This window comes from Sciurus vulgaris (genome assembly GCF_902686455.1).
Source record: "Sciurus vulgaris genome assembly, chromosome: 3".
NCBI classification, from domain to species: Eukaryota; Metazoa; Chordata; class Mammalia; order Rodentia; family Sciuridae; genus Sciurus; species Sciurus vulgaris.
The window spans coordinates 116,485,649-117,639,081 of NC_136463.1; the positions used below are offsets into that span (position 1 = coordinate 116,485,649).

At 35.0% G+C, this 1,153,433-nt stretch overlaps 6 protein-coding genes across 8 annotated transcripts; 1 reads left to right on the forward strand and 5 right to left on the reverse strand.

The window, feature by feature from the left end:
* Positions 1-18,577: 18,577 nt before the first annotated feature.
* DPP4 (dipeptidyl peptidase 4) lies at positions 18,578-75,257 on the reverse strand (the record flags this gene model as incomplete). The annotated part of the gene is made up of 26 exons (XM_079130374.1): positions 18,578-19,718; positions 21,319-21,392; positions 21,656-21,728; positions 31,434-31,498; positions 34,345-34,444; positions 35,030-35,084; positions 37,475-37,669; positions 40,325-40,394; positions 42,643-42,741; positions 42,997-43,044; positions 44,690-44,811; positions 45,179-45,232; positions 46,124-46,191; positions 46,459-46,566; positions 48,682-48,726; positions 50,751-50,886; positions 60,384-60,496; positions 62,072-62,232; positions 65,216-65,336; positions 66,068-66,140; positions 66,259-66,311; positions 70,395-70,475; positions 71,761-71,852; positions 72,265-72,363; positions 73,238-73,319; positions 75,105-75,257. 26 exons carry the CDS (start codon positions 75,255-75,257, stop codon positions 19,617-19,619), a joined length of 2,442 nt encoding a protein of 813 aa, XP_078986500.1. The 3' UTR covers positions 18,578-19,616.
* An 88,495-nt stretch (positions 75,258-163,752) lies between these two features.
* GCG (glucagon) lies at positions 163,753-172,666 on the reverse strand. The gene is made up of 6 exons (XM_079132309.1): positions 172,589-172,666; positions 169,750-169,850; positions 168,086-168,247; positions 166,283-166,420; positions 164,843-164,986; positions 163,753-164,187 (listed from the first exon to the last, which is right to left on the reverse strand). The coding sequence occupies exons 2-6, from the start codon at positions 169,839-169,841 to the stop codon at positions 164,181-164,183; spliced, it is 543 nt and encodes a 180-aa protein (XP_078988435.1). The 5' UTR covers positions 169,842-169,850; positions 172,589-172,666; the 3' UTR covers positions 163,753-164,180.
* A 17,253-nt stretch (positions 172,667-189,919) lies between these two features.
* On the reverse strand, positions 189,920-261,499 carry FAP (fibroblast activation protein alpha). Its single transcript, XM_079132489.1, is given in 28 exon segments — positions 189,920-190,327; positions 191,846-191,919; positions 192,193-192,265; positions 192,765-192,829; positions 193,899-193,998; positions 201,416-201,470; positions 206,511-206,705; positions 207,444-207,513; positions 207,998-208,096; positions 213,251-213,298; positions 217,209-217,333; positions 218,945-218,998; positions 221,014-221,084; positions 221,183-221,287; positions 227,412-227,456; positions 230,801-230,936; positions 233,067-233,170; positions 235,178-235,332; positions 236,212-236,332; positions 237,008-237,080; positions 240,367-240,419; positions 242,090-242,164; positions 243,071-243,165; positions 244,074-244,172; positions 259,565-259,649; positions 259,974-259,989; positions 259,991-260,151; positions 261,375-261,499. Coding segments are annotated over 28 exon segments (2,460 nt in total). The 5' UTR covers positions 261,381-261,499; the 3' UTR covers positions 189,920-190,225.
* A 33,705-nt stretch (positions 261,500-295,204) lies between these two features.
* IFIH1 (interferon induced with helicase C domain 1) lies at positions 295,205-351,826 on the reverse strand. The gene is made up of 17 exons (XM_079131239.1): positions 350,900-351,826; positions 343,763-343,931; positions 335,725-335,871; positions 334,960-335,106; positions 323,483-323,587; positions 317,681-317,901; positions 312,088-312,298; positions 311,008-311,225; positions 309,824-309,940; positions 308,079-308,202; positions 307,288-307,566; positions 306,574-306,833; positions 303,722-303,871; positions 302,307-302,468; positions 299,989-300,179; positions 299,371-299,461; positions 295,205-299,271 (listed from the first exon to the last, which is right to left on the reverse strand). Exons 1-17 carry the CDS (start codon positions 351,350-351,352, stop codon positions 299,092-299,094), a joined length of 3,225 nt encoding a protein of 1,074 aa, XP_078987365.1. The 5' UTR covers positions 351,353-351,826; the 3' UTR covers positions 295,205-299,091.
* Positions 351,827-369,694: 17,868 nt separating this feature from the next.
* On the forward strand, positions 369,695-388,949 carry GCA (grancalcin). Of its 2 annotated transcripts, none has more exons than XM_079132963.1 (8): positions 369,695-369,872; positions 373,662-373,817; positions 380,438-380,507; positions 384,194-384,237; positions 384,524-384,671; positions 387,073-387,186; positions 387,495-387,553; positions 388,207-388,949. In XM_079132963.1, exons 1-8 carry the CDS (start codon positions 369,846-369,848, stop codon positions 388,231-388,233), a joined length of 645 nt encoding a protein of 214 aa, XP_078989089.1. In that variant the 5' UTR covers positions 369,695-369,845; the 3' UTR covers positions 388,234-388,949. The 2 variants fall into 2 exon arrangements, with proteins under 2 accessions (XP_078989089.1, XP_078989088.1); XM_079132962.1 differs by lacking the exon at positions 369,695-369,872 and adding an exon at positions 369,901-370,174.
* Positions 388,950-396,373: 7,424 nt separating this feature from the next.
* Positions 396,374-874,043, reverse strand: KCNH7 (potassium voltage-gated channel subfamily H member 7). Of its 2 annotated transcripts, XM_079131237.1 has the most exons (16): positions 873,738-874,043; positions 871,814-872,044; positions 540,464-540,619; positions 521,961-522,389; positions 517,341-517,361; positions 508,981-509,195; positions 468,484-468,909; positions 458,717-459,116; positions 446,947-447,146; positions 428,646-428,898; positions 425,467-425,672; positions 423,615-423,714; positions 414,405-414,668; positions 409,683-409,851; positions 403,064-403,256; positions 396,374-400,724 (listed from the first exon to the last, which is right to left on the reverse strand). In XM_079131237.1, exons 1-16 carry the CDS (start codon positions 873,811-873,813, stop codon positions 400,458-400,460), a joined length of 3,606 nt encoding a protein of 1,201 aa, XP_078987363.1. In that variant the 5' UTR covers positions 873,814-874,043; the 3' UTR covers positions 396,374-400,457. The 2 variants fall into 2 exon arrangements, with proteins under 2 accessions (XP_078987363.1, XP_078987364.1); XM_079131238.1 differs by lacking the exon at positions 517,341-517,361.
* Between the last annotated feature and the right edge of the window lie 279,390 nt (positions 874,044-1,153,433).

The window sequence follows — 1,153,433 nt, forward strand, 5'->3', positions numbered from 1 at the left end:
TAAACTCTGTGAGGTAGGAGTGATAATTCCCATTATCCAGATGAGGAAACTGAGGGGCAGAGAGGTTAACTGGTCTACTCATGTTCACACTGCTGGAGGAAACAGAAGTTGGGTACAAATCTTTCTAACTCCAAAGTCCACGTCCCTGACCATCATATTCTATTGTCATTTGACATCACGGCCAAAAACTCATTGCCATTCCTAGGTTATTACTGGGTGTAATGAACAACAGCCCTGCAATTCAGGAAGATATTACCTTGGGTTTACTGGTTTGCTCTATGAATTCTCCTACTTGCAATCAATGCCACGTAAATAATATTAAATGGTACCATTGGGGAAGCATCATTAATGCCACAGCAGAGACCACAGAAAACATTTAAGAAAAAGTGAATTCAATAGTTGACCCATTTGAAAACAAATGCATTAAACAAGAGCTGCCAATCTACAGATAACTTTGTGTTTGGATGCAGAGAAAAAATTTAATGATAACATTATTTGAAAATTTAATCAGGATATTTTAGTATGGTAGCCATATGATTATCTTCATTTCCAAAGATACAGTTTAAAATGTTATATATAAAGATCATACATTTGTGAATATATAAAGCTTTCCACCCTTTGGAGAAGGATGAAATACTCTCATTGGAAAGAAGAAATTATAAGCATAACAAAAGCTAATGATGTGTCTAAGAGGAATCCAACTATTCATTCCTTTCTCCACCAAAGCATACTTATGCTTCCATGCATCTAGGAGGATATCTTCTACTGTTTCTCTCCAAGTTTCTGGAGCATTGGTTCTCAAAGTGAGATCTCCAGACCAGCATAATTAATTTTAAGTGGCAACTCATTAGAAATGTAAATTTTCGTGCCCTCTTTACTCTAGATCTACAGAATCAGAATCTCTGAGGGCAGAGTTTAGCAATCTGTATTTTTAAAAGCCCTTCCAGGTGACTCTGATGTGGAGTTTGAGAACTACTGCTCTGAATATATCCCTCATCTCCTCCTAACAGAGCATTCTGGGATGTAATTTCAACTTATAACAACAAAACTGATTACATTACCCACACTTTTGTCCTTGGAAATCTGGATTAATTTTTAAAATCTGTTTGGAAATTAACCATGTTTTACATTGAGTGACATGAAGGAGATTGTTGTTAGCATTTAAATTACTTTGTGTTATGAGATTCTCATAATTACTTATGTTCTTGGTAGCTAAGCTTTATTGAAAGGACTGTGCTAGCATTAATAACGCAAACAAAGTGGAAGGTCTTGAGGTTAATGAAGATAATGAAACATTAATCTGTGTTTCTTCTTTAATGTAAAATGGAGATTCATCAGGTTCACTTTATATACTTTTGCATTGTCTTTCCAGGAGAACAAAGTATGCTAGCTATGGAAGATGAGGGCACAGTACAGCTCCCACTGGAAGGCACTACAGGTAGATATACACATTAAAAACCACATCCATGTCAGTAATAGAATGACTGAGTAGAGTAGATATGTACTCTAAGAATTTCACACCCTGTGGATGCTCATTGAGGGTTAGCTGAAGTTGCATTAGAGGAGAAAAAAAAAAAAAACACAAACCTGAAACTAGAATTTGATTAACCAGGTACTAAGTTCTGCCCATACTGACTGGGTAACTATACCCAAGTAGCATAAAATGATGTGGGGTGGGAACTGTTGATCTGAAATCTTTTTTTCTCATATTTCATGAGGCTTATGAAAGATTCCTTTCATATTCTCAGAGAGTAGCCCCTGAAGACAGGGTAAGATTCACTTCTGGCATAAGTAAGGTAGGTATTCACTAAATTGATCACAGGTCAATATTTTAACTCTGGGAATTGACCCCTTTAAAAAAAGGCACTTCAAAATAAAATAATCTATTTTCTTATATTGAAGGACTCGTCATATTAGTCACTCTAGGAAATGTTTGTGCAAGTCCCACAAATATGTCTACTCTTCTTTACATATAGTAAACCCCCCAATTTTGTAAGTTGTAATGAATGTTTTTGCAAATATTTGGCCTTCGATATTCTCTCTCTCTCTCTCTCTCTCTCTCTCTTTTTTCTCCTTCTCTCTTCCCACCCACCCCTCCCTCTCCTCTTGATATAGTTTAGTTTTCTTGTAAATTCTATTTTAAGTACCATTTAGTACTCAATTTTATGGATTCAATGTTCTTAGGAAAAACAGGGAATAATTTCCCTTTGAGGGAGGAATTTGTCATAGTTTAAAAATGAAATAGGAATTTTTTGGAGCTTCAGGTATACTCTAAAATCATTTTTCCTAAAAAGTTTTAAATACATAGCACTTATGGGTGAAGTAGAAGTATAGAAGAATTTTTTTCTTTCTTTCTTTTTTTTTTCTTTCTTTCTTTCATTTTTCCCTTCTGCAACACTTAAAATCTAAGATCCTCTTGATTTAGTGGAACCTGTATATCCCAAGTATATTCTATGGAAACCTAGTCTCATGTGGTAACACTTCCAGAAGAGCCTTATATTTTAAATAAGTTTGGAAAAACATTCCATATTGCATTCCAGTTTGAAAATTCACAATGTACACCTGCATATGAAATAATCTAATTAGTACTGGATTTTTAAAATGAAACTTAATTTTGTCTAATCTAGCATTTTCTAAACTCTTGCTCATAACCCCTATAATGTAATATCATGTAGAACTTGTGTTTCACATGATGATTCTTTTGAAATTATATGATCTCATGTTTTGAGTTACTAGGAAGCTGTCTTTCCAGGTAGATTAGAGGAATTAAAGAGCACCTTTCCAGAATGGGCAAGGCAGAGACCCCAATATTTTTTCATCTTAAATGTTGAGTTGTTGCCTGCTTGTGAACAACCACTAGTTTGGTACATGTGAGGACAGCTTAGGATTTTTGTAGGGTGTGATTTTTTCACAGCAGTTTATTTTACCTACACAGGGCAAAAAGAGACCTATTTTCCGTTACAGAAACTTTATTTCACTTGGTATATAATTAATTCCTGCTGCCATTTGGTTGTTTCTACCCCTAGGGATATTTTGCAGCATCCTGGATGTAACCTATAATTGGTACTATTTTAAAAATATAATAAAAGCATCAGGTATAGTACAATATCAGGCCCTGATATTGTAGGTTCCCTTAGATATATGGAAAGAGCTCTGTCAAAGACACAGTCTGCCTTCATCTGTTCAAAAAACAATTATCAAGTAACTACCAAATATTTAACTCTATCCAGCTCTTGGGAATAGCATCTAATGAATGATCAAGAATCTTATCCTCATGAAACTTATATTCAAGTAGAGTAGAGATGGAGGACAGAACATAAACAAAGGACAAGTAATATAGAATAGTATGTTCAGATGGTGAAAACTGCAGTAAAAAACAAATTGCAAGTAAAAGGGATGGTCGTGGTATGAGGAGAAGGAAATAGCAATTTTAATTAAAGTGGTTGGCAAGGGCCTGATAAGGTGATGTTGGAACAAAAAGGGGTAAGTGTTGCATGGTGGAATTTGAGGGGCACGAAGGAAGATCTAGGCCAAGGCCCTGAGGCAGCCAGAAACCTATAGTGTTCTAGAATAGTCAGGATGCCATTGTACTGTGGCTGGAGAGGAATGAGCCAGGGGCAAGATGGAGGAGATGAAATAGAGGGTGAGGGGGGCACAAAACATGATGGCCCATTGTGAGGACTTAGGGCTTACTGAGTAAGGAGAAACCACTGCAGGGCCCATGCCTGGAGACTAGGCATCTGCATGGCTGTAAGTGGCAGGCACAGGAGGCCTAAGCAGTGCACGTGTAGAATCTAATCTGCTCTATGAAACTAATCTTTAAAAACTGTATCCCAGTCAGGTTGTGGTGGGGCATTCTATAATCCCAGGGACTCTGGAGGCTGAGGTAAGAAGATCACAAGTTCAGGGCCAGCCTCAGCAATTTAGAGAGAACTTGTCTCAAAATAAAAGAGAAAATAAATAAAAGCGACTGAGGGACTAAGGATATGACTCAGTGCTAGATGGCTCCTGGGTTCAAGTCCCCAGTTCCACCAAATAAAAATAAATAAATAATAATAAAATATTGTAGTCCAGACCTGTATTTTTACAACTAGAATCTTGTCTTTAGATTTAAAAAAATTTTTTTTTAGTAATGGAGAGAGCTTATCCATACTTCTTAAATTTTAATTATAAAAATAATGTAAAATAAACACAATTTGGTACATACATACACAAAAATATTGCTCAGCCTTAAAAGGAAAGAAATTCTGGCATAAGCTACAACATAGCTAACCTTGAGGACATTATATTAAATGAAATAAACACAAGAAGATAAGTACTTGTTTATCCAACTTATATGGGGGCACTTAAAGTAGTCAAAATCATAGAGACAGAAAGTGTAATGGTGGTTGCTAGGGCCTAGGAGAGGAGGAAACGGGGAGTTATTATTTAATGCTCACAGAATTTCAGTGTTATGAGATGGAAAGGGCTCTGGAGATGGATGGGGGCAGTAGTTGTACGTTATGAACGTATCTAATGACATTTAACTGTGCAGTTAAAGATGGTTAACATGGTAAATTTTCTATTACATGTACTTTGCCACAATAAAAATGGAGAAAAACAATTAACATAGACATAAAAGTGTCCTATATTTAATTTCTATCCTTGAATAACCACAGTTACTTATTTAATGTTTATTATCTCATTTTTGGTAAACTCCTAACTAGAGATGATCCATCTGTGATAAATATTTCTGATGAAATGTCAAAGACTGCTTTGTGGAGGACCTTTTGATTACTGCCGATAACTCAAAAGATAAGGAGGTCAAGCTTCCTTCTAAAAGGTTTGAATTTTAAAATAATGAGGTTATACTGTTTCTAATTAATTTTATGAACTCAATCCAGTAGCAAAAGAATGATATTGGTTTCCATCAAATTTAGTTCTAAAATGTTTCAGAAAATTCATTTTGAAAATGGTCAAAATTGTCAGTTTTACAAATGTTATTATGTTTTCTAAGATTTCATTTGAAAATAAAAAGCTCACTCCAAAACTAGCACAGTGGGGGGGAAATGGGAGGTATAAGTGAGTTCTAATGCATGGCATTTTTGGACGTTTATTTTGGCCTACTCTTTTGCTGTATGATTTTATTGTACTTCATCATCACCCACCCAGGACCCCCTTAGATGTGTGCCCACACTTTCCACTCCCTATTTCCTTTTTTAAAAGTACCACATGCAGTGGGGATTTTATGTTCAGTATATTTGTAGTCCCCTATCCCAGGTCCCTGAAAATCTTTACTTACCTCCTTACCCTGAAACTTTTGTCTCTCAAAAGTTCTATCCATGCTTGCTTATTTATATATAAATATGCAAACAACTTCTGTAGTTGTGGCTGGTGATTTTGTGTATGTTGAGGGACAGGTGTGTCCTCAAATATCAAGATTTGTCATGGAATTTTCTATGGAATTTTCCAGAATTTATAAATGAGTTCAAATTATACCATCCAGTGTTCTCAGTTGTAACCTGAAGAAAAAGGAATTCCTGTGCTATGCTAGTATCTCTTCTTATTAGAGAGTGATTGAATTGGGGATGGTGTTATAATTATTAAGTTTCTTATTCTCATAACCTTAAATTAACTTTTTCTACTTAATTTTTATATTACATTTTGTCATAAGCTCCCCTTCCTAATCACTCTAGAAGCTGATTCCCCAAAGGTAAGACTCTCTCCCTTAAACCTACTCCTTGGCTGCATTTCCTTATGTTAAATGGTGTCTTCTGGAAACCTGATCAGCCTATGTCTTCTGTGTGAATTTTGGGGAGGCAAAAGACATTGGAGCATCTTGTGCTCAGATCTAGTATCAGACTGAGTTCTATGTTGCTCCTGTTACTAGTCGGTTCTTTAAGTGGCTCTGAAACTTGAATATTCTGTCCACAACTTATAAAAATGCATCATATATTAATCAACAAATCTCACAGAACTGTATTTAGTACTGACATTGAATTTCTAGATTGGGAAAAAGAAAATTTGTCCTTTTAATTAAGAAATCAATAAATGAAAGCTAGAAGCTTTCATTTATGTTACCATGAGGCATCCCCACCTTCAAACCTTACCTGACTTCATGAGCCATAATTGGAAACATGGACTAGAGAGAGCAAGACTACTTTACACTTAGAGAATGTATCTCTTATTGCTAGTTTTTGTCACCCCAAAATGTCATGCTGCTTCAGTGTCATCTCTAAACCAGACAGAATAAACAGGACAAACAGTGGATGAGAAGAGTCTTCACCCCAGGGGCTGGGTGTCAGTCCTGTCTCTGTTTCTGTCTTCTTCTGTCTCTTTGACTTTAAACTTCTCCAAAACTTACTCCAAAGGAGATTAATATAAATTACTCAATAGACTATCTCTAAGACCTTTGGTTGATATCTTTAAACAGGGCTTTAAAACCACCATGTCTTTATTTGCTTGGGTCAAGCAGCAGCAGTGTTTTGTTCTAAAACATGCTTTATCTTCCTTTCCCCCAAATCTCTGCTGTAGTCTGAGATTAAAAAGATATATATATATTTTAAATATATATATATTTAAAATATGAAATCCAGGCTGGGTGTGGTGGTACATGCCTATAATTCCAGCAGTTTGGGAGGCTGAGACAGGAGAATTGCTGGTTTGAAGTCAGCCTCTGTAACTTAGTGAGACTGTAAGCAACCTAGTGAGACCCTATCTCAGAATAAAAAAATAAAAGGGCTGGGATTAAGTGCCCTTGGGTTCAATCCCTGGTACCAAAAAAAAAAAAAAAAAAAAAAAAAAAAAAAAAAAAAAAAAAAAAGAAATCCAGGTTGACAACAAGCTCAAAGTAAAATGTAACAAAGTAAAATGCCAGCTGTGGGAAATATTTGGCAAGTTTGAAATAATCTTGTAGATTGCTTTTCTCCCTGAATTAAAAAGATTCATAGTCCAATTTGTTTCTCTGTTTTTCTTTGGTTCAAGGGAAAGGTTTTATAACATGATTTTAGGAACTTCTTTAAGTAGTAAAGTCAAGTCATACTTTTCATCAGAAAAAAACTAGTTATTTTTTTTTTAAATGTGTCTTGATTACTTCAGAAGTAGATTAACTCTAGTGAACAGTGTAATGTGCTTTCAATAGGCCCAACTTTAAATAGACCGTCCTTTATACTTTGATAGAACCTCTTATTCTTTATCTTTGAAAATACACTCTCACTGACCTGAGGTTCAAACTATTATGGAAATGAACGTTTACCCAGATTTCTTTACTTTTTCATGTGATAGAATCTATGGCTTTTCTCATGAAAAATATCTCTTTGTTGGTGGTTAACATCTTTCATGTTCTTAACTGTGGGAACTATAACAGAGAGTGGCTTTCAGAAATCCTAAAACCACCAATCCTAATAGCAGCAATACTGGTCTGAAACTACCACTTTCTCTTGGTATCTGTTGAAGGCACTGAAGTATGACAACCAATAGACATCTACTGTTAGAGTATCCATTGGCCAAAAGAAAAAGAGGCCTAAGACATCAAATTACCAGGACCTGTATCTTTCAAGATCTAAATTGACTCCATGCAGTCTTTGATTCATTCCCCTCAGTTATTTTCCTTCGGATCCCTGGCTATACTATGCCTTGAAGAAACCTAGGTACCTTTGGTAGTAGAGTTTAGAATAGCAGTAATTATTTCATTAAGATTTTATTATTTCATTCATTATTGACATTCTCACTTGCCAAACATCTTTTACCTAGTTTGACAAGTGGAATCTAAGAATGAATCACAAATTCTACCTCATCCATAGAATGTCCCTTTTGATCTTGGTTTAATAGTGCCATACATACAAGCTCCTCTGCAGCTTATGGGATGGATTGGTAGAAATAGGTCTCATTAAAGACCACATTGCATCAGTGTAGGTGAGCAACTGCTGTGTTTTATAAAACTGATGCCCATAATCAACTTTTCCTGGGAAGGTAATTGTCAATGCTAGAAAAAGCAGCACTTGATTTTGCCTTGGTAGCAGAGAGGGCTCTGGGACTACCTCTTTTTGCTCCTCCTTCCCCAGCCTGCCTCTACATTCCCCACAGCCTTATTCTACCTGTTTTCTCCTTCTTTGTTCTGATTTCCTAGGCCTAGGCTTTCTCATCAGTGCTTGGTAAATATTGTTCATGATAAAAGTAACAACTTCATAGATTTCTTAGCAGCATGACAGTATTGGGTCACTTTTTGCTCTCTGGAAATACTACTTGCATTTTAAATTTTAACTCCTCAAGTACAAAGATAATCTTATCTATATTATATTCCTATGTCTTTGCAGAATGGCATATAACATACATGCAATATGTTTGTTGCAATAATACAAAATATATATGTAATATGCATTTGTAACAATGAGAGCAGTAAATTGATTGGCATCTAAAAAATGATTTAACGAGGAATCTGGAAGGAGCCATACATTAAGAAGATTCAAACTAAAAATATTTTTTACAGAATTCTTGAGCTGCTTCATAGTTTGCTGAAATCTAATCAGATAGCAAAACCAATAATTTCAATGAGGGAAAAAACAGTCATTTAATCAGTTTGTTTTATAACCAAAAGACCCAATATAACTGAAGCAGACCAGAAGGAAGCTCATCTGTGGATCAAGTTGATAATCTGAGTTTTTTTCTTCACTGCTTGGTGACTAACAGTGCCATTGGGAACTCCTTTAATTATCAAAAGGTCATGGAACGCCTCCTGTGTTCCAAAGTATTATATGCATAGGAATTGTGCAGGGGTAGAAGCCAGTACATCTCTGTCCTTCACAATTTCCTGTTAAATCTTTCAAAAGGTAGAGTCCATTGGAAATGGAAATACCAGTGTCAGTATTCTGGAATTGAGCTACAGGAGAAATTAGAGGCCATCTGGTACAAAACTCCAATTTATAGATGAAGAGACTGAGTTTCAGAGAGATTAAATAACTGTGCCAGGGTCATACAGCTCATTCTTAGCTTCTGGAAACTGAACCCAGATCTTCCAACTCTAAACCCAGGCCTCCCTGCACTGCCCGTTCGACCTGCTTGCATAGCTTTGCTTGACAGAAGAAACTGGGAGCCAGGTAAAGCCCAAGAAAAAGTTAATTTGGAAAGCAGGATAGCAGACACTTGTCATATAAAAGAAACTTAAAGTAGAAGAAAGTGAGTCATACAGATAGAGGAGTTAAAAATACAGAGTTAAGACTCTCAACACATCATGTGCACACTGTCATCTCTTCTCATGGAAAGAGAAAAGAAAAGGGAAAAAAGTTGCTTTGCTCTGACCTGTAAGGAGTATGTGCTGAGAAGTGTGGCAGGCATAAACCCGGGTGCCATAGACACTCGCTCACACCAGCTCTGAGCGCTGGCAGCGTGCCACAGATGGCAGAAGCTCCGGCACTTCTTACCTGATGGTGCCGGGTGGTGGTGACAACTGAGAAGGGCTGTTTCTAGCTTGAATTGGAGGAAAAACAATTTTTAAAACACACTCTTAGAATGTGTCTAAGTTATTGACCACTGAGAAAGCTGCATAGGAAGACCCATAGAAATACAAAGTTTGATTATAACTTGCAGAAGGGTTATAAAACCAAGTGTCCTCCCCTCAACACTTTCATAGATTTATATTAAGGGTTGAAGTTATCAGTAAAATGGTGTGGATTCTTCCAATCCAGGGCTTCAGAGACTGGTTGTAGATTATCCTTAGTGTCATCAGTGGGGAGGGGCACGGAGATGCCCCCCACTCTGAGGCCTTTGCTATATACTGGAAGTACTGGGGTATGAGCATTCCGCCTTCCTGGAAGCATGCACTCTCAGTGTGAGTTTCGTGTATGTGAGCACATTATTGGAATTTTCCATGAACACTTCATTGGAAAAGTAGGAAAAGTGTACAATGGAAAAATATTGGTCAAACAGACCAAAATGATAGAATCACATTACCACCTTGACCATCAGTAAAGTTGATTAGAAGATGAGATTAAACAGAAGCCATTCTGGAATAAGTTCATTCTAGAAGAAGTGAAGTAAAGGATCATTCCTCCAGTGTAAAAGTTGAAGGTTTGTTTGTAAAGATGGCACAAGCAACTGGAGAGCAGAGTGCAAGGTGACTCACTCACAGTCCAGGGAGATAGGTCAGTCTTACCTGACTGAGACCTAGTCCTCACCAAAGATCAAGATCTAGTTCATGCCCAAAGAAGGGGCCATTTGCACAGAGTCCAGAAATATCTCTGGCAGCATCCTGTTTGTGTCATTTACTAGTGTTAGTGCTATCTTTAAATGGGGCATGACTGGCATTTTCAACAATCATCAAGGATTCATTTTCCTAAATGTGGACCATGTTATTAATCTTGCATGCTTTAGAATTCTTTTAAAATGTCTGGTTTTTGTTTTTAATGTCTGTTTTTGAATTTCCCCCTCTCTGCAGTTCTTGGTTTCTATCTCAATGAGTGCAGAGGATTTTAATTATTGCTGTCTATCTATGCTTCGCGGCATGAAAGAGCAATGCATAAGGGCTCTTGTGTTGCTGGGGGCGTTGATGGGTTTTGTGTGTGAAGCAAGTAAATCTCAACATAGTCATGCTAGATTGCAGTAATAAATTTCTCCTTCTTTTCCCCTGTAGCATTGAAAGCCGAAAAGAGAAGAAAGCTGACTCAGGGAAAGGTGTTGACAGGGAGACTTGTCTATGACTTGATCTTCAATTTATTTTTTACATATATGAGAAGAGTGTCACAATTATTAATAAAATCGCTTTGATCATGTATTGTAAATTCTGTTTCTCATCCCCAATCCACCTTCATACTGTAAGTAGTGCAATACTTGTTTCATTTCTGTGTTTAACCTTCTGAACAGTGAGACAAACTTGTGAGCAGATACAATAGCCAATGCAAGAATCCCTGTGTGTTCCTTGCTGTATGTTTGACATTTGTAAACTCTGAATCCTCATTGTCAGCTTTATGAGAGCAATAGCTTTCTTAAAGAGATAAGTCATATTTGCTTAGTTTGTATTTTCCTATTTTAGTAACCTGAAGATGCCTGATAATTTCATTCTGAAGAATTTTGAAAGGTAGTCTTACTTCTTTTTATTTTTATAGATTAGCATTAGTGACTTATTTCAAAAAAGAAAAAAAACGAACTCCAATCAAAAGTTAGTTTGAAAGCATTTTTAATAACAATATTTATGCACTTCCTTGATTTAATGATATATTTAATACTTAAGAATTTATATATAACCAAAACTTAAAGTCATTTGAAAAAAAAATATCTATAACCTGTTCACAGCTTGTTAAAACAATCAGAAACTAATGCAATGAGTCAACTAGTATTTGCTTAAAATTCAAGTTGTGAATACATGATCCAATACTAGGCTTGTATGAAATGCTTTAGAAAAACTTGAAGAGTTTTGTGGGAGTTTCAATTTAAATGTTTATCAGAAATGTGCTGTTAAATTTCTCTCCCTTTGACAACAGATGTTTTCCAAATAAACCTATTAAGTACATACTTGTGGAATAACACAAGATAAATTATTGTACATGAAATTCCACACCTGTACAGTTATTCTGCACCTAATGGTTGTGTACTGCTTAATGTTGGTCCTGAATCATGTTCTTATGGAGACCAACAGGTCTCTGATTGTAATTTTTTTCCTGCAAAGCTCTTTTCCACTTTTTAATTAAATGCATGTTGTGGAAAATCAATCTTCTAAATGAAAATTTCAGATTCTGTTTGACAAGGTTCTGTTGATATTTCAGTCCATATGAAATAATCTACCTTTAATAAGATTATGCAAGAGGAAGGAAAGTTAAGGATTTTGAGCATTACGAAAATGTAATATTTAATTTCATTTTGGATGAATATGAAATTAATAAAAATTAAATTTCATAGTACTCTTGTTTCCTAGATGAGTGACCATCACACTTAAAATATTTCAATATCCAATTTTACAATATTTCAGAGCCCCCTGGCTTTTATATATTATTAATCATGTACTCTGTGTGTAAATGCACATCAAAAGTGGAAAAAAAAATCCTCTTTGTGATTAAGCTAATAAGGGGGAAAAAAAAGCAACAAATCCTCTAATAGAGTCTACATTTTGATATCTTCTGAAAACATTTTCTTCACAGTCCTTGAAGGAGTCATTTTTTAAAATGGAACATGAGTCAAAAAATTATGGGAAGAAGAATTTGCAGTTTATAAAGTTTGTATTTATAAATGCTGAAGAAAAAATACAGAAACTTTCTGTTCCAAATGGGTTGCCTTTTTGTATTTTATAATACTGATATACATTGTAAACATTTCCATTATTTTATGATTTAGTCAGTCAGTCCCAAAAGCAGTCTCCTAGTGTTTTACTATATTACTAACTGGTTAAAAATGATCACAGTGAATTAAAACCTTCATGTGATCACTGATTTGAATCATATTCAATGAAATTCTGTATTTCTGAGTATTTTTATAGTCATTTTGTTCCTGTGTGAATTTTAATGCTATCTGTATGTTAATCCTAATATTTTGAAATCATATAAAACATAAGAAAAATGTAGTGTTATATATTTACTCTTAATTTCAGATTCCTGGTCAGAATTACCGAATATCTTGAATGTAATTTATTGCAAAGTTTAAGTAACGTGTAAATGTGACTAGGATATTGTTTTTCAAAAATGTTATGTGGAAATAAATATTTATCCTAACTAATTTCCTTGCATATTTTAAATTATGATGCAATGTGTTCTGTCTGTGTTTTCTTTCATATTAATCAGTAAATCAATGTAGAACTTTTTTCTTTTCTTTTTCTTTCTTTCATTCTTTCTTTTTTTTTTTTTTTGGTACCAAGGATTGAACCTGGGGGCGCTTAACCACTGAGCTGCATCCCCATCCCTTATTTTATTTCATTTTTTATTTCAAGACAGGGTCACACTAAGTTGCTTAGGGCTTAGCTAAGTTGCTGAGGCTGGCTTTGAACTTGTGATCCTTCTGCTTCACCTGCAGAGGTACTGGAATTACAGGAATGTGCCACCACACATGGTCCAGGTAGAACATTTTATTTGTTTTAATATAATATTTAAATTTAGACATCCCCTAATGTAAGAAACCTTGATGACATAAATATGTCAAGAGTAGTCAAACAATTTGAACAATGAGAACTATTATAAGAATGTATTTTCTCATTTCCTGGAGTACAATGTCTTGGGTACAAATGACATTGCTATCTAGCAAAAGCCTCCAAGATCATTAGCAGAATTTCCCATATTGGAACTCCTTAACTCCTGTTTTGAATACCCATGGGGAAAGAGTTTCCTGAAATTTGTTTCCCTTCAATTTGTTATAAAGGTCAAATAGGACCACTAATCTTTTGTAGCCATCTGGGAGTGTGCTGTGGAGATCACTGCATTCGGAACTCTAACCTGCTAGTATTTCTCTCTTGACTATTGAGTTTACCTTGTAATTGCTGCTGCTAAACAGCATACAGTATTGGGAAGTCTTTCCTAACTGAAGCTGGAATGTCTTTTTGGAATAGTTTAGACCCATAGTCTGAAAAAGACCCTGCCAAGGCATGTTTGGATTTTTCTAGGCTCTTAAAAGTGTGGTTTATTCTGCTTCCTATCTGCACTGACCTACCTCTGTTTCTGTTTAACTTTAGCCTGTTTACTCCTGAGCACTTAACTATTTTATTATCATGTATGATTGCTCTCCAGTTTGTTCAATATGTTTCTCATATATTTATATAGTGTAATGTTTGAGATTACAACCACTTGTAGGATTTATGAAAGTAATTTCAGTAATAAGACAAGTCTCCAAATATCTACTTGGAGGTTAGTTCAAGTCAAAGGACTAGTAATCAAGGATTACTGATCCTACTTTAGAGATCTTATTTAGATGCCCTACACAAAAAGCTGCAGCCAGCTGTCCCTCCAATACAATTCCTTTTTAAAAATTTTTATTTTTTCATCGTTTGTTCTATTTAGTTATACATGACAGCAGAATGCATTGTACACAAATGGAGTACAACTTTTCATTTCTTTGGTTGTGCATGATGTAGCAATACAGTGTCAGTGTATTGAGCACTATCCTTTGTTCTGGAACTTTGAAACGGGACTATGACCTTTGCTTCTGAGGTTTAGGGTTGAGTATGTAGCTATAATAGAACATGATTTTGCACTGTTTTGGTGGTATGATTAAAGTGGTGTGTAACTCAAGGATGGAATTTGAAAGACCAGGGTTTGACTAGTGTTATAGAAGAGCTAGCACATGAATTAGGATGGAAATGGGGAAGGAAGTTTACTTAGGAACTGCAGAGATTCTCAGCCCCATGTCAATATTGAAATAAAAATCAAAGAGTAAAGATAGGTAGCAGTAACTAGATCCTGACATCATTAATGTATAGTGTACTTGGAACCAGGATGGTACAATGTTAGGAAGATAGTGAGACTTGTAAAAAAGGATAAAAACATACATCAGAGACATTTAAATGATGTTAAATTCTATTTTGGGATACTTGAACTTTATCCATTAAGAGCTTTTAGTAATGGAAAGACCTGAGTTTTTGAAAAGGTTAATCTGACAGCACAGTAGAGTACATAGTAGGGAAAGAATGGAATCATTTTCTTAGGGATCCTGCTTCTCAAATGATCAAACAAAACTCTCCGTGAGTAGCCTCTAAATTTCTATTAGTATTGAAACCAAATGGGCTCCTTGGGTTCTTAACAAGTTAGTCCAGACACACTACTTTGTTAGGATATCTTCTATGTAGAGCTTAATTTATACATGGAGATTTTATACATGTATGTACACACACAGATTTGTATTTGAAAAAAAAATGTTTTGAAAAGCATGATATAAAGCACAGGAAGCCTGAGACAATTTAAATAATTCTAAGTGTGATATGAAGTTCACTCAATGGCTGCCTCACCAGAGTCCAGAACCACCTTCCTCTGTCCACCAATCTCATCTATTCTTACTCTGCACTTAGCTTTGTTCTAGGCCTTCTACACTGTTGGTATTTGTGGGGTCATGTGGTTTCTGCTGTGTGACTTATTTCTTCAGTTTGTTTTTAAGCTCCTTGAAGGTAGCAGTGGTGTTTTACCCCTCTATGTTTCTGCTCAGTTTAAAAAAACAAAATGGATTCTTACTGACATGTATCAGAACAAAAGCTTTGCTTATTAAGCAACTTCATGAGTCCAGTGCTCAAGGATATAGAAACCCAAGGCAAAAACCTGTGCAATCCATGAGGTTATCAAGGTGGAAGAAGCAGTAAATAGATGTCACTTAGGAGTAAGAAGAACATGTAAAGAGAGTGCTAGGCATTGCAGATATGTAAATCACAACAAGCACAATTGTTTGAGGTAGGTATGTCAGTGCTGGAGTTGAAAAAGGCTAAGTGTTTATGTTTAAATGTTTCCCGCTAGTCATCAGTGGCACTGATAATCTAACCCTGGTCCATCTGACCTTGGCTGCAGGGTACTTTGCGTCCAGCAGGAGGTGAGATGGGACTCACCTCTTTTATTATCAGGTATTATCAGGTTAAGATGAATAATTTTTCTTTTAAATATGCTACATTTTCTTCACCACCTATTTCTCTGTAGTTATCATTGGTAAGCAAACTTACCCAGTGAAATCCTTTTTTTTCCCCCTCATTAGTCACAAAGGTCATGACTTTGGATAAAAGAGGCTTTAAGAAGTACAGGTGGTCCTCCTAATCCTCAGGTTCCACATCTTGTGGATTCAACCATCTGAAAATGAACACTATTTGTGAAAAAAATTTGTGTCTATGTTCAACAGGCACAGTCGTAGTTTTCTTGTCACTGTTCCATTAAAAATGTAATAACTATTTGCATAACATTTATCCTGTATTAGGTATTATACATATCTAGAGATGATTTAAAGTATATAGGAAAATATGCCTAGGTTCTATGTAAATGCTATGTCATTTTTTATGAGGTATTTTGAATATCCTCTGAGTCTGGAACCAGTATCCATGGGAGAATCTGAAACCAATCCCCTGTGGATACAAAAAGATGACTGTAATGAAGGGTTTGGGTTGTCAAATGATCGCACACCTTACCATACTAATATATACTCTTTCAGTAATTTGAAATACTTGTAGAATAGGCTATGTAGAATAAGAACTTTGATTTTGTTGAAGTTCAAAGCCTTTAAGCACCAGAAAAAGACACCCTTCTCAATAGCAGTAAGAAAGTTATTCCTATTGTTTTTAAGTTCTTGGGATTAAATGTTAATGTTGTACAGAAAGATGATGTGCAGAGAAGATAAATTCCTACTAACACAACATTGATCTTATTAATACCATGCTCTGAGCTTTTCTTATTGGACAGTGAGTGACATTACACTTTATATCCCTTATTTCTTTCTCATTCTCAATCATCTGTATCCCAGAAACATCCTGAATACATACTCCAGGTCACTAAGGATGCACTGAAAAAGATTTTTGGACACTGCTAAAATAAATGTTATAAACACAAAATCCTCTTGTTTTATGGAAAAAGCCATGCTTGTGTTTTGGTATGTTTTTGGTGTAAATTGATTGAATCTTAAATATTGTACAAATCTAGTAGTCTTATAAATCCATATTCTCACGTTGACTTAGAGAAAAAGCAGCAAATGCCAAAGGTGGAACTGATAGCCTGTGAATATGAAAGGAAACAAAACACTCAGAATATCATACAGCCTGATGTGATGATTGATCTTCATGGTGGTGGCTCTGAGTCATCAAGAGTGCGTTGAATTATGTTCTCTGCCTTCTATTTAAGAAAGCATAAAGATATGAAATTATTTTTAGCCAAGTTGCCAATAAAAAATGTTCAAAAATATTTTTAAAGTGATTTTCTAAAAGTTTTGATAGAAACTAAAAACAAGCCTGTATCTACAGATGGGATGTGAACCATTTCTCCCTCCTTTTGGTGCATGCACCCCTGGACTCTGGTGTACTCTCACAGGCTGTTTGTGAAAGGAGTCTTAGTCATTCACCACCATGCAGAGCCTGCAACCGTCAACCGGAGACAAGTCTGCATATCTTTAGTGGTATGACTAGTTCCTGTGTTTCACACTTATCTTCAGGTTAAATGTGTCAAATGTGTCGATTTCCTTATCGTCCTTTTCCAATAGGCAAATTTAAAACTCTTACTAGAGTGTAAAACTTACCCTATGAGGGTCAAATAAAAACTGCTTTGAATTTATTCACGTCATTACCATCCATAGCTCCCTGTGCCTGAAAAATATGTGCTGTGACTTTTTTTCTTAATTAACTCTGGACTCAAGAAAAAAATATTCAACATGCTTAGAAATGAAGAGAACAATAAATTCATATAATTTTGATATTGTACAAATATCACAATATTTGATTTAGATATTAATAACTCATATAATGTATAACTTCAATTAAGATAAGAGGAGAACTTCTATTTAGTTTGCTTTTATGACTTAATGCTGTGCAGGGTGTGAACCTATGTCACTGCTCTTCCTTGGTATAGAATTCTGCAATGATTGCTACTCACGATGATTGAGCTATGTTAAGAAATAGAATAATAACAAGAAACCTGCAGGTTCAAATGTTGGTTTATGGTTCCAAGGGATGAGTGGGATTTAGGAGATAAGGTGAAGCAACTTGAGAGCACACTCTGAAAATATAGTTGAAGGTGGATTTCAAATCCTGTCTATTCATATGCATGACTCACCAATCTCATGTTGAATTGATAGACTTTTTCCATTTTAGGTTTTTATGCTATAGCTCATTCCATGATAACTTTATCTAGCAAATTGATCTAAAGCTGAGTTTAAATTCGTAAAGTGTTTTTTTTTTTTAATGAGGCTGTTTTACAAATAATTGAAGTAGAAAAGAATGTTTTCTCAGTTATATAGACATTGCTAGATCAAATTCAGTATCTTAATTCTACACTTTCATTATAAGAGTTCTATCAACCAAAAAAAATTGATCATATACTTAACTGATAACTTGCCTTTTTTTTCACTTTTATTGGGTTATCAGAACTAGTATGGTCATATTGTTAATATTTGTTTTATAATGGTGAGCCTCATCATAGTTCCATAGAATAAAATTATAAGTTATATATTATATAAATGACCAATATGATCTTAAATTGATTTCTCAAAAGCTACATGTATTGATAACATTTTTTGTTTGTTTGTTTGTTTTGTACCAGGGATTGAAACCAGGAGTGCTTAACTACTAAACCACATCCCCAGTCCTTTTTAATTTTTATTTTGAGACAGAGTCTTGCTGAGTTGCTTAGGGCCTCGCTAGGTTGCTGAGGCTGGCCTTGAACCTGCTATATTCCTACCCATAACCTCCAGAGCTGCTGGGATTACAGGCATGTGACTCCATGCCTGGTGATAACAAATTTTATATGTATTAAATTAAATTATATGTATTAAATTAAAACTATATGAGATGTTTAATTTAACACATTCCTATGTATATAATTTTTTTCAACTCTGAGCTCTCTTTACATTTACAAGATAGTCCAGGATTGTTAACAAAATAAACATGAGCCTTTCTGGACAAATGTGTCCATATGCCAGTGTGATCTAGGTCTGATACCAAACACAACTCATGACCTCTGAAAAATGAAGGTGCATTTATTAAATTACCAGGAGAAATTCCATAGTACATAGAATGGGAATAATAATAACACACAATGTTCTAATTTATTTTCCATTTAAAAAAATGAATCCGAGGAAATTAAAATATTTTTCTCAATTAAAATGCTGAAAGAAATGAAACAAGAAAAATGGATGCAAGGACTCCTTCATGTTAGAATTTGAGATACAAATATTTTCAACTTTTAACAGGGCAAGCTGATGTGTTCACATCTCAGATCCAAGCTGCCTCTCTTCCCTAGGAAACATCAGTCCTTTTTTTTTTTAAAGCACATTTACAATGCTTTCCCATCACCCTTGCTGTGTTTTCCTAGCACCTATAGCCATAACTGGCACCTGGGGGCCTTACATTGCTGGCAGTTTCCCTTGCATTTCTTTGGAGTCTATTCAACTGCTGTGGTTTTACTTAGAAGTCAGTGCTTTGCATATATGATTTCCTGAGACTGTTTGAATAGTCTTTCTCAGAAAACTGTGCCAGTCTGGCTGCGAACAGCTCTTCTCTGAGGGGAGCTGACAGTAGCCTGTGGGGTTGGCGTGCTTGGACCTGGGTTTCGAGCCATGCCCTGCTAGCTCTCTCAATTCCCTCTACTCTTGTTCCTGGACTAGTGACATCATTGCCCACATCTTGTCAGACCTTTAGAGAAAAGAACAAGATTTGGACTAGTCTAGTCTGAAAAAATTAAAATGCTGCCCAGAGGAACTATGTAAAGCTCTCATAAAAATAATTTATATTTGTTGTTTCAGCAGCTGACATGGAAATGATTTTAAGTGATAAATAAAAACCAGACTGCACAATCCAAATTTTGTAAGTTAATAATCTGTCATGAAGACAGAAGTCCCTACTTATGATCATAGGTATGAAATTTGGAAACACAGGTAACCTTAATTTTCTTCATTTTAGTGCATTTTTTAAAGATTATCATCTTAACAGTGCAGTTTTGAGATAATGAGAAAAATATTTTTTTAATAAGCTATAAATGGCATGCTGTTTTGAGGTGCTAAGGTAAAGAGAAGCATTGTTTTATGAAATGGCTCATGTGGGTATATATATGCTGGTGTGCTGTGCTGCTAGCAATTCCATGGTCTTCGTCAGTATACCACTAGAGAGAGGAAGGAAAAGGCGAGAATTAGGAAGTCATCTGTCCTAAAAAAAAAAAAAAAAATCAAATGTGCTCTCAGAGCTTACACGGTAGAAAACAGGGAGTTTTGATGTATGAAATAGTTTATAAACTGAATTATGATCATAAGGACTGTCTAATTTTTCTCCAGAACTTTTACAAGGCATGTTGTTCTGTCCTGCAGAAGTTGCTGATCTTCTTTAATAGGTGCTGAGAAAATCGACTGTGCATTTCGTTTCACTAAATAGTATTTTAAGCAAATGTAAATTCTAATTAAAACATCCAAACCCACTTTCAAATTTGACTCAAAGGACTCTTAGAACCACACCATGCAGGCAGGTTTACTCATTAAGCCCACCTATTTTATGTGTTATCAAGTGTTAGATCTCTCTACACATTATTAAAATAAATGAGATTTTAAAAGGCAATTTTCCTAATATATATTGCTAAAATCTATTTCAATATTACAACTATATGTTTAATAAAAATGAAGTCAAAAGTCAAATGTGTTATTTGCAAACACTTAGATATCACTATGGACTTTAAAAAAAATCTATGTCTAATATTTATGTAGAAAGAGTTTCTGACCTGAGGCAAAAAATTATCAGCTTATAACATCAAATAATTGGGAAGTCATTGCTAGGCAAACATACATTTTGGAGACATAAAAGTTAACTCCCAAAAGCTGCTTTAAGTACCATGAGTTTTGCTTTGAATAGTGGAAAAATAAAGCTCAACCTCCCAGGAGAATTTGCCAGTTTTTCCCACAACTGTCCCATTCCTATACAGTAGGCACCATTTGAACTAAGCACAGAGAAAATCATCTGTATTAGGAAAGCTATCTTTTTTCTCTTTACAATAGATGTCGAAGCTGCATTTTACGTGAATAATTTTGGGAAATTAAATTACTGCATTTTACTCAAATTATTTAGTATAGATATGTATGTATATGTATGTATGTATGTGTGTGTGTATTTATTCTTAATTTGAAAATCTCTAATGTGGAAAATGAATTTAACTAAACACCTAGAAACATCCTCTGTATGGGCAACAACAGCTCTAGCCATTTCTGACTTTGTAAAACAAGCCTCATTGTTTATTGTCTGTGGCTGTTCAACAAAAGATAACATAGCAATCATAAAATCTGAAGCATGCTGATTATTAATATCCTACTGTTGTTACAAAGGCTAGTAATACATACTAGACAGAAATGGATTTTCATATTTGAGCTGAGCTATTATCATGCTGGTTTCACTTTAGAATTACTCTGCCACACATTTACTGAGTAAGTGATTACTTTTGAATCAAAACAGGGAGAGACTGAACAATCACATGAACAGGAGAGCAGTGTTTTGACACTCCCAGGATATGCAATATTATGCTTTGCAACCCCACACTCTCTAATACCATTGAACATCATTCTATGTATGACTCAAGCATATTACTTCTCTGACTTCACATGGGAAAAATAAAAACTCTATTCTGTCCCTGACTCCTGGGAAGTCTTTGGGGAAAAAGCTTCCAAAGAGAAAGCTAGATCCCACCAACCAATTTGCTCCCCTTGTACAAAGTTTTGCTGTACCATTGCCTGGAAATCCACTCCAGCATCCACCAGGGCTTTGGAGATTTGCGCTGACTGCTGAAAGTGAACGTTATCTGCAGGGAGAGAAGGGAAACATCAAGTAGCTAATAGCCCCTCTAGTTTCTGATACCAAAGGGTAGGAAAGGCACAGAAGAAAGGGACTGTTTAAAGTTCTAGGACTCAGCATCCCATTTAGCCCAAGACAAGTGAGTTGTGGAAAGCAACACTGTTTTATTGAAGTAAATGTAACAGTCTTGCCCCTCATGCTTTTGTTTTGTCAGTAGTGAAATTGCAAACCTGTCTGTGATACTAAAAAGTCTAATTAACTGAAACTCACCATCTGCTGTTCCATGAATAAGGAGGTACTCAACTTGTTTAAAATTTTCAGCTCTGCTCATGACTGTTGAATTCTGGAATTGGGAAAAAGAATGTCATTATTCAAAAAAGGATCTGCCATAAACTGATTTTTCACTTCAGTTTACAAAATAAAATGTTTTCAGCTGGGGCCCCCTTTGATACAAAATATAGCAAACCGATATTCAAGCAAATGCTGTCTCCATGCATGGCAGAATGCACAGCATGCCCTGTGCCTGGGAGACAGGACTGGAAAGGGAGATGCTACGTCTTCCCTGCACATGCAGGAAGAGGGCACCTGCCACCCAGGCTGCATGCAAAACCCCTTGAGTCCCAGATCCCAGATTGGCTGTGTCCTATGCATTAGCACAGGGCAAAGCCTCATATTAGCAATGTATGTTCCATGGGCTTCTGCTGTAGTTCAGCCAAAAAGTGTATTACCATGGCAACCATGTGTCACATGGTGCCATACATGCTACATTTCAAAGAGCCTGTACATAGCATTTGCAACTAAACATACTCTGCAATATGTCATGTGAACTTTGGTCCACATTGCTAGGTTCTGAATGAAAAGTAAACATTACCTCTTTGGGAACAGATGTTTAAAACCTAGACAAATGTAACATATGGGAGGGGAAAGGGGTGAAAAAGATCAAGTACGGCCTTGGAAAATCAGTGGGTTGTTGTCTGCTTCATTCTTTATATTGGAGGAAATGCTGCTATTAGTTCAAGTCATTTCTAAGCCAGCTAGGGAAATAGGACAAAAACCTGGAAGATCAGTTTTTTGAAGATGGCTTCGTGACTTGAGTCAGTTAGGGCTTCTAGAACGAGAAGGTTTCGGATGAAAAAGTCTTTGAAAGCAGAGAACCGGCCAACTGATTTTACTCTGGGGCTATTTGCAAAGTTGGATGAAGATTAAAATGCCAGACAGAGGTAGGGAGGGGGTGAGGCAGAGTCCACGTTGGTTGTCCTGTGATGGGACGGCTAAGGGAAGAGAGCAGCAGCACTTTCTATGGGTTTAAAACCAGCCAGCTAGTCTTGCAGCACTTTGGTGATACTTTATGAGAACCAAAGTTTATAATTTTGTAGCTAATACCAGCTTAATATTATTGATTGGAGTCCTGGTGGTCAAGGGAAATGGGATGGGGCTGAAGTCAACAGTGTTTGTATTCTAGTCTCAGCTTCAAATCAAAGAGCAGTGCAACTGCACATTGAACCCTGATTTCTGGAATATCCAAGTAAGAATAACTCCTCTTACTCCCTCATGGAAATAGGAATCAAGAGGCATAGTAGAAGTATTTTTTTAGGTGAATATGCTGATGCCAATGTGAGAATCCTGTGACACAGTGTTTCTAGTAAAAGACATTCTGTCTACAACTTTCAGAGCAGAGTTAACCAAAATGTCTCAAGATCACCCTGTCCTGGTAAGCTCAGAACAAATGCCCTCCCACTTCTGTGCAGGCTAGTCCCCATTTGTCCTGAACATATTCCATTTCTGACCCAAATTGAGAATATATTCACAAACTTTTAAAACCAAACACCTAGAACTCATTCTAAGGTACTCCTTAAATTTACCTTAAGAAACTTTTCATCTGATGAGATGTCCCATATAAATCTGTCCATGTATAAATCCATCCAACAACAACCTATCCATCATTTATTCATTTATCCACCCACTCTTTCATCTAGTCAATTGATATTTACTTGTATTCCACTAAACTATAAAATCTTCAAGAGAAGAAATTTGTTTATATTGCTAATTACTTTATTCTTTGTATCTAACAAGTGCTAAATACTTATCAATTAATTGAAATTAATATGAACTTGTCCACTTTATTTGTCCCTAGTTTTGCAGAGTTAGTGGGAACAGCCAATGTGAGATTTAAATATTCTCATTTTGAAATTTAGTAAGATATGTTTTTGTCCACTTTGAGCCCATACCCCAAGCCATTAGTAATAATAGGTATCATCCATTGAGCATTTACTCTGCCTGTCACAGTCCTAAGCTTTACAAAGGAGTTAAAAAGCACTGTTACATCAAATCCTCACAACACCTGTGTGAAACAGGTTCATATCAACCCCGTTTTATAGGTGGAGACACTGAAATTCAGAAGGTAAGTGATTTGCATCAGGGTACATCTATAGGAAGTATCAGAGCTGGACAAAGTCTGACAGCAAAACCCCCTTTACTTTCTGTGTTACACTTCATCTCTTCTAAAATTCCAAGCTGCTTATGATTTGTCTCCCAGCAAAGGAACAGTGTGAAATAAAATGTTAATTAACTGTCCTGGAACTTGAAGTACATAATAATAGTGGATACCCTGGCTCGTGAAGCATCATGCCTTCTTGCACTGAAATAATTGGAAGAGAGTCTGGTCTACACAGCTGAGATTTGGGAGGCAAATTTTCCGACTATGAAGGTGACATATAGCCCAATGTAGCAAAAAAAAAAAGAGCAATTTTTTGCCCTTCCAGGAGGAAATGGTCAAAATAAGCCTCCCTAAGGTACACTGTTGCACCTTTCAAAGCTGGAAACAGAGGGGCTGAGTCCTGAATCTTAACAGTGAACATTAGTATTTGGAGTTGCTGGACCAGGTGCCCTTTTGGAGGGCTTTGTAGTGATCTTTTCGGTAGTCACACTCTCAGTCCATGCAGACTTCTTCCCACCTTCTTTCTCCCCAAGTTAAATCTAGCTTGTTGCTCACAGAAGATAGTCAACTTCAACACTGTGACATGACCCAGATATACACTGTGTCACCTCACCTCACCTCCAACAGCCTCACGGGCTTGCCTTGCTTGGCAGCATGAACAGCAAAAGCTGCTCCTGCAACCTCCCTGTGCCATGAAACTGAGAAATGTCATTGAAACATAGAGTAATAGTTAGGAGACATATAAATACGCAGGACACTTAGCAAGGAATGTGATAACTACTGGAGTTTGGACCAAAACAGTTTCTGGCTGCCTTTTTTTTTTTTTCTTAAATGGAGTGAATACAGGCTGAAAGAAGACAATTTTTATAAACAAGTAAAACCCTGAGCCTAAGATAAATGTTGTGATGTACACACTGTAGCTGTGATGAACTAGACATGGTGAGAAATGCAACATACTGAGAAAAAGACGAAAACTGTGATAAAAGTGTCATGATGCAAATTGTTTTACATTAACAATATTACACTACAAAGAAAGAAAGACAAATACTTTAATGCAGCAGGAGAAAAATAAAACAAAAGCTTTCCCTGCAACTGCAAGATAAGTGTGCCATTTCAAATGCACATTTCCCCTGCTCACTGGGAGAAGCCTCCAGAGGGACCTTTGAGAGGGAAATAGGCAGCTGGGAGGCACACACCCACTTCAAGGCTTTCAGGCTGCAGAGAATATTTTCTTTCCCCAGAAAAATGCAGCTATGTCACGTTGCCTCTGGAACCACTGATCGATCATTCCCTAATGGACTGTGTGTCCTGGCTTCTCAGTTCAGACTCCACCATCCATCCATTGTATGGCACACTTTAAGTTCTGAAGGTAACACACAAAACCAGCGAAAGAATTGGATGTATTCATTTAAGTATGATTAATGATCATGAAAAATTAATGGTGCTATTTTAACCCACCCAAGTAGGATGATCCCTCTTTGCCTATCCATGGAAACAAAAATAAAAAAGGAAATGGATGACTAAGTTAGAAGCCGAATAGTCTATCACCAGCTACTAAAAAGGAAGCTCAGAGTGATAAATGGGCAAGGATGCAATGGTGGTGCAGTTGGCTTTCTCCTGAGGCTAGAAACTTCCGGAGAGCCCCGCTGCCAGCAACAATCTGGCAAAGAGAAGTGGGAAGGATTGGTCCAGTGGCAGTGCCGATTCCACAGCATCTCTGTGAGGAGCTTTTCCTTCAATCCCCAAGAAGAACCATCTGTAGCTGCTTGTTGGATCATGCTGGTTCCTCAGTTACCTTCCAACAAATAAATCTTTGTATTTTTGAAATAAAAGAAAGAGCTGATGAAAGTAGGGAAGTACTGTGAGAAATAGAAGGTATAACAAGTTTTGAGCTGCTCCTGGTGCCATCTAGAGACTGTGTGGACACTTGGCTTCCCAAGGATAGGAATGGTGGCAGCTGTCACGCTTTGAAAGCTGCTTTGTATCAGGCACCGGTGGCTTGGGTAATCATTTTTAAACTCTGTGAGGTAGGAGTGATAATTCCCATTATCCAGATGAGGAAACTGAGGGGCAGAGAGGTTAACTGGTCTACTCATGTTCACACTGCTGGAGGAAACAGAAGTTGGGTACAAATCTTTCTAACTCCAAAGTCCACGTCCCTGACCATCATATTCTATTGTCATTTGACATCACGGCCAAAAACTCATTGCCATTCCTAGGTTATTACTGGGTGTAATGAACAACAGCCCTGCAATTCAGGAAGATATTACCTTGGGTTTACTGGTTTGCTCTATGAATTCTCCTACTTGCAATCAATGCCACGTAAATAATATTAAATGGTACCATTTGGGGAAGCATCATTAATGCCACAGCAGAGACCACAGAAAACATTTAAGAAAAAGTGAATTCAATCCACCATATCAGATGTTTTACTTGTTTACATCTATCAAACAACTGCACCCATGAGATGCCAAGGAAAGAACTCCCATCAACCCCAGACAGGGGGCTCTACCTCAGGCCTCACAAGCAACACTGGCTTCTTTAAAGATCACACAGCAGTCAACATTTTATCAGCACTCCACAAACAAGTTAAGGTTTGGCTTAAATCTGAAGGTCTCTCTCCCTTTGGCATATTCTGGGATAATAGAACAAATGTCAAATCAGTACAAGATGGCATATTTACAAAATTGCACCCTGTTTTGCATAACCTAACGATGCAGCAGTTCTTAAGGATTGAACATTTCAAATCTGCTAGCAGAAGACTGCCAAATCTATGACTGTTTCATACACTTGCCAAAAGCCTATCAAATTTTGAGCAAAATGCAAAATAAATCTCCTCTACAAGTTAAATCAGTCCCTTCTGTGTGTTCCAGGCTGCCCTCTTCTCTTGGCAACAAGGCTCAGGACTTGGGCCCCGTTTCTCTTGCCCTTGATCTTGTACTTGTCTGTGTACTCACAAACCCCTTCATTCCCTGGTTTTATGTCCTGCCTTACTGGTCACCATTTGGCCTGCTCTTCTCCCAGCCCTTCTGTGCTGTCTTTGGAGCTGCCTCTCAGCTCCCTGGAAAACTACTCTACCTGCTACTCACCTGTTTACTTCCTTGCTTCACCTCTTCTCTCTGCAGAACCTGTTGAGAGCCTCTCTCCACCCTCCTCCATCTTTCTTTACTGGATTCAGGTGGTGTTGTCTCCCTTTTCTTATCCTCTGTACCTATATGTTACTTAACACTTTTGTGCCTTAGTTTCTGTATCAGTAAAATGGAGATAATTAGAATACTTAGAGGATTTGTGGGAGAGTTGAAATCAATTATCCACATAAAGAGCATAGAATAGTGTCTGGCCATAGAAGCACTTAATAAGTGAATTAAAAGAGTACATGAAATGATCAAATGCCCTCTGTTGGAGAGGAGTGAGGTAAGGTGAAACCTGAACTTCTTGTCCACTCCCCTCTCTCTCCGTACATGCTCCTAACATATAGAATTCTATATGGAAATCCTGGGGCTCCACAGTCACAATTTAGAAACCCCTAATGTTTTTCATACACATTGGCTACTTCATCATATTCAAGCTCATGTTTTATTATCTACTTTAATTCTCTACCTCCAAACCTTGGTTTTTCTTTACTTATAAGAAAAATACTGCTGAACCCTAATGGCTAAGTGAAATGAGTGAATGTGTATACCTTTTGCAGGTTTGCTAAAGACTGTGATGACTGGCCATCTAAGAGACCCCTCACCAATGCTAATCAGGAGCTCACTCCTAGAGGTGGCTGCACTTGCTGTTGAGTAATGAGACTTGCTTCCCTAGATAGCTGAATCCTTTGCTCAGTTGTGTCACACTTTCTATCTGTTTTGGACTGAGACTGACTGCACAAACATGTCCACAGAGCTACACTACTCATTAGCTCAGATTTGTCACCCTTCTGCTTTGACTGCTCATTTAGAGTCTCTGGGACCAGCTCCTTGGGGCTTTAGGGAGATGAAGGTCTTCTTTCTTCTTCAGCTCTTTGTACCCTTTAAAAGTGATCCTGCTGAGTCTTATGGAGTCGCTGCTGTGTCACTGCATTGGATCTAAGCCTTAGTTCTGGGGTCCCCTATCTATATTGCAGCCTTGAAAGAATGGGAAAGAGTTCCCCTTGTGGTAGGACACAGCCCCAAGTGAATGCAGAGCAGGTGCAGCGCAGGGCAGCCTCCAGTAGGGTGCCGGCTCACAGCTACCTACAGCCTCCCTGCCTGCTGCATTCAGTTGTAGGAAGGGTTCCTCAGAATTCCTTTTCCTCAACAGTATATGGGACCTTTATTTCACAAGATGTGTTTCTCTCATTGATGTAGGTTTCTCTACATTCTTCCAGACCTAGCTCATTGATGACCTCATCATGAATCTTTTCCTCATTTGAGTTTTATTAAAGACTGCATTCTCCTTCAAAGGCTTTAATTCTGGCTAGTGTATTGATGGTTTTTAGTTCGGAACATGGATAAAGATCAAAGCCTTGCTCATTGTACACTTTGGACATTTCTAATCATCAATATACTGAAGACAGTCACTGCCCCAGACTAAAGGGGACTCCACCTGAAGAAATGCACAGGGTGACAAAAGCTTCTAAGGAATTGTCCTCTTTGTCTTTTCAAGGAGAGAGAGAGAGAGAGAGAGAGAGAGAGAGAGAGAGAGAGAGAGAGAGAGGGAGGGAGGGAGGGAGGGAGAGAAGAGGAGAGAGAGAGGGGGAGAGAGAGAGAGAAAGAGAGAGAAGCAGCGAAAGAAGCAACCTGGGAAAGAAAAGTAAAAGATGGGGTCCAGAGGGGCAGCTGGGGCCTTGGAGGAAAATAGAATCTCTAAATGTATTCTTGCCAGAGACAAAAGCACAGGCTCATTTAAAAAACAAAGGAGGGCAGCTTTATTCTAAAGCCTGCTGTGCACCAAAAATAGGAACTTAGATTCAGTTCCTCCACATTCCGAGGAAGCAACTTACCGTGGTGGAGACAATTCCGCTAATGCATTTGCCTCACTTTCTCCTGCCCACCTTAACTATCACCCTCCCAGATAATTCCTCTGAGTAACACATTGGGAACCTTTAGCTCCCTGGTACTGGCAGTTTTAATGTGTCCATTGCCAGCAATGAATTTCGTGCCAAGAAAACCCGACTCCTGGCGTGGAAGGATTAAACAGTCCTCGAGTGCCATCTGTGCAGTGAAGTGAAAGAGTGACTTTGTGCACCCAGTGTGTGTGTGTTGCCATTGGCAGTAGGAAGTGACTTCTATTTACATGACTACCTCATGCAGTGAACACCTAAGGGGAGAGATGAAAATGGCCACCACCATGGGGGGTAGGTGGGGGAGGAGGGGGGTTGTGTGGGAAAGAGGAGCCTATAGAAAAGACTGGAAAAAGATACAGATTGAAATGGCAGATGAAAACTAAGTACCCAATACAATTATATAGGGAGGATGGTTAAGAGAAAATAAACACTGCAGGCTGATGTTCTCTGAGGAAGGAAGGCAGGTACCACACACATCCTTAGATGTCAGGGTTTGAACTTGACCCTGGGCTTCAGGGTTCGATGTCTCCTTAGAATGTGGTTTTTAAAAACGAACTTTTTGACTTATCAATCTAGAGTCTGGGAGCAAGATCTAGGAAATAACCTCTGATGTTTCAGAAGCTTTTAGTACTTTGGGATAATTGAGAAAGCCTTCTGGCAATCAAACTTAAGTATTCAGGTTGAGGCATTAACAAGAAAATTCAAGCTGTAAAATGAGAGAAGCAATGGGCAGTGAAACCTGTGCCACAATGTTCCCCTTCAAAAAGTTTTTATGGCGAATCAAAAAAAGTTTGAAGCTTTCTACTTTATGCAGGGGAACCCAAAGAATACACTGTTGAGGAAAACCTGGAATAACCTTGCTACAGAGGGGGAGATCCTATACAAAATAAGGATTAAGTCAAGAGAGAATCAAGTGGGGATTAAAAGATAAGCAAGAAAATAACCCAGAGTTCAAAAGCAGATGCTCCTCCAGTGTTTCCTAACAGATGGAGATGGAGGGCGCATGACAGTCCAGGCATAAAGGACAGAGGGTAATGTCACAAAAGGGATGGAGCAGTGAGCCTGCATATAAACTGGGCCACTATAATAGGGTCTGACCACCGGACTGAAGAGTGGGGACTGAACGCAGTTGTGTACACAGGAAAGGGCCACTGATGTGTGGGAAGACAAGCTAAGGGGAAACAAGCTGGATTTCTGTTATAAAGGAGCTAGGTCATGTGACAGCTGCAATGCGGTTATGAAGAAGGGAAAGGATGTGGAGGAGAAAGAGTGGGAAGGATTGACTATCAAGTATCAGATGGGAGCACTGACAGAAATGGGGACAACCTGATTATGTGCCTGCTTTGTAGGGAAAGATGATTCGTGTGCCTCACTTCTATCTTGACAGACAAATACAGATGAAAACACCCATAGGCACTAACACACACACACACACACACACACACACACACACACAGACTTGCTTATTAAGTCGAAAGTAACAGGTAAAGCTAGATCTTCTATACTTTTCTTGTGAAACTAGAGACTTTGACTTAATATTACTGCATTTTGATCAGTTGGTCTCAGAATACATAGTAATAATGATGCCATCTTACAAAAATGGACAAATATTGCTCCAGGCAATGTTTCAACATCTTGAGAGTCATGCATTGAATCATGATGCAATATGAGCAGAAATTATCTTCTCATATTGTTGTCTTTCTTTTTAATTCACTATTTCAGGAAGCCTTTTGAGCATTCTTTGGAGAATGGGAATATTAGAGATAATTTACCTTATCTGTAAGCTTTTTGGTTTTTGTTATTTTTTTGATCAAGGAAAGTAACAAATAGAATCAGGAAAACTTTGGAAGGATCAAAGTGCTGGAAGGATACCTAGTGGTTGGCACTTGTAGTGGCATCGAGGTGGCACTAAAGAGAACACTCTGGCTTTGCTGACCTTGTCTCTACTAGCAATGATAGCCAGTGATTCACTCCCACCAGACCCTATTTCAAGTGCTATGGTTCATCTTCAGGGCAACCTGCCCATGACTCTGCCTTTAAGCAATCAGCCCATTGGATGCTATTCAGTAATTCATGGTCAGGGTTTTCCAGGGTACTGCCCAATTGCATGAACCCCTCACTTGCTTTACTCAAATCTTGCATTAAAAAAAAAGGTGATTATAACTGACTATGAGTAAGAAAATTATAGGTTTGTATATATGTCTTAATTATGATGATACCGTAAGAAATTTTAATATCTAGCTAAAGGTTTAAAGAGTCTTCTGGACTCTAAAGAAATATGTTGAATTTGACATGTTTTCTAAACTGAAATTTTTATAATTAAAGTAATTATCTGGTGTTGCTTTGTATTTCCAAATGAATGCATATTGTGACCTATATAGCATACGATAAAGACTGTAATTATGCAGAATATAGTAGAGGAAGCTAGTGGATTATTTCTAAACCACCTGTGTTATTTCTTTATAACAAGAATTTTGTTGGAAATAAAAAATATATATATTTTTTCCAGAATAGATACACTAAAAAGGTTATTAAACCACTTATAAATAGGTTATAAAATGTGCATAGCTTGTCTTTCTTACCCTGTAATGGTCAAGGTTGTCTTCTGGAGTTGGGAGGCCCATGTAACGTTCTGTGTACACTGAGTCTGTGATGAAAGAAGAAAACAACTTAATTCCTACAATAACAACTTTTCTTCCCATTTCTTGGGTTACTTTATTTTCCTATGTCATAATTCATGTCCTGAGATATATGTGTTTATGTGTGTGTGTGTCTATAGTTACCTTCAGAAGTATCCCCTCCAGATTTGGCTTGTTATGTAGCCAGAGACACTGATTTCCCAGATGGTCCACCCAGACTCAGACCTCTTCAGACTCAGTCCTAACCCACTCACACTTAGCCCTCTCATGGAGGAAGAGGAGAAACAAACTAGATGATCTTTATTTCAATCAATAATTCACAGCAGAAAGGTCAAATATGAAGTATGACCTGCTCAAAAAGTCTCCTTCAATTTTTTGGTCCTGAGACAAATACATGCCTTATTATAATTGATTTCCTTTTGGATAACCCTAACAAGGATCAATTACTAGTTGCTTGCTTAAATCATATTTTATTTTTTTTGACAGGTTGGGATTCACTATAATGAATAGAAAATGTTCAGTTATCAGTCCCATATTGGCTCAGCTGCTCTATCACAATGAAAATTAAACATTTGTTTTTTCTCATTTTGTGGAGAGGTCTCAATTTTTGTATGATAACACTTGAGCATTGTGAAACAGAATACATTAATATCTGTCTGCTGGAATGACATAAGCTCTTTTATCTATAAACATGGTGAAAAACAGGTTTCATAATTGGTTTGGTGATTTTGGATAATTAAACATATTTCCTGCCCAATTAAAAAAATGAAATCATACATTATATGTATTGCCCTAAGATATCAGTGAGAAAATTTTTTGTGGCCAAATTCCAATATGACTTTAGAAATCTAACGTAACTGTTTGGAAAGCTGCCTCTGTAAGTGACCAGATTACAGTAAATAAATATAAGCATGATCTATTGCCATTGTGCTATATAGGTTAATGGCTTGAAGGTCACTGTAACTGCGCAAGTATTTCAATATTGATTCTGTTTATTCTTTAAATGGATACATATCTAAATTCAACATGCTAATCTATTTTGAATGACTGACATTGTTGATTAAAAACTACACTGATAAATATTAGTTTTTTCACATGTATTCTTCTTGCCATTTGTTAAAATAAAACTATTTTGCTAAATGAGTAAAGTGTTTTGTTATTTTGATTAAAATGAATATAGTCTATATGTAATTTTTTGCATTTAGAGGACATTCATGTAAAATTATTATTATTATTATTATTATTATTATTATTATTATTTTTGTTACCTGGGATTGAACCCAGGGGCACTTAACTACTGAGCAACACCCCCAACCCTTTTTTATATTTTATTTAGGGACAGGGTCTTACTGACCCTTGTTTAGTACCTCGCTTTTGCTGAGGCTGGCTTTGAACTCAAGATCCTCCTGCCTCAGCCTCCTGAGAGGCTGGGATTACAGGCATGTGCCAACGCACCCAGCTGTAAAATTATATTTTAAAATCCATTTTAAAATGTAAGATCTTCATAAAATATCTTTTTAAACTCTAATATTTAAATATTAATAATTTAGGCTGCATGTTTGATAGGGGTTTATTGGTCTTTAAGAGCAAAACAGTTTTTCTCCCCAACAGTGGCAGACTTCATTTCTGTTTGTCTTAGAACATAATACCTCTCAATTATTTATGCTAAGCAGGTTTATGTTTGTGGAAAGGTCTAAAATTTTAAAAATAACATTTAAAATTTATATATAATTGCATAATGCAGTTGTTGCAAACTTTTAGAAATATGCCTTGAAACACCATTTACATATTCCTTTTATCCAATCTTTAAATAAGATTGTTCAAATTTTCACAAATATAAAAACTCTGTTGAGTTCCTATATTAGGCTAGTTCATATGCACTTAATGAAATTGTTATCATTAATACATAATAAATTTTAAACTCACAGATTGTTTCTATTATTTTATTGACCACCAGAGGTCTCCAAAAACAAGCCCTCTAACAACAATCTCAAGCAGAAAATATGAAAACAATTCCATTGTGTGCAGATCAAATAGTAACTATGCCCTCCAAGTCTTTTAACAGAAAGATAGCAATGCATTTGGTATATTGGCTTCCATTGATTGAGTGAGGCTTTGAAGAGGGTTTTCCACAGGTCTGGTACTACCATGTATCAGAATGTAAAATAGTTAATGAGCATATTCATTATTAATGATTCTATTTTTACACTACATAAATAACTTGAGACGGGGACAAAGAAATGCAGGAGAATACTACATCTCCCAAACTCTGAGTAAGACCTAGTCTTCCACTACTCATTATTATCTTACAGGTTATGATGCCCTCTAGAACAATATTTTCTCAACGATGAAGATAATCGTCCATAAAATCTTTCTCCTACTGAGATAGGGAGAAAAAAAACCTGGATATTCTTCTGTCCTACTCTTCTCTTTCCATCTAAAGCCCAGATTTTATTTGACTTTTACCCAAAGGAAAAGATATACATACTTTCATTATTCTGCTAATATGGGAAACTCCAAAATAAAATAAGAATAAAGATAAGGAAGTTTTATCTGAGAAATGTAGCAATGAGGCTGTTTTGCAATTTGGAAAACAGAATTTGTGGATAAGAAACTAAATATGTAGATAATACATAATATCACTCAGACTTGCATAAGAGCAGAATAAATGAGATCATTTTATTATAGTTATGCATAAAGAACCTCTAAGATGAATCAGGCTATTATTTGCTGCAGAAACATTGAAACGCAAATTATTTGCTGTAGAAAGTGAAACTCAAAAAGGAATAACTTTGTTACTAAAAATTTAAGGTTAACAATGACTATTTCTTTGTACCTGACAGTAATCACATACCATAGTATTCCCACCGAGACACAGGTGCCACAGCTATTCCACACTTGAACACGCCACTCCCCGATCCCAGGACCATCGAGGTTACGTACCCTCCATATGACTAAAGAATGGAAACAGTTATTTTTATGGAGGTAAAGGAATAAGGACATATGGTAAGCGAGTCGCAGTTTCCACATTTCTCACATCTTTATATACTGTGCCTCTTTAGAGATGGGAAGCATGGTATAGGAGGCTTAAATTGGCCTTAATTGGGCAGTATCTAAAGTCTACACTTTCAGAGCCCTGGTGCCTTTTCTTGGTAAGTGTAAAGGGGAAAGCATGGGACATTTTGCTGATGCTTGTAACTGGGTAGTGCCAATTAAAAAAATTAAATCAATAAAAACAATGCACACAATTGACTTATGAGAAGGCGTCTCCCTTCTTCCCTTTCTCTCTTTCCTCCTCTCTTCTTTTCCTCCTCCCTCTCTCTGTCACTTCTTCCTTTCTCACCTCCCTCCCTCAACACAATAAACAAAGGTGCAAGCCTGGCTCAGGAGAGACTCTAGAGGGTTTCTGTCAGGAGATACAAGACTTGATAGACATGCTTTTCATCTTCAAATATTTGCATACAAAAGACAAATGAACCTGCTCTGGGTTATATCCACTAAGGAATGCGTACCACTTCACCAGTCCAACAGCTACTCACCCAGCCCCAAATTGCAATTCGCTGTCGGTCCACAAATCCCATATTTGAAAATTGTCTAAAACACATGAAAGAAGTCCACACATCAATTTTGCACCATATATATAGAAAACAAAGATAACTGTGCAAATGTGAAACCAGCCATTTGTTATCTCTTTCACTCTATTTGAAACTAAGATGGATCACTGCCAGCAATCAAAACCACCTGAGATAAATGCCTACCATGCTAACTTAAGACCCAGATGAACAAAGCTTGCTTTCATTGGAGTGGAGTCCATAAAAATCGTGTGTGTGTGTGTGTGTGTGTGTGTGTGTGTGTGTGTGTGTGTATATGATTCACAGAAAACAAATCTTGGCAGTTTTTTTCACAGCTTTATATAAAAATTTGCAGCCCAGATGCACTTTTCTTTACATAATTGAATTTAAATTTCTCCAGATGTTTTTCAGTTTGAGAGCGTCTGCCCCTACAATGGGGAAAGACAAGGGCATGAAGAACATCTGGGTATGGCTTAGAAATGTATCTGGGCCCCCACCTGAGAACTTAAACACCATTGTCTAATAACTCCCTTCTTATGCAGGGTGTTGATTAGTTAGCTCAGCACCATTAAAAAGAAAGCAAATTTTCATTGGTGAATTAAGATGCCTTTTTGCCACTAAAATGTGTTCAGCATTGAATCCAAGTAAAGGAATGAAAAATATGTTTTATGCCCCTAGTCTTCAATCTTAGCCTTACATCAAAAGAATATTTTTAAATTAAAAAAATCTAGCAAATGGAACATTAGGAGCTTTTGCCTTGATGTATATGTAACTTTGGAAGTCTTTTTGTTTTCAAATGGTGATACACATCCTAGGCTCTTAGTTATGCAACATTAGGGAACATAAAAATAGTTTTCAATTCATCTTCTGTATGTCAAACTCTCTAAACTTGAAGAACTTAGATATGTAGATGTGTGCACTGAATCATGAGTGTACAGCTTGATAAACATTTATAAGTGAACATATCCTTGAAATCATGACCTGTGAATGGCCACAATCTCCAGATCATCTCCCTCCTCCCAAAGGGACAAAATGAAATGTTTCTCTTTTGTTGGTGAACTTGTACATGGTTTTGGACTTTATATAAATTGGATTAGGCAGGATGTACATTGGGTCTGGCCTCTTTCATTCAACAGTGTATTTGTGAGATTCATTGATGTTACTCTAGTTTTTAATTGCTGAAATAGTGTTCCATTATATGCTGTAACTCATTTTTTCAAACTGGAGTTGCATACTATAGAAACTCGATTCTGTAATTCTGCAATATTACGACTTTTGTAGGTTAGACTTGAGAAGCTGTGGAAATTTCCCTGTCATATAAAAAACCCTTATGGATTGATACAAGTTTTTTTTTTAAATGTCAATGCCTTACTCATGGACAAATTTATTGTATTTTATTTTTTTAATTAATTGAATTGTTTACCATCTTCTTTTCTTTGTCTCTTTTCTTAAAGGCATTTTTCTCTATCCATTTAATCATTCAAGGATCTTTCTGTATTTCCTGATTGGTGATTTCATAACATTATCTCAAATTGCACCAGTTAACAGACTTCCCCAGCTATTCACACAGTTGGTTACGAAACTCAAAGGTTCTATTTCCCATTTACCAGTTGAAATGCAATTGAATAAAAGAGTTGGAATAAAACTGGATTCAAATCTTGATTTGCTTTGACAAATTACCTAATCTAAGAGTGCATTTCTTCAACCTGAAATATGGGGTAAGAACTACTACCTTCTAGGTCAGCTGTACAGCTTCAATCTTAAGACCTATGGGTGAAATCCCTGCCCACATCACTTGCAGATCATGGGGTACTCATCATTCATGGTTAAAAATCTCTCTTAAACTGGATCACATCAATTCATAGCCCCATAAGCAAAAAACACAAGAATGAGATGTGAATAATACTTAAGGAAGCCTTCATAGTTGTGACCCTAATGGGTATGTGCTACACTTATACCAAAACAGAAGAGTCACTGTCATTCAGATTCTGGGAGATACTCCAAGGACTTCATAGTTGTGACCCCCTACAATGTCAAAGCACACTGACTTCCTCTACTTATCCTTGACTATAAGGGATGGGCTTGCTCAGGTACATTTATCCCTCAGTGTGTCCATGTGTTTGATGAATTTCAAATCTCCATTGTTAGAAGGCAGTAGCACATATGCCAGCTCCCTTATTAGTGTCACAAAGAGGTATTTAGGAACTGTTTTTTATTTTTACCTTCATGTAAATCTATAGTGACATACCTCTTTTTTTCCTAAACATATCTTCGCTCAAAACCTACCACCAAGGATGAAAGATTACCAATTCATCCCAGAACATTTTAAATTTTTTACACTTTACAACTTTAAAATATAAATCGAGGAGGAAGAAGTCAGATGTCCTTTGAATTCATTTCCTAGTCACTCACCTGGCTGCTTCAATTTGATCTTCAACTTCAAATGTTCCCAGTCTTCTGTTGATTGCATGCATGATCTTATCTCCTTGGTAACCACTTCCTCTGCCGTCAAAGCTAGCTACTATGATGTTTTCTGTACTGGCAAGGTAAGTGGCCCAGCTGAGTCGGAAGACAGCATCTGCTTTTTGGCTACAGGGGCCTGCATAGCTGTGAAAAGTCCCAAAATCAAATGAAGAGTCCCAAAGTCAAAAGTGCCCAAATCAAATGAAAAGCTTGAATTTGTCTTCCCTGTGGAGAAGATGTGTGTATTCTTTCTCACTGTGAGCCTGAAATCATGCCAGCCACTGGTATATGGTACCTCTAAAACTTGACAATGTGACTAATGCCAGTGTGCTTCCTTCAAAGATGCTGTTAGTTTTATCTTTGAAGATTGTTATCAAACACAGACTTCGGAGGTCAACAGTTTTAAAGTATTACACAATCTTGGAAATCAAAGAAATAATTTATCTAATAGTGGGTGTAGGGAAGTTTTGTTATGAAAACATAATGATGATGACAATAAATGCAGCTTTGAATATATCTTTCCATCTCAGCTTAGAAATACTTGCAGTATTTATTTATTTCCTAGGTTTAGACTTCCCTGGGGACTCTGCACGTCATGTGCTTTACAATTCCCTACATATCCAACAGTGTTGCTCACACCAGGATTTTGCAAATCACTGTGGAATGGACCAAGGTATGCACAAATGCTATTACCTGAAAGTCCAAGAGAAAGAAATACAATCTTGTATTGGAAAATAGGTTATGTTGTTTGGCATTCTTTCTATTAACAAGCTTAACTCCCTCATATTTGCAACCTTCATAGACTATAATCTATCCCATACATAGCTGTGTGGACAGTCTCTACCGAACCCTTTGTTTCTGTTTGTTAATTAAGAGGCAGTCCCTACAGCACATTGTATCTCATTTACAGGTCATCGTTGCATGGTCCTCAGGACTCCTGGACACAGACCTTCAATAGCTATTTCCCCAAACCCCACCAGCCTACCTCTCCTACCCATCTGCTCACTGTTCCCCCCATGGGGACCCATGAGTCCTGATACATGGTTTTGCTAACATTTTCTTCCCTCTTCTTAAGGGTGGCAGTCCAAAGAACTTTAACTTAATATTGTGCTATTTTAATGTTAAACTAAATGTACCATCCTTACTTTAAATAGGAGAAAGTGCTCATCCATTTCTTAGGCAAGTAAACACTTATAATAACAACATATTTAGTTTTCTTGGTACCAGGAATTGAACCCAGGGCCACTTAACCACCAAGCCATATTCCCAGTCCTTTTTTTAAAATTTTTTGTTTTGAAACAGAGTCTCGCCAAGTTGGTTAGGGCCTTGCTATGTTGCTGAGGCTGGCCTTGAACTTGTGATCTTCCTGCTTCAGCCTTCCAAGCTGCTGGGATTACACGCATGCACCCCTATACCCAGCATCATTTTTAGTAACGTGTGAAATGCCTTGATACTGTCAATGATGCTAAATTTGGTAGACTGAATCTGCCTTAATGTTGGGTATATATCAAGTTATCTACCCCCAAGATTAAACCAAATTATTTTTAAAAATTAAAAAAAAAGATCTTAAAAAAGAGAAGGAGGAGAATAGCTGAACAGATACTAGCACTAAATTTACCTTTCTGTTTTTTTCTTAACCTTTCATAATTACTTACAGGGGAGTCAAAGAAGAGAGAAATAGTACTATCATATTCTAAAGGATGCTTTTTCAGAATTGTAAATAGAACCTAATACAAATCAATATCACAAATGAACTTGACTTTATTAAATCAAAGTAAGCTTAAGAAAGTCAAATAGTCTATCAGAAGTTTAAAATACCCGTCTTTCTTTCTTTTCTTTTCTTTTCTTTTTTGCGTGCTTTATGTTTAGCTTTATGCAACTGTGAATCAAGTGGCACAAAGCTATGTCTGATATTAATATCTTTTTTTTTTCTAGTGACAACAGAAATTTTTTCCCTTGAGTTTCATTTTCTCTTCCATTATGATAGGCCAACAGAACTCACTACTTCCATTTGTGGTATGAATAAAATAAGTCACAGAAAGTGCCTGGCTCACAGCAGGCCCCCAGCACATTTGTTTCATTTTGTTTTTAATAAAAAAAAAGAAAATGATGCTATGATGGGAAGAGTGTGTCATTATGGGTAAGACCAGGGCACTTTTAAAATGTGCACCTACCAATTAATGAAAATATTTTATAATACTGCCATGTTCAGAACACTCATATGTGATTTCAGAACTTTCTCTAAGACTTGAAGACTTTAGGATGATAATGAACACTCAGCTACATCACTTCTCCTCTTCACAAAACTAAAAAATAAAAAATAAAAAGGAACAGACAATGCTTGGCAGTGAAATTTCAGGAACTAGAAGAGAAAGTTCAAGTCTTAATGAGTCAAAGGCAACCAAAGGGAGTTGTTTGGATAAGACTGAGGGTAAGGAACTGAGATATCTGTTAATACCATCTCTTGCTTATTAAAATGTACAGAATTTTAATGATGAAAATGGGGACTTGAGATTTCCTGTGGAACTCTCCTGGAATTTGGTGAAGCAAATCATAAGAAAAAAACATATACTATTATTGCAGAAGAGAAGTATCTATCTTGTCTACTAAGAAGACAGGAGAAAACACAGGTTGGGGTTTGTGAATGCAAAATGAAGGAGAAAATAGTAATCAGTGATTTGGGAAGAGAGAAGGGTTCCATTTGGCTCTACTTTTCAGTAATCTGTACTGGGCGAAAAAAAAAAAAAAAAAGAAAGGAAGACAGTTAACACTAATCACTTTCTCCTCTTGAATACTTACACATCTATTAGCAGAGGATATTTCTTGGATTTATCAAAATGTGGAGGCAAGATCATCTGATACCAAAATTCTGAAAAAACCAAAAAGATTAATTAGTAAGATAAGAACAATTATTAGTGCAAGATTTCTTTCCTTATCTCTGTCAGTGATGTCATGTCTAGAGTCTAACGATTTACTAAATTAGAATAGAAAAACAAAAATAAGCTGCTTGGATTCAGCATGTTTTTAAGATATAAAAACAATGTCAGGTTAAAATACTAGTTAATATTAAAACAATAAAGTTGTTTCTAAAGTATCTATCGAATACATCGGTGCCTTGTAACATAAAAGTGCATCTTAGAATTTCTAATGTTTTGTTTTTATGATTCTGTTCTTTGGCATCTGATCTACTTATCTAGTTTGTTTATGGCTTATGTTCTAAGTTTTCCTCCAAAATGTTTTCCTCTTCTTGAATTTCCTTGAAGCTGTTTAGGATTTGTAGTTGGCCCCAACTCTATTTTAAAATTCTGATTTAATAACATTTTTATAATTCCTATTGCCATCCCAGACCGCAGAACTGCGTTCCCATTTTCAGCTCCGTGTTTCACAGAATGCAATCGGGCTTATGTGGAGCAAACTGTTGCGTACATTCTGTATGATCTCCCACGGGTCTGTTTGATTCCCTGTGCTTGATTTAATGTCAGTTTAATAAGATTTGTCCTTAAATAATGAATTGGTTTCCTCTGCGATCAAATTAAAGATGAGTTATGCTAACAAATCTTAATGAATAAGAGTTTTTCCATATTTTAATGATTATTTCTAGCTTTGGTAGATTAAAATTGTGGGCCCAAAAAAAAAAAAAAAAGGAAAAATCCCGATCTCTAGCGCTCTCTCCTACATTTATTTTCCTTTTTGTTTTATTGTTTTGGTTTTGGTTGATTTTATTTTGGTTAAGGGCAAAAGAAAGATTTAGGAGATTAATTCTCAATTCTTATTTTGTTGTTGAATATGTTTGTTTTCTAACTTAATGTTTGTAAGAACAAAATTTTAAGTTTCTATTATAATTTCAATGAAATATCAAACTATTGTCTGCCCTTGATATTTTCAATGGACATGCCGAAGGCACAGTTTGATTGGAGCTCTGTCTGAGTCAGCACTCACTCATTAGAAACTGCTTTGGTTCCACCTTTGTGCAGATGTATCGCCCTTTCTTTGTGTGGGTCGGGGGTTTTTCTAACTTTAAGTTCCCCTTTCCTGCTCTCTTCCCTTGAACTCTCCCTTTAACCCTCCTTTCCCAGTAGAACATCCTCTCCTGTCAGAAAGCTCTAGCCTGCAATCCCTACCAAGTTTTCTTGCTAATCACGTGGCTTACCTGATCCTAAACCCTTCAGGGATCCTACTGTTTACCAACTGGAACAGAATGTCTTATCCAGCACCAGGCTGTCAGTGTTAGCATTGAGAAACTCTAAGTTCTTGACAAACAAGAACACTGGCATCACCTAGGAACTTATTCTAAATGCTGGAATGGGGGCCCACCTGACTTTGGGACCAGAATGTGCCTGTTAACAAGTTCCCAGGGGACTCACAAGTCTATTCAATTTGAGAACCCCTGCCCTAAGATATTCTTCAGAAGTACCCACACTCTCAAGGACACATCCTTCCATTTAAAATGAAAAGAGTTGAATATTTCCTATCATATTCAAAAAATTTATAAAAAGCATCTAAGCTAAATCAATCCAGATGGAGTCTTCCCTATAAGTTGTTAGCCCTTAGTGGAGAAATGAAAACCAATCAACAAACAAGATTTCCTACTGGAAGAAACCTATTGTTCTTAGTGAATGTGACCCATGATTGGATGACCAAGCCCAGTCATATGATAACTAAACTATGAGAGGAAAGGAGGGATGGAAAAATTAAAGACTTCTCTCCTGAGACTGAATTTCAACTCTTTATAGACAGCTCCAATTCAAAACTATAATCATCTCAGATATTTGCCATCTCTTTAGTTTAAAGGGGAAACATATTAGGATATCATTAAGTTAAATGTACAGTTAATAGTTACTAGTAGACTAGAGTAACTAACAGGATGAAACTGAACTAATAGTAGTGCATTTTCTCCAAAACACCTTTCCTCTTGACAAAACATATTTTATATAAAGTGCTACTCTACTTTAAGATGAAAGAATCCAAAAGTAGCAGGTCTTGTGTCAGAACATTTCTTGGAAAAATAATTTCTAAATTAAATTTATATGATATAAAACATATTTTCAGATTATTGTAGTAGTCATATTTTGCTGGTATTTCCATGAAATTATCATTCCAAGAAAAATTTAACTTACTCGTTTTATTCAAAGTAATGAAGTCCAGTTTCTTTGAAGGCATTTGGACATCCTGTAGCATTTTATCCAGAGCTGAATTGTCTTCCAGGACTCTTAGTACTAAGTAAATAAATGAAGTAGCAAAAATTCATGGCAAAGCGAAGAATTTAGATTATGCAATAATGAGCAATGCAATACTCAGCAAACACAAAATGCACGGATTGGACTGTACATATTTGGGGTTATAAACCTTTTGATCAGGTCATTATGAGGGTACTTTAAAGTCAAGGGAAATCAAACAATGCTAAGGACATGTTGGTCCTATTCACATGCACTTTCCTACAAGCAAATGAAGGGTCACATATGAGAAATTACCTTCATTATTTGTGTTTCTATGCAGAGTATAGAGGGGCAGACCAGGGCCTGTTAACACAATCAGGAGAAAATATGTTTTAGATGAGAATAGCATACATAACTTTCCAAAACTATCTTTTATTACCATTTAAATTGATAGAACACATAATAAATATCATAGTGAATAAGAACCTTAATAAATGGTGGTGGTTCTTGCTTAAAATGGGTGCAAGATGTATTACTGTAAGGGCATAAGGCTCAGCAGAATGAGGTGGGAAATGAATCTCTGCCCTGCTGGGCTTGGGTACTTTACCATCTCTATGCCGCATTTCCTCATCAGTGAGCTGAACTGGGGGCTGCCATCTTCCCCACTTTGAATTCGTGATACCTTGCTGACCACAGCAGCACCAGACCCTGCACTCTTTGGGCAGCAGGCTGACTGAGCTCTGGAGCCAGCCACACCTGAAGGAGGGTGGGTCCCTCACCATGCCCACTCCGGAGGAGCCCTGGAGCCAGGAAACACATCTGCAGCGCCTGACTTGGATAAACGATTCCTTTCTGGCATGGAAAAGTGTTTTTTTCACAAGCTCATATCTTCACTATTTATCCCAACTGTGGTAGTTGCAGAGTGGAAGGTAATGTATAGAAAATCTATTTTGTGAGCGAGTTAATTCTGATGCATTTGGATGATAAAATTAATTTTCATATTTGATTGAAAGCACAGTGAAGGCATTATCCAGTCCTGGGTTTGAATACTGACTGATTTGCCCTCCTAAGTCACGTAGACAACATATGTATGCTTTGATTTTCTCACTAAAAAAAAAAAAAAAAAGAATAATATCTACTTTAGAATTTTCTTGAATATTAAACAAGATCATGGATATACAGCTTTTAGCACAGTGCCTAGTATAAAACACTTGCCCAAGAAAGGGGGCAAGAAACAGTCACAGTGAAGAACCACAGAAATAAATAATAAAGAAAATACACTTGGGAGGAAAGATTCAGAAAACTGTTTAGAGTCCTCTTTTTTGCCATCCACAATTCTTTTCAGAATATCCACTTTCCTTCTCTCACTTGAGAAGTAGTCTTTAGAAAGAGGGCTCAGGAGGCAGAGGCCTGTGTGAATCCTCTGCAGCTGCTGTCCAACCTGTATTAGGTGCTGTGTCTCCATTTGTCCAAGTTTCTTCATTTGTAAAAGTAATAATTAATAATAATAATAACAATACCAAGTTTCTTCATTTGTAAAAATAATAATTAATAATAATAATAGCAATAGAAGATTAAAGCTGTGAGCACATCAGGTTAAAGATACTAGTCATGGCTTCTCATTTAAAGGAGTGAGTTCACAAAATAAACATTTGAAAACCCACAATCTGTGTAAAGACATATATACAGAATATATAAGAAGGAAGAAGGAATATATACAAAGGAAGGAAATCTCCAGAGGGCAAGAAAAGGTGGTTTAAACTCACCACTTAAATGTGAAGGGAAATAAAGCAACTGAGGTGTTTTCGACAGCCCTTCAGGTTCAAAAGGAGAGAATTGAGCAAAGAAACGATGATTTGCAAACTGGACACTGGAGAAGGGGCCAGGAGGGTGGTAAAAGGATGCCCAGAGACAGGGATCGCATTAGCTGAGGGAATGGAGGGAGCTTCTCCTGAGGTCAGTGAGTCCCTGCAGCCTCTGCCCTCCCTCTCAGTCAGAGCGAACTTACCGGAACATCTCAGCTGATAATATTTTGCTGTTTTACTAAATGACACAGAATAGTACTGACACCTTTCTGGATTCAGCTCACAACTAAGGCATGTCACTTTTGTGTAGTCATTAAGTTGGATTCTGTAAAACCAACAGTGGAAAGTAAGTGCTCAATGAAAGGACCAATGAAAGGAAGAGACTGAATAAGGCTACACTCTAGTTTCAGAGTCATCAGAATGCCAAAGTCATTCTCAGATTTCTTTTTTTAACATGAAATAAGCACATGAGTAATAATAATCTCGAATCTCCCTTTGTTTGGAAATGTCACAAAACAGATAATAAGGTCATTCTCTGTAGTGACACGCGGGTTGATTTATGAAAGAATAACAGTACTTGACAGAAATTCTAATTTCATATTAGGATAAGACAAAAATTTTTTAAAAAGAGTCCAGAAATTGTTAATAGGCAAATAAAAAGATTGAAGTTCACAACTTGACAGAGCCCTTACTTATAAAGATTTCTTCCTCCTGGCATTCCATTATATTCATTACTAATGTAGTATCTGGAAGAAAACAAATGAAACACACATTAATTCTGCTTTGTGAAGATGTCAGAGGTGCTCCCTGAGGTCAAGCGGCAGGCCCGCTCACAAGCCACCATCACGTCCCTGCCCCTCACCTGGAAGCCTTCCTCACAGGACATCTTTTTATTAACAGAGTGAAATAGATTAACCCTGGGATTTCTTCTTTAAGTAAAATGACAAATGAAGGATCAAAAGAAGGTTTTTTTTGGTAGGAAAAAATATGACTGGACAAGCAGCCTGAAATGGAAACCCGTTTTCAATCCTGTTTTCCACATTTTCTGTTTTATACCATAAACTTCTAGATGACAGGAGCCCCATCTTCCGGAGAGTGACAGAGCCACTTCTGGAAAGGGTCTTTAGAAACTACTTCAGGCAGTGGCAAAATTCCTTTGTGGATGAGACCAAGAAAGAACCACGCAAGTGCCTAAGGTTCTAATGGAAAATAGCGTTCCCCTTACTACCAGCTCACAGTGCAGTGGACAGCTTCAGCAAAGTTCCCCAATAACCAAAGAGAAAGGCCGAGGTATGGGCAGATAAAACAGCCTTTCCAAGTCTTCCAAACATTCAGTGCCAGCCAAATGCTCACAGAACGCGGGGTGCTAGCGTTCAGGGGCGATCCAGCAAGAGGCTGCAGCTCTTGAGATGTAAAGCAGGTAAGAGCAAGAGGTAGAGCTGCTTGGTGGCATGGCATCAAATCTGCTGCGCATATGTGAAAATCATTAAGGCTTCCGTATGTTAAAAAGAGAAAAGTATTGAACACATTCCAGATAGACGACTCTGTATTTGTCAGAGATTTTTCCCTACTTCTGTGCAAAGACGGCTAGATTATGATGAATGGATTTATACCCTGTCGATTATTAGAATACTTACAGATAATCGCTGGTAAGAGCTTCTATCCCAATGACTTCCCAGGCTCCTTTTGTAATAAATGTGCAGTTCTGATGGGGTTTTTAAATAAGAGATTTATTAGACTCTCTCTCTCTAATCACAGGTAAGTAGAGGATTAAATCACTTATGTCAGGAATTAAAATAAGAATGAGATTGCTTGTTGGGTGTCCATATCCCATTCCACCTTACTCCAGACACCAAAGAATTTAAATTAGACTATTTGTATACATTAACTGACTTTATCAAATGATTTCTCCTTCAATTTAGTTTCAAAAAAAAGGAGGTCAACCTGAAATAAATTACATAGGAATACTCACTTTCTTATCTATTTGGAAATGGCAAATGTGTCTGTAACCCTCTTCATTGCTGATGATCTTGTAGAAGCTATTGCCATCAGAGGTAAAATGAGGTTCTGCAGGTCTAAACTAGAAAATAATTGAGAGCAATTAAACATTAAAGCACCAATCTCATCTCAGTACCAACTTTAATTTAACAAAGTCCTCCCTTAAACCTATGCTCAAAATCCCATGCTTCATTTATGATCCAAATGCCGCTAGAAGGACTCAAAAAGAAAATCCTCTTTTCATAAAATTTGGATGAAAAGACCAAACACCTAAGTAATTTTTTGTTAGAAGTAAATGAGAGAATGCATATAAAAACATTTGCACAGAACACTCAATAAATAGAAATAGCTTCTATTATTTTAGGGCATCCTCTCTGTGGAAGACAGTGACTCCTGACGACCAGTGTGTTCCCAACATCCACCTTTGTTCAAAATGTAAATTTCCTTAGTGTCACAAAGGTGCTTTCCTAAAACTGACATATTATTCTTTGCCTGCTTCAGGTTGGAGGTGGTTTGTAGTCTGGGGGAGTTTTTTGTTCCTGTTTTTACACATATTTCTTTTTGAAATTCAGGCTTAACCATTTCCAGACTAGATACCCTAAAGAATGCCTGTTGTATACTTCATATGGAAGCATTCATATAGTTCTTTTTATTATAAGCCATTTCCTTTTGTGAGAGATGATCAACAATTTACCCAAAAAAGGTTGTAAAGAAATATAGAATAAAATTTTCATTTTTTTTTTTTTTTTTTACTGTTCAAGTAAAGATGATAGTGTTCAGAATATAATGTAGACTATGTAGAAGAGCGTCTTTCCAAGCCCGAAAGGAGTACGTAGCTTTACGATTTCTATTTCCTAGCTACATTTGAGAGCAGGTAGGAGATGGTCTTTTAAAATTGTTGGTTCACTTCGCCCTCGATGTTTCCTCTCTCATCAGCTCCCATTTTGGGAAGGAAGAAACACGCTTCCCTCTTCTATTTAGTGATTCAAAGTGAATTCATTTATGGAGCAAGCTGAGGCGTGCAATACACTTGGTGTTCTCATTACAGAGCTCTGAAACACATTCCCCTCTCTAGACCTGTGTTCACAGCCTTATCTTTTTAATACATTTCCCTGTTTCCCCTGGATGGAGTTGTGCCTAGTAGGAATGTGTGAAAAGTGGCATCTGTCTGGTTAAATACAGAGAGGAAAAAACATATTTTTTTCAAAGAGTCGTGAGGAAGTGTAGCATGTCTCTTGCCATGGAGGAAACCACTTTTCATGTTGGCAAACGTCTCCCCTCTGCCCAATCAATGCCTGAAGAAAAAGGACATGTGAATGCTTCAGAGCTCTAAGCCCCCTGAAGGGGTCGTCTTCCTGAACTGGGGCCATCTTCCTGGACTGGGACTTCTCCTCTAGGACCCAAGAGTTGTGAAATCTTTACATTTTTCTGTTGCTTTGTTCCCCTCTCGAAGGAGGATTTATAGAAGTGGTCATAAAAATTAGATGTAGTCTAATTTTTTTCAGTCTTCATCTTCCTTGTAGGATGTCATGATGGCTGGAGCTCCTTCATATATGTACTCCATTCCACGGTGTAGAGCAATGTGGTTGGTAATTCCGAGCAATGTGCATATAATGCAGCAGGATTGGGAAGCACGAGAAGTCTTCGAGGGTCACCATGCTTTCCTGGATAAAGCTCTGCATCTGGGCGCCTAATAAAGTGTGAACTCACATGAGCACAATTTCTTCCAAAGAGGTGCGTAGCGGGCGTTGTGCGGTTGGTGCTGAGTTTCTGCTAGTTGTAGTCACATCTCCTTAGGCATCTGTCCAAGCTGGGATGGAAACTGTGTTTTCTGCCTTTAAAGCACATAACTTCAAATATGAGGTCAACAAGCACATTCGGCATCTCGGCTGCCTTTCAGCAATGGTTGCTTTTTAACTGACTGGGAGCTACATTTTGCCTAGAGTATGTGTTTTGTTTTGCCTGTTCTGCTCTGGATTTTTCACTTGTCCCCTTACTTTTTCCAACTCAATATGCTTTATATCCTTCATAAAAAGATATCTCTATAGGGAGCATCTCCAATATTTTATGAAATAGGTCAACTGACATCTCTATTAATGGCAAATAACATAGATCCCTAATATACAATGCCTACCCATTAAATAGCTCTGAGTAGTTGGCCCTTAGCACATAAAATCCTGTAACTCATAGCACTTACTCTTCCAACCCAGCCTGTAGAACTTGTTTCTGTGTGTTGCCGTGCCTAGGAAGGGAAAAATATAAGGACAGTGTTTCAAAGAGGAGTCAGATGATGTAATCTATTCTTTAGCCATAATATGTGGTAATATAAACAAAATTACACTTAATGAAATAATTAAAAACTACGTCCATTCACACATTTTCATTTATGTTGATATTTTTCTTGTAATTACATTAGATCATTTACCTTCTTGCCTAGAGCTCTGTCCTAGCTCTATCCCATACACTACTGTCCCACTGATGTTTTAAATTGAACATGTACAGAACTGAAGATAATTCCCTTCTCTTTCCTCCATCTCCACCAGCCTGTTCCTGCTCCTCCATTCTTCTCCTATTCACCCATGCCAGAGATCTGGGAGTCCTTCTAGATTTCTACACTTCTCACAGTCAACTTCCTCAGCCCTTTCTTTGACTTCTCTGTCCTTCTTCACCATTACTGCCTTTGTTCAAGTCCTTGGCAGGTTTTGCTTGGTCCACTGACACGATCTTATGGACATTGCTTATCTTTTCTCCTTCTGGTCTACTATCCACCCTGCTCAGCCCCCAGCTGACCTCACTTGACAACAGATATTCCGTTGTCTTCATGATATATTACCTTAAACCAGTCCCTATTTCTTACCAGTTAAGTCCAGACTCAGAATGGTACCTGAGCCTGAGCATGTATCTCTAGCCTCAGCTTCCACCCCTGTTCCTCTTCCCCTGCCCCTGGTCACAGTACCAGTCCCTGTAGGCCCCAAATTATTCGCACCGGATACCTTTGCACAGCCCTCTATGTAGTTGGGCCTTTTGCCCTTATCTACTCAAATATGGCATCTTATCCCAGACTCCTCTATGTTTCTCCTACATTACCTCCTTGTCCCACCCTACCTGCCCCCAGTAGAGTGATGTATCTACTGGGGGCAGGTGAGACATACCTTGATTAGACACTTTTATGGCACAATACTCTTAACATTACAGTTATCTAATCAGCAGGAAGCAAAGAGCTTGGATTTTTGCTGTTTGAGTTTCAGCTGTGTCCTGTGACCTGAGCAAATTCCTTAAACTCCCTGAGCCTCAGTCTCCACAGTGCCTGGCATGACATAAGTGCTCAATAAATGGTATACCTTATGATTTATTTTTGTAATGGAATTCCCTACCAGAACAGAAACATTTTGGGGACAAGAATGCTGCCTCAATCATTTTTTTTAAAATATGCATGGCTTAGCACAGAATTTGGAACATTATAGGCACTCAATGTTTCTTGCATAAATAGATGAATAAAGTGAGTCAAGACATGGGGTGCACAAGTTCTCTGAGGTGAGAATATTCCTGTGCCCAGTCAATAGGGGAGCAGGAAGGGAAGGTGCATAGGCATAGGGCCCATGACCAGAAAAGGAGGCTTGCAGAGTCCTGTTATATGCCAGCAAACCTTGTCCAGGTTCTACCCCTCCTGAGGCTGCTGGCTCCAAAGGGGCTTTGTGATCCCCGAGCATGGCTGGACTTCATGCTCTCCTGCTCATGGTCTCCTAGCTGGAACTTCCCTTTCAACCCAGCACTTCAAGGTCAGATCAACCCTAAGTCTGCCTCAGTGTTGCCATCCTGTCAGGCTGGTAGTTATTTATTTAAGTTCCAAAGCTGTTTCCTGCTTACAGTAACAGATTTGCCACCTCAATATTTTTTTTTCATGCCTATCTAGCCGGTCATTCCCAAGCCCCTCTATTTCTCTGTTCAAAAGCACTTTGTTGCGATTGCAGTCCCTAGTCCTCTTTGCAGGTTTGAATACTGACATCGGATTTTACCTTCTGCTTTCTAGTCACCTCCCTTCCCCTTCCCAAGTGACCGTGACTAAACAATGTGGTTAGAGAGGGAAGGTGAAATAGAAGCCCTACTGAATATCAGGTGATCCAGTCATCAAGCTGACCCACTGCCTCAAGGCTGAACACAGAGTCAGAGAGAACAGAAACTTAAACTTCATTTCCTGATTCCCATTCTTCACTCGAGTTCAGGGTCTCCACTGATCACAAGCAGAGCAGACTGATCAAATCTTACCAATAAGCAATTCCATCCAAGGTTGGACTTATCATAGTCACAAATATCCATGACAGAATAGTTCTGAATCCTCCTGAGCCACTGAAGGGAAATTCTTTCTTGTGTAGCCCATGTGACATCACATAAGTAGTGATCCCTGGAAGGAAGGAAGTGGGGGCGGGGGTGGGGGAACGGTGAGAAACATACGCACAGAATGAATTTACTCCAGACCTTGACACAAACAAACATCTTAGTAAAAATAAACCAGTCCTAATGGGAATTAGAACTTTTAATGGGTAAGAATACCATTTAATACCATCATGTTTTACCTTTCCTTAAGCTTGAAGTGCAATTTAATTTTGAATGGAAATTAAAATATGTCCCAAAAGAAAAGTGGTAGCGACATCCCACAGGGGCTTAACGAACTCGGCTAGAACCATATGCTCAGGATTAACTGAGTCTTAAACTTAGCCCTTGTGGTACCAGGGAGTTAACGGTCAGGTCTCCCATCCCTTTTCTGTGGTCTTGAGGGAACAATACAGTGAGGTCAGGAACACTGGCTGAGATGTGAGTGTTTTCTGGTAATTTGACGTGCATCTCCTGAAAATTCTACCCATCAGTGTGTAAGCACAGCTGACCCTTTTCTCAACTTCATTTCCATTTTCAAATGGGGGGGAAAAATGACTCATACCTCCATGAACTTTTTCTTTTTTTTTGTAGTTTGATATATTTTATTTTGTTAAAATGAAGAATAGTTTTCATCAGAAGTCACCACAAATAATATAAAAAGAAATTTCATATACTGCAAAATGATATATATGGTAGATATTACAGGAAAAGAATGCATTGAACCCCCGAAAACCAAAGAGTATGAATGTTCTTCTGTAAATTGCATGCGTGTGTATGAGACCTTTTTCTTAGTTTGTTGGTTACTCTTTGGTTTTCGGGGGTCCATGAACTTTGAAAATCTAAAAATTATATTTAAAAAACCCAAAAAATGAAACAAAACAAAACAAAAAAACCTTTCCTCACAAGTCAAAACGTGAACCCTGTGAAGAAATTAAGGAGCTCTGCAGTATTTCAACTTAAATTTATATAAATGGAGATAGCGCTAGCAGTGCATCCTCCCTAACACATACCTTTAAACATTTTTGGAACCCCCTTCTGATTTGTAGTGAAATGCATGGAATTCATAATTTATGCTGCTGCTAGACTCCCTAACATTATGTACTCTAGAGAGTTTCTTTAATTTTCCGTTTTTGCCCCTCGCCCAGTGTGATTTTGGATGACTATTCACAAATCACTCCTCTCCAGTGTCTGGTCCACTCCAAACTTTCTAAAATGCTCCCCTTGCTCTGCCTCCCAGTGGTGCCTGTCCCCTCCTCTGGATACCTTGCTCTCCAAACAGAGAGAATGTGGAATGTGGAATGTGGCCCTCAAGGCAAAAAAAAATCCTCTCCTGACTTGTGTCCTAAATAGCTCCGTCCTTCCTAGGAGCTCACAGAGCTGATGGGTTCCTGTCTCCAAGCCCTTCACAGACACTGAAGCATACAACAAATACTGAGCACTGGGGGCACTCAGGATAAACATTAGGCCCCTCCTCGCTTCACTGTTTCCCCTTTCACTGGTGACACTGCGCCTCCATCCTCTGGGGCTGCAGGTTGCAGGTACTGAAAAAACCAAAGGCCTTCACTCAGCAGAGTGCCCGTTCCATGCAGAGCAACTCCTTTCTGTCTGAAGCCTCTTCTTGCTCCCTAAGGGCCTATACAGCCTCCTTTTTCTTTACATTTGTCTGAAATGACTTGCCACGCCCGATCTCTTCAGTTCTTAGCTTAAGTATCCCTGGTCAACAATATTTTCTTGGAAATCCCTGCTGCCACACCACTGTTATCAGCCTCATGGTGCTTATCACAAATTGGCAGGCTGTAGTGCCCAGGAGTGCCTCGTTGCATGCCTGGGAGTGAGGGCGTCTCATCTGATCTGACTCGTCTGTGTTCACAACATAGAGGAGTCAAAGAGAAGATGGGAAGGCAAATAAATCTTATCCTTGAGAAGAGAATGGAAAAATGAAAAAAAAAAAAAAAAAAAAAAGAGAGAGAGAAAAAAATGAAGCTTTTGAAATTAACTTTCTAGACCAGAGGTCAGAAAATTAAAGCTGAGAGTCAAAGAGTAAATATTTTAATAGTTGTGGCCCATGTCAGGTCCACTCAACTCTGCCTTTGTAGTACAGAAGCCCAGACAATACTTAAACAAATGAGACTATGTTCCAGTAAAAAAAAATGAAATGTAACTGTTCTATAATTTTCACATCACGAGATGGATTTTTACTTTGATTTTTCTTCCTAACCATTAAAAAACATAAAAACATTTTAACTTGTGGATGACACAAAAGTGAGCGGCAGGTGGGATTTGGCCTGTGGACCCTGGTGAGCTATACCCAGTTCTATGTAGTTGTTCTTGTTTTTTGAGGTTGGAAACCCTTTCATACAATCATTAAAATTATGTACCTCTCACTATGGAGAAAAAAAGCCTTTCTATCTCCATGTAAAAAATTCTGGAGGGTTTCATGGGCATAGATTAGGAAACTGAGATCCAGACACACTTTCCTCTTTTCGAAGGGTTCTGGTAAAAGAAAAGGAAGGCAAGGGGGCAAGGGAACCCTTTTCCATGGTCAGTGAGGCCATGGTCGCTGGTACTAAGTGTCTTTATCTACTGAAAGCCATAAATTATGACTCGGTTCAGAAATAAGCACCATAAAACAACTTTTCCCCATTTGAAAATACTGAGTAATGGAATTTAGGAAGTCAGCCAGGAAACTCACGTGCATCAACCGTTTTCCCTGCCCATTTCTAGATAAAGGTTAATGACCCTGGATCCTCTACTACCTTTGTCACTCTCCACGACCCACACTGTACTCTGCACCCTGTGATTGCTCAGCAAAGGCAGTTCACCAGTGGAACAAACAGTCATTTTTAACTTATAAACATGCTTCTCTTTAGTTGTAGCCCTGAGCCAAGATCATGCCAGGCTGAGATATCAGGGTCATGAAAAAGATATAAACCAATGGCTCAACTGAACTTTTTACTGAAAGGTTTAAGTCCCCACCTCAAACCAGAAACATTCAACAAGCAGAAATATCAACTATGCTTTGCAAGCAACATGCTGGTTTTATTCTGCAAAGAGTAAGAGGCAAATATTGAGTATATTTTCTCTCTGTAGTGGTTGGGGGAGGGCGGGGGAGGGGCAGCACCTGCAACCAGGCTTTCCTGTGAGCCTGGACTATTTACCCAAGTTAGACACAGTGATTCCACAGCTCTTCTCACTTTTGGAGCTGGATCAGTCTAAGGGGAATATGGCTGATAAATACTAAAGCAATAGAGTAATTTCTGGACATAACAATAAGAGCTTACACCCACATGCTATCGACTCTGTGCCAGGAAACGTTCAAAGGGCTTGATAAAAACCCATGACCACGTGTGAGGTAGGTATCCTTGTAGTTCTTGTTTTGCAAATGAGGAAACAGAAGTGCAGAGAGGTTAAGTTACTTGCCCAAGTTCACCCAAATGGAAGGTGTTAGAGCCAGTTTTCAAATCAAGTGGCTGGCTTCAGTTTTCCTGTTCATGCTGACTCCCACTGCAGAAGCTCTACCTGTTGCTTGGGGAAACTACCAGTTAACCTCACCTAGCTGCTTCATTTCAGCATAAAATTCCTCACACAATGAAATTTATTTAATTTTTCCTAGAGAGTTGGGCATAGACTAAATTTTATAAAGCAAGTCATATTTGTATTCACTGAGAGAGACTTGATTTTGAACATCACACTACAGGAACACTCCTTGTAGAGTGACTGTCCTAGCACAATGCCTGGCAAAGTGTTGGCATTTAATAAAGCCTTTTGGGTGATTTCATGCCCCTAATTTGTGTAAATGTTTCTTTTAGGAAACATGAAGGCTACTTAAAATAAGGAATGCGTTACTAACTGGAAAGAATATTGGAGGGAAAATTGCTACTAAGAGCAACTGTAAATCGTGGAGTGATTAATTCAGTGAGTCACCAGAGGAAGCAGGCGTACTGCCAGTGCTGGCCTCGGGCTCCATGCCACCCTCTGCTCTGATAAGGATGCCAACCCTCTTGGGTCTGCTGACAAATCACTGAGAAGAGGAATGGGTGGGGCGATTTGGAGCCGATCTTAGGGATGCAGCCTTGGTAACACACAAGCCCTCATTTGCCTCCTTTCTTGCAGGTGTTCCTAGTTTTACAGGGAAAATCAGTCCAGCTTACTTATTCCTCATGTGACAATCTCAGGATCTGATGACCCTGCTTTATAGGCCAAAGGTCATCCACTGTTCAGAGGCAAGAGAGCAAGTCTTTATCTACTATATCTCCTAGGCTCAGAGAGAACAGGGGTGGGGTATGTCATCATCTGGGTTAGGTGGGCCTCCAAAGCCATTTAACAGACGTTGGGTGGGGTTGCCTCAGTAGAATACACCCTCCTCAAGTCACAGAATTTGCAGATGTTTGGGAGGAGGTACAAAAGAGGGATTACTAGGCAAGGTCATTTTGAAGGCTGTCTTCCGAGCTGACTATTAGAATTTCTATTCTCTATAAACAAAGTCACCAGGAAAACCTACCTTATCCACCCATTCATGCATTCATCCATCCATCCATCCACCCATCAAATAATTGTTCTGTACATATGGAATGGGCACTAGCTTTGTCCCAAGTACCCTGCTAGGCACTGGAAATCCTACTGTAAAATTGGTTCCTACCCCATTACACTTGACTTAATTCAGTTGGCAATGTAAGTACTGCTCTAAATAAAATAGAATTCTGTTTTTGTTTTTCCTATAGTTTTTTATTTGTTCTAATTAGTTAGGCATGACAGTGAATGCATTTTGATGCATTGTACGCAAATGGAGCACAACTTCTCCTTCCTCTGCCTGAACATGGTACAGTCACACCTGTAGTGTAATCATGCATGTATATAAGGTAATAATGACTGTCTAATTCCACCATTCTTTCCATCCCCCCCTTCCCTCCCTTCCCTTCACTCCCCTCTGAGAAAAATTGGAAGCACTCCCTCTAAAATCTGGAACAAGACAAGGATGCCCCCTTTCAACACTTCTATTCAACATCGTCCTTGAAACTCTAGACAGAGCAATTAGACAGAAGAAATTAAAGAGATACTAATAGGAAAAGAACTCAAACAATCACTATTTGCTGATGACATGAGTCTATATTTAGAAGATCCAAAAAATTTCACCAGAAGACTTCTAGAACTAATAAATGAATTCAGCAAAGTAGCAGGATATAAAATCAACACCATAAATCAAAAGCATTCCTATACAACAGTAATTAATCTACTGAAAGAAAAATTAGGGAAACTGTCCTATTCATAATAGCCTCAAAAAATAAAGTACTTGGGAATCAATCTAACAAAAGAGGTGAAAGACCTCTACAATGAAAACTACAGAACACTAAAGAAAGAAATTAAAGAAGATCTTAGAAGATAGAAAGATCTCCCATGCTCCTGGATAGGCAGAATTAATATTGTCAAAATGGCCATACTGCCCAAAGCATTAAACTGATTTAAAGCAATTCATATTAAAATGCCAATGGCATTATTCATAGAAATAGAAAAAGCAAACATGAAATTCATTTAGAAAACTAAGAGAACCAGAATAGCCAAAGCAATCCTTAGCAAGAAAAGTGAAGCAAGAGGTATCACAGTACCAAACCTTAAACTATATTATCATAGAATAAAAAGTAGGCCCAAATCTTCACTATGTTGGCTTGGGAACTGACTTCCTTAACAAGACTCCTAAAGTTCATGAAATAAACTCAAGAACAATAAATGGGATGGATTCAAACTAAAAAGTTTCTTCTTAGCAAAAGAAACAACCAATAACATGAAGAAAGAGTCTACAGAATAGGAGAAAATCTTTGCCACATCACCTCAGGTAGAGCACAAATCTCCAGAATATATAAAGAACTCAAAAAAGTTAACACCAAAAAAATAAATATATGGGCTAGGGAACCGAACAGACACTTCATGGAAGAAGAAATACAACTGATCAACAAACATATGAAAAAATGTTCAACATCTCTAGCAATTAGAGAAATGCAAGTCAAAACTATTCTAAGATTTCATCTCACTCCAATTAGAATGGCAATTATCAAGAATACAAGCAACAATAAGTGTTGGTGAGGATGTGGGGAAAAAGGTACACTCATACATTGCTGGTGGGACTGCAAATTGGTGCAACCAGTATGGAAAGAAGCACGGAGATTCCTCAGAAAACTTGGAATGGAACCACCATTTGACCCAGTTATCCCACTCCTTAGTTTATACTTAAAGGACTTAAAATCAGCATAGTACAGTGAAACAGCCACATCAATGTTTATAGCAGCTCAATTCACAATAGCTAACTGTGGAACCAACCTAGATGCCCTTCAGCAGATGAATGGATAAAGAAAATGTGGTACATATACACAATAGAATATTACTCAGCTTTATGGAGGAATGAAATTATGGCATTGACTGGTAAGTGGGTAGAACTGGGGGCTATGATGCTAAATAAAATAAGCCAAACCCAAAAAACCAAAAGCTGAATGTTTTCTTTGATAAGCAGATGCTGATTCATAATGGAGGATGGAGGTGGGGAAGAATGAACATAGGAGTTTCGTACTATTTCATCATATGCTTTTTTCTCTTAAATATTTTGAGTTCTAAAAACTCCCAATACAAGTAGTCCTTGCACATTAGCAACTTAACTAATCTAATCAACCTTAGTACTAAACCAATGAGGGTAGCAAGGAAGCTTGCCAGTGTTCTTGGAAGAGTGACCTGATGCCCTTCTCACTTGCTATCGGAGAAGTAATGCTTCCACCCATTTCTACCCACTTCTGCTAGTTTCTAACAAAACTACAAACCAGCCTCATTCTCCCACAGGAGTTCACTTGTTGGAAGCTCTTTTGACAAAGAGACATGGACAAGAAACTGAAGAACAAGGATAGAGGAAGGTAGGAAGATGCTGGTCATAATAAGGCCACCCATTCCTGGAACTAGTGAATCACAGGTAGCACAGCTGAGAGTGCCAGGCAGTTCACTAGGTGGCATAACCTGCATGGATTCATGGATTCCCTGGATCCTGCTGGATCTTTCTCTGCATGAGGCCAGAAAGCAGTGCCTACTAGAACATTTTCCCCAGAGAGGTCCTAGAGCCTAGTTTTTAAAAAGCTGCAAGCTCACCAGTGTTAATAGATACCAGAGCTATATTTTAAATTCCCTATACAACACTTTCCTGTAGCATTTGACAAAGCAATTTTTTTTTGGTAAGATACAGTGCACATAAAACATTGATGGTGAATGAAACAGCCCCATCATGAGTCTAGCGTAAAGAACTACAAAGCAGAAAGAAAGATTAATTCACTGAGGGCAATAAATAAGTTCTTAAGTTTCCTGAGCTCAGCACTTCACAACTGTGCATTGGAAAGTGATTTGTAAGTGGGATCAATTTTGTCTCTTCATCTGTGAAATGGCTATAAAATGACAATGTACGGTGTTCAAGGGCAGAACATGGAGCTCAGTCCAGCTTACAAGTGCTCAACATATTCTAACTCCACTATTTAGCTATTTTATCCTGGGAAAGCACAGACCTATGTCTTATTCCCATTTCCCACAAAAATTTGCTGTGAGATTTGAACAAATGACTTTGCCTGTCTGAGCCTCAGCTTTCTCACAGTGGACTGATTGTATTCTAGGTCTCCTCCAGATTCACCTACTTCATCTCTTGGGACTCTGAGAAGAGGGAGGGGGCAAGGTTAGCCTCACAAAGCACCAGTGGCAATTGTCCATTTGGTTTTTGCACATTTCTGCATATATCTTACTGGAGCAAAGTTTTCTGAGTCCTTAAATAAGAGTTTACGAACTACCGATGATATATACACCGCCTTCTGTGGCTCATTCTCTTTGCAAGCAGACTTTGGTTGTAAATCAAGAAGTTATACCATGCATTGCTGGGCTTTTCCAAGATTCCTACGGGCTATTAGTTCCACTCTGGTGCCCTTCCTCTTCTCTGTGCCCTGCTCCATCTGTGTATTCTTCAGGACGTTTTCCTTGAAATCTGGGGTCATGGAAAACCGTTCTCCCTTCCTCAAAATGCCACCAGTCTGTGTTTATGTCACTTCAATCTTGCAGAAATTTATCTGAATGTTTTACATCATGTCCCCAATTATAAGAGCTAGCAGGATACAGACTTTTACAGCACATGCTTGGGAGTGTATAGCAGGACACAGACTTTTACAGCACATGCTTAGTCTTCAACCAATGTTGAAGAGGTCCCTGGATGGGACCAGTAGATTTTAGAACTGTTGAGTAAAATTTTACACCTTTGAACAAAGTCATGGGAAAAAATGTGTTTAATTTACTGACAATTAAGTCCCCTCTTGAATAAAGAAGTGTATGCAGATATTTCTAACCAGGCTAAAGACCACTAATGAGAGTGCAGAACAATAACATGTCTGACAGTTAATGCAACCCCAGAGAAATCACGGGCTTCCCTATTGCTCCGCTAACACCTTCAGGAATCTGAGGGCGCCATCTGTATTCATTGAGGGGTGTATGTAATATCTCTTTCTTTTCAGTCAGAAAGGCAGGTTTGAATGCACACTGCTACTTGGCCATTTTTCTTAACCTCTGGGCTTCACTTTCTTATTTGGAAAATAGGCATGCAATAATAATAATTGAAAGGAGAGAGTTACTTTAAAGTGTAAAAAAGTATACACGTGATAAAGTCCTATGTCTGGCACATAGTAAATATTCAATATATCCTAGTTCATATTTAAAAACAATAACAAAACCAACATACATAATGGAAGTGGAAATGAAAAAGAACTACTTGATAGACACAAATTTCACCCAGCATTGTTTCTTTACAGGAAAACAAATGTCTCTGCAGATGCTTAATGGCAGTATTCCAAAGCTGCAGGGCGACTGAAGCAATGATATCTTGGGGCACATGAGGGTCATGGGGTTCTTAAATTGAATCCAGTTTCTCTGAACCGCTCCAGGTCTTGCCTTGGCCTATGAGTTCTGAGCAGTCCTTATCTCCTATCACGCTGCTCACTAAGGGGGCTCCAGTCACTCTGGCTTCCCTGCAGGTCCTCTGAGGCCCCATCATGTTCCTCTTGCAGGGCCTTTGTGCTTCTTCCTCTGTCCAACCCTGCATACCCAGGTGTCCATGTGAACTGATCCCTCCCTTTCTTCAATCACTTCTCACTGCTCACCTTATCAGAGGGGTCTTCCCAAACCTCCCCTCACCAACCACATTGCCTTTGCCATGCCTTGGTTTTCCTCAAAATATTGATCACCATCTGGCATTTTATTGCTATTTGCCTCTTCTAATTTGAGTGTGGGCTGCAGGATACCCATTACTCCTATTGCCCTGTTCACTGTGCATGTCTACCACTAGAACTGGGCCTAGCCTGAAGGCATGAAGTAGGGCTTCAACAGAGTCCTGAATGAAAGAGTGAATGAGTGCCAGTCTGCTGACACACAGCGATGCTGCAACTAATTCTGCCATTCATTTTTGAAATGTTCTCCAAGGAAATGTGGAACTGCCCATAGCCCAAGCATGGAGGGAAAGAGCCTTACCCTGTTGACACAGAAGCAGGAGCAGTGATTTGCATAGAAGTTGCATTGGTGGTTGAGTTGAGAGAGTTTATATTTACAACAAAGAACTTTACAGTTGGATTCACGGCTCCTGCCTGGGAATAAAACAATCACAGAATTGGTATATATACATGTGCATGTGTGGTGCGCACACACACACACACACACACACACACACACACATGCACACACACACATACACACACACACACACACACAGTCATTACATAACTTAAAACTGCACAAAAATGTCAGGGCTTTATGGCCATAAAACTATAACAAAGGACACTTAAAGAAATTTAATATTAATAAAACAAACATAAGGGAAAGTTGGGAGATAGAATGTTTTCATGTTTAGGCAGAATCATATTACACACTTGTATGTATATATATGTAAAACCTGAAGGTTCAAAACACTGCCATTTAAATAATGAACATTTATATATTCATCATTTATGTACTTCATGCAAGCAAGAATAGATCTCTTAAAATCAATTCAATCATTTGCAAATATACTCTGACTCCCTAGGACAAAATGTCTTTGGTGGTCACCATGAAAGCACCTTACGTTCTGCCAGAGACACAGTCCATCCAGTAAAATCAGTACCTGAGCCAATGATGCTAATTAGGCAGCCATCATTTCACTTCACATTCAGGTTCACCATGCTAGAGCGTTGTAGTCAATATTATGACAGAAGCTTAGAAATTCTTTTTAAGTATACACATATACACATAGATCTTCTATTGACAGATTAGTTAGAAATAATATGATTTTTTAGTGAGAGCATTTTATGGTGGGTTTTTTTTTTTTTTTTTTTTTTTTTTTTTGCCAGTTTTGCTCATCAAAAAATAACATTGCACTGAAAACACATCTCCATATTTAGTCTCGGATCTTTTTTCCTCTTAACTTCCTCTCCCTTCCTAAAATGGCAGCTTCTCATAAAGCAAATTAAGTGAGTTGGTAAAAATAAAAATCTCTTTTTCCAAATTGCTTGCTGAAAAATCACTGTATTAGATTTTCTTGTAGATGACACTGTGACCATTATTATGATGATACTAATGAAGAATCCCTGGCTTCCTTCTAGCCACCCCCCTCTCTGGTTTGTACTGTTTAACCAAGCTCTCAATTTTAATAAACACGCATCCTGGATGGAGAACAGTCTTGAAAACCAAGATGTGACACTATTATTAAAAATGTAGGATGTGAAAAACTTACATTAGTGCCAAATCTATAATAGAATCACTAAAACTAGTCATGTACTGTAGCCCGTTAATTAGTAATACAATCTGATATATAACCAAGCTTTTCAACTTCATCTCGGGCACATTCCAACTTCTACAAATGAGATGAGCTTCTGATTCAATTACAGCCTCTCTTTTCCTTCATTCAAACATTTTCATCCCCCTACCTCTCTCAAAAGCATTTTCACCATCTTTTTCTGCTTGTCATTTCTCAAAGTTTTTGGAGAAATTACAAAACCTTAAATCACACTCTTTCCTGGGATAATAAAAATACTTTAAAATTGCCAGATGCTGTTGACTACAGCAAGAGTAATCACAGCAAGCTGTTGAAGAGAGACTGACAATATTTTCATTAGCAGGAAAGGATTAAATGCAACCATTCTCTTCCCATCAAATCACAGAACCACTGAACGAACAGGAGCACAGACCTTTGGATATGGAATCTGCACAGTCTTCGGGTACTGCAACGACTCATCAAAGTAGAAGGAGTATTTAATAAGTGGGACTTCTGTGTCGTTAAATTGGGCATATGCTAAAAAAGTACTGTTTGGAGACCACCACAGAGCGGAGTAGGAACTGAAGATTTCCTCTGAAAAAAGACATAAATTGTTCTGTTACAAGAAGTAGCTGATAAATTGGCTTTGGCATTCAAAATATTGTTCTCATTAGCTTTAGTAATTACAGTAGAGTTCAACTAATGAACCACTTTGCTTTTGCTGGGCTTCCAAAATCAGAGTAATACAAATGAATGAAAATAAAATCTTTGAGGATATATCTGGATTGTAAAAATAAGTAACCCATTGGACCATTTTAGAATATTTTAGCATGCAATATTTAATATAAGCTCTACATTTTTTCTTTATCTTGTAATCCTCTAAATTTATGCCTCAAAACATACTAAAAGTAAATTTCACACAGGAGGCTGATTTTCCTTTCTAATTTTCAAACAGTCAACATGCCAGCATACTCTCCCCAACTGGGCTGAGTTTGTACTGAGCCCGCAGGGTACTGGTGGGTGGTGTGTAGCTCCAGGCTATCAAACCAATATGGTGCCCAGAGCTTACTACTCTTGGCACAAACAAGGTGTGGGAAGGATGGATTTAGAATGGCAAGAGCTCGATGAGACCCCTACTGAGAAGCATCTCCTTTGCTCATCTTAGAAACTGAAGACTCCCTTGGTTTCACACCTTCCTTTGGTATACATGCTGGTGGGTGAGGGAAAAAGGTCATAAGGGAAGAAAATGAAAGAAAGATCTTGCTTTGCAGTACATTGTTGGGTTTGTTCTTAGTATCTGACAGAGGCAGCTCCTCCCTGTAGGTATTATGAGGTTGACTCATGGGCCATTCACTCTCTGGCTTTTAAAAATGTCTAACCCTCTTTCACCAACTGGAAATGGAGGGTTCAGGCAACTGAGTGGAGACTCCTACTTAATTCATGAGTCTTATGTGATGATATGAATATAGACATAAGAGCAAAAGCATAGAAACTAGAATGTATGATTAGGAAATTATGTATCCCAATCACCTGTCTGATGACTATGGCAAGACATCTTTACAAGTTGCTTAAAAATGCATTTTCAATAATAACAATAGCAGCTGTAGCAGTATAAGTTGAACAATAAAGTGTAACAATTATCATGATGATCTGCTGAAATTTGGTGACTGTTATCTATATGTGAGGCATTGGTAACAATTTGGCACTAATTATGCCAGTTAATACAAAAACCCACTGTACAGATGAACACAATGAGGTAGGCTAACTGAGAGTAGGAAAATTGCTTAGGGTCACAAAGCTAATAATTAGTAGCATTAAGAACTAACCAATGTAAGATCTGAGACAAGCTGTGTTTCTCCTTTCTGCCTTCATTTCAGTATTTCTAGTAATAAAACCTACTGTTTGGTAAGGCAGCCTATTCCCTCTCTAACTGCTTCATATCTATGTCATTGAGTTACATTCCTGAAATCATTTATAATTTATAACACACATCTAACTTGTTCTTCACAGAGATTCCCTAGGAGAGTCTATTCATAGTCTATTAAACAAAGAGGAAAACTGAGGCTTCAAGAAATTCAGTAAATTTGCCTAAGACAAGAACTAGAATCCAGGTCTTATGACGAGTCCAAGGTTTCTGCTAAGAACTTCTTCATGTACTGGATTGACATCTCATTTCTCATCTTTTACCTACTGATTCTAGTCTACAATACAACTTCAAATGCATAAAATAAGTACGATTAGTGCAAGGTTTTAGTTTGTAAAATTACTTTTTAATACAGGTACAGATGATGTTTCAACTAGTATTTATTTGGAAGGCAGAATATATTTTTCCACATTGATTTTCCATACTGATAAGGTAATAAGTTACCTCTGTAGACTGAAGAGCCATTTTTAGAAAAAGGCCCACATTGGAGCTGTGATTTTTTTTTATATGTAATGACTCAGTTATAAATACATAAAATTACCTACCTTAGAAAGAATGTTACATATTAGCTATATTAGCTGTGTTCTTAAAGAATCCAGCTTTTCCTGAGGGAGAGCCACAGCTTGGGAAAGAGGCTTTGCCCACTCAATGTTGATAAGCCCTGAGTATCATCTATGTCATGGTATATAACTATTTAAGAACATCTAATAGCTAATATTAGTAAATTTCATTAAAAGTTTTATTCAAACACTTCCTTTGGGCAATGGAAATTTATCTCTCTGTCAATAGTATTTGTGGTTGTTCTTATAATGTCATCCTTTAATCAAACTTAACTTGGACAGGGTAAGCATCAAAATTAAATCGTGAACTCAAACTATATTTTTAGCCATGAAGAGAATAAATAATAGGATGAAATAAGGATGAGTCTTCCTAATAAGTATGAGGCAACCTCGTGAACAGTTTGGAATGGTCTCAAAATGCCTTTCATCTTGGCAATGGTAGATCTGGAAATGTTTTTCTAATATTTTCTAAGTTTCTCAAATGCTTTCCTAATAGTTTCTAAAACTCTCTTTCCTAAAAACACAATGTTGCTTTTAACATTTAAAAATTTTATTCTTTCACTCATTTTTTCCTAAGCCTTTCTAATTACTTTTTTCTTCTTTAAAATTGAAAAATCACACTTTGTCCAAGTTCAAATGAACACAGACTCTCTATAAAACAGGCTCTTTCTTCCCTGCTTCTTGCCAACCTCCAGACAATATTTTAGCATCTTTTTAAATGTTATGGGGGTATTACTTTTCTTTAGAAACTTCTGGGTTAGGTTGGTCTCAGTAGAGAAACATTTGATATTAATCTGGAGCTTTTGTGTCCCATTAAAGCCAGAAAAGTTACCTACACAGAAAGGCTCTTTGTCGCAGTTAACCAAAGACAAGCAGAGCATTGTGTGACCATTGGGACAGGGCAGTCCTGGTTACTGTGAAGACATTGTTGGTCCATGAGCTACCTGGTGTTGTGAGTTCTAAATTGGATTAGTGACATTTTAAAAAATGCAGTTGATTTTGAATCTCATCAAATATTCTCACTTTAAAAGAAATGTTTAAGTATTTTTAAAAGCTTCTACATTTTCTGATTTGAGAGAGCTTTAGTCCCTACCTTCATAAACCCAGTCAGTTATTCCATTATATATTATGTCTTCTTTTCCAGTCCATGTGATCCTTTGACTTGGTAAATTTGGTTCAATTTTAACGTAAATATCACTGTTCCAAACGTATGCCTGAAAAATGGAAAAATGTATTGGCTATCAATAATATCATGCTATATTTTATCCTGGAATCTTAAAAACACTGATCTGTGAAAGTCTAATGATACCATCATTAGAGTCAATTTGAGCAACAAGAGTCATTTACTCCCTCCTTCCCATACTTAAATGACTACAATCTCCCAATAACACTAAACACATTCTTAATGTATTAAAAATGAGAAGTTTACAACTACTGTGATTTGGATGCTTAAGTATATGCAGAAAACTAGCAGACTGGACCTCTTTTACAGGATGATATGAGCTTGTGGGTTTCTCTCTTGGGTGGGAGCTGAGGGAGTGCAGCTGCATGCTTGGAGAGGGATTTCATCTGCATTATTTAAATTCCTTTGGAATTCTGACACTCTCCTAGCACCGTAGAATATGGAGATATCTACAGTAACCCAGAAGCTCACCAAACTAGCAGAATGCAGGTGTGACTCAATATCTAAGTAAAACAGACAATTAGAACTTCAGTTTAAAGAGCATTTTCCCAGTAAATAAACAATTCTCTAATAGAAGTTTGGAAACTTTCAGGAATTGTATTTATTATGTCAGATTAATAAAATACTGTCTTGGGTAATTACACTATATTTTATAGTGAATTATTGGCTTCCTAAAGTGTCTGCCTTATATCAGGGTTAGTAACTTCTACATATGAAATGTTGGAGTTGATATTTTCCTGATGACAGGAAAGATTCACTAACCAATTTATGACCTTCCTGTGACCATGTAATATACTGTGTATTGTTTGGAATTCTCTCTTCTGTAATCAGCTGCCTGGAAAAAAAGATAAAAGGAAACATTGCCAAAAGGATAACTCACAGTGGGATTTCCTTTTTGAAAAACAAAGTACACTAAAAAAGTCTCATAGATTTTATGGGGAAATTTCACTGACCTTTTACTTAAGTCATAAATGTCATATGAAGCTGTGTAGGAATGCCTCCATTGCTAGAAAGAAAACAAACATTTCAGGCTTGTGTGATTCTTAGTAGTTTGGTCACTTACCACGAGAGCTTAAGAGGACAGGTACAATAAGATGTGATTGTATAACCCTCAAATTTCATTTTATATTATAATTCTCTATTTAGATTCCTAGAATTTTAGAATTTTAAAGTATACTGTAGCCATCTGTTACAAACTTCTCTGAACTTCACCTATAACTTTTCTCTGGCATCATCTCCTCCAAGAAGCCTTCCCAGCAACCCAGTGAGCCAAAGGGTCAAAGTGATAAAAAGAAATGAGCTATCAATTGTTGCACAACACTACCCCTAGCATTTGGCATAGCATATAAGGTGCCTATCTAGGAAAATGTAAATTGTCACTTTTCACCCATCACACTTGCAAAATATTTAAAAGACATGATTCTCTTGGTGAAAACATGGAAAAAAATGTTTACTTTTGTACATTGATGGTAAAAATGCCAAGTGCTAAAGATTTTTTGAAACCTACTTGGTAATATGTATTAAAATTAAATACATATATCATCAATTTTTAAACAACCATCTCCAGAGACTGAAAATGAAAATCAAACTAAACCTAAAGTAGCTAGAAGAAAAGAAATAAATTTAAGAGCAATGACCAGATAGAGAACCCATAATAAAGTCAAAAATTGATTCTATAAGACTAGTAAAATTGTTAACACCATGAAAGTGAGAAGGAAAGAAAATACAACTGTCCAATATCAGAAACAAAAAATGGGACATCACAAAAGATTCTACAGGCATCAAAAGATTACGAGAGTATTATGAACATTTTTGCCAATAAATTATAAAAAGCACAAAAAACAAAAAGTTCCTTCAAAAAAAAACCTTAATAATAGTGAGAAAAAAGTATGAAATCTTACATTTTATGAACAAATTTAATTCATAAATAAAAGCTTTAACATAAAACACTAAGTCCAAATAACTATCAGTGAACTCCCTGTTATTTATCCAAATGAATGAAAATGTTTGCCCATACAAAAACCCTTCACACAAATGTTTACAGCAGGTTTATTCGAAATTGACAAATCTTCGAACCAAGAAAGCCTTCAACAATAGGTGAAAGGATAAACAGACTGTAGTAAACTCATACAATGGGATACTATGATAGAAAGAAACAAGCTATCAAGTCACAAAAAAAGACTGGGAGAATCTTAAATGTATATTGCTGCATGAAATGGCCAATACAAAAGATTATACACTGTATTAACCATATGACTTTCTGGAAAAGACCAAAGGACGAAACCAGTTAAAAAAAAAAAAAAAAAAAAAACCAGCGGTTGCTTGGGATAAAGGGGATAAAGAGGGACATACAGGTTGAAGACAGGGGACTTTCTGGCACAGTGAAACTGCTCTTTATGATACTACAGTGGTGGATCACATTATACATTTTCCCAAATCCACAGACTATACCCTAACGTAAACTATTCACTTGAGTTAATAATAATGTATTGATATTGACTGTTCAGGTGTTAAGTAATGTACCCCAAGTAATGAAGATGTCAATTGTAGGGAAAAACTGGGGAAGAAGGGATGAGGAACATCTAGGAATTTTCTGCTTAATTTCAGGAAACCTAAAGCTGCTCTAAAAATATAAAGCCTATTAATTTCTTTAGAAAATAAATTAGAGCTATGACTTGGAAGGAATTTCACATGGTAGCATTAAGAAATGAAACTTAAAGAAAAATATGAAAATAGAATTCCATTTTTATAAATTAAGCAATAACTAAAAAGAATCCCCATATACTTTCTCAGAGTTATATAAACAAGGAAAAATATATAAAATATGATGACACATACACTAACTCTGGGGAGCCAAACAAAAAAGGGGGAAATGACTGAGACATATGAGGATAAAGAGTCTGTATATGATGACATCTTTGCATTCATAAAAATTACAATCTTTACTTGTATAATAAACAATAAATATATTTTAAAAGAAATTCCTTGTCCAATATGTTTGTATCCCCGACCATATTCTTAATATGAAAATTGGGTCTTATTCATCTTTACTTACCTTGAGTCTAGTGTAAGTTATGTAGCGGGTACAAAAGAAATAAATGAAATTACAATAAAGTTCAAACTGTATCACTGAGGATGAGATAGATGAAATGAGCAGCTGAAGGACACCCAGCTACATGATAGCAGAGCTGAGACACAAGATAAGGGCTCCAAACCATAACTACTAATCATTTCTCCTCCTTTTATGTTCTCAAGTCAACGAGTATTTATCAAATTGCCACTTCCCGTAGGTCACACAGTTTTTTTCCCTGAATCCTGGCTTATTCTGACACACCCCATACTTGTTTCTGGGCAACCTTGAGCATAATACTTGCTAAAGCCAAAAGATGTGGTATCTGCTAGAAATATTAAGAGCTGAGTTTGTTTTGGAATGACAAAACCATCATGGGTATAAAAGGGTATGAAAGGAAACCCAAAATGTTTAGTATGTTTACTTCTTTTCTTAAACAAACTCATCAGTCTATTTAGCCTGTGAAGACAGAAAGCTATCATCTACCAGTCATTTCTCTCCTTGAGTAGCTCCTAGTTCAATGGGGGGCCGTATAGGCAAGTAAACTATAACCACTGGATCACAGTGTGATGTGCCAAGAGGTATAATGAAGTTGAGTGAGGAGAAGCAGGAATCATAAATCAGGCCTCAACAGGGGAGAGAGGCTTATAAAGGGAAGGGAGGAAGGAAATGGGCAGTACTGGGGATAAAAATGGAGAAAACTATGGTATGTACATCTATGAATATGTCAAACGAAACCCCCACTATTATGTATAACTATAATGCACTAAATTTGTATGTTATTTTTAATACAGACAACTGTTATTCAGTGGTTCTCAATTCTGGCTGCCCATTAGAATAATGTATAACATTAAATAAAATTTTGATGCCAGATTTACCCTAGAGACTGCAATTTATTGACCTTGGTATTGAAACTGGACTATGAGAATTTTTAAAAAGTTCTTCAAGTAAATTTATCTTATGGGTAGCAATAAGAAGCACTGAATCACACAAATGAATCTATTAATTGAAAATAGAAATGTTTTAGGATTCTGATTTGCTTACAGTTGATGGGTTTAGCAGAATATAATCAGAGAGTCTTCATATCCAGGAAACAGAGCTCAGCACTGTGGAAGCAGGGTAAATATTATGATTGAGAGTCTCCATCCTGAGATGGTAAATGGAGTATTGGATGCTTTGCTTGGCCTGAGTACAGCAGTGTTGGTGTGTGAGATAAGGCCATTTGATATTATTTATCCCAGAGAGAAAAAGTCAAGGATAGGAATTCCCAGCTTTGTATTTCATTTTCAATACAGAGTATCTCTACAGGTTTTCAATCTTTCCTACTTGTCTTCAAAATTCCTCTCTTCGACAACTGTTGTCAACTCCATGAGTAACCAAAAAGCTGCAAAGTTACAATTGATTTTTTTTATGCTAAACATAAAGAGGATGTATGATCAAGTACTGGCTTTTCCTGAGCGTCTGAGAATTCCACATTGCGTCGGTGACTAGAGGAGGCTCAGTGCTCTTGGTGACAAAGCAGAGGCTCTCTTTCTTAGAATGGTTGTGTATGGAGGGATATGAAGGTTGGGAGGAGGTCTGGGGCATCTTAGGGTCTCTTCTGGAGGATGGGTGGTTTAACTTTTCCAAGCAAATATTTACTGAAGGTCTTACTACATGTAAAGCTAAGACGAAGGATGTAAGGAGTCAAAGCACCTGATGTACAAGTCAGACATGTACACTTACCTTAAAATTATACAATAAATGCCTTTTACAATTTTATTAACTTATGTTATTGGTTCTATAATACAATACTAATTACACTTCTTAGTATTTGAAAGCACTAAAAATAAATTTCCTTTGAAACATTAGTTGGACTTGTCTTTTATGAGAACAATTTTTTGATGTTGAACTAATGAGTTTTTAGTGACTATTATATTACTTAGGTGTCCATCTTAAAATGCTGCATACACTTGAAATTAGTTACAAAATAACATATTCATACATTTCTTTAAATGTCACAGAAAGCATTTCTTTTACCTTCACATAGTTGTATTCTAAGAGAATGAACAGCCCATCAGGAGATACTGAATAATCACTAATGGAATGTGGAAAGTCTTCCTGTCAATCAAGTAGAAGAAAGAAAAGTTGGACAACGTAACTGCCATCATTGAGCACTTACCACATAGAGGGCACTGTTCTAGACATATGGTTTGTGGCTTGGGAGCATCCAGGAGAGATGGCACTGTAACCCACACAGATGACCATGACATGAGGTGATCAGTGTTAGAAAGCTGGGGGTGGGGGTGACGGTGGACAAGGATTAATTCTAACCAATGAAGGATGGCTGTGAGGGTGGGGATTAGGAGCAGAGAGAGAAATTCCTCCACAGGAAGGGCAGCATGAGCAAAAATCAAGGTGTGGGAAAGATCACACAGGTTTGGGGGATATTTAAGGGTTATGGGTGACCCGAATATAGTATGGATACGTAAACACAGTGTAAGGGCATCAAACTAGGAAGAGCTGGACTGAAATATAAGACATGGAACTATGACCTGCTTTTGTGTTTGAAAGTGATAGCATCTTATCTATTTTTTTTTTTTTTTTTTTTTAACAAAGATAATCATGACCCAGTGTCTGTCACTTAGATGTGCAGGGGGTTGTGTCAGGCTAGATTTGGGCAGTGCTAAGTGATCTGGTCTCCAGAATAGATATGCACAAGTCAGAGCAATCACTACCACAAGATTAATTGAGGGTTTGAATTAAGACTATCAAGTGGAAACAGAAATCTGTGAACTACTTGACAGGGAATTGATAGGGTTTGTTGAGTAGCTAATTATAGGGCATGACAGGAGAGTCAGAGAGGAATGTGATGTTTCTAGTTTAAGTGACTGGGAGGAGAATTAAGACAGGGAACTTGGCAAGAGAAATAAGATGCTTTCAGCTTGCTCAGACAGTGAAGGGGAGATAACTAGTTAAGACTGGGATGCTGAATTTAAAAGATCTGCAGGTCATCCACAGGCAGGAGTTGGCAGGTTATCAGAAATTGAAGTTTGGATCCTGGGAAGAGGTCAGTGTCAAAAGCTAGAAAGGAGAGCACAGGATCTGTGGAAGTGCATGGAATTCACCAAAGACAGATACAATGAGGAAAGAGGTCAGCAAGTGAAGACAGAGCTGAAAGGAGCACTTACATGTAAAAATATGAGCAGAGAAGGAATCATCAAAGTAGACTAAAAAGTAGTGAAGGCAGGGAGCATTTGAAGGAGAGAAAGATCCACTGTATTATATGCTGCAGAGAATACAAGGCAATGAGAAAGGAGAGTATTCATGGAAAAGAAGATAGAATTCATGAAAAAAAAAAATCCCTAGAATTTCATGCATGATTTAATTAGGTGGTGAAACATACAAATGTACTGTTCTCCAAGAAAGTGGAGTTGTTTCCATTTTCAGCATTGAATAGCAAGATATTATTTTCGTGTTTGTAGAGATATTCATGATCTAAAGAGAGAAAAGAGTCACATTAGTATTTCAAGTTGCCATTAAACATTTGCATCAGCTAAAAATTATGCAATAAATTTTAAGATTTCAGTTTACACAAGTACTAAATAAACATTTCTAGATTGGAAAAACATGAAAGGTGAATACTACACTAGTACTTGTTCGATCTTCCATCATAAGTGTCAAGTTTCAATTTGCATTTAACTTTTTATACTCCGTGTTAAGGAAATTCTTTGGTTTCTCTCTGTGTTCTTGCCCTTTGCACCCTAAGTAGAAGGAAAAAAAAAAACTCTCCAGGGAGTTTTTAAAAGCAAGGATTATATCTTTTCAGTGCCATAAAAGCACCCCACAACTCAAGCTAACCAGGATGGACATAAGCAAAAAAGTGCACCACCGTGAAATAAATTCTTACCTGAAAACCACCGCAAGGAGTAGACCTTCACTCGGAAAGTGTTTTTCAAGTAATCAGTTAGTGAGTAAGTTCTGCGACTATCAGCTGCAGCATCATTGGCTGGTTGAAGAAAAAACAAGTCAAATATTCAATACTATAGAATAATCTAAGTTTTGGCTAAAATAAAAAAATGAATCTCTGTAATATGAGAGGAGGAGATATGGTTCCTTCTCTATAAGCACTTAGCACTGCCCAAATCTAGCCTGACACAACCCCCTGCACATCTAAGCACCTGCTCACCAGTAAAGATACACTCGAAAAATGCAAGGCACATTTTGAAATATTTCATACTGGATGAATGTTATCAAAATGTGTTTAGCGACGCATGCCTGTAATTCCAGAGACTTGGTTGGTTGAGGCAGGAAGATTCTAAATTGGAGGCCAGTCCCAGCAATTTAGCAAGACCCTTTCTCAAAATAAAAAATAAAAAGGGCTGGGGATATAGCTCAATGGTAGAGTATCCCTAGGTTCAATCCCCAGTATGGCCAAAAACATTTTTTTAAACTATAAAGCATAATTATGTGTTCACTGTACTGTACTGGTGAGCTTCAACGTGAACATCTAGATCAGCAATGGACAATAGAAATAAAATGTGAGTCACACTTGAAAAATATTTAAGGTAAAATTAATTACAATAGCATATTTTACTTAGGTTAACATATTGAAAATATTATTTCAACATGTAATTAATATTAAATGTTATTAATGAGTTCTTTCACGGTCTTTTTTCATATCCACTCTTTCAAATCTGAGTTTTTGCTCACAGCATGTTTCAATTTGACTAGGTGCATTTCAAGTTCAATACCTGCATATGGACATGTGACTAATAACTACTCTAGTGGACGGCACAGACACATCACACTCTGCTGAGTCCCTGAGGTCCATTTCCAAGCCCTCTTGCCCCTCAGAGACCTTTAAGACATTCTCATCACACCCTTCAGGGATCTTTGTTTCTCACACGGCTTTTCCTTGAACTTGGTGGAATCTGTGTGGTTCTGTGTTCTGCTACTAGGGACCTAAATTCAAAATCTGAAACATTTTTGATATCTCCTTCTCTTTTCCTATCACTTCCATCTCATTGAACCTGCAGATGCTTTCTGAGAAATCTCTTTCCAGTCATCCCTACCATCAGGTTCATTCAACCCAATCCATTTTCTGCACTATCATTGGAGAGATTTTTCTAATATCACTTTCACCCTGATGAAAGCCTTCCATATTTCTCCATTGCCTATAGGAAGACAGAAATGCCTTAGCCTGGCATTGGCAGCCTCCCAGTCCAACATGACTCTCTCTCTCTGCAGGTTCAGGTCTACTTCCTGCAGAAACTCTCAACCTGTCACATGATTTGCCCACTGAACCCAGGAGACCCTCTTCCACTTTCTCACCTCTACTTTTTGTCCCAAGTCAGTCTTCTGGGTTGAATTCCACTGCTTTCTTCCCTCTGACTCCTATCTCTTTCATGAAGATTTCATTTCTGCTTCTTCTGACTTTTTCTCCCAGACTCTTTTGGCTCTTGTCATTTCATGACTTATGTTGACAACCATTTTCCATTCCTGCTTGAGTATTCTATTCAGCTAGGCTACATATTCTTTAAGACAGGGTCTTTTTTAAAAATATTTTTTTGCATCACTTCTCAACACCTAGCACAGTTTGATGCCATAGTGTGCAAGTACACACAAAGGTTTTAGTTGATTAACATGGGATTTTATCGTACAATCATAATTGAAACAATGTGATTTTTCTGCAATCCCAGAGGCTGTCCACTGCTCACAGAGAGTTCAATGTCTTTTCCCAAATGCTTGACTTTTGCCACATATAGCAAACATTCACTCACACAATCAGCCCCATCATAGCACTCCGATATCTCCTCCAGCAGCACCTTCTCTTGTTAATTTTTCACAACTTATGGGAAGGTAATTCTCTAACAGGAAATGTTCTTTCAAAAGGTAGTCTTGAGATTTTATTCCGGTAGACCTTATCTGGTAATAGTTTTGTATCTGCCTATAAAACCTTCCATTTTGATAGATAACTCTGCTACATTTCACTTTACAACATCATTGATTTTGTTTAAACCTAGTTTGTTAAATACATTATGGAAGTTTGAAAGCTAGTAAGATATGCATGCTAGTTAGTAGAAATATAGAAAGTGCATGAAATCAGCACTTGGGCTTGTCAACCTTCAAACAAGAAATAAAGTCTTATGCTACAGAAAATATTTGAAACTCACACGGGGATAGTAACTACAAATCTGAATTTGTTCACTGATGCCCTTAACTGTATGTACCCAGCTCTTTTTTCATACATCCAATAGTTATAAAACAAACACTATCTGGTAACTATTATTGAAAAATACCCTGCTATCAAGACCCATTAGTCTAAAGCAGACAAAAAACACATCCCAAATTAGTATAAATAGAGGTATAGATGGTCATAGACATTCACAAAAAAAAAGTTCTACTTTCGTGTGTTGATATGGATATCTACCTGAACATAAAGAAAAGAGAACAGTGTTTATGTATACTCACATACATATATAAATACTTAACAAAACAGTCCTGTCGACATAGAACAACCATCACTGCTTCTTGACTTTGTAAGAAGGGAATGAACTGAACACCTATAATAGATCACACACGTACTATCTCATTTGAGTACTACCTGCTGTAATTATACTCATCCGTGGTTTTTGAGGGCAACACCCTTACATCTGGAAAAAACTGAGGCAAAAATTCCTGTGACATCTCCCAGTGTCCAGAGGGCTGCTCTTTCCATTCACAAAGCCTTCCTCACTGAGTACTTACCTCTCCTGCACTCCTATGACTTCCCTGGATTTGTTCTTTCACCAGCCCATGGCTTTTGTACACCATCATCTCTACCACAGTTGGCTCCTTTCTGTTCACGATGGTCTCTGTGCATCCATCTGCTGATGTCCCAGCTATGAAGGTTGATGGCATACTCTCGCTAAGGCCAGGGTATCCTGTGAGGCCCACCCCTACTTTGGCTTGAGTCAAGTTCATTCAACTGCCTTACAATAACCCTGCAACCTGGTTTCTCTGTATTAGCTACCTAGTCCCAGAGCAGCATGGCTAAATTGGAGCAAGTAGAACAACAAATGTTCCCTGTTTTTTGCCTTGCCATTTGATAAGCAGGGCACATTGGAAGACAGTTTGGAAACATCTAGATAAGCGAGTTCTGTGAGATGTGAGTGCCAAGTCCAGGTTTTGACCTTTAGCAAGTTCATAGTTTGCTGCCAAGTTACAACCTATTCTGTCAAACTCTTATAGGACATGCTCATGTTTCTTCTTCCTCGTCTACTTGTTCACTGACAGGGCACTGCTGCAGCAACAGATGAAGGTCTTTGGCTGCTTGTGTGGTTTTCCTGGTGCGACCTGGGACATGTCGTTCATGTGACTATCGGTTCAAAGCACTGTGCTAGCCAAGTAAAGCAGTTAATCATATGTTACCCATCATCTCATGCAAAAAATCTTAGATTCAAATCTTCTTTAATTAAAAATTAAAAGAAAAAGGTTATGTTTTATTTATTTGGATAGAGCAACTCTTAGGTTGAACCACAGGGAAAGAACATTTTTATCAGACTTAAAAGGTAACTAACATCATTTAAAGTGGTTAACCTAATAAGAAATTCTCATCAAATGGTGGTATCTTAATAATCCTTGCTTTAGGATCAAAATTACTTCTGAATAAAAGTTCCAGAACAATAAAGTCCAAATAAGAAAATAATGTAGTTTCATGTTTGGACAAAATATTTACTGAATAACTACAGCATATTTTGAATACTCGTATGCCCATTCATAATAAACTATTTTTTTCTTTTTTTATTTATCTTTTAATTTTTTACAGACTGCGTTTTGATTCATTGTACACAAATAGGGTACATCATTTCGTTTATATGGTTGTACATGATGTCGATTCATATCATTTGTGTAATCATACATGTACATAGAGTAATGATGTCTGTCTCATTCCACCATTTTTTATACCCCCCTCATTTCCTTCTACATAGTCTAAAGTTCCCCTATTCTTCTCTCCCTCCCAACCCTCCCACCCTCATTATTAAGAAACTATTTTTAATCTGTCTTAAACTCTGACTTATAATATTTATACTTATAAAATTTTTGGTATAAAATGGCTAATAAAATACTTTTAACAGGAAATATGCTCTTTACAGCTCACACAAGCATAAAGTTGTTCAAAAAAACAGACAAAGGAGGTATCTGGTTATGGAGCTCCTGTGCTCCATATGGTAATCAGTTAACATTTCATATTGATGCTTGTATCTATAATGGATACAAACAAATAACATGGGTGTCACTTCAGAATTTGTGCTATCACAACAGCTTTGACATGGGGACAGAGGCAGAAAAATCCATATAGTAAAAGAAATTGATCAGAAGGATTCTCAGATCCTGTGACCGGATTACCAAGCAACATGTACAAACTACCACTCATCTCCAATGACTCAAAAACTAGAAGGGATTGAGTAGCTGGTGGCTTTGAAATCAGAGAATTCTGGTTCACTTGCCTTAGGGCCTTAGAAAAAATTACTAAAACTTTGCTATAGTTTCAGTGATGATATCTCCTTCAAAATTCATGTTGAAACTTAATCCCCATCATAGTAGTTTAAGAGGTACAAACTTTTGTGGAAATAGTTGAATCCTGAAGGCACTGTCCTCATGAATGAGTTTGTGCTTTTAAAAAGGGTTGGGAAAACTAGCTTAGGTCTTTTTGCCCTTGTACCTTCTACCATGTGAGGAAGCAGCTACAGGGAGATGCCATCAATGGAGTAGGATATTACCAAGTAGGGAACCTGACTTCTCAGACTTCCAAGACTCCAGAACTGTAAGAAATAAATTTCTATTCTTTATAAACTTTCCAGTTTTAGGTATTCTGTTATAGCAGTACAGAAGGACTAAGACAGAAATTGGTACCACAGAAGTGAAGTGCTGCTATAAACACATACCTGATAATGCGGAATGAATTTGGGAACCGGGTAATGAGTAAAGGCTAGGTAATTTTGAATTGCATGCTAGAAAAAGCCTGTATTACTAAGAATGGAGCATTTAGGGAGATTCTGGTGAGGGCTCAAAAGAAGAGGGAAACTGTAGAGATAGCTTCAGTCTTCTTAGAAGTTATTATAAGTGGTCATGATAAAAATGGTGGTAGAAACATGCAGAGTAAAGGTTACTCTGATGAAGGTTTAGGCAGAAAAGATTTTTTTGGACACTGGAGGAAAGGCACCCTGCATATGGTGGTGAAGAAATTGGATGTATTGTGTCTGTGCTCTAGGGCTTTGTAGAAAGTAGAATTTAAGAGCTATGAACTATAATATTTGGTTGAAGAACTCTCTAAGCAAATTGTTAAGCGTAATCCATGGTTTCTTCTAACTGCCTAGAGTAAAATATGAGATGAGAGAAATGACTTACAGACATATTTCATAATCAAAAGGGAAATAAACATTAAGTATTTGGGAAAGTGTCAGTTTGGCTAGGAAAAAAGGCATCTTTGGAAGAATACCAAGGGTGTGGCCAAGCAATTATTTGATAAGGAGGGTAGTATGTACAGAAGGAAGACAGATGCTATTTGTATTGGTCTGTTTTGTGCTGCTATAATAGAATACCACAGACTGGATAATTTGTAAGCAACAGAAGTTTATTTGACTCATGGTTCTGGAAGCTGGAAGTACAAGACCAAGAGGACACTTCTCAGAAGGGCCTTCTTGTTGGGTTATCACATGACAGAGGCATCACATATCAAGAAAGTACACAGTAGAGAAAAAGAGAAGTCACACTCAATTTTATATCAAATCAAATCCTTAAATAAAACATTAATCTTTTCATGAGGGTGGAGTGTTCAACACTGAACAACTTCCCTTAATCCCATCTCTGACACGCCTGCATTGAGATTAAATTTCCAATTCATAAACTCTGGGGGCAGATTCAAACCATAGCATTATTCAATAAGACAATGAAGAATGAACATGAATGCATTTTGAAGATTATTGGTTCTGCCCCTCTCATTACTGACCCAGAGCTCTGGGGGAACAGAACTATATTGAAAGAGGGGTCTTGGGTGACCATGGTACCTCAGTATTCACTGTCCTGCACTGCCTCAAGTTCCCTGTATTGTGATGCTTTGCTCCTCAGTTGCCCTATTTGTGACTTGAACAGACCTAATAATTGCTCAGATGACCACTCTAGAAGGTACAAGCCAGAAACTTTGGTGGCACATAGTACCACCTCAGCAGGCATAGGGTGACTGACCTAGAGTGCATGGCCACTTCCACTTGGATTCCAAAGCATGCCTCACAGAGCCTCGGGGCCCATGCAGAGAACTATCATAGGGGTGAGACCACTACAAAAAGCCCCCACTTGGGCAGTGCTTACTGGAGCTATTGGGATACACCTGCCCAAGTGACTCCAAAACTGTAGATCCACAAATGTACAATGTCAGCCTGGAAGACCACAGGCATAAGACTTCAACCCATGAGAGTTGCAATATGAGCTATGCTTATTAGGAAAGTCATAGGGGTGGGGTTCTTTGAAGCCTTGGGGACCCATGCCCTGCCCCAGTGTGTCTGAAAAGTGGAATATGGAGTCAATGATTATTCTCAAAACTTCAGATTTAATGTTGCCTGTTCTGTTGAGTATTGCACTTACCTGGGACCTGTTATTTCTTTCTTCTTGTCCTACTTGCCTATTTCCCCCTTTTGAAATGGAAATGTTTATCTTACTTCTGTCCCACCATTGTGTTATAGAAGCAGATAACATGCTTGATTTCACAGGTTTGCAGTTGGAGAAAAATTTGCCTCAGGATGAGTCTTTTCTTGATGTCTCAAGAATGTGATTCAGATGAAACTCTGGACTTCAGGCTTTTGAATGAACATGATTCAGATGAAACTCTGGACTTTAGGCTTTTGAGTAAACATTAGAATGAGTTAAGATTTTGCTAACCATCGAGGTGCAATGAATCTTTCATGCACATCAGAGCATGTATGTGGGGACAAGTGGTGGAATGCTATGGTTTGAATGTCCTTCAAAATTCATGTTGACACTTGATCCCTGTTTTAGTATAAGAGGTAGGGACAGGGCTCTGGCAGTTACTAAGTCTTGAGGATGCTGCCCTCATGGGTGGATTGGTGTTTCATAAAAGGTCTAGAGGGAACTAGTTTCGCTCCTTCTGCCTTTTGGTTCTTCTGCCATGTGAGGTCACAGCATGAAGGTCCTCTCCAGACACTGAATGCTGGCACCTTGATCTTGAACTTCTCAACCTCCACAGTTGTAAGAAAATTAACTTCTGGAGTTCATTAATTCCCCAAATTAACTTCTGGGAGTTCATCGATTCCCAGTATTTTGTTGTACCAGCACAAATGGACTAGGATGAACATTTAAAGTCTCAAATTTTTAATTTATAAAATAACAGCAGTATTAAGTTCATAGGGATTTGTAATGATTAAATGAAATAATAAATGTAATAAGCTTAATTCAGGACTTAGAATTTAGGAAGCCCTACAGATATGCTACAGTATATATTATTGCTCTGTTCTAAGATGAATTAAAAAAGAGTCTCTTCCCCAGAGCACCTAGCAGTGATACAAAGATCAAGAATTTCACTGCAATAAAATAATAGCTAATTAAGTTTCACTATGTTCATAATTGCAAACATTCCTAATAAGGCAGTAGGAGGCCATTACATTGAGAAAACATCTAGGACAAGTGCAATCTAATGATTTTCTAGGTGTTAATGAACATCACTTCTCTCTGACAGGCCTAACACCATCCATAGCATCCATAGTATAAGGCAGTAGTTTACAGAATGAGGGGAAACACTCACCTAATGGAATTAGAGATTTTGTGAAGAATGATGTTCCTCTGATTATTAAATATAAAGGACATTAGAAAAATATCACAATCAGTAGATCTACCTTCTTGACAAAAGAAACATTCATCAAGTGACATCTGACAAATGTGTTTCCATTTAGCTAGAGTGTGTAAATATGGGAACTTGTACCATAAACATCTACTTGAGGACCAGAGTGTTAGGTGACCAGACTTTTATTGGGAATGTGAACATTGTCTTTTCAAATATCTATCTGAATGACCAACCAAATTGGTACAACTTGCGTTTTCCAGAGAAGTAACAGTTTGGAAAAAAGCAAACAACTTGATGGGGTAGTCAGGCACCGCTCTAGCCTCACATCTTCTCCTACTGGCTTATCATTCCATTTAGCTGCACTGATCTTCCAGCTCTTCTTCTGACACAGCAGGCCCACTCCTGCCTGAGGAAGTTTGCATTTACTATACCCTCTGCCCGGGATATTCTTGCCCAAACAAACGCCCAAGTCTCGCTCTGTTACCTTCTCTAGATCTTATTTAACTTATGCCTTCCTTCTGTGGGTTAGTACACAGCTCCCTCTCCCAGGGCATGCTCTACTGCCCCTTTCAATTTTATATTTTTCCTTAGCAGTGATACCATATAGCATATATTTTACTTATTCTCTTGTTTACTGTCTGCCTCCCTTGATTGCAGATAAGTTCCATGAAGGCACTGATTTGTTGTTCATTTTATTTACTATAATATAGGACAGTGCCTGGCACATGGCAGATGATCAATAAATAGTTGTTGAATGAAAGGATAAATACCAGGACAATACAAAAACAAGAACCAATAGCTCCAAGCACCAACATGTGAACTCCAAGTGGTTTTGGTTTTGGAGAACAGCAGGCCTGGCCAGATGGCTCTAGATAGATTGGGGATGGGAGCTCCGGTATGCCTCTGCCTTCCATCAGGATCCATTCTCTTTTCTAAGCCTGTGCCAGTCGTTTATGCGCTGTTTTTCAGTTCTTAATATGCCCTTTTCTGCCCAATAATGCTGAAAAGGAGATTTAGTTATATTTCCAAGATCCTGAGTCCACTGGATTCTTGTTAGGTTTTGTTGACAGGGAAAAATAGAAAAAGATCAGGCACCAGTAGGAGTGGAAAAAGAACTCCCTTTTTCTTGCTGATCCTGCCAGCATGTGACCAGAAGTAGCCCCTGGCCAGCCTCTAGCTTCTTCTGTCTTTTGTAATATTCATTTAACCTGCTTCAGCTTGCCTGTCAAAGGAACCAGAAGCAATTGGTTTCACTATACACCTGAGTGTTTTGAGTCTAGATGATTTGTGTTCCTCTTCTTTCTCTTTGTTCCCAAGCCCTCAACATAGCTCCTTCCTCCAATCACTGTCTCTGGATGACCTCGGAATTACTGTTTGGCTTGTTTATCTGTGCAACCAATTTTTATATTAAATACTTTTGCTTAAATATCTAATGTGACTTCTATATTTGTCATGGTACCCTAAATGATATTAGAACTTACATACCTTGCCTATAAATAATAAGGTCTCTATCAATTGTATGAATATAACATCTGGACCAACTGGAATACAAAGATAAATTTAAAAACAGTTTCTTCCTCAAAGCACATAGCAGTGATGCAAAGACCAAGAATTTCACTTTAATAAAATAATAGCCAATTAAGTTTCACTGTGTTCATAATTGCAAACATTCCTAGTAGGGCAGTAGAAGGCCTTTACATTGAGAAAACATCTAGGACAGATGCACTTTTTTTTTTAAATAGCTAGATGACAAATGTTTTGGCTTTGTGGGCTATGTGGTCTCTGGTCTCCGATGTAGCTTCTCAAGTCTGCCCTTGTAGCAAGAAAGCCATCACAGTCAACCATAAGTAAGTGAGTGGGGTAAAAACTTTACTTATAAAAACTTTACTTATACAGCTATAAAACTTAGCTGTATTTTGATGACCCATCTGGGCACCCCTCAAAAAAAAAAAAGTATTCTTAAGATTGGTTTTAAAAGAGATGTTGAAATTGAAATTCAGATGGCCTTGAAACAATATCAACATACAGAGCAGAAAAGTGAAAATTGGCAGTGTATTCATGTCTCAATATGCCGGTTGAGATGAAGCTACCTATACCACTGGTGAAAAATGTTGAGCCCAGTTGACTGCTGTCAAAGCGGCGAGGAGGCTCCATGCACACAGGAAGTGGGCCCTGAAGCAAGATTGCTTCATTCCTTTATGAAATAATTTTTTTTTTTTTTTTTTCTGATTATAGTCACTCTCCCTACCCTTGACAGGAGTCTTCTGGAAATAAAGCAGGACATAAGGACAATAAAGGCTCACACTAATTCTTAGGATATTTATGTCCCACTAAGGTACTGGCAGTGGGCCAGCATGATCCAAAATGATGAGAAACAGTTGAAAGGTAGAAACTTGAAGTGTACGATACGTGACCCACAGACCTGAGAAACATGCAACTATTTTGGCACAGGGTTGGTTTCTCATGACAAATACTTAAAAATAGGTGTAGAGACATGAATGCAAGGTGTTACAGTAAGTTAGGAATGATCTGTTGGTGTTCAAAAGAAAATCAATGAGAGAACATCAGTGTTTAGGGAAGCAGGAAGCTCTAATGCTAAATCATTGAAGAACTCTCCAGAAATATTTATAAGTATAATTTAAAAGATTATTCTTTGTGACAAATGTTTGCCATCCAGGATACAAGGAAAAACAATCACTGCAAATAAAAATTTCCACAGAAATTAGCCCATTTCTTGTATTTGCCAGGCAGGCAAGCCTTTTGGGAATGTGGGGTCAATGTTATTACAGTATCTGACTCTAGGACTGTTAAGGAGCAAAAAACGTTGAACATACGTAAAGAATAATATTTATGCATTCTTATAGAGTGTGCTGGGCAGTCCTAGGCATTGTACACTTTTCTTAATTCATTTATTATTCTTATTCTCATCACATTTTACAGATGAGACTGAGGCACAGACCAGCACAGTCATAGTCTCATGATTTGTGCACCAAACTACATTTGAATCAGGTGGTATGACTCCAAAGCCAGTGTTTACAACCTGCTAAACCTTTCTAAATACCCAGGGAGTGACTGTTAATGCTATGCCAGAAGTTTTTTGGTGAATTGGTGATGAATTAGGCTTTCTGCAAGTGTGAATTCAACATTTGCCACTAATTTAAATAGGTAGTCTGTTGGAACTTTATTTGTTCTAGGACTCTGAAGTCAAAAGGGTGTCAGTTCTCTTAAAAATTCACTCTGGAGTGCATTATGGATGGCACCCCTATGGCTCTAGGAAGAAATCTGTATCATTCTCATTCTCTTTTCCAGGATAGATCTAACCACTTTCATCATCTTTTCCCTACACTCACTAAAACATAGTCAGGTAAACCCTAATACAGATCTCTTTTTCCTTCCTTTTTTTAATCCCCTACTCCCTGGACTCTAAATATGATGCAGTGCTGAATTGCAGGCCATGTTGTATACATTTTTAAAAGATGATGATGTGTATTCAACACAAAGAGTCAATAATTGCTCTTACAGCAAAAGCCACCCAGGGCTCAATCTTCTATGATGTTCATTGTTTCCATGGTGCCTGTCCTTCCTGTTTAACCCTTTGTTTAGGACTCCAGGGAGGGGCTGACTTCCTCCTGATAGTCCCTCTGTAGACTGTGCCTTAGATCCTTAGGAGCTGATTTCTGTGGGAATTCATTTTCATTTTATCTTTTCCTTTTCCAGAGTCTTCAGTCTTTTCACTGCTGACTTTTGCCCTGTCCCAAGCACACAGAGGGTGTGTCTATCTTAAAGAAACAGTTTCCTGACCTTGGGGCCTTCCTTAGCTACTCCTTATCTCTTATTATGCTATTGACAACTATTCAAATAAGCAATCTATATGTGTGGTCTTCATTTCCTCACCACCCCTTTGCATGTCTCTTGATCTATCCCTTTTTACTTAGTTCATACTTATTTCCTTATTTGTCCTCATATTTTTATTTTTTATTTTTTGTGATATTTGGTGCTATACCAGGGTCATGAGATGCATCCACAGCCCTTTTTTTACTTTTTTATTTTGAGACGAGGTCTCACTGAGACACCAAGGCTGGCCTTGAATTGTTCAATCCTTCTGTCTCAGCCTCCTAGTAGCTGGGATTACAGGTATGTGCCACAACACCCAGTGATGCTTATTTTCTATGTCAGATATTTGGCCAAATGATCAAGCAATTTATATCATTATTTAAACACTTAATCTTAAATTGTTTCTTAATCAGACTACATATAAATAAAGAGGACGAATATGTCATAGCTTTGTCAAACAGCAGCTAGGACTATACTCTGCAAGTAGTATGTATGCATGATCTAGCACTGCATAATTTCACCTTGTATTTATAAACATAAGCATTTTAATCAAATTGCTGCAATGTTAAAAAAAATTTATACCATGAAACTAGTGACTGAAAAAGATATATTGATTCAAAGCATAAATATTGCCCTCTATGGGCTGGGCACAGTTAAAAATTTTAAATGTATTACTTGTGAATAGACAAAATGTGCAAATAACTTAAAAGAAAGCACCCATTTGTCGAACTTCATATACAAGCATTAAACTTGGCAGTTTGGCGCCCAAAAGGGACATGTTTTGTCCTTTAGATTTTTAAAAAATTTATTTTGGTAGTAAGAATATTAAAATAAAACACGAATGGTATGAATCTACATCGTGCACAGCCATAGAAACAAAATAATGTACCCTATTTGTGTACAATGAATCAAAATGCAGTCCGTAAAACTTAAAATAAATAAATAGAAAAACAAAAACAAAAAATATTTTTCTTGCATGAACTATACTATATTAATTTCTTTAATTCACCAAATATTTATTCCACTGAACACAGTCAGTGTTCTAGCCAATAGAGTTCCAAAGCTTACATGCAAATAGGGGAGACACATGAACAAATAAATCAGTAGTGGCACGTGAGCCAGGAGTGTAAGTGTTATGAAGGTAATAAAATGGGGTAGAGGAGAGTCAGTTTGGGGATACTGCTATTTTCAACGAGATGGTTGTAAAGGCTCCATGGATACGGTAGCACCTGAGCCAAGACCTGAAGGAGAGGAAGTAAGCAAGGCGGAGTCCCAAGGAAGAGCATCTCTGTAGAAAGATCAGCAGGTACAAAATCTCTGAGGGGAGCTATTACAAAGGGGGACAGTAGAAAAGGAGCTCAGACAAGTGGTAGTCTCCAACTTCATGGCCTACCATTATGGGGACTCTGGTTTTCACTCAGAGAGATGGAAAGCCACTGAATGGTTCTCAGCTAAAAAAGACCTATGTTTAAATATAATTACTGTATTCATTTTCTATTGCTATATAACAAATCATCATAAACTTAGTGGCTTAATATAGCACCTAATATAATTGCTCAGATTTCTGTAGGTCAAAAGTCTAGCTCAGCATGACTAGATTTTCTCCTCAGGGAATATCAAAGTTTTGTGGCTAAAACCAAGGTTTTGGCTAAAACTGAGTTCTCATCTGAAGGTTCTGGGGAAAAGTCTGCTTCCAAGTTAAAGTTGTTAGCAGAATTCAGCACTTTGAAGTTGTTATTCTGAAGATTCCATTCACTCATTGACTATGAGCTAGGGCTTCTCTCACCTCCTAGAGACTTGCCCACATTCCTTGCCACATGGCCCCCTCCATCTTCCATGTCAACAACAGCATGTTGAATCCTTCCCACACCTGAGATCTCTGACTGCCTGTTCTGTAACCAGCTATACACTCTGTTTTTAGTGGGCTTATATGATTCAGTTAGGACCAAGCAGATAATCTTCTTTTTAAAGTTGACTGCACATCATAACAAAATGAACCACAAGAATAAAATCCTTCAAATTTGCAATCTCAGAGATTAGTATATATGAGTGGAGTGAAGGAAATCTTAAAGGCCATCTTAGAATTCTGCTTACCACAATCACCTTGTCTGTCATGTTGAAGGAATTAAGAAAATAAACAGAGAATTGTTTGCACTAATTCAAGTGAAAGGTGAGGGTTTCAGGGACCAGGGTGGTAGCAGTAGAGGTGGTGAGGTAGGGTCAATCGCTGAAAGAATGTAAATATAGAGCAGATAGGATTGCTGACAATTGGAAGTTACCTGTGAATGAAAGAGAAGAATCAAAGAAAATCGCATGAGTATGGGCCTCAGTGATAGCAAAAGTAAAATATGTTCAGGCAAGATGTACTAATGGCTGGGGGTGACTTTGATGGAGGAAGAGAAGTTTTGAGAGCTGTCCTTTGAGATATCAATTTCATATACAAATGGAGAAGTCAAGTAGGTAATTGTATATATAAGCATCTAGAGTTTAGGAAAGAGGTTGATCTGAAGATAAAATTTGAGAGTTGTCAGATTATAGATGGTATTTTAGGCCATGGGAGTGGATGAGATCATCTAGTACAAAGAGAAATGGAGCCTTAGGATGGATCCGTGGAGTATTCCAATGACAGAAGTCAGAAACATGAGGAAGGAGCTCCTTAAAAAATGGTGGGGGAGGGAGCACACAGTGAGGTAGAAGGAAAATTAAGACATGGTGGTGACCTAGGTGGAGGTGAAGAAGGATAACCACCTGATGGGCAGGCAAGACACAGCGTGAGAACTAAGCTCTGGATTTGGCAACACAGAGAAAAGTAGGGTCCCTGAGAGGAACAGAACAGTTTTAATGGAGCGGTGGGAATAATCCTTATTCCACTGGGTTTATGGGAGACAAAGGAGAGAGTGCAGACAGTGATGACGAAAACTGAGAAGTTTTGCAGTTAAGAAAAAAAGGGAGTGACAGGGTAATTGAAATGAAAGGTGGAGAGAAATGTTTTCCTTCTATTTTAAAGGATGTGAGAGATTATAGCATGCTTATGATCCAAAAGAGATGGGCAAAAGGTAATAGAGAACTGTCTCAGGGTAACCAAATGCAGATGGAATACAGCACACAAATGGAGACTGGCCTTAGATGAGCACTGGATAGTTCATTCATTGTCCTGGGTGGGGGAAGATACACATGAGTGCATAGATGAGTTGGTAAAAACTGAAGAAACTCTCTTTAAATGGTTTCAGTTTTCTTATTAAAACAGGAAGCGAGGTTCTCATCTAAGAATGAGCATGCAGAAGGGGTTTTGGAAGTTTGAAGAAAGGGAATATGTGGAATCATCCACCAGAAGAGTGGCCAAGTGAGCAGTGGGTGGATTGCCAGGCAGAACCAAGGGATCACCTGATGTCAGGTTTTAGATTTTCCTTTCAGTACAGTCAAACCACTTTTATTTAGATGAAATCAGTACCATGAAGATTAATTTTTCCCCTGAAAATTTGTCAACAATAACTTGAGTCATCAATTAGATTTCATTAGTATTATAAAATTAAAGTGTATCTTCTAGATAACTTAAGTTATTTTGTTTTTGTTTTCTTATTTTATTTTTCTGACCATTAATTATTTCAAGTCCACTTTCTCAGGTTAACTTTTACAGATCTAATTTTTATCATCTTTTAAAAAACATTTTTCCGTTTTATGGTGTCTGTTTCTGCCATTTTCCCCATTATGAACTGAATAAAATACTGTAGTAACATGTATTTTAATAAGAAAACTGGCAGTAATTCCCCTCATATGTTTCTGACTGCCTCAATTGTCTTAGATTTGCATCTTAAATGTTATAAATTCAATTCTTTCCTACTCTTGATCACTTTGAATGGTAAGAGAAAGCAAATACTGGAATCAAAATGCTCTTGAAATAAAATTAAGACACATATCTTTGCAATAAACCCAGGGAGAAAAGAGCAAAGATAGGAAGAGGAGACTTAAAGCAACTGAGTCTTTGGAGATCAGAGCTACTTTGATGCCTGTCCATTTGCTAGAAAATAAAATCTTTCTAATTTAATAAAAAAAAAGAGCAACAGCCAAGATACGTGATATGTCTACACAGACCACCCCTTTTCTGTCTTTCAAAAGTCTTAATTCCCCTTCCATGGGCTAAGGAAGTTCCTCTTCAAAACCCAAAAAGTGAGTCTTGATTAATCCTGTCCAATCATTATGACAAATTCCTTTTGCTGGTGATTAATCTAGAAATAGACAGTGAACACAAGTCCAGTCAATAAAGCAGACCTGAAGGAAAGTCTGCATTAGATCAGGGGACATTTAGAAATGGTCTCCCCACTCCAATAGGACAGACCATGAATGAAGAATAGCAACCTCTTCCTCCCTGTGAAAGAGCTATGTGAACAAGTGATGTGCTGAGTTACAGCAGCCATGCCTGTCCATGAGAGCGAACAAGTCAGTCGTCTGAGGATGGCAGAGCTGGGAGACCCCTAGGGTCCTTGAGGAAGGTGTTGGATCACTGCATTAACACACTCAAGAACTACCTTACTTTCCGTTTCTAAAATACTAATAATAACAATAATAAACTCTGTAACTAAACACTTTCTGGTTCAGTATTCTATTACTTGCATCCAAAAACATCCTAGCTGACAAAATCCTTATACAGAATCAGGGACTGTAAATTGCTGAGAACTGAACATGTAGGTGAACTGTGTGCCTGGGCATCAGTGTGGCAGCCAGAGGATTGGAAGGATGATGTTCAGACCCACTAATTATTAACCCTCTATGCTTGGTTGGTTTCCATATAGACCTTTCCAGACAGAGGTTATCATTTACTTGTGAGTACTTCCATAGCACTTGATTGTAGTTAATGTTTCCTCTAATACAGTAAATTATTTGAGAACAAGGCCATAACTATCACCTTTATATCTGCAGGGACAAAGTGGGTAGCATATAGAAAAAGCTCAATACATACTTGCTGAATTGGAGAATTACCTTCTGTTGACAAATCTGTGCCAGGGAATGTGCTAGAGAAAGCCCCCTGAGCCTGGTCTTGGAAAGGGGCAGTCTTATCTGGCAAGGAAGAGAGGTAGGTCAGAGGAACCTCTGCAGATTAGTTCTTGTGGGAAGCATAGCCATGAAAGCTAGAGAAATCCTCCACTTTGGATAGGTAGCCAGCTATTCAAGGACTCTTCCTTCTCTCCTCTCCTTCCCTCATACTTCATATTCCTGTACATTCTCTTACCTGCAAAATATATCTCATAAAAAATAGATTTCCATTTCCAATATGACTACCTTTGTTCAAGTTGCCATCATCTCTTACTTGGACAAACCTTGCCTCCAAACATTATCCATACAGAAGTCAAAGACCTATTTTTGATACATTAATAAGATCATGCCACACTCAGGCTTAAATTTGGTGGCTCAAATTTCTTCTCAAGTCCTTTAGTTCTTTCAATCCCCCTTTATTTTTGACATGGCACTTACTATCACCCAAAATTGTTTCTGCCTTTGCCTATAATCCGACCGCCCCATGGACTGTGAAGACCCACTGGGGCAGGTTTTTACCTGAACCACTGAGGCTCCTCACCTGCAGCAACACTTGACGTGAAATAAGTGTTCAAAAAATGTTGTTGAATTGACAAATATTGTCTTTGGCCACTATAAGGCCTTAGCTCTGAAGAGGTTTTAAATTTCATGCTGAAAAGTTTTCCTGCATGGAATAAAAGAATAAAGGAATATAAAAGAAAAGTAAGAATCACCAATGAAACTCATGGTTCTGAGCTTAAGTAAAGCAAGTCTCTGCCACAGAGATAGGATTAGGGTTATAAGATTAACCTGGTTTAGTTTTAACCAGGTTTAACCTGGTTTAGATTAACCTGATTTAGACTCACCTTTAAGTTAGAGAAGAGATGGATGATAGTTCCTACTTGAAACTCTGCCCCTCCTCTTTTTTCCTCAAACATCCTGAACCACCGTAGCTCACAGAATAACTGGAACAAAATCCCTCCTGGTTTAGGCTCTGCCTTAAATTACTTCTTCTTGGGCCTTAGATGCTGAAACAAGTGGCCTAAGCTCATGGCTCTATTTGTTTGCCCAGCAAACCAAACAACAAAAGACTGTGTACCTTAATGTGTATAGTTAAAGAAAACAAATGGTCTATATTTAAGTTTCAAAAAACTTCCTATGAATGTGTACTTTTGAAGCACACTATAAAACTGAAAATACAACACTTGGGAAACAATAAAACAGCTAGCTCAGAAGTTCTAACTTTGTGGTTTCAGGTTATTTTCAAACTGAGAGACACACCTCCTTTTGGAGGTCTTAATGGAGCTGTGAAAGCCAACGATAAAAACATTTGCAAGATAATCATTTGCAACAATGAAAGATCAGCATCCAACCATGAAACAATGATTAAACATTAACTCCAGAAGAATTACAATCAAAGCATTTCTTCATATCAGTTATTTATGAGGACTAGCAGGTTAGGTAAGGACAGAAGTCAGATATGGATTACCAAAATCCAGTATTTACTTGTAAACTCCTAAACTTTCTATGCCTGAGTTTTCTCAAGTATAAAAAGTAAAGATAATAATACAAGTCACATGTCAGAAAATCTTGAAGATGTCAATAATTTTCTAAAGTCATATGACCTACCCAAACTGAATCAGGAGGACATACACAATTTAAACAGATCAGTTTCAGGTAATGAAATGGAAGGTGCTATCAAAAGCCTACCAATCAAGAAAAGTCCAGGACCAAATGGATTCTCAGCCAAGTTCTAGAAGACCTTCAAAGAAGAATTAACAATACTCCTCAAATTATACATGAAAGAGAAGAGGAGGGAACCCTTACAAACTCATTTTATGAGGCTAATATCACCTTGATACCAAAACCAGACAAAGGTACATCAAGGATAAAAAACATCAGACCAATATCCCTGATGAACATAGATGCAAAAATTTGCAATAAAATTCTGGCAAATCACATAAAAAAATATTAAAAAGATAGTGCACCGTGATCAAGTGGGGTTCATCCCAGGGAAGCAAGGTTGGTTCAATGTGTGGAACTCAATAAACGTAATTCATCACATCACTAGACTTAAGGACAAGAATCATAAGATCATCTCAATAGATGCAGAAAAAGCATTTGAAAAACAAACAAACAAACAAACAAAAAAAAAACAGTACACCATGTTCAAGACACTAGAAAAACTAGGAATAGTAGGAAGATACCTTAACATTGTAAAAGCTATATATGCTAAGCCAAGACCAACATCATTCTAAATGGAGAAATAGTGTAGGCATTCCTCATAAAAACTTGAACAAGTAAAGGATGCCCACTTCCACCACTTCTGTTCAACATCATCCTTGAAACTCTAGACAGAGCAATTTGACAGAGGAAAGAAATTAAAGGGATATGAATAGGAAAAACAAAAGAACTCAAACTGTCACTATTTGTTGATGACATGATTCTATATTTAGAAGATCCAAAAAGTTCCACCAGAAAACTTCTAGAACTAATAAATGAATTCAGCAAAGTAGCAGGATATAAAATCAACACCTATAAATCAAATGCATTCCTATACATCAGTAATTAATCTACTGAAAGAAAAATTAGGGAAACTATCCTATTCATAATAACTTCAAAAAATAAAGTACTTGGGAATCAATCTAACAAAAGAGGTGAAAGACCTCTACAATGAAAACTACAGAACACTAAAGAAAGAAATTAAAGAAGATCTTAGAAGATAGAAAGATCTCCCATGCTCCTGGATAGGCAGAATTAATATTGTCAAAATGGCCATACTGCCCAAAGCATTAAACTGATTTAAAGCAATTCGTATTAAAATGCCAATGACATTCTTCATAAAAATAGAAAAGGCAAACATGAAATTCATTTGGAAAAATAAGAGACCCAGAATAGCCAAAGCAATCCTTAGCAAGAAAAGTGAAGCAGGAGTCATCGCAGTACCAGACCTTAAACTATATTATCATAGAATAAAAAGTAGGCCCAAATCTTCACTATGTTGGCTTGGGAACTGACTTCCTTAACAAGACTTCTAAAGTTCATGAAGGAAAATCAAGAACAATAAATGGGATGGATTCAAACTAAAAAGCTTCTTCTTAGCAAAAGAAACAATCAATAAAACAAAGAGCCTGCAGAATGGGAGAAAATCTTTGCCACATGCACCTCAGATACAGGATCAATCTCCAGGATACATAAAGAACTCCAAAACTTTAAAACAAACAAACAAAAAAATCCCAATCAATAAATGGGCTAGGCAATTGAACAGACACTTCACAGAAGAAAAAACACAATCAATCAACAAATATATGGAAAAATGTTCAACATCTCTAGCAATTACAGAAATGCAAATCAAAACTATTCTAAGATTTCATCTCACTCGAATTAGAATGGCTATTATCAAAAATACAAGCAACAATAAGTGTTCATGAGGATGTGGGGAAAAAAGTTACACTCATACATTGCTGGTGGGACTGCAAATTGGAGCAACCATTCTGGAAAGCAGTGTGGAGATTCCTCAGAAAACTTGGAATGGAACCACCATTTGACCCAGCTGTTCCACTCCTCATTTTATACACAAAGAACTTAAAATCAGCATACTACAGACACAGCCACATCAGTATTTATAGCAGCTCAATTCACAATAGATAAAATATGGAACCAAACTAGACACCCTTCAGTAGATAAATGATAAAGAAAACATGGTACATATACGCAATGGAATATTAGCCTTAAGGAGGAATGAAATTATGGCATTGATGGGTAAATGGATAGAACTGGAGGCTATGATGCAAATGAAATAAGCCAAACCCAAAAAACCAAAGTCCTGATTTTTTTGTGATATGCCGATAGTAATTCACAATAAGTCAGGGTTGTGGGTAGGGAAGAATAGCAGTACTTTGTATCAAGCAGACCGGAGTGAAGGGAGGGGAGGGGAGGAAGAATAGTAGAATGAATTGGTTATTATTAGCCTATGTGTATACATGACTATATGACTGGTGTGATTCTATACCATGTACAACCAGAAGAATGAGAAGTTATACTCCATTTACGTGTGATGTGTCAAAATGCATTCTATTGCCGGGCGTGGTGGCACAGATCTATAACCCCAGCAGTTGGGGAGGCTGAGAAGGGAGGATCATGAGTTCAAAGCCAGCCTCAGCTAAGGCAAGGCACTAAACAACTCAGTGAGAAACTGTCTCTAAATAAAATACAAAATAGGGCTGGGGATGTGTCTCAGTGGTTGAGTGCCTCTGTGTTCAATCCCTGGTACCCCATAAAAATGCAAAAGTATTCTACTGTCATGTACAACTAATTAGAACAAATTTTAAAAATTTAAAAAATAATACCTGTTTAAGAAATGTATGTTCTAGGAATATCAAATGAAAATAATTTGCATCAGAAACAAGTATAATTTAATGCAATCAAGCAAACATGGATACTACTTAATAAGATTATTGAAAGTATGGAATGTTGAGTTGGCAGTATAGATAAAGGGTTAGAATGTGTGCTTAGTATGCGTGAGGCTCTAGGTTCAATTGCTAGCACCACTAAAATATAAATTAATAATAAATAATAAGAAAAGAAAAAGCATGTAATGTCATTCCTGGACTGAAAATTATTGCCTGTATACAGCTTTGTGTAGTAACAGAAGCATCAGTCCTAGACTGTTCTCCTCAAAACACTTGGAGTTTAGGGATTAGCAGTCAGGAAATTATCATACACCTGTAAATGAGAAGTTGTAACAGTTATACTAATATGACCAAGATGATTTTATATTTGATCACGAGCTAACAAAATGATACGGAGTTCATTAGTATCAAGTATCAGCTCTAAAGTCAGATTGTCCAAGTGTGAATCCTAACTCTGTGGAACATTGAGCAAGTTCCTTAACTGCTTTAACAGCTATCCTCCAAAATGGCTCAAGGGTATCCAACTCCTGGCATTGACACCTTGTGTAGTACCCCTGGTGTTGATGCAGAGTTGGTCCATGTGATCAATACTATACAGCAGAAGTGATTCTACAGGTCCCATTTCTGAGACTGTGTCATGAAAGGTACTGGGGCCTCCTGCTTCATTCCTCTCTTGGCTCCTTCATTCCAAGGGAAGGAAGCTGCCTTTTTATCTGAGGCCTTTGTGGTGGGAACCGAGATCTCTAGCTATGTATTCTGTGAGTGAGCTTGGACAGCATCCTCCAGCTCCAGCTGTGCTTTCAGTTAACAGGAGGCTCAGCTGGATGGCAACCTCAGGAGTGGACACCAAGCTAAGCCCCTCCCAAATTCCTGAGCCACACAAAACATGAAATAACATTGTTTTAAGCTTTGGAGTAATTCATCATGCAGTGATTGATAACTAAGCATCCTCTCAAAGTTTCTACAAATCTTCTGTACGAATGGAGATGATAATAGCACCTCTCTCCAAGAGTTATTTTAAGAATTAAAAGGGGAATATATTGAAGGTCCTCAGCCAATTGATACCTGGCACACAGTAAATACCTGCTGAATACTATCATGTCCTCACATGCCTTCCCCTCCACCAGAAAGCTGCTCCTACAGGTTATTTATAGACACCTTCGGGGCGGGGGTGTGGGGGGGCTCAGTACTTTCCTAAGTCATAAAAGTAGAAGGACACTGAGCCAACTCTAGGAAGTCCCTTTATGCTCTTTCTCTGACCATTAACTAGGCAAACAATCTTCCCTTTCTGTCTCTCCAATCCCTTTTGAGAAGACAGGCAAAGATTTCTAAGACACAGAAAGTTAAGGCGCATGCTATGGCCAGGGAACCAAAAGCCAAAATTGTTGGCCTGAAAAAGACAAACCACTGTCTGCAGGAACACTTACAAAAGTTGACAATAGTTAACTGAGCTCCCTGGAATCAACTAGAGCTTTCACAGAGCATGCTGTTCAGAACTGTCCTCTGACATGTACAAAGCTTTCATTCAGACTTATTTCTGTGCTTTTCAACTGGGAATCGATCCTGGACTTTCTCAGGCAAACTTCATAGATGTTATCTTTTCACTCTCTGATTATTCCTGTCTCCTCACATTTGGGTTTTCTTTTATTACTGGTGGGTGGGTTAGCAGGCAGATTTCCTATGAACTGAAAGAAGGTATTGAGGAAATTTACTGCTAAAGCAGAGAAAAGAACAAAAGAAGAGCAGAGATACTTCAACTCCATAACACAACTCAATAATAAAACTATCTGACAACCAAGTATTTCAAATCTCAGCATGTAAAGCCAAAAGGGAAGTAAAGGAATCACAAATACTGAGTGAGAAGGATTTTGTCCCTAGGCTATTAGGAATTCTGTAATTCCACACAATTGTTTTTGCATGTTTTATTGCTAATTCTCAGGGATGCTGAAAGTTTAAATGTGCAATCTCCTTCTATAATGGGATAAGTAAAAATTTTAAAACAAAATTATGATTATGTAAATATATACATATATGTGTGTATATACACACACATATATATACATATATATAATATATGTGTATATATATATATATATATACACATATTAGTTCTGCTTGGAGAAATGAAAGAAGTTTTTATTCTAACCTCTAACCTTAAGAAGTTCTTATTCTAAAGAAAAAAAAAAATACCAATACTATTATGCCTCTTTTCAATTGCTTTCCACACTTCCCTCCTGTTCCGGTGTGTCTAGTTCTGCTAAAGTCAGTATTTCCTATGGAAACACTTGACCTTTTCTTAAATTAACCTCTCAGAGGAAGAGCTTGTGTTTTCACCTTTCTTCCACCTTCCTTTTAGACATTTAGTTCTTTGTTTTCACATAATCTAGGTCTTTGTTTTTTGTTTTTCTATTAAATATCCCTCTCCATCTTTCTTTCCCTATTCCTTATATTCCCCTTCTTCCTTTTATAGATCCCAATTCCCTTCCTTTCCTCCTTCCCTGTTCTTGACTGATGTTAAACTTGGATAGATAATATGAGAGGCATCTCTTGCAGGGTGGCTCTGGATTCTGTGTAAGAATTCCTTATTATGGCACTTCCCAGGAAAGGTATTGCTGATTAAGTGAAAATGCTACACTCCTGAGTATTCATCTCTGTCCCTTGTGATAAGGCAGGAGTTGAAACAAATGACTTCCATTTTTTATCTAAACATATATATATATATATATATATGAAAATTAAGAAACACAAAAAAGAGAAATTGTAAATTTAAAGAAGCCACTATGAAACCACATCTCCTCCCTAAGAGACGTCCTTATCCACTCTCCCCCTTACCTTCTTATCTTTAATCAGTTACTGAAGTCTAGTCGTTCACATTTCTGAGGAGCTATATAGATTCAGAACTGTAATCTACACCATCAATTTCCCTTGCCTTTCCTTCTAGTCTTGCTCCATTTGAATCCACTTTCCAAATGTCATGCCCCACAATCCAGGCATGCTCAAAATTCTCCAGCAGTTCTGTTTCATCTACAGGTGATCCAACTCCTTCTCTTGCTGCCCACCCTCCTCTTTGGCCCTGGATCCTTTTAGAATCCAAGAATAGAGGATATGATCTTTTGTCTCTGTGTTGTCACACAGTCGTTTTCTAACTATTCAAGTTTCTCCACAAAAGAAACCTCTTGTGAGAAATCTTCCCTGACTTTCCTAGGAGCTATTCTAATCCCCAGGGCAGTTTAATCAAGCATCTCTAATTCGAATCCCAAGAGAGTAGTTAGGTGGAGACATGAGTCTCTCAAGAAGTCCTTTTCAAGAGAACATCCTTGAAATTCTGTTTGGAGGAGAGACTAGGGCAAGACAGCTCCTCCCCAGTCTGCATACCCTACTGGATGAAAGAAAATCTTTGTAGTTAACTTGAAGAAGCCCATGATGCATGATGCAGGGCCCTCTGCAATTTCACTGCCCATCTCAAGTGGCTTATCAAAATACAACATTCCCTCTAACTTCACTTAAGGGAAGTTCTAATATTTCAGTTTTATCCATTCTCCCAGTGATGCTGTAATGCCTCCGCAATGTTTTGGAGACCAAACACACAAACACACATAACAAATAATTTGTATATTTCTAGTAGTCTACAAATTATTTGAGGCCAGGGACCTTTATATTTATAAAATGTGATTGTTTTATTTGTAGCAGTTAACACAATGTCTAGAACATAATTTAAGTCTTATAAATATTGATATGAGTGGCATCCTTTTCCTAAAAGGATTTGCATGAGTTGTTTAAATATACAAAAGTGTCATTTAATGAAAATAATTACAACTTAAAAGAATAACAGAAATAATCAAGCTTTAGTAGACTAAAGTCTGTCATTCTATAGTCTAAAATAATCACAGGCTGTCATTAGCAATAGGTTGACTTATTGTTATTTAATTTCTGGCACTTCGCTTCAATTGCAAGGCAAGCATATTTTTCGTAGTTACACAAAGTAATTCTAAATTGTTACCTTGAAATCTGGATGGAGACCCCTTGAGTATGCAAGCACTGGCTGTATGTTTCCTGGTGACTCAACCACCAGAAAGAACCTTCAGTTGACTGATTAATTTAGTAAGTATATAATAATAAAATGAAAGTAAGTGTTTAAAAGAAAAGAGTCAGAGGAAACCCAAGCTATTTATTGTTACCTGATTGTATCCAAGAGTGTGTATTTCATTGTTTGAATGTTTTATATTAAAATCTAGAGCTAAACTGGAACACTCAGGCAAGTTAAAAGGACAAGCAGTGACTTATAAATGAAATAGTACACTAAAACATCACTGATTTTGGATTCCCCTGAATATCGTCATGCACACCAGCTTTATAATTTAGCTTTGCAATATTCCTAAATTGGTGAAATAGTTACTTCATTACATTTGGATTCTCGAATTGATGAATTTTCATCATGCCTAAAGGAAAAAAATAAAAAAAACCAACAACAAAAACTGGGTTCCCTGTGCATTGTCTTTGGCTTCATTTAAAAATTATCTTCTCCCTTTAAGACTTTCTAATTGCTGCATTTGGGATCTTACACTACTTTCTTGTCTTAGAAGATCACAATCATCAACTTTTTGGAAAAGTAAATTTAAAGATTTTAAAAACTTAATAAAAAGAAATCCTGACTTTCTCCTAATTTCAGGAAGTATGTATTTGTTAAACCTAACAAAACGTGGCAGCTGCAAGGTTCACAGCCTAAACTCTGGAGACCCCTTGAAAGCACTTGCTAGACTAGAGGTAGCTACAACCCCGGAAGCCTTGTTAGCGACACCCTGGCACACTATCTGAGCCCCCCGGGAAACCTGATCCAGGTCTCCAACTGTCTTTTCTTTTTCAAATGTTTCAAACTTACTGCCTTTGTTCAGTAGAACCACGGGCACGGTGATGATGGTGACAAGCGCAGTTACACCCAGCAGTCCCAGGAGAACCTTCCACGGTGTCTGCAAGTTGGTCAGATCAAGTCCAATTAGAGAGAGGCGTTTGGACCCTGACTGGGAAGGAGGGTTCGGGCCTGAACCGCCCCAGAGGCAGAGGGGTTTACAGGTGGGTGAGTTAGAAGAGGGAGATAGTGGGCTGGAAGGGTTTGGAGTTCAGTTAGGAGGGCGCCCTTAAATGTTTGGCTTCTGAGCTAGTGTGGGTTCCTCTTCCCTGCTGGTCTGAAGCCAAGTGAAGGTTCGAGCGTGCATTTTTGGGGTGCCTCTCCGGGATTTCCAGGGCTGGGTACCTGGCTCCTAGCAAAACCCAGTTCTGAGAACAATGCGAGAGCTAAGGGACCTTCCTTCACCTGTTAGAGTGGCCCCGGGGTTTCTGCCAATTGGTTGTCCCAGGTCCTCTTCGGCGAACTTTTTGTCAGTTTGGGGAGAGTCTGGCTAACCCGCACCTACGACTCGACCCTGGGGCTGAGGAAGTGCGAGACGCGCTAATCACTCACCTTCATTGTCCGGGTCTGCTCGGAACTGAGCTTTCGGAGCAGGAGCGCAGGCAGAAGTCACCGCGAGCCGCTCAGACCCACGTCCTGCTCCCCTGCTCTGGGCCGCGAACTCACCCGCGCTCGCCAAGTTTTGGCCCCGAGTTAAACATTAGTGAGCCTCCAGCCGGCTCAGTGTGAAGGCGCGGCGGGCAAGCTGCGGGGCGGGCAGCGCCGGAGAAGGCGCCCGGGCACGGGGCATTGCCATCCCAGTCGGGGGCGCCCGCGAGGCGCCTCCAAGGCGGTGCCGGGCCCTAGGCAGCAGCCGCGGTGCGCCCGGAGCCAACGGAGGAGTAGTGAGGGCGAGCACTGGGGGCGAGGTGAGCACTGGGGGCGAGGTGAGCGGACGCGCCGCCGCCTGGGGACGCAAGACTGGCGACGTGGGGCTCCGCGGAACACGGGGGAACATGGTGAACATTGAAAGGAACATTGGCGTTCAGTTCCTGCGGACCCGCCTGGACAGGCAAGGGAACTGGGGACTTGAGAGGACATGGGGCTTGGCAAACTCTCACAGCTCATTCCTGGTAGCTGAAAGGAAAACCCAGGTTTCCGTCTTTTGCCAGCTAAAGGGGCGCTGGAGCGGGAAAGAGTGGTGTCCAATGCTATCTGGAAGGTAAAGAGAGGGAGAAGGTAACTGTTCACTTTTGAATAGCAGTAGAGACTGCCTATCTGTATTTACCCTCCTCAGGAAATCTCCTTTTGTCTTGCAGTTTACCTTCTTATCAAGATGACAAAAATAATGCTACCACTTATGTGCAACTTACTTTCCCCAAGCACTATGCTGAGCATTTACCAAGCATTTCACAGGCGAGGAAATCTATGCACAGAGAGACTAAATAATTTGATCAAGTCATTCAGCTAGGAAAATATGGAACCTGAATTAAGAGTTCATGTTCCTAACCATGACTCCATATGACCTGTCATCATTAAGTCTTATAAAGAGGTTTTGGAACAGAGAAAAGTCCCCTGTGGTTTCTTCCTCCCCTGATTCCACCTTGTGCCTGGAAGGTTTTTTGTTCATTCATTCATACATCTATTTATTCTCACATTCTCCCATTTATTCCACTTGTCCACAAATATTGCAGTGGTCACAACCACGACAAAATCTCTTCTAGGTACTGGAGATAAAGTGAACAAGTCAGGTAATATCAGTGCTCTAAATTTTCTCAGTGTAAAATACACAAGTTCTGCCTTTTGGATTTTTCTATGTTCTCTTTCTCTGATGAGGGTAAGAACTCCTTTCCCCTCTAAGACCTCTCCTGCTTGTTCACTGCAGAAAAGTAAAGTCTGTCTGTCAGTAGTTGGAAGTAAAAGACTCAAAGTACAAAGTCCTATGAGTCATGAACACATGTTTATGAAGAAGTTCAAGATTCCGTTCCTTTTTTCCAATCCAGACTTTGCATCTGAACTCAGGCATTTACCCCCCCCCCTTGCCTATAGACTGATTAAGATTCATAAATATACTCACTCCCAACTCCAAAGGCTCAAACTGAACTCTATCTTCTTCATCAGTCTCATTCCACCCTCCTTTGATAATTTCTGTCTTCATTAAAAGCATCCCCATTCAGTATTCACAAAACCTAAACAGTTCAATTGTCTTAGTTTTTCTTCAGTCTCTTGCTATATTCACTTGCTTTGCCACTACTATAGTTAAAATATGGCTCCCCAAATTCTGCTGTTGGAAACTTAATCTCCAGTGCCACCATGTTGAGAGGTGGGAGCTGATAAAAAATGAATAGGCAGAGTCCTCATGAATTAATGTCATTATTGTGGGAGTGGGTTGGTTATCAGGAGAGTGGTCTTGTAATAAAAGTCAGTTTGGCCCCCTCTTGCTTATTTGCTCCCTTGCTCTCCCACCTCCACCGTGGGATGCCACAACTTAGTCACATGCAGTCCTCTGACCTTGGACTTCTCAGTCTCCAGAATTATATGAAATCACTTTATAAATCACACAGTCTGTGCTATGCTGTTTTAGCCACCCAAAATGGATTAAGATAGCAACAAGTTCCTTTTGTTTCACGACAAATAGCTCTCAAATCCTTTCCTGCCTTTCTTTTCCAGTCGCTGAGGAAGATGCCTCAAGAGAGTTACTGGAGGTTTTGAGCTGTAGCTATGAAGAGAAGCCATCCAAAAAGGATGACAGGGAGCAGTGCCATGCTGAGGGCTCATTGCTGTCCTTTGCTCTCAGCAGTTTAGGCCCTCAGCAGTGGTGGAAGCCACGTAAGCCTTGCTGATGGAAGTCTAATTGTTGAGTCTGTGCTTAATCTCCATGCTGCACCATAATACTGAACATTTAGCAAGCCTTGGGCAGCTGGCAGAAGGTCGATTGATACTCCGTTCTCTGGGGACATTCCATAGGACACAAATATCTTCACCCTTTATGCCCATTCAAGAGATTTTCACATGCCTCCCTTTTTCATGTCTCCAATCTCTCAATGTTGTTTATCCTAAGTCCTTAAGGAACCAGCTGGCCAACACATTAGCCACTACTTATGAGTCAGTGTAGATATTATATCACGCCATCTCTTTTTCCATGCAAAACAAAAGCAGATTTTTGTCCATTTGTAAGGTTTCCTTTCCACTGGACTTCAGGGCATCCCTGAGAGTGGCTTTGGTGTGGGAGTCATCCACTAATGACTCATGCCAAATTTCTTTGCAAAGGCTGATTCTTCTCCCTTCACTGTTGCCTGTTATGAGGAACAGTCCAAGAGGCTAAAGGTGTGTGTCAATGGAGAGACATTGACACAGTAAGAGAAGGCACTATGGAGTCTCTGTGCCTGTGATTTCTCATGCTCCGTGGACCTAGTGGTGGACTTATCTCTCACCAGGTATCCTTTTCACTGAAAAATTTAATTTTCCTGAATATGTCCAACTTTATTATCTGATGGGTTAAGTTCTGTTCGTTGCAGGTAGCTAGACTGTGTAGTTACTTGGTGTTGATGTTATGTGTTTCTCCCCACCCCCAAAGATATATTGGACCCTTAACTCCTAGGATTTCAGAATGCAATCTTATTTGGAGATGGGCTCTTTACAGAGGTAATCACGTTAAAATGAATTCATTAGCATCCATGTGACTGGTATTTTTACAAAAAGGGAACCCAGGCACGTAAAGAGGTACCCATAGAAGGAATATGATGTTAAACAATCACAAGGAAATAATGGCCATCTACAGGTCAAAGATAAAGTCTTGCAACAGATCTTTCTGTTACAGCTCTCAGGAAGATTGATTGTTTTGTCACTATGTGATGCCCTCCCCCGTGTTATGATGCAGCAAGAGGACCCTACCAGATGTGACCCCTTTGGTCTTGGACTTTGCAGCCTTTAGAACTATAAGCCAAATGAATCCTATTGTTTATAATTTGCCAAGTCTGTGGGGTTTTTTTTTGTTTTTTTTTTTTTTTTTTGTATAGCAGCAGAAGATAGACTGAGACAGATGCCATGAATTCCTCTTATGAAAACTTTAGAGCTCTTGAGTACTTAAATCAAGCCATAATTTAAAAGATTGCCCATCTACTTTGTTCTTAAGTACTTCATGGCTGTGGTTTGAATATCCTTCAAAGGTCCATCTGTGAAAGGCCTGTTGTCTCTTGTGGTGCTATCAGGAAGTGGTGCATCCTTAAGGAGGTGGAGTCTTGTGGCAGCTTCCTATTGATGAGGTGAGCAGTTTTGCTCTGCCATGTGCTTCCTGCCATGATGTACTGCATTGTTAAAGGCCCAAAACAACAGGGCCAATTGATCATGGACCAAAACCTCCAAAACTACAAACCCAAATAAACCTTATCTTTAGATAAATTGATTATCTTAGGTATTTTGTTATAGCAATGAAATGCTAACTAACACATTCATGATAAATTAACCATTATCGTTATAGGTCAAACACTCAAATTACCACATTGCCCCTTGCAACTCTTTATGAGAACCTCGCTATTGGAGTTGGGATTATCTAGAATGAGCCATGGCCCTGGAGGGATGCAGCCAGTGCCAGATTGCTGCACAACAAAGCAGACAAAAGCAGAAGAAATAACTACTGCAGTCTCTTCATCTTCTTTTCTTTCATTATAGTGCTTGTAACTCTCATTGGCTGAGCCCAACTAAGGACAGAGAGCAAAGGAGCCTGGATGATAAAGAATGCTCTGCAGATTTGCCTCCTAAGGTCATTGTATAAAAAGCAAAGGGTGCAGAATGGATGGGGGCCCACATGGAAAATAGCCAACTCCATTACAGTACTTAATTGCCAAGCTGTTACCTTATGGAGATTAGAAATGTTCCATTTATCCCTTCCTTATTCTGCCATTTTCTCTCTCTCCAGTACCTAATAAACTGTCAGGAACATGTTAGTAGTCAGTAACTGTCATTGAATAAATGAAAAATAAAATGATAGATGAAGAAAATCTACCATCAAGCCCTTCCCTGTGTTCTTGGAGGTTAGAATTGAATGCCTGGAAGAAATAGAACTTTACATGTGAAGAAAAGGGAAGGGTCATGACAGTAGCTGGGGAGGGTCATTGGGGAGGGGGAGGAACAGCTTCTAACCCTCACCCTCAGCTCTGCAGGATAAGTAAAAGCAGTACCAAGATACTTAAGTGTGTGTGTGTGTGTGTGTGTGTGTGTGTGTGTATGTATGTGTGTGTTTCCATACAAGACATCTGCTCTCCTCTTAAGTAACTTGACTCCTCCTGTGTGGGAAAGATTTTTAATACCCTACAACCAGAGTCTGTCTCTTTTGGACTTCAGATTGAAACTCATCTATTTCAGGTCACCTTCAACATTGACTCCACCTGTTTCTGTCCAATTCTCTCCTTTATTTACCAGCCACAAGCACAGTCTTGCTTGTGCTCCAGGTTGAACCTATTTATAACAAAACTCATTTCTACCAAGAGATATTAGATAATAGACAATAGCTACCTTAGATAATTCTATGAATTTTACTAGATGAAAGGAAGTTTTAGACTCTAGGAATAACATACACACAAAGACTTGAGTAAGAAAGGTAGAGAATCTTTAGGGAATATCTGTTAGACTAGTTTTTCTGGGATTTGGGGACTCTTGAGGAAATTGGAAAATGAAAGGTCCTGCACATTTTCTTCAAATTTAACTTCAGTAATGAGGATGTAGCAGAGAGCCATTGAAAATTTTGCCTAGAAAAGAAATTCAACTTTTGATTTGAAGTTTTGGTGTAAGAATCAGAAAACAGTGTCTGCCAGATAGATGAAAAAGGGAAGGACTAGAGATAGCGTCAATAAACACTGGATTTTGCAAAATTAATTGGGCAAGTGCCCATCTTGGTGCAACTTGTAAAATAATTTGTTATGTTTATTTATACTTATAAACATATAGCTCTCTAAACACTATTTCCCAGCTATGGTCATGATGTTTTCCTTGCCCAACCATCAGTAACACTACATTAGGGTTCTCTTTACACACAGTGCTCAATACAAGTATTTTCCTACCTGCTAAAACAGACACCAGTCAAGGGATGAGGAGACCTTTGAGCTCTTCTTTTGATGATATCCTTTGGATAATCTGTGGGGTTATCTTCAATCTGAAAATTTGTTCATATTATCCCCTGACTTATGAAATAAATACATGACTTTTTGAAAAGATGAATAAACTCCTTAGAGCTGATTCTCACACAGTGACTGTGGCTTTGGTGACATCTTCTCCTTAGTATTTTCCACACTGTAAACACATGGTAGATGTGATTCCTGTGGACATTTATGAGACAGGGATTGGATTAGGAACACAGTGGCAGAGCTGGACTGTGGCTGCTGTAATTTAGGGTAGTGAGGACCAGTTGAAAAGCTGGAGGCAGGGTCCAAACTAAGCCAAAAAGAGACCTCTAATTTGCCAAGTGAGGGACCAATAGTATTCTCCTTTGAGTGACGAATCACATAGTGAGAAAATCATATGTGAAAGGCCCTCTCCTCATTTTATCGGATGCTGTTTTATGAATAATGGTAATCGATAACAAAGTTCATGACTATTATTGGACTAGCGTGAAAAATAAGTCTGTCACCTCTTTCTTTTTTTTTTAAATTGTGGTAAAATACATATGACCGAAAACTTACCTTCTTACCATTTTTAAATCTACAGTTATTTATTTTTTAAGCTGGAATAATCCAAAGTTTACAATGTAAATTTAGTGAAATAAATTTACTTCAAATTTAAATTTAAATTATTCTTTTATTCTTTAAATTATTAATTCTTTAATTCTTTAAATTATTCTTTTAGGACTCTCCTTTTTCTTTTCAAGATGGCAGAGCTGGACTGGACTACCACCTCACATAATTTTTGAACTTGTGTCTGATTTCTGCTGCTTAAGTTCTCTTCGTAAAAGAGATATAGGAAGGAAAATCACAACTACATGGGAAACTGGATCTTTTCAGCAAAGCCACATGGCAGCCTTTGCCATGGTGTATGCAGATGCTTTTCTTCTGGTGCTATTCCTCATGCTTTGGGAGGAAAAATGAAAATAGCCAAGTTCTTTGAAACAGAAACCAAACCCCTGAGGAGGATGTTTGAAAAATCAGAAACTACAGACAAATGCAATTGAAGAGGAAAGGTCAGATGTTGTTTGACTCCTTGGCTGAAGAACCTTGTTTTAGGTGGTAGTATTTACATAGGTAGTACAGTCTTTTACTCAATTTTTCTTTATTCCCTACTTCCCATTGCTTCAAGTCTTTTTTTAGATATGTTTTCCTTAACTACTTGTCACAAAATTTTAACACTACAAATATATTGTATTTGTTTATGTACTGTATGTAATAAATACACACATGCATACATATATATTTACATACACACATATATGTATAAATTCTTTCTATGTATCAAGATTATATGTAATATATTCTTGCCCTCAAGAATCAATTTTTATTTCCTTGGAGACTGTGTTGCTCTAATGAGAGTGTAGGCTCTACAAATACACACAATTCCAACATGAACTTGCAAATTACTCCAGATTGATCAGCAGAATATCATTGCACATTTTAGAGGGATGGTTCCAGCATATGATAGAAATACTGAATTCAGTTTGGAGGAGCTAGTCTCCGAAAACTTAATACTGAGAGAATCAAATATGTCATTAGACAATTACCAGACTGTATCTGATAACTGAACCTTGATCCAAAAATTCTAGCAATCTGATGTCCAGAAAGGTCAGGAATTAGTCAATGACTGCCCACATCCCTACTTTTTTATAACTTAATTTAATTTATTTATTTTTATGTTGTGCTGAGGATCAAATCCAGTGGCTCACACATGCTAGGCAAGCACTCTTCCACTGAGTTACAACTCCAGACTCCCTTATTATTTTTTTACCCTTGCTTCCAAATCAGGACCACCCAGAAAAGCTTTATAAGCTTCTCACACCAATCTTGTAAGATGCTCTGCTTCTTTTGAGCCTACCTCCTGTTTCCCCAGGTCTGCAGGTTCCAATTAGAGCAAACCTGAAGCTTTTCTCTTTTTCTCTCTAAAGCTTGCCTACTCCCCTGCCTGCCTTTGAGTGCCAAATGCCACGTGATGGTGGCTAAATCCTTTGCTATAGTAAACTGTAAAACTAAGGTTTGTTTGCTTTCATTTGGGTGATAATCATTTTTTTCACAGTGAATAAATGGATACAGCACTGAAGAAATACACATCTTGAGACAACTTTGATAATAATTATGTCATTTCCCCCACTCCATTGTTTTAGCAGCAAGCATGGCTCATTCATAGGTCTCTGTTTTCTTCAAACACCCCCAAAACTGTATTTTTTATCTTGTCTTTTATCAGCCACACAATCTTAATAATTCTGATGATTTGTCTCCATTATTTGATTATAGTAGTCATGATATGCAAAAGCAATGCAGGCCATTGCTGAAAGACTTTGGTAGTCTTTCAAAAGAAGTCTTACATAAAAAGACCTTATTACTGAATTTGTTAAATGCTTACCTGTTAACTTTACTTCAGTGGGGCCCAGAAAAACCATTCATGCTCAGATGGCTACTTTTTGAAGATTTCATTAAAAGTGTTTGTCTCTATTTATATTAAAGACTTTGTCACATAAACCAGAATTTTAGCATTAATATGTTGGCAGACAAACTCAAAATGACCTCAGAAGAAACTGAAGGATGACTTACATTTATTGAAAAGCTACTGTGTAGTGTACTGGATGTACTGGATGAACAGGTCATACATATCACCAGGATCATAGTTTACAAACTCGTTTACAGTTGCTAATCCATCCAAGATTTGTTAGCAAAACCCAAGATCAAATATCAGAGATAATGAGCCTTTATTGTCCTCCCTAAAAACATCTATTTTGGGAAAAACTGAGGAAGGAGATTAGAATTCCAGGTAGCCACAGTAATCCACTGGTGTACAGGTCTGATGTTTACAGTGTAGTTTTCCTCCTGGTTCCTAATGAGTTTCAGGTCTTCTTACCTCTTTAACAATGTCTCCTCTATGCCAGTCCTATTCTATATATTTCCTTCAAACCAGTTCTCTCAGGCAAAGATCCAACCTCTTCCTCTCTTTATCTACTATCAAACTCCATTTACCTGGATTTAAACAAACTTGAGGGGAGGTTGTAGGATTGATGTATGTATTTTATCAGGACTTTTGAGGCTAAGAGGTCCTTCCTGATTTTTAAAAGTTGTGCCAAATATGCCCTGCACATAGTTCCGGCTCAGCCCTGAACATAGTTTATTGGAATGATCGGTGGACTTCCTGTCTTTCTTATCTTGCTTTGAGTGTGGCAGCCATGCTTTATTAATGTTTGTATTTTTAAAAACTATACCAGTGGAGGGCTGGAGTAAACCCAGTCAAAGCAGGCAACACAGAGACAACTCTTCTTCCAATAACTCACCATACCACCTGGAAGGCAGTAGGGAGAAAAGAGTGAAAACTTTATAGTCAGACAAGTCTGGCTCTGCCATCCAGTTATTAGATGCCCTTGGCTCATTTTTATACAACCTGCTTCACAGAGTCGTGGATATTTAATAATATGATAGAATTGAGTCATCTCAGCTACTCCCAAGACTTCAAATGAATTTATATACTGATGACTTCTCCATGTATCTCTCCAGTTGGGATCTCTCTTCTAGAATCTCAGTCTCCTGGAAGTTCCCACTTGTGACTCAGAGGCTTATCAGTTTAGCTGGAGTAAGATAATTATTGCCAACACTAATTCCCCCACTCATGAAATTTGATCCTTTTCTATAATGCCTCCCCTTAGTGAAAAGAACCACCTGTGACATTGCCCACCTCTGACACTCAGCAGTCCTCCTTTACAGCAGTCACGCCTTATTCCACACATTGACTTCTTTAATATGTCCTCTGTCCACATCCCTCCATGCTTGTCTTCTACCTTTGCTCAGACCTCCCTCTCTTGCAGAATAGGTCACTACCCAACCTCTTCTGCCTAGTATCACCTTGCCATTGCACTTCAGGACAGCCTCTTCTTTCCAGCTTAAAACTAGTGGTTTCCCCTTCTGCAGGTTAAGGTCCCCATCCCTTGGTCTGGTCTTTCTACCCTCCATCTCACAGCTTCTGTCCAGGCTCTCAGCACCTACACTAAGCTATTTGCATTTCTAAGAATTGAAATGCAATCTCTTCCCTGCTTCGGAATCTTCAAACACAGCATTTCCCCTGCTAAGAATTCTCTCCCCTTTGTTTTCCATTGGGCTAGGTCTTAGTTGATAGTCAGGACACTGGTTCCATGTTCTCTGAGAAACCTTGTGCACTCCGGTTCTAATCAGGTACTTTGACTCTGTGTTCTCCAAAAGCCTTGCTTCTCACTTTATTTTAATAAAGCATTCATCATCCTGTAATGTAATTTTGTAATAAAATAATACCCAAGATCAGTGGACACAATATTATGTACTAAAGAATTTATTTATGTAAGATCTATCAAAACGTATGAATGCATTCTACTGTCATGTACAACTAATTAGAACAAATTTAATAAATTAGAGTCCTCCAAGTCCTTTATTTGTATGTCATTTAATCCTTATAACAACTCTATGCAGTAGGTACCATTATCACCTCTATTTTGCAGATGAGGAAACTGAGGCACAGAGAGGTAAACATTCTCTCAGTATTACACAGTTAGCAACTGAACTCTGGAGGTTAACTCTAGAGCCCATATAATTAATTGTTATATATTTCATACCTAATAATCTGCAAGATTTTGTCTGTGCTGCTAACTGATGTGCTTCCAGGGCCTGGAATAATGCCTGGTGTATCAGAGCTGCTTATTAAATGTTTACAGGTTCACCAAAGGGATATAAGCTGACTATTTGTGTCTCTTCTTCCTGAAAGGAAGAAACTAGATTCTATTCCTGAAACTAGGTTCTTCCCAGGAGATAGCTTAGTACCTGGCACATAATAAAATTGTTAAGACCATCTCTCTACCTAGGTTCATTGCAACTCATGAGATCGATGAGTTCTCAAATTCCATTTTGCTTTTGTGCTCTCATGAGACCTAGAGTTCACCTTGCCATGTCATATACATTTTGCTGCATGTCAGTTTTCAGTGAGTAGAAAAAAAAATCTGGTCAGCTGCTGCTTGACAGCTGGAAAAACAGAGCTGCTCTGGAGCCAAACAATTTGTGCCTCAGAAAAATAGGGAGGAGACCTCTTGCCTCCTGCAGATGTGTGGGTGGAGGGCTGAATCATCAAGTTCTTTGAATTCCTTGGAAAAAGATAACTTAAAGGAATATTACACAACATGGAGAAATAGGAGAGTGAGCAGAGACACAAAAAGTGACTAACGTGTTGAAAATATGACCCAGAGGCTAAAAATAATTACAGTGGATTTTGGAGAGGAAAAGACTGGATCAACATTCCAGTGTCCTGAAAGGCTGTACATGAATGGGCTTCCATTTGAAGGATGATGGACAAATGTTCATTGGCCCGACAGAGGAGAGGAAGGCCCTTTGAGTTCTAGATGCCTTTGAGGAGCTGAGACAGGGAATGTGGACAACTTTTCTAGGACAAAACAGCTTGTTCAGCAAAACATTATAAAAGAATTGTCAGTTCCATGTGATCCAGGCAGAAGGGATGGGGAGCACACAAGTAATGATGGCATTTCCTGGGTGGTAGGTGCATGGTGATTTTTTCTTTTCTAAGTGAACACTTAAAATTCTCAGGTGATATTAAAATGTATGTTATAAACTTTCCTATGAAGTTTGAAAACTTTAGGTGATAGTACATATTTCAGACTTTTAAGGTCATGAAAACAAATAAACAAAGGAGCATTTCCTATGTTCTAATATCTGGTTTATCTGGTCACTAACATTTGAGACACACATTGGTGTAGTAGATAGAACACAGGCTTGAGGTCCCTGTTGCTCCATGACCTTAGAAGTTTGTTTATTCAGGCTGTGCATCTTTTTTGGGAAAGACTTTTGCAAGCAGTGTTGTAAAAACTGAAAAGTCATAAAATATCTAAAACATTCACTTCTGGGCACATGGTAGGCTCAATGAATAGAAATGAGTCGCCATTTGTATAATTTTTCATTTGCATTATTTTTTAAAAATTTCTAAGGTGTTGCCCTACCATAAAAAGATTAAGAAAGACCCTAAGATCAGAAGAGTTTTGATTAGAATAAAGAAACTGAATTGGTTTCCCAGATGGACTCACTCGTTGCAAGGGGATTCTGAGAAATGTGTATTCAACAGTGTTCCACAGCTGGTGATGAGGTTATTGGGAAGGAAGGTACTACATAAGTGTATTGTAATAATGAATGATCCTAGGGAGGAGGGGAATTGTGTAAGGTGTGTTCTCTAATTTTTCATGCATGTTCATCTTTTCTGCCCAGAAAGAGTATACTTCCTTGATGGGCAAGGCCCTTCTCTTCTAATCTGTTTTTATAACTTTCTTTTTCTTCCTCTGGGTTTTCAAGAGGAATGCACATATGGATAGAAGAAAACTAGAAATTCTAACTACTTGTATTGCTAAATAGGTGTAGAGTTTTATATAAATATAATTCATAAGCGGCATAAATGGTAAGAGTTCAGACTGATGATTTTGTGGAACACTTGGTGTGCTAGCTAAAGTGCAAAACATGGCAAACTTCAGCCTCTTGGAGACCTCTACTCTCAGCTGGTTCTCATCTTAGAAGCTCACAATGCAAAGTGCCTGCACTTCTACTGGAGAGGTCCTTCTGGCCCCTCCTGCTTCGGAAGAAGAGCCTCCAAGGTGTTCTCGCTGCTTTTCAGGAAAGTGATTCTTGGGTTAGTCTGTAGATCTTCCTGATTTCCGTAAAGATTCTGTGCTTTCCCCTACTCTTCTAATAAATGTATTGCTGGAGAATAATTTGCAATAGTCTTCTTCCTACTATTTTGAGAGGCAGTGATTAGTAAATAGGTCATTTATATTTAACTACTGGCCTTTGAAATTTCAGTTTCAAATAAACCTTATTTGAAAATGTATACAAACTTTCAAATAGTTTGTTTATTCAAACAAACTTTGAAGTTTATCCAAACGGATATACAATTTTTACTGTAAAACAAACCAGTCATTGTTATTTTAGTGAAAATCATAAAACTTAACTCAAATATATACAAAATGATATTTCTGGCCCTCTCATCTATCCAGCCATCCCTGTGTGAAGTTAGTTCTTATGGATCGGTGAATGATTTTCAATAAATGTTTAAAGAACAAGGATATTCTTTGCTTTAGGCACTGAACTTAATGATTGAGGATCATTGCTGATCTCTTCTGATAAAGGGAAGAAAACATGCATGAAAAGATTATAGTCAAATCATAGGACATTGCTGGTCCTTCATCACTTTTGACCTACAAAAATGAAAATTCAATACAGTACAACTAATATGACTAGGGTTTAGTCATAAAATAACACAATCTATATTATGTCAAATATAAACTTGACATTGCAGTAGTGACATAACACAGTTAAGAATATTTTCAAAAATTATTTTAATACAGCTGTAAATGCTATGATAGACCAGTGAGGGATAAAAGAAGATATGGTTATATTATTTTATACTCAGTTGTTAAATGTAAGCCTTATAATTATAAAAATATATTAGTTTGCCATAAAGCCTGAAGCCACTGACATTTTATGAAACAACTCTTTATTGTGTTCTTTGAGTCTGAGGTGAGTTCCATTGAGGGGGTTTAGGAAATCTTCCTTTATCTCACTGAAGACTATTTCTCTTGGTCTGTTTGGGCTGATGTAATGAAGTTTCAGGCACTGGGTGGCTTATAAACCACAAATTAATTTTTCTAAGATCTCGAGGTTGGAAGTCCAAAATAAGGGTGCCAGTATAACATGCACTAGGAACAGTACTCTTCAGGGTTGTGACTGCTGGTTTATCACTGTACCCTCACATGGCAGAGAGGGAAGGAGTTAGCTCTCTCACCCTTCATAGAGGGTACTAGTCTCATTCAGGAGGGCTCCAATTACATCATGACCCAATTACCTCTCAATGGTCCCATCTCTAAATACCAGCATATTGGAATGAAAGTTTTGATGTATAAATTTGGGGAGAGGCATAAACATCTAGTTCACTTCAATATTTTAACAAGAAATTCTTTGAATTTTGAAACTACCCTATCCATGAATAGAGAGAGCTATCACATAGAATTAATAAAATGTGATTGATAATAATTTTAATTAATCGTGACAATGAGAATTCTAAACATATATGAATTATTTGGGGAGGCTTGAAAAAGTTATGGATAATTCCCCAAAGGTATCACCCCTGCCTTTGGTCCCAAATTCAATAATAATTCACAATTCTGAATTATCCTAAAGAGCTAATATTCTCCTTCAGCTTGTGTGCGTCTAACAGACAGATTTAATAAAGGAATTAATTAGAATCTGATGGCATGGTACAGCATAAACCTGAGGAAAGCCTAAAAGGCTCATTAATCACACAATAAATCTCATTTTGTGGAAAGCAAAAACAACAAACACCCTTCTCCCCTGCAACAAAATCACAGAAGGACTGCATCTGGAACAGAGAGAAAAGAATGGCTTCTTTCCTATTAGTGCCAGGATATCTGATCAGGGCTCCCAACCCCTTCAAAGGTAAACTGCTTACAATACTTTGTCACTTTATTACTAGGTAATTCCCCTCTGGATGTTGCCATTTTTCTTTTATCAGGGAAAGAGTTATACCTCCAAACTCAAGAGAAGTCTTCGTTTTCTTCAGGATGGAGTGATCACGTGGTATGATTTCCCCATGGAGTTCCATGGTGGGATTTGACCTGCATTGATTGAATGCTTTTCTCTTGGAATATCTTCCTGGCAGCCTATACTGTGCTCTTGTTCCTTCAGACCAGTCCCAGAGTTGGCCTTCTCACTTCCCAGTCCCTAGTGCTACTTAGGATTGCAGGCTACAGCTGAGCCCTTGACTTCAGGCTCCATGCCCAAATCACCCCTTAACCCTCCATCAATTCTCAATACTCTGCTCTAAGAAAAAGTCTTCAAATGCAAGTGTGATCCTATCATATCTAACTCCTTCATTGTGTTGGTATGTAAATTTCTGTGCAGCATTACCTCCACAGCCCCACTATCTTCTTAATACCACCCTGTCCTTCATTCTCAGCCTTTGCTCATTCAGGACCCTCTTCCAGGAACCTCTGCCCAGAGTACCCACAATTTCCAGCACTTGGATAATCCTGCTCATTTGTAAAGCCCTTGCTTATATGCAGCTTCCTCCAAGCTGCCTTCTCAGATTCCCCAAATCTGGGTTTCTCAAGTACCTTCACCCTTCTCTCCCAGCAGCCCTGAAACACTATATTCTCATTGTTTTTTGTTGTTGTTGTTGTTGTTGTTTGCTTTTCTGCAAACTTCTGTAGTTTTCGAGCACCTGGAGGTTAAGGACCCTTGTCTTGTTCACTATTATATTCCCAGAACCCAGCACACTGCCTGCCTGACTCAGAGTATAGACTCTAAATATACGGAATAATGTTTTGGGCAGACCTTTCATCTTCAAAGAACTTATGGTCTGCTTGACTTTCTGTACATTAGAAGACTATGTGGAATAATAAAACAACACACTTTTTATTATTATTATTATTTTATTTAGCTTTTAATTCTTTACAGACTGCATTTTGATTCATTGTACACAAACATCATTTCATTTCTATGGTTGTACACAATATAGATTCATACCATTCGTGTAATCATACATGTACATAGGGTAATAATGTCTGTCTCATTCCACCATTTTTCATATTAGATCTGCATTAATATCCAAGTGTTACAATTTACCAGTCTTGTCCACATAATTTATTTAGCTTTCCTGAGTCTTATCATATGGATCAGTATGGGGAAAAATATATCTACCTTTGGTATTCTTCTAGGTATTTAAATGAGCACCATTAGATATATACTGTATCACTCAAGATGTTAACTTTCTTCCTCCCCAACACTCAGCTTTGCTTCCACTCCATACAAGTCTCTGCTCACCTCATCAGTAAACTTGAGATTCTTCTCCCTTGCCTGTGTGACATAGGCTTATACGATTTAAAGAAAATCCTATTGAAAAGGGTAATACAATTTTTGCTTATTAAAAACATTTAAATTAAAATAATGTGTATTTATATATTAAGTATATAAATCTCTATATAAATTTATACTATATATTCTACATAATATATACATCTAGTATAAATGTTTAAAGCATATGCATAAAATATTTTGTCCTACTCTATGGAATAAATAAACTTCAAATTAGATTTCATAATGTAGCTCAGTGATACACTACTTGTGTAACATACACAGGGCTCTGGGTTTGGTCCCCAGCACCACGAAAAAAAGAAAAGAAAGAAAGAAAATAAATAAATAAATTAGATTTCCATGAGCAGAGTTTCAATTTATGGTATGGAGTTCAAATTTTGACCTGTTATGAAATTCATAGCACATTATTTTAAGTATTAATTATTAGTATTTAAACCAAATCTTTAAAAAATGAACATTTCTAATGGAAATGAAAACTTATTAGAGTCGTATTTTTTAACTTTCTGACATACATTCTAGATTAAACTTTTCCGTAAATAATAATAGTAACTCATTCATTTTGCTTCACCACTTAATGAGTTGAGATATGCAGAAAAGATCTCAGAGCTCATTCAATGCTATTATTTTTTTGAGTGAAATCTTATACCCTAAAGGAGGACACCACAGAGAGTTCTGATATGGTCTTATTTCCCAAAAATGTACAACACAAAGGCTAGTTTTTATGTTTTCAATTTCCGGCTGAATTGTGGCTAATCATGGCCAAGTGTTTTGATGCTGTTGGTTTTGCTCTTAGATGAAACTGGATCCTGACAAGAAAGTTCAAGAATTATTGTCAGCTTTGCTGCATAACTTAGAAGCATCTCCAAAGGCATATGTACTATTGCCCTGGCAGACATATATACACGAGCACAGTGTAACACCTCCATCCTCCATGCTTGGCAAGTTAATGTGGATGTTCATTTTTATAGCCGCTAACTTATTAGCTGTGGATTACGTTGTCACTTTGTGTGTTACATTTCCAAGCATAAGAAGTGTGAGTGAGTTCTAAGACATGTGAAATGAAGGATCAGCTCGAAAAAGCTGGTCTTGAAGGCATCAGAGAGTAGGGATAAAGACTTCATCATGCAGCTCATAGAGTCTGCCAATTCCTTGATTGACAGCTCTCTGTATGGCAAGTCTTGAGGGATTGGGTATTTAAATCTTAATTACAAAAAAGTGCTACAGAATACTAAAAATCATTCACAGAAACTGGAAGGCTTATAATGTAGCATTCCTCTATTAATCTCTTATACAGGATAAAAATGATTGACAAGATCCATATAAATTGTGTAAAGGAATTTTGAAAATTAGTACAAAACTGAAGAGAAAACTTTAAACCATTTGCTATAAATGTATCCTATTTTGTAAATTGAAAAGCCCCCAAAATAAGACTAAAGCAAACTTGTTACAAGATGTAATCTTAAATAGCCTCAATAAATAAGATCTCATTGACATGACTTAAACAAACAAAAATATGATAGAAATAGCAGCTTTTCTTAGAAAAATACAATCACAAGGTATTGGAGAATGAAATTGATGAATTTGTGCTATGTACATATATGACTGTGTTAAAATGAAACCCACTAGGCTGTATTATTAATATAAACCAATTAAATGATTGGATTTCCAAATATAGAAATGAAACAACTGAAGAGAAATTTTTCAAATAAAAATCAAGGAACATTAATGAATATCATTTATGTTCTTTGTATATCCATATCATTGCCTTATTAATTTATTGATTCAGTAGACATTAATATTTGTTTGAACACTTTGCTGACTGGAGAGAATGTGGAGCTAATGATCACAGGGTCAGAAATATTCCAGGGAAAAACACTCATGAAAACTGATCCTGGCAACAGAATGTCAATGAAGTATGAATTGAAGTCTGTTGTCTTCTGTTCTTTCATACCCCTGTGTCCACTCTCCATCCTTCTCAACTTTGTTCTTTTCCCTGAGAGGACTAATTTATATGGACTGGATCAATGAGTTCCTGTATTAGACAGGGTGCTTCCAAGAAACAGAGCAGATAGTAGCTACCTGACTATCTACCTATGTTTATATGTAGATATCATTACTGCATAAATTAGAAGTCTGGGTATTTGTACAACTATAAACATATAGAAGTCTATTATGAATAATTGGCTCACACATTTACAGAGGCTGAGAGGTCACAAGATCTGCTGTCTGCACCCCGGAGACCCAAGAAAGCCATGGTATAGTTCTAGTCCAAACCTAAATGTCTAGAGCCAGTGGGGAGCCAGTGGTGTAAGTCCCAGTCCAAGTCCTGAAGGCCTAAAAACCAGGAGTCCTAATATCTAAGAACAGGAGAAAGATGGGTTTTGCAGTTTGAGCAGAGAGCAAGTTCTCCCTTCCTCTACTTTCTTGCTGTCTTTGGGCTCTCAACAGACTCTTCGATGCCCATTTGTATTGGCAAGGATGACCTTTGTTATTTGTTTATTGATTCAAATACTATTCTCTTCCAGAAACACTCTCACAGACACACTCAGAAATAATGTTTTACCAGCTATGCAGGTATACCTTAGTCTTGTCGAGCTGACACAAAATTAAACATCACAGTTCCTTTCTTTGACTTCTGGTTGTGTTCAGCCTAGGGGGACCCTCCCAGAAGATCAGAGGAAGAGAGAAGTGGGAGGTAGGGTGCTGAGTGCCCCAGCTCTGACCACAACCTATATAGTTTACCAAAAGTCTTAGATCCTTTCCAGTAAGGTCTTGAAGTTAGCAAGTTGGATGTCTGATCTGTTTCCTGAAAGATATGTTATGGGACCACAGAATCCTATTGTGATTCCAGAAAGATATCACAGAGAAAGTAGCCCTGGAGCATGGTCCTTCTAGAGGAGTAGGAATTCCTGAGGGTTCGTGGAAGCAGCTCAGGGAGGCTTAGTACAGAACATAGAATAAATGGGTGAAAGGGAGAAAAAAAAGATGACTTATGGGGTGTATTATGAAGAACCTTGTATTTCCAGTAGTTGTATTTGAATTTAATTCAAAGAATATATACAATAGGGTGTTTTTTTTTAAGGTTCATAAGCTGAGGGTAGCTGAGAACAGTTTTAAAAAGCATTTTCTCAAATATGACTATTAAGTACACCTTTCACTGAAATATTTTTGTGGATATTCTCAGCATTGATTTGAATTATTGTTATTATAATATGTATATGGTATTTATCAGTTTTAAGACCTTTTGCTTATAAGTTTTGTATAACTAAGGAACCAAAATTAATTTTCATAATCAATATAAACAAAACCATTTCAACCCTAAAACTCAGGTTATCATTAATATAATGCAATGATGATGTTTTGTTGAAATTTTGGAAAAATTAATAAGTTCCTTATTCATAAAGTAGTTCAACATGCCATAATACCTGTGTTTTACAATGATTCACTTTTTCCACTTCTTTTTGCTGCTCTAATTGTTGGGTATCTTTCATCTTACAAATGCTTTGATGTCATTTGTCCTTCATTTAATATACCGTTTCCTTCAAAAGTTATCTCATTTTGTTATGTTTATGGATTCTGAGTCAGGAATTCACACTGAGCACAGTGGGAGTGCCTTATCTTTTCTCCATGATACCTTGGGCTCTGCTGAAAAGACTGATGCTACTGATGCTGACTGTTCGTGGGAACTGCAGCTGGGGCTGTCAACAGTGCTTCTGTGTATGCTTTTGCGTATAATCCCTAGCACGGGATTCTCAGGGTAGTCAGATTCTTGCACAGAAGCTTACATGGTATCTTGTAGCTTCCAAATTTCCTGGTTTGCAAAGTAGAATTAGCCTCACGTCCACATTTTTCAATCTAGATTCAGAAATCATGTGATGTCACTTCTGCTAGATTCTAATGGTTGAAATTAGGCCAAAGTGAACTCAGATTTAGGGCAAGAGAGCACAGAGCTTACCTCTTGATTTCTTGATGGAAAGAGCATCGGAGAACTTTCAGCCACTTTAAAAGCTCCTGTGAAAATTAGGCCTGCGCGCGTGCGCGCACACGCACGCGCGCGCGCACACACACGATTTGGGGATCCAGAATATACTTATTGACAGAAAAATAACTGGCATTGTCTTTTTAGGCTCTAAAATTAAAAATTGAGGCCCCCAAACTGAGGACAACTGTGGTAGTAAATATCTCCTATTTTAGCAGACTCACTGTTAAGACATTTCAGTGTACCATTTAGGTCTTCAGTGGCTAAATGACTTTGCTTTCCGCTTTCCACATAAGACAGAGACCCATGAGCTCCCCATGGAGAAGCATATAGCACTTGCTTCTCTGCCAACCACATTGCATGCTCAGCATGAAAGAGGTGGCACTTTGCCATCTGGACATCTATATTTCTACTTTACCAGTCTGTTACAGACCACCCATCCTGACAAAGAGCCAATAATGAACACCACTTTTAGATTACTACAAATCCTCTCAGGCCACCTTTTCAGTCACTGTTATGGTGACAAAATCCTCACAGATTTACCAGCCTCCCAGGCGCAACCTGACAGCACCATGGCTTGAGACTCTCTAGTGTGCCTCTTGCTTCCTGCCTCAAGTGTTCTCAGGTGCCATGGCTTTGAGTTTCTGTGAAGATCAGCTGAACATGTTCAATATGCTCAACCTGGATGTGTGGGCAAATGAACACCCATGGAGTTATCTTTGCCAAGGTGGTGGGAACAATGAATAAATGCTTGCTCTTCTCATCACCTGGCACCTTTCTGAGATGCATTTCCAAAAAGTCTCCAGAAGGTTCTGTGGAAGTGAATAGCAGTTGCTCAGAATGATAGTCAATTTGTAAATACATACTCTTATTGGCTCCTCCCACAATTTCTTTTTTCTTCCTTCTCTCAGGTCCTAAGTTCTGAACCCTGGACTCACTTTTCAAATAAGCTACATGCACATGAGCCTTTATCTCAGGCTCAGCTATAGGAAGGATAGACCATGGTAGGGTTTATAGAACTGCTGGATGAATTTATATTGCAGGTGCCAAAGAAGTATTGTCCACTCAAGGCCAACAGTGAAGGGAAAGTAGGGTGCTGTCAGAGAAGCAAGAATAGGGTTCCTGAACTAAAGGCCCCAACTTCTTCACCTATATTGGGTATCTCTCTATTTCTGGCTGAGGTGCTGTCCAGTGGCATATAATGTAGACAAGGTGACTGTTATATAAGACATAAAGGTGCTTGTAAGCTGAAAGTTCAATATCATTTAGTGAGGGAGCTACTGTCCAAATGGACCATAATGATTTTTACTTCCTCAGAGACGTGCTTTACATTGTCCTCTGACAATTGAAGCAGGGCTCACTATGTAACAGTGGATACTGCAGAAACATTAAAGTGTTGTATTCCAGATTAGATCATGAAAGGCATTATAGATCACTTGCTATGAAGAAACCAGCTGTCTTGCCAGGAGGATATTCAAGGAGCCCTGTGTAGACATCCATGTGGCAAGAAACTGAGTGTCCCTGCCAGAACCCAGCACCACCTTGCTACTGTATTGTTTCCTATCACTGTTACAACAAATGACTGCAACTTTGTGACTTACAACAATACGAATGTATTTTCTTACCATTATTAAGATCAAAAGTCCAAAATCATTCTCATTAGGCTAGTCAAGGTGTCCATAGGGTAATACCTTCTAGAAGCTCTGTTTCCTTGCGTTTTTCAGCTTCTTGAGGCCATCTGCATTCTCTGGCTCATGATCCCTTCCTTATATTGCTTCATTCTCTGCCTTCACATCTTCTACTCATCCCAATCATCTTGCTTCCTTTTTATATAAAATCTTATACTGATAATATATGGTTAATACAAGCCTGAGGAGAATCTCTCATCTCAAGATCCTAATCTTGATACTAATCACATCCCTCAAAGTAAGATTACCTTTTGCCAGGTAAGACAATTTGTTAATACACTTGAGGGGCTAGGACATTGACATTTTGGGGGGCAATTATGCAGACTAGTACACCAACTATGTGAATGAACCACCCTGAAAGCAGTCCCTCCCTCTTCCATAGAACCTTAAGTTTTGTTGTCAAATTCCAAGAGTATGAAGAGATAGTCATTTTTAAAAATCTTATTCTATGGGGCTGGAGTTGTGGCTCAGAGGCACATGAATAACATCTAAATAAAACTTTTAAAAAATTGGAATCAGGCATTACTAATTCATGAGATTAGGGGACCCAAAGCTAGAAATGCCAAGCTAAGTCATTCCTAAATAATAGACACACAGAAACTATGAGAGACAATTTTTATTTTTATTCTAAGTCATGAGTTTTGAGATAATTTGTTACCCACCAATCAATAATAGAAAAATTTACTTATATCTAAAAATCCATTTATATTTTAATACAAAATCTTAATATTAGATTCACTAAAGCCTTTAGATTCTTTATTTGTAACTTCAATTGTTGGAAATATTTGACTAATAGTAAGTAAATAATTTAAAATTTATATCTACTTAAGAGAATGAAGTTTTGTTGTCAAACTCCAACAGTATGAAGAGATAGTCATTTAAAAATCTTATTCTCTGGGACTGGAGTTGTGACTCAGTGGTAGAGTGCTTGCCTGGCATGTGTGAGGCCTTGGGTTTGATACTCAGCACCACATATAAATAAATAAAATTAAACAAAAGAACCATTGACAACTAAAATAATATGTTAAACAAATCTTTATTCTAGCCTAAAAGTGACAGTGAGGGCTAGTGAATATGAGTTATTTTTTTCTGAGTATTGAAAATATCTTAAAATTAGATTGTGGTTATGTTTGCACAACTTTGTGATTATATTTAAAACATTGAATTGTACAACTTATTTGGGTAAATAGTATGGGTGTATGAATAACATCTCAATAAAACTTATAAAAAATCTGAATCAGGCATTACTAATTCATGAGGTTAAAAGGCAAGATACTGACTTGCATGTGGAGGAGGATTGAGACCAAGAGGAAGCAGAAGGTGGGCTCTAATGATAGCTTTTGACTTGGCTGTTGGCAACATGGATGCATTCATACTATGAAAATTTACTAGGTATTTATGATATGTGTGCTTTTCTGAAAATATATTATACTTTAATGAATTTTATTTTTTACAAAGCACATGAGAAGGAAAAATAGTATTATACAAACTAGATTTTTAGTGAAGTGAATAAAAGCACATAATTGTCATGCTGTAGCAAGCAATGAAAGGTATACATAGAGGTGAGAATTGTGACAGGGTCAATGACATTCAGTGACTTTTAATGACTTTTACATAGCATGTGGTTTACTTACCAGTCCCAGAGCATACCCTATTCTTTCATAATAAACTAATTTTTAAAACATACTACTTAAGCAGCATTTATAAAAATACAGAACTATAAGAGTTATTATTGAAAAAGTTATTGGTTAAAAATGATATAGAGTCACTTTATTTTAAAAATCTTATGTAAAAATTGTGTTCAAGGAAGCAAGTTCAAGGTTCTCACTTAAAAATTTCTGAAAATTTTATGGAAATTCAAGATTTAGTATTACTTCTCATGCATTATATTATATTTCTTATCAAAATACAATGGCAAAATATATATAAAATGTAGTACATTTTGTACAAACCCCCAACTCCCAAAATTCTTCAATGTTGTGCTTCAAACTAGTATTATTATTATTATTATTATTTTGGTATTAAGGATTGAACTCAGGGGCACTCAACCACTAGGCCATATCCCCAGCCCTATTTTTGTATTTTATTTAGATACAGGATCTCACTGAGTTGTTTAACACCTCACCGATGCTCAGGCTGGTTTTGAATCATGATCCTCCTGCCTCCGTCTCCCCAGCTGCTGGGATTACAGATGTGTGCCACCAAACCCAGCTGGGACTAATATTATTTTTATGAGTTTATCTAGCACTGAAATATCTCTAAGACCATCATTCTCAAAATATGAATATCAAGAACCATGTAGGAGTTCTTGAAGCTAAGCTATGAAGCTAATAGGTTAGCTTACTACAGTCATAAATGCTGGCAGAAGATGAGATTCCTGAACCAGAAACAAACAGCAATCTATTATTCCCAACTATAGCAGTAGCCAGAATATCATTGGTTTTGCCCTAAGTTTACCAAATATCAGTTCCCATATGGCAACATAAATAATATCAAGGGACATCTGCATGTACCATGTGTATTTTGTAGGCTCTCTTCATATTCTTGATTGTTTCCTTTGCTGTGAAGAAGCTTTTTTAGTTTGATACCATCCAATTTATTGATTCTTGATTTTACTTCTTGTGCTTTAGGAGTCTTGTTGAGGAATTTGGTTCCTAAGCTGACATGATGGAGATTTGGGCCTACTTTTTCTTCTAATAAGTACAGAGTCTCTGGTCTAAGGTCTAGGTCCTTGAACCACTTTGAGTTGAGTTTTGTGCAGGGTGAGAGATAGGGGTTTAATTTCACTTTAATACATATGGATTTCCAGTTTTCCCAGAACCATTTGTTGAAGAGGCTATTTTTTCTCCAATGTATGTTTATGGAGTCAAAAAGATAAATCTTGATCAAAGGGAGTTGGTGCCTATGCTTGCAAGGCAAGCAGAAACTTGAGAGAATCATGGGAAATTATCTCTCAACAGTTGATAGAGAATTCTAAAGTAATGTAAGAACTTCACATGGGAGCTTTATGAGGCCAAAACTTTACAGCTATGCCAAGACATTATTTGCTGCTTTGAGTGTTACTTTCTCATGAATGTCAGGGGAGATTTCTAGAGGCTGCATGAAACATGATGATGTCATTACTATGATTTCTAACAGAACATTTGCTTTTGTGTTTAAAACATTTCTTTTTAATATCTAATATAGTAAATTTAAATAAATGTGACACGAATAAACAAAAATTCTTTGGGGTCCTAAATATCTTTTAAGAGGACCAAAGAGTCCTCAGTTCAAAAAATATTTAAAAACTGATGCCCCAGGACAATCATCAGGGAGACAAGATCTTGGGAGGGATGTCTGCATGAGATGTGAGTCATTTTTCCCTCAAAGTTTGAAGGGGTCTTCAAGAGAATTGCTTCCAGAGGTCAAGGGTGTGCTAAAGAGAAGAAAATAAGATGAATATTTCTTCTTTAGTTCTCAGGTGGTTCATTACTAAAGGGTTAATACCTTAATTTGAGCAGAAAGAGCAAAGATTTAGATAATATGAGGTAGAGTGAAGGGGTAGTAGTACTGTTGTTGGAACTCGCACTTTTGGTGAGGTGTATGTATGATTTTCCTTTGGTCACTTGAAAATTTTGTACATTAGTCAGAATTCATCCATCTTGTTAGTACCACACCCCAAGGACTGGCCTCTGGATGAAGAGAAGATGAAAACTGCAGACATTTTAGTAAATTCAGTATATATGCTGCAATAATATATCTTCCCACTTGGGAGAAGAGATGAAAATACTAGCAAAAGTTTAACAATTAGCAATATAAGAGAAAAAGAAGACAGGAGTTGCAAATTTTGTGACAATTTTTATAGGGTAAATTCTGTGTCCATGACTGATTTCAAGATACCAAGGATTAAAAACTAGCTCATTAAATTTCTGAAATTTTAACTATTGACTGAACCATTTCTATGAACCTCTCTCGTATACAACTGGATGAAGGCACTGGAATAAGCTGAGCTGGATCAGATATCTTATTTCCAGATGCAAGTGGGGAGTGGGCCCTCCCATAAGAAGACACTGGGCCCCAAAAGAGCTAGGATCTGAATTCCTACCACCTTGAGTGAGTGGATAAATAATCGGTGTAACCAAGCAAACCATAACAATACCCATTCAGTAGGACTCTCTCATTCCTTCCTATAATCCCTATTTCTCCATCCACCCTACTCGCTGGAAAGGTGGGGACACTGAAAGGACCATACCTCTTCTGCCCTACAGGATTCAGTTCACAGATCAAGCAGCATAAACTGTGGACAAGAGAGGGGACTCTATGAGAATGAAGTTTTAACTATATAAAAATGGACTGGACTGGAAGTGGCCTGAAAATAACTAAAAAGGGAAGGTTAATCCTAAGACAACTGAATATAGCAATTAGAGAAAGGAAAAAAAAAAAAATACCGTTTCAGGCTTAAACTCCTGTTTGATAAATCAATTATATTTATGTCTGTCATTGAAATAAATATCAAACTAAAATTCTCTTAGATAACTCAGAAAAAGATGTTCTATGAATAGAGTGAGGTGAGTTAGGAAACTATAAAATGTTCAGAATTCAAAGTTAAAGATTTGATCTAAAGAAACAATAATAGATGAGAACCTGGAATGGGAATTGGAGCTAGATCCAAGAGGTATGTCCAAAGACAAAGTTACCTGATTTCATTCTGTATGAAGGGCAAGGAAAACAAGATATTAAGTTTGGTTCCTGTTTTTTGACTTGAAAGGCTTAATAAAGTTACATAGTTAGGGAACTAGCAGTTTTTTAAAAAATTTGGAAGATAAAATGTACATGTATGTTGAAGTTGGAAAAGTACTATCTGAAAAATAAACTAAGATAAAGCTGGTGAATATGTCACATAGTGCTAAAATTAATTCAGCTTAATGCTAATAATACTGTTTTAGAGCTTTATACAAATGGTATCAATTCTGTTTAATCTTTTGGAACTTAATTATTTCACTGTATTTCTAAGATTTATCTGGGTTCAGCTGTGTATAGTTGTAGTTCATTGATTTCCACTGATGGGTGTTCCATTGGGTGAATATGTTACAATTCATGTAACCATTCTTCTGTTAATAGGTATTTGTGTTGCCTTCAGTATTATGTTATAATTATGTGCATCATGATGAAAGTTCTCCTGATGCACATTTCAGGGATACTATGAGAAAGAGGAAATAATATTTAAGATGTTTTGATTCTCAAGTTGGTGGGGGATTTCATAAATGTTTATTTTGCTAGTATGCTTTATAATTAGCATATACATTTTGTGTATTCGTTAGTATATATTAAATATTACATTTTTTAATGATAATAAAATAGTGCTAAGGGGAAAATAAATGGAAAGAGAGAATGGGGAATACCAGCTTAGGAAGAGATGAAATATTATTTTAAGTGGGGTGATCAGAGAAGGCCCAGTGAGAAAGCTGTGTTTGGGCAAGACATGAAGGAAGTGAAGAAGGGTCAGGTGGAGATCTGAGTGTTGAAATATAGATATCACATCAAAAAGAAGACATTTTAATGCCTAGTAACAGCAATCTGCAGGGGGTGAGAGGGGAACAATATTTAATTCTAACAGCCAGGCCATCCTCTCCCCTGAGCATCTCTGCTGGCTGTCCAGACAGAAGGGCTGTAGCCACCATGGGGAACAGCCACTTAAAGCTTTCTTCACCAAAATAAAAACGATCCCCTTTTCTTGTAGCTTTTGGGAAACCCACGCACTTGTACACATACATGCATGTGCACATAGATGCTCAGGACGAGAACGGAAGCTAGAAACATAGAAATGGATGCCTTTATAAGACACATTTAATTTATTCCAAAGAGAGTATAATAGCCCTGATCCTATCACTACTGTGAGACAGGACAAACCTGTTTGGAAAACTGCAGCCAAAAGTTCCCTGTATCTTTGGGTAATCCTCTGTTCTGCTTTCTACTCCTCGGCTTCCCTTAGGCGTGGCTTTCTCCAGAGGTAAGGCTGAGGCAAAGACGGAAATTGTAGATCCACTGCTGAGCTGAAAAGGTGCTTCATGAGTTTACAAGTATCTTCTAAAATAGCCTGCCTTCTCCCCCATCTCCTCACATTGCCTGTCGGAGGTAAAGAAATATTTTTTGGTCTGTTTACTCTTAAATATTTGATTATAAACCTTATGGAAAATATGATTTTAATAAGCTTTAAATAGAGTTTCTGAAACAATAATTGTGTCAATAAAAGAACAAAGCGTAAGTAGTTGTCTTAAAAAAAAAAAAAACCAGCTGAAATTGACAACTTTTTTTCCTTTGTAGATGATGAAAACTTCCTATTAGCCTCTCCATAGCAACTACAATGCTTCTATTGGTAAGAAGATATGGGGAAACTCAAATATTTAAAGTCATCATGAGTAGCCAATACACTTGGTGGTGGAAAGATAATTTGGGCAGGAAAGCATCCAGGGTGACAAATATAGTCAATGGTTGTGCAAATGAAATGTACACTGTGCTTTCTGAGGCCAAAGTCACCTGGGAGAGGATGGTCAGTGGGATTCCTGAATCCCCCAAGCCCTTGCAGCCCAGCTTCCAAGTGGTCCTTCCCTTAAAGTGGTATCAGCAGTTTCAGGGTTACTCAGCAATCATGGCAGCCACTGTTGATGCTCTGGTACTATTCTGGCACAGATCTTGACTTTCTTTGTGATGCCTAAAATTCTGGTCTCACCTTGAGAAGGTAGGTGTTAATGTCTAGACTTTAATTCAACTGGGATTTGAGTAGTTTACTCTGTGAGGCTAGCCTTATGCCTTCTGTGTTAGAACTACAACAATATACCTAATTACAACCCCACAGCTCCCTTACAAAGTTGGGGATGTTGATCAGGAAAGCTCTTCTAAACTTCTGGAGCATCTGTGGAGTCAGATGCTGGGGTTTGGTGGTAGGGAAAGTGAGATTCCATTGGTGGGCAGGGTAGTCTTTATACAGCTAAAGCTGGCAGCACACTGGACCTCCAGAGGTCCTGGCCCTAGACATGAATGGGTTATGTGCCATTACAGCTAGAATGGCCTGACAACAGGCTCTCTGGAAAAACATGTGCCCATGCTGATCTGGGATGATAGGTTGCTAGGCCCAAGTAGACTGAAGAAGTTCCCATCATTGAGAAGGAGACTGGCTTAGAGGTAGACAGGCACCTGCCAGTGCGGCAGCACTTGGAGTCCTGCTGGTATACCAGGGCGGTCAACAAATGCTTCACTGAAAGGGTGAACTTCTAACCCCATGCTTTCTGTTCCATTGCTTTGTGCATCACTGACCTTAGTCTAAATTATATGACAGGAATAAATGTCCCTGAAATAAATGAGAGTTATTTCTTGGTCAGATTACAAGTCTATTGTAATCCATTGTGATTATGGCTCAACTCTACATATTTTATCAATGACTCAGCTTCTACCTGGAGAATGCAGGCTTCATGGCAGAGGAGAAGAAGGTAGAACTACTCCTAAAGCTTATATTTGAAATTGGCGTTTACCTTCTGGGATTTGTTTAAAAGACAATCTGAAGTCATGCATTCAAATGTCATATACACGTGAAAGCTAAAAGAAGGAAAAGACTCCTCAGGATTACTCTCTCTCTTACTTAATATTATTCCCCAAAGCTGTGCAAGTTTTCCCTCTTTAATTCTTTATTCAATATAGGAAATAATTTAAGGGGAAAAAAGCATTTCCAGTAAAGCTATTTGCACATGTAAAAAGACATCCTGTCAAAATTGAAAAAAATGCCTTGTTTAACTGCCAGAAAAAGTTGTGTGATATACCAAAAGTTTTTAATGTATGGGTTTTCCACTGCTTTCTGCCCCTGTTTCCTTCCTGTGAAAGAGAGGTTTGGCCATGGTAACTTGATTTCTTCCCCCGTTGCCTTCTAAACAGGCCCCATCCTGGCCAGCCAGTCATGGGAAGCATGTGATGTAGGATTTGGAAACCGGAGTACAAGCAACTGGAGCCTAAGGGTCGGGCAGCAAGGAGAGGGTGACAAGAAGCCTGTCACTGGGGAGTGGAGATGTTTTCTCTTGCAAAGGAAAGAAAATCCCCTTGAAGCACTGTTCCTGGAGCAGGGAGTTTTTCTAGGGGGTTTTAGAAAAGGAGGATTTAATAATAAAGAATGTAAGGGATTTGGCTTGGAATCAGGTTTAACTATGTTCAACTTCAAACTACGTAAGAACCTCCAAATGCTTGTAACTGATGTAAGAGAAGATTGCTTCTGGATCACATTAGAGTCCAGACATAGACAGTTCATCATTGTTAAGGAAGCACCATGATGGACAAGGATTTTGGACCCTTGTCTCTTCTTATTCCAACACTGTCAGTATACTCACTCATGGTCTAAAACAGGTGTTTCAGCTCTAGCTAAATCATCTATGTTATTTCTTCATGAAACAGGAAGGTACCAAGAAGGCACACTGACTCCCTTTAGGACATTTGCCAGGTGTTGCTCTAATATTACCACTAAACTCATTGCCTGGAATTTATACACATGGCCACACCTAGGAAATGTTTTCTTTTATTCCACCCACGTGTCTAGCCAAATCAGAGTTTCTACTTCTGAGGGAGAAGGGAGAATGGATATTGAGTGAATGGCTAATAGATATTCCTAAAAAGGCAATAAATTTCAAAATGATGCTGTGAATTACACTTTTACACTTGAACACTGAGAAATAAAGTGAATAGTCTGAGTTAAAATCTTGATTTCTGTACTGTATGTCACTGTCTATAACAGGTTTTAGGATAAACCAGATGAGCAATGACTCAGTGTTCATCTAACTGGTACAGTGGTCACTAAACTCTTATTTCTGGCTACCACCCATGAGATCCTCCTACAGAAATACCTTTCTAGTCCCATCTATATAACCATTGTGAGTGTTGAAAGAATATTCTCCCCAATATTGTTCCTTGATTTCTTGTTCTTATATGTTGTGGGGATAGGTATATTTAATTGTATTTATTATCTCACCTTCTTTTACTTATATACATCTTTTTGGAAAACTTGGGACAACTTCTCCTGGAAGTAGGTCAAATAGCACCATGTAAGTATCAATGCCAGAAGCATTTCTATTTTAAGAACATCATAGTTTCAGGGCAATTCCCAGGGACCTTGGGTTCTTTCTGTCTCAAGGTATGGTTTCTGCCCATAGGAGAATTTAGGAAATACCCTGTTCCCTTTCTCCTCTTTTACAAGATTGTCAGTGTTTGAGGTTCTGTGAACCTTACTTCTAGCCACTGTGAAGCCTTCATTTTCATTTCAACCAAGTATTCTATTAGGATTCCAAGCTTATTTGTTTCTTTTTGTGGTAGTCTTAGAAAGCTTAGGTTCCAGAAATAAATGTAAAAGTTAACTCTTCACATTCCTTTCCTCTTAGAATGTTTGTTATATCTGTTAGTTATCTGCTTTATTACATATGTAATTTTTTGTACCAGAGATTGAACACAGGGGCACTTAACCACTGAGCTATATCCTCAGCCCTTTTTTCTACTTTATTTAGAGACAGGGTCTACCTGAGTTGCTTACGGCCTAGCTAAATTGCTGAAGCTGGCTTTGAACTCACGATCCTCCTGCCTCAGCCTCCCAAGCTGTTGGGATTATAGGTGTATGCCACTACGCCTGGTTATATTATAATTTTTGTTATAGAAACAATACATGTGCATTGTAGGAAATTTGAAAAAGCACAAAAAAAGAGAAAAAAAAAGTCATCCATATCCCAAACATCTTAACCATGATCATGGAATTCTTCTCTGATCTTATTTCTACAAATTTGTGTGTGTGTGTGTGTATGCGTGTGTGTGTGTGTGTGTGTATGTATGTGTGTGTATCTGTGTGTGTGTATATGCATGCATATTGTAAGTAAAATTGGGAATATATATATATAAAGTCAAGTGCTTTCCACTTGACTTTAGCGCTTTCTCTTCTCAAAGATTCTTTGGAATCATAGTTTTAAATGCATAGTATTTAGTTGTATACTCCATTAAAAATCCTGTACTTTTCAATTACCACATTGTAACTCAAATAAAACTCTTTCCTTTATAAATTAAAAAAAAATCCTGTTCAATAGTGATTTCAGTTGTTTTCCTGCTGTTCAGTATTTACAGGTGAAATCACTTTGACAACCACATGGCAAAGCCAAACTAGTCATCAGGATTATAACTGTTAGTCCAGTGTTTACTTAACCTCTTAAAGGTTTCTGGCTAGTCTCTAAAGATGACCCCCAACAAACTACTTTATCTTGCTTTTGTGGCCTTGGGTCATTCTTTCTTTACAATAAATCTGGACTTGTCCTAAGTAGCTGGTAGAATTCAGTAGAAGTGAGGTTGCTCTACGTCTGGAACTAGGTCATAAGAAACCTTGCAGCTTTTGCCGTGGTCTTTTGTGCTCTGCAGGAATTTAGAAGACATCTGACTACCTGGAGTTTCCTGGGTGTGAGAAGCCCAAGTTAGTTATGTCCACAAAGTACAAAGGGTGGGGGGGATAGAGAGAGAGAGAGAGAGAGAGAGAGAGAGAGAGAGAGAGAGAGAGAGAGAGAGAGAGAGAGAGAGAGAGAAGAAGGAGGAGGAGGAGGAGGAGGAGGAGGAGGAGGAGGAGGAGAAGGAGGAGGAGGAGGAGAAGGAGGAGGAGGAGGAGGAGGAGGAGGAGGAGGAGGAGGAGGAGGAGGAGGAGGAGGAGGAGGAGGAGGAGGAGGAGGAGGAGGAGGAGGAGGAGGAGGAGGAGGAGGAGGAGGAGGAGGAGGAGGAGGAGGAGGAGGAGGAGGAGGAGGAGAAGGAGGAGGAGGAGGAGGAGGAGGAGGAGGAGGAGGAGAAGGAGAAGGAGAAGGAGTGTTGACTGATTTTTTTCTGGGCTACTCCTAACCATTCTAGATATAAGCAAGCAATCCAACTCAGACATCCAGATCAGTCAAGCTTTTCTATGACCATGTGACAGCAGGGCTGCCAATTATTTAATCGTAATTACATGAATCACCCCAAGTAAGAACTGATCTGCTGAACCCAGTTAAACTGCTGAATTCTTAGGAATCATAGCAAACTAGTGTTAAAGAAATAAGTTTTGGAGTGGTTTTTGTTTCAACAATAGGTAAGCAAAACACTGTCATTCACCCCTGTATCCTTAGTACCTAGAATGAGCCTGACATACTTGGTGTATTGGAGATGTTTGGAAAACACTTGTTAAATGAGTACATGCACTCACAAGATTATCTGCATACATGCAATTATGAAATTGTGTACAATTATGAAATTTTCTTATAATTAAAATGCTAAGAAAATGAATCACTTATTACTAGTTTTTTGGAGTCTCACTGGACTGAATAAGTGAGGGTTGAGTTGGTATTGCAAAACAGTGGGGCAAAAATACTATAAATGGCTGAAAAATTTGATATTTTCAATATGATTTGTTATTTGAATTGTGAAACTGGTACTTTTAATAAATGTAATTGAGAGAGAGTGAGAGAGAGAGAGAGAGAGAGAGAAAGAGAGAGAAAGATTTTCCCAGTTGCAAACTGTGAAAATAGTGTTGTGATTTTGTTCCTGTTTCCACCACAGTACCAGGAGGACTGGTGAGGTGTGACAACAGATGTGTCAAGGGTCAGTGCCCTTATGGCAGTTGATGAGGTGGGTAAGTTGAGTATGGGAAAAGTATGTTTTTATGTGGTTTGGGGGACTCAAAGTAAGATGAAAAGAACAAGAATCTTTCCAAACATTCTTTGCCTAAGCTTATTCTTTACCCTTGTGTGGAAAAAAGGTGGGTTTTAAGAAAAGTGCCAAGAAAATAAAGGTGGAGAAGTGTAGATGAAGGAAGCAAAGGAATGGGCCACTCTTTGGCAGTTTATATTTTTTCCAAGGGAAAAACATTGCAGCCATCACAAGAAAGCACTGTTTCTCTGTTTTTCCTTCTTTGGCTCTCCTTCCCTCCCTCTGATTCTCTCTGCAACCAAAAGTGAAGTGTGACAGAAAGAGAAAAAGATTGTCAACTTCCTGTGAGCTGCAGCAGAGTATTGGGACTTTGACTGTGGCAAAGCAGTCCTTTCTGTGTCCTGAGCCAGGTGCATTGAGTTTCAGAGTTTCAGGCATGGACATCAGGGTTTTGGTGCTTGAGAAACAGAGTCTGGTGCTCTGCCAAGTAGCCAACAAGTAACGTGGGGAGACCAGGGTGAGGCAAAGGCTCAACTAATATTTGTCATTTCTGTGTGCAGATTCCTTGTTGTAGAAGCCTCAGTATAACCACAGAGAAGCTGCATAATGTCCAAGGAGACCACCGGCACATATGAAATATCTAAGTAAGGAGCATTCTATGATATTTAATATCAAAGTCCATTCAGGTGTTGGAGAAGACCTAGAGAAGGGTCCATCATATTGGAGAGGGCACCCTCCCACTCGAAACATGTGCTGTTTTGCTCCAAACATTTAAAAACGTGGTAAGCATAAACAGCCCCAGAACTCCCATAAAGTATTCCCATGACCACAGTTTTATCCTGAGGGAAAATTTGGGGGTACAAATTAAAAGCACCAATTTGAGACTTCTATAAAAACAACATGAAACACACTAAAAAAGGTGGATCTGGGTAGGTTGCTGCCACATTTCTAATTCACAAAGGAACGCACTTCTCTCAAGGTCGCTATCCAGGCAGGGCTGCTTGCTGTGCACCATGGGAGATACCTGGGGAGGCTCTTTCTTGATTTACACTTAAAAAAAAATAACCTAATTCTGATTTCAGCTTTCAACATTTCTCTTCTCGGATTATCTACTTTAAATAGACAACCCTCTGGCACTCTTCTCTGTTCTTCCAAACACTGTGGCTTTCCACAGTGTATGCTACTTGGTCTCACCCTGGAGCAGAGATGAGATTTTGCCTTGTACAACTTCAAAAAGTCCTTTGATAAGTTCATTTTGATTTCTTACTTAAACATGGAACAATTCAGGTTATTATCACTTCTGGTTTGTTTTTTAAATGAATTCTTTTTTTAAAAAAAATTGCACTCACTATATCCATCCAAAGAATGTTCAATTTCTCCTAAAACAACTAAGAAAAGCCATCCAAGGTATTCACCACAGCAAGAGTGAGATTTGTGGTGTGATGCAATGTATTTCCTCTGCTCCACAGTCTTGTCATTGAATCCTACAGGCAGATTATTCAGTGATCAGCCCGCCTGTGAGGTCTCATAGAATTCATGAGCCAAATGATGACAGGCACTTCTGAATGGTCAAACTCCACAGGCTCATTGGAAACAGTGGACCAAATTAAATGATTGGCAGTGAATGAAGTATAAGGTCAAACCACAGAGCAACTACTGCAATCTGGGATACTGTTATCACAGAATATTTATTGTTCTTAAGATACATACTAGATTCCTTTGAGAGTAGTTTATGAAATGCTGATTTAGACACAATGGATTAAAACAATTTCATCAGGGAATCTCTAGTTTAAGGATTCAGCTGAGGATCAGCTGCACCAGGAAGCCTTGTCAATTCCATAGCAGTTTATCTCTATTCTATCATTCATTCTGTAACACCATGTTTGAGTTACCTGGCTCAGCTGTCCATTAGACTGCTTTCCTTGAATATATTTTTCACAAGTTTGGCTTTGAAGAGTTCAAGAATGAATGGATGCGCGAATGCTGTGTTGTATTTGATGTTAGTAGAACATTGGACGCAGGGTGGCTATATAACTCCAGGACTTCTCCTGAGTAATAACAATGGTGTTGCCCATCTGCAAGGTTGTTGAGGAGGAAAAAAAAGATAAGCTATATTATTTTATTTAACAAATGTATAACTGAGTGGCTACTTGGAGATAAGTACTGTGAAAAATGTTCCAAAGTGTTTTAAAAATGTTTCCAATTATTTCATAACAGAATTTGGTTGACTAATAGCTCTTGTACACTACTGGGCAGAGCAGTTTCTGTTGTTTTTCTAACATCCTGATTTTGAATTTTCCAGATAAGAATTCATATTTCCTCATAACACACTGCTATTCCTACTTTGGAGTACTATAACAATATGAGTGATCCCTTAGGAAACCTGAATTATATTTTGATGAAATTTCTTTATGATCATGTTTGGCTTAATGTGGACATGGTTCAGGAAAAATAAAACAGAAAAAAGCTTTGCAGCTTTGTTTTTTTAATAATTCAATATAATTCCTTGGTAATCAAGGTGGCTTTATTTTTAAATTTTTCATTATGCTTGGTGTATTTCATATAATCAGAGTTTGGTTTGGGTACAGAAAACAAATTTCATAGAAGTCTGAATTTCAGTTTGTTTGGCAACTAGCTACCAAAGAGAAATGTAAGAGATATTTTTAAGATTTGAGAATATTTAGGTTTTTAAAAAGTATGTGTTATGTAAGTTAATGTTTCCATGGCTCTGAAATGGCCCAGGCACTAATATATGTCTAAAAGGAAAAGTCAGGGAAAATGGCAGCTTCACTTAGGAGTAGCTGAATTTGGGAACTAACAAGAGCTGAGCAGATAATTCAGCAAGTTGCTGCATGGAATAAGTTCACTATGGTAAGAACATCATTTAGTTTAAGAACATTCCTACATTTTTCAAAATAACTCATAACATCATTTTGTATAATGGATGAGTTTCTTTCAGTGGTCATGGTTTCATAATTTGTAAAACCTAAAAAAATGCCTAACCTTCTAGTTAGAGTTTTTATTTTTATACTTCTTTTCTAGAGTGCTATGGCATATTAAATTGCTTTGGGTTGAGTGTTTTAAATTCCAAAAGACACGACTCCCAAAGACACTGGAATAAGAAAGTAGAAGGGACAGAGTCATGGTCTTCCAATAGCTATTTAAGTTAAAGGGACTGTATGTGATCACAGATTGGATTGTGGTTCTTAATAATGAAAAGGTTGGGTTTCAAAACCTTGAGGTTTGAGACTCTGATTCTCATATTCATAGAAACCCTAATATAGATGAGGCATAAGCTCTGCATCTACTCCATCTGGCCAATTTAATGGGTGTGTATGCAGAAAGAATAACTCCAAATGTAAAACTGGGGACTCATTTCAGTGGTGCTGTACCTAAAAGGTTACCTATGGAATCAGGGCTCGGTTGTCTCAATGGTCCTCATGTCCTACAGCTCAAGCACTGTAAGGAAAGCTAAAGAGCCTTTTATGGAGGACTCTGGTGGTTCCAGGCTGTGTCCAAGGAAGAGGCTGCTTTAGACAGTAGAGGGTGCAGAGGCAGAGACTTGGGTTTTGTTTTTAATGTGCTATTGTCCAGAGACTTGGAACTTTCCAGCAACACTGGTGGACAGATGATTCCATAGCAAAGAAAGGGCAGGTTTTACTGGGCAGTGAATCTAAGTCGTGTCTAAAAATGTGTCATTCAAGATACTTTGGCTGTGTAAGCCCCAATATGGCACCAAGGAACCCTTCATTATGTTCACAGATTCTTTGGATAAAGCTCGGGGGGGGCAGTTTGTTTCTGTGAGGTTTGGAACCACATCCAGAAGACTCAGAATCTGGGGCTCCTGTCATTATCTGAGTGCTTGTTCACTCAGAGGCCTGCTGGTTGTTGTTAGCTGTTGGCTCAGGGTATTTCTAGGGCTTCTGACGTGGACTGAATGTTCATGCCCCCGCACTGAAACTGAATTCCCAACATGATGACATTTGGAGGTGTCCTTTTGGAAGAAAATTAGGTCATAACGGTAGAACACTCTTGACTAGAATTTGTGCCCTTACAAGAAACAGTCAAAGAGCTAGCTCACCCTCATTCTGTAAGAACATAACAAGATAATCTCCTGTAAAACAGGAACAGGGTGCTCAGTAGAACCTGACCCTCTTGGGCTTTGAAACTCCAGAAATAAATGTTTATTGTTTGAGCCACCCATTTTATGATATTTTGCTACAGCAGCACAAGCTAAGATAGTTATCACTGAAATAGCTGCACATGGCTAGGGTGATCTGTGGACTCACTTGATACATCATAAGGTTTTAGCAAACTTGACAATGTTTATTTGGCCAGGGCTTCCCTCAACATGAAGGCTAGTTTTCAAGGGTGAGTAGAGCTGGCTTCATGAATTTGTGACCTATGCAGGTATGGAGGTCCTGGGCTTGGCACTGGTTTGGATGTCTTAATTTTGAAAAAGGGGCTGCTCTTTTCTCATTTTGTATTAGGTCCTACAAGTGTGTGTGTGTGTGTGTGTGTGTGTGTGTGTGTGTTTCTGTGTGAGAGAGAGAGAGAGACCAACCAGAAGTGATATTGCTCCCTCTTGGCTTTTAAAACCTCATCTATGAAGAAAAGAGAGTATTACTTCTACTACATTGCACTTTGTAAGAAGTGAATAGCTGAGGTGTTCCATATTCAAAGGGAAGAGAATAGATTTTACTGCTTGATGGAAGGATGTCAAGGTTCTGGGAGAGTATGTGGGAACATAAATATTGCTATGGCCATTTTTGGAAAATACAATCTGCCACACATGCTCTGCATATATTTCTGCAGGTGCCACCTACTGGGTTAGTTTTTATTTTGTTTCTTGTGTAATAGAGTGTTAAAATTAAAGTTAGAGACTGAGACACCAAGATAGAATTGATGTGATATTCCATAGCCAGATCGCAGTATGCAGAATTTTCTTTCCATGACTCAAATCACCTCAACCAATTTCAGAATGGGAAGGAGTAATGTACAGGAGAACTTTGAAATGATTTACTTGGAAATAACTGTTGCTCCATTCTAGTTTATCCCAGGTTTAATAAGAGTACACTTCCATGGATCCTGAAACATGGTGAAGTTAGGTTGGGGTTCTCAGATGACTAGAGCCCTATTTATACTGTAAGAAGTTGAAGATAATGATAACAGGGTGAAGTACTATCCTTATTTTTAAATTTTAACTTATTAAAATTTATTATTATTTTAATTAACTTTTATTTCAAAATTATTAGTTCTTTTAATGGTGATTTGATTTAAAAGTCTCTATTTTCATACAGTATATAACAGACCAGGCAAGGTAGGTGACTTCATGGTAAGAGTAATTTATGGGCTCCCCAGATATATCATGAGGGGTTCGTAGACTTGACCACATGCATGAGGGATATACAGCTTCTCATAAATCCCGAACTGAATGTCCCTCAAATCCCCTTGGCCATTGCTGATTCTTCTCAGAGGCTATGGGAGGGAGACCATTCTAAAGGGCCCAGGGCAATCCTGAGTCTCCCCAGGAAAGAGGCAGTGAGGAAGGACAGGGAGTTGCTTATCCTGTGCTTATGGATCACATACTTGAACACATTAAATACTGACTCCAGGTAGGATGGAGACCACACATCTCCAGAATTCAAAGAACAAAGGAACATTTTCTGTGGGCAAGAGGTGTATGGCACTTGGGTGAGTGAGTCAGTGTGAGTACAACATGAGTTTGTCCAACAGGACCATAGAAGGATGAAGGACCAGAAATCAAAGTTGGAGTTGATACAAGATAATTATGGGCTGTAGAAGGATTCACAGGTATGATGACCAGCCATTCTGGTTTGCCCAGAATGTGGGAATTTTAGTGCTAAAATGGGAATACTTCTGGATAAACTGGGATGGTCAGTTCTCTACCTTGATACAATAGGATGCATCTTTCCACGACTTCAGGATTGCAGAGATCCTTCAGTAAACCTATGAAACTGCCAATGAAGGACAGATTTTGTAAATACTGGCCAAGCTCAGAAAGCTCAAAGCCAGTACAAGAAGGACATTTTCTAGCCCCTTGCTATGTCTCTCTTCAAGTTCTGGCTGCAACCCAGAAACTGACTAGCAAACTGTGAGGAACACATCAGGAGGGGAAAGCAAAAATGGAGAAATATGGAATAAGTTGTCCACAGTAAAGCAAAGCAAACAAGAAGGCAGGGCAAGACTTAGTGCTGAATCAGTTCCAGCATCTGATTAGGTAAGGAATTCCAGCTACTGAATTTATTTGTTACTAAAGGGACTGTAGGATTGTCCTGTCCTTACATAGTCATCTGAACAAGTCTACAAAAGTCCTGAGATACTTACTCATGAAAGCTCTTCCAGGGTCAAGGGAATGTTAACTATACTGAACACATGTGAAAGGGGGTGGGCCACAAAAATAGGGTACTCTGATTTCATCGTGGGTCATGCTTGTTCAATATACTTACTATGCTTGAAATTTCAAGCACCCTGCTCCAAGAAGAAGTCACAAATGGCATACCAAAGAAATAACTTTGTTGATTCTTTTGCTCTACTTTTAAAGGGCTGTGTGTTTTCTGTGAACTATTTAAAATACTTCAGATGATCAAAATAAGTGTAGGAAAGTATTCCACCCTTTCCATCCCTCACTCAGTTTCCAATGACCATCCCATTAGTTGAATATTTGCCTCTTCCCTAGGATGGAGGCCAAAAGACTCCAGGAGGTAAATGTCAGAGCTTCTACAGGGAAGCTGGTTTCATTTATGCTGAGATGATTTTCAGAAATTACTCAGCTTCATCCACTTCCATGGGGTCTCGTCAGCCATATGAAGCAAACCGCTCTCTCCACCTGAACTCAGCTTAGCTCATCTGCTTCTACTTAATCTCTGGCTCTTGGGAAGTGCCTCTTCCACTGTCACTGGCTTATCGGTATTGCTGCTTATTCCTACCCAGCCCTACACCCAATCAGACCTGGCATCCAGTCTCGAGATCTAATGATTCCTTGGTCTTTCTGGACCAAACCACTTGATGCTTCTGATTCCATTGCCTGGGATTTTTGTATTAGTGTCTTGATCAATGCTGCCTAGGCACTGCTTCTTGGTTTTCTTGGATCTAGGTTCTAGTCTCAACTCTGAAAGAACTTCCTTTGTAATTTTAGATAATTGTATTAATCTCTATGAGCCTCAGTTTCTTCATCCATGCAATTGTGACAAAAAGTAACTATGTTTTCCAGGGCTATTGTAAATAAATAAATTAATAGATGTGGAAAGCACCTTACAAAAGTTAGGTAGTAAATACATGTGTGGTATTACCATTAGTACAATCTGGATAACAAGCCAAAGTTGGGATTCCCAATCACATTACTTTGACCTTTACTCTTACCTATTATTACTGCATCCCTTGACCTCTGATCCCTGATCTTCAGGACATGACATGTTAAATGCTAATATCTGTCGGTCCACTCGTACTATCTTCTAGGGATATTTTCTCACATGCAAATGTCAGTTATGTTTTTGATCCCAAGTAAGCCACCTGAATCTCCTCTGACTACTTTTCTCCCTGATATGACTTTCAAATGACTACAGAGATCTATAAAATTCCAGTTCAACCAACATTCTTCTTTCTTCTTTCAGAGCTACCACACAGAAGAAAACCAGGATAACGGAGTTTCTGGAAGCCAGGGGAAGGATATTTTGAAGAGAGAGAGAACAACTCATCAAACGCTGCCAATGTCTACAGGAAGATGAGGCCTGAGAATTGACCAATGAATTTAGTTAGTATCATGGAGTTACTGGTGAACATGGAAAGAGAAAATATGGGGGATAAAATAAAAACAAAAGTGTGATTAGAGTGGGTTAAGTAGAGGGCAAGAAGAGCTAAATTAGAGACAGTCAGTTGGTCAAGTATAGCTAGTTCTATCAAGGAGTTTTTTTGTTTTGTTTTGTTATTTTTTCTTAAAGGGAAAGAAAAGAATGTGCAATAGCTGAAGAATAGCAAGAAGAAAGTGTTTTATTTTAAATTAGAGAATAGAGAAGTAGAGAAATAAAGTGATGAAACAGTAGAGAAGGAGAACTTCTGGAGCAATGACTTGAGCAGGTCAGAGCAGATGGGCAGTTGCATGTTGCAGGGGTTGACCTTTAGAAACATGGATGGCTCCACTAGGGTTCATGAAGCGAGTGAAGCATGCATGCACACATGCAGGTGGGTGGACGGATGTGGAGGCATCTTCTGGTTGAATTAGTTTTCTTATTTATCCAGGAGGCAAAGTCATCAGCTGAGAGTGGGGCATTGGGATTTGAGGACAGAGAAGGTAAAAAGAGTCGCATGGGGGAGTAGAACTATAAATGATTTAGGGAAATGCAATATAATCACTGGACATGTTCAATGCCCTCGTCTTGTTCATGGCCAGACATCTACATTAATATAAATAATTGGTGAGATATGGTCATCCTTGTGAGTATAGGCACAGAATAGGCAGAATACTGATTTATTTCTCCTTGAGAAAGGGTCTCACTATATTGCCCAGGATAGTCTCAGAAGAATGTTGAACTTAGCCAACATTGGGCTTTATCCAATAGAATTTAATGAAACAATAACCAAAGAAGTTGGAGGCAAATTTAAGCTGGATACTGTGGGAAGTGAGGAAAGTTGCAGGAAAAACTAGGGAAACCTTGCAGGATTAATAGATTGAGGATTTTTTTTTTTTTTTTTTTTTTTTTGTGGGGAAGAGTGACTGTTGGAATTGGGGTATGGGAAGTGATTTGGTGAAAAAAAAAAAAAAAATAGTGGTTATTGGCCAGGGAAGTAAATTTCTGTTTAAATAAGTTAAAATTGAGATTATGCCAGGCTTATAGGTATGGTGAAAATCCAAGAGAATATTCAAATACATGACGGAGCAAAGTGAAGGGGAGGATAAGGTAATTGGAAGAAGCCCCTCTTCCTGAGGCTTGAGAAAACAGACACTGGAAAGCATCAGCTCTGGAGATCTTGAACTCACCAAGAAGTAGGAGAGAAATATTAGATTTAGAAAGTGTACATCTCAAGCTGATTTTCTTCAAAGATAAAAAAGAGTAACCAAGTAGTGCTGGTAGCAGTGGTGAGCTACAGATGACCTCAACAAGCCTTGTTAACTGTGAATGACAAAATGATCTAGCTTCATATATTCTCCAGTTGTTCCATGTTGGCAAGTGGGCAATGAGGGTCCATGATGTTTATGCTAGTACTCTTATGCTCTTCGTTATGTTTCAGTTTTAGTTCAACACATTAGAAAAGAGAGAAAGGAAGAACCAAGGGCAATGGTAATACATTTAATCCAGTGAAGCAATGAACCTTAAAGTGCGGTCTGAGAACACCTAAGGTTCTCCCAAGATCTTATTTCTGGTTGTAACTATTTTCACAATAATACTAAGGTTTCATTTGCAATTTTTGCTTTTTTTTAATCATGCAAGCATACAGTGAAGTTTTCCAGAAGCTATCTAACATACAATAACACAAAGATTGAGTAAAGAAGTTGACGGGTAATTCAATTTTTGAGTCAGAAATAGAGATCTCAAAAATTGTAAACTATGCCACTTGTCTTTATATATATATTTTTCCTGTTTTGGAAAAAGATGGTCTTTTTCATAAAAATTATTATTTATGCTTTTAGTGGGACTATTCTTTTAACTTAAATTAATTATTTAGAAATTTGTTTTAACTTTAAATATGTTAAATATTAATAGATATAACCCACATAAACAAAATATGTTTGGGAATGTGGCAGTTTTTAAGAGGGTCAAGGGATCCTGATGACAGAATCTCTAAGGACGTATGAATTTTGTCTCTTTCTGGAAGGTTACGATTATTTCAAGGGAAAAGGTGACAGGTTGGACGTGGAGAAAGAATGTCCTATGTGAGCACATCTGATAACTGTGATGCAGCAGAAGTCATATCACCAAGGACCAATACCAGAGAATGTGTGTAGAAAAACTCTCAGAGATAGTTCATCTTCGAGCTTGGCAAGATTTCCTTACTTTGAATACCACTTAGAGTATTTATTTAATGAATAATTATTCTGAAAATATTGATCAATGACTTACTCTGTATAAGAAAATGGCATATCTTTTACAATCTTTATGAAGACAAATTATTTGAAAGATTGAGAAGTTTGTTTTTCTTCTCTGTGGAAAAACTAAACATATCACTATAGAAAATGTGGAGTCTGAAATGTATAAAGAAAATAGGAACAGTTAAAACTGTACCTCCAAAAGAAAATGTTAGCATATTTCTTTCTATTTTTTAAAGAAAACTGTTGTCTTGTATAATTTTATATCAACTCTCCTTAACCTTTTATTATGAGTATTTTCTCATTTGATACTCATTGTAAATCATTGTATTTAGTAGAGTATTTCTTTTGAATTATGTAAATATACTTAAACAATCTACTATAGATATAAAGAGACTCCATTTTCCTCTTACACAGAACGTTTGAATATGCCCCTCCCCTTTGGCAATTGTTCCACTCCATGAACATGCATGTGTGCTCACATACATCATAAACTCTGAATATTTACATCACTGAACATTTTAGAAATATTTGTTTTATTGAAAGAAATAAATATTACAAAGATGTAGCTTCCTCCAAAACTAATTTATACATTTATTATTATTATTGCTGTTGTCAAGTTATTGACAATTTAAATAAGAGGGCCAGTGTGTGTTTTTCTTTCTTTCTTTCTAAACAAGAAAGACTTGCATTTTATTTGAACAGATTAATTGGACAAGAAAGATTTTGAAAATGAAGAGATAATAGGGGAAGAATAGTGGTAACTCTGAGTATTAAAATGTATTGTAAAGGAAGAAAAACTAAAACAGCATGGTTTTATAATAAAGATCAACATATAAAAGAATAAAATTCCCTGGAAATAAAATCTAGCATAAATTAAAATTCAGTAAATGATGAAAAGGAGTATCAAAAGTAAGAAATGATGATAATAGATATTTAATAAATGGTGCAAAAATACCATGGTTTCTTTGAAAAACCATAAACAAAACCAAAAACACAAATCTCATTTCTAAAAAGCTAGTTTAGCTAGATAAAATTAGAAGAAAAGCTATGGTGCCATCTAGTGGATAAACAGATAACTGCATGATACTGCTCAACCTAGAATATACTGGCAGAAATTAAAATCCCCTGAAGACTTGAGGAAGGTAAATTATTCATTAATAAAAAGGTCTATACCTCGTATCCCAGCACTAATTTAAGGAAAAATTTAACACCGATAAGATGATTTTCCCTTTTCACAGAACATTATATGTGGTAGCTTATACAGTGATCCAAAGTTAACGTACGAGAGATTCAGTTCCAGACATTCACATAAACAAGCATGCCAACCTGTCATACTTTTTTTAGTAACACAATGAAACAAAAGAACCATTTGAATAAGAGCGTGCTGATTGAAAATTCATATATGAGCGCAGAACCTGCCAGCAGTTATAGTTTTGAATAAAGAACACAATTGGAGAAACCTGTTCTCTGGATTGTGGAGCCTGATGGAGGTGCAGAACTTGTCCTGGGCTTGTGGCTGGCAAAGCTGTGCAGTGCTTGGTCTCAGTGGAGACCCTCCTCAGTGACCCGGGTACAAACTGCACACACCCAGCCATCCCCATGCTGGTTCCCTGCCTACTGCCTCCCCATCGAGCAAACCTAGGTTGCTGCAAGGATACACAGACTAAACTGCAAGACAGTCCTTCCATGTTTGGGAGGGAGACCCCTTCTCCATCCAGGTGGCTGCAGGAGCAGCTTTTCTGCTGCAGTGCACCTCTGCTCCCTGGCTGTAGCTCCTTGGTCCAGAGACAAGCACTCAAACCAAAGCTGTGCCTACTAGTCCCCTTCATTGGAATTTTGAATTTTAGAACAAGAGAATCGGGCCAGTCTAACTCTAGGTGGTCAAGACGGAAAGCTTGAAATTCAAGAATTTTGTGTTCCCATGAATATAAACTGGAAAAACAGAAAGGGAGGGATGAAGTGCAAAGGAGCAGCAATAGGAGATGGATGAAGGAGGACCTTGCTGCTGCTCTCCCAGGCCGGTTGCTTCACTCAGCTTGGGTGTTCAGTTGCTACTTGGATTTCCATTACCCTTCCTTTCACTGAAGCATATGGAAATGTTTCTCTTTTGAGTTCAAAAGAGTCCTAATAAACCATTTGAAAAGGAAAACCTTATCTATTTTGTTCAACGGCTGATTATTACTTTCATATCTAGTCCGAAAGCTTTAGCATAGTTTATGAGGATTCTCATGACCTCATAAGCTCCCTTCCTGGCTCTCCTTTGCTGGCTCTTTTCTCCCATCGGCCTTGTATCCTCCCTTTCCACTCTCCATGCTCCAGTTATATCCAATGACTGCACTTCCCCTGCCCTGGCATTCTAGCCTTTGGGCCAGGTTCTTCCCTCTCTGTGAAATACTTTTCCACCTTTCACTTCCCCCAGAAGTTCCTTCTCAGGATCCTTCAGATCTCAGCTTGGGCATCAGTTCTTGCAGAAAAATTGACTTGAGTCCAACGAAACAGAGTCGGTGGCTCGTCCTGTATTATCCTATAGCACTGTGTGCTTAATGCCATTACGACTTTTACCACTGCATCAAAATGGCTTGTCCATTTGGAAGCGACTCTAAGCTCCGTGAGGGAAGGACAGTACTTGCCTCACAGTTGCATTCCCCAGTGCTTTGTACTGAATCTGGAATACAGTCAGCATTCAAATATCCGTTGGATGAACTAATGAACATATACAGAGAGCTGCATCTGTTATCTAAGTGAGAAGCACGAAGGCACAGTGAGCTGTAAATCTTTTCACAGTAAGTGTCCAATCAGCCTCATTTCTGCTTAGACTAGGGTTTGTAAATCTCTGATAACATTTTTGAGAGCTGCTATCTCAGGTTTCAAAACCAGATAAATACTTTCAATGCATGCAACTTTCATCTTACGCTACGTCAAAGCTAAATGCACATAAATCAAAATAAGGATTACCTATATTTTCTGCATGTGGGTGGTCCAGACACCCACGAGGAGATAAATAAATGTTTGAGGTGGGTCCTTCAATGATTTTTACAATGGATGCCAATTTGGCAAGCTTGACTGGGCCCTACCAGTGTGAGGAACCATGATTTTGGTATGATGTTGGGGAATTTGTGGCTTCCATCTGCTGGTTATCTCACAAAATGTAGAGCTGAGAAAAATCACATACTGATTAAATCATAGAATCCCACACTTGGAAGGGACTTCATGAGATGATCGGGCCCGCCTCCTGAAGGTCAATGCATAAATCATCTTGTGCAGATGGCTGTTTATACTATTTTTAAAGCTCTTTAAGGATGGAGATTACACAGCTTCCCTTGGTAGTCTGATCTTCATGGTCAAGAACTTCCTTTTTTAAAAGCCCAGCTTCTCACTGCAGTTTGGCTCATTTCCTCTTTTTTTTAGCTCTCTGTGAACATGGAGAGTACATGATCAACCTTCCCTGCTAATTATCTCTGGCCCACACCTCCCGCCCTTGCAACTAATTATTAAGATTGATGCTATTTCCCCCCTCCTAAGTGACACAGTTGTAATTCCTTTATTTTTCAGACTTATTTTCCCCCTCTATTATTTTCGTAATTTAAATATTTTCTCCACAGAATCCACCCCATACTTTATAAAGCTGGTAATAGCATTTCTGCTCAAAGTCCTGTAAATAAACAGCAAAAATTGGTTCTTATTCCAATATCATGCTTGCAGTTTAAATCACGGCCTTTCCTTTTTGTTTCTTATGTAGATTATATTGTATGATAGATCTCAAGCTATTCGCTGTCAAACTTCTACTTTCTCTGTGTGTTCTGTCTGTGTAATCTGTCTTGGGTGGGCTGGATTGTGGTCCTCCCAAACAAGTCCATGTCCTGATCTCCAGAACTGTGAATGGGTTTCCTTGCCTGCCAAAGGGACTGTGAAGTTGTGATCAAGGATCTTGAGGTGGGAAGATATTCCTGGATTATCCAGGTGGGCTCAATGTAAACACAAATGTTTTTATAAAATGGAAATGGGAGGTTCTGGGGTCAGAAAGAAAAGATGGGACCGGAGACTGCAGTGACAGGCTTTGAGGATGGTTGATGGGGCCACAGGCCAGATAATGTAGCCTTTAGAACCTGGAGAAGGTGTGGACTTGGATTCTCCTTCGCAACTTCCATAAAGAGCACAGCCCTGCCAGCACCTTGATTTTGGGTTCACAAAAACCCAATTTGGACTTCTGACTTGCAGAACTATAGGGTAATAAATTTGTATTGTTTGTGGTAATTTATGTAGCAACAGTAAAAAAAAAAAATGGACACCATTTATTAATGAGAGTAACTGTGCTCATCTTGAATGTATTGGTTTTATGTAACAGGTTATTTCTTGGATTTATAAAGGTTTCGTAGCAGTATGTTCCTATCATCCAAAGCCTCAGCAAAACTGCAATTGAAGCATAACTTCTTGTTAGTCATTTTAAAATAATTTATGTCATGAGGATTTCATTTATCCGAAGGGTTCTCTAGGCCAGGTATTGTACTCTAAGCTTGGACTGTGCTGTCTCACTACTGGGTAGAACAAACTAGAAGCAGGGATTATTATGCCACTTTCCTGAGGCATAGTGGAGCGGAAGGACACAGTTAGTTACCGGCAGAGCTGACCCTGAAGTCCCTGTTTGCCTGGTTTTCAAGTTCATCTCCATCTTGCCACTTTGACCTGCCATGGTACCGTACCCAATTGGTACCATGCTGGATCAGAGAAGCTGAAGTGTCATACATTTTTTTAAGGATGATGTGTTACTATAAATGTAAGTTTCTTGGAAAAATAAAAAGACTGGTTTCCTAGAAATACTGTGTATTTGTTCCAGATGTCAGAGGAACATGCTTTCAAACAGCAAGAACAAAATTATAATTGTTAACAAAGTGAGAGGGATCACTCAAAAAACATTGTGGGAGAGTAGGGGGAGGCAAAAGCTCTCTCTGTCTAGGTATTAAACTGTACCTTCCCTGGGGGAAATCATGTCTAAAGAATAAAACTCCTAAATGAGTGTTCAGCATAGTGTAATTTAAACTCTTATTCTGCCCCACAAAAGTCTCTGACATTGTATTGTTTTTAAAGTAGAATTTTGTCACCCACATAATTTGACATATGTGGCCAGGAGGGAAGCTATTTGATTATTATTTCTGTGCTTCTCTTCCCTTTCTTGGTGCTCTCTAGAGGAAGAGAGAGTACAATTTTATTTTTAATGTTCACTTTTACCAATTAATTTTCCATGTGGTCTGCCAAGACTGAGAGAACACACAAATGTGTTCTCTTTATCTCCTCTTAAATCAACCAACGAATATTCAGTTAACTAACAACTGCCCCCTTGGTTCTGTTCATCAGTTTCTCCCTACCCCTTACTTTGATCTGAGCAAATCATAAGTTTTCTCATCTTCTGTGCACCCCTGTGCTAGTCCAGTGTCGTGACCTAGCTCTCTGCCCCACACCACTGCCCTGCGTCCTTCTTATGTGTAAAGCTCACTGTTACCCTCACTCTCCTTGCTCCTGGCTACACTGTGAAGGACCACAGCGGTCTTCTTGTTTTATGTACCCTCACATTCTTTATTTTATTTTTAATTGTTCTACTTAGTTATAAATGACAGCAGAATGCATTTTGATTCATTGTACACAAATGGGGTACAAGTTTTCATTTTTCGGCTGAGCATGATGTAGAGTCACACCATTCATGTAATCATACATGTACATAAGGTAATGATGTCTGTCTCATTCCACCATCTTTCCTTCCCCCTCCCCCTCATTTCCCTCCACAAATCTAACTTTTCACCATTCTTCCCTTAATGCCCCCTCCTGCCCCTGTTACGTATCAGCATTCACTTATCAGAGAAAATATTCAGCCTTTGGTTTTTGGGATTAGCTTATATCACTTAGCATGATATTCTCCAACTCCATCTATTTGCCTGCAAATGCCATAATTTTATTCTTTTTTATGGCTGAGTAATACTCTATTGTGTGTGTGTGTGTGTGTGTGTGTGTGTGTGTGTGTGTGTATATATATATATATATATACACACTACGATTTTTTTATCCATTCATCAATTGAAGGACATCTAGGTGGTTCCACAATCTAGTTTTTGTGAATTGAGCTGCTGTGAACATTGATGTGGCTGCATCACCACAGTATGCTGATTTTAAGTCCTTTGGGTATAAACTGAGAAGTGGAATAGCTGGGTCAAATAGTAGTTCCATTCCAAGTTTTCTAAGGAATCTCCATACTGCTTTCCAGAGTGGCTGCACCAATTTGCAATTCCACCAGCAATGTGTGAGTGTGCCTTTTCCCCCACATTCATGCCAACACCTATTGTTGATAATAGCCATTCTAACTGGAGTGAGATAAAATTTCAGGGTACTTTTGCTTTGCATTTCTACACCCTCACATTCTTTTCTCTTCTTCATACACTAAAATTCTATCTGTTCCACCATTCTTTCATAAGACAACAAAACTCATAAAAAATCTTCAAGTGGGATGGAGTGGTATTAGTTGCCAAGTAGATAAGTTTATTTTTTTTATATGTCCCAAACTAAACTTACTGTTTTCCTTCCAGCCTCTAAACACTGCTCCTTATTTGGTATGTATTCTTCAGTACATGACACCATTTAGGCACAGAACCAGGAATCTAAGATGTAGCCACTATATTCCCTTCTCGTAGCCATACATCTTTTTAACGTTTTGCCTGCCTCTTCTTTTCTGATTGTTATTGGTTTTTTAATTCGAGTTTTCATCTTTTTACAAATAAATTATTGGACTACTCCCCGAGCTGCTATTTTCTTCCATCTTTAAAGTTGTTTTATGAAATTAACAGTTCCTTCCAGGCAAAAGAAGAAGGGAGAGGTGGGTGCAGAGGCACCTGCCTCCAATCCCAGCAGCTTGGGGACTGATATAGGAAGGCTGCAGGCTCGAGATTAGTCTCTGCAATTTAGTGAGACCCTCAGGAATTGAGTGAGATTCTGTCTCAAAGAAAAAAAAAAAAAAAAAAAGAAGAAGTAAAGAAGAAAGGAGAAGGAAATTTCTAGGTGAAGGACATGTAGATATTTGTGCCCAAAGCAAAAGATGTCTAGGGAATTAAATTGAAAAGATGGTAAGAGGTCAAAATGAGATTGAAGATGTGAGCTAAAATGCAAGGCTCACAGTAGCCGCTCTAAAGTATATGTCGACTTGTGTGCTGCTAAACACTCCCACCTCCAGTTATTACAGACTAATTAAACAGAATTATATAGAATACAGTCTGTGTAGGCATATATTATGCCAGTAAAGTGTTCATGCTGATGACAGGAACTGAGCTGTTTTGAGTGTCACTGGAATCATAAGTGCAGCAACAAATCAGAGATGATTATTGTTGTCATTGTTCTGCCCTTCACGAGTATTTTATTACTGTCTTGGAACTTGGTAGCCTTTGCTTCTCTTTGCTCCCTCTCTATTTCTTTGGTAATTTATTATGATACACTCACGATGTGGATATCATTACATTCCCATTAGTTGCTCTGTTTTCAAACAAAACCCAACTTCAATACTGTTAGATTTTCATCTTTTGACCAATATCTTGCTATGAATGATATCATTGTTAAAATCTGCATTTGTCTGATTGCCAGTAACATAAAAATTGATGTTCAGTTTTATTTTTCTATGAATTCTTTTGACTTTCTTTGGCAACTCTGTATTAGATTTCTGTCCTTTTGCTATTGATGTGTAGTTTTATACATTCTGTATCTCAGTGTGAATATAAAAACCTGAAATTTATTAAACCAAGGAAATTGAAGATTAACATTCCTGATACATCAGCAACTTCCTGGCTGATATATACTCTACAGAAACTCCTGAATGTGTAACATTTTGTTGCTTGTATTTTCACTGTTTATAATGGCAGAGAAATTGAGAATAAATTGATTTATTTCCACAATGCAATAATATATATGACTGGAAAGGATGTATTTATGAATCATAAATAAGATTTGAAGATTAAAGATGGAGGGAAGTATTAAAATACTAAAGATTTCAAAAGTGTGGATAAAATAAGATACTGGGGTCTAGGTATAGCTCGGTGGTAGAGCACTTTCCTAGACCTTGGGCTTGATTTCAGAAACATAAAATATAAAAATTAATTAAAATAGTATACTATTCATGTGAAATCTTAAAAGACAAAAAATATTGTGTTGTGCACTTTTATTTTACACATATGTAACCTTAAAACTAATGGTTCATGGGAACCATCAATACTACTTTGGGGATAGTTTTAATTCCTGAGAAGGAATGAGAAAGTAGAGATGGAGATTGAATATAAATTGTCTTTGCTGAAAGTCTTAACACTTTGTTTGCTATTTTACATTAAAAATTCAGAGAAAATAGAACAAAACATATCTTCGCATTAGGTAATAATTTGTGTTATTTTGTATTTGATCTTATTGACATTTTATTATTGCTTTAAAAATGAAAACAATTTTTCATCATAAATTACATTTAAACTTACTTTGACTAAACATTAAATGTGATCTAAATTACAAAAACGGTTCACATATCAACCCAAATTTGAAGATACTCTTCATTGAATTCATCATTTTGAACTACCAGATAATGGGTTTCTCTGATTTTGAAAGCAACAAAACTTACAGGTTAAGTGAGAAGAAGAAGGAGAAGAAGAAGCAGAAGCAGAAGGACAAGAAGAAGAAAAGATGATAGAGGCATAATTAAACGAACACCCATCTATGGTCCACCAACCTTAAAATGTAAAGTTATAAATACCGTCATTATCAAAGTGCTGTCCTCAGTCTCCTTCCTTCTCCTCCTGACTTCTAACCAGAGATAAACTGCTATTCTGAAATTTGTGTTTTTCTATTCTCATAAACTTTTACTTTTAATGCCTAAACTGTAAAGACTCTCACTTACCTAATGTGGCATCTCAACTACTCTACCCACTGCTGAAGACAGAGACTCATGAGTCATCCCAGATCCATCACTGTCTCTCATCCTGTTGTGCTCTGCTATGGGCTCCTACAGAGGGGAAAGGCAACTGTACACCTCTCTTCCCAAACCCATGTTCAGTTTGAGACCTGCCATGGCAGGAGCAGTTACATTATGAAAACAGACATTCTACAAATCAGGGGTCTTCCCCTGCCTGCCAGGGGACAGGCTATTAAACATCTTCTGGCACACCGAAGCTCATCTCTCACTGCCAGTTAATTGCATTAGTTCTCCCTCCAGACTGTGTTTCAGATCTCCAATTCATTTCTACATTAGCCAAATCACTTTCATCTTTTTCCTTTTTTATTATGGAAATTTGCAAACAAACAAAAGTAGAGAGAATAGTATGATAAACTCATATACACTCATTACCCAAACCAACTTCAATAAGTATTAATGTTCTGCCAACTTTGTCTTATCTACTCTGCCTCCGTGTTTGTTTTGGAGGGGAGTGATTGGAGTAATTGACGACAAACCCAAATAATTTCTTTTTTAAAATTCTTTTTTGAAATACGTTTTTAATTTGTGGATGGACCTTTATTTTATTTATTTATATGTGGTGCTGAGAATTGAACCCAGTGCCTCACACATGCTAGGTGAGTGCACTAGCACTGAGCTACAACCCCATGCCCCCTTATTGTTTCTTATTTCCCAATGTACATTTCTCGCCATGTCTCCACATATAAATATATACATATTTATACCTATATCAGGCCATTTTTACACCCTAAAGAATTAGCAATTATTCTTTAGTATCATTGAGCATCCAAATTATTTTCAAATGTCTCCAATTTTATCAAAATGTGTTTTAAAGTTTGAAACAGGTTCCAAATAAGGTTCTCAATTCCTTTGATTGATATGTCTTTATAGTGTCTCTTATTCTATAACAGATCTGTTCCTTTTTTGCTTAAACAATTGTCTGATAGGGAAACTACTTGTAGAATATTGCACATTTTGCATTTGGTTCCCAGCTCCCCACATTCATTATTAGCTCATATTTAGTTTGAGAGGTTTCATGGATTCAGATTCAATTTTTTAGGAAGAACTAGTTCTGGGTGGTACATTCCATCACAGAATATCATGATTAGTAGGTTTCCATGTTGCCAGTCTGACCCATGCCTTACATAGTTCCTTATCCATTTTTCACCTAATGATTCCAGAAACTTTTAATCATAACTGTCTAGATCTATTATTTTATTAGAGATTGCAAAATTGTAATTTTCCAAATTCTATAATTTTATTTTTATTATTTAGTTGAAATTCTATCAAAAAATCTTTCTCCTATCTACTATTTACTCTGAATAACAATTGGTACAAAAAAAGTTAAAAGGTGCCTGCTTCTTTCCCCATATCTGTCATTTTTTAATGAGTTGATATTTTAGCAATTACAAGTGGTAAAGAGTATTTGAGGATTTTTTTATATAGTAAAAAACTTGAATCAAGAAAAAAGTTGAAAGAATAGTTATATGACCACTCATGCTATTAGGTCTAGGTACATCAATTGGTAGCATTATCCTATTTGTACCTGTCCCCCATCATCTTGTTTCCCCTCACCACAAAATGTTCCTAACTAACCTTGTCCTTTATGTAACTGAGGGATTACATTGAGCATTTTTCCAAAGAATTCCTGACTTTTTAGTACGACATTGTATCTCAAACCAAGGTATTGTGTGTGTGCGCGCGTGTGTGCGTGCGTGCGGGCACGCGTGCACATGTGCGTGTGTGACCATACTGTGATTTGAACTTGCAATGTCCCCCAAAGGCTCATGTGTTGGAGGCTTTGTCCCTAGCTGGTGGGGATTTTGGGAGGTAGTGGAAATTTTAGGAAATAGAGTCTATTTGAAGGAAGTAGATCAACTGGGGAAGTGTCCTTGTAGGGATACCTTATCCCTAGGCTTTGCCTCTCTGTTTTGTCTGACATGAAGTGAGCAGTTTTGCTCCACCACATGTTCCCTGCCTCACCACAAACCCATGGCAACGGAGTCAAGTGACTCCAAAACCATGAACCAAAATAAATCTTTATTTATTTTTTTTGGTGGGGGCAGTTCTGGGAATTGAACTCAGGGGCACTTGACCACTGAACCACATTCCCAGACCTATTTTGTATTTTATTTAGAGACAGGGTCTCACTGAGTTGCTTAGCATCTCACTTTTTCTGAGGTTGGTTTTGATCCTCCTGCCTCAGCCTCCCCAACCACTAGAATTACAGGCACGTGCCACCTCACGCCCAGGAAATCTTTATTTCTTAAAGTCGATATTCTCAGTATTGTGTCACAGTGATGGAAAGATGACTAATACAATATATTAAGTTTATAAATATACATATAATTATCTAAGATCATACCATAGCTACAATTCATACTAATATCTACAATTTAAATCTGTGCAGTATTCCCTCGTCTTTCCTATTCCATATTTGTTTCTACCTTCTTGCACAGTGAGATCCCTGGTTCCTAACAAACTCAGTATGATTTATTCCTTTGTTCTCTTCCTCAACACACATAAAGGAATTTCAGAATTGCCATGTCAATAATGCTTCTAAAGTTTTGTAAGTTCTTTATAAATTTTGGAGATAAGTGCTCTATCTGAAGTGCAGGTGGAAAAGATTTTATCCCACTCTGTAGGCTCTCTCTTCACATTCCTGATTGTATTCTTTGCTAAGAAAAAGCTTTTTAGTTTGAGTCCATCCCATTTATTGATTTTGGCTTTGATTTCTTGCACTTTGGGAGTCTTATTGGGGAAGTCTGATGCTAAGCCAACATGATGAAGATTCGGGCCTACTGTGTCTTCTATTAGGTGCAGGGTCTCTAGTCTAATTCCTATATCTTTGATCCATTTTGAGTTGAGTTTTGTGCAGACTGAGAGGTAGAGGTTTAATTTCATTTTACTGCATATGAATTTCCAATTTTGCCAGCATCATTTGTTGAACAGGCTATCTTTTCTCCATTCTCCATTGTATGTTTTTGGCTCCTTTGTCTAGTATGAGGTGACTGTATTGATGCAGCCACTCTGGAAAGCAGTATGGAGAATCCTAAGAAAACTTTTGACCAAGTTAACCCACTCCTCAGTTTATACCCAAAGGACCTAAAATCAGCAAACTACAATAACTCAGCCACATCAATGTTTATAGCAGCTCAGTTCACAGTTGATAGATTGTGGAACCAACCTAGATGCCCTTCATCAGATGAATGGATAAAGAAACTCTGGTATATACACAGTGGAATACTATTCAGCCATAAAGAAGAATAAAATTATGGCATTTGCAAATAAATGGATGGAATTGGAGAATATCATGCTAAGAGAAATAAGCCAAGCCCAAAAAACCAAAGGTCGAATGTTTTCCCTGATAAGTGGAGGATGATATATAATGGGGGTGAAGGTGGGGAATAAGAGCATAATGGGGGAACTTTAGATATGTAGAAAAAAATGAGGGGGGGTATGAAAAATAGTGGAATGAGACAGACATCATTGCCCTATGTACATGTATGATTACACAAATGGTATGAATCCACATCGTGCACAACCATAGAAACAAAATTATGCACCCCATTTGTGTACAATGAATCAAAATGCAGTCTGTAAAAAATTAAAAGCTAAATAAAAAAATTAATGCTACTAAAAGCAATTGTAACTGTATGAACTGATACTCATTTTGCTTTTGTAATGGTTACATAGTTCTTTATTTTAGTAGATGTATTTTGATTCATTCAACCAGTATTCTATGGAAGGGTATTTAGGATGTTTCTGATTTTTCACAATGGATGATCAATATCCACAAAGAATAACCTTGTACATATGTAGATTTTAATTTCTGAATGTGTATCTTTAGGGTGAATTTCTAGAACTGGGGTTGTTTAGTAGTTTTGGTAAATACTGTTACATTCCCCTTCATAAGAATATAGTAGCATTTTGCACATTCATCTGCCATGTTTGAAAAGCTCTGAAGACTCATATTCTTGTCAACAAAAGGTATTTTTAAGCTCTTAAATTAGAAATGACATCCCACTGAAGTTATATTTCATTTTACTCAAATGTTTTGCATTTTTAAATGCATTTAAGGCATTGTTTATATACAGTGAAATGCACAGATCTTAGGTGTCCATTTAGATGATGTTAGATAAACGTATGCAGCACACCCTAATGAAGAAAAAGAACATTTCCACCATGTAAGGATGCTCTCTTGTTCCTATTTCTATTCAAATTCTACACCTCCCTCCCCCAGATGCAACCACTAAGCTATTCTACAGCCATTGCTTAGTTTGTACTATTCTTAAACTTTATATAAATAGAATCATGTAGTAAGTTCTATTTTGTGTCTGGCTTCTTTCCTGAAACATGTTATTTGTGGGATTTATCCATGTTGTTTCATTATTGTATTGCTGGGTAATATGCCACTCTGTGAATATAAGTTATGGTCTGGATATGAGGTGCCCCACAGAAGCGCATGTGTGAAACAATGCAAGAACATTCAGAGGTGAAATGACTATATTATGAGAGTTGTAATCTAGTTAATGGATTAATCCACTGATAAGGATTAACTGAATGGTAACTTTAGGTAGGTAGGTTAGGTAGGGTGTGGCTGGAGTAGGTTGGTCACTGGGTTGAGCCTGGGGGTGTTATATTTTGTCCCTGGTGAGCACATCCCTCACTTATGCTCGCCACCCTCCTCTCTTTTATTGTTGCCATGCCCTGAGCTGCCTTCTTTCTCCACACTCTTCCACCATGATGTTCTGCCTCACCTTGGACCCAGAGTTTTGGAGTCAGCCTTCTATTGACTGAGACCTCTCTGAGACCTCTGAAACTGTGAACCAAACTTCCTCCTCTCATTTTTCGCATCAAGTCCTTCAGTCACAGTGATGAAAAAACTGACTTTAAAAACATATAAACATTTCTATCCATTCTATTGCTAATGGACTTTATGTATGTACAAAATAGAAATACATATTTCTATTGTTTTTCAAATTTGGGGGGACTTTTATGAAAACAACTAAAAACATCCTTGCTCAAATCATTTAATGACCATGTAGTCTCCATTTTGTCCATTTAACTTGACTCATTCAACCCATGTCCTGTGGATGGTGAGCCCTTCCTTGAGAATCTATCACATATCTGTTTATATATTTCTATTTTACACATCCATAAATGCATATACATATATACATTTAATTTTGTAAGAAATTGCCAAATGATTTTCCTAAGTGATTGTCCCATTTTCTGCAACCACCAAGAGTATGTGAGACTTCCAATTGGTCATGATTTTGTCACCATTGAGTCTACTACCTTTTGCGTATTTGATATACACATATAATGCATCAATTCCAATTTACTGATTTTTAAGTGAGGAATAGGTATTGATTTTTTTTATCAAAGACCTATACATTGTATGGAATTCATTAAAGTTATTTCTTGAGATTTCTTAATGTAGTATATTACATTAGTAGATTTCTTAATATGGAACATACTTGACATTTGAAATAAATTGCATTTGGTCATAGTGTGTTATTAATGGTTTGAATGTGTTGTTGAATTCTACTTTCCATTTTTTTTAGAACATTAAAATTACTACTCATTGGTGAAATTAGTTTATATAACTTTATTTTTAATTTTCTTCCATCTCTATCAAGTTAGCTGTTGATGTTATGCTCACTTTATTAGGACACAGTATTTAGGATATTCTTTTATTTTTCCCCTTCGCCTCTGGATCAATTCACATAGCTTTATAATTATTCACTCTTTAAAAGTGTGATAGACATTCTTTCTGAAAACATCTGAACTTGGTGCCTTTTCAGGGGATAATCCTTGATACTTCCATTTGTTCTATGGAAACAGGTTTATGTAAATTTAAAAAATCTTTTGGTGCCAATTTTTTAAAAATACATATTCTTAAAATGTTATTAATCTCTTCTAGATTTTTAAATATGTTTGCTTTAGTTTCCTTTCTCAGTGTTGTTTCCCAACTCTTTTTATTTTACAGATTGTTTCTTCTTACTTAGGTGAGCTAGTAATTTTGTTGTCTCTTTATAAATTCATATGTTTAATTTATTAGTCCTGTTGGTTTTTGTTTTGTTTTCTAGTTTCATTCTGTTTTTACCTTCATTACTTCCTTCTGAAAGCTATAAAAAAATCATAAATGGGTTTTGAATTCCAACTAGTGTGTAGGCAACATTTATTGAGATAATCCCATGATTTTCTCTTTTAATTTCTGGTAATGTTGTGAATTATATAAAATTGTTTTGCAAATGCTAACCTGCCCCAGAATTGCTAGGATATACCTTGTTTATCTATACTGTAATATTCCTTTTAAAGAGTGCTGTACTTGATTTGGTGGTGTTTTACAAAGGATTTTTCATTTGTAATCACGAGTCAGATTGATCTGTTGTTTTCCTTTCTTGTAAAAACTTTTTCAGATTTTTGTATCAAAGCTATTCTGGTTTTGTAAAATAAACTGGAAAATACTCCTTCTTTTCCAATAGTTTACATAATACGGGTATTATCTGTTTCTTAAATGTTTAGAAAAATTCACCTGTGAAGCCACCTGGGCCTGAAGATGTGTTTTAGAAAGGTTTTTAAAATAGCAAACAGTTTCCATAATAGACAGGATTATTGATTTTTTTCTACTTTTGAGTGTTTATTTAAGTAGCATTTTTGAGGAATTTGTCTATTTAATCTAATTGTTCAAACTTTAAGGTATATAATTTTATGTAGACTCTGCCTTTTTTTTGTTGTTGTTGTTGTAAGGTGTTGGGGCTCAAACCCAGGACTTTGTGCTGGCTAGACAAATGCTCTACCACTTAAGAAACATACCACCCCAATACAGTATATTCTTATAATCCTTTTATTTCATTAAGAACTTTAGAAATGTCTGCTTTCATTACAGAGTTCTGGTAATTTGTTCTCTTTCTCTCTTGTCTAGTCTTGCTAGGGATTTATTAATTTTATTAATGTAGTCAAAGAACCAACTTTCAGCATTATTGATTTTAACTATCAATTTTTCCCTTTCATTATTTTCTCCTAGTTTTATTTCCTTTCTTTCTCTTTTACCATCTTTTGAGGTAAAAGCTCAACCACTGATTTTCCAACTTTATTCTTTTCTAACATTACATTTAAAGTTATGCTTTCCCCATGAACACTGCCTTAGTTACATCTAAAATTTGTGTTTATTGTGTCTTAATTATCATAGAGTTCAAAAGGGAATTTTACTAGTTGGGTGCATGGGCTCTGCATAGGTTTACCTATAATTCCAGGCAGAGTCTACATAAAATTATATACCTTGAAGTTTGAACAATTAGATTAAATAGATAAATTCCTCAAAAATGATACTTAAGTAAACACTCAAAAATAGAAAAAAAATTAATAATCATGTCTATTATGGAAATTGTTATTTTAAAAATCTTTCCTTTTTACTCTGGAAGCTGAGGTGGGAGGATTGTAAATTTGAGAACAGCCTGGGCAACATAGAAAGATCCTTTCTCAAAAAAAAAAAAATTGTGTGTGTGTGTGTGAATATGTATGTGTGTACACACAGACATAGACATGTATTTTAAACATTCTCTGTGACTTCTTTTTTGACTCATGGGCTATTGAGAAGTGATTGCCTACTCCCAAGAGTTTTGAAGGTTAACATATCTTTTGACACTGATTCCTAGCCTAATTCTATGGTCAGAGAACATGCTCTAAATCCAATCGCTGAGATCTGTGGTAGTTTTTCAATCAGGCGTAGAGTCAACCTTGGTTAATATTTTATTTACAGTTTGGAAAGCATCTCGATTCTGTTTTATTTGGTACAATGTTTATACCTTGTATTTGTTTTGGTGATTGTATTTGTTAGATTTTGCTGATTATTCTGTCTGCTCTGTCAGTCTGTTGAACACATTATCTCCACTCATCACAGATTTGTTAGCTTGTTTTAATTCTGATGTTCTAAACCTCATCTACTTTTGGAGCTATGATATTTTCTGGATAGGGACTTAGAATTATTACATATTTCTAGTGGATTGGTTCTTTTATAATTTTAAAATGCCCCTTTATATCTCTAGCTTCTTTAACTTCTACTTCCTTATATATCCACCCAAGAGTTTGGATGTATGTTTGTGTGTTAGGTACTTTTGTACTCTAATTTAACTTCTTAGGTCTTTATATGTAAAATATGTCTCTTGCAATAGTAGGTTGAATTTTTTTACTCGGTTGGATGTCATCAGTCTTCAGTTTGAATGTTTAGTTCATTTAAAAAACCATAACATTGAGGATAATATCTTAAATATTACTCAGTCTCTATTTTGCAGAGTGTTGCAGAAAGAATTAAAAAAAAAAAAAATACCTGCTAAGAATTATACAGACAAAGGGTTATGGGAAAAGCAGGTTTCCAAAGGTGATAAGACTGGCTTGTTTCACAAGGAAATTGATAAACAAAACTACTTAAGGCAAAGGTATTTTGTTTGACAAAAATGATAACATAGGCTTGTAGGAATTTAAATCTGTATTCCCCTCAGGAGTAATTCCCTAATTCAGGTTTATGGTGACTGCACAGAATATAACTACCACAAGTAACAATAATTGACAGTGTTTTTGTTTCTTTTAATTTCTTGTGTTTTTTAAAGCCTATTGATTTTGTATATCTATTTTATATCCTTCTGATATAATAAATCATCTTATTGTTTGTACTACTTTTTCTTTTTTGGATATACAAACATATCCTTAAATAAGTATAGTTTTACTATGTTTTTTCTGATTTTGTACTTTCTTTTGTTTATTTCCTAATGTCTCTAAAACAATGTTAAATAGAATAGTGAAGTTTCTTTTTTTTTTTGTTTCTGGCTCTGTTGGGGAATTCTCCCAATATTTTCCACTAAATAAACAGGAAACTTTTAATCCAAAGCATACATTTTATCATACTAAAAAATCAACTGTCAATTACTATTTCTTTGTGGATGAGAATGTAACGTTGTCTAGTGGCTTTGAGTATCTATGGACAAGATATTGTGGTTTTTCTCATGGTTGCTAATATGATCAATTATATTAAAGGATTTTCTATTATCAAACCATTTTGTATTCATAATGTAATTCTTCTTGGTCATCTTACATTATTTTTAATGTGTAATCGGATTCTCTTCTTAATATTTTAAGACATTTGCATCTATTTTCATAGCAGTCATCTGTATAATTTGGCACAATTTATTTTATGCTTTGGTATTCATGCTATATTTATTCAGTTTTGAAAAAGAATTTATAAGTTTTTATTTTTTCAGCATTCTGAATGAGCTTTAATATAATTGAATTATCTGACATTTTAAGGTTATGTAGAAAATTACTGTGAAGTCATTTTGTTCAGGGATTTCTTTGTAGAAGATTGTTTAAAACTATTTTTTTTAGCAAAAAGTTATCTTTTCAAAATGTTTATCTATACTAGGTGCAACTTTGGCAAACTATTTCCTATGAAGTTTTCATTTAACTTTTTATATGGATTAGCATGAAGTTATTCAAATTAATCTCATATCTTAAAAATTTTCTTTACTTTGATAATTTATTTTGTTTGTCAGTTTTTGTTTTGATATTTGTACCTTTCCCTCTTTCAAAAAGATTTTCAGTCATTTGTCTATTTTTCTGAATTTCCTCATCAAAGGACCAGCAATTTTCTTTAATCATGAAATCCATATATTTGTTTTCCATCTCATTTTTCTTTATTAATTCACTCATATTACCATTTACTTATGTTTACTTATATACTTTATCTAGTTTTTTGAATTTCCATTTAATCTTAATTTTTTTCTTAAATATTTCATAGTAAGAATTTTCTTTCAATTCTGCTTTAGCAATGCCATTTAGATTCAGATAAGCGATAGTTTCTTTGTTGCTGTTTTCTGTATACTCTGGAAATTTTGTATTGTAATTCTTCTTTGATCAAAGTTGTGTAATATCATGAATCTTAATGTCCAGGTGAAAATATGAATTCTAAATCATGATTTTCATATTGAATCTTTCTTTATGCTTCACAACCTCACAATGTGACTGACTTTTAATGTGTATTTCATGTTTCTTGGAGAACATGCATCTCCTTTCATCAAAAATTTTCATTTTGGGGAGGAGGAGCAGGTACTGGGGATTGAACCCAGGGGCATTGGACCACTGAGCCACATCCCCAGCCCTATTTGGTATTTTACTTAGAAACAGGGTCTCACTGAGTTGTTTAGTACCTCACTTTTGCTGAGGCTGACTTTGAACTCATGATTCTCCTGCCTTAATCTCCTGAGTCACTGGGATTATAGGCGTATGCCATCTTGCCTGACATCCTTTCATTAAAATTGATAATTAAATTTAGATATATAAAATTCACCTTATTTATCATGTTATTTAGATCTTCTGTATCCTAAATTTTGCTTCTCTGTCTCCATCTTGGACTAAGAGAGGAGTGTTGAGATTAATATTAGCCCATCTCTATTTCTCCCTGAATCTTATGTAGTTTCTGCTTTATAAAAATGGTTGATATGCAATTCAATTCAGATATTAATAGCAGTTATACACCTTCATTATGAATCATAATATTTAGCATTTTAAAGTGTCCTCTCTTTCTTTCTTAATTTTTTCTTAAATTCTATCTTTACAGATACCAAGAGTTTAATCTCTGCTTTCTTTGATACTTACAATTGCCTGGTTCCTTTTTGCTTTTATTTTTAATACTTTCATTTTAATCTTCCTTTATCTTTTGTTTTAGTTGTGCCTTTTGCATACAGCATGCATCTGAATTTTGCATTGTTATTCTGGTAATCTTCATCTTTTAATAAGTGGTTAAAATTCATTTATACTAATTGATATGACTTCTGTTAGCATCAATTTTGTAATATTTCATATAAGTATGAATATTAACATAGTGTTTTCTATTAACAAAACACAATATGCTCATTCCACCTGGCTCCTTTACTTTTTTATCTTTATTATTTGATCTTAGTTCTGTAGTTGAAGATATAAGATATTTGTGTCAGTCTTATGCTGAATATTCTCCATTTTTTTTTGTTGTTGTTGTTGGATGTTTTACCCTTATTACTGTATTCAGAGGGAGTCTAGGGTTTGTAAAGCAGTTTGAACTTAAATAATGCCAAATAGCTCCATACTACAAAGGTAATGTAAAAGGTGTCTTGGGTGTCTCTGTTCTGACTGTGGTAATACATTTGCTTTTTGATCTTAATAGCCCACATAATATTCACTTTCCTTTCTCCTTATAGTAGAGTCTTGGTTTTGTGAGAGATGCAATATATTCCACTAAAAGACAACATTCCTCAGCCTATCTTCTTGTCAGAGTGCCTCATGGGTTATATCTCTGGCCAAAGGGAAAGACACTGGAATGAATTTGTCATAACTTTCCTATATGTATACATTAATGAAGTACAGTCAATCTCACCATCAAGTACATCCAATAGAACATGATATACTCCATGCTTTTGTTATTATGTCAAATGAAATCTAATATCATGTATAAAGTAAAAAGAACCAATAAAAAAAAGACATAATTCAAAAATCTGTTGGGATTTCTGGGAATGTTTTGGTTTCTTAAAATCGGTACATTCCTTTTTTGGTTGTCAGTTCTTTTCTATTCTCTTTTTCCTTGTCCTTTATTTTATCTTTCCATTTCTACTCATTCTTATGACTTTTCTTCTTCATATTCCCTAGGAAGTAGACAGAAGCTGGAAGAAGGGGCAGTGATCTTGAGGTAGCCATGGGAGAAAAGCCATTTGTTAATGATGGCAGACCAGAAATAAAAAGATCATGAGCTATTCCTGACATGTCTGCCTTTGGATTTCTTGTCTCTGGATTTGATCTTACCACTTGAATTCTTTAACAATCAGCATAGCCATTGTCTATTTAAAAATAATATTACTTTGTATAGTCTGTGAGTTTCCCCCTTTGAAATACTTTGGAGTAAGATATGGTTTTGGTCTGGAAAGACTGACAGACATAATTTTGACTCAACTGTGCCTTTTGTCTCAAGCAGTTTCATGACAAACATTTTAGGACTTTAGCATCCTGTATTACTGAACTCTGTAAAGCAAATGCAGGGTTGTAAATAAAGATGTCTGTAAGATATGATGGTGCTTAGATGGTTTTAATTTTGCTTTTTCACATGAGAAACTTAGACTCAAAGAAAAACTGTGCAGTATCTTTCAGCTAGCACTATACTTAGATAATTCTAGTCTTAAATTTTCCACTCAACTCAGGAAGGTTCATCATTATGTAAATGAGAGAAAAATCAATATTAAAATATTACCTTAAGTTTACCACTGCTAATCAAAATACATAAATAAATTTACTAACTTTGAAATCTTATTGGTGGGTGATTTTATGGGAGTGCTATTGAGATGGAAAAAGAGAGGTGGCAATGCTGTATACAGCAGAGAAAAATCATGGGCATGTCAGTCAGCATCAGGTTGGCCCAAGGTATTGGCCCTTGAAGAACAGAGAAACCAGGGATAGGGAATTTTGGACAAACTCAAATGTCTACTGGTGCTAGGGAGATGAGGTTTATCAAGTGGTCCAGGGTAAGTGACTAGATGTGCACATTGATCTAGGAAGGGTGTGTGTTGGTATATGCATATGTATGTATTTGGGCCACTGTAGTGAGCAGGAGAGGTTGAATCTTTAAGAAAGTGTCAACTATTACATAGCACTAGGAGGAATTTGTCTTTAGAGTCTAATACTGCCTGCTGACCTGCTCTCTCAAAATAAACCAGAAATGAGTATTTATACATAAAAAGTGCTGGTTTGGGCTGGGGATATAGCTTAGTTAGTAGAGTGTTTGCCTCCCAAGCACAAGGTCCTGGGTTCAATCCTCTCAAAACATGGAGTCATATTTTTGCATTATTTTTGAATTTTAGGCTACCCGTTTAGAAAGAAACAGTGTTGGAAGTGGGCAGATAGAGAAAAATAGACAATGGTAAAGAAGCTTGAAATTTTTATTTGTATCTATGTTTGATACATTAAAAGCTGAGCATTTTTATGATGAAGGCTTCAAGAAGGAAGTTCTCTTTTCAGTTTCATCACTGTGGCCAGATTGTCTCTTCTCTTATTATTATAAGGCAGATATGTTGTGATTACAATAATTTACATTTACAAATTATATCATAGAAAAATAATTGCATTGCTAAATGTAAATGGGTTGGGGTTCTTCATTCAAAACAAGATGAAAATAAAAGAATCTAATACTTTTATATTTTAAAACTGATAATTTAGCAATATTCTGACAATAGTTTATTCCATTTACAATTTTTTGGCTACACAATGCTGAAAGAAAATTCACTTATTGGCATGCAAAGCAATATGGCTTCAGAATACGTCTCTTAAATTTACAGAACTTAAAATTTCAAATATCCCAAGTGGCTGGCAAGTGATGGTGTGAAGATGGTCTTGAATAATGACATAGTTATTTCCTACAGATAAAAAATAAAAACAATGATTTAGCATATTATCATAATCAGAAGATACATCTAACTTATAAAGAAAACATTTTAATGATTTTTGATAAAAGTTGTTTATTGAGCCCTTTATCTGCAAATTCCCCAGTCTTTTGAATACTTAACATATTTTCTTTTAAAGATGATTTATCTAAAACCTGCCTATCATAAAATATAACAATTTATGAATAATTATAGAAATAATCAAAATCCATCAATAGCTGGTGATTATTTGCATTTAATGGTTACTACTATGCTTATTAAATTAAGCAAATAACACCATATATACTGACATTTTACCTTTGTGCTAAAATTTCAGCATATGTGACAATTTCAACATATAGCAATATTACATTAATATGTGAGTAACTACACGTCTACGTGTTTCATTCATATCTGTGCTTCTAACTCTCATAGGCAATAAGTATTTTTGGAATAAATAAGTTAATGAATAAAAAAATGATAAAAAACAAATACAATGATGTTCTCCTAAATGACTTAAAAATACACAATTGTATTATATAACAGAAGAGTCAAACTCTCCTTCACACAGGGATCAACTTGGAGCAGTAAGACCATCACTGTTAATGAAAGGTTTCATGCTTCTCAGAATTAGCTAAAGAGCAGTCACCTGTCAGTGATTTTGGTCTGAATCAGCCAGTTGATGAAGTCCCTGGTGGCAAGGTTATCAAGAATTGTGTTCATCTCATCTGAAAAAGAGCCATCGGCATGTCTGCGGCGAAGTTCTTCAACGATTGTTACTTCTTCTGGGAAACTAAGAAAACAAGGCTTAAAGTTAGCGTTTGGTTTGATATTTTAAATAAATGCGTATGGATCACCCACCACCGGCAACATGTGCAAGGGTTAAGAATATAGTTCAGAAATCTATGTGCAGAGGGCCTGCCGTAAAACCCCTCATGAGACCCTGCCTGGTGACTGCAGGGGAAGGTGGGAGGTTGCAGAGTGGGGATCTGAAATCAAGCTGTATAATTTTAAGCCCTTTTAAAATTTCCAGGTTGTTTTAAAGATTTAGCAACACAGAGTTATTGTTGAGACTGTTCATTTGTCTGTGATTCAACAAAATATTTCACATTTTATAAAAGCAATGATTGTCAAGATAGTTTTGCAAAAGGCAGTATTAAGAGTTCAACTTTTTCTCTTTTTCTTATTTGTCATAGCAGACTTTCAGATCCCTTAAAATACTATTAAATATACTCAAGTATAAACAACTATTTTACCATTGGTTTTGTAAGTTTAGTTGTTAATGTTTTAAAAATCAGCCACAAAATAGTTCCTTTTCATCTCAAGATCTAAGTTTCAGTTAGTACATTTTAAATCCAATTTTAAAATCAGCTTCAAACATAAAGTTCATGTCTCTTATATTTCAAATGCTAATAAAAATGGTCACAAAAGGGCTCAGGGGTCCTCTTTGTGGTAAGAGCCAAGCAAGTAACTAGAGATCTCAGTCTCATTTTCAACTTTGATTTAGTGAGTATCGGATATGACAGTCCTATAAAATACTGAGTATGTGGTTAAATATATGGATGTTTTTTCATATCTGTACCTTGAGTGTCATTTCACTAACATTTTATATTTGGTTGTTTTTAGTTTTCATCACACATTAATCCAAATATCTGCTCATACATGCGTATATGTTGGTCACATATGTAACTATTTTGTCAAGCTTTAAATATTAAGTTTTATTCAGATAATGAAATATTTAAGTTTTTAGTACTATGTGTTCCTTTTCCTTATCTCCAGCTTTCCTGAGACAACCCTCATTTAAATTTGTTATCCCAGTATAGTTTTCAAAAGCATATTATTTACTCTCAAACATGTCTTCACCTGGAAAGTCAATACCTAATTACACACAATAAAAATGCAGAATAAAAATGTAACCTGTTGTACTCATTTTTCATGTTTGTTGCAAAATTTTATCAATAGAGGTTATTTTCTGAGTTGGTTTGACTATACTAATTGCTTCTGTAATCCAGATCCATATATAGATAACTATACTATTAAATTTTCTGCATCAAGGAAAAAATTGTTAGATAAGAATGTACAGACTTACTCTCGCCTTTCTCGGCCTTTCACCAGCCAAGCAATGAATTCCTTGGCAGCTTGACCTTCCAAATAAGAACTTACATCACTGGTAAAGGTTCCTTCAGCATGTCTCTCAAATTCATCGTGACGTTTGGCAATGTTATTCCTGAAAGAAATGCGACTTAAGTTGAAGCTTTGTCTCTTCGGCAATATGGTTCTCACCTATAAGCAGTGGCAACCTCAGGTTTCAGGATCTGATGTATAAGGGGCTTAGTGAGTTTGGGACATGTAGGTGGTTGGGTTTCATTTTGAAGCTATATTCATGACCTGGATTGAAGACTGGTGGGAGAGTGCCAATGACTTATGAAAGGACCAAAGCATGACCTCCCTTCCCAGCATACCTGTTCTCACCTCCCCTGCTCACTTGTGCCATTGGTTATGAAAGAAGCTACATTACTTTCTACTTTATTCTCAATAGATGTAAGCTACTGTGCTTTGCTACTCACCAGCAAGGTAGGTATTGGTTATTAGTAATGTATAGGGTCATCGTTAGTTAATTGATTCAAAGAACAGCAGAGGACCATCTCCAAATGTCATCAAAAGAATCACGCAATATGGATTTAAAAAAATGTGTGATCTGCTAGGAGGAAAACAAGGAAGATAATCCCATATCAGGCACAAGTTTGTACAGAGTACTCTGTAGAGGAGGCATCTGCCGTTCTTGGTCTGTCCAGCATGCATTTTGTCTCCGGAAGGTTTCATCTTAAACATATAGCAAACACCGGAGAGTGAGGATTGTTATGTTTTAATTTACCAAGTTGTGGCATTCCCATACAGAAAAAGAGGACAGTGCTTTTCATTTTCATAAATCTGTGATTTCTCAGATTTCCTGGTAACCCTACATGTGGTCCTCAACAGAGATGTCTTCCAGTGACTCCTCTGACCATGACGGCCATCTTTCCTGCCATTGGACCCTCTTATTTAAGGTTAACTTTAGTTGACAATGCTATGTCTCCTATTCCCCTACTTGCTTGTTGCTCCCTCTTCTGCTCTTTCTCCCTTCTCTTTCCATCCAGACAAATCTATGTCCTTTTCCTGATTCTTAGATTCCTTCAGCTACTTTGTATGCATAACTCCCTTCCCCTTTTGGGCCATCCTCCAAAGAAATTGTGAAATTCTACCATCTCTGTGAAACCCATGTGGATAATTTTCTCCAGTAGCCTAGGAGCAGCAAAACCCCAACACTCGTCAAAGAAAATCCAACATTAAAATGTATGCCTTACGATAGGTTTGTGTTCTTATTTGCCGCCTTCTCTTTTTATGCTGTGCAGCTAGCTAGGCTGTAATTTTAAATGCATATCTTGGATTTTATTTTACAAGAAAAGGAATGCATCTGTTTCCATTTCTTACCACGATTAACTTGGCGAGGGGATCATTTTAATGTGATCACAGTCATGGGTTTGAACCCCACAAGGGAGTATGGAATGTGCTCTCTCTTTTAGTCAGAAATTAAATTCCTAACCTTGCAGGTCCACAGAAATCCATGTTCAATTTTAAGGAAAAGTGAATGAGAGTAAATATCACTAAGACCACAGTTGGGAAAATAAAGTCTATGTCCCACTGGAGTGTGGGTAAGGCATTTGGAGGCATGTCAAGGGAGACACTCAGAGACCTAAAACAAAGGACTGTCTCCCTGACCTTGAAAATTATCAAAGTTGTAAGAGCTTCTATGCATTACTAGAACAACATGATGACTTTAAAATGCTGGGGAAAATTTTGGACACATTTCATACATTTGTGTACAAGTTTTGGACCAGATTTAGACTCTGACCTGTTCCTCTTGGTATTCATCAGCCACTGCACAAAGTCCTGGGCACGCCTGGAGTCCAGGTACTTGCTGTAGTCACTGGTGAATGTGCCCTGTGAGTGGCGCTTGTCTTCAATCATCTGGTCGGGATCATTCAGCGGGTCTGTCTGCGAAGTTGGGAAGAATCTATGAAGAACAGAGATAGATGCATCACAGGACTGCAAGAGTAGGTTTATTTGAGAAGCACAGGAGTAAGTAATATAGCTTTTTCAATAGGTATTTTAAGTGAGACCTTTGCTTCTCATGGGAATCTCATAGTACAGTTGAATAACTCTTATTCTGAATTCTAGTAACAGGTTTCTTGACTGACTCCATTAATTTTCTGAAATAGGATCAGATAAATCCTCTTTCAGCTAATGATTCTACTCATGATAATGCTAATAATGAAAGGAAAGAACAGTGACTTGAATATTTTAAAGGCGTAAAGAATCACAAATTATTTGTTTTGGTTAACACATTTATGTTCCCAAGTTTGTTTTGAATATATTAATATAAAAATATAGGTCAACTACCTATGTATATGATAGCTAATGGTGGAAGAAAGAATATTAAAGATTCAAAGACAGGCATGAAACAAGATCACTTGCTAATTTGAAATTATACAGTGAATAATTCTTATGCCAGTAATCAACAGTTGGTTGGCATGGTAAATTTATGTGGAATAGAATACTATTTTTACCTGTCAAATTAGCAAAGATTAAATATTGGGGAGGATAAGATATTTTTATATTGCTAATGGCAATGTAGATGTACATGGCTTTCCTGGAGGGCAAGTCAGTAAGATGCTATTGAAGGCTTAAACTCATTAAAACCTTTGAACATAATAGTTCTACTACTACAAATATACCCTCAGAAAATAATAAGAAATGCAGGGATAAGTGTATATTCAAAATGCATATGCAATGTATGTATATGCAATACTCTTCATGAAAAATTTGAATATCTCTTAAGTGTCCAGTAGAAAAGAAATATATAAATAAATGTTGCAAATGTATTGGGTGAAATAGTATGCAACTATTAAATATCACACATTTAATAGATATTTTAATGATAGGAAAAATCCAACAACACAATGTTAAATGAAAAAGCATTCTACAAAACTACATAAGCAGAGAGATATTTAAATACAATATACATAGAACCAAAAGCAATATACCACTTTTTTTCTATTTTGAATAGTTTTCTTTGGATAGTGGAATTTTGAGCACTTAAGATTTTTTGCATAGTTTTCAAATTTTCCATCATGAACATGTATGATTTTTACAATTAGAAAAGAACAATGTTATTTTTAAAAAAGGAGTGAAAAGAGAAAAGAGTTAGTGAGAATAATTAAAATAATCTGTGCAGTGTATGAGTAATGAATGAATAGATCATGTCGGATCATCTGAAGAATTCAAAGAGCTATGCTTTCCTATGAAGATGTTTTTCCACGTCCCCCACCCCTTTGATTGTGAAACAACACATATTCTGATCTACACTCCAGAAAAGACTGTCTTTATCACCACCAAACTGTAAGCTTTTTGAATTGTATTTGCTGCATATTCCTGAGGTCCCATTCACCTGTCCTGTTCTCACAGACTTTCTTCTAACCACAGTACTATGTTACTCAAAGTGTAAAGATTTAATACCTGGTTTTCTCCTCTGTGTCTTGAAGGGAACGTTGCCAGCTTCCTTGCACCAGCATTATAAACAATCCAGCCACAAAGTAAATGTTCTTCATTTTTGCTGCCTGTCAGGACACAGCAGGGAGTAGGGAAGGAAAGGGTGGGGGCAGGCAACCATATACAAACATGTCAGGCCAAGTGAGTTAGATTTTTGACTCACTAACTACTATAAGAAGAGAAAAAAAACTAATCTGATCAATTTTATTATGATTATAATTCCAACTTAATTCCAAATAGCTTAAAAATTTCCCCAGATTTTTGGAGGTAAAAATGAATATTAAAAAATGTGTTCCACTATTTAGCTTTTTCATTAATGTAGGACACTTCTGTTAATGATTAGAAGGCTCATTTCCAGACTTGGAATAAAAGATGTCCACAGTAAACATTTAAAATTCCCACTGTAGATGATATGCCACATATGGTTAGCCTGAATGGCACCTTATCCATAATGCCACCCCCTTCACTATCAGTCTGGCTTTCAATTAATAGTCCTTCACTTCCAAGCATTTACATTATACTGCATTTCAACCATCTTAAAGCAGCCTCAGGCTACAACTTGGCATACCAGCTGTCGGTTCAGATGTATTATTCATTTATATTTTAAATAGTGTAACTTGGTCTAGACTTTGTAATTATAAAGCGGCCAACAGATTTGAGGTATTTTAGGGTGCTTTGACCTGTTCTAAATTAAAGGGAAAAAATCATTTTAAAGACAAGCAATTTGCAACAAGAACTAATGCTTCTGGCAACTTGAACAATCACAACTAAGAAACTAAGAAATTAGTATCATAAAGGAAATTAATGCTTGCTTCTGAAGTCTCCGAAGTCCCCAGGTTGTTTCATAATTGGATTCAGTCCAGGACATGACTTTTCCTGTTAGTGACACCTTAGCCTTGGTTGTAGAATACACCTGATTTCTTATCCTAATATCACAAGCAAATGCCCTGTGATCCTTATACCACAAGCCATAGGATGCTGAGGATGTGGTGATACAGAGTGGATGGGGACAGGGACCAACAGAATGCCCCTATGAAGCAACTGCCTCTACTTTCTGAATGGAAACCTCAAGTCCACTATTTTTCATGAACTTCTCCCTCTCTGCTTCTTTCAAACTTAACCATTTTTTTTTTTTTGAGAAATGGGGATTTCAATCCAAGCTTCATTATGTTTATCCATAAATAAATTGAATGAGTATTTTTAGCAAATGACATTTGGTTTGGAATAAGGATTTTACAAATATTATCATTTTAAACTATCAATCTTTTCTTTAACATTCTTGCCATATTTACTATCTATATCTGGCACTAAAACACAGAGACTGTGTAATACCTGCAGTAGTGACTTTACTCTCTGAAATATTTAGTATAGATTAAGCAGCCAAGTAGACAAAGCAACATAATGGGAATTATATATTCACCCTCCTTATTCATTAGCATTAAATAACTAATTTGGCATTTTGCCATACTTCAGTTTAACCAGTTGGCAAACCTCAGAAACCTTGCCATTTATTTAAGTAGTGTTGACTATAACTCTCAATTATAATATCTTTCAGGAATATTTAAAACTTAAAGTTTTACCTTTTTTTAAAAAAGGATTATACTTCTATTGGAAAGTTTCTTGTAAAAGACTAAAACCTGTCAACTTAGTTCTAAGTAAATTATTTCTACCCAAAATCCCTACAGATTTTACAATGTCTCCTGTTACTTTAGATTGGAGCAAATTTAGAGCCAATGTGGGAGAAGATGGAACAAGAAACAACCAGAAAGGAGTGAGTATTCAAATTCCTATAATGCAATCAAATGAGTTCTACTGATAGAACGGCCTTTTAAAATTTCATTTATTCATTTTAGAAGGTTCACAGAATTGTGAAAAAATATGTATTTTCCTACATATACTGGTGTTGTAGGCCACATAAATACTTTTTAAACTGGTTGGTTTATAACAGGACCCCAGTATGTATTGAAAAACACATCACTTAATCATTTATGTCCTTGAGGATTTTTGTAAATTTATTTTCTGTCTTTAGGAATCTAAATAGGTACTTTAGAACATTTGATTTTTTTCTAGAACATTTGATTTTTTTTTAAAGAGATGTTCTAAAATTCCATTCAGAGTGTAGCTACTTGAGCATTTATTATTACTCTTGGTCCTCAATACCTACTGCATAATTATTAATTTATGGTTTTAATCATATCCATCCAAATAAATCCCCAATAATAAATGATACTTGTTCTCTCCACCAAGTATGCTATGTCTTATTTACAAAGAACTGAGTTCATAGACTTGGATTTTTTTGACAGACATAAAAAATTCAAATATTTGAAAGATGATACTGAAATCTGCTCTGGAAAACCAGAGATTTTAATTGATAAGGAACAATTACTATTATAGCCTCTGTAATGGACACATTTCTGAGTTTAAAAGCACCTTCTATTCACATATCTATCAACTATAATGAAAAGTATTCATTTTCTAGAATATTTCTACTTATTTGAACATGCAGTTCTTAAAACAGTTAAGACTTGTAACAAGCGCATCCATCCAGGTCTTTCTTTTTCTTTCTTTCTTTTTTCCTATCCTTGCATAGGATAATTTCTCGGAATCACTGCGGCTTCATTGTGTTAAAGTAGGTACAAATATATTTGATATTAGATTTTATCTCAATTCTTCCCTGTGTATTATTGGTAATCAAGTAAAAGATAGAAGAATAACACTGTAACTCACAACATTTTGCTCTCTTAAATATACTTAAACTCTCCCAAAACAGGTTTAGAATTTTATAATCATCCAATGTTAGTCTTACCTTCTGATGGTGTAGTGTGGGGCAGAGCAGGTGGAGAGAGAGAGAGCCCTCTTTGGAACTTTGGATGTGCTCTGTGCCCTGAGCTCTGCTCTTCAGCATCCAAGTGCTCTGCTTTTATATACTCTCCAGCTGTTTAGTCTCACAGATATTACGCTGACAATATAAATTTCTCATCTGTAAATAATGAGATTTCGTTACAAATGATTTCCCTCTCCCACTCATTTTGCTCATCTGCATCCTATTGGGACCTCAGAGAGACCCGGAAACTTTTCATTTACTCTTGTGCCTTGTTGTTGTTGTTGTTGTTGTTATTGTTGGAAATGGAAAGGGCAGTTTTAAAAATTTGTTTTTTCTTGGGCAAGCGTGAAAAACACTTAAGATCTCTAGAGTGAATTTTTCTGTTGAGGAACATGGCCTCACTGGAGGGTCTTACAAGTCCTTCATTTTGCTCCTTAGCCATGATGAATTTACTGAATCGTCAATTATTCATTCATCTATCCAAATAATGCATAATTCACTCAAGACATTTCCACTGTATGAAATTAATCTGTTACTTTTGTGGGGAATTTTAAAGAATGGCATTCACAACATAATGTGTCTTGTTTAATTAAACTGGGTTCAGACAGAGAGGATAAAGAAATATAAGGACCAAATATCAAATATAGGTGATGTTACTTAGATAGGATCTAGTATTTCTCTTTCTTTTGACTGAATATTTAAGACCTAACTTTACTGATAGAATGGTGGAGCACTAAGTTACAAAAGAATGAGATGTAAGAAAAACTGTTGAAGTGAGATGCTTATTGTCATATTTCCAAACTTTCATGATTTGCCATATAGGCCCATAATGATGTAGAGAATGTCCTGGATATGATTCTGGTCATGACAGAGAAAGGAAAAATGCAGAATAATGTGGAAAACACAAGAATCCCTGTCAGCATGCTTTTACTCCTGTTGCTGCCAATAAGCTGTGTGACCTTGGTTGAGTCATATATTCTCTTAGTGCTTCAACTACTGATTGTAAAATGAGAAGTGTGGTTAAAATAAAAAATAAAAAACTGATATTCCATATGACAAATTCATTGCAGCATTTCTTAACTAGATTCCACTATTCTAATACAACCAAAAGTATGATATGACAATGACTTATATGAGAGTCAATCATTGAGGTCACTATACATTCCAAATGAGCTTTTCAAATTGTGTCTTAGACCAACTGCTCTATGTAGAGCTACATGAAGACAATATATAAAAGCATCATGTCAAATTGGGAGATCTCACTGAGGGGCTTTTGGCTAATTAGTGATGGTATGAAGTGTTACTATTCAAAGACTGGTCTGAGGATCAGTATCACTTGGGAACTTGCTGCAAATGCAGAATTTCATGCTCTAGTCCAGAATTATTGAATTGGAATCTAAAGTTTAAGGAGACACCCAGGAAATTCATATGCATATTAAAGTTTAAGAAGTACAGCTATATAAAATATCCACCTCACTTTCTTCACCTGCTTGCTATTGCTATGGGTGTCTTGATCTGAGGACTTCTTGGCACTACCAGCAGAGGGGGTGAAAGAGCAGGGAAAGGTGTCAAGCCTTAGGTCCCTCTGGAGTAACATGAATGGCTTGAAAGTATGGATTGGATTACTAAGTGATTAAATTGTCCTCTCTCTGACTACAATCTTTATGAGCACAATAGCAGTATTTTTATGAAATGTTTTGACATATTCATCTCATTTTTTCTTGGTGTTCTTTTGAGATTTATTTATTTACTCTCTCTCCCTCCCTTTCTCCCTCAGTCTCCCCTTTTTCAGACCCTACCTGTCTATGGAGCAGCCCTCACTGGGGAGCTTGGCAGCTGGTGTACATAAAGCCCCGTAACACAGCATCAGCATCTAAGTAAATACCTTCTCCTATTATTTCACTACCAGTAGAAAACAATGCTTGCTTTCTACTACTTTGAAAGTAATTTTGACAAGGTCTTTCAGAAATCTTCCTCTAACTTCACCCCCCAGTCCAATAACACTGATTCTTGGGTCCCAACACCAGGAAGTTAAGCATTATGAGAATGCAGAAGCACTAAGAACCCCACCAAAAAGTGCATTGCTCTTCTTAGGAGAAACAAATCTGCTTCTTAATGGCACCTTATTGTTGAAAATAAAGACAAACATCAAGTGTAATTGGATGTGCAGATCTTCCATGACTGTCTTAATGCCAGTCTCTACTTGGCCTTCAATGCCCATTGTTGCAGTTATTCGGTTATTTAGATGAGAGATAGGGTAATTGGCAGTCCTGTATTTTTACTACTAATGTTACAAAGTTTGTTGGAAGCAGAGAGCTCTGGGTGGTGTTGTCTAAAGTTCTTGCATCACGCAGCATGGGAGTACCCATGATGTTTACATCAATGTTAAGATAAAATAAGGTACTGTTCAAAAATTTCTGTACTCTTTATGATGCTTAGTACCAAGGACCTCCTTGGTTTCAAACCCACACAGTTGTACAGGGCCCCATGCTTAGAGGATTGGTGTTTGCCTTAATACTGTTCTTACCATCTTAAATTCTTAATAATTTTTAAACAAAGCTCCACATTTTTATGTTGTACCTGGTACCACAAATTATGGAGCTGGTTCTGCATAGGACCTCACCTCACCAAACCTTAGTTTTCTATAGTCATTAAGGATACTGAGAAAGAAATGTTTGAGAATGGCAAGATCCACACTCAAGTGCACTCTGGTGGCAAATCTATGGGCAAGGAGGGCTCACATGTATTGTTGGTGAGAGTACAAAGCATTATAAGTTCTTTGGAAGGCAATTTAGTAATGCTTAGAAGAATTAAAAATACCTCACTCTGGGCCCAGTAAGGCTAAGGCACTATTTATGTAATGATATAGGTACAATGATCTTTGTTGCAGTACCGTATATAATAGTAACATGTAGAACTAATCCAAGGGGCCATCTGTTGATTACTGTTTAGAAAAAGAATGGGAAAGCTCTCTAGTTTTCAGTATGGAAAGACTTCAAGATATGTTTTTAGTTGGAAAAAAGAAGGTGCTGGATGGTTGTACAGAGTAGGCTATCTTTTGTGTTAGAAAAGGGAGGAGTCCAAACATATGTTTATTTACTCATAATTACATTAAAAATTGGAAGAATATACAAGAAACTGATGAAAGCACTTAGCTGTAGGATGCACTGAGGGGCAGTAAGTGGACAGGAACAGGGTGCAAATAATACTTGTCAATATACTTCTGAGATGTTGTTGGATATTTTCAATCATTTGATTGAAATACCTGCTCAAAAAAATTGCAGTTTGAAAAGAAGTGACAAAACAACCACTCCGAAAAAAATTAAAGGTTGAATTCTATATCTGAAAGTACAAGTGATCTTTGATGTAGCAATTCCACTTCATTATTTTACCCAAGAGAAATAAATATATATGTGGCCCCCAAACTTGTATAAAATGGTCAAAGAAATTGTATTATGATATTTATTTATTTATTTTTAAACATTTTTTAAGATGTTGATAGACCTTTATTTTATTCATTTATTTATATGTGGTGCTAAGAATCGAACCCTGTGCCTCACACATGCTAGGCAAGAACGCTATCATTGAGCCACAACCCCAGTCCCATTATTACAATATTTAAAAACTGGAAGCAACTGAACTATCCACTAGCAAGAGAAAGAATAAGCAGTGATATGAAATTCATTCCTTGGAACCAGACACAGGCAACAATGTGGATGAATGGCACAGACATCGTGCTGCATGAAAGAATCTATACACATAAGACAACTGCATGCTCTGTACATTCATATGCAGAAGTTCAAGAACAGGCAAAACTGAGGTTCAAAAAAAAAAAAAATCTCAGAGCTCTGGTTGCTTCTTGGAAGAGGATAGGAGAGGATTGCCTGGGAGGGAACTTTCTGGCAAGATGGAAATATTCTATATTGTGATAAGGACATGTACTGCCAGATTTATCCAATTGTCAAAATAGAAAAGCTAAGATTTGTGATTTCAATTTGTGTAAATTTTACCTAAAAGAAAAAAAGGAATAGTTTTAAAGGAGGAATAGGAAGTGTGTTTATAGAAGGAGAGAAAATACTGGCAGTGCAAAATACTGATTGTTGAATTGACTGATGGGTAAACAGGGTTTATTTTGTAATTTATTATGTACGTTTGAAACTTTCTACACTAAAAAATTAAAATAAACTACAACAAAATGATTGTGGGGTTAGACTAGTAGCACCAATTAATCAGTTATCATTTTGCAAGCTAAAGAGTCTGACCTTTCAGTTACTGAGTAGAAGTTAGGCAAAGTCGGTCAAGTTCAGAGACATGTGGTGGCAACAGAACTGGCAGGTAAACTGGAAGCACAACATCGGGGCTAGGTCATAGGGAAGGTGGGAAAGTGACCACCATTCAGAGATAATGAAACCGAGGCTGCAGCTCCCTTCCCAGTATTACTCAGGGTCCCTCTCTGACTACACCTCAGTTCTATATGAGAAAGCCACAGAAGGGATCAAACTTTCCTCAAGAGTCTGCAGTCCAGTTTTTATTCTTGGAGGTAACTGCAATATGCAGTGCTCTTTTTAGGTTAGAACACTCTTCTGTATAACAAGGGTTTTCTGAAAATAGGTGTAAACCTTCAAAAGATTAAAAATAAGGATCATAGAAAAAAATTATATACAGCATTTGAGGGAAATGTTTGCCTCAATTGAGGTTTATTTTAATTTTAGCTTTGAAGATAAGAAGCTCGAGGTTCACTTAATAACATCTTTTGGAAATTCAAAATTGAGTGTATAGAATAAATAATCAGATGCCCTTCACATCTCAGTGATGATTTGATGGACTCAGGTATTCAGGGGCAATAAAGGAAGAACTTCCAGGGGAAGCCAGAGGATGTGAGAAATACCCTTCCGGAGAGATATTTAAGAGTCCGTCCATGACCCATCCATCTGGAATGATTCTAGGAAGCCTGCTGGGGGAGGGGATGTTTGTCAGAGGATCAGTGGACAGTCTTCGTGCCCTAAGGCTCTGAGACCCTGTCGACAGATCGCTTGCGAGTCTGTGCAAGAGATAGTGCAGCATCGTGGCTTTGCATTCGTTGATTTTATCTTTTGCAAGATCTCTGGCATAATGAGATGTTTAAAATTGTTCTAAGTTTCGGTTGTTATTTTTATTCCTAAAGGGAACAAGAAGGAGAAAGAAAACAAAATCACATTTGTACAAAAGAATCTTATGTCATAATTTATAAGCAGAATATATATTTATATGTATAAATACATATATATCATTGAATACATGTGTTATGCTACTATTTTTCGCATATTGTAGCTATAAAAAACAAACCATATGTCATTACATTTATCCAACCTCTTGCTCATCTGGAAAGACTTTTTTCTTCAAGATTCTAAGAGTCTTTAATGTGAACCAATTAAAACATTGCAATTTTCAAAGTCTTGTGTAAAAGGAAGTAACTTCAACCATTAGAAAAATTAAAATTTGAAATCTGGATACAAAAGAATGCAGAAAATGCCAAATGGAGTTATGGACACTTTTTTCTGTTCACTGTGCCTTGGAATCAGACTTGCACCGGCCTGAAACTTGTACAGTGTGGCCAGCTCTTACCTAATCAGATGTATTGCAAGAGATGCCCACTTTTCTGGTGATATTGAAATGATATAACTATAGGAGATAATTCATAAAGTCTTCTAGGATATAAATATTTTGGCAGAGCTTTATTTATTATAACTTATTGTTTGGCCACATTTTTCTTCAAACCTACAGAATATTTTCCTACATTTTCATTTTGAAATAAATTTCCAGAAAAATTTATTTCTATAGTCAGCTAAGTTATTTCTGTGGCCAGAAGTCCTCCACACTGTGTTCTAATACCCACTATTTCTTTTTGAAAAGCAATTCGCTTCTTTGTTGCCATGTTGTCAGAGGACATAAAGACTTACTTTCCATTTCCATTTATATAAAAGTCCTTTGTCTTCATGGATTGCAATGGATTGATTAACAGTAAATCTTTACAAGGCTAAGGATGACAGACAGTCTCCCTTTCTTTCTTCTTCCTCATGTATCTGTTCCACAATTACAGCATCCTCCTTTTCCACAAGCCTGATCATTCAAACTGTAAAAGTCAAGGACTTCCATACCTTTTTTTTTTTTTTTTTGCATCCCTTTCCCCACAACTGCTAGGCATAATGAATTGGGGAAACTACTTAATGAAATGAATATCTTAAAATTTGAATTATTAAACCTCAGTTTTCATCAAATGTTTTTATGAAACTTGTTCTAAATAAATAAATGATTTAGCAAAGTTGACACTGATGCAAAGAATTAAATGAAAATTATAAATTCAGAACTACATTTGGCTAAACACCTTGGTGAAAAGTACAATTGTCACCCATTCCAGCAGTTAGCATACAATACCAACCTGCAGTTTAGATGACATTTTTTCCTTTTCACCTGAATTCATATAGAGAATTGTGGTCCACAGATTATTAAAATAATAATAATTTAAACTGAATTAAAATATTTCTATTTTACAGTCATTTTTTTTTTTTAATTGGGAAGGAGGACCAAGCCTCCTAAGAATAGAAATAACTACCATTTACTTCAAGCAAAATACCCCAAGTCCTCAAAATCTGCTCTGACTGCTGTCTAAAATCCATTCACTGCTGCTAGTTAGCTAAGATGTGGAGACATCTAAATAAAAACAACTGGCAATTAGGGTATTTTTGTAGTTCAGTTTTTTTAGGTGTATGATTCAGTGGTTTTTAGTGTATTCAGAATGTTGTGCAACTATCTAAATCTGGAACCTTTTCATCACCCCAGAAAGAAAGCCCATACTCACTAACAGTCATTCTCCCTTGTCGTCATTATATTTTTAATTTCCTTGAGTAAATACCGAGGGCTGGAGTTGCTAGGTCCCATGATAACTGAGAAATTGCCAACTCCTTTCCAAAGTGACAGTGGAGATTTCACTTGAATTTTGAATAAGTCATTCTTTTTAATAGCTGCAGATTTCACAGAGGACATTAAGAGTATAGGATTGAGAGCCCTGGGGCAGGGCAGGTCATGGCAAGGAGGAGCTGATGCGAAGGCAGAATTGGAGTGATAATGAGGAGTCTGAATGAGGCTGTGTGTCTGAGAAAGTCTTTCTGGAAGACTCTGCTGAGACAATTGAGCAAGAAGCTCAAGACCAGAATGCAGAGGTCAGAGAAGGGAATTTCTGGTATTTGAGAAGTTTAAGCATTGTGAGTGTGTGCAGGGATATAAGGTAGGAATTTGGATTAAGTTAGGAGGTAAATAGGTTGCTCCTCTGCCTTTTATAGAGCTTTGGCAGTGTGAGTAGCAACTGGTTAAAATAAGCATAACTCAAATTTTAGTTTTTTTCTTTAATTGAAAATGAAAATATTCTTATGGGTAATAAGAATAGATCAAAATAGATATTCATGACCTGATAAAAAGCCTAAGTTCCTGGAATATACTGTATCTTTTTTATCAGAAACTCAATTGTACTGATTCTCAAACTGATACAGTAACTATTATGATTAATTATATTGAATTAATTATTGAAAATAAATCTTCTTAAAGAAGGTTTTAAAAAAATATTGAGGTGAAATTCAAGTAACAAATTCTCCCTTTTTAAAGTGAGTGTCTCAGTAGCATTTACTCCATTCACAATGTTGTGCAACCAGCACCTCTGTTAGGTACCAAGACTGAACATGTTACTCCAAAATAAAAGCCCATGACCCCTATGTAGTTTCTCTCTTTTTCCTGTGCCTCATCCTCTGGCAACCACCCATTTGTATTTTTGTCTCTGTTGATTTACCTCTTCTGAACCTTTCACATAAGTGAAATATATAGTAGTCTTTGTATTTTAGCATGAATTAACGATTCATCTACATCATAAGATGTATCAGTACTTCGTTCCTTTCCATAGCCAATTATTCTCCTGTGTACGCACCACAGTTTGTTCGTCCATTCACCTATCCATGGATATTCAGGCTGTTTTACACCCTTTGACTATTGTGAATAATGACACCATGAGCCTAATACGTGGCACCTCACTGTGGTTCTGATTTATATTTCCCTAATGACTGAGAACGTTGAAGATCTTTTCACATGTTTCTTGGATACTTGAATTTCTTCTTTGCAGAAATGTCGATTGAAGAACTTTGCCCATTTTTTAACTGTGTTGTCTTTTTATTGATGAATTTGTCAGAATTCTTTGTATATCCTGGATACTGGACCCCACAAATAATGTTATATATGTAAATATGTGTGAAATGTATGTATAAAACATTTATACAAAATGCCTCATAATGCACATTAAGATCTTTTCCAAAAGTGAATAAACTTATAATGATAAAATGGAACATTTTAATAAATTACGTATCTTAACATTAACAATTTGCAGTCATTGTTTCCATGAAATCATCATTTTGGGGAGAAGTGTGACACAAGGATCATGTGGATATTGGGTTGCTATTTACAAGGTTTATTACAAAATTTAAAACTGATAAAGTCCTACTTTTTGTAAAGAGAAAATGCCATGCAAGACTCTAAATAAATACATCAGAGCAGGTTTCGATGGACATTACTTTTTTACCCAAGATTATATAAACATTATTTTATGGCTACTGCTACTATAGCTTGAAAAAGTAAATAATGAATTTACTCTGGATATATTGAAGGTTCTTTGGCAACCTGGAAGTACAAAAAAGACTTTTTAAAAATACAAACTGGTAGCCACTAACTAAAATGGGAGAGAGATACAAAAGACTTATTTTACATGGAATCTTCTAAATTTTATTTTCTGTCTTTCTAAAAATCTAATCTGGAGGAATAAAACTTAAGGTTTACACATTCATTGTTCTTTTTTTTTCTGGAGCCTCTGCTTTGGCAGTCTGAATGTTGTTGGCATGATACACACGGTGCCAATTTGAGGATGATTCTTGTGCGATATCTTGGAAGATTTTCCCCACCCTGCCCCCATCTGTAGTTCTATGGCCATGGCGTGGGAGTTGGCAGGAGAACAACTGTGGGAAGACATAATGCAGGGGGAACGTTAGAGAGAGATGTGGAAGGAACACTAAGATAGCCCTTGGTGGTGCACACTTGCAATCCCAGGAACTCTGGAGGCTAAAGAAGGAGGGTAGCAAGCTCAAGGCCACCATCAGCAACTTAGCGAGACCCTATCTCAAAAACAAAATAAAGAAATAAAAAAGAAAGAAAGAAAGAAGGAAAAAGCAACACATAAACACTAGTGAGAGAAGGAGAGCTAATGAGAGGATTGGAAAGCTAGCATCACTTTGAGTTTAGTCACGAACTCAGTTTACATATTGAATGACTTGCCTATATATACACACAATGTTGCTGAGGCCAGAAACAAAATGTAGACCCCTGTAGAAGTCACTGAGTTATAGACAGGCACAAATTCATTTTCAAAACCAACCTTTAAATGTTTACTTATCAGTCAGTGAATAGATACTACATTAAATGTACTTAAATTCTAATAATGATTAGTAATAGGGTACTACTACTAGGGTCGTGTTGTTTATTCTCTATTAAATATTTTCTTAATGACAGAAATATGTTACAAAGCTATCTGAAAAGGCATTCCATTTCTTTTTCTAGACTACCTGACAAGAGGCATTGCCAGTGTTACATGGGACTCTGGTGATAGGAGGAGGGTCATGGTCCAGTGGATCTGGACCTATGCGATCTTAGGTAAGGTCCATGACACATACCTCATTTTCCTATTTAGAAATCATATACTTTAACTTCTAATTAATGGAGTTTCAAAAATTAAATAAAATAAATAGAGCACCTACCTAAGAAAAAAAGCAGAAAAACTATTACCCAAGACAGAAATTAATACCTATATGCCAAATCTGTCACACAGATTTTTCTTTACATAAATTAGTTGTCAAGAGTTCAAAATTGGGAGAGGGTTTACATTTTAAAACACACTTCTCAGGGCTCCTGTTGACAAAAATCAGGTCTGGACACAGGAAGCCCACATTTTGGCACTGCAAATCTCAACCACTAGTGGTTTTCCTTTGGGTGCATCCCCCAGCTCCCAGAGTCCTGCCCTTGGTTTACCAGGATCTCCCTCATCCCTTCCTTGGTTGACTTCCTTCATTCTGATTGCCTACCGGGCCTCAGAGTTTGCTTGGAATTGTAAACTTTGCACCTAGGCATCTATTCCTTTCCTCCAATGTAAGATTTTTCAGCAATCAATTTAAATCCTATAAAATGAACTAATCAAAGAAGGTGGTGGGCTCCTTGAGAATGTTTTCATCTGAGCATCACACAAGGCACCGATGCTCACTATTCCTAAGTCAGGAAAAAGACCTCAACCTCAGCGCATCTAGGTTATCTATAACTGCTATCCAATGAAGCATTTCACCCCATCCTGATAAATAGAGCCTCAGAAAAACTCATTAGAGTTCCATATTGAGAGGGAAGTGTAACCACTTTGATTTTAGAAGATACTAAGATCCAAAGGTGAGAGGAGTTAATGAAAATATAATTTTTTCTCTTTTGGTACCAGGGATTAAACCCTGGGATGCTTTACCACTGAGCCACATCCACAGCCCTTTTTTAAATTTTTAATTTTGAAAGAGGGTCTTGCTAAGTTGCTGAGGCTGCCTTTTTTTTTTTATTGTCAACAAATGGGATACATGTTGTTTCTGTTTGAGGCTGCCTTTGAACTTGCGATCTTGCCTCAGCGTCCTGAGTCACCCAGATTACAGGTGTGTGCCACGCACCTGGCTTTGATCTCAGATTTTGAAGACAATTTAGGACTTAGGCATTGTTGTGCACTATTCCCTAATAGGATGCAGAAGATTTCTTAGGGTTTGTAAAGCATGGTTTGAAAGTCACGGATAGAGCCCAGTCCTTGTGAGACACAGAGACAATAGTTGAATCTTAGGAAGAGAAAGAACTAGTCCAAATCACAAGAACTGGGATTCAGTTCTCTTTATTCTGTCTGGACATTTTGCAAGTGCACAAGGCTGCACTCAACCAAATCGTGGGATCCTAAAAGCTCAATGTATTTGTGTTGGATCATCAATTACAAAAGTATGATCTAAAATGCACAACTTTTGGAGGATATATCTTACTGATTTATTTTTTATGACTTTAATTTTATCCTCTGAACTTAGGAGAACTAACCAACCAAACATTCAGGGTTTGAATTTATATGACCTGATCAGTGACAGAATATAAAGCATGGGTATCCTTGTTTCCAAATGTAAAATAAACCATTCACACTCAAAATATGCTCATTCATTAAAATATATTTTTGTTTTAAAATATTATTCATAAAAGGTGAAAGATGTTCATGATCTGAAGAGAAACTAGTTAGCTTTTTTTAAAAATAAAAGATGCTAGATACCCAATTGCAATTTCAGATGTTTATCTGATTTCCTGCAGTCTGAACATTTTGTGCCAAACTTCCTCAGTTTGCAGTGTCCCTTTAGTGATTCATCTAGAGGCAGCGAGTGTCTAAGTTAGGACAATGCAGTAGGATGAGTTTCCATTTCCTAATCCAAATTATTTTTGTTTCAAAGGCCAACCTCTTTTACATCTCTTGACTGATTGATGTTCTCCTTAACCTCATTTTCTTTACTGCTTCTCAGGATTATTTTTTTCTCCCTCTTTCTCTTTGCTTTGAGGGGAACAAAAGCAAGACCTGCTGTATTAAGTTACAGAAAGGGAAAGATGTTTCTAATAGGAGATTGCATATAAGGATCCTAGTTCCATGGAACCTCCTGGCTATAGCATGTGGTGATACATTCAGCAAGTATTTATTGAGCTTCTCTTAACATATTCTTCCTGTCTAGGGCCTAGAAGCAGAGAGGTGAAATGACAGATGAGGTCTCTGCTCATAGGGAGCTAGTGTTCAAACAGGAGAAATAGAGAACAAATGGGTGCAGGCATAAATAAAATTATTTCTAATACTTCTAAGTGCTATCAAGAAAGCAAACTAGACAATGTGGTTGGAAGTTTCTGACTGTTGGAAGTGACATTAAATCCAGGGACCAGGGAAATACCCTCTAAGGCAGTGAAACCTAGATAAGAAAGACATAGTCAAGACAAAAGTTGAGAAAAGATTGTTCCAGGCCCTAAAGCAGAAAGAAGTTTGCCCTCCACAAAACCACAGAGAACAGCAGAGTGACTGGTTTGGTGAACAGTGTAAGAGAACCATGGAGATGGGCCCAAGAGGAAAGCTCTGTGGGTATTATAGGTTGCAAAGAAAGCCGGCACATGTATTGTCTGGGTCTTCCACCTGCATGGTGCGCTGGCAGTTGGTCTCTCCCAATTGTGATTCAATCTCTACTATGAAATATTAGATTTCATAGACAGGTGTTAAGATACCAGGGTAAACTATTTATTCAGGGCACATGAACTTTCTTGGGTACTCACAACTTCAATATTGGTTATTCCTAAAAGACCACTTTGTTTTAGAAATAGAGATATAAGTGCCTGAGGATTCTAACACATTAAATTCACTGATATAAGAAAGAAATTTATTGGCTTCAGATGCACTCTTATTGATTTCTTGAGAATTGGGTTTTTTATTTGAAAATGACAACAACAAAAAAAAACTGGTTCATTTTATGTAACTAACAAACACCTACAAAATTCTTACTATGTCTGATACTGTTAACTCTACAAACAACTATTTTAAATCTCTAATCAACTCCATGAGGTAGAAATTATTATTATTTCTATTTCACTTATAAGGAAAATGAAGCAGAAAAAAATGTATAAAAATTGACCAAAGTTACATGCCTCGTATGTTCCTGACCTGGGATTCAAACCAGGTAGCCTAACACCCATGGCTTGCTCACTGTGGTATGCTGGACAAAAATGGTGATGATCAACATTCTATGCTTAAAATATTAACATATAGGATATCTTTCATTTTATTTGAAAAAAAATGGATACTTCTAATATTGTAAAGCATTGATTTAGTCTTCTGAAGAATATGAGAGAGCAGCATTGTCCTCTGTAGAAACATAAAGTACTTGTATACATCAAAGCACCATCACTTTTATTCATTATTTAAGTTACAAGTTCAGTTTAGAATTTGTGATATAAGCAAATTTTATAACATCAAAAAAGGATATTTCAAGAAAAACTAAATCATATGTGAATGGATAGTAGATTTTTTTAACATGCCAATCATTTTTGTATTCTACTGAATGTTTCAGTAAGACTTGTATTTCAAAAACTTACCTTTTATAGTAGTAAGAAAAATTCCTACCCCCAAAGATGCTACTAAAAATAATTCCTACTAACAAAGATACTTCTACACCTGCAGAAAAATGAACAGTAATTATGAAAGAAGGAAGAGGGATCGTCAAGCCACCATGGCATGACCTTGGCTTTACTGTGCCTCTATCTCAGTCATAGGATATAGATTTCCATAATCCTAAAGCAAAGGGTGGCATGCTATATTAATGAATAATTGGTAAAACATATGCTGTCAAAGCACCTTTTAGAGTCATGAGACATAGTATTGGAATATTAATTAGAAGCCAATAGAATGAAATCAAATTGCTCTAGCTTGCTAACGATATTATCTGTGTCACAAAAAGAGGTTCTTATGATCAGCATGCTAGTAATGTACAGCAATAATCTGAGCAGATGATCATTAGAAGTTTTTGCTAGAAACCAGGTCATTTCATTTATAAAGAGCTTGGTAAGGTGTAGGCACTTATTTCTTTCTGAATTAGAATTCATTCTACTTCGACTTGCCAAGGTACCTGTCCATAATGCCAAGGAAGCGTTTTAGCAATTCTCCTTCAGCAATTCACAGGCTGGGAATGATTTACTGCATTCAGAATTTTTCAATCTGTTTTATTGGATAAACTCAGAATATCTGGTTTATTGAATAAATTCAAAATCTCTGTTAGGTGCTTTCTTTCTTTTTTATAAACAGCGTAATTGAAAGCATTGTTTTGGTAGAATCTTCTCAGAAGACCACATAATCACTATTTAAATTAGCCCTAATTCATTTTACATTTGCTTATTTTACTGTTAACTTTCCCAGAACTATTTTTTTTTTACAATTAGAACATCTGAATTTTAATTACATTACCATCAAGAAGCTCATTAAAGTCACTTAATTGGCAACATTTCCAAAAAAACCTTAGCTGGGTTTAATATATTTTAAAGAGTTACTGTCAAAGTATAATTTCACCATTACAAACAGCTTGGCAACAACATTTGCATAAAGATCTGTCAGTTTCTGAAAAATGCTCAAATGTTGGGAAAATCAGATTCGTTAAGTCGCCTTTACTGAAACAGCCTAGAAATGGAGAAATTGTCACACGTATTCATCCTTGTAACCCCTGATGTTCCCAGAATACTGCCATGCCAGCAGAGGGACTCAAAAATGTTTATTGAAGGCAATAAATAATATACCTTACATGTAGGAATAGATTTTTAAAAATATAAAATCCCAGTAAAAGTTCTCTCATTTGTGTTACATTTAACTAAATACTAATATACTTGATTTTTGTTCTCATTTATAAAATACTAGATGGTCATTTAGAATTTTTAGACCTTATAAATAGCTCTGGGGCCAGCTTTGTGGGACGATAATTTGTGATTACTTTTAGTACTTGTTCTATGGCTTCCTTCTTACATACATTAGAATTTTTTCTCTTCTTTTTTTTTTTTTTCATCCACAGTATCTAAAACAATGACTTACAATTGCATTTGTTGAATGAATGAATGAATGAATGACTGAATGAATGAATGAATGACTGGAAATCCCAAGTTTGTGATAAGTAAAGAATGATTGTACTTTGCAGCAGTTACCAGGTTAAGACACCCCTCTCCAAATACATTTGAAGATTAAAATGTGGCAAAAGGTCATGATTATTATATATTAACTTTTTAAAAGCAGAAAAGGCAAAGTTTTTTGAATCAGCCATTTTAATTTGGTATTTTCTACTTAAATTCTCTCCCCTTTGTACTTTGCATACCTTTTTTTTGGTAGGGGGTTCTGGGGATTGAACTCAGGGGCACTTGATCACTGAGCCACATCCCCAGTCCTATTTTGTATTTTATTTACAAAATAGGGGTCTCACTGAGTTGCTTAGCACCTCACTTTTGCTAAGGCTGGCTTTGAATTCACAATCCTCCTGCCTCAGCCTCTCAAGCTGCTGGGATGACAGGCATGCACCACTGGGCCTGGCTTTGCATATCTTTTCTAAACCCAAAGAAGAATCTAGTAAAGCTGTATAAAATACCTGTTAAAAAATTACCACTCAACTTGCTGCCTTGCTTTTCAAAGTCATGCACAATGTCTGATGCACAGTGAGACTCAATGAATGAAGAAATGAATGAATAGATGCTGAGACTCCTGAGGAAGACCTGGATGATTCTATCCAAGGGACTCAGGGTCCATCAATAGTAGTGTAGGAAACCTGAATTTTCATGAACCTAGAGGTATTCATTCATTCTTGCAACAGTTGGTGAGCTTCTATAATATACTGTGTTCCAAGACAGAGACTATGAAGATTTCTGTACGATAGTGTTGCACAAGAGCACTTTGTGATGATGGACATCTTCTACATCCACACTGTCTACTATGGTAGTCACTAGAGACATATGAATAGTATGACCAAACAGCTGAATTTTAATTGTATCTTCACTTTAGCTGTTTTAAAATTAAAATAGCCACATGTGCTGAGTAGCTACCACAGTAGACAAAACCACATGAATTTCACAGAGTGTGGAAGAATATGGTGTATTTGAGGAAATATTGGTCCCATAGAGGCTGATATTAGAAGAATGTGGAAAATCTGCACGTGGACAGGTTTTCAAAGGCTCAGTGTGACCATGGAAAATCACTGGAGGTTTCTAGGTAGGCAAATGACATGATAGATTTGCCATGGAAGCAAAGGTCTAAGCTGGAGAATTCAACTTTTCAAATTCCACAAACAGAATAGAAATTGATGCAATAAGATTTCTTGTTCTTTATCAGTAAGATGCAATTTGTACCTTGTAGTCTCATAGATTGAGTATTAGGAAATGACTACTGGTTGGTCTCTCTCCACAGGGGGAGAATGTGAATGGTAAGAAAACCTCCAGGACCTCTTTTGGGTTTGTGTCAGAGACTGCTCTGTGGAGAAAGCAAAAGAAGGCAGTACTTTCCTTTGAGCCTCAGGGCATCAGTCACTGCATGGAGGTGGAGAAAAGGGGCTATTGCAGGTCCTGAGTTAGTGAAGGGGGTGTCTGGGCTCCCTGACCACAACAAAGCACCCCTTCCTGCTGTGTGAAGTGGGATTATTTGGTCTAAGTGGGAGGCATGGTTTTAGAAGGTAACTGTGGAAAGAGCATGGAACTGAGAAATACCTGAAAATTCTACAAAAGACTATAGTCTATAATTTCTGGAGCCCCTTCCTGCAGTAATCTTCCATGCCTGATCAGTTCTTCTGGCTACAGAACATGAGAAAAGGCATGAAGGTACTCCACTTGAAACTGGAAAGGAGGAATTAAGTTGGGATGGGGAGAAATAATCCAGGGTGGTTCAGTGCTGAGAGACACCCTGTGAAAAATCTCCTGCACAGTGGCTTGATGGATACTTCCAACATTCATGAAAGAATATCTTCTGGTGACCTGGTGTGGATATTTTTAATTTTGTGGCAATCACAGAAGTGGCAAGCTGCCCATAGTTTCTAATTGATGGTGACAGTTTACTGGCAGAGCATTGTTTTCGGGATTATGGTTATTGCAGCTTCTTTTTCTTTTTAATTTTTCAAAATGAACTTTATAATGTAGAACTAAAACCTCAGAAAAATTTTATAGCTATAAAAATTTCCCCTCTAGCTATTGGTGTCCATTTTATTTATTTGTTTTCTTAGTTTAGTTATGGCCTAGTAATCTGAAGGCACTTACTATTATTAATTTGAAAAAGGGATTTGACATGGGCACATTTCCAAATTTGAAGCATTTCTTAAAAGAAGTCTGAATTCCAAAAGTCTGACTTTATCCTTACCCAATGCTTTTGGCAATGCTAAAGAAATCTGGGAGAAATTTAATAAACATTTCTTGGAGGGAAAGCATAGAATGCAAACATCTCAAACTCGATTCATTGCGTTTCCTGAACTCTGCTTTTGCCTTCTCTGATCTATTTGTTCCAGGATTTGAAGTTCTCATTATAAGAAAACCAAAACTGCTTCTAGATTCTTCTCTTCCATGACAATCATGATATTATTCATGCACTTGCTCTGAACAATATTTCATTCTGTGATAGAACCCAGAACCTGAAAATCAATGAACACAGACAACATGAGATAGCACTTGAACTTCTGGCTTTATTTTTATTTTTTTTTTTCCTCAAATGAACAGGTGAAAAAATACTAGCTGTGTCCAAAAGAAAATGCATAGTTCTCTTTTTTTCTTCTTCCACAGAGTACTAGAAAATGTAAACAATATTAAACTTGAACTTCTGAGTCTTCCTAAATTTTTACTATCCTTTAGACAAACATTCATTTGTTTGTTTACACCAGCATTTTACAACATAAAAGTAAACAGCAAATGGTCTGAGACATCCATATGAAGTTTTTCAGATTGTGATACAGGCTTGTCTCTGTATCAGTTTTAGTCTGATGAAGAAAAACATTGTTTTAGGAAGTGGGTCATATGGGTGTATAAGTGGTTTGTGGACAGGCCAGATATGCCATGGTTCTGGTCAGAGTACCACTGAAACAAAAAAGGAAAGAAACCTGTTTTACTCTTGAGTCACAAAATACATACAGCTTTGACTGTTTTTGTGTCCCACAACCTGCTGTTTTTTCTTTTTAAATATTATTGGGAAATTCTACCCAAGAACACTTGAATGAATAAAAGAGTTTATACATGAACACTTAGAGCAGGAAGATCTACAGAACTTTTATTAGCTTCCCTACTGTTTATACCTTTAAACTGATATTTTGTAGACCTCAGAGACTGAACTTTCACAGTGGCCAGCATTCTGAGGCATCGGGATCAGAAAGCATGGGTTCCAGAGTTGGTGTTTGGGGTCTGGTCTTTGCATCTATGGAACTTGATTTTTTTCATTTGAAAAACAAAGGTATTGGATTTAATTTTCTCTCAGACAGCTTATAGCTCAAAAATCTCATGAGGAACAGACTTCTTATCTGTTACAGAAGATTCACAGTGTAGTGCATCACATATGACCATGAATACCCCTTTAGAGTTAAAAATAGCATTGTAAAACACTGGGTGCAGTGGGGGGGGGCAGTCAGAGGTAATATAACAAAATAATTTTAAACTTTATTGTTGGAGAGATGCCAATAAGATTACTGTTTTCATAGAACAAAAGTGGCAGTGGTTGCAATTTAATGCTATATATTTACTGAGTTGGATTTTCTTTTAGGGAACACAATAAAAAAAATCAGAAAAATGATCAAATTATATCATGTGCACGTATGATTATGGCAAAATGAATCCAACTGTTATGTTTTATAATGCACCAATAAAAAAATCAGAAAAATCCCAACTCACCCTTTATAAATTATTAAAACAAACAAACTTCCAAAAGAAGAAGGAGCTCCCTTCCTGGTTTCTCATTCCACATAAGCAATTGAAGGAGAATTTCTGCTCACTGAAGAGGGAACAATGTGGCTACTAAGGACTGCTTTCTTATCTTGGCTTCTGTCTTATTTTGTCCTCTGTTTCCATTTCCCATTCCTCATGCAAACTGGATTTTACATTTAGCTCATTTATTCATTTGCTCAGTAAAAATCTGAGCTGTGTTGAATGGGGCATGTGCCAGGTGCTGAGCAGACACAGGTGAAAAGATTCTTTAACCCTGAATGGGGACTGCATGACTTCAGGGAGCCTTGGTAGTCCTGATGACATCCAGCAATTGCTCTTTAACTGAATAACCAGAATTTTCTAGTTGCTTTGAGATTCCTAGATTTTCTAGGGACTATGACTACATAGGATTGCAGAACTATATGATGTTTGGGTTAGAATATCATTGGATCTTGTGAACTCCCTTATTTTATTTAACTCAAGTAGGAACTTGAGAGGTAATCTTGCTTGCTTGCTCTTTCAGGGAGTTCATGAAAGATCCACAGTTTATTTGCTAAAGTTTTGCTTACTCTACTCTGCAGTCTCTTTATCAGGTTTTACTTAAAAATTAGATAAATAAGATTCCCTTCTTTTAGCTTGGGGGTCTAAGGCCATGAACATGAGTGAAACAAAATTATGTACCATTGCCTGGAAATCCACTTGTGCATTAACCAGAGCTTTAGCAATCTGTGCTGAGTTTTGAAAGTGCACATTATCTGCAACAAAGAGAGAGAGAGAGAGAGGAGTTAAAGTGCTGCTAAATACCAGAAAGCATAGAGTGACAATGTACTGCCTGGAAATGAACACCAACAATTATCTAGTCATGCATTTGACATTGTCAGCAGTGAGTAATCACACTCAGATATGGAAATGTCCCTGACTCTTAGGTACTGACCCTGAGCATAGGCATAGGAGGATGCTTAATGTTTCTTAAACAAAGTGATGCTGGCTCAGTATTTTTATGTGTAAGAGTCTTGCTTAAACCTCACCATCTGCTGTTCCGTGGATGAGAAGATAGTCTACATTTCTGAAATATTCTGCTCTTGCCATCACAGTTGAATTCTGGAAAAGAGGAAAAATTAACATTTTAGTTGCTGCAAGTTCTAATAGAAAACTAGCTAAATCATTGTGCAATGGACTTAGCACCAATACTGAAATTATGTATTGCTTTGGTTGATAAATATTTAAGAGTCGGAGCAACACATTTTCATCATCATTTGCATTACTTCCATCTGATTCTTAGTTTGAAAAACTGAAAGTTTATGTGTCATATGTTACATATGAGTGAGACCTTAGGCATAAATGATGCCCGCTCAAGCTGTGTAGGGGGTGGGGGTGGGGAAGAGGACTGGGAAAAGGGAGGTTAGGGAAAGGAGAATGGGGAAAGAAAGAATAAAATCCCAAAAGGGGTAAAAATCCTTTTTAGTTTTGCAGTTAACAAAAGATCATCAGTTTTGCTTGGGGACCCAGAATTAAAGCTGTAAAATTTGAATTTCTACTTTAAAATTATTTAGCATGTTTGAAATAAATTAATGGCCTAAATAAATTGGAAAATGCTTACTTTATAGTGTTCAAGATTATCATCCTTTGTTGGGAGACCCATGAATCGTTCTGTGTAGATAGATGCTACAAAAAATATAAGAACATGTTATTTGCATATGATACATGTCATTTCATTAACCAAAAAGAACTCTTCCTTTAATAAGTCCACCTCAACTCTCCCATGAGAAGATCTTGAAATAAATTCTGTGTAAGTTTACATAATGATTGGCCTCAATGAATGTACGTCACCTGTGTAGTTCAACTCAGTAAGGCAACAGAGACTATGTAGGAAGAAATTACAGGAGTGAGAACATCCAACATTTCCTTTCTAGAACGGCTCTTGAGCTTTTCTGCTTTCATCTTTCTAGGGAGACTGTTGAGATGGACATGAAGCTGTTTAATGACCTCATATTTTAAAAGAAATCAGGAAAGCAGCCACTTGAGCACTTGACCAATGTCTTTTCTCATCTGAGATGAAATATGCCCTAAATCCACTCCCTTCCAACATACACACACACACACACACACACACACACACACACACACATTTTTTTTTCCTGGATACTCTCTAAAAATCACAATGATCTCATTTCTGTCCTAATACAGGGAAGAGGATCTGGTGAAAGCCAATTTGTGTACAACTCTTTGAATCTCTTTCAAATAATTACTCTACACTGATGTTAATCACAAAAATAGGCAAATGCAGGAAGGGTTCTTCCCAAACATAGTTTTTAATTTCTGTGATTTCTGGAGTAAAGGAAATGTAGTTGCAAACTGCAACATGGAGGTGAATTGCTTGGTTCCCAGATGGACTTTGTCCAAGATGTGCTTAAAAGTCAGTTATGCTGCAACTGTGTGCTTTCAAAAACAAAAGACAGCTCTGATTTTAAAGATTTGGTTCAGAGGCTCCAAGCTTCTGGGACAAAATAAGATATGTTGGATTTCAGAAGAGCCCTTCCTCACTCTAAAGATTTCTTTGATTGTTGCAGGGTGATTATAATGAATCACATGAACAACCTCATGTATAGATTACATTTTTCCTCGTGATGCTAGGGTGAATTTTACTGCATAATTTATTTTCCTAGCAACCTCAAATATAGAGTAATTATGTGTCAAAAGTTTTCATGGCAATATTTATGAAATGTTTCCATACCATAATATTCCCAGCTGGAGACCGGAGCCACTGCTATTCCACATTTGAAAAGACCAGTTCCAGACGCAAGGGCCAGTGATGAAACATAACCTCCGTAAGACTGTAGAGACATTGTTATGTGTCAGTCCCAGATTTACTTTCAGAATCTCTCTCCTCCATATTTTTAGAGCAATTCTACTCACAATCAGATTTCAAGGGAGCTGGGAGATATGCATAAGACTAAATTAAATGTCTGTCTTGCACCCTCAGCAGCAAGTTCCATCTGTAATTTTACCCCTAATAAATTAGAAATAATTGGTGTGCTAATCAGAATAGACTCTTCTAAAACAGGGTTGGAACAGTTTAAGATATAGACATAATTGCAATCTTTCTGCAAGAAAATTCTCCTTTCATCTTCTATCTTTCTAGCTTGGACCTTGCTAGAACAAAAAGAGGATTCTATATGAAAGGGATGAACAGAAAAGGGGAATTATACCCAAACGTAAATGTAATATACTTTCTATTGTTTGCAGAAGTCAGTGAGGCAGAAATTGTGTGTATGTATCTACTCATTTTCATAACAAAACACTAAAAAGAAGCACAGAAGAACCTTTCAGAGAGCTTAAGACATGGCCAGAATTTGTGTATTATATAGCTACATATTCTGAGGAATTCTGACACAGCAGCACAAAGAAGCAAAAGTCTTTGGTATCTTTAAAACCCTTATATTTCATCCCACAAATTTAATGAAAAAGCAAAGAAATATAAAAAGGAGATATAAAGTAGGGAGAGAGGAGTAGGTTTTTCTGGTCTTTCCTACAGGGATCAATGGGTGATTCAGAAATGGGACCCTGATAACATCATTTCCAAGTCACTTGGAATAACTGAATATTTTCCTAAATATGAAAAATTAAACAAGGCATAACAAGGAGACTTGTATCCTTCTGGAAGGCAATTTGGTCTGTTCGGACATACTTGGATGGAGGTCCTTCTTGGACTAAGCCAGCTTCTGGAATGTGAACCAAAAAAATGTGTGCAGCAGGTTAGGAAGTGCTTCTCTGTTCATCCTCGCCTTGATGCAGGGACATCTGTAGCCATCCTAGGGCAGCAGTGTGACTACCACTATAGTCTTGCCTTGTTTCTAAGACTTTTTTTTAACCACAAATTTGGGAATCACTTCCTTCAGATCATGACAGATTATATCACATTTTACCACAGAAAAGTCAGTCCTTAGAGAGGGAAAACAAGTAAAAAAGAGAGAGATAGATGGAGGGAGAAAGAGAGAGAAGAGAGAGAGTGAGAGAGCTACAGACAGACAGGGGGATGGCAGCAAGTCCTTGTGTGGCAAGGGTCTATTCTGAAGCCATGAAATACAGGGAGTGGGAAAATAAGCTAAATTATCTTGTTGAATTCAACAGTTAAATGAAGATCCTCTAACTAGTTTACAGTTTTATGCCTCCAACTTGAAGGAATTTTATTGAGGGCCGTTGGCTGCAAAACACAGAATAAAAGAGGCGGCTCCAATTATACCATGGCCTCTTTTTATTATACTTGGAGTAGAACTGAACCATGTTTTAATAGGGGAAAATATATTTTAAAAACAGAAGGAACATTTGGGTTTGAAAATCATTGTGCTAAGTGAAAATTCTCTGATTCAAACTTTCACTTATAAAAATAATTTGTTGTGATTAGTAGGTTAGCAAGAACTATTTCTAAAATGAAAGGAGTTTCCTTTCTTTTTAATTTTAAATTCAAATGCGAGCAGGGTAAGGCTAAGACCTTTAGAAAAAAGTATTATTGTTTTATTATGGCTTTATTGGAAAAGAGTGTTTACCAAAAATGAAAATACTAGGTCTTGTCCTGTTTCTCTTCTTCCATGCCCTAGAGCAGGAAACAGCATGAAGTGAGATTTGGCATGGAAAGACTTTGCACATAGTAAAATGGTTCTTGAACATTTCTGTTCAGACTCTTAGGAATTATTTAAATATATCAACTCAGAGATTAGGTGATAGTGCTATATTTAAATATAATTTTCCTGTTTTCAGAATGAATATAAATTTTCTCTAGGAATTTGTAAGAGCAAAAAGCCAGTGTACCTGCAGTACAACAAAAGAAGGCTATACTTTTTAATTTCCCAGGCAGCTTGGAAAAGCTATTCCTATTGTAGAAATGAAGAGGGGGAGAAAAGCCTGCCGTGACTTTTTCTGCTCCCCAGGAGTGGGGCTCCCAGGCAGAGTGGGTGGCTGCCGTAAGAAAAGAACCCACAGAGCAGATTGGCCACGAGAATTCTAGAATTGTGTCCTTTGCACTTAGATGCCTTGCCATTTTGTTTAAATGAAGTATGTCTTTAAAAACATTCTTAGAAGGGCACAGAATTTTAAAAGAGGGCTTGTGGAACACTCTTATCTGAGCTATAATGCACATTGGGACATTTTACCTAAAAGCAATAATAAAAACTAGCTAACATTTGTCTGGCCAAGTTTATTGTAATGGTCTCTGTGGTTCCACAGAATCTGTCGACTTCCCACCCTCCAATACCTCCTCTTTCCCCTTGCTCCCTTGTTCTCTTGATGTTCTTTGACCTCTCTGAGCATGATCTAGCTTCAGAATGGTTGCAGATGCTGTCACCTCTGCCTGCGTGAACTTTCCCCAGAATTCAGCCTGCTTCACTTCCTCACCTCTTCAAATCTTAACTCAAATGTCACCCCAAAAGAGTCTTCTTCAACCATCTAATTAAAACACGCCAACCCTGAACAACCCCCTTTCTTGCTTGTTTTGCATTTCTCCCCCCTGCTTACCATCACTTCACGTTCTTTATTTTATTTACCTTGCTTATTGTCTTTCTCCCCAACTATTCCCAACTCCTTAAGCACAGAGAGTGCTGCCTGTCTTATCAATGAATGTTTCCCCAGCACTGAGGATATGGCCTGACATATAGTAGGAATACAATAAATACTTGTTGAATATGACTTTGCCATTAACTCACATAATTCTCAGAGTGACTTGGTGAGGAAACTGAAACCCAAGACACCTGATTCAGAAACTCAGGCTACTCTCCATCCCTACACCAGGGCAACTTCTTCTGGGAGTGGGAATAATATAGTCTAATACAGTCTCATTAGAAGTGCATTTGTCCTACTTTAACATCGTTGATCACACATAGCAATTCAAATTACTTATAATTAGTCACTGGAAGAGAAAGAACTAAGATTAAATAATGAACTAATGCTTATTCAACACCACCTGGCTAGGTCTATATTAACAAAGCAAAGCCCATAAATGAGACTGTTTTTCTAATAATTTAGACAAAGCCCTCACTGCTCTCCAATTGTTAGAATAATCGATTCATTTATTTAATTGCACATCGGTTTTTAACACTATTGACATTTTTGCTGGATAATTCTTTGTTGCAGGGCTGTGTTGAGCATTGTGGGGTGTTTAACATCATCTCTGGCTTCTATCTTCTCCATGCCAATAGCTGTCCTCCAGTATGACGGCCAAAAATGTTTCCAGACATTGCCAAATGTCCTGAGGGTAAAATCATCCTAGTTAGGAACTACTGTAATAAACAGATACTTCTTGGGCACCATGAATAGATATTTAGTAACCAGCTAAAACCAGGTTACTGAGCTTTGGTTTGTGTGAGGCAGAAAAATGAAAAGGAAAGGTAAGAATGCTTCACACTACAAATATAGTGTTTGTAGTTTTTGAACACCTATAAAAAAATTTGGTTTGATTAGGCATGATGCATCAAGCAGACCACAGAAATGCCTACAAACAGATACCTTCTTCCCTGATACAGAGCTCATTAAAAGCTAAACAACTCCTCTGGTCCTTCTTAATATTGTCCTCTTTCTTACCTATAATATTTTCATTGGTCTCTGCCTGTATAAGAACACTTCAAGCTATGGTCTCTCCTCAACCCCTACTTCAGTGGCTAACTTCAGACCTTTGGTATTTATTCCCTAGTATTCCTGCTCTTCTGGCCCTTTGGTCCGCCCCTCCTCTCTGGCCACTCTCCACTCTGCTGCCAAGATTATCTTTCTAAGACCCCAATACCACTTCATAATAACTTCAACAGTGTTCTCATAATAATGTCCATGGAAAATGTTGTTAACGTATGCTTTGTATGGAGAAGGAATAAAACATTGTGCAATCACATACTTTTGGTAATATAGTGCTAAACAAAATTTAACACTATTATAAATATTTAATGATTTATCAAATTATTAGATCATAGAACCTTTTCTTGTAAATCTCCTGGGACTAGTGGGACCCATTTTGGGAGAACATTGACTTATAGGATTAAATTCTAGTTTAAACAACATCACAGATGCGTGACATGGCCATGCATTATGTTAAGTATTTGATGGAAACCAAAGCCAAAAAAAGACAGTGTATTTACTCGTGAGTCTACATTCTTGTGGGAGAATCCAATAGACAGATGAAGCCTGCCTGATTTCCCATAAGAAAAAGTATTGGAACACAAGGAAAGTCATACCTCAGCTGTATTTTCAGGAACAAGTAGAAGCTTTCCATTTTGGAGTGAGGACGATGTGGGGAATGGAACAAGTGAATTGGAGTGAATGAACATTGCAAGCACAGGGAACTGTACACACAAAATCATGGGAACAAGGAGAATAGAAATAATCTAAGTGACTTAAAGATGTAGGGAAAAAGTGGGTAGAGATAACACTGGAAAAGTAACTTGGAGCCAGATTGCCAAGGGCATCGCATGCAAGGAAATGTATTTGGGCCTTATGAGGAGGGCAACATAAGAATCCTGAAAGTACAAGCAGAAAAGTGAAATGATAAAAATTGTGCTTCAGAATGACAACTTTTTAAACAACATTGAAGTTTGTGGGGCCAAAGCAGGGAAGATGGGTAAAAAGCAAACTGATCAGTTTAAAGAGGTGTTACCCAACTGATGGCCCAGGGACCAAAAGCATCAGCATTCCTGGGTTCTTGTTAGTAAATCAAGCTGGTGAGTCCACCCTAGAATAGTACACCAGAAACTCAAGCAAGGGGCCATGGCCATGGGGGATGGAAAGAACTTACCTAGACGCCTGAAGTTAGAGTTGACAGGAATTTACCAACCAATAGAATGTAGGAGTCAGAGAGAGGAGGTAGGTTGAGAATAAGTCTGAGCTTTATAATGTGGACGAACTAGGTGTGCAGTATGGCCTTCTAATGAAGAAGAAGATTTGTCTTAAAGTAGACGTATTAACTTTAGGTTTGGGGGTAAATAAAACCCTCAGGCCACTTGTGGAGAGATACCCAGTAAGCAATTGAAATAGGGGGTCTCAAAAGAAAAGTAGTTGCTAGTGGCAGGAGGATCTGGCATTCATCATTATTTTTAAATTACAAGAAATGAAGAGTATTTTGGGGGTCAAGTCCAGACCCTGAAACACACTTATATTTTAAAGAATTAAAGGAGTGTAATGATCATAGAGACAGAGACGAATGAAAAGAGAAAGACGTCACAAAGTCTATTCTCCTTTAGGAAGTCTAGAAGATCCTTGTTATCTGGCCACCTTTCTATTGCAGACTCATGTCCCTTACCTCTTCCTTAGGGTTCATTAGACTGAAGTTCATGTATTCCTGACCAACACACACATGCCTTACTCTTTATGTAACTCATGATTTGGGCAATGTGGTCTTTACTCTGCCTGGAATGCCCTGTTACTAAGCCATCTTTGCAGCTCTCAAGTGCTGACTCACTTCTGAATCCTTCCTTAGCTCTCACAGCCCAAAATAACTACTCTTCTTCCTGTTGTTCTTCACAGCAAGTTCATCTCTCTTAACACTTGGAACATAGCTGAGCCACTGCTTTTCCCACAAGAGGGTCCAGGCTATACCCTATCATCCTTTCATCCTTAAAGACCCGAGGACAAGACCAATGTAAATTTATATGAATGAAAAGAATGAATGAGTGCAGTGATCAGAGAGATGGATTAGTATATGTGGACTAGTCTAAAACCTGAATAATAGTATAAAAACAGCATAGTATTAAGGTCTTTCTCTACCGCTTCTGTTCCTTCTGCTGATTTGATATGGACTCAGGTATTGCACCATGGGCTGTCCTCTCTCCTATACTCAATCAGAATTTGCTTCATAATCACTATCATGTTGTAAATAAGGAAGAAAAGGAGTCTAATACCCTATTTCTCTCAGTGGCATTTGCACAGTTAGATGTGATGAGAATTTTTTATTGAAAAATTTTAGGCTGATATGGATGTACTTTTGGGTGATGAGTGGGTTCCTTAAGTCATCCCACATAGATGATTCTCTACCAAACTAATACCGAAGATGTTCTATAAATGAAATATAAAGTTCTACTTTATGGTTATTTCGAAACCTGCAGATAAAGCTAAGCATAAGGCTAAGAGAAATGTTAATGATTATATACAAGCATAAAGCTTGAAGCAAAATTTTCAAGGATTTACTTTAGAAAATTTCATAAAATGAATAGTAGGACAGGTCTTATCTGAAATATTTCACTATAAAAATATTTTATTTATTTCCACCCATTTGAATTCCATTCTGTTATTTAACATTTGATAGTTTTAAGAAGGACCAAATGGTTTGAAATAACAACTTTCTCCAAATTCATAACAGCCCTTCATCTGGTCACTGAGCTGAAAGTTGAGCCGAATCCTACAGATTCCCTTCAATACTGGGTTTCATTCCCTTCATCTCATGCAGGCCTCAGAGAAAACAGCCAAGAAAAACAACCCAAGAACAACCGGCTGCAAATTGACTTGCAAATGTACAAATTCAGACCAAAAAGTGAAGCAGGAAATCTTCTTTGAAGGGTAATTATCATAATTTATAATGGGCAAACCTAAGCTCCTTCCAATATTTCTCTAAACTTTCCAGTGACTTCATTGCCCATGGCCGATATATTTTGCCACTTCCTTTTTTGTGTACTTTCAATATCCACACCAGTCCTCAATTATGAGAAATTATCCCCATGATCAATAGCTAAGAAACCAAATAAAACTTTATTTCAGTTAACACAAATCAGCACTAAGTCTACTGAAGAATTTAAATGTCAAAAATAAATAAATAATTAGAGAGAAAGAAAGACATCTAACATCCTGGATAGGACTGTAGTAGACTAGGTACTAAGTTTATATTATAAAATTCTTATAATTTCAAACTTTAGCTCAGCTTTTCACAAATGTGAAATATAAATAGAAGCATATTTAAATCTAAAATAACGAAGGAAATTAATGTCTGATGAGGATAATGCAGTTCAATAGTGTTATAATTTTAGTACTAAAAATCCAGTAAAAATGTGTCAATTACGTGCTAATTTGCTGTATGAGAATGAATAAAATGATTGAAGAAAAAAAAAGGAACAAACACTTATAACCACCACTTTGAAGCTCAGATTATCCAAACTGACTGTTTCCATTGACAGATTAAATTATGTTGCAACATTAACATTTCATGAAAAACCTTATAAGCGAACACTTTAGAAAATGATGATTGCTGAACTGAATAACAGGCATAAAACATATAAAACAACTCACCCAGCCCCATATGGCTATTCTTTTTTCATCAATGAAACCCATTTCTATGAATTTTCTAAAGTAAAAGAAACAAATTTTTAGAATTTTAAGTGTGTACACATGACATTTACTTCATTACACAAGCATATTTAATCCAAGATTTAATAGAAACGCTACACTTTTCTTTGTTTTAAACACATGCATAATAAGGCTGCATTACAAATAATTAAAATAATATTATCATGTTTTCTGCAAAGGATAGAAGGATCCTCCTAGACTCCATCGAACATTTACTGAGTCATGTTCTCTGTGCTGTTCAGGCCTAGCATCCTAACCATGAGGATGAGGTACTGAGACTCAGAGAGGTCAAGAGACCAGCTCACAATAACACTAAGAAGGGGCAGCCCCACTGCATAGGACCAAATTTCTAAATCCTCAGCTTTTGGAAAGAAGGTTTTGTCCTGTGCTGTTTTACATTTTATTAATGTCTTATCACCTTTTGTGCTTAGTTGTTGGCAATAACTACCATTTCATTTTTTAGCTATGTTGAGAAAATATCCATCCTTCTCCCATTTCATACTTAGATGGCCTCATTTACTAAGGTATGAACAAGTATTCTTTTTAAAAGAGGGAAATTATTCATTTCTGCTCCATCATAGAAGAGCCTCCATTCAAAAACCATTTTTTAAATACAGTTGTTGCTCAGGAACAAGAGGCCATGAGAAAAAGAACCTTTAAAAGTCATGAGACGCCTTCAAAGTCACGTAGAACAAGTATTTTTATGCCATGTCCCTCGATGGCAGGTGTCCTAGAGCAACTGTGACTTATTTGGGGAATGGTTTGATAAAAACTCAAGCAAAGCTCGGGAAACGGAAGGGGTGATAGAAAGGAAGTGGCTGGAGAACTGGAGGAGCCTCTGCAGAAGTCACTGTATGCAACAGTAACGGGTGAGGAGGAAGACCTAACGTGTCACACAGTCCCAGAAAAAATACCATTGTTTTGATCTCTTCAGTTCTCTTAGTGACCTTTCTCATCAGTTCTTTGGAAGCAGAAGACTGAGTGATTTTCATTAGTTGAATATGGAGTTTCTTTAAGGGATTTTACAGCAAACATTTCACTCATTGCATTGATTCATCATGCACGCTTCCGATGCATAGAGGAGTTGGGCAAAATGCCCCGGACAAACATATGGGAAGAGGCCCCGTTAGTCACAGCTTACCCGACCTGATTCTGAAGGACACTGAGGAGTGTTCAGGGAAGAAAGCAGTAGCAAATGAAAAGTTGCTACCTGGGTGGATACTGCTCATGGTAAAGCAGAAATGTGCAGCAAATTGTGGCCCTCAGCCCTGTTCCATAAAACCTCAAAGCCAAATGAAAGGAGAAGAAGGTTCACTCTCCTGATAAAAAATAGTCTTGCTACTAGTGCTTGAAGACAGTTCTGAGCCATAAAATTGGACATGATTTTATGATCTCCCAGAAGCTAGCAATCATATTGCCTTGCATCTGGGGTAAAAAGCAAATAACAGGTGATACAGGGAACAGGAAATTCTTTATAGCTCCCTTCCTAGGTTTATTCCGAAAGGATGACATTTACAGGAAATGATAGTGCAATAGTTAACATGGAATGAAACATTAACACTTAAATGTGGCAGGACTAGGTAAAAGTTAGCTAGATAATCTGAGTACTTTGAGATCAACAAGACCCTATAAAATTCACCCCCAAGCTTCCAGAAGGTTATCAGAAATGCTGATTGATAATGTGGTTAAATCAACACAATGTCAGTAACAAATAGGATGCTTTCCTAATCTTAGAGCCTGAATTGAACTTTGCAATTTTTCCTCTCAATAAAAATGGCTCCAGGCCAAGGACAACTGGAAATCTTAATGATCAATCATTACACTATTTTAGAAATGTTCTTATTGGTACCATATACAAGTATGATAGGATATTTTTTCACATATAATTCCTCACCATTAACTCTTAAATTATATCAAATTAAAAACCATGGGAATGTTTAAAAATTGCCAAATACTCTCCAAATAAGCAGAGTTTGACCCTATAGGAACTAAAAATTTATGGTACTCCTATATGTGCCATTTTCAGAGAAGCTGAAGAAAGCAAGCCCAGTTCCACTTGTATGTGTGACTTCAGAAACATCTCCTCAGACACCCTCCCTTATAGACAGAAGACATGAGGTTGTATGACTTCTACTTTTTCTCTCCTGCTTTGCTCTGTTTAATCTATTTGCTGGACTTGACTAGTATTTACTGGTTGCTTCCAAATATATACAGATTTTCTTTCAATATGTACAAGCTTTAGCCAGATTGTATTTTATAAGAGATTTCAAGGGGAAAAAATTTTATCTTGGGCCTGGGAGGAATTTGAGGGTTACAAAGGAGGGATTATAAGCCCAATTTTTCAGGTCAGGTATTTGGTGTCTAATTTGCAAAACACTTCTTTGGGAGATAAGTGGTTATCATGCCATTATAACTTTATCCTTTTTAGCTTTTGTTTTCTCAAAATATTGGGTTCCCGGGCCTCCTTTTCACTTTTGCATAACAGAGGTTTCAAGAAAGTCCAAGAACAGCCCTGGAGACATATGCCATGAATGGACCAGGCAGCCACCTCCTCTTCACTGGGATGTTTACTGAAATTACATCTAACAGCAATGCTGTCCCCTCAGAGTACAGACAGCTTATTCACCTTTACCAGACTGTAAGTGTATGGAAAGCAGACATTGTAAATTGAAAAATATCAGTGTACTACAATGCATGTATTATATTTGGTATGTTGTTGATGAATAGCTAAACAAATGAGTGAATGTATGCTTGTCCTACTGCAGGAAACTTTCTTCAGATATCATCCTAAAAATGGCTCCGGAAGGTAAAGATAACCATTTACTGCTTTTGGTGCATCTTCAATTTAAATACCAAAGACAAACTAGTGTTACTGAAACAATTGGTAGAAGGTAGAATTTGTGACTTTATGTCCTCTATATTGAATATCAGAAATAACAATCTTTATTAAGGTCCATACATAGGGTCCAGATTTAAAATTTCATTCCATCCAAGAAAGACATTAAGAATTATTTGTTCTTAAGCTTGAATGCTACATTTCTGGTGGTGGTAAATCAATACACAAAAGTATAATATCATTTGTTGTCATTGGTGGATTGTGATGATGATGGTGGTGGTGGTGGTGATTTTTTGACCAATGCCAGAAGAAACCACTTTTTAGCTCCACCAACTTTGGAAAAGATCTAATTAAACTACAAATGAAACATCATTGTCATCTTTGTGTTTTCATGTAGTCCTGGGATTACATGTCCTTAGTGCTTCTTGCATGGCTTAAGTAAAAATAGGTTGACCCAAGGTGACCAAAAATAAACAAATAACAATTTAAAAAAACAAAACAAACAAACAAAAAAAAACCTAAGCAATTTAAGCTACCATGCTGACAATAGCCAATTTTCTTGTTAAGGCATGCCACAGTCCTTATACAAGAAACTGATGTCTTGGGGGGACAAAATTCCTCCAAAGAATTAATAGTGGAAAACACAAACAATATGATCAGTGAGAATGAGAGAGGTTTTCTAGAAGCAAGGGGTTATGATGCCCATGATTTTCATTTATTTAATAACCTATTTATTCATTTGCTTATTTTATTGAAATAGACTTTTTTTTGGGGGGGGCAATACCGGGGATCGAACTCGGGGGCACTCAACCACTGAGCCCATCCCAGCATATTTTGGTATTCTATTTGAGAAAACAGGGTCTCACTGAGTTAGCTTAGTGTCTCACTTTGCTGAGGCTGGGTTTGAACTTATGATCTCCTGCCTCAGCCTCCAAGCAAATGGATTACATGCATGTGCCAACACACCCGGCTCAAATAGACTTTTTAATTGAATATTATGTGTATATAACTGTTCACAGAATGAATAAACATATATAAATATTGTAAGTTATTATAAGCTTTCGTTTTTAAAGTAATTACTTGTGAATCTAAACTCTCCTGCTTTGATTAGAGATTAAAACACAACAGTATTATCTGGGCTTGGATCCTAGCTGTTAAATACAATCTGAGTTGTGTGTGCTACTTTGAAATCAGTAACTATTAATGGCAATAGGTGATAAAAATACACTAATAAAATTTCTAGGTTGCTTTGCTGTGAATCAGTGTTTAACCTTCAACTGTCATGCATGCAAAATCATCTATGGCTGGGAGTACAATTAAAATGTAGCTTTTAGATTTATAAACAACTGTTCTATAACTCACCGACTTACACTCTAATGACAGAAACCCATCAGTTAGAGAAATAACCAGAAGAATCCTGTATAATGTTTCCAAAGAAGCAGCAATTTTGGTGGCAATGTTCTTTTTGTTTCACAAAAATATGATTGAACTGTAAATTGTGGTTGAAAATACACTTGATAATAAGAAACCAGATTATGAATCTGTCTTCCCACTAAATGTTTTATAATATTATTTTTATTATATAAAATGTTTTTCTTAAGTAAAAATAGGCAAAAACTTTTATGCTAGCATAGCTGAACTTGGCGTGTAGTTTAACCACAAATAAATACCCAAACCTAAAAATATGTAGTGCTCATGAAATCTTGAGTTATTTCTAAACTTAAGAGAATTCACAGTGCTTGTGCAAATTCAGATCTTTGGTTTTCTGAAGATTATTGCTAGAGTTACACAAAATTTTCTATGAATTGTGAGCCATAAGTGAAAAGATATTGCAATGACTGACACAATGAAAAAGATGTGTCACTTAGCACTATAAAAAGTTTTTCTATATATTTATTAGATCCCTTCCATGAATAAATTTTTCCTGTATCTGGCAAAATATCTCTTTAAGAGTAATGATAGTTTTAGATCAAGGTAGGAAAATAGACAAACAGAGTTAAGTCCTTAAGAATGAAGGAATGGGACTGAGGATGTGACTCGGTGGCAGAGCACTTAGCTACTATGAATGAGGCCCAGGGTTCATCCCCAGCACTGCAAACAAACAAACAACCATCACCAACACAACAAAAGGATGGAGAAACACAGTAGTGATTAATAATATTTGTTGCATGTTGATGTCATTTTTAATGAAAAGGTGCTCACCTGACAGCTGTAATCTGGTCCTCAACTTCATAAACACCCAGCTTTCGATACACTGCATACAAGAGTTTGTCACCTTGGAAAGCTGTGCCTCGACCATCCACCAAGGCAATGACCATACCTTCCTTACTTGCAAGATAAGATATCCAATTAATAGCAAACACAGACCTCACACTCTGACTGCAGGGACCCCCATACCTAGTGGGAGGGGAAAAAAAGAATCTCAGAATCTTTATAATAATCCATTTCCCATACAGGCCTAGCCTTGCCTCTAGTAATTCCCAGAACAATTATATATTAAAAATTTTAATAACAATGGCATTAGAACTGGCTCAAAATCAAGAGACCAGGCTTTTCCCAGAGGTTTGCTACAAGGAAGTTGTTTTGGGACACAGCCTCTCCTATTCCCCAAAACGGATACATCTAGGGTTGGCATTTCAAGGAATATGTGTGGGTTTTTCGTCATTTCTGCCACCTGCCACTTGCTAAAAGCAGACATAAGATATACTAAAAAAAATGCATGGTGTTTTAAGCAAATTGTGTGTAGGTCAGCACTGATTTTGGGTGTGATTCCACTAAATGTATTCCATTCCTTTATTTCATTTCTAACTCAATTACATAAGATGTTAAGATGATTTACAATATTTTTTTGGCTGCAATTTCTCTATCTCAAAGGTATTCTGACACATTCGGCAATTTGCCATGCAAAGGAAATTCAACACAGAAATCGCAGGCAAGTCCATCTAAAATCTCAAAACTTCCTCAATCTATTTTAAATAACCATATTTTATTTACTCTGATTAGTTGAGGAATATATAAAAACAGCATCAATAGGAACTGTTACCAAGGAGAATGGTTCATTCTATTTCATAAATGTGTATTTCATCCAACATATTTTCAGTAAATAGATTTTACACCAAAGAAAATATTACATACACTTGAATTAGCAAGGGATACTTCTTTGATCTGTCAAATTGAGGAGGAAGAATCATCTTGTACCACAATGCTTTGGAAAAAAAAAAAGGAATACGATCTTTATTCCACAACATTCATGATATCACGTATTTTCTTTAATAACAATATACACCAAAAAAGAAATACATAGCTAGTAAGTTGTTAGGAATTAAGAATATATTTTAAATTGATTTTTGTTACATATATTATATCTAATTTACAAATTAGATATAATTTGACTAGAAAGCTTGAATTACTGTTTGTTCTAGAAGCAGACATTCTAAAATTAAAATTAGATTAGATCTTTTTAAAAAATGTCAGTTGCAAGAGAGCTCTGGAAAAGTATAAGATCAACTGTATTCATAACCACATTAAAAATGTTTAGCAAAACTAAATATCATTGTAATAAGACAGTTTTAAACAAAAGCCTCTAATAGGTCAGAGAGTTTGGACCATAACATTTACCCTAAAAATTTTAAAGCAGGAAAATTATTCAACTTCATATTGATAAGGGAGAAGTTTTTAAAAGATCTTACTAATTTCATTCACTTCAAGCTTCTTCATTTCCTCTTTAGGTAGCTGGATATTTTTCAAAGCATTTTCCAATTCTTTGTTTTCTTCTAAGATTTTAATTTCTTAAAAAATAAAATGTTTGTTTTTCATTAATAATGTTTTCATAAATAATTTCTTTCTTAAAATTCCTTTGTCTTTAATACAGATAAAACCGAAACAGGTTAAGGCTTCCTTAGGAGATTTCATATTGACGAACAGTTTTAAACCAGTCTTCAGAACAGATACAAATTTATGAAGGACATCACATTTCAATCACAGCTTCCTATGCTGATCCTTATGGCATTGTAATTTCTGACATTTTCAGCAATATCACAGAAGCAACAATGTTAATTCAACACATTTTCCCATCTTCAATTATTGCTTTTTTCCACCTTAAAGCCAGGACCTAAGTAGGTGACATTTCTTCCATCATCCATTAAAAAATAAGTAGTAAATACAAAATAAAAATTGTTGAGCCCTCAAATTCAAAAGAATTAACTGGGAAGTTCCAGAATTAAAAATTTTTCAGGAGTGAAGACAAATACTATCTCTGTGATTTTCATATCTATTCTTGACCTTTTCCTACTGCACTTAATCTAAGAAGTTCTCTTTTTTTTGTAACTGAATAACCATGTGTTATTCAATAACCAAATCCTTTCATAATATATGCATATACATATATACATATGTATATATCTGTAAAACAACAACATGTAAATGCACTATGCTCTTTTTGTCTTACATCTTAAAAGATCTGAAAACTGCTGTTTTTTACTTGAGCCCAGTTGTGTTTCACACTTTAAATTTAGCAACTGAATAAATTCATTGATCTCCTGAATATTAGAGATCAATGAGACATGCAAATAGTTTTCCAGAAATGGAGGGCTTTTTTCATCAGGTTTATATTGATATAGGACCGACACCAGCATCTTCTAGATAAAAAGTTTGTCTTTTGCATAATATGTGGAGTTTGAACCTTTGTTTTTCAAAAGAGGGACTAGATTGACTTATGAAATATGGTGATTACTACATAAGCTATCCTGAAGACTTCTTATTCATTTATCATTTTGAAAAAATGTTTCCTGAAAGTAGCGAAGTGGAGACTTGTGACTACAATAAGTTTGCCAAACCACTTCTCTTGTAAGTATCAGTTTTCATATACTCAGGGCATTTTGCTCCAACATGTTATATTTAATCTTAGCACAAGTATGGATGTTTTGGGTAGGATTTGTATAGGATGCATATTAAATTTCACAATAGCTTTGGGTAAGCCATCAGAAAACAGATACTTGTTACACCTTAAAAACTGAAAGCAAAAATAAATAAATGAATGAATAAACAAATTGAGTACACAATTCTGAGTAGAGCCAACTTCACTTTCCTTTTATGGACTCTGTATGTGAATAAAGTGAATTGTACATGGAGAAAGCACACAGAATGTTTGATTATTGATTGCTTGATTGAATGATTTCATTGGTTGCTATTCTTGTTATTTTACCAAGTACTAGAAATAGGAGGTGTTACCAGGTTGGTATCACTTTGACTCCTTCTCCAGTTTGTTTCTATCCATTGAACTGTTCTGATTCATGACAACGAAATGCTAAATTTAACTAAAAAGCTAACCAATGTCTCTACAATCAGAGTTAAATTTTTAGGGATAGTGATTGGGAAATTTTCCCACTTTTTGAAGCACAAATGGAATTTCATAGAGTTATAAGGGGAGTGAAAGGTGATAGCTGGACTTCTCTATCAGGCTTTGAATTGAAAGCCTGTAACCTGCAAGGAGTGGGATAGTACAGATGGCACCCTCTATTTTCCTTCACTTGTCATTGTGTACTCAGTACCCAATGCACTGACATGTATTCATAGAGTGTTTATTTATTTATTATTTAATACCAGGAATTGAACCCAGAGGTGCTTAACTGCTGAGCCACAACTCCAGCCCTTCATTTTTTATTTTGAGATAGAGTCTCCCTAAGTTGCTCATGACATCACTAGGTTGCTGAGGCTGACTTTCATCTTGTGATCCTCCTGTCTCAGCCTTCCAAACTGCTGGGATTATAGGTGTTTACCACCATGCCTGGTTTGTAGAGTCTTTATTATGATGATGAAATTAAGTTTAAGAATGATGGCTTTAATATATGATTTTTGTTAAAATCATATGAAAATGCAATATTGCTCATTAGCTAAATTATGTGAGGAATTTATGGAAAAACTGATAAGTGAGGCCATTCAGTCAGTAGCTTAATTTTAATGAGAACCTGCCTTGCCCAAAGCAACTAAGTTTCAACAGGGCCCTCAATGTCAAATGTCATTTCTTCTAGGTTTCCATAGCATCTGGTTCAAATACTATCTGCTATTTTTTAAATGACCTTCATCTTTGCAAGGAAAATGAAACCACTGCCCTTTCTTCCATAATGCTTACAGATTTCATTCAATTATGCCAGTACTTTCTTCATTCTCTACCATCACAACACAAGAGATTGATCTCTTTACCTGTCTCTGGACTCCATCTCCTCCCAACTTCTTACTGGACTCCCTTCTCTGTTTCTTCAACCTCCTTTTTGTTTCCTAATTTCTTCCATCAGCATTTAATCATACTCAAGTATTTATCATCTTTCAAAAACAAAATTAAAACTCCATCAATCACCACTTCCAGCCATCATCCTACTCTCTTCTCTTCTCAACACAATCAGGTCCACTCCTTCTTTATCTCTTACACAGGCCTACCTCTACTTCCATTTGGCTTCCACCTCCACTGCTGACTGAAACTGCTCTGACCAAAGTAACATCAATCTCCTTGTAGCTAAATCCATTAATTTAGAGTTGGTCAAGCTTCACTTTCTCCAGCATTTGACACAGCAATGCACATCCACCTTCTTGAGCCCCTTTCCTCCCCTGCCTTCTATGACACCATACTCTCAGGATTGTCTCTCACAGCTGTTCCCTTACAGCATCATTTTATTTTTCCATTTCTCACAGGTTGACGTTCTACATAGTTTTATTCTAGATCCACTTTCCACTAACTCCATCCAACCCCCATTTTTACAATTCTGCTGATCTCATCCATTTCCAAAGCTTTTGTAACCAGGTATTCCATAAACTAATGACATCTTGATCATCATCTTCAGTACAAATTAGTGCTCTGACATGCTATGTCACTTTAGGACAGCTCTATTTAAATATCCAGTCAGTATGCTAAACATAATATTCAAAGGAAAATCCATCATCTTCCCAAAGTGAGTCCAAAATTCATTTTCCATAGTGAGTCCTTTTTTTCCAGCGAAAAGCACAAATTTCATTCAACTTGACCAAGCCAACCACTTAAGCAGTATCAATTGCTCTCTCGTATTCATAAGCCTCAAATTAGATATAGCTACCATTAGGAAATATGTTCTATGTCCCCAATCAAAAAAAAAAAAAAAAGTCAGATGAGGTGCTCCGTCTGCATTCATTTTTTTTTTCTGTATTTCCTCTCTTTTAGAATATTATCTTACTTTTCTGTAACTTTCCATTCACATAATTGCATCCCCCACCTCCTTGAGAATACAGACCCTTCTAGCCCAGTATCTATCATTTTAGAGATCTAGTAAACTAGCATAGTGTCGAGCTTAATTTGGTAATGTGCCCAATAAATATTTTTTGAATGAAAATTGCTGGCACCAAATGCAATGAAAGTGGGTAGAATAACTATATATAAATAGAAGATACAGCACTAACTGTAAAACTGTAGCTGGACATTTATGAAAGGTACAGATTCAAAACACAATCCAAGATCTACTAGATTGGAATCTCTGGGGAAGACCTGATAAAGTACATTAATGGTAAACATAGTAGAAGGATTTCAATATAAGGCAAGCTCGCAGAACTGTGATCTAAAAGAATTTGAGTGCTTTATTGTGAATTAGAAAATATAAAAACACAGATGATGTATGTTGAGAGTGACACAAACACTGTACCTACTTGACAAGCATTCAGTGAAGTAATAAAATCTCAAAAGCAGTACACAGTTTAGCATCTGCAACAAATATGACCAGTACACTAGGAAAAAAAAATGCTATGATATAGAAATTCATGCTATGGGAAAAAAATAGCTGAGTTTTATTTTACAGTCAGGATAAATTGGGAATTTTATATCTATGATGTTTTGCATTAAAAGAAAACTTAGGACTTGGAAGTATAGTACTTTAAAATTTCTCTCACTGAAGGTTGAGATGAGCCAAATTATGAATCTATTATTCTTAAAAGCATTTCATTATTAGATGCAAAGTTAAAACACCACAAAATGAAACTAGATTCACAGTAGTTCTGTAATACAATGTGGGTCCTATTTAGAGATCCTGAATGAACTCTGATTTTCCTTATGATTTTATTTTTACCTATACTTAAGCCATTAGTCAAACTAATCTTATAGTAGCATCCTAACTTGTCACCTAACCTGACCAGAGACAACTGTAGGCATGAGTGTTGAAGGAAGTGATATCTGCATGTCCCTCACTGTCCCTGCTCTCCAACAACTCCAACCATATGACGCTGTTTAATAGCAAATCAAAAGATAATGGAAAATCAGCTGGATGAATATCAAAGCAATTAGGCCCTTGGAAACTCTGTTGAGAGCAAAAGCAGTCATCTCTGAGCTGTGAACTATCTTGAACCAATATCACAAATTTAGGGCACAGGAGGGCTGTCTCAATAGCAGTTGAAAATGGAAAGAGCCTCCAAATTTCAGGGCTTTCATATGTGGCAACTAGAGTGATGTAGTTGTTTAAAAAAAAAAAAAGCTAGAATGATAGTCACCCTCTGTTCTGAACTGGAGAAGTTATATCTAGAATTTGTCTCATTTGGGATGTTACAAAACAACAACAAAACCCCCCAAAGCAAAAGCTTCCCCGCAAAACAGGAATTCTTTTTTGGGAAGGAAAGTGTACTGAATATTCTGTTTCTTTCCAATTTGAATCTGTGCTTTTTATAAGGCCAGTTGGGGAAGATAGAATTAATCCCTATGATATAATTTATTTGCATTATGCCAGATTCTTACTGCAAATAGTCATTGAATTCCATGTGATCAGGCTTGAGTCAAATAATATCCTGATCTGTATAATAATAAGTTGTGTGCTAACAGGATTCCATCACAGTTCCTCTTGTCTATGTGAGGCCACTGTCCTGCTCTCTCTAGTGGAGTATCACTGAGAATTCAGGATGCTTTTAGACAAGCCAGCAGCATGCAAGGGAGTTACCTTGATCCGTGTGACCATCATGAAGGGTGGAAATGGGGAGGCCTGGGCCTGTGAGCAAGACAGAAGCAAAAACATGGTTTAGTGTTAAAATCACACTGTGTTTCAACAAGGACTGCTGGCAGTATTTGAGATTAGTTTCAAGCTCAAGTACCTTCTTTAATTCTGTAGTAATTTTTTTCCCAGGGAGAAATAAACATCACATTTGTTACATTTAAACAACACATGAGATCAGAGCCCAAAGAACAAAGATAAGAGAAGCATTACTTGTACAAACATTTTCTACGAGTGATCCTGAATGGTTAAAATCTAATTACACAAAGGGCCTCTGAAGATGCCCTGGCAAATGTCCCTTCTGGGAAGATGTCACACTCTGTTGGGCCTGTTTTAGCTGTGTCTTTATCAGTACTTCATCCGTACCCAGATCATATTTTGAATCTGGCTTTCTGATTCCATGTTCAGTTTATTTTGTTGGATAAATTCAGCATTGTTTTTCTTTATGTAATTACAACATGCAGAAATAAATTGATATAGAATATATTCTTTTACAAATATGTTGTTTCATGTCTCGTTCCCTGGGATACAGAAGGTTTGTAGGTCAGAAGTTCATGGTGGAAAGGGAGGCCTTTAGAGGCACACTTGTGGGGCTAGTGTGGAAGGATGTGGCAGGAAGGGAAGATGGGCTTCAGTACTGTCACACAGATACCCCAGCCTAACTCTGCAGATCTCTGGAACTAACTAGTCAGCAGGTTTGTTCTTTCAGAACAGCAGGGCAGGCTTTTATCTCCTATCATGGATGTAGTGCAGTCATTGCATGTGGTCTGGGACTAGAATAGTCTGTAGAGGGGGACTCAGTTATAAGCCCGTAGCCAAGGGCACCCTCATAAGCTGGAGAAATTTTAGTGAATCAGTTCTTGAGATGGTGGGAGTGGATCTGGCTGGCACACCAACGTCCACTACACATTCCAAAGTAGACTTCAGCTTCTGTGTGCAGAAATTGGCCATTTTAACAAGATCTATAAATAAATACCAATTATCTATCATTCACTTGACTTGTAGAATCAAATAATAGCTGGAATTGCACTCTTAAAGAAAGTCAGTCTTAAAGACTGCTCAGGCAGTCGATGGGTTAAACAGGCAACACATGTGGAGGGTAAGGTAGATGCTCCTGCCACCCCAGGACTTCCTTCTGTGTAGATGGAACAGGATCAGAGAAGTACCCTTGACCCCAAGCAAAGCAGAGGAAGGGTGACTTTCTAGATGAGTTCTGAGAAGACCTGGCTATGAATAGTTTCTTCTGCCTTGCTCCTGGCATCTTTATGTCTTCTGAGAACATGCTTTTGATCTATTCCTCAGAACTGTAGGTGTGATAATGACACATGCTATGGGGTAAACCTATAGATGTTCAATTGTACCCATATCTGTGGGCACAATTGTAATTCTGTGGGGCAATATTAGGAAGCCACACACCTCAGTCACATTTTCCAACTAGCCTTTATAAATAATAAAGTTAACATTTTGATTTCTTGCCTGACACCTTAGTCAAACTTGGGCTGGAGCAAACAGATTTCATTAACTGTCTCAAAAACCAAAGTTCTTGTGTGGAATCTTAGAGTTTTATAGCATGTAATTGCAGAGATTTTCATTTAGGTTAGTTTTTCTTCAAAGATATCAAAAGTGACAAGTATGCTGATGACCTTTTGGGCCAGAATGGAAAGACCTGAGCCAGAAATATAAACTTCTAGACTTTAACCAATCAGCACCCATACTGCAGTTCCAGTAACGAAAACCTTGCATTTCTGTTTTTGTCTAAACTATGAGTCAGACTAATGACTGACTGCTCTTGACACTGTAGCGCGAGGATAAGGTCCTAAAGGCTTGAGTACCTGTTGTCTAGAATTCCTATATCACATCCCTTTTGTTCCATCAGCATCATCAATGTGATTTCACCTGCTTTAATCTTGTCATCTGGGACTTAGCACCCTTTTGGAGAGTTTGAAGTTACATAATGAGGCTTTACTCTTAGTCCTAAAGGGAAAGATTTCAAGGTTTTTCCTATGATGGTGCAGTGACTCATTTTACTGGAGCTTCAAAAACACCAGACGATGTGATGCTTCCCACACAGTATATTTTTTGCTAAATGGGAAATTACCATACTGCCGAGGAAGAGTGAGTGGTGGAAAAGTCAGACGATTCAAGTTCTAGAAAGGACTCTTCCACCAACTTTTGATGAGAGCTTAGTCTTTGATTTCTTATTTCTTTAGTAGGCATTTAGGCTCAAGTAGATATTAGGGAGTCAAAATGATGTAACATGTGGTAGAGTGCTTTCTAAAACATAATTCAATTACAGAGTGCATGTCAATATAAATGCAGGTACATTAATATAGTATCACTGACGCCTTTATCAGCAAATGCATCAGCACAATACAAGTTTCATGGTAGACTTTGCAAAAGACTGCAATGCTATGATACTCCCTAGCACCTATGTTCAGTCTCCAAATACCGAATGGCTAGTATGCATTAGATATTCTTCTTGGCCTTATGTATACAAAGATTAAAAGAAAGCAGCTCCTGCTTTCCAGGAGAGAAAGACAGATAAACAGTTGACTCAGTGTGGTTAGCTCAACGATGCTGTGTGCCTGGCACATAAGCTTTGAATACATGTTACATAAATATAGAGCTTTGGTTGAAAAATGTTTTATAGAACTTGAGAGGGATATTTAATGTATACCTTTGAATGCCATAGCCATAATCAGCACATATGGTCATGAACAACAATCTCTTGACATTTGAAAGATACCACTGACCAAATGCTTTATGACAGTATTATTTAAAACTGACATCTTGTGTCATCTTGAAGGAGGCATTTGGGTTAAAATGCTAATTCATGTCCACATAGTCAAATGAACTGTGGTTCAGGTTCTAGGCCCAGGTGGTTGGATTGAGGGAAGTGGCATGTCAGGTGACCTTCATTCTGGTTCTCTTTTCAGGGGACTCTGCAACTTAGCAGGAATCTTAATCAGAGATTCCATGTGTTCTGCAAGCCATGCTCTCCGATACAGGGAGTTGATACCAGAAATGTGAAGGCAGCACACATTTCGTATGATCTTACACCAAATGCTCTAATCCCCACCCCAAAATTGAGGATTAGCTAAGGGGAGGAGACAGAAATGGGCGAATCAGAGATTTTCAAATCCAGTTTTCCAAAACTCTCTGATGACTACTGAGGTCTCAACAAATTGAACTGATCTATAGTGTTATCTTAGCCTGTTTGACTATTTGTCACATGTTCAAGATAAAACTTGAATAAAACTATTAGAATAGAAACTATTCAAGAAATGAACCCACAACCTGGAAACCAGGAAATGATTATTTTATACTTGACTCAATTACTTAAGATGCCATTCAAAGTTTGAAAGTGTGTACAGAATGACAAAGATTCATTTTCTATCCCCATTGAAACAGAAGTTGGAAGTAAGATCAGCCTCCAAGGAAAGATCTCGGGCCTCTAGGTCATTGTTCTTACTACTGGATGTAGGAGTTTGACGTTTCTCCAGCAAATGAGGCCCAAAGTCCAGCAACCATTTTATCAGAGAGTGTTTCTTTCTATGATCTTGCCCCTGCCATAGTCAGGGGGAGGCTGTGTTTGAATGCAATGTCATAGTGCTGTGGCACATGGTGGTTAAGAGCATGGGATTTAGAAGCAACAGATTCTTGCTTCAGTATGGCTGGTGGTTATCAGCAGTGCACACCTTTGGCAAGTTATTCTGTTTCCTTAAGTATAAAACATCGTTTATAACAGTACCTTCCTACCTTGCTTTCATTGCTTTCCTTAGCATTAGATAAGAGCCTTACATGTAAGGAGTACTCAGTACCTGCAGCTGAGAACAGACCAGATGGTGGTGACAGGGCGAGGACAGTAGAGTGGGGTGGTAGTGCTTGTGGTAGGGCCATCACCTACCATAGCAGACGAGTGCATAGTACTTGGCATACTCGCTGAAACTTGCTGTGTAATATTGGCACCTTTCTTTCCTTAGATGGCAAGTAACACACTTCTTGCTCGGAGGATAGCTTCCAATGCTAATTCTAGAGGGAAATGAAAATAAAACTAAGCTAAAATTTTGAGATTGTATTTATCAAAATGTACTACTCCATGTAAAGTGACTAATTTACATATTGACATCAAACCCACTCTATTTTTCGGTTGCCAATATCATTTAAAGTAAAGGGGAATCACAGTATTTTGATGTAGTTTGATTTTTGATCCACTTGTGCCTGAAGAGGCATAAACTTGAGGGAGAAGCCCTGTGTGCTTTTCCTAAAGTAGGAGAAACGTCTAAGACTTTCCATGGAAGTGAGGTAGTCACTTCCCATAATCACTTTATGGAGGGGTTGGGAATCCATAGCTCTTCATCTGCCCATCTTTTTTTCTACCCCATGGCAAAACATGCAAGGAAAACCTAGCAGTGTCACTAAGAAGGGGGTCCTTGTTCTAATCATAAACCTGGGAAGGGAAAAACGCTAATAAGAAAATTGGAAATAAGCAGCCATGATTCTATGTATCTTTCATTCCTTTCAGCAGAAATTTGGACTTGAAACTCAGACTGAGAATGCTCCCTCCTCATATCCCTAGCTAAGCCAGCCTGCACCTTCCACAGTGGCCCTACACTCACCCCAGCAGAGCCTCTGCGTGTTTCCTGAATGAAGTGATTGATTTTAATAGACAAGACTCCGAGGCCTTTCAGCAAACCCTCAGAATTACAGTCTCACTTGGGAGAAAATAGATGATGTTATGCCAGGGTACAGCCAGGGCCCAACCCCATAGTGGCTGTCAGGGTTACTGTGCCACCTCAGAGTTCCTTCTACTGTCCCCTGACCTTGCCTTGGGCATGGCAGAGAGTAGACAGAGATATGGCTCATTCCAGAGGAGGATGCTCTCCAACAGCTCAGGGAAGAGCAAGATCCAGGAGGGGACAGAAGAATATGACACAGGAAAACTTCTTATTTCTCCTTTATAGTTAGTTTTCATGTTCATGTTTTATTGTGTCATTGGAAATGAAAGGGAGGGAGTTAACAAGGACTCAGAGGTCAGAATGTCCAGGTACAGATTGTGGCTTTAATAACCCCACGAATCTCAGAGTCATGAGGATTAAATAAAATTATAGATACAAATCAGATAAGAAGTGCCTGGCAGATAGTGGACTACTAGAACATGGTAACTATTGTTTCTATTTCTTCATCCAGCAGGAGTGCTGAGAGCACCATTCCAGCCATCAGGACATTAATGCAGGAAGAGAGATGGCTTATGCCAAAGTGAGCCATAATAAAAGAAATCACACCTTATGGAATAAAAACAATACCTGACCCAGAGTAGGACACAATAAATATGTGTTAAATAAATAGATGTCCTTAATTACCTCCAAATGTTGTTCGAAAATATTTATATCCTATAAAATAACAGTAGTTATATGAACATTAGAATTTACTGTTTATCCTTTTGAAAATGAACTTTTGAAATGACTATAAATGTATGTTTTTATTCTGATGTAGTAGAAAACAATGCCCCTAATGTTTATATTATAAATAATTTTTATTTATTAAGTTTCATACTTTAAAAAATATCCTACTTCGGGGATTATGACATTTTTATTCAAATACAAGATATATAAATAAAAGAAATGAATTGGTAGAATTTACCTGTAGATATTTCTTCTTCCAGGGTAACCTTCGAATTCATTGCTAGAGTAAAACCTGAAAAATGGTATTCAGAAATTATTTAGTATATGATGATTAAATGATTATAGTATTGTTACTAATATTAGTAGAGTAAAAAAATACAGCAAGCATTCACTTATAAAGTTATTAATTGACGTTATGTGCACAATCACTGTTATTCTAACAGAATTTGGGTATTTATCCTGACTTCTAAATTATCAGAGAAAGTTAAAATTATGCCGAGAAACGCATTTTGTATTATAGGTATATTATAGCTTTTGATTCATTATGATCTGGTTGAATATAAACTATGATTTTAAATTAATATTATAGCGTTCGCTTGTCCATAACTAATGAAGCCCTGAACTGGTTTTTTGTGTATTATATTATTTAATTTGTCTGTGATTAATGAACAGCAGTTTGAATTTAGTTTATAGTACCATGATAGATCTAAGTTGGCCATGAACCAGGGAAACTCATCCAAATGGGGATACCACACACATTAGCATGTTAAGTTATCCAGAAAGCAAAACACACCCACGAGAGAGCACCCTTACCACTTAAGTATCCGGGGAGTATCATTCTAACCAGTTCTTAATACAGTTCTGAAGTGGGAAATTCACTTAGGGATATAATTTTCATTCCTCTGTAAATTTATCTTAATATCACAGGTAACTGTCTTAACAAATGTATACTGAACTCCTTCTCTGTCAGACATAGTGCTAAGTGTCACACAAAAAGAAGTAAGAGTAGATTTGTCCTCTGAATATACGTTTTATTGCCATCATTCAAGTTCAGAACTCAGCTCAACTTTATGACCATAGCTGTATCATATTTTTTTTTTTCTTTCTGGTACTGGGGAGTGAAACCAGGGATGCTCTATCACTAAGCTGCATCCCCATCCCTTGTTTTTAATTTTTTTTTTTTTTTTTTTTTTTTTTTTTTTTGAGATAGGGTCTCACTAAGTTCCCTGGGCTGGCCTGGAACTTGTGATTTTCCCGCCTCAGCATCAGTATCTGGGATCATAGGCATTTATACATACGTGGGTCTTCTTGTCTTCCATTTTCTCTACCTCCTAAATCTATTATATATGAACTTAATCTCCCATCTGTTTTTATCTTTTCACTCCCTTTACTATAGAGATTTTAATGGCTGCTGGATATAAGGTTCGAACTCCCTTGCCCACAAAAATTCCACATATTAGCAATAGGTTTTTGACAGGTGTTTATCCAGTGAGCTTGGCTAATGATTCTGACCTTTTGCTCCATGAATTTGAGGTAATCACAGGCAGTTTATGAGTACTGGATTTAGACCGCATTAGAAGTGATAGGCAGGAAATGTACATTGGGATTAGAGAAGTTTTATCATAAATGATGATTTCAAAATGGTTTCTTTAGACAGTATTCAGGATGGAGTAAGAAGGAAATAACCAAAAGAAAAACGTTCCCACTGAAGGATAACAACAAAAGCCTTAAATTTAATAGGGTTTAAGTTTTGAATCTTCATCTGTCACTGAGTGGCTTTTGATCAAGTTAATTAAATTTTATGAGTATCAGTTTTCTTATCTGTAAACTTGAGAAAATTATTTCTACTTTATAATATCTGGTACACAGTAATTCCTCAATAATGAATAGATGTTATAGATGGTAATATCAAACTTAGATAACAATGAATCATTACAAAATATTTTCCATATCTATGGGTTACCCCCCCTTGGAATTTTGAAGCTTGCTCATTGCTTCAAGTGCTGAAGAGTAAAATGTGTCTTGAGAATTAGTTGTTGTTTTAAAATTTTTATACTTTTCATTTGATTATCTGTCAAGTATCAGAATAAAAATGACTACTAAAATTCTTTCCCAAAGGAAAGAGTATTGACTAATTATTAAGGAATGTACAATCTTAAATGAAATCAGAGCTGTAGGAACTGAACTACAGAGTAACAGAAATGCTCTTTTAGTTAACTGGAAGAGATGGTGCAGTATCATTTTTACGTCCATCGGTTGGTGCCAATTAAAACCTGAATGGTGCATCGTGCTTCATGCAGTACTTACAGTGAATCCTGTGTTACTCTGAATATATTTATGGCCTCCCACTTGCCACTTGTAATTTGAATAGCATTTTCCTATAAAAAGACAAACATTATGTTGTGTGAATCTGAGCGTTATTTGAGCAACCTCAAGTGAATGATCTTTGAGGAGATAAATCTTGGAAGGAACGTACCACAGAGTCTTTGATATAGTGAATATGTTTGTAGCCATCCTTGTCGCTAAATATTTTGTAGTATGAAATGGCATCATAGCTGAAAACTGGTGTTGAAACAAAGAACTAAAAGAAATTAACAGAGGTTATGTTCAAAAGACAAACTGAACTAAAACCATAGATTTTTTTTTAAAGCAGTGTATGGTCATGTTTGTAGGAATCAGAGTGCCTGACCCACCCCTCAGCCCATCTTCTGTCCCTCACATCTAAAATTTCAGTTTTCCAGATGATAGCTTTTCCAGAAATCCTAATAGGCACTTACGCATGCCAACTATTGCTGGGTGCTACTATATACCTCTGCCTTTACAATGTTTAATTTGATTAAATTTCTATGTTCTGAGATTAACAATCACAAATGAATGCTGATATTTAATCAAACCAAACTTTAAAATGAGATATATGACCAAACTGTGATTCTCATGAAAGCTGACTTGTCTAATGTCAAGCACCTAATGGCAATACTTGAATAGAGCCATTTTAGAGATTAAAATATCATCAAATGCTAGCCACAAATTTTAATGGTAAGGAGAGGAGTGTATACTTGTGAAAAAAATGTTATCCATGATGAGGGAGGTTTACTTCTGGAGCTCAGGAAGCCTGACCTTATTGTCCTAGCTTAATCTTTTCATGGGCACTCTCCTGGGTGCCTGCTGTGAACCACATTATTATGTAAGGAATGCCATACACTCAAATGTGCCTTGGAACAGAACTAGCCACACCACAACATCCTACATGGTACAGAAATCCTGCAAATGTCCTCAGACCAAATTACCACCAATAGTATCATGTTTCTCCCATTAAAAAAAAAAAATGATTTGCTCCCTGCCCCTGTCATTATTTGGTGAAATGACCATAAATTTGTAAAAGAATTACACAAGAAAAGAGTTACTCTTTATGATACAGAGTAGTTATTTTCCTAAATAATTTAAAACCAGATCTCTCTAGTTGATGTTCCTCCATGTGACAGGGGATCACAATATAAGTACTTTTAGTGCTAAGCCAAGCAACAAACAATAATAAAATTTCAAAAACACCAGCATCACTTAGCTACGAAAAAATTTTCCTGCTGAGATCTAGTCTAACATCCATTTTTGAGAAAGAAGAGAGCAAAGTAAGTTAGGCTTCTTTAGTGATAGTCCCATAAGTAATCTGATTTTGATGCCTTTTGATAATATTAATCATTGTTTTTCTTAAAATGATTGTGATCACATGACACTAAAATGCAGCATATTTGATGCTGGAATGAATAGAGTTAGTGTAATAAAATTCTGCTAAAGTTGATTCTTGGGATAAGAGTCTAAGAGGTAATGATAAATGAATGGGTGTATCCTAAGTCCAATTCTGGAGTCCTCAAGAGAGAGGACACAGAAAGACAGAGTTACAGGAAAGGGACCTAAGTGAGAATAGTAGCAGGATTAAAGGGTGCAGTTGGACACCAAGGAATTCCATTGCCAGGAGCCATTAGAAGCTAGAAGAAGCAAGGAAGGATTGATTCTCTCCTGGAGCCATAAAAGGGTGCACAGCCCTGTTAACACCTTGAGTTCAGACTGTAACCCCCAAAAATATGAGAAAAAAATTCTTTTGTTTTAAGCCATGAAGTTTGTGTAATTTATTATGGCAGCCTTAGGAAACTAATATAGTATCCTAAGTCTTATCATACTGGCTACTCAATTAAATTAGGAGGATGCTTTCTCCACACTTTGAGTTGTATGTGATGAACCACAGGCTAACACCAACCAACCAATCACAGGCAGCCAGCTCATCACACAGAACCCAATAGGGGTTTCTCAATTTTGCTCCTATTTCTGCTCACATTCTTGGGTGGAGGTCTCAGAACCTCTTCTGGTCTCAGGGCTGCCTGGTTCATGAATTATTCTTTTCTCAAAGAAACTCCGACAAATTTAATTTGTCTAAATTTTTCTTTTAATAAATCTTGAACAAAATGGGAAATGGAATAATGAGAAACTGCTCTCTCCTCATACAAAGGCATTAGGGTTATTAATAACACCAAGCCTGGTAGGGTTTTGCAATTAAATGAAATCATGAGCCATGAGATCCAGGAAAAGAAAACTGATACACAATTTTGTGTATGGAATTTCATTATTATTGGGGTCATTAACAAAATTGTTTTTTCAGAATGAAGTCTTGTCCCTCAGCCTAAAGATGATATAATTGCTTACCAGTAACCTCTTTATATCTTCTACACTTTTAGTGTGAAAGACAAAAATTGGTTCTACATTGTCTTAGTCACTAACATGAAACCTGAGTCACAAAATATTTTAACCCATTTTATATCACTGTCATAAATGAGGAAGACCTATAAAACTTATAGTACATGATGCATAATATAATTATATATAATTATAATAACAATATAATTATACTATAATAAACATTAATTAATACAATATGTATAACCTATAGATTATTACCCCAACCTATTTTGATGTTTCTGTATCAATTTTGCTGAAATATTGACAGAAGTGAAAAATTGGGACTTAATGGGTTAAGGTAACATAGTAAACAAACAAACAAACAAACAAACAAACAAACAAAACCAATGTTCTCCACACACTTATAGTCAATTAAGGGACTTTGAAAAGGTTTTGTTCTCTATTAAAGCCTAAAACTTTGCTTTTATGGAAAATTTAAAAAAAAATAACAGGGTAAAGTGTTATATTTTAAGATACCAGAATCAGGCAAACAGGAAGAATCTTTCTGTTAAGCAAAGACTGTTATCTTTTCTCTCCTCTGGTTGCACACAGCTGGTTTAGATGATTGGGGTAACTTGGGTGAGGTAAAGAGAGTGTGAAATATTTCCGCTCTCACTGGGCCAGAGTTGGGCCCCTAATGCATTCTGAGTTAAGTGCTCTTTCAGCAAGTCACACCTGGACCTAGATAAGCCACACAGCTGGCTTGTCCGTTTTAACAAGGCCCCTATGCTGGCCTTTTTATTATGCTTAGAATTTATGATGAATTGCTCATCTCAATGTGAAGTGCAAAGCCATTTAAACGTTTTACTTGGAAAGTAAGATTATTTACCACCATGTCATATCTTGTCATAGTGGTTAAATGACATAAGGCTGATGATGCCTGAACTAAGTTCACATTCAGTCTAAAGCACAGGCTTTCCAACACCAAGTAGAAAATTTATTATTTTTAACCAAGAGGTTTTTCCAACAACCTAAAGAAGGTGTAATATGTTCCTTAATTTAATTATTTAAAGATAATTTTATGGTGGCTTTGCAGTTAAGCATTATGCTTCCAGGGCTTGTTCTCCAAATGTAAAGGATAAAATATTAGAAACTTTGGTTAAATTCTCCCTTTTTTGGCCTGTTCTTTACAGGGCAAAAATCAATTTATTTAGAGTGAATTTGTTACTTTTCTCACCAAATACAAAAAAAGTACAGTTATTTACCTTAAGACATGAAATGTGTCAGTGCTAGAAAAAGAAAGTGTTGGGCAAAATTCTTAGGCATTTAGGAAACTCATTTGCTAATTCTGTGCCTGCAACCAATAAGTCAGTTACTTTTAGTAAGTCATTTAATGTCACCTTTTTTTTTTTTTTTTGGTAGTGTTGGGGATTGAACCCAGGGCCGCATGTGTGCTAGGCAAGTGTTCTACTTCTGAGCTGCATCTCTAGCCCTGATCTCTCTTTTCTAATTTATAGATGATCTCCTAAAGTCTTTTCAGTTTGAATCTCTTTGATAAATTCTAAAGGAATCCCTTCTCTAAAAATGTTTTTAAAAGTTACACTAATACAACTAGACTATATACTTTAAAGATCCAACAAATATTATTTGAGCAAGTGCTGGCAATGTAGTTCAGTGGTAAAGCACTTTCCTAGCATAGTGAGGCCCTGGGGTCAATCCCCAGAAACTCCACTCCCTCAAAAAATAAAATAAAATAAAATATTATTTGAACAAATGCGTCAAGTACATATACATTTCTAGATCTTCTCTGGTTAATTTCATTAAGTCACTAGTTTGAGTAGAGATCAAAGGGAGTTATGCAACATATTATGGCTCTTATAAAAGTTGTGGCCTGACTTTCAAAAGCATATCAGAATTTATAAGGCAGATACCTTGAGAGGGTGTGAATTTACTCTTAAAAGCTACCAGTGCAAAGAATTTTCGACAATTCTTCTTCTGGAATTTAGGTTTATTGATTATTCAATAAATTTTAAGAGATTGACACCAATACATAAGAAAATCAAATTGTTCCCAATAGAATTCCAAAACATTAAAATGTCCTGGCACAAAACCACATGTTCCAGGTAAAGAATTCATTTATTTCCTACATTTAGTTTGGCATGATTTCTGATTCAATGAAAGGACCTCTCATTTTCTCTCAAAAGACAACATATATACTCCTCTAGGGGTATATAAAAAATATTCCATAAATTTACAAGGCAATTCCTTCACACACTCATTCATCTAGCTCCTGTTGGAAAATGTAAGGTTGTTGCAGTATGAACTTCAAAAGTTAAGATATAATTGACCTCAAGACTTTTCAAAAGGTGCATTCTAAAATTTTTCAGTGTTTGGGCACTTCAACATTTCAGAATCAATGTCTGCATAATATCTTCGAGAAGGTTGTTTGTATCACTGTTGATCTTTTTGTAATCACATCATTCATATTACTTTATTATAAATCTAATAACATTATCATCCTGAAGAGCACAAGAATATTTTCAAGCACTCTTTTCCTCATTCTTAACTAGAAATCTTTATAATGGGATTGAATTAGTAGTTTGACTTTCCTCATTCCTCACATTTTCAAATGCTGACCTACATATAACCTTTCTGGAAGGTGAGCTTCTGATGATCAAGAAGGTAGACAATTTAGAGAATACTTTTCTTTCACTGATTATTGCTAAATTTTCCTGTAATAACATAGTAGCGTAGCAAAAAGTGAATTCAAATAGAACTTTTTCACCTTTTAAAATTAATACTACCTCAGAGTGTAGCTACATTACTGTATGTTATTAATGAAGTAATAACATACTGGTCCCTAGTTAGTAAATAAAACTGAAGTATCTTTCATTAAAGACCAAGCATAAATATAGTAACCTGTAAGACAAAAATCACTGGCTCCAAAAAAGTGTACAACTAAGGATTTTTAATACCTAAAGATTTTTAAATTTCATTTACCTCTCCAGTCACTTTAAGTTAGAATTTTTTAAAGACATGATCTTAGAATTGACTTCCAAATTCTTAACTGTCTTTATATCATGAGTTAACATATTAAATATGGTCCTAAAAATTTCCTCTTTTACATTATGTGTCCAAATTTCAAAAACTGACTTCCCCAAACTGAGATGCTAGTTGATGTAAATCATGTATGTGTTGAGTGGCACCATTCAAACCACATTCACTTATTCTCCATCCTATTTTGTATTCTTTTTATAGGATATAAAATAAAATTGGTATTTCACTAAAATGTGATTTTTACATTACTAGTCCTCACATATCACCAAAAAACAAAACAAAACAAAACAAAACAAAACAAAAAACCTATCCAAAACTTCTGGATATAAGTAATGACAAATCATAATAAAATATTTCCTATTTGATACCAAGTCATTACCTTAAGTGAATATGCACATATGAAATTCAGTTGTTTATATGAAATTTATTGAGGTAGTTTGTATTCAACTCACGAGGATTCCTAATGTCTTTATTTTTCCTGAATTAAAATGACTTATAAATATTAAGATGATTTTACCCCATCTGACTAAGATTATATTTTCTTTTTCAAACTGATCAAATACTGATGTATTTGTTTAAGAAATACTATTAGTTATAGCCAGGTGTGGTGGTGCATGTCTATAATCCCAGTGACTCAGGAGGCTGAGACAGGAGGATGGCCAGCTGAAGACCAGTCTCAGCAACTTAGCAAGACCCACAGCAACTTAGTGAGACCCAGTTTCAAATTAAAAGTGAAAAAAGCTGGGGATGTAGTTCAGTGGTAAAGTGCCCCTGTGTTAAATCCCCCGTAATCAACAAACAAAGAATATATATATATATAAAATAAAAAATAATAACAATAAATAATAAATAAAATAAAAAACTTCTTTTTCATATTGAAATCAAATAGTGCCAGCTTGGGAACATTGGAAAGAGTCCTTTGATATTTGAGAATCTGTCAAGTGTCACTAAAATATATGGAAAAGATAGCAAAATCATACTCCACCAGCCCATCCAGTTCTGCTTTCTTCTATATGTTCCTGGTTCTGAAAGACAAAAGATCACATCAAACCTGGTATTAGCAGAACATTTTTTTCCTAAATATAATCTGGACATTTGGAACCAGTTAAACTCCTTGGCAGAGAGCTTATGGCTAGTCAACTAACTTCAATATTAAGTTTAACAAGATTCAATTAAAAATCTTACATAACAGTGCTGCTGTACGCACATGGGTAATTTGCCCACTGGATCTAATTTCAGATCTTTATTCTGGTTAAATCTTCTATAAAGTGGTGCCTTAAAATTATCAAACCTTTATGGAGGTCCAGCACAGAGCAAGCACTTGGTTTAGTGTAGGAGAAAAGGAAATTGGAGACCAGATTGGATTAGTTACTCTAAGTAGTTCAATATGACTCAGAAGAAGGTGACTACAAGGAAGAATTAGTTACAAGATGAGGGAGGAGGCATAAGTATCAGCAAGATCTTGAGCAATTTTTATGCCATCCTAAGAAGTTTGAATTTCTCTTGTAAATAAATCCTTTTGAAAGTCTTCAAAACCACCATTTGGAAAATGTAATTTTGAACATGATAAAGAGAATGGGTTAGAAATAGGTAAGATTGAAGGAGGCAGAGGGACCAACTGGTATGCTGTAGTAATGTTTGGGAAAAGAATGATAAAGAACCAAATGAAGGTCTTGGTACTGAGGATGAAGTAGAGAAAATGTAGACACAACTATTTAAAAGTTGCAATCTTTATAAATAAGTCTGGCAAATAGTAACAGAAACCTCTGATGTGGATACAATTACCCAAAGAGAATTGAGATAGAAGCAGCAGGATAATTAGCAGTTATTTCTTCCTTTGGGAGGGCTATAAGTAATTCTATATTTTCCAGTCTCCCTTGCAGTTGGATGTGGTCATGTGATATGTTGTAGCCAATGGTGTGTGAGCAGAAATTAGTAAGGCTACTTCTAGACCTAACCAAAAAAAAAAAAAAAATTACTTATTCATGATCCTTCATTCTTTTCTTAATCCTCTGTCTGGATCTTATGCTCAATTTTAATAACTTTGGATTAGTATTGGAAACCACAAATGAAGCTAGCAGAAATGCCAGTCATCTGGGTTCCTGAATGATTTTATGAGCAGAATACCCCCTCTACCAGTCCTTTCCACATTCCTCTTACCTGAACTCACTATTTGATGGTTACATGAATATGAAATAAACTTCTTTATTAACCTACTGAATTATTGAAGGTGGTTGTTTTGTTACAACAGCCCATCTTGCAAATACATTAAGTTAGAGAATAAGATGTCTAGAGAAGTCAGCAGAGCTAGAAAAGAGAAGAGTAGTTAACAAACTAGGAGAACCATGAGAGGATGTGCTGTCAAAAAAAGGCATGGGAATAATCGATTTTAACAACAGTTGGATTATCTCCTATAGGGAGAGGCCAGTGCCTCAGAGAGGATAAAAGAGTAAGGTTTGAAAAACTAGTGAAAGTTTTTTGATTCTTTGTTTTTAGTCATAAAGATAAACTTGATTTTAATCCCCTTTTGGCAAGAGAATTACACAAATGGTATGAATCTACATCGTGCACAACCATAGAAACGAGATGATGTACTCCATTTGTGTACAATGAATCAAAATGCAGTCTGTAAAAAATAAAAAAAAATATATAGATGTTACTTTCTCAAACCATAAATTTCTTAACACATCTCACAATTATAGCTACAAGTATCTAATGCCAGTTTCTTTCGATTCTTTTGTTTTCTATATGGCTCTGAATATCGATAAATTATTGGATAGATCTTCTAACCTTAAATATTATTGGTTTTCAAACCCCAAACACATGTCAGTCACTGTTTTCAAATCTGAAAAAGGGTTGTATGTATTTATCAGAGTATTCTGAAGTAGTTGTTGTTTAGAAATCCTATGATTATTCAGTTATGGTATTTTCAATGTAATCACATTTTTGGCTAGAATGTTTCTGTTCCAGGGATGATCATACTTCATTGGATGAGCATCTTTGATGTTCTGTCAATTTAGGTTAATGTTATCTCAGATTTTGATAAATTAGAATTTCAGATTCCAAAGCAATTCCAGTTTTTAACTAAAGATATTAATTAGTTAAAATTATCTCTAAATAATAAATCTCACAGCTTTCAAGCTAACAAAATTAAAATGATAGTTCCTAATCACTAGATTTAGTGAGTGTTGAAAATATTTTCAACCAAAGCTGACTATTCAGACCAATGGTTTCCAGTCAACTAGTATAATTCTAGTCAGTTTATTTGCTTGTTATTTATTTATATTTTTGCCTTTGAGAGTGCAATGAAGCCAAATCTTTCTGCTTTGTATTATCAAAATATAAATAAAATAAAAATAAGCTAGCACAGTACATCAAAATCAGCCAAGTCTCTTTCAGACACAGTAGTAATTTAAAAGATATTTTAGCCTGAGTATGTTGACTATTGCGGCCTAATACATTTTCAAATGCAGTCATATGACTTTTTCATTGTAAAACATATTATCCTAATTTCTAGATAGAATTTAATGATTTTTTTATGATTGCTCTGTGCTTTTCTTCTTACTTATAAAGTAGCTTATTCTATATTTGGTTAATGAAAACATTCCTTCATAATTAGAAATCTCATGAAATGAACCCATCAAATTTCCTATTTAAAGAAAGCATTTTGAATTTTATAGTATTTAATAAGAGTACTTAAGATCCAGCATATTTTAAAACTTTTAGATTGGTAATGTAGCTTCTGACTCATTCATGTCAACAGATTATGTTTGGATCTGAGCAATGAAAACAATAAATCTCAGTAATAAACCTGTCTCTAATTTCAAGGTCCTCCCCTTAAGTGTGGAGCACTCCCTTAAGATAGATGGATAATAGGATAATTTGATCTAATATTCATGTCATGTTCTCAGATATCCACCTTTGATTTAAAATGGGGATGTCTGGCTTCTTTTAATATTCATTTCTTTTGGAATTTTACTTTTTAATTTTGACATCGAATAGAATATACCCCAATTGCATTTCTTCTCTCTTTCTCTTATCTAAAACACATCATTTCCCTAGTAGAACCATTATATGTTTTTATCTTCTTTATTTTGCTTTTGTTGACTGTTAGTCTTTAAATTTCAAAAGGATGGATGATCATCCTAATTGAGGACCAAATACCAGATTTTTCCAGGGTCAAATAAATTTTCTCATTTTTTCATTGAGAAAACAAATCCATTTAATAGCAACAATCAACCTGTGAGTACAGAGTACATTTTTGCAAAGTATCTTCAGTTCAGTGCAGAAATTGTCTTTATATATAACATGTTAGCTATGGGTGCTCTCATCCTCAAAAATATGTATCTCTAGCTTTAATATACTTTACCTTTGGACAATCCCATATCTGCCAGTCTTCCCTGAAATCACATATAGACAAGACAGACACATTCTGGACCCTTTTTAGCCATTGCAAACATATTCGTTCATCAGTAACCCATGTCAGCCAACTGAAATAATAATCACTGCAAATAAATCAAAACAGATAAGTCACAATTATAAACACATATCGTATTTAAATAATTTCTTATTTTATGTTTTCTAAAGAATATATTTTATATTTTATTATTATGGAATATTTGTTCAGTAGAAAAAGAAGATAAAACTTTTCTTTCTCTGGAAAGAATTTTAAGTGTATCTGCTGACTTTTAAAAATATCTTTGAGAGTTTATTCATCTAATAAAATTGTTGCACTTGAGTCTTTCCTCCATCCTGGGATAGTCACATCTTAGTTAATAATTTAAGACATATGGCCAAAGCTACTGCTCTGTCTAGAATGGAGGAAAGCACCAAACTTGGTATTTTGTGAAAGGAAACACAACTTTTCACTATCTACTTAGTGTAAAGAAAGCCAAATACAGTGACCAGTTTTGTCTGGAGGTGGGCTTTTTTTTTTTTTTTTTTTTTTTTTTTGGAACCAGAGTATTAGTTGTGATAAGAGGTATTAAAATTTGGGTTAATATAATAACCAGATGTTATACATGAAATAACTAAATTAGTGTGTGGTACATACTAGATGTCAATGAATGGCAGCAAAGATTACTTGACTGTGAAGAAGATTTGTAAATAAGGGAATTTCGATGTAAAGAGAATCAGAGTCAGCACAGTGGTGCATGTCTATATCCCCAGCTACTCAGGAGGCTGAGGCAGAATGATTGCGATTTTGAGGCCAGTCTGGACAATTTTGTGAGATCCTGTCTTAAAATAAAAAATAAAATGGACTGGGGATATAGCTCAGTGGTAGAGTGCCCCTGGATTCAATCCCTGGTACCATAATAAGTTAATAAATAAAATAACAATGAAATGAAATGAACCACAGAATTTTGGAATCTTCCATAGAACTGAAAGGAGTTTGAGGTTCAAATTCTGTCTTTATGTCCTCTTAGTTACATAACTTCAGGTCAATTATTTAACCATTCTGTGTTTTTGTTTCTATATGAAGTGGAAACAATATTATCAAATTTAAATCTGTAAAGATCAGTTAAAATTTGTTAAGGTGCTTGAGGACTATGCCTGCTAAATAATAACTGTTCAAAATAATAATAAGAAATGAGTCATTGCTGTTATATTGTCAATATTTTACAGATGTTCAGACAAGTCTCCTAACTCTTTATATGGTGCTATTTCTACCATTCCATTTCCCACCTAAGGAGAATGACACTTTTTAAAAAAATGAAATATTTAGTCACATTTCCATCAACTAAATTGGGGTGAGGAAGAGCAGATAGTTTGAAAAGTTAAAGTTGTTTTTAGTACCTAAGAGTAAATTCATTTTGTCAAGTCCCAGCAATGGCCTCCAACGTGGTTCCTTTCTAGGCCAGGGATCAATCATTAGGCCCCAGTTGATTCTCCTTCATAAGGCTAGAGAAGCCAAAGCCTGGGTCTTCTAGGCATGGGGAAGTGGTAAGGTGGATGTGGGGACTCTTTCTCTTACCATCTCAACAAAAAAGATCACAGAGGATCAATTGTGGGACTAGGCAGTTGCTGTAGTCAGGCCTAAACAGAGAAGATCTATCTACATGAGGTATCTTGCTGGGGAAGTGAGAATACTTTGCTTTTCCATCTGTCTATAGATAATTTCCAAGTAGATAATTCTAGGATTAGAAAATAGAAAAGAGATTATCTTTCCTAGCCAAAAAAATAAAAAATAAAATAAAATAAATTTTAAAATCCTTAGATTTGGTGAGGGTTGGTCTATCGTTTCTTGTTTGTCATGCACATATGATGCACATAAATCTATAAACCTTCACGTGAGAGAAACTAAACCAGACTTGAAGAAGCCTGAGACTGAGGACATACATGAATTTTACTATCTTCCTTTTGGTCCCAAGCTGACAGCTGTATGTCTGAGGAAAGCTTCATATAGGTTGATCATTGTAGCCACTTTCATAAGTGTAAAAGGGCTACTTTTTAAAAACCAATTTAAGAAACTTATTTATGATTTTTAATTTGGAATATATTTTGTGTGCTGATTTTATTTTTTGAGCTTATAGTTTGCACATTCATAAACTCCCTAGAAAACAACTATAAACCCTGATTAAGAAGTTTCTACATGATGAAATTCAGTTGAAATTCAAGAATCTGAAATTAATCACCTCGAGGCTATCATTGCTGGAACTGGCACTTCCCTGGGACCCACATGCTGAGGGTAAGTGGTGTCGATAATAAATATCCGAACAACAGGATTCTTAGCCCCAGCCTGCCAAGAAAATGGAAATATATAAGTTCATGAAATTCCACTTATCATGAACATTTTAAAGACACTTTAAAATGAATTTAGGAAGGAATTTAGATACATTTTTAAAACCTAATAAAGTTAAGTATTTTATGTTACATTTACTCTGTTTATAGTATGACCAGGAGCTTCATTTCAATTTTATTTTCAGGGCAGTTACAAATGTTGTCAACCAGAGTAAGAGAACACATTTTAAGTGCTTAATGAAAGAGCTTCAATTTATAGTAGAAAATGTTTGGGATACGAAAATTTTCAATCCATATTCCCTTTTCTGATTTTCAAAATAGTTCTTTCATTATAATAGTCATATATCTGTGTGCTAAGGGGAGTAAGAAGATTGGTTTGTTAGGATAGTGAAAAGAAATAAATGAAACATACTTTTTGCTTGTGCCATGTAATTTGGATTAGGACAGTAACCAAATGCTCAGTCTCCTAGCTGCTTGTATTACTACTGTTAGCATCCCAAAAGATTAGGAAAATTCCACTTCCAAATAAAGTGTCCATGGGATTTTACACTTTTCTTGTTTTGTACTTCCTATGTTATGGCATGCCTACAATTTACATGACAGTATAGCTCATGCCTAGACAGTTTCTTAGAATTCCTGTTTTTTTACTGCAAAGGAAGAGACTCTTCCAGTTATAATAAAATGTAAATCCACAAAGTTAGGTACACAGTGTTCCATGACCCAGTGCTGATTACATTCCTCTAGAGAACTGTTTAGTCTTTCCTAGGACCTCCCAGATGTGGCTGGGAGATCCTTGATTCTTCGGGATTTTCCCATCTCACTCTTCAATGCTAGATGTTTCAGCAACTCCAAGCTTCAAAGGAACATGAGAATGTGGGTCCAAAATTCCTACTTAGTATCAGTCACTCCTCAGTTCTGAGTTTCCTGATCTTTTTCACTCCCATAAACTCAAAGACTTAAGTTCTTTTGTGTCTCAGACCCCAAATATTGGATTTCTCACTTCCAAACATTTCCAACTTTCTACGTAGCCCTTGAGGGGTCTCCTATCTAAACACTCATTTCCTATCTACTGATCTCTTAAAATTACTTCTAATATAAACATGATACTATCTGCAATTCTATTTTTCTCTGTTGCATCTTTGTCTTGCTTCTGAGTCCACTTGTGCAGATCCACATCTATCATTTTGCACAAACAGGGACCCACTGGGTCCATCCATGATAGTGTTCTTCCTGGCAAGTAAAAACAATAGGCAGAAGACAAAAGCCCCACATCCTAAAATCATACCCAATTCTTCATGCAAGAGGTGAATTTGTGTTTGATTTCTTTTAGATTTTCCTTTTAAATTGAAATTAGGGTACAATGCCTTTTCACGGTGACTTGGCTATTCTGTTGTATACTCAGGTCCTTTTTCTGTAGTCATGGACCTGAACAGAAGGAATGCACGATAATAACTCTAGAATGTTCGTTATGCAAGAAACTCTGAACTTACCCCAGTTCAGTTCTTTTATTTCCTTGAAGAAGAAACTGAGGTTCACAAAATTTACTTGCCTTCTATGCCCAAAAAACACCATAACCCATGCCTGCTTCTACCTGACAGAAACATCAAATTCCAACATTCGCATTTCCCATTCTAGTTTGCATTTACATGAGAATTCAAGAGGGAAATGCAAAACAGAACTTTACCCTGAATTTGGAACTTGAAATATGAAAAAAAAAAAAAAAAAACATTAAAATTAAGTTAAGCTTGTTTTTCCTCCATGATCTAGACCATATGTTTCTCAAAGATTCTGCAATGGATTTTGCAAAGACTATTTCATCCAGCACAACCAGATGTCCAAAGCAACAGATGTCCACATCAACAATAGAGCATAGCACAATGTTTGCCTTACAATGCACAAGGACAAGAAGCTCTCTGAACATGTTGATCCCACCTCCACTCATGATAATGACTGCTCATTTTGACACCAAAGAAACGAAGGCATCTGCTAAAAGTAGTCAACATACCTTTGGGTATGGAATATTTATTGTTCTAGGATACTGCTCATCGCCATAATAAGAATAGGCAATAACTGGTATATCTGTATCATTAAATTCCGCGTATGCCAAAAATTTTCCATTAGGAGACCACCAGAGAGCATATTTTGTAGCAAGCATTTCCTCTGAAAAATAAGCACTAGTATATTAATTACAATTATATCTTATGAATAAGATCATTGCAATCAGTTCCAAATAGTTATTTATGGACTGAATATGACATATGACATACTTCGTCATATTTATTTTTACAAAAATAAGTAGTATGACTTAAGAGGAACAGTTTAAACTTACATGCCATATTAAATATGAATTAGTCTTGTTAGCAACTGACATTAATGAAAAGCGAAATTTTAAAAATAAATTATAAACATATTAGTAATAATTAATTTTTCCCTTTAGGGCAGCTTTTGGCTTTTATAGTAACCTAAAGTTGCTCAAACAGAGAGATCTGTAATTTTACTAGGAAGGATATGTAGCCATTGAGAGTTGAGTTTTTATCCTGGAATTTTTTAAAAATGGGGTTGATGACATTTTATTTTTTATATAAACATAAATTTGATAAGGCAGGGATTAGATACCATTTAAGTTTCAATTAAGTGCTGATTCTACATCATCTAGAATGGGGACAAAATTCAAGAGAGTATAAAAAGCTAAGAATATTTTCTCACAAAATAACACGAACAGTTATTTAGTTTTGGGGGGAAAAGGCTTTCTTTTTTAAGAAAATGCAAACATGAGGAGATTAACACAGCACTTAAGGATTAAATACTTCTTGGGATATAAATCATTACTACTACTTTGTAATAATGTTCATGAAAATAAATTTTACCGGTCTTTTGATAACAAGATTTTGTTCTATATGCATATCATGTTCATAACTTAATAACAGCTTTCAGAAATGAAACCACTTATCAAAATAAGATGTTTAATCTTGCTGAATGCACAAAATGGCTTTCAATTAAAGCCTAAAACAGCAACAGTAGAAAAAGAATACAGTTTACCTTCATAAACCCAGTCTGGGATTCCATTAAATATTTTATTTTCTCTTCCATTATATGTTATTTGGAAAGGTGGGTCCCCTGGTCTTTGTTTCAAATAGATGTTGTTTTGGTATACATATGCCTGGAAGTGGTGGCAAGTTAGTCAATAGAGAAATTTCCTACCAAGTACAGTAAAGGCTATAGATTTGTTTTAATTATTCACTAATACCTTTATAAAGAGTGGTAATTCAAATACAAAAAAGACTCCCAATAAAAATATTTCAATAGGTTAAAAACCTCAACAATTAACCCACATTAACATTGATTATGGTTTTAAAAATCTACATCAAATAAAGTCTACTATTATACTAGTTTTTTATTACCCAAATAAGTAGTTATGCATATTGACAAGAAGTCAAATAAACTCTGAATATTAATAGCTAGCCAGATCTAATCTTTATTTAGAGTCCTTAAATAAGAGCTTGGACAAAATTTCATGTTGTCTGAAGCTAGTCTGGGAAACTTGTGAAAACCATATTTTTCCTGAGTTTTCTGGCACAACGCATTCTGGCTGAGTATAAGGATAAAGTTTTTGACTGCGATATTTAAAGAAGTCTATCCATGAGCTTGAGATTTTGCGGAATTCTCAGATGGGTTTCAATTTATCCAAACTCTTCCCGTTTTTAACCACTAAAATAGTCATGAATGTATTTTTTTTTTCTTTTTCCGTTTAGGCAGGGAAATTTAACAAAGGCCAAAATCAAATGGCTCCTCTTTTATTTAAATGATTAAACACTTCTATAATTTAAACACTTACTAATTTACTCCCAACAGGCGACCAGCATAAATACTGAATTGGACGAGGAAGCTCATATCCTTTTACAAATTCTCTAGAAAGAAATGAAGAAAAAAATAAAGAAAGAAACACAAGATACTTTGCGGTTCAATGCAAAAACAACAACAAAAACCCCTGTAAAAACAGAAAAATGTAACAAATCATAAAAAGGAAGGACAATTCTAAGAAATGTCTCTGTGACTGGAGAAGTGGGTGCTGGATGCTCCTTCCGCTAGTTACTTATAAGTCACTTAACTTTCCTGAGTCTGTTTTCAGACCTTTATAGTGAGGTAAATGGATGATAGATTTATAGACTGTAGGGATATCCCTAGAAATTATCTGATAGAATCTGTTTGTTTTATAGAAGATAGTTGAGAGGTTTAGAGCAATGATATGACTTTTTAAGATCACATTGCTAGTTTTTGGCAGACCCCAAACTAAACTCAAGTCTTTTAACCCCTGAGACTGTAAAATTTGCACACACCAGATTAAGATGGTGGCTGAAGTGCCTTCCAACTCTGAAATTCTATAATTGTGCTGAAGTTTAATATGTGCTCTTCCACATTCTCATTCACAACCCCCATCTCTGTGAATGCATATGCATTTCAAATTTTTGAAAATAAGATGCCATTTGACAATCTCCCCGGGGATCTGACTTGAAATCAGAAAAGGAAAGGAACATCTGATCTCAAGCTAAACTGAAAAACAGATCTTATACTGGGCAGTATGCCTTAAGCTTGCAAAGTTCTCCACCCATGGAGAATATTCTATTGGCCAAAAATCTCACTTCGATGTTTAGAGTTACTCTGCAAGTACTCAATTGAGTTGCTTGTATTGTGGAACTTTCACAGTTCTTCAGCAAGAATACATTCAGAATTTTATGTTAGAGAGTCATAGGATGCCATGTTTAAGTTAACCTTCTGGAAGATTGTATTAATAGTTTCATCAAGACAGTTTTTGTGGAACAACACAGCAAGACCTACCTCCAAAGTCTAATTTGAGGAGCCTCGAGAAAGACTCCCTGCTCCTTCCTCCATAAATCTCTCTAACCTGGACCTGATAGGCGCCTGATATTTCTTCCTTTCCTATTCTCTGAATTCTTAGACACCTGTGAAGACCTGTAGCACATATTAGCTTTATTTAACTTATTAGTTCATACAGCTTGATACCTAGAAAGCAATGAGGGGATATGGCACGGTTTGATAGGAAAAATCTCTACCTTGGAGAAAGGTAACCATGGGTGCTGCAGTGGGAAACCTGGCCACTAGAGGGCAGGATTTGAGCACCTCACCTCGGGAGGCGTGGAAAAAATTGAAAGAGATTGGAGGATATGATCAGGGAATGACTGAGAGAGGACATTCTCCTGGTTTGCAACTCTGTTTCCAGTCAGTATTCATATTACCTTTGACACTGTAACACTGACTTAGTTTTTGTACCAGGTGGAATTAGTCAATGGGATTACACAGATAGCACCAAGCTGAAAATTTCAGTGAACATTTTTTTCATAAAGAGCAAGTCACCACAGCTGCCATTTTGAGTCACTAATGGTATGAAAGAAGGAGGATGAGGGTACTTTACAAAGGCTTTCATCTCCTAGATATTCCTTATCTAGCTTGAAACTAGAACCATGTTAATTTTCTTTGTGATAGAGAAAGTCTCTGGGGGTCTGAAAGAGGTTTGGAATTAGTGGCATTCAGTCATGTCTTGAATCTTAACTAATTTTTCATCCTTCACTCATCTTATACTGTATTCACCTGATCAGAGAGAAAAAAAGCCTGAAAGTTGTGCAGAAAAGAGAAAACAAACAGTGTTTAATTACATTCACTGCAGACAAGCTAAATATTTAATATTTTTAGATTTTAAAGTTTATACAAGTCATAATTAAAATATTAATACTGTCATTTTTCTTTGGAATCCTTTCAAATGTGGTAAACTTCAACACAGAGAATTCCAAAAATGATTAAAAGAAAAGCACAGGCATGAATAAAGACTTAAGAATTTGTACTGAAAGACTGATTCTCACCTCACAGTTCTAAAGTTTTCTTGAGAGCAAATTTATTGGATCTCTTGTATATGTTTATAATATGATAAGTATTCAGCAAGTATTTCTTGAATGTGGTGATGATGTGGATAAAGAGGAGAGAAAGACTCAGAATCCATTAGGTTTTTGGAGTCTATTTAAGAAGTGGCTCCTATTTCCTAATTGACATTTTAAGAAGATCAGATACTCTTCTGAATATTTAAAAGAAACAGATAGTTATTTTTTTAAATGTGTTCTTGACAGACAAAAGGGGAAACAGACTAGAAGATTTTTTTCAATGCCTCTTCAAGCCATATAATTATTATTACCTTTTATATAACAGCAAAGAGGGTATCACATTAAGATGAGTAACTGAACCAATTCATTGTCCACACCCAGCCAGAGTGATTTTTCTAAAGGCAAATCTGATCATGTCATTTCCCATTTAAAATCCTTCAGTGATTTCCTATTGTCATCAGAAAGAGATCTAAACGCTTTTCAATGGTTTCCTCATTATAATTTGGCCTGTGCCTCTTGGACTCAACTCTCTTTCAACCTTACACAACCCTCCCTGGTAAGCAGGTCCCTCCTCCAATTTCAGCTAAATTGACATACCTTGGGTTTCCTGCAATTCCATGTCCAATCTCCCTTTTGGACCTTTATATCTTCTTTTGCTTGGAATTTTGTCTTTCAGTTCTCACCTACCTATACATTCATTTAATTTTTTCTTTTAAATAATAACTATTTCAAATAGTTAAGACATACATAAAAATAAAGAAAATGATGTGATACATCATTCATCATTATATATTATCTAAGTTTAGGAAAATATTTAATGTTTTAAATATTAATGAACATTTTGTCACTTTTGAAATAATTAGTTTGCCATTTTATAATCATTAATTTTTATATCAATTCATGGAATATGTGTTGGCCACAACAAATGCTGCCTCCTCTCCCTCCCACCTCCCTTCAATGAAATAGCCACTCTCCTGAAAATAGTATCTCATTCCCATGCATGTTTTTGTCCTTTGACTACATATGTTTATTTCCATAAATAGTACATCCATAATTTTCTCTTTGAAAGCAGGAAAACCAAAATTATATTGTGTAAAAAATACAAAATAGTAGTCAAATAAAAAAGGTGAATATCTCATAGAAATATTTCCTTGAAATTTTCAGTTTTTTGGGTTCACATCTATGGTAAAAAAGTAAGACATTGAAGTGAGTAATAATATTATATCATGTCAATTTCAAACTGGAGATGAAATGGAAAATTCTGGATATTAAATGGTGTTAGTAAGTAGTGGCAATGTTTTACCCATTTATAAGGTCGTAGATGTGATATGTTGCTGTGTAAGAGTATCTCCAAAGCTGTCAGAAAGAAGAGAGACAAAGACAGATTACAATTTTTAAAAGGCTCTTGTCAATAACATATAATCACAGAGCATCCCATTCAAAGTTCAGAGTTACAAAAGTACTGTTTGCACAAGGAACTATGAAGGATGTTTTACCTCCAAATCAAGACTTCATTTAAAGTCTTCTTGCAAACTTTGCAAGCTTGTCTAAGTTCCAGAACCAATCTCAGCAGTGATTCAACTTTCATTCCACAAAAAGCATATCTAGATCATTTCTTAATATAAAAAGCTTATCTTCCCTGTAATCCCAGAAGCTTGGGAGGCTGAGGGAGGAGGATCATGAATTCAAAGCCAGCCTCAGCAACTTAGCGAGGCCCTAAGCAACTCAGCTAGACCCTGTCTCTAAATAAAATATAAAAAAGGGCTGGGGATATAGCTCAGTGGTTAAGTACTCCTGGGTTCAATCCCTAGTATAAGGGTTGGGGGGGATTTATCTCTGACACACTTTATCCTATGAAATTTCCCTTCTGGTTTATGTGAATTGAAGCAAAACCACTATGATTTTCATAGCCCATAGGGATTGTCCTGCACCTTGGTAAAAATAATTATACCTTTTGTGGAGAATTTCATTCAAAATATTCTCCTGTTGAAAACTGCTTGACTTTAATTAAGTGCAGTTTTCTACATAATAGAAGTTGAAAAAATAAATGGGAGAGATTTATCTTAAAATTCCTCCTGAACAAAGCTGCTCCTTTTTTAAAGTATGCTTGTGCTGAGGTTAGTGATTGTTGATGATACAAACACTATTTGGATTCTGTTTCTTAAAGAGATTTCAAACTCTTGAAAAGGAGCTCAATTTGGTTGAAGTATGTCTTCCTTTTCTAAAAAAATTTATTTATGCATTATAAAATTTTGAGACAGGGTCTCACTAAATTACTCAAGCTGTCTCAAACTTGCAGTCCTCCCATTTCAGCCTCCCAGGTAGCTAGGATTACAGGGTTGTGCCTCCACACCCAGCTGAAGCATGTCTTTTTGAAGACTTGATGCCTAGGGCCTGGGTCATTGCAAAATGATCAATGATCAAAATGGTTGTCAAAACAAAAGGTTCTTGATGTGAAAGTAACTGTTAGAAATCTAGTCTGATAATAAATTACTTTCACTTTTGTCAGTATATGGAGAAAAAAAATAAAAGGATCACCTTCCACTCTTACTTCATTCAGGAAGGAGAAATTAAGTAATAGTTAATCATTTAAAACAGATTTAAACCCTGACCTAGTACTGAATATATATTAGAGTGTTTGAGCACATCACCGAAATCTACAACTTGATTTTTCCATTTTCAATTATAATAAATTGTCATGAGGTTTAACTATATGAGAATTAACTAATGGTTTATGATATAAAACAGCTTTAGAAATACAAGATAAATTTACCCTTTCTGATGGATATCAGTGCTCCCAAATGAAGTGTTTTTCTCTAGAGGAAAGTGGCTTGCACTACATAATGATAACCCAACCAGAAGGCCCAATTCTAAATTATTTGCCTGTTTTAGTCATTCTTTGAAAGACTTATTTACTTCTTGAATACTTGCGATGAAGACAGGTTCTTGTTTTCTTTCACTTTTATAAACTAACAGTAGATTAACAGGGGATATAATCAGATACATCCAAATTAAAGAGTTGATACCTTTGAGTAATCACTTTCTAGATATGCAAATTGCCGATCAGGTGATAAGCCATAATTTGAAGCATTCACACTTTTCTGAAATTATGAAGAGGTGATTAGCATACAGAAAAAAAATAACAGTCATATAAGTTAATAGTTCTAAAAGAATATCATATCACTAATACACTCCTACATCTATATACTTCAGATGAAACTAAAAAATGTTTATGTGGTATCTAGTGTATGCAAAGAAATTCACTATACTATACATCTTGGAGGATGCAAGAAATAAGATAGAATTTGCGACTTCCAAAGCATATAATGTTAGACCTGTGAATGAGTAACACTACGAATTAGAAAGTTCTATAAAAGAGATTCAATATAGCATTAGAACTGCTATAAAGAAGTGATTGAATCCAGATGAGTCATTGGTTACAGAGATGAGTTTCATCTGAACTTGGTTTGAAAAGATTAGCTTGAAGTGTAGAGGAAGTAGAGGGTTGAAACCCAGGAATAAAGAACAGCATATATGCATAGATCATGGCTACCATGTATTGAGCACTAAATCTGTAGAAGGCACTATCCTAAGCACTTCCAAATGTTATTTCATTTCATTTTTATATTAACCCAAAGAAGTATGATTAGTCCCACTTTATAGAGGCATAGTTAAATTGGTGCAGTATAGAATGTTATCCAAGATTCTGTAACTGGTGAATGATAGAACCTGTATTGGAACCTCAACCTGCCTGACTGTAAGGAATGAATTCCCAACTCTTAACTTCCGCCATACTACTTCCACAGAGGAGGGCAGATACTAGGTGATTGAGAAGAAAGTAGGACAGTAGTCCAGTGTTTCTAGAGAAGAGAACTGGATGTACAAGCAGGATTGAAGCTGGGAAGGCAGGTTGAATCCAGATCAGATGCTAAGAATTTGAACTTGCTCCTTGGTCCTTGAAGAGCTAGCAAACGTTTCTGAGGAGGGAGATGATGTTGCATACATACCAGGGTGCTGTTACTCAAAATGGTATATGATTCTCCTGTTTCAATATTGTAAAAGATGATATTATTGTCTGTAGATCGATGAAGATATTCTTGCCCTTTAAATAAGAAATGATATTTTAACAGGAAATACATTTATAACCAAAGAATCCTCTCTTATTTCACACACTTGCTTTGCTTTTCCTCTTTGACCAGTATATACTGCTTTGTCAGATTAAAAATAATGGGTTGTTAATGGAAGAAAGGAAAGGATGCTTTTTCCTACTTCACATAAATATGCTATACTTGCCAACAGCAGCCCTATTTGAACTGATACAGGATGCTTAGGAATAAAAGTTTGTTTTATCTAAGTTGCAAAGAGGATAGACTAGTTTAAAATGGTAAATTTCTTTCACAATAATACAAATAAATTATATTTGGTTTTTGTCTGATTTAATTTAAAACCTACTTCATATGAATTTTATTTCATAAAAAGAAAAATGAAAATATTCAGTTTTATTTAGTGGAGCTTTATATGTAAAACTATAACACTATAAGCTATTTAGTTCATCTCAACATTTATTTGAGTAGACTCATTTGATAACCTTATTTGAAGAACTATATGTAAATAACAATTTTATAACCCTTAAAGGACTTGCTGTTGGAATGGGATTTTTGTGTCTTTCAGAATATCTAGATTAATGACGGAATCTCTTGGAGTAAAAGTCTTATGACCTCTCCAGAATAGATTCTTTTCTCCCATGCTCAAAAGATATACCACATGCTAAAATTATTTCAACAATGCATTCTCAGCTTTCACTTTTCTGTTAAAACTCTTAATGGCCTCATTACTTTAGGACAAACCTAGTTGTAATGGTCTTATCAAAAGTGTCTAAGTGGCTACTTGAGTTTTCGAAATAATTTTTTTGTGTGTATTTCTATTGATGTTCTACATATTCACTGTTACTAAAAACAAAACAAAATACGTTTAAGACACTTCCAAAAGATAGAGATATAATTCACTGACCTGAAATCCAGTTTGGAAAATATGTTTTATAAGAAAATGTTCCATTTAAAATATCCTTCAGTGTGAGGGCTCTCTTTGTGCTTCCTTCAGGGTCATGGACTTCGTGGGGAAAAAGAAACACACTATTACTAAAGGCAAAATTAATAAGGAAATTCTAAAGTCTGGCCTTCATCTGTTCTTTCCCAATATAATGATATGATCTACTATTTGCTAAGTGCTGCTCAGCTCCTTTTTTTTTTGTACTGGGGATTGAACTCATGGGCACTCGACCACAGAGCAACATAACATACCCAGCCCCATTTTGTATTTTATTTACAGACAGGGTCTCATTGAGTTGGTTAGCACCTTGCTTTTGATGAGGCTGGCTTTGAATTCATGATCCTCCTCCCTCAGCCTCCCGAGCCGCTGGGATTACAGGTGTGCACCACCGTGCCTGGCCTTAGCTCCCATCTTAATAATGGTTTTGTAGACTGGGCAACCAAGACATAGAGAGGTAGTTCTGGAAAAGACAGTTGGTGGGAATGTGTTGAGGAGGATGAAGGTTGCAGAGAAGAACCACCCAGAGCATCGGGGACATCACTCTGCAGGCAGGAAGAGCTATTAGAGGTTTCAAGGGAGGAAGATGAGAAGATTTCACAATTTTAAGGCTTGCAGAGCTGAGATTACAGACCAAGTGGTTTTGTCTAAATCCTTGGCCTCTTGAGTGGTTTGCTGTACTTCCTCATACAGTCTAGGCTTGAATTTCTACTGACTTATTAATGATATATTTTAGCATCCCATTTGGTTGAATGAGATCAGCCAGAATCTTTACCTTCAGAAATCTCAAGAAAGGCATTAATGAATGCAGGTAATTTTCCTATTCTGACCAAGTCATTTTTAAAGAGAAATTGGACCAGAAAGGAATTCTTCAAGGGATCTTAGAAACCCTAAGAGTAGAAGTTTTCCACAGAAAAGCTAGCACTTTTGAATCTGGCATTTTCCCAGACATAAGAGCTATACCTTTGTCTTTCTGTGTAAACTCTCCCATAGTTTTCCATGGCTTTTCAAATAAAAACCAAAAAATGATAACCTGAACCCCAGATCCTGGTTGATCAGGGATAACCTACCCTGCTAGACTTTCCTGCCCCTTCTCCTTCCTTTCTAAACTCCACAAATGCTGGGCTTTCTGTTCCTCAAATATTCTCTCTCTGTGGGATTTCTGCACCCATACGCTCTGACTCAAATTTTCATCCAGATTTCAGTGCTCAATTCCAGGTCTTCTTCCTCTGAAAAGCCCTTTTTGAACCTCTGCTTTAGGTCAGGTTCCTTTGTTACCCAATCCCCACAGATTATGCCCCTTTCTTTCAGAACACTTGCCTTGGTTTGTAATTGTGGGTGTATTCCAGTGATTGTTTTACAATGCTTTTCTAATTTCCTCTATATGGTCGCCCTCACAGGCATGTCTTAATTTTCCTCACCAGTACCTCTCCAGTGTTCAACATATACAAGCATTGAATAAATATTTGTCGAATGAATGCGTGCATGAAAAGAAGGATGAAAAGAAGGATGATTGAATGGATGGATGGGTGGGTGGATGAGATATGTGCTCTGTTGCAATCTGTTTAATTTCCTTTGGTCATGCAGTCATCTCAGCTTGCTCACCTATAACTAAGGGATTGGGTTAGAAGATGGCAACACTCCTTTCTAGCTATGCTGCACTAGATTATGAAATACAAAGTTTGACCTGCTCTGTTGACCTTGAAGGTACAAAAATGTAGTGCTGTGTAACCAGAGCAAAACAATAGAATAGGAGATAGTATCTTCTGCTGTTTTAACAGATTCCCACAATGCATGTATGCTTTGCTCCTTTGATTAGGACCCTGGCTTTTCTTTTTTGTTTTCATAATTCACCAAAACTTACTCTAGTGGTTATACTTGCTGTAAGAACGTAAGTCTATGAGCTCCTTTGCAACTAGACACTGAATACTTCATAGCATTGTTATTCTTTTAAATAATCATCTTCCTGCATTCTTTTTGCATTCTATAATTTTGTGTACATTAAACAATCATTTATAATGAAACTTCTGTTTAATGAATGGTGTTATACAGAATTCATACCACCGATCGTGTAATTTCCATTCAGTGACTAAAGGATCATTTACGACAATAGCATTTAATTCAATTTTATTTAGCTCTTCTAAGAGCAAATTGCAATCTGTTTGTAATTCATTCAAGGGAAAATTATAACACTACTTGTAGTGAAAATTGTTTTCCATTTGAGATAAATTTATTTTATGTCACCACAATCCTGAATATTCGGATAGAAAATTGAAAAATGTAGTGAATCTATTAGCTGTGAATTCAAAAATAACTAGATTACTATTTATACAAAAAAATTGTCAATTCAAAAAATGAGTATAGTCTTGGTGATGTCTTATTTTTAAGTTCAGCATAAATAATACTTTGATTATAACTAATGACTAATGACTTATCTCATAGTTTTTCCTGTTTTAAGTATCTGCATACAATCTTCCCTGTTCATAGTTATGCTCAAGATATTCATACCTGCAGTTAATCTTCATTTTTATAGAAGATTAAATTAAATGAGATAGTTCGACCTAAACATTTACTTCTATGCTTAGTAAATGGAAAGCAGTCTGTAAGTATTTCCTTTCAGTGTTGTAGCTCTTCAGTATTTTTCAACTAAATATTTTAGATCAATGTTTCCCAAACAAGTATAACCACTGGAACTTTTTGTTTTATTTTTGTAGTACTAAGGATTTAAATCAGGGCCTGGCATATGCTAGGCAAACACTCAGCTACATTCTGAGTCCTTTTTTATTTTATTTTGAGTCAGGGTCTTGCTCTATTTCCCAGGCTGGACTCAAAGTAGCTATTCTCCTGCCTCAGCATCCTGAATAGCTGGAATTACAGACATCTGCCACCACGCCTGGTTTGTTACTGTTGTTTTTGAATATCTACTAAAACAACTTTTGGGGAATTCAGTTGCAGCTTAGACTATTAACATATATACTCGAGGGATCTTTCATTCTAGTTTAATGAAATTCATGGTTAAATAAATTTCTGTAACAACAAGAGTTTCAAATTATTTCTGAAAACCTACTCATTTCCTTTCTATGTCATTAATAAACATCCTAAGGCTTATCAGATTTCTTAAAAGGATTCCAAAGATTAGGTATTTACATTTTAAGCCTATAATTTAGATTATTCAGGAAGGTTATGCTTGAGAGTATATTTCATATTTCTTCCTAGTTAGTCACTTATTTTTATGGTATATAATAGCTATTAATGCCAACAATCTATACAGAAAACTTAACATATGTCTTATTATGACTCAAAATACCTGTAAAACAATTTTAAATATGTATTAATTGAAATACTTATTGCCATAATGTGAGAAGTTCTGGGTGGTTGTATAGAGCACACACTCAGAGGAGCCAGCTACATTGATATAGGCAAGAGGCTTGTGGCACAGATTGGGGTAGGATGATTATTCTTTCTTTTTGTTTTTTTTTTTTTTTTTTTTTTTTTTGCGGTGGTGGGGATCAAACCCAGGGCCTTGTGCTTGTGAGAGCGAGCACTCTACCAACTGAGCTATCTCCCCAGCCCAGGATGATTATTCTTAATCCATCGTCACCTTTTTAAGCCACTTCACATAGCCAGGACTTAAAAGTGTAATTATGTTGGTGTTAGGCTGGGCACAGATAAATCAATTCCCAGTATAATGGGAGGAATTTAAATTAGGCATTCTTCTCTTCCTGCTGAAAATCGCCCCATGTTCATAAGGCAGTTCAGTAATGTGTCTGCTCCCAGACATTGGGTTAGGTCACATGTTAGTCTGGGAATTCAATCTACAGTTTACTTAGAATTTTTAATCCAAGCTCTAATTCTTTGAAATATAGAAAATAATAAATATAATCATATGTCATTGCACTATCAATTTTATCACAATATTAACCACAAGTAGAAATAAGCTTCAGCAGGGTACCATGAAAATACCAATGGCTTTTCACCATCTCAGTTTTTAATTTATTGAACATATTTTTAACCTCAGAATTTATATAGCAAAAATATTGACAGGACATAGGTCTCTAACTATGAAGGTAGAGCCTTTGTTTAATTTTTCTATTGTATGCTTAGAAGTTAGGCTAGTACTTACATAAAGTAGAAGCATCATAAATATTGGCAGGATAAAAAAATAAGCTAACTTGATGGATATTGTGTTAGTTGGTTTTTGATCATTTTCCCTCTAAGATTTACCTGTCCTTATTTTCTACCCTCTAGTCCGTTTTGTCATTCTCACGTATGTGCTCTACTGGAGATATTTGCATGCCTTTCTATAAATATTTATCCAAACACGATCCTTGGAGTCAGGTGGAATGCATATTTAAAAAATAGATTTCTAGTCCTTGTCTCAAACATACTAAATCAGAATCTCTTGGGGTGGGGGAACTTGTAGTTTTAACTTTTACCAAGCCTCCTAGATGTTTCTTCTGCAAAGGTTCAGAGTTCCAATTACAGGATTTCACTAACTGCACTCTGATCAATGCCTATCAATGGAATTCCTCCCTGACTTAACTCCTGATAGGTGTTTGAAGTTAGTCTGCTAATAGTCCACACTTCATGGAGAACAGATTCCACACAACCAAGTATTGTTAGCTCTCAAGGAATGTGGATGGTCCCTTTTAACATTTATGTTGCTATCCAGTGAGCTTTCTCATAGCCTACAGTGGGCTCTGGAGGTAAATTCCCTTTGTTAACCCTGGAGAAGTGGAGAAAAAGCAAGGGGGCTTATTTCTGTTCAAATAAGATTTAAGTGAGATTATGGGAAAAGCATTGGGGTCATTGCTTTCTAGTGTTATGTGTGTGTGCGTGTGTGTGTGTGTGTGTGTGTGTGTGTGTAAACCAGTATTAATATGGATTGGATATGAAGTGACCCCAAAAGCTCTGGTTAATGAAAGATTATTCAGAGGTAAAATGATTAGATTGTGAGAATTGCAACCTAATTAGTTCATCCTAATTTGAATAGATGGACTGGGTGTTAAGGGTGCAGGCAGGTGGGGGTGTGACTAGAGGAGGTGAGTCACTGGGTTGTCCCCTAGACCCCTAGACCCCTAGACCGGTGCATCTTCCCTGAGTCCCCTTCTCCCTCCCCTGCTTTCTGACCCCACCATGAGCTGATCAGCATTTCTAGGCTAGGGGTCCTTTCCCCATGATGTGCTGCCTCACCTCAGGCCCAGAGCAATGGAGTTGGCTCAATGAATTGACACCTCTGAAACCTTAATCTCCAAATAAACTTTTTCTCCTTTAAGTTGTTCTTGTTAGGTGTTTTGGTCATAGTAACACAAAAGCTGATTAAAACAAGTATAGGAAGTATCTTCAAAGAATGAACACACTAAACAAGTTCCCATTACCTGGGAAATATTTCATTAGTAATCACCAGATGAATAAATGGATTTTCATGTCCCTTTCCAAATAATATTTTGATGTTAAAATATAATCATTTGATTATTTTGGAAGGATAGTTTTGGCATCTATAAACTTTAAACTGTAATAGTTTAAAGAATTAGAAGGGAAATCTGAAAGAATCTCTCTTTTCCATATGTAACTGATACTTACTTGATTAACAATTTCTGACCCGTCTTTAACATGGTTACTCATACACTGCTTAAATACTCTAATTAACCATGCTTTAATTATTTGCATTTTCAACTTATTAAAGCAAAACTGAAAATTATTTCAATTATGTATCCAAGAAATTATAATTTATGAAATGATTCACAAGCAAGGAATGATTCACTATTCTCATAATTCTTTCTTAAAACTTAGTGCTTCTTTATTCAAACTGTTTCTGCTAGTTCTGAAAAATTGGAAGTGTCAGATAGAAATTTTGTAATAGCTCTAATATTTATCAAAAACCAAATGAAAATACAATGCTTTATTAAGTAGGCGTTCAAGTGGCTGGCAGACCTTTTGTTTTTGCTTTCACACTTGATTTGGAATTGATGCTTAGAGGCCACTCCAAGGAAAGTAAGGTATGTCCCAGGAACACCACACCCATCTTCCTGCTGGCTCTGCAGAAGAGGCCTCATCGCCAACAATCACTTTGGGACATATTTTTTTCTGGAGTAATTGCCACAAAGTAAGTATAGAAAAATTAGGGTGAGATATGTACAATTTACAAGATATTATGACAAAATGTGGGCCAAGACTGACAATTTTGAAAAAAAAAAGTGGATCTGAGATAATTTCATGCCAGTGATAAGAAGTATTACAATTTACCAAGTACTTGTCAGTAGCAAGCACTCTACATGCATGGTCCCATTAAATTTGAACAACAACATTCTTAGATACAGATTATTACTAGCACCATTTTACAGATGGGGAAATGTAAAACAGAGAGGTAAACTAATTTGCTTGATATACAGGAAAGCTCTGGTTTAAATCCATCTCCATCTAATTTTAGGGACTGTGCACTTTATCACTGTATTATCATTTAAAGTAAGAACACACATAATAAAATGACAACAACTTATAACAAATACAAAAATAAAGACAAGAACAAAGCAACACATAAATAGGGTAGAGTATGCCTCCAAACCTAGGTTAAGCTCTCAGTTCTGAGAGTGATTTTCCAGGGTTTCTACAAACAATACAGAGCAACAAGTTATTCAAGAGAATTGTCAGACTTTTTAAAAATAGCTCACTTTTATGTTACGCTATTTTGATTAGATTGTTTTTTGCATAATAATTACAACTTTCAATATTCCTGGATATGGTCAACATGAACATGAATGGCAAATGGCATTTTGGTGACTTTGCAAATGAAAGTAAACCTTGTCTAGTTTTCAAGACCCACTCAATCTCCTTTGGGGTCTCATCTCCCTCTAACCTCTACTTTAATTTGTGGTATGGTCTCATTGTTGTTGCTAGAGGCCTAAGGAAGAGCCACCTTCCCTGGTCACTTTATTCTCCTGAAGTTTCTTTTGCATATCTTTGGGTTAATCCATCCCTTACTGTCACTACCACATAAGACCACCCACACCCCACTTCTTCTCTGCATTTGTGTTGCGTATTTGTATATTAAACTTCCACTTTAATATTTTCACTTGCATACATTACAGGTACTTCCAATGCTAAGAAAAAAATTCCTCATTCCTCCAGATTCTGTACACCAATAATGCTACCTACCATGGCTCTTCTGTTCAAATGGAAGAAATTTTTGAGCCTCCTCTTCTCTTACTGCCTTTGTCCAACAGCCAGTCTAGACAATTCTATCTAAATCTCTCCCTGCTGTTTTTCTCCATTTTTACTGGACCTTCAAGGTCAGGCCATGTCACACTTAGGTGAATACCTAATTATTCCCCAGCAATTCATTCCTGGTACTTCACTGTGGCTTTGATTTGTATTTTCCTAATGACTAAAAGTGTTGATCATCATCATGTGTTTATTAGTTATTCGTCTATCTTCTCTGGGGAAATGCATATATTTATCCATTTTTGATTGAGCTTCTTGCCTTTTTATTGTTGAGTTTTTAGAGTTCTTTATATATTCTGGATGCAAGTCCTTTCTTTATCAAATATGTGACTTGCAAATATTTTTTTCTCATTTTGTGGGTAGTCTTTTCACTTTTTTGATGTTGTCCTTGGCAACACAAAAGTGTTAAATTTTGAGGAAGTCAAACTTATGTATTTTGCCTTTTGTTGCTTATGCTTTTGATCATAGTTAAGAAATCATTGACTACTCAAGGACTCGAAGAATAATTCCTAGGTTTTATGAATTTTAAGTATTAGCTCTTGTACTTAGGTTTTGGTCCATTTTGAGTTAATTTTTGTTTATGATGTAAGGAAGGTCCAACATTCTTTCCCACATAGATAATTAGTTGTTCCATATTACTTCTCTTTTATTTAGTTTTATTTTTACAAACTGTAATATGATTCATTGTATACAAATGGGCTACAACTCTTCATTTCTATGGTTGTACACAATGTAGATTCACACCATTCGTGTAATCATACTTGTACATAGTGTAATGACGTTTGTTTCATTTCACTATCTTTCTTTCCTCTGTCCCCACTCCCCTCATGTCCCTCTATACAATCCAAAGTTCCTTCATTCTTCTATTACCGTCCCTCCCCCATTATGTATCATCATCCACTTATCAGAGAAAACATTCGACCTTTGGTTTTGGGGGATTGGCTTATTTCACTTAGCATGATATTCTCCAACTCCATCCATTTACCTGCAAATGCCGTAATTTTATTCTTCTTTATAGCTGAATAATATTCCATTGTGTATATATACCAGAGCCACAGATATTTCTTAAAGATAGTCCTTGTTGAATTGTCATGGCACCTTTATTTAAAAAATCAATCAACCACAAGTATAAGACTTTATTTTGGGACCCTCAACTCGATTCCATTGATCTACATATCTGTCTGTATGCCAATGCCATACATATTGATTATGTGTCTTTTAGTGAGTTTTGAAGTAGGAAGTATGGGTTCTGTTTGTTTTTAAGATTGCTTTAGTGAATTCTGGGACCGTTGCATTTTCTTAAGAATTTGAGGATCAGTTTGACAACATCTACAAAAACTAAAAGGAATTTTATCTACCAATTGCATTAAATTGGTAGATAAATTTATGTAGCATTGCCATTAACTTTAAAAATGTTGTTTTCTGATCCATAATTACAGGTCATCTTTCCATTTACTTAAATATTCTTTTTGTTCATTTCAAAACTTTAGAAGTACACTTGGTTTTTATGTATTGATCTTGTATTCTGCAACTATGCTGAATTTGTTTTTTAGTTCTCATAAGTATGTAGTGTATACTTTAGGATTTTCTATATAAAAAGATTGTGTCATCGCAAATAAAGAATGTTTTGCTCATTTTTTTTTCCAATCCGAATGCCTTGTATTTCTTCTTATTGCCTAATTTATCCTACCGAGGACCTCCAATAAAATGTTGAATACAAGTAGTGAAGAGCAGACTAACTATTCTTCTGATTTTGATCATGGGGATAAGAATTGAAATTTCACCATTAAGTGCAATGTTATCTGTGATATTTTCATAGACACCTTTGACCAGGTTGAGGAAGTTTGCATTGTTTATATTTTGTTGAGTGTTTTTATCATGAAAGCTTACTGGATTTTGATAATTCTTTTTGCTCTATTATAATGATCATGTGGTTCTTATTTTTCTCTTAAGAAAGCTTGTTACATGAATTTTCTAATGTTAAAACCACCTATGTTGCTGGGAGAAACCCCACTTAGTTCTGGTGTGTAATCCTTTTTATATATTGCTGGATTTGGTCTACCATTATTTTTTAGGACTTTTGCATCTATGTTTATTAAAATATATTGTTCTACAGCTTTGTCTTGTTGTGATGTGTTGTCTGGTTTTAGTATTTGGGTAACAACGAACTTAAGGAATGAGCTGCAAATTGCTGTGTTTTGGGGGAGAGTTTATGAAGGATTGGTAATAATTCTTTTTAAAATGTTTGGTAACCACTGAGCCACATCCCCATACCTATTTTTATATTTTATTTAGAGATAGGGTCTCGCTAAGTTGCTAGGGCCTCGCTAAATTGCTGAGACTGGCTTTGAACTTGTCATCCTCCTGCTTCAGTCTCCCAAGCTGCTGGGATTACAGGTATGCACCACTGCATCCAGCAGTTATCTGATGATTTTTTAACATACAGTTATTATAACTTTAAAGTCCTTTAAAGACTCCTTTTTTTTTACATACAGTTATTATAACTATTCCTTTAAAGATTCCTAAATACAGTGATTTTTCTACCAAGTATGAAATTATAATCTGTATAAAAATTTAATTTAGATACTAAACAATATTATTCTTTTTATTATTAATAAAAAGTAAAGTTGATAAATATTATGTTATCCTGTTTTTGCTGCATATCATTTCTTTTCATAATGATATCAGAAATGAAAAATAAGTTATTTGCTCTAAAATAATGGACCATAAATAAAAGGAAACTGGTGTTTGATTAACTGTTATATGAAAAGATCATTTCACTTTGTACCTGGTTAATTAATGATACATTTTAAGGTTCTGTTGAATAGGCTCTGGTTTTTAAAAACATTTAGACATGATTCCACGTTACTGATTTGCTCTTTGAACATGTCTTTCTCAAGGTATACTTATGAGGAGATGTTCCTGTAGAGGTTGTGGCACAACTTGCTTTGGAAATCAGAGACAGGTAAACTTGACAGGAATCATCCAAAGACTTGGAGTTTTTTTTTTTTTTTTTTTTTTTTTTTTTTTTTTTAATTATTACAATTTGGCAAAACTCAAAGAGTGTTTGCCAAGATTCTTCTTCTGTGATTTTAAAATCCAAATGCCAATTAGAGAAATATAATCTGTGAACTTGATTCATTTACACTCAACTCAATAGATCTTTTATATCCATGAACTTTCTGAGCCTTTTCCTCAACCTTGTAGACTCCTCATGTTTCCCCCAAAAGAGCACTGAATAAATAGTTTAAAACTCTTCAGAAGTTTGAGGGAGTCTATTCTACAACTCTCAATGTTAATACTGGGAAACCTCAAACCTTAAAACACATTCACATCTCTTCTGAAGATTATCACATTTCACAATATCTTACTTTACCAAAAGCAATTGTTGAGGTTATAGTAGTAATAATCATAATAATAACAACAACAGTGGCTTTTTGCCTAAAATGTAGTAGGCATTCTAAGTATTGCTTCTTAGGAAATAACAGTCTTCGATCTATCAAAATTACCTATAACTTTAGATATCTTCTGAAATATTTATATAAAGTATTACCTGGCTAACTAATTTTAGATATACAGTGTATACATTGTATATATGTATCTATATGCATGCATAATCATAAATATGTATCTATTAATATATTTATTATTTATAAGATAAATAAACATTTATCTATTTCCCTTGCTATTTTGTTTAAATGATTTTGACTTCACAGCTCCACCAGTCTCCTTTGGTTCCTTGACCTTCTAGGACCTTTGCACCTGTCTTTTCCTCCACCTTGAGGGCTTGTCCCCAGCTTTTTTGCCCTTCCTGTTGCCAATGTCCCAGTTGAAATATTATATCACAGAGGACTTCACTGACCACCCATATTATGGACTGAGTTGTGTTCCCCCAAATTTTACAGGTTGAAACCCTAATCCCAAATATGACTATATTTGAAAATATAAACTTTTAGTTGTTGATTAAAGCTAATGGAGGTCATAAGGATAGGGTTCTAATTCAGTAAGACTGGTGTCTCTATGAGAAGAGGAAGTAACAGCAGGGATGTACATGCAAAGAGAAGCTACCTGCAAGCCAAGGAAGAGACCTTGAAAGAAGCCAAACCCGTGAACACCTGGATCTGGGACTTCCAGTATCCAGAACTCTGAGAAAATCTCTGTTATTTAAGTCACCTAGTTAGTCTCTGGTATTGGTAACCCAAGTAAACAAATGCAAAGTTTGCTACTGGCAATTAGGATGATGCTGTAATAAACACCTACGCATTCAAAAATAAATAAATAAATAAAAGCCCAAATGTAACCTTTTGTGAGAAGCCTCAAGTTAAAAAAAATTGGCAATAAATCTAAATATGTATAAAATACTTCAGGCTATAATAAATAAATAAATAAATGAATAAATAAATAAATAAATAAATAACAGATGACAGTAGAAGCAAAATAATATAAAAGTAGACAAGAGGCCTCCAGGGTGGTCTGAGGCTAGATCAGCAGTGGCTTTTCCTTCACTGAGAACCCCAAGGCACACCCAAGAGGATTTGCAATTTACTCAAACTGCATAGCCCTCCTATCTCTCTCAGCTTTATTTTCCATCCTCCCTTTAACTTTCCTCTTCTTTTCTTCTAAGAGCATCTCATACACAGGAACAGCAATGATATTCACAATTAAAGACTTCTGACTTTCATAATTAAGGGGGACATTTTAAAAACTGAAAGCCACCAAGCACAGTGCCAATGCCCCATCTTGGACTGTGTCTGTGTACATATATTAGGACAGTGAACACGGCACAACTCTACTACCAAGTATCTGCTATATGTTAGAAATTTTAGAAAAAATAGTAGCTAGCATTTCTTGAATGTTTGCTCATCACCATGGGGAGAAATATACACTCAGTATACTCCAGGGAAAGGGTACATAGCTTCTACAATTCCTTTGACAAAATTCAGGAAGTTCAGAAACTAGAAATCACGAAGCAAGGAAGGCTATGTAGAATTTATATGAGAAATTCTGGAGCTTCTATAACTTTCCAATTCTAGTTTCTTTGATTTATTACCTCTGTAAATCTCTAGAATCAAGAAGGTCTTCATGGTTTGTCTTTAGATTCAATAAAAACAAGCAGGGGCCCAGGATGGTGATGCATGCCTATAATCCCAGTGGCTTAGGAGGCTGAGGTAGGAGGAGCACAAGTTCAAAGTCAGCCTCAGCAATTTACTGAGGCCTTAAGCAACTTAGCAAGACCCTGTCTCAAAATAAAAAAAATAAAAAGTGTTGGGGATGTGGCTCAGTGGTTAAGTACCTTTGGGTTCAATCCCTAGTACTGTAAATAATATAAATAAATAAATACATAAATAAATAAATAATAAAGGGGATCTGGGGAGCTTAGTTTTGGTTGCGTTTTCACGATGGAAGAGGGTGCCCAGGAAGAAGAATCTCAAGACAAGGAGTGAATGGAAGTAGAAGAGGAGAATGAGAATCAGTTGAAGTGGTGTACACTAGGGCCAGGGAGAATAATCTGGCACCAAGGGGTAGAAATCCATATGTATTATCCATTTTGACAAACATAGAAATGGAATATTCTAGATCTTTCCATAAAAGGTGCTCTTTAAATGTTTTCATTATGTAAGTGAGCCAAGTGGATCTTTCTTATTTCACTATTTCATATTCCTTTCTGTTCCTGAGATCCTGTGTAATTCTTCCCAAACTCCTTTGATCCTGAGACTGGCTGTCTCTGAACCCTACCCCTATCCCTTCATAGAAAAGCCCCTCTCCTCTCCTTTTTTTTTTTTTTTTTCCCCACTTAGACCTGTGGGGAATGACAGAAATCCTTCTCTGGTAATGATGGTGTTAACCAGGCATCTTTTATCTTTGGGTGCACAGAGTCCTTCTTTACCTTTCAGAGGGAAATTAAGACTGCTGCAATCTGCAGCCCCTGCAACTGCACAATGATGGGCAGGCAATTAGTGGGGTTTCATGCATTAGTATATAAATGGATGAGTGAATGAATGTTCCTTAAGTCTGTCTCCAAGTTTCTCAAGACTGTTCTTACCTTGGCACAGAATTCTGGGCTAAGAATATGAGGGCACCTAAGGCAAATGTGAGGTAATGGATTTCTGATGAAGTGGGAGAAGCAGCCCAAGTAGGTGCTTACTTGGCTTCGAGTTCTATGTTCCTTTCTTTGTCTGCTTCACTTTTCTGCCTTGCCACTTCAAACCCCATTCTCACCAGCCATGGGATAAATGTGAAAGCAAAGACTGGACCTTGAAACCTGGCTGCGGATGCTTGAGGTGTGGGGTATGAGAAGAAAGGAGGAAAGTCAGAAGAGAAACCCATTGAACCTAACGCCAGGGCTGCCTTGACACCAACTCTAGGAAAGCAGGACTTTTATCCCCAACCTGCTCAAGAAAGCAGGGGAATGACTGGTGCCATTTACAAGATATTTATTTGACTTTTTAAGAAGTTCTTCATCAAATTTAAAATACAAGAGATTAATATTATGGACACCCCCCCCCCAAAAAAAAAAAAAAGTTCTGTTTATTCATGATTTTCTATTTCTGAATGAGTACTAAAATTTAATTTGATTTTTTCATCCTATCATGCAATTACTCTGAGAATTTTGAGTGTTGAAAACAGAAAACTATGCTGTGAAAGACATCAGGCCTTTATATTATATATGTTTTTTAACATAAATTTATGTGTATGCTATATAAATCTAAACTTGGAAAGAGGGTATAATTGGGATCATAAGGAATTACATGAACATCTCTTTGTGTATATGCTTATATACTACTGGTAATGTATAAATGTAGTGTATCTCTTATTAGAAAGGTTAATTCAAATTCTGAAGTGAAATCCATCCTTCCCTGTGAACAGGGAGGCATGCACCCAGTAAAATCCACATATTTTTGCTCTTAGAATATCTGTTTTTGAGGGAGCAAAGTGTTCATTTCATGTACTTCAGAATTTCTTTAAAATTGATGAGCTGATTTTTAATGATTTAGTATCAAAGAGTCATTAGGCCTAACCCAACACCTGACAACTGCTGGTAGGAGGTAAATGTGCCCCTAAAACCATGGAAAAGAGAAACCTGTTTAAAAATTTTAACTTGGTAATTTATAAGATATATGGACACACACTGCCTACATCTCAACAGTCTTATGCTAGCAGAAAGCAGGAATATGGACTAAAAATTAAATTGAAGACATAAGAACACGTCTGCATTTTGCTAATCTGCATTCATTTTTCAAATCTGTGAAAATCCCATAAACATTTTGGGGTTTTCTAGTTATTTTCTATGTTTTGTTTTTAAGATCAAGAGAGCGTTACATTCTTTGGCTGAAGGTGCCATCTATCTTCCTTTATGATCAGTTACCTTTTCACCAAAGATATTTCCCACATTGACTGTCATAAATTTTTGATATCTGTTGGTACAAACATTTCCCCTTTCCTAGAATCTAAGACACAAAATCTGTTATTGTTCTATCTTTCTTCACTTTAAGAAGTTCAAGTTTCCATAAATATTTTCATATGAAGAAACTATTCCCTTACTATGACTATGTTATCTGCAGTCATAATTTAAAACTAGCTTCAATTTCAGCCCACAGCATCTCCCAGTTTTCAGCTAAGTGAGATCAATATCAAACTAAATCTTTTTGTAAAAGAAATCAATTTATCACTAATCATAATGCTTGCTTAACTATATTTAAATTTCTAGTTTAATTGTTCATTTCTACTGCACATGGAACAACAATTTCACTTGTTGTATACAGCTATTTCTGAGAGTTCTATTTTCAACTTCTTCCTTTGGAAAGACTATTTAGTTATTTTAAAACTCCATAAATTTTATTTTAACTCTTCTATTCTTACTCATTTTTACTTTCCTTAAGATAAACCTAATAATGAAAAATAATGCTAGTTAAAAATACTATCTCTAAAGGTCTATCAAAACTTGTATTTAAAATATGCATACGTTTTGGGGGGTTGTGGGGGTGATGCAGAATCGTTCTTAGGTTTTTCTATTGCTGAAATAACACTGTAAATCTCTTCCTACCCATGCCTTAAATTCCTCAGTATTTCTGGTTTTGCACAACACATATCTGTGAGCTTATATGCCTTCTTAGAAATAACAGCCTCACTTTGGAAAATAAGCACTTAGGAAATGTTCAACCACTTGTGATCATGCATTAGTGTACTTTCCAAGCTATTCTAGGCAGACTGAGCAAATCAGAGAAATCCCTTACCTCTCAAAGGGCGTAATACAATGCACATCACCAGTAAAGCAAGCACAGCAGAGGTTGCAACTCCAAATACAACTTTTAGCCATGTCTACAAAAAAATAAAGAAAATTAGGCATATTCACAGTTTCTCCTAAACAGAAATGGCAAGATTTTGATTACATGTAAATCCTATTTCTCCTTCCCCATAAAGCTTTTGATTGTCCTCCACTGATCTGGTGATAATTGCTGGAATTCTTCCAGCTCTGCAAGGACAAATGTTTCTATCGTATATTTAGAACATTTTCCCAGTCCTAACCCACTTCAGGAAGTGAATGTTCGTACACAAATCCTCACCTTCTGAACAATAGAAAACTCTGATCACACTCAACCCAGCCAACCTTCTTTAGCAATACCTGAGGGTGCACATACTAACCTTCATTTTTCCAGATGTTTTGAAAGTTAGCTAATTTTGACTGTAGAGCGTGGGTCACTAGATCTGTGAAAACCGTTGAAAAGAAGCAAGTCTGTCTTCCTACTTGGAAGCCGAAGTCAGGACAAGAGTTTTTTCTTTCCACGGACTTTTGAATACTGTGCCAAATTTCAAAAGATTTCTGTAAAATTAGAAACAGATTTTGGGGGCGTTCTTGGCCTTGAAATGAACTACGAGTGGCTCAAGGGAGGTTTTATAGCCTTCTCATCCTTGTAAATTCTACGCCAACATCTGCTTACATTGACATACAGAGGTTTTTTTTTTTTTGTTTGTTTGTTTTACAAGTTCAAGTTTAAGTTTCTTTTTCTTCTAGAAATCACTCATGGATTGCTTTGGTAAGTCACTGGGTTTTATATAAGCTTTTTATTTGTAACTGAAGATGAATTTAAAATAATAAATCTACATAATATAGTCATTATACATATATCTAATTTTTAACAGAGGAAGAACACTGAAGCCACATAAGATATTGTGAGAAGCACACCACATAACTGCACTTTTTTCTCCGCTGAGAGATTATGAGGTACTGCAGACAGAAATGTTTTTCTTTCAGCACAATTTCTTTGTCCATATAGCACCATATGCACTTTCAGTAAATACAGAAGTTTAAAAATTCAACTGTCTAAACCCACGGCTGCTTTACTTTAAAGAAATAAAATGCCATCTGGTGAAATTTAGTATGGGTTAGGTGTGTTTGCACAGGCTAGAAAGATGGAAAGATCAGTAAGAATAATTTACCAGCAGACCTTTGGAAGAATGGAAATGGCTTTGCAAGAGTGGTATTTTTGCTTTCCTCTCAGAATATCTTCTGAGAAAGGAGAACAGTTAGTGATTATAAAAATTTTACAATAAATAAAGAAGCATCTGAGAAGAGTAGTTTTATGTAAAATTTCACTTTGGCTAAGTCCGCATAATTCCAAAGTGATCGGTCAACTTGACAGATCAGTAAAATGACTAAATTAAAACGCCCACACGTACAACAGTTTCTTGGAATGTTCTGATAGGTTCAATGCAATTCACTTGCACAGCTTCTCTGATTCCCCATGAACACAGTTGTTAATCTACTGTGTCCCTAATTTTTCCACTAATGAATTTCCTTTTTGGAAGTTTTAACGTTCTCTACTTGACTAAAACAAATTTCATGGTGACCTTTCATGGATTATTCATGTTACTGAAATCAGTTGTTTGCTTTAGTCAACTGGTCTGGCTGACATGGAACGCTTTCTCCAGCAAAAACCAGAACAGTGGCTTGTGAACTTCTTTTCAGACATTCTCCAGACATCCCTCCCTGAATTCCAGCCTTCTGAAAATTCCGTTGAGGAAAATGAGTCATTAAGCACTTACTGGCATAGGAAAGTATCCACGGCAGCTGCCTGATGAGACCTCTTGTCTGCAGTTGGTGACCCCGACTTTTACAAACTATAATCATTAGGAGTAATGTATAAGCTATGCTTTGTCTTCATGTGATCATTACATACTTGAATCCAAAATAAAAGCTACCAGCCTAGTCCAAGATAAACTGCTCCCATGCGGGTCCTCTCAGATCAACTGCCTTCTCTGGAACATTCACACAGTATGTTCTCAGAAAATCTGTCCCAGCCAGCCAAAGCCCCAAAATCCACAAGTGAGACTTAGAGTGATTTGCAAGACTTCACATTGTGGAGAGAAACTGTCAGCAATAAATGATTAGGTTGTAATTAGAATGCATATTATTAGCTTTAGCAATTAAAAATGCACTGACATGTGACTCATCTAAGCAACTCTTAGGATTCTACAGGTGAGTGTGTGTGTCCAAAAAAGTGTGTGTATCTCATCTAGTAAACTTTAAGAGAAAGTGGTGTCTGTAAGAGAGACACGTTTGAGTTGAAAATGTTGGTTAAGTGGGGACATTTTGAGGCTATTTAATTTTGTTTGTTTTTTTCCTTGGAAATTTGGGTGAGTCAAAGTGTAAATTCTGGAAAATTTTTACTAGTTTGAATTGTTTTAGGAAAATGAAACTGATTATGGAAATAAAGATGTCAAGAACACTTCCATCTGATTTCATGGGTTAGGAATATATGGTTTATAACATATGCCTATTCCTTTGAAATAATAAGGATGTGTTCTAATTTGCATCCAAAGACTTCCATGAAAATTTGGATGTTTTAAAATAGTTTACCATTTTTACTGGTTTCTTCTTTTAGAGTTTAAATGAAAATGCTCTTGCTCAGTTTCTCCCCCAACTAAGGAAACTGACTCCAATTCTCTTTTCCCTCTCTTTCTTTCTCTCTCTCTCTCTCTCTCTCTCTCTCTCTCTCTCTCTCTCTCTCTCTCTCTCTCTCTCTCTCTCTCCCTCTTTTTCCTGGTATCAGGGATTGAACCCAGAGCTACTCAACTACTGGGCCACAAGACCAAACTCTTTTTTTTTTTTAATATTTAGACAGGGTCTCACTGAGTTACTTTAGGACCTCAATAAGTTGCTGAGGCTGGCTTTGAACTTGAGATCCTCCTGCCTCAGCCTCCAGAGCCCCTGGGACTGACTCCTATTCTTATTTTACACTTAATATACATGTTGGGAAAACAAAAGTGAATCAGACATAGTCTGTATCAGTAAGGAACACACATTCTTGTACAAGTATGGCAGTTAATTTTATGTTAATACTCTTTGCTTCTTTTTGTCCTGAGTTTGTGCTTAGTAGAAAGTGCCCTGATTAGTTGGTGATTTCTGCATACACCTGGAAGGAAGGACAGAAAGGACACATAACACATGATTGTAATCCTTAATTCAAGTCACCATTGTCAGGATTGAAATTTTTCTCAGAAAGCAATTCTAGACCTATACAAACGCATAAAAACAAAAGGAATGACAGGGCAAAAATCTGGATAACAGAGACTCTTCAACTAGCTCTTTTCAGAGAGGGACCTCATAAGGCTTATTTTGGAATATAATGGCATTCTGGTAGGCACATTGGATATGTAAGCTAGAAGGTAAATCCTCAGGTTATGAAGTGAGCTTCATAGAACTATTTACTCATAACCACTGTGTATTTGCCATATTCCCAGAAAATGCATTCCATGTATATTCCTAGAGTATAAAGGTAAGACAATGCTGACAGTAGAAATAGGATGTTATTTTTTTCCTTTTGGGGTGGGAAAATAAAGAAAGAAGGATTTACTTGTTTTGTGTTTGTGCATGTGTGTGTGTTTATTACATTTTTATTTTACACACAAACACTCACATACATACTGACACATGGTTTTCGATCATAAATAGAGGCAGACTTTGATTTTCCTCTGAACTTGCTTTGCCTTAACAGCACATCTTGGTGGCCTTTCCACATTGGTATAGTCTTAATGCCACTTAGTATTTTATAACATAGCAGCCTCATGGTTTAATCTCATTTTCATAGACATTTACGCTATTTATAATACTTAGGATTTACTTATTAACCAGAAAATTTGACAAATCTTTTAGGATTCAGTTATAAATAAAGAGTATGAGCCAATTAAAGCTTTCTCTTTAAAGTGAGAAGTTGCTCCTAAAAACTCTCAGAGCTCTTTAAAACTTGCCCATTTGATTCCTCAGGTTTGATAAGCATTTCTTGTTTACTATTATATACAAAGTGCTTTAAAACATTTTTTAATTCAACCCATGACCAACTTATTTTTCTGAATAGGAAAGAGAATCTAGAAAACTTTGTTAACTTGCCCAAGATTCTAAGAGGACATCAAGTTACTATATTATATTGCTTCTTTATGATACTTCCTAAAGTTGATTTTAAAGTAATAGAGTATTCTTTTAATTTAAAATGATATCTCATTGATTTTCTCTTGAAAGATACCTAAGAATGTGATGGTAGAATCATTAGAGCTAATATAAACACAATCCTCACATCCTCAGTGTACATTATTACACACACAGTGTTCAATGATGGTATCCAAAGTTGTTTAGTTGATTAGAACATTGTTAGAACTGGTGTCCAGCTTAACCATTATTTCTACAGTACCTGGGATTAAGGAGTCTTCCTTTAGATTCTTGTTTAAGGAACTCATCAGAATATCTATCATCAAAAAGACTTCTGAGACCCAAGCTAGAAAGTGTCCTGAGATCTTTAAAACTTGTAAAAACAATCACATGGTATAGATGTGGAAGAACTGTCACAACCTAGCATCAATGAGAAATGATCTAGCTTAAATAACTTTTTGAATCTGATCTAATTTCTAAAACTACAATTGTAACATAAGGAAAATATGAAGCAACATGTCTCCCAGTTTGTAATTGGTACCTACTACCTTCATAAATGCAGTAATTATATGTCAGTGGTTCATTATTCTATCATAAATAGAACAAATTCTCTTTGAGGCAAGGAGAGTTAACTATTAAAATTGGATCAGAAAAGAAGCCGAAACAATCCATTTCATTAAGTGCTGAAGAAACAGACTCAAGACAAACCTGGGCTTCCATGTAGTTTAAAAATGCAAACATTACATCTCCTTAGAAATGGTTGATCAACAAGAAGATGGATTAAATAATAAACTAAATATGTAAGTACCTTATATACTTTACTATAACAATGAAATACACTGCTATTTCACTTTTATTTTTGAAGTATCTTACTACTGGTAGCAAATGCTTATTGAACACTTTTATTGAGCCTGATATTTTTCTAAGTACTTCGCATGCACCATTTCATACTCTTATCATTCTCACAGAAAATTTAAGTCACTTTCCCAAAGCCACACAGCTTATGGGTGATAGAGATGGGACATAAACCCAGGTACTATTTATAGCACAATTTGATTGATCCATGTTTAGGGTTCTGACAGGAGAGAATTTATGGATACAGTGATCAGGATGTATAATCTAGGCTAAAACTAGAAGAATATGAAAAAAAAAAAGGAAGGAAGAAATTAGATGAGCTAATAAATTGGATGTATTGATTAATCCAAAACTATGTTTCCTAGTGTAATTGAATAATAGGGTGGGAAGTAAAGGGATTTTTTTTTTTTTAACCAGATGGCAGTAAGTTTCAATTAAGCTTTCTATTCAAGTTGCTGACAAAGCCCAGGTACAGTTTTAGAAATCAGTGACCCAGGTAGAGCAAAGAGGTAAACGTCCCTATAGATGGAGTTGGCAAAGCAGTGAAAGTCTAAGGTACTCATTGGGATACTAATGTGGGAACTTAATTCACTCAAAATTTTGGCATAATTGGGGACAGGCAAGAAATGTTCCAAGTAATATTTGAAATTCTTCATAAAGGAGTCAGAAAGACATCAAGTTCAAGAAGGCAAATTGAGCATATATACACAGATCTCCTTGACTTCTGAAACTCTCTTAAGTGGACCATTAGGGAGGAAAAGGACACAGACAACCAACAACGGACAGAAAGGAAAGGGTATAGTCAGTGGATAAAGCAGAACAGAAACAGCAGCTGCCCCCAACACATGGAGCTGGATAAAGAGGACTAGCAGGACACACATGTGAAATTTTTTACCTCTGTAACAAATTCTGTAGTTGGGCATTTATCTCAGGCAAAAATAGGAGATTTTGTTTTAAGAGATAGCAAGCTGTGACTACAGAACACTGAAGGAGGCAGTGCATCAGGGTTGATCAAGCCTCCAGCTCAATGGCCCCCTCATCTTCAATCCTGACGCTTTCTGTCTCATACCAGGGTTTTCCGTTCCCACCTTATTTTTTAATATCTGCTCCCAAAACAAGAGTTATGAGCAAAAATAATGACTTCTTAAAAGAAGAAGAACTAAAACTAAAACACCGAAGAATTTAAAAAAAATTTAAGATGAATAAATGAAGAAAAATGCAGGGAAAACAAAAAAAAAATGATCATTCTATGAATAGAGGTAAACTTTTTTAAAAACTTGAATTTTTCAAAAACTTGCTGAATCTTATCTGTGAGATTCAGTCAGATATTGCATAATCTAGTCACCAGGCTATGAAAACAGAGCACTAAAAACCAAACAACAAACACCTCGTGATGAATAATTTTATGTTTCAACTCAGCTGAGCTAGGAGATGTCCAGATAGCTGTTAAAACTTTAACAACTGGGAAGGTCTTTCTGGAAGAGAGTAGTATCTAGATCAGCATACTGAAACAAAGATCAGTCCTCAAAAATGTGGTCAGACATGATCTGATCTATTGAGAGTCTGAGTCAAACAAAAAGGCAAAAGAAGGGCAAATGGTCTCTTTCTTCTTGAGCTGGGACATCTATCTTTTGCTCTAGGATTCCAGTTCTTGGACCTCTGAACATTGGGACTTAACACCAGTGCCATTCCCTAGCTTTCAACCTCCATAATGCTTGAGTTCCTTCCTTCCTTCCTTCCTTCCTTCCTTCCTTCCTTCCTTCCTTCCTTCCTTCCTTCCTTCCTTCCTTCCTTCCTTTCCCCTTTTCCCTCCCTCCTTCCCTTCCTTCCTTCCTATCATATGTCTGTCTATGTAATTTATTTGCTCATCTATCCAATATTCTTCCTACTGATTCTGTTACTTCGGAGAAAACTAATTCAGATTTTTTGTTTTTGTTGAATTTTACCCCATCTTAGTTGTTAAAATTCACTTTAGTTTTAAAAATTTCTTCTTTGACATTTTAAATTTTTAATTATTCTCCTTTCAAAAAGTTATTATTCTTGCCTATAAAAATTTGTTACATTGTGTGACTGAAAATAAGATTGCTAAAATTTTTTAAAGTCAATATAGATTCTGCGAAATAAAATTAAGCAAGTCTTTCAGAACAGAAAGACAAAGATGAACAAATTAAAAAATATAAGAAGCATAGAATACAAACTCAGGAAATTTAAGAAATAAAGGTCAAGGAAAGAGAGGGAAAAGTTCATTACAGAATGAGTGCAAGAGAATTTCCTAAAATGGAAGAAGAAAATACATGTTTAGGGTCCACAAAATGCCCAACACAAAATATGAGAAAAGAATCACACTTAGCCACATTCTTGTACAATTCCAGAATAATTATAAAGAGAAAATCCAGAGAGAAGCAAAATTCAGACTGACAACAAACTAGCCATTGCCAATTAGATACTGCAAAATAAGTATTTTCAACATTTTGAAAGAAAATGCTAATCAAATCTACTTAGCCAAGATACTGTCAAATATGAGGACAGAATAAAGGTATTTTCAGATGTGTGATATTTCAAAAAGTGAATTCCCCAATTATTCATTTGTAAGAAGGAACTTAATAATGTATTTCAGCAAAACGAGGAAAAAAAATGCTGGAGTCATCATTCAGAGGAGAGCAAATGAGGAAGCCAGAAGTGAACAACAATGTGAAAGCTCCTTCTGAAGTCAGATCTATCATGTAAGTAATTTTTTTTCTAATTTTGGGTCACATTTTATACCATTTGTAACCAAAACAGTTTCATTGGTCACAATATATTTGGAGGTTCTTGATTTAGTGGAAAAGTAGCATCTTAACATTCTCCGTTGAGCAGCATGAGAATTGGAACCCCAGAAAAAGAAACTACTTAGCTCCCATCAAACTACTTAGCTCAAAAGCAATGCCTGAGTAGCCATAATAAATTAACCTGCCCACTGATTTTAAATTTTTGAAATTCACTGAGGACAAATTACTAGACATTTGTATATTCAGATAAATTAATGATTTTTACAATATTAAAATAAATGTACATCTAGCATAAGTTGGAAAGTGAAAAGGAGTAAGTTAGGCAGAGGACAGGAAAACTCATCTCTGCATCTCTTAATGCAAACAATCAAGAATAAGAAATACGGAATGAATGTAACAAAATCATATTATACACACATAAATGTACCAAAGAGAATTAATTTCACCTTTATGTATATATAGAAAGTAATAAGCAAAAATTAAAAAAAAAAAGAATGAAAGGAAGATCAGTAGAGTAGAGGAAGGAGAAAAATGGGAGGTAGGAAGGGAGGAAGACAGGATAGGGGAATAAAGATGGAAATCAAATTCCTCGTATGTATAATTTTGTCAAAATAAACCCAAACACTATGTATAATTATAATGCTCCAATAAAAAATGACTTTTAAAATATGAGGAAAAAAGAATAGGAATTAAAAATTTAAACATTCCTGTTATCTGAGAATTCCTTTTCTGAACAAAATAGGAATTGGAGGTACATGAGAGAGTCACTACCATGTCATCATCAACAGGTTGCGGGGGCACCTGGCTCTCCTTGCAGTGCTTGACAGAGTTCCACTCAAGGATGATTGCAGAGACTCATCCTAAAAGGATTGTAGCCAGATCTATGCCTCCCTAGCTTGGATGTTATTCTGTGGAGTTTTCCTAGTAATATATTACTCACTTCAGTCTGAGGATCTTGCTAGAAGTGATGGGAATAATTCTATAAATTTCCAGAAAAACATCACGGAGACAAAACACATGTTGAAACCTTGTGATGTTAACCTCACTACAGGGGAATAGTTTTATTATGTTAAAAATCAAACACTGCATTTACACAGCCAGAACCTGTTGGGGCACAGAAATTTATATATAACAATGTTTCCCCAAGTTCTAAACACAAAGCACTTCCCACAGTAGCTACTAGATATGGACTAGCTTATTTTATCTATGGCAAGCCCTGGTACCCCCCTAAAGGCAAGCCCTTAGAGAAGGTAGATATAGATCTCCCCCTGTCTCCTACAGGGTGGTTTAATCCAGATGATGGTTTTGTTTATGTGTGGTGGTAAGGTAAAAGAATAAGGTTTCACAACATTCCTTCCTTCCTACAAAGAATATGTCACCCCTATAATAAACGTTGGTACACAATAATCATTGGGACCACTGACCTCCTGTAGCCTTTAACTCAGCAATTTAGATATTAACCAGAAGGACCTAGTAGAGATGGTCACATGACATTATTTGTCTATCGCTTTACTGCAAAAATAATAAAAATAGTCTTAGGTCATATAGAGTTTAGATATTAAGGAAATAAACATTGCATTAGCTCATTGACATAGTTAGATATTCTTAAAATAATTGTGATTAAGTAAGGATAATCTGTAAGGTTACTGTTTTCTCATAATCTTTCGGTAAAAACTATTTCTGCCTATGCTTTGGAAACTTCTTTGATTTTATTAATCATAAGCCTGTCATCATAGCCTGGAGAAAAATGTATATAAACCCAGCCTTCCCCAGAATAAAGTGGGATTGATTGCACCAGAACTAGAGTCTGTGTCATTCATTATCCATCCATCGTCGACGCTGTCTCCCCACGCCCCGTTTACCAGTGTGGAGCCCATGGACTCCTGCTAGGGCTGGACCCGGGCAACAGGTATTGGGGACACATCGTAGGATGGGAATATTTGCCTTAGCAGAAATAGAAAAGCCATATGATTTTTTAAAGCAATTTCAGAAGTTCAAAAAATAAGTCTACAAGTTCATGTGATGGATATTAGTTCCACTGCTCAGTAGTTTCATACCATAGGTGAAATTTGTGCTTGACTTCTTTTCTAATCCTTTTTTTAGAAGTTTTATTTTTAATTTAATTTTTTTATTATTATTGGAGTTTGATAGTTATTCAGAGTAGTTGGGTTCATCCCGATGAACTCATACATGCATAGAAATCTATTTTAGTAATCTATTTTAGTTCATGACCCTCCTTTTTATCCTCTCGTTTTTTCTTCCTGTACTCTCCTCTCCCATTCTCTTTCCTCTACTCTACTAGACTTCCTTCCATAATTTGAATTTGATTGGTTCTTTATGTTATTTTATCCTTTCCTCCCCCTTTCCTTTATTTTACTCTAACTTTCACATATGAAAAGAAAACATTCAACCCTTAAGTTTCTGAGTTTGGCTAATGTCACTCAGCATGATAGTCTCCGTTTCTGTCTATTTACCAGCAAATGCCATAATTTCATTCTTTTTTATGAATTTAATGCATTCATCTATTGACAAGCATCTGGGTTGATTCCATAATTTAGCAATTTTGAATTGTGTCATAAATATTAATGTGGTTGTACCGTATTGCTGTAGTATGCCAATTTTAGATCTTATGGGAAAATACCAAGGAGTGGGATAACTTGGTCATGTGGTTCCATCCCTAGTTTTCTGAGGAATCGCTATTCTGCTTTCCAGAGTGGTTGTATTAGTCTTCAGTCTCACCAACAATGTACAAGTGTACCTTTTTCCCCACAACCTCACAGCATTTATTGTTCAGCAGCATTTATTGCTCATATTCTTGATAATTGCCATTCTGATTGAAGTGAAATGGAATCTTAGTGTAGTTTTGATTTGCATTTCCCTGATTGCTAGAGATATTGAAATTTTTTTTCATATATTTATTGGTCTTTTATGTACCTTCTTTTGAGACGTTTCTGTTTAGTTCTTTTGCCATTTATTGGATTTTTAAAAAATTATTTGTTCTGGATATTAATCCTGTATTGGAGAAATTGAGTAGTTGGCCAAGATTTTCTGGAACTCTGAAAGTTCTCTCTTCACACTATCATTTCCTTTGATGTGTAGAAGCTTTTTAGTTAAATGGCCTCCCACTTATTGATTTTTAGTTCTATTTCTTGTGCTTTGGGGATCTTGTTAAGAAAGTTGGTGCCAACACCTATGTAATGGAGTGTTGACTCTGTGTTTTTTTCTTGCAGTTGTAAAGTTTCTGGTCTATTTCCTAAGTCTTTGATCCATTTCCATTTGGGTTTTGTGCAGGTGAGAGATAGGGGTCTAATTTCACTTTTTTAAAAACATAGCTATCTAGTTTTTTCAGAACCATTTTTTTAAAGGCTGTATTTTCTCCAAGATATATTTTTGGTTCCTTTGTTAAGTATCAGAAAGCTAAAGGTATGTGGATTTGTCTCTGTCTTCTATTCTGTTCCATTGGTCTTCATGTTGTTTTTGATACCAATACCATTCAGTTTTTTGTACTACAGATCTGTTGTGTACTTTCAGATTAGGGATGGTGATGCCTTCTGTTTTGCTTTTCTTGTTTAGTACTGCTGTGGCTATTCTGGGTTTCTTATTCTTCCAAATAAATTTAAAATTTGGTTTTTTCTAATTCTATGAAGATTGTCATTGGTATTTTGAACAGTATGTTGCTTTTGATATTATGAACATTTTGACTATCCAAGAACATGTGATGTCTTTCCATCTTCTAAGGTCTTCTTCAATTTTTTTCTTCAGTGTTCTGTAATTTTCATTTTAAAGCTCTTTTACCTCTTTGGTTAGATTAATTCCCAAATACTTGATTTTTCTGAGGTTATTTTAAATGGGTTGGTTTTCTTGATTTTCTCATTGATTGAATCATTATTGGAGTGTAGGAAAGCTATCAATTTATGGGTATTGACCATGCATCTTGCTACTTTGCTAAATTCATGCCTTTCCATTATGATTTGATACTTTGATACAAGAATATATATATATATATATATATATATATACTATATATATATATGTATATATATAATTCTATTAAACTTCCTTTGTGGGATTTGGGCTTTGTTTTTATAGTTCCTCTAAAATGTGCAGTTTATCTTTTATTATTCTTTGTAGTGCTGATTTGGTGCTTATGAATTATTTTAGTTTATTCTTATGGAAAGTTTTTATTTCCCCCTCAAATTTGAAATTGCATTTTGCTGGGCATAGTAACCTTGGATGGCAGTTGTTTTCATTTAGGGCTTGTGATATATTATTCTAAGCCCTCCTTGATTTTAGGGTCTGAGCTGAAAAATCAGAAGTGATCCTTAATGGTTTTCCTCTAAATGTTGAGGCTTTTAATAGTCTTTCCTTATTTTCAATGTTAGGCATTTTGATTATAATATATCTTGGCAAGCTTATTTGACTGGGTCTATTTGGAGTCTTATGTAAGCCTCCTGTAGGTGGATTTCTATCTTGTTTCTGATATGGGAGAAATTTTCTGTAACTATCTCATTGAAAATGTTCTTTACTTCTTTAGTTTGTATCTATATGTTCTCTTCTATATCAATGATTCTTAGGTTTGGGCTTTTAAAGTTGTCCCAGAGTTCTTATATATTTTGATCATGATCTATAATTTTTCCCCTTCTTCCTTCTGTGTACTCAAGATCATATAGGCTATCTTCAATGCCTGAAGTATTGTCTTCAAGGACTGAGGTTCTATTCTCTACACAATCGAATCTATTAATGATGCCTTCAAGTGAGTTTTTAATTTGATTGATAATGTCTTCCATTTCTAGGAGTTCTGCTTTATTTCTTTTCACTATTTCTTCTTCTTTATTAAAGAAAATTATCATCTCCTATAATTGGTCTCTTAATTCCCTCCTTAGTTCTTTTAGTTCATTGAACATTTTAATAATCAGTTTTTTAATATACTGGTTTTTTTATCTGGATTTTCATTCACCTCACTATCTGTGGGATTCCTTGTTGGGGGAATTGTAGTTTTTTGGGAAAGATTTCTTTTCCTGCTTCCTCATGTTTTCAGAGTTTGGTCTCGTGCATCAACTGAGGTGGATTCCTCTACCTATTTTTTTGCATGTGTCCTTTTGTGTGTAATTATCTTATTTGTTCTGGGACTTCTCTCTGTTGTTGATGTATGCATAGGTGCTAAGGGGTGGGACCTGAGTTCAGTCTCTTATTCTTCCTTCTTGGGTCCTTTCTGATGGTTTGAAGACTTTTGTCTCCTCATTTCTTTGAGTTGGAATAATGTCAGGGAATGTTTAGTTTAGCAGTAGAGTCTCTAACTTGTGATCTTTAATGTCCCTCAAGATTCCCAGAACTTCAAAGAATGGGGGCAAAATATATAATAGGAACAACTGTTGCAAATAAAAAACAGTGTTAAATACCCATATCCTACTATGACATCTTCAACATTATCTACCATCATTAAAGAGGAATTGTGGATTCAGCAATTGTCAACAATTTGGTAAATAACCATGAACTACCTCTGACTTTAAAGCAAATAGTAGGTGTTAATACATCGTCCACAGCAGTAATGATTTTATTAGTATTGATGGTGGGGAGAGGAGTTACATAAACCAATTCAATCTGAACAGTGGTAAAAATACAGTTAATTAAGGGGAAAGGAAATGTCTGAGGAAGTTAGAAAAGACTTTACAATTTCAGAAAGTAAACAGAAAGAATGCAGAAGAGATGTAACAGGTGACATTTATTAAGATGAAGGGGAAAAAATAGAAGAAGCAAGGTACTGGGAGAGAGGACAATAGAATTTGGCCATTAGCAGAAGAAAGAGAAATAAATGAATAAAAATAATTCAAAATTAAACCAAGGTATACAATCCAATAATCCCAAACCCTCATAGGACAATGCTAGGAAAAATAAATACATTTTAAAAAATGCTAAATGCTAATATGATAGAAAAAGAGACAAATACCTATATGTATATTTGTCCCTGAACCAATCAGCAGAGCCAGAATTCCCATTCTCTCTTTCTCTATCTTTCACACACACACACACACACACACACACACACAGGATGAAAATAATAAATAATTTTAAAAATTTAAAAATCAAAATTAAAAAATCCAATATCTTAGTGAAGACTGAAGAAATCTACACTGAGGTGGTCAAAATTATTGACCAGAATGGGTGGTCATTACCTATGTTCAATAATCTTTCTTTATGATCCTTCATGAGTTACGTACGCAAGGTGTGGGGGACATTAACCCCCTCCAGTTTTTCTGTTGCTCTCTGAGGTACCAGTTGGAGCATCCTAAGATTGAAATTGTTTGATGTAAGACTCAGGTTCCCTTCTCACCAGTCATCAGGTGGCATGAATTAGGACATACTATCAGTTGGCATTTTGTCCATTTGGACCAATGCACTGCACTCCCAGGGAATGAAGCATTTTTTGAAAAAGAGTTCCAGCAGGTTTGCTGAGGTTTAATCAGGTCTCAGGGACTTTATTGGGTGAGGACCTCTTTGGAGAGACTAGACTGACCTGTCCCTGGGACTAGACAGTAGCTGATCTCTTCTGCAGGTTTGATTCTCAAAGCCTCCCAAGAAATCCAACTGTGGGGCAGTGAGGGCTGATCCTCCATTCACTGCTGCCCAGGAGCATAGCCTTCCCAGAGTAAGTCTCTGACTGTATTCACTCCGGCCCTCTCAGACTCCTGGCCCACTTCAGCTAGCCTAGCAAGCTATCTGACACAAAGATGAAACAAGTTAGGCTCCCTTTTTCCCCTTACAACTTGAATCCCCCAGGATACAGTCCACTCCACTCCTCTTTCACATTCAGTTAGGTACAACCTAGGTCCCTCAACATGTGCCTGCTGGGATATTGTGGTTGTGTGTGTGTGTGTGTTTCTAATCTCCTAGGTCCCACAGACACCCTAGTGACAAACTCGTTCCAAAATGGCTTCTGCCTCAGCTTTCAGTGGCCAGTTGAGAGAGTGTGCTTTTTTAAGCACCTGGGTGTGTTTTGAAGCATCAGTGCATAGTGTAGTTTCTAGTTCAGTTAAATGTAGGCAGTGTTTTTTTATCTCAGGTATCTCTGAACCAAAACCCGCCATGGCACAGCTTGAAATATAGCCTCTTCTACTCCCTCTCCCTTTGTCTGTGGTAAATCTGTTCTGGCAGTTGCTGGCAGTGGGCTACACAGTGTTTGACACTTCTTTATTTATTGTGCCCAAATTTCTAAGTCCCTAAACAGCTTTGAGTGTCCAATATTAAATTTTATTGAAATCCCTCTTTCACCCACCTCATTGAGAAGCTGTACACCCACTGCTTTGGTCTCATGCCACAGCACAGCTTGAAATACAGCTTCCTCTACTCCACCATCTTCTGACTCTCCTCTTCTCTCTACTCCTTTTGAAACATTTGCTGCATAGCACAATAGAAAAAAATGAGTAAGGGAAAATTACTGTTTTTTTTTTTTTATTCAGGAAAATCCACACATTCAAACAAATTAAAAATATAAAAATAAAAATGCTAAATATTACAAAATCAAAGAAATTAAAATACAATATCCAAATGGATACTTTTCATTTGTTGCAGAGATTAAACAGATGACACAGCCCTGTGGAGGCAAGGCTACAGGGAAAGTGACACTCTCAAAATCAGCTGGTAGTAGAAGAAAGACTAAGAACAGCCTGGAGCACAATTTCAGAGTAAATATCAAACCATTTAGAATATTTGGTATCACAGTTCTAGGAATGTACTTTAAAGATAAAACTAGATAAGTGTACAAAGATGCAAATACAAGAATACTTGTTGGAACTTGATGTATAATATCCAGAAATGAAAATATTTGAAAGTCCATCTTGGTCAAATTCAAAATATGAATTATGTAACATATGAAAATGAATGATACAGGTCTAAATGTGTTGACATTAAAAAAAATCTAAAACCTATTGCTTAATGTACATGATATCATCCCATTTTGTGGAAAGGTATAAAGAAATGTTTACGTAGGTGTATTTATCATAGAAACTGTGGAAATATGTACCTCAGGGCCAAGGGGGGTTCGGTGTGTACAGATTGCCCCAGAAACAGATAAGAAGAGAAGAGCATTGTCTATAGCATATTTATGAACAACAATAATAAATCCCACTAGTACTGATATTCCTTTTTTATTCCCTTCATGCCAAGAAATTCTAAACAATTTTAGTGATTAAATATCCCTTTCAGATGAAGCAGACCTCTCCATCCCACCATGACTCATCCTTGGTATGTTATTTCATCAGAAGTCAAAAAGTGGTATTCCAGTGAGCTAATTAAATTAGATCAGAGGGCCATTTGATCAAGATATCTATATGAGAACATAGTTCATTGTGGAAGTAAAAAAATATCCCTGTGTGTTTATTATGCAAAGTATATCAGGTCAAGTATGAGACCATCCAATCCTTGCCCCGTTTCACCCTGCACATCTCATTTTTGTCCTCCAATGGTCCACTAGTATAACCAGGGACCCTTTATCCACCAACCTACCAGTCCGTGCCTCAGTCACAACACTTTTGCTTCATGAACTTGCATATTTTTTTCTTAAGCCTTATTCCCATATCAAGTCTGAATTTTAAAAGAATTCCACTAAAATGCCATGATTTAGTCAAAAGTTGTGACTGTCTTGATGGTGATGAATTCAGATATCATGGCTGACCAACAGGAAGATTATGTAACTATTTCTGGAAATAGATTTAAAACAGTAAAGAGACTAGGAAAAGTGGACATGAGACATTTTGTAGCATATCTTATATCACCTCATACAGATTTCTACTCCTGTTAACCTGAGTAAGTCCAGTTCTTTTAGATTTTCAAGAGGAAAGTCTATACAATAATGAGAAAAAAGTCAACTGGCCCTGACCTGAGTTCTATTCAGTCTTGACTTATGTATAAATAACTTTTCTATGTGTCACGTAGAAGACATCAGGAAACAGAGAGAACAATAGGAAAAAAAGTTTATGGATGAGAAAGCAATAAGGACATGATCAAAATGGGCTCAAGTTCTTGCTCATATGTCACCTCCTCCTTCAGACCTAATTACCTATTGAAAGCTGAACCTTCTTACCTACTACTTTTTCTTACTCTTTTTCCGCCACAGAACTTATCACTTTCCAGAATCCTTTAACGTGTGTGTGTGTGTGTGTGTTTTAGTATATATTGAACTCAGGGCCTCTTGCATATTAAGAAAGCATTCTTCCACTGAGATATATCCCCAGCCCCCTATGACATTTCAAAATGTATTAATATTATTTTTTGCTTCTTGCCTCTTTTGTCCTCACAGGACTCCATTAGGTCAAGTATTTTTGTTTCAATCATGCATCCCAAGGGCTTCTGAACAATGCTTGTATGGGTGGCTCTGAGTTTTGGCAAGCCTATGTGGCCATCTGAACCCCTGAGCTATGAGGTGTTGGACTTTTCCTCCAATTGGGACAAACTCTAAAATGTATAAAATAGGTATTCAATAAATATTGATGCATGAATAAATGAAGGAAAGAAGGGAGACTTAGAGGACATGAAGCTCTCCTGCTGCCCTCCAAGGGCCCATGCTGGGCAACACTGAAGGGCAGTACTTCCAGGTGTGGCCAGGAAAGGGTCAAGCTTGGGTTTGTGAAGCAACCAGATATTAACTATTGTTATCTAACAATGGTCATCTAATCCCTGTGCTACTGCATCAGGGTGCTTTTCAAGATGGATTGCAGGGCTTTTATTATAATGTGGAGAATTAGTAATAGGAGACGTCACTGCAGCTATTCAGTTATTTTCCCCTGAGAACTGAGGAAAGATTACCAGCTATTTATGAGAAGTATCTCTTTTATAGATTAGTAAAGTGAGAATTAGTTGAACTCCATGTCTCCTTCATATGACATTTTAATTAGTGAAATTTCAATGAATATATAATCTAATCATTACTGTGTTTCACTGTGATGATTTTTCTAGCAACTCATACTTTTTTAAAAAAATTAGAGTAGTACGAGTATTATAATTAATTATAAGACCAATCATTTGATTAAATTCTAGAGATGGTAGAGGTCTAGAAAAATCTTTGTGGAGTTCTTGTGGCAAAATTGTAGAACTCTTTTTGACAAGTGATTTACCAGGCTCCTGGTGGATGACTTTGGTAAAACTTCAGTTTCTTTAGTGGCAGTGCTCAGCTGAAGTAGACAAGGTGTTTGTATGGGGGCCTCTGAGCTCCTGGTAGCCTATGTGGCCATCTGGACCTGCTGGCTGCTGAGAGATGGGTTATTCTTCCCATTGGCACAAACTCTAATGCAGCAAGTTCTTCCTTTCATACTTCCTTTTCTCCATACTCAAATGGATGGAAGCATCACAGGGGAGGGAGTTGTGAAGGTTGGAGAAAGTAGTCATCAAGATAAAGGAAAAGCAGGAGCTGGTGGACTCTATGGGCCACATAGTTCACTTGGGCATTAATCTGTTATCCTATGAAGTGACTGCCACCAGTTCTGGCAGATTTGTTTGTGTCAGAGAAGCCTGTTTCAAGACAAAGGAGATCTTGATCTCCGACTCCCCTTTCCTAAATGTTTAAAAGGCTGAACCAGGCTACTAGCCTAAGGCCTTTAGAGGCCTAGTAGTGAATGCAGTGCTCTGGGGAGGCAGAGATCCACCAACACTAGCTTGGGAATATAAATATAAAGCCTGGAAAGGTGGAGCTTCCCTGGAGAAGGAAAAAGTGGTGGAAGGCAAAATGACTGCATTGGATGATGCAGACGCTCATGTTAACTGCTAGATACTCTTTCAATTACAGATTTGCTCAGCATCACCACCCATGCAAATAGGCACCAGGGAGCCAAGAAGAGGGGAAAAAAAAGGCAGCATTCTGTTAGCATCAATAAATGCAAGGGCTTCCATACCATGCACTAATTAATATCTTTTTCTGTTTGGGAATAATTTTCTTATATATTAACCCAATGCTGCTGAATCTCAGTTTTGACCATATCCTTTGTTCAGTTGTCACTTTGACCTTTGGGAAAGAGTGTATTAGAAAAGAATGATGATGAAAGTGAATAGAAAAAAAAGAGAGAGTGGGTCAGAGAAAGCTCTGGCCTTCCCTGCATGTGAAGAAGTGTAATTATATGACATAGAAATGAATAAAAACCTACTCCTGCTATTCACTTTTTACCCCAAACATTTCTTATAGTCTTGCTTTGGTAAAAGAGAGAGTACTTTACCTTTCCTCTTAAATGAGGGTCCTTGGAAACAGTTTCTAAGATGGAGAGATGCAGCCGGGTTTGTTTGTTTTGAAGGAGGAAGGCAAGTTTCAGGAGGTAGAGCTTTAAGGAAGTGAGGAGGGCAGGTGGTCAGAAGGAAATGCTGGACTGCAAGATAATCATGAAGAGGTCTCAGCCAACCCTACAAGGACCACGAGGGCAGGGATGTCCTTTCAGAATCACCTCTAATGGAGTGAATGGGGGGTAGACTTGTGTTCTCCACAGGCATTGCTTTAGCTTCAGGCCCTCTCCAAAACAGCATATACTCATAGTGGAAGCGTTCCCCCAAACCTGGGACAGTACCCATGAAGAAGCAGCTGTTAACTGTCAGTAGCCATATTCATAGCCATGGGGCATTGGTACCTTGGTCCTTAAGAGGGAATCTGATGAGAGAGCCTGAGTCTGTTTGTCCTGCTGTAACGAGGTATCTGAGACTGGGTAAACTATGAAGGATAAAACTTTTCTCACAATTATGGTGTAGTCTAAGATCAAGGCACCAGGATTTGGTGAATGGTGAGGACGTTATTTTTGATCTCTCACACGCAGAAGACCAAGAGCAAAAGACAGTGAATTTATTCCCTCAAGTTCTTTTTTAGAGTGCAGAGCTCTCATGACTTAATTGCTTCCTGAAGGCCTTGCCTCTTAATACTATTACATTAGGTCTTAGTTTCCAACATGTGAATTTTGGAACATTCAAACCATGGCAGAACCACAGTGTCATTACACAGTTTCACCAATTATTTTATCAACTATAACAATGTGCACAACCAAAAGGATATGACTTTAAAGAATTAAGGGAACAATAACCCTCAAGAATAAAATTGAAAGTTCATGTTTAAATTGAACTGCACCTATGTCTTTATTAAAAAAAAACAAAATGCCTAGAACTATCATGGTCATTAGCCACATGGATCTATTGAACACTAAAAACCTGGTATGTCCAATTTGAGATGTGTTGTAAATACAAAACACACACTGATTTTTGAAGACCCGGAAAAATTAAAATGTAAAATGTTTTCTTAAGTTTACATTGATAATTTGTCTACATGATAATGTTTTTACTCTAGTAAGTTAAATACACATTGTTAATTTGATTTTACCTATTTATTTTAACTTTTAAAAATAGCTATTAGGAAAGGAAACTATCAGCAATGCGAAGAGAGAGCCTATAGAGTAGGAGAAAATCTTTGCCACTCATACTTCAGATAGAGCACTAATTTTCAGAATATAAAAAGAACTCAAAAAACTCTACACAAAGAATATAAATAACCCAATCAACAAATGGGCTAAGGATATGAACAGACACTTCACAGAAGAAGATCTACAAGTAATCAACAAACATATGAAAAAATGTTCACCATCTTTAGTAATAAGAGAAATGCAAATCAAAACTACACTAAGATTCCATCTCACCCCAATTAGAATGGCGATTATCAAGAATGCAAGCAACAATAGGTGTTGGAGAGGATGTGGGGGAAAAGGTACACTCATACATTGCTGGTGGGGCTGCAAATTAGTGCAGCCACTCTGGAAAGCAGTGTGGAGATTCCTTAGAAAACTTGGAATGGACCTACCATTTGACCCAGTTATCCCACTCCTGGGCCTATACCGAAAGGACTTAAACTCAGTATACTACAGAGATACAGCCACATCAATGTTCATAGCTGCTCAATTCACAATAGCCAGATTGTGAACCAACCTAGATGTCCTTCAATTGATGAATGGATAAAAAAACTGTGAGATATATATATATATATATATATATATATATATATATATATATATAAAATATATACACACACACACACACACACAAACACACAATGGAATATTACTCAGCTATAAAGAATAATAAAATTTTGGCATTTGCTGGCAAAGGGATGAAATTGGAGAATATCATGCTAAGTGAGATAAGCCAATCTCAAAAAACCAAAGGACGAATGATCTCGCTGATAAGTAGATGATGACACATACTGGGGGGGGGGGGCAAGAATGGAGGAAGGAGGGACTGTATAGAGGGAAAAGAGGGGTGGGAGGGGTGGGGGGAAGGAAAAAATAACAGAATGAATCAAACACCATTACCCTATGTAAATGTATGATTACTCAAATGGTATGCTGTTACTCCATGTACAAACAGAAACAACATGTATCCCGTTTGTTTACAATAAAAATAAATTTTTAAAAAAGTGATTCAGAAATGAGTAACATCATAAAAGAGAAATATAATAAAATGTCATATTAATCCACACACAAAGAAAGTAAAACAAAGAACATTGAGGTGGTTTAACAACAGACACACAAAAGGACCAGTCCTTCTTTTGATTCAAGAATACTAAATGACAATGCAGCCAACTCACAACAAGGGAGAGGGGTTAGGGAAGAATAGAAGTACTTTAGATTAGACAAAGGGGAATGAAGGGAAAGGAGGGGGGATGGGAATAGGAAAGACAGTAGAATGAATGGGACATTAATTTCCTGTGTGCATTTATGAATACACAACCAATGTAATTCCACATCATGTACAACCAGAAAGAACTGGAAATTTTACTTCATGTATGTATACTATGAATTCTACTGTCATAGAACAAATGAAAAAAAAAAAAGAAAAAAAAAGAGGTCTTCTTACTGAAATTAGTTCAGAGGTTACAAATCTTATTTTCACACAACAAAGGAAAAATTGTTCACTAAAAGAACTCTCCCAGAGTCACTGTAATGTGTTAAAAGAATACAAAAAAATAAGATGGCTAATGAGGAAAATAAAACTAAGCAGTCATCTTTTCCAACTGAACACCAAATAAAGAGCTTACCTGAAATTCCTGTAAGCTGTAAGCTATTATTCTTTAATATTTCATTTTCTCACAGTTTTAAAGAGGTTGTAATTTTATAAAACTTACATCAGTGTGTAAACATTGCCACAATCTGGTTTTAGAACAATTCCTTTAATCCAAAATTTTCGCTCACATCAGTTAACAATCAATACGTACTCCCTCCCCACCTCCAAGCAAACAATAATCTAATTTCTGGCACTATGGTTTTGCTTTTTCTGGAATTTCTTTTAAATAGAATCACACAGTAGGTGGTCTTTTGTGTCCGACTTCTTTCATTTAGTATTTTTGTTCTTTTGAAGTTTGTACAGGTTGTTGTATACGTCAGTGCTTTGTTCCTTTTTATTACCAGATAATTAAATATCATATATATATTTTAAAAAGAAAAAAAAGCTATTAGGAAATTTTAAATTAGTTATGTGTACACCACTATATAGTTGATCCCTGGTCTAGAAAAATCCTTCTTCCTTCCCACCACATAACTGGGATTGAACTCAGGGCCTCACAAATGGTAGGCAACCATTCTACGCTCCCCACTCTAGAAGAACCTTAAAATTTTATAATGTGTTATCTCAGGACACAGCCTAAGGCAGGTTAGAAAGGGCCACAGAATGAGGAGTGAAGAAATGATCTACATTCTCAGAAACATTTCCTGGCCTTTCTAGAATGGTAACCCCCAAACTCCTCACTTAGCTCTTGAAAGTCTATTAGTCAACTCAGGTTGTCAAAACAAAAATAGTATAGACTGAGCAGCCTAAACAATACAAATTTATTTTCTCCTTATAGTTCTGAAGGTTGGAAGTCCTGGATCAGGGTACCTGCATAGTTGGATTCTGAGAGCAAGGGTTTTTTCCTCAGCTTACAGACAGCCACCTTCCTGCTTCGCCCTGACCTGACAGAGGGCTTGGAGGAGTGATCTGATGTCTCCCCTTACAAGGGCCCCACCCTCAGGACCTCATCTAAACCCAATTACCTCCCTAAGGCTCCATCTCTAATACCATTACAGTGGAATTTAGGACCTCAATAGGGACACAATTCAATCCATAACAGAGACCAAGGTAGCACCTGGATCATACAACTAGTTTGTCTCCATTGTTAGAATGGAAATGAACATAGGAAGTACCCAAGATTCAATGTGTCACTCTTCTAGGGAACCAGAGTCTCTGGGAAGAAAAAGGGTTTGTTTTATTCACAGCAAAAAGAGATTCTGACTCACTTTAAACTTCTTCCTCAGGACAAGAGAATTGTATCCACCATTAGCTCAGGGATGAGTATGGGTAGACTGGCAACAGCTGAGGCCTGTGAGCAAGTCCGTGGGTGCAATGCAGTAATGATTCCATGTACCAGGAATATGATTACACATGGCACTCGATGACGACCAAGCAGAACTATGAGTCATATTTAGGGCAAAAATAAGGTAATGCAAAGAAATTACTTGTATTTGTTTCTGTCACCCACTGTGCTGTACTTTTGTATTTATTTTATATGTTGCCATCAATTTCATGCCAGCCATATTTTCCCCAGCTCGTGATTTTATTTTAACATCATCCAGAACCACTCATTCCTTCCATTTCCACTGCCAATGACCAAGTCCAGATTTTCATTACCTCAGCCAGAATGACTGCATCCAGCTCCTTCCCTAATCTTTTTCTTTCCAATTTTTTTTTTCTCTTCAATATATGATTTAGCCTGTTAACTCCTTGTAGGTCATCTTTTCCAAAACATGTCATTTCCCTGCTCAAGAAACTAGAAGAACAAGAAACATGTCATTTTCTTTTCCTACAACATGTCATTTCCTTGCTCAAGAAACTAGAATGACATCATATTGTCCAGACAGTATGGCAAGCCCAGACACAGTATGGCATTCCATCAAATCCAGACACAGTATGGCATTCCAATAGACGTGTAAAATATGTTAGTCTTTCTTCTTCTGTCTTCCTCATTTAGAACACACTCCCTACCCTTCTCCATCTTTAAATTATTTTAAATAAATATGGATTGAACATCTAATATATAAGATGCTATTTAAATTCCTTATCCATTCTAATTCAGAAGTTTTCTCAAATAATCCAGAGCTTTTCTCAATTAGTCCCTTACTTCTCTGAACTCTACAATTTATATACTATGTTATTGTAGGCTCATCTTTTTTCCTAGTAATTTCATGCCCATAATTATTGAAATCTCAACCAATTTTGTTAATGCCTAAGGTCAGAGATTACATCTTACACCTCAAATCTGAAAAGGAAATTAGTATTTATTGAATATTTCCTCTGTGCCAGTCACAGTAAAATGTGTTCAACATTTGTTATTCAGAATTCTCCGTATCACTTTTCCCGCGTGTGTGTGTGTGCTCTCTCTTCATCATTTCCATATTGCCCTGCCAGACAGCCCTGACTACTAATGCCAAATAAAAACAACTCAAGTAAGCAAGTAGCAGATTTGCTGGTGTTTGGGGACAATACCGGTGGAATTTCCACTAGTCATCTCATCTACTTGGGCTGCAGACTCCTGCCTTGCTTCTGGGATGCCCCCTTTCTTCATCACTATTTTTTCCCCTCCTTTCTAGTTTCTTCAAACAGATCCTCTTTTATGCAAAACAGTTTAGCTTTTTGATTCATCCCTGACAGAGCCATAAGAAGGTCTCATCTTAACAGAAAAATGCACTGGTGGAAGTCTTTCTAAAACAAAGATAGTTCTCTTTCTCTTTAAGAGTTTTTGTGCAAGTCATAGGCATTCTTTTCTTCCTCTGTCATACACACATTGTATCATTTACTCTTCCCAGTAATTATTTCACAGCACCTACCAACATATTTGAGTGTTTACTTTGCACCAGGCTACTGTTCTAAGTGTATTATCCATATTATCTCCTTAAAACTGCCCCACATAAAGGGAGGTATTACTATTCTTTAAATGTTATAGATTACTTGTGAAGATAAGCAAAAGAGAACTAGAATAAGTAAAAGAACAACCTTTTTTTTTTCATTTTTTGTAATGGGGATTGAACCCAGGAGTGCTTAACTACCGAGCCACATACCCCGCCCATATATGTGTGTGTGTGTGTGTGTGTGTGTGTGTATATATATATATATTTTTTTTTTTTTTTAGAGACAGGGTCTGTCTAACTTGCTTAGAGCCTCACTAAGTTGCTGAGGCTAGCTTTGAACTTGTGTTCCTCCTGCCACAACCTCTGGAGATAATGGGATTATAAGTATGCATCACTGTGCCTACTTGATCACTTGATGCCTAGCATCAATTTAAAAGCTTGATTCCATAGCCTAACCTCTTGATATTGCTGTCTTGCTTCACAGAAAATTAAAATGAGAGGTGATGTGACCTACTGTAGTAGCTTATGGTAACTGAAGTGGCTGGGCTCCTTGGCATAGGCCCAGAGCATGATGTTCAGTCCCTGCTTTGGGAAGGCATTGCTCTTGTCTCCTCCATGTCTATGCTCTGCTTCCCTAACAAGTGCTTAAAGTAAGTTAATTACACAATAAATTCACTGAAATGCATAGGAAAGTCACGCCTCTAGAAAACTAATCGTTGAGTCCTCTTTTTCTTCAATTCCCTCATATTCTGTATATCAAGGAATCTCTCACCCACATGCCCCTTTCCAGTGCATTACATTTCTATCTCCCTGATTCACATCAATAGACTTGCCTAGTGTCATCTGACTGTGCTGTCTGTTTCAGTTTCGTCCCTTCCAACCAATTCATGAAAGTCTCTTGCGAGTTAATCAATTCTCGTCAACCTCAAACCCCCAGCGAAAATCTCCAGGGGTTTCTGATTACCCTTAGACCGAAATGCATCTCCAGACAGTGACCAACAGGGCCTGGAATGACCTGGCCTAGGATGGCCGGGCCCAGCCCTCCTTTCCAAACTTACTGCAGGTCATTCTTCCGACTCATCCCTCTTCAACCACATTGGCCTTTTCCCAGTTCCTCGGACTGACCAAATTTTCTCATTTGGGATTCAGCCTATGTTGTTGTTTTTGTCTAGTACAACTCTTCCTTCCACTCTTCATGATGGTTGTATTCTGATTTTCTAGGTCACTGCCTAAAATGCCACCTTCCTTCAGATTCCCTTCTTCATCTTTGACGTCTCTGTCAGATCATGTCTGTTTCTTGTCTCGTGCATAAATGATGAATCCACCCACTGGAGAAGGGATATGTGAAATAGATTAATATTGAAAGGATAAATAGATGAAATGAACAGACATATAAACCAAAAATACATAAAATGACAAGAGAACAACTCTAAGGTTATTTTCTGTTTTCCAGTATGTAAATACATGATGTGTGAGGGAAGCCCAAATAAATAAGGGAAGATTAATGTAGGAGTTAATCAGAACTGTCTTCTTGGAGTAACAAGGCTTGACTAGGAAACTACAAGGATTTGATTGGCAAAACTTGCTTCTGCACTGGGGTAAACTGTAAACTAACTTGATTGGAACAGAGAGGTTATATTAGAGAGCAATAAGAACGATATGGTATCAGTTTATGATGGACACAAGTAGTGACATGTTCATACAGCAATTTTCAATTCATACTAGTGATTGACTTTTAAAGTGTAGTAGAAATTCTCCTTTCTCTAATACTGCTGTCAGTCATTACTCAAAATATTCTCAATGTTTCCTATGAAATGGTCTACACAAAGTATAATATACACTTTCATTCTCAATTCTTTTGGAAATAGTTACTCTTTCAGATGACTGTCATTTTTTAAAACAAGTAAGTCATTTCATATAGCTAAGCCCAGTGGATGAAATGATAATCAACTGTTATTAATATCTAGGATCAAAGTTAGTATCTAACTCTAATCTCTAACGATCAATGTCCACATCTATCTACATATCTATATCTAGCTCTCCATCTATCTGTATCCTATATATCTATCTGTCTATGCATCTCTCTGTCTCTGCACATCTATCTATTAATCATAGCATGCTCTGAGGGTATTACAATTAAAGAGATCTCAAGACCTTTTCAGGAAGTAACAGAATAGCTGGAATTACAATATGGCCTTCCAAGATGGGGGAAAGCAATCTCATTTATAAACATGGGTTCTGGTGATTTCTTTAAAAATATTCTTCCTGTTTTTTATCTTTATTTATTTGTTTTGTTTTCTTAGTTACATTTGTGACTTAGGTCATAAGATTTGAAGTGCTTCTATTATACATAAATAGGAAGATTAAAAAAATAAATCGGCAGATAGATTTTGCAATAGAAAAGTGCCTTGTTTTTAAGAATTGTCAATCTTGGCTAAGTCAGCACTCCCTAAGAGATTTTTGTGCTAACCCAGAATACTATATTGTAATTCTTTATAAAAGAAGAGATCCTTGCTTGCTTTGGGATCCTAAAGGAAACACTAATATATCTTGATACAAAAATAATGAATTCTTAAAATACTAGTTTGTGTACAACACTAAGGATAGTGGCTAACACCTAAAGGACATTCAATGAATGTTGATTCCCTTTCTCTCAGCCATAGTTTGAGAGTTCAGTATCTTATACTTTTATTTTCACTTTATAAATGCTACATGTTTTGAAAAGGTAGTAGCAGTGGCAGTGACAGGCCTATGTATAGAAAGGCAGTAACATTGGGGCTGGGGATATAGTTCAGTTGGTACAGTGCTTGTCTTTTAAGCATAAGGCCCTGGGATCAATCCCCAGCACTGAAGAAAAAAAAAAAAATTAGACGGCAGTAACATGCAAGATAGGATTTTTTGAATTTTGTTATTGGAATTGAAAAACTGTTCAGATCCAGAAAATTAAACTATTCAGTTACAAAATACATTCTGTCCTCCTCTAAATTATTTGGTTAGAGAATCGGTCAGATGTGTTTGAGTCATTTCCTTTGTGAAACCTAGTGCTTACACATAAAAGTAATTGGATATTTGGAAATTACAACTTCTTAGGAACCACTTCCGGTATATCTTTCTTATTATTTTACAGCCTATAATGGGATTAAAGAAATAGACAGTTAGCCAAAAACAAGAAAAAGGAACTCTAAAAGCAATAGAAATCCCAGATATACGAAGCAGCCACTGTGCTTAAAGCTGAGATAGAGTACCCAAGGCCGGGATGCAGACCTTATTGGGGAAGTCATTGTGGGTCACTGAAGAGTGAAGTTGCTGTGGTGCCACTGGAACTTGCTGGAATGTGCCCTCCTGGGCACAAAACTGCCTAAGGAGGTGCCTGGAGAGCTGCTGGCCTCTGAGCACTATTGGCTGCCATGCGCTATAAGATCCTGTGCTAGAGAAAGCCACATGCATTGCAGGAACTGATGCTGGGGGAGCCACTGACCAAGGAAGCACCCAAGAGCCAGGAAGCAAATCCCTTTCATTCTGTATCTGTCCAACATCTGCCACTGGCAAAGCCTACGATCATGCCAGTTGACAAAGCAAAAAATATTTAAAGGACTTGAATGCATTTTCCAAGAGCAGACAAAAAGGTTGAATTTGGAGATAATAGCCAATAAATTGATTACCAATGTTATTTTCTGATATTTTGAGATCCTAAATATAGTAATCTACATATATAATATACTAAGTATAGAAATTTTTAATATATTAAATATAGAATGTTCAAAGAAAGAACCTCCTCACCCAAACCCAACTTCTAGGGTGAAAAAAAAAAATTGTGGTTTAAGGATCCATCAAGCCTGAGATAATGACTAAAGGCCAAGAATCAAACATAGTAAAACCATATTGATTTACTTTATAAAAGAAAGAGTTTGGGAAAAGTGGTCAGGAAAATAAAGAGAAATACAGGAGGATTTTAGAGAGATAATTTTGAGGAGCTTTGAGAAAGAGAAAGAGAGATAGTGAAGTAGTTATGCTAAATTGAATGGTTCCTTGGAAAACACAATTTAAAAAAATTTAAAATATTTGTATAATATGTAATTTCCCTCTGAAGTTTTTTTACATTCCAGAAATAAATGTTTAAGTTTGGTTTTAATTAATTTAGGTGTAGAGTTTCTCTTAAATATAGTCCCATAGTAAGATAGTCCCACATTACTATGTTATATTGACCATAACATTTAAAACTTTTCGAGTATATTAAAAATTACAGACTTTATTCTAATATCCTGCATGTAAATATTTATTTCACCATGGGTTCCACATTTATTATTTCCAATTCAGCTGTACCTAATACTGTATAGCAACCTTTTAGTTCCTGAGTAGCCATTTGGCATTTATGAAAGCAGGTTTAGATATCATTTCTACTGTCTTTATGCATGTCCATCCTAAAATCTGAAGTTCAACTCTGCGTACATAGTCCAGAGCTTGATTCCAGGAGAATAAATACCATCTGTCCTCTACTTTTGTAGCTTTACATTAAGCTGTATCTTTCCTTCCTCTTTATTCCTCTTCTGTTGCAGAAGTGGTAACAGCCACAGCAGCTGCCTTTCTGTCCAACCTTAATCTATTTCTGTTCTCTTCCATGGTTTCATTCTTTACCCTGTCCTCAGGCATCTTGTCAGCAGTTATACTTTCTCCCTTTTGTGTCTTAACTTCCTGACTCATGTATAGGTCTATAAATGGACTTGAAATTCTGGACCCCCTGTCCAAATTCTCTCTGTATCTCCTCTTTTTTACAAGGAAGGACCTTTGAAGATCATCTATGGTATGTCATGTCTTCCTTACCTCCCAATTCTGTTGAAGAATATCTACTAGGTTAGCATCATATAAGTCTCTTTTCCCTAGTCTAATTACATACTTCAACAAGTATAAGCATTCATTTTAAAATGTGCTGAATTTTCTAAAAATGTAAATACAAATAAAATTTATGAATCCAAACTTAAGTAAACTTAAATACTTTAAATAAATTTAAATAAAATTGGATACTAATCATTAAATGTTCTGAACAGAGGTGTACATGGCACCAACAACCTATGGCTCCTTCTCTCTCCCTGGTTCTGAGTATAGTAGGATTATCGAAGCCTTTTTCAATTTGGAGTGTTTTTGAGGCAGTGGCCTTACCTGTGCAAAAGGCAACCTTACTGGGTCTGTTGCTGAGGCCTCTGCCTATGAGCATTTTGGGAACTTAGGGTTATTCTCAGGGCATTTAGTTTTAATGGGATGGTTATGATTAGCACATAGGCACCTCACAAATGTTCTCCCACCTTGAGCTCCATTCAGAGAATCCTGACCTCCTTCATCACTATTACATCAGAAGCTAGTATTCTCTTTCGTTAGTTGATTTCCTTCTTAACTTACAGAACATTTAATCATATTAATGTTAGTTTACTATATAATGACTTAAGTAAAGAAAGTTGTATTATTATTATGATTATTATTAGTGTTATTATCACTGAGAATTGAACTCAGGCCTGTGTTACCACTGAGCAACATTCCCAGTCTGTGCAAATGAACTACTGCTGAGCGTTGCATCCAGCAATTATGCACCAAGACTCTGAGTCTTTAAATTGGTGATTTGTTTACCTAGGAGAGCTGGGGAGCCTGCAAAGCTGCAGACTGCTTTGTTCTTGCACAGCACATCTTTTACAGGGCAGTGTGAGGTTAAATCTTAACTAGGCATAACATATTGAAAACAACTAACTTGTTTGCTAGTACTAAGAAAACATTTTCCCCAGTAACAAAACAGGATATGTTTTCATAAAGTGCCAGGAAGCACACACCTAAACATGTAGCAGGTAGAACAGGTGAGGTCTTATTTTTCTCCTTAACCAGGATCATCACGCCCCACAAGAATTAGCCTAGTTATTAGTGTCCTGTCACAGTCAGCATTCCAGCCTCCTTGTCTTTTATTTAATTTTTTTTTTTTTGAATGAAGAAAACTCTTTATTTTATTTTACTTTTTAATAAGCTTTTCCAAACTGGGTAGTATTTTTTTTTTTTTTAATGTGGCAAATGAAAAGTGAAAAATATATGTATATTGTTGATGATACAACCTGGCTCTTTGCCCTCAATTTCTTTTTTTTAAAATTTATTTATTTTGATTCATTATACACAAATGGGGTACAACAGTTGTTTCTCTGGTTGTACATGAAGTAGAGTCATACAATTTGTGTAATCATACATGTACATAGGGTAATGATGTTTGTCTCATTCTGTTATTTTTCCTTCCTCCCACCCCTTCCCCCCCTCTTTTTCCTCTATACAATCCATCCTTCTTCCATTCTTGCCTCCCTCCCACCCCATGTTATGTAACATCATCTACTTATCAGAGAGATCATTCAGTCTTTGATTTTTGGGGATTGTTTTATCTTACTTAACATGATATTCTCCAACAGAATTCCATTTACCTGCAAATGCCATAATTTTATTATTCTTTATAGCTGAGTAATATTCCATTGTGTATACATACCACAGTTTCTTTATCCATTCATCAATTGAAGGGCATTTAGTCTGGTTCCACAATCTAGCTATTGTGAATTGAGCAGCTATGAACATTGATGTGGCTGCTTCACTGTAGTATGCTGACTTTAAGTCCTTTGGGTATAGGCCAAGGAGTGGAATAACTGGGTCAAATGGTGGTTCCACTCCAAGATTTTTAAGGAATCTCCACACTGCTTTCCAGAGTGACTGCACTAATTTGCAACCCTACCAGCAATGTATGAGTGTACCTTTTTCCCCCCATCCTCTCCAACACCTATTGTTGCTTGTATTCTTGATAATCGCCATTATAATTGGGTGATATGGAATCTTAGGGTAGTTTTGATTTGCATTTCTCTTATTACTAGAGATGTTGAACATTTTTTCATATATCTGTTGATTGCTTGTAAATCTTCTGTGAAGTGTCTGCTCATTTCCTTATCCCATTTGTTGATTGGGTTATTTATATTCTTGGTGTAAAGTTTTTTGAGTTCTTTATAGATTCTGGAGATTAGTACTCTATCTGAAGTATGAGTGGCAAAGATTTTCTTCCACTCTGTAGGCTTTCTCTTCATATTGCTGATAGTTTCCTTTGCTGAGAAAAAGCTTTTTAGTTTGAATCTATCACAATTATTGATTCCTGATTTTATTTCTTGTGCTTTGGGAGTCATATTAAGGAAGTCTGGTCCTAAGTTGACATGATGAAGATTTGGACCTACTTTTTCTTCTATAAGGTTCAGGTTCTCTGGTCTGATTCTGAGGTCCTTGATTCATTTTGAGTAGATATTTGTACAGGCTGAGCGTTTGGAATTTTCTGAGAGATAGGGATTTAATTTCATTTTGCTACATATGGATTTCCAGTTTTCCCAGCACCATTTGTTGAACATTTGTGTTTTCTCCATTGCATGTTTTTGGCATCTTTGTCTAGTATGAGATAATTGTATTTAAGTGGGTTTGTCTCTGTGTCCTCTATTCTGTACCATTGATCTACCTGTCTATTTTAGTGCCCTCTTTCACCACTTACATTCAACATTGTCCTTGAAACTCTAGCCAGAGCAATTACACAGACCAAAGAAATTAAAGGGATATGAATAGGAAAAGAAGAACCCAAAATATCGCTATTTGCCAGTGACATGATTCTATATTTAGAGGAACCAAAAATTCACTAGAAAACTTCTAGAACTCATAAATGAATTCAATAAAGTAGTAGGATATAAAATCAACACTCATAAATCAAATGCATTTCTATTCATAAGTGATGAACCCTCTGAAAGAGAAATTAGGAAAACCAGCCCATTCATAATAGCCTCAAAAAAAAAAATGGGAATCAATCTAACAAAAGAGATGAAAGACCTCTACAATGAAAACTACAGAACACTAAAGAAAGAAATTAAAGAAAACCTTAGAAGATGGAAAGATCGCCCATGTTCTTGGATAGGCAGAATTAATATTGTCAAAATGGCCATACTATCAAAAGTGCTATACAAATTCAGTGCAATCCCAATTAAAATCCCAATGACATACTTTATAGAAACAGAGCAAACAATCATGAAATTCATTTGGAAGAATAAGGAACCCAGAATAGCTAAACCAATCCTTAGCAGGAAGAGTGAAGCAGTGGGTATCACAAAACCAGAACTTCAACTATACTACAGAGCAATAGTAACAAAAGTGGCATGGTATTGGCATCAAAATAGACAGGTAGATCAATGGTAGAAAATAGAGGACACAGAGACAAGCCTCCTTGTCTTTGGCTAACAAACGGGAGCTCCGCGTTTGGAATTTTCAGGATTCACTCTCCTTAACTGCAGGAGTTCGAGCCCCAACACCAGTCCTTTTTATTTTTTGTATTGAGACACTGTCCACTAAGTTGTCTAGGCTGGCCTTGAACTCGAGATCCTCCAGCATCAGCCTCCTGAGTTGCCGGTATTGCAGGCATGCATCACTATGCCTAGCAAGTCTAAAAAATATCCTTTATGTCAATATTATTTTCTTTATACATTGCTGACATTAACAAAATCATCTCTAATTATACTCTTTAAACATAAGAGACTTTATTCTGAATGTAGTCCCAATGACTTGCTTTTCTAAAGCATAATAATATTTTATAATAAATTATCATTTATGGGTTATCACTTGTTCTCTTTTCTTATCTCTACAACATCTATCCTTGATACCTCCAACCACCAAATGGAATAACAAAAATAAATTTGAGAAATCTCCTAGGCATTCTATGATCCAATGTGACCTATTTTCTCCATTAAAAGTAAGTTTCCCAAAACCATGCAGCTTACGGCTCCCCCTCCTCTATTTCTCCTCTTACTGTATTAATCACTGTCTTCAACATGTTAGCCGAGGACTCAATCTATGTGTACAAATTCTGAAAGCCGTATCCCCTATAACTTGCACCTAAAATACTATTCCTTATGTAAAAATTCCTTAAATATATTTATTAAATACATTAAGTGTATTTAAATAAATATTTAAATTAATTATATATTTAATTCCTTAAATACATTTGATAAATGAACAAAGATATAATTGGCAATTATTATATGTTTGTATCTACCTCAGTAAAATTTATTTTTCATTCTTTCTTTTTCATTTTACTGTCTACCTGCCTTCATGTTGGTATCTTTAATATCCTATTGCCTATGTTTTATTTTGCACCTATTTATTCCCTTTCTACCTTTGTTTCCTCTTTTTTCCTCTTCCACATGGGACACACTTTATATAGACTGAAACATTTTAAATGTTTGTTGTAATTATTCAAGTTTTGCATCTTATTATAAAATAAGTGAAAAGAATAAAACACAGAATTAAGCGTTGTTTCCTATAAGATTGTGACTTTTGAAAGAAAAGGTATTTGGTGCAACTAAACACAAAAGATGTTAATGTTTCCCATCCAAAAACTAACCAGTTCTGCTTAGCTTCCAAGATCAGACAAATCAGGCACATTCAGGGTGGTATGGCCATAGACTAAAGAAAATATGGTATATATACACAATGGAATATTACTCAGTCATAAAAAAACAAAATTAAGTATTTGCCAGTAAATGGATGGAACTGGAGAATATCATGTCATGTGAAATAAGTCTATCCCAAAAGAACCAAAGACCAAATGTCTTCTCTGATATGAGGATGCTAACTTCACAATAAGGGGGGGTTGGTGGTTAGGGAAGAATAGAAGTACTTTAGATGAGAAAAAAGGGGAATGAAAGGAAGGGAGGGGGAATGGGAATAAGAAAGATAGTAGAATGAATCAGACATTACTATCCTATGTGCATATGTAATTATACGACCAATGTAATTCTACATCATGTACGACCAGAAGAATGAGAGGTTATACTCCATATATGTATAATACATCAAAAATACATTCTACAATCATGCATAACTAATTAAAACAAATTAAAAAGTCACACAAAAAAGTCAATGTTTCAAGATCCACTTATCAAATAAGACAAATTCTATGAAAATTATTCTAAGTTGTAATTTTGAACTCAACAGGTTATTTAGCATAAATTGTGCACAGTCAAATCATAAAAATACAAATCAGGTTCAAATTCACAGAAAAGGGTAAATTTATTATTAGAAATGTTGCAGTGATATTCATATCAGATGGGCAAATGAGTTCCGAATAACTCTAAATCAATTATTTTGGTCACTTTAGTATTGTACAAATCTGCACAGATTGATGAATTGTGAGAATATTTGCATGACATGTGAAGGGGTTCAAAATGAAAAAAACTAGCCATCCAGAGATCCAGTCATTCTTTGTGTATGCAGTCAGATGCACAAACTCATTAATATAGAGGAGACAGGATTTAAAAGAGACATCTAAAAGTGATCATCTTTGGTTTATTCTTTTTTTCTATAGGTAACTAAATCAATCATTTAAATTTGTCTTCATGAGTATCAAAATATGTCCATTAAAATTAGTATATAAAAAACTAAAATATTTTATAAAATATATTCAACTTAAGTAGTGATCTGAGTGTGTAAAAACTGTATGGTTAAGTATTGCTTCCTATGAACAGTTATCTTACCACAGTCCTATAAGATCTGACCTATTCTTGGATTTTAAAATATTAAATAGGGCTCAGTTATGTCACATTTCATCTTCAAATGAAATGCATATGGAATGAGTAATTTCACAAAGACAGACTTTGTTTTACACTGCAAAAATTTTTCTGAAATTACAAAGAATATCTTCAATGCTTTCCACATATATTTCATATTTTATAACCTAGGCCCTGTGAAAAAGTTTTGGGGTTTAGAAGCAAAAGACAACTATTATTAGTGCCACATAAAAACTACTGTTGACATCTCAGTTTTGTTTTACTCCCTCTCTCTCTTTTATGCAGTTGCTGATTAACTCAGAACAACTGCATTATCATACTTACTTGAAGATGAAGACAGGATCTAATTAAAATGGCATCTATGTAATGGACCTAGTTAAGTCTAATAGACACTTAATATGTTGATGTTTGTATTTATATTGATACATATCTTTCAGTTGTAGCCATAGAAGATCTGGATATTAAATTCAATCCTGAGTTTCACTGAATAGTGTAGTCATAATAATCATATTTTATTACAGCTACTACTAACTGCTTGTTGAGGTGGGGGATTCCAATCTCATCTATGTCCTATTAAAAATTAAACATAAGCCTAAAATTTACTATTATTATTATGTATCCCTTACATCTGTGCTGACTATAGCTGCTGATCCTCTTCTAGCAACACTTGCTACTATATTTCATATATCATTCCTGCTAAGTGCCAACCGTAGGATATGTTCCATGCAATATCCAAAATTTCATGACAGTATCTCAATGTCAGTATTAGTTCCCTTGACCTTAGAGACATTAAATGGCTTGCCCAAGTCACAAAGCTAGTGAAGATCCAAACCCAAGTTTGACTCACTCCAGACTCCACATTCTTATGCATAAAGTCACATATTTAATAAGACTAATTAAAGAGAAATGCACAAACCAAAGAAAACAGAAGTTTGTAGTTGTTTGAAAATAACTTCGTAACTCTTAGAAGGAAACAGAATTCTTGTTTGTCTTTATTACTATGTTTACCAGACTCATACAATTGTTTACCAGATTTTGGATGTGAGTATTTTATTATGTTCGGGGTAAGCACATGATATTTTGCTTCCATGTACTCTCCACTTCATTTCTGAAAGTGTGACTCTGCTTGATTCTGGGAACTGACATCTGGGTTTTGTTTTTGACATCGTAAGGGATATCTGCTGAATATGTGTTAAAGAATACTTTTAATCATGTGCAAAGGCATATTTGAACAAAGATCAGAGTGACCAGAAAAGATTGTAGCAAGAGCATTTGGCAGAAAATATCAATAACAGCCAACAAGCAATTACTTCGAGGGTAGAGAATGCTAATATTTTCTACTACCTATTGCTCTTCTCCAACATCAGTTAAGACTGTTCAGGTCTCTTACATCTTAAAAGCAACGATGACACAGAGAAACTCCAAATTCTTCTGTTTTCATGTTTAACTGAATTTAAACAGTCCCTTAAATGTCTTTCTCCAAAGCAAGGCCCTCTACTGCTGTAGGGACTACTAAATTGCAGAGAAGAAAATATTCACCTCTTTTAAAGTTCTATGTTTTCAACAATGACTTACGACATGTATTAATCATCCCTTTGGAAGCTATTTCTTATTCATGTTCATGTTATCTCAATGTCTTGTATTCAAGACATTTGTACACATTCTAAGTCACTATATTTTATTTCATTTGATCTGAAAGAATCCCAGACTGTTTGGGGTTTATGCTTTACATTTCTTACCCTTAATGTCTTCTGAAGTTCTATTGATTTGAAAATGTTTGTTCTAAAATTTCCAGTCACTTTTGGGTCCTTTGAACCTGCTTTGTGACATATGACTCCAGCCAGTGTACCCATTCTTTGGGATACCTGGAAAATCCTTTAGCAGACATGAGTTACATTCAAGTGTAGAATGTACACAGCAGGTATTGAGTCAATAGCTGATGTTATTACAAGTTATTGGACAAGGTCTCAAAGCAAAAGCAACCAGACAGTAAGAATATGGACTATGATAACAATATAGTTTTAAGGGTGTTTGAATATTGTTTAATCTAACCCTTTGTTTTCAAGGAAAAGCAGCACAGGCTCTGTGAGACAAACTAACTCAAAGTCATTCAATCAAATGGGAACTAAAATTTAGGCGTTCTATCTTCCACACTGATGTCTTCTTGTCATCAGCATATTCTGTAAGTGATACTGAAACAGTGTGAGCATTGAACTGTTCAGTAACAATCAAAATGCCACAATTACAGTTGTTTATAAATGGCATATATGCATCTTAGTTCAAGTTTTTAGGTACTTTCATGTATTGTTTTACACTATTTGAAACATGTATTTTAAACCCTAAAAGTAACACTTTTTATTGAAAAAAGTTATAGAAAATATAGATGGAAAAACCTGATATTTGTTGATGTTTCAAAAACAGTCTACATATGTTACAGTAGTACATTTGGCTTTGTTATGCATTTGGTTTCTTGCATAGTTTATAAAACATCCTAGAAGACAGAAATACTTTACGGGGGGGGGGGGTCAGTTGGAGTTTTACAAAGTGTCTTAAGAAAACCACAATCTTTGTCCTCTTGTATCCCAGAGCTCTGATTGGTTAATATTCATCTTTACTGAGGTCTTATCAAGAAAAGATTCAGATCTTCTATAAAATTGAATTCAACCAATCCACCAAAGCTACAGATGAATTTTCACTCTCTTCAAGGCTGTGCTGCTTCATGGTCACAAGGAGTAACTGTTTTTGTGGCGCAAGCCATCTCTGATACTGGGTAGTATTCAGTTTAAATATTTAGCTGTGGTTTCTGTCTCAATCCTATTGTTCTTTCATGACCAGAAGAGGTTGTGTTTCTAATGGGAGAATGTCCTGTGTGCAGACCACTGGCCTGGTGTTCATCTCCATATGATAGTGCTTTCTCATTCAGAAACACTAAAAGTGTCACTACTTGGGGTGGTTACTCTTCTACCAGGAGCTAGGGAGAGTTAGAGGAAGCCATTTTCTCTTTACTTTTAAGTAACGTCTACCATCTGCTTCCTGCTAAATTCCAGGTGAACTCTGAACAGGAAGTTGAGCTTCTCTCTCCATGGACACAGGTAATCTCATGGGAATTAATAATTAGTTTGAATTTTAACACCACCCTATCATTAGGAAGTTTTCCCACACAGTGTAATGTTCATGGAGGAGGAGAAGGCAAAAGAAGTAAGCCTTAAATGACAAGATGCTAGTTCTTGATAACACTGATTTTTTGGTGATGCTTTATGATTGTCAAAGTGCTTTCCAATCATTAATGGCAGAGACTGGACAAGTGGTGTGAGGGGAAGAATTCTAACTAGGGTCCCCATATTCCCACCCACAGGTGTGATCCCGAATAATCCCCTCACTGTGAGTAGGAGCACGGCCTACATATATGATGGAACAGTTACTCCTGTTGTTATAGTTAAGTTACATCTAAGACGCCACCTTGGCAGACTTGAGAGTTTCTCCTACTGCCCTGAAGAGTGAAAATCAGTACTAAAAAGGGACCTTGAGCAGGTCCCATGGTAAGGGTATTCCTAGGAGGTGAGGGCAAGTCCCAGTGGACATTCAGAAAGAAAACAAAAGACAAAAACCAAAAAAAAAAACCAGGAACCCCAGTGAGACATCTGCAGGAAAACAAATTCTGGCAACTCTGCATGAGCCTAGAAAAATGATTCTTCCCTCAGTGCCTCCAGGTAAGAACACAGACTGGCTGACACCTTGTGAGAACCCAGGCAGAGAACACTCCCCAGACTTCTGACAGACCATGAGCTGCAATATAGGGGTGTTGTTTGAAATCATTAAATTTGTGGTGATTCTTTTGCAGCAATAGAAGACCAATAAAATCAAAAGGAAATTATGTATATTATAAAAATTCCACTGATAAGGAGTCAAGTTCAGAACTCATTTGCCTAATTTTATTCTGAAAATTAGAAACAGAACTAACATCGGTACCTTTGGTTCTCATTTAAGTTGCAATACTGTTCCAGTGGTACTATAATGCTCCATCCTAATGAGTATTAGTGGTAGATTTTCTTTACCCTGTCAACCAATAAGATGGATAATTGCAAGCATAATTTATGGGCTCAATGCTGATGAAAAAATTATGATTTTATTAATTCTCACATCAGACCTTTAGTATAATGAAAACATTAATCAAAATCATATTAAATGTTAAAAATTTGATAATGTTTTAAAAGAATCTACAATCAAATGCTAATCCTCATCACTCAACATACAATATTCTGAGTAGTCAAGATCAGGAAATGTGATAGGTAATTCAACCCACTTTTTGTATTGTTTCTTTAAGGAATTGTTTTTGAAACTCACTACAAAATTCCTTATTTTGAGACAAGGCAGATCTAAGCCTTTGTGAACCATCATTGTTCCCCAGGCCTGGAAAACAAAAGAGAAAAGGGAAGAAAAAATTAAATGTATATTCTTTTTAGATTCCTCTTGGCCAAAGTAAAACTGAGTCCATGGCAATTTACTTACTTGACCACATTTGCAGATGATCTCTCCATTTGTTTGGTAGTCAGCAAACTTCTTTTGCAGTGTTTTGTTTTCTGTCACAACATAGAGTTCCCTAAAATCAAGGAAGAAGAGTCATCACTGGGCATTAGCAAAATACCAACGTGCAGCCCATGGGTCCACACTGAACCCCAGGCTCAGCCAAAAGCCTGCATTATCCCACGCCTCATTCTTTCTCTCCCTCCGGCTTCTCAGGATGATTGTGGCAAATCTGGTTGGTGTCCCCTTTCTACACAAATCTCTCAAGGGTCATGTTTCCTTTTGTGACTTCTTTCAAATCTGTTAGTTTTTTTTGAACTTGACTTTAGTTGTTCAAAAATCTGAGAACAAATACAAATATCTGCAAATTATGTGCCTTGGATCAAAATGGCCATGGAATTTACATTTTTCCTTTCTTGTCCCAGTATAGATTACTTTAAAAATAGACATTTGAAATGGGAATATAATTGGAAGGGAGCAAAACAGGACAATTTCTGAAAAAAAAAAAAAGACCCTATTTTTCACCATTTTAGAAGAATATTTACAATATAATATGTTTTTCCACTAGTAGAGAAACTTAAAACTGGGTCCTCCTGAACTCACTTGAATTCTGGTGTCATATTGACATGATGCATCTTCTCAATTACATAGATATCTTTCCCTGAGCAGGCTAACATATTACAGTTCTTGCAGAGAAAGGTTATTAATGATGGATTGTCCTTGCAATGCTTTGTAATACTTCTCTTGATTTTCATTTTCTTTTCCATTATACTTTGCATCTGCAATTCTGAAATCTGCATAGAGAAAAGAATAGTCAATTTTCCCCATAGTTTTATTGAAATAAGTTTCCTAGAATTCAGAGATCTTAGTTGTAAAAATATACATTAGGCTGTGTTCTACTAAAAAGAAATAATGAGGCAATGATCCCAGAAGAATGTCATCTATCACTCTCTCCTGTAGTCAGCCTAAGTCCAAATAAAATGTAATAATGGAGTAACAGTTATTGGGTTAATGTTAGGGAAAAATTTAAGCTCCTCAACTTGACCCTGATTTTATTTTAAGAAGCTTTCAGTTATGTCAGCTCTTCATATGACAAGAAAAATAGATTTCCTCTCCTACTTTACTAGTGGTTGCCTGAGCACTGTGTTGAGAAGGATTCACAAACCAGAAAAATGGAGACATTCTATTAGTAGCTGTGACTTGGTGTCACACTCCACTTCACTGTAATTACTGCTCTGAGCTCATTCACCTGGAGTAATCTTAGGAAAGCAAGTCTCTTATCCAAAAAAGACTTAGAAAGGCAATCTATTCTGGGATCCCCAAAAAGACCATATCTGCTATGGTTTAAATGTGGCTTATTACCCAAATTTATATCAGTGTTTAATCACCAGTTCTCATGTTAAAGAGTATAAGAAGGTGAAACAGTCTGGCTATAGTGCTTAGAGATGGAACCTTTGGAGAGTGACCAGATTAGTTCATTAAAATAGAGTTCTTATTACTGAGTCCTGGAGGTTTTCATAAGGACAGGGAGAGAGATCACACAGACAAAGAGATACACATGCATTCCTGCCATGATGTGGTCATGCTCACATGACCTCACCAAAGCCTTCAACATGCTCTTTGGACCTTGTACTTCTAGAACCATGAATTTTTTCCTTATAAAGTAGTCTAACTCAGATATTTTGGTATAGTAATGAAAAGCTAACTAACACAAAATTTTATTTTAATGATTGGGAAAACTTGACCCATAAATTCCAGAGACTGTCCTAGAGTTTACCATAAAAACCTTGTCTTGAAACATCAGCTTTTACAAATATCTACTTGATTCTTTCTCTTTGGACATTAGATGTGAAGCAGTAACTTTCTAGTGGTATTATTTTGTGGAAAAAGTTTGACACTCTAAATGTTTGGTGTGCTCTATATCTAAAAAGGTTTTAAAATGTAAGTTTGTATAGAAACCTGGCCAGGAAACCTTGGACTTGGTTATAGTTTTGCACACCAATTTGAAAGCATCCCTTTCCTGAAGCTCTATTTAGGGTACAGCCAATTCCAATGTTAAGAAACTAACATTCACACCCATATGCAAGGGTGTGAATTTTCTTCTAAATGGATTGTTTGCTATTATAGTAGTTACAGTCTTTAATTCAGTAATTTGAAGGATTTCCTGAAATATTGTAAAAATACATTCTTCTTTCACTGTAGTCCTTTACACAATTCACGTAACTGTGTTAGTAAACTGAGATGCAGTTATATGATATATTCAATTTTTTAAATCATTCAGATCTAGTTTCAGGGTCACTCCCTCTAAGAGGCCTTCTTTAAACACCCCATCTAAAGTAGCCATCTAGTAACTTGTTTTATACAATTCTGTTCTAATTCTCTAGTAGTTATCTTTATATGGTGTATATGTTGCTTTTTCACTTGTACGTATGGTTTTTCTTCTCCAAACATCACCAGGGACACACTAGAATATAAGTTTCATTCCACAGGAGTATGATCTGTGTTGTTTGTTACTGTGTTCTCTGCTCCTAGAACATTGCCTGCCTTACAGTGGGCATTTTATAGATATTTCTAGAATTTAAAAATGTGCTTGTATAGACAGATTGGATCAAACCAAAATTACCAGATTTTGTTGAATGAGTGAGTTGCATTAGTTTTTCTATATCAAGGGCAGCCTGAATTTTTCTTATCAAAGTTTGCAGTTGGTTTTATTGGAGTGAACAAAAGCTCCCTGAAAATTTCCTGCCCACCATAGATCTTGATTCTTTATATATAATTCTGGACTAAACACAACTCAGCAAATTGGAACTTGTAATTTAGCACAATTTTTGTCTGGAAAAGTAGCCACAGAGATATCAGTGGTAACCACATGCAGCCATTTTTAAATACAGACCAAATTCAGAGGTGAACAAAAACAATACCTTATGAGCATATGCCTCTGGTTTCATATTTTGAACACACTGTATAGCCTTGTACATCATTTTCTCCCGGAAATCATTAACTATCTCACGTTCAAGAACTCCCGAACTGCTGGGGGCAACCACAATGTAGGTGCTCTCGTCTGCTCTGGCTCTACCACGGGCCTGAGAACATGAAAAAAAGTCAAGCAAATGAAAGGCTATGCCTCACTACAAACTCTACTGGTTTTGGCCTGGAATGCTATTCATTGCTCAGCCCCTTGCCTTCAAATGATCACTCTATTCCTTGTTAAGTTAGTTATTATTCATTCCTTTTAGGTCAGCTCTTCAAAACTTAAAATGTAGGGCAATTCAGAAATTGGTATTCTAGAGCAAAGATGGTGAGGCCCCCCCAGTCGCTTTGAAAGGCCTCTCAGCAAGGCAAGAGGGATGCATGAGAAAGGTCATCTCTGACTTGGCACCAGGACTGGTGAAGCTGCAGATCTGTTCCTGGCATCCTACATTCCATTTTGATACATTTCCCATGGACACATGCTCATTAGAAAGACAAATTTCTCTTATGCCTCTTAATAAAGTGATATTCAGGTACATTTTGAGTAATAGAAATGTAGCCTCGCTCAGGAGCCCATCAACTATAATATAATCCTTAAGGAAAAACAAATACTCTAATAATTCCTAATTAGATGACTGCCTGGTTATCTTAGTCTTCTATGACATGACTTTCATCCAAGGATGTTATTTACAGTATAAATAAAAATCCTTTAGTTCATGTTATGGGAAGCATATTATATCTATTAATGAGCATAACTCCTATACTTGTTTAACAAAAGGTATTCATACCTTATCTAATGTAGGTAGATAAAAGCTAAAGTGAAATTTAAATGGAAACTGGCAAATCTTATTCATTTATTTATTTATTTATTACATTTCTTAATATGACCTTACTAAACAATTTATCATGAAAGATTTCAAACATACAGAAAAGTTGAAAGAACAAGGGAAGAAAATACAGAAACAGCAGGATTCCCTAAGGTTGGGAGAGTTAGTCTGCCAGACACTTGTGGAACAGTGTGGTTCAGATTCCTGGTCCCACTGGGGTCACAGACATCCTAGGGATAGAAGGCCTCTTGACTCTTACACACGGGACCAGTGCCATGGTCCTATAAAGTCTCAGGTTACAGAAATACTGACCTAAGAAGAGTTTTTGATTAAAAATACAATAGGTATCTAGTTGTCAAATGAATTAAACAGCAGCAATATAAATGGCAGTGCTGCTCAGTTCTTTGAGATTGCTCTTTTAGCAGAAAAGGAAATTTATTTTTAAAACTAAAGAAAATTTTTTTTTACTGTTTTACTAAGAGAAAGCAATCAACACAGAAGTAAAAATTAACACATTAGATAAAGGTATCTGAATGTACCTGGACCATGGCTATTTCATTAGTGACAAGGCCATAACGGATAACGATGTTACATTCTTTGATATCCAGACCTTCCTCTGCCACTGTGGTAGCGATAAGCAGATTTATTTTTCCAGTGCGAAATTTACTAATGACTTCTTTTTGTTCATTCTGTGGAAACATTTTAATAAATTAAATTTCATGATGCTAAACACATTAAAATCTTCTAATTAAGAGAAGAAATAATAAATTGCAACTGGTCAGTGTAAATCAAAGGATTAGATCATACACGAATCTGCTGCCATCTGTTTTTGGCATTGAACAAAGACCTGATGGGGAGACAACATTTGATTTCCAATCTGGGATTACCACACAATAACAAAAATATTTCCCTCCTCCAGTCTGGAGGTGGGAAGATCATCATTTATGCCAAGGAAATAAATTGATGGATGATTTGGGGAGGAAGAAAGGAAGAGGCTGTTGGCCGACAAGAGGATATGGCAATGAGAAGCTAAAATGGGCTTTTACTTTCATTACATTCACTTCAGAATGTTTAATATTCAGAAAATTAGATGCAGTGATGCTTTTATAGATTGTGGAGTTTTGAGTCACAGGAAAAAAAAATGCACATTCTATACTGCATTTGGTCACCTTAAGAATCATTCAGGGAAGAAACATACAGAATATTCCTGAAAGGACAAATAAGAAAGTGAAAACAGTGGCTGCGTGGGGGGCTGGATAATAGTCTAAGATGAATTTTAGAGGCAACTTACCATAAGTGCATGTACAGGCATATTGAGAGTTAGGGTAGCCTTATATCTTACTAATTTTAAGCAAGGTCAATATAGGATGTCTTCAATGGGATAACAAAAACGGAAGAATATGTTATTAAAAACAGATTTATAAGTATTTATAAACAAAATGTATCTGGATTTTAAAAGTTAATATTAATATATTAAAATATGCCCTTTGGTCCTTTCATAGGAAGAATAGGTGAGCTTGAACTTAGTCTGATGTAACTGGTGATGTTTTATTTTCATACCTGCCTTGATCAGAGCTCTTGGCCATTTGGTACAGATTCACACTATCTTCTGTTCCTATACATTAAACAAAAGTAAACCTCCCAGACCAACCATGTGCTCTCTGATCCCTTTCATCTTAGGGGCAGTATAGGTTTGGCTGAAGAATTCTCTAGAAAGGCCCCTCTTGTGTCTTTAAGGATTTCTCCCTCATGTTTTCACATCTGCTGATAAAACTAACATGTCCTTGGATTTTAACAGAAGTTGTCTGTGCCTCAATTAAAAGGAATAAATTTAGTAATTAAATTTCAGTTACAATATCAGCTCATTAAATCAAGTAGATGCCATCTCCTCTTCTAAAGTACAAATCCTTTCCAGTTTATCAGGGTGGGAAATGAGGAATGCAGGGAGTGAGGAAGGGGAGAGGGTTCAGATTTTGGCATGTAACCCCCAGATTTGAAGTGGATAAGGAGCAGAAGTAGTTTAAAAAGAGGCTTTTCATTTGTACCCCACCCCTTTTCAAACAGGAGCTGAGGCCACTTATGACAAAAGTCTCAACATTAAACAAATAAGTATATAGAAAATAAAAGATAGGACTCAGAGTGAAAAAGTATAGATGTATCACTTATAAGATAAACATAGAGGCTGTGAGACTGAACTTCTGTTTTGCCTTCCAGTTACCTGGAAGCCAGGGAAAAAAAGTGTTATGGTTTCAATGTGAGTTGTTCCCAAAAAGTTTATGTGTGAGACAATGCAAGAAAGTTTAGAGATGAAATAATTAGGTTATGAAAGCCTTAATACAATCAGTGAATTAGTCCCCTGATAGGGGTTTAACTGGGTGGTAACTAAAGGAAGGTAGGGTGTGGCTGGAGGAGGCGGATTCTTGGAAGTGTGCCTTTGGGGTATATATTTTATCCTTGTTGAGTACGCTCTCTTTCTTTCCCTCTACCACACTCTTCCACCATGATATTCTATCTGACCTTCAGCCCAGAGGAATGGACCTGGCTGTTTATCAACTGAGACCCCTGAAACCATGAGCCCCCAAATAAACTTTTCCTCCTCTAATTGTTCTTGTCAGGTCTTTTCATCACAGCAGAAAAAAAAAAAAAAAAAAAAAAAAAAACACTGATTAAAAAAGAACATTAAGTAAATTGATTCTCATACTATGAAGAAACAAGATTGTTAACCCAAAGAAAACAGTGCTTTATCTGGTTTTAAATTTTAGGGACAACTTAACATAAGTGCATGTACAGAGTATATGGAGAGTTATGGTGGACAATTCCAAGAATTCTTTCTTCTAAACACACACTAAAACAGATTTATTTGCTCCATTGGCCTGAATGATGATGGCCTTAATAGAACTGAAGTATCTTCTTGTCCAGCAAGGGTCAGTATGACTTCAGTCTTCAGAAGAACATTTTATTTTAAAAAGAGATGGTTGTTGTATTCATACTTGAAATAAGTAAGGGTCTTTTTCTCCCCCAAGTTTTGTTTTGTTTTGCTTTGTTTTGTTTTTTACTGTGCACACAATAAGTAGTATAATGAAATGTAAATGAAATAAAACGAAATCCTTGAAAAGAAAACATTTCTCTACACTGTATTTTATCATTATTTTTTGCAAGAGAAACCCAACTTAACGATTCTTCCAAGTATGAGGAAAAAAAGGGACTCTTAAGACAATGCTTAGCTTATCAAATACTAGATTAGACTGCTGTTAAACCCAAACTTGATTCCAAGAAAAAGTGTTTCATTCTGTAAATGTATTTTAGGTGAGAGAGATGATGAAAAGCATTAAAAGCAATTTGAGACTGATAATAATGGCATGAGAAAAGACGTCCAAAAGGGCTTTTGTACCTGTGTCATAGGCTTGAACTCACTGCTATGGCCAGCTCCAATCAGATGGTGGGCTTTCACTCCAACTTCAGCAAATTTTTCATTTTCAGTAATCCACTGTGAAAGGGCATATGCACCCTGTCGTGTTTTTGTAAAAATTATTCCTCGTGCAGATTCCTCGGTCCTGGTATATTGTTCCAATATGGTGTTTCTTAATTTGGTCAGTTTTTCATTTTCATGTTCTGGGTTTTCAGCCAGTTTTTTCAACATTTTTTTGTTTTCTTTAAGAAATAATTATATTTAATTAATGTTAATTAGCTTCATTTAGCCATTCCACAACATATATATAGCAAAACACCAATTTGTACATCATGAATATCTGTTTTAATTAAGAATAAATAAATAAATTTTAAAAACCACAATTACACTAGAGAATTTTATGTCTTGATACATTGAGATGTGATTTATCTTCCACTGATCTTATGCTATATCTAATAATCAGACTGGTCTGATTACTAAATTCATTGCAGTCATTTTGACAGTAAAACTGATGATCAAATGGTTGATTATTGTTACACAAGTAATCCTTAATCTGGTCACATCAGTAGGAGTGGGCCTTCTTCTTTCCAAATGAATTTTTTAAGAGGACCTTTGGGATTGCTTACAAGAAGCACTGGTTCATGATAAAGAGGTAAACTCGTGAGACCACACAAGACATGCTTCTTTGAATCTTACCAAAAAATAAAGTCATGAGAAATTTATCAGTGTCGTTCAGCTTCAAACGTTTCTTTAAGTCACCCTCATCTTCATCACCGTCACAGTCATCGTCATCCACACTTGTGTCACTGTCGTGTTCTAGGACTGCAAGCTTCTTCTCTTTCTCATCATTATAGAAAGTTTCGAGGTGGTTATATGCATCGATCATCCGGATGGTGTCATTAATTTGCAGGGCTTCATTGTACTTTCTCAAATGCTCTGCACACACACGGTCTTTGCGATTTCCTTCTCTAGCAGCTGTGAAAGAATACATTGTGTAAGAGAAATAGCAAGCGAAACCCTATGACTGTGCTGCAGACTTGAATAAATTATGACTCCAAAATCAGCTTCACCTTCCTTTTGAAATGATCAAGGTAAGACTTTAAAGGTATCATGAGCTCTCTAAGGGGGAAGGAAACATTTCCCAACTCCATGATGAGCTGCTTTAAGCTCTGCATCAGCCAGAACGTGTACCTGATCCATGTAGGAATGGCATGAAAAACCCGACAGTGGAGCTCGCCATAGGAGACAGAGCTGTTAGTATTGATCTTCATACTTTAAATACACAATAAATGAAGGAGAAAACTGGATTAATTGGTACCTCTTTCCTCAGATAAGGGATTAGAACATGTTTATGCTTGTCCCATACAGAATACAGAAACCCAATTTGATATTCTATTTGCTTACAGTTTGCTTGTGAATATGTGCTATAATCATCTGAAATCTTGGAGTAAACATGTGATAAACTGTTAGTTCAAAACCCAAATTACCTTTTTTTTCCTGTTGAATGGCCCATTGCTCATAAGGCTGAGTTCCAAAATCTGACATTGGACTCATTTGGCAGTGATTTTGAATGCTTGTCATTATTTTTACAAGTTTCTCTTTAAATGGATCCTAAAAATAAATTATACACTTATTCTTACATATTTATGTTGTTATGAGGTACAGTTATCTTTGTTAAATTTGTTTACATGCTATAATAAATTTGAGAATCTTTGAATGTAACAGGATAATCTCTGATCTCATCTTTGCACATTGCATTCATTTTGTTTTGCTTCTATATTACCTCTAACATCAAGTCACACCCACTCTAACACCATATACCTCTGCTGTAATTTCTAATTTAAAAGTTTTACAGAAGTAAAATTAATGAACATTATAAATCTTAAATATTAAAGGTAACTTTAAAAACATATTGAATTAATGTCACAAGTATTTGGAAAGTCAACAAACTTAAGAAGCATTCTCCTTTGAAGAACTGTTTTCAGTACTGTTTCTACCAAAATAAAAAGTTGAGTTTGAGAAAAGTCAGATATGCAAAAGTTTATGCTATATGAATCCATTGTATAAATTTCAATATCAGTCAAAACTCATCTTTGAGAAGAAATCAGGATGGTGGTTTCCTTGGGGCACTGTGATTGACAGGGTAAAGGAGGGAATTTTGAGACACTGGCCATGTTTTATCTCTTTATTTGAATTTTATTTGCATAATGTGTTCCATTTATGAAAATCCATCAGTTAGTACACTTAGAATTTGTGCTTTTCTGTGCATGTGTTACACTTCAATGAAAAGCGTATTGAAAAGTATATCAAAAAATTAGTAAGCTAAAAAAGAAAAAATTCTCTTCAAAAATATCCTGAGAATTTTTTAATGATTATGAGTAAGAACATGCATATAAAACAAGTAAAACTGAATGAATAACAAGTGAAAGTGAATGAAGTACATTTGAGCTCATACAGCTCAAACAGATAGTACTCTTTCAGAATTGAAAAAAATTATGGAGGCTGATCACTAACATTGGTTTAGTACATACTACATTTCAAGCACAGTATTCTTTACTGCACATGTATTATTCCCTTTAATCCAATATTCTTATGAGGTATATTTTCAATGGGATTAAGTGCACATAGCTAAAATGCAGCATGCTTTTCAATTTTATAATTTGGTCATAATATCTAAATTGGCTCTCCATTCATTTTTATAATCAATAAAAATATTCATTTGAGAAATGCCATTAAAATAAATATCTCACTTCTTTAATATGACAGCATTTTCCTAGAGAAAGTAAATATGCAGATATGCAAATTAGGTAAAATTTCCATTATCATTGCCAACTATAATTGAGAGTAACAAAATGTTTCCATGCAATGTCAGAAAACTAATCCTGGAAGTCACCAAGAAAGTAAAAATCAGGATAAAGTTCACTGTTATATTCCTTTAATTCTGAACACTGCTCCTTAGCCTCATGTCTGTTATTGGTGTCCCTCCAAGGTTCACATGTAGCCAATTACTGAGTTACTTTTCAAATAAACTAGAAAACTAAAAGAAGAATGAAAGAAACACTTAGCATCAGTGCTTTGCTGCCCAATACCAAGTTTTTGAAAGCATAAAACTATAACTTGTCTGCAAAAATTTTTAAATATTATCCAGATGGTCAGTATAAAATAGCCTTTGCCATCTTTCAATTGAGTATGGCTTTGCCAATCAAAGAGATACAAAATGTTAAGGACATACTTCTCTGGTGTCATCTGCAATTACAAACTTCTTACATGGCTCCTTTATTTGGACTTTGAGTTGCTCAAGGTTTTCTTTCACAGTTTTAATGGTAAATGCATCAAGATTGGCACATATCTGGAAAATAGATATTTTAAAATTCAAACAATTACTTTCCCCTTATAATTGATTCAGTATAGTTTTTGTGTAAGGAATATGTAGTATATAATTTCTGGCATAAATATGTAGCATAAAATATCATGTAAGTAGTAAAAATAAGCTTCTAAATCAAATTGGTGAATAATTATTTCAAAAAACATATTTCTTCTCAACCCTTAAATTCCATTCTGCAGCTAGAAAATTGGACATGGAAAGAGTACAGCAATTTACAGAGACTGACAGAGAATGGACATGAGATAATCATATTACACATCATCTTGACAATCATGGAACATATTACCAACCTCTCCACACAATGAAGACAGTGCAAAGCTGGAAGCAGCCTTATCCCTTGTGTCTGGATTAGACTGGAATTAGTTCCTAATCCCTGTGATAAATTTTATCTTGAAGCCAAAAATTGCACCTCGGAATGTTGTCTTCTCTAAAGATTTTTTACTGAATTTAACTGCAAAGGACTTAAAACACAAATGCAATTGCTTTCCTGCCAACATATTTCTTGGGCTACTCTGATTCATTTCACACTTGAGATCTTTAACACTTGACTGGTTTATATGGTATCACCATTCTGGGGCAGCTGACAATTTCATCTTTAATGAAAGATCCTCCTATCTCTATCTCCCATTTGAGTAGTTCAGATTCAAAGAAAGAAACATAACAGAAAAGACACAGGAAGCATGCAGTCTTGCCACTCATTGGGTAAGACATTTTAATGTGTGAAATCTATGAAATGCTCTATGTATATTTCTATATAGAGTAGGTCATTAAGTTGTAGATACTTGAGAAGAAGGCATTCTGTTTGTCTCAATCTCCCATCAATTATATTACTCTTTATAAGTGTTATGCTCTTCTGCATCACAGATCTTTAAGGTTTATCACAGTTTTGTGGATTGTGTACTTACCATAGTTACAGCAAACAGATTTCATTTAACTGATGATCATGGAACTTGAATTCAACCTTACATCAAAAGCCCAAGGAACAGTTATTTGTTTTAGCCTTTCGATTATACATAAAGTTAATGACTTACTTTTAAAATGTGTTCTTCAGCCTTGGCTTGCTTTGTGGCCCCTCCAACACCAGGTGAAGCTGTTAGGCCCAATATCTGAGGCAGAGGAATGGCTGGTTTGTTTTCTTTTTCTAGACGTTTGTTTCTCAACTTCTGTTTCAAATAACGCCTCATGATATTATTATAGACTGCTTCTTTGTTGGTGTGATGACATTCATCAATGATAATGAGGGAAAAGTCTTAGAAGAAAAATCAAATGGTCAATTTTGCAATACCCAGAAGCTAGAAGAAGAGAAGTGCCCTGAAACTAGTGAACTGAGTAACCATGGGGATGTCTTTCTTGGGCAGGGAACTGGCACTGTTCTCTTTCAGATTTTAAGAGAAAGTTTAATCATACACTGCATCTGTGCATACCTAAGTATGGGATACTATTCACCTAGCTATAACTGTTGCCTACTATCCCTGGTTAACAAATGGGTTTCTGAAAGTTCATAGAGCTAAAGTGTTAGGGAATGAAAATCACATTCTGCTTTTTTTCTTCTGTATCTTTTTTTTTTTTTTAAGCTCTCAAGAGTACCCTTTTATTCTTTAATAAATATTTCATTTTCGGTTTGTAAATTTTATCTTTATTACTTCAACTGAAAAAAATGCACTATTTGAAAAGAGATAATTTTGTCTTAACATTGTATTTAATTGTTATAATTATTTTTAGTCTTTCCCTGCTTTTCTCCTACCTTCTCAACCCATCCCAGAATATAGGAAGGATTGTTTGTTCACTCTGCAGAGAAGGCCATGGTTCTAAAGGGATCCTTTAGCAATTAAAAAGATTAAAAAATGTTGTCAGAAGTAAACAGAGAATTCAGTGAATGCTTGATTTAATAATGATATTCTTATGCAGATAAAGTGATCCAGAAAAACTTCTTTTTGTTTGTTTCTCTCAGTAAGTGAAGGGTTTTAGTGAACTCTTAAAACATGAAGGACAATCTAAATGAAGGTTAACTTCTTATCGACATTTTAAAAATCATTTGACTAATACAACCTCTGTTACTATCAGCATTATTACTAATTTTTCTTTTTCTAAAAACAAACACTTCAACCAACCTGACAAATTGACACCAGCATCTTCTCCACTTTCTGAATTTAAGAGGGAGTTTTCAAGAATTTGAGCTGTACTGATAATAACATCATAGGATTTGACAACTTCTGGAAATGATATTTTCAGTTGGGTATCACCACTTAACCCAATAACATGATACCATTTCTTCAAAAACGGTTTGAACTCTTTGAGGAAGAGCTGTTCAGCTAACATTACCTTAAAAAATGAAAAGATAAAAACAAAAAGAGAGAAAACAAAGTCAAAGTAAATGGTATCGATCAAAGGCCTACTATGTGTGAAGCATTCAGAGATGTGTTTACATTATCAGTTAATTAGGCATAACAACCAATCCTTGTATTCGTCTGTCAATGAACATTTACTGCATGCTTGTTAGGTGTAGACATCGTATCTGGCACATAAAGGTGTTTGGGATATGGTTGATGGCTTAGAGCAACTCAGTCTAGCTAAGCACATTTATCAAGACTTAAAAAAATAACCATAATGCAGTGTAATAATTCTCTTGGAGAAGGAAATACAAAATGACAGCAAAGACAAGGAAACAACTAGCTCCTCGAAGGAAGTATTTAGAGGGAATTCAAATCTACTCAGCCATGGGTTAGTAAGGATATCAGTTGAAACTAAGTTTGGATATGGAATATATTTTTAATTTGTACAGCAGAGCCAGGCTGTGCACACTAACTAGAGTATTTTAAATTAAGCATGACAGTTCATAAGATCCTTATAAGTTGTATGTAGAGGTGGTTTATCCTCAATGTTGGTTTGGGAATCAGGCTAAGAGGGACATGTCTGAAGGATTAGAAAAAGCAGGGAACTGAGAGTAAAGATGAAAGACATTGACTGGCAGCATGGGTAGGGAGTGAGGGAATGAACTACTGGCACAGTTTTGGTGACTGAACAAAAAGCAAAGAGCAAATACCCTTGGCAAAAGAAGTGTGAAACTTTTTATCTTGTTCAGCTGATTCTTTGCAAGTTGCAGTGACTGCTGAAGTAGGCTGGATTGACACTGCAATGCTTCCTAGTAATAGTCACTGGGGGAGGGTCCTTTTCTAATAGGATTTATACAATGGAAGCCCAGGGTTACGTAGTATGGCAGATAGTTGCCAGGAAGAGTTTCAAGGGCAAGCCTCAACAAATATGCATTATTTTCCCCATGATATGAGAACCTAATAATGCAAACAGTGGTTACCTTTCCACTAGTTTGCTGAATATCTGTTCTTCTTTTTACTTGAGGTAAGCCCCACTTATGTATTAAATGAGGTCTGGGTGATCTCCCTAATGGAGAATGGCAGAACACAAAAAACACGACTTTGCATTATTAATTATTATTATTTAGTAGAAATGATAGAGGCTTCTAAGAGTAAATGTCTAGGGAGGGGAAAAGGGAAGAGGTAAAATGGATCCATGAATTCCAAGGAAGTAGACTTGAAATCAATAATCAAGGTTGGTGAGTAGAAAACATTACCACAAGGTAGACAGGGTAATGAGAGGAACTGTCATTCAGTGTTGTTTTCAAAATAAGTTCTCTCTGGTTTACCTGCCACAAAATCACTTAAGAGGTTTGAAAAATGCAGAATCTTAAGCCCCATTCAAGAACTGCTGCATCTAGGGACCACCTAAGGGCAGAGCCCTGAATTCTTCACTTTAATGAAGCTCCCATGTGATATTTAAGACTTCAAAATGTGAGTGCCACAGCTCTTCTGTCTCTTCCACAAAACCATCACTGATTCATTTTTCTAAAAGTATTATTTCCACTGTGCAAGACAGGAGGAATAATCAGAGAAGGGAGTCACAAAGATTCTGAAGAAGAGAACAGAAAATTAATGTGGTGGAAAGAGAAAGCATGTGCCAGAAGGAAAACATCCCTGAAAAAGAGTCATTCCAGTGGCTTGATTCGTGTGACCTGGTCAAGGTCGAGTCATCTCAGGTGTCTCCACTTCTCCTTAACAAAATGAGATGACATGGACCTGTCACAGGGTTGTGAAAATTAAATGAATTAGAAGCCGCCATGTTTCCAGTACTCAGAAAACTTCCCTGATACACCACTTTGCCTTTCATTCTAGTGGAAGAGGATGGTGGAAAGAGAACAGTTGACATTAGAGGATAAGGGTTCAGGTTTCTTCCAAGCTGCTTATTGGCTGGATGATCCCTGGAAGGCCAATTAAAGCTGGAACCTCAGTTTTCTGATGGAAAAAAATTGGATAATCATGACTATCTCATAGGGTAGCTGTGCTTAATGAGATAATGTATGAGAGTGCTTTATAAAGTTCATAAAATATTAATTATCATATTATCAACATACATCTCTCATCTCCTTTTTAAACTGTAGATTCTTTGAGAACAGAATCTGCTTTTGATGTGTTTTTAAATACACTCATGCTGAATGGCATAATTAAGAATCTCTGGACCATGGAGTGACATAGCAACTTCTACCCATAAAAGATGAGTTAAAACCTTCTAAGGAAGCAGCATTCTCTTATCTACAAAACAAAAATGTTGTCAGAGGAGATAGCAGGTGTTGGAAGTCCTGATACTCGCTCTGGGTGGCACTGACTTCCTACTGAAGGACACAGAGAAAGCCAGATGCAAGTCTGACATGGCTAATTGGGAGGTGTGTGGTCCTCTTGGAGCCTTTTCCTGAGATGTGACAGAGTGCCTGCCAAGACTAATCAAACCCAACTGCTACCCACTTCTGCTGAATCATATGGGGCTACAGTATAGCATCTGAAGGAACCTGGGATTTATCTCTCATGATGTTGAAACCCTAGAGAGGAAATGGAAAGTCTGGGAGCACAGGTGGTGTTTTCATTTCTCCCTGCATTTGAAGGCTATAACTTTGAAAAGGATAGAGGAAGGGAGATAAAAGTAAATGGTATTAGGAAACATGATTTCTCTTTTCTAGATCAAAGGTTACAATAACTTCCTGTTAGGCTTAAATACAGAATGCAGGTTAAGGACCAGAGATTTCTTGACTCAACCAAAATAATTAATGCTGAAATTACTCTAAAATTTAAAAAAATGGGATAGTAAATTATGCAATTATGACGTAGATGGGAGACTAGTGGAGGGATTTCTAGTATTTCTGGGGAGAAAAACAACAGGGAAGCTCAGGGACTTGAGTTAAGTCCTCAAATGTTCACAAGACAATGCAGTGAATATGAAGAGTGAGAATGAATTAACATTTAAACATGGCTATAAAGGTACACTCATAAAAATCACCTAGATCTGATGAGATGAAAGTTTCCTAACTAGAATCAAGCACCGAGACAAGGAAATCTCATAGAAAGGAAAGTGCATTAGACATGTACAACATCATGAGACCTGAAATTATCAAGCAACATCAGTGATATGAAGAGAGAAGCACAAGTATTTGCATTTAGGTTAAAAATTTAACTGCACAAAAATTAACTCTAGCTTAACAGATTTTCCGAAGAAAAGGAAATGGGTTCTGAGTTCACGGCAAGGTGCAGATGAGTCTGTACATGTCAAAGCAAATCCAGTCACAGGCTGGATGAGTATCATATCACATCTCTCCTGAACTCTGCAATGCTAAGACCATAGCTATAGTATTTTGTCCAGCTCTGAACACTGTGATTTAAGAGGATTCTAGATAAAGTTCTGGAAGAATATGAGAACTAAGAATGATGAAAGGCCTGGAAACCATGTTATACCAACAATTAAAAGAACTGTGAACATTTATCCCAGGGGACAAAAAGAAAAATAACGTAGGGTTCACAGGACTCTTTCATGAAGAACTATTATAAGGTACGAGAATTATGATTTACTCTTCAGAATCAAAGAGAAAAGAACTGCAACCAATGAATTTGGGTTCCAGAGAAGCAAATCTGGACTTTCTAACAGTGTCAGTGTGTCAAAGAATGGCCAGGGCTGTCTTGTAGATGGGAGATCTTGATATCTGAAGTTACTTAGTGGAAACGAGAGAATGACTCCACAAAAGAAGAAAGCTGCCTCTCAAAGGCCCCTTGGAGCTCTCCTGCTCTGTGCCCCTGTGGCCACATAAAGGAAATACAGAACTAAACGAATGAAAAATAGCTCCTAGGTTTTGAGGCTGTATGGTTTAGAGTAAGTGGTATAACTGACAAAGAGACAGATAAATAGGGAAGGAGAGCCCTCTGAGAGGTTAGATGGTAAGGCTGAGTTTTAAAAACAGCAGAATAGCTAAATCATATCTTTTTAAAAAAATCAGTTTAAGTAGCTTTAAATTCTGTTAACTTTGTTCTTTCTCTGGATCTGGTACTTAACCTGTTCTCTGGTCAAAGTGTTTGATTTCATTAGCCACAAAGATTTCAGAACACGGTGATTATTATTTTGTCAATTTTATAGATGAGGCAACTGTTAAAAAAAAGTTGTCTACTAATTTGTCTGAGATGAGATCACACTGCTGGTAGGCAGAAAAAGGATTCAAACTTATTCTAAAAAGCAATACCATTACAAAGGGAATATATTAAAGGCTATGGACAAATAAATTCTAATGTTTCATCATTACCAGCAAATAAATAAATAAGTTCTAATAGTGTAAAAGTGTAAAGGAAGATATAAAAGTGTAAAGGAGTGTTCTTTACACATAGCAGATACATACAAAATGCATTTGGAACAACATGATGGAAATTACTCAAATCATGGCTGCAATCACTCAATCACATTCACTACCTTCTTTAGCACTGAAAAACAAGTTGTAACAAAAAGTTTGGGCATAAAGAAATCTAAAAAATATAGGAAATTTTATAGTCTACTAGTGAATTTTTGTCAAAAAATACATAAGAATGGGAAATAGTCTATTCCTGGTCATAAAGAGCATACTCAATTTTATTCCCCAAAATGGAAAAAATTAATATCCCCAACCCCGCAAATATATAAATTAATAAATTCTCATTTGTTTGAGTAAGGCTTAATCACCTTGATTTTGTTTCACAATGTAGAAAACATATATCTGTTTATTAAGATGACCTTCACATAACCCAATATGAATTATTAAAGGAAAACAGTTACTTATACTTATTGCATTAATATATTATACATACATATATGTAACATGTGTATATATATATTCTTTGCTTATTGTTTACCTGCTTAAGTAGATATACATAAACCAATATTCACTTAATTTCTCTTTATCTTCAAATCACATTATATATATTCTAGATAAAGAGGACATTTCATCATCAACTAAGGGTCAATGCTTAAAGAGACTCTAAAAGACATTATTTGATCCTAGATTCCAGGGATGTGTTGAGGTCATTTATACTCACTTGCAATGGGAAACTAAATCAATATCAGTTGACCCTAAAATGCATCTTATAAATATTATCTTTAAGCCTAAGTTATAGCTATTTGATTTAATGATTTGGTTTTATAGAGAAATCCAATTTTAAGCTTTGTCACTTAGTAGAAAGACATATAAAAACAGAGATTAAAAGTAAAATAAGTGGTTTATTTTGTCTTTACATCCAATTAAACTAATCTGTGTGATACATTGCTAAAAATGTTATTATATAAAGACTTGAGAATAGTAAAATGAAAAATGAACAAATGATGCCATATTACATGTTGTCTGAATACCTTATTGACAAGAACTATAACTTTTCCAGGCTCGGATGCTTGTTTCTTCTTGTCCAAGTGATCTCTGGCAATGTAAACCGCCACTCTGGTTTTCCCACTCCCTGTGGGAAGGCATATGATGATATTCTTCCCTTCCAAGGCTGGTTGGGCAACTTCCATTTGGTAAGGCCTGAGCTGCAGTTCTGGCTCAGGGGATGCTCTTTCTGTGACCTCCTCTTCATCTAAAGAAAGTTGAAAAGAGGAAAAATAAGAGAAGAGGCAATAAAATAACCAATGCTATGAGGCCTGAAATTGAATATAGACCTCTTGTGGCCTTAAACTCCTTCTCTGTATCCAAACCAATCTATTTTCTAGTTTCTGTGCCAATCAATGTCAGGTGTCCACTTAAATTTGCAGAAACCTGGTGCTCTATCATGGAAGTGACCCGAGGAGTTGGGATACAGGAGTGAATTAACAGCATGGGAGCCTGGGAAACTAGTAACATGGGGGAGGGTTTTAAAAGAGTGAGCAAAGCCAAGAACAATTTATAGAAAGGGTCGTGGTGCACAATTGGCAGTTATGGTTGTTCATGCATCAGAATTCCCATTTCTTCATTTAGCCAATATTGTCTTGTTTCTCTGAACTCTTCCACATGCAAAATCAAGAGAAATTGAGAAAGCAGGATTCAATAGTCCCCCTTGTTCTGCAGTTGCCCTTATTTTTTATTACAGAGAATGTATTACAGCTGATACTGCATTCCTTCATTTGTTAAAATTTTTTCTGACATCTAAATAACAAAAAGCATACATATGCAATTGTCCCTTGGTATCTGTGGGGAATTAGTTGCAGGAGCCCTTGCAGATACCAAAATCTGCAGGTGTTCAAGTCCCTTATACAAAATAGCATAGCATTTGCATATCATCAGCATACCTGTATCTTTACTTCAGATCATCTTTACTTATAATACCTAATACAATGAAAACATCATGTCAATAGTTGTTATTTTGTATTATTTAAGAAACAATGACAAGGAAAAATTTGCAAATGTTCAATACAAACAATTATTTTAAAGAGCATTTTTGATCTGCAGTTGGTTGAGTCTGTAACTGTGTAATATGAGGGGCAGGGTGCATATGTTTGTGTATGTGTGAACACGTGTGTGTGTGTGTGTGTGTGTGTGTGTGTGTTTCAAATCCTCTCCCATTTGAGGAAATTAAGTTGTGCAGAAGCAATATATAGGAAATAGGAGAAAACTTCTCCCTTGCTAGCCTTTAATTTGTAGGTTTTTACTGAAAGGTAAAAACTAATTTTGTTAATTTAAATTAAGTTCTGATTAATTTTGCCATTTAGTTTTGAATTGTGATCTTTATTGCATCTTTATTTGTGTATCTCCACACATTCATACTTATCCTGAAACCCAAAGCACAATCTATTACAAATATTTCAAGTTGACATAGAATTTTTTAAATTGAAAATACTGGTAAAGTAAGCGCATTAATTTTAGGAATGTTAGAATGAGATTAATTTTAGGAATGTTAGAATGAGATTATTATAACATACATTGGTCTAGATATATTTTATTTAGAAGTGACCATTTTTATCTATATTAGCCAAAATAAAAGCTTTAAAAATGTACAGTTCACAACATGGAATGCAGTGATATAAATGTTAGACCAATTTAAAAGTTTATCTTATATTTTATATAATCACAAGAAAAAATGAAATGACAGCACTTATCAGTACCTTATCACACATGAAATAGTGTTTTTTTCTCTTATCAATGGTCGCCAATAAAACTAAACTAACATAATCCCATTAACTTTTTAAAACTTGCTGATGTCTCTGTTTCAGCAAGTGGATGATTCTATTTAAGTGGACTTTAACTTGTTGTGATAGTACTAACTGAACAGGTAGGAAATTTCACACCAAATACCACTTAGGAAGAACCATCTATAAACCTGGCAGGAAATGTGCCTTCTGTATGGATGAGTGAAGACAGATGCGAGACATTTAAGCTATCATTGGGTGGTCTGCTGATTCACTTAATATGGTTTTCATGAAAACCTCATACAAGATTATCGCATTTAAAATAGACATTTACACATTTACAAGTTTTCTATCTAAGCTTACTTTGAACTAACAGTATTTATAACTCATTTATGTAAGGTTTAGATTTAAGAAAAATATTACTTCTCTGTGAAGTGGCCTTTGTAACTAATCAAAATCCTGATATTTCACCTCCATTAAGAGGATATATATTATGTGACTTTTAAAACAACCAGATTCTTGTTTTGTTTCGCTTCTTTGTTTGTTTGTTGGTTGGTTGGTTGGTGTTAGGGATTGAAAGTAAGGCCTCATGCATGCTAGGCTAAGTCAGATTATTTGAAGCAGTGTCTAAACCAAGACCCAGGAATTTACTCTTGTTAAATTGCTATTTGTTATATGATATTCATTAAAAGATATTGATAAATTCTTTTCTGCATTTCATTCTACTCATTTTTGCATTGATGTTTTTAAAATAATAAAATGCGGACTTCCTCATTCTAGTTGTATGTATTTTTTAATAATCATTCTTCCCTTTTTTGTTTTTCATACTTACTTCTGTATCCTTGGGTAATAACATACAGCAATTTTATAAATCTCTTTCCCAGGAACTTAACACCCACTCAAATGAGTAAGATATCAACATCACTTATGCATATTAGATATTTACTAAACCAATAGATTTAAGAAGAGTCAGAATGTTCAAAGGACTATCTTGTTCAAAATTTAACTCTAGAAGCAAAGTCACAAAGTTTTTATGCCACTTTACTGGTCATGTACCACTACTTCATTCTGCAATAAATATTTATTGGGTGACTATCATATGCCATGCATACCCTGCCAAAATACAACCATTTCCTGAAGGACTTCAGACAAGAGAACTGTACTGCTACCATTGAAATGGCTAGACAGACAGCTCAGTAACTTTCTATAATTTTGAGTCATGATTAGGAGATCTGATGGACAGCCCAAGTTTACAAGAAAGCACAGAGTAGATATGGAAAAAAAGTACAGAGTTGGATTCAATGTGAAAATAGCATCCAAAGGAAAAGAGCTGGGTGAGTGCTAAATATTCAGCCTGATTTCTTGCCTTATCACATCCTCTGACATAGGGATGGAAGAATTTATCCACATAAGCAATGAAAAAGGGTTTCCTCTTCTCTGTCACCAGAAGGAGAAAACTGGGCTAGTATCAATGAGTCAGAAGCCAATTTCTTTTATGAAAGAAATGTTTGGGTTTTTGTTTGTTTGTTTATTTTTGGCTCTCTCTGAAAAGCATAATTAAAATGCAATAATAAAAAGAGTATTTAAAATATGCACAGGCTTTGAATTATACTGTGCCCTCCCTATAAAACAAATAATGACTGATAAACTTAACATTTTATTATACTGTATAAATGGTCAAAAAAATGAAATTAAATAGGGTTTAAATAATAATATTCTATTGGAACTACACCATGTGGCAAATTTCATTCTCACATTGATTTTGACAGCTGAGTTATTCTTGGAGAGAAAAGGTCTGTCACTGCATGTGTTCGAAATCCACGAAGTATTTCTTTACCTATAGCATGTAACACAGAAAAATACACCATTCCAGTTGGACACATATTAATAGGCATTACCTCAAAATAGTAAGGAAACACTTTCTAAATATCAGATCAGTTTATATTGACAAAAATATTGCCACTTTTTGTGAAACAGTTTATATCTCTGAAAATGGGAAATGGGGAAAAAAACCTTTTATAATATAATTACAATATTTAAACTCTAACAGTTACCAGCAATTTTGCTTTGCTCTGTCATAATACTTCCTCAAAGAACATAATAATTGTGTTGGTTCACACCTGTGATTGTTGTGGTCCATTATACAACCTTTGAGTGAGAATGAAGGACATAGAGAATAAGACCCTTTTTGATGTCAGCCCCATAGGTTGAAATATAATGTCAAGCACTGTAATACTTTCCAGTGACCCAATAAGTGTTTAATGGTTCACCAATTTACTGAAACCTTTTATTGAATTGATTTCTGTTTCAACTATAGCATGCACCAGAAGGTAAGGAATTTCACAATTTTATCATTTCAGAATTTTACTGCCCACTATACAAAGTAATTCTGTTTCTAAACACTGACCCATCTAGAACTTCAAGGGTGTCTCTTAGAAATGTGTTTGTCTTTGAAAATGTATTTGCCTTTGAAAACATATTTGCTTTTCAAAAGTAGGTTGCGTTCGGATTTATCATGTCTTTCATGCCACATTGAAGACTAAAAATCAGCAAATACATTTGCTAACAGCTCTAAATAGGCAAAGTGCCCTGCATACAGAGGCTATGCTTTAAATATTTATTGAAGGAATGAATATTGTTGAAAAACCCTTACTTAGACAAATAAAAATTAGGATGAGGTTCAGAAGCTTAAAACAACCCATTAATGTGTTAAATATTAGCTAGAGTATATTTTGAGTTCTAGTAGCATCAATAGCATGTAATAGAAATTATAATTATTAAATTTACCAATCTTAGGACAAATATTGAAAACAAATAAAATCCATAGAAGTAAGTCCATGACGAGAACTTAATAATACTGATGGAAGTGAATAGAAAATGATTAACCCTTTCAAATTACAATTAAAATTTCAAGTGACATTTGGTAAATTGCTTTCTTCAAACTAAGTCTCAGGAATTCAGGAGTGTGATTGAAAGAAAAGGATATAAAAACAGAAGTGGTGGTACAACTTAGAAAGCTTTTAGGGCATATGACCATGTTTACATAAACTATTTTTCCCTTCCAGGACTATTGTACATCTGTATTTCTATGATTCTGACAATGCAAGATAATCTGAATTACACAATATTTTCTAAGTAGAAACAACCACAAATGAAGGCTAAAATAATTTGCTTCTTAGTTTCCCACATTTCCAGTCACATTGCATAGCATTTTTCCTTTGTAATTCGTTAATTTGAATTATGAATGATTCATATAGACCAATGTAGGAAGGTGTATGATAGACATTTAAAACCCATTACCATGCTTTAAGATATCAATGTTTTAGGTCAGTAATGACTATGGAATATAAATTCAGAGAACAGAAAAAAATAATATGAATCTATCAAACTGACAGGTTAGGAAATTTGGTAAGAGTGAGTTTTGATGAAGGTGTGGGGGATTGGGAACAGGCACTTTCATTTAATGCTGATATGATACAAAACCAAAGGAAAAGCAACTTGGGAACTACCTACCCAAGTTATCATTTAGTGTCCAAAGTATTTCCTAAACTCTACTGCTATTCAAGAGCTATGTGTACAAATTGGAACACTTTTAACTATATTCTTCATTTCTAGTTCTTTGTTTTAAGTGAGGCTATTTGTCATCCAGTTACCTAGAGTCACATTTCTCTTATTGATAGTACCAATGTGTTATTTAAAGTGTATCTTATTAAAAAGTAAATTTTGAAACAAATACCATGCTGCATACAAAATTTAAGTGCAGTCAAATTAATCAAAACAGATCTCATAAATAAAATAGATGACATGATTCCATGAAATTCAGCATGTACCAGACCAAAAAGACACATACTGGATCAAAATGAGTTTGGTTCTGAGACTTTTGTAAGTTGTACTTTTAAAGAAAGCCAGTGGCAAAGTTCCAAAACGACTCACTGGAGAAAAGAATTGCTTTAATTGCATAAGTACATTAGGGAGGGTATGAACAGCCCCCATGCATTCCACTATATGGTGTCTTATTTCACACTTTTTAAGGTTTACACAACAGTTAGGCAGTACCTGAATCACTTCCCATGGTGCCTGAATCACTGCCCATGTTGCTGTTATGTCCAAGGCTTTCATCTAAGCAGCTGACACTTCCTTCTGCCAAACTTGTGTCTGATTCTGCAAAGGAAAACATTTTAAAATATTTTTAAAATATTTCTGAGAATAAACGTATTTTAACTGCACACCTCTACAGCACACAGTACATACAGTTCAATGGAAGTGGGGAAGGCGCACCCAGACAATTATGAATAAAAGGTAAGAGTTTCTGGCAGGCTACATTAGGAAAAATCCACTATGGATGAGCAGCTGCTGAGTAGTGACTCAAATCCATATTACCTACTTAAAGTGCTGTAATTCAACGTGAGAACTCATGCAAATTCTTAAGGGCTTGCGACTTTTGTTATCCCTTTCCGTGTAAATTTTGCCCCCCAAAAACATATCCAAGTTTGATAATAGGTTTCAAACAAAAATATTATATGGAAAACATTGAAACTATATTCATGTAAAATGGCAGAGAACTAATAAAATACATAAAATTAATAAAATGCATGGATCTACTGATCAATTATGAAAATATTTCAATGATAAACGTGGATTTACAATATCATAATTTAAAATCTAAAACAAATTTGTTCAACAAGAATATCACTAAAACCTGGTTTCACAGTGGTACTATGAGCTTATGTGTGGCTAGAAATAAATGTTTTCTTAACTATAATTAAATTAAACCTCCATCAAAGAGTTATGTTTAAACATGAACATCAAGTGCACACCCTCCAGTTAGTTAATCTGATTTTCTGATTTCAGTAATATCAATTCTTTTGAAAACCTTAATTCCCTCAAGGGAAAAATTTCTTCAGTGCAATTCAATTCCCAAAACTTATGCCATCCTCATCCTCAAGGATCAAAATTATTGCCAACCTGGTAAAAATCACTGCAGTGGTTACTAATGTTGACTTTGGAATCAGATGGACTTGCGAAATTTATTATTGATATTGCTCTGATCCTAGGTTTCTCTTATTTAAAATGGGTCCAATACCATTTACCTCACAGGATTTGATAGCCATTAAGTAATATTAGGTACAAGAAGTTTTTGGCATAGTGGCTTAATTGGTGTTAGCTGGTGTTTAGAAAATGAAGAATAAAATCAAGTAGTTGGCCTATTATTGGGCAGACATTCCATTTAATAATGCTCTTACATTTAATAATATTTTATAGTGTTTATACTTCTTAGATAATTATCATCTCATCCTAAAACTCCCTCAATGCACTAGCAAGTTATACTAAGGTAGCTTTTAACTATATAAAACTAGTCTTAAGTATCATATATTTAAAGTTGGAAATAGAAATTGATGATAAACAGACACAGGGTGTTATCAATAAAACTCCAAAAGAAAGTACATTCTTTCTTTTGAAGTAGTTCATTTTTTTCAAGTCAGAAGAGGTGTAACTTCTACACTGCAAACATTACTGTTTTTAGTTGTACAGTTTGATGAATGTGATAAATGTATACAGTTCTGTAACTACTACTGCAATTAAGATATTTCCATAATCAGATTTCCCCCAAGTCTCTTTATAGTCAATGCCCTCCACTGTCTGCTGGTAATCACAGATCTGGTTTCTGTCCCTATGGTCTTGCCCTTTTCAGAATGCCATATCAATGGATTCATGCAACATGTAACCTTTCTGTCTTGCTTCTTTAATTTAGCATAAGATGTGTGAGCTTTGTCTATGTTGTTGTATCTGTAATTTCTTCCTATTTATTTCAAGTTAGTATTCCATTTGGGTGTCTGTTAATGACATCTAAGACATCACCCCTCCAATTTAGTTAATCCTGTTTAACTTGGGAGATGTAATGGAATTTCAGTCAATACTAATCAAATATGTAAGATATCTTTCTTAAAAGTTAAAAGAAAGCTGATAAGAAAGTTGTAGAAAAATTCTCAATGGACATCCATACTGTTTAAGTATATTAGCACAACATAAATATACTAATGTGAAAATACTGTGCTTATCAGTTGTCGTAGATTAGCTCTAAAACTCAGATTTGAGGAATCCCTTATGATCACACGGGAAAACCTGTATATCTCACTGAGAGATTTTAAATATGGCACTTTGCAATTCCCAGAGGTATGTCTTGTTAGAAGCTCAGAGGCGAGTGTGGGATAGAACTGTCAAGTCGAAGAGCGTTTTGGGCAGATGTACTGATGAAAAGAGAATATGATTTGTAAGGGAAAGGCAAGGTGTAAAATAAGATGGGGAAAATGTCATTGCAAGGATAATTCTAGATGTAGAAATATAGGCCAAGATTTTGAGGTAAAAAAACGTAAATTTTGATGTGCTCTACATTTGTTGTTTTAAATGTAGGTAGGATTGAGAACTGAAGAAAATAACAAAATTACTGGAAAATACTAACAAATATAATCTAAATTCTAACATTGTTATCATTAAGTTTTCCACTAAGCTTAACAGAAATGAAAATTATATTTGATCTTCATTTCCTAAGCATTTAGCAGTTAAATCACAATCTTAAGCCTGTCCTTCATATATGTAAAGTCAAGCTTCCTTCTAGCATGCATAAATTTGGGGGGAGCTATTTATGCAGTGTGCACAAACAATTTATAGAGAAAGTGGCTACCTAAACCAAGGTGTTATTAATTAAGTTCATTATCTGGATTATTTTGATCTCACAATCATATTGCAATGTGTCAGGAAGACACTGAGCTCATAGTTTTCACATATGTAAATTATGTCTGAAGTTCTAGGTAGATACTGATTATCAATTTACTTTTATAGGTGAGAAACCAAGACTAAGAGAGGTTAATTTATCAGATCATACAGTTATGGAGAAGAGTCCCCATTTTCTGAGTTCTTCAAGACCAGTGTTCCAGTGACTGATGACTGTGTGGAGCTTTATAAACAAGTAAGCAATCCTAAATCCATAGTGTTAAGAGAAATCAAAGTAGCTTAAAAAAAAATCAATGGACATTTTCATTGTAATGTCGTTTTTCACCAAACTTAAAACAGAGCTTATCTCTTCAAGAAAAAAAATAATAAGTTAGAGGGATGATTATACTTTACTAGCACTTCTAATTCACTGAATTCCCATTAACTTTTCATTTATGCAACCAAACTCATTTTGCACACAAAGGAACACTTCTGTCCTCATTGCACAAATATCAATTGCAACAATTTTGTTAGAGATTATTAAAAATGAAAGAGCTCTATTTCTTTGTCATTTTAAGGATATACAAATCTTCAGCTTCTCCACACAAAAATAATTTAGTTTCCTAGGCAGCAAATTTTTATGCATTTATATATATATATATATATATATATTTTTTTTTTGCTTTCTTAGAAACAGAATTACTAAAGGAAAGAAATTTAATAATAAAAGACAATACATCTCCTTTAAACTTGAAAACATTGTACCCAGGAGTTTTTCTCCTATATTCACTTAAAAATCACTAGTCCTTCTCTCTCTTACACACAAACACACACCACACACACACACACACACACACACACACACACACACACACAGAGATAAAGAAAGTGCTCACAGAAGATTCACCAAAAAAACCAACCTATTGAGTTTATATACCAAAACTTCCTATAACTGAATTATTCAGAATCATCTTGTTTTGTTCTTTGAATATTTCAGAGCATGTCTTCTGGAGTTAGGTGCTAATAAAAGTCATGTGCATATGATTTTAAAGTAGATCTATAAAGTCAAGTCAATCAGAGGAAGGATGTTTCTGTAAAAAGATCATGTGCTTTGGAGTCCAGTGGATTGATCTCCTGATATGAACACAGTCACTGCTAGCAAATGACCTAACCTGTTCTAAGAAATAGTTTTTATTTTTATTTATTGTAAAAATGATTTTGTTCAATCAAGGAAAATAATCACAGAGAGAAATAAAGCTTAAATTCTTGTGAAGTTGCTGCTTAAAGGGGTGTTGAACATTGGAGTTACATTGTGTAATAGGTTTAATTAACTTTTATATAGGTGTTATTTCCTCTAGGGAAAATAGCAAAACTAACTATGAAATAGATTAGAAAATAGTAGTGATTTATATCAAACTCTAGTGGAATGAAAGAAACTTATGTCTGTTTGATTAAGAAATAGGATTTTCTGTAATAATTTTGTAAGTAAAAGAAACAGAAAAGAACAGTTTTGCTTACAATGATAGGAATATCTAAGACCAGTCCATAAGTCATAGAAAACTACTGCCTCATTTTGTAATCCCATCTTGAATATTTTGCTAATATAGCAGGAATATTAAATTGAATCTAAGAAATTTTATATTTAACATACCCCAGACCTTAAATGCTTTAAAATATTTTAAAACCATTTAGAAACCAAAAATATTGAAGTTTAAAAAATTCAAACAAAAAACCTCTCGAAAGCCTTTTCAGATTTATTTTAATGTAAAGTCTGCCCTCTGCTGGAACGTGCTATTATAACAAGTAGTAGACTGACAATACTGTTCTTATTCAAGAGCTAAGGTTCATCAGGCAAAATACAAATTGTTTCTTACTTTTGTTCCTTCCAGGTAATGTTCCTCCTACTTTCAGCCTAGAATCATTGTTTACTCCATACCCTCTCTCTCTCCTTTCTTGTAGAGTCTCTTTCCTGAAAGGTGATTTTGCCTTCCAGAAGGAAACAATGTGAGGGGCAAGGGACCATGTAGATACTGAGGGAGAACAACACCAACTGCTCTCTTCTCCTGAAAATTGGTGCTTACGAGGACTTCGAGTTGTCTCATCTCACTTTTCACAGTAATTGTATGTTAGTCTTGTCCTGACCTCACGGTGCATTTCAGCATCACATCTAGCCATCCTCACCTTCCCTCCAGTTTCAGCATCCTCCCAGCCTGGAGTGTCAGACTGCCCCCAAAGCCGGAAACATGCATCCACATATGGGCACACATGCAGAGATTGCATAGACTTCTTAAATGTGTTTACTTTTCACACTACTAATAATATATATTTCCTTTTTCTTTTGAAATAACTTAATCTTTTTAAGAGGAAATAGATCACTTTTATTTTCAGCTCTATGTATATGTATCTACACACACACACACACACACTCACACACAATTTTGGTCTGTCAGATTTTGCTCTCTGTGCCAGGGAACATGTGTTCCCACAGAATGGAGAGAAGCCACCTCCACCCACCTTGCATATTCTCTCCTGGATCCAAGCTTCTAGGAAATGAGTTCCCCAAAGAGAAAAATCTCTCTTGGAGCCACAGACGCACATGGCTATCCATGGAGCTCCTCGGCTCCTGTTTATAGAATTTATACTGCTGAAATATTTCAACCAGAATTAAATTTGAATTGCATGTAATGATTTTAGCTTAAATACTAACATCTATGCCTGTTAGCCTTTGGACTTGGTCTAATGCAGAAAGATAACTATTAAAATATAAAGTTGTAAGGACAGTCACACCCTCAAGAATGACTCATTCATTCCCTGCCAATCAGTAAAGGAGGCAGAAAGTCCTAAAGTCAGTCATGACTGATAATCTGAGTGACACGGAAGTAAGTCTGGGCCAGAACAAGGTTTAGGGATGGCAAAGTAAAAAAAAAGGAATTGGAAACCTCTTTAACTTTTGGGTGCTTATCCAGAAAGGACACAGGAGGTTAGCAGACCTAAGTAGGTGCCAAAGAAAGAAAAGGAGAGATATTTTGGGTGTCCAGGCAATATTCAACAATTGTTGACTTGCAGAAGAAAAACCCCATAATTTAATAGTGTTTACCAATCTCTACAGTGTGAATATTTCCACCACAGCCAATTTCAGGGTGTCTGTGCCATATCCTGAATAAAGTTGTCACTAAATACCTTCTTCTAATTAAGGACTTTCCTACAGCCATCATCTGAAACCATCCCAAATGCATTGTGCTGGCATTTCATAATTACCCAAACAATGAATCATTAATTTTTAACAGTTTTTTTTTCACCTTAGGAAAAACAATTGTAAAAATTACCCTTACGGAGACCCATTAATTCATTGATCTTAGAGGGCTTATCTCCTGCCACCCTCCTTCACAAACACTTCCCTTTCAGTACACTGTTCTTCAGAACACGTTTTGAGGTTTTTTATACCTGCACTTTTACTCATTGTGTACATGCAACCTGAAATGTGGCCTGACACCTCTATTCACAAATCCAGCACTGGCCCATCAAGGCTCAGATGGAATGTCTCACATTCCTTCTCTGGTAAGCTTTCTTGGATTAGTCTTCCTTCTTTCACGAGTCATCTCAGCTGTCCTCAAGCTTTGATACACACATCTGTGTCTCTTTATGAATTGATTACTCTTTCTCTTTAGGGGTAATGTGACTTGTTTTCTGTTTTGGGTACCAGGGACTGAACTCGGGCACTCGACCACTGAGTCACAATCCCAGCCCTATTTTTATTTTTTTTAGTGACAGGGACTCACTGAGTAGCTTAGCGCCTCGCTTTTGCTAAGACTGACTTTGAACTCTTGATCCTCCTGCCTCAGCCTCCTGAGCCACTGGGATTATAGGTGCGCGCCACCACACCAGGCATGTGACTTGTTTTCCTGAACCAGATTGAACACAAAGGCTCAGGGTTTAGTTCCCTAATATGATTTCACAAAGTCATTTCTTGCTTCCTACTATTCCAGCTCTGTCCTCATTCACATCCCCACATAGAGAAGGCAAGAGCTAATAATCAAATTAAAGTTAAAATGATCACTTTTGGTAAAACTCTATTTAAAATATTTGCAGTCATAAAGGGATGTCACAAAAATAAATCCAATCTGAACCAAGTATATACTGGGGAGGTTTCTTTCTGATAAAATATGTCCTCATCCTTAAGATATGAATGCTAACCTGTTTTAGAGCTATTATGCAATTGTAAGTCATTTAACTGACCCTTGTAGCTCAAGATAGTTTTGAAATAAAATATGAACCTATACAATCTATTAATAAACACCAATACTGGCAGCACTAATCTCTCTCTCTCTCTTTCAGCTCAAAATATTATCTGCATTTGAATTGCCTCACTAGTACTGCTTTCTTAGTAATTAATAATAAGAAAATTTAGCAAGTAAAGGAAAGCTATCTTAATTCGAACCAATCCTGAAACAGTATGGATGATTCTGAGACAATATTATTGTATATGACTATAGCAATTATCTTTTCCACTTAGGTCTCAAATGCTATGATATTTATTTCCAGAGAGACTAAAAAAAAAATCTCTGGATTTCTACAGGTTAGTGTTATAGAATGTTATTCTGGTCCTCAAGTGCAAGGATAAAATTTGTGGCACTTTTACAGAAATTAGTATAGAACAAATCTAAGATTGGACTTAGGTCTATAAAAAGGCAAAACAAAACAACAACAACAACAAAAGTGATTTAACAGATTGGGCCAGGGAGAAGGAGGCTGTTTTATAAAGGTCAATTTTTAAACTCCTCCTACAGAACATGATCTATGCAAAATATATCCACAATATATTCCAAAGCATAATGTCACCGGATAAACCTAAGGAGTTGAACATATGGGGAAATATGAAAAAGAAGGTATTAAAGTCTGAAAACAAGCAGGTTGGTAAGCTCATTAGCTGGGTGGAATTTTAAAATCTTCACGTGAACGAATATATAAATCAAAATATACACATGCAATCCCAGTCATGCGCACTGTGTATTCACACACAGCACACTGCATTACGTTGTAATCTTCCACTTTGGAACAGTGAGATCCCACTCTTTATAAGTGTCAACGCGCCCTCTTCTGGTCAACATGAGGTATTTGTATTTCTTGATTCACAACAGGGAGATCCAACAGAATAATAAAAGAAATTTTCAGGATTTTTCAATTAAATTCAGCATATAACATAAATTTTACTTAATTCTAAATATCCCTTACTTTAATTTTATTTTTATACATCATTAATTTCTAAAATGATATAACAAAAGTGTCCAGCTAAAGTAACTACTTGCTATGACAAAGCAACAATAGCAGTGAATTAAAAAATGGTTATATGACATTTTTGCTGGAAACTATAATAATAAATATAATTGGATTTATATAATCAGTATAATTTAAATGGTTCACATGATTGCTTATTTGCTAAATGGAAATATTTTAATAGAAGAAAAATGTGGTTTTTATGTCTCTCTATTCCCCCCCACCCCAGGAAATTATGGTCTGAAGAGACATCAAAGTTTTAAATAGTTTTGTTATAAAGTGGCTTCAGAAAGCAGAATGATCACTTTCAGCATTAAAATAGTATTGACAGCCTAAGGAATGTTCAAATGTTGTTTAGGAATTATTGAATTAATTTGGAAAAGGGTGATCAAAACTTTTTTGGTGTATTTTAATTACTAACTACCTTTTTAATGGGAAGCAGCTGATTTTCAATAGTGAATGAGGAGGAAGTAGGAAGAAATGCAAGTCCCCAATAATAGAGACAGGATGAAATCTCTCTCCTTAACTATCCCTTGGAGAATTTTGATATATTTCCTTTTAGGTGAAGGTGGTGTGATTTAAATTGGTTTCATAGTAATCCACTGTTACTAATGGTAGTGGTTAGATATGTTAAGAAGTAAAAGGGGCAGAAAACAACATATGAAGAATCTTTGCATTATAGTTAATAAACAACAATATTTGGGTACCCCAAAATTACTATGCACTGAAAAAATGGCATATAAACTAGTTCAGAAATAATAATTAGAAAAGTTTTACTTTAAAATCAGAAATAATTTCTCACTTTTTTTCTGCACATAAAAATATTCATATCTGAAGAATGTATGCAGCTTAAGTAACAAATTTCTTTCAATACTACAGTGGTAACTATTTGAAATATTAAACAATATATTGGAATTCAAAATAAAGATTATACATTATCAACACCAAGAAGATACATACAAAAATTATGCAAATGCATATAAGAAACTATGAAACACTTTCATATTTATTCTGATTGTTAATTCTAAGAATGCCTATGTAAGCAAAATCATTCTATATTAATTTTGTAGCAAAACTTCAAACAAACTCTAATAACTTCTCTGTGATAATAATACTTTACAAGTTATTTATACCAGCAATTCTAAGTTTTTAAGATCAAGAAAATGAACAGATTTTTTGAAAGATCCATACCATGTATCATCAGCAGTGCCTAAAGCAAAGGCCCACAGCCAAGGCACTGCATTTTTGTTGCAGTTATGCTTTGTTACTGCTCTGGCAAGGGACAGAACGGATTGCACTAACCTGCTCACCAATGCACACAGAAGTCTGCACATCATAAGACCCTACAGACATGAAGATTTTTGTGAACTGGACTGAGTCCTCAACTCCTGTCCAGCTTACTGTACTAGTATATGCCCTCAGACTATTAGATATTTTAATATTCTGTATTTTTATTTCATAGGATTTACTGTCATTGTAGCTAAGAGGTGACTACTTTGGCCTGACACCCACCATCGCAGTGGGAAGCTCCATGGGAGCTGAAGCCATTTCTGTTAAATATCTCACTGTCAATACAGTATTGTGCAAGGAGCGTGGCAAAGGAGAGGTGTTTAATTAATATTTCTAAGTAAAAAGTGCAACACAGGTGTAGGAAGGTTAAAGAGAAAGGGAGGGCGAGAAGATCTCAAGAGGAAAAAAATGAAAAAATCCCAAAACCTTTCTAGTCCCTAAAACCATTATTTATGATTCAGATTTTCTCACAAGATACACTTAAAAAATTTTTTTTTAAAAAGGAGGAAGAAGAAGAAGAAAAGGAATTTAAATCGTCTGCTTTTTGTTTTTTTATTTTGTCCCCTTGAAACTCAGACTACATAAAGTGCCAAGTGATAAGATGCACCTGGTAACTTTTTAGAAACTCCTAATTGAGATGCAGGATCTTTTACAAGCCTCAGTTTAGTCTTCCATTCTTTCTAGTGTGGACTTGGAAAGCCATGTAACTCAGAGAGATATCAGGTAGCCTATCAAGAATGTTTATTAAAAAATAAAACTCTACTTTCAGATAGTCAATTTTGGCATTTTAATAGAATCATGATCTCTGAAAGAAAGAAACGGTGATTTAAAAAAATCCTCTGGAATTCAACTTTAAGAGCTTTGCTATATTACACATAAAAACCTTCCTGCTTAAAGTGTGGACCAGGACCAGAAGCAGCAGCATCACCTGAGAGCTTGTGAGAAAGGTGGAATCTCAGGCCCCACTGAGTATTGACTGAATCATATCTGCATTTCAGTAAGACTCTCCTACAGGTGGTTAATTTGATCATTAGAATCTCAGAAGCATTGCATTAAAAAAATACTATAGACAGGCTAAAAAGCAAGTAAGCCACAAAAAAAAACTGCCATCATTTCTGAAAAATATCAATATCCTAAATACTTTAACAGTTCAGATAAATCAGCAAAAATATAAATTTAGAACATAAATATCTTAATAGAAAAATGAATGTGTAATAAACAAAGAAAGAATAAACGTGCAAAAAAGGTTTACATTAGAAATCAGAAAATCAAATAAAAAAATCATATTTAACAGCAACCAAATTGGCAAAGATTAAAAATCATATTACCTACTCCCCTAGAAGGGAATCAGGAAAATATGATACTCTTCTACACTGTGGGAGAACAAGTAAATTGGCATGAGTCACCACAGTGAATTCGACATTAAGTATCAAATGTGTTAAAATTGTAGAAATCATTTGATCCAGAAATTCTAATTATATGTTTTTATAAGTAAACTGTGGCATCAGTAAGAAGGCCACCATGGCATTATTCATGATGGATTAATTTGGAAATAAGATAAATATTTGACCATTGGTTAATTAATTATGCTGCTCCAAATTGTGGGACTATTTTCAATAATTAAAAACCTTGATTTAGAAGAATATCTGATGAACACAGGAGAAATGCTGTTTTACATATACACATCCAGGAATGTAAAAAGACTAGAAGAACACATACCCAAATGTTATGTATAATAACTATCATGTGGGAATATGGGAGACTTCTCTGTGTGTTTCTATGTATTCCAAATTTTCTTCAATGCATCTGTATTATTTTTATGAGTAGAAATAATGTATTTTACAGTGGTGTACTGGAGTCAGTTCATACTAGCTCTATTAGCTCACAAGAGTCAATTGTTAAATTTTCAGGAATTTTGTGAGCCAGTTGCTAAACACAGCCATTACAAAAATAAATTTAAAGATAAATTATGTAAATTTTCAATTAGATAAATTCTAATTAGAGAGGGAATAAATATTTAAAACTCATCATCTCCCAATTGTTTTACCACCTAATTATAATCTATGACCTTAATGCTGCTCAGACCTATCCTATCTGTGCAGTGGGAACACTACCTAATGGTTCTTCATCTTTGTGGAAAAAAGTATTACAGCAAGCCCAAATTTTCCTGTCTTTAATAGGTGATGATGTCATTGGTGCATCAATTAATTTTTCTGGAAGAAATAATTAACGGATATAAATTATCTACATTTCAATACCTGAATACATAAAAGAATCTGCAAAAGATGACTCTGGTGTATTATTCTCAATGTCCTGATCCTCTTTCTCTAGGTTTGGCTGTTCTGTGGCTGAAAGAAGTGACTCATTTACTTCAGGACCATCTTCATGGCATGAATTCCCAATTTCTGTGAATTGAAGCATTAGAATGTCAATGGTAGTGCAGCACAGGTTTTCATTCAGTACATACAATCCATTATTATTTTGAAAAAAACAAAAACAAAAAAATAGGGTGCCAAATAGAGGTTACCTGAATGCCCTTAGATATTTTAGAATTTTGAACTGAATGTAAATTGAATTGCAAAGCAAATTTTATACAGTGTAAATAGCTGTTATTGTTACTTTGAAAATATAATGTTGCCCCCTAAAACAAATTAGGTGAAAACCACTTCTCAACTTTGTGTCCAGAGACCTTATGTTGAAAGTATTTAGAAACCAAGAAACATGGCACATGCTTATGATGCTAGTTATCACATCAGAATGGCTATGGACTTCATATAAAGTAAAATTAGAAGCAAGTATGTTCATATTTACAACATTTTAATACTGTGTTCATTTAAAATATTTTAGGGAAAGAGGAATCATTTTATTTTAATTTCCTGTAGAAATACTTTAATAAAAGTGCTCATAAATTCCAAAGCCCAGAGTTTCCACTCTGTTTAATAGGTCATCAAACATCAGCGCACCAACCGATTTTTCTGAAAGCATTAATTAGTGGATATAAAGTACCTCAATATTTCAAGTACCTGAAACCATAGGAGAATCTGCAAGAGATAACTCTGATGTAATATTCTCCATGTTCTGGCCCTCCTTCTCTAGGTTTGACTGATCAGTGGCTGAAAGAAATGACTCATTTACTTCAGAACCATCTTCATGGGATGAATTCTCAATCTCTGTGAATCAAAGTATTAGAATGTAAATGGTAGTGCAACACAGGTTTTCATACAGTACACATAAGCCACTGCTATTCTGATAAGAACCCAGGGTTCAAAATACACTGAATACCCTTAAATATCTTAAAATTCTGGGCAGAATGTAAATTAAATTGCAATGCAAATTTTTATACACTATAAACAGCTGTTATTTTGAAAATAAAATGTGGGCCCCTAATAGAGATTTACTATGATATACTTTGAATCTTTGACATTTTTAAAGATGTACAGCATGTTTTTATTATAGCATAATATTTTATTCTTAATATGAACATAGTGTGTAGTTTTTTGTAATGACTAAATTTTATCTAAAAAGACAATAAGTGTATGTTAATCACAAAAAGTGAGATTATCTGCTGTCTGACCATGAACTTCGCTGACTCAATGGTTCAAAGTTACATTTAGGACTGAATAGTGAAAATGCAAATTTGGCAGTTTTTCTTTAGCTTGTGCTCTTGCCATTTTGTTCCCTCACTGTATGTTCTGTGCAAGTTGTACATCTGCTTTAATGTCAGACTAAATTCATGTATTCTGAATTCCTGGGGATTTTTTTAATTCAAGGAAGTATTCTGTATTCCTCCTTTCTCTCTCTCTCTCTCTCTCTTTTTTTTTTTTTTTTTTTCATTCCTCTATTCCTGCTTTTCAGCTTTGTTTTATTAAGGGCTTTTATAGAGCAACAAACAAAACAAAACTAAAAAAAAAAAAAAAAAGAAAAAAGAAATTCAATCTGTCCAATGCCATGAGAAAAATTTCTTAAAGTCTGAATACACATTGATCCACCTTGATGTATAAGGGAAGCTGCATCCAACTTTGCAAGGAGATTTTCTTAATGAAAGGGCTGTAATTCTGACAAGCAGCCAACTTGACCATGTTTATATCTAGCTGTTGAGCATGTTTGGGGCTTACAGCTAAAATAGTCAGTTTATTCTGGGCTTACCATATATTAAATAATTGCATATATTAAATAATTTAATCATTGAAATAAGCCTACATTTAAACAATATTACTATCTCCACTTTACAGAGGAGTAAAATGAGGGGCAGAGAAGTAAAGAGTGTGGCTAAAGGTCACATATTCAGGCAAGGAACCAGGAGTCAATAAACATTAAGAATCCGGAGCCTGGGCTCATGCATCAACCTGCTTGGGCTGCTGCAACAACATGCCATAGACGGGCAATTTCATCAACTGAGATTTCATCTCTCAGTTCTGGACTTCAGGCAGAACATGACCATGGTGCCCGCAGGGCTGATGTCTGCTGCAAGTTCTCTTTTTTAGAGTGTACACACACACACACACCTTTTCAGTGTGTCCTCACATGAGAAGAGAGAGAGAGATGCTTCTCTTTTTTCCTCTTCTTAGAAGGCCATAATCACTTCTGACTTGGGCCCCTCCTTTATAACCTCATTTAACCTTAATGGCCTCCTAAATATACCATCTCCAGATACAGTCGTATTAGGGATTAGGAGTCTAACCTATGAATTTGGGGGATTCCTTCCACAGCATTCCCTTGCTCACCACCCCCATTCATATTCTTGTTGCATGGAAAATACATTTATTCCATCTCAAGACCTCTGAATGTGTCAACTCATTCCAGCATCAAATGTACAGTCAAAAGTCCAAATGTTATTATCTACATCAGATTTGGATAAGATGGTGTGATTCATTCAGAGGCAAATTCTCCACCAGCTATGAATCTGTGAAAACAGACAAATTATGGAGTTTCAAAATACAATGGTGGAATGAGTAAAAGATCAACATTCCATTCCAAAAAGGAAGAAACAGAAAAGAAGGAAAAGGTGATTTGAACTAAACAAGTTCAGAAACTAACAAGGCAAATTCCATCAGATCTTAAAGCTCAAGAACTCTCTCTGGTTTGATACACTGCTCTCCTGACCCACTGGGATGGCGGGATAGACTTGCCCCTTTTGTTCTTTCAGATAGCCATGAACTTTCGGGTCTCTGGAGGGTCTTTCCACCACTGAGGCACTTCTCCCAAATCAGAGAGGTAGCATTACCCATTGAAACCAAAGAGGAAAAAGCCTTGATCCCTTGGCATGTGGTGGGAGTGGCAGCCCAATGGTCTATAAATGGCTTTGGGGTCATTCTTTTCTTTCCTTGAAGAATAGCACAGGTTCCTAGCCAAATAAATTAAAGGTTTGATTCTGAAGAATTCAAAAGGTCTAATAGTCTTTCTTTACCCCATCCTGCCTTCTTTCCCATTTATTTCAAACTGACAGTCTCTGTCCTGCTGAAATGACTAAATTCAAGTGTCACATCCACAATCTATTTATTAAGAATTCATTCAGTTGTACCTTCGTGTTCTCTTCACAACATACTTTTACATATTTTTTTGTAAGAGGCTGAGAATTTCCAGATCTTCAGGTTCTGGTCTCTTCTTGATTACTAATTCCTTCTGTTATTAGCAGGAGTCAGAATCAGGTTCATGTTCCACTGGGTGGAAGAACAAATGCCACAAACGTGGCTAAGGTAAGCAAGGGTGCAAGACTTTTATTAAGAAGGAAAGTGAGTAATATTCCATTGTGTATGTGTTTTGTGTGTGTGTGTGTGTGTGTGTACATTTTCTTTATTCATTCATCTGTTAAAGGGCACCTAGGTTGGTTCCAAAGTTTCACTATTTTGAGTTGAGCTGCTATGAACATTGATGTGGCTGCGTCACTGTAGCAAGCTGATTTTAAGTCCTTTGGGTATAAACTGAGGGGTGGGATAGCTGGGTCAAATGGAGGTTCCATTCCAAGTTTTCTGAGGAATCTCCATACTGCTTTCCATAATGGTTGCACCAATTTGCAGTCCCACCAGCAATGAATGAGTGTACCTTTTCCTCCACATCCTCACCATTTGTTGCTTGTATTCTTGATAACTGCCATTCTGATTGAAGTGAGATGAAATCTTAAGAGTAGTTTTGATTTGCATTTCTCTAATTGCTAGAGATGTTGAACATTTTTCATATATTTGTTGACCAATTGTATATCTTCTGTGAAGTGTCTGTTCAGTCCTTAGTTCATTTATTGACTGGGTTATTTGATTTTTTTTGGTGTTAAGTTTTTTGAGTTCTTTATATATCCTGGAGATTAATGCTTTATCTGAGGTGAGTGTGGTAAAATTTTTCTCCCCATCTGTAGGCTCTCTCTTCACATTATTGTTTCTTTTGCCTAGAAGAAGCTTTTTAGTTTGAATCCATCCCATTTACTGATTCTTAATTTTTTTGTGCTTTAGTATGGCATTTGCTGGCAAATAGATGGAGATGGAGAATATCATGCTAAGTGAAATAAGCCAAACCCAGAAAATCAAAGCTGAATATTTTCTCTGATATGCAGATGCTAATTCACAATAAGGGGGTAGGAGAGAATAGGGAAGAATAGAGTTACATTATATTAGGTAGAGGCAAGCAAAGGGAGGTGAAGGGGTAGGGGTAGCAAGGATAGTAGAGTGACACAGACATTATTACCTCATGTACATGTATGACTGCATGACCAATGTGATCCTATAATATGTATGATCAGAAAAATGAGAAATTACACTCCATTTATGTATGAGCTATCCAAATGCATAAATGCATTCTACTGTCAAGTACAACTAATTATAACAAATAAGAAATTTAAAAATTACTAAAAAATAATCATTTTTTTTTTTTTAAAGGAAAGCGAGAGAAAGATTCAGAGCTCCTGGCACAGAATGCCTGGGACGGGCAAGAGTGTCATGGAAGTCTTACAGCGCTCCTCCTTTTAAAGGCATGTAAAGAGAAGATGATAAGATCCTCTTGATCGGTTTTTGATATTTCAATTGTCCTGTAGAAGGCATGGGCCAGATTATAGATTACACAGTCACTTTTGGAAAAATGGAGACATCTGGTCTTTCTGAGACACAGGAACTGTCTTATAACACGTTTGGGACATGTTAAAATGGCTACCCACATGCTTGCCCTCTTGTGGACCTTCTCTGTCCTTTCCCTAACTTTCCACTGTCCATCCTTTGCTATCTCATTTCTTTCAGTTTCTCTTTTTTTCTCATTTTACTACAAGCAGTCAGAAGAAACAGAACCACTCCTTCACCGTCTTGCTTAGAAATCTCATCAGCTAAATATCCAGTTTCATTGCCCATAAGGTCCACCTTCGACAAAATACTGGAGCACTCTTCCAGGTTCTTTGCCATTTTATAACAAAGATCACCTTTCTTCCAGTTTCCAACTTTCCACCTTTCATCATCAGTATCACCCTTATACCTGTATTTCTGGCATTCTCCTCAAAATCCTTCTACTTTCCTTACGTGACCTGGTTCCAGAGCCAATTTCATGTGTTTCTGGTTCAGCAGCATCCAACTTTTTGGTATCCAAATATGTATTAGTTATCTGAGATCACTGGACCAAAATATAGTAGACAGTCGGTTTAGACAACAGGAATTTTCTCACAGTTTTGGAGACTGGAAGTTCAAGATCCAAATGCCAGCAGAGTCAGTGCTGAGAAAGGTTTTCTTTCTTGAGTCACACAGATGGCAGTCTTCTCACTGTGCCATCACATGGTGAAGAGAGAGTGATCTCTTTTCCTCTTCTTCTTCTTATAAGGCCGTAGTCTTATTAGATCAGGGCCTTACCCTTATGACCTCATCTAACCTTAACAATTTCTTATCACCCAATCTCCAGATACACCAGATACAGTTAAATTGAGAGCTATAAGTTTTTGATACAGTTAAATTGAGAGCTATAAGTGAGAGGGTCACAATTCAATTCATAGTAGCTCCTCACCATAAGAAAAATCACAACTAACTTTGATCTGACTATCAAGGCCTGCTAGAAAAATGCTCAGATAGAGTTCAGCAAACAATATTTGAATCCCTGACTCTCCCCATTGGGTGTTTTGAGGCAGTGAGAAGTAAACCCTATTTATTTGGTTGGAATGTGTTGCTCAGAGTGAATCTGAATGCGTGTCGGAGTGGTGGGAGAGGATAAGCCAAGATGGGGGTGTGCATTTTCCATCTAGCCTTTAAAGGAAGCCCATTTCTACTCTGCCACTTTCCTCAGATATAAGGAACATCCATCCTTACCCACTTTGGTTGAAAGGAGGGAAAGCCCTGATTGTGAGAGGATACTGCTATGGGGCCAGGAAGGGAAGAGAGGGAGATGCATAATTGAGCCACTTTTTTTCTTTACACAGGTCTTTCCCACTTATATAGAATGATTGGATAGTCTGGGAGAGTTAGGACAAACTAGTCCCAATGCCATTGTTAAGCAGACTCTCAGAGACCTAATCACGATACAAATTTATGGCATATAATAAGGAAAGTAAAAACGGAGGCATGTGAATACAATGCATATGTAATAAGATGTGCTAGAATACTGGCATTACATGGCATTTCCTAAATATACTCTACTAGATTGCTATTGTTCAAAACATTATAATTTGAAATATTATACTGAACTTCCAACTAGGCACCTGGTAAAGTGGAACTTAAAAATTATCTTGGCAAGAACTGTTGCCAGACGTGCATTTATGTCAGAAAGATCTGGAAGATACTTTAAAGCAGATCTTATAGACCACTTTCTAAAGAGTTACACTACTGAATTCAAACATACAATGGATAGATACCTCTAACAGTGGTAGGGTACAGGAGGGAATTTGAATTCTAAAAAACTTCCCTTTCTAACATCTTTTGATATACTAAGGCCAAATTTTTCTGGGAAACAAAAAAATCTAGACTGTAGCCATTTTCCTTTGAAAGAGAAGTCCTCATGGATGATAATGGTCCCATGAGGTCTTCAGTAGGAACTCATCCGAGAGGAGTGATTTAGAGAGTGTCCTGGGTTTATTCCTGAGGTATGTAAGAGGGAGTTAGCCAATCATTGTATATATCTAGCTTGGACTAGAAGTCCCTTCACTTAGAAAACTGCCTTAGAGTTATATTTGGGAAAAATTCCTGGAAAAGAATACATACCTAGAAAAATGTGATCTTGATATCGTAAGTAAGTGGCATCATTGAGGACACACCAGAGAACCAAAGCAAAATAAAGATGCTTCTTGCTGTGAAGGGCTTTTAATATATAGTTATACTTTGTGGTAAACAGAAATCATGGAACTTGCTTGTGAGTATATAATAGGATTATTTATCTGATTGATCACTCTTGACTAAGTCCCTCAAATTTTTTTAATAACTTCAGAGAAAGGACAATTTCGAAGCCTTTTGAACTTTTACTTTTAAGTTCTCAAACATATGACACCATACTATAATTGTTTTGGGGTGGATAAAAGTGCTCTCACCCTACCATCTTGATTACCGTAACTCCTCATGGTTCATTTAGACATATATTCACTAATGCCATTTCATAATTCTTTAGAGCTTTATAAACACCCCATGGTAAAGAAAATTGATTGTCTATTGCACCATTTTTATTCCATTGTCTGTCTCCCTCTGTCTGTGTGTGTGTGTGTTTGTGTGTGTCTGTCTGTCTGTCTCTCTCCCTCTCTTTACATATACATGGATATTTGTACCGATACACATTCACAGAAGCAACAATAGAACCCCTGGAAATTGTTGGCAAACAGAACATGGGATTAATGTCTTACTTCTGAAAGTTGGATTGACCACTTTTATTTATTTATTTATTTATTTTTGGTAGCAGGGATTGAATTCAGGAATGCTTAACCACTGAGCCACATCCCCAGCACTTTTTATGTTTTATTTTGAGACAGCACCTTGCTAAATTGCATAGAGACTCACCAACTTGCTGCCGAGTTGCTGAGACTGGGTTTGAACTTGTGATTCTCCTGCCTCAGCCTCCCAAGCTGGAATTACAGGTGTGTACCATCGCACCCATCCTTGATTGACCACTTTTAAATCAGTGAAACAAATATTTTTATATAGTTCTGTATTTTAAATTGTTACACAAAAATAGAGCTATTCATAAAATAATATAAAACATAACATGCTGTTTCTTTAATAATTTAGCAATTTTACTCCATAATTCATATTAAACTGTTTTTGTTTTGCATATGTAATTCAGAAAATTGTCTACTCTCCACCTTGTTTCACTAAAAATTATGGTGCGTGGGAAGAAGGACTTTGCATGTCATTTAACCCCATATCCTCAGCATCAGGAACAGCCCACCACTTTTGGCACTCATTACATGTTCACTGAATGACTTGAGTGAGTGAGTGCAGAAAAGAAGTGAAGTCAGCCTGCAATGATTATAATAATGATAATTAATTTGTTAACGATTAACTTTTAATTTGTTTTACAAATTATATTTTTGAAAGCATAGGATATATATTATGGAAACAAAATTAGTTGGCAGTTTTAATTAGATATGAAATAATATATGTAAAAGGCCTACAAATATTGATATTAATTAATTTTTTAAATTCACATTACATGAAGTTGAGATGTGTTGGTGGTAATTACAAGTCCTTCATCAAATGCTCAAAAATAACTTAAAATTTAAAAAAATATTCAGAAGTATATGTAGCAGAGTTTTAATAACCACTAAGATAATTTCTTATGATTTATTTGTGTCTTTTTAATGCTAAAAATACCTTGTTAAAAATTTCAGGTCATTCTCTTGCTTTTAAAATTTTACTCATAGTGGAATGTTGATTGGTCTATGAGTCAATCACCAAAATCCTAGCCCAGCTTGATGAATTCTTTGGGCTCTGATAATTTAATCTTTTCCCAGGCATTAATTTCCTTGTTTGTAAAAGAAATTAAAGCATCTACCAAATCCCTTCCCATTTGAAAATTGTGAGTTTTAAAAATCCTGATATTTGGCAATATGTCTGTAAGTTTCATTAAACTCTCAATCATTGGGCAAAATGTAGAAATCACCCCTAGAAAAATGAGAAATACCTGCACTGCTTTCTGAGCAAGCAACACCAGTTAACTCCTGGGCAAGTCTGTTATTTCCTGTTTCTCGAAGAATGTCCAGAAATGTAGAAAACCAGTTTTCTTTCTGCACAATCCTGTTTAGCAACTCTCTTACACCTGATTCATTTGCATTATTTTCTGCAGCAGTAATCTGTTAAGAGAAAAGTAGAAATAAAGAAGATTCAACATCTCAATACATTTAAACAGGAAATATCCTTTAGGAAAACTGAGCAATTGAGCATAAGTATTTTTTAAAAGTTTATGTTCAGATACTAAGGAAAACAGCAATGCTACATGCAGCAATTTTGGAGTCTATCAGAAGAAAACATCTGAGTCAAGCACCCTTTAAAACATGTAATTTTTAAGCCATTGAGATATTCAAACCTGATGCTTAAAAAGTAAATATTTTATCTCAGTTATGAATAAGGAGCACACAAGAAAGCATCTTTTATCAAGAGCCACATTTCTCTCTTTTTACCAATTTCTTTCTGTATATCCATGGCTTGCTATTTCCTTTCCACATAAGAAATTTGTAAATGGAAAATCAAATATTTCTTATCCAACTCCTCTTTCTTCACTATTACTACTATGTAACTAAGTAATTACTACCACAGATTTACATTTTTGCCTATTTAATATCTGCATTATTTATTATTGCTATAATAAATTTTCCAAAATTTTGGTTTATTTAATTTATGACATTTTCCTATATCTATTCCTTTTGTAAGTATGAAGTAGACTTATTTTAATATCTGTTCATTATAATATTTAGACTTCATTTCCTTTCCCTTTTATATCAATCTAGTAAGTCTTTTGGTAATGTGGATCGTTTGTGTAATCATTATCACTATGCCTCTTCCTAATATAGGTCCTAATAGAGTAACCAACCTTTGGAGAAAAGATCAACACAAACCGTGTTAGACCAGAAAGAAATGAGGCCATCATTAGCTTTCTGTGGCATCAGGCAAGCCATTTCATCTCCCTAAGCCTCCATTCCACGTGTGGAAACTGAGGCCACTGGAATGAAGCTTCAGTATTACTCCATCCTGGTCGCATATAAGAATCACCTGTGGAGACTTGAAAAATATGAATGTTTAGCATCTACCCCAAGGGATTCTGGTTTATTTTGTCTATGTTGGGAACACAGAACATTTTTCAAACATTTTTTTAAGTATCTTATATGATTCTTATCAACATCTTAATTGAGAAATACTGATAGTGACATTCTCAAAGTTCCTTCTCAATATCTGTTAATCTTCTACATTTGTAGTTTGGGTTGTTTAGATTAGTTCTTTCCTACAAAATTTATTTGTTTTCTAGTCATTTAATATATTTCAAGACCATTTCATGTCAAGGATTTGTTAACATTTTTGCAATAATGTCTTCCACAAATTCAGTATTAGCTATTTATTTTGAATGACCTAGAAAAGTCTTTACTTTTATAAACATTTCACTAGCAGACACTATTTAGTATAAAAAATTGTTCTGCATAACCTCTACTCAAACATTATTTTAGTCCTATCAGCTAATAGGTAATTATACTGTTTTAGGGTTTTCATATATTAATCCAGAAACCCAGAAGTAGATATCAACATAAACCTCTTTCACAGATCAGAAGGCCAAGGCACAGAGGTGTTTAGCTACCTCTCCAAGGTCACAAATCTAGTAAATGTCAGAGGTAGAATTTCATCCAGGTAATTGACTTTAGAGGTTAAAACCTGACTTCTTGAGCTATAATCATAACTAAACATTTTCTCCAATTTTATTTTTTGTCAAAAAGTGATTATTTGCACTTAAAAATTAAACTTATGACATTTTAAGTGATTTCAGGCCATTTCTCCCAAGTCATTGTCTAAGCAGTGTCTTGCTCATTTACTACTTTTCTCTAAGTTCATTAATCTCCTAATGAAAATTTTTTTACTTCTCTGATATTTGTAGGGTTTTATTATTGCCTACTAATTGGAGAAGTAATTGCTATTGACACAAATAACACTCGTTTCCACACCTTATTTTAACTCAACCCTTCCTTTTTTTTTTTTTTTTCTAATACTGGGATTGAACATTGAACCCAGGGGTACTTTTATCATTGAGTTACATAGCCAGCCCTTTTTATTTTTAATTTTGAGACAGGATTTTGTGAAATTGCTGAGGCTGACCTTGAATTTACAATCCTCCTGCTTGGCCTCCTGAATATCTGGGATTACAGAAGTGTATCACCATATCTGGTGTCAACCATTTCCATTTTTATTATCCCATTTTTCAGTTTTAAATATACCTGAAAGAAGTAATGAGAAAGTATTCCTCTAAAAATAATTAACGGGCACTGTAATGAATACTTTTATTAAACATCTAAGCATATTCTACTCACTAAATTTTCTTTGACTATCAATCTGATAAGTGAATTTTTACTGTGGAAACACATTTGTCAAATTTTCTTTGCCTTTATTGAACCCAGGCACTTGAGTATTAAGATGCCTTTATTTCCTACATCTATTTGTATTATTTGAATACAGAACTATATATAACATCTGTGTCATTTCAGTAGCCTCATTAAGATTCTGATTTTTATGAAATCATCCGTGTGGGTGCTGGAAAATGCAACAGTTCCCTTTGAAGTAATTTTACACAACACACACACGTTTTTCTTAATCAATCTATTTTCCTATAATATTGTAAAAACTTTAGACCCTAATATATAAACATAATACCAGAAATCCCTTGAAGGGGAATATTTAAACTTAAGATTGATATAGAATGATTCCCTCCCCTACTGCAAGTTTTCTCTATGAATCTGAAAATGTCAAATGCAACACTGTTAACTAATTTATGGAATATAATATATAGGTAAATTTCAATGGAGTTTTACTCAACTGTAAAGAAGAACAAAATTGTCATTTGCAGTAAAATAGATGGAATGGGAAAGCATTGTGTTGAGTGAATAAACCAAACACATCAAGTCAAGGGTCATACATTCTCATATGTGGAAGCTAGAGAGGAAAAAATTTTAAAAAATGAACTCATGGAAACAGAATAAAGGCCAATAGAGAAGAGGAAGGGGATCAGGGGAAGGGAGGATAGGAGGTGAAGGGGATATTGGGGGTGAAATTGATCAAATTATACTATGTGACCATATGAATATGTCACAATGAATCCCATTATAGTGTATCATTGTAGCGCACCAATAAAAAAAAAAAAAAAAAACAAGCAAATAAATATGATAAATTTGTGGGTAAAGCAACTTTTGAAATTTTGTTAGGTTTTTTTTTTTTTTTTGCTCCCCACGGAAAATTAGTGGAGAAACCACAATTGTAAAATTAATATAAAACATTCTTTGTATAAAAATCTCAGATTGCTCTTTTAATAAAATGGTTTGTCTTAATCTAGTAGAGTTAAACTATCAGATAACAGTAAATTAGGAAGCAAAATTAAGTTAAAACACAGAATTTGTTCATGTTGAAACCACATGAGTGCTTAATGTCAATCCAACAGCTAACCTTATTCATATTTCTTTTTTTCTCTTCTCTTACCTAATTTGCTTGACAATACAATGAATAAGAGGAAAACTTACTGAGACACTCACTTCCTATTGGGAGAACAGGCCTCAACTTCTAGCTGGACCAGACTTAGTACCTCTGGTTCTCCCAAATAAATGAAAGGTGTATGAGGTGACCAAGATTACTGGTGTTGAATGCTTTTGAGCAGGATTGACACATGTACCTCTCTTTAGTTGTTCAGATTGACATTAAGAGTCTGTGGAAATGTTCAGATGATTACTTCTGTTACAGAGTTCATAGCTATCTAAATCAACAGGTGTGCCAAGTTGTCATTATGCACCCTAAAAGAAGCCAGGCAGTGCAGGGACACTGCCTTATTGTGAAGGATGGTTCAATTGTAATGATCTGTAAAAGGACTGGTGTTTACTGTTGTGTCTCCAGCATTTAGGATAGTGCCTCCAGTACAGTAGGCATTCTTTAGTGATTGTAGGAAGGATGAACTCTAACATAACACTGCAATGTGAGCTCCAGGGAAGCACAGTGTCTCTGATTTTCTCTTAACCTTTCTCTACCAGCTTGATATCTGGCACAAAAATGCGACTCAAAAAATTCAGTGAATGAATGAATAAATCAGTAAGTTAAATGTTTGTTGGGAACTTTAGGACACAAAATTAAGTCACAGGTCATTTTCAGAATCCCTACTTTAATTGGGGGAGGGGGCTGGCATATGGAGGTAGGAATCCTAAACTAAAATCACAGTCCAAGTAGGTAATGTCTACTGGAACACAAGTAAAGAATAAAAATAAAAGATCAATTTTTGGAAGTCCAGATTACTTAGTTAAGCTAAGCTTAACTTTTGACTTTTTTTTTTTTTTTTAGTGCTGGAGATTAAACCCAGGGCCTTATGCTTGTGAGGTAAACACTACCAACTGAGCTACATCCCCAGCCCTTGACATCTTTTTATAAGCTGTCAAAAATTACATTTGGAAATCTAATGCACATCATCCATTCATTCTCCAATGCCTGACAAGGCAATTTAACACTTCATGTGCTTTCAACTCATTCCAGACAATTTTTTGGAAGTGAATTCAAGCAATCAATCAAGTAATCAGTATTTATTAAGTACCAACCCTATTACCTAGTCTTGGCTAGGTTCTGGGAGCTTAAAAGATGAAAGACATTTTCTCCTTCAAATCAGTTTCATCTAGGGACTTTTAGAAGCAGATCTCTATTTCAACACGAGAGATTTACCTAAATCCCTGAAACTTTAACTTTATAAGGAAATGTACCCAGATAAGTGTTAGTCAATATAATTATATTAAAACAGTAAGTTTTTTTCTAAACACTATTTTTCATTTATGTTGACACACTATGAGAAAATAAATGATTACGATGTTCATTTTCATTGGATAAACTTAGGATTAGAAAACTTAAATAACTTCCCAAAGTTACATATATAGTAAGAAGCAAAGATAGCCCCAAATCCACATCTTCCCATTATAAACCTTCATGACTGTCCCATCAAACTTTCTGCAATTGGATAAACATCATGGGTGACTTCCACATCATTAAATATTCTTCCAAGTGTAATGTTTCCTTCTCATTGTCTGCCATAGCTTAATTTTGGAAATGAAAATGTATACACACTCACACACACACAAGCATGTATATAAAATTTCAAAATTATATATATACATATATATATAATTATTACATTTTCTCACAGAGTCCCTGTTACCCCTTAGCCTCAAATAAATAGTTTTTCATTCTTTCCAGTCTCCTATGAAATGTGAATCTGAAGGAAAGTTCGGGCTGCTTTGGCCTTAACTGCCATCATTACACAAAAGTCCCCTTACTCCCTATCATCTTTGTGTCAAATCCCTTGCAATACTGCTAGCTGCCTCCACGCTTGCCAGAATCAAGAACTTGGATAAAATGTAGCTGGCGGAAATTCAATCCAGGCAAGACAAAAGTGATGCTGATAGGCAGAAGTATTTAGAGTAAATAAGAAAAAGTGCTGTTTCACTGGCAATCGGGACATCATACCCACCAAACACAAACAGCTTTGTGGTGTTACTGGACTCTGTTGCTTCTGGACTTCCTAACAGCTACTGTGGCTGGAAATGCCATCTTCCATCTCCAGCTGGCTTGAAGGCTGCATACTTTCTTCCAAATTAAGATTCTGCCACAGTGATGTACACATTTGTCATATCCAGCTGGACTACTATAATGCGTTCTAGTTGGTGCTCAATACACAAAATGACATAAACGCTACAGACAACAGTGTAAAGTAATTTACTTGTTGGGAAAACTGGCCATCACAATTCCATGCATGTTGAGTCTTTGGATAGGCCCTGTAGCTGTTGAGTCTACAAAGGACCATTAACTTTAATCACTAAGGACCAAATCGTAATATAGACTAAAGCCAACTAATCTGACACCCAGAACATTGTAATCAAGATACAAACAATTAATGAATCAAAAAGAAAAAGAAAAATGTCAAAATCATAACATAGTGTAGACAAAAACCCTAGACTTGTGGTGATTTTTCTCCAGGCCTTTCAAAATAAGACTTTTGACTTACAACCATGAATAAGGCAGCTTCAAGTAGGCCAGCATTTGTATACTTCATAGTATATTTTCATTCAGAGAAAAATAATGAACATTACATTAAGTTTTGTAATGTCACCTGTCAAATCCACCCTATTAAAACGCTGTCTTTGAGAAAATCTGCTATTCCTTTCCCAATACAAAAAACTGCAACTAGCAACATATTTCTCCAATGAACTATCTCCAAATTTTGATTCCAGAGAACATGGAAACTTTGATTAAACAAAGAAAAAAAATTGTGTATGTGTGTGTGTGTGTGTGTTTGTGCACTATATCATTTTCTCATTTGAACCATTAAATGGCATGATGAATAATATGGGGCAGAGATTGGAAAGCTTTTACTCTAAAGGGGCAGATAATAAATATTTTATGCTTTACAGCCCATATGGTCTTTGTCCAACTGTGAAAAGCACTCATAAAAAGTATGTAAACAAATGAGCACAACAGTGTTCCAATAAAACTTTATGAACACAGAAAACAGAAAATTCAAAAATCTAAAGACCATTTTTAGCTTCTGGGCCTGCAAAAATGAGTACGAGACTGGATTTAGCTTCTGGGCTATGGTTTACTGATCTCTGTTCTATGGAACCACATTAAATAAGAAATAAAATTTAGTACCATCAGGACTTGAATTTTAGCTCTGCACTGCTCTTCCTGGGAAAAGTTGAGGAAATTGACCTACCTCAGCTTTTTCTTTCATAAAAAGGAACAAATTCCATTAGGAATTCATGGGTTATTTAAACATGCAATTATTGTAATTGTACATAGTAATTGTTCAGTTAACATTATTTATTAAATAAATTCTTGCCTTAATGTTACCTTAGTTTATTTCAGTGAAAGGATTAGAAAATTAACTCTTTTGTGTTTAAAATTTCAAAAGTATGTTAAATGCCTGCATAGTCCCTTTTTAAAGAAGGAGAAAACTAGATTTGCCCAAAGAAATAAAAAATCTTTTGTAAACCCTACTTTGCAAAAATCTTTCTTAAAGCCCAGCTCCATTTGAAATGACACCTACCCAATTTCTGTCTTCAATTGTCAGCAGTTCCTTCTCCATGCATTTGTCCAAGACATCTCTAACTAGAAGCTTGTCCACCAAAGTGGGCTGAAGGAGGTTCAGCAGTTGAAGACATTCGTCATGAGCCTTCTCGAAAGATGGGGAGGGCAAGTCGGCGAGCTCAGGGTTCACATAACGGGCCGCTAAGGTGTTGCCAGTTTTCTGGAGGGCCACCACAAATTCCCGAGTCCAACCAGGGCCCCAGACCTCCTTCTCCAAGGTGTTCAGAAGCAATTCAACTGCATGCATGTTACCAGAAGTAGCCACGGTCCTGCGAATTTGCTCCTTCACTTCATTAGTCAGAAAGGTCAGGTAGTCCAATACAGGCTCTACCTGGATGTACGTTTTCAGTCGGACCCTGAAGCAAGAGATGAGATAGCGAAAGTTCTTGTCTGCAGAGTACCCATTCGACATCTTTCTTTCTCAGAGAGGAAGAGGATTCTCCCAAGTAGACGGTCTAGGGTTGAGTGTTTGGAAGGAGCAGGGTCTTCAGCGCTGTGCCTAACGACAAGGTTGCCTGCAGGGCCCGGGGCCGGCGCTGGATAGCGCGGTAGCACCTGAGCCTGTGGACAGGTGGGCAGTGTGCGCGGTGACCGGGGCGCGGAAGCGGCAGATTCCACTGACAGGCACGATCGCTTGGGCTCTACCAGGGCCACAGGGTTGTACCCTGCAGCGGGAGCGCTGAGTCCTGCTTTCCGCCAGGCAGCCCTTATAGTTTGCCTGTCTGGTTTCTGTTTCGATTCTCTCCTCAGGACTTTCCAGGGCGGGGAGTGCGTTTCGCGGGAGGGGCCACCCTTGGGTCACTGCGGGTAAGAAGGCTTTGACAAAGGACACCAAGGGAAACAAAAAGGAAAGTGAAATCTCTGGGATCCATTAAGACACCAAAGCTCTGACAACCTGTGTTTTGTCTTCCTGGCTGGGTTCTGCCTCAGCAATTAGACCCTTTGTCAGCTAAAGGGTAGAGGGCAGGAAAGTGTGAGATTTGGGACTTCCCATTCTGAACATGAAGAGAAACTGCCCCAGATCCTGATGTGAGCAGAAAGGAATTACCCTTTGCTAGTGAATGCAGGTAAATCTGGTCCAGCCAGAGGGTGAGGCTGCAAGGAACAGGCAGGGAGATGAAGCTAAGAAAACGTGGTTCCAAAACTGAGGAACCCCAAAACCCCAGGAGAAAGTCACCTTTGCACCCTTCCTAAAATAAACCTGACCTTTAGACTCCCAAGAACTAATTTGTTCCTCCAGGAATTTGGGTGTCAGTATGAAAAAGAAAATAAGTAATAATAAACAGTTATAGCTTTATTTCTTCTGGCTTAGAGTGCTAGTATGTATATAGCCTTCACCAGGACCTGGTGACAGATGCAGAAGTACTTTGACCACTAACTCAGTTTAGGAGGAAGTCAAGACTGAAGTTTTCCTATCTTCCAGCATGTGAGTTTCCCATATTCTTTAATAGACAACTTTCTTTTAATAAAACAAAACAAAACAAAAAACCCCAACAACTTATTTTTGATATAGCTGCCATTCTTTTCTTGGATTCAATACAGCAAGTTTTGGCTGAAGCAACTAGGAACTTAATTAGCAACTAATGTACCAACTTGTAGTAAACATCAACATTTGTCTATGTCATGAGAGAGAGAGAGAGAGAGAGAGGAAAAAAAAGAGACATTCACGCTGAAAAATGGCAGCTTCATTTTGGTACAGAAGCCACAAAAACATAAGTGCTTCAGGTTGTGACTCCCTAGAAGGCATTCTGCAGCCCTGGGTGACTGCTGGTGGTAGCATAGGATTAGAATCTCATGGTTCAGAATTATGTAGTAGATGGAGGGGTCATTTAGAACATCAAAAATATATTTAGGAAAAGTAATGTTAGTAAAGCATATTCAGTGACATGTGGATAGTTCACTGAAGCCTGGTGGTTTTTTGGACCTTGGGAATTGCAGTCTTCAGGCTTATTTACTGGAGGCACACAAAATATACAAATAAGAATTTATAGCATATTGTCTTATTTTATTCTAGAATTATATTACATAACTAAGACTCTCCTCCAAAGAATTATAAGCTCATGGAAGAAGGGACATATTTATAGTGACCAGGAAAATGCTATACAAATAGGAGGTCCTTGATGATTTCTCCCCTAAATTGTAATTTTGAGTTGGCTAACAACTGGCCTATTGGTTAGCACACAAAGTTGTTGAAGTGAATGGAATCGTGGCTCTGTGGGTTCTTTTCTGTTTCTTCATAGGACCCTATTGTTTCTTTATTTTGTTTTGGAAGTTGACTTGTAACTAGTTGGAAGAGAACAAATTCGATGTTTCTACACAAGTTTTCAGCTTATTAATTTTAGTTATTAGGTCTACAAAGATCTCTTTTAGGGCTATTGAAAAATTGTATTTCCCAATCCACCCTGTCCCTGGCCCCCCGCCAGCTACCTGTGGGTTTAATTCAATATCCTGATGCACAAATTGACCAACCAACCAAAAGCCATTCTGTTCCCTGGCACCTATGCTTCTGTCTTTCAGTTCCAAATACTGGAGAAAGAGAAGGGATTGGTTATTTACTATGGGGAAACAGATAATATCATTTTCTTAACCAACCAATTGTTGTCCTGGTGGAAAAAGGGTTAAAAGTAAATGCTTAAGTGTTGTTATTCAAATTGTACCATACATTCACTTTCTTAAAAATATTTACTAACACTTTATGATCGGCTGTGTTCTAAATGCAGTTAATAAAATAAAAAATACAAAATAAAAGAAATAAAAAATAATAAAATTTAAGAGTTCCTACTTCTGTAGGGCCCACATACTAAATGGGAGTGGAAAGACAGATAATTAAAAGCAACCAAAAAATATTCAATGTGGCAGATAAGGACAAATGCTATGAGGACAGTGGTAAGAGCTAGACAAAAATGCACAGGTACAGTTTTGCAGTTTGTTTTTCCATGTGTAGCTCTCCATGCTTACCTGGTCTGTCATTATCAACACCACATGATAACACCAAAAATACTTCATGATCACTCTCAGTTGAGAGTTGTTGAATGAGAATCGAGTGATGAGGACTGAGTGAGATGGAACGCGAAGGGAAACAGAAAGGAACCTCTCTTTCAGGAATCTGCCATAATTTTAATAGGGCTCCTTTTGGAGAAAAAGTTGAAGAAACAAAAACCAAGCCTGTCACTCAAAAACAAAACAATCCTTTTTCTTCATATATAGTTTTACACAGTGATTTAGTTTATTTTCTGCCTTTTCTTTGGGTATTTTACTCTGTTGGGTTTCCTCTAATAACTTTCATTTTCATTCTTTATTTTCTTAGTTTGAATTTCAGTTTCCTTTCTCTTTTGAAATAGGAAAGGCTGCGGATCTATGTCTTTCCCTTTTTTCTAGACCTGCCTGGTCTTTACACCACACACCTCTCCACCCCCAATTTTTTTTTTTTTTCCCAGCCTCCATCAGTTTTAAAAGTCATTCTTTAGAATTTTGTTCTTTAAATGATAGTTCAGGGAGATCATGGATAACAGATTCTCATTACTGTTCAACTTTTCATTTGAGTTTTTTACATGTAAGAAATAGCATCAATCATAGTCGCCATGAGAATATAATGGCCATCTGAAGCAGTAATGTTTTTTCCAAAGAAATTGACAATGAATTTAATTTAATGAGAAAATTCTTATGATAGTCTTTCATTTATTTACAAAATTGCATCAATAGAGTCAACTCTATTCAATTTAAAGTGTTAAATTAAAAGCAACCAAAAAATATCCAATGTGGCATATAAGGACAAATGCTATGAGGACCTAGCAGGATGGAATTTTATCCTAGCAGGATGGAATTGTGGTTAAGCACAGAGACTGAGCCCAGAGTGTTAGGTTCACAGGTTAGCATTATCTAAGTATTATATGATTAGGAGAATCACCTAATATACTTTAGTCGTAAAACAATGATGCCAGTACCATATCATAAAGTTATTCTCCTCTAAGGATGGACTATATAGCATTATCACTAGACCTGAAATGTTATATGCCTAGTAAGTAACTACAGCCCAATATGCTTACAGAAATCACAGGAAAGAGATTTATACCAGTCTTCAAACAATGTACATTCTATAAAGGAAATGATTTAATTTTGTATATAATAAGCAGCCATTTAACTAAGTCTATACTCAGCATCCTTTTTTTTTTTTTTTTTGCAAGAAACTGATAGGCTAATTTAGCATGAATGTTTATTAAATGATGCTCTTATAACTTTATATTTCAAAACATTAGTGGTCCTGTAATAGGGTAAAAAAGAGTTTTATCCAAGTTTACTTGATTTTGATAATCATTTCCTAGTTACTTCTACAACTTCAATTGAAGTTGTAGTTTCCAGTGTTAACATATAAAAGTTGGTTGGTTTTTGTTTTTTTGTTTTGTTTTGTTTTGTTTTTTTACATAACAAAAAGTTTTGACAAACAAATCATATTTCAATGGATGGATAGTTTTCCAAACATCCAGTTGTTAAATGCTGCGGAAGCATTGTTGTCTTTTGAAAACAATTCCTTTCATGTGTTTTTGTTAAAATGGTGCCTTCACCTCAAAGGCATAGATTTTGTTTCTTTTATTTTATTTTAAATGCTCTCTGGGCACAGTGGTGCACAAATGTAATCCCAGTGTCTTGCAAGGCGGAGGCAGGAAGATCACAAGGTTAAATGTAGCAAGACCCTAAGTGACGTAGTGAGACCCTGTCTCAAAATAAAAACTGAAAGGGATGAGAAAGTGGCTCAGTGGTAAAGCACCTGAGTTCAATCCCCAATACCGAATAAATAAGTAAATAAATAAATAAAAATGCTTAAGAGCAACCGCTAGGCAAATGTAATTAGACTGCCATTTTCTTCATCCTGTAATGATCACTGTGGGGTTAGAAGTTCCAACCTGTGTCCATTTTGATTAAGAAGTGGAGGTTTTAATTGCTTCCTGCCCAACTCACTTCCTGCAAGTTGTTAAATATGTTTTACTTCACTCCTGCTCATTTTACAACTGATAGTCTTGAAGTAGGAATAGGAATAGGAGGACTATACAATGAGGTATTGAAATAAAATATTGTGAAACACTGAAACAAATATCTGAACTGCTAAATAACAAAAATTAAACTAAAAAATTTTTAAAATGAAACATTTTAAACTCTAAAATATTGTGTATCATTAATGCACTAGATCATATAAATCACATTCAAAAATTCTTATTTCATTCACCTGATTCCTTACTTTTTAGTTTTGGTTGTATTTTATAATATTATAGTTGTACATGTAAGTGCTTTTTAAATAAATGCATCTACATTCGTAGGAGTCTGTGTTCAAATTTTCATTTTGTTTTTCATTATTGGGGATTGAAACCAGGGCCTTGCACATGCTAGGCATGTGCTCTACTACTGAGCTACTTTCCAGTCCTTTCCATTTTCTATTTTGAGACAGGGTCTTGCTAAGTTGCTCAGGCTGGCCTCAAACTTGCAATGCCCCTATCTCAGTCTCCCTAGTAGCTAAGTTACAGGCATTGTTCCCAGTTCATGTTCAACTATTTTTAATGACAAGGAACAAAACATTCTGATTTTTGAGAGTAAGGCAATGTTACAGGATCTGCACGCATTTTATTGGAATATTAAAATAACATGATGACCCAATGATGCCGTCCAGCGGAGTCAATTTGGCGCGGGGGGGGGGGGGGGGGGGGCAAAAGAGTAGTGAGGCTCTTGAATTCAGAACGGTTTATTGATGAGTCAGGAAACCCGGGAACTGGAATCTCGAACCTGGACTCTCCAACCTCCAACCTGAGGCCTCAAACCTCGAACCCCCCGCACAGGAGGAGAGCCGGCTTATATCCCCTCCAGGAGGTGAAGGATAGGGCTGACACCAATTATGCAAAGATTAGGCGAGGAGCCAGCTGCCCAATCATGGTAAAGGTCAAAAGGAGCAGGCGGGATCAGGAGCACTCGGGAACACCTGTGCACGTGTTGTGTGCGTGGAGGTAATTGGATACAGCCAATGACAAATCACCTAGGTGTGCTTATGCTAATCAACCTCCTCATCTCTGATGTGATCAAAGCAACCTCTGGCTGGCTGGCTGGCTGCCAGGCACCATCCCGGCGCAGTCCCCACGGCATAGACCCCAACAACCCAAAGAATTCTAGAAAATTTGCTTTTCTGTTTCTTTACCTTCCTGAATATACACATTGCCCTTGAAGAGTATCCCCAACAGGAAGCCCCAAACAGCACACTTAATTCCATTTTCGTAGTGGCAAAGTGAGCCAGATGCCATTATAGAAAATTTTTTTCTCAGCCCTATCTTTAGAATAGCCTCACATGGAAAGATGTTTGACCCTTGCATAAAGATCGCTATGATTTGAAACTTTAATGTCAGTTAATTTTCCCTTCAAATCCACTTTTGATCACACTGTCTAGCCTGAGGTGAGAACTAGGGATTAGAGACTCTGCTAGCCTAGGGCCAATGGAGAATATGATGCTCAATGGTGGGAGTTGTGTTCTGTACCATTGTGTCAAGTAGTTCTTTGTGAATACTGAGCTTCTCAGGGGAAATTCTTTTGAGCCTTTGGTCACATTTACCTTGCCTTGTGTTTGTTTAAAGATGTCTTATTTAATATATATTGTTGATTCTTAACAGTGAATTATTCATGACCAACAATGCTATAACTTATGCCTGAACAAAATTCATCTAACATATTTATTTTCTCTGTAAGGTACATGAAATCCTTTCTATGTTTAGGAACATTAGACAGTACTTCAGCACTATTGAAGGGCATCTCAAACAGTCAAACACCAACAAAACACATATATATGCACACGTGTACACACACACACACACACACACAATTACTAAAAGGACACTTGCTGTAGTGTGAGAGCTGAAACAAGAAGGCAGAACATTGCCTTATTTGACCTCAGCTGGAAGCACGTGGGGTGGGTGATTCAATGTTTTATTTTTCTATACATGTTTGCAAATGACTGGAAAAATACCAGAAATATTGATTTGGGGGTTACAAATAAAGTTCAGCAAGTAACTGAATTCACAAATAGGAAATCCATGAGTAATGATTATCAACTGTGCTGTGGTTTGGATGCTTGCATCCTCTCCAGCTTTCAGGTTAATACTGAGTCCCCTGGTGAAACAATGTTTAGAGATAGGCCTTTAGGAGTTGATTAGGCCACAGGGGTTTTGCCTTCATATGTGGGATCTATGCTTTTATAAAAGGGCATGAGAAATCGAGTTCATTCTCTTTTGCCCTTTTAGCCAACATATTAGAACCACCATTCCAGGCACTATCTTGAAAGTAGAAATTGGGGGCCTCACCAAACACAGAAGTTGCCAGCATCTTGATCTGGGACTTTCTGTCCTCCAGAACTATGACGCAGTAGATGTCTGTTCTATATAAATCACCCAGTATGTATTTTGTTCTCATCGGTAACAGACTGAGAGAAACTATGTGTAGGCAAACACATACACACAAACATATACACACTGAGCCTAACCAGGGTTATTTGAAAAACTAGATTGTGTATTGTAAATATATTCCTGAATTATTTATAATTCAGCTTGGCTAAGGCTATGACTTAAATGGCCTTGTATTTTCAGAAATTTATTAAGGAATATGCTGTAGTTTGGAACATTCATCTGCCAAGTCCATTGACCTGGACAATGTCACATTTTTGCTTAGAACACATAAAGCCTATCATATATTATATAAAATATGTAGATTCATGGTAGTAGCACTTTGGACTCTTCAGAGTACAAATTTGTATCTAGCATTTGGAAAAGAATGGAATGCAAAAAAATGGATTGCATATAATTAAACTGAAAAGTCACCTACTGCCTATAAACTGGAGAGAAAGTAGCAAGTACAAGGAATATGATTCAGTTACTTTGGAAGAATGTCTGTTTACCTCATACCTTATTGTTACCTACACCCTTTGTAGTTCTTCGACCTATAGGTTTAGCAAAGAGACAGGGAGAGAAGAAGAAGCAAATCATATAATTCAAAGAGCTGTCTTGTTAGGGTATGTAACTGTAGTTTTTAATACTTTCACTAACCACAAAGAGGATAGTTATTGATGTTATCATGAAATTCAACTTCCATACAAAAATAATGTAGTTATTTTTGTTGCAAGATGAACAGTGTTCAAACTGAGAAGACTCAGTGTGCCTTAATGATACCTTATAGGGTGATGGACAGAAACTCAGCTGGTGAAGCTTTGGGCCATGCCCCCTATTCCAAAGAAAGCAGATCTCTCTCTCTCAGTTTTGAAGTATTTCAGAAATACTCTTATGTATTTTTGAAAAGGTGTTTGAAAATCTCTGTATAGAAAGATCAAAACATGATGTATAAAGAAGTTTTACAAAAATAGAAATATTGTATCAGAGCCTTCTTGGACTACCGCCCCCTGGCCCCCCCACCCCTGTCTCTTTCACACACACACACACACACACACACACACACACACACACACACACACACACGTGAGAAGTAGTCAGATGGGTTCAGGACAAGAAGCTTGCTTTACCCACAGGCTCCAAAACCTGTGTACCATTTTGTGGAGTGAGAGAGAGGGATTTCAATGATATTGCTTTGCTATTGTGGTACATGAGAGAATGGATGGATAATGTTGGTAAATGAGTGAAGTGATGGTATATCTATTTTTGAGGTCACAAATTATGCCATGTTTCACAATGTGAAATTATACTGAATTATAAAAACATTTCCTAATTACTCCTAAAGGAATTAAAATTTTTCTTCTCATCTCCCTAATTAATATGCATGTGATGTGTTTGCTTATGTGGGTATTTGTGTTGAGAGTACAAAAATTTAGCAGCTCTCAGAGCTTGTACAGTTCTTCCTAATCCTTAGAAATTGGTCGAATTTTTAGAACTTCTTCAGCACAGATGATCTCATTTTGCTCATTGTTTTCTCCCTTAAAGGCAGGAAAACCCTCAATGAGGAAGTATTTACACTATGAGAAAGATTTTTCTCTTTAGTGACAAAGTTGTTCGAATTATTTTATTGCTTCAAATGATCTACTTAGTAATACTCTGGGGGCTGGAGGTGTAGCTCAGTGGCAGAGCATGTGCTCAGCACGTGTGAGGCCTTGAGTTCAGTTCCTGGCTCTGAAAAATAAAATCAACCAATAAATCAATAAAAGGTACTTCAAGATGAATGATTTATGGTTTTAATAGAAAGGCAAAAGTAAATAAGGTTGCAGTCACGGACTGTGAGTGATATCTAGTATATGCCTCAGAACTGCTTTAGTTATTTCAAAAAAACTGCTTACATGCTCATAAATGTGATGCATGCTGTTCCTTAAGAATTAAGAGTTATAGTAACATTTTATATTATTAAACACCTAAAATGAACCTTACCAAAAAACAAGACAAAACAAAACAAATAAACCCTGAAACTTGTCTCACAAAAAAAAAAAAAAAAAAAAAAAAAAAGAATTCTGTAGGTTGAACAAATTTCTCTGATGGGGCCAAGAACTACCTATGGTTCATGATATTCACAGAAATCTAAATAACAAGGTGTTTTCTCTGAAGACTTGGTGGACACAAAGCACTCAAAGCCAAATCCTTATTTTGGTTGTACTCAAGCCTTATCAGAAAGGTAGAAAGTGGGATCCCCTTCTGAGACTTTCTTCCTGAGCTTTCTCTGTACAACTACCGGTACATGAAGCTTCCTCTGCTGCCACCTTGTGGAGCTTTATCAAATCTTAACTGCATTAGAAGGGATTAAGCTGACATCAATTAAGCAAAATTATGTACAATTTTTCTATGTACAATTATAGGATTTTTTGGCAGTTAATAGAAAAGTTAAGTAATCTATATTTTTAGTGGCTTCCCACAACTATAATTTAAAGTGTTATTTTTTTATAACATTATCTGTGCTAATACTCTGTCCAGTCTTGGAAAGAAATTCATTTTAAATTAAGCTGCTCAGGGCCCATGGTACTTCTGCTACAGAGCCAGAGGATAAGAGGGGAAGCATCTATATCTAGGGCACAGGGTAACATGCATTGAGACTGTATAGGGCTATGCCCACCTTATACCTCCCTGACCTCCTTATGTGATCCCATGGTGTCGGGGGCTTCCTATAGGTACAGCACTTGATTTACTTGGTTGAAACTTCTTTTGACATATCAGCCATTTCTAGTAAGCTGTAAGCTCCACAATGCCAAAAAACATATCTTCATCCTTTGTGAATCCTCTCATCAGCAGTAGAGCCTAGCACATAGGCAGCACTCAATGAATATTTAATGAATGAGTGAATATCAAATGCCCAACATGTGCTAGGAACAGAAGGAAAATAAAGATCTTTATTTATTCCTTTCCATAATTTTCTACATGTTACAACATTTAATCTCAGATCTGTGATTTTCTGAGTGGGTCTTTCATTTTCTCCTGCTAAGTAGTCATTCTTTTTGGTTTTGGTAAAACTGCTCCTAGCCTTTCTTTGGGGAATCCCTTTTCTATAGAAAAGGAAAATTATAGGACTCTGATCAGATTGATTTAATCTAATCAAAATACCCCACCTTCCAGTTATAGTGATTAAGTACCCCAATTAGAACCAGAGTGATCAAGTGGGAATTCCCTGCATTGTGAAGGTGGGATATTGCTGAATCAAGGGTTGAGAAGAGGGCCTCCCTCCTGTCCTAAGGATGGAGGAAGAGGGACAGAGGGACAGATATGGTCCTAGAGAAACTTGATATACCAGAAGAAGCCTAATCTAAATTAATTGCTCTAATGGGGAAGATTTATTGATCTAATGGGGAATATCTCCATTTGCACAGGAGAATCTGAGATTCAAACTGAGTTGCTTTATACTTGCTAATGTCTCACAGTCAATAAAGTTGGAGTCAGTTTCAATCCATAATATGCTTATTGCACAGTTCCATCAAGAGAATAACTAGAATCAATTAACATATTCTCTTGAAATCAGACTGTGTATGTGAATTAGTGAAATTTGTATTAATGAAGTTTAAAATAATCAGTGTGAGTAAAGAAAATTTGTTTCAACTCTGGCATCGGTACTAATTTTTTATCTGCATCATGTGGTTAAAATCTGATATACAGATTTTAGGCACATGTATTTCCAATAGATATCAGTCTTATTTTCTTCAAAACATTTCTCAACTAATGGACAGATTTATTTAAAATAATGTACAGAGAAATATTTTACATAGGAAATTTAATATAAATTATTATTTTATCTTATTCTTATACCTAATGTTTTCCTCCTACGTTCCAACTGAACCCTTTTTTTGTACCTTCTTTTCATTTAATTATATTTTTGGATATTATTAACTATGATTTTATTAGACAATTTATGGGGAAAATCTTGCATAAAGATTCTGTTGCTAGGTAACACCCTCCCTTCTCCTCCCTTTCTCCTGGGCTGGTTGCCTAGTTCTCTTATAATACGTGGCCTGTAATCCAATGGTAGCTGAATAGGTTTTTTTTTTCTCTCTGTCCTAGACAGCCTAGTTGCTCAGTCATGTGTTTTGATTGAATTGAAAACAGATGCACTATTTAATATAATCATTCTATAAATATTACCTTATGCAATTTATTTGAATCTTTTCTTTCCTTACAGAATAATTACATATGTTGAGACTCTAATTGAAAAGTTGTTAAATTGAAAGGGTAAGTTTCAGAACTTACTTTTTCTTTAATATAGTTGATATTTTTCAATTGCCCTTGAAGATCTGTTCTCCGTCCTTCTCTACGTTGCTCTATGTCCTGAGAGACTGACCTTTATTGACTGCATTGGTGAACTTCCTTTTCCTCTGGTTTCTGATCAGGTTTAGCTGATAGAAGCATTGGTAGGAGATCAAAATCACAAGAAGGGTGAGGTTTTGGAAGTTATTCCTTCAACTTCATATCATCTGGCTCAGCATGCATCTCTCCACTAAAGGTCATATGTCAGGGATGTTCTTCATATAGTGACTTTATCTGGGTTTCTGTATCCTTCTTTTGCACCCTCAGCCTAAGGGTGGTATGGTGCCTCATTGTTGTTTGCAAGAGGATGCTTTATTATCCCTTATTGGTGTCTCTTACCTATGTGGATAACTTTGTGAATAATGACTGTATTACAACCCTTTCATTGGTGCATTTCTAGTGTGCCATCTGCTACTTTTTTGGTGGAAGTGGCAGCAGCTAAACATGATGTTTAAAGACCAGAAAGTAAGACCAGTGTCCAAAGTGAGCTTGGTTGAGTGGATCTCAGGTGATGAATTTACTGGACTTGTTGCACCCACTCTGGGTTCTCCTGGCACCATAACTGATTACAAATCTTCATCTATGTCAGTACACATCATAATTGTGACCTTCAGGGACTTTAAAAGAAAGAGTACCAAGTTTGTTCTTTTTATTTTGATTCTTTTTCTAATTATGGAAAATATTAAGTGTTATATCAGTTAATTCTCAGATTTTAAATAACTTCAAAAGCTCTAAGAATGGGACTTTACTTGTTCACTCATTCATCCATTCAAAACTGCAGAAGCACTGTGGGTCATTATTTTGCTTGAAAAACGTGATGTTTTGTTTGAAAAACATTTTGCAATTGTTTTGGTCTGTGTCCATCCTAATGATGCAACTTATTACTATATTAGTTTCCTCTCAAAATATAATTGATGCTATTTATTTCCCAAGATTGTTGTGAAGATCAAATGTGATAATGTGCAAAACTGTCTGTGAAAGACATCATGTGCTATGTGAATAAACAGATTGTAATTTGGTATTTCTTATTACAAGTCTTATTTGCACAAATAGTTTTAGAAAGTTGGGAGTGTCTTATTTTACACATAAAAAAACACCTGAGGATTAATATGGAAATGTGTTGATCTCAGCTTTCATCCAGTCTAAAATCTACTGAAAAACTGGGCCATTTTTCTTTTTAAATGAAACTATTTTTAATTTTTGTAATAGGAGTTCTCTCTTTAATTCACATTATACTTAAGCAAGTTACTAATAAAAGCAATAAGCACCAACAAAAAGGTATTCAGTTGACATTTAGTTTATATATTTCTAAAGTCAGTTTTGTGAGCTTATTGAACCATATTATGTTTATGTAATCTAAACAATATTCATGAGCATGCAACTGATTTAAATTTTTAAATAAGACAATTTTTCCCATGTTGCCTGAATAACATATTACTTTATCGAGGTTAGTAGCTATAGTGTTTCTGCTCTTATTGGGTATTAGTTGTCGACACATATTGTGATCAAAATTTCTCAAGAAGATTTCATTTAATACAAATTGCTTAATAGGGATCAATAATAAAGTAAGGATAGATATGATCAGGAACCTTTCAAAGAGCTCTGTGGATGCTTTTCATATGTGCACTGTTTATTACATTACTGTAAAGTTTGTGCTTCTGCCAATAGACTAAATTACTAGAAACAAAAATAGAAAATTTGGTTAAGCTTAGCTAAAGAAAGGTCATTTTGTCATTTGATTGGTCAAGGTAATAAATGGTGAAGAGTATTCATTTTTGTCTTATTTGAAAAGTTTATTCTTTTCTCTCTGTCTTTACTGTTGGACAGTAACCTTTAGGTAGTTAATGAAAACTACTGTGGGTTTATACTAAAATGTCATTTTATAAATGAAATAAAATGACTTCATTTTATACTGTCATATTCTTATGCATTATGCAAATAGTACATATATAATCTTCATTATTCCGTGTTAAAACACAATGAATAATTTCTGGAGCAAGTTTGATAATTTTTGCATGTATTTCAATTCAATAAATTCATGTAATACATTTTAGCATGGTACAGATAAATAAATACTAGGGTGGATCCATGGTGGCATCATAACAGAGGACATTATGACAAAGTATCTATTCTTCTTCACCTTTCAGATTTTGTGTGCTGTGGACTGAATTGTATCTCTCCACAAATTCTTTTTTTTTGGTATGGGAGATTGAATCCAGGGGTGCTCAACCACTGAGCCACATCCTCAGCCTTTTTTATATTTTTATTTAGAGACAGGGTCTGGTTAAGTTGCTTAGGTCCTTGCTAAGTTGCCAAGTTTGGCTTTGAACTTTCGATCCTGATCCTCCTGCCTCTGCCTCCTGAGTTGCTGGGATTACAGGCATGAGCCACTGCAACCAGCGCACATATTCTTTTGTTTAAAAACTGACTCCTGATGTGATAGGATTTAGAGATGGGGACCTTAAGAGATTTGGTCTAATGAGGTCATAAGAATGGGGTCCTTTTGATGGAATGAATGCCCTTGTAAGAAGAGAACCAATAGAAATTAATTTGCCTCCTCTCTTTGAATCCTCACTTACCAAGCACAAGGTGATGTTAGAACACAGGAAGAAGGCAGCTATCTGCAACCCAAGAACTGAGTCATTGCCAGGCACTGACCCTGCAAGCACCTTGATCTTAAGCTTCCAGTTTCCAGAACAGTGAGAAATAAATTCCTGTTCTTTTTTTTTTTTTTATACTGTTTTTTTTTTTTAATTGTAAACAAATGGGATACATGTTGTTTCTCTGTTTGTACATGGAGTAAAGGCATACCATTTGTGTAATCATAAATTTACATGGGGTATAAATTCCTGTTCTTTAAGCTACCCAGATTGTGGTATTTTGTTCTGGTCACCTGAACTGACTGAGATACCTTTTGTACACTTTCTCAAGTGCTAAATAGATTCGGGAGCTGCCCACAATTATTTTGCACATGCAATTGACTGTTATCTTCAATCCATTAAGTTATAAAGTTATTTCTATTATTTATTAATTTCATGGGTCACATCAATTAATTAATTAAAAGTAATTAATTTTTAGTGATACCAAAGAAGTATTAATTTCTCAGGCACCCTTCACTTTCACTAGTAGCATTAACAATTAGTCTTCCCTTTAGAGTCATTTTGGAATAAACCTCCCACTCCTTAAAAAGTAGTTAGTTATCATTTCTCTATAGTTTCTATATATGCAGTGGAGAATAACACAAACCATTAAGATGCAGATACTGGGAGGCTGGTAGGCAGCATTGACAGTCAAGCTGTTGACTTCTAGTATCCTCTAAGATCAACACCATACCTGACCTCTTTACCTAATCTCAAATTTAACATGTCTAGTATTAATACTTGGGCCCATACCAAGTAGTGCCATCTACAGGTTTTACCATGTCATTAAAGAGCAAATCTGAAAACACCTGTAAACCCTGCAGTTTTACCTTAAAATAGAACAGTAATCTTACCACTTCTCACCATCTCAACTGCTACACTGATAAATCACCATCAACTCTAGAATATCAACAGATTGCTAAAAGATCTCCTTGTCTCAGTCTATTATCAACATAGCTGAAAGGGTAACCCTTTCCAGATGAAGTCATATCATGTTCCATTTAGGTTCCAACCTTCAGCTCCCTCCCTCATCCAGATCTTGGAGGAAAGTCTTCAAAGTGGTCTATAAGACTCCTATGGTCTGCTCCAATCTCTGCTCTGTAATTGCTCTGACCTATGGTTCCATCTACTCCAGATTCACTGCCCTCCTTACTGTTACTCAAACAGGTTAGGCAGGCATCTGCTTTAGGACCTGAGCTCTAGTGCTGCCTAGAACACTCTTCCAATTCATACCTACATGTCTGACTTACTCATGTCCTTTAAGGTTTTGCTCAAATCTCACCTTTATAATGAGGCTAACCTTCATCACTCTTAAGTACTGCAACCTATTCTGTCTTCTCTCTCTACTTAATTTTGCTTTAGTTTCCATTTTTATATAATAGCCCTTACCATCTTCTCATACACTCTCTCATCTTTGTATTATCTTTACTCACTATTGTCTTTTCTCCTTGCTTGAATGTAAGGTCTTCAAGGGCATGGACATCTGCCACCTCCCATTGCTAGACTTTTGCCCATCTACAATAGCATTACTTTATATGTGTTCAATAAATCATTGTTGAATAAATGAATTCTGCTATGTAAATGAATCTTCTTGGTGACAAAAAGTAAACTCCATTGATGTTGGTTTTTACTAGCTGACAGGTCTTTTTTGTGGTATTTAGTATAAATTGACTTATATGAAAGAGGTAGGCTCTGACTGCAACTAAAGTTTGCTGAGGCGGTAAGATATATACTCTTATTTCTCCTTTCTGTATCCCCACTCTCCGTTAATATAGAAAGAAAAAAATGATGGTGGCAATAGATGGGGAAGAGAACCAGAATTAATTTAGTGTTTATAATGTACTAGTAATTGTGTTAATTGAATATCTAAACTTATGATAAGACCAACACCACCATGATTCAGAAGAAATCCATAAGTGAACATAATCATGTAAGACTTGTGGTCACCAGAAAGCATGTATGCTCCGTAAAAGAAGTGACTAAATTGGTTAAACTTGGTCAGAACAATGCATCTTCCTATTTCTCTAAATATTTTTTTCTACTGTCATTTTCTATTCTTTAAATCTGTTCTTCTTTTCCTGTGTAAATAATAAATAATTTTTATTAAATCTGAAATACTAAAGATGGAGATAGGCAGAGAAGGAGAAATGCACTAAGAGATCATGTTCTGTTGCCAAACTGCATGGGTTCTAATCTCTACTTTTCTACTGCACAACCATAGGCAAATGAAATACAATTTGCTACTGTACTTATTGCATTAACAAAATAAGATTAACAATAGTACATGCCACATAGGGTTGTTTTGAGGAATAGCACCTCACAATAAACAATGCCTACTACATAAAATTCAATCCAGAAACAGCTATTTTATAGGATAATGAAATATTTTCTGAAAGAAAAGTATTTAAAATTTTTGTCTGCATTACATTTTCATAAAATGCTATTGTTCAAACCAAATAAACTGATTCATGTAGACAAGTTATCATTACTTTTATTCTAAAACTCCAGGGTCATCTCATCGAGTTTTTTATTCTTGAAACATAATTTGAAATACTAAGTTTAGGGAGTGAGATCTGCAGAATGTGGTTTTCAACGTTTTCTCTGTATCTATCTTCATGATAGGAACTTTCCTGAGTAGCCCTTTCTCTAAGGAAGAGATACATTGTCAGGATCTATAAAGGATCTAATATTTTACCCAACTTGCAAGCTAATGAAGTTTCAGAGAAGTTGGCAGAAGGCACCAGATGCTTGATTCAGTGATAAAGGACTTTATTACTCAAAGCACCAAAGCAGCTTGAGCAAATTCCCCCAGGCAAAGTGGAGCTGTCAGGAGGATGCTGCGATGCAGTGGGTTTGTCACCAGACTGGAGGAACTGCATACTTAGGAAAGTACTGTCTTCTAAAAGGGCTAATAATAAACCTTTCCAAACTTTGCCCTGGACAAAAACATTATCTTTAAAATTGCACGTGCAGAAATGCAAGAGACTCATGTAAATCTGACACCCACTATGCACAAATGCTCTGCATCAGTATGATTATTTTGATGAAGATGCCTGAACGTTCTGATCCTAGATTTAGACCAACAGAGTAAATATACATAATCATTTCTAAGTACTTGTTTAAATATATGGTTAATTCCGTGTATTTGCTTGGCAACAATTTGTTCTGCTTTCTAATATATTATCACTAGACACCTTAATGAATCATACATTCTTTCCTGTTACCAAGTAGGATTTACCATTCCTCTCTACTTATTTATTTATCCCAGTAATTTCACTTTATTGGTTAAGTATTTCTTATTGTGTCAGAGGAACTGACACTTTCTCAAGAGTAGCCTGTCCATTTGCAATCTTCCTTTCTCTCTGCCTCTTCCTAGTAAAATTGTTTCACAATGTCCAAGATATTCCTCTGTGGCGGAGCTAAACAATAGTTAAGCTTTGCAAGACTGATTTCATGTGCTAATAGTTAACGCTTTTTTTGAATCCTTATATTACAAAATATGTTAGCTCTTCTCTTATTCTTCAGCAGTAACTAGAAATATCATCATCTTGGTTTTGTCTTAAAACTGAATCTATGGCTATTCTGTTCTTTTAAACTCAGAGCTATAAATTTCATTTGCATTGCAGAAAAAAGCAGATTTGTCATTTACTTAATAAATCGAAACTAAAAATTAACTTTTTACCAAGTGATAAAAAACAAGATATTCTCTGGTATATAAAGTTAGGAAGAACATTTGTTTCCCAAAGTTTGAGTCACCGGTAGGGTTGCCAGATAATGTATAAGACACCTGCATTATTGATATATAAGCAGCAAAAAAAAATTAAATATAAATATATATGAGTATAATATTTGGGACATACACTACTTGAAAATCAAATTTAACTAGATATCCTATATTTTTATTTTCTGCATTTGACAATTGTGGCCAGACTCCTAAATTTGGGGTCAAGTAGGGTTTACTACAGAAGTACTCCCTTTGGGGCTTCGACGTTCTGCTGTGACATAAACACTACACAAAAGCAAATATTATTAACTGCATATTTTGAAATTCAAAGATGACTGAAGTCCAAGCTCAAAAGAGTCTGAGTAGATGTACTGACCGGTTTTGGTTTTCTAAGGAGAAAAGAAACTTTAGGAAACGGTGGCCTAGAGAACCTTTCGGGAGAGAGTAGGAAATTATAGAAAATGCTTGTTGGTTAAGAACTTGAGTGAGCCAATAAGAGCTGAACAGGCATGAACTCGGCTCCCAGAGACCTGATAGCCAATCAGAGCCGAGGAGGGTGCGGCTAGACTCCGGGAAGGGGCGGGCTCTCGCCGTACCGGCGCCGAAAGGCAGGATTCGGCCAATCGGAACTAGGCAGGGCGGGGGCTAGACTTCAGGGAGGCGGGCTTGAAGGCGTGAACGCGACCCGTAGGGACTGGGTGGCTTTCAGCCTGAGCTGCACCTGCACCTGCCCTTTTCGCACCAGGGCGAACGCCAACTCAGAAGAGTGACACGTGGGTGACACTCGATCGGCTCTTTATGGCCTACCCGGGATACGGAGGAGGGGTGAGTCCTGGTTACTTCATCACGGCCTCAGTCGGTGCCCGGCGTATGGCCCGGGCGGGCGGTGCCACTGTGCGGTTCCGCCCACTGCCCCTGAGCCCTTCTCTGGTGACTGGTACTAGACAGCCTGGAGCAGAATCGTGGGTGGCGCTGGAAGCGGGGGCTGGGCGGACTAATGTGGAACTGCAGGTGTTCCGGTCCTTGGGGATCCCCAGGGCTCGACCCTCAATGTGACATTGCATGTGAAGTGTGTTTTTGAAACTTCTTTTCCTGGAATGGATGAACAAAAACATCCTTCTCCTTTGGTAATAATCTTTTAGGGTTCTCCCCGCTGCCCCATGCAGTTTTGCTACAGATTCTCTTCCTGAAATTTCTTTCTTACCACTTCTCATTTTTAAATTCCTTACATTCAAATGTACTCCAAATACCCCTATACTTTTTATTATTCCAAGGGCAATCTGTTTTTCTAGACTTTGTTTTTGAAGGTGTGAAGATTACTCTTTCTTATGTTATTGTTTATTCTCCATCGCCTTTGAAAGTCTTAATTGTAGTATCTTGTGACAAGGAATCCAAATCTTCAACCTTTCTATCAGTAATTTTCGGAGTGCCTGGAGCATGCTTTGTGTATACAAAGTGGTAGTGTGGGAAGGTCCACTAGGGTGCAGGCAGAAGGTAACCTGTTTTCCATTTTTATTTGAATTATTTTTTTTCCTAAAAAGGGAAATTGTGTTTTGTTAATTTTAATAGAAGAACTGACATTGGTGTGTGGTAGTGCTTTTGAAAGGAATTAATCCTAATCCCTGAGACTAAGTGGGAATCATTTTTTAAGATAATGGATTTACAGGCCCTCAACTTTGGACACATACTCGTTCCTAAAACTGATTTTTTTGAAAAGGTGCATGAATTCCCTCTGTTATCTTCCAGTTTCCAATGTCTGCCTTCAGTCCTTAAATTTACTAAGGAAGTTTAAATTGCCTAAGGAAAGTAAAATCTCCTTCAAAATTAATCAAAATAGCTTGAAACCATGGGGCATTTGAAATTTCACTACTTTCTACATATTTTAATTAGATTGAAGTTTCTGGTTAGAAACTTTTACTAATGATTTCGTGTATGTGGTAGAGCACATTGAAGATAGTAATAAAATATTCATCGAAAGAATTTGCCACTTCCTTATCCTCATTTTTATCAGAGTGCTTGTATTTAATGGAAGGAAAGTTCTGAACATATTTTAAACATTTAATGCTTTTCTCTACTTAACCAAACACAAGCAACTTTTCACAGCTATTCTCTAACTCCTTATTAGTAGGTCGGACAAAAAAACCCTTTAACCAAAGGAAGCAGTATAGATTAATAAAGTTAATGCTTTTCAGTGGAACTCTTTTAAGATATATTGGATAAAATCTAAGGGTAAAATATGCATTATATCTTTACATGTATATTGATGAGATAGTTAATATTGTTTTATGAAATATATTAAGTATAATCAATCTATACCTTATTAATATTTTTATATATAAAAAATAGAAAATGGTAGCTGTTAGACCTGTTTGTTTTGAAAGTATCCTTTTATCTGACCCAGTAAATGATTCATCTTTTGAAATGCATTTATAATAATTTTTTACTTGTTTAATAATAATTTTTATATCAAAATTGTATTATTTTCATCATACTCATTGTATACTAAAAATTATAATTGAATCTGAAGGATTTTTCTTCACTTCTCATGTTGGTCACAGAAAATAAATTTTTAATTTTTAAATTACAAATATTTTTGAGTTCAAAGAGTAAAAATGAGTTCAGAGAATAAAAAGAAAATGCAAAATTTAGTCAGGCTTGATGGCACATGTCTGTAATCCCAGTGGGCTCTGGAGATTGGGACAGGAGGGTCTGGAATTGAAAGCCAGCCTCAGAAATTTGGTGAGGCCCTAAGCAACTCAGGGAGACCCTATTTCTAAAATAAAATATAGTAAAAGGCCTGGGGCTGGGGCTCAGTGGTTAAGTACTCCTGGGTTCAATCCCTGTTACCAAAAACGAACAAAAAAAACCATGCAAAATTGTATATATTGTAGAAGGAATCATTTCATGATTTTTAAATGAGTGGATGGGAGCAGTTATCTAACCATTATAGCTCATAGATGACAATGGACACATTCCAAAGAGTTATGTGGAATGTTTTATTTTTAAATAAATAACTAACAAATAATTTTTAAAAATTATCATAATATTTTATTTTCTTTTTATAAAATAACTTTTTCTTATTTTTAAATGTCAGTATTTACATGTGACATCGCATTCATAATATGTATAATAGTATAATGTACAATAAAAACTATGTATATGAACATAAAATATGGAAAAAGGTATATGCTTTTTCAAAACATGTTTAGGAATAGTGAAGCAGAACGTTTAAAGAACACTAATGTGTCCAACCACTGAGCCACACCATCCCCCTTATTTTTTTATTTTGAGTCAGGGTCTCACTAAGTTGCAGAGGCTGTATTTGAACTTGCAATTCTCCTTCCTCGGTCTCCCAAGCTGCTGGGATTACAGGCATGTGCCACTATACCCAGCTCAACATATTGTTTTAATGTTGACTATCTTATGTTTTCTACTTCATTGCTTCATATTCTTCATTTTGTCCACTTTTCTTGGATGCATTTCCCCAGACCTTTGCCTTGATGGATCCTATTCAAAATACTTGTAGGTTCCTGCTTAGTATGCCTCTTTTTTTCTCCCTCATACTTGAAATTCTTTTTTCTTTCTGCCTTTGCCATCTCTGTGCATCCTTCAAAGATGCAGGTCTCGAAGATTTTTGTTTAAAATGGGATAACTGCACAACCTTACTACCTCTTCCTCCTCAGGACTCTTAAAAAGTACTGAGCAAAATGCTTTTCTAAGGTATTAAAAGTGTATACCATGTCCCAAAGTGAAAAATAAAGAAGAGAGAAACTGTAGCCATAGCAGGAAATAAATGTGGATAGGATTTATCCACACGTCTCTAAGGATAACTATATTTGAATATGTGGTCTACTTCTTACTAGCGATTTTACCTTTACCAATTCAGGAAATCTTGAAGTTTCAGAACCTCAACTGCAAAAAGGACATATCTCATACTTTCATATCTCATAGAGTTGTGAAAATTTAATAACATAATCAATGGTAAGTACCTAGAGTAGTACTTGGGATATCAAAAGCTTTCAAAAAATATTAACTGCCTAATTTATCATTTCAACAGTATTATTATTTTTTCACACTAGTATTAGAGATGACTGTTATTAGGATTATCACTCTGGATTTTTTTCTTGCCATCTTGATTTTTTGAAAAATAAATCTTTTATGGTGGAGAGGGTAATTGAGCTGTAAGCAGTTTCCCATGATTAGGTCACAGGTTCATTGTATTGACCACATTTTCTTCTAAGTATGTGATGTGTCTTGATGTATAATCCCTAGTTTTACTATAGGTGAAATTTTACATGTTTTACTTGTTATTTATTTCAATGATGATGGTGGTACACTTTAAAAACTTATACCTTATATTCTTTTGTTGAATTAAGTTCTTAGTGCCTAGAATTTTTTTTAACCTTCTTTTAATGCTGGATAACAAATGATAATGAACTGTGTCTTAATGTTAGGTATGCAGCATTTTGTAGCTTAAACTTTTGTGATAATTATGTCTGGAAGCTTTTGGTAACTATATTTTTACTTTTCAGTGGACTTTCAATAAATATTTTCTTTGCAGTCAATTATAATGGATAACTTTTGTATTATTTATCTTCTCTTTTACTCTTTTAGTTTGGAAATTTTAGTGGTCAGATGCCAGGAATGCAGGTGCCAGGAACAGGTCCAAACATGTTTCCTGGTGGTTACTCTGGGTACCCAGCATATTCAGACAATTATTCTTCAGCTGATGATGCCATGTGGTCTTATTTCACTGCTGTTGCTGGACAGGTAAGATGCTAAAATTATTGCACAAATATTAGTTTTAAAAATGATTGGTATTCAAAAGAAATGTCAAGTATTTCACATAGTATATCAGTTTAAATGCATTTGGAACTTAGTTTTAAATTTATCTAGGCTGATTTTGTTCTTGACATTAAAGATGAGGACAGTCACCATTATTTTATTTTTAAAAGTCACTTGAAATGAATGAGTACCTGATATATTATAGTTATTGACTGAAAGAGGAAACATTTTCAAAGTGGAAAAATCTAATTCTTCTCTACATAGTAGAAGATCTTCTGTGGTTTGATGTGGTTTGTCTTCACCAAAACTCATGCTGAAATGTAAATGCTGGTGCAATGGTATTGAGAGGTAGTAGAGCCTTTAAGAGGCCTTTAGGGCATCTTCATCAAAGGATGATGGGCACACTTATCTCTGGTCTTCACACTTTTGCCCTTTCTGCTTTTTTTGCCAACAGCACCCGGCCCTTGCAAAAAAAACAGAGCTCATGCCTATGTCTTCCGAGCTTCTGGAAACATAAGCAAAAATAAACCTCTTTCTTTATAAATTACACAGCCTCAGTTATAGCTGCAGAAAACAGACTAAGACACTTTTCTTGCTGAAATTTTTTGACAAAGGATTCTGTTACTAGTATTTAAGTATATCACCAAAACGTAAGTATTGTAGTACTTAGATGTTTTCTTATTTTGAACTATCTTACTCTTACTTAAATCTTTTTAATAATTCCTTCACTATGTTTGACAATGAGAAGCATTTGAGTGATTGATAATGTAAAGCTAACTACATTTAGCTTGAACATCCTTTTATAGCAAATGAGGATGAATATTGCAAATTTGAGGAAAGGTAAGAGATATTTACAGCAATTAGTATATAATCTAAGTAGCAATATTTTTAACTTTGCTATTCATTCCATTAAAAAAAAGTGTGTGTATGTATGCATGTGTGTGCATATAATTTGAAACCCAAATATGTCAAACAGTGTAATAGGAAATCACCTCAAAATATCATAAATTTATTGAAGTTGTCCACAGAAGTTATATCATTTTTAGTGATTTTTTATTTATATGACTGTGCAGTTTTTCAAAAAGATTATCCATATAATCATGTGAGGACATACTTTTCTATCTTTAACAAAAATATTACAGAAATTATTATCTTAATGGTATATTATGGTATTATCATGTTATTAATCTCTAATAAATTTGAATAAATATTTAAAAGGCAGACTTTATTATGACCAATAGGATCATAATACCTGCCAATTCGGGTACATGAGTTCTGCATGTGAAATATTAGTAACAATAAGTAATTATGTGGTCAGGTAAAGTTTTTTCCTTTATTCCTACTACAACTACTATTTACTATACCACCATTTATTCCTTTTAAAATAATTTTATATTCATTATCTTGTGGAAGTTCAAGTGGAATTAAATGAAGTATGTATCACATCCATTTTTATGAGTTATCAGTTGCATTTTTTCTAAAAGAATTTTTGAGTATTCAAAACAGGAAAGAATACAATTGTGATATATATTTGTATATGTATGTATATTATATAATTGTAATAATTATATATACACACACATATAAATATTTATTTATATTTTTGTATATGTTTTTGCCATAGTTCTTAGCTCATAAGTCCTTCCCTGAGACAGGACATAGGGCATAGAAACTAGGATTTCTCTTCCCCAAGGCAAATCATAGAAATTTTCCCTTTTCTGATGTAGCCGAAATTCTCTGTATTCTCTGACTTACCTTACCTGACAGGAGTTCATAAGACTCTTTTCCAGAGCAGTTCCCTCCTATACCCTGAAGGAAGGAATGCTGCACAGAGGCCAAGCAGAGTAAAAAGACAGGTCTTGTGGGGTTTTCTTACCTAGTCTATTAGCAATCATGCTGATGCCATGAAGTCTGAACCCGAAAAGATGGGGTTCACAGAGCTGCTTGGTAGTTAAGTGTGTGGCAGTTCATGGAAGGTTCTTGTTCATCTCTCCAAGGGATGGAAGCTTCTGGGCTCAGGACCTTTCCAGACCATGCCCTATGCATCTCTTCATCTGGTTGCTGGTTTGAATCCTTCAAAATATATTTTATCACATATGTAAATATAGTGTTTCCCTGAGTTCTGTGAACCAGTCTACCAAATAATCAAACATGAAGAAGGACCTATGGGAACCCCAACTTGTAGGTGGGTAAGTCAGAAGTTCTGGAAGCCTGGAAATAGTGACTGGGTCTAAAGTGGGTACAGTTGGAGACTGAATGCCTGTGGGATCAGGTACTATTTCTAGGTCCATAGTGTAAGAACTGCGTTGAACTAGAGGACACCTACCTGGTATCTGCCTCAGAATTGGTTTCTTTAGTACCATGGGGGGAGAAATCCCCATACATCTGTGTCAGAAGACTTCTGTGTGTTGACTGTAGTGTGAGAGCAGAGAAGAAACAAGACACTTTTTTTTCTTGAGACACAAGAATATTAGAAGATGGCGATTTCTTCCAAGTAATATTTGAATCAAATTTCTAAGTTTTTTAAATTATGTTTGTTTATCTACTTACCTAAGTGATTCTAAAGTTTATTTAGGAGATCATATCACTGAGAATAAATATTAAATCAAAATAAAATATACTGATACTAATGAATCATAAAAAATATAGTCACAGTCATGCCTTGCTTAACTGCTGGGACACATTCTGAATCATTAGACAGTTTCATCTTTGTACAAACATAGAGTGTACTTATAGAAGCATAGGTGGTAAGTCAGTAATTTCATGTGGCCTTTGGATGTAATCAAGACACACAGTAAACATGAGATGTATGAGGCTACTGCCAGGGTAATATGGCATCCTGTTTTACAGAAAACATTTTTTAATATATAAGAAGTACACTCTAAAATAATGATTAAGAAATATAGATAGTAAGTATATAAACCAGTAACATAGTCATTTATTTTCATAATCAAATATTTTGTACCATTCCTAGTTGTATGTGCCATGCTTTTATACAACTGGCTGCACAGCATGTTTGTATATATCATCAGCATCACAGCAAATGTGAATAATGCATTGTGCTCTGACATTATGACATATAAAACAACTCCAGATGTATTAGTCAGCTTTGTGTATTACTGTAATGAAATTCCTGAGGCAGTTAACTTATAAAGAGAATAAAGTTATTTTGGCTCATAGTTCTGGAGGTTCCAGTCTAGAATTGAATGGTCACATTACCATGGGTCCCTGGCCAGGGAAGCACATCTGGTGGTACTGTGTAACAGAACAAACTACTAATATATTGAGTCAGGATGCAGATAGAGGATGACATCAGAGTCCCACAGTCACCATTGAGGGCATATTCTGGGTGACCTGATTTTCTTCTGCTAGGCTCCATTTCCAAAAGATTCTACCACACTAGTGCCAAACCTAGTAGTGCCACACTAGGGGCCAAACCTTTTACACATGGAGACTCACCAAATGATTACATTAGGTGATAGAATTTTTCAACTCTATTATACTCTTTTGGGACTACTAGTGTGTATGTTGTCTTTGTTTAGTGAAACATTGTTATGTGGCAAATGACTGCATAATAGTGATAATATAACTTTAAAAATAAACAGGTAGACTAAAGACATTCCTGAATTCTGTATATGATGAAGGTAGCATTTCATATCAGTAGGGGAAAGAATGGGCTCTTAACTATCCTGAAATAATTGATTAACAGCTTATCTAAAAGTAAATTTAAATCCTTATACAGCAGCCGTCTTGTGACTTTCAGGCAATAAACTTGCAATGCAAAATTTAAGAGGGTTTTAAAAAACAGTAATTACAATAAATCATACTTTAATACATATTTGTAAAAAATCAAAATTAACCAAAAAAAGTTAGTGATGAGCAATGCAGCCAATTCTTTTTCTTGATTTTAAGTAAAGACAGGATCTGATCCTTTGCTTGCATTTGCTCCATATTGGTATTGACTCTACTTGAGTCTGTAAAGCTTCTACAGCCAATACAAGAGTATTTACATTTATAACATTAAAATACAGACGAGTTTACCAATCATTTTTAAGTCTGCTTAGTTTTAGAAGATAAACCCAAGTATCTAGTTGCACGGTGTAACCGGAAGGAAAGGATTTTATATTTCAGTGACTTTACTTATATCTATCATAAAAGTTTCATATGATGAGCTGGATACAACTGCATCTGCCTATAATCTCAGCTATTCAGGAGACCAAAGTGGGAGGATCATTTGAGACCAACCTGGGCAACATGTCAAGACCCTGTCTCAAAAAAAAAAAAAAAAAACAGATAAAATATCAGAGTTCTAACTGGCATTTCTTGAGGCAATTAATGGACGATGTCCTGCATTTTATAGCCTCTGATTTTCAACTTTGGTAAAATAGTAAATTTAGTTTTTCTTAGGAAGAATACACATTTACTTCTGAAGAACAAGACATATAAGTTGACTTTTTCTAGGTTCTATCTATCTAGACAGAGGAGTGTGTGAGGGAAGCTTAGGCCTTTGCAAATAAGGGAGCACGTAGAAATGTGCATGCAAGAGTTTAAAGCTGTTTTATTTTGTGGGAGAAGAAATAGTGAGCTGTTTCCTAGTTTTCATTCAATTCATAAAAATGATACTAAAATAACTTTCATGTTTTTCAACTAAAATTTGCAATAAATTTTGCTTTGTATCTTTTCAAATTTTTCACGTCTGATTTCTCTATTCACTGCAAAGAATCTCCACACCCTTCAGTTCCTTCTTCATTGTCTAAAAGTATAGAATTTAGAGAAATATTTGGTATGGGCTGGTGGACTTCTGTGTAAAATGTTACAGAACAAGCTGGTGGTTGAATAGAAAATATCATCTGACATATAGGATTTATTTCTTTTCTTTTTAATTGGATTGGTGTAAATTTTCAGCACACTCAAATTTTTCTTGAAAGTTTCAAGTTTGTATGGTATGCTCATTCCATGCTTTGCATTCTTTGTGTTTTCTGCATGATACATTGTTTTTTTTTTAATGGAAAAAAAAAAAAAAACTCAGAAGGCTTAGTAACTTCTCATTAATTTAATCCTAAAGTAGAATAGCGTTTTCCCACTTAACAAGAGTTAAGGAAAAAGATAATTTATAATCACATCACTTTCAGTGTGCTAAAAGACATTTTTTTTTTCTTCACATGAATTTTATTTAGTTTTTACTTGTATTTATCAAAAAGAAAGAAAAGTCACTTTCTACCTTTGCCTCTTCTTAAAATTTAGTATGCCATATTGACAGCAGCATGGCATTTGTGTCTGTCATTTCACCGAGGTGGTATTGACAGTGGCAGGTCTCCAAATTAATTAGTAGGGTGTTTTATTGTTCATTTTTGCTCAGAACATATAGTTTTGGAAAGAGGTTTGTAATATAATAGTCATTTGAAGCAGTCACTTCAAGACTTCTAATAGGGAGGTGGATAAATGTTGGTTAAATAAAATGTGCCCCAAAGTTCTTCTAAAGTTCCTATAACTTGAAAATATTTGTAATTTAGCTATAAGTCTAAAGAAATGGGTAATTTTTCTTAAAGTATACTTTTATGGCTATAGAATATAAAATTTAATAAAGATACCCAAACCATGCAGAACCTAGGAAGGAGCAATCAGATACTCTTAGTTGGCAGTACTTTAAGGATGCTCCATTGAGAAGACTCTTTTCAGTATTTTTAAATTTCTGTTAGAACCGTTATTTGGCATTGTATTTAGGGGTTCATGGCCAAAGATCTGGTAGAATGTGAGTATTTAAGTACTTAAAAGTTTTTTTTTTTTTTTTAAGTTTTTGTTTCTTGATTTTTAGGAAGCATGTCTTAAATTTACCTTCTTAATCTTTTCTCATAACTCTTAGTTTGCATGTGTAGCAATGTATGTGATATTTCCAAGTGAATTACTTTACTGTACATTTGTGTGGAAAATAGGATTAGGTATGAAACATAAGTAGAATACTCTGTTTCATTTCTATTGTCATTTCCCATAAATTCAAACAGGAATGTTTGGACACTAATTGGAATAGCAATACAATGTAGGGGACTATAAAATTTTGCTAGAGGTAATTATGAGATGGCAAAAGGATATGTTTCCCTGCCAGTAAGCATTCAACATGAAGTTTTCTTTTAGAAATAGTTCCTTCCCAAAATGAACATGACTGGGAATGTTTTTTGAGAACTTTTTGAAAAAAAATTAGGGATTTTTCTAATTATTTTAAAAAGTGGTTAAATGACTTCCACAGTATATTGTTTAGAACTATGTAGGACAGAGTGAGTGTGCTATTTTTCAGAAGTAGAGAAAATGATTCATTGCATGATGTTCTGTAATACACCTTTGCTGTCAATAATGCTCTTTAGAATTTGCACTGTTCTGAGAAATGGATGTTTCCTGTTTGAGCTGCCATGGTTAATTAACATTTTAATATGTTTTAAAAATTTTTAAAAATTTTAGTTATAGATGGAAACAATACCCTTATTTCATTTATTTATTTTTTTATGTGGTGCTGAGTGTCAAACCCAGTGCCTCACACTGAGCCACAACCACAGCCCTTTAATAGGCTTTTATATAACTACACATTAAATAAGTTTATCATTTTTTAACAGGATGGTGAAGTGGATGCTGAAGAACTTCAGAAATGTTTGACACAGTCTGGAATTAGTGGAACTTATTCTCGTAAGATCTTTTCCCCTCTTTTCTTGAAACTAGAATAAGATCTTCATTTTCTAATTTTCGTGTCCCCATAATTAAAATATATTTAAAATTTTCATAGCAGTTTATACATGCACATGAAGAGTTTGATGGTTCAGCCAAATGGTCCAGTTATGAATATAAACTATTCATTGTACATTCCTTTCTTCTCAACATTAACTACAGATAGAAGAGGCCTCTTTTTAGATGATTCTTCTGGAATTGAGAGGATTAAACTCTCTTTCAACCTTGAAGTGACCCTGTCCCTCCCCTCCATACAGAATACTTCCCATTCTCCCATCACACAATACAGTGGTATGTTAATTTTGGTTAGGTAATCAGTATTTTTTTGGTATGTACATACTGTTCATAACTGTGTCTTTTGAAAATATATGATTACTTTTCCTCTTTATGTAACTTTTTGTTTTTCCTGAAATTAATGAAGTTGGGTATTCTATCTTTCTCATCACCTAGAACTTTCCATTGTGCTCTGTTTTCTATGTGTGACTCTCATACTGGCTTTCTTTCAGCATTATTCTGGAGCTGTCTTTTCCTTCTTGAGTTTGTTGACCCCTTCACTCAATCTCTTGACACATTGCTTTCCACATTAAAAAAACAAAAAAAACTCTAATCTCTTAATTCAATGAAATTTATCTTTAAGTAGCTTCTTAATAAAAGTTCATTGGTGGTAAATTTTGAGGACCATATATATATATATAAATTATTATATATATATATAATAATTTTGAGGACCATTATATATATAAATTATTTCATTCTATCTTCAGAATGGAGTGATTTGAGGTCAGGTACAGAGTCTTAGGTTACAAATCATTTTCATCTTGAATTTTAAAGGCATTCCTTCATTGTTTCCAGCTTCCATCGTTGTTTTATCTTTTCATTTACAGCCCATTTGTGATTTGCTTTTCTTCTCTGGAAGTTTGCAAGCTCTTCTCTTTGTTCCTAGTATTCTGGAATTCCACAGTGATTTGCCTAGTGACATTGTGTGGAAAACTCAGTGCTTGTGCTCAGTCTGGAAACTTATTTACTCTAGTTCTGGGTAACTTTCTTCAACAATGTTTTCTCTATTTTCTCTTTCTGTAATGCAAGTTATTTTAACTAGGTCTTCTACTTTTCTCTTTCTTCTATTCTGTTTGGGAAATGTCCTCAACTTTATTTTCTAAAACATCTATTGAGTCTTTTGTTTTCACTGTCATGTTTTTCTTTTTAATCTCTCAAAGACTATTAATATACTTGATTTTTTCTTCCCTCATTACTGTTACTTCTTACAAGTTGTTTTTATATCCCCAGTTTGTTTGGTTATCTTTCCTGTCTTTTCTCAGGTGCTTGATGATACTTTTGTTGCTCATATTTAGCTAAAATGCTGACCACAAGTCCTGACATCATGGTTAAGTTTGATCATGGACCTCAGTGCATGGTTTCTCATCTGGGCATTTCTGTTGTATAACTTTGAGTGTCGGTATCCTTAGGGATTTCTTTTGTGGGTGGTTATCCAGTTTATCTTCTGACAGCAAGGGAGATGAAGTGGACTCAACAAGTTCCTCAAAACTTTTGTAAATATTCAGTTAATTACCTTATTTTTAGTAAATAACTCATTCGAGCTGTGCCTGATATACTACAGTCTAGAGACTGTAGACTGGAGAATAAAATTCTGCTGGATTTAGAGCAGGAATGAGAACCTTCCAACCAAATGGAAACCAAGAGGGGATTAGGGACTTTAAATGCTCCTTATGTGGACATTCACACAATTCTGTTTGTATCTCCACATTTGCACGCATTTTCAGAAGTACTGCCCATTCAATTTTTGATACTTGGAGTCTTTCCTAAGGTAACTATGTTGCTTCTGAGCTTTTGTTAATTTTGAGTAAACATTACTTAACTCACATCCTTTGACTTTATAACTTACAATGTCTTTTCCTTTTGTTTCCTCTCTCATTCTCTTTTTCTCTACAGGTTTTTATCTTTTAAAATGACTACCCATTCTAGTGGGTTGTGGAGAGAAAGTAAAAACCTGTCAACTTTCTTGAACTAAAATTTTCTCTACCCTTTGTCAAAAATGTGTCATCCTTACATGATTCTATTCTCAGATTGAAGATGTGCTTATTTGTCTGTTTAATTTTTGCCACTTATTATCTGTCATCCATTCAGATTCTCCCACTTTGTGAATATATGCCAAGTTAATCTTAAAGCAAAACAGATATTATTTACTTGGCAAAAAGGTAGAATACTATTCCAGAAATTTCTAATATTAATACCCACTCCCCAGTAGTTTTTAAATGAAGGAACATTGGATACCAGACATGATCATTCTGTTAGCTTTATGAACTTGGGTAGCTATCTTTTTGGGCCTACGTTTCTTCATCTGCAAAACCGAGACTGTTATACATTTAGTATGCTTATGTGAAATCACAAACATTCACTACCTGATTCTTTTTTTTTTTTTTTTTTTTTCCTACAGTGCTGGGAATTGAACCCAGGGCCTCATGCTTGCGAGACAAGCATTCTACTAACTGAGCTATATCCCCAGTCCACTACCTGATTCTTAATGAGTTCTCATTCAGTATTGTCAATTCAAAAATACTATTACCAACAACTCTAACAGTGGCACTTTATTGTTTCATGAAAATCATCTACTTTAACTTGTAGAATGTTTCATAATTTTTCCTTAGTAAGTCTAAAATTTAGCTGGTGTAATTTTCTTTTTAAAACTTGCAATATGTCATCAAGTAGCATAAGATGAAATTGATTAATTTAAAAATCATTTATCCACTCATTCATTCTTCTAGTAAGATTTTTTTTAGGCCTAAGTGAACAGTGGTAATAATTATTCTTCTCAAAATAAATCAGTATAGTGGTTGGATGAAGTTATGATAAGGATTAGAACAATTAAAATTTATCTAGTGGGCTCTTTATAGTAATATAAGTGAAAGTTTTACTATATCTTACAACCCCTGACTTTAAGATAGCTTGTGTTGATTTCTTCTTCCTTTCTTCTCCCCTCCCCCTCGAAGTGGGGAAGGGGGAAAGTGACCAGTCAGAGGCTCATTTTTTTCTTCCTTAGTCTGTTGTAATAAGCCACCAAATGCTTTTCTTCCCTCTATATCATCTCACTTTATAGTCTATGCATTGTAAGCTAGTCTCTAGAATGGAAAATTTAGAATTTCTCTTCTGCTTCTTAAAATTCTTCAGTGACCTTAATTAGTCTTTTGAGTGGCATTGAAGAAGTTATTATCTGGCCCTTGTTTGTCTTTCTGATGTACTTACATGCCACTTATGGGTACTCTTAAATCTTTCACACTTTGTGATCTCTGAATACAGGTCAAACTTCTACTTAAACCCCAGTTAGCATTTGCATTGGAAGACTGAAGCCCTTCCCTTCTCCAGATCCCAGGCAAAACCAAGTACTTTAAACACCTGTGACACCTCTAGCACTGTAATTTTCAGTTATTTCACAATTGCTTATCCCTCATGACATATGATTAGTTTGAAGACATTAAATTTTCTGCTTAAAATTCAATAAAAGTTTGTTAATTATGGTGATTTTGTATTTGGGATAATTTCAAAATATTTTCTTTGGGAAATAAAGGTTGTCATAATTTTACATAGATAAAATTGAGCAGATTCCAGTTAAAATATGGAATGTCTTTCAGCCTTCAGTTTGGAAACCTGCAGAATTATGATTGCCATGTTGGATGTATCCTTGAATGAAAATAGAAAATACTAGAATATAGTTATTGCTTTCTGAATATTAAGCTCGTTTTTAGTTTTAAATGACCACCAATTAGTAAATGAGAGTTTAAAAATATTTTTGAGCTCCTGCTAGCTGTCTAGACATTTCTATTTTTATGCAGAAATCTATTATATGCTGATTTAGGCTACCCTTGTAGATGTGTACTTATTTTTTAGCCAATTATATAAAGTTTGGCTCAGGTGAATTTTTTTCAGGTCCCAAAACTTATTTTCATTAACAAAACTATCAGAGAGATTATACAGGAAAAATGGGATTTAATGAATTCAAGGAGCTTTGGGCAGCTCTTAATGCCTGGAAACAGAACTTCATGACCATGGATCAAGACCGAAGTGGCACAGTGGAGCATCATGAGTTGAGTCAAGCCATTGCTATCATGGGTAAGAATATTAAAGTTTTGTCGATCTACGCAGATCATCTTTGATCATATGAATCAGGTAAATTCTGACAAAAGACCTTAACAAAATTATATTAACTGTGTTTTTTTTTAAAAAGGTGATCTTCCATTCTAATCTAAATTTTTTGGGTGTATTTAAATTTATTCTTTAATGGTAGTACTCACACTTATATTGTATTCTTTGGTTAGTTGGGGAGGATCTCTAATTTGGGAACAAAGTTAATCTTAATCACAAATTTCTGTCTAGTTTTTTAGCACCCAAAACCATGCTTTCTCGCCCTTTTCACTTGGTAATATAGAACACCCAAGGGGTACCATAATACTTCAGTATGGGAAGATGGCATTTTAGAATATTTCAGAAGAATTTAACTTTATTTTAATCACAATTCTAATAAGCTAAAGTTCTTTCTTGGTCTGCTTTCAAAAGGTAAAAATACACAAAGGTGCTTAAGTTGTTTACAGTTAATGCAGTTTTAAGTAACTTTATTTTTCTTACCCTCATACTTTTATTTGTAATTATTTATCATCAAAATGTATGAAAGTTAACTTTTTGAAAATTAAAATCTGAACTCAATGCACATGGACTTGTCTCAAATACAATTTAAAGAACTCAAACCAGTGATATTTTTGTTTTATGTTATAAATAGACATTTTAATTTATTTATTATTGACAGTACTAGCCATATAAAAATCTATAGTTCATTTATAGAGCCTTAATATCTAATGGATTAAACTTGGTCTTTTATGCAGTCAAATTAGAAAATAAATATAATTTTCAGAAGATCCACATGCATTTTCATATAACGATAGTAGTTTGCATGTTTTTCCATTTCTCTCACTTTATAATTTACTTTTTAAAAGTTTCCTATGTTACAAATTATTGCAAATTCAGGTGGAATATTCTCTTCTTACATTTGTTTTTAATTGCTGTTGCCTTTAATACATTGGAATCTTTTCTTCGAATTTACCCATTCACTAACATATAGACAATAACAGCAGGCCAGCCCTGTTCATAGGAAAGTGTGTGCACCTCATTAAATTTGTAGGACCATCCTAGGGGTATAGCAAATATAACACATTAATTAATACTTCTATTTTTTATCTCATTGTTTTAAATTTTTGTTTTTTTGTGTATATTTTAAGAGATAAGTAATAAAACAATAATGTATGTATAGAATTTAAAATTAACACAAAAGATGCTGGAGGTGAAAGATCAGAAACATTTTTTTTTTTTTTTCAAACACTTTACCAACTGAGCTATCTCCCCAGCCCTAATCAGAAACATTTTGATAAGAGTACCCAGTGTCTCCTATTGGAGACAATAGGACTAGAATAAAAAAACCAAAGAAATAATAAAATCTATGTGGGGAAAAAAAACAAAAACAAAATAAAAATTTGGAAGAAAAGAAAGAATACATTTTGGGTGTTTTGGGACTAGGGATCAAACTTGGGCCTTAGGATTTCTAGGCAGGTGCTCTACCACAGAGCTACATCCTCAGCCCTTTTCTCCTTTTGAGTAAACATATTGATCCTTAAGAAGGGAAGATGGGAACAGGAAGACAGTAGACTAAATCAGACATAACTTTCCTATGTTCATATATGAATACATGACTAGTGTAATTCCACATCATGTACAACTACAATAATGGGATCCTAATTAGAATGTTATATTTAATGTATGTATAATATGTCAATACACGCTCTACTGTCATGTATACCTAATAAGAACAAATAAAAAGAGTCAATGGGAAATGTAGAATTTGATTGATAGGAAAGATCACTGAGAGTATTTGCTTTGATATTCTTTTTTTTTTTCTTTCATTACTGAAGATCGAACCAGGCCTGGCATATGTTAAGCAAATTCTTAACCCCTGAGCTACATCTTCAGCCATTTTTTCATTTTTTGTTTTGAGACAGGATCTCTCTAGTTGCCCAGGTTTTAAATTTGTGTTCCTCTTTCCTCAGCCTCCTGAGTAGCTGGGATTACAGGTTTGTGTGGCACTATACCTGGCTTGCTTTGATATTCTCTAGGTACTATAAAATGTTACAGAACTGAAATATTGAAGGGTTAAAACCTAGGGAATATACATAGACATTTTAAACCAAAATATATTTTAAAAACGAAAGGTAATTATTTTTTTTTCCTTAGCTTTTACTTTATTACAAAGTGCGAATAGAATTGTGATGCTTATGTACTCCTTAATAGTATTAATAATGAAGCCTTTTGATTATTTTTAATATTAATGTGCTTTATTTTTAATATTTTTTGTGAAATGACTTTGAAAGGTAATCTACTGTATGACTTCATTAATGAAAAAATAATATTGCTATGTTCTTTTGGTGTTTAGTTTAAGAAGTTATACTTTATTGATCTCTTTTTTTAGGCTATAGGTTGAGTCCTCAAACGTTAACTGCTATTGTTAAACGTTATAGTAAGAATGGCAGAATTTTCTTTGATGATTACGTTGCTTGCTGTGTGAAGCTTCGAGCATTGACAGGTATTGACTTTTTAAAAATTGATTCAATATTATGCTGCTTCCTTATAACATTTACCCCCTTTATATGTCCCTTCCCCTTTATTCATTGTTACATCTAATCAGTTTTAAGTCTTTAAAATTTATTGATATAAATAGTGAAAAATTGTTTTAATTCAGTTATGGCATTTCCTTCCTATCTCAGTTGCCTGGAATATTAAATCACGATTTAAATGAATATGAAATTGTTGAGTCTTTGTACCTGGAGACATTATATATTTGAAATTATAGGTTTTAAATTGTAATATTAAAAGTAATTTCTTTGTGTAAAGATTTCTTTAGGAGAAGAGATCACTTGCAACAAGGGTGTGTGAACTTAATGTATGATGATGTAAGTATCTTGCTTGCCACTTTGTTACTGTTTTCTAAATGTGTTCTTAATTGTCCAAAAAAAGTAAGTGATTTAGGGTGTAAATGCTGGAAGTAATTTATTTTATGTACCATATTATTTTCTATATTTCTGATCTGAATGTAAAGATAACATTCAAAATTGGTACAGATACCAATTTTTCTTCACATTAAACCTAAATGTACTTTAAAATTTCATGACAGGGTTTTGGTCAGTTTATCTTCCAAATAAATGTTAAGGGTTAAAAACTATCATTTTCACAGAGTAGTTTACTTTTGGCAGATCTCACTTTTCAGAGAGATGGGATATTTTAATCTATGACAATTTATAAAGCTCTTCATTCCTCATTTCAAATGTTTGCTGTTAACATGATTCTAGTTTTTCTTTTTTTTTTAATTGAAGCTGTTAGGAAGTGATAGTTCACATGTGCTTTCATGTTTCAGGATTGTGGTTCTGTTTTTGTTATGTTTACTGATGGAAGTCATAAAATCAGCAGTCTCACTAGTACATACTGGCCTGAATTATAAGCCTTAGAAACTCTTAAACATTTCCAGTTATTAAAAAGCTTTTAAGGGATGTAATCAGTTGAAAACCATTTTATTGTTACCATGCGATAATTTTACTTATGTAATTAGTTTTTGCAGGGTACCATGATAATTTGAATGCCTTATATTTGAACCTGAAGAAATACTGTGAATTATTTTACTTGGAAGAAGTGAACTGGACTAACTTAAATTAAAACTTTTGGAGCTTTTTCTGTTCCTACTTGTTTAATCTTTTACTTAACTATGTGTTTTCACTTTAATTCATAGTTCAAAGCAAGAAAAGATAGGCAGGTAGGTAGGTAGATGATATATAGAATTTTTTTCAGAAGTTATCACTTTAGAAAAGTTATCACTTTGCAAATATCTGTACACTGTAGTAGAATACTGACACAGAATTAATTGATGTCAAAACTTCTTAACCTTAAATTTTAACAATGAAAACTAGAGGAATGTACTAAAGAAAAAGATTGTGTAAGAGGCCAAATGACTAAAGCCTAGATAAACTTATTTATACTTATATGAGAGATACAGATTATACTGTTGAATTTTATTTGTAGATATGGGTGTTTTGAGGGTCAGCTAGAAGGGAAAGTCTGGATATTTTGCCATCTCTGTAGTAGGATTTGTTCTTTGATCACGTAATCAAATATAACCTAGGTTTTTGCCTGTGAAGAAGAAAATTGCAGTTACAAAAATTTATCCTAATTTGAATCTATAGTGAAAAAACTATAGGAGGCATTGTTTTTCCTTTTTTAAATTTTTTTGTGGTTTGTATTTTTCTTCAATATATTTTACTGTCTACTGTGAAATAAAAAGTTCTTAAATAAACAGATTTTTCTTCTGCTTTGTATTTCATTAGTGAAAACATAGATAACCTGAAATTTCATTTTTCTCTAAATCTAGGTTTGGGGAGTAATACCTTTTTAACAAATAACCAACTTTTAAATTTGTTGTTAAACCAAGTAGCTGTTATTTAATGCCAACTGTTTATAAAGTTATAAATCAAGTAAGCTATCCCTCTATTTAGATATTACAAAATTATAAGTTTGACTTATTTGACAACATTAGTGAGTAGCTTTGGTATTAGTAAACCAGTAAGTATTTTTGATTCTGTGTAATGTGGGGTATTGCATATGGGAGATACCACAGCAACATTTCAGGGTAGTTTTACTGCAACAATTTGTAAAGCATAGTCACCAGGTCTTAGCATTTAAGATCCCAAGCATAAGCTGTCATTATTAATTTAGTTTCTTTCTTGGCAAACATCCTAAGTCTTTCTTAATGAAGATTTAATAAACCACATGTTTTTCTCACACTTTAACTGAACATCTTCCAGCCTGAAGGTGACTATAAATTGACATAATTTTAGTCTGGCTGGTGATCAAATTAACATACAGTTTTTATAAAGCTCCATATTTTGTGAAGGATGTAAGATGGATGGTAGTCCATCTTGGAAAAGGAACCCTTTTATAAATTAATATAATTTTAAATCATCTTTTACTTTTAAAAATCATAGAAAGGAAGTATAGTTATTTTGACATTGACAGTTTTTTATAATTTACTGTCAAATTCACTTAGTTTATTAAGAATGGGTCAAAATATGTTCTGTATATTTTTGTCTTCTGGCTGTTATTTTCTTTTTCATGGACATATATTTATTAATGTGAGAGGACATTACCTGAGCCATAACAATACAGAATAATAATTAAAAGTGTTGTAGGAAAAAGCAACTAGATAGTGTAATGATTCATATTGAATAATGGTGATGATATGACCCAGGATCTTGGAACCTTAATTTATAGGTGATACATTACCAAGTTTTGCTGTTCCGTGGTCAGTTATGATAATCTTCCTGACTTGGGAACTCACAGTTGAGGTAAAACTTTAAATATGACATACACTATCATTCTTAAAAGTTTCTGCCAAATGACCCTCTGTATTAGAACTCTTCACTTAATTCCCTCATTCCTTTACAAAGATGTTTCTGTGCACTTTGGTTTTGGGAGGTTTGTGAAGTTTCCATGACCAAACATAATTGGAAATTCTCATCTTCCTGAGGAAGTTTAATAACACACATTAGCATATGAAAATGTAAGGTACCTACAATCATGTGAAATTAGACAGAGTTTGACCCAGGTTATTGCAAAATGTTAACCACAGAACCCTTTTTTCTAGTGAAACATGTATTCCACTGTGATTCAGCTTCATTGTCAGGCAATTCTTTTATACTGTAATCAAATGAACAATCCTATAATCACACTTGACAGAGAGAATCTTTTACCAGGATTTTTGTAACAGAAATGCAGTTCACTTTTTTGATGCTTTTAGCATAATTAATGTGAACAGATATCATTTTTGTTTTGCGATGGACCCAATTGCAACATAGTGATAGTTTGTACTGGTTAACTTATACCCCACTTATGATGATGTAAATTACTGAATGATGTACACTCTTAATGTATAAGTACTTTTATTTATACAGTAAACATGTTTCCATGTCATTTTGAGAATTTTTAATAAACATTCAAATAGCTTGCTGTAAAGTTTTGTATCATACAAAATTTATTACATATATAGTATTATGCTTCATTTCAAACAACAGTGCATTAATTCACCTATATCTAAAAGACTGCCAAATGGTTAAATGTCAGGTATTGCACTTCTACCTCGAGTGGCAGTTTACACATTTTAAATTACATCAAGGGGAAGTCAATACTATGGGAATTTTCATTTGGTCCATTTTGATTGTAATTTCAAGGACTGTGCTCATTTAATCTATTTGAAACATGCATCCAGAAAAAAATGTAACAAAAAATGTACTCAAGTTATTTATTTATTTCCAGAAAAGGCATTTACCCTGAAAGAAAGTATTTTATTAAGGTAGTTTAAGCTCTGTGCAATTTAAAATATGACAAAAAATCATTTTGTGATTTTTCTTCAAAATATGCAAATCAAGTTTACTTGTAATCTTATGGCATTACTAAACTGGACAAACAAAATAAAGACTATTTGTCAGAAATGTGCTTTTCTGTGTCCCTTTGTGTCTAATAACCTTATAAATGATATGTTTTATCTCGTTTATGACAGTATTTTTGGGAAATCAAGAGGAATAACTTTATTAAAATCTTGTAAATTAAATCTGTTGAGTAGAATCCAGAACTTCTTTTGTGTTAGCACATAATTTTCCTTAAACTTTAAAATGCAACCAGGGTTGTTTTACTGTTTTGAAATTTGTATTAAAAGATCCCATTTTTATCTTTAATCATTTCATGGTGAATTAAGCATTTTCTAATGAATGCATGATGCTAATGTATTATCTAATAGTATGTCTAAAGTATACACATAATATTAGATGATACGTATAAAATATTTAGAACTTGTAATACAGACAAAATTTTAATTGTACATTTTGTGTGTGCGTGCAGTGCTGGAGATTGAACCCAGGGCCTTGCACGTGCTTGGTAAGTGCTCTACCACTGAGCTTTATCCCAACCCCAAGGTTTTAAATGAATACTGTTCAGATGATTTATGGTCTAGAATAAATTAAACCATCACATATATCCAAATATTAAATTAGAAGTATCCTTTAATCTGGAATACCGAGCCCAAAACTACCTTCCAGGAAAACACTGGGAAACTCAGGGAAAACTGTCAGTTCACTATTTAAATGTTAGAAAAATCTGTGCTTTTGATTGTTTCCTGCCATGTCTTTTTCTACTTGTTTTGAAACACATTTTTCTGGCATATAAAGAAAAGAACTTTATGTATTTAATAACCCTTTTATCAAAGTAGCTTACAATATGCTTTGTGTATTATTTTGTGAGTATTCAAAATTCAGGTTTGCTTTTGTATATGGGAATATATAGTAAGTAAACCTAGGCAGCACTTCTATATCACTATGATGTGCCCTAGTTAGAGAATAAATAGGGTTTTGCCTATGTGCTAGTTATATTTTCAGTTTGCCACTTTTGTAACATGAAGAGATGGTGGCAATTTGGGAAGCTTACAGGGACAAAGAAAAACGGGCCTAGACATCATTAAATAGCTATATTCAGAGACATTTATGCCAGGAATGATTAGTTCCCAATTCTGGTATATTTTGGGGGAATTCCAACTTTTTCCCTTAAGCATAAAAATATAAATATGTGTATATATATATATATAGATAAATAGATACATGCATATAGTCATTTGCATTTTAGTTGATTGTATTAAATTTTATTTTGATGATTACTGAAATTTCAAAGGATAACCTGAATAGTATGAATATTAAAGTTCCAGAAACATTAATTAAAGATCCATATTGTTTTCAATAGGTCATTTAATAATGATCATAAGATTTACTGAACTTTTAAATGCATATTTAATTTTCCCATATTTATCTAAATGCAGGACCCTCAAATTTGTCTTATTTCAAGAGATAATTAATCTCATGGCAAGTTTTAAAATATTTAGCCTTTTAAGACTAAGATTCTCATGTTCTGATCAGCCTCACTTGTTTCTGCTACTTGAGTTGGTTGGTTTTTCATTTATCACATAGGCCAATGTTCTCTTGGTGTTCTCTTGGTGTTTTAAATCTTAAAAATGAAGGATGGGGAATCTAAGCCACTAAACAGACTAAACCGTCCTTAGCTTAGTACATGCCACATTATGACCAAAACATTTCCTTTAAAGGTTTTCTTTCAAGATAATTTCCCCCCTTAAGTAGTAGAGGAGCAACAAGGGGAGGAATTAAGAAAATATGAAGCTTAGACAAAAAAAATAGTATTATCTTGATACTTTCATTCTCATTTAAAAATGCATCAAGCATACACTATAAAAGGTTATTTTACATTAGCTTAAAGCCTGTTTAGTCATCAGAAATTTTAAGTAAACAATATATCTTTTTTCATCAGTGGTCTTGAGGGGTAGTAAGTTAAATGTTTTTATGTTTCTTTAACTTTAGGTTTTATGTTTGGTACCACTCAGTCCAGCTTACTAGTTAGTATCCTAAATGGAGCTCAGTGAAACTCTAGCACTGTTACAATTTTGTGATTTTGTGAAATGCGTCAGCACCACCATGCCTATATCTAGTACTGTATCTTGTGAAATGTTGGAAGTAGTTGGCTTCTCTAATAAAAGTATTCTATCTAGCTAATGAGATTTTCTTTCTTTTTCCCCAAAATAATTTCTTTTACAAATCTTGAATTTTTCATGTATAAATAGATCAGAAATTATATGCTTCATTCTTAAATTATGTATATATACTATATTTTCAATACAACTTGTACACTTCTTTTTAGCTACCAAAAATTTGCAACCATTTGTACATAAAATTTACATTTTTCTTATTTACAGTTATTTGTAGAAGGTTATTGCAAAACTAGTTGTGCAAGTAGATTACACTGTCAATACCACATACCAATCTTTGAAGAAAATATTTGCTAAAAAATAAATATTTCTGCACAGAATATTTCAAAAGCATCATGATTTCATGCTACATTATGTGCATAAAGACTACGAAGTAGTATGTGTTTTGGTAGTTTGTTTCATTTAGTTTAAAGCATTCCAAAGTATTATGTAACCAGATGTGAGTGAGCTTCTTTATATGAGATGACTGACGCACATTCTTTTTTTGAAATACATTATTCTTTAACTTGCAAACATTCTGATATAATACATTTTCTTTTCAAAATCATGAAATGAAAATTTTAGTTAAGAGAGGTAATGTGCCTTTAATTAAAATCAGTAGGTGCCTAGGAGATAACTAGGGGTTCTCCAATATTTTTACTTTATTTACTTTACATTTGGAAGAAGGGTGCCATGTCATTTCAATTCTATTTTAACTATATGGGTATTTGAGGCGACTGTGTGGAGGAGTTAATTATAAGATCACTGATCCTCGAGTTTTACTCCTCAATAAGAATGATGAAAATACCAGGGATTTTCTTATGTACTCAAATACGTAACACATGTAATAATGAAAAATGATACAGTTAAAATGTTCACAGTTGTGATATTTCACAGTTGTGAATTTTAAATCAATATCAAAATACACCAGGTCCATAGAATGTAGGTTAATCATAGGGTGTTTTGAAACCATAGGTGTTCCAAATTAAATCACATCTTTCAAAATATGAATTAATGGAAGTTGTCATGAGTACAATTTTATACATTTATGTATTTTTTGACATTATCTTTTCAGGAATGATCATGTTAATAATTTCACTTCTCAAAATATTTTGTTGAGACCATTTTTGTAATTTTCTATTTAAAAGTTTAATTTTGATCAGTAGAGCAATGTAATCGGTAATTGAGTCTAGTGTTCTGTGCACATGGCATTTCTATAGATGTTTCATTCTTATATTCCTATAATAACTATTTTAAATATCATCTGACTAGTAATCTCACTCAGCCTCCACTTAGTCTATGTAAATAAGCCTTGTGATAATTTCTTTCCATACGCTCAAGTATTAATAATTCATGTTTTCTATAAATTCTTTTTCTGCATTGTACATCAAAACAAAGTGTGTGTACCCCAAGAGAAGTTCATGAATTATTCTAAACTTGGGCGCTCATCAATCACAATACCTAATACTTTATAAAGTAGTTAAAACGTGATCCTTTTAGTTTTTAAAAAGGCTAACATCACTTCATTATAAGTTAAATATAACCACATGTAAGTAGGTTTGAATCAAACACTTGAGAAATGAGGGAGGGAGCTACTGCATACATAGAAAACAACTGAAATGCAAATGTGTGTTGATGAATGTTGGACAAAGGCAATATTTGACATATATAGGGATGCTAAAGCAGAGGAAGATTCCCAAACACTGATATTCTCTTGTTATTAGCAACTAGATCATCTTTGGAGTGTGGGTGAAAGTCACCTTGCAGATTTTTTTTTTTTTTTTTTTTACAGAGTGTTAAGTGTGTTGAGTGTGGGGTTGAGGAACCAGCAAGAGATTAAGTGGTGCTTTTGTACCACTACTGAAAACCTATCTTTGTGATGCACAAGTCACAGGATCGTAGAGTTGTCCTGTACTTTGTGTCTTATATAGCACTTCCATATATAAATCAGAAGATCCTCAACACATACCTTCAAGATGTCAAATGCCACCTCCAATTTTATAGTTTTAGATACTGGGAATAACTGGGAGTTTATCTCAAGAGTAAATGGTGAAGGTAGGATTTCAATTCAGGTTTACTGCATTGGGCCCTTTGTCATGTCTACCGTTCCACATAAGAATTTTGGCAGCCTAAGATATGTATAAGGTATCTGTGCAATGAGGGAGTGGGTCTAGGTGCCTGGAAATAATTGTTACAACTGTAAAATTCTATTTCCGTAAAAATAGAAAGCATTTTTACTTCCAAAATTGCATTCTGTAAATACATGTTCAAATATACATCTGTGAACTATAACACGTCCAAGGATGGACTTCCACAGTGTGCCAGCCTTTATAGAATACATTCTGGTAGTACCGAATTAGACATATCATCTTTACATACTTGGTGTTTAACATTGATTCAGAGTAGATATGTTTTTAACAATGAGATTCATTCTCTCACTATTGTTGTAAATGGTATTACTTTAAAGCTATAAACCTAGTAGTGCAAAATACAACTGAGAGAGATAATAGCTATACTTAGGTTTTTCTGAATCAAAAACTTTAGTCTTGGTAACAGCTATTAGCAATATAACACATTATGCAGTAACTAATTTATGGAAAATTACCTGTTTTTCCTCATTGTTTTCAATGTCATGTTTCTGGGTAAGAAACAAATATTCTAGCACTTTTTGAGCACCTACTATGTGCCAGGCACTTTACTATATTTTATTTCATTTCCTCAAGATCTTGTGAAGCAGGTATCATCATCCCATTTTTTTTTTTTTTTTTTTTTTTTTTTTGCAGATTCAGGAGAAGGATTCAGGGAGGTTATTAATTTGCTCAGAGTCACAGAGCATATTAATAGAATTGTTCCTATTGGGATTCATTTGGTCTGACTGCAGAGCCTATGCTTGTTCTGCATTGACGACCTAATTTTTTTTTTGGTACTGGGTATTCAACACAGTGGTGCTTTACCACTGAGCTATGTCTCCAGTTCTTTTGATTTTTAATTTTGAAACAGGGTTTCTTGAAGTTGCGGAGGCTGGCCTCAAACTTGAAATTCTCATTCATCAGCCTCCTGAGTCACTGGGATTATAGGCAAGAGCCACTCTGCCCATTTAACCTCGGATTTTTAATGAGGATCATGTGGATGAGCCCCACATTTCTCTGATTAGTGGATGGGATGGGGGTCCAAGCATATGCATTTCTAACAAGATCCCAGGGGATGTTAGTACTGCTAGCTTAAGGTCCACACTTTGAGTACCACTGTCCTATGTCATCCTGTCTTCCTAGTGCCTCTTTGAACTCTCATAATAGATGCATTTGTTTTACTCAAAAATGTGACTAGAAACTTAGTAACATTTTAATATTTGATGATTTATAAAAGTTTTGATATTTATGAAATCTGTGTATATCTATATCTGTATCTATATCTATATATTGATCTGGTTTTGGTTTTAATAATGGAGAAGCAATTTAAGGACTCCACTATTTTAAATTATAGTCAGTGTAAAGATCTAATAAAGTTTCTAATAACTGATCAGTCTACTGGATTTCTTTTGTTAACCATGAAAATATTCAGGGGAAGGATAACTGTTATTTATTAATTATTATTTTAGATATGCTGATGGGGAGGTAAGTTTTATCTTTAGCTACTACAGTAGCTAAAGGGATTTAAAATGACATTTGCATAAGAACACTTTTCTCTTAACCCTTTTGGGACCATTGCTAAATATCAACATTCAAAAAGAATTGGTACAATTTTGATACAGCAGTTCTGATTCAACATATTAAACCTGACTCTCAATGACACTGTACCCTTAGTTTACATACCTCTTTGCTAGAAGAGTGGGAAAGTTCAACTCTGGTGAACAACCCATTATAATGGACTCAAACATTACTCTGCCACAACTACCCCCTGTTTTCCCATGTTTTTGAATTAGTGATTATTAAATTAAAAACCCTGTGAAACATTGTTTCAGCATTTTTATCTCTGGTTTTCTCATTAATTAAAGTACAGGGCTCCCCTATGTGACAAAATTTTAAGGCTAAGTTTTAGTTCTCTGTCCAGCAATTAATACCAGCAGGAAAGCATCTAATCCACACGAACTGTAGATTTTAGATGGCATTTTATTTAGGCTAGAGTACCAGGTGGAAAGCAAAATGTATTATGATAGTGCTCTAATTATCTCAAGGGAAAATCGTTCCTAAACTGCTGTTTTGATTGACTGTGCCAATTTGACCTGGCCTTCAGCAGGGTCCCAAGATTATGTCAGACTGATTTTGCTACAGCTGATGGGGAGGGCATTGGTGCTTTTAGGCATCAGATCTATGGCTGGCTTAGGTGTTGAATTTTGTACATTAAGTTAATTGATTTGGGCATCCATAGGTCAGTTTAACCATTGAGTCTTTTGACATTTATGCCCAACTTAACCATGACTTTATATTACTCAGACTTTTCATTTTAAAGCTAACATCCTGTGGGAAAGGACCTTTGTAATCCTGTTCCAACCTCTTAAGACTTCAGATTTTACTATCAAGCAGTTATTTTATGTCAAGGAATTAAAAAAGAAAAAGCGGGTTAGTGTTATGCTAGAATTTAAACGAGCAAGATGCTTGCACACTATTCTCCATCTTCCTATTCCTGCATGCTCAGTTATTATAAAGTACAAATAGAGGCTTTGTGTGGATGACTGAATTTTATGCATGTCATACCAAATGTTGCAGCTGAAGCATTCACTAATCAAACAATCAGATCTCAATTCCTCACCTGCCAAATCCTCTCGCTGTACAAATGAACAATCTCTAGTAAATTCATTCTGAATGTTCCTGGAGCTAAGGCCTATGGTCCTTATGAAATTTGTTGCAGCTGCAAAAGTGTGCCCGAATATGGAAATAAATCCCTAAATAGACCTCAGAATAAAAGTTAGCCATTTATGTGACTCTCCCCTGGTAGGCATCCATTACATGTTTGCTAAATGAGGGATTGAAAGTGGCAGTTAGTCCCAAAGTTTGTTTCTGCATAACATTAAATGGTTTGGGAAGCTAGTTTCAATGAGTATGCTTTTGTTGAATGGACTGGTCTTTTGCCATATGTACTTATCACTTATGACTTTTTTTTAATTAAGCAGAGATAAGAACATGCTAATGCCTATCTATGGATTTCCTTACACAGAGTCTCAATTTATGTGACCATTTGAAAATACACAGGGAGAAATTTAAGGTCACTTAAATCACATTATAAATAATTCGATCATTTTTGGAAATATAAATAAATTGCTTGCATTTGAAACTGACCAATAGATTAGTGTCTAAGGTGAAAACAAATCAATAGATTATATTTTTATCCTGAAGGGATAGAAATTAACCCATTTAAAAATGTGCAGATGTAACATTTCTTTAAATCTTTATGTGACTGCAAAAATTAGTAGTGATAAACTGTCAACAAATTTCAAAAATCTTAGTTCAGAAGGAAAGAATGTAACAGATTATTCCATAATAATTTAAAATTATACTTGAATTAAAAATAAAATTTCTTAACTAGAACTTGACTTTATTATTATTTTCTGTACTCTGATATTATGAGAACTATATGACCCCTCAACCTAACAGTTGAAGCTATTAAAATATATCCTACTGAATATTCCAGTACTCTGGGGTCAACACATACTGAGCCCGATCCACATAGAATAGATTTGTTCTTAATCTTGTATTAGCAAAGTGTTTCAACATCCACACAAAATTTACATTTTACCAGTGATGTGTGTATTTTCTTTCTAGGCATTTGGAATTGGAAGTCTAGAAAACAACATAGACTTTTTGAAAGATAGACCATGCACGTGCAATTGCATGTTCTTTGAAAAAATTCTTATTAGCATTCTTGGAAAAGAAAACTGTGTGGGTCTACCATTTTGATCAAATTTAGGATTGCCCTACAATATGAATTTGGGAAAAAAAACTGTGATCATCAGTTTGTATCAGCCATACTTCAGCAGTTCTTAAAAGAAGATCCTCTCCCCTTAAAAAGAAAAATTCAAGAAACTTATATTTTAGCCTTCAAGAAAATGTGTGAGTGTAAACTATTTCAGATGTTTTGTGAATGCAGTTAGTGACAGAATTTTAAATAGAAAGACCTTTTTATTCTCATTAATGTTGTTCTGTATTCATGTTGAAAGAAATGAAAATACTTCCTTCCAAAATATAAGAGATTGTTGCTGAAGACAACAAAAATGCAGGAGAGTTTTCTGCCTTCTCGATCTGTTTGCCTAAAATCAGGACACAGATTCATAAAAACAAAAGGTCTTTCTATTTTCCTCCCACCTTCCTGCCCAAAGACAGGATGTAAATTCTCCATTACAGCAGATTGCTTATCAACTCAGAGATTGCAGCTCCAGCGAAATCTGGGAGCAGACTTTACTCCTTCCCACGGTTTTCCCGCCTTTGGAAACCTGGGACTTTCTTCTTTGTCCTGTTACTTCTCTAAAATATATTTTCTTCGCTGAAGATCTTATATAAGCTATGTCACTAAGCCACTGCCTTGAGTTACTTCTGAACTGCTCTCAGTAATAAATGTGCTTATGTTTCTTTTGTTAATTTTCTTCCTTTTGTTATAGAGGTATATCCCCACTACAAATTTGTAAGGATTGAGAAAAATTTATATTTTCCGCCCCTCTAATATGGTCTATCTTGTTTTGCTGTCTGAGACTATAATTCTCAAAATTTGCATTTTCTTTTTCAGTAGGGGAAAATGAATGTAAGCAATTATAAACATCTTAATACAGAAGATTATCAATTCTCAAAAGTGACTAAGTTCCCTTTATCCCTCTTGAATATCCATAAGTTGAGGATCATCTGAGTTGCATCCAAGAACAGTTTATCCCTTGGTTTCTTATTTGCTTGGAAGGCATTTTCATAACAAAGTACTGGTTTAGTAAAAGCAATAAATAGGAGTCTCCATGCAAGAGAAACTGGAGTTTCCTAACATGCAGATGATTTTAAAAATAAAAATAAAAAATAAGGTGCCTTGAGATGCTGGCAGTTTTAACAATTGGAACCAAAAGTTCTTAGGTATATTTACATCTTAACTGCTCAATTTTACCTTACTACAAGCTTCAATTTAGGAAAATATACAGTACTTTTGCATATAATGGTACCTTTTGAGCCCCTGAGTCAAGTAGAGAGGATTTAAATACAAAAAGGAAAACAGCCATTAAAAGCACTTACATTGTATGTGGAGTAAATAGTACAAAATGATTATTTTCCTGGAAGACCAGGATCAGAAACATGCCTATGAAGACCCAAGATTCCTACAGTGCTTAAGGAAGAATCTGGCAAAGAAGGATGCCTTATTGGGTGAAGGTAAGTTTTTCTTTGCCGCAGGTGAAGCTCTAGAGAGACATCACTGTCTTGTTTTAAAAGTGAAGTCAAGTTGTCTTCTGAAGCTGTGTTCAGATGCACTCCACTTGAGAGGGATTCTTTGGATTTAAGTTTGGATTTTTCAAGGTCTAGAAATTCAGGACACTGATAGAAAGAAAAGAGAACACATTTTTATAATTCATACCAACAGTCATCTAAAATTACATTTTAAAAATCCAAGTAAGTTCCCCACCCTCACCCTCTGTTAATCTTATCAGTGGTGTTAAATTAACCAGTGTTTCTATCCTAAAATGGTCAAGACATTGGAGGTCCCATGATCAATTTAGATAATCCTAAACAATTCCAAGAACTCTAAGTTTATTCTGGCATCAAAATGATCAGAGTTTTAAAAATACTATCTTGCTTTGAGTTTTCAAAATAAGTTTAACTCAAAATTTAAGACAGAGCTGTGATGGAAATTAGGGTCACTTGGTGATTACATTGGTTGGAGAGGGAAGAAGAGAATAAAAGAAAGGAAGTAAAATCATCACTCCTGTCTGATGATACTATTTGAATCCCCTGAAAACAAAGAAAGAAATAATAGTTTTATATATTTTCAAGCCACTAAAAACTAAAGATGTCTGCTTTCACATTTTAGAAAGATTGCTATTACTTCCCCTCTGGCACATCTGTTATTAATGTGATTTCACTACCTAGAATGTTTTACAGTAACTTCCCAAACATTTAAAAAATGTTTACAAGGTTATTCTATAAATCCTTATTGAAAGCATCATTTTTTGGTATAATTTGGCCATGATGTTTAAGTATTTAAAGCTAATGCCCAAGATGGAATTCCAATGGAGTTAAACTTATGATATTAAAAAATTCAAAAGGTGCAAAGGAAGCAATCAAGAACATGAACAGAGAGCCTACAGAATGGAAGAAAAATCTTTGCCAGATAGAGCATTAATCTCTATGATATACAAAGAAATGAAACAAAACAAAAACAAAAACAAAAAAAAAAAAACACCAAAAAAAAAACCAAATAGCCCAATCAATAAAAGGGCAAAGGAACTGAACAGGCACTTTATAGAAGAGGAAATATGAAATACAAATGGTCAACAAATATATGAAAAATTTTTCAAAATCTTTAGCAATTAGAGAAATTCAAATTAAAATTAGACTGAGATTCCATCTCATTTCAGTTGGAATGCAGTTATCAAGAATACAGTAACAATAAATGTTGGTAAGGATGTGGGGAAAAGGTACACTCATACATTACTGTTGGGACTGCATATTGGTGCAACCACTATGGAAAGCAGCATGGAAATTCCTTAGAAAACTTGGAGTGGCACCACTATTTGATCCAGTTATCTCACTCCTCAGCTTATACCCAAAAGACTTAATCAGCATACTACAGTGATGCAGCCACATAAATGTTTATAGCAGCTCAATTCACAATAGCCAAGTTATGGAACCAACCTAGGTGCCCTTCAACAGATGAATGTTAAAGAAAATGTGGTATATATACACAATGGAGTATTACTCAGCTGTAAAGAAAAATGAAATTATGGCATTTGCTGGTAAATTGATGGAAATGGAGACTATCATGCTGTGTGAAATAAGCCAGTCCCCCCCCCCAAAAAAAAAAAAAAAAAAAACAAAAAACCAATGTTCTCTTTGATATGTGGATGGTAACACACAATAAGGGGATGGAGAGAACAGATGTTCATTGGATTAGTCAAGGGGGAATAAGAGGAAGGGAGAGGGAATGGAAATAGGAAAGACAGTAGAATGAACTGGACATAACTTTCTTATGTTCATATATGAATACATGACGGGTGAAACTCCACATCATGTACAACCACAAGAATGGGATCCTAGTTAAAGTAAGTTATACTCCATGCATATATAATATGTCAAAATACACTGTACTGTCATGCATATCTAAAAAGAATAATAAAAAATTCAAAAGAGTCCCCTTGGAAGGCTTCAGAGACAAGACAAAAGACACTTCATATTCCCCCTTTTGCCAGGCCTATCATACTTGTGAAAAAAATTAGAGAGGGTATAGACTACGATAATTTGAACCTCAGTTTGTAATCTGGTCAACTGCTATTTCATTTCTTCCTGAGATCCATACTCACCCCCATCCTTATCAGTGTAGCAAATAACAAACTTTTTCCTCTAATGCACTTTTTGGATCTAGAGTTATTTCTCAGCTTTCAAATCTCTACGGCATCTAGAGTTACCTAGGTTGATTCTTGAAAAGAGCATTCGGTTTAAAAAATGATAATGTTTAAAATTATTCTTCCATGTCCATTTTCTCTAACTTTAAAGGCACACAATACAGATTATAGAGCCCATTTTCAAAAATCCTAGTTGAGTAGAAAGACTGATGGGGATGGAAATCTATTTTTTGCAGCATTCCAGGTAACTTATTCAAGCGGTCCCTGGAAACACACTTTGAGAAATACTCTTGGTTGAATAGCATCTGCACTTACTTGTGAGGAAGGGCTGAAACTTCGGTCAGTTTTAATGGATGCTATGGGATGGCTGGTTCTCATCAGGCGGAGGATGGGTCTCTGATACTCTGCTCCTGCAGTTACCATACTGTAGGCTGGGGGGACCACAGTAGTTTGTTTCTGCAGCAGCTGTAAGATGGTCTGGATATCAGCAGTCATTTGGGATTCAAGTCTGTAGGACAGACAGAAAAAGGAGAAAGAATTCTAAAACAGTCCAGGACTGCAAGAGCATCTGAATAAACTTCGGCTCTACCAACCAAGAAGACATGGGCTGCTTTAAACAAGAAGAACAGGAGAGGGAGCACAGGGATGCTTTCCTTAGCTGATGCTCATTTTCTGTGTCTCACTAATGATTCCAACAAAGAGCATTACTTTGCTTCTCATTTAAAGCGAATTAATAGAAATACAAATGAAGGGAAAAGACTGTATTTTTACTAATGTTTCTTGATTTCCAAATGTAAAACATGCTGAGAATCTATTTTTAATCAGTAATTGTCTTTGCTTTTATATTTCTTTCATAGTTACAAAAATTTCAGGAATATTTCTTAAGTGTTTCAAATTTATATTATTGTTAATTAATCTTTTCCTTCTTGTATTCATAGCGAGTATTGTATATTATCGATTGTATTCTTTCTTTAATGTTGAATAATGTTAAGTGCTAAATTCCTTTCCCATCTATTGGGAATTGATATTTAAGAAGAGGAAATGTAAAAATTCACTTGCTTCTATGTCCCTCAGGTTTGCACAACAGCCAGTATGGCTATTGTTTTCTAAAAAACTTACAAGTAACTCACTGGCTTCTTAATTTCATTCTAATTTTAAATTAAATTTCAAAGGAAAATAGCAAATACAATTGGTCTGACTCTCCTCTGCTGTGTGTGTTAACACCATTAAAGACAGAGGAAATTTCATGGGCATAAAAGCAGAAAATTTGGACCATATGCCTCTATAGAGAGTTCTTTTAGCTCTTTCACTTATATTCATTGTTTTACCTCTGAATGAAAAAAATGCAAAGAAAAGATCAATCTTTGAACTAAATTTGCCTTATTAAATATATGCTGTATTTGTGGAATAAATTAGCCTGTGATTTGAAAGAAAAGCAAAGAAATGTAGAAAACTTAGGAAAGATCAGTATTTTATTTTTAGTTTTTAATATTAACACTCAAATCTTCCTTCTGAGAATCATAATTACATATTCTTACAGGTTTTCTATAGTTGATAAATACGTCTAGATAGCTCCAGGTCTTCTAAGCCAGCAGCCTTAAACTATACCTGATTATGCCTTGAAAATGCCAATGCCTCACACCAAAAAGGGACACTGAATTGTCCAACCGATTTATCTACTTGTTACCTGCAAGTCTGATTTAATTTTTTATAGTACCCACTAAACAGATCCATTATTTTATTGTTATGAATCAATTTTCCTTTTTATTCTTTGAGGTCCAGTTCAAAGTTGATCTGTATCCCCAAATCTTAACATATTTAACTCATTCAGTTACCTCCCCTATTCTCCGAGCTCATGAAGAAAATTTCACAAAATTCATCATAAGTATTTTTGAGATGAAATAATTCATCTCATTTTAATAACTTTTAATAGTAAGCAGCTTACATGACATTTATTATCATTACCATTATAGCCAACCTAGGTCATTGAATATAAAAGGATTTGGGAGCTGAGATAAAAATTTCAGTGAGATTCAAGACCCAATGGACAAAAATTATGATTTTTTTTTTTATTGTAAACAAATGGGATACATGTTGTTTCTCTGTCTGTTTGTACATGGTGTAGAGGCATTCCATTTGTGTAATCATAAATTGACATAGAGTAATGTTGTTTGATTCATTCTGTTATTTTTTTCCCTTCCCCCACCCCTCCCACCCCTCTTTACCCTCTATACAGTAGTTCCTTCCTCCATACTTGCCCCCCTCCCTAACCCTAACTCTAACCCTAAGATGTTTTTGAATCCTGTAAAAAATTTTAAACAGTAGCAGTCTCTGAGAAACAGGATCTTTTTATCATGCATTTTTATCTATTTGAATCATGTGCCTGAGAGAAAAATCTATCAGAGGTACTGCTTCAGTATCCACAGGCCCAGCAACCTGTGGCCCTAAGTGGGCCTCATGTACACAAGAACAGCACATGCAGTTAAAGTAGTAGCTGCAGGGTGAGATCAGAGACCATTCATATTGAAATAATTTAGTTAAGAGTGTAGACCACTATATCCACCTTGTCCATTCTGGGAATACTTGCTTGGAAAAAATAAGATTATAACTTTACTACTCCAGTAATTTTCTATAAATAAACTCAATGGAGATAGCTGTCTGCTCATCAGGAACAAAACTAAATTGTAGCAAAACTAAATTCATACAAGACTTGCTTCAAGTTTCTCACCACCTGAGCCTGTTACTCCAGATGGAGTATGTCATGTATTTGTCCAATTTCAATCAGTTCCTTACCTTGACAGGCCCAAACTCAAAGTCCTGTAAATATCCTACTTTTTACTGCTGAGCCTTAGTCTTGTGGATGGTCTCCCTTCTGCATTGATTTTGAATACTTAGTTTTATCTTATTAACTGGTTAAATGAAATTTGGAGTAGTTCAACAAAGGGGAGCTGTAGTAAAAACTTTCTTTACTATGCATAGGATTGCATTTTTATGTTTTATGATTAGAGTCTATTGACTTAATTACAGTGGACTCTTACTGAAACCAAATAATGTGCTTTACTCAGGAGGAATTACAGAGAATTAAACAATAATACAGCTTGGTCTTAGTCTTTAAAATAGAAAATGACCTAGTTTTGGAATTTTATTTTTTTATCAGGATAGCTATAAAGTTGTTGAAAATGAATATTTTCATTCACTCATTCAAAGACCAACTATATACCAGGAATGGTAATAGGGAGAAGTTTAGGGGAGAACACGATGGTGAATAAATGTGGAATCTGATCTCAGTGCTGTCAGGAGCTGATCACTTAGGGAGAAAAAAGTGAAGGAAGTGCATGAATAACTAACACTAGATGAAGCAGGTGCTCAATGTCATACTAGAGGCATACAGACAAATTGCTCTGGATGTTCTGCAGTGGAAGGAGTCATTACTCAATTTTTACATTTTCTAATTCTCTTTTCTCAATGTGTCTCCCTAAGCCAGAAACATTGGACATCCCTGGGAGCCTGTTAGAATGTGGTGTCTGCCAATTCTAGACTCATCAATCCACTTAGAAACTTCATTTTAACAAGATCCCCGGGTGATCCCAATGCATATTAAAGTTTGAGAAGTATTGCTGAAGAATGGAGTATTAATAACATCTAATTATGTATATCTCTAGGGTACATATATACATACACACACACACATATACACACATACATATATACATATATGTAAACCTTTTTTTTGGGGGGGTACCCAGAACTAAACTCAGGGCACTCAATCACTGAGCTACATCCCCATCCCTTTTTTGTATTTTATTTAGAGTACAGGGTCTCACTGAGTTGCTTTAGTGCCTCACTTTTGCCAAGGCTGGCTTTGAACTATTGATCCTCCTGCCTCAGTCTCCTGAGCTGCTGGGATTACAGGCATGCATCACCTCGCCTGGCCTATGTAAACCTTTAACTCTACTCTATATATAGCTTGGACATTAAAGAAGAGAAGCGGCAGTAGCAAGAACCATTCAAGATCGACTGTTTATTTTGGTTTTTTATTGCACTGTGAATTGAATATTTTATTTGGAAGAGACAGTGAGAATTTACAGTTTTACATCGGAACAAATGCCAAAGTCAAATAGGGTAGACCCAACTCTAGAACATGTCCCAGGACTATACCTCTGTGAAGCAGAGCCTGAGTTAAATTGCCCTCTTCAAATTTATTTCCCAGATATTTGTCTTACAGAACAAAGTAGAAGAAAGACGTTTTTGGAGATGTGAGTGCAGTAAAAATGTAACTTTTTGAATTTTAAAATAGGCTAAACTTAGGAAATAAAATGCAAAAACAATAGAGATAGAAAAAACAAGAAATAATAATGGTGATGACAATTCAAAATGTTCAGAAAATATACGCACAAATATTAAAAAAAATTTAACTTCTGTTCTGACTGTGGAAAATTCATAGAAACATAATATACTAGATGGGTGTGGTGGTGCACACCTGTAATCCCAGTGACTTGGGAGGATAAGGTAGGAGAGTCACAAGTTTAAGGCCAGTCTCAGCAATTTAGCAAGGCTCTAAGCAACTTAGTGAGAACCTGTCTCAAAATTTGATAAAAGAAAAAGAAAAAAAGCTGGGATGTAGCTCAGTGGTAAAGCATCCCTGGGTTCAATTCCCAGTACATGATAGATAGATAGACAGACATAGATATACATCTTATATATATACTACATATATATTATCATGAGATTATCATATATATATATGCTTGAAGTGATAAACTCATAAAAACTCCTATTATTACTAATGTATTATTACTAATGGCAACAAGGGGTCACTGAAATCTCAATTTTGGTCCTAAAGGAAGGTTCAAGTCCAGAAATATGTGTGAAGTAAGAGAATACACTCAAATGAACACCAGTAATAGAAGTGAAGTTCATTGGTGATCAAATTTTATCTTGCTCCAAGTACATTTCCACAGGGCATAGCAGGTGTAGTCTCTATGCAGTCAGCCCTCTGTATCTTTATGTTCTGCACTGGAGATTCAATTGAGCACGTATTGAACATATTTGAAAAGAAATTGCATTTTTAGTGGGCACAAGAGACTTTTTCCTTGCCATTATTCACTAAACAATATACCATACCAATTATTTACATGGCATTTACTTTTGCTTAGATACTATAAGTCATCTAGAGATGATGTAAAGTATATGAAAGAATGTGTATATATGCAGATACTATGCTATTTTACAAAAGGGACATTTAATATCCAGGGACTTTGGTACCCAGGGGAGGTCCTGGATCAATCCCCTTTGAATACCAAGGGATGACCATGTATTATTTCTGTTCTTACAAAAGCATTATAAGGAGGTGTGAGTAAAAATAGAAAACTGAGAGTAGGAAAGTTTATATAAATACCTTGTCATTCTGTAAGTAGTTTAAAAACCTAGTTAAGACTTTTATTTAGGTTAACTAATTTGTACTGTTATCATTATGCTAAAGAAATCACTGCTGCCCTTGTCAAGTGTCATTCACCCAATCACTTATGTTTCAACTACCACCATGACTATCACCAGCATGGATAGAACACCTAGGAAATATTAATCATAGATAGTAAGTAAACCTGTAGTTTATGTGGTATATGCAAAACTCAGATATGCTAAATATAGATGGGTAAACAAGTACCTTGTTAGACATGGGCAGAATTCACAAGATACATTAAATTCATTAAATTCACACATGAATGCTAGTACCCAGTAAGGTATAGCAAAGATAGAACAGAAATATGATGCACCCAACAAGAGACAGAAAGGAAAAGTTTTTTTCATGTTGCCTCTGGAAAGACAACTGTCCCCCTAACATTTGATCATCCATTAGGAACACCCAGTGTCTCATTCTGGCTCCCCACGTGTTCTACCTACAAAAGGCTAATAAAACACATGACTGTTGTGCAGGCTAACTCAAGAACCACAGCTGTGGTCAGGTGTATCAGGTCTTGTGTTTCTTTTATAGACATGATGCAGGACACTGGCATAAGATACTTTGGTTTTTGTTTCTGGGGAAAGGTCAATTTTGGTCCTTGTACCATGGACAGGGAAAGGTTGATGTATGAACATTGTCTAAACCAGGGTTCAGGTAGTGTGGTTCTTTTACCATATTTGCATTTATTTAAAATAAATCAGTTGCCCCATCTAGTTCTTAAATCCCAGTGATGTAAGCATTTTAACTTAGTCCATGCAGTTTTTGTCTGTGGCTATGGGATACCATACCTTCTGGTATACTTGAAGGTTACTATTGGATCAAGGCAAATTCCCAAATGAAACACAAAGCAGCTACTGAGTCATACTCAATCTTATCTGTTTTCTGATTCTTTTTAACCAATTTCATTTTAAAGACCCAGCCAGACTTGTGTGAAATAGTTACCTCCTGCCTAAAACCAAAATTTATTCTTCATATTAATCAGTTTAGATCAAAGATGAAGGAAATGGAAAGGTTCTGATCTTTAATTTGTGAGATTTTTAATTCATTCACATTTTTTGATAAATTGACTAAGAACTGTATGTTTAATTCACTATTTTGGTATTTTTAAAATACCATAAAGCCTGGCTAAATTACCAGAAACAACTATAAAGCGTAAAAGGAGGATTAAAAGCAGAAAGTCATTAGTTAACAAATTAAATATGAATTATTTTCAAGGAAGTTAGCCAGTGATGGTGATATACTAATTTTAAGATAAAGAAAGGAAAAAAATAGGATATATATTGCTCAAAATATAAAGTCTAAATAAATGCTCCTTGCAACACAAATTAGTAATTCTGTCAATTTCTGGAATTTAAATAAGTATGTATGGAAAATATGGGAATTGCAGTAAGAGGCATTTACTAGGAGCAAAGCTAGACAGACACATCTAATGGCTTGCATCATAATCTCCTTTGGCCCCACACCTGCTGATACCTGTTAAGCTGCTCTTGAAGCAAATCTAATCTTTGTTCCACTTCTCCATAGGTGAGGTCACTTTCAGTTTCAGAGATTCCCCAGGCAGCTCGCTGAAGTGCTGAGGGACTACACTCTTCAGGCTGAGCCCTGGCATTGTCTCTTTCCCAGCTTTGTGTGTCAGTGATATCTGTGGAAGACAGCAAGTTAGACATCGACTTCTTTGGACACTCCTTTGCCTCAGAAACCACATATACCCACAAAACAAGCTGCAAAGGATCTCAGGATATAACCCAGAAGTCGGAGGAGCAAAGGGATTCAGGGACAATAATCAGGGGCCAAGACCAATTGGTGGTGGGGTCCTATTCTTACCCTGCCTGCCTTACCTCCCACATCTGTTTTCATAGCATTAATATCTTATAGCAGGTCAGGAATCTTGGTTATGATTTAGTCTTCTTTCTACTGGTGCTAAAAGAAGTTATGAATGGAACCATAACTGATTAGAGCACAATGGTTTCCTGCTTTTGAATTTGAGAGGAAATAACATGTTTTGTTTAGACTGTTTCTTTTAACATTTAAGATATTTAGGGCTTTTTTTCCTACAGAATAATAAGCATTCTTTATGATCCAGGAGAAAACTGCGAGGGAACTGCTGATCTTCCTGGGTAAATTCTCAGCCAGCCCAATTCAAAGTAGAGCCAAGGAGTCACAAACTATTAAAGGGAGGAAGAGTTTTGAAGTCTTCCAATCATGAGTTACTGCTCCATGTTTCTATGCTTCTTTGCTGCTCCTTCTGCACTATGTTTTAATATCACCACATTGTTCTTCAATGGGTTTTTGTGGCTCTTTTTTATATAGATTTCTATTAGTGTACTTTAAACAGCTTATCTGTTCCAGTCCCCCTTTCCAATCTTTGGGTGTCTGTTATGTGCCAGACACTATGCTAAATGTGGAGAACTTGAAGAGGAAGGAGACAAAGCCCCTAAACTAGAAGAATTCAGTCTTAGCAACTTTGTGGTCATTTTTTTTCATCCAGAGATTTATTTTTTAACATCTTTTAATTTACTCTTTCTCCTAAGAGCTGTATTTTCAATCTATCACTATTTGGGGGAAAAAATTATCCTTCCTGTGTTACTTACATACTTCTAATGATTTTGTTATGCTTCTTACCCTCTATAAAAATTATTAAAGAGTTGAAAAATAAAACCGATGAAAAGAATAAAGCTGGGAGTTTATTTAAGAGATAAAGAAAACATTTTTTTTTTTTTTCCTTTTGGGAGGGATGATGGTAGTGAAGGATTATATCAAGCTGGTATTCCCTTTCACATGGAAATAACTTTGAATTAGAGAAAGTGATTTATGTTTGATAGAAAGACAAGCAAAATCTTGACAAATTCCTATGATAAGACATTGAGAAAATTTATATAGAGTTTTTGAATTTATATTCCTAGTAATTTTTAAAAGTTCAATAGAAAGTAACAATTGGTTAGGATTAGCTTATGATTCTAGAAATAGGGAACAGAGTAAGACTTCCTTTCCCATAGTTTCCCTAAAAGTACAGAGAGCTCAAATGCACCCTTTTTTAAGAAGACAAAAAACACCTTCTATATTTTTGCTTCATGGATTTTCTCTCACTATAAAGATTATCACTGAATACACAGAAATTTTTATAATCAGGTGCCTATAATTTCAGTCTCAGTAGAAGAAGCATATCCAAAGACAACATGAGAAAAATATAAGACAAGGGTTCCTTGCTCTGTGGAAATGAGTAACAAATCTCAGAGAACTTACAAGGAACTCCAGTAAAGCTCCCGATTATGGCTTCCTTACCCTCAAGATTCTGGTGTTTAGCTTTGGTTTTGAGAGTGATAGCTTGTTTTTTCTTTTGATATTTTATCAAACATGACAAAATATAACAACATAGAAAAATGATATTGCTGGAGTTTTAAGTAATTTATCAGCAGACTTTTACTGAGAAGTATGACTTGTTATCACAGAAATGTGAACCAATTTAAAATGCAAAACGATAATATAATAGTAAACCAGGTTTCAACTTTGTGCTAGCAATGCCAAGTAAACATCAGAACACATATAAATGTTTTGGTGCTGCCAACACTTGTCCCTGTCTAGTCCTGATAGCCAGTTCATGTATGAAAATTTCTTTAGAGAAGCCAAGAATTGACAGGATTGAAATTACATGTTGTGCTCATAAGTTTTGTGCCAAAAAAGCATACAGAATTTCTGCATATGCTTAACAGCTCTCTCCTTTTCAAATCATATGTAATAAATTGATTTTTAAATGGCAAGGGTGAATCACATGTAATAAATTATGGAGGATAATATTTTTACTCCAGTGCTCAAGAAAAAAATGATTATCCTAGCAGAAACGAATGAAATGTACACTGTGAGACAGAAGCTTCCTTGATTATAATTTACTCTTTTATTAAAACCTAGAGATATGTGATTAGCTTGTTTTTAACAGGAATATAAAAAATGAGGAGTTCAAAGGTGAAATCCTGGCTAGTGGTCTTAATCAAATGAACATCCTTGTAGACATTTTCTAAATATAGCTTAGAAAGAATCTGTACTTGGTTGCCTTGGAAAATGTTGCTATAGTTGCAAGACACATTTCTCCAAATGGATGAGCAGAAAGTAAACTAACTTTACTCTGGTACACAATTTTCCTAGAGTCAACTTTCGACCTCAATATAAGTAGAATCAGAGTCCACTTAATCTTTTTTTTTTTTTATTTTTCCTTTTTTAGTTTTGCTTTAATGTGCTGTGAATCACTTGTCTGTTGGATTCAATATGACAAATTCCAGGAATACAAGGGAGTGAAATTTCCTATTGATGTTGAAACAAAACTTTGTGAGGATTTAGTAGTTCAAACTGTGGCAGTTATAGCTACATCTTACGTATTATTAAAGTCTTGAACATTAAACAGGATTTCACCTTAAAAGTCATTAGGGAATGAAATTTGCAGTGATCAATTTTAAAATTCTCTATTGGATAGTCCTATTAATTAGTCATGTTAGCAATCACCCTGATTGAAGTTATATGGCATCAATTATGGTTATTTAATTGACAGGCATATGTAGTTCTGCATTTCCAAGCTAATTAGTTATTGCCTGAATAGGTGTTATACTGAACATTTTTTTAAATTAAAAACTTAGAGATGTTAAAATTATTTGTTAGAATATTATTTTTTCTTATTGGACATTTAGAATAGTTAATTAAATATTGGAAGAAGTAGCAAAGAAAAATATAAGATGAAAGGCATTAGAATTCATATCAGGGAGAATCATTATAATATCAAATAAAATCCCCAAAATATATCTTTAATGACTTGTCACTTAGGAGTGTAAACACTAAAGAAGAAACACTAAAGAAGAAAACAACAAAAAAGCACTTTTTTTTCCCCAGAAGGCCCATTTTATGCTGACTTTTAGATATAGTAGAGATTGTTCAGCAAGTTCTTTGGAACTTTTGACTTCCATGATACAACTTGTTTCTATTCTTAGCACTTCCAAGAATCCATTTTCATAAATAACTAAAATAGGACATTTGGTAATCACATCTAATATTCCATTCTTCCACTGTGATAAATGAGGCACTATTTTCATTCACTTCATCAAGAATTTTGATTGTCCAGAGGACATTTGCATATATTCTTAGCTTATTTCCATGTGAGATCCTGGCAAAAACTGATCACATGATATGGAAAGTAACTCTGGAAAAATATAAAGCCTAAACATTCTAGATTTAATAAAACCTTTGTTGTTAGATATAATCCTTTGGTATAATGGTGTGATAATAGGTAATATTTACTTACTTTGTGCTATAATTTTGTTATCCTGCCAGGTCAAAACATCTTATTTTTTCTTCATTTTTGTTATATTTTTTGATGTTTTGTTATGCTTTCTTAGTATGTACATTTTTGTACATCCAGAGACATATTAAATAGATTGAAAGATGGGAAAGTAAAACCTATGAGAAAATACTAAATACGTTGGGGATTTTATTTCAGAGAAAGTCACTTGTACTTTAATTTGGTTAATAATCATAACCAACGAATTGGGTGGATATTATTATTAGTATATTTTAAAAATATAAACTGTGTCAATAAATTTGTCAAATCACATACCCCAAGTCATAAAGGGAGCAAATGACAGATTTGATTTTGGACTTCTGTCTCAAAATAAAAAATAAAATGAACTGGGGACATAGCTCAGTCCCAGTACAAAAAAAGAAAAACAGAGAGTATACTTTATTTCAGGATCGTTCTCTTGTTTTGTCATAATTCACAGTACAATGACATTCTTTTTGGCATGTATTATAGTGTGATTGCATTGACTTTTGAAATTTTAAAACTATAGGTTTGGGAATAAGAAATTGGTACAGAGGATATATATAAAGAACCAACCAGTTAACTTTCTTAAAATAGTCATGGATATTCTCTCCACATAAGAACTTCAATAGGCTTTCCCACAGCTTTCTACCTATAATTATGCCTAGTTGACCACAAATACCTCTCATGCTGACATTCTTTGGAAACAATTGACATTTTTCCAGAATTATGCAAACACCATGTTACAGATGGTCTCAAATCTCAACTCTGTACAGACATTTCATGAGTTGGAAAGATTAGATTAATATGTGTTGGTACAGTTCTTAATTTGTGAAAAATCTCTATTGTCTGTTTAGCACTGAAGAGAGACAACCTGATTCCTGATTCTGGATTACCTTTGCAAGAGTGACTTTTTTTATTGACATGAATTCTTCCTGAGGTGGGCATTGCTTCTTCAAAATGGAGCCCAGCTGCTTTCCCTGTTCTTGGAGTAGAGTCTACGATTCCTGAGAAGAGTGGCTTGTGTTCATCATCAATGGAGGAGATGAAAGATGATGATCTACTTTTTTTCTCTTCAAAGTGTTTCTTGGAACTCTGATAATGCCTTATGGTATCTGCAGAATCTTCAGGATCATTTGTACTGCTTTCTTTGCCAAAATCTACAGAAAAAAGGTATAGTAGATAATAAAATATGAGACACCATGCATGCTACATACACTAACTAGCTACATACAAACTACCCTTTTCCTATTATAAATGTAGTTGCTTGGAGACTTTTTTTTTTTTAAAATAGAGGATATTAGACTGTCCTAATGAGATAAATTATTCATTTCAAACTTAAAAGAAATTTTAGAACAGGAAAGTTAAGGTCTCAGAGCAAACTATAAGATAACTTGCAAACTTACTTATACATGCTCAACTTTCATTTGTATTCTTAGACTTGTGCACTGACTCTTTAGGGAAATGAAAAAGACAAAGAAAAATGTGTCCCAATTCTAAAATATCACTACTATGCAATTTTTATTTGTTTATAACCTCCATATTTTATCATCTATGGCAGTCATTCACACATTGCAAAGGTCAAAATCGGAAGCCTCCTTGTACTAAAAGCTTGCCAGATGAATTTCAACCTTAGTTCAATGCATGTAATGGCCTTAACATTCCAGAAAGCTTGGTCCTGTAGCATAATGCAAACAATATAGCTTAAATATAGTAATTGAGGTAGGTTTTACCTAATTACAATAAAGTTGCTAGTACATATTGACTATTTTATACTGAAATGTCAGGATAATTTCAGCCCTGAAGGTTGTGTTAGAACATATTTCAGCAGAAAAAACCCAGAGACAAACCTCAGAACTTGTTTCTATTAGTGTCCTGCGGAGACAGTATAATTCTCCATCTGGCTCCTGCTAATAACTAACCAACAAAACTCCAAGAGGTCTATCATTTTCTAGAGAAATGGTGAAGACAGTGTCCCCATCTACTCTGTGCCTAAGTGTGCTTACTTTGTTATTTATAGAAGGCCAAATGAATTGATTTAAGGCCACTTCAGAGAAAATTCCAAATGCTTTTTAAAATTCCCATATGGCATAGAAATTAAACAAATGTTTTTTTTTTTTTCATTTTTTAAACCATAACTTAAAATACAAGAAGCCAGAATGCAGCCCAAAGTAAAAATGAATAGAGGTTAAAAATAAGTTGGAAATGAAATTGTTATTAACAAGTTTATGCTCAGTCAATTAAAGTGAAATCTATAAAATACAGATTACTTAATTTATTTTAAGATTTCATGCTTGCTCAGTGATCCCATCATTGCTGAGAAGACCACAGACTTTTCAGTCCCAAACATGGAAGTCATCGATGATTACTTGGCATTACTTATATGTCCCCACTCAACCACTTATCTAATTGGCTCTATACATTCAGATCAGCTATTCTTAGAGACATGTTTCTCCAGTGTCTCTGACACAGCTCTAATTAAAAGTCATTCTTGTTCTCTTCCTCCTTCTTTATCTTAAACTTCTTCTTTCTTCCAAAGCCCTCTGAAAATTTGTTCAACATTCTCCACTTTTTGAACACAGCATTTTTATTTTCTCAAAAAATAGTGGCTACCAATTTCATGTTAGGAGATACAAAAAAAAAAAAAAAACAAGAAAAAGAAAGGAAAAGCTTCATACATCTAAATTATAATCATATCAAGTCAGTAAATTTCAGGAATTTGCTTTCTGAGTAAACCATGTTGTGGTGTTCAAGTCCATGGCTTGAACACCAGTGGGATTTGAACCAGCCTGGATTTTTCATCTTCTTTCCCAGCAGAATTGAATAGAAACTGAATTAACCATTAATTCATATATCTCTTTTGTACTGAATGTATACCACAAATTAATAATCCATTTGTCTCTTTGGCTCAAGAGGCCTTGGGGACTCCATAAAATATCAAATCCTTACACATGTCTTACATACTGTCTTACCTACTATGTGGGTCCCAGTTTTAGTTCATTAGCTTATGCTTGATTTTGGATTTTTAGGGACAAGATTCATTAGTTAACATATATTTTTAGGTTTCATTATAACACAGATTCTAATTCAGGACAAAATGTAGAGAATGAGAAATTACTAATATTTTATTCACTATGGTAGACTGGAGTGGATTATTCCCTATGCATAGGACCCAAATCCTCTAGCACAAATTTCAAGTAAAAGCAGAATCCTAAAACAGAAAGAAAAAGGAGATTTTTAAAAATTTTTCTAGTTTTGTAGAGAGGAAAATCCCCACATTTATTTCTCTGCTTCACAGGCCTATCATGTAGACCACATGAACTGTTGCTTTGATGCAACTCCACTGAAACAACATTTTTCTATTCCATACTAGATAAATTAAGGTTTCATTTTCTGTCATATAAAGTGAAAGTTAAAGTGACAATCTATTTGTGGATTAAAAATGGAAACTGCTTGGGCTTAGGCTGGATGTTGGCAGATGTACTACATGAAATTGGGCAGCTAAAACGCATTATAATTAGCCTCCAGGTACTTCCAGATTTGATGGACTGCTCCATTTCTGCCTTTTTCTACTTAAACTGAATCATTTGATAGACATTAAATAGTATTAGGTACTATTTTTTCTTAATGCTATTCGTGCTCTGTGTAGAAATAGTATTCTGAGGACAGAAATCTGAGGGAGTTTTTACATTTTTCTCTTTTTCAAGAGGTGAAATTGCATAATCACTAGATTCCATCATTTTACAAAGTACGTTTTGGCCTGTTTAAGCATCAAATTTACTTTCTGATTCTGATTACTGAAAACCTTGTTTCTCTTCGTTATTCCTATTGGTTGTCCATATATCTCTTCCCCTTTTTGTGTCAATTCTAAAACATTTGTGATGTGTTTTATGGGGGTCTCTTTAGTTTCAGAATGAATTTAAAATGATAGAATAACAGTGTCCTGATGGAGTGGCTGACCCATCTTAGAAAAGATAATAAAAAATCCTTCCATTTCAAAAACAATCTGGTAATGAACATTGGTGATTGCTTCATGTTTTATGGAGTCTTCCTCTCAGATTAATTACCATTTTTCATTGTCAGACCCAACAGGGGGACATAAACTTTCATCCAACAGAAACATTTTATGTACTTTCTTGGCATTTGAGCTTTATGGTTCCCATTGGTGAAAATTTTGAGATAAACGGAGAAATTTCCAGCCAGTGCCTTATAAGAATTCTCATCAAAAGGTTGGAGGCTGAAATATAAGTCATGTGAGATCAAGTACCTCTACAGAGCAGATATATTGAAAGGGAAACAATCTTATTTTTTCTATAAAAATTCAAGATTTCATGTTCTTAAGAACTAAGAAATGATGCACTTGGGGAGATGTTGGTCAAGAGATGTTGGTACAAAGTTTCAATTAGGATGAATAAGTTCTAGAGATTTATCATGGTGACTACAGTTAATGTATGGCATGTTTGAAAATTGTTGACAGAAGATCATCAATGTTCTAAGCACACAGAAAAGATAAATATGTAAAGCAATATGCATATCAATTATCTTGATTGCAGTAATCATTTTGAAATGTATACAAAAGCCAAAATATCCTATTGTACATCACAAATACCTACATCGTTAATTTTTGTCAACAGTAGCACCACAGAGTTGGAAAAAAGATGCGTGTAGATATGACTAAGATGAATAATACAAAACTAATCCTTATTTGTTATTAAAGATAATTCAGAGACACCAATTATCATTTAGTGTATTTAAATGATTAGTTTAATAAAACTAGAATTAAAACTCCCCTAATCTATATAAGCAAATTAATCAACGTGTACATTTACCCCTTACATCAGTTACTTTCATAGAAGTCATAAAAATGTCTTATTTTGGAGAAAAACTTCCAAATTTACTGGCTTTTGGATGGCAAGATGAAATCACTAAACAAATGATACAAGGAGATGATGCTACTGGTTTTCCTTTGAAATGGGATGCATAGTGAGTTCAAGTCATTTGCATACTGTTTTCTGGAAAACTGCATTTTTCATGAGAAAATGTGAGTTTCTCTTCCTTCCTTAAGATGTGTATCTTCTAAGGTATGTGGAGCCATCCAAGCCCAAGCAAAAGAGGATGGGATCATGATTTCATCTTCATTTCCATCCACTTTGTTGCCATGGGTATGTCTTTAACACTAATTTTTTGTTTGTTTGCTTATTATGTTTTTGCTCTAATTTTTGCCAGTTTTTTTCTTTACAACAAGGCTTACTGTGATAATCTATTGGCAGGAGTGATGGAATCTTCTGAGATCAGGAAACTGTTTTCTAAGGTTTCAAAATTAAGAAAATGAAAAACAAAATCTCAGTTAAAAGGGCAAGCCCAGTATTCGTTTACTTTGCATGCTTATGTTTCTTTTGCTAAGAATACTCATTTTCTTTTTGACTCCATACATTTTTTGACATTTATTTGTGGCTAATTATATGTCTTTTTTTGTGAATTTTAGGCTTTCAGAAAAAGAATGGTGAAAAGATGTAGAGAAGCAATGGTTAGAAGAAGATACTTCAATGGAGGTCTGATGAGAAAGGAAGGTCAAAGCATCTGTGCCTTCTGTCCTGAGATTCCCCCTAGATAATACCTCATGGTGGCCTACATCCTTTAGTTAACAGTGGGCTTTCTCTTTAAAGTCACAACATTGGCAGGGATTATACATTGCGATTTTTCACAATGTTAGGGAGTTTCCAAAAAGTAAAGTCAGTCAGAGTAAAGAGTTCCTTCTGAATTTGATTTTCTTTTCACTACTTGGTACAAAAAATACAAAATTAATTTCTTCAAAATTGTGGAGAAACCTTTAATTTTCCTGCTAAATTGTCTGGAAAATGTAATGAAAACTTTAAAAGTATCCATCTTAATGTGTGTAGATAATACAATTTAGAAGGAATTTCTGTTTGTCTCCTTGTTAACTAATGAAGAATTTTCTCTAGTAAGTAGAGACAAAGTTTTTAAAACTAAAATAGAAACAAAGATAAAAATATAGGCAAACTTAGCATGCAATGGGCACTCAATGACTATTTGCCAAATGAATGGGTGATTGATTGGTTCAGGACTGTTACACTGCTGCCATGACTGGACTATTCTCTGCCAAGTGGCTGTTGGCACCCTAATCAGCCATTAGTAGCTACTTCCATCCTGCATTTTTTCATCCACAGAAAGAATGGAGGGCTACATTCCAAATATTTGGTTGTATAAGCCCTATTATGAATGAATGAATATATAATGATACTTTATACATATAATACATACACAGACATAATCCCTACATAGTTTATAATAAAATATAATAATACATGTCTCCTGTGCCATTATACATGCTATTGTACTAATATTTTCTGTATATCATACACTACATACAACACATAATTAAAAAAATACTCCCTTGACCCATTAGATTATCTTAGCACAACTCTGGAAGATCACTCAAACAAGAGACTATTTTTCAGCATTTACCTCACTTACTTCTACTGTGTCCCTGGTACTGAATAAAGTCACTGAACCCTCATTTTTATTCTTTACTTTCTGTAACAGTAACATTTTACTTCCCCCTCAGAAAGTGCACAACCCTTCCTACAATACACTTAGCCATGCAGGAGAGATCCTGGGTACCTCCCTGCCACAATTTTGAGAATAGAACTAACTTCTTGAGGACTCCTTAAAAATTACAAGGTGTCTTCAAATTTGTACTTAAACTGACAACTCTCTTCTATAGGGAAGTTTATATCTTCAGAAGAAATGTGCACCTCATGCAGACAAACGACCTTCATCACTATCATTCTTATTATTTTTCATCACCTTGCCAGAAAGTACTTCCCATCTCTTCTTTTTAAAGTATACTGTTTTGAATGTGAACTCCTTAGCCACACACGACAGGAAGGGGCTGCAGGTGAGGAATGAAGCCCACAGCTTCCTGTCCTGTTGAATAGGCATCAAGTGAATATAAGACTCTAATTGTATTTGCCTCCACTGCACTTGGTCTTCCTCTGGTTCTGTGGCTTCTGCTGATTGATTTCCCAGTCATCAGTTCTCTCGGAATTTTGCTTTCAATGTTTTGTTTCTTATGAGCAGTAAACAAACACTAAAATAGTGCATTTTATGGGACACTTTTAGTTCAGGAACTCATATGTCATTTAGGATTAGGGAGTCCTCTGAAAGTTCTCCTTTCCTTTTTCTTATAGGTATGTGTTTTTCTCCCAGACACCAATTCTGCATCAAGAAGTGCAGAATAAATGGTCACCTAAAGAGCATTAGACTGGACTGATAGGGACCAAATTGCTTTCAGCAAATTTTACACTTGCCCACAGCACCATGGAATCCTGAGAACTCTGGAATAAGCTCTTAAGCACTGGATAACTGGAATCAATTGTGTTTTCACATTGTCCAATTCATGGTCACTCACAGATACACCAGGAAACTTCAAAAAGCTGCTGGCAGGTAAATCTTTTGCTATCTACACTTTATATAAAATGGATCTCACAGACTAAGCCTGTGATTAAAAGAAAAGTTTTAAAAATCAATAGAAATGTCTGGTTGCATGAACATAATACAAATTGTGACATGCTTTCAGGGCCTTATCAGGAGATAAAAATATTAGATTATTTCGCTTGAGAAATAGGAAATTGAATAAGATTGACAAAAGATTTAATAAATCTTCAACTACATGGGGGACATTATTATATAGACATCATTGTCAAGCTGTTCTTTATTTCCAGTGAGATAAAAATAGGAGATTAAATTCAGGATAAGGGAGTTAGATTAACTCTGTGGAAAAACAGCTTGACAGTAATGGTTCTGATTTTAGAAAAAGTCACCAAGAGAATACAGAAAATCATGGCAGGAAAAACTTATTGCCTATCTATGAATGGTTTATTGTTCTACAATTGGTCAGAGTATTCAACAGTTAGCCCAACTCTTTAAATATTTATGAAGCATTCTTTGCTGAAGTTTGGTAGAGAAAAGAGCTAAATATATCAATAACCACTGAGCAGGGAAGATATTAACAATATCACAAGAGCTAAGCGCCTTGGGAATTCATAAAAGACCTTATACATTTATGGAAATTGAGAAATAGTTCATGACAAATATGTTATTGGAAACTGATCAAGATAAAAAAAATAATTTTGTGGGTGAAAAGTGGTATGGTATGGTTGTGTGAGTGTGCACAAACACACACACACATTTGAGGACAGAGTGGTAAACTCTGCTTAAGGGAATGATATCAGCAAAATCACAGAAACAATTTACATGGATGAGAAAGCAGTTTAATTCACTTGAAAAGTAGACCTGTCCTTTCCCCATGGTAAATGATCGCCTGTGGGGAAAGGACTCAGAGAGTAGAGAAGAGAGTCAAGAAAATAATTTCAATTAAAAAAACAAAAGGGAAAAGAGAATCAAAAGGAAAATGATTCATTCTTTTAACAGTTATTTGTTGAGCAACTGCTATGTTTCACTGAAGCTATGCAGAACCAAACTGTAAACCCCAACTCCATGGGGTTTACAATATGGAGGCAGACAACAGTGATTAAATAATGATGCAAATAAGCCAATTCATACAAGTAAAATAAGGGCTGCAGAGAAGATCAACTGATGGGGAAAGGGGAGTTGCTAATGGGGATAGTTAAGGGATGGCTAGTATATAAGACTAGGGAGGTAGGTAGAGACCAACCTTATTAAGAGTTCAGGGAATGGGAAGTCCTTATGGACACTGAATTTATGTGGGTAACAAAAACATAACAGCATTCATTAAAAAAATTACCAGTGGTCCAGTTTGGAGCATAAATGAAAAGAAGGGTGAGTTGAATGTAGAAAGGAAATTTGGAAAGCTATTTCTGCCTTACAGGGAGCAGATTATGGAATCTTGGTATGGGATAACGATTATGGAGATGGAGAGAAGAAATCTGGAAGGAGACCTTGCTTGAAGACTAAATGGGATTTATTGTTTTAACAGGTTTTAATATGACCTATTGCCAGAGCTGCTACAAAAGTTGAGAGCTTTGCTCCTAGTTATCTGGTTTGTGTGGTTGATTGTCCTGTGGCACCATTTGCAGAGGTGTGCATGTAGAAGAGAAGATATGTATCTAGGAAGTATCCTAGTTGAATTTAGGAAATGCTGAATTTGAGTACCTTTGAGATTTCAAGTGATGGATTAATAGATAATTCGATATAGAAGATTGAAGCTCAGATGATCTGTGATTAAGATGTAAATATGCACATCTCTTGTGTGATGGTCTAATTAAATAATAGGCATAAATGAGATAATCCAGGGAAAGAAAAATGTTATAGAATGAGAAGACAAGAGATATGATGCTTAATAAATTCTAACAACTGATGAACTGCGTTACCAGATAGTGATCCTGAAATTATCTTTAGGGAGTTAGTGAGGGGACAAAGAAAATAGGAAGAATGAAGTGTCACAGATGCCAGGCAAACAATATTTAAAAAAAAAAAAAAAAGAGTGGAATAGTCTCATCGTACCAGATGCTACTATGAGGACAAATAAGGTGAAGACTAGAATGTCTGTGTAGTCAGAAGGGGACAAGCATTGAGGTTTCCTCACGAAAGCTTTCTCTCATCTTCCCAGGAACACTTAAGTATAACCCTATCTGCTTTCCACTAAGGTGCACTTATTCCTGTGACAGGAGTCACTATTTGAGGGTGGGGCCATCTCCCCCCATCCAAGGGAAGATGAGGATTGTTTTGTGTCTACATTCATGTCATATATACTCATGGGGCCAGAGAGGAGATTGAGACATAAGAGTCCTTCCAGAACACTTTTCAGAATTCTAAGGCACAGTTATTCAACTATACTTAAATGACTTCTTCTTTTTAATCAATCCACTCTATGTCTTTATCCATCACGTCCTTGTAGATATCAGACACTTTTGTTAAATGGCATAATTGGGAGCAATCAATAAAAAAATCAGAAACCATATCTTTCGATTTTGAAAAAAGCCAAGTATTTGTCCTCCTAAAGCCTGAGTTACTTTTGAAATCAGACCTATAATGAGCATTTAAGTAAGAAGAGCTAATAACCACATGCTGTAGATTTAAACTTTTGGAACAGAGTAAATTACCTTTCTCTCCTTCACTTTCAAAGGACAATTTCCTCCTTCGAAGTTTACAATTTTCTCCTTCAGAGTCATTCGTGGATTGTGACCGTAGTAAGAGATCAGCCTTTGTTAATGGAACATGAAGATAAATGGAAGGTTACTCGGCTTGAACATGGTACATTGTCAGCGAACTCTTCACTACTTCATATCATCCCATCCACTTTGAGTCTTAATTATCAGATTGCAGGCAAACAAGTTGTCTCAATTATAAAATAGACTGATAGAACAATTCTAGCAGTTTCACCATTTGATGGGGAATCATAGTAGAAGTTATTTATTGGACCTGTTTCGGGACGATGCAGCCTTTTCCTTTATGTGGAATGTGTTTTATGCAATTGGGTAGAGTTAAAATGAAAAAAAAAATTCAAAACTATAGTCTCTATTTCTACCAATAAAAATGTTTAAACTGATTTCAATTAACTATGGTATTTAACTTACATGAATGAACACCAAGTTAAATTTCACAACAATAAATGAGGATAAATGCTTTGAGTCCTTTATTGTATTTGTTCCCAGCTCTTCCTTCCCCCCTGAGTAATTTGGACAATGTCAATCTTATATATAGAAATGGAAGATCCTATTTAACTTATTTGGGTGCTGCCTGAAATTTTATGTAAATAAGAAGCTAAGGCAGATATTTATTGTTTTTCAAGACAAAACCAGAATGAGGTTGGGGACATTTGATTAGGATTTTGATCAAGTACTGAATTAAAATTATTACTGGAAATATGCTCTTAGTAACTTGAACATTTTACCAACTATTTTTTTAATCTTTCAGTGCTTTGAGAAGAAGCAATTATCTGTGCAGATGTATCAGGATTCTGAATGGCACCCTGGTGAACTTAAAAGTTGCTGCTTCTCTTGATGTTTCTCACAGTGCCTGGGGATGACTGTCACTCCAGGGAGAATTAAACCTACTACATTTTACCTAGATATTGACATAAACATCTTTTTCCCACCAGAGAGTATACTAGTTTGCATGTAAATATACCTGCAAGTATTTTCTGGCCAATATTGAGTTTCTCATAAAAAATTATTTAGAATTGGAGTAGGGGTTCAGGATGTAGGGAAGAAGAGGTTGCAGGGGGATGAACCTGGTAATACATTGTGGATTACGATGTACATTCCATATTCACAGACTAGCAGTAAGCTCATAAGAGCTCATAGGACACATTCTCACAGTGGAAGAGAGAGAGGGGCTAAGAGCTACACTCTAGAAATTCATTTTAGGTTAACTACTGTGTAGAGTTATTTAAAATTTTATTTCTATTAGACCATATATTATTCATTCTGAAGCATTAACTTTGATGCTATTGTAAAACCTGATTAATTTATACTTTTGTGATTTGAAAATTCTGTTAAATGTGGACCTAAACTTGCATAAGGCTAATCTTTTCATTATTATTGAGAAGTGGTAAATGATGTGTGGAGTAAATAATAGTTGAAAGAACATTTTATCCTCTGTATAAGACAAACTCTTTTAAAAGATTTTCAATAGTCTGAAACCAGCAATTTCTTAAAAATAATTGGCATAATATAAACTAAGACTATTTTAAGCCAGTATGTTACCTAAGGATTCCTGCAAGGTCAAACTTAATTGATCTGCTTAAAATTATTCAACACATTTGAAAAAAAATTAGGCTGAATGCCTTCCCTACAACTCAGGAATTTCAATATTCTTCTGTTTGCTCTTTCTAAATAAGTAGAATTGATAAAGTTTTGCTGCAATTTTTGCTTAATTTTTTCAGAAGTATTTGTGTTATCCAAGAATAAAATAAATTGTCAGAAATAAAAAAGCGAATAATTAACATAATACCTTTGCACTTTCATGCCTGAGGTTGAACGTCAACTCTAGGTTTGTTAGAAAGTGATCAGAAAACTCAGGATACATGTCCAAAACCTCTAGCAAGTCTTCTCGCTGAATCTTATGCAAGTCACAGTATGTGAGAGCTCTTACATCTGCATTGGACTTGCCAGGTTTGGCATAAAGATGAACCATTTCTCCAAATATATCATTTTTTCCTAAAAAAAATTTTAAAAACAGAACAAAAAGTAGAAAGAAAAAAAGGGCAGAAAATGAGAATTGAACTTATTGTTTTCCTTTTAATAGTAGAATGGAGCCACTGATCTCTGCTGAATCCCTGAGCCAAAGATTTCAAAGCTAAGAGCCCACAGAACAGACACTTGAATAGCAAAGTTAAGGCATCTGGACTGGCTGCCCTATCCATGTTTGTCTAAAGGAATTTCACCTAATGGTCACTGGTCCTGATAGATTCTGTTTCATTTTCTTGTTTTGGTATCTGGAATTTAGCAAGTATATCTTCACTCAGGTGTGCTCAGTGAAGGGTGTTGCCAAATAGAATTTTAAAGGTATTTTCAGGTAGATATTCTCTCATTTTGTCAACCCAGGAATATATGAAAGGCCACAGTGAGTCAGATTCATGTTCTTTCTATATCCAGGTAGTTGCTGGAGGTGGTGTCAACAAAAGCTTATGCTGGAGCTCTTTCGACCCTTCAAGGATTAGGGAGCAATCTGAACATACCTTATTTCCTTTAAGAACTATTTTTGGATTTGTTCTTAATTTGTTCAATTACTTAAAGCATCTAGTTATATTTCCTTAGCATAAATAGGATGCTTTTTGTCATATGGCCTTTGTTCTGAAAGTTTGTCTTTGTTCTTCTGAAAAACTCTGGGCTAATGCAGTGTCTGGCTTCTGATTGTTGAACCCTTCCATTGCCTCTGCCTAGCCACATGCCACCCAATTTTTAAAGTCTTGCTCAGTGATAAGTACATGAATGACAGCAAAAACAACAAATAGTTTTTGAGAATTAAATAGGTGCCAGGTGCTGCATCCAAATGCCTAGATGTACTATTGTGTTTTATTCCCAAAATAACTTCGTGAAGAAATTACTAATTACTATTCAAATTTTATTAATACAGAAAGAGGATTAAAGAGGTAAACTGATTAGCCTAAGGTCACCTTCTTTGTTGGGTGAAGTGGAGGGAAGGAGAGAGTAGATAGGACTAAATCCCAGGCATTCTGACCTCAGAGTCAAAGTCCTTACACCTGATGATCTAATCTTTTACTCCCAGTATTTTTCCTGATGTTGTGCCACATATGTTTCTGAACATCAAGGAATTTATGTGATGTATATATTTAATAAATACTGACAGATCACTTGATTATATATTACGTTTAATATCATTAAGGGTAGCATGAAATAGTACTGCTTTATAGCTATCCTGAAGCTTCTTTTCAGATTTTAGAAAAAATTTCCTGCGTGTATTATTTTAGTTTTTGGTGGCTAACCTCATGTATACCCCACTGTGGCTATCAGTCTTTTACACAATAAAATTCAAATTAGTCAAAAGTGCTGTAATCTTTTTATTTAAATGAGAAGTTAATGGAAGAAGTCAAATAGCATATCCTAGCCATAAGAAAAATTGACATTGGAGTGAAGACTTTAACCATAGCTTAAATAAAATAGTCTCTCAAAAATAAAATGAATAATCATAATTTGTGAGTATTTTAGGTGCTGATTTACATGATGGGGACATAAAAAGGTAATATCTTGAAATTTCTTCATTTTGAGAGCTCAGTATGGATATTATTTTTTTTTTAAAAGCTCTGAACTGAATTAGCATGAGTTTTATATTTCAATTGGTTTGTATGGATGTAAATGAGCAAAGAGTAAGCCATGTTTACAGCTTAGCAGCACTCTGTAATTACCATTTTATAACATAAGAAAGCTTGTCACCTTTACACTGGCTGATTTGAAGATTAGGAACATAGGATGCATGCTCCTTTCCTGGCAACATACTAGGACAAGCTGCCAAGGTCATATCTGGGCAATCCTAACTTCATTGTGTAGCCTTGAAGTGATTTAGAATGTTTTTAGTCTCTGCTTATGAATAGGAAACCAAATTGCATACCTGATAAGTTTGGGGAAAAATATTAAAAATTTGGGAATCATAAAATTATCAAAATATATAGGGAATCACTCGAACATCTTCTTTCATGTATTTAGGTCATCTGCTATGCCATACTCTGGTTCTACACAACAGAAGTGAAACTAGATAACATTTCTGTCCTTTTGAAGCTAACAGTTATATGAGAAAATTAAGAATTGGGTGAAGGGAAATCATTGCATTTCATGCCCATTATTTAAATGGGAATGGGTTTAATCAAGGGGTGAAAATGACCTTTCCACAGACTCTGGGTTAAGTGTTGCCATGGGGAAAGTGAAACTTAAAGCTGAAGGTTAGTTGGTTGGAGAGGTGGAGAACCAACCTGGCTTCTTTCTGTTCCCTAGTCTTTTCTATTGGCATAACATTCTAAAGAAATTCTGCAAGTTCACATGGTCTAAATTTATTTTTAAAGAAGCAAAATTGATTAAGCATGGCCTTTTTTTGCACTCAAACCTTTTTATTACTAATTGTAATCTTGTTTTCTCTGACCCTGAAATTTATGTTCACAGCTTCATACTACCTAGATGAGGCTTTAAGTAATTCCATTTGTAAAAGTACATAGTAAATATGTGAAATTAATCAAAATGTAAACCTGGTTCATGACAAGGCATTGGCACATGCAGACAAGTATGTCTACAACATTATATATATATATATATATATATATATATATATTTTTAAAGATGTCAAAAGATCAAGCATGAAGCCAAGATTGTCTAACGTGAAAAGAAAAATGTTGACTATTTTCATATATTTGGCCTCCAAGATGAGAGTAGATGCCAAGAAGCCAAGAGAATCATGGGAGCATTTACACATTAGAGAAAAAGTGAGATAGTGAAGAAAACATATTTTCTGCAATGGTAATTTGATTTGAATGGAATTTTAAATAAGACTTAAAAATTACTAACCAGAGTTTAAAAGTCCTTATAAAAAAAAGTAGATTGGTCCTTTTAGCTATCATTTTAAAATATGTATTGAAATAGCTAATACCTCAACCTGTCACTGTTCAGGTTTAAAACACTCACCCAGAATAGCTACCACAATGTCATCTTTGAGGATTTCAATGGAGCCTCTGGATAAGAAATACAGTGCAGTGAGGACATCCCCACAGTGAACCAGGGTGTCTCCAGGAGGTGCATGAGTGGTCTTGAACTTCATTGCCAAAGCTCTAAGGCAACCTTTGCTTGCCCCCCGAAAGGCTTTGCAGTTTTGTAGCAAAGTCTGGTTCAGATGTAGACAAATATCAGCTTGTAAGCATTCTGGAAAACCCTTTAGGACCTGAAGAAAAAAAATAAAGAGTTTCATACTACCAGAGCACGAGGTACTTCAACCTGAAATAAAATACATTTCTTGCTCACAGAACTGCAGGTTTAGTCATTGTCATACAGGAGTTCTTACAATGATTCTACCTCGCCTACCTTCAGGAATACTTGGTTTGCTAAACATGTCAGGAATCTTAACTCAAACACTCCTTCTCTGAATTAACTGTAGGCATTCAGACTCAACACAAATGCTGTCTCATTAAAATGTTATGCCTACAACTTTTCACATTGCTTTTTCTCCCTGCATCATGTTATGCAGTATCATACTGTGCACAGATGTAATGCAATGTGACAATTAATAAGACATAACTAATGAAAGGCGATACAACTAGAAAGATAATCAACCTTCTGAAGGAATTTCAAGTCAATTCAGATTGCCATCTCTGGGGTGTATCTGAGTTATAATTAGTAAAAATGTTGATCCTGAAATAGCCATGGTATTTGCAAATGTCATATACCAGGGAGTACTTAGTTTAACAGTATGTGGCTATTTATGTTTCCTATAAACATTATTAATACTAAATATTTTGATAAGCATTGAAAAGAGAGAAAGGAAAGAAGAACAGTAAACATAGTTTAAAAGTGTAGTTCAATTTCCAGAAATGGAAATTGTGCCAGGTTTACAGTGCATACATAAACTTCTAAAGTGCTACTGTTTTGACAACCTATTCAGTGGTTAATTTAAAACTTGTGGAAGAGATTGAACAATAGCTGGTGACAAGTGCTACTCAGTTTGAGCTGAATAAAACTTTATGTTATTTTTATGAAATTCCCAGGATATAACAGGTTGAAGATACTCAACTCCTGCTTTTTTGTGTCTTGCTATTTTGGGAGTTACATGCAGATTTTGATTTTTTTGTTAATGTTTTTCTGCCAGTATAAATAGTATGTGTTGGAATGGAAGGAGGGGGAATTACATAGTGCAATTTATAGTGCAATAATGCAATTTTGGGATTTTTTTTTGTTCAACTTTCGTATGTCATTTATGTAACTAAAAGTAATTATGAATTGTTTATAAGGCAATTCAAATATATTTGGCCAAAAGAGAAACTTGAAATTAAATCATGTTTAAGTGAATTTATAATTATTCATATTTAAATATTTAAAAAGCAATAGAGATCATTCTGATGGACTATGATATTATATGAAAGAATCAATAAGAGGTATAAAGTCCAACAGTCATAATTTTCTGCTCTTGTTTTCTTCATTTTACAGCATCATCTGCAAAAATGGGTAAAGGAGAAGCCATGGAAATGACTTTTGGCTATGAATTTGCCGTAAGTTGACTCTTGTGCAAGTCACTTCACCTGTTTTGAAATTAGCCATAAGTTACCAACAAATAGCATGCCAATTGTCAGATACTGCTCAACCACCTCTACAGCACTCACATTTTCTTCCTGAAGATTCTTCACCTGGCTCAGGTCTGAAAAGAAGGAGACTTCCTCTGGTTCCCAAGGTTCCAGGTCACTCATCTGCCATCTCTCCCCTGACCCGTAACTTTCAGTCTTGCTCTACTTGACTGGATTCTACCCAATTCCTGCTTGGACTGAAGACCTCACCAATGAGACTTGTCTACTCTTGGCCAATTCTGTCTCTAAAGTCGGGGATTTTTGTCTTCACTCTTGGATGGAATTCTATGTCAACTCATCTACTCTCATGGAACCAGTCCTCTAGGTTACTGATCCTTTCTATCATCTAAATTTTTGTGCTGCCAGACTGGATTTGAACCAAGTTTTGACAGTTTTCTGAAGTGTCACTTTAGTTGAGGGTTGTATAAGAGAGATATACTCCAATTAACTGGCCTCTGCCTGTGACTTATATCTCCTTGAAGCAGCACTGTTCACAAATTTTCACAGATAAAGATGAATAGTGTGTTACGCCAAGTAACAAATTAGATATGTCCATCGTTCTCTTATGACCCAGTTGTAATATGGTTCAGAAGGTATTTTATACTTCACATAAATGGGGGAATATGTTGTGACTATAAAACTGGAAAAAGATTACTCAGCATGTAGCTGCTGTTTCTGGTATTTTCCCTGAAGTCACACTGAGTAGAGTAGTCTGGTTAGAGAATTTAAGAGAATTGAATGTGTGTGTGTGTGTGTGTATGGACGTGTATACATATATGTGTAAGCATGCTTTGAGTTGGAAAGCAGAGATGAGATGGAGATGAGGTTTCTCATTTCTTTCAGCATGTTATGTAAGTTATGGAGTCAGAGCTAAAGTCCTAGCTCTGTCACTTACTAGTTGTGTGGTCGGTCGAGTTACTTAACATCTCACAGACTTGTTTTATTTCTCCGTGTGTGTGTGTGTGTGTGTGTGTGTGTGTGTGTGTGTGTGTGTGTGTGTGCGTGCCTGTGTGTGCGTGTCCATGTTTAACTCAGGGGTGCTCTACTTCTGAACTAATCCCTGGCTTTATTTTTATTTATTTTTGAGACAGAATCTTGCTAAGTTTCCCAGACTGCCCTTGAACTTGTGATCCTCCTGTCTCAGTCTCCCGAGTCACTGGGATTACAGGTGTGTGCCACTATCCCCTACTCAGGTGTTTCTTTTGTAAAATTAAATTACCCACATCAACTTCACAGAATTGTGGCCACAATTAAATGTGATAAGGTATGTAAACCATCCCATGCACAGTAGACAGCTAATAAGCAATTTACCTTTGACTTCATTTTTTTTTTTTTTGTCACCCATATTTATTGTTCCTGAAGAACTGGTATTTTGTTCTCTTTTGCTGGAAATTGAGTGACATAAGCTTACTGAGTTTTCTCTTTGGTCTGCCTAGTAGAAAAATTTCCACTTATTTTTGTGTTCTATTGACTCAGCAGAGTTAAAATGCTTTATGTTCCATGTATCATCAATTTAAGAACTCTTTTTCCTTGCATCTCTCTGTGTTCTTGTTTCCTATTTCTGTCTTCTTAAAAGTTCTGGCTTACTTGCATTTTGGTGTGCATAGTGACTGCTTAAATCCTTTTTGAAAGTAGGCAGTTAAGCAAATAAATTTACAAATATGTTCTTAGAATTCCAGTAGTCTTGAAATCACCCACAAAGTGTTAAGGGTATATGGAAAGGTCTGCCTTTGTTATATGTCCTCAGCCCCCAATATTCATTCTATTAGAGGTGACACCCATGGCAAAGGGTTACATAATATTGAGAGTGCCATGGTGCCTTTGTTCCCAGGGGCAAGTTACCAAATCTCGTAGGAGTTTGAATAGATTAGGGAATGCTTGTGTGGTATTGGCCCTACACTAACTTTCTTTATTTTTTTCTTAATTTAGTTACATCAGTCACTCAGAGAAACTCAATAAGAGCTAAGATTCAGATGAACCCTAGTTTCATCTGATGAACCCTAGTTCAAACTAGATGAACCCTAGTTTAAAGACATTTCAACATGGACAACCCAACGATAACAATGAAACAAGATAGCATTCATAAATCAAATAAGACTCATTAAGAAGTCACACAAAATAAAGGGAGAGTAAAATGATTACATAATAAACAGTTATCAAACATTAATTCAAAAGAACTCAATGTCATGTTGAACTTCTCTAAAAGCTATATATGTTGACACACACTTAGTGGCATAAAATTACTACTCACAATTATGTAGTGTACAAATTCAAATTTTATCTATACTGAACAATGAATAAAAAAATTTAGGAATGAATGAATGCTGAAGTTAATATAAGCCTGAAACATCTAACTTGATAAATATACTAATTGAAATGATGCATCTCATTAACTTTTTAATCAGTAAACCCTAAAATATAAGCTTATAAATTTATACTGATAAAATAATTACGCTTCCTATTTTATGTATTGAAGCACTAATGAAAAAGAAGTTTAACCTAGGCATATGACAGATCTAATTAAAAAACCGTGTCTGGTTTTCAGTCAGGGGCATCTGATCGAAGAAATATTCTAATTAGTGAATTTGTTTTCTTTTTTGGACATGTCATTATTATTTCAATTTTCAAGAAGAAAAGAGAGGTATTTATTTCCTTAATCAAATTTTACCTGACTGCTGATACAAAAGGATTTCTAAATAAAGTTAAATATTCATAATATATTGAAAATAAACTGTTATTCTTTCCTCAAATTTTAGACACAAAATTCAACTGTGCTGTGTTTCAGCCTAATTATAAAACACTCCCTTATGGTTGGTACACTTTCTATATTCTTTTTGGAAGAGTGCCAATAGTTGAGTTTTTACCAAAACACTCTCTAGACTTCTTTCATAGTTTTGTATTTGTTTTAAAATAAATCAAAATGTATTCTCTAGTATATACCTTATAGCCTGATAGTATGGAAGGTTGGTTTATGTTGTAATGTTTTTTATTCCTTTCATTTACTGTAGCTGTGAAGGGGAACATTCCCAGAGGCAGGCAGAAGAGAGCACATTTAGAAAGACAGTCAGAGTGTGGCAAATGGTTCCCCTAAATAGCAGATTAATCATATGTACAACTTTGGTGGCTGTGCTAAATGTCATTAGGAAATTTTCTAGGGAAATTCTCTGGGTCATTAAATGTACTTAAATCTTGACAAATTAGGATCAATCAAAACACAAATTAACACTCCCTGTGAAGCACTAAACCTCAAGCATGATTATCAAATAGATTATGCAAGTAATAGATTAAGTCTTAAGTCGCTGCCGTAGAGTACAGCTTTAATATTTTATAGCATTTCCTGATTCTGATAGAATCATCAGTTTCTTCTGATAAATCTTTAGCACTTGTAAGATAAGGGAGCTTACTTTTTGCTGTTTCTAGAAGTTAACAAAAGAATGTCCTAACAGAATGGATTGTGTTATTTCATATTTATTTCTATGGTTAGGCATTAAGAAATAAGAAACACATATTTCATGTGTCCTTGGTGATTTTACATTTATACTACATAACCACTGATTATAATAAGTGGATTCTGTAAGAAGTTTTAACCCTACACATACACATTACCCTGGTTGACACTTAAATTGCTTTGCCATTTACTTTCTTATTTTAGCTTCATGCAGTTCATAAGAATAAGAAATTATTTTATTGGATAAAGCCATTGTGTTTGGCCATATTATTGGGAAAGCAGAGCATTGTGGAATACATGACTATGGTATTATTTATAAGCATTAAGAAAATAAATTTTCAGATGTAAATTATCAACATTTAGCATATAGTTTATATCACTTAGAAAATAAAGCATATGGGCAGAACAAAACTTCATTATACATGAACATGGATAATAAGGCATAAATCCTGAACCAGTTTTGGTATGAAAAGTTTTCTTGTAAAATGTAAAGGAATCCTTTCTATATATTCCCTTCCCTTTTCCACAACCCCAGCTAACAGTGTAACTCTTACATATTTGGTTCTTTTCAGAAGGCAATGTAAACTTTAACCTGACTCAAATTAAGGTAAGGACAAATCATAGTGTGGGCAGTGATGTGTGGGCAGATGTGATTTATCGCTTTTGCACACTTGTCCTAGTTACCCAGGCTCTGAAGTCCTTCTGCTAATTCAGCAAAAGCCAGACTTGAAAAAGGGTGCCTCAGGATTTCCGAAATGAGGTCTCAGGGGAAACCTTGGAAACCATTAGGGTTTCTAGGGTGAACAGGAGGGACCAATATTGGAGGAGCAGTTTCAGGGCCTCTCCTCTTTATCCCTGCTCAATTAACTTAGAGAGTTGGTAGGGGAAGGGATGAACAGAATATAACTACAGTGGTTTCAGGGAGATGTTTGCAAATAGTTCTTCCCAAATGGATAGATTATAGATGACTTGAGCTTACTTACAGAGTAAGAAGGAAAGTGCCGTCTGTCAAGTGATGAAAAGAATGTTTGAAAATATCACCTTTTACTTAAAATAGTATCTCAAATTTGAATGAAATTTTACGGTTCCAGAAGCATTTCTCATGTATCATATTTTAGAATCAATTTTTTTTCTTGGATCATTAACATTGCATGAGGAATGCAGAGTGGCAATCATCCCATTTTTCAAATGTGAAAGCCAAGTCACAGTACCACAATACATTAAGGGATTTTATTTGTGGAAGAACTAAGATTCCAAACTTAGTCCAGAGATTCAACTATTTTGACTTGCCATAGATATTCATCAAATTGGATTTCAAAAATTTCTAACAGTATAGAGAGATGCAAAATGTTTCCTATTCACTTCATTTATTGGTTTTGTACTGTTTGGGGTACTTGATCATCAGAAAATTTAATTCAAGTTGGGTGCAATGGCACACACCTCTAATCCCAGAGACTCCACAGGCTTAGGCAAGAGAATGGCAAGTTCAAGGACAGTCTCAACGACTTAGTGAGGTCCTAAGCAACTTAGAACTTGTGTCAAAATTTAAAATAAAATGTTGAAGGGAGTGGACGCTGGGGATGTAGATCACTGGTAAAGTGCCCTGGGTTCAACCCCTGTGCCAAAACAAAGCAAAAAATGAACAAAAATGGAAGAAAATTTAAGTTTAGACAAAAATAAATGCAATTGTCTTCTATGAAAAGATAGCTATACCTATTATTGTTTAACTTTTCAGAAAATTTTCAAAATAGAAATTTTCTTCCTCCACCTAACAAATTCCCCTCCTATAATTGTATTGCCTATCACGTGGCTCTTTGAATGTTCCAGGTACTGCTGTATGCCTGTCATTTCTGTTTTCACCAATATTGTGATACACCTGTTATGTATGTTTAAGCAGGTATTGAGGCCAGCTGTGCTTGTTGGTGGAATTACATAATTCAGTCATATAATACATAAAACAACAACAGTTTGCATAAAGAAAGGAAATGTATCCCTCCCCAACAATGGGGAGCTGAAATCTTCAGAAATGTTTCATAATGGTGAGTTATTTTTAAGAAATTCAACTAGATATATAAATTAGATGTGTGTTTGAAAAATAGAGACATTGTAGTCCATAAACTCTGATTATAATCCAAAAAAAGAGAAAAAATAAAACAAAAACTGTCCACAGATTCAGAAGTACTTGTAAATTAGGAACCACACTACGGTAACCTTTGGATTAAAGAAAAAACACTTTGGAAAGTAATAAAAGGAGAACATTACATATCAAAGTCTGTGGAGCCACAGAGAAATTTGTATTCATAGGAAAATGCCTACTCTTAATGCTTTCATTATTAGAAGAGCTAGATGTAAACAATGAAAGACCTTGATATAAAAGGTTTTCTAAAATAATAGGATAAATAAATAATAGGATAATCCAAAATATGAAAAGGGAAATTATTGAAGCCAGATGCCAAAAAAGAAAAGAATAGTGGCAAGGATAAATTAATCTAAGGGTTAATTCCCCCCCCCCAAAAAAAAATGAAAAACACAATAAAATATATTCTCTTTCCACAAACTGTTTAAAGAAAGAAGAGAGCACAAAAATATATAAGTTTGGGAGTGAGATAGCAGATGTATGTGCTATAGCAGATGTATGTGCTGAAGCAGAAAGGATTAAATGTCTTATTAGAGAAATCTACATGCAATTCTATAAAAACTTTGAAAGATGAAGTGAAAAGGATGAGTTTTTGACAAAATGGAAATTACCATTATCACCCAAGGAAGAAACAACAATTAACATAGTACAGTAGGAATGGTGACTATAGACCTACTATTAAAATCACCAGAGCCAGATGATTTTACAACCAATTCCTTTTAAACATTTAAAGTCCATATATACCGATTGACCAATATTATCATGAAGTTGATGTAAAATTCTAAGGAATTACAAATCAGTAAAATCATATACATTTTAAAAATCTATGCATAAATAAGACTTATTTCAGGAATACAAGGGTATTTAAAAAATTAGTCCTAATGGTAGAGCCATTTTTATGAAAATTGTTTTGGAGATTCTAGTGAATTAAAAAACTGATAAATATTAGTTATATTTTGTTTTAAATGACAAATTTATTTCCTTTTTCTGGTGAGTAAATCTTCAAGAGAACTCCCCCACAAAGAAAATCAAAGCAAACCAAATAGAACCAAATTAAAGAAAAAAAATCCTGTCAGAAGGATGCAATCTGTTAAGGTGACTGGATAGAAGATGGGTTTGCTTTTTTTAAACTTTATATTACTCATAACTAGGCAAAAGAAGAAATGTGTGGTTATTTTATTTGAGGAACTAAGCTATACAAATTTTAAGGATAATTTTAATAATAAAGGTAAGAATTTCTGGGAAGAAAATGATGAAATTTATGGAAGATGATCTTATTTTTGAGTCATAAACCCCTGATTCTCTCCCTTACTACATATTAGAATAGTCATAAAAAAACAGATTCTTAAAATTTGTTATAAGCAATTCTTATTTAACTGTTGTAGGGTGGGTATGAAGCACTGAGATTTGTTCAAAATATTTCAGATCATTTTAATGTGCAGCTAACATGAGAAATGAACATTGAAATTACAAAATTTATAAAAATAAACAAAGTTTACAGAAAGGAAGGCACTTATGACAGTCTTATAATCCATTCTCTATATTTCCTGAGGAACTCCCTAGAAAGAAAAATGACCAGCTAATGACAATCGGTGACCTGTTCCTGATAAACACACTAAGGCATTTGTTAGTGGGGTAGTTCCTGTCTGAGGGATGTTTTCATTAGAATATATCTGGTCTAAATTTTTTATGCCATACAAATCTTTCATCAACAGATTTGTAGATTTTCTGGAAAATGTCATGTGAGTTATGTGATGTACAGAGTATAAAATGTGTTTAATTACCATAAGTTTCTCTCTGTTAAAGTGTTGTATCATCATATACATCATATACATTATTTATATACAATATATATATGATATAAATACACTTACATCAATTTTAAGACTCTTTAATCTGAGCCAGAATTAATACTAATATGTGAAGAAAGGATCTGTATGTTCATGCCTCATGATTCTTATATTATTAGTAAATCTTATTACTGGTTATGATTTTTGATTCTTTTAAACCATATATAACTGTCTGAACTTTTAGTTCAAAAGTTCAACAAGAAGTATATTGTAATTAAATAAAAATAATCATATATTTTATATGAAAGAATAAAAGTTCTCAAGTAGCCTAGAAAAAGAAAAATAAGATTAATAAATTATCAGATATTGAAACAGTATATAGCCACAAAAGATAAGCCATTACTATTATAATAGGAATGGACAGATTGAACAGACTTGAGAGTCTAGATGTGTTTCTCAATTATATCTGATAATTTAATCTATGACAGTATTTTAATTAAATGGAAAATAGCTTATGTAATAAATTCCGCCAGTGTATTCTATTCATATAAAGAAATCTTTTAAGAAAATATATTTCAAACAGATTATAGAGTTTTCTTTCATCATATGACAAAATTTTAAAGAAAATCTGTGAAACTACTTATGTAAGTAGTAGGACCATTAAAAAATAAGAAAGTATCCCTGATCACTAATAAAATTTGACACATGAAATCATATTTTTAAAAAAATCACACTTTTGTATTCAAAAGATCCATTAAGTAGAATCAACATATTGAAAAGAACAGCTTATAATATATAAGATACAGATAAATCATTAATATATATAATTTACAAATAGTTCTTATAAAAAAGAAAAATATAAACAGAATATATAAAATTGCTGTGAATATGTAACTCAAAATAATTCAAATGACACTATATATTATCTACTATATCTATTACATATTAATATACATATATTATATGTAGTGTCACTTGTGTTTTTTGAAAAGATGCTCAAATTCACTTGTGAGGAAAATGTCAGAGTAACAACAATTTCTCACATATTCCTTAAGCTGGCGAAATTGAAAACAACTTTGGTAAAGGGAAGAGGGGGGATTGCTAACATTGGTAGAAATGTAAATTAGCACACACTATTGTAATATAATCTTACAATAGATATTAAAATTAAAAATACAATCTGTAGCTCAGAATACCGTGTCTGGGAATCTACACATAAAATAAAAGTATTAGTAAGAGCTAGGCCTGGTGGTGAATGCATGTAATTCCAGCTAATCCCAGCTACTTTATAGGCTGATGCAGGAGGATCACAAGTTTGAGGCCAGCTGGGCAATTTATATATGTAAGTATTAGTAAATCTTGTTACTGGTTATGATTTTTGATTCTTTAAAACCATATATAACTGTCTGAACTTTTATCTCAAATATATATATATATATTTATCTTTTAAATATATATTTTATCTCAAATATACATATATATGGATTTATTTATCTTTTAAATATTGCTTAAGAAAGCCCCTTTCATAAAAAAGCACAGATGTTGTGATTTCATTTATGTAAAATGTATATACAGGGGTGTAGGGGTGTGTGTGTGTGTGAGAGAGAGAGAGAGAAAGAGAGAGAGAGAGAGAGAGAGAGAGAGAGAGAGAGAGAGAGAGAGAGAGAGAGAGGTTCACCCTCAGACCATCAGTGAAGATAGTTTTCAAAAATTTTTTATCAGGCTATGATAATTCTTTAAAGTGAGAATATATATATATACATATATATGTATATATATTGAAAGAGAGAGAGATTGATTGATTTGGTGGGAAATGATGGTGGTTACCAAGATATTATGATAGATTTGAGAGTTATCTATGGATAAGTGGAAAGGTATAAGGTAATTTTTAATCACTTTGAAACAAGTTTTTTATACTGTTTGATTATTTACAGTGATTCTATAATTTCAATGTGAATAAACTTTAGGTCTTACAGTTTCCTTTAACTTTTCTTCAATGATTAAAGTAATTTCTTTCTAAGAATTGCTAGTATAAAAGCCATATTCTCACGGGAATCATTCATTACATTTAATAGGACATTAAAAGCATCTATGGGTCCTAATTCTGTGTGCTAAGATAGGTAAGAATGAAAAGAATGGGAATAAAGAAAAGTACTTATTTAAAGTTCCACTTAATGCTGTCCTCATTCTTAAGAATAATGACCTACAAATGACATGTAACAGTTGTGTAGCTGTATTTGCGCCCCTGCTGGTGTGGTGAAATGCATACCTGCTTTTCTTTACTTGATTCTGACCATTATGCATATACCTCCTCTATGCTTTACCCCAAGACTATCCCTATATCTGCTTATTTTATCCAAAGCTAGTCTATATACTTTTGTTTCCTTTTCATTAGTTCTTCTTGTGAAATTCTGTACCCTGTAGCATTATTTTTTTTCTGGTATCTTATATCCCTCCATTCTTCAGATATTTAGTCAAAGGGAACTGTTTCATTTTAAAGCTCTGACATCAGTCCTGGCATTTTCTACTGTGAAATATTTAGAGTATCTCAGAGGCAAAGCAGATAGAGGTAGACTGGTCTAAAAGTCCCTTTGTGAAAGCTAGTACCTCATTTTCCTCATTTCCTGTGATTCACAGTACAGAACTGTATGATGACTAGAGATAACTATTATTCAAATAAAATAATTAAACAGATATGGAGTGAGTCTTGGTTTTATCTTCCCACTATAGTTAGGTATTCCTAAACACAATACTTTTTGGTTCTATGAGGGTAGTAATAGAATATTACCACTAGATTGTAAAATGAATTACAGTGTAAATATAAATTGTTTAGCATAACTCTGAAGGGTTAAAAATATGCCAACAAAGGTGATGGACATTCTTCCTCCAATACGAAGGGTAAATGCAGAATTCAGCTTAGAGTCATCTGGCCTATAGGAGCCAAAATGCCAACTAAGAGAGTTCCATAGATATACGTAGCATGTAAGTTGTAGTATTTACATATTTTCCCGCCCATTCTCATTCATATGACTATGTCTAAACTAAGAGAAGCAATGAAAATGTATCTAAGTTTCTTGAGCTGTTGATACCTTAAGGCTATATGATAATTTAGGTTGGATGAACTACTTTTGATTTTTTTAATCCTTAAAAATATTAAGAAACCTGATGTATTGGGTAAATATTTACATATCTCTTTGTATAAATTCCCAGCCCACTGGGTATGTCTTCCACTGAAGAAAATATTGGGCTTTTATTTTAGGGAAGTTTGTGGGTGACTTGATTTCATTAAGTTTGAGAAATGCTAAATTACTCTAGCATTTAGACTAAAAGACACTGAAAAATCATATTTCCAAAGAATATTTTATACATGAACTTTGAGGATCTTTTTCTAACTTTTATTATTGATTTACTCTGTTGATGAAGGGAACCAGAATTGAGTTTAAACTACTCCCCTGATTCTACCTTTTCAAAGAAAGTGTTTTGAAATAAGTCATCTCCTTTGGCATAAGAAATTGCACTTTGGACTCCTGTTCAAATAGGACTATTATTTTAAGGAGTTTAAAAACAGTCTGAGATATAATATCCACTTTCCTACTATTTTAAGAGTAAGATGGAGAAACTGAAGCCAGAGTGTGCTCACTGCCACAGCAGGTTTTTGCAATGACTGCTTGTCATGTGTCCAATCCCAGGTCATGCTGTCCTTACTTCTGTTGGCTCAGGAGTTGTAAAAGGTCAGACCTCATCACTGAAGAAAGACTTTCTCACTTCGTGTGAACTCTGTATGATGTCACCTGTATGTAAATCCTTTTGGATGATGGTTGGAGACCAGGATGAAGTGATTATTATCTCTTAAAAAATGACTAAGCAAGTATCATTTGTGACCTGAGAACATCAGATGCCTGTCTTTTCTTTAGCTTGATATTGTTTATGTCCAGGAATTCCAGATGGTACTAGTGTTCTCTGTGGGGTTTTCTTTTTGTTTTTAGAAGTTTAAGGTAAGCAGCTTTGGTGTAAAATAGGAAGGGCAGGTGAACATTAGCCTTTCTTAAGAACCTATTGTTTGGGAGCTGGCTACAGTAGGTGATCAAGAATGACACTTTTAGGGATTAGGATGGTACTTAATAATAGGGTGCCTGCTTAGGCCCTGGGTGTTATCTCTAGCACATCAACACCAACCACCTCCCTTTCAAAAACTGTGAAAATAGTGAACACCTTGTCAGTGCTTAATTTTAATACTTATCTAATATCTAAAAAGCCAGGAAGCTCCTGTCAACCAATCAAAATGCAGATAAAAACAGCTTTTCAATTGCATTGTGCAAAAATTTTTAAATTCAACTTGTAAAAGTAAGTAGATGTTTATTTACAGAAAACCAAAAGGTATCATCCATCCTATGAATCATTTTAATTTAAATGCAAGTTTTTGACAATTTTCTATCCTCTTTTGAATATGCAGAGGAAGTCAGACATGAGGGCATTCTTTTAAAATATTTTATTAAAGAACTTTTATACCTTGACCTTATCAGTTTTTTTAATCAACAATATTTATGAACTTCGTATAATAAAGGATATTTAGAATAAGACAAGGAGGATTAAAAACAATATAATATTGAAGGCAAGTCATACTATTTTGTAAATTTCACTTTCATATTGGTGTGGGATTTATTATCACAAGTATATATATATTTTTATCTGAGTTGCTGAATTTAACCTAACTGAAAGAGCCTACCATTACATTTCACTATGGTGTTTTAAAACACTGATCTGAACATGAAGGTCTGGAATAGATAAGGTGTTACTTCAATATGTGTAGAGAATAAGTGTAACAACGTTTCTGAAGCAGTAGAGGTAAATCATGGAAGCAGAAATGAGGTTTGTGTTACTGATGGAGGCAGATAACTAGGAAAGAATTGTGAAAGTGAAGAAAATCAAATGTTCATGATCTTCCTTGGAAATCATGTCACCCCAAGAAATAAGGATTTCTGTTATACAGTATATCATTTATTATTCTCTTTTTCACTTTGATTGGTTCTCTTTGTTGGGTACGTTACAAGTGTATGGAGTGTCACTCAGAATACCACTGTGAGTCTACGTATTTTTAACCTACTAGGATAATTCTTGATTGAAATCTCAAAGAATCCTCCCCTTTCCAGTTCCACTCCTATCCCACACCTCTGTCCTTTCTCAGGCACCAACCTAGTACCTGCTTGACCTAGGAGGCTAGACTGTGTAGTGCAAGAGCTGTCAGGATTTCTCTCCATGCCAATATCTTCACCTTTTCTCCTTTCTTCCCTATTGGTCTTCAGGGAAAATTTTTCTATCCACACACACTGTTGAATAATTTATCCCTTTTCTTAGGCTCTTATTCCATCTCCTTACTATGTCTGTCTCTCAAAATTTCCTCCATCAGTGCCCCATGCTAAAATCAATCAGATATTCTCCCTTCTTCCTAAAAAAAAAAAAAAAAAAAAAAATAGAAATTAAATAAAGGTGCATCTGGATGATCTAATTTTGCTTTGTACTCTTCATACATGCCTTGATGCTTTTGCTCATCTTTACCTGAAATATTCTCCTTGGATCTCTGCCATCACAATTCTGCCACCCACCTAGTCCAGTAATTTTGGAATAATACTCCGTACAGAAGCAGATGTTCCACAAGGGAGACTCAGATGCTCACAGCAGGGAGGGAGGAGATGGGCGGCAGATAGACTAGAATCTCCATCTTCAGGAAGAAAAATTCTCATGATAGCTGTTTTACCCATTTACCATATCTGAGTACTGTGCTTTAAAAATACTTGAAAATAACAAGTTTGATGAAATTACCGAAGAGGTTAAGTGACTTGTCCAAGACTAGTGGCAATTGAGAACTCATATTTGTGTCTTCTGATTCCCTATCTGTGTTTACTTCTATTATCCCTGTTATCCAGGCATTACTTAATGTGGGTTCTGGGCACTGGTTTCAGGTATGGAATAAATTCTCCATTAAATGTTTATAGAGGTTTTTCTTCCATGCCATTATAATATTAAATTATAGAGTGATTTCTTTCTTAAATGGGTCACTTCCTTCCATCCAAAAGGATATATGAACCATCAGGACACTTCTTCATTCAAGCCAGGTTCTTATGTGTACGTGATGCCACTTTATTCGATACTGGTATGGAAGATAATTTTCATTATTTTAGTAGTATTGAAACTAAATGTTGGCAAACCTCAGAGAGTTTCAGACTGGGTCCGAAAGATAGCTTTGACTTATGGAAATTCCTTGAGATGCCATGAGTCCTAACTTGATATAGCATCTCCTCATTCCTAACTAGTCAGTTTTCTACAGGTAAAAAGAAAAGGAGTTTTCAGAATTAACCTGTGTATATCTTTGAGATTATTTTTAGAATCTTATGCCTGAAATCATACTCTAAGGAATCATCATCCTGGCCCTTTTCTGTTTGTACTCAACCATTGGTTTGACTGAGGGAGTAATTGTTTCCAGATTTTTTTTTTAGTTATGGAACATTCTGGCAATTGCTTTCACAAAACATAAAAGATGCAGGAATAAGGAGTACGGCCACGTGTTTTTGAGGTCAATTCTTTCCTTTTCCAGGCAATGAAAATAATTTTAGGTCAATTAATACAGTGTGTTCAGAAACCCTGTACTTTATTGGGCATGATTAACAGTAAAAATGACCTGAAATGTTTCATGAGAAATTATATTTAAGATTATACTTAAATGAAATAACATGGAATGTCAATGCAAAATACAACAATTTGATGTATTTTCATGTATCACAATACATAAATCTAGACTATCTTCAACTGTTATTAAATTATAGCTTAGTTAACAATAAATTGACATGACACAAGAATTTTAACAATATAGTTTTGGGGGTAAAAATGCCCACTTTTTTTTTAACCTCTCATTAGGCTAAGAGTACAGTTGCTTTATTCTAATCAACTTTATTTTGTATTACTTTGCTTAATAAGCAAGCATCTTCCATTTGCTGAGTTTTCAGTTACCTTGAACTTTGATTTTTTACTCACTTTGCAGTCACAAAATGAAAAATGTAGACACTGTGTACAAACGAGAAGTTCGTGCAAAGTCAAGTTCTCAAAACCACATGCAAGACTCAGCGGCACATGGTTTAGAGCCCACATACTCCAGGATCATGTAATACTGGCATGCAGATGAGAGGAAAGAAAAGCACCTACATCATGAAAATAGAGGATGATGAAATAGAATGACATTTTCTTTATGACAATTATCTAATGCAAACCGTATACCCATAACCTTTACCAGAGTGGGAATAGGGGCAGAGAAATCAATCTTTGTGGGGAGTGGGAAACTGTATATAAATATTAGAGGTCAAGTTGTTGTTAAGTTTAAGAATATCTATTCTGAACTTGGCCTCTTCCAGGTTGTCTTCCCCAGTTTCTTGCTTTGTATTTCCTCTGCTACATCATGCAAAAAAGATCAGAACTAACATTGGAAATCATTTAACAAGCTCTAAACCTGACAGATAACAAGGGTGTTCTCCACAATTTACACGAGAATTAAATTGGATATAAATACCTCCTGTTCTTACCGGTGGGTGTTGTGATTCCATGTATTAAGGTGTGAAGCAGACAGGAAAGAGATAAATCTTTCATAAGTACATTGTAAATAGGCAAGTGGTATATAAACCATATTCATAGGTAATAGAGTAAAACAATGAAAGGTAAATAGTTGTCACAAAGTAGATTTCATCACAAAAAAATGGTCATAAAACTAGAGTTTATGAAGAGGGAAGTAAAATAAATAAGTGCTTTACTGATGTTATTTAAATAATCTGGCAGTGTGGAACAATAAAATTGAGTGACACTTATTTTGATTAAAAATTCTTGACACTGCTTCATCAACCCAGCAGTAGAGATTCCCAGATAAGTTTTGAATGCTGATGCTTTTTAAAACAATCATTCTGATGAAAATATATAAACATGAACAATATATAAGTGTTCTTTCTTGCAAGATTGAAGTGCTCCCCTGGGAGAGGAATTTATCAAATGAATTTTTCACAGTGAACTTTGGGATGGTTGGAAATAACTCATGGAATTAAGCTAGAATTTTGTATGAAATGTGCTAACTTGAATACTTCTTCAAATTAAAAGTTTTAAAATGATGTCTTCTTATTTCTCAGTCAAATAAATTTCATGCAGCTATGATAAACTTATTCACAGACTATGAATATGTCTTATAAATTGGGCAATATTTGCAATGTTTCCTTCACCATTATCCCTAATTTTGAAATCTAGTTTTTGGGTTGAATTTTGCTGGTCACACAAAAAATATCAATCTAAATTCTATAGCTTCACTTACAAAAATTTATATTATGAAATTGATGTAATTAAATGTGAGAGATTTTATTTTCTAAAGAATTCTCAGACAGGGTCCTTGTCCAGTGAAGGATTAGCTGGATGGGAAGGTTCCAAATTCTTTTCTATTAGCTCAATAATATGTCATTGACTTTGGATTTGTTGTATAATTATCTGTAAAAATCATCTTCTAAAGCCAAAAAAGCAAGTAAAAATATTTTAGCCTTTTCCATATTAATAAAAGAGCTCTTTAGAATAGGCTAATAAATATTGATTTTTGAGCAGTGATAACAGGAGGTGGGATTGTGATAAGTGATTGTTGATGTCAAATTTACTTAAAATATATGAAGAAGTCCATATTTTCCCCTTGAAAGGAAAGATTCATTAAACCAAGTACATTAAAGGGCACATAGTTAATTGTTTAATAATATAGAAAAATTGTTAAAAGTGGCATGAAATTTCCTATCAGAAAATGCTTATAACATACTTAAGCTCCCTAATCTTTCCTAAAAATTTTCAAAATGTCCTCCTTTTAAAAAAGTTAACCTTGGATTTCTGATTGGGGGCATTGTTACAGTTTACTTGCCAAATCTTAATTTTACATGGGTCCAGCTACTTTTTTGGGTGCTGGCAATTACGCCATACTTTGAAAGCCCAAGTCCCAGCTAAAACTAGACTTTCTCTAACCAGAAGTGGGAACTCTACAACACACAGTTATATCAGTTTGCATCATGTTATAATGCCTTTGCCACACAGTATAACTAGATATAGCACCATGCAATGCCATGAATTGAGAATGAGACACTATCTCCAGGGGAGAAAATAAACATCCGAGAGAAGAAAACAAAAGCAAGGGATTCAAAGCTGGTGAGACTGGCTTTTTCATTTTGGCTATAGCTCTAATGCCTGTAGCACTGCTGTTTTGGGAAACAGAAATACATACCATGTTCATGTCAATGCCATTGGTGTAAGTCCATGCATGCTGGAAATACTCTTCAAGTCGTTGCCTCAGAGGGTTGGGGATTTGGTGAAAACGAATGAACTCTTTTACTCGCAGCATCTGCATGTGGTACCTGGCAGTTCCGGAGTATAGTCTTTGGATAATTGCAGAAACATTCCCAAAAATGCTTGCATACATTAGTGCTGGATTGGATAAAAAACAAAGTTATGGGGGAACACTGCACATGGGTACAGTATATCTTCTCAGGATATCAATCATGTAGATTTTGATTATCTCAGTCCAGTTATGCAAATTTACCATTGGTCCATGTGCAAAAACAAAACAAAACAAAAACAAACAAAAACCAACCAAACAAAAACTAGTAGCACTTGAAATTTTATAATTTTAATGGTAAAAATAGGAAAGATTTTCAATTTCATTATGGATTTTAAATTAAAGCAAAAATTCAAATGTTTTATAATCTGAGCTTGTGACCAGGAGCATTGAATAGAGATGCAATGAGTCTGGAATATATCATTTGATTATTTTTAATAAGGCATGCTATCAATCACCATACATTTTTTTCCTGAAAAAATTCATGGAAAAAACTACCGTTTAGGGATTTTGAAACCACTTTTTTAATTAGATTTAAAAATAGTAATTTTAAAACTGTGACTCATTTCAGCCTTTTAGCCCCAAATCTAACCTTATAGTAGCAGAAGTTTATTATAAATTTTAATTTTATTTTTAAAACTTTAGATTTTCTAAGTGATGACTAAATTATTAAAGAAGACTATAATTTCTTTAGAGTGTTAATTTGTATATGATTTTTAATTTATTCTATTTCACTTTCACAGTTTCTTTGCATAATAATATATCTCTGGCTTAGAAAATACATATAGTTTAATTTTTTAAAGAATTTTATAGTTTAATTTTTTAAGAAAAGAATATAATACATTTTTGTTCTTTCACATATAGGAAGAAAGCGTTATTACATCCCTTGCAATATTTTCAGTACTTAGGTAAAACATCCTCATTAGTACTTCTTGAGCTAAATCTTTATGATTTAAAATGAGGTCTTTGTGTATTTTCTCTTTTCCTTCTTATATTTGTTTTCAGCTTCGCATAGTTCTAAAAAAGAAATACTCTAACTCTAAATCACCTGACATATGAGATATATATATATATATATATATATATATATATATTATATATGTATATATTATATTTGGGCATCTGTCAGGTCCCTAGAGGTGATTGTGTGTGTTGGGCACTGGAACTGCAGTTTACCCAGCAGGTGGGAAAAGCAGCAACAGCAGCTTTATGCTTTCTTGAGCATTTGCTTTTTTCCTCCCTGCTTTGATCTTATCTTTTGCTCCTTCCTTGATCTTATCATGCCTGGTTTTCACCTTCCTTGTTTGTCCTAGAAGCCCAAAGCAAGAGAACGTACCTGGGAAAGAAGAGGAACTCTTTAAAATTTTTATTATTTTTTTATAATTGAAAAAGCTGAAAACTGGGGATATGAGATTTAATATTGTTAATTTGACTAGGCCTCAGGGTGCTCAGATAACCTGGTTAAATATTACTGTGGGTGAGTCTGTGAAGGTGTTTCTGGGTGTGTTTGTTGAAATTAACTCTTGAATCAGTAGAGGAGTAAAGCAGATAAAACTCCCCACTCTGGACGGGCTTCATCTTACCCATCTGAAAAAAACAAAATGATGAAATAAGGGAGAACACATTCTCTGCCTGCATGTCTGCTGGGACATGTTTTCTCTTACTTTGGACTTGGACTCAGACTTAGAATAAAATTATACCATTGGTTCTCCTCTATAACTGCTTATGACAGTTCTTTATAATAATTCTCTGTATCTCTGTTTCTACTTTTTTGTCATGTATGAATCTACTTCTCTGGAAATCCAGACTAATCCAGGAGATCTCGAGCTAAGTTGGCCTGTGCAAGAGACATTAACTCTTTATAAGGTAGATACGCTGTTTAGGGTGTACCTTCCATAGGAAGAAGCAGCAGCCCTCAATTATTTATGATTTGAGTAAATTAATACATTATTACTAAGAGAGATCAGCAATATTTATCACAAACTAATTCCTGTGACTCATATAGGAAGTATATTTTGCCCATCCTAAGCAGAGTGATGGATGTATCTTTATGTGCTGTTATGTTTCCAAAGTACCTATCACATGCTCAGAGATTCTGAAAGCACATAATCAATGATACTTATTTTACCTAAACCACACAATTACATAAAGGGAAAAAGGTCAAGAAATAAATCTTTATTTAGTTTTTAATGAATACTGTGATTTTATTTCCATCTTACCATTGAAATGTTAGTTTATGTAATAAATAGGAACTTCCCACTTACTGTTATGATGAAATATCTGGATTGTAAGTATGTAGTTGAAGACCCTAATGAACGACTGAAATATATCTCTTGGGGAAGTCTACACTGATGATTTTTAAAATTACACAGAAGACTTGTTTTTTATTTTATTGTGTTTTATTTTAGTTATAGGGGAAGCAAGTGGAGCTAAAGAGGGCAAGATAGAGACAACAAAATGATTATATTTTATATTTATATACCTTATTTAGTTGATGTCCATCAACTGGCATAAAACACCAGTTGAAAGCATGCTGGCTATTTTTAGGTGGGCATTTTTCTCTTCAAAACAATATTTTATTTAGCTTTATTTAGTAGAAAGTTCTTGTTTCATCAAAATGGTTTACTTGTTAGTTTATTATAGAAATAAAACAGGTATATCTTAAAAACTTCCTTTAGCACACCATGCCCAAAGGCTGATGTGTTATCCAAGCTAATACATTTCACTGTTTTTTGCATATTAGATGAACTCTGCTGAGAGAACAAATACACTTTGTCTTCCTATGTGTTATATACAATTTTTTTTTTTTTTTTTTTTTTTTTTTTTTTTTTTTTTTTTGGTGGGGGTGAGTACTGGGGATTGAACCCAGGAGTGTTTTACCTCTGAGGTACATCCTTTAATTTAAAGGTCCTTTAATTTTTTTTTTCTTTTTTTAAAATCTTGAGACAGGGTCTTGCTAAGCTGCTACTGATGCTGGACTCAAACTTGTGATTCTCCTGCCTCAGTCTCCAAAGTCAGTGGAATTACAGTCCTGCATCACTGCACCCAGACATATTTTTTAAAATGTACTTAAAACTATAAATTTATTGTTGCATAATTTACATATAACAAGATTCATGCTTTTTAAGTAGTCCAATTAGTTGGGACTAACATGAATAATCCTGTAAACACAATAATTGATATGGCTGTTTCCATCACCACAAAAGTTTTCCTTGTGTACCTCATTTTAGACTTTAGGCAACCACTGGACTCCTTTATGTCAGTATAGATTAGTTTGCAATTTCTTGGTTTTCGTTTAAATTGAAATAAATGTACTTGCTCATTTGAGTCTGACTTACTCAGCATAATGTTGAGAATTGTGTTTATCAGTAATTTGTTTTGGGTTTTGAATTGACAAATTGGTTTTCATCATATGGCGATGCCACAGTTTATATCTTCCATTGATGCAAGTTCACTGCTTCTAGTTTTTGACTATTCTGAATAAAGTTGCCACAAATATTTGTGCATAAGTTGTTGTGTGTGCATATATTTTTATATTCCTTTTTAACACCTAAGAGTGAATTTACTGAATTGTTGGTATGTACAACTTCATAAGAAACTGCCAGATTGTTTCCCAAAGTTGTTCTATTTTTCATTCTCACCAGCATGTATGGCAATGCCAGTTGTTCTACATCCTCTCCAACTTTTGGCATAGCAGTCTTTATTTTTAACCATTACAGAGTGTGTATAACTCACAAGGATTTTAATTTGGCTTTCCCTGCTGCCTGATGACATCTTCACATGTAGTTCATAGCCATTCTTTTGTGAAGTGTCTGTTCAAATATTTTGCTCATTTTTGAACTGAGTTATCTTTTTAGTCTGAATTTGAAAGAACTCTTGATATGTTCTGAATGTCAACCCTTTTTATATTTATATATTCAAAATATTATCTTCCATCCTATCACTTGCTCATTTATGTCCTTAACAATGTCCTTTGAAGAACAGAAGTTAATTTTGAAGGTATCAACTTTATCAATTTTTATTTTATGGTCCAGAATTATCTTTTATTTTGGTTTTAGTAAATTGTATCATTCAAGCATTTGTGCATTTCATCTAACTTTTCAAATTTCTTGTAATAAATCAATTTATAATATTCTTTTATTATCCCTTTTTCTTCCCAGAGTTCAATATTTTTTGTTTGTTTGTTTTCGTCTCTGGTGCTGCAGATTAACCCAGAGCTTCACCCGTGGGAGCCAAGTGCTCTACCATCAAGTTATAACCCCTTGTTCCCAAAGTTCAGTTTCTTACTGAATATATAACAAACAAAGGTTAGTCAAAAAGACCAAAGCTCAGTCATCATGAGACTCCCAAATTCTCTTTCTTCACCTCCACTTTCTTCTCAGCTGGTTTAGCAGTGGTGGAGGGGGTCCAGTTGCTGGAGCAGATCCATCAGCCCCTCCATCGCATAGGAGGTTCCCAGTGCTGACATTGAACCTGGTCTTAGCAAACAAGCAACAAAATCTCCAACGTTTGTTTACACCAACTTCTTTAATGAAGTCATTGATCTTATCCTCTGTGATGGTTGCTTCATTGTCATGCATTTTGAGGGCAGACAGTGTAGACAGAGGCTAGCTTGGAGATCTAGGCTGTGATGCTACTGAATGCGGCGAGGCCACTGCTGGGCATAGTGCTAAAGTGCTGATGAAGTTGAGGCTTACCAATTCTTGCCTTAGCTTTCTTGGAAGGACTCAGTACCTTGGTGGCACCTGCTTCTCTGTAAACTTTATAGTAACATTTTTCTTTCATACAGGATTTTTGTAACTTTCTCTGCCCCTTCTCTTTCTCAATCAGGTTGGAGGTTTATCAATTTTATTGGCCTTTAGAGAGTCAAAATTTATTTCTATTCACTGTCTGTATTGTATGTTTTCCATTTCCTTAATTTCAGCTGTTATCTCCATTATCCTTTCTTTCTAGCTGTGCTATTTAATGTGCTTGTGTTTTTTATTATTATTATTTTATCAGCTTCTTAAGATAGACGCTAGGATCATTTAAAATAGACTCATAAAGCTATACATTTCTCTCCAAACACTGCTTTAGATGATTCCTTCATTTGCATTAAGTAAAAGTATTTTCTGTTTTTCATGTGGTCATTGTTTCTTTGAACCATAAATTATTTGGAAGTGTGTTACCTAATTTTTAAATATTTGGGGACTTTCCAAATATCTACCATTTTTCTCTCCTATTCCTCCTTTTATTGTTACTTATTCTTGGAATTTTTTTTTTTATGATCAGAGAAATACTCTGTAAGATTTTAGTACTTTTAAATATGTTGACTTGTTCATGGCCCAGCATATGATGTCTTGCCTAATTATCCACATACAATGGAAAGGAATGTATATTCTGCTGGTATTCTATAATTGTCACTAAGCAAAGTTAGCTGACAGTAGTGTTTGAGTCTTCTATATTTTATTGACTTTTTTCTATTGTATAAAACATTGAGAGGAATGTTGAAATTTCAGACTGCATTTGTAGATTCTCTTGTGAATTTTGTCTATTTCTCCTTTTAGTTCCATCAGTGTTTTTGCTTCATATAATTTAAAATTCTGTACTTGAATGTACATACATTTGGATTGCTGTGGTTAATACTGCTCTGAATTTTCTCATGATTAGTGTTTGCATGAACAATTTTTTCATGTTTTTCTTCACTTGTGTCTTTATATTTTAGGTGTATGTGTGTTTACATAGCACATGGTTTGGTCTTGATTTTTGAAAGAGTCTCATCATTTCAGTGAGAGTATTTAAATCATTTACGTTTAATGTAATGATTGATATAATTGGCTTAAACCAACCATCTTGCTATTTATTTTACACATGCACCTCTTATTTCTTGCTATGTTTTGGATTTCTTATTTCTTTCTTTGTTTGTTTTGGTTTTGGTTTTCTTCTTCCTTCCTTTCTTTTTTTTTTTTTTTTTTTGGTACTGGATTGAACTCAGGGGCTTGACCACTGAGCCACTTCCCCAGCCTTATTTCATATTTTATTTAGAGACAGGGTCTCAATGAGTTGCTTAGCGCCTTGCTTTTGCTGGGGCTGGCTTTTGAGCTCTCAATCTTCCTGTCTCAGCCTCCTGATCCCGCTGGGGATTTATTAACATTTCATTCTGTCCTCTCTATTGGTCTGCTAGGTATAAGGGTAGTATTTACAATATGTTTTTCATTTATCATATCTGCCTTACACAACATAATACACCTCAAGCATGATGTAGGAATCTTAAAACAATACACTTCCACTTCACCTTCCCATTTTTTGTGCTATTATTGTCATACTTTCTCTTTCTACATATAAAACATATAAATTCATTGATATTAATTTAATGTTAAAGAGTTAATTATTTGAAGAAATTTAAAAATAAGGGAGAATATTTTAAATTTACTCACATATTTACCATTTCCAGTGTCCATTCCTTTGTGTTTGAAAATTTTTTTCCACTATCATTTTCCTTTTGCCTGAAGAACTTCATAAATTCTTATTATCTGCTTATGATAAATTTTGTCACATTTTGTTTCTGAGTCATTTTTGCAGTATAGACAGATTTCTATGTTGATATTTTTAGTTTCAGCAACTGAAAGATTTTATTCCAGTATCTCTAGCTTTCATTGTTTCTAATAATAAATCTCTTAACCTTATGCTTTTTTTTTTCCAGTCCCTTTTAAGATTTTCATTTGTAATGAGTTTCTAGCAATTTGATTATACTTTTTTGTTTTTGGTACTGGGTATTGAATTCAGGGGCACTCTACCACTGAGCTACATCCCCAGTTCTTTTTATATTTTTATTTTGAGACAGGGTCTTCTTCCTACATTGCCAACGCTGGCTTCAAACTTGAGGTCCCCTGCCTCAGCTTCCTGAGTAGCGGAGATTACAGGTACATTACCAAAATGCCAACTCCCAAACTTGGATTAATATGTGTCTTGATATGTTTTATTTACATTTAATCTGTTTAGTGGTGGCGATATAGCACATCACATGCTGGAGGCCCGGGTTCGAATCTTTTTAGGAGTCACTGAACTTCTTGGATCTATAGATTATAGCTATCATAAATACTGGAAAAAATTCAGGCATTATTTTTCTTGTTATATTTCTGCTTGCTTCCCCAGTTTTGGGGATTCCACATACACATTTGTTCAAGTACTTGGTATTCTGTTAGTCTCATCATCTCTGTCAGTTCATGTTTCCTTTCTTTACTTGATTTGCTGCTTGATTATGGGTCACATTTTTCTGTTTCCTACTGCATCTATTATTTTTTAACTATGCTATTATAAAATTAATATTGATCCATGCTGCATTTTTTTATTCTTTAAAATGGTAGACATTGTTATTATTTAAATTTAAATTTATTATAAAATGATTTATAGACACATCGATCTGCCCATTATGTTTTGATATATGTGTACATTACATAATGTATAAATCAGTGCAACTTTACCAGTCTCCTCATTTATCATCTCTTTGTGATGAAAACATTCAAAATCCTTTCTTCTTATCACAATCACTCTCTATAGGGACCCTGTTGTGTAATAGCACACCAAAACTTTTTACCCTTTTCCAAATGTAACTTCACTGCCCTTGATCCATCTCTTTTCATTCCTCCCTACCCCTTTTTCTTCCTCCCTATTCTTGTAAGCACTAATACACTCTCAATTTCTTTGAGGTCAACTTTTTTAGTTTCCACCCATGAAGAAGAACATACAATTTCCATTTTTTTCTCGACTTATTTTACTTAAATATCTTCAGCTCTGTTCATTCCATGTTATTTTAAATGACAGATTTCATTCTCTTTTAAGGTTGAATTGTATTCCACTGGATATTTTGATTATCTATTTATCAGGTGATGTGCATTCAGGTTATTTTCCTTTTCTGAATATTGTGACTAGTACTATAATAGACATGGGGGCTGGATTTCCTTTTGGCAGAAAGATTTTATTTCTTTTGGCTATATCTATCCAGTAGTGGGACCATTTGGTCTATGGCAGGTTTATTTTTAAGATTTTGAGGAACATCATCCTGTTTTTCATAATGACTGTGCTAACTTATATCCTTACCAACAGTGTACAAGTGTTTTCTTTTCTCCACAAATTTGCCAATACTTATCTTTTTGATAATAGTCATTCTTATTGGAATGAGGTAATTTCTCACTGTGGTTTTGATTGGCATTTGCATGATGATTAGTGATGATGAACATTTTCAAATATACCTGTTGGCCATTTGTATGTTTTCTTTTGAAAAATGTCTATTTAGGTCAATAGCTCTTTTTAAGAATGGATTACTTAGTTATTTAATTACTTAGTTATTTAATTACTTAGTTATTTAATTTAATGATTACTTAGTTATTTAATTACTTAGTTATTTAATGGATTACTTAGTTATTTAAGAACCCTCCATCATAGATGTTCACTGGAGGGTTCTCACTCTGCTTGTTTGAATTTCAGTATCTCCCAAACCTGTGTGAACTCCAAAAATTGTTCAGATTGCAGTACTTGTATATTACTTTGCCAGGTCAAGAGGACTTTCATTCCATGTAGTTGTGTCTTAGTATCTATTAGTACTTAGAGGGATTCCCCTGCAGTTTGCTGGAGTTTTACTTTGTCATAGTTGTCTCTCCTTTGTTTTGATTTCTATTTTTCTTTTTGTATTGCACATCATAACATCCTGGCCTTCACAACCTCTGATATTGTTTTCTTAATTCAATGGGGATTTTGTGTCTGCTTTGATTGTTTTTTGCTTTATTGTTCACTGTGGTTAGGAAGGTGTCCATAGGCAGGAAACCAGGGGTAAGATAGGGCCATCTTGGTTCTTTTTCTTCTCTCAGGGATCACATTTCCCTGCTTATTTCCCAATATCTGAAGGCAATTTCCTTATACATTTTGTTTGGGTTTCTGCTTGATATTCTTTTGTTTGTTTATTTGTTTAATAGGGAGTGGTAAGACTACTCCATCAGAGCTGAAAGTAGACATTGCTAGTAACTGTTTTATATAGTCTATGCAATTGAGAAATTCTCCCAAGTTGTTTGCTAAGCTGGTTAGAGATGGAAGACATTTGTTCTTATCTTACTAGTTTATGTGTTTTTCTTTAAATTAAGTATATACCTTGCATTTCTAGAATTTGAATAAAGTATAAAGTTATATTATAAATTAGCATAGATACTAATAAATGAGAATAAATTATATTTACACTTGAATGCTTAATTTCCCTTTGTTTTTCATTTTGAATTATGCATACAGTAAAAGTGAATTTTCTGATCCTTGTTCATGTATTCAAACAGAAGTGATTAGGCAGTAATTAGGTAGCAGCTTTTAAAATACCTTTACAGAATTTGGAATTTTTTGCATTTGGTTAGATGACAATTTTTAATTTTTTTAAGTTTTCTTGAATTATATTGTTGTAATGCACATAGTTGATTACCTTTATTCTACAACTTGTGTTAAAATATCTTTAGTATGAGGATTGAGTTTAAAGAAGCTCAAGGATGATGGGAGTTAAATTTGATAATTGCTATATTTATAAGTAGGATGTATATAACATTTTACATTACATTTTCAGTTGCGTTTTATTTTTAGGTCAAAATTAGGCTTCCTAATGAGTCTGAGAAGTGTGAAGTGTATGCGTGGAGAATGAATTTAGCAAACAGAGAAAACCAAATGGTTTCCTAATCTAGTTCTAGCTGGAAATAGCAGGTACAAATATATCCATATACATCAAATGGCTTAGCAAATTTCTGACATTCTTCTTATTGCTGAGTTGCAAGTCTTAATTTTACTATTATTTATTCCATAATAGGTCATGATAGAGTTCTCTGGGAATATCTGTAAACTTTTTCCTGTGTTACATTAAGTTTTACACAATTCCATTTTGATTAAATTTATAGAAATGAGTCTTTTAGGAAAATAAATGTTATGTGGATTTTGAGTTTATTGTACTGTATTCAATTTAACTAGAGTGTTTTCTCTTAAAAGATAAAATTTATATGTAGGAAAAATAGATTCTTTTTAAGGGATCAGTAGAAATAATCTGATTCTATATTGGTAAAAGCAAGAAAAAGACAGGAAGAAAGGAAGAAAAGTAGAAGGCAGGGAGAGGGAAAGAGAAAGAAAGAAAAAGAAAGTAAGTAAGAAAGCAAACTGCTGATACTTCCTTGATTTAGGAATTAGAGATTAGGTATAGACAAACTGATGAACTGAACTTTCTTTCATTTAAAATAGTTCACATTATAAACATCACCACATATTTCTTAATCCTCACTGTGGTGAGAATCACTAAATGATGAACTGGATGAACTGGTTAAACTTTAATGTTTTGAAAATTCTAAATTTCTAAATACAGATTCTGTTTTCTTAAAAAGAAACAATCAATAACAACCCTTTTTCTTTTCCTTGCTTGTAACTTATGCCACTAAAGTGTAAAACCAATGTAAAGTTTATTCTAGTCATTACAATCATGAAATAGTTTGAATTTGCTTGGAGAGATTCAATCTATCTGGATGAAAGTATAATTTTTTAAGTAGACTCCAATTCCTTCTGGATATAATGTTACTTCTGTGTTTGTAGTCAAGGCTTGAGTTGAATTTGTAGAATATCTTAGATGTTTAAATGTGTTGTCTTCTTATTTGAATGTTATTAAAATGAAAACAACAAATGTACGCATATATATGTGTATATATATATATATGCAAAGTACATTTTCTAAAGAGTAAACAATAAAGTGGGAGAATCTAAGTTTTTAAAATAGGTCTTATTTAAACATATTTCAGTAGTCATTATGTTGATATTTAAAAATTGAACATCAGATCTCTTTTCAACTTTGTATGTATTCTAAATATGACGCTCTTCTTGAAGCTGTAAAAATCAATCATACTTTTGCCAATTAAGTGCTTGCTATCATCAAAGTTATCTTTGGTAGTTCCACAGGATAATTCTTAAAAAATATTAACATTAACCTCACTTCACCTTAACCTAAATTTCTTTTTTTATTCCAAAGAATATATGTAATAAATAATGCTCTTAACAGCAACCCATTACAAGGTAAAGACCAAATACTTAGCTCTTGGAGTAATGTCATAGGAAAATGGAATTTTAGTCAATGTCAAGAGAAAATACAGGTATGTATACACACAACTATATATGTGTTGCATGTGTATGTATATATATATGTTTATTTGCAAAATTAACTTACATTATAATTATAGTGATGATATATAAATACCCACATATATATGACATATATGATTCTATCTATATTTATCTATAATTATATCTGCCTATCCATCTGTCTTTATCAATAATATTAATATAATCTGACCTGAGCTTGAAATAGAAAATATCTATTAGTAATAAATGATACCAGTTTTTTAAATAGCAACAAGAGTGAACTGCAAGTTTCAGTTTCTGAATCCCAAGACCCATGTCACTCCAATTTTATGCCCATGATTTCCTGAGGTCCAGAAAGGCCTTTATGTGTCTTTCACTTCACAGGAAGAATCGGGTTCAATAGAATACAGTACCCATGTATGTAACTCCATTATCTCCACGCTTTTCTATAATTTTTCTTTACTCTCAATATTCTCTAGAGTATCAATTTTGTGGTACTATTTTATCCTAACAGATAGCAAAAGAGAAATCTACTTACAGCCAATCAACATGACACAAATTGAAAAGATTTTCTCCGAATTGGTGTTAGGAGACACATTTCCAAATCCTACACTGGTTAAACTGCTGAAGGTAAAATAAAGTGCTGTGACGTATTTGTCTTTTATGGATGGTCCAGAACTTGAATCACTGTCATTGTAACGTTTCCCAATTTGTTGTCCTAAGGAATCCAACCATCCAATTTTGTCAGTCAGATATGGCCTTTCTACATTCCCAATTGCATACCAAATGCAAGCCAGCCAGTGAGCAATCAGGGCAAATATGCACATTAAGAGCATTAGAACAGCAGCGCCATATTCTGAATATCGATCCAGTTTCCTGGCCACTCTCACAAGACGAAGGAGCCGAGCAGTCTTCAAAAGACCAATTAATGTGGTTGTCTGTAGAAATAAATGTGTACAGTTAGAAACAGTTGGCAAGCAATCCAAAGTGTGTTTATGTGAGGCAGAGTTGTTGGAAACAGGTTAAAACGATATGTTAGCACTGAGAATATCTGTGTGTTTGAATTAAATGTTAAGGTTAGTTCTTTTAAAAAAAATCTGCATTTAAATCTGCATTGGAAAATGTTTTGAATATATGGCACCTTACTTCAGTATCTTGCCATGTAAGACTTGTGGCACAGATAGATAATCTATCTCGTTTTAAACCCTAGGCAAGTGCTTTGTCTATAAGGTGTACTAATTCATTCATTCACCAACGAACATCCCAGTGCTTCTGCCTACCAAAAACACTCACCAGGACTGTAGTGTTGAACAGGAGGAATGCCTGCCTTTCGAACAGAGAAACAGCATCTTCTCTAAAAAAGAAACTAGGTCTTTTTATTAGATAAAGACCTACTTTATTTAATGGGTAGAATAGATATTTAAAAAAAATAATTTCCCAGAGTGAAAAATGCAACGAGGGCATTAAACAGAATACCACGACACAATATATTATGGGGGGGGGGGGTTGGGGGGCATGGGTGTGACTGAGATGACATTAGACAAGAAGACCAAGAAAGGCTGTGCTGAGGGCTGACAGTTGAACTGAGAAAGACCTGAATAACGAGAAGGAGCCAGTCAAGCTCTCTCTTTCTGTTAACTGTTGGAACATTTATTGGGTAATTGCATGCATTAATTACACTCTGCATTTAAATGCATTTTTCTTCCTAAATGTGTTAAATGGATAAATTGTTTCTCAATACGCCAAGGATATTATGATTGTATTTTGCTTTGGAGTATGATATATGTAACTAATTGCATGATTATTACTGACCAGGTATCTAATGATAGGATACTTTTATATAATAACAGGATACTTAACTGGTTGTTTGGACTTGAAATCTGATAAGTACAAATTACAAGTTCATTTCTTATGTTTCTTAAATAATGTCAACTATAAGTACTATATAATTCACAGGGCATATAATTATTCCATAGTTACATGGTATTTACCAATCAATTATTGAGTCATTTTATCTGTTCATTGTTGGTGTTTATTTTACAAAGTAATCCAACTGTGCTAAGAACAGTTATATCTTAATTGAAGAAATAGCACATAAAATAACTATTGCCCCTTATCTATTAATATTGATGGTGAAAAAAGAACACTAAATATCAAGAAGAGACTTTTTATTAAAATGTTATAGTATGTGCTGTAGTTATTTTCCTTGTACCACGGTAGTAACAAGGAAAGAAGGAATCGCTTACATAAATTCTTTTTAAAAAAAATAATATTGGATGGGCTGGGGATATAGCTCACTAGGTAGAATGATTGCCTTGCAAGCATATGGCCCTGAGTTCAATCCCAGCACTGTAAGTAATAATAATAATAATAATAATAATAGTAATAATATTATTGGAAATCTCCAAAAGTCAGAGGAATTTGTGCATTTGAGATAGTGTTACTATAACTAGACCCTGGTCTTTTTTTCAGGTTTGGTTATGTCTTTTCTGTTTCCAGTGCTGTGTTATATTTTTAGAGTGTAATAAAAAATAGTTTTTTTTCTTCTTCACAGATTTAAAAGTACATTCTCTCACAATGATTGATGGAGAGTTTCAAGGTCATTTTAGTTTCTACTACTTGGGCAATATTTTAGTTTAATAGTTTTGTGCTAGGACCTTAGAATGGACAAACTTACAATTCAATTCTGCTTTTGTATCAATATGTCACCTTGAATAAGTTATTCAGTTAGTCCCAAGCTTTAGTTTCTTCATTTGTAAATGAGAATAAAACTGTCTAACAAGAGTTGCAGATAACATCCAATAAATGGTCACTTCACATGTTTCTCTTTAAACGTCACTTACATTTTTGTTTGATGATGTAACAAATGCCCTGGCCTTATTTCTATTTTTATCAACTTCTGCTAACACACTTAGGAATTCATTATTAGTGACAGTTGTATACAGTATTGCTTTTAGACAATGCTTAGGGTTGCAATAATTATATTATTTTTTCTATTTAAATATTTCTTTAAAGATTTAAGGTATCTTGCCCCATATTACAGAATGAAGAGAGTCAACTGCATCCAAATTTAAAAGAGTAGACAAAGGTACTATTAGTCTTCTCTTGATCATTTGGGAACTATTAGTTCCCATTTTTTAGTACAGCAAACTCTCTTTATACTATCTGTAAGTGAAAAGTGGAAACTATGACTCCCTTATAATATTATGTTAATGTCAGAATTGAACTGAAGAAAAATGATTTCAAGTGATGGTTATCCTGCAGCATACCTAATTGTGTGAAATATCCAGATATGATATAGAAGTCTATCTTTCCAGTTTTTAAATTTCTAACAATCTAACAAATGAAACCATCCACAAACCCATTCAAACCCATTTGAAAAGAGAAGCAATAAAGAATTTTCTTAGATGTTATTTATTGAGCTTTTCACTGGTATTAGAAAAATGTTTTTTTGCTAGTTTTTACTCTTGATAGAAACTTTGAAATCATAAAAGCTCAATAAATTATAATGTGTTATTATTTTTAAAAAATACAAACCCATATTGAAATTATAAGATATTAAAGAAAAGGTGATTCATTTTCAAAGCAAGTACTTTGCTAGTAAGGGATACAATGGAACTTTGACACTTCCAGTCCACACCTTACCACTACCAATTCAACCTTAAAACTCATTTAGCATGATTGAATATTTCAAAGTCTTTTTGCCAGAATGTCACAGCAAAGAAAGTTTTCTTTAGACTTTTATTTTTAATGAATTTTGTCAGTACTTTTTAATTTAAAATGACTTTTCTTGCAGAAGTTCAACTTTTCATATTTGATGTTGGTAAATGAATATCATCAAATCTCAAGTTAAAAACATATCCACATCCACAGTTTATTTAAGAGCCCCAGATGCCTTCTTACACTGAGATAGAATTTAGTTTTCTTTAAGTAGTTAACTTTCTTGACTATATATACAATTGTAGTTTTGTAATTAACATTAGACCCTAAATTTGTATTTAAAATATCTGTCATTTTTTTGCTAGATATTGTATAATAAATCAGGGAATATTCTAACTTAATACCAGTGGAATTCTTTTAAGGCCTGAAATTAGGTAATTTCTTATCAGTATTAAACATCTCTTTAGTGAAGCATAAATTTGGTTACAGTTAAATCAGAAAGTCTCACCAATAAGAGAAAATCTTACGTTCAAGAATTTTTAAAAATAATTTTACTTTTTTTGTAAGCATTTGCAAGAATATTACATTTAAAATATTTATCACAAAGACTCTCTAAAACTTTTGCCTATAGGTAAGTGATATGATTATTATTTTATAAGTGAGGAAATACAAGTATGTGTTCTTCGGTTTCATCCACCAGGCTGACAGAATAAATCATAAATGAAACCCTCTGCTTAATTCATCATTCATCATGTTTCTAAGAAAATATTCACATGCAAGCAGGTAACACAAGTAATAAATTTCAAGATTCTACACTCTTTGCTTTAAATTTCATTTCAGCTAATTTTCTCATAGCCTTTTATTTATATACATCATTCAATGAATTATTTGATAAAACTCAGTATTAAAACTAGTTTGTAGTCTTTTGCCATCTTGTCTAATATCATTTCAATATTTTCAACAACACAGTCACTAACACAAAGAGCTATATTTTGAATGTGTATAGGACCTTGGGAATTACCTACTGTGCCATTTCATTATTCATACCAAACCTCACAATTACTTCCAAAAATTATGGATTTTGTGGGGAGTCTTGGGAATTCAACCAGGGGAACCTTACCAGTGAGCTATATCCCCAGTCCTTTTTATTTTTTATTTTGAGACAAAGTCTTTCAGACTGGCCTCCTTCTTGTGATTCTCCTTACTCAGCCTCTGGAGTCCCTTGGTTGGAGGTTTGCATATCACACCCAGCCAAAGCTTGGCTTTTAAAGAAACAACCTCACTGGAAACTTCTTCCTATATTTAGCAATATTTACAACTGAGATACTTGGCTTTGTTTTGTTTGTATAGTTAGCATTCTATTGTGTTTCAATTTGAATATGACTTTCTTTACAGTGACATGGAAAACTGGTCATCAAATGATTCTAAATCATAGAAGGCAAATATTACATCAAATAAATAAGTATGGATGCTATATCTTTCAAATGAGAATTGACTTTTTCCAAAGGAAAACTGTACCTCATGCCATCTCCAGCAATATGTGATCAATCACATTAAAACATGACTAAAATGATCAGCTTAATGCAAAATTATTTATTCAATTGGGGATCCTATATCTCTCACTGGTTGAGCCCCAGAATTTTGGAGATGTGATCAAAGGTCTAAAAACAAGTCAATGGAAATTTCTGTCAAATACAAGTCAAGGACTACCTAAAAAGAGAGAGCACCTTACTTAAATTTCAACATGAATATGTGTCCTATATTAAACATTATAAACTTCCAACAAACTAATGTTATCTATTGTAAAGATCAAGTTCAGAAAGAATAACTGACAAGATGAGCAGGATTTCTATACAGAAATTTTCTTCATATTTATTCCAAAATTCATCTATCAGACTAATGAGTCAAATATATTAATGGGAGTAGAAATTCCTCTTTTCTACTGGGATTTTTCCCTCAAAGGACTTTGTAGATACTCAGTTTGTAAGACTATTTTGGCATTCAAAATTCATGAAAAATAAAAGGAAAGTCTTAAATAAGAGAGGTCAACAAACCAATCCTAATTTTCAGAGAAGGCAGAAGCTATGAAACATGTAACTAAGTATAATTCCCCAGCTTTTGAGTGTTAATGTCTTAGAAACTAAAATCTGCCACAAAAAACTAAACGTGAGAAAATTTGAGACAGTCAATCAAAGTTGACTTTCTGGAGACTGAGGCTATAACAGTATTCCTCTCATCAATGATATTAAGGTAGTTTGCTAAGGGTAATGTGATGTCTGATATTGCAAAACCAGGAAATACAGAATCTTTTCCCTTTCTGAATGGCATTAGCATCAGGACGATATTAGTGACAGAAGCAAGCCCAAATATTGCCAATATTCATTTTCAACATGTTTTTAGTATTATAGAAGATCCTTTAGTTTAGCAAATCTGCATTTGCTTAAACCAAAATATTAAATGGTTATGTTGAAAAATATAAGCAATCATGCTACATCTTCTTTAGTAAAAATGTATATGTCTCATTAAACTTGTAGCATTAGATATGTTTTATAAACAAACGATGTGGATAAAATTCCATTTTTTGCTTTAATGTTGGTGTAAATAAAATTACAGTGTTACAGTAGTCAAACATTTGGTGGAATTGAAAGGAAGACTTTAATGTTTAATAGGCATTGACAAAGTTCCTTTTTTGAAGTTAATCCATGATGTTATGATGCATAGAAGGAAACATTTAGATAATTTAGTTAACATTAAGCAATTAATAAATCATCCCTACTCTTATAATTTCCATTCCTTTATGTATTTTTGCATTTATTTCATAGAAATGTTCACCTCAGAACACAAGATTACTTTATCCTGGACTTTGTTGTTCCATGTATTGCCACTAGATCTTGTCTGTCCAAAGGGCAGAATAATTTATGCCTCCTAAAAAACATGGAAGTTTCACGGTTTTCCTTCAGAACTACCAAATATGAATCTCAGACTTTTAAAAGACCCAAAAAAACCCACACAAAAATTGGTGCCTGGTCCTGGTGTAGAAACACCGATTCAAATCAACCTTTGCCAGGATTATGTCTGATTTTTCATTCAGTGAATCTCATTTCACTACACTCACATGCATTTCTCTGTGCTTGCTCCTGGGGTGCCTGACTTGCCTACAAGTCATCCATCTTTACTTGGATGAGTGATCAGTATCTCAAACTTTAGATGGTCAAAACAGAAATTTGTCATCATCATCATACCTGTGAAACTAGATGTGTAACTATTATATTACATGTGGTTTTATTTAACAATAACCAAAGGGGATATTATAAAATGCTTTTTATTGAAATATATTTTAAGTCTGTTAGAGCTGGGAACCTTAATAGGGCCATGCTTCTAATGGGTTTCCCCTCTGCTAGAATGATCCTTCTACCCTCTTCTACTGAAAAACTCCAATTAATGATCAGGAACTTCCTTCATGTGTGTCCCTTGTAAATGGTGATATTAAAGTATTTATTAGATATTATCCTATCTGCCTACCTTCTGGTGTTCCCTTCTAGACTGCAAGCTTCCTGACAGTGGGGTTCTTGTCTTATTCTCTTCTCCCTTATTGACTGGCACACATAGGTTCTCAGCAAATACTGATGAAATGAGTGATTCTACTTGGGGAGGAGGATGCCATGACCTTTTCTGGAAGTGTAAAAATGGATTAGGCCAACTTTTAGAATATTTATTCAGAATTTTGATAAGTAAAGAAGATAAAAGCAAGTATTTATTTATTTATTTAATAATGGAGATGGTTGCTCTGCATCTTACCAGTTCATTTTGCGATCTACCCTTGAGGGTCTTTGGGACTTTCTGAGGCATTTCAATGATATTTGCAGTTTGAAAGCCAAGAGACTACATGATGTCTCATCAGAGTGACCACTCTAGCTTAATTACTAGGATTTATTATTTTATCATATGTCCAAAATCCCAAAGTTTTTCTTTTTTTTTTTCTATTCTTGTGACAGAACTCCCCAAATGAGTCCATTTGAATTTAAGATCTCTTTTGTTCTGGAAGTAATTATTTTTGGTTGGAAAAAAAGATGGATACTGAATATCAATAATGCACTTATTGTATGATGTACACTTTTGAAAAAAATTCTGAAATATCACCATGAACTGGAAAGTCTGATTATAGCTATACAGCATAGTTTATGTATTAAAGAGGCATCTTCATTGTTACTCCTGCAAAAAGTAAAAAGTAATCCAAATCCATCACTTGTCTTATTTCCCTTTTAAAGCTGAAAGGTATTTTGATGCACCTGGTGTCTGATTCTATGTGTGCCTTCTAGAACCCTTCCATACTTGGTATCTTTTATGTCTGTCTACTTCACCCCATCATATCCTGTGTTCCTGTTCTTTACAACCCAATTACTATACTCGAACCATTTCCTTTTCCTCTCTCATTTCTTCAGAATTCTTTTAAGTTGCAGCTGGTTAATCTAATAACTGTTGGACATTAACACTTTTAAGGTAATAAATACATTAACAGCATTTATTTATTAAAAATTGATTAAATTAAATGTGTTTACATTTATGGGTTAATGTGATTCCACATAAATTTTTAAAGGGAGATTTGCATTAGCCATCAGGGACATTAATCCAAAGAGAGGAAGGGGAAGAGAAGGAACCACTGGCAAAAACTACTATGTACCTTCCCCTGGCCTAGTCTTTTCATATAAAGCCAATTTATTTTTTAAAAAAATCTTAAGAACTCATTTTTAACTATTTTATAGAATTTTAACATAGTCTTAAATGGATTAAGTAACATCAAGTAAGCGGCAAAGAAGAGAATCAAACCCAGAGGCCTGACTCCAAAGCCATGATCTCTCCCATATCATAACACTTCTTAAATAGAGAGAGTAGCAGCTTGAGAACATGGGGGTGCCTACAAAATTCCTTATGAACTGTGGACTGGCCTTAGTCTCTGTGAGGCAAATTTCACCTTTTCTTTGGTGCTTCATGAGAGATGTGATCTGGACTTCCTATTTCCCCAAGACTATTTCATCCTGTAACTGAATGTTAATCAAATAAATATTCTCTTATTTCAGTTATTCAAAGGAATTCCTATCTGAAACAGTGATGTCTGAATTAAAATTTTAATAGAATTTTATTATTTTCAAGTGAAATATTAACTGAAGTTAAACTAGAGTTGAATTCTAGAAACTAGAATTAATGACAATAATAAGCATATCTAAATAGTCACTGATTTAATAATAAATGATTAAATACAATGAGTATATTGCTTCTCATAAGAATTACATTTGCCTATTCATCTATTTATTCAAAATTTTATTTGCTGTTGGTGCATATATTTTAACTTTGGAAAGAATGAAGTTTTAGTCTATTGTTTATTGTTATGAACTATTATGATGTAATTACATGGCTCTCCCATTGTAAGAAACGCAAAGATAATCATGAAATATCCCCCTTCTTCCTTTTCTTTAGTTAAAATTGAAAGGAATATTTATTAAAACTTTTTCTACTTTAGTGGCAGTTACTATATTTTTCTTTTTAGGACTTGACTGATTTGCATGTGCATTTCCTCGTTATAGTCTTAAAAACAATGATTGAAGAAGAGAAGGTAATATTATTCTTCTTTTACTGATGAAGAAAGTCAGGCTTGGGACTTTAAGATTTGTAGAATCCAGCAAGAACGCCTCTTCCACTACACTGCTCCAAAATGACCCACAGTTTAACCAGTATGTTCTATAGGAAGAAAAGTGTTAATTCTAAACCTATTGATTCTCCTTGGCAGAGGAAGATTCTCTTGTCCTGAATCCTTCAAAGGCTACCATATGTAGATTTACTTAAAAAGAAAAAAAAAAAAAAAAAAAAAAAAGAGAAAGAGAGAGATGGTAATGTTTTCTTAGGCAGAAAAGGACACTGAATTTTTAAAAATTCAGCACATTGAGTTTATCTTTTCTTAACCTACTTCCTTAGAACTACTTTCATACCTTCTGTAATTTTTTTCCTATATAGAATCCAGGGACCTTATACACAATAAAAATTAGTGTCCTAATGGAGGGGCCTTTTGGAGAACTTAATTTTTTGGATCAAAAAATCCTTTCAGAATCTGATTATAGATAGAGGTATCCCCAAAATGCATTCAGTATGCATATACATCTCATTTTTTTAAAAATTCCAATTTTTATATTTGGAATATGAGAATTATTTGCCAACATGGATGTTATTTAGGAGAAAGAGTTTTTGCACAAGACATTTCAGAAGATTCCTTCTTCCTCATAATTTGAAGAACCAAACTTCAATAATAAGAAAGAAAGAAATCCTTAATGTTTGACAGTTTTACACCCACAAACTTAATATGTAGAGATTTTACATCCTGGGAATGTGCTATGTGGTATGCACCACTTGTCTCAAAGCTTAATTTATTGGTTAAAGAATGGAGTGTATTTTGCATCTTTTGGCAAAAATAGAAGGAATTTAAATTATTTGCAATGGAAAATTGGTTCCATTTCATTTTATAACATTTCAAAGTGAAAATGAATTTCATCTGTGCAATATAGAAAGTATGTAAAGCAACCATTTTTAAGTGAAAGTAGATTTACTTTTATAACTGCAATCTTTCAGAAAATAAGATTTTTAAGCAGCTCTTACCTCATCAGAACCTGATCCAAAAATCAGCAAGTCAAAAGGAATTGCTGCAACCATGTCAATCAGGAACCAGCCTTTGAAGTAGTGTATTGCTATTTTGGCGGGATCACTTACCACTTCTTCATTCTGATTTACATAAGTAGTTCTGAAGTTTATTAGAATATCTATGATAAACATAATATCCACAATCAAGTCTACTACATTCAGAGGGCTACAAGAATAACCACATTCTCGCCTTTTCTGTTCTTCTCTGTCATTGAGTAGGAAGGCTGCCGAGTACGGAGTGAATATAGCAGTGTATATGACCAACAGCAGAATAAGCCAATCCCAGACTGCTTTGAAAGGGCTGTAATGCAATATTGTAAACTTGTTGATGCGTGGTGTCTGTAGTTTATATTCTGGCAGGACATCTGCTCCCAAAGAAAGGACCTGAATACAGAAAAGAAAACCACACACTACATAAAAATGTCATTATTTAATCTGAAACCTATACAAAATATGAAGGAAATTATATGGCAAGACCTATTACAAAGAATTCATGTATTTTTGAAGTATATATGAAAAAGTAAGTTTGTTTAAATGAATCTATATAAACCATTACTATGTGTTATATTCAGTTCCAGAAAACCTCACTGATATTTTTGGATAAATTCACTGAAAAATAAAAATATTATTCCTGACATACTGAGGAAGCGTTATTGTTTCCTTTGAAACCCAGTACTTCATAGAAATGCAGCTACATGAGTATTGTTAGAAAACCATAAAATCAATTTTGGTAAGTAATAATTCAGTTTTAAATCTAGGAACAGACTGACTATAATGAACATAAGAAATGTACTTGGATCCATGGTCATATATGATTTACCCATACTTCATTTATGTTAAACTTTGATAAATTAACTACAATTTATTCAGATCTTTATTTAGGCAAAAATTTTCCCCCTTGTAATTTGATTTCAGCATGGTCGAGGCAGCACTTGAGATAGATGAAAATAAATACAAAGGAGCCTTTTCCCTAAATGGTGAGAGGGTTTTCTATGTTCTGGGATGAATATAGTTTCTTCCAAACTTTTTCAGGAAATTTAAACAATCATAAAAGGAAAATGCTACTAGTCAGTGTTCAGAATATTGATCTGGAAATGTTGCAAGACTCTTAGCCACCAAGTGATATGTAAGTCTTAAGTTTTATTCAACTTAACAAGGCAGTGGGTAAACCAAACAGTTCCCCTTATAGAGTTTTAGTTTATCTGAGAAAATGAGAGATAAACTTGAGTTGTACCCTTGCTAAATAGACAAATCCATGATTTTGTGATTTTAGACTGAGTTTCAAAAACCAAAGTCAAAACAAAAAGGTTATCAAGCGACATAGTGGCATGCAGAGAGCCTTTCGAAGGGAATTGTGAGTTATAGTTTTATACTCTCAATATCCCACATGTATACAGTGGCTCTGTTTGAAATGCTAAAGTCATCAAGTACATTCTCTTAGATTACATTTATCTAAACTGCTAATGCATCATGGGCTTTGGGTCATGGATCTGAGGTAATCCTCTGTTGGTTAGACAGACAGCATTGTGTGTTTTGGGCAATTCTATCCAAGTTGGTTTTACCTTGACCATAATAAATGAGCTACCGTGGAAAATTTCAATTTTTAATCATTTTCAATGTCATATTTCATACTTTCCCCATCCTATAACAAGTTACCATCCCTATTTACAAAGGACTTGAGATGTTAGTCCCAAATGAGATAAAACACTTAAATATAACATGAGAATTCAGCAAAAATAGGTAAAATTGCCTTTAGATGTCAAGTTTATTTAATAAGTTTTTTTGAAAAAAATGAACAAAATATTTGAACCTGATCATTTAATCAGCCCAGAGTAAATCTGAACCAACCAGTGGAGGAAACAGGAATGTATTTTAAGCTATTATGAGATTACAGGAGCTAATTATTAGCAAAAGAAAAATATGGAAGATAAAATGATTTCTTTACTCATGAAATATTGAAAATCCTCAGAATCTAAGATATATAAATATATAAGTATTCAAGTTTCAGAATTCTAATAGGAAAATGTTTGGACTGTCTGTTATTAAGTGCAGATGAATAGAACTCTAATCCTATTGTGATTAGTTTAGAAAACTGTGGCATGACATTTTGGTCGGGATGAATGGAGCACCTCTTAAGGTGACATTACATCATGTAATGTCCCTTTCTCAATCACCAGGGGTTACTCAGGTTGTCAGACTGTACAAGGTAAAATCCAAAACCTTATTTTGGCTTTCAACGTCATCCAAAAATATGGACCTGTTTTGTCTTTCCAGATTCTCTCCCAGCTGACCTAGTAGCACTGAGTACTCCAGAAAAATAAGGTAGAACTTTTAAGCTGCTTAGATCTCCCCTGCCCCTTTTCCCTTCCCTTCCTTCCCTTCCTTTCCCTTTCTTCCTTGTACTAGGGATTCAACTCAGGTGTGCTCTACCACTGAGCCACATCCCCAGCCCTTTTAAATTTTCAAATTTTTAATTTTGAGACAGGGTCTCACTAATTTGCCCAGACTGACTTTGAAATTGCGATACTCCTGCCTCAGCCCCCTGAGTCACTAATACTGCGGCTTTGTGCAACTAGGACTGTCTTAAACTGCTTAGTTCTTAATAAATCACTATATTTACATTTTCCCCACAAAAAGGTCATACAGTTATCCAAAGAGACTCAAAGAATTCATTTTTTAAAAAAGACAGCTATTTATCTGAGCTTCCTCACTGCTTAAGTGACATGCTTCTGATTTCAACCTCCCACACAATACTTGTTCTGGCAGAAGTATGAATTAGAATGTATGAAGCATCTTAGAAACTTCCCTGCAAGTAAAAACTGACTAGAACTCTTCCTATCCCATCTAGATGGACAATCATTTAATATTTAGATGACCACTGTAATAAGAGCTAAAGACTAAAAATGGGGAAGAAACTGTTACTGACATCATGGAATTTACGTCTTACTGGGAAGAAGACCTGCAGGAAAATGACCCCATAACCAATGGCTACTTTGCTCAGTGTCTGAGGCTGGTGGTGATGCTGATGGGGCATGATCTTCCCAGAAGCCTTTCAGTAAAAGATGGCAGTTGAACTGACACTGGGTAGAAGTTGGAAGTGGACATAGCTGAGAGATGGGGAGGTTGGAAAAGGAAGAACACGCAGGAACAGGGGACAGAATGAATAAGGTTAAAGAAGAATAAAATAATGCATATGTTGAGAAATTATAAACAGTCTTCTATTTAGCTGAAAGATAAAATGTAAGAGGGGAAATAGTTATAGAGGATGGCAGTGGAGAAGGCCAAGGCAAGGCTGCTGAAGGTCCACCTTGACATGATAGAAACTTTAGGTCAGTGTTTTCTGTTTTGTTTTATTTTGTTGGTTCTATGTATTTAACCTAGGGACATGTAACCACTGAGTCACATCCCTAGTTCTTTTTCTATTTTTTATTTGGAGACAGGGTCTTGCTAAGTTGCTTACGTCCTTGCTAAGTTGCAGAGGCTGACTGAAATCATAATCTTCCTGTCTCAGTCTCCCGAGTTGTTGGGATTACAGTATTACCAGGCCTAAGACAATTATTTTTACAGTTGAATAACACACAGAGTTCTTTTAAAGGGAAAAATTTCAGAAACCTAATAGTGATTTATTTTTATTCGTAATGGCAAATATGTTCAAAAATAAAACTAGGTTAAAACTTCATATGTTTATACCTCTCAGTATGACTCTTCTAGATTAGGTTGCATACTCCAAAAATATATCTGAAGTCCTCATACCTGGTACTTGCGAATGTGATTTTATTTGAAAATAGGGTCTTTGCAGGTATAATCAAGTAAAGACCAGGTCTTCGTGGTTTGAGGTGGGCCCAACTCCAATAAAAGAAAGGAGAATCTGGGACAGGGATAAAGACACAAAAGGAGAATCCCACGTGGTAATGCAGCAGATACAGCTGCAAGCCAAAGCATGCAGAGGATTGAGGGTAGCCACCAGAAACGAAGACAGGCAGGAAACAGATTTCCCCTCAGAACTTCCAGAGGGAACTCACCTTACCACTACCTTGATTTTGAATTTCTAAGCCCCAGACTTGTGAAAGAATAAGATTCCATTGTTTTAAGACACCTAGTTTGTGGTATGTTATTACTGCAGCTCTTAATACAAGGGCAACAATGAAAATGAATATCTGATATTTCTTTAGGTCAGAAAGCATTGAACTTTGGGCTATTTTGATTATTAAATGTGAAAAAAATATTTTTGTATTCTAATCACGAAGGCTTTTTGTAAAAGTATATTGTTAAAATAGTGTTACAGATTTCAAAGATTTAATTGCTGTGTCAGGATATCCTAACCTAATCCTTAAGGCAAGTTTCGATTTTCCTAGGCTTTGAAGGCCTATTGAAATAGTATTGCTTGATAACTTTAAGAGGCTTTGTTTATTTAAAGTTAACTTTAGGGCCTTATTCAATTTTATATCAAGTGATTATCTAGTCAAATTATATTTAGAAGTGGGTTTAAAAGATAGTTCATTTGTTATATTCTAACATACCTATTGATATAGAACTATGGCTATGTGGTATATAGAAGGGAGTGTTTTGACAATGAATTGGTAGTAATTGGTATGATACCAGATGTCATGTGCAGGTTCTTTTGACTTCTGCATGCATTATATGATCCATAATCACCAGACTTTTACTAACAAATAACTTAAAAAGCATTTATTTATACTGTGTGCTTTAGCATTTTGAGGTCCCACTGTAAATCCAAATGTAGTCTTGGGCACTGAAGTCAGGCAGATGGCAGTACTGTTACTAGGTGAAAATGTTAATGATTCAGAAAAGTATAGTACTGCTTTACTGTTTCAACAAAATACAGGAGATTTTAACATTGTCAAATAGGACTTGTGGTCCTTTGAGAACATCTCTTTCCATGGTTATCAGTTTGAGAATTGTTAAATATTACTAGGCAAGAAAGAAAGGTGGCTGTGTTTGACTTTAGATAGATGCATCTGCCAAGAAAATGGAGACAAAACCAAAGGTGGTCAGGATCAAAGACAGAGCTCATTTAAGACTTTGGCATTTCAAGAGATATAATAAAACACTATACTAGAGAGCAGGTAGTGGAGATGGATAAAATGGGAAACATTTGAGAAATAAATTCCTCTCAGTATGTAAGGATGAGAAGTAGAGAAACCTTTCTTCCCTATGGTTCTCATAATAACAAGTTGTCTTAGAGTTAACCATGGTAATATAAATCTCTGAAACATTGACTTTGTTTGGAACAAATGAAAGACCACTAGACTGTAAATTTGAAGACCTGACTTTGAACTCCAGACAGTTTTTCTAGTAAATCATTAAACTCTCTCGATCTCAAGTTTTTTTCTTCAGTGTGATGGGGAAGTAATCTCTACCTGTCACCCATCTACAGACTTAGTATATCAAATCACATAATTTCTATAAAATTAGCTAATAAAATGGAAAATGTTTACATGCATGTAAAGTAATTTCATTATTGTTTAGATTTCTGGGGTTACTTCCTTATATTATAATCTAAACAAATCAACTAAAACCAAAATATTTAAAAATCTATTGGAGGAAGTTAAACTTTGGATACTGAAAATACTAAGAATTATTTCAGTTATCTATTCCTTGTAACAAACTGAGCCAAAATTTAATCACTTATATGAATAGTAATGTTATTATTCATGATTTTATGGGTCAGAAATTGAGTTTGTGCTCAGTCTTACAATACTTTTGCTCCACAGGATGTCATCTGGGATTATTCAGTGAAATTCAGCTGATAGCTGAGCTTATGTCGAGAATTCGAGAATGTTTCACTCACATGTCTAAAACCTTGGTAGGGATAATTGGCAGATTGGGTTCATTTAAGATTCAGGGATGATTGGATTCTCTCCACCACTCCTGTGGTTGCTTCAGCAGGATAACAATACATATTATGTGGAGGCTTAAGACTCCCAAAAGAAATAGAAACCCAAGTTCTCTTAAAGTCCAGATCTGAAATTAAATTGCTACAGCATCATTTCTTTCATAGTCTATTGACCAAAGCAGAAGTCAGCCAGCCCAGATTTGCCTACCTCTTCACAAGAAACTGACGAGATTGTGGAGGGGAAAAAATCAATTATAGAGATTTTGAAAACACACTATTGCAGGACTTGACAATTATTGTTTTTAGGTGGAGTGACATTGGAGTTGTATATATTTTTACAAATGGTCCTTACCTTTTAGGAATATGGGGTGAAAATGGTCACTTCATACTCCAGTATTTGTGGATGAAATGTTATAATACTGGAGGTTTTCTTTAATATAGTCTAGGGTGTAGGGAGAGGGGTTCTGATTGTACATAATAACATGGGCTATACGTTGATTTATATTGGAAATGGGTGACTAGAAACTATTTTATATGTTTAAAATGTTTCACAATAAACACTTACAAATGAATCTCTTCCAGAAATGCATAAAATATTTGAGAATGGATTTTCTTTCTTATTTTGTTTGCTTGCTACTTTCTCACTCCCCAACCCCTACCTTTTTTCTTTTTTTCTCCCCTGCACTGGGAATTGCACGCAGGGCTTTGCACATGCTAGGCAAGCATTCTACCGCTGAGCAATCCTCAGCCATTTTTTATTTTTATTTCTTTTGAGATGGAGTCTCCCTTAGTTTCCCAGGCTGGCCTTGAATTTGTGATGCTCCTTTCTAAGTATCTCATTGTACAGGATGGAAATTTTTGGATTAAAAGAACTATTTTTAGAAGTACCCTGGAGCACACTCATATCAGAATTTCATTGGTTCCCTGTTAGGTGTGTCTGTGTCCTTGTTTACACAGAAGAATGCTTACTCATCTCATGTGGATCTCCATTCAGTCACGTGGACTTCACACAACTCAGATTTTGTGGAACCTTGAACAGTTTGCTGCTACATTTTCATGAAATTGGTGGCTGGAACAAGTCATGTTTAAGAAGCTAATTGGATTTGTGTACTGCAGCTGGTTTATTCTCTAAGTATCCTTCGTGGTACTGTCTCAAGTTAGATTAAAATACATACACATTTTAGAGACTCATAATGTTAGGTGTCTTATTGAAAGATTTTTTTAGAGTTTCATATTAAAATTTTTAACTATCATTTGATTTGAATAAGTTTATTTTTGCACTTTTCTCACAAACTACCATTAAATTTAATGTTTACATTGTTTAATGTCATTTTAGTAGAATTTGCATTATATATTTCTTTTAAAATTCATTTCTAGAAACTGATCTCTTGAGGTATGAAAAAGTTTTACTTTTGTTTAAAAATAATATTTCATTAATTAGAGTTTTTTCAGAAAACCATGAATTTAGAATTACAATTTGATTATTTCTGTTTTCCTTTACATTGTCCTAATTGTTGTATTTTTTATTTAAGTGGTCTAAATTCAAATATATTTTTACAATGTAAACATGACTGAAAATTTAAAAAAAACATATTTTAACAAAGGAGTTAAAAGTAATTATGACAGTGTTTAGAAACAACTGTTTTTGGAAATGAAATATTGGGTAGGTAAATATTAATTTTATTAATGTGCATAGAATTGTAAGAGGCCAATGGCTAAATAGGAAAAGCTGCCACTCAGTCGTCTATTACATTTCCTTAAGAGAGCCAACTTCTCCCACTCATTTGAGAAATAACATATTTTAGAAAGATAAAACACGATTAAATGAACTATTATAAGAATGTTCTCTTAGAAGAGAAAGAAAAAAAGGGGAGAAAACTCTCACTGCATGAAAAAAGGGAGATTCCACAATTCCTCAGAAAGACATTTCTATTTTCTTTTTCCTGAAACCACCAATTAAATACAGTTTAATACAGACTAAAATATTTCTTTACCAAATACAGTTTTTCTTCTTGCTAGCACGTTGCTATTTGTTTAACCTCTAACAGTTAAGTGTTACATAAAACCAAAATCTTTACATGAAATAGCACTATTTATTCAATGAAGATCTACTGTGAAAATTTTGTGCGAACACCAGGATTAATAACTACTCTTCTCTTTTGAAAAGTGCAATAGGGAACGATTAAGCCTTCCAAAAGATTATACAGTACTTTTGGCAGCTGTTAAACGCCATGCTGAGGTGTTGGTAGAGACTGTTCATCTGGTATTTATCTTTTATTTGGGACTTGCACTTAACTAATAGGCTAGCTGTATTTTTATCTATTGGAAAGAGTACTCAGTAACAAAATGAATCGGATAGATTATATAGCATTGGAAGCATTTAAACTCCCCTGGCTTTTCAGCACATCATTTAAGGAGTAGAGTCAAACCTGAGTAATTATCATTGAATCAGGCATCAGCACTGATGACTATACAGATATTCAAATTAAAAGGTGGAAAAGAATCACATAATAAATCAAACCTGTCACAAAGGAGATCTTTAAATTAAATAAAATATTAAAATTAGGTAGGAGAATCACTGTAGCAGCATTCTGCATTCAAATAACTTTCTGAGGTTTAGATTAAAATAAGCATTTGGCTATGTGTGTGTGTGCACTGGATTGGTTATGGAATGGTTGTATGATTTTGTAAAACTTAGCATCATATAGAATCAGGTTCAGTTAAACGTTAGGCTTAGCATTTTGTTTTGTATGTGTTTTATATGGCAATAGGAGAAAATATCCATTTCATAAGGTATGTGCGGCTCAGAATTTGAGAGAAATAGGTTAGGTAATATCTTAAACACTTACTGCCTTCATAAATTACTTCACATGTATACATAGGTTCTTCTAGTGATATACATTCTTAATTAACTTCCAAGCAAGCCAATGTCCATCTGGATAGTGCTTCTTGGTTCTGTATCCACAGACCCTGGACCACTCTGCCCTGAGGGACTTGTGGCACAATTCCCAACTGACAGCAGATTCTCTTTGGCCTAAGGTTTGCTTCCGTGGCTTCTCTCTTCTCTTTCCCTACGGTAACTACAATGCACTCTCCTTTCCGTATCTTTTATCTTTCTTTAAAAATTATTGATTTTAGGGGAAAGATGGAGAAAAGGAACACTTTGCACACCAGTTTATCAGTAAGGCTCTTGCAGATGTTTTTCAAAAGTACAGATGTCTGTGGTGAGAGAGGGGAATACAGGTTGGCTAGGACAATTGGAAGTAAAGGCTCTGGTGCCAATAGAAATAGGCATTTGGCAGGCTGCTGGGAGATCTGAGATGGAACTCTGGAGCTGGCTGAGCTGGAGATCCTGCAGAGGCAGTGGCTGAAGTTTTGGAAAATGGAGAGGGAATACACTAGGAAGTAACTGAAATATGGGATAAGGGAAAAAAAAAAGCCTTAGCTAGTATTCACAGGCCAGCACAGTATGTAGTGTATACATAGTGCTATGCATAGTGAGTGCCCCAAATTGGTCCTTACATGGGCATGTTTGTAGCTTAAAGAGGAAGAGCCAAGAGATAGCAAGGCAGGAAAATCACAAAAGGATTAAGCTAGAGACAGCTCCTGTGCACTGAAATTTGTTGTTCTCTTTTCCATGGAATAGAATTGTTGCTAGACTGCATCTGTGTAGTTGAGAATTGCATTTCCTAGACCCATTTGCAACTAGTAAAGCTCCTATGTCTGATGAGCAGCTCTTCTTGGCCAAAGCTTCTAAGAAGCGAGTGTCTTCCCTCATCTCTCTTTTTCCCTTCTAATGTATGAAGTCAGAAGCATCTAAGGCTTCAGGTACTTAACACCTATAGGATGGACCTAAGGTTTGCTAATTTACTTTGCTGAAGGCAGAGTGACCCCCCACCCCCGCAATGGTTTTATCTCATTCCAGTTTTCTGGGTTAATGGATCCTGAGTTGAATTATCTATCTCATTCATTGATGCTGAAACAGAAACACAGGAAGAATATCATGTGATGATGGAAGTGGAGATTGGAGTGTTGTGTCTGCAAGCCAAGAACACCAAAATTTCCAACAATATCAGAAACTGAGAGAAAGATATGGAACCTATTTTCCTTTAGAGTTTTAAGAGAGAGGATCTGGCCCTACTGATACATTGACTTTGGACTTTTACACTCAGAACTGTGAGAGAATAAATATCTATTATTTGATATCACCATGTTTGCGCTAATTGGTTTTGAAGTCCTGGGTAACACAGTACAATTTTTTATTCACTTTACTGATGTGAAACCTGATACTAGCTAACTTAACCAAGGTTGCCTACTCTATAGGATCTTTGCTCTTTTTCAACAGCACACCTGTATTTAACTAATTCTCTGAGATGATAAAGGCTGTGATTTTCTGCTACATGTACTGTTTCCAGAAAAATAAATTATTTGATTTAAAAGGTGTCTGTGAAAATGCTTTTAATAAAGTCTTAATGACCTGTGACAAAATAGTGAGTTAAGACAGTGATATATCTCACATCTTATCAAGAACCCACATACTGCCTGCTTAGATGGATATCTCCATGAAGGTCATATGAAACCCAAAACAGAAATACTAGAGAATCCTAAGAAAACTTGGAATGGATCCACCTTTTGACCCAGTTATCCCATTTCTCGGTTTATACCCAAAGGACCTAAAATCAGCAAACTACAGTAACACAGCGGCATCAATGTTTATAGCAGCTCAGTTCACAATAGCTAGATTGTGGAACCAACCTAGATGCCCTTCAACAGATGAATGGATAAAGAAACTCTGGTATATAAACACAATGGAATACTATTCAGCCATAAAGAAGAATAATATTATGGCATTTGCAAATAAATGGAGGAATTGGAGAATATCATGCTAAGTGAAATAAGCCAAACCCAAAAAACCAAAGGCTGAATGTTTTCCCTGATAAGTGGAGAATAATATATAATGGGAGTGGGGGTGGGGAATGAGAGAAAAATGGGGGAACTTTAGAATATGTAGAAGGAAATGAGAGGGAGGGGCTTATGAAAAATGGTGGAATGAGACAGACATCATTACCCTAGGTACATGTATGATTACACAAATGGTATGAATCTACCTTGTGTACAACCATAGAAACAAAATGATGTACCCCATTTGTGTACGATGAATCAAAATGCAGTCTGTAAAAAATTAAAAGCTAAATAAAAATAATAATAATTAAAAAAGAAATATTAGAGAGCCACGGATGGCTAAGGAAAATAAGGACAACTTAGACTGATTAGAAATTCATAATGTTGTCCAATATTGTTGAATTCATCTGCCTACAAAGCGGGACAGAGCTACCCTCTTACCTAACCAGAACTCTAATCCTAACACTACTTTGTCAGGGAAAATTTTTTGTGTCTATCAAATAAAGTGAGAATAGTGACATCTGCCTCACAGTTAACTGTGAACTAAGGTAACACATCCACAATGTTTCACATACAGTCCTTGTTTATTATAAACACCCAACATGCATTTACTACTATTATAATTTTAGGCATATGAAGCTAGAATGGCTCAAAATTAAATTACACAAAACAATGTAAATTATATTTACTTACTGAACCTCAGTCTCTGATGTCACCATTGGAGCAAATCAGTTATGCAAAGGTAGAGCACAAGACAGATGGCTGTGTCTATTGACTATTGTGTTTGCTAATAAGATAAAAATTTTTGGTTTTCAACATGTCAGTTATCACATATTGGTCCATAGAACATGTGTATAGTGGCTATTTAAGGAACTGAACTTTTCATTATTTAAGTCTTCAAACACATTGAAAGAATCCAGTGATAACAAGTGACAGAGTATGTATTCCTAAAGTGTGTCCCAGAACTGGGGAACATTTTTGTTGGTCTGGTTGGAATACCTATCATAAAGTATGTGATATCTGCTGGGTGGTTTGAGAAAGTACTATGAGCATCTTTGGAAATTGCATAAATTTCTCTTACTTCACTGCAAGTAATGAAATACCATTTCTTCAAAATGAATTTAGTATTATGGAGGCTCTATCAGTTTTAAAGTTTTCCAAAGATACTACAGAAATGATACCTATAGCAAAATAAACCAGTAAAAATAACCTCTAAGGATCTGAAATTCCATCATTTATCTTAAATGACACAGCTTATTTATTCAATTACACTAACTTAGTGTGATTTCACTGTGTTTGGATAATCTACAAGTCAAGGATTAATGTATGTTAGGGAAAGAAATCAGAAACACTATCCACGAGAATTCTAGAATTCTGGGAAAAATAAATGTGTGTATATGTATGTGAGCAAGCACATAATGAGGAGCCATCATTGTCCTCAGATATGTGAATGAACTTCTGTGAACTCTCTGAAATGAGAGAGGAAACAGAGAGGGAAGGAAAGAGAGGGAAGGCAGAAGAGAAGAGGGAGGGAGAGAAAGAGAGGTAAAAGAGGAAGAGTAGGAAATATTTAAAGAGAAGATGAGACATAAATCAATGGGAGTACTAACAGGAAATGTGCTGGAAGTCACAAGGAAGCCAAGGATGGCGTCTTGCCTTAAGCAAGGTTAGAAGACTCCCCATATTGACAGAGATTTTCTAAATATTTACAAGATTGAAGTTCTGCTCTTTTTCAGACCCGGGCTTTGTTTTTTAATAGCTTGGCTCTGTGATGGATATGTTTATTAGCCTGATCTAATAATTCCACAATAGATACATCTATCAAAGCATCACATTGTTCTCCATGAATATATACAATTATTATTTTTCAGTTCAAAATAAATTTAAAAGGAGAGAATAATAACTTTTCCGTCTTGCTAAATCTTTAAATGAAAAATGTCTTCCTATTAGAGACTGAGTAAATTCAATCTATGTAGCCTTAGCAAATGTAACATTAGTATCAAATTCATAGTTGATGTGTCTTACTTATTTGGGCCATGTGTGTGTGGTGTGGTGTGAGTCAATAAAGAGTCTGTACAATCTTGATGTAACTCCAGGAATCTTCTCAAGTCATTATGTTGGTATAGGTTCTTAGAAGTCTGTCATTAACAAGTCTGGACTTGTTCTTTTTAGAGGTCTGACTAGGTTCATTAGGGATCCAGAACAGCAAGAAACAGAAAATGCTAAGGATATCTATGGGCCAGTTCAACAAAACCATACGAAGTAAAAGAACCTTCCACGGAGTCAGGTGTTATCTCATCTACCTCTTTTCTTTCTTTCTTTTTTTCTTCTTCCCTGTTTATCTTCCTCCCTGATTTCTTCTTTTTCTCCTTCCATAAGTAACAGGTTTAACAGAAATCAAACTTTGGCAAGAGGGAATTATGAATTAGGGTACAGAGTTGTTTACTAGATTGTAAGCTGTTTATTTTCTGTACTTCAAACTATATTCATTGCTGCCCACACAATAAGTACTCAGTAACGTTCTCATTGGATGACTAACCTGTGACCCAGGAGATTGAATATATTTAAGGAGGGGAGATTGATTATGTGAGAAACTACTTTCTGTTGTTTTAAATTTGAAAGGTCCTTTGAAAAATGTCTTGCTGAGCCTCAGAAATACTCCCTATATAGTATGGGCAACTTGATTAATAAAATTTTGATTATCTCTTTCATGTTCAAATTATAATAAAAACAAAACAATTTTAATAAAAGGTATGAATACACATTATCCTCAAATACTGAAGAAACCAGCATAAAAAGAGAAAATTTGAAAAATCAAATTAGATTTTAATTAAGATATATTCTTGGATCTTTGAGATAGAAAACAAACCCAGTATTCTACTGAAAGCTATGATGAATCTTGGAATAAATTCTGAGGCTGATTCTATTATAGTCATGAAAGTTACGACTAAAAGTTGGCTAGGCGTATCAATGAGGTAACTTTCTTTCTTTGCTAACCAAATATCAAAGTTTTTTAAATAGTTAATGTATTTCAAAGAAATGCAGAGATATTCTGATGTGGTTCATTGAAGAAAATCACCTTTGATCTTTGAAATACATTGAAACCCATGGGCACATTGATTATCTAAAATAAGTGAAAAGAAATAAATATGGCATTCTTGCTTATTTAGAAGACTTGAGGTACAAGCATAATTTTAAACCACAGATTCATTAACTTCCTATTTTTGTGCATTGCTTCACAGTGATAACTTCCTAGGAGGTAATTTCTCTTGATTCTAAATGGCCCTGAATTCCATTTTGGCTGATATTATACTTTGTGTCTCATGAGGAATGTTTTTAGCTTTGACATTTTGGGGAGAAAAATACTCAGATTTTTTGACTCTTTGCCATGCCTCCTGGGGAGAGGCATGAATCTGATAATACCTAACTGAAACATAAAACATTATGCAAGTGACAAAGAACAAATGGAAATCAAGTCCATTTATACCTCCTGATGGGAAATATTACTTTCTCCATAACCTCAGGCTTAATAAATGTGTAATAAAATGATTATGCTCATGCTTCAATCTCCTTGATTTCTTCATTCTTGTAGCTTTCGCATCTTACTATCATATGAAATATGTCAGTTTTTCTTTGAAATGCAGATAAAAACCACCACACTAAATTTACTGTCAGAGAATAGTAAAAGACATGTATTATTTGAGATTTTTATATCAGATTTTACATGGTAAACAGGAGCAATGTCCTTTCATATACCTCATTTCATAATTAATTCTTAGTAATTCTGCCTTATTGATAAATTTTATTAATCATCTCATTTACAAAATTGTCAATGGACTCCATTTTATATTGGCATTTAAATGGTGGTTTCTGAACTCTTGAATTTCATAGTCAAGTAAAATTATAAAAACAATGGTATATATCATAGGGTTGCCAAGTTTTTTCAATTACAAATGTTTGGAAAAGCAACATTCTTTCTTCATTCAGCTATCTTTCTTCATCATGATGATTTCATAGAAGAATATTACTCATTTTACTGACATGTGTAACTAAAAATAAATAAATAAATAAATAATTATAAAAAATTACAAAAGCCAAACTCAGAATAAGTGTCAAACTTTTAAAAAAGTAAATTGAGATTTATGAGAACCTTATTATCTTATATTGTTACATCTTTCTCATATTGTTGTGGACATCATGGTGTTTCATTGAAAAGCACTGATTTGTGGAAAAGGGTGTGGAAAACTGTGGAGAAAATCATCTCAATTATAAAATAAGCAGGTTGAATAAAATTATCTCAAATTCCCTTCCAGACCTAACATACTCTGAGCTGGCAATTCTTTGGTATTTTTTATACTATGAATGACTTCATTAGTCAATAGTAGTTACTATGTGGATGATATTGAATACAAATTCTGGTGAAGGAATTTCTAATTAAAATAAATTCATTTTACTCAGATTTCCAATTTATAAATTTAATTTCATAAACTATAAACATATATCCCATACACTTCATAGATGGGCAACTGCTGTGGTTGTGCATGGTTTCACAGTGTCAGGCCTCTGAGTAGCAAGATTTCTGCTTAAGTGCATTTTCTGTTTAATTCAACTGTGCTGGAGTGAAAGTTGCCTCAGATCAATCATTTGGTCATAGGGTTATTGTTCTATGCAGGGATAATACGGTGAGTCATGCTGAGTTACAGGGGGTGTTATATTCTTGTTGAGGCAAATGCAGGATTTGACTATAATTAACTATGTACACTGATATTATGCATTTATCAAAAATACACGAAATATAATGTAAATGTACATCCTGTTGTGCAGTCATGCATCCCCTTATCCCATTTTCATCTTTTTCTCAATGCATATATAAGTACCTATGGATCCAAAAGAGTCATCTATTTTCATAAATGATAGACTGGCTGCCATTAATTATTTTTGAAATCCATCATCAATATTTCATTTTATGGCATGTTCCTTTGAACTGAACTCAACCTCAAGATAATCAGAATCTATTCAGTGTTGCATGAAATCAAACTTAACATCTTGTTAGTGTACTTTCTTATTTCTCTTTGTTTAATTGACTGCATCTATTTCCTTGCCCCTCTAAGTTCAGTATTTAGGAATAGTTGATAAGAGTGTTGCAAATAAGTATGCAAATGTAAAGTGTGTGTGTGTGTGCGTGCGCATATCTCACTTTGGATATGATGAATAGAATCTGAAAATAGCAAAAGAGAGAAACTGTGTGTTAAATGTGCTAGCAAATTCTTAGCTGGAGATATTATATTATGAAATAAAACTTTAAAAACACTGAGCCACATTTCTGTGGATGGTTGTATTTGTTGCAGATAAGGAACAATTAGTTCTCCAGTTAAAGTAAGTACTGGCTGCATTCTCTTTGGTGACAGGTTGGTAACTCATTTCATCTAAGGACAGGTAACAGGCTTGAAAATGATTGACACTCAGCTAAAATATCCAAAGTAATCAATTGCCAGTAAATTTTGGAACAATTTAACTCAACACTAACGTTATAAATAAATTGTTCTGGAATGAGGCACGGTGATTCATATATGCTAAATGTCAAATAAATAAGAGGAATAGAGAATGTTGAGGAAGAATCACTTGGAAATGAAGAGATCCATCATTTTAGTCAACCTTCGCCTGTCTGTTCTGAAAGGAGATACGATTACCATAGCCAGCATATCATTTCCAGATAATGCTGATTGACTTCAGGATGGATTTTACTTCTATCTTATGACAGAAGACAGAGGCTCTGTGGAAACCTTTGCTCTGGGAATTCACCAGATATTAAAACCAAAATCATGCAGCCTAAAGTATCCTACCCTGACAGAGCCCTGGAGAGCTGTGTGAATTGCCTGTCTTTAGGGGAAAGTTTAGTTGGCAAGAAGAAGTTATCATGTCACCAAGAAGCTCAAAGGGATTCTTTCACTAAAGATCGTGAAATCAATGTCAGCTGAATTCTAAATATAATTCAACAAGCTTGATCAGTTGGTGAAAGTGTATAGTTACGTGCCAGGGGCTAAAGATCTTTGTCCTTTTGGTCTTCTATAAAAAAATACTATAGACTAGGTAACTAATGTACAAAAGCAGTTTTTTTTCTTCAAGTTCTGGAGTCTGAAAAGTCCACAATCCAGAATTCTGGTTTTCATGGCTTCATTTTGTTTAAGTACTACTTAAGAAGCTTGTGCAAAGGCCAAATTCCTGCCCTTTATCCTGTAGGTCTAGGTGAGGTCAAGGAATACATCCAAATATTAGCAAGCATCTAAAGTGAATCCAATGTAGTCAGTCTCTTGTGGTGTGTATTTGTATGTTGGTATATATGTGAATTTGTGTGTATGCTGGTGGTGTGTGTATTTGAGAGTAGGCAAAGGAAGGAGGCTTGCAGATTGGGTGAAGAGGGCTGTGGGGAGCAGATTCTGTGTGGTTTTAAATAACTGAGAAGTTTGGCTTGTGAAATGATGCAGTTATTACAAATTTATAGACTTCAAATACCCAAACAACAGGAAGTCTGTGAAAGAAATATTGACTTTTATCTAAATTGTGTCTTAAGAACTACAAGTGAGGAGAAGCATGTTCTTTGATCTAAACAACTCTTGTTTGAGCAGCCAGTCTCTTCAAAGCAGTAATTGAAATATTCTTATGGATCCAAGACCAGGGGTTTCCAGTGGACATGTGAAGAAGTAGGATGGAGTCAAGAAGAAGAAGGAAAGAGATTGCATCAGAAATCTCTGAAGTCATTCATTTATTAAATTGTTTAACCCATATTTCAGAACATACCATATTCTAGGGACTGAGTGAGGCTTGGTGGATGCAGAAATGAAAAGACTCATTCTTTCTCTTGAAAAGCATACATTTTAATATGTACCTTAGAGAAATAAGCAGACACTGTTTAAACTAAACAGAGAAATAAATATGCAGAGCAGAGTAGTGAGTACCACAATAGAGCTAGTCAGGGTGTTGAAGGAATGCAGAGGATCACTTTGTCAGGAATGAGAGAGAGAGAAAGTAAAGGTTACCAGGAGGAAATCTTAACTCCCTCTGTTGAGTTTTTAAGGATAAAGGGAAGTTCTTCAGATAAAAGAATAGGGAAACGTTTTTCAGTCAAAGGAAATAGCCTGGTAAAAAGTCAAGTTTTGGTCAGCACCATAGGTTGGCATGGTTTTACAAAATGCTGTGAAATGACTCCAGAAAAAAATGAGAAAGTTAAAATAACAACTTGCTCTTACTGAGGTCTTTCTGTGTAATAGACTCTTTGCCAAAACTAGCCGCAGGACTATCTCATTGAATTCTCACAATAATTCTATAAGGTAGGCATTATTATTGTTTCAGGTTTCAATGAGGAAATTCAAACCCCATTAGTTTAATAAACTTGCCCCTAGACATAAATCTGATAAATGCCTGAGTCAGGATTAGAACTCACATGGCTTCACTTTAGAGCCCATGGCCTTAACGACCATTCAATACTGATCTTATGGGCTAGATATAAAGGGTATCATGTGTCATAAGGAGAGTCCATATTCTCCTGAGGTGAGTTAGTAGTTGTTATATGATATAATCAGATTTATTTTCAGTTTTCAAAGACCATTTTGCTCAGCATTTGTGAGGCCATGGGTTCAATCCCCAATAGTGCAAAAACAAACAAACAAAAAACAAAGTCCTTTTTGTCACACAAAGATAGTTTGATTGAAATAGATCAAAACTAGGGACTTTGAAACTAATTGGAGGGAGGGTTACAATTCTGAGTCTTTGAATTAAGATGGTCCCTCCATGTGGTAGGCAGTCTCCATGATTTCTGGCCTCCAGATGATCATGTCCCCTTGAGTATAGGCTGAAATTACTGACTGACTCCTAGAGGAATATAGCAGAAGTGAAGGGATGTCACTTCCGATGTTAATTAGAAAAAGACTTTGGTTCTGACTTCTGTGCACGCTCATTCTCTGTTGCCCTGATGCTCTGGAGGAAGCCAGTGACTGTGGGGTGAGGGGGACCTCTCTGGAATGATCTCATGATTAAGTTTGGAAGAGGGTCATCTGAGTACAACTAACAGTCTTGAGAGTAGACTTAGAAGCAGATTCTTTCCTCATTCAACCTTGAAATAACTGCAGTCAAGAATGATGGACACTCTCCTGCAGTTTGAGAAAGACACTAAGCCAGAACCACATAGCTAAGTCTCTTTCAAACACCTGACTCATAGAAACTGTGAGATAATGCTTGACATTTCAGACTCTGAGATTTAGGTTGATCTCTTACTCAACAACAGACATCTAATACATCAAGAACTCTCACCATATCATCAAATATGCTACAAGTTGGTGGAAGCACATGGTATATATGCAGCAGTTTAACACTGTTCAATTATGCCATTTGTGTTCTGTTCAGGAGAATTTTACCAGGATGTCATTACTCTCTCTAATCTTCAATAAAGTCCTAATGAATTCAAATTGCCTCATGATGGTAACAAGTTTTCTGTTAACAAGATATATTTTTGTTATTTCTAGAAGATTTTTTGAAGATCTGATAGGAAACTCCATATATTAGGGTTTCCGTACCCAGTCTTTGCCAGATTGTCCTTCATTTTGAGTATAAGGTCAGCTCCTTCCCCCATATATGTGTGTGTGTAAGAAAGAACAACTCTTACAATGTCGTTGTGACCATAACACATACAGTACAGCCAAGAAAGTGACTGTTGAAATCTATACAGCAAATGTTTTTGATAAAGATGAGGTTATTATGCACTTCTATAGCTTGATTTCATGACTATATAGGATATTTATACCCCTTAAATAACTGCCTTTCACTGTGTATTATCCCACAAATAGTAGACAAAGAAAGCAAATTTAAAATGGAGTCCTTGAAGTCCCCCACCCACCCGTGATGTGTGCTTTCTCAGCTTCATGAGTCATGGGCTGTGTGCATACAGTTGGCTCAGATGAGCTGGCACCCTTGAAACTGCAGCAGCTGCACTGAACAATTACCAGTCTCTAACTGAGAAAATTTCCCATGGGGGACAAAGAGCCAGCTGGGCATTGCTGGTGCTTGTCTGGTGGACGTTTGTTAGTTTGTATGAACACTGAAATTCCCAGGGCAGTAATCAATGGGTGAGATAATTTCACCCAGAATACATTAACCTAGAAAACTGCAACTGGAGAAGACCCTTTACTGGGGGCTACTTTGTGCTTTCAAAGAAGCAAATTGGAGAGCCTTGTCCTGAACATTTAGAAGGCAGATGAAGCTTTGTGAAGTCTGGCATCTCATTAAAGGAGCCTAGTGCCCATTAATGAAACTCAATTTATCAGTCCTCAGCTTTTTCAGCATAACTTGTTGAAATAATGTCCTTAAATTTTCTAGTTCAAATTACTCTGGAACTCTACACACAGAGCAAACTTCTAGTATTAATCTTCCAAGACATATTCATTATACCAGAGGCTGTATCAAAATATTAATATTTGCTGGGCATTACTGTCAAATAAGAATACCTCTGAGCACCTTAATACATTCAGTAATTCAGAAAAACTCATTATCTTGAAACTATCATTTACCTTGTTACGAGGACAGATGCTGAAATGAGGTGATTTTATAGCATATTTTATATTTTAATGTGACATATTTAAAATAAAGGTTATGAATCTTAAACTAATATGGGTTTTGTACTTACCAGTTCATTTTAAATTGTTTCCATTTTATAAAGCTCTATATCATTTGCTCTTTATCTTTAATAGTTCTGGTTCATTAACATGCTTTATTAAATACACTTTAAAACATCTTTAAATACAACTAATCTTGAGATAAGTGATGAGGCAGAGGTTAACCCCAGTCCTAAATTTAGTAATTAATAATGCCAGAAAACACCACATGTCATTTCCTAATAAATTAAAAAAATACCTTTCCATAGAATATTTGCAAATTTGAAGATTCAAAAAATAAGATCCTACTGTTATCTCTGGGAGAAACACAGTTTCTCAGATGCAAAAATTGGTGATGTACATGATTAAGTCCCACATTTGCAATACAAGCCTTTATTACAGCAGTAAAAATGTGCATTTTGTAGAAGCAGACCATCGGATGTTTTTATGTTTTAGTTACCTCAGGAGCTAGGAAATAGGACATCTATAGCTTCAACTAGCCACATAAACTCCATCATTCAAGGGCATCTATTAAAACTGATCTTTAAGGGAAAAAATTCCTAACTGAAGTAAGAAGAACAAGAGGGAAAGAGAAACACAAAATATTTTTTCCAGGCAAGAGGTAAAAAATAAAGGCAGTATCTTAAAAGTCCAGGGCCTTATGATCATTCCTGACATTCTGCAGTTTTCTGCCATGCTATCTCTTAGCCTACTGGCATGGGTTCACCTAGCAGGAGACTAGAGCCTGTATACAGGTTTCACAAGTGCTCAGACTTCATCATGCCTTTGGAGAGAAAAGCAGAAGGGAATGAAGAGGCCAACCAAGACCTTGTGGAGCACAGGTCGCTGGGTGGCTCCACCAGCTTCCTTCTTGTTCCTTGGAATCCTCTGTGTCTCTTTCCAATTTTATCACTCCCAACAAGCAATCTCGAGAAAACAATTCAATAGGGTTCTCCCTCCCTGCTGTAGGCTTCACAGACAAATGGAGAAGGAAAGATCTTAGAGGGATTTTTTTCCCCTTATTTATTTATTTTTAAGCAGGCAGGCCCTGTAAAGAACAGGCTGTCATTTGTCTTTGTAGATAGAAGCAAAAATATAAACTCTACAAATTTCATTTTTCTAAGCTCTCTTATTTTCAGTCTCTTTCTCTTACTGGATGAAATACTTCCTGTCCTAAAAGCCAGACATGGGAACTGATTTAGATGTGGGTTGGGTAGAATTCAAAGGTAGAAGTGGTTCTACTGCTCAGATACATGCATACTTATTCTATGTGTCCATCCATTCATCCAAAACTAGGAGGACCTGCAATGTACCAGATACTGGGAAAACCACGACAAACAAAAAAGACATAGTTCTCCTTAAGCATACACAGGAAAGGGGGAAGACAATCAGGACAAAAATAACCACATAAATACAGATTTATGATGTGCAAAATAAAAGATTAAGGAAGGTTGTCTGAGAGTTTAACACTGGGTGAATTTAAATCAGATTGAAGAAGGCATTCTTGGGGGTGTGTTAAGTTAGTCATAGTGGGGACACACTAAACACAGGTCTCATTAGTCAGGGCTTTGTAAAGACCTTTGCACACCTGAAAAAGCTGTCCTGGGGCTTCCAATCAATTCCTTGAACCTGGGAGTCTAGGCCTCTCCCGTAAGCTATGTCTATCTTCCACTGCCAGATTCGAATACTCTTCTCTCTGTTAAAATAATTACACTCTATAAAGTGCTATAGTAGTATAGGTGTTTGGAGATAGAAGTGAGTAAGCAGCTCCCTCTGAAAGCATCTGTGATCTGTTTGAGGTCACAGAACATCACATGTTACCTCAGCGACAAGCACCTTGTTGATTTAATCTCCTTTTTGGTATAAAATATTTTAAGTGTAATGAGAGTGATTTGTAATTAGCACCTTCACTCTGTGACTCTTCTACAGTAATGTTGGAAAGTGTCTTGTTGGTCACTAATCTCCTAGCTTAGGTTCTTCATTTATTTTACTAATTATCTTCTCCATCCCACATCAACTCACTTCTTAGAAAGCAAAAATCCATTTCAAACCAAGTCATCATCTGAATTAAACTCAAAAAAACTGCATTAGTATGAATGAGTGAGGGTTTCAAGGTCATATGACACACTGCAGCTCCCCACCTTCCAGTTCAATATTAAGTCACTGAATCATGATTCATTGGTTTCTGGTGCTAATTTAATTTCAGACCTCCTGCTTGCCTTTGGTGTAAGGTAGGCCCTTGGGTTGTTTAAGCTCTTGGCCTACTTCACAGTTCCTTTTATGCTCTGGAATGTATCACATTTTAGAGAGCAGGTTAAACTCTAGAACAGGTCGTTAATCATTGTGACTCCTGGGACTTTCCTGGTGCTTTTGAGAAGGAGGCAGAATTGATACAAATAAAACATGTGGGGAATTTTACTTTAAAAGCTTCAGATCTGTTCACAGAAATCACAAGGGAGGGGAGAGAGGTAATATACTCTAAATTTAGGTAAGTGGAAATGACTCGATTATTGGAAAATTCTTCTCCTGACTGACAGAATGAAGCCCTTCAATGGGAATGGAGAAAATGAGAATCTGAAAGACTTCTTTTAAATCATATAAAAGTCATTTGATATCTTGAATTTATATTTTATATTTATTGGTAATTTGAATTTGCCTTATCTTTTAAAACACATACTGCAAATTCTTTGTTAGCTATGGGATACTGTCATGCATTGATCAAAGATTTTATTTTATGATGTAGGAATATCAATATTTGAATTTCTGGTGAAATGGAAGGTTTATGAACTTTATATATTGTCATAGGTTCCAAGCAAGCATATTTGTCTATTGATAAGAGCAAATGTTCAGTACCTAAAATATAACTCGAGTCAATCGAAAGAACAACTAGTTTTTTACAATTTAAGCACAAATCAACTAATGATACCTGTTTTGCTCCTTTTTCTATTTCTTATATATTAGAAATGAAATTTATGTGCTTATTCATAAGATAAATAAGAACTTAAGGAATATTCATTTGAAGAAACTCAATAAATTATGCCTCCCAAGAAGCAAGAGAATTAAATGTGGGTATAACACTAAGGTATGTGGGCCCATGCGCACATGTGTGTGATGAGCACATGACTGAAACAGAGAGTAGACAGATGTAAAGAACTGAAGAAAAATAATATTACTACTACCTGGGTATGCCTTTGGAGAGGTCTGGTCAAGAGTCCCAATCAATGCCCTTTGTTTAGTTCACTAATTCCTGACTGGTATTTCCTATTGTGAAAATAAGTACAGCTTGACCCTCAAGATAAAAGGATGAAATTTATTTTAATTTCTATTTCATGACAATGTCATCTTAGATTTTAGAGGAGGGTATCGTAAATATCACCTGATATACTGTGAAAAATGTTTTTGTCAAGGAGATCATAATTTCTCAAGGTTTTAATGAAGTTATTTTAAGATGTTAGAGAGAAAAGAAAATGTCCTGTTAAAGGCAGACATTAAATTAAGCTATAAAAATGGGGTTCAGATTACTTTAAATAGGAATTGCATTTTTTTTTAAAGTAAGGTTTTTTTGAAATACTAGTATTTAAATAGACACCTATGGCATATTCGTTTTTCTTAGTTTTCTTGACCAATTATTACATTATAAACGGTTCAGTGTGCGGTAACACAGGAAGCCCAGCATGCTCACAAATGTATTTTGATTCCAAAGCCATGTTGGTTCTTCAGGAGAAGCCTGAGTTACTGAGCTTCGGAATCCATGTGAAGGTGAAGAAAGGACAATAATCATGGCAGTGGGGTAGGGTATACTGGATAAAGGAGGAGTGGCAGGGATTTTGAGAGCATACAAACAGAACTAGAAGGGCTGCTTCTAAAAATGTCTCCCCTTTCACCTGCCATCTCCTCGCCCTCCTCTCCGATGCTTCCATCATCAATAAGATTCATTTGAGTTAATGAGTTTCTCCTTGAAGATGCAAATATGTTCCAGTGAGAACAAAACTGTTTTTCATGCAGTTTTTTATATGAGATACTTTAATCAAATTAACAGCATTCAGAAAACGTGGATTTTTATTACAGTGGGAGGAACTGGGGGAATTTTAAAAAACTATTTATGATTTTGTATATCACTTTACAACACTGGCATATTTTGCTGGATAGTCCTCCATGATAAGACTGAAACTTTTGGAGAGACAAATGTACCTGAAGAATGTTCCACCTTATACCTCAAATAATTGATAGTGTAAGGGGAGAAGAAAAAGGAGGCAGGAAATGAGAAGTGGGTGCAGAAATGGAAGTCATGTCATGCCGCTCTTCCCACAGTCACCGCTAGGATTTTGCCTCCCCTGCTCACTCAGCTTGAAAATCTCTCTGTCCTTGTCTGTGCCTGCCCTGCACCCTTGCTGCCCGCGATGTCCTCTACCTTCTTGCTTTTCTTCATGGCTCAGTGTAGACATCACTTCCTCCAACTCCTCCAGATTGAGTTCAATGTCCCCTCTCTGCTCACAGTCCATCCCTTCTGTCACAGTATAAGCTTTGTCACAGTTTGATAAATGCTCTGTCTACTCAACTAGATGGCAGGGAATGTCACCACTGTAAACAAAGTTTCTGATGCAGTGTCCTATTTAGACCTGGCACTCCAGAAACATCTGGAGAATAAGCAAATCATTTGCTGTTTTGCCATAAAGCAAGATGTTATAACTACTTCACAATTTGGTAATCTAAGACAAGGAAAGACCAAATGATGCAGCAAAGAGCATTGTCAGTATTACGTGATGGGGACTGGACGTTGAATCTAGCTAATAGTCTGTTACGTTCCACTTGGAAGCTAATTGAACCAGAGTTTCAGCATGGAATAATTCAGTCCAATCTGGGCCTATCTAAGATGCTTTCTCAGAATACTGTCTCCTCCTTACTTAATGCCTCTTACCTCACTGGTATAAAGGAGAGGGCAAAGATGGAGTTTATGAAAAGGGAAGAAGAATGAATTTTCATGTGTCTTAGTTGATGGCCTATAATTTATTATGAACTTAATAAATGTTATGTGAATGGATTCACAAGTTTGTTACTCTCTTTTATCAAAGAAGTAATAACAGAAGCTAGAAACTTCTCTTGTGAATGCCAAGAATATATGATTTTCAATGGGATTTTATTTTGCCTAATTGCCAAATGGTGAGTAAGTCCCGGGGTAGATTTTTTGGGCCACTTTTTAAAAAGATGATATGATCCTATCACTCAAAGTTAAGAAGATGAAAAATCTCAATATACACACACAAATACACATAAATTACCTGTATATGAATCTATCTATCTATCTCCCTTCCCTGTTATTGTCACCATCTAGCCAGGTACCAAGAGACACAAAGCAGCATGCATATACATTTTTTAGTTGTGCAAACATTAGACTAACTGATCTAAAAGTTTAGGAATGGGGGAGTTTGGTACAAGCTGGGAAGTCTGATAAATTTATTTGGAGATGATGTAGATCTCAGAAATGAGAAGGATTTAAAGCAGTATGTTGTAGAATGCTTGCCTACATATTCAAGACTCTGGGTTCAATCTTCAGTATGGTGACAGGGGGAGAGAGGGAGAGAGAGAGAGAGAGAGAGAGATCGAAGTAAAGGACTTGAATTATAGAGATAAGATGGCAATATTCCTAGTCTAGGATTTTCCAGGTCATATTTGTATAGTGACCAGGACAGAAGAAGCTTAAAGAAGGCTGTTGTACCACAGAGATATATGTGCTGCTGAGGAGTGGGAACACAATGACAGGGAAGAGGAAAAGCATGTGTAGCAAAGAACATTTGGGGGTAGTGTTTGTGTGTGTGTTTGTGTGTGTGTGTGTGTGTGTGTGTGTGTGTGTGTGTGTGTTGCAGGGGTGTGTTTGTCCTCCAGGAAGATGAGTTAATTCCAAAGGACACATTAAAGTGAGTTCATGTGGGTAATAATTCGACAAAGGGATGAACTAATTAAAAGAAAAAAGTTTTCTAAGTGTTGGAAATAAGTGTTTCAAAAATGTCAGTACTTTTAAACAGCCACATTAGGTTTACTGGTGAAAACAGACTCAAGGTGTGTAGCAGGTCACTCAGGTTATGCATTAAGCTAAAGCAAGAGGAGAGAATGATATTATTAATGCCTGCTGCTTCCCACATCTACAGAACCTTGGGAAATTGGAAATGTTGCAGAAGTAGGTTTTCCTAACCTTTACAGATTAATCAGCAACCTTTTCCTCTACTGGTTAACTATATAAAGAAGTTTTTTTCCACTACAAATTTTAATCTCTATTTTTGATGTTTTCTGGAACCAAACTGAATGTCAAGTGCCAACTGAATATGATTATATCTCAGCTATTAGCAAGTTAATTTTCACCTGTTGTAAATGAAACTTCCTAGAACTCTCATGGACCAGTAATTATGTCATGGATTATTTATTCTCAAGGGCTGAGGATGGGGAAGGACTCCTATTAATAATGAATTAACATTGCATAAGCTAAGGAAATAAAAGCAGAATTCAGAATAAATAACAAAGTATATTTCTCATCAAGATATTCTCAAATTTCATTCTGGAATTACATTAATTTTCAAATGGCTAATTTAATATTTCACATGGGTGGGAAAAATGAGTATATTAATTTAAATACATAGGACAGGTTTAGACCATTTCAGCATTTTACATTATAACCTTTTCAAGATACTATGGATAAGGGCCCATACTAGTTAAGTCAAGTTTCAGGCTACTCTACCCACCCTGGAGCATGTATTTCTGTATTTTACTGTAGTCTTTTGATTTGGACTTCAATTCCACATAGAATGAAAGTAAGGCTCTAATTGTGGTGTTATCATTCTTAGAAACATTTAGGAATCCTATTTTTCAAAAATAAAAATAAAATCCTAATGAACAGAAGGCCACTTATTTCTTTGTTGCCTTCTTATATTCTTGAATATGTGTCTTCTTTTTGACAATTAATATCAGTTCTACTTTTGATCCTGTAGAAAATTCTAGGTATTATCTTCACAAAAGTGGCATCAGATTCTTTCCTCTGAGAATATTCTCAGAACAAATGAATAATAACTACCTAAATTTTAGGAACTGTGCTAAAACAGTTGTTTGCTTTCCCACAAACTTAGTTTTCAGCCCTGTTCTTAAGGCAGCAAGCAGAATGTTCTCTTCTAAAAAGTACCTGTTTGACTACTTGCTTTTAACCTGTTATGAAAACTCTTTTCTTGCAAGTGACTCTGCTTACAATTCTTGAGTCATTTTTTATATAGTAGAGGATTGGGATCAAAGGGAATGAGGCGTTCCTGGAACTCTGTTATTTTAGATGCAAAGGAGAGGATACAGGAATAAAAATGGCCTTGCTCCTGAATGGGAGTACCAACTGGAATGAGCACTGGACTCAAAGTCCAGAAATTAGGATTTCAGTCTTGGGCATACAGTTAACAGTATGTGTGATTTCGGATATTCATTTAACTCACAAGTCTTTATAAAAATAAGCACTTGATGACCAGAACAGTAAAAATATCAAAATATCTAAACAGTTTTGATAAAGGAAAACACAAAACAAATACCCCAATGAAAACAAATTTACTTAGGGTGCTGAATTTACATAAATCAAGTCCTCCATTCTCTCTCTCTCTCTTTTTCTCTCTAAGAGAAAGCCAATACATAAAGTCGGAATGTCTCTAGGTCTGCTGCATCTGCATATGAAGGTCCCAATTGTCTGTTGTCTTAGGTTTCATCTTCCTTGTTGGCACTTGGTACTAAAAGGAACACAGGTTTTCAATACTCTTTGAAAACCAAGTGCAATGGCATATGCTTGTAAGTCCAGTGAGTCAGGAGGCTGAGGCAGGAGGATTGCAAGTTCGAGGCCAGTCTGTGCAATTCAGCAAGACCCTTTATCAAAATAAAATAATAGAAAGGACTGGGTTGTAGCCCAGGGGTAGGGTACTTTCTTGGCATGTGTGAGGCTCTGGGTTCATTTCCTAGTATTGTCAAAACAAACAAATCAAACCTGTTTGAATTATTGCATTAAATTTTGTTTGATATTTGTTAAAGCAGTTTTCTCCACTGTTACTACAGGAATAACATGTAAAGAAACCAGAGAAACTTTAACTGTCAGGATGAACCCTAATTTATCCATACAATGTGCAGTAATTCTTTTCTTGGCAGTTAGACATACCAGAGAAGATCATTTCATAGAAAGGAAAGAGGGACTAAGGAATCTGTATCTCTTGTTTTTCTTGAACTTAAACAAAAAAAGCTGTGAAGATTCAGAATAGAACAAAGGCACATCACGTGGAAATTTCATCGACTTCCCTTCATACAAGATTTCCCCCTCTGCCTTACTGATTCTAAAACAGAAGTTTGGTATCAAAATGCATATAAATTTGGGAGAATCTGTTAGAAAAATATTCAGAATATTTAAATGGCTCTTCAAAAGTCTATTTATATTCATGCTCTATAACTAAATATGAAATAATGGTAAAAAGTTACTTTTCTCTCCTTAATATTCAGTAGTTTTAGGCTTTAGTTTTTAATCACTTCCAAGTAATACATTGTGTAGAGTGGAAAAAAAAGTAGTACTTGCTTTTTGGAAAATACTTTTTTTTTTCTACTTTTTTGTTGAGTTTTCTCCTGAACTCTCCTACCTGTGTTGTCCTTTTCTAAAATTAAAGAAAGCACAATGTTCGTCAGGAGGTTTTCATGCATACCTATTAAAGAAAACAGGAGGGGAGATAAGTCTTTCTTTATTGGAAATAAAGGGAATTTGAAGGGTCTGATGAAAAAAAGAGAGAGAGAGAGAGAGAGAGAGAGAGAGAGAGAGAGAGAGAGAGAGAGAGAGAGAGAGAGAGAGAGAGAAAGGCAGGGGTGGGGATAGAGAGTGGGATAAAGTGGGCATAAGAGGGTAACACAGTAATAAATTTTGGAAGTAATTCAGATGCCTGAGGTAGGAGAACCTTAAGGGTCTGAAATTACTGTTTTCCAAAACAAGCCTACAAATAATGGATATAGCTCAGGGCATAATTTTGCAAATGGCAGCTGATCACCCAGAAACCTGGTGGTACAGTTGAAATAATGGTGGCCAGTCAAGCATGAAAGAGTGTACAGCATTTCTATTGCATTCTTTCATTTTTTTTTTTTTTTCTTTTGACTCTGTTCATCCAGTGTCACTGGGCTTTAATTCCATGAGCTGAAAATTTAAGACTGTGTTCCTGATAGTGCTGTGGTGATCTGCCAGCTTGACTGACCTTCAAATGTAACAAAGGGAGCAGGCACCAGGAAGAGGCCTAGTGACAGATAGTATATATTTCCATGTGAGAAAAGGACTGGGAGAACAAGAAGTAGGGTTGAAAAGAACCAACAAAGTGCGGAAAATAGCATGATCATGTGACCAGGGTCACACCACACGCCCCTTCACCTCTGCCCTTGCCATTAAAGTGACATCCGTAGTACCAAGAACTTTTCATCATTGGGATGTGTGGGCAGAAAATGTCTCCAGTTTCAACTCTCTTGTGCCTAACATGCAGCAGAAGGTCAACTTTAACTACGGTCCTATCAGAAATGACATTTAGACACTTTCCACTCTTTTCACCATGACCATGCAGCAGACATTTTTCTCTAAGTGATTCTAAAGGAGTAGGCTTTGAAACACAGGTGTACTTGTGAAAGGAATATTTAAGACAGAAGAGAAAACATAGATGGCATTTTCTTCAACTACTCTGAGTTCTCTATTTAGCACATGGTTGGAAAAGAAACCTAAGCAGGTTTCATTAAAACAAGGAGGAAAAATGTACTTCTATTATGCACTGCCCCCCATTCAGATACTAGTACCCCATGCTTGTATCAATCTTCTTCCTTTAAAAAAGAATTAAAATTTCTAATATGGTCATGTGTGAGTTAGACACACAGTTCCCACAATTATCTCTGAAGAAACATTTTGTCTAGGTCATTTTTCTTAAATCATTTCCCATTCTCATCATCAAATTCTTCAGGATATCAATAAATGTTATGCGTAAGCAAATAAATAACAATTAAAATGGATATCGTTATCAAAAATTTTAAAGAAATACTGGATCAAGCAATTTTTTTTTCTAAATTTCCTTAAGTTAGGACTTCTCAGAACATTTCAGGTACTACCCTTCCATGTTAATTTCACACAATTTGCCTAAGAAAACTTTTCTAGGAAAAAATTGCGAGACCATTGTAATGAGGAAGACACTTCAGCTCACTGTAATGTAGGTAAACTTTCTGAAGTGGATGCTGTTTCTTAAAGGGTTTTAGAGTAATTCAGCATGACAGCAACTGAATTCTGGCTTCAGTAGCTGAGCCCTGAAAGTAAAAGTTTCTCCAGTGTGATTACTGAAATAAGCATGAACATGTCTTTTCACTTTTGATAAAAATGTAAGAAAAATACTACAAGTACATGTAACCAACCCAGATAATTCATTAAGAATTTCAGAAAGAGATGCAACTTAAATAATGATTGAAAACACATAAAATCAGCTCTACACTGAATTCTCTTCTCAGTGTTTTCAGCTGTAGAATGAAAGGAAGGATTGGGTTTGTCCAGATTTCCCAAGTTTGTCTGATTTTGATAATGTGTGAGTAGAAGTTGTAAATGGAACAGAAATTGTTATAAATTCAGAATCTTTCCTGGCACGGTGGTGCATGCCTTTAATCCCAGTGGCTTAGGAGACTGAGCAGGAGGATCCAGAGTTCAAACCTAGTCTTAGCAGAAAGTGAGGCACTAAGCAACTGAGGGAGACCCTGTCTCTAAGTAAAATACAAAAAGGGCTGGGTATGTGGCTCAGTGGTTGAGTGCCCCCAACTTCAATCCTTGGTACCCTCCCTACAAAACCTCAGAATCCTCAGGCTTCACTTAAACTTACAGAATTTCTGAGGGTTGAGGGAAAAATAGATAGATAGACAGACAGGGACAGTAACAATAGAGATGGAGATAGATGTTCTGGATGATTCCACTTTTCAGGAAATTTGGCAAAAACCTTGGGGAATATGATATTTAAAAGACTCCTTTGAGTTCTCAAGTATGTGAGGTCTAACTGCTTTTTGGTGAACTTTTAAGAAACAACTGAATTTTAAATGATTTATTATCTAATTTAATAATTTCCAGTATAAATGAGACCATCAAAATATAGAGAAGAAGAGCTAGAGGGGGAAAATACGTGACCCACAAATTTGCCACCAAGATAACCAATGAGAGCTTATTATTTTATTTTATTACTTTGTCTTATTTTACTTTTTCATTTTGGAGTGTTTTCATAATATAGGTCCATGATTGAATTTGCTGACCAACTCAAGGAACAGTCCATAGTTGCTTAACATTAGCAGACCTTGGGTTGCTGGGGCTATGTGAAAATACCAAGTGAGCTCTGGTATTTCTCATATGTGACACAAATCCTTGGCTTGGTTCTTATCCAGTGAAACATGACAAGCTCTCTGCTTCTGCTGGCTGCCATGACATTAGGCAACCCACCTGTAACCAATGTTTATCACACCCCCAGCCCTGGAGGGAAAAGGAGCAAAGGGACCCTATATCTCTGTGTTGCCTTTCTTTGTCCTTGGGTCTGACTTTTATCTCAGGACTCATGCTACCTGGGGTGGTGGTGCTGGGAGAAGAACTGAGCCATCTTGGCAACAGATATCCACATACTTCTGTGCCTTGGTCACCATAGCAACCAGGCTATTGCTATGTACTCCAAGCTAAATTATTTTTACCTGTCTCTTCTGACCACTCGTACTTTTACTTCAAGCATCTATTTTCAACCCAATTTCTTTGGCTGACACATCTGTTTAAAGGAGAATTTACTTTTTTCTTCACTTCATTTAAAAATATATATAGAGCATACAAAACCAAACAGGTGTTTTTTAAAAGCAATTAAACATAAATGTTTTCTCAAAGCTATGGTTTTTTACTCAGTGGTCCCCAGAATTTCATATGAATATATTATTACTGCATCATATAGAATTTGGAAATACATGATTTTGAGCTAATTAAGTATATTTAAGCTGAAGTGCAAATTTATTTTCATTTGCAATATGTATCAGTACATGCATGTAATTATCAATATGCATATAACATTTAGTGAAACAGAATACTTTTTGCTTTGTAAAAAATCCCACACTTCCCTTTTCTAAATAACAAACACCCTTATTTCATTTTCAATATATTTATAGCATATGATACACTTGCAATCGTCAATTGTTACTAAAATGTCCGTAGTTACCTTTTGCCAATTATTGTTTAGATTATAGAATGTATGTATTTGAACAAAAACTCCCCAGAAAACATAATCTAGGTTCTCAAATCTCAAAGCTTTGCATTTAATCAAAGACTCTTGGAGGTAAAGACCTTGATTCATATATTTTTGTATCAACCATAGCACCTAAAGCAAATTCACATTTAGTAATCACTCACACATATTGGATCCCTAATTTTCCAGATGAATATGCTTTATACCTACTTGCAGCATCCAGATATATTGCTTTTCACTTCAATTTGCATGTATAGACAGAGTTTACAGATCAAGTCCAGACTGTGGGAAAAACATTGCATGGGGATTTCTGTTTTTCTGAGCCAAATTTGATGGTATTCTATAGATAGAAGCAAGAGGATGGATGCAAAACAAACGCCATGTAAATTGATACTGTTAAGAAGTACTTTTGTATTCCTCAGTGCATTTCAGATTTAATTTTGAATTTTGTGATCAAAATTTTGTGTTTCTGGCAGTTCAGAATGATCTGTACAGTTCTATTGAGGTTTGTATAAAATTTAAATCAATTCAGATGTGAACTGAAGTTTAGGAAAACATAGTAATTATATTGTAGAAGGATTATAAATGTTGTTTTCTGTAACTTCAAGAGTGAAGAATTGAATTTCTATACAAGTGTTGCAAATTAGACATCTGAATTAACGTGATTTTTAACTCATGGCATTATTATTGAAAAGTATTACTACATATAATCACTTTTAATATGTAGTTGTGTTTGGAAGGCTTTTATAATCTTATCATTAAGAAAGTTCAGGATTAAATTTATCTGAGTTAAGTGCAACTACAGAATGTATTAAGAAATTTTGTATTATTAAGACTAAAAGAATAAATAATTTTAAACATTAGCTAATCAGATGAAATCACTGTTATTTCTCCATTAAACTTTCTGTATTATAAAACAATCTTAATTCCTAGAGAAGTACAAAATAATCAATATTTGTTTTGGATATATTGAATTACATTGAAGAAATTATAAATATATTCGTTATGGGAAAATTTCAAAAGAAAATAAAGAGCCATAATCTTTGAGCTCTTCTTAATGTCAATAACATCAGTGTGATTTTGCTTTTCTGGTAAGTAAGTGCCAACAAACCCCCAACTTCCCCTGTCCTTTCATATTGCATGTACTTGTAACAATGTCACAAGTACATGCAATTGCCATGTTAACTTCTGAGTAGATTTAGGACAGAGAAGCAGAACAGAATCATAAAGAAATTTTGCTTTAGAGTCTAAGAAACTTACTTCCCTAGTCAGGTGACCTTGGTTTGAATGCTACTTCCACAATTTACTATGTGGGACCCAAGTTGCTTCCTCTCTCTGATCTCAATTCTGTGAAATGGGAATAATAATAGTACTGAGTGTCAAGCAGATTAAAGCTGGTAATTCACTAAGCCATTTAGCACAGATCCTAGCACACAGTAAATTCTTGATTAATGTCAGTTACTATTAAATTTGCCGTAATTCTATTTTCATATGTATATACTTATGTGAATTCTAAATATTGGGGATCTATTTTATTTTAAAGTTCTACATAGATTTAATAATCATATGGTCTTTCATACGTTTGGACATTTCTTCCTTGTGACCTAAGTCTTTTTGTGATTATATTTCAAATGAATTTTCTTGAGTACTCTCCTCAAGAGAGTCATAGGAAATTTATACTTATGGACCAATAGTAAATCTCTCTTTTTTTTTTCCCATCTTCTGTTCCCTAGTTTAAAATTTCTTGATTCAACTAGACTTTCTCATGCATTTTATTTTCTGATGGTATCTATGTGACTTTTCATTAAATTCACCAGATATTATTCATAAGTAATACAGACCAACTTGTAGAACTCTTTGATCATAACTTGATCGTTGCAGGGGAATCTGAGCTACCTTTACTTTCATAATATAAAGCTATAGCATTTATTACATTAGCACTTGTAAATGTTATTATATACTGTTATACTGGTTATCCAAGTAATTTAAAATGCCTTGTGTATTAACACTACATTTTATACTTCTGTGTCTCTAGCACCTACCCAGTACATAATGTGCATTCAGTGTGTGTTTGTGTGAATGTGTGTGTGTATGTGTGTGTGTGTGATTGATGCTGTTAGTCCAAATTTTTATCTTCTTCTTTGCAATGAGCCAGTGTTCTTTTTTTTTTTTTTTTCATTCCGTAGAGTTTCCCTTCCCCCACTCCATTTTTCTGGGTTGGTTGTCAGTCAAAGTGCTACATACTTCTTCCACTATCACAAGGCCCAAATTGGTCAGAGTCCTCATTCTCTGGGAATGAAAAGGACACTGGAAGAGAGAGGCCTTTCTCACCAGATCAAGGTGAGTCTGAGAAACTTGCTCCCCTTAGGTGGGGAGTGACATCAGTACAAAAGAAAGCATGGCCAAGAGAGGAAGGAAATGTGCCCAGTTGTAGACAATGAATGCAGCCTGCCCCCAGATTTACCTCTCCACTTCTCAGTTATGTGAATACACTGCCCCTCCTCCTCTCATTTCTACCTGAGGAGATTCAAGTTGGGTTTCTGTTACTTCATTCTTTTAAAGTACTAAATAATAGAGTCTCACAGTCACTGAAAAATAAAGTTTTAGAATCCAGAGAATCATGTTAAATGCTTCCCATATGCATGCATATCCAGGGAGACTGATCTGACACAAAACTTGTCAAAGATCAGCATGAAAACAAAATGGTACATTTCATCCTAAAATTTAGCATAACATTTGGCCTGGAAATAGCCTTAGGAATAATTAAATCTTAGAAAAGTGTCAAAGTTTGGTTTTATTTTATTTAGAATGGGGGAATACAGCCTAGAATTTGATGTCAACTGACAACTACAATTGCCTGGTAAAACACTTTTCCTTTGTTCTCTGCCACTTTCTTCCCATTCATAGTTTTGTCTCCATTGCTCACTGGACAATGGTAGAAATGACCAGCCAAGTGGGGTGTGGTAGCACACACCTGTAATCCCAATGACTCAGGAGGCTGAAGCAGGAGAATCCTAAGTATAAGGCCAGCCTCAGCAACTTAGTAAGGCCCTTAATGATACACTCAGCAACTTGGTGAGACCCCCATCTCAAAATAAAAAATAAAATAAAATAAAAGGACTGGAGATGTGGCTCATTGGTTAAGTGTCCCTGGATTCAATCCCCAGTAACACCCACCCAAAAAAGCCAGCCAATTCCTTGTCTCCTTAAAATGTAGACATCTGCAAATCAACCTATATACACACACCCTCACCTAAGAATATTTTATATTTCCTCCAAATGGGTAGAGAAGGTCAGATGAAGTACAACATAAAAGGATGGTGTATCCCAGAAGTTCAGCCTGTAAGACCAGCCAATGAAAGAGGTCTGTGGACATAAAATAGCAGCAAGAACTGGAACTATACCAAGGGGAATAATTTAGAAGGCAAATTTGCTTTGGAGATTTCTGACTGCAAATTTATTTTTTGTTAACTCTATCCAATACCCTCAATGGTTCATGTTTGAATTTTTTTTTTAAATTCTATTGTGTGTCATGTATTTCGCTAGATACTAGTAATACAAACATCTCATGCCTCATCCTACAAACCCCTGCCTATGTGTGCCCCACTCCAGATTGTTATTCCAACCTTGGAAACCTCAAGTTTTAAAATTCATCCACATGTTAATATTTCTCCATTACTGCCAAGTTTACAAAGTGGGGAAAATTTCCTTTCCTAGCACCCTCTCCCCTCTGCATTTACCTGTAGCGTAATACTTCACACTACATCATAATAGCTATGTAATCTACTTGTCTCCTTCCCTCTCTTCTTTGAGGAACAGAATTGTTTTCTCACTCTGAATTTTCAACACCTAGTATTGTACATATTATTTCTTACGGGCTTATTGAGTGAATAAATTAATGCCTGAATGAATGGCTGAATGAATGAATAACAATGTGTTCCCTGCTATGAAGGAGCTCACTATAACCCACGAGGCAACTAATTGTGTAATTCAGATTCAATGTGTAATAAAGATAAGATCCAAACAGTGAGACAGAACAACATGAGCAGAGGTTAATTATTCTTTTCACTTATGCTTTTTTCTTTTGATGTCTGATCTACTGTTTGTGCACTGAGGAGTGTTTGAACTTCACATTGAATGATCAGGAACAGAAGTTTGATAACTTTTGTAGAAAGTATCACCATACGAATCTATCAAATGAAAAAAATAAATAATATTCTTCATTGACCACAGCAAATACGTTGAGAAATCCTGGCAGAGAATCTCCCTAAGTTTTGTGTATTAACAAAACTTTATTTTTAGTGATAGTGGTTAAGTGATGTTATATGAAGTGAATATGGAAATTTCAAAGAGAGTTACAATTAGGAAATTCCACAAACACCAAAATTCCACAAACACTAACCATAGGGTAGTCTTATTTTCATAGTTAAATGAAATTTCTAGAAGTTATGCTTGCAGGAGGACTTTCTCAATTCTTGATCTTTACCTCATTTACTCTGGCATGTGGAAAATTGAAAGGCTTGTTATTAAGAGCTAAGGGGGCACTAAAAATGATATAGAATGTTCTAACTTTTTTTTTTTCAGTTTCTGATTTCATCTTTATCTTGTCCCTCATCATTTTTGACCAAGACCAGAACCATATAATTATTCAACTTGCCTCCAGAATTTCCTTTCATTAACTGAATTTTCATATTGTAACAAAAAATGATCCTTTATAAAACACAATCCAATTCTAAACTTCCAACACCCTTAAAAAGCCTTTGCCTGCATTGTCCATCTCTAATTTGAGGTACTGGGAGATGAGGAGGGGTGTATTCCAAAACTTGGGGGAATTATGAGCAATTACAGGATGACTATGGAGCTTATCAGTGGGCCTCAGATCCACTCAGTGGTGAGTAGTCGTCTTAGTCTGTTTGGGCTCCTGTAATAAAATCCATCAACAGAGTAGCTAACGAACAACACAAATTTATTGTTCCCAGTTCTGAGGCTGTGGGGTCCAAGATCAAATCACTGGTAGATTTGGCATCTGGTGAAGACTTGCTACGTCGTTCATAGATGACCCTGTTTTGATTGTGCCTTACATGGCAGAAGAACCCCGGCAGTTCTTTTGCAAAGGTACTAATCCTATTCATGAGGCTCCGCCCTCATGACCTAAAGCCTCCCAATGATGCCATCTTAGAACACCATCACACCTGGGATTAGGTTTCATCATAAGAATTTGGGGGAGTGGGACACAATCATTTAGTCTACAGCAAAAGTTTAAACATTTTAAAAATATTTAAACAAATATTGTAATATTATGGAGCTAAATATAAAAGCCACAGGGATTTTAAAGATGAAGCATGATACCCTAAGAGAACATCAAGTTTTTGATGGAGGATGTTGCATTTTTACCAAGGTACTTATGTGAAAAGGCAGTAAAGAATCATGTAGAAGTCAAAGTTCCCATTCTCTTCTCTCACTGGCCCAGGAAGCTACTTGTTCTATGAAGACATGTAGATTTTTGTGTTTATATTACTTTGTTCTTATTATTTTTTCTCCATGGAATCCCTTCCTTTGGTCAATTCCCTCCCTCCCTCCCTCCCTCCCTCCCTCCCTCCCTCCCTCCCTCCCTCCCTCCCTCCCTCCCTTCCTTCCTTCCTTCCTTCCTTCCTTCCTTCCTTCCTTCCTTCCTTCCTTCCTTCCTTCCTTCCTCCTTTCTTCAGCAAATATTTGATGAACTCCACTTGCCAAGTATTCTATGGGGCCCTAAGGATACATGGAATAAGGCAACTCTTCAGAGATGCTGATGGGAATAAGGAGATTCACACAATAATAAATAAAATAGTGGCAGACATTGCTTGTTATGTACTTAGCACCATGATGAAATGTTCCACATATTATTCTACTTAAGTCTCATATCAACACTGAGAAATAAGCTTTGTCAGTCCTCCAAATTGCCTCAGTGTCACACTTGTCCCCATGGTACACCATAAGTGACTGAGCCAGAATTAGAACACATGCCTGTTTGATGCCGATTTATGCTCTTAAACATCACATACTAGCCAGTTTGATAAATAACTCTCTAGATCCAGCATAATTATCTAAGCCTACCTTGTTTTCTTCTCTGAAAATTCTCTCTTAATTAAGACACAGTTACTTCCTCCGGAGCCTGTGGTCCTATATTCTTTATTACCATGCATTTCACTGTGACTGTTTCTATATCTGTTTCCTGTTATACCAGGATGAGAAAATTCATAAACAGGTGCTTCTCTGATCCAAATGAGCATTGCTCTCCTGGCAAAGTGGATCTGCTGGGTGTGGTAAGATGGGCCTGTGGTGGACCAACTCATGAGAGTATTGCTGAGATCACAGTTGGCTGGTGCTTTGTTTGTCATACCAAGAATTCAAATGCATTTTTAAAATTAATTTGCCAACTTTTGAAATGAAAAGTTTATCTTCCTAGATTTCACATCTTCTTTAAAAGGGAAGATTTGGAAATATTCATTGGCCAAATATTGCTGGCTGGCCACAGTGGGTGGAGCTGAGAGGCAGCTCTTCTGCTTCAGAGAGCCCTGCACTCTAGAGTCCTCAGTCTACCTGCTACTACGTATGCTACTGTGCCAACTTTACTCAGGCCACTTGCAGAGTCCTGACCCCAATATTTCCAATCTTTTCTCTGTCTGTTCTGAAGTCTACAAAATAATTTTTAAGAGAAAAACAATCATGAGTAAAATTCAAAGCTATAGAAATGGTATCAATACAATGTGCTCAACAGTAGTCTATTTATTTAAACTATTTTACCTATAAGTTAAACATGCGGATATATACTAGGGATGTTCTCAATGGCACATGTTCTCATCTCGAATAAATATAGATTGCTCACATCTGTTTATAACTGCTTCATAGCCTTTTCATAGGTGTTTCAGCTTACACATAAGGTTAGGTACAAACAGCACTATAACATTTGTTGTGATCACAATAACAGAAACAATTTATTAATTCAAACTCCTCAATGCTTGTGATGTAGATTGGGGTCAAGTTTATGTATGCATTGTGGAAGCCTATACGAGGACTTACTAAACAAATACAATAGGTAACTTGTTTGTATAAAAATTGTTTACTTGACGAATTTTAGAATTGTGAATTCCTAACAATGTAAGTGCATTGTAAGCAAAAGCTTGGTACTACTTAGGTCGGTGTTTTGATATAATAAGTACAAATCATTTGCTTCTGTTCTTTGAAGCAGGACCTCTTCTAGATAGTGCCTTTTACCCTAGTTCAAGTTGCAATATTTATTAGCAAACAGTAAAACATTGTTCCTGTATAAAAGTATTGTTTTACTCCGACTTTTCATCATTTCAGACAGCTATTCCCCCAAGTCAAATGACTTAGATCTGACTGTATCTGGTAGAGTAGATCTAAAAAAGGAGGCCACAGTTAAGAGCGAATCCCAATTAGTCCTCCAAAGCTTCAAGAGACACATCCATTATATTTTTAAAAATGCTTTAATAACATGAGACTTGGCAGCAAGACAATAAATGTCCAAACATGATGAATAGCAGACTAACCACCTCTACAGCACAGAAACAATACCAGTTACTCAGTTCTGCTTGGTCTAGTAATAGATAAAAATCACTGTGTAGAGCTTCATTTATCTGTTACATTAGAGGGTCACCGACATCTCAATACAAATAGGTATAAATAAATGTCTTACCTCTGTTGATAATCACTCAAAAGGAAAAGAATATGCTTTATGGTGCAGAAAATAACCTCAAAAATAGCTGAAATTGATAGTAAAATTGCATCCTACCTGCGTAACTTTCTCTGTCACATTGTGTGTTCGATCTTTAACCTTGGGTGCAATAATAGTTTTATCTGAAGAAGGAGGGGATGTATTCTTTTTTTCAGTTTTGACATCTGAAAAATTCAGAGTGAGCTGTGGAATCTTGTTAATGGTGCTGTATTTGTTGAGGTTTGAATCCGACGTGGATCCCAGGAGGCTTGACTTGATATGATTAAAAGGCCCTAAAAAATTGGAAAGCATTTTTAAAAAAATAATATCAGAAGGTAGAGAAAAAAAAAAGAGATGGTCCTAAATGCCCTGATAATGATCCATGACCAGTGTGACCCTGATTCAATTGTGACTAAGGACAGTCAGTTGATACCTGAGAATAGACCTTAGGGTAACCTTCTGTGCATGTGGCAACATGTGAGTATGGGAGGCAAAGACGGGGTCCTGGGTGTGTACCCAGACAGCAAATAACAGCTCAAGCTGTTAACTGATTCTTTCATTAAGGCTGAAATAAAAGAAAAAACTCTATTCCCTGTTACTAGCCAAATTTTATCTTCAAAGTTTCTAATGAATTTTGTTTTATAGTCTGAAGATTGTTCAAGGATGAACTTGTCTATGGTTAAAATCATGTTGGCCTTGAAATTTATTAATGAGTTGTTTATCCCGCACAAATTTGGGTTACTACATTCTCTCTGTCACTGAGAAGCGACAAGCCAGTTGGATTTTGTACATGCATCTGCTACCTTTTTGAAATGATTCACAGACTCTGTAGAAGAGTTAAACCCAGATGAAGCTGAGAAGGTGTGTGTGTGTGTGTGTGTGTGTGTGAGAGAGAGAGAGAGAGAAAGAGAGAGAGAGAGAGAGAATGAGAATATGTGTATGTGAGCATGTGTACTCTAATGTGTACTCTATTGAAAAACCCCAGGTTTCTGTGTGGGACTATTATATCTTTTCCTTTCTTTTCTTTCCTTTTTTTCTTTCATTCAGACTTAAGACTAAGTGCTTTCTAAGACAAAAAGTAAAGTAACAATAAAAACCAAACAGGAAGAGTGCTCTGGCAACCATAATTTACAATAAAAGTGACAATAGCTAGGTAATAGAATATATGTGGGATGTTAGTTCCTGGTCGCTTCTCATGTTCTTGACAATGTGCCAAGATTCTTGGTTCCCTTGTTGAAGGTGACTAGATTGACCACCCACATCTTTTGAGACGAATCTATTGTCTGTTGCTTCTGGAGAATCAGGAAATGCTCCAAAGAGTTTCCTGGGCAATGGGTATTACTAATACCATTAATTATCTCTTAAAATTTTTATCAGGAAGAATTTTATAAAATCCTTAGCCCGCTAGTGCTTTACAGTATCTTATTGCCTCAGAGAGTGGTTAAAACATAAAAATGTCAAGGATGAATTCCCTAGTGGATGTATTTGGCTTTATGTTTTCATTTCTCCTGTTCAGAATTAATATACACATTTTGAGAATTAAGACATATTTTAAGCACCAATAAAGAAACACTTTAAAATTAGACAAATAGATTTTATATTTTTGATTCCAATAATCAATCAACTCATGTCAAATATAAGGTTAAGGAAAGAATACCCATCAGTACATTCATGTTACTATGGGGAAAAAAAAACAAAAACAAAAACAAAATAAACTACCTTTGTTTATAAAAGTTTATACTTATTTATTGTTATAAAAGTTTGAGGTAAAATTTTTAAAGTTTCCTGTATTTGACAAATATTGTATTTCTTGAGCTGCATCTCTGTTCACTTTCTGTGTCTCCCATGAAAAAATTCAAGTCCATTTAGGTAAAAAATGTCATTGAGCTCTCTGGGCATTTATTGCCTCAATTGTGCTGATTTGTACACAGATACTCTCACTCCTATTTATCACAGAAGGATAGCAATGTATCACAAACTAGCACCAGATTGGTTCAACTTTAGATAGGTCTCTCCAGGGTCTTGTAGAAGCCTCCACCCCACACACTCATATTTTATTGTAATATATTCCAGATAGTGCTTTCCTATTGGGAGAATTTTATGGCTACATTCTAGATACATCTTAACTTTAAAATTTGAAAAATAAACCAGAACTTCACACTTCTTAAACACTGTCTTTTTTCCAATTCTAATGCCATGTTTTCCCTTTTTAAGTAACTTCATTGTGCGCAGGGATACAGACAAGGGACTAGAGATGGTGGTGCTCAGGGATACAGCTGAATTTTATTAAAATCCTTAAATTCATCTTTCAATTTTCTTTCTACCCAGTCTTTATTATGTTGAATATTTGTACCAAATTGTCTTCAGAGCTTTTTTGGGTAAAGCAGAGACCATCTACAATGATAATAAGCAGAAAGACACCATTAGTGTACTTTGATTGTCCCGTGACCACTTCCAATAAACTTCTCTGAACTGATTATACTCCTAACCAAATGGTCTCAACTGTAGCAGTCCTTCACCCAAAGGGGCATCTGTGAGGGCATTTTTGATTCCATAATGATGGAACAATTGGAATATCATAATTTTCTCACCTTGTAAAAATTGCCCCATATGTCCCAAGGGACATTCATGTTGATTAAAATCTGTTTATAATGAACTGACACTCAAATCCATTTCATCAAAACACCACAATGCACTTTTAATTTTAATATTAAAATTTCCAGAGCTACAACTAACAAGAAGAGAAAACATTATACATCATTCTGCTATTAACTTTATTAAAAGTTGTTGGTTATTTTGGAAAGTTATGCTAGTGTTACATTGTGTGTGCCATTTGGGAGACCAATACAAAATTTCTTAGTTCAGGTTACAGTCTGTGTTTAGCTGATATGTAAAAACATGTAAACTAAGAGATTTGAGTCTTCTTTTGTCAGTGTTGGAATCAAATATTACATTTTCCGACAATTATGAAAATCACGCTAAAACAATGAACAAAATTTCTTACAAAAATATTGTGCATTATTACCTCTCTCTATATGTGTGAAACAATGTGTGATGGTTTTGTTCTGCTAAAAAATAAGCACTTATTCACTTGTCCTGGAGTTACCTGTTGGTTTTCAGTTTCATTCTAATAACTCCCTAAAGATCTGACACAACTACTTTATAATGACTGAAAGCTCATGTCTTTTTGCAGTCCATCTTCTGTTTCTCATTATTAATAAAGAATATAATTTGCAAGATTTTTAAAATATGAAGATAAATACATTCCCTAACATCTAGTGGTATTTCTTTATTTGTAAAATTTTTTCATTATTGCATTTTATTGAATACAGAATCATTTTGACATTATGCTTAGAAGTAAGGGCCAGCTCTCTTGTTGAGAATGTCATACTTCATAATTTCTCCCATTTGTCTTGGCATATTTTTATTTTCACTATTACCTACTTATGAAATTTATATGTAAGTCTAACATTATCATTGACTCCATTAACTGCTTTTATTTTGCTATCCACCTATATTCCTGCTCTACCATTTTATCCAGTAATTAAGCAGAATATCTTCTTACATACTTAATGCTATTAAAGGAATTTTAATGTGTATGATTATTGTACTATATGTATTTGAACACTAGCATATTGAAATAAATATAATTTGATTTCAAACTGCCTTCCTCCTATTTCTCCTTTCTATTACAGTTATGGAAACATGTTGATCTTTCAGAAATGGTTAAATCTTCTCTGAATTTCATTTCAAGACAGTAAAATGAGGATAACAAAACATTTGGTGGAATAAGGAGACATCAGTTCTGATACAGTTGAGAAACTCTGATATAAGGTTGTATTCAGAATTTGCAACTCCATAGCAATCACTATTTTAGCTTCTCTTATTCACTGGTTCAAAATGTTCTAAGTGGTTATTCTGTTTTACTTTAAGCTCTTAGAGAGTTAATGTAGATTTTCTTTTAAATTGATAAATGTAAGGAATTCAGCATATACTTAGAATAACATATGCATGCTTCTTAGATAAGGCATTTACAATTTATTTCATCCTATATAACAAAAAATCATTATGTTTCATTCTACTGCTTTTGAATCAGATGCTTAAATGTAGAACTATTTTAGAGTCTGCAGGATGAATAGTATTGGCTTCGATTCTGGTAGAATCCATCTAAATTCCAATGAAAAAACATTTCCAACACTTATGGTAGGAATTAACAATATCTTTATTTCACCAGTCCTACATCTAAGCTGATAGAACAATAGTCCAAAAGGGCATAAGAATCAAGGACTAAAAATCAGAATACAAAGTTTCCTACCTCCTAGGTCTACATTCAGAGAGGCCATGGTTGAGGATTTAAAGGTGAAAAGCAGCCTCACTGAGTGAACAGATGGGATTTGGGATGCTAATGAAAGAAAGGAGAATAGCCTGAAAAACAAAGTCAATGAATTAAAGAAAACAAATGGCCAGAAATAGAGGGGAATCATAGGTTTAATCTAAAGAAATATGAATTCAGAAGTGCACAGGTGGACTTCATGTTCTTCATGGGGCATCTGCAAGATGGATGGCCACAGTTACCTTTTCAGTATATTAGGATAAGATGGAAAATAGGTGACCAAGTAGTGGGTCAAGTTTTAATAAGTTACAAATATGTCTGATTAAATATAAAGTAGAACAGTTTCCAGCAGCAACAAAATACCTACACTCTGAGAGCAATCTAGGGGTTAAATCAACAGCTGAGAAGAATTTTAGATTAAAAATATATCAAGTTTACCTGAGGAAGCTGTTTAAATTTATCATGAGTTATGAAATGCTGAAGGGGAATATATTATTTTTTAGGTAATGCTAGAAATATAGCTAAGAACATGTTTCTATACATATTTTTAGATATAAATTATGTATATTAATGCATACTATAGATAAGGCTATTTTAAAATATTATGTATACATGTATATATATATATATATATATATATATATATATTTAAAACATTGTCATTGAGGGCCAAATAGGAAACCAAAAGGATTAATTTTTTAAAATTTATTTTTTAAAAGCAGTCTTGCTATGTTGCCTAGTCTTACATTCCTGACTAGATGGGACTACAGGTGTTCATCACTATACCCAGTTTAAACTTGTTTTTAAATCAACAAGTCTTTGTACAATATTTCTTAGGACATTGAGTTTATTTGGCTAAAGGTTGATAAAACTCAAACTGGCTGAAGTGCCTCAACATTAAAGAAAGTGCAAACATAGCATTTAGTAATTAAGCTTTATAGAAGAACACTGCTGATAGGCATAAGGCAACACGTTTAAAACTTAGATGAATAAGAAATATTTATTGGATGTTAAAAATTTCTGTTCCACTGCCTGACATAATTCACAAAAGAAAACTGTCATCACCAGTTATCAAATTCTTAGAAGTTCCCAAGATTCTGGGTTATTTGCAAATGTAGCTTCTGAGGAACAAGTTGCATTAGATCAATTTCTTTTCTTTATGAGTCTGATGGGTTTCATGGCTAGAATGGAGGTAAAAGCAGTAACAAATCTTGAGAGTAGTTTTGTTTCTGTCTTGACAGATTCATAGACAAGTTGGAAACTGAAAATACCAATGTTAGAAAAATGCAGGGTTACCTGAGATATAAGGAGGTACAAGAAATGGAGGGACAAAATTTTATCAATGACATTGACTAAGTATGGGTGGAATAAATTTCTTATTGATGATTAGGAAAAAAAGAACTGGTATAGAAACCACTCAGCTTGAGGAGAAATCAGTTTATGAGTGATTAAGTTAAAATTTGGCACCCCTCATATATTAGAGAAATAGTTAAAAATATAATACATGCATTTACATATATGGGTTATGCAATTTATTTGAAGTAGCTTTTCTACTTTGTGATAATGAACTATACTATCTAAAAAGAACTCTGAAGTGTATTTTTAAGAAGTCAGACAGAGTGCTAAGGGAATTTATTAAAGGAAACAGGTCTTAAGGAAGAAGTTTAAATGGAAATTATTTAGTTTTAGAAAAAAAGAGTGAAAACCAATTTTTAATCTTTATAGCGTGGTATTGTGTTGACTAGTAGTAGCTGGGGAGTATCTCTGTTCACTGGAGATAGATTAAGAGAAAAAAAAGTACACTTCAAGGAAGAAGAATTTAGTCTATCTTTTTGTGCAATAGGAGCTAAAGCAGACATCCCAAGAAAGTTAAAGAATGGTTTCCTCTGGAGATAAAGACACCCATACCATTTGTGCAGAGTAATTTATTCATCTAAAGGTAATAAACAAGACAAACTTAAAGATCTTCCAAATGCACTTCTAAATTATTTATTTTATCTTGAAAAGAAATAATCTTTGGTTGAATTAGCTATTAAAATCATTAATCATCATTGTGCATTTTGTACACAAAGCAGCATGGATCTGTGTGTCCTCTTTTTTAATTTTTATTTAAATCTGGCTTAGAAGCAAAGCCAAATTTTTTTTTAAAACGTACTTAGTACATTATCTTATATCTAATTAGTTAGTATATTAATTGTTCTTGAAAATCTTGAAAGGACAGACATACCTAACCTTTATTTAGTAGTTTTCTAAACAAGAGCATGAATAAAACAATAAAAACTTTGGAGTATATATTTACATTTAAACTTTATTAAGCTTTCTTCAACTATGGGGTTTAAATTTATAAATATGAGTTTGTTAAAACTTCCTCCAAAGATTTGGAGATTCTTAATCACAGATTGACTTTGAGGATTCTACTACATATTTTAAATTGTGTAATTGATGTGGCCACCTGAAATTTATGTTTAAAAAAAAGAACATTTTTATTTAGATTATGGTTATTACAAAAGAGAGGAGTGTTTGAGGATAAAGGGTTGATTAAATGAGTAGGGGGTGTAGTCAGAGGTAGACTGCTAACCCAGTATGGCAAGGCCCTACATTCCATCCCCCATGCTGCAAGGAAAAAATAAAAAGTATGGATCAAATGGATTAGTAAATGAAACTATAATAAAATGACTCTAGTTTGACAATTAGGTTAAATATTAGTTTGGAAGGTAAGCTAGCCTAATATTCTATAGTAGGTTCATTTCTTACTGTATTTTTAAATATCAATGGAAAATTATTGTTACTAACTTATTGCTAATCACTAAATATTAAGCCAGTCATACTTCATACAAGCAAGTTGGCAAGAGCAGTCTGTATCCTCTTTCTTGAGGTTACATTCTGAATGATGTCAACCAAAACCACCACCTATAGCTGACACTAATTGGCTTCCTTTTAAAGAAATCACAGTGGACAGTCCAAGGACAGAAGAATCAAGTAAATAAAATCCCATCCCACTATTGGAGTTCACCTGCATAGACGCTTGTTGAAGTACTTATAAAATAATATTTGAAGGTAGGGACAAAGTTTACCATAATTTTCCTTACTTTCAAATCATCCTGATCTACTGACTAGAAAACATCTTTGGTCTATAGTGCTATTAAGTCATAATCATCACCAACTCTGAATTTATTAGCAAAACAATTGAGAAATCAATATGCACAACTGCACAGTGGTCAGAGTATCAGTGACATACAGAAGAAGCCAAAACAGGGAATTCCAGGTTATGACGGTCACTGGTGGAGACGTGTTCATGCAACACACATGCACAAAATGAGTCACTGTCACCATTTGCACACCCACAGCAGCATGCATGGCCTAGGTTAAAAGACTAAGCCAGAAGAGTTTTCAATTTGATGAGAATATTATGATTATCATGTTTTTTTTGATCTTTGTATCTATTGCCATATAGGAGAAAACAGAAGTGAATTTCAAATTTTTAGCCAAATTCAAAATTATCCAGAGTGTTGCCCAATTAGAGATTACTGAATGGTGGCTGTAGGTCATGCTAGTGATTTCAGACTAATATAGTACACAATTAAAATGATTAAAATAGAAAATGATTCTCATGCATGTACAGTATACTACTACAGTAAGCTTAAAACCATACCCCCTGCCATCCAGGAACGTGAAACTAGTTTTAAGGAAACAAAAGAGGAACAAGTGAAGTGATGCTGTCATATAGCGCTTTGTTCATTTTATTTAATCCTGTACTAAATTTTTTTCTCCCTGAAATAGGCTTATGTGCTTCTTTTATACTGGAATATATTTAGCTTGATATTTGTTTATTTCCAAATGATCAAAATATTTATGAAGAGTTCATTGTCAACCTAGGGTTACACTTGTTGCAGAAAAAAAGGCATTCATAATCACTTTGATGACAAAGCTGAGAAAGTAACAATGTCTCCAGCAAATCAAGCCGTGATGTCTCCACCAGGCACCTGGGCTAGCTAAGGGCAGCATGAAGATGTGGCACTGAACAGGGCATACAGCAGGCAAGTTGACATGCCAAATAGAGGGGCGATTTAAGCATCAGATGGTGAGACTCGGGTGCGTACGTTACCTTTGACATTGCGACCATTGTCTGTTTTAAGCATATAAGGACACAAAAAAGAGAGAGATATAAAAAGAAGACTAAAATTATGTTATATACACTGGATAACCTTTGTAAAAATGATCAGAGAAAACAAGAGGTAAGAATTGAAAATGTATCATTAATTGAAATTAACATTGCCTACTATTCAATCATATACCAAAACTCTTTGCCTTAATAGACAGTCTGCTGAAATACATGAAATATTTATCTGAATTTAAATGGATTCCAAGGTATGTATTTTACAATTGTGACAGTTTGGGGAACCACAGCTAACTGAAGTTGTGACAACTTTCAATGTTGTCAAAAGCCAGTTTGGTTTTCTTCCACCAATACTTACAATATATTCAGAGAAAGATCACACAATATTGTGCATATTAATTAATTTTTTCCTATACTAAACCCAGTATGTTGATAAGTAAAAATGTTTCTAAGATAACATAATACATAACTTTTATTTTAATCATAATTATATTAACTCTCTACTCCCCAATGTTCTCCAATGTGTGTTTTGAAAATAGCAAATATATCTAAAAGAGTCATTTTTAGGCAAAATATAATAGAAAAAAATCAGTAAAAGATTTGTCTGGGTAAAGGGAATATGTATGTTTTTTATTTGTATTGTCATAATGCAAGGTAGTATCTAGAATATTCAGAAAATTTGTTTAGGGTGGGCTGTATTAAAATCTTATGACCATTTTCAGATTTACGTTCAAATTTGAAAGTTAAATGCTACATATTCACTGTTTACAAAATATGTATTATGAGCTTTGAAATACTATAGTTTAAAAAAAATGAAGTCCTATCAAACTATTTAATTATATCCAAGAATTGACATCCATACTATCATTGTGCACATTTAAAAAGTTTTCTTTTTTCTCATTTTTTTTTTTTTTTTTTTTTTTGTGGTGGGGTTACTGAGATTGAACTCAAGGATACTTTAAGCTACATCCTCAGACCTTTTAATTTTTTTATTTTAAGACAGGGTCTCGATAAGTTGCTGAGATTGATCTTGAACTTGTGATCCTCCTACCTCAGGCTTCCCAGTTGCTTTGAGTCACTTTGCCTGGCCAACTGTGCACATTTAAAATCTTGAGATATATCATAATTGTGTCAAATCTTACATTTAAAGTAGTTTCAATAGTATGGCATTCTGATTTCTGGAGTAGACATTACTTTTAACAGAGATATACAAATAAAATGTTGCCATTAAGGACAACTCTGTTCCCTCTTTGAGGGAGTCATGAAAAGTGAATAGGGAGATTGGAAGAAATAACTCGATGACAAGAAGTAACTCCATCAGAAGATGGGTAAAAAATAAAAACCAAGACTAAAGTAACAACAGACTTCATGCAATTAAAAATCATGACTATACTCACCACACCTAGAAATTACCATTAGAAATTTCAAATTCCAAGAAAGCAAACAAAATTTAGATTATATTGTTAATGCAGCATTGGCATTCCAAAACAAAGAGATCTCTGGACTGGCACTGAGATCTGTTTGTTATTCTTCCATGGCAATGTAAGTGCAGAAATTAGAATAGTTAGTGTCTTTTCTAGCAGTTCAGCAGACTAATTTCATGTCTGTTCAATCTAATTATAAAACAAGATATATTTTGTATAAGTATTTTTATAATTTTTTCTAGTAGTACTTTTTTATTGAATTTTTAAATGTATTTCTTTGTGATGTATTAGAGAAAAATATTCTGGTCCTTCACCATTGATGTTTGAGAGACTCAGTTTCAAGGCATTTGATAAACAAAAGAATTATGGAAAATATTATACACTAGTATATTTGCAAAGTATTTAAAGTTCTATTAAAATAGCCTATAGGGATGGGATTTTTCTCTGAATGAGAATAACTGACAAGGTCTGGTTCATGTTGGACTTAACTTGCTAACCAGTTTCATGGATTCATAAAACTAAAATCAATTTTAAAGTTTTTCCATCTACCCTTTTCAATGTCTCAGTTTCTAAAATACAAAAAAAAAAAAAAATGATGTAGATTTAGCAACTGTGGTTTCTTCTATGCCCATCAGTGGTTTTGTAGCTAAAATTTCTCTAACGCTGAAGTACAAAGTACCCTCTAAATTTATCGATCTATAGTCACACGTTGACTATAGCATCTGCAAGAAAGTGATACATTTTCTGAAAATAGCCTAGCTTGGGTGGGGGAGGAAAATTGAGAATGATCATAATACCAAGCATCCATTCATAGTACTTGTACCGAGAAAGGCAAAAATATAATATCATCCTTTCCTAAAACTATGCCAGCTACTGTGTACCAAATACAGACCGCATAAAATGGAAACAATAAAATTGGTATGAAATCCCATCTAAGCTACAGAGAACCACTGTCAAAACACAGGTGAAATCTGTAGGATGATTACGTATCAGTTTAATTTTCAAATTTCTTATTTTTTCGAATGCTTCCTCCTATAAGTTGGTTCTTTCCAGAGAATCCCTGGAAGGTCAATCTCTGAAAATGTATGATTGCTAAAGACAGTTAAACTAGCTTGACTAATTAAAAATTTATTGGTAATTTGAATTGTTATATGGAATTTATGATTGTTGTTCAGCCATAAGTTCCTTTGTTCAAGGATAAAATTATAGAGATTTCATTCTGTTAGGAAATATTGAGCTCAACATTACTAGAAGGTGTAGTTCCTTAGATGATTATCCACATTGGGAGCAGTGTTTGATTTTATTTTCCTTTTGACCTTCTTTGTAAAACAGATTAAAAAGAATATACTAATTGCTTTTCTGAAGTATATATTTTTTCAAATCTGTCTTATAGCAAACTGCTATTTCTGTTTCTGAGATATCGATTTATCTCTTTGAATTCTTTCCTGACAACTCATTTTCTTTCAACTCTTCTACCTTTTGTACTTCACTGTGCCCTTTAGATAAAGATCCACCACATGATTCAATCCTAAGACTGGTTTAAATTTAGAGTTTTGGCAAGCAGCTAACTCATTATTTCCTGATGGGTGTGATTTTCAAACATAATTCACCAGCATGGTCCTCTGAATATCAAACAAACAGTTATTGAACACCTGTCATGAGGTAGACAATTGCGTGGCTACTAAGAGTGCAGAGCTAAATACCCCAAGCTCCTACTCCAGGGCAGTTCATAGCAACACAATCCTTTATTTGTGTGTCTAACAATGATGGCAGGTATATAATACATAATGAATACAGAATGTAATAAATATTATAATATATGTAAATATTGCTTTGAACACTCAGCTGTGAAGTCATTGAATGCTTCTGGTTTGCGGAGGGGAAGTGGATGCCTGCTGCTGAGTAGGGCTGTGAGGGGCAAAGTAGGCAAGAGCATTTCAGGCAGAGAAAAGTAATAAGGGAGGAAAATTTGTTATGTGTTTTGGGAACTGGCAAATGATCTTGGTGCCAGCTTAGAATAGAGTAGACAGTAGGTGAGGCCGTCTGCCGGGGCTAAAACTGTGGCTTGAACATTTTGTAAAGTGCCTAGGCACTCCATTCTAAGAAGCCTCTTGATCAGATTTCAGCTTTACTGAGACAACTGGCAAATAGCATGGTGATAAGGGAATGTGAATCAATGAAAATCAGAAAAAGGACATCAGCTTCTCCAGAACAATAGCTGGGAGAGTCATAAAAGTGGGACTGATGCATGCAGGAATCTTAGACTCCTGGGGAGAGTTCAGTAACTCCCTCAGGGAGCAGGAGAGAGGGAGGAAAACACGGCATGGATTTGATTGTGGACTCAGCAGACAGGCAATGCTGGGTTTGAAGCCAGACTCTGACACTAATTCTGTAATCTTGGGCTAGCTCTCTATTTAAGACATCTAAGCCTTGTTTGCTTATCTATACGATAGGGCTTAAAACTATTTCCTAATTTACAGTGTTGTTAGAATTAAGTGAGAATTAATGTGTGCTAGTACTTTTATGGTGTCAGGCATAGAAAACACTCAACTAATGTTATCCATGCTAACCACAACTTGTTTCTGTGGTTGCTTTTCAAGCATCTCTACTTTCACCTGTGGGTGATATAAGACTGAACACAAAAAGCCAGGGAGAAGTTCATCAATTTTGACTGCTTTTCATGTTCTTCGTGAGTAGGTTTTGCCCCCTAATTTTTCTCCTTTCTCCTACTTTCCCCTCATCTCCATCATCACATTTCGTAGTCCTCCCTTTGGAAAGAGTTGGCCAGTAACATGGCCCTGTGAGTGCACAGGACTCTTCCTTCCCAGGGCATGATCCTTTGCTAAAAGTGGCAAAATTAATTATGCTTGAACTGATAGTGTTCATCATCTAAGCATGCTTTATACTAAACATTAATTAATTAATACTCCATGAAGTAGGCAGATAATGGTTATCATACTATTTCAGAAACATTGATAAAGAGCCAGAAGAAACCAAAATATTCACTGGAGTTCAAAAAGGAAGTGGGAAACAACCCTAGACATTAGACCTACATGTTTAATAGCCTTTAATCACATTTCTTCTTCCAAGGCAGAGGTTTAATGTTGAAATTTAAAATAAACACGAAATAACCTTTCACTATTCATTAATATATTTCCATGTTTAAAAAAAAAATCAGACATACCTTCACTGGCATGTCGGTCTCTAAATATGTTCTTGGGGTGGACACTGAATCCTTCTATGTCGTGAACTGAAGATGCCCTCCGTATGCTACAGAGGCTTTCTCTTGATCTGGAGTGGGTCAGTTGGGAACTTGACTGCAGCATGTCAGGGTAGAGTCTGTCCCATTGCCTTTTGGGAGAGGAATGATCAAGAGGTCCAGATATATTCACCAAGGGAGAACATTTGCTGGGCTGTATCAAGGCTTTTGTATCATCTGCTTCAGAGGGACTGCAGCTTTCTTTTGTAGGAGACTTAAAGTGCTTCATGGCTACTGAATCATCACTGTGTTTAGATGAATCAATTACTACCACGTCAGGATCTTCTTGTGGTAAGGATTGCTTTCTGTAAGTGAGAACTCTCAGAGCAGGGAACTTGAACCCAAAAAGTTTCCCTACAAAGGGAGACAAGAAAGAGCATTATTATAAGAAAATGAATATACCTTTAAACAAAAACAAACAGTGTTGACTCATATTTAAACACCATGTAAGAAGAAAGAATTATTAATCAATACTTCATTAGGTCAGCTATAGTTGGAATAAGGGATATTGTTAGAAAACTTCTCTGAAAATGATGAATTATCAAACAGGTCGTAAAGAAAACAGTAAAATGTGTTTATCATGTTTCTGATGATAATATAAACTCCAGTGATATAAAAGCATTATTTAGATGATAGGAGACTTTTTCAGTTGTAATAAATGAAAAACATGTTGTTATGGTTTAGATATAAGGTGTCCCCCAAGGGCTTAAGTGTGAAACAATGCAAGAAGGTTTAGGGTAAAATGAGTGGATTCAGAGCCTTAACCTAGTTAGGAAGTTAATCCCCTGATAAGGATTCGTTGGGTGGTAACTGTAGGCAGTTAGGGTGTGCCTGAAGGAAGTAGTCCCTTGGGCAGGGTGGGGGGTGGAAGGGACTGCCTTTGCTGTCTATATTTTGTCCCTGTTCAGCAGAGCTCTATCTCTGCTTCCTGGTGCCATGCCACCAGATGCTTTCCTCCACCACACACTTCCGCCATGATGTCCTGCCACAACTCAGGACCAGAGAAATGGAGTCAGCCATGTATGGACTGAGACCTCTGAAATCATGATCCCCAAAATAAACTTTTTGCTCCTCTAAAATTGTTCTTGTCAGGTCATTTGCTCATAGCAATGAAAAAGCTTACTAAAACACATGTATTCATTGTACATTCCCAGCTCAGATAGGAAAGGAAAGAGGAGGACATCATATGAGAAGGAACAGGTACGGGGATGAGTACATTGTATGTTTGGGGGTTACTGAATGGGAGATGTAGGGAAGGAAAGACAGGGTGAGGAGTCTATCTGACATGTCTTGAAGGCTTATGTTGAGTAGTATTTTAGGTTGATTTGGGTGGTAAAGGGGGTCATCCATGCTACAGAGTTTCCACATTCCATTTTGAATTCTGGAAAGTCATTTGTTTTCCAAAAGAGATGTACTTAAATAATAAAAATGTTGTTTCTGCTTTTTTTTTTTTTTTTTTTTTTTTTTTTGCTGATAATCCTAAAACTTAAGAGTATGGCATGAAATGTTCAACATATCTAATCTAAGAATGGAATATAGAGAAAAGCAACAAAATATTGACATTAAAGGATGGATCTCGAAAAGATTTAAAAATTAGTTCATAAATATATAACAATAAAGTATTCAACAATGAAATGTTATCTTAATAAAGGCATAATAAAGATTGCAAATTTAAACAAGAGGATATCATTTTTTCCCCAACCTTCAGTTTAGCAGTAAATGAAAAACAAATGAGCATAACATCTAGTGCTGGTGATCATTCTGATTCTTTGCTGGTGGGACTGCAGGTTCCTTCAAACTCTTTGGAGAGTCATCTGACAATATCTATTAAGGTGAAAAAATTTCATCTTTTTCATCTCAACAACTCATATGTAGCATATTACAAAGGCATAAAAACTAGAAACCATCTGAAATCCATTATGAGAATGTGTGAATAAATTGTAGATTTTTTTATGCTTAGGAATCTTGTGATTTTTTAAAAAACATATGTATACACACATTATATATATATACATTATACATATGCACGTATGTGTATATATATATATACACACACACATTTTGATTAAAAAGTTGTTCAAATATAGTGTTAAGTTAAAAAGCAAGTTTTGAACCAGTGTTGTTTATGATATTATTATTAATAAACATAAATACAATAAAAGCCTATAATTGCTCTTATAAGTTGCATGGCAGCAGAGAAAGATGCTGAAGAACACACTCCAAACTTTTTTTGTTGATTAGCTCAGTGGATGAATTTGGAAATAGGTTATAATGTATTGCATTCTTCTTTATATATCTTTACTGTTCATTGTAACAATCAAACATTCTGCTATAAATTACAAAAATACCAAAAAAATAAAACTTCCACCCCTGAAAGAAACAAAAGATAAAAGAAAGCATCCAAACAATAATTTGTAATCCAAATCTTCTCTAAAAATTGTTTGTAAAAAACTAATAATAAATAAAGTTTGTAGTTTTGTCAAGAAAGTATTCTGAGTCTACATCACCCTATGGATTGGTAATTATATATGGCCTTTCCAGTCAGTCAGTTTATATCTTTGGACTATAGTATTTTCCACCTTCACACATTCTAAAAATGTCATGGCACCATTTTTTAATAATTTACTGTGAACTTTTCAGTGCATTGGAGGTAGTTTTAAAACATGGAAAAACACTTAGGAAAACTCATGAAATTTTCTACACTTTGAATAAGTTATTTCAGTGGATGGTCTTACCTACACATGTATTTTCAGTTCTCTTTAATCCAATAACCCACAAATTTGTATCTCTAGGCCAGCCTGAACTATGAGTTCCTGACTTATATATCTAATGCTGTCACTAACATTTCTAATTAGAAGTTATTAAAACATCTCAAAATCTATTTTTTTTTTTTTTTTTTTTTTTTGCGGTGCTGGGGATCGAACCCAGGGCCTCATGCTTGCAAGGCAAGCACTGTACAGACTGAGCTATCTCCCCAGCTCTCAAAATCTTATAACAAATTCTGATCTCATAATCCATCCCTCTAAGCCTAGCCTTTTTTCAGTGAATGGCATTACAATTACAGCTGGATATGGCTGAGACTTGATGGTCATTCTGGAAACTGTTATCTCACATTCCCAAACCTTATTTCCAGTTGTATCAATTCCCTAATTGTGTTCATTGTTCACCTTCTGAATATCTTTTTACTGTTTTCATTTTTCTTACCTCTACGACTCTTCCTTGGATCTAAGCTACTATAATGGTTCACCTGATTTCTTGTCGTAGGGTACTAATCCACTTTGAACATGTTCATATTCACCATTACCATCCATCCCTAAAATAATACTTTATGCCTTTTTAAAACTTCACATCTGACCATGTACACTATTGCCTAATCCTCACTCCCCCCTAACTTCTTGCTTTGGAAATGAAGACAAAATTTCTCCATCCTAAAGCTTTACCTTTCCTCTTTACTGTCTGGAATCCATTCATGAGGACTTTTTGATTCCTCTGGAGGCTTGTGCTTCTATCAGCCTCCAGGTTTCCTTCTGTTTGGGCTTTTGCCCCAGAGTTATTTCCTTAAGGAAGTTTTTCCTTTTTGCTGAACCAGCTTAACACCACTTCATATTTTTCACCATAGATAACAATTACACATTTGCTGATTGTCCAATAAATGGAGTGGAGGCCTCCTCAGGGAAGGGCACTTATCTGTTTTGCTCACCATTGGGTCTAGTTCTGATAGACAATCTGATTATGGTATGATGGATGGATTTCCATAGATGTACTTAACCTAACTGAGAATATGCTCAATTTTGACTACAGAAAACTATAATATTTAGTTTCTCTGGCCCTCCTAATTAAACACTCTTAACCTCCTAGAACTGTATTGACCACATTAACTAAAATGAGTATAACTTCACAGTTTATGGGAAGGGCGAACTCAATGTCATGCCCTAAAGACACCAAAAAACAACTTTTATTGTTAATTTCTCCTTTTTAAAGAGGCTGTTGATTGTTACCATTCTGATTCTAGAATATACATGGAAGTGTCAAGCTCCTCATCATCTAGCAAAGTTTATATAAAGTACATGTTACAGAATATTTTAGAATTTAACAGCCTGATTTGCTATTGCAAACTTTCACTCGTGGTCTAGGAGTTAACAGTTTTTAAAATAATTGAAATAAGATTTATCTTTTTGGTAAAAGACATGACACAATGCAAAGACAAACCCCAAGTACATTCTACATAAGACTATTGACTAATAAAGATGAGAGTAACCAGTCTGTGCAAATAAGATTAAGTATAGTGCACGACAATAATTGTTTTGCAAGCATTCTTACATATTTTTACCAGCAACTTTTATATGATCAGGTAAATTGCCAAGTTAAAAATCAGTGAACTGCATCAAACTCATTTGATTAGTTTTTAATGCACATGAAATTGAGTTATAAAGTAGTTTACAAATCAATTTTGCAAGCTTATTACAATGCATTGAAGGTCAATGCCTAGTTTTATTCATCCTTTATCAGTTACATTACCCTCCTCCTTTAAAAATAGTTCACTGGCTTTCTTAAATTAATGACCACACAAGGCTTTTAGTTTGCTCCTATAGTGTAGGCATATCCAAGGTGGTACAGATGGTCTTTTCTGCATCACTAGGTTAATATGACCATGTTATATTGCATTACAGATTTAGTTGTCTAACAGTAGTTCATCCGGAAAGAATGCACATTGAGAAATTTGTTCAGTGCTAACACTTTTATATTTCAGGCATGAAATATAAAACGTAGATGAGTGTACTACTCTTATGGATCTTAACACTGAAAAAAAATCTGTAACTATTCACATTTTATTGTATTTGCCTTCAAACTTGAATAATTAAAGTAGATACTATTTAGCCTCTCATCTAATAAAATTCTCAGTAAATCTGAAGTTTAAAAAACATAATAAGGTTTTCAGAGACTTACACATTCCCAGAAAGAATAAAAAGTACTGACAAACTACTTTGATGATAAAATTGTTTGACCACACCATTTTTATTAACGAAGGTGTACAGTTGCTAACGTGTAGAATACTAAAAATGATATCTTTCTTGAGGAAGAACAAATATTTCTGTGAAATTTGCCATCTATTTTTAATCATTGAAATTCCTCATGATACAACTGTAAGTTCCCAATTATGTCATTGTTCCAATTTTTCTCATTATTTCTGCAAACTCTTAGAATTTTGCTTATCTAATAATTTTTCTACTAAAATCCAATAAAATATAAATAAAAGCACTTAACTATTGCTTGTTTCTGCTTAGTTGAATTATGGACTGAAAAGTAGAGAGCATCTTAAGTGTAATTAGTCATGTCAAATAGAGAATCACAGGACCAGGAGGGAATGTCCGTGAGTGTGGAGCAAAGTGGACTTGGGAATGCTGTAAAGGCCATAAGCAGAGGTCTTGCCCCTCATGGAGGATTAGTGGTGGTGGGAGAGTATCTAAGATTGAATCCCTGCAAATAGTACAAAAGATGTAACGGAGAGTACTCTCAGGAGATGTATCTATAAGGAAGGCAGGACTGCGAAGCAGAAGTTAAACTGAAGCTTCAGCCAAGCCTCCTGGGAGCTGTGGAGCTGGGAGAGCCCTTTAGAGTTGCTGCTGCTACAGAGATTGTTCTCATGCCTCGCTGCAGCAATAACTTCCCCATGACCTCCACCTACTGCCTTAAGTCTCCTATTATTTCAAGATTCCAATTTGGTCCTACAATCAGTCTGCTAAATGAAGTCAAGGTATCTGGCCTTTGTATCTCTGCATCAGCTAGTCACTGGTGATAACCACCCCATGGTAGAGGTCATAACCCTGGATGAGGTAGTTTCCTGCCTTTGATTACAATTCCCACTCAGGTGCAGAGCTGGGTACAGGACACAGTGCTCTAAGCTGCTAGGCTGTCCCAGTGAAGAGGAAGGGTCTGGACCTTATACCACAGTGTCCAGTACAGAAAAGAAGAGATAACCATCTTCTGGTCTGAAGAAGTCATCATTTGAATTAATTCTAGGGCCAGTTATTATCACACAAATAAAGAAGCATGAAGTAATATTATCACAGTTTTCTAAAGTTAGGATACGAAGATATCTGACACTTGAATTAGAAGCCTTAAAATAAGTGGGAGTATATTATTTTCAGTCAGATAACCCTGGATGTATAAAGAAAAATAATTTTTACCCCAGAGTCAAAGAGAATAAAATATCAAATTTGATGGGAGACACAGGGAAGTTGATTGATGTATCTGCTTTTTCATTTTGGGGAGAAAATTTTTAAAAAGGCACCCTGAAAGGAGATGACTCTTAATGATAAATATTTAAGAGGTATATGATGCCTATGGCTGCTAGAACAATTCAGAACATTTTCAAAGAACATTGTCATTAGTAGCTAAACTGGGAAAAAGTACCACTGAGTGTGAACTCAGTACCAGTCAAGTGACTACCCTCATCAGTGGGTGAGGAACTTGCCAGTGCAGCTGGTGCAGTTTTGGTGCTAGTGATAACAGAAGATCTCCCACTGACAGAGTGAACCTGAGGCTAAACATAAGGTTCCTTAAAGGAGCAGAAGTGATCGGCAATGCCTTGAAAGATTAAGAACCCTGTGAAAGAAACTAAAGAAAAAGCATGTTTTTACCAAATGGCTGTAAGTTTAGGACCAAACTGGAATCTTGAAGTAATGTGAATCCTGAGGCAGAAAGCAGAGGTCTGGGGAAGTCAGTGCTCCCGGGAGGCATGAGAAGAAGCAGTGGAACCGACACCAGTGCACTTCTGCAAAAAGGTCCAAAAATGCTGATGTGGTCTGAGAGTCACTGCTTCCAGAATGGCCAGGAAATCATGAGAGCAAAGAGGCAGAAAATACAGATTGGGATAGGAGAGAAGACAGGACAAGGTGGTGGGCTGCTGTAAGCCACTCAAGGTTAAAATCTTTCTGTGAAGAGAAATGGGAAATTGGAGCAAACACGTTAGTACTATTAGCTTTCTAATTTGTAAAATAATGGCTTAACAAATCTATTCATGATTTACCTACACTGTAATTTAGTTTCTCCCTGATAGATTTCTTCCTTTTCCAAATGTCAAGTTAAAGAGTGCATTCCAATCTGGAAACGGTGATAGTATCGTAACCTAGATGGATCCTGGATGATCATGCTGTCATTACATTGACAAGGACTCTCTTGGTGGAGTGTTCCAAACACACATGAGACAGATAGCAGTTTCCCAAATCCTGTTTGAATAGAAAGTCTCCTGGATTTTGGTGTTGCTAGGTAAAAAAACCTTCTAAATGATACTCGCATGGGGACTCTCCGGCAAGCATATGATAATCTGGGCATTCATTTACATACATTGTTAATGAAGGAATAATGCATAATTTTACTACAATTTTCTTGATCTGGGAAATATGTATTTTGTTCAAATACTAGGTGGAAATATGACATAAAGTAGATTACAACTATGACCAAACTTTTCCCAGATTCTTTTCTCAAGCATGACATGGTTCCTTTTTCTATATCAAATTTAATTTTCAAAATGAGGACACTTCCAAACACATGACAGTAGTAAACATTAGTTACATTGTAAAACCTTTAATTAAATTCATCTGAATAATGGATTGGTTCTATAGTAGTTTGCTGAGTGGGAAACTCTATATTACTAGCGCTCTTCATCTTTGAATTAAAGAATGACTTTCAACTCAAAAGGAGAATAGTAAAAACACTGTGAAACCCTTTTATAAATGAGTTTGAGCTCTATAGAAAATTTCTTTTTTTTGTTAGCTTGGGGTCTGAAAACACATATAAATTTGAGGGAGTAATGCAGCTGTTGAGACAAATGTATATTTTATGTGCTAATTATCCAGAGTGAGAACTAGCATATGAATATGTTTTAGTAGCTTAAATTAGCTAGATAATTGTCTAAATTATCAGCTATATTTTGTGTGTATAAACTTAGCTTCAGTTGATGCTTTTAGAATAATTCAAACTTTTATTTTAGTAAGCAGAAAAGTAGAATTCTCTTTAGAGAGTGTAATTTTAATCTTTTCAAAGATAATGAGATCTCCTGCACAGTACATTAATGAGAGTTAATCAAAAGTTTATTTCTGAAAATTACCGTCAGAATAAGATAGTATAGAAATTTGAGTTTATTTTGTTGTATTTTTATTTTTAGTTTTGCTTAAAATTCATTTTATGGTTTCATCTCAGTATTAATTAACAGATTGTAACTTTCAAATTTTCATAGGTGTCAGAATGACTTGAAATATTTGTTAAAACACAGATTGGTGAATTACTGTGTTTCTGAATCATAATGCTGATGGTCTTATATACTTGAAGAATCACTGAATTGTCAAACTGGCCAACGTTCATTCAATAGGGAAACTAAATCATTCAATGCAAAAATAAAGTATTCATTTATTTATATATTCTACCAATATGTATTGGGTACTTAAACTATTTGCAAAATATAGAAATACTTGAAAGAATATACAATGTCCCTGCTATGAAGTAGAGATGAAACATTCCTGGTACTTTAAATAAGGTTGTTGTGCTCCAGTTTTCCATATCCTCACCTCACTTTCTACTTCTATTCTGTGCTACCTTCATTCACTTATTTTATTGTCTACTTGGTGAACAATGTTACTAATGTGGTAGTGGAGACAAGTGTGCAGTGCTGGGATTTAACACCGGCAGGAAAAGGTCTCAGTGAGGGGAGAATGCTCCACCGGTGAAAAGTCCTCAGGAATAAGTATTCTAGGAGGAATTATCACTATTATACTTTAGCAGAGGAGACACCATGTTATGCAAATAAGATGGCATGAAGTGAATAGTGGTTTCAAGGAAACCGTTGTGAAGTATGGGATATGATGGGAGATGAGACTGAGGAAACATCAGAAGCCATATTGTGGAAGGATTTTTGTATTATGCACACCCAGGACTTTGGAGTTTTATATTTTGGGGCAATGAAGAAACACTGTAAGGGATATACATAATGGAGTATTATGATCGATTTTAAAATTATATGTTATCCTGAAGGAAAGAAGCTGAAAGCAGGAATAAAAATTATGAGACTATTTTATCAGCCCAAATAAGATGGGTTGAAAGTCTGAGCAGGAAATTTACTGTAGGATGAATGGGAGAGATATTTAAGAGGTCCACTTTGACCAACCATTGACTGAGAGTAGAGAGGATTAGAGGGAAGGAGATGCTTAGCATCATGCTCAGATTTCCAGGAAATCTGAGGAAATAAAGGAAATTATAATAATAAAGGAAAGGAGAAGATACAATCTAAATTAACAAAGTTCATTCTAATTAGAGGGCAACATAGCAAGTATACAGAGAGATCAATGATGATGGGCTGATGAATGATGGAAGACTGGGAATGAATGAGCAGGTATGGAAAGTCGAAATGCCAGCAGAAAGAGGCAAGTAACATAAGTGAAGAAGCCAGGTACACACAAAAATAAGGAGAGGTGAGGAATGGTACAAATTGGAAAGCACATGCCACCTGAAGTAGGTGGCCAGTATTCTGTTCTCACTTATTATGAACACGTGGGATGTATAGCTATGCGGGCATGTGTGTATGCCAGATATCCTAATTTTAACGTGCAATATTCCATTTTCCAAAGTGTTGGCAACAAATTCAACTAATTAAAACTTTAAAAAATATGATGTGATATAAACAAAATGTGTCTGTTGAAGAGTAAGCTATTTATTTTCAGCAGAATGAGTATGAGCAACAGAAGAAGGTGCCAGAAGAAAACATTGGCAAGAGAGGGGCCATCAGTGCAGATGTCTTAATGGAATGGAGTCTCATCCATTTCACTAGGAAGTGAGATGCATTGGTTGAGAGTGCGCTGTTCAGGGGATTCTCACCCAGTGCCCTTCCATAGCCCTGCTCTGAGGCATTAGAGGTGAGTTCATCTGTGAGGGAATAAAGGAAGGATTTAGGATCCCAGTCAAGGGAAGTGAAGGTTCATAATACCTGCAAAGGGAAAAGGATGAAGACTCTGAAAAAAACATGTATTTCATGTAAGTTTAGACATGCAGTTTTATCATTTATTTACTTGATAAAATTCATTATCTTCTTGAGAATAAGAAAAATTTAACTAGAAGCTATTGTTCATTAGGAAATGTCTAGATTTTAGTCAGTCTTAATACTTTGTGGATTTTTGATGGTGATGGCAACAATAAGTATACCTAAATTGAAACAAAAAGTATTTTACATTGAAAAAGGGAGTGAAAGTATTATTTTTAAAATCTATTGGGGAATATAAATATTAATGATGTACAGTCTTTAAAAATAAGGTCAAAATGGAATGCATTTATTTTCTGTTAGGAAGTATATTATTAAATCAAGATATTTGTTTAATTTAGTTTCCTCTCAACTCTCTCAATAAAATTTTAGCGAAATACAATATGTGTATATTGAACCAGAGATATACCAGATTTATGGTTTAGAATAGGAGAAATGTGAAATTCAAATACACTTTTCAATAATTTAAAATTATACCTCAAAATATTTTATTTAAAATGGGTAAATCTATTATAAACACAAGAAACAAACATTAATAGTGTAAACATTAATTCATAAATTGGTTCTCTTCTGTATTGTACAAAATTTCATAGCACAGATATTAAAATAGGAACAAAAGAGAACACCTCTTTCCATTGCTATTAACTCCTTTAAAAGTGTCCTCTTATATTTGGTAAGAAAAGTAAAATTTTCTTGTATCATTTCATTGTTTTAGATTGCATAATTTTTATAGAAGCCATTATTGAGAAAAACTGTTCATGTCTTTTATTTGATATTTATATTAATTATTAATTAGCTCAGATGTGCCATATTTTAATTGTTCAGTGTTTATTAATTTGGTGAATATATCAATTAAAAATAACATTTTAATCTGTAGTTGTTTCATTTCAAGGGACATAAGTCATATATTTGGCTGGTCTTATATCTCCCACAGAGAATAAGTTTATGAATAACTCAATTTTCCCAAAGAAAGCTCCTTACTTTTCTTATGTAGGGTTTATGACTCTGAAAGAAGAGATTTAAACTGAGGAATGATCCACCACTTCATTCAACATGAACAAGTCTCTAGTCTCTAGAACTTACTCAGGTCCTTCAATCATAGTCTCTATTAATGCTTTATCTTTTCTATCGTGCATTTAGCACATTTTCTTGTCCTTAATCATCTCATTTTAAGGCTTTATTTTAAAAAAATCTGTACTTCTTATATTTTCACTTCACAGTTTTTTGCCTACCTGTCAGAAGGAGTTAAATTAATGGAAACTCACATCCTCTCAAAACAAACAAACCAACCAGTAACTTTTTCCTTTTCCTATTACTCTAACATAAGTCCTACCACTCTGGAACATGCATGCACATGTGTGCATGTTCTCATGCCTCTCTCTCTCTCTCTCTCTCTCTCTCTCTCTCACACACACACACACACACACACACACACACACACACACACAATTACATGCATTTTATTTACACAAGAAGTTAAACAGTGGTTCAAGGAAAATGCCAGTTTGAAATTTGCTTTGTGTATATCATCATATACTTCTTTGTAAACACACTTCCATTTCTGTTCCATTTCTGATCAGTTCAAGTGGTATGAAAGCTTGCACTGGACTGTAGGTTGAAAGTAATATTATTTTGAAGTTTAAGAAGTGTTTGCAAAAAAAAAGGTGTATTGCAATTTGATCTTCCTTCCTTCCTTTCTTCCTCAATTCCTTCCTACCTATTTCTTTTCTTTCTTCCTCTCTAACAACAATGTTTGAAAGAGTAAAAATCATTATTTTACACTGGTACTAAAATAAAGGTAAGACATAATATCAAATAGTAATCGGATATATCAAAAGTTAACAAGCATTATCTCTACTTTTCTAAACTTTTCTGCTTAATTTAACAATTGATTCTTCAAATACTGACACCAAGTGAAGGGAAATATAGACCACAAAGGGACAAAAGGGTACAGTTAAAACAAATACACTGGTTGTAAACAATTGGGCTTTGAAATACTCTGGAAACAAATTTATCTATATATTCAAACTCTCTCTAGTGTCTACTTGTGTGAGTGATAGCCTAAGTATAGGGAAACTACTTTTGTTCACAAAATGAGGAGCAGAATCTCCACTGGATTTGTCATGACTTGCACATTAAATGCCACTTTAATTGAATATAAATTTTCATAGATTGAGTATTAGCAAATTGATTATCTTCCATTTGGGAAACCAAAGTTTTCAATTTTTTTGTTTGTATTTCAGTTTTAAATGGACACATTGCTTTTTTTAAAAAAAAAAATCCCTTTCTCTGCCTTGATGCAGATGTACCCCTCTCATTTTCACTTCCATCCAATTTGATGGGCCATAAAGAAAAAATCCATCCCGTGGGAAAAATGAAAAATTTGAGGAGCCAATGAAGGAACTAAAATAGGCATCTCTCAAACGCACAATGTTATTGATATTCATTACAGAAATAAAGGCTGACATTAGCTGAAGTTTACTCCCAGGAATCATTCAATAAGGACTGAATATATCAGTGGAAAATAAAACAGAATTGAAACAGTCATCAACTTATAGGAAGAAGACTTTGAAATAAAAATAGTTTTATAGTAGTTCAATTTTGTTTTCAAACATGTCATTTGGGAGACAGATGAATTAGTGATTTTGATAAAAGTTTTCCTCAGGTGTAATATTGTTCAGGCTAAAACATTCGGAATATTGGAATCATATTAATATATTTATCTCAATATTAGTTTTATAGAATAGTGTCTTTCTGTTATTTTGACATAACTAAGGAAGTAATTGATACTATGAAAAAAGTTTTTTTTAGTTTCCTACTTCTGCTTTCACTTTAGGCTTTTGAGACAATGCTTTTTGTATTACATATATTTGCTATTTGAATGTATAAAAAGTATAGAAAATACTTTTCTCAAGTACTAACATTTTGTGATGAACTTCCATCTTTCTATAGACAATGTCACCTCCATTCCAATTTCTTTAGGGATCCTTCTCAAAATCACAGTCATCTAAGGGAGGGGGCAAAAGGTGCCATAAACCTTGCCTACAGAGTAACTAAAGAAAAGTAACTTACTACCTCCAATATACAGACAGACAGGAAAAGAAACACCCAAGACCATGCCGGCAGAATTGGCTAAAAATGCACTCTGCAAAGAAGACTCAAGGAGAATAAAAATGGAAAAAGAGGAGGACATTCCCTTTGAGTGATGAACCCCATATCAAAGAGTTCACGATCAGGAGAAGAGTACCCACAATGAGTAAAAAAGTACTAAGAAGCAGACTGTGACAGGAATGGTCAGAGCACTAGTTACTGGAGAAATAATGAAAGGGGATATAAAAAGTGCACAGCACCCCAGTAACCCAAATCACAGAGGACTGCTAAGCAGTTGGCATCAGACTGCTTGTCAGTAACAGTTAATATACAGAAGGAAGGAATAACCTGTACTAGGCTCACAGGGCAGTCTAGTGTGGACAAGAGGGGCTTTTTCTACCTCTGCTCACTTTCAAACGTCAAGGCTATAGAAAAACCATGTCCAATAGGAAAGAATTTGAAAACATTTTACTGAAGAAATTTTCCTGAAGAGAATAGAAGTTAGGCTTAGTGAATCATTGACAAAAAGACTGGGGTGAGTACTGCAAACATTTCAGTAGATATATGAGATCAAAACAAAATTAAGAAGTATATACACGTCATATATTTGAAAAGCTAGAAATACCACATCAAACAATATGGGAGTAGAATTTAAAAATACAAAATAAGCTAAATGAGTGCCTTGTCAGTAAATAGTTGGGAGTTATGAGGAACAATTTAGTTAACAAACAGAAAGACAGAAGACTAAGGATATGTAGGAGCACTAAGAAATATAATGATATTGACTAAAATTGCATTGTGTCAAAGGGAGTATAGGATTTATAAGCTAATTTTATTATTTCTCGAAGTAGAGAATCAAAATATAAAAAAAGTTGTCTGATAAAAAAGGGGGAAAATATTAGTTATTATGTAAAATTTCCTTAGAACTGATATGTAAATTTCACAAACTGCTTAATTCCAAATAAATGACATTATATATTTTTCTTATAGAGATAGCCACTAGAATACAATGCAAATGTTACAACAACAAAAGAAAAGCAAAAATTGAATAAAACAACAGCAACAAAGTGAAAAGTGAAAGAAAACATAACATAATGAAATATTTTGAGTATATTTAACATGAGATATGTTAGTACTAAGAAGCCGGGTGCAGTGGTACATTTCTGTAGTCCTAGATACTGGAGAGACTTGAGCCCAGGTGTTGGAGGCCTGCCTGGGTCATATAGTAATACCTGGTCTTCAAAAACAAAAACAAAATTGAAAAACTGAAATATATTAGTACTGGGAAAAAAATAATTTTTCGATAAAAGTAAATACCTACTACAGTTACTATCAATTAAAGATAAGTAGCATTATAAATAACAAAGAAAAACCTAACTTTCCATTACATAAAAAGGACAAAATTAAAACAAAGACTGAAAAGTACTTTTTAAAATATAACAACAAAAAAAGATACAAGTGTCATATTTAAGATGCCAAAAAGAAGGAAAATTATGAAACTTACAAGATAGCTTTTATTGGGAAAGCTCAACTTATAGTAATAATATAAAATTATTTATATGAATTATCTGGGCAATGTGAACATTAATGAAATAAGTAGCGGTAGTACTATTAATAAAAAGTATGGGAGATAGAAATATTTTAAAAATAGAAGAATATAATGCACTTATTAAAGTCCAAGGGATATCTGGAAGACAGAATATAAGTAAGAGGAAGAAAACAGCATCATGACAAGGTGGAGCTTTAAAAAGAAGATAACAACTCTTGTACTTGGATATTCTCTAATAGCACACTCTTTTCATGTCACATTCACATTCATGAAAACTGATAAAATAATGAACCACAAAGCAAGTATTATAAAATTACAAAAGGAGAAATAATGTGCTCAACATTTTGTGACTCTAAGAAAGTAAAACCATGAGTTATTAACAAAAATAATGCTTTGTAAAAATAACTTTTCTACTGGAAAATTAAAAACTACCCACAGAAAAGGACTCTGGAAGTATAAACTAAGAAAACAAAGGTTCCATATATTCTAGAAAAAATACTGAAAATATTACGTATCTGTATTGATAAGATATAGCTTATATGTACTTAAAGAAAAATACTCCACCGTTAAATCATATTTAAGAAATTGATTTATGAAGATAAAATAAATAGGAAAGATGCAGTAAAATAAGCTGATAAAACCTGAATTAATAACAATAAAAGCAAAATTTTGTGAGCTTAAAGACTACAATATTAAAAAATTAATAAAAATTTAGTTCTTTGGAAATAAAGCCACTCATTATTAAAAATATAAATGGAGAAAATAAAACCAAAAGACTGAGAAATTTAAAGAAGGAAATAACTGTGGAACAGAGGAAAGTTTGAAAATATAAGACTGTTTTGCAAAAGTCTATTAAAACATATTTTACAAATCAACATTAAAAACATAATTCCAGGGAAATGAAATTTGGCAAAACCGACCCTCATTAAAATTGATAATTTGATTAGATCAATCTCTAGAAAGAAGAAGAAATTTGTCAAAGAGTTACTCTACAAATAAATACCAGGTCTAGATGAATTCATAGGGGAACCACACCTAACTTTTAAAGTCTGGATTATCTCCTGTTTAAATGATTCCACAGCAAAGAAATAGAGAAACTCCAATTTTTTTAATGAATTATGACATTGATACAATTATCTGAGAAATTACATATTACATGCAAAAATTACAGTCCAATTTCCTAAAAAAAATTGATATAGAATCCTAAGTTAATATTAGATAAGAGAATATTGCATATTACAAAATGAATTAGATCATGTCCAAATGTGGTTTCTTTCAGAGATGCAAGAATGGTTCCATGTTAGTAGCTTCACTTATAAAATACCATAGAAATAAGGAAAGAATGGTGCACTGATTACCAGAGACACTGAAAAGCATCTGTACAAATTTGAACATCATTCTTAATAAATGAAAATCAGTGGAAACTGTTTTAAAATTACAAAGTACATGCAACTCAACTGACATACCATCATTTGAGTGATTGGGAAACAAAAGGCATGGTAATGTTCACATTTATTTCTTTTAATGATATATTGGAAGTGATAGCACATTTAGATAAGAAAAAAACTATTAGATGTACAAGAATTAGAAAGAAAAAAAAACACTCTGTTTCATGTAATATATTTTAAAAACTTATTAGAGTCAATGTATATGCAACTACAAACTAAAACAATTGGCTAAGATAGTAGGATACAAATTTAACAAGTTGAAAAAAATCAGCATTTTTTCATCCATTCATGTGTCGAAAGGCATCTCGGTTGGTTCCATAATTTAGTTGCTGTGAATTGACTGCTATAAACATTGATGTGACTGCATCCCTGTGGTATATATATATGTATATATATATTACATATATGGAATATATATATATATGATGGAATATATATATATATGAGATGGAATATTTACTCAACCTTAAAGAAGAATGAAATTATGGCATTTGCTGTAAGTGGATGGAGCTGGAGAATATCGTGCTAAGCAAAATAAGCCATTCCCCCAAAACTGAAAGCCAAATGTTTTCTCTGATATGCGCATGCTAATTCATAACGGGGGGGGGGGGGGGGCGGGCAGTAGGGAAGAATAGAGTCACTTTAGATTAGGTAGAGGGGATTGAAGGGAGGGGAGGGTACATGGGGATAGGAAGGATAGTAGAATGAATCAGACATTATTACCTGTGCACATATATTACTATATGACCGGTGGGATTCGACATCATATACCACCAGAAGAATGAGAAATTATACTCCATTATATTTGATGTATCAAAGTGTGTTCTACTGTCATGTATAACTAATTAAAAACATTAAAAAATTTTTAAAAAGCAACTTTCATATATACAAAAAATTATCATAAGATATCATGAAAGAGAAGATCCCATTTATTATAGCAAAACAGGCACCAACAACAAAAATTTAAAGGCCAAGAAGCAGAGTAACCAAATGAGAAAAAATTTTAAATACTTCTGAAAGACACAAAACTCAGACTTAAAAAGTAAGAATATATTTTATATTATTAGAATGAATGACTCAACATTATAATGACAAATTCTCAAGTTAATTAATAAAGTCAAGGTGAATCAAACATAAATACCAAATGAATTTTGTTCTGAATCTAGAAAAGTTGTTTTTAAAGTTCATATGGAAAATTAATTTAAAAAAACCCCAAGCCCCTAAAAGTTAATGTCAATAAGCATGCTATATATCAAACAGTAATTGTATATGTAAAGCAGTGTGATTGTGAAGATAAATAACTATTGGAACAGAAAACAAGTCCAGGGATAGGCCTAAACACATAAAGAAGTACACAATAAAAGTGACATCTTAAATTACTGGTGGAAAAAAACCTCTTTTAAATAAATGATATTAGAACAACTGAGAATTACTGATAAAAAGAAAAATATATACCTGGTACTATATACCAAAGAAAACTCAAAATGTATTGGACATTCTAAAATATGAAATTATAAAAGTTCCAGTCTTAAAAAGTGAATGTATTTATTACCTTGGAGTGGTGAAGAGTTTTTTTTTTAATTATGAATCAAGAATTCCAAAGCAACAAAGGACAAGGTGGGTAAGTAGCTGCATCAACGCACTCCCACCCACCCAATTCTGTTGTTCAACAAACATGCAAATTAAAACCCAAATTATTTACTGGGAAAACAAAAGAAAATGCCTAAAGTACTTAAATATATGACCCTTATCCATAATAAGAGAAATATAAACTGCAGCTAATGGAGGTCCTTCTCACCTATAATGACTAAAAAAAATCAGTAAGACTGATTCTACTGTCAGAATTCTGGGGAATAGGACTGATGTAATGCTGGTGGTATGCAAAATGGTTCAAACCATATGGAGAGGAATTTGGGAGTATGTCCAAAGATTACATAGCATTGACCCTTTGATTCAGGAATTACAACTTGGAAGATTGTGAAGGTACTTTTGTATTTAAGAATATATATATTTATATATATAAAGACTACAATATTAAAAAATTAATAAATATATATATGAACAACTAATATATATAATAATATGCACAATACAGTGGAAGATTGGCTAAATATATTACTATATATCCAAGTCAAATCACTTCTAAAGCAGCTGAAAAATTTCCTAAGGCACCAAAGGGTAACAACAAGTTTGACTTTCTTAAATAGTTCTATATTACTTCAAAAGTAAATGTATTTTGAGAACTGAATAAAAATGAAGAATATGTCCAAATTACTACAAGAACATCAAGAGCTTTATGCCTTTTACTTACGGTTTACAGTTTTGACTGGTAATATAGGGTTTACCCTCTCTGGGGAGGCAGCGTTTTCCTCATCTGTCACATATTCAAAATTAATGATGAACATCATAGCCACGCCCTCTTGGTTTTTCACTGGAATTACGTGAGTGTTACAAATGAAAGTGGACCCTAAGGAGATGAAAAATAATTGTTAGAAAAATAACTTTTAGATTAAATGCCTTCATTTTACACTATTGGTAATATTAAATTTGAGATACAATCCTGCAGAACTTTCTATCTTAAATGACCACTGAAATTAAATAAAAATAATTTAATTTTCACTTCATATTTTATTGTGTACATATTTACTTTATGTATGTAGAAATATACATAGTTTACAGGTTAGTTTTGTTACCTCACTTTGAAAAAACAGAATGTAAATCTCATTAGCTTTCACACCATCACTGTAATAAGTAAACATAGGGAAAAAAAGATGTATTATTTAATTTTCTAGAAAAAAGTTCTTAATCTTTCCTTATATGTTTGCTTTGAATCTGAACTTATATAAAGTATGAATATATAAACAGTGAAGAAAATTCATTTTGTAAAATCTTGATTTTAACACTAAACAAATTGTGTCTTTTTTCCTTTAATTTCTTGTACATAAATTAGTAAATTATAGATTTTGACTCATATATGTTCCAATAATTATGTAAAATTTACAGTGCCCAAATTATTACGCTTTTATTTTTTTTAGGGGGGGTGGTACTAGGGATTGAACTCAGAAGCATTTGACCACTGAACCACATCCCCAGCCCTATTTTGCATTTTATTTAAGAGACAGCACTCTCACTGAGTTGCTTAGAGCCTTGCTTTTGCTGAGGCTGGCTTTGAACTTGTGGTCCTTCTGCTTCACCCTCCTGAGCCACTGGATTACGGGCATGCACCACCATGCCCAGCCATTTATTTGTTTTTTAGTAATAGAAAATAAGAACAAATTTCAGTTTATATTATTGATTTGATCCCTATTACTATGAAATATCATCACTGATCCTCCAACAGATTTATAGAATACAGGTGAGTAACTGACTTTTTAAAAATGATCCAACTTCTGACTGACTCCTTGGATTTGACTTCTAGTATTCTCTCAAAGCAGTTTACTCACATGCTTACTTTTGTAATATTTTCTTAAGTCATGTGATGGATATGTCAAGGTAGAAATTGGTTTGGGTTCAAAAATATGTTTAAATGAAAAATCTTCAGGAGGGGTTATTGATCTCTCAGAAAATAGTATTTTGACTGCTGTCTCTTTTTTTATAGCTTAGCTGAGATCTTCATGAATCTTGAGGAGAGTGATATTTCAACATAGAGGCAAAAATAGGCTGAGAGCCAGGCTGATCTGGCATTGACCTTCAGAGGCAATTGGGAGAAAGTGCCCAGGACACCTGAAGGCTGAGGAGTACTGGTGGGCAACAGAAAGATACAGGGGGAGCCCCAACATCTGCAAGGACCAGTGGGTGCTAGTAATCCAAATGATGCCCTACATATCAAAACATGTACGAGATAAGTCTTTCCTTTCTTCTGACCCCTGCGTCATGGCTCCTCCTGCTTCCTGAGCTAAGATCAAAGGCTCTTTCTGATACTACTGTAGAGTGAGGACATCACAAGGCATGGTTTTGAGCGTGGGAGATTTAATTATTATTTGTGAAACTATTTCAATGGGCAAATGTATTTTAATTTTGAAATTATTTATGAATACATTTTTAGAACACAGACACTTTATAACTTAGAAATGTTTATGTGTTAGTTATAATTTAGACTTACATATATGGCTAGTCTCCCATATTTGAAATGGAGAAGACCTTATTTATAACAGATTTCATACATTTTATATAAAGGTGGCCCTTGTTTTACAAGTGTTGGAAAATATGCTTTAAGAATGACAGGCAGCACCTTCCATCTTCAGCTGTATCTTCAATTCATTTAATAAAATGGTTAGCTAGAGCACTTGTCATAGTTTCCATGGTAACAAACAGGCCGACTTTAGTAAACAGAAAATAAGCAATTTAAGACTGTTCCATTAGAACTAAATATAGAAGTGCTTCAGGCCAGGCATCACAATACACGTTGGTTAAACAGGGAGTCTGAAGAGATGTGAGAAATAGCCATTATGTACTTTCCTAATGAACCAAAATACATATTGATTTTACTACTTAAAATAACATATCCTAGATCATTTAGAATATCATTGTGAATTCACAGATTTGTTACTTAACAGTTTCAAATCTTTCAATATTTGGAGTACACTGCTAATTGCAAAAGAAAATATAGAATACAGATTTCTGAGGAATCAATAAGTAAAGGATTAGAGGATGGAAAGCTAATAGGTCTTCCATAGAATAATCTTGTTTTGCAGGATAAAAGGGAAATCATATTTTCAACACAAATGCTTTCAAATTTACTGTCTAGTATTGAAAATCATAAAATTATATTGCTTCAGCAAAACAGTTCAGCTGTATGCATTGGCACTATAGCATACTGAATAAGTGTAATTATTCTGGGATTTGCTGTCTACTATCCTGGTTTCCGACATGTTTCTATTAAACAATGTATCTCTTTTGCAGTTAACCGGAGAGTCACATTTACATGCTATTCACTTTTGGTTTTGAAATTTAATATCTCAATCCATCTAGTGTAGCCTGTTGGAAAGAAGACAATGAATGGAGATACATAGGACTTTGGAGAGGAGGAGAATTGAATACATTTTACAGAGCAAAATTAGTTTAGCTTTACTATTTCCACAACCTCACAGTCAAGATAACTACTCTTTTAAAAGTGACATTTCCCTAAGAAGTCATCACTCATACTCCTAAATATTTCTCCTGGGTGAAATATCGGGGACAAAAGAAATGGAAACATGATCCAGCAAGCACCAATCTATCAATGAAAAAAAAAAAAAAGTAGAAATACTCAATAATGTTTAAACCAGGGAACTGAACATAGAAAAAAAGTTCAGAGCTTGTTAAAATTCATCTTGTATCCAAATGAAATTAATAGTGTTTACTAAGAAGCAGCATATTCATACCACCAAAAGCAGTATACAGATTCAGTACAATCCTCATCAAAATACAAATGACATTCTTCACAGAGTTAGAAAAAACAATTCTTAAATTCATTTGAAAGAATAAGAAACTCAGAATAGACAAAGCAATACTAAGCAAGAAAAGCAAAGCAGGAGGGGCATCACAATACCTGTTCTAAAATTATACTGCAGAGTTGTAGTAACAAAAATAGCATGGTATTGGCACCAAAATAGGTGTGAAGACCAATGAAACAGAATAGAAGACACAGAGAGAAGTCCACATCTCTACAATCATCTAATATTTGACAAAGGTGCCAAAAATATATTTTAGAAAAAAGACAACCTTTTAAACAACTGGTGCTGCAAAACCTGGGTAACTATATGGAGACAAATGAAACTAGATCCCTATCTCTCTCCTTGCCCAAAACTTAAGTTGAAATGGAGCAAAGACTTAGGAATTAGACCAGAGACTTTACAACTGCTGGAAGAAAACATAGGGTCAGCACTCCATCACTTTGATGTTGGCACCAACTTCTTTAACAAGTACAAGAAATAAAACTGAGAATCAGTAAGTGGTATGCCATCAAATGGAAAAGATTCTGCACAGCAAATGAAATGATTAAGAACATGAAGAGAGAATCTGCAGAATGGGAGAAAATCTTGATCAGTTACTCCTCAGAATAAAGGATTAATATTCAGAATATGCAAAGAACTCAAAAAGTTAACATCCCCCCAAAGAATTCAATAATAAATGGCCAAAAGAACTAAAAAGAAACTTCACAAAAGAAGAAACACAAATGGCCAATAAACACATGAAAAAAATGTTCAACATCTTCTCTAACAGAGAAATGCAAATCAAAACTACACTAAGGTTTCATCTCACTCTACATCAGAAATGGCAATGTTCAAGAATACAAACAACTGTTCTTTTTCAGAATTGGTTTCCTTGTTCTAGTTCCTTGGACTTTCCAAATACATTTTAGAATCAGTTTGTCAAAATCTATAAAAAGTCTTGCTTGAATTTTTATTTGAATTACATTGAATCTGCAGATCAAATCATAAAGAATTGACATCTAACATCAAAGTTACATTTTCCAATTCATAAATATGGATGAATCTTTCCATTTATTTAAACTTTAATTTTTCTGTCAGTGTTTTGTAGCTTTCATTAAATAGATACTGCATTTTTTTTTTTTAAAGAATACAAACAAAAATAAAGGCTGACAAGGTTGTGGGGGGAAAAGGTACACTTGCACATTGTTGGTGGGGCTGCAGACTAGTACAACCACTCTGGAAAGAATAGAGATTCATCAAAAAACTATGTGACCCAGCTATCCCACTCCTTTGTATTTTCCCCCAAAGAAAATCGGCATATTACAGCAATACAGTCACATCAATGTTTATCATAGCACAATTCACAATCAACCTGGATTTCTGTCAATAGATGAATGGATTTCTTAATTTGTGGTAACATATACAATGGAGTTCTACTCAACTATAAAAAAGAATGAAATTATTGCATTTGCTGGTAAATGGATGGAACTGGAAAATATCATGTGCAGTGAAATTAGCCAAACTCAGAAACTCAAAGGTCCAATGTTTTCTCCCATGTGGGTAAGCTAGAGTAAAGTAAAAAAAGGAAGAGGGAAGAATAGGATAACATAAAGAACCAATAAAATATAAATTAATAGACAAGTGAAAGGAAGTCTAGTAGAGTAGAGGAAGGAAATGGGAAAGGGGAGGAAGTATGGGAGGGAAAGGGGACATTATGAACTAAAATCAATTTCCACGAATGTATGAGTTTGTCAGGATGAACTCAACATCTGTGTATAACTATAGGATTCTAACGTAAGAAAGAAGCATACTTATAAGAACATTATCCATTATTTGTAAAGGTGTACATGCAATTATACTATACTAGTATTAGACAGACACGGGTTCATTTCCACATTTTTTTGTCCAGAGTAAAAACAAAGTGGGAAAGGCTATTTATGGGGAACAGTGCTCATTTTAATAAAAATTTCTTAATTTTGAAAATTTTAAATATTGCCCTGGAGCCAGCCAACTGAGGGTAATCTGAATAAATTATGAAAACTATCTCTTTATTAATAAAACAGCATTTAAAAATATACGTAGCTGCATTTTAAAATAAAATTTAGCATTTGCTCTCTTATATCTTCCTTTGCTTCATGAATCATTTTACTTATGTATAATCTGAAGTTCTTTTCTGATATTCTTCTACCATACTGTCACTGGATTCTATTTGTGTACGATGAATCAAAATGTTTCTGTAAAAATAAAAAATATTTTAATTAAAAAAAAAGTTTGGACTTCTTTCAAGCTGCTTTGAAGGTATTTTATTCTATTGTCTATGGTATGCTTTTACAAGGCATTCTGTGCTCAGCCAGAGAAGCCAGCATAACTGGAATCACATTGGGTTTTGGGGTCCAGTTGGGTAGGGAGAGAGTGTAAGTCAGTCAAAGGGAAATCAGAGAGACACAGCATGCAGGTAAAGGTATGGATGTGGAACTTTTCTCTCAAAAGACACGCACTGGAGAGTTTTATTCAAATGTTGGCATCATTTGATTTAAAACTACTACTCATGTTTGTGCAAAGAAGAGCTTATAGGGGAGGCCAGGCTAGAAACAAGAAAGGCACTTAGAAAAAGAATGCAATAGGGTTGGTCAGCAGTCTAGTGGTTTGAACTGGGGTGATGTGGCTGCCAGTGATGTGGAGGGGTCTGGTGAGAGGCATTGAAGGTAGCACTGATAGATTGAATGGGATGTGACAGGTTGGAAGGGATCATAGTGGTGTTTGAAGAACTAGAAAAAATGGAGATATCATGTTTTTAAACCTGGAAGAGTGTGGCAGTAGGTAGATTTGGAGATTGTGTATATCCATAGGTTTCGAGTGTGTTAACTTTGAGCTTGCTTATTAGATATCTGAATGGAGATGTCGAGAAGACAGAATATAGAAGACCACAGTTCAGTTCAGAGCAGTGCAGTTCAGTTTGGTTCAGTTTGGGGTTTATTCTAAGCCAGGGATGTGAATTTGGTAGTTGTTGGGAAATAGATTAGATTTAAAGGCTGCATAAGTTTGCTTAGGGAATAAGTATAGATAGAGAAGTTTGTGACCTGACCCCAGAGGTACTGCAGAAGCAAAGGGGAGACAAAGAAGAACCTAAAAGACTGTGGAGGAGCTGACAGTGAGGAGAGAAAAATCAAGACTGGTGTACCAGGGGCTAAGATAAAGAAGTATTTTAAAAGGATTATGATAAACTGAATAAATCTTATAGATAGGCATCGTGAGAACTAAGAAAATATCATGGATTCCCAGGTAACATCCTCAAGATATATTTTGGCAGAAGAGTAGCTATGAAACTGCTTGGAATGCATTCAAGAATGAATGAAAATACAGGACACAGACATAGCTATAGAAAATTCTTTTGAAGTGTTTAAATAGATGAACTCAAACATGGAATGGTAGCTGAAAAAAGATGCCAAAGTTATGAGATCTTGTTTTTTTTTTTGTAAGTTAGAGATTTTGCAGCATATTTATAGACATACATAAAATATATTTATTCCAAATTTTGTTTGCATAAATTCTCAGTATTAGTAAGGCTTAAGAAAAGTCTAATTCCAATCATGACATAGTAGTCTTATTTTTGCTACCTTTAGAAAAATGAACCTCATGTTTATGTCAACTGATTTTCCATAATATCTGTATGTAGCCTATTGCTTAAGGGCACAAGCTCTCCATCACTCTTCCTAAATCTGAGTCCTGGCTCCATTCTTCACTTCTGAGTAAAACTCCAGCTGTTTACTAAATGTCAAAGCCTCTCAGTTTACTCATCTGTACACTGGGGATAATCCCTATTTATAGAATTTTTCTGGGATCAAATGAGTTAATATTGTGTAGTACAGTATTAGGAGATTCGTTTTTTCACTGATATGCTATTACAATAGATTTTAGGGAACAAAAGTGAGAATAACCTTCTTTCACCACACACATGCAGATTTATGAATGAAATCTACTGAAACTTTACATCAGGGATATGAAACAGCCTGGCAGTGGAATGGAGACTGCTTGAGGGGAGTGAGGAAGAGAGTTCTTCAGAAAGGACCAGCAACTGCTGTTTTCCTCACTTCAGTAGCTTCCACCTTCCGAGGACAGACCTAATGGAGGAACTGTTAAAGGCCTACCCAAGACCTGCAAAATGTGCTCCCTGCAGGTGGGACACTGAGCACAGATATTTACAAGATACTGTGAATGAACACCTGGTATTTTGTGGGCAAGGTACCTCAACCCTGAAGATGTAGAGAGTGGAGAAATGCAGGGACATTGTGATTAGCTTAAGACCATGCCAGAGTCATGCTCTGCATGACCCATGCATCAGACCCCAAGAGCCATCATGGGATCAAAGGCCAAGAGACTCCAGAGTAAGATTCAGTTGGCAAAACACCTGATGACAAGGGCAAAAGAAAGGAATTGGAAAGGAATCATGGAGAGAAGGGATAGCATGGGGAATAAGGAACCTGAAAGGAAGAAGGGTCCCAGTAGGGCACTTGAAGTATATCCAAGAGCCTAGGAGAGACAACATCAGCTCTGGCCATCTGCTAGACCTCAGAGAGGGCCCACAGGCTGGCCAGGCTCCATAACCACTCTTCCCTCTCACTTTTTATTTGCAGGGCAGCAATTAGCAACCAGCTCATGGAGAGTTGGGGAAGGGTAGACAGTTGAGGCTCACTGCCCACTGTGGTCTGACCTGAAGCAGGTTGGAAGTTGTACCTTTATTACTGAGGCTGTTTTTATAACAGAAAGTGATCAGAAATATTTATTACCTGACAGTGATTCAACAAAAGAAAAGTCTTCCAAATCATCCTCTAAACACAATAGTCAATTACCCGCAGTGAGCAAAGTTCATGGAATGGTGAAGAAATAAAGTAGACTGCATTTTGATCACAGTGGAAGCTTCACACTGTTCAGCAGAACTCATACCTGGGTAAGGCTTTTAGAAAAGTATTTGGCATGGAGTGAAACTTGATGATGTGAGCTATTAATTTTTGCCTATTGTTGAAGGGTCTCCAGAGGGCAAGGTAACTCTCAATGCTCTGTGTGTAGTTTCCTCCAACCCTTTACCATTCTTAAAACCACAGAGCACAAGAGCATGCTGTTTAGTTATCTTTTGGGGCACCAAGTAGAGATTATTCCCTTCTGAGCTGATCAGTTTAGTGAATGCTTGGCAGATTTTATTCCTTTCTTTCTAGTAGACTGGAAGGCCCTTTGAAGATTAAAAATATCATTAGAGACCTGCCCTAGAAAAAAAAAAAAAATCACACCGGCAACCTCAGAATACAAAGGCCTCATCCAAGAGGCAACAATGCTTATCTTGAATAGAAAGGACTGTTAGAAAAGCAAAGGGACTATTTCACTTCCTAGAAGGAGAAAGTTACCCAGCCATGAATGACTTATGATGAAGCCAGCCAGGGGCACAGGTGAGAAACAAGCAAAATCTGCACTTGTCATTTATGTATCTGGTATTTATTTTTATTTATTTATCTCAGCATCTCTTTAGTCTTCTACTGCTCCCTCCAGGCCTCCAAGGTGAAATATTATAGACTGTCTTATCTAAAAGTAGGACCATGGAAAATATGTATTTCATACAAAAGGGGAGCAGTGATAAATGAGACAACCTAATGTAGAACTCTAATGCAGCTTCCACGAGAAGAACTATTTTGGTTATGTAGCTAAGGCCTTCCAGACCTCCCTCAAATCAAACCTTAAAAATAAAATTCCTAATATCAATGTTGCCATTGAGCAAGCTGAAACACTGGAAGAACAGGAGAGGGCATGGTGAAGTCCAGGAACAGAACTGGAAGAAATATCTGACTGGAGAATTTACTTGACATCACTTACCATCTCTCTATATATTTTTTGGCAGTTCTTTTCATACTTCTTATAAAGGAAGCAGACTAAGAAGATACTTCTCTCTCTTTTATAATCCACTTCAAGAATTCATCACGATATTTTTCAAGTATTAGAGCAATGAAAGTATTCCACTTTACAGTATATTCATAACTAGCCCATAAATTCTGCAAAGACAACATACCATCAATCTATGCAAATAGCCTTCAGCACATAAGGGGAGCTCAATAAATATTTGCCTAGCTAAAACCTCCCTCTAATTTTCCCTGACAGAGAGATGGTTCATAGAAAGAGGTTCATAGGTGGTATTTCACTCAGATATGTGTTGCTGTGACCAAGAGACCTGACAAGAACAATGTATGGAAGAAAACATTTATTTTGGCTCATATTTTCAGAGATTCAGTTGTCCATGTTTGGCTCACTTCATAGCTACAGGCCAGAGGTGATAGACCATCATGGTGGAAGGGCATGGTGGAAGAAAGCAGAAGGGGGCCTGGTAACCAGGAAGCAGAGAGAGCTCAGGTCACCAAGGACAAAATATGAACCCCAAAGTCATGCTCCCAGTGACCTACTTTCTCCAACCACATGTTAGTTTCCACCCAGTTAATCCATATCAGTGGTTTAATTCACTGATTATGTTATAGCTCTCATAGTCTAATCATTTTGCTTCTGAAAATTCTTGCATTGTCTCACACATGAGCTTTTGGGAGATACCTCATATCTTAACTATAACCCAAGGGAACCTTCGACCTGACCAGAACAGTGTATGTGACTATGATGGTTAATAGCCTGTAGTATACGAAAAGTTGAACTTCAAAGTTAAAGAGAAACCTGGAGTCTAAACATGACAACTCTTCTGTGTTTTGACTTCTTTCTCTGTGCATTCAGGACAATTGCATCTCTCTTTAAAGTGTTGAACAATAAGTGAGAGGTTGCCTTCTGAGTGCAGTATGTAGCTCAAAGTGTATCTGCAATACAAGAAAGGCCATGAGGATGGAATGTTGTAATAGAATGTCTGGAGGTATAGAAATGAGGATGCCCCATAGAGTGATTGCGATGAGAGTCCAGGAAACACTGTGCTTATATTCTTAAAGCTAAGGAAGAATAGATTTAGAGAAGAAATGCTGGCAAAATTCAAAAACATTTCACTTTCATAACTGAGTAATCAGAACCTACTATGTGCCAGGTACTGTTGTAGCACCAGGAATTCACCAGAGAATAAAATGATCTTAGATCCTTTCCATCGTATGATTTACAATATTGTGGAGAAGGGGGAGAGAAAATAAATTTAAAAATACATAGTAGACTAAATGTTGATAGTATTATAGAAAGCCATTGAGAAAATAAAGAGGATAATGAGTGCTCAGAGTAGGAGAAAGTTTGTAACTTTTAATAGAATGGGAAAGGACTTTTGAGGGGATCACATTTTGGTAAAGAATTGAGGAGAAAAAAAGGAGTGAGTCATAAGGACATCTGGGGGAAGGGTAACATGTGTAAAGACTCTTATGAACTGAACTATGTGTCCCAGAATTCATATGTGGAAAGTCTTTCTCATATGACTGTATTTGGAGATGGGATCTTTAAGGAAATGAGTAAGGTTACATGAGGTCATAAGAGCAGAATCTTATTCAATTGGCTTTGCTCTCATAAGAAGAGGAAGAGACATTGGAAGCACATCTGCATAAGAGGAATGACCATGGGAGATCACAACCCAAAGGCAGTATCTGCCAACAAGGAAGAGAATTCTCTCCTGAAACAGCCCTGGTGCACCTTGTTTTTGGACTTCCAGCCTCCAGAACTGTGAGAAAACACATTTGTTTAAGCCAGAGTCTGTGTTTTGCTCCTGCAATTGAAATGGACTACAACTGGCCTGGAGGCTGGAGCATGTCACAGCAGGTGGTCAGTGTGGCTGATGGGTAAAGGGTAAGGGATGGCTGCAGGAGGGGTGACAGAGCAGGCAAGTGTGGAGGGCGATAGGAGAAGCACTGCTTTGTGGATGCTGTAATGACATGGATTGACAACAGGCATCCCTTGATGGGTGAGCATGGCAGTGATAGGCTCTGGCACACACTTTCAGAGGATCATCTTGGTGTCACATAAAGACAAGGACACATTTGAAGTTGTTAAGTAACTTGGTTTTAATAGACCAATAGTATACTAGAATACATAATATTAAGTGGGAAGTGAGGGATGAGGCTTGGGTGGTAGAAGCTCTTGTCCTGACTGCCTTTCATGTCCTGGGAATTCACTCTTAAGGTGTTAGGGATGTGGCAAGTTGTCTGAAGCAGAGGTGTGTCTTAAGGAGTATTTTTGTGTACAGTGCATTCAGATATGGACGGTGGTAGGTATTAGTGGTGTCTTAGAGAAGAGAAATACACTCAAAGATAAAGGAGCTGTTTATTTGATTGAAGAGATAGAGGTACATTTAGAAAGATTATTTAATAACTTTTGCACAATATTCTATCAACAAGAATAAATGGAATAGCCAGTTCAAATGAGCACATATGGTCTCTTTAGTCTGATGGATCGACTCAAACTGTACTGCTGTGGGAGGCACAAGGCCATCAATAAAACAGTTGGTCATTCCTCTTATTTTACCACTAACCTGATTAAGTCCAAAGGAGCCTACTGAAAACAAATAAGACAAACTCATGTGAGTTAATAAAAATGGCTTATATAGAAGCATTATAAGAAGAGGACTAAGCTACAAATAGTTGGCAGAGGATTTGATAACACAATAATTCTAAAGAAACATCTTCAGCTTAAATCATCACCTACAGATAGATTTAACATATAATCACAAACATAATTTAATCATAGCAATCATTAACATATTTGAATAGCTGACACCCCAATAGAGAAACATGAAACTAGAATTATCCTTTCAGGATATCCAGGCGACATTGTATGTATTTCCTGTCATTTGAAAAATGAACGAATCTTATTTGCACAAACCTGGTTGTCACATTCATGTTCTGCTAGGTAGTAGTAAGTGTCTGAGATGTCAACAGCATGAATGATTTATTTTTAATGACATCTTATTTTCAAATACTTAAAATATTCAGAAATGGTAGGGCAGTGTCTTTGAGTAGTAAATTTATTAGATGTGTAGCTTTATGTAGTCCATAGAATTGGATGACCTGAGTCTACTGTTATTCAGTGACAGACCTTGGGCAGGTTTCTTAATCTCTTCAAGACACAGTTTCCTCATTTTCCAAATGAGGAAATGAAAGAGTATCCTATACCATAGTGCTGCTGGGAAGGTGAAATGAGATAATATATTGAAAGTACTCAGCAAGGAGTTTGGCAGGTAGGAAATGGAGAAAGAAATAAATGGGTGTGACTATTATTAACTGGGGTGAGGAAAATCTGTTTCTTAACTTGAAATCATGATAAGTTTTTTTCAAAGATTCAATGATGTAATGGAATTATTCCCTCTTAGGAAACTTCAGAGATGAACTCATCTCATTAGTTCCCTTGGCTTCAGATGAGCAGGTGCATCAAAAAGCAATTTGAATGGAGGCAGGGACTTGGTAGAGGAAAAACCCTTTTGTTATCTAATGTCTAAAATATGTCACCTTAACTCTGCAGTGACAAGGCCCTGGTTCTTGGTTTATTTCTTTGATTTCTTCTGTCCTATGAATTGTCCCATTGCTTGTAAAATGTATACCACGTAACTTTTATGAGAGCAAATTTAGTTCTTTTGTTTGTTTTTGTTTTTTGGAAAACTTCATAGTTGTTAGAATCTGGCATACAGAAGAAATGTGTGAAACCATTTTTATTTCTGGATTTCTAGGAGTATCACGATCAGCATTTGAAAGTACATTTTAGGAACAAGGGTAATGTTAATGGGTGCCATTTTTTGATGCCAATCACTGTTCTCAAGACTTCACAGGCCTTAATGTAATTTGCATCCTAACAAAAACTTAAGGAAGATGGTATCATTTTCATCCTCATTGTACAGATGTTAAGACACCCATGCATACAGTCTTTCATCTCCCTTGGTCTTGGGATACTTTGTCTCCTTCCTGGGATAGAAGGTTTGGATTCCAATTCCTTTGTCATCAACTGTATTAAAAAGAGACTTTTATCTATTATAAGTGATGACTTGAGAATTTAACTCTTTTTATTTCTTTCTCTCAATTTTGCACACATCTGCAGCACCCCCAGCTTAGGCAGAATTCTTTTCTATTACTTGAGAAGCAGAAGGCACTCTCTACTTGCACAGAAGCACATTTCATCTTAGAGCATTTGGTCTTATAATGGATTCTGACCATTTTCATCTACTTTCTTTTTTATCAGCTTGGAGTCTTCCAAGAATAAGGGTACTCTACTCTGCTCCCTGAATGCTTACATGTCATAACCAGAACTATTAACAACCACATAACCCACTGCACACTATTGACAACCACATAATCACATCGTGGCTGCTACTATTTTCTGATGTGTTCTATGTGCCAGGTGCTTCTTATGAGAAAACCAACACACAAGATTTTTAAGTAAATATTGGAACCAGGGTTTGAACTCAGATCTGTCCTGGTTCATTCTTTCTCCTGCATCTATAATTCTCAAAGAATGAGATGTCAATAGATGCTATTGGAAAGGGATTTCTATAACTAATCTAAAGGAAATGTTCTTCTGTAGAGGGTACTCAGTGCACTTTAAAGATATTAGAGGTTTGGGGAAATTTTGTAAAAACAAGTAAATTCCCTTTGCACAATGCAGCTTTTCCCAAATTTATTTGACTCTTAAATCCTAGTTTAGATAAATTCATAACATCTAGCTCCTTGGAATATGAATGGAAAATGTAAATTGTGTCACTCTTACTGTTTTAAAGACACCCTTCTGAGAAGGAAGAGAGTAAATATCATAGGTTACCTAGATGCTTACTGGATACAGAGGAACTAGAGTGAACAAAGGATGGGTCAAGAGAGAAAAGAAAATGCCAAAGGCAGGGTTACCTATTCAATAGATTTTGAATGGTTTTGGTTCTAGTCTGAGCTCTCAGAAATTCAATGAAAACAGCATTGTCATATATGATCACAAATATTGCACAATGATTTCTTATAAATTTGTTCTAAGTTTAAAGGTTATTGCTAAATAAAATACAAGAGTTTTTCACATCCCAAGACCATAGCAAAGATCAGGTATTATAACAAAAAAAAAATCCTAATTCAATAATCCATTAATATCCTGCAGCAGAAATTGCATGAGATAGCTGTAACGTCAACAAAAAATGTTCACTTTGTTTCATCAGGAGTCATTCCCTTTCATTCAGAAAATGTGAGTACATGTGAATTTATAATTATTATTGACCATCACTCCTTTCCATTGACACATTTTCTGTTAACATTTATCCTCAGCTGTTAGGTTCTTCTCATACTTAAAATTGATTATTGATAAAAGCAAATTTAGCTCTTTTTGTATATGAGATAAACCATGGAAAAATTATTTGGTGGTTGAATTTATAAAGAAATGTCTCACACTATGTCTCTTCCATAAGTCAGATTTCGCCTAAGATGGACTATTACTATTTCCCAATTCTCAGACCTAGTTCCTGTTCAAGTTTGGAAGTTTTAGTATTGAATAAGTGTATCTGGAAATATGAGTTTTAGAATAAACTGAGCTGACTTACAGTGCTCTACTCCGTCTCCTGGAAAACCAAGTCAACATTTATGATCAGGAAGTTTTGGCCATGTTTATGACCATTTTTAATACCTTGTATTTTTTATGCCCAAATATATATTTGTTTATTTGGTTCCACATTTTTTTCAAAAGGTATACTCATGTTACCAAGCCTCAAATATACTTAAAACAGGCTCACATGATTAAATAGCCATTTATTCAAATTTCAATAACACCGAACTGACTGAGCTGACTCAGAATATGAGGAAATTTGATACATGTATAGGATTGGTAAAGTCAAAGCACAGTGAGACTCCTGGGGCCAGCTACCCACTGTATGGATCTCATTGCTAACTGAGCCAATATATGGACATGTACAAGGCATTCTCTGTCCTTGGGGGGGGTGTGTGATTGTTGAATGGTTCCACACTTTTTTTCCCTCACAATCCTTGCAAATTTGGAGCAGGGAACAAAGTTACAAAATAATAAGAACACATCTCAGGATGAATGAAGGCAACTTAAAATACATACTAATAAATTTTAATAATTTTAATATATTAATATATATTATATATTATTTAATTTAATTTAATACATTACATATTATTTTATTTATTATAATTTAAAATATATATTAATATATATTTTAAATTGATAATATTTAGCAATAATGTTACAAGGTACTGCACCAAAAATTATAGGGGTTACAAACATGATTGAAAACAGAGGTATTTTATCAAAAGAAGAAAACATTCTTGGACGTGTGATGAATTGTTTGAGTAGAGGAAAATAACTCCTCTCAGAGAAGTGGAAAGTTTCATGGATGCATCATTGGTTTGGGTCTTAAATGATTGTGACATGTAGAATTTTAGAGAAGCATCTCAGGCTGAGGGATAGTGTGACCATGAGGAAATATGGTGCCTCCAGGGCCAAAGGAGTACCCTGGGACAACCAAATTTAATTGTTCCCATGCCCAATATTTCTGGTTTTTATACTAGCTTTTATTAAACAATTGCTTTGTGCCAGTTATTACGCTGCATCTTTTACATGCTTTATTTTATGGAATCCTCATGAGAATCTTAAGGAAATACGTACAATTTAAAAAATCACCACTTCATAGAAGAACTCTGTGGCGAAAAGAATATGAAATTTCCCCCAAACCACACAGCTCATCTTTTGGGGAGAGGGGATTCTGTTCTAGGTGGTCTAATGCATGCCAATGTCTTCACACAACTGAGTGAAGCCTTTATTTCTATCTCCACGTGGGTGATGTGCAGAGCTCTGCATTCTTCCATGCTTCCACTTCAGTACACATCTTAAGTATTCCACTTCACACTACAGAGGAAAAGGCATGGGTTAAAAAGATAAACGAATCATCAAAAGTGGCTCAGGCCTTTTGTGATTGTTCCTTGCGATGGGTACAGGTCTTGTTAAAGTTACCATTAGATTATTCGGGTATGTCAGGTACAAATATATAGAAGCAGAAAAAGGTGAAAGTGAAGATAAATCTTTTGGTGTCTGGGACTTCTTTTCCTCTCACAAAAATTCTTATGCCGTTTGACCCCTGTAACTTGCAATTGTTAGTTTTTATTTTTTATGCCTATACTGATTTTAAAGAATTAGCAGAGGAGCATAAAAGATGTCCTGAAAAACAAGTGACAACAGAGCCTTTTCTTCCCATTGGGTTTTACAAGACCAATGTTAGTGGGGATCACCCTACCCTGGCTTTGACCGCAGGGCTGGATGCATATGGCTACTACAGATGTTCTCTGCTCCCTAAGGCTGCCTGCTGCGTGGGCCTGCAGCAGATGACTGACAGCAGGGAATGCTTTGCCATGACTCATCTTGCTCTGGATGTTTTTCCAAAGGCAGGAAAGAGAAGAGATGTTTCATATCAAATTCCCAGAGAGGACATTTATTGTTGCTGTTGTGTCTTACCCATATCAGGATTCATGACCTAGCCATGGTAATAGTGAGTAACTGCTATGTTTAAGCTATACAGTGAGACCACAGAAAAAGAAGTAGGATGAAGAGGCTCTGATTGGTTTGCACAGGAGCATGCATTTATCTGTGCATCTGGATATATTCCCCATGACCCTAGAGCCTGGGTAGCAGAGAAGTTAAATCTAGAGCCTCTGCCTCAGATTTGCAGGGGTTAAATCCTATTTTGGCCACTTCCCAGTGTTTGACATTGGAATAAATGACTGAATTGCTCCAACAGTGTTTCCCCCATCTGTAAAATGCAGATGATAATATTATCCACTTCATTGAGTTATTATGAGAATTAAATTAGCCATTATCTACAAAAAGCTTAAAATGTTGCTGTAAAAAGTGTGTTATCAATATCATAAAGGAAATATCAATTGATAAGTTTGAATTCTATAGCTCATAAGACACTGACTTAAAGATAAGGTCCAATAGTTTTCTAATTGGGGAGAAGGGCAAAATATGCCTATAGCATACACGTTTCTCTTATGAACATCTGATTGCTGACACTATCTACTATATATCTGGTCTCATTCACCTATAGCTACATAGTTGCATCCCTAGAGACCTTGCCTCTAGTTGTGAACTTTCCCTGAATCTTACTCCTATGAAAAGTTATTAGTTCATATATTTATCTAAGTGTATCACTCAAGTGCTTGCTGAATTCAGAGATACATGGGACCTAATTTTCAGACAATAAAATACATCTCAGCTAGTGATGTATGTATATGGTGTTAGAATTTTTGTTAGGCAAGCTTTATGTTCTTAACCATAACTAGAAATATGTTGACTATAAGAACTAGAGTCAATTCCTCTGCCTGAAGGTTAAACCTTTAACTGCTGTAATAAGAACTTGCATGTAAACACCATGACTCCCTCTTAATTCCTGATGACGCTGAAGCTGATCAGTGAATTTATCAATATGTGACTTCTCTTAGGTCACCTAAGTCCACTGAACAAGAATTTTATGGAGATGAATTCCTATATCAGAGCAATTTCTCCAATGGTTGAATTTTAAACACAACAGCAAAGTCAATGGGAGAGACTTTTTGATGTCAGTGGAGACTTTTATCACACTCAAATGGCAAAGAAGAGCTGAAAAATATTGGCGTGAACACACTGGTGAGATTATTTGGGACATTATAAAACCACTAGAAGATTGACCTATCATGTATTATATTGGAAAAGAAAGAGATTAAAGTGTTTAAGATGAGAAGAATTAATTTTCCAGATTCCTTCCCTTACTGTTATTGGAAATCACTAGCAACAAAGAAGGCAGATAATATTACAGCCACCATGCTATTAAGAACAAGGAAGGAGCCAACATTTGATTATCAGGTAATGTCATGAGAAAAACAAAATAAGAAGGTCCTGTACCAATATTTCAGTGGTAAGAAAGAAACTGAATTGATTACAGTGCTATTCCTTAACTACTGGTGATTCTAAGAACTCTACCTGAGAAGCAATAAGTATTTCAGAATGTGGATTTAATGAAAAGTTTCACAAGCAGATGAAATCAAAGTCACATCTTAATGGGGAATGCCAAAATACTTCCAAGCTAATTTCAGAAGCCAAGACAATATGGAATGCCTGGCAAACTATGTAGACATCAAATGCTATTTTGGAATCTAGCTTCACAGGGAAGCTAGGTATATGTTGCTCTTAAGCCACAGCCTCACTAGGAAGGAACTGAGGTCATGATATAAATATCAATGTACTTCTGCTGCACTCCATCAGTTTGTCCTTCCAGGCCCATTTTATGTCCTTCTCCTCCTGTTCCTAATGTACAAAAGATGCTGCAAGGACATCCTTATTTTCTCATTTCCCATTGAGTTTCAGCCACCTGGGATTTTCAGCAAGAAACTACAGTCTGTCACTAAAGATCACAGTTTCCATCAGCCCTCAACATATGGTTATGTCTCAGGGTAGCACTAATAATCCTTCCTCCTCCTTGCCCCTTCTTACAACTTGCCACTATTACCAACGCTGGGACATGAATGATTCTTGTTCCTTCTCCTACACCCTATTCATACTTTCGTAAATTGTCCTAAAATCCCAATTGGAATGTTAAAAGAATGTTTGGATCCAGAGTTGCACAGGATAAAAATATTACCAGGCAAAGAAAGTAAGTAGAACCTCAGTAAGCAGACATTCCACATTTAAAGAATAAAGATATAGCAAAATACTAAGATAATGAAAATAGCTAGATATATTAAATGAGGCAACATAATCTAAAAAATCAGACCAGATAATAATAATATGGAACTATCCATATAGATTGGGAAAAATATTAATCAGGACAAATGTGTGTGTGTCAGGTATTTGGATAAAAAAAATGACTTTCCAACATTAAAGTTCCTTTAGAACTTGAATGGAGATGAAAAATAATAGACTTAGTTATCTGCAGGGGTCTGAAGAATAGCAGATTACTTAGTAGTCATTTTCCATGATCAAATTCAACATCTTAGTGAAAGTAAGGAACTAAAATAATATCCAGAAGAAGGGGAGTGCTTAAGGACTAAAAAGAAAGCAAACACATAGTCAAAACCTAAAAGAAGATGTAAAACATTAAAAATTTACTAAATAATATTCCAGGGAAAACTTAAAATCATTTTAAAGCACCATGATGCATTTTCAAAAAAAATTACTTGATCACAAATCTTGCATTATTAAGTAGTAATACTATACAATAAAGAAAAATAAACAAAAATCATTTCCAAAATGCAGAAACAGCCAAAGAGAATTAGGAAAACTAGTGGAGTTGAAAGTCAAGTGTAAAGTAAAAATTAAGTCAAAAAACAATTTGAAGAACACTTAGAAAGAATTTTTAAACTATTAATTAAAATTATAAGTATTTGGAATAATTTTTAAAACCAGGGACAATGAACGAGGGATCAAGTTTGGGTTACTAAAGGTATAATCAAGGTAGAGAGCGAAACTCAGCTAAAAAGCATTGTATTATATATGGAAGAGTTTTAGCAACATGCTGTATAAAGTAGAATGCATTAGACATATTGGGCAAAAACAGTATAAATAAATCATCTCCCTAATTCATTTTTAAAGTGTTCCAAATTTGGTGCTGGTGCCCCAAGTATGTAATTTATTATTTTAATGATCAGTGCACAAGTCCTTGTGATTCCTATAATAAGCATTAAGAAAACAGCAGATTAAAACAGCAGTTCTCTACTAAGGAAGATGTTAGCTCAAGAAATAAATTGTTAGGATACTAAAACCCATAGAGAATAATGTGTTAATAGAAAGGTAACATTTTCCTATAAGGTAAAATCTCGTCTGTTTTATTTCTTGACGATGTTTGTACTTAAGTAAAATTCAAGAAGACTCAAAAAACAAAGAAAAGATAAATAAAACCAAGGGATAGTATGGAAATTATTAACTGACAACTGTGGGTCTAACATAATGGTAAGAATTTAAGTACAGCATTAAATCCTGATGGTGTTCTAGGGGAAGGGATTACTGTCAACATTTACAGTGGAAGCAGACTGAAAGGCTCCTTGTAACTGGCTAAAGTTTAATCCCTATTCAGGAATGGAAACCAGACATTTGGCCTGTCTCTCTGGCTCTTATTACCTGTTTTATTCCACTAATTTATTTAGACTTTTCAAAGATTATAACATATATCTCTCAGAAGTTTCAGAATGCTTTAAAAACTCAATCACAGTTTGATTTGGATGGTGTTTTACAAGGTTAAGGAGCTGATTCAAAAATAAAAAGAAGAAAACGATAATAATAATCAGGCATTTCTATGTATAGAAATCATGAACAGTGTTTGCCAGGCAGAATTGTAAAGGTTTCCCTAAAATTTCATGCCCTTGGTATACATACCCTGCATATTTCCTGGACTATGAACACGGTGGGCTTATGTTATATATTATATAGCACAGTTGGCTTTATTAAAGGAAGCTTATATGAGAGTATTTAATAAAATCACATGAGACTCCTCAAAGTAGAAATGTTTCTCTATCCAGTCGCAGAAAAGGAAATAAATTTGCTCTTGTGGCCTAGGAGTAACAAACACCCATGTGGGGACAATTGAATGAGAAGGGAAAGCCCTAGGAGCTGAATGTGGTGCTGAATGGACAACCAAGTAGGAAAATAGGGACCCAGTTCTACAACCATGGGAAATTAATTCTGCCATTAATCATTGTTTTTGGAAAAGTACCTGATCCTAGAAGAGAACTACAGGCCTGCAGATACAGCTGGATTTCAATTTTGTAAATCCCAAGAAGAGAATGTAGTCACATCATGCCCGGACTTCTTACACACAGATCTGTGAGCTACTACAAGGGCATTGTTAACACCTGGAAATTCATTGAACTTTATGATTTGGCAATAGGAAACATACCCAGCAAAAACTCCTGGAATTTGTCTTATCTGAAATTTTTATAAAAGTTCAGGCTGAGCTGGGGTTGTGGCTCAGTGGTAGAGCATTTTCCTCACACATGTGAGTCACTGGATTTCATCCTCAGCTCCACATAAGATGAATAAATAAAATAAAGGAAGGTATTGTGTCCATCTACAACTAAAAAAAATTTTTTTTAAATGTTCAGGCAATTGAACAATAAAATTACAGAAATCTTGTGCAGATAGTAGTTTGATCTGTAGGGAATACACTGCATGGTGATTGAGCTATGTTGACAGGGACAAGGTGTTTCTGTGTGGGCAAAAGGCAAGGCATTTCAGGAAGAATTAATCCAGCGGGTATTTGCAAGATGATGGATGGGTCTTAAACAGCAGCAACAATTCATTAAGGAGCTACAGGGGCCATTTTCATAGTTCCCTTTAGACTCTACCATAACGTGCTACTGTTGAGAAAACAATTTCTGAGCATCTTCAGGAAAGGTCTTGGAAACTAACTAGAAACAAAAGTTCTGGAAAAAATTTATGGTTGATTATCTCCCCGAATAATGTGAAGAGTTATACTTCCTGCCTACACATAAGGAAATACATGAATGATAGACAAGGGCCCCTTACTTGAAAAACTAACATGAGCAGCAGGACAGAAATTTTTAGGAAGCACCTTTAACAAATATGTCCTTTTGAAGTCAAGTCCTTGTCCTGGAGCTGCAGAGCAATGAAACAAGTTGGTTGGAGCATAGGTGGTGAGTACTGGCCATGCTGTGTGAAGCCCCCATGCCAGTATGGGTCCAAGGCTCTCAAACCAGTGCTGAGGCAGCCTGACCTGGGCTGCCTGTGTATGCTCACTCCACACAGCACCACAGTTGGAACGCCAGAGCATCCACAATCTGATGACCTGAACCACCCCCTCTCCACCAAAGGCAAAAAAACAAGTGGGGAAGACCTGAGCGGGAGTTCAGAATGAAGGGTTAGCCCACAGCATTGGTACTTTTCTAAACCCTGATTAGTATGCAATTGGATCAATAGCATTGACCCTTAGACTAGCACACTCAGGTGGCAACCCCTACTGTGGATACCCAGGTGCCCCTGCCAGAGTTCTGTTTCTACTCTTCACACTTGAACAAATCCCACTCCTTTAACTCTTGCCTTTCATTGTCCTGTGAATTCATTCTCTGGATTTGCCGGACAAGAATCTGGAAAGAAATCTGTGGTGAGCAACTAGAGTCTGTAGCAACAGGGCAGGGCATAGCTCACTATTTAGAGCAGCATTGTGCCATTCAATGGTGGTAGAGAAAAAACCATTTTGCTAGCTGTGACAGGTAGGCATCCCCTGGCTTTCTGTCTGTAAAGGCAGGCAGTTTACATAGACTTCACTCACCAGCAGAAGTGGAGAATAGTTTCATCTCAAACTTTAGTTTTACTTTATCTGAAGTATTAAATATTGAATTTTAGGTCAACACACCCCTGAGGAGAATGTGAGATTCATTTGGTAGGTAAAATTGGCAAAAAATTGTGCATATTTCACTCAGCTTCTTCTTTTAACCTCTTAGAAATGAACTGGCCTAGGGAGAAGACCCTCTCTTCTCCACGTGCCTTTATAATAAATAAAGTCTCATTTTGGGGTTCTATATGAGGGAACTTATCAATCTCCCCAAAGTATAAACCATCAAGTCTATCCTGTTTTCTTTTTTTTGTTGAGCAATAAAGATGACAATTTGCTCCAGAAAATTTTGTCTTATTTTTTTTTAACTACTTTAAAGTTTGGTATGTGGAGGCAAAGTGGTTTCTGTTTATCGCACCTTCCCAAAAGTTCTAAGAATTAGAAAAAGACAGTTCTTCCTAAGGCCACAAAGAGGAATATTAACAACTGAAACTACAAGAAAGCATAATTTTATTCATAACTGAAAGAATTTTTAAGAAATTTCATACTTTAAGAAGTTTTATGGGACTAGGGATGTAGTGCAGTGATTGAGTGCTTGCCTAGCATCCTTGAGGACCTGGATTTGACCCCCAGCACCACAGGAAAAGTAAAAATAGTAGTACAAGGTGTGATTATGAAAGACTGTGATTATAAAAGAAGGGTTTAGGAAAAGTAAAAATAGTAGTACAAGGTGTGATTATGAAAGACTGTGATTATAAAAGAAGGGTTTAACCAGTCTATTATAAACACACACAAAAATGGAGTTTGAGGTTACATATAACAGGTGATGTCATGTAACAAGTCAATTACATTATTTCAGTCGGTATGCGGCAATTGGTCATGTATTCACACAATGATACCTTTGGTATTCAAAGAAACTTCTAGTATTGACTAGGAGGTCTAAAATTAACAGGTTGATTATTTGGCTATGTAATGCATCTCATTCTCATAGTTTCCTGGACCAAGAATGAAAAAGAAATTGTTGCCTTCATCTAGAAAGCACAATTTTTTTTTTAAAAGGTGCTTTTTTTTTTTTTTTATCTTTAAAGGAACTTAAAAATATCAATATCAATGTATTGGATACTTTCAAAAGGAATCTAATTACCTTTTCATCTGCATGTCCTGAGGCCTTTTAAAAGGATTCTTCATTTTTTTTACAATTGCACAAACATAGTCTATTTTAGAGGAGTATATTGCATTATCTGTATATAAGTCCACTCCCCAATTTGATAAATTGAAATCATAATCAGTTCATTTGTTCGTTCATGTTTATCCAAATTGCATAACCCATTTGTGGATAAGCATTTTAATTTGAGCCTAGTGAATAAATAAGCTTCCTATGGTAGGGCCTACTAGAAACTACATGACTTTGATTTATACCAGTGTCAGGCTGAAGTAAATATGTTGTCTGCATTTGTCTACACACCCCTGGTGTACTTCTTTATGATACTGTGGTTATACTAGTTACTAGTAACTTAGGAATTCTAACTTCAAGGAACAAGTCACTTCACTTTTGGTATAGCTCCAGAGATAAATAAAGTTTGTCATCCCCCTGCCCCTGAAAAAATAAATAAATAAAAGGAAGATGTCCTTTACTTTGTACCCATCATTTGCACTATTCTGGATGAATACAACAGGAATAAAAACCTGAGTAAAAACACTGAGGGAAGGGAATGAGCGTGAGGGTTGAAAAGAGAGGTGTAATATATACTTACCAGTCCAACGGAACTTTACACATTATGAATATTTATACAAGTGTTTTTAGATATTCACATTCCTCTGTAACAAATTTTACACATATGGCTTCTTTACTACCAAGAAGTGAGCTATGGAATTCTTCATTACCGCATACCTTAATGGACATATATTAGTTTCCTATTACTGCAATAACAAATCACTACAAATTTAGTGACTTGAAACAATATAAATTTATTATCTTATAGTTCCAGAGGTCAGAAATCTCAAAGAGTTTGTAGGACTACATTTCTACAGGAGATTCTAAGAGTGAATCCATTACTTTGACTTTTCCAGCTTCTAGAGACCACCTATATTCCTTGCTTCTTGGCAACAACTCAATGTTATTATCCTAGTGTTCTAGGGTTTCTCAGAGTTTACTCTCAATTTCTTGTATCAAGTACTTGGTATCCTTTACCCAATACTGTGTTTGTGGGTATATATATATATATATGCATCTATATAGAATATGTATATATATGGAATATAGATAGAATATGTATATATATATTGAATATATATGGAATTTAATATTGTACTTAGTTTTTATTAGGATTTTATTGACACAATAAAATAAACATTCTCTTTGTGGTCTTATGAACTTAATGTAGACACTAAGATTTTTGAAGTAAACATGGCCTAATCCTGATAAAATTATGAGATTTTTATGTTTTAGGTTATTCTAGTTCTTGTGATATTTAAAATTATCTTCAACAGTATTTATTATCTATTTGTTGATTAACAGTCTAATATTATGTACAAGGATTTAGTTAGTAAAGTATATGCCATTTGATAGTAAGTACAAATATTCTCATCTACTTGAGCAAAAGATTATGCACATTTAAAGAAGACTTTTTCTAGTTTATATGATACTCTGTGTATGATCATTTACAAAATACATATGCTTATTGCAATGTTTTACATATTAGCTTGAAAAATACGTTTGAGGTCCTGGGCTTGATCCCTGGAATTGTAAAAAATTCAACAGAACACTACATATTTTTCACAACTATTAAATTAAATTAAAATGTAACATGACTATGTGATTATAAAAACATATGAGACATATTCCTATATTTTGTTATGAAGGTATGTCCACATGATATAAAAACAGTTCAAAACTTGGTTAAAAACAGGATTTATGATAAATTTAGGCAAAATATAGGCATATAATTATTTCTACTTAAAATAGAATTTGGAAGGAAACATGCTTATACATCAAACTGCTACTAATTAAAGCTAACATTTATTGACTATTTCTTAAAATGCTTTTAAATGCTCAGTGTATATCATCCCAAATCAAGTTTATAAAGTGTTATCTTTATTATCTTCATTTTATAGATAAAGACAAGCCACAGAAATATAAAATAACTTGCCAACCATTTTTGGTTATTTAACATTGCTTTCAGATATGAAGATTCAGAGGACTCTTACCTCTACTTCATTTACAGTCTATGATGGAATATTCAAAATTAGTGTGCATTACTTTCATAGTTATAAAAAGGAAGATATATAGTTTTTATTTGGGGAAAAATAATACTCACAAAAGAGAAATTCAGTTGCAAACACCTGGCTGTCATTTACCTGAGATGATAATTTAAAATGTAAAAGAACTGCTATTTGAAAATTGATTTTGTGGAACCCTTAAAATCCACTACTTTTGAATGTAAATTCAAATAAGATTTCAAAATCTTTATGAGAATAATCAAAAATTCCTTTTTTTCTAGTCTCTTCATGTAAATTCCCTTTTCCTAAGGATTCATTTTCACAGTAAGTTGCAAAATGCATGGAAAATTTTGTCATTTAAAATTAAGTGTACAGAATGTTTAAGACATCTAGCATCAAATGATGAATCAACAAAAGGATTTTGTTTAAAAAATTATGTCAGTGTCAGTCAAAAATCTTAATCAATTTATAGGAAAAAAAAAACAAGAAAAATTAGATTTGGAAAAGTCATGTGACGGATCAATTGGTGTTCTAGTTAGCTGTTACTGTGTAATAGAGTATCCTAAAACTTACTGGCCTAAAAAAATTTAATATCATTTCAAACTTTTCTATAGATTAATCTGAAGTAAGTGAGTCTAGCTTAAATTTCTCCCTGTTATTGCAATTTGATTTTGGTTGTGGTTTCAGTAATATGAAGGCTGGACTGAACTAGATATTCAAAATAGCGAACCTGGAAGGTTGGTAGATGTATCTGGCTGATGGTTGAGAGTTCAGCTAGTGCTATTGACTGGCGTACTTACATATGCATTCTATGCATTCTCCAAGTGACTTGGGCTTCGCAGAGAATGATGCTTAAGACTCCAGAAGAAACATCCAAAAAAAAAAAAAAAAAAAAAAAAATGAGTGTTTAATTGAAAGCCTTTCAAGAGGCAAAAATAGATAAGCTGTTGGACCAATGAAGGGTTATTCTCGGGACTCTGCTCCGAACCTTGACTGTTTTATTTTTCCATATTTTATTTATTAAAGAAGTCACAGAATCCTCCCATATTAAAAGGTGTATAGAAATAGATGAACCAGTGACAAAAAATAGGCAATGCAAAGAGATATCATTGCAGATGTCTTTGGAAAATGCAACCTGCTGCAGTTGATTAAAAAGCAATTTTCACCTAGATTTTGCAAAATGTGTTTGGTTTAAAAATTATTATGACATTGACAGGGAAGGATTAAATTTCTGGATCTGTGAACTTGGTTACTCAGGTGATCACAACTGACAATGATTATTACAACAACAAGGAATATGCAGCATTACATTTCCAGCAGTCCTTTTTTCTGTTTCTTATTTATTTTTGATCTTTTCAAATGTTGGCAATGGGGAATGGAGGTGTGCAGAGTGGGGATAAATGTTGGCTGCAAAGACTGAATCTAGAGAGAGAAACTTGTGGTATGACTATAAATTCCCCAAAAATTGCTATTAACCTTCAAAGTGTAACAGAAGAGGGAAGATAATCCTTTCCATATGATTGTGATTATATTATACACCCATGTATCCTATAATTTGTAGAGAACTTTGTTATGGTTTTGATGTGAGGTGTCCCCCACAAACTGACATGTGAGACAACGCAAAAAGGTTCAGAGGAGAAACGATTGTGTTATAGCCTTAACCTAATCAGTGAAATGATCCCTAATGGGATTAACTGAATGGTAACTGGAGGCAGGTGGGGTGTGGCTGGAGGAAGTGATTCATTGCGGGCATGACTATGGGTTATATATTTTGTATCTGGAGAGTGGAGTCTCTCTCACTGCTTCTTGGTCATCATGTGAGCTGCTTCCCTTTGTCACACTCTTCTGCCATGATGTCCTGCTTTACCTTGAGCCCTGAGGAATGAAGCCTGCTGTCTGTGGATTGAGACCTCTGAAAACATGAACTCCTATGTCAACCTTTCCTCCTTTACAGGTGTTCTGGTTAGTCCTTTAGTCGCAGCAGCGAAAGGCTGACTAAAACAAACTTTCATACATGTATCCTGTGTGGAGCCTGAATACACCTTGTTTGATGGATTGGGAAGCTGAGACATAAATTGGGTAAATGACCTCCCTAAATTCACCTATCTACTAATGGGGATTGATCAGTTTTCTGTCTTCAATACCCTTCCCCTTGCATAACTTTGATAAGCTTTTATTACCAAAACTGATTAAAAAGCAGGTGAAGAAACAGTGGGAAGCTGCAGAAACTAGTGAGCAAAGGCTAACGATTTGGGCAAGTTATTTGATCTAATTAGTCTGGAAGAGAAGTAAAATATAGATGCTAATAGAAGTGCTTACCCTATGTAATTGCTGGGAAAATTAAATGAGGAAGTACAATAAAGTCAAAGGGAGTCTTTGAAAAGTATTATTTCATGCTCATATTATGGATTTATCATCAATATTATTACTTTTAAAAGGGAACTTGACATAATAAAGTGTGGAGCCAGATAGACGTGGCTTTTATTTTTCAATGTAATTAGTAAAATTTGCTGCTGTTTTTAGGCAAAAAATCACTTGATGAGAAATGTCTTCTTGACATTAAACTTGCATAGTAAACTATTACTGAAGTCCGTTGCATAATCAGAAAATAAATGAGTTAGTTATCTTTGGAAGGTTAGACTATGAGAAAGCAAGCCCCCTTATCTACTACAAAAATGGTCATTTTTTCTCTGCTTCTGTTTGTGGTAGACTAAGGCAGCTGTAGGTTGTCTGTGGCTCTGCTCCTAGATCCCTCTTCATTCCAAGATCTAGGAAGATGAATCTGCTATGCTTAAGGTGGAAGGGAAATCCAGTGGCTGAACCATATAGTGACCCCTAAAATTTCTGTTCAAATGGGGCACATCTTAGTTATATTTCATTAGCCTGACACATTGTATGCTAAGCGCAACATCAACTTGGCAAGAGTGTCTAACTCTCTTACAAAAAGATGATTAAATTATTAGGAACAATAATGCAGTGTTATAATCCAGGATAGGAATCACAAGCCTGCTAAGCTGAAAGTTTCTCAAGGCGAAAATCCTATCTGAAATGTTTTTTAAAAAATTCAATTTTCAGTGTCTAGTACACAGCTTTACATACTGTATGAAGTGCTCATTAAATTACTTGGTGGATTCATTTTTATAGGCAAAGATTAACAGATTAATGTGGAGCCTGCCCTGACACTATAACCCTTTCTCTCACCATGCTCCAAAATCGAGTCATTGATTAAAATTTAAATTTCTGTTGCTAATCTAGATGTACATTCAAATATAATCAGAAAGTAAATGCGGTTCCCTTTATAGCACTGTAATCATAACAGGGATCAAGTTATTACAAGAAATTAGGTCAAATTAAAATAGTTTGATTATTCATTCAACAAACAGGCTATTAAAATAGGCTATTATAGCTTTCTATATGCTAGGCATAGAACAAAATATTTAGAGGACTAAGAACCAGTTCTAGCCTTTGCTCTTAAATGTAGTGTAGTAACAACTCACCAGGCCCATAGTTAGTTTTATAATGAAAAACTCAGTGGATTTATTTGTTGTTCTTATTTTAAGATCCTAAACCTGGGTAGGGGTGATATACTGTGAGTGGACATATAATTATTTCAGTAAAAATACTTAGTTTGAATAGTCCTCCTAATCTAAAAAAATATGCCTACTTCATTCTAATGTCCTTAAAAAAAGGAGGTAGCACTGCATGGAGAGAGGTTTCTAGGATGTCACTTGACTCATGAGCAAAACTATATATTGTGAAAAGCAGCTACTTAAAAGAGTATTCACTGTAGAAAAAGGAGTCAGAGTTCAGACTTCAAATCTTACATCATCAGTGAGAGGATGTTAAGTGCTACATTATTTTGACAAAATATGTTTAAGCCAAAGTAATTGCAGCAGTGCTTTGCTGGGCACTTCCCTCTGTAAGGGGACTGAGTTCTAGAACTTTCCATTCCTTTTCTTTCCTGAACATGATTAGACACAGCTCAGCTAGATACCACAGGGACATCCAGAGGCTAATGAGGGGACAGAGTACTAGTGGAAACAAAGTGAACATAAGCCAAGCCTAACTTTTACACTAAGAAACTATGAAATATCAGTTAATAAATAAAATTAGAATTTTCAAAATCTCTTCCTAATTAGCAAGACGTTACATAAAACAAATGGGTATTCAGATTATCTAGTACACTATTTAAAAATAATAAAAGATGTAGAAATTCCTGGAAAAACAGCTTTACATTTAAAGTCTTCTTAAAAATGGTGATGGCTTTAATTATCGAATTAGTTTCTATGATAAACTGACATAACATTTGATTGCTACTGCTAAAAAAATACAGTGCTGCTTCTTAAACATATTCTTCTCAAGGTATTTTACTCAGGTTAATATAGAGGTCATTTTGGGAGGTTTATAAGAAATGTCTTTAAAATAAACATTTTCCCCCTCATGTACTAAAGAAAAATTTTGGAAATAAGTGCAAAGAAGATTCCAAACTGAGTCACCCTTATGCATACCATGACAAAATGAGGCTTATTCTGAGTAGAGTAGTTACAGGGTAAATGCATAGAGTCGGCTCTTTGTTCCATATTAGCCAGGCTGGGCCTGTTTATTCTTCCCAGCATGCATGAACCCCAGTTCACTCTTTCTAGTTGGTTCTCTTATCTTGCTATCAACATGCTGGTGCTCTTAATCTGAGGTACTTTCCTACCTTCTGTGGCTGGCATTATTGAAGAACTTCCTCAACTCTCATATTTTACCCCTCTTCCCACCGCCTTCTGAGCTATAGTGAAACCCAATTTGAGCGATAGAAGAGATAGAAGAATGCCTATTTCTCTTCAAGTTGCAGTTACCCTCTACAGAATATTGTTCTGTTTTGAAAAGGTAAAGGAAGGTGCAAGAAAATCAGAATAAAGTGCATGAAGCTGTGATACAAAACTAAAATGCAAAATTAAGTCTTTTCTTAAAAAGATTTGACTCTAAAAGAATAAATAAATGGTTTACAGGTGGGAAAGCATAACAGTCATTTGAAAATAAAAAGTTTAGAAATCATAGAAACAGAATTTTAGAACTCATCCAATTTAGAGCCCTCAATTAACAGATGTGATATCTGATGGTCTGATGGTAGAGAGTTTAAGGAACTAGAATTCAGAATAATGGACAATTTCTAAATAACTCTTAATTACAGGACCATTTTCAGAGAGCTCTTATCAAAGAGTTCTAATGAATCCTGTGGAGAAAAAACAGTGTGAGAGTCAGTTGTGATTAGTAAGAGCAGGATGAGTGATAAAGGTGCTGAATTATGCCAGGGGATGCTTAAAGTGTTCTCAATACCTATGGTCAGTTCTAATTCTAATACTATTTGAAGAGCTATTTCATTTTACAAGTTTATGAAGAAAAGCAAAAACTCACCTTCCTCTATTTATCATTTCTATGACTTCACAGTGTGCAACCAGGATACTCATGATATTTCATTACACTACCTCCCAGTTACCCAAGGATTAGTAATAATAGTACCTCTAAGTCACCAATGACTCTTTGGAGTCATTGTCATAATTAATGTTCATTGTTACTTCTTTAAAACTAAAGCAGCTGATGTGAATGTAGACAGGGACAAGAAAAAACTGCAATTAATTAAATGATCATTATTTCTGTATCGATGTGGTAGAGTAGCCCACAAAAAAAATGTGCTTGTATGGATGACAAGTCTGAGCCATGGTTGTATCTTTGTGGACATTGATCAGATAGAGGGTGTGAGTGTGCACCTGAATTACATTTGTCAGAAATGATATTTAATAGATCGAATTCTGAATTATATGAACAACTGACAGCATTTTGCTGTATCACAGATATTTACTGGTTAACAAAAGGGGTAGAATTTATTCTCACTTTAAATCTAATACCCACTGTGGGCATTAGTTACATGTTTTTAAAATACTTATTTTTTGACATAAACTTGACCTGTGTTCCCCTGTCATGATGTTGTCTCTCTTTGGGGGTAAGATGCGAAAGTAAAGTACTGAGGCTGCCAACTGTAAGTATAATTCTTTCATGGCAACTAGCCAGAACACCGTGTTCCCAGAATTCAATGAAGTAAATGTCAAATTGCATTGTTGCAAAATTTATGAATCAGGAAACCAAGTTTTTTTTTTCCTTTCTGTATTTGGAAGTTTACATTTCTGAAGCATTTCTCTACCATTTCAAAGTTTCTTGTGACTGTAAGGCTCTGGTGTTAGAGAACTTTGTGCTGAAGACTTTTTACCTCCTTACAAGCAGATAACTTTTTACCAGAACATCAGAAGAACAAAAGTAGTACAACATTTCGGCCTCAAGGAGAGTTAAAAGGAAAGAAGTAACCAGGGACTGAAAGAAAAGGGCCCAATTAGCCATACTGTGGAGAGCTGAGAGTCACAGCTAGTATCTGGACTGCTAGCAACTGGGGCAAAGAGGGACAGAGGGACTGAAGAGAAAATGTCATGACCCAGCTCTGACTGTGCATTCTTTGTATATGAAGGATGCCTGCAGGATTCAAGGTTAAAATTGTTATGACTTTGAACCAAGGAAGTTGGTCAAGTATGGAAATGAGTTAAATGGTTTTTGAAATACTATATTTCAATGTCTGTATCATTCTTCCAACACTGAAACTGAAGAAACACCAGATTAAACTGATAAACTAGGGGGGGATGGGTGTTGGAGGCAAAGCTCAGTGGTAGAGAACTTTCCTAGCATGGTGAAGGTCCTGGGTTCAACTCCCTTCCCATGAAAAACCACCCTGAAATGCAGGGGCAGGTTGTGTAACTTAGTGGTACAGCACTTGCCTAGCATGCACGAGGCCCAGGTTTCAATCCCCAGTACCAACTTTTAGAGTGAGTCTTTAGGCAACAGTTCATTCCATGACTCACTCTTCAGGATGAGGAACATTTTTCCAGTATGTGATTGTCTGCAAGGTGTTTGGTATTAAAATGGAAGGATTCTTATACAGACCTGGAGTACACACATAGCTTTATACTGAAAACATAGAAGCAGAACAAGTTTTTCTTCACAATTTGGAAATACTGTTGGCCCTGGTTGGTAGATTTTAGAGCATCAAAGATTTTGCACAGTAGGAAAATTCTCTTGGATGTGTACTTTCATTTATGTAGACCAAGATCAGAATTATCTAATTCATATTGAACATAAGTTTATATAATACGAATAATTTTCTTTTGCTTTAAAACTTCCTATTTTGTCATTTAATCAATTTAATTTGCTGTGGCTATTGAATTTGTTATGAAGCGGTGGTAGTAGTTGTCATTGTTGGGAAAAAGAATGAGCATTTTATTTTCGTTAAAGCAGTTTTAAAAATTTTATATTAAAATGAGAACATTGCCTGTGCCTTGTAACATACAAAATTCCAATTTAATTTTTAATTAAAATTTATTACTGATTTATAGTGTGGTTGATTTCATTAAAACCTTCATCTGTAATTACAAAGTTAGATTCAAGGATTTGAATTCTATAGTAAGACAGCTCCTTCTATAGAACATATGCCACTGCGTGTAGGTTAGGCATCCCATAGTGTTCTGAATGAGTTGGACAGTGACTTTTTGGTGAATCCAGGTTATTGTAGCAAAGACAAAGGATATGTGAGTGGACATTCTTGGCATTAGACACCCAGGGAAAATTGGCTGGTCCCTAGCTCATATGTCAGAACTGGGAGGCGGACTTGTCTCTCTTTGTGCTTTTCACACTTGGGACTGGGCTTTGAGAAAACTGCAGGTATTAATAGGAAGCAAAAGGAGAGATTTTTCCCCCCCCAAAAAAAATAATTTGCTAAGAACTCCCAAATGGAATGGGATCTTGCAAACCAGCTGTTTATTGTCTGTATTGCTTTGTTTGTCTTGCCCATATTGTTGTTCCTGGGCTGTTGCAAAGTCTGAATTAAATGTTCTAGAATAAAGTCAGTTGAGCTAGATTCCATCTTTTGAGTTGGGTCTCCCCACTTGCAGCACAGAGCCCAGTATAGTGACGATAGCAGAGAAAAATGCTTGCCCTGGTGGAGAGGCTACCACTTCGCCAAGATTTTAGGATGACAGTAAAGTTTGGATCTTTCTTCAAAGTGTCATTTAGCTGACTCAGAAACACAAGGTCACTTTTCATGGGTAGCTAATTTTTGCCACTTATAATTTAAGTGACTGCCACTAAATGAAAGATGGTGTGTTGACTGAGTTTAAATGCGCAGGGATCAGCACCTCCCAGGTAGAGACCTTGAGCTCTGCCACTTACTGACTGAGGAAACCTGCTTTCTTCTTCTGAGCATTCAGTTAATGCTAATCTCCCATGTGGGCTGTTTTCAGCATGAGATCATACAATGACTTAGAGGAAAGTACTAGACACATAAATGGTAACTGATCTCAGAGATGTAGACATTTGCATTTTAATGATTCCACCTTGTACTTCTTAACACAATAAGACAATTTACACACACGTGCACAAACACACACACACACACACACACACACACACACACTTTTCTCTGTGGTGGGTTTATTGGCATGGCTTAGAACATGGGGGCTATTATGCTTTTTATAGCTAATAATAAATCTAGGGTGACCTGGTAGAAACCTATCAGATAAAGATTGAAGTTGCAAAGATTCAACATTTTCTAGTGTTATGATCTTGAACTGCTAAGATTGCTTAGCTATTCTTTAAGAGGCAAACACTAAGTTCAAAGTTTACAAAGTACAAATAAAATACCCAACTCAGCATGTTGGCTGTTAGATGAAGGTATATAATTAGAGTTTGCAAATGCAATCCTATTATATAGTAAAAGCTGACTTCATGGCATTGTCTTCTTATGTAATATAAATAGAATCTGACTCTGACAATCTGTCAACTTACAAAAACAGTAATTTCTAGGTCTTTCTTTCCCTCAACAGTCTCTTGCAATGGCGGGTAATGATTTATTGTGGGATTATTTAAGAAATATATTTTCCCAATATGATATGTAACAATTCTTTCAGAGGCTTAAACATTTATTTTCTGGAATAAAACCTTCATTGGATATTCACTCTCTAATAGAAAAATTCAAAATTATTTTTTTCTGGTATTACTTCTGCCCACATACAGTTTCCTTTAAACAACTATTGCCATATAAAATTCATTTTTCAAGTCATTTAACGTGTTGCTACTTTGCTTCTGTCTTTCAAGCTCAATTCCATTTCTCACCCCTCCATTATTTTTTGTTTAAATATCTCTTTCTAGAATCCCTGGGTAGCACAGTTAATACCTATATTTTTCCTACCTGATTTACAGATATGACTCAGAGTTTAAATGACTTGACTAAAGTTAGGAAACCAGAGATTCACAGGTACTGAGTCCCAGTCAAAAGTATTAGCACAGTTCTTGAAAAGGAACATTACAGTTGCAGAATTCTTCTCAATGAATTTTCTTAGCTCTGCCAACATGAAACAGTCTATGTACCCCTGAGGAAATTGAGATCCAGAAAGGTGAATGAGAATTCACTAACCCCTAAAATTGCCTATACAATTAATCTGTTCTGCTTTCTTTCTTGGAAACCCTTGGAAGATCCTTTGTGGTAAATCTAAAGAGACATTTATATAGGTTATTTTCCCCTATTACATGAAATATTTATGCATGACCTTGACCACTAATTTTTTGTAACATTAAGGATAAGAAGGATTATTGGTTTAGGATTAAGGAAGTACAACATAATACATTGCACCCGTAAAATTACTACATGCTTCTATTTCAGAAGTTTGTTTGAGGCTTTATCCCTTTTCTGTTCACTTTTAGTATCTCCAGATCAATAAATCTGTTTCTCCATCTAACTGCTTATTGTACATTTCATGATCTTGGAAAATCATAATAGCTTTCTACAGTCTTTCCAAAACCTCCACTGGGTGAAATGTCTAGTGGTAGGTTAGATGTGTTATTGGGAGCTGTTATTATTTTTGAAGGCTATTTTAGCTCAGAGATGGATTAGTAATGGTATATCCCCTTAACCTCCAAAGTAATTTGTTTTTGTTTTCAGGGTGGAATTATGCTCTCACTATTAATATTTCATACTAACAAGTAGGGGCTTCACTATGTCCATCTGTTAGGCTGGCAAAATGCCTGCCACCCATATCTGAATATTGCCCTTAGAAATGAGTTACAATTTCAACCTTCTTCAGTTGTCACAGTATGTCTTTGTCCAGTTAGATATTTTCTATACATTATTAAGACTATAGTTTAAAAAAGACACATTTCTTCCCTGATCTTCACTGGTTTAACAAGTACAAATAAATTATTTTATTTAAAAAAAATAAAAATTAGCACTAGGAAACATGCCCACTTAAATAAGCTAGACACCATAAGCTATTTAAATGAGTGTTAATTATTTAGTATATAACCCTACTGGAATAAAATTTTTACAAATAAACCTTGGGGAAATAGTAGCATACAGTAATATCTTGACAAGAAATACCAAAGGATGACAATTGTTATTAAAGGATAAAACAAAGTGCAAAGGGGAAAAATCAGCATTACATTAATCTGTAAAAGAACTCAACATGTTCCATTAAATAGTTACGTGTTTAATGGTTGGTTTAGTTATCCTTATGCTACAGAGTACAGGATTGTTCCCCTGACTCCAAACACATACTAGGACATTGCATGTCTGAAGTCAGTCACTGTCTCTGAAGATCATTACCAAGGATGTAAAATTGTACTAATAAAATTTTACCATATGATGAACTGTGATATCTTTTAAATTTGGAAACTAGACATTTACTAACATCTTGGTGTCAGTCCACTTGTATTCAAACAATAACTTTTTATTTTGGGGTATATGACCTTGGATAAATTGCTGAGTCTTCTGTGCCTCTGTTTCTGCATCTATAAAGCACAACAATGAAGGAAAATTTTGGTGGGAATAAGCACTTAGTATACTAAATATTTAGATACTGGCTAATTACTTATTGTTTTAATATATTTATAAGTCACTTTCATCTATCTGGGAGACATTTCCTGATACATTAATGCTTAGAGTAGTGAAGGAATGAATGTCTTAGAAAACTATCAACCTAAGAGATCTCTGCCTTCTGTTGTTTGTTATTCTGTATTTTCTCTTTCCATCATATTTCACAGACTTTACAAGTCTCATAGACAGAACAATTACCTGGGTTTAATGTCTCCTCTAAAATCTATTTTTATATAGATTATGGTCACTTTTTCCCAGTCCAATTTTATTTATGGATAGCTTAATATTTTGGGACTTGTGGATAATCAATAACTGCTGTGTAACCATTTTCAGCTTGTTTTATTTATAATAAGGTAGAAAGCTCAGCTCACAGACTTGGTTCCATAAAGCCTTAACTGTGATCACAAACTTCCTACCCAAATCAAATGATTGCTCTTGAAACTGTGATTAATAGGGTAAAACAGGCAGTAAAAAGAAGTTGCCAATTTACTACCTCAGGTAAACATTTATTCATTGAATTATTTATTTTATCAAGACACACTAAGCAAGTGCCTAATAAAAACCATACTTTTTAAGTTACTAGAAAAGATCAGGTACATTTTGCCTAAAGCTAGAAAGACTTTCCATTCTGATTAGCAAAGGTGATGACCAGGGAGAGATCCCAATCAATAAATACCTAAGTATAATTTTTTCATCAGATATCAGTGAATGATATACTGAACATAGGAGTACTCAAAAGAAGGGTGGAACAATTCCAAATGGATGTGAGTCAGTGGACCCTCATCTGAAAAGACGAGTAGGACTTATCAACTGAATGGAGATTGGAGGATTAGGCTTTCAAGGAATAGACTATTGATATCATCAATTTTATAGTTTGTACTGCAGAATAGTAAAATATTCATACCTACAATAGTAAAATAGTCATATCTACTTCTGGCATGAGCTAAACACAAGACAAGACAAATGAAAAATTAGGAAGATAACAAATATAGAGGGAGTTTCCTCCAAGGTCATTGTTGGAATAAATGTAAATATGGCCATTCTTATGAGGAAGAAGAGAGTAAGTATAAAATCATCATTTTACCTAGGAATGATATTCCAGAATAAGTATTTACAGGTTGCAAAGTAATTTTATAATAAAAACCAAAATTTACAAAGGATTAGAGACAAAGAGATGCCTCCATCCTACCCTGTTTTTCACTGCCTTCCTTTTTCAATAAAAGTTCCAAAACCCTCAGGTGAAGACAGGCAAGGTAGACATCCACACAAAGTTGGTGGCTGGAATTGAGAAAAACAAGAATCATGCATGTTCCACTATTATGAAACTTGAGTGTCTCTACTTCACAGGAAGTGAGCTCCAGAGGGCAAGTCATTTTTGGTTTCATTCATCGCAGCATAGAAACAAAAAAATAAGTATGGCTTATGCAGAACATCCAAAGGATTATGGTAGGAAATGCTATAAATCATACACATGTTTTGAGTTTGAGCATACCTAATCCAAAAATCCAAAAGTGTTTGCAAATACAAAACTTTTGGAGGATCAACATGACAGCACAAATGGAAAATTTCCACAACTGACCTCATTCCTTAGGTCACAGTCAAACTGCAGGTGCACTGAAAATATTGCATAGAATTAAATTCAGGCTATGTAATTAAGGTGTACGTGAAACATAAGTGAATGTCTTTAGACTTGAATCCTGTCCCCAAGATATGTACATGAAAACCCTCAAGATTACGCCTCCATATTTTTCAACATCCAGAAAAATCTGAAATCCAAGTCACTGGTGGTCCCAATAATTTTGTGTAAAAGATACTGAACCTGTATAAGTCTTGCTTATTTGAATTGTTTACCTCTGTTCTCTAGAATGAAATCTTTATAATTGATTTTTTAAAGTTCTATTTACTGCCCAGAGTAGTACCTGCCATAGAGTAAGTGCTCAATAAATACATTTAAAAGCAAAAAAGAAATGGTTTGGATAATATAAATATATGTGTGAAACAGTAAATCACTTAATACCTTAAAAGGTTAAATTAAATACTCTGTAAAATTTCCATTTCTAGTTGATTACATAATATTACAACGGAGGAAACTGTAGTGGCATTTTAATGAGCACTTTGTCTTTATTCAAAATTTATTGTTGGGTTGCAAGGCCAAAGAGTCAATGTTTTAGGTATCTATGGCTCAAAAGATGAAATTAGAGGTATTTAGAGAGAGATAGAAAGGACATCGAAAAATATATATTTTAAAATCTATAAAGAAAGAAGTCTAGCCTGGGTTCTAGCCAAAGAAATGCAAAAATTTTAAGAATTTTAATGAAAATGATTGCAACTTGAAGTCAAATATAAATGGAATTCAAAGAGCATAAAAACATTTATCTTTTAAAATATTTTGGATTCATATAGTACCTTTATACTTTTTTCTCAGATATTGCAGATATGACACAAACCCATGAATTTTTGAGTGTGTATGTGGTATCCAGGATTGGGTACTGGGGATGGAATGTAGTGGTGCTCTGCCTCTGAGCTACGTCACTATCTCCATTTTTAATTTTTTATTCTGAGATATATTCATATATTCACCAGGGAAAAAATGCTTCTGAGGACAGATTGCTGTACAAATCGTAAATACATTTTAAAATGAACAGAAAAACGTATTTGTAAATTGCAGCTTTTCACTTATTTAAATTATCACCAAGACTCTTGTTCTTAAGTGGGCAAATTTTTTGAAGACTTTGAAATTTGTATTGGATACTGGTATTTAATTATTTTAAATCATATTATTCACTGAGTTTCCATTATATAAATCTATATAACACTGTAGTACTTTGCATGTCTATGGTGTGGATATTTATATTTTCAATGGACACTACGAACTACCTGTACTGAAAATTACTAAACATGAATGTTTAGTAACATGCAAATGTGACTGAGAGTGCTTGGGCTATATATTTTGACATTTCAGTAGCCCTTCTTCAAGTTGACATTTGAAAAGCTTGTCTCAACTAATTATTTTAGGGTTTTAATGGTCTCATTTTTCTTGAGTGTAGTAATTTTTTTAAGGTCTTAATTTCCTCTATGTAAAAAAAAGAACAAAAGTTCAATCATATAGAGGTTTTGCTCAATAGAACTGTAACAGTTCCATTGTGTTAGTCTCTTAATGCAATTGTATAAAGGCACTTGAAATGCAAGCTATTTACGTAATAGATTACAATGACTTTCTGCAGCCACTGAGAGCAGAGTACTTTTTTTGTTTTCCATATATTCATTCAATGTTCATTCAATGTTATGAATGTTATATGAACTATCTAGAAGGAACACCCTTGAATACTTTAGTAGTGTTTATCCCTTGCAGTTTCGGAATAAAAATGCAGAAGGCTGGAGCTGAATGCAACTCCGTAAGCTTTGCCCACTGCTGGGCACAGGACAAGATCAAGACTGCGTGGTAGCTCAGATACCAGGGCCAGCATCAGCAGGTTCATGACTAAAAGGCTGCCTTTGGAGACTCAGTTCCATATTCTTTTCTGTACATAGTATTATCAGTCTGGGCTTATAAAAATAAACCAGTATTTTTTTTTTCTTCTCATGATAAAACATATTTCAAGTAGAATACTGCATGCTCAGGTAGATAAGAGTGATAAACATTCTATGCTCACTCTGTCACATAAATATGAACAATTAGTGGAAGTGTAGGGTATTTAAGGCTTTTATTCTGTTGATTTGTGGTAACTGTGGAAAAACTGTAGTGTTTCCTACCAAGTGTTACCTCTAAGAGGTCACAATGTCCTCCCTTCCAGCTAAGTTACTGGGCAGAGAGGCTGAGCTGGGAATCAGAACTGGGAATCTTGAATCTGCCTGGAATAGTTCAGGACATGTAAAGTTTTCTGCTCAGGATCAAATAACAGGATTCTGCTACAGGATCAAATAACACCTGCTATTAATTTAGGCCTGAACCTGTAGATCAAATATAATAACTGGCCTTCTGCCTTATTGCTCAACCCTGGGTCCTCCCCACATTTACTCTATGGTCTGTTTGTCTGAATCCTGGCCTTTGAAACTTGCTTTGGTCTCTAGTCTTCTAGGATAGTTCCCACAGGGGACTTCAGTCTGCCTTTCTAATTTCTGGATTTACGCTTCTTGTACACACACTGACCTGAGGCTGCCTGCCCAGCTGCCTGCCCTGAATTCTTGACAGAGCTGTGCTAGCTGTTGAGTCACCCTTTAATCCTCTGTTGGATCTTCTCATTCCAAAACCTGTCCTGGATGATCAGCTCTTGTTTATGGTCATATTTCTTGTGTGTTGTGTCTGCTGTTATAATACTACCCATAGCAGCAGCTGCATCTGACACCCTCGAGACTGGCTCTTCATGGAATAAATAAAATTTCAACTTCTGGCCACTACTATCTGCCCAATTCTTCCACATGGAACTACACTTTCAAACTATATATCAATGGCTATTTCCAAGTACTTTCTATACCTTATTTTTTTTAACCAATAGCACTTTTGTGAATTAACCAGAAGTTCTATATCTTATCTAATATCCAAGAGAATTATGTTTATGTGAGTTGAAACATGAGGAATAACTAATACTTATAAAGTTAAAAAAAATCCTTAAACTGAATCACTGTGTTAGTTTAAAAAAGTTTAAAACAAGATTACATAGACCTTTTACAATTGAATTACTCAGTCAGAGAACTGTAAAATTAATTTAAACCAAACAATTATTTTTGCAGTGCTTCAAAAATTATGAATGATCTTTCAAATAGCTGACTCACTTGAAGAAAATGGGGTTTTGCCATGCATAAACTACTTTTAAAACCACATAGTTTGGGTTTGATTTAAAATCAAACCCATCTGTTTTGGAAAAGGCCTGAATTGGTAAAAGTGCATTTGTCTCAAGGCATCATCCATTCTTTCATTAACAGAGATCATGGCTGCACACAAAGTAGCTAGTATTTTTTAAAAGACTGATGTGAAAAAAAATTGAATTTTCACATGGATTTTCCCTGATTTACTAACATTTAGTGTGCTAAATATTTTTCTGTAACACTATTTAAGGCTACAGACTAGGACTTCTTGGTGCAAAAGACAAGAATAAATGCTGCTCTCTAAACTTCTTTGTGATTCTGTTATATGATATTTCCACTTTTCATTTTATTTTTTTATATAATGTTTTTTTAATTGTTCTTTTTGGTTATAAATGACAGTAGAATGTATTTTGACATATCATAATTACATGGAGTATAACTACTGATTTTTGTGGTTGGACAAGATGGCAGAGTTACACTAGTTGAGTACTCATATATGAACATAGGAAAGTTATGTCCAATCTACTTTTCATTTTCTCATTTGTAAAAGTAGGGACTTGTGGAACAGTGAGAAAGAAGAATTTTCCAATTTTAATATGCCAAGATTTGAAGAGTTGGGGGACACTCGAAATATAACCTCGTCTTTAATAGGACCCTTTCCTTACAAGCAGACAATCTAAGATTGTTAAAGAAATTAACTCCTTCCTTCTACCTAGTCTCAACCTGTACTCTCACTTAAACCTTTCTTTTATCAAAAATGTGTCTCCCAATCTCCCTCATAATTCTCCTAGAGTTACAAAATATTTCTATTATTTTGGGGTTTGGGTTTTGCTTGTTTACCAAAAAAATAAAAGGAGTGAAACAGATTTACAGATTTTTATAGCTAACAGGGACTATAATGATAACCAATAGTATTAAGGGAAAAAGTTGAAGAGATGAGAGGTGAAAAGAGAAAGGAAGTTAAGTTTGTACTTATATCTGATAGAACTAGGAACAACTGAAATTTTTTCAACTAGGATAATTTATTATAAATTGTTCCTGAACTTTGTCTTTACTCTTACAAACTTAAGGCCTTTCCAAATCATTAGTATCTTTTATTCTCCTTAGGCAGAGGAAGAGAGCAGGGGAGTTATACTTTGAGGACCCTTCCTAAAGAAGTTTCAAAGATTGTACATTCCACCTTTGATTTTTGGGAATTGGCTTATTTCACTTAGCATGATAGTCTCCAAACTCTTATATTTACCAACAAAAGTAATAAAGTCATTCTTTTTTATGGCTAAGTAATATTCCATTGTGTGTATATACCACATTTTCTTTACCATTTATCTGTTGAAGGGCACTTAGGTTGGTTTCATATCTTGTCTTTTGTGATTTGAGCTGCTGTAAACATTGATATAGCTGTGTCACGGTAGTATGATGATTTTAACTACTTTGGATATCTACCAAGGAGTACTATACCCAAGTAAATGATGGCTCCATTTCTAGTTTTTTGAGGAATCTCCATATTGTTTTCTAGAGTGATTGCACCAATTTGGCAGTCCTACCAGCAATGTATGGGTTTACCCTTTCCCCCATATCCTCACCAACATTTACTGTTGCATGTATTATTGATTATTGCCATTCTGAGTGGAATGAGGAAAAATCTCAGGGTAGTTTTAATTTGCATTTCTCTAATTGCTAGAGATCCCAAACATTTTTTCCCATATTTGCTGACCATTTGTATTTCTTCTTCAATGAAGTGCCTGTTCACTTTCTTTGCCCACTTACAGATTGGGTTATTTATTTATTTAATTGTGTGTGTGTGTGTGTGTGTGTGTGTTTCGACAAAAAGAGCATCCATTCATGTTCAAAACATTAGGAAAAGTAGGAATAGTGGGAACATACCTCAACAACATTGCAAAAACTAGATACATCAAAACCAAGGCAAATATCAGTCTAAATGAAGACAATTTGAAAGCATTCCCTTTAAAAACTGGAACAAGACAGGGATGCTCTCTTTCACCACTTCTATTCTATTGAAACCCTAGCCAAAATGAGGGAAAAGAAACTAAAGGGATACAAATAGGAAAATAAGATTTCAAACTATCCCTGTTTGTCCACAACATGGTCCTGTATTTAGGAGACCTGAAACTCCACCAAAAATCTTCTACAGCTCATAACAGATCAAGCAAAGTAGTAGGATATAAAATTGACACCCCATCACTTCCATTCCTGTACACCAATGATGAATCAGTTGAAAGAGAAATCAGGAAAACTATCCCTTTCTCAATAGCCTCAAAAAAACAGAATTCCTGGGAATCAGTCTAACAGAAGAGTTGAAAGTCCTTTACAATGAAAACTACAGAACACTAAAGAAAGAAATTGAAGAAGACCTTAGAAGATGGAAACATCTCCCATGCTCTTAGATAGGCAGAATTAATATTGTCAAGATGGTCATACTACCAAAAGTGCTATACAGATTTAATGCAATTCCTATCAAAACTCTAATGACATTCTTCATAGAAATAGAAAAAAGCAGTCATGAAATTCATTTGGAAAAACAGGAGACCCAGAATAGCCAAAGCAATCCTTAACAAGAAAAGTAAAGCAGGAGGCATCAATATACCAGATCTTAAATCATACTACAGAGCTATAGTAACAAAAAGAGCATGGTATTGGCAACAAAACTGACATGAAGACCAATGGAACAGAATAGAAGACACAGAGACAAACCCACATATATACAGTGATTTCATAGTACACAAAAGTGCCATAAGCATACATTGGAGAAAAGATAGCCTGTTCAACAAATGGTGCTGGGAAAACTGGAAATCCATATGTAGCAGAATAAAATTCTCACCCTACACAAAACTCAACCCTTGTTTGCAAGAATTTCCCACAATTCCACCTTGAATGAATGAAAATAATTCATATATTTATATTTACCAGGGCCAGGATTTTTCCACATAAGCATTACTAATTTCCATTTTGTAGTTGAAGAAATATAGGCCAATGGGATTAAGCTACTAGTTCAGAATCATACAGTAGGTAAGAACTGAGATATGATTTCAAGTCTGCCTAGTTTCAAAATCCCTGATCCTTCCACTAGGTTTGGGTTCTAGGAGCTGTTGACATGATCCTCCATGTTGCAGTTCATAGTCAGCTATGTTGCAGTTCATAGGATTTTTTGCACAAAAGGCATTTCTATTGCAACTCAAAGCACAGTGCTCATTGAATACTCTCTACCCAACCCCTTTCCCTGACTTACTGATTCAGATCCTCTCCAGCACTGAGAGGAATCAAAATAAGGAACAGACCAAATCAGAAGGTAGAGGCCCTTCAAGAGGATTGGACTAGTTTGGAGCCAGCTGTCAATGTGATGAATGGTTTTACTGTCTTGCCCAGGGCATAGTTCTACCTTCTGCCCTTAGTCTCTTTTATCCTCTGAACTCTCCCTGTCAGAAATGATTCACAGACGGCATCTCTTTTTAATTGTTAATATCTTACTTAGAAATTCAGTTGTTAAGCAAACTTTCCCTGGGAATATTCATCATCCATAATTTGAAGTTAAATCATTTGTCTCTGGATAGAAGAATTTCATGAATCAAAGAAGTGAAAAAGGACTTTGAAATGAAGGGTGTTCATTCACTTACTGATTGACTCATTAAGGAGTACCTTAAAAACACCAGGTCCTGGCAAGACAAAATGACCAAAAGAGATACAGTCATTGTCCTAGTAGAGTTTAAGCTCAAATAGGGAAGGAAACAAGAAAATAATTACAAATAAAATGTGATAAATGCTATGAGAGAATGTTATGAGATGATATTGACTTTGCAAGTCTGGGGACTACGTGTGTGTATATGTGCGAGTGCACATGCACACACACAATTTTTGGAAAACAGGAGTATCTTCAACTCTAGCTGAGGCAGTTTAAAACAGGGAGAGATAAACGCATTATTGAGCAGTACTTTTTGTTATTTTAGCAAACAAATATCAAGTGAGGCATTTAAGATAAATTATTTATAAGTGTTTAGTATTTATTTTTAGTTTACATTTTAAACTTTAAATGTATTTCCACATGTGTCAGTCCTAATCAGGCCCTTGCAAAGCAAGATATTATCATTCCCACTTCATGGAGAAGTCAATGATACATCTAATATATAATGAGTCATTCAGTGATACAAATAAGGCTCCTGCTTCCCAGGTTAGGTCTTGCTGGTGCCTGAAGTTCAATTCAATACCTAAGCAGGGCCAACAAGGGTAGGGAAAGGCACCTAGGGCTTTAAAAAGCCAGAAGCAAAGCTTAGTGAGTCAGCAATGAAAGAAGAAACAAGAGTTCTTTGCTTACTTTTGGATTTTGCTTTGGGTTGGCTTGAAAGTGATGGCTGGAAAGTTCATGCTCATAGCATAAGAACTGAAAGTTGGATTATATACATTTCCAAGTGGAAAACAGAAAAGTAATTTTTGGATGGAAGTGGGACCTATCTCCCTTGATGAGCATCCTTTGCTATCAAAAAGAAAACAAATGGACTTCCTATGTGGAAAATTCTATATCAAAGGGTTGTTATTGTTGTTGTTTACAGTACTCTAAAACAATAAAAATTAGTTTTTATTCATGTTTATCAGATTCTTATGTAAGGTAAAGTAATAAAATTTATGTTATATCTATCTGTCTTTTGAAACATTCATATTTAAACTGAACAGTAAAATAATTCTACTTATTAGTGAAATCAAGGTTTTAGCATGAGGGAAAATATATATCAAGTTAATTTTTTTTCTGGATTCTGCTATGGTTTGGATATGAAGTGTCCCCCAAAAGCTCATGTGAGACAATGCAAGAAGATTCAGAGGAGAAATGATTGGGTTATGAGTCTTAACCAAATCAGTGAATTAATCCCCTGATGGGGATTAACTGAATGGTAACCGAAGTGGTGGGGTATGGCTGGAGGAGGTGAGATTTGGGGGTGTGGCTTTGGGATATATATTTTGTATCTGGAGAATAGAAACTCTTTCTCTGCTTCCTGATCAACATGTGAGCTGCTTCCCTCCATCATTCTCTTCTGCCATGGTGTTCAGCCTCACTTTAAGCCTCAAGGAATGGAGTCAGCCTTCTCTGGACTAAGACCTCTGAAACAGTGAGCCCTCAAATAAATTTTTCTCACTTTAAAATTGTTCTGGTTGGGGTTCTGTAGTCACAGCAGTGAAAATGCTGGCTAAAACAGACTCTTTGATGAAGCTTATGAGAGTTGTGTAAATCCTTAAGGATCCTATAAATAATTTGAACAGATAGCCAAGATATTTCTTTTTGTGCTGAGGAGAGAATGAGTCCAGAAGGGAGACTTGACTTCTTCTGAATATAAAGTTTATCTCTTCCTAAGAATCAAGACCATGTTAAACTGGTCCCTGGGCTTCCTGGCAGGCTTGAGTCACTCTTTACCCTCTCCTGAGAAGTAGAAAGGAGCATCAGTCTAAATGCAGTTTTATTAACCTCAGTTCCCATAGAGAGAGATGCTTCACTTCCTGGCTGATGGGAGTTTATGGAAAGAACTACTGCAATCACATTTCCAAGGAGGCAATGTCCTTCCGGATCCTCTGCTATGTCAACATGAAAGTTTTGTTTTTCCCAGTTTCAGTGAGCAGCGTGGGGTCTCTTTAATCTCCCCAGTGCCTGACATCAGTTACAGCACAAAATCCTGTAGGGTTTCTCATCTTTGGTGCAGTGAAACGGCAAGGAAACAAGTACAAGGATGAACAGATACCCCTACGCAGTAGCAAAGGGGGAGAAACAGAAATGACATTATTAAACAGGGTGGACACACTTGACTCAGTCACAACTCTTCCTGAATGTCTATATGTCTTATGATGGCCACAGAAGCAGTGGGTTTAACAAGGAGCCTTAGCCAAGACAGACCCATAGTGTACAGAATAATTGCTGATAGGAAACAATTTTTCTTCAGAAAGATTGGTAATTGTAACTGTGGGAAACATGATTCATATAGAAACAATGCTTTCTTATTTCGAAATACTCTAGTAATTATTTTTAAATGACCCTTAATGGAAAACTGGTTTTCTGTGGTTTGAAAAAAATAATACTTCTCCCTTCAGAAAGAGCTGTTGCCACCAGGTAGTAAGCAGGTTTCCGTCATCATTCAAAGTAGGCTTGACTATAGCTCAGGTCACACGCACTCCAGGCTATTCTCTTGAAAATATCCAGAAAATGAAACTCTGTGACCTTTCCTGGCTTGTGCTAGAGACATCATAGCTCAAAGTCAGGATGGTCTTTCTAAACTCTGGTCTTCTGGCAGTACTAACTTGTTTATATTAGTTATGGTTCTCAGTACATGTCCATCACTTAGAAGTAGTATTATAAGCTGGTTCTCAGACTGAAAAAACATTTACCAAGTTCCTACAAAGTGACAAAAATGAATAAGCCCTAATTCCCACCCTTCAGGAAGATATATGACATAGTAGTGATTTCCTTAAACAAAAATGAGTATGAATAAAAGCACAAACATGAAAGAAACTATCACTCTGAGAAGTAAACCTTGGCAGTAAGAGTATGAACAAAGGAGGCTTCACAAAGGAGAGGCCCAGCCCTAAAATACCCCATTTCATTCTGTTCTGTCATAGTTCAATCCATTCTGTTGCACTCATGTCTATTTAATTCACTTTTTTTTGTTCAACTCAAATCAATAAAAATTACAAAATCCTCATGTGTTGCTGTAGAAAGACGTTTCCCTCTGATTATCATCTGTTTTAGAACAGTAAGTGTCTTGGATTAAGAGAAAGAAGATTGACGAGGGTAGTGATCCAATTACCCCACCATATTACACGCCACTCCAGGAATGCTTTCAGCAGAATAGTCAGGGAGATTAAAGAGTGCTTGGTTTGGGTAAAAAGCAGAAGAGAGTCTTGAGACATCCCTGAGACATCCCTGGGGAACAGAGGCAGGTGTAATTTCTCCATGGAAATGGTCTAAGGATGTAGGAGGTCTGGGTGATATTATACAGAAAAGAGAGAGTGAGGGAGAATTTTGAAAAATGGTAGAACTTTTATATTAGTTTGCCTAGTGAGAGTCATAAAGTGTTTATTGATATTTCTTCACCATAATTAAAGCTTGAGGAGAAAAAGGATACCTAGTGACATGATTCTCCCAATTAATGAAGAATGGAGGAGTGTTGTTGTGATAAATAATGGTAGTGGGCTTCAGAAAAGTGAAATGTGAAAAATCCCTGGATATGTTGTTGCTAGTTTTCAAGCAAAATCACCATTTTGATTTCAAATAATAGTGGTTACCATCTTTGTGAGAGATTCAAGCCAATAGGCAAATGGACCAAAAATTTAACAACTGTTTTCCAAATTCCAATATAAGTCTGGCATGCTGCCCTTTGATAATAACTGCACTTTTTTATTCATAAGTGATGCAAGAAATGTTAATAAAGCAAACAACAATGGACAGCTATTTTTAGAATCACATGAAATACAGCAATGACTGAACCACACAATAATCACTATTATAACTTAGTTAAAATAGTAACACTGTTTTATTATAGTCAATGCCAAGGCATTTGGGGCACAGTCTTCTAGAGGTGAAAGCGTATCCTTGATCTTATTATAAGATGAGGCATTGCAGGTCACATTCCCTGCTTGTCCTTTCTAACCACAGAAAATTACTTTTTGTTTTACTCCGACTCTCTCTCTCTTTCTTTTTAATTGTATTTAGACATTTTTTTTCCAAATTGCAAACTTTATTTTACCTAAGCTAATCTTGTTAGGTCACTAGACTTTTTGAAAATTATGTATGTATCATTGGTAATATTTTCCACATTGTGGGGGAGAATATGATATCAAATGCCAGAAGCAGAATGAAAATTTACTGTCATAGATCTTAATTGGATAGAACTTTCTGATTTACAATTTGGAAACCTGCAATAATCTGGAGAGATGCCTCAAACCATTATGCTACAAAGGACTCCACCTCACCAGAGAAATGAAAAGCAGTGATGATATACTTATGCTCAAAGAAAACAAGCTGCTGAGTTGGAGTCTTTCATTCTTCTCAGCCTTCTCATTTGAAGATGATAAGCACAGTGCCTTCTGGAAGGGCTAGAGAGATCTCCATGCATAAGCCAGTGCACAAAGCAAAATGGGCTGGACACACACCGAAGGGCGATTTAGACTCCTCTGGGTAATCATGGCTGCACAATGCTTCCCTTTGCAGTGTGAGATTTATGAGAAAGGTGATTCTATAAGGTCACGATTATCCCTGCTAGCACAGAATGTAAGACTCCATTTGGCCTTATAAGTAGTTAGCTGCCTTCATGGTTTGGTTTTGGGGCATACTGGGCTGAGATTTCCGACCTGCAAACATTAACCATACCCTCCATTTTTTCCTTAGGGTTGAAGAGAGACTTTTGGAGTTCTTTATTAAGATATAAATAAAAACTGGAGTCATTAACCCCTACTCTTTTATATGGTATACTTTAGCATTTAACGCTTCAGCAGTAAAATGTAGGGATAAAACACAAAATAACCACTTTAGCACTAGCAGAATCTTCCCCTAGAGAAATGTCCCTTTTTCATATCTTGGTTGAGGCTTCCTGCCATTGTACTTGTGAGACAAGGCTAGGAACAATGCACAGCACCTTTACTCTGCAATCTAATTTCCAGTGATTCAGCTTTGAAGCCAGCCCTGCTGAAGCGGGCCTGGCTGACTCACACTTTTTGTTCCTGGGCTTGCCTTCTGTCTTGGCACTGGGAGACAAGTGATTTGCAGGCTTTGGGGCAGAAAAGGTCACTTCCTCCTTAGTTCTACAGCACAGCATCTCAAGTGATAACACAACAGTTCAAATACTTGGACTTCAAGCCAAGGGACCTGACTGTGACACTCATTAGCTGTGCAATCTTGCACAGTCCAGGAAACTTCTCCAACTTCACTTTCTGTCTTAGATCAAGGAGATTGATCTATGATAATTGCCTTAGATATTAGATGACACCTGTATCTAGGAAGTAAAACCAGCACTGACCCAAAGTTAGTTGAATATAATTGCTTGCTCATAATCTTCCCACACTGAGTAGCATTTTAAATGTTATATTTTAGTTGCTTAGAGAGAGTGAGACATTTTAAATCTATTTTTAGTATAAACAATGGGGACAAGTTCTGCAGTAAATGCTAAATTTTAAAATTGCATCCCTGGCTGTGTTTTTGAAGTTTTAAAACACCCCAACAATTAAAACAAGGCCACTTGACTAATAGCTGTAAACTGGCTACAATTGGTTGTGATATATTTAGGGAAACTTTCATTTTGCAGAAACTACAGAGGCTTGTTAGGTGACCAGATGGTTAGTAGCAAAGGTAGGCTGAATATTTGTTTGTTACAAAAAAGGGATGCAGGTTTCCTGTAGTAAAGAGGTTGCTTTCTGGGAGGAAAAAAAATTTAGATATACTTTCATGAGCATTTACAAATAGTAAAACACATTGTCCTTGATGCTTAGCAGAACATCACCATTATAATTTAAGTCATAACTACATTTTCCCATTGTAACTTTGACAGTATAATGACTAAATAGGTTAAAAGTCACTCCAGACTATCCCCTTGCTATCCTTGTTCTAGTTAATAAGTGCAATGTTAAGCAAAACTTCTGAACTATGATTAATGAACCTCTTTTTAAACAAGCATAGGAAAAACTGTAGTGACCTTTCAGTGTTGACCTAAAATACTTCAAGTGATAATCATATGTAATATAGACGTGAATACACAGAATTGATTTCAGTTCTTAATTTATTGACAACTAAAATACATTCACAAGTTCAATACCACAAAAACAACACAATTAAAATAAATAATTATAATTTAATATGATGCTTGGAATTGCCTTGCTGGAATAAACACCAGCAGTGAAGAATAGGGCACTAATGTCTCAATAAAACTGCCTCAAACCCCCACATAATTCATAGTCTGATGCAAGGCCTCTGAAACAACTGGGCCAAGATCTACTTTAGAATTTGAAGACTTTAGATTTTAGAAAGGGTAATATCTAATATTCAAATGCTAAAACCTTTGCATCAAAATATGAGTATATAAACAAGTTAAAATATAATTTAAATCTATAAGTAATCTCATATTAATTATAGATCTAGTTTAACTACAGAATGAGTGAAAATCATTTATCCTATTCTTTTGGGCTCTCAGAACTTACTGCTTTTAGAATTGTGAATATAGGTCTACGGTCTCTATTACCATATGCTATGTGCTGACTTAAGTTTACATTCTGGAAAACTTTCTGTTACATAGAATAATGAGAAATATTTTGGTCTTCATGGGATGGACACACCATATATTCATTAAGTTCATCTCATTGTATTTATATTACCAGTTTCAATATGTTTAACATAACTTTTGTAAGCATTCTCTAATCCCTATTCTTGAACTTCAAAGAGCCTCAGACTCTAGTTTGAGAAATTAATCAATATCCAATAAACTTGAGTGCCAAGATGGTACCACCCTAGATGCCACTTAAGTGGTTTGGCTCATGAAATATGAAAGGAATCTTGTTATAAAGTAGGAGGCATTGACCTTAAGTTCTGAACTATAAAAGGTAGGATGGAAGTATTTGAGAAACATGCCATGGTAGAAACCATCCTTCAGTCTTTACATATTTTGCTTCTTTGGAAACCTGAAATCCCTAGGTCACATATTGTTAGAACTCAGAGCCATGGCATTTTGTCATGTTTTGAACTAATATATGCTACTAAAACATTATTCTTTTACCCCTTAATTGTTCTAATTTGTTCTATGTTGAAGGAAGAATGCTGTGGAATTAGTATGAGGCCTAGGGTTTGCCTTAATTCTACTTCATTTTAATGTTTTATTAGCTCTGGGCAAGTTGCTTTTTCTAATTCATTCCCAGTTGTTTCATCTGTGAAAGAGTTTACTCTGTCTGTCAAGTGTAGTAGGGTTTACTAAGTATATGGATGTTTTGGGAAGTTCTTTGTAAATTAAGATATAGTCAGAAATTAATTATTTACCAACCACAAAACCTCTGGACAAGAGGATAGGTCCCTCTGCTGACCTCTGTTACGGGTCAACATTTGCTATTGATTTAGCTGCTGGACACCCTGCTTTCTCTGCTTCCCCTTGCTCCCTTTAACCAAGGAATTTAAAGGCGACAAATTTGGGGATATCAGTATGACTACTTTGAAAACCAATACTTTTGTTTTTTATTTTCTTAATAGTTTTGTCTTTATTGTGTTTCTACCTCTCGATCATAGTGTACACTCTTTCAGGATCTGCCTATTCATCTGTATGTCTCTCTCACAGTCCTACTGCTTCTACCCTACAATCAGCAATTTGTTTTTGTTTGTTTTGATTAAAGCAACAGTTGAGTGTCTGGTGAATAAAAAATAATAAAATGAAAATATGCCATTTAAAAAAAATGTAAAGTACTTGAAGACCCACTTTGCCAAAACATGGAAGCATCTAATCTGGTACAGATTTTATTCTAATAATTCAGAGATTTTAAGAGGAAATGAAATTTATATTAAGAATATATTTATATTTCAAAAGAAATATCTTTTGATATGATTGAAACACATTACTAACATCCTATACTATAAAACTAAATGATACTTTTAATCTGACATAAATGGACACAACTGGACAAATGGTTAAATAAAAAGATAAAGTAGGTAAAAGATTCCATAATACACAACATTCTGTGTCATGTTATTGAACCAAACTTATAACAAGAATTTGAAGGAATACTATTAGATTAGTAATAGGGCAAATTAGAATTGTGTGGGAATTGATCATATTTTCAAGTCTTACTTATATTTTAATAGAAATAATTATATGTATTATAGAGAAATACAAGAAAAGTATATATTTTTGAAAACCACAAAATGATTTGTTCATTATCCCACAATATTTAAAAATGTTTATTAGAAGTGAAAATGATTTTCAGGTAATAAGTCTTTTCTTTTAAAAAAAGCATTTTTAGAATTTCCTTCGTATATATTTTTGACTGGATTACTATTAATTCCCAAAGTATTGATTCTCCTATATTTCAAGGATTGTGGTAAATTGTAAAATATGGCTACACATTTCTTATGTTTTTACATGCACACTCAGTTGCAATAAAATCACTTCTCTGCTAATTATGAGGGAAGTCTCTTTTCCACCTCCCTGCCCCTTAAATCTGGACTGGTTTTGCAACTTGCTTTGACTGATAGAATGTGCAGGAAGTTACATTATGCAGCTTTTGAGATGAGACCTCAAAAGGCCTTGTAGCTTCAATTTTGCCCTTTGGAACTCTGAGAGCAAGTAAGGAAGATGGACCGTATAGAGAGGAAGGCCCTTCTAGCCATCCCAGCTGAGACCTCAGAAATGTTACTGGAGCCATCCTCAACATCCTGTCCCCAGTCGACCTACCAAAGACTGCAACCTTATGAGTGAGGCTGAGCTGAACCCAAATTGGAATCATGAGCAAATAAATTTTTGTTTGTTTGTTTTAAGCCATTGAATTTGAAATGGCTTGAAATGCCTAAATAACTGATGCAGTAAATAGCTGATGTAATTATAATTGTTGCTTTTCTGTTTCCATTTTTCCCTCAGAAATAGAAAGTTGGGATTTGGATTAAGCACACACACCAAAAAAACTGTTACGTTTGATAAGAAATTAGAAATATTGTAGTGTATGTGAATTTTTGGTACAAATTTTCAGAATGTCATAAAAAGTAATATTTTAAAATGTAAGTAAGAAACATTATTAGTAATTTTACATGTAAAGTTATCTTTACTATAAGCCATATTGCATATTTCCTTCATCAGCATGACTAAAATTAGTAATGATTTCAGATACAATTTAAGCCCTGATTGGTATACTACACATTTATTTTTCTCCAACAAAAGAATGGATTCTTTTCTTGCATCTCTAATTCTATTGCTTAAATGTTACTTGTAAACAAAGCTTCATTTGGAGTTAAATGAATTCATACACATGAATCCTGTCATGATATGGCTATATTTTTTTGCTTATAATTTATGAATTTAATTTTCTGCTTGTTTATTATGCTATTTACTTTATACTTATGAGTGATCTGTTAATCCCAGTAGGGAAACTTGTATAGGGTAGACATTTTAAGGTTTAATTATTATTTTTCTAGGAAACTGTACTTGGGATGTTGTACTCAAACAAAACTTTTAGAATACAATATAATAAGGTTTCTTTTAATAAAATAATATATATATGTGTGTGTGTGTATATATATATATATGTATTCCCTCTTCCAATTTTTTTTTATGAAATGTGCTCAAAATAACTTCACAGAGATATTACAAGTTTGCTGGGGAAGAAATAATATGAGGCTATTTTACAAAAATTTTTTAGATTGTTTTTAATATCAATTTTATTGTGAAGACATTGTCCTTAATGAATTTAGGTATTTTTTAAAAAGAAAATAAGATAGAGGAAGCAGCAGCAAACCATTTTGTAATGTTTATTTACACACATGCTGTGTCATTCAAACACTGCTTTGTGAGTCTATTTTGGTTGATATAGTTGCCTGGAACATTCCCACTTTTGTCCAGAAAAGACAGTGCAATGTGTGATGATAAATAGCAAATAAAGCTCAAAGTGGTGGAGTATGCCTACTATTCCAGATAGCAGAGGCAGGAAGAGCCTGAGTTCATGTGTGACACAGTGAGACTCCATCTCAAAACAGTCTTTTTTTCAAATAAAATAGTTAATCCCTTTTTTCACAGTGGTGAATGGTTCTATCTATGGAGTAGTCAAACATGTAGTTCTTCTTATAATGTTATCACCTTTCATTTGCCTTGCCTTGGTGTTCCTAAGATGCCAAATTCACTTAGCTCAGTCTTTGTTTTCTTCACACTCAAAGCACACAAGATGAATCAGTATGTACAAGAATATAGGTTAACACAGCAGAGAGACATGGAAGTTCTGCTGCATATACCTCAAACATTTCCCAGGAAACAGCCTTACATCTGAAAGTGTTGCCAAGACAAGAAAGCCAGTCATCCTATTGAATCGCGGGAATGGTGGCACAGACAATCTGTGCATATTCCCTCCCACTGCGCCTGCACAGAACATGTTATTAAAAGACCACTGAATGCAGACAACTAAATCACTGTCACATATATACACTATGAAAAGAGGCAAGGATCACCATGACTCAATTCTCTACCTTCCCTCCTCTGAATATTACCCACAATATGATACTCATAAGAAGAGTTAGAGAAAACATTAAGACAGAGCACAAATCTGAAGTTATTTTTCTGATAAAAAGGCAACCAGTTATTTATGGTGTCTTCATTTCACAGGCAATCTCTGTTTGCTATAGATTCTAGTAGCTTCATTATCTGATTTAATGTAAAGTCAATCTTAATTTCTATTACTCTATTACTAATAATTAACTGGTGAATTATTAATATATTGATATTAATTAATATGTTACCATAACTATGGTCTTTCTTTGTAACCCCATCCCCAAATGAATCTTGGATATTTATCAGATTGAGTTCTATCTAACAAATTTATGAATCTGTTATTGAAACCAAAGTTTGTTCTCTTAATTCACTCCTTATTTGGTATATTCTAAATTCACCTCTCCAGTAAAGGTTATTGAGTTAATCTGTCTACCCTTCTGCTTCTCCTTCCAAGTGACCAAAGGTAGATGTAATCCAGTGCCCAGATTACTGTCATCAACAAGTAGATTTGAGCTACCCAGTGGCCATGAGATAGGCCAGGTGCTGGTTCTGAAACCCTGGTTCACCTCAATCATATTTGTTGAGTAAATAATATGGATAATTAATGTGGATTCCTCTATGTGGTCTAAATTGTTCACCTTTGAACCTGTACTAGAGAATCCATTTCTACTTATCTAAAAAGGCTGATATAGATAAAAGAAAATAAGAATTCTGAGAGGAGAGTGGCAATATGGCCATGGCACCCTGGATTGTTCTGGGCAAAATACCCCCAGGGGAGAAAATAAAGGTGTGAATCTAGTGCCGTGGTGAGAAAAGTCAAGAAAGCTGGCTTCACTGTTTATTGAAGAAACAAACAAAATGAAAACCAACACTCCTCTTCTGAAGAAGATGGTCTTTTCAGTGCTTAACAAGAGGCAGGGAGTGAAGTGTCCTTCTTGGTAACTTAGATGCATTACCATGATCCTAGAATTTAGAGGTGTGAGACTTGTTTGTGTGGATGTCACTAATCATCATGAATAGAACATGATATAAACAAGTAGGAAAGCTTCTACACCTGTTGCTTAACAAACAGATCTGGACTGATTTTTTTATCACTAAGATTTTCAGAGTGAGTCCTGTAGAGCACAGAGATCAAGCATCACAGCAGGGTGCACAGCAGTGATGGGAGCATAGCATTTTCTACTTCAAATAAGGCAGCTTTCCTCACTCCTGTTTTGTGTTGGTAATTAGGAATCTGTCTAAGGAAATATTTCACTGGCAAAATAAGTTTTCAAACAAAAGCATGAATTTAACATAAAAACACTAAATTTTCAGAGTCCACACTTGGGTGACTTTTAATACAAAAGGTAAAAAGTCACACACATGTTCCATTAAACATGTAGTAAGTTCTTCACTTATTAGTTATGTACTTATTAAACATGTAGTTAAAGTCTTCACTTATTAAGTACTGACACACTGAAGAATAAATGTAGAAAAATAAAATCCAATACAAAGAAAACCATGCATTTGATGTGGAAAGCTAGATTAGATTAATTCAATGCTGAAGGCATTAGTTAGTATTCTGGATTAAAAGCAAAAACCAATAGCTAAAACTTCAGATGGGCACTAAGTGAGTACTTTCGGATGGAGCTTGGGAGCAGAGAAAGGAAAGGAGATATTAAATTATAGAACATAGAAGCAACTGATTTTAAAAATCGACTTTTAGAGTCTTTTATGTAGTTATACACTTGAAGATAGTTTTTCTTCACCTCAATCAAAGAGGTTTAGAAAGTTCCAGACTACAGCAGGCAGGGAGAAAGATGCTAGTAGTAGGCATTTATCCTAGTGCATTTGAGTGGGAGGAGAGCTGCACTTCCTGTAGTTCTGGCAAAGCTATGACTGCAAGTAGGAAAGAGCTGGAGCAAATATTTAAAAGCCGCAATTGAAGACAAAAACAAAAAAGCCATTGAGGTTCACATTTCATCAGTAACAATGAAAAGAGGCTAAAGTCATGGCCTCTTGCTGAATCATGCCTAATTTGACTTGGACTGGAGAGTGACACAGGAACATGTGGAAAGGGGTCCTACATCTAGAATAACAGCAAAGGGAAAAAATGCAAGTCCATATTTTCTAGTCTTCCTCATGTACAACACCAACTCTTATGAGTCATTTTTTATTCTTTTTCCAAATTACTAGCACACAGTCTCCTGTCCAATCTCTCAGCAGCGAATCTGCTCAATGATAGCTCAAAAGTACATACTAAATTCATCCACTGATCTCCATTTCTTCTCCATTACCCTAGTGGCTACTATCTGTAGCCTGCATAATAGTAATAGTCCTGACATCTACTCTTCCCCTCTAATCTATTTCCATGCATATCTGTGGAAGTAAATTTTAAATATGTAAAGCAAGGAATGCCTAAAGTCCTCCAATGACTTCACCAAACAACCATCACCTATAAGGACCCTGGCCTGGTCCTTGCATACCATTTGACCTCATCTCATAGCACTCATTGTTTCAACTGGGACAAATTTTCTGTTCCTGAAACAAACCTAACTCTACCTTCTGCCCTTGGGCATGTGCTGGTCTCTCTCTTTTGATTGCATTTCCCCAGCTCTTCAAGGTTGACTCCTTCTCCACCTTTAAGGATCAGTTAGACTATCATTTTCTCAGATATCATCCTTGACCAATCAAGTTACTTACCTAACAACGTTGTTTTCTTTATACATCACCCAATTTATTACTGATATGTGATCTACATTTTCTACTTTCTTCCTCCATTTTTCTCTCTTCCTTAGTTTTCTCACACTACCATGTGATTTCAATACAATAAGGGCCTTGCTTCACATTTCTTTCCCCAGACTGTACCCAGCATATAACAAGCATAAAACCAGAGCCCAATAATTATTTATTGAAAAAAGCTATAACTCATATTCACTTCACTCATTTCTAATTGTACCTTCAGAATTTTACTTTTGGACAGTAATTTTTCCCAGAATTAAACAGCTACATATTTTGTGAAAGTCACAAAAAGATGAAAAGAAATCATGCAAGAAATAAAAAGAAGTAGCAAATACCTTCACAGTTGTGTGACAAATCCATATGCAGCGGCTGGCAAGCAGCTAAAGGACTAACTTTGAGTGATCATCAGATGACCTAGGTTACATCATTTTGTGATGTCATTATGTCAAAAATAGGTACCAGAGGAATTTGTCACATAAAATCTGTAAAGCATTCTTATCTTTAAAGTTGAATTATTGTTGGAACATTTTTTCATATTTTAAGAGGAGTAACAATTTTTTAGCACTTTTTAAATTTGGCCCATATTGTTGACAGTTTCTTTACTACTCAATGGAGACTCAGCACATCTGTTCTTCCTGTTAGCACTTCTTTCTTTTCCTTGCATATGAGGAATTTGTTTCATTACCTTAAGGCATTCTACTATATATACCCAGTTAATAACCTGCTGTGTAATTTATTTACTGAGTTGTGAATGTTCAGTCAGAGTGAATGTCCCATAAAGAATCCATGGAATTTCAGTTCAGTTTTTATTTTTTATTCCACTGAATTGACCAAGAGAAACAATGCTGAGGGGAGGCAGGCTTATCCTTTTCCCTTTAACAGAATACTGACAAAGAAACGGTTAAGAATAGTGTGCTAGCCTGGTGGGTGATTCAAGTCTCCCACAGCTGAAAGGTTACTTAATTCAGAGTTGTGCTGAGTGTCCTGATCTATTCCTAGTCCCCTGATAGACAAAGGTTTCACCCACAATCTGTAATCAGCACAAGAGTTATATTAAGGCAAGGAGGCCAATGCACTTGAAAGTATATAGCCAAGGCACGGGTGGAAACTATCAGAGCCAGAGAGGCATTGTTAAGTACTGCAGGGTCCAGCCTAGTAAACGAAGTCTCCAGAGCTGTGTGGAGGAGATTGGAGAAATGATGAGCACACTTGTTTAATCAGAGCTTCCGCATGACTCTTCTTGCCACAAACTCTAGAGTGCTTTGAGAAAATGGCAATGGGCACGCTTAGAAATTTAGCAGCAGGAACAGGTGTCAGGACATTGGCTCTCAAAGGAGTCAGATGAAACTGCAAAAATTGGCTGCAGGTAATGCTTACAAACTCCCTGCAGCAACCTCAGATCTTTGATTTACGTATTGGAAATTTTAACACTATTTGTATACTGTTAGATTATAATGATGCTAAAATTAACACATAAAGTTTTTATTTTATGGCTCCTGTTTATTAACTAACTAGCAAGGCTTCAACTTGTCCAATTCATTTATCTTCTGTTGAGATATCCCAGTTTATAAACAGAAATGCTGCTTTATCCTTAATATAAAAATATGGATGTATTTTTGGCATCTCACCCACTAATTCTACATCAAAAGCATATCACAGCACATTGTGAATGGATGAAAAGTATTTGCATCCTACTTCTATTTTGTATATTTAAAATAGATACATTCTATTTTTATCCAAATAATTTAATTTACTAATAATCAACTGCCTATGTTACATGTTAAAGAAAGTACATCAAGAACATCAAGAATTTCTTGAAAAAGACCAAAGGATGAATATTTTAGGTTTTGGGGAATACTTGATGTTTGTTGGTACATAATCTTTTCTCTTTTGACCACTCTTTAAAAATGTAAATGACAATCTTAGTCCCAGTGTCAAATAAAAGAAATAGGTTGTAGCCTATAGGCCAAATAGGGTGAATGAGGCTTAATTTTTTGATCCTTGGGATAAGTAAAGGCAATTGCATGCAAGCATTTTAAATCAAGTAGCTCCAATTTTGGATAATATATAGGCATACAGAATTCACAGACATATGAAAAAGAGACAACTCCCCTAGAGAGAAGAGATGGTGAACTTTTTCAGAATGTACACAGTAAGCATAATCAAACTTAGTCTAGCCCTAATCTTAGAAAAAGTGACCCAATTTAGCTTGAAGCACTTTTTTTTTTGGTGGCTTCCAGAAAAGACACCCTGTGTAATTTTGAAATGTCACCTTCAATGTTGTTCTTTGGTAATTTAAGTTGGAGTAGTCTGGACAAGCATAAGAATTGCCACTTCTCACATGTGATACTATAGTTTTCCATCTCTATTTTCCTTTCCTGATTTCAGGCTAAATCTCCAGTCTTGATAAATAATAACAACAAAAATAGGGCCAGGTGCCTATTCAACATTTTGCAGTTTAGAAAGCTCATGTCTAAATGAAAGTGATGGTGATGTCTCAGCCTTTTGTGTTCTGGGTGATACTTGTCAAAGATACAATCTCATAACCAGAGAGAGATAGTCTAATTAAACTATCTTTAAAACAGAACAATTTATGCATTTATCGATGCAGTAGATCTGCAGAGAAGCACTCAGATATTGCCACTTTCCTTCAAATGTTGCATATGTTCATTCTAGTGCTGTCTTTCCTGTCTTGCGTTTGCTTGCCTCATCCTATGTATAAAGGATAAAGGAAGGACTGTAGTGTTAGCAGCACCATTTTGGGCTGAAATTCATGCCTTTCATGACCTTTTGGGACCAGGTCTTCTCTCATCTGCTAGTAGCTTCCTGTGATTGTAAAGTATCATTCCCAATTAGGCATATCAAATTAAACTTATAATTTGGTGAAGGCCTTGAGAATTTAAGGATAAGTGGACATATCCCTACCAAAGTCATTGAGAAGAACATTCTAGTTTAACTCACAGATATGCTAGTTTACAACCTGGGGATATTTCTTCTGGAACCCCTGACTGTATACAATTATTTCAGCTTAATATCTTTCTCTCTCATACTCTGCTCCTTCCTTTTTAACCCAGCAAGTTTTCTGCAGGAAGAAGAATTTCCATTTGGGAGCAAGGAAAAGGAATATATTGAACCCAAATTAACATTCTGAAAAGTTCAGAAGAGGAAAGGATAGCTCCAAACTAATTTTATGATGCCAACATTACCCTGATAGTAATATCAAAGAAGGCCAACACAAGACAATTATAGAAGAATATGCCTGAAAACAGATGCAAAAATCCTCCACAAAATACTTATACACTGTATTTAAAAGTAGATCAAAATGGACCATTCACTATGATCAGGTGGGATATAGTCCAGGAATGCAAGGATGGTTCAACCTATGCTGATTAAACAATGCAATTTACCATATTAATAGAATGAGGGACAGAAACTATAAGATCATCATAATGGATGCAGAAAAGCATTTGAAAAATTCAACATTCTTTTAAAATAGTATCTTTCAATAAAGTTGATATTAAAGAAAAACTCCTTAACCCATAGACCATGTACAACAAGATCACAGGTGACATGATATTCAATGCTGACAAGTTGAAAGTTTTTCCTCTAAGATCAGGAACAAGACAAGGATGCCCACTCAAACTACTTGTATTCAATATAGTGCTAAAAGTCCCTGCTAAAGCAATTATGAAAGAAAAAGAAATGAAAATCATCCAAATAGGAAATGAAGAAGTGAAATTGTATCTCTTTGTTGACAACATGACCTTATAAACAGAAAATTATAAAACCTCACCCCAAAACAAGTAGTACTTATAAGCAAATTCTGTAAAATTTTCAAAATGCAAAAATCAGTATCATTTCTATATATTAAGAGTGAATTATCTGAAAAATAAATTTTAAAATTTTCACTTACAAGAGTATAAAAATACTTAGGAGTAAACTTAAGGAGGTAAAAGACCGGTATACTGAAAATTTTCAAACACTGATGAAAGATATCTAAGCTAAACACATAAATGGAAATATATACTAGGTTCATAGATTGGAAGAATTAATATTGTTAAATTGCCTATACCAACCAAAACAATCTACAGATTCAATGCAATCCCTATTAAAATTCTAATTTCATTTTTTTACAGAAATAGATTCTAAAATTTATGAAGCCAAAAAAAAAGAAAAAAAAAGTAGAGGCAGGTATCACTACCTGACTTCAAAATACATTACTAAGCTATTATAATCAGAACAGCACAATGTTGGCACAAAAACAGACACATACGCCAATGGAAAAGATAAATAGCCAAGAAAGTGAACCTCTGTATTTATAGTAAATTGGTCCTTGACAAAGGTGCCAAGAATACACAATGGAGAAAGGACAGTTTCTTCAATAAATGGTGTTGAGAAAACTGGCTAAATACATGTGAAAGAATGAAAATGGACTTTAATTCATCATGTAACAATCAATTCAAAACTGATTAAAGACTTTATTATAAGATTAGAAGCCATAAACTATCTAGAAGAAAACATAAATGGCACTCTATCAACATTGGTCTAGGCAACAATTTACATATGACAACTAAAACACAGCACAAAAAGCAAAAGTAGACAAATAGGATTATACCAAATAATTTCTTCTTCATAGCAAAGAAAAAATCAATAGAATAAAGAGACCATGAATGAAATAGGAGGAAATATTTTCAAACCATACATCTGATAAATGATTAATATCTAAAATATATAAGGAACTCACACAACTCAATTATATGAAAGCAACACAATTAAAATGGACAATTGACTTAAACAGACTTTACCCAAAGGAAGACGTAGTCAACAGATGTGAGAAAAAATGCTCAACATCATTAACAATTGTGGAAATGCAAATTGAAACTGCACCTATTAGAATAGCTATTATGAAAAATTAAAGACAAGTGTTAAGTGAGGATGTGAAGAAAAGGAAACTCTTTTACAGTATAGGTCAGAATGTACATTAGAGTAGCCATTTTGGAAAAGAGCATGGGGCTTCCGCTAATAATTAAAACAGAATTAACACATGATCCACCAATCCTTATTCTGAGTATACATGCAAAGGAATTGACATTAGTATGTTGTAGAAATATCTGCACTCCCATCTTCCTTACACCACTGTTCATAATAACCAAGTATAGAAAAAATTAAGTACCCATCAGCAGATGAATGCATTGAAAATTGTAACACGTATACAGGATGGAATACTATTCAGCTTTTAAAAACAATTCTGTCTGTGACAACATGAATAAATTTAGAGAACATTATGCTAAGTAAACTACCCAGACAAAAAGACAAATATCACATTAATTCATTTTTTGTGAAATCTAAAAGTTAAAACTCATAGAGGAAGAGAGTAGAATGGAGGTTACCAGAGACTGGGTGCAGAAGGAAGAGATGTTGGTCAAAAGGTAAAATATTTCAGGTATGGGAAGTGAGCTCTGGGAATTTACTGCACAGCAAGGTGACGATATTTAATATATTTTTTATATTTCAAAATTGATTAAAGAGTGGATCTGTAAATGTTCTTACCTCAAATAAGTGACAAGTATGAGAGGTGATGGCTATGTTAAGGAGCTAGATTTTTCTCATTCCACAATACACATACATGTATCAAAACATTACATTGTACTTGAAAATAGGTATAATTACTATTTTTCTATTAAACATAAAAATTTTAAAACTTGAAAAAAAATCTACTTTCTCTATTATCAGGAACAGAATTATTTTTGAGTACACATTGAATCAAGCATGCAAACGGTGAAATCTGTTTAAATTTTGTTTGTGTACTATTTCCCAGAGAAAATTTCTATCTCTATGCCTCAGTATTTCTGGCCAAACTCCAACTTTTATGTACCTTGTCTACGTGTATTTATTTTCTTTTTCACTCTCTTTTCTTTCATGTCTGGGACACAGCTAATAGTAGAAGTACAAATATTTCCCTTAGTAAAGGAAAAACTATGGAAACCAACACTGTACACACACATTAAAGTATATTCCAGGGGGTTACTATTTAAGAAAAGCAATAAGTGAAAATAACTGTGGAAGCTTTAAATGAGAATCATGAACATGCAGTTTAGTAGGATTAAACAAGTCTTGCATCCCTGGGATGAACACCACTTGATTGTGGTGCACTATATTTTTAATGTGTTCTTGTATGTAATTTGCCCAAATGTTATTGAGAATTTTGCATCTATGTTCATCAGGGATATTAGTCTGAAGTCCTCTTTCCTTGATGTGTCTTTGTGTGGTTTTGGTATCAGGGTAATACTGCTCTTATAGAATGAGTTTGGAAGAATTCTCTCATTTTCTATTTCATGGAATAATTTGAGGAGTATTGATGTTAATTCTTCTTTGTCCATCATATTTTCCTTTTCATCACAAATTTTAATAATTTGAGTTTTCTCTCTCTTTGTTAGTGTAGCTAAGGGTTTGTCAATTTTATTTATTTTTTTTCAAAAAACCAACTTTTCGTTTTGTTAATTTTTTGAATTGTTTCTTTTGTTTCAATTTCATTGATTTCAGCTCTGATTTTAATTATTTCCTGTGTTCTACTGCTTTTGATGTTGATTTGTTCTTCTTTTCTACGGCTTTGAGATATAATGTTCGATCATTTATTCGTTGACTTTTTATTCTTTTAATGTATGAGCTCAATGCAATGAACTGTCTGTCCTCTTAGCCCTGCCTTCATAGTGTTTCAGAGATTTTGATATGTTGTCTATCAGTGTTCTCTTTTACCTTTAAGTATTTTCTTTTATTTTTTCCCTGATTTCTTCTGTTACCCATTTGTCATTCAATAGCATGCTATTTAGCCTCCAGATATTGGAGTAGCTTCTATTTTTTATTTTATCATTGATATCCAGTTTCATTCCATTATGATCTGATAGAATGCAGAGTAGTATTTCTATTTTTTTGTATTTGCTGAGAGTTGCTTTGTGGCATAACATATGGTCTATTTTAGAGAAGGATCCATGTGCTGCTGCTGAGAAAAATGTGTATTCACTTGATGAAATACACTATATATGTCCACTAAATCTAAATTATTGATTGTATTATTTAGTTCTATAGTTTAATGTTTTAGTTTTTGTTTGGAAGATTTATCCAGTGGTGAGACAGGTTTGTTGAAGTCACCCAGTATTATTGTGTTGTGGTCTGTTTGATTCCTGAAATTGAGAAGGGTCTGTTTGACGTACATAGATGGTCCATTGTTTGGGATATATACATTTATGATTATTATGTCTTGTTGATGCATGATTATCTTAAGAAGTATGAAATGTCCTTCTTTTTCCCTTCCGTCTCTGGTTTGAAGTCCACTTTGTCTGATATGAGGATGGAAACCCCTGCTTTTTTATGCAGTTCACATAAGTGATATGGAAGTCTTTTCCTTGGAGGTGAGTCTCTTGAAAGCAGCATATTGGTGTGTCTTTTTAAAAATCCAATCTGCCAGTCTATGTCTTTTGATTGATGAATTTAGGTCATTAACATTCAGGGTTATTTGCAGGAAGCCATCCATGACTAGTATGAGACCTGAGCGTAGTTTGAGCTATTAACAGGAATGTCTGACCTCAGGAACTCAGTTGAATATTGACTGTTCAAGAAGATCTGAGTCACATGGTTATCCTGTGTTAGTTCACTGCTCAAGTTCAAATAAAGTATTGAATGTGGGAGTGATCTGCTAGAGTCAAATGGCTTGTTTACCTCCATCCCTTATCCTATTTTTCTTGAAGAAGGTCCAACCGGTCCCCTTTGGTTTGTACCAATATAAATAAACGAAGCACGGACTTCTTTGTTAGAGCCAGACCCTTCTGGATGACTCAACTGGTCATGCCCCTGCTTCAAAACTATTCTTGCCTTTTTGTTTTTATTTCTGATATATAAGTTTCTTAGTTTTTATTTCTCAGCCAGCCCATCCCTCTGACAGGAACGCTTTACATTGCCCATGCAGGATTTGTGTGAGAGTTATTATTGAGATGTGTTTTGAGTTCCTGGTCATTTTGATTCATTTTGGGTTTTTAACCTAACTTAGTTTCTCCTGTGATTGACCTTTCTTTTAGTGTAGCTACTCCTTTTGCTGGTTTTCTTTTTTTTTTTTAAATTTCCTCTGCATGGAATATTTTGCTGACAATGTCCTCTAGTGCAGGCTCTCTAGTTGTGAATTCCTTTAATTTTTGTTTATCATGGAAGGCTTTTATTTCATCTTCAAATCTGAAGCTTAGTTTTGGATATAAAAATTCTCAGTTGGCATTCATTTTCTTTCAGAGCTTGATATATGTTAATCTAGGATCTCCTGGCATTGAGGGTCTAGATTGAGAAATCAGCTGAACTCTGAATTGGTTTTCCCCTGTATGTAATTTGATTTTTTTCTCTCACGATCTTTAAAATTTTATCCTTACTCTGTATGTTAGTCATTCTCATTATTATGTGCCTTGGGTGTGGGTCTGCTATAATTTTGTACATTGGGGTACAGTAAGTCTCTTGTTGATTTTCTATTTCATTCCTTAGATTTGGGAAATTTTCTGATAGTACATCATTGAAAAGAATGTGTATACCTTTGGTTTGTATCTCCATGCCTTCGGCTATTCTGGTAAATATTAAGTTTGGTCTTTTCATTTTATCCCATATTCTTGGAAGTTCTGTTCATGGTTTCTTACCATTTTCTCTGTGTGGTAGACTTTATTTTCAAGAGTGCATATTTCACCTTCATTGTCTGAGGTTTTGTCTTCTAAGTGGTCTAGTCTGTTGGTGATACTTTCCATTGACTTTTTAATTTGGTCTATTGTTTCCTTCATTTTGAGGATTTCTGCTTGATTATTTTTTATAATCTCTGCCTCTTTATTGACTTGATCTTTCACTTCCTATATTTTCTCTGATCTAATCCTTTATTTCAAAGATCTGTCTAACTATGTACCTTCTAAACGTCTTCTCTGACCTTTGTTCTACTGTGTTATCCATGGATTCTACGGTTGGAACATCTTGGTTTGTTTGAGTTGCTTTGTTCCCTTGTTTCCTCATGTTGTTGTCTTTCCATCTAGCAGTATGGAACTGAGGCAGTACAGTTTCTACCCTGTAGACTTATAGTGTCTCTGAAAGCTTCCAGTACTTCACCTTTAAGGGGGAGACCAATATTAAGAATACCCAATGCAAACGATATACTATCTTAAACTAAATGACTCCTATTAAGGCATCTACATTTTTATCACAATAAACAGAAATGATGTGTTCCATTATTCCCTACAATATAAACAGCAAGTTTGCAAAAAGGGTTTAACATTTCAGATGAGGACAATGAGGGAATAGAAGTAGTGTAAGATGTGAGAAGGAGAGAAGATAGAGGTAAAAATTTATGGTAAGAGTGAGGAAGAAATTAATAGAGGTTGGCTGTTAGTTGAGAGAAGTGAGAAAGAGAATCCAGGGAGACAGGTGAGAGAATAAAATACATACAGATTTTTTTAAAAGGTAAAAATATAAAAATACACAGCATAACTGTACTATACTATTCAGACATCCCATTCCTCAATAAATTGATGCATCAAAAATATTTGGATTTGAAGATGGCAGAGGTTTGAGAGAGAGGGAAAAATAAGGAAAGACTCAATGGAAAATTGGACTATTGCTTCTGTTGCCTTTCAAAAATTTTCTCTGCTTCCCCTCTCTGCTGAGAGGTGGGGTTGTCTGAAGTTTGATGTTAGCTCCAGTCTGGTGGGTACCAGACTGGTTGGGTGAGCAAGCTGATAGCAAGATGCCCTCATACGGTTTTCAGGTTTCCCACCTGTTGTAACCAGCCTCTTCCATCCCCACTTCTCTTAGGACCCACTGAGCTAGAGAAAGCCTGGTTTTCTCAGTTTCTCCAACCTGTGCTACCCTCAGGGGAACTGCCCCAAGTCTTCAACTTTCCACAGGTTTGCCTGACCCAGACTGGCCCATGCAAAGCCAGGTGCAATCTGATGGACTTCAGTTTCCCCAGACTCTTCACTGCTGCAGAACCAAGATCTCAATGCCATTTCTACTTGCAGAGAGACCACCAGGTTTGTGCTCACACAAAGGAGCGACCCTGCAAAGAGGCCACTACCACAGTCGGCAGAAAGACCTCAGGTGCAACCAGACCTGCAGGTACCTCAGCCTTGACCAGTGAGTGTCCCAAGGTGGGGTGGCTGCATGTAACCAAACCTGCTGTACTGTGACAATGGACTTCCAGGCAGTAGCAGGTGATTTGTTGGTGGTCTGCGGACTAAGGGCAATAGGCAGGTGAATGTCAGGCCGTAGGTAATGGGTAGGTAAAAGGTGAACAATGGGTAGGCAAAAGGAGGGCAAGAAGGGGGCAAATGGGCAAATGGCAGCATCAGTCAAGGAGAGATCTGTGCTCAAAAGGCGGGTGATATGCTGGCAGTAGGCCAGTTATGGAGGTAGAGGAATGGGGGGGGGGTAAACAAGCAGGATATTGGTGGGCAGGAATGACTGCTTCACAGAGAAACAAAATTTCCATTGTTTGACTCCCTAGTTACAGGAGTGACAAGGAGTGTAACCTCCCTTTAGTTTGCCATTTTGGATCTATATGGCATTTAAACAAATCTAAAGTTTCCAATAGTGAGGGATTAGATCATTTTTAAAAGTTTCTATACATTGAATAGTATGGAGTTATCAGCACTCTATTTGTAATTATAAAAATCATCATTACATTAAATATGTCAAATGAAGCTGTTTACTGGGATTAGGTCAAAAGTTCTTTCTAACTTTGAAGGATTATGGGCAATACAAAAGAAACTATATCAGTTATACATAACAAGAGATTAGATTATAAACATTACTATAAACATTATTAAGGAATGTCATATATTCTTTCTGATGTTCAATATGGACTGACATTAGAGATTTTGGGGCTTAAAAGAGTTTTGAGAAAGATTTTGAAAAAATTTTTATAATTTCTTAGTAGCTGAAATAATAATTTTGTAATCACTCTTCACAAACTTATATGATTCAAACATTCCCCCAAATTAGTATTTCTTCACAGATGGAAACCAACACACCACAGAAATATACTTTGGCAAGATGACAAATCATAGGTCTTCAGCACTGTTGCATCCAGGGAAAGTTATAGGTTATCAACCCAGGTGGATGCTATCGCTATGAAAAAGTGTTATTAAATCAAATCAGAGTTTGTAATATTCTAGATCTTTTTTTTTATCTACTTATGAACAAAATCCTTTATGACATTAAAATATTTTCCCTTCTCATAGATTAGGTTTTGGGGATTTTTTTGCTCCCAACATTTCCAAATTATTTTAATCACATTTCCTCCTTTTTTCCTGCTTTCTAGCCTTGTAATTATTTCCATCTAACCTGTCTTTGACATGTTTCCAGGCTTTTCAAACCTTTACAATTTATGTATTCATAAATTAATTTGGAAATGTTAATGATTAATCTATATTTTAACTTTTATAACAAAATTATATACTATATTTAATTAAATATTAAATTGTATTTTACAAGGTATGCATTATTCTGCTTTTCTTAATCCTATGATACAGAGTTATGCTAACTTTATGATCAGCAGAACAATGTTGACCAAAGTGTAGTGTAGAACTCACTAGGTAGCAGCCAGTTCTCTGCTTGACTCATGCATTCCAAACTTGCATTTGTACAGTTGGAGGTCTCTTTAGAATGTTGCTGCACAGTTGATTCTAGGGAGCTCAATTTCATTTGCTTGTAATCATTTTTCAAACTGTCAAGGACATTTTTAATTCTAATCCTGTCTTCCAAGGTGCTCACCCATCCTGATGATGTGATGTACTTGGCAAACTTAATGACTACCCCTTCCAGTTTCTAATCAATCACACACAGAGATGTTAAATGTTCCCAGGACTGATCTCTGTAGAACATCACTGGTTACAGGCTTAGAGGAAATGATTCTGTTATGTTATTTTTAAATTCTGGTGATTGCTTTATTCTTTATACTGTACCTGGGAGAAAGACAAATAGGAGCTCACTGAGTTAAATGAGACCAGGTGGATCCAGGAAGATGATCACTGACAGGCCAAGCATCTTCCCTCAGAGCACTTTACAAATGATAACTCACTGCCTTAACATTCACTCATGAACAAACCCGACAATTCATCAGGAGACAATTTGCCTCTGCCACAGTTTTATTGTTCTTGTGATTTTCAAGATGGCAGCAAGGTGCCTGGTACTTAGGACAATTTTCTTTAGGTCATATGGAAAACTTGGTTTCATTGGCAACCCCCTAAATGCTCTAATACTTTTGTGTAGAGTAGAAATGGTAAAAACAATAACCCTTTCAGAATCAGCTTGGTACTGAACAGATCTATGTACATGTTTTGGTTCAGGAATCTGGGATTTCTAACAAGATATATTAAAGTTTTACTTCTTGCATGGGTTAACATTTCCAGTAGAGAAAGGTTTCCTTTCAAGATTGAAGACTGAATCTGTAATCAAGTTGTAAATAATTGTGGGTGACTATTTCCTGAGCTATAAAATGGAAATTTAGACTAGGTCAGGTACAGCAAGTGTTTTTATGTTATTGTTGTTTTTGTTATTTATAGTGCTAGGGATTGAACCCAGTGCCTCACACATGCTAGGCAAGCACTTTACCACTGAGCTGTATTCTCAGTCCTGGCAGGTGGTTTTTACCTGGAGTATCAACTAATTGGAAGTGATGCCTTAAATGCACTATTGGAAATTATGAGGTGGATTTTGCATAATGGAAAAAAAAACATTCATTCCATGGTGTAGTGATGTGTCCCATGGGGAGAGAGGAAAAGGCATAAAGGACATGTAATTTATTCCAGCACTAGATTATTTTAAGATTCAAAAAGAACCTAGCAAAAAGGAAAGGAAAGAAATGGATAACTCATTTTGTTCATTTCAATATTCCTGAGAGAAAAATACCTAGATGGATTTCTATTTACTAGCTAGTCAGAGACGACTATGTGTGTTGAAGATGCTGCAGGAAGAGTTTGTGATCTGCTGGAAGCCAGTGATCTGCAGATAATAGAATAAATGTTGTCACTGATGGAGTTCCCTTCATTCAAGAGGACACTACGTATCTATCTTCGGGTTCTGAACATTGGGCTCTAAATACTTCTGCCAATAAATTCAGTGCATCTACTCTGACATTCCAATTAAAAAATACTTCTTTTTCTTTTTTGGCTTACTTTGGTGTTTTTAACATTTCTTCGACAGAACTTCTAAATCAGAGTACAAAGGACCTTTAGTGATCTTGCCAATATTCAGTTTGTAAGTAAATGTCACATTCACTAACAAACCATACAATTAATCTCTTTAACATTTTATTTAGGCCATCAATGGCAAAGTTTATTTTAACTTGTCTTCTTTGAAGGTTCATTATTCATACAATTATCTGGGTACTAAACGATGTACTCAGTCATGGCTGAGCACAGTTGAGAATTTTGGAGCACTCTGCCTCATGAAGAAACATTAAATAGTGTAAGTGCTTGGTTTGATGCTCCGTTCATGTGTTAAATGTGGACTGCACTTCATTTTCCTGATAACCTTTTCATGACATGTTCCTCATTAGCCTTTATAAAGGCTGAACAGTTTGCAGTATTCTTGAATTCATGTTCTCTGACAAATGGACTCATGTCAACTTTTAGAGGAAAAGTAAGAATGGTTTAGTTGTGAGTTAAAAAAAATATAACAAAATATAAATTAGAAAAAAAAATTAATCTTCTTGTGTTCCACTGAGAAAGGAACTGGAACATGTTCCCTTGGATGTGTGAGGGTGGGTAGGGCACATGGGAGATGCCATTACAATATTTTGTAATAAAATATAATCGCATTGTATTTTACCATCTACTTCCACTTGGGTGAAGGAAAAGGCCCTGCAGGTTTGGTTAGAGATAACATATCTAAAAAGAAATTGCAACAGGAATCTCCTGTGTGAAAGCCAAACTCTGATAGAACAAGCAAAAGGGCATGCAGCTTCAGGGCCCTGCTGAACTGGAAGGTCGTTCAATACATTTATCCAGGGAAGCCTGAGGCAAGGTAGCTAGCAGGAAAATCCAAACTGTGTTTGAAATTGCACCAGGATTAGAGATCTGGGGAAGGTGCTAAATATCAAATCCTACCCACAGCCTACAAAACACTAAGTGACCTCAGCCATTAGCTACTTCTTTAACTTTATTTTCTGTTGTTCTTACTCACTGAAATCCTGCCTCCTCTCTGTCCCTAAGCACACTGAGCCCACTGTTGCCATTGCAGAATCTCTGCACTTCTATGTTCTCTCTGCCTAGATCTTTACTGGGATCGCTCGCTTTATTCAGGTGTCCAACCATGTTCATTGTTCAGAAACAGCCTCCCTGACCATTTTATCCTAAATATTCCAATACTGGTTATCCAATGACTCTGGATTACTCTTCTTTATAACTCCTATCACCATTTCCTATTATATTAAATTACTGTTTTATATCAATGAGCGAAGAAAGACAATAGAAGGGAAATAAGTGATGAGGGTAAAAGTCAAATTAAATATCATCAAACAAAGGGGTTAATTAAGCCTTTCAGAATGAAGACACTGACATATAAGGAGGGGAACCTGGGGTCTTCCGCAGGGTTCAACTGGCATCAGGTTGAGTTTGGAACCACAGTTGGATGGGTGCGTTGTTACACTCAGAAGATAGAGAACCAGGCAGGCAGTGATTGGGGATTTGAAATTGAGTTTTGGAGTCAACCCTATGATTTTTGAGGAAAATTTCTTGCCATTTTTTTGTTTCTCCTGAGTTATGAGACTCAAGAACATAAGTGGACCAAAGACATTTCCTGTATGAGATGTATGCCAACCTATAACTTGACCTCGGCATATATAGATTGCAAGAGGATAAATTATGACCTACTAAAGAAGAACATGGTAATTTTACTATTTATTTTAAATTGAAAATACATGCTCTGTGAGAGCACTGATGATGTTCCCATGTTCTCATTTTGTTCCTAGATTTGTTGTATTTTTTTATTTTGTTTTCATTTCTATATCAATACTGTGATTGTATTATATGATCAAGGATTTATTTCTAGTGTATATTTTCAAAGCTAGAATGAAATTGCAAAAATGGGTTGTAAAAATGCTATTCTCACTCTCTTCACTAATGCAAACAGAATAACTTTTAAAATCTTGAGATTTTCTACATATACTGCTGTTTAAGAAACAAACTATCAGCCTTCAGAAAACATTCTATATAATCCAAATCACTATTTTTCCTTCTCTGTATGTAATATATGATTGAACCCTGCCCTTACTCTCTTCTCCAAAATGAAAATATTAAATTCCCAAATGTTAGGTTAACTAACTTACCTTCTATAATCTATTGCAGTATTGTATTTTTACTATTCAGCCATAAAGAAGAATAATATTATGGCATTTGCAAATTAATGGATGGAATTGGACAATATCATGCTAAGTGAAATGAGCCAATTCCAAAAAATCAAAGGCCGAATGTTTTCCCTGATTAGTGGAGAATGATATATAATGGGGGTGGAGGGATGGAGAATGAAATAAGAATGGGGAACTTTAGAATATGTAGAAGGAAATGGGGGGGTATGAAAAATGGTGGAATGAGACAGACATCATTACCCTATGTACATGTATGATTACACGAATGGTATGAATCTACATTGTGTATAACCATAGAAATGAAATGATGTACCCCATTTGTGTACAGTGAATCAAAATGCAGTCTGTAAAAAATTAAAAGCTAAATTAAAAAAAATAAAAAATTTTAAAAAAATCTGTCAATGACTAAACAAATTTCCTGCATTGTGTTTATTTCTCATTAATGGCAATTTAATATCTAGTAGTATACACCTTAAAAATCTCAATCTATACATCATAATTTAAATTATTAAGGGAAACTTGATGTTTTAATTATTCTTTTATTGAGCTGAAAATACATTAGTAGCAAACACACTGCAAAAGGAGAATTTACTCTCTGGAACTTGAGAGAGTTCTATTTTATACCAGGGACTTTTTTTCCTAAACAGATTGTTTCAGGCAGAAAACACATTTTTCTTAATTGTTGATCTCATTATTTATTTAAAAATTGAATAAATTTATGGTGCTTATGTAGGGTTATGTTGCTTCTTTGAAAAATAAAGAAAATAGTAAGAGCTAGATATGAATCTTCTGGAAAATCTACTCTTTGTTTCAATAATGACTTTTTCAGTGGTCATACAATTAGGAAAAACTTGTTAAATTTTCTATTTGGAGAAGGAGCATTTGTTTTAGTCAGTTTTGTTTTATTGTGATCAAAAGACCTGAGAAGAACAATTGCCAGAGAAAAAGGTTATTTTGGGCTCAATGTTTCAGAGTTCTCAGTCCTTAGGCAACTCCATACCTCTGGGCCCAACGTGAGGCAGAACGTCATGGTGGAAGGGCATGACAGAAAATAAGGTCAGGCCATAGCAAGCAGGAAGCAGAGAACTCTGTTCAAAAGAAACAAAATAGAAAACCCACATGCATATCTCCAGTGATCTACCTTCTCCAACCACTGCGCACCTGCCTACATTTACCACCTATATCGTATATCATATCATATCATATCATATCATATCATATCATATCATATCATATCATATCATGTCTTATCAGGGGATTAATATACTGATTAGGTTAAAGTTCTCATAACCCAATTATTTCACCTCTAAACTTTCTTGCATTGTCTCATTTATGAACTTTTAGGGAAAACTTCACATCTAAATCATAACATTATTGTTTTAAAGATGTTGATTTTCTCTGATCCCAATTTTATGGTTTCAATGGTCTCTTACATATTAAAGATTTCCAAATCAGTTCCTTAATCATTGACTTCTCTCTCAAATCTTCATCTTCTTATAGACTGTTTCACATATACTTCATAAACAGCATGTCCAACACTGAACTCTTAGTTGTCTCCTCTAACCCTCCTCTCTTCCTGTACTTTTCTTTTATTTATTTATTTATTTATTTTTTTTTTTACCTTGCTTTCTTTTATTTATTTATTTATTTATTTTAATTAAAAATCATAAATTTACATAGGGCAATGTTTGATTCATTCTGTTATTTTTTCCCTTCCCCCCACCCCTCCCACCCCTCTTTTCCCTCTACACAGTCCTTCCTTCCTCCATTCTTACCACCCTCCTTATCCCTAACCCTAAACCTAGCCCTAACCCTAACGCTAACCCCTCCTACCCCCACTTATATGTCCTCATCCGCTTATCAGCGAGATCATTCGTCCTTTAGTTTTTTGAGATTGGCTTATCTCACTTAGCATGATATCCTCCAATTTCATCCATTTGCCTGCAAATGCCATAATTTTATCATTCTTCATGGCAGAGTAATATTCCATTGTATATATATGCCACAGTTTCTTTATCCATTCATCACCTGCACTTTTCTTGATGAAAATGCTTTTAGCTACTCCGTGAGTAAATACAGAAAGAGGGGAACTATTCTGAAAATTTCCTCTTTCTCACTCTTGCCTCACTTCAAATCTTTTTTAGTATCTTATTTTACTTTCTTTAAAACTCTATCAATCCTCTTCTCTCTTTTTTTCACATTAAGGTCTTAATTGAAATTTTATTGCCCTAGGAAAAAGAAAAGAACAATGACATTGACCCACAAAACAAGAAAAAAAATCTATGTTGAAATGAAGAAAAAATTCTCATCTTAATATTAAGTACGTTTTTCAAGAATAGTACACAGAATTTAATACTCTTAAGTAGCTAAAACTATGGTTTTATCTATCTATCTTAAAAATAGTAGAACATTGAAGAAATAACTTTCAATGATTATCCATTATTCTATAAATTCGTGATCATTTTTTTTACCATTAGAAAATAGAAAGGTATCTAATCTTACATGAAACTGCAATTAGAACTGCAAAGAGAAAATGCCTATCAAAAGATTTTTTTGGAAGATTGAATGTATGAAAACATGTCAATCTTCCCTCTACTTGTGTGGCTGAAATGAATGAAACTCAACACAGGTTTCCCACACACCAAAATCACTACTAGGTTTCTTGGTCTGAGCATGGAAAAAAAGTTAAAGTGTCATTAATTACTGTCACATACTTCATGACAGGCTAGAGTTCACCTTTATAGAGGCAGATTAATCTTGCTCTTCAATTTAGTCTGCTCTGCAGCAATGACAGGATAAATCATTTCAGAGAAGATTTGTTAAATCTGATTAGGATTCTTGTTTTAGCAGTTATCAGACTTATAATGGTCTAATGGACAGAAGTAAACAGACACCCTAGAGAGTCACAAGTAGAAACCTTTGTAAATGGAATATAAATGCATTTTTAGTTTTCAAATATCTAGAAAAAGAAAAAGCACTTTTGAAAGATTTTCCTTGTTTTGATTTTTAGGTGCCTTGAAGGTGATAGATAAAAACTATGAAAATTCTTTAATGTGAATTCCACATATGTCATGTCTCTGATGGAAAATATTCTAAAAGTAAGAAGACATTGTGCTTTTTAAAGTTTCATTTTTCAGTGTTCACCCTTTCCTCTTCAAAGCTTACATCTCCCTGTTACTAAGCTTGAAAATTTGCTTTCCTTGGTATTGAAATGCACCCTTGACAAAGTCAACAAGAACATTTCCATAATTTCTACAAGTCCAAAAATCTGAGTTTTCCTTGTAGGTTACTCATAACTAAGATTCAGGATAACAATTTAAATTTATTTCAATTTACCAAGACATTTTGTACTTCTTTGATAGCACATTCTAGGTAGATATAGTGTATGCCTGCTTAGTATATTCCTCATAAGTGTATTTTCTTTATGTTAGTCATGCTAGAAATATTCTTTGTTCAGAATAGTTGTATAAGTAATGGCTTACTACATCATGGATGAAGACTGTGTATGAAGAAATCTCCCTTTGAATTCCATTGTTAGAGTTTCATGTCTCTGGTTCATGTATTTCCATATTTGGTGTGTATTTTCATTACACACCAAAATGCTATTTTTTAAATAAGAAAAAAAGCTGGGAACAGTCTGATTTTAAGACAAAGAGAAACTAAACAAATTATTACACATTGATAGTTTGGAATGTTACATTGCTACAAAAATCAGTGTTTGCTTACAATGCAAATTCATTTGGAGTAATGTTCAAAAAGGATGATAGTTTTAAAGGATGATACATGTACATATAATCAGCACCACACTCCTTTTTTTGGAGACAAGGTCTCACTATGTTGCCCAGGCTGACCTTGAATTTCTGGGCTTGCGTTCTGTCTCAGTTTCCTGAATAACTGGGACCACAGGCATTTCCCAATTTTCAAAATAAATAATATAGTTAAAATAAGACTTGAAATGAAGGTATAAAATTGTGAATAGTGATTATTTGTAGGTAGCAATATTATAAATTGTTTTTATTTATTCATTGGTTTACCAGCAAATGAGAATTCATTTTACAATAGAAAAATGTGTTTTTGAAAATTAATAGAGAAGTGGTTTATTGACTACATTGCTGCTAAATTTTTGAAAGAATAAAAATGTTAGGTAGAAAGTATAATTTTATTTATAGTAATTGATATTTTAATACCATTAATTGTATATTTATGTCAAATGAACATTCTAAATACATTAAAGTTTATATAAATTATTTCTTGAATATATGTTGGTTAACATTCTGCAATTCATGCATCTTGGTATAAAAATGCATGACTTTTAATGTTCCAAGATTTTACTAAAAAATAACACATTGAGTTCCTCCAAATTAAATTAATTCAGCAATTTGAAGATATGAATATAATTTCACAAATATATGGATACTGCTGCCTCATAAATTACTTAGCTTATATAATCAGACTTATTCTTTTAGATTTCTAAACCTAATATAACACCAACATTTTTTATGTTCCATCTCAAATCTGGTATTTGGGGTTGTGCTTGAACAGAGGAGTACCTTTCTGAATACAGAACTCGACTGCCACCATGACCCTAGCAACTAGCAACATTAAAACAAAAAACTCAGCTATGGGAGGCTGCTCTGGCTTTAAGCAGAGAAGGGCTCTGTGTGAGGCTGATGGAATGATTAGCTCATAAGAGACACAGCAATATAATTTCAACTCCAAAAAAATTTGTTTTAAATAGTGATAGTACATATTAGTGTCACAGGACAATGATAAACCGTGGGCTGTGGTCATGGCCCCTCTAATACAGATGGTAGCTGGGTACATTGTGGGCACAGTTCTGCACTCAGAAGTCATTGCTCTCTGGTTTTCTGTTATTGCGATTTCCCAATCCTCCTAATGGGCAAGGGGATCACATTGTTGTGCTATTATAATTTTAGTTTTTATTCAGAAAGAGGAGAAAGGCATAGTTTTATTCAGTGAATCTCTATTCATATCCTGATTTTAGTCAAATGGGCCCACCTACAGTCCACTGAAAATCCTTGCATTATTCCAATTCAGCTTTTGATCACACTGTTAACTGTACTAGAAATGCCTTGCCATGTACCCTTCCCACATGTGAAGCTAATTTTAAGCAACTGCTGTTATTCAACTTCTGAAGCTGTAGCATTATATACCACACACATCTGGTATGTGTTATTGTCTGCGGCATTAACCGAACCGTACATCACTGTTCTGGTTTTATATTGTCATTCAGATGTTCTCCAGCCAGACTGATCTACTATTAGTTTCCTGAAAGGGGGATGCCTTTACTGTAATTTCTGGATCCTTAGAAGAGCTATTCCCTTTGCTCAGGTCATGATTCTCCTCTGATTCAGTTTAATCACATCCTCACTTACTATTCCACACCCATATTCTTAAAGGGTCAAATGGGAGATCATGTTTTTTCCAAGAAGACATTTCTGCCTCTCTACATGGAAGTAGCCTAGGTATGGTCTAACCTAAACCCAAAGTATTCCCTGCTTTTCCTATGTGAGCACTTGCAATGGATTATACCATCATCTGCAAGTATGAACTCCTTTGCCATTTATGAATAAATTAATGAATAAACAAATAAGGGACATCTAAAATATTATTTAAATTTTTCTTACATATAAGTCTTCTAAGCTTAATAATCAACTGACAGGAATGTTGAGGCTGGGGATTATAACTGAATATTCTGTGTCTGTCACCATCACCACTCAGTGTTTCTCACACACATGATTTTCAATACTGGTAAGATTTAAGGAATGGATTGGATTTTTCCTTCACATTGTTGTCCTCATATGAAGTCACAGAACTCATCTCTAGAAGTGCCCTTGGAGATCACTTAGTCCAATTTTTTCATTGATATTTCCTTTAGATTTCACTGTGAAGATATTTTAGGTATTTTGGCCCAGAGGCAAGATGAGTTAGTTAAGGGAGAAAGTGCTAAGAGTGCATAAATGAAGTTAAGGCAAACTTATTACCACTTTTTCTTTCTTTTTGAAGAAAGATTTGGCATAAAGTAGAAGAGGTTGGGAAAAACTGGGTAACGCGGGAGTGCAGCACTGGCTCAAAAAAGATCCAGACACGGATGGCGACTTTGGAAATGCCAAAGATGCAATTGGGTAGAAAGGCAGGGAAGGGTCTCCCAGTGCCGTAGGGCTCTGGGTCTAGGACAAAGCTGCCAGGAGGTTTCAGTCTAGAAAGACTGAATTCAAATCTAAGTCAGTCTAATCCAGGTCCAAAGTGGACTATCTTTATCCAGGGAGGGGCTCACGTTGTAAACTGTCTTGAGGAGACTAGGGAACTTGGGGAAGATCACAACTCACTGTGTCTCTTTCTTTCTCTCACTAGCACTTTTTAAATAACAAAATACAGATTACAGTGAACCTCAGAATGAACTAGAAATGGGAAATAGTCACACATCACACAAAAGTTAAAAAACAAGGTCAAGAGAGCATGGTATATGCTTTCAATGGGGTGTTGTTCTCAACTGTCTTAAAATTACATTACAGCAATAAAGTCTGAGAGGTTATGGAGCCCAGGCAAGCAAACCTCAACTGATTCCCTGGGGAAGCATTTATGTTTTTATTCAATGTATCTCGTTTCCTTTAGGGAACAACTAAACTAGTTATATTATCCACCTAGTTCTGGCTCCCCTTGCATCTTTGAGAAACATTGCTTCTCTGGAGAGCTGTTTGCCAAAGTCTAGGACTCAGGAGATCATCCCAATTCACTAAATGTTAGAGAAATAAAATCGAGCCAGAAAATAAAAGTAGTTAAATAATTTTTTTACATGTATATTCCTAGAAACAAAGATTCTCTTTTTAAAATTAACTTACATGAAATCCACAATTTATTAAAATATCTTCCAATTCCCAGCCCTAATTTTTTTTTTTTTTTTTGCTAACATTATGTAAGCAATTTATAATCTACTTACTAGGAGACTAGGCATAAGACTAATGATTTAGCTATTTTCATCTTCATTCATCTCGTCTCTCATAAGGTATTAATATCATAACTGGGTTAATAGTACGAAAATTAGTGATAAGTTTTCTTTATTGCCTGAGTACTGAACTTTTACTCTACCTTTTCTAAGATAGAGTGAAGTGGCGTGGAGTGAGGACTAGGATATTTTATAGAAGGTATTAAATGATGTTCCAAAAGAAGTCTGTTCTGAAAGACAGTGAAAACACACAGTATTGGCAAAAATGGAAGGTGTGTTAGATAAATGGGTTAAGGAAGACTTCAAATCTTCCTCTAAGAACAGGAGTGGTATGGTTTGGATGTGAGGTGTCCCTCAAAAACTCACATGTGAGACAATGCAGAAATGTTCAGAGGAGGAATGATTGGGTGTGAGAGTCTTAACCTAATCAGTGAATTAATCCCTGGTGGAATTAACTGAGTGGTAACTGGAAGCAGGTAGGGTGTGGCTGTAAGGAATGGTTCATTGGGGGCATGGCTACAGGGTATATATTTTGTATCGAAGAGTGGAGCCTCTATCTCTGCTTCTTGATTACCATGATGTGAGCTGCTTCCCTATGCCACCCTCTCCCAGCATAACATTCAGCCTTACCTTGAGCCCTGAGGAATGGAGCCAGCCTTCTATGGACTAAGACCTCTGAAACTGTAAGCCCTAAATAAACTTTTCCTTCCCTACAGTTGTGCTAGTTAGGTAATTTAGTCCCAGCAGTGAAAATGCTGACTGGAACAACAAGAATAAGCCACACTGTCCCTCTTCAAGTAAACTGTAGACATACGAAAGTAAACTTGTGGGCACAGGAAAAAAAAAAAAAAAAAAAAAAAAGTCAGGAAAAGAAAGACTTTAACTTCTAAATCATCTCAGTTTCACTTAACAAGGGTGCAAACCTGGGAGCCAAGGGGCTCACCACAGTGCCTGTTGTGGTGGCACTGGGGCAAGTAGAGATTATGTCAGTGATACAGTGTTCTGCAATCAGAGCAGGAGCAGATACGATCTTGAGTTACAGTGTTCTCATTCATGATCTAAAAGTTCTGGAAGGACAGGTGACAATGAACTGAGCAAGAGATCTTATTCCGTGACATAAGTAATCTGATAGTATCATACCTCTAGACTTTGACTTTTTCCCTCTGATACATGTTTGTATAAGCATATCTTCTGCTCCCTGATACCCAGATGCCATTCTAGGGAGGAAATGAAAAAGGGATAGTGAGCTAAGAAATGTGAGATATTAAGAGATGACCTTTTTCTAAAGAACATGAACATTACCTAATGGGACTAAGGAAGCCAGCTGGTCTAAAGAATAATTGAATGAATAAGGCAATATATTAATGTCCCAAGACTCAGCAGTCCAAAAAGTTAGGGGGGAAGACAGTATTAGTAAAATAAAAAAGTAAAACTATATTTTCTTTACACATCTGAGCATACTGTCAGTTAAACCCACAACTTTATCTCATAATGATCTACCAAATATATATTAAAGAAAAGTAGCACATGTTTCCTCCCCTGAGATATGAACAGCTAAGTTCATCTGAATCTGTGTGTTATTAATACTGAATGAATGTCTATCGCTTTGGAGTGGGATAATCAGGAATGCCTCCCAAATGAGACAGAGTCTTCTTTTATGGATTGGACTTAGGAAAATGGGGAAAAAAATTCATGGCAGGAAGGAAGGGTGAATGTTTGGAACAGAGTTGTGGAGACAGTAACATGCAGAATATAGCTAATATAAAGAATACAATTAAATTTCTATTGTCAAAATTATGGCATATCAAAAATATTGAAAAAACATACTAATACTGAAGACCTTTATTTTAGTCAGCTTTTTCACTGTGGTGACCAAAAGACCTGACAAGAACAATTTTAGAGGAAGAAAAGTTTATTTTGGGCTCACAGTTTCAGAGGTCTCAGTCCATAGCACTCTATTGCACAGGGCTTGAGGTAATGCAAGACATCATGGCAGAAGACTGTGGTGAAGGAAAGTAGCTCAGAACATGGTACCAGGAGGCAGAGACAGAGACTCCCCTCACCACTAAATATATGTATATTTATGAAGGCAGGCCTCCAATGACACACTTCCTCCAGTCACATCATAACTGCCTTAAGTTACCACCCAGTTAATCTCTATCAGTGGATTAACACATTGATTAGGTTAAGGTTCTCATAACCCAGTCATTTCACCTCTAAACTTTCTTACATTGTCTAACACATGAGCTTTTGGGGTACACCTAATATCTGAACCATAACAACCTAAAAATATTGGACAAAATTTAACAGACTTTCATTTTAGAGTCAAAAGTGAACTTCCAAGGAAGAATGAGAAATAACCAGGAATCAAAAATAAAAAGTGTGATAAACTAACAAGTGGAAGCTGATATATGCATCAGGGTTTTGACAATTGTACTAACTAAAAGAATAGAATATTAATAGTGGTACAAACTAAGAGTGGAGAATGTCACATAAAGCCAGTGTTGAGGTTTTAATATAAAGGTTCCGCCCCAAAGATTTTGTGTTTCAAATGCATGATCCCCAATGTAGCCTATTCAGAGGTGAAGTGTTTAGGCAATGGCTATGATTCTGGTCTCACCAGGGAATTAATCCATTTACTTGATTCATCCATTGATTTCTCAGGTTGTAGGTTGTAACTATACACATGTGGGGTGAACTTGGAGGAAGTAGGCCACCGAGATAATGTCTTTGGGAATATATTTTGTCCCTATCACCTCTCTCTCTGTGCATGTATATGTGCTTTCTTGCTGCCATGAGCTGAGCAGCTTTCCTCTATTTCACCCTTCATCCATGATTCTGCCTCTCTTCAGACCCAGAGCAATGGAGTTGATTGACCAGGGACTTCACCTCTAAACCTTTAGCCCCAAATAAACTTATCCTTCTCAAAGTTGTTCTTTTCAGGTATTTTGGTCACATCAAAAAAAGTTGACTAACACAGCCAGGATTCATGAAAGAGTAGATCCTTGGTAAAAGATAGACTTGAAAGAATGATCAAATTCATATATTATGACCTGAGTTTACATGGGAAAACAGTTATTTTTTCTAAAATTTTCCTTTATACTCACTAGGATTAAAAGTTTAAATTTTCACTTCTTAGTGGGTTTGGAAGACCCCAAATATGAATTATCATAAGTAATTGGTACTTATTATACAGGAACTTGGCAGGAAATGACACTTCTCAGGATTCTCAAACCCAAAATGCTGCTGAACATGAAGTCCAAGACAACAATTACAAAACATGATGAGAATCAGCAAAATGCGTAAACTTAGATCCACCTGCATATTAAATAGTTAATTACTGAATGTACATAAATACCTTCATAATGCTTAGAGAAAAAATAGAAACATGGAAAATAATAATACATTTTTAAATACCCACAATCATAAAAGTGTTTACAGAAAAAAAATAATAACAGATACGATTTAAGATACCCTGGAAAACTTATACACTCCAGTTGAAGGGGTAACTAATAAATAAATAACGTATGGTAAGAAGTATTCTGAATTTAGTTCAAAAACACAGGAAGAAAACTATGATAGAATTTAAGGGATTTGCAGAACAGAATGAGAAGATTTACTGTGTACCTAATTGGGGGTTTGGTAAATAAAAAGTCTCAATAATGAGAGAAGTTAAGAGAAGAAATAATCACAGATGTTTTGTAGGATTAAAATACCACTAACGTTCAGCTGGGTGTGTGGCACATGCCCATAATCCCAGCAGCTCGGAAGGCTGAGGGAATGAGGACGGCAAATTCAAAGCCAACCTCAGCAAAATCGAGGTGCTAAGCAACTTAGTGAGACCTTATCTCTAAATAAAACACAAAATAGGGATGGGGATGTAGCTCAGTGATCGAGTACCCCTGAATTCAATCCCTGGCACAACCCACCCAAAAAAAAAGTCACTGATATTCATATTGAGGGAAGCTAATACATCTTAATCAAGTAAAAAAAAAAAAAAAGGAATCCATAGCTAGATGAATTATGTCCTAGTAAAACTACAGCACAGGTAGATTACAAAAGTAGCCTGAGAGAAAGGTACAGTTTTCTCCAGAGTACTATAATTAGAGTGACAATGAATAAGTCGATATCAACACCAATAGAATTTATAAGACAATAGAACACTTTTTCAATACATGAAGAGAACATACTGTCAAACATATTTTTTCCAAGGGAAGGATATGTATTTTAATGAAACAACACCAAGAATTTGCTTGAACAAACCATGAATTTAAAAAAAAAAAAAACACTTTAAAAGTATGAACAAACTTCTGGATACTAAAATTAAAATTATTCCAAAAACTTGTTGTTGGAGCCTGTTGTTTCAGCTTTCCTTTGGATTTTGACTCTTTAATTTTCATTTCTTTCTATAACTGTTGTTAAAATTATGACTCTCTTTCAAACCATGTGGTTCTTTTCTATGTCTCAACCTACTTTTCTCCAAAAGTATGCTGAAAAGGTATTGTGGCAAAAAACTGGTTAAATTAGAGTGATCCAAAATAATCACTGATGGCATAAAATGACAATAACTAATTCAAAGTGCAAATATACTAGATAAACACACTATACTAAGCTGGTCGACGTGGCCACACCTGTAATCCCAGGGAGGCTTAGGCAGGAGGATTGCTAAATTCCAGGCTAGCCTGGGCAATTTAGTGAGACCCTGTCTCAAAATTAAACAAACAAACAAACAAAAACAAATAAATTTAAAAAAGGGATGGGGATGTAGTTTAGTGGTATAGCACCTCTGAGTTTGATCCACAGTACCAAAATAGGAAGAGACAGAGAGAGAGAAAGAGAGAAGAGAGAGAGAAAGTAAAAAAAAAAAAAAAAGGGAAGGATATGACGGATATGACTGTATAGGGGAAGGAGGTGATTGAAGGTAAGTGTGTACAATACATTTTGAAGGGTTATCTCTAAAGAACAGAAATGAAGTGTTTACATTTTCCACTAGAGTGAAAATGAAATGCAACTTGCACAATCCTGACTCCAAAAGTTAAAAACAACAAGAGCAATAATAACAACATAGAGATAGGAGGCTAATGGAGTGAAAGGGAAGTGAGACTCATGTGTACTTATATTAAAATCTAAATTGACATAACCATTTTGAAGAATAGTTGGCAATATCTGAAAAACTATCTTGCATATACTCCATGTCAAAACAATTCTATTTGGAGGTATATAGATTAGAAAAGAACTTCTTAAACTATTGTTACAGAAAATTTCTTAAATATGTAAATCACTGCAGAATCATACTTTTACAAAATGCAATATCATATATGTAGATGCAGCAATATCAAATTATTATAAAAATTTTCAAATGCTTACTTCTGGTGATTATGCTTAGTTCATCATAGATAACCAACAATTTATAAATTAATACTGGTCAATGAACCACGTACTGAGTAGCACTGTACTATAAAAAGTCTTAAATACCAGCACAAGAACTATGCCAGAATAATCACAGTAGCAATGTTTTAACAAAGGCTGAACCAAACAAACTGGCTAAATGTGTCCCAAAGAATGGCTAATTAAATAGATGTGAATGAATGAACTAGAACAACATTTGTCAAAGTGGATACATATTTTTTATAATTTTGAGTATAAAAAGCAATTTGCAGAACTATATATATAATATGGCAGCATTTTATAATTGAAAATGATGCTATATTTTCTTGAAGACTACACATATTTGTAGTAAGTGTAAAGCATGAAAAAGATGATAGCTAAATTCAGGATGTTTCTAATTCTGGGTGGTGAGAAGGAAAGAAAATGCTTTTATATGGGGCTCTTGGACTGTGTGTACTGTATTTCAGCTGGACAGCAGGTTCAAGTGCATTCATTACATTCATTATATCTGTTATGAATGTTTGAAACTTTTCATAATTTAAAGAGAAATATATTCATTAAAGTATTTCTTAAGTTGAAAATTTATCAATATAGGATTATGGTTTAAACAGAAGCAATCATTCAGATCTGTCATTCTGTAATACATCTGAAGAATTTTCCTTTTTTCTGCTTCCAGAACTTCAAATTCTGTTGTTACTATCTCAAGCAAGCATAAGAATATCACCCATTTATTCTCTTCACTCATGTTCCTGCTCTGCGTCCCACCTCTGAACAAGTTGAGGGTTCCTTAGGCAGGTGATGGACTGCAGGCAGCCTGAAGCCAATCACAGATTTTACATGTAGATTCTAATAAGCACAGAAAATTGCTGTGTCTCCCACATTGCAAACCAGCTTAATTTCTATATGCTTTTAATTTTATTATTTGGAACTTCAAACACTGTCTACAAACATGTTAATTGTAAACAAATAGGCAATTGCTATACTCTGTTATTTACATAAAGAAAATGACATTAAAAATATATAGCTCGAGGGACTCAATTAACAACTTAAAACTAGTTAGGATTTGCCTCAGTGATCAGGGTGACTTGTGCCTTCTTTGTTAGATTCTCCTGAGCCTTAAAAAATTTATTATGGTCTCAAATATTAGGTAGCAATCCAAAGATATGATCCTACCTAAAGAATCATATTACATTCTATACAAAATGTATTATATGTTGCTACTTTTAATTATAATTACTTATCATTTATGCAACACTCTCTTCATGCAGAGTAGAGTAATTTTATTTATTGTTTAGGTAGTAAAATAATGAGGTTATTAAACTCTCCCATTGCTTTACTGTATTTTTGTTTTCTTTTTAAAAGATTGTGATCAGCAAAAAGTTCTAGCTCTGGGAAGAGGCTTATGAATGTAATTATAATTATGAATGCACATGCAAAAATGTCCAAATGACCCATACTTTAAATATACCAGCATGAAAAATTCAAATTTCCTTCTGGATTGCTTATAAGATGTTTTTTAAGTAATTAACAAAATGATTTTATATTTCACAATTAAATTAGAAGTTACCAAATTACAGATGGAAAAATTGCTAAGATACGTTTCTAATATTATGGTTTTCTAAATTATCTTCAAATCCAAAGTGTTGTTGGAGTGGAATTCAGGCCTATTTCTTTAAAAATGCCAAAGACTGATTATGTACCTACTTTTAGTCAGCATGGTCTATCATTCTGCATTTTTCCACATTTGTCTGATCTCCATTTTCAAAGTTTAGTTTATGATTCATTGAATAAAAAAAGAAAATCAATTTCATTTAATTCATATATATGAAATGAAATCTTTGTTCTTATGTGCCAGTTTTTGTAGAGTCTGAAGTTTCAGTGGACGGCATAGCCCTCTTGAGCTAGACACTCGGCTTTGGAGAGAGATGAAACTTGGGAACGCTTAATGTTTTAAGTTAAAAAAATGAAACTAATGTGTCATTTCTGGTGAAGTAGAGAAGTAACCAATATTTTAGAAAACTTGGGTATTGTTCTGTACATCCATAACTAGCTACATGACTTTGGCCAAGGAACACTTTTAATCTCTTGGTTTTCTCCTTAGTGAAATGAGCAGATCAGATTATCTGTTGTTGAAATTTCCTTCCAGTTTCCTCCATGAACTTGTCAGAATTCTGAGTCTTTATAGAAGATTCATCACTTGCCTCATAGCTACTTTCTTTACACAAGGTTGAAGTTTGGGTTAGGTGTCAGGATGAAAATGAAACAGCCCAGAAATGTGAATCCTATGACAGCCATAAGAGTTGACCTCTCTTCTGGTGTTCCTCTTGGAACATGGGGAAAAATATATAATGGAGATATTTGCATAGTATACATTATAAAAATTTTATTTCTACTTAGAAAAATACCCTAATATTTCTTTTTCCTGCTTTAAAGTATAAAGATTAATTCCAAAAAGGGAATTTCAGTAATCCCACCTATTCCTACAGGTTGACTTTCGGTTTGTTCAAGGTTGTCTTCTCTCTGTGTCTGTCACCCCTCTTTTTAATAATGTGTTTCTCAGCTGCTACAAATTTTAAGTCAAGTCATAGGCCTGGGATGGTGAAGTTCAAAATTGGAGACTGGAGTATTTGTGAACCAGTACAATTAAAGAAGCCAGTTTAGAAAGAAGCACAGCCTTGACTAACACCTCAGGCAGGTTACCAAAGGGTTTTAAGAATTTAGGAAGACAAAGCAACTGGCCTACAAAAATGACCAGGTCAGACATTAGCAGAATAAAGGTGAGACAGAAAACCTCAAAAACATTTACACGCAGGAAGCTTCACTGGGGTTAAGATTCTGGGAAGCATTAATACTAGTTTCTAATCAGATATACAGAAATTGTTTGGAGATCCCTCCCAGGTAACCAATATTAGTAAAACATTACTGGTGGATTAGATGGATTGTATACAAAAAGAGCAAGACTTTTTGAAATTAAGCATAAATTAGTTCTAAATAAAATCTGTTAAGGTGTCTAAAAAATTCAAAGAAAAAATCATCTGTGTTCATTAAAATGATAGGCAATTTAAAGTATTTTTTATTTCTTGTTTCTTTTTAAAACTTTTATAGAAATCATAGAAATAATAAGTACTTATAATTGTGGATTTTTAAATCCTAAATAGAAGACTAAAATTTAGAAATATTTTGACATTTATTTATATTTTTACAGGTGGTTAGAAAATGAAAGAAGATATGGATGATACTATCTCCTATTAAATTTAGCTTTATTAAAGAGATGAATGATTAATGAGAAATAAGGAAAAGATTGATTGGATTTTATAAGTAAATGCTCTACAATAATAGTAAAATGATTATAAGGTCATATAATAACAGATTATTACAGACAGAGAGTTTTATCTATCCCACCCCATTATTATCTAGTCTCAGGCATCTTATTTTGTTCTTGAGAAATGCCCAGTTTTCATGCAAGTCCTGTCAGTAAGACTACAAAAGATAAAACCAAATTATTCTTATAATCCTTGATACTGAATTTTACAGCACAGTTCCAATAGTATCGCTAATTATTTAAAAATCTGCATCTTAAAGAGCACTTCAAAAGACACACCATTTACTTAGCATTTTAACTTGTTTCTTAATATGCAAAAGAATCACTAGATTTAAAAAAAAACTTGAGTATTGATTTAGAATAACATTACATCCACATTTACACTGGCAAAATCAAATGATATATACTACTTTTAAAATGCTAATGTTTTATAAACTTCCATACTTGGTTCAAAAATTCATTTGTATCTTAGTTTTCATTATGTGTGATCTGTACACATTTATGGGTTTATGGCGAGTGTTAATGAATTAATGAACCAAGTTAACCTCTGAAACTAAGTGAATTAGCTTAATAAATGTCTGTGATTCTCTTCTGTATGCCAAGAAAGGTATAGAAACTGTCCAACACCACAAACTAACTTTAAGGGACATTATTGAATAGATTAATTAGTATGGATGCAAAAGAGTAGATTCACTGTACTAGGAAACTTTAGAGAAACAGTGTTACAGTGGCTCTTTGATACACTCATAATGTATGTTTGTGTCCTTTCAACAAACATATGTTAAAATTCTCATACTGGTAAATCATTCTTCTGGGCACTGCTAAGATAAATAAATGTAAGTGGAGTTACTGTTCTTAAGGATATTATAATTTGGGGTCACTTTTGAGGGAATGTTCAACTCATCTAACTATTCATGTACTCAGTTGTTCAATTACTCTTCACTAATTATTGTGTGTCAAGAGATATACTGAGTTATAATACACAATTCAGTCATTAACCATAGAGAATATTGAGTTATTAAATGAGAAAAAGTTACTCAACTTAAGAAACACGAAATACCTAAAACATATCCCAAATGAATGGAAACTTTAGAAAAATATACCACTAAAAGAATGAAGACAAGGCTAGAAAATATCAAAATTTCGTTAACTAGATATATCTTATGGAGAGTCAAGACAAAAGACCAAGGTGGTATTGGAAATTTCATTGAGAAAAAGTAATTAAATCATTTATAATTCTCTTTAAGATAAAATAACAAGCAGAAATATCTATTTGTTCCAGGGCACTACATTTTTTTTCCAAATATCCAACTCTATTTTCTTAGTCTCCCTCTAGAAAACCCTTCAAAATCAATGCCAGATGACAGCTGATCTATTAATGACTTCCTCTGTGACAGCTCAACCTGAAAATATAACAGCAGACAATTATATCCCTCTCCCAAAAGGATCTTTTTTATAGACAAGTCAATATATATACCTATCACTGATGAAATAATTCTCTGTTCTCATAAGTATTTGTTGACAACTTAAGATTTTTGTGGATAGCTGCAAATCTCCAGATCCTGGAAGAAGTTTGACAGTAATTAAACTCATCTTGTTCCAGAGACCTCGCTCCAAAACACAAACTTTGGCAATTTGACAATCAAATTTATTATTTATTATTAAACTTTTATTTGTTGTACCTTATTTTTAAAAGAGCATATGGCATTTATATAAATATCTAGAGTAAGTGTAATACTTGGCAACCTTAAAGTTTTTATAATTTTAACTTGTTCTAAGAATGTGACTGAATTATAATAAAGAGCTGAGTTCAAAGAACCTGTGGTCAGTTCTCAGATCCATTGCTTTATAGTTAGCTGCTCTTGCACTGAATCATTTTATATTTTCTCTCAAATATCTGCAGTTTAATTTAACTAAATTCTATAATTAATATGTATTTCTATGTATTTTCAATTCTATTATCAACATTATGGACTCCATTATTCTCAAAATTTCCTTCAAGATATTTAAATATTAATTGTTCCAGAAATTCTAAGGTTCCTGAAAATCACCTCTATGTTTATGATTTCAAATGTGGATTTCTGGTTACTTTAGATCTACACTTGAGCATTATAGCATATATATAGTCATTGACTTGCCTTTTTTTGACTCTTGAAAATATTGTAGGTAATGGGCTTCTTATTTTCTCTTTGAAATATTCTTCCCACATTTTATCCCTGTTATGGACAATACCAATACCCAACTTCCCCAAACTTACAACTTGTATCTGCTATTAAGATCACTCATTTATTATATTTTAATTTTAATTATCTTTAGATTCTGTCAGTTGACCCTTCTTAAGATTTTATGGGGCATCTCTGTCTTCTAATCACTAACAGACAAATTGGATAGATGCAAATGAAAAAGTGTCCTCACAGTTTTATTGATTCCCTTTTCTCCAGGTACCAAGAAATCACAGAATAATCTTGCTGTCAAGAGACATCTGTCATATAATTTCCTTGCTCAATAACATGCAGCAAATCTCTAATACCTAGCATAAGTATGACAGGTTATCTGGCACACATTTAAGAAACAGGAATTCTCTTATTATTATTATTCTCAGACAAAAGGCACAAACTGGAACAACCCCAGTATATCAGGAATGTGGTCAGTCGAAACATAAACAACCCACAATCTCTTTCCCATACTGCCAAATTCCTCTACCAAATTACCTTCTCCCAAGCTTTGTTTCATTTCACACATTTTTTAGTGTGTGCAAACATTCTTCTGGTTAAGCAATTTTTGTAGTTGCCTGCACATGACATTGCTAATTATGAACCTTGTGTCTTCTAAGAGGCAATTCTATAATTAAGTATTATGATTTCTTGCTTTACCTCTGCTTCAAATTCTGGGTAAAATTATCTTTAAAATCAGAGAATATGCAGAGATAATCATGCCAGAGGGATATTAAAGACATGTCCTTGCTGGCAGTATTCTTCTAGCCTCATGAAGAACCAGAGCATAAGGACACATTTTTCAACCTGAATGCCCCCTTTCTTAGCCTATCAGTTTACTTCCTCTGTGCTACAACGCAGGGAAAGGGAAGAGGGCTGGAAACTTTGTGCAGATATAGTTACCCTATACATGCATACCCTATACTCTGTGGTTTTGAACATAAATTGTGCTTAATATGTGTTTTTGACAATTGATTATATACTGTCAAATTTGGTTGAGAAAACCAGACAGAATTCTTCTCTATGTATATATTTAAAGCACAGGCTTCACATAAATCCAGTAAGTATATATTTAGTAAACTATTCCATACCAGTGTGCATATTTATTAAAAGGTGAAAGGATTATTATTATCTAATCAAATTTCTCCAGATGCTGAAATGTTATGTAAAACTTGGTTTCATAGGAAAGGTTGTGAACTGTACAGGATACAAAGTAGTCATGGACTTTTGTTTATCATACTGAAATCATTTATTTAGTTACATTTGTTAAATAATTAGTTTACATTATTCTCTATATCATCATTAGTTACATGCATAGTGCAAATATTTCTTTATGAGAAAAGCAACCAAAATACCCTAAGATAAAATAGCTATTAAAAGGCATTTTCCTTTTACCACTTCTCATGTGTGTCTTTTTAAAGACTATTCAGTCTAATTTCTCTCTTGATATATAGTTTGCTATTCTATTTCTGCAAAATGAGAACATTCTGTTCTATTCATTCTCCCACTTACTTTTAGAAACTGCAGAAAGGCTTAAATTAAACTCCTAAAGAATTAACTGCCATTCTTTTGCATAGTTATCAAATATACAATACTCCTTTGTGGACTTCTCAGAGTTGTGCCTTGCTGATGAGTGATCAGTCATGCATTCATATAAAGCATCACAGGAGGCAGTATCAAAACTGGGTCAGTACCATCCCCTCGTGTGATGATAGCTTTGCTTGTGTGAGCCAGTGAGGGAAAAGGGAGATGGCATTACCCACTGGATTATGATGGGATGTACAGAACAGAACGGTTTCTTTGAGTCTTGCATAACCATTTTGTTCATAATTTTTTATTGGAAATCAATATCAAGTGTCATCTAGCAGGTCCTTCAAGGCTGGCAGATGTGAAATGAATTCAAATTAGTCCCCTCTCACACAGAATAATTATATTTAAATAGCTTCCTGCCAATGGACTCCCTTAGTTTCAAGTGTTGTGCTTTATTGGGTGGGATGGGGTAAAAGAAGAAGTCAATGTCTGAGGTTTCTTCTAGGTCTAAAATGCTGTCTCCTGAATGCCTGGAATCCTGGAATACAATGCTAAAATCTCTAATTTATATTTGTGTATGTGCCACTTAGCTCCATTGAAAATGATCATAGCAAAGATTTTCTCCCACTCTGTAGGCTCTCTCTTCACATTGCCGATAGTTTCCTTTGCTGAGAGAAAGCTTTTTAGTTTGAATCTATTCCAGTTATTTATTGATTCTTGCTTTTATTTCTTGTGCTATGAGAGTCCTGTTAAGGAAGTCTGATCCTAAGCCGACATGTTGAAGATCTGGACCTACTTTTTTTCTATAAGATAAAAAAAAGCATCTCTGGTCTGATTCCAAGGTCCTTGATCCATTGTGAGTTGATTTTTGTGTAGGGTCAGAGATAGGGGTTTAGTTTCATTCTGTTGCATATGGATTTCCAGTTTTCCCAGCACCATTTGTTGAACAGGCTATCTTTTCTCCATTGCATATTTTTGGCACCTTTGTCTAGTCTGAGAAAATTGTATTTATTTGGGTTTATGTCCCTGTCCTCTATTCTGTACCATTGATCTACCTGTCTATTTTGGTACCAATACCGTGCTGCTTTTGTTAGTATTGCTTTGTAATATAGTTGAAGTTCTGTATTGCAATACCCCCTGCTTCACTCTTCCTGCTAAGAACTGCTTTAGCTATTCTGGGTTTCTTATTCTTCCAGATGAATTTCATGATGGCTTGCTCTATTTATGTGAAGTACATCATTGGGATTTTAATTGGAATTGCATTGAATCTGTATAGCACTTTGGGTAGTATGGCCATTTTGACAATATTAGTTCGGCCTATCCAAGAACATGGGAGATCTTTACATCTTCTAAGATTTTATTTAATTTCTTTCTTTAGTGTTCTGTAGTTCTCATCATTGAGGTCTTTCACCTCTTTCATTAGATTGATTCCCAAGTATTTTATTTTTTTCGAGGCTATTGTGAATGGGGTGGTTTTCCTAACTTCTCTTTCTGAGGATTCATCACTTGTGAATAAAAAAGCATTAGATTTATGAGCACTGACTTTATATCCTGCTACTTTACTGAATTCACTTATGATTTCTAAAAGTTTTCTGGTGGAATTTCCTGGTTCCTCTAAATATATAATCATATCATCAGCAAACAGGGATAGTTTGAGTTCTTCTTTTCCTATTTGTATCCCTTTAATTTCTTTGGTCTAATTGCTCTGGATAGAGTTTCAAGGACAATGTTGAATAGAAGGGGTGAAAGAGGGCATCTCTGCCTTGTTCCAGTTTTTATGCTTTCAGTTTTTCACCACTGAGAATGATATTGGCTTTCTCTCAGCAAATGAAACTATTGGCAATGTGAAGAGAAAACTACAGAGTGGGAGAAAATCTTTGCCACTCATACTTCAGATAGAGCACTAATTTCCAGAATATATCAAGAACTCAAAAAACTCTACACCAAGAATACAAATAATCCAATCAACAAATGGGCTAAGGAAATGAACAGACATTTCACAGAAGGGATCCACAAGCAATCAACAGATATATGAAAAAATGTTCAACATCTCTAGTAATAAGAAAAATGCAAATCAAACCTACCCTAAGATTTCATCTCACCCCAATTAGAATGGTGATTATCAAGAATACAAGCAACAATAGGTGTTGGAGAGGATGTGGGAAAAAAGGTACACTCATACATTGCTGGTGGGGTTGCAAATTAGTGCAGCCACTCTGGAAAGCAGTGTGGAGATTCCTTAGAAAACTTGGAATGGAACCACCATTTGACCCAGCTATCCCACTCCTTGGCCTATACCCAAAGGACTTAAAATCAGCATACTACAGAGATACAGCCACATCAATGTTCATAGCTGCTCAATTCACAATAGCCAGATTGTGGAACCAACCTAGATGCCCCTCAACTGATGAATGAATAAAGAAACTGTGGCATATATATACAATCATGTCATCAGCAAATAGGGATAGTTTGAGTTCTTCTTTTCATATACAATGGAATATTACTCAGCCATAAAGTATAATAAAATTATGGCATTTGCAGGCAAATGGATGAAATTGGAGAATATCATGCTAAGTGAGATAAGCCAGTCTCAAAAAACCAAAGGACGAATGATCTCGCTGATAAGCAGATGATGATACATAATGGGGGGTGGGAGGGGGACAAGAATGGAAGAAGGAGGGACTGTATAGAAGGATAAGAGTGGTGGGAGGGGTGGGGGGAGGGGAAAAATAACAGAATGAGTCAAAAACTATTACCCTATGTAAATGTATGATTACACAAATGGTATGCCTCTACTTCATGTACAAACAGAAAAAAAAGTTGTATCCCATTTGTTTACAATAAAAAAAAGGATATAAAACAAAAGAAAATGATCATGAAATCTGATAGTAGAACTCCTAATGAAAAAATCTAAATACAGATCCCCAGAGAATCAAAATATTAGGAGATGTGTCTGGAAAATAAGTAAGGAGTACTGGTGATTTGTGTTTGGAGTCTTGGTCATAGTGCTTACACATTTTTTTCTCACTCATTTTGATTGTTCTATTACATAAAATAAAGAGGTAGTAGAAGACTATTACATGTTTTTATCTTATGAAATCCAAATGATTAGAGAAAAACATTAGTACAAGGACAGAAAAGAGTAAGTAAATTTTGACTTCAGAGAAATTCCTACATTATTTATCACCAAGATCAGTGGAAAACAATATTTAGATAAATTTTTGTGCTCAAAAACATCCTTCACATGGGTGAGCCACAAAGAAGTTTTCACAAACTTCATGGATATCTGGCTCTGTATTTTGTTTTTGACAACCAGTGATTTATAGTAGGGCATGATGATTTTACATAATATTAGCCCAGAAAAGTCAAAGGTGTCTTCCCATATCTCTAGTTTTTCTTAGAAGTGTTTGTCACCACGCACAGCTTTATTAGAGTCTTTTAAAATAAATATGTATGCACATGTATGAAAATGTCACCATGAACCCCACTGCTATATATAATTATAATGTACCAATAAAAATTTTATATTTCACTTAACCATTTGCTTGGAGATACTACATATTACAACATCTCATTACCATTCCTCTGTGTCTAAAATAGTTGAATATTAGTATATACATTAGTTTAATCTACTGAGAGTTTACACATGGGTAAGATTTATATTTTGGATTTTCTTATTAAAGTATTTGATAATTCAACTAAAACTGGCTTGATTATAGAACTGCATTTTGTATGTGGCCTATTAATAATGTGTACACACTTTGAAATATGCAGATAAAAGTAAGTTTTTACTTACTTACTGTGGTTTAGTGCAGAGATTATGAATATGCATTTCAGTACTAGACTACTCAGGTTTAAAGGCCAGATTTGTGACTCAATCACATGACTTTGGAAAATTTTATAATCCTCTGTACCCGCTTCTTATAAAATGGGAACAATATTTCCTTATAGAATGGTGATGAATATTAAGTGAGCTAACATTTATAATATTTTTGAACAGTAAAGTACCGTGTTTATACCCTGTCAAACAATATTATCTTTGACACCAACCCCCAGTCACTTTACCACTGAGCTACATGCCTAACCTTTTGAATTTTTATTACTTTTATTTATTTATTCATTTTTTATTTTATCTTTTAATTTTTTCTAATTAGTTATACATAACAGTGAAATGCATTTTGACACACTGCACACAAATGGAGCACTACTTCTCATTCCTCTGGCTGTACATGGTACAGAGTCATACTGATAGTGTAGTGTAAGTGTTCATGTATATAGGGTAAAAATGTCTGTTTCATTCCACCATCTTCCCATCCCCACACTCCCACCCCTCCTCTCATTCCCCTCTGCACAATCCAGAGTTCCTTCATTCTTCCCTACCTGACCCCATTATCAATCAGCATCCATTTATCAGAGAAAACATTCAGCCTTTGGTTTTCTGGGTTTGACTTATTTCGTTTAGCATGATATTCTCCAGCTCCATTCATTTACCTGCAAATGCCATAATTTCATTCTTCCTTAAGAATGAGTAATATTCCATTGTGTATATATACTATAGTTTCTTTATTCATTCACCTGTTGAAGGGTACCTACATTCGTTCCATAGTTTAGCTATTTTTATGAATTAAGCTTCTATAAACATTGATGTGGCTGTGTCACTGTAGTATGCTGATTTTAAGTCCTTTGGGTATGAACCAAGGAGTCAGATAGCTGGGTCAAATGGTGGTTCCATTCCAAGTTTTCTGAGGATTCTCCCTACTGCTTTCCATACTGGTTGCATCAATTTGCAGTTCCACCAGCAATGTATGAGTGTACCTTTTCCCCCACATCCTCAGCAACACTTATTATTGCTTGTATTCTTGATGATTGCCATTCTGACTGCAGTGAGATGAAATCTTAGTTTTGATTTGCACTCCTCTAATTGCTAGATATGATGAACATTTTTTATGTTTGTTGATTGTATTTACAAAAGGATAGCAGAAGAAATAAGGGAGGAAATTTAAAAATACTTAGAGGTAAATGAGAACACCAATAGACAACATATCAAAATCTCTGGGACTCTATGAAGGCAACGCTAAGAGGAAAGTGCATTGCACTAAGTTCATTCATTTAAAGAATAAAAAAGTCAACAAATAAGTGACCTAACATTACATCTCAAAGCCCTAGAAAAAGAAGAACAAATCAACACCAAAAGCAGTAGAAGACATGATATAATTCAAATCGAAACTGAAATCAATGAAATTGAACCAAAAGAAACAATTCAAAAAATTGACAAATAAAAAGTTGGTTCTTTGAAAAAATAAATAAAATTAATAAACCCCTTAGCTCACTAACAAAGAGAAATAGAGAGAAAACTCAAATTACTAAAATTCGTGATGAAAAAGGAAATTCCATGATGGACACTACTGAAATACAGAAGATAATTAGAAACTATTTTGAAAATTTATACTCAAATAAAACAGAAAATCTTGAAGACATCGACAAATTTATAGAGACATATGATCTACCTAAACTGAACCAAGAGGACATACACAATATAAACAGATCAATTTAAAGCAATGAAATAGAAGACACCATAAAAAGCCTACCAACCAAGCAAAGCCCAGAACAAGATGGATTCTCAGTTGAGTTCTGCAAGACTTTCAAAGAAGAATTAACACCAATACTCATCAAGTTATTCCATGAACTAGAAAAGGAGGGAACCCTTCCAACTCATTCTATTGAGCTAGTATCACTCTGATACCAAAACCAGAAAAAGACACATTAAGGAAATAAAACTCAGATTGATACCCCTGATGAACACACATGCAAAAAATTCTCCATACAATTCTGGCATATGACATACAAAAACATATTAAAAGGATAGTGTACCCAGATCAAGTGGGGTTCATCCCAGGGATGCAGGGTTGGTTTGACATACGGAAATCAATAAATGTAATTCATCACATCAGTAGACTTAAAGACCAGAATCATATGATCACCTCAATGGATGCAGAAAAAGCATTTGACAAAATACAGCATCTCTTCACATTAAAAACACCTGAAATACTAGGGAGAGTAGGAACACACCTCAAAATTGTAAAAGCCATCTATGCTAAATCCAAGGCCAATATCATTCTAATGGAGAAAAATTGAAAGCATTCCTTCTAAAAGCTGGAACAAGACAGGGATGCCCTCTATCACCATTTTTGTATTTTTTGAATCAGAGTCTGACAAAGTTGCCTAGAGCCATGCTACCTTGCTGAGGCTGGCCTGGAACTTGTGATCCTCCTGCCTCAAACCTCCTAAATTGCTGGAATTATAGGCATGTACCACTGCAACTGGCTGACTCAATAATTTGAGACATTTTTAGAGATAGTACACTATATGAACTAGAAATAAGACTGTAGGATGAGAGAAACCAAGATTTTCATCATTGACCCTTATAAATCTGTTTCCTATTTGAAAAGTGCGAGTGATAATGAGACAGGAAGACAGATCTCCCATAGGCAGCCAGGATTAGGGCCTTGGAGAAGGACAGGACAGGAGGAGGGCATCATGCCAATTTGAAAAGAGACAGGAGGTCTGGAGAATATGCTGTGAACTGCGATTTCTAACAGCTTCAACCACTGCAACTCCATCTTAGAACACCTGTTTTGTTCTACACAGCTTCAACCACAACAGCTCTTCCTGAGTTATCCTTGCCCTTACCCCTAGTAACTGCAGACGACAAACAGACTCCTACCCAAAGTGCTTCCTCTCCCCACAAGGTATCAAATCACAAGGTTGAACCTGTGATCTTTATTACAGAAATATGGGATTGAAATTATGCACTTCTGATTGGCATATTAAGCTCAGAGCCTGAAAAGCTGGACTGGTCCATGTTATACCCCTCACCCTACCAATCATCTATGCTAGGTCTAGACAACAGACACCCTTTGTTGTCTTGGGGCTCCTCCTCATAGGGAGCTCTGCTTCCTTTCTATTACTCTAATAAATTCTGTTACTTTGTTCTCATCCTGTGTCCATGGATTTTATTCCACAAATTCAAGAGACAAAGAACTGGACTTCCTAACTTTGAATTACAATAATGCCTACAAGTGTGGAGTGTGAAAACTGGTTTGCGATTGCTCACCACTAGGCAATGTCCTCCTTTCATTCATACATTCTCACTTTTCTAAATGTTAAAGATTCTATTCAAATTCTAATTTCCCAAAAAGAGTTAGATAAGTCCTTATCTACTTTAGCTTCATTGAGTGTAGTTTTATGGACTGCTATCATAAGATCTTCAGAGAAAAGGATTTGTAGTCATTCTCCTCATATGGTAAACTTGCTACCCACGTCATCCATCAATTTCTAAGACATTTCTCCTAATCTTCTTTAATTCCATTGTCAGTAGTATAATGATTCATTTAATCCTTTCAAAGGAAGTTTGTTTAAATTAGTTTCAAGTAGCACTGTGGTTAAATGTGTCGACTCTTGAGTCCAGCTCCATGGCTTCAAATCCTGGCTCTGACCTGGGCAATTTATATGAACTTTTGGAACTTCATTTTCTCACATATAAAGAAACAAAAAATCCTGTCTTAAAGAGTTGTCCTGAAGGTTAAATTAGTTAATGAAGATAGAGCATTCAGAACTTTACCTAGCATGTGAGGAGTTTTCAATAAATACTGCCTATTATTATTTTCTCACTCTAAGTAAATAGAAGTCAATAAAGAATGAAAAGACTGGTGGTAGATGCAGGATTATAGTTGTGCATCTGGGTGAGGCAGTATCAGGGCCAAGGCAGCAGGTCTCCTTTTAAAGAAAAGGTGCTTTATAGTTATTGCAAGATTAACAAAATGAAACTGGGTAATCAATAAGAAACATATTCATGTAAGAAGATTCACAACCCCGCCACACCCCACAGAGCTTTGTGGAGGAGCTTTCTATCTTATTAATTATACTTTTAGACTAAAAGGTAGAAAGAACTGTGGGATTGGGAATTATATTGGGTGATTTATATTGGAAAGAAAAACAATGATAAGGAAAGAATTACCAAGGAAGGTAGGGGAAATGCTGAAATAAAAGGACATAGATGGAATTGTGAATGAGGTAGAGTCTTTGGTCACCTGGGTTAAAGACTTCTAAAAAGTCTTTCTATAGGAACTGTAGCATATGATCTATAAACATATATATATATATATATATATATATATATATATATATATATATCTGATCCAATGAAATTCATTTGAATATGACCTTGCTATAGGCCTAGGTCTTAAAAAGGCAGCCTAGTTATGTTTTAGCTTTTCACCTAGCCATTATTAACTGTGCACTGCTGCAGATATGGAGAAATTTTACTTTTAGTAATATATAATGGTTTACCACAGTTTTCAATAAATATATACCTTTTTTCGTGAGCAGTTTCATTTACATTCTCAAATATAAAACCCTAATTGTGGGGAAAAACAACCGGGCAGAAATACTAACAAACATAAGCCATTTTATAATTAAATAATAAATATTTGAAGATGTAGAATGCCTACAAAATGTTTTGGTGTATTTGAACGAACGTCTTAAGTAAACATTGCATTATGGCCTTTATACCATATGTCCAGAGTCTACTAAAATAATCAGAATAAAAATACAAATCATACAACAAAAATTTAAAAATAGAAGATGCTTCTATTTGGTATAAAAGAGCACTATCTGTCCAGACTGAAAGCCAAAATTCTGAATGTCAAGGAAATTGGTTTATTTTCTGGGATTAAAGATCTAAAGTTTCTTTCAGTGCAAAAATAAGTGATTAGCATATTTGAGATATGATAATATAAATAAAGTTTGATAAGAAGTGAATGTTTTGCCAAAACAGATTCAGTCATATCTGAACCAGATTGAGTTGTGGTCTAGCAGCAGAATCATTAGAACTAGATGATATCAATACATAGAAAATTCAACTCTATTATTGGAACACTATAAAGATTTATGTAATGCAGGGTTTTCAAAAATTTAAATAACTTAACCTGTATAACAACATGAGATAGAAATATTATAAGTAATTGGTTAAAGAGACAATTATCAGTATAGGAAATGGGGGAAATAAGTGACAGATTATGATGGGTTACTTCTCCAAATGCCCATGAGTGAGCTGTCTTTCTTACTCTATGTGGTTACCAATTAAAGAGAAGAATTTTAAAAACATATTCCTATTGGGTGCCCACATTGTAGTAATTGAACTGTCATGCTTATAGAATACACTCAAATAAAATATTTGTTAATTAGTGAGTGAATTCTGTTATAGTCTTGATAGAGACTTCTCAGCCACATGCATTATAACATGTGAAATCTATCCTCTCACCTTTTGCCAGACACATTCAGCAGTGAGAATTCAATTTCTGCAGCTTCTAAGAACATTGAGAGGGCAATGCACACTAGATTTGCTCATGGCTTTCAGATCAGGTAACTAATGTAGTAATCTGTGATCAGCCACTGATTTCCCCATCGGTCTATACTGTAATTGGTAAAACCAAGAGGGCATGATCATAAAATAATGTGTCTGACCAGGTGAGCATCTACGCCATCGTTAAACATATGAAAAGTAATATTCATGCAAACCAAAGCAAAATCAATATGTATTCCCTTAAATAAATTGTGTTCCTAAACATATACTGAAGTAACACATTTGAGATAACTGAAAAACGTCATTTGTTTCTGAATAATAAATACTGACATAATAAACAGACCAGTCTACAGAAATTATTTAAAATTCGTGGATAAATATAATTAATGAAATAAAACACAAGATATGAGAATGCTCTTGATTTTAATAATACAATGAAATTTTAATATATTTGACTTGGAACCACAGGGACTTGTGTTAGCTCAGTGGTTGACCTGAACTCTACAGGAATCAGGCAACAGTATCTGTTCTCGCACTGATTTCCAAGACAGGCTTGGCTAACTGAGTGATTGACATGGACAACATTTAAATTTTTATAGTCAGTAAGATCCTTGACAGCAGGAACTGTTATATTTTTCCCTCTTTAACCCCAGAGTATGACTTGTATTAAGTGGGCATTCAGCAATTATTAGTCAAAAGAATGGTTTTATCATCTGTACAATTTTAGAAAGTATCTTTGCTGTTCCTACTAAAAGTATCAAATTGAATAAAAATAATAATAACAAATTAAAGTTGTGATAAAGTAAAAAAATAGGAATCTTATTGTTAGCATATTAAGGGGAAAATACATAGTTTTCTTTCAGTAACATATATTGCATTAAAAAACAAAGGTTTTTTTTTTTTTTTTTAATAGAAAAAAGTTTGTTTCCTTCTTTGTGGGTTAGGAATGATCACCTTCTCTCTCTATGAGCTATCTTTATTCCTAGAATATTCCCTTACAGCAGTTTGCAGGTATTTCTGAACACTGGACAGGTATACATTTGGGACTTCAAGATTCATGAAAGGCAGAAATTACAGAATTAGCATCACTCTTGGGGTAAGGGATGAGGGCAGTAGAAATATGGCAATATAGAAGGGAGTTTTGGTACAAAAATATCAATAAATGCTTTACCATCATAACATACATGCATACACAGGAGTTTGCAAAGGAAAAGCCAGGAACTAAGAGACAATGTGGTGCTGTGTTGGGAATGTGAGTTTCCTGCATAGGCCTTGAGAAGGTAGCTGGGCCAAGACTGGCTTACCCATCTTACCAGTGGGCTGCTGAATGCGGAAAATACCCTCATGTGAAGGGCTCTAGTGAATGTACCCAAGGTGTTATGCTTCCATTAGATGATAAACACAAGAAATACAATTGAAATATTCTGGTGAAAGCTCAAAAACTCACTAATGGAGCCAGAGCTTGGAAGTGGCCAGTGGCAGAAGCTGCACTGGATGAGGACACCAGCCAAAAGTAACCAACACTTTCTAGGCTCTCATTTTTTCAGTGGACTCCCTTTACACCTACTACCCTTGCTGTCTGATAAAGTGTCAGTATAGGTCAGATGAAATTAAAATGTGTCATGAGCTAGGAGGAAGAGGAAGGGTAACTTACAGACAGTGATTGGTGTGTTGGGTTCACCTTGGATCACACAATCAGACAAGCTCTCCAGAGATGATTGTGCACACTCAATGATGTTATGTTGGTAGTTTGAAATTGGCCATGCTGGGAGTATTTACAACCCAGAAGCCAGCAAATGCTACATATAAGAGGTATCTATTCCATAGAAGTAGCTACTAAACATTTACTAGCATACTTTGTTTGGTTTGAATCATTACAGAAAAATCATTGAATTGTGAATAGTGATACAGATAAGATACTGGATTCCGGATTTACTTAAGAAAGGCTAAATTATAACCTGGAAGTAGATGCATATTTTTGGATTTGACTGATAACTGAAATAAGTTCTCAGTTTAGTTTTCAAAGTCAGAAAATGTCCAAGTGATGATAATATCCAAACTGTGGTCATGAAATAAATTACCAAAAATGGAGGGGATACGAATGTCAATGAAATTGGTAAAGTCAAGAACTACAAAGTTCAGGGCTTGGAAAGGTCATTATGTAATCATGAGAATAATTCATAATGATGATAAGAATTCAGATACATATAAAACTGGGTTAAGTTTTACAAACATTGGATTTAAAATTCCTGTGGGAATTGATGTGTAAATAGATAAGCAATATCCATAGAATGTATGGATTTAGAGTTTGGGGAAGTTAAAGGCTCAAAATGCAATTCTGAAAGTTACATTTATGGTTATGACAGATGAAGATGTGGACCTAGGTGAAATTATCTAAGGAAAGATATTGAGCTACAGGGGAGAAGAATACTAAAGATAAGACTTTCAGGAAATCTACAAATTAAAAAACGTGGGAAAGAAGAGGGATCAAAAAGAACATTATAAAGACTTGTGAAAAAAGATGAAGGAAGAATGAAGAAAATACAATGTAATTATAGTTAAAGGTGAGGACGCTGGAGTTAGCAATTATGATTTTTTTTTTTTTTTTTTTTGGAGGACAGTTGTTTCAGGTAATGGATGATCAAGAAGATTAGACAATAAAAACATAGAATGAAGACTTTTTGACAGTTTCTCTGATGTTAAAGTAAAGGAAATGATCAAACACAGTTTGGAGATATTAATGTACATAAAGATTCTAAGCAGGTTGAAAAGTTGTGTCAGGGAAAATACCATTATGAGAAAATGCCCTTTAAAAACTGAGGCCTCCCACCATGTAGAGGTGGCCTCAAGTTTTCAATATCCCAAAGGAAGAGGTTACAAGTTGGGGGAGTGACATGGTCATAACTCTGCCTTGGTATTCTGCCAGTATATTCTTCCAGATCAGGTTCCAAGGTTCCAGCTAGCAGGGGAAGTCCTGGGATGGTTGCTGTGAAGATCCTTGCCTGCCACAGGGCCTGGGATCAAACCCATTCATATTAAATACGGAGTGAATGACTTCTACTAAGTTGTGCCAACTGGAGCTGAACCTGGGTAGATTGAGGTTTCCTAACTTCATTCTAAGAACACTGGGTTGGCAACTGAGAGCTCTGTCCTGATATCTCATTAATCTCCAACATGGGCATTTGGGACATTTCAAATTTGTAGACTGCCACTTAATTGTGTTGTGACATGATTCTATTATGCTGTCACCTGGTGGGGACTGGTAGGATAAGAAACTTGTCCTCCCACCACACCTGACTCTTATTGCAGTATTAGCTCTGTGCATTTACATTACATTTTCACTTTTGTCTGTTGAGTGAACTTTCATCCCTCTGTTTCAGGGCTTCCTTCTTTCAAATCACATCTCCTTTTTTTGGCAGGGGAGCCGATACCAGGGATTGAACTCAGGGGCACTCAACCAATGAGCCACACCCCCAGCCCTATTTTGTATTTGATTTAGAGATAGGGTCTGACTGCATAGGTTAGCACCTCGCCAGGCCTCCTTTTGATAACAATCTGTACTAGAGCTAATTAAAATACTGTGTGCCCTTCTTAGAAACTGGTGTGCAAAAACTCCCAAAATGAATGGCCTTTCATGAACATTTGGGGAAATTTTTCATTTAAATTGTTTCTTACTAGTGGATAGACTCTGAATATAATTCATGAGTGGAGTTGATACATATTTATGAAATATTATTCCTTAATTTTAATGTATAAGGTTTAATCTAAATATTCAAATATTAACAGAAAATACATAAAAGAAAATAAGCTTATGTTTTAAAATCATAAAGTAACATGAGTTTCAATTTCATCTGAGTTGGTAAATAAAACTGTAATGCCAAAAAAGTGTTGAAACATCAGGAAAAAGGGGGGACTATGAGAAACAACACTAGATTATAAAAAAAATCATAGAAAAAATAAAAGTAATAGATCATTAAGAAGAACTTGAAGTCAGAGAGAGGAAAAGCTAACAGAGGATTAAGATGAATGCAAAAGTAATTTGACAAGAGAAATATAAAAAGTCAGGCATAGAATAACAAATACTGCATGATTTCATTCGGGAATTCATGTGGAATCTAACACACTTGATCCACAGAAGTAAAGAAGGGCATGGTGATTACTAGCGGCTAGCTGGAATGACTGGCAGGGAAGAGAGGATGATGTTGGGCAAAAATATAACTACTATTAGAGGAAAAATTTTAAAATATACCCAGAAAAGGCAAATATCCAGAGACAAAAAGTACATAAAAGATTGTTAGAACCCAAGCTTAGGGCAGAGGATATGTGAGGGGCAGGAGAAATGGGGAATGTTCTCCAGGCTCATCTGTGTCTTTGCAAATGATGGTTTCATTCTGTCTTAAGACTGCAACTTTTTCCATTTGGTAAATATCTCACATTTTCTTTTAAAAATGAATAACGTTTTGGAAACATATTTCCTTACAGTGCTTTAATTTTGACTACTGATGGTTATGGAGTTTCTTTTATATATGATTATAATGTCTAAAACCTGTTTAATGAAAACAGGAAATGAGTGAATGAGGTATAAAAGTGAAGAAGAAGGAACAAAGGTGTTAGTATTTGCAAATGATAAGATTATCTAATAGGAAAATCCATATAGATCAACTGAAAGCTATTTAAAGTAATAAAATTATTGAGGAAGATGATAAGTTCACTAAGCTCAGTAGCTTCTCTATAAAGCAAGAACACCCAGTTAGAAAATTAATTGGGAAAAAAGTATCTTTATTAATAGCAACAACAATATAGCATAAAATGCATGAGAACAAATTTAGAAAGGAATGTGTGATGCCTATATGAAGACTACTGCAACTTATATGAATTGTTTGGTGCTAAAAATAACCCAATAATTATAGAAGTATTTCATATTCAAAGATTTAAAAATTTCAGTTTGCACAATGTCAATTTTCCTCAACTTTATTGATAAATTTAACTGAATTCCTGTCAGACTCTGAACATTATAGTTGTAGAATTTGATATGTTCATACTAAAATTTATACAGAAGAAAATATATTACATAATTGAAATCTTCAATAAAAAGCAATGTTCCAAAAGAGACCAAGACATAAATTCATAGTAATTAAAACAGGGAGGCTGGCTGAGGGATCAATAAAGAGAGAAATGGAAAAGAACAGATTCCAGAGAAAGACCTACAAATAAATATTTATATATCTTAACTAAATGGATTTAAGAATCTGTGGGAGAATAGACTATTCAACAAATAGTGTTGTGAAATCAGATAACCATTTAAAATGGAATGGTAGTAGACTATATATGGTCCCCTATGCTAACAAATAAATTTTATATTTATTAAAAATACTAATACTGGATTAAAATACAGGAGAAATTTTTTTTATAATTAAGTACCCAAGTGGAGGAGTTGAAAATGAGAGTAAGACTTTTTCAGAAAAATGGAAAACCCAGAAGACATGGGGGAAAATCTGGTAGATATGGTTAAACAAATGAAAGTCAAAATAAATAACTATTTTGGAAGAATAATTTCAAGTTTATAACAGAAAGTTGAAGATTGATAATTACAATCTATAAAACTCTATATCAAGGATATTACCCCTTTGGATTTCTAAGCTACCATTTACTGAATATTTCACTGTCTTTTACTTAATACATTGATGTTTTACAAATCTTTGATTTGTCACGTTAACCCTGTGAGACATATATTACTTCATATTTTCATTTTAAGCACAAGAAAAACAGATTTGGTTGAAATACTGAGCCCAAGGTTGCAAAATTATTTGCATCCTGACCAGCGTGTAAACAAAGGTTTTCAGCTGGAGAATTCCTAAGGGCAGTGCGGCAGGAAGTTCCCTCTGATTGTGCTTCTGGAACTTTTTGCAGTTTACATCTTGTAACTAATTTTTTTCAAATGTTTACTCTGGTAAAAGGTTGAATAAAAAAACAAATTCTATACACATGTAACTTTTATTTACAGGATTTACTTTCCTTAGTATTTACTTTCCTTAGGATTTATTTTCCTGAGTATTCTCTTCTCCATACCAGGTAAAGAATATTTTCATTTTCCATTTTTGTGTCATTTTGTATAACCCCTCAATCTTCAACAATTTATTTTCAGCATACTTTATGATTTGAGATGCTAAACTGATTTTTTTGTCCCATGCAGGTGATCATTTTCCTATCATATTTTTAGAAGGACTGTTTTGAAGGCATCTATTATATCCCACTTATTATGTATCTTTCTTGAACCTATGTTGCATGGTTTACTTATTATAGTTCTGCAATTTGTTTTAATGTCTGATAGGGTAGACTCATTAGTCTCATCTTTTTGGTCAAAAATTTCCTCTAAATTCTCCACAAACCATTGTCTTAGAAAAGAATTATGCTTCTCTGCACAACATTTAATCTTTTCATCCAGAAACAAGGCAGGCCTTTGTATGAATTCAAATCTTCTTTATAAACTTGATAGCATAAATTTGTATAAATCTGATCATTTTTTTTCATGGATCCCTGGTATTTATAGTTAAATGTTTTCCTAGGTTATTTACTTAGGGTGTGTGTGTGTGTGTGTGTGTGTGTGTGTGTGTGTGTGTGTGTGAGAGAGAGACTAGGGTGGGAGATGAGCATTAACAAAGTGATGGGATGTTTACTGTTCTTATTGTATCTTCTATATATCTTCTATATGTAACTATTACTGTTTGGTGATTACCATAAGAATAGTGTTTTCCTTTAGGAATAGCATTGAAGACTATATTTTTGTATCATTCAAATTCAGAAATCATTTTAATGCACCATTAAGTACCAGGTTTTGTGCTAGAAGAATGAAAATAGACCTCAAAATTACCCATGGTCTGATATAAGAAACTGTAATCTCTCCATCAGAAATTTGGAGGAAATATTGACAAATGACCAAAAGGTTATTGATACTGCTACAACTTTCAGTATCTCCACAGCTCCTAGCACATTATCTTATCCTTAACAAGTGCAGAACAGCAAACATTTACTATCTTTATGTATCAAGCATTGCAATAAGAAGTATGAATAATGTTATCAACACTCTCATCAACCTACAATTTAGACTAATTTCACTGAGGACAAGACAAAGACTCAGGAATCTTAAGGAGCATACCCACAATTACACTGCAAACACTTATTGGACCCCAAATTTCAACAGGTCTGTGTGCTTAGTGTTCTTCTATTATGCTTGTCTGCATAGACAGAGTGTCAGTGATTTGAGATGGATAAGTGATGTTTACTCAGAGAAAGTCAAGGATAAGACTGAGCATTTTTTCACTAATTGAAATATAAGACCTTTTTTCCCTTTGCATTTTCTTTAATTGATGAAAGAAAGATGATAAATTGGAAGGAGAACTAGATAATGCCAAATATTATTAACATAGCCAGTTAGAAACCAGCACATTCTGTTCTTTTTAATCATTTGTAAAGTGAACATCACACTGTCCAACATGTGGCTACTTCATTTTAAATTTAAATGTTAAAATGAGATAAAATTAATAAAGCTGTTCCTCAGTTTTACTAGTCATATTTCAAGTGCTTAATAGCTTCATTGCTTCATGTGCCTAGCAGCTACCACATGGTATGGTGCAGAAAAGTTCCATCATCACAGAAATTCCTACTGAATAGTGCTGACTTATCACATCCAACACAGAGGTCATATTCTGCAGTTGCTTTATAATTTCATTTCCTCAGCGAATATTTAATATGCTCTAACTGTATGCCAGAATATGAGCTTTGCATTGAACTATAAAAAGAGTCAGAGCACAGTTTCTTTCCCTAAGTTTCTCAAAATCTTGCCTTAGACAAATGTAATGAAATTGCCATTTTTGGAACTAGTAATAATAAGTGATATTGATATTATTAGTTATCCTGAAAGATTGCCATACTTGTGCAAGTCTCTTTCCCTACATAATCCTTACCTATTCATGGTGATGTAACCACTGCTTATTTTAGATTGATGTATGGTGCTCTGAATTATCCATTGCCCCAGGAAACTATAAGTTTAGTCCTGATTTTTACTTTAAAGTTTTGCAAATCTTAGTGCTGATTTTATACCCACCCACACAGGCCCAGAACTGCTGTCTTGGCAGCACATATCTGAATCACAATTTCTGCTAATTCTTTTTGGATAATAACTGAATCCATTGTGATCTAGTCATGTCTTCTTTATCTGTGTTATCTAAGGAAAAAGAGGAAATCTTGACCTAGAATTCTTCCCACTTTATCCTTCCCAAAGTGGCCACTAATAAAATTATCAGCAAAACAGGCCAGTTCTTCACTAGTAAGCATTTGAAATTTCTCACGTAGGAGAAGCTGCTGGAAAACCCCGTTGTTTTCTCACACAAGAAAGCTCAGCTTCCCTATGAGTTTTCATACACAAGCCAGAGGGGTGTCTGGAAACATCTCGTTGCCAGGAAAAGTTATCAAATATGCCCCTTGTGAAGACTCTCTCTCTACCTGCAATTAACAAGAACAATTTGTTTTATCACCTTGCAAAGTACAATGAAAACTCACTTCATCTTTCCTGCAAGAACCATGTCCATTAAATTAGAACTTCCTTTCTGTACCTACTTCAGTTTTAGATATTCTAGAATTCATGCATAAAACATTACCTTTCCAAGTAGATGCTTAGTAGAACTAACTTTGCATATCTTTTTCTAATTAGCAATGAGAAGATTCTAAAGGGCGGCATTATTTCATAAAAATAGCCTAACTTTAACACAAATAAATAAGGGGTAAACCAGAATCTTAGCCAAAGATGAAAACAGAAGAAATTATTAATTGCATCTAAGTGTTTCATCTTCTTTTGATGAAAGACTTGCCACAGCCGTCCAGCTTTCACCTGGGTCATTCTGTTTGTGGGATGTCCTTGTCTAAGGCAACTGCTGTCCATCAGAGCCAGTGCTATGCTGATCACTGCTTCCTGCTAGTCTTTGGGCCCACACTGTGTTTCCTATCCCATGAAAAGTCATCCTTGGCTAGTTTCCAAGTTCTTTCTTCGCTGTCTAAACAAAAATTTACTCTATAGTTTCCAGGCCTGGACGATTCAAATCTCCATCATTTTAATGCCAAAGGACTGAACAGGAAAGATCAGTGGCATAGCACAGCCATGACTTAGTACATGTTGCAAGTTTTTAGTAAACTGGTCTTTTTATCTTTTAAGGTACTTTTTTCATGAAAAAGGAAGTAATATATTCCATTGATATGGACAAAAGCAAATACTGGATCAGCCTAAAAATTCCTTGAGGGTAGATAAAAAGGTACTCATTCTATTTTCTTAAGGTTCAGGTCTTGCACTGTGTTTTGCTAGGCTGGCCTGCTGCACAGGACTGAGTAACTGAGCTTGTCTTTGTCTCTTGCAAATTCACTTTCAATCTGTTTCTGAACTAATCTAGGTCCACCAGGATGCTCACCTCCCCAAACCCTTTAATCTTCTTATCCATAGAAATTTACAAGAGGCTTCTTTTTTTAGGGAATTCATTAGGGTCTTAGTCAGTGAGACTCAACATTGGGCTTTTCTTTCTTTTTATTCCTTATATTCTCCATGACTTAAGTCCAAATGTAGACTTCTGTATTGATTCTCCTTTCTAAAAGTTAGTGGTACCATTTCCCATGTCAGTGGTTAGGGGGATTCTGTGATTTTGTTTTTGTTTTGAGACTCCCCACATTTCTAACCTCTGTAAATCACTTGATCCTTCCTCATGTGATCTGACCCTCCTATTTCCTTTTAGGGTATGTGAAGCAGACAGTGATTCCACTTCTAGCTTGCCAGACTAGGGTCTGCATGCAGACTACCCTGGGATCATCTTGCATTGAATCAAGAAACATATTCAGTAGTTCTCCAAGGGCTAAGAAAACACTTAGCCCTTGTTCTCCAGTCCATTTGACTAGTTAGCTAACTTACATGTTGCTTGAAGAATACAAAACTTCATTTAGAAAACAGGAATAAGTTCAAGAGAGCTATTGTATATCATGGTAATTCTAGTCAATAACAACATACAGTATACTTGAAAATGCTGAGAGCAGATTTTAAATAGTTTCGCCACAAAACCAATAAGTATGCAACATAATACATGTTAATTAACTTGATATAGCTATTCCACTATATATATATAAAACACAAAATACCATCTATACCATAAGCATATACAATTTTTGTTTAAAATCAAAACAAAATGAAGCAGAAAGCTAATGTGTTCATTTCCATCTGCTCCTAAGGAATGGGGAAGAGATGACCAAGATTTACTGGCCCCTTCAGAACCAGAAGTTAATATGCTAATTTATGTGTGAGTTGATGAAAAGTTTTAGTGTGTTGCCTTTTGTAGTGCTCATCTTTGCATTATCTTGTGATAGCCTTATGAAAGAACTGGAAGCCCTACTGTTAAGAAGGAAATTCAGACTTAATAGCAGACCTTAGAAACAACATTTTTGGAGTATGGTGCACCCTTAAAATGTCATCATTCATAGAGCAAAGCACTCTAAGTATATTCATGGCAAAGATAAAGTTCTCTGTTGGTTTAGCTTCAATATTGAGATGATAGTTATAAAATGATGTGGAGCTAGCTCCTGAGCACTTCTACCTTTACTTTCAAAGACCAGGGGTTGTGCTGGAAACATAACAGATATTCAGTAATAATCCTCACATAGGTCTGGAGGTACATCAATCCAGATTCTACATTAGATTGGTACTCTTGGGAAAGGATTTATTCTGAATCATCAGTTGAATTAAACTCACTAATGCCAAGATGAGGTCATCTTATATACATTGCTGGTTGGGGTACTTCTAACAGAAAACACTAATGGTTTAAGCTTATAAAAATAGGGTTCTATATTTTGAAAGCAGAAGAGCAATTTTCTGGCACTGTTACTGAATTATTGATGAACAGGGTGTTGCATTCTTAACTGTGAGGAGTTATTGAAAGAGACACAAAGAAAAGCATGAATTTAAAAATAACTGACATTTAAGACCAAAAAAGGAAAGTCAAAGGAAGAGTTGTGAAGTTTATTTGATGACCATCAGAAATGTATAGTAGTGACACAGAGTTGTTCCCAGAGTTCCTACAAGCAAATACTAATTCTTTGGCTTGTGACCCAATTCGGATGTGAGTATAAATTAATATATAATTTAAATGATGCCTCGCTAAAGGTTGTTCTAAATTTGGGGCAGCCAATCAAACAAGAGTTGTTAGAGAAGGTAGGGATAGGGCAAAATAAAAGATAATGGAAATTCACTGGTAAACTATAAGCACGTTTTAACATATCCACAAATAGACATCTATCCATTCAAATCAGACTTTGTCAAGATTGGCACTGTTAACATTGGGACATTACTAACAATTACTTGCTATGGGAGAGATTGTCTGGTGCATTGTAGGATACTTAGGGCTATCCTTGTCCTCTCCTTCCTAGATGCCAAGAGTACACTCTCCCACATACTCCTGTGGCAACAAGATATAGCTCCAGACACTGTCAATATTCCTTGAAATTGGGCAAGATCATTTTCCTTGTTGCATTGGAAATAACTGATATGAATGCCTACTATAGGAGAATCTTTTATTTGACATTGTTTGGTTGAATAATAACTACAATGATAGCTAAAGTTGAAATCCTTTATTTATGTTAAGAATTTTACTAGTATTATCTCATTCAATTCTCACAACTCTGTGAGATAGGTAGACTTCATTATATAGACTTTAAAATATCAAATTTGAATATATTGGGTGATGAATGAATTGTACCATTTTGCAGATAAATAAACTGAGCCTTAAAAGCATTAGGAAATGTGCTCAAAATTTCATTGCCAGGAAGAGATAGAGTGAGAAATCACAGTTAATTCTGACTAACTTCAATGCTCATGCATGCTAGCAATACACTCCCAGATCTTTCAGTTCAGCTTTTACTCGATCTGCTATGAGGTTAAAAGGGCTATTAAAAATGGACAAAATAGCCAATCATAATGCTATGGTTTAAATATCAGAAAGTCTGGAAATGTAATGCTTTCCTCCAATGAAAGCAAATGTTCACTCTCATAACTCTTCTTCAACATATCTCTGGAAACTTTCACTATTATAATAAGAAAAGAAAAGAAAAGCATCCAGATTACAAAGTAAGAAATAAAACTGTCCTAGTTCATAGGATAATATGATGGACTAGACTGAAAATTCTAAGCAGTAGCTCAAAAGCTCATGAACTTATGAATGAATTCAATAAGATAACTGGATACAAGATAAGTATACATAAAGGACCTATATTTCCATAAACTAACAATGAACCAAAATTACAAATGCAAACCTATTTCAGACCACACACCAAAATGAAATAAATACTAGACATAAATGGAGCAGGCATTTATAAAGCTTGTGTCCTGAAAACAACAGAATACTGGTGAAAGAACTCAAAGATTTAAATAAATGTAAAGAGACATCGTACAAAGATTGGAAAACTCAATAGTAACTTTCAGTTCTCCTTTCAATTGATTACTATCAAAACTTCCACAAGATTTTTTTTTTATGTTTCCATGGATGAGATGATTAAAAAATTTATATGGAAAAGCAAAGGAAATAAAATAGCTAAAACAAATTAAAAAATAAAGTAGAATTGGTCTACACAATTTCAAACATTGTCAGACAAAGTAGTATCAAGGAAATGAAAGGTGCATAGATCAATGGAAAAGAACAGAGAATTCACACATGGTCCAATGATTTCTCACCAATGTAAACATACTAACTATATTAAAGACAACATTTTCAAGAAATTCAGTTGGAAACATCCCAGTCACAGATAAAACAAAACAAAAACTAAACTCAAGTATTATACTTTAAAAAACATGTATTCAAGACTTAAAATTAAAATGTAATTTTTCAAAAGTTTTAGGGAAAAAAAACTGGGAAAAATTCTTCATGGCCTATTACAGGTAAAAAGATCGTATGTTTAACACAAACAATATATTAAATGGAAAACTGACAATTTGAACTTTGCTAAAACAAACAGAAAATCACTACGCAGACAAAAATTGTTAAGGAGGTTAAAAAAAGCAATACTATCACTTGTCAGCTACAGAAATCAAGTCAAAGTGGATTAAAGACTTGAATGTAAGACCCCAAATAATTAAACTAGTAGAAGAAAATAGGGGAAATGTTTCAGGACATTTCCATGGGCAGTGTAGTTTTGGACAAGAGGCCAAAAGCAAAGGAAAGAAAAGCAAATAGTCTATTAATGGGGATGTAGCAAACTAAAACGTTCCTGCACAAAACAGCAAATAATCCTATTTTAGTCAGTTTTTTCATTGTTGTGACTAAATGACCCAACCAAAATAATTGTAGAGGAGGAAAGTTTATTTGAGGGCTCATGGTTTCACAGATTTTAGTACACAGAAACAGGTCACATGGTGACCAAGAAGCAGAGGGAGAGACTCCATTCTCCAGATACAAAATATATACCTAATAGGGAGGCACCCAATGAACCACTTCCTTCAGTCACAACCCACCTTCCTCTGGTTACTACTCAGTTAATATCAGCAGGAATAAATTCACTGATTAGTTTAAGACTCTCAAAACCCAATCATCCCTCCTTTGAACCTTCTTGCATTGTCTCACACATGAGCTTCTGAGGGACGCTCATATCTAACCCATAACATTCCACCCTGGCCCCCAAAGCTCACACTCATCTGAAAATGCAAAATACATTTAGTTCATTTCCAAGAGTCTCCATAGTCTCAACAGTTCTGAGATTGCCCCAAGTTCAAGTCCAAAGTCTTCTCTGAGGCTCAAGGCAATCTTGCATTGTGAGCTCCTATAAAATTAAAGGCAATTTACAAATATCTAACATAAAGGTGCTGAGTAAACATTTCCATTTACAAAAGTAGGGGCATAGAAAGAACGGATGAGGCCAAAGCAAGACTGAAATCCAGTTGGACAAACAGGTCCTGTAGCTCCATATCCAGCATCTGGGGCACATGACATCGTGATGTTCTCTCCAAAGGGTTTGTGTAGCTCTGCCCCTCATGGCCTTGTTGGTTGCAGCCTAAGTGGTCTTTTGTTTGTTTGTTTGTTTTTTATCTTGTCTCTGCTCAATTCCTGCAGCTTTACTAGAATGATGTCCCAACTGATATTAATCTCAGAGGTCTCCACTGCAACTTCAGCTTTCTCCTCATATTTCCACACTTTGACTTCTCAGGGAGTGACCGCAGGATCTCCAATACTGGTGCACTTTGCCCAGCCTTCCAGGCCTTCCTTTGAAATCCTGGGGGAAGCCTCCATGAACTCCTAACTCGAGCTTCCTACATTCCTGCAGAACCAGCACCACAGGGTTGACGCCAAGGTCTGCTGCCATCCTGAGCAGTAGCCAAGCCTCCAAGGATCCTTTCTGTAGCAGCCTCTGAGTCTCTGGGTGGCTGAGCACATCAAAAAAATCTTGCTAGGCCCCTGTGCAAGAAGGGTACCTCAGTGGTCTCTTCTCAGGAGAATTTTCATCTTTACTCCCTTGAGCTAGAGATGGGTGTAGTTTTGCCAGCTCTAGAGATGCCCTCAAGCCATGCTTCTTATTGTCTCTAGGCAAAGCCTTCAGCATTTCTGTAGTGGCAGTAAAGTCTTTAACAACTGCAACTTCCTTAGCCCTAGTTTTACTCTGGTATTTCAAGTTCAGTTTTTCCATATCTTTGTTCTGATTTCTGCTCCTGATTATCACAATAAATTTGGCCAAAAGCTGCCAGCAATATCCATGTCACCACCTGAATGCTGTGCTGCCAAGACATTTCTTTCACCAGATTAAGAAGTCCATCACTTTTAAAATCAACATAACATAAAGTCTTTGGACATGTGCCAAATGAAGACAGCTTCTCAGCCAGAACATTAATGGCCTCTATTCCAAATTCCAACAGGTCCTCTGAACCCTCTTGAGCCCTGTGTTCATTGTTCCCAGTCCTATTGGCATTCTAGTCTTTTGAACTCCTACCAGAATTTGCCCTTAAGCCCCACTTACAAAAACCTAACGCATTTCCAGCTAGCACTGTTAAACATCTCAAAATTTGCCCCACCAATTGCCAAAAGTTCAAAAAGCTTCTGATCCACCTGGTCAGGTTAGGCACAGCAACGGCCCCACTCCCATTAAAAATTTCTGTTTTAGTCAGCTTTTTCTGCTGCTGTGACTAAAGGATCTCTCCAGAACAATTTTAAAGGAGGAAAAGTTCATTTGAGGGCTTATGGTTTCAGACGTCTTAGTCCATACAAGATTGGCTCCATTCCTCCAGGCTTGAGGTGAGGCAGAACATCATAGTGGAAGAGTGTGGCAGAGGAAGACAGCTGACATGTTGATACTTGCCAGATACAAATATATATATACCTCATAGCCGTGCCCCCAATTAACCACTTCCTCCAGCCACATCCTATCTGCCTTCAGTAACCACTCAGTCAACCCCACCAGGGATTAATTTACTGATTAGGTTAAGACTCTCACAACCCAATCATTTCTCCTCTGAGCCTTCTTGCATTGCCTCACATGTGACCTTTTGGGGGACACCTCATATCCAAACCATAAAAAAATCCCCTCAGTGAAGAAATAACATATAGAATGGGAGATAATATTTGCAAACTATATATCTGACAAGGGTTTGATATCAAGGTTATATATGGAACTCCAAAAACTCAACAGTAAAAATAAAACAAAAGAAAAAAATTTAAAATAAGAAATAAGCTGGGTGGGGTAGCATACTTCTTTAGTGTGCCAGTTACCCGGAAGGTTGAGACAGGGGATCTCATAAGCCCAGGAATTTGAGGCAGGCCTGGACAACATGGAGATCCTATCTCTAAAGGGCAGGAGGCAACATATCTAAACAGACAGTTCTCTAAAGAACACATTCAAATGTCCAACAGGTAAATGAAAAATAGCTCAACATCACTAATAAGCAGAGAAATGCAAATCAAATTCACAATGAGGCAGTACCTCACTCCTATAAGAATGGCTGTTATAAAAAGAAAAAAAAAACATTATGGCAAATATGTGGGGCAAAGGGAAACCATGCACATTGTTGATGGAATTTTAAATTGGCACAGTGCTTATGGAATACAGCATAGGCCCAAAAAATTAAAAATAGAGCTTACTGTATGCTCCAGTAGTACAACTACTAGATATATATTCAAAGGAAATGAAATCAATCTGTTAAGATGATATCAGCATCCCCATGTTTGTTACTGCACTGTTCATAACAATCAAGAAATGGAAATAATATGAGAGTCCATCATCTGATAAATGGATGAAGTGAAAGTGAATATTCACAAAGAATATCATTCAGCCATAAAAAAAGAATAAAATTCTGTTACTTGTGACAATGTGAATAAAAGTGTAAGTCATGTTATGCAAAATAAGCCAGTTACAGAAAGATAAGTACCATATGGTCTCACTCATGGGAAATACACAAAAGTTGATTCCATGGAATTGAGTGGAATGTGGTTATCAGAGCTGGGCAGAGTAGGGGCAGAAGGGATGGAGAAAGGTCAGTCCATGGGGACTAAGTAGCAGATAAGGATAAAATATTCTGGTGTGCTATTTTTTTTCTTACTAAATTAATTTTTAGTAAATCTATGCACTTCAATGTTGTAACATGATAGCCCAATGTTATATCAAGTAGCAAAAGTGAAGATTCCTGGTAGTTTTATATAAATACTATGAATGGCAGTACATTTGCATTCAACTTCACAAGAAATTATTTTCAGGTCCATGAAGATTCTTTGACAGTGAAGATGTATGTGTATAGACTGAGGAAACAATGAAAGTCTAAGGATTGAGCTGCATTCTCAAAACATACTGAAGAAAAGAGGATACAATGGCAGCATGGTCTACTTGCTGAATAAATCTCAAATCTTTTAAATTTAGTCATGTATAGAAAATATAGCATGTATCAAAATTAAAGGGTATCTTACAGAAATAAAGTCATAAGAACACATACAGATTAGAACTCTGCAGCAATGTATGTGTTTCTATCTGTTTCGTGATGGAGGAAGCCATGGAAATAGTCCTGAAGCTATCTGTGGTGCTGGATCTCCTCATAGGCATAATGCTATCAGTTGACTAAAACCAGAGTTCCCTGCTCTGCACAGATGCTCGTGATGGGCAACTTATGATATTGCTGTGGGTCAGAGAAATAGTTGATTGGAGTACAGTCATCAAGTAGAGGTGCTCTAAAATTATACTCTGGAGTGCTATTACGTATTAGAGTGAATATAGAAAACAAATGTGTACTGCATATTTCCAAAATCTAGAAGAAAGGCTTTTAAATGTTTTCACCATAAAGAAATGATAAATGTTTGGTCTAATTACATAACACAATGTATACATATATTGAAATATCATGTCATTCCATTAAAATGTATAATTTTGTGTTTTTATGTATAAATTTAAAATAAATTTAGAAAGACAAGCTATGGTATGGAGAAATGTTTGTAAATAACCAATATGAAAAGGACTATTATTTAGAACATATAAAGTACTCTCAAATCTTTCCAGTAAAAGAAATAATCCAATTAGACAATAGACGAAAGATATGAGGAGATGTCTCACTGAAGAAGTTATACAGATTGCAAAGAATCAAACAAAAAGATGTTTGACTTCTGTTATGGTTTGCATAGGTAATGTTTCCCCAAAAGTCCATGCAGAAAGGTTCAGAGCTGAAATGATTAGATTATGGGAGTTGTAATCTAATCAGTAGATTAATCGACTTGATGGAGTGATAATTCAGAAGGAATACTGTACTGAGTGGTAACTATACAGAGTGTGGATGGAGGAAGCAGGTCACTGGAGCCATACCCTTGAGGGTTACATGTTTCCTTTCACCCTGATGTTCTCCTTCACCTTTGGTCCACAGCAATGGAATCAGCAGACTGTGAACTCAGACCTCTGAAACCATGAGACAAAATAAGCTTTCTCTCTTCTTAGTCATTCTTATCAGTCATTTTGATCCCAGATACCCAAAGCTGACTAATACAACTTCATTAGCCATTAGGGAAATTCAAATTAAAATCACAATGAGATATCACTACCCATGTACAAATTGGCTAAAATAAAAAATATTGACAAACCAAATGCAATGAGGATTTTGAGAAACTAGACACTCATATTTCTATTGGGCATGTACAATGATGCAGTCGCTCTGGAAGACACCGTGGCAGTTTCTTTTAAAAAAAAAAGCTAAACATGTAACTTAGCTTATAATATAGCAATTGTACTCCTGGAACTTATATTCATGTAAAACTTGTACATGAATATTTATTGCCACATTATTCACAGGAGCCAGAACCAGAAATAACATAGATGCACCTCAGCAAATGAACACTTAAAATGATGTACCCATTCCATTGAATAATACCCAACAATAAAATGAAATATTGATGCATGAAAAAATCAGATGAATATTCAGAGAATTATGCTGAGTGAAAAAACCAATACCAGAAGGTTAAACAGTTAAACACTGTATGAGTCTACTTATATAGCATTCTTGAAATGACAAAGTTATGGAAGTTGAGAAGAGTTAGAGGGCAAGGAGCAAGGAAGGGGCTGTGGCATGAGCTGTAAGGGCAGAGTATTCTGATTGGTAATGCTTCACCTTGACTGAATCAGTGATCATGTCCTGGCTACTCTCTTACAGTACAGTTTTGCAAGATGCTATCACTGGGGAAAACTAAGAAAAGGTACATGGGATCTCTCTGCATCATTTCTTTCAATTGCATTTGTTTCATTAGTATCAGAATAAAATAAATAAAGAACATGACATAAAAATCATAGCCTGGGGCATTTAGATAAGTTTAATAAGTTGGAGTCTTAAAAGTCTTTTTTTTAACCATTTGAGTGTCAATGCAGCCATAATGGCTATTTCATTTTGCCGTAAAGAACAATGATATGGACAATCAGTGGACATTTTTCAGATGGAGCTAAAGACTCCACCATGCAATTAATTCCAGTAAAAGCAGCATTAGAGAGATTTTTTCCTACTACAATTCTGTGCAAATGTTCTGAACATATCACAGTGATGACTTTTGTCTGGACAATTAACACACTCATTAGTATGAACAGGTAAGCTAGAATCTTAATCTTAACAATAAATATGTATTGATTATTCCCTTTGAAAGGGGGATTAAGCTACAGTATAATACATTTGGCATCATTACTTTTTGTTCAATTCTTATCCTATTTAATTTTCACTTTCAAATTGTTTTTATAACTTCAGAAATAGATTGTATAATTTTTAAGTTTGATTCTTGTCTCTGAATCTTGTGTGAATAGTCACAATGATGCTATTACAGTGTCCTTTGGGCAGTAGGCATAGTTCCTTTGGGCAGTAGGCATAGATCCATATTTTTTAGTTACTCGAGTAACTGAAAGTATCTTAATTTAGCTGAATTCAGTACTTTCTCAGGAAAAGGTATAACAGACATTGTAGACTTCTGAAGGGATGCATTATTGACAATATTTAAATGTTTAGTGCAAGATCATTTCTGCTGTCATAATGTTTCTTTCATTTGTATCACACTACGGTTAATCCTAGAGACAAAAGAACACCTGATAGCAGAAACATCTGCATGTGTCAGCTGGAAGTCACAGATGAGTTTTAAGACTGCAGTGATACTTGCCTAACTTAAAATCCACATCAGCATGCAGCTGTGTTCTTGTTAATTTATGGAATGGAAGATAGATAGCCAGGAGCCTGGAAGTAGCACTAAGTAACCACGAAAGCACTAATGTCCCAGAGATTTTAATGTGTGTTTATTGTTGTGCTAAAACCGTTTAACAAGGCAAAACATACTGGGTAAAGTATAGGCGTTTGGGGAAGTTTAAGAAGAAAGAATACATATGGTTCAAGAATTTTAAAAATACTTTATGAAGTGCAATGAGGAGAAAATAGAAACATTTCTGCAATTGAAACTTGAAACTATACACAGCCCACGTTATTATTGAGAAAACCCTGACTTAATGGAATTTCTTCTTTTGAAATATTTTAATGACTCTAAGAACTGCCCTCCCAGTGTTTTTATGGTGATTTTTATTAAAAAATGCTAAGCCAGTTCACCTTCCAAACTAGTAACAATCAGGGTAGCAGGCTAATTTAGAGCACCCTGAATTGATGACTGTTCAGACTATTGATTTTCTTTCAAATACCATGCTGAGCAATATATTAGAATCTATTTGCAAAATGTCTCTCAGAATATGTTGTGTCATCCTAATTACACAGTAAATTAAGGCACTAAGTATCAGGGAAGGGATATGTAAAATTTTATGGCTGAGGTGAAATTGCATTTACATTATGGAAAATAGGGAAATGGATTTGTTTTCTTCAAGAAAAATGCTTAATAAACCCGTTTGACATCATACTATGTAATATTTGTCTGGACCTTTAACAATAGTGATACACTCTCAGAGGATTAAGGGAACATAAAATGGAAAATTCTAGATATTTCTTCAGTGGAAAAATAGTATGGATCCTCAGTTTATGGGCTTGGAAGTCACCATCATATTGCTGTTTACTACCTTTCCTACTATATGTTTCTTTCTTATGTTTGTACTTCTTTCCCATCTTCTGTTCAAGGTTCAAGGAAGGTATTTTGGATAACTTTAGGGGAAAAAATGGTCTTGAAAAATGGCTGAACAGCAAAAGTGCTTTTTACAATAACTCAGTAGTAACAAACACTTTTTTTTTTTCTCTGAAAGGGCATAGTAAGCAACATGTCATTTAAATGTGAGGAAATTGATGGTGTGTCCTTTTTGTATAGTCAAGTATTTTTGATGAAGTTATATTTTATTTAAGATAAATAAAATATCTGCCAGTGACAGATGATTCTGGAAAAATGCCCAATAACTATGCATTTGATCTATTCATTAATATTAGGTAGAAAGTTTCCTTATTTTTTTATCATGATACATCTCCATCTATATAGAATTCTTTCTGATATAAATAGTGAGCTAAGCCAGAGTGTCCTGAACGTAACACAAAGGCACTTCAGTGGTTGTGGTTTGAAATCCTACAAGATTAAGGTTTATCCAAAACACAAATATAAGATTTCATCTATTGATATACCTATTATAAAAGATAATAACTATTCATTTTAATAATCTGTTACAGTTAAGGGTTATAATTCAGAGTAATCTCCAGTGTTGCTACATACTAACAGTAATATATTAGTATATATTGTATTACATCATGTAAATAGATGAAATAAACCTCTTTACTTTTGCTTCTGCTTTCCCAAACAAAATTATGCTAATTGTTTCCTCCAAGTTCCCATTTCTTCTTTAGCTATTTGAAAGTATTTTCTCTGAAAACCTTTAACTATACTTAATAGCAATGAAGACTACACTCAATATATTGCGTTATTAAATCTCAAATACAGCTAAAGATACACAATGTCTATTTGACAGAATATTTGATCTTAAAAAATAGCAATTCTATAAATACAATTTAGTCTATGCACATATATTTATTTCTGTGTGTGTATTTAATTTCTAAATCATTACCATTTTGCTTCTTATATTTAACTTATGATCCTGTATAATTTTTAAAGCATTTCTATTCTGCATTAGCAAAATCAGGGGAAAATAACGAACATTTAATATTGTTTTGTTTGTTTATATGTTCGTTTTGTGGAAATGAGGTCTTCCCATGTTGCTTAGGTTAGTCTCAAATGCCTGGGTCACCCACCTCAGCTTCCCAAGAAGTAGGAACCATGGGCACATGACCCCACACATGCAAGGTTTATATTTTTAAAACCCCCCATGGCATTCCTTTGTTTGATTTAGCTTAAATTTATTAAATGGTTTTTATACTTTATAAATTTAAAAGAAAAAATCACCATGAAACAGAAGTAAGACTTTCTATGACTGAGGCCATTTGCAAATTTATTGAGTATGTGTTGAACTCTATCATCATTAAAACAATTAAACTGAAAGACATTGTTCTTCAGGCTTTTGAAATCTTGGAAAACTGTACCTGTATTTTCTGAGACTGTGAGCCATGTGCATTTAACCTACTCTCCTAGAAACTAACTTCCCTTGCATAAGAGATTAAGTCAATTCATAATTTTTCATCATGCCTTGAGCACAGATAGAACATATAATATCCATTTTTTCCAGCTCCTCCTCCTTTCTTCTAAATAAGGTCGCATTGAGAATATTTGGTAACAGAGGTGTGTTTTTATGGGAAAGCTTTTACACTTCTGAACAGTGACAGAATTTAAACTTTTTTTGTGACACATCTTGCAACTACAAGAATCATCTTTTTCCTAGGTTGATAAGCTGATGACAGTTACTTGCCCATCTAATTCTAAAAAGGCATAAATCAGTGGTTTGGAAACATCATGACGCCTCTAGGGGATGCATAGAATAATGAGCAATTGGTGTGGTCAAAGTAGACAAGGATTAGATTTGTCAACTCACTGTTTATAGCAAGACATGTCGTATTTGGTGGTTTCAAACCATGTAAAACAACAGAAAAGTTCCAATAAGCGCTCTAGATTTGCAACGTTCATGTTTTATCTCCACAGAGAAGTGAGGATGTATATGAAGGCATGAGCAAAAGATTTTACTTAAAATTTAACACTATTACATTTGTTCCTCATACATCTATGTGATCTGTCACACTCTCACAGAGGATAGATTTACAAATTTATCTGATTTATTGAGTGTTTCATAGAGCTCTAGCAAGTAATTCACATGATTCTCTATTCCACCTCTTTTTCTATTCAATTGCTGCTTTGTTCTTTGTGGTCTCCATTTGTCCCTACCCACCCTCTAATGGCCTCTCCCCTCAACGCCTTCGGCTCGTATCTCCCAAACCTGGAAAGTAAGATAGCACCCCTGTAATTGTGTTAAGGCATATGGAACACTTGACCTTGAGATAAAGAGTTTATCCAATGGCCATGGTCTCCTCATGGAAACACCGAAAAGTAGAACACTTCCTTCAGGGGGAAGTGTGGAGTAAAATGTGCCACTTCTGGGTGACAGAAAAGGAGAGTACAGAGATTCAAACTACAAGGACTTGATGGGCTGTTTTTGATTCGGAGACAAAGGTGACCATGAGAGACAGAGCGGGGGTGATCGCTAAGAAAGAGAACAACCTCAAATGATAGTCACCAAAGAAATAGGGACCTCGGACCTGTGACTGTGAGGTATTGGATTCTTCCAAGAATATCAATGAGCTTGGAAAAGTTTCCTCCCATAAGACCTGCAGCTAAAATCACCACCTCAGTGACATCTTGATTTTAGCCTTGTGAGATCCTGAGTAGAAAACTCAGCAGCGTCAATCCAGACTTCTAACCCACAGAACTGTAAGAGTAAAGGGGCATTTTGTTTTAACCTGCTAGGTTGGTGGTAATTTGTTACAGAGCAACAGAAAATTCATATGGACTTTGTCTATATGGACTTTGTCAGTAGCACCAATACACACAGAGGGGCTGAAGGGTAGATTCCCAGGGTGGAATGTCTACTGGCTCCAAAGAGAAACATATAAAACTTTAGTCTTTTTGTTCAACTGATGGCAGATGTAGCCCTGCTAGAAATTCCTGGCCCAAACTGCTGAGAGATTTATAGATCCCCAACATTGCTGTTGTCTTCAAAACTCCCTTCTTGCCGGGAGTTTGAAATACTTCTGTGTGTTCATGTATTCAGATATGTTTTGAAAAAGGATAGTATTTTAGTCAGCTTTTTCACTGCTATGACAAAAAAACCAGACAAGTCTTTTTGGGGGCTCATGGTTTCAGAGATCTTAGTCCATAGACAGCTGACTCAATGCTTTGGGGTCTGATGTAGGGCAGAATATCAAGGTGGAAATGTGTGGCAGAGGAAAGCAGTTCAGGGCATGGTACCAGGAAGGGGAGAGAGGGAGAGTAAGAGAGAGAGAGAGAGAGAGAGAGGGAGAGAGAGAGAGAGAGAGAGACTCCTTTCACCACAGACAAAAGCATGCTCCATAGCCATGTCCCCAATGACCTACCTCCTCCATTCATACCCTCATACCCTAGTGGCCTACAGTTAACACCCAGTTAATCCTTATCATGAGACTTTTATAGTACGCCAAGATTTTTTTTCTTTTTAATTATGGGATCATCCTCTAAACTTGTGTGGTCACATTTATAGATCCATCATATTTTTATCCTGTTCTGGTTAATTAGATGTTGACCATATTGGAAATAAGAATATATGACACACATATTTTCATATCCCTAATCAGTCATCAGCAGGCAGTAAATAAACAGTTGTTGAATCAGTGATGTTCAATCAAAAAGATTATAATATAGGATCTGGAGTCATATTTCAGACAGCATGATATGGGCCCATCATAGGTGATTAATAAATGCACTAATAAATTACCTATGACAAATCTGAAATGTTTCCCGTTACTACACTTCTACCACATAATGCTAAGTCCTCTGTAATGTAGCTTATTTTATGTTTCTAATATTATCTGTATCTACTTCCAACTGTGTCTGTTCACATTCCATGAACACACATCTCTGCAATTTGCTTTTGCTTTTTCTCAGGTAACAGCATCCTTTCCCCAATTCTATGCCTCACTTTAAGTCAGGGGTCAAAAACCTGGCTCACAGCCAAATCCAGCCTTCCAGATGCTTTTTTGCCCAGCACATAGATAAGAAAGTTTTTGTATTTGTTTTGTGGTACTAGGAATCAAACCCACAGCCCCATGATGCCAGATCAGCACTACCACTGAGCCACATCCCCAAGCCACTAAGAAAGTGTTCCGTATTTTTTAGTAGTTACATTTTAAATGTCCATGCATTATCAATTCCTTAAATATTTGATATCTGGCCCTTTACATTAAATGTTTACTCACTTGTGCCTTAAGTCCAGTTCAAACAATACCTTCACCATGAGATTCCATCTAAGTTCTTTCAAATCATGAGAAGACTCTTTTGGTAAGTCTTAATTAGATTGCTGTTAACCTTATTCATCCCTCGTTCACACTTTGTGAACCTTTAAAGTGCTCAGGCACATTTCTCCAGGTTTCTCTGGACATTGTTTCCACATATTTTTCTTGAGAGAGAAGAATTAAACATTCAGAGACCACTTGAATATGTTGATACTAATTTATTAATGCTAACATTGAGATGACAGGTGGTGAGTGGAGTGAGTGATTTTAAAATCTATATGTATGTCCGACTGTGATCCATTCAGTATCTCCAAAACGGGACCTGCAATTTCAGTACCTCAATACATTAATTTCATAATATTAATATGTATTATGTTCTTGGATGTAGCAGAGTATAATTGTAAAATATATTTTTATGATTATTGAATGATTTTGCTTTTGAAAATATATACATTTGAAATTTAAAAGCTTAGAAAGCATAGAAAGTAAAAAACTATAAAAAGCCACAAAAGAAATTCTAACACTATATTACAAGGAATTCAAATAGACAATGAGGCTAACAACCCAGGATGAGGGTGAGATGGATTCAAATGCTGAAAATGCACAGGCTGACTGAATAGAAAAGTGAAAGTCCTCAATATCAACTGCACAGAAGTATTGGGTGTCAGTAATTAAGAAAGTGTAATCAGCATGGCAACTTGTAATACCAAAAATAATGTCATAACAAAGATATGTTGAACCTAAAGTTGAACATATCAAATAAGCCCATGAAATATAATGACAGAGATGTTTCACTTGGCCTGCATCTGAAACATTTATTCCCCTAGCTATTTATAGGAGATATGCTCAAAGCATGAACCCAGAAGAGAATCTAAATAAGAGCAATTGAGAAATGGGCACTTATATCAATGGCACCAATATTCATTCAGTTCCTGGAGATGGATCATATAGGTGTCAAATACAAAGCTATATAAAGAAATATATGAATATTTTAGTAGTAACTATTAAGACTTGCTTTAACATCATTTACTTTTAGGAAGTTAGTAAGTATTAAAGTTACTAGGCTGACTTTTTTGCTATGAAAACCTCTGAATTTTCATGGGCAGATGATATATTATTTATATGTTCTGTCTGTGTCACCTTTGCATAATGTAGGTACTTAATAAATGTGTCTTAAATAAGTGGAGATAAAAAATAAATTAATGAAGGTTGAGTGAATGTCTCAACACTCTTATCCTCAAATAGGCATTTCCTATATGGCTACATGATAGTGTCCAGGGCATTAAAAAAAAAAAATCACAGTGCCTCTTTCCCAAGCTTCAATTTTGTTCAAATGGTTTTGAAATAAGAATATTTGGAAAGAAAATAGTTTTGTATTGGCACTAAAGTATAAAATTTGCACTAATTTTTAAATTAAAGGAAAAACTTCCAAGAAAACAAATGCATAGTGTGCAAGGACTTCTTATCAATTATATTGCAAGAATGCATTTTTACTTTTCTCTACCACTGCAAACATTTCAGTGAGAAAGTAGGAGATGCTTTTACTTTACAGGGGCAAAGAGAAATAGAGGAATACTCTATTTGTTCTTTCTCTTGCCCTTCCAAAGTATATAATCTAAATAAACCTAAATGCAATGTACAGAACCTGATATTGAGAACTCTGGGGTCTCTACCATGGAAATGTTAAGATACCTGGGTCTTGGAGTCAAAAGCTTAGAGCTCTACATGTTATTCAAAAGCCTAGCACTTATAAGTTATATTAACATCTTTGAGGTTTGTCAACACCGAGGGAAAGTATCCTTTAATTAAGTAATGAATGGGTGAATGCAAAGTAGTTAAGAGCTTATGTAGCAAACATATCTAGTTCAAGTCCTGTCTTTTTCACTGAATAAAGTATAATCTTCAGCAAAATATTTTCTAGAAACTTTGTTTTCCTTACATGTAACATGGGTGTATTAATAGTATACATCTCAACACATTGTAAGAAATAGAAGAGATAATACATGTAGAAGACTTACAAAGATATCTGGCATAAACTAAGCCATTCAATTAATTTTACATATTAGTATTAAACAAAACTCCTTCCGATGAGGGGAAAGTGGTCATTCCTAAAGAAGCAGTTAACAAATATTAATCTCACATTTAGAAATATGGTTTCCTTACAGCAGCAGTGTTTTCACATAACATTAATGAATGCCTAACAGCCTTGGAGATGCCTGCAGCTAATGTTTGACCTACTTATTAGGAAGGGAGCTCCAATAATAATCTGGCCTTCACAGAGGCTGTTTTCCTGGACTGAGGAAATTGCATAATTACTACTTCAGACATTGCTATAGAATGTTTTCAATTATATTAAAGTACTACAATCCTTAAAGTAGTTAATTGGGTAGTTTTCCTAAATTAATTCTTTCTAGCATATTGGAAATGTCTCAAATTCACAGAAAAAGTGTAGTAAATTTTTTTAAATGAACTTTTAATGTACATATTGTTAGTAATCATACTTTAAAATATCTGTTTGAGATCAACTACAATGAAATACTGCAACTAAGATAAAGTTAAAATAATGTGATTTTAGTCTGTGCTTCCTACACGTTGGTGGCCACATTAGGAATGGTCATGGCACCTCTGGGCTCCATAGTTTCCAGTGAGATGATAATGAGATTATTATATTCTTCCAATCTTGATATCACATTTTAAAGGAAAATTTATAGAATAGAATCCTCAGAGCAAGAGGCAACAGAAGACTGAAAATTTGACAAGTGCACAGGAGGAGTGGGTAAAGGAATTAAGCATGTGTAGGAGGGAAGGTTCTTATGAGGCCATGACAGCTATCATTTGAGTTGGAAGTTGTGGAAGAAGAAAATAATTAGTGCAATTCAAGAAAGGATAAATGATGACCAATAAACTAAAGTTATAAACAGCTTTGTTAAAAATTAGAATGGACACCTTAGGGACAGTCTGGGGCTCTTGTCTTTGGGAGGACTCTAGGAGATGACTGCTTGTCCACCATGTTAAGTTGCTACCATGGATGATATGATGCCAGAGACACTTATAATTTTTAATAGTGCTTAATTTAGTGGTTCTAGAATATTAGGTAATTGAATTTCATTTGTCTTTGGACTTGAGCATACATAGGTCTACAAAATAAGTGGTTTGGAGGGTGAGTAGCTAAGTGTTATGATCCAATGAATGAGTATTTTGTGAATTTTATTTACTGTTAGTGGAAATTGAACCATTTTAAGGTGCTGGTTTTGAATTTAGATGAATCTACAGAAAACCTACAAGAGAAACTGTTTCAATGAAAAACTTAATCAGGGTTACTAGTTCCTGTCTCTGAACATGAAAAACAAATACCAATTTAAATTAAAATGTACTGAGCAAGTATATATGCTTCTGTCATGAGAATTATCTCTTCATTACAGCTTAAATGGTTTCATTTGCAACTAATGGAGAGATATTAATGTTTACAATTATTTTAAAGCAGATACTTTTTACTGTATATTGCTAATAGGCATTCTAGTTAGGTTATGTCAGGTAACCAAACACACCAGTATTAGGTAATAAGAAAAGTAATAAATACAAAATTCATGTTTCAGGAAGATGGAAATTTCATTAAGACTCTATTTCCACAATCAATTATTAAATAATTCACTAGAGTATTTTCTTTTCCTAACCTATTCAAAAGATTACCTTCTCAAAGGAAGAGCATGTTCTTCCACATGTGAATGGATTTTGAAATAAAAATCGCCAAAGACTGTTTTGTATGCTAAAGTTTTCTAAAGATTATAACTAAGTAATTCTGTCACAAGGCTCTTTGTTTCTTTTTTTAAAAAGACTCGATTCTATACAAATGATGAATTATCAGAGAATAAAAATATGCCAGAAATTTTGAAAATGATTCTTACTTTTATAAGAACAGCCACCTAGTACTATTTTGCATGAAATGGAATTTTTATATTCATTTATTACTTTGAAGTCATTTAAATATTTCCTGTCTCCTGAAAAGTCATATTCCTATGAGTAATAAGAGAGTGTGTTTTCCTATTCTCCATGCTATCTCAGAGAGGAAATTCTCATAGGCACACAGAGACAATGACATAACCTGAGAACAAATATTGGCTGTTGATATCTCCTTTCACATTGAAAGGCTTCTGTGATGGTCTGCTGCCAAAGAATACTTGAAAGACAGAGCACCAAGAACAAAAGCAAGAGACATAAGGTGGAATTTTCAGAGGTTATTTTCAATTCAGAACATTTCCTTCAAGTTAAAAGACACTCTGCTATCTCTCTTGGGTCAGTAACAGAGCTGAATTAAGTATAGCTATGTTTACATTAATATGTAATTAAATAGAAATAACGTTTTATTCTTATTGTAATGATCCCAGTTTATTTGATAGTATGTTCACTTATATAGAACAGTTAATACATTCCTAATATCTTAGGCCTTTAGGAAAAGCCAAACAGTGCAGTAAATGAAGAGTGAAACTATAATTGCTTTCAGCTTTGTGTTCGTGTTGCACTTAAAAAAAGCTGAAGAGTTTACCCTGGGCATATCAGATGATATTTATCTCACTTGTCTTATCAATCTTTTTTTTCATGTTTGCTTGATTTCGGTACTGGGAATCAAACCTAGGGATGCTTTACCACTGAGCTACATCCCCCTCCCCTGATTAATTTGCTAAGAACTGGCCTAGAACTTGGTATCTTCCTACCTCACCCTCCTGAATCACTGGGATTACAAACATATGTGCCATTGTACCAGGCTTGAAGCTTCAGTTTAATTGTGAGCTCTCAGAGAACAGGAGCATTATCTTGTATTTCTATTTATCTCTAAATGATTCCTGGCACAAGGTAGTAAAACCTCTGAGGTATTCAGAGATTTCTACATGGCAAAGATTATGTACATTTCTCCAGACTCATTAGGTATATAGTACAGTTACCCTACATATCAACAGAAATGATTCATAATTGTTTCTTTGCTAGCATGATCAAAAATGTTTTTATGTGTGTGAAGATACATAAAAAACAACAGCTTTTTAATATGATGTTAGCAGTTCATTTACAATTCTATAATGGCTATTTTTCATAATTGAACATAATAATTCAGTAATATTTTTGAGGACTGTGTTTCAATACATGATATCTGTATAGTCTGAGAGAAGTTAGCAAGAAGCCTTGGCATATGCAATTACCACAACTGTAACTTTTTCTTCCCTCTTCACTTGATCAACTCTTATTTATTCCTCAGACCTAGGTTCAAACATCACTTCTTCAGGAAAGCCATCCCGACCTTTCTGACAAGGTTTAAATTCTCCTGTTAGGGAGCTCTCCCAAGAGGAACCTGTTTTAGTTGCCAATTTCTTCTTACCAGTGCGACTATGTGCTGTCTCCCTATCAGGCTTTCAGCTCCACCAGAGCAGGGCCTGGCATGCTTTTGTATTCACTCTCATAGCATAACACCTGGCATGTAGGAGGCACCCCATCAATATCCAATGAGGGAGAGAATTCATAAACAGTGGAGCCTGTGAAGATTCACCAAGGCTCTCGGTTAGCAGGGAGGTACCTGTCACAAAAGGCACACACTCCCAAAGAAAATTCTGAGAATTGTCACACCACAAGTAGCATTCAGAGGTAACATTTCAAAAATATTTCAATAATTACTTATATCTTGAAACAATGCATGCTTCCATAGAAGAAGAAATTCCAAGTTTTACAATTTTATATTTTTGGAGGAATAGCATTGCCCAAGCACATTGATCATTTTTAATTACTAAATTTAAAAAAAGTTTTTTTTCCTACATGCTAGACATCAATTTCAAAATACAAATACCTATAGAATATGGAGAGAAATAGTAGATTATTTTAAAAACAAGATCTTAAGCAAAAGAAATATTTTGCTTCATAGGGACTTCATAGTTATCTCTATAGTTTTCATTAGGAAAACTCCAAAGCAACAGAGTTTAAACTTGTATGTGGAGGAACAAGCTAAGAGTTTACAATCTACCTGGGTAGGTCCAAACCCACACACTAGACATGTATTCTTGGGAAAATCAGAACTTTCTAAATCTTTAACTTCTCATCTTAGAAAATGGCAATAATAGTATCACTTGAGATTGTTATGAACATTAAATGAATGCATTTGAATGAATACATTTTATAGTATCTATTACACTCAAAGTACTCTGTAAATACTGATTCAGTTTCGACACTCTCATATCAATATGTATTAAAACAATCAAGAAACTAACACATTTAAGATAGTTCCCCAGTGATAAAATAGCATAATTTCAAACAAGGAGGAGAAAGACTTGTATACTGAAAACAATAAAATACTGATGAAACTGAAGAACAAAAAAGTGGAAAACATCCCATCTGTATAGATTGGAAAAAGTAACAGTGTTAAAAATGTTCATGTTATCCAAAGGGATTTATAGTCGATGGAATCCCTGTCAAACTCCAAATGACATTTTTTTTTACAGAAATAAAGAAGTAATCTAAACTTAAAAGCACTAAAGAATCCAAACAGCCAAAGCAATCATGAGGAAAAGAACAAAGCTGGAGACATCACACTGTCTGATTTTTAAAGTCCATTACAAAGGTATCATAATCAAAACAGAATGGTACAAGCATAACAACAGACATATAAAGCATTAGGGGATAAGAGGGAGCCCCAAAATAAATCTATGCCTTAACAGTCTATTGGGTTTTTCTTTCTTTCTTTGTCTGTACAGGGGACTGAACTCAGGGGTGCTTAACCACTGTGCCACATCCCCAAACCTGTGTTTTATTTTATTTAGAGACAGGGTCTCACTGAGTTGCTTACTGCCTCACCATTGCTGAGACTGGCTTTGAAGTTTTGATCCTCCTGCTTCAGCCTCCTAAACCGCTGGGATGACAGGTATGTGCCACCTCACCTGGCTAGTCAATTGGTTTTTGACAAAGATGCTAATACATAATGAGGAAAGGCAAAGGAAAGGAGCTTCGTTAAATGGTGTTGGCACACCTGGATGCCTACATTCAGAAGAATGAAATTAGACCCTTACCTCAAACTATATATAAAAATCAACTCAAAATTGATGAAAGACTTAAATATAATCCCAAACTATAATATTACTAAAAGAAAACATAGAGAAAAAGACAACCATGACATAGGTTGGAACAATATTTATTTTTAGATTTGATTCTAAAAGGAACAGAAACAAAAATTAGATAAAAGGGATTATGTCAAATTTAAAATGTTTGGCATAGGAAAGCAATCAATAAAGAGTTAATCCAATGTAAAGAATGAAAAAATAGAAACAGTAATCTAATTAGGGTTTAAGTAGGCAAAATATATAAGAAACTTAAACAAATCAATAGCAAAAGAACGAATGAACTGATTTTAAAATGGGCAAAGGACCCATTTAATATAGCTAGCTCAACATGAAACATAAAATGGCCAACGGGTTCGTGAAACATTGCTATTATTAGGGAAATGCAATTTTTTTAAAAAACGTGCTATTATTTCACACCCAGATGGCAATTATTAAAGAAAAGAAAGATAAAGAGTTTTGGTGAAGATATAGAGGAAAGGAAACTTTCATAGATTTTTTTTTTTGTGGTGCTGGGGAATGAACCCAGGGCCTTGTGCAAGCACTCTACCAACTGAGTTATATCCCCAGCCCCATTTTTATAGATTTTTGTTGAGAATTTTAATTAGAATAACCATTATGCAACACAGTACAGAAGTTCCTCAAAAAATTTTTTAAAAATTAACTTATGACCCAGTAATATCACTAATGAGTATATATTAAAAAGAAATGAAATAAGTATGTTGAAAAATATCTGCATTTCCATGTTTATTGTGCATTATTCACAATAGTCAAAATATGGAAGCAATGGTTGAAAGGATTTTTAAAAAATGTTAAATATAAAAATGGAATATTACACAGTCTTTCAAACAGAAGAAAATCTTATTTGCAACAAGATTTGCAACAAGTGAATTACCATGAAGAATATTATGATACATTAAGCAAGCTAAGTGCATAAAGACACTACATTATATCAGCTGTATGTGCAATCTAAAAAGTTGAAGTCAGAAATAGCACAGAATGGTAAATACCAGAGGCTGGGTTGGGTGGGGGGTTGGTGGATGTTGGTCAAAGGATTCAAAATTTCAGTACATCTAGGGATAAAGTTGAAGAGATTTATTGTACAATATAGTGACTACAGGTAATAACTTTGTAATGTATTCCTGAAAATTGCTAAAACTTAGTTTCTTATCATGAAAATGAAAGATGTGGGGCAATACACATTAAGTAGCTCAATTTAGTCATTCTACAATGAATAAATGTTTTAAAACATCATGTTGTACATGATAAATATATACAAGTTTAGTAAACTAAAATAATACATGGATAAAAATTAAACATTTATTATGTTCTTTTACACAGACATTATTAACATTTTAAAAGTTGTTGATGTAATTTTAATATTTTTAAGGCACTAAGCTTTTAAGTTATATAGATAAGATTTTAATTTCATCTTTTCTTTCTTTTTACTATGAAGCCTTGGACAGTCTAAAGCTTCATCTACAAAATGAGAATAAAATATAATTTATAAGGTAATTGTACTTATTTATTGATATTATATGTAAATTCTTAGCATAGTTCCTGATATATAGTCCTTAAGAATTATTTTTCCTTAATAATGATAACAACAATAGATTCTCTAACACCTAGCTCTCCTAAGGTTAATTCCCTGATCAACTATTTGGCATAAATAAGAAGAATATGATACATCAAAAAGGATACAATGATGTACATCTGCAATCATCGAAAACAATAACACCCAGCAAACCATTCAAAAAGGATTCTATTGCACTGTATGTTAAGTTTGTAACATGTAAGAGTGAAAGTATCTTTTAAATACTCTTTGGAATTTGGAAGATGTGAATGGACTTTTTGAATATAGTATAGGAAATCTAACACGATGCTAAGGTTCTATAGAGGATTTTGTATTGAACAACACCTGTAGAAATAACAGAAGCACAAACAATAAATCTACTAACATGCTTCCGCACAATGTTAGTGTCAATAATTTTATAAACATACTATTAAAAGTCTACACAGAGCACAAAATAATCTATACAGACATAAAACAGTCTAAATACAAATACACAAATATATATTTGACATGCTCCGTCCACCAGGAGTGATATTCAGGAGAGGGGTTTTTCCTTCCGGGTTGGTTTCCCCTTGTTCTCTTATCCATCATCTTTATGAGAAAAGAGATCAGAAAGCAAAAGCCTAGAGGGCATGTGTCAAAGAGTAAGAAGGCATTACTTTGTGTTAGTGATCATTTGAGGAAGGAAAATGGAGCATGAGGATCAGAAATCATCTTTTTCTTTCCGTTTCTCTGGACTGTGTCCAGGGTTTGTTAATCAGACACCATATTTAGTCAGGACGCTTGATGATATGATAGAAACCAATAAAATGAGCATACTGAATAAATGATGAAGTATGAGAGTTTTATTATGGAGCATCAAGAGTATGAAAAGTCAAAGAAAATTACAGGGGTTTGTTTAGGTAGGTTTAGCATATAATAAATAATAAATATTTGAGATTATTAATCATCAAAATCAAGGGTTGCAATTCCAAACAATAACATAAAAGAAAAATGAGAAATTAACTGGGTAAGGACTGTGGTAATTTGAAGGGCATGTGTCCTTTCAAAAATCACTAGGCAGCAACTGGTAGAAAATGGAATTTTTAAGCAAACCTCAACTTTTTATTAAGAAAAATTTTAGGTTTACAATAAAATAGAGCAGAGTGTGCAGAGTTCTCCACACATATCAACATCATATACCCAAATGGCGTTTTGTAACAATTGATGAAGCTACATTAGCCCATCACTGTCATCCAAAGTCTATAGCTTACCGCTTAGGTTGTTGTATATTCTATGAGTTTTGAAAAGTATAAAAGAACATGTATCCACCATTATAATGTCATATGGAATATTTGCACTGTGACCATCTTTTCACACACCCATCCTACTCCCTGAACCCCTGGAAAATGCTGATATTCTTACTTTCTTCATTGTTTACCTTGGTATCATATGGTATGAAGTCTTTTCAGATTGGCTTTTTCACTTAGTATTATGAATCATGTTATCTCCATGATTTCTCATAATTTGGTAGGTTGTTTCTTTTTAGTGCTGAATAATATACTATTTTTGTCAATATGCCACATCTTATTTGTCCATTACCTCCTGAAAAACATTTTGACTATCTTTAAGTCTTCGCAATTATGAATAAAGCTGCTATAAACATTTTTATGCAGGTTTCTGTGTGAACATAAATTTTCAACTCATTTGAGTAAATACCAAGGGGTGTGATTGCTGGATCATATCGTATGTAAGAGTGTATACAGCTTTGGAAGAAACTGCCAAACTGTCTTCCAAAAGATGTTATTCCATTTCCTATCCCCACTAGCAATAAGGGAGAGTTCCTTTAGCTCCATATTCTTGCCAGCATTTGTTGTCATCATCTGTGTTCAGGATTTTTGCCATTCTAATAGGTACAGTTGCAGTTCACTCCTGTTTTACCATGGAATTCCCTGAGACTGTGTGATATAGAGGATCTTTAGCTTTTTATGCTAACTGTATATATTCTTTGCTGAGGTGTCTGTGCAGAACTTTTAACCATTTTAAATAGTACTGTTTATTTATTTTTAGTGTTAAGTGTTCTTTATATACCTTGGATAAAATGCTTTATTAAATATATTCTTTGAAAATATGTGCCTTGTCTTCTGACTCCCTAGACAGTGTCTTTCACAAAGCAGGTTTCAATTTTAATGAAGTTCACCTTATAAATTGTTTCAGAGATTGTGCCTTTTATGTTGTACCTAAACGTCATTACCAAATCCAGTTGTCTTAATCTGTTTCAGTTGCCGCAGCCTAATATCCTAGACTAAATAGCTAATAAACCATAGAATCGTATTTATTGCAGTTTTGGAGGCTGACAAGTCCAACACAAGATACCCGTAGATCTGGTGTTCTGGTGAGAACCTATTTCCTGATTCACCGTTGGTCCCCAGGGCAAGAGTGAGGGAACCCTGTGAGGTCTCTTGTAGAGGGGTACTAAACCCATGCATGAGGGCTACACTTTTATCTAATCATCTACTGCGGGTGCTGCTTCCTAACAGCATTAAATTTGAGGTTAGGATTTGGGGCTTTGAATTTTAGTGGGGCACAAACTTTCTGTCAACAGCAGCAAGTTCACAGAGGTATTTTCCTATGCTCTCTTATAACAGTTCTATAGTTTTGGACCTTACATTTCGATCTATGATCTGCTTTTAGTTAATTGCGAAGTGTATGAGATCTCTGTTTAGATTGTTTTAGGGGTGTGGAGGTTCAATGTATAGCATCATTTGTTTAAAAGACTATCTTTCCCCCCATTTTTTCTTCATCAAAAAGTAGTTGAATATTTGTGTAGAACTTAGTACGTACTCTATTCTGCCTCACCATGTCTATTAGTTTGCAAATACCACATTGATTTGATTATTACTACTTTATAGTGAGTCTCGAAGTCAAGTAGTGTCAGTTTTCTGCCATTGTCGTTCTCCTTCAATATTGTGCTGGTTTATCATGAACTTTAATCCATATAAACTTTAGAATCAATTTGTTATTGTTTCAAAAATAACTTCAAAATAATTTTTATTGGGATTGTGTTAATTCTATAGATTGAGCTGAAAGTCTTCCTTATCTATGAATGTGGGATAATTCTCCATTTATTTAGCTCTTTGAATTTTTTTTATCAGAGTTTTGTAGGTTTCCCCATTTAAATCTTATATACATTTTGTTAGATTTATATCTAAGTATTTCATCTTGGGGTGTTAATGTAAGTGATATTGTGCTTCAGTCTTCAAATTCCAATTGGTCATTCATGATGTATAGAAAAGTGATTCATTTCTGCATACTTTGTTTTGCAATTTTACTCTGAGTACTTATTAGTTTCTGGAGTTTGTTTTTAGGAATACTTTGGAAAGTTCTACACAATCATGCTATTTTCAAGTAAAGACACTTTTATTTATTCTTTCTTGGTTTTTATGTTTTTTATTTACTTATTGCTTTAGCAAAGATGTACAAGAATAATTTTGAAGAGGAATGGTAAGAAGGGACATCTGGCTCTTAGAGGGAAAGTTACTAATTTTTGACAATTAAGTATGTTGTTAGCTGAAGGTTTCTCATAGATGGACTTTATCAATTTGAGGAAGTTACTTTCTACTCATATTTGGATGAGAGTTTTTATCATGAATGGATGTTGGATTTTTACAAATACTTGCTTAGCACCTATTGATAGAAATCATATGATTTTCTTCTTTAGCCTATTGATTTGATAGATTTCATTGGCTGATTTTTGAATGTTGAACTAGACTTGCATGTCTGTAATAGAGACCAGTTGATAGTGGTGTATAAACATTCTTATACAACAGTGAACTCACATTGAAAATTTATGACTAAGAAATTTTTAGTATCTGTTCATGAAAATTATTTGTTTGTAGTTTGTGTAATGTCTTGGCTTTTAGGCTTAGATTAATGCTGGCTTCATAGGATGAGTTTAGAAGCATTTCTTTCAGACTATATTCTAGAAGAACATTGGTATAAATTCTTAACTTAGATTTTTGGTAGAATTCACCAGTACACTGTTTTGGAAGGTCATTCATGATTGATGCTTTTATAAAAAGATAAATTTAAAAAATAAATATACATCTCCTGTCTATTAATTCTTGTATGAGTTTTGGTACATAGTATCTTTCAAGAAATTTCACCTCAGCCAACAAAGGTGGGCATAGACATATTTATAATACACTATTTCCTTTTTGATCTTCAAGGAATCTGTGGGGGTATCTCTTTTTTCATTTCTGATATTAATAATTTTTCTTCTCTATTTAGTTAGCCTGCCTAAGGACTTATCAATTTTATTCATCTTTTCAAAGTGCTAGCTTTTGGTTTTCATTGATATTCTCTATCAGTTTCCCATATTAAATTTCACTGATGATGTTGAACTAATTTTCTATTCTTTCTCCAGTTTCCTAAGACAGAACTTAAATTATTAATTTTAGATACTGTTTCTTTTCTAATGACATTCTGCTCAATGCTACAGTCTTTTTAAGCACTGTTTTTCCCTACATTTCCCAACTTTTGACAAATATGGTTTTCATTTCAAGTTAATTCAATGTATTTTAAAATTTCTCTTGAGATTACTTCTTTTATCAATGAGTTAGTTAGAAATGTGTTTCTTAATCTTCAAGTATTTGACGATTTCCCAGTATTCATGTATTTTCCAGTTATCCATGTTATTGATTTCTAGTTTAATTCCATTATAGGATGAGAGTATATCTTGTATGATTCTTATTATTTAAAATTTGATAAGGTGTGTTTTATGGCCTTTAATTTGGTCTGTCTTTAATGAATGTTCTATGACAACTTAATAATGTGTATTTAAGGCCTGGTATTGTGATGCTTCCTGCTTTGATTTTCTAAGAATTGTTTTAGATATTTTGGGTTTCTTATTTTTCCAAATGAATTTCATGACCACTTTTTCTATTTGCATGAAGAATGTCATTGGGAATTACATTGAATCTGTATGGCACTTTTGTAATATGGCCATTTTGACAATATTATTTCTGCCTCTCTGAGAACATGGGAGGTCTTTCCATCTTCTCAGGTCTCCCTCAATTTTTTTCCTTAGTGTTCTGCAGTTTTCATTGTAGAGATCCTTTGCCTCTTTTGTTAGATATATTCCCAATTATTTTTTTAGGCTATTGTTAATGAGATTATTTTTCTTAATTTCTCTTTTAGCTGGTTCATAATCAGAGTATAGGGATGTAATTAATTTATGAGTATTAATTTTGTACCCTGCTACTTTGATGAATTTATTTATGTGCTCTAGAAGTTTTCTGATAGAGTTTTTTTTATTTTTTTATCTTCTAAATATAGAATCATGTCATTGGCAAACACAGGTAGTTGTAGGTCTTCTTTTCCTATTTGGGTATTTAATTTCTTTCTTTGACTAATTTCTCTGGCTAGAGTTTCAAAGACTATGTTGAATAGAAGTGGTAAAAGTGGGCATCCTTATATCATTCCTGTTTTTAGAGGGAATGTTTTCATTTTTTCTTGGTTTAGAATGACATTGGCCTTGGGTTTGTCATATATAGCTTTTACAATGTTTCTGTTCCTACTATCCCTATTTTTCTAGTGTTTTAATAGAGCTATAGTAACAGAAACAGCATGACACTGGCACCAAAACAGGCAAGAAGACCAATGGATCAGAATAGAAAACACAGAGACAAACCTACAAAAATACAATTACCTCATACTAGACAAAGGCACCAAAACACATACATTGGGGAAAAAAGAGCCTCGTCAACAAATGGTGCTGGGAAAACAAATGTAGCAGAATAAAATTGAATCCCTATCTCTCACCATGCACAAAACTCAATTCAAAGCAGATCAAGGACCTAGGCGTTAGATCAGAAGTTCTGCATATATTAGAAGAAAATGTAGGCCCAATGCTTCAACATATCAGCTCAGGAATTGACTTCCTTAACAAGACTACTAAAGTACAAGAAGTAAAATCAAGAACCAATAAGTGGAATGGCATCAAACTTAAAAAGCTTTTTCATGGTAAAGGAAATAATCAAGAATGTGAACTAAAGCCTAGAGAGTGGGACAAAATCTATGCCACCAGCAACTCAGAGAAAACAATAATTTCCAGAACATATAAATAACTCAAAAAACTTAACATAAAAAAATCAAATAATTCAATCAATAAATGGACAAAGGGACTGAACAGACACATCACAGAAGAAGAAATATGAATGATCAACAAATATCTAAAAAAAATGTTTAATATCTCTAGCAATTAGGGAAATGAAAAATTAAAACTGCTCTAAGATTTCATCTCTCTACAGCCAGAACAGTAACAACCAAGAATACAAGTAACAATAAACATTGGTGAGGATGTGGGGAGAAAGGCATTCATACATTGCTTGTGGACTGCAAATTGGTATAACCACTCTGCAAAGCAGTATGAAGGATGCTGCAAAAACTAGTAATGGAATCACCATTTGACTCAATATTTATCCAAAGGATTTAAAATCAACTTACCATAGTAATTCAGCCACATTAATGTTTATAGCCGTTTAATTCACAATGGCTAAGCTATGGAACCAACCTAGGTACCCTTCAACAGATAAATAGGTAAAGAAAATGTGGTGTATATGTACACAATGGAGTGTTACTCAGCCATAAGGAATGACTTTATCCCATTTGCCAGTAAATAGATGGATCTGGAGACTATCATGTTAAATGAAATAAGTCAGTCCCCAATTGCCAAATTATGTTTTCTCTGATATGTTGAAGTTAATCCACAATAATGGTGGTGGTGGAATAATAGAAATTCAGTAGATTAGACAATGTTGAAGGGAGGAGGGATAGAAAAAAAAGAGAGTGTAATGAATTTGACATAATTTTCCTATGTACATATATGAAACATCACAGTGAATCCCACTATCATGTACACCCACAAGAATGGGATCTTAACTAGAATAAGATATATTCCATGTTTGTATAATTATATTAATACAGAGTCTAATGTCATGTATAGCTATAAAGAATCAATCAATCAATCAATACAAGAATAATGTGTATTTATCTTTTGTTAGATGAAGTATTCTACAGACATCAATTATATCCTATTGATTGATGGGATTATTGGGTTAAACTGTGTCCTTACTAATTTTCTACCTAATAGATATGTTCAAATGCTCCTTAATTTTAAGTTTAAAAATTGATTCTGTTATTTTTAAATATTGGTAAACTGAGAAAATACATATTTTTAAACATTACAGTGTTGAACCTAACACAACCTTTCATATTTTATATAGAAATTAAGACAGACAAAAGTCATAACATTTGCCTGTCATACAACTCTTTCATGATGATACAGAGATGATGATTCATATGTTTGAGAAAAAATTACATTTATAGAAATTTTGCTTTTTATTGTTTTGTCACTTTGGGTTTCATATTAAGATCTGCTGTAGGATATGTTTAGATAGCAATCATGATGATTTACTAATGATATAATAAATTCATTAGCTACCAGTAGACCCCCAGTCTTGACTCTTCTATGTCAGACAACCTGATGATAGCAAAATATATTTTATAATGAACAGTACTTTTCCTTGGCAAGGAATTAATCTTATAGTAATTTTTAAAGATTGGTTCATTGATATTTTGAAGAAACAACAACAAATTAAAATTATTTTCAACATTTTTAGAAGAATGACATTTTCTAATGTGAGCTTGAATGTGAAAACACTACGTTACCAATGCTCCAAATATACAGTGTTACTGTCCATTTGCTATCTCCTGCCTGAATCAGAACACAGAGAAGAGCTCTGTCATTTAGGTTCTTTACCTGTTATCCAAAGCAGAAGATTATATGAGCTCTTTAGAGGAAGGATTTTGATAAAATAGAAAATTCAGTATGGAGGAAAGGTAGTGGCAAGCAAGAAAGTTTAAAAAAGATAATACAGATGTTAATTAAAAACTTGACCTTGGCATCTTTAACAAAATATAGTGAAGGAATACATGTGTTTGAGAATCTTCCACGTTTTTCAGATAGCTTCATATGTGTGAACATAAATGGACACTATCTGTAATAGTAGATTGTTTTCCCAGGAGTCTAAATGTTCATCTTCATCTGAATCATGAGTCTATGGGTAGGTTATAAATGTTAATTCTTAATATCTTGAAGGCTCAATCTCTGTAGTATAGACAGGGTGCTCTGAATTGAAATAGATCAGAAATGACTCTGTAAAAGCTATTTCCGGTAATGAAAATATCATAAATTTTATGAGATAAAGATCATGTAATACTGAGAAAGAGATACTCCAGATTTAGAAAGGAAATGAGAAGCAAGAGCTATCTAGTGACACTGACAGATGTTTTCAAAGAGCTCTTGCATCATCTCTCCTTTGGTAACTGCACACGTTGTTATAAAAGGTCCTGGTGCTTTGTAGTTCAGTTGTAGGAAGGTAAAAATTTTAAACTTCTAAAATATTGTTGTAGGACACTTTTCTATAATTTTAAAGAATATTAGATTACATTAAAATTCTGATTTTCTGTGTAATTCTTGATAACTGAATAAAATGTATTCATTGAAACATTCTCGGGAACACATTATTGTGGAATATATATATGTGTGTATATATTACATACATATATATATTTCAATAAAGTTTACTTTGAGGCAAAACAAATTGGTGACTGATAGTTGATATACTAGCCAATGTTATTATAGGTCTATGTAAAAGCACCTTTTACTCCTGTATGAAAAAAAGATGTCTTTATTGTGTACTGTGTTCACAAATTCAGTCTCTTTCCTTGTTCAGAGCTTTGGGTCATTCTCTTCCCTGTGGATGGAGAATACCTTCTTCCTCCATAGCTAGTTCCTTCAGAAGTTTTCTCTGATAGCCTTCTTTTTGTTGATCTCAACAAAGCTGTTTTCTTTATTTAATAGCCTTTATTGCTTGCTTATTTAAAATCTCCTTTCCCTATGAATCTATCAGCCCACTGGAACAAAGATCATGAGTATTTTGTTCAACATGATTTCATACAGTTTTTATCAAAATGACTGGTAAATATTCAGTGCATAGTAAACATTTGTTCTGAGAATAAGGAAATGAATACATATGATATAGTACAAAGAGCATTGAATTTGAGGTCAAAAAAACATGAATCCTTCTTACTCTTCTGACACCTTTATATCTATATAGGTAAATTATTTGACTTGTTTTGGGCACAATTATCATTTCTAAATAAGAATATAATTGTAAGGTCTCTCTTACATGGGGTTATGAGGTTTAAAGACAGTAGGTGGAACACACTGGCAAATGGCAGGCATTGGTAAGTATAGTCATTGTGCTGTGTTGCCATGGGTACATCATGACCTTTGGAGCTGCCATTTGCTCATCTGTAAAATCAGTAAATGAATAATTATGAAGCTAAAATGTGTTTTCTATAAGTTCTGAGCTTGGCACAGAGAAGACATGCAGCAGATGTTTGTTGAATATGCCTTTCCAGAAAGCATATTCTTTAATATTTATACCAGGACTCAGATATCTTCACTTTATGTTTGAGAAAAAAATTTACATTTGTACGCTTTGCTTTTTACTGGTTCATCAACTTTCCTGTTTTCATATTAAGACTTACCCTAGGATATATTTGAATAACAATTCTTGATGATCTACTAATGATTTAATAAATTCAAGTGGAATTTCTCTTATTTTCCTTTCAGAGTAAAACATAATTTTCATTATCACAAACTCTTCTTTTAAATAGAGCTGATTAATTTTATCCTTCAGAAAATTGTCACTAATTTTTTGCCCATTCTGAAGATGTTCAAGAGAATCAAATGATCAGTTATGAGAAAGAATTAAGTTTGAAATAAATGCAGATATAAACATTAACCTGTTCATGGAAGAACTCTGAATAAACTTCATCTAACCCTGTTATTAGTAATTGAGAATAAATAACATCAGAATATAAGAATATAGCAGTGATGAAATGGCATTGATGTCTCAAAATCAAACAGAAATGCCAATGTAAAATATGTCACAGTAAACTTAGCTATGTATGTGGTTTTGAGTATCAAGGAAAGATAACACAGAAGCAACATAAAATATGATGACTTCTCAGGAGTCTGGTAAGATTCACTAACCTAGTGCAGAACCATTACAAATCTATAATCTTCTACTGGCTTTATTAATTCTATCTGAACTTATCTACTGATTTTCACTAACTCTGCTTTCTCTCTAATTTCATATTAATGCTATGATTTACTCTTAGTAAAATCTCCATAGTGATTCTTCTCTTCAAAATTATGAGTCTATTTAGTTAAACCATCCTTACTACAAATTATTAATTTATTTCTTTTTTCCATATCACTCCCAATGCTATTTCTTCCAACTTTTTTTTCCCAATCATTTTGTCTTCTAGTTTTAGATTCAAAATACTCTCTAAGAATCTTTCAAATGATATTGATACTCATTCCAGGAGTGCATAAATGTATATATGAGCTATTATACTTGCAATTTTAGGGAATTCTTGGGCATCCAAAGCCCAACCACGGATAAAGCTTCAAGTGAAGAACACTTATTTTAGTAATCTCCTTCCAATTCTCAAAGCAGTACTAACAGTTATTATTTACTGGGTAATAGTCTTACACCAATACTGTGACAGATGGATGTCTTTCGATCCTTGTCTTTAAACATCATACTCCCATTTAATAGAAAATGAAGTTCTATGTTAAAGAAGTCAATTTAGCAAAAGTTACACAACTATTTTATAGTGGAGTCAGAATGTAAATCCACATCTTATTCCAAGTACAATCTGTTTCACTGAACTACGCTACCTCATGACACTAGGTGAGACGATGAAGAGACAGAGAAAGCAGCTGAAATATAACAGACAGCAGGTGACAAACCAAGTTTGTGTAGACTATTAGTTCTATCTTGTATAAGGTACAGCACACTTTACAGTGTTACACAGTGATAGTCATTAGTGGTTTTCAGCCAGTATGCAGTAAGGTATACATATGGTTGATAAATATTGAAAACAGTATTTATCAGTCAGAAAATATTCAGTGTTAAGTTCCTCAAATGGTCTTCTAGCTTATGTGGTTTCTTGGTCCCTCCTAAAGGACCCTCAACAATTATTGGGCTACAATTTGTCACAGGAAGGCTCAGCTATAGCCAGTTCAGATATGTGGATATAAGGTATTTTGAATACTATTCTTAGTTATGGACAAAAAACAAAGAAGTTGCCCAATTAACCTTCCTAATCCTTCACTCCACTTGTTTCAGGGTCACTCTCAACCCATATGTTTTATCATCTATGATTACCTTTGAAATTATATTTATATTTCAGGAAAAGCATTATGAAAATCCACAAAAGACTTAATTTTGACACAAGTTTGATATGCATTACTATCACCTAAATTCCACATTTTTTGAATAATTTCTATAAGAACATATTTGATTTGAAATAGGCTTGAAAACTTTTTGTATCACACAAGTCTTGCTAAATTGTCATTTGTACTCTTTCATTTTCTTGTTTCTGTTGAATGTAAAACAAATATCCTCATTTTCACTAATGGTGACTTGAATATCTATAATAAAATGCTTTGCTACTTGGATCTCCTTTCTTTTACATTACTGTAATTCAATTAAATTATAATACGAAACATCCTGTCTTTTGCCCCTCCCTACTACTGCTTTTCTAAACCATTCCACAACATCTGTGGAATTTTCATTGGTCATAAAGGGTACATCCTTTAGTCCTCTAACGCTTTTATGGTTCCTAGGGAAAGCGTGCTGTCTCCTGAGAATATTGTTTCACACTTAAGTTCAATTAGAACCCCATTCTTTTCCTCACTCCCATCCTCCTCCCCCTTTTCCCTCCTTTCTTCCCAGTCCTCCTGATTAGCATGGAGATTTCCAGGAGGTGTCCTCTTAGGGCTCTCTTCTGCTCCTGCTGGTCTCTACTCCCTCCTCCTTCAAAAACATACACTCCTGCAAGCACATCATCAGATTCTTTTACCTTTCCTCACTTCCATCTACTCACCTCCTGATCACACTTACTGATGACTTCAGCAGCTAACTCGACTTCTCTTGGGTGATTTCTACAGTCTCCCCAAATCTGGCCTCTTAGTTCTAGTGCTTATCAACAATGATCTTTTCCTCTGCTTTTGAACTCAGTCCCTGCCACGTCCTCTGACTTTCTAGGTCAATCTCATTGCTTCCATTTCATAATTTCCCTGCTTATTTCCAACACTTCAGTGACACCGTTCTTTCTGACAGAATCACACCTAGTACTCATCATCACTTCAAGAGCTGCCCTCCTTTACTATGTGAGCTTTGATGTCCTTCCCACTGTCAATGATCTTCTCTACTTCCAGATCCTTTTCTCTAGCACATCAAATCCAATAATTCTCTGAATACAGTAAGTCTCCCAATCCATGGCCTTACTTTTGGTCCCTTCCTCATCTAGCTTTGATTCTCTGATCCTCTAGTACAATCACTCCTCTGCAAATCCAAGTAACTAACTGCTTTCTACTACTGTCAAGCCTAATACAATCTCAACACTGGTTGATGTAATCACCACCTCACTCTACACCTACGCTACTGCAATTGGACGTTGCTAAACACATTAAGAATCTAGGTTGACTGGATGCACTTTAACTTCATGGAAGTTTATGTTTAAAGCACACTTCCTACCTGGTTTCCTTCCTTGTTTTCTTTTGCTGATACCTTCTTTAGCAAATCAATAACTGTTGAATTCCTCCTGCTCATTAACCTAGTTATCTTTTTCCTTTTAATATTTCAATTTGTAAGGAATAGCATCCATTTTACTGGTTTAAAATTCTATGACTCAAATTTTATCTTCATCTTAGATTTAAGTGTAGCTTCAGACTATGCAACTGTGTCCTTAATATATCTAATTAGAAGGCTAATGGACAGCTTAGACTTCAAACATAAAGACTATAATGTGATTTAAGACAGTGTATGCTTTCCTGCAACCTTTCCTTTATCATTACACTTGCAGTCTGCCTGCGTTCCCCTTTTCTATATACTTTATCAGTTATACATCCACAGGTATCTCAAGTCAACCCTTCTTAACCATTGCTTCTTCCCAACTCGAATGCAAGCTTTGCTGTCACTTTCATGGATGACAGAAACAGCATTCTTGCCAGTCTTTGATTTTGTATCTGCTAGTCTAATTTTTACATGTCCTCAGGTAAATCAGAAGTATAAATCAGATTGTGCTATTCCCATGTATAAACCATTCTAATGGTTTTACATTCTCTTTATTAAAATATCCAAATCTCTCACCTTGGTGTGTATATTTTATACTTTTATTTCCAAATGAGTCTCCCTCTATTTATTTTCTCTCGTAATAGTTGTACTGGCAATCTTTTGTTCCTTGCTCAAATTAATTTGAATCTCAGAAACTTTGAAATTGCAATTCCTTCTGATGGGAACATCTTCCTCTCTGAACAAGTATCTAGTTCTCATCAACATTAGTTTCTCTCCCCAGAGTTATTGGTCCCAATTCCTAGATAAATCAGACCCCTATCCCTCATAAATCCCCTACATCATCCTACTTTATTTTCTTCATAGCACTAATTAGTGTCTAAAGTCATTATTATTATGTATTTATTTTCTTTGTTGTCTTCTTCTCATTAGAATGTGCCAAGGATATTAAAGGCATGGATTCTATACTGTCACATTACGTCTTTAGTGTTTAAAACAATAAGTAGAGTGTTGTAGATGTTCAATAAATGCTTATTGGGTGACTAAAGTATATTGCTTTCTTAGACTTGACTTTACATAAATTAGTATTTAAATTTCAAATAAAAATTGATTTATATTTTCACTAGTACATAAGAAGAAAATCTGATTAATGTTCATGCTTCAAAACAACTAATAATCTTTATTAAATTATTGAAAATTATGTTTAATTTTATTGCTTAACTGTCAGCAAAATATCAGGAGGCCAAAATAAAGAAAGGCTACCAGGAAGGTAACTGTTATCTGAAGTTTACAGTTATACTGAGAAGCTGCTTCCTTTTGGGAAAATCAAATTCTTCCACCAAGTCTTCCTAATGTCACAGATAAATTTCTGCTGATTGTGAGTCCTCAATAAAATCATAAAATATATACCAGAATAAGGTATTGTGAATGAGAGGCAGTAGCAAAAAAATGGCAGACACTGTGCCCTTTTAGATGTTAGGTATTAGAAATATTTCACAAAAATGGATGACTCTAATTACTATTCTTAAAAATGACTATAGATAACAATAATGTACTGTATACTTCTAAAAGCTAGAAGAAAGAATTTTGAATTATTTTACAAGAAAGAAAAAAACATACTTGAGGACTTCAATGTTTAACCTGATTTAAATATTATGCAATGGATATATGCATTGAAATATTACAGGGGATCCCCTTAATATGCAAGATTTTTGTCTATGTATCAGTTAAAAATAAATCTTTAAAAAATTCTGAAATGAAAGAAACAATCTATAAATACATATAAAGATCCAAATCTTTTAAAATGAGTGACAAATTTCAGAAAAAAAGTGTCATGAAAATTAAAATTGTAATACTTAAAATTTAAAAATTTGTTAGATGTGTAATAGCTTCTTAAAACAGTGGAAGAGAACTTTTTTCAACATTAAACGATAGAAACAGCTGGGCACGGTGGCACAAGCCCATAATCTCAGAGGCTCGGGAAGCTGAGGCAGGAGGATTGTGAGTTCAAAGCTAGTTTCAGCAAAAGCATGGCACTAAGCAACTCAGTGAGAACCCATCTCTAAATAAAATACAAAACAGAGGTGGGGATGTGACTCAGTGGTTGAATGCCCCTGAGTTCAATCCCTGGTACCAAAAAAAAAAAAAAAAAAGAAAAGAAACAAGTAACTAAACATTAACCTGGATAATCAGAGGGATTTAAGAGCCTAAGTTAAATAGAGTAGAGAAGTTGTAATATAAGTCCAGTTGGATATCCAGGACATAATAGTGAGTAAGAAATTATGAGAGAGAGAAGAGATGGAGTTTTCCAGAAGCACTGAAAGACATGAATACTTAGATTCAAAAAGTTAAAATGGACCTAATGTAGAGTGAATAAAAAGCAACACCTAAATATGTCACTGAAAAACTGTAGGACATCAAAGCCAAGTCAGCCAAGACACAGCTTCAAAGGAATAACAGTTCAAAAGTAGCAACAGACACCAAAAGTCAGTAGGATAAACCTTCAAATAGCCGATTAAAAGAACAATGTACAATTATATAATTAACAAGTTATAAAATTAGTTATTTCAAGACCAAGGGGAAAATAACAATCTTTCAGAAGATCAAAATTGTAGAGCCTAATTAACAGAAACATTTCTAAAGCAGTGGTTTCCAACTCAGCGTAATTTTTTGCTACCTCTCCTCGCACCACCTCTTTCCCTGAGAATATGAGAATATTTGATCATAGTACCTGGAAGGTGTTATTGGTATCTGGTGGGTAGAGGTCAGGTATGCGGCTAAACATTTATATTGTACAAGACAGTCCCTCACAACAAAAAATTGTCTGTTCTCACATGCCAATACTACCGAGGTTGAGAAACCAGCGCCAAAGCAATGTTTAAAATATAAACTTAAGAAATAAGGGAAATGACTACCCCCATAAATGCCCACAGTGCAAGAAAACATAGTTAGGAAAGAATGCAGTCATAAATATTAACCAAATAAATGGAAATCCAGGAGTATATATTAATTTAACAAATTTACAGAAAAAGAACATCACATAAACTGGGTGATAATTAGCTTTTAAAAATATTTTAGAAGGGAAGTGAGGTATTGATTAGAATCATACTTTAAAAATTAGATGTATATGATACATTTCTATAATAATTATAAATTATTTGTTCTGCCATCCAATGTAGAAAATAAACTGAAATAAAACACAAACAAAAACAGAATTTTAAAACACAAAAAGGAGGGAAAATCCCACTTAAAATCAATAGCATAGACAGTCACAGGGTGAGTTGGGTCTCCTGCACCGTGGAGGTAGCAGGCAGGCATCCAACCCACCTGCCTTGCAGAGCTAGGCTGCTGGCAGCCTGCCCAACCACCAGGCCAAGCACAGACGCCATTACTGAGGGACCCCGCCTGACCACCACACCAAGGTCTGTCGCCATCGCAGAGCAAGCCAGCAGACCGGCCAGTTCACCTGCATCAGAGCTAGCCAGAGGCTTCTTTACAGGCTGGTACAGGCATTTCCAATTATTCCTGAGGGCATGGCCATCATCATCGGAAGGGCAGCTCCCTTCCTGAGACACCTACAGGAAGCTAGAGAACCTCTGACAAGACCCAGGAGTTGAGGAGGTATTGGGAGACTCAGGACCAACTCAGAGCCACCAGGTGAGTCTCTCCCACTGGTCAGGCTCCCCAGATAGGGCAGTAGTCCCCAAACGCAGGAAACTCCATGGAGTAGAGTGGCCCAGTGAGACTCCCCTGCTGGAGCTGAGAACCCAGTCAACCAGGAGCATTGCAGAGGAGGGCCGCACAGTGAGAGGCTTTGACACAGAGTGAGGGTCCAAGGCCCAGGCGTTAGCTCCAGTCCCCAGGGAACATAGCAGAGGAGGGCTGCTCAGAGAGGGAGTCCCACACAGGACAGGCTCTCCAGCCCAGGAAGTACATCAAGACCCCTGGGAACATCACAGAGGAGGGTTTCCCAGTCCAGGTGGCACTTCTGGATCGAAGGGAACTGCTCAGAGGAGAGCTGCCCAGCAAAACTTCCCCACCAGGTGAGTCTTCCCCACTGGGCAAGTCTTTCCTACCAGGGCAGTAGAACCAGAGACAAATGCCCAGATCAGACGTGCCCCAGTCTACAGTCTAGTCCCCCTTTAACTGACCATCAGTCAACAAGTGGAGGCGCCTTTGCCCACTGACAGGGAATATACCCCACCTGAAGGCCACCATCCGTAGAGGGGCAACTTCCTAGTGGAGCACCGCATTACTAAGTTCCTCCAAGACTTCAGGCTACTGAAGGCTAAGAGTTATTGGAAATCTACAGAGACAATATTAGTCAATAGAGGAAATCTGCAATATCCCAGAGTTTCTCTACTAGAGGAGTAGATGCCTGAGCAATATGAGAAAACAAGGGAAAAAAAATGTCCCAAACAAACCTAGATGGTATAGCAATAAAATCCAATGACAGCAGGGCAGAAGAAGTGTCAGAAAGAGAGTTCAGAATATACATAATTAAAATGATCAGGGAAGCAAAAGAGGAGATGAAAGAGCAAATGCAGGCATTGCATGATGAGATGAAAGAGGAAATGCAGGCACTGAATGATTGCACAATCAACAGTTAAAAGAGCAAATACAGGAAGCAAAAGATCATTTCAATGAAGAGTTAGAGATATTGAAAAAAAAAACATAAGTCCTTGAAATTAAGGAAACAATAAATCAAATTGAAAACTCCATAGAAAGTATAACCAATAGGATAGAATACCTGGAAGACAGAAACTCAGATATTGAAGACAAAATATTTAATCTGGAAAACAAAGTTGACCAAACAGAGAAGATGGTAAGAAGTCATGAACAGAATCTACAAGAATTATGGGATATCATGAAAAGGCCAAATTTAAGAATTATTGGGATTGAGGAAGGTTTAGAAAAACAAACCAAAGGAAAGAACAATCTATTCAATGAAATAATATCAGAAAATTTCCCAAATCTAAAGAATGAAATGGAAAATCAAGTATAAGAGGCTTATAGGACTCCAAATACATAAAATTACAATAGACCCATACCAAGGCACACTATAATGAAAATGCCTAACATACAAAATAAAGACAGAATTTTAAAGGCTGCAAGAGAAAAGAATCAAAATACATTCAAGGGGAAACCAATAAGGATATCAGGAGATTTTTCAAACCAGACCCTAAAAGCTAGAAGGGCCTGGAACAACATTTTTCAACCCTGAAAGAAAATGGATGCCAACCAAGAATCTTATACCCAGCAAAACTTAGCTTCAGATTTGACAATGAAATAAAATCCTTCGATGATAAACAAAAGCTAAAAGAATTTACAAAAAGAAAGCCAGCATTACAGAACATTCTCAGCAAAATATTCCATGAAGAAGAGATGAAAAACAACGATGCAAATCAGCAAAGGGAGGAACTACCCTAAAGGAACAGCCAAATAAAGGAGAAATGGAGAAATCAAGTTGTGTCTAGAAAAAAAAAAAAATGAGCCAAATGATTAGGAATACAAATCATATCTCAATAATAACCCTGAATGTTAATGGCCTGAACTCATCAATCAGAAGACATAGACTAGCAGTTTGGATTAAAAAGAAAGACCCAAAAATATGCTTCCTTCAAGAGATTCATCTCATAGAAAGAGATACCCAGAGATGAAAGGTAAAAGGATGGGAAAAAAACATACGATGCACATGCACTCAGTAAGAAAGCAGGGGTATCCATCCTCATATCAGATAAAGTGGACTTCAAGTCAAAGATAGTCAGAAGGGATAAAGAAGGACATTTCATGCTGCTTAATGGAAGCATAAAACAGCAAGACATAACATTCATAAATATTTATACCCTGAACAATGTCTCATGCTTTTACATCAAACAAATCCTTCTCAATTCCAGGAACCAAATAGAACACAATACAATAATACTAGGTGACTGTAACATATCTCTCTTACCACAGATCCCAAATTGAACAAAGAAACCATAGAACTCAATAACACAATTGATAATTTAGACTTAACGGACATTTATAGAATATACCATCCAACAAAGAGTGGTTATACTTTCTTCTCAGCAGCACATGGATCCTTCTCTAAAATAGACCATATTCTATGCCACAAAGCTAATGTTACCAAATACAAGAAGATAGAGACACTACCTTGTATTCTATCAGATCATAATGGATTGAAATTAGAAATAAATGAGAGTAAAAATCAGAAACTACTCCAACACCTGGAGATTAAATAATATGCTGTTGTATGATGAATGGATAACAGAAGACATCAGGAAGGAAATTAAAAAATTCTTAGAGGTCAATGAGAACAAAGAAACATCATATCAAAATCTCTGGGACACTATGAAAGCAGTACTTAGAGGAAAATTTATTTCATGGACTGCATTCAATAAAAGAAGAAAAAAATCAATAAATTAATGACCTAACACTACAGCTCAAAGTCCTAGAAAAGGAATAGAGCAATACCAAAAATGGCAGAAGACAGGAAATAGTTAAAATCAGAGTTGAAATCAATGAAATTGAAACAAAAGAAACAATAGAAAAAATTGACAAAATAAATAGTTGGTTCTTTGAAAAAATAAACAAAATTGATAACCCCTTAGCCACACTAACAAAGAGAAGACAAGAGAAAACCCAAATCACTAAAATTCGGAATGAACAAGAAAATATCACAACAGATATGATTGAAATACAAAACATAATTAGAAGCTATTTTGAAAATCTATACTCCAACAAAATAGAAAATCTCAAAGACATCAACAGGTTTCTAGAGATATATGAATTACCTAAACTAAACCAGGAGGACATACACAATTTAAATATATCAATTTCAAGGAATGAAATAGAAGAAGTCATCAAAAGCCTACCAACAAAGAAAAGTCTGGGACCAGATAGGTTCTCAGCCGAGTTCTACAAAACCTTAAAAGAAGAGCTCATTCCAATACTTCTCAAAGTATTTCATGAAATAGAAGAGGAGGGAACCCTCCCAAACTCATTCTATGAAGCCAATATCACCCTGATACCTAAACCCGATAGGGACACATCAAGGAAAGAAAATTTCAGACCAATATCTTTAAGGAACATTGATGCAAAAATTCTCAACAAAGTCTTAACAAATCGCATACAAAAATACATTAAAAAGACAGTGCACCACGATCAAGTGGGTTTTATCCCAGGATGCAAGGTTTGTTCAACAACTGGAAATCAATAAATGCAATTCACTATATCAACAGACTTAAAGCAAAAATCACATGATTATTTCGATAGATGCAGAAAAAGCACTTGATAAAATACAGCATCCCTTCATGCTCAAAACACTAGAAAAAATAGGAATAGTGGGAACATTCCTTAACATTGAAAAGGCCATCTATGCTAAGCCCATGGCCAATATCATTCTAAATGGTGAAAAACTGAAAACATTCCCCCTAAAAACTGGAACAAGGTAGGGATGCCCTCTTTCACCACTTCTATTCAACATCGTTCTTGAGACTCTGGCCAGAGCAATTAGACAGACCAAAGAAATTAAAGGGATACGAATTGGGAAAGAAGAGCTCAAACTATCCCTGTTCGCTGATGACATGATTATATATTTAGAGGAACCTGGAAATTCCACCAGAAAACTCTTAGAGCTCATAAGTGAATTCAGTAAAGTAGCAGAATATAAGATCAATGCTCACAAATTCAATGCATTTTTATACATAATTGATGAATCTTCAGAAAGAGAAGTTAGGAAAACTACCACATTCACAATTGCCTTGAAAAAAATAAAGTACTTGGGACTCGATCTAACAAAAGAGGTGAAAGACCTCTACAACAAGAACTATAGAACACTAAAGAAAGAAATTAAAGAAAACCTTAGAAGATGGAAAGATCTCCCATGTTCTTGGATAGACAGAACTAATATTGTCAAAATGGCCATACTACCAAAAGTGCTATGCATATTCAATGCAATTTCAATTAAAATCCCAATGACATATCTCACAGAAATAGAGAAAGCAATCATGAAATTCATTTGGAAGAATAAGAAACCTAGAATAGCTAAAGCAATCCTTAGCAGGAAGAGTGAAGCAGGGGGTATTGCAATACCAGATCTTCAACTATACTACAAAGCAATAGTAACAAAGGAAGCATGGTATTGGCACCAAAATAGACAGGTAGATCAATGGTACAGAATAGAGGACACGGACATAAACCCAAATAAATACAATTTTCTCATACTAGATAAAGGTGCCAAAAATATGCAATGGAGAAAAGATAGCCTCTTCAACAAATGGTGCTGGGAAAACTGGAAATCCATATGCAACAGAATGAAACTAAACCCCTATCTCTCACCCTGCACAAAAACTCAACTCGAAATGGATCAAGGACCTTGGAATCAGACCAGAGACCCTGCATCTTATAGAAGAAAAAGTTTGTTCAAATCTTCAACATGTCGACTTAGGGTCAGACTTCTTTAACAGGACTCCCATAGCACAAGAAATAAAAGCAAGAATCAATTAACTGGGGTAGATTCAAACTAAATAGTTTTCTCTCAGCAAAGGAAATGATCAGCAATGCAAAAAGAGAACTTACGGAGTGGGAGAAAATCTTTGCCGCTCATATTTCAGATAGAGCACTCATTTCCAGAATATATAAAGAACTCAAAAAACTCTATACCAAGAATACAAATAACCCAATCAACAAATGGGCTAAGGATATGAACAGACACTTCACCGAAGATCTACAAGCAATCAATCAACAGATATATGAAAAAATGTTCAACATCTTTAGAAATAAGAGAAATGCAAATCAAAACTACCCTAAGATTCCATCTCACCCCAATTAGAATGGCGATTATCAAGAACACAAGCAACAATAGGTGTTGGCGAGGATGTGGGGAAAAAAGTACACTCATACATTGCTGGTGGGGCTGCAAATTAGTGCAGCCACTCTGGAAAGCAGTATGGAGATTCCTTAGAAAACTTGAATTGGAACCACCATTTGACCCTGCTATCCCACTCCTTGGCCTATACCCCAAGGACTTAAAATCAGCATACTACAGAGATACAGCCACATCAATGTTCATAGCCACTCAATTCGCAATAGCCATATTGTGGAACCAACCTAGATGCCATTCAATTGATGAGTGGATAAAGAAACTGTGGTATATATATATATATATATATATATATATATATATATATATATATATACAATGGAATATTACTCAGCCATAAAGTATAATAAAATTATGGCATTTGCAGGCAAATGGATGAAATTGGAGAATATCATGCTGAGTGAGATAAGCCAATCTCAAAAAACCAAAGGATGAATGATCTCGCTGATAAGAGGATGATGACACATATGGGGGGGTCGGAGGGTAGCAAAAATGGAGGAAGGAGGGACTGTATAGAAGAATAAGAGGGGTGGGAGAGGTGGGGGGAAGAAAAAAATAACAGAATGAGTAAAAAATTACTACCCTATGAAAATGTATGATTACACATATGGTATGCCTCTACTTCATGTACAAACAGAGAAACAAGATGTATCCCATTTGTTTACAATAAATATGAATTTAAAAAAAAATCAACAGCATAGCTGGGCACATCTGTAAACCCAGCTGCTCAGGAGAATGAGGCAGAAGGATTGAAAGTTCAAGCCAGTCTCAGCAACTAAGCAAGGATCTAAGCAACTCAGTAAGACTGTCTCTAAATAAAATATTAAAAAAGGGTTGGGGATGTGGCTCAGTGGATAAGCACACCTATGTTCAATCCCTGGTACCACCCTCCCCCCCCCCAAAATATGTCAAAAGCATAAAAAAGTGAAATAAATCAATTGAATATAACACAATCGTGATAAATTCGGCTTAAGGATAAAGACTGTCATATGGACAAATGTAAGTACAAATGAAATTAAAAGAGTAAAAATGATGGACCAAGTAAAACTAATCAAAAGAAAGCCAATATAGTATTACAAACAATGTGGGTTAAGACATAAAACTGTAAAGATCTTAGAAACATTAGATATAAAAAGATCAATCCAATATACATGTTAAAAATTTTAATTTACTTAGGCAATTATAAAATACATACAATAAACTTCTTTATGTTTAAAAAAAGTATGTGGAACTAGTGATAAATAACAGATTCAATAAACATGAAACAAAGACTGAAAGAACTAGAAGAAAAACTGAATCAACGTTTAGTCATTGTGAAAAATTTCAACATACAATATTAATACAACAAACAGATAAATATGCTAAGGAGAGAAAGGTTTGACCACCACAAAAAACAAGCTTGATTTAATGAAATATAGAAAACATGTCACCTACTTTTTCAAGCACTTGGGAAATATTTACAAAATGTGACTGGATCGTAGGCATAAAGTGAGTATCAACAGATTCAAGAGGTGGAGGTGATGTGAACCACATTTTCTGATCACATGATTCTCTTAACAATAGTGAAGAAATAACTAGAAGTTGTTCATATTCTTAAAAATTTTAGAAACACACTCGTAAATGTATCTCTTGGCTCAAAGAAAAAATTGATGGAACCCAGAAAATATTTGTAAATGACCAATAAAAAAGACAGCTGTTGTGGATGCAGCTACAATGGCAGTTACAGAGAAAATAGTAAATTTACATGTTTCTCTTAAAAAGAAGATTAATAAACTCAGCATCTAACTTAAGAATTTATGAAATCACCACAGATATGAATGAAATGAAGACAGGAAAAATGTAGAAATAATGGTATTACTCAACACTCCTGCAGAGATTATTATATGTCAGACATTGTTCTAAAACTTGTATTAATTTTAAATTCCTCTTACCAGTAATGTGATGAATTATTATTAAGTAAATAGTAAGATGAGAGAAAATAAGAGTTTATCCCAGTTCACGTTAGTAAGGGGATAACTGAAGGAAGAGAAAGGAGTATAATAATTAATGAGTAGTAACAATATTTTACAATACTTCCTTAGGCAATCAAGGATGTTTTAGAAACAATTCTATCAAACATGAAAGCATTGGGCTGGGGAGATAGCTCAGTCAGTAGAGTGCTTGCCTTGCAAGCACAACACCCTGGGTTCGATCCCCAGCACCAAAAAAAAAAAAAAAAAAAAAAAAGAAGAAAAAAAAAAATCAAAGAATTGATAACTAGAGTATTTGATAAATTCTATCAGAGAATTTTTTAAAAGAGCTACTAAAATATTTGTTTTCCTGATAATCATTAATGCTGATGTCAAAGTTGATACAAGGATTATAGTCAAAAGGCAAATTACAGACCAATGTCACTCATGGACATATATGAAATGATTCTATATAAAATATGGAAAATCGCATCAAGCAATATTTTTAAAATGTAAAACAACATTATCAATTAGGTTTATCCCAGAAATACAACATTAACAAATCAGCTAAAATACATGCCCACTTAACAGACTGCATTACGTATTCTTACTAATTCTTCTCTTTCTTGCCATTCCTCTTTGCCCCCATCATCTAACAGAATGCAAAGAGATAGAACACACCCCATCCACTGGGAAGGTTAGATTTCCTTCCTTGTACTTTTGCTCTTTGCCATGAGAACAGCCTGTCCCAGTGAGGGGATATTCATTCTGCATTGGCCCTGGAAAGTGTATAAATTTGGAATGCAATTGATATGCATTTCACACACAGCAGTTGTGTAACATGAAGAAGAAATAAAATTTTGGTTTAATCCACTAAGACAATAGAGTTCTTGGCTAACTGAGCAACAGCTTAAATAAAAATCAATTCTTTAATTTTTAAAGAAGCTCTTAGAAAATTTAATAAAATTCAACATGCTAATTTTTAAAGATTTTAGAAAATTAGAAATTGAAGAATATCCCTTAATTCACTGATAAAAATACCAAATCAAAATTTAAAATGCATATATATTTAAGTATATATATCATTACTTAAAATACTGTATGCATTTCTTATCTCATATATAATATGTAGTATATATTAATATATGTAGATATTAATAATGAGATATCACAAATTTGGTCTTTAAGATTAAGATCAAGAAGATAATGTCCACATTACCATTCTTAGTAAACATTAAGATGGGTGACCTAGCCTAGACATTAAGGAAAAGAACATAAAAACTGAATATAAAAAGACTAGAAAAGAATTTGTAGATTAGTTGATATAATTATGTCAGGGAAAATGAAAAGAATGTTCTGATAAACTTTGAGAGTTAAAAATAAGTTTAGCAGGTTTTCTGGGCACAAATTAATATAAAAATGAACTGCATTTATACATAGTAGAAAACATTATTAAGAAATATAGTAAAAATAATAGCAGCAAAATTATTCAGTATTCAGTTTGAAAGAGGTATGTATGTGACCTTTATGGAGAAAATTTTAAACTTTAATGAAAGGCATTTAAAAAGACCTGAGCAATTGGAGTGATATCTATGTTCTCAGAGAGTAAAAGTCAATGTTCTCAGACTGCTAGTTGTTCTGAAATTTGACAACATAACCAATGTAAGCACAATAAAAATCCTAATGAAGATCTATCGATGTTAAAAAGTTAATTCTACAATTTTATAGAAATGTAAAAGCTCAAGAATGGCTTAGACACTGATGAAAAAGACTAAATCTTTGGGAGTTATCCAATAGATTTCACTATTTATCAGAAAACTATAATAACTAAATATGTAATATAGGTAGGGAGATAGACAAAAAGAGCAATTCAACAAAATATAAAATGCATAACTATTTCCATACATATGATAAATTCCTACAGAGTGTAGAAGACATGGCAGGGCATAAAATAACAGATCATGTATGCCCTCCTCAGAGAATATTCAAAACTCATATCTAGTAAATTAAAAATCACAATCACATATAAAAGGTAAACTGTTAACCTTTTATTGTAATTTTTAAAATATCTTTATGATTTGCAATAAGAAAAGATTCATTAACCATGGTTCCAAAGGCATTAATCACAAAAGAAAATATTGATCAAATTTACTACATTATAATAGTCTTTTTAATTCTTCAAAATACAACACAAAGGAACTGAAAAGACAAGCTACAAGTTGGAAGAAGACATTTGCAACGAATAGCTTAAAAAAATTAGATGGTAAGATATATAACAGACTCCTAAAAATCAGGAAGACTACAATAAACAGCATAATTTAAAATAAAGAAAAATGAGCAGCTATCTTAAGGAATACTCAATATGTTAACATATATTACATATAGTAGATGTCTGTTGAATATTAAGAGATAATTAACATAATTAGAAATGAATGAAAATGAATGCACTTGTCACACATGTCAATCAGATACATGTAACAATCCCAACTGGAGTAAAAAAGATGCGGATGAAAGTAAGATGTGGTATATTGTCTCTGATATGAAATTCAAAAACTTTATGATAAACACAGTAACACTGGCAGGAAGGAAAGGAAAAAAAAAATTTTTTTGGTACTCGAGATTGCACCCAAGGGCACTTAACCACTGAGCAACATCCCCAGATTTTTATATATTTTATTTAGAGGCAGGGTCTTGCTAAGTTGCTAGGACCTCTCTAAGTTGCTGAGGCTGGCTTTGAACTCATGATCTCCCTGTTTCAGCCTCCCAAGTTATTGGCATTACAGGCATGCTCCACCTTGTCCAGCAGACAACACTTTTAAGTGGACATTGTCACATTCACTAACACTGTTTCTTTAACTGAATAGTAGGTATGTGGATGTTTATTTTATTGTTTTTCTCTGTAATTGATATGTTTAAACATTTTATTCATGTCAATCATTTCATCAAAACAATAAAACAAAAATTAAGCAAAGTTTTATGTTGCAAAAAGCAAGAAAACATCCAAAGTTCTAAAATTAATTATATAGATCAATTAAGACTTCCTATCTACTCAGGAGGTTGAGAGGAGAATGGCAAGTTTGAAACAAGCCTGGGCAACGTAGGGAGACCTTGTTTCTAAAATAAAATTTAAAAGCCTGAAGATGTGGCTCAGCACTAGAGCACTTGCCTAGCATGAAGGAAGCCATGTGTTCAATCCTCAGTACCTGGAAGGAAGGAAGGAAGGAAGGAAGGAAGGAAGGAAGGAAGGAAGGAAGGAAGGAAGGAAGGAAGGAAGGAAGGAAGGAAAGGAAAGTAGAATTGATTCTATGAAGTTTCTATGAAGAATTCTTATGCTTGTCTGTTACCATGATTCAATTACTATATTAAAATAAATCATCAAAATGGGAAATATAAAAGACTATATGGACAGAGATAAATAAATAAGAAAGCTGTGCTTAACCATCCTGAATAATTTCTTAAATACCCCCTATTCAATTTTTAAATGAATTTGAATGCCTGAACTCAGACACAGTGTCTGGTGTCTGCTTGAATATCTTAAAGCAGTGATACTACTAAAAGGCTGTATTCAATTCAAGCAGAAAGATTCACCTCCTGGGCTCCACTCCACTCAGAAGAGCACACTAGTATTTAGAAAATGTTCTGAAGACAACAATGGAAGCTGTCAAGTAATGTCTTAGGAAATATCACTGAAGGTAGTTCCAATCTTTGTTGGGCTTAAATAGAAAGCAGACTTAGAGTAAAATGTATATATTCTGTGTTCCTATCTGTTTATAATGTAATTACAAATTTCTTAGCATTTACGACCCAGCACTCCAGTTCCCCTGCTTCCATTGACATAGTAACATTAAACAGAATCTCAAAAGGGACATAATAGAAAGAATAAATTGTTTTTTTACTAGGAACCAAAGAACTTCCAATTTCTATATCAAGGAGATATGCAACTGTCATAGTTGACATGCCCCTGGAGCTTTTGAGGCAAATTTAAAAGAAATTCATAATTAAATGGTGCAAGTCAAAGTACCTTGGAGAGCTCCAGACATTTCTAATGTCATGGATTTTAAATTTGAAATAAAAATATAGTCTCCCAACAAGCCCTGTTCTGTACTAATATGTAAGTCTCCATTTTGTGATAGAATCATGCTCACTGTCTTGATTCATGTGTTTAATGATTCTCTAGGAAATTTTAGCCATACCTAGAGAACTTGTAAGAATATCATTTATAGGGGTATAAAGCCCACAACTTTGGTAATTCTGCTTGAAGATAAGAATTTTTAAATCTAAACGCAGAGAATTTTCTAAAATATTACTTTATGTCACATAATAATTGTTTCATGCTCATTAATATCAATAATCCCCTAAATTGTTTAAATTTGCCAAACAACTTTGTTAACTGAGTATGAAAACACTAGCTTAGATTACTGAGTGTGGAAAAATCAGTTTAGATGGCTAAAATAATTGCAAGTCCATGGTTCTAGTGATTCTGGACAGATTATGCAGCAAAAATATGTACAGAAGTCTAGGGATAGGCATCCTGAAAATGTGTGTTTCATTGTCATTGGTCATTTCACTCGTACACTCTCATTTTTTCAATATCATCACATAATTTTTAATGTAAAGTTGAAGTATATTACACAGAGGAGTCAGCAAACTACAGTGCACCTTCTACTGAATTCTCACACAGTGAACACATGCATTCTACAAACACTCCAATTAAAAAAGAGGCTACTATCATAGAAGAAGGATCCCCATATCCATTCCGACACCTTCCTCTAGACACATTTAACTACAGTATATTTTAAACATTTTACTCTTGACAAGCATATGTACAGCTTGTAATTCAGGGCCATTATAAATAATATGCATTTCTTTTGGCAAACATACTATGTATTTCAGTCAACTACTAGTGGATAAGGACTCATGTATTTAGCTCAGTAGATCCCACCAAACAACCTTCCAACTTGTTACTAATTTATAGTCACACCAGCAATTTGTAGAAGATCAGTTGTTTTACCTTCCTGCCTATGGTTGATTGTTGAGCCACTCTGGAGTGTGTGTGATACGATCACAGTTTGCTTTTAATTTTGCTTGGTAGTGGTAATTATTTTTTCCTTTATTGGGCATTTGGATAGCCTATTTTTAACATACCTGTTTAAATTTCCCTACCAATCTTTCTTTTGGATTGTTATCAAGAATGAATGAGACACTATAAATGAGATGATTTTGTGAATTTGAGCATGTTAAACACAGGTAAATACTTTTATTATTAATTATTGTATGTCTAAAATTTTAGAAGACTCCAGTTTTCCTGATCAAATGTAGGTTATCCTATGTAATGTTTATTCACAACTTTCCTTTTGTGAAGGTAAGAGGATACATATGTGACCTCCCTAGGAGAGGATATGATTGGTTGTACAAGCTCAATAAACCAAAGTTACTCATTATAATTATATTAAGTTAACTTGCATATGAAGTTTACAGAACACTGCTAAGCAATGACACACCTGAATAAGGTGGAGATCAAAATCCAAACAAAAGGAGGAAAAACTGGTGATTGATTCAAGATTTTCTTCAACAATAAAAATCTCCTGTGTCTAATAAAAAGCTCTTCATGGTAACTCCACATGCATCAGGGAGAAGAGGCAATGTATGAAGTTTACCAAAGATCTCAGAATACTCAAGAAAAGCTGAGTATTGTGGCTTCACTGGCAACCTGACTCAGTGAATCAAACTCAAATAAGTACTTGGGGGCTTTAGTAGATATTAGAGCCTTAGGTTAACAGATTTTGGAGACACATGCTTGGGTTGGATAACCTAATTCCCTATTGACCACAACCAAGGAACTCTTTTAACGTTCTTGGGATGGACCTTATTTCTCTAGAAAATATTAAGCATATTTAGGGAATCAGAAATATTTGTCTTACATTAGATATTATCTAAATGATAGAGTGAGATATGTCTGTAGCCATGAGATTGAATTTTAATACTAAAATTGACCAAAAAGTTTCAAGTGAATAAAGCTGGATACTTTTGTAGGATATGTGAGTTCAGGAGTTTAATGTTTCAACATAGACTTTAATAAATGTAAATATGCTGATACAAAAATTTAAAGTAATGGGTCAAAGGTGTGAAATTGGAAATGATAGCAGCATACATATCCCAGAGTGCAAGATGGGAACAGAGTGACTTCTTTTTAAGTCAGGTAGGTAATAAGCCCTAGATATTCAAAGGGAGGGAAGAACTTCATACAGCAGGGTTGTCATGAAGCAGTTTCCCAGAACAGCTGTCTTGCTGGTGTAGTTCTCAGGGTAGAAAAAAATATTAACATGTAGCCATGTCTTTACTTATCCTAGAGAGCTGTTTATTAATATTGCAATGGTTCAGATTTGCCTTTGTAGGCTAATATGCTTGTGTACATTTAATATATTAGAGTGCATTGGTAGATGATTGAGATATATTGTTTTAATTTAAATTATTTGCATGTTATGCTTTGGGGAAGGGGAATTACTAAAGCCTAAAATACTCCTAGAGTTAGGACCATCATTCTATATTAATGCATCCCTGATGTGCTAATTACTGAAACACTCTGAGCAGTTGTTTGAAAAATAGGAGCAATTTAGAGAGTTGAGAGTTAAATACAGAATAACAACATCAAACCCTGCATTTTCCTGCTTTTATGTAATGAATCTCACATTCAACTTTTCTCTTATTATTTTATTTCCCATTTATTCAGTAACCCAAGAGTCATATGAAAAATATTTCAGTATTAGTTTTAATTGTCTTTCTTTTGGGGTGAAAACCAAAGCAGGGTTCAGCTTTGTGTTAATTTATGTATTATGCCTAATTTATTTCTGCACCCCCACACTTTCAGTTTTATTTGGCCTTATGAAATATCTTTCTGAAGTTGATTTAATTTGCTTTTGAAAAAATATTTTGAAAACTTAAGAATGTTGAGAACAATTAAAGCTAGTTGTGTCTTTGGAATTTACACAGGTAAAGAACATAGAAAATGGTTTTACAGAAGTAGAAAACATGCCGTGTTTAAGCCTATACTTCATCTTCCTAGATAAAGAATGGCCATAGGTAGCTAATTAACATACAACTCCAATGGTTTACAGTATCCAACATTATAGGATCTGTTTTTCACCGATTCCCTTTGAAGGCTCAAAGGGGAAAATGAGGTCATTTTCGCAAAGGAGAGTGACATCCTGGGTAATGATCACAGTGTGACTCTCTCCCTCTAATACTATCTTCACTCAAGACAGAGAAAGATGGAAGACTCGAGTCAGAAGAGAAGGCAGGAAGGACATAGAGAAGAGCAACACATAACCTCAGACAGGTGAGAAAGCAGAAAGGGAAGATGGAGGTGAAGTTATACATGTCAGTATCTCAAATCCGGAATGGGATCCAGGAAAAACAGTGGAAGTGTCATTATGAGTCAGAGCTCTGGAGTCAAAGTCCAAGGTTTGCATTATTATCTATTGGTTGTATGGCTCTTGCTTAAAGCACTAAGTCTTCCTTTGTTCACTTTTTACTGACTATACTAGTACCTATTTTATAAAATTTCCATAAAAATTAAAGCAATAAAACTTTGAAGAATGGGAATTGGAAGGTGAGATCAGAGAAAAAACCTTAGTGTTTGGTCTTGAATTGATGCATTTTTGGATTGGATTCTGTAGTGAATCATAATTCATGACTACCATGCTGATTTATATCACATATATACTTTTCTATTTATCAAATGCCTTGTATTTAATATTTAAAAACAATTTTTATAAAAGTTATGGAAACTAAGGTATGAAGAAACTTTTATATGTTGGTTATCTCTGCTGTAGAATCGTGGGGAAATTTAACTTTATTATTCCTTTAATGGTTTCAGTTTTTGAAAATGAACACACAGTATCTATAAAAGACACAACTGATGAAAGAAAAATAAGTGATAATAAATGTTAAATGCTCATCACAGAAGTTTCCAGTAAAATGCTGAAGTATGTGAAGCTTATCCAATGCGGGAAACTTGAAAGATGAGGGTGTGGCTAATTTCATTGATCTCCTGGGACACCTGGAACACCAGAAAAAACTTGAGACTCAAGGTAGGGCTGGCAAGTATGTGGGGAAACTTGTTGCACCAGTCAAGTTCAGAGATGCAGTGTTTCAAGAATAGAGGTGCCAGCTGTAAATAAATACTAAATTGGAATTAACCTGGAGACATGAAGTGTTCAAAGGCGAGGGTCAGGTCTGCACAAATTTATATATGTCATGTTTTAATTTTAACTTTTTCTAGTGAAGGAGTTCACCAGAAGGCACTTTTTTGTTTGTTTGTTTGGAGATGGGCTCTTGTTGTTTTGCCCAGGCTAGTCTTGAGCTCCATGGCTCAAGTAATCCTCCCACTTCAGCCTCCCAAGTAGCTGGGGCCATAGGTGCTCTCCATTGCAGCTGGCACAGAGTTACATTTTATTTGAACACTAAGCTCTTCGATTAAACTATGAGGTTTTGTGTGTTTAATACTCAAAATGCTAGGAATAATTTTGAAAAGGAAAAAACTCGAATCAAATGTAGGAAGAAAAAAGTGAATGGAACTTGGAATATCATCATGTAGAGTGAACTTAGTACTATCACTTCATGTTGGGGTGCTCCCAGATGTCCATCATTTCACCATCAAAGACAAGCATGAAAGCCACTGCTACAAGACAAAAACCAAGTTCAAAACTGATCCAGCAGGATGGCACCTACAGTATACAGGCTGAAGATACTAAAAGAGACAGAAGTAGAGACTGAATGAGTTAGTAATTTTCACCCAAAAAAAAAAAAAAAAAAGAGTATCTTGTGTTTCTCGAGACACCACATTAAGATAAGCTTCATATTTCTCAGTGATTTTCTAAGACAACACATTTAGAATATTGCTTGCTTATAATATATTCTACTAGCAATCCTTTTAATTCAAAGATCACGTTTGATAAAAGGAAAATTGATATGTACAAGTCATTTTTGTGTCCAATAGTTCTAACACATCTTATATCATTTAATCTGTATTAAACACTTGAATCATAACAGTTAGTATCTGTCTTTACCTATTCATTTGTTTTGTTGATATTTGTTGAGCTATTTTTTTTGTGGGCAAATATAGGACTGTTGTTTGATATGAGTATAGCTCAGTCAATTGTAATTTATAAGGGAAGATTATTTAAATGTTTCATTTCATCTTCATTTCATTTTTTTTTTTCTGACAGAGGGCACAAACATTTGTTTTAAACCAGAGGGAGAGCTTTGAAATTTAGTATGGAAATGTTTTATAAAACTGACTATGAATTTCAGTGATAATCTAAAATATTAACTCAGGTCTATTTCTGTCGAGTGCATGAATTATGACCTTATAACTGGTACTGCCAGGGAAGATTCATGCCTCTGTTTATGATTGAGTTTTTCATGAAGTTTGTGTGGCATGACAGTTTTGATATTGTTTAAATTTTTAAACCTTAAAATGGCGTAACAGTGCAGGTGATTCAGGATATGTACATGGGATCCCAGCTATTTGGACTTGAATGCTGAAACCAAAGTTCACATACTCTACGATTTTGGGCAGATTACATAACCTCTGTGTGCTATAGATTTCTCACATGTAAAAAGTGAATATTAAGACAATACCTGGGCTTGGGGTTGTGGCTCAGTGGTATAGCAATTGCCTGGCATGTGTGAGGCACTAGGTTCAATTCTTGGTACCACATATATATAAATAGATAAAATAAAGGTCCATCTACAATTTAAAAATATTTTTAAAATACCTGCTTTGAAGCTTTATTTTGAAGATCAAATAATTGTATTCCATGTTAAGCACTTCTAGAAGTGCCCAACACATAGTAAGCACATAAAAATTTTTAGCTGTAATTATCAATGGAAAAATGTGGACTTGGTACATAAAATCTAAATTTATTCAAAATTAAAAGCCAAACAGTGTTAGAGAATGCCATGTAGAACTCGGACAACTGGGAGCGTCGAAAAGGAGGCCGCTCGGCGCAGCGCTGGGACTCAGAGCAACCACTGGGGCTCTGGCGGCTACCCAGGGGAGGAGTGGCGAGGAGAGCTGTGTGGACTCAGGACACTGGGGCCTGCCCTGAGGAGGAGGAGGAGGAGCGTGGCCACTTGGATTCGGAGTGACTGCACCAGAGCTACAGGCGGTTGCCAGAGGAGAAGCCACGCGGCGAGCTGTTTGGACTCAGAACAACGCTTCTGAACCCCGGGGCCTGCCCTGAGGACGAGGAGGAGGAAGAGGAGCGCGGCCGCTTGGATTCGGGTGACTACACCAGAGCTACAGGCGGTTGCCAGAGAAGGGGCGGCGTGGCGAGCTGTTTGGACTCAGACCACTTCTGAACCCCGGGGCCTGTCCTGAGGAGTAGGAGTAGGAGGAGGAGGAGTGCGGCAGGTCGTGTGGACTCGCAGTGACTGCATTAGCGCTCCAGGCGGCTGCTCAGAGGAGAAGGTGAGTGGTGAGTTGTTTGGACTTAGGGTGACAGCTCCTGAACACAGGGGGGCTGCCTGGAGGAGAAGCGCGGTGGGTTGCTTGGTCTTGAGTGGCCGCACCAGAGCTCCGGGCGGTTGCCCAGAGGACCCGTGCAGCGGGTCACGTGGATTCAGAGCTACTCAGAGCGACCGCTCCTGAACACCCGGGGGGTTATCTGGAGAAGGAGGAGGAACGGGGAGGGTCACTTCGACTCGGAGTGATTGATTGCCCCGGGCTACGGGTGGTCGGTGGGAGGAGGAGGCACGCAGTGAGTTGCTTGGACTCCTATTGACCACACCGGAATACTGGGCGGCTGTCTGGAGGAAGAGGCGTGTGGCGGGTCTCTGGGACTCAGAGCGATTGTACGGGGTCCCAGGTGGCTGCTCAGAGGAGGGGCCGCATAGCCAGGCGATTAGGTGCAGAGCAGGGTCCCAGGATCTAGGAGGCTTCTTGGTGGAAGAGCCGCACAGAGACAGGCTTAGGGGCGGAGCGAAAATTCCAGGACTGCGGGCAGATTCTCTGAGGAGGGGCAGCCTAAGGAGATTCATCTGCAAAGGGTGAGGCTCCCAGGCCCAGGAGGTAGGGCCGGGCCCCTGGGAACTTTGCAGAGGAAGGCAGCCCAGCCCAGGCGGTAGCTGTAAATTGAGGGAAACCTCTAGGAGGGACTGACCAGCGAGACCTCCCCACCGGGTGAGTCTTCCCTGCTGGGTGAGGTTTCCCCACAAGGACGGTAAAACCAGAGACTCAGGCCCAAACAGGCCTTGCCTCAGCCCACAGCCTAGGTCCCCTTTGGATGACCATTGGTTAACAAGTGGAGGCACCTCTGCCCACTAGCAGGGATTATACCCCACCTGAAGGCCACCACTCCTAGAGAGGCAGCTTCCTTGTGGAGCACCGCATTATCAACTTCCTCCAAGACTTCAGCCTACTGAAGGCTAAGAGGGGATATATATAGAAATCTTCAGGGACATTGTAAGTCAATAGAGGAAATCTGCAATATCTCAGCAGTCCACTGATACCTGAACAATATGAGAAAACAAGGAAAGAAAATGCTGCAAACAAATCTAGATGTTACATCAATAAAACCCAATGACAGCATGGCAGAAGAAATGACAGAAAAGGAGTTCAGAATGTACATAATTAAAATGATCAGAGAAGCAAACGATGAGATGAAAGAGCAAATGCAAGCATTGAAAGATCGCACCAATCGACACTTAAAAGAGCAAATACAGGAAGCAAAAGAGCATTTCAATAAAGAGTTAGAGATATTGAAAAAAAAACAAGCAGAAATCCTTGACATGAAGGAAACAATAAACCAAATTAAGAACTCCATAGAAAGCATATCCAATAGGATAGAACACCTGGAAGACAGAACCTCAGACATTGAAGACAAAATATTTAACCTTGAAAACAAAGTTGAACAAACAGAGAAGATGGTAAGAAATCATGAACAGAATCTACAAGAACTATGGGATATCATGAAAAGGCCAAATTTAAGAATTATTGGGATTGAGGAAGGCCTAGAGAAGCAAGCCAAAGGAATGAACAATTTATTCAATGAAATAATATCAGAAAATTTCCCAAATCTGAAGAATGAAATGGAAAATCAAGTTCAAGAGGCTTACAGGACTCCAAATACACAAAATTACAACAGACCCACACCAAGGCACATTATAATGAAAATACCTAACATACAAAATAAAGACAGAATTTTAAAGGCTGTGAGAGAAAAGAACCAAATTACATTCAGGGGGAAACCAATACGCATATCAGCAGATTTTTCAATCCAGACCCTAAAAGCTAGAAGGGCCTGGAACAACATTTTTCAAGCCCTGAAAGAAAACGGATGCCAACCAAGAATCTTATACCCAGCAAAACTTACCTTCAAATTTGACGATGAAATAAAATCCTTCCATGATAAACAAAAGCTAAAAGAATTTACAAAAAGAAAGCCAGCATAACAGAACATTCTCAACAAAATATTCCATGAGGAAGAGATGAAAAACAAAGAAGCAAATCAGCAAAGGGAGGAATTATCCTAAAGGAATTGTCAAATAAAGGAGGAAACAAGTTGTGTCAAACAAATAAATAAACAAAATTTTAAAAATGAACCAAATGACCGGGAAACCAAATCATTTCTCTATAATAACCCTGAATGTTAATGGCCTGAATTCATCAATCAAAAGACATAGACTGGCAGACTGGATTAAAAAGAAAGATCCAACAATATGTTGCCTGCAAAAGACTCACCTCATAGAAAAAGATACCCATAGACTAAAGGTGAAAGGATGGGGAAAAACATACCATGCACATGGACTCAGCAAAAAAGCTGGAGTATCCATCCTCATTTCCGATAATGTGGACTTTAAGCCAAAGTTAGTCAGAAGGGATAAAGAAGGTCATTTCATACTGCTTAAGGGAAGCATAAATCAGCAAGATATAACAATCATAAACATCTATGCCCCAAACAGTGGCTCATCTATGTATGTCAAAAAAATCCTTCTCAATTTCAGAAACCAAATAGACCACAACACAATAATACTAGGTGATTTTAACACGCCTCTCTCACCACTGGACAGATCTTCCAGACAAAAATTGAACAAAGAAACCATAGATCTCAATAACACAATCAATAATTTAGACTTAACGGACATTTATAGAATATACCATCCAACCAAGAGTGAATACACTTTCTTCTCAGCAGCACATGGATCCTTCTCTAAAATAGACCATATATTATGCCACAAAGCTAATGTTAGCAAATACAAGAAGATAGAGACACTACCATGTATTCTATCAGATCATAATGGATTGAAGTTAGAAATAAATGAAAGAGTAAAACACAGAAACTATTCCAACATCTGCAGATTAAACAATATGCTATTATATGATGAATGGATAACAGAAGATATTAGGAAGGAAATTAAAAAATTCTTAGAGGTAAACGAGAACAAAGAAACATCATATCAAAATCTCTGGGACACTATGAAAGCAGTACTTAGAGGGAAATTTATTTCATGGAGCGCATTTAATAAAAGAAGTAAAACTCAACAAATAAACGACCTAACACTACAGCTCAAAGCCCTAGAAAAAGAAGAACAGAACAGCACCAAAAGTAGTAGAAGACAGGAAATAGTTAAACTCAGAGCTGAAATCAATGAAATTGAAACAAAAGAAACAATACAAAAAATTGACAAAATAAATAGTTGGTTCTTCGAAAAAATAAACAAAATTGATAAACCTTTAGCCACACTAACAAAGAGAAGACGAGAGAAAACCCAAATCACTAAAATTTGGAATGAACAAGGAAATATCACAACAGACAGGATTGAAATACAAAATATAATTAGAAGCTATTTTGAAAATCTATACTCCAACAAAATAGAAAATTTCGAAGACATCAACAGGTTTCTAGAGACATATGAATTGCCTTAACTGAACGAGGAGGACATAAACAATTTAAATAGACCAATATCAAGTACTGAAATAGAAGAAGTCATCAAAAGCCTACCAACAAAGAAAAGTCCGGGATCAGATGGGTTCTCAGCCGAGTTCTACAAAACCTTTAAAGAAGAGCTCATTCCAATACTTCTCAAAGTATTCCATAAAATAGAAGAGGAGGGAACCCTCCCAAACTCATTCTATGAAGCCAATATCACACTGATACCTAAAACAGACAGAGACTCATCAAGGAAAGAAAATTTCAGACCAATATCCTTAATGAACATCGACGCAAAAATTCTCAACAAAATTTTAGCAAATCGCATACAAAAACATATTAAAAAGATAGTGCACCATGATCAAGTGGGTTTCATCCCAGGGATGCAAGGTTGGTTCAACATCAGGAAATCAATAAACATAATTCACCATATTAATAGACTTAAAGTTAAGAATCACATGATTATTTCAATAGATGCAGAAAAAGCATTTGATAAAATACAACACCCCTTCATGCTCAAAACACTAGAAAAAATAGGGATAGTGGGAACATTCCTTAACATTGTAAAGGCCATTTATGCTAAGCCCATGGCTAATACCATTCTAAATGGTGAAAAACTGAAAGCATTCCCCCTAAAAACTGGAACAAGGCAGGGATGCCCTCTTTCACCACTTCTATTCAACATCACTCTTGAGACTCTGGCCAGAGCAATTAGACAAACCAAAGAAATTAAAGGGATACGAATTGGAAAAGAAGAACTCAAACTATCCCTGTTCGCTGATGACATGATTATATATTTAGAGGAACCTGGAAATTCCACCAGAAAACTCTTAGAACTCATAAGTGAATTCAGTAAAGTAGCAGGTTACAAGATCAATGCCCATAAATCCAACGCATTTTTATACATAAGTGATGAATCTTCAGAAAGAGAAATTAGGAAAACTACCCCATTCAAAATAGCCTCAAAAAAAATAAAATACTTGGGAATCAATCTCACAAAAGAGGTGAAAGACCTCTACAATGAGAACTATACAGCACTAAAGAAAGAAATTAAAGAACACCTTAGAAGATGGAAAGATCTTCCATGTTCTTGGATAGGAAGAATTAATATTGTCAAAATGGCCATACTACCTAAAGTGCTATACAAATTCAATGCAATTCCAATTAAAATCCCAATGACGTACCTTACAGAAATAGAGCAAGCAATTATGAAATTCATCTGGAAGAATAAGAAACCCAGAATAGCTAAAACAATCCTTAGCAGGAAGAGTGAAACAGGGGGTATTGCAATACCAGATCTTCAACTCTACTACAAAGCAATAGTAACAAAAACGGCATGGTATTGGTACCAAAATAGAAAGGTAGATCAATGGTACAGAATAGAGGACACGGACACAAACCCAAATAAATACAATTTTCTCATACTAGACAAAGGTGCCAAAAATATGCAATGGAGAAAAGATAGCCTCTTCAACAAATGGTGCTGGGAGAATTGGAAATCCATATGCAACAGAATGAAACTAAACCCATATCTCTCACCATGCACGAAACTAAACTCAAAATGGATTAAGGACCTCGGAATCAGACCAGAGACCCTGCAGATTATAGAAGAAAAAGTAGGTCCAAATCTTCACCTTGTTGGTCTAGGACCAGACTTCCTTAACAGGACTCCCATAGCACAAGAAATAAAAGCTAGAATCAACCACTGGGAGAGATTCAAACTAAAAAGCTTTCTCTCAGCAAAGGAAACTATCAGCAATGCGAAGAAAGAGCCTACAGAGTGGGAGAATATCTTTGCCAATCATACTTCAGATAGAGCACTAATCTCCAGAATCTATAAAGAACTCAAAAAACTCTACTCCAAGAATTCAAATAATCCAGTCGACAAATGGGCTAAGGAAATGAATAGACACTTCACAGAATATCTACAAGCAATCAACAAACATATGGAAAAATGCTCAACATCTCTAGTAATAAGAGAAATGCAAATCAAAACCACCCTAAGATTCCATCTCACCCCAATTAGAATGGCGATTATCAAGAATACAACAATAGGCATTGGCGAGGATGTGGGGAAAAAGGTACACTCATACATTGCTGGTGGGGCTGCAAATTAGTGCAGCCACTCTGGAAAGCAGTGTGGAGATTCCTTAGAAATCTTGGAATGGACCCTCCATTTGACCCAGCTATCTCACTCCTTGGCCTATACCCAAAGGACTTAAAAGCAGCATACTACAGAGATACAGCCACATCAATGTTCATAGCTGCTCAATTCACAATAGCCAGACTGTGGAACCAACCGAGATGCCCTTCAATTGATGAGTGGATAAAGAAACTGTGGTATATATATACAATGGAATATTACTCAGCCATAAAGAATGATAAAATTATGGCATTTGCAGGCAAATGGATGAAATTGGAGAATATCATGCTAAGTGAGATAAGCCAATCTCAAAAAGCCAAAGGACGAATGATATCACTAATAAGTGGAGGATGACACATAATGGGGTGGAGGGAAGGGTTAGTGTTAGGGTTAGAGTTAGGGTTAGGGAGGGGGGGCAAGTATGCAGGAAGGAAGTACTGTATAGAGGGTAAAGAGGGGTGGGAGGGGTGGGGGGAAGGGAAAAAATAACAAAGAATCAAACAACATTACTCTATGTAAATTTATGATTACACAAATGGTATGCCTTTACGCCATGTACAAACAGAGAAACAACATGTATCCCATTTGTTTACAATAAAAAATAAATAAATAAATAAAGAAATAGAATGCCATGTAAACAAAGGTTTCATGGTAGTTTAGAATAAAAGAGAGATAAGTGGAATTTAAGCCGTCATGGGGGATGCAGCAGTGTGTGTCACACACAAACTATCACTAGGAGACCATAAAGAAAGAGGATTGGGGCAGTGATTGGAATGGGATATTGGAAGTGTCTAGATTAGCAGTGATGTTTTTACTTATTAATCTGGGTGATGATTATTTTAAGTGTTCATTTTGTGATGATTCATAAAGGAAAGAATTTATGATTTTTGTATGTTGTTCTACGTAGATGCCAATAAATGCATTGATTTAAGAGTGAATAAAGAAAAAGATACAGACTTCCACTTCAATCCTACCCAAAAATGTCATTCCTTCTTAGCAACGTATTCATGTTCTTTATGTTGATTTAGTTTAAACACCAATAAGCAATCATCATATTAATGTTGGTAATTCAAATATTGCCACCTTTGCAGTTTGTTTGAAGTCAATGTAAATTTAGATTTTATAATTACACATATACTGAAATCATATTGAAAAAGTGTAACTAGTTTGTATTCTATATATGTTTAAATAGCATATAGATAGTTGAAGTCAAGATTGGGGTCTGTGATCTTTTATTTTTTTCCTTTAAAAGGAAACTTGCTTTGATGTTTTAGGGAGACAGTGGATTGCAAAACAAAAGGCAAAAAGATAAATAAATATTCAGAAATCATAACTCCTTAGCACTTGTCATTTGCTTCCTGTTAATAAAAATTAATTTTTTCTTCTCAATTTTGAAAAAAAGTAATTTTCTCTTTTTAGGGATCATTTGGAGTGAATTTACTTCCAGAATTTTTCATAAGGGTAAAGTGATAAAAAGTTTCATTTTTTACTCTATTAAATGGTAGGTCACATTTTAGAATATGGTACTTTCTTTAACATACAGGGGTTTCAGAGAAGAAGAACAGAATAGTCAGACTTCATTCCCTTCCAATTCAGTATGTGTTCATCCATTAAAAAAAAAAAAAAAAAAAAAAAAAACAAGTTTCTGAGTGCCCAAAGGTGCCAGGTATCATTCTAAGCAACAGAGAGTGAGGAATGATAACACATATATATGCAGTGTGCCTACTAATGAAAACCTGTCAATTAAACTGAGAATCATAATACTTTGCTGTTACCATTACATACTTCCTGCCAGTTGTCATAACTAGTTTACTAATGAATATAGTCCTGAAAGGAGAGAGAGAAAGGTTATAAAATTTCTGGAAACTTTATAACAACATACTTATATTTATCACAACATGGTCATGTTTTCAGTCAATCTGTATTTCAGGAATTGTAGCAACAGCTGTATGTTAAGAAAATAAGCATTTATTTTTCAGGTGACATAAATATTATAACAAAATAGTGAAAGATCAGTCAACAGAATGTTATCTATGGTTATTCTGTTTGGTGGGGCTATGTATGATTTTACTTTCTTCTTTGGGCTTTCTATAATTTATAATTTTAGTTAAATTTTCATTGCTTTTGTAATCAGAAGGAACAATATATTGTAAAGTATAGACCTTGAAACTGAGTTTGAAAATTTACGAATCAACCTGCATATATCTGCAATGTTACAATTTGACATTGTTTAGATTTGACCTCAGATAATCGTCATTTCCTGAATGTCCATTGTGTAAAAATTAAGGCAATTAATGATGTTTTAGTCAATGCAATTACATTTAACACAGACATTTTTACATAATGTCTTGTACTGACATAAGCATAATAATTTTTGCATTCCTTCTTGTCAAGAATATGGATCAAAAAATAGACACAGAAGATGATATTGTAATAGGAAATGCTGAAAACCACAGTTAAAAAAGTATTGTTTGGTGACAGGAAGTGCAATGCAGAAATTATTTTCCTGCTGAATGAACCAGAACTCTCTATGGCAGAATTTGACAAGGTGATAATGTCTATTTACAGAGAGACACATTAAATTTTAGTATGTAAAGATTTACATCCCTTTCTGTGTAGCAAATCAGAATGCCAAGTTTCTTAAATGCATATTTATTATTTAGCATTCAAGCAAAGCATACTATTCCCTATTCAGATAGTGTAGACATTTAAAAAATTAATTTAATATCTTTAGAGCTGGATGTCAAAAATTCTCATTTAGAAATTGTGGTATTTTAGAACTAAAAATTGCCTTTGAATTCATCCTGAAAATCTACTCAAGTTTTGAGATTCAGATATTAAGAAAGGAAAATTTTGTGACTCATTCAAAATCAACTAAATGGTAAATATCAGAATCCACTTTTACACCTTACTCTTTTGTTAACACTTTGATATCTTTCTGTTAATCTTCTCTAAAAATTGTTCTTTTATTTTGGGGGGTTTTCAGGGGCACTCAATCACTGAGCCACATCCCCACCCCTTTTTTGTAATTTATTTAGATACAGATCTCACTGAGTTGCTTAGCACCTTGCTGTTGCTGAGGCTGTCTTTGAACTCAGGATCATCCTGCATAAGTTTCCTGAGCTGCTGGGACTACAGGCATGTGCCACTGCACCCAGCTCTTCAGTGATTTTTATATATTCCACCAACCTCTTCAAACATACTGTTTCACTAACTTACATCTTGGAAGCATTTTCCCCTTTTATTTTATTTTTTTAATTTCAGCACAAAAAGTGATACTTAATCTGTTCTCAAGTGTCTAATTGAGAGCATCACAAGCTTTCAGGGAAACTACTCCAGAATATTAGAATCCACAAACACAAGACAAAGTGTAGATATTTCTAACAAAAGCATAAGATCACTTTAAGAAACTGAACAAATCCATGCAATAGAAAATCCTTTCCTGAAATGATAAGCATTTGAGGTCAGGGATATGCTAATTAGCCTGTTTTAATCATTCAAGATGCATACCTGTATCAAAACATCACATGAAAAAGGAGTGTTATGGTTTGGATGTGAGTTGTCCTCCAAAAGTTCACATGTGAGACAATGCAGAAAGGTTCAGAGGAGAAATGATTGGGTTGTAAGAGTCTTAACCCAATCAGTGGATTAATCTCTGATGGAATTAATTGAAGTGGTAGGGTGTGGATGGAGGAGATTGGAATTGGGGGGTGACTTTGGGGTATATATTTTGTATCTGGGGAGTGGAGACTCTCTGTCTCTTTCTGTTTCCTTATGATGTAAGCGGCTTCCCTCTGTCATGCTCTTCTGCCATGAAGTTCTTCCTCACCTTGAGCCTGGAGGAATGGAGTCGGCTTTCTATGGACTAAGACCTCTGACACCATGAGCTGTCAAATAAACCTTTCCTCTTCTATAATTGTGCTGGTCAGATCATTTAGTCACAGAGAGAAAAAGCTGACTAAAACAGGAAGGAGTGTGGAATCAAATTGACCAAGTTATGCTACATACATATGTGAATATATCACATGAATTTCACCTTTATGTATACCTTTAAAGCACCAATTTTAATAAAAGCAATAAATAAATAGAAGAAAGATAAGTAGAGTAGAAGAAGGGGAACAGGGAGAGGTAGGAGTGGGTAAAAGAAGAAGTACTAGGGATGGAAATAAAGCAAATTATATTCCATGCATGTATGATTATGTCAAAATGAACCTAAATATTATGCATAGCTATAACGCACTAATACAACATTTTTAAAAGTAGAATGAAACGTTGAAAAAACCTTTCTTATATGTCTAAATTAATTTAGACATAATATTTCTCTAATAAAATCAGAGAATTTTCTGGTATCAAGAAGTTTATTTTTAATACCTGCTGGGTGCCAAGAAAATAACTAAGCAGCATGACCAATATAAAAAGATATTTTCAGTCCATTCCTTGGGGGAACTTAGTAACTTATTTAAGAGATTCTGTACAATTAGAAAATTGTTCTAGTGCAAGAAAATATGCACTGAATACATGCTCACTGAATACATAGCAGTGACCAAGTGAATGGCAAGAGGATGACTTGCTTTGGATGCTCACAGACACAGATAATCAGGAACTGCTTTTTAATGAAGATGGCACTGAGGTGGTAGTAGACCAGCAAATCTTCAAGGTGGAAACACGTTAGCCAGACAATATAAGCAAAGAAGTAGAAAGGTGAATGGAAACTTCATGTTTGGGTGGCAGTGATGGAAGTGATGTGAGGGAAAATTTTAGGTGTGTTAGCATGAGTAAAGAGAGGCCAGAGTGGGAAGTTGGGGAAGCATCTGAGAAACCAAAGGAGACATTCAGGAAGGACTATGCTTAGAGATCTACAAAGGAACAAAATTAAAATTCAGAGAAAAGGGAAATTAGATAGGACATTTTAAAAAATCAATATTCTCAAATCTTAATAATGGTTAACCTTCGTTAGTCAAGCTATATGTGTGTCATGGTTTGGTTCCAAGAGACACTCCAGGAGCTGGAAATACAGTCCAGCAGTGAAGTGCTGGCCTAGCATGCTCAAGGACTTGGATTATATCCCTGGTACCAGGGTGAGGGTGCAGGTGGAAATGGAAAGAAAGAGACTCAGGGAAACCATGTGGGTTATGGTTTGCAAATTTTAGGCTATAAGGTATGCAAATCAGCCCAAGTCCTTGAAAGGGACTGGTAGAGACTGATCTAAATAGCTGAACAAATTTATAAATTTGAGAAGAACTGTCAATCTCTACTTTTATCAATTGAAATATTTTCTTAATGTCTTCTATAACTCCCAACTTTCTTCCATATTCACCGCTTTTTAAAATTTCCATGTTTTTAGCTCTGAACCAGTTCCACAGACAAACCTACTGGAGATAAAACAAATTCTTGAGGGTCATCGGCCCTCTGGAATACAAGCAGCCTCATAAGAGTATTCAACAGTTGCTTCATTGGAGATGAAAAAAAATGTGTTCCTCTAAATGTTCCACATTCCCAGAAGAGTCTATGTTTAATATGAGAGTGTTATTTTCAGAGGAGAATCTTTCAATCGAAGAGTAGTAATTGCTGTTAGTTGTCCCCAGATTCCCTCTCCGGATTTATCAGGGCAACATAAGCAGCAAGAAAACAAAAAGCATTTCAACCATCTTTCCTTGATAACAAAAATGCCATTAGGAAGAAAGAAGTTGGTAGCAACCTCACTCTCGAAACTGACTTTGACTGATCAACCTTGGACTATATTTTAGACGGTTCTTTCAAAACTTTGATGTTTTGGATTGTAGCATTGCAATGGAGGAAATTACATACTAAATGCCAATGATCTGCTGGAGCTGGCCTATGGTGTCACATACTAGTTCATGCTGGCCCCTAAGAACTGATTTTCAGGACTTTGTGAATGGTGTTTAAAACTATTATGAAAATTTAAATTGTATAAACTTACAATTATATAAGTTTTAGTAAAAGCAAAAGTAACAAATAAGCAAAACTCTCCCTTTCCAATAGTTTTACATTTTATTATTATCTATGTTCTCCTCAGGCTATTTATGCCTGCTAAATCAGCACAGCAAAAATAGTCTAATACAAACTAAAGTGAATGACAGTGCATTTATTTTCTCCACATGTCATATTGGTAGTTTGAGATTAGCATGTTACAAGGATTTACACCATAAAAATTAGCAAATGCTACAAATAAGACACCATCACACTGACCCAGTCACCCCATAGAAAACCACCTGCTAAACATTCACTACAATTACACTAGTAAAAATGCACCGTTTTCAGAACTGAGCAACGGGTTAAGATAAAGAATACACACATTGAAAATTCAGCTCTTTTCTGTGTTAACATCACCAGAATGTTTTTCTCTTAGAAGAGTACAAAGATGTGTTTCAAAGTATAATGGCCCAGGAGACTTTTTAGTAAATAAAAACTATGTGTGTGCACAATCCAAGTTGCTTTTATCAAGCATTTCATCAATAGATTTTTAATTAAAGCATATTTCATTGCATATGGGAACAATTAGAAAGCAAATTTACTAGTGAAATTTATAATATGTACTACTAATATTAAAGTTTTGAGGATGAAATAAAAACTCATTAAGCAATTAAGAGGTTTATAGTTCCTACCAAGCTATTTTATTGCATTAAGATAAGAATATGGGGCTAAATCAATTTAAGGCATTCCATTTAAAATCAACTCACTATTTTCCAATAGAGTTATAATTTATGAAATAACCCAGTTAAACTCATCCCTTTGCTACCAAGAATTTTAAACATGTAAATGAAGTTGCCTTGAGAATAAATACAAACTGGCTTGTCATATTTAATATGAGCATATATTCAGTTGCCTTAATTAAATTCAGGTTTTAAATAATCTTCCTTTTTCTTCTTCCTTCCTTTCTTTCTTTTCTTTTGGTGCTGTAGATTGTATCCAAGGCCTCTTACATACTAGGCAAGTGCTCTACCACTGAGCTATATGCCCAGCCCTCAAACTTAGGTTTCAAAGATACTGATTTGAGAATTTGTTTCTCAGTAATAAAGTGCTATTGGCACCACACCATAATTGCATGGTTGTGCCCTAGAGTAGGATTATCCTGTGTCATTCTCAGTTGGGTACCAGGGAATGCATAGAGATTTCATATAAAAGTTAAAATTTTCAATCATGAGACTGGTACACAAGAATACAAGACCCTTTTAGTTTAATCACAAACCATAATTTTGAAACCTACTTTCAAAGTATTTATAACAACTCTATGCACATGGAATTCACATGAAACTTTGTCCTGGACACAAAGAAGTAAATGACTCTTAGAATCAGGTAAGCATGGAAACTACTACAGTAGTTTTTTTAATATAATATCTTGCTTCTATGACAAAAAAAAAAAGTGATGTCTTAAAGTGCTATTCCACACCACTTATTTAGATCTCTGTTCTCTACCAATATAGATATTTAATGATAAGCTATAGTTTATTGTCAGTCAACAGGTAGGTGTCTTTGTCTTGTCTTCCCATGTTTTACAAGTTGTTACAGTGGGAAGAGCCAAGAGATGGAGTTGAAGTAATCTGAAAGGAATCTCTTTCTACTTTTCTGACACTTAGCTGTGTAACCATTTTTTTTATTTTCAGTACTGAGGACTGAACCCTGGGCATCATGCATGCTAGACAGGCATTCTACCACTGAACTATATCCCCAGTCCTAGCTGTATAACTTTTGACCCTCAGATTTCTTATGTATACAAGGGGCATATTTCTTCCCATCTTATCATAGTTTTAAATTTCAACTGAAATGCAATAATGTGCTCCAACTGCCTATTGGTGTCTGGCACACGATTCATTTTTAATTAGTACTATCTATTATTATACACCCACAATACTACATGCTGAAGGCAATACTTTGCTGAATTAAACTTAAGTACTATGACTTTTGAGGCTTCTTTCTTGTTCTATAGCACAGGAATCCTAAAAACATATTTTCTGCAGAAAAGACAAACACATTGCCTAGTACAATTAAATTCACTTTAAGAACCGTGATAGGTAAGGTTCAGTCAAATCCATTTGCAATTGTTTCCAATTAAAATGCACTTAGTGACTTTATTCAAGAAAAGGAAACACCATTTTCTGTTCATCACTCATTTTTCTAAGATCGTGGCATGCACAATTTGACCTAAAACTAACTGGTTTCTAGACCTCACAATTTATAGAGAAAATATATAAGCATTTCATTTCAGATAAAAATACCTAAGCGGGATGAAGAGGATAGAGAGTAGGAGGAAAATAAGCACTAGCTACTCTATTCATGAGGAATGAACCTGTGAAGAATCTTTGCTTTCTACAGACATCCTAAGACTTTTATTTACACAATGGACCAGGGGCAAAAAGGAGGAAGGAAAACAATGTCTGTGTTTATAAAGTAGAATTCAGTCAATTTTGCCTTCTCAAATAATTGGCATGTTATCCACATTTTTATTCAGGGAGAGAAAACTTGCATTGGAAATTCCCTTTCTACATCTACAGAAGAAGCCTATTGCCTACTCCATTTTTAGCACTGTCCCATTTACTAGAACATCTTGGTTGGATGCCTATACTTCTGCTAGGTAGCTATCAGGTCAGTTTCAATTATCCTTCCTCCTGCTTCCCTTCATCAATGCAGATAGAGAGGGATTTTCCACATCTGACCTCAGACTGCATTCATCCATGAATGATGGAGATTAAACAACAGCAACAAACATATCTTAAATATCTCTCTATATTAAATTGACATTAAATAAATACATCTTAAATATAACTGGGAGCATATTGATATGCCAAATTCAAAGAAAAGGCACAGTGAAGACTATTATTTTAATTGTTTCATTTTTCTAAGACCTCCATTGGAATTTAGTATCCTAGATGCCATTCCTATTTAATAATTTTTAAATGCTCTTTGTTATTGTGTTAGCCCAATAGTTCAAGTTTTGTACTAACCTGTAGAGACCTTTGTCTGAGCAAATATTTTACCTAAAATTCAATTTGAACACCGAGAATAGAGACATTTTTCTACAGATAGGGTACGAGTGATCATCACAAACTCAAGTCTCATAAAAATTTTTACTGTAGAAAACTTTTAAATGAATTATAGAGAAAATAAAAGATGCTCTTTATGATAACTTTTTAATAAGTCTGTCAGTGATACTCCATTCAGAACAAAGCAAACTGAGAGTTTTGTAGTCATGCCAAGGACATACATAGCTCAGTGATCCCCCAGAGGCCAAGGAGAGCACAGGGCAGGAGTGAATTTGTTATAGTAAGTTCAAGAGAGAAATTATAATTGATTAGGTTATGGCTACATAGGGAAAAAATGGACTTGGAGATAGTATTTTCAATACACACATTAAAGGCTAAAATACACACTTAATACACACATTAAGGCTAAAAATGATTTCTTAACCTTACATTTCCTAAACCCCCCCCCCCCAAGTGAATAGCAAACTAAGATCAGGCATGCATGTAATTTGCTAATTGCTTCCGAAACTACATGGAATCTCAGCATATACTACCTTTTATTTTTCAAGTTAAATATTGGTGCTTTGTTTCTTTGTCTATCAATTAATTTAAAAATGGTGATATCAGTAGTTTGAAAGATTGAAACATCTGGCCTTTAAAGAAGATATTAAACATAAACATCACTGAGCTTGTTATGATTTGATAATAGTCTCTTTCTAGCTTAAAGATGAAATCCACCTTTTTCCCCTGTGATGTCTGCTGCTGCTTATTCATTGGAACAATGATGCAATCAATTGCATTTAGTTTTTGAATATAATAGCCTATATCTATTTATAAAGACATTGACATCATCTAAGGAAATTACTATTGATATAAACAGCATTAGATTTCATAATCAATGTTAATCAATGTTAATACCTTGACTATAATGAACTACGTATCTTAGAGTTCATGTCAGATTTTTCTAAACAATAACCCACATACACACACAGGACTCTGCATCTGAAATGTCACTTATGGTGTTTGAGTACTTTAATAAAAATACAGTATACTAAATTTTGAAGAGCCTGTGTGACACCATGGTACATATTGTTTACTGCTATGATTTTCTACAGAAAAACCCAGCAGGTACAAGGAAGTCTCTAGGTAATTTGATTTTTTTTTTTTTTCTATTGGTATTTTAGAGTGCACAATTGTATAACACTGTAAAGGACAGGAAGTACTTGAGATGAGCTGGTAAGGGTTGAAAAAAGTTCATGTTTGTGCTGTATTTTTGATCATAAGAAAAGGAAGCAAATATTGGTGTTCAGGAATTGGGGGCCACATGGGAGACCTTCAAAGTCACTTCCAAAACAAATATAATCCAATAAAAGTAAACACCATAAAGTAGCCAGTACACTGCAAGTAATCTGGCAAAGGAGTTAGAGGGAAAGAGAGACACTGAGAAGGAAGTGCTAGAGTTCCAAAGAAAACGTTTAAATAGCCCATATGAAAGAACTAAGGAATTAGGTTAAGTGTCACTAGGTAATAAGTATCAGTAAGAACCTGTTGCCTAAAGGGGTGATAAAATACCACACAAAGCCCTTATAACAGAAGATGGCATTTCTTTAAAGATTGAAAAGAATGAGAACAATTTCTATATCTAAAAGACATGTCAATATAAGTTGAACACAAATTATAAACCTTTCCCATATAAACAAATAAAAAAATTGTCAGCTATCTCAGAGGCAATTTCAAATAATAAGCAATTATGATGATATGCATAGAAAAAGGAATTTTCTATTGCTTTCAATTTTGAATGTTGTAGTGATTTCATAATTTAATGAAAAGAGCCTGTGAGCATTAATGAGATAATATTTTTAAAGGCTTTTAGAGAAAGGTATTATACAAGTATGAAGTCTGCTTCTTAACAGTATCTTCCTTTAATAATATATATATAAATATATATATTTATATATAAAAATATTTATATATTTTTATTAAATATAAAATTTTTATATTTATATATAAAGGAAGATACTTCCTTTAATAATATATATATTTAATAATATACATATATTATATATGTTATTTACTTGTTTTGTTTTGATTTTTCACTCTAATCTAGCTACAGTTGTATTCCAAGAAATCTTGGACATGAGGAAAGCTTCTACTTCCCTGTTTCCTCTCAGAAATTTTGCCAAAAATCTATCCTCTACTCTTGGGCTAGCACATTCCTTTATATATATATATATATATATATATATATATATATATATATATATTATATATAATCTATATATTATTAAAGGAAGATACATATATATATTCTTATTCTGAAAACATGCTTGAGGAATCATAATTAAACACTACAGGTTTAACTCTCTTATTTGGTAATTTATACCATGTAAGTATATTTTGAAGAATTTTAATCAGCATGTCAGAACCTGGAAAACATGAACATTCCTCTGTGATTTGGGGGCTGGGCTTTTACAACAAACAGAAAAGGCATCTGATGTCATTGAGATGGATATCTGCATGAGGTCACTAATACATTAACTCAGAACTCAAGTATGCTGATATGACCTAATTGTTCAGCTTTAAATAGGGTTGTTCTACTCTGGATGAGAAGCAGTGGGCATTCATAGAGCTTCACAGTATTAAACACTTATAGAACCATTATGTGTGCATGTGTATGTGTGTGCATGTGTGCATGCTTGTGTGTGTGATTTTTACATGATGAATCTGGGCTCTTATAATTTGGTGAGCTCCTTATTCAGGATTCTGATGCTACACCCTAGAAATAAGCAAGTATAATAAGAAGCTTCATCAGTAGTTCATGCTCTTTCTAGGAATGTGCTAGCCCAAGAGTAGAGGATAGATTTTTGGCAAAATTTCTGAGAGGAAGCAGGGAAGTAGAAGCATTCCTCATGTCCAAGATTTCTTGGAATACAACTGTAGCTAGATTACAGTGAAAAATCAAAACAAAACAAGTAAATAACAATCATTCACACATACACACACACACGCACAAAACCTGCAATTGTTAAAGTCACTATTTTCTTAATTAATGAGGAAGGTTTTCACTAAATCTAGTTTCTCACTTTGCAGTGTTTTTGGACACCAAGAATATTTGAAGGAGTGAAATTTTGTTTATCCTAAGAAAGCTGTGGGTCTAATGGCTGCATTATGCATACAGGTCTATTAATTTTCTCTTTGCCATAAACTAAGGTTTTATTATGTCTCTAGTCAATAATAATCATTTATTGTTGGTAAATATGGCAATGGCAGTAGCAGCAGCACAGTTCTAAAATTTCTCTGATTGTCAACATAAAACAGGCAGACTAACAAGATAGCAAAAGCAGAAATCCATAGACATTTATAACAAAATTATATGGCAAGTTCTCCCCATGAGCCCCCATATACAAGACTCTGAGAACAATCTACTACCAGCCACAGGCCTATGGGTTATTTCAATATTCATGGAAGGAAAAAGGGAAAAGTCATCCTGCCCCTCCCATAACCCTGAAAAAACACAGAATTGTACAGAGATTTTCAATGGATGGCTCAGTTTGAAAATGGTTAAAACTGGAAGTGGCTTTGCCTAGTGCAATTATCAGTAGTGCCAGAGTTCCCAAATAACTGCAGCAGTCTAAGGCTTCCCAGGATCCCACATTAGGAGAAACCGATCAGAGAAAAGTCAAATTCAAATAGAAACTGACAACAGAGATTAGGAATAGAGAAGGTCTATATAAAACAGGGTAAAGAAAAGACTCCATGAAATCTTGGAAGGCAAGAACACCTTATACTTAGAATCACTGTAAGAAAAACAAGAAAAGGAGCTCTGTGCAGTTATAAGAGGTACTTTGAATTCTACTCTCTCCTAAAAGTGCAGACAAACCAATTTCACATTCAGTAACACTGTTGACATAGCTCTTCTTAAGTAATTCACCAGGTGAGGAGCTTCAAACAAGTCATTGACTGGAGAAAATGTGGAGAAAAGTGCAGAAGTGAACAGTAGCATACAGTTACTTGTAGAAGTAAGACTAAATGAGCCTGAGAAATCCTGTCAAGTTAGACATTGAAGAAACTAGTAATGAGTAGAAGGGTCATGTCAGAAGGACTCAGGACCTAAAGAAAGACATTTCTTCTCCAAAAATGGAACTGACCTTCAATGAGAGTAATAATTACAAGTGATTGAAATCTTTCAAATATGTTTAAATTCCTGACTTCATAATTATATTTTTGAAATCCTATTGGTCTTTATATGACAATGAAAAACTAATTTCCTTTATCTTATTAAGTAGTAAATATATGAAAAGATAATCAGCATTTAGTCTTAGTTCTTTTTATTTATGTAGCCTTTCATATATGAACTATACCACTGACTAACCAAATAGTTGATGGGTATAATTTTCTTTATCAAACTGTTTCAATCAATGCATGCTAAAGACATGATGTTAGAAGTTTGTAATCACTAATAAGTAAATGTATCCAGGTATTGAGCACCAACGATTGTTAACAGAACCAAAGAGAGGAAACCTGATATTATGTATCATGTACCTTCTGAGAAAATAATATATTACTGTCCATATTCTTGCAAAAAAGGCAGAGCTGAGTCTATTAGTCCATCTGCCAAGTTGAAGGAAATACAGAGAACATAGAATCCTGTTGAACTCCACCAAATGTATGCAATCAGAAAGATGAAATCTGTCAGAACTCTACAGGTCAAATACTCTCAGTACTGTAGGAAAAATCAAGGACTTCAACAAATATCTATAGCTCAAAAGAAATTTAAACACACTCTAAGTTGAAAAAGAATGTGAAAAATGACACAATCTATGAAGAATCTAAATAAATTTTAGGAATTACTGATACTAAATTGAGAGTAATGTTTATTTTAGAGGAAGAGAGAGGAGGGGTTTGAGGTTGTTAGAGGGCACGGGAACAGCTTCTGAGCAGATGATTTGATTTGTTATATATCTTCATCTAAATATAGACATAAGAATATTTGTCTTAGAATATCGCATTCTTGTATGCGTTTGTTTTCTATGATTTTTTCTGTACATATGCTTTATTTTATAATAAAATATTACAAAGTAACAGTGACATAATTAGTTGTCTATTGATGAAATGATTTAATGAGTAGACAACTAGTTTATCTCAGTTGCCACAGCTTATATTCTGATTATTTCCCCTTCCTTCCTCTTCCTTCCTTCCTTTCTTCCTTCCTTTCTTTTCTTTCTTTTACTGTGGATCCAATCCAGGGCTTCATGCCAGGCAAACACTGTGCCAGTGAACTGAATTCTTAGCCCATTTCTATATTCGACTTTCTTTATGAGAAAAATAACTTCATATTGTTCCTCAATTTCTGAAAAATAGAAATATCATTTCCCCAAGGTAGATTAACAGTTTGAGTATGAGACTTTAGATTTCCTAAAATTAATGCTACCCCCATTACCGTCATAGTTTTCACAGCACATACAAATTATATTCAAAGTTCACACACTTGGTACAGGTGCATGAAAAATCATGGCCTCTAGCTGGCCTTTTCTCTGATTTCCTGTTCTCAGCCCTTGAGCCTGCTATTCTTTTATATATCCATAAAATATTTAATTCCTCCAAGAGGATAATATTTTACACACATGAATTGAGTATTGCATATAACAATGAGTTTTATGCTGTTAAATTAATGCCTCTGTCTGGAAATGAGATGTATCCTAGCACTTAATATTATGAATTGAAAGCCATGACAACTTGTAAGCACTAAATCTTGCTTTTAATTGTTCCTTCTGTCTGTTGCTTCTTTCTGTTGGTCAGTGAATTTATTTTTATTTGTTTATTTGTTTTTGTAGAGTAACTGTATCTTTCTTTATTTTTCCACTTTCCTTGCATAAGCTTTTCTCAAGCTTATAAATATGCCATTTTTGCTGCCAAAGTATTTCATATAAGAATCCCATTTAATTATAGGAACAGAGGCATGAGGGAGAATACCATCTCCTCAAGCTCCAGTCAAGGGAAAGAAGAAAGAAGAGTCATTTTGACCATCACTGTGGGAAAAAAATAGGCCAAAAGCAAACACTTTTCATCCATTTACAGTTTTGCTGTGGAACCATGAGATGCTATTCTGAATCCCTGCTCATGCTGCAAGGTAACTGACCTCCTGAATAGAAACTCAGGGAGATCCCCTTGGGCCAGCTTCTCTGTTTCCTTTCAGTGGGAAAGTTTCTACTCAGTTGGAACATGATTTGAAATACAGATTTCTTGGTGTGCATGTGTAAGGGAAAAAGGTTGAATTAAATATGATGGAACTACCATCCCTTTTCTACCATCCAACCACTCCAGAGTTCTACATGTAAAATGGAAATGCTTGCAAGAATTCTCTTCTTTCAAAAAATCCATTACTTTATGACTGTCAGCGTATTTGAAAAATAAAAATCATTTCCAACTACTTTGAAGCTAACAGAATCTGTTTCTTAGTGATTGTGTCAGAGGTTTAAAAACTGTTGCTCTCAGTTTTTTCCTTAACATTTAAGAATCTGTTTCTTTTTTGAGTCTGTCAAAAGCTTCTAAAAAATTGAAAAAAAATTGTTGCTCATTCAGTTAGTTTTTTTTTTTTTTTCCTGGATGAACATGATACAACAAATCTGTTTTGGTGTCTTAAAAATAAGAGTTTTGGCTTATTAAAATAGATAAATAATGGTTGCTCTCTTTAAGTATTCATGGTTGTCCTTGAGAAATGGTTATTATTCTTGTGCTTGCCCTATGTGCCAAGGCACTAGTTTCATAACATACTGGACCAATAGTTTTTTATATAATCAGATGCTCAGTTAATAAGGAATGAAAATGATATTATATCTCTGGCCCCTTCAGAACTATTAAAGTACAGTCAGTGAATTGTTACTAAGGATGCTGTCAAATATAATGGTTTGAAGAAGACATTGGGGAACTAGATAAATAAAGCCATTTTGAATTTTGTCATACATAATTAGTTTTATGATTCTCAAGGCTTAGTTTTTATTTATAGTTTATCTAGTATAAACTTCTGGAACACTTACTGGGGGATATGAATAATAAAACCTTGATAGTTGTGTATCACTGATGAATTACCTAGAAAATTATTACATTTAGCATATGTATACATATATTCATGTTTGTTTTACATATTACAAGTTCTTGTTAAATAATTACATATTATTTCTGAAAATTTAATGTGATTCAAATCTATTTACATAGGATTTTTATCTTTTTAAAATACTTGGGCTTCCAGTCTTCAGCCTAGACAGAAGAGACCAGATATACTATATTCCACTAGAAACAGCTATCTGAGACATTGTTTTCAAAGTTATAATCTCATGATCCCCAAATCACCTCTAAAATTCAGAAGCTAGACAATTTAAAGTGAAGCATAAAGATTAAAGTTTAACTTCACAAATATTTAAGATCAAATTAAAGATTCTATCTGGATGCTTGTCAGCACTATATAGTTTAACCAATTTCAATTTCTTAGAGAATATTGAATGGAGGAAAAAATACTATTTTCAAAAGATTAGATCCTTTTAAAGTAAAGAAGAGTGGGAAATATCAGGCAGCATGGATCATAAGCAATCGTCAACATACTCTTGTTATTAATGATTGTGAAAAACATAATATTCTCTTTGGAAAATCAGAGAAAACTAGATCTATACTCAGTATATCTGTCCTTCGTGCCACAGTATAGAAAATCTGAGGCTATTACATCATAGCATGCATCTATTAGCCACAGGTATAAAATACAGTGGTATGGTATTATTTTATTATGTTAAATAAATGACATACCATCAGGTAGAGACATCTGATTCCTACCTGAATATCATGTTTTACTACTTTAACACAATCAATGAAATACAATGCCTCTACTGATATTACTCATCATTTGCTTAAATTTCTTAAAATATTCTAAAAATAATTACAACAATTATGCCATAATAGTCTGTCAAATAGTACACATGTGATAGGAAAGAACTTGACATGTGTTCCAATATTTTAAGGAGAGGAAGTCAAATTCCCAATTAAACCATTATTCATACATTTAATGCAGTGAATCTCTAGTTCTCCTTTCTCTTAACACTCCATTCATAGAAGAAGATAGTCTCTGTGTCCTGAGTACTCTCTCTTAACATTTTCTTTTACCAGATTAGTTTTCATTTATTCTCTAAACTCTCACTCAGAACTCATCCTGGTGATAGTAATTATAAAATATATTATCTTTCTCCCTAATTAGTCTGCATGATTCTAGAAAGGCAGGATTTGATTCATCTTTGGAATCCTCAATTGCACTAGGGGCTCCATAAATGCCCAGGTAAAGAGAGGTTGTTCAGAAAGGCAGTGAGGACCCTGATTATCAGAAGTATAGGAACATTGTTTAATGCTAGATGAGATATGCATTAAAAAGAATGAGCAACCAACTTCATCCCTAACTCTATATAGTAGCTTAAGATAAATAATAATATGAACAATAATTGTTACAACTTGTATTATGTGATATCTCATTTGATCCCCACAAAAACCCATGAAGTATCTACCATTATTATCCCTACTTTTTGTTGGAGATACCTGAATGACTGTGAGCTTAAGTGAGATATCTCAGTCTAATAGAAAATAAGAATTAGACCTAGGATCAAACTCAACCAGCATAAGTCCAGTGTCTGAATTCTTACCCTTTTCACTTTCCTTTCACTACTTCCCAAAGGATAAAATCACATGATTCTGACGATGTAACAGTAAATGTTTTAGAAAATACAAGAAATAAGAAACATCAGGAGAAGTGGTTTGTTCAACAGATGGTATCTCCATTATTATAAATATACAATAGAATGTTTCATTTTAATATAAAAGGAATGTCAAATGACATATCTGTATTTAAACACAGAAAACAAACATTACATATGAAGTCTACATGATAGCTAAAGTCTTTTTAAGGAGTATTTATTTTTAAACTGGTAGAAGAAATAGAGAAGCATAAACTTTAAAATTTAACCACTTCAGAATCTGTCCTATGACTAACGTTGACTTTTGCTATACAGGAGCTACCTGTTAACCATAGTCGTCACAATACTGGAAATATAACGAAAGCTACTTGAAACACTTACTCAATTACCTTGCACTAGAACTTCAGCACTTCTGAGATACCATATTTGATATTAACATAATGGCAGATGTAGTAGGGGGTACTTTAATCAAACAATTGACCTGCCAGCTACTCAAAAATCACATATGAGCTTTGTGGAAAAAGCACAGAGAGACATAATAGAAAGCTTTTTGCTATTATAAAAAATATAAAGGTGCAAAATATTGGTATAGTAATACTGTGATTTCTGCTATTCAAGTAAATTTTAAAGAGTTACAGTGAAAAACACAATATTAGCAAATAATTATATGTGAGTTTTTCATAAGAGATTACAGTAATATTTCCCAAAGTAGAGTTGTAACTTGAGGTATCCTGATGTCTCCCCAGCCACCTGGATTAAGTCACATAATATTTTCTGAGCTTTAGTTCCCCTAGGGAAATGTGTCCCTTTCTGGAGTGGGAAGGTATTGATAAATTTGAAAATTAAAAAGTACAAAATAATGGCAAAGCACCATTTTTACTTTAATGTGTTCAACTACAATAATGTAAAGGGCAATTAGAGAAGCAATTCAATTATTTGTTCTCCCATGAATTTAAACTTACTTGAAGTGCAATATTTGGTTGTGTAGAAATTACAGTCTGTACTTTACAAGTTGCATGTTTTGGTTTGAGGTGAAAATAAGGGTCAACATTTCAAAAGCTTTGGACTTTTGGAAGAGTTGTTATTTTAAAATATGTGATTAAAAAGTCCACAGCCTCATTTAGCTGGAGTTTCTCTCCCCAACTCCAGAAGATTAGAAAAGAAGCCCTACTGGGCAGGGGGAAAGTCAATCTCTTTCAGTTCTTATTCAGATTCCCTGCTGCTTTGAGACTGAGTGTTAACCAGCTGTCTCTGAAACCCCACTTGGCATCTCCAGTAACTGGAGACAAAATGGCTGGGTGTCCAGATAGGGCCAGCAGAGACGCCGGAAACGTACGCAAATATGTTTTTTCTGCTGTCATACTAAAATTCTATTCTAAAGAAGTGTTGGTGAAAAGGAAGAAGAAATTCATGGAAATTCCAACAAAGATTCTCATGTTTTTAAAAAATTTGTGTTTTGACAAAATTAAGATGGTTAAAATTAAAGAGTTAAACTTCTTAGCACTTTCAGAGAGTTTGTCACTATGGATAAGGGTATGTTTTTGTACATTATATAATTCATTTTATGATTTTTTTCAGTGCTAGGGACCTGGTTTCAGGACCTCGTACATACAAAGCACACTGTCTACTATTGAGCTATGTCCCCAGTACCTTAAATCATTATTAATTTATACTATCTTTTACATTCTTTTTACAAACTCTGACTATATGGAAATCATTAATCCACATTAAGAATCAAGAGAGTAAGTGTTGAAAATATTTCATAACAAGTACAAAATGTAATCCAAATTACTCTAATAACTAAAACATGATGTGCATGTTATGAAAGTTACATGCAGGCCACATTGCAGACTCAATAAGGATGTATTGGAACAATAGGAAGATTCTTTAAGCTTATTTCTTAATCTAGAAATTACAGATAATATCTAAATGAAAGCACGGTAAGGATGGCATAAGTATTTTAAAAGTAGCAAACTTGCACAACTAAAGGCATGAGTGCAATTTTATTATCATTAGGTCTTGCTTTGCTTCAACAGATAGGATGCATAAACTGGAACATTATATAGCATTGTCTTTTTAAAGCACTGAAATAGCAAGGAGGATCCAAGTCAGTTGTCTCAGGCTTTACTGGGAAATAATGTCCAGACATTGTCCTTTATGTATCTCCCCTGGTATACGTTTGTTCTAGCACAAATTGTGAAACTGTGCTAAACTGGTCTTTGGGGATTTGTCCAATTAATGATATACATTGTCATCCTTAGACTGTTAAAATGGATTATGATATGTTATGAATGACTGGCAAAGCCCAACTCAAGGAGTTTCAGATTTTAAAATAACCTCTGCCCATCTAACACCTTCATGAGAAAATCCAGCAAAAAGTTGGCATTTAGTTCTTATCAATGAATTTGAGAAGCAAATTTAAAAGACCTAGAGATGCATTAAAAATTAAGTTTAAACATTTGAAACCAACTGTCAGCCGTTGCTTCCAGCTGGAGCATTCATGATGCAATAAAATTAGAAAGTTGGAAAGAAAACATACTCTACACAAATGTACTTGATTTAAAAGTCAGTCCTCACATTTTGAAGTTCCTGATATTTCAAATGAGCTTCTGCTGTGCATGCCCACAGAGGTATACTTTCAAGTCACAGAAGAGTGCTCGGCTAAATGTAAAATCTTTTGTGCTTCATTACGCAGACAGAGGAACTTGGGAGAGTTTTGCTAGAGACTGAAGCTTTGCTGCAGTGAGGATGGCTTTGTCAACCTACTAAACCTTGGAAAAATATTTAAAGTGCCCCTTTTTAAAAATTCTTAGGAAACTAAGAACTTTTCCAAAAATATAAAACTGTGGGGGGTGAGGGAGTGGCTATAATCTCCTTAAAAATGACTTCAGTAATCAGAAAAATGATCATGATGATGTACAAATAAGAGTGATGATGTTGATGATAAGACAGAAACAGTTCTCATCTGCTCAGTGTCTGCTACGTACATAATGTGCATTATTAGAATCTCTTAAAAATTCTGTAGTAACCGCTCCTATCACTTTCATTATAGATGAGAAGACTGAAATTCACAGATGTTAGGCAACCTGACAAGACGTAGCTATCTTATGGCAGAACCCAGTGCTGAGCTCAGATATGCCTCTTTATGATGGTTTCCCCATCAATCATTCTGCCATATGACATAATCGAGATGGTCAAACTCCTGCTACCTCAGCATCATGATTTTGTTTCAGAAGCTCACAGAGTTCTTGATAAACTATTTGCCTTTAATTGCCTCCACCCACAGGAAAGTCATGTCACCCACCTCTGAAATTCAGCTGCCTGTAGGAGGCAAAAGGCTTGGAATAATGCTTGTCCACATAGGAAATAAAAACAGCTCAAAATTGCCTCCCATACTTAAAAAGGCAATAACCACAGTTGAGGTTGGTCTGGTCATTTAAACCAACACTTTATTCTTTTACAATGTGTGTTACTGAGAACTTTAATGAGCACAGTTGGAGTAGGGAGCTTTCTATTTCTGAAAGCCAAAGAACATCTCCAGTTTCATGGTGTTCCCTAGCAGCACACTAGAATATGCATCCACTTAAGCCCAAGGACACAACTTAGTAACACATCTTTTGACAGTCCATTTTCCCCTCAGAGGTTTCCCATTCAAAGAAAGTCAATTATTCTCCTTGCATTTGAAAATCAATGGAAGGTAAGCCAAATCTATGTGACTATAAAACACTTAATTGATTCTGTTTTTTTTTTTTTTAAATCTTGACTATACACTTGAGGTTACATTCAGGAACTCAGCTGATATGTCTTCATATTTTAAAAAGTAAACACAAAATTCATAAATTAAAAAAATGGGAAAAGAAACTTGGATCATTAATCTTTAAGGGAGAAAGCAGTCATCAGGAAAAGGTTAAATTTAGGTATCATTCTACCTAAAACTGGAGGATATGAATTCATCTTTTCCAACTACATAGCAGGCATTCAACTAACATGTGAAAAAAACTTAACTGAAATAATTGAAATATTTAAAAAATAAGTGCTTCAATTTAATGACAATTTATTTAATTCTACTTAAAATATTTATTTAACATTTATTTAATATATGGGCATGGACTTTTATTTCATTCACTGCTAATTTAGTAGATCCTGGGCCAGTTAGTTCTTAGCACATAGAAGGCATTGACAAGGTTGTGGTGGGGTCCTCAGGACAAAGCAATTAAAGACTTAATTATAGCTAGTGTTATCAGGGTCCAGAGGAAGTTTAAAATAAGGTCGGTTTGAATATATTTGTAGACCAAGGAATATGAAGTAGAAACTAGAGAACAGTAAAAGAAAGAAGAAAAATGAAACCACTAAGGATCAAAGAGTTGAAAGAACTGAAGGACATGGACCAGGGACCTAAGTGGAACAATAAGCTTCCTCTTTAGGAAAACACCTCCCCTTCAAGACCGGAAACTGGGGGGAGAGATAGGTGAGAATAAAGAGGGAATTGAAATGTGAGAAGGCTGCAGCTGAGTCTCACCTCTAAGTTCACTTCCAAGGCCATTTACAAAGAATAAAAGGTGTAGAGGAAGAAAGTGCTACTTTTGGGAGGATGAAGGATTGGGACAGCTGTTCAACAGTGTCAAAGAACACTGCTTGAGATTAGCAGCAGCTGCATAGGTGGTGAGAATCTAAATCCAAGTATATAATATGTGTCCATCAAGAGTCAGCCTTCTACATACCTGCTTTGCACCTCGGAGAAAGGCCAGAGAAAGAACCACAATGAGACTAGCGGCAGAAGGCCAATGGGAGAAAAGTGAGCACATCTTGGGAATCTCCTAAAATCGGTTTGAACACAGTATGGAAACACATGGTAGGCACTCAATAAACAGTTGTTTTTATTGCTATTATTTAAAAAAATCATCCAGATGAAAGGATCAAAGTTAGCTTCCATGATAGGGAGTAAGCTCATCACTGAAGTTGTATCTAGTCCTCCTCTGCCCTCAGATTCCAAATATGCCTCCATTTATCATACATAAAATAGGATGGTGTGAGCACTGATCTCATATTTATTGTGATGATTAAATGAAGCTGATTCTAATTTGGGAGAAAAATATTTGAATAGTGATTAAAAACTCAAACAAGTTTAAAATTAAGTCTCCAAAACAGCTTTTGGCTAAGATTAAGCACTATATAAGTGTCGTCTTTCTTTTTCTTATTTTAATTTTAATTTTTATGGAATGCATTTTGATTCATTGTACACAAATGGGGTACAACTTTTCATTTCTATGGTTGTACACACTAGAGATTCACACCACTCATGTAATCATACGTGTACACAGGGTAATGATATTTGTCTCATTCCACTATCTTTCCTTCCCCTCCCCCCGCCTCTTTTTCTTTTCTTCTTCACAATCTAACACTCCTCCATTCTTCCCTTATCCCTCCCCCCTGGTTATGAATCATCATCCAGTTTCAGAGAAATCATTTGGCCTTTGTTTTTTTTTTTTTTTTTTTTTTGGTACTGGCTTATTTCACTTAGCATGTTCTCCAATTTCATTCATTTACCTGCAAATGCCACAATTTTATTCCTCTTTATGGCTGAATAATATTCCATTGTGTATATATACCACAATTTCTTTGTCCATTCATCTACTGAAGGGCATCTAGGTTGGTTCCACAATCTAGTTATTGTGAATTGAGCTGCTATATATAGTAACATGATTGTGTTACTGTACTATGCTCATTTTAAGTCCTTTGGGTATAAACCAAGGAGTGGGATAACTGGGTCAACTGGTGGTTCCATTCCAAGTTTTCTGAGGAATCTCCATATTGCTTTCCAGAGTGGTTGCACCAATTTGCAACTCCACAGCAATATATGAGTGTGCCTTTCCCATCACATCCTCCCCAACACCTATTATTGCTTGTATTCTTGATAATAGCCATTCTACTGGAAGCATAAATGTTGTCTTTCAAATGCACAATAATCATATGGTGGTGAGGTGTTGAGAATCTCTCGTTTCATACACTGATTCCTTGTTTATGATGTTTGTCTGATAAAAACTCTGAAAACCAAACCTCTCGATCCACTATGACCATTTCTCCATCCCCTACAAAAAATCTGAGAAATAATATGGGTGACCATCTGTAACAGTGGTTCGCTAAGATAAAGGTTTTAAACTGTTCCTGCAGAAGGGATGTGAGTTCTCACTACAGAATCAACTCTGAACACTTAAGCCAGAAATTCAAGGTTCACCACAATTTACCCCCAACTTCTCTTTCAAAACGTTATTGCAGCTAAACTGATTTGTTCATAACTTCTTCCAACAGTCTAAGTTCCACCTTATCTCAACCTTTGATTTTCTTATTGTCTACATTCAGAACACTTTATGCCTATCTTACTAGTCATCATTCCCTCTGAAAATGTCTTATGGAAGCCCTTCCTATGTCTCTGGCTTAAAGAGAACTTTCAAATCCTTAGAGAAAATTTTTTCCTGTGACTGTTCAACTTAAAATCTGTACACTTGTCCACTGCCCAATATGTACCACGCGCCTCAAAATATTCACTGCTGTTCATTCAATGGAGGGTGTTGAAGGGACACAACTGGGTCATTTGCAAGTGGATAAGGAAGGTAACATCCTTCTGCACATAGATGGTCATCAAACAAGCAAAATAATGAGAAAAAGAGAGAAAGAAAAAGTAGCAATGCATTCCTCTCCAAAGGTGACAGCCAAGGAGTTGCCAATTATGTGAGTAGAGATGGTCAAAGGTTAAAATAGTTTTGCTCTGCAGTCATGTGAAATGAATCCAACATCCAAAATTATCTTCAAGACTCAAGAGGGACTTTGAAAGCCAGTTGCTCAGAATTAGCCTGATAAATCCTTTATAGACCCTACAGCACTAAAGTGAGTATGGGGACTGCCATAGTAATTTGAAACAAAATGCTAAGCTGTGAAATACAAAACATGCATGTCTGATAAAATTAGAATAGCTTATTTTTAGATTATTTTTAGCAAGTGTCTGGATAAATTCAGAAATTTCTATGTGTTATGCAGTAGCATTGCATAATGAATCATCATAAATCAGTGTTTGCACACACACACACACACAAAATGCAAGCAAGTTAGCACTATTATTCATTAATATTTGGGAAAAGAATCTTCATATTTGAGTGTCCTATTGGAAAAAGGATCACAAAATGAAAGACTTTCAAAGAAGGTGACTTGCTTGAGTGCAGCAGGAGGAGAACAGATGCATATCACGTCCACCGCTCAGGGATGCAGATGAGCAGCAGGGAGGCTGGAAGACATTGGCCAGAGTTGCTTTTACTTAGCTTCGGCTAATTTTTGTCATATGTGAATGTAGGCCCATTGCAATCACATTTTCCAAGTTTTTAAGAGAAGCTGGAAACGCTGACCTTTTAATATGAAATCTATAGTTTTAAAATTTGATTTATTCTTTCACATTATTGGTCAAACAGAGCACCTCTGTTATGGCCTGAAAACCAACCGTTTTGCAATTTTTGCTTTGGATTCCTATGATAACCCTCCTTAGTGTCACTTCAATTCAATAACCACAGGGAAAAAACCGTATGTGTAAGATGTTAAAAATAACCATTATACTTTTTATAATACAATTTTACATGGCTGAAAAAAATCCTTATCTAAAAATAACAGAAGACTTTGAAATGATATGTGGAAACCAGGAGACAAGGTGCAGGAGGTTTTAAGGGTAATGTAGATTGCATGGTATTCTTGCCCCTATTTTATTTCGTGGCTGCCCTCTGGGCTAAATATATTCCTAGAGCAATAATCCAGATGTCATTTCTGAGCCTCCGGTATCAGTAGAGATTTCGAAATGTACAGTACTTTTAGAATTTTTTCATTGAGGCTGCTGTTGCCGCCATTAATCTGTTAGTCTCTAGTTTTTCCAGGAAAGCACTTGAAAATATTCTCTGGGCAGTAACACCTTGATAAACTATAAATGGAAGAAACAGCTGCCATTTTATGAAACAGGTTATATATTTTTCTTTTCTTCTTTTTTTTTTTTTTTTTTTTTTTTTTTTTTTTTTTTTTTTTGGTGCTGGAGATAAAACCCTGGGCTTTGCACACCCTAGGCAAGTGCTCCACCATTGAGTTAGGGCAGGGTGGGGGGTGCAGGGGACTGGTAGGGGAGTAAAAGGGAAACAGGTTTTATATCTAAAGGGCTTTCCAAAATGCATTACTTAAGAGAAGTCACAAAATAGTGCCCTGCCTCCACCTACATCCTGCATTTTTAAGCAAGATCTCCAAGGAAATTTAGTTAATATTTATTTCATTATAAGAATAACTTCTGAGCTATTATCTGCCCATGCAACCTCACAGTACCTTTTTCTAATGCCCAAAAGCCATGTTTCTTTTTGGCAGTTAATACAACTCAAAACCTGGAAAAGGTAAAATATGCTCTCAACTTAGAAGTTAGACAGAGTAAGTTCTGAATGCCTCACACAATAAATGTTTTCTTGTTCCTATAAAAGGAGAAGCATACCGCAGAAGCCTCAGTGCCTGCGGTGAAGCAGGTTTACAATAGTGTTCCCTTCAAAGGGAGAGGGAAAAGAAAGAATAAAAGAAAGGACGCAAACAGACAAAAAAGATGCAGACAGCAATAAATATGAATAAATATGAAAAGGTAAAGAGGTACTAGATGACAAAGCAGGTAGTTTCTGGCCCTCTCATCCCATCTGCCTCTGCCTCTTTTTTTTTGTTGTTGTGCATTTAGGATGTTGCATTTTCTCTTCAAAGCTGCACAAGAAGAGCCAGGTACTTTGATCAAAGTGTGCTTTGCCCTCATGTACAAGACTCTTTACAAGGTGTTTAAAGTGACTATACTTTTGACTGTATTTTCCATCATTCTTTTTTTCCAGTGAATTCTTGGTTTTCTTTAGAATTAAAAATTGAATTGAACAATTTTAATGTCAGCTGAACAAATGCAGACTTGAGAAAAAAACTCCTGAGCCACATGATCTTTCCTCCGCAGTTCTAGACATACCTGTTGTGTTCTTTGTGAAAATAGCTCCTGTTTACTTTGTTACCAGTCTCCAAAACCCATCTCCACCCCAGTAAATAAGCCATTCTGTGGCTCTGGCTAAGGGCTCTCCAGGAGTCCTCTATGGTTCCTGCACTTACTCTCTCCTCTAGCTCTTCATGAACCAGGAGATGCCTTTCTTCTGTATAAGAGAAGAATGACTGAGATAAACTATTTATTTCACTCAGAATGACTTAAAAGAGTGAAAATTTGAAATAGCTCTCAGAGTGATTTGAAAGCAAAGGAAAGTGACACATTAAATGAACAAACTATACTTAAAATTGGTTAACTTGTACTTTCTAAACTACATTGCTACTTTGTAGTTCTTCTCAGGTCCTGTTTGCTATCCGTTTCAAACATAATTAAGATGACTTTAAAAAAATAACAGAAGATCATTTCAGTTTTGACTTCTCAAGTAGCTCTTGTAGGAGCTGTTCACAGAACTTTACTAGGCAAAAGGAAGGTTTTTTTCCTACTGGACTTAAAGAGGAAAGTATGCATGTTTGATTGTGAAATGCCAGTGATCAATCTCTTTTTCAGTCATGTGGAAGGAAAGATGTGTTCAGAGTTCAAAGAATTGATTCAGGATGTTGAAATGGCAATTCGTTATAATTGGAGAAAGTTGTCAAGAGCAAGGCATTCACTGCAAGAGAGCAAAGTGCAGGAAAATTTGTGTTTCATGCATTGAGACTGAAAGAGCAATAAGAAGCAAAACTTGAGACAAGGAGGCACTCAGAAAACTGCTATCTGAGTCAGAAAAAAAAAGACAGGTCTTCTGGCTGTTAACTGTGGGCAAAATTGACTGTATTTTGATCCAAAATATTATTGAGTGTCTAGAACTTCATCTTAGAATGCCCAGATAAGAATGGTGGTGAGTTAGAAATGAACTTTATGATCAACCATGAAGATAAAAGCAGAATTATATAAAATTGCTCGTGATGACTTAATGACTGCTCATAAAATCAAATATATAGATAAATGAAAGCAACTAAGAACTGAAATGCAGTTTATACAAGCTTTCTGTTGTGGCTGAATGTAGGGTTTTAATTCTGACATGTTTGATTATTTTAATGAAAGATATGTATTTTTTTTAATTATTTTTAGTTATCAATGGACCTTTATTTTATTTATTTATTTATATGCAGGGCTAAGGATCAAACACAGGGCCTAACACATGCCAGACAAGTGCTCTACCACTGAGCCACAACCCCAGCCCTGAAAGATGTATTTATTAAACAAGGATAAAGTAAAAAATGAACCTAAACACTGAGCGAAACATTGTCAAAGCATGATAATACATGCAATACTTATAGTCAGAACATAAATGATTATGGTGTTAGATTATTCCTTCTACTAGCTCATTTCTGAAGAATTCTGTGAAGTTTGGGCTTAAAGAGTCAGGTCAGAGTTAGCAAGCTCTAGTTCATGGATGAGAGTTCATGCTGCTCTGTCACGTGGGAGTATTCACAGAAGTTTCCAGAATGAACTTCTACTCTAGGAGAACACTGCAGGGAACAACTAGTCATGAGACATGTATAAATTAATTGTCCAAATCTGAGCTTCAAGGACACTGGAGAGCAATAGCCAGTTACTGTGAGATTCAAAGACTAAGAAAAGCCTCAGAGTCCAGAGGGAGAAAAGTAAAATAGGAATTAAGCAGATGAAGCTTAACATTAACAATATTTTTAGTCAAAATCACAAATTTTTATTTTTGAACCTTTAATTATTCACTGTAGGGTCTCAGAGAAATGACTTAATAACCAGGCTAACCTCCATTAAATGTCTAAAATCTAAGGAAAAGCCAGGTGTGGCACACACCTGTACATTACAAGACAATAAAAAGTGTTGTTTTAAAACTTTAAAAATTAAGCCAGCATTTTTTTTAATTTTTGGGAAAGAAAATATTTAATAGAAAAAATATCAATCACTTGATTGGTATTTAATTAAATTTAGGACCATTAAATTTTGATTGGAATTGCTGTGTGTGCTGACCCACAGCCAGGGACCACCAGGGTCTTGGTTCAGTAAGTCCTGTAGTCAATCAGAGGTGTTAACAGAGGAGCTATTTTGTCAATTGATGAGATAATACCATAAAACAGTAGAATCCATTCCTTAGGACCTGCTTTACCTAGGTGTATATTCTACTTTGAAACTTTTAGTATAAAAATCATAGAAGTGGAGGAAGACATGAGGAATAACAAAATCACTTTAAACATGTTTTTTAAAATTTCTAAAGAATTCTCCCCCCACACACAAATAGGCACATGTACATACACACATACACACACACACACACACACACACACACACACACACACACATGAGACACAGAAGAAAAGATTTATATTGCAAAGATGCCAGGGTATCAAGTTAATCTATTAATTCAATAAAATTTTAATATTTATTTTCCTTTTTTTATTGTTTAACTTAAAAAACAAATGTTTTTGAGATGACATTTTACTATGTTGCCCAGTCTGGTCTTGAGCTTGTGGGCTCAAGTGGTCCTCTTGCCTCAGCTCCCAGGTAGCTGACACCACAGGCACATGCCATCATGCCTGGCTTAAGTAAGCTTTACATTTTAAGATACTGTAGTTTTACGTGCAGTAATAAGAAATTAAATGGAAAGATTTTGTGTGCACTTTACCTAATTTCCCCAAAGTCAATAACTTGCAAACTATGGTCCAACATAAAACCAGGACATTGACATTGATGCAATTAGGACAAGGCACCGCCATCACCAGAGGACCTCTCACATTCTTCCAGCCACACCTACTTCCCTCCTACCTACATACACCCATTTCTTAAGCCCTGGTAAATACTAATGTGTTTTCCCTTTCTATAATTTTGTCATTCAAGAAGGCTATACCAATGAAAGCATATGGTTTGTAACCTTTGAAATTGACTGTTTTTTTCAATCATCATAATTCCATGACATTCATCCAACTTGTAAATGGACAGTTCATACCTTTTTATTGATGAGTAATATCACACATTATGGGTTACCACAATGCTTTTAACTATTCATCCACTGAAGGACATCTGGCTTGTTTTGAGTTACTGGATACTATGAATAAAGCTGCTATAAAATTCTGTACATGTTTTTGTATGAACATAAGTCTTCATTTTTCTGGGATAGATGCCCAAGAGTGCAACTGCTGGGTCATGTGCCATTTGTATACTTAGTTTTTTAAGGAAACTGGCAAACTGTTTCCAGAGTGGCTATACCATTTTCATTCACCCCAGCATGTATGAGTGATCCAGCTTCTCCGCATTCTTGTTGACATTTGGTGATGTTACTTTTTTTTTTGCGGTGCTGGGGATCGAACTCAGGGCACTCTACCAACTGAGCTATCTCCCTAGCCCCGGTGATGTTACTTTTAATTTAGTAATTCTGATCCACATAGTTATATATCATTGTGGTTTTAATTTACATTTCCCTAAGAATTAATGATGTTTAAGTGGAAGAAGAAAAGTGAGAAAGAATGAAATCCTTTTAAATTTGTTTTATAAATGAGTACATTTTGGTAAAGGAACACACACACAAACACACACTTGTGCGCGCGCACACACACACAGATATGACATATTCCCAGATGAGATTTCTAATGTAAATGTCAGATCTCCCTAAGTTTATGTGCAAGTTTAACACAATTCCAACAAAAAGCCACAAAACATTTTTTAAACACGAAAATGCTATAAAATATCCCGAAATTTAATAAACTAGGAGTACGCAAGAAAGTTATGTTGTGAAGCAGTAATGGACAGTAAATTTCTGACACAACATTTAATGTTTATGATACTGTTATGTGTAATACAATTAATTTAATGAAAATTATAAAAATAATGTCATATGGATCAACAAAAGATAATCCACAGAGACAGAATGAAATTCCTAAAACATACACCAATACTTTCATACATATTTTTAAATCTGTTCTAATTAGTGACAGTAGACTACATTTATGCATTTTGATAAATCATACATAAATGGAGTATGATTTCTCATTTTTCTGATGGTACATATTGTACGATCACATCAGTCATGCAGTCATATATGTACATGAAGTAATATCTGCTTCACTCCACTATCATTCCTACCCCCATACTCCTTCTCTCCCCTTCACTCCTCTCTACCTAATTTATAGTAATTCTATTCTTCCCTAGCACTTCCCCACCTTATTGTGTATCAGCATCTGCATATCAGAGAAAACATTCAACTTTTGGTTTTTGGGGTTTGGGCTTATTTCACTTAGCATGATATTCTCCAGCTCCATCCATTCATACATACGGTTTCTGAAAGAGTTTGCTCTTGGATTTAGTGGTGACAAAAATTTGACCAATGAGAGAAAAAAAAAATTAGGTTCCCATTTTAGCATATAGCAAAATAAAATCCAGATTAATTAGAATATTTAATATAAACATGAATTCATAAAATATGATCTAACATTTACTACAATTCTGAATCACTGGAAGTGGTTCAGTCAGTCCACTACTATGTAATGTTGTGAAAAGATCTTCTATGATTATAGCCATGACACATATTTTTTCATACGGTTGTATGCTTGAGTTTTAAATTTTTTGCTTTAATGAATATTTAATACGTTAGTGATCATGAGAAAAAATTAAAAGTTATTTAGGACTTATTTTTATAAAGATATTGGAAATAAGGAGTGAGGCATTCCCAAAACTAAACCTAAAAGTAAATACTTGAAAGCTCTTGCAGGGAGGTGTTGAAAACAATGGCTGCGTGAATACCACTAACCAATAGATAGGACTCAAAAGACATTTTTTAGGTTTGTCCTTGTATGTGAACAGATACTTAACATTCTTCTTTGGAAAAACACTTGTGTCTTCGCTCTTTCTTCATCTCATAGTTCATTCTGACCACATTACGTGAAGTGCTGTGTACGTTATCTTATTTAACTGCCACACCTATGAGATTGTGCTACTGTTATCCCCACTTGGCAGTCTCGTATCTAAGACATGGAGTGATTAAGTCAATTTCACACATATAAAAATCAATGAAGCCAGTATATAAATCCAGGTAATCTGATTCCAGAGACTCTGCCATTAACTGCTTTACCATATGGCATTCTGAGAAAGGGTCCAGCTCTGAACACCAGCCCCAGCTCACTCTGCCATAGTGTTTCTGCCATAGATTGTTCCTCAAAGTCCTCAGGATCATTGCACTTGTTCCTTTTAGTACAAAAATATCTCTACTATAAATATTTAGATATAAAATCATTTGTCAGCTTCTCAGAGGGCCTTCTGACCACATTGATTAAAATCGTATTCTCTAAGAAGACTTTCTTAATTTTCCTTCATAACTCTTGTCACCAACAGAACTTACGTTATTAGTTCAGGGGGTCACTGTAAGTTTCCTGTACCAGCTGCACCTGCTTTTTGTCCAGCTATATTCCGACCATTTGGAGAAATGAGTGAATGATATATTAGTTGCTTGTGGAAAGGAATTCAGTATAGCACCTGACAAGGACAAACATTATAGAAAAGATTCCTGAATGAATCCCCTAGTGAATATCTAGAAGCTGTTTTAGAAATTCAGAACATCAAAGTTTGATTTTAAAATCCCATGTCATATTTAACTAAATTACTGTGTGAATAAAGACACGATGTGATTTTTTAACATACCAGATTGTAACTTGCAAGTAGTCTTTTCACCTCAAAATCAACGTATGGGCAGACAGTGCCCTAACTTCAATGACCGTCATTGTCCTAATGTGTTTCTTGCAACAACTTTTTATAATTATCTTCAAAGCTTGTGAAAATTTAATTTTCATATATTTAATAATGGATATGTTTTATCTATTTGAGAGTGGACTTGGTTTTGGAAATAGCCAGAAGTCATTTAAAGCCCACTGTGGGGAACATGGTATGAACAAAGCAGACCTCATAAATTTTTCATCAAAAAGTGATGTGACTGGAACATAATGAGACTCTCCTTTTCACTGATTGCTCATAAAGTGTCTGTGGACGAACTTTCAAAATTAGACTGTGAGATTTGTTTTGAGTGTCATAGGGTAACAGAAACCATGGTATTTGAATGCAACAACATTCATTGTTTATATTGATATATTAGATTTAAGTTTAAAAATCTATCAACCCAGTTTTACAGTAAACGTATACAGAATATAAAAAGAATTTATTTTTCCTTCGAGGCTCCCGAATCCTGTAATTTCAAATGTCTCCAATTCTGCATGTGGATAACTTTTTAGTTGCTTTCTATAAATTCATATTAACTAGGTACCTGAATAAACTTCATTATGCCCCATGGGTATGTTTCTGACTTGTTGTATAGCAACACAATTTTCAGAGTCAGAAAGTTATAAAATTTTAAATGCAGAAAAGAACTTGGAATGAAGACCTCCCGTCTGTCTTCCAATTTAATGATAATTTTACTTACTCTGAAAGAAGGTACTTGGGAGACAAAAGTTCTTGTCCTCATTTGGGTATACACTAGCTGTAGATCTCAGACAAGATACTAAATTGTTCTGGGTCTCCATTTCTACTTGTCAATATGGACGCAGGACTAATCATCACCATCCCTTCCAACCTAGCTCTGCTTCTATGCAGGGCCTCAGTGGAATTTACTATCTCAGAGAACCTTACTGTAAAATATCTTATAAAGTGAAGATTTATACTTTATCCTTTTTAGAAAAGTATACTAAATCTTCCTAAAACATGGTAGAAAATAGAATTTATTCTCATACATGTTGAATGTGTAACGTATAGGAGTTTGTGTTTGCTTTTTCATAATGATTGAGATCCTATAAATCCTAACTGATATTCTGAAAGGTTGAAATGTCAAACTGCTAAGGAACAAAGGGTAATTATGAGAGGATCTGTTTTAAGCTAAACTGACTTATGTTCTTTTCTTTTTGAATATCCACAAAATAACTCTAACTTCTCAGGAATAAAGATTTTGTTATGTTTTATTTAGCAAGAAACATTTATGATATTAAAAGAGAACTCCCTGACTATGCAAATACTAGTTTTAAACAGATGGAGTGAAACCCCTAATTTTTGCAACCTTGTTTTAAAATAGGAATATGTGGGCTAGATACTAAATACAAAAACATGACTTCAACCTACTCACTCTCCCAAATTGTTTGCTATTTTCAATCAACATCCTCAGGTTCAGGGAATAAACCAAACAAACAAATAAACAAATAAAAAAAAACACAAGATAGAAAAGTGTACCTGAAATTGTAGTCCAAATTTGCCACACCCCTCCCTTTGAGTTGACCGTCTTTGAGTAGTTTCCTGCAAGTTTATGTTTAAGTTTCTATTTGTGGAAATCTTTAGTCATATTTTAGGATTTGAAAGCTAGGGAAAAAAAAAAAATCCTCAATCCTGTCAATCCATGTTGTTACTTACACATACTGAGAGAATGGTCACAATCAGTGACCTTCTTTGCTGTCTTTAGGACCTATTTTATCAGGAATTCCAAGAATGCAGTATTTTCACTTGCATATTTTATGCTACATTCAATTGAATTCTATCTCTACAGTAATTGTTTGTTGAAATGCCAGTCTTTATATAGTCTAGGGAAGAAGGATACAAATAAATGATGTTCATAAAGAACCATAAGAAAACATTTTAAACCAAGATTTTTTAACTTGTATGAACATATGGGCTCTAATGAATTTAATGCCTAGAAGAAATGGTTGTATATTTCAAATTATTTAAAAGGCACAAAGTTGTCCAAGGAGAAAGAAAAGATCTAAATAGGTGAATCATTATTAAAAACTGAAATGATAAAGGTTTCATTCTTACAAAGATCTAGGGTCATATAAGGGAGTTAATTAAACTCAGAGCTAATTTTATTTTTACTATTTCTAAAACAGAGTGAAAACTATCACTCATTTTATGAAGTTCACGTAATATCATTTCCAACATAAAAATGAAATTATATGTGTGAAGTTCAGGCTTGAATCCCAGCATCAAAAAGAAAAAAATATTATACCATGAACCCATTTCACTCATGAGCACCAATGAAGTAACAGGAAATTTTTTGTTTTTGTTTGTTTTCTCCATACGGTGAGCTAGTTTTAGTAAGACAAGCTACCAATCTGCTCTTTCCCTATTTGTTTATGGAGATACTTTAACACATTAAATTTTCACTTATGTGAATGTACCTCTGCAGTCTGTTTGGTTCATTAGGCAATTTGTTTCCCATTTGTTGTCATCTATGTTTTTCTTTTGGTTTTAGAGTGCTATTTTACAATCTAAGAGATCGAATTCCCTCATTCTTCTATGTTTTAGAATTAATATACCTGCCTGATCATCAATTTTTATTCTTCCCTTTGAATTTTAAAATAGTTAATCACATTTTTTTTAAAAAACTCCACTTAGAACTTCAGATTGGGATTTGGAAATGCGTTGAATGTATTGATTAATTTGGTTCAAACTTATAGGTTTTTTTTTAAATTTTTTTAGTTGTAGATGGACACAACAACATTATTTTATTGATTTATTTTTATGTGGTGCTGAAGTTCTAACCCAGAGCCTCACATGTGCTAAGCAAGCACTCTACCACTGAGCTACAACTCCAGCCCTATAATGTTTCTTTTTCTCATGACCTCAGAGTTTTAAATCTCTATAGATCCTAAGCATCCATTCTACATGTTACTGGATTTTTAAAAAAAATTATGAATATAATATTCTTTTGTCCAACAATTCTGATAAGAAACATTATACTGTTTGTTAAGTCTAACTTTAATCTGGCAACTATAATACCTGCACTATCCTACAAATTTTAATTGTTTATTGTACTATTTATTCTTCAAAATCATACCTTTTACAAATACAAACTCTTTAATCACATTTTCAATACATATGTAGGAGACAAACTCTATAAAATTTTGAAACTCAAATATAAGAAGTAAAAGTACAATTAAGAAAAGACATTGTCAGAGAGTATCTTGTGACCCCGTGAAGATGACTTTAAAAAAGTACAGAAGTATCCATTCAAATCACTTGCTTATTTTTAATTGCTTTACTTCTATTTTGTTCTTAAGTTTTTTGAGTTCCTTACATGCTCTGGATATTAATTCTTTTTCAAGTGAACAGTTAACCAGTACTTCTCCAGGTTGTTTTATGATCTAATAGAGACATAAACTGCTGCGAGCCAATAACTAGAATTTCTCCCAACACTATAACAATGGACTGCCTCAAAGTAAAGGGTTACTATCTTAAAAGTCATGAAAGAGCCCTGAAAAGTACATTTATTTTCATGACTCACTGAAAGTGTATTTTATTTTTGGAATGTCTTCTAAAAAGTTAAGGTCACATTAGCCAACAGCTTGCTGATGAACACTTCTATAATTTGAAGAGGAAAGCTCATAAACCTAATTTTAGCCTTAACTATGGTTTTCTCAATTCAATCATATATACATTACAAAATTTTTTCAAATGTTTTTATAACACAATAAGATTCATTTATGACTTTGAATTTGATTAATGCATATACAAATTTATTGCTGATAATATTTACTTCTGCACTTTATCCCCACATTGATTATACATTCTTATTATAGTAAATTTAATATAAAATAAGTAAAATCACATTGATATAAAATTTTTTCTTTTTTCTAGATTATATTTAAATTTAAAGAAATATCATCTTTGCCAATATTTTTATGATGAATATTCTTTAAAGTAAGATTTTTTAAGACCATAATCAAAAGCAAAAATCCTCAATCACACGGTACCCATAAGCATTCTGAAATATACATTCAGAATATGTTCATACAACTCTCTTGTATGTACAAAAGATACCCTATATCATCTGAGGTTTAATCACCTTGTTCTACCATAAAATGTTTTATGATGGAAAATTTTTAGTGTATTCATACTTTGAGAAAATGGAGCAAGAACACCCCACGTAACCAGCACTCGCTTTATATAATTATCAAATTATGGGTAATTTTTCATTTATACTCTTATCTACATCCCCCAAGCACCAAATTATCTTACAGAAAATTCTAGATATTATATTTCTATAGATCTATTATTTCTACATATACTATTAGTTCATTAGTACATATTCCAGCATGCAGTTCTAAAATACAAACATATAGCCACGATGCTGTTATCATGTTTTTTTAAATTAGCAATATTTCTTAATGTAATTAAAATTCAATCCATATATAAATTCCCTTGATTTGTAAAAAATTATTTGAATTGGGACTCAGTGAAGTCCACTCATTGCATTTTGTAGGTATATATCTTTTCTCTTTTGATCTATAGGTTTTTAATCTTAAATTTTAATCCCTAGTATTAACCTATATACTTAGCCTCCTTCTATTTTTCTGTCTTCTGAACTTTCCCTCTGCACCCCCTAATCTATGCAAAATGGGTCCGGTGTTTGTAAAACCACAGCTTTGGTTTTATTGACTTTATCTTTATGATAATAAATGAAATTAAAGTTTAACTATATCCTTTTATTTACTGGTTTTCAAAATAATTAATTAGTTGCTTTAAACAGTGGTTAGTGAATTTTTGAAGGGTTATTATAAACTCATATTGAAAAATATTTCAAGGGTTTCAATCTATGGAGGACTTTCTTTTTCATGCTCAAATTGCCCCATCTTTAGTCAGCAGAAGCCTCTTCCACTGGCTTCATCATCTTTTTGATATGCTCTTAGTGGCTTTACCAGTTGCCTTGTTTTCTGATACGATATGCTGAGTTCCAATACATATATTCCACACTAGACCTGAGAGAGATCAGCTGGTTCATTTTAGTGGGAAACAGTACTTAGGATCTATAATCTAAATATTGGGGAGGGGGCTTACAACTACTACTGCCATCCTTTATCTTTAGAGCTTGTCTTTCAATAGACAATAGAGTTTAAAAAATCTTGAATTCATACAGTTTCAGTTCAAATTTAACTCTATAGAGCTTTTACCTACACTTACCTGTGTATGTTCATTTCTCCTTTTACCTACACCAAAAATCCAGATTTTCAGACAATATAGCAGCTGCACATGTGAACTTACTTTTAAAAAACAATACTAATGCTACTAACAAAAATGTCTGAATCCAAAGGTGTTAAGATTTTCACCTAAGAGTTCTTTTACAAGTTTTTTAGCTTTTCCCTTTATATGTAAGTCAAGGATCTATTTTGAATTAGAGTGCATTAAATTCATGGTTTTATTCTGTTTTTATACAGATATTGAATTGTTTCAGCACCATTTGTTTAAACTTTTTAATTTATTTTTAGTTGTAGATTGACACAATACCTTTATTTTATTCATTTATTTTCATGCAGTGCTGAGGATTGAACACAGTGCCTCACACATGCTAGGTGAGCTACAACCCCAGCACCAGCACCATTTGTTTAAGACTATCCTTTCTCCATTAAATTATCCTGGCATCTTTGTCAAAATTCAATTGATGGTTCAATATAGGTCCATCTCCCAATTCTATATTGTTCCACTGATCTATATGATTATCATTTTGCTAATATCCTATTTTGGTTAATGCATTTTTGTAAAAAAAGGTTTGAAATCAGGTAGCATAAGTCCTCCAATTTTGTTATTATAATTTTTTTTACAAAGTTGTTTTGGTTTTTATGATTTCCAAGTAATCATCAATTTCTTGGAGATTTCTTTTGGTGTTCTGATTTTATTTGAGCTGGTATAAACTAAACCTCAAATTGGGGAGGACAGGCATCCTAACAATATTGCTTTTTCAATCATTTGTAGTTTTCAGTGGATAGTTCTTATGCATATTTTGCTGAAGTGTTCCCAAAATTGTTTGTGGTTTTAATGCTAGGAATTCAGTTTTTGCTTAGTACAAAGAAGTTCAACTTATTTTTGGTAATTAATTTTGTTTTCAACAAACTTGCTAATCTCACTAACAACTTCTTCATCTGTATATATGAATAATTTTATTTCTTTCTCTCCAATCTATTCACTTTTTATTTCTTGTGTATGCTTTTGAACTAGAGAGCACCTTCAGCAAAAAGTCAAACATAAGTAATGAGTATCTTTGTCTTTTTATCAATTTGGAGGAAAACCTTCAGTCTTCATTGTTAAACATGATGTTCTTTATAAGCCTTTTTATAAAAGATCCCCTAAAACTTAAGAAAATTCCCTATATTGATAGTTTTCTACCAATACAGGTTCTGTCCTCTTGGTTGGTTTTTATCTTAAAGTGTATTGAATTATTTTGTTTAATTTTTGTTTCTGCACTAAATGAGATGATCAGTGGTTTTACTTTTTAACATTAAAACAAGTCTGTTAAATAAGGGCTTTTAATTATATTAGATATTAGATAAGTAATTGAAATATTAAAAAAAAGCAAGAGAATTTGAACATGTTAATCTTAGAAAACAGCTAAATAAATGTATAGAATATATATATATCACAGTTACTAAAACAAAAATTTAAAGAACTGTTTAAGCATCACATTAGACATAAATTATGAAAATAGAAGGCTCTGAATAAGAAAGATGAAAAATATAAAATAGAAACTAAGAAACATAGGTTCAAAGCAATCCTAGATTAAAATTGTATCCTAAATCCTAGAATAAAAGATTAGAATCAATATTGAAGATGCTTCTTATTCAGTTTTCCAGAATTCATGAAATATATGAATTCTCAGGTCCATGACTATAGGATGTCATAAGCAAGATTAATGAAATTAATTCATTTTAAAACATTGCTATTACAACAAACTGCAAAAATAGAAAAAATTGATTGCTACAAGAAATAGCTCATTGCTAAAGAACTGATGTTATACAAGCTGTATTCATTAACCACTTACCACTTGTAATTAAATTGGAAATAATAAAGAAAATTAAGTAGAAATAATAATGAAATAACTATATTTATAAATTTTACAAAATAGAGTCGATTCTAAATAGGCATAGAGAGAAGTCACACCAGAAATTTAAAAATTATAAACTGTAGTATAATTGAATCTTAATGAAAAATAAATACCATATAACAGATTGTGTGGAATATAACTAAAGTGATAGAGGAAAACTATAGATGTAAATTCTTGCATTATAAAAAATATTTGCAAGTCAAGAAGTTGGAAACATGACTATAGAAATGGTAAGGACTTTTATAAAAATGGACAAAGGAATTGATGTAAAAGAGACTTTTACAGACTATCAATAAATAATTATTAATTAATAAAACCAATGTATTATTTCTGTAAATAGTAATAAAATAAATTCTGACAATATGATCAAGGAAACTAGGAAGGTATAAATATTAGAAAAGGAAGGCTAAATACTAGGGTCAAGTTGTTTAATATGTCATTAAAGAACACAAAATCATTCCATCTTTACATCTGAAAAGGAGTAATAACAGAATAAATTAAAAACCTGAATAAATAATTACAACTAAAACAAATGAATCAATAGATTAAAAAAATCTTCATCTCTCCAAAAATATCCTGTCTCCAAAATCTGCCAGTGGTGCCCATATGGCTTTCCAGGCCATTTATGCCAATCTTAGGTAAAATATGTCAGAGACCAGAAATAGAGGAACTCACTAATTCATCTAATCAGTTTTGTATAAACCCAATACCAAAACATGAAAAAGACAGAAAGAAAAAGGAAAATATGTTCCCCTGTCACTCATAAACAGATACAAAATCCTAAATGAAGTTAGGTGTGGGAACTGGTCATCAAAACGATGAAGGAAAAAAGAAGGAAAAGAGTAAATGCAGGCAGACAACATAAACTCCTGCTGCATGTGTCCTACACAATACCTGAAACTGAATTGCAGGGAATTATTGACCTAATATGAGAATCTGAATATATCATAAAGTCTAAGAGAAATATCTTTATTGCCTAATAGTGAAAAGTATTTCTTAAGATTCAAAATATGAGAAACAAGTGGTAAAACTGATAGCATTGTAATTAGAAACTGATCTTAGAAAAAAAGAAACAAAACAAAATGTCAATTCCACTCTGAACAATGTGGGAAAAAAGTCAAGGCCTGACAAGACTGTAATCCATACTAACTTTTGAAGGATTTATGTTCTACCTGTATAGAGAGAGCTCTTGGATAGTCATTTCCAAACTGAGCCAAGGTACAAGAAAAATTTCTGAGGAAGGAAAATCTAAGTGCAAGTAAACATTTAAACTTATTTAATCTCACTAATGAGATATATTTGTGCGACTATGATTTGAAGAAACTGAAAAGACCTGCTGATATAAAGTATTGCTAAAACTGTAAAGCACGGTGTTATTATACACACTGTTGGATGAAAGGTAAATCATTAAGATCCCTTTTGAGAGCAATTTAAGAATATTTGGTAATGTTGAAGGTGTGTGTATGACAATACATCAATCGATTCCACTCCTTGTTCATATACACTAGAAAATTCTTGCACATGTACACAAGGAGCTGCTTCTATGACGTTGAAATAGTGGACAGATAAAGAAAAGGAAGGGAGATCAGAGAAGAGAGGAGAGGAAAACCTAAATGTCTATAGACAGAAGACTGAGTGAATGATCCATATTCTATTAAATTGTATGCTATAATTAAAACTAATGAATCTGCAACATGTATCAATGAAGATAGATTATCAAAAAAAGTATAATGTGCAGAAGGAAGAAACATTTTATAAAAACATTTTATATATTGTAAAATATGAAAAATAGTACCGTATCATTTTATGGGTATCTACTTTTCCAAGTACATGAACATTTAAGGACATAATCTACACCAAATTCATGAGAGTACATTATCTCTGGGAAGGTTATGGAGTAGAAGCCAATAAACTTTGAATTTAAAAAAAAAAAAAACCTGAAGTAGCTAGGCACAGTGGTGTATGCCTATAATTGCAATTACTTGGTAAGTTGAAGCAAGAGGATGCCAAATTCAAGGCCAGTCTGGGCAGGTCATGGTGGCACACACCTGTAATCCCAGTAGCTCTGAAGGTTGAGGCAGGAGGATCTGAGTTCAAAACCAGCCTCAGCAAAAGCAAAAGCAAGGCACTAAGGAACTCAGTGAGACCGTGTCTCTAAATAAAAATACAAAATAGGGCTGGGGATGTGGCTCAGTGGTCACTAGTGACCCTGAGTTCAATCCCTGGTAAGCCCCCACACAAAAAAAGGCCAGTGTGGGCAACATAGAGAGAACCTATTTCAAAATAAAATCATAAAAATGAGCTAGGGATGTAGCTCAGTGGTAGTGTACCCTAAGTTCAGTCCTCAGTACCAGGAATGTTTTAGTCACCTTTTTTGCTGCTGTTACCAAAAGACCTGACAAGAACAATTAAAGAAGGAGAAGTATATTTTGGGACTCACAGGTCTTAGTTCACGGAAAGCCAACTCCATAGCTCTGGGTCCTAGATGAGGCAGAACATCATGGTGGAAGAGTGTGGTGGAGGAAAGCAGCTAGAGACAAGGCACCAGGAAGCACAAAGAGTTCCACTCAACAAGTACAAAATACAAACCTCAAAGGTATGCCTCCAATGACCCACCTCCTCCAGCCATACTCTACCTGCCTGTAGTTACCACCCAGTTAATCCCTATCAATGGATTAATGTACTGATTAGGTTAAAACTCCCATAACCCCAAAATTTCCAGTGCTAAACCTTCTTGCATTGTCTCACATATGGACTTCTTTGGGACTCCTTACATCTAAATCATAACAAGGGGGAAAAGGAAATAATTGTGACAAGGTAAATGTGTCAAAGCTGGGTGGTAGGTATAGGGATGCCTGTTGCTTATTTTGGAACAAACCCCTGGCCTTGCACATGCTAGGCAAGTGCTTTCCCATTGAGTCACATACTTAGCTCATGATATATTATTTTCTATGTTTGCACTATTGTGTAATTTAAAAAATACACAGATAATAGAATTAAGTTACTTGTGTTTCCTGATAAATGGTAGAGTAACTAATGCTAAGTAGCTATCGACACTAGACCGTTGTTGAGAAGTCTGAGCATCCCAGCTCTTCTCCGCAGCCACGGGAACATCAGTGTTGCTCAGGTGGAGTAGCAGCAGATACGCTGGATCTTATGATCAACTTACATGTGAGAAGGATGGAAATTTTCTTTTCCCTATTCTGTACCAAGTTCCTCTGCTAAGCTGATATTGGAAATTAAAGGGCCAATGGACTGCTGATGTGACGTCTCTGGTACAGACTGTAGCAGGGAATGCCACCAATGATCCGGGGGTCATGAAACCAAAAGATTCTATACAGGAGAAAAGGAAGCTGAAAGCAAGTTAAGTCAGTACTTAATACACACAGATACCCTTTTCCTTTCTATGGTTCTTTAAAGGATATATTTCCTTAGAGTTAATGTGTTTGTGTAGATAAGAAGTGCTTCACATTTATTCAGTTCCTGGTTAAAGATTAAAAACAGGTAATGAGGGGTGGGGAGGGGTCGGGGGAAAGGAAAGATAATGGAATGAGACAAACATCATTACCCCATGTATGTGTATGATTACACAAATGATGTGACTCTACATTGTGTACAACCAGAGAAATGAAAAGTTGTACTCCATTTGTGTATAATGAATAAAAAAAAAGTTTTTGAAAGATCAAAAGTGGATGCCTCTGAGGTCATATATTGGGGATCCAGTAAGTAGAACTAAACCAAATGCAAAGTACAATGGAAAGACCTGAATAATCTTATTTGTAACAGGAAAATTACAATTGTTAATATACCTCTCAAGGGATTAGTATGAGGCTTAAATACTATATGATAAAGAACTCTGTACATGTATCTGGTATTTGATTATGCCTGTTTATGAATAGTGATTACCCTTAGAAGCTGCAAATTCAGTAAAGAGCAGAGATATCTATCTACAAAACCATCATTATTCAGAAACTGTGGCCAGTGAACCGGATTTCCCCCAAACTATGTTTTGTTAGTTCACACAGTTTTTAAAATACTTGAATTAATGACACTGAGAAATACAAAGTTTTAGTGTAAGAGTCCAAATTCTCAACTTATCTTGAATATTTGGTATATTTAGCAACAGTGGGAATGTACACTTTTCACCCTTGGTGTATGATATTAGAGGTCCACATTCTGGATGTGTCCAGGAGTGGGAATTGACTCAAGGAACTGTTAGTGACACAGTCACAGTCAGATTGTTTTGACAAAATAGACTGGCAACTGGGTTGCCAATCATGTGTGGGAGAAAATAAATTGAAGTTGAATAGTCATCTGCTGATCAATCCCAGCATTCCTTAATTGTTCATATCCTGTCTTCACTAAACTCATAACTTTTCCCCACTTTGTTACATTTTGAATTTTTTCAAAATATATGTTGTTCTTCCCTACTTCTGGATAATCTCTCCCTAACTCATTGGTGTCAGGTTTGGCCTCATAACTTGTTTTGGCCAATGAATGAGATGTAAACCGCTGCCAAGCATAAGTTTTAAGAGACATCCCGTGCCTCTGCCTTCTGTATATTTCCCTTGGTCAAGAGAGCGGGATTTCCCCAGGTGGGGGCTGCTCCTTCAGTCCAGTCTCAGAATGAAGATGATGTGGAGCAGAGCTGAAACAGACTCAGGACGTACAGGTAGCATGAGCAAAACTGAACGACTGTCCCTATGAGCCTCTGAGATTGTGGTGTCATTTTCCATCACAGTAGAACTTAGTCTAAGCTAACCCACATAGTTTTTCGGCTCCTGTACTCATTATTTTGTCAAATATCAGCAGCAACCTCCTGAATGCCTAAAAAGAAGGGGCACTTGATCCAGTGATCCAAATCTCATTTCTTTTTCCAGAAAGGGAAGGGCAGAGAGCAAGAGAGAAGTATCCAGTTGTTATGTAAAATGGAATAAGTACTTTCCACTTACTTTTACCATATCATATAGAGTGACACAGATACTGAATTAATATTAAATGAATTTCCATCATGTGCCAGCATTTTTTTCTATTTTATTTAATTTAAAATGCTGATCTTCCCAGTTATCCAGTAAGTAAACTGTGGCTCAAAAATTCAGCTGAGTGTGTCTATATTTAAATATATATGTTTGTTAAGAGTTTATATACACTGCTTTTTACTAAGTCAACTCCATTATTAATTGTAGATTCTAGAAAGTCTTGTTCAAAAAACTATGTATGATAATACATTAGCATTTGTGAGTTGGGATAATGATTCTTTCATGGATCTATGCTGTCACATGATAAAATTTTGTTTTTTTCCCTGCCAGAACATAGAGAAATGTGATGAATAGAAATATAATGACTCTTTTTTTATAATGCTTCATGTCATTTATAAAGAAAGTTTAATAATTTAAAGGATTGTCCTTTATTTTTAGATTATGACCTTTTAATGTTTTTATGACTGAATTTGTTTTCCTATGAGAAATGATAGTGGTCACAGATGTTGATTTGGGGTAATGTCTTTTTCTTTATGGACACATTAAGGCAATCTGGTATCAATCCTCATTTTTGTTATTATTGCAATTTTCCCACCCATGTGTAATGGGCTCTATTCTGAAACAAAACAATGTATTTTTCCTCCTGTGATCCTTTAACATTAAAGTCCTTCTCCCTGTGGAAGCTAGACATGTGACTCTCTTTGCCTCAGGAGCAGATTGTTTAAGCAGAAATTCAGTGCTTTACATTTCAAAAAGGACTATTCAAACTTATGGCATATATAATTAAAGGATAATTTTGTTCTCAAATTTCAAAACCATGGCTTTAAATATCAAAATCAAAAGCTTGGTAGGACTCCACAGTTAAAATGCATATCATAAGCTATAGTCATAGAAAAACATATGATTAGTTGGCAGCAATTTTTCTTATCAACCATTCTTAAATTTACAAATAAAAATATGGACTGGAGAGAGTGATGCTAAAGGAAATCAGTCACAGACTAAAGCAACAGATTTACATGCTGATGGGCAACTTTGAAAGGAGATTTAATCCTGTTTTTTATACTGCTTTGCATCCAAGACTGGGATTTGGGAATCTAAAAGTCAACAGATTAGTTTGGGGATCAAAAAGTCAACAGAACCTGTCCCTCTATCTGGGAGGTGGCAAGCCTTATAGTAAGAAGGTATGAAATAGGAAGAACGGGCTATGGAATGACTGGACAGGCAAGCCTTGATACAGCCCTCAACAATCATTTTCAGAGCCACCAACACTCACTGGCCTCAAGAAGGGCTTGTCCTTAGCTGAGGGAAGGCCAGTGATCTGAAGGGCCTTATGGTCATGGTAAAGAAGTACTGAGTGACTTCCTGGCCTGGTGATTTAGCCATGGAAGGAATGGACATTTTGAGTACTGGGTCCACTAACAAGAAACCCCACACTAACTAAAAATGCTGGTTGGAACAAGAAAACCTTGAATACAAATTGTTCATTAAGTATAGTGGAATCTCATGATGAACAATAAGCCAAGTTATGTTTTTGCCTCTATCATTTTAAGAACTTTAAACTCTTTACACCTTACATGTGAACTAAAACAATTTGGAAACATTAATTTTGATGTGTGTTTCTTTGAGGTACTTAACAGGTATGATTTATGCCAAAATAGAACATTTTAAGAAATATTATTCCTTTTATAATGATGACTCAAGGCGACTTGCCTTTATACAGTAAAGGTGAGAGACTGTAGACTGAGGAGGATATTGCCAGTTGGAAGTTATCCAGAAGGTAAATGATCCATTTGTGGCTAAGGGACATTGAAACAGCTTGCTCGTCATAAGTGATGTGATATTTTCCAGTTACAGGAATTATTGTAATTTCTGTGACCAAAGTCACAGAAGGAGAAATGGGTGTTGGACAGTGTTGGTTAATGAGAGAAAGACAGGGAGCATCAGGAAGCACCCATGGAATTTGAAGAATGATAGCAAGAACCAATGGAGCTTCCTAAAGAAAAGGAGGACAGAGTGAGGGCCAATTCCAGAAGACTTTTTAGGAGTTCTGTTATTTCTCCATGTCTTGATTATATTTACTGTGGTTCCTCACAGTGATTGGCAGTTAAACATTTTAAAAAAATCCTCTTCCCCCGACCCCATAGAGTTGGCAATTAACATAGGTTGCTAGGAAATAAGAGTTTTTTGGTGATCCGGTTAAGTTCATTGATTCAGACATCTAAGACCCCGAACTTTAACTTGGGGAGAAAGAGTTGCACAGTAGACCTAGAATTTAGTCTTCTGTTTAAGAGGACCAGTGAAACACAGAGTCCATTTCCACCTCCCTATAGATTTGTATCTTGAAAACAATTGCCCATGGCCATGGAATTCTTATTTTAGTTTGTTATATGTAGAAGCAAAGTGCCTTGGCAGTTTCTAATGGGAAAAATATAGTCCTTTGGAGAGCATGGTTTTTGTTTGGTGCCACCAAAACATGGACAGCAACTACCCCTACATTATTTGTGGGCATGAATGGTGCTTCATGAAGTAAGCCTAATACTTCAAGTGATTTATGTTTTCATTAATCCCATCAAACACATCTGGAAGCAAAGGGTAGTTCCAAGTATCCTTAAATCTATAAATTGTTGTCTTCTTGGTGGGCATTTAAGGACTTTCTTTGCCTTCAGTGGTGGGGGATTCAGAACAGTAGGTAAGGGCTCATGAACTTTAACAGGGGTTGGAGAGGACCCTTTTCATGCTCATAGATCAGAACAGTGACAGCAGGCTTGTGACTAGCACAAGACAAAGTGAGATCACCAGAGCAGGAAGGAGGAAATGAGATAAGGTACAAGGGCAGAGTGAAAGTGAAAGCATTATAAACATTCTCAGAAATACTTGTAGTGTCAAGGTTCTGCTGTTATTCATGTGACACAAAAATATGAACATTTGGGGCACATATATTAAATAAGAACCCTCAAAGGAAAAAGATACAGGAGGAGTTTTAAAAAGTAACATTTGAAAATTATGCTTTCAAATCCCCTACTATGGTTAAAGAAAATGATATTAATGACTGATAGAAACTATTGCACTGAAAAATAATAAAGCAAACACACAAATATACTTTGAAACTTTACTACCTGATTTAAAAGACATTGTTCTCTGTATCATTAACTGTACTCTCCTGCTGTAAATTAAGAAGATAAGGTAGACAATCATAGGGCTTGGCTTTTGAAAATGGTTGTATAAAGAGAAAAGCCCTATTTTAGTTTTCATCGCTGCAATGAGATAGAATCTTCCTATATTAGGTTCCTTTTAAAAATTCTGATCTTAATGATTAATAGATAATTGATCATGTTCTGATGATGATGGTGGTGGTGATGATGATGATGAGGGGTGTTTATATATGCAGTCATTTCCTCTATATCCACAGGGGATTGGTTTCAGGACCTCCTGTGGATGCCAAAATTCACATAAACTATTATGGTTTGGATTACAACTACCTCCTGAAAAACTTATGTTTTGGAAACATGCTTCCTAGTATAGCAAGGTCCAGAGGTGGGGCTTTTAGGTAATAATGGGAGCTGTAGCATCATCAGTGGGTTAATCTGAATGGACTACTTGTTTGTAACTATAAGCAAGTAGGCATGATTAGAGGAAGGTGGTCATTGTGGTTGTGCCCTCTCTCTCTTCCTCTCTCTCTTTCTCTCCTTTTCTCTCTCTCCTTTACTCTCTCTCTCTCCGTGTCTCTCCCCATCCCTAATGCCATGAGTTGACAACCTTCCTCTGCCATGTCCTTCCACCATATTGTTCTGCCTCATCTCAGGCCCAGAGCAATGAAATCAGCAGACCATACACTGAGACCTCTGAAACCATGAACCCAAATAAACTTTTCTTCCTCTAAGATGTTCTTTTCAGGTATTTTGATCATAACGATCAAAAGCTGACTAAAACAGATGTTCAAATCTCTTATGTAAAATGGTCTAGTATTTGCATATAATCTATGTACATTCCCCTATAGTCTTTAAATCATATATAGATTACTTATAACACCTAATACAATGTAAATGCTTTACAAATAGTTTTTATATTATTCAGGAAATTACAAGAAAAAATGTCTATTTTTCAGTACACACACAATGTTTTTCCAACATTTCTAGTCTGCAGATGTAGAAAACATGGATACAGAGGGTTGACTGTGATGTGTGGGTTCACACATATGCACACGTACATGTGTTATTATTAGTCCTTATTCATAAAGGTCCTTCTCCCTTGTGTGCAACCCGTAGTGAGGTCTTAAAGATCCTCCCTTGCTGGACCACATGGAGGTTTGTCTGCCAAAGTTCTTCAGTAGAGAGGAGTGCAACATTTATACATTAAGATGATCAGTGCCCTAATTTGACATCCTGCAAGGGACAAGTTTGCCTTAGTAGTTTTCATTTAATCAGGGTTCTCAAGAACTTGCTGATGGAGGCTTTCAGACTCAGTCAGGAGGTCTCTGAACTTTGGAGCTTCATGCTGACTGCTGCTTAATCTGACCTAGTTCTTCATAAGGGAAAAGAAACCTAAAAGAAACACTGGAACTGAGTCAATGCCAATGGAGCACACACAACAAATGCCCCAAAACAACTCAGGGTCCATTTAGTCATCTTTTCATCTATATGTAGAGCTATTAGGCAATTTTTTAACCTTACTATGAATAATCTATAAGATGAGGGGCACTGTGTTAAGTTAGCTCATGGAAGTAGTTGTAAAAAGACAAAAGATCTACTTTATTCTTGATATAAGACAGAATCTTTCTATGATATGTTGCTTTTTAAAAAATTCTAAAGTTAGCTGGACGTGGTTGCTCACACCCGTAATCCCAGATACTTGGGAGGCAGGAGAATCACAAGTTTGAGGACAGTTTGGGCAAATTGGAAGACCTTGTCTCAAAAATAAAAAGGGTTGGAGATATGGATCAGTGGTAAAGCATTCCTGGGTTCAATACCCAGTACCACAAAAATAAAACAAAAATACAAACAAAGGCTAAGAGCCAAACCTCTGTCATGTTCTGATCATAAATAAAAATAAACATAAGGCAGTAATTCATGCATCTTAATTACCATCTCTCTCAAGACCTCAACAACCAAGTTATCTACTTGCTTCCACTGAATCTATGTGAAACTCTGTCACAGCAACATAAGTTAGTGTAAGCAGAATACCCCTTTCATGGGTTTAGGACAGTCCTAGCCTAATTTCTAGTCCATGAGCCCTCCCCATTAGATCCCCATTCAGATAGGGTTGGCTCTACTTCTGCTTCTGGGTACAAATCCTAACCCATGCAGTAGCTCAACCCTCCCCACGTTCCTATGCCTGCTATTATTTCTTCTCTAACACCAATGCCTTCTCTAACACCTGTCTACTTCGGGAGCCTCAGACACCATTAGCCCCTGAGTGATTTTTGCCTTGATGTCCATTTTTAAGTTCTCTTCTCAAAACCTCCTTTTCATACTTACCTTGCTTTTTAGCTTTAACTTTCCTTTTTACTCCATTACTCCCACTCCCTGTCTTAAGGGCTTTGAATCATGATACAAATTCCTAAAGAATGATTCAGGACCACCTCCCAGCTGCTGTTATTTCTGATGCCCATTTCTGAGTATAATCAAGATGGATCCTTACATACTGTGCCATCTTCTTATAAACCTTAACATTGTCTTGAACTTCTCCATTGTCAGCCACACCAGCTCTCCATTTTGTCTTATCACTTGAGGGACCATATTTTTTCCACCTAACTCAAATCTCTACCAACTGCACCAAGAAAACCAGTGGAGCTACTGTGATTTCCTGGATTTGTCACTGCAGAACTAGATGGGGCCCAGACATGAGGTGAGCCTCTTCCCTAACATGTTTCTAAGTCTTCTTTGGAAGCTGGCCCTAGAACAAAGGGTATCCAGGTCTAGTCATGATTCTGTGTGAGGTTTAATTATTAGGTGAGCCTCCTCAGAAGATTTCCTTCTATCTTGGCCTGATTTTATGTAGTGATCAGAGTTCCAGGTCCTGGCCTACCTTCCTACTGATTCTACAAAAAGAATATGAGGTCAATAGACACATTGAAAGATACAATCATTCCTACTTAATGTAAATAGACACATCCTAGGAGATATGGATATTAGGGTGGCAGCGCATGGGTGAAGGAGACAGGGTATTGATTGACTCTCAGAAATGTCTATTTATTAAAGCATTACAAATAGGAAAAATTAACTGGCCTGCAGAAATTAATTCAGAAAATGGGAGCCAAGTAGTCAACAGATCAGCCTCCCAAGGGGCCACTATGGCAGGAGTGCCAAACAAGTTGTGACATATCAGTAGCTGGCATGGTTCCAGGTCAGTAGTTGATACACAAAAATAATGTTGATTCAATGATGGACGATAATGCCAATTCATCCTTGCTCAGGAAAATCTATTCCTGCAAATAGGAAGAGGCAGGCTTGCATGTGTCACTGGTGGGAAGGGGTGAAGAGAAATTAGGAAACAAATACTCAAAGTTCTTCAAGACTTACTACAACAAATTGTTAGGTGCAATATTCCTGTCTTAGGTAAACCTGAGGCATCAGGCATCTGAAGAAGTAGATGCTATACAGGAGTTGGGCAGCATTGTTGAGTGAAGGGAAAAAGAGCACCCCTTCTCTCAGGTATGTCAGGTATTGTCAAGGTGGGTAGCACACCTAGGCTTTCACCAGCACCAGGAGAAGGGGGCGGGGAAGGTAGCCTGTCTCCTGGATTAGAGAGAAGTACATTTGAGTCTGCATGTGAGAGTCACTAGCTACATCCAATTAAAGAGAAAAGCATGGGGTAAAGAAAGAATTATGACAGCCATACCTTGCTCAGCAGCTTTGATGATGCATCTATAAAGATTGACTTTGAATTCTGAAACTGGTGTCTCAAGCCTGTCACTCAGGTCCTAATCCTCTTAGTTCCCGACCAGCTGTTTAGTTGTAACTTTCTGGCTTTACATAAGGACATGCCACCTAAAATAGACTCTCAAAGTGGCTGGTGTTTCTGACTCTCTGACTTTGCTCTAGTCCCCCATCTGCAGTTTCATTTCCTTTCCCTGTTATCCAGATCCTGCTAAGTCATCAGAAATGTATAGCTCTAATAGTGTATACAATCTGTAAAGCACTTCTCGACTTTCTGGAGCCACTAGTTAAATGAGAGTTTGTCATCATCTCAAGGACATGCTTTTCTTCTTTATCATTTTATTTGGAGTTCTATATGGAACTTGATTCAAAACTTGATATAGGCCTTAGAAATATGTTATGATTGACTAATTGGTTATGCCATTGTTACGATGGTGAAATCTAAGTAATACTTGGGTGAGGGATCTTTAGATTTTCACTATAGCATAGTGACATACTAGTACACAAATTACATGTTATTTTCAAGTTAGGTTAAAAAAGCAGAAGAGCAAAAAATAAAAATAAAAAAATAAAAAAGGCCAGGCATGGTGGTACACACCTAATAATCTTAGTGTCCTAGAGGCTTGGGAGACTGAAGCAGGAAAATCATAAGTTTGAGGCCAGCCTCAGCAACTAAGCAAGGCCTTAAGCAACTTAGTGAGATCCTGTCTCAAAACAAAAAATGAAAACGGCTGTAGATGTTGTTCAGTGGTTAAGCGTCCCTTGGTTCAACCTCTAGTACCAAAAAAGGTGGGGGGGCAAAATTATTTTTGGAATAAAGTTATGTATGTTTCAGGTTATGTATTAGAAATCATACATATTCTGTTCTATTATAATATATATCATATACTGTTGTGTATTATTTATTATTATACATATTGTATTTATTCATCTATCACCAATATTTTACTAACACATCCATGCTGTAGTTAATAGCCTGGTAGTTGACTTTAGTTGATTTTAAGATTGAAAATATCAATGTTTATAATATCTAATCTCTCCCCTTTAAGAAATATGGCTATCCAAGAAATTAAAATATAAAAATAATGATAGTTTACATTTACGTAGAGCTTTATAAAATACTTTCTTTCTCAAGACACTTTTACACATCATTCGAGCCCTTCAGAAAATATCCTCCCATTTTTATCAAGCAATACGAGATAAGAATATGCAGATAAAACATTTTAAATGCTAAAAGGTCATGTTTTCCTATAGTTAAATATGTATTTTCTTTCAAGTAGCCATGTTGCCTGTGCATAGATTTATGAATGCAAAGACTGTATTTATCTTCTTGCTTCAAGAAGATAAGGTTGAGGTTTTGATTCCCTCAACCTACACCATCTCTCATTTTTTGCTACAAGAAGATAAAATATATTTATTTTATTACTTGATATGGGTTAATCAGAATGATCTTACAGAGAGTTCCAAATGTTGACCTTAAGAGCAGAAGATGACTTCAAGTCCAAATTGGGCCATAAAAAATTCTAAGCCTGAAATTCACATCTCAGAATTTTATCATGTTGATTCTACCAGACACTGTTTCAGAAGAATGAAAGAACCCAGCGCTAAGAGTGTCACATAGGTTTAACATCCATGTGAATTGAAATGGTACAGAACAAGGAGTGTGATAAGAATGACAAAGGGAATTATTTTATCTTTTAATTTATGCATTTTTCTCCCTAATTCTGTATTTGTTACTGGTTAAAACATTAGTGGGTTTCCCTTCATTTCATTTCTCTATTTTTTCCTCATATATTTATAAAATTTAAAAAAATATTTTCTTCTTTTCAGAAGTGTTAATTCTATTTTTGATGTAAATGTATTTAGATCATTTAATCCCTCCTGATACCTAGTTAATATTTTGCCCATTACCCTTTTCATATTTCATTCCTTGATAAAATGGAATGCTACATGTACTTTTTTTTCTTGAAAACCAAAAGTTTGAAAACTTTTCTTCAGATGAAGGAATAATAGTTTAGGTAAATTATCTGCAATTCAATTGAGTGTATGATTAAAATAGTACAGATGTTTTCATTTTAGACCTCATTCCTTATAATCTGCACCCTGATATTTACTTGCTACTACAGAAAAGAACAGAGAGATTAAGAGATATGGCTCTCCTTTGTGACATACTTTAATATGGCTTGCAACAAGAATTAAGAAATATGCTCCAATTACCTCAGGAAGTGAAAGTTTATTATTAGGATACAAAGTATGGAGATGAAGAAACATTTCAAGTAAAACATTCAGGTCTTTGGTGAAGTGCAAAGGTATTCGTTGCTTTTGACAATCTGATAAGAGTTGTACAGACTCAGCAGCAATGCTAGGCATCTGCTGTACTGGGGACACCTTTCCTTCTGTGATTCCCTCAACCTACACCATCTCTCATTTTTTGATACATCACTCTACTTTATAGATCCTCCCATCTGTATTTCTCTGTAACTAGTTGTAGTGGTAACTTCTGACAAGTGAAATCGGACCACTGAGGATGCTAAAATTAAAGTTTTTTTGTATACCATTTTTAGCATCTCTAAAATTTTTATCTAGTGCATGTATTTAAAAAATGTGTTCTGTTATTAATTTAAATGGAGCTCTGGAGAAAACAATTCCTAAGTGATACAACATCATGAAGGATAAAAGGAGAAAGAAAAGAAGAAAAGGAAAGGACTGAATGCATTTAAGATAAAATAAGATAAGAGACAATTTAAAAAATCAAAATGAGATTAGATAACGGAAAGTTAATAAAGGAGAAATCACAGAACACTAACTTACTAACATAAGTAAAACTTACTTAGGAACTGGAAATCAGAGAGCAGGTTTGCTAAATGTGAAATGCCAAATTTGTCATATTTCTGGTATTAAAAATTAGAGATGTGTAAAATGGTTTAGTGCAGTGACACTGTATTAAGGTTCTGATCTGGATGTCCCTCAAAAGCACATGAGTTGAAAGCACAGTCCACAGTGCAGCAAGGCTCAAAGTGGGGCAATGATTGGATCATGAAGTCTCAGATCTCATCAGTGGATTAATGCATCAACTTGATTAATTAATCCACTGATAGCCAAATGGACTACTGGGAGAAGGGACCTAGGTGGAGGAAGCAGGTCACTTGGGGGCATGCCCCAAAGGGCTTATCTTCTCCCCAACCCTTTCCTCTCTCTCTGCTTCTCAGGTGCCAGGAGATGAACTGCTTTACTTCACCAGCCCTTGCTCCATGATGTTTCTACTTTGGAGCCAGCTGACCAGGGACTGAATCTTCTGTAAGATTTTACTGTAAGCAAAATTAAATCTTACCTCCTCTATGTTGTTCTCAAGGATTTTGGTCACAGTGAAGAAAAGCTGACTAAAACACCCTATAATCACTGGACATTGCTAGAACCCAGGATTTCAGTGGGTTTAGGCATATGGACAATAATGACAATAAAAATAAAAATATGAAAGTTTCATTGTAAAGAGTCCTTAGAATTTAAATAATGTCACTCTGGAATGCCAGTTCCTGGGACATTCATTAAAACCTCAATCAGGGAAATATAATTAAGGCGTGTTATTAAAAGAGTAATGCCAGATTTTGTACATTTCTTCATATATTATACTGGTAAGTAAAAATTGAATCACTTCAAAACTATGTAGTAAATTTATATTCATTTAAATTCTGGTGAAATTGATTTATTTCAAGATATTTTACAGATACAGGTAGAGAACCAGTTATTCTAATCCAAATTCCACATTAATGTTGTGTCTACCATATTCCAAAAATGCTAATGACCCAGAAAAGCATTATGGATGTGGGTTGATTAATAAAGAATGAAGAAATAAATCACCTATACACAGACTGTGGAAAATCTAACTACTTATAGACTACTTATATCACAAATCACAGATAATTTAAACATCCATAAAGCTCTACCTTAGTAAATGGAGTATAATAGTCCCAACATATTGTCAAGAAAAACTTGATAGCACTTTTTATTGTATTAAACAAATATTAATTTTGATAATTTCTCTAAGATACATAATTACTGCCAATAAAACCTTTTAAAATTAAGCAACAGCCTTTTTCTCCCTCATGATTTTATTTTCCATTTTATTCATTGTAATTAAGTTTTCCCCAGGCAAACTAGCTTCCCTACCAGGCAGGTATTCCCAATTCTTCCTAGCTCTAATCACCACACACACCCTCACTAGTTCTGTTCCTGACAAATTAAATTTTACACATACAGCTTTATTCTAATTTACAGAACTTTTAATTATCATTCTAACCTGTGATGTCAGAAGCAGGCTTCTGTGACAGTCCTGCTGATAACTCAGACCCCACTTAACCTCTTGGCTGCTTCCACACACAAGCCACGAAACCCTGTGCAAGAGCGGTTAAAGCTTTCGTATTGATTTTCACCTACCCATTTTTTGACACTCAGGTAACCATAAAATGCTCAAAGATCCTTTATCCCTGGAAGGCATTAAAACACTGAAATTTTATAATATTGTTGCATGGCTCCATGATTTCATGTGAACTTTACTGGCAAAGTTCTAGTAAATAGACCCTTCTGGCACTTTATAGACAGAGGACATTGTTGGGTCTTGTCAACAACCATGAAATATGAAGCAATTTGAAGCAGTAATTTGTCAGATCAATCTTAGTTCTGCTTTAAGCTTCACCTACCTTAAAGAATCCCAGGTACCTCAACTCACCCACTATGTTTGACCTACCTTTCATAATTGCAGCTTGAAAAAGTAAACATCTCTAGCTAAAAGCTTTCTTACTGAAGAAGCCATTATTTAGAGTAAATAAGTAACCACAAACATTAGAGGATGGATGTAGGAAGTGGTGTAGGTTAAATATTCTAATCTAGATTTTCCTTTGGTTTGAAAATTTTAAAATCGTGCCAGATAGTTTCAGTAAAATTTCCTTTATGAAATAAATGGTAAGTATGAGTTCTGTTGTATTTCCTTAAAGTAATATACCTTAAAAAAGCAATGTCCCACATTTTTTTCAAATATAATAAATAGATACTACATATAGTGATATAAAGTAATACATAACAACACACTGGTTTTTTACTTCCGAAGTGTTTTGTTTAGCCATAATTCAAAACTTTGAAAAAGGGGCTTTTATATTTTTATTCTAAGCATGTGTTAAATAAAGCATTTACAAATTATATTCTTTTAGATTTTTCCTCTTTAAAAGAAAGAAGCTTTCTGCTCTTTCCCAATTTATGTAGAGATAAAAATATATTAAGGAATCCTTAAGTATTTTGTTTATATTCTTATAAGCCAAAGGTGTCTACCTCCCAGCTTAAGTAAACACGTTGATAATTGGGACTGATATACATTATAAAGACTACTATTTATATGAATGAACAATTTGTGAAATGAAACTCATAACATTGTTAGATTATAAATCTAAGATAAAGGGTAGTTTTTCCTAATTGTTTTATCTGAACATTTTTAAAAAATTAAATGCATGTGATTATTTTGTTTTAACCTTCCTTTCTTATGATATTGTGGTTTTCTGAATTTTCAAGCTGGAACTGCAAGATAAATAGAGTAACTAATGTTTCTGGAAAATGGGTTTAATAATGGCAAAGCTCACTGACTTCACAGATCAGCAAAGTCATTCTTAATAATGCTGTAGCAACATTTACAATCTTTAAATAGTAATTTGTCATCTTAACTTGTAAAAACATGACTGATTTGAAAAATAATGTTATAATTGCTAGTATATAAAAAAATTTGAGTTAGAGGTCATAAAGTATTTTTATCTTAAAATATTTATAGTGAATTCAGCTTCAGCTCCTGTGAGTTTCTTATCCCTTGAGGTTTTCTTTGAGATCCAAGCTTAAATGAACCAGAAAACTCAAACTCAAAACTCATCTCACACTGCCAAGCTTTACATGGTTTCTGCCTAAAATAATAAATCAAACCTGAAATTCAGCCCAGATTTGTTGAACACTTTAATTTCATGAAATCACTAAGGTCCTGAAACTATAATGAAACTTTGTGATAAACCTCAAGCAGTATGGAAATCAGAAATCAGGTAAAATACCAATAAATTTATACAGTCAAAATGAAGCAAACTACTAGAAATTGTCTTTTCTCATCTTGATTCTGGAACGACATATCAGGACAGCACAGATAATTAGCAACAAAAATTAAAACAACATTTAAAGCATTAAAAGCTTGAGTTGTCTATGAAGTTGCTCAAAATATGATAAAATAAAAGAAGAAGAGGAAAACAAGCAAAGACTGATTTTTCATCTTTCTGGGGTTACCATGATGTTTCAAATAGTCCTGTAATCAGTCATTGATAATTTAAAATCTAGGTTTTTCTGCCCATATGTGAGAACGAAGTCAAAATAGATAAAAGGAGAAAAAAAGTATGAAGATTCTTAGTCACTTTGTTGGACAAGATACAAAAACTACCTCTAAAAATATCCTTAATGCATTTATTTTCAGAGTTTTAAACTTTAACTTCATAGTGTAGCTGACTGAATATTTCATTGAATGGAGGAGGAGCCGGATGATACAAGAACAAAGTCTTAAAAATATGGTAGCAAAAGAGCCATCTGGTGAGAACAGCAATTGAATGAGTAAGAAAACTATGAATCTTAAAAAGAAGCTTTATGTAAATTGGGGTTAGATTCTGAGATTTGAACAGTAGTGAGAATTAAAAATAATAAAAGAACCCAGGAAAATTTTGATCCATCAGCACAGGAAAGGATGGAAACCAACATCTTAATTTCTGTGAATTATAAGAATTTTCAAAATTACACAGTGTATACTTTTAGTGCTGAGACCAAAGTGGTTATGTGTTTATTGTTTTTTAATGATGTGTTTAAAAAGTGATGTTTGTGTTGGGTGTGGTGGTGCAGGCCTGTAATCCAGCAACTCTGGAAACTGAGGGATAAAAATCCTAAGTTCAAGGCCAGAGGCCATTCTCAGTAACTTAATGAGGTTCAAGGCCAGAGACCAGTCTCAGTAACTTAATGAGGTTCTAAGCAATTTAGCAAGACCCTGTCTCAGAATAAAAAATGAAAAGAACTGGGGATGTTGCTCAGTGGTTAAGTGCCTCTGGGTTGAATCTGCAGTACCAAAAAAAAAAAAAAAAAAAAAAAAAAAGATGGTGAGGTTTGTACATTGTACATTCTGGTTAGGTGTGGATGAACATCTGAGATTCTGTGAAATGATACCAAATGTGTAGGCACAAGTGAGCCCAACATCCCATTCAGTCAGCTGGTTCCAGAGGATGGAGTGTCTACCTAACTGAAAGCAGTCTACCAGTTAATCTGAATTTAAAGGCTTTTTTTGGAAAATGAACTACACTGGGATGATGGAAAGCAACCAAAAACCACCAGTTGTTTGATGTTTATAAGTTCTACTGTGGAATGAAATTCTTGATACTCAGACGTACTCAATATTTGCATAATTTCATTTTGAGTGGAGCAATGTTTCATATCATGACCTAGAAGAACTATTTAAGAGTACTTCCTTCAGGGGTCCAGAAAAAAGGTTAAATAATTTGTATGGTATGCAGTCCTTCACAACGAACAAATACACATTCTGACTTTTCATTCTTACCTTTCTTGACAGCCCCTATACAGTTCAGAGGTAGTGTAGTAGGAGTATTGGCCTGAGAGTCAAAGAAAATAGCATTTGAAACAATCATCTTTAGAGATCAGTAAAATAGTAAAAATAAAAACATGTTACTCTGAGAAGTCACTAAAGAGGTCTATGTGGACCTGCACAAAGGAAATACAAATGACCTTGCAGCCTCACTATTTTCTAGACCTCAGGGAAATCCTATGTGATAACACTGCTCAGAACACATTAGAAGACTCCTCATAACATAGGGTTTTATTATGACTTCTGTGAATTGTGTCATAAGTGTCATTGCTGTAGATTTTAAACTTCTTATACTACCTACTGATATCCAGGTTGAATTTTTCATCTTTCACTTATTTGTCAGCGGGAACAATGATTCTTTCACTGAGATGAATTGTACTAAGTTTCCATGCCCTTTTCCCGATTCATTTAATACCTCAATGATCAGCACCTAGTCAAGCTGTCTAATGCATAATCTTTTCACATGTATATGGACTATTGAATCTCTACGCCAACACACTGAGGACAGAGGGGGAAAAGGAGCCTCTTTATGCACTACTATTATCTAAATGTAGCAGTCTCGTTGATTCTTTTGATCCAGCCTGCAAAACAGGCATCCTCTTCCTTCCTCATTAATCTAGTTTTCTTCCAAAATTTAAGCTTTCCAGAAAAAGTAGATTATTATTCTCCTCTACAAAGTGTTCAAAAGACCTCAAAAAGAGTATGGACATAGGACCATGAGCAAGGGCAATGTGGCACTAAGATAGCAATTCTTAACAAAGTCAAAGCCAGAATCCATCTCTAATCTTTCTTTTCTCTTTTTTTCCCTCCCTCCTTCCTTCCCTCCCTTACTTCCTTCTTTCCTCTTTCCTTCTTTTTTCTTTCTTTTTCTCCTTCTCTGTTTCTTATTGGATATAAAACCATTTTTTGATTTGCTTTTTTGAAACACATTGGACTAATTGCTAAAGAATACGTGGTTGCAATGAGAAGCAGAAGACATTATATTCACTCATTCAATAACTATCTCTCCAACTGGAGATGCAGCTCAGTAGCAGACCTCTTGTCTAGCATGTGCAAAGTCCTGGGTTCAATCCCCAGCACCACTAAAATAAGCTTCTGGGGCAAATATCACATATATTTTACTCTTCTGGGTTTATAAAATATGTTAGTGAATAAATAAAAACCTCTCTTCATGTGATGCTTATATTAAAGTGAGATAGGTGGACTATAATCAAGATAATAATACATAAATAAATGTTATATGTGTTTTGAAAGTAATATATAAAACATTCAGCAGACCAAGCAGTTTGGGAGCATGGTAATGACCAGTGAACAATATGGGCAATAGACCCCAGCAAACTTCCCTTATCTACAACTGTTCTACCTGCTCTCCTGCCTGCCCTAAATGAGCCCACCATCAAAACTCCTCCTGTGACCTGGCTCTGCTAAACCCTACAAAACCCAGAACTCTTGCTGGAGCCCGTCGCCATCTTCCCCTCAAAAATGTACTATTCTGTTGCTTAATTAAGCAATGCTGGTCCACTGAGGTCTGCCTTTATTTCCTTTTTCTTTTTGTATTCTTTTTCATTTGCTTTCATTTGGTGCTGAAACCAGGGAACAGGAGATTGGGGCTTTCTATCCTTCCCTGTCCTAATGAACCTCAAACACTTTTTCATATTTCCTTCTCATTTCTCTCTCTCTCTTTCTGCCTTATACTCAAAGGTTAGTATTAGTCATGTTAAACCACTGAAAAGAAATAGAATGTGACCATTGATGGCCTGACACTTCTGTGGTTCTCTGAGGCTGGGGAAGTCCCCAGTCACAGCTATCATGGTTGAATTCCCAGACTGTTTCTCCTCTCTCCTCTCTCCTCCTCTTTCCTCTCTCCTGTCTCCTCTCTCCTCTCTCTCTCTCTCTCTCTCTCTCTCTCTCTCTCTCTCTCTCCCTCCCTCCCTCCCTCCCTCCCTCTCTCTTTTCTGCCTTATACTCAAAAGGTTCTAGCCCTTCATGAGTCCTTGGCTAGATTTTTGCTGCCTCACAGTCACATGGATGGAGCAAGGACCAGTATTGGATCCTTTATTGGTACTACAGACATCCTTCTTCTAACCCTATCCTCTCTAATTCCTTCCTTCCCATATGTATTCAGACCTCTGGACCAGAGGCCACTTTCTGTCATTTTGTTCTCACATGCAACACTGGCCTTCTCATTCTATGAAGAGGTGAGATTCCTTCTGGTCTCTCACAGAGATACCCTGCCTGAGAGCTTCACATTTTGGCTCATCCATACCCTGGGGGTCCTCCACCAATGGGATTGTAGGAGAGGATGCCCTCTCATTCTCTGGTGGAACTCTGTATGGTGATGGGAGAAATCATGGAACACCTTGATCTCAACCACCACCCTGGTCAAATCTCTCCAACATGGGGGCTCCTTTGGGACTCCCCCTTAGGTTGTCTCATTGCTCATCTAGACCACAAGAATCTCCACCAATCTGGCTACAATCTAAAGTAGACAATCTAAGTCAATGGCCAGAATTTAGAATTTGGGATCTTAACTAAAAAGTCCTCCAAGACTTAAACAATTTCCTACAACAAAATGGCAAATGGCCTGAGGTTCTTTACCTCCAAGCTTTCTTTTACCTTCATTCAAGACCCTCATTATGCCAGCCTTGCTCTGCTCTACAATTAATTCTCACTGACTCTCTGCTCCATAAGCCCCCTTAATGAAGTCCTAACTCCCAGCCCTCTTCTTCACTTACTACCCCTGAAAACAGATAAACCCCCACCAAAAGTAAGTAAAGCTGGGGATTATGAAGGAGAGTTTCACAGACAGGAATGCCTGGTAACTATCAAAAGAAACTCTCAGAATCACAAGCTTTGTTCAGAGTCAGTTTGAGACCTACAAATCTAACCTCGACATAGGCAAGCTTGATCTGTGTTCCTGTGTCTGCTAGTATGATTATCTAGCTTCAATATTTATCCCTCATAGTGGTCTAAAAGATGTAAAGTGGAACATAAAAGTTGTAAGTAACTTTACTAAGAAATCCCTAAGTAACAGAAATAAAGGGATCTCTACTAAGTGCAGAGGTTATGCCAATAAAAAGGTATTTTGTAAAAATCAGATGACATTAGATAGCTTAACTGTATCTTATGAAGGCATCTGTGGCATGATAAAACTAAGTAATGTGATAACTCTGACAATGTTGAAGATTTACATTCCCAAATAAAGGCCTTATCCTCATCAGCCTTGTTATGGGAACAACTTCTTAGTTCTTGCACGTCCTGGTGAGAGATTAGTGGTTTCTGTCATCTTCGTGATATTCATTGGCATGTTCCAGATGCTGCAACATTTATTTTTTATTAATCTCATTCTAGTACTCATGTCTTTTTTCCTCACATAGAAACACCCACCCCTCAGATGACTTTATACTGGGTTCTGTCTGAACCAGACTTTTGCCACAGACCCAAAACATTCCTAAAAGGGAATACCAAACTATTTGCCCCATGTTGTCCCTTTTCATCTCGAAGCAGTCAGAGCAGTCATCATCTAATTTCCTCTAACAGTAGCAAGATTTCCATTTTCAGAGTGGGGCATTGAGGCCGGGGGACAAAAAGACAGTCAGTGTAAGTAATAAATGAGTGGGTCAGAAAGATGGGGGCTGATTCAGGAAGAAATAAAATGTTAATAACTTCAGGAAACTTCCTCCTCCTCCACTTGTTACCAAGGTGGCCTGCCTCCAGGGAACAGTTCCTCCCTACAAGAAGTTGTTCCTTGCTGTACTCCTGGGTATCTTCATTCCTGCCCTTGAATCACTCCACATTTAGCCCACCTTTTGTCACTAGTCATGTAAGGAATGGGGGAGAAGAGAGGCAGGATGGGGGGGAGGAGAGAGCATGCTAAATGTTGTATATCATAATTCTATCATTGGGCCCACTGTGCTGACCCCCACATGCTTTCTTTTCCAAGAAGCAACTTACCTAGAGCCCTGCCTGGCCTCTGAGAACAGGATATGTCACATTCCTTAGTGAACTACCTGCTCCCTGCAGAACAAATGGAGTCCAAAAATAATGTTGATAAGAGGAACCCAAGTTTCCCTGAAGGAGGAGACTTTTATGACCAGATCTTGAAACTCTGGGAGAGTCTCATGATAGAGTTCTCCTAGTTTTAAAATCAAATTGCCTTCTCTAGACTCTCATAAGATATACTTCCTCCTGGACTCCCCTCATCTGGCAGGAAAAAGACCAGAAAATCTGTCTCAGTTAATAGAGTAAAACCCCTCATCTGTCCTAGTTCAAGAATCTAAATTATTTATTTTCTCTTAGGGAGACATCACCCAGAACACTAACAGGCTTGCCTCCCACTTGAAATTGAGAGGCATAATATGAAATCATGGTCCTGTATGTATGAGGACCCAAAAGAACAAAAGGAATATGTAAGAAATATTAAGGACAAAAATAACTGGAAAATGTCCTCCCTTAAATTAAAACGATTATCAAAAAGTTAGTTAGTATTCTCCATTCTAGGTGAGGCTCCAGCCAGAGATCATGGAAGGAAAGGCAGAAACTGAAGGAGAAAACAAAAGGTGTCACTTTTAAATTAGGCCACTTGTGGGACCCAAATGGCTGCCTTTTTTGCCATGCTGCTTTCTTAACAAGCTCTTTCCTGAACACTACCACACGTGGAGAAGTGGAATGACCAAGATTTTACCTTAAGAATCTTTACCCATGGACTTCAGGGCTCTCTCTCATTCTTTCAATATCTAAACTAACTCTAATAGGAGTCACAAAGTAAACCCTGATCTGATAAAGAAGTTTGGCATGCTTCATTACTAGAGTAATTAATGCCTGTGTCTCTTTTTTAGAGCTCATGGTTTTATGGTGAATTCACATTTAATCCTGCATGCCTAAATTAACATATTTTTTCTATAATCTGTCTTATTTATCTAACTATAGAGGTTTTACACTCCGCTTTTGTTCAGAGGCCAATTTTCAAGGGTTAGCTCTCAAAGACACTGGGAAAATTTCCTCTAACAAGATCCTAAGTATGATGTAGACATGGTGATGCTGCGAATAAATCTAATAGCTTTAATAAACATCTGTAGGGTTGCCTCCTTCCAGTGGAGATCTACCTAATAAAAGCTACAAGATCTTTGTTTCTTATCTGTTTTGTGTATGCATATACACCTGTGTATTGTGTTATGTCTACATGTGCTTGTGTCCATATATCATGTACATGGCATCAAAATTGGCACATAGATAAAGGAGTGTGCATAAATTACAATTTAAATGAGAAATTGATCCAAATAGTTTCAGTTCATGTGGCTTAAAAAGGGGTTAAATTTAAAAACAGATGAGAGTAAAGATATCTTTAAAATTACTAACTCACAAGTTCTTCTAGCTGGTCAGACAACCAATAGAGTGTTGGTTTCTAAAAATTTCTAGAATGTAATATCCATTTTTCAAAATTTTTTCTTCAACAAGGAAGAAATGATTAGTACTGTTAACCACACTTGTCTGATATCTTGGCAATTACAGTTAAAAAGAAATTAATTAGATTTAGCAACAATGTGATTAATACTCATAGATATGTTTGGTAGAAGAGACATTTGATTAATTTACAAAATTAAAGTGCTAAAACATCAACTGCTAAATAAAAAATCAAGTACTCTAAACTTTGTAAATTTCATAAGGAAGTATATTTAAACATTATGTGTATTTCCGTAAATTGGTAAATGGAACAAAGTTTAAGATTGCTCTGTCTGTGTCTTCACTGAAAACAAGGTAACTAAGAGATAAGATTCTATCATGTGTAATTTATATGCAGAAAATATAAGAGGTTTCAATTAAAGTATCATTAAAACAAAGTATTTCATCTTATTAAAGTGGAGTAATTTGTCTAAATTCAGAAATTTCATAAAGGTTGTTTCCGACTGTGTATTTATAAAAGGGTCAAAAGCTAGAAAAGAGGTTCTAGGTATGGAAATATATTTTAACATGGAATGCAGAAGGAAAAAGAAATGGTTCTAGATAAGAAAGTCTTGTGTGGTAAAGTAAAAAGTTGTAAAATATCTAAGGAAGTTGCAGAAGGTTCATGGAGGATAAATTTTAAAAAGTTCGTGTAACTAAGTTAAAAATATATAATTAGCACAGTTATTTAAGGCTTTTTCCTAAGATCAAATATTAATGTACTGATAGAAACAAAAGTTCGATCCTGTATGCATTAAATGAAGATTTCTTAAAACATTGATCTGGTCTTATCTATAAGATAATTTCATGTGTCTGTTAAGTTTTATTCTTTAGAGCATCTGGTCTTAAAGGAATTAGGGTTTGTACAACTCTGGTTAAACAACAAATGTTATTTTAGAGTATTACATTACAAATTCTGAATTTTTCTTTAAAAGCTAAACTTGGTCAATATAAAAACATCAGTGTTTTTAAACTGGCCTCTTTGTATACTAAGTATACCAAGTATACAAGTCTTTAAAGTATAAGATTTAGAAGAACATCTTATCAAGCTGATGTTCTTCAAACTAAGGTTTAAAGTAAAGGTTTGGAATTATAAAAATTATGTTTCTTGGTTCATAGCTATTATACAAATTTAATATGTTTTTACTCTTATTAATTTCATTTTGTATTTTCCTTGTTAACTTTAACTGTTGTCTGTTAGTGCCTTACAGAAGTACACTTTCAATTTGAGATAATAGGCCATCATCTACAGACAGGATGCAAAGCTAACTTCCAGTACTAATACCAACCCCAATTAAATAAAAGGGTGAATGACTGTAAAGGTATAGACATTAAAGTTAAAACCCAGTGCTTTTACTTTAAAACTGGTGAAACTGGCTTGCTATATATTTAAGATCAAAACACAGAGAATAAAGTGAAGGAAATAAAAGGGCCAAAAGAAAGAGGAAATGACCAATATTTGGCTCTTGCCCTCTGAGTCAGCTTGAACCCAGGGAACAAGGGAACTTCTCTAAGGGCTTTGCAATTCTGAGCCACATGACCTCCTGATCAGGGGGATTCGTGAGAGTCTGGAGAAAAGAAAGGCAACCAGTGCACATGCTGCAGAGAGGAGGGTCATTAGAGAATGGAGATGTCCCTGATGCTTATGGAAGCCACATGATTCAGGAGACCCTAACCCATCCTGGAAGATGGCACCAAAGGAACTAAGAGGCTGTTCACAAGTTCCCAAGAGTGACCCCCTGAGAGAAAACAGTAGACTCTTAATAATAAGTAGGAACAAGTTCAATTTGACAAGCTTGGACCTGAACACCTAGCAAAAACAGTTATAATCAAAGTACAGTCATACCTGGGCATTTAACCTAAAATGTACACGTGTCAGTCCCATAGCCCTGGTGTCCCCCAAATTCTGAGGCATCTTTTTCTTTGCAAGGTTCATATTTATGCATGCCTACCAAAAATAGGATGGGTCTCTGTACCTGTCTTCCTTATTCCTCAAAGTGATGTTTTACCTAACAACCAAAGTTTACCTATCCTGATAACGGCACACATCAGACATGAGAGAGCCCTTCAGCTTATTCCCTTACTCACAGGGCTAGCAATATCCACAAGGATTGGGCTAGTGGTATCCACCAGGATTGGCACAGAATCAGCAAGAATAGGAACCTCTATTCATTACTATAAAAAATGTCAGTAAAGGTTATTGAAGATATCCAACAAGTCACTGATTTGATACTGACTTTATGAAATCAATTGGATTCCCTGGGCTCTGTCATTCTCCAGAATCATTGGAACCTAGATTTCATTACTGCCAAATGAGGTGGATTCTGCCTCTTCCTCAGAGAATAATGTTGCTTCTATATCAACCAATCAGGACTGGTAAGGGATAAGGTGAGACAACTACAGGATCAATTGGAACAGCAGAGACAACAACTAGCCAACTCCTAAAACAGTGGAGTTCTTAGATTCTCCCTCTTTTAACCCATCTAGTACTCTTTTTCCTTGTAATAACCTTTTTTCCCTGCTTCATTAACTTTATACAGAAGCAACTTCTTAACAAGGTGACCCATCCATCTAGCACAGACCACCTCCCAAGAACGTGGAAAAACCATTCTCCTCCTTCACTCACAATGTGACTCTCCTGAGCCCCATAAGGAAGAAATCACCCAAGACAATGTCAAAGTTTCCTCCCTCTACACCCCCCTCAAGCCACAACCACCAGGACTATATAGGAGCCTAAAGTATCCCCCAGCTCCTTATCCTCTTTCAGATCTCTGACAATATCAGAGTCCCCTACTCTGCCCATAGTAGCCAGATATAATATCACCCCAACTCATTATACCCCTTTCAGAGTCTAAAATAAAGAATATGGATAATAGTTCCATCAAACTTCCCTTTTCTACAACTGCTCCTGTACCTGCCCTCCTGCTTGCCCTAAATAAGCCCACCACCAAAACTCCCATGACCTGGTCCTGCCAAACCCTATAAAATCCAGAACCTTGTTGGAACCTGTCACCATTTTCCCCTCAAAAATGTGCCCCTCCATTGCTTAATAAAGCATTGCTGGTCCATTGAGATTTGCCTCCATTTTCTTTTTCTTTTTGTATCCTCTTTCATATGCTTTCAACCAGTGTGAGGAGGGAGGAGGTAGCAAACTGCACTTCTAAGTAATAAATTATGTCAAGAAGCTAACACTGGAGCAAAGGTTTAAAGGTGTTAACCTTAAGTTAGACAATCTCCAAAACACTTGAATTATAGTTGGGCAGGAAGTACATAGATACAGAAAATACCAAGATAACAGAAAATATCAAAAAAAGAAATATATTGCAAAGGGCAAATTAGTACCATATAGTGGGTCTTGGTGCTGTAGGAATGTATGGCACAAAAATCATTAGAATTTAAAGGTGATAATAGGATTGAATAAGGGATGAGAACATCCCTAATGAGAGCTGGAAGAGCATGAATGTAGGAAGAAACAAATGATGTGATAGGGATGAGTAAATCTTTTTAATAACTGAACTTAATTTTATCCTACTAATAACCTAAAATGACCTAGAAGATCTTCAAAATGAAACTTCTCCAGTTTCAAAAATAAAACTTACACTGGGGACTTAGGTGATCCTAGGAAAACTAATCACATTAATTAAAAAGAATGACAACTCTAGATTCAGCTCATTAAAATAAAGAAGATAATGATGAAAACTTTAAAATCACTAATGACAGAAAAACAGCCTTTGCAAAGCCAAAGAGTCAACAGAACACACAGGGGCTTTAGCTTCCAGGCAGTGCTGCATCAAGAAGGTGGCAATGGGGCGGGAAACAAAGCAAGGGAACATCTACTTTGCTGAGTTCTGGATGGAAAAACAGAAAACAGAGAGAAGGTCTTAGGACTTAATATTAATCTCATCAAGAAGAACAAGTCAAGCAAGTCAAGAAAAAAAACTGAATGAATTTTAATTTAAAGCTTATATAGTAAGAGATATATATAACTTAGCAATTCTGTATAGGCTTAAAAATGAAAAACATTTTATTGGGACTGGATAAGCTTCATGTTAAAATGAATAAAACAGTTATAGAATTTGGAGAATTAACATAACCCACAGTGTGCAAGAAAATGAATTCATAAAACATTTTACAAATTAAAGTTTAATGAATTAATTTACATGATACACCTATAGTAGAGCTAATTTAGACAGACATGAGAAATGCATTAAGCCATTTATCCAAGTTAAAAGCAGGTTAATAGATATATTTAACTTGGTGAGAGTTTAGTTTATGTAATTTTTACCACCAGTTAAAATTTTTTTTTGACTTAGATCTCTTTTTTGGGAGAGTACCTGAAAATTGTGTCACCTTGGAATTATTTTTGTTCAATTCTCATGCATGGAAACAAGAGGGGAAAAAGTCGTGCCTCTCAATATTTATGTAGAAAACAAACCAAATCTGAAAGAACCTTAAGGATCTATATTTCCTTCTTCTATGTTATAATAAAATGTGTATTTTCAATTCTTCATGTTTTTAATTCCACTGCCTTAGTATATGTTTTAATTTCCAAACTTGCCAAGGTTTCTCTACAATGTATTTAATTTTTACACCAAGTTAAAAATATAAACAAATACTCATTCAAGACAGTAACAACTGATTACAATCTCAGCACATAATTCTTTCATAAGACTCTTTTACAAGTATAATATGGTCTGAGAACAAAAGCAGTATTCAGACCAACTAGACTTTAAGATTTCTCAGATTTCTCATCCCTAGGTCAGAAATTTTTAACTATGGATTAGGAAATCAATTAACCTGGAGGGGAAATTCTTACATACAGTGGTATTAAAATTTTCTACCATTCTGTTACCAATAGAAGACCAAGATAGCTTCATATGAACAACAATATTGTAGCTAACCCAAAATATTATTTATACATGTCACTTTGAAATCATCACCTTAGGTCTTCTTATTAAGTGTGCTACAGAAGCATAGATATTTGTATTTCACAAATATAATTTCATATTCTGAAAAACAGGTAAATAACATTAGTTTTCTATGAATCTCACTTTTTAAACTTGAAAAACTATTCCAATTTGGGCTTTAAAGCCTTCATAAGAATGTCAAAGAAACACATGAAACTGCAGAAAATTAAGAATACCTGAATAAGAATAGTCAATTCTAGTTTGATTTCAAAAAAAAAAAAAAAAAAAAAAATGGACTCTCTCAGGAATACATTTAACCATTAAAGGACAATTCTAAATTTTAAAAATGTTTACAATTTGGCCCTGATCTTTATTTCTTTCTCTGTCATTCTGAGGTTGGATAATACTTGGGAAGAATGTTATAATATTCATTTTCTTGTGTCATCCCAAACATTCCTCTTTCTTTATTTTTGATTGTTTAATTTAGACTGGTTACATGTAGAAAATGATCACATACAATTTCAATTTCCTTCAACATAGTTTTCTGTCATAGTTTTATTTTCTATACTTGAAATATACTTTGTAATTTCATAGAAACCCATACAGATTAGAACTATAATTTAAACCAGGCCAATCTGATGCTTCCTCTGTAGAACCCAAATCATGAGTAGATATTCTGAGCAGAGAACAAAGAGACAGAAAACACTGGATGTTCATTCTACTCAAATAGTACTGTTAAAATGAATAGAATCCAGGCTGGGGATAAAGCTCAGTTGGTAGAGTACTTTCCCTGCATGCACAAAGCTCTGGGTTCAATCCCCAGTACCACAAAAAAAAAAAAAAAAAAAGAATAGAACCCCAAGTTAGGTTGGTGAATGCTAATATTCTTTCAATAGTTTTCTTCTCATTTATGTAAGTTGGAGTGAGTTCTACTGAAACCCAAAACTCTAATTCTACAATATGTCAGTTGGTATCCTTTAGGAACTGCTGCAGATGAAACTATTCCATTTTAAAATTTTTCAATTAGTTTGAAACAAGCTGCTCACCTTTTGCTAATAAGATTTCCTAGATGAATAACTTTGGGTTCAAGAATTGTTACTCTTTCTTGTTTAGTTTCTCTCTTTTGATTTTCTTTTCCTCTCTGAAAGCTTAACAAACTCACACCATTGGCATATATTCAGATTGTAAAAGACCTACTTGCATAAAAGCACTATCCAAAAGTAATAGAATGAAAATTATAATTTATCCATTGATGATAATGGTATTTATTATTTCCACTAAAGTATCCTTAGAAATAGCCTTTTACTTCCCAACATGCGTAATACCAAAGCAACGTTATGACTTCTTAACAATAAAGACTGTGAGAAAGAAGAAATTGAAAACAGGGAAAGAAGAATGAATATTGCTGAAAAACCAAGAGTCATCGATCCTAAACTATACAAGAGTAGTAGAAATGAGAAAAGTAAGAAAGAAAGGGAAGGAAAAGGAAAAATACTGCAGAACTGAATCAAAACTTTGGCATAAGCGAGAGAGAGAGAGAGAGAAAAACAGTTACTGTAAAAAAAAAGATTTATAGCAAAAATGAAATTAATGGATGGACAAATAAGGGAATTGAAACAAAGTAGCTAAAATAATTAAGTTTTCAACATGAATGGACATTCAGGTATTAGAGGAATTTCCAAGTTGAGTATCAGTTGACAACAAGGAAAATACCAGGCCTTGGTGCAAGAGATTATACACTGGAGAACAGGTGAATTGTTGAAATAATGAGAACACAGGAGCAAGTCCTAAGACAGAAACTTGGGCAATTTACACTGAAATGTAAGAGAGCAACTTCTTTAGCAATTAGAGAAATGAGATTCATCTCACTCCAGTCAGAATGAAAATTATCAAGAATACAAGTAACAACAAATGTTGGTGAAGATGAGGGGGAAAGGGAATGTAATGAAACTATGAAGAAGTCATTGGTTTCAGCACTTCACAAACTTCTGGAGAATCTTGGGAAAGCAACTTTGATAGTGCTAAGGACATAAGTCACTGGGCAAGGAATTAATTGTGTCCCCAAATAAATATATAAACTGCCATGCCAGTAAGTCTACATTAGGCTGTAGTCCTATTAGTTTGCTCCACATCTAATAACTGCCACAATAATTGTTTTCTACTGTCAGCTGAAACAGTTAACTAGACTAAATTGAAGCATTTAGCGCTCTTGTATGGAAGAACAATTCAACTTACACACAGATTGTTTCTAAAGTGGGATTTGTTCTTAGATAATGCAAATTCAAAAACAAATATCAGCTAATCCGTTAGCTAAATAATCGTAAGATTTGAATTAATAGGGCCAAAATCAATATCATTTTTTTAAAGCTCAAGTTAGTCATCAAAACATAAGCAGTGGTAAAATTAGGTCCTGTTTACATTTCACTGTGAAATTTACTTTCCACCATTTGGGAGTTTACAAAGAAAAAAATTCTTTTGGTTTGAGAATTTTTTTCTAAGTTTAATTTTAGTTATGCATTTTGCATTTTTAGATTATTATTTTTTATTTGAATCTGTAAAGCTGTTAGAAAATGTGGAATAAATTACTGAGGTAATCATCTGCTGTTTTACCATTTCCTTCTGGTGCCAGCTAAAATTAAAATGGGAATATCAGTGTTGAGAGATTTAAATGTTAGGCATGATTGAAATAGTATCATTTGAAAGAAAGGCTCCCAGACAATCTCTCAACATATATTGAAAAGACAGCTGATTTTAATGACTACCCTTCAGGTTCCCCAATTAGTCTATTTAATGCATTTTTCCCTTTCCAAATGTGCAGTCTTAATCAGACTACTGATGAAGTAGCTTTATTGCTAGAATTTAAATACGGTAAGAAATACAAAACAAAACAAAATCTCCCTGAAATGATTATAGTTTAGCCACTTCTCCCAACCCCCACAAAAAGCATGCATTCCTAGAAGCTTTTACCAGAAAGGTATCTCAGATCCAAAATTTCTAAGCAAGCAAAATAAAGAAACTAGTGCAGCAATTGGTATTTCTTCAGATTTCACAAACTTGCTGTAGAGGATGGTGTAAAATGATTCCCCTCCCCCCATTTCCTGGGACATATGGTATCTGAACTAAGATTTCTCACAAGATAGTAACTAGGACATGCATATCTAGTGCAAGAAACAGCAGCTGGAGATCTTTTGTCTTGGGACAATTACATCCAAGTTAACCAGTCTCTCTGATTCTTTAACACTTATCAGACAGACACCCTGCCTTGGAGGCATACCCTAACACACTTCTCCATAAAATCCTGTGAGTTCCTACCATGCATTGCTGACACATTTTCCTTACTTTCAATAAACTCTCAGTATTTGGGTAGAACTAACGTTAGAGCCAATACAATGGGGAAGACTAGAGATGTGCATCAGTTCTAGGAGAAAAAAATAGAATGACCTATCTCTTCCATTGTTTGCATGGAGCATGTTGTATCTGAAACATACTAAGATCTAAGTAAATACTGAATAAATAAGTGAAAATTTAATGAGTTTGTTTTAAGGAAACATAAGATATAGATCTTAAGCTATGAGATTATGTCAGATACAGCTCCCCAAAGGGAGTGACAGTTCTCTGAGGTTCTGGTAGGAATAAAAGTTGGAGAGAATCCAGTGTAAATATTTAGCTTATATTGTTATTAGAGGATATATTGTTCAGTAAAATTTAAAAACCACTTATTTCTCATAAAAATGGTAGGTTGAAAGTGTTGAAGAAATTCTAGCTTTAATCAGTAACTTAATCTTAGACTTAATTATAGTTGTGTAAATGCTTTAGATATCAATATATAACCATATAACTCTGATAAGGCATTAAATTTAGTAGGAATTGTTTCTTTATCACAAATCCCCTTATAGGTTTATTTTTATATATAAAATGTAAGTCAATGTATAAACGTTTTGATAAATAGTAAAAGCAAATAAGAAGTAAGAAAAACTCTGCTGCCTATTAGCTAAGCTTTGAAATCTCATGATTTGCCATGTATAAGAGAGAATTTAAGGATACTACTATGAAATCATTTTGAGGTCAAAAGGATATGAAGGAAAATTGGATCATTATTTATGGAAAATGAATGACAGAAAATATTTACATATAGTGTAATAAGTTGATTATATATGAAAATTACTTGTTAAAAATCCAAATGAGCCGGGTGCAGTGGTGCACAACTATAATCCCAGCAGCTCAGGAGGCTGAGGCAGGAGGATCACAAGTTCAAAGCCAGCCTCAGCAAAAGCAAGGGACTAAGTGACTCAATGAGACTCTGTCTCTAAGTAAAATACAAAATAGAGCTGGTGATGTGGCTCAATGATTGAGTGTCCCTGAGTTCAATTGCTGGTATTTCCCCCCAAAAAAGAACCAAATGAGAAATTTGTGTCTCCTCAAGAAAAAAATTACTCTTCTACCTGATAGGAAGTTAAGGGTTGGTTCTGGATTTCTTTTACCTCCAAGGATAAAACAAATTCATTGTTTTTTGAAAATTTAGGTCTCTGATGTGATTGTTAAACTGTTCCCTACATAATGGGGTGGGGATGGGGTGGGAGAGAGACCTTGGGATTCTTGGATTGAAAGGTAAGTGACCCCAGCCAGAGAAGCAACTTGAATTGTTCTTCCTGTTAATTTTGGATACCTGCGACCCTGCCTCATACACAGGTCCCGGGAACTGGCATGTCCCCTGAGGAAGGGTAACTGGGTGTCATTGGAACCAAGGGAGAATAGTTCAGCATGGAATAAGTTTGAAAGGTCATCTTTCAAAGTACATCTCCAGAACAAGTCAAGGTACATTTGTAATGGATTACTTCTTTTCAACCCAATTTCTTAGACTATGTCAGTACTGGCATCTCTCCAATTGAAGAAGAATGCAGGCACATTGAAATGATTATTCATGGATTTATAACTACATTGGTTAGAAAGAAACTGTAAGTCATGTAAAATTATACTAAGAACCTAAGGAAAGTTTAAGAGAGAAAAGGATGAGCAAAGGAAGGAAAGGAGGGAGGGAGGCAATGAGGGAGGGAGGCAGGGAAGGAGAGAGGAAAAGAAAAAGAAAACAAAATTTTTTCAGGAAGCTTTTTCATACGTTTAAAATCATCTGTATGTCTTCTGCAAAGTGTCTGTCCAGTTCCTTGGCCCATTTATTGATTGGGTTCTTTGTATTTTTGGTGTAAAAATTTTTAAGGTCTTTATAAATTTCGGAGATAAGTGCTGTATTTGAAGTGCATGTGGAAAAGATTTTCTCCCACTGTGTAGGCTCTCTCTTCACATTATTGATTGTATCCTTTACTTAGAAAAAGCTTTTTAGTTTGAGTCCATCCCAATTATTGATTCTTGTTTTGATTTCTTGTGCTTTGGGAGTTTTGTTGAGGAAGTCTGATCCTAAGCCAACATGATGAAGATTCAGGCCTACTTTGTCTTCTATTAGGTGCAGGGTCTCTGGTCTAATTCCTAAGCCCTTGATCCATTTTGAGTTGAGTTTTGTGCAGGGTGAGAGATAGAAATTTAATTTCATCTTATTGCATATGAATTTCCAGTTTTCCCAGCACCATTTGTTGAACAAGCTATCTTTTCTCCATTGTATGTTTTTGGCTCCTTTGTCTAGTTTGAGGTAACTGTATTTATGTGGGTTTGTCTCTGTGTCTTTCTATTCTATACCATTGGTCTGCCTGTTTATTTTGGTGCCAATACCATGCCATTTTTGTTACTATTGCTCTGTGGTATAGTTTAAGGTCTAGTATCTGATACTTCCTGCTTCACTTTTCCTGCTCAGGACTGTTTTGGTTATTCGAGATCTCTTATTCTTCCAGATGAAGTTCATGGAGAAATGCAAATTAAAACAACTCTAAGACTACATCTTACTTCAATTAGAATGGCTATTATCAAGAACACAAACAATAACAGATGTTGGCATGGATATTGGAAAAAAGGCACACTTTTGCATTGCTGGTGGAATTGCAAATTGGTGCAGCCACTCTGGAAAGCAGTGTGGAGAATCCTCAGAAAACTTGGAATGGACCCACCTTTTGACCCAGTGATCCCACTTCTCAGTTTATACCCAAAGACTTAAAATTAGCATACTACAGTAACACAGTCACTTCCATTTTATAGCAGCTCAATTCACAATAGATTGTGGAACCTAGATGCCCTTCAACAGATGAATGGATAAAGAAACTGTGGTATATATACACAATGGAATATTATTCTGCCATGAAGAAGAATAACATTATGGCATTTGTAGATAAATGAATGGAACTGGAGAATATCATGCTAAGTGAAATAAGCCAATCCCAAAAAACCAAAGTCCAAATGTTTTCCCTGATAAGTGGATGATGATATATAGTGGGGGAGGAGGGTGGGAGTGAGAGAAGAATAGAGGAACTTTAGATTACGTAGAGGAAAAGGAGAGGGAGGTAAGTATGAAAAATGGTGGAATGAGACAGACATCATTACCCTATGTACATGTATGATTACACAAATGGTATGAATCCGCATCATGTACAACCATAGAAATGAAATGATGTACTCCATTTGTGTATAATGAATCAAAATGCAGTCTATAAAAAATAAAAAAATAAACAGGAAGCTTTTAGATTTTTAAAACTAGACAATTTTGAAATAATTTAAATTTGGTATAAATGTATCAGGAATTGCTTTCTAAATAATAACAAGTATTTGTTTCCCCTAATCCTTCTCAATTTTATTACTACTAATATTAACAAATTTTGCTTTAGAGTCTAGCATATTAAAATATTCAGAAGATGCAAAGTCCTGAAGAAATCAATAAGTGGCAACATTGTACATTATATTTACTGAAAATGGGAGATAATAAAAGTATCCTGAGCAGAAAGTGCCTTAGTATTTTCACAATTTTAACCAGTTGTGTAACATGTAGCAGATAATGTCTTATGCTATAAATAAGCATAGCTCATAGTAGCTAAAAGATATATTTATCTTCAATTCTCCTTGTTATAATTTGGAAACATGACACACTTCAGTGGGAATCTAAAGGAGTTCAAACCTTTTCCAGTTCAAGATCCGTTGTATAATGTTTTAGAAATTTCTCATACTTCATTCTGATATACATTGGTTAGAGAGGAAATTTTTATCCCCAAATTATTAAGTAAATATTTTTATAACTATTTAAATATATTAAAGAATTCACTGCATATGCAAATTGAATAATATTATCTATTCAATATTTACATAAAATTTATTTCGCCTGTGGAGAAATAAACAAGGTCCAGGCAACATTTCTTCATACCATTAAGATCTGTGACCCATAGGTTTCCCTTAAAAAGTGAGTTGGGGACATGAATCTCAATGATCCCATCTTCAGTGCCCCTTGAAATGTTACGTTCTGAGTCACACACCAGTATTTTTAATGTTATCAAAAGTAGGGAATCACTTGTGTTTTAGTCAGCTATTTCACTGCGGTGATTGAAAGAAAGGACTAGAACAACTGTAGAGGTTTATTTAGGGGCTCATGGTTTCAGAGGTCTCCATCCAGAAGTGCCTGGCTCCATTCCTTAGAGCTCAGAGTGAGGCAGGACATCATGGCAGTGAAGTGCGGCAGAGGGAAACAGCTCACATGATGATCAGAAAGCACAGAGGCAGGTCTCCACTCTCCAGATACAAAATACCTACCCCATAACCATGCCCCCAAAGAACCACTTCCTCCAGCCATAGCACACCACTCCATTTACCACTCAGTTAATCTTATCAGAGAGCAATTTGCTAATTAGGGTAAGGTATAATCCAATCATTTCTCTTCCAAACTTTCTTGTATTGTCTCCCAAGTGAGCTTTTGGGGGACACCACATCTAAACCATAATAACTTGTCTTTAAAACCTAGTGACAAGAGAGATGTTTAGTATCGATGTGCATACAAATAAGCTCAGTTGAAATATTTTATTCCACTAAAGCATCTGCTCAAGAATTTTCCTCTATAAATATATAATTTATTGAAGACACAAACACAATCATTTGAACAGCATATTTAAATCACCAGATAAGTACACTAGATAAACTTCCTTCAGAAAGACCAGCATGAAGTCTTATTCTACCACTTAGAAATAATAAATTATTTACATGTAGAATAATAACTAATTACAGTTTCTAGATCATTCTAGTTTCTTTGGAGTGATTTCTAAGTTTATAAGATATTTTATGAATATCATTTGAAAATTTCCTACTTAAGCATGAGATTAAGACATTATAGTATAAACAAGTGTGGTTTTAGCATTCTATAAAAATAGCATCATTATCTTTTGACCATATCATAGAGTGTATGATATTACATTATGGAATGTATTTGTGTCTACATTTTTTCCTTCATCTACATTTAAACCCACATATTTATAACTGCCTTTGTCAAGAATGTGATGAGAAGACTCCTTAAGAGAGTGTGCATCCAGAGAGTGCTGTGGCAGCCGTAGGATAGACATGGTAGATATCCATTTTGAGCATCTAGCAGTAGGGCTGCTTGGCTCCCTTCCTACCTCTTTCCCTAGAAATACCCCTGTTTTCCTTATTTCAACCTTGTAGTTTCATTGTTCCTGTGTCCTCACAGTCAAGCACTCAACTGGATAATCGGAGGCTTTCTCAAGTTGTTTTCAAATTAGAACTAAGGAAGAGAGACCGGATCTGTCTGTCAACAGCACTGTAAAAAGGGAATCCCCAAAGACAAAAATCTGTGCTTCACAGCAACAGCAACAGTTGATATCTGTTGAGTTCAGACCTTCCATTAGGCTCTTTAAGCCTTTTAGAACTTTGTCATTACAGACCACGTTACAGGTAAGAAAACTGTACATTAGAGTCAGTGCCCAAGTCTTGGTGCTAATAAGGGATTGTGAGGTGTCCCCCAAAAGCTCACATGTAAGAATGCAAGAAGGTTCAGAGGAGAAATGATTGGGTTGTGAGAGTCTTAACTCAATCAGTGAATTAATCTCCTGATAGAGATTACCTGAGTGGTAACTGAAGTGGTAGGGTGTGGCTGGAGGAGGTGGAAATTGAGGGCATGGCTTTGGAATATATATTTGTATTTGGCAAGTGGAGATCTCTCTCTCTCTCTCTCTCTCTCTCTCTCTCTCTCTCTCTCTCTCTCTCTCTCTCTCCTTTCTGATCATCACATGAGCTGCTTCCCTCTGCCATACTCCTCTGCCATGATGTCCTACCTCACCTCAAGCCCAGAGAAATGGGCATAGAGCTGGCCCTCTATAGACTAAGACCTCTGAAACCATGAGCCCTCAAATAAACTTTTCCTCCTCTACAGTTGTGTTGTTCAGGTCATTTATTCAGGGGGAAAGCTGACTAAAACAGTGATAGAACTGTTGTCTAAGGTCAGGCAGTCAAATTTTAATCTGGCAAATTTTAACTATTACTTTCTAATGGTGGGAGGAAACCCGCCTGAGAAAGTGAGACCAATGCACCCAATGAGAGATTGCATAAGAGTGGGTGGTGGTCTTTGAGTCTGTGGATCAAGTTGTGTGTCAGTTATGGCTGCACCTCTGCCCTTCCTACAGGTGGATCATCTAAATAGTCTTCTAATTCCAACAGCATCTCCCATTCTCCCAAGAAGCCTCACACCATTCCCCCCTTAAATTCATTTGGTTGGAGTTGCTAAAACTCGAAGGAAAGGAAAGATGATAAAAGTGAGTCCCTTAGTGACTGGCAGAAGAATCAAGAAGCCAAATTCAGTGTTACTCTCTCTGCCTCCTAAGTGCAGACAGTCCCTCTTTCTTTACTTCTTTTTCCTGTCTTCTGTAGATCTTTTTTTTCTGCACTGCTTTTTCCCAAATACTCATTTTATTCTCCATAGCTACAGCTTCTCTTTTCTTTTTATTCATGATTTTTGTGTGTATGTGCTTTTCCAACTTCTTTCAAATGGATCAAGAAAATATATACACACAAATGAGTCCTTGTTCTAACATCTGGACACCAAATAATTTGAGCTAATGAAGATATTATGGGAGAGGGGGCCTAGGACTGGGGTGCACAGAAGAGGTTTGAAGAGAAGTTATGCATGCTAGAAGAGCAGAGAGGTAGGGAGTGGATTTTAGATCAATGCCAATCTAATTGCCAGAGAGGAATCATGAAAGAACATACCCTAGTACAAAAATTGGAGTGCTTCCTTTGAGCACTACAAATATCACATACATCACTCATACAGAGTTTACTCGAAATGTCTCAGGCAATTGTGTTTTAAAAATTTGAGTCTGAAGAAAGTTTGTTTGAACCATGAGAACTGAATTTTAGTCATAGTGTCACTATGCCTCCTATTCATTGTTTAGACAATAAAATGATACTAACTCCTGATCTTTCACTCTATAAAATTATTACTAGACCTAAAATTATGGAAGTAATGTGAATATACTTAGAAAACTATGAAGATATGTATAATCATGGGAGGCATGATCATTAACCTGTGTTTTTTCCAATAAAAAATAAGCAATCAATATATTCTATGTATCTAAGAAACCATTATTTCAGAAGTTTTTGAAAACTTGACAGAGGGGAAAGGAGAAGTCATTAAAATAACAGATTCAACAGAATATTTTGAAAGCATTTTAATATATGATGGATAGAATACAGAAGATGAGATTCATCACTGCTGCTACAAATCTTTCTTCTCTTCAATTTTTATCTACCTTTCTACGTATTGTTTAGGAACTGTGTCTCAAAATCTCATCTAATTGACTTAGTTCTTTCAACTTCTAGAACTTTATCTGAATTTTACAAAAAATATTTTAATTTTACAAAACAACTTTCATAAGAGAACATCTGTTCCTTTAAGGCAAGGATAATAATTCACTGAGGACCATTCTGAATATTCAGTGAACACTAAAAATATTATTTCTGAATCATTCTTAAAAAATCATTCAATTAATCATTTTTTAAAACCAAAAGTTATGCATCTATATCTATCCTTATATCAGGTACTACACTGACATTTTTCTTTGCACGTAAGTCACAATGAGCAGAAAAAAATGTTCATTTAAAATAGCACAAAATACAGTGTTGATTTTCATGATGTAAAATTGTAAATTGCTGCAAGTTACACAGTTACTTCTTTCTAGGTCCTACAACCTTGTCAATACTTAAAAGAATCAGATTAGTGGAAGATTTAGTAGAAAATAAGGTGTCACAGCTTGTCACATCAATGGACTGTGAACATTCAGAGCAATGGATGGTGGTCCAAAGTTAGGTGGAGTACCTGGTAGAAAATTAGCCTGAAGGAAAGCATTTGCTATTGAGTGTTTTGCACAGCCTGATGGTCTGTTCATCCGTTACATACTTATTCAGTGCCCACTGTGTGTCAACCTCTATAGTAGACTCTGGAGATAAAAGTTTATTTTTTTTTCCCCTTTGTGTAAACAATGTGACAGTACTATAATGAATCAATGTGAGCCACTTAATAAAGATGCCTTTGGGGTATATGTGTTGGGGGGGTGTTAAATGCATGTTGAGGGTTTTTTGTTGTTGTTGGTTTTTTTTTTTTTTTTGCTCTACTTGAAGCAAAGATTTTATATCAGTAGACAGTGTAAACTTACTCTCAAGGGTTTATTTTTTTTCTCCTTTGGAAAGTCTTGGTTTTTATTTTACATATATTTTCTACATAAGAAATGGGTAAATCTTCCCCAGTAATATATGCCCTCAACTATAGTTCTGTAAGGTTTCATGTAAATCTGAAGTCAGAGCTCTGAAAATCAGGAACTGAAAAATCTATAGTCAGTATAATGTCTCTGAAGGTTTCATTTTATGGTCAACAGCCATGAGAACCAGTGATGCTTTGATTTTATGGTTAGTGTGACCATAAAAATTCAAAGCAGGAGGTAGCATAAGTATTAAGAAGGAAATCATTTCCACGGACATATTCTTTCTCCATGTAGCCTTCTTTATAAAACTTTATAAACAGTATTTAATATTTTCTACCTCAATTATCTAAACATTGATGAAGTTAAAAAAACCCAGTATAATCATCAAGCATATTCTAGTGTATTGTTAGAAATTCTAGAAATGCAAAATGATCCATAAGTGTTTTGAAAATGGTCAAAATACACTTGTTTTTCTAGTAAAATTATATGTAGGAATAAATAATCACTTCTTCTACAGATTACCTCCAGTGCAAATACCTAGAACAAAACTGACAGGAAATAAACAATTTAGACTTAGATATACATGTCTTAAAAATAAATTTATGAATTACTTTTAAAAATCTGAAGACATTTGTCAAGACACCCCATGTAAACATAAATACCTCTAGATTCAATTTGACTTGAAATTTCCTTTTTAAATTCATGATATTTGAACATGTTATAAAGCATCATACATTAAGTTTACTGTAGACAAAATAAGTTTACTTTAAATAGACAAAGAGGGCTTAGCCAACATCCTTTGGTTAGCTAACATAATTTTTAAAGCTGTTATATTTTTAAATTGTTAGACATATATAACCATATAAACATCAAATAGAGCTATAAAAAGAAATTCAAAATATATTAAAATGTCACAGTGCTGACATGAATATTGATGCTGACTTTATCTTATTTGATGTAACTAGGAGAAGGGCAAGGAAGGAGGAAAAAGAATCCAGGAGGGCACTAAATGGAAGGTGAGGCTGATACTAATCCCAGAATTCAACAATAAATCTACTCTTCAGAGCACAAGGTGAGTGAAGAGCAAGAAAACTTGAACAGACGTAAATTCATAGTGCAGGAAAAGGAAAATGAGATAGAGATATGTATTAAAACTCCTCTACCAGAACCTGGTGTGTGTACAGGTCCAAAGAACACATCCATATGTATCTTATGTACCTGAACATTGAATACCCACCATCTTACTTGCCACTGTGTTTGAAGAGACTAGTTTGACATTAATGAGTATGCACACTTCAAACCTTCTCTGTGCTATAATTCTTCAACTCTATGAATTAAGAGTCTCAATTTGTTCAATCCAGTGGGACTATCAATCCATTTCATTATCTTCGTTATCTTCCTAGGCACTAGAGATGCCATAACTTACTTGTGGACACCACACTGTTCTCTTTGCTACAGGTGTTTGCGTAAGCAAGTAAAAAGACAGTGTAAGGAGTTCAAAAGCGAGCTGATCCTCTTAACTGTTTTTCATGCAGCTGGTTCAATACATAACAGAAATGCACATATAATGAAAAATATAAGAGATGAACAAATTTCCCTGCATACTGATGACAGAATTCCACATTTAAAAAATATCAAATGTTCTATTTTTCTACATTCTATTCTTCTCTACTTTCACTTTATTTAAAAAGAGCTTAACATTTTATTCGGATTTCTGTATTCTTTTTTATTTCTCTTTATACTATTTGTGTGTGTCAGAGAGAGAGAGAGAGAGAGAGAGAGAGGATGGAGTGTGTATCAGAGACAGAGTCCAAAGGTCAGAATTGAAATTGTCTGTGCTCTTTACTGACAAAGAACATATACTTGGAGCTCAAGCCAACGTTGCTCAGCTATGCACATGTATCTTGACAAGAGAATGAAGTATATGTAAAAGTTAACAAAACAAAAATCCATCTATGAGAAAAGGTTTGTAAATTTGCAAAACACATGGATATGAATAAATTCTAATTTAATCCATGAGAATGGAGTCCCTCTGGTTAACCTTCAAAGCCTGTCTCACACTCCTTTGTTATCAAAATACCTTTTCCAAGTCCAAGTTCCAGAACTATCAGAAGATCAATGAGTTCCTCCACATGACACAAAGAGAGCTTGGTCAGAGGAAACCAAGTTAAGTGTTTATTTTATTTGACTTTGTCCTTCACGTCTATGATGTTTTCTCTTTTCAGTGTTCTGCCCAACATTTGAGCAAAAATGATTAGAAAGGAATCATTTTCACTTGTCTTAATGTACATTGATTTTTGAAAGGATAATGTTTAAAAATTCAAAAGATACTAAAGTTATTAAACAAATTCTCCTTCTCACTATTTAGGAAGATACTGAGCTATTTCAGAAAATTTTGATGTTTCTGGTATGTTTTTCTGTGTGTGTGTGTGTGTGTGTGTCTAATTGTCCTTCCAGAGATATCCTATGCAAATTAAATACAGACACACATTCTTATTTCTGTGCAAAAGTAGAATGTTCTATACATTGTCCTCCTGTTGCTTTTAAAAAATTAACACATGACCTTTGACATTGGTCCCTGTTTATAATGACTTTATGAGGAACTTTATCCACCCACTTTCTCTCTTAATGCTTGCATTGTATCCTATCAAGTGACGGTAAAATATAATTAACCTACATCATATTCATAGTCATGTTACATTTCTTTGGCTGCAATGAATAGCTATGTGTTCCTGGAACTCCTAGTGATCCTAATTGTACCTACGAAGCACATTTCCAGTGAAACTACTCAATTAACTGGTATGTACTTAAAAAATTTCATAAGCTATCCCTGAAATGCCCTTAGTAGAAGTTTCACCTATTTATATTCCACCAGCAATGAATGAGAGTTCTGGTCCGCACCCCCTCACCAACAGTGTAGGTAATCATAATTTTTTTTCCCCCACATAACTGGAAAGTGATTTTTCAGTGCTCTTCCGTGGCTTTATATCTCTTGTAGTTTTATTGTTTACATTTAACTCAACATTAAAATTTATTATGAATAAGGTTTAAGGCATATATTCATTTTTTTTTCCACAGGTGATTACTGAAATGTCACCTACACCATTTTTTTAAAATTTTATGATACTGGGAATTTTTTTATATTCTAATTAGTTATACATGACAGTAAAATGCATTTTGAGACATTGTATACAAATCCAGCATAACTTCTCATTCCTCTGGTTGTACATGGTGCTGAGTCACACCAGTCATGTAATCATACATGTATAGGGTAATAATGTCTGTCTCATTCTGCTGTCCTTCCCATCCCCACTACCCTACCCATTCCCTCACACCTCTCTGCACAATCCAAAGTTCCTTCATTCTTCCCTACCCTGCCCCAACTATGGAACATTTATTTATTTTTTATTGGTTCTTTTTAGTTATACATGACAGTAGAATCCATGATGATATAATTATAGAAGAAATAATCCACATTTATTAATTAATCCACTCTTTCCACAGATTTAGAAAGTTACCTTGATTTTATACTTTAAATGCATAAATAATGAGCTCTTTCTGAGATTAATTCTTATCCCATCAATATTTAAGCACTTTCACATACATATGTTTCAGTTTTATTTATTAAATATCCTAAACATGTTTAATAACTGATAGGACTATTTACCATGCATCACTTTTTTATTCAAGATTTTAATTTTAACATGGACAAGTTTTATAAGACTTAGCCCCAGTTAGAAAACTTATTTCAAGATATGGTTGGATCTTAACTTTTATAAAGGGTCAGCCTATAAATTTAAATGAACTTTATGTGTCCTATACATTTAATTTTATTGTGTTCTACCATATTTTTATACAGATAAAATATTTTTGTGATATGGAATAAAATAAATTTGTGTTAGCAAAAATGTTAGCCATGTTTTGTGTGAGCAGGATAGTTAGTGGATAATATCTGCAGCAAAATACACTCCAACTTTTAAATTATTAACTTAAAAATGAATTCAAGTCCTTAAATTATTGATTTAAAGACTAATTTGGGAGTACAGGAAATTAGTAAATTAAAGGCTGACTACCAAATAACATAAATGTAAATGAAAGACATTATTGATACATTAATCAAAACACAACTTTGCAAGGACATTAAAATAGGAATGAAATGACTTGAAATTTTAATGACTGGGGACAGGTTTTCTGAAGCTGGGTATAATTTGATAACCTGCGTCTTAGTAATCTAATGTGTATCACGCATTTATCTCTGAAATCAGCTGTCCTATCTTTCATCCAATTTAATAGCAACTCTGGAATGAGCCAAGTCCACAGACTTCACTCCACCATGTCACAGTTGGCTCATGGGCCCATCTGTGGAAAAGGAAAGCTAAAAAGAGAGATAGAAGTGAAAGGGACACAATTACTCCACGAAATAGTGAAGAAGTGAGGCCAATACTATTTTTTAAGGGAGGATAAAGGACAATGAGCAACCAGTGCTCTGTAAATGTTGTCAGGCTCCTTCATCTTCTCAAGCCTTCAACCAGAACAAGTCTTCCCACTCTTCAGCAGTGTGCATGCAGGCTGTGGTATTCTACCCCCACCAGCATCCACCCCTTCTCCCAGGCCACCAATGTAGTCAAATCAGCTGGCAGCATTTCTGTCCAAAATCAGTATGTGCTGGTGCACTGAAGGAAAAGAGGGAGGGGTGAAAAGGACAGGTTGGCTAGTGTTAAAGGGAGAGCTTTTCCACAGGGTTCTATGGTTGCTATAGAAACAGCTTCTTTTGTTTGTACATATTCAGAACAGCTGCTTCCTTTTGGTTTCTGGTGGCAGGGATATGGAAGTAACTGAGAGGGAAAGAAACACTATTCTGGCTGTGAAAAATAGTTTTCATAGTCAGATTATTCTTATTTAACTGGGTTCAACTTTATTTGGGGACTTAGTGTGACTCTTGGATTTTAGTGAGTAAGGCCTTCAAAGGTGATGAATTCCAACATAGACCTAGGTATGCTGTGGCTAACTTGAAACAGATATCCAATCTATTGTGCCCTCAAGACTTGACACATTCCATTTCATTTTTCCCTGGTATTCACACAAGCTATATTACAAACTTCCAAGCAGGTATCTTGCTCCTTCTAAATGCCTATAAATTCCTGTATGTTTTTTCAAGTCCTAATTAATTTCTCTAATTAGAGCTTTTTCTGGATCTAACCATTTACAAAGTTGAATTGATGCATAAAAACAAATGTGATGAATATGCATTAACTAATAATCTTTACTGAATTAATAGCCCTGCTATCTACATACTGCTATTGAAACCAGATTATAGGAGCTTTCAATAGACCTTCTGACAGAAGGTCATCTCCAAGGAAAAGTCACAGAAAAATGTCTTAAGGAACAGATACCCTACCAACTCTATTGTGTATATGTGTAGTATGAAGTATATATGGCATATGTATGAATGAATTTTATTTAATAAACATTCATATGTATATGTATATATATATGCATGACTAAGCAACATGGAATAATACAGAATCTCAAGGGGTTAAAATATTGAAGCAAAATAGCAACACGGCAACTGCTAGAGGAATAGTCAAATTTTGTAAATATACAAACTTATGATTCAAATAAGCAAAGTAGAAGACACAGCTGTCCTTATACACAAATTAATACTGAACACAAATGTACTATTGTGTTTCTAACCCTTTAGGTTTGGGGAAAAGTGCAATATGAAAGCAGTGATCCTCTTATTTTTAAATTAAAATGTATTCATTATTTGTCCTACCAGGGGCTTTTAAACTTTGAATTTTCAGTAAAAATCCATGAAATATTTGATTGGTTTAACTTGGCAACTGCAGATATTCACAGGTGCTACATCTTAAGACTTAGTTTATGGTAATTTGATTACATATCTGTCTGAAAATTCTCATAAAAATCCACTTATTTTATCTTCTTACCACATAAAATCGGAATGAACATATTTTGATTGGTTCAAAAATTGAAGGAATTTATCACGTGGCAAAAAAATGTTGATTATATTAATTAAAATCAGAATTTATCAACATTTTACTGTTGAATGTCATATGGATACATATTTACTTTACTTATTTAAATAATGATATTTTAGAATTCAAATATTTTATAATAACTTCAGTTACATATAAATTGTTAAAGATGAGACAGAATTCTTAGAATTCAAAAACAAGCACAAGTCTCCAAATTTCTCCAGGTTCTTTCTGCATGGCTTAAGACAACTGTCTAATCTCTTTGAAAATCAATTTCACAAACTATAAAACAATAATACTGACATGTTTGGCATATGGTTTTGAGAGAAGCAGTTAAGACAGGATATTCAGATGCACACTGAAACTGTAAATATCACATGATTCTGTTACATGGAAGTCACTAGGGCTGAAGTAGAAAAACATCAAGATAAGAACTGGGTGCATCATGTCAGGTGAGCTGGAATTATCACAGTGGGATCTGTTTTTACTTCAAATTTCTTGTTACATGAAATGATCAACATTTCATTACAAAACCTCTTGCAGCCAAGTTTTCTGTTACTCTAGGCCAAGCATATCAATAAAGAACAGCACATATACTCAGAGAAATGAACTGATGAAGATGCTAGGGAGATGGGGGTGGGGTATGGGAATAAGGAGAATAGAGTCTGGTGACTTGTCAATTCTTTTAATGACATAAGTCATACTTCTTTTAATTAGTCATTAAAGATTTTCCCTGACTTCTTTAAAATATATTCCCATTTGTGTTAGTAAATGAATTTCAGATTTCTATATCTAAATCATCCTTAAAAAGGATAATATATATTATCACATTCAATTCTCACAATAATAACTCTATATGTCAATTTTTATTTTGTACCAGGTATTGAACCCAGGGACGCTAAACCACTGAGCCACATCTCCAGCCCTTTTTTAATATTTTATTTAGAGACAGGGTCTTGTTAAGTTGCTTGGGGCCTTGCTAAGTCGCAGAGGCTGGTTTTGAATTTCGTGGTCATCGTGCCTCAGCCTCTGGAACCACTGGGATTGCAGATGTGTGCCACTGCATCCACCTTAAGTCAAATATTAATATCTTCTTCACTTTAGAAATGAAAGAACTAGGAATGAGAAAACTGAGGGTTACGAAGGTCATAGCCAATAAGCTGAAAGAGGTTTGAACTTGAACCCAGACTTTATGACTCTAAAAATTTGCCCCTTTTAAACACACTGTTTCCTTTCTATTGCACTAAATTCATTATCTTGTGATCCTTTACTTTCAAATTATCCACTAAAAACAATTATGTCACTTCTTTGGCTTCACAAAAATGAAATAATTTTCTAATCCACTTTTCTTTTTTCCTCCCATCATGTAGTATTGCATACTTTCTCCTCTTGGAATATTTATTACATCTGTCTTCCTTTTACCCCCCTTTCCATTGCTTGTGTTGGTAAGTCCAGTGAGCACCAGAGCCCCTGACTCAGACAGTTAGAAACACATTGGTATATCTTAAACTTAATATCTTACAAGTCCTTCTTTAAACATACAAAATCAGTAATGGAGACCAATTAGGATGATAATTGACCTAACACAACTTTGGTTTTCACATATCCAGTATTTCGCCTCCCTTTTCTTTCTCCCATTTTAACAAATTCAATGCATTAAACATTTCTTCGGTGCTTACCAAAGTACATAGAGATCATCTCAGTAGAAGAAGGAGACATACTCAACTCAGTGAAGAAATGCAAAAAATACCAATTTCCAATTTTTCCGTAACCAAAAAAATTGATCACTGCTTATGGCTACCCTAATTCCTTGTTCTGATGCTTTGCAGCTGTCTTTTCGGAGATAATCAACTGTGAGGAAGTTTTGTCTCAGTTGGATGAGTTCTCAATCACTACAATTGTCTTTTATATACTTTTATGTTTAATCATACTTGCTTGATTTTCATACTGTATCAGAAAAAATGTGACCTTGTTTCCTTCAATTAGATAATAACTTGTGAAAGTCAAATGATAGTCTGTCTTTCAATATCAAAGGAAGAAAGTTCTTTAAAAGAGATAATAGGAACCGCTAAAAGACTAAAATAAAAAATGCATCTAAAAATCAATATTTTCCATTTCCTGTATTAAGAATTTCTGATATTATATTATTCAGAAAATGATGGAATTAATTTACAAGCAGTGAAATTTCGTTAATTTAATATAGTTATTAAGACAGGCATTTGATTATAAAGACAAATAACAAATGGGTCTTAAGACTTCCAGAAATTTATAAACTTGACAACAAATAATTCCTTTCATAACAAAGGAAGATTTCTAAATAAAGTCTAGATGGACGTTTTAGTACCTATTAGCAGTAAGTTACAAGGGCAAGTTTCATTTGATTAACAGTTTTCAATGGTCAAAATACTATAGATATTAAATAAAATCACAATTAAATGCAGTTCAATAAATATCAAACTATAAGTCCTGTGGATATTATAGTTACAAAAAAAATGTTAAATAATTCCAGTATGTCTTTACAAAGAACAATATATTTTTAAGATCTTGTATCTTTCTAACTTGAGTGTTGTCAAATGATAGTCAAGAAAGAATCATGCTATGATTCAAGCAAAATGTAGTAAATGAAAAACTTCTAATGTAAAAGCAAAGAGAGGATACCAATTTTATAATTTTGATTTATCACCATTTATTTATAGAACCATACCCATAATATCACACTTGGTTTATCATAACCAGTATCATCACAAAACAATACTTAAGAAAAATCAATTCTGAGGAGCAACAACATTTTATAAATACTTATAACCCTACTTTTTTTCCCCTCCAGTTGGGTACTGAACCTTAGGGATGCTCTACCACCAAGCTACATTCCAATGCTTTTTATTTTTTATTTGAAACAGGGTCTTGCTAAATTGCCCAGTCTGACCCTGAACTTGTAACCTGCCTAAGCTATATACCAGCATTCCTGGCCCCATTCTGTTCTTTTTTTTTTTTTTTTTTTTTTCTTATTGTAAACAAATGGGATACATGTTTTTTCTCTGTTTGTTCATGGAGTAAAGGCGTACCATTTGTGTAATCATAAACTTACATAGGGTAATGTTGTTTGATTCATTCTGTTGTTTTTTCCCTTTCCCCCACCCTCCCCATTCTGTTCTTAATTAAAATAAAATGATATGATAAGCAGTGGTTTGTCTTTCTTTTAAAAATACAATACATAATATTTGTTACTAATTTCACAAACTCTGATAATTTATTTTCAAAATTTGAACACTAACATTTTTAAGCATTTTTTTCTGCTTAGAAAATTATTTTTGTTAAAGAAAATAATTTCAGGTGGTATTTTAATTAAACTTCACAGTTCTTAAGTCATGGTTTACTGACTGCCTTTTTAGAGAGTAATTTCAAAGAATGTACCATGATATACAGATATAAGAAAAATTAGTGTACAGCCTTTCAAATAAGAAAAAGAAACTTCCTATAGGTGTTTTAATTACCTCATTTAAAGTCATTTACTATACCTTCTAATTTTATACTCATTTTCACATTAAGCTTATTTTAAACTCATGTAATTTGAACTTAGTTAAATGTAGCTTTTCTTTTAATACTCTTATACCTCAGTGGCTTTATTATTTGCTTTTATTATGATTGGCAAATGTGAAATCAGAAGAGGAGGAATCTCATAAGCTCAGCAGGGTAGGGGCTGGGGATAGTGGTTGAATGGAAGCATTGGTCTCAGTGATGCCTATTCAAGAAATCTTATCCTGGAGGGATTATCAGTATGTGGATATTTTACAACTCTTAACTGCATGTATTGTGGGCAATCTCATTTTATTTTAAATTAATGCCTTGATATTTGGGTTCAAAAGTACCAAGTAATCCTCTTCCCAAGGTGAACTGGCATGTGATATTTCTGAGCTTTTGTGTGGTAAGATGTCAAACAGCAAAGAAATTCCTAAAAATATAAACTCAGTGGAAGAATATTAACTTAAAACCTACATATCTTACAATCTACTTATCATCCAATATTTAGAAAATGAAAATATCTAAAACACAAAGTTACGTGTGAATCAACCATGCTGAGATAATGACTACAAATATTTTGGTGAATTCATTTTGAGTCTCCTCTTGTTTATAAATGTATATGTGTCCACATTGTATCGATGAATAATTTTTATAGGCATCACTTAAGGGCACTTAACAATGATTTTTGTAAACATTTTAATAGTAGCAGAAATTATCTGCTTTATTTGGTTTCTAATGACACAATAATTGCACATATCTATAAGATACATGTGACATTTCAACACGTGCACAATATGTAATGATCAGATCATGGTAGCTAGCATAATCATCACCTCATACATTTATCATTTTTTTGTATTGGGAATGTTCAAAATCCTCTCTACTAGCTCTCATATGGGAAGCCTATAATTTAACATTTCCTCATCGTCAAACATTTAAATGATGACTAGACTGTGTTTTATAAAATACAACAGCCATAAGCAGCATTATACATAAATTTATACTACTATTGAATTAATATTCTTAGAATATAAATTTTTATACATAATAGTTGGGTTCATCCTGACAAATTCATACATGCATGGAAATCAACTTTCAGTATAATTTTTTTGTCTTCTTGAGATTGGTTCTCCCTATATTGCCCAGGCTGGCCTTGAACTCTCAATCATTCTACTTCAGCCTACCTAACACAGGTGTGCACAAGCATGCCCAGCTTTCACAAAATATAATTTTTGAAGAATGAATTCTTTCAAAGTCTTTAAAGCATAGTACTATAATGTTTGCTAGAAATACATCACTCTCTGAATTTACTCTCTCCATTATTATAGTCATTCTTTTTAAACGTGTTAGTCAAAACCACATTATCTGATTGTGTTCTCTTTTCTTCAATTAATATTGTGTCTAATTTCAATTTGAACTATTGTCTGTGCATTTCACACAACGTGTTGAGTTTTGGAAATTACATTGCTATTGTAACTTGTCCTTTGTTGCACAAAAGGCTTCCTCTCACTGTGTACTGTGGTTCCCTTTCTATTCACAGATTATCATTTGAGAGACAAAGATAATTTGTGGTTTGGGGTAATGGAACAGAAATTCTATAAAAATGGCTCTTATAATAAAAATAGTCATCAGATTTAATAATCAAATGGATGTGGATGACATGGATAGTCAAAACCAAAATGGTAAGGAAAACTTAAAAAGAATGTGAGATGTATGATCACAAGAGAGAAAAGGGAGAAAAGAGATATTTAAGAGCAAAGTGACTTCACTTTTAAGGTTACACTTTTATTTTGTACCAGGAAACTCTCTGGCCTTCTTGGTGTCTATTAAGTAGCTGCTACACAACTCCATTCTCTTATTTCTTAATACTTTGGCAAAGTGTTAAGATATCAGTAGTAGTATAAGTTAACACAGATTTCTTCATATAATCTGCAATACAGTGCAAGGTGAGTGAATGCTAGAGTCAACGTGCCTGAGTGTTGGACTTAGCTCAGCTCTTTACTGTCTCCTTATGTCTCCTTATTTAACTCTGTCTCTGATTTTCTCACAGGATTGTTGTGAGGATTTCAGAGTGAGCACATGGCATGTGCTTTGAACAATGTTTAGCTCTTGATAAATACTTGACATTATTGGCTTTCAATTATGAGCAAAGGTAAAGAAGCTCTGAATGAACCGTAAATTTACTAAAATAAGCTTTGGATTGAGTGTTGTCTCATTTATTCAGCCACTCTCAAGCACATACTACATTCCACATCCTGTGCAAGGTGGCAGGAATATAACCAATCCCTTCCTGGTGAACCTGCTCTACCACAGCCTCTGGAGGGGAGGCATTACAGACATATCACATGCACACAGCCCCATGTGCTCATCTTCACGTCCACCAGCTAATCCATCTGGGACAAGTCAAACTTTCTCTGGGAAGTATAATTTAAATAGCCCAGGACTGAGCCAGTTACCCCTGAGTCTTGAGTTAAACAGATGTAACTGATTAGAAGACTGCATTTTGGACTAAGTTCAAATCGAAAAGTGCTGGTAGAGATAGTGAGGAGGAAAAAGCTGAGGACAAAGAATGATGAAGAATGAGAAGACAAAAGAAGGAAAAGGAAGAAAGGAAGATTACCAGGTGGTAGAAGGGATGAGAGAAGAGAGAGAATAGAGGGCAGAGATCGAGACCACTTCTGAAAGACATAGTAGCCATCTAGGTCTTTCAAATCTCTAATTTGCATTTCCATAGTATCAAGAAAAACTCCCAGAGGTGTGTTCCAGAACTCACAATAAGGGGTTCCTGGAATCCTTATGGTCAATCTGCGGTTCACTTAAAAATTCTACCAATATATCACTCTTCTAGTGGCATTAAAGTTGCTAAAGTATACTAATACTGAAGTAGAGGAGACTAATACATGCTGAGAATTTCTTATTAATCAAAGCACTTTACATGTACTAACATTTTATTCTTCTAACACCTTGTGAGGCTTACATCATTCTCATTTTACAGAGGAAGAAATGGGAAAACTCAGCAAAGTAAAGCAACTTACCAATTGCCTTACAGCCAAAACAGCCAAGATTTCAACTAGGTTAAAAGAGATAACTGATTAAATTCACTAAAAGCTCCAGGCACTCTTTTGGGTCTTTTGTGTGAAAAAAGGTAAATTACTGACATAAACAATTAACAGTCATTGCATTACCATATTCAATATAATATGAAGGTGAAACAAATTTTACATTATTTCTAATATTGATTATATTTTAAGACTGATATTGGCTTATATAAAGACAATTTTAGTATGTGTTTAGATAACTATAATATAAAGCTGCTCCCCTGCCCTTTATGCTGCAGTCATTTCCCTGCCTCCCAACTTACAACCTAGCTTATCAGTCTATGAACATCCTAGCTAGCTATTGGTTCATCAGTCAGCTTGCAAGTATCCTTCTCTGTTATTGGTCCCCTGTTAGCTCACGGAATTTGATTGCTTAAGAATAGCTCCCCTGCCATTTTTCTTTCTTTCCTCTCACTTTCATGCTCTCTCCTCTTGGCTTTTCACTCTCTCTTACGCAAGCTCTCTCTCTCTCTCTCTCTCTCTCTCTCTCTCTCTCTCTCTCTCTCTCTCTTTCTCTCATTTTTTCTCTTACCCTGCAGGGAGACACCCTGCCTGTTTGCTTAATAAACTCTCTTATGTGAGTTCCCACGTCCGGTTTCTAGGTTCTTACAATAACTAAATTATTGAATCCATATAAACAGTTTGTATGCACTACAAAATATTTTAAATTAATGGAGAATACATCAGTAAGCTTGAATACACTGTGAATTGCTGAAATGATGAGCCAAAATGTACTAATGACAGCAGTGAAGGCGTAAAGCAAGACCACATATGCTCACAGAGCCCCCAGTAAGTGCCCGCCAAGGTGAAGTCATGCCAGAGCTAGAGCATGTTTGCAAGAGGAACAAAAGGGGAGCAAAAATAAACACCAGAATTGGTGTTGTGGTTAAAAATATCAGAATTCAGGACAACTAAAAGTACCTGAAGCATCAGGGGGACACATGTCAAAGGAGAAATGATAAAAGGAAGCTTTAAAAAATAAGGTTTTCAGGGAAACTTGATATCAAAGTGGACTGGATACACACTCCTTCCTCTGCTTCAGAATAGCCTGGGGCAGGCGGCCTGCTTCATTTCTACTCACGAGTGTTTAACTGTAAAAATAGGCTTTCTAGAATGAACTGATGGTATGGGAAATGACTACTCCATCCTTAACCGTGTTTCCACATGGAGTGCTTTGCTAGAGTATTTGATCCTTCTCCTAAGTGGAAACTTGAGGTTAAAGCAGTAAGAAGTATTATAAGGCCCATCTGCTGGCATCTGAGACAAATTTGCCAAACCTAGATTTTATTTTAATATAATCAATCTAACAGTCTGACCCCTATATCTAATTATCAATGCATTTCCAAATCAGGTAGTAGGAATGAACATGTATTCTCTTTGACTTCCTGAAAACTCAACAGCTAATACTAATTATTTGGGTTGGGATATATGTGTGTGTGTGTGTGTGTGTGTGTGTGTGTGTGTGCGCGCGCGTGTGGGTAAAATCTAACGATTATTTGAACTGTACATCATGACCATTTGTGTATGCACAAAAATCTCTTTTTTGTGTTCTACATTAAAAAAAACTTGCTTTGTTTTATTTTTAAGCTTGATATTTGATTTGTGGGTATTATATAAAAAATCATGCACAATGGTTATTGAAGTTTAAAATAGCAAGCAATGAGGAAAAAAGTGTTTGAAGGAATTCTTCAGTGACTATGTAGGTAGCTGTGTTAATCTAATTATGCCATTGGATAGCTCTAGAAATACAATTGGTGTATTTGAAGCATTTATTAAAAATAAAAATTGAGAAACATTAGTAATTTTTCAGAAAATAATGATCTGTTCATATTCTGTAATTCCATTAAAATTATACTAATTACAACAACTATTTCTGTAATGCTAACAAATCATTTAAATTTATTCGTCAATGCCAAGGAAAATGATATTATGTTAGAAAATTCCCTACTTGGGCATATACATGACAAATTGTCTATTAAGGAAGTATTTAAAAAGGCGACCACATAATAAAAGAGTTACTTTTAACTCAAATGAAAATGAAATATACTTGTAACATGAATAATGATGGCCTAATTTATACAGTATTTTGAAATATAACAACTCTATGGACAATAATAGCAATAGCTTATAATTGCTACAATTACCTAACACGTCCCAACATAGTGCTAAGTACCTGGCATGTCATTTTGACCTCATTAAACTATTTGAAGGCAAACACCATTATCCTATTTGCAGATAAGGAAATGGGGGCTGGGAAAATTTATTTTCCCAGGGCCACCCATGTACAATTGGGACAAACTGGAATTAAACCCAGGACTCTGGGATCAAATGTCTACATTCTTTCTACTATTTCACATTTAATGCATTTCACGTTTCTAAAATAAAATTATCCTTCCCCTATACGATCTTCCTTTCCTGACTTCCCCATGTCTGCATTTCTTTATCCAGGTTCTGAGAGGCAGGGTTCGATCTTCTGCCACAACTGCCACATTCGTCAGTTCCCAGCACTACTCTAAACTTTCCTGGCTCCTCTCACCTTGGCCAAGTTCCCATTGCTTCCCTCCTGGAGCAGCAGCAGACTTCCCTCTAAATTCATCCTGCATGAACAACTACATTAATCTTGTTTACACACATGCCATTTTATATGCCCACATAATCCATTTCATTTTGCTAATAACTTTCAACAACTCTATTTTTTTCCCATATAAAACTGGGGTAGGCAAACATTCTCTGTAAAGAGCCAGACAAGTTGTTCAGGTTGTGTGAGCCACACAGTCTCTACTGCCACTGCTCGACTCTGTTAACATAGTGTAAATCCAGCCACAGACAATGCGTAATGGATGAGCCTGCTACCAAAAAAAAAAAAAAAAACCTGCACTTGGAGAACAGGAGGTGGGCTGGATTTGGCCTACGGGCTATTGTTTGCCAACCCCTGGTACAGGATAAATTGAAAATAACAACTTTCACTTTTTCTTCATGGTCCTCTATATTCCATTTCTTTCTCTTCGGCCTTACTTGTAAATAAAACATGTAAATAAAGCCTTACTTGTAAATAAAAGCTCTCATTGTCCTACTCTGCTCCATGCATTCTCTTCCAGGGTCAAACTTCGTGAGGCAATTGTGCACATAAAATGTTTGTCTTCTTTCCGTTCTCATTACCACTCCTCCTAACCCCATTCTGGGAGTTTACTCTTTTGGCCACTACTCATCTTTTAGTCACAAAAAATTCTGTAATTAGACAAAACTGGCTTCATACACCACTAGCCCATTTTACCAATATATGGAATATGTCCGTTTCTAGATTTCTTCTAGAATAACATTATTGCTACTGTGAAGACTGAAATGAATAATTACATTAAATGTGAAAGAGAATGGCAACAGATGTATAGCAGGTGACAATGAATGTGGGTCCCTTCCTCTCCTCTCAAGCCATCAATTAACAAATTGACAGTTTAAGGGACTTTTTTCCCTTCCAGTGTTGACCACTCTTTACTTGACATCTTTCCTTCTTCATCTTGCTCAGCTCTACCCCAGCCTTCATTTTCTTTGCTCTGTTCCACCTAGGTCCTCTCTTTCTTAGGTTTATCCTTCCATATTCTTCTGCCTGAAGTGGGTTTTCTGTTGAATTTTCCAGGCCTGGCTCTGTCTTAACATATAGATTGTAATTACCACCCCCTGGAAAGACTTCTGTGATCATGTAATCCAAGTGATTCCTACAATTACTCTCTCACATCAACCAACTTCAACTCTCTGCATTACACTTGTCCCTAACTGATCTTTCTTCTGGTTTTCACTGGCTTCTCTTTTTATCATTTCCCTTCACAGAATGCAACCTTCAACTATCCATTCATCACTATTTCTCTAGCACTTTGTACCTGCATGTAGCAGGTGCTCCAAAAACAAATTGAGCCAGGTATGGTGGTGCATGCTAGTAATCACGGTGACTTGGGAGGTTGAGGCAGGAGGACCACAAACTTAAGGCCAGCCTCAGCAATTTAGTGAAGCCCTAAGCAATTCAGCAAAACCCTATCTCCAAATAAAAAATAATTAAAGGCTTGGGATGTAGCTCAATGGTAGAATACCCCTGGGCTCCATCCTCAGTACCAAATGTGTGTATGTGTGTGTGTGTGTGTGTGTGTGTGTGTGTATTTGAATTCTGTGACTATTGTGATATTCCCCAGGGTTCTGCCTCTAGTCCACATCCCTGCTCACTGAGTACTCCCTGAGCAAAGTCACCTACTTCCGGAACTTCAGGTTTATAATCTATTCCAATCAGAAGCTGGTCTTTTTTTTCTTTCTCCCCAAAGCCTAACTTATACTCTGCCACTCTTTCTTTCTTTCATGACTTTAATTGCCCCAGAGTTTTCTTTCTAAATTGTGAATCAGAATTCATAACACCTGGGATTAAAGCCTTCAGGAGATCCTCACTACCTACAAAACAGAACTCAGACTCCTGAACTTGACAGACAAGCGTGTTCCTCATCTAACTTAACACTGCTATCTCTTATCAATTCTTAAAATATTAGCTCAGTGAATTTTGATTGAGTTCCATTTTGAATACAAAGATGGAAAAGACAAAGATTTTCCCTTTTAATAAAAGGAGGCTTTGTAGGAAAAAAAAAATCATGTAAAGAGACAAAAAACAATGGAGAAGGAAATTTCTCTGTTGGGAAACCAGTTTGTTTCCTAGCCTGATCTGAGGACCCTCCATATACAATTTTTCATTCAATCATTATTGTAATGAAACTGGAATTATTTACCTGATGAAGAAAATGATATATAAATTCATCCAAATAAAGGGTTTTTATCTGATTAATTCACTTCCGTTTGTCCAGCATCTTAATGGTAGAAGGCATATGGCAGATTCTCCATGAATATTTTTGTTAAGTGAAGAAGTAGAGAAGCTAATTAATTTGTCTCAGTAAGAAGATCAACAAGCAGCATTATTGAGTAGCAGTCATGTCTCAATTCAAACCCTTTAATTTTTCAGCATCCTAAACCAAGAGGGGTGAAATCGTATATATTTTTTCACAATCAGTATGTGCAGAGACTGTGCAGGGTAGAATATCAGGAAACATTCTTGAATAAATAATGTCACAAGGTTCTTCAGTATACAGAACAGATATCAAAAGATGCATTTTATAATATGATTTAAAATAGTCTTTCAACAATCATTAAAAAGAGTTGTTAGAGAGTAAACAGATACTATTCACATTTGCCTCATTGCACAACTGATACTTTATGTATTCCAAGTTCAAACTAATCTGTGCTCTCTATCTGACATTACTACTTAACATGATATTTTGAGATAGATCTGACCAATATGTGTGCTAGAGTAAATTTATCCATAGGGTTATGTGTATGTACAATTTGGAAAATTTTCATAACACTGCGTTACTCATCTTAGTGGAGAGAAGCCAGATCTCTTTGTGGGTATTCAGTTTCCCTAGGTCATTCAAAACAAATTTTAGTGAAACTAGAATATTCTGCTGCTATCTTTGTTACTTATATCAACTCTGTCTTAATGTGTAACTCACTTTCTTTCTTTGAGGAGAAAAAAAAAACATTAAACTTTGTTTTGAGGAGAAACAAAATTAATCCATAATGTGAATTTTAATGTCAAGGAAAATAACACTATTTAAGAAAGCCTTAAAAATGTTATGCATATGCACAAAATACTATAACTTTTTTTCTCAAAACACTATTCATGTAAAAATTGACATGTATGTACTTCTTGCCATACTTAGTGTGGTTCACACAGTGATCACCACTTTGTGTGTGTGTGTAGTACTGGGGATTGAGCCCAGGGCTTTGTGCACGCGGGGTTAGCACTCCCATACTGAGCTACATCCCTATTCAAGATCACTGCTTTTTAATTTGCATTTTTACCCTCTTTCCACTAATCCATTTCTAATAGTATCCAAACTGTCTTGGGTTCATGACGCCACCTGGTGGCAGAAACCATCCTCCCCATGGTCTTTTCATCTTGGAGAAATTTTAATCTATCTATTATCACTGGATTCCTTTTCTTCTACAACTTAATTGACCTTGCCTTAAATAATTTCTTTCTCAAAAATGCTCAGACATCTTTTAAAATTTTCATTCTCTTGGCCCTTGAATTGCCTCCATTTCCTCAAGGTGCATGTTTCTTCTTTCACTCTGTTGCAACTGTAAGTCGAAACAAAAGCTTTCTAATGGATGATCACTTAGTATATTAAGGGTGTTAGAGATATGAATTCATCTAAAGCACAAACAGAAATACTTTTCCTAATCCAAAGACATATGTATGGGTATTTTATTGTTCTTCACAAAAATCATGACTTTTATTCAGACTTTTCTGCATCTCAATTAATTGTTTTCAGGTAACTCTCAAAGAGATTTCTCATTCTTTTTAAGAGCTGCATACTATTTCACTTTACAGCTGTGCTGGCATGAATGGAACTAGTTTCCTATTGAAGGACATAAGGGGTTTTTGCTCCTATAAAAAATTGCACTGAATAACACTGTACTAGTTTTACAGTACTTATACAACAAGTACCTAGAAATAAAATACTTGAATCCTAAATATACCTGTAAAAAGTATTAGCATTTTGAGGTAAAGTAAGGATGATAAACCAATGCCTTAAGTTTTATGACAACACCCAACACAACTTCAAGCTGTGGAAAACCACTTTGATTTATCCTCTTAGGTTTTCCTAGTTGGACATTTTCTCAAAGAAGGAAAAATGTGGCCTCCATTTCTAAGCTTATATAAAGTTACCTGTGTGAAAAGCTTTGGTGTTTCAAGCAATTGATTCTGGGTAGAATACTTTTATAAGGTTCCTGCAGATATTTATTTCAGCTAGTTATTAAATCTTACAAATGCTCAATTTAAAAAGTATAGTATTTAGAATTAATGACTGCAACAGCTGTTGATCATGCATAATGACAGTAATAGACTAAGATGATGTCATGTGCTCCATTGTCTTCATTGTTTAATTAACTTAAGAGAAAATTTAGTAGGTATTATATCATATATTTGCATTTTTAAACATAACCATTTAGATACACTATATTTTACAGAGTCAGAAATTTATAGCTGAAATAAAGATTAAAGATATTTTAAATGTCTTATTATAGTCCTGTGGAAACTGGGAACCAGAAATAGGAGGTATTGTGTGCTAAGTTCACAATATAAATATTGATATTGACGATAACATGGATTTCATGTACATTATGTCTTTGGTGTTGTGCTGAATGTTTTATATGTATTGGCTCAAATATTTCTCATAAAGGACTTACTTAATAGACTCTATTACTATCTATCATTATTATTATTTAATTTACCCGATGAGGGTAAGAAAAATAAAACATTTCATAATGCCAGGTTGCATTAAGTGATAAAGCCAATGGTTGAATTCTGGTAGTTTAACAACACTGTAATTATTAACTAAATCCTTGTATTTATTAGCTCTCAGCATTAAACAGTCATCCTCTCATGACCTAGGAGAATAGGAACTAAACTTGATGGAAGAGGAGAGGAAGACGAAAATTGGACTGAAAGTAGAAAAAATGAAAACAATGATAGAAAAGGAAACAAGCTGTAGTGTAGTAAAGAAAATGAAGGTGTTTCAGGGTTTCACTATCTGCATTTTTTAAAGTAGCTTTCAGCATGAGGTCCTTAAAGATCAGTGTCTACACAGCATGGTGTAAGAAATTAATAAGCAAATGTGGATACTGGATTTGGGGCTATTCTTCCCTTAAGTCTCTAAGGTCAAGTCTTTAAGATTTCAGGGTGATCAGTTTTAAAAGTGATGAGTTCAATCTCAAAAAGCGAAAGGACGAATGATATCACTAATAAGTGGAGGGTGACACATAATGGGGGGGAGGGAAGGGTTAGTGTTAGGGTTAGAGTTAGGGTTAGGGAGGGGGGCAAGTATGGAGGAAGGAACTACTGTATAGAGGGTAAAGAGGGGTGGGAGGGGTGGGGGGAAGGGAAAAAATAACAGAATGAATCAAACAACATTGCTCTATGTAAATTTATGATGACACAAATGGTATGCCTTTACGCCATGTACAAACAGAGAAACAACATGTATCCCATTTGTTTACAATAAAAAAAAAAAAGAATAAATCCAAAAAAAAAAAAAAAAAAAAAAAGTGATGAGTTCAGGGTTTTGAAAGGAGGAACATTTCTTGTAATGGCTGAGAAAATGTCCTTTTGCGATTTCTTTGTTTTCATCATGCTGCAAAGGTAGAAATTATATCACTACTCAAACTCAATAAGTATTCCTTCACATTTGAGGTGTCCCTTCACCAATGAGATGAACATCAGAATGAAAACTGACTAGAGCATTCATAACGCAAACACCGTGCACAATTCAGTGACTTTCTTTCATTGAATATACCCAACAAACACACAAGTAGTTACTAGAGCCTTGCTCTCCCAGGCACGGAGAGTTAACAAAGCAGAAAAAAATTCTTCCCTTACTGGGCTTACATCTAAAGTGGGAGAAAAAAAATAGTGTACAAAACACAAAAACACACATGGGATGTGCGTGCGTGTGTGTGTTGGATGATGAAAAGAATGCTGAAGAAAAAATAAATCAGGACAGGTGAATAGGGATTCGGGGACACAATTTTAAATGAAACAGTCACCAAGGCTTTTCTGAGAAGCTGAGTTTTGAAGATAGACCAGAAAGAGGTGATGGGATGAGTCATGTGGCTATTCTGGAGAAAAGCCTTCTAGGAACAACAAATGCACAGGCACAAAGATGAAGCATGTCTAACATTTTCAAGGAAAATTGGGAGGGGAGCAATGCAGCTAAGCTGAGGGAAGGACAGCCAGACAGCTGGAGAAATTATCAGAGTCAAAACACAGAGTCCAATCTCAAAACAGTTGAGGCTGTTGTAAGACCTTATCTTTACCAATGAGGGAAAATCCAGAAAACCAGTGGGGAGATTGAATAAAGACAATATCCAAGTAGTAAGAAAAGTAACAATTATGTTTTGATTGCATTATTCTGAAGATGGAAGAAAGTTAAATAGCTCCCCAAGGAGACTGAGAGATCTTCCCAAGGTCAGTGATGGATGAGCACCAATGACCTGTATTGCAGGGCATGTGGTGTTTTGCATTGTGGACCTGGTAAAGCTGGACACCATTTTTCAAAATTCCCTGGCTTGTGTTACTGTCAGATTTGACCAAAAGAAGAACATGTGTGAGATGTGGGAGGAAAAAGTAGAGCAGTAAGTAGTCATTAGCCTCTGAAGGTCATTGTGGTCAGATGCTGTGAGGCAGTTGCAGAGGTACCTGGTGGGTTCCAGCCTGTTCTTACTCTACACTGTGCATCCAGCATCGTCCTGGCTACTAACCCTGTTATCCAGTGGTGGCCAAGAACACTACCAAGTAGAACTGTGGACCCACAGAAATAAAAATTTATGAGAGGCAATAGTTTCCTACAGATTTCCACATACGCTCCTCTTGGCAGCGCCCCTGATACCAGCAAGTGCTTGGTTTTTCTGTTTCCTTTACTGATGACCCCATCATTTCTGGTCTTCTCTTCCGTGGGTCCTTCCACAATTGTGTAAGGTGTAATTTCCACATTAAATTCTTTATACCATCACACTCATTTGCCCTGCCTGAAATAATTCACGTGCAGGAAAACATCCCTTTGCTTCACTGTTTTGATAAAATGACAAATATTGGCAAGCTTTGGAAAAATAAACTTATGTCCTTTGTAGGACATGCTGGCTCAGTCCAATAATGTTTTGAGATGTTTTCAAGGAGGCTTTTTTGTAGCAGACGGAATGTGGTTTTACAGCTTGATCCAAGGTTTATGAATAACACTTAATCCCAACTTCTGCTTCCGAATGCTGTCAATTTGGAAAATGAGAGCAGATGTTGACAGAGATATATTTGCCAGTCTGATGCCTCAGCAAACACTCTCTGAAGGAAAGACATTGTGAGACTAGACTGAATAAATATCCTCTTTTAAATTTATTTTGCCCATCCTTTTAGCAGAATCCCCTAAAGATGACATCTGTAAGATGATGAATACAAAGAGATGTTGTCATTAAAACTCAGCAAAGTTTCCATACTTTAATATCTCAGCTTCAAACATAAGAAATGCACATTAAAGAGAATATTTCTGCATGTTTCAGTTTGAAATGTAAATGAATGCCTGCTTTATTCATCAGTGATTCCTGATTTAAGGATTTCTCCTTTCTAAATGTATTGAGTGAATTCTAGTTGCAGTTCAAAGAGCCAGTAACTGGTATGTTTGAGTAAAAGATAAGGAGATACTCTTTGGGGCGGGGGGAGTTGTAAGGAATTCCCTCGTTTTTTATTTAAGCAAAACTCTCATTTAACATGAATTTATGTTGTCATCTACAATCTAGTATTTGGATTTTGTGAAATACAGATTGTCTATATAACAGCAGTGGAAGTCTTCAGCAAAGTAAAAATAATAATAAAGACCTTCCTCAACATTATTGTTGAAAGTTAGCAATGATTTATCGAGCTTATAGATGTTAGCGGTTCCCTGTTACATTATTTTATTTAAACCTCCTTATGATTCTGTGGGTTGGATTTACAGAACACGCAGGCTCCAAATGGTTAAATAATTTGCCACCTTTTCAGAGCCATTGTAAGTGGCAGAGTGACACTGGTGTATGGACTATTGGAGTGTTCCTTCTTTCAACTTCTGGAATGTTAGATAAGGAAATGATAATATCTGCTTCAATATTTTATACATTCCTCATTCAACCCTTATTAGAGATGTATTAATTTTCCTACCACCAATTACATAGCCAGTGACATAAGCCTTGAAAAACTCACTTCCTTTTAAGTGTTTTTATACTAGATTTTATATAAATTTCCATTCTAATTCCATTAAGGAGTAGAAAGAGCTTAGGCCTGAGGATGCCACACCATTTAACAAACTTGGCAGTTTTGGGAAAGGACTCTCTGAACTTCACTGTCATCATGCACAAAAATATCATGACTTGCTTTATGCCCAGGAATGCACTGAGGATCAACTGTAACAAAGACATTCAATACTTGTTAGATTCACTTCCTTTCCTAAAGACCAGAGAGGGCACATTTACCTTGGATACATTATTGTTCGGGATAATTTTAGCAAGTACTTAAGGGTGGAAGGAATCTCTGACAAAACTGTCCCATGTTACTGTTATATTTCAGAATCCCTTAATTTGGAATACATTTATTCCTGGACCAGTAAGAATTATAATGGCTCTTAACTTCAGAAATATCCACAGCAGTTATGACCAGCTCATGGGGGTAAAGGAGAGATGATGGAAGAGAATAAAAGGTGAGCTATTTTGGGGAAAAGCCATAATCCTTTAGATATCTTACCAGTGAAGTTCTCAAACTGGCAGTACCAGCTGACATGGTCCCAGTAAGTTGGAACCTAAAATCCAAAAACAGATCTGTACTACTTCATAATTTCAGTGTTTAGAAATCCATGGGAAGTGTTGTCATCCATACACATATTTCATTTTTAAAAGAAAATATCAGTTTACCATTACACTGGATAAACTATAAATCACTTGCATTTTTTGGATGCTATGAATCATATTAAATTAAAGATGAATGCTATTCAGCATTGTCTGATCTTCAGATTGATAGGCTTAAATATATAACACTTTAATAGAGCCCTTTTCTATTCATTTCTTCCTATTCTGTTATTATAGTTCTTGTTTTATATGTTAGTGCTTCATATAATGACTACTTAGTAATCTCAAATATTTTTCAACATTTCGCTGACTCTACTCATTTATGATCATAATTTACTACTATTTAGATGTCCCAACTATTGGTTTTTTTGCAGTTGCTCAAATCTAAATAGCTTCAAACATTAAGTGACTGGTATAAAAATAAGGGCTTTCTGTTTTCTCAATTTTTTTTTTTCTGGCTTCCACTCCTATTCCCTATTCAGGGCACATATGGAATGTTTTATGGTTGGGGTGGGGTTTATTGTTCGCTTCCTTTTGTTGGCTATTTAGGTTGTATTGGTTTTTTAGAACTGTTTTGAGAAAGAGTTCTACTTAGAACCTCCTAAGAATGAACACTGAGGAGAGTTGGCATCACTATTGTTCAACTACTAGTTTTCAAATAACTTAATGGACTCTGACTTAATGGTTCTGAGAGCCTGGTTTAAAGCAAATAATGTGAGCTCTTACTATGGGCCAGGTGCTGTGCTATGAGCTTTATCCTTGTCAACCCCCTTCTTACCATAACTCCCTTACACAGACACTGTTACTCAAATTCTACAAACAAAGAAACAACCAGAAGTAAGTCACTTTTCTAAGGGTGCAAAGTGAATAAGTCACTAAGGTAGAAATGGGAATCTGTAAATGTAACTGTCATAGATAGTGTTCCTATCAAAAACGAAGCAAGTTAAAAACCCACAAGGTTTTATAGAACCTATCTGAATAAATTTTGATATAAAATCATTGAAAATGTATGAGAAGTTTAAAGGCATTTAAAATAAAGTAATTTTAAATTATGTTCTCAGGTTAACTAAAATCTATAAACACAAGTTACTCTCCAATAAAAAACACTTGAAATTAACAAACATGACTTTTGCTAATTTGAATTATTTAGATGTTCAACTTTTTAAGCAGTATTATTTTAAAATAAAGTTGGAATACCATCATCAAAATGATGGACTAGAGATTTCCAGAACTTATATCCTCACAAAAACATCAATTTAACAACTCTGCACACCTGAAAATTTCTTCATAAGAGCTAATAAACTCAATTGAGAGTTTTCTGTACTTAAGTGGTGAAGGACTTTCCCTGACTAAAGACAATCTGGAAGTTATGGAAGTGGTGACCAGCTCTTCAAATGCAGATTAAAAAAAAAAAAATCAAGGTTATGAGGATCACAAATAGGAAATGAAAACATAATCAAACTAATGATCGAAAAATAAAGTACCAGTAAGCAGTACCAAAAATAGAGATCTACAGAGTTTCTGACAAATAATTCTAAATAATTATCTTTAAAAAACTACAAAAAATTGGGGAAATGATACATGGACAAAATGAAAAGTCAAAATAGAAAGAAAAATCATTTAAATAAACAAAACAGAAATTCTGAAGCTGAAAAAACACAATAACTGAGCTGAAAAATTCCATAGAGAGCTATATCAGCAGACTTGATTAAGCAGAAGAGTTAGAAAGCTCAAAGATTGGTAATGAAAAATTACCCAGAGAGAGGAGAAAAAGGAAAAAAGTGAAGAAAAACTGTGAGATTTATGGAACATCTCTGCAACCAATTTAAGCATGATAGCAAATTAAGAAAGAGCAGAGAAAGAGAAATGGGCACATGGTTAATTGAAAGAAATAGTGGCAGAAAACTTTTTGAATCTCAAGAGGAACAGCTACATTAATGAAGCAGAGACAAATCTTAAACAGATGAAACCTAAAGAGACCGTAACCAGCACACATTATGATCACATTCTCAGAAGTCAAAGACAGAGAATTTTTAAAACCGCAAGAGACATGAGATATAACTTATATAAGGAAGCCTGAATAAGATTATTAGTACATTTTTCAGCATTAATACTGTAGACCAGGAGCAAGAGGGATGATATATGTTCAGGTGTTGAAAGAAGAAAATCTCCAATCCAAACTGGTATACCTAACAAAGTATTCTTCAGAAAAGAGAGAGAGAAAAAGAGAGAGAGTCTTTCATAAACAAAAACAGAGTTCATCAAGACCATACTACCCTTAGAAGAAATGCTAAAGGGAATTCTTAAAGTTGAAACAAAATCAAGCTAACATCAAAATATAAAAATCACTGTAAAGATAATAATATAGTTAATTCAGAATATTCTAATACTGTAAAGGTTATGTACAGATCAATTTTTACTTAAGTATAAAATTTAAAGACTATTGAAAATAGTATAGCTAGAGTAATTCATTAATGGATACATAATATAAAAAGATGTAAACTATTACATCAATAATATAAAATGTGTGGGGAGGAAAAGTTAAAGCCTGATATCTATATATACTGTGAAAGTTAAAGTTAAGTTAGTAACTTAATACATCTTGTTATAAATGGAAGATGTTTTATGTAAGCTTAATGATGACCACAAAGAAAGAAAACAGTATATTCACAAAGGATAAAGAGAAAAGAATTAGAGTATACCACCACACACACATACACACACACACACACACACACACACACACACAAAATCAAAAGGGAAGATGGAAAGAAAAACAAATGACAAAACAGTCAACAAGCAGTTAATGAAATAGTAACAGCAAATACTTACCTATAAATAACTCATTTAAATGCAAATGAACAGAATTTTTTAAATCTAAAGATATAGATAGGGGCTGTACAGATGTATGGATTTAATAATTTTTTGGATTATTTTTTATTTGTTCAAATTACTTACACATGACATAGAATGCATTGACATATCATATATAAAGGGAGTATAATTTCTCATTATTCTGATTGTATGTGATATAGAATTACACCAGTCATGTAATTCTACATGACATAGGGTAATAATGTCCAATTCATTGTGCTATTCTTCCTCCCCCCATATTCCCTTCCCTCTATTCACTCCCCTCTGTCTACTCCAAAGTACCTCTATTCTTCCTTACCACCCCCACACACCTTATTGTGCATTAGCATTCGCATATCAGAGAAAACATTTGGCCCTCAGTTTTTTGGGGTTTGTCTTATTTCACTTAGCATGATATTCTCCAGCTCCATCCATTTACCTGCAAATGCCATAATTTCCTTCTTTAAGGCTGAGTACTATCCTACATTCTTTATCCATTCATCTGTTCAAGGGCACCTAGGTTGGTTCTATAGTTTAACTATTGTGAACTAAGCTGCTATAAACATTGATGTGATTGATGTGACTGCACTACTGTAGTATGCTGATTGTAAAGACCTAACTTTTGCCTATTAGATATTTTAGCTTTAAGGGCACATTTAGGTTGAAAATGAAAGAAAGCAAAAATATATTCTATTGCAATGGTAACCTAAACAGAGCATAGTGGTTATCTTTATATTAGAAAAAAATATTGACTTTAAGTCTCAAACTGTCTGACATAAGAGACAAGGTCATTATATAATGATAAAGGAATAGATTCCTCAAAGAGTATAAATATTGTAAAGATATATTATGCCAACACTGGAGTACCTAAGTAGATAAAATGAAGTTTAATAGAGCTGAAGGAAGAATTGGATAATACAAAAACAGCAGTGAACTTCAATACCCCACATTCAACAATGAACATTTGTCCAGACAGAAATTTAGTAAGGAAATACTGGTCTGGAACTTTGGCACAGATTAAATGGACCTACCAGACATACACAGAACATTACATCAACAACAGCAAAATACACATTTTTCTCAAGCACATATGAAACATTCTCTGGAATAGATTAAATATCAGGTAACAAAACAAAACTTTACAAATTTAAGCAGGTTTAATTATATCAAGTTATCTTCTGACAACAGTGATATAGAACTAGAAATCAGTAACAGGAATAAATTTGGAAAATCAACAATTATGTGAGAATTAAGAAGCATACTCCTAAACAGAAAATGATTCAAAAAAGAAAACATAAGAGAAATTATGTTGAGACAAAAATGGAAACAAAAATACCAAATTTATGGATGTAGCAAAAGCAGTTCTTAGAAGAAAGTTTATTGCAACACCTACATAAAAGAAAAATAATGATGTTATATAAACAACCTGACTTTATACCTGAAGGAACTACTAAAGAAGAATAAACAAAACCCAAGTTTTATAGAGGGAAAGAAAAAAAAAGAAATAAAAGAAATACAGACTAGAAAAATAATAGAAAAATCAGTGAAACTAAGAGTTGGCCTTTTAAAAAGAACTGTGAAAGCTTTAACTGAATTAACTAAAAAAAGAGAAAACTGATAAATAAAATAAGAAATGTAAAAAGTACTAGTCACAAATGATATTATAAAAATGCAAAGGATCAAGGGAGATTACAATGAATAATCACACATCACAAATTGGATAAGTTACAAGAAGTGTATAAATCCTGGAAACCTACTAAGACTAAATTGTGAGGAAATAGATAACCTGCATAGACCAGTAATAAGGAGGTTTAAGCTGTAATAAAATGTCTAACATCAAAGAAAAGCCCAGGAAGAAATGGTTGCTAGTAAATCTACCAAACATTTGAGAAAGAACTAACACGAATACTTTTTAAAGTTTTCCAAAATATTGAAGAGGAGGAAATACTTCCAAACTCATTATAAAAGATGAGTACTACCGTGATATCAAAGTCAAACAAGAACACTTACAAGAAAAAAATTACAATGAGATCTCCTATGAACATAGATTCAAAAATCCTCAAAAAATAGTAGCAAACTAAATTGAACAGCACATTTAAAGTCTCTGCATTATTAGCAAGTGAGATTCATCCCTCCAGTGCAAGTATGATTTAAGAAATACTAATCAAAATATGTGAGATATCACATTAACAGAACGAGGAATAAAAAATGATATTTTTAATAGCTGAATAAAAAGTCATGGAGAACGTCCTCTGTGTGATGGTCAATGTGGTGCATATATGAGCATTTAATAAATAACAGTTTCCATGCACCAACAACTGCAGGGTAACTGTAAGAGTTGTAGCTTCAATAAAACAAGCTGTGCTCATGTTTATTTCACAGCCATCACTTTGGAATTTTCTGAAACCTATTTTAGTTTAATCTTTGTTTTATTTTTAAATTCTGTATCGCTTTGTGTGTAGCACTGTAGCAGTAAAAAGGGCTCAGAAAACACTCCCTCCTCTGACCAGATTAACTTCATTCCAATGGTGTTGGGAGCCATCCATGTGTGAAACTCTCAGATGTGCCACAAGGACACAAAGATATTTAAGTGTAGGTCCACCTAGTAGATTACAATTTAGTTGAAGGATGGTAGGACGATATGACACTTGCATAATTCACACCACTCATGTGCCAGCAACTAACACAGCTGTATCATATACCTCATATCCATGCATGCAAAAACACTACCTGGTCTTAGTCGTTAGCAATGGGAGTTCTGCAGATGGTACCACTTGTCCCTCTTAACAAACAACTCCATTCAGTGTTGGGATAGAAAAAGAAGTAAGGACAACAGTGAGACCAGTAGAGCTGTGGCTTCTGTATATTCATTATAAAACATATGTGTTGACTGTCAGAACACCCTCCACAAATATTCAACAGTAACTGTCCTTCTAATGTTCCTTCTTTTCTCTCTTATGCATAAATTCTTCCCTATGATTATATACTTGAGTCAATTGCTCATATGAGAAAAGAGTTTCCTAAAGATTTTATGTGACTGAATTGCTTGAATTTGCCCTATTAATTAGGCTTATTAAACCAACTTCTATTATAACATTTATGTGTTCCTGTTATTAATATATAATAATGTCTAACTTCAAACTATAATATAGTGTAGGTCCTAAAAGAATTTGATGTGGAAAAATGACCTTATTAATATGCATAGAAAACATTAATTTTGTTTCTTGATATCTTCCAGTTTTAATAGTTTCTAAAGTCCTGATTCATGACCTTGAGTTAGTAAAATTCACTGTGTGTATTTTTTTCTTTTTAACTTTCATCGCATTCTCAACTATTTTGCCCAGTTAACCAGAAATTAAGAACATTCTTTAGTTTTTAATATCATTTAAGTGAATAAGTAACCACAAAATCTGTATTTTCAGTGAACTCATTTCACAGATACAAAGGGACTCATTAATTAGTTGTAGATTAAGATTTGCCTTGCATATTATCAATGATTTAATATTATATGATTTGGTAATTAGGTAATACAATTAATTTCTATTAAAAATACTTATATCATTACAAAATTCAGTGGCTAATTTGGAATAAAATTGTTTCAAACTTTATTCTTTCAGGAGCCTCTGATGGTAAATGGGGAGAGAGGCGGAAAGGAAGGAGGGATCAGCAATAAATAAGGAATCTGACTACACTGGTGTCATCATTTAGATTTCTTTGTTCCAGGGACACACTTTTTAAAGGATGTCCAATTTCAATGGCGCTCCCTGGACTAAATGAGGGGAATTCTGCCCTAGGGCAACCTGGCTATTTGCTTCTAGCAGCTTCTGGATTCACACTTAAACCTATATTTCCAAATCTAGCAAGTGAATGGCAAAGGACCTGTGAAGGAAGTGCTTGCCCTCGTTCAGCTTCTGACACTGAGTGCTCCTCTGGTCACACTGAGAGGCATCATGAAACCTTCTCCATAAAAAGATGATTCTCTTCCTCTTATGTTGAGCTACAACCAGAATAGGAGGGTACATCTGTGGAATTCGAAACAAAATTGAAAGATAACCGTGAACTCCTTTTTCTGACTGGTTCTATTTACACAGTCAGAAAGAAAGCACCTTGTGTTCTTCCAGTGACCAAGTCTAAGAGCACAGGGTTATGGATATGCTCTGTGCACAGAGTCACAGGCAGATGTTGAATGTTTTTTCCTGTGAAGCGAAAGGAAGTAGGAAGAGGAAACAAGAGCCCAGGGTAAAAATGTAAATCTAAATACAAGTAAAATTGGACCCAAAGAAAGAAGAGGAAAGCTGAAAGTCTAGAATCTTTGTTCATACCAATACCATCTATGTTTTGCTTAAGTGAAAAGTTGTTTGTTTACATGCACCATAAATGTTCACTAAGGGTGAATGAACAAGGGCATTAGAGTCAGAGTCCTGGATCTGATCTCATATCTATCATTGAGTAGCTACTGACATCGGAAAATATTTTAGTCTTTCGTCCTTTTTTCCCTGCTTTCCTTTTCCTTTTCCCCTTCTTTCCTTCTTTACTTTTTTCCTTCATCCCTCCCTTCCTTTTGTCCTTCCTCCCTCTCTCTTTTGTGCTACTAAGTAACCAATACAGTCTTCGTGCACGTTCTAGGCTAGCACTCTACCTCTGAGCTCTGTCTCCAGTCACATTTAGTTTTTCTAAACCTCATTTTTCTTATCTGTAAAATAGATATAACAATCTGAATCTCAAAGACTCTTGGGAGGATTGAATATGATAATGTATATAAGGGCCCGGACAAAACCTAGCATATCAACAGATTCAGGTGAATACTGTTTGAAAAGAACTGCCCATTGGAACTAAGGAAGCCTGTGTCTAATGAAATTGTCACTTGATCAAGAGAGATGCTCAACCTTCTGCCTCAGGTAAGCTTAGTGGGCTTCAGTACTTTGTTTATGAGAGCAAATTTAGAGGTCCTCTCTTTCTGTAATCTGGTTGGCATAAATTGTTCTATGGCTGTGTACTACCTACCCTGTCTTAGATAATGCAAATACATAGTGTGATAACACATTCTTTATCAGGAATATATTTGAGAGGACAGGTGCTATCTATGGTTTCTTAACAGTAGCAAATATATAGAACATCCTGTATTATGCTTAGCATGGTGATATGCAAAAATTTAATGAATCATAGTTCCCATGCACTAGCAACTGTAGGCTACCTGTAAGAGCACAAGCTTCAATAAAGTAGGTTGTGCTGTGTTTGTTTGAAAGTCATCACTTAGGACATTTTCTGAAAACCTGCTTTTGCTTAATCTTATTTCATTTTTAAATTATGAATCACTTTGTGTATAGTATTGTAGCAGAAAAGAAGTAAGTGCTCAGAAAACATCTCTTCTGACCTGATTTAACTTCATTCCAATTATGTAGACTTCCATGTGTAAAGCTCTGAGATAAGTGTCACAAGGACACATAAGATATTAAGATGCAGGTAAAGCTGGAAGGATTACAAATTAGCTGATGGATGGTGGGGCAATAAGAAAATTATGTAATTCACTCTGATACAGGGTATATTATAGTAAATTCTCCATCTATTGAAACTACAGAAGTTCAACCAACCCTAATCTTTCATTACCTGTCACCAACAATGATTGCAGTCATTTTCTATGAAGTTGAGTTTGATGTCAGAAATATTCTAAATATGGTGCTTTGTTAAGTCAATAATGTATGATTAGAGCTGGTAGCCTATTTAGTTTAATATTGGTGATACTTGTTGAAAAACAGTTACCCAGGAAAACTGATTCATTCTCTAGTAGCTCTGATGGTACAAACATTTCTTTTTTAACAGAGAAATCCAACATTACTCAACAGAAAACTGTAGTTTTCACTGTGATAAAGAAGTCATACATCTTCAGAAGCTGAGATTATTACAAATGTGTATAATGGACCGAATATGAAAATAAGAACGGTCTGCCTGGGGCTATGACTGAACACAGACACTCAAATTTTAAAAAGAAAGAACAACAGTAACAAACAAACAAACAAACAAAAAACAGTGAAGAAATCTGGGCTAATTTTGGCCTATGAACATGGTTTGCAAACCCTTGATCTGTGACTCATGTAGGAATGAAGCTATCTATAATGAAGATGTCTGATGATGCTGAGTGGCAGAGACCTTGGAAAACCACTGGCTCCAGGAGCAAATTCCCCATGCTTCCCTGGGAAGGCCTGAGTGCAACCAGGCTCATGAGCACAGTGGTATTGTGCAGGATGACACACATCCCTGGAAACCCAACCAAGCTTAGAGGGAGACAGTGTAAATTCTCACAAATTAGTCAAGCACACCACCTTAAGGAAGCAGACTTTCAAATTGCTGGCCCATTTCTGAGTTAGAAAAGACTAACTGATCTCTTTTCACACTTGCTAAAATTACAAAAAGTGTAGATAATGACAAGAATAAAGAGTATCTGTAATAGGAGTTCAAAACATTTTTTAAAGAAATATAAATATACCTTCCTTCAACAAATGAAAAATAAAGGTAAAAATTTAAATGTCCCTGTGTTCTGTGTACTCTCTATATGGTTAATAGATCATTTATAAAATTTCCCTATATTCTTTAGTAGAAAGATTTTTAAGAAGAAAATGAAAACGGTTGATCCTAAGGCTTTTTAAAATTTATAGTTTTTTCTTGTGAATTTGCTGTGCCAGAGATTTGCTGAAGAGAATTGTGGAGTTAATACTTCTGAAAAATATTCAAGCAAGCAAATTTTGGCCAAAGCCTTGACCTGGATTATAATTGCTATTATAAGGGTAGAACTTTTAAAAAGAGACAGACATGAATTATAGAAAATGCTACACAGGTATTTCATAACCTTCACTGTACATTCTTGACATTGTGTGATAGTCTTGAACAAGCTTCTAGGATTAATTTTTCAGGAACCGTATTGTTGCCTTAATCCAGGAATATAAGCAAAAGTCATAGTCCAAATGCATTATAGGTGGAACTTTGTCTCAAACTAAAACAGTCAGCCATATATATTGACTTCTGTCAGTTTGATTTTGTCACTTCCTAAAATATTAAGCAATATGACCAAATCTATCTTTCAAAATATTTCCTAAAATATTGCCTTAAAATTATGTCATTTTGGAGACAGAAATAGCAAAAAGTCCCATAGGCTGTGCTGAGGGAATGTGTTTCACAAGCAATATTTACACTGATTATTTTCTTTATCAAGTATCTAATGTGGAGTAAGTTCCACACTGTGAGTGAAAGTGGCTTCCACCCATAAGGAACTCAAAATTCAATAAAGAGGTAGATAGGTAAACAGCAATCATGTTGCTGTGAGAGACCAGAACTGCAGTTTCATTTAAAACACCATACATCTCACATCCACCACTCACAGTACCACACTAGAAATCAAACTCTGATTGACTGTTTAGAATTAATACTGATATATTCTTGGTTTGCTGTTTCTATGTTAAAAATGAAAAATTCTGGCCTTCAAGCAACAACGGAGGATTCCTATGTCTCAAACTTCAGCCAGAAAAGAGAGTAATTACTATCTTTAATTCAGCAAAAATACGATTGAAAGAAGTGGGAAAAGTGGAAGATATTTGGAAAGATGTTCTTGCTAGAAATTCTCAGTTTTATCACTGAAATGTAACAGCGAATTGATTTTTTTTTTAATGTTTATGTTGTTGGTTTTCATTGATGGACCTTACAAGAAATGAGCTCCCTCACCAGGTTTGCTGTTGGGGTGTATTTGAGTATAGTTAGTTACACATCTATCACCAAAGACCCCCTGTGTGAAGTCCCACTTGAGAAATATCCTTTATTTTTTAAGTACTAAAGAAAGCTTTGCTTCCCCTGAGAAACAGATGTTTTCTCCTTTTTCAACTGGCACTTTCTACATTTTCTTAAGCTGTCAAGAAATTCAGTGCCAAATTCAATGCTCAAATATAGCAATCGTGAGGTCTGAATGGTCTCTATATGTGTGTTTAACTTTTCCTTCTTAAATATGTTATTTAATTTACATTTATTCTTGTTTTAATTTTTGGAGAAAAAAGTTACTATTCAATTGCATAAATCTCTGCTACAGCAGTTATATATGCCTTGTGAAATGACATGAAACATAAATAATGATCAACTAATATTTTTTAAAGATGAAGTTAACATTGATATTATCAATCATTACACCTCAGATATTAAACACTCAGAAGACTTTTTGTGTAATATTATAAATAATTACAAACACACTTTCCTAGTTAGGAAATCGTTCTATTCATAAGTTACCGTATAGTCACAAAATTAGACTTTACCTAAAATCATACTTAAGAATATATAAATGATCAAGTCCCTTTTTTTCCTAGAACATGTTATAACTTAAAGTATGCAATTTGAGAATCATTTCAATAAATTTAAGAATCACAGCAAAGTACAGGTGAAACTGGAACAAATTCCTATCAAACAAGAGGATATTTTCATTTTTGGTAGAACAATTTGTTTGCCTGGTTCTTATTTCAAAGCCTTAGAAAGGCCAAGGCTTCATCATTTATACATTTGTCCTTCTATATATCAATTCTACTAGGATTTATCTAAGTGTAAGAATGGAGGCTTTACATTATAAAAATAAATATTTGTTTCACAAAAACATTCTCTCTCTCTCTGTAACTAGCTACTCAGAATGAGGAGAAACAATCCAAATCCTTTGAGTCACAAGAAAATATAACTATAAGCACTGTACTTTTTGGAAGAGAAATACTTCTCTTATGAACCTACCACCACAACACACAATGGCCACCCCAGTCTGGATGCCTGGGAACATCCACTGAGTCTTCTGAAAAGAAGGGCTGATGATGAGAGAACATAAAACCATTTAGAAAATGACCAGGTACAAAAATGTAAGTAAATAGCTTGCCTTTCTGCAAGATAATTTTACTGAAAATCATGTACCATGTCAATTCTTTAAATTTTTTGAGCATATTATTATTAATGTTAAGTTTCTTGTCATCTTAGACGTACAAACTTTAGTGAACATATTTTAAGTCCAGGATACCTGAAGACCCAATTTCGAATTCTCCATTAAGTGCCCTTTGTAGCATTTAGCTTTCTTGTCACTAAAATAATATTTTTCTATTACTCACTTATAATGCAATAGTGTATTACCAGGTCAAATTACTACATAAATTACTAAATTTTAGAAGACATTACTCTTGTACATGGACAATAAGATAACTTCTTTACATTACTAAAAGGAAATCTATGGCTTATTTTATTCCTTATGATTTTGATGATAAAACACCATAACCATCAACAACGTTGACAAGGATGATTGATGCTAAAGTGCTTGACTTTTGATATCCTCATGATGTTCAAAGCTCCTTACAGATCTACCTTTTAAGAAGGAAAAGTATCCCTATGTTTTTATATGCTTGTTCTGCTTATTTTTCCTTTTTTTTTTTTTTTAAGATGTCAGGGGATAATGTTTGGGAAGGCAGACTTTAAGGTGAAAGTAGTTTGCAGAATACTACCAAAAGCGTTATATAGATTTATATGCAATTCCTATTAAAATCCCAATGACATTCTTCATAGAAATAGAAAAAGCAATCGTGAAATTCATTTGGAAAAATAAGAGGCCCAGAATAGCCAAAGCTACCTTATGAAGGAAAGTAAAGCAGGAAGCATTACAATAGTAGACTTAAAACTATACTACAGAGCCATAGTAATGAAAACAGCTTGGTATTGGCACCAAAACAGACATGTAGTCTGATGGTACAGAATGGAAGACACAGAGATAAACCTACACAAATACAGTTATCTCTTACTAGACAAAGGCACCAAAAGCATACACTGGAGAAAGGATAACTTCTTCAACAAATATTGCTAGTAAAACTGGAAATCCATATGCAGCAAAATAAAATTAAACCCCTATCTCTTGCCCTGCATGAGATTCAACTCAAAGTGGCTCAAAGACTTAGGCACTAGAACAGAGACCCTGAATCTAACAGAAGAAAAGGTAGGCCCAGATCATCACCATGTCAGCTTAGGAACTGACTTCCTTAACAAGACTCCTAAAGCTCATGAAGTAAAATTAAGAATCAATAAATGGGATGAACTCAAACTAACATGCTTTTCTCAGCAAAGGAAACAATAAATTATGTGAAGAGAGAGCCTAAAGAATGGGAGAAAATCTTTACCACATGCACCTCAGATAGAACATTAATCTCCAGGATATATAAAGAACTCAAAAAACTTAACACCAGAAAAATGAATAACCCAATCAACAAATGGACTAAGGAACTGAACATACACCTCACAGAAGAAGAAATACAATCAGTCAACAAATATATGAAAAAATGTTCAACATCTCTAGCAATTAGAGAAATGCAAATCAAAACTAAGATTTCATCTCACTCTAATCAGAATGGCAATTATTAAGAATACAAGCAACAATAAATGTCAGCAAGAATGTGGGGAAAAAGGTATACTCATGCATTTCTGGTGCAACTGCAAATTTGTGTAATCATTATGGAAAGCAGTATGGAAATTCCTCAGAAAACTTGGAATGGAACCACCATTTGACCCAGCTATCCCATTCTTTGGTTTATACCCAAAGGACTTAAAAATCAGCATACTATAGTGATGTAGCCACATCAATGTTTATAGCAGCTCAACTCACAATAGTTGAACAATGTAACCAATCTAGGTGCCCTTCAACAGATTAATGGATAAAGAAAATGTGGACCCTATGTACATGTATGATTACGCAAATTGTGCAACTCTACTTTGTGTACAACCAGAGAAACAACAATTGTACCCCAATTGTGTACAATGCATCAAAATAAATAAATAAATTTGAAAAAGAAAATGTGGTATATATACATATGGAATATTACTCAGCCTTAAAGAAGAATGAAATTATGGCATTTTCTGCTAAATGGATGGAACTGGAAAATATCATGCTAATCAAAATAAGCCAATCCCAAAAAACCAAAAGCCAAATGCTTTCTCTGATAGGCAGATGTTAATTCACAATAAAGGGATCAGGGGACGGAAGATAGGGAAGAATAGAAGTATTTTGGATTAGGCAGAGGGGAGTGAAGAGAGGAAAGTGGGTATGGGGGTAGGAAGGATAGTAGAATGAATCAAATATTAATATCCTATGTGCATATTGACATCATGATTGGTGTGATCCTACATCAATTGCAACCAGAAGAATAAGAAGTTATACTCCATTTATGTATGATGTCAGAATGCATTCTACTGTTATATATAATTAAAACCAAGAAATAATATTGAGTTTTAAATATGGCCACCTCAGAGTTTCTTGCTACCAGGGACAGTGTGACCATATCTGGGGAGGTAGGAGACCTGGCCTTCCCTCCCACCCTGGCTCTGGAGCTCTCTCTCTTTCTCTTTATTAAAATTTGCTTAGTAAAGGAAAAAAGAAAAGAAAAGAAAGAAGTTGGCAGAGCTTTCTTGCTGATTTTTGACTCCTTGTAAGTATAGGAAAATGCCCTCAAATGCTGCACACAGATATTGACTTTATTTCACATTTTAAAGTAAATTTTGTTTTGTTTCTTTTAAATTCACATTTACATCTATGCAAAGTTAGAGAAAAACATTGTCTATTTTTAAAAGTAGGAAAAATTCATTTTGATGTAATTGGAACTAATTTTAAGGGAGCAGAAATGTTTAGTGAACAAGCACATCTTTTACAAGTAAAATAAAACCATTCTAAAAATAAAAATAATAAATAAGAAAATCTATTAATGAGATTTAAAATATGAAAGACAAACTGTCCCTTTTTAAATATTTCTTCTTACCTTAAACATTTAAACTTAACTTAAATACTTAGTGTGCTGAAACTAACAGCAGGAATAGCAATTCTCAAGAGTATAATTGTCTTTTTATTTTTAATTTGCCCAAGCAAATTTTGGAATAAAAAAGTGGAATTTTGAGATAATTTCTTGAAGCATAATTTTTTCCTTACCAAGAATGTCATATCCAAAATAATTCAGCACCATAAAATGTTACATAATCATTCTGACATTCTCAAAAGGCAACACAATCATTTTTCATCACAAATGGATGAAGCATAGTGGGATGCCTTTAAGCTAACATATTATCCCATGCAGCAATCCTTCTGTGCACATTATGGAAACTAAAAGGATGGTGGTGGATTAAATTTCTTGTATCACAATAAAACAGAAGTTGCTTGAGAATGATAAGCAGTAAACTCCATTAAGAAACCAATTAATAATAATTAAACCCCAAACAAGGAACATGCCTATCTAGAGTTCTTTCTGAATACTAATGATTTAAGGTGAGTTGTTGCAAGAGGAAAACATGCTTGAGCTTTAATGAATTCTTACAGACTGAATATTTCATAATGGCCTTAAGGGTAGCTGGTCACTAAATACCTATCGACTTATTGACACCTTGGCCTATTTATTAAAATATATTTTTTATCAATTGGCAAAAATATTTTATATTCCCATATAGTGACTTGTGTATCAGTGGTTTGCAATAGTCAGTGTACTTAAACCTCAGATTTCTAGACCTTATTTTCCTCAGTATACCTGCATCAGGAGGTCTGCTGTACAGACTGCAAGACCACTTTTGTAGTAAGTTTGGCAGGTGATACTAACGCCACTGATTCTGGAACTACTTTGAGAACTACCATACTGTTTTAATAACTCCCCCCCTCCAAAGAATGAAGGGGACAATATCAGCAATGTTTCTCAATGAAAAACTGAAATGAAAAGGACTGGGGAAACCTCAGTTTCTTGAGTACTTGAAGCTGTTGGCAGTGTTCTAGCTGAAGTTTTATGTACTACTTGCTGGGTCTAAACACGACAAGAGTTTCTTCATTACAATCTTTTAGAGCAGACAACTTCTGTTCTTTCGCTCTAAGTGACCCTTTCTCTCACAGATATAGGCTAAGCCTCATTTTTATTTACCTGAGGCCTTATACTTATTCTCAGCAGGGTCTCCTAAATTTAGAGTTGAGTGATTTTACTTCAGTCGTCTCTCTATACCTGTGCTATCTGATACAAATGGAGTTTACGTCACATTTTTAATTTTCTAGCTAAAAAAAACAAAAACAAAAACAAAAAACTAGAAGTTAAAAAAACTAAAAGGAAACAGACAAAAATGTTTGATATACCTTATTTAACTCAATGTATTCAAAACAATGTCATTGCAACATGTAATAATACACAAAAAATTTTTCAAGAGAAATTAATTTCTGCACTAAACCTTTGAAATTCAATGTCTATTTTATACTTGGAGTATACCTCAATTCAGGTGCTGAAATTAAGATGAGAAACAAAAATAAATTTTCTTTAGCCAAGATATTTCATACTGCTTCAAGTTTTAAATTCAAATTCAATTTAACTAATATTTAAAAAATAAAATTAGTTTCTCAGTGACACTTGTCATTTCAAGTGCCTCATAGCTGCCTTGATTATGGGCATCATTGAGGATGACATAATTCTATACCTTCAACATAGTAAAGATCCATTATTTGACAGGAGACCTGGGAATGTCTATCACAGATGATTGTATCAGCTTCCAAATTAACTTGCATTCCACAGAACATAGAAGAGGAGGAATTGAACAATTTAAAGAAGAGCAAAACTCAATGACCTTTAGGAACACAAAACAGGAAAGACCCCATCCTCTGAAAATGAGTTTTGTTCAAACAACAGTGAACAGTTCAGAGTAGGAAATTGAATGATCCAAAAGATACTAAGCTAACATATCTATTATTATTATTTTCCCAAATATTTCTACTTTGAGAACTAATTGTTATCCTAACTCTGATATGAAAGAAAGGGTGGGAATTTAAAATAATTCGGAAACAGTCATCACTGACAAACTCATAATGTTTAATAAAAACTTACGAGTATGTTTATTGTTCTGCTTCTGTTGGGTATTTTAATGATATCGTACCTGGATTGAACTCTTTCCTAACAGAGGGCTATCATCCCTTTTTTTATAGATGGGGAAAGTGAGTGTATACAATTTCCCCAAGATCAGCTGGCAAGTAGGTGATCCAGTTTTGACTGTGAAGCCTAAGCTACCCCTCTACTGTAAGATGCAAGTACTATGAGATTATTTGAAATTTCATTTTTCAAAGACCATTATTGAGGCCAATAATATGGAAACCAAAATTATTAACATATTTCATTTCAGTCAGAGGACTACCTCTGAAATCTCATTGCATAAGGAGAACACTTTTTTTAGTTGGTATCTAATTCCCAGTGCAATACTTAAAATAACAAAAGAATAGAAGAATTTATGGAAACTTGAGCTCAGTGGAAGTTACATTTCAGATGACTATTGCTCTCTTTTCTGTTTGCATTCCTTACTAGACCCATGGGCAATGACACTCTCAGTACACTAGCTCTGATCATATGGCAGGCTTCCAATTATTTCAAAAATAGCAAGGAATTATCCTCAAAAATAATTTTATATGAAAGTAATTGCATTTTGTCTTTTAAATTAAAGTACATCTGAGAATTTCAATAAAATTAGAATTATACTATCTATAAATATAAGAATGTATAGCTGACTAACAAAAATGTTATGAATGCCCAAATTCACAAACATGAAATTTTCTAATATTACTGTCACAAAGAACCATACAGATTTATAAAATCTTTCAAAATGTACTTTGTTTAACTCCATTTTTGGGATAACAGCTCATTTCTCCAAACATCATCATAAGTAAAGGAATTTTGTGATGAAGAGATCAAAAACCATTCATAAATCACTACTTACTGAGTTCTTACTATGTTCTGTGTTCTCTCATAACAAAAAATAGCAAATGGCTTTGAGTGATAAATGACACAAATTGTTACTGTAGTTCACAGATTTCCTTATCTGGGTAATTTATGGGCAGAGCAGACAATTATCAATAACTGTCATTTCTGTTAATAACAAAGGAAAAGATTTGGCTTTCCAGCTCTCTAACTCTGCTGTTCAGTGTTATAATTTGCAGTGAGCTTTAGGGCATTCTCTTAAAGATAGTTAATGGAAGAAATAGTAGTCTAAGACAATAAAAGTCATCTTAAAAAAGCAAAAATAACTTAGTATTCCATGAAGCATTCAGAACACTGGTAATACTGGAAATGAAAATGGAATTTGTGGTTTTTGTAAAATAGAATTTGTAGGAGAAGGAAATATTTTTGTTAATGAGGTCAAAACAGAATATAAAAACAATTAGTAACTAGATTAACTCTTAAACTAAAGGCACAACCTAAACTATCTGCTGACCATCATATAAATTACTATATAATCTTTATGTTTAAAAATTATATAGGAAGCCATTATAATAAAAAAAATCTAGTCATAGAAATAGAAAGTATAGTATAGAAATAGAAAGTGTAATAACAGACATAGAATAGTAAAGGGAAAAAAAATAAGAAACCATAGAAATTGAAATGTAATAAATAGATTACTACTAGATGTTCTCATGCAGAAAGAAAAAAAAAAAAAGAAAGCCAAAACATAGTAAAATAGCCCCTAAAAATATTTACCTCTAAGAGTTAATTTAAAAAGAAATGGAAATTTAAGTCTGTAATTTATATTTTTATTTTGTTTTGTTTTATGCAACTGAGGATTTAACTCAAGGTGTTGCACATGCTAGGCCAGCATTTTATCATTGGATTACAACCCTGGCCCTTTTGAAAATTTTATTTTTGAGACAGCATCTCACTAAGTTGCCCAAGCTGATCTCAAGCTTGCATTCCTACTGCCTCAACCTCCATAATAGCTTGGATTACATGTCTGTGCCCCCACCATGCTTGGCTATTATTTGTATTTGTAAAGCTTAAAGTTTAACATTCATCTGTAAGCTAAATCATAAAAAGGACAGAATATGGAAAAGTGATTGTTTAATATGTTATACACCATGAACCTTAAAACCATGTATTAATTACGTTAATTTCATTTACTCATTGGTTCTCTACCATCTTCAGCAAATATTCATTGAATGTGTTATCTAGGCCAGATACCATGTAAGGCTCTTATCTGTGATGATGGTCTTGACTCCACAGAAAATTTTAGTATGTAGAGAATCAACAGGTGTTAGTTTTTTTGTTTTTTTCTTTTTAAAATCAATCTCTGAGAAGTAGAACTGATTTTCCTGGGACACAGGAATGACTCTTATTTTTTACTTCATACTATCTGTTCTTTTTGAATTTTAAAAAATTTTATTACTTTTTAAGTAATTTATTAAATTTTAAATGTAGAAGCCATCAGTCTTATTCATGAATACCAGGTGAAGAATAAATAGCATCTAAGAATGGAAGAGAAGTTTTAACAGATTTTAATTTTTGCTTGTTTGTTTCTTTGAGACAGGTTTCTCTGTGTTGTCCAATCTGGGCTTGAAATGGCAGTCCTCCCATTTAGGCCTCATGAACAGCCAGGATTACAGGTGTGTGCCACTGCATCTGGCAGCAGATTTTGAAAATGTGACTAACCGTCTTGATTCTCCCTTTCTCCAGGTTACTTCTGTTTTGGAACAGAGACACACACATATGTACACATGTTAGACACACATATATTATTGTTATACACATTCATTAAAAGAATTCCAACTGTATTTTCCCTAAAGTGTTTTTGGAAGTATTTTCTAGTCCTGAAGACAAGTAGACGTGCCACAGAATACAACAGGGACAATGGTTCCAAGGGTAAAATGGAAGCAGCTGGTGGTTGAATTCTGCCTGGGATAAGTCCTCACATTAGTCCTAAGTTGAGTAGCCGAGCATTTGCTGTTCTAGGCTCGGCCACCTGGGAGGGTGAGAGCTACCTTGTACATATTATAGTGATTAACCAGTATCTTCTGGTAGATTTTTCTAACTCATCAACAACCGAATTCTGTAAACAAAGTTTGAGGTAAGATTTAGATGGGATCCTTTTTAAAAACCATCAACTAAGAGTTGGTTTAACTAAGAATGATATTGTCATTAAATACATAGTGATATGGAATTCAACCATTAGTAAGATTTTCCATATTACAGAAAAGAGAAAGTTAAAGAAAAAAATGTGATAACTGTCCTCTTCCATTTCTTGAGGCAGTCTTAAAAAAGTAAAGATTTGTATTGGCTTAAGTCATAGATCACTGACATTCTTCAGTTTCTTATTTCTACATTTTGAATTTATTAAGAATTACTGTTTTTTGTGGGATATTTTATCCCAAAGAGGGATAGTGTTAAAAAGTATTAATTATTATAAGACTCAATGGACTTCCTATGCTTCCCATTTTTTTTCTAGTAGAATTTAGTTCTGATATACAAGTTGGACATTTGTTTCTTAATAAAATGAGCAATAATGGTCTTGTAGGAGTCAGAAGTAAAGAATAAAGATTTACCTTCAATGAAGCTAAGTTATACATCAGTAAAGTTTGGACCTTCTTTTTCTACAAAGAGGATGCACAAGAACTTTTAAAATGTCATTCCAACATTTCTTACTATTGTAAGTAAAAGGAATAGCATTTTCTGAAAAATAGTTACACAAAATGTCTCAAGGACTGGGGCTATCGCTCAGGGATAGAGCACTTTCCTGGCATGTGTGAGAACCTGGGTTTGATACCCAGTACTGCAGTGACTAAATAAATATCTCACAAAAATATTTTTGTATCCTAAAGGTAGTAAATATATAAGGAAAAGTGATTTTTGAGTTTTCCACATTAGTGAAAGAAGCACAGGTAATCTGATACCAGAATAATATTAACTCACTTAACTTTCGATTGATATAGCTTTAAGTATTTCAGAATTCTTTTGTAGCTCATACACTTAGCTATTTTTAATATAATATACATTTATAATCTGATAACATTATAATATCTCTATAGTTTAATGTTCATCATATTTGAACAAACTGAAATTAACAGAGATTGTGTTTTTAACTTCCAAAACTATTTCATTATACTGGGAACATACTTCTGAAACAGAGAGAAAAGTGAATAGGTAAATCAAGATAAGGAGTAGGTGTCAGCAGAAAGTCTGTCAGAAATTTGTCATCACATCTCAGGATAAACACATACCACACATGATACAAATCAAATGAAGTAGGAAAGAGAAATGTTTTATATTGCATTTGTTAGAGGGTAGATACAAACTATATTAATATGGAAGTCAAGTTTATATTTGTGTTTGCTTTCTGTACCCATCTTTAGCCTTTATGTCTGCTATCAGTTTCCGTTACCCCTTGTTATCTAACCAATGCTAGAAAATGTATGCCAGCAAGTACCACTCTTGGGAGAGTTGGTGAGTGAAAAACTATTTTTTAAATTTAAAATGCTTAACAGACATGATTTTATGTGTGTCACTTTCCTTTTAATCTGCATATATCACAGTGCAGAATGTTGAAAATGAATTTAAATTTAGTTCTAAAATCTGATGCAATATGTGCCTCTAAAACTTAGTGTCCTAGTTTATCTTAAAATACAAAGCCTTCCCCCTGACAATTAAAAAAAGAGAATAGCACATTATAATCTGTCAATAAACTAGTTATGCTAAAGGTCAACTCCAACCCTAAAACTCAGGAGTAAGCCCAAAATATATATTTAAGTTGAACAATAAACAAGTTAAATGACCACCACCCCTAAATTTGAGGAGTAAGCTCAAAATATTTTTATTTCAGAAGCTTTTTTCTATTCTGAAATAAAACATGGTCAAATAAATTAAATTTGATTTACTGAACTTTCAGAGTTGATGGCAGGAAATCTTATGATGAATAACTTCTACAAAATAAATAAAATATAGATGCTAGTTTTATATCTCTTTGCTCTCTAGAACATTAGTCATGTATTCAATATTATGGGTGAAGCCAGGAATCTGAAGGCCTGTGTTCTTTTCTCATTTACTCTTCATTAGACTTTGTCTCACATATACTTTTTAAAAATGTACCTGGGACATAACTGACATGATCAGGAAAGTATAATAAGGAGGATTGGAAAAGTGTATTTTAAAATACTACAAACAAATAAAAATGAAACAAGTTTGTAAAAACATCATGTGCCTGGGACAGCATATTTAACAACAAACATTCATTGGATGGCAAGTATATACCAGGAGTTCTCACAAATCATCAAATTTCATTCCTTTGGCAGGTTCTAGGGGGTCCTATTTTATGGTTGAGGATGATATTTTAAGGAGTTTGTCCAAGATCACATGACTTACAAATAATAGAGCTACTGTTTATACCCAGGCATTGTAAGCTAAGTTCTTCTCATTTCAATATATGAATTCAGAAGTTTGAACAAAAGAATTGATTTTCTTATTGTTATATCAAGTAAAATTGAACTTGTATCTCTTTTGACCTTTTAAAGTTCTGTTAAGAAATACAGCATTCCTTTTTTTTTTTTTTTTTTTTTTTTTTGGTACTGGGGATTGAATTCACTGGTGTTTAACCACTGAGTTACATTCCCTAACCCTTTTTATTTTTTATTTTGAGATGAGACTGGATCTCACTACGTAGTGCAGGGGGCTCACTAAATTGTTAAAGCTGTATTTGAACTCTCAGTCCTCCTGTCTCAGCCTTCTGAGCCACTGGGATTACAGGAGTGGGCCACTGCATGTGGCCATAGCATTTTCTTAATGAGTTCACAAACTAGATAGTCAAAAAAGATAAAGCTCACTAACATCAGACCTAAAATAAGCAGTAATTTACAAGCAAACTGTGGGACAGTTTAGAAAGGTTCTTCAGAGAAATTGTGGATTTTTAAGTTAACACTGGCAGGGAAGTCTTGATTATGAGAGCTTTAAACTGAAAAACACAAATACAAACGTGAACACCTTGTGTGTGTGTGTGTGTGTGTGTGTGTGTGTGTGTCTATGTGTCTGTGTGCCTGTGTCTGTGTGTATGGGTAGGGCACAGATAGACTCTTCTGGATACAGTCAAGAGAGAACTCTATAAAACAGGGGTATGAAGAGGTAAAAAATCAAGTAAGCTTCTAGTAGGCGCAGAGTCTCTGGTATAATGCCTTGGCCCTTGATCCATTTTGAGTTGAGTTTTGTGCAGGGTGAGAGATGGGGGCTAAATTTCATTTTCCCACAAATGGACTTCCAGTTTTCCCAGCACCATTTGTTGAAAAGGCTATTCTTTTTCCAATGTATGTTTATGGTGCCTTTGTCTAGTATGAGATAATTATATTTACAAGGGTTTGTCTCTGTGTTTTCTGTTCTGTACCACTGGTCTATATGCCTCTTTTGGTGCCAATACCACGCCATTTTTGTTATTATGGCTCTGTAGTATAATTTAAGATCTGGTACTGTGATGCCTCCTGCTTCACTTTTCTTGATGAGAACTGCTTTGGCAATTTGGGGCCTCTTATTTTTCCAAATGGGTTTCATGATTGCTTTTTCTACTTCTATGAAGAGTGCCATTGGAATTTTAATATGAGTTGCATTAAATCTGTATAGCACTTTTGGTAGTATGGTCATTTTGACAATATTAATTCTGTGTATCCAAGAACATGGGAGATCGTCCCATCCTCTAAGGTCTTCTTCAGTTTCTTTCTTTAGTGTTCTGTTGTTTTCACTGTAGATGTCTTTTACCTCTTTTGTTAGATTTATTCCCAAATATTTTATTTTAAATATCGGATCATCATAGGATGTCATCGTAAACTTCATGCAATAAAATAGAAAACAAAAATGAGAGCAATTGTATGAGTATTGTTTCAGGAAACATACTTCAATTACGAGAGTATATAGGACAGTATATGTGTATATGTTTCACATACACACAAAATGCTAAATTGCAAAATAAAATATACTTTTTCTGGTCATGGATAAAAGTTTGAGAAACATCAGGATGCATAGTGGGGAGAGTTTATGGGAGATCTGCAAACATCACAAAGGTAGCAGAAACAAATATTTGAGTAAAAGAGATACAGTAAAATAGGGTCAAAGTGAAATCAGATTAGCAGAGAAATCCAAGATAAATGGAAGGATGAAGCAATGATGGACCTGACCAAGAATAACAAGGAAGCTACTGTAGCAATCTGGTGGGGTATTTGGGGACCTATAAGCAACATATTCTCTGTGGACATAAAGAAAGCCAAAGGATGGATCAATATTCCAAAGCACAAACTTCAGGATGACTAATAAGCAAAGAAGGAAGGCAAGAAATAAATCAGAAAGGACAATGATTTTGACATCATAGGCCAACAAGAATCGTGCTCTTTAGAGTCCATTTTAAGGTGAAGATCATTTTGAGGAGAAGATAAATATGAATTTAGCCAAGTTAATCTTGCAGTGAAGTTGAAAGTCATTAAGTATAGTGAAATATGGTACTTGACTATGGCAAAGTGACAATTCTGTGGGTCCAGTTTAAGAAGTGAAACTATAGATGAGAAATCAATAGTAATACTAATAATAATGCCTTGAGATCTAAACATGGTGGAAGAAGACGTACTTGGTGTGAAGGGACATTGCCATATTAAGAAAGCCAAATACAGAGTTGGTCTGAGTGTATTTTGAGAAAGGACTAGATGATTTATAGGGCAGACAGCCTTGGAGGCCCATGAGAGTGCAGATTCACTAGGAAGATCAGGACTCAAACATTTCTGTGACTCAATCATGGAAAGAGTGATAAGGAAACACAGAGGGAAAGAAAGAAGTCTTAGACTGCAAGGAAAGGAAGGGACAAAAAATAAGAAAGTAACTACTGAGAAGATGACAGGTCTCCTCTACCCTCCTTCTGAAATTTAGGAAATATTTGTGTGTGTTCAATGTCAGACAGGACAAAGGCTATAGGAGATTGAAAATGCTGAAGATCAGAGATAAGTCAGAAAACATGGTGGCATATAGTTAACATTAGATTGCTATTGTGTCAGAATACAGATGGGTCGGAATCACTGACACATGCTGATCCCTAATTCAAATAAGCATTAAGACAATCATGGATAAAATTAAAGGCACATTTGCATTCTTCTGCCCTTCCAGGACAGTCTCTCTCAACTGAGTCCATCCCTCCACTTCTGTACAGTATGTTGGTGTCTGTGAACATTAGGGAACAATTTTGTTAGAGGGGTTGTAAGTAAACATGCTACTGTGGGGAACAGGCTATCTCATGACTGGTGAGGCTCGTTAAAACCAAGAGAAAACTCTAAACCTTTAGATTGGGACTTTGTGTCCATCATTCAATCTCTCTCAATTGTTGGTGGAAAATCTATCAAAGTACTGAGGCACTTAATTATTTACTATCCACTGTCAACTACTGCTCAGATAGCTTACAAACTTAACAATTCACCTGAATTTCTCTTAAGTCAGACATTAGGGAAATTGGATTTTAATACTTACATTCTCTTCAACATTTTAAAACTCTGATATGGCAGATATATTTAATAATCCATGTTTTAGCATTATTTAGAACTGGAAAACTTCATTTGGTAAGAACTTTCTAAGAAAACAGAATGTTTCAAAACCATTTTCTTGTTGAGGACTGCTTTAGCAATATGCCATAAATATTCAGCCATAAAAAAAAAAACGATGTATCATTCCATCAATACATCCTTAACAAATATTTTTTGAAACACAAAAACATCATTTCAAATGTGATTGGTATACTCTCCAATATATTCTCTTAATAAGTAACAACCTTTCCCCACATAACTAAGGTTACTTTCATCAATTTTCTATAGGAGTAGAGAAACAAATTTACCACATCAAGCTTTGTTAATAGAGATAAGTTTTTATTCAAGAATGAAAATCACTTAACACTACAGAGCCACCAGTAGTTTCTATTTCAAAGAATTATGAAAATGTAGTATGTATGACAGCAGAATCTTAATGCATATTAGGAGATAATGTTTAATTTAGTCAACAAATAAAATGTATTTCCTCTCACTCTCAGCTTAAACTATGTAGGCAAACTAGTTACACTACTAATACAAAAAAAAAAAACTATATGTATAATAAAACAATATATAATAAGACAATGTGTTCTATGAATATGATGTACACTGATTTGTCAGTTTGATTACACCCTTCCTGCTCTGAACTCATTGCCTTCTAATGCTGCCCACCCTAATCCAGCTGCAACAGTCCATGGTGCACCACATAATCCTGCTACTTCACTTCAGGGACCTTCAGCATTCAGTACCAGTCTATGCTAAGCAGTACCGTGTATTTATGGGTAGTACTCTCTTTTGACTGCTGGTTGGTTTGATATAAACCTGTGTCTTACAGACTAATATTTCACCTGCCTTCTCATGTAAGTAAAAAACCATGCAGTAATAATTATTATAAATACTAAATCTAAACTTGTTTGTGGTCTTAGATATATAACATGCATTTTAGTTGCAATTATACTGATTTTAATTTGCTTTTAATGAAAATGAGTTATAAGATTTGCATTGAAAACTACTTCGATCATGTTCCCTTCTTATGTATAGATTTCTGAAATAGTTTCTGCTACACTATTACAATGGCATAGGAAAAGATGATATTATTGAGAAATCTGAAATATTTCCTCCCTTAGTTTGAGCATCCACTACTCATTAGGACTTTTTAAAAAACAGTTTTGAAAAAAGTAGGCCACAGACACATAAATCTTTGAATAAAATGAACAATTTGAATCAAAACTATCTTATTTTTTTAACTGAGGAAAAAAAAAATACCACACTAGCACATCTTCACAATTAAAGAAATTAACAAAGGCATCTACCAAATTAAGGTAGCAGCAAATGGAATTATATACTTTGAACACTCTGACCAAACACTTATCTTCTCAAGAGATTAAGTTTTTAAAAACTGAATGTTTCATTACTTTCCACAATTGAGCAAATTAAGAATGTAATCAGGAGGGTGGAGCAGGCAGGAAGAAAATATCATTATCTGGGGTTCTATAATTGTCTTTCATCACTGTCCTCCTAGTAAGCACAACTGAAAAACAAAAGGTATTGAATGAGATCATAGTTTTCAGGATCACGATGCTTTGGATAGGGAGTAGTAATCTCTAAGGATTGTATTAAAAAGTCAGTTTCCGAAATTGTACTCAGAAAAACACAAATTCCAAGTTCAGCTGTAATGAGAATGTATGTTCCTCATTTAATTTTTTTTTCTCCACAGTGAACATGAATTGTCTTCATGACATCAGTAAGTCTGAATGATATTAGCTTTTCTTATTAACACAAACATAAACACAAACATTTCTAAAAACTATCTGCAAGAGCTCATTATCCAAAACCACCTGCATGAGCACATAGAATCAAACAACTTAGATTCATCAATTCAAACAGTTCTGCATTCCATTTCATTTTTAATGTTCCTATAGATGCTACATGAGATATGAGTAACCCTCTTGGAATACTGCAATATAATTTTATGGCAAATAGTGACATCTTACTATGTTACTATAGCACCATTCCTTCTCAAGAGATTTAAATCAATTTATAGGTTCATATACTTCGTGTATTATATTTGATTAAAAAATAGTGTTAGGAAAGGTTGTTTTAAAAGTAGCCACCACAGTAAATGAAATGCTCAATGAGTCAGGGGAAAAGGCTATCTGATTGCTTCAAACTCTGGGAGAAATAACGATTTGAAATTCAGACCAGATGTTCCCCATCTTCAAAGAAAGGAATGTAAATCTTTATTGATATTGCTTGTTTGAGAAAATGAGCAAGATCACAGTGCTTTCACTATATAATGTAATATATGGCACTATTTTAGAAATTGGAAGATGAGTGCTTTTGATATCAAGTGACCTTTGGCAAGTTACTTGACTTTGATTTCTACCTTTGTAAAACAAAGGCCATTGCAACAGACAGAAGAGAAAAAGACAGACAGGGAGGAAAGACAAAAGAGGCAGGAAGGAAGTTGGTTAACTAGGTATCATTTGGGGAGCAGCTATACTGGGCCAGAATCCACTGGGACATTTCCTAGAAAGCACAATAGGGGACCCCGGTTCCTTAGCATCTTAAAAATTTGCGATTCTGTAGTATTTCATCTCTAGCTAATATTATTTTAAATTGATTCAAGGGTGGAAGTGCTTTTATTGTCATTATCTTGTTTTCCAGTAGGCTTAATCTTGTTACTTCACCAAAGAGACAAGGTGTGGAAGTCAAAATAGGCCTTGAGTATTAGCTTCTACTTGTGGAAAAGCAAATCTGTTGTTTGGAACAAGGACCTCTTATCTGTACACTGGGAGCTCTTTCATCTGCGTAACTGTCAATATATGGTTCTCACACAATAAGATGTAATGAATTCCAGCGCTTCTGTCTTTGTTATAGAGACAATTAGGGTGTCCTGCCATCCATTATTCATCACTCTTGCCTCAGCTCCAAATAGAACAGCAAGCAGATCTGAGGAATAAGTATTCCTCACTGAAGAATTCACCCTTATAGGGTTATGGTATCTACTTGCAGATAACCCCCACTGAACTTACCTTTCCCAGACATTTCATGGCATGCTTTCTTTTGAACAGAAGAAGCAGCAGTCTTTAATTTTTTATTGTTTTTTATATCTTCTTCCCATTCTTCTCTCCTTGTTGAAGCAGTTTCCCTACCCTGTTTCTCTCCACTGTAGGCCCGCATACTTATTTTTTTTTGAATGTCACAATTTTGCTTTTCTACATCTGAATCTACCCTCCTTCTTTGTGTGCATCTGCAGTTTTGTTTTGTTTTGTTTTGTTTTGCCTCCTCCAATAACCAAGTAGCAAATAGGAAGTTTGCCTTTATACTCAGAATAGGTGACTTCTCCAAATATTTCAAATTTTAAAAGTTTAGGTCCTAGAATAAGAGAGTTCTCTAAATATTTCAAATTGAAAGACAATAGATCCTAATCTAATGTCTACAAGAATAAAAAGAGAGGACATATTTTACCTTCAAATTTACTCTAAACATGCTAGCTCATTTTATCATCAGGAACAAAATTATCAAGACGAATCTTTCTGTTTAAATTGACATTTTCAAGATTCCAAACAGACAGAAGTACTTAGAAGGATAATATTTTAAAAAATCAAGACAATTAATTTTCCCAAGAAATATTACATATGTGTACAATAAGAGTTACTTGTTTTTCACAAAAAAAATACATAGGATGTAGCTCAAGTTTCATTATGGTAAGTGTGAATTAGAATTCTATCATTAGAAAAATCAAGTGTGACGGTATGTGCACTAGGATTTAGAAGATGTAGTTTCAAATTGACTTTAAAGCTTTTAAATGTAAAGAATAATAGAAAATGAGAAACACATTTGGGTCAGGATGCTCTGATGGGTTATGCACACTGGAAAGCAAAAGGGGTATCCAGGGATGGCCACTGAGGAAAACAGGCTGACCTTCATGTCAGCTTCAAAAGTCAATAAAATGTTAAGTTTGCATCTCAAACATACCTGTCTCAGCTCTAACAGACACAAATAAACTTTCAAAACATATTTTAAAATTCAATCCATAACATCTTTTGGGAATAGCCACACTAATCCCAATTTAAATGCACAAGTAAACTTGCTTTCTCTCAATCTTCATAGAAAGTTCCGTAATTATAGGTTCAAGACTGTGGTGACCATGTGAGTAGCAGGTATTCATCTTCTGGAATATACCATTAAATTTCATCAAAACTATATTTTCCAGATTAACAAATTTTACCTATAAGTCTGTTCTGTATCCTAATATTCCACTTTAGGTCTTCAACAACTGTGTTTTAATTTAGTAGAACTCTGGATCTACATCAAAGAAAAATTGGTTTTCATTAAAATGGTTATTTCTGCCCTTTTCTCATAATAGAATCTTGAGAATTACAAGCAGAAATCAATAAAAAGTACCCTACCCTGAAGGACTCACAGATTGCTGAAGATCCATTTGCCATTTAAGAATAAAGAATAATGCTCCCAAACAAAACTGAGACGTCATTTACTAACATAGAAAGGAATTAAATGCAACTGGTTTAGATATAATTTTAAGAGGATGGAATACTGGATTTAAAGTTACGATTCACCACTAGTCCAAAGATAAGCACGAATACTAAGTAGGTTGATGTATGTTAAAACAATAGATTTAGTGTCTTTAAGGCATTACTAAAATCTGAAAATGGGACTGGGGAAAATAAACAAAACTAGCTGCTAATCAATATGCGTCATCATGATTGCTTAAATCATGAAAATAAATGTTGGTTGGTATATCAGGATATATCTAATATCTTTCAACCTTGAAAATAAAAACAGATTAAAAAATGAGTTATAGAGTGTTTTACTGATGTGATGAAAATCCAACCACCAGAGTGTAAAACACAAACTAATTCTCCTATACATGCAAGTGAATGCCCAGAATTTAAGAAATGTATTTCTCTTGATGCATTAAAATCTTGAGTCTTTGTAATGTATGGTTGTAGAAAAAATACTATGACTCTGAAAATAAACAATCATTTTATTAAACTGAGGTAAAGTTTCCCCATAGTGAAATGAAAATTTAAGTATACAATTTGAGTTGGGACCAACATAAAGATCCAAATAACCCATATTCCTGTGAAGATATAAAACTCTTGTTTTGTTTCTATCATCATAGTTCAGTTTCTCCTAATCTTGAGCTCTGTTCTATTGGGAACACACTGTATATTTTGTGGTTCTGGCCTTTTTTGCTCAACATGTCTTTGGGAATCTCTCATTTCTTTAAAACATCAATAGTGCATTATTTATCACTGATTAGTATACCATTTGTGGCTATTCCACAATTTATTTATCTGTTCGCCTGTTAATGTATTTGGGGGTTCTTCCAGATTTGGGTTATTACAAAGGAAATTTGCTATAAATATTTCATACATATAAGTTCAGGGACTGTATTTAATTTTTAGATATTGACCTGAAAGAAGAATTGCTGGATCATAGAAAGGTGCATATTTAGCTTTGCAGTGAAACACAAATGAGTTTTCCAGGGGTTTATCCCATCATTTTACAATCCCACTGGCAATACATGAGAGTCAGATGCTCCCCATTTGCACCATCATTTGATGCTGTCAGTCTTTTAAATTACATCTATTCTTGTGAGTGTTAAATGGCATCCTACCTTGGTTTTAAATTGCATTTTTGTTTATTCCTTTTGCAAAATGTCCAAACAGCCTGTTTTTACTTGATTTGTCTTTTCATTACTCATTTTACACGCACACATATGTAATATTTCTGTATTTCTCTACTGACAGACATCTTTTATATACACATATATTATAGAACATAATTCCTTTGTCAAATAAAGATATGGAGTGTTTTCTCTCAGTTTGTGTCAGTTTTCACTTTCTTAATGGAATTTTTTGAAGTGCATGTGTTTTTAATTTTGGCTATATCCAATTCATCAATTTTTATTCCAATGTGTAGTGCATTTTGTATTCTTTCCTAGAGTTTTTTACCCACTCAACTATATGAAGATTGTTTTCTATTTACTTCTAGAAATGTTATAATTTGATCTTTTATGTTAAGGTTTATAATTCAAATGAAATTAATTTTGCACCTAGTGCCATGTAGGTTACCAAGATTCAGTTTTTCTCACACTTTTCCAGCTATTCTATCTCCACTTGTGGATAAAAATTTCTTTTACTCATTGAATTACTTTGATGCCTTTATCAAAAGTCAATTCACTATATATGTAAGAATCTATTTATGGATGATTCTGTTCCATTTGTCCATACTGATGCTACTACCACACTCCATGATTGCTGTAGCTTTAATTTTTTTCAAAAATGAGGTGGCTTCACTCCTCCAACTTTGTTCTTCTTTTCCATGATTATTTCAGCAATTCTAGAACTTTTGTTTTTAAATCAAATCATTTGAGTCTACTACCATTTTGTCTAGGATTGACAATAAACTTGGGAAGACTGGACTTCATCACATTGGGACTTTTGATTGGTGATCATGCAATAACTCTGTTATGATTTGGATCTGGAATGTCCCCACAAAGCTCATGTGTTAAAAGCATTGTAACCAATGCAGCAAGAGTCAGAGGTGGAGCTTTTCCTAAAGGATGGAATCAAGAGGGCTCTGATCTAAACTTTGACAGCTGGAAGGAACAGAGGAAGGAGGGGTATATTTGGAGGAGTAGATCATTGGGTCATACCCTGGGAGGATTTATCCTCTAGTCAGACAATTCCACTCCCTTGTAGCTGAGCAGCTTTTCTTCACTGCATCCTCCTGCCATTATTTTCTGCCTCACCCCTGGCTCAAAACACTGCATCTAGCTAACCACAGACTAATACCTCTGAAACTGTGAGCCCGAATAAACTCTCCCTTCTTTAAGCTATTTGTATCAGGTACTTTGGTCACAGCAACAAGCTGACTCACACATTCTCCTTCCTTTATGTATCCTTTAATTTCTCTTAACTATACTTATGACTGATTGAGGAAGTATTGCACATTTTTGTTAACATTATTCTACAAATGTTATTTCAATGATATTTTAAAATTTCATTTTGTAAGTTTTTTTTAAAACACACAAAAAAGGACTTGACAAGTGATCAAAGATAACATCAACAATAATAGGAGTAGCTGACACCAGGTGTTTCTGATGATGCACAGAAAACATAACATCACTTGTATATTAAATATGAGAAAAGTTTACAACTTGAAACAAATATGCTCAATTTATGAGAATTCATCAAATTGAGCATTCTACAAATTAATGAGTCTTTTCTCTTAAAGAATATCAATGTCATGAAAGAAAGGAAGGTCTCGAAGAGTCATTTTGATTAAAGGAAACTAAAGAAACATAACAATAAACTGCAATGTATGGTACCAATTTAAACCCTGAATTGTTAAAATTAAATGATCTAAAGGACAACATAAGGATAATGGAGAAGATCTGAAGGTTAGAGTATATTAAGGTAATAGTATTGTTTCCATGTAAAACTTCCTAAATATGACAATTAAGCTGGAGTTACAGAAAATAACTTTTTTATAAGATAAAATATTGAAGTATTTAAGGGTAAGCATCTCTGCAAATAAATTCAAATGACTCAGCAAAATAAGTGAATAGATGCAAATTAGCAATATGCAAAATTCCAATACTGAGGGAGATAAAAGCAAATGTATTGACTTGTAAACAATAATTGAATCTATGGGTAAAATTTTTAAGAGAATTCTCCTGTAATATTTTTGCATTTCTTCTGTAGGTGTGAAAATTTTTCAAAATACAAAATTTAATCAAAGTGACAAGAGCAAAGTTAGGCACATGCATTATTCTTTCCTGTAATTTCACAGCCATGCTGATCTGAGGCCATTTGAAAGACAGCAGTAAATTTGTGTTTGAGCTGTCAAGGATTTCTGTAATCTGTATAGGGGGTATTGTCTGTTTGTTTGCTTGTTTGTTTTGTTTGACTTTGTTTAGAGGAGGGACAATGTTTCCCTGGAATAAAGAATTAAGGAAAAATGGTAGACATGACAAAATGACTTTCAAAGATGTATCAGATTCTATTCTTTTTTTAATTTATTCTACGACTGTTCTATTATTTATTCTATGACTGTTATTTCACTAAGGATAAACTGAAAATAATCCTGACTGAAAGTCTTGTTGTTGTGGTTGCTATTTTTCATTTGTTTGTTAATTAAAAGGGGAAATGTTTTCCAGCTGAAACTATGACCACCTACAGTATTGTAAATTCCATCTCCGCACATAATATAAATTTCACAATGAGTCTATTCAGATATTTCCTTATTCCATGAACTTTTGTTTAGCAAATACAGAGTCAGAGATACCATAAATCAATAGGAAATCAGGCAGATAAGTGTGTGCAGATTGTAGTTTCTCATAGCTACATTTATTTTGTGCAAAATCTTTTAGTAATATTTCATCATATGAAGTGATTTTGACAACTGGGGGTAATTTAAAAGAAAATGTCAGTTGAATCTGAAAGGGAAGGAGGAGACTGATAACTAGGGTAATTCTCAGGAATTTTTTCCTCCTTTTGGATTGTATGAAAACTACATTTGTTTACAAACCCAATTTTCACAAAGATGATTTCCTTTTTTATTGTACTAAATATACAAAATACAAATGATATTAGAATACCAACTATATCCACCACTGACCTGTGTCCCTGTTCCAGATTCATATTCTTTTACTTTGACTTTTGGTGTCTGTACTTCCCTTTTAAAACAGAAGAGATTAATTTCTACTTATGTTCATAGGACAAATAAATGATTTTGCATTGCAAAATCTAAATAAGCTAATTAATGTTTTATTATTTCTTATCAGAATGTTGATAACTTTCTCCTTGGATGCTATCAGCTCCAATTTTTCTGGAAGTGTGCCCCTACTTAATATACATCCATCAGACAAGAAATTTTACACGTGATGCAAGAATAATTTTATCCAGAAGTACAAACAGACTGACCCATGCAACCAAGAACAGAAGGAGAAGCTGGGAAAAAACTACGCACATGCTCTATACACAGCCATTCTTTAGTAGAGTTCAAGATAAAGATCCTTTTGAAAGTCGAAGATATCCTGTAACAATCTGTTGGCATTCAACAATGAACTCAATCTTTTTACCTTTAGTACATTGCTATTCTCCTGACTCACAATGGTTCGCAAAATGGTTGAGGTTAATTCCCTTTACTAAGAACAGTCAACATGGTATTTATAGAGGAATTCATTTGTAGTCCTATTTCAAAGAGGTCAGCAGGTGCAACACATTCTTTAGAGGAATTCTGACTCATTTTTCTAGATTGCAAGATCTGTCTTTGTCTACACAGTATGAATTTTAGGCACTGCAAAAATGAGTGGCTACATTTTTAAACTCACCAGTTAGGAAAGCCTAAAAAATGTTTATGAAAAGTCTATTCTATCTAAAAGGAATATATTCTGAAAAATTTGACATACAGTGCCAGACACAGGTTGTACTTCCAGTGCCCATATTTGCAGTTTGCCTGGAACAATCCTGGATTTTTCCTCTTAACTTCTCCCTATCTTTTTAAAAAGATTGCTCCTTTGGATCATAAATTATATGACCACCTTAGCAACCGTGCCTATATTGGGTACTTTAAATATACAGATATTCTTAAAGCAGATAGGTTTCAATTATTTCCATACCTTTGTTATAAATGAGATTTATTTTGATTCTCATTGAATCATGGATGGAGAAAGGGAGGACTGAGTTTACACCCCACTGTGTAAATCAAGGAACTTTTGCTTCTTATAGAATTTTAAAAACTGAAGATTTTTATAAGAGTACTGGCACTTCATAAATGCTCAATAAATGACAGTAACTCTTAATCTTAAAATGCTTCAACCATATTCTATTATTTAATTCATTCTCAATTATAAAATTTCATAAAAATTGCCAGAGCTGATTTAACTAGTCCAATCTTTGAACTCATTAGCAAAATACTAGTGTGCATGAATGTCAGTAAACTAAGATGAACAAAATGAAAACAACTCTAGAATATGAGTTATGAGTTACGCTTCAATTGGATATGGGAATGAGAAGAAGATAATTATTTTAATTCTGAAGCAATGGGATAGTTAGTAAGGAGACCTTGACTAGAGACATTATAATGTCATTATTATAATAAAAAAGGTTTCTGATCTGAGTTCATGTTTCTTGGTATCTTTAACAAAGAATAGCACCTATAACTTCTGCAAGAATGAAGATTATGAATTATCTGGATGTCTTTGTTGAGGTTTTCTAGGCATTCCATCATGCAGCTAAAGCAGATAAAATATCAAGCTTCATCTTCATTCTTTGTATTTTAAATATAGGTTACTATCACTTCCTCAAATGCCATGTAACTACTTATGAAACTACTTTTGTCTATCCTTTTATACTTGAAATTAATGATCTTTTCCATAGCAGATCTATAGGTTCACCAGTTAGCTATTACTTGGCGAAGATTTAGAGAAAGCAATCATTATTGCTTATAGTTTCAAAAAATTAAGATTAATCGAACTTTTTATATGAAGTATTTTCCAAAGGAAAATTATCACTGAAGTTATTGGCATCTTCAAATAAGTCAATAATAAAAATAAAATGTTGCATAACTCACACTATACACACATTGCAGTGAATATATTTAAAATAAAATAATGAATGTTAGTAGGTATAAATTTCAGCAGGATGTCTTCCGTTCACTTTAGAGACACGAACTGCAAAGATAAGTCCTGCGATTTTAGAATGAGAACTGAATAGATGCCGACTAATGGGACAGTAGAAGTTGTGCATCATTAGTGGCATTTCTGTGTAGTTCTTCATTCAGAGAGCAAATTCTGAGAACAGCAATGTGAGAATCCATAAATCCTACTGAGCCTTGGTTAAGTGACATTCATTATAAAGAACACCTGGAGGGAAGACCTGAGAATTGAGTCACAGCTAGAAAGATCAGATTACCTGAGCTCTGCATGTCTTGGCTCAGTAAGGCTGCCCAGGTAGAGAATGATCTTTCCCTGCAGTCATTTAAACAGTATTATATTGGCATATTGAGATAGCATTGGTGGTTTTTCTAATGCAGTGTTGAGTTTTCATGTTGCTTATATATTTCCTCACATATCATTGTGAAGTTTTGAGCATTTGATGAAATTTGTGGTATCCAAGTACATATTTACTCATCACTCTGCATCTAAGCAAAGCTATAAATTTTTATAGAAACTGTATATATCTGATTAAAAACTACTGAATAGAAACTCTTCATATGCTTTTCATCACAGTTTATATAGATAATGAGAAATACTGAAATTAACTTAAAATTCAACCTATTTCATATAGAAAAGAGGAAAAAGTCCAAAAAATGCTTTAACTTTTAATATGTAAATTATTTATGTAGTAAACAACTGGTAGTAGTTTGTAAATTTGAGATGTGGAAAACTGCAAGAAAATCACTGAAAGACAAATCTGAATGTGAAGAGCAGTTTAAGAAAGAATGACCCTGGTGTGGGATGAGGTATCCAGGTAGGTTGATCAGTCACTTACAGGCCTGTTTGAATAGTGATGCTCCCTACAGATGATGATACTCAGCACTAGTTTCTTTAATGAAGAAAATATATTGCCTCAAATATTTTCTACAGGTTTTTTTACAAATACATTTTGGGCCAAATTTAATTATCAGACAATAAAACACTACTTATATTGATTCAACAGAAATTAAAAGGAATGCCAATTTTAATTGCACCATGAAATGTTCACTAAAATATATTCCCTTCAGAGTATATAACAAGAAGTACCAAAGATACACATACTGTTTTAGTCAGCAATTATATTTTTTATAAGTATATACAAGGTTTAGAATGGTACAGGAGGGCAACATGGATGTACAGACTCTTGAAATGTTTTTGCAACGGTAAAAAGTTGGAAATTATAAAGTGTTTGTTAATGAAGTATTCATGGTAGCATGCTATTTCCTTTAAGGCAGTGCTTCTGAATATTAAAATAATTCATGGGCTGTCCATGTAACAAATACTATGTAATCATTAAAACATGCAAGTTCAGTATAAATATCTCAATGAGAAAAACAAGCTACTGATTGGTATACACATTATAGTGGTGTCCTGGTATTGTTTAAAATAAATCCCACATGCATGCACACACACAGGTATGAGTGTATTTGTATAAAAACTTACAGATGGAATACATGCCATTGTTTTAACAATTGACATCTCTTAGTTTCAAGAGTGTATGTCTTTACTTTTTAGTTTTCTCTCTGAATTTTCTAATTTTTCAACAGCACAGTTAAATCACTTTGACAGAGAGAGAGAAACTAGAGATAAGAAGTCCTGGCTGAGGTGTTGAAATCTTGTATCAGGATGTGACTGATGAAGTGTCTTCTGACACCACACAGGCTTTACAATCTAAGTTCATGACTCAGGGTTAGGAAAAATGAATACACCATGGTGGGAGATCAGTATAAAGATGAAGCTATTTCTAGTGTGTAGGAGAAAACAGCAGAAAATAACATGAGAATAATTGTAAGGTTTTATTAGTATTTTATCATATGGATTTAATGGAGGAAGTGCGGGAGTGTTGGAATGACTTGCAAACTTGCATATATTATTGTAAGCAAGAGCAGACAAATTCTTCTCTTCACTGACCCGTGGATGCCCCCATCAAAATCAGCAGATGGTGTGTAGGCATTAAGGATCTATCTGGACTGTTCTGACCATTCATGTTTCCCCTTCTAGGCCAAGAAGGGAGATTAGTTGTTAAGTCTTTTTAGAGAGACAGTATTTTAAGTATTATAATAAAAATTCTTTAAACTATATAAGCTATATGATAGTATATTATTGTTTCTCAATTAATAAAGAACACAATTTGTTAATTTTTACAGTTCTCATCCCTAGCAAAATGACTGGCACTAGATGTTGAATGAATGAATGGATGAATAAATGCATAAGACTTTTCCAGCCCCTGCTACCTTGTAAACATTTTCATCTATAAATAGATGTATGCCTGTGCTATTTTAAATCCATCCTTTGCTCTTCAGCCATTTCCTGTAGTTCTTCATGAGTGCATTAATAAGTCTCTTCAAAATGTTCACTGTTGAGTGGAAGAGACAGACATAGAAACAAATTACTACACCATAATTTCATAAGTGTCCTAATAGAGACAAGGAAAAAATGTTAGGGAATGTGGAAAAAGCTGTCCAAGGATTTCAAGGAGACCTTGAAAAGGAGTTGAGGTTGAAGTTGTAGAGAAGTTTGCATTGAACTAGAGGGTGTTGATGAAGGGTATAGGAAAGGATCCTGAAGGCTATCCCAGGATGAAGGAGTCTATTGTACAGATGGAGGAGTCCTAAGGATGGTGGACTCTAGGAGGAGCTCAGATATAAGATAGGTGTATGCTGAGTCTGGCATTTGGCTCAAAGTGAAGAAAAGTGGAGGAGTTTTAAATAATCAAGGACTTTCCATACTAATAAATTATAATTTCCTTTATAAATACTAAGGGTGAATTTCGTCAAATCACATCATCTTGCCAGGAAATAAAACTCTATTGGGGGAAAAAGAGAGAGAAAACACTGCACAGTTCCTTAGGACTGAATCACACTGCTATGGGAAATTTCTCTCTGACTCCCTGGACAAGGACCAGACAAACATCAGATGAGAGATGCTTAACTAAAAATGTGCCTCAACTATGAGTCAACTGTATAATTTATAGCTCAAAACTGGCATGCTTTTAATAGAAAAGAGAGTGTCATTAATAATTATGCAGAGACTATAAGCAAATCCTAGCTCCTCTCGCTTTGCTGAAATGTAACATGCTGCCGGAGAGATTCATTTTGACTGATAAACTTGTTTAAAATGCAAAACATTTATGGTGAACCTTGTTTCATCCACTTTGTTTGGGGGGAGGAGGTGGGAGTTACAGGGAATTGAACTCAGGCACACTCAACCACTGAGCCCTATCCCCAGTACTATTCTGTATTTTACTTAGAGACAGGATCTCACTGAGTTGCTTAGGGCCTGGCTAAGTTGCTGAGACTGGCTTTGTACTCTCGATCCTCCAGCCTCAGGCTCCAGAGCCACTGGGATTACAGGTATGTGTCACCTGGCCTGGTTCTTTCACTTTTCAATGTGAACTAAATTGATCACATTTACATTTGGATGAATTATAGAATCTACAATTAGGAAAGTGAGTGAGGATATATAAGATGGGGTGAGGTAAAGCTTAAAAACTATATCATTTGAAAGTAATATATAGAGTTAGCAAGCACAGACAAAACTAAACTGTAAACTTCACCTCTACCTTGCTCTATGATCATCAGTATTTTACTTCTCTGAAGATCAAATTAACTAATCTATAGGATTGAATAAAACAGTCATTACTACTCCCAATGTCATCATGAAAATCAGACAAAGAAATTTATATGAAGAACCAGTCCTAGAACTGGAACTCAATAAGCATTAATTTTTGGTAGGGGAATCTAGTTTGGGTAGACTATTGGAATGACTATGGGAATAAATATCTGGAAAGCACATCCATTGTGTATAACACACTTGAATAAAAGTATAGTTAAATGACTAGTGATATTGAAGAAAATGAGTTGTACATATAACATTTGCTAGAGAAACTAGAAGAAATATTAACCAGTATACCTATGAAAGGTCAACAGAAAACTGATTTAAAATATTCCAGTCACTATATCATGTTCTTAGCTCTAACACTGATTTTTGTCAAGTTGAAATGATCTTAATTAAGATTGATTTCAATGAGTGATTTTTTTCTAATACAAGTTTTTTGGAAATAAAAAAACCTATTTAGTTTGTCCCAGATTTTGTTGTTTACTTGTTTGTTTACTTGTTCTTTAAGAAATTAACTATAAACAACCACTAATTTCTTACATTAATTTTTGTCATCGTGCCCATCATCTTATGTCATTAGTACAGATTTTACTGAATAAAACTCAAAGGGCTCCAAGAAAAGCCCAGGACCAGACGGATTCTCAGCCGAGTTCTACAAGACCTTCAAAGAAGAACTCATTCCAATACTTCTCAAAGTATTCCAGGAAATAGAAAAAAGAGGGTACCCTACCAAACTCATTCTATGAAGCTAATATCACCCTCATACCCAAACCAGGAAAAGACACATCAAGGAAAGAAAATTTTAGACCAATATCCTTGATGAATATAGATACTAAGATCCTTAACAAAATATTGGCAAACCGTATCCAAAAACATATTAAAAAATTGTGCACCATGATCAAGTGGGGTTCATTCCTGGAATGCAAGGATGGTTTAACATCCGTAAATCAATAAACGTAATCCATTATGTCAATAGACTTAAGGATAAGAATCATATGGTTATTTCAATTGATGCAGAAAAAGCATTTGACAATATACAACACCCCTTCATGCTGAAAACACTAGAAAAAATAGGGATAGTAGGAATATACCTGAACATTGTAAAGGCTATTGATGCTAAGCCCATGGCCAACATCATTCTTAATGGAGAAAAACTGAAACCATTCCCTTTAAAAACAGGAACAAGACAGGGATGTCCTCTTTCACCACTTCTATTCAACATTGTCCTCGAAACTCTAGCCAGAGCAATTAGGCAGACTAAAGAAATTAAAGGGATACGAATAGGAAAAGAGGAACTTAAGCTGTCACTATTTGCGGATGACATGATTCTATATTTAGAGGATCCAAAAACCTCCTCCAGAAAACTTCTAGACCTCATCAATGAATTCAGCAAAATAGCAGGCTATAAAATCAACACGCATAAATCTACAGCATTTTTATACACAAGCGATGAAACAGCTGAAAGGGAAATGAGGAAAACAACTCCATTTGCAATAGCCTCAAAAAAAATAACATACTTGGGTATCAATCTAACCAAAGAGGTAAAAGATCTCTACAATGAAAACTACAAAACACTGAAGAAAGAAATTAAGGAAGACCTTAGAAGATGGAAAGATCTCCCATGTTCTTGGATAGGCAGAATATTGTCAAAATGGCCATACTACCAAAAGTGCTATACAGATTCAATGCAATTCCAATTAAAATCCCAATGATGTACCTCACAGAAATAGAGCAAGCAATCATGAAATTCATCTGGAAGAATAAGAAACCCAGAATAGCTAAAGCAATCCTTAGCAGGAAGAATTAAAAGGGCGGTATCACAATACCAGAACTTCAACTAAACTACAAAGCAATAGTAACAAAAACAGCATGGTATTGGCACCAAAACAGGTAGATCAATGGTACAGAATAGAGGACATGGACACAAACCCAAATAAGTACAATTTTCTAATACTAGACAAAGGGGCCAAAAATATGCAATGGAGAAAAGATAGCCTCTTCAACAAATGGTGCTGGGAAAACTGGAAATCCATATGCAACAGAATGAAACTAAAACCCTATCTCTCACCCTGCACAAAACTCAACTCACAATGGATTAAGGACCTTGAAATCAGACCAGAGACCCTGCATCTTATAGAAGAAAAAGTAGGTCCAAATCTTCACCTTGTTGGCTTAGGATAAGACTTCCTTAACAGGACTCCCATAGCACAAGAAATAAAAGCAAGAATCAATAACTGTGATAGATTCAAACTAAATAGCTTTCTCTCAGCAAAGGAAACTATCAGCAATGCGAAGAGAGAGCCTACAGAGTGGGAGAATATCTTTGCCACTCATACTTCAGATAGAGCACTAATTTCCAGAATATATAAAGAACTCAAAAAACTCTACACCAAGAATACAAATAACCCAATCAACAAATGGAGTAAGGAAATGAACAGACACTTCACAGAAGAAGATGTACAAGCAATCAACAGATATATGAAAAAATGTTCAGCATCTTTAGTAATAAGAGAAATGCAAATCAAAACTACCCTAAGATTTCATCTCACCCCAATTAGAATGGCGATGATCAAGAACACAAGCAACAATAGGTGTTGGCGAGGATGTGGGGAGAAAGGTACACTCATACATTGCTGGTGGGACTGCAAATTAGTGCAGCCACTCTGGAAAGCAGTGTGGAGATTCCTTAGAAAACTTGGAAGGGACCTACCATTTGACCCAGCTATCCCACTCCTCAGCCTATACCCAAAGGACTTAAAATCAGCACACTACAGAGATACAGCCACATCAATGTTCATAGTGGCTCAATTCACAATAGCCAGACTATGGAACCAACCTAGATGCCCTTCAATTGATGAATGGATAAAGAAACTGTGGTATATATATACAATAGAATATTACTCAGCTATAAAGAATAATAAAATTATGGCATTTGCAGGCAAATGGATGAAATTGGAGAATATAATGTTAAGTGAGATAAGCCAATCTCAAAAATCCAAAAGAGGAATGATCTCACTGATGATGACACTTAATGGGGGGTGGGAGTGGGTCAAGAATGGAGGAAAGAGGGGCTGTATAGAGGGAAAAGAGAGGTGGGAGGGGTGGGGGGGAAAGGAAAAAATAATGGAATGAATCAAACATCATTACTCTATATAAATTTATGAATATGCAAATGGTATGCTGTTACTCCATGTACAAACTGAAACAACATGCATCCCATTTGTTTACAATAAAAATAAATAAAAAAAATTCAAAGGGACATTTTGAGCAGAGGTCAATGGTCTTTGTGAGAGGTGACATATTCCCAGTTTTCTTAAATCTACCAATGTTTTAAATAACATGAAAGAGTTAATGCCCTAGCAAAACCAACACACAATGGCAAATAAAAACAGTTCTAATAATCCCTAAGGGAAGAAAGAAAGAAAGTCAGAAGAAAAAACAAAACAGGAAAGTAAAGCTTGCAGTGGGGGAAATACACCTGCTGAAATAATAGTTTCTAGCTGATCATTTTGGAAGAAAATGCCGATAACAAAAGCACCACTATGCAAAGGGCCTGGTATGTCCCAGATGTCACAGTCTAACTTGAGATGGCCTTAGAAAAGGAGTCAACTAAGGGCAGAAAATACCCATAATCCTCTCCTACTTCTCCCACCAATGAATGCCCAGGAAGCATAGCCACAGCTAATTTTACTCCTATTCTGAGTAAAAAATACCATGACACATTCTACAAAACTGGGGAACCATAAAAAAGACAAGTTTGTACACAGGAAAACTATTTCTACTGGGGAGAGGTTAAAGGGGGCTGCCTCAGCCATAGTTTGAATTGTCCCAGAAATAACACTTTGCTCTTTTTAATTAGAATTTAAATTAAAATTAAAGGAGAAACAAAAGGATATTATGGGATGGTCATTCATGACAATAGGATCCGAGTACTCTGCTTTCTCATAACTCACCTGAGACTAGTAGAAATTTGACTTTCTTAATTGTTCAGTAATAGGACATATTTCCTCACTGTGGTGATTAATGTTTTGCCTGATTTTATTGCTTCTCAATACAGCATTGTTGCTAAATGCAGACAGCACAGTGAAGAGAGAGAAAACATTCATTTCATGATTGTAATTAATAATTGTTAATTTACTAATAACGAAGGATTGTTTTAGATTTTACATATTCATTATTGTATAACCCTGAGATTAAGCTTCATTATTGATTAAGAATTTTTCAAGAAAACACTGAATGATAAGATGTTGTCCTAGATATAAAAAGTCAATAGTGTGTAACACAGGCAGTGAGGGGAGAAAAATCTATCAAACACAAAAATACAAGTAAATAAGAATAGAGCCGAAGAGATCTTTGGGATTGTTTGTCAGGGACTTTTGGAAACACTAGTGAGTCAATGGTGGGGTGACCAGTGAGTGGCACCTATGGTAACTGATTGACAGCTTCTGGTTCATAGCTCCTCCCTAACTTCAATAAATATTTGTATACCTATTTGTATAGTTACAGGCTACAAAATCATTTAATACTTTAGATTATAAAGCAAAGAAATATGGTGACTAATAAAATTAAGAAGAAAATTGTTCTACAAAATATTTCAGAAGTGCTCTTAAGAAAATAAGAAGAAAAAAAAATCAAATATCACTTTCCCTGTATCTTGCTTTCTCTCAGATCTCTTGTTCTAAACTTGTTTGTTTCTTTGACTCCAGAGAACCATCTCCCATGTTCTTTTCATTTTTTAAGTAAATTCCAACTGAGCACCCACTTGGTAGCAAGCACTCATCTATATATTCTGGGCACAGAAATTAACAAGACTCAGTAATTTCTCTAAATCGGCTCAGAAAATAGATAAAATTAACTCCCATAACATAAAATAATTATGTAGCCCCCTAGAAATGCTACACCGGAATTAAGAACACAGTGGGTGAAGACACAGGGGAGCAGGCAGTGAAAGACATCAGCAATGACTTTACAAAGAAGTCTTTTGATCTGTCTTTGGAAGGATGATGATAGTTTTTGTGGGGCGAAAAGCAGAGGGAAGGGCAAATCCATTCAGAGAGACTTTGAACTATTTATTATAAAAGAAAACTTCTGAAAGGTGAGCAAAGGCTTGGGTGCATAAAAGTGCAGTGAAGTACAATTGGAACATAAGATTTGTAAGTGAAACAGAATTGGCAATATATTCAACTAGTTGATATTTATTGAGCACATTATGGGCAAGAAACCATGTCAGAAATAAAGCTGTGTCTTTTATTGAATGCAGCACATTTAAATCAGCCTGACAAAGTACATGTTATTCTCCAAATATATATGTTAGAAAAGGAAAATTAAAGCACCAAGAAGGTATACTTGGTTAAATTCATCTAGTTATTGTCAGAGCAGTACATCCATTGTAGTTCCTCAAAACATACCTTCCTTGAAAACCCAATTTGACTTTAAAGGCCTCCATATTTCCTGAGAAAGGATCTAATACTTTATCATGAGACCTTTAATAAGTCAAAATAGGATTTTAGGCTGAGATATAACATAAGTACACTGAGCAACAGTAAGGCAAAGCTGTTTGTTGGGGGCTCAGTTCTACTACTTAGGAGCCATGTGTGGTCTCACAAACTGCTCAGTCTCTCTGAGTCTGTTTCTGTTCATGAAATGGTCATAATAAGAGTATGTATATTTATGGGACTGTTATACCCATCATTTAATACAGGTAATTTATTTACTATGATCTGGCTTCAATAAGTCATCAGAGTAAATGATTCATATGTCAGAAATAGCTCTCTGATGGCATTGTGGAAAAGGGATTAGAGAGGGAGGGAATCTGGATTCAATACTTCAGAAGAAGGACTAAGCTGACTTCAATCAGCACTTGACAGTGGATGGAGAAGTAGGAGTAGCATTGTGAGATGTAAAGACTGAAAGGATTTGGTGACCAGCTGGGTTTAGAGTGAAGAGAGAGAGAAAAGAACAAACATAAAATGACTCCAAGGTTTCTAGTGTAGATGGCCAGATGCAAGGTGATGCCTCGGTACTTCATGCTCCAACTGCTACTTCCCTTTGGTTCAAGTATGCAATGACTCTCATGGCAGATTGGCTGCCAGCAGTTGATTCAATAGTTATTTATAACAAGCAACACTAACAACAAACAAAAAAGCTTAGAGGCCAGTAAAAGCAAACTCTTCCCATTAAACCTACTCTAGTTCTATTGTTTTAAACTAACCCTGTTCTCAAGTCCTCTGGGTATAAAAATAACCAAGCAGTTATCTCTCAAGCCAGCAGAAAACATTGCTTCTTTCTAGCATGAGAACTGCTTACAAGTAAGGTACTGGCAGGTGGCATAAGGAAACCAATAAACAGGGCTGGCTCCCATTTTCAAGTCATTTGGGTTCTACTGCCAACAATAATGAAACAAAGTTTTCACCTTGTGGGGGAAGGGTGTTTCTTGAGAATATTCATTTCACCAAGAAATACAATTGATCAAGTATAATATCCAGAGCACATGAAAGGTAACAAAATTGAGGTATATAAAAGGAAATGAGGGCTGGGGAGATAGCTCAATTGGTAGAGTGCTTGTCTTGCAAGCAGAAGGCCCTGGGTTGGATCCCCAGCACCGCAAAAAAAAAAAAAAAAAAAAAAGAGGAAATGAGTATTAGGATTATGTGTTGCTATAATATACCAATCAGTAGGACATGGGATAGTATAAACAAAGAGTTAAAATGACACCAAAACAAATTATAGGCAACATACTCCCTGGAAATCTTTCTTATTGCCTGAATTACCCACACATGAAATATATTTCTATTCTTGTCTTAAGATCTACCATCTGTATCTCTACTACAAAATCCGAGAATTAGGAGAGCTGAATTTATTATGTGCCTTAGAAATTATACAAAGCTATTGTAATATTTATGTTTGTACTATTAACATTGTAACTAAACTGCATTGCTTCTTTAACAAATTATTATGTGTAAGCAGTAAAAGGTGCTTACATTATATGTAATTACATATAATTATATCAAATATAATGTATGTATCCATTGTATAATGTATATATACATTAGCAACTTTATTTTAAAGTTGGGAAATAGAAGAAGAGTGGCAATGCATCCTAAATTTTGTAGGTTCTCTCTATAAAACCTTCATTTCATAGTTCATTTATTCTTTTTCTTTAAACGCAATTTCATGAAAACATGCAGAAGATAGAAGTGAACATAAGTGAATTTATAACACAAAAGTTTGAAATCAGAGTCAAGCTGTATCTTCCTCTCCAGATCCTCCTTCTGTTTCCCTAGTGCTTAAAGCAGTATCTTAGAAGGAGTGCTCAACATGCATCTTCATCTTTACTCACAAAACAGCACTTTAAAGAAGATAATTCTGCATAATTGTCAGAGAGGGCAGGTTCAGTGTTAGAGAACCAAGACCCCTTCTGTGTTTAGTTACATCAAATACTGCATCAAGCTTGCTTCTGGAACTTTGCTTTCTGAATCTTTTTTGGATCAGGCAAAATCTTTCCTCAGCCCCTACTCATATCTCACTTTTTAAAAATCAGCCTCAAAGATGAGGAAAGTAGTACTATACATTTCTGATTCGTTAACAAAATTGACAGTTTAATAAATCTGGAAGCATAATGCCAAAAATACAGGAATGCTATGACCTCTAAACACATTTTGGATCCTGCTTTCCTTCCAAGGATCCTTATTTGTCCTGGAGAAGTTTACTTTGATTTTCCAAATGTTTAAAGTTGTCTGATACTTTAAAATATATCTAAATATGACTGAAAGGATTTTAGCACTTTAACTAGCTAGTTCTACTCCATCATGCATCCCAAACCAGATGAGCAATAAACTAAAGGATGACCAGTTAAACTATTTTTTCTGTTTTTTCCCTACTTCCAGAATTATGGACTATTTAATAACAAGTGTTTGTGATTTCTCAATCACTACACCTAAAAATGTTGCTTTTAAAGTGAATGTATCACACTATTAAAATACATGCCCATCCTTATATAAGCCCTGGCATAATTATAGTTTTGTATAATTAGAATTTTATGTCAAAAGATTTACAGCTTCATCACCTCAAGCAATATTTCACAGCTGCCAAGAATGATTTATGCAATAATGACTTAAACTGTAAAGTAGACTCCTCAAAAGAAGGGCTGTCAAATATTCTACTGCAAATAACCAGGTTTTTAAAAATTGATAGTCTGGTAAACACCAAGTCCAATCGTATCTAGCACAAACACATAAAGGAGCATGGTAGGAAGTGTTGATTCACAACTGCACGGATCATGCAGTTCACAGCACACTGTACCAATGTGAACTCCTTGCACAGATCATGAGTTTAACCAGCTCATAAAGCCTCTAGGTCACTTTGGAAAACAAGTTTTCAGAAATAATGCCTTGCTCATATTTTTGCTACTCTATACTGAATGAGTGAAGAAGGAGAAAACAATATATTTCAACTTTTTGTTAATTTCCTCATTGTGCTTATAGCACAATTTTCTATACTTCTGTGAAATACTAAATTAAGAATAAGTACAAACAGAGAAACAACATGTATCCCATTTGTTTACAATAAAAATAAATAAATAAAAAAAAGAATAAGTAAAGGAAGCATTTATTGTAAAGCGTCAAGAAACCAAGAAACTACAAAAAGTAAATGACCTCAATTATTAAGAATTAAGGAAACTTTGAGAAGCAAACCAATGAAAATGTTTATTTCTTTTTTCTCTTCCCAATTTTATAAATGTAAAGTGTCTGGAAGGTCTATAAGATATAAGACTGTTATAGCATTTGAACTTCAGAAGTTCTAACTGATTTTACAGTTGCCATGTGAATGAAGCCAACACGCTCTGAAGATTCCATTCAAGGTATCAGAACTATCAGAAAAAAAAAAAAATCACATTCAAAACAAATAAGTGTGACTGAATCCTAACCTAAAAAATCCATTTAAATTAATCATTTTAATTTGGAAAACCAGAAATATCTTGGCCAATCATTTCATGCTTCCTACATCAATTAAAGCTAAATAGGCAGTTTGTTGTTAATGCTAAAGATACCCAAGCCCTTTAAAACTGAGTCATAATCTGAAGACAAAAAAAGCCAACCAGAACAAAATTACCACCAAAGGTTAACATTTCTATACCTAAAAGGAGTTTCCAAATAAATTTTTTGTATAAAAATGATAATTTTAATTCATATACCCAAGCAAATCACTCAGATGCAAATTCATATTTATGAATGTACTAACATCTTTACTACAGAAATTTTTACAATCATGTTAGTGATTCTACATGAAATTGCCTTTTAAGGTGTTTTAAGATCATTTTACACAGTCATGTACAAACTAACTAGATTTCAAAATGTCACCATTTCCGTGCAAGTGTGATATTAACTTTATTAAAAACCACTCCGCAAACTATACCTCAGATCTTTGCATGCAATTGGGCAGACCAAATTTATTTTATGCTTCAAATCTGAGAGTTGAAAAAAAGTGTGAAAGAGCCTAGAAAACATAATGACCAAAGATGAATGAATCAACATGCCCTGAAGAACCACAATACAGACTGAACTGACTTTATAATAAACATTCATATGGGGAAATAATGTCAGACAGTCAAAACATGTCAAAGTTCCAGTTTGTTGGTTTCAGGTATACAAATAGAGAAGCTGATTTGGGTAGTGAGACCTTCAGTCCAGTACATGTCTTCAAGACAATAAAACAATTAGGGCTATTTCTAGTATGCTAACACTACTGATGGAAACATTAGGGGAAGTGGGACAAGCTTGAAAAACAACCTCTAACCCCCTGATAATCATATAATTGCTTTCATTCCAGATTAATACAAAGTTATACAAACCTGTTTTGCCAGTAATACTTGGTTGCACATAACCACTTAAGTTCATGCAATACTTAATAGAGTAATTAAGAACTGTACATCTCCTATCACGAAAAATTTAATTATAAGGAAAAAAGAGGAAGAGTTAAACCTTTTCCTTGCTATTTTTTTTCTCTGTGGTTTACCAAATGATGACTCACTATATGACACAGGCTATAGCATATCACACATTTACCAAATACTTAAAAGAGTTTCCCAAAAATCTGAACAGATACCCCCCTTCTCCATTAATTTCTGTCAGTAGAACAGATAATGATACAATGAGCAAAATTAACTACAATACACATGTTTTTAAAAACTGTTTGACATTTAAAACTTAATTTGTCAAATTATATGAAGTGTCCACATTCGAGAATGTGTATACATCAGAATGGGTATAACTGAGGATTCACTCACAGGAACTCATTAATACTATGTATTTAATGCATGCATGTCTCTCCCATGGTAAGTCTAAAAGAAGGAAGTGTGTCCTTGAAGTTGAGCTATGACCTTAAGTTTAAAATGCCAGTTTTGCTGCAGCTGTAAAATGAGTACTAATAACTTCACAGAATAGTAGTCCCTATTCTACATTTCTCATTTTAGGGAGTCTTAAACACATGAACAGCCTTTATTATATGAATAAGCATGGGTTTCCTGGACCACTTTTAGAAGTTCCTATACATCATCCTTACTCTTCTTTAAAAATGAACAAAAGAAACAAGAGGTGCTGCACATCAGCACCTAAAGAGACAAGAAATGCTTATAGCTATAATCCTAAATTTCAGATTACACAGTGTTCAACAAGACTCTGTGAAGTATTTTCAAGTCCAAACAAATGAAACTGTTTCTCTCTACCAAATATATATCAATGCTAGCAATAAATTATTGATCTTTACATTAGTCCTTAGAAAAGGAGTGTGCAAAACTGATTTGACATTTTACCCTCAGTGACATTAAGGTACTGCACTTTTAGAGTTTAAATAAAGTACCCTCATTGAGTAAGAAAAAATTTTATATTAATCCACTCATGAGAATATTCATACTTCTTGTGCACTAAAACACTATAAAAGAATATGTGTACAATTATATATTTAGGGTTTCTCTGCACATAGACTTTCAGTAATCAAAATTTCTTTTCAATGAAATCAAATACGAGGAAACCTAAATAAACTTTACCATTTTTATGATAGTAGGTGACCTCCACTTTCCTCTCCTCTGACCCCAACAATGCCTGGGCAATTTGGGCAATATCATGCCTTTTGGTCTCGGGCCCATGGAGAAAGTCGCAGGTGCACGGCTTCTGCATGACATCTGGCCTGGAGAAACCAGTCATCTCACAGAACCCATCATTGCAGTAGATGATGGCACAATTCTGCACTCTGGCATTTGCAATGATAAATTTTTTATCTGTAATAAGAAGATGGTAAGGCATCTTTTAAAAGGCTTCCATGAGACTCTCATAAACAGTGAAGATATTTGTTGCATAATAAGAACTCTGAAATGCAGGTGCTTCCCCAAAATGCTAACTGCCCAAACCTTTCCAAAAAAAAAAAAAAAAAAAAATCACACACACAAAAAAATCCTCTACAAACTTTAAAAGTGAGAATAATGGTCCTAAGTAATTTAACAGAAGGCATTAAGAAATCACTCTTCAAATTGCAAGAACAGAATTTCCCAGAGAGTCTAGATCTCAAATGCTGCAACTCCCAAGGGTCCTAGTGGACATTCAGACAAGCAGCTGGCCCACTGATACTTCCAGAATGCATTTAAATGTAAGGTAAAAAATTTCTAAACCAAAGCAGTGAAACAGCCTGTAACTGTCAAATTTTTCACTTCAACTTTGTCCCTTAGAATACAACTTTCTCAAAGTAGTTATTCTTGGATCTGGCTTTTCTCTATTCCTCTAGGCATACTACACATATTGTTAAGAAAAAGGAAAAAAGACAATTAGCTTTGCAATAAAACTAGTTCACAGTTATTAACAGTGCAACAATACAAATGATCATCTTTTCATAATGTAATTTTTTCCAAAAGATAAAAATATTTACACTCACACAATATCATGTTAGCACCTTTTTACTTTTACTTTGGGAGAACCTTGAATTTTTGTGCAGTAGTAGAAAATTTGATGCAAAGAATTTATTTATTTTGATAAGATAATATATTTACTATTTTCAGACTGAATGTGAAGCAGTATGTCCAAGTTTATTTTGTACACAAGGTCTTACATTCTCACATCACTAAATGCAGTGCCAAAAAAGAAACCCTGCAAAGTATACAATATAAATGTGCTAATGTAGATTTAAGAAAACATAGAACATAAATTTAAAAGTATAATATTTAAAATTCCTACATTTATAAAAAAATAATTAATTCCCAGTAGTTGGTCCACATGAGTACATTAAATTTCTCTACATTCAGTCTCTGTGGGGTTTACTTATTATACTTCAATTTTTAAAATTCTGGTTGGAAAATTTAAAAGGATAATAAAGCAACAGAAATATTATTTTGAATAATGAGCTGCTTGCACTGGGAACCAGCAAAGATGAGACACTGCTTTCCCAAATTATCTCATTTGGCATATATTTGCATTGATTCAACACAAAGTTTAGCTTCTGTCAGCTAGCAGCAGGCAAGCATCCTTGTCATTCCACAGCCCTGCAATTTACCAAGATAAAATATAGTTTGCATAGCCATTTACATCCCTACTACCATTTACATACTCTTGTTCAAACAGTATGGTCTGCTCTGCTTCTGACTTTTAAAAGTCTACAGTAAAACAGCCTCAAAATATAAACCCATGTTATACTAGCACGTTCCCTTTAAGATAGTAGAATAGTAGGACATTAAGTAGCAAGGCAGATAATGGAGCAGTGGGAGAGGAGGATCAAATTGCCTTCCACAATAGAGACCATAATCTAAAATGTAAATCAAAATTAATATTAGAGGGAGAACACTCCGCTGCCATCCGAGCCTCCTGGCTTGGTTTCACAGCCTCTTAACTTGACAGAGCCTGGAGTTGCCGATCTCCCCAGCTTGTAAGCGGAGTGCACTATCAAAGCAGAAAGCGAGGGAGAGAGAAGAGAACAAATGAACTTACTTTGCCCTTCAAATTTCCGTATGATGGTCCCCAAAAATGTGTTCTGTGGTGCCACATGCCCCCTGCGAACAGGCATGTTGACCCGGGTCTTCCGAGGAGCGCTCCCCGCGAGCTCCGGAGTTCTCCCGGGATCTCCTCCGCTAGAGCCCAGGCCAGCGCACGAGCCGCTCTTTGTGGCAGAGCATCCTCTTTTGAAACCAGAAATCTCTTCCCATTAGCACCACTTCTAGACACCCGCTTCACCCACCGGAGTCCAATCCATTCCCCTCACCTTCCGGAGGGGGCCTCGCACCGGACTGCCGCGGGTGAGAGGTTTGGGGGTGGGGAGAGGGAAGGAGGCGGGGTGAGGGGAGGTGGCGGGGGAGGGACGAGGGAGGGAGCGATGGGGGTGGGGTGAGAAGGGGGGCGGGGAGTCACAAGGGCAATCGATCTGTTTCTCTTCTCCCAAACAGCGCCAATTTTCCAGTGCAAATGGGCTTAACCTGGCTGTTGCCCAGAACCCAGAGGATGGCGACCCGGGCGGGGGAGGGGGCGACTTGTGTGGCTTTTGCAGGAAGGAGAAAAAGAAAAGGAGGCTGGGGTGGGGGGTTGACGTTTCTATCCCCGCCCTCTCCCCCTACACACACACACACACACACACACACACACACACACACACACACACACACACACACACACACACACACACACACACTCCCTTTATCCCGAGAGCTTGGGCGCCACCACAGCTCAGATTACTCAAGCGTGCTTTAGCGGAAACCAGCCAAGAAATCTCTAAAACTCAGTGACAAACAGCTTCACTGGGAAGGTGATCTCCACGGCCACCAGCCACAGGGCTTCATCCCTGAGCTCCTCACGCCGCAGTAGCTAAAACACCCTTAGCTGCAAAGAAAAGACAGGTAGGAAGACAGTCCCTCAATGAGAAATACGTCTAAGCTGTATGGACGCTCAAAAGGTTGAAGATTGAGGATGAGCCACTCAAGAGTGAAGGTTTAGCGTCAGTGTGCACCTCGGATTCCTGAGCTCCTCGGGGTTGGGCGCTGAAGCCCGGGCTGGACTGGCACGCTGGTTCCTGCCCAACCCTGAACCTCGCCTCGCGGAGACTGAAGGCTGCCCGCGCCGCTGAGCATGCCCAGTTTCACCACTTGAGTCCCTGAGGAGTTGCAAGGTTGAGGGGTGATTGGGTCTTCAGGTGCTGAAGACTGCGAGAAAGATGAGAAGGCCAAAGACTGTGTAAGCGACTGGCACAAAACAAGCAAAGAGTTTGAAGTGGGCGAGGCTGGGCGCCAGGGGGAAGGAACAAAAGGTGGGTGGGGCTAAGAGTTACAGGCTTGATGTGACCTCCCATTCATCCATGGAACACACTCGCCAAATCATTCTGTTTTCCTTCACCGTTTCTAAGGAATCATCTCGTTTAGGATAGTAAAAGGTTCAAGGGGACAAAATAGAGTCCTCTTCGTTCTTGCTTCTCAGAGCCTGCCAACGCGGAATCTCATGGTAATACATATGCTTTTGTCCAAATTAGTCCTGGGGACTTAGGGAATCAAATGTGATAAGCCAAGCTAGGAAAACATGTTTTCAGAGTTGTTTTTTAAAGTTTTTCTTGCTTCTTGCCGTTTCATTTAATCTTCTTCTCTAACTTAACAGCCCTATCTACATCCTTTCTCTAAGTGGTATTTGCCACCTATTCGCTCTAAAGAAATAGCTAATTTCTAGCTGGCAATAAGGGTCTATCGACCCCTATCAAACATATGGTTGCATGGTAGAGATTTTTTTTTTTGGGGGGGGGGGGATTCTTGCAGTCCATTAACCAGCTTTGCCTGTGCCTTGATTCAGTCTGGTTCTTATTTTATCCCTTACAGCCTCTTATCTGAAGTGAGATAATGAGGGTGCAATTGGAAATGGTCACGAAGCATAAGAGTTGGTTTAGGAAAGAGAATTCTGTGGGTCACAATAAATAAGAAGGAAACAAAATAACAACTATTATAGTCCAGAAAATTTACACCAAAAAATAAAAACAAGAGCAAAAAACTTAAAAACAATTCTTACTCTTTCATATGATAGAAATAAAAATGAGTCAGAACACATTACCAAAGAATGTTGAATTTTCCTATTAAATAACATTAATTTATTACTGTATGGTTGCCTCTTCCTCTTTCAAAATATAAAAAGACACACCTTTCCAATGCACGACTTTATTTTTCTCCCTTATTCTTTATGATCAGTTGGTTATGTCATTCTGTGCTCTAGCTGCAGCTTGGCTTACATGAAGATAGTTCTCTTCCAGGTGCTGAATATATGGAGCTATCCGTGGTGCTGACTGACACTGCCTTTAGCAACTGCTCTCTTCTTACATCTAGCCACATTAAACAACTGCAAATTCAGGCAAGTGGTCCTGATATGTCCTCATACACCAATCTTATTCATCAAATACCCACAGAAACACCAAGTTCTATTTTCATTTCATCTATAAAACCTCTTTTTCTACTTAACTATTTAATCAAACCCAAACTCTCCCTCTTCACAAAACCCATCAAGGACTCCAGAGAAACTGAACGAATGCATATCATGTGGATTGTAATTAAGATTTCCTGTATAAAGTTTCATGGTAGATAAGGTTTCACAGTGCGATAATACAATAGTAAGTTATGGCAAATACATATAACCAAATTTATTCTAATCACATATAAATTAATTGAATGAATACTACTTTAAGGTAATTGACATTTCCAAATTGATTTTGAAGTACAGTGTTTATCTTTCATATGGAAAGATGTATTGACATGCAGAAGTAATCTATCTCATGTCTTTATTATGAGTCTGATACCACATTTCACAGGCTATTAAGTCTGAAAACCCTGGGATTCTGCTTTTGTTCTTTCAGAGTACAAGTGACTTCCTGCTTGCTAAAGTATTCTCTCTCTCTCTCTCTTTCTTTTTTTTTTTTTTTTTTCAACTTTCAGAATGGTCCCTGTTTGGATTGGGTAATGAATCACATGATAGCTAAAGTTCCATTGTCAGTGTTGCATATGAATAAGCTCTGTGGGCTTCACATTTTTTCCCAGTCTCATTTAGCTTTAAGATTAGTTCTATTAATGATTCAGTGTAAAATCATAGAACATTCTATAACCTATGTATTGTAATTGATTGATATGAGCAGAAGATTAAAGGCATCCTGTTTCTAAATTACCCCAGTAATCGTGTCATGCATTATATATTGGTACAGTGGAGACAAGTACATTAATCTATATTCAGCCAATAATAGAATCAAACTAGAGGAGAGTAACCATGACTGCTTGCTGATTGGAAAATTATCTTTCCTCCCATTTCCATCTATGTAAAAAAAAAAAGGCTAACTTCAAATTTTATGTTTTTGTGCTTTTTTGGAAGTCCAAACTTTGAAAACTCATGTAAGTCCAACTATTGAAATCAAGTGTACCTATTAAGTTGATTCAATCAAATTATGGGAAAAGATAAAGAATAGATTCAGATATATTTTCAAAATTATCTAATACCCATAGTATTTTAAAATTAAATTATATAGAATTTACTTAAGTAAAACTTTTAGCAATGACAATAAGTACTCAATAAATTTCATACAAAAATAATTCTTCATAAAAGCTCACAGAATTAGAAAAAACTTGCTTAAGAAACATACATTAGAAATTACTCAAGTATCATACGCTATTGCTTGAATCATTAAGGAAACACTGTAGAGTATTTGAGTGGCACTTTTGAGAGAGAATGGAAAGTTTTTTAAATCAAATAAGTGATGTGATTTGTTTTGTGGCAAAATAGATGTAAAAAATAAATTGATTAATGCAGAATTTTCTCAATTTAGTGAGTCTATTTGACTGCTTGATTACTACAATATGACATTTTAATGGCTACATTAATGTAGCCTTCTATGAAAATGCTAAGTATTATTCTATTAACTGGGTCACATTTAACTTACGAATTATCTAACTTTACAGTTATGAGTTAGGCAGATTTTGGCTGCTATTGCCATATGTAGTTCTAGAATCTCAGAAGAGGGAGAAATTTTGAGGTCATCTATTAAAACAACAATATTTCTGTGCAGCATGGAATAGTAGAACAGGCAGGGGGAAAACTGGGTTCTAACACAAAATTGCCTTTTATAGAACAAACTAATGAAAATGGTTAAGCTATTTTATTCACAGCTTCATTTCTAAAATCAGTGTAACAATTGCTAACTTTCAGTTTTGCGTGAAGAATAAATAGATCAGATACACAAGGCTTAGCACAAAATCTTGCATATAGTGAATACTTAAGTAACAGCTATCCTATAATCTAAATACTTTGTATTTCTTAAATTAGTAAGTTAATGATATTAACACATAAGTTTAACTAATTTAGATTAAGATTTTGTTTTTGGCATGTGAGTATGAGAGAGAAAGAAGGAGAAAAAGAAAGTATTTGGAGCACTAGAGGTAAAGAATGGAATAGGTAAATCATGTCCATCCTAATAATTTGGAATAATACTACTTCATATAGTTAAGGTATATTAACACATGCATATTGAGTTAGAAAATTCAATATATCTTGAATAATTTAAATAATTTCTGATAACCTATGTTATATGTGAATTGTAATACAAATTGCTATTATTCACTCTACCTCAGAAACTTTTGTGGAAACATATTTCATATGGCAATTTTCATCCAATTCATTAATATGGCTCATCTCATTGATGATACATGACACTTACTATAAGAACAAACTCTTTTCTGAGGAGATGAGGTGTGCGTTGACAGTACCTTCCCTAATATGTGCCACCTATTTCTGCAGATAGATTATTCATATCTTTATTGCTGATCCATTCATCAATAATCTACATAGGTGATAGTGACCCAATTGAATGTAATACTTTAGGAAAAATACAATCACAATTGTAGGTTTTAAAATGAGGGATTATATAAACATTCTGGATGAAAATTCAATAGGGTAATATTGCTTAGAGGATGATTTACTTACTGATTTTAACAAATAATTTTGTATATGAGTAAATATAGTGTATGAATCTTCATTTATCAATATACCTTAGCCAGACATAAAGGCACATGCCTGTAATTCCAGTTACTCAGAGGTGCAGGAGGATTGCAAGTACAAGGCCAACCTCAGGAACTTAGTAAAGACCTAAGCAACTTAGTGAGATCCTATCTCAAAATAAAAACTAAGAAGGGCAGAGGAAGTCAGGTGCAGTGGCTCACACCTGTAATCCTAGCAGCTCAGGAGGCTGAGACAGGAGGATGATGAGTTCAAAGCCAGCCTCAGCAATGGCAAGGTGCTAAGCAACTCAGAGAGACCCTGTCTCTAAATAAAATACAAAATTGGGCAGAGGTGTGGCTTAGTGACAAAGTGCCCCTGGATTTAATCCCTGGTATTTCCAAAAAATAGAAATTAAAATTGTTTTAGTAAGCATTATACACTTACAATTATCAAAATCAATAATTGTGTACATTAAGAATAACTTGTAAGAGCAAACATGAGAAATTTAACCAGAATCGCATAGCATGTAACAAAACTATGATAAGATCCATGAAGGTTTGGATCTTGTTTTATAATAATTTGTTAATTTGTGCAACCCCTGGTACAAAATTAACATTTAAAAGCTCTCAATATATTTTGATTTGATTAAGTAGGGGTTATTAAATTTGTCTTTTCTTTTTGAAGAAGGTGTTCTAGTTTGTGTCTAACTGATTTTACAGCATGTTTCTACATTTCGGGAAAAATGATGAGGCTGAATTATGAAAGCTTATTGTGGTAGAGATTGAGGAGCCTTTTGGGAAAACATTCAACTTAAGTGGAAAATCACAAAAAGTTGATTTAGTATTAAAAATTCCCATCATCAAGGGAATGCATAAATGTTTCTGCCTATTACATGAAGGGCAAATAAAGTAATAATAAAGTAATTTAGCAGTTATAAGAAAGTAATTTATAAATTTTTCAGTCTTAGCCTCTTACTGACAATTGTAGCATTTTTCATAATTCTGTCTTAGAACATTTGTGACAAAGTCCAGAAGTTTTAAAATAAATTTTACTGAGGTATAATTGATATGAAATAAAATGCACACATTGTAAGGGTACAATTAAAAGAATTTATTAAAAATTGTTTTTTATGTGTATGATCATTTATTATGGGTTCATATGCTGTTGTAAGAAAGAATACACAGTAGTGTCATTTACATTCAACCAGTTTCTTCCAGTGGTATCATCTTGTATAACTGTAGTACAATGTGTCATAAAATTGGCAGGCATTTTTGGAGTATTCCTCGTCCCTAAGCCCACCCTCAGGTTTGTTAATCACTAGAAGGACTCACAGGATACATAAAGTTGTGATACTTATTGTTATAGTTTTATATAGTGAAAAGCAGATGTTTTAGTCAACTTTGCATTGCTATGATCAAAAAATCTGACAAGAATAACTTAAAGGAGGAAGAGTTTGATTTGGCTCACTGTTTCAGAGGTTCACCCAACTCCAGATCTCCAGTGAGGCAAAACATCATGGCAGAAGGTCATGGTGAAGGAAAGAAGCTCAGGACCTGGCAAACAGGAAGCAGAAAGAGAAAGCTCTGTTCACCAGAGTCAAAATATAAACCCCAAAGTCATAACCTCACTGACCTCTTGCCTTCAGTCATATCCTACTTGCCTATAGTTATCACTTAGTTATGGATATGGATTAATTCACTGATTAGGTCATGACTTGATCTAATCATTTCTTCTCTGAACATTCTAGCATTGTCTTACATATAAGTTTCTGGGGAACATCTCATATTTAAACCACAGTAGCAGATTAAAACCAGGAAAGGAAAAAAGGCACATCACTCAAATTCAGAGGAACCAGGTGTACACTTCCAGATGTAGCTTCTCCTACTACCAACTGGGAGACTGGCTTAATTTTCCCAGGAACAATGTGTGGCCATGTGTGTGAAGTGCTGCTAACCAGGAAAGCTCACAAGAGATTTGGTGTCTAGGGTATTTATCGGAGATCTGCAATAGAGCTGCTATACAGTGCCTGTGTGACTGGCCTCAGTTGCTGAAGCTCTTGCCTCAGATTTTGAACTTATACAGTATGGCCCAAGGTCTCAAGTATAGAAACACTCTTTACCTGGCGGAATATTCCAAGGATTCAGTGGTTTATTCTCAAGAGCTGAGCCAATGGCTGTTTCAAAAGATTGAACTTTCTTGGGAATACCTAGAATTGAAGAAACCCAAGCATGTGGTTTCTAGTGCTTGTAAATCCAGAGGCTTTTCAGAATAAAATTTTGAATACAGTAAGATCAGCTATTATTGAAAAAAGGGACTGAGATCTTCAGACAGAAAAATTCTTAATGTTTGTGATAAAATCTATCATAGTGTTAATGTGGAGGAGAGGGCTTATTGCCTGTGCTGTATAGCTGCAAGTGGTCTCTGAAAGTTACAATAGAAATGAAAGTTTGTGCACAGCCTCTTTCTCCATGGTCTTCTGTGTGATTTTAGATTTTTAGTTTTAGAGTTTTCTTTCCTCTTTTTAGACACACATTCAGTTCCTTGGAGACCATGTGTTATTTATTTCAGGATTCCTAATATTGAACACACCATCTGCCTCATAGTGGTGTCCAGTAAGTATGGTTATAACAAAGAAGAAAGGAAAGCATCCAGGATGAACATGTGAATGGGTGTTTGAAAAGAAGGCAGGGAAGATGAAAGGAAGAAAGGCAGTTGGTGCAGGTAAGAAAAGAAGAAGAGACAGGAGCAGATGGGAATGAAAGAGATAAAAGATGAAAAATGAAAGGAAGAAAGAAGAAGGAAGGGAATAAAGAGGTGGAGAGAAATGGAGAGAGGTGAAAGAAAAGTAAAGAAGGGTAAAAGGAAGAAAAGAAAACAAGGAATAGTGGAAAGATAGAAAGAAGAAAAGAGAGAAAGGAATTCAATAACTAATGAGTTCACCATAAACATTCTGGAAGATGATCATTCCTATTACTCCAGAATCCAAAAACCATTTAAAATAGCACTACCCAAAATCCACATCAACACTTATAACCCACATAACATGAAGGAACTACCTAATTTTCAAGTACCAATGAGAATCTATTTCTAGATAAACATTGACATGTTTCATTCAGGTTAATGCACATTTATAGCAAATTCATGGTACTTTAAAGGTGTCTATAAATAATTTACTAGAAAATGATATCCATTTTAATGACACCATAAAGAAGTATATATATGCATATGGAGTATAGTAACATATTTTTTGGTCATGTAATATCAATTCCATCTTGAAACTCCCAAATGGAAAAATATATTTACAATTAAGTAGCTTGTGTTTGACTATCAATCAAAGACAATCATACCTGCAAGTGGTCATTACTGATGGTTAGCAATAAAATCCAGGGCTTAAATATGCAACTAGACTGTGCATTCCTATTTGTTTTTGGTGCCCTTTATTTTTCAACCTTTTTTGCACTGAATGAAGGGAACTTCCTGCTCACAGAGTAGGGCAGGTTAGGGACCAAGAACTGTTCTTCATCTCAACCCAATTTTACAGCTAAGAAAACAGAAATAGAAGATTTGCTTGTGGTCATAAAATGAGTTTAGTTCACTTCATTTTCAAGCTTTGTATCTAATATGTGAATCTCATGCCCTTCCTAACTGCTAAAACATACTCCTTCTTCCAAATCTGTTAAATTTCTAAATTTGATAACTAATTTGAATGTTTCTTTTTAACCAACACTGCATATCTAAGCCATACTGCACATTCAAGCACATTTTAGTAATACTTTATAGCATTTTGAATCTTGAAATTCTTTCACATGCTTTTACCCAATGTGGACATATTTAATCTTTTCTAAGAGAAATTTCCATTTCTCCATCTCTAATTTGTCCTAACTGAATATTCAGTCTCATCTTGGACTAAATATGATTATGAAGCTGTATTATACTAATATTTTATTTCAAGCTTTCTGCATTAAATTCTTTTTAAATTTTGCTGAATACTGTTAATGAATTTCATAAAGAGAGTTATCTAAATAACAAAACTGTTGTGTATGCCCTCCATTGAATTAGGCATTAACATTGTTAGCCCTGGAAAAGACTTAAGCATTGGAAAAAATTCTCATTGACTACATATTGACTTTCGACTGTTTTTAAAAGAATTAAATTTTCACCATTTTTATCTGAATTGTTATTTCATAGCATAATGTCACACAGCAGCAAATAATATTGGATCATTTTCCCTGGCAGGTCATTTTTTTGCTGTCATTCCTCATTGTTCTGTCAAACTATAATCCAAAAAATGAATTCAGGTCAGAAATTCCTCTTTCAAATCTTTTCACTTTTGTTTTATGATATTTTGTCATGCATGATTATGGGCCAAACTGGGGCTTATTCTCCCTTATCCTAGTAGACATTATTACATTATGAAACATGCTAAAAATAAGATGAGGAGAAAAGAGATATCACATAGAAGGAATCCTTTGCTCTAAACAATTATTTACGTAGTTCTTGAAAGAAATAAACTGGGGTATTATTTTGTGTGTTGAATTTTATGTGGTGAGTTCATTTCTATAGTAAGTATTCAGAAGAGTTCTAGAATCTGGCATTTTTACAGACTCTCAACACTGATGTCTGTATTAAGCAATGTTACATTGGCATTCTCCTGGGCTTTGGCACTGAAACAAAATTAGTAAGAGATGGAGGAGGAAGTTCACTACCTGGAGTGATTAGAAGTGTGACTGTTAGAATTGTACTTGGCTGGAAGCAACAGAAAACTCTATATTAACGTGTTTGATGTAGACATTATCAGTCTTATGCCATACAGAAGTCTTTGTTAGGGAGCCCTGGGCAGGACAGCTCAGGCATTTGCCATGGGAGACACGGAGTTATTCTATCTCTGTTTTCCTTTTTCTCAACTTTGTTTCTGGGCTACAAAATAACTCTGCACCTCCAGTCTTCTAATCAAAATTCCAGGTTAAATGAGCTACACAAAGAAGAAATAAAGAAACCCAAAGGGAGATGAGAATATATTGACTGCATCTATTCCCATTTTATAAAACGAGAAAAAACTTCATATTCACAGAAATTCTACCCAACCAAGACTCCCTTATGGCTCTGATGAGCACAGTGCATCATGGTCCCCCTCAACAGGGAAGTGACTAGAGAGATACTTTCACAAGTTTTATTTGATATCTGAAGTTTTACTAGAGTTTTTTTTTTTTATTCTCCATCAAATGCAGAGGCTCCCAGAAAATATGTACATACTAAGGTTATGAAATAGCCTCCTTTTACACAATGTCTCACATAATTCCCCAAAGAAAAAATTCTGTCAGAAACATTTGTACAAGAATTTTAGTGACAATATTCTAAGCACTCAAATTTCCGATGTTTAAATCAAAATCATAATGGCTAATTGAAAAATTTAAGGGAAATTACTTTAAGGAAATTCTACCTTTCTAAACAATACTACACAAACAGAATTACCTACCACCTAGATTTGATTTCCAAATGTCTTCGTTTTCATTCATTGTTTTGTGTTGTAACAGGGTAGCATGATGATTTCCTTCAAAACTCAGTGTCAAACTTAATCACCCAATGGTCCATCATATAGTGGTGGAATTGATATGACCACTTTTTCCCAAGCAGGATTGTATATAACTGATGATTTTCTAATCAAAAAATGTAATATAGGGGGAGTTTCAAGAGGGTGGCTGCATTTCATGTTGCTCCAGGACTCAGGATACAAAAGAGGAAAAATTGAGAGACTTGGGACCAACTCAAAGCAGCCGGGTGAGTCTCTCCCATTGGGGAGGCGTCCCACAGTAGTCCCGGAAGGCAGGAAATTTTGTGAAGTAGAGCTGCTGGCGAGATGCCCCTCCCCCCGCTGGAGCTGTGAACTCGGACAACTGGGAGCCTCGCAAAGGAGGCCGCTAAGCACAGCGCTGGGACTCGGAGCAACCACTGGGGCTCCGGTGGCTGCCCAGGGGGAGGAGCGGTGAGGAGAGCTGTGTGGACTCAGGACACCGGGGCCTGCCCTGAGGAGGAGGAGGAGGAGCGTGGCCGCTTGGATTCAGAGTGACTATACCAGAGCTACAGGCGGTTGCCAGAGGAGAAGCCGCGCGGCGAGCTGTTTGGACTCAGACCACATCTGAACACCGGGGCCTGCCCGGAGGAGTAGGAGGAGGAGGAGGAGGAGTGCGGTGGGTCGTGTGGACTCACAGTGACTACATTAGAGCTCCAGGCAGCTGCTCAGAGGAGAAGGCGAGTGGTGAGTTGTTTGGACTTAAAGCGACTGCTCCTGAACACAGGGGGGCTGCCTGGAGAAGAAGCGCGGTGGGTCGCTTGGTCTCCAGTGGCCGCACCAGAGCTCTGGGTGGTTGCCCAGAGGACGCGTGCAGCGGGTCACGTGGATTCAGAGCCACTCAGAGTGACCGCTCCTGAACACCCCGGGGGGTTACCTGGAGGAGGAGGAAGAAGAGGGAGGGTCATTTTGACTCAGAGTGATTGATTGCCCCAGGCTACGGGTGGTTGGTGGGAGGAGGAGGCACGCAGTGAGTTGCTTGGACTCCTAGTGACCCCACCGGAATACTGGGCAGCTGTCTGGAGGAAGAGGCGTGTGGCGAGTCTCTGGGACTCAGAGCGATTGTACGGGGCCCCAGGTGGCTGCTCAGAGGAGGGCCCGCATAGCCAGGCGATTAGGGGCAGAGCAGGGTCCCAGGATCTAGGAGGCTTCTTGGTGGAAGAGCCGCACAGAGACAGGCTTAGGAGCAGAGCGAAGGTTCCAGGACTGCGGGCAGATTCTCTGAGGAGGGGCAGCCTAAGGAGATTCATCTGCGAAGGGTGAGGCTCCCAGGCCCAGCAGGTAAGGCTGGGCCCATGGGAACTTTGCAGAGGAAGGCAGCCCAACCCAGGCGGTAGCTGTAATTGAGGGGAACCTCTAGAAGGGAACTGACCAGCAAGACCTCCCCACCGGGTGAGTCTTCCCAGCCAGGTGAGGTTTCATCACAAGGACAGTAAAACCAGAGACACAGGCCCAAACAGGCCTTGCCTCAGCCCGCAGCCTAGGTCCCCTTTGGATGACCATTGGTCAACAAGTGGAGGCACCTCTGCCACTAGCAGGGAATATACCCCATCTGAAGGCTTCCACTCCTAGAGAGGCAGATTCCTTGTGGAGCACCGCATTATCAACTTCCTCCAAGACTTCAGCCTACTGAAGGCTAAGGGGGGATATATATGGAAATCTTCAGGGACATTGTAAGTCAATAGAGGAAATCTGCAATATCTCAGCGGTCCACTGATACCTGAACAATATGAGAAAACAAGGAAAGAAAATGCTGCAAACAAATCTAGATGTTACATCAATAAAACCCAATGACAGCATGGCAGAAGAAATGACAGAAAAGGAGTTCAGATTGTACATAATTAAAATGATCAGGGAAGCAAACATAGAGATGAAAGAGCAAATGCAGGCATTGAATGATCGCACCAATCGACAGTTAAAAGAGCAAATACAGGAAGCAAAAGATCATTTCAATAAAGAGTTAGAGATATTGAAAAAAAACCAAACAGAAATTCTTGACATGAAGGAAACAATAAACCAAATTAAGAACTCCATAAAATGCAAATCCAGCAGGATAGAACACCTGGAAGACAGAACCTCAGACATTGAAGACAAAATATTTAACCTTGAAAACAAAGTTGAACAAACAGAGAAGATGGTAAGAAATCATGAACAGAATCTACAAGAACTATGGGATATCATGAAAAGGCCAAATTTAAGAATTATTGGGATTGAGGAAGGCTTAGAGAAACAAACCAAAGGAATGAACAATCTATTCAATGAAATAATATCAGAATATTTCCCACATCTACAGAATGAAATGGAAAATCAAGTTCAAGAGGCTTATAGGACTCCAAATACACAAAATTACAACAGACCCACACCAAGGCACATTATAATGAAAATACCTAACATACAAAATAAAGACAGAATTTTAAAGGCTGTGAGAGAAAAGAACCAAATTACATTCAGGGGGAAACCAATACGCATATCAGCAGATTTTTCAATCCAGACCCTAAAAGCTAGAAGGGCCTGGAACAACATTTTTCAAGCCCTGAAAGAAAATGGATGCCAACCAAGAATCTTATACCCAGCAAAACTTACCTTCAAATTTGACGATGAAATAAAATCCTTCCATGATAAACAAAAGCTAAAAGAATTTACAAAAAGAAAGCCAGCATTACAGAACATTCTCAGCAAAATATTCCATGAGGAAGAGATGAAAAACAAAGAAGCAAATCAGCAAAGGGAGGAATTATCCTAAAGGAATTGTCAAATAAAGGAAGAGCCAAGTTGTGTCAAACAAATAAATAAATAAAATTTAAAAAATGAACCAAATGACCAGGAAACCAAATCATATCTCTATAATAACCCTGAATGTTAATGGCCTGAATTCATCAATCAAAAGACATAGACTGGCAGACTGGATTAAAAAGAAAGATCCAACAATATGTTGCCTGCAAGAGACTCACCTCATAGAAAAAGATACCCATAGACTAAAGGTGAAAGGATGGGGAAAAACATACCATGCACATGGACTCAGCAAAAAAGCTGGGGTATCCATCCTCATTTCAGATAATGTGGACTTCAAGCCAAAGTTAGTCAGAAGGGATAAAGAAGGTCATTTCATACTGCTTAAGGGAAGCATAAATAAGCAAGATATAACAATCATAAACATCTATGCCCCAAACAGTGGCTCATCCATGTATGTCAAACAAATCCTTCTCAATTTCAGAAACCAAATAGACCATAACACAATAATACTAGGTGATTTTAACACGCCTCTCTCACCACTGGACAGATCTTCCAGACAAAAATTGAACAAAGAAACCATAGATCTCAATAACACAATCAATAATTTAGACTTAACGGACATTTATAGAATATACCATCCAACCAAGAGCGAATACACTTTCTTCTCAGCAGCACATGGATCCTTCTCTAAAATAGACCATATATTATGCCACAAAGCTAATGTTAGCAAATACAAGAAGATAGAGACACTACCATGTATTCTATCAGATCATAATGGATTGAAGTTAGAAATAAATGAAAGAGTAAAACACAGAAACTATTCCAACATCTGCAGATTAAACAATATGCTATTATATGATGAATGGATAACAGAAGATATTAAGAAGGAAATTAAAAAATTCTTAGAGGTAAATGAGAACAAAGAAACATCATATCAAAATCTCTGGGACACTATGAAAGCAGTACTTAGAGGGAAATTTATTTCATGGAGCGCATTTAATAAAAGAAGTAAAACTCAACAAATAAATGACCTAACACTACTGTTCAAAGCCCTAGAAAAAGAAGAACAGACCAGCACCAAAAATAGTAGAAGACAGGAAATAGTTAAACTCAGAGCTGAAATCAATGAAATTGAAACAAAAGAAACAATACAAAAAATTGACAAAATAAATAGTTGGTTCTTCGAAAAAATAAACAAAATTGATAAACCTTTAGCCACACTAACAAAGAGAAGACGAGAGAAAACCCAAATCACTAAAATTCGGAATGAACAAGGAAATATCACAACAGACAGGATGGAAATACAAAACATAATTAGAAGCTATTTTGAAAATCTATACTCCAACAAAATAGAAAATTTCGAAGACATCAACAGGTTTCTAGAGACATATGAATTGCCTAAACTGAACGAGGAGGACATACACAATTTAAATAGACCAATTTCAAGTACTGAAATAGAAGAAGTCATCAAAAGCCTACCAACAAAGAAAAGTCTGGGACCAGATGTGTTCTCAGCTGAGTTCTACAAAACCTTTAAAGAAGAGCTCATTCCAATACTTCTCAAAGTATTCCATAAAATAGAAGAGGAGGGAACCCTCCCAAACTCATTCTATGAAGCCAATATCACACTGATACCTAAAACAGAAAGAGACTCATCAAGGAAAGAAAATTTCAGACCAATATCCTTAATGAACATCGACACAAAAATTCTCAACAAAATTTTAGCAAATCGCATACAAAAACATATTAAAAAGATAGTGCACCATGATCAAGTGGGTTTCATCCCAGGGATGCAAGGTTGGTTCAACATCAGGAAATCAATAAATGTCATTCACCATATCAATAGACTTAAAGTCAAGAATCACATGATTATTTCAATAGATGCAGAAAAAGCATTTGATAAAATACAGCATCCCTTCATGTTCAAAACACTAGAAAAAATAGGGATAGTGGGAACATTCCTTACCATTGTAAAGGCCATTTATGCTAAGCCCATGGTTAATATCATTCTAAATGGTGAAAAACTGAAAGCATTCCCCCTAAAAACTGGAACAAGGCAGGGATGCCCTCTTTCACCACTTCTATTCAACATCGTTCTTGAGACTCTGGCCAGAGCAATTAGACAAACCAAAGAAATTAAAGGGATACGAATTGGAAAAGAAGAACTCAAACTATCCCTGTTCACTGATGACATGATTATATATTTAGAGGAACCTGGAAATTCCACCAGAAAACTCTTAGAACTCATAAGTGAATTCAGTAAAGTAGCAGGTTAGAAGATCAATGCCCATAAATCCAACGCATTTTTATACATAAGTGATGAATCTTCAGAAAGAGAAATTAGGAAAACTACCCCATTCAAAATAGCCTCGAAAAAAATAAAATACTTGGGAATCAATCTCACAAAAGAGGTGAAAGACCTCTACAATGAGAACTATACAACACTAAAGAAAGAAATTAAAGAACACCTTAGAAGATGGAAAGATCTTCCATGTTCTTGGATAGGTGGAATTAATATTGTCAAAATGGCCATACTACCTAAAGTGCTATACAAATTCAATGCAATTCCAATTAAAATCCCAATGACGTACCTTACAGAAATAGAGCAAGCAATTATGAAATTCATCTGGAAGAAAAAGAGACCCAGAATAGCTAAAGCAGTCCTTAGCAGGAAGAGTGAAAGAGGTGGTATTGCAATACCAGATCTTCAACTCTACTACAAAGCAATAGTAACAAAAATGGCATGGTATTGTTACCAAAATAGAAAGGTAGATCAATGGTACAGAATAGAGGACACGGACACAAACCCAAATAAATATAATTTTCTCATACTAGACAAAGGGGCCAAAAATATGCAATGGAGAAAAGATAGCCTCTTCAACAAATGGTGCTGGGAGAATTAGAAATCCATATGCAACAGAATGAAACTAAACCCATATCTCTCACCATGCACGAAACTAAACTCAAAATGGATTAAGGACCTCGGAATCAGACCAGAGACTCTGCAGATTATAGAAGAAAAAGTAGGTCCAGATCTTCAACATGTCGGCTTAGGACCAGACTTCCTTAACAGGACTCCCATAGCACAAGAAATAAAAGCAAGAATCAATAACTGGGATAGATTCAAACTAAAAAGCTTTCTCTCAGCAAAGGAAACTATCAGCAATGTGAAGAAAGAGCCTACAGAGTGGGAGAATATCTTTGCCAATCATACTTCAGATAGAGCACTAATCTCCAGAATCTATAAAGAACTCAAAAAACTCTACTCCAAGAATTCAAATAATCCAGTCGACAAATGGGCTAAGGAAATGAATAGACACTTCACAGAAGAAGATCTACAAGCAATCAACAAACATATGGAAAAATGTTCAACATCTCTAGTAATAAGAGAAATGCAAATCAAAACCACCCTAAGATTCCATCTCACCCCAATTAGAATGGCGATTATCAAGAATACGAGCAACAACAGGTGTTGGCGAGGATGTGGGGAGAAAGGTACACTCATACATTGCTGGTGGGACTGCAAATTAGTGCAGCCACTCTGGAAAGCAGTGTGGAGATTCCTTAGAAAACTTGAAATGGACCCTCCATTTGACCCAGCTATCCCACTCCTTGGCCTATACCCAAAGGACTTAAAATCAGCATACTACAGAGATACAGCCACATCAATGTTCATAGCTGCTCAATTCACAATAGCCAGACTGTGGAACCAACCTAGATGCCCTTCAATTGATGAGTGGATAAAGAAGCTATGGTATATATATACAATGGAATATTACTCAGCCATAAAGAATGATAAAATTATGGCATTTGCAGGCAAATGGATGAAATTGGAGAATATCATGCTAAGTGAGATAAGCCAATCTCAAAAAGCCAAAGGAAGAATGATATCGCTAATAAGTGGAGGATGACACATAATGGTGGGAGGGAAGGGTTAGTGTTAGGGTTAGAGTTAGGGTTAGGGAGAGGGGCAAGTATGGAGGAAGGAAGCACTGTATAGAGGGAAAAGAGGGGTGGGAGGGGTAGGGGGAAGAGAAACAATAACAGAATGAATCAAACAACATTACTCTATGTAAATTTATGATTACACAAATGGTATGCCTTTACGCCATGTACAAACAGAGAAACAACATGTATCCCATTTGTTTACAATAAAATTTTAAAAAATGTAATAGAAAAAATGAATATAATATCTACGAATACAAATTCTTCGACCATCTATAATTGTACATAAACCTGATGTTAAGCAATATAGCTTTGAACCACAATTTTTCAGTGAATACTGATCCAATTAGAGTTATAAAATATTTTCTATCCCAAATAAGAGGTGGTTGGAAGAACAAAACTGGGTAGAATATTATTATCACTGTAGTTAAGTTATAATTTTAAAAAAATAATGTTTTTAACAGATAATTTTATCTGCTTGTGCTTTTATTTTTTATTTATTTGAGTCATAAATCTCAATTACATTATCTTAAAAGGGGTTCATAAATGCACATAAATTATTCATAAAAACATTTTTATTAGGACATCTGATAATGCACCAGTGTCATTTGAAAATATTTCAAAATATTAATAAAAATATTAATATTATTAATATTAATATAATATTAAGTAATTTTTATTGATGTTTTCCAAAATGTTTGAAGAAAGACTCCATTGAAAATAGAATAACCAGGGGCTGGGGAGATAGCTCAGTTGGTAGAGTACTTGCATTGCAAGCACAAGTCCCTGAGTTCTATCCCCACCACTGTAAAAAAAGAAAAAAAAAATAGAATAACCATATTAAAATATATGCTACATCTATGTTCATATCCTAACATCTTTACAGTTTACAAATGTACGTTTACACAAATGGAGAAAATGTTTATCTAAATGTTACTATGATTGGTCACTAAAATTCATTTAATGCCTTTAGTCAGTTAAGGAAAAAAGGTAAATGTAATCTGATAGATAATTTTGATTGTTTGATACAATTCAATACTTCAAGAGAAAACAAATTAATTGTTAAATAAATTCTGAAATTTATATATCATTTGGTTATTTGTCCAGAAACACACAAATTGGTATGGATACAAAATAAGAAGAGGGAAATTTTGGTCTGAGATGGGGAAGTAAGTTCTTGATCACCAGAATGTCGAAGAATAGAGAGGGACAAAAGTTTATCATTTGGTAATTTTTACTTCATATTTCATCAGATTCTTTTCTGATTACATTCAGTTGTTTCAAATAATTGAACTTGTAATCTATAAATCTGCTTTGAAAATAATGTGAATATCTTCAGTTGCAGTAGGAAAAAACTGGTCATGGAAAATTTCCTCCTAATCTCTTACCAGTGGACAGAATGATTATTTATTTGCTCATCCAAAATACTAAAGTGACCAAAGTTCCCATGCTTTCTAATATCTATTCTGCTGTGTTTTTATTTTCCTAAACTTCTCCTGTATTACAAGAAAGATGAAAAAAAAAAACTCATTCTGCAGGGATTGGCTCAAATATTTGTTATGTTAGTAGAAGCATTTCTTGTTTATGAAGTTTGTATCCCCCTAAATACCAATATGTGTAGACCTTAGAATTTCCTTTTGCCTTGAGTTTCCATTCTTTCCCCACTGTGTTTGCTCCATAACTAGATCAGAAACTTCATAAAAACAAATTGTATGCCCTATGCACCACCAACACAGTAATAACTTCTTGCTTTTTTGTGGAATGTTCTTTGTACATTGTTAATATAAGTTAATGCACAATAACAGGCTATCCGAAAGTAAATGATAGTGAATATCTGTGCCAAAGATACTGTCCATTAAGATTCATACCAAGTCCCTAAGTTTCTTTTTTCCTTAATGTTGTATATTTTGAATAATAATTATCTTCTAACCTTGACTATCTTGATGAAGAGGGTTTTAACAAACTTACAGAGAAATGGAGAGTTAATCAGGCTAAGAGATATTTATTAGATCATCAAAAATTAGCACTTTGAAATGGAAACTAAATTAATACATGTTAAATTTCTCATATTTAACATTTGAAAAACTTTGTAGCTCCCATTTCAGTCCTTAATCTAGCATAGGAGGACCTGAAGTAACTATGTTGAGCATTAAAATTGAGTGATTTAATACCTAATTTCCCAGTAAATGTCTATCTAAGACGAAGTACATGTGACTAAACTATGCTAGGAGTTTTCTGAAAGCTGGAATGTCTCCCATCTCTGAAATTTCTTTGTATCTAAGTACATTCACATCCATGTGAGCTTTAGGACAGAGGGCTCTTATCTCCAGATATAAATTTGTACATATTCAACTAATATTAAGCAAATGCAGTGGGAACTTCTATGAATATATAATAATTACATTTTAAACAAATAAATCTATTACATTTATTTTTAAAAATTTGATTTAAATTCCAAGTAAAACATTTAAGAAAATGTATCTAATAATTATTTTGTTTAATATGTGATCTAAATAAATCTATGGGGGTTATTTATGTATTTTTTTAAGACAGTGTCTCACGCATTGCTAGGCTGTTCTCAAACTCCTGGGCTCAAGCAATCCTCTCACTTTAGCCTTCCAATCTATGAACTATTTTTATAAAGATTATGAGATTTTTAAATCTGTTTGAGTGAGTCTTTGGCATATAACAAAATATTTTATGGCTCTACTATGTATTTAATGTATGATATATAATCTCCAGGAGGTAATACTTTTACAGATAAAAATTATACATGTATATATGGGGTACAGTGTGATGTTTCAGCACATTTACACATTTTGTACCGATTAATCAAGTATACTTAGGTTACTCCTCATCCTAAATGTTTGCCATTTTTTTGTAATTAGAACATTCAAATTCCTCTCCTTGATATTTTGAATTTTGTGAAACAATATTGTTGACTATAATCACTTTTCTGCCTAAAACAGCACCAGAATTTATTCCTCCTTTCTAGCTATAATTTTTTACCATTAACTAATCTCTTCTAATTCTCTTTCACTTCCCCTCTCCAGTCTCTTGAAACCATCATTCTGCTTTCTATTTGAGTTCAGTGGTTATAGATTCTACTTACACATAAAATCATGCAGAATCTATTTTTTCTGTGTCAGGCATGTTTTACTTATTATAATCTTCAGGTCCATCCATGTTGCTCCAAATGACAGGATCTCATCCTTTATGGGTGAGTAGTATTCCACTGCATATATATATGAGATACATTTTCTTTATTCTTTCATCAACCAATGGACACTGGTTAATTCCATATCTTGGTTGTTTTAAATAGTACAGCAATGGATATGAGAGTTCAATGTGATATACTGATTCATTTCTTTTGAATATGTCTCCATCAGCAGCATTGCTAGATCTTGTAGTAGTTCTAGTTTTAAATTTTGAGGAACCTACATACCGTGGCTGTACTAATTTACATTCCCACTGGCAGTACATAAAATTTACCTTTCTCATGATCCTCACTAGCATTTGTAATTTTTAAAATTATTCACATGTATTTATTGCACAAATTAATTTCACTTGTGACATTTTCATATATGCATAATCATTCTTGGATCATGCTCACTCTCCCTTCTACCATCTGTCGTTCTCCCATCTCTCCACCTCCCCTCATCCCCTTCTCCTTCCCTAATAGTCCCTGTACCTCTTCTAAGTGGTGCTTTTCTTTTCTAAGAGATGTTTTTCTTTCCTTTTTTTCTCCCCTTTTCCTTCCTTCCTTCCTTCCTTCCTTCCTTCCTTCCTTCCTTCCTTCCTTCCTTCCTTCCTTCCTTCCTTCCTTCCTTCCTTCCCTCCTTCCTTCCCTTTCTCTCTTTCTCTCTCTATTTATTTCCTTCTTTCTCTTTTTTTCTCAGTTTCCACATATGAGAGAAAACATAATAGATACTTATCTTTCTGTGCCTGGCTTATTTCATTCAAAATGATATATGTCATTTCTATCAATTTTCTTTTTTTAAGTTTTTTTCTTAAAATATTTTTTATTTTTACAGACTGCATTTTGGTTCATTATACACAAATGGGGTAGAACTTTTCATTTCTATGGTTGTACACAATGTAGATTCACACCATTCATGTAATCATACATATATATAGGGTAATACTGTCTGTTTCATTCCACTGTTTTTCCATCCCCACCCACTTCCATCCCTTTTTCATCTACACCATCCAAAGTTCATTCATTCTTCTCTCCCCCCCTATCAATTTCCATGCAAATAACATAATAGTTGTGTATGTACATACACATCTATTATGTATGCATACTATTTTTTTATCCACTCATTTGTTGATGGGCACTTGGACCAAATTCATATTTTGGCTAATGTGAAGATTACTGCATAATATTCAGGTATCCCTTTTGTATGCTATTTTTTTTTAAATAAATATCAGAGAGTTGTGTAGCTGGATCATATGGTAGTTGTGTTTTTGAAAATTTTATTTCTGTTTTTAAAGGAACCTCCACAACTATTTTCACGGTGCCTGTATTAGTTGACATTCCCACTAACATTGGATAAGGATTCCTTTTTTTTTCACATCCTTAGTAGCATTTGCTTTTAAAATATAATATAATGCTACTAAGCATTTGCTTAGTAGCATTTGCTTTTTAAATATAATAACCATTTTAACTAGAGTGAGATGAAATTTCAGTGGAATTTTGATCTCTATTTCCTTGATAAATAAAGATAATGAGCCTTTTTCGTATACTTATTGGCCATTTATACTTTTTTCTTTGAGAAGTATCTATCCAGATCATTTGTTCATTTTTTAATTGGATTACTTGTTCTTTTGTTCTTGATTTATTTTGAGCTTTTTACATATTCTAAATAGTAATCATCTGTCAGATGTATAATTGGCAAGGTTTTCTTTCATTCTGTTGATTGTCTTTTCACTGTGTTTATTGTTCCTTTGTTGTGGAGGTTTGATAAAATCCCGTTTGTCAATTCTTGCTTTTGTTTCCTGTGCTATAAGAATCCTATTCAGTTTGCTGATTTTAGGTCCTTTGGGTATAAACCGATGAGTGGGATAACAGGTCAAAAGGTGGGTCCATTCCAAGTTTTCTTAGGATTCTCCATACTGCTTTCCAGAGTGGCTGCACCAATTTGCAACTCCACCAGCAATGTATGAGTGTGCCTTTTCCCCCACATCCACGTCAACATCTATTATTGTTTGTGTTCTTGATAAAAGCCATTCTAATCGGAGTAAGATGAAATCTTAGAGTTGTTTTAATTTGCATTTCTCTAATTACTAGAGATGTTGAACACTTTTTCATATATTTATTAATTGCCTGTATATCTTCTTCTGTAAAGTGTCTGTCCAGTTCCTTGGCCCATTTATTAATTGGGTTCTTTGTATTTTTGTTGTAAAGTTTTGTAAGTTCTTTATAAATTTTGGAGATTAGTGCTCTATCTGATGTGCGTGTGGAAAAGATTTTCTCCTACTCTGTAGGCTCTCTCTTCACATTCTTGATTGTATCCTTTGCTGAGAAAAAGCTTTTTAGTTTGAGGCCATCCCATTTATTGATTCTTGCTTTGATTTCTTGTACTTTTGGAGTCTTATTGAGGAAGTCTGATCCTAAGCCAACATGATGAAGATTAGGTCCTACTTTGTCTTCTATTAGGTGCAGTGTCTCTGGTCTAATACCTGTGTCTTTGATCCATTTTGAGTTGAGATTTGTGCAGGGTGAGAGGTAGAGGTTTAATTTCATTTTACTGCATATGGATTTCCAGTTTTGCCAGCACCATTTGTTGAACAGGCTATCTTTTCTCCATTGTTTTTGGCTCCTTTGTCTAGTATGAGGTGGCTGTATTTATGTGGTTTTGTCTCTGTGTCTTCTATTCTGTACCATTGGTCTGCCTATCTATTTTGGTGCCAATACTATGCTGGCTTTGTTACTATTACGCTGTAGTATAGTTTAATGTCTGGTATTAAGATACCTCTGGTTTCACTTTTTCTATTCAGGATCAGTGTTTATAGCAGCTCAGTTCACAATAGCTAGATTGTGGAACCAACCTAGATGCCCTTCAACAGATGAATGGATAAAGAAACTCTGGTATATATACACAATGTAATACTATTCAGTCATAAAGAATAATAATATTATGGCATTTGCAAATAAATGGATGGAATTGGAGAATATGCTAAGTGAAATAAGCCAAGCCCAAAAAAAAACAAAGGCCTAATGTTTTCCCTGGTAAGTGGAGGATGATATATAATGGGGGTGGGGGTGGGGAATGAGAGAATAATGGGTGAACTTTAGAATATGTAGAAGAAAATGAGAGGGAGGGGCATATGAAAAATGGTGGAATGAGACAGACATCATTGCCCTATGTACATGTATGATTACATGAATGGAATGAATCTGCATTGTGTACAACCATAGAAACGAAATTATGTATCCCATTTGTGTACAATGAATCAAAATCCAGTCTATAAAAAATTAAAGGCTAAATAAAAATAATTTTAAAAAAAGAATCCTATTCAGAAAATCTTGTGTTCATATCTTAAAGTGTTTCCTATTTGTTTTTTTTTCCACTATTTTCAAAGTTTTAAGATGTACTTTAAAGTCTTTGACCCATTATGAGTTTTATGTTTGTCTTTTGTTCATTTTTGTACTGGGTGAGAAATAAGGGTCTAGATTCAATCATCAAAATGCTTAGATATCCAGTTTTTCCAACACCATTTTTTAAAGAGGCTGTCTTTTTTTCATGTTTGTTTCTCTCATTGTTGTTGAAAATCAGCTGTAAACATGTGGGTTTATTTCTGAGTCTTCTATGTTTGCTTTCTGTGTCTATTTTTATGACAGTGCAATGATTTTTTTTTTGTTACTATGGCTTTGTAGTATATTTTGAAATTAACTATTTTGATACCTCCAGAATTGCTTTTTTTGTTCAGAATTGCTTTGGCTATTTGGGACCTTTTGTTCTTGCAAACAAATTTTAGAATTGATTTTCTTGTTCTGTAAAGAATGACAATGGTATTTTGATGGGGATTGCACTGAATCTGTAAATCGCTTTTAGTAGTATGGCCATTTTAACAATATTAATTTTCCCAATCCATGAACATGGGAGGTCTTTCAATCTTCTAATTTTTTTTTTCAATATCTTCCTTCAGTGTTTTATTGTTTTCATTGTTTATTCCAAGAAATTTTTTTGAGAATGTTGTGAATGGGATTGTTGCATGACTTCTTAGTCAGTAAGTTTATTATTGGCATATAAAAAGGCTACTGATTAGTATGTGTTGATTTTGTGGCCTGTGACTTTGCTGAATTTATCGATTTTAAGTCTTTTGGTTGAATCTTTAATATTTTCTTAATATAGATTCGCATCATTTGCAACAGGGATAATTCAACTTCTTCCTTTCCTATTCATGTCCCTTTTAGTTCTTTCTCTTGCCTAATTCCCCTGGCTAATATTTGAAGTACATTGAATAGGAGTGGTATGAGTGGACACCTGATTTTAAAGGAGATTCTTTCAGTTTTTCCCATTCAGTATCATGTTGTCTAAGGATTTGTTGTATATAGTCTTTATTATATTGGAGTATGATCCCTCTCAACCTAATTTATTCAGGGACTTTTACCATGAAGGGATGTTAAATTATATTGAAGGGTTTTTCTTCATCTATTGAGATACGTAATTTTTATCTTTGATTCTGTTTATGTAGTGTTTCACATTTATTGATTTGCATGTGTTGAACCATTCTTGCATTCCTGGAGTGAAATCATAGTGTATGATTACATGATATGCACACCACACACACACACACACACACACACACACACACACATACATATACACACAAATATATATACATATACATATTATGCGTATATGGACACATGACATATATATATGTACACACACATACATATATATGTGTATATATATATTTTTTGCCTGTGTGTGGTGTACAAATGGAACTGATGTACTCATGCATGCTAGGCAAGCATTCTACATACTATTTTTAATGTGATGTTGAATTTAAATAGGCGGTGTTTAATTGAGAAATCTGGTTTAAGTAGGCAGTATTTTATTGAGAAATCTATGTTCATCAATGATATTGGTCTATAGTTTCCTTTTTTGTTTTTTCCTTGTCAGGTTTTGGTTATAGGTTAATGCTGACTTCATAGAATGTGTCTTGAAGAGTTCCTTCTTTTCTAATCCATGGAATAGCTTAATGACTACTAGTATTCATTCTTTAGGAGTCTGGAAAATTTCATTAGTGAATTCATCCTGTCCTGAGCTTTTCTTTGTTAGGAGACGTTTTATTACTGATGTAAAATCATTGCTTGTTATCTATTTAGGATTATTACACCCTTTTAGTTTCATTTTTTAGGTCATATGTTTCCAGAAATTTGCCCATTTGTTCTTGATTTTCCAGCTTCTTGGCATATACTTTTTCAAAACATTTTCTACTGAGCCTATGACTTTCAGTGTTGTCTGTTTTAATATGCCCCCTTTCATCTCTAATTTTATTTATTTAGTCTTTTATCTCTTTCTCTAAGTTTAGTTAAGGATTTGTCAACTTTATTAATCTTGTCAAAGAACAAACTTCATCACATTGGCCCTTTGTAGTATTATTTTAGCCTCTACTTCATTTTTTAATTCCCTGATTTTTATTATTTCTTTCATTCTACTAATTTTTGGTGTAGTTTTTTTTTTCTGAGACCTTAAGATGCATTATTAAATAATTTATTTGAAACTTCTCAGGTTTTTTAATGTAGTCACTCATAACTATAAATGTCTGTTTTTGCTGTGTACTACAGGTACTAGAATGTTATAGTTCCATTTTCATTTGATTTTAGGAATTTTAAATCTCCCCCAACTTCTTCAAAATCATACCATTCAAAAGTGTATTGTCCAATATCCATGTATTTGTGTAAAATTCTGTAATTTATCTTGTGTTAATTTCTACCTTTTTCCATTTTGATCTGGTAAGATGCAAGAAACTCAGTATTTTTGAATTTGTTAAGGCTTGCTTTATGATGTAATATATGTCTAATTTGGAAAAAGAGATAATGAAAAATATATTCTGCATTGTTGGACTATTCTGCAGACATCTATTAATTCAATTAGATCTATGTGTAAGCATTTTAACTGTGATGTTTCTATATTGATCTTTTGTTATAATCTATCTATTAATGAGAGTAGAATTTTGACATCACCCCGTATTGGGTCCTATGTCTCCCTTTATGTTCGGTAGATCTTTTTTATGTATGAAATTTGGTGCCCCAACACTAAATGCATTTAAGTTTATAGTTACATCTTTTTGACAAATTGTTTCCTTTGTAAGTATGTAGTGAAGTTCTTTGTCTTTTCTAATAATTTTGGCTTAATATCAGTTTTGTTAAACATAAATATAGCTACTCCTGCTTGCTTTTGAATTCTGTTTGCTTGGATTATTATTTCTCATAAATTTACTTTCTGTCTGTCTATGCTTTTGACAGTGAGGTAAGTTTCTTATGGCAAGTATTTTGTTGGATCTTGATTTTTAATTCCAATCGACCAGTGTGTATCTTTTAATTGGAGAATCAAGATCATTTGTACTCAGGGTTATTTTTGAAAAATATGTACTTGTATATGTCATCCTGATGTTTTGAGGAGTGTATGATCATTTCTTCTCCACTTATTCATCTCATAGTTTTCATAGCTTTCTGTGTTAATAATACAGATAGATGATTTCCTTATTCTCATTTTCTTATCTTCCCTTCTAGTGAGATTTGTTTTTCCCATGCTTTCATGACTATATTTATCTTTAGTTCTCTCCTGGGTTTAGAATTCCCAAAGTATGTCCAGTAATTTGTGTTTACAGATTCCCTTAGTTTATACTTTTCTGGGAATATCTTCATTTCTTCTTCGATTCTGATGGAAAACTCTGCTGGGCATAGTAGTCTAGTTTGGCAGTTATTTTGTTTAAAGACTTGAAATTCAGCATTCCATGTCTTCTTTTTCATTATTTTTTGCTAAGAAATTTTCTGTTATTTCCATGAGTTTGCCTTTAAATATGACTTACCGCTTTTCTCTTTCAAGTTTTAATATACTTATTTTGTTCTGTATTTTGGCCATTTAACTGAAATATGTCATGGGAAAGTTCTTATTCTATTTGGGATTTTGAATTACTGGATAGCTAAATCTTTTCCAAGATTTGGGAGTTATTTTGCTGTTATTCCACTAAATTGTTTTTCTATGCCTTCAGCCTATATCTCTTTCCTCTCATCTTTTCCAATTGTGTGTGCATATGCTCTTTTAATGGTATTCCAAAAATCTCATATGTTCTGTTCATTATTTTTTTCTTTATTACTATCTGAATGTAATATATCTTCAACTTTTTTAAAGCCTTGCTATTGTTTTCATAGGCTTGATCTAGACTACTGGTTGGTTTTCAACAGTTTTTAATCTGACTTATTGAGCTTTTCATTTCCAAGATTTTTAAAAATTCTTTTACAAAATCTTCCTATCTTTATTGAATTGTTCAGTTGTATCCTGCATTGCCTTCTTCAATCCATTCAGTTTCCAGACAAAAAATTCAAAAACTGATTTTTTAATTGCTCAATAAATTCCCAGAGGATATAAACAAACAGCTGAATTAATTGCTTTTTGTTATTTCTATTCTAACTATGGTGAGATGATATCATTGTGGTTTTGATTTTCATTTGTCCAATGAATAGAGATATGAACTTTTTCATTTTCTTGGCCCTTTTATTCTTTAAGAAATATATATTTAGATCTTTTGCCCATGTATTATTTGGGTAATGTATTTTTTGCCATTAGCATTTTAATTTAGTAATATCATCTGGATATTAATTTCTTATTAGATTAATAATTTGTAAATACTTTCTTCTATGTTGAATGACATCTCTTCACTGCATTGATTATTTACTTCAGTATGCAGGAGCTTTTTAGTTTGATATCTATTTTGTCCATTTCTTTATTTTTTTCTTTTTTTTGCCTGTACTTTAATATTCTTGTCTGAAATGCAGCAAGGTTTTCTTCTTTGTTTTTATTACCAATGTATTCTCAGGACTTGAAGAAGAATTCTTATCTCATAGTGAGTGTTAATTAACATATATAACCACAAAACTTATTGTCCTCATGTTAACTTAAATATAATTAATAAACAGTCAAATATCTATATTTATGCAGGGTTCACATAATTTTGTAGTACCAAGAAGTGGAATGATACAAAATTCCTTATTCTGTTTGTATCTATGAATCTCTTTTCCAATGTTTTCCACCCTAATTTTTATCTCAGGAAGCTAAACATAGCAATTTCAATAGGACTCTTTTGCTTCATGACTCTGACTGAGTTCATTAAATGAAAACACCAGTCAGAGAGCAAGATCAAAGTCCTTTTTCTCTTTGGGTAATCTAAAAATTAATGTGTTCCTCTGTCAATGTTACTGTTCTTTTCAAGGTAGTTGAATATAATTACTCTCCTTCTCTTAGGTTTTCATGTCTCCTTCTCCACATCTTATTCTTTCTTCCCTAGAGATAATATTAGCTTGCTTATAGTACCAGAGGTCATTCTGCAATTCCTTAAACTTCATCTCTATTCATACAATTGTATATAGTACCTTTAAAAATGAAACCTTATTCAAATAATCTTTACTTTGTGTGTGCCATCTGTTTCAGGTTGGGACTCTGTTTGATCAAGTTTGAAACCTACCTGAGGAAGAGCTTAATGAATATTAATCAACAGCATATAATAAAAACAGATAAATATGTTAAATTATGTGATCTATACTATTAATATAGAATATACACATATATTTTATACTGACATGGAAATATAAAAAAGGACATTTGTACTTTCCACAAAAAGTTTTTTCAGAGTAAGAGAGGTTGAATTATGTTTGAGAAGTGGAAAAATCTAAAATAAAAGAATCTGTCCAACCTTCAGGCAAAGTGACCAACAGGAACAAAGGCATAGAAAGGGAGTAAAGTATAAAATGACTGTATATGGGACAATGAGAAAACTCACTGGGCTAAAATAAAGCTGTTGATATGACTGGATTCCTTCTTCAAACTCTAAAGAATTCATTACTTTGCCTTTTTTCAGTTTCTAGAAGCAATCTTTATGCTTTGTCTTATGGTCCCATTCCTCCATCTTCAGTGACAGCACTATCAGTCTGAGTCTAATGCTTCCTTGTCTCTGATTTACTCTACTGCCACCCTTTTTCTTTTCTTTCCTTTCCTTTTCTATTCTTTAGTCTTTCTTTCTTTCTTTCCTTCTTTCTTTCTTTCCTTCTTTCCTTCCTTCCTTCCTTCCTTCCTTCCTTCCTTCCTTCCTTCCTTCCTTCCTTCCTTCCTTCCTTCCTTCCTTCCTTCCTATCCATCTATTCAAATATCCATTCCATCTCCTTGGTAAAAACATATATTACAAAATATATTATTTGAGCTCTTTTTTAAGTGTACAGTATACTAAGTGCACATCATCTACAATAGTTCTCTAGAAGATGTTCATCTTACAAAACTGAAACTTTATACTCATTGAGCAACGATTTTTCTCCATACCCCTAGTCTCTGGTAGCCACCATTCTACATTCTGTTTTTAAGACTGAAACTATGTATTTCATGTATATGGAATTATGTAATATTTGCCATTTTTGCGACTAGTTTATTTTACTTACCATAATGTCCTCAAGATTCATTCATGTTGAAGCATAACAAGATCTCCTTCTTTTTAAATGCTGAATAATATTCCACTTTAGGTATGCTACATTTTCTTTAATGTATTCATTTGCTGATGGACATTGATTGCTGAGTTCCTCTTGGCAATTATTAATAATGCTTCAATGAATAAGAGTGTGCAAATATTCCTCTGAGATTCTGTTTTAAGCATTTTGGTTATATACCAAGAAATTGAATCACCAGATCATATGGCAATTCTACTTTTTTATATTTTTGAGGAAACCACAGTGTTATGCATAATAGCTCTACTATTTTTACTCCCATCAACAATGAATAAGGATTCCAATTTCTCCACATCCTCTCTGACACTTACAGTTTTATATTTTTTATAGTGGCTCTTTTAACATATGTAAGGTTACATTTCAGTTGTGGTTTTGATTTGCATTTCCTGATGATTAATGATGTTGCACATATTTTTATATACATTTTGGCCACTTGTTAACCTTATTTAGATAAATGTGTTTTCAATTCCTTTGCCTATTTTTTAAACAGGTCATTTTGTTTTTGTTGAGTTACAGGAGTTCGTTATATGTTCTAGATATTAAACCCTTGTTAAATATATTTTTTGCAATCATTTTTCTCCTGTAGTAGCCTTATCACTGTGTTTATTGTTGTTTTATTGTATGGAAGTTTTTGTTTTTCCACCGTTTCTATTGATTTATTATTATTATTATTAATTGTGCATGTTTATGAGATATGTTGTGTTAATTTGACGTATATATAAAGTGTATTATTATGGTATATGTCTATGGGGTAAAATGTGATAATTCGTGTAAACAATGTATACTAATCAAATAAAGGTAATTAGCATTTTCATATGTTTATTATGACTGTAAGTTTGAGCCTATTGGCTGCTCTTTTCTTGTTATTCATAAAATATGAATCTATTATGAACTATATTCACTCCACTTGTATGCAAGGAAGTTGAAAAACAGGTTCTAAAATATAGTTAGAATGAATAAAAGTTCTAAACTGGTCCATTGGTTAATATGTGTGCCTTTATGCCAATAATATATGACTTTGATTACTGGAGCTTTGTAATATGTTTTTAGATTGAAACAAGCAAAGCCTCCATCTTTGATTTTATTTCTCAAAATGCTTTGCCTATTTTGGGTTATTTAAAATTTCATGTGAATTTTATGAATTTTTTTCCATTTCTGAAAAAAAGCATTGGGTTTTGATACAAATTACATTGAATTCATAGATCATTTTAGTTAGTATTGACATTTTAATAAACTTAAATCTTCTGATCTATGAACATGGGCTATCTCTTCTTTTATTTTTGTCTTTAATTTATGTCATCAATGTTTTAATAGCTTTCAGTGTATAAGTCTTTAATCTTGGTTAAGTTTATTCCTGATATTCTACTCTTTTTCATGCTATTATACATGGTAATGTTTTCTTAATTTCCTTTTAGAATTAGTCATCACAAATGTGACTCATTTTTGTGTGTTCATTTTGTATCCTGCAACTAAAACACAATTTATTAGTTCTAACAATGTGTGTGTGCGTGTGTGTGTGTGAGTGTGTGTATGAGCTTTAGAGTTTTCTATATACAAAATCATGTTATATGTGAACAGTCATATAATAGAAGCAATGAGAATGCATATGGCTGTCTTGCTCCTGATCTCAGAGGGTAAGCTGTTGATTTTTAACCCTTATGTATGATACAAGCCATGGGTTTTCCACATATAATCTTTGGATTTTTTGGCACTAATTTCCTTCTATTCCTAGTTTGTTAAGTGTTTTCATCAAGAACATGTGTTGAATTTTGTCAGATGTTTTTATGAATCAGTTGAGATGATCATGTGCTGTGTTGTTCATTCTGTTAATGCAGTGTATTACATTAATAGATTTTAGTATGCTGAACCATCCTTGAAATCTGAGAATAAATGCCACTTGATTATGTGTATAATATTTTTGTTGTATGGGAAGATTGATTTGCTGGGTATTCTTTCAAGGAATTTTGCATCAATATTCATCAGAGATATTGGTCTCAATTTTCTTCTTTTGGCTTTGATATCAGGATAATGCTGGCCTCATAAAATGAGTTTGGCTTTTTTTATTTTTTGCAAGAGCTTGGTGTTCATTCTTCTGTAAATGTACAGTAGAGTTGTCCAGGGAAACCATCTGGTCCTGAGATTTCTTTTTTTTTGGGGGGGGGGAGTTCACTTTATTTCACTTTAAAGCATCCCTTGGATGACCGTAAGCCTTCCTTAACAATCCAGGATAACCTCTCTATAGAAAGATCATTTAAGTCACAGCCTAAATTTGGCCAAATGTGTTAATTTCCTAGGGCTACCGTAACAATGATCACAAATTGGGTGCCCTAAAGCAACAGAAATTTATTTTCTCATTATTTAGGAGGCCAAATTGCAAAATTAAGGTGGCACCAGCGTTAATTTATTCTGAACATTCAGAGAAAAATGACCCCAGATCTTTCCTGTAGTAATGGTGGTTGCAGCTTCCTTTGTGCTTTTTAGATTATAGACACATAACCCCCCCATATCAAACCTCATCTTCATGTGATCTCTCTCTGTGTAACTGGATATCCTTTTTTCTTCTAAAATAATTCCCTCAATGGATTGAAGGTGAACCCTAATCCAGTATCTCTATTTTTGGGGAGAGATGGGGTACCAGAGTTTGAACTCAGGGAAACTCGGCCACTGAGCCCCATATTTTGTTATTTTATTTGGAGACAGGATCTCACGGAGTTGCTTAGTGCCTTGCTTTTGTTGAGGCTGATTTTGAACTCACAATCTTCCTGCCTCAGCCTCCTGAGCTTGCTGGGATTACAGGCACCTGCCACTATACCCAGCCAGTATCTCTATCTTGATCCTTACCTTAATTACATATGCAAAGAGTCTGTTTTCAGATAAGATCGCACTTTGAGGTTCTGGGAGGACATAAATTCTTTAGTGGTAGGCGATACTATGCAACCAACTGCAGCATAAAATCTAACATGCAGCTGTTAAGGATTAGGATATAGACATTTGGGGGTTCATTATTCTGCTTAGCATAATCATCACCTCCCTAATGTTAATTGACATAGACATACACCAAAAAGACAATTGTGGTACAAAAGTGGTATACTGTATTAGTGTCTGGGTTACCTGCTCAGGATGTTTATGTGTACTTCCTGACCTGCTTCTTTCTGATTCATAATTCATCACTCCATCTAATGGAGTGCTGTTGGGTTCACATGATTTTATGACTTTATTTATCTGACATAAATCTGCTCAAGATGAGCTTCACGGTTGCTTGATGACCCCTAGTGAGACACTCCATCCCTACCAATGTTCAGTATTACATCAGAGGCTGCTTTTCTATTGGTATATTCTTTTCTGCAACAAGCCTCATGGGACTTTCTACAGAACATCAAGTGTCCATGTTGGGGCTTGGCATAAACCCTTTTGAGTTCCTTATCATCATAGACACCTCAAATATCAGAGGACCATCTATCTTCAAAGTGGTAGAAGCCCAAGTATTATATCTCAGTCTCCAAAGGATTTTCACTTCTTATTCATTTGGTATGATTAATTGAAAGAATTAATATGGTGAACCAAATGTCATGTGGTTCAGATCCCTTCGGACTTTTATTATGACAGAGATTAAGAGAATTTATATAACCCTTGTGCAAAATAATAAGTAGCTACATTAACCAACCCATGTGACTGTGAACATTTTCTCTCTTTCCTTCCCTGCAGACCTGAAAAGTCATGTATATGTCAGATCATTGGCTGTAAAACTGAAACTATGTTCATCTATTTTAGATTTTTAAAAAACTACATGTAGTACCACAGTTGTGAATATGTGACTAGTCAAATTCAAAGTAGTCTACTATATCATCCTGGATCTGTCTATTTTGTGTAGGGGTCAGATTGCAGTTCAATGTGTATATAGGATGGGGATCATTGTCCTTGCATATCAATAATCTTTGTTGTTCTTTCTGTGGTAGATAGTGTTTTTATCATTATTTCGTCAAGGGAGTATTGTTAGCAGTTTTTGCAGCTTCTACTTTGAGTCAACCACTTATAATAGCTTTTATATCCTCACAGTCTAAGGAACCAGTATTTTAGCTCAGACAGCTACTATGTGATGTGATTTACAATTATATACTCAGAAATCCTGAAAATGACCACAAGTTTAGTCTATAGAAATCAGGTGAACCACTGTGAGCTGGGTCTGTGGTCTCTGTCAAGACACTATTTATTACCTCCCCTAAACAAACCTCTGTTTTTACTGATTCAGGCTTTTGGGTATCAATGTCAACTCTGAGTTTTGTCCGAAAGTCTTCAAGATGTTTGAAAATGATTCATTTCTCTCCCAGTGGATGGTAACCTGAATAAATTTATGCATGACTCTTTGGGAAAGGACTCGTGAAATCATTACTACATATACTTGACATGGTATTTTTTACTGGTTCTGCCTTCTTAAAACTTAGTTTTTTTCTCCCATCAGCAGATTTGGGGTCTGAGAACTAGCTCTGGTATAGAAACTAGGTAAGGAATTGTGACTTTTTGTTTCTAGAAAGTACAGCTGTCCTAAGTCTCCTGGGCATTAATTATTGTTTAAATTATGCAATATTCTTGTTATCTACCCATCTATTAACCATCTTCATGGCTCCTGTCTGTCACACCACTCTCAGATGGATGCTACAAAACACTTGTACAAGTGTTCAGAGAAGTCTAATTTATGATTTTCTCAAATTACAACCAATCCAGATATATTTTAAGAGGAAAACCTATAAATGTACTCTAGCATGTCTCCAAAATGAAATAATAAGTATCATCAATACTAAATGAACACAACTGTAGGAAATCACAGGAATGGATTTCACACGTAGGCCCAAAAAAATTATTTTGCAGCATTTTTTAGTCTTAATCATATAAAATGTCCACTCATTAATAACTTTTATAAATTAAAATTAATTCTAGTGCTTAGAATGCATGGTTAATTAGTTAATCTATAAGTAGAAGTACAGAAATATTTATAATTGCATTCAGTAGGTAGTTTCCTTTAGTAGGTAAGATGGGTAGAGATTGAGAAGTGACAGGTGGGTCTCTGGGTACTGACAATATTTTATTTTCTTAAGCTATTAAGGAGTTAACGTGTATAATAATATTTCTGTATTATAAATCATGGAACTGTACAAATTCACTTAATACACTTTCTGTCAGAGTTTCCCAATAAAAATATATTTACAATCGAGTTAAAGGAATTTCAAACTTTGACCTTTTCAAATAAAAAAAAAAATTGTTCAATTTTCAAATAACATTTTCTGCTAGTAAGGTGGAATCACTTCAAACCCTGTTCTACATCACCAATTGTATATACATGATGCTTTCTTTTAAATTACAAGTCATAATACCCACTTAAGGCAGGTGATATATGCTTCCTGTGTGTTTTAAAATCCCAGGCAGAAGACTGGATTTTCACTTGCTACAAAATGCACTTTTTTGTGTAAGTAAAGTTTGAAATGAAATAGAACAGTGGTTTGATAACCAATTTTCTTATAGAAATATCTGGTGTTCTAAAAAACAATGTTTTGTTCCCTTATTACTTTTAGCTTTATTTCAACTTGTAACTTAAAAGGCAGCTTCTAAGGTGCATAAAAATGGTCATTTCATTTTGTTTCTGGATCTGTCTTCAGTTTAGTATGGAAAAAAAAAAAAATAAAAGCAGCTGTAATGATGACAAAGACCAATAATGCCAAAGGCAAGGAAAGCAATGGATTGGGAGTCAAGTCAATTGTGGCTAAACACCTCTGAGTAATCCATTCTGATGCCAAGTCATTGGGATAATCTCCTTTCAACTGTTAGTCTGAGTATTTATATCTAGTGTTTTGTTAATTAAACAATAAATCCTTCTATTTTAGAATGGTTAATGAATAACTGAGAGAAAAGAATATTAGAAGAGAATATGTTTAAAACAGAAGGAAATCTTCTAATTGCTTTGATTAGCACCCAGGCAACTTCACAAACTACTGCTTGTTCACTGCTTCCACTGACCGCATGCCCTGAACTCTGGTTCTCTAGCAAAGAGTAGGGAAAGAACATGTCCTTACTACTGCTGGCTTTCAAAGTTTCTATGGATTTTAATCAAACAGGGATCTTTATGAAATTTCCAGTGTTCAGGTTGTACCCAGTCATAATTAAACAGAATCTCTGGGAGTGGTAGTGAGGTATCTGCAAGATTTATAGTGCCATTGATGATGCCAAGAGACAGTCAAGTTTCAGACCTTATGGTTTAAAAAAAGCATCACATTGGAATTTAAAAGATTAAATGCTAAACATTTTGTGTCAATTAGAACACTTTAAGATATTAATTTTTGTTTAATATCATAGTTAATATGACACAAAAAATGGTTAAATTTATATTTCCTCAGACAAGTATCTTAAACTCCTAAAGAAGACTTTTTAAAGACCACTTGATTCAACTGTACTCTCATAATGTCTGTTATTATATTGCAAAACCACTTTGACAGTTTTTGAACTTTAAGAGAGTTATGTATGAACCAATATTGAAATAGTGCAAATTATCATTAAACAAACTTTGAAAGAGTTTTATAGAATTAGAATGAGCTCTATATTAACTGGAAGTAGACTATGTTCCATGTGTTAAGGAATCTGAAATCAGAGTAGGGTCAACTGGATAAAATTTTATTTTACTCCATGAACTAATCTCCTAAGGGAAGCCATCCTGAGATTCATTTTTTGTTCATGGTGTTGGGGTTGAACCCTGAGCCTCATGAACGCTAGGCTTGTGCTCTACCACTGAGGTATATCCCCATTTGACAGTCTTGAAATTGTATGGCTACTCCCCTCTTTCGGGACACAAACTTCAGAGAGTGTTTCTCTTCTATGTGTGTATTGCTTCAGGATGGCTGCTATAGTTCTAACCACTGCATTAAATTCCAGATATCAGGAAACAATAATAACAATAAAGTCAAAGCAAATTTAAAAAAAAAAAAACTAAGCTAAGTTTTTTCTTTAATGGCACTTCGTCAGTTTCATATGACACTCCCACTCACCTCTCATTGGCCAAGGTCTAGCACGTATTTTCATTCCTACAATTAGCTGAGAAACAAAACTTTTAGTTTGCATGGCAATGTGACCTAATTATTATGAGCATTATTATTAAGTAAGACTAATAAAAAAAAATACTGGGATGCACTTAATACTCTTTGTCATAGACTGAAGGAAGAGAATTCATTTAGCCAGATGGACAGCAGTATGTGATGAAAGTGCTGGCACCCTGGAGCCTTTTGAATTACTTCCTGAGAGACATTTGCTATTTTGAGATATTTATTATAGTGTGATACAGTGTTTGTTTATTTTTATGAGACCAGATAGGAAACAATAGCCCAGGACAGTGGTCCTCAGTGTGAGGGATTTCGTTGTTTCCCACTCTTCCCTGTCAGAACATTTGACATTGCCTGGAGTCATTTCTGGTTGTCACAACTACAGGAGGTACTTCATGTATCTTATGAAAAGAGACCTGAGGTGCTGATAAATCTCCTACAAGGAATGAGATAGTTCCCAACAAAAATAATCATCCAGTACAAAATATCAATATCTAGTTGAAAAACCTAGATCTCTTTCTCTTTTGTCAAGACGCAGTCAATATCCAAAATGTCATTGAAGATACCAAGAAAAACAGCAGCAATAGCAAAAACAAAATGCTATTGTCAACAGTTTTTCTAAAGAAAATACAAAGTTATGAAGCTTAAAGGAAAAATGTAGTACCATTCAAATTGTAATTTATCACAAACTCGAGGACCAAATTCTTATGAGGACCCATTGTGTAACATGAGTTGAGGAGGCTGTCTATAAGAAAGATGACAAATGGCAACTGATATTTACCCTTGATGACCAAGGATCCTTAGCAGGTAACAGAGACTCCTGAGCTCTCTGTACTGAAGATCACAAAACCCTTCTTCAGGGTCAACTGTTATTCACGTCCAGTCATTCACGTCCAGTAACACTGTGTTTTATCCTAGGACTGACATAACATAAACCCCTTGCCATTCTGGAAGCTAAAAGTCCTACATCAAGATGTTGGTAAGACCACACTCCTTCTGAAGGAGGGGAATGGAGTCTTCCTTGCCCCTTCCTAACTTCTAACATGCTTCTGCAATCCTAGGTGTTGCTGGGCTATAGCTGCCCACTGCAGTCAGCCACAATGGTATCCTTCCTGTGCCTATATGTGTCTCCTATGGTTAAGTCTCTTCCCTCTTCTTACAAGCAGACTTCATTGGATGAAGGCCTATTCTTAAAAAAAAAGAAAAAAGAAAAAAAATTACCCCATCTTAACTTGGTTACACCTGCAAAATTCAGTTTCCAAATAAGGTCACATTCATAGGGGCTGGGGTCTGGATCTTAGGACTTTTAAAATATCTTTTTAGAAAGCACAATGCAACCCACAAGTTACTATGCAAGAATTTGGGCTCCAGCTTTGTTAGAAGTTATTTTTCAAGGGAAGCTAAAAATTGAACCTTATTTTATCCAACTGCTGGAAACTAATCCCAAGGCCTTGCACATGCTAGGCAAGTGCTCTAACTCTGAGATATACTCCCAGTCTAAGAAATTCGGCTCTGATGTTAAATCCTTGAATCATTATAATTTGGCTTTAAAAAAACATCACCTGTGGGCTGCATCTAGTTTGTGACTTTGCACACTTGCTATATTTCTTGGTGGATACAGAATGTGAAGACGTGGGGTATGCCTTGATTTTCTCTAAAGATGGCACCATAGAGATAGTAAAAAGGTGATGGTGGAAATAAGAACTGTAAAGATGAAGAGGACAAACGGAATTATGGGACACATCAGAGGAAGGATTATATGACTGGTGGAAAGGAAAATTGATGAGTCAGAAGTGGCTGGGATGTCAGAAGTAACAAAAGAACATCAGTATACGGGACATGCATAAAGATATTCCAGGCAAAAAATTCAAGCAAGTTTTCACTAACAGTGTGTAAACTTGTATCCAAGGACTCATTTGCATGGATAAATGAGTTTAGGTATCAATTAAGTCAGTGCACTCATTTATGGTTTAGACTTCTGGGATATTACACCTGCTGGATATTTAGTAGACATTTAAGCCATGTTGATTATGTATGCTAATAGTGTACTTCTATTATGACAAATCTTTAGAAACAAATTTTCGATCTCTGAAATATTTGACTTTCAAAGCTTCTGCTTTCAGAATTGGCAGGCAAAATTAATACTTACATTTTAAAAATTCATATGCCCCATCTTGAAGACAAGTACAAAATTAACTTCTCCTCCATCACATGGATTGAATAGAAGAGCGGGGCTCTAAGCAACTAGAAGAATGGATGGATGGGTGCCCGGGTTGAGTTACTATCTGACTCTGTTCTAAATTCTGGAGAATATATGGATACATCAATTAAACACAGTCCATTGAAGATTAGTTTGGTGGCAAGACAGAGACCAATGTAAAATACTTTAACAGTAGACTATGAAGGAATATCCCAGATACAAGGAGAGCAATGAAACGGGAGATGAAGCTATGAGTATATGGTGACTGGTGACATTCGTAGGAAAAATTTGGGAAAATTTCATGTAATATGTGAGGTATTATCCAGGTGAAAAAAAATATGGAATAAGAATTTTACCAAAAGTTGTAATAGAATACTTTAGGAATGATTAGGAGAAACAGGCATCAGGTAATTAGCAAGCAAGATGATACCATTCCTTGTTCGTGGGTTAGTGTCAAGTGAAGCTGGGAAGTTGTAAGGAGGACATATACAGCATCAGCTAGGAGGTTCGGGTTAAATTTTTAATGACAATTGCAAGCTTTTAGTAGGACAGGGAGGAGAAATGAATGTTATCACAAAACTATCCAGTCAGAGTATGATGAAAGATGGGTAGCAATTTTAACAATCAATTGCTGAGGAATAGGGATAGGCCAATACTAGTATATGAGGCCTGAGTTTCCATCCTCAGAACTGGAAAAAATATATAGCAATCCAGTAGAAGGATGGTAACCCTGAAATCACAAAAGTAAGAATGAGGAAAGAGGCAGTGAGTTGAGAAGTTCACAAAGGTTGAAGGAGAATTAGGAAAGAATATTAAAGAGATAGTGAGTATGGTGGGGAGTTTTAAAAAGAAAGCACTAGCACAATGTGAGTGAGGCAGAGTTAGAGCATGGTGGGCGTGTGTTGCCTTGGGGAGTTCTGAGGACCAAAGAGAACAGTGCAGTGAACTAAGGAGCTGATAGGAAATGAGGAAGTGGGGTTGTCAAAGTCATGGTGATGAAGGTAAGGAGAGAGAGCTCAACAGCTGAGCAGGCTTCCATATTCATCTATGGAAGAAAATAAAACATAAATACACCAAGGAAAAAGACCCAAAGTCCTGAGAGAGATTAATAATATTATGGTATTTGTAGGTAAATGGATGGAGTTGGAGAATATCATGCTAAGGGAAATAAGCCAATTCCCAAAAAACCAAAGGCTAAATGTTTTCCCAGATAAGTGGATGATGATTTATAATGGGGGTGGGGGTGTGGGGAGTGAGAGAAGAATGGGGGAACTTTAGATTATGTAGAAGGAAATGAAAGGGAGGGGGGCTGTGAAAAATCATGGAATGAGACAGACATCATTACTCTAGGTACATGTATGATTACACGAATGTATAAATCTACATCTGTACAACCATGGAAACGAAATGATGTACCCCGTTAGTGTACAATGAATAAAAATGCAGTCTGTACAAATTTAAAAAATAAAAAGAGATAATAAGCCATATATAGAGCCACAATGTAGAGATTAGTCTTGATTTTCAGCACCCTTTCGATTTATACACTTTCCTATCTCTCCCTTCCTTATTGTACTGTAACTAGAGCCTTATAGTGAAGAAAGATGTTTTCTGAGCCTTTTAGGGACATGTTATAAAAGCTTTTGCTTCCCATTTCTGTTCTCTGTGAGTACCAATTTTTTGCATCAGAAGGGTAATATTTGCAACAAGACTCCAATTAGCCTGAGTGTCTTTCTCCTTCTTTCTGTCCTCTCTCCCTCTCTTCCTTTCTTCTTATCCTTCCTCCCTGTGAAATATAATCTTCTGCACTCCACAATGAGGAGAAATGGCTCAACAAGCCTCTGGGCCCCTGTTGCCTCTGGTAACTAGTAAGACATTATTAGCATAGTATATGAAGATGGCATCAGTGCCATAAGGTTCCTCATCTAGACACAAGTTAGCAGTTGAGCAGGTCACAAGTATCTTTTCTCCTAATCCTCACAATGACAAAGGCAAATGTAAGTAACACCAGGGAAATGAATCTACATATGGTGTGTGATTCGATTTTTCTTTAATTTCTTTATGGGTAATGTAATTTGATAGCAACTGGTGCTAGGGAGGTGCAGCTGGTGAGTTTCGGGCAGATCTTATTACCTGCAGCGACAGAGTGCAGCTCGCTTTCGACAGCTGTAATTGGTCTTTTCCAGCCTCTTTGGAGTTGGGGGTAAAAACATTACCTCTGAGTCCTTGATGTTTTTGCAAGACGAATGCAATGGTTTATTTTTCATTTATTACTTGTGACAGGACACTGAAAGAGGAAGATCTGGCCTAAATTCATGAGAGACATCAGTTCTGGAAGAAGGTCTCACCTCCCTCCCAGGAGAATGAGTAGCCATGAAGGTGCCCATAATTCAAAGATCATTTTGTAGTTACGTCAAATGTTTGGCAGAAGTCAAATGATAAAATGCTTTTAATTGGTCAGTTAAATATCCACACCAGCTGCAATTATTTCAAATGGCTCTGTGAATATAGAGCAACTACGTGAACACATGGCACCTCAAAAGCCTGCTTTCCTCCAAAGCCTTCTTTCCTGGCATGGAGATTTAATTAAAATTGAATGTGCTGGCCGGTTCATTGCCTGTTAAGGCTTGTGGCCAGCCCTTGATATCAGATCTGAGAGTTGTGACAGCTTTTCAGCGATGATGCTAACTGCTCAAACAAGGTCTGAACAAAGAAGATGGAAAAGATTAATTTTTTTATTCTTCACTCACAACTTGCGTTGTAAAAGATGAAACAGCCATTTTAATGCAAATATAAAAAATTTAAGTTTCACTTTCAGGCCCTTTTTCCCACCTGGATTTCTAAAGGAAGAGGACATGAAAAGTACTAATACTGGAAGGGAGGCGTCTCCTACAGTTTGTCTAGTTGGACAGACTGTTTCACTAACCATCTCAACGGAACTCAAAAGCTGGCATTTGATTCCCAAGAGTTAGTGCACATATCTGTGGCGAAACATTTGTTTTTTACATCAGAGACTTCGCTGTAACTTTTTCTCTCCCCAAGTTTAAAAGCTTTCATAACCCCATGTCTTTCCTGTAATTGTATATATAAACTTAAAGTTAGAAAATTTCAACCACCACATGATGACTTTGCTTATTTTAATTTTCTGGAATCAGTTTACTGTTGTAATTCCATTAATATCTGCTTAATATTTAATGAGTAGACTTCAGTAGGGTACATGGCACTCTTACAAACCTCCTATCCCAGGGTATATACAAATTGGATCAAATTAGAAGGATAATGGATCCCAGAAGAAGCAGCAAAAGAAATATGCCATTGATATAAATAAGGCCTTCTCCCATTAGAATGCCCTCATTTAGTAATCTGGCACCATTAGCAGAAGCCTGAGAGAGGAATGTTTAAGCCTGTGAAAGAATAAGAAATCTAAAACTATGCTCCTTTAGTAACTCAGATTGTTATCTCCAGGCATAATTCAAATTCAATTTTGTTTACTTCAGTTAAATAGTAACTCAATATTCGTTATGTTCTAGGTAGAAACTGGTACTTTGTACTGGAGATATAAATTAGCAAATACGTTCAACAGGTGACAATACACCTCTGGGATGGGCCATGTAATTTATGAAAATGCAACTTTGTACTCACTGCTAGCCAGTCAGTAGCCTACCAGTTTCAGAATTATAAGGTCAAAGTAGAAAATGATGCATATGTAACAGTTTAAAATTTTCCTTTTATAGCTGTTTTAAATTCCCATCTTAATAGCTACTAAACACAGATGAAAGCATATGTAAGGGAGGTATAGGGGACACCACCACTAGTCACAGTTACATTCTAAGCCTAACAGCTAGGAATGTTCTAGAAACAAACACTCCAAGGGCATGGCTAATGTCCCATTTATCTATGTTTCTGAATTCTAGTACAGAATAAACAATATGTGATTGTTGAATAAATAAATGAATGATTTAAATAATAAGTAAATAGATTGTAAATGTGGTCATGGACGTAGACTCTAAGCTGCTAAATCAGATAATCCTTTTTTTTTTTTTTTTTTTTTTTTTTTCTGCTTTCTAATCCCTATAAGTTAGCAGGTCACTTAAATCCTCTAAAGCATCCGTTTGCTTATTTGTAAATGGAATAAGCCATACCAAGTGAGAGGATCTGAGAAAACTGTGTAAACAGTGCTTGGTGTATGTAGGCCTGAATTAAGGTTAATTCTTGTGGCCATCAAGTCATTGTCATTTGTGGCTGTACCATATTGTATTCTAGAAAACATTTCTAGTGGCTAACTTCTACCTCCAGAGACTAAAATTAATTGTCTTGGAGTCACAAGCATCTCTCTTTTTTAGAAAGCCTCTCAGGTGATCCAGTTGATTATAATTTAAAGACCAAAAAATCACATTTGTGGAAGAAAGACTCACACACTGCAAACACACACACACATTTTTTTCTTAAAAATATCCACCGTTCATTAAAGCCAGACAACTTTATGAGTGAGTTTTTAGTTGTACATTTTGTCATTCTCCAAGTAGTTCTGGGGTGTTACAGTTAGGCACTCATCTCTCTCACAGACGTGTTCACTTCCTGTCTGAGTGTGCCGTTCACTATAATTAGAGTATAGAGATTGCTATTAATCTTCTGGTGCTTTATTTTCCTCAGAAGATCAATTTTGACTGAAAACTGAGTACTCCTGTCTCTTTATTATGGAATCGGGGAAGACTCATAGAACAACAATTCAACATTTGATGACTCAAGTTCCTAAAGGACTAGATTTTTTTCCACTTTCTTTTTCATTTTTCTATCAGTCTGCAGATTATTATATTCTCTTTTTTAGTAAGGCAATTTCCTTGTCTAACTTGTAGACTATCCATTATAATGCTTGAATTTCTGGGAGACTTCAACCCACCATCTGAGTGTGTAGTTATATTCTATTATTCCTTCCATGCCTGAGAGTTTGGTAGACTTTTCACTGTGTGCCCGTAAACTCAGTGTGTGCTAATCACCATCTTTTGAAAATGAAATCATAAGTAAATTACAAGTAGCAATTACCTCGTAAAGGAAATGCTCAGTGATTTACTTTAGAAAGAAGACAATTTACCCAAATTTATTTTTTGTAAATTCTGTATTATATATTTGCTTAAAGACAGTAATATCTCCTTTGTGGGAGTTATAAATATACTGAATAAAATATGAACACCTTCAGGATTTGCAAAGAAATATGAAGTTGATTTTAGTACTTTAGCTCTTCCCTGGATTTAATTAATTTACTAATTTTTCAGATTCATCCATTTACTCCAAAACCTTCTAAAAGTTAGCTTCCAGCTTAGCTGTCTGTTCTTCCAAAGGCCTTCTTCCCATGTTTTTGCATAAGACACTTCTCTCTCCAGGATATTTTGGCCTCTGCACGGTATTTTTTGTTTTTCTCCCCAGGCCATTTGTTGCCCTCACTAACATTCTTTTCTAGATACTGAACTGACTGGAAGCTCTTGGCAGGTGTCAGCGTCTTCTCTCTTCTTAATCTTGGCCAAAACCCACTACTTTTACGTGCCTATAGAGATGTGCTTACATAGCTTGATTTTCCTTCAGTGATAGGGCATTTATATTGGCACATTAAAACAACACACACATGTGCACACATACTCCATATCTGGAAATGATCATATGAGCTAAGTTTTTATTTGCTTGTACTGTGTAATTTCTTCTTCCTGTGTTAGCAGGAGATACTCTGCATGGTACAGTTGCAGGTTTATTTGCTTGCTTGCTTTATTAAATCTCTTCTGCAAGTGTTAGGGATAAAATAAACCCTCATGGACAGGCTGGATGGGACCAAACTGACTCCATAAGTGAACTAGATTTGCACACATTAATAACATTTATATATTCTTCCCAGTCAGTGTTAACATAGCACCAAACAGGATGCTGGGATAACCCTGGAATTTAGGAATAACAGCTGGTGGTACATTTCAGGTAATCCAGTATCAGTTCAGTGTATCATAGGGAACCTGTCTTCAGTAGAGGTCTGATGATCCACAGGAATCTTGTTAGCTTCATGTTTTTCTCTTAATGATAATGGCTATTTTTAACACCTACTATAAACCAGGAATTGTGCTAGGAGCTTTGCATAAATTAACTCTAATCCTCTTATGAAACTGGAGAGGAATGCATTATAATTCTATTTTCTCAACCATGCCATATACTTAGTAAACACCCAAGGAGGTGCTCCTGTGCTCATGACCTGCTCTGACAGGCTGGTTTGGAAATGGGCCCAAATTCCCTTAGAGGTGCGAGGTTGTAGTGGCATTCAGAAAGCAAAGAATTCCCCCCAATGTGTGTCTTGATGTAGCAAAAAAACGCTCTGGCGTTAAAAACCAGATTTCTATGTTCAACTTTTCCTCATTTGTCATTGTTATTTCTACTTCTTCACTAATGAAGCAGGGATAATAAGAACTATTTTCCTCTCTGTTTCCCTCATAAGAAAAATTTTTGAGAACTAGATGAAGTATAACATAGGAAGAAACAGTAAAAAATGTAAAGCACTGATTTAATACTAAATTGCACACATAGAACTCAAATAGCTCCAATATAGAAATACTTGTATTATCCCCAAAGCCAAAGGCTGAATGTTTCTCTTTGATAGGTGAATGCTAATTCACAATGAGTTGGGTGGGTAGGGGGAGGTAGGGAAGAATAGAGTTACTTTAGGTAGAGTGGAGTGAAAGGAGAGGAGGAAGTATGGAGTTTAGGAAGGATAATATAATTAATCAGACATTATTGCCCCAGTACATATAAAATTATATGAGGTTCTCTATCATGTATAACGAGAAGAATGAGAAACTATACTCCATTGTATATGACGTATAAAAGTATATTCCACTGTTATATATAATTAATTAAACAAATAAAAAGAATTTTAAAAAAGAAATATTGTAATATATGTAAAATATTCAAACAGGATATCTATGTTATGTGGACAAACACAAATTGTGACAAATATCCAGAAGTCCAAGATCAGAAATTCCCCAAACAGAAAAAGTAGAACAGAAGTCAACACTGGTGTTCCATGAAAATGACTCTATTAAAGCATAGAAAAATTTGAAACAGCAAGAGACAAAATGATGGTCAGAATTATTATTTTCTTAAAAAGATTCTTTTCAGATGCTATAAATGAAATCTCTAGACTTGAAAAAATACTAGTCACATCCAACTCTATCACAATGTAAAGAGTAATGTAATAGAACTACAAGAAATAAAGACCAGATCCTTCAGAAAAAAGAAATTGAGGTCGTGAGAATTTTAGGTTTGAAAATGACTAAAACTAAAGAAGAGGCACAGATATGTCAATATGATTTCAAAAAAATGTATATATTATGGTATGTGTTCAAAGGTTGGTATGGTTGATTTCCTTCAGTTAACAAGAAAAAAGTCCACACACAAAAAAAAGCTTTTGAGAAAATTTATCATTGAACTTTAAAAATTGCTTAAAGCATTTCAGGTTATATTTTCATAAAGTACATCTTTTTAGCATCTCACTATTTTCATGTTCTCTTCAATAAATACATATTGCTTAGTCACTGACAATTTCATTCCATGTTTCTTAGGACTTTCCATCCAGTTTATTCAAAAGCCAAGAATTAGCTGTGGAAAATACGTCAACTACCCAGCTCTTAAAAGGAACACGTGCCTTTTACCCTGTGGGAAATGACTTTCACCTGGTCATCTCTTTGCTTTGCTGCCTTTTCTGTACTTCTACCACCAGGTGGCAGTGCAACAACACATAAGGTTACCATGTAATTTCTCACATTTTAATATGAAATGGAAAACAAAACAAAAAATCTGAAGCTCTGACTGAAGTCATCAAGGGCCAGGTTGTTAATATGAGGATGTTCGGATATATGGGACAATTGACAGTCTATATATGATGACATACAGAAACACATGCATGAACACATGGAGAAGTATAGCAGGATAACTCCTACTTAAGTAGTAAAAACATATTGAACATATTTGTAATGATCACATGTACATGTGCAAATTAGGAACCACTTTTGAAATTAAAAGGAAACAAAAGTAGCTTGATATTTTATGTGGGTACACACACACACATCTATAAATATATACATATGAATACTAAGAGAGAAAGGAATAAGTGTAATATAGCAAAAATTTTAATTCTATAATCTTCCAGCCTTGGAACATTTGTATGAGAGCCTACTTTCTATACTTCCTTTTCCCATTCAACTAACTTCTTTTTCTCTTATCTCAGCTCAATCACTATTCTTTTTTTAAAAAATTCCTATCTTCTCAGATTAGATCAAGATCAAATTTCCCCATTATAGACTCCTTATACCACCTTGAGTCATCTAAACAGTTATTATTTGAACATGTTTTTGAATAATATCTCTATCACTATACTTTAGAGTCCATGAATCAGAAATATTTCTATTTTGATTAGCATTTATTTCCCAGTGCAACTAATTTAGCATTGTGCTATACACACAAGAACATACATTTAATGAATGACTGTTTCAAATACAAACTGTAGGACCTGAAGAAGTAGCTCCTTTTGGAGAGCGTTCGCCTAGCATGGAAGGACCGTGGTTTGAATCCCTGGCCTCTCAAATGAGAGAAAAAAAAAAAAAAAACCCACAAAACTCAAATACTGACTGTACAATTATGACATTATTTTGACAACAAATATGTTTAATTGATTGTAACTTGATTTAATAGTTCAAAGTGAAAAACTGCCTTTCAATCTCCATTTCAAATATTTGTTTTTTTGCAAAAATAAATGTTATTTGGAAAGAAAATCAAATCTGACTTTTGAGGTTAACTGTTGTCTATAATTTCGACAGGAAGTCATTTGGCTTCCCTTATAAAGTTGGACTTGTATGCAGATAAATTCCAACACCCATAGCAGCACTTTAATTTCCATATGGTTGTAACTTTTGGATTCTTAACCTGGAGTCCAGAGCTGGTCTTCAGTGTTTTGTAGCTCACTCTGAAATTATGTGAAGATTCTGTTTGATATATAAGTATGTACACAAATATGTATTTTTTCAATAAAGAGTTTAAAATTTCCACTACATGTTTATACCATAGAAGCATATAGTAGAATTATAGGGGAGAAAGTATTGGCACAACCTTCATTTAATTAGGAAACCACAAAGTAATACTCCTTGTTATTGTGGTTAGTATACTTGTACAGTTCATTTTCTTGCTATTATATTTTAAAAAGTTCTTATTCAATAAAAGGTCAAAGAAAACACATGCAAAAATAATCATTTCTGAAGGTGATAGAAATGATTTATCACCATAAAAAAAGACTTTGTGGCTAAGTTTGATTATGGCACAAAGAATGATTGCCTTACTTTTAGAACCATATAAAAATACACTTTTATTCAGATCTAATTAAATTCAAAGCTTTGAAAATTTGAATAAAAACAGATCATATTCAATTTTATATGCATTAACAAGCATGATTCATATTACTAAAGTCTTCTATTTTCCTATTTATTTTCTCCTTAGTTTTTCTACATATTAATAATTAAAGGTATTGACATTACTAGTAATTATTATCAATTGCCAATTACTACACTCAATCTTTCAATTTTTGCTTTGTATTTGGGGATTAATTGTAAGGTGCATATATGTTTATGATTGTTATATATTCTAAATAAATTGACACTTTATCTCCTATAACTTTGTTTATGACTTTGATATAGTACAGCCTCTACAACTATCTTATGGTTGCCCTTTGCATGATGTAAATTTTCAAATTTTCTTTCTTTCCGTGTACGTGTCTTTAAATACAAAAATGTGTCTTTATTAGATATTTCATAGTGGGATGCTCTTTTAAAAATCTAGTTTTTCAGTTTTAAAAATCTAGTTTTCATTTTGATTGAATTGCTTAATTTTTTCACATTTAGAATCATTGTTCACATATTTGGGTATATGCTTACCATTTTGTTGTTTCCTATGTGTCTCATGTCTGCTCCTCTGTTCTTTTACAAATATCTTTTGCAAGATGTGATGTGTGAATATTTTTGGCATAACATTTTAATTGCTTTAGTGATATTTTCACTATATTTAAAAATTATTTCCTTAGGGCATACCATATACATCTTAGATTAGAATCTATTTCAGATTTGTAGTAACAATTTCTCTGAGCTATAGAAATGGCATTCCTGTATAGTGCCATTGCTTCTTTATCTGGTGCCATTATTGTCATTCACATTGTGCTTACATTTGCTGCAACCATAACTTATCATTATCATTGCTTTATATGATTTTCTATTTTTTAAAAGTTGAGATAGAAAAGGAGATCAAATACGTATTTTGGAGTTTGTTATAGTTTCTTCTCCTATTTAACACTTGATTATCTGATTCTATAGATTCAAGTTGTCCTCTGATGTCACTGCCTTTGCTCCCCATTATTTTCCTTTGTGCATTAATTGTGAAATATACTACATTTTAAAGTTTTGTAGCCTCAAGAGTTCAATTATGTGCATATTATGCTAAGCAAATTTTTTAAAGTAAGAAAACTAGGGTGATAAATGTACATCTTTACTGTGTAGTTATTTCAAGATTGTGATTTTGGAAGGCTCTCACTATTTTTCTTCTTCATTTTTCTGTTAAACTCTCTGGTTTTTGGCAATATACCAGTTGGTAGGCTCCACTAATTCCCAAGTAGTTATTATACTGTTCTCAACACTGCCCTTAGGCACAGACTGCTTCAAGTTCTGATTCAATTAAATCCAGACCCCTCTGCTGGAGTTCTTGAGGACACTCATTGAGGTGTTTTTTGTTTGTTTGTTTGTTTGTTTTGTTTTGTTTTTGTTTTTTTTTTCCCCCTTTCCTTAGTAGAGTTCTTCTTAACTGTTTTATTTTCCCTGGTTCTGTCTGGTAAATTACCTAGCCTACAGATTAGCCACTATGGAGCTACCAACCTTTTTTTAATTGCTTACTATCAAAATTCCGTTGTTTTAAAGAATGCCCTTAGGCTTGAACTTTTCCACAAGCTGTTCCAAATACATTGTTTCTTTGGGAAGATCTTTAAAGTACAATGTCCCTATGGCTTCCCTCTCCCTTTACACAAAATCTCTGTAGGAGGTGTGGGCATAGTAGCTTCCTTCCTTAGGAGTGACATGCCCAGTTAATAAGCAGGCTAGTTGATAAGAGAAAGTCTCTGCCTTTTTTAGTTTACCATTCCTCATGTGGAATCTGTACTCTGCGAGTAAGCTAGGGTGAGGGTTATTGGGGACCTGTCACACCTCCCTATGAATGGGGAATGGTTGGAAGAGTGTGACCAACTGGTTACACTTCCCAGGAATTTGAAATGCAGGTGTAGAATAAGAAAGACCTGAGAGCTCAGGTCTTAGAAACATGGTATGTCTCTTTTAGGAACTGAGAGGAAATGGGAGATTTCTATCTTCTTGGCCACACTTATAAGTCATGGAACTTCCACCACATTGAGGTGGACTAGGGAGGTTGCAGCTTGGTTCATATTCTAAGATTATCACCATTCTCCCTAGGAATCACTGATCTCCCTGAGATCAAGGAAACTTTCTTGCATAAAACTATCTTCATTTTCCATGTACCTCTAGGTAATTTCTAGTGATTGTTTTGTTTGAAAATAATTTAGGTAGTTAAGGTGCTGTAGGAAGTGATAAGAGAGATTTATATTCTCTGAGGAATAAATATAAAATCCAAATATTCCTAAATTATCTTTAGTAAATTTATGTTTCAAATTCCACATTCCTGACTGATTATCACTAGTCAATGGGAACTGTAAGGACCAGTTCTTCCTTAAAATTAAGTAATTCTACCAACTAACTGATTTAAAAAACCACGAGTCATTTTTTTTTTTTTCTTTACTTCCTGTCTACAAATCACCAGTTCATGCTGTGATTCTACTTCCAAATATATCCTAAATCCATCCGTGTTCTCTATATCTATTGTTACTTTTCAAAATGTCAACATTTCTTACATAGATCTTGCCTCCAACAATCCATTTATGACTCAGCAACCAGAATAATATTTTAATATTTATGTCATACTCTGATTTAAAGCCTTCTACTATCTTTGAATTTCATTTGTGTTAGTCAACTTTTCATCACTGTAACAATATAACTGACAAAAGAATTTAAGAGAAGGAAAAGTGTACTTTGGGTTTACAGTTTCAGAGGTTCAGTCCACCATAGGTTGGCTCCCCTGCTCTGGGCCCTATGGTGAGGCAGTACAGCATGCTAGTGAAAGAATGGACATTTTTTTAAGCTATCTGTTTTATCTCAACTCCCTAAGGTTTCCCTCCCAGTAATGGGAACAAAGCCCTTAAAGCTGTTCCAGGAAACAGCCCCAAACAGAGAATAAAAGAGTAAATTGAGCCAGATAGCCAGATAGTGCTCAAACAGTAGGATTACCAGAAACTATTGACCAGAATCTACACCTGTTGTAAAACATTGTGAAACATGTTGTCAGCAAACCCAGACCCCCTTTGAAATTTCCTGGCAGCTTTGTTCCCCCTTTTCCCCCTTTCATGTGTGACCCCTCCCGATGTGTGGTTTCTGCCTTTATAAACCTACAAGATTTTCTGCTAGGGACTCGACTCCTCGAGTTGGGTCCCAGCGCGCTGGAATAAACACCTCTTGCGTTTGCATCAAGTGACGCCTCCTGTGGTTGATTGGGGTTGCCGTCCATCCATGGGACAGAGTTGGGGTTTCCTTTTTGGGGGCCTTACACTAGAAGGGCATGGCAGAGGAAAGCTCAGGTCATGGCATTGGGGAAGCAGAGCAGAGTGGTGGAGGGTCAAGGGGATAGATTTTTGCCCAGGTCATCCACTCTCAGTGACCTTCCTTCTGTAGCCAAACCCCACCTACCTACACTTACCACTCAGTAATCCAAATCATTAATCAATCAAATGGATTAATCCACTGATGAGATTGCGGCTTTCATGATTTAATCGTCTCATCTCTAAACATTCCTGTATTATCTAACACATGAGCCTCTCCTAAAACATTAAAGATCCAAACCACAATTTGGAACGCATCCATGATCTCTACCAGAGCAAATAAAGCATTAAGTCCTATCCAGTCACCTCCTTGATTTTCTGTTTTCCCTTTACCACCATTCTTCGGTTATACTTAACTATATGTTTCTCTGATCGCCAAAACAGTAAACTCACTACTACTCTGGGATCTATACATTTACTGTTCCTTCTGACTAGAATACTCCATTCAAATTTAACTTTATTTTTCAAAGCTGATTATTTTGGCTTTCTATTGCTGCCATAACAAATTGCCAGAAATTTATGATAGTTCTGTAGGTTAGAAGTCTGGCCCAAATCTCTCCTGACAAAAATCAAAGTACAAGCAGCCTGTGTTCCTTCCTGAAAGTGCTAGGAGAAAAGCCCTTCCTTTGTCATTTGGGTTATTGAGAAAATTAATTTATGTAACTGAGGTCCCTGTATTTGTGATAGATGTGACATAAAAGGTATTCTCAACTTTTAAGGGGCTGCTGCATTGTGTGGCATCTGACCCTCTGCCTCTATCATCAAAGTCAGCAATGCAGGTTGATTTCATATGATACCTGAACTCTATGATCTACTCTTCTGCCTCCTTCCACTTTTAGGTGATTAGATTGGGCCCATGTAAATATTCAGAATGATCTTAATTCTCATAAAAATTATCCTGATGAGGTGAGATCGTAATAAATGAGTAAATAAATAATAGAAGATATTTCAGATTTAATCAAGTCTGCAAAGTCCCTTTGTTCTGTCTAGTAACATATTTCAAGTATTTGGGATTTGGTCATAGACATCTTTGGGGAACTATTACTTTTCCTACCACATTGGTTCATTATTATTATTTGGATTTTGGAAAACAAATGTTAACTTTGTAATGAAACTATCCCACCCACATCACCAATCATTCTTTATTATAGCACTGTATTATATTTCTTTCAAAGCATATGTCATTCTCTAAAATATTTTCTAACATTTTCTCATTTATTATTATTTCATCCCACTGGAATATAAGCCTTGTGACATCAGAAATAAGAAATATTTTTTGCTTGTTTATTCTCTCCTAGCCCCCAAAATAGTGTTTCACATATAGAAGGTAGCAATAAACCTTTTTAAAAGAGAATGGATAAATAATTCTATTTTTTTGTAATTTTCTCTAATTCTTTGATTGCTTTTGTAGAGACAACCTCTTGATAATAACTCTTGGCAGGACATACAATTGAATTTACTGCCTACCTATTTCCTGTTCTATTCAAACACATATTTTTGTTTCTTGCAGCTGGTACAATCTTATTTTATAAAATTTATTTTGCATTTCTTTGTGCTTTTTTTCTCCTATTACCAAAAAAACTGAGAAGTTTTCTATTTTCCTTTGGCTCACTGAGACAGTGAGATGATGCCTTTCTTAGCAAACCACTTACAACTTGCTCTCCTGGTCATAACTTCCCATTAAGTTTCTAAAATGATTTTAGTTTCTCAGATTTAATAGTTGCTAAGTCAATGCAGAATACTATCTTTCACTTCTTTGCCTCCAAGTAGTCCCAAAATTGGTATAACAGTTCATGTAAACATAGAAGTATATCAAGTCTCAGTGGGAATTATCAGTCCTGTTAGGCATAAAGACTGGCATTATTTCCTCTAACAACTTGAAACTGTATTCTATTTCAGCATAATAATAATTCTGCTTCTTACAAGTTCAGAGCCTTATTGTGGAATAAGTGGTGTCCTCTAGTTCACATGTTGAAACCCTTTCAATGTGAAAGTATTTGGTAATGAGACCATTGCGAGACAATTAGGTTTACATGAGTTCTTGAGGGCAAGACCCTCATAACAGACTAGTGACTTCATAAGAAGAGATACCTGAGCTTCTTCTTTCTCTCTATCCACAATGTGGACAGAGTGAGAAGGAGGTCATCTACAATTCAGTAAGAGAACCCCTCTGGACAACAGGTCCTGTTGATACCTGCTCCAAAATCTGGTTTTAAAAACTTTGTTTTAAGTCACCTTTTTTTGCCACTGTGACTAATAGACATGACCAGAACAAATGTAGAGGTGGAAAAGTTTATTTTGGGGTTCACAGTTTCAGAGGTGTCAAACCATAGACAAAAGGCTCTATTCCTGGGGGCTCAAGGTGAGGCAGAACATCATGGCGGAAGAGTGTGGCAGAGGAAAGTGGCTCACATGATGATCAGAAAGCAGAGAGAGAGATCTCCACTAGCTAGATACAAATATATATACCCCAAACCATACCCCCATGCCCCACCTTCTTCAGCCACACCCCACCTGCCTTCAGTTACCACTAAATTAATCTCATAAGGTGATTAATACACTAATTGGGTTAAGGCCCTTGTAACCCCATCATTTCTTCTCTGAACGTTTTTGCATTGTCTTACACATGAGCTTTTGGGGGACACCTCATATCCAAACCTTAACAAACTGTAAGATAAATTTCTCTTTTTATCTTAACACCTAGTCAATGGTAATTTGTTATGGTAGCCTTAGCAGACAAATCCAGCTGATAAAAATTTATTTGAAATTATGCTTCATGTCCCTTTTTTCTGCAAATGAGGAAAACTAGGGCTCATGAAAGTCAGCATCCAACTCATATTTTGTAGTAAGCTACTAGAAGAAACAGAGCCAGAGCTCTGCAACACCACTCCCAGTCCAGTATTCTCTCCACCACATCCGTATTGTGATACAAATGGGAAGCCACACGGTGAGCTGGAAAGCTTTGCCTATTAATAATTTAAGATAAAAAGTAAAAAAAAAAAAAAAAAAACCAGATTTAACTTGTAAAGTTGCCTGGGTAATAGGAGGTTTACCAACTGGCCTTTGTTCTTAATATGTAATGACTCTGTCCTTTTAATGTCACTCCTTAAAGGATCAAAGCCCACAAATTATTAGGTTGTAATTGTGACCTAGGACTTATTAGCCATTTCAACAGTAATTACAGGACCCACTCATCTCATAATCTAATTATCTGGTCTGTGTTTTGATCTGAACTGCAAGCACTCATCACTGTAGGTAAGGGTCATGGAGGCAGCTGAGGCAGGGAGCCAGTTATTTCTGAGGTATCACATAGCAGCCAACATGTTTACAAACATAGACAAACACTGTTGCCTTTATTATTTGCATTCTCACCACCTAACATTGAACAATCAAGGAAATCAACCTGGTGGTGGTAATATTAGGAATTTATTCCTGTTAAAGTTTAACTAATATCTGCATATGGGTTTACCTTATTTGAAGTGTCATTTCATTGTTATTTTTTTTTTTTTTGGAATGCATATTTATTTCTGATCTATTATACTTAAGGAACAAAAAATCTAAAATTCCCTTCCAAGTTGAACAAGCAACACCATTGATTATCCTTCTTTTTGAAACTCTATTACCCTTTTTCTGTAAAATTTATTTATTTATTTTTTTCCATATCTATGCTTGCTCATCGAAATGCTGTTGAGCTACAGGGTACTGACAACTTCTTGTTCTATGTAGTTTCCTTGGGCAAGTAGAATTGATATAGCTCATAACAGGTTGAACCCACAATCTGTTCATTCTTAAAACTTTCTCTCACCCCAAACCCATCTTCTACCTATAGTTTCAGTTTTTAAGAATGGCTTAAGCAGTGTGCCGATGGTCCAAGATGAAAACCTTGAAGCTGTCTTGAACCTTCTGCTGCAGGTTCAGTTATGGCCTCCCTCAAAAGACATGTTAAAAATCCCAACTCCTAGTACCTCTTAATGTTACCATATTAGAAATAGAGTAATTTTCAGAAGTAATCAAGCTAACATAAAATCATTACGGTAGGCTCCAATTCTATAAGTGGTGTTTTTAGGAAGGGGAATGTTGGGCAGAGAGGCACAGGAAGAAAGCCTTCTGGTGACAAAGGCTGAGAGAAGAGTGACCAGCTGCAGGATGAGGAATGCCAGGAACTGATGGCCACTGGGAGCCAGGAAGGGGCCAGCAGTGGCTCTGCGTCTCAGAGAGAGCACAGCCCGGCTGATGCCTTGATTTCAGACTTGTAACCTCCAGAAACCGAAGAGAGAAACAATCTTTGTTGTTTTAAGCTACCCAGTTTGTGGTCCTTTGCTACAGCAGACTATAGACACTTCTCACAGTTTCTCCCTCTTACATTGTCTATTCTAATGATTAACTCAAATCAGTTACAATGAATGGATCATTTATTTATTCAAAATTACATATTGCTACATTGCATTGATCACCAAATTGCATAAAATACACATTTAGCTCACTGCAAAAAATATCAGGTAGAACTTTTATGAAGCATCTATTAATTTTAAACTAATCTTAGGCTATTAGGTTTACAATTTATCATACAATAACAAAAGTTTTTTTTATAATCCAAATGGAAGGAGAGAAATTGGAGTGATTTTACAATACTAAAACTATTATTTATAAACATCCCTCTCCCTGTTTTTAACCAGGGCTAATATACAGACAAGGGAGCAACTGTATCAAGGCAATATTTGGAAATCACATTTCAAAGTATTCATGCTGGTTGGATTAAGCATTTAATAACCCACAGGGAGGAGGCTGCAATTCCTAAATTCTTAAACGCCCTCTCAGATATAAAATTGTCTTTTAGTTGTGAATATAACATCTTAAACATTAAGGGAAGTGTAGCTAGTTTTTACACTTAATATGTCCCACTGAGGTATATAAATAGATAGTTGTGGATGAAAGATTCAGAGCAAAACCCAAACTTCAGTTTCACTCTGTTGGTACCAAATGCTGTCAAAATAAAATTGTTTGGTAAATGTCAAACGAACCTGGAAATGCTACTGCAGCATTCAGGCAGGAACTGTGATTGCCTTCATAATCAAATTTGAAACATTGCTCACAATAATCTGAATTAGAAGTGTCTATTCTAATGGTTAACTCAAATCAGTTACAATGAATGGATTATTTATTTATTCAAAATTACATATTGCTACCCATAGATGCCAGACAGAAACTAAGATTATAAGCTGGGCATAAGAGGTTCCTATATATTCTGGAAACTATATTCTGATGGTGTCCATGTTAAATGCAAAGATTTGTTAGGAAGGGGTGGGTGGGCCAAAGAATAGAGGATGTTATGCAAGTGTAAATTTTGATTGGAGGACTAGTGTCAGTCTTCAGGGATTCTGTAACTAGATTCCAGAGAGTACACTCCAGGTGATGTAGGAAGAGGAAATTTGACTCCTTTAAAAATTATACCCAGGATCTGATTTATACTTTCCTTCTTCTAGAAGGGTAATTATGAGATTAATGTAAATTATTATTAAATATAAGATACTATTCCTATCCCAAGAATTCAAAAACAAACAAACTCAAAACTGGTAACCTTTTTTTTTTTCCTCAAAAACCAGATGTGAAAAGTTACAAATTTTGGTTAGTTGACCTACTGCCCTTTCTTTCATTGTTGTGTCCTTGGACTCAGTTTAATATTCAAATATAGACTACAGCTGGGTGTGGTGGGGCACCCCTGGAATCCCAACCAGTTGGAGGCTAGGGCAGGAGGATCACAAGTTTGAGACAAGACTCAGCAATTTAATTAGATCCTGTTTCAAAATTCCCAAAAAACCAAAGGCCAAAGGATTTCTCTGGTAAGTGGATGATGATACATATTGGTGGGGGAGCAGGGAAGGAGGTAAGGGAAGAATGGAAGAAGGGTGGATTATGTAGAGGGAAATGAGGGGTGGGAGGGGGCAGGGGAAGGAAAGATAATAGAATGAGACAAATATCATTACTCTTGTACATATATGATTATGCAAATGGTATGACTCTACTTCATATACAACCAGATAAACGATAGTTGTACCCCATTTGTGTACAATGAATCAAAATTTTAAAAATTTAAACAAACTACTGGGGGTATAGCTTAGAGGTACAGTGCCCCTGGGTTCTATCCTCAGTACTGAAAAATAAATATAAATAAATAGATAAATAAATAACAAATTTTGGCTGCAAAATCACAGAAATTAGAGTAGTAATAGATAAATATAATACTGCCCAGGAAACATTATCACCACCAGGTCACCAGTGGTCCTGTTTTGTGACTCTTTTCCAGCTTTGTAGTGATGGTGTATTGCATAAGTGTATCCTTTCCCACCTTCCAAATTTTGGGAGATGAATTGTGGTCAGAGGAGTTAGGGACTGATAGGCGCAGACATCCTAGTTAACCTTCAACCTACTTAAGGAGCGGCAGTTTATTGACTATGAATCTTATATACATCCAAATCTGGTTGTTCATTAAAAACGAAGGGATGAAACAAATAAGGGAGATTATCTTCCACAGATGTTAACCTTGTGTTACCTGACTGAACTCCAGTTTCACTCCGTGGGTCTTAAGCCAATCTACTGGTCATGCCTCAGGGTCTATGTTAAACAGAGGCTGTGCACACTTGGATAGCACTTGATTACCAAGCTGGGAGAACTTTTGAATTAAACATAAGTAAAATTTAACAAAATAAAATTAAGAAATGTGCAATTCAATTTATAGCGGACAACCCTGGGCTGAAACTAAGGAACAAAACCAGAAGTAACCGAAGTTAGGTTAGCAAGTGCCTGTGAACATTTTTCTGTTCATCTTGCCTATTGATGGACTTATTTTCTAATTAAGTCTAAAAACAAACAGCTCTGAATTTGCAGCACAGCATTTATAAAACTAGCCTCTCAAAAGGAGAGAAATGAAAGCTTCTGTAAAAGCAAGTTGATAATTCAGCAACCTCTCCCTAATATGCAACCAGAACACCATAAGTCAAACATATTCGGGTATTTGTCATCATGTGTTTATGTCTGACCCAGATTTCATGTCATTCACCAGCACTTTTCCATGGTTCTTTGGTTTGAATTGAAAAACATAAATACAGAATGAAGACAGCTTTTTGCTTCTCTTCCCCACCCCTGTCAAACATTCATTTGGAAATAAACAGTGCAGGAAAAGTAATCAAGCATGATCTGAAAATTTGAAATCATCCCACAAATCCTCTGAAGTCTTACACAGTTCTTTTAGGGGTTGCTTTTAATACTTATGCATTTAATGATAATATTTTGTTCTGATGTATGCTTTTTAAATTCAAAACATACTTGACTGTTAAAATCTCTCTTGGACCATTTTTCCCTTTCTTATTTCAAGAGAATGTTGATGGGAAGTAATTCTCCTGAAGTGGTTCTGGAGAGAAAAGTGTTGGAAACCTATCAATTTCACAGTCTAAAACTGTTTCCCAGTGACAGAGAACTTATAGTACCTTTAACATAGCCCAGTGGGAACTGAAAGACTCCTGGCCTAAATCCTGCCTCCCATTCCTGGATGCTTTTGATTCCCCTGGAATGACTCTGTGGTCCCTCACAGTTCCCTACCCAGAAAGGTGCCTTCCACTAATGCCCACTTCAGAAGGTGTAAAAGACTGCCCCTACACTCATCTCTGTCTCCACCAACCAGTCCTATTAGAATGAGTTGGAAAGACAAATCTGATTACATAATTGCATATCTCAAGTTTTTTCTTATTTAATATTAATTACACCTTAAAGTGATGACACCATTTAAGCACTTAAAAAGATACCAAAGAATTTTTGAAAAAAAAGTAAAAATGATGAACATTTTTAAAATCATAAAACTGATCTGAGACAAGAAAAATGGTGATATATTGTAAAAATTATGCATAAATAGAGTTGTAGGTACATTTTTAAGTCTGGTAGGTCTTAGAAGTCTGGTGGTACATAGATCCAGTACCAATCAACTTTGATGGATTTCAAGAAATCCATCAAATCAAATTAAATAATCAATCAATAAAATAAATAAAATAATCCATCAAATCAAATCAAATAATAAATATCCAAGATTCAATGCAGAGGACTTAGTATATGGATACATATAAATAATATAGATATGACTCTAATATAATATAAAATACATTTTTTGGGAAATGCATTTTAATATAGTTGAGAAATTTGCTACTCAAATTATTCCTACCATGAATAATAAATAGTGATAAAATAGTAATCACTTTTAAACTTCTGAGTAACAATTTTAATCTACAAATTGCACATCAAGCATCATACATGTTTGTATAAAATCTGTTTTGAAACAAATTCTTGTTAACATCAAAACTTTTTGTAGTTAATCATAGGTGCTGTTGAATTAAAACCAATTTGTTTTAAGATTACATTTGTATTACAGATTGCCCACAACTATTGGTAAAGAAAAATGTGTTTGACTAAAAATGATTGCTTAAAGTAAAATCAGCAGGCATACATTCCCCTCACAGCCCAACATTTTGTTTTCTGAATTTTTTTCACAGAAAGCATGCGATCTTATTTTAAATTAATGAATAGGGAACCCCTATTCCCTCTAGTGTAAAAACACTGTCTTTGCAGTACACAAATTTTAAATCTGACCCATTCAAACCTACTTACATCATTTTGTAATTCTTTTTATAAGTGACAGAAAAGATATTTCACAACCATGTTTTTTGGTCTTTAAACTCATTCTATGGAGATGCATGTTCTACAAGTCCTCTGCCTTGGAGGTTCATCTTTATGGTCTGTGTCTTTTCTTCTTAGAAATGAGATTTTAAAAATGATTTCCATCAGTATTTCTACAAGTGCAGGCAAATGAAAGATTCCTAGACTAAATCTTTGTTATACTTCATGGCTTATTTTCTTTCATAGAATACGAAGCTATGGTTTTTTGAAAGTTTAAATAAGAATCTTTCAAACTAAAATGCACATTGGCGAAATTGTACAAATAAACTGGTTAAAAATAACACTCATGTGATAAGGAGGGAGTTCTCTCTTACCAAAAATGACTGAAAAAACTGTTGCCATTTTTATGGTGTACAGTGTTTACTAACATATAGGATATCTGTTATACTATCTACTAACTTCATTTCTTATAGTCATTGAATTTCAGAACATAGAAAGAACCTTAGAGTAATCTTGTACAACATTCTGCAAACCCCAAGTGAAATAGCATAAGCCCAGCAAAGAGAAAGACTGACCCCAGTCTGTCCTCCTTGCACTGCAGCACAGATTTTTGCCATGTCACATGTTGTGATGGGCATCCACTGAGCATCAGTCTCACATCTGTGAATAGACCAGGCATGTAACTTGCCTTTTCACTTGTTATTTATTAAATGAGAAATTTATCTCAATTATCTGTGTATTCTTCAGAATAATAATTTTCAGTTTTCATTAAAAAAGCTAATGAAAACATATAAAATAATATTTTTCTAAGTCTTTTTAGATCACTTTACGTCTTTGATTTCCACTCTGTAAATCTAGACTATTTCTGTCAAAACTGGATTATCTCAATGGAGTTGTTACTGAGATTCTCTTACATAGTCTCTATTTGAAGCTACCATACACACCACAACCAGGTTAAAGTTCATGAAACTTTCTTGTATCAACACTCTTTCTTGCATAAATAAAGACTCCCCATTGCTTTCCAAATAAAGTAAAAATTCCTAAGTCTCAAATTCAAATCTCTCTACCACCTGGTACAACCTCTATTTGTTTCGTCATTTCCTACTGTTCGCCCATGTGGTAGAATAGTCTCTCTGATTAATTCTATATCTCGTGATCATTCCTTGCTCATTTATTCAGTCCTAGGGTTCATTTTCCTCTATCTGAAATGTGTCTCCTTCTTTACTGATGTAAGGTCATCCACTTTCATGGTCTTTTCAAAACTCATGGCTCATTGGCTTTACCCTGCATTCTGCCAGTGGACGAGTCCTTCTGAGCCATTGTCACAAGTGCCTCTAAAACACAACTACAACAGTATTGTCTGTAATGCTTGTAAAATGCATATATCCAGGTTCCATTATTTAAATTCTTACTCAGTAAGTCAGAAGTCCACATTTTAACAAAAACTGCAGGTGTACCTGTGAGTATGCTTTTAGAAACACCACATAGCAGTTATTATCTGGTTCTTTTATTTGAATCTTAATCACGCACACATTTGCAGTTTGGAAATTTCCTATCTCCTTCTCTAACTGACCCAACAAGATTATCAATTCTTTGAAAATAGGACAACTTATACTCCTTTTTTCTTTTTGTATTCTATACTGCACTTGTATATACTTAGCCCCGGTGTCTGATAAAATGCACTAAATTATTCAAACAATGTTTATTAAATTATTTTAAATTATTTTATATATCTATTTATGTATTTAATATGTGCAACATCCCATAGAATGTAAGCTTCAAAAATAGTAGGACTGTATTCTGAATCCCAATAGTAACTAAAATATAAGATTTTAGCTAAATATGTTGTGTTAAAAGACATAAAAGTGGAGAATATGCTAAGTGAAATAGCCAAGCCCAAAAAAAAACAAAGGCCTAATGTTTTCCCTGGTAAGTGGAGGATGATATATAATGGGGGTGGGGGTGGGGAATGAGAGAATGGGTGAACTTTAGAATATGTAGAAGAAAATGAGAGGGAGGGGCATATGAAAAATGGTGGAATGAGACAGACATCATTGCCCTATGTACATGTATGTTACATGAATGGAATGAATCTGCATTGTGTACAACCATAGAAACGAAATTATGTATCCCATTTGTGTACAATGAATCAAATCCAGTCTATAAAAAATTAAAGGCTAATAAAAATAATTTTAAAAAAAATCCTATTCAGAAAATCTTGTGTTCATATCTTAAAGTGTTTCCTATTTTTTTTTTTTTTTCCACTATTTTCAAAGTTTTAAGATGTTTTAAAGTCTTTGACCCATTATGAGTTTTATGTTTGTCTTTGTTCATTTTTGTACTGGGTGAGAAATAAGGGTCTAGATTCAATCATCAAAATGCTTAGATATCCAGTTTTTCCAACACCATTTTTTAAAGAGGCTGTCTTTTTTTCATGTTGTTTCCTCATTTTTGTTGAAAATCAGCTGTAAACATGTGGGTTTATTTCTGAGTCTTCTATGTTTGCTTTCTGTGTCTATTTTTATGACAGTGCAATGATTTTTTTTTTGTTACTATGGCTTTGTAGTATATTTTGAATTAACTATTTTGATACCTCCAGAATTGCTTTTTTTGTTCAGAATTGCTTTGGCTATTTGGGACCTTTTGTTCTTGCAAACAAATTTTAGAATTGATTTTCTTGTTCTGTAAAGAATGACAATGGTATTTGATGGGGATTGCACTGAATCTGTAAATCGCTTTTAGTAGTATGGCCATTTTAACAATATTAATTTTCCCAATCCATGAACATGGGAGGTCTTTCAATCTTCTAATTTTTTTTTCAATATCTTCCTTCAGTGTTTTATTGTTTTCATTGTTTATTCCAAGAAATTTTTTTGAGAATGTTGTGAATGGGATTGTTGCATGATTTCTTAGTCAGTAAGTTTATTATTGGCATATAAAAAGGCTACTGATTAGTATGTGCTGATTTTGTGGCCTGTGACTTTGCTGAATTTATCGATTTTAAGTCTTTTGGTTGAATCTTTAATATTTTCTTAATATAGATTCGCATCATTTGCAACAGGGATAATTCAACTTCTTCCTTTCCTATTCATGTCCCTTTTAGTTCTTTCTCTTGCCTAATTCCCCTGGCTAATTTTGAAGTACATTGAATAGGGGTATGGTACACCTGATTTTAAAGGAGATTCTTTCAGTTTTTTCCCATTCAGTATCATGTTGTCTAAGGATTTGTTGTATATAGTCTTTATTACATTGGAGTATGATCCCTCCAACCTAATTTATTCAGGGACTTTTACCATGAAGGGATGTTAAATTATATTGAAGGGTTTTTCTTCATCTATTGAGATATCGTAATTTTTATCTTTGATTCTGTTTATGTAGTGTTTCACATTTATTGATTTGCATGTGTTGAACCATTCTTGCATTCCTGGAGTGAAATCATAGTGTATGATTACATGATATGCACACCACACACACACACACACACACACACACACACACATATACACACACACAAAATATATACATATACAATTATGCGTATATGGACACATGACATATATATGTACACACACATACATATATATGTGTATATATATATTTTTTGCCTGTGTGTGGTATACAAATGGAACTGATGTACTCATGCATGCTAGGCAAGCATCTACATACTATTTTTAATGTGATGTTGAATTTAAATAGGTGGTGTTTTTTTGAGAAATCTGGTTTAAGTAGGCAGTATTTTATTGAGAAATCTATGTTCATCAATGATATTGGTCTATAGTTTCCTTTTTTGTTTTTTCCTTATCAGGTTTTGGTTATAGGTTAATGCTGACTTCATAGAATGTGTCTTGAAGAGTTCCTTCTTTTCTAATCCATGGAATAGCTTAATGACCACTAGTATTCATTCTTTAGGAGTCTGGAAAATTTCATTAGTGAATTCATCCTGTCCTGAGCTTTTCTTTGTTAGGAGACGTTTTATTACTGATGTAAAATCATTGCTTGTTATCTATTTAGGATTATTACACCCTTTTAGTTTCATTTTTTAGGTCATATGTTTCCAGAAATTTGCCCATTTGTTCTTGATTTTCCAGCTTCTTGGCATATACTTTTTCAAAACATTTTCTACTGAGCCTATGACTTTCAGTGTTGTCTGTTTTAATATGCCCTTTCATCTCTAATTTTATTTATTTAGTCTTTTATCTCTTTCTCCAATTTTAGTTAAGGATTTGTCAACTTTATTAATCTTGTCAAAGAACAAACTTCATCACATTGGCCCTTTGTAGTATTATTTTAGCCTCTACTTCATTTTTTAATTCCCTGATTTTTATTATTTCTTTCATTCTACTAATTTTTGGTGTAGTTTTTTTTTCTGAGACCGTAAGATGCATTATTAAATAATTTATTTGAAACCTCTCAGGTTTTTTAATGTAGTCACTCATAACTATAAATGTCTGTTTTTGCTGTGTACTACAGGTACTAGAATGTTATAGTTCCATTTTCATTTGATTTTAGGAATTTTAAATCTCCCCCAACTTTTTCAAAATCATACCATTCAAAAGTGTATTGTCCAATATCCATGTATTTGTGTAAAATTCTGTAATTTATCTTGTGTTAATTTCTACCTTTTTCCATTTTGATCTGGTAAGATGCAAGAAACTCAGTATTTTTGAATTTGTTAAGGCTTGCTTTATGATGTAATATATGTCTAATTTGGAAAAAGAGATAATGAAAATATATTCTGCATTGTTGGACTATTCTGCAGACATCTATTAATTCAATTAGATCTATGTGTAAGCATTTTAACTGTGATGTTTCTATATTGATCTTTTGTTATAATCTATCTATTAATGAGAGTAGAATTTTGACATCACCCCGTATTGGGTCCTATGTCTCCCTTTATATTCGGTAGATCTTTTTTATGTATGAAATTTGGTGCCCCAACACTAAATGCATTTAAGTTTATAGTTACATCTTTTTGACAAATTGTTTCCTTTGTAAGTATGTAGTGAAGTTCTTTGTCTTTTCTAATAATTTTGGCTTAATATCAGTTTTGTTAAACATAAATATAGCTACTCCTGCTTGCTTTTGAATTCTGTTTGCTTGGATTATTATTTCTCATAAATTTACTTTCTGTCTGTCTATGCTTTTGACAGTGAGGTAAGTTTCTTATGGCAAGTATTTTGTTGGATCTTGATTTTTAATTCCAATCGACCAGTGTGTATCTTTTAATTGGAGAATCAAGATCATTTGTACTCAGGGTTATATTTGAAAAATATGTACTTGTATATGTCATCCTGATGTTTTGAGGAGTCTATGATCATTTCTTCTCCACTTATTCATCTCATAGTTTTCATAGCTTTCTGTGTTAATAATACAGATAGATGATTTCCTTATTCTCATTTTCTTATCTTCCCTTCTAGTGAGATTTGTTTTTCCCATGCTTTCATGACTATATTTATCTTTAGTTCTCTCCTGGGTTTAGAATTCCCAAAGTATGTCCAGTAATTTGTGTTTACAGATTCCCTTAGTTTATACTTTTCTGGGAATATCTTCATTTCTTCTTCGATTCTGATGGAAAACTCTGCTGGGCATAGTAGTCTAGTTTGGCAGTTATTTTGTTTAAAGACTTGAAATTCAGCATTCCATGTCTTCTTTTTCATTATTTTTTGCTAAGAAATTTTCTGTTATTTCCATGAGTTTGCCTTTAAATATGACTTACCGCTTTTCTCTTTCAAGTTTTAATATACTTATTTTGTTCTGTATTTTGGCCATTTAACTGAAATATGTCATGGGAAAGTTCTTATTCTATTTGGGATTTTGAATTACTGGATAGCTAAATCTTTTCCAAGATTTGGGAGTTATTTTGCTGTTATTCCACTAAATTGTTTTTCTATGCCTTCAGCCTATATCTCTTTCCTCTCATCTTTTCCAATTGTGTGTGCATATGCTCTTTTAATGGTATTCCAAAAATCTCATATGTTCTGTTCATTATTTTTTTCTTTATTACTATCTGAATGTAATATATCTTCAACTTTTTTAAAGCCTTGCTATTGTTTTCATAGGCTTGATCTAGACTACTGGTTGGTTTTCAACAGTTTTTAATCTGACTTATTGAGCTTTTCATTTCCAAGATTTTTAAAAATTCTTTTACAAAATCTTCCTATCTTTATTGAATTGTTCAGTTGTATCCTGCATTGCCTTCTTCAATCCATTCAGTTTCCAGACAAAAAATTCAAAAACTGATTTTTTAATTGCTCAATAAATTCCCAGAGGATATAAACAAACAGCTGAATTAATTGCTTTTTGTTATTTCTATTCTAACTATGGTGAGATGATATCATTGTGGTTTTGATTTTCATTTGTCCAATGAATAGAGATATGAACTTTTTCATTTTCTTGGCCCTTTTATTCTTTAAGAAATATATTTAGATCTTTTGCCCATGTATTATTTGGGTAATGTATTTTTGCCATTAGCATTTTAATTTAGTAATATCATCTGGATATTAATTTCTTATTAGATTAATAATTTGTAAATACTTTCTTCTATGTTGAATGACATCTCTTCACTGCATTGATTATTTACTTCAGTATGCAGGAGCTTTTTAGTTTGATATCTATTTTGTCCATTTCTTTATTTTTTTCTTTTTTTGCCTGTACTTTAATATTCTTGTCTGAAATGCAGCAAGGTTTTCTTCTTTGTTTTTATTACCAATGTATTCTCAGGACTTGAAGAAGAATTCTTATCTCATAGTGAGTGTTAATTAACATATAACCACAAAACTTATTGTCCTCATGTTAACTTAAATATAATTAATAAACAGTCAAATATCTATATTTATGCAGGGTTCACATAATTTTGTAGTACCAAGAAGTGGAATGATACAAAATTCCTTATTCTGTTTGTATCTATGAATCTCTTTTCCAATGTTTTCCACCCTAATTTTTATCTCAGGAAGCTAAACATAGCAATTTCAATAGGACTCTTTTGCTTCATGACTCTGACTGAGTTCATTAAATGAAAACACCAGTCAGAGAGCAAGATCAAAGTCCTTTTTCTCTTTGGGTAATCTAAAAATTAATGTGTTCCTCTGTCAATGTTACTGTTCTTTTCAAGGTAGTTGAATATAATTACTCTCCTTTTCTTAGGTTTTCATGTCTCCTTCTCCACATCTTATTCTTTCTTCCCTAGAGATAATATTAGCTTGCTTATAGTACCAGAGGTCATTCTGCAATTCCTTAAACCTCATCTCTATTCATACAATTGTATATAGTACCTTTAAAAATGAAACCTTATTCAAATAATCTTTACTTTGTGTGTGCCATCTGTTTCAGGTTGGGACTCTGATCAAGTTTGAAACCTACCTGAGGAAGAGCTTAATGAATATTAATCAACAGCATAGAATAAAAACAGATAAATATGTTAAATTATGTGATCTATACTATTAATATAGAATATACACATATATTTTATACTGACATGGAAATATAAAAAAGGACATTTGTACTTTCCACAAAAAGTTTTTTCAGAGTAAGAGAGGTTGAATTATGTTTGAGAAGTGGAAAAATCTAAAATAAAAGAATCTGTCCAACCTTCAGGCAAAGTGACCAACAGGAACAAAGGCATAGAAAGGGAGTAAAGTATAAAGACTGTATATGGGACAATGAGAAAACTCACTGGGCTAAAATAAAGCTGTTGATATGACTGGATTCCTTCTTCAAACTCTAAAGAATTCATTACTTTGCCTTTTTTCAGTTTCTAGAAGCAATCTTTATGCTTTGTCTTATGGTCCCATTCCTCCATCTTCAGTGACAGCACTATCAGTCTGAGTCTAATGCTTCCTTGTCTCTGATTACTCTACTGCCACCCTTTTTCTTTTCTTTTCCTTTCCTTTTCTATTCTTTAGTCTTTCTTTTCTTTCTTTCCTTCTTTCTTCTTTTCCTTCTGCTCCTTCCTTCCTTCCTTCCTTCTCTTCCTTCCTTCCTTCTTCCTCCTTCCTTCCTTTCCTCCTTCCTCCTCCTTCCTATCCATCTATTCAAATATCCATTCCATCTCCTTGGTAAAAACATATATACAAAATATATTATTTGAGCTCTTTTTAAGTGTACAGTATACTAAGTGCACATCATCTGCAATAGTTCTCTAGAAGATGTTCATCTTACAAAAACTGAAACTTTATACTCATTGAGCAACGATTTTTCTCCATACCCCTAGTCTCTGGTAGCCACCATTCTACATTCTGTTTTTAAGACTGAAACTATGTATTTCATGTATGTGGAATTATGTAATATTTGCCATTTTTGCGACTAGTTTATTTTACTTACCATAATGTCCTCAAGATTCTTCATGTTGAAGCATAACAAGATCTCCTTCTTTTTAAATGCTGAATAATATTCCACTTTAGGTATGCTACATTTTCTTTATGTATTCATTTGCTGATGGACATTGATTGCTGAGTTCCTCTTGGCAATTATTAATAATGCTTCAATGAATAAGAGTGTGCAAATATTCCTCTGAGATTCTGTTTTAAGCATTTTGGTTATATACCAAGAAATTGAATCACCAGATCATATGGCAATTCTACTTTTTTATATTTTTGAGGAAACCACAGTGTTATGCATAATAGCTCTACTATTTTTACTCCCATCAACAATGAATAAGGATTCCAATTTCTCCACATCCTCTCTGACACTTACAGTTTATATTTTTTATAGTGGCTCTTTTAACATATGTAAGGTTACATTTCAGTGTGGTTTTGATTTGCATTTCCTGATGCTTAATGATGTTGCACTATTTTTATATACATTTTGGCCACTTGTTAACCTTATTTAGATAAATGTGTTTTCAATTCCTTTGCCTATTTTTAAACAGGTCCATTTTGTTTTTGTTGAGTTACAGGAGTTCGTTATATGTTCTAGATATTAAACCCTTGTTAAATATATTTTTTGCAATCATTTTTCTCCTGTAGTAGCCTTATCACTGTGTTTATTGTTGTTTTATTGTATGGAAGCTTTTGTTTTTCCACCGTTTCTATTGATTTATTATTATTATTATTAATTGTGCATGTTTATGAGATATGTTGTGTTAATTTGACGTATATATAAAGTGTATTATTATGGTATATGTCTACGGGGTAAAATGTGATAATTCATGTAAACAATGTATATTAATCAAATAAAGGTAATTAGCATTTTCATATGTTTATTATGACTGTAAGTTTGAGCCTATTGGCTGCTCTTTTCTTGTTATTCATAAAATATGAATCTATTATGAACTATATTCACTCCACTTGTATGCAAGGAAGTTGAAAAACAGGTTCTAAAATATAGTTAGAATGAATAAAAGTTCTAAACTGGTCCATTGGTTAATATGTGTGCCTTTATGCCAATAATATATGACTTTGATTACTGGAGCTTTGTAATATGTTTTTAGATTGAAACAAGCAAAGCCTCCATCTTTGATTTTATTTCTCAAAATGCTTTGCCTATTTTGGGGTTATTTAAAATTTCATGTGAATTTTACTGAATTTTTTTCCATTTCTGAAAAAAAGCATTGGGTTTTGATACAAATTACATTGAATTCATAGATCATTTTAGTTAGTATTGACATTTTAATAAACTTAAATCTTCTGATCTATGAACATGGGCTATCTCTTCTTTTATTTTTGTCTTTAATTTATGTCATCAATGTTTAATAGCTTTCAGTGTATAAGTCTTTAATCTTGGTTAAGTTTATTCCTGATATTCTACTCTTTTTCATGCTATTATACATGGTAATGTTTTCTTAATTTCCTTTTAGAATTAGTCATCACAAATGTGACTCATTTTTGTGTGTTCATTTTGTATCCTGCAACTAAAACACAATTTATTAGTTCTAACAATTGTGTGTGTGCGTGTGTGTGTGTGAGTGTGTGTATGAGCTTTAGAGTTTCTATATACAAAATCATGTTATATGTGAACAGTCATATAATAGAAGCAATGAGAATGCATATGGCTGTCTTGCTCCTGATCTCAGAGGGTAAGCTGTTGATTTTTAACCCTTATGTATGATACAAGCCATGGGTTTTCCACATATAATCTTTGGATTTTTTGGCACTAATTTCCTTCTATTCCTAGTTTGTTAAGTGTTTTCATCAAGAACATGTGTTGAATTTTGTCAGATGTTTTTATGGATCAGTTGAGATGATCATGTGCTGTGTTGTTCATTCTGTTAATGCAGTGTATTACATTAATAGATTTTAGTATGCTGAACCATCCTTGAAATCTGAGAATAAATGCCACTTGATTATGTGTATAATATTTTTGTTGTATGGGAAGATTGATTTGCTGGGTATTCTTTCAAGGAATTTGCATCAATATTCATCAGAGATATTGGTCTCAATTTTTCTTCTTTTGGCTTGATATCAGGGATAATGCTGGCCTCATAAAATGAGTTTGGCTTTTTTTATTTTTTGCAAGAGCTTGGTGTTCATTCTTCTGTAAATGTAGAGTTGTCCAGGGAAACCATCTGGTCCTGAGATTTCTTTTTTTTGGGGGGGGGGGGAGTTCACTTTATTTCACTTTAAAGCATCCCTTGGATGACCGTAAGCCTTCCTTAACAATCCAGGATAACCTCTCTATAGAAAGATCATTTAAGTCACCAGCCTAAATTTGGCCAAATGTGTTAATTTCCTAGGGCTACCGTAACAATGATCACAAAATTGGGTGCCCTAAAGCAACAGAAATTTATTTTCTCATTATTAGGAGGCCAAATTGCAAAATTAAGGTGGCACCAGCGTTAATTTATTCTGAACATTCAGAGAAAAATGACCCCAGATCTTTCCTGTAGTAATGGTGGTTGCAGCTTCCTTTGTGCTTTTTAGATTATAGACACATAACCCCCCCATATCAAACCTCATCTTCATGTGATCTCTCTCTGTGTAACTGGATATTCTTTTTTCTTCTAAAATAATTCCCTCAATGGATTGAAGGTGAACCCTAATCCAGTATCTCTATTTTTGGGGAGAGATGGGGCACCAGAGTTTGAACTCAGGGAAACTCGGCCACTGAGCCCCATATTTTGTTATTTTATTTGGAGACAGGATCTCACGGAGTTGCTTAGTGCCTTGCTTTTGTTGAGGCTGATTTTGAACTCACAATCTTCCTGCCTCAGCCTCCTGAGCTTGCTGGGATTACAGGCACCTGCCACTATACCCAGCCAGTATCTCTATCTTGATCCTTACCTTAATTACATATGCAAAGAGTCTGTTTTCAGATAAGATCACACTTTGAGGTTCTGGGAGGACATAAATTCTTTAGTGGTAGGCGATACTATGCAACCAACTGCAGCATAAAATCTAACATGCAGCTGTTAAGGATTAGGATATAGACATTTGGGGGTTCATTATTCTGCTTAGCATAATCATCACCTCCCTAATGTTAATTGACATAGACATACACCAAAAAGACAATTGTGGTACAAAAGTGGTATACTGTATTAGTGTCTGGGTTACCTGCTCAGGATGTTTATGTGTACTTCCTGACCTGCTTCTTTCTGATTCATAATTCATCACTCCATCTAATGGAGTGCTGTTGGGTTCACATGATTTTATGACTTTATTATCTGACATAATCTGCTCAAGATGAGCTTCACGGTTGCTTGATGACCCCTAGTGAGACACTCCATCCCTACCAATGTTCAGTATTACATCAGAGGCTGCTTTTCTATTGGTATATTCTTTTCTGCAACAAGCCTCATGGGACTTTCTACAGAACATCAAGTGTCCATGTTGGGGCTTGGCATAAACCCTTTTGAGTTCCTTATCATCATAGACACCTCAAATATCAGAGGACCATCTATCTTCAAAGTGGTAGAAGCCCAAGTATTATATCTCAGTCTCCAAAGGATTTTCACTTCTTATTCATTTGGTATGATTAATTGAAAGAATTAATATGGTGAACCAAATGTCATGTGGTTCAGATCCCTTCGGACTTTATTATGACAGAGATTAAGAGAATTTATATAACCCTTGTGCAAAATAATAAGTAGCTACATTAACCAACCCATGTGACTGTGAACATTTTCTCTCTTTCCTTCCCTGCAGACCTGAAAAGTCATGTATATGTCAGATCATTGGCTGTAAAACTGAAACTATGTCATCTATTTTAGATTTTAAAAAACTACATGTAGTACCACAGTTGTGAATATGTGACTAGTCAAATTCAAAGTAGTCTACTATATCATCCTGGATCTGTCTATTTTGTGTAGGGTCAGATTGCAGTTCAATGTGTATATAGGATGGGGATCATTGTCCTTGCATATCAATAATCTTTGTTGTTTTTTTCTGTGGTAGATAGGTGTTTTTATCATTATTTCGTCAAGGGAGTATTGTTAGCAGTTTTTGCAGGCTTCTACTTTGAGTCAACCACTTATAATAGCTTTTATATCCTCACAGTCTAAGGAACCAGTATTTTAGCTCAGACAGCTACTATGTGATGTGATTTAAATTATATACTCAGAAATCCTGAAAATGACCACAAGTTAGTCTATAGAAATCAGGTGAACCACTGTGAGCTGGGTCTGTGGTCTCTGTCAAGACACTATTTATTACCTCCCCTAAACAAACCTCTGTTCTTACTGATTCAGGCTTTTGGGTATCAATGTCAACTCTGAGTTTGTCCGAAAGTCTTCAAGATGTTTGAAAATGATTCATTTCTCTCCCAGTGGATGGTAACCTGAATAAATTTATGCATGACTCTTTGGGAAAGGACTCGTGAAATCATTACTACATATACTTGACATGGTATTTTTTACCTGTTCTGCCTTCTTAAAACTTAGTTTTTTTCTCCCATCAGCAGATTGGGGTCTGAGAACTAGCTCTGGTATAGAAACTAGGTAAGGAATTGTGACTTTTTGTTTCTAGAAAGTACAGCTGTCCTAAGTCTCCTGGCATTAATTATTGTTTAAATTATGCAATATTCTTGTTATCTACCCATCTATTAACCATCTTCATGGCTCCTGTCTGTCACACCACTCTCAGATGGATGCTACAAAACACTTGTACAAGTGTTCAGAGAAGTCTAATTTATGATTTTCTCAAATTACAACCAATCCAGATATATTTTAAGAGGAAAACCTATAAATGTACTCTAGCATGTCTCCAAAATGAAATAATAAGTATCATCAATACTAAATGAACACAAACTGTAGGAAATCACAGGAATGGATTTCACACGTAGGCCCAAAAAAATTATTTTGCAGCATTTTTTAGTCTTAATCATATAAAATGTCCACTCATTAATAACTTTTATAAATTAAAATTAATTCTAGTGCTTAGAATGCATGGTTAATAGTTAATCTATAAGTAGAAGTACAGAAATATTTATAATTGCATTCAGTAGGTAGTTTCCTTTAGTAGGTAAGATGGGTAGAGATTGAGAAGTGACAGGTGGGTCTCTGGGTACTGACAATATTTTTATTTTCTTAAGCTATTAAGGAGTTAACGTGTATAATAATATTTCTGTATTATAAATCATGGAACTGTACAAATTCACTTAATACACTTTCTGTCAGAGTTTCCCAATAAAAATATATTTACAATCGAGTTAAAGGAATTTCAAACTTTGACCTTTTCAAATAAAAAAAAAAATTGTTCAATTTCAAATAACATTTTCTGCTAGTAAGGTGGAATCACTTCAAACCCTGTTCTACATCACCAATTGTATATACATGATGCTTTCTTTTAAATTACAAGTCATAATACCCACTTAAGGCAGGTGATATATGCTTCCTGTGTGTTTTAAAATCCCAGGCAGAAGACTGGATTTTCACTTGCTACAAAATGCACTTTTTTGTGTAAGTAAAGTTTGAAATGAAATAGAACAGTGGTTTGATAACCAATTTTCTTATAGAAATATCTGGTGTTCTAAAAAACAATGTTTTGTTCCCTTATTACTTTTAGCTTTATTTCAACTTGTAACTTAAAAGGCAGCTTCTAAGGTGCATAAAAATGGTCATTTCATTTTTGTTTCTGGATCTGTCTTCAGTTTAGTATGGAAAAAAAAAATAAAATAAAAGCAGCTGTAATGATGACAAAGACCAATAATGCCAAAGGCAAGGAAAGCAATGGATTGGGAGTCAAGTCAATTGTGGCTAAACACCTCTGAGTAATCCATTCTGATGCCAAGTCATTGGGATAATCTCCTTTCAACTGTTAGTCTGAGTATTTATATCTAGTGTTTTGTTAATTAAACAATAAATCCTTCTATTTTAGAATGGTTAATGAATAACTGAGAGAAAAGAATATTAGAAGAGAATATGTTTAAAACAGAAGGAAATCTTCTAATTGCTTGATTAGCACCCAGGCAACTTCACAAACTACTGCTTGTTCACTGCTTCCACTGACCGCATGCCCTGAACTCTGGTTCTCTAGCAAAGAGTAGGGAAAGAACATGTCCTTACTACTGCTGGCTTTCAAAGTTTCTATGGATTTTAATCAAACAGGGATCTTTATGAAATTTCCAGTGTTCAGGTTGTACCCAGTCATAATTAAACAGAATCTCTGGGAGTGGTAGTGAGGTATCTGCAAGATTTATAGTGCCATTGATGATGCCAAGAGACAGTCAAGTTTCAGACCTTATGGTTTAAAAAAAGCATCACATTGGAATTTAAAGATTAAATGCTAACATTTTGTGTCAATTAGAACACTTTAAGATATTAATTTTTGTTTAATATCATAGTTAATATGACACAAAAAATGGTTAAATTTATATTTCCTCAGACAAGTATCTTAAACTCCTAAAGAAGACTTTTTAAAGACCACTTGATTCAACTGTACTCTCATAATGTCTGTTATATATTGCAAACCACTTTGACAGTTTTTGAACTTTAAGAGAGTTATGTATGAACCAATATTGAAATAGTGCAAATTATCATTAAACAAACTTTGAAAGAGTTTTATAGAATTAGAATGAGCTCTATATTAACTGGAAGTAGACTATGTTCCATGTGTTAAGGAATCTGAAATCAGAGTAGGGTCAACTGGATAAAATTTTATTTTACTCCATGAACTAATCTCCTAAGGGAAGCCATCCTGAGATTCATTTTTTGTTCATGGTGTTGGGGTTGAACCCTGAGCCTCATGAACGCTAGGCTTGTGCTCTACCACTGAGGTATATCCCCATTTGACAGTCTTGAAATTGTATGGCTACTCCCCTCTTTCGGGACACAAACTTCAGAGAGTGTTTCTCTTCTATGTGTGTATTGCTTCAGGATGGCTGCTATAGTTCTAACCACTGCATTAAATTCCAGATATCAGGAAACAATAATAACAATAAAGTCAAAGCAAATTTAAAAAAAAAAAACTAAGCTAAGTTTTTTCTTTAATGGCACTTCGTCAGTTTCATATGACACTCCCACTCACCTCTCATTGGCCAAGGTCTAGCACGTATTTTCATTCCTACAATTAGCTGAGAAACAAAACTTTTAGTTTGCATGGCAATGTGACCTAATTATTATGAGCATTATTATTAAGTAAGACTAATAAAAAAAAAATACTGGGATGCACTTAATACTCTTTGTCATAGACTGAAGGAAGAGAATTCATTTAGCCAGATGGACAGCAGTATGTGATGAAAGTGCTGGCACCCTGGAGCCTTTTGAATTACTTCCTGAGAGACATTTGCTATTTTGAGATATTTATTATAGTGTGATACAGTGTTTGTTTATTTTTATGAGACCAGATAGGAAACAATAGCCCAGGACAGTGGTCCTCAGTGTGAGGGATTTCGTTGTTTCCCACTCTTCCCTGTCAGAACATTTGACATTGCCTGGAGTCATTTCTGGTTGTCACAACTACAGGAGGTACTTCATGTATCTTATGAAAAGAGACCTGAGGTGCTGATAAATCTCCTACAAGGAATGAGATAGTTCCCAACAAAAATAATCATCCAGTACAAATATCAATATCTAGTTGAAAAACCTAGATCTCTTTCTCTTTTGTCAAGACGCAGTCAATATCCAAAATGTCATTGAAGATACCAAGAAAAACAGCAGCAATAGCAAAAACAAAATGCTATTGTCAACAGTTTTTCTAAAGAAAATACAAAGTTATGAAGCTTAAAGGAAAATGTAGTACCATTCAAATTGTAATTTATCACAAACTCGAGGACCAAATTCTTATGAGGACCCATTGTGTAACATGAGTTGAGGAGGCTGTCTATAAGGAAGATGACAAATGGCAACTGATATTTACCCTTGATGACCAAGGATCCTTAGCAGGTAACAGAGACTCCTGAGCTCTCTGTACTGAAGATCACAAAACCCTTCTTCAGGGTCAACTGTTATTCACGTCCAGTCATTCACGTCCAGTAACACTGTGTTTTATCCTAGGACTGACATAACATAAACCCCTTGCCATTCTGGAAGCTAAAAGTCCTACATCAAGATGTTGGTAAGACCACACTCCTTCTGAAGGAGGGGAATGGAGTCTTCCTTGCCCCTTCCTAACTTCTAACATGCTTCTGCAATCCTAGGTGTTGCTGGGCTATAGCTGCCCACTGCAGTCAGCCACAATGGTATCCTTCCTGTGCCTATATGTGTCTCCTATGGTTAAGTCTCTTCCCTCTTCTTACAAGCAGACTTCATTGGATGAAGGCCTATTCTTAAAAAAAAGAAAAAAGAAAAAAAATTACCCCATCTTAACTTGGTTACACCTGCAAAAATCAGTTTTCCAAATAAGGTCACATTCATAGGGGCTGGGGTCTGGATCTTAGGACTTTTAAAATATCTTTTTAGAAAGCACAATGCAACCCACAAGTTACTATGCAAGAATTTGGGCTCCAGCTTTGTTAGAAGTATTTTTCAAGGGAAGCTAAAAATTGAACCTTATTTATCCAACTGCTGGAAACTAATCCCAGGGCCTTGCACATGCTAGGCAAGTGCTCTAACTCTGAGATATACTCCCAGTCTAAGAAATTCGGCTCTGATGTTAAATCCTTGAATCATTATAATTTGGCTTTAAAAAAACATCACCTGTGGGCTGCATCTAGTTTGTGACTTTGCACACTTGCTATATTTCTTGGTGGATACAGAATGTGAAGACGTGGGGTATGCCTTGATTTTCTCTAAAGATGGCACCATAGAGATAGTAAAAAGGTGATGGTGGAAATAAGAACTGTAAAGATGAAGAGGACAAACGGAATTATGGGACACATCAGAGGAAGGATTATATGACTGGTGGAAAGGAAAATTGATGAGTCAGAAGTGGCTGGGATGTCAGAAGTAACAAAAGAACATCAGTATACGGGACATGCATAAAGATATTCCAGGCAAAAATTCAAGCAAGTTTTCACTAACAGTGTGTAAACTTGTATCCAAGGACTCATTTGCATGGATAAATGAGTTTAGGTATCAATTAAGTCAGTGCACTCATTTATGGTTTAGACTTCTGGGATATTACACCTGCTGGATATTTAGTAGACATTTAAGCCATGTTGATTATGTATGCTAATAGTGTACTTCTATTATGACAAATCTTTAGAAAACAAAATTTTCGATCTCTGAAATATTTGACTTTCAAAGCTTCTGCTTTCAGAATTGGCAGGCAAAATTAATACTTACATTTTAAAAATTCATATGCCCCATCTTGAAGACAAGTACAAAATTAACTTCTCCTCCATCACATGGATTGAATAGAAGAGCGGGGCTCTAAGCAACTAGAAGAATGGATGGATGGGTGCCCGGGTTGAGTTACTATCTGACTCTGTTCTAAATTCTGGAGAATATATGGATACATCAATTAAACACAGTCCATTGAAGATTAGTTTGGTGGCAAGACAGAGACCAATGTAAAATACTTTAACAGTAGACTATGAAGGAATATCCCAGATACAAGGAGAGCAATGAAACGGGAGATGAAGCTATGAGTATATGGTGACTGGTGACATTCGTAGGAAAAATTTGGGAAAATTTCATGTAATATGTGAGGTATTATCCAGGTGAAAAAAAATATGGAATAAGAATTTTACCAAAGTTGTAATAGAATACTTTAGGAATGATTAGGAGAAACAGGCATCAGGTAATTAGCAAGCAAGATGATACCATTCCTTGTTCGTGGGTTAGTGTCAAGTGAAGCTGGGAGTTGTAAGGAGGACATATACAGCATCAGCTAGGAGGTTCGGGTTAATTTTTAATGACAATTGCAAGCTTTTAGTAGGACAGGGAGGAGAAATGAATGTTATCACAAAACTATCCAGTCAGAGTATGATGAAAGATGGGTAGCAATTTTAACAATCAATTGCTGAGGAATAGGGATAGGCCAATACTAGTATATGAGGCCTGAGTTTCCATCCTCAGAACTGGAAAAAATATATAGCAATCCAGTAGAAGGATGGTAACCCTGAAATCACAAAAGTAAGAATGAGGAAAGAGGCAGTGAGTTGAGAAGTTCACAAAGGTTGAAGGAGAATTAGGAAAGAATATTAAAGAGATAGTGAGTATGGTGGGAGTTTTAAAAAGAAAGCACTAGCACAATGTGAGTGAGGCAGAGTTAGAGCATGGTGGGCGTGTGTTGCCTTGGGGAGTTCTGAGGACCAAAGAGAACAGTGCAGTGAACTAAGGAGCTGATAGGAAATGAGGAAGTGGGGGTTGTCAAAGTCATGGTGATGAAGGTAAGGAGAGAGAGCTCAACAGCTGAGCAGGCTTCCATATTCATCTATGGAAGAAAATAAAACATAAATACACCAAGGAAAAAGACCCAAAGTCCTGAGAGAGATTAATAATATTATGGTATTTGTAGGTAAATGGATGGAGTTGGAGAATATCATGCTAAGGGAAATAAGCCAATTCCAAAAAACCAAAGGCTAAATGTTTTCCCAGATAAGTGGATGATGATTTATAATGGGGGTGGGGGTGTGGGGAGTGAGAGAAGAATGGGGGAACTTTAGATTATGTAGAAGGAAATGAAAGGGAGGGGGGTGTGAAAAATCATGGAATGAGACAGACATCATTACTCTAGGTACATGTATGATTACACGAATGGTATAAATCTACATCTGTACAACCATGGAAACGAAATGATGTACCCCGTTAGTGTACAATGAATAAAAATGCAGTCTGTACAAATTTTAAAAAATAAAAAGAGATTAATAAGCCATATATAGAGCCACAATGTAGAGATTAGTCTTGATTTTCAGCACCCTTTCGATTTATACACTTTCCTATCTCTCCCTTCCTTATTGTACTGTAAACTAGAGCCTTATAGTGAAGAAAGATGTTTTCTGAGCCTTTTAGGGACATGTTATAAAAGCTTTTGCTTCCCATTTCTGTTCTTTGTGAGTACCAATTTTTGCATCAGAAGGGTAATATTTGCAACAAGACTCCAATTAGCCTGAGTGTCTTTCTCCTTCTTTCTGTCCTCTCTCCCTCTCTTCCTTTCTTCTTATCCTTCCTCCCTGTGAAATATATAATCTTCTGCACTCCACAATGAGGAGAAATGGCTCAACAAGCCTCTGGGCCCCTGTTGCTCTGGTAACTAGTAAGACATTATTAGCATAGTATATGAAGATGGCATCAGTGCCATAAGGTTCCTCATCTAGACACAAGTTAGCAGTTGAGCAGGTCACAAGTATCTTTTCTCCTAATCCTCACAATGGCAAAGGCAAATGTAAGTAACACCAGGGAAATGAATCTACATATGGTGTGTGATTCGATTTTTCTTTAATTTCTTTATGGGTAATGTAATTTGATAGCAACTGGTGCTAGGGAGGTGCAGCTGGTGAGTTTCGGGCAGATCTTATTACCTGCAGCGACAGAGTGCAGCTCGCTTTCGACAGCTGTAATTGGTCTTTTCCAGCCTCTTTGGAGTTGGGGGTAAAAACATTACCTCTGAGTCCTTGATGTTTTTGCAAGACGAATGCAATGGTTTATTTTTCATTTATTACTTGTGACAGGACACTGAAAGAGGAAGATCTGGCCTAAATTCATGAGAGACATCAGTTCTGGAAGAAGGTCTCACCTCCCTCCCAGGAGAATGAGTAGCCATGAAGGTGCCCATAATTCAAAGATCATTTTTGTAGTTACGTCAAATGTTTGGCAGAAGTCAAATGATAAAATGCTTTTAATTGGTCAGTTAAATATCCACACCAGCTGCAATTATTTCAAATGGCTCTGTGAATATAGAGCAACTACGTGAACACATGGCACCTCAAAAGCCTGCTTTCCTCCAAAGCCTTCTTTCCTGGCATGGAGATTTAATTAAAATTGAATGTGCTGGCCGGTTCATTGCCTGTTAAGGCTTGTGGCCAGCCCTTGATATCAGATCTGAGAGTTGTGACAGCTTTTCAGCGATGATGCTAACTGCTCAAACAAGGTCTGAACAAAGAAGAATGGAAAAGATTAATTTTTTTATTCTTCACTCACAACTTGCGTTGTAAAAGATGAAACAGCCATTTTAATGCAAATATAAAAATTTAAGTTTCACTTTCAGGCCCTTTTCCCACCTGGATTCTAAAGAAGAGGACATGAAAAGTACTAATACATGGAAGGGAGCGTCTCCTACAGTTTTGTCTAGTTGGACAGACTGTTTCACTAACACATCTCAACGGAACTCAAAAGCTGGCATTTGATTCCCAAGAGTTAGTGCACATATCTGTGGCGAAACATTTGTTTTTTACATCAGAGACTTCGCTGTAACTTTTTCTCTCCCCAAGTTAAAAGCTTTCATAACCCCATGTCTTTCCTGTAATTGTATATATAAACTTTAAAGTAGAAAATTTCAACCACCAAATGATGACTTTGCTTATTTTAATTTTCTGGAATCAGTTTAATGTTTAATTCCATTAATATCTGCTTAATATTTAATGAGAGACTCAGTAGGGTACATGGCACTCTTACAAACCTCCTATCCCAGGGTATATACAAATTTGGATCAAATTAGAAGGATAAATGGATCCCAGAAGAAGCAGCAAAAGAAATATGCCATTTATATAAATAAGGCCTTCTCCCATTAGAATGCCCTCATTTAGTAATCTGGCACCATTAGCAGAAGCCTGAGAGAGGAATGTTTAAGCCTGTGAAAGAATAAGAAATCTAAAACTATGCTCCTTTAGTAACTCAGATTGTTATCTCCAGGCATAATTCAAATTCAATTTTGTTTACTTCAGTTAAATAGTAACTCAATATTCGTTATGTTCTAGGTAGAAACTGTACTTTGTACTGGAGATATAAATTTAGCAAATACGTTCAACAGGTGACAATACACCTCTTGGGATGGGCCATGTAATTTATGAAAATGCAACTTTGTACTCACTGCTAGCCAGTCAGTAGCCTACCAGTTTCAGAATTATAAGGTCAAAGTAGAAAATGATGCATATGTAACAGTTTAAAATTTCCTTTTATAGCTGTTTTAAAATTCCCATCTTAATAGCTACTAAACACAGATGAAAGCATATGTAAGGGAGGTATAGGGGACACCACCACTAGTCACAGTTACATTCTAAGCCTAACAGCTAGGAATGTTCTAGAAACAAACACTCCAAGGGCATGGCTAATGTCCCATTTATCTATGTTTCTGAATTCTAGTACAGAATAAACAATATGTGATTGTTGAATAAATAAATGAATGATTTAAATAATAAGTAAATAGATTGTAAATGTGGTCATGGACGTAGACTCTAAGCTGCTAAAATCAGATAATCCTTTTTTTTTTTTTTTTTTTTTTTTCTGCTTTCTAATCCCTATAAGTTAGCAGGTCACTTAAATCCTCTAAAGCATCCGTTTGCTTATTTGTAAATGGAATAAGCCATACCAAGTGAGAGGATCTGAGAAAACTGTGTAAACAGTGCTTGGTGTATGTAGGCTGAATTAAGGTTAATTCTTGTGGCCATCAGTCATTGTCATTTGTGGCTGTACCATATTGTATTCTAGAAAACATTTCTAGTGGCTAACTTCTACCTCCAGAGACTAAAATTAATTGTCTTGGAGTCACAAGCATCTCTCTTTTTTAGAAAGCCTCTCAGGTGATCCAGTTGATTATAATTTAAAGCCAAAAAATCACATTTGTGGAAGAAAGACTCACACACTGCAAACACACACACACATTTTTTTCTTAAAAATATCCACCGTTCATTAAAGCCAGACAACTTTATGAGTGAGTTTTTAGTTGTACATTTTGTCATTCTCCAAGTAGTTCTGGGGTGTTACAGTTAGGCACTCTTATCTCTCTCACAGACGTGTTCACTTCCTGTCTGAGTGTGCCGTTCACTATAATTAGAGTATAGAGATTGCTATTTAATCTTCTGGTGCTTTATTTTCCTCAGAAGATCAATTTTGACTGAAAACTGAGTACTCCTGTCTCTTTATTATGGAATCGGGGAAGAATCATAGAACAACAATTCAACATTTGATGACTCAAGTTCCTAAAGACTAGATTTTTTTTCCACTTTCTTTTTCATTTTTCTATCAGTCTGCAGATTTATTATATTCTCTTTTTTAGTAAGGCAATTTCCTTGTCTAACTTGTAGACTATCCATTATAATGCTTGAATTTCTGGGAGACTTCAACCCACCATCTGAGTGTGTAGTTATATTCTATTATTCCTTCCATGCCTGAGAGTTTGGTAGACTTTTCACTGTGTGCCGTAAACTCAGTTGTGTGCTAATCACCATCTTTTGAAAATGAAATCATAAGTTAAATTACAAGTAGAAATTACCTCGTAAAGGAAATGCTCAGTGATTTACTTTAGAAAGAAGACAATTATACCCAAATTTATTTTTTGTAAATTCTGTATTATATATTTGCTTAAAGACAGTAATATCTCTTTGTGGGAGTTATAAATATACTGAATAAAATATGAACCACTTCAGGATTTGCAAAGAAATATGAAGTTTGATTTTAGTACTTTAGCTCTTCCCTGGATTTAATTAATTTACTAATTTTTCAGATTATCCATTTTACTCCAAAACCCTTCTAAAAGTTAGCTTCCAGCTTAGCTGTCTGTTCTTCCAAAGGCCTTCTTCCCATGTTTTTGCATAAGACACTTCTCTCTCCAGGATATTTTGGCCTCTGCACGGTATTTTTTGTTTTTCTCCCCAGGCCATTTGTTGCCCTCACTAACATTCTTTTCTTAGATACTGAACTGACTGGAAGCTCTTGGCAGGTGTCAGCGTCTTCTCTCTTCTTAATCTTGGCCAAAACCCACTACTTTTACGTGCCTATAGAGATGTGCTTACATAGCTTGATTTTCCTTCAGTGATAGGGCATTTATAATTGGCACATTAAAACAACACACACATGTGCACACATACTCCATATCTGGAAATGATCATATGAGCTAAGTTTTTATTTGCTGTACTGTGTAATTTCTTCTTTCCTGTGTTAGCAGGAGATACTCTGCATGGTACAGTTGCAGGTTTATTTGCTTGCTTGCTTTATTAAATCTCTTCTGCAAGTGTTAGGGATAAAATAAACCCTCATGGACAGGCTGGATGGGACCAAACTGACTCCATAAGTGAACTAGATTTGCACACATTAATAACATTTATATATTCTTCCCAGTCAGTGTTAACATAGCACCAAACAGGATGCTGGGATAACCCTGGAATTTAGGAATAACAGCTGGTGGTACATTTCAGGTAATCCAGTATCAGTTCAGTGTATCATAGGGAACCTGTCTTCAGTAGAGGTCTGATGATCCACAGGAATCTTGTTAGCTTCATGTTTTTCTCTTAATGATAATGGCTATTTTTAACACCTACTATAAACCAGGAATTGTGCTAGGAGCTTTGCATAAATTAACTCTAATCCTCTTATGAAACTGGAGAGGAATGCATTATAATTCTATTTTCTCAACCATGCCATATACTTAGTAAAACCCAAGGAGGTGCTCCTGTGCTCATGACACTGCTCTGACAGGCTGGTTTTGGAAATGGGCCAAATTCCCTTAGAGGTGCTAGGTTTTAGTGGACATTCAGAAAGCAAAGAATTCCCCCAATGTTTGTCTTGATGTAGCAAAAAAACGCTCTGGCGTTAAAACCAGATTTCTATGTTCAACTTTTCCTCATTTGTCATTGTTATTTCTACTTCTTCACTAATGAAGCAGGGATAATAAGAACTATTTTCCTCTCTGTTTCCCTCATAAGAAAAATTTTTGAGAACTAGATGAAGTATAACATAGGAAGAAACAGTAAAAATGTAAAGCACTGATTTAATACTAAATTTGCACACATAGACTCAAATAGCTCCAATATAGAAATACATTGTATTATCCCCAAAGCCAAAGGCTGAATGTTTTCTTTGATAGGTGAATGCTAATTCACAATGAGTTGGTGGGTAGGGGGAGGTTAGGGAAGAATAGAGTTACTTTAGGTAGAGTGGAGTGAAAGGAGAGGAGGAAGTATGGAGTTAGGAAGGATAATATAATTAATCAGACATTATTGCCCCATGTACATATAAAATTATATGAGGTTCTCTATCATGTATAACGAGAAGAATGAGAAACTATACTCCATTGTATATGACGTATAAAAGTATATTCCACTGTTATATATAATTAATTAAAACAAATAAAAAGAATTTTAAAAAAGAAAATATTGTAATATATGTAAATAATTCAAACAGGATATCTATGTTATGTGGACAAACACAAAATTGTGACAAATATCCAGAAGTCCAAGATCAGAAATTCCACAAACAGAAAAAGTAGAACAGAAGTCAACACTGGTGTTCCATGAAAATGACTCTATTAAAGCATAGAAAAATTTGAACAGCAAGAGACAAAATGATGGTCAGAATTATTATTTTCTTAAAAAAGATTCTTTCAGATGCTATAATGAAATCTCTAGACTTGAAAAAATACTAGTCAACATCCAACTCTATCACAATGTAAAGAGTAATGTAAATAGAACCACAAGAAATAAAGACCAGATCCTTCAGAAAAAAGAAATTGAGTCATGAGAATTTAGGTTTGAAAATGACTAAAACTAAAGAGAGGCCACAAGATATGTCAATATGATTTCAAAAATGTATATATTATGGTATGTGTTCAAAGGTTGGGATGGTTGATTTCCTTCAGTTAACAAGAAAAAAGTCCACACAAAAAAAAGCTTTTGAGAAAATTTATCATTGAACTTTAAAAATTGCTTAAAGCATTTCAGGTTATATTTTCATAAAGTACATCTTTTTAGCATCTCACTATTTTCATGTTCTCTTCAATAAATACATATTGCTTAGTCACTGACAATTTCATTCCATGTTTCTTAGGACTTTCCATCCAGTTTATTCAAAAAGCCAAGAATTAGCTGTGGAAAATACATCAACTACCCAGCTCTTAAAAGGAACACGTGCCTTTTACCCTGTGGGAAATGACTTTCACCTGGTCATCTCTTTGCTTTGCTGCCTTTTCTGTACTTCTACCACCAGGTGGCAGTGCAACAACACATAAGGTTACCATGTAATTTCTCACATTTTAATATGAAATGGAAAACAAAAACAAAAAATCTGAAGCTCTGACTGAAGTAATCATCAAGGGCCAGGTTGTTAATATGAGGATGTTCGGATAATATGGGACAATTGACAGTCTATATATGATGACATACAGAAACACATGCATGAACACATGGAGAAGTATAGCAGGATAACTCCTACTTAAGTAGTAAAAACATATTGAACATATTTGTAATGATCACATGTACAATGTGCAAATTAAGAACCCACTTTTGAAATTAAAAGGAAACAAAAGTAGCTTGATATTTTATGTGGGTACACACACACACATCTATAAATATATATGCATATGAATACTAAGAGAGAAAGGAATAAGTGTAATATAGCAAAAATTTTAATTCTATAATCTTCCAGCCTTGGAACATTTGTATGAGAGCCTACTTTTTATACTTCCTTTTCCCATTCAACTAACTTCTTTTTCTCTTATCTCAGCTCAATCACTATTCTTTTTCTAAAAAATTCCTGTCTTCTCAGATTAGATCAAGATCAAATTTCCCCATTATAGACTCCTTATACCACCTTGAGTCATCTAAACAGTTATTATTTGAACATGTTTTTGAATAATATCTCTATCACTATACTTTAGATTCCATGAATCAGAAATATTTCTATTTTGATTAGCATTTATTTCCCAGTACAACTAATTTAGCATTGTGCTATACACACAAGAACATACATTTAATGAATGACTGTTTCAAATACAAACTGTAGGACCTGAAGAAGTAGCTCCTTTTGGAGAGCGTTCGCCTAGCATGCGGAAGGACCGTGGTTTGAATCCCTGGCCTCTCAAATGAGAGAAAAAAAAAAAAAACCCCACAAAACTCAAATACTGACTGTACAAATTATGACATTATTTTGACAACAAATATGTTTAATTGATTGTAACTTGCTTTAATAGTTCAAAGTGAAAAACTGCCTTTCAATCTCCATTTCAAATATTTGTTTTTTTGCAAAAATAAATGTTATTTGGAAAGAAAATCAAATCTGACTTTTGAGGTTAACTGTTGTCTATAATTTCGACAGGAAGTCATTTGGCTTCCCTTATAAAGTTGGACTTGTATGCAGATAAATTCCAACACCCATAGCAGCACTTTAATTTCCATATGGTTGTAACTTTTGGATTCTTAACCTGGAGTCCAGAGCTGGTCTTCAGTGTTTTGTAGCTCACTCTGAAATTATGTGAAGATTCTGTTTGTATATATAAGTATGTACACAAATATGTATTTTTTCAATAAAAGAGTTTAAAATTTCCACTACATGTTTATACCATAGAAGCATATAGTAGAATTATAGGGGAGAAAGTATTGGCACAACCTTCATTTAATTAGGAAACCACAAAGTAATACTCCTTGTTATTGTGGTTAGTATACTTGTACAGTTCATTTTCTTGCTATTAATATTTTAAAAAGTTCTTATTCAATAAAAGGTCAAAGAAAACACATGCAAAAATAATCATTTCTGAAGGTGATAGAAATGATTTATCACCATAAAAAAAGACTTTGTGGCTAAGTTTGATTATGGCACAAAGAATGATTGCCTTACTTTTAGAACCATATAAAAATACACTTTTATTCAGATCTAATTAAATTCAAAGCTTTGAAAATTTGAATAAAAACAGATCATATTCAATTTTATATGCATTAACAAGCATGATTCATATTACTAAAGTCTTCTTTTTCCTATTTATTTTCTCCTTAGTTTTTCTACATATTAATAATTAAAAGGTATTGACATTACTAGTAATTATTATCAAATTGCCAATTACTACACTCAATCTTTCAATTTTTGCTTTTTGTATTTGGGGATTAATTGTAAGGTGCATATATGTTTATGATTGTTATATATTCTAAATAAATTGACACTTTATCTCCTATAACTTTGTTTATGACTTTGATATAGTACAGCCTCTACAACTATCTTATGGTTGCCCTTTGCATGATGTAAATTTTCAAATTTTCTTTCTTTCCGTGTACGTGTCTTTAAATACAAAAATGTGTCTTTATTAGATATTTCATAGTGGGATGCTCTTTTAAAAATCTAGTTTTTCAGTTTTAAAAATCTAGTTTTCATTTTGATTGAATTGCTTAATTTTTTCACATTTAGAATCATTGTTCACATATTTGGGTATATGCTTACCATTTTGTTGTTTCCTATGTGTCTCATGTCTGCTCCTCTGTTCTTTTACAAATATCTTTTGCAAGATGTGATGTGTGAATATTTTTGGCATAACATTTTAATTGCTTTAGTGATATTTTCACTATATTTAAAAATTATTTCCTTAGGGCATACCATATACATCTTAGATTAGAATCTATTTCAGATTTGTAGTAACAATTTCTCTGAGCTATAGAAATGGCATTCCTGTATAGTGCCATTGCTTCTTTATCTGGTGCCATTATTGTCATTCACATTGTGCTTACATTTGCTGCAACCATAACTTATCATTATCATTGCTTTATATGATTTTCTATTTTTTAAAAAGTTGAGATAGAAAAGGAGATCAAATACGTATTTTGGAGTTTGTTATAGTTTCTTCTCCTATTTAACACTTGATTATCTGATTCTATAGATTCAAGTTGTCCTCTGATGTCACTGCCTTTGCTCCCCATTATTTTCCTTTGTGCATTAATTGTGAAATATACTACATTTTAAAGTTTTGTAGCCTCAAGAGTTCAATTATGTGCATATTATGCTAAGCAAATTTTTTAAAAGTAAGAAAACTAGGGTGATAAATGTACATCTTTACTGTGTAGTTATTTCAAGATTGTGATTTTGGAAGGCTCTCACTATTTTTCTTCTTCATTTTTCTGTTAAACTCTCTGGTTTTGTTGGCAATATACCAGTTGGTAGGCTCCACTAATTCCCAAGTAGTTATTATACTGTTCTCAACACTGCCCTTAGGCACAGACTGCTTCAAGTTCTGATTCAATTAAATCCAGACCCCTCTGCTGGAGTAGTTCTTGAGGACACTCATTGAGGTGTTTTTTGTTTGTTTGTTTGTTTGTTTTGTTTTGTTTTTGGTTTTTTTTCCCCCTTTCCTTAGTAGAGTTCTTCTTAACTGTTTTATTTTCCCTGGTTCTGTCTGGTAAATTACCTAGCCTACAGATTAGCCACTATGGAGCTACCAACCTTTTTTTAATTGCTTACTATCAAAATTCCGTTGTTTTAAAGAATGCCCTTAGGCTTGAACTTTTCCACAAGCTGTTCCAAATACATTCAGTTTCTTTGGGAAGATCTTTAAAGTACAATGTCTCTATGGCTTCCCTCTCCCTTTACACAAAATCTCTGTAGGAGGTGTGGGCATAGTAGCTTCCTTCCTTAGGAGTGACATGCCCAGTTAATAAGCAGGCTAGTTGATAAGAGAAAGTCTCTGACTTTTTTAGTTTACCATTCCTCATGTGGAATCTGTACTCTGCGAGTAAGCTAGGGTGAGGGTTATTGGGGACCTGCCACACCTCCCTATGAATGGGGAATGATTGGAAGGGTGTGACCAACTGGTCACACTTCCCAGGAATTTGAAATGCAGGTGTAGAATAAGAAAGACCTGAGAGCTCAGGTCTTAGAAACATGGTATGTCTCTTTTAGGAACTGAGAGGAAATGGGAGATTTCTATCTTCTTGGCCACACTTATAAGTCATGGAACTTCCACCACATTGAGGTGGACTAGGGAGGTTGCAGCTTGGTTCATATTCTAAGATTATCACCATTCTCCCTAGGAATCACTGATCTCCCTGAGATCAAGGAAACTTTCTTGCATAAAACTATCTTCATTTTCCATGTACCTCTAGGATAATTTCTAGTGATTGTTTTGTTTGAAAATAATTTAGGTAGTTAAGGTGCTGTAGGAAGTGATAAGAGAGATTCCTATATTCTCTGAGGAATAAATATAAAATCCAAATATTCCTAAATTATCTTTAGTAAATTTATGTTTCAAATTCCACATTCCTGACTGATTATCACTAGTCAATGGGAACTGTAAGGACCAGTTCTTCCTTAAAATTAAGTAATTCTACCAACTAACTGATTTAAAAAACCACGAGTCATTTTTATTTTTTTCTTTACTTCCTGTCTACAAATCACCAGTTCATGCTGTGATTCTACTTCCAAATATATCCTAAATCCATCCGTGTTCTCTATATCTATTGTTACTTTTCAAAATGTCAACATTTCTTACATAGATCTTGCCTCCAACAATCCATTTATGACTCAGCAACCAGAATAATATTTTTAATATTTATGTCATACTCTGATTTAAAGCCTTCTACTATCTTTGAATTTCATTTGTGTTAGTCAACTTTTCATCACTGTAACAAATATAACTGACAAGAAGAATTTAAGAGAAGGAAAAGTGTACTTTGGGTTTACAGTTTCAGAGGTTCAGTCCACCATAGGTTGGCTCCCCTGCTCTGGGCCCTATGGTGAGGCAGTACAGCATGCTAGTGAAAGAATGGACATTTTTTTAAGCTGTCTGTTTTATCTCAACTCCCTAAGGTTTCCCTCCCAGTAATGGGAACAAAGCCCTTAAAGCTGTTCCAGGAAACAGCCCCAAACAGAGAATAAAAGAGTAAATTGAGCCAGATAGCCAGATAGTGCTCAAACAGTAGGATTACCAGAAACTATTGACCAGAATCTACACCTGTTGTAAAACATTGTGAAACATGTTGTCAGCAAACCCAGACCCCCTTTGAAATTTCCTGGCAGCTTTGTTCCCTCTTTTCCCCCTTTCATGTGTGACCCCTCCCGATGTGTGGTTTCTGCCTTTATAAACCTACAAGATTTTCTGCTAGGGACTCGACTCCTCGAGTTGGGTCCCAGCGCGCTGGAATAAACACCTCTTGCAGTTTGCATCAAGTGACGCCTCCTGCGGCTGATTGGGGTTGCCGTCCATCCATGGGACAGAGTTGGGGTTTCCTTTTTGGGGGCTTTACACTAGAAGGGCATGGCAGAGGAAAGCTCAGGTCATGGCATTGGGGAAGCAGAGCAGAGTGGTGGAGGGTCAAGGGGATAGATTTTTGCCCAGGTCACCCATTTTCAGTGACCTTCCTTCTGTAGCCAAACCCCACCTACCTACACTTACCACTCAGTAATCCAAATCATTAATCAATCAAATGGATTAATCCACTGATGAGATTGCGGCTTTCATGATTTAATCGTCTCATCTCTAAACATTCCTGTATTATCTAACACATGAGCCTCTCCTAAAACATTAAAGATCCAAACCACAATTTGGAACGCATCCATGATCTCTACCAGAGCAAATAAAGCATTAAGTCCTATCCAGTCACCTCCTTGATTTTCTGTTTTCTCCTTTACCACCATTCTTCGGTTATACTTAACTATATGTTTCTCTGATCGCCAAAACAGTAAACTCACTACTACTCTGGGATCTATACATTTACTGTTCCTTCTGACTAGAATACTCCATTCAAATTTAACTTTATTTTTCAAAGCTGATTATTTTGGCTTTCTATTGCTGCCATAACAAATTGCCAGAAATTTATGATAGTTCTGTAGGTTAGAAGTCTGGCCCAAATCTCTCCTGACAAAAATCAAAGTACAAGCAGCCTGTGTTCCTTCCTGAAAGTGCTAGGAGAAAAGCCCTTCCTTTGTCATTTGGGTTATTGAGAAAATTAATTTATGTAACTGAGGTCCCTGTATTTGTGATAGATGTGACATAAAAGGTATTCTCAACTTTTAAGGGGCTGCTGCATTGTGTGGCATCTGACCCTCTGCCTCTATCATCAAAGTCAGCAATGCAGGTTGATTTCATATGATACCTGAACTCTATGATCTACTCTTCTGCCTCCTTCCACTTTTAGGTGATTAGATTGGGCCCATGTAAATATTCAGAATGATCTTAATTCTCATAAAAATTATCCTGATGAGGTGAGATCGTAATAAATGAGTAAATAAATAATAGAAGATATTTCAGATTTAATCAAGTCTGCAAAGTCCCTTTGTTCTGTCTAGTAACATATTTCAAGTATTTGGGATTTGGTCATAGACATCTTTGGGGAACTATTACTTTTCCTACCACATTGGTTCATTATTATTATTTGGATTTTGGAAAACAAATGTTAACTTTGTAATGAAACTATCCCACCCACATCACCAATCATTCTTTATTATAGCACTGTATTATATTTCTTTCAAAGCATATGTCATTCTCTAAAATATTTTCTAACATTTTCTCATTTATTATTATTTCATCCCACTGGAATATAAGCCTTGTGACATCAGAAATAAGAAATATTTTTTGCTTGTTTATTCTCTCCTAGCCCCCAAAATAGTGTTTCACATATAGAAGGTAGCAATAAACCTTTTTAAATAAGAATGGATAAATAATTCTATTTTTTTGTAATTTTCTCTAATTCTTTGATTGCTTTTGTAGAGACAACCTCTTGATAATAACTCTTGGCAGGACATACAATTGAATTTACTGCCTACCTATTTCCTGTTCTATTCAAACACATATTTTTGTTTCTTGCAGCTGGTACAATCTTATTTTATAAAATTTATTTTGCATTTCTTTGTGCTTTTTTTCTCCTATTACCAAAACAAAACTGAGAAGTTTTCTATTTTCCTTTGGCTCACTGAGACAGTGAGATGATGCCTTTCTTAGCAAACCACTTACAACTTGCTCTCCTGGTCATAACTTCCCATTAAGTTTCTAAAATGATTTTAGTTTCTCAGATTTAATAGTTGCTAAGTCAATGCAGAATACTATCTTTCACTTCTTTGCCTCCAAGTAGTCCCAAAATTGGTATAACAGTTCATGTAAACATAGAAGTATATCAAGTCTCAGTGGGAATTATCAGTCCTGTTAGGCATAAAGACTGGCATTATTTCCTCTAACAACTTGAAATTGTATTCTATTTCAGCATAATAATAATTCTGCTTCTTACAAGTTCAGAGCCTTATTGTGGAATAAGTGGTGTCCTCTAGTTCACATGTTGAAACCCTTTCAATGTGAAAGTATTTGGTAATGAGACCATTCCGAGACAATTAGGTTTACATGAGTTCTTGAGGGCAAGACCCTCATAACAGACTAGTGACTTCATAAGAAGAGATACCTGAGCTTCTTCTTTCTCTCTATCCACAATGTGGACAGAGTGAGAAGGAGGTCATCTACAATTCAGTAAGAGAACCCCTCTGGACAACAGGTCCTGTTGATACCTGCTCCAAAATCTGGTTTTAAAAACTTTAAGTCACCTTTTTTTGCCACTGTGACTAATAGACATGACCAGAACAAATGTAGAGGTGGAAAAGTTTATTTTGGGGTTCACAGTTTCAGAGGTGTCAAACCATAGACAAAAGGCTCTATTCCTGGGGGCTCAAGGTGAGGCAGAACATCATGGCGGAAGAGTGTGGCAGAGGAAAGTGGCTCACATGATGATCAGAAAGCAGAGAGAGAGAGATCTCCACTAGCTAGATACAAATATATATACCCCAAACCATACCCCCATGCCCCACCTTCTTCAGCCACACCCCACCTGCCTTCAGTTACCACTAAATTAATCTCATAAGGTGATTAATACACTAATTGGGTTAAGGCCCTTGTAACCCCATCATTTCTTCTCTGAACGTTTTTGCATTGTCTTACACATGAGCTTTTGGGGGACACCTCATATCCAAACCTTAACAAACTGTAAGATAAATTTCTCTTTTTATCTTAACACCTAGTCAATGGTAATTTGTTATGGTAGCCTTAGCAGACAAATCCAGCTGATAAAAATTTATTTGAAATTATGCTTCATGTCCCTTTTTTCTGCAAATGAGGAAAACTAGGGCTCATGAAAGTCAGCATCCAACTCATATTTTGTAGTAAGCTACTAGAAGAAACAGAGCCAGAGCTCTGCAACACCACTCCCAGTCCAGTATTCTCTCCACCACATCCGTATTGTGATACAAATGGGAAGCCACACGGTGAGCTGGAAAGCTTTGCCTATTAATAATTTAAGATAAAAAGTAAAAAAAAAAAAAAAAAATCCAAATTTAACTTGTAAAGTTGCCTGGGTAATAGGAGGTTTACCAACTGGCCTTTGTTCTTAATATGTAATGACTCTGTCCTTTTAATGTCACTCCTTAAAGGATCAAAGCCCACAAATTATTAGGTTGTAATTGTGACCTAGGACTTATTAGCCATTTCAACAGTAATTACAGGACCCACTCATCTCATAATCTAATTATCTGGTCTGTGTTTTGATCTGAACTGCAAGCACTCATCACTGTAGGTAAGGGTCATGGAGGCAGCTGAGGCAGGGAGCCAGTTATTTCTGAGGTATCACATAGCAGCCAACATGTTTACAAACATAGACAAACACTGTTGCCTTTATTATTTGCATTCTCACCACCTAACATTGAACAATCAAGGAAATCAACCTGGTGGTGGTAATATTAGGAATTTATTCCTGTTAAAGTTTAACTAATATCTGCATATGGGTTTACCTTATTTGAAGTGTCATTTCATTGTTATTTTTTCTTTTATTTGGAATGCATATTTATTTCTGATCTATTATACTTAAGGAACAAAAAATCTAAAATTCCCTTCCAAGTTGAACAAGCAACACCATTGATTATCCTTCTTTTTGAAACTCTATTACCCTTTTTCTGTAAAATTTATTTATTTATTTTTTTCCATATCTATGCTTGCTCATCGAAATGCTGTTGAGCTACAGGGTACTGACAACTTCTTGTTCTATGTAGTTTCCTTGGGCAAGTAGAATTGATATAGCTCATAACAGGTTGAACCCACAATCTGTTCATTCTTAAAACTTTCTCTCACCCCAAACCCATCTTCTACCTATAGTTTCAGTTTTTAAGAATGGCTTAAGCAGTGTGCCGATGGTCCAAGATGAAAACCTTGAAGCTGTCTTGAACCTTCTGCTGCAGGTTCAGTTATGGCCTCCCTCAAAAGACATGTTAAAAATCCCAACTCCTAGTACCTCTTAATGTTACCATATTAGAAATAGAGTAATTTTCAGAAGTAATCAAGCTAACATAAAATCATTACGGTAGGCTCCAATTCTATAAGTGGTGTTTTTAGGAAGGGGAATGTTGGGCAGAGAGGCACAGGAAGAAAGCCTTCTGGTGACAAAGGCTGAGAGAAGAGTGACCAGCTGCAGGATGAGGAATGCCAGGAACTGATGGCCACTGGGAGCCAGGAAGGGGCCAGCAGTGGCTCTGCGTCTCAGAGAGAGCACAGCCCGGCTGATGCCTTGATTTCAGACTTGTAACCTCCAGAAACCGAAGAGAGAAACAATCTTTGTTGTTTTAAGCTACCCAGTTTGTGGTCCTTTGCTACAGCAGACTATAGACACTTCTCACAGTTTCTCCCTCTTACATTGTCTATTCTAATGATTAACTCAAATCAGTTACAATGAATGGATCATTTATTTATTCAAAATTACATATTGCTACATTGCATTGATCACCAAATTGCATAAAATACACATTTAGCTCACTGCAAAAAATATCAGGTAGAACTTTTATGAAGCATCTATTAATTTTAAACTAATCTTAGGCTATTAGGTTTACAATTTATCATACAATAACAAAAGTTTTTTTTATAATCCAAATGGAAGGAGAGAAATTGGAGTGATTTTACAATACTAAAACTATTATTTATAAACATCCCTCTCCCTGTTTTTAACCAGGGCTAATATACAGACAAGGGAGCAACTGTATCAAGGCAATATTTGGAAATCACATTTCAAAGTATTCATGCTGGTTGGATTAAGCATTTAATAACCCACAGGGAGGAGGCTGCAATTCCTAAATTCTTAAACGCCCTCTCAGATATAAAATTGTCTTTTAGTTGTGAATATAACATCTTAAACATTAAGGGAAGTGTAGCTAGTTTTTACACTTAATATGTCCCACTGAGGTATATAAATAGATAGTTGTGGATGAAAGATTCAGAGCAAAACCCAAACTTCAGTTTCACTCTGTTGGTACCAAATGCTGTCAAAATATAAAATTGTTTGGTAAATGTCAAACGAACCTGGAAATGCTACTGCAGCATTCAGGCAGGAACTGTGATTGCCTTCATAATCAAATTTGAAACATTGCTCACAATAATCTGAATTAGAAGTGTCTATTCTAATGGTTAACTCAAATCAGTTACAATGAATGGATTATTTATTTATTCAAAATTACATATTGCTACCCATAGATGCCAGACAGAAACTAAGATTATAAGCTGGGCATAAGAGGTTCCTATATATTCTGGAAACTATATTCTGATGGTAGTCCATGTTAAATGCAAAGATTTGTTAGGAAGGGGTGGGTGGGCCAAAGAATAGAGGATGTTATGCAAGTGTAAATTTTGATTGGAGGACTAGTGTCAGTCTTCAGGGATTCTGTAACTAGATTCCAGAGAGTACACTCCAGGTGATGTAGGAAGAGGAAATTTGACTCCTTTAAAAATTATACCCAGGATCTGATTTATACTTTCCTTCTTCTAGAAGGGTAATTATGAGATTAATGTAAATTATTATTAAATATAAGATACTATTCCTATCCCAAGAATTCAAAAACAAACAAACTCAAAACTGGTAACCTTTTTTTTTTCCTCAAAAACCAGATGTGAAAAGTTACAAATTTTGGTTAGTTGACCTACTGCCCTTTCTTTCATTGTTGTGTCCTTGGACTCAGTTTAATATTCAAATATAGACTACAGCTGGGTGTGGTGGGGCACCCCTGGAATCCCAACCAGTTGGAGGCTAGGGCAGGAGGATCACAAGTTTGAGACAAGACTCAGCAATTTAATGAGATCCTGTTTCAAAATTCCCAAAAAACCAAAGGCCAAAGGATTTCTCTGGTAAGTGGATGATGATACATATTGGTGGGGGAGCAGGGAAGGAGGTAAGGGAAGAATGGAAGAAGGGTGGATTATGTAGAGGGAAATGAGGGGTGGGAGGGGGCAGGGGAAGGAAAGATAATAGAATGAGACAAATATCATTACTCTATGTACATATATGATTATGCAAATGGTATGACTCTACTTCGTATACAACCAGATAAACGATAGTTGTACCCCATTTGTGTACAATGAATCAAAATTTTAAAAAATTTAAACAAACTACTGGGGGTATAGCTTAGAGGTACAGTGCCCCTGGGTTCTATCCTCAGTACTGAAAAATAAATATAAATAAATAGATAAATAAATAACAAATTTTGGCTGCAAAATCACAGAAATTAGAGTAGTAATAGATAAATATATAATACTGCCCAGGAAACATTATCACCACCAGGTCACCAGTGGTCCTGTTTTGTGACTCTTTTCCAGCTTTGTAGTGATGGTGTATTGCATAAGTGTATCCTTTCCCACCTTCCAAATTTTGGGAGATGAATTGTGGTCAGAGGAGTTAGGGACTGATAGGCGCAGACATCCTAGTTAACCTTCAACCTACTTAAGGAGCGGCAGTTTATTGACTATGAATCTTATATACATCCAAATCTGGTTGTTCATTAAAAACGAAGGGATGAAACAAATAAGGGAGATTATCTTCCACAGATGTTATACCTTGTGTTACCTGACTGAACTCCAGTTTCACTCCGTGGGTCTTAAGCCAATCTACTGGTCATGCCTCAGGGTCTATGTTAAACAGAGGCTGTGCACACTTGGATAGCACTTGATTACCAAGCTGGGAGAACTTTTGAATTAAACATAAGTAAAATTTAACAAAATAAAATTAAGAAATGTGCAATTCAATTTATAGCGGACAACCCTGGGCTGAAACTAAGGAACAAAACCAGAAGTAACCGAAGTTAGGTTAGCAAGTGCCTGTGAACATTTTTCTGTTCATCTTGCCTATTGATGGACTTATTTTCTAATTAAGTCTATGCAACAAAACAGCACTCTGAATTTGCAGCACAGCATTTATAAAACTAGCCTCTCAAAAGGAGAGAAATGAAAGCTTCTGTAAAAGCAAGTTGATAATTCAGCAACCTCTCCCTAATATGCAACCAGAACACCATAAGTCAAACATATTCGGGTATTTGTCATCATGTGTTTATGTCTGACCCAGATTTCATGTCATTCACCAGCACTTTTCCATGGTTCTTTGGTTTGAATTGAAAAACATAAATACAGAATGAAGACAGCTTTTTGCTTCTCTTCCCCACCCCTGTCAAACATTCATTTGGAAATAAACAGTGCAGGAAAAGTAATCAAGCATGATCTGAAAATTTGAAATCATCCCACAAATCCTCTGAAGTCTTACACAGTTCTTTTAGGGGTTGCTTTTAATACTTATGCATTTAATGATAATATTTTGTTCTGATGTATGCTTTTTAAATTCAAAACATACTTGACTGTTAAAATCTCTCTTGGACCATTTTTCCCTTTCTTATTTCAAGAGAATGTTGATGGGAAGTAATTCTCCTGAAGTGGTTCTGGAGAGAAAAGTGTTGGAAACCTATCAATTTCACAGTCTAAAACTGTTTCCCAGTGACAGAGAACTTATAGTACCTTTAACATAGCCCAGTGGGAACTGAAAGACTCCTGGCCTAAATCCTGCCTCCCATTCCTGGATGCTTTTGATTCCCCTGGAATGACTCTGTGGTCCCTCACAGTTCCCTACCCAGAAAGGTGCCTTCCACTAATGCCCACTTCAGAAGGTGTAAAAGACTGCCCCTACACTCATCTCTGTCTCCACCAACCAGTCCTATTAGAATGAGTTGGAAAGACAAATCTGATTACATAATTGCATATCTCAAGTTTTTTCTTATTTAATATTAATTACACCTTAAAGTGATGACACCATTTAAGCACTTAAAAAGATACCAAAGAATTTTTGAAAAAAAAGTAAAAATGATGAACATTTTTAAAATCATAAAACTGATCTGAGACAAGAAAAATGGTGATATATTGTAAAAATTATGCATAAATAGAGTTGTAGGTACATTTTTAAGTCTGGTAGGTCTTAGAAGTCTGGTGGTACATAGATCCAGTACCAATCAACTTTGATGGATTTCAAGAAATCCATCAAATCAAATTAAATAATCAATCAATAAAATAAAATAAAATAATCCATCAAATCAAATCAAATAATAAAATATCCAAGATTCAATGCAGAGGACTTAGTATATGGATACATATAAATAATATAGATATGACTCTAATATAAATATAAAATACATTTTTTGGGAAATGCATTTTAATATAGTTGAGAAATTTGCTACTCAAATTATTCCTACCATGAATAATAAATAGTGATAAAATAGTAATCACTTTTAAACTTCTGAGTAACAATTTTAATCTACAAATTGCACATCAAGCATCATACATGTTTGTATAAAACATCTGTTTTGAAACAAATTCTTGTTAACATCAAAACTTTTTGTAGTTAATCATAGGTGCTGTTGAATTAAAACCAATTTGTTTTAAGATTACATTTGTATTACAGATTGCCCACAACTATTGGTAAAGAAAAATGTGTTTGACTAAAAATGATTGCTTAAAGTAAAATCAGCAGGCATACATTCCCCTCACAGCCCAACATTTTGTTTTCTGAATTTTTTTCACAGAAAGCATGCGATCTTATTTTAAATTAATGAATAGGGAACCCCTATTCCCTCTAGTGTAAAAACACTGTCTTTGCAGTACACAAATTTTAAATCTGACCCATTCAAACCTACTTACATCATTTTGTAATTCTTTTTATAAGTGACAGAAAAGATATTTCACAACCATGTTTTTTGGTCTTTAAACTCATTCTATGGAGATGCATGTTCTACAAGTCCTCTGCCTTGGAGGTTCATCTTTATGGTCTGTGTCTTTTCTTCTTAGAAATGAGATTTTAAAAATGATTTCCATCAGTATTTCTACAAGTGCAGGCAAATGAAAGATTCCTAGACTAAATCTTTGTTATACTTCATGGCTTATTTTCTTTCATAGAATACGAAGCTATGGTTTTATTGAAAGTTTAAATAAGAATCTTTCAAACTAAAATGCACATTGGCGAAATTGTACAAATAAACTGGTTAAAAATAACACTCATGTGATAAGGAGGGAGTTCTCTCTTACCAAAAATGACTGAAAAAACTGTTGCTATTTTTATGGTGTACAGTGTTTACTAACATATAGGATATCTGTTATACTATCTACTAACTTCATTTCTTATAGTCATTGAATTTCAGAACATAGAAAGAACCTTAGAGTAATCTTGTACAACATTCTGCAAACCCCAAGTGAAATAGCATAAGCCCAGCAAAGAGAAAGACTGACCCCAGTCTGTCCTCCTTGCACTGCAGCACAGATTTTTGCCATGTCACATGTTGTGATGGGCATCCACTGAGCATCAGTCTCACATCTGTGAATAGACCAGGCATGTAACTTGCCTTTTCACTTGTTATTTATTAAATGAGAAATTTATCTCAATTATCTGTGTATTCTTCAGAATAATAATTTTCAGTTTTCATTAAAAAAGCTAATGAAAACATATAAAATAATATTTTTCTAAGTCTTTTTAGATCACTTTACGTCTTTGATTTCCACTCTGTAAATCTAGACTATTTCTGTCAAAACTGGATTATCTCAATGGAGTTGTTACTGAGATTCTCTTACATAGTCTCTATTTGAAGCTACCATACACACCACAACCAGGTTAAAGTTCATGAAACTTTCTTGTATCAACACTCTTTCTTGCCATAAATAAAGACTCCCCATTGCTTTCCAAATAAAGTAAAAATTCCTAAGTCTCAAATTCAAATCTCTCTACCACCTGGTACAACCTCTATTTGTTTCGTCATTTCCTACTGTTCGCCCATGTGGTAGAATAGTCTCTCTGATTAATTCTATATCTCGTGATCATTCCTTGCTCATTTATTCAGTCCTAGGGTTCATTTTCCTCTATCTGAAATGTGTCTCCTTCTTTACTGATGTAAGGTCATCCACTTTCATGGTCTTTTCAAAACTCATGGCTCATTGGCTTTACCCTGCATTCTGCCAGTGGACGAGTCCTTCTGAGCCATTGTCACAAGTGCCTCTAAAACACAACTACAACAGTATTGTCTGTAATGCTTGTAAAATGCATATATCCAGGTTCCATTATTTAAATTCTTACTCAGTAAGTCAGAAGTCCACATTTTAACAAAAACTGCAGGTGTACCTGTGAGTATGCTTTTAGAAACACCACATAGCAGTTATTATCTGGTTCTTTTATTTGAATCTTAATCACGCACACATTTGCAGTTTGGAAATTTCCTATCTCCTTCTCTAACTGACCCAACAAGATTATCAATTCTTTGAAAATAGGACAACTTATACTCCTTTTTTCTTTTTGTATTCTATACTGCACTTGTATATACTTAGCCCCGGTGTCTGATAAAATGCACTAAATTATTCAAACAATGTTTATTAAATTATTTTAAATTATTTTATATATCTATTTATGTATTTAATATGTGCAACATCCCATAGAATGTAAGCTTCAAAAATAGTAGGACTGTATTCTGAATCCCAATAGTAACTAAAATATAAGATTTTAGCTAAATATGTTGTGTTAAAAGACATAAATAGATGAACATCTTTCTTGTTTAAATTATTACCTTCTTTTAGTTATATTTAGAAAATGACAGCAATAAGAACTATCTATATTATTTTTTGCCAGTTATTTTTTGCTTCCATCCTCATTTTGAAAGGTGTCCCTACATCTAAAATGGATCACATCATCAAGTTATGATGTGTTATTCAGATCATTCTTCAGAATGAAGGATTTTTCCCTCAGATGTTAGAAGATGCTGTCAGATGTCACTATTCTTTGAGAACTGAAGAAAATTGCTTCATTCAACTTCATATTTCCTTCCAGAAGTTTACATACACAGACTTGTTGACAAGGGAGTAAAAAGGTCCCCTTGTCCCACCTCAGTACAAATTGAATGGACCATTACATTTCCAGAACTTTCTGTGGTACACATTTAAGCATTTGTCAGGACTTCATCCCCAGTCAATTTCTCCCTGTTCCGGGTCACATTTTCTTTTCAGGCCCTTCTCTCTTCTTGTATAATAATCTCTGTCTCAAAGTGTGTTTTCCAGGCAAAATCACTTGTTATGCTGATAAGGTCAGAGAAACCACACACTGGATAGTGTTTTGAAGCTGGATCACCTGCCCCTGGCAGGTAATGGAATTAAAGATTCCATAATTGGTTAGGGGAGCACAGATAGACTCTGAGCATAAGGTAGCAACATAGTCATTAAGACTTTCATCCCTGGCAAATTGGGTAGCGTGCTGTGAAAGGCAATGTAGTAGCTAGTGCAATGCATTAGATATTTGAGAATTATGGGGTAAATAGTGACTCTCCAAGGATGTTGGAACTTGACTGTTTCTGCTAAGTTCTATAAACCTTTGGGAAAAAAGAGCAAGCTAAGAGATTGTGAAGATTAATTGGCAATAAAAGCTAAATGTGAAAGGTAGAGGGAGGGCCTCCTTGGTAATATATGAAGGTTCTCTAATCTTATATAGAAAGAGGGCACAGAAAGCTCAGAACCGAACCTAGCATTGAATTGTAAGCATAGCCAAGCTCCAAAATAATATGAAATTCCAAACTAAAGTGCTTTCTGTGCAAAAGTAGAATCTTTGCTGTGAAAGAATATGACATTGATATCTGCAATGAGGGTGATTAGGATGATACATCTAAAAGTCTTGACTGAAACACTCAGCTTGGTGCCCAGTTAGCTTTTTGTGGGGAGGGGACAGTGCTGGGAATGAACCCAGGGGTTTATGCATGTTAGGCAAACACTTGAGCCACATCTGCAGCCCCAATTAGCTTCTTAAAAGTTACTAATCTCCCATCTAAGCAAAATGCAGAGACCTCTCTGCTAAAAGACAACACGTATTTTCCCTTAAGTATCATCTCTCTCGTTTCTTCCATCTCCTGTCTACCAGGAAAATTATTTAGGCAAAAATTTACAATAACCCAGGTAGGGATATACTAGGCCTACTATTATGGTTTGGATGTGATTTTCATCCTCCCAAAACTCTTTTGTTAATGCAGGAATGTTCAGAGTTAAAGTGACTGAACTGTTAGGGCTATAATTTAATCAGCCCATTCTAATTTGAATGATTTGGTGATACTTGTAGACAGGTAGGATATGGCTGGAGAAGGTGAGTCACTAAGCTAGTACCCTGGAAAGGTGCATCTTCTCTACATGCCTTTCCCCTCCCCTGTTCTCTCTCTGTTTCTGGGCCACACCATGAGCTGAACAGTTGTTCTTAACTGGTTGTTTCCCCCATAATGTATTGCCTCATCTTGGACCCAGAGCAACGGGGTTGGCCATCTATAGACCGAGACCTCTAAAACTGTGAACCCCAAATAAAATTTTCTAAGTTGTTTTTGTCAGGTATTTTGGTCCTAGTGATTAAAAGCTAACTAAAGGGGGAAAAGGCGGTTATACCTTCAAGGAATACTAGGACTTTAACAACATTTAAACAGCAGGAAAGGGTAAAGTATGCTGAAACTAGGTTTGAAGATGCTGGCCCAAACGGGAGTATATAGTATTATTTTGGGTAGTATGGATACTATGGATACCATTTTACAAAAATACAGGATTAATTACTCTTGCAAGGACCCTGGAAAATGATGTGAACATACTGTATATACACACATGCACACACACAATTTCATAAGATATACTAAATATTCATTACATATTATATGAATTGATTGTAGGATAGGACTGATATTTTAATTAAAAGTCATGAAGATTTACTCAGTTTCTATCTCAAAACCAGATTTTAGACCTCAAATCTTTTGAGTGAAATAAAGTCTGGGTCTCCTCAGGAGACAGGCCCTTAGAGTCATAGCAAATGGACATACCTATGATGTCCAATCCTTTTGCAAGGGTATTTACTGAGAGGAGTACAATAAGGAGAGAGGACAGTCATACATTTCAAGAAATTTTGGACACAAATCTGAAACAATTTGATACTCAGAGACCTGAAGAATATCACGGCTCCTCTTCTCATGGTGGGACCACGAGGACAGATACTAAATTGATTCCTGGGCTAAGCTTAGTTCACAATGGTCTTACTCAACTTAATGACTCACCCAGTAGTTATTTCTAGAGTCACCAAATGTATAATAATCATTATACATTTATCTGCTATCTGGCATTATCTCATTGGTTGGTTTCCTGGTATAGGAACTATTCAAATACAAGTAGAAATCTCTGAAACTGCTTTCCCCATATACCTAGTCAAAATAATAAGCAAAATATAGTATTTCATTCCTGAGAAATGAGGAAAATAGAATCCCCCTTAAATACCTAAAAGGTGTAGTGGTGGTAGTATCATTATATCTTTGTTTAATTAACAGGTCTTTTCCTAGCAAAACAGAATAGACAGATATTGGAAGATAATGTGGATTACTGTAAATTCAGAAAAATTTGTAGCCTCAATTATTGCTATTGTGCCAGATGTGATGTATTTGCTACAATAGATTAACATGGTTTTAGGAACTCGGTTAGCAGCCATTGATTTGATCTGGGGAATGCTTTCTTTTGTATCTTTATCAGAACAAAAGGAAAAGACAACAGAATATATTTATAGTTTTGCTCAGGGTTATGGTAACTGTTCTGTCTTCCATCATAACAGTTTAAAGAAATCCAGGCAGTCCTGACAGCTCAAGAAACGTCATATCACACCACTATTATACAAATGGCATTTTTCTAATTGGACTGGATGAGCATGAAGTGACAAGCATGATGTAAACCCTGGTAAGCCACATGTACTTCATAGTATGGAAAACAAATCCTATGAAGATTCAGGGACCTGTAATATTAATAAAAATTTTAGAGATCCAACATGCTAGAGCATTGTTTCCAAATTAAAGGGCAAACTACTGTATTTTTTTCACCTCACCATGAAGAAGGAATGACTGATAGGCCTGGAGGCAGCATACTTCTCACTGGAGTGTACTTAATGATCTGAAAGGCTGGTGGCTTCGAGTAGGTTCCAGAGCAGGAAATAACAGTGCAATAATCCCAGTGCAAGCAACATTACTGCTTGAGTTGTTATCCTATGAGGCAGAAGACCCTGTGGTATTAGAGATACCAGTGGCTGGAAAGAATGCCATATGGACGTTATGACATGTTCCAGTGAGACAATCTCATGCAGACCCCAAGGGTTCTGAAACAAGGCCGGTCACTGCTGCAGTGGAAATCTATAGTCATTGAGAAATATCTGTGCTACTGGGCCTGATTTGACCCACTAAACTCTTTCTTCTCCTTGCACCAAGAAAAGGAAGATACTACTACAACCTACAAGAATTGATCCTAAGTTGTAGAAAGGGCAGACTGTGATTGACATATGATGGCTTGCCCAGATCTCTTTTTAGGAATGAAGTTCTTGTTTCCCTGACTGTTGTAACTAATATCATAAATTAGCACTCAACTCTTAGCTTTTTTGGGGCATCTCTTCAATAGAAGAAAGCTGCATAGCTAAGTCATACTCTTTTCAGGGTCCGTCTACATCCAGTATTTAATCATTTTGAGAATACACAAGTCCTGCTTCTTCATTCTAATCTGACATATCTCTTAAACACAAGATGATAACCAAAGTTCCTGTATGGGGCTGAGGTCTTGGTTGAGGATACATCCTGATCTAATTAGGCTGTTCTGCCTCTTCTCCCTCCCTTCCCTAAGTGTTGATTTTCAGAACACTCCCTAAACATCCTGGTGCTGATCTTTATCTCAGAATCTGCCTTCTAGGGAACTATACCTGAGGCAGTTGCTTATCTTTCCTTGGTTGACACATATTGAGCTAAATAACATTAATGACTATTTCCCATTGGTTGCAATAGAAAAGCAAGAGTAAGTAAAAGTAAAGGTAAGTCTTTTATTCAATATTTTCTCTCTGGCTTCTTCTTAATCTCGAAGTTTCAAGACTGTCAAATCCTTTCTTTCCCCTAAATCAATTTGCTTATTGTACTTGAAATTTTAAGTAGAGGAACTTCTAGAAACATATATCAACATTTATATTTAAACACAATTTCTATCTTTATGACTCTCATATACATAAATATATTCATATATAATATTTATTTATTATATGTTGGATATATTCCTTTACATAATGTTTTTATGTTTAAAATATCAGACATAAATAAAGACATAGTTTCTAAGAAATTCTTAAGTGATTTCTGGGCAAGTCATAGCTTTTTATACACAACATTAATTATGCTCCATGAGAAATTATACTCCATGTATATATGAACTATCAAAATGTATAAATGCACTCTACTGTCATGTACAACTAATTAGAATAAATTTTTTAAAAATTTAAAAATGTGAAAAAAAATTATAGATTTCTGTTGTGACAAACTTGATTAATTTTCCCTCCGAGGGTTTTGGAGTGAAAATATTGAGAGAAAATATTGAGGGAGTATCATCTAATTATGGATATTATCTAGGGGAAATAATATAGGTAAATATGATTTATTCCTGGTTCAAGTCACTGGTCTAATATTTGTTTTTTTATTCTTTCTGAGATCGTACCGAAATACACTTCATCTAATATTCTTAAGAGAATATAACAATGAGATCCCATATTTGAAAAAGCACAAAGATAAGAATGTAGAGATATTTGATGATCTAGAGATTGGCAGAGAAACTAGAGCAGATTAGGGATTGGAACTGTAGCTCAGTGGAAGAGTGCTTGCCTAGCATGCCAGGGGCCTAGGTTCAATCTGTTGCACCATGAAAAAAAAATTAAGAACAGATTAAATTCCAGAGTCAAACTCTACTCACATACATTTATACAGTGTTTAAACTACACAGATTTCCAGTGAGGACCTGGAGACAACACAGCCCAAGATATACTTGTGAGTAGTTTTGCCAAATGGTTCCTAAAGGAGTACCAAATAAAATAAAAAATCCGAAGAGTAGAAGTGGGCCTTGGGGCTATCTGCAAAAATCACTAAATAATTGAATTTGAAATAGCTGAGAGTAAACCCTTCCTTTCTCCCAGAGCCAAAAGAAGTGACTGACAAGAGAAGATTTTGCTCTTGGGGTATAACCCTGGGATGAATTAAAGGAAGTCTACTCTTCCCAGGGAGGGTGTGAGGTCTTAAGAGAGAAGCACTAGTCACATGGGACAAGTCCTAACTGCCTCAATGACTGAGGTTGGGAAAATTAGAAAGTCACAATACCTCCCTGAGGAACTCCAACTCCAAAGTCAATCCTTATTTTGGCAACAGCGTGGGTCTCCAGGCTCCCTGTCTATATTAATCAATCTAGTCATTCAGTTAAATATGAATGGGCAATCAAAATTAACCAGAGAGTTAAGGGCAATCAATAGTATGACTGATAGCAGTAATAAAACTGCATAAGAAACAAATCATTAGGAAAAAAAGATAATTAAAATATATAATCAGTATCTTTGGAGATTTTCAAATGACATGCATCTTAAAAATAAAATAAGGCTGTCATGATAAAGAAATCAAAGGACAATAAAAAGTTCTTGAAAATTACATTATGATGTTTCTGAAAACAAAACCCATGGATTTCTGATTGATAAATAGTTGAAAATAAATTATACAATCTAGAATAAAAAAAGTTTCCTGGACTACATATTTAAAAAGGTAAGTGGAAGAAAGCACTATATACAAGAAAAATTAAAATACCTGGAGAAGAAGAGGATTAATGGAGGGAAAAAATCTTGCCCAATAGAAACTTTTTGAAAATGAACAATAGTATAAATGTTTATGTTGAAGAGACCCACGAAATTAATGGAAGAATTACAAAAAGGCTTATATCTGCTTACTCTTTGTTATCTAGTTTTCTTTTTTCCCTCAGTTTTAGCCAATAAAGTCTCCCCAGGTATTACCCATCTACGCTCCTGCTAAATAAAAAAAATGTGCTGCCATTTGATGTATCTCCATATCAAACTCAAATTCCCCAGCCCACCTGATCTCAGCAAGGCTCCTTGAAGTAACACAGTGTCCCAACAGTGCTGAACAAATGTTCCTTGAATCCTGGATGAGTAAATGACTTTCCAAATTCAGGGAGTCCTGGTCACGCAGAAGGCAATGAAGAATGGTAGAAACAACTGCAGAGGTACTTCCCAAACTCCACACCTGTCTGTGAGGAGTGTGTGTGTGTGTGTGTGTGTGTGTGTTTATTTTAGGACAAGTGGGATATAGGGGAAGTGGAGTATGTGTGTGTGTGCTTGTGTTTATACTTTTATCTTTTTCATTTTTCATGTTTTCCTTTGCTTTTGAATCCACAGGCTCCCTATGGGCAGCATATTTTCAGTTTTTCCTCAAGTGCTACTCCAGCATGAGAGGTGATGGGGGATGGCAGGTGAGAGTAGGGGAAATTCAGTGATATCAGGAGGCACCAGGGAGAATAATGAATATTTTTATATATAAGTCATTATTAGGTTATGGACCTCAGTAAAAATTCAGCATTCATCAGGTAGTGTTTCAGGAGGCTCCAATCTGCAGATCATGCTGTGACTTGACACTGTTAAAATTGTTACAGACTCTACCAGAAATGCTGCAGGAATAAAGAGGAAAATAGAATGAGAAAAACAAAGGCCTTGGAAACATGGTGAGGAAATTCATATTCAGGTAAAAATCTTTTCGTCAGTGTCCCCTTTGTGATATTAACCTGCGAGACTTTTTTTTTTTTTTTTTTTTTTTTTGAGGCCTATTTCATAAGTTTTTCATACTATTTGGTGACAATTTGTTCTACTTTCTGGAACATCACTATATGGTGGTAGTCTCTGCTTTTTCCTACTCATTACTTATGCACTTAACTTATTGCTGGTGTGCTTTCCGCCCCATTTCCTACCAGAATAGAAGCCTCCCCCTTGCTCAAATGTGGTGGCTGGAAGTGTGGGAAGACATGATGGTGCTCAGACTTTGACCTGTTTTACACAAAATTTTCAGTAAAAATCATCTATTTCTTCTTTGCTGTAAGAGCTTTCATATGAATCTCCTCCTCTACCAACTTATTCAAGTTTCCAGAGTTTCAAAAACAACCACCTAAAACAGTGTAATTATGACATTAAGTATTTCAATATTATTTATGTGTAGCTTCATATATCCAATTTATGATTAAAACAACATTTGGATTTCACTAATAAATGAAACTATTAAACTAGTTATTCAAGTTATAATTCTGGAGTGTCAAGAATGTAGTTTCCTTCTGGTAAGCCATTCGTGTAGATAATCACAACAAACCCAATGCAATTGCTCCTTCAGCTAACATATAAGACCATTCTTTAAATACTAATAAAACATCTTAAACCCCAGGTGCCCTTCATAGGTTTAAAAAATAAGAGTCATATTTTAATACTGGTTTAGCAAATTCTTTACCACAATATGACTATTCCCTTTTAAGATGTGGCTATATAATTGCTGCCGTTCACATCGAAAGTTGACATTAATGATGGTTGATGCTTTCTGCATTTGCAGCCATCCCTGAAAAGACCCAAGTGTGACTTGCATTCCTATCCACACCACACATAAAGCTCAGCTCTCTTAGTACTCTTCCCAGTAGACCCTGTACTTGTAAGACCAAAGCATTCCTATTTCTTTCAGAGAGTTAGTCAGAGACATAGTGAACACCAGTTGTTTGGTGTCTTACAGACTTAAGAACCAAATGCAGCTTTGACTCACTGTCTGTGTGTTTTACTGACTCAGTGCTGTGAGACTGGCTGCATTCCAGGCATTTGGTTGTGGGACTCCTGTCTTGCCCTGAAATTTTGAAAATGATCCTAGGTAAGGCTGATGAAACAGCTGTGTAAGCGTTGTGTGTTATCTGTAGCAAGTCCAAGTCTGGCATGTGTTTTTAAAACAAGATCTGCAAGTTGCTTTGTGAAAGATAATGTTCAGAAGTCAAAGATGTTTGAAAATACATTAATAACAGAAAACATTATAATCAGACTTATTAAAATGGGGAAGGGGCTATATACAATATTTCAGTAAACAATATTGTTTCTCGAATATATAGGGAATCTCAATTGAACAGAAGAGTCAAAGCTGCTACCAGATTAACATCTAATAAATGCTCCAGACTTGACTTTGAGATAAGTTACTGCTGAGCTAAGGGCCTCATTGAATTCCCTCACATTGGGGTTGCCTACAAATGACTGTTATGCTTCCCCACCTCAAAAGTAGGTCAGATCCCAGTATGCTTTGCTCCATTTAAATTCCTGTCATGAGGCTGATATGAGAAAAACAGAACCGACATCTTCTCTTTCTGAAGATTTGTTCATTTGCATACTCTATTCCCCCCTCATATGACAAAACAAAATTTAGTTTACAAAAATTATGAACAAAGTCTTTCTATATTGTAACCATATCAGCTAGTTGATCTGTTATCTATCACTGACCATGAAGCAAGTATATTTGACAACATCAAAATCTTTATGACATCCCAAAGTGTTGCAAAGGAATGAAGAAACACTGAGAAAGTTAATGTATCTTACACACCTGGCATTTAAAATTTAGATAGAAGTCCTAGTGAAAATAAATATAGCTTATGCTTGATCATCAAATTAAAAATGTCATTTGCATAAGAAAAGAAATCATATCTTCTCAATGCTTCACTCAAGAGAATCTCTTGGATGTTGAATATTAATGCCATCTAAACAGAAACTTGGGCACTGCATATGAAGGAGAATCTAGATCACACTACTAGTTCTTATCCAAAATCGGGGCAGATCAGAGAGTGAACAACTAACAAACCCTTGTGATTGAGAATTGGGGAGCTGTTTCTTAAGGACAGTTAAACAAATGGCAACTTTCCCCCACTTTTGACTTTATAGTTTGATTTTGAAATCCTTAAGAAGCAGTTTTGTTTTCAATCCATTACTTCTCCATTGACATTAATGAGAACACTCATTAATATCCCTCAACACTTCTTATTTAAAATAGAAGCAACACAAATGAAATCCAGTGTGTCTAGGTACTCTGTTTGACCTGAATTTTGAAAAGCTATTGACCCCATCTTCTGTATTGGTGCCATAAAGAGAAAACTGTCTCCAAATATTGCACTCCTCAGGAATTTTTGTCCATATGGAAAGTTTATATTTAATAGATAAGAGTTAAAGTCTGCTGAGAACATATGAAAATACTCAATTTTACTTCAATATTAACAGATTAATTTAAACTAGCTATTTTAAGTTGCTTTAAAATTATTGGAGTATGTTGAACTTATGATTTTAGATGGACTTATATTTTACCAATTATGTTCTTTCACAAAAATATAATATTTGTCTTATAATAAGCAACATTATCTTAAACAGTTGGAATTTGAAGAGAAGGTATTTCAGGAGCAAATTCAGTATTTAAGGATATACATGCCCATGTGTGTGTGTTTTAATCCAGTTATGTTCTCTAGAATCAATATCATTTAAGAAGTAGTGCTCAGACTCTCCTGAACATGTTACATTTTTCCTAACACGTAGAGGCATCTATGGACTACTTCAGGAAAGGAACCCTAGAAAATAATCTTCCACTCACAAGACACATTCATTTTTTTCAGGAAGAGCACTGAGATTCTTTCTCTATTTTAGTCAGGAAAATGCTGGGGAGACCTGGACTATGCTTTTATTATATTTTAACCCATAGGCTCAATCAGCACTTCAAAGTTTCTTTTCATTTTCTGTTTTCCTCATGACATATGAGGAAATGAATTCCAAACAGCAGAAAATGAATGTACTCTGTACCAAGAATAACAATACAGGTATACAAGAAAGAATGTAACAGTCTCTTCTACTCTAAACCCATACCTCCCATTCTCCACATCTTCTACACCGCCCCTAAATATCCATTATTTTCAACAGTGCACAAAACACTTTCTAAACACTATATATGCATGCATACAGGACCCAGTCAGTAACACTATATCTGGTCCATAAGCCACAGCACACACTATTCTTCTGCCTTAATTGTCCCAGAGTCAAATACAAGGCAACTAGAGATCACTCTGTACTCCAGACCCACTGTAATTATCCTTATCTTGCAATCATAAAGTACTTACTCTATCCTGCCTTGCTTTCCCAGGGAAAACCTAGTAATAGCAATGACCTAAGCCTTCCTATTGCTCCTGTCTTCTTGTTGGCTTTCCATATGTTCTTGTGTGGGGTCCCATGACTCCTATCTTTAGCAAAAAGACAATGATAAATGATTTTTCTCCTGGATCTCTCCTTTGTCTCCTCTAATGGTTATAACTGACTGACTGTCTCATGAAAGCACACAAAACACCTTTTTGCATGTACATATATATATTCACCACATGCACACCTATAATTTATTTGAACAGATGAATCATATTCAAAATTTTGCCTCACTTGTTCCTAGTATGTGTCACGTGTAGCCATTCATGTGGTTTATTTGTCACTTTAACGGCTGCATATTGTTCTGTGCTCTCTGAATAACACAAGTGTCATGCCTACTCTGATGTGCTCTCCATGCATCTCTCCCCTGCACTCTGGGAGAAAGGCTGCCATGACTTCCCTTGGCAAATAGGGACTCCCTGACAGAGATTATTGAGAATGAAAAGGATGAGGGAAGGGTATTGTGCCTTGGCTCCCTTCAGCTCATTTGCCACAGCCTGGTTGTGTCCCTCAACGAAAGGCACTTTTCCTCTCTAGGAGGGGCCTCCTCTATTTTTCCTTTTGAGCCTTGGTCACAGAAGAATCCAAGGACATGAAGGAGAATAATTGCTACACTGTTACTGAAAGTTATTGAAATTGCTCTTGTGATTTCCCTACATACTGATTATACTTTTAAAATCCTCCCTTTGTAGGTAGACCCTTTTCAAAAGATCATGAATTCTGTTTTCTTGGGATTCTGACTGAAAAATTACTGTGTTCCCTTCTGATGAACATTCAGTTTATTTTCAGTATTTTTGCTGAAATAAATATTCTACACATATTCTTAAATGTTGACAATTTTTTTCCATAAAGTATTAGCCCAAAGTAGCAATGCTCATTCAAAAGTTAAGTGCGTTTTAATACACACACACACACACATTTCCATATATCCTTACCATCACTACATGTTATTACTCTTTTATAATTTCTTCAGCTTGATGTGTACAAAATGGTGTATCCTCATTTAAATTTGCATTTACTTGGCATTTAGTGAAAATGAGTATAATTATATTTCTTCTTCAATGAATTGTTTATTCATTTAATTTGCCTTTCTATTGGATGTGTATATTAATAAGATAAATTAGATTGGGAACATTTGGGCAAGTGACTGGAATCCATGAAGCTTAATAGGCAAAATAGATCACAATTTTCAAATTAAATAATTCAGTAAACACAATGACAAATCATATGCTATTCAACTACACCAACATATGCTGCTATTATCCACAGTCAGTACTGATGTACTGGAGTGTGATCAGAAGGGACGCTTTATATTTCAGTGAGAGATTTAAGACATTTGTAGATTTAGGAATTGTGAAAAACAATATATTTTTCTAAGAAATCATTTATAGAGTATCTGCTTATGGTTGATAGGCATGTGACTGAAATGTGCAAACATAACTTGATCATATTTGAAAAAGATCTTGGACAAATTTTAGTCAAAATTTGTAATTTTATAAATCAAGAAATTGGACCAGCATATCAGACTAGAGGAATTCATGTGGAATAATCTGAGATTATTAAAAAAAAAAAAAGATTTTAATTGCTCTGAGCATTTGTTTCTCTTCTCTAAAGAAGCAGCATTGGACAGATCAAATGAGAAAATGGGGTTCAAGTGTTTGAAAACTCTAATCTACAATATAAACATGAGACATTGCTTGAAGGAAAATCTAGGTCTAGAACCCCAGGTGCTCAGTCTTTTCTATCTTATGAACTTTGTGTTATTCGGCATCCAAGAAATCCTGTCTTTAGGCATTTTGTAGATCCTGGACATCTTAGTAGAGGAGGCTTATAGTCTGCATGAACCTAGAAACTCTCAAATTACAAAAACCTAACTTTTCTTTTTTCTTTACTCAGGGTTCAGCAACAGAGGTAATAGTCAAAACAAGTCTCTAATATTTTTAGCTAAAAGGTGACAGATGAGAAATAACTTCTTTCCAGGGGAAAACTCAAGTCTGTGTGTTTGCTCACACACCAAACAGTACTTTTCTTCATCATCACCCTACTACGCCACAAAAAGCACTTAGTGACGACAATGCAAAAGCTCCGACCCTGTGAAGAATAGGTTATGCTAAGCAGGTTGGAGAGCAGTAATGCAAGGCCACATAGGAGCTGCTTCAAGTGACAGATCAAAGCTGCTCCCAATACCATATGCTTCTTATTAAAGGGGACTCAGGAAGATGCTCTATTTTTGAAATCTTAAACTATAAAGTCACCATTTTGTTACATATGTAATCTACTAAATAGATGTTTATTTAAAAATTCATGATGTGCATTTTTCTACTGTAATTTCTGAGAAAAATTTAAAGATATATATGTATATATACATATACATATATAAATATATAAAACTCCAATATACAGAGGAATGTCTATCTTAATGATGGAAGATCAAAATTAATTTTAAAGTAAAATATTAGCAATAAGCATATTTCATTCAAAAAAAGAAGGATATTTCATTTCCTACTTTTGTCTAAAAGTCTATATCAGTTTCATCCTCACATGATGGAGCAAGCACATTTCCACTGAATGAACCTGTGATCTCCGGATAGAATATGGGGAGATATCGCTAAAGATTCTAGAAAATAAATGAGGGTAAGTGGTTTAGAGAAGAAAACCAGAAATTGATGTACCACCAAATTGGAGATGGGCTTCCTATTTCATTTTTCTTTTGGTAGTTCCCAGGCTGGATTCCAAGGAAGCTTGAGACCTATGTGCCCACTGTGGCCTGGCCTGGTGGTGCATGCCTGTAATCCCAACAGCTTGGCAGGCTAAGGCAGGAGGATGGAAAGGTCAAAGCCAATTTTAGTAATTTAGCAAGACCCTAAGCAACTAGGCAAGACTCTGTCTCTAAATAAAATATAAAAAGGGGTGGGGATGTGGCTCAGTGTTTAAGTGCCCCTCGGTTCAATCCTTGGTACCAAAGAAATAAAATAAAATAAAATACTGCTCACTTTTTGCAGAAAGATAGAGAGGCAAGGGAAGACCTCTATTTCTCTTCTGAGAACTGAGCAAGGAAACACTGTGGGTGAGAGAGAGTTAAGGAAACACCAACCACATAAAGTGGGTTATCCTAAGCACAGAGGACTAGTTCAAGATTCATACATTAATTAGATATCAAAGAATGATAAACAGATGATATTGTCAATTGATGCAAAACTCTTTGACAAAATTCAACCTCCACTCAGGATCAAAACTCCCAGTCAACTAGGAATAGCCATGAACATCTTTTAACTAATGACATTAATTTTGACAAAACACCCTAAAGGTAAAATCAGCCTTAATGATGATAAGAAATGCTTTCCCAGAAGATCAGAAAAAAGGAAAGAATGTGTGCTATAACCATGTCTATCCAATATTGTTCTGAATATTCTAGATATTATGATATGGGAAAGAAAACCAATACAAGCAATTCATTGGGAAGAGGGACGGAAGAATCAAATAGTTTCCATTTGCAGATGATAATTTTCTACGTAGGCCATGCAAAGGAATTTACCAAAAAAAAAAAAAAAAAAAGGAGAATGAAGAAGGAAAAAAACCAGCTAGAATGAATAGGTGAATTTAGTAAATCAAACAATAGGTGAGCAAAAAAATTCATATTTCTATTTGTTAGTACTGAACAATTTGAAATTGATTTTATAGAAAACTGTATATAACAATGGTCCTATAAAGTATGTACATACACATCTTTTGATGCAGGATCTATATACTGAAAATTACAAAACACCAAAGAGTTAAAATATAACACATAATGGAGACTTAAGATTTATCATATCTGAGATGTCCACTTTCCTCTAAATCAGTCTATATAAATATATAAACCCAAACAGGATTTTTACAGTTTCTTTTACAGAGAAAAGAAGATTCTGAAATTTATTTAAAATCTCAAAGTAGATAGAGGAACCAAAACAGTCTTGGGGGAAAAATGTGTAACTCCACATCATGTACAATCACAAGAATGGGATCCTAAATGGAATGGTTGCACTTCATGTATGTATAATATGTCAAAATACACCCTACTGTCATGTACATCTAAAAATAACAAATAAAACAAAGAGAATATATTTGTAGGACTTACGCTACTTTAAGACTTCTTATGAAGCTTTAATAGTCAAGACAATGTGGTATGGGCAAATGAATAAGCATAGATCAGAGAAACTGAATACAGTTTCCAGAAATAGACCCAAAGAAATACAACCAATTAATTTCAACAAAAGCACACAGGCAATTCAATGCAGCAAGAATAACCTTTTAAACTAATGATGTTGAAACAATTAAGCCTCTTTTCTAGTATAAAAAAGGACTTCACCCTCATATCTTAAAGAAAAATGAACTCAAAATGAACCAGGATTTAAATGTAAAATGTAAAAACTATAAATCTTCTAGAAGAAAACACAGAAGAAATCTTCAGAAGCATGGATCGTCATGTGAAGGAACTGTTAAAAAAATAATGACAAATCATAGACCAACAGAAATTATCATAAGTTATGAGAGTCCTCATAATTCAGTAATAATGAAACTGCTAACTTAAAGCAATTGGCAAAATATTTGAACAGAAATTTTACCAAAATATGCAGATGGAAAATAAACTTATGAAAATATACTTGATACCATAAGGCATTTCAAAATGAAAATCAAGACACCACTACAATGCTCTAAGAATAGTTAAAACAAACAGTAACAACAACAATAAAAAAGAGAACCTAACAATACTAAAGGTTGGCAAGGATGTGGTGCAACTAGAATTCTCTTGCTTTGACAGTTGTAATGCAAAATGGTGTCATCACTGAAAAATAATTTGGTGGTCTCTTGTAAATTTAAACCTAGTTTAACAATATGACCCAGAAATCCCCCTTCTGACTATCCACCATATAGAAATTAAGCATATGTCAATAAAAATTTATGTGCACAGATGTTCTTAGAATTTCTGTTTATAATTACCCAAACTTCTAAACCATCCATTTGCCCTTTGTGAATGGATGAACAGTTTATCCATGAAATTAAATACTGTATATCTATATAATTAAATATTGTCAACAATAAAAAGGAATAAACTATTGAAACTGTTGACATAATAATGTGTACATGTCAATATGTGTGTGTGCAAAATCAAAGAATATAGCCTCAAAAAGTTCCATCAATATCAAATATTTTGAACTATAGGAATGGGGAACAAATTCTTGGATTTGTCTGTAACACCATAGAAAAATGGATTGACTACAAGTTCAAGGTGGTTTTTTTTTTTTTTTTTTTTTTTTTCTGTTTGTTTTGTTTTTTGGGGGATGTAATGGTTACATATCCTGATTGTAGTACTGATTACATGAAGTTATACATGTCTTACATCTCATGAAAACAGAAAAAATAAAGTCAACTTTATTTGTGTAAATTAAAAAACAATAATAAAACCTTTTATCATAATCTTTAGTAATCTTTTATGTTATGCTATAAACTCTAATAAACCATACAATTTTAAATCATGCCAATTCCAAAGTCAAAAGAAAGGAATTGAAGTTTTGTCACTTATTCTAAAATGTTGTAAATATCTCTTGTTCATCTTCTATAACTGGACATCTTTTTTATCTTTCTATAGTTAAAAGATTTTCACAATACTGATTAAGAATTATGAAAATAACTTCTCTAATGCTCTATTAGTGTATCAATACTTCAATGTTAATACTATCTATCATTGGCAAGTGTATTTAGTGTGTCTACAAAATTAACTCCTTGAATTTTAACTTTTTGCAGAAATCCATGTTCTATGGCATTGTATTATGGAAAACTTTTAATGTAGAAATAGTTCTTTTATACTACTATGAAAAAACTTAGAAAAGTTGAGAAAAAATTAGAATAAGAAAGATTTAAACTTTCTTTAACTTACTTTGTTTCCCTTTTTATTCAAGAGAGAAGTATTTGAATTTCAATAGAACAACCTGCAGTACTCTTTGGTATTTAGGAAAATCAGTTGGTACTTAAATTCACAACTTCTATCTATGACTCTGATTGTCTCCTTGATGTGTCAGTTTGGTGAGGTTATGATTCCTAGTTTTTCAAGCAAATACTGATGTTCGTACGGAGACAGACTATACATGTGATTAAAAATCTATAATCAGTAGACTGAAATAATGGAGATTATATTAGATAACCCAACTGAGCCTGATTTAATCAGCTGAAAGGATTAAAAGTAGAGCTGAAGTTCTGCTAATGAAGAAACTGCACTGCAGCTTCACTCAATGACTCAATGCTGAGTCCTCCTGCCTTTGCCTCTTGATGCCCTTCCCTGCAAATGTCAGGCATGCTCAGCTGGTCCTCGGAAAGCTCTGAATTATTTCTTTGCAATAAATCTTTTAATTTACATCTCCTGCTTATTCTGTTTAGCTGGTTTAACTTTCACTGACACAATTACCTAGATTATAATTCAAAATATAATATGAACCAATTAAATGGAGTTCAAGATTATTAAGCTATATATCCTATCCGCAATGAAAATTATATGATATTTTAAGAATTAATTAAACTCACATTATTTTTCACCACTAGAAAATATCCTTTCAGTTTTGTGAATATTCCTTATGCCTATGACCATTTTTTTCAATGATTTTATCACAACTTGTGCAATCTTGTTGTTTTCATCATTGATACTTTAGATATTTATATAAAAGTGTGCACATTATATAACTTCACATATGTAAACTAATATTAAAGAATGGATCAGCTATTGGCAATACTCAGCTCTTAAACATACATGATGGAGCTTTTTGTTCAAGTCAAGAAAAATAGACAACTGGCATATGTTTAATTTTTTTTAAAGCAAAGTATGGCACTCTCCTATCCTCTGACAGCTGCACTACATATCCAAAAACTTGAGAAGTTGCTGAGTTTTGATCATAAAATACCTTCCAAGAGGAGTTTAACCAGAAATACTTCAGGGGTTTCCTTAGAAGATTTTTGTTTTCATTTTTGTTCAACAAAATATTACAATTTTTCCTCAGAGCCTATAATGTTAAAAGTGATAATGGTCCTATTCAAGAGAGAACTGATTATTTCTTAAGTACCTAAAAATAAATAATGGAATATTCTAGTGAATTTTTTACTTCTATTGTTCCAAGGCTGTTTATGATCTTAAATTAACTTCATTTTAGATAAAATTTAATTACAATCTCCATCATAAGTACATTTCCAAAAGTCACATCCTGGTTAAAATCTTCTCTTACTCATTAGATAAAAAATGTTTTTTTGTTTTATTTTTTCTTCGTATTTGGAGCACATGATTCAGAAGGATAGGTCTAGTCTGTGCTGAGGAGTGGAGGAAGACAGTAAGTCTCCTGACTTGCTTACTTATTCTCCCCTTATCTTAATATTAATTCTGGGAAAGATTTTATGATAAAACCCCCAAAAGTAGCTCTTAACCTTCATAAATTATATTTCTAATTTGGTGCAGTGATGAACATTTGATCAGGATTTTAAGTTCTAAAGTTTTCATTACAGAGATATAAGACAGCCTTGAGATTGATGGTGGAAGACGTTCAGTGGTATGAATAAGTCGCATGTTGGTATATTGACAAATGTAAACTATTGAATATGAGGATTTAATATCAAGGTATTGTGTCCTGAATTTCAAATGCCATTGTCAGAACATCATCAATGCTGCTACCAGGATTGGTATTTTTTTAATATAAGAATTTTTTTAATTTAAGAATTGTCATTTTATTAACATTAGTGGCAGCATACTTAAATTGTGTGCTTCATGTGACTTGCTGATTACCTTTGGGGCCTGGAGACATCTTGTTACCTACACTGAGAAGATAAAATCAATTAGTAGAATATGGGGCTTTTTTACCTAATGTGGAAGCTTGAGGGATTTTAAGTATAACCAGAATCAGTCCATTCAGCTGAATGACTTAGCAGTCAAATTCAGTGAGATAAATTTGTTGCTGTTACCAGTAACCACTGACTTCTGAGTCAACCTTTTCTCTTCCCTTTTTTTCATTATATCCTCACTTGAAGAGATAGGAAAGCACTGGGAAATATATAAGATGTATTTTTCAAAATAGACAAACAGCAGCTTCTTTCAAGCATTACAACTTTTGTCCATGCAATCTTCAGCTATCAAAGCTAGCTATTCTAGCTTTTAACATCACTTTTCTATTATAAGGGTGAGATGAAACTAGCAAGGGTTAAAATCCCTTCTTTCCTGACCCTTTACCCATATCTAAAATATTTTGGACTATGGAAGTATTCTTTTATTTTGGAACACATGAGCTCCTTTTAAATATTTATTGTTCAGGAAGATGGTACAAAAGGATATTCATTAAGGGATTTATTGAAATCAGAAATCTCTTGCAAGTCAGGCAAGGTGTCCCAGATGCATTGGACTGGAATTGAACCTTAAAACACCAATATAAACTGGATGGGCATAAGAGATGGAAAATTATAGTTCCTTTAAGCACAGAGGTCACAAACTTAACACTCTACCAGTGTATCAGGCTGTATATGTCATACACTAGAGATTAGTAAAAGCTTTAGATAGCAGAAAAATAATTTCTCCTGATGGCACTCAAAATCAAAATGAACAGCTGTTTGAAAACTTCTTCAAGGAAGGCTAAAATAATTTGCAGAAAGCTAACATTGCCAATGTGAACATACAGAAAAATAGATAAATTATAAAAGTCATATTTTTTAAAAGCATCAAAGAGCTGCAGTTGCAAGGACGACTACAGAGACTAAAATTTAAGAGAACATTTCAGAAAAATATTCAGAAGCGATCTCAGGATTTGCAACTGTCCCTTTCCTGGGAGTAAGTGATAATTTGGGACATGTTCCAGAACCTGAGAATTAGGTTTTCTGCAGAGAGAAAAGGAATGTCACAGGATAAACCTACAGAGCTTTCAGTAATAATCCAAGACTGGAGACTTGAGTGTCCTCAAACATGGACCAGTTTCTCTCCTAAAAATATAACAACTTAAAGATGATGAGCGTGGGTAGATGAAGAACCAAACTGCACATTTTAAGAAATCAGACAAAAACTACTGAAGTCTTCCTCCAGGTGACAAAGATCATAAAACATAGTTTTTGAAGGTTATCCAAAGAGTGGTAAATTGATATTGACAATCTAGCATTAGATTTTCTCTCTCAGGATATTTTTCTATTCTGAGGATAGTTGGAGGTAAAATGAAGGGTTTTCCCCTGATAAAGAGTTCTTGAGAAACTAAGAAACTAGTAGGACTCTTGGCAGAAAAACACAGACTCCCTCTCAAGATGTTTGCCATTCAAATGATGCAGAGAACACCATAAAAACTAAAAAGCTGCAGAAATAACAAGGAAATTCCTACAATCTACCAGTAGTGAGAGACAAATACTTTCCAGATTTCCAAATAAACGATCTTGTTGTGCTACACTCTAGCAATAGAGACAAAGTAGAGAGAGACTGAGTCTCAACAAAAATTCAGTGCAGTTTTGACCTGGCTCCATTTATTATTGAATTGAAGTAATAGCTACTCTGTTTCCTTTGCCTAGCCCTCTGTGGTGAAAATTAGCATCTATAATCTGAACATTTCTAGTTTTTATGTATAATGTTCTGTATTACATAAACAATCAGAAGGCATGCAGAGACATAGAGTCATATGATTGGTAACCACAAAGGAAAACTGGTCATAGGATCAGACGTCCAGGTGATTCTGACACTGGAATCAAAATCAATGATTTTAAAATAAGTATGCTTAACATATTCAAGAGATTAGAAAAAATGTAAGTTATTAGCGTATGGAAATATTCAGTATGCTATAAAAATAAGGTGAATATTTTGGAGTCAACATTTAATATTGAAAATTAATAAATCAATGGATAGTTTTTATAGACGTTTAAACAAAGCAGATGACAGGCCAGAAGGAAATATACAACTGAATCACAGAAGAAAAATAGTAGAAAACAAGGCATAAAAGGCATGAGTGACTGTCAGGAAGTCAAGCATACATATCCGTAGAAAGAAAAGAAAAGAAACTTTAAATTAAATTTTAGCTGAGAAATATTTAAAGAAACATGTGCCATCAGTAGGCAGATAAAATAAGCTCGGCAAGCAAGAAACAATTAACTAGGCACATTGCTGTCAAATTGCCGAATACTAAAAACAAGGAGAAAGTCTCAAAGGTGGCAAATGATAAAAAGACAATATTTTCAAAAGAACAAAAATAAGACTAACAGATGACATTTCCCCAGAAACAAAGGAAGTTGGAAGCTGATGAGTTGATATCATTAAAGTGTTCAAATAAATTTATTGCTAAATTAGAATTCTGTAATTAATAAAAAAAATATTTTTTAATGCTTTCAGCAAAAAACTGAATACTTCATCAACAGGCATTAGAAATTATATAAAAGGCAGTTCTTATGGTAAAGAAAATATAATTCTACATGATTACATGGAATGCACAAATAATTAAGGAGCATTGCAAATGGTATTTTAGTTAATATACATATATATTAATTGTATAAAACAATAATTAGAATGCTTATGAAATTTGTAAGTATACACTGAAAATGCTTATGATTATAATCAAACATGGCAGATGGCTTCTTAAAAGTATTCAAAGATGCTAACATTAAAGCAAAGTGAAATTATTAATAAGTTATACTGTAATAAGTCATGAATAAATTTTTAATCAGCAAGCACTAAAAGAATAATAAAAGAATGCATAATTTACAAGGTAATAGAGAAGAAAAATGTAATAGTAATAGTGTGAATTCAAAAGGAAGCTAAGGAGGAGAGAAAAAAGAATAAAGAAGTCACTGAAAAACAGAAGAAACTAAGAGTAAAACAGTCAAATTATGTAAGTGATTGCATTAAAGGTAAATGGATTAAATATTTTAATTAAATAGTTTATCTCTTGGACTGAAATAAAAAATAATTATTATTCTACAAAAAAATTTGAATTTAAGTATACAGAAATACTGGAAATAAAAAGAGCTGAAGAAGCATGAAGTAGCAATAACATTGTGGATGTCAACCAGAGAGTGGAATAGGAGTTTTCTTCCATCATATCTCCAAAATGCACTAAATTTGACAACCACTCACAGATGAGAGCACTTTAGTGGACTCCAGGTGTCCAGTGCAAAAGAAACAGCACAATGTTGGAGAAAAATTTTCTAACATTGATGCATTTAAGGGGTTAAGAAGGCAATCTCATGTATCTCTCATCACCTCTCCCCAAGGTGGCAGAACTGTATTAAGACACATTCATTTGACCCACAGATTTTTCCACATAGAAAATGAGAGCTTATGAATGTAAACCTGACTTCCCCAGCTGTGTTGTACCCTATCTACGAAATAGTCCCTTTCTTTTTCCCCCTAACTAGAATACTGGGAGCACAGATAAGAGGAAATGACTCACAGCAACTAGGGCTGAGAAATTAACAGGGACTATGGATTCAACTGTTGGCTTTATGGACTCATGAAGAAGCCAGCCACACACTGATTAGGAATCAATATCTGTGGATGATACCAAGTAGTCTACAGGTGTCCCCTATACTTTACATACCTTACTACCCTCCTGATAGCTTTGTGCTCAAGCATGTCTCACAGCAGCTTTAAGCCTTTATAGATGGCTTACGAGCACATTCTTCACTATCCTATGGAATCTGGAGGAGGTGCACAAATTTGAGCATACTGGGTACTGCCACAGAGAAAAATAGGTGGCTCACGCTATCTGCCTGGCTTTGAGAAACAGAGGAAAGGCATACAATCTCAAGAATTCAGCTCCAAAAATGTAACAAGAGAAATGGAGCATGCCAATTCATAGAAGACATATTAAGAACCTCAGAATTACTAGTCAGGCTGACTGGTGAAGATATTTCTCTCTAAATCCAGTGAGTAAAAACTCTTTCGAATTCAATGAGAGCAATGCAAGACTTCAAAGAACACCAAAACCCAAAGAAACAAGACCACCAAAGCAACACAGTATTTTTTCCAGCAAAAAATTATTAAGAATTACTGATCTATGAATTGTCAGAAAAATAATTTAAAATAATTGTTTTAGGAAATTTCAGTAAGTTGCAATGGAATGAATCATAGACAAATTAACTCAATCAGGAAAACAATTCATAAACAATGTAAACTTAACAAAGATATGAAAATCATACAAATGAATCAAACAGAAGTTCTGGATCCAAAGATTACAATAAATGAAATTAAAACTGAGAAAGACAGCTTTAACAAATGACTTGATTAAGGAGAAGAAAGAAATCTGTGAACTTGAAAACTTAAAATTACCAGGTAAGTGGAGAAACAAAGAATAAAACAGGAATAAGGAGAACTTATGAGTTTATGAGACATCATGAAGAGAAAAATTATAGGAATTACTTGTGTACTGGAAAGAAAAGATCAGAAACTTTATTAAAATAATTAATCACTTGAAAACATTCCAAGTCTTGAGAGAAACATAGACAAGCAGATGCAAGCAGCTCAACATTTCCCAAATAGTTTTCACCTAAAGAGTTCCTCACTGATGCAAATTATAACCAAATCGTCATAAATCAAACAAAGAGAATTGTGAAAAGAGCATGAAAAAAGAGATGCATCACATACAAGGGAATCTCAATTATACTATCACTGGATTTCTCTACAGACCTAGCAGACCAAGAGAGTGGGTGATATTCAAAATGCTGAAAAAAAAAAAAAAAAAAAAAAAAAAAGCCAACCAAGAATACTTTAAGTGGCAAAACTGTCCTTAATAAATGAAAGACAAATAAATACTTTCCCAAACAAAATATGAAGGAATTAATTAATCACCATTAGTTCTGCCTTTAAGAAATAGGGTTCTTCAAGAGGAAATAAAAAGATGCTAATTAGTAATATAAAAGCATATGAAAGAATAAAATTTACTGGTACACAAATTAATGATCTTGGAAAAATTGAATAGCCACATGCAAGACAATGAAATTGAACTCCTGTTTTACACCATTCATACACTTTAGCTCCAAGTGAATTAATGACTTATACATATGACTTGATGTCATAAAATTCTTAGAAAAAAACAAAGGAAAAGTTCTTTGACATTGGTCTTGGCAATAATTCTTTGGATCTGACACCAAAAGCACTGGCAACAAAAGTAGAAATCAACAAATAGCAATATGTCCCTATAAAAAGGTTTCTTTCTATGTAGCAAAGGGGGAAAAATCAAAAAAAATGAAAAAAACAGCCTACAGAATGGTAAAAGATATTTGTAAACCAAGTGTTTGAAAGGGTTTAATATCTATAATATATAAGGAACTCATACAACCCAATAGCAAAACAACAACTAACTTAACTAAAAATGGTCAAAGACCAGAAATGACAATTTTTTTTCCAAAGAAAACAAAGATGGGCAACAGGTTCATCACTAGTAGTCCAAAAAATGCAAATCAAAACCCCAATGTGATATCACCTCATATGTATTAGAAAGGTTATTAGCAAAAAAGTTAATAAATGACAAATGTTAGGGAAGACATGGAGAAAAAGGAATAGTTGTATACTGTGGTTGGGGAGGTAAACTGGAAAAGCCATTACATACATTTCATGTATTGCATACAGAAAAAAGTATGGAGGTCCCTTAAAATATAAAAAAGAAATAGAACCACTATGTGATTCAACAATTCCATCTCTGGGAATAAATTCAATGGAAATTGAATTATTACCTTGAAGAGACATCTGTACTCCCATTTTCATTGTAGCATTTTTCACCATAACTAAGATATAACAACAGTCTAAGTGTTACAGTGTGTATACATAAATGAAATATTAGCTTTAGAGAAAAAAAAAATTTACTCCTTGTGACAAAATGGATAATCCTGGAGGGCATTATGTTAAAATGTGACAGAATCCAAAAGATATTATGCATGATCTCAGTAATCTGGTAATATCGGTTAAAGTGTACAGAGTTTCAGTGAGAAAACATGAATAACTTCTGGAGACCTAATGCGACTATAGTAAATAAATGCATTGTACACTTGAAAAATACAGTGACTTAAATTTGCTAAGAGGAGATCTTAATTGTTTTTACCATGAAAAAGAACTCTTAAACTATGTGAGGTAACAAATATGCTAACTAACTTGCTTATGGTAATTATTTCACAATATATACATATATTGAATCATCATGTGGTATATCTTAAGGGTGTAGTCATGTACTGCATATTGATGTTTCCATCAATGAAAGACTACACATGATAATGACATCATAAGATAATAATGTAGCAGAAAAATTCCAATCTATGGTCTACTAATTTACCTTTTCTATCTTTAGAAATATAAATACAAAATATTTACAATTATGATACAACTGCCTACAGTATTCAGTATTGTAACATGCATTACAGGTTTGCAGCCTAGAAACAGTAGACTATACCATATAGCCTGGGTGTGTAACCAACACCAGCTAGGTTTGTGTAAGTGCACTCCATGATGTTCACTCAATGACAAAATCACCTAGTAAAGTTATGAAGGTATCCCTCTCTGTCATTAAGCAACATGTGACTGTACAGAATTTTAATTTGTTATTTATACCTTAATAAAGCTGGAAAGAAAAGAATACTGGTATAGTTGGAGTAATAAGAATGTAGGCTTTAAGGTAAGAAGCACTACGAATAGAGGGACATTTTATAATGATGAAGAGCACAATTTACTAGGAAAATATTATAATCCTAAATATAAAATAACTATTTTATAGGTGTATTAATTCAGTTTATGTATTTACATGCACTTTTATGTATCAACATCCATATATGTTTTACATATGTATATGTATACAAATAATCTTATATAAATATAAATGTGTGGTTGTACGTTTATTTATATATGCAAAAAAGATCTTAACAGATAACTATATAATTTTAGAGGATACATTTACAGACTTATCTCAAAAACTGACTGAAAAATCAGTAGAATCAGTAAAATCTAAATAACACAAATAAGAAACTTGACAATGTTTACAAATATAGAACCCTTACTATAACAATGACATAGTTTTATGTTTTTTATTATTATTTTTTAAATTTTCACACACTGCACTTATTTATTTATTTGTTTATTTTTAAATTTTTTACAGACTGCATTTTGATTCATTGTACACAAATGGGGTACAACTTTTTATTTCTATAGGGAGAGGTAGATTCATACCATTCATGTAATCATATGTGTACATAGGGTAATGATGTCTGTCTCAGAGCCTACAGAGTGGGAGAAAATCTTTTCCACAAGCACTTCAGATAGAGCACTAATCTCCAAAATTTATAAAGAACTTGCAAAACATTACAGCAAAAATACAAAGAACCCAATCAATAAATGGGCCAAGGAAATGGACACACACTTTACAGAAAAAGATATACAGGCAATTAATAAATATATGAAAACGTGGTCAACATCTCTAGTAATTATACAAATGCAAATTAAAACAACTCTAAGATTTCATCTTAATCCAATTAGAATGCCTATTATCAAGAACAAAATCAATAACAGATGTTGGCGTGGATGTGGGGAAAAACGCACAGTTTTACATTGCTAGTGGAGTTGCAAATTGGTGCAGCCACTCTGGAAATCAGTGTGGAGATTCTTCAGAAAACTTGGAATGAACCCACCTTTTGACCAAGTTATTCCACTCCTTGTCCTGTACCCAAAGGACTTAAAATTAGCATGCTACACTAATGCAGTCATATCCATGTTTATAGTACCTCAATTCACAATAGCTAGATTGTGGATTCTACCTAGATGCCCTTCATTAGAGGAATGGATAAAGAAACTGTGGTATGTATACACAATGGAATATTATTCAGCCATAAAGAAGAATAAAATTATGGCATTTGCAGATAAATGAATGGAATTGAGGAATATCATGCTAAGTGAAATAAGTCAATCCCAAAAAACCAAAGACTGAATGTTTTCCCTGATAAGTGGATGATGATACATAATGGGGATATGGGTTGGGGCTGAGAGAAGAACAGGTATGAAAGATGGTGGAATGTTTATATATTTTGATATCCATAGAAAATTTTGCTAGATTGGTCATCAGTTATATTATAAAACAATCCTCAAAATATCAAAGGACTGAAGTTATTTAGAGCATATATACTCATTGCAGCAGAAGTAAGCTTAAAGTGAGCAATTAAAAAAAAAAAAACTATGACAATTCAATATGCTTGGAAATTTTAGACAATACAAATGTCCCATAAGAAATCACAATGTAAATTAGAAAATGTTATGAACTAAATCATAGTGAAGGTATAGCACATAAAATCTTGTGGGATGGAACTAATAAAGTACTTGAAAAGAAATCAAGAAAGTGTGTATGGCAGCCAAGAATAAAAATTCAAAAACTAAGAATATATACAACTAAAGTATGAAACCAAAAATTAAAAAAAAAAAAAACACAGCAATCTAAGCTCAAGAAGTAATGAAATAAACAACAAGGAAGATTGTGTTATGATTTGGTTATGTCCCCAAAAGTCTGGATTTTGAAGGCTTAGTCTCTGACGTAGAAATAATGAAAGATGGTGAAGCCTTGAGCAGGTGGGGCCGTGGGAAGCCTTAAGCGGGTTGTGGGACCTGGTCTCTTCTTTCGCTTTCTGGCTCTGAGGTGGGCTGTGTGTTCCACCATGTACTTCCCACCATTTCCATCCGGCACCCCCAGCAGAAGCTCAAATGGATCTGCTCACCAAAGACTGGAAGCTCCAAAACCATGAGCCAAAATAAGGCTTTTGTAAGTTAATACCTCAGGTATTTTGTCATAATAAAGCAAAATGACTAACATAGACTATAAATCAATGAAATAAAAATTAAACATACAGTAGAGAAAATAATAATTGTTTAAATTTTCATAATATTGGAAAAATCCCCTTTAAGACTGACTAAAACAAAAAGAATAATCGTAAATTATCTATACCAAGATTATTAGTGGAGACATGAATATAAGTCATTGAAGTATTAAAACTATAATTAATGATTATAAAAATCTTAACAAATACATTTTATAATTTGAATGACATGGAAAAATTCCCTGAAAAAACCTACTTATCAATTAGACTTAAGAAGAAATTAAAAATCAAAACAGTCCAAAATCTCCTAAAGAAAAATATTTCATTTTTATAATATTCTCACAAAGAAATTTACTGGCCTTAATAGATTAGCCTATGTATTTTTCCAAACACAAATTGGAATTCTTCAAATATTTCACAAAAGCTACCAGAGAATATATAAAAGGGGAACACTTCTTGCTTCTTACTACAAGGCTCATACAACTTGATACCAGACCTCTGCAAGGACATGAGACATGAGAAAAAAGAACTTACTAAAATTCCTCATCAGCGTCACTTAAATAGTCTAAATAAAATACTAGACAATGTGTTTCGATGATATTAAAAGTGGATGCTTCATGAGTAAGCAGAGTTTGTTACATAGAATGAGGGGTATTGTTATAGTTGTAAATTCTTCAATGTAATAAATACATTAATGCTATGGTTTTGATAAATGTCCCCCTGAGGCACAGTTGTTAAAAGCCTGGTCACCAGTCAGTGACACTATTGGGAGGTAGTGCAACCTTTAAGACGTGGGGCCTAGTGGGAGGAAGTTAGGTCACTGGGGTTGTACCCTTCAGTTGGGTATTGGGACTCTGGCTCCTTTATGTGTCTCTATTTTTTTTTTCCTAGCTGCCATGAGGTAAGGAGCTTCTTCTACCATGCACTCCTGACCATGATGTACTGGCCTTGCCAAAGACCCACAGGCAATGAGTCTGTGTCTATGAACAGAACAACCTGTAAAATCTAGAGTAGAAATTTACTTCTTTTCCTAATAAGTTGAATAGCTGAATGCTTTTGCCACAGAAATAAAAAGCTAACACAATTAATAAAAATATAAGAGAAAAGTGGGTAATCATCTCTATTAAAATGGAAAAATTGGTTTTTAAAATTCAACACCCATTCATCTTAAAAGCAGTAAGCTAAGTCTTAATTTTAAAAAGCACAGTTGAAATCACAGTGCAATACAACCTCCTATGTGATAATAGGAGAGTAGATGAGTTGAATTTTAAATTCACTACCTATATATTATATATAGAACTGATTTACTATTATTACTATTAATAACAATGATGGTGATATAAAACACTTGGAATCTATTGTTCATTAGAGAAGTTGAAGTACAACTTTTCAATCATTTGTGAATTACTCACTCTGGGGAAAAACTAGTTCAACATTTTGGATTCCATCCATTTTCTACCACCCATAATATTTCTTGGGCTCCAATTCTTAATTCAAGATAGTAAGATTCACTTTAATGACTACTGAGATATATTTGCTGCCCAAAATATGTGCAAGGTAGTTTAAATCCCAATGTAAATGATTTCGGGTGTGAGGAATTAGTTCTAGATCATCAGTATGTTTGAGGTAGGTCCGTAACTACTGCAATTCACTGGACAATGTATTTCCTTCTTAAAATATGAATGTTTGCTCTATACACAAGTTGCTTTTTATCATTGTGCTTCACACAGTGGCATTTATCTACCACTCATCAGTCTTTACTGAATGAAGAGACCCCCAAATTATAGTGGGGTCACTTTCCAAAACTGAAATGCTAAAATAATGTCATCCTAATGTTTTATTTCTCTATGTGAGAAATTTGATCTAGGGATCACTCAAGACTTCTAATTCTGGTGCTTTTAAAACTGGGACAGCATGCACTCCCTTCAAGAGAAGTTCCATTAAAATGCAAAATGACTTCTATTTCTCACCACTCCACATGACTCAAGGGTTACAAAAATGAACTATATGTCCTGCCATATCCTGCTGTGATTTTTCTCACCAACCCTATTTAATTCCTCATGTCATCAATCTTACATTCTGGAGTTCCAAGAGCCAGGAGAGTTTTCAATGAGCAGGGGCAACACAAAAGCCAGGGGCAAGAACTCCTGGCACTTGGCTGACTTTCTAAGAGAATCAGCACCCAAAGGAACCACACCTGGGCCCTGACAATAAAGCAGTACATTGCCTACATTTCAGTCTGGAGAAAATTTGAGCAATCATAGAAAGGACTTATTCATCCTGGACAATGCAGTTTGAAGGTATAGTTCTTGAGATTTAAGTGTACCAACTTTCATAAGAAATGATGTTGACTAGTAAGAAAATTCGAGAACATTTTGTGTCACCACAAAGTCACTTTTGCTTTTTCCTTCCCCCTATTTGTGTCTTAAGAAATTAGAGAACATGAATTCCTTATTTGAAGCAATGAAAAGGAGATGTAGTGTTTACACCTGGACTGCATCATTTCTACAATACAATGTATCCAGATGCAGAGTACCTCAAAATAGTGGAGTTTGTAAAGATGTTGATACCTTCTTTTGGTAGTGGTATCCAGGGTATTCAACCTACTTTTGGCTGACTTTTAGAGTTTAAATAGAGTTCTCCTTCAAGTAGCCTTCCTCCCACACCCTTCTCTGTTCAACACTCTTGAGAACAGTATAATTAACTTGTGTCACCACTACGTGTGACTTTAGTATCAGTATAGTTTTTAAGACAGTAAAATGAGGTTTGTGTCTAAACAACCAAATAGTCCTGGGCTGCTATATTAGGCAAGCAGTTCTGCCAAGTACACACAGAAACAGAACAGAAGAGCCAACAACAATACAGGTGTCTTGAGGCGATCAGTCTTGAGTCATATCCTCTAGTTTTCAGCACCAAAGCAGTTTATGAATTTGAACTGTTAGGAATGAATGCAATTGTGAGAATGGGTTTGATAATTTGGAGCAACTGCTCATGGAATAGTGAACATTAATTGTGGAGCATAAGAATGAATATTATTGGGTCCCCTGAGGTCATGAGTGTGTGTGTGTGTGTGTGTGTGTGTGTGTGTGTGTGTGTGTGTACACATATTTGCATGCATGGTGGGAAAGATGGTTAGGGATATTGTAGAGAAAATTATTTAAGGCTTGTATTTTCCTCTGGACTATCATTCATTTAGATGTTTCCATCTACATGTCAAAAGATATTGCACTAGAATGCTGCTACTTTTCTAGTAGTCCTGTTTATGGAAAATAAATTGCAATTTTGAAAGATTTATTTGAATAGAAAATAGAAACTACATTCTGTGGAAACAGTGTACAGACATATACATAGAAATGTTTACTCTTTACATAAGCTTACAATGCTACGCATTTACTTTTCACTTAATTACCCTTATTGATCACTAATTCTATGTGCAGAAGCTATGGACTTTCCATATATCATCAAAGATGTTCTTCTAAACGTCAGTGATAGGCATTTAACCCCTCTTCAAGGATGAGACAATAATTCTATAACTTGCTGATATGGCAAAGTCTGTCAGTAGCAGAACTGGCATAGGACTGAGACTTATCTACCCACTTGATACTCTATCAGCTCATCAGTGTCATCTGTGCATAGCAAACACTGAATGGCTGCTTCCTTTGCTCTTCTCTATCTTATTTCTTTTATCAACATATTAGGACTCTCCATATCAACAAATGAAGTTAGAGTATATTCTATTCTAAAGCTAAATCATAAGGAATTACCCATAATTACCCAGTGTTCATGAATATTTATAAGTCAATTACAATGTTGATTGATGGCATGTTCTGAGTGAAGCATTGTACTGCAGAGAATGTTTATTAATAGATCGTTTTTTATTAAATTATTATTTTCAGACAAACTTTTGAAAACAGAATTGTGAGGTCAAAGAGGGAGGTGAGAAGTCACAATGTTAAAGATCATGGATTTTGTTATTGTAACCTTTTGTTCATATCGGTAGTGTAGGGCACTACCCATTTCCTCACTAAGACATGGTATTATAGTTTTTTAATGCTAATCTGAAAAGGAAAAAATATAATATCATTTGATTTGTCATTTATATTACAGAAGATCCATATATTTTGTGTAAAGTCCATTGGTCATCATTGGATTTTCTTTACACTTTGTATTTGGGTTTTTTTGCATAATTTTCTACCAAGTAAATTCTTGTTTTCTTAGTGATTTGCTAAAATAATTCTAAAAATCATTTAATATGTTGTTCAAACAATAATGTCTAATAACATCTTGAAAAAATAAGTAAATTGGTTCTTTTAGGTATTAAAAATATCATACTTAATACCCTGGAATTAACTTACTCAGGTTGTAGTTTGATTTGTGGAGATATTAATATCTTTACAATTAAGAAATTTCCAATTCCTTAGTATTTATTCAGTAACCTTCATGTGTTCAAGTTTGTTTAATGTGCCTTATCAAAATTTGTTTTATTTTACTTGTTTATTTTAACTATTCCAAATCTATGGCATCATATGTTTACTCCAAGATAACTATATATTCACTGGTGTTCTAAATGGTATATATCTCATTTTATTTTCTAAATACTGATATTATTCACCTTGTAATACAGCATCTAAATTTTGATGTTACTTTTGTTTTACATACACTGTATTTTTTTAAATTAAATTTATTTTTATTTGATACATGAAATTACAAAAATTGTACATGTTAATGGGTTACCATGTGATGTATCAATATATTGAAATTATATTGTGTAATGTTTAAATAAAGTTAAGAATACCTCAAATATTTAAACCTTTCAAAATCCTTTCCTATAGGTTTCTGAAATATGTATTGTATAATTGTTATATACAATAACACTACTATGTAATAGAACTTTGAACACTGTATTTTTGTTTGTTTGTTTGTTCATTTGTTGCAGTGCTGCAGGTCAAACCCAGGGCTGTACACTTGCTAACAAGTGCCCTACCACTGAGCTACATTCCCAGACCTGTAGTTATGCATTTTTATGGACTCTTTTTCTTTTATTCTTCTGTCGTAAACTGCATATTACAAACTGATAAGACATGTCAGCAGTGATAGGACCAAAACTTTTGAACTAAGGAAGGAATAAGAGAAAGCAAAGGAAAGAGGTTAAAGAAAAAAAATGAGAATGGAAAAAATACATAAGCAGGCAAGGTCATTTTGTTAGTCAATAATTGCATTAAACTTTGAATCTCCTTTGTCTTGTTGCAAAATTGGTTAGACTCCTAGAATCTCTCTGGACTTTTCCTTGAGGTTTACACACAATCCATCGTAGCAAGTATAAACACCCTTGGTCATTTAACCCTTCATATTTGTATTTGGAACATAACAGTCTCATAGAACATAGGATTCTTGGGCTGAATATTTGATTATCAAAACTCCAAGCAAAAAAAAAAAAAAAAAAGAAAAAAAAAAAAACAAAGAAAGTAAATAGTGAAGGTACTTATGGCACATTATATAGAAATGCTATAAGGATTGAAAAATTATTTAACTTTGTTGTAATTTCTTATAAACTAATACAGGATTTTTAATGTAGACTTAAGCTAAAACTAGAATTATTATACATATAGTTTAAATTGAGAAGATGGATTAATATGCATACCAAGTAAGTGGTAAGTGTTTTATTTACAAGCTTCCCTCCTACCCATTTAATACTAGTGGTTGTTTAATTAAAAATATGAGCAAATTTAGAATTTCTAATATGTTTATTAAACACTTTCTTGTAAGAATATTTTTATAAACAATTATAAGTCTTTATAATATCTTATAGAATGTTAAATGACCTAGGTAATAGACTAAATAGAATTTATAATAATTTACATTGACTTAGGTAACATCTTAAATATGGCAACATTCTTTTATTGAATGTAATAAAACTGTTTTGTATAAAAAAATCAATTCCAAAAAAAAAAAAAAAAAAAACTCCAAGAAAGGCTAAACCTTTTCTTCTACCACATTCTCCTCCAGCTTTTGCTACAATGGATCTGTATATCTATTTCTCCTTATTCAGTCACACATTTCATTGGCATGCTATTCTTCACTTCAGATGAAGTATGTTAATAAGACTGTATGTCTTATATGTAGTTTTGTTTGTGTTCTTAAATATACCTTTCTGCTCACTAAATCCATGGCAATCAACACTGTGGAGCTACGATTTCTGTTCTTCATAAATTTCAAAATAGTTACCCAGTTGGGTTTAGTTGTTTTCTATTCTTAACCATTTTTTAGTTTATATTTATATTAACTTGTTGCAAATGTTTAGTATGAGATTCAAATCATTCTCCCTGTTTTCTTCAGAATTCACCCTGCATTTGGGAACTTATTTGCAACAAAAAAATTGTTTTTATAAAAACAATAATTTTATTTTATTATAGAAATAATGATTATTTTTAATTAACTTCATTTTGTAGTCTGGATACTTGTGAAAGAATTAATAAGTAGTAAACTCTGAATTTCTTTAGGCCCTTAAACCTAGCAGTGTCCCTCTACCTTCAGATTTTCTCCAAACCATAAAGAACTATCTCTGTATAGGCTTTATAGGCTTACAGGCTTTTAAAAATTGTACATGCTGCACACCCCCAGAGAGTCTAGTACCTATTCTTGTCTCCAGGCTATCACCTCAGAATAATTCCTACCAGTTTCTTATATCCAGCAGTAGAGGAAAAATTGAGAATAGCAATTATATCCCCATAGTCATCATTAAACATTGTAGCTAAACTTATGTTGAAAATGCCAAAGCTACTTCAATATTTTTTACAAGTCATAATAATTCATCTTCATACCTATTTTTCTCTGGGGGGGGTGAATCTTCTTTATAGATTGCATTCTTGTGTGATTCATTTGGGATATGCTCCCAATAATAATCATTTAATATTATAAAATGGATAGATGAAATAAATAAAATGTTTAAATAAGATGTCACTTAGGGTTATAAATTTTTTTTTTCCTGTGATATATAAATATTTTACTTCTTGTCCAAGGACATTTTTCTTTTACTTTCTACCTGCAGTAATTTGCCTCTTTAGGTTTGAAAATTGTAGTTAGTTTCAAATGTTTGTAAATGCAAAAGTCTGAATTTTCAGAAATATTCTAGGCAATAGAATACAAGAAGTTCATAGTAGTTTGCAGCATCTTAGAAAAGAAGATTGTGTTTGTCCCAAGTTCAGATCATATAGAATCATGAAATTTTATAATTTTAAAGACACTCAATGGCATTTGGCTCATTTTCTCATCCTACGCAATTTGTAAAATGTCCAGTTTACAGTTTTCAGATCAGAGATCCTTTGAGAAGACCTGTTTGATCTTCTGATAGTTTTCTAGTTTTTTAATTTTTTTTTTTAACAGAGCAGTGAAGTTACCTTATATTTCTGTTCCATATTATTGTACTTAGTACAGTGACTGAGCAAGATCTAGAGAACTCCACAGATACCATAACAAGGACAACAAAGAAAAGGTCAGACTCCATGTATAGGAACTTATATGAGCCATAGCATCAGTGGATATTTGTGTAAAGGACACACGAGAAATGAAATAATGAAAAGCAAATCTATCAAAATCAAAAGAATAGAATGAACAAGTAAAGCTTTAGTTTAAAATCCAAGGGGATTACACAAACACGGGTAGATTATTTAAGTGATTATACGAGGTTTAAGTTTCCAGTGAAGAGCAAAGTTACCAGGGAAGTAAAACATGGAATTTGAGGGAAATTACACACAAGTGAAAATTGGCTTATGGTCACAGAAAGGCAAGAGCTTTGGAGCCAGATGTAACTCTGCAAACCTGGCCAATTGGCTATTTTCCCTAAAGTTTGCATTTATTGTGCATTTTAATGGAATTAAGTCGTACTTCATAGGGCAGTAAAAGCTAGCAAGTAGATGTACCATAGTAAACACCTGGCGAAGAAAAGTGGTTATTGTTTTTAAGAGACTTGGCAACTGCTTAGGGGCCATGCTGTCATTCTGGAACCACTAGTGGGAAAAAACAATCATTTCACGGTAGTATAATGTTTTCCCAGTCTGTTTTGTCTTTTATGCAAACAGAAATAATATTTAACCTGTGATAGCACAAAACCTACTAGGAGCAGTTAAGCAGTCATTATAATGGTTGAGCAATCACAATTGTGTATATTTTGAACATGTTAGCCACATTGCAAATTCCCTATCATTTATCTTTGTTTAATCACAGAGTTAGATTGCAGTTGCAACTTCTTTAGTTTTTAAAATGGGTTAAATGTAATTAGCTACCTCTGTCCTTCTGCACATGCCTCTAAAAGAGATTGCTCTTTCTTTCATTTCCCACATGTCTCAAGGTCACCTCCTCTAAGGATCTTCTGTTCTGATTACATTATTTCTCCATTTCCATGGAACAACTGTTTTGTTGTAGTGAGTAATAGCAAGACATTTCAGGCTCCTGTCCTCTCTGCTGTCACACACAGCCATATTCTATATATATTCCTCATTTACCAGAGACTTTGGTGTCTGCCTATCTTTTCTACTGTAATCCCAGTCATCCTGGGAAATGTCTGCCTCCATAAACACAATTCATCCAAAAGCATACCTCTATTATTTTAATTTTAACTACAAACTGTCATATTCATTCCATTTTACCTGGTGTTTTTATAACTTTTTCATCAAATTTTTGCATTTTTTTTTCCCTATCTACAAACTATCTGAAGAATGTTGCTGAATAAATTTAATCAAACTGCTTCAGTTATAATTTTATGGTTATTATTTAAAATCAAGTTCTCAATGTGATTAGATAATATTTTTACAGTTTCTCAATAATTTTATATTTCTCAATATTTGCAACCACTATTGCTATCACTAAATTATAGCCTTGTCTGTGTTTTTTTCTATTTTCTTTTAAAATGAAAGTGGTATCTTTCCTCTTACGTATGATGAATTTCTCTGATTTATCCTGATCTTGTTCTCTCCTGATACTTAGCATTCATAAATTGATTGTTTCCTTTTCTAGATTTAAACATTACCTAATTTCTAATATCTCCATGTTTTAAAAAATTCCCCTGATACTTATTTCTAGTTACAACATGATCTTAATCAATCCTATTCACAATAAAGTTGTCCACAGTTTCCCCAAACTCATGTTTCTTTCCTTGAAATCACTCCTCATTCCACAACAATTTGGATTCATCATTTCAATTCCACTGATGTTGTTCACATCAGTGTAACCAAAAACCTACTTCAGTTACATGCAATAACCACTTCCTGTGATATCTTGCTTGATTTCATAAAATACATATGGCATAGTAGATTTGTTTGCTTAGAAAATGGTCTTCCTTTGGCATTCATACCAATACACTTTCCCAGTTTTTCTTCTACTTTCCTGTTGCTATTACTCCTTTAAACATGCACACACAGAGATACAGATGCATGTATACACATTGCATTTACACACATTACATATTCCTAGGATGTTAGGGTTCCTCTGATTATTATCTTCTTTAGTCTCATTTCTTAGTACATGCTCTCTTCCACATTTCCCCAAACTTCACCCAGTACTCTCTTCTCAACAAATTCTGACCTTATCCACAAAAGTGAAAGTTTACCACTGAAATCTCTAAACATGCTCATCACTCCACATTGATGACTTGATTTTACCTACCTTCTACATACAGATCATGTCTCAAGTGATCTTTCAGAAAACTTACTCTCACTAAATGTTCTTCTTATTGCTACCTCAAATCACTCTTGTCCTCTTTCTTATCCCTTCAAACAGCAGGTGTGAATTGTTTGTATCTTTTTCTATATTCTGCATTGGACCATAAGCTCCTGAAATGTGAAGAACATGTGTATCAATCCAGCACTAAAGCACAGGCCCATATATGGTATGTAGTAGGTACTTAATGAATATTTGACAAGCTGTATGAATCAATAAATTATATCATAAATACACATTCTGGCAAATTAAACATTGAGCCCTGGAAGAATTCCAGAATAAATTATTGAATAGATCATTTGTAAGCACTTTGAAAATAAAGTGATAATGACTAGGAGGCACTCTGGAGTCACAAAGGACAAGTCATGCCCTATTAATTGGATTTCCTCTGGTATATGAGAATGTCCTCAATGGAGTGCCTAGACTTTTCTATTTGGGAATGACTTTGCTTCAAAATTATCTAATAACTTAAGACTTGTCTCATATCATGGTGGACAGGTGATGAAATGAGATCAAATATAAAAAACAAGAAGTAGAGATGTCCCTAATAGATTTTAGGAGCTGCAGAGATCACATTTGGCTTTGCTTCATTCACCAATTTTAAAAGTGCCTTGCATAAGTATACAGAAGAAAGATTTTTTGTAGTATGGAACACTTGCAGAGCCTTCAGACTGGGTGATAATTTCTGTCAGGGATGTCCTTGTCGCAGAAGGTATTTCCATCCTGAGTGGGAGGCTGGCTATGTAATTTCTAGAGTCTTTTCCTTTTCTAGGTGTCATGATTCTGTGAAATATTATCACCTCAGATGTACTAGAGATGCCTGTGTTATTCCAGAATGTTCTACACAGAACAAATTACAGAGTATATCACAGACAAAGAATAGGAGAGGTAAGTGCATTCATTTGTATACCTGGCTTTTCAAAGAATGCAGATGGCAAAGGACAAAAAGAGAAAACTCTGCTATGTCATGTGATAACAGGTCTTCAAGAAGTCTTTAGGAGGTAGTCTTTGCCAGAATTCATAAATTTTAATTCATTAAGTTTGGAATTATTCAAGTATTACCTATAATCAGAATTTCCTTAGAAGACTGATTCAATTATAAGAAAAACTCAGATGTGAAATAGGGATTTTATGTAATTTTTTATAATTTTTTAAAACTTCTAAAGTATTTTTGTTGTAGTAATTGTTTTTGCCACCTTCAAAACTGATCTCTCTATATACCATCACCCTAAGTGCCAACAAGCTAAGTGCGGCTTTTATATGGTCAAATTCATAACCTCTGTGTTTTCAAAATCCTTTTAAATGATAATGAAAATGCATTGCTGTAGAGTTTAATGTCATTTTCTGTCTGCAGTACAGACAGAGGGTTCTCTACTGTCAGATATGATTTGGAAAGGACATCAGAGGCCAAGGAACATTGTTGGCTTGGACAAATTCCACAGATGAAAAGGCCTAATTGAGGGGACTAGCTAAATTTTGGTAGGCAGCATATGAGTGAAATGCTGTTTCAAATGATGTTTGAGTAATTTTATCCAAATAAGAAGCTTTCAGTTTTGACTTGTGTGACCTTTTAAGTAGGAAATTGTCACACATTCTAACTGAACTAATGTTTCACCAAACTGACTCACTGGAATCTTCTAATCAGGTTTGAATGATATAATTACTAAAGTAAATAAGCAGCAGAGGCCACTCCTCTGTTCTTTCTCTAGAAAAAGTCTTACATCAGACTTTTTTTGTTGCCACTGCCATGACCCAAGTTCACACTTGCAGTCTGTGTCTGCTGTACTGTAAAGACTTCATAACCAGTCTTTGTCCTTTCCGTTTCTCTTCTTTCAAATCCCTTCCATAGGAAATATAACCCAATTCCTCTCAAATGATGTTTAGATCACAAATAACTACCCTTTGTAAAAAACATAGCATGGGTTTTCATTGCTCAAAGAACCCCTAAACTACTCAGCTTGTGTTCAAGTACCTAACCCTATCTATCCTTGCATGTTACCTTCTACTTGTCCCCATTCACAAGGTTCTTCAAAATTGAAGGCATCCAAACCTCCTTTGAATTCTCGAAGCCATTATTATCTGAATAACTCCACCTTGTGCAATTGATCTACCATCTTGTGACATCTATTATTACATTTGAACTTTATTTTCTTATTTCTTGCATAACCTTATCTATTGTAGGGAAGGGAATGCCTTAAGATTTTATATAATAAATGTACCATAAATATTAGTTACTTTCATCCAATAGTGGGTTTTCATGTCTCCTATCAAGCCTGCCAGGCTACTTGAATAATATAACACACTCATTCATACCTGCTCGATCTGATTTCCATAGTTACCCTTCTATGATTTGAAGTTGGCAGTTTAAAAGTAAGCAAAGATTATGACCAAACTTTCCAAATAATGTACTAGGTAATTATTCTTTTTCCATTTTAATCCCTTATTCTTCTTTTCTTATGTCTTTCTTTTTGAGAGTCTTTGCCTGCTTCTCCCTAACCATTTTCTTCCCACTTTTCTCATCAAGAACACAAAGTCCTTAGAGAAAAAGGCATTGCCTCAAACATTATATGATATGTGTTTTACTGTTTTAAATTATAAACCTCATTAATTGTGAAATCTATAAGCATTTTGTGTATTAATCAGATGTTAATTTCTCTTTTCTGATTGTAAATAATGTATTTTGCAAGGGTCCTTAAGCCTTTCAGTTCATAAGAGTCTCTAGTGCCCTGACACTGCTCTAGTTTTGAAGGTGTTAAATAACTAGGTTGGATGATTCTGGTAAGGAGGTTATAGAAGAGATTCTAGAACCAATCAGGAATGAAATCAGATCACAATCTTATCTTAAATTCACAACAGAGTTACCCAAGAATATTTTTCAAAATGCCTCAGCACCTTAAGTTCCTTTTTCAATAAATTATGGAGATGGTATATGAATGTGTATGTGTGTGTGTAAGTGTATTTGTGTATGTGCATATGTCTCAGTGGATTTAAATGAGAACCAGTTAATTAGTGATTTTAAAGTTCAGTTCCAGTCTAAAACTTTCATATTTTATAATTTTATAATTAACACTGTATCACTAATCTTCACATGTATCTATAAATTCTATTAAAAGTATGTCATTGCCAGATTATTATCAAAACCAAAATAGCCATATAACTTCTACAGTCTGCTCAAAACATTAAGAACCACTGAATTAAATGAATTTATTTTTCAGTTTTAGTAGACTAGAGAAAGTCACTTTTATTGAAATGTACCTTCTATTGGTACTAAGAAACATTCAGAATTTGGATTTGGCAGATATTACTTTTCCTCAAAATTAGGGTTTTTGTCTCCTCTTTGGTCTTTGAAGTCATTAGCTGAGAAAAGCACTTCAATTGGATAAACATTAACTGAGCTTTTCTTAGTTGTCCAGGACTCTGAAAGTCTGATTTAAATATAAGAGAAGTGTTTGGCCCATTTACATTCTTAAGAAATTTGTTAGGAAGAAAGAAAAGTCAAAATTTGTATTCAGAAAAGAGTTGCACAACTATGCAAAAGCATCAGAAGTTTAAATGGAACCTCATACCAAAATGTGTGCTTGTGTATATAATATGATTCATCAGGAAAGAAGAGACGGTGTTCAAAGGGACCATGGGCAGTCAGAGGATGAGTGAGTCAGATGGAGAGAAGTGGGGTCTTAGAAAGTAAGATAATTAGAGAGAAACCAGGAGAGTGGGAGGAAGAAATGAAGAAGCAAAGGCAAAGGGGTGGTCGAGAGCTATTAAAAACCAACTGCTTCCTTTTAGTGAATAACCACACGGTGGCAGAGCACCTGGAAGAATATCACACTCTGATATACTAAGATAATGGAACTTACCAATTCAGCCCTAGTTTAAATCACTAAATAAATTAGTTGTGACCTCAAAATAGGTATGCAAGTTTATAGACTTCATATTTTTAAACTATCCATTTTTATAATACTTTTCCAGTACTATTTATTACTATTCTGGTAGAGTGGAAATGGTAAATCAAGCCTCTCACATTACAACCTTCTATTCATCCATTAAGTGGCAAGCACAAATGATTTCTCTGAATCTCAGTTTCCTCATCTTTGAAATGAGTATAATAAAACTATTGCTGAAAGGAAATGGTATATCCAGTTCACATAATACATGTGTAAGGAGGATTAGCTGAGAAAATATGTATTATGTCATTATCACTATGCATAGCACATTGTAAGAATTGACTAAGTGATAACTGCTATGATTATTTTTGTTACTATTTTGTTCATAGTGTGAATTTGAATAAACAGAAGTGACCTTGTAAAGCAGATCTATAGACTTACAAAACAATAGTAGGGGAGCATAAAATGCATGCCTTTAAACTAGGAACCTCATAGTCATTGTTATATCACTGCTTAGGATTTTAATGTTATGTGAAATATCCTAAGAAAAAAGTCACTTTTATCTGTGAGGCTAAGAGATCTACATTGTGCACTCCAGGTTTTTTCCATTCATTTGTTCAAAGATAAGCAGCAAGCTATTATGCTCTTGTAGGGCTGCCTTCAGAGACTATTTCTGGCCACCACTTGTGGGAATGCTTTATGAGATGTCAGCGTGTGTGAGAAGAGATAGCTTGGTTTGTCATGAGCAGATAGGCCATATTCTGCTGTAGACTGATGGCTTTGTCTTTTATCATTGTCACAGGCTTATTTAACAAGCTGTGACTCTGTAGTTCATCACAATGAAAACTGTCATCCCCAAACACGTGGCCTGAACATCCTTTCATCTTCCATGCCAGTAGGATCTGTCATGTGACATCAAGCAGACCAGAAACTCCAGATGGACTGTGCAGCCTGCAACCGGGTAACAAGGAAGGTTTGTACTGGCACAGAGCCAGGGTTTGCACCTTTGATTAGATTACATGGATGGGAAAAACACATGTAAGCTTTTAAGTTGTACATGCTGACAATATGTCTCAAATATCACTTGAAAGGAAATGGTACAACCAGTTGGGCTTAGGTGATAATTATTTATCATGATGTTATTCTGAGTAACAGATAAATCAATTAAGATTGAGTAACTCCACCACTTTCTTAACAAACTCTTCTCATCACTAGGTATTAATATGATACATAATTTCTGAAGCAAATTTCGGGCTTTAATTACCAAGGATCCTTCAAGATTGTTGACAGTTTTTTGATACATTGGTTTTATGGGTGTGTGTGTGTGTGTGTGTGTGTGCGCGCGCGCGCGTGTGTGTAGCAATTCTGCAAATATTGGCTCTTTTATGCATAATACCAATTAAGAAACATATTATAGAGATATAAACAGAAAATTCTTCAACATTTCTCAGGGATTTCTGTGACTGAGAGTAGATTGAGTTGCTTACATCACAATTTTTCCAACATAGTCTCTAGGACATATATCGACTGTGGAAACGGGGCAGTCCTGCTGAGTTCAGCACATCGCTTGACCCTGGGGCATAGTATTCTGCTGTGGCTGTGACTTGGCAGATCAGATTAAGCTACTTTGGGAACATTAAAGTATAAATATTTCATAGGTGCCCTCATGAGATTAACGTTAAACTAAAACATTTAAAAGTCCCAGTTGTTTGGTCTCACTGGTGAGTTTTGCCTTTTTTCTTCTCTTTTTAAATTTCTACATTTTGAAGAATATCTTTCATGGAGGTCATCTATTATGGAGTTTAGTGTTATCTTTCTGCTGCTATTATTTTCTTGATAAATATGAGCATGTTTGAAATTGAAATCTTGGTTGAAAAATTTTAAAATCCTAAAGCTAAAAAATCCTTGGCCAAAAGTATTGCCTATGAAAGGTTGGGTTACTAAACTGAAGGAAAGTTTTTTTTTTTTTTTGATAAGTGAGAATATAGACAATGATTGCAGAGCAGCAGGGCCATCATGCAAAGTGGACACTGCACAAAGGTGCCCCTTGGAGTTCTGAGTAGACACTCTAATTAAACCAATGCTTGGCTCAAGGGAGAACCTTTCCTACTCACCTGCCCAGAGCTGGTCCTTTTGATTTTTGCCCAAAGACATGAGATAGTCTAGTAGTAATTGAAGGTAGACATTTTAACAACTTATCTGCTGACATAAAAGAATTTCCCTCAAATAATGTCTCCAAGACTTTGGAAAAGAGAGTATTTCAAATTTTACAGAAAGTCAATTGTAATTATTATATTCAGTATTTAAAAGTATAATTAGATTTTCTAAATTTCTGTTCTTGAATTTTAAGTTTTCTTAATACATCTGTATCCTGGGCTCAGGGCAACTACCTTTCTTAATATTCCCCAAATTTAAATGCATTGGAAGTAACTAATCTAAGCAGATACAAATATTTCCTGCAATTAATAAATCTTCCCAGGCAATTTATTATTTATCTTGATGAAAAAGATGTGATTAGACTTGGTCATGATTGCATTTAAAGATGTGACATTCCCTTTCTGTCATGTTTGACTTTAAATTTTGGGGTAATGAAAAGGTTTAAAATACAACAGTGTATGTATTCTTAATATGTAATAATGGGTGTGAATAGAGAAGGCTACTTTGTGAAATTTTTGTCTGTAATCTAGGCTTGGTTAATGGCCTTGTTGTTACCTTAGGCAAATAACTTAACTCTACTGTACCAGATGACATGACAGCAAATGAAACACAGGAATATTTTCTCCTTTGATAGTTATTTGTGTAATACAATCCCCCCTCTAATAATTTATATGTTAAGATAAAACACCAACACCTAGAATTTTTAAAAATCAGGGCCAAGATATAGTTTTCTTTTGTTAAACACAATACACCATCTAAAATATAAAAATATGAACTAAGAGATTTATTTTCTGTGGTATCTTGAGTCTTTGTGTCCTCAAATAAGATCATATAGAATTAAAAGGGAAAACTGAGGAGTCTATTTACATATAGTACTGCTATGTGTAGCATTCACGTGTGATTAATTTCATGATCAATTGAAGTCAGTTAAATCAGTGGAAAAGTTAACAGAATTTTTTATTTAATTGGTCAAAATATCTTTAGATTTTAATTGAATAGCAAATATTAAATATTAAGTTATTCAAACTTAGGATCCACATTCTTTTCAAATTCAGGAGTACCCAGCCAAGTGTGAGCTAACGTAGACCACAAAGATCTACTTCATTAAGATAATCTGTTAAAACGAAGATCCATGTATGGCATGAATTATTTCCTATTTGGTTACTGCCAGACTACAAACAGGGTAGATGACATATGCAATAAAAGTGTAAATGACCAAGAAGATGTAACTCCCAGATGAGAACTAGGAATTCCCTAGTTCCTCACAAGGGTGCCTCCAAAGTTTATAGCCTGTGTAGCTTTTAAAGAAGGGATCCTTGCAGATCAGAACTCAGATCTCTGCTTTCTACAATTCAGACTGGGCAAAGGAGATGTCAGTGCTTAAAATTGCCCCAGTTATATTGTTATATTGGGTGTGTGTATAAATACATAACAAATTACATTATTAAGTACACCAAAACGCATCAATAAAAAATGTAGGGAAGAATTATACCTACTATGTTTACAGCAATTCCTTTCCTCCTTTGTGTTTTATTTCTTATAGTGTCATCAAGCCAATTGCAGTATTGCTGTCACTCAGGGTCTGACAGAAGTTAGATGCCTCCCAAATTTTTGTTAACTAAACCCCTCAGAGATTAGGGTGTTCTCAGGGGCCATGGCTATGGGATCAGTTTAATCTACTAGACACCTGATTATAGCAAGACTTGATGCCATGGCTTCTCTGATAGGAAGCCACAAACTTAAAATAATGAATGAGGGATTCTTTGAAATAGAGCACAGTGTCCTTATTTCTCTTTTGCTTTACACTGTCTGTGCCAAGACTAAAGATCATATTTATCAAGTTTAACAGAGGTGCTACTTTATATTTCTAGAAAGTAGATGACAAATTAGTTTTCTTTCTAGAAAGTAAGTTGTGACGGCTTCAGTGGCCAGTTGTATATTTGCTGCTTTGAGTTCAAATCATTTGAAAGTAAATCAAATAACAGAAAAAAATTGCTGCTGGAAAACTAGCAAGGAACACCAGATATTCCCAATTGGGGATGTCCAATAACATTGTTTAAAAGGTGAATATTTGTGTGGTTTGGAGGGATTAGGCAAGATTTAGCAGATCACAAGTGTAAATATATCTATCATACTGATCATGTTAGTAACCACAAATTTTTTAAAAAAATTTTCTTTTATGTAGTCAACAAGTTCTCTAGGAATTTTACAGCATATTAATCTTATTATAGTATCACCCGTCTTACTAACATTAAATCTCACTCATGATTACTTTTTTAGATGAAAATCCTTGGCACATTACTATCACTGTTAATACACACTGTTCTCAAATAATATACCTCAATGGACACCAACCACCTTCTCAGAACCTCAAGGTGTGCCCTTGACAATTGAGGTCAAACCACAGAGGAGCTCAAGAACACAAATAGTGCAGCTTTGTTTTAAAAGATTCTGTATGTTTTGCTGTTGTTGTTGCTACTACTTTTGATGTTTGAGACAAGGTCTTGCTATGTTGCCCAGGCTGACCTCAAACTCGAAATCCTCCTGCCTCAGCTTTCCCAGTATCTTGGATCATAGGCACACACCACTGCATCTAGTTGCAGCTTTTAATTTATTTTTGTATGTGCTATGTGACAGGTTAGGGAGATGAGGAGATATTTTCCATTGACATCAGAGTTTGTTCAGTAAGTTATGAAAATTCTGTATTTCTTAATTCTCTCATCAATTAAGTAAAGGGGGACTCTTTTTAAATCTTAATTTTTAGATTTTTTTCTCCTTCAAATTTTCAAGATCAAGTCTGATTTTCTGACTCCCATTTCAAATTACACAACCTTTTGTCTGGTATAAAGAAACATTATCAGATTTGTATATGAAGCACCGTTTTACAATTTGTTATGCATGGGCATGTTATTTCTGCTTTCCCAGCACAATAGCTTTTTGAATATTTCATAGCTATTCCTGAGTTGAGTCGATTCACTGACATCTGTCCCAGAATAGCAAGCATTCTGTATTCACCTCGTCTGTGTTTTCTAAACTCACACATCTTCTATTTTTTCTTGAGGCAGATTAGAAATGCAAGGATGAATAATTAGCAATCCCATCTAGCCTACCTGTTTTATGACAGTCATCCTTGAATCCCTTTTCGGTTTGTAAAGAGCTTTAATGAAGACATTAACAACAACACTTTATAAAGTACTCGACTCAAAAACAGACTCTGGGATGGAGTACATAATGATAAACTAAAAGGAACATGTGCACATGTACAGCGGTGGGCACCCCACCAAACACATGCATGCTCTAAACTGGGAAAACTTCCCAGAAAGAGTCAAGCAAAGGGCATGAGAGGAAGGGGGTCCACATGGTGAAGTGAATAGGGAAGCAACGCAGATTAAAAACCATCTAAAAGGAAATTCTCTTACCTGTATTTCTTGGGAAGACATGCACAAGATTGAATTTATGTTAGTAGTGTTCTATGTCAAAGTGATACTATAATAAATTACTTCCAAAGTACAGAAATGGGTTTGAATAAACCACTGTCATGATTTCTGCTCTCAGGAGGTTTAGAACATTCCATCCTGCAACAGATGTAGTGGAAATGTGGCTACACTAGAATCCGAAGTTTAGATTCCAGTTTTAGGGTGGGATTTTCATGCTCCCATTATGTGACCTTAGATAAGTGACTTACCAAACTGTGTTCAGTTTTCTTCTTCATCAAGAAAGGAGAAAATATTTTGTGACTCATACGAACATACTTTAAAAGTATATGCAACGTAATAAAAATCATGACTTGCATATAAAGATGATATATAGACTATACAGTGTACAAATAAGTAATTTAGAATTTTTATGATGTGTTTGTGTGTTTGTGTGTTATGTGCATAAGGGAAGTATATATAGGTCCTAAAATATTTATGGTAATCATAACTAGTTGTTTTAAGGTGAGTATATTTCTTTATAGAACAAAGGAAAGACCAAGATCATTCCCATTTATTTTGTTACTAAGTGTATCATGTACATTTTAAGAAAATTTTCCTCTTTTATTTCAGAAAAAAACTAAAATAGGAAACTGAAGCAAAATAATTCATCATTTATGTCTCACACAAAAGCACAGTTCAACTCCCAGAGCAATATTGGATAAGCAATTATAAGGTTATCGTTAAATAAAAATATTGGGTAGTTGGGATATAGAAGGAACAGTTATTACAAATAATCAAGTAATATAGAAACATTTTGAGTAATACACAAAAACTCCTGTGCTTTTTCTTTTAAGTTTTCCATCAGAGCAGTAAGAACCTATTTCAACAAATAGTACAAAACACATTAAAAACTTATTTTAACAAATCCTTATCTAATACACCAGCAAATGGATGAGGTAGAGGGTGATGTGTACTTACGTGTGCACATTTGTGAATATATGTGCAAATGTGTGAGTCATGATTTCTTATAAGCAATAAGGAAATGAATGTCTTTGCTCTGAACTCTTTGGAAGTCAAGAAGAGCAAGTGTAAGAAAAACAAAGCAAAATAAAATAGATTCAAATTATTTTGTGCAGCAGTCTGTGATTGACTTCTGGTCTAAAGTGAGTGATAATAAGGGCTAGATATCTAAGTGTGCTAAGCCTAAATATAAAATGCATTTTTTTTACAACGATGTGCCTGTAACACATTTAGTATAAAAGTCATTATTTTTTAAGTGAGCTAGATCGTTTTCTAGAGGTATCTAGGCCTGTAGTAACTATGGTTTATCAATGTTGATCAAATGTGCCTTTTGCAAAAAAATAATAAATATTGGTTGCTTCTGGAAAGGATGGAATGCGAATATAAAGAATGGAAGAAGGCAGGAAGGCAGGCAGGAAGGAAAGAAATTTTTAATTTAATGTTTTCTAACTCTTTGTTTTCTAATTCTTCGTGAGAAAAAAGAGTCCCAAAATATTTCAGAATCCTGTGATGGGAAAGAAGGTCTCCAGTTGTTTTGCTTCTTTATTATTTTGTTTGTTTGTTTAAGACAGTCTCACTGTGTTGTCCAGGTTGGCAAATGCCCAGTCCTCCTACCAGAGTAGCTAGGATTGTAGGAGTGCCACCATGCCTGACTTCTTTTGCTTCTTTTGGATTTTTTTTTTTTTATGGTACTAGAGATTGAACCCATGTTCACTCCCATCCCCTCCTCTCCACCTTTTTAAAATTTTGATACATTATAATGCTAAGTTGCTTGGGGTCTAAGTTACTGAGGCCGCTCTTGAACTTGCAAACCTCCTGCCTCAGGCTCCCACGTCAATAGGATTATAGGAATGTCCCACCATGCCCAGTTCTTTTGCTTCTTAAGATAGTGAAATTCATGAAGATATATTTACTCAAATGGTTTTTTGTTTTTATTTATTTATTTACAAATTTGATGCCAAGAAAAACATTCAAGTTAAACAGACTAGCTCAATTATACAACATGTTAATCAAATTTTTCATTGATTCCAAGATTATATATATATATATGTGTGTGTGTATGTGTGTGTGTGTGTGTATTTATGTTTATATGTAAACATATACATACACATATATAAAACATTCTTTGTAAAAGGACCCCATCTGCACCCTTTGACATATTAATGTTGGCTTGACATTCTAAAGCATTCACCTATAATTTCAGTATTGTAATATTTTATTTATAGTTTCAGTAACATAAGAATTGATGTGCTGAATCAAATAATTTCTTAAGAATAAATTCACTTACGAGGATAACTTATTAATCTACTGAGCATAATGAGAACAGTTAGCATTCTTTTTCTCTAACAATGATTAATTTATCCACTTAAGGAATTTTGTTTTTCAAAGACCAAGAATAATATCCTTGAAGTTTGGTGTTAATACTTAAACATTGTGAAGTCACCTAGGAAATGTGTTGAATTCTGTAGAGACAAAGAAATCACTTCTTTTTAGTTACAAAATCCCACTCTTTTACTGGGCTGCTAGTGTGTTTTGATTGTTGTGTTGTTTTCTCTTCCACTTCTGACTTGTCTCTCTTGAAGTTTGGGTTGCCAGAAGAGACAGGTGGTGCATGAAGGCTACTTAAAACAGTGCCAGTTTTAGCTTCACAGAAAACATGGGTCAAACCAAGTGGGAAACTGATGCCAGGGTGGTAGAAGAGTAAGCACGATCTTTTTCCAGCATTTGGATGCATTTTAACATTTTTTCTTGTTCTAACTGTATAAGCAATAGAGACTTCTGAAATTTAAATTAACAAATTGTACTGTTGATATAGTCCATGCCAGATACTGCAATACAATATCTCACTTAGTCTTCATAACATTCCTGTGCAGTAGCTATTTTTATATATGTTTTACAAAATGAAGAATTTATGGCTTAGAGTACTGAGGTGACCTTCCCCAGATACATGTTTCTGAAAATTGACAAAAACAAAACATAAATTGATTAGTAGTTAGATCAGTGTTTCTTAACTAGGGGCAATTCTACCCTCCTGGTCGTATTTGGTTATGTCTGGAGGAGACATTTGGATTTTCACTACTGGGAAAGGAACACTATTGGCATCTGCTATGTACAGACCAGGGGATCTACTAAACATTTGCAGCATGTAAGACAGCCCCATAACTATTTCCCAGCTCAAAATATCTACAGTAAGGAGCTTCACAAACCCTGAAATAGAGATACTGAAGCTCTAGGCTCAGATTTCTTCTTATCCTACTACTATTTTTCCTTTGAGGCTAATAATGAACCCATCAAAACAATAACAGGGAACATAGTTGTTATTTTTTGCTATATTAGGGATTTAAACCAGGGACATTTTACCACTGAGCTCCATCTCCACCCCTTGTTATTTTTTATTTTCAGGATGAGGTCTTGTTAAGTTTCCCAGGCTGACCTTGAACTTGTGATCTTCCTGCTTCAGCCTCCCAAGTAGCTGGCATTATAGGCATGTGCCACCTTGCCCAGTGGAACACAGTGTTTGAGATATTTTGTAGGACACGTTAAGAGGAGTGACTTGATCCAGGACTCCAAAATGATAATATATATAAAAAAAAATTACATCATTGTTTATACAGTACAATGCATTATTAAGACTTCCCCTAGTCAGTTGTCTGGGGATAGGGGCAGTTAAACAAATAAGATCTGGTGTTTGCTTTCAAGTAAGAAGAGAACCCATGTATCCATGTATACATATATTTGCATGTATATATGTGGAAGATAGACAGATGTAGACATAGAGAAAAATATCTGTGTAAGTAGCATGTGTTAAGTGCAAACTTGAAGTAGGTAATAAAAATATATACTAATATTTGAAGAGGGCTTACCTACAAACTAGGTACTGTTATAATTTACAGTGGACAAACTGAAGTTCAGAAAACTTAAGCAGCTCTTCCAAATATCACACATTAAGTTGTAGATCTGATAGAACCCAAGCACCTGGTTCCAGAGTCTATATTCTTAATGAGTATGGAACATTCATGCTGTTACAGGCTGCCATATGGTATTCTAGAAAAGGCACTTTTTCTACACTGACTCTAGGTGGGCTTGTGAAAGTGTAGAACAGTATATTCAGAGGATTGGGAAGGCATAGATAAATGAGAAAGGCTAGAAGATGGAAAGATGTTTGTTGTATTTGGGAGACACTGGCCAGAGTGCTCATTATGTCAGAGATAGGGTCTATGGTCTTATGGAGTACAGTGGTCTCACTATTTAGAAATTTTGTATATTGAGCACGTTTTCTCACTTTTTAAATACATCTTTCACAGGGGTATTATAAGGAAATATTTTGCTCCATGTGGAAGTATCTAGCATGTAGAAAGTACCCAGAGTAGAGTAAGTACTTTGTTATGAGTAAGCTACTAAATATTTTTGTTTAGTTTCCATTATCAATAGCCCTCCTAGTCATTATCTCATCTGGACCACACATACAATGTTCTAATTGGTCTGTTTTCCTTCATGTTTCTATGTCAAGGTAGGTTAAAAAACATTTTTCTACTTGAAACAGGCTTATTAAATTAAAATGAAAATTAAAGTAAAAGAAAAGAACAGCAATATTTTATATTTTAAAAAAATATTTTTTGCCTTCCTCATTTAATCATGAGAAAAGAATTACTAGTGCATAAAGAGTGAGACATTTATGATTCTGCCCTTTTTTTACATATAATTTTAGGTGAAAAATTTGCTCATATATTTTTCAATTTTATTAATTCAATGAATGTTTATTTAATTAACACCATATGTGAGGCCTTGTGGTAGGTGCTGGGGAGACAGTAGTGAACATGGCAAGCATAATACTCTGCTTTCTTGGGACTGGGGTTGTAGCTCAGTGGTAGAGCTCTTGCCTAGCACTTGTGAGGCACTGGGTTCAATCTCAGCATCACATACAAATAAAGTAAAGGTCCCTTGACAACTAAATAATTTAAAAAAAAACAACTCTGCTTTCTTGAAGCTTGAATTCTGAAAGAACAAGTACCCAACAAACAAATGAAACAATATACAGAACACTATATATCACTATAAGAAAACAAGAGGGTCCTGTCATAACTAATTAGAACAAACAAAAAAAATTTTTAAAAATCCAAAATTAGTTCTACTTAGCCATGGATATATCTCAAACATATGCAAAGTAAAAATCAAAATAAATTGATAAATGACACAAACAATGTATCAATACACACACACACACAAACAAAACAAAACAAAACAATAGGGTACTGTGAATTGTGGAATAAGAGGAGATTGCTCCTCTTTCTAAATGGTCAGAAAATAAATTCGTGAGAAGATGAGTATTACACAAGGGCCAGTCAAGCACATATCAGAAAGATGGTTATTCCAGAAGGAGGAAATATTATGTCAAAATCCCGATATATTAAAAAAAAGATCTCTTTATAGAATTAAAACCCACCAGATGAGTTGACTAGGTCAGTGCAGTACGGACAACCACCGTTTCTTTGCCCGGCTTGCTGCAAGCGGCTCATTCCACTCTTACGGAATACCGCCACTTTTAGCCTGGGTTGCTCCAAGCGGCTCCGCAGCCACTTCTCTTACGGCCCGACCAGCGGGTCGAAAGACACATACACTTCAGAGGTTCATGAAGCAGCTTCCCGTTTATTCAAATAACAACCTCACTATATAAGCAGTCTCATGCATAAGCAATTGTAAAAAGATATGTCCATACAATCCTGTTAAAGGTCAAGCGATCACTCGCTCCAGCATACATGTAAAGTATATCTGTCCACACGCTAGGCGGCTGAACTGATTATCATGCAGCCAATTGTAAACACTTCCTGCTGTTCTCCAAGCATAATCAGGATGCCATTCACTCTCTGCCAGTCACCATCTTTAGATGCATGTGGTGTAACCCTGGGCCCCGGTTTCGCCCACCACAGTGCAGAACATTGAGTTATTCTTCATCCTTATATCCACATCATTTCCTGTTTCGTAATGCACTTTGTCTCACTAAAGTCAGAGTATATTACCATACTTCTTCACTTTAGGCTTAGCTAAGTGACTTTCTTTGACTAATATGAATGGAATTTGAATATAGTGGAAGAATGCTAATTTGGAATAGTCTTTCTAAACATTGCATGGTTTTGGCCTTTGACATCTGCCATCTCCATGAGAAGAACATGCTGTGCTTAGGTGATTAGTCCAAGAAGGATGAGAGATGCATGAAACAGTCATGTGGTTAACTGGCAGACCATCAATTTGAAGCCAAGATGCTCAGCTGAGTACACCTACATCAACTAACTCCCGTCCATGACAAAACCCAGCCAAGATCTGTGGAACTACTTCAGACACCCCACAGACTTATTATAAACATGCTTATTATTGTATTTCACTAAGATATTGTAGTTGTTTACTTTTGCTGCAATAATTGGCCAATATAATTGATAAGACAAACAAGACCCAGTTAAGCCCCATAAAGTTGCAACATGTTTTGATGACCCAGAAATGAAAATCAGAAAGAAAAAACAATTGATTGTAGCATCATGGAGGTCAAAATAAAAAAGTGAGTCATAAAAGAGGACCGTTCAACTACTGCGTGGCAACCTATGTCTGATGGATAAATAAGAACTATGAGTATCCATTGGATTTGAAAATCGTCTGTGACCTTGGCAATGGAAAAATTGAGATGTAGAGGGAAAACTCAGAATGGATTGGGATAAAAAATAAATGGGCAATGAAGGAAAAGAGGATTTATCTATAGACAACTCTTTCTCCTTGAGATATATTTGTTCTCATTTACCAATTAGACAAAAATTTCCCTCTAACATATAATAATAAAATCTTACCATGTTACTTGAATTAAAATTCAACAATACTTCCAAAATTATTAAGGAGTCTACATGATTTCTTAAGAGGGCATCTTTCACTGCCAAAGAAATAGTTTAAATTATTCAATAGATAATCAGAGCAAGCTATATTAAGAATACTATATTATTTAAACTATTTTTATAAAGAATAAATCACAAATATGCACATGTGTCAGCATTATTAATTAAATTCAAATAACAATGAAGTAAGTTTGATATACATTATCACCTGTATATATTAAATGGAGTATCTATTTGGGTTATTGAAAGGAGTATCTATTTGAATCCTATAGACAGATGTTTCAATTTTTTTAAACCAATAGATGTCAGAGTAGTTTAAACAGAAAATCCTTGATCAAAACTATAACAATACAGACTCTGTTCCATCAAACTGAATGTTTATGACTTTGAGAAAGATTTGTATTCTGTATCTAATAAGTAATTAGCATATAGTGTGTTTGAATTGAGAAACAATAAAATATATCTTGATTTTTACTAGATAATATTTTTCATAAACTTCCAAGAACAAGACTGAATATGCTCCCATATATATTTGATGTGGGGAAACATATACGATAAGGTGCCAAAGCACACTCAGGCAGTTGGTGATATTTTTTGCTTTGAAGCATAAAACCTTTATGTATCTGCCAAAGCAATGAATCTTTTTAGGATGGTACATCTCTAGTTTATAGTTATTTTGTCAGCCTGCATCCTAAAAATGTAGATTTTAAATCATTGGAAATCAGATACAAACCTAGAAAATGATTAATTCCTGCACTTACCAAAAATATCATAACCAGAATAAAGGAGTGCAAAAGCAGGAATGTGATGGGTACTACTCAAGAGGGAATAATGGAAGTTAAATATACCTACATTGCAGATACCTCACACAGGATAGTAATTTGATTGTCCCTTACAGTGGATATCCTTTATATATTTGTGTAAGATCAGTATGAGCATCTGTGAGAACTAGTTTATTGGTTTGTGTTTTTTATTTTCTGCTTGAAGGAACTAATGCTGTGAAAGTGAAACCAATTTAAAATTAATGATCTTTATAGACAGACTGGAGATGACAGGCACTGATTTTGCTGTTTGTGGTAGCCACGGGTTTTTACTGTTTGAATATCCCTTGAAGAAAATTTGCTGCAGACGGTATGGTTGACTGAGTTTCCAGTGTACCTTTGATCCCCCATGACAGCCACACTTCCCTAGGCTGCCTCTAGCTAATGACAGAAGTACTAGAGCCAGGACGTTCTGCCTGACATGAAATTCCTTTAGGAAAACCTTTTTTTTTTTTTTTTTTTTAGTTGTCAATGGACTTTATTTATTTATATGTGATGCTGAGGATCAAACCCAGGGCCTCATACATGTCAGGCAAGCACTCTACCACTAAACCACAATCCCAGCCCCAAACTTCATCATCTTAATCCAGAATTTCAATTGCACTGTAGTTTGAATCTCTCCTGACCCTATCCTTTTTCTTTTTTCTCACCTTTTGTAAGTATCATTCAGTCAGCAAAGAACAGGAAAAAAATCAATTCATATGGAATAAATAAAATATTCATTTTATAGTTTTGCCCCAGAGCTATATGAACTCTCTCATTGTTTTTCATAATATAGTCAGAAGAGATTTATACCCTCTGAATATCCTACAGAACATTATCATTTCATTCATGATATGGTAATCAGGGAAGAATGAGCACAAAGAAATTAACATGATCGAGGGCTTGGTAAGACACAGGCACTAAAAATGTAGGGATTAAACCCCATGAAGTCTGAGATTCAAAGAATTGCTATTCTTTAAAAATATTAGGTGCCCCAAGATCAAGAGTATGCCAGGAAATTCCTTCCGAAGTAAGTCAGGTAAGGAAGCACAGAACCACAGAACCTGCTAGACCTTTTCAAGTTCTAGAGTCAATATTGTTCCACTCTACGAATACCACTCCAGCCTACATACTATGTGACATGGAAGACTGTCAGCACTGAGTAGGGTCCAGTGTAGGAAGGGGCTCCTCAGAAAGTTTAGATTGTCTCTTGAACCATAATATCTTGTCACCGCCCACGGCAACAGTCGCGTGGATATTGTTACCGCCTGCAGCAACAGTTGCACAGGTATTTATTGGAGGTGGACTGGAAACTGAGCTACTTCTATTATCTTTCTCTTTAGTGCGCTGCTTTCTTGCTTGTTCACTTGTTCCCTAGCTTAGAGAGGAAGAAAGGCTTTGAGAGGAGAGAGAGAGAGAGGCTTTGCATAAGAGAGAGAGAGACTTTGCTTAAGAGAGAAAGACAACACTTTCAGGGATCTATATCTTCTTAGTTCTGCTGCTTCTTCTTAAAGGTGCATCCTGCATCCTGCGTCCTTCACTCTGCTATCTAGAGGTGTGGCTTTACTTCTCAAGTTCTGCAATCTGCAACCTGCATTCTGCCATCATTCAGAGGTGCTGCTTATACGATGGTACTTCCTATAGGTGTGTCTTATATACCTAAGGCAGCCAATCAGTTTAGGATTAAGTACCATGGTTGGAGCATGCGCTATGGTACTAATTAAGAATGAGGAACATCTGTTGACCACTAGCACAAAGGAGACATTAACTAATTAGGCAAAAGTAGATCATGCTGTGTTAACACTAATTATGCACAACACCTCTTAGCTCAATGCCAGCTGCCATCTTAGGGTTACCCAAACATGTCTTCTGCAATATCTGGAAGACCTTATGATGCTGGGTATATAAGTGGCAGGAAAAGATTCAGTGTGGAATTTATGACATTCCCTAGTTAGATACTCATATTGCAGGCTTCTGAGACTATGAGGCTGTGTATTTCATAATGGGATTATGATGCATTTTTCAAGAAACACCCCCTGACATGTTAATGGGCTTTTGTGAGAGAGGAAATGCCTAATTATTCACTGTATACCAGATGATTGTATGTCTAGAATTTCCCTACATAAGATGACTTTTGTTGGGCCTATAAGACCCAGCAGCTGTCCATAAAAACAGAAATAGTAGGTCCAATCTGAGCTTGAGGAGAACCAGAGAATACAAATTCATGACAAGATGGCCCAGCCACCTATATCACCCATCAAGGTGCACAAGCACCCAGAATTCAGTTCACTTCTATGGCCTTCTGCAGGTAAGGGGAGGGTACCAAAGATGAGTGAAAGAGCAGGAGAGAGCACAAGCTTTGTTTAGTAATAAATCATCATGGCATATGATGCAAGTTTTAAATAAATAGTGACTGTAGTGTGGTCACATTCAAGAATGGTTCATGGGGGTCAGGGATGTAGTTCATTGGCAAAGTGCTTACTTAGCATGCATGAAGCCCTTGTTCAATCTCCAGCACTGAACAAAAACAACAACAATAAAAATGAATGGTCTTGAGAAGCAGTGGTGAGAGATAACATTTCGAAAAAGTATAGCTGGGAGGGGTCTATCTGATTATCTATTTCATACAGAAGTCACCTAAGGTAATGTGTGTCCAATGTCCTTGATATCTGGTCAGGAGCCTGAAAGTATTAAGACTATATGACCTAAGACAAAGGGACCTTTAGCAGAAGCATGTGGTTGGGTATTCAGGAGAGAGCAAAATATGTTATGATTTATTTTACCATATGTTAATTACCAGCAGCATCTATGAGAAGCACTGTACAACCATGAAGAAAAAATGACTTGACCAATTGACATAGTTAGCCTTCACCATCTGTCACCCCAGAATTGTTATAATGCACCAGAGTAGCCATTGTGGCATAGATGTGGATTACTCACGAACCTACTTGTCAATCTAGCTGCTGGTGCACCTTGATATCCAACATATTGACAACAAAGATCAACACTCAGCCACCAATATGGTTCTATTCTTTAAGGAGAACAGAGAGCTACTTGGTGTAAAGTTAACTATACTGGGACCCTTCTGTTATGGAAGTATCAGAGACTTATTCTAAAAAAACAAATATCCCTTCTAGGAACAGATTTGCCTTTCCTGCCTAGAGAACTTCAGTTGGCATAACTACTCTTTGTAGGCTTAGGTAATGCCCTATCCTCAGGCATTAAATTCTGCACAATATAGCATCCAACTATAAGTCCCACTTCACAGTAGAGAATATGCAAGATTGGACACTTAAAATGGAATCCACTGATCATATCACAAACTTCAACATCCAGAAGCAGCTGATTTTCAATAATATTGAGATCGTTTGCTAAAGACGGAGATAAAATGCCAGCTAAGAAGCAATATTCTGTAAGAAGGTGGTGTCATCATTCAGATTACAGTCTGTACACTAAACCAGAGAACCTGTATAGGGTTTTATCTTCCCATTAAGAATAATATATTGACCTGGAACTGCAGGGCTATAGTAGGAGTGGCTTCTCTTACCTTCACTCCTAAACACCGATATGCTTTCTATCTCTTAAACTCTGGTTTCAATAGGATTAAAGGATATAGTCCCTGAAAAGAGTACATTTTTGGGACACAGCAAGGGACACAAAGAACAATTAGCTATAGCTACCACCGTGGATCTTTGGATTCCTTGGGACCAAAGTACAGAAGACAAGTCGTCATCATATTTTCAGGGTAATTGTTCCTGATTAGTAAGAGATTAAGCTGCTGTTGCATAATGGTGAGGTTTTAGTCCCCTCAGGCTTCCACAACAAAATACCATAACCTAGGTAGTTTAAATAACAAGAATTTGTTTATTTATTTCCTATCAGTACTTTAGGGTAGAAGCCTAGTGAAACCAGAATTGAGGACAGGCAGTTAGTGTAGAATAGGGAATCTGATCGAATTGAGGAATGGAGGCCATCTGAGTCTGGGAAGTTGGAGACTGACCCTGGGGATTGGAATGTCAGTGTCTCCAGAGCCCTTTTGATTACAAAGGTTACCTTCCTATACTACCTCACTCACACAAAAGACTGCAGACAGGGAATTGCTAATTAATACCCCCTGGGCCCCTACCTGCCTGAATCACTTCATTTGGTCCTTCCCCCTGCCCATCTGCTTCTCACCTTGTTGCCATCTCACCGCCATCTTCAAGGCCTAGTCACATAGAAAGGAGAGAGATGGGGGTTGGGGGGAGCAGGAGATAATCTATAAAAAGAGCAGGGTGCTCACTTCTTGGGATATCAGAATACCAGTCATGGCCCACTTCTCCCTCCTGGGAGAAGTCTGTGTTACTACCTTTAAATAAAACCTGCTTTATAGGCTTGCCTCTGCCTGCTTCCCTGGTGTTCTACTTCAACATCTGAGGAAGCAGAACTCGTCACCAATAATGGGCGGTATCACTAGGACCAGTGCGCCCTCATGGCTGGGTCAGGAATAGTCCTCTCCCTGGCTCATAGCCACTTTCTCACTTGTGCTCACACATTCTTTCCTTTGTTCTTGCACAGGGAAAGATGACTCCCTTTCCTTGTAAGACTACCAATCCCACTGAATTAGGATCTCACACTTATGATCTCATTTAGCCCAAACTACTTCCTACAGTCCCATTTCAAATACAGTTCCATTGGATGATAGGGCTTCAATATATGAATTTGGAGAGGACAAAAAAAATCAGTTCAGAGCAGGTGGGGAGGAAGACTTGTGATACCCAGTTGATCCTAATTATGGCCAAAATGGACACATGCAGAAACACTGATTGGGAAGTTAGGTATATTTAACCTTTAAAACAAATGATTTATTTTAAAATTGAAAAAATATAAAAACATTATATTAATATTTGACGATATATTATTTGGGGGTCATACCTATCTGGTTATGAGTAGAATAGAATTTTGAGTTAGATTTTCAAGAACTATCTCATTTTTTTGAATACAGGGGAGATTCTGTGGAAGAATCATCTGTTCTGCTACTGAGTAATTAGAACTCAATTATTTCTGAAGTTCTTTCTTTTTTATAGGACTAGATAAAATCCTATGCTTTTCTGTCAAGAATAGTCCTGGTGTTGCTGACAGCTTGGTCCTTTTGTAACAGCGGTCCACTTTATGCTTTGAATATAACTTTTGCTGCTCTGCCACTGCAAAGAAGTAGCCCTTCTTTTAGGTTGTCTCTGATGCCAATCAAATAACAAGGACACAGTTTTGAGAAAAAGGTAAAAGAAGACTTTTACTTTGCTAGCAAAGGAGGAAACACTAGGGGACTCCCGTCCCAAAGGCTGTGATTCTAACCGTTAGCAGGAACAGGGGTCCTTTAAAGAGGTGACTCAAAGGCTACATTCCACATGTTCTCTGTTGGAGTTGTAATTCACTTGTTAATTTGGGAGATAATCATTTCTGAGATCTTCTGGTGTCATCCCCAAAGTCTGAATTACTTCTTTCCTGTGATAGGTGTGTACTCAGGGACAGATGACTCTACCTAGAATGGGGGAGAAAGGTAATCCTATTTCCCCTGAGATTAGGGAGGAACAGGGAGAGAGGAAGAGAAAGAAACATGTCCATTTAAAAAATAAGTTACAGTAGCAGAGCAGCAAGGGCTATATTCAAAGCATAAAGTGGGTCACTGTTACACTGGTGATTAAAAAATAAAATTAAAAAAGAATCTTCATGCTACAAATCACCTTTAACTTTTGTCCTTCTAGTCATTTCCTCATGGCTCTAAGGAGATGATTCCAGATGCTTCTCAGGTGTCACACAGTAGACATATACATTTGAAAGTGGGCTCTAATCCAGAACGCATAGGAAGTTACAAAGGGAGATGCTGATAATATAGTATGGTCAATAAAGCTGTATTTCAAAGCCAAAAATAAAATTAATGCAATTATGGGTTTCCTCACAGATCTTTAGCACTTATCTAAAGCGCAAGGACATTTTCTGTTCACCGGAGTTTGCATGGTATTGATTTTTTCTTCTAAAACGTTTATTGATTTTGATATTTTGCACAGATAAAGCATTAATATGTGAGTTGAGAATGTCTTGCTCTAAAATACTCAAATTCTAAAAAGCCACAACTGTTAGAAATATAGATACTCCAAATATGATATACTTGTCATACCACGGGGTGATGGGGAACTTCAAGGGTATTTTGAGTATAATAAATAGCAAGAGTTCAATTTCCTTCAGAGAACAAATAGCTTTTATAATTTATTCAAAGTATGCAAGCTTTAAAATCTATTCGAATTGTGCTTTGAGAAGGAAGAAATCTATTTTAGATGGAAGCTATCAATTTCCAAAATTTTCACATTAGTCCTTGTGACTATTAAACAGATTATCAGATATTCTGTTCTTATGGAGAGGAACAAAATTAGTGTAACAGGGGTTCACTTGATGCTTTGACTATATCCCTTGTCATTTTAAAATTTACATGTTTTTTTTCTTTTTCTCAACCTTGTTTTCCCTGTCTTTCTCCCTGGTCTTCTTTTCCCTGAACTTCTCCTCCCTAAACTTCTTTTCACTGATCTTCTCCTTCCTGATCTCTCCTCTTTAATCTTATTCTTTCTGAATCACCTCTATAAAAGCCCCCTGTTCCTGCTGATGGGAGAATCACAGTCTTTGGGACAGGAGTCCTTTGTGTTTCTTCTTTGGTAGCAAAGCAGTAAGCAGTTTTTTTTCTTTTTCTCAAAAACGTGTCCTCAATATTGGATTGGTATTGGGGACAAGGACAAGCTTTTGGCAACATTACTTAGCAAATGTAAGTTGTCCACAAACTCAAGTTTTCAAGTGATGCCTTATTTCTTAATTTTCTTTTAGTCTAATTAAATTTAATAGTGTTCAATGAAGAATCCTTATTTAGTTGTCCTGCTGGGAAGTTATAGTGCAATTATTTTGGGTGTTTCCTGTGTCTAGAGGTTCATATAAAATACCAGGAGTCTCACATAGTACATTTAGAAGTAGCCCTTCTGGTTTTCTGCACATGCTGGTTACCACAGTGACTACCATTTGCTCTGGACAGCAGAGTCTCTTGAGTTCTTAAGATCCATTGTTTCCATTCAAAGTGGAACATGGTGGTGAATGCTAGGTGGTTTCTACCTTAAATAACATGGTTTACAATAAAAACCATTGTGCCTTCAAGTGTAGAGTGGCAAAAAACAGACATAATGGACAGGGTGGATAGAAAAGACATACATCTCATTACTTTCTATCCATCAAAGTGGGAAATGAAAGGTGTGAAAACAGTGGGAGGAATGCCCTCAAATGAGTGCATGAAAAAGTGCATTGACACTGGCTACTGATGCATTATCCAGGGCTGACTGCAAACCTTCAGGTACAGTTCAGCAGTCACATTGATTATGATGTGATAGTATTGTATAGCACTGGTGCAACAGTGGCCCACTTTATGCTTTGAATATAGTCCTTGCTGCTCTGCCACTGCAACTTATTTTTAAAACAATCTGGAGCAGGGGAGGGGATAGGATACCCCTCTTCCCCATCCTAGGCAGAGTTATCTGTCCTTGAGCACACACCCACAATAGGAACAAAATAATTCAGTCTTGGGGATGGCACCAGAAGATCTCAGAAATGATTGTTTTCCAAATTAGCAAGTGAATTACAGAGAACATGTGGAATGCAACCTTTGAATCACCTGTTCCCCCTGATGGGCAGAATCATAGCCTCTGGGACAGCAGTGCCTTGTGTTTCTCCTTTGCTAGCAAAGCAATAAAACTTCTTTTTCCTTTTTCTCAAAACTATATTCACATTTTTGAATTGGCATCTGAGACAAGGACTTAGCTTTCAGTAACACGGTAGAAGGAAATGCCTGAAAAATCTTTTCAAATATTTCTGATTCCCAAGTATCATACAAACCATAGAGAACCAGGTCACAGAAAAACTGGGAATGCCGCTGAATTTGCAGAAGTCTGGATTAGGACGAAGCAGCCACCAAGTGTGAGGAAGCTCTGACTAAGGACAAAAGTCTCTTATGACACTTGAATGGCTGAATAGGATCCCATCTCACCTCAGCCATTCCCAGTATAGAGAGTGTGATGGGCTGACAGATCTGGCTCCATGAGAATATTATAGGCCAAATCATAAGGGAAATGACTAAACAGACTCCATTTTGCTCTGAGACTCCATGTTATGTAGGAAATAAGCTTCTCCCATGGGAATATTCCACCTCTATACCCATCATCAGTTACTTAGTGTGACATGTTTAACAATACAGAATGATAATTCCGATGTAAAGAAAAATTGTTCTCTTTTGATTCCTATTGCTCCTAAACAATGTACCATGTGAACAGTTATCATGTGGATCTTAGTAACCATTCTTTAGTTTGTACCTAGGTGACCCACTTCCCCCTCTGCTGATGATCTTGAAAGAATGAACATTTTTTAAGCTGTTTTAAAGAGTGAACATTTTTTAAGCTGTAAGCTGTTTTAAAGAATGAACATTTTTTTAAGCTGTTTTATCTCAACTCCCTAAGGTCTCCTGCTCATTGTCTTAACTCCCTAAGGTCACCCTCCCAGTTATCTTAACTCCCTGAGGTCACCCTCCCAGTGATGGGAGCAAAGCCCCTAAAGCTGTTCCAGGAAATAGCCCCAAACAGAGAGTAAAAGAGTAAATTGAGCCAGATAACTAGATAGTGCTCAAACAGTAGGATTACCAGAAACTATTGACCAGAATCTACGCCCTGTTGTAAAACATTGTAAAACATGTTGTATGTTATCAGACAACTCAGACCCCCTTTGGAATTTCCCGGCAGCTTTGTTCCCCCATTTTTTCTTTTTTTTTTTTTCCTTTTTCTCCCTTTCATGTACGACCCCTCCCGATGTGTGGTTTTCTGCCTTTATAAACTTGTAAGATTTTCTGCTAGGGACTCGACCCTTGGACTCCTGCGTGAGTCATGAGTCGGGTCCCAGCGCGCTGGAATAAACACCTCTTGCGGTTTGCATCAAGTGACGCCTCCTGTGGTTGATTGGGGTTGCCGTCGGTCCGAGGGATAGAGTTGGGGTCTCCTTTTTGGAGGTCATTCAATCTCATGTTTGTAATTTAGAATCATAGCAACAGATGCTTATGATTGATGTGATTTTTGGTATAAGAACCCCTACAACCCTGTGGTCGGGGACGTTCTCCCAATAGCCATTTTTGGGGGCATTGTGTGAGACAGTCAGACAGCTGGCTTAATAAAGACTCTCAAATTTGGACTTCTCAGTGGTGATTGGTCTGTTCTTAAGTTGCGCCCCAAAGCAAGAGCAGCTCAGGCTCATCACACCATAGCATTTCTAAGAAGCAACCCTTGTGGATTAAAGGCCCAGTCCTCATGCCACTCTTCCTTCAGATATAATGTCTTATAATCCTTAATTTATATATTTTTTTTCTAGAAACTATCTAGGAAAGCAGTAGAAAAGAGGAGAAGGGTATATCTTCAAGATTTGTTTTGACCTGAAAGAAACAGTCTAAAATATCATACTGGATTGATTTTACCAGATTGAATTAATTCAGTCAGTTTTCATTCTAGAATGGATGAATATGTAATATGTTGTTGAGAAGTTTTAAAGGAAGAATAAATGAGTTATTGAAAATAAGCAAGATGTTTCCTGTGTACATATGAGTCTAAAGTATAAACTTGAGACCTATCAACAATAGCATGAGTCTCCAGAATAAACATTGACTTTAAATGACCAGAATAAGGCCAAAGTGTAAGTGATTTGTTTGTGATGTCTTCTCTTGTTTTGGCTGCATATTTACCATTGGCTTCTCCATTGTTTTAATCCATTCTAATCTAGAGCTTTTCCAATAATAGGTTTAGATACCACCCATTCCAAGAAGATGACATTTTATTGATAACATCTCAAATGTGGAAGGCCTTCCAATCCTGAGATGTGAATTATCCATACACTAGAACTGTGAATTTTCAATTAGTAATAACAGTTAAAATTCTTAACATTTATGGAGCATTAACTGTATGCCAGACACTAAACTAAAACATTTATGTGTTTTCTTTAAAAGATTATAACTATAAATAAAATGATAGTATAGTATAGCATATGTTTATAGCAATTTCCCCAAAGTTCTTGAAATTTTGATTAAATTTTTCAACCAACAGGACCTTCTGCCAATGGCGCCATTTTGCCTTTCAAGCAGAACATTAAAACAAATTCAAGGAACATCTATGAGACAGAGGATTCCTATTGTTAAAGAAACTTTGTTAGTTTTAAGACTAAGCTAAATGATATTAAAGAAGCATAGTGTAATACAAATAAAGACAAAAGTATAAAAGAGAATGAAAACTTAACGAAGAAGGATAAACATAAGTTGAAGAAATAGACATGGGAAACAGGGAAGGAGTTGGCTGATAAATCCAAACTTCTTGTAGTTCCATGCTCTTCTATGTTAAGTAATACCCATTAGATCACCAGAAGTCTCATCCCTACAGTTGTTAAAAAAGCAAAAAGAGAAACAAAAAAGTATGTCATTGAGTACTCTTCTGAAGAATGAAGAGGAAGCTAGAGAAACTGCATTATCATGCTCTTTTATAACTTAAACAAAATTAATTTTGATCCATCTGCCTTATTATACAGCTACTTGGTCAAGTGACAGTCATCACCTTTTAAATTTTGGTGCATGATTTCTTACAAATGATATTCCGTACTGCTTCTTAATTGCATGAATGCAAACACCTGCCATTATACAGAGGCTAATTAGCAATTAGCAAAATAATTAAATTAGCTTGACTTCCTTACTACATTCAGAAAATTCTTCGAAGTCAGCATGAATGTTTAATCACTGACAATAAGCCCAGTAATGTTTATCTTAGCAAAAGTGATGAGTCTAAGAATGAGTCCATTGTTAAAGACAATAGAATACAATGTTTCACTATAGTGGATCCTGTCATCTCCTTTCCCACCTTTCCTAGATAGTCTTAAATTCAAAACCAATATTCATTTTTTCCACTCTTTTCCTTCTCTTTATAATTGTTCATCTTTATTCAGCCTATAATAGTAACTTACAGTTTTCTTTGTTAATATAAAATGTTATGCACACCTTGGTTTGAATAAACTATGTAAAGTTAGGCAAATTATAGAAATTTTGAAAATTCAATTTCTTACTTTGTAAATTAGGAAAGTAGTAATTCTGTCAGAAGGTACTGTGACAATGGGTAAGATAACAGGTATGATGCATTTGAACATGACATATGGATGCTCAACAATGTCATTTTTCTTGACCTATTCTTCCTTCCCATTTGTAACCCTTTTTTTGTTAAGATACCTTAAGTTTTCAGATCAAGTTCTATAAAGAATATCAAAATTCTATGTTTCTTCCATATTGGCAATCATTCTGATGGTAGCAGTTCTGATGGGAATAAATCTGATGATGATTGCATTTCATTGTCTCTGCACTAAAGACTGATCATCAACCAGTGTTGTGATTGTCACCACTCACTGTCATACTACTCCTTGAGAACAGAGTGCTTGAGGATTCCCAGGGTCATTCTATATGCTTTATCTAATCTACATGTTGTATTTCTATGCCATGCTGGTTGATTAGTTAAACTGCTTCCTGGTTCATATCCTTTTCTGAAAACCCCACTTTCATTGCAGGAAAAGGTATTGGAAGGCAATTGAGGTGATGAATTGCTATAACTTGTGGCCACCTCTGCTGCCATGCAAATACTAAAAACCTTCAGTCTTTCAAACCCTTGTCCTCGCCATATGGTGAGTTTAAAATGGACCTACTAAAATTTAGCATATTTATACTGGTCACTATCTTATCAGTGGGAAAAGTAACCATAACACATCTTCAAGTATTGATAAAACACTAGTCCTTTCCCATCTAGTGATTTGCCTCTAGTTTTTCTCGTTTTAATACCATTAGCATTTTTCTAGATGGCATATTTTCATTTTTTATGTATCAATTCAAAAGTCACTACCTCAGAGAGCTTTCCCTTGAATCCTTTCTAAAGTGACTTCTCTCAATTTTTCTTCCTTATATCTCTCTGGTTGTTTCCTATATAAAACTTTTCACAATCTGTATATATCTAACTTGTTTGTCATTTTCCTCTTTCATTCATTTAATTAATTACTCTTTTGTTCTAAATTAGATTGTATACTCCATGCGGGCAGAAAAAAGTTGTCTTAGTTTCTCCCTGAAATTAAGGTCTAATACAAAGACTCACAAATATTTGGTTTATGTGAGGTATGATTCTAGGAAGCCCAAATGAGGGAGTGAAACAAGTGAGACATGTAAGAGAGAAAAGTGGTGAATCTGTCTGTTTAAGAGGATGATACTGGTTGGAAAATTGAGACTCAATTCCTCTGGGAAATTTCTGAGAAGCAGACTGTAGAAAACACAGTCAGTTCTGCTATAACAGCATTTGTGTTCCAAATAACCACAGCTATACAAAATTATGCAATAAAAATCTGGGTTTATTGGAATTAAAGTGGAGTTAGAGGGTATAAGACCCCCAAATTATATCAGTCACACATAAAAATGATACGACTCTTAAAAATGGTAGCACCATTTGACATATGATAGTTAAGAAATACATAAAATCTATAGTAATGGCACTTTACCATGAAGAAGACCTTGCTCATGGAAAGCAAGCTGAAAGTTTTGTAGTTTGTGAGGTAATGAAATATGGTGTAAGAAGAGGTAGGTGAAAGCCAATATACACTTATAATACCAAATTTGTCTGGGCAAGGCTCATAACCATGCCCTGTGAGGTCTCTGGTAGCTATTGATGTGTGTATACATTCCCTTTTGTGTGTGGGTGTATTTTCATGTGACATCAGTTGACTACATGCTGTTTTCTTTATCCCCCTATATTAGAGATTAATATGCTTTTTCTTCAAGGATCAGATAGTGAATGTTTTCTGCATTGTGAGTTGTATGGTTCTGTTCCAGTCCTAGAACAGTGGGGGCAGGTATGGACACAGCCTTGCTCCAGTAAAACCTAATTAATAAGGCAATAAGTCAGAGTTTTCTAATACCTAATTTAATATTTCTCATGTTAGAAATAATATGTAAGCAAATATAAATTTTTATCATGTCCAAAATTTTCCTTAATATATCGATTCCATTGGAACAAATACACATTTTCAAAACAAGTATGATATAAAAAGTGATTATCCTAGAAAAGGCTCAAAGCTTAGAACTACAAGAAAAAGTACTTGAGTGGAGAGCTGTCAGGTTGTGTAGAAATTATCCTTCCCTGTCCAAGGTTGAGATTATATGGGATGTAGCACCACTTTCATCTAACACATTGTCTTTTTCTCAGGTAGATTGCTAGTTACTGGAGTGCATTAGGTACACGAAAACAATGACTTGCCTGGGCAAATGGGTTCATTAACCAAAGCAACCAGAAATGAAGCCAACTTGGTCCTTTCTTAATTGAGACCTTGATCCCACTGGGTCAGACTTAATATTCCCCAGAATGCTTCAGGGTTACCAGAATGTAGAATCCTCACATTTTCTTCCAACTCTCTCTTGTGTCTTCCTATTCCTTACTAAAACCTCATTTATGCATTTACCTCGTCTACCAAATTAACATAGGTCTAACAAACTCAAGATACATTTTAAAGCAAAATGATCACGTGATACATATTTCTAGCCCAATAATAAAATATATTCTATATTGGTTTGACTTGACCTAATGAATTTACCTGCTTTTAAAGCATTTAATCAATACTAGTGAGCAATGCCTCTGACTTGAGTTAATTTTCTATTCACAGTAAAAGCAAATGGTAATCTGAAAGAAATAATTGTTACTAGAATTTTACTTAAAATATGTTATTTTGGATGAATTTGTGTCCCTCAAAATGGATCCATAACACAATGTGGCTTTATTTGGAGATGGGGCTTTTAAGGAGGTCATTAAAGTTAAATGAGGTTATGAGGTAGGGCTCTAAGTTTACTGGACTGATGTCCTTATAAAAACAGGAAGACACCATCTCCTTCTCCCTCCACCACCAGCTCTTTCTCTCTTCATCCCTAAACATAGACATGCATAGAGGAAAGGGCACTGAAGGACATGGACAAACGTGGGTTGTCTACAAGTCAAGAAATGGAGAATCACCAGAAACTAATCTGGATGGCACTTTATTTTGTATTTCTAGCCTGCTTATGTGTGAAAAGATAAATTTCTATTCTTTAAAATACTTATTCTGTAGTAATTTGTTATGGCAGACAAACAGATTTGGTACAAGAAATAGAATGTTTCTATAACAAATGTCTAGAAGGATGGAAGTGGCTTTAGAACTAACTAGGTGGGGAAGAGTCTGAAAGAGTTTTGAAATGCATGCTAGGAACATCTGGTTCTCCTTGAAAGGACTGTTAGTGGAATTACAGATGTTAGAGGGGATTCTGATGAGGGCTCAAGAAGAAGAGTGGAGCTACAGAGAGTTGCTGTCTTTATAGAATATATATTTGTATATGTATATATATATATATATGCACACACATTCTGTTCATAATGATATATATGATGATCATATGATGATATCATATATATGATGATCATATATATCATTATGAACAGAATGTTTGTAAAAACATGGATACTAAAGATGCTTTTGGTGAGGTCTTATATGGAAATGAAGAACATGTTATTGGAAACTCAAAGAAAAGGCAATTCCTCCTATAACCTCTTGAAGAACATGGATTAATAGTCTTTTAATGTTTTATAGAAGGTAGAACTTGTGAAACTTAGCCTAGTGATAAGAGGTGATTTCTGCGCAAAGTTTTGATATTGTGACCTGATTTCTCTTTACGTCTTATGGCACAAAACAAGAGAAGAGAGATAAATTCAGGGGTTGCTAAGTAAAATGGACCAGAACCAAAAGATTTGGAAAATACTTGACCTCCCCATACTGTATCAAATGAAAAGGCCTGTTCTGCAACACCAAGGCATGCCTGGACAATCACTCTATAAGAGAGTGCTTATAGATTTAATCAGCTGAATCTGCTGAAGTCAGGAGTAGAGATGGGATTTTATTAACAGAAACAGCTGGGAGGCAGAAGCACAGAGAAAATGAGGCAGAGTGAAGGAAGGCTGCTGGGATTCTGGGATTCTGAGATCTACAGCATAGGACAGTACAGCTATCTATCCATCATTATCCTTCAAGAAAGGAAAACAGTATCCAGAAGATGATCCAAAGATCCTTGGGCATGACAATAGTCACAGGGACAGGGGACAAGGCTATTTTGTCCTCTGTTTCTGTCGGCCAAATGCTAAACCCAGGATGTCAGGAGGAAGGCCAACCCACTGACCTGAAAGGTGGACCAGGATTCTGGTGGAGGGGCAGGACTGATGGGAGGGCCATAGAGGTAATGTTGCACTGCACTGGGCCACAGGGAAGAATATTCAACCAAAGAGGAGTGCACTCAAACCCTGAGGTCAAATGAGTTTGCCTTCTTAGATTTTCAACTTGCTTCAGACCCACGACCCCTTCCCCTTTCTCTGTCTTATGCCTGTCTCACCAGTTTAGTTTGGAAACACACCTTTTATCTGATTTCACAGGTTCATACTGGGAAAGAATTTTGTCTCTGATTCACATGATATGTAGATGAGACATTGGGCCTGGAATTAATGCTGGAATAAGTTACGAGTTTTGAGGTTATTCAGATAGGTTGAATATGTTTTGTATGTGAAGACATAAATGCAGGGAGGGGCAAAAGGTAGTATGTTCTGGGCTGAATTGTGTCCCTTCAAAATTCTGTGTTGAACCTTTAATCTCTCAAAGTGACAGACTTTGGAAATAGGACCTTTAAGATAGTAAGGTTAAATGAAGTCACAGGAGTGGGACCCTAATCAAATAGGACTTGTGTCCTTATCAAAGAGAAAGGAAAGACACCACGACATTCTCTTTTCCCTGCCTTCATCTCCCTCACTCCCTCTGACTATGAGTGTATGTCTGTGTGTGTAGTGTGAGTGTGCAGGGGTCTGTGGAAAACACACAAGAAGTCAGGTCTCCTGAAAGTCATCTTTTTCACCAGAAACCAATCCTGCTGAACCTTGATCTTGGATTCTAATTTTAGGAACTGGGAGAAACCAAACTTCTATTGTTTAAGCCACCTAGTTTGTGGTATATTGCGTGGTGGTCTAAATAGACTCATATCAGGACATTAAGCATCAACGAGAAAAAACAAGTAAAAATAAAGATTTCTACACTAACAACACATTTCATATTAAGAGATGTTATAATCCACTATGAACCTGAAAAAAATGATTCAATAAACATCTATTAAGCCCTGAATCTAGCAGACTTTGCTAACTGCTTAATCAATAGTCACTGCCTACCTAACCCCTGTCCTTTCGCAGATGCTTAGAGAGATATAGAATTAATAAAAAAAAAAAAAAAAAGAAAGAATTTTAAGATCTTTGGGTTATTTTACTATGTAGCTTTTAGCAAGAGGGTACACACACACAAAAGAGAGAGATTTAGCCTAAAGATGAAACTTTCTTCTGAAAGGAGAAGATAATGCAGCCTTGAGCAGGATACTTCCTGTCTGCAATGGGCCTTTTAAGTGACAGAGTCTGTTCATAGGATATCCTTCTGGGTTTATAAAACCAATGTTTCTATCTTCAAGATGAAATTATCACCATCAGAGAATTAGGAAATAAATGATTCTGCAGAAAATATTATTGCTGAGGGTGAGATCCAAGCCTATTACAGGGTTCTCTAATTAGGCATTCTTCACCTAACATAACTGAACACACTAATCTGAACAGATTAGGAACAAGATCTGATTAATGGTTATTATTTACTGGACTCAAGTCAGGGTTCACTAATCTAAAGCTTAGGTGTGGGAAGGACATCATGCCAATGTAGTCAAGCTTTTGTTTGTTGTTATTACCCAGTAAGTATTACAGAAGACAGTCAAGTTTTTGAGCAGTCTCTGTTTAGAAAAAGGGACTGAGAGATCTGGAAACAACTCGTGAATATTCATTTTAAGGCTACCAACTTGACACCAATAAGTACAGCACATTGAGGCAGGAAAGGCCCAGTTCTATTACCGTTATGAATTTCAGATCAGAAATATCCCACCCTCGGGCAATGATTTATAGGTATTTCTACTTAACAGAAAATACTTGCTATGTAGACTGCTGCATTTCCTATTCTGCTCATTTTTAAGCAGTTGTCTTTTTACAAATGTTGTATTTCTGTACTTCCATTTTTGTCATGTGTTCTGAAGATAGATACTCCAGGTCAAATGCATATCCAAATGAGCACACTATGCTGGACATGGCTGCTTTGCTGTGGAACAACATTCTGGCCTCTTTTGCTTTCCTCTGCTTCTTGCACATCATCAGGGCTGTTGCTTAAAAGAAGTCATTACTTTGTGTGTGTGTGTGTGTGTGTGTGTGTGTGTGTGTGTATGCATGTGCACACCTGTGTGACTACAATTAGATTATTATGTGGTGGTAAAATATACCCAGAAAAAAAATTTACTATTTTAGTCAGACATCGTGGCATATGCCTCTAATCTCAGCAATTTAGGAAGCTGAAGCAGTAAGATTACAAGTTCTAAGTCAGTCTCAGCAACTTGGCTAGGTCAGCCTAAGCAATTTAACAAGATTTTATTTCAAAATAAAAATGAAAAGAAGCCGGGGATGTAGCTCAATGGTAAAAGCACTCTTTGGTTCAATCCCCAGTTCCAAATTAAAAAAAAAATAATCTTAAAGTGTTCAGTTCTGTGGATTAGTGCCTTTACAACACTGTATGATCACCGTTACTATCTAATTCCAAAGCAGTTTCAACATCCCTAAAGAAAAACCCCATGTCTATTATGCAGTCGCTGCCTCTTCCTTCCTTCCCCACTTCTTGGGAACCACTAATATTTCACTGTGTCTATGAATTTGCCTGTTTTAAGTATTTCAGAAATTTCCTTTTATTGTGTTATTTTCCCTTAAGATCCCTTCAAGGAAGAAAAAAAAAAGTGTAAGAAAACAATAAAAATTAAGAGGATTTTAGAGCCAGAACTTACTCAACAAAGCAAAACAGATTATGTTTTATATAAAAAATATCCAGTAAACTATACAGATTTATATGCCTCTAATATTTCTAATTTCTCAGTCAATATCATTTAAAGCAATTCTAAAAGTATTTCCAGGAAATACTCTATACTCAAGTACCCACGGTCTTAACTTTTCTTTGTGTTCATGAGAGATAAGCATAAAACAACTTGACAAAATTTCCATTACTTATGGGCAATGACCCTCCACTGACCTCTGTCTGATTTTGACCTTTGTATAATCCTATCTGATGAATAGCCAATATTGAACTATCAGGAAACTCCAACTGACAGAGAAAACTATCAGATCTTATAAGCTGGACTTGGTGATGTAGTCACTTGTAGTCCCAGCTATTCTGGAGACTAAGGCAGGAGGATCATCTGAGCCTAAAAGTTCACGGCCAGTCTGGGCAACATAGTGAGGATTCATCCCAAACAAACAAGCAAAACCACAACCAACAAGAAATAACAAACCAACATGCGCACCTACATGCTTATATACAAATTACAAATGAATGCATTACTCCTAATAACCAAAAAACAGAAATAATACAAATGTTCATCAAGTGATGAGTGGATAAGCAGGTGCAGTATGGAACAATATTCAGCCATAAAAATGGTGCACTTAAACATGTTACCTCAAGGATGGATCTTAAAAATACTGCACTAAGTAAAGATGTCAAACACAAAATGCTACACATTGTATAATTCCATTTATATAAATGAAGAGAAAATTCATAGAGACAGAAAGTAAATTAGTGGTTTCCAGGGCTAACAGAAAGGAGGAATGAGGAGTGAGTACTAATGGTATAGGCTTTCCTTTGAAATTTTCCAATGAAATTTTCATTTCCAATGAAATTTTTCTAAAATTAGGCATTGTTGATGCTTATACAACTTTTATAAATATGATGAAATCACTGAAACTATCCTTGAAAAGAGAACTCAACAATATTTTAAATTACGTAAAACATATAACAAGGGAGATTTTTATAGTAACACACTGAAGTGTTGATTAAGGAATGGAGGAAGGAATCAACCATTAGTAAAGGGCTACAGAGGCATAGATGTTGGACCACAGTTGCAACGGCAGGCACTAACTGAGGAGTTTTAATTTCTTGAGACTGCTCCCAGAAGAAGAAATTTGTAAACAAGAGGAGAAACTAAACTAGAGTAAGAAGTAGAATTGCTTAATATTTCTTAAGCTTATCTGATATCCCTTTGGAAAGGTAGTCTTTGGAAGTAAATGGTGCTCTGCAGCTTCCATAGACAATAGAGAGGAAAATTTTCTCTCCATTTCTTTTCATCAAGCATGTTATTAAAGGTCACTTTTATTTTTCTACTCCTGGTTTTCATGAGGATGAATTTTTTTTTCAGCGTGCCTATCACTTTCTCTTTGTCATTGGGAATGTGAGATAATTTGTCTGATGGAGCCACTGGAGGCAATGAACTAGGCATGGTGGACTCACCTCTGGTTTCCTTTCTCTAGAGAGTTATCTGCTGGAGAGGCACTTGTCTGCAACTGCTCCAGGAGTTTGTATCTTTGGGATGGTGGCCTGCGCCAACATGCAGGGAGAGGAGGTGGGCGTATTAGTTTGCCAAGTAAACAAACCTAATAATGTTCAGTAATTTGCTCAGTAGGCTTTAGTTTGATTCCCACATTATTATTCCTTGGTGTTATGTTGGGAGCAGCGACTGAACCACAGGTTCCAAACTGTCCTGTGACGTCGGTGATGCCCTTTTGGAGAATACTCAATGTGAAGGTGCCAAAGGGATGGCCCAGTTGCTATGGTGACGCCCTATTCAATCAGATAATTCTGTGCTACAGAGCTATTCAGTTCTTGACCTTGAGTTCCAGACACCATATGCTCAGGGGTAGGAAGTTATGGACGCAAGCTGATAATCATAATTGGGCTGCTCATATTCATGACCTTGGCTATACTTGCTTTGAAGAAACTTTCCTACAATAATCCTTTTAATTATAAACTTACATAATAAACATGTTGAGCTTGCTCGTGGTCAGTCAAGCCTCACCAGGGCTTGGCTTTCCCACCAAACCCCAGCTTTTTCTCTATTGGTGTATCAGTCTGTCTTTTCTCCATCCCCTCATTGCCTGGTCCGGTGATCTCTCTGGAATAAACTGTCATGTGTTACTTTTGAAATTTTTTATTTTAATGGTGCTTTTTGTGGAGGACACTTTGGAAAACCAAACAAGACCTCTGGGATGTTCTGAGGAAGAAAAAATTCTCAAAGTCTGGTGGGTGGAAGCAGGTGATGAACAAAGAAGTGAAGGTGGGCATAATTCACTCCTTAGCACACTTGACTCACATCACAATCTCACACTATTATCAGGCAAAAAGGTAGAACAAGTTATGGAAAAGAACAAAATGTGCTTAATAGCCAAGTTAAATTAAGTTACCTATGAAAATATTCTTACAAATAGGGCCTCAATGAAGATTTTTTGAGTGCAATACATTTAAGAGCTATATCTCAAAACATGATTAGCAAGACCATTCGATATTTAGTGTAATTTATTTAGTAAAGGAATAATCATTATGGAAATTTCATCAAGAAGAAATATTAATATAAAAGGAGTATGCTTATCTTTACCTTGAACTTAAACTAAGCTCAACCTGAATAAAATAGAAAAGCCATCAGTCTTAAGTTGCTTATTTTTCACTTATTTTCATATTGGCATCTTTGTATAGCTAGAATCAGAAGAATTTTTCTTTCCAACAAAAGCAGATAATAAAACATGTCTTATGATAAAGCATAATTTTTAACCTGACCTTTGCCTTTTTTATTGGTTCTTTTTCATTGTACATGACAGAATTAATTTTGATATAATTATACAAGCATGGAACATATCTTATTCTAATTAGTGCCCCATTTTTACAGATGTACAAGATGGTGGGATTCACTATAAATACATAGGAAAATTATTCCTGATTTCGTTCCATGTCTTTCCTTTTCCAGTTCTCCCTTCCCTTCATTTCCCTTTGTCTAAGCTCCTGAATACTTATTCTTCCCCTCCACCCCCTTATTGTGGGTTAGCTTCCACATATCAGTAAAAGTTTCAACCTTTGCCTTTTTGAGACTGACTTATTTCACTTAGCATGATAGTCTCCAGTTCCATCCATTTACTGGCAAATGCCATAAAGTCATTCTTATTTATGGCTGAGAAATGTTCCATAGCTTAGCTATTGTGAATTGAGCTGCTATAAACATTGATGTGATTGTGTCACTGTAGCATGCTGATTTTAAATCCTTTGGATATAAAGGAGTGGGATAGTTGGGTCTAATGGTGGTTCCATTCCTAGTTTTTTGAGGAATCTCCATACTGCTCTCCAGAGTGGTGGTAACAATGTGCAATCCCACCAGCAATGTGTGAGTGTACCCTTTTCCTCACATTCTTACCAACATTTATTGTTGCCTTTAATACTCATGAGTTTACTCATATGAAGAAATTCCATAGAGACATACATTGGTTAAATGCATTTTAAATGACAATTAAAATTACCTGACAAGGTTATAAGCTTGCTCCTAAGATAATCAGTTTATTGTCATTGCAAGAGTTCAAAGAGAAGCTGAATGACTGATCATTTTCCAGAGATAAGTATAATTCCCAACTCAGTGTTCAGCAAATGACCACTCTTTTGTATTTTTTTTAAATTTTGAATTTATAAATATTCCATCATTTCTTTCTTAATTATTATTTACATATACTAAATAACATCATTTTTCACATCTGTCAAGCAAATACTTTTCAGAATTTTTTGCTTTGAATAACTTCCTTTTATGGAAAATTCTTAGTTTACATGCCTGTCCAGACTTGCCTTATATAGTAATAATTTTTACTTTATTTAAGACTATTTAATTATTATACCTGGCTTCCTATTTCTTTGTAAGATGATCATACCATCTGGGAAACATTTATTTTAAGGTGTAACTGCAGTCATGGGCTCACAGCCTCATCTTGTAAGGAACATAAACAAATTGTGTAAATTGACAGCGCTACATCAGTTGGAAAATTTATGTCAAGCGTTCTGTCATTCCAAGTTCCTTGATAACTAATTCTTTTCTTCTTCCCTTGAGACAGAGTTGGCCCTTGATGTCCTACACAACACAGTACAATCACAAAGAAATGCCAACAGAACAGATTTGGCTTCTAATCAAGAGATTGGATCCAATTATAATCAAGAGTGTGTATCATCATGCCAAACATCTAGTAATATAATTTTTTAATTGGACCATTGTTGACATTGCCTCTAACATATAGCCTATTGAATGTTTTTACAAATTGAAGGATTTGAATAAGGTAATTGATGGTGCTCTGGCTCTGGCAAGCAGTGCTTTGGCAAGTAGATTACAACAAATGGTATGCACCTGTTTGTACTGAATAACTGAATTGAATAAACTTTACCTCCTTAAATCCAAGGAAGCTACAGCTTAAAAATTCCCCATTGTGTGCTCTATATGCAAGAAAAATACCCAATCACTGTATAAATGCAACTTAAAATTAAGCAACTACTATGGAACAGGTAGGTTATAGGAATGGTTGTTATAAAGAAATAAGATATATTTGGTCAAATTTTGCTATTGCTTAATTTCTTTAATGAAATTGGTATTTTTAAAATAGCACACTTATTTTAAGTATCTTATATTAAACATAATTGATACATTAAACTATTCCAAAATACAAAATATAATTAAATGATCAGTTGCTCACATGCATGGCACAGTGTAAGAACCAAAACATAACCACAATATTGTGTCTAACATATTGAAATAACAGTTTGACAAGGTACAAATCATTGGCAATTGTAAGGATATTTTAGCAGAAGTGGCAATTAGCAAGATAAATATTAAGAAAGATGGTGGTTTGCCTTAGTTTCCCCAAAAATCCCATCACTGGATTATGTACACTTTTCCTCACCCAATATATGCCTTCTCTATTTCTCATGCTATTATGTACAAAAGAATACCAGTAAGTCCAGAACATTCTAATTGATTGACAAAGAAGGAGCAAATTGGAAAAGAGGACTTATTCTTAGCAACAGAAGGTAAATGTTGAAATCCTATCCAGAGAGTGTGATGAATTATAAAGAAGGTCACTAGCAACATAGATACTTGTTAAATTAAAATACCAAGCCAAGAGATTAGGGTGGGAGAAAGGATAAAAAAACAGCAGAGGGTGGATGGGGCAGGAGATAAAAAGGTAACAGCAATGTACACAATGCATCTATAAAAGAAATATTAACAAGCACCCCTCTTCTTCACAGGGAGAATTGGCACAATGGGGCCCTATAGCAAGATCTCATAAAATTGGCCATGGCTAAAAAGCTCTTATCCAGTATATTTCTGAAGGAGTGTTACTATTTTAACTGCCTTGTAGTGAGCCAATGATTAGAATCTGCAAGGATGACTTTCAAATAGTATCAAAATATTTCAGATAAAAACCAAAAAAAAAAAATTTGAAAACTGATAGAAATAAAAATATGTATAAAACCAAAAAGAAAAAATACAAATAAAATTTCATGTTTAACAATCAGTAAAATGCTTTTATTTTCATAGATAATATGCATTTCAAACTTGAGCTGATATTCTGGTCATTTGGTAAACAAGTTGGGTTTACAAAATAAAACGTGAATATTAATTTGTCCAATATGGTTTAGTAGCTTAGAAGACTTGTATAGTAGGTTTAAATTTTATGCACATAATATTTAATGTTTATCTTCAAAAGAAGTGCTTAATTGTACAAAAGCATTTTCTGAGAAAATTACTTTTTGATCCTTCCAGAGGCAGCCTTTTCATTCATTTGCAAGCATAATAAGAAAAGGCAGACTTAAGAACAAAGGATCAAGCTTAGGAAACAAAAAAGGTGGGCTACAGTGCGGGCATAGTTGAGAAATTCAATGTTTAGGCTTATTTCATTCTTTGAACATAATTATATTTCTATTTAACTCATTGCTAGAACAAATTTTATAATGATATCTTTAAGGAGGATTTACCTTTGATTCCTGAAATTATGTATGGAAGCAAAAGAAAATTATCCTAAAATTACTAGAGTACAAATTTGGCTTTATGAAATCCAGCCTCTTCAATCACGGTGGTCTGCCAGATTACTCCACTCACTGACAGTTAAAACTGGTTGCAACGGTTTTGCAGAGTTTAAGAAGGATTCTAAAAAAGAGAAAATGACATCTGTGGGCACCGATAGTTCCTTATGAAAGTCCCCTAAATGCATTTGGATATGCTTTACAAGTGCAGCTGCACACAATGATCACTGCCTGATACTTTATTATGGATAGGAAGATTTCATCTGCATAAGAAAAAGACTTATTTTTCACAAAATCTGATAAAACATTTAAAAGTTCTTTATTATTTATTCCTCCTTACAAGTCTTAGATGCAGTAACTAAAATTGTTCCATGTAGCAGAATCCAGACTTAGTCTAAAATCAGACTTTAATGTGATGCTATAAAACCAAACTCTATATATCTTTGACATGTTTTCTTATTTCTATCCACTTTTTTCATATTGGGTTTGAACTACCTGGTAATTCTAAATAGTTATTCAAATTTTAAACAAAACTATATTGCTGAAACTCAAAAATCTACTATAAGGCACTTTACAATATACGTAAGAAATCAGTAAGTGAATATAATTTGTGTTTTCTTCTTTCATATTGTCATTCTTTAATTGATAAGTTTTCCTTGCTTACCAAACAAAAGCTGAAGAATTTGGCTTAGGCATATTACAGTAGCTTTGATAAACATGATCTCTTTCCCACATAACCGTGGTAAATTCTGGAAAAAGTATTTAAAACCTATTTGCGGTCATGGAAAATGAAAGAAATACAGACAGAAAATTAAGGGGAATCAAATGTTGACCTGAATTCCACATTTCTACCAAAATAAACTATAGCCCACATAATATAGAGTAACTAGAAGTCAAGCAGAATACAGAGCTTCTGTATTCTCTGGATCTCCCCAGGGTGCTGGAAATTAAGGAGGAAAATCCTGGAGCTGAGGGAACACAGAAAGAATAGCCCCCAATCTATGGATAATTATCCAAATATTACTATCAGTTCCCTAAACAGTGCCTGCATGGAGAAGACTTTAATGATAATAGTAGAAAACATTAGGTAAAATATCTGTTTGAAATTTTGAGTTTGGGCTCTTCTCAGTAAAATACCAGAAGATAGGATATAAGGATATAGCAGGACTAAAACATTTGTCTTGAACAAAGAAAAAATAGTTCTGTCCTACAAACTATAAAGCCAAGTCCCCATAATTCAAGGATATAAACCAGTAATTTAATTGTCTGCAAAGCAAAAATCAACACTCTTCACAGGAAATTAATGGAATGCAGAATTTTTACAAAGTATCGTCTTCATACAGATTTCAAGAAAAATTACTAGATATATGAAGAATAGGGGGGTAAAGGGATAAAGTGATCCATCTTTAAGAAAAATAAAAAGCACAGTTAATGAAAACCGTTTCCAGAATTACTCATGAATTCAGTTTTTAGGAAAGAAATTTATCATTACTATTTAAACATGTATTCAAAGATGAAAGTAAAATATCATCAAAATTAATGGTTATACCCTGGATCTTAACAGAGAAATGGGTTGAGAATATAAGGGCTGAAAATTTTTTAAATTTGGTGATGAGAATAAACTGTAAAGAGTTCAACAAATACAAGGCAGGAAAGCATAAGTAAGACTACATCTAGGTACATACATTAAGCATGCTAAAACCCAAACCAAAGATATAAAGTCAAACTTTTGGAATCAAAAATAAGGAGATTACAGAAAAACTCATTCTTTCACCAAATACCTGTGTAGACATTGCTGTGTGGGTATTTTATAGATGCTATTAGCATCCAAATAAACTGATTGTGAGGAGATTATCTAAGGAAGATGATGTTACAAGCTTCCTTCCATGCCTTAAAAGCCTTTAAACAAAACCTGAGTTTTACTGAGAAGGAGAATTCTTCCTCTAGACTATGACAGAAATCCTGTTTGAATTTCTATCCTGTTGGACTGGGGAACCTGTCTCAGACTCAAAACCCTAACATCAAATCCTATTTAGGCACCCAGATTTCAGATTTGCGAGCCCCTCAACCCAGACCCAATTTCCTGAAACGCATGTTAATGTACCCTATTAGATTGATTTTATTTGTATAATCCTAATATTTAATAAGAAAAGAATGGTGATACAATGGAGATGTAATGAATATTAAGTAACTAAAAAATACAGGAAATGGGTTTTAAGAAAATTAAAATTGAACAAAAATTTATGAAAAAGGGGTCATGGCCCTTCTGAGTCATGGTGGGCTCCCAGGTATTGGCACTGGCCCTGGAGCCAGGAGTATCTATAGGGTTTCCAGCATACCTCTCTGGCCCAGGAAAGTGCAACCAGTGGATGACTCGTGGCCCTTGGTCCAGGGGGTTGCTCAGTCTGCCATCTCAGCAGTTATGGACTCAGCACCCTGCTCACTAAACCCCTCCCTTCTCTCATGTTGAGGCAGCCCATTGTAACCTATTGCCTCATCTAGCATGTTCCAGGAGCATTTGCTTGGAAATTGAATATAGCTGTTTTCCAGATTGGTGCTTGTCATCCTTACTTGGAACTGGTATTGTTGTGATATGCGGGGCAGGCTTTGCTGATATGTGGAATGTGTGCCACAGTAAAATGTATAGCTCTGGGAGCACAATCCCCACTTCTCACCATAACCTACCTGCTAATGAAAAGAATTACAACAAGCCTCAATCAACTTTGAGTTGAGTTATAATTGGGGAGCACGACATGTGTGACTTACTATTAAGGGCTTCGACAATCCGTTAGTTTTGTAGCCTACTTTTCAGAAATTATGTGGATAATATTTTATGATACTATTTATGCCCAGGATAAAATAGGTGATGCACGGATTGGTCTTAAGTCTACAACACTGAGGCCTAACGAAAACACAACACAGTCCCTCAGTGGTTTCCTTGTTGAGATACTAGGGTCCTGAGCATGGTGGGAGTGAACACTGATAAGAGGGTTCCCTGCTACACTGCCTGGCCTTGTAGCAGCCCAGATGGAAAGCCACATTTACTCTCTGGACATCCTCTGACCTGAGGATTGTTGAGATAAACTTGTTAGCAAGTAAACAATACAACTACTAATTATATTAGGTGGTGCCCTTGATAAAATGTAGAAAGAAAGGTGGGAGAAGAAACAGAGAAAATAGATTAATAGAATAGAAAATTAGCAATTGAAGCTTACCTAGAAACTTTAAAAAAAATTACAAAATGCTCTCAAGATTTGTACTATATAATTAGGTTAGAATAAGAGATCTATCAGAACATGTGCAAGAACCAGATGAAAATATAGAAAATATTTTCCTGGACTTTAGTTAAATTATTATTTAGCAACATTATTTCCTATCATAGAAACCAGGAAGTCTTCAGGATTGAAATGACCTTGAACATTTAAGTCAATGCATTCTTCTGCTCATTATAATTCTCCTCTGAAGTTATGGGAATTAAATGAGGTTTGGCCCATTAGGAAAAGCCTTATGTGTATCTCACCCAAATAGGTGTCTGTAGGAAAATGGACTGTTTTTTAGGGAAAAGTTAAAGTTACTACAGAAAATTGGGGCTTATTATTCTTTATTGTGAACTTTACTCATTGCTAAAAACTGAAATTCAGGAAACTATTCTGGCTTTAAAAATATACATATATATGTGTGTGTGTGTGTGTGTGTGTAAATATGTATACATGTATATATATTGACATTACACATATATACGTGTATACATTTAAATTAGCAAATAAAAATTTAAAGCTATAAAAAGGAACACAGATGGAATAGAAAATAAAGACAAGATTATGAATATTAATTGTGTATTGATAACTATATAAAATGTAAATAATCTCAGTGCTTCAACTGAAAAGCACAGAAAAGTGAGACCCAACTCTATATTGTCAATAAGAAATCCACTTTAATTATCAAGACAAAGGTAGAATAGTACGTCACAGAAATAGAGAAAGCAATCATGAATTCATTTGGAAGAGTGAGACACAGAATAGCCAAAGCAATCCTTAGCAGAAAGAGCAAAGCAGATGTTATCACAATACCAGACCTTCAACTACACTATAGAGCAATAGTAACAAACACAGCATGGTATTGGCACCAAAATAGACAGGTAGACCAATGGTACAGAATAGAGGACACAGAGATAAATCCACATAAATACAGTTACCTCATACTAGACAAAGGTGCCAAAAACATATAATGGAGAAAATATAGCCTGTTCAACAAATGGTGCTGGGAAAACTGGAAATTCATATGCAGCAAAATGAAACTAAACCGCTATCTCTCATCCTACACAAAACAACTAAAAATGAATCAAGGACCTAGGAATTAGACCAGAGACCCTGCACCTAATAGAAGAAAAAGTAGGTCCAAATCTTTGTCATGTCAGCTTAGGACCAGACTTCCTTAACATGACTCCCAAAGCACAAGAAATAAAAGCAGGAATCTATAATTGGGACGTATTAAAACTGAAAAATTTTTTTTTTCAGTAAAGGAAACAATCAGCAATGTGAAAAGAGAGCCCCCAGATTGGGAGAAAATCTTTGCTACACACACTTTAGATAGAGTACTAATCTCCAGAATCTATAAGGAACTCACAAAACTTTACACCAAGAATACAATAACCTAATCAATAAATGGGCTAAGGAAATGAGCAGACACTTCACAGATCTACAAGCAATCAACAGATATATGAAAAAATGTTCAACATCTCTAGTAATAAGAGAAATGCAAATCAAAACTACCCTAAGATTTCATCTCACCCCAATTAGAATGTCTATTATCAAGAATACAAGCAACAATAGGTGTTGGTGAGGATGTGGGGGAAAAGGTACACTCAAACATTGCTGATGTGGTTACAAATTGGTGCAGCCACTCTGGAAAGCAGTATGGAAATTCCTTAGAAAACTTGGAATGGAACCACCATTTGACCCAGCTATTCCACTCCTTGGCCTATACCCAAAGGACTTAAAATCAGCATACTACAGTGACACAGCCACATCAATGTTTGTAGTAGCTGGAGTCACAATAGCTAGATTGTGGAACCAACCTAGAGAACCTTCATTGGATAAAGAAACTGTGGTATATATACACAATGGAATATTATTCAGCCAGAATAAAATTATGTCATTTGCAGGTAATTGGATGGAGTTGGAGAATATCATGCTAAGTAAAATAAGCCAATTCCCAGAAACCAGAGGCTGAATGATTTCTCTGATAAGTGGATGATGACACATAATGGGGCAGGAGAGGCAAGAATGGAGAAAGGATGGATTGTATAGAGGAAAAAGAGATGAGGAATGGGCAAGGGAAGGAAAGATAATAGAATGAGACAATCATCATTATCCTATGTACCTGTATTATTACACAAACGGTGTGACTCTACTTAGTGTACAATCAGAGAAACGAAAGTTGTACCCATTTGTGAAAAACAAATAAAAAAAAATGGCAAAGGTAGGATAAAAGCAAGAGGACAAAAGTGATATACCATGACAAAAGATAATTGGAATTGCTACACAAATTATTACAACTTATTTCAGAGCAAGGAATATTATGACGAATAAATAGATACCAGTTTCTTTATCCATTTATTTGTTGAAGGGCGTCTAGGTTGGTTCCACAATTGAGCTATTGTAAATTGAGCTGCTATAAATATTGATGTGGTTGGGTTACTGTAGTATGCTGATTTTAAGTCCTTTGGCTATAACCAAGGAGTGGGATAACTGGGTCAAAAGGTGGGTACATTCCAAGTTTTCTGAGGATTCTCCACACTGCTTTCCAGAGTGGCTACACCAATTTGCAACTCCACCAGCAATGTGTGAGTGTGCCTTTTTCCCCACATCCACGCCAACACTTATTATTGTTTTTGTTCTCGATAATAGCCATTCTCATTGGAGTAAGATGAAATCTTAGCATTGTTTTAATTTGCATTTCTCTAATTACTAGAGATGTTGAACACTTTTTCATATATTTATTAATTGCCTATATATCTTCTTCTGTAAAGTGTCTGTCTGGTTCCTTGGCCCATTTATCGATTGGGTTCTTTGTATTTTTGGTGTGAAGTTTGTAAGTTCTTTATAAATTTTGGAGATTAGTGCATGTAGTGCATGTAGGTAAGATTTTCTCCTACTCTGTAGGCTCTCTTTTCATAATGGAATATTATTCAACCATAAAGAAGAATAATATTATGACATTTGCAGATAAATGAATGGAATTGGAGAATTTCATGCTAAGTGAAATAAGTTAATCCCCCAAAACCAAAGACTGAATGTTTTCCCTGGTAAGTGGATGATGATATATATATCACTTAGCTTAAATGTCTTGGGCTTGCAGCCGGGACTAAATCCTTCCTTTTGTTACTGACAATATCTTTATGTTTATTAGCATACTTATCCTCATTTGCTATATCTTTCTTCACTTGCAAATGTGCCTTGTTTTGTTGGAAGACTATTTCACATTTGAACAACATTAAAAAGGGGGTGGAGGGGGGGTGAGAGAAGAATGGAGGATCTTTAGATTAGGTAGAGGGAAATGAGAGGGAAGAGGGAGTGGGGGTATGAAAAATGGTGGAATGAGACAGACCTCATTACCGTATGTACATGTATGAATGTTGTGAATCTACGTCATGCACAATCATAGAAATGAAAATTTGTACCCCATTTGTGTACAGTGAATCAAAATGCCATCTGTAAAAATAAAAAAAATTAATATTTCTAAGATCTGGATTACATGCCTCATTTCAAGATACCTTAATTCAAGTGTCATGACAGCTCAGGGCTCCCCATGAGATCCATTAAGCCCTCTGTTTCAATATATGGAAGTTTAACTTCTTTTCCCCTCACCTTCAGAGTTTGATTCTAATAGCAAACCCTCCCCTTCAATAGAAATTCTTCATCACAAAAAAGCAGAATAACTAGAAATGTTTTCTAATGTCAAAGGGGGTCAATTCCTCCAAAAAAGATATAAAAATCCTAAACAGTTAGGCACTAATTATAACCTTCAAAATAAATGAAGTCAGCAATGTCAAGCATCATATTACTGAGTGGATAGTAGATTGGATGGATGAGGATGCCCTAGCAAAGCTCAAGTTTCTTCCAACAATGTGAATCAGTTCAGTGTCCAAATCTGAATGAATATTTGTGGAACAAAAGTTTGGGTCAAAATTTGGAAAGACTGTGAAATACATGCTGAGGGTAAAGAAGTCAACAAAGGATAGTTAATAAGGGAACTTCAAACATTATTTCTGATATCTTGAAGAAAACTTAGAGCCCAAACTAATTTCTATCTTTGCTTTCCTTCAGATGCCTGTGAAAGTTTTACATTTTATCACTTTAATACTTCATCATTACTAGAACAAATTCCCATGACCTGGAAGATAGCATTAAGCGAGATCATTATTGGAATGGCTATGCCGTATGTTTTTAGATCCTCAATGTATCTAAATGAAACAACATTAATGTGATATGTCTCTTGGCTCTCATTTATAAGCTATATTAACTACTGAGACCCCAAGTAAAACTATATGCATTGGACTTGGGTTGTGGCTCGGTGGTAGAGCACTTGCATAGCATATGTAAGGCACTAGGTTCTATTCTCAGGACTGCATATAAATAACAAAATAAAGGTCTTTGGACAACTAAAAAATATTTTTAAGTAAACTACATGCATGTGAAACCTCATACACTCTGTTTTATATTAGAACTGAAGATCATTGTGTAAATACATGTTGATGTAATATTAGGAAACTTACAATGATAGGAGGCCTCCTGTGTCCTGACTCATGATATTATACTCCTATACCTTCAAGGAAAAACTAGGACATGTGCTGTATTTAAGTTGAAAAATTCATATGGATAGCAAGGTGGGATCATATATTAGAGGATAGGATGCCTGAAATTAGGAGACACTGCCTCTGGAAAACATTTTGGTACCCACAAAGAATATATAGCGGTATTTATTTCCCAGATGATGACTTTATCTTAGTGAATATAGTATTTTTGGTTACAAGATGTGTTTCCCAAATGTGCATGGGTAATTAGTACACAGTGGAAACAGTGTACATGATGGATAAAATATTTACTACCAGAATCAAAGAAAACCTTCAGGTAAAATAAGAATTAGTAAGAGTTTAGACACTTTAATTTCAAATGGATGAAAAAAAATATGCAATTCCATTGGCCTGCATACAAGTGAGATACACAGAATGGATTCTTTGAAAAACATATGGATTGTCTCACTAATACAGTTTTCCAAATGAGGAGTGTATTTTACAAGAATTATCTTAACAACTCGGAAAAAATCAACGAATTAGAATAAAACAGTCCACAGTACAAACTTGTGAGCATAGGAAAAGTAATAATTTTACATGAACCTCCCAAGAAGAAGTTAATGAGCCGTCTTAAAAGATTCCCTCTATTTGAAAATGCATTTGAATATAATTCTGTGTGAAAAAGGAAGGTGTCATCCACACACATGAAATTCCATATTTCATTGAGACACAGACTTTAGTTAATGGTATTGTGCATAATAATTTTTGGTACATGAGAAGTGGTTATTTCTGTACTAAAGTAACAACAAATACTACAGGCATAATTTCTGATGTATTTTGTAATTATGTTTTTAATTTTCATAATAAAACTTCATATTACTATAGCACTGGGATCATTGGTAAAGTTAATTTGATACATGACAAGATTTATGATAATGTAAACAGGGTTATTCACATGTACTAGGAACTTGGTTTAGAATTTTCTTAGGAGGTGATATCAATGGAAGCATGTGGGCCTGACAAGGAAATATATTTCATTAATAATGGGTTAACTCTTTACTATTAGCTTAAACTTATAATAAATTTTAAATGACTTCCTACAAAAATTGTAAGAGAATTGTCAATTTGATACAATAATCTGGAAAATATTCATAAAAGGTATATGCTAGTTTATTTCTATTTTAGAATCAATGCCTGGATACCACAGGTAATTAGAACACTTGGTATAAACATTTGCATATTATCAACTTACTTGCAACCTATTTTAACAGATGTAACTGTACTGATCCAAATGAAGAATGGTTCATTGTTCAAGGGCTTTGTTCAAAGATCATGGTGGCATGCAAAAGTAGGTTCCTCCCAGCTGATCTGGACTGATCTCATGCTTATCTACAGAACTACTAACCCTTGGTCAATGCTGTGGGATATATTAAAAATAAGTGGTCTTCTGTAATAGTGTGTCTGTGAACGGTTTCATAGCCTAAAAATATTGTTTATAAATAATAACTGGATTGATGATTTGCACCTGATTTCATTAACTGGTGGTAATAGGAGTTCCATTAGTTAAAATGTCACATGGTTGGAATATTTCAATCAGAGCAGCATACTCTAAAAATCCTTCACTATGAATTTTTGACTTTTCTGTATTGTGGTACTTTGCAGGCAGGCTGATGATGGTTTGAGACCTTCAATAATAAGGTGTCTTATAAGCGTAAGGTGTTGCAGACTTGTGTACCCATGTAACAATTGAAAAATGAAGTTAATTATGTATAAGTACCACAGTTGGGGCTTGCAACATGATTTTCTAAATTACTGATAGAAGAAATACAAAGGCGAACTGATCTACACTATTGATATTCAAATTGATATTTAGAGAATATCCTATTCCATAATAGAGTACAAGCATTATTTTGAAATATACATGAAGGATTCATCAAAATAGACCATTTTCTAAGCTACAAGAAAATCAAAGAAACCTTGGAATATTGAATGTGTACAAAGTACATTATTGTGAACAAAACACCTTTAAACTTAAATGAAAAAGATATTTAAAAATTACTAAATATTTAGAAATGTAAAACATACTGAAAAAAACTCATAGTAAAAAAAATCAAAAGGAAAAATATTTTGAACTAAATGTAAAGGAAAATGAAACATACTAAGATTTGAAGCATGAAGTAAACATACTGCTTTCAGAGAACATTATAGCACTAAATTAAAAAAGAACACTTTAGAAAAGAAGAAAATCTCTAAGTAGTGTAAAAGTTAGGATCTGAAATGTCTTCCAAAGACTCACGTCCTAAAGGTTTGGTACCCAGCTTGGTGCTGTCGAATTGGTGGGATCTAGTGAGAAGTTTTGGGTTATTAGGGGCATGCCCTCAAAGGGCATCATAAGACAGTGGTCTTTCTTTCTCTTTTTTTTTTTTGGGGGGGGGGAGGGTTATCAGATAAACAGGTTACTCTGTCACATGCTCCAACCATTTTATATGTCACCAGAGGCTGAAATAATGGGGTCAATTTTGGTCACAGATGAAACTTTCAAAAACATGAGGCAAAAATAAGCTTTTTCTCTTGATAAGTTCATTATCTCATGTATTGATTATCATAAGGGAAAGCTGAATAACAAAAGTGGTGAGTCAAACTTTCAACCTAAGAAAGTAGTAAAAAAAATCAAATTATATTTCAAGTAAGTAAATGTAAGGGAATATTTATGGAAACTAATGAAATCTAAAATAAAGAAGAAAAACAAAAACAAGATGGAGAAAATCAATTAGTTCAAATTGGTTTTTTGAAATGATAAATTGATAAACAACTGACTAGATATATCATAAAAAAAAGAAAATACACGTTATCAAAATCAGGAATTAATTTTGAAACATTGCCACAGACATTTAATAAATCAATTTTATAAACAATTGCAGGTCAATAAATTTGACTACTTACAAGAAATGCACAAATACTTTGAAAGGTATGAAGTGTTAAAACAAAAAATAGCCTTTTATATTTGGAGAAACTGAATTCATAATTAAACACTTTCTAAGAAAGAAAACTCTAGGCCTGAATGCTGAATCTTATCAATCATTTAAGAAATAAATAAACCAATTTTATACTACTTATTTCAGGAAGTATAAACAAAATTTCCCAACTCATTTTATAGGACCACTATGACCCGATTTCTTAAATTGGACAAAGATATTACAAAAAAAGAAGAAGACAATTCAGTTACTCATAAACATATACTCAAAAAACTTCTGAAAAATATTTTGTAAATTGTTCTCATCAATATGTGAAAGTGTTAATGTTAATACACCATGATTTAATAGAGTAAATCCTAGCAATGTAAGATGATATTTAAATCTGAAAACCAATTAATGTATTTTACTATAGCAGACTAAAAATTTTATCTCACCATATATTTATCAGTAGATATAGAAGAGGCATATGGAAATATTCAACATATGTTTATTATTATAAACTGTAAGCAAACCGAGAATAGAGATGAATGTCTTGAACCATTAAAAGAATTTGCAGAATCCTACATTGAACTTCATGCTAAATAATGAAATCTAAGAGTGGGAACAAAGCAAGATTTCCACTCTCAAAATTCTTATGCAACATGATGCTAGAAAGTCCAGACAGAACAATAAGATTAGGAATGTAATAAAAATCAGACAGATAAGAATGAACTTAAACCTTATTTATTCAAGAATGATTATACAAAAGCTACTAGAGTTAATAAGTGAATTTATCAAAATAATAATGTACAAATTTGAAAAATTCAAATATTTTTATATTTCTACAAGCTATTGAAATATAAAAGCAAGTACCCCTCTAATATTATAAAAGTATGAAACATATATAGGATAAATTTAACACAATGTCCTGAAATCTACAAAGAATTAATAAAGGAACCATAGGAGACTTAAAGTATGTATATATAATATATATGTCATATATATGTATGTGTATATATAATATCATAGCATGTTCAATAATTTTCCTTGAATTAACATGCAGGTTTTGATACAGACATTGAAAAACTTTTTTTAAACTTTATATATAAATGCAAAGTATTAAAGTAGCCCAAATATATCTGAAAACAATAGAAAAAATCTGGAGGACTTAAACTACATAGATTCAAGAATTTCTCTAAGGCTGTAGTAATCAAGACTGTGATATTGGCTTCAGGCTAGACATACAGGTCCCAGGATTAAACTAGAGAATCCAAAAGCAAAGACACATATGAGCAATTGATTTTTTTTAAGTAGCTGAATAGGTGAAATTACTATTGTCGAAGACTGAATAATGCCTTTCCCACCCAAAGGTATTCATGTCCTAATCCTCTAAATTTGTGAAAATGTTGCCTCCATGACACAAGGACTCCTGATGTTATTAAGGGTGAGAGAAAGCAATGTAATGATGGAATCAGAGTTAATGAATGAATATGATGAAATTGCATTGCTTAGTTTAAAAATGCAAGAAGAAATCCAGGCCTGGGGATGCAGAAGATTCCCCAGAAGCTGGGGAAAGCTTGAAATCCTCAGAAGGAATAAACTTTGTTGATACTTTGACTTTAGCTTGGTGGCACTGATTATTTACTTCAGACCTCCAGAACTATGAGATAATAAATTTGTGTTATTGTAAGTCACTAAGTTTCTAATAATTTATTGTAGCAGCAGTATGAAACTAATACAATGGTCTTTTAAACAGTGTTAGAACAATTGTATAACCATAGGCAAAAAAACAAAAAACAAAACAAAACAAAACAAAACTCATATATTGCCCTTTTTCAGTATAAATTGTGAATAAAAATAAATAATAAACCTGAATTTAAGAATAAAAGTAATACTTCTTTAAAAATAAATATAGAAGAAAATTAGGCAACTGTTTCTTAGGGTAAAAATAATAAGCCATAAAAGTATGATTAATCGTACTTCATCAAAACTGAAATATTTTGTTCTTCAAAGTACATTACTAAGAGAAAGAAATAGAAATCCACAGATTTGGGGAAATATGAACATACATATTTCATAAATGACATTGTTTTAGTCAGTTTTTTTACTGCTGTGACTTAAGGACCGGACCGGCACAATTGTAGAGGAGGAAAAGTTTAGGGGCTCATGGTTTCAGAAGTCTCAATCCATAGACAGCAGGCTCCATTCCTTCGGGCTTGGGATGAGCCCGGACATAATGGCAGAAGACTGTGGCAGAGGGAAACAGCTCACTTGATGATCAGAAGGCAGGGAGAGACTCCACTCACCAGATACAAATATATACTCCAAAACCATACCCCTAATGAACCACTTCCTCCAGCCACACCCCACCTGCTTCCCGTTACCACCCCGTTAATCCTATCAGGAATTAATTCACAGATTAGGTTAAGGCTATAACCTAAACATTTCTCCTTCAAACCTTCCATTGTCTCACAGGTGAGCTTTTGGGCGATTCCACATCTAAACCATAACAGACATATGTAAAAGAAAAACTAATTTTAAAATATATAAATGGGCAAAATCTTTTAATAGATATTTTACCTAAGAAGTTTTATAAACAGCAAAAAAATCACATGAAAATATGTTCAACATCATGTCATTAGGGAATTGCAAACTGCAAACATAAGATAGCACACTATAGTTACTACCATGGCTAAAATAAAACAAATGAACAAAAATAAACAAGAAAATCACACACATACATATACAAACATAATGCATTTCCAAGTACGAGTGGCAATGTACAGCAATTGAAACTCCTACACATTTCTGGTAACAATAAAAAATACTACAGCTATGTAGGAAAAAAGATTGGTATTTCCTTGTGCAGTTAATTATGCAATAACCCATACAATTGGGAATGCAAGTCTTAGTTAATTACAAAAGTAGAAAAGATGAAAAAAAAAAAAAAACAATAATTGTACTTGGTTTTCCATACAATAAATAATACTCAGCAATGAAAAGGAAAAACTACTAAATTTCAAAATAAATGAATTTCAAAAGCATCATTCTAAGTAAAAGAAGTGACACAAAACCATACAATTTGTGATATTCATTAAATAAAATTATAAAATAAGCAAAACTATAGTAATAGAAAGCAGATCAGTGGTTGACAGGGACTGGGGTAGGGGTGTAGAAGAGAGGTGTTGGCCACAAAAGTGTATTTTGAGAAATGTTTGGAAGTATTCTGTTATAGCTTTGTTGATGGTTACTGACAGGTGTACATCTGTTAATGTTGTTAAATATTATTTTATGTAAATTATACCCCAATAAAGTTGACTTTACAATGACTTACTAAAACACTCAATTACACAGAAAAATGTCTTAAATATTATGTTCAGCAAATGAGATTAACACAAAAGAGTAAACATTAAAATTCCATCTAAGCAATGTTCAGGCAAAGGCAAATATTTAAGTAATTAAAAAGTCAGATGGGTATTGTCTATGGAGCTATTGATTGACTGGAATCTTAAACCAGAGTGTTTTCTGGTGATGTAAATTGTTCCTGTGGTTGCTATGTGTATATATTTATCACAACTCATCAAAATGTACTGTGGGAATTTTTAAATAAACTTTATAAATTTTACCTCATAGGGAAAAAAAAAGAGAACGATATTTCCTATTTGGACTCATCCTAAAATTGCATAACTTGGCAACTTCTTATAGTTTCATACCATGCCATTTATTTCAAGAATTATTATGACACTAAGTTGTTCTGATGTTTGCACTTTCCAAATGTCACAAACAAAAAATCAAACATGGTAGACCAAAAATCTACAACTTCCAAATTCTCTATTTAATCTTTTAAGGTTAAATTAAATTGTAGGTGTGCTCCAGGTCATCATTGTTTCTTTTGAGAACAATTTGCCTTTTATTTTAAAGCAGCATAAATTTGCTGGTATAAGATTTCTGTATTGGTTTATTAAGGAGCTGAACCCTTAAACCACTTGTCCTAAAGTGGGGTCTTGGTATCTACTGGGCAAACTGCACATAAACTGGGTAGCCTTTGTAAAATTTTAATAACTTGTACAAGTCGTTTGTATTTAACCCAATGTCTGCTATACATTTCCTTTATATTATATAGGAAGAAGTTCTTTAAATTCTTTGATAGTTTAAGAGTTTACTTTTATAAAACTGTTATCACTCGCAATCATGTCAATCCATACTATTGGTAATGTAAAAAACACAAATCAAATTGGTTTAGGCACAGAAAAAGAGAGAGAGAGAGAGAGAGAGAGAGAGAGAGAGAGAGAGAGAGAGAGAGAGAGAGAGAGAGAACATGTATTGGTCTACCTAAACTGAAAAATATATACTTTCAGATACTAATGATAACAGCTGCTTAAATATTATCACTAAGTCTAGTTATTCATCTATAACTCTCAGCTCTTCTCTGTTCAATGTTGGTTTTTAATTTCATTTCAGTATTCTTACTGGTGGTAACCACAAATTGCTGAATGCTTATACTTTACTAGTTCATGTTAAAAGAAATAAGTTTCCCTTTCTTAATAGTTGCAGAAAAATTTCCTGAAACAATTGTCATTGATCTTGCCTGGATAAGTCTCTGAACAAATTACTGAAGACAAAAAAATTCTGTCCTTGCCCAAGTAAGTTGTCATATGTTCATCCCTGGATCTGGAGCATGGTCAATATGCCCCACCAACATGAAGAGCAAGTTCAATAGCTGTGATTCTCAAAATGTAAATTACTATCCTTCTAGGAAAATTTGGGATTATAAGCTAGTCACTACAGAAATACAGCAAACAACACAGGAAACTGACAAACAAAATCTATCCTTTACAGTGATCAAACAGGATGCTTAAATAAGCTCTTTGCACCAAGTTGTTGTTTAAAAAATATTTGTTCATGGAATGACACTGTTTTAAATGTGTACAAAGTCACATCACTATTAAAATTAAAAGGTTTCTCTCAAAACTATCCAATCTTATTCCTTTCCTAATTTGTCTTTTGCTTCCATATTATTTTTTAGTGTTACACCTAATAATTAGTGACAATGTTATTTCTAAGAGGCTCATTTTCTTCATCTTAGTAATGCCTTGGAGGGCAGAGCTGGAATAAAATCACAGAAAGGGTTCCAAGTCCTCAAAAAATGAGTGATTACAGATTATTTTGTGCAGTGAGGGAAAAACAGATTATAATGAATCACATATACTGTCTGTCCTGGTTCCCTTCATCATCAAAAATAAAGCTTTCCTAGAATGCTTGTAAAAATCAGGAATACAATGGGACCTAGATATTTCCTGTGTAAAAGTAGTCTAATTATTTTGGCATACAATTATAAGCTTCATTTTTACAAAAATTCAATTGACTGTGGGAATATTTATTTAATTTTAATTAGAGTTTTATAGTTATAGATAGTAATTACCAATAGCACAGGATGAAATCAAGAAAAATATTTGAAATAAAGCAAAATATTTTGATCCCCATGAAGTTTCTTTCTCCTTAACAATAGAATTTTTAAATATATTACCTTCAACTGTGATTCCTGCTTAACTTAATGCAAGTATCATACCATAAATTCTGCCCCAGAATTCTGCATATGTTCCATTCCAAGACAGTTTAAGATTTCAATCTAGTTTGTTAGGAGGAAAGAACAAAAAGCTTTCTCTTTCCTGCTGGATCAGATGAAATGGAGAATTCAGTTCACAGTGATAAATTATGTAAAGAAATAAGTAGGAAAATACCAGGTCCTATTTAAGCACCCAGATCAACATTTACTGGAAATAGTACTAGTTATAGGAGCATTTGCTTACAATACTAATTATATAAATACTGTTAGTATGACTAGCAATACTAGTTATATGTGTAGGAGCCAATAAATTGCTTTTATTTAGAGCGGACTCAGAAGGATTTCTGTGACTTGCTACTAAAAGTATCCCGATAGATTTAGGATTCATATTACCAAATAGAGACAAGTATTTTTAATAATTTTTAAGAAAAAATAAAGCATAATCAAAGATAAAACACTCAACAATATGTTAGGAAATTGGGCTTTCCAAGTAACAAGCTGTTAGCTTTTCCTGGGCTTTCAATCTCTTTAGTTGTAACATGGTAGTAAAATCCTGTCCTATACTTTTTTGAGACTAATATGATATAATTTCTACTAAAATGTCTTCATATCATCTAAAGGGGTATCAAAATTTAATTTAAAATGGTATTAAATTTAGTGAAAGATCAACAGATATGTGCTAGGAGCCATTTGGTTTTGTCTGAGCACTAATCACACTGGGTTTGGATGCAGTGAAGGTAAATTTAGGCCAAGTCTTCATCGACAAGACAAAAAACAGGTCAGTTCCCCAGGTAATTCAGGTAGCAAATTCACCTGCTCTGAGAATGACCTAATTCTCCTCAATTCTCTGGTCAGTGGCCTCCAATGGTGCTTTGCTTTTTGAGTAAGATCCTATGTGTCACTGTGTGCTGCTTAAGGAGGAGGAGAGAGATATTGCCCTTTCTCCTCTCTTGACCTTCACTCCTCCTACGTTTCCAAACTCATGATAATCTATTTATAATCCCACCCCACACTCTTACATGAACAGAAGGTGAAAGAAAATATGAAAACCAACTAAAATTAGAAATGAAAATCTGCTATTGAATTGGAGAAAGCTCTAAAACTTGGTCTAGACGCAATGTGAAAAGAAATATGGCCTAGGACCACTGGCATAAAATGCACCAAAGGTGATTATTAAAATTCCCTTGGTGAGCCTCACACCCAGAGATTCCTTTTCAGTAGGTCCAAGACCAAATCCATGAGACTGCAGTTTTAATAAGCCTCCAGAATGACTTGTGGGCACATAAGAGCTTGAGAAACATTTACACAAATAATCTTATATTTTCTACTGGATTATTTGGTCTTCATAGCTTATTATAAAGCTAATTATATAAAATCATTTTTATTGTCAAAAATTCCTTTAAGAGGTCATTTCTTATTACAAATGAACTTTCAAATGGGCAGTGGGGGCTGCACTGTCATGACCATGGGGACAATAAACAGGTACTTTTATATATAGTGAAACTGACATTTTCTATAAATCCAGCACAGCACAGTTTTATGCAGAGGATGTTGAGCAGTTAAGCATATTTAATGATAATATACTCTTTGCTATTTGAAAACAACAAACACAATCGCATCAGTTCTGTTTTTAAAATAGCAGATCCCAGTTATTTTGCCTGTGAGGTTACCCATCCAAAATTTTTGTGGAAATTTTTAGCAAAGACATATTGTACATGCATGGCACCAGGTTATTTTGGCACGATTACATCAGATTAAAGATCCGCTGAGACATCCTGTAAGTCTAGATAAAATAGCTCCCAATATCTGCAACTGTCAATGACAGAGCTCCAAATGCTCACAGTCTGCATAGCAGCAGTAACTTATATAACAGTCTACCTACAACTTGGTTTTTGGCAAAGCACTACAAATACAAAGAATGTATCCAAACACTGTAAACTAGCTTCATAGTGGTAAGAGAAAAACATGAAAAAAGTCAGGAATATAGTCACCTAAATCAAAAGCATCCAGTTTCCATACATACATGTGTATGTGTGTGTGTGTGTGTGTGTGTGTGTGTGTGTGTGAGAGAGAGAGAGAGAGAGAGAGGGAGAGGAAAAAAAAGAAAGGGAAGATAATTTCAGGTTTGAAATAATAACATAATTTCCAGTACATAGGCAAGCATATGAATGTAATTTAATTTACCCACAGGAACAGCCTTTCATTTTGCCAGTATCAAAGTGTTGGTATCAGAGTTGAATCTTACAAAAAAAAATTCAAGTGCAGTACAACAAGTCTGATCTACAGATGAGTGAGAATTAATCTCATAATAAGGAGCAATATATTCACACTATTTCCTCAGAACTCCTAGGACTAGAGAATAATTAAGACTCAATCTGAAGACAGTATTAACACATTTCCTCACTATTTCCAATCATTTTCTTTCTGTGGGGACCCAGCTTGAAAGCCTTGGTTCAGGAGGATAAGGACAGGACTAACGATTACAGTTTCCCCTTTTGAGTGAAGTTAGTTTAGATGTAGTTAATTCAGCACACTCCCTTGGGAGTGCTTCCTTCATGTCACAACCCAGAGTAAGAAGACAACAGAATGAGACACTCTCCCTGTTATCAAGAAATTACAATCCGATGATGAAATTCTCCTTGCTGTGCTATACCCTAGCGTGGTTTGGAGTACTGACATTTGGGGACGTTTCCCTTTCGATATCTTCTGTCTCCTAAAATTTGATTTTCCTCATTGTAAGAACTTCCTCCTACCTTTGCATGCAGTTTTTAAAGAGAGTCATTCCTCACTGTTTGCAATGCTCAACCTTCTTTTAACATTTGCTTTTTGCTCCCACCATTTCACTGAAATTACTTTAGCCAATGTCCTGACTTATGTCATGAATGGGAATTTTTTTGGGGGGGTTTCATGGAATAAAATTCTGTGGTGCATTTTATATTGCTGTTTAGTTCATTCGTCTAAAGTTTATTGAGTATCTATTAACTTTCAGACCTTGCTTCTGGTGCTGGAGATCAACATGGGCAAGTCAGGCAGATGGTTCTCTTGGGGCTAGCCCTGAAGGTTAACCTTTAATCTTATTATTCATGAAAATCCTTAGCTTCAGTAAACCCTATTGTTGATCTTTCCACTTTTCTGACATTCCTGACTTCTGAGTTTCTAAAATTGAGTTTTTAAAATTTTTAAATTGAGTCAGTTTCCTGTCAGTTTATTCTATTCTTTAATACTGTTTCCAAGGCTTTGTCTTAAACTATTTTTTAATCTGCAAAATTTCCAAATGCCTAGAAATTAAAAGACATTTCTAAATAATAATGTTTCAAAGACATTTTGAGAGAAATAAAAAATTTTCAAACAGAATGGAAATGGAACCACATCTAATAAAAATTTCTAGATACCCCAAGTCTGCCAGCATTTAGGTGTTGACCTATTTGAAGAGACCATTTAAAGTCTCAGTACCTCCATTTACCTAGTTATAAAGACAGTTGAGTTCGGGTTTCCTAGGTCTTAGTTTTTAATAAATTTATAATGACACAGAATTTACTCTGAAAATGTCATCTCAACAAGACTTCACAAGTAATAATATTGGAGAAAAACTATGCTGGAATGGAACTTCAATTTCCTTATTAAGAATCATTTGAAAATCAGTGTTATACTCAAAATCTAAACCCGATAGTGTCAGCAGACTAAAAGATAACATTCAGTGCACATAATCTCAGGAGCATTAGTGAAGTAACCTATTATATAATGTCTTTTGATTTCTCATTAGAAAAGTAAACTATTTTCATTCCTCCTCCTCATTCTCTCTTAATGTGATTTCATTGACTCTACTATTATTTATTTATTCCAACTAAATTTCTATATCAAGTCCTGAAGTTTTCTTGGATTTTTCATACTATCCTATCTCTGCTAGTAATTAGCTCTTCCTCCATTTCTTGATGGAGTTCCAAATGGACATACCCAAAGCTTAACTCATCATATTCTCCAAAGAATACCTTCTCCTCTATCTCTTCTGGTGAATGGAATTAATCATTCCAATCTAAGATAACAAGCTTGAGAATCACCCTCAACTTTTTTCTTTCTTTTGGTTACCCGATCCCTGCCATGGAAGTGAACATAGAAATGACTAATTTATATCTTTAGTATTTCTTGAATTCTCCTCTATGTGATCTTCATCACCTCTCACACAACTCAAGTAAAAACTAGGCATTTCCAGCCTCGACCACAGACAGTACCACCTTCCTAACAGACCTTACTGCTGCACCTTCAGCTCCTATACACATCCACGATAAACTCTGCCTTACTATTCTTGAATACCATTCATCAACAACAATTCAATTAAATAATTCTTGATTATTGTATGGTATATAGCAAATCTTGGTTGAAATGAACTGCTCTATGTTAGATGGTTTTCCCCATAGCCTAGCCATTTTTTTTTTTCATTAATAGAGCATGTATAGACATAGAGTGAAGCAATAAAACATCAAAAGTTGGTACATGATTACCAAACATCAGCAAGTTCTGCCTACAAGCTCTAGAGACTGAGTTCTGGGAAGAATAAAGGGAAACGATGATATCAGTTTGTCCAGGCAGAGTCCCAAAGTATGCAAATTTGCCTCAGGAAGTAATATAATCATTAGGTAAAACAAGCCAAATTCATGTTTTGTTATCAGACAAGAAGTAGACATCACTTTTTAAAAAGAGTTTCATATTTTCAAAGCTTCCTTGAAAAAAATATACATTTCTATAAAGTATTTCATGAATTCAGATGAGAAAATTCAGAATCACTTCTGTACATAAAATTTTCTCAAATAAGAAGTACTCACTTATTAGTATTGAAGAACATAAAAGACGGCATTTAAAGTAATACAAGAATGTAGGCAACCCAGTTACTTAATACAAATAGCCTATTCTCTATACGAATCCTAGCAATAGCAAGTTCATGGAACTCATTAAATAATTCAAATCAAAGCTCCTAAGTTCATTTGAGGCTCTTTTTTTCATTATATTCATGAACTTCCTCCCTTCTCATACACTAGTGATTGAACTAGAGGTTTACAGACTATCCCTTCATTTGTCCCCTTGTTTTGTGTTACTATTCTTCTTCTTCAGATTCAGACTAATGCCTTCTGCTTCTTGTGGTAATTTTTGAAGAAGTAGGGTTGATACTTTTTTTTTTTTTTTTTTTTGTGAACTCAGGGCACTCAATCACTGAGCCATATCCCCAGCCCTATTTTGCATTTTATTTAGAGACAGGGTCTCACTGAGTAGCTTAGTGCCAGGTTTGATACTTTTTAATATGGCACTTATGTAATGACATTGTATTGACATTTTTGTTATTCTGATAATGCTCTCAATAATTGATGTACGCATTCTGAAAGAATAGGAGATGTGTCATTAGAAAAGTCACTAATGATATGCAAGACATTATTCAGCAAGTTTGTTGGAGCTTAAGGTTGTTTTATTGAATTCCAGAGAGTATTCATCCAACTAGATGGCCTTCATTCAGCATGTTAATATTACCTTCAAAAGTAATAATGTGGCCTGCACCTTTCATAAGGCTAGCTCATTCCTATCAGGGTGGAAATCATCTATGGTTAACATCTCTTTGTTAAGCATAGGTACAATATGCCTAATTTTGGATTCTTAATGAGACCAGATCTTTTCCAGGTATCACATTAAAATATCAACAAAAATTCTTTCAGAGGAATCCCATGAATATTTGTTGCTCTACACACACAAGTTTAAGCATATACATATGTGTGTGTGTGTTGTAAACATATATACTATATATATGTGGTAAATTTATATAGTATATATACATATATACACTATTATATATATATATATGTATCCAAATATATATGGATATATGAGGTATATTTGCATACTTTGGGACTCTGCCTGAACAAACTGATACTATCATTTCCCTTTATTCTTCCCCAAACTCAATCTCCAAATATGTGTGTATATTCACATATTTCAAGTACATGAGTTTGTATTGTAGACAGAAACATAGTCCATAGTCTCTGGGATATTTTTACAACATCTGAACTCTGCTTCACCATAATACTTTATTATATGATTTCCCTGAAAGAAATAAAATAAAAATCACATTATATAATTAGAAAGTCTATATTGTAAGTAGTTAGAAACTTGATGCTCACAAGGAAGTTGAATGACTTCTCTGCAAAGTTCAATAAACTCAATTTCCTCAGCATTGCTGGAGTTAGGAGACTATGAAATATACAATAGTCCTCCATCAACTGCAGGGTACTTTCCACAGTTTCAGTTACTCACAGACAGCCATGGTCCAAAAATATTGAAAGGAAAATTCCAGAAATAAGGAATTCATAACTTTAAATTTTGCACTTTCCTGAGTCGTATGATGTTGAAAGTAATACAAGTATGTAGGTTGCCCCCCTAATTAATACCAAAAGCCTGTTCTCTATACAAATAGTAGCAATAACAAAGTCACAGAAACCAATAAATAATTCAAACCAAGGCTATTGCTTTTTGAGATATTCAGCTGTTTCCTTTACTCTTATATATGCCAAAAAGAAGTCCTGAAGTGTTTCCCTTAAGTGAAATGTACAACTGTATGACTTGGTAAGGAAAGAAAACAAAACTATATTCTGTGTTTGCTAAGACATATAGTAAGCTACTGTTGTTAATCTCTTACTGTGCCCAATTTGTAAACTGAACTTTATCATAGGTATATATTATTAGGAAAAACAACATAGTATATATAGGCTCTGGAACCACCCAGCATTTTTGGACATCTGCTGGGGAGTCTGGGAGCATATTCTCCATGGATGAGGGAACTACTAAATTTTTTTTACAGTAAGTCTAAAATCATAGTATTAATTTATATCTCTTTGCAAGTAGTTGCACCTCTTACCAGCTGACCTAATGCAAGGATTTGAGTCAATTTTACCATAATGATTTTCCTTTCAGTTTACCCCAGAGACAGCCCTGGAAGGAGAGTTGCTGTAGTGCTTTAGAATCCACCTCAAACAAAGGGGTTAATGTCAGAGTCAAGAGGACTCAGGTGCTCTTCCTTCTGCTGTCCCGCTGATAACCAAAGGCTGTGTGTTTGTTCTCTTCAGTTCTAAATACTGTCATTTTCTTAAAGCTCCCTTTAGAAATAAGCTGTAAGGACTGTCTTGTGAGAAGGTGCATCTGTTGATACTGCCAGCACCTCCCCGCTCGTTAGGTTCATGTGACAGGCTTGGTTGAATATTTATCTGTGACTAATAGAGACCTCTTTTCTCGACTGCAATTGACTCATTGCATTTTGAAAAGTCAGTGATATTGACATCCCAGTTGCCACCTCTGGGACTGCTTCTCAAGCTGGAAATAAAAGTGTCAGCTGCTCTGTTTGTGTTAGATGCACCTGTGTGGAAAAAGCCATCAAATAAGCCAAGGCCTTCATTCGCTAGTTTTGTCAGACTCATGTAACAATTCAATTTGATTTGACTTCTCACTACTCCCCTGATAAAGCAAAACAGAACTACGCTCTCAAGCATGCACACCTTGTGCTTCAATGCTTCCAAACCTTTGCTGAAGGTTTCCTCTGTCCACAATGCACTTCTTCATGTGTCCATAGGTGACTGATCCTTCAAGTCCTAAATCAAATTTCACTCAACCCACAAGGACTTTCCTGAGGTCTACCCCTCAAGAAGATATAGTATTTTTGTTTCTGGCCTGCCATAGAATTTTGCCTCTATTTGTGATGTAGAATTGCCATTTTATACTTTGCTCACGCTATTACTTCTATCATAATACAGATATCTATATCTTTTCTTTTTTCCTATCTCTTTTTTTTTATTATAGTTACTTTTACCCCAGCATTACCTGCTCTTCAAAATTGTAAGCCATATCATCATCACAACCGCTAAACTTTGACTTTCCCTGGAATTGGAACATAGTACTAAATACTTAATATGCATTATCTCATTTTATCCTTATAGCTGCTCTGTAAGTAATTTTATCATTCACATTCTAGAAAAAGAAAAAATTGAAATGCAAAACATTTAAATTCTTTTCAAAAAATGTTCAGTTATCCAATGGTACAGTAAGAATTCAGAGTAGTTTCCAATGTGATACATCATTCTATACCTCATACATGAACAGTAATTAAAAAAAAAACTGTTTCTGTATTATTTGATGAATTTCATTGAAGCTGAACATATTTTTATCATTTTTATATGTTGAACAAGTTTCCTGGCTTCATTCATATTGTTAGCCGAGAACTTTTCCCTGTAGCTAACAGAGTGATTTCTAGGGGCCAAATGCATTAGAATCACAGGACACTAGTTAAATTGTAAATTCCTAAGCAGTTCTCTACATCTACTGAATGAATTGCCATGAGTCTGGGCTTACAAGTCACCCAAATAAAATCGACACACTTTAAATTCTACAAAGTTCTTGCTACAATAAAATGCATGGTGCTTATTGTCTTTGATGATGGCTCCTGTGAGGGAGTTGACTTTTCCTGGTTGTAAGGTCTGCATTTAGGGTTTCAGGCTGACTAGTTGCAGGCTATGAAGTTGCTGGTCTGATACAGTAGGTTATATAACACCTCATGGCATTCAATTATGCATGGACTTCAATTGAAACTATCATTACAAGTAGTCTAGTCCCAGATTTTGGCTTATATGTGTAAAGTAGTAGATCTAACAAAAACAGAAACTTCTGAGTTCTTTTTATTCCCAAATTCCATTAGAGTTCTCATGCTTATTGGCTCCCTTGAAATTTGAAGGGAGCAACAGAGGCATCACATATTCACCTTCTGGTCCAATCTGGTAAGAAAAGGTATGGGGGCAGGAAGGATAGTAGAGTGAACCAGACATTATTACCTCATGTACATAAATGACTGCATGACCCATGTGATCCTACAATATGTACAATCAGTTCTACTCTTTTTCCCTCCAGTGAATTGATTTTATTAACCTAAAACTTTAATTAAGAAATTCTTTTAAAATTTACCTTCACATTTATTCAGCAAAATTTTATCAAGCATCAGTTTATGCAAGATGATGTGATAAGAATGGGGAATTAAAAGTGAATAAAACATATTCTCTGCCTAGGAGTAGATATGGCAGTGAAACACAAGAGCAATTATATTACACTTCATTAGAAGCCAAGAGAAGGAACACCCTGTGTAGTCAGTGAAGACAAGGAAACGTTTGCAAGAAGAAAAAGGCATGCCAAATAGAAGAACTAGGATGTGCAAAGAGAGAGAAGCATGACATGCTGTGCTTAGTTTAAGGAAACTAAAGTAGAGGTTAGGGTCAACATGCAATCTAAAACTCTATTTTATTCCCAAATGAAACAGAAAATACATTTTCACTGTCCTCTAAAATAATCTTCTTATAAGCCCTATACATTCTTCTTTCTGCTCACTTTTTTCAACATCACCCTTTGAAATTTGGTCTTCAGATTTTTCTTTTACTCTTAAAATGGTTGGCTTAAGACCAATATATTTTATAATCTATTTCATAAAGTTGACAGATTGTAAAGAAGTCTTTATGTGCACAAGTGTTAGTCAGGTTTTCATCACTGTGACAAAATACCTGGGGCCTGTGGTAAGGCACAATATTGTGGTTGTCTTATGATGGTCAGGAAGGAGAGAGAGAGAGAGAGAGAGAGAGAGAGAGAGAGAGAGAGAGAGAGAGAATGCGCTAATATGAGAGTCAAGGGACCAGGGACACAGTATAGTTCCCAAGGACATGTCCCCATGGACCCACTTCTACTAGTTCCTACCTCCTACAGTTTCTACCACCTCCCAATAGTTCATTCAAATTATGAGTTCATCAGTGGATTAATTCACTGATGAGGTTAAAGCCCTAATCATGTAATTATTTCTTAAAAACCTCGCCTCTAAACATTATCAAATTATTCTGATACCTTGTATTCATTTTAAATATATATCAAGCAAAAGTAAAGTCTTTTTGAAAGTCAAAAGAAATCACTTCAGGAAATTGATTGCAAACTTCAGACACTGGTTAATTCTATAATTTCACAGTTCTTCAATCTAATTTAGGGGCTATACAGGAACAAAGACAATGGAAGTAAATTGGAACTGTGGTAATGATAAACATAAAAAAGTATATGTATCAGAAACCTTAGATAACCTTAAAATTGATTTTAAACTATTTTATACAATCTTTTACCTAAACATTAGAGAAGCAAAATTGACAATCTCTCTTCTTCTTTTACCAATACAGGATAGAAATACTAATGTAAAGTGTCATACCATGAAAATGAGATGAAATGGTACAAAGCAAATAGATCCTCTACATATTGGACACATCTAATGAATTATTAATAGCAAATCCCTTCCATGATCATTAGACAGTCTACTAAGTGCTAAGACATTGGTTCATGATGTCAGAGTATATCAAAATCAGTTAGGCAGCTAATGCAAAACATGATGACCATTCCCCAGAGGTTACCATATAGTTAATTGTGGGGGCGGGACATTGACTTCTATGATTTTGACCAGTTCTGCAGGTGATTATAATGTAAATCAAAACTTGAGAACCAGTCTCCTAGGCAGGAATAATGGCCAGTAATACCAGAGTTCATAAAATTTGGTTAATGAACTCATGTGCAGGATTAGGGAAGGATAGAATTTAAGTCCTCTGACACTATTGTTAGGTTAAATTAATGAAATTGCTTGAGTTTTGTTTTAGCAAATTATTCCCTAGCTGTTTAGTCACATGTGCTATTTAACTTTCTAATTTTGTTATGTAAAGAAATGCTATGACTGGAAATTTTTATAATATAACAAACCAACTTTTTTGCTTTCTTTCTTCCTAGGTTTGTAGTCAATATTTTCTAATTATAAGCCCTCCCTCATACAAGAATTAAGATGGAGTGGGAGTAGGCTTTTCAGATATTTTATGTGCCATAGAGAAAAAAGACCAATATTATGAGTTCCTTGGGGATAATAGCTTTCTAATGAAACCCTGTCATTGATCAGCTGTCTTAAAGATTTCAGCAGGGACAGAATCCTGAGTGAAAAGAATCATTGATATTGATAAATCCCTTGTGTTCAGCAGAGAAGAATGGTGATTTTCAATTTGTGTGTTTCCATGATATGTATCAAAAACATCAGAGCAATGAGGTAACTCAAATTGTACACACTCAGTAGGCTTGCCACCAGGCATGTGCAATCCTTCAGGGCACACAATGGCAAGAAGTTTAAAATAAAATCCCAGAGCAACCTAGAAAAATAACTGCTAATTTTCTGAAGAGTGAGAAAAGTGTATCCTATGATGATATATTTGAGCTTGGTTTCCAAGGTAATTTTCCAAAAACAAGTCAACATTTGCAGAGTTTATTAATGACACATTTTTACCAATATGTACATCTGGAATTAAGAATAAAAATGATATTTTTTAAAAAAGCACGGTAACTGATGAACAAATAATAGTAGAATATTAGGAGTGGGTATGTAGTTCGGTGCTAGAGAGCTTGACTTGCATGCATGAGGTACTGGGCTGAATCCCCAGCAATGTTGAAAAAAAAAATATTTTGAATAGGATTGCCTTTATTTTGCCTTTCTATATAAATTTTATTATCAAGTTTATCAATATTGACAAAATATGTTGCTGAAACCTAATTGGGATTGCAGTGAATCTATAAATTAAAAAGAATTGACATCTTTAATATATTGAGTCTTCCAAACCAAGACTATGAACTATTTCTCTACTCGTTTTATATCATTAATTTCTTTGAGCAGTGTTTTGTAATTTTCCCAAACTATAAATTCTCTACACTGTTTTATAGATTTGTTCCCAAGTTTTTATTTTTTAAATAGTATTGTATATGGTACTTTTAATTTCAAATCCCAATTCTTCATTAGTGATTCATAGGAAAGCAATTGACAACTATCATGACCTTGTATCCAGTTACTCACTATGGTTACTTCTAGCTCCTATCATGTTTTTAAAAGATTCTTTGATAATTTCTACATAGAAAACCATGACATCTGCAAATAAAGAACTTTTATTTCCTCCTTCCCATTTTTAATATTTTTTTTTTTTTTAATTTTCTTGGAGGATTGAACCCAGGGCCTCGAGCAGACTAAGCAAGCACTCTACAATGGATCTATATTCCCAGCCCTCATCCTGTGAAAATATTTCTTTTTCTCATCTGCTCTAGCTAAGACTTCTAATACAATGTGGAATAGGAGTGATGATAGAAGACTTCTTGCCTGTTGACTTTTAATGTTAAAAATTACTTTTAATTTCAGTTTTATACTAATTGGTATGTGTATCACATTCTGTTTTAATGAATATAACAAAATTTTCTTTTATTATTTCATTGGGTTTTTGGAATAATTCTACTCTGTCCTAGTAATTACCATTACATTACAGCTTCTAATGCACCATTAATTTTCTTTTTTTGTAAGTAATCCTTTAGTATCTAGTCTGTCAGTGTTAAAGGGTATGCACAGATATTCACATATACAACAATTACCTTTATCAAATTTCCCACCTCCCGCCCTACTTCTTACATTTTTGATTGAATTATTTCTAAATAGTCAGTACATATAACATTTATGCACTATTCTCTCACCTATTTTCCTACCCTTATTTTAGTCTTTGATTTGCATCTAAATACCGTTAACCACCAAAAATTAATTTACCAAGGATTTTTCTATATGTCTTAGTTGCTTTAACTCATACTGTAGTAGATTCCTCAGTAAAGATTCATGTATACATATAGTATTGACTGGATTTTGCACGATTGAAATTGGTTTTCCACGATCTTAGTACCTTAAGGGAAGCAAGGCTGAATAAGAAAATCTTGGTTAACTTTTCATTTGTTAAATATTATGAAAATTGTATTACACCTAATTTGGTTATTTTATTTACAGGTACTGGTGTTTTTTTTTTTTTTTTCTTAAAGCATTACAGTTTTATTAGATTGTTTCTTAGTTATTTGTTTTGGGTTATTTTCCCAGATACAAGTTTGATGTTCTCCGAATTTAGATTTAAGCCATTTTTAAATTTCAGATGGTTTTCTTGGCTTACTGATTTAAATAGTACTTCTGTTCTTCTTTTATAGGAACTCTAATTGTTCCAAGGAAAGTTTTTTTTGTTTGTTTGTTTTTTGTTTTCTTCTTTTCTTGACTGTCTTCCATTTCATCCCTAAATGTCTCTTTCTGCAAAATCTCAAAGGTAATCTTTTGGTGATTTCTTTGTCTTTTTTCAAGGTCCCTGATTACATTTTTATTCTAATCTATGCTCCTTTGAGGATCTTCTAGTTTCTTCTTCACTTCCTGCTTGGCTTTGTCCTTTCTCTCAACTTCTCTTGTGAATTAGATTCACTAGCATTGCATTTTGTTCTGTGTGTTTCTCTTTTTTGCTGTTTGTATACTTCTGATTAAATGTGTTTTTAATTTACACTAAATCTTGTTGAAGACTAATTTAGTTGAGAGTATCTGCAAGAGTGTTCTGCAGACTTTTGAATTGACTTTGGGGAAATAATATTTATTTGAGGATATGTTTTGATTTGTATTTTCTCTTTATACAGTAATTTTGTGTTGAGTTGGACTCAATTGTTTCATCCTTAGACTTTTGTTGATAATTTTCTTAGCTTGAGAATATCACCCACTTCTACAAGAATAAAAATGGCCTGGTTAAAAGTTACACTGGTGACAGCAGTAGTGGTCGAAAGAAGAGAGGAGGGACGGTGTGACATGTCTGTCTTTTGTTTCTGTGGAATCCTTTAATTTTAAATTTTATAATTAATGAATTTACTTATTATTTTTATGGTGCTGGAGCTAGAATCTGCAACCTTCCATATGCTAGGCATGTGCTCCACGACTGAGATACATCTCCAGCCTGGGTCTTTAACTTTTAATTCTTCCTTCTTTTATTTTTTCTGTGCCAACCTTTCTCTACTCATCAGATATGTCTGGTTTATTAGAAGGCTGTGTGGGCAGATTGAGATTCAGGTGGTCATCATTATCCTCCATACCTGAACAATTGCTCATGGAAAGTTTTAAGCAAGGATTAAAGTTTAAGAGAGTATTAAAATTTAAAAAAGTGAACAGAGGCTCACCAGGCATGGTGGTGCATGCCTATAATCCCAGTGGCTCGGGAGGCTGAGAAAGGAGGATCTCAAATACAAAGCCAGCATCAGCAAACCTGAGGTGCTAAACAACTGAGTGAGACCCTGTTTCTAAATAAAATACAAAATAGGGCTGGGGATGTGGTTCAGTGTTTGAGTGCTCCTGAGTTCAATTCCCAGTACAACTCTCCCAAAAAAACAAAAGAAAAGAAAAAAGAAAGTAAATGGAGGCTCAACTGAAAGATTGAAAGAATAGAACTAGAAATGCAACAGTAATTTTTCAGGTTAGTGAAATGGCTCACAATAGGAAAGGACAAAGAGGGTATGGATTCAAATTGCACCCAAAGTGATAAAGGTTAGCAGTCAATTCTTAAGTAAAACATGTCTCTATTTAAAAGAACTATTTTTATGGTTTAAGTATTTTCTATTCATCAAGAGCAAAATAATCAGTTCATGGATTAAGATAGACTGCTACCAGTAAGCAGAAAAGATATCATTGACCACTGATCTTCAGGGAAATTCTAAAGAAGCACTACTGAATGATTCCTCAGATTTTGCCCTTCAAAGAAGAATGGATAAAGAAAATGTGGTATATACACCCAATGAAGTATTACTCAGTCATAAAGAAGAATAACTTTATGACATTTGCCATCTAATGGATGGATCTGGAGACTATCATGCTCCCAAAAAACAAAAGTTGGAATAATAAGGTACCACAAAAAGGAGGAGAGGGTAAGGAAAGAATAGAAGTGCCATAGATTAGAAAATGGGGAATGGAGGGAAGGGAGGGGGAATGGGCAAAGGAAAGACAGTGAAATGAATCTGACATAATTTTTCCATGTACAAGTATGAAAACAACACAGTGAATCCCACTATTATGTATATCCATAAGAACAGGACTTTAACTAAAATAAACTATATTCCATGCTTGTATAAGCAAAATGAATTCTGCTGTCATATATAACTAAAAAGAACCAATAAATTTAAAAAAAAGTTAATGTCATCATCACTTAATTTACTAGGACAAATTTTCTTTTGCTATTTTTATTTTAGCATGCATATTTTTGTTTTTTAGTTAATTTAATTTAGTTAATGGAGTTATTTTATTTCTTGCTTGTAAGTTTAGGATAAGGCATGGTTGAGTTTTCCACTGAAAAAAATGAACTGGTTTAAATTGAACAGGGTTTCATATAAACTGACACCAATATAAATCATTTGGAAAACTGATTCTAAAGATTGCAAAATTTATAAGCATAAAACATTTGAAACACTTTCATAACATTGTAGCTGCTCAATAAATATTAGCTATTTTGTGCATATGAACTGTATTATTTATTTTCTTGTACATCTACCTCTTTTTTTAGAAACAGTTTATAGCAGAAATGGCAAAAAGGAGAGAAATTTTTATAGGTCATTTCCATCTGCCTGTGGTCAATAACACCAAAAATATCTCTAGAAACCTTTCCATTTTAAGAATCTAAAGTCAAAAACTAAGAGAAGTTTCCGGAAACATTCATGCTTTTTTAAAAAGCAAGGAACATTATGAACATAGATTATGACAAAAGAAAAATACAAGTATTCAGTACAAAAGATGAGCATTCAAACCTTCCTAAATCCCATATCTTTTCATAACAATTCTTTACTCCAGTTTCATGGTGGTATATTTTTTAACCCAGTAAATGTATTTATTTATTTATTTATTTATTTATGTATTTATTTATTTATTTATTTATTTTGTCTAGTGTGATGCATACATGAAGATAAAAAAGGTTTTGGAGTGGTTACTGATCTTGACAGTTACAGATTCAAGATGACTTAAATGCTCCATCCTGGATCATTCTTTTCATACCCTGGATTTACTTCTTGGTTCAAATCTGTGTGTGGCTGGGAAGGTAGCTCAGTGGTAAAGTACTTGATTTGTATGTGTGAGGCAAGGCTCTGAGTTTGATCCCTAGAACCACAAAAACAACCAGCCAACCAAAAACAAACAAAAGCCCTCTTGTGTGGCATACACACACTCACACTTTTTGTTTTTATCTTTTTTTTGGAAGAAGACCAGATACAAAAAACAATCTGAATCTTGGGTTGTTAGGTATTTATTAGGACTGGCTTAGTGATTCAGATACCATCATAAGAAGAATGTGATAAAGTAGGAAAAAATAACTTGGATATTAAATATTCTTTCTTTTTCCTCTCGATTTCTTCCTGAAAAGCCAAAAGGAATTAAAGGCCTTAAATGACTCTTAAAAGACACTAAGTAGAGTACAAGCTGATACAGTCAAATGAAATAAGTGAACAGAATCAGAAACTATCAGATCTGAGATACCCCAGAATTTGTGTTTGCAATGTAAGTCCTTTAGGCCAATTTCAGCATATTTCAGTTAGAGAAAGGACTATCACTTTAACACCTACTTGAGAAGATCTTGTTCCTTTTTAAAGTTACAAGAAAAAGAAACAGAAACAGTGGTAGAAACAAGGAATAAGTAGAAGAAAGATAAATGAGGAGGTATTTCTATGGGCCAAAGTCTGGATTTGGACTCCAGTCTACTTCTGTCTAGTAAGTCACTAGCAGGGAACATTAGCTTACACAAGAATATTTGTAAACCCCTGAAAAAGTATGAAGTTTGTTATCTTTGGTAGTGAAGCACAGACTTTATGGATAGACTTGAATAAGCTTGTTCTTACCAATGAAAAAATAATCATCCTTCACTGGCTGCCTTCATGGAATCACACAGAAATAACCCATGAATATCCAAAATTTTTCCCTTTACCTCCTGGTCAAAGTACAGAGCTGTATGTTGAGAGGCACCAAGGACTGCACATGGTGACCCCTTTCATTAGTTACGGCACTGACAATGGCTCATTCTTCGGCAGGTTCTGCCTAACATCTATGGGAGTGCTATTGACCTTAATGATTGGTGACTGGTGTAATAAATATTTTAAAAGTTGAGATCATGTGTGATAGTATAAGCTAAAGACTTTGGTAGTCATTGTTTTGTAGGTTATGAAGTGCTAAATATGGATGAGTTCAGATCATCATGCTATATACAAAATGCCACTAAGAGAACACCTTGTGGTAAAAAACAAAAAAGAGCAGCTCATGTATTTGGCAAATAAACCACACTTGTAATTAAAATAAAAACATCTAAAGGCATTCAGTAAAACCTTATGATATAGGTTGCCATAAGAAATTATTAGCAATGCTTCATATTGTTATTTAAAAGTTAGCATGAGGTTTATTTTTTAATTTAAGGAGTATTTAACTATAGGATATAAAGTCAGTTCTTTTAGCCAGTGTAGTTCACATCGAAAGTTCAATTTAAACCTCAAGTCTGAAGGTACAGCTCATAACATTGCTGACTGTCCTTGTTCACCACTTCCTTGCACCATGGGAAAAGAAAACCAGAAGAGGAGGTGGGTGGGAACAGATGCTACTTAAGTAGAATTCCACTAGGGTTATTTTAAGATTTAAATCCTCTACAATCTGAATTTATGATTAATTTTCTATTCATGTGGTGTGATATTGTTGTAGTTGAGAAACAGAAGTTTGGCCAACAAATGTTCACAGTAAATCTATGTATTATTTTAGAATATGACATTAATTAAATGGACCTTGATAAATTGCCAACTTTGCTAAGCCTCACTTTCCTTCATTTAAGATGGAGGTGGTTCCTGCTGTGTTTCCTTACATAATATCATAAGGACTAAAAATGTATCTACTATACTTTTGAACTTTTATTGAAATAGTTTGTTTAAAGTTATAGCCATAAGAAGTGAAATGTAAAGATCAAAATAATATCACTTAGTTAATTAGGATACATAATCATGAATTGAAAAACGTCATTTACTTTTTGTTTTTTTGGATTTTTTTTTATTGTAAACAAATGGGATACATGTTGTTTCTCTGTTTGAATATGGAGTCAAGGCATACCATTGTGTAATCATAAATTTACATAGGGTAATGTTGTTTGATTGATTCTGTTATTTTTCCATTACCCCCACCCCTCCCACCCCTTTTTTCCCTCTATACAGACCTTCCTTCCTCCATTCTTACCACCCTCCTTATCCCTAACCCTAAACCTAACCCTAACCCTAACGCTAACCCCTCCTACCCCCCATTATATGTCCTCATCCGCTTATCAGCGAGATCATTCGTCCATTAGTTTTTTGAGATTGGCTTATCTCACTTAGCATGATATTCTCCAGTTTCATCCATTTGCCTGCAAATGTTATAATTTTACCACTCTTCATGGTGGAGTAATATTCCATTATATATATAAGCCACAGTTTCTTTATCCATTCATCAACCGAAGGGCATCAAGGTTGGTTCCACAATCTGGCTATGGTGGATTGAGCAGCTATGCACATTGATGTGGCTGTATCTCTGTAGTATGCTGATTTTAAGTCCTTTGGGTATAGGCCAAGGAGTGGGATAGCTGGGTCAAATGGTGGTTCCATTCCAAGCTTTCTGAGGAATCTCCATACTGCTTTCCAGAGTGGCTGCACTAATTTGCAACCCCACCAGCAATGTATGAGTATACCTTGTTCCCCACATCCTTGCCAACACCTATTGTTGCTTGTGTTCTTGATAATCGCCATTCTAATTGGGGTGAGATGAAATCTTAGGGTAGTTTTGATTTGCATTTCTCTTATTACTAGAGATGTTGAACATTTTTTCATATATGTGTTGATTGCTTGTACATCTTCTTCTGTGAAGTGTCTGTTCATTTCATTAGCCCATTTGTTGATTGGATTATTTGTATTCTTGGTGTAGAGTTTTTTGAGTTCTTTATAGATTCTGGAAATTAGCGCTCTAACTGAAGTATGAGTGGCAAAGATATTCTCTCACTCTGTAGGCTCTCTCTTCACATTGCTGATAGTTTCCTTTGCTGAGAGAAAGCTTTTTAGTTTGAATCTATCCAAGTTGTTGATTCTTGCTTTTCTTTCTTGGGCTATGCAAGTCCTGTAAAGGAAGTCTGATCCTAAGCCAACAAGTTGAAGGTTTGGACCTACTTTTTCTTCTATAAGATGCAGGGTCTCTGGTCTGATTCTGAGGTCACTGATACATTTTGAGTTGAGTTTTGTGCAGGGTGAGAGATAGGGGTTTAATTTCATTCTGTTGCATATGGTTTTCCAGTTTTCCCAGCACCATTTGTTGAAGAGGCTATCTTTTCTCCATTGCATATTTTTGGCACCTTTGTCTCGTATGAGAAAATTGTATTTATTTGGGTTTGTGTCCATGTCCTCTATTCTGTACCATTGATCTACCTGTCTATTTTAGTACCAATACCATGCCGTTTTTGTTACTATTGCTTTGTAATAGAGTTGAAGATCTGGTATTGCGATACCCCCTGCTTTGCTCTTTCTACTGAGGATTGCTTTAGCTATTGTGGGTTTTTTATTCTTCCAGATGAATTTCATAATTGCTTGCTCTATTTCTGGAAGGTACATCATTGGGATTTTAATTGGAATTGCACTGAATCTGTATAGCACTTTAGGTATAGTGGCCATTTTGACAATATTAATTCTACCTGTCCAAGAACATGGGAGATCATTCCATCTTCTAAGGTTATCTTTAATTTCTTTCTTTAGTGTTCTGTAGTTCTCATTGTAGAAGTCTTTCACCTCTTTTGTGAGATTGATTCCCAAGTATTTTAGTTTTTTCAATGCTGTTGTGAATGGGGTAGTTTTCCTAATTTCTCTTTCTGAAGATTCATCACTTATGTATAAAAATGCATTGGATTTATGAGCATTGATCTTGTAACCTGCTACTTTATTGAATTCACTTATGAGTTCTAAGAGTTTTCTGGTGGAATTTCCAGGTTCCTCTAAATATATAATCATGTCATCAGTGAACAGGGATAGCTTGAGTTCTTCTTTTCCAATTCGTATCCCTTTAATTTCTTTGGTTTGTCTACTTGTTCTGGCTAGAGTCTCAAGGACGATGTTGAATAGAGGGGTGAAAGAGGGCATCCCTGCCTTGTTCCAGTTTTTAGGGGGAATGCTTTCAGTTTTTCACCATTTAGAGTGATATTGGCCATGGGCTTAGCGTAGATGGCCTTTACAATGTTAAGGAATATTCTCCCTACCCCAATTTTTTTCTAGTGTTTTGAGCATGAAGGGATGCTGTATTTTATCCAATGCTTTTTCTGCATCTATTGAAATAATCATGTGATTCTTAACTTTAAGACTGTTGATATGGTGAATGACATTTATGATTTCTGGATGTTGAACCAACCTTGCATCCCTGGAATAAAACCCACTTGATCGTGGTGCACTATCTTTTTAATATATTTTTGTATGCGATTTGCTAAAATTTTGTTGAGAATTTTTGCAACGATGTTCGTTAAGGATATTGGTCTAAAATTTTCTTTCCTCGATGTGTCTCTGTCTGGTTTAGGTATCAGGGTGATATTAGCTTCATAGAATGAGTTTGGAATGGTTCCCTCCTCTTCTATTTCATGAAATACTTTGAGGAGTATTGGAATGAGCTCTTCTTTAAAGGCTTTGTAGAACTCGGCTGAGAACCCATCTGGTCCCAACTACTTTGTTGGTAGGCTTTTGATGACTTCTTCTATTTCATTGCTTGAAATTGATTTATTAAGTTTTGTATGTCCTCCTCTTCAGTTTAGGTAATTCATATGTCTCTAGAAATTTGTTGATGTCTTCGAGGTTTTCTGTTTCGTTGGAGTATAGATTTTCAAAATAGCTTCTAATTATGTTTTGTATTTCACTCGTGTCTGTTGTGATATTTCCTTGTTCATTCCGAATTTTAGTAATTTGACTTTTCTCCCTCTTTCTCTTTGTTAGTGTGGCTAAGGGCTTATCAATTTTGTTTATTTTTTCAAAGAACCAACTATTTATTTTATTAATTTTTCTGATTGTTTCTTTTGTTTCAATTTCATGATTTTGGATTTGATTTTAACTATTTCATGTCTTCTACTACTTTTGGTGTTGGTCTGCTCTTCTTTTTCTAGGACTTTGAGCTGTAGTGTTAAGTTGTTTATTTGTTTATTTCTACTACTTTTGTTGAATGTGCCCCATGAAATAAATCTTCCTCTAAGTACTGCTTTCATAGTGTCCCAGAGATTTTGATATGATGTGTCTTTATTCTCGTTTACTTCTAAGAATTTTTTATTTCTCTCCTGATGTCTTCTGTTTTCCATTCATCATATAATAGTGTATTATTTAATCTCCAGGTATTGGAGAAGTTTCTGTTTTTTATTCTGTCATTTATTTCTAATTTCAATCCATTATGATCTGATAGAATTCGAGGTAGTGGCTCTATCTTCTTGTATTTGCTAACAGTAACTTTGTGGCATAATATATGGTCTATTTTAGAGAAGGATCCGTGTGCTGCTGAGAAGAAAGTGTATTCATTCTTTATTGGATAGTATATTCTACATATGTCGGTTAAGCCTAAATTGTTGATTGTGTTATTGAGATCTGTGGTTTCTTTATTCAATTTTAGTTTGGTCGATCTATCCAGTGATGAGAGAGGTGTTAAAATCACCTAGTGTTATTGTGTTGTGGTCTATTTGATTTCTGGAATTGAGAAGGATTTGTTTGATGTACACAGATGAGCCAATGTTCGGGACATAGATATTTATGATTGTTATATCTTGCTGATTTATGCTTCCCTTAAGCAGTATGTAATGTCCTTCTTTATTCCTTCTGACTCGTTTTGGCTTGAAGTCCACATTATCTGAAATGAGGATGGATACTCCAGCTTTTTTGCTGTGTCCGTGTGCATGGTATGTTTTTTCCCATCCTTTCACCTTTAGTCTGTGGGTATCTCTTTCTAGAGATGAGTCTCTTGCAGGCAGCATATTGTTGGATTTTTCTTTTTAATCCAATCTGCCAGTCTATGTCTTTTGATTGATGAGTTCAGGCCATTAACATTCAGGGTTATTATTGTGATATGATTTGTATTCCCAGTCATTTGATTCATTTTTGTTTTTTGACATGATTTGGTTTCTCCTTTATTTGGCTATTCCTTTAGGCTAGTTCCTCCCATTGCTGATTTGCATCGTTGTTTTTCATCTCTTCCTCATGGAATATTTTGCTGAGAATGTTCTGTAATGCCGGCTCTTTTTTTGTAAATTCCTTTAGCTTTTGTTTATCATGGAAGGATCTTATTTCGTCGTCAAATCTGAAAGTAAGTTTTGCTGGGTATAAGATTCTTGGTTGGCATCCGTTTTCTTTCAGGGCTTGGTAAATGTTGTTCCAGGCCCTTCTAGCTTTTAGGGTCTGGATTGAAAAATCTGCTGATATTCTTATTGGTTTCCCCCTGAATGTAATTTGATTCTTTTCTCTCGTGGCCTTTAAAATTCTGTCTTTATTTTGTATGTTAGGTATTTTCATAATAATGCGCCTTGGTGTGGGTCTGTTGTAGTTTTGTATATTTGGAGTCCTATAAGCCTCTTGTACTTGGTTTTCCATTTCATTCTTCAGATTTGGGAAATTTCTGATATGATTTCATTGATTAGATTGTTCATTCCTTTGGTTTGTTTCTCTAAGCATTCCTCAATCCCAATAATTCTTAAATTTGGCCTTTTCATGATATCCCATAATTCTTGTAGATTCTGTTCATGATTTCTTACCATCTTCTCTGTTTGGTCAACTTTGTTTTCAAGATTATTTTGTCTTCAATGTCTTCAGTGTCTGAGTTTCTATCTTCCAGGTATTCTATCCTATTGACTACGCTTTCTATGGAGTTTTTAACTTGGTTTATTATTTCCTTCATTTCAAGAATTTCTGTTTGGTTGTTTTTCAGTATCTCTAACTCTTTATTGAAATGATCTCTTGCTTCCTGTATTTGCTCTTTTAACTGTTGATTGATGCGATCATTTAATGCCTGCATTTGCTCTTTCATCTCCTCATTTGCTTCCCTGATTGTTTTAATTATGTACATTCTGAACTCCTTTTCTGACATTTCTTCTGCTGTGCTGTCATTGGGTTTTATTGATATAGTATCTAGGTGTGTTTGGGACATTTTCTTCCCTCGTTTTCTCATATTGGTCAGAAGTCAATGGGACTCTGAGATATTGCAGATTTCCTCTATTGGCTTATAGTGTCCCTGTAGATTTCCAGTGTATCACCTCCTAGCCTTCAGTAGCCTGAAGACTTGGAGTAACTTGATAATGCAGTGCTTCCAAAGAAAGCTTCCCCTAGCCCGCTACTGGTTCCAGGGCTTGGTGCTGGATCTGTGTGGAAAGGCTCTCACTGTGGGGCCTGCTCCGAGAAGCTGGAGAAGCTGGCCATGTGGGAGCAGGGATACCTGGGGAAGACTCTAGCTGCCCTGCCCTGCTCTGATAAGCCGCCCCTATCCGTGCCTGTCACCCAGGCCAAGCTTCACCCGGTGGGGGAGACTCACCCCATGGCTCTATTTTAGTCCGAGTCTCTCAAAGCCTCCCCTTCTTGAATCCTGGGTTCTGGAGCGACTGGAGATGCAGTCACCCTCTAGTCCACCATCTTGGATCGCCCCTGCCATTTACTTTTATTGGGATGATTATGAAGCCTTCTAGGTAACTAAATTTCAGTCACTAGTACAAAATAAAATTTTTTTTAAAAAGTCAGCGAATCTGAAGTACAGGGGAAATCCTGACATACTTTACAAAATCAAAGAGATAGTATTCAATATGTGTTTAGTTTGTAGAAAATAGGGAAGGTTACCAACTGCAGGGCTGTACGATGGAAATTTTCTTTTTAAATGACATTTTCCTATTTTTAGTAATATTGAATATCAAATATCTAGTTAGTTCTCATTTGTCTTTTAAAAAATAGACTAACTATCCTTTTATAGAAATATGTTCACAGTAAAAGAATGGAAGATACAGAATTTCCTATACAATCCCTTCCCCACATGTGTACAGCATTACCCATTATCAATATCCTTCAACAGAGTGGTGTGTTTGTTACAATTGAGGAACCTGCAGTGACTCATGATTATCACTTGGAGTCCATATATAAGAATTTATATTAGAATTCACTTAAATTTCATGGTTTTGGACAAATTTGTAATGATGTTTATCTACCATTATAATATCATACCAAGTAGTTTCACTGCTTTAAAATTCCCCTGTGCTCTATTTGTAAAGCTGGAAAACACTGACCTTTTCCTGTCTCCATAATTTTACTTTTTCCAGAAAGTCATACAGTTAGAATCATAGAGTATATCACCCTTCCCATTGGTCTAGCTCACTGAGTAACATATATTTAAGGTTCCCCCATGCCTTTTTGTGGTTGATACCTTATTGCTTTTTTGGCACTGATAATATTTCATTGTCCAGATATATCATGATCTTTCTATCCATTAACCAAATGAAGGACTTCCTGGTATGTTCCAAGTCTGGGAAATTATGAATAAAAATACTACAATCATTCATGTGCAGCTTTTTGTGTGGACATGTTTTCAAATTCTTTGGGTAAGTATCAAAGAACAAAATTGCTGAATTATAAGGTAAGAGTATGTTTAGTTTGGTAAGAAGGTGACAAATGGTCTTCCAAAGTGACAATGACATTTTTCATTCCCACCAGTAATGAATGAGTTCTAGTTCCACATATTTGCCAGCATTTGGCATAATCAGTGCTGGATTTTGTCCATTCCAGCAGGTAAGTAGTGTGACCTCATTGTGTTTTAATTTGCATTTGCTTGATGGCATGTAATCTGGAGCATCGTTTCACATGCTTATTGTCCATCTGTACATTATTTTGGTGAAATGTTTGTTAAGATCTTTAGCCAATTTTTAATGAGGTTGTTTGTGCTCATATTATTGAGTTGTAAGTGTTCTTTGTGCATTTGGGATAATATAAAATATGTCTTTTTCAAACACTTCAGCTTGTGGCTTACCTATTCATTTCCTTGACATTATCTTTGCAGAACAAAAAATTTTAGTTTAATGAAGTACACTTAATCAATTCTTTTTTGTGGATAATGCCTTTGGTCTTGTATCTAAAAGTCACTATCAAACAAAATGTCATCTAGATATTTTCCTATATTATCTTCAAGGAGTTCTATAATTTTGTGTTTTACATTTAGGTCTATAATCTGTTTTCAGTGATGTATTTAAAGTCTATGGGGTTTTTGCATAGGCATATCCAGTTTTTGCAGTACCATTGTTTGGAAAAAGCTATCATTATTCCATTGTATTACTTTTACTTCTTTGCAGATCAGTTAACTAAGCTTCTATAGTTTGATTTTAAAACTCTTTGTTTCATTGACCTCTTTGTCAATTATTTTGCCAATACTTCCCAGTCTTCATTGCTACAGCTTTATAGTAAGCCTTAAAAACCAGGTGGTCTTAGACCTTTAACTTTGTGCTTTAATAATTTTTTGATTTTTCTGTGTCTTTTGCCTCTCCATATAAACTTTAAAATGAACTTGTCAGTATCGGTGAAATAAATTGCTGAGAATTAGCTTTGGATTGCTTTGAATCTTTAGATCAACTTGGGAAGAACTTACAACATTGGGTTTTCCTATCCATGAACATGGACTATCTCTTCATTTATTTAGTTTATCTTTTACTTATTTTATCAGAATTTTAGGGTTTAATTCATGTAGATCTTGTATAGATATCACTAGATTTTTGCCTAAATATGTCATATTTTTGTTACAAAATTTTAAAAAGCTAAAATTATATTGTAGGAAGTACAAGAGATTGGAGAGTTTGAATATTGAATATTCCTTTTAAATCTTGCATAGTTTTAAGTTACTAACAATATTCTTAAGTAATATATGCACTGTACAGCATAAATATTGTAGATGCACCAGATGGGAAAGAGCCTAAGAACAAGAAAATAAGCTGAGTGGAACCATAAGTATGTGCCTACAAGCTAATGAAGGATCTGTTCTTGGCAGATGGTTAAGGAAAATAAGGCACACTTGGATTACAAGACTCAAGAGGTTGCATATATAACCCAAGCAGAGAATTACATGTTCGGCATGCTATAATTAAAGGTGTGCAGAAGAGTCATCCATGACAATTAGCTTAGAGCAGGTGAAGTAAAACAGGCCTATTTCATTTGGGACATATATAGTTTAAATTTAGGGAGGGGAAAAGATTCAGGAATTTATTAAAGCATTTGTAAATTCAAGAGGTCTCTTGAGCAATTTACATACTCTGGTCTTAGTTGTATACATGATCTGTACAAATGGAGATCACCTACTGGTAATAGTTTCAATTCAGAACATTTAACAAATATTTATTTTACAGCTACTTTATGTTAGGGCAATACCAGTTTCTGGGCACAGTGTGAAAATACTCATTTCAACACTTTCCTTATTTCTTATTTCCTTATTTCTGCTCTTGCCTACAACGACTTTTGTCAATACAACAAAGAATTTTATAACTATTTAGGCTATAAATTTCAGTCTACAGATTATGTTGTAATAACTATATTTTATTTCTATTACTAACTTAATTTTTACTTCAAACTTCTAATCAAACAATCTGTTAGAAAATTGAATTTTTGAGCCCCACACCCATAATCTGAGGTTGAGTGACAATTCTTGGAGTTAGTGCATAGTGAAAAGGCATAAGGGAAGGAATGAGATTGATAATGTACTTACTGACAATAGGAAACCAAGGAATGCCTGAATAATATGATAAAATGAATTTAGAAATGAACACTAAGCAGGTTACAATGATAAACTCATTTTAATTCCAAGAGTGTTGGTCTGCTGGTAACAGAGAAGAGAGAATTACTAAACTTAGCTGCTTGGGCATATAAATAAAAATGGAGGCCACAGACTGAAATAAATTCATGCAGGAAGTTTTGTGTACATTTTTCTGATGCTGGAAATAAATGATGTGTCATACTTCAGGTTATATTGTCCAGATATTTTTTGGGAATTTGAATTGCCCCTGTGTTTTAATCACTGTTTGCATTTGGTTTGTTTCTGTTCCCCAACCTTAAGTTTGAGGTATTTAATTATCTTTCATGTCAATTTATGTGTACATTTACATTAATTTGCATATATCAATATATATGATTATATATGTGTATGTATGTAATCACAGGCACCTTTTCTTAAGATGAATAAAAGCTGTGCATTCTGCAAAGACAGATGAGCTCAGCAAAATCAAAGGAACTTGAGTTCTATATTTAGCCAATATTCATTTAATTTTCTCAAGATGTCATATAAACTAAGACACTCCAAATTTTTGATGAATGACAAACGTAAACATTTTCTTTTTCAAATTGTATCTGACAATATTTACTTTTGGAAACCCTTAAATGCAAATATGACATATATCATATAGTATGAAAAACATGATTTCTCCCTCATACATTAGAATAGTCTGAGATAAATCTTTGTTTTATGTAGGATGTTTTTGGTCAACTATTCCACATTATGCAAAATATCCAAAAAGAACTGCACATAATGAGTGAAGGACCCAGTGGAGAAAAGTTTCTCAGTTTACAAAGAGGTCAGAAAACAGAGAGAAAGAGAGAGGGGGAAGTGGCCACAGGGAAGATGCAATGTTCCAGGGCACACTGCCACTGACCTACCTCCTCCAGTCATGCCCAACCTGCCAAGAGTTACCAACCTGGAAATCCATTCAAACTGGTTTGAGTTGACTAGGCTACAACTTTCATAATCCAATAATTTATCTCTGAACATTCCTGCATTAACAGGATCTTTTTGGGGATGACCCATATCCAAACCATAGTATTCTGCCTCTGAACCCTGAAAACTCATGTCCTTCTCAGAATGCAAAATGCATTTGGTGCATTTACAAGAATTCCATGGTCTAAACAGTTCTAGCACTGCCCAAAAGTTCATGTTTGAGGTCTCCTCTGAGAGGCAAGGCCAACTTTTGGCTGTGACCCGCCCCCTGTAAATATCAAAAGGAAGTTACATATATTCATTATACAATGGCACAAAGTGAACATTTCCATTCCAAAAGAAAGAAATGCACACATAGGAAGAAGGGATGTGATCAAAACATGACCAAAAATCCAGCTGAGAAAACAAGTCCTGTTCCACCATGTCCAGTATCTGAGGCACATGACACCATGATGTGATTTCCAAAGGGCTTGTGTAGCTCTGCAACTGTGACATTTCTGTTAACATGTCTCTGCTCAGTTCCTGTAGCTTTCCTCAACAGATGTTCCATATTACTGGCATTTATTAATTCCTTTAGTCTTCATTCCAGCTTCAACTTCATTGCTCTCTCAGGGCAACCCATAGTTACTTTAACCCAACTACACTTTGGATGCACTCCTAGGCCTTCCTTTGAAATCTTGGTGGAAGTCTTACCTTTATACCTGCAGAACCAGCATTATGTGGATTATGCCAAGCTCTGCTTCCAGCTTGCACAGTACCTGTGACTCCTGGGATCATAGCTGCAGTAGTCTCTGAGTGCCTGCATGGCAGAGCATTTTGAAACAACTTCCTCAACTCTCCCACTGCAGCAGGGTACCCCCACAATCTCTTCTCAAGGAATTTTCCCTTCTAATTCCTTGAGCCTACAATGGGTATTGTCTTGCAAATTCCTGAATTACTCTCCAGGCATCTTTCCTATTGTCTCTATGCAAAGTACTTAGCATATCTTTAAGTATTATAATCTCTTTAACAATCACACCTTCCTTGGCCCCAGCTTTACATGCACTTTTCTTATAAAACTGCAAGTTTTTGTTTGTTTGTTTTTGGGGGTGATCAGGGATTGAACTCAGGGGCTTTCAACCACTGAGCCACAGCCCCAGGCCTATTTCATATTTTTATTTAGAGACAGGGTCTCACTGAGTTGCCTAGCATCTTGTTGTTGAGGCTTGCTTTAAACTTGCAATTCTTCTGCTTCATTGTCCCTAGGTGCTGGGATTACAGGCATGTGCCACTGTGTTTGGAAAACTGAAAGTTTAAAAACAAATCCTTTAGCTCTGCTTTCTGCTCTGATTCTCATAGTAAACCAAGAAAAGATGCTACTAATGTCTATGTCATACTGAATGTTGTGCTGCCTTGAAATTTACTCCACCAGATTAATTATTCCATCACTTAGAATTTATCTTCTTTAGGGTATATCTTTATCAGGGTATAGGCAATATATATATGCAAGTTATTTGCCAGACTGTAACACCAGTGAGCTTTAGTCCAATTCCCAAGAGTCCTCATCTCCAATCTCCATTTAAAACCCAATGAGCACTGTCTGCATTCTGGTCTTTTGAGTTCCCACCACCAGTTCCACTTTCAACATTCTAAAACTTTTTCAGCTTCCATCCCAAAACTTTTGGAAATTCCTATTTATATTTTTCTATACAAAGATTTATCAGTTAGTGAAGTCCTACAGTTTTTGTAACAGATTCCAAAGTACATTCAGAATTAAAGATTAAAATATGTCTTAGTTTCAGCATATTTCATTGTAATTATTAACATCAGAAAATACATTTACCTAATCACTACCTGATTAAGTAATAATATTCACAAATGAGTATTGAAATGAAATTTTTGAAAAGGAAAGAAAATGTGGTGGAGAGCATATTTAGGATGATTACTTGAGCAATAATATACAGAATGTTTTAAAAAGAAGTGATACTGGTAGCATCACCTGTTGGTAAAATAATACAGTTTTAATTCAAGGGATTAGTATTCTCCATGCATATGTGTATGTAAGTTTAAATGTATATCCATTGTATATATACATGTGCACACACACAAACTATATGTATATGTATTTGATGTACAGTTAGTTAACAAAATATTCCATAAGACAATTGTTTACTAGTTCTTTAGTAGTGACATGGATTTCTTACATAAAGGGTATTGAAAACAATAAGGTAAAATAAAAATATACTCTTAATAATGAGAGATAATTAGGTATATTACTCATGAACATGAATATAAAATTCTAGATTAAATATTATAAATTGAGCCCAAGAGAATCCTAATAGAATGTGTCATAGCCAAACACAATTTGTCCTATGAATGCAAAGATAACTCAGTGTTAGAGAAACTGTAAGTAATTAAGTTTTTTCAAGGAGCTGGGCACAGTGGTGCTCGCCGTGATCCCAGTGGCTGGGAAAGCTGAGATAGGAGATCACAAGTTCAAAGCCAGCCTGAGCAATGGCGAGGCACTAAGAAACTCAGTGAAAGCCTGTGTCTAAGTAAAATGCAAAATAGGGCTGGGGATGTGGCTCAGTGGTCAAGTACCCTTGAGTTCAATTCTTGGTATCCCACAAAAAATTTTTTTCAAGGAAAAAATCAGAATAAGAAATTCAAGATATTTTTAAAAATAGGTAATTAGAAATACAAAGACACTTTCTTAACTTGAAAAAATGCTGTCTTCCAGAAAATTAGATGGGCCTATATACTAAATGGTAGAAGTGAAGTTGCATATTGTTACATTTCATGAAAGAACCTAATTAATTCCATAAGAAAATATCTTGTACTAAAGCAAAGATAATCAATAGAAATCCTAGTTACAGTTGGAGATTTGACAGAAAAGGCCTACACCCAACCTCTTGCCTGCAGAACTGGCAGGAGTCTAGGGCCCTCATGTTTTTCCTTTTACCATAGCACAGGAGACAAAGTAAAAATGGCTACCTAGAGGTGCTGAAGTAAATGGAGCCACTAATCTCAGGCATCCCATGGATTCCAAAGGAAAAACAGGAGCAAACAAGTACTTTCCAATGTGACTGAGTAGGTTGGCTGCAAATAGCAATAATAGCCAGCAGTTCTGGGTATGACCTGATGCCCAACAGCAACTCCACAGGTGTTACGTGGACAGACAATGACCATGGACCAAAGTCCTCCTGCTGATTTCCTAAGTCTATGCAAGCTGTTAGTGCTTAAACATATCTTTGAATCCATTGAAGAATGCCTTAACTGACTAAATTTTCCATGAATTAAAAAATTAATTTCTGTTATGGGGGTCGGGGATCAGTGCAGAGTTCAGGCATGAGAGTAGACAAAACATTTTTTTCAATGCAAAAGAAACCTTATGACACATATGGATTTATACCTGCTACATATATCCATTTCTAACTCCCCATCTGAATGAGTATCTAGAACATTTATCTTCCTATATCTATACAAAATATAAATAAATACATAGATGCAAATAGAAAATATCTGAAAAGGGATATAACAAACGAATTCTGAGGAGAGAGAAGAAATCCTTGGAGTAAGTGATATGCACATACTCTGCAGATTTTTGCTGTATTTATTTTTATCATTGGGTATTTTATAATAATTATGAATATTTTCCTTTAATTTAAAAATAAATTAATTTAAAATTGCCAATACTTCAAATGCATAAATATATAATATACATTATTCATGTATTAAAGAAGTGGATTTTATGATTAAAAAACAGTGCATAGATTTTTTTAATTGAATATTTGTCACTGAAAAACTAGATTTTCCACTTTACAATAGTCATGAAAGTTTCTCATTGTAATGGATATAATGACTTTGAGAAAGTATTGTGCTAGCAGATTTCCATTTCATGTATATTTTCCAAATTACAATGATAATGATTCAGGTGACTCTAAATCATTCTTTATTTATAGTACTTCTTACATATAATATCTTGTTTACTACCTTTAATATTCTAGAATTTCTTGTAAAATTTTATCATTTCATATTTAACACTCAAAACATCTAGATAGAATTGATAGTGACTTTAGATCTTGACCTAATTAGAGCACTGGGGGTTTAGGCAAATCCACCTGATTTGCAAGGTTTTTGTTTCTTAATTTATTGGAGATAGTATTTTCCAAATAAAACAAATGTCTCTTAAAACTAGATAGGCTCCAAGGAAGAGCATGTGACTTAAAGAAAGTAGCTCTATGGAAAGAAAAATAAGTACCCCCTCACTCCTGGCAAACAAAACCCTTAGCAAGAGTTTTGGAAAGTGTAGTGGGACTTTGACTACAGCCCCCACTGACCAAGTGCCTTTGTTCACTACACAGAAACAATTATGAGTGACGGCCCTGCATTTAACATTAAGCATGAGATGCAAAAATCTCATGTAAAACTTGTCCAAATATATATTTTCCACCAAAAAATTTCATTCTCAGCTTCTGTGGAAAAAAAAAAACTTGGTAGGTTTTAAGAATTATTTATAAAGATTAATTCATTATATACTGATCCTTTAAAAATATTCATTTAAGTAAGAAATAGAGTTTTCTGTAAACATGTCTGTTTCAGATTCAGATATTACAATGCAAAAATAGGGTGAATTATAAAATCTTTCAATAATGCTAATATTTTTAGATTGTTCTTTAGACTTAGCCTAATAGTTTATCCTTCATCATATATATTTTTTCATATGGCAAAATTTTATATAAAATTCTAATTGCTATTTTATAGCTATTATTGATGCTATCAAGTTGCTTTGCTATTACTAATGACCTATGAAAATTATTTGCATGAATTTATACTTTGGTCTCATGCATATATGTACCTATCATGGTCTTACAAAGTTTACACTGAATCTATGTCCTTAATAAACAGTCTATAATGTAAATAGGATGTTAAGCAAATTCTTAAAATCTTTAATTTGGTCATTAAATTTATGAAAATTTTTGTAAGTTAAGATATTTATTCTTATTGCAATAAATATGTATATACATACACATACATATTTATGAAAGCATTTACCTAAAATAAATATGAGTGAGGGAGAATATGCAGTCTGTGTTTTACAAAGGCATAGTACATAAATTAAAATCAATAGCATGAAAATTTTATTATCAGAATTAATTTCTAATTAACAATAATCAGGCATCAAATTATGCATTAATACTTATTTTAATGTGAAATCATTGTATGTATCTGTCACATGATTCAGAGAAATAAGAGCCTGAGTTGGTTTTTATCTTAATAAGATTTGACTCATTTACACCTGTTTCTCATTAACCTGTAGGAGAATTGCAGTAACTTTAAAGGACAGAAAGGAGAGAAAAGAAGTCAACTTTGCTAAAAACTAAAAAGAAGTTGCTACTGTCCAACAACATTGCAAAATATTAGTAATGGAGAAAACATCCGTTTAAAATGTTTCCATTTGTCAATGCAATTGTGAAATGAACTCTTAAAAGCATTCTGCCTGAGAGCATATAAGGTATTAAAAATATCTTGTCAATAAATAAACAAATATAAAATGCTTTTTAAAACTCTTTCCGCACAAAGAAGTGTAATGGAATCTAACATAAATTTTTTCAAGTATCATTCTGGCACCTTTTAGGATTCTTTCCTCAAATACATTCAATCATCTAAGTTATCAATTTAAATTCCACACTCTGACAGTTTGACGTATTTGTCTCCATGGAAATGTCATAGGCCAGGTTATATGGGCAAGGACTAAACAGACTCCATTTTACCTTGAGACGCCATGCTATGCAGGAAATACTTCTTCCAGTGGGAACACCCTACCTCTGTACCCATCAACGGTTGCTTAGCATGACATGTTTGGCAACACAAAATGGCAATTCTTCTATAATGAAAAATTGTTCTCTGTTTGATTCCTATTTTCCTAAACAATGAACCATGTCAACAGTGATGTCAACAGTGATTGTCTAGATGTTAGTAACCATTCTTTAATTTGTACCTAAGTAAGGTCATTTTGATCCACCCTTCTGCTAATGATTTTAGATCTCATGATGTTAGTTTGCAATTTTGCATCATAGCAACAGACACTTAAGATTGATGTACTGACTTATGGTATAAAAGCCCTGCAATCTTATGGTCGGGGCTGTTCTCCCGATAGCCATTTTGGGCATTATGTGAGACAGTCAGCCGGTCAGCTTTAGACTCTCAAATTTTCACTTCTCAGTGGTCTGTTCTTAAGTTGCGTCCCACAACAACACTGGTTATTTTTTTCCTTACAAGCTATTGAATTCATAAAAATAAGATTATATTAAAGTGGGCTAAATAATTCTTTGAGCCTAGTAGGTAAATCCAAGTACTCTATCCCTTTTCCTGTGAATCTTAATGTAATTCTATTAAGCATTAATTATCGAATGAAATCCTATCATAACCAGCCCATTGTAAGTACTTAACAGATATTATGTCATCTATTTTCACAGTAATACTGTAACATATTTATAATTAATTTTATTTTATCAGTAAGAAAAATAAAACTTGAAAAAATTAATAAATCGCTCAAGGTCTCAGTACTATTAAATAGCAAAACCAGAGGAGTAACCCAGATATACTAATTCCAGGACTTGAGCTGTTAACAGCAGTACTGTGTTATAACAGTATTTACTCAATTGCTGATAACTTAGGTATTTCAGAATTGTATTATTCATAGAAAGTAGATCAGAATTCTCTTCATGGCTTTTCAGATTATTTATTTGTTTTGGGAGAAAAGTTATTTTATTTTTAGGGACTATAAAGACTACTAATAAAGACTAATAAAGATACAATATATAGTTTGACCACTCTTCAGATTACAGTTATAGGAGATGAAGGAACTTATTACATGTGACAGTATGTTAAGTGTTGTAAAGTGTTAGGAAAAGTTATATGTGATGCACATATTAAGTGAGCCTATGGCATTGAAATATGGCAATGAAGGACTAAGCAAAAAAGAAAAAAAAAGTCTGCCTATTGGAGGAGATAAACTATAATACAGACAGATAGTTGTACTGTGCACCAAATCCAGAAGCCTTCCTTGACATTCAGACGTTTTTCAGAAAATAACAGTATGTGGAAATCTTAATTGTTCTTGGTGAGACCTGCAAATTCACAGGGTTCTATCCTTCTTGATTGTGGGCTTCGTAAAACCTTTTACACTGATAGGTGAGTTTTCTCATGCCACCTATTTCTGGGTTCATTCTATACAGAGTGATAAAGCACAATGACCTAAGAGCAGACATTTTAGAAGCCATCTCCTAGAAGTTGCTGTGTTCTATTTGGAACCTCTAAATGATATCTAGGAGAAGTTTTTACATTTAAAGTTTCCCTTAAAGCAGGAATTCCAACTCAAATTCCCAAGTGACAAATAAAACAGACCAGAACAGGAATTGTAATATAATCTTCAACTCATTTTGTATATTAAAGAAAGTAGGTCTATTATTATCATGTCTGATTTTTTAAACATGGTAGGAATTGAATCTATGAGTGAATCTTTCTCAGGTTTTAAATGTCAGAATCTAACTTAAAAGAAGAAAAGCTGAATGTCTAGAATCTTTCTACTTTTGTTCTTTAGGATGTAGTCTCTTGATTCATACACTCTAAATCTTGCTTTTATGGTACAGTCTTTATACTCTTTATAAAATGCTATCTCATTATCATTTAATACTTATCAACATCATATATTTATTTCTGTTGAAGGTGAATATGAAGCATATTTCGAGAAGTCCCCTTCAAGCAGTTTTTCCCAGTTGATAATTTCAAAGGCATCCTATATATCTGCCTGGAGTAGGAGTGACATATTTTTGGAGGGTTCTGTACTAAAGTTGAGCTGCTTTAGACTCTCACTGCAGCCTGATTACTAAGTTTGTAGATACAGCTGGAATTGTGCATGTTGAAGAAGTAGCTGCATTTCTGGGAAAATTTATAATTATATACAGGACCCCAAAGATGCTCAAGGGTATCTGACCATTTCTGTGGTGGAGGCTGACACTTGTTTTCATAAACTTCCGTTACAAAGTTGGAGCCTGTCTGTCAATTATGTAGACCAAATGTCTGTGCACAGTGGGATCTTCTTGCTAAATTTGGAATGGCACAAGACCAACTCCTTTTCAAACTCCTGCAAGGTGCAAGGTGACCTCTCTTTCAACAGAAATAATACTCTATGCCTCTATTAAAATGACTTTGTGAAGAAAGGGGCAAAAAAAAAAAAAAAATAAAACAATTGAAACACATCATATTCCACAGATATAAAACAGTTTGGTAAATCCAAGGTGTCAGTGTCAAATGCTTTAAAGGTTTAAGGAAAGTGTTTACATTTTGCTCTAGTTTTAAGACAGCTATTCTAATTTTTATGTAGTCTTTGAACTGTAAGCCATCCTCAACTTTCATTAATGAGTCATGATGAAAAGATTGAGACAAATTCCAGTGGAATTTTGATTAACAACTCCATGTGGGATTTCCCAGTAGGATCTGGGAGAGAAAAACAAAACAGGAAAAGTTTCTGGAACCCATGGTCACCATTATTAATTTTCTAATTCCCACCTTAGAAGATCTTCACAAATTTTACCACCATGCCCTTTCTAAGCCCTTTTATGGGAACTTGGTGGTGTGCTAATTACAAATGTCATCGGTGCAGTTGAAAGGTTGGAAAAGTTAGGTTGACATACTAACATCTACTATGCTTTATGTTTCTTTCTAAAGGTTAAAATGCCTTAATCAGTTATGTGTCTAAATGTAGATTGAGCATCCAAAGATGGGAAACTATAAGCACACACCGAATTTCAAGAAGTTTAAATTGATTTGGAATATAACAAATTGATTTGGAATTGATTTGGAAGTTTAAATTGATTTGGAATATAACTGAATATGGTGTGTTTATTTTTAAAAATCTCAGCAAAGAGAAAAACTGAGTATATAGCTGGGAAATCATAATTTTCTTGAGAAGATGAGTAAAATTACCCGTCACCCCAAACAGAGCACTTAAAGTAAACATTACTTTTTATTGCAGTTTATGGGTTACAAAAATGTTTTCAACTTGATTTACCTAGCTTTCCAACTTACCTTATCAACTTCAAAAAATTTAGTTTCCCATTAGCAAAACATACTAAAGCAATCTTTTATAACCCTCCAATATTCTATTGCATACCTGTGTTTTATACTGAGAACATATGACTGTCAAATTTTAGCTCCATTTGGGGAAAAGAAACATCAGGTACCTTAAAGATAACTATAATATGTTAGTCAGATACATAAATTACTAATATCTCTATGTTAATACTTTTAATCTCTAAATTAAAAATTCAAAATCTTTGCCAAGTAAAATTTCCTTTCAAGGTATCTTAGAGAAATAGGTATAGACCACTTCAAATTCTATGTTTTGTTAGTGTGCCAACTCTGTTCATAACTCAAATCTATATTCTAACTCTTAATATAAGAACCAAGGGAGAATGTAACCTAGAATAGAGTCTCTAAGTTATTTCTAGGTCACACCAGAATATCAACACTATACTTTTTTTGTATTCAATATACTTTCTTTTCTGATAGTGTGTTAATAGTCTTCCAATTAATCAGTCTCACTTTTCATTCACTAATTGCTTATGATTACATCACAAATTATTGACTGCTTTATGAGTGTGTTAGACAGCTTTCTGTTACTATAATAAAATACCTGAGATAATCAACTTGAAAATTGGAACAACTTATTTTGGATCACAGTTCTGGAAGTTTCAGTTCATGTTTTGTTGGCCTCATTGCTTTGGGATCTATGACAAGGCATCAAATCATATCAGAAGCATGGAGTGGAATAGGTGCTCATCTCAATATGGTCAAGAAGTAAGGTGGGGGTGCAGGGGGCAGACAGACACAAACCAGGGGTTTTACAATCTCCTTCAAGGGCATGTCCCTAGAGACAGGAAGTCGTCCACTACTATGTCCTACCTCTTAAAGATTCCATCACTTCCCAATAGCTGCAACCTTGGAAATAAACTGTTAATACATGGGTCTTTGGGGAACACTTAAGATTCAAACTTTAGCAGTGAATACATGTACAGTGTGAGAGGAAATTATTGACTCATACTTGGGAAGAAAGTAAAGGTCAACTTATTTAAAGGAAAATATATAGAAAAAGTGTTTTTTAATCTTTCAAAATATGTGTAGAAGATAAAGATCAACATTTAGAGTATGTTTGGAGGGAAAATGATACTACTTTGGGTACCCATGCATTTATTTATCTAAAAAAACCCAAAGATAATTTATGCAATAGAGAGAGGGAGAAGTAAGGTTTGTGTGTTTGTGTGTGTGTGTGTGTGTGTGTGTGTGTGTGTGTGTGTGTGGTGTTCTTTGTAGGGAATTGAAATACACTGAAAAAGGGGATGAGATTGAGCAAATCATTTTCCAAGATAAACCCATGTAAATGAGTAACACCTTTTGGGAGGTAAAAAAGATGAAGAAAATGTTTAAGATTTTAAAACAGACCATTTAATAGTTTTTCAATAAATTCAATAATATTCTAACTATACTAAAATTGTATATTAGCATTACATTTCTTTTGGGAAGGAAATTAATAAGACAAAATGTAATGGAAAAAGGGAGATATTTCAAGAAGAGGGGTTGAGAAAGATAGAACTTTTAAAGACTAGGAAATCAAGGAAAAGTGCTTAGAAGGAAAGATGGAGTCACACAGAAAAAGGTGGAGGTAGACAGACTAATTTATCTGGTTCTTACAGGTGTTTAAATTCTTATAATCACAGGATGTGAAACAGTTGAGTTATGAACTTGGGAACAATAAAAACAGCTCCCTCCAAATTCCCTTAAAACGGTAATAAGACAGTTAGGCTTTGTCCAAAGCTCTTCATTTGTCTTTAATTCTGAGAGAAAAATCCCTGAATAAGATAGACACAGAAGCTCAGTAAAAAAGTATTGGTGTGTGTCAGGTGTGTGTGTGTGTGTGTGTGTGTGTGTGTGTGTTTCCCAGGCAGGGGTCAGAGAATGGAGAACTCTAGAGATCAAATTAGGAATGAGAATCTCGTTTAGAGAAAAATCAAGAAAGAAAAATATATTAGATGGAATGAATATGGGAATGTGGAAAAGAAGGAAGGCAGGAACAAAGTCTGTAGAGAAATAGAATTGTGTTGGAGGAAAGAGTTTTGAAAGGAAGCCCTGTCCTTCTTATCCATATTTATTCACATTCCCTCCTAGGCAAAACTTTGGCTCCACCTTTGCAAGGGACTGTGTGACAGTTTGAAATTCATACAGTACCATTCAGTAGATGAGGTATTTTAGACAAATTCCCTAAATTCTTTGCTCCCCCATTTTCTCAATTTTTAAATGAGGAGACAGATAGCTACTGAATGAGGTTTGTCTCTTTCATCTAAATTGTTCTTCTCCATTCCCTTGATCATGAAGTCCCTGTTTGTCCTTGAATAGTTATTTTTATTCTGAATGATGTTCTTTTTATGTTTAAGCTCTATTTTTAAAAAGTTTATGTATACATGATTAAACACATATACACACTCACCCTTGCACATTTTAGGGAGAAAGAGTGAGAGTACTGCATGGTGTCTTGGACTATATTTTTGAATGGTGCTGGGATCCATAGGAAGAATGATGTTTCAAAGTGTCCTCTTCATCCTAGGAATTGATAGGCTTCAAAGCAGTAATGAGTTATCCCCTGATCTCAAGCCTAGGTTGGTTGGACAATCTTGGCAATCTGTCTCCCCTGCCCCCTCCCAGTGTTAACCATGATTTCCTAATGGTTGTCAGATAATCACTGTTTTAGTTGGCTTTTTCACTACTGTAACTAAAGGACCAAACCAGAACAACTGTTGGAAGGAAACATTTATTTAAGGGCTCAGAAAACCTTCTTTTGTAACTGGAACCAAACAACATTCTGGCACCTAGTCACACAAATAGCTGACAGTGTAGCATCAAACTTTAGCCTGGACAGTCTAGAAGCTCAATAACCAGGATTAACAGGCAGTAACTCACTCATCCTCAGTCTCATAAACTGGAATAAGTTTAGTAGCAGAAGTCAAGAGTATTTAAGAGTTAATACATGGTTTACCTTGGCCTCTACTCTACACTCAAGGCATGAGGGTGTTGCCTATTCCAAGGGCATAAGGAGGAAGAAGAGCCTAAGCTTCCTTAACCCTAATTTTACTCTTGCCTTTCAAGTTCATGTTTTTCAAATCTTTCTGCTCCTGTGTATCACAATAAATTTGGTTAAAATTCAACAGCAATATCCATGCCACTGAATGCTATGCTGCTTAGAAATTTCTTCCATCAGATTAAAAAATCCATCATTTTTAAAATTAACCTCACCAAAAGCCTCAGGACACCAGCAAAATGCAGACAACTTATTAGCCAGTACATAACAGGAGTATCCTCTAGTTCAATCACCAATAGTATCCTCCCTTTCCTCTAAACCCTCTTGAGCCCTGTCTTTACTATCTACAGTCTTATTGACATTCTGGTCTTCTGAGCTCCCACCAGAATTAGTCATTAAGCTCCACTTTTGACAACCTAAAGCATTCCCAGCTTGCACTCCTAAACATCTAAAATTCCTCCCACCAATTCCAAAAAACTCAAAAATTTTCTGAACCTCATGGTCAGGTTACTCACAGCAACAACTCAACTTCCTAGTATCAATTTCTGTATTAGTAAGTGTTTTCACTGCTGTAACTAAATGACCCAACCAGCACAGCTATAGAGGAGGAAATTTATTTGGGGGCTCATGGTTTCAGAGGTCTCAATCCATAGACAGCAGGTTCCATGCTTTGGGGTTCAAGATGAGGCAGAACATCACAGCAGAAGAGTGTGTCAAAGAGAAACAGCTCACATGATGATCAGAAAACAGAGAGAGACTCTACTCTCCAGTTACAAAATATATACCCCTAGTCACACTCCCAAAGAACCACTTCCTCTGGCCACACCCCACCTGCCTCCAGTTACCACTCCATTAATCCATCAGGGATTAAACCACTGATTGGGTTAAGGCTATCACCCAATCATTTCTCCTCCAAACCTTCTTTCATTGTCTCACATGTGAGCTTTTGGGGGACAACACATACCCAACTCATAAAAACCACCATCCAGGTCTCATGCCCATTCATTTAAGCAGGAAAACTTTCACTGATTTCCTGCACGTGGATCCTACTTTTTAATATCTTATCCACTGTGCTTCTATACAGTTCACATGCTTCTGGTGTTTAATATGTAATCCAAGACTCTAAAGCTACCAGAATTCCCTAGAATATTTTATCCTGTTATTATGTACAAGGATTCTCATTCCTGCCTATGTGAAAACATAAACCAGTGAAGATGTTTCATTTTTCTTGCCTCAATAATATCAATTCAAGAACATTTGGAAGATATTTATGACCAGAAATTGTATGAGAATTAGTGATAAGAGATTTCCTCATAGCTCTGAGTCCATACAAAATGACAACTATAGGATTTCTACACAATTTCCTGATATTAGCACAAGTGTAACATTCAGATTTCTTGTTGCTTTTGTTGGTGGTACCTGTGTTCTTTTAATTAGTTTTAAAGATTTTTATTAAAACATCTCAATGGAGTCTTTAAAAATATCTCAAGAACATTTAAAGATGTCTTGAAAATAGGTTCAAGTCAATGTTACATAAGAGTAACTTTTGTATGCTTCTAAGAGCAATTTAATGAGTATTGAGCATTATTCTGAACTAACATTTTAAGAGGAGTTCTTGACTTGACAAATCTGAAAACAGCATTGAATTGACATCATATGTAACTTTGGGATACTCCCATCCCCAGATGATGCATTTCCTTCAGAAGCCATCCTATCTCATTTAATGCCCTCTCAAAATAGTGTTCATCTGTGGAACTCTTGATCTAAAGTATATTCAAATGGTCAATTTGAAAAAAATAGTAAGATGAGCTAGTCACCATAAATTAGAATGTTCTCATATAATACTGAACAAGGGAATTTCAAGAATCTTACAAATGTTACTTCACAATATTATCTTGGTAAAAATGTGGCTGTTTTACTAACATGATCTCAAGTCACTGCTTAAAACAAATCAAACAAGATATCAGATTCTTAGATAATAACAGTTTTTTTTTTTTTTTTTTTTTTTTTTTTTCGTTTTCAACCTAGATGTTATGGTTTGGATGTGAGCTCCAAAAGCTCATGTATGAGACAATGCAAGAAGGGTCAGAGGAGAAATGATTGGGTTGTGAGAGTCTTAATCAATGAATTAATCTCCTGATAGGTATTAACTGAGTGGTAACTGAAGTGGTAGGGTGTGGCTGGAGTAGGGGGGAATTGGGGATGTGGCTTTGGAGTATATATTTGTATCTAGCAAGTTGGAGACCTCTCTCTTTGCTTCCAGATCATCATGTGAGCTGCATCCCTGTGCCACACTCTTCTGCCATGATTTTCTGCCTCATCTCAAGCCCCAAGGAATGGAGCTGGTCTCTCTGGACTAAGACCTCTGAAACCATGAGCCCTTAAATAAACTTTTCTACCTTAAAATTGTTCAGGTTGGGTCCTTCAGTCACACTAGCAAAATATCTTACAGGAACTTTTTTTAACAGTTTAAAAATTAAAATATTTGGTTCTGAGCAGCCTGAACTAATGTGTTTTGATGGTGCTTAAAATTAATAAATGAAAATGTAGGTTTGTTTGTAATCTACACTTCCCAAAGTAAGAGATCTCTTCCATGAGTAAGAACTAAGAATCTTATATCCATTGTAATACCCAGTCTTCATAACAACCATGTAAATATTATCTCCATTTTCTTTATTTTATAGATTATAAAACAGAGGCTCAGGAGAATAACTTAGTTTTAGGCAGTAGAATAATAAAGGCCACTAATAACAGGGAAAGTGACACAATGATCCCCCGAAAATCACCAGAGAGTTGTTTTAGTTAAGTTTCTGTGGGTTTCACCTGAATCACACCCTTACATATTTGTCAAAGCATAAAATTTTTTAATTGAGATTGTTCATCTGCGATGCTCTAGAAGTAAAGTGTATTCAAATGACCATTTAGAAATAATACTAATATGAAAGAGTCACTATAGACTAAAATCTGCTCATAAAAGATTCAACAAGGAAATCTGAAGGCTCTTAACAAATGTTCTCTCACTATACTTCAACAATTATAAAACTGAGTATAGTAGAGTAATATCACCCCAAACCAGCCATGTGAACACTCCTGGAACATTTGTTTTAAAACCTCCTCCTCCTCCAGAAGAAACACTGAAGGAATAGACCCTACATGACTAACAGGGAAATTAAACCTTAGCCCAGATTATTTACTTATTTGTTTTGTTGTTGTTGGATAATGGAAGGTAAATTTTAAAAGGTATTGATTTCTTGTGCTGCAGTGAAACTACAGAAAACACAGAAACTACAGAAAACAATAGAACCTGGAAGTTCTTAAATATTGGTGGGCCAGGTAATTATTGTATATCTAAGTCCTATCTGCAGATGAATACTCAGACTAAATCCTTAGCAGTTTTCTCAGACAAAACCTTTTCTCTCTTTCTTTTTAATTGGATGAGAGAGAAGTGAAGATCATGCCTCCATATTTCAGATTTGCAAAAAAAGCAAGAAAAAAGTTATCTAAATAATGGATTTATTTTAATTCTACCAGATCCACATTCCTTTACCTTTAATAAGCTTTGAATTGTATAAATAAGTACTTCAAGTTGATTGAGTTCTGGTGAATAAAGAATCAGAGTTCTTATATTTCACACTTGATAAAACTTCTTCCAGTTATTTCACTCCTCACCTGAACTCTACATTTAAAGAAACAGGCAATACTCACAAGAACTGTAAGACATTTACAAGCTAATTGCGGAAAGGAGATTCACACCACTGCAACAAGTCTAGATTGTTAACACGTATGTAACCACTGCTAGCTTGTGTAGTACAAGGAAAAGGAAAGTGGTTTTTATAGTTTGGAAAAGGTGAGATGTGATCTCTGTTATAATGATAAAGATAATTTGTTTATTCAATGACAGAATCCTATAGCACATTATTTTGGCGTAAAACACTAGACAACAGGGGTAGAGAACATTTAGCTACCTTTGATTATTTTGTATAACAGCCACCTTAAGTTATCAGAGGAGAATTATTTTTATACTTAAAAATTTGGTCCCTTGTCATGTTTTGTTCTAGGTTGGAGTTGTTAAACCAATGAGAATATCCATCCATTTCCTGTTGATATTTTTCACTAAAGAGTAGTAGCCATGAATATTTCCAATCTTCTGATCTCAAAGGTTCTAATCTCTGACATCAGGATTTGTTCTTCAGACTTAGGAACATACAGAAAACTGAAGTGTGAGAATCTGGCTTCTTCTTAATACTCGAGAATTTATAAACCTATTACAAACAAGTAGTGACAGCACTATTTTTCACTGAGCTTGATAAATCTTTTTCTTTACCATTTCACCCTAAAAAAGAATAAAAACAAGGTGTACAGATGAACTAGACACTTTTTTCTCTATCAACTCAGAAGAATCATCTGCCAATTTATGGACTACATTATGGTTAAAGTATGATTACAGTTTTTTTTCAGATTGTCAAAAGTTACATTATTGTTGGATCATTTTAGATAATGAAGGAATAAAAATCAAAATCAGAGTATTGTGAGTTTAGACATAAATCCAAACAATCTATTAAAGGAGGCGTTGACCTTTGGTACCAGTGGGAATGACACCAACTGAATAATATTCCTCTATATAGGCTGTTATATAAATATTTGGCATAGCAGAAGAAATAGTCATCCCAAGGATTCATAGTCTCGTCTCTCTAAATGGCTTTCATTTTTAGCCTTTTCTCCCCAACATTGCTACAGAGGGAGCAAAACCATAATTGCTAACAGGGCACAAAAAAAGAGACAGACTAAAAATAAAGTTTCTTGAAATACCTAGAAGCATGTGATTCCCAGAATTTCAGGATAGGCATAATGTTGAATGAATCAGGTTCTCATGAAGAAACTTTTACAAAAATATATATGACAATATCATATGTAGCTAATGAAAGAATGAGAAAGGAGAAGAAAGGCTGACCTTTGGCAAATAGCCATCCCTCACTGCAGTGAGCCTCTGCAGCTGCCAAAAGTGATGCAGTAATTATTAATGGGGTCAATTTTATGGGGCAGAACTGGTTATCATTGTGCTGTGTGTGTATGTGTGTGTGTGTGTGTGTGTGTGTAGCTTGAATTCTGTTTTACTGATGGCCTGAATACAAATAGCCTTGCTCTACACTTCCTGTATTATGCAAAGAATGCATACTGTTTTCACATGTATACAGAAGATGGTGTTTTAATTCCCAAATGTTTTCCAAGTAAATGTATTATAGTATAGGTAAACCCTTACCTCAAGATATCTGTTGAATATTTCAAAGAAGTTTTTTTAAACTTTTTTTTTTACAAATTATAAATCTGTTTTAGGATTAACTACATATGTTTGCGTATATGATACAAACTTGATGATTAGATAGTTTGTGGAAAAATAAAATCTCCTAAATGTGGCAGTGGGTGAACACTGTTTGTTTGGGGTGTGAAGAGAAAGAACCTCATTTCAGAAATTGGGTAACAAACTGTAGTGCAGAGGAGCAAGCTGTACAAGAGAGGAGTCTGTCAGAGCCATCTCTTGGAGCAGGAGGATTTTCAGTGTATGAGCATAGTCCAAAGGTGAGCTGGAGAGCTTGTCTTTTTCTTTCTTTTCTTTTCTTTTCTTTTCTTTTCTTTTTTTTTTTTTTTTTTTTGTACCAGGAGTTGTCTTTTGCCAGTTACCTCTGTTATAGTATCTACCTAGACCACACCTGCAACAAGATTAATAACTTTCCCATACTTTCCCAATAGAAGAAGTTTAGACAATAGCAAGGAAAAGTCCATCACTGACATCCTTCTCATATCAAACAGTATTTCCTTTCAATATCATGTGTCTTTAGTTAATGAGTTTAAGACTTAATATTTTGCAAAGATAAGCAAGTCAAATGTAATATTGTCAGTGTGATATGGATTTTTGCTTTGTTACACAGGTAGACATTTCCTCCACTTTAAATTATTTTGTCTTCCTAGAAGTCCATTTCATTTACAAACACACACACCAGACACAAGGGAAAAATATTCCTAAAAAACTGAACTTAAGTTTAGAACAGTCTTGCTAAACCAATTTAGAAAATAGTTAAAACCATAGTGATTTAGATCTAAATCATAGGAAGATGTTGTGTCTTTGAAGATGAAGTTATGCCTTAATATTCAAGGATGTTCGGAAATAGAATTTTGTTAAGTGAAAGTTTGTTAAGTGAAAAAAAAATCCAAAAAATGTAAAATAAACAGAATGATAATAAAAAATTGTAATAATATATGATGAAATATTAAGAAGAGTTCTCCCGAGAGATTGATGTTCATTTTTTGTATACTTTTGAACTTTTCAAAGTGAGTGTTTAGTATTTACGAGCATCCTATTTTCATTTCATAAAAGCTATTTTTAATTTCAATTTCAGCAAAATAACTAGTTATATTTTCATGAATTTCGCATAAAATATTTCTATTTTCAATAATGTGAGTAAATGACTTTCCCTGAGACATTTTAGGTTCTTAGATAATTCATTTGTCTTAATCTTAATTTATGGAAACTTGTGCTAAAGTTGAAAAGAAACCTGTATTCAAATTTTTTCAATTTTTTCACTAATTCCTGTTTTTTTTTGTAATACAATCAAGGATAATGCATTGCATTTGCTTATTATAGTTCTATAGAAATGCATAATTTAGATCATGTATAGATATTCTTGGTAATCTCTCATAACAATTGCATCTTTAGCTTCCTGTGACTTTTTTATATTTTATAGAATATAAGATTATTTTAATTCTGTTATTATTTTCCTGTAGATGTTTGGAGACAGGGGTCCACTGAAGGTGAGGATGTATGATGTGTACCCCAGTGCACTCAGACATCAGAGATCAAGATCTGAAGGCACAGATCTAATTTTATTTAGGGTTGTACAGGATATATATGGGCACATTATCCCATCAGGTTAACACGCTTGTTAAAGCATAACAGAATCAGCCCATATAGGTGAACTATAGGTTGAGGGTAGTGTAAACAAACCAAGTATGCCTAAGTATTTCTGCCCAGCAACAGGTCTGAAACAAAGGACTGGGGAATGGCAAGCTCCAGCACACAGCATGAGGCAAGGCAGCGTGGGCAAGCTCACATCATAGCTTGCTGGGATGCTTGACAGAGCAAGGCCACCCCTTAGCTCCTAACTCAGCCTCAGCAGCTGCAAAGACCTTCATTCCATGGCGAGTCTTCACCATTACCTCAGTTTCTCTAGACTGTCTGGCTTACTTAGACCATGGTGTCAGTGACTGCTGTCAGGTAAGCTTGAGGAATGTTCCCTACATTTTTCTTCTGATTAGTTTCAGGTTAACCTTGGTGGCAGGAACATGGAACATGATTCTATCTCCTTCTTCCATACGCCATAGGAGGCTGATGGGTGAGTGCCTTATTTTTGTCAATGCCATAATGTTCTTTCTTTCCTTTTCTATTCCATATTTGCACTTTACTTATCCCAAAGTAAGAACCCAGATCCCAATAGGATCATTATTGCAAGATTGATTCCTGCTCAATCCTGCAATACCAAAAACAGTGTGGAAATTGTTACATTCTCACTAACACCAACATCAAGGACTGGGGTTGCTCAGTGGTGGAGTGCTTGTTTAGCAAGCCCCAGACCCTTGGGTTCATGGAAGAGAAAAAAAAATCAAATTTTAATACTGCCATTATCAGACCTATTCTGTAATGTTCATGATTTCTCTTTCTTTTGTATTTTCTGTGCAGTATATCCTCTCTAGGATATTCCATCAAAACACGATGATCAAAAGTTGGACAAATTGTACTTTTAAGTTGATTAATCCTTCTGTATGATTATAACATTAATATTACAGTGCTTTCTTTCTTTCTTTCTACTTGCTTTCCTGTTGGTGTTTGCTACTTTGGCACCCATTTTTATTTAATTTATTTAAAAATTATATAAATAACTGATATACTTCCAAAGTAAAAACATAAATGGAAGTCTCTCAACCCCTCCGTCTCACCCAGTTCCTACTAATTTTTCTGTGTGACCACTTTCTTTAGAATCTGGTTGATCTTTCTTTTGTTTCTTTTTTGAAAACTAAAAATTTCAAAAACTATATATAAATATAGATTTTATGCCACCTTTATGCTTAAACAAAAGTATATAGAGTAAGAATATGTCCCGCCTTGTTTTTCCACTTCACAATATATCCTATAAATCATGCAATATTAATTCAAAAAAAGTTCATCCTTATTTTTATTACTTGATTGCATAGTTGTCATTTGTAAGTGCTTAACATAGCTTATTCAATAATATGATAATCTTAGTAATTTTCATTATTCTGTTATTAGAAATACTGCTGAAATAAATATTTCAGAGTTGTAGTCTTTATTATTTATGGAGATGGATTTTGCAGATTAGTCTTTAGAAATGGGATTAATTAACAGGTTGAAGGATAGTTTCATGCATGATTATTTTCTTTAGCTATTAGTAAGTTCTTCCCAATGCTTTTATTTTTCTGCCATCAGCAATCTGTGAGAAAGCCTGGGCTACACACTTCAGCAGCAGGAGACATGGCAAGTTCTGGAGTTGTTGCCTGACAGACAAGAAATGGAATTATGAGGGCAATTTTATTTTGTTTATCTCTCTGTTTTTCCTTTTTGAGATTCTGGGGATTGAATTTAGGGCCTTGGACTTACTAGGCAAGCACTCCACCAGTGAGTTTCACGAACCCCTTTTAATTCTCCTATTTTGACTGAAGTTGAGTAACTTCTCAACTTCTAAAATTTAAAGGCCATTTGTAGAATTGCTATGGGAAACCTTTATTCATGTTATTTTTAATTTTTCTGTCTAATTTTTATCCTCATTTTAATAAGTCCTTCATGTATAAAGGATATAACAATAATTATCATACAAATCACATTACTTTGTCTTATTTGATGCAAATATTTTCTCCCATTTTTTGACGATTTTTCTGTTTGATTTTGTTCACTATGACTTTTATGTTATGCCATTTTCATTAAATTGAATTTATCAATCTTCTTTCTTCTATTTCAAAACTGAGTCATAATTTATTGAGATACAAAGAAGAAGAATTTTTAAAAGGGTAAAATCCACATAATGAATTGTCTTACTATAAGTACTACTTTAAAAAAAAATTAATGGCCATTTAAGCCAAATAAACTTTTCCTGATCAATATTTGGAAAAGATAGTTTTATTCTAAAAGGGATAATGTCCTCATTGCCTACCAGTCACCCATGATGGAGGCAGAAGCAGTGTGGAAGCCAACCACAATCTATAATAAAAGCAACTCTATTTCCTGAAATGTATCCCCCAGGCAGGTTTATTTCTGCAATCAATATTTCAGGAACATTTAGTCCTATCAGGTCATTTTTGTTTAAGAAGTTTTCAGAAATACTTACATATGTCTCAGTTTTTTAAATTGATTTAAATTTAGTCTTGTCATTTTTGTCCATGTCTCAATTCTTTTAATTTACTTCTGAACCTGGAAAAAAAAATGAGCAGATAATTTAGGTGAAATGAGAATATGTTTCAAATGTTAAATTACTTTTCTCTTTTTCTGTCAAAATTATATAATTTTGAAGATGTGTTTAACCCTACAATTTTGAGATTGGAGGTTCTGTTCCCAGGATCTCTCAAAATAATCATCCTCTTTAGAAAAGTCTTTTAACTCTGGATCTGGACTCTTCAATTTTTATGTGCCTAGACCTTCAATCAAAGGGGTTATTTTCTTTCCAGTAATGTAAGAAATAATAATGCAGTGTGTGACAGCCAATGGGAACACATTTATGGATAAAGTATAATATATTGGATCTATTAGGAAAAATGTAGAATAAGATCAGGGCTGCATCAGGTTCAGTGTCCTGTGGGACCCATTTGTTATGAAACTTACTACAGCATCCTTACACACTGGAAGGGGTAAGACAGTCTCTGGGGTTCTCTTCCACAAGGGCACAAATCTTAGTGATGAAGGCTCTGCCCACATGACCTACACATTCCCCAAAGGGCCCTTCCTCCTAGTACCATCACCTTTGATGTTAAGATTTCAACATATGAATTTGAGGGGACCCAAATATTTAGACCACATAAATTGCATAATGGCTTTTATAGAACTAACTTTTCTCAATCATCTACCCAAACCTTGGTATTTCTCTCTCTCTCTCTCTCACTCTGTGTGTGTGTGTGTGTGTGTGTGTGTGTGTGTGTGTCTGAAAGCATGCATTATTTTGAAACTTCATGACACAGAAAGGCGATATGATAAATTCTCTCAATTGCATTCTGGGTGAGAGAGTATATGCGACCTGGCCCACTAAATCTGAAGGTGTAAAAAATTACCACCAGTCAAATATGCTTCCTTCAAAATAGTGGAGCAAGTTATCATTCAACTTTGTAAGATAGCTCTCATTAGTGGAGTTTTCCTTCTATCCCAAGAAGTTTAATGGTCATTCTGGTCACTAGGTGAAAGTCATCTTCCTTTTTGTATTCTTCTATAATTGTCATTAATCTTTGAGAAAGATCTACCAATGGGAAATTTTGACCAATATTACTTGGGTGAATGTGTTCTACCATTTAACCAATTTGAAAACAAAGTAGTGATAGAAGGACAATTTAACTGGATTGTCTTTAATGCTCTTTAAGTCCATAAACTATATTGACTATATTGATATGCATGTGACTTTCTTGCTCTCTTAAGAGAAAGCAAACTCATGAATCCTATAATATATCTAAATTCAGCACTGACAATTTAACCAGATGCCTTCCTTCACTACCCTACATGCATTTTCAATACAGAAGACCACAAAATAAGGAAGATTTCAATTTTAGCTGCTTTATTCTTTAACTCTCCATTCTGCATATCTTTAAGGTCAAGAATATGAGATCTAGAATTAATCATATGCTTTTTGACATATCAAAAGTGATCTGGCTTTCAGTACAACTATGTAAAAACCATATCTCTGTAAGGCTATTTCTTATTTTAACTTGGTTGTTATGTATGTGCAAAGTTTTGGATATGCATATACATATGTATATATAACATCTATATGTGTCTATATTGAGCTGTGTCTGTATGAAAGAGACTTCAAAACTAGGCATATGGTTTCCTAGTAACAAGAATCACATATAACTTCAAGAAGCACTCTGTCTACAATCATATGCAGTCAGCTTAATAGCAAGACAAGGACTCTTAAGAAGTAGTTTTGAATTCTGCACAAAATATCTAATAATCAAAGTAATGGTGCATTTTTTGTATAGTTGTATAAGTCAAACAGACACACAAGTGGCATTTTTCCTTAGGTCTGATTCAACTAAAAAAAAGATACATGGAAGGAGACTCCTATCGTGTAAGTATTGATATTTATGGTTTATAATTACTGAAATGCCATACATTGTATAGGGTTGAGAGTTTGATATCCTATTACAGAGCCTGATAGATAAAAAGAACAATTGAATTTCAAAAAAGTTTAAATAAATAAGATTTACAGATAAAAATTGAATACTATTCATCTTCCACTTTTTTTCCAGAAGATAAGCAATAGTGCTGAGTAATGGAGACAAAAAGCTATTGGAAAATAAATTTTTGTAACATGTTCTCATTGCTTACATAAAAAAATTGTAAGCTAAGAAGATAGATTTTGTCTATATTTACTTTAAAACTTGCGTTTTCCCTACTGAATTCACCCTATTCAAGTGGAAACATTTTTTTAAGTTTGAAGTTAATCAGGATACAAACATATAAACATGGGTAGTAGAAAGGTAATGAGATGGAACATATTTCTTTAACTGTGCCAAACATGACACAATGCAAACAATTTAAATTATAGAGTTAAAATGCAAGAGTGATATCAATATTCATTAGAAAATATATTAGCAACTGCAGTAAATAACTCAATAAGGTTGATTTGAAATTCCTGATTCTAAGTGTCTCTTCATGTTAATTTTAATATGCTCATTGCAAATAATGACTGATATACTTTAATATGATGATACCTAATTTCTGTGTCTCCTACTTATTTGTTGTACCAACATTCACATAATTAAGAGGTACTTTGCATTTAAATGAACCTAATTTTAGTGAAATATTTAAAAGGCACCTGGTTCACTAATTATTAGCCAATCAAGCACAAATATAATTGATAGGTCTTTCTAGCTTCTTGCATTTATGGAATAATTCATAAAATAACAACCTACCTGCTAATGACTATAACCTATGGAAAATATATAACAGACAAATATTTAAAGAATAACTAAAATAACACAACCTAGAGGAGGTTTAACCTTGAAAAGATAAAATCACTCTGGGTAAGATCACTATTTCCATGTTTTTCCCAGAGTGAAATCCCAAGTCTATATGACATGCCCTTGATAGAATTCAAGAGAAAATCCACTGTTTTATTGACCTTAAGAAGTGAGACAATGGGATGCTTGGAACAAAGAATAGGTGGAATTAGAGGCAGACACCTAGAATGGAGAGAAGCAAAGTCTCCTGGTACAGATCCCTCTCAAATCACTGGCTCAGAGCTGCATATGCATTGAACAAGTCATCACTGAGCCCATGCAGGGAAAACAGCATTTGTGAGGAAGAAAGAGTGAAAGGATTGTACTGAGGTATTAGCAGTTCCCCTCTTTGGGGAGACAGATTTGAGGTAAGGGTCTCATCATTTCAAGGAAATTGGTAAAGATCTCAAGGTCTGCAGTGAAACAAAAGTTATTAAGACTAAAGCCTCCATCCGAACACTAAGAAGTTTGCCATAAGAACATACAAACCCCAAATCCCCAAATTAAGCACTCAAGAAAGCTAAAAGCAACCTTTTAAAAGATCAAGTAAACTACCAGTGTTTTTTGTTTATTTCTATTAATTCCTTTTAGTTTTACATTATAGTGGAATCCATTATGATACTATTGTACAAGCATGGAATATATCTTGTTCTAAATAGACCCATTCTTGTGGGCGTACATGATGATGGGATTCACTCAGGTATGTGTATGTGTGTATATATATATATACACATATACACATATATATATATATATACACATATACACATATATATATATATACACATATACACATATATATATATATATATGAAAATTGTATTGGATTAACTCTACTCTTTCCTATCTATCCCCCCTCCCTTCTCTTCTTTTCTCTTTGTCTAATTCACTGAAATTATATTCTCCTCCACCCCCTATTGTGGTTTAATTTTCACATATCAGAGAAAATATTCAACCTTTTATTTTATGGGATTGGCTTATTTCACTTAACATAATAATTTCCAGATCCATTCATTTACTGGCAAATGTTATAATTTCATTCTTCTTTATGGCTGAGCAATATTCCATTGTGTATATATACCACAAGGTACCTAGGTTGGCTCTGTAGCTTAGCTTTTGTGAATTGTGCTGCTATAAACATTGATGTGAACTGGGCAGGGTGACACACTCCTGTAATCACAGCAGCAACTCGAGAGGCTGAGGCAGGAAGATCATGAGTTCAAACATAGCCTCAACAACTTAACAAGATCCTAAGCAACTCAGCAATACCCTGTCTCTAATAAAATATTTTAAAAGTGCTGAGAATGTGGCTCAGTGGTTAAGTGTCCCTGGGTTCAATCCCTGGTACCAAAAAAAAAAAAAAAAAAAAAAAAAAAAGAAGAAGAAGAAGAAGAAGAAGAAGAAACCAAGTGGGATAACTAGGTTAGAGGGTGGTTCCATTCCAAGTTTTCTGAGGAATTTCCATATTGCTTTTCAAAATGATTGCACTGATTTGCAGTCCTCACCTGCAAAATGTATGAATGTATGAGTGTATCTTTTCCCCCACATCCTCACCAACATTTACTGTTACATGTATTCTTGATAATTGTCATTCTGACTATAGTGCAATGGAATCTTAGTGTGGTTTTTATTTGCATTTTTCAAATTGCTAGAGATGTTGAATATTTTTCACATATTTGTTGACCAATCATATTTCTTCTTCTGAGAAGTGTCTATTCAGCTGTTTTGCCCACTTGTCGGTTATCTGGGTTTTTTCGTTTGTTTGTTTGTTTGCTTTTGCATTGTTTTTTGAATTTTTTGTATATCCCAGATATTAATGACCTATCTGAGATGTAGGTAGCAAAAATTTTCTCCCATTCTGTAGAGGCTTTCTTCACACTCCTGTGTGAAGAAGATTTTTAGTTTGATGCCATCTCATTTATCATTTTTAAATGTTATTTCTTGCACCTTAGGAGTCTTATTAAGGAAGCCAGTTCCAGAGCCAATATATTGAAGTGTTGGGTTCACATTTTCTTCTGGTATTTGTTGGGTTTCTGGTCTAATTGCTAGATCTTTGATCCACTTTGAGTTGAGTTTTACGCAGGGTGAAAGATAGGAGTTTACTTTCATTCTATTGCATATGGATTTCTGGTTCCCAGCACCACTGAAGGAGCTCTCTTTTCTCCAAAGGTATTGGCACCTTTGTCTGGTATGAGGCAACTATATTTATGTGTATCTTCTATTCTCTATCTTCTATTCTGTTTTATGGGTCTTCTTGCCTGTTTTGGTGCCAATACTATGCTATTTTGGTTAGCATAGCTCTTTAGTATAATTTAAGTTATGTTATTATGATGCTTCCTACTTCATTTTTCTCAAGGATTTCTTTGGCTTTTCTTGGTCTCTTATTTTTCCAAATGAATTTCATTATGGCTTTTTCTATTTCTATAAGGAAAATTATTAGAATTTTGATGGAAATTGCATTAAGTTTGCATAACACTTTTGATAGTCTGGCCATTTTGACAATATTAATTCTGCCTATCCAAGAACATGGGAGGTCTTTCCATCTTCTAAGAATTTCTTTAATTCTTTCTTTAGTGGTCTGTAGTTTTCATTGTAGAGGTCCTTCACCTCTTTTGTTAGATTGATTCCTGAGGCCCTTTTTTTTTTTTTTTTTTGACTTTATTGTGAATGAGATGGTTTTCCCTATTTCTCTCTCAGCTGATTTATTATTGGAGTATCAGAATGCCATTGATTTATGGGTATTAATTTTATATTCTGCTACTTTGCCGACTTCATTTACAAGTTCTAGAAGTTTCTGGTGGAGTTTTTTGTTTATCATGGAAGGTTTTTACTTTACCTTCAAATCCGAAGCTTAAGCTTGCTGGACATAGAATTCTTGGTTGACATCCATTTTCTTTCCAAGCTTGGTATATATTATTCCAAGACCTCATGGCTCTTAAGGTCTGGATTGATAAATCAGCTGAGACCTATATTGGTTTACCTGTAAACATGACCAGTAATTTTTCCCTAGCTGATTTTAAAATTCTATCCTTTTTCTGTATCTTAGGCATTTTCATAATCATGTGTCTTGAAGTGGGTCTGTTGTAATTTTGTGTATTTGGAGTCCTGAGTGCCTCCTGTATTTGATTTTCCATTTTGTTCTGAAGGTTTGGGAAATTTTCTGGTATTATTCCATGGAAAAGATTGTGCATTCCTTTAGTTTGTATTTCAGAGCCTTCCTCTATCCTGACAAATGTTAAATTTGGCCTTTTCATGTTATCCCTTATTTCTTGAAAATTCTATTGATGGTCTCTTAACATCTTTTCTCTCTATGGTCAACTTTGTTTTCAAGATTACATATTTTGCCTTCATGGCCTGAAATTCTACCATCCAAATGGTCTTGTCTGTTTGTGAAGCTTTCAATTGAATTTTTAGTTGGATTTATTGATTTCTTCTTTTTGAGGATTTTAATTGGTTTTTCTTCAGAATCTCTATCCCCTGGTTGAAGTGATCTCTCACTTATTGTTTTTTCTTTTGCATTTCAGTCCTTATGTTATCCTTTACCTCATAGATCAGCTTAACTATGAACTTTCTAACTTCCATCTATGATATTTCCTCCATTGTGATATCTATGAAATCTGTTGTTGTGGTATTCTGTGTTATTTGGGATGGTTTGTTCAATCCTTTTTCATATTGTTTGTGTGTCTACCCATCAATCTGGATGGATCTGAAACTGTAGAGTTTCTACCCTACAAGCTTATAGTGTCCCTACAAGTTTATAATGCCTCACAGATTAGGGGAGAGCCCAACAATAGTAACAACCTATGCAAACAGTATATAGCAAAAGACTAGATACTTAGTTCCTATTATGATATCTACAATGTTAACTGGCACAATACACAGAAATAGTAGGATCAGCAATTTTCATCCTTAGAAAAAGTAAAAAAAAACATAAATTATGTCTGTCATAAAACTGAACAATAGGTATTGACATGACTTCCACCATTTTAATTGTTCCTATAATATTGGTGGTGGGGGGCTGGTATTATATGAACCGATTAGTGTTAAGTGGTGTTAAAGACAGAGTTGATTAAGAGGAAAGAAGAAGAGATAGAAGGGTAAAAAAGTGTTTGCAATTTCAAAGGGTAAATAGGGCAAATGCAGTGGTGACACAGAATGTGTTGGTTATGAGGATAGTGGAGAAAAAATAAAAGTAAAAAGTAAATGAAAGCGTGACAGAGCAAACAGAAAAATTTGACTATTAGCAAAAGAAAAGAGAGAGAGGGAAATAAGTGAAATAGAGTGGTGAGAAGGCAGGATAAAACAAAACTGAAGTATGCTAATCAAAATCCCTAACCCTTGAAATAGAGAGAAGAAAAATAATTACCTTAATAAAAAGAAAAGGCTAGAAATGAGAAGACAGAAACAAATATGCAAATGTATAAATGTTCTTGAATCAATTAGTACACATTTGAAAAATCTCGGTGAAAAGTTAAGGAGTCGTTTCCATGACAGTAGACACAATATTCATGAGAATATATGTTTGCTGTCTGTGCCCAACTGATTTTCTTTTTGTTTCTTCTTGGCATATGAACTGAGCGTGGGAGTATGGGCCATGGGCTTTCAAATCCTTTCATTGTAGTGTGCTGCTCACCCAGTTGCCCGTTGGAGTTTAAGACTGTTTACCTCCCCTTCATGGAAGAGTGGTATGGGGCGGGTTGGGAGGAACTGTCTTCTCTATTCCCCGGGTGTGTTCGCCACTGGGTTCTGTGAGAGGAGTCCCTGTAGGTGGATTTCTCAGGTGTGGGGCTTTGGTTTAGTGAGGATCTAGGTGCTTTATTATCTGGCAGTGTTAAATAAGTGTTCCTCTTGAGCCCAGTTGATGTCGGTTTACATTGAGAGACTGTAGCCAGCAGTCTCCCCAGATTTCACTCATGGGACAAGGGGAGCTTATCCTTCACTACTTCTCTTGCTCTCCAGATACTGTCCTTTCTGGCCTCCTGGGGCAGAGACAGAGTGTCAAGTGGTGGCTGGGCAGCCAAGCAACAGACTGTGGGCCAAGACTGGGCAGGGCCAATCAGGCAGTGGGCTGGGGCCAGGTAGACCAGGTAAGGTGGGAGGGCCAGGCCTGGGTGGGCTGGTTAAGCCAAGTGCCAACTGCAGTTACACCCACCCATTCAAATTCTTGACCTGCTGTAGCTGGTCTTGTGAGTCACTGGGAACTGCTGAACTCGAAGGATTGGAGGGACCTGGGATTTCTCCCGCCTATTCAACAAAATGCTCTCCGGGTCTGATTTTTCCCTGGGTTTGCTAAGATGGGTTAAATATTTCCTAGGTTCAGATAAGATCACCTAGACCCAGCCTCGAACTCCCAGATCTCAGTTCCCAGTCAGTTGGTGCTGGTGCACAGTAATCCCAAGATAGTACTGACTGGGCTCCTCTCAGATGATTGTAAATTTGGGGGCAATTTTTTGTACTGGGGCAGACTGCCCCTCCAGTCTCAGGATTTTCCACACTGAGCCTATTGGTAGTATTTCTCTGCGGGGACACCTGGCTCTCCTTGCAGTGCTTGACAGAGTTCCACTGAAGGATGATTGCAGAGACTCGTCCTAAAAGGACTATCGCCAGGATGTATGCCTCCCTAGCTTGGATGTTATTCTGTGGAGTTTTCCTAGTAATATATTACTCACTTCAGTCTGAGGATCTTGCTAGAGGTGATGGGAATAATTCTACAAATTTCCAGAAAAACATCATGGAGACAAAACACATGTTGAAACCCTGTGATGTTAACCTCACTACAGGAGAATGTTTTTATTATGTTACAAATCAAACACTGCATTTACTGGCACAGCCAGAACCTGTTGGGGGCACAGAAATTTATATATAACAATGTTTCCCCAAGTTCTAAGCACAAAGCACCTCCCACAGTAGCTACTAGATATGGACTAGCTTATTTTATCTATGGCAGCCCTGTACCCCCCTAAAGGCAAGCCCTTAGAGAAGGTAGATATAGATCTCCCCCTGTCTCCTATAGGGGTGGTTTAATTCAGATGATGGTTTGTTTATGTGTGGTGGTAAGGTAAAAGAATAAGGTTTCATAACATTCCTTCCTTCCTACAAAGAATAGGTCACCCCTATAATAAACGAAGATACACAATAACCATTGGGACCACTGCCCTCCTGTAACCCTTAACTCAGCAATTTAGATATTAACCAGAAGGACCTAGTAGAGATGGTCACATGACATTATTTGTCTATCGCTTTACCGCAAAAATAGTAAGAATAGTCTTAGGTCATATAGAGTTTTAGATATTAAGGAAATAAACATTGTATTAGCTCATTGACATAGTTAGAGATTTTTAAAATAATTGTGATTTAGTAAGGATAATCTGTAAGGTTTCTGTTTTCTCATAATCTTTTGGTAAAAACAATTTCTGCATATGCTTTGGAAACTTCTTTGATTTTATTAATCATAAGCCCGTCATCATAGCCTGAAGAAAATTGTATATAAACCCAGCCTTCCCCAGAATAAAGTGGGATTGACTGCATCAGAACTAGAGTCTGTGTCTTTCATTCTCCATCCATCGCCTACGCTGTCTCCCCGCGCCCTGTTTACCAGTGTGGAACCCATGGACTCCTGCTAGGGCTGGACCCCAGCATTTTCTCAGCTTTTTTTCATTCTGTGTGCTAATTCCACTGCTCCCTCAAGCAGTTTATCACTAATCTTTTCTTTTTTTCCTTCTTTAATGTACTCAAACTTTCTAATTTTCTAAGGCCCTCTGTCTAATATTGCATATTAGTGAAATTCCTTTTTTATCCACGTTGGGGAGAAGCAATATTCCCACTGCTTGATTCCCAGGTTGCCAAGCTTAGAGAAACACTGCTAATCCACCATCAGCTGTCAGTGTTTTAAGAAATCCTTGTACAAATGCAGCACTCCTCATAAGGTAACAGATTCCAGAGTCTCCACAATACATAATATCAAAAATTTTAAAAACTTCCTACAAACATGAAGAAACAAGAGAAGTTCATTAGAAACAAACCCATCTATAACTCCAATTTTGGGATTAGCAGTCGGAACACATATGTTTTAGTCAGGGTTTTTTTGTTTGTTTGTTTTGTTTTGTTTTATTTGTTTTCCCCTGGTGTGACCAAACAACCTGACAAGAACAATTTTAAGGAGGAAGAGATAGTTTGGGACTCACAATTTCAGAGGTCTCAGTCCACAGATGGCTGACTCCATTTCTCAGGGCCTGAGATAAGAAAGAACATCATGGTAGAAGTGTGTCGTGGGGGAAAAAGCTGGGAACAGGCACCAGGAAGTAGAGAGAGAGCTCAGCTGACAAAATATATCTCCCAAAGTCACACCCTAAATGATCCACCCTCCTCCAACCACATAGGGCACCTGCCTATAGTCATTACTCAGTTAATCCCTATCAGAGCATCAATTCACTGATTAGATTAAAACTCTAATAACCCAATCATTTCATCTCTGAGCCTGCATTGTCTCACATAGGAGCTTTTGGGGGATACCTAATATCTAAGCCATAAATGTTGGTGAGGATGTGGGGAAAAGATACACTCTTACATTGCTGTTGGAAATGCAAATTGGTGAAACCATTATGGAAAGCAGTATGGAGATTCCTCAGAAAACTTGGAATGGAACCATCATTTGACCCAGTTATCGCACTCCTTGATTTATATTTAAGGACTTAAAATCAGCATACTACAGTGACACAGCCACATCAATGTTTATAGTGGCTCAATTCACAATAGCTAAATTGGAACTAACCTAGATGCTCTTCAACAGATGAATGGATAAAGAAAATGTGGTATGTATACACAATAGAATATTACTCAGCCTTAAGAAGAATGAAATTCTGGCATTTGCTGGTAAATGGATGGAGTTAGAGAATATCATGCTAAGTGAAATAAGCCAAACCCAAAAAAACAAAAGACTGGATTTTTTTCTCTGATATGCAGATGCTAATTCACAGTAAGCAAGGGGGATAGGGAAGAAAAGAGTTATTTTATATTAGGTAGAGGTGAGTGAAGGGAGGGGAAGGGATATTGGGATAGGAAGGATAATGTAGTGAAACAGACATTATTACCTCATGTACATATATGACTACATGACCAATGTGATCCTACAATTTTTATTATTAGAAAAATGAGAGATTACACTTCATTTATGTATGATCTATCAAAATGTATAAATGCATTCCATCATCATGTATAACTAATTAGAACAAAAATATAAAAAATATAAAAGTAACCTAAGCCATAACAATAATTATTATAATATATTAAAGAAGTTATAGGAAAAGTTAAGTAAAATAAATGAACAATGGAGAATTTTAGAAAAATTTAGAGAAGAAACAAATGGAAAAGTTTTTAAAAAGTAAAGCACTGTCTCTGAAATAAAAATTTGTTGAATATGATTAATAATAGCCTGCCCAAAAGAAAAGAAGGGATCAGTAATGTGAAAAGAAATTATGAAAACTCAAGTACAAAGTCAAAGCAGACTGGGAAATAAGAATGGAATATAAATGGTAAAATCCCAGCAGCAAGTAGTATACATATAATTAGAGTCTTGGGAAAAAGAAAGTGAGGGAGATAGGAATAAACTAAGTCAAAAGATAATGTTTTAAAATTTTCCTAATTTAATTTAAAAAACAATAACCTACAGATTCAGGATATTTAGGGAAACCTAAGCAGCCTTTAAAAAAGTGCCGCAGGTACATGAACCCAGGAATGCCATAGTGAAACTACTGATAACCAGAAGAAAAAAAAATTCTAAAAGGAGCTATAGGAAAAAGAAAAATTATATATAGCAAAGCCACAATAGGAAGTATTGTGACTCTTTAGAAATAGTGTAATTCAGAAGACAATGGAAGAACACTCAAAGTTCTGAAGGCAAATATCTACAATAAAGAAACAAAATTAAGGTAAAAGGAAGAAATTTTCAGATAAACACCGATAGGACTTTTCACACAAGACATACACTAAATTATTCCTAAAAGAATTTGTTCAGACAAAAATTACTTTATTTAGGAAGAACTGTTGAACATTGGAAATGGAAACTGTTGAACAAAATAATATTTTTAACTTTTCTAAAATTATAAAAAATCACTTAATCATCAACAACAATAAATGTCATATTTAAAATGTATGCAGAAATAAACTGTGACAAAATAGCACAAAGATTAACGGTGATATAAATAGACACAAATAATATACTGTAACAAGTCTCTTAATTTAATTATAATTCAAGGTATACTGTGATTAGTAAAGTATGCATATTATAATCCTAAGAGCATATTGGAGAAAGATTTTCAAGTAAGAAAATTTCTTGCCCCCAAATTATAAAGGAAATTTATCATTGCTCCCTATCATATTCCTTCTAGAAAGAATAACAATTTAAGGAACTTTAACTACTTTAATAGAAAAATCAGGAAAGATTTTTATTGTTTTGACTCTTGTCAAATCAAAGAAAGCTTTCTTTCTATCAGTAAGTATTTCTGAATAAGGCTTTCTGTGATAGTACAAAGAATATAGGTTGGAATAAAACATTCTTCCCAATCTTCTTTAATCCATCACTTGAGAAAAGGTTGTAAATTAGTCTATTACCCATTTTGATAGTATATTCTAATGATAAAAGAGAAAATTATTTATTGGATTGATACAGAAGTGGTCCCGGCAAACAAAATCCCTTCATTTCTTACCTTTACTTTTAAAGCAAGATAATGTTTTCACAACCTTAGTCTTAAAACAAGATGTTCCAAACATGGATAGAAGACAAGAAATGATATTTCATGGTCGTCAGCATCAGTTTCTAATTCACAATACAAGGTTAAAGAGTAGAGAACCAGGTCTTAAAAACATTAAGAAAATAACCAGAATGAATTTTACACTTTTCACTTGCTTTTGTTATATAAATCTGGAACCAGCTCTTTATTAGACTATATATACTAAAGCTCCCTATTCTAACCAGAGAATTAGATTCAATGACTTATTTAAAGACAGGGGCTTTTCATGAGAAATTGGACTAAATTATTTACTGACATTAGAGTCAAATATGCCTGAGATGTTCTTTCTCAACAAACACTTGGTTCAAATATTTGTTTGACAAAATTGTAAGATCCAATATAGGACACAGCTCTCTGGCCAGTGTCTACAGTCTGGAAATTATACAAATAGTTGAACAGATACCCACTTGCTTTAGGTAACATGTCATTAAATAATTGTCACATTACCTTATTTAAGATACAGTGCCATTATACTATTGTGAGAAGATGGACTGAAGGAATGAGTTCCAACATTTTTTTCAAAATATTCTTTAAAGTTGAGCCAAAACCTAAAGAGGTAGAAATTTGAAACTTATAAAATTTTAAGTGCAAGCATAAATAATAAGACAATCGCTAGATGGCTCTAATTCAAAGTCTGATATTGAAGTTCATGGATTTTGGTTGAGACTATTAAGAGTTGGCCACTAGTTACAGTCTCAATATGGAGCTTTATAAATAATTGAGTGGACATTGGATAGGATGATTTTTATCTTGTTTGTACAAACAGTGGGAAATTTTTAAGTAGCAAAACTGAGTTTTGGTGTAGTTTAAGTTAAATTACTCTAAATAAATTTGTGTAACTATATACTAAGAAGAAGGTAAAGGAGCCAAGACACAATTATAATTTATTCCATTTTAAATGATTCATTTATCTTTCAGTGAGTCATTCCACCCACTCTGATTCTTATAAAATATTATGATTCAGACATAGGAGATAGAGTGGGGAAAACCCCTGAATTTGTAAAGCTTGAAATAGGAGTCTTCTGTTTATGAATATGAAGATGTTTACAGATAAGAAGATAGAGGGAAGGTTAATAAATATTACAAAAAATACAACAGGTCCTTTTTAATTTTTCTAAAATGGAAATACACATGGGGAGGGAGAAATGAACATTTTGATCAACAAAATGATGTGTACTCATCATTAAATGCCTGAAATTAATTTTCTTAAGTAAGAATCACCCCAAACCTCATCATGCAAACGTTATCTTTGTCAACATTTGTCAGATTTATCTACTGTTGTGTAATGTATATTTATAATTTTAAACAATCAGAATTATACTCAACAAGCTTTCTTACAATCTGTTATTTTCCTTAATATTAGGTTCTGAATATCTGTCCTTCAATAATTTTAAACAAGGTGAAACAAAACTTGTCAGTGATCAGTAACTATACATTGTTTGACAAACAGAAACCACTTGGTAAATGCTAGTTGCTCGTTGCTATCATTATCATACATTATTAAGAAATATAAATTAAAAACAATCCAGTTGGTACAACGATTCATTATTTTATGATTTAAAATTTTTATTCATCATTAAATTTTTAAAAAATATTTGAACATATTTATGATTGGGGGAAAGTCTGAAGATTAAACAAAATAGAAACAGCAAAACAGGACAACAAAATTAGGAGGAATAATTTATACAGTAATCATTAGATGTTTGTGTTTTCTTGTGTTACTTGAAAAGTGCCATGGATTAAGTCCCTAAGTTCCTGCTGGGAATTTTATTCTAATTAGAAATTGCCATACTTTGTAGAAGGTTATTAGCTATGTTGCTTCCTCTTGAGTTTCCTTTGGGAAGTTGACTTATAAATTGTTTTATTTTTATTTTTAGTTACATAGCAAGCTATTGTTACAAAAAATCTGTGACTTCTTAATAAAAGGACAGAATTACTTAACCTACCCACAGTCTCAATTGTTTACATACCAGAAATTACTAGTCAAAACTAACTATCTTGCCCTCTATTAGGTCAAAGACTTTTATTAACAGCTGACCCAGGATTGGCAGTATTGTTCCATGGTAGAGCACTTGTCTATCATGTAAAGCTCTAGGTGGGATCCTTAGCACTAGGGAAGAAAGGAAAGAAAAAAGAAAGAGAGAGAGAGAGAGAGAGAAAGAGAAAGGAACGAATGAATGAATGAATGAATGAATGAATGAATGAATGAATGAATTGTGGCAGATTAGGCAGCAATGAAGTTTTATGGATAAAACCTTTGACTATAGTTTCATAAATGATATCCAACTAGTCTCTAAATGACTGTTTTATATAGTTTCTCTTTTACAGAGGCCAAGAACATAGTAGCATAAATTGATTCCTTATTTCAGTTATTCATTCTTCTATTCTATCACTTAATAATCAGACATTTATTGAAGGTGTACTGTGGTCAAGGAATTGTTGTGTTTTGAATGCACTTGTAAAATAGACCTGATCTTCCAAGTCACCTGTCCGAAATCTAGTAAGAAGAATTGATAAATACATGGTAATTAACTACAGTAGGAGAGGAGGGGTGTTATGGGAACATTTATGTCTTTAACAGAGTATGTTTCCAGGACCAGCTTCCAAGAACAAAAGATTAATGAAGTGGAGGCCAGATGAACTGAGTAGGAATTAGTCATGTAAGAGAAAAATGGGATTGTTATAAGTCAATGCTTAAGTATGTTTGAAGAACCAGAAAACAGAAAAAGCATTAACATTAAACAAAAACCATTGCTCGTCTGGAATGGAATATTCTAGTAGGTAAGTTGTGAAAAGACTGAAGTGGTACATGGTTCCAATCACAAAGACCCTGATAAAACACAGAAAAGGGCTTGAGATTTATCTGCCAATCAGTTGATAACCACTGAAGGATGTTAAGTAATATGTTGTCATGAGTTTTGCATTTTAAAAGGAGCACTTCAGCTATCTTGTATAAAAAGATCTTAAGTAAAGGATAATTCAATAAACCACATGCGGGAATTAGAACCTGCATAAAAGTGACAGCTGTGGCAGGTGAAGGGGACAAGGAGCTATCTTGACGTTGTGGGCTGGATGTGACAATGACCAAGATAGGAGAGCATTTGTAAAGAGAATTTATATAAAAGGACAAAGAATTTTAAATTGTTCTCTATTGAAGTATAATTTCCATTAAAACAAAGGATCCATTTTAAATGAAGAAGTTGAAAAGTTAGATCAGATGTGTGCAACCCCGGGTAACCCTGGTTTACTCGTAGGATATTTCTACCAACTGTCTAAATTTTTTTTGTGTTTGTTTCTAGTCAAACTTCATCTCTCAAAGGAGACTGTTCTTCTAATTTCATACAGTTTAGTTTTGATTGTTCTTGAATTTAATAAAAAAAATGGAATAATATATTATATAAACCTTTGTGTTTGATTTTTTTTCACTCAGAAAAATACTTTTGAGGATTATCCACATCCATAAATTTATCAGTGCTTTTCCATTCTGGATGACACTCATTCATCACAATTTGTTTATCCACACGAGTCATAGTGGCACAAACCTGTAATCCCAGAGACTTGGAAGCTGAGGGTGGAGGATTACAAATTTGAGGCAGCCTCAGCAATTTAGCAAGATTGTCTCTGAATAAATATGGAAAGGAGTGAGGATGTAGTTCAGTGGTAAAGTACTCCTGGACTCAATCCCAGTGCCATCCCCTCACCCCTCCACACACAAATCACTTACGTCATTCTCTTCTTGATGAATATTTACGCTCCCTTCAATACTTGTGTACTCTGGGGAAATATTGTTATAAATATCCTTGCCTCAAGTTTTCTTTTCTCTTGAGTAAATATCTAGAATAGTGCTACTAAGTCAAAGATGAGAAATGTGTTTAAGTTTATAAGATAATGCCTAATTTGTTTCGGTCATTGTAGCATTTTAACCCTGTAGAAAATTCTGATTGCTTCAAATCCTGACACTGGTATAGTCAGGCGTTATCTTATTCATTCTGTTGGAGGTGAAGTACGTAGTACCCAATGTAGGCTAGACTTAGACACTAGTGATATTAAACATTTTTAATGTGTTTGCCCATTATATATCTTCTTATAAAGATTTAAGGGCTTTTTCCTAATTTACTGAGATATTTCCCCCTATTGAGTCATAATTAAAAAAAATATTTTCCATATCTCATGTAATTTCCTCTTCATTCATTAAAAGCATGATTCATTTCCTTAGGTTAGTTAAAACACATATTTTTAATCCCTACTGATTATTGTAACAGCTGCTGACCATCTTCATTTGGGTCTCAGGCTCATTGCTTTCCCCCTCTGGTGAGGATCAAGTTATTCATGCTTATAACACACCTAATAATTTCACATTGTGTTCTGAAATAAAATATGTATTGATAACTTTTGTATCCTTCTCTCTTTTTCCTTCCAGAGTACTAATTTTATTTAGTAATTAATTTTAATGATGAACTTGGCTGGGCTTAAATTCTAAGCTGTCTTTTCTAACCTGTATGACAGCTGAAAACCATGCACAGTTCTTTTCTTATAGCTGTTCCCCTTGCAGTTGTTGTACTGTCAGTGTGTCACTTGGTGGCCACAGCTGGAAATCTTATCAGAGGTTTTACACACAAGTGGGGCTGCACACTTTCTCACCTTAGCTGTTGCGATTGTGGTATCTTTACCCCTCCATTTCTTTGAACAAATATGACTAAATATTTTTTAATCCATCTTTAGCCACTCTGTAGTGTCAAGTTCAAGTTGTCTCCAGGAGTCAAGATATGAAAAACAAGAAAGCTACACAGCGTGTTCCCTTTCTCCAAGGGTCTACCCCTTCTGCCTTCAGTCTAGGCAAGTGCAGTGCCTTCAGGCAGAGCTTTTTGTTTTAGTTTGTGTTGAATTTATTGCTGTCCTCAGCAACTTTGATCAAATAGAAGCCCCTCAGCAATCATCAGACAGGGACCCACAGGCTCGATTTTCAACTTTGCAGGATTCTGTTGTCTTGTGTTTGTCTTCTGTCCTGGAGAGAATGTCTAGCCCTGGATGGCAGTTTTGCTCCAACCCGGTAGCTGTTCTAAAGTTTAGATTCAAAACTGTTTACCAAGACCTTTACTTCCTAAGAATTACAACTTTCCTCCCTGTACCTTGAAGCCAACAGGGGAGTTTTCTGTTTGGCTTTTTTAAACTTCTAGTTGTTTGGGCTTTGTAATTTTTTCAAGTGGGCAAGATTATAGGACATATACATATACAGTACTTCATATTTTGTGGCTCCCTCATGCCTTTTGACCCTTTACTTCCCAAAAACACAGACTTAGACTCCTGCTCAGTTTCCTTATTACTGGAACCCTGGGGTAACTTCAATGGAAAAGTCATCAAAGTGTGAGTCTTGCCAGCCTGTTTTTCTTTTATCAAGGACTGAGGAATTCCCTTTTCTCCTGATTTCTGTCAATTATTCAGGCCATCACGTAGTTATTTTTTTGTTTTCACAGTGTATAGTTGTTATCTCTGAAGGACTTAGGCTGATATGAACTGCATAATCATTAGTGAAAATAAAATTGATTTCTTTTGTTTTTAAGATAATAAAGAATTAAGCATATTTGAAAGACAATCTAAAAGAGAAGGAAAATAATGAATATACAGGATAACAGAATTGAAAAGGACATGAAAATAGAAGAGAGCATCTGAAAAGTCAGGAAGGGATAGAATCTAGGTCATACATGGAAGGATGAGGTTCCCACAGTGTCCCAAGGAGGATACTGTTTCCAGTTCAAAATAGGAGGAAATGACAAATATTGAAGGAACTGCATTTAGGAAAACTAGCTAACAGAAACAACAAGAACAGTCATAATCCCAGTCTTAGTTTACATTATTTGATGAGCACCCACCTGCCAGGAACTATTCTGAATACTTAAAAGTGCACTATTTAATTTAATCTGCACAATGATTCAATGATGAGAATCCTTTTATTTTCATTATTATCATAGAAGATGAATCTCATCCAGAAAGTTTGTCATCTGTTTAAGGTCATACAGTGACTAAGATTTGAATACAGACTGACTCCCTGAGACATGCTTTGAATAGTGTCCTTGGAAGAAGTCACGTGATTTTGTGAAGTCCTCTGGTTGCTTTAGGAAATCTTGATGTCAGTAGTGAAAATGAAATAAGATGCAATACCTGGTATTAGAGGAGAGTAAAATGGCAACTCAGAAGAATGGGAATAGAAACAGAATTGGGAACACACGAAAAGGTTTCTCTGTAAGGCTAAGGGCCCTGTTACATGAGGAAGCCAGAAGTGTCACCATTTTGCATGTATATGATTGTGCAGGAGAATTTTTCATGCATGTGTATAAAGAAGAAGTAGTCAGTGATTAATTGGTAGGCATTTGAGATAAGGTGATCCCATGTTTGACTTTAAACCAGCAAGTGTGATAGAAGTTGGATGCAAAGTTCTCCTGGAAACAATCACACACATGCAAAAAGGTGACACTTCCAGCTTCCTCATATAACAGGACCCTTAGCATTAGAGAGAAATTTTTTGTGTTTCCCAATTCTGTTTCTATTCCCATCCTTCAGGGTTGCCATTTTACTCTCCTTAAATACCAAGTATTGCATCTTTCCTTCATTTTAATATTGACAGGCAGGTGTGATAGAAGAACAACAGAACAAGAATGCTAATTAAATAGTCAAAGGATGATTAAAATAGTTGTCTTAGCTGGATAGGGAAGGGACCAAAGACAGAAGAATATTGGTAGAAAAGCATACCAGAAGAGACAAAGGCCTAAAGATAAAACTATGTAACAGAAGAAATTTAAATAGCACAAAGAAAAAAAAAGTTTTGGTCAGAGAGGGATGTTTGAACTTACTCTTTTAGAAGACATAAAAGTATTTTCACATCATGACATGGCCAAGTTTAGGATTGTGAAGTATTCATAGAGAAGAGGGTCCAGGAAATAAGAGGCCATAACATTGACTGAACTATTTTGACCCCAAGAATGAGATCAGGGCTGGAAGTAGAGTCAGTGGAAGAGCATGGTGCTCAGCACACACAAGACTCTGGGTTTGATCTAGCACACCCAAAAATGCTTGAGACTGGGTAGAGAGCAAGTCTATGAGCATGAAACAGTTTTCTTTGGATGAGCTGGAGATTTAGAAAATTGTAAATGAAGAAGACATGTAAAAGTCTGCAAGTCTGATGGTATGTACCTTCAAGACACAGGATGTTTTTTTCTATTTTTGTTCTTTTAATTTTTTTTTGCAGTGCTTGAGACCAAATATAGGGCCTCTGGCAAGTGTTCTACCACTGAGCTATAGTCCCAACCCAGGAAACAAGTAATTTTGTTTATGAATTTTTGGTTTTATTTTATTAATTAAAACCCATACTTTACATTATATTTATATTTTAATTGTATTTGGGAGGTAATTGGGTCCTGAGGGCAGAAGATTTATCCATTCACGGACTAAATGGTTATTGAGGGTGTGGTTTTATTATAAAACCACTTGCTCACTGCTTGCTCTATCTTGCCATGTGATGCCCTCCACCAAGTTATGATGCAGTAAGGAGGTCCTCACCACATGCTGAGCAAATGAAGGCAATTTGCTTACCTTGTACTCTACAGCCTTCAGAAGTGTAAGCTCTGTCCTTTATAAACAGCCTGTTCTGTAGTGTTCAGTTACAGCAACAGAAAACCCACCAAGATGTAAGATACATTAACATTCACTGTTTGTGTTATACAGAACTACAAATTTTGCCAAATTAATGATGTTATAGGCCCACCTTTACAGTCTCAAACTGTAGTTTCACATACCCCAAAATATCTCTGCTTTACCTAATCATGATTCCTCTCTTTGTGCCCTTTACCCACCCTGAAATCCTGGCAAATATTCAACTTTATATTGTCTCTGTAGTTCTACCTTTTGCAGAACATGATATACTTGGAATATAAAGTAATGTAGCCCTTTATGATTAGTTTCTTTCATTTAGTGACATACATTTAGTTTTCCTCCACACTTTTTGGATGTCTTATAAGTTCATTTCTTTTAATTACTGTGTTAGCTTTTCAGCGCTGTGATCAAAATACCTGACAAGAATAACTGAGAGGAGGAAAGGTTTATTTTGGCTCTGGATTTTAGAGGATTTGGTCCATGATCAACTGACTCCAAGGCAGAAATTTCATGGCAGAAGGGCATGGCAGAGGAAAGGTCTTAGCTCATAGCAGCCAGGAAGCAGAGAAAAATTGTAAGAGGCCAGGGACAGATGTAATCCCCAAAGCCACACCCCCAGTAACCTAATTCTAATTACTTCCACGAGCAGTTTCACTGGTCAGGTATCCATATACACACATAGAAGAGTCCTGTCCATTTCATTCTACTCTCTTTCCTATTCTATCCCTCCTTCATTCCCTTCATTTTCCTTTGTCTGCTCCAATGAACTTCTATGCTCCCCCTCCACTTATTATGTCAGCATCCACATATCAAAAAGAACATTTGGTCTTTGGTTTTTGAGAACTGACTTATTTCTCTTGGCACCATAGTCTTGAGTTCCATCCATTTACCTGCAAATGCCATAACTTCTTTTTTGTGACTAATATTCCATTGTGTATACATCACATTTTCTTAATTCATTCATCAATTGAGGGGCATCTAGGTTGGTTCCACAATCTGGCTATGGTGAATTGTGCAGCTATGAACATTGATGTGGCTGTATCTCTGTAGTATGCTGATTTTAAGTCCTTTAGGTATAAACCAAGGAATGGGATAACTGAGTCAAATGGTGGTTCCATTTCAAGTTTCCTGAAGAATCTGCATACTGCTATCTACAGTGATTGCACCAATTTGCATTCCTACCAGCAATGAGTGTATAAGTGAACCTTCTTCCCCACATCCTTCCCAACATTTTTTGTTACTTATATTCTTGAGAGTTGCCATTCTGACCAGAGTGAAATGGAATCTCAGTGTAGTTTTAATTTGCATTTCTATAATTGACAGAATTTGAGCCTTTCTTCATATATTGCTCATTCAAATTTCTTCTTCTGTGAAGTGCCTGTTCAGTTCTTTTGTCCATTTATTGATAGGGTTATTTGGTTTTTTTTTTTTGGTATTAAGTTTTTTGAATCTTTGTTTATCATGGATATTAATACTCTATCTGAGGTGCAGATGTCAAAGGTTTTCTTCCATTCTCCAGGCTCTTTTTTCATGTTCTTAATTGTTTGCTTTGCTGTAAAGAAGCTTTTTAGTTTGATACTATTCCACTTATTGATTCTTGATTTTACTTCTTGCTCTTTAGGAGTCTTGTTGAGGAAGTCAGTTCCTAAGCTGACATGATGAAGAGCTGTACCTACATTTTCTTCCAGTAGGTACAGGGTCTCTGGTCTAATTTCCTAGGTCCTTGATTCACTTTGAGTTGAGTTTTGTGCAGGGTGAGAGATAGGGATTAAATTTCATTTTACTACCTATGGATTTCTAGTTTGCCCAGAACCAGTTATTGAATAGGCTATCTTTTCTCCAAGGTATGTTTATGGCACCTTTGTCTAGTATGGGATAACTATATTTATGTGGGTTTGTTTCTATGTCTTCTATTCTGTTCCATTGGTCCACATGTCTGCTTTTGTGTCTGTACCATGCTGTCTTATAGTATAATTTAAGGTTGGTTATTGTAATGCCTCCTGCTTCACTTTTCTTCCTAAGGATTGCTTTGGCTATTCTAGGCCTCTTATTTTTCCAAATTAATTTCATTACTGCTTTTTCTATTTCTATGAAGAATGTCTTTGGAATTTTAATAGAAGTTGCATTAAATCTGTATAGCATTTTTGATAGTATGGCCATTTTGATTATATTAATTCTGCCTAACTAAGAGCATGGGATATCTTTCCAACTGCTAAGGTCTTCTTCAATTTCTTTATTTTCCTGTAGTTTTCATTGTACAAGTCTTTCCCTTCTTGTGTTAGATTGATTCCCAATATAATTTCTTTTAGGCTATTGTGAATAGAATAGTTTTTCTAGTTTCTATTTCAGTTGATTCATCACTGATGTAGAAGGATGCTTTTGATTTATGGGTGTTAATTTTATATCTTGCTACATTGCTGAATTTATGAGTTCTAGAAGCTTTCTGGTAATTTTGGGGTCTTTTCTATATATAAAATCATGTCATCTTCAAATAGGGTTAGTTTGAAGTCTTATTTTCCTATCTGTATCCCTTTAATTTGTTTTGCCTAATTACTCTGGCTAGGGTTTCAAGGACTGTGAATAGAAGTGGTGACAGAGGGCATCCTGGTCTTATTCCAGTTTTAAAGGGAATACTTTCAATTTTTCTCCATTTAGAATGATGTTGGATTTCACATATATAGCTTTAAAAATGTTAAAGTATGTTCCTACTATTCTAAGTTTTTCTAGTGTTTTAAGCATGAGTGGATGTTGCATTTTGTCAAATGCTTTTTGTGCATCTATTGATATAATTATGTGATTCTTGTATTTAAGTTCATTGATGTGATGAATTATGTATATTGACTTTCATATATTGAACCATCCTTGCATCCCTGGGATGAACCCCACTTGATCATGGTGCATATATCTTTAATAAGTTTTTGTATTTAGTTTACTAGTATTTTATTAAGAATTTTTGTATCTATGTTCATAGCATGTTTCTCTTGATCCTTTCTTTCATCTCCTTTTGATCTTCTCTTTTCTGTTCTGCTTTTTGTTATTGCACCACTTTTTTTAGACTTTTTTTCCATTTTATCTTAATTCTTTTTTCTGCATATTTTTCAGTGTAAGAAGATTCTATTGCCATCGTATGGTTTAGATATAAGTTGTCCCCCAAAAGCTCATATATGAAACAAAGCAAGAATATTCAGAGGTGAAATGATTAGATTCTGAAAGTTGTAATTTAATCTGTGGATTGAGCAGTGATGTGGATTAACGAGGTGTTGACTACAAGCAGGTAGGGTGTGACTGGAGAAAGTTGGTCACTGGGGGGTGCCTTTGGTGTTATATGTTGTTTTGGTGAGTAGAGTGCTCTCTCTTCTCCTCTCTCTCTCTCTTTCTCTCTCTCTGTGCTTCCTGGTTGCCCCTGGTTATCATTCCTGAGATGCTTTCCTCCAGTGTGCCCTTCTACCATGATATTCCTTTTATATCACCTCTGACCCAGAGCTATTGAATCAGTCATCTATGGACTGAGACCTCTGACAGCCAGCCCCAAATAAGCTTTCCCTCTTCTATGTTGTTCTTTGTTAAGTCTTCTAGTTGCAGTGATGAAAAACCTGGCTAAAACAACATATCTGCAAACTTATGGCATCCCTTTTTGTGTCTATATCCAGACTATTGGTAAAACCATCAAAAATAGTCTTCATTTCTGTTGGATTTGTTTTCTAACATTTATTTTTGATTCTTGTAGTTTTCATCTCTCTTTGTACATTACTCATCTTTTCTTGCATGTTGCCCACTTTCTCTACTAAAGCCCTGAGTTTATAATGACAGTCATTTTAAATTCCAATTTTGGTAATGTTAAAATCTCTGCCATGTCTGGGTATTGTTCTTATTGTTGCTTTTTTTCTTCAGTATTAGCTTTGCCTTGCCTGTTGCACACATTGTAAAATTTTGTTGTTGTTGAATGCTGCATACAATATGTTGGTTAACCCATACTGAGGGAAATAAAGTTTTAGTGAGTAGATTTATGTTTAGCTGGCTAGGAGTTAGACTGTATTTAATATTTGCTGTGACTTTATGTGTCAGAGATTTCAATCTTGTCTAATCTCCTTTTGTTTTGTTTATTCCATTGTGTGTTGCCTTCCTAGAAACTCCTTCTTAAATAGAATCAGTGTCTTACAACTTTCTTGGACACAATCCACTGTTTTTATACTAGAACTTGATGGAGTAGGATGAGGTTTTGAGGAGGAAGAAGTTCTATAGTCCTATTATAAAATCTGCATTTGGGAGGCTGGAAGAACAGTCCGAGACTGTGACCTTCAGAAGGATCTTAATGCAGCTGGGCACAGAGGCACAGGCCTATAATCCCAATTGCTGAGGAGGCTGAGGCAGGAGGATTGGGAGTTCAAACCTAGCCTCAGTAAAAGTTGTGCTAAGCAACTCAGTGAGACTCTGTCTCTAAATAAAATACAAAATAGGGCTTGAAATGTAGCTCAGTGATTAAGCACCCCTGAGTTCAATCTTCAGTATCCCCAGAAAAAAAAAAAAATCGAAAAATTTCTTATTGCTTTTTTATTAGTCCACTAATGTGAAACAGAAAGGCTAGTGGTCTTATAGTTTGTTTATCGCCCTTCTCCAGATGAGACTTTGGTAAAACAATTTTTCTTGAGGGCAAAGCTTTGTTAAAGAGAACAGAATGCTCTGAGCATGTTTCAAATGTCTGCTCCCTTTCTCCTGCCTAAATCATATAAGAAATTTTTTCTCCAGTATTCACTATGAAAACTGAGGTAAAAATAATGAAAGAGTGGGGAATGCTGTGACTGGGCCTCCAGTTTAACTTTGAAGCCAGCTCACAATCGAATTCCTACATTTGGTCAGCTACTGCATAAGTTTTTCTGCAAACTACAGGCTGCAGAAGTTTCTGATTGCTGGATGACTGATTCTCTATTCACCTGCTTCTTCAGTTTGAGGGCTGTAGTTTGGTGAGATCAATTACAAAATAAATCAAAGAGTTGTCTTTCTTTCTAAGCTTTTTTCTTAAAATAAGGATAAGAGTGATGACTATCAAGCTCTTTACATGTCAGGATTGGAAACTGCTTTAATGAAAAAGAGGAATGATTTTCCAAAAATAGCTATATGTAGGGTGTGACCCCTTTCCTGACTTTGAAAGTCTTTTATGAGATGCTAAGGTAGTCCAGTATGTCGACCTAACTCAGGAGAGGAAAACTTGGGACATGAGAGAATACAGATGTGTAACTATTCAATCCTTATGTTACCTCTTATACGTTAGCTGTCTCAAGCAAACATTCAGCATAATAATCAATTCATGATTGAATTCTCCTGCAAATGTCTGAAGTGCATATTTCATTTAATTAGAGAAAGATCCATATGATTCTGATATCAGATGTGCAGGTGGTAATGTTGTTCTTTGTTGAAAATAATGTTAAAATGTATCTTATATTCTTGTCTAAAAGGGCATTTCCAGACAGCAGCAGGTCGAATATGTATATTCATTATATATTTTTGTTTTTAGAAAAAGTATGTATGATACAGTTTCCTTCAAGTTCTTATTTATTAAGGCAGGTGGTAGGCAGCCAAGTCATCTAATACATATACAAAACAAACAATCATGTATACAGAGTAATGTATGTTTTATATGTTTATTTTTAACTTTAAAACTGGCACACACATACTGAGATTCAATGAATTATGAAACACAAGTTTCCCCTAAAGAGTCTTAAAAATCCAATGTACCACAGTACCAGTTTGAATTCCTTAAATTAATTATGTCTGTCCCATATTCTTGGGACAAAACAGAATTTTTTAGTGCACTATATTCACATGTACTTATTTGTTGCACTACTTAGCCAAAAGTTGAAGCTCCTTTTTCAAATCTAACTATATCACAATGATGAATACTCATAGACTGAGAAAGATAAAAATATGATCACATTTGTAGATCACTCTTCATAATTTCTTACACATAAATTTTGTGAGTTTTATCTCCTTTAATCCTTAGAGTAATCTTTGATGATAGACATTTCTGTTCCCACTTTTAAAAAGGGAAAATGAGGATACAAATTCAGTGATTGACATTTTAGAGCTTGACATCCAAGTAGTTTCTGTGCAATGAAAGGTTAAAAATGACATAATGTGAAAAGTTACATATTTTCTTGAACAGTTTTCTGGTGTGAAGAAAAAATATAGCCATTATGAAAAGAGATCAGTAGAATTTAAAACTTGCTAGATCTTCACACTTAAAATATAAGCATGCCCATGATGCCTGTATATGTCGTGGCTAAAAGAGGACTCTAAATCTAGACTGACCTAGTTTTGAATTCTAATTCTTCCTGTATTTGTCTCATAACCTGGTCAATTTCTTTATCTGAACATCTTTATTTTCTCATTTTTCAACTACAGATTGTTAAATTAAATTTGACCTAAACCTACTTCATATTTTGAATTCCTACAAAACATATTGCAACTTAATATAGTATGTAAACAAATTTCAACCTAACTAAAGAGTATTTTTTTTCAAAAGTGTCTGAGGCCCGTTGGATCCCTGCAGTGAAACTTCCAACAGTCATGCTGCCAACTGATCAGAGCATGTCTGTGTAAGAAAATGCCTCATTACATGGTGTTCAAATAACACAAATGCACATTTGTAACTAACAAGCTGCTTCTGTAGGTCACTTCCTTTTTCTTTCTATAAATAATACCTGTCCACCCTTGCTGGGTAGAGCTCTCTGAATGTCTCTTGGTCCTCAATGCGACCAGATTCGTAAGCTATTCTTTGCCAGGCAAATTCTGTTCAGTCTATTTCCTCACAATAAAATTTGATACACAGAGGTTAAATATATTGTTACAGAAGTTGGATGCAGAATATTTCCTTAATTCTCCAATATTGGTGAATATAGTATTTACATACCTTTCATTTTCCTTTATTCATTATTTGTTTGGCATTAAAAATTACTTACAAATAAGTTAGAAAAAAAGTGTTATATAATTACATGCTGTCTCATAGACTTGTCTCTTTATTTGAGAAAAAAAGGAAAAAGAAAAGTATTCTGCTTGTTATTTTATGCTCTATTTAATACTTAATTATCAAGATTTCAACACTGCCTGAATTTAGGAAAAAGCTACAACAGTATTATGGATTAAGAGGTTGCAAAGCTTATTGTTTTTTCCTAATTTGTTTTACCACATAAGGGGGGATTGCTTTGATATTGTATATGCAGAAAATTAACATTCTATAGCAAGCATTTGATTTCCAAATTGAAGAACTAGCAGTTAATTTCTGAGACACTTATTACTTCAGTATGTTCACTGACATTATCTAATAAGAAACCTCTTAAAATCTTATTCTGAGTTACAAAGTTAAACCACTATATAAAAAAATCCTTAAATTACTAAGCAATGATTGTGAAAATTACTCTAAATATTAAATTGACTCTTAACCATTTAATTTGTATTGAGTAGATAATTTTCTTCCTCATTTCATGCTATGACATAAACAATTATGCTTTCATAAACACAAACTCTATGCTAAATATAATAAATAACAAAAATGGAAATCATATTTTTTGATACCTGAAATAAAAATTTAACTTTGAAAAATGAATTTTAGTGCAATGGTTCAAGTTCTGAGGAAATAAAAATTAAAATGAGCCATACACTCAATTTTAATAATTTAAATATATTTTAGTCCCAATTGGAAAATAATTTCAAACACTATGTTTACTTTATATTTTCATTGTAATTAATAAATATAAAGTACCAGAGTAATTTTAAGATAACAAATGAGATTTTAAACCATTTAGTTAAATTGTGTCGTGTATTCATGCTTAACTTACTCTGTTAGTCACAATTAGATAAGAACTCAAAAATCTGCTCATAAAAGATTCAACAAGGAAATCTGAAGGCTCTTAACAAATGTTCTCTCACTATACTTCAACAATTATAAAACTGAGTATAGTAGAGTAATATCACCCCAAACCAGCCATGTGAACACTCCTGGAACATTTGTTTTAAAACCTCCTCCTCCTCCAGAAGAAACACTGAAGGAATAGACCCTACATGACTAACAGGGAAATTAAACCTTAGCCCAGATTATTTACTTATTTGTTTTGTTGTTGTTGGATAATGGAAGGTAAATTTTAAAAGGTATTGATTTCTTGTGCTGCAGTGAAACTACAGAAAACACAGAAACTACAGAAAACAATAGAACCTGGAAGTTCTTAAATATTGGTGGGCCAGGTAATTATTGTATATCTAAGTCCTATCTGCAGATGAATACTCAGACTAAATCCTTAGCAGTTTTCTCAGACAAAACCTTTTCTCTCTTTCTTTTTAATTGGATGAGAGAGAAGTGAAGATCATGCCTCCATATTTCAGATTTGCAAAAAAAGCAAGAAAAAAGTTATCTAAATAATGGATTTATTTTAATTCTACCAGATCCACATTCCTTTACCTTTAATAAGCTTTGAATTGTATAAATAAGTACTTCAAGTTGATTGAGTTCTGGTGAATAAAGAATCAGAGTTCTTATATTTCACACTTGATAAAACTTCTTCCAGTTATTTCACTCCACCTGAACTCTACATTTAAAGAAACAGGCAATACTCACAAGAACTGTAAGACATTTACAAGCTAATTGCGGAAAGGAGATTCACACCACTGCAACAAGTCTAGATTGTTAACACGTATGTAACCACTGCTAGCTTGTGTAGTACAAGGAAAAGGAAAGTGGTTTTTATAGTTTGGAAAAGGTGAGATGTGATCTCTGTTATAATGATAAAGATAATTTGTTTATTCAATGACAGAATCCTATAGCACATTATTTTGGCGTAAAACACTAGACAACAGGGGTAGAGAACATTTAGCTACCTTTGATTATTTTGTATAACAGCCACCTTAAGTTATCAGAGGAGAATTATTTTTTATACTTAAAAATTTGGTCCCTTGTCATGTTTTGTTCTAGGTTGGAGTTGTTAAACCAATGAGAATATCCATCCATTTCCTGTTGATATTTTTCACTAAAGAGTAGTAGCCATGAATATTTCCAATCTTCTGATCTCAAAGGTTCTAATCTCTGACATCAGGATTTGTTCTTCAGACTTAGGAACATACAGAAAACTGAAGTGTGAGAATCTGGCTTCTTCTTAATACTCGAGAATTTATAAACCTATTACAAACAAGTAGTGACAGCACTATTTTTCACTGAGCTTGATAAATCTTTTTCTTTACCATTTCACCCTAAAAAAGAATAAAAACAAGGTGTACAGATGAACTAGACACTTTTTTCTCTATCAACTCAGAAGAATCATCTGCCAATTTATGGACTACATTATGGTTAAAGTATGATTACAGTTTTTTTTCAGATTGTCAAAAGTTACATTATTGTTGGATCATTTTAGATAATGAAGGAATAAAAATCAAAATCAGAGTATTGTGAGTTTAGACATAAATCCAAACAATCTATTAAAGGAGGCGTTGACCTTTGGTACCAGTGGGAATGACACCAACTGAATAATATTCCTCTATATAGGCTGTTATATAAATATTTGGCATAGCAGAAGAAATAGTCATCCCAAGGATTCATAGTCTCGTCTCTCTAAATGGCTTTCATTTTTAGCCTTTTCTCCCCAACATTGCTACAGAGGGAGCAAAACCATAATTGCTAACAGGGCACAAAAAAAGAGACAGACTAAAAATAAAGTTTCTTGAAATACCTAGAAGCATGTGATTCCCAGAATTTCAGGATAGGCATAATGTTGAATGAATCAGGTTCTCATGAAGAAACTTTTACAAAAATATATATGACAATATCATATGTAGCTAATGAAAGAATGAGAAAGGAGAAGAAAGGCTGACCTTTGGCAAATAGCCATCCCTCACTGCAGTGAGCCTCTGCAGCTGCCAAAAGTGATGCAGTAATTATTAATGGGGTCAATTTTATGGGGCAGAACTGGTTATCATTGTGCTGTGTGTGTATGTGTGTGTGTGTGTGTGTGTGTGTAGCTTGAATTCTGTTTTACTGATGGCCTGAATACAAATAGCCTTGCTCTACACTTCCTGTATTATGCAAAGAATGCATACTGTTTTCACATGTATACAGAAGATGGTGTTTTAATTCCCAAATGTTTTCCAAGTAAATGTATTATAGTATAGGTAAACCCTTACCTCAAGATATCTGTTGAATATTTCAAAGAAGTTTTTTTAAACTTTTTTTTTTACAAATTATAAATCTGTTTTAGGATTAACTACATATGTTTGCGTATATGATACAAACTTGATGATTAGATAGTTTGTGGAAAAATAAAATCTCCTAAATGTGGCAGTGGGTGAACACTGTTTGTTTGGGGTGTGAAGAGAAAGAACCTCATTTCAGAAATTGGGTAACAAACTGTAGTGCAGAGGAGCAAGCTGTACAAGAGAGGAGTCTGTCAGAGCCATCTCTTGGAGCAGGAGGATTTTCAGTGTATGAGCATAGTCCAAAGGTGAGCTAGAGAGCTTGTTTTTTCTTTCTTTTCTTTTCTTTTCTTTCTTTTTTTTTTTTTTTTTTTTTTGTACCAGGAGTTGTCTTTTGCCAGTTACCTCTGTTATAGTATCTACCTAGACCACACCTGCAACAAGATTAATAACTTTCCCATACTTTCCCAATAGAAGAAGTTTAGACAATAGCAAGGAAAAGTCCATCACTGACATCCTTCTCATATCAAACAGTATTTCCTTTCAATATCATGTGTCTTTAGTTAATGAGTTTAAGACTTAATATTTTGCAAAGATAAGCAAGTCAAATGTAATATTGTCAGTGTGATATGGATTTTTGCTTTGTTACACAGGTAGACATTTCCTCCACTTTAAATTATTTTGTCTTCCTAGAAGTCCATTTCATTTACAAACACACACACCAGACACAAGGGAAAAATATTCCTAAAAAACTGAACTTAAGTTTAGAACAGTCTTGCTAAACCAATTTAGAAAATAGTTAAAACCATAGTGATTTAGATCTAAATCATAGGAAGATGTTGTGTCTTTGAAGATGAAGTTATGCCTTAATATTCAAGGATGTTCGGAAATAGAATTTTGTTAAGTGAAAGTTTGTTAAGTGAAAAAAAAATCCAAAAAATGTAAAATAAACAGAATGATAAAAAAATTGTAATAAATATGATGAAATATTAAGAAGAGTTCTCCCGAGAGATTGATGTTCATTTTTTGTATACTTTTGAACTTTTCAAAGTGAGTGTTTAGTATTTACGAGCATCCTATTTTCATTTCATAAAAGCTATTTTTAATTTCAATTTCAGCAAAATAACTAGTTATATTTTCATGAATTTCGCATAAAATATTTCTATTTTCAATAATGTGAGTAAATGACTTTCCCTGAGACATTTTAGGTTCTTAGATAATTCATTTGTCTTAATCTTAATTTATGGAAACTTGTGCTAAAGTTGAAAAGAAACCTGTATTCAAATTTTTTCAATTTTTTCACTAATTCCTGTTTTTTTTTGTAATACAATCAAGGATAATGCATTGCATTTGCTTATTATAGTTCTATAGAAATGCATAATTTAGATCATGTATAGATATTCTTGGTAATCTCTCATAACAATTGCATCTTTAGCTTCCTGTGACTTTTTTATATTTTATAGAATATAAGATTATTTTAATTCTGTTATTATTTTCCTGTAGATGTTTGGAGACAGGGGTCCACTGAAGGTGAGGATGTATGATGTGTACCCCAGTGCACTCAGACATCAGAGATCAAGATCTGAAGGCACAGATCTAATTTTATTTAGGGTTGTACAGGATATATATGGGCACATTATCCCATCAGGTTAACACGCTTGTTAAAGCATAACAGAATCAGCCCATATAGGTGAACTATAGGTTGAGGTAGTGTAAACAAACCAAGTATGCCTAAGTATTTCTGCCCAGCAACAGGTCTGAAACAAAGGACTGGGGAATGGCAAGCTCCAGCACACAGCATGAGGCAAGGCAGCGTGGGCAAGCTCACATCATAGCTTGCTGGGATGCTTGACAGAGCAAGGCCACCCCTTAGCTCCTAACTCAGCCTCAGCAGCTGCAAAGACCTTCATTCCATGGCGAGTCTTCACCATTACCTCAGTTTCTCTAGACTGTCTGGCTTACTTAGACCATGGTGTCAGTGACTGCTGTCAGGTAAGCTTGAGGAATGTTCCCTACATTTTTCTTCTGATTAGTTTCAGGTTAACCTTGGTGGCAGGAACATGGAACATGATTCTATCTCCTTCTTCCATACGCCATAGGAGGCTGATGGGTGAGTGCCTTATTTTTTGTCAATGCCATAATGTTCTTTCTTTCCTTTTCTATTCCATATTTGCACTTTACTTATCCCAAAGTAAGAACCCAGATCCCAATAGGATCATTATGCAAGATTGATTCCTGCTCAATCCTGCAATACCAAAAACAGTGTGGAAATTGTTACATTCTCACTAACACCAACATCAAGGACTGGGGTTGCTCAGTGGTGGAGTGCTTGTTTAGCAAGCCCCAGACCCTTGGGTTCATGGAAGAGAAAAAAAATCAAATTTAATACCTGCCATTATCAGACCTATTCTGTAATGTTCATGATTTCTCTTTCTTTTGTAGTTTCTGTGCAGTATATCCTCTCTAGGATATTCCATCAAAACACGATGATCAAAGTTGGACAAATTGTACTTTTAAGTTGATTAATCCTTCTGTATGATTATAACATTAATATTACAGTGCTTTCTTTCTTTCTTTCTACTTGCTTTCCTGTTGGTGTTTGCTACTTTGGCACCCATTTTTATTTAATTTATTTAAAAATTATATAAATAACTGATATACTTCCAAAGTAAAAACATAAATGGAAGTCTCTCAACCCCTCCGTCTCACCCAGTTCCTACTATTTTTCTGTGTGACCACTTTCTTTAGAATCTGGTTGATCTTTCTTTTGTTCTTTTTGAAAACTAAAAATTTCAAAAACTATATATAAATATAGATTTTATGCCACCTTTATGCTTAAACAAAGTATATAGAGTAAGAATATGTCCCGCCTTGTTTTTCCACTTCACAATATATCCTATAAATCATGCAATATTAATTCAAAAAAAGTTCATCCTTATTTTTATTACTTGATTGCATAGTTGTCATTGTAAGTGCTTAACATAGCTTATTCAATAATATGATAATCTTAGTAATTTTCATTATTCTGTTATTAGAAATACTGCTGAAATAAATATTTCAGAGTTGTAGTCTTTATTATTATGGAGATGGATTTTGCAGATTAGTCTTTAGAAAATGGGATTAATTAACAGGTTGAAGGATAGTTTCATGCATATTATTTTCTTTAGCTATTAGTAAGTTCTTCCCAATGCTTTATTTTTCTGCCATCAGCAATCTGTGAGAAAGCCTGGGGCTACACACTTCAGCAGCAGGAGACATGGCAAGTTCTGGAGTTGTTGCCTGACAGACAAGAAATGGAATTATGAGGGCAATTTTATTTGTTTATCTCTCTGTTTTTCCTTTTTGAGATTCTGGGGATTGAATTTAGGGCCTTGGACTTACTAGGCAAGCACTCCACCAGTGAGTTTCACGAACCCCTTTTAATTCTCCTATTTTGACTGAAGTTGAGTAACTTCTCAACTTCTAAAATTTAAAGGCCATTTGTAGAATTGCTATGGGAAACCTTTATTCATGTTATTTTTTAATTTTTCTGTCTAATTTTTATCCTCATTTTAATAAGGTCCTTCATGTATAAAGGATATAACAATAATTATCATACAAATCACATTACTTTGTCTTATTTGATGCAATATTTTCTCCCATTTTTTGACGATTTTTCTGTTTGATTTTGTTCACTATGACTTTTATGTTAG

Bases quoted from the DNA above. Each gene is read 5' to 3' on its own strand.
- GCG (XM_079132309.1), bottom strand. From the start codon at position 169,841: ATGAAGAACATTTACTTTGTGGCTGGATTGTTTATAATGCTGGTGCAA. The intron at 168,248-169,749 runs GTATTAAATCTT...TGTTCTTCATAG, and splicing joins GACACAGAGGAGAAAACCAG to ATTCTTCCCAACTTCGCAGA. The intron at 164,987-166,282 runs GTAAGTCTGTAC...TTGTTTTCTTAG, and splicing joins AAAGGCCGAGAAAGGCGAGA to TTTCCCAGAAGAAGTAACAA.
- IFIH1 (XM_079131239.1), bottom strand. From the start codon at position 351,352: ATGTCGAATGGGTACTCTGCAGACAAGAACTTTCGCTATCTCATCTCT. The intron at 312,299-317,680 runs GTATTCAGACAA...TCATTTTTTAAG, and splicing joins TTATAGTTCTTGTCAATAAG to GTAATGTTAGCTGAACAGCT. The intron at 308,203-309,823 runs GTATGTCCTTAA...ATTTATTTTTAG, and splicing joins TTGCAGATGACACCAGAGAA to GATCCATTTAAAGAGAAACT.
- GCA (XM_079132962.1), top strand. From the start codon at position 370,145: ATGGATGAACAAAAACATCCTTCTCCTTTG. The intron at 373,818-380,437 runs GTAAGATGCTAA...ATTTTTTAACAG, and splicing joins TCACTGCTGTTGCTGGACAG to GATGGTGAAGTGGATGCTGA. The intron at 380,508-384,193 runs GTAAGATCTTTT...AATGTCTTTCAG, and splicing joins AATTAGTGGAACTTATTCTC to CCTTCAGTTTGGAAACCTGC.
- KCNH7 (XM_079131237.1), bottom strand. From the start codon at position 873,813: ATGCCTGTTCGCAGGGGGCATGTGGCACCACAGAACACATTTTTGGGG. The intron at 425,673-428,645 runs GTGAGTGTTTTA...AATTTTTTTTAG, and splicing joins CATTGTGGTAGCTATTCTGG to GAAAAAATGATATATTTGGA. The intron at 403,257-409,682 runs GTATCAGCAGGT...TCTGTCCTACAG, and splicing joins CTTCAAGAGCAGCTTAACAG to ACTTGAATCCCAAATGACTG.